The sequence below is a fragment of the Ambystoma mexicanum genome, chromosome 2p, assembly GCF_040938575.1.
Source record: "Ambystoma mexicanum isolate Mex_15411 chromosome 2p, UKY_AmexF1_1, whole genome shotgun sequence".
NCBI classification, from domain to species: Eukaryota; Metazoa; Chordata; class Amphibia; order Caudata; family Ambystomatidae; genus Ambystoma; species Ambystoma mexicanum.
Genome location: NC_090923.1, coordinates 708377651 through 709531083, shown reverse-complemented (window position 1 = coordinate 709531083; position 1153433 = coordinate 708377651). Strand labels below are relative to the sequence as shown.

General features: G+C 46.8%; 1 protein-coding gene, 1 long non-coding RNA gene and 1 other non-coding gene across 3 annotated transcripts; 1 reads left to right on the top strand and 2 right to left on the bottom strand.

Moving 5' to 3' along the window:
* Nucleotides 1–51320: 51320 nt before the first annotated feature.
* On the bottom strand, nucleotides 51321–51483 carry LOC138568174 (U1 spliceosomal RNA). The gene has a single exon (XR_011302539.1). It is a non-coding gene; the product is annotated as a U1 spliceosomal RNA (small nuclear RNA).
* Nucleotides 51484–232343: 180860 nt separating this feature from the next.
* On the bottom strand, nucleotides 232344–1056915 carry TIMM50 (translocase of inner mitochondrial membrane 50). The gene is made up of 11 exons (XM_069644285.1): nucleotides 1056662–1056915; nucleotides 952520–952667; nucleotides 811054–811085; nucleotides 655865–655886; nucleotides 569280–569338; nucleotides 439281–439400; nucleotides 378449–378553; nucleotides 314486–314584; nucleotides 243938–244094; nucleotides 243230–243336; nucleotides 232344–232887 (listed from the first exon to the last, which is right to left on the bottom strand). The coding sequence occupies exons 1-11, from the start codon at nucleotides 1056803–1056805 to the stop codon at nucleotides 232786–232788; spliced, it is 1095 nt and encodes a 364-aa protein (XP_069500386.1). The 5' UTR covers nucleotides 1056806–1056915; the 3' UTR covers nucleotides 232344–232785.
* A 5-nt stretch (nucleotides 1056916–1056920) lies between these two features.
* Nucleotides 1056921–1127099, top strand: LOC138566698 (uncharacterized). The gene is made up of 2 exons (XR_011301998.1): nucleotides 1056921–1057367; nucleotides 1125396–1127099. It is a non-coding gene; the product is annotated as an uncharacterized lncRNA (long non-coding RNA).
* The last annotated feature ends 26334 nt before the right edge of the window (nucleotides 1127100–1153433 follow it).

Here is a 1153433-nt window from a genome sequence, read left to right as displayed (position 1 = left end):
ACCTTCACTGAGCTTCCCGCTAGATGCACTTTATGGCTACCTGCACTCTCCCCCACATTCCTCTTTGCCACTTCTCACCTTCCACTTCCCCACACTTGCGCGATCTGAATGGCACAAGGCCTATTAAGATCGTTGTTTTGTCCTCCCTCTGTTCCGCCCCCTTGTCTTGTGCCGCCTAGAAACACTTGTGTACAGGCGCGTTATAAATGCCATATCATATCATGCGCTGCTGGTCACAAGTCAGTACAGTCCATCACAACTCCAAGTTTAATGGATCTTTAAAGTACGATGGTAAAAAAATATGCTAGAGTGTCATTAAACAATCCAGAGGCCAGTGCTGTAAGTGCCATGCAAAATCGAGCCGGGGGTCTTACAGTGGTGTGGCCGATGAAGGGCGTGGTCTGGCAGGGGATTGGCACTGCAATTAAGAGGCAACACTTTCCTGACCTAAATGCTGCTTGTTAGACCACAGCCCGGTAAGAGCCCGGGTCGCTTTTGCAAAAGGGCCATGGACTAACGGGCGGCATTCAGGTCAGTTAAGTGATGCCGCTTGATTGCAGCTTGTACCCCCTGCCAGGCACCACTTTTCATCATTCATCACCCTCGCCGTGGCGTGTGAGTGTTATGATCCCAGCATCTCCAGTTAAAGGGGTGCCTGGCGGGGGTCGACACAGAAGAAGAAAAAGCTAGGCTTTTTATTTTTCTAAAGCCTGAATCTCTCACTTATACATGAGCGATTCAGGCTTTAGAAAAAATGCCTTGCTTATAATAGTGGGCTGGGTTGCCAGGGGACTCAAGGGTGTCCTGGCAGGGCCCCGTCCCAAACATAATTTTCTGAGACTGCCGGGTCCTCCATCTGCCTCCTTTGCCAGCTCCAGGGTATCTATGCCTTGCGGGACAGACTGTTGGATTAAATATCTAATGTAAATATCCGCCACCGACGGTTCAGGGGCACTTCCTAATCTGGGGTGGCGTGACAAAAAGTCAGCCGGGTTAGCTTCTTTCCCTGGCCTATGAAGGATGCAAAATGCATAGTCTTGCAACCGTAGACCCAATCTTGCAATGTGGAGTGGCATCTTTGCTTGCGGGTTATCATATAGAAAGAGTAAGGCCTGATGGTCTGTTATGATTGTGAAAGGCTTGCCATAGAGGAATACATTAAAGTGTTTGCAGGCCCATACAACTGCCAGGCTTTCTTTCTCTGCCTGGGAATAGGCCTGCTCTTTCTTCGATTGGCTTCTTCTCGCATATGACACAATGTGCCGCTGATGCAAGCCCACCGGACCTTTCTGGGCCAGGATGGTCCCCAGGCCCACTAGGCTGGCATCTACTGTTAATTCCGTTCCCCTGTCCGTATCGAAATAAGGTATGTTCTCAGCTTTCGCTATACTGTCACGGATGGATGTGAACGCTGCCTGACACTCCGACGACCACTTGAAGGGCGTGTGTTGTTTGGTCAAAGCCCTCAGAGGTTCACTTAGCATAGCACAATACTCGATGTATCGGGCACAATAACTGGCCAAACCTAAGAATGACTGCAGCGCCGAGACGTTGTTGGGTGGTAAAGTCTCATTCAAAGCATTAGATTTTTCTGGGTCTTTCTGGGTCTGGTGTCATTCCATTGTCTCAGAATATATGGCCAGCAAAGCGCAGAGTGCCTTTGCTGAATTCGCATTCGTTGCGGTTCAATGTGAGGTTTGCCGTTTCCAGCGCCATGCATACTTGGGCCAAGGTATCATCGTGTTTCTCAGTCGTTGTGCCAAATACCAGAATATCGTTGCTGTAGTTTGTACAGTTCGGAATATGCTTTATGACATTATGTATTTCTGCCTAAAATATCTCTGCTACAGAAGAGACACCAAAACTCAACCTCTTGTACCTATATAGACCCAGATGGGTCACAAATGCGGTAATGTACCTGCTCTCTGGACTCGAGACCAGCTGATGATACCCTTTATTTAGGTTGAAGTTCAAAAATACTTTTGCCCCATTGAGGAGATGCACCATGTCTGTGATGCGGGGGCCAAGTGCCGCTCCCTTTTGATGGCCTCATTTGGTCTTCTGATATCCACAAATAGCCAAATGGCGTCGTACCCTTCCTTCGGGACGGGTACTATGGGGGACACCCAAGGAGTGGGTCCCATTGCCGGTTCTATGATGTCCTGATGTAGCAGCTTATGCAATTCCTCCTCCACCTGTCGTTGGATATTCACGGGAATTCCTTGATAGTGTTGGGCTACAGGCTGAACATCTTTGTTGATGTATAGCTTGATTTGACGATTCCAGAGTTTTCCAATTCCCTTAAACAAAGATGGGTATATCTGGTCTATTCTTTCCACTGTATCAATGTATGTGTGTACCATTAGTTTGTAGAGTACATGAATGAGTCCCATTTCGGCAGCCGTCTTAGAGCTCCTGATGCACCCAGATACGGTGGGAGTGGAGATTACATCTATCGGGATGTTCTTTGTCTGTGTCTTATAGCAGCACATTGCTTCAAATTGTCCCAGGCATTTTAGCAGAGTTTTTTAGCCATATGGGTAAATGTCCACCTTGGCTGGGTAGAGTCTGGGTGCCTGCTGTACGGCCTGCTAAACCTGTTCACTGATTACATTTACGGTGGTGCCCATTTCAATAAGAAATTGAGTTTGCGTTACATTTACATGCATAAGGCAGGTTGGGCTGTGTTTCCTTCCCTCCCTGACATGTCCTCCTTCCGTTCTCTTCGTTGTTTCTCATCACCTGAACCGTGATCTCGTCTCTCCCCTTCCTTTCCTCTATTGTAGTCTTGCGCTGCCATGTGGGAGGTTTCCGTTGCCGTGGTGGAAGGCCTCTGATGTGGCCTACTGGTCGTGCCACTTTCATTGTATTGGCCTAACTCTCTGGCGAGACGACATACCGACTTAAAATGGTTTTCTTCACCACAGTCAGAGCATCTCTGTCCAATTGCCGGGCATGTGCCCTTGTGTGGAAATTCGTAGCCGCACTGATAGCAGAAAGGCTCACCCTGTGATCCTGATGCTCCAAGTAGCTTGTGTATGCCTCCGGGTGTGCCGAGTGTCGTTTTGGGTTGTTGAAAGACTCCACTTGTGAGTCAACCGCCATTTCTGCCCTTGCTAGCATGAGTATCTCTTCTAGAGAACTTGCCTTTTGTAATAGTTTCCTCCTGGAAGGTTGGCATTCGCACCATGCAATAATCTGAGATTATAACGCCTCTGTGTTGGAATAGTTAAAATCACAGTGCTTCATTTTACTGCATAGTCTCATCACAAATGCATCCATGATTTCTCCTTTTTCCTGTTTTGTGGTGTGAAAGAGATGTCTTTTGTAATCCACGTTGGTGTGTGGTGTAAAATAGGTGGCTAGAACTGTCTTACGGACGGGCGTCTTCTACTGGGCCAATCAACCCACATATAAGTCAAAGTCTCGGGCCCATCTCTGTCTGATATTTCTGGTGTCCATCACAACAAATACTACTGGTAGTTGTACTGCTAGGGACTCTGACACCCTGTGCTGTCCTTGCGGCTGTGGAGTCACTGGCACTGTGGCTGGAATGTCCTGGTCCAACATACTGTATTCTGTGATGAGTTACGTAACTTATTGTCATTTTCCTGGTCTCCTTCCCTCTCTGGCTTGTTCTTCAAAGTTTAAACAATTACAGAGAACGACAGGGCCATGATTCTCCTGGTGTGTTGGATGGTCCTAAAATGATTTTCTGTGTCAGCTGCCTGAGTCAGGCACGAGCACCGCTCCAGTGGGCCCTCCCCCGGGCTCCTTCCATCCGATACCTCTCACCGCCATGGCCACTGGGCCTTCTTATTGTCCCCTCAAACAGCAACACGCTGTGTAGCGGCTGCCTGTTAAAGGCACATGCACTTCTGTTTGGTGGGCCCCTCTCTGGACGGCTGATGACAGGCCAGCACTCACGTTGCAGCCTTGGGGTTCTGCGCACTTCCCGGGCCATGCACCGCCTACACAGTGCTTCTCGCCTCAGAACTACGTCAGCTCTTAACCATGACTGCTGTGCAGCCGTTCCGCGCGGCGTCTCTGCCTTACACGTGGGCCTTGATTCCGCATCGCCAGTGTAGTCTCTTACCTCACGTCACCGGGGCCTCGGTGGCAAGCAGCCTGGGCGCACGGAACACCACGCAGGAATAAAGAGACGGAGCTACATACATCTTTATTCCACTGTCTCCTTACATGGTCTGCCCCTTTCCTGTTTCCACGTCACTTCCCTCCTCCTGCCCTCCCCAGCCCCAGACTATATTTTCCAACATTACAAAGTTGAAACTTGCACTTCAGTGCACGGCACTGAACATTCTCTTAAACAGCAGGTGTGTTTGGGGGTTTGGATTGCGCATTGGGAGGGGGCATGGTGATGATGTTTGTGGTGAGCGGGGCAGGCCAATTGTGAACATAGTCCCACTATTTCTTTGCGTACACTTGGACCACTGTGGAGAACCATGGTGTAATGATTTTACAATCAAGTGGGTGTGTAAACTTCCATCTTGGGCCTAGAGCATCCAAACCTTCCATTGTGTTTGCCACTTACCAGTGTGCTGAAGAAAGTGCCAGTAGGAACAGAACGCGCTCGGATGAAAGTTCCAAATTTGGCAGTTATAGAGTTGGTATGTATTTGTGTGGAGTGTTTCTCTACAAGCCACTCATGGGCGGCACTCCTACGCACAGGGCTCTACAAGACCTCCCAGAGTATCTCTTTACCTCAATAAAATCAGGGATCAAGTCGAGGGTACACGCAGCTGGACAGAGTCCCCCCACTTTTTTTTCAGAGGGCACCTGATTTGCTACTTTCTAGTGATGCCACATTCAATTGGTATGTTAGTGAGTCCCCCCATTTTTATTATTTTTTTAGGACTTGACGCCTGAATAAAACCCATAAAATACACCCATGGCGAGCCCTGGCTCCTTTCCGACAGCTAACAAGAGGCACTAACAATGTGCTCTTGCTCTGCCAAGTTTGTTTGAGTTGTGCTGCCCTGGACCCCATGATGTGCAACTGTTTGCAGTTCCCCTGCTGCGGCCGAAGCCTGGCCTGTGGGAATGAGCTGCACAAGGCTCCTTCACACAATCACCCCGGTCACGTGTTTACTGGCCGGATCCTGCCGCACTGCTCAATGGGTGCTGATGTCATGTGAATCGCAGGCTGGGAGCTTTTCCCGAGCTATGAGCTGAGGGACACGTAAAGCACATCCTTCCTGACCTGCTCTCCGCATTGTGAGGTGGAAGAACACAAACAAAGCGGACTCTGCCAAGAGCTTCTGTGTCAGCCCACAAGCCTCCAGGGCGGGTGTAAACTGCACAGTAAGGTGCGCCGCTCTGCTAATAGCTCCTGCATCAGTCCTAAGCCGCACAGGCAGTCGCAATGCTCTGCAAAGAGTTCCCACATAAGCTGCACAGTAAGGAGCAGCGCTCTGCAAAGAGCTCTTGCCTTAACTGCACAGTAAGGAGCAGCACTCTGCCAAGAGCTCCTGTGTCAGCCCACAGGCCTCCAGGACGGGTGTAAACTGCACAGTAAGATGCACCGCTCTGCTAATAGCTCCTGCATCAGTCCTAAACCAAACAGCAAGGCGCAAGGCTCTGCAAAGAGTTCCCGCATAAGCTGCACAGTAAGGAGCAGCGCTCTGCAAAGAGCTCCTGCATCAGCCCTAAGCCGCACAGCAAGGTGCAAGGCTCTGCAAAGAGCTCCTGCCTTAGCTGCACATTAAGGAGCAGCACTCTGCAAAGAGCTCCTGCCTTAGCTGCACATTAAGGAGCAGCACTCTGCCAAGAGCTCCTGTGTCAGCCCGCAGGCCTCCAGGGCAGGTGTAAACTGCACAGTAAGGTGCGCCGCTCTGCTAATAGCTCCTGCATCAGTCCTAAACTGCACAGGAAGCCGCAATGCTCTGCAAAGAGTTCCCGCATAAGCTGCACAGTAAGGAGCAGCGCTCTGCAAAGACCTCCTGCCTTAGCTGCACAGTAAGGAGCAGCACTCTACCAAGAGCTCCTGTGTCAGCCCACCCACAGGCCTCCAGGACGGGTGTAAACTGCACAGTAAGGTGCACCGCTCTGCTAATAGCTCCTGCATCAGTCCTAAGCCGCACAGCAAGGCGCAAGGCTCTGCAAAGAGCTCCTGCCTTAGCTGCACAGTAAGGAGCAGCACTCTGCAAAGAGCTCCTGCCTTAGCTGCACAGTAAGGAGCAGCACTGTGCCAAGAGCTCGTGTGTCAGCCCAGAGGCCTCCAGGGCGGGTGTAAACTGCACAGTAAGATGCACCGCTCTGCTAATAAATCCTGCATCAGTCCTAAGCCACACAGCAAGGTGCATTGCTCTGCAAAGAGCTCCCGCATAAGCTGCACAGTAAGAAGAGCTCTGCCAAGAGCTCCTGCATCAGTCCTAAGCTGCATAGGAAGGCGCAAGGTTCTGCAAAGAGCTCCTGCCTTAGCTGCACAGTAAGGAGCAGCACTCCGCCAAGAACTCCTGCATCCGCCCTAACTGCACAGCAAAGAGCTGTGCTCTGCAAAGAGCTCCTACATAAGCTGCACAGTAAGGAGCAGCACTCTGCAAAAAGTTCCTGTGTCAGCCCCGAGCCCTCCACAAGGGCGGTTAGGTGCAGAGTAAAGAGCAATGCTCTGCAAAGAGCTCCCGTGTCAGCCCCAAGGCCTCCAAAAGGGCTGTAAGGTGCAGAGTAAGGAGGAACGCTCTACCAAGAGGTCCTGCATCAGCTCCGAGCTGCACAGTAAGGAGTGGTACTCTGCAAAAAGTTCCTAGGTCAGCCCAAAGGCCTCCAGATGGGCTGTTAGCCTGAGAGCACTAAACTGCAGAGTGAGGAGCAACGTTCTGCCACTGTACCTGGACAGTAAGGGGCACTTTGTCTCAGTCAGGAGATCCAGGCAGGTGTTCCAGCAGATTCATGTCCTGTAGCTACAGAAAGATGGAGAGGCGTGGTAACAGTGAAAGGATAGGGGCTGAGGTAGGGGAGGGAACGGGCAGTCCAATAAAACTGATCATGGGTGCCAATTTTTAATTCACATTACTGGTGCAAGATTTATTTTATTTTGCACTTACCGAATCATTAACCCAAATGCTGCAAAAGTTACCACAATTTCCACCAACAAGTTGCAAACACCTTAAAATCGTTGGTTAAAACATGGGATTCCGTTGTAAGGTGTCGAAAGGATCTTAGAAAATTGCGTTTCGTTTCATTCTAGAGACTAATACTTCTCTGAATGCAAAACACAGTTTATTGAAATTACTACTGTTGCAGGCAATCTTTTCCATGCAAATGTGTTCTCACGTACAGGTCCCATCTAATACACTCATCCATAGTGGTATCCATATACAAAAGGTGCAGTATATCAGAACGTCAATTTTTCAATCAAGAAACGCTGACGACACAAATTCTGCCCAAAGGAAAGGAGTGAGGTAGGCTATGATGAATGCGCATTCACGACACTGCCTCACAGCTGAGGCAGCAAACAATATGGTTCCGGTCGGGACCAATGTGCTGTGATTTGCTATAAGGCACAGGCCAGCCCACTGAGAATGGAATCTTGTGTCACACATGGAACCATTTCAGAGTTTTAATGGATCCCTGCATGAATCAGAAGAAAACCAGCGACCACGGTGTGTAGGGGCTGGAGGGTTAGGAGAAGGGAATACAAAGCAGTAGGAAACTGCAGGGCATTCCAAACTGTATTACGGCTGGTGGGGGCCCATTTCAAAAAGAGATGTTTCAGAGGCCCCTTACCTATAAATGGGTGCTTAAATGATATTGCTGTCAAAAGAATGCAGCGAGGGTGTTAATGGCTGCCGATTGTCATGGATGGGCAGCCAGCAGGGAGCTGAAACACTGAATATCCGCTGAAAAGCTATACGGTCTTTGACAGCAAGGTGCTAATGTAGAGGAAACCAGAGTAAAAATGCAGCAATGCGACAAGAAAGCACACGTGTACATTCCTGAATTAAAGGTCCATGGTGCTGTGTCGTAAAACTGGCAACATGGGGCCCCCTGCTCGGGGCTTATTTCAGCTGAAAGCATTGAAAGGCTCTAAGGACAAGTATAAGAATCTCTGGCTGTCAGAGTAACATTCCAGAAGTGGGGTAACATCATAATGATTGCTTGCCATTTTCTCAGCCGTTAGTAGGACGGCCTCAGAGAGGCCTTGCACTTCAGAAGGTATGTGGCTCTGATGCACTGGTTGGAGGGTGGGAAATCTCTTCCTGGATCCTTGCAGTCTCTGCGGGGGTATTATTCTTATATTTTATTAAAAAAACTAAAAGTGGGACTGAGTCCTAAAAAGCTACTCTCACACCAATGTTTGAAAACATGAAATCTCTATTGTAGAAACATCAATATGTACTCAGATATAGGCAGGCAAGCAGGGGCCTATGTTAGACAAAAGGCACAGACCCCATGCCTTTGAATAAGCAAATTATTCCAAGAAACTAACTGGCCTCCTCTGCCACTGTCCAAATGATACTGCCTTTACTATCCAATAGAGCAGACACCAATTCGAATTTCTACAATTTTAATTTTTGTTCCAAACAGCCAACACGTGTTTCGACCTTGGTTGAAATGTCTTCCTCAGGGCTGTATTACAAGAATCATCATCATAGGTTACATATACATATGTAAAACAGTGTTGCAGGTACAAACAAGTAATGTGCCAAACATTTTTACACACTCAAAATAATGTTCATATTGACGCCCAATGGATATAAATCATTCAAAAATGTTTCCAACCAAAATTGGAAAAACCCACGCCAAATATAACATGAATGATTTAAAAAAACAAGGGAAGTTAAAAAGAGGAGAAAACGGGAGGAGGAAACACAGGAAATCAAAGAAAAAAAATGGATATTAGGAATACACGTTTCTAGTTTCCAAATACAAAAAGCAATCTCTGAACATCCATTTGTGTCACCACCACCGCAAGTTGAAAGGTTAAATATTGTGTAATTTCTTCCTCATCCATGAGGTTAAGTCATGCATATGTTAGAGTATCTGTTCTACTCTCGAAAGTCATTACATTTCACATTGCTTTGATTATGTAAAAATGTTTGGCACTTTCCTTGTTTGACCTCGCAAAACTGTTTTGTATATATGTAAACTATGATGGTGATTCATGTAATACAGGCCTGAGGAAGACCTTTTGGCTGTTTGGAACAATAATTAAAATTGTATACATTCCAATTAGTGTCTGCTCTTTTGAATAGTGAGGGCAGTTACATCCTTTGGACAGTAGTGCAGGAGGCCAGTTCGTTTCTTAGAATTTCTTTTTCTGTTTTATACCTTTTGTTTCTCTGGGTCTGTACACTTTGCATATCTACACAATCCCTGCCTCCGCCCCTCCGCACTTTCATTCCCATAACACCTCCCATCTCCCTCCTCCTTCCAATATCCCTCCATCTTCCCACCGCCGACCATCTACCCACTCTCCCTCTATATTTTCCCATCTGCCACTTCCTTTTCTCCCCCCTTTCCCATCCCTCAATGCTTGTTTCCCTTTGCACCTTCCATTTTTCCAACTCAAACTCCCTCAGCCTCCCTCAATCTCATCCCTGCTTCTCTCTCTCCACATATTACTCTGATCCCTCTCTCCTTCTTTCTTCCTTGCTCACCCCTTCCCAAACCCAGTTACATATGCTCTTCCTCTTCCCAGACACTGCCTTCCCTCCTCTACTCTACACATTTCAATCTCTAGCGCACTCCCTGCCTTTATCTCCCTCCCACTTTTTCGCCATATCTTCACCTACCTTGGTCCCTCTCTTAACTTTCTTCTCCTCATTCTCTGCTTAATTTTCTCTTTTACAATCCTCTCTGCGAGTGTCTTAAGCAGTTTTACACTCGGGTTGCACACAGAGGTCCACCGCAGGTGCATTAACATACTTGGCTATCTTATTGAGTTTGAATTGGTGGCCTCTGGTTTAAAACAGCAGGGAAATGTGACCCGAGAGCGGGTGGCGGTTGACTAACCACTTAAGAGAGGGGGAGCGAGGGAGGCAGACAGCAGCAAAATCAAGTGGGTGTGTGTGGGGGATGGGGGGTGCGAGGCAGAGGAAAGAATCAAAGAAAAAGAAAGGGTCGGCAGGTGAGATGGTTGTTAAATAGCATCAAAAAGAAGGGAAAAGTCAGTTAAGGAAGAATCGAAATAAAGGTATTGTTACGCTCACCTGGTATCCATGGGGACGCCACCCAGCTGCGGTGCCCTTCTCAGCCGCTCCCTGGTATTTTCAGCGGGGAAGTTCTGCCTGGAAAACAGGTGGGCAATGTTCAAGACTGTTCAAGACTGGGCAACTGGGGTAAGAGCCTCCCCACCCCCCGGTATGCCCGCAGCCCCTCCCCAGACCTTTCCTCACCTTGTTATGAGTTTTGGCGTGCTCTCCGTCCTGCCTTCTGGGCAGGGGTGCGTTGTCCTAGTGGGCAAGAGCGATCAAGTTACTTCACTGATGCTCCCCTTAGAGTCTTTCAGGTAGGTGTTATACTGTAAACCTTTCTTGAATGCACTAATGTCTTTTCTCTCTCCTTAGGTGCGCAGAAGTTCGCGGTGGAACGTTGGCTGAATTTGGAAGCTCCGGTAGGTGATGATGGTGTTTAGAGAGCACCTTAATGCGGTAAGTAGGCGCTATGCGCAGCGCTAAGATGCCTTGCCTTTTCTAACAATGTCTTTTCCCTCTCCTTGGATGCGTGGAAGTTTGCGGTGGGACATTGGTTGAATTCGGAATCACCGGCAGGTGATTATGGTGAGAGCGCCTTGATACGGTAAGTAGGCGCTATTCGCAGTGCTAAAATGCCTTGCCTTTGCTAACCTGTTTGTCCTTTGTTCCCGTAGGTTGCGGTGCTCACCAGAGCAAGAAGTTGCAAGGCGATGCTGGCCGATGGGCAACTCGAGAGGTAAGCTGCCGGTACAATTGTGAAAGTCTAATGTCTTCTTTCTCTCCTTTTGCAGGTCCGATGATCCCGGAGGCTTGCTGTTCCTTGGATGCTGTTTGCAGGAGCAGAGGGCAGCTAGTGGTGGAATCACAGGTAAGCTGCTGCTATTAACAATGTTCCTTTGTCTTTTCAGGTGCAGTTCTTCCGAGGTTCGCAGATGCTGCTGGACACGATGAGCGTCACGTTGCAGGATTGCAAAGTAACGCGAAGCGTGTTCTCCAAATCGGGCGTGGTTTAAATAGCATCAAGAAAATAGTCCAGGTAATGTAGTCCCTAGGCTACCACACCTGAAACACTATACCGCATAGCTTGGTTCCAAGGAACCAAGCTATGTGGGTGCCTCCATGTTGGCTGGCATTGAATAAAGTAGTTCCCAAACACAAGTCTTCATTAAGTATGAGCCTGGCGCCAAAGGCGCCAGGACTGGCCCCAAGAGGGCCTGAGCAAAGGATGTCTTAGTTTGTTGGGGGCCCGAACTGTGACCCCTCCTGGTCTATGGGCCTGCCCAGGGGGGTTTTAAGAGGTGGGTCGTGACAGCACTCCCCCCCCCCAAAGGCCCCTCTCAAGGTGTCCCTTCTGTCCGGCCCTGGTTTAGTTGGAAAGTTGCGATGATATGTTCCGATCAGACGTGGTGCATGAATGTTTTCACAGGGCTCCCAGGATCTGTCTTGGGGTCCAAACCCCTTCCAATCGACTAGGTAATATAACCGTCCCCTCGAGTACTTGGAATCCAAGATGCTTCTGACCTCGAATTCTGGTTCTCCGTCAATAAGTATGGGTTTTGGTGGTGTCCCAACCCGTGTACCGGTTTTAACAGGGATACATGAAACACTGGGTGAATCTGTAGGTTACGTGGTAAGTCTAGTTTGACGGCTGCTAGATTGATAATTGCCTTGATGGTGTAAGGCCCTAAATACCTGGGTTGGAAAGTCTGGGTTCCCTTGATGGGTACAAACTTGGCAGCCAGCCAAACCTTGTCTCCTATCCGATAGTTTGGAGCCTTTTTCCGGTGTTTGTCGGCAAATTGCTTTTGCTTTTCTTTGGCGAAAAGAAGATGTTCTTTGGCCTTTTTGAAAGCCTGGGTGATGTTGGTGTGAAGAGTTAACTGCTGGCATTTCCAGATTTGTTGGGACATCTAATTCTGAGGTTTGTGGGTGTCTACCATAAAGGGTGTAAAAAGGGGTTTGTCCGGTACTGGAGTGCAAGGAGTTGTTATATGCGTACTTGGCTATCCATAACAAATCTCTCCAGTCTCTTAGTTCATGGTGTAACATGCACCGTAGATATTGTTCGAGGGTCTGGTTGGTCCTCTCGGTCTGACCATCCGTTTGGGGGTGATGGCTAGTGGATAGCCTGCTGTCAATTTGTGCCATTGCAAAACATTTTTTACAGAAGTTGGAGATGAACTGGCTACCTCGATCGGAGATCAGGACTGACGGGAAGCCATGTAGTTTTACAATACCATCCAGGAACACTTTGGCCAGAGTGGGTGCGTCAGGGAGGCCTTTGAGTGGAAAAAAGTGTGCCATTTTTTAAAACAAGTCCACGAATACCAGGATGGTGTTAAACCCATGACTGGGAGGTAGGTCAGTGATGAAGTCGAGGGAGAGAGTGTGCCAGGGAGTGGGAGGTATGTCTAAAGGTTGCAGAAGACTGGATGTTTTTTGTTTTTGCGACTTGTTTTGCGCACAAACTCCGCAGGACTGAACATATTGGATGACATCTTTACACCAGGCTGGTCACCAGAAGTTCTGTTTTACCTTGGCTAGAGTCTTGGTGATTGCTGGGTGCCCCTCAATCAGGGAATCATGATAACTAGCAACAATTTGTTGTTGCAAATCCTTGGTGGGGATATACAATCGATTCTTAGAAAAGGGTAAGTGATCTTTAACAGAATATTGCTCTCCTCGCCCTTGCCATGCGAGGTAGGCATCTGGGTTCATGGTTCGTTGAATCTTGTCTCTCAGTTCGACTTGGGTTAAGGCCGTAGTGAGGCCCAAGAGCTTGTCTTCTGGTATGATGGGGACTGGGTCTGGGAGCGTATAAGCCAAATCATCAGTGCCTGTACGAGAGAGTGCATCAGCTTTTCCATTCTTGACCCCTGGTCAAAAAGTGATGACATAGTCGTATTCGGCGAATTAAAGGGCCCACCGCAATTGGCGTGAAGACTGGGCTTTAGCTGTCTTAAGGTATTGCAGGTTTTGGTGGTCTGTAATAACCGTAATGGTATGTCTGGCCCCCAAGAGGTAGTGCCGCCAGGCCTTAAAGGCAGATTTGAATGCCAAGAGTTCCTTGTCTGTGATAGCATAATTCATTTCCGGGGGAGAGAATTTCTTCGACCAAAAGGCCACTGGATGTAGCTGGCCTGTCACTGGATCTCTTTGCGAGAGGACAGATCCCATCGCTGCGCTGGAAGCGTCTGTTTCTACGATATAAGGAAGGTCGGGGCGAGGGTGTCACAGGATGGGCGCGGAGGTGAACCTTCTCTTGAGTTCCTGGAAAGCCTCCTCTGCTTCTTCGGTCCAGGCAGATTTCTTGTTATTTTTTCTTAGCAATACGGTGATCGGGTGTACGACCTGTGAGAAGTCTGGTATGAAGCGGCGATAGAAGTTCGCAAAGCCCAGCATGCTCTGTACCCCTTTAACTGACGTTGGTGATGGCCATTTCAAAACGGCGTCCACTTTATGCAGGTCCATTCTGATGCCTCCTGGAGTAAGAATAAAACCCAAAAACTCAACTTCGGTGACGTGAAAAAAGCACTTTTCCAGCTTTGCATATAAACAATGTTCTCGGAGCTTGGAAAGGACTAAACAGACATGCTTGATCTGATCCTGTTTTGAAGTTGAGTACACTAAGATATCATCTATGTACACTAGGGCGCAGACATCGACTAACTCTCTCAAAACGTCATTCATAAAATATTGAAACGCCGCAGGGGGGTTGCATAACCCAAAGGGCATGACTTGATATTCGAATAAACCATATTTGGTGCAGAAAGCAGTCTTCCATTCGTCTCTGCTTCTAACCCGCACCAGGTGGTATGCTCCTCGAAGGTCTAGTTTGGTGTAAATTTGGGCATCTTTGACCTGGTCCAGCATTTCTTGGATGAGCGGCAAGGGTTAACGGTTCTTTACAGTGATCTGGTTTAATGCGTAGTAGTCAATACAAGTTCTTAGGTCCCCTTCTTTTTTCGGTACGAAGAACAAAGGACTGGCTGCAGGGGACTTGGATGGGCGGATGAATCCATTTGTGAGGTACTGGTCTAAATAAGCCTTCAGGTGAAGGTTTTCGGGTTCCGTGAGAGAATAGATTCTTCCGCAAAGAACTTGAGCACCTGGAACAAGGTCGATCTGGCAATCATAGGGCCTGTGCAGGGGCAGCGTGTTTGCTTGATCCTTCTGGAATACATCCTGGAAGTCTTGGTATTCCTCAGGTAGGGTGCTTGTCACTCCCAATGTTACCACTTCTGGATTCGTAGAGATACTGAAAGCAAGTTTCTGTTCTTGGTAATAACAGGCTGGAGAGCAGTTGTTGGGAAACGTTAATTTTCTTGCTCGCCAGTCAATCAAAGGATTGTGAGCTACTAACCATGGCATCCCTAGCATGAGCCGGAATTGAGGAGCCTTGAAGAGATCGAACAAAATAAGTTCTCGATGCCCATCCTGGCACAGCAAGGTTATCTCAGCTGTGTGCTGGTTTACGGGTCCGGAAGCGATTTCTGTCCCATCCACCATGGTTACCTTGTCTGTAGTCGGCTTGGAACACAGGGGAAGCCCCATCTCTGCAGCTAGGTCGTGATCTATATAATTCCCAACTGCTCCGCTGTCCATGTATGCTTCAATGGCATGGATCCTTGATGATCGTTGGTTATTAAATAGGATCACCGGAATTGCAAAGTGTGAGGTCGGTGGCTCCTTTCCCTCACTCGACAAACTGACCTCTACATTTGCTGAGCTGGGTAGTTTACCGACTGACCCTCCTTCTCTTCATCTTTTTCTGTGGCTCCAACGGTCTTCCTTGGAGGTTTCACTGGGCAGTCCTTCAGGAAATGCCCTGACTTTCCGCAGTACAGACACAGTTGTTGTTGTCTCCTTTTATCTCGCTCTTGTTTTGTTAGTGGGGGCCATACTCCTCCGATTTGCATGGGCTCCGCAGTAGTTTCTTGCACTCGGGTTACATTGTCTCTAGGCCGCACGTACACTGGCCGAGGGTCCATTCTAGAACGGTTTACTTTTCGGTCTTGCAGCCGGTGGTCCAGTTGCACAACCAAGTCTATGAATTCAGAACAATCTCGGGGAGGATTAACCACTTGAGCTAGAACGTCTTTTAATTTGCCTCGTAAGCCCTGATGAAACAACGTGGTTCTTTTGTTTTCAGGCCACCTGGCTTCAGCAACCAATCGGTTGAAAGTTTTGATGTACGTTAATAAATCCTGATTCCCCTGTCGGAGGGAAAGGAGTTCATTGTCCACAGCTTGTTCTCAAGTATGGCGGGCAAAGAGTTTTTCCATTTCCCTCTGAAAGTCTCCAAAGTTATATAATAAAACGTCATCATGGGACACCAATGGTACTGACCAATCTGCGGCGCTGCCACTTAGGTATGACAAAACAAAGGCTACCCGGGCTTGGTCATTTGGGAATGCTCCCGGCCTGCAAAGAAAATGAAGGCGGCACTGATTCATGAAAGCTGCGTATTTTCGTGGATCACCAGCAAACCTCTCCGGTGGTGCCAAAGGAACTGTACCTGGTAACACAACCTGTACCGGAGTCAAGGCAGTGGAAGACATGCTTGGATTTTGCATCGGTGGGTTGTTCGCAGGTAGAGGCGTCTGACCCGCTTGTGATTGCAAGACTTGCCTACTGATATCTTTGGTACGCACTTTAGTCACCAATAAGTCTCTCTGGAGAGCGTTAGTCTCCTGTCTGGCGGAGTGGACCTCGGAATGAAGTTCTCCCAACAATTGGGCCAATTGGTCTAATTCTGATGATTCCATGGTGCCCAGGTGGATGGGTTTGTGAGGTTTCGCGTTCTGTTACGATCACCAGGTATCCACGGGGACGCCACCCAGCTGCGGGGACTCTGGGGCCCTTCTCAGCCGCTCCCTGGTATTTTCAGCGGGGAAGTTCTGCCTGGAATACAGGTGGGCAATGTTCAAGACTGGGCAACTGGGGTAAGAGCCTCCCCACCCCCCGGTATGCCCGCAGCCCCTCCTCGGACCTTTCCTCACATTGTTATGAGTTTTGGCATGCCCTCCGTCCTGCCTTCTGGGCAGGGGCGCGGTGTCCTTGTGGGCGAGAGCGATCTAGTTACTTCACTGATGCTCCCCTTAAAGTCTTTCAGGTAGGTCTTATTACTGTTATACTATAAGCCTTTCTTGAATGCACTGTCTTTTCTCTCTCTTTAGGTGCGCAGAAGTTCACGGTGGAACGTTGGCTGAATTCGGAAGCTCCGGTAGGTGATGATGGTGTTTCGAGAGCGCCTTAATGCGGTAAGTAGGCGCTATGCGCAGCGCTAAGATGCCTTGCCTTTTCTAACAATGTCTTTTCCCTCTCCTTAGATGCGTGGAAGTTCGCGTGGGATGTTGGTTGAATTCGGAATTACCGGCAGGTGATTATAGTGAGAGCGCCTTGATGCGGTAAGTAGGCACTATGCGCAGCGCTAAAATGCCTTGCCTTTGCTAACCTGTTTGTCCTTTGTTCCCGTAGGTTGCGGTGCTCACCAGAGCAAGAAGTTCCAAGGCGATGCTGGCCGATGGGCAACTCGAGCGGTAAGCTGCCGGTACAATTGTGAAAGTCTAATGTCTTGTTTCTCTCCTTTTGCAGGTCCAACGATCCGGGAGGCTCGCTGTTCCTTGGATGCTGTTTTCAGGAGCAGAGGGCAGCTAGCGGTGGAATCACAGGTAAGCTGCTGCTATTAATGATGTTCCTTTGTTTTTCAGGTGCAGTTCTTCCGAGGTTCGCAAATGCTGCTGAACACGATGAGCGTCACGTTGCAGGATTGCAAAGTAACGGGAAGCGTGTTCTCCAAATCGGGCCCGGTTTAAATAGCATCAAGAAAATAGTCCAGGTAAAGTAGTCCCTAGGCTACCACACCCAAAACACTATACTGCAGAGCTTGGTTTCAAGGAACCAAGCTATGTGGGTGCCTCCCTGTTGGCTGGCATTAAATAAAGTAGGCCCCAAACACAAGTCTTCATTAAGTATGAGCCTGGTGCCAAAGACGCCAGGACTGGCCCCAAGAGGGCCTGAGCAAAGGATGTCTTAGTTTGTTGGGGGCCCAAACCGGGACCCCTCCTGGTCTATGGGCCTGCCCAGGGGGTTTTAAGAGGTGGGTCGTGACAGGTATATCCAAAAAATCAAAGCAAGAAAAATGTAACAAATTAAACAGAAAAAAAAGCAAAATGCAAAAGGAGAACGAGAGCGGCGTGTCTACTGTCCCCATAATCAATGCTGAGGTGATGATGGGGCAGCCTTGCCACTTTGAATTGAGCAGTACTTGCTAATTTTGCAAGATGCATGCTAACCCTTCACCAACACTGAGCAGAGCAGGCGAGGAGCCAGGAGCCCTGCTGTGCCCAGTGAGGGCGTAGACCAACACAGCTTGCTTGCTTTTCAAGACTTGCCCTCGCTTGATCCGGATGTTTTCATATTTTCGTGTTTGGTCGCACACACACAGAGATCCCAAGCGAACACGTACATAATGTCCATGGGGGCAAAATGACACTCCTGCCCTTTGTTCAAGGAGAAGGGGGGCAGTGGCCCCCTTTGGCCCCCGCACCTACGACTGACCTAAAATGTGCAGTAGGTCTGAGTGCTTTGTAAGTAATTATCTCTACCAGAAGTCCTTGGGAAGCTTTTGTGTAAGAACTGAATAATGAACCAGTGGCAAAAGCAGGTATGTAGTATTTAGCTTCATTTGCGGGGTGTCCTTCGTGCCCGATTTGCAGCATTGCATTCTACTCCAGTTTTGGTGCACACACACTGTTTCCTTAATGAAGCAGCTCGCTTTGCAGGTGACAATGTCTTTTTAGGTCTATCTGACCGAAAAAAATTGACCTTTTCCAATTTTACCGAAATCTATTTTTTTTTTGTTGAAAATGCAGGGACAGACCCCTCCACCCTCCAACACCCACTTCCCACCACCTTAACCTATTCCCGTACCCCACCCCACATATATATTTAATTTAAATTGACTGAAATTCCCCAAAAAAATGAAGGAAAAAAAAGGTCAATTTGGTTTGTGATCAAGTATGCTAATACCGTCTTTAACTCAGTCGGTGTCCAACATGCCCACTTTCCTTACAGGGAGAGATCTGGGTAGGCCCTTAAGTTAAAGTCGCTTTTGGTGTGAGACTATGCTACGCACCCTGCAGTTGCTGAGTTATGTCCCTCGCCTGTGAGACAATCCTGGTTTTAAGCAGGGGTGGGCTGGACTGTAGAGAACTCTGGAGATTTCCCAGTAAGCCTCTGCACGCTGGACCTCTTTTGTGAGGAAATCTATTTTATTTCACATTTTCATAGGAAAAAGGTTAGGCTTGCTTATATGGGGCCACTTTGAACATTCTTTCCAGGGCCTCTTTTGGTTAGCAGTCCCCCCCTGGTTTTAAGTCCAACCAGGCTTTGCTGATGTTGTTGGCACTTGATCTCAGGGGTCTGTCCTCGTGTTGCAAGGCCTGTTTGGAGTCAGCAACCCCCGCTGGGGTTTCAATGATTTTATCTTGTGTTTGCTGTACAAGAACCCAAATGTGAGGCATCTAGTTATGCTGTTATGGTCTACCCTGATATAGGTGGAATAGCCACATGTTGTTGGGACTGGTTGGAGTCAGAAATTCCACCTGTGCTTTCAATTGTTTTATGGTATATTTGTGGTTGTTGACTATCCCGAGAAGTGAGAGCCTGTTCCCTTTCCTCTTCTAGTGAGGAACTGAGAAAATGTCCATCAAGCCCCTGAAATTTGAATGCTCCTCGCTTTCTCACACATGATGTAAAGGCCCTTACGTCTGTGGTAAACCCAGCCATCTAACGCCTATCAGACGGCTATTTTCCTTTCTAGTATAACAACGGGGCACTTGTGTATTCATGCTGTACCCCCAATACAATAAGTGCTTCTTTGTTTGGTATATACTTTACCCTCACTATATCCAATTAAAATTTGCTGGAAAGCAAAGTGAGGACAATAATCAAAAGTGTGGAATACTGTAGAAAAACAGAGAAAAGCAAATTCGGAGTGACAAACCGCACGCACTTCACACCACCACCACAACAACAACCATACAAACCACACAGTCTCACAAAACACCACATGGTGGCTACCAACCAAACAACACACCTACGCTCAGTGAATGGTGTCGCAGAACTGAAGCTACCAACAGCACATCACAGCCCTCTTGCACTTTTTCCCGCTCAGTCCTATTAACTTACCCACCTCACTCCTTGCTTACCGATCAACCAGAGTGCCAAGAAACCATGCAGGTGTCAACAGTGTGCAGTATAAGAACCTTTAACATAACATCACTTTCTAAAGCCAGTAAACATTGAAAAAGACTGAAAACATGTGTGGGAGTTGCTTAATGACTTTCCATTTGGGGTCTACCGGGGCTATTAAAGGGCAACACACTTTGCATCGTTTCTCATGATAGGAGGCGACAAGGGTGGGAATTGCTGATATAGATCCAGAGACTCAACTGTGCAGTTGTGAGGGTCAGATTATGTGAAACTCATATGGACTTTGATTCAACAGGAATAGAACTGTGTATCCGGCAGCAAATTAACCAAGGCTCAGTATGCCACTCCCTCTCTAAGCTTTATCCCCTGCCTAGAGCCTCTGCATCCCCTCTCTGCATGTCCTTCTAAGTTTACACTAATATGGTATCATTTAAGTTGTATCCATATTATTGTGCTTTGTCACGATTTATTAGGCGGTCACTAGGGAGTTCCTATCCCCCAAAGCAAGGTGGCGTGCACCCAAAGCGCTTATACAGATTCCTATCTTGCACCACCCCAGCAGACCCTCTGTGCCACCAATGAGTTAGGAACCAGGCCAGTGTACAGTAAGAATATTTATTTAAGGTTTGACAAAGAACCATAAACAGCCAAAACATCAGCCACCAACGCTGTGGCACAACAATATCACAATTTCAAATGACTTGCACCACTTGACTGACTTGTATTTCTAATTAACTTACAGATACTAACAACACAAAGGTTGAATTTAAAGACTTTACATCAAAACACACAGTGTATTTCTTGCACATTATTTATTTATTTTAATATTTGTAATGCGCCGGTAGCTCGCGAGCCTCGGGCGCAGAGACAAGAACACGACAGACAGACAGGTGGATAGACAGATGAGACGGGATAAACACACAGAGATTACTCTAACTGGGAGTAGAACAGGTGGCAATTTATTTGAAAATATGGGTTTTTACCAATTTGTGGAAGCGGGTGTAATTAGGCTCCAGTCTTAGATGATCCGGGAGGTTATTCCAGAGACTGGCGGCAAGGGTCGGAAAGGCTCTGCCTGGGCCGCTTTTAAGTTTGTGTGGGGCTATTGCAATTTTGCCGAGTTGGGACGATCTCAGTGTTCTATTTGGGAAGTATGGTCTGTCAGTTATGAAATTTGAAACAACCCCCTGTGATTGCTAGGGTTATCACAATGCTCTCCCAGCAGCCTCCAACCACAGGCATCAATTTTATGTGACCAATTAAATTGAAGGCAAGGTACAGGGGATGGGAATAGAGTAGCAAACTCGTTTTGGCTTTTTATTAAAAGGCAGGGTTTGAAAAATAGACAATGAAAAAAACATTTTGGGCTTTTTATTTGAAAGGCAAAGTTTAGGAAAGGAACTCAATGGGGAAATCATTTTGAGCTTTTTATTTGCATAAAATATAGGCCCTTGGGAAAATTGTTTTTGGGATGCAAGTAAATAAATGGGAAATTTCAGTTTGCACAATCTGCATTTACTTGAATGGCAATGTTTTAGGGTTACTTAGTTTGGGATTATGGACACTCCCTTTCTGTTCAGAAGACAGGTGTTTCAGAAAGCTAGGGTCACCCAAGCACTTGATTGCTTGATTGTCTATTCCAGCCCTAACACACTGGGCATGAACTTTGTTAGTTTTGAACTCTAACAACACTCTTCCTGTGATTTTCTATATGGGAATTAATTGGTTTAACTTCAATTCGATGCGCTAAGAATATACACAGCTTCCCCCGCCCCACAATTCAATGGAAAGGATTAAGACAGACAGTCAACACAATTCAATTTAAATGGTTAGGGTGATTTTCTATAGTGGAAATAATTTGAGTTAGATTTAAATGTGCCAAGGGTCTCCCTAGTTCCACTCCCCAACCCACTATACGAGATCTACTTACATGGTAAGCCTTGGTTATGGTGCATCCAGGGAAACAGCAGGCTCCTCTCAGGACAGCACAGATCTGGTCAAAGGCTTCGGCCAAGGGTAGTCCCCAACACCCAGACTTCCTTTGGCTCCTCAAATGACAGGCCCAGTTAGCATCTAGATTTCCCAGTCTCCATCTCCCATGCAATGTTTAAGGCTTTGGTAGCTCCTTGTCTCTCTGCTAGTTGTTCCTTGCAAGAGTCCAGAAGTAGACTACCTCCAGCAACAGAGTGGGAAAGTGAATGGAAAAATCAAAAGTCCAAAGAAAGGTCCCAAGAGTCAAAAAGTCAAAGAAAAATCGCCCTCAGATTGAAAACTGATATTTTATAGGGCTGGTGAGACTCCATTATTAACAAAATTACCACGTCACAGATTGGCCAGCTCTCTCCCTCCCCTCCCCCAATATGTCCACTGCCTGTTGATTGGACAAGGAGTTGGGCGATGTGGAGGATGAGGGAGGAGACATATTCATCAGCCCAAAATGACAAGTGGGTTTAACTTTTAGTATTCCTAAAAATCTAAGATGGCAGCTACCTTCATTTTTACAGATATCTGCAGGCACATGTATATATTTAAGTTCTATATTTTATGGCGAGTCAAAAAATACTAATCATATCTCGACACGCCCTTCCTGGGAGGGGCTACTGTTTTTATTGATTTACTCCTGAGCCGATATAGTCACAAATCTGCCCCTTCCTGATTCAAACCTTACTTCCATAACGTATCACATCAAAATTCCATTCCCTCAGAATTATGAGAAGGCCGGAATCATAATTGTCTTTGAAACTCAACTTGTACATATCACACAGGATTCATATTTATATGATACCAACAGGCTTCTTATCCCCTTTAATATGAGTCTGGGATGAGCTCATGGGGACATATAATTCTCTTTTTAGTCATGAAAAAAGGAGTCCAATGTTAATCAATGGCAGTGCTTCAAATATGCCCCTCAGTTTCACATAGCCCCACCTATTCCTAGGTATCATTTCTCCATCAATTGTCACCTGACACAAACATCTGCTTATCAGCTATATCTGTTTCATACCCAATGTTTGACCATCCATTAGTGGCTCTGAGCCATTTCTTGAGGTCAAGTCAGCCCTGAAAAGGTCATTTCTGTTGGTGACTAATGCATAGTTAATGGGGAAACCTGACCTTAAAGGTAATTTCTGCTGACTTATCTACAACTCGCACAATTTAGATCTAATTCTCTGTTATTTCTAACTGTACCAGGACTGCTTTCCCTGGTGGGCCCAGCGCAGGTCTTGAGTTCAAATTTTCAAAAGGCACAGACCTTTCGGTTCAGTGGGGAAAACACCAGCTGCATATATACTTCAGAAAATACAGCTTAAAATCGATAAAATGTGCTTACATGTAACATTTTAGCATTATATCTGGGCATGTTTTTTTAAACTACAATCTTTCTTGCCATACCGTTAGGAGAGATATAAGTTCACTTTAGGCATTATTCACACATAGGCCACAGTTACATAGAAAATCCAACAAGCCTTTCCATTTGAATGTCAGTTTATTTGTGAAAAGTAAGTGTCTTTCGCTTAATGTGTCCCTTGGCTTCACTTTTTAAATGTAAGGCACAAATTCCTCCTTGGTATTTTTCACATGCCTATCATTTCAATGTATATTTTCCCATGTGTACTGCTGCTGTTTTGAATCCGTCAAAAAGGGGCCTTTACCAGTTTATTCAAAGTCGGCATCTGCAGCACCAAATCTTAGTTCTTCATTGCGCATATCTATCAGTTTTAAGCTCTCAGGTACATTCCCTTTCACTTGCACACCTGTCCATTTCGGTGGAGTTGACTTGGCCCATTTCTTTCCATTTCACAAGGCCTTATGTCGGAAATCACTGTTTTGTACTGGCTTTTATATTTCAATTGAACTCCGCATTAGCAGCTTGACTCTCACAATAGGGGCCTGGCATGGCCTCTCCATCTCTGTCACTCTGAAGCTGTATTTTCACCCCACAGTCCCCAATCACTGCACCCCAATGCTGTACAGTGCTCCATTGCTTTACATCTAGGTTTGTGCTGTACATAAAACCCAGCACCTATAGAAGGAATATACTGGTCTGCTGTTGCACCACAACCCTGCCTTTCATGACACCCTGCTTTTTCATCCCATTCGCCCCTCAGCCAATGCACATTTTTGCTGACTTGTGGCACACCAGAGATGTCCTAATGGGGGGGCAAAATGGGCACTTGACCAGGGGCCCCCTCCTGGCTGGCCGATGGAAAAGTCGGTGCACATTTTGCATAAATATAAATCACACATGCCATAATATTTTCCAGTGCACTGTCAAGGCTGTGAGACTGCTGCTTTGCAGTTTACAACTAAGGTCTGATCTGATCAATTAAATCAATAAATGTATTCTGTACTCACCAGAGTACATACAGTTTGCACATCATTGTAGCACAACTCATGTAGAGTCTGCAAGTTTCTTTAGAGGATATATTAATCACGTGCAATAATACAAGTTGAAATTAATTTGCGTACGTTTGAGTGCCACAATGATTCAGAAGATTGCTTAGTGTGTTTAGCACTTGTTACAGGGATCTGTATTCATTTTCCAGATCAATGTATCAAATCCTGTTAAGTCAGACTCAGCCTTTCCACTCTCTAAAGTTATAAAACCTGATTATGTTGCCTTTGATAGTAATACCTACTGCACTACAAAACTATGTACCTGCACCAGAAAGTGATATTTGTAAAAACTAACATAGCATCAGAATGGTGCGGGTCTAGAGTGTGATCCTATCAAACAAGTGTTATAAAAACTGGATAGCCATCCGCTATGAAGACTTTTAAAGAATTAGTTGGAAGACATGACTGAGCAGCCACATTCGACACTGTGTACCAAAGTGCTAAGGCTCAAATCCCAGCTTTGCCAAAGGACAATACTGTGATCCTAGACGGATGATCATATTTCACAGTTAATCATGCGACCTAAAGGGCCACCCTAAATTCAGGAAAAGTCAGAAGCCTGCCTCTTCAATGCTTAACAGAATGAAAGTTTAACCTACACCCATCATGCAGGATAAATGGCGCTCCTTAACAGTTTGACTAATATAATATGCGCAGACGCAACCTAGGAGAACTGCATATTTGCCCTTGACCTTCTACCTGGAACACATCAGATGGAACTCAGGAAACTAAAACAGCTAGAAGGCACTGTCAAAACCCTAAGAGAATGCCTTCACTTTCACACAGAATATTGTATCTCAACATTGGACATCTTCATGCAACACCCATTGGAGAGAAACACCTCTCGCCATAGTATATCCGACAGCAAGAGCAAAAACGTGAAAGCGCTACATAAACCTAAAGAACACCACCCACCCTTTGACTAACCCTTAATTTCTCTGCACCTTGCTCACGACACATACATATGTAAACCAGCCACTTCCACACAGCTTTTTTTTTTCAAAAAAAGAACCACTCCCCAAAATTCAAACATTACAAAGTTACATCTCTACCTACAACCTGTTGGTTGCATTATGGTGAGAGGTGTTTGGCTTTAATGGTTGCCAATTGCATGTCCTTTGCTTTCATGTAAGCCATTTAATTGGAAGGGGGTCATACACAGGACAGAGGCGACCAAATGTCACAGGACACTGGCAACTTTAATTTGAGGTCTGCTTATTAGACTCAAATAAGCTTTGTTTTGTGTACAATTTCAAAGTGTCTTTCATATCATGAATACCAATGTGCAACTGTGTCAAACAATGGCAATACGAAAGTGACCTTTTCACATGCTTTATTTTGTAAGCTTTGATATACAATAGTAAAACCCGGAAGTAATGTTTTAGGCTTACATAATTAAGTATTCTGCTACTTGTATACTTCTCTTGATGAATGAGAAATTATAGGTACAAGAGAATCATTTTACTATGAATACCCATTCTATATAAGGATTTTTTGAAAAAATATTGTCATGTTGGTTTATCTTGTGATTTAGGTACTTTCCAAATCAGAACTGCAAAAGAAGGTAACATTTAAGCCATTTAAGCAATAAACCCCGACGGGCAGGGGTTGTACTGGGCTAGATCATGCCCAGTCCAGTTCACTCAGGTTTTAACGGGAGAGTGGACATTACCTGTCCCGGTGAAGTACCTCGACCCAGAGATGTTTATTGGCATTAGCATGCTTACCGGGATGCTAATTGTTTTTTTTTAAGTTGAGAAATTACATGGTTGCCATTTCTCAACTTAAAAGAAACTACAAGCCAAGATGGCCACCATGGTCATAAGAGAAGGGAACTACAGTTAGTCCGTTCTCCCTTTCCATGGCAGCCATTTCAACGATGGAGAAGCACCGGAACAGAGTGTTCTATGTGCCGCCGATGGATAAGGCAGCCTAACACTAACTGGTTTTGTGGCGGTGGAAATTATGGCAGGAGTGGTGAGTGCCGGGGAGCACTTACCAGATTTCCATCTGGTGAAATAGCAGCCACTCGCTGCCCAGGGGACTCAGACCCCATGTTTTTGCATGAGGTAAATCCCACGTTCCAAGCTCCCTGAGTGGCAGTGAAGTTACCTGGTTCCTCCCTGATTGGTTGAGGGGCTGATTTCACCCCTCCTCCCTTGCTGTACATGCTTATTTAGTTTGTAAAAGTCAAACATTCACAAATAATTGCTTCTTGCTGTATGACAAAAACTATGAAACAATGTGATAAAGTGCCGAAATTGCAAACTGGGCACAAATCACAGCTACAGCATACAAAATGAGAGTGTGACACTGGCCATCTCATTTAATTTCATGGTGCCCAACTGGTCAGGATTGTCAGACCCTAAATATTTTAAAATTGTCAGCATATAAGAGTGACTTAGTTCTCAGGGTACACTGTTCAAAAAAGGTGCTCTTATGGCTTATCTGGCGAGGGTGTTACTTTGTATATAATAACAGTGACCATGGACATATTGCACATCACACAGGGCCCAATTCTTAAGTGGGTGTTAATTACCGAAAATCTCATTAAAAGTGATAATGATGGAATATGGGTGCTGGTTACTAGGAAGGGCTGAAAACCGACCTAGCAACCGCCACTTTCGTTATCTGTCCTTTTGCATGGGTATTCTTGTGGCACTCCTCCAATTTCGTAAGTGCGTGAAATTGGCCCCAAAGTACGGTACCAAATTGTTGTCATACAGGAGGAGTGCCAAAAAATGAGACTGCTCATGGTGACAGGTTAGTACTTTTAAGTACTGTCCCCTGTGCTAAAATCCCTCACACCTTTACTTGCAGAGCCCACTCCACTGCACTGCGTTCCTGATAGCCCTTAAAAAAAAGGAAATGAACAAGTACACTCAAGTGCACTGAGTTCCTGTTGTGATGTTTATTACCCACAATGCCAGGACTTTAGAGCGTTCCTCACCGGTTATGCTCTCGGCAATAATTTAGTTAAATAACTAATTCCTCGTTATTTAATGAAAGTGCTGCCGATATTTTCCAATCCGCCCGTTACCGCAAGAAACAGGATTGGGAGCAGAGCACTGTCGTGCTCTGCGAAGACGCCCAGCCCACATAAGAATAGCCGTGGTGCCTGGCCGTCAAGAAATGGCGCAGTGAGCGTGCTGAAAAGCATGACTCAATAAGAATCGGGGCCAAAGTCAGTTGTTTCTTTGCTCGCTCATGGCAACATCACTTGAAACCACTGCCCTAATCTCAGTCTATGTCCGGTTACATGCACCATCCTGCTAACTTCTAATTTATATGAACTGTCTATGCTGTGTTATAAGTACATTACGCGCTTTCAATCCGTCTCCTTCATCCATACCGCAGCACTTGTACACACACTTGCCAACCCTACAGATTTAGGCAGTAGGATACCGCTTTTTAAGCAGTCCTACCGCCTACCGATTATTATTTTTTGGCCTGGATTTAGCAGCCTGCTCAGCCATGGTTGCAGGGTGCGCAAGTACACAGAATCCGAGGAACGTTCTTCAGTTGGGGGGGGTGCCCAAGCTGTTGCTTGGTGTGGTGTGTTCTTACTGGGAGCAGTTCAGCACTTTTGGAATTCGATCTTGAAATGGTTGTTGTTGGTTCAGGGGTTCCAGTGGTAACCTGGCCAAATGGGACATAAAAATGTTGCATAGACTTTATTTTTCACAACCAGTATTGAGACCACAGAGGATACAGTATTTTAGTAAATTTGTTGCGCCTATGGGCTTAATTAACCTGGATTCACTCTGGTGGAAAATGTTGCACGCTAAAGATAACTCTGCATATAGCCATTGTGAGGTACCTGAGAAATCTATGCCAATTAGAAACACAAACTGAACCTCAGGTGGAAATGTTGACTAAATAAGCGTTTAAAGAGAAAGATCGATAAATTTCTCTTTTTTATTATACCTTCTGCTTTTAATATTTATTTATGTCTGTATTGCACTGAGTACTGCACTGTATTTCATTGACCGCTGATATGGTTGGTTATGTGATATATTTGCTGTAAATTTTGTTTTCATTATTTACTTTTCACTTCTTGTTGTAGATATTGATATCGATTTGTCTGTGTACTAATTTGACATGTCTTAATCTGTAACTTTTAAAACTTTTGTAAAGGTTAGTAATAACCATACACAAATAAATACATAATAATAATAGACTTTATTTTTCACAACTCCGTAATTTGCAAGTTCTCGCCAACTTTGCTGGTGGGTCCCATTGACTTAAGTGATCATGCAGTCCTTTGCCTGGAATGTCAGGCAACAGCTAAGAAGCATAGTACATTTCTGAGTGTAAACCCTACAGTCAATTCCAGGGGTAATAGAGTTTGTTGGTCTACCATCAACATCAGGCACTTTAATTCAAATCTCAGATCCTGTAGGAAGACGCAAGAAGATCTCCTTAGTTGTCATGATTGGGATCTGAAATGTTTGCTGACAGATGCAATTTACACGCTAAGAAACTTTTCACCGGGTACAAACAAGTAAGAGGGGTTGGACATCTTTTTGATGTGGCAAAAGCTAAAAGGAAAAATCTATTTAATTCTACTCTTCGTGATATAGTAAAAAATGACTTAATCCCTATTAGCGAGAAAAAACACCTCAAAGGGACTGCTTGCGCCATTTATCAAAACTGGTTTAGAGCATATAAGTACAATGAAAATGCATGTAACTGGAGAGCGATTGATCGAATACTTAAGACTCACGATACCAAGGAATGTTGGTTCCTACTAAGAAATGTTAGTTCTGTCAATTTAGACCATCTGGTGTGTGGCATTACCAAAAAAGACTTGGCCCACGCTTATTACTAAAAACTGTTGTTCTACCCCTGAGCTTAAACATCCCGTGGTAAGAACTACCAAGAAAGGCACAAAGGTTTGGCACTACGTCAATGAGGCAGATATTGTTTAATTACTTGCGAAGTTAAAATCATCAAGGGCCCTGGGTCCAGACGGACTATGCAATGCGGTCCTGCTATTGGGCTGGTCTGTTATGGGCCTTGTTCCTACAGGTATGTGAGTCTGGCCTCTATCCTCCAACATGGTTAGAATCAATATTGATCCCGGTTTATAAGAAAGGGCCCCGAATAGACTTCTCCAACTATCGGCTACTGGCCATGTTAGACAGTAGTTCAAAGATATTCTCCAGAATCCTTTTGGAGCTTCTTTCCACGTGGTCCCAAACAAAGTCTATTTTAAACTGCTCGCAGATGGGTTTTAGGAAAGGGCACAGCACTAGCCATGCCATATGGGTACTCCTTACGCTCATTTCTGACACCCTACATGATCCAGGTACCAATCTTTATCTGTTCTTCGTGGACTACAGTTCTGAGTTTGACCCGGTAGATAGGGGTAGGTTGTGGGAAGAATTATCTGCATGGGGCATAGATTCCTCGCTACTATACTTCATTAGGATGCTGCATGAGGATACCATTGTGAGTGTGAGGCTGACACAGGATGGTGAGCTTTCAAGATCCATTTCTACAACTGTTGGCCTCAAACAGAGTTGTATTCTTGCCCCTTCACTATATAATCTTTATGTGGCAGACTTTCTCTCAGCCATAGAGGCTGTACAAAGTTTTCCTCCTAGAAACTGGGGAGAGAAGTTACGCTGTCTGACCTATGCAGATGATACTGTTATATCTGACCGTACACCATTGAGCCTGCAACGTTCATTGAATGCTTTGGCGGAATATACCACTTAACGGTCTTCATGTAAACCTAGGTAAAACGAAAATCATGACCATTGGCAAGGGTGCCTATCGGGGGAAGAGGTTTACTTGGCAATTGGGAGTTTGCAGCTTGGAACAAGTCGAGACCTATAAATATCTTGGTATGCCCATCTCACACAATTTGAATAGCTCCTGCCATAAAGCTGTGGTTTCCTCCATGGCGTGGTCAAAATGGTTAACTCTTATAAATGTGATAGACAGACAGGGAGGGCGATCTATGGAGGCAAAGTTGTCTGCAAATGGGCTATCTATAGTCCCTGACATCTTATATGCATTGGAAACATTGCCTCTGGGATCAGTAACTTGGCTTAAGAAATTGGAGGCCAAGCTTCTAAGATACTTGCTTGGCGTTCACAAGTCTGTACCAGTCAAAGCCCTGCATTTATAACTGGGACAGCCTTATCTGCAAGCACTTTGGATAATGTCTGTCTGTAAATTGTGGGGTACCATTAGCTTCAGTGAAAACGATAGACTTTTACATTGTGCTAATGTGCACTTATGTTATTGTGGGCGCAGCAATAGGTTCTCCGAAATGCAAAAACGAGTCACTCTGGCCAGTCTAGGGGGGGAACAGAGTCCCCCAAGTAGATTGAGAAACCAGGGGGCCGGATATCACGGGGGCCCGGCTCTGATAAACAAAGCGTACTGGGGCTGTGGCTAGCCCTGAAGAACGGCAATTACCCCAAACCCGCGCCACATGCAGTGGCAGAGGATACACACAAGGAGAGACCAGCTGAGCAAACAGCAGCTTCCCAATTAAGACCTTGCCCGTCCTCCCAAAAGGGTGACAGTCCCAATTGTCAGGAGAAATGCACTCTAAGGACTTTGACAGAAAATCTAGGGACTATGACCGCTCTCAGTCCTTTGATTATCTTGCTACTAAGAGCAAATACCTTCTATATTCCACCCAGGGACTGAATTTAAACACTCTTTGCACCTATTTGGTCAACTCCTATTCCGCTCAATTGGTTAATTTCATTCTCTCCCTACGCTTCCTGTGTAAGAGGACACGGGGCCCTGGTCTGGCCAGGAAAAAAACGACAGTTTATGTCGCCTCTGCAGGGTAGTGGTGGAATTAGCAAGGCACCTGCTTACTCAATGTAGCAGGCTCCATCTCTTGTACGAAAAGGGATATCCAGAATGTAGGAATCACACATCCGATCAGTTCTGGAGTGCCATCTATGGTGCAAGATCCATGGTAACAACTGCTGCTACATTTCACATTTGGCAAAAAGTGGGGAAAACTCTGGCTACCTTGTGAGACCCTCCCTTCTTGCAAAATCAAAGCATTTGAATTATGTTAGATATATGGCATAGCACTTGGAACAATGGTATTGAGGCAAATCGTTTGAATGTTTTATATTATTTGTAAACAATTTGTTTTGTTTAATTAAGCTAATGTATGATTCTTAACTGTTTTAATGTTGTATTTTAAACGAATAGTTTTTCTTTTTGTGCTTTATTTAATTTTGATGAATTGTTGATTAATCATAATTATAATGTTTCTTATTTGATGTGTTGTTTTTGGTGTAAAGGTCTTTTGACCATAGACATTTGATAAAAAATAAAATTAAAAAATGTGAAGCTAATTATAAAGGGATAGGTCATTATGTAACATGCTTTGCTTCCAAGTCATTGCTACAAATAATGTATTATTTAAGCACATGAAATGCAAAGGGACACCTTAATAAATATCTATATCAACTAAACTTGTGAAGATGTGGTCAGTTGCTTAAATTGTCCACATCCCAGTTCCACCATTTAACCAAAGTGTGTGATTCTGGGACCATCTGCAGCTCTAAGTATGTTACTCTGCAAGTGTTTTACTGCAGAGCGTATGTTAATATTACTGTGTTATTTAAAAAAAGCTTGTGTATACAGAGTTGCGCCATATATAACAATCGTGAAATTTAGGAACCACAAAGTTATTTGCCACTTGGCTTACTCATGGCAAATTATTCTAAAGTTACTTCCAGGGTGCCTCCAAGTATCAAAGACTGATGTGATATCCTTTTTTGTGAAGTTACTTCTGTTGGTGCAATCCATATGCAAATTAGGAGGTCTGCATTATTTTGCCCCACAGCAGAGCTCTAATAGATGAGTTCCCTGCATCTGTAATGATTCTACAGTTTTATTTTTTTTTGTTATGTGTTGAAATGCCATCTGACACTAATGTAACCAGAAAGGTAGTTTGGTGGAAAGGTGTGCGGTTTGTGGGTGCAAATCAGACCCTATGGAATTGCGTGCACTGCATTTGGGGGGGAAGTAGCAGGACTTTTTTCATACCCCCCTCCCCTTTGCAATGCTGAATATTGCCCTGGGTACAGCGCAATGCACTGCTTGGCAGCACTGAGCGGTAAAGTTAGGCACATCTCCCTGCAATGTTCATATCAGAACCCCCTCATCTCGTACAGGCGGGAAAGTTGCAGAAATACTGGCAAGGGAACTGTATGAACCCCATACTTGCCAACCCTAAAGATTTAGGCGGTAGTATACTGCTTTTTAAGCGGTCCTACCGCCTACCGATTTAGTGGCAACAAATACCGATGTTTTCAATATTTTTGAAACTAACATTCCTACAGATTTTTGGTCACAGAATGTTGGCATGTATGTTGTACATACTGTATCTGGTTAGCAGACTCATTTGTCTACGTACGTTAACGCGTAGTTTTCATGACTCTGGATCTGTGACCGGCGCCTATACTGCCTACAGCCCATAAACCTCCCTCGCTGCTGCCGTTTTAAAAAAGTATCCTGCACCTATGCTAGAGCATAAGTAGCCGTGTCTGCATGTGGAATTCTGTTTCCAGCAAGTCTGAAGGTGGAAAGGGGACTTAAACAACTGCCAATACTGTAGCCCTTCAGCACCCAGTCTGCAACTCCAAGCTACCACCTGCCAGGGTTAACGAGTTACAGTGCTATCGTCCTACGTTTGTGTTTTTGACGTTACTAGTGGACACGGAGAACCATGTTCGGCTGTACAGGCTGCATAGGGCCAGTCACACGGAGGTCTCTCGGCGGCCCACAGACTTGGTTTTATAACGTTTCACAACGTTTCCAAATCAGTACAAGCCGCGGGTGGGTGGTCTGTGTGGTTGAGGAAGTTTGTACCTACTCCACCTTGCCTAGAGCCCACTCCGCGTCTGTTTTCATTACTAATGTGGGAAGCAGCCTTTCCGGGAGGAAAGCACGCTTCCCGAGGATGAGCCCAATTTAGCAGGGTGGTGACCTCCGTCTACGAGATGTGCGCACCGGGCGGGCAAGGCCACCAGACCCAGGGCCAGCTTGCAAGACGAAAACGAACAGCTGGCCCGCCTCGTGCTGGCGCAGAGGGGAAATAGAGGGCAATCGCACGCACTCCACGGGGCTGAGGAGAGAAGTCCATTGCAGGAGGCACATGTTAATGTTAGGTTAAGGTGCACCAGAGTAGCCGTCTAGTCTTGGCCGTAAAGTGGCCTACTGTGCCCTCCGCCACCCCTCCACAGGTTGTAACCAGACTTTGGTGTGCTGGAGAGAATTCGTAGGGTGGAAAGCAGGGAAAGATATTACACAAACACATCTAAGGGGATGTTGTTGGTCTTGAGCGGCGCTGCGGCACCAGATTTCCAAGACAAAAAAAACGGGACAGCAAACAACACAAACAAAGGACTACCTCACTCCCTCCACGCTCTGCCCCTCCCCCGATTTAACGAGACCCCATTCCAAAGTATCCCCATATAAATTGTGCTGTTTTGATCATGTATATAAACAGGTTAACAACGAAGGAGATGGTGCTCCATTTGACAATACATGTGTTGCTATAGTCATTGGCTTCCGAGCCAGTCTCCATGGCACAGACAGTACATGCATGTTGATCTACATGAAGGTTGACGGTTCAAGCCCATCCTCAGATGGCAACACTATGAAAACAATAAGAGGTGTTTAGGGGTGAGCGGTAGACAGCCTGGTCTAATTTCCAAAAACTGGGACAGTCTTCACCCAAACCTCAAATCCCAGGAGGGGACTTTTAAAGTGAAAAAGCCTCAGGATGGAGGGGCAAACTCCGGGACAGTCAAGGCAAAACCGTGACGTCTGGTCACCCTACTGTTAGTCCAAATGGTGGATTTAATTCGGGAGAGAGGCGAGGGAATGGCGTACAATGTTGCTTTGTGTTTCCAAAGCAGCTTTGCAGGATTTTATGCCAAGAATGGAGCATTGCGTGGTGTAGGAGGGGCTAGAGAGTGCGCTCGGGCAATCCTGGATGATGTAGAGGCCTCTTTCCCAGGGCATGTTTATAGCCTCTACCCCTGGTCAACTGCCAGATGACTAATTAAGCATGGAAGGTGTAGAAAGGAGCATTGGTAACAAAACGCAGAGGAATGGGACAGACACGCTAAATAAGCCATTTTAACAGCCTGGAGACTTGATGTACAAAGTTTAAGAAAGTTTAGTTCAGAGGTCATGCCAGGACGAGGATGCACACAGTCCCTGCGCCATCTTTCCACTCTCATAATCAAACAGCAGGTGCATCCAGAGCACCTGATTGGGCGAGAGTCTGTCTGTTGCATCTCTGAGCACAGTCCTTTGTGCAGAGAGCCACTATGGTTTCAGGTAGGAATGAATCCAGCGAGGCCTACGGCAAAATGGCCATCGTGGGGAGATGGAGAGGAGGGGATTCGAATTCAGGAGTTTTACCGGCTTTTATGACACCGTGTTATTTCATTAATAATCAGAAACTCAATCCAGTCGTTGGCAGGGAAGGGCAGATTCATTTTAATTATAGATGCTTTTTTTAACCACTCACCTTTATTTTGGTCATTGTTTTTAGATGTCATTTCCCTTCCGAGAACTCCGGCAATAGAGCCGTGGAAGCGTTCATTGCTCATCACCATCCACCGCGCGAGTGCTCTGCACTTTAAAACAGGAAATCCGCTTAGTTCCCTATCCCACATTATCCTGGACTCCTGAGAAAAAAGAAACATGTTTGAAAAATTCATTCATATTTTTAAACTTGTGCGTGAACTACGGTAAAGCAGGGCCGGCTTGAGCAAGCGATCAGCTCAACTGCATGCGTGCAAGAAACTGGTGCAGTGCGGGCATCACCGCTGCAAGCTTCAATCACTCAATCGACCAGAAAATAATAAGTTGCAACGCACACAGACTCCCACCAGTCCACACCACCCCACAAGCAGCAGCAGCAGAAAAACTCCAAGCAGGAGAAGACATCTCTGGAGGCCGGGGAAGGATACGTGCCATCCGCAGCAACACTGTGGGTTCCACCGGTTTGTTTGCGGGTTGGAGGGGTCCCGGAGCTCAAGATTCATCAGTTGGTATTAGTTGTAGAAGATATCTTATGCTGTGCCCCAGAGGTTTCTTTGAAGGTCCCTTTGAAGGCTTTCCAGGCTTTAAAGATATCCGTCTGGGCAGGCCAGAAATGGAGGGCTTCTTGGCTTGTCCAAGTTCCTTCTCTGGTGGCAGCGGTCCTGGAGCCAAAGCTAATCGGTGGCCAGTAGTCACAGCATTATCCTGCGATGGACCCAGTCTCCAAAGAACATTGTGAGAGGTCGTTTTAAGAAGTCTTTCTGGGAATTAGATCCTGTCTGGAAGACCTGTTAAAAGGGGGCATTCCCATTATTGGCTTGCCCCAATTGGTTCCTGCATCGATGAGAGCATGGAGTCTTTTGTAGAGTTCTTTTCCTACAAGCTGAGTTTCGCAGTTTCGTGAACTTCACACCTTACAGTGTTCCATGCTTAGGTGTTCGTAGTGTTTCAGTGCCTGATGAGGTGAGGGTGCATTGCATGCCCGGTGAGCCTAATTGCGGCGCTATGAACAATGCCTGGAATCCATGTCTCTGAGCTGCAGAGAACCGTCCTTCTTGTCTTCCCAAGAGAATCCTTTGCCTGTTCTATCCAAATCTTCCCATTCTCCGCTACTTATGGCACAATGATCTGATCACAGGGTAAGGTGCCTGGCATTAACAGCACAGACTCCTGTTACCTCAAATGGATTGCAAGATTTTTATTTTGATTTAATGTTATTTAATTCGGTTCACAGCAGAAGCAGGTATCCAAAAATAATAATGTAGAACGATAAACAGTGCAGAGGTACATAAAATCGAAAATAAAGCATCAAGGGTTGGAGTAGTTTACATAAGCCTCAACAGTGTAGAGAAATAACACGGGAGTTCTAGCAGTGCTATAGTCATCTTGCCATGATATACAAATCAAATGTCACATGATACACATGGAAACGACATACCCCAGAACCTTTAAGTAACAAAGGGAAGCATTCCATGTTTTCCCGGCAACTACTCCAACCCCCTGCCGTATCCCCAGATTGCTGCCTTCCCCTAAAGAATTCTCTGAATGGCTCCCAAATATCACTAGATCTGGAGCTCGCTAGTGCAAGCATGCAAAACTCAGTTTCTGAATCGTTACACCATGTCAAATCCACCAGCCATCTACCAGCTGCGGGTGGTTCTGGGCTAGACCAAAGCATAAGGATACATCTCTTGGCCATCAACAAACACATGGACAATAACTTCCTGGCACCCTTCCCCAGTTGCCCATATTAATGAGGCATCACTACCCATGAACTGGCCTCTGGTCTTGCACATTGCTATGTGTGACAGTGTGCTGTCTGGACATTGATTTCTACAGCTACGAAGATCTTGGATTTCCCCATGCTGTATGGTATGAGTGCACAAACAAAGCATTCCCCTTCTAAATTTCGTCTTCCAACTTCTTTCATATGCTGGTACCAAATGTTTCCTAGATGTGCTGTGCTATCTAGGTAGTCGTTGAGTTTGTTGTCATCTCCATGCATGCTTCTCTTGATTCTAAGTGTTTTCCTGTAGTTGGCTATGACTACATCCCTAAATGCATCTGTATGGCTTTTTCTTGCTGGAGGATTCTTAGGCATCTCGGTCCAAGGTGCAGGCTTCCTCATCTGTGCCATTTGAGTGGACAAGAGTCTGGCAGGTCTTTCCCTCTCTTCATACATCCTTCTCCTGCTAGTTGCAAATGCCCATACCAACCACCATGATGCTGGTCCGGTGTATGGTTGTATCGTAGAACTGGTACTTGTCCCTTGTGTTGGAACATATATGCTTAGTAATACAGTTTCTGCAGTTTTATTCTCCAGTTCCTCTTGTATTTTACTTGCTTTGGCTATGAACGGCCATAATGAGTCTATTAGTTGTGCTTGTGAGATCTTCCTTTAGGTTGTCTTTGTCTCCATCAGTGTTGTCTCAGGGGTGTTTATCATTTCTGTTAGTTTCTTCTCCAATTCCTCTGGTCTTTCCACAATGTCTGTTGTGGAGTTTCTTATGGCAAGCAGTCTCTTCTTCTCTACTGTTTTGGCTTGTGGTGGGTCTGCAGTCATTGACACTATGCCTGTTTTGTGTGCATTCAGTGTTTGCATGTGTGTGGTCGTCAGTAACCTTTCTTCATTCATTCTTTGCCGACCCTGTCTCCGGCTTTTCTGTTTGTTTGTTACCACAAGTGTGTGTGCGTCATTGCTAATCACATCCATTTCAAGTTCATTCATTCCTCCGTCAGATCTTCTAGGGACTGGAATGACTATGTAAGGTCTGGGTGCTTTTGTGGGTTTCATACGTGCATCATTAGGTGGGTGCACTGGAATTGGAATGCTTTGTGCACCAATAAAAAAAGCAGTTCTGATAGTTAATGACAGAAAAACAATGATGAATATGATACACAGATAAATCATGCCTCTGTATGTCAGGCGGCAGCATTTACTTCCAGAGAAGCGTGGTCGTCTCTCCTCCTGCGGGAGGACCAGATTTCTGCTCTTGACTCCCATCTCGATCATTCGCCAAATGTCACTTTAATTGTATTCCCTTAACCATTATCTGTTACATCTCGCTGTGCACGTCATTCCAGAAGACGGGGTTGTTTCTCAAAGGGCACGCGCAAACCTGTTTCCCTTCCTTATGGTGTGTGGCGCTTCATTCCCCGTTCATTTCACGATGGAGATTGTGGCAGGGAATTTAACAAACTACAATTCCTATGCCGCTCCACTGCACTATCATGTGCCCTGCTCCTCCAATCAGCGTGCTCTGACGTTTTGCTTTCGGTTTTGGCAAAAGCAGCGTTTTCATTCAGCTCGCCGCTTCAGATTGAAGTTGCGATCACCTTTGAAGTTACGTCTTCATCATTCTTTGGATCTCTTGGTTTTCCTGACCTTTACCTGCCTGCCTAACGGACCGTCTAGTTTGCTGCTCTTATATCCGCTGCCAAGTTAGTGTAACAGGACTATTATCTTGCCTTCACGGATTGCCTTGCTTCACGATTTTGTACTTCTGCCACCCGCCCGTTAACAGGACCTTTTTCTGCCTTCCTTGATTGATTTGTCTAACGTTTTGTCCCAGCTATTCTCAGCCTGTAATAAGAACTTGCTTGTGTTTTTTCAGATTGCTCTCTCCTCTGCAAGGTTTGTCTCGGATACTGCTCAGCTGCTTTCAAGCATTCCATCTTATCACAACAGCACTTTGTCACTACATAGGACCCTGCCGCCTAGCCCTGGACAGCACACCTAACAGTTTCTCAAACGGTGAGTGCAGAGGTTTATTGAATGCTGTAAGAGACTGTAGCATTGCGAGTTAACCCTCCTTGGGAGATACTGCTAAGTATTTAACCTGATACCTTTTTTACCAGACTTTTGTGGAATTAGCCGTCTGGGTATTCACTGATATTACTACCACATCTGAACTATAAGATATTGGGACATCCTTTACCTATCTCCAACAAGTGCACAAGTGGACGCTGCGCAGGGCGTGCACCAACTCGAGCCTAGTGCGCTCCTCGTGCCGATCGGGCTAGAACCCTCAGTAACCTTCCTGTTTGTTATTTTATACTCTCGTTTTGTTGTTCACCCTTGGATTAATCCCAATACTACTAGTGGTAAGGAGTGTTTATTTTCTATTCCAATCCATCTTAGAGTTCCCTGATCAGTCCTGATATTGATATCTGTTTTTTAGGTAGGAATATCTGTGCCCCGGTAGCAAGATAGAAAATCAGGTATAATCCATAGTAGCTTGAGTATTCCTATCTGTATATCTGTCACATAAAACTCATCCCTTCTTTATTTTGCAGCTGGTATTTCGTGGCAGTGTGTTCTCCCCGCTCTTTTGAGTGATCAGGCTCTTTGTACTGTTTAACTCAGTAGAAGGTCATATCATTTTAAAGATCTATACCCTCGCAGAGGAGGAGGCTCGGTTGGAGGCCCCATTCTTGATCTTCAATCAAAACCCTGTGAATACCAGATCCAGTCACCTACCTATTCTCATCCTAGTTGGTGAGTAACAATATTGTCTTTTGCATTCTGGGTTTAAGAGTGTCAGGTGCTCCACAAGTGTCCCCCCTCTTGCGGGTGATGAGTTGTTTCTTATCTCAGGGTACAGTTCCTTTGCTAGACTATGGGAAAAATCAAATTAAATAACACTTCAGTAAGTCCTTTTACTGTGCATGTTCAAAGTAAGCAAGCTTCCAGTCCATGCCTCGGATTTGCTTCAGTCATGAGGACATATTGTACGCTGGTCAGTATGAAGAAATAGGGACAAAATAACAACAAATGCAATAAGTGAAGTCCTTGACACTGCTTCCTTGATCTGTCCCTCAGTGGAAGACTCTTAGAATCTCCTCAGATAGTTCTGTTGATGGTTTGAGAGCTCTATCCGTAACACGATTCCATGTAAGAGCATGCCCATCTGTGCAACATTAGCTGGGTCTCTGATGAATGTGAGGACGTCAAAATCAGTCTCCCCACTAGCTCTGGAAAGTTAGTGACTAGACGAAAAAGAACATTGTGAGCTAACTTGCTGTCTTCTAGTGACAGGTACATCTGTCCTGACTTGCTGAGTTTTTCAGGATTGTTTGCTCTCACTTTAATGTAAACAATGTCTGCACTGTCCGGTCGCGTGGCGTGCGACTAGGATCACCATTTTATTTAAAAGTTGGCTTAAATGTTCTGTATTTGCTGGGTCTCGAAGAAACGTGAGTGTGTCTGTTGCTCTTCCAACAAGAGTTGGACAATCTTCGATTATGCGAAAGAACAATGTGTTGATAAGCTAATTTATTTCCGTCTGTGTTTGAGACATTTGGTTCCTTCTCACTGTACTCAGGAAGTAAGAGACATTGTTCGGCAATAACAGTAAGCAGTCTTCTTATTGTCTTTTTGTTTTTAGGATCTTGAAGGAAGTCAGTGACATTAGTGAGTCTCCTTACCAATGACGGGTATGATCTTAGCACTAGATCAAAATAGGGGACCACATCCTTGGCGATGTTGCTCCTGCGGGATATCATAAGTGATTCCAAATATGGTCTCAGTGTGGAATGAGTCAGGATACTGTATTTGCTTCCAATGTAAACGTCCTCGGTCAAAATTTGGCATATTCTTTTCTCGTCAAGGCTTAAGTGTGCCTCAGTCCAAAGTTCAAAGTTCACAGGCTACGTTGTGGCTTATGTGTGCAATTCTTCTTCTTCACCCTCCAACTCGGATGCACAGACCTTATCCCCTTTTTTGCTTAGAGGAAGTGTCCAATTTAAGCCACTATTTGCAAAAAGTTCTTTGTCTTTGTTTTGCTGGTCATGCGTCCTGTAGTAGTATCTCCTTCCGTGTTCCGTGCTGCCCAGCACCCTTTTCGTCATCGCTGCAGCTGGTCTGAAATTACAGTAAGGCAAGATATCATGCAGTTCAGAGCGTTTTGCATCTCAGACCCAAAAACTTCTGTTGACTGGGCATCACATCTAGCTCTATCTCGGGGTGTCAAAGGAGTTCTCATTCTTCTTCCTGTGGCTATCTCGTGTGGTGTAAGATGATGGTCAGAACCGGGCTGGTTCCGAAGTGCATACAGAGCCAAAGGAAGGCAGTGCAACCATCCCTTTCTTAGAGTCAACTTCAACTTGACTATCCTTTCCTTTAACAAGCCGTTGAGCCGCTCACAGATCCCGTTACCTTGCGGATGATACGCCGACGAGAACTTGTGCTTTATACCAAGCAGCAAGCTAATCTGTTTGTTTGAAAATTGCATTAACAAAGTAAGGGCCATTATCTGATCTCATGACCTCGCGCACCCCCCACTGGGTGGAACACCTCCCTCACTAAAAATCTGGCCACACAGGTAGAGTCTGGGTGTGTACATGGACCTGCCTCAATCCATCTAGAGAGTGGACACACCACAACAATTAAGTATCTGTACCCGTTACATACTTGAATCATGTCGAGTGCTGAAAAGGCCCATTTGGCCTTTGGTTGACTCCTCTCATTACTTTTAATGTTTGCCCAGTAGTGAATTGCTGGCAGATTGTACAGTTCACTATAAAGAACGCAACATGCTCAGCTAAATTCGGTATGAACCAATCTTCAGTGAGCATTGCTGCTAGATTCTCTTTTGTCTTATGTGCTAGATAATATAACTGTTCCAGTGCTATTTTTAATAGGGCTACAGGCATTACTGGTTTACCAGTTCTGTCTTGTCGCCACAAACTGTCAGAGGGGTTTAAAGAACACCATCGATGTTTCCAAAGGTTCTTCTCTCCCTGTGGTGCCTCCCTTGGAGTTCCATTAGCTGTGTTTGCCCCAAATTACTGTAAATTTCAGGTGCAGTTCGTGTAACCATCATTCGTTCGTTAGCATGGAAAACTTCCACTTCCATGATCGTTTCACTTTTGGATGCCATACGCTCGGCTTCTGTGTCTGCTGCTTGATTTCTGCATTTCATGACTGCTATGCCCACTGGGAGCTGTAGTGCCTTGATCAGCCTATACAATAAGGCTGCGTGTTGCACTGGCGTGCAGTCCGCTCGGAGGTAGCCCTTCCTTTTCCAGCACGCTAGGCCTGCGTGCACTGTTGACTTCACATAGGCAGAGTCACTATACACCGTTACTTCCTGGTCTGCGTGATTCTCTATGGTGAGTATCAATGCCAATAAATCTGCAGCCTGTGCTGAATAATGAGATGGTATTCGCGCACTAATAAGTACTCAAAATTCTCCATTTGCTGTGTGTTTCACCACAGCAACGCCAGTATATCTTTGTCCGTCACTTTGATCGATACTTGAAGACCCGTCAATGAAGACGATCTCTCCTTCTGCCAAGGCATTTTATTTTCTTTCACCCTGGGGATTTCATCATAGAATTCTTCATAGTTCGCACAGTCAGGTATTGGCTCTCCTTCAGTGACTGGCTCAGCTATGAACATAGCTGGGTTCACTATCTTGCATCGGACTACCTTAATCGATGGATTGGATATGATCACTTCATAAGTAGAAGCTCTCTGAGATGTCAATATGCCATTTGGTTTTTCTAGAATGGCAAATAGTGAGTGCTCGACGTACAATGTCATGGAGCATCCCATCACAATGGTTGTAGCCTTCTCTATGGCGAACGCTGCGGCAGCTAAACTTGGTTCACAAGGAAAATTACCTCTCATTACTGGGTCCAAATTCCCACTGTAGTATGCCAGGGGCTTGTACCCCAACGTAGTTCTCTGTGTGAGTACTACCGTCATAACACTGCCATTCGTGTGTGAGAACAGGTAAAATTCCTCTGCATAATTGGGGATCCCTGGAACTGGTGCTGTGCAAATAGCTCTTTTGAGTTCAGCAAACTCTTTTTCCATGGTCTCAGACCATTCAATCTTTTCTTTCGTCACTTGGGCCTTCTTTAGGGCCTGAAGTAAAGGCTTAGTGTAAGAGCTGTAGTCGAAGACCCATGCCATAACGTAGTTGCATAGGCCTAGAAAGCTCTGCATCTGTTTTATCGTGTGTGGCTTAGCCGTGTTCAGTATGGCTTCAGCCCTTTCTGGGGTCACTCTCTTTCCCTCATGTGAGATCAGCTGGCCTATGTACAGCACTTCTTGTTGACAATATTGTAACTTTTCCTTGTCAACTTTATATCCTTTCTCAGCCAGTATAGTCAATAGCTGAACAGAATCGTGCCTGAATTGGTCTTCTGTTGTGCTGCAAATTAGGATGTCATCCACATATTGCAGGACAATACTTTTTAGTGCAATATTGTTCAAGTCCATCTGCAGGACTCTGTTAAAAATAGATGGAGACTCACAATACCCCTGGAGTAGTATCGTGCTTTTCAGACGCATCTGTCTGAATGTGAATGACGTCAGATCTTGTGAGTCACGGTGCAACAGGATTGAGAAAAATGCATTTTTCAAGTCAATCACCATGAAATATTTTGCCTCAGCCGGTAGGTTAAATAGAATTGTAGACGGGTTAGGGACTAGAGGGAACTCTGCCTCAACAATATCATTTATTGGGCATAAATCCTGGATTAGCCTCCAAGACCCCCCCCCCTTTGATTTCCTGATCGGATAAACCGAAGTAATGCATGACGACTCTGACATCACTAGGATGCCCTGCTCCATCATAGCCGAAATTGTCTTAAAAATCCCTTCATCTGCCTCTGTGGACATGGGATATTGTCGTGCTGTTTGGAGAGTTTCAGTTAAATTTTTACTTCTCCCATCCCTTTCAATAGGCCTATGTCATAGGGGCCTGTGGTCCACACAGACAGGCATCCAGGGCCATGTCGTCATCAAAATATTCAGGACGGTTTCGTGTCAACATCATTCTCTGAAGTACTTCTCTTTTCATCATTTTTACCCAAAAGGTGAGACTCGCTTCCACCAGTGTCTCTCCCATATCTGCCTGTTCTTCAAACAGATCTTCATCGGTGACGTCAGTCAATCGATATCCTTCTTCAATGGCAATTACTGTGCACCATTGTCAGTCTTCGTCATGATAACCTTCAATCAAGGCCACCCTCCCTCGTAAAGCAGCAGTGGGTATCATCAAGGGAAATACTTGTTCCTTTTCATCGAGCAACGGTATTCTTGGCCTGAATAAGAATTCATCAGGGGTTCTCATGATTCTGTCTGCAAGGTCTGGCAATCCTGCTATAAGCACACGCATACCATATGCAAATACTTCTGGCCCTAATGTTATAGCCCTCATGGCTGTGTGTCCTGCGTACGCTCTGATCACTTTGCATACATTTGAATAGTGCATTCCTGGAGTTGAACATATTATGCCCTCCTCCGTGAACGAGATTGTCATGCTTAACTTTGTCATTGAATCTCGACCCAAAATGTTTACTGGGATGTGACGTGAATATGGTAAAGGCACATTCATTTCACATTCTCCTATGGAGACTGGAAGTGCATTTGTGAAGGGAACACGACTTGTAGCACATGTAAAACACTGAATATTTATGGCCTCGCCGGACAAGGAAAACTTGCCTTCACGTATGCACGAGCGTGTTGCACCCATGTCAACCAGAAAGGAATATTCTTTATCCCCTATAACGACATCCACCCTAGGTTCCCTGTGAGGGTCTGGTGTCACTGTTAGGATAGAACACATCAGGGTTCCCAGTGAGCTGTCCTAGTCCATATACAATTTTAGCCTACTGTGTACTGGTGGATTTCCCCCATTCCCATTGTTACTTCCCATTCCAGGGTTCATGGGCTGCCCTGTGCTCATCGTCTGCAATAGTTGCAGTGGTGCCTATTAGGATTGTCCTTGTGGAAAATTCCCCATGTTCTGAGGTTGCACGCCTTGTTGTGCTCCTGGAGCTTGGTGTTGCACCGTGTGATCCTGTGCAATACCCTGCTGTAAAACTGCAGGTGGATTCGCCATGCCTGCTCCTGTTCCTTGGCCGTTCTGCATCATACCTTGGTTTCTGCATGTGCAAGCTAAGTGCCCTGTCATTCCTTACAACCAACAAACTGGCGGCGGTCAGATCATTTGCCCGTTTCACATATCTTGATTACCATTTTGCATATTTTGAAAACCTCACTGATAACTCTGCCATCCTCTTTCCCTAAATCCTCTTGCCCTGGGGTAAAACCCTGTATTTCCCTGATTAGTCTGCTGTGGATTAGTCACATGTTGCATGCTTGATTCAGCTGCGCTAGTTATCATGGCTCCCTCAAGAGCATATTTTGACAATTTCTTCTGCACCAATTTAGCTTCCTCACCCTTTCAAGTAGCTTCCTTTTTGCGATTCTTTTCTTGCAGTAGTCTGCAATAGTGTGCAATGGTCAGCTGTATTTCAGCCCAAGGCTTGGCCTCAATTCCCACCAATTTTTTGAGCTGTTTCTGTACTGGCTCTGGCAGCCCTTGGCACAATATATGGTAGAACACAGGTATAGATTTCGTCCAAGATTCATGAGTCTCGAGAACCCATGCGTCTTGAAAATTTTGTATGTAAATTAACGGATCCACAGACTTTAATTTTTCATGTCATTATAGCTCCCATATCTGAAGTATCTGGATATAGCACTTGGAGCGCTTTCCATACTGCGGCTTTACAATTGTTAAATGGAGCTTCGTCATGCGCAGTATTAATTGTGGTTACACCAGGGTAGCCTGCTCATGCCCACACATCATCTGCTCTCACCAAGTATGGCGATTAGGAGACCCTTAATGTCCCCTATAGCCAACGTGTTTCCTTCTGTCATTTTTTCTAACTCGTGTATCCACTTTCCGCCTCCCGATGTCAGCATTGGAAGCTTGTTTTTCAAATGTTCTCGATCCATGTGTGGCCATGGAATATATTGTGGTCTTACTCCCCCTTTCTCGAGCAACGGAAATTGGGATGCATAGCCCTCTCTCTCTTTTCTCATTGTTCTCCAGTCTATTGCAGGGGTAATATTCCCGCATCGCTGTCTGCCTGGCAATGTCCTGAGCCTGTCTACATAGGGCGGTGAAGACACCCCCCTCTGACCATGAGATACTTCTTCATGTCGGTCAGACTGCGTGTCTGATTCTGATGCTCTTGGTACAGACTAGTGTCTGACCATCTTATTCCTTTCTCTCTTGGGAGTCGTCTTTCGCTCCGTCTCTCTTCCACATTTTCCTCGCACTCCTCTTTTTCTGAGTCGGACATTGTCTGTCCCCAATTCGTGCAACTTCTTGTATCTTCTTAGTTCCTACTTATTTCCAATCTATCCAGGGATAAGGACCCACCCTGTGGCCATGCCATAAACATTTTATGGCCGGTTCCCTTAACCCACTCTGTACTGTATTTCTTCAGTGTGGGTGCGTGTTTCGGCACCTGTTTGCATAAGTGTGTCAATGGCGTTATATCTTCCATGCTCAAATCTGTTTCCTTTCCTCTTATATTACACTTTCGCGTGGCTTAAACAGTTCCAACAATATAAGCGAGCATCAAACACTGCAAGCTCTAATCCCGATTTTTCACAAAATGTTATACCTTCTATTTTACTCAAAAAACATCAATTCATATGCAATACCATCTCAGCTATTCAATCGCATAAAATTTAAATCAGTTTTCTCCAAGAAAATGTTTTGATGTATGACGTCACAACAACAAACATGTAAGACAGACGCTTGACAGATTAGACGAACACTAGCTGGTCACAGATATCTCTGCCTCTAATCATTATCCCTTCATGGAGTCTAAACGTACCCCTTTAGCTGGGACTCTGGGTACACGTTTCTTCTAGCCGCTTGTATTAAAAGCATAGGAATAAGGCGAATCCTCTCAGTTCTCGGGTGTCTTCCCCGGTATCCTCTCTCTTCTTGGGTGTCATCCCCGGTAACCTCTATTTACTTAATTATTCTCAAGTCATTATCCCCTTATATATATACATTCTTCTCTACTTCTAACTATATTTTGTTTTTCCACCTCCCTCCGTTACTTTTTCCCTTTATTTGTTCTAAGGCATGCACATTTGCCAAAACATTCAATCTTCTTCACTCACTGTTCGCATGGTTCCTCTCTGGACCCTCGGGATCACCGCCTTGGTTACCGCCTTCTTTGGGTTTTCACCCGCTCAGCTGCCCGTAGGAAGGGTTAAAGGGATAGCGTGGGGAACATGGGTCCCTTCAGGCCCTGGTCTGCAGTTTTTATTACACTACCAGTGTCTACAGGGAGCTTCACGGTCTACTCAGCCAAATGGCAAAGGACTTGTGATATTGCCGAAGACCTAGAGTTATTTTATGTCGACGGTCAATGGGTGTTTTATTCTAATCAATCGATAAACCATCCTCTGCCATCAAGTGTACTCCGGAGACCCCCCAGCTGGCCCATAGAGCTGAGGTTTGCTCCGAAAGTACTTTAAGAAGAGATAGCTGGACCCTTAAGATGGTTGGGCGTGCAGATTTATTACTCCAACACCAATCAATAAGGACAACTCAATGGTTTGGCAAAGGGAGTCCATTTAATGACAAGTACAAACGGGGAGTCATGGAAATCAGCAGTGATGCGATCGTCCTTCTCACTTCAACTCCAATGAACTTCATAAAAATCCTAGCATTTATGCTGAAAACTCGTCATAACTTACGTATAACACTCAAAAGTTAATATGCAATTCTATTGGTTAGGAAAAGGTAACTTTAATGTAGGTACTATATCTGTATATTGTAACGGAGTGAGGGGATTGGGTAAACACTGTCAGGTGGGTGTCTAAGCCCTTCCTTCAAAGATGACTACTGTAGACGTCACTAAAAGTACGACGTCCCATTGGTTCTACTAACTATATGACCCTAGATTATTTGGTCCATTGTGATTGGGTTGGCACCAACCCCATGCATACATTTCCACTTTGCTTAGCAGCATGCAGAATGGTCATCCAGGTGCAGGGTGCCCCCTAGTTACCCGGCCTTGCTCCAATTAAGGTTACAATCACTCATCACTTCAGCAACTATGTGTCAATTATTTTACTGTGGTTGGCCTCGAAACTGCATCTTCTGTCTGGAAAAGTTCCGATATCTCTTCCAAGCATAGGTGTGAGCCCGTGCTTAGCCTCGCTCGGCTGGTCACGTGCTTCCCACACCGTGAATTTGTCTGGTTTCTCTTAATTTGTGCATTTGATTCTTATTCGGCTTGCCACCTGCCTACGCCTCCTTAGCTTGACCTTTCAGAGACAGGATATTCTGTTCTTAAGTTTCAATTATATGTAGCTACTGTTCATTCCTTCTATTGGTATGACCTTGGCTCTCCTGGCATGCGTTGCATCTGCCGAGTTTCGATTCAGCCGTCTCTTCTCGTTTTGCTAGAATATGAATATCTGCTCATGCGGCCTTGAGTAACCTGGGTTGATTCTGCTTTTTCGTGCAAAGTGGAATCACACTTATAATACTGTGCTTCGTTTTGAGGTAGATTATGTATAATGGCGCTTGCCGCACTATTCTTCTACTTAGCATAGCAAGCCGTACTGTTTTCTTAGCCTTCCTGCGGTTCCAAGCATATGTACAGGTGTTAGCTGGTTGAATATCTTCATCCTGTTTACAGCTTAAGCATCTTGGTATTTCAACATTGTTCTCCCTTTTAGGTTTACGATATCCTTATTCATGGAGTTTTGTCACTTTGTGTCATTCTCAGGTCGTTATTTCTTCTATCTGTACGTCTGTCTGGGTCCCCGTGATGTCACCATTCATCTTCCATTAAGACCTTTTTGGTTTCTTCCGGGACTGTACTTAGGCAATCTTCATTTCGTCTCATTTGCTGGCAGGGTTTTCTTAAAGGGTTATACCTTACTGTCCATGATTGTCTGGGTATCGGTACTTCAATAGGTATTGCTCTTCTGATAGGTACTGGGCAGAGCCCTACTGCGGCTCTCTGCTGATTTATTTGCTCATCATACGTCACATATCTTGGTGTGAATGTTCCTGGTACTTCAAAATTGGCAGCTGGAGTGCAGGATTTATTCGGACCTCCTCTATAATCCCTACTAACAGTGACACCCAAATACTGGACCATCGAGTGCTCCCATCCTCAGGGGGCCTCCAAGTACCATTTGTCAAAGGAAACGAGATAGATTTTTCCCTATTCATTCACATTCTCGATATTTCCCCAAAATGTTCCATCTCCTGGGTAAGGGGAGGCAAGTTACCCACTGGGCCCTTAACATGTGGAAAGCTGTCATCGGCATACAGTGAAATCAATTTGCGGACTCCCCCCAACGCAATGCCCCTCTGCCAGTGCAGCAGCCTCAAGCGAACCACAAACGGTTCCATGGCAAGTACAAATAAAAGGGGTGACAACGGACACCCCTGCCGTGTTCAGCATCCCAGCTGGACACAGGCTAAATATCGGACGAATAATCCAATTCTCACAGTGGCCCTTTTGTATAGTAACTTAATACAACTTACAACATTTTTTGGGATCCCCACTTTCACCCAAACCAAAAACAAATACTCCCATGACACATAGTCAAAGGCCTTCTCTATATCTAACAAAGCACCTACTGCCTGCACCTCAGGATCTATCTGTGAGAGAATCGCAAATAACCACTGCAAGTTGAACATGGTTGAACACCCTGCAATAAAGCCTCACTGGTCCAAATGAACAATCGATGTTAAATAAGGGAGAAGTCGATCAACCAGTATTTTCAAGAATATTCTAGTATTTAAGTTTATTCAAGATATTGGCCTATAAGAGGTGCACTGAATTGGGTCCTTGACAGGTTTCAAAACCAGGGAAATTACCCCCTCCCTCATTGTGGGGTGAAGACTATCGGTCTGTAAAACCTCCTGCCACAACTGAAGTAAATAGGAAGCAACATTTGGACCAAATTCCTTAAAAAACTTGCCCGGAATACCATTGAAGCCATGGTCTTTGAAGGCTGGTAAGTTTTTATTAGCTGCAAAAATGTCTGTAATTGGCTCATCAAGAAGAGACCTGGCCCGAGGTCTAAACCTTTCAGGGGGTACCACGAACAATGGCATGCAATGTCACCAAGTCCCTGTTACCCTCCTCCTTATACAATGTCTCATAAAACTTACAAAATTCAGAATTAGCTCTGGCTCAGAAACCGCCTGTCCATCTTTGTCCCTGATTACTGCAATGTCTACAAGGCCCCTCTCACCCTTTATCAAATTGGCCAGATGCCATTCAGGCCTACCCTCTCCATATCTATGGCGTCTGCACAGGGAGGCTACGTAGTGCACCTCTCTATCAGGTTCATCTTTAAAAAGATCTAACACAGTTGTAATGGAGGCCAGGGATCCCTCAGTAGGGGGTGATCAACAATGGATTGCATACACTTCAATTCCCTCTCAAGTTCATCTAGTTGTCTAACACCTTTAAACACTCATTTCACCAATGCAATGCAACAACCACGTAAATAGACCTTGAAAGTCTCCCAAATCGTTCCTATAGATCAGGGTTGTACAACCTTTTTGAATGTGAGGCCGAGGCATTAACTTTTTGTCACCCAGTGGGCCGGCGAGCCAAAAATCAACAACCTCACCCAAAGCAGTATATTAAAAAGCAATAGTGTGTGACCTTTGACACAATAGCATCAGAGGCAGTGATAGCCATGCAGTCCCAAAGATAACATTTGGTGTCAGGGGCAGTGATCAAAGGTTAGTTGCTTGGGATTTCTTTCAGTGTGTATGTGTTAATATTTTTCTGAAATAGAGGGGGCGACCGAGCGTAATGAGGGAGCTATAAAGATCTAGGGAGGGCTTGGGGGGGTTCCCCCACCCACAAGAATTTTTTTTCAAATTTGGGGTTGAAATGGTGCATTTTACAGCAGACAAAGAGACCAAAAAGCCATAAGTTTACAATCAGTTCTAAAGGGAACATGAAAATTCCATGTCACCAACAGCAGAAAAGACATTTTACACAGTGTAAGACAGCACTGTCACTGATGTAACACATTGTCATGCTGGTTGTGCCCAGGGTGAGGAGGCAGGCCCTGACCCAGCCCCAGCCCTCCAGGAAGCCCGGAGCGTCTGCAGAGCTGCCTGTCCCATGTGTAGGGGGAAGCTCCAGCAGGCAGAGCCCAGCATTGTAGCACAGGTCCTTTGTAATAGTGATTTGTTATCCACCGTAGTATAGCTCAGTGGCAACCCGCTCATCTTGGAAGGAAAACGATGACGCAAAGCAACACAGGTTTGAATCCCAGGTCCGTGCTTAGAAACGTCTTCGGTATTGCGCTCGTTATACAAAAACAATTATAGTTATAGAATAATCCATCCTCGTGAGAAATAGTTTCTGTAATCTACAGCTCGTTTTACTGTGAAGGATCTAGACACGTCAGGGATAGGAACTAGATGTATTTGGCGTGTGGTTGTGTGCTGGACTTGGGAGGTGCTCAAGCGGGTCCTAGGGTGTGGAGGTTTTTCCCCAGATTAGTTTGTAAGAAAAGTATAGCTTTCATCAGGCCCTGCTTGGCCCGAGATTTGCATAAATCCAGACCAGGCTGCGAGCCACCAGGCCCCAGGCCTGGTGCAGTGTGCCCACTGGCCTGTCGGCCCCAGACGGGTCCATGGCCCTCCTGAGCCGACAGGTCACCCCGCTTAACAAGAGCATCTCAGGTGGGGTGCCCCCCAGCAGGACATGGCAATGTTGTGAAGGCAGGGCCTGACCCTGCCCGATCAGTGCTCGGACAGGGCCGGCGGTGTTAGCTGGTAGCCAACCACCTCACCCACACCCGGACCCCCAGGGCCTGGGCACGAAAACAGAGTCAGGGCAGGGTGGCTTCAAGAACAACAGGACACCTGATGTCATGGGGCACACAAGTCTGGGGTTAGGTGCCTGTGCACTTCACCCCTCCAGTGAATGCTGGCCCTCTTGACTGCAACAAAATTCTGCTACAAGACCAGGGGCTCTGTGCGCAACCAACCTACTCACACACGTGACTTTTTCTTTCTTTCACCAATACATCAGGGCTGTGGACCCCTGAGCTGCTCAGCGTTGGTGTCTTTACTGCAGCAAAAGAAACTCTGCTACAAGACGAGGGGCTCTGTGTGCAAACAACCTGGCTCGCACACGTAACTTTCTTTCTTTCACCAATGAATCAGGGGAAATGGGGAACGCAGTCCCCCACTACCAGAAATAATGCAGATGAGTATAACGCATTTGGGGACATTGCAGGGGTCAGCAAATCCAATGTGCAATGGATGAGCCTCACCCTGGGAGATCTGCCTTTCTGATCACAGATTCTCCCCTGCCAGCTAAGTATGAGTTGCAAGGAAGAGGGCAGAGGTTGGGCCAGTTCTGGAAGCCACGCTAAGCGAGCGTGAGAAGGCAGGCACTGACCCAGCCCCAGCTCTCCCGGAAGCCACGACCCAGTAATTTTATTTATTTATGTAATGTTTGTCGGATACCTGTGCCCGAAAAACATTGCATAAATAAATACATCTGCTGGGTCCACGTATCCGACAAACATTTCTTAAATAAATAAATTACTCGAGTCGTGGCTGAGGACTGTAACTGCCTCTGGTGACCCACACCCCTTCACGACCCAGTCCTCAGCCACGACCCGGTAAATGTATTTATGTAATGTTTGTCGGACACAGGTACCCGACAAACATTGGATAAATAAATAAAACTGCCGGGTCCACGTTTTTTCGCCACAGATATAACCCTAATCCTTTGTCTGTGCTCCTGAGCCTCGCGGGCCACAAAACATTGCTTGAAGGGCCGCATTGTGGCGCACAGGCCGTATGTTGCTATAGATGGAACAGAGCCTATTGTATCTGTAAAGAATGTATTAATTTATTTTATTTATTTTGTTTTATTGTGCTACAGTTTATTACAACTTTTCACAAATCAGACTCCCAATCTAAAATAAAAAGAAGAAAACGTCCAGTTTAAGTCACAGTAGAATACACATCATATTAATCAAGGTTAAAATCACGAATGTTAAAATCCTAATAGTGTAGAGTAGGAAATAACCTGGAGAAAATAAAAGATGCTTAATTCAGGGAACAATGAGCAGCTCATGTTAAAATATTTAGAAATGTATACATCTTTCTCCAAAGGACAGTGAAGTATACGATACATGCTTCATGTTCCCAACTCATAAATAGGTCCCAAATGACTTACATCGTGAGGTTCCCACCCAGGCCTGCTGCCTGGAGTGCCTGTCGCCTCATGATCTGTACTGACTCACATTGTACCAACACACGTTTCACAGTTTCCAGTGTGCTTTCACCACACAAGTGGCACTTCCTATCTTCTTTTGGGGTCTGCTTTCAGGCCCTCTCAATTTCCCGTGACCTGACCGTACTGAACTTTAATTTCAAGTAGTCCCAAACCAATAAGTTCCCCAATTTAACATTTATATATTGGAACTTTTTCTCTCTCCTGGATATGATCAGCATGTTCCAGAGCATGATTATGTGTAGGCAGATTAACAATGGCATGTTCCCGGACAGAATCAGCCAATATGTTTTTTTTAGGGTCTGAGTGTAGCACCCAGGGGACCACCTAATGCCAAGTGTACCCATCTGTCAGTGATGGCCGCAATTTTAGCAATGTGGCTGCCACGCATCACTGAAGATCTAGTTTGGGTCACATCATATAACAAACCCTGCAGAGTAGACATGGGAGCATTGGCCAATTTACAACATGTTATGCAATTCAATTCTCCTTGCTACCCCTAAAAAAAAGTAGTGTCTTTTTTTATTTTTAATGCAAGCTCCTGGCCTGTAGCTAGCACTATGTGGCTATGCTTCTGAAGTGGCTGGCTTCTTGTTCAGGCCTATAGAAAATAGACTGGTGGAACCCCTGGTTTTATTTAACACTTTCAGCAGTGACCCTAAATAAGAAAGAACAGGAATACCAAATAATGTGCTTTTCTGGAATTCTATACAATAATTGCTAAACTCATTAAAGGTTTATTTCAGGCACACTTCAGGGTGTGAGTCACTGATTTAGTCTGTTCATAAACACCTCAACTCAGCCTTTCATCCTTCTGAGGTCAATAAATGAGTACCAACACAGGTTGGGTGATATTGTATGTATATCTTTGCTACATAACATGCTTAAGCATAAGTGCTATATAATAACACATCATTATCATTTGGCCATGGACGTCTGCTTGCCTTCACAGTAATTTAGTAATATGGGCCTATAGACACTGATCTTAACGATACATAATGTGATCCATTCTTGTATGAAATGTATATCACAATATAGTGAAATCGTAACCATATTTTTCGTAGTGTACTTAGGAACAATGCTATGTGATGCCACTTCCTGTTTTGTCAAGGGGTGAAAGTTTGTGTTCCATCGCTTCCCGCGATATTACTTCGGGGTGGAGTGAAATGACATAATTTCCTGTGATGTCATCAGCTGTCAAGGGTCATGTGATGTCACTTCCCCTACCCCTGGCATTTTGGTGAAATGACGTCCCTGGAGCCAGCATACATTTTCTAACTATGGCCGTCCTTGCCACGTTATAATATTCCTCTATAGCAAGCTACTATGTATCTTGTGTTATTGCGTATTTACATTTATTGGTCAGCAAGTTACTTTGTCTTCTTTTGCACTCATGATTATTTCATCATTTCGTACATGTTTATCTTATCGCTTCAGTCACATCGTCATTCTTAAGTATTTTCATATCGTTTCAGCATGGCTTTGTATATCTTCCCCATGACATCACTCTGCCTTCATCAGATTTCACTCAACGCTTCATGATGTCCAATGGTGCGTGCTGACATCCTTCCATACGGCAGCCTTCCACACTTTCAGTGCACGGGTACTTTCGATACGGTTGTCTGAGTGCATATTGTCTCTCATAGACTCAATGAGGCATGGGCATAACACATGGAGTCTCACACAGGGTTATTCTCCTGCTGTTCCAGTATGACGGCATTGAGGGGGCGCGAGTTACAGAAAATGCATCCACCTGCTCCTCTACAGGGTCACCCATCATCACTGCTGTAACCCACAGCCTATTTTCCCTCTTCTGGGTGGCTCTGTAGGCTGGGGGGCTTCCCACAACACCACTGTGCCCTGCAGCACCATCTTATCTTCAGCCGGAGTCCCTGTTTCCATGGGGCCACCGCCATTGTCAACCACCAGGCCCACGGCTCTGACAGCATCCTTGCAGCCCTGCCTTCTCTGCATTGCAGTGTTAGGTGAGGGTAGTTTTTATGTTTTATATTTTGAATAAAACAAGAATGTTTTTTGAAATTCGGAATGTTGCACGCAGTCTATGTTGTCAAGACTTGTAGTGCCTGGAAAATCTTTCAGAGGTTTCTAATTGATGGAGGAGAAAGAGGGTTTCAAGTAGAGAAAGTTTACCATCTTATCCTTCTTTTATGATATATACTAATTAAGAGTGGTACTGTTGTCAAGTACCCGGGCACATAAAGAAGGGACAGGGATTGAGACCCACCCAACTGTAACCATCCCCCTCTGGGGTAGGACTGGCTCTGGTTTCCACCCGGATAGGCCTCCCACCCAGGTTGAGAGGGGTCCCTATCACCTCTTGACAGGATCAGCTACTGACCCTGTCACAGTAGCCACCTGGAGGCTATTGCCCAGGCCCTGGCAGGATTCAGAGAAGCAGATAATGAGAACAATTGAGCCTGTAGCTTGGGGTGATATGATACATGATGTGGCATTTATAACGCACTGTACACAAGTGTTTTTAGGCGCGACAAGACAAGGAGGGGGAAACAAAGGAGGACAATATAACGATCTTACTAGGCCTTGTGTCATTCAGATCGTGCAAGTGCGGGGAAGAAGGGAAGGGAGAAGTAACAGGGGGGTGGGCATGGGAAAGTGCAGTCAACTCACAAGTGAAACCAACGGGTGGCTCATAAGTGCAGAGAGTAGGGACTGTAGGGTTGCAGATATAGACCCTAAAGTGCTGGGGAGCCCGGAGGCAGTGCGAAGGCAACAGGACATGCAGAAGCCTGGGCCAGAGTTCAGAGGGTGACCAGTGCACAGAGCAGTCGGGTGCATCAGCAGGGCAGAGGAAGAGATGAAATGAAAAGGAAGGTCTTGAGTTGCTTCCCGAACCGGAGGTGTTTCTACTCAAGTTTGAGAGCGGCAGGGAGGCTGTTCCAGACGGAGGCCCCAGTCGAGGAGATAGATCTGCCCCCAACTCTCTGCACGGAGAAACATCAGAGAGTTGGAGGTGGATGAGTGGAGAGCTCAGGAAGAAAGATGTTTTGGAAGAGAAAGTTGGAGGTATAGCAGCCCCAGGTCCCAGAAAGCCTTGTGGACAATGCATAGGATCTTGAAGTTGATCCTTTCAGCCACGGGGAGCCAGTGAAGAGATTTCAGAGCTGAGAGATACGATCCCTGGGCTTGAGGCCAAGGACAAGCTTTGCAGTCCTGTTCTGGATACGGTGTAAAGGTTGAATGGTAGAGGCAGGAAGATTTAGAAAGAGGCTATTGCAATAGTCCAGCCTAAAGAGGACCAGAGCTCTGGAGACAGAGATCTTCTGGGGAAAGTCAGAAAAGGAAGAATACCTCTGAGGAAGTGCAGCTGATGGTTTGACTTCTTGGAGACATCAGAGATGTGAGGAGAGAAGGAGAGGGTTGAGTCAAAGATGGCACCAAGGTTATTAGCCTAACAGGAAGGAGCAGGAAGAAGGCCCAGAGAGAGAGAGAGAGGACAGGAGGGAGCAGGTGCCCCAATGAGGAGGAACTCAGTCTTGCTGGCATTAATGCAAAGATCATTGGCGGCACACCATTCCCGAATTGCGGCCAGACAGTCTCGTATGAGAGAAGAAGTAGAGGTGGCGGAGGGGAGCATGAAAGAGAGCTGAGTGTCATCTGCATAACATTGAAAATTGGATCACAAAGTAGCAATGCAGTGGGCAAGAGGGGCCAGGTGATAGTTGAAGAGCTAGGGGGAGAGGTTAGACCCCAGGGGAACACCACAAGTAGAGAGAGAGGGTGCATCGGTTAGAGCTTCAGCATGCTTACTGATCTCCAGCACCAACATCTATATTTTCTCATGCATTCTTTGTATCTGTGGCCAGACATCAGCTCTGTCTCGAGGAGTTGTCTTCCTTCCCGTTCTACCAGTCTCCTGGGAAAGTCATTAGCACCATCTTTTCTTCCTTTGGCGAGCCGCAATACAGTGTAGGTATCAAGCTTCCATGCTGCCTAACCCACCACATTTCCCTACCACTGCATTCACAGATTCGACTCTGGGTGATTTTCAAATTATATAAAGCTGGCAGTCCGGGGCTATAGGCTAAGCTGCTATAGTTGCAAGGGATTCTTAACTGGTTGCAATTCTGCTCATTCAATGCATCCACATCCCTTTATTGATATCAAAACATAAGAATCTGCAGGTTTCCTTTGTCTGGACCTTAAGCTTTCTAGTGATTCACAAAGTACTTTTTAAAATCTGATCTATTGCCACCATTATTAAACAGTAAACATTTTACACTCTGTTGGGGGAGACAACTAGAGACGAAAATGGGCAACCAACCAAACTCCCGCCATAAACCAGCCTCCAAATCACTATTCACACAGGAAAGCTTGGGTTTTCTTAGTCACCAACGATGACTGTGGGTAGAGGCGGGTCCAGCAAAAGTCTTCTCCTTGTTGGCGATGGGCATTAGATGGCTGTAACCATGCAAGACAGGAGCAATGTATTTAAACTAATACAATAGCCAGACAGAGGTATAAATCGAGTATTGTAGACAGAGGCTGCATTATGGTGAGCTAGTTCAGCAGTCCCCTGCTCGACCCTAAAAAATAAAAACAAAACCCCTCTGCAGAACTGAGTGGGGATAGTTACTGGAGTTAGATGAAAAGAGATGTTACATACATTTACAAAAACCTTAAGTCTAAGAGGTAATCAAGTCCAAGCAGGCCCAGGGATGTCATTTGGGGGTCACGAAGGGTTGCACTTGTGACCCCTGAGGTCGCCCTTGCTACCTCTAAAAGGAAGCTACTGAGTTCTGGCCAGCGCCATGTGGCTCTGTTTCTGGGGTGGCTGGCTTTCTTGTTCAGGCCTTTTAAAGAAACAGGGTGTTCCTCTAGTGTAACAGTTAGAGTAGTGACCCTAAATCAGAAAAAGGGAATAACAAATAATTGGTCTCTCTGGAATTCTATACAATAATTGCTAGACTCTTTAAAGGTTTGTTTTAGACACACTTCAGGGGGTGAATCACTGATGTAGTATGTTCTTAAACATTCAGACATGTAATTGCTCATTTAACTATAATTGGTAAAATAGCTCAGTGGGTTGAGTGCTTGCTGCTGCTGTGATGTATGTGAGATCTGCAGGTTCGAATCCCGGCAAGGCCAACTCAGCGTTTCATCCTTCTGAGGTTGATAAATGAGTACCACCACAGGTTTGGTGAAATTGTTTGCATATTTGTTCTACATAAAGCGCTTAAGCGTAAGTGCTATGAAATAACACATCATTATCATTTGGCCGTGGACGTCTGCATGCATTCACAGTGATTTGGCAATATGGGCCTAAACACACTGATATTAACGATATATATGGTTATCCATTCTTGTATGAAATGTATTTCACATTACAGTAATATCGTAACCATACTTTTCCTAGTGCACTTAGTAAATGCTATGTGATGCCACTTCCTGATTTGTCAAGGGGTGAAAGGTTGTGTTCCCTCGCCTCCCGTGATGTCACTTCAGGGTGGGATCAAATTACATCATTTCCTGTGATGTCATCAGATGTCAAGGGTCATGTGATGTTACTTCTGCTACCCCTGGCATTTTGCTGAAATGATGTCTCTGAGCAGGCCCGTGTACTCTGTTTCACAGCGTCAGCAGGCCCATCTTTTCTGTAATATAATTGGCAGAATGTATGAGATTTTTTGCTACCTCCCCTGCATCATCTGGTCTTATATCCATATCCACTCATGCATTAAGGACACTGGAAATACAATAAATAGCTCCAACGTGACTTTCAGTAACATTTTCACATATGTAGGGTGCATTTGATTCCTTACTAGCAGAAGGACCTGTTCCCTGATTAGGTTCTGTAGACAGACATGATAACACTGATCCTGTAGGTCGCTATTCTGATTCGCTTATCGCTTGATGTGCTTTGCACCCTGAAATAAACTGCACTAAGAATGGGTGCGTGTGGCTGGCTGACATACCCCGAAACAGATGTGAGGGGGCGAATTTGGTGTGCGGCTGCATACTGGGACCTTCTGTGCTCTCTCCGCACCTGGCGTGGTGCAGTTAATTGCGGTGCAAATATCATCGAAACCGTGCATCCTTGGGCATGGACCGCAAGCTGTGTTCCTTGTGTCGTGACTGGTCCTTTTATGGCCACATTGATGTTTCGCTGATTTCAGGGAACCGCCTTGTGTGTGAAACTGCTGAAATACAGGGAAAGGGGTGGGGTATCCGAATGTCATGTAGCCAGTAATGTCCGTAAGGTCCCAATAGGTGACTTTGCAAGATTTGGTGCAGATTGGTGAAACAGTGTGGAATTGTATAAGGAACAATGCTTCGCCAACCCAGAAACCCACAAACAAATGTTGACTTTTGCTGTAATCCAGGGAAAGGCGTGGGTGTTTAAGTAGCAAGTTATGTCTGGAGGGTCCTAACAGGTAACTATGCATAATTTGGTGCAGATTGGTGAAACGTTGTGGAATTGTATTAGGAACAAAGCTTTGCCACAAACATATATATATATATATATATCACTAAAAAATACTTTCCTCCTCCCCTTTATGCTTCAAATTAAAACAGAAAAACCCCTGAAATTCGCCAGTTATGGTAAAGTAAGCCCCCAACCCTGCCACCACCCCTGTGCACTGCTAACACTAACACCCAGACCATGAAAGATGTCATCTCAAATGTGAATGCTAACATCAATGACGACATCACTTGTTTAGCCCCTTTCTTTTCCTTCCCTGCCATACATATATATGTGCATTCAGTAAAAAAATGTCACTAAAGGAATGTTATACTTCATAGTGCAACCAAACACCACTGCACATTCCCCCATTATAGTAAGCTAAGCAACCATAACTCGCACCATCTACGTGCATTGCTAAGACTAACACCCAGGACATCAAAGATGACATCACAAATATCATTGATGACATCACACGTGTGCCTCACTTATTTTGGTGCATTGAAAAATATAGGCTAGGTGGTTTTATTCACTGACCAGCACAATATGAAAATTGAAAAGGTGCTGTATACCAAAACGTTACCCTTGTCGTGTCTTCTTAAAGTACTTTCCTTAGGGTCTGGTGTCAAATCATGATGCACATGCATGGGGCAATGGCAGGCCTCAAACACACAACTAATTAGTATACAGGAAGATAAACTGTGGGATGCTGCTAGTTCTTTCTACCCTACTTCAGTTTCCCTGTATGTGCCGCTCAGTTAGATGCATTGGGTCGGCATATGTATTGTTTGTTTTAGCACAAGTGTGTAGTAAGTGTACATTTGTGAGCTAGTTATTACATGTGTAACATTACACAATCACCCCTGACATCTTGCTGCCAACATAATAGAAAGAACCCCTTGTAGGCAGGGACTTTTTAGGGATATTATTTTCACAGCTACAGTATCCGCTCTTTTGGACCATTACACAATTCATCCATTGCATTCCAATGAAAGCATAGATGATGCACTAGAAACTTACCAAATGTGACAAACCAAAGGGTCACCAATGAGTATTTGGGGAAAAAGTATAGAAGCACGTGCTTTTCCACTGCTATTTCCTACTGGCAAAGGTGGAAGATACAATGATAGACCCACTCAGATTGGGGCATCAGAATACCGCTCATTACAAATGTATTTGCAAGATCCCAGATTTAGACAAAATGTGGAATACACATTCCACCTACTCTATGAAAGTGAATTAGCAACACTATTTTATGGAGTTACACACATTCTTAAATCTGGAACACACTTTCAAAATATGTCAGCTATGCAGTTAATACAAAAAGTAAAAGAAAAATATGAGGTTTTACAATCAAGTATAACAAATTTGTTTGCAAACAAAGGAATACTGGTTCAGACGGCACGGAGACGTGCGTTGCATGATCAGAAACCTTGGACCACCAACTTGGTTTGTTACGCTAAGTTGTGCAGAATATGCATGGGAAGATTTACATGAGTTCCTACGCATAGCAAACAGCAACAAAAACAACATAGATATATTAACACCTGGAGAACTTTGCTCTCTAGATCCAGTTAATGTCTCAAGATATTTCCATCATCGTTTCATTGCAATACTACATTTTATTTGTAATACAACTGTTCCTCCCCTTGGAGAAGTGCAACACTTCTTTTGGAGAAAAGAATATCAAGCGAGAGGAGCACCACATATTCACATGCTGTTTTGAATCAAAGGTGCACCGAAAATTTGGGCACGATAATGATAGCACTGTTTTTCAGTTTATCCAAAAATATGTCACATGTGAAATCCCTTCACCACAGACAGATAGTGAGCTGCATGGGCAGATTTTACAATTTCAAAGACACAAATGTGGCAAATATTGTCGCCGCAAATACAAAAACCAAGATAAATACTACACCAAATGCCGCTTTGGTTTCCCTAGACCAGTTACCGTAACAGGTGAAGTAAACAACTTCATGTCTTCAGTTCGACATAGTGTTAAAGGTAAATCACCTAAAAACAAGTATTACATAAAAGATGTGAAGAATCAAAATATATCAATGATTACAATGCAATCATTGCCCTATTATGGAATGCAAACATAGATGTGCAGTACATTGCAGACAATTCAACTGCTGTTGCACGATATGTTATAGCCTACTTAACAAAAGCAGAAAAAACAGAGCTTCAAGACCTCTGGGATGACCTTGCATCTGACAAAACATTATCACAGAAATTGTACAGCCTAGGCATAAAAATGATCTCTCATAGAGAATGTGGGGCCTATGAAGCAGCACTGCTTTGTATGGAAAATCAGACAACATAGTATGGCTCAGTCTTGGTCCTGCAAAATCTAGAAAAAGAGTGCTAAAATCATATGAGGACATAGAAACAATTGCCAGAAATGATCCCAACAGCCAAGACATTCTAAAAAACAATTTACTGGACACATACTATCCGAACAGGAGTACCACTCTGGAAAGCATGTGTCTATAGCACATAGCTCAAAACTTTGCATACAAAAGAAAAAGTAAAACCCGATGAAAGCAAATGTAGATATAGAGTGACCGATTGTGAAGGGAGCTTAGTGAAACTTAACAAACGAAGCTTAATCATGTGGAATTGTCATTAAAAACTCCTCAACAGAAAGAACTATATTACACGTCTCTGTTACAACTTTTCAAACCATGGAGAAAAGAGGAAGACATACTATATAATTATGAGTGCTATGAAGATGCTTTCAAAGCAAATGAAAGCACTATCACTGATATGAACTTTACGCAGTACAAAACAATGTTACACAATGAGCAGCAACAGGAAGAAGAACTTCAGACCTAACTAGATAAAGACTCTTCCAACAGTAGTCAACTTTCTGTAACAGGGAGTCAAGAACCATTAGGACAACCACTAATAGCAAATGAGGCTGAAGTAGCTATGGCAGAAGTAGAAAACACCATGTATCAGTATCAAGAAGATACAGAAGACTTAACTGTACAACAAGCAAAACTTAACAACGATCAGCGCACCATTTTTGAAGACGTAACAAAACAAATTGTACATGGTGTACAACACGAAAATAAAGAATGTACCTGCCAAAATTACAAACCTATACTGCTGTACGTCAGTGGTGAAGCTGGATCAGGGAAAACATTCTTAATCAAAATCATCAGCAAGTTCCTTCAACAATTGACAAACAACAAACTGTCAGCTGTTGCAACAGCCCCCACAGGTTTAGCTGCCTACAACATAGGGGGTGTGACTTTACACCGATTACTACTGCTTCCAGTAGAGCATCAAAATAAATTGGACTACTACAAACTTTCTGCAGAAGCTGCAATGGAATTACGTAGAGTATTGAAACAAATGTAAATGCTACTAATAGATGAAGTGAGCATGGTCTCCAACCTAATGTTGGCTTTGATTCATCTCAGATTGCAAGAAGAACTTAAAAATAATAACGAAGAACTCTTTGCAGGGAAACACATTATCGTTTCCGGAGATCTTCTACAATTGACACCAGTGAAAGGTGAACCGATTTTTAAAACCTTAGGCCACAAACTCTGCCGGAAAACTGTTGGTAGCATAGGTAATGTTAACCTTTGGCAACATTTCCACTACAGAGAATTAACTGAGAACATGCGGCAATCTGCAGATCTCACTTATGCCAACATCTTAAAAAGTATTAGAGTTGGTGTATTATCGCAAGAAGCACAAGCTGTATTGAAAATCCGGCATATACATGCACTTAATGGCGATAATGCATGTGCAACTGCATGTGCAACTGATGTTATGGAACAAATGGCACACAAAAATGTCAATTGTATGGCCGTAATTCCAACTCTTGCAAGCTGTTTCAAATCAATGAAAGAATGTTAAAGAAAGAAATGCAAGCAATAATAGAAATAATACCCATGAGCAAACCACAACAAGACTAAATAGTTTAGAAAATTCAATCTCCAACACCGCTGGGTTGGAATAAATATTGAAATTATCATTAAATTGTAGAGTAATGCTTAAACGTAACCTTGACGTAGAGCAAGGGCTAGTTAATGGAGCACTGGGCACAGTTGTTGGCTTTCAATCATACCCACGTGATAGCAACATTCAGTTTGTAAATATTCGCTTTGATAAAGTTTCAGAAGTGAAAAGGATAGGGCACTCAATTGCTCAATTCCTTCTCTTCAAAGACATGTTTGTACGTAGAGAGCAATTTTCTCTAACTCTTGCATATGCAGTTACCATTCATAAATCCCAAGGTCTTACCCTAGAGAAAGCATTGATAGATATAGGAAACACAGTGTTTAAGGAAGGCATGAGTTACATAGCATTATCACGCTTACGTACACTTGACGGTCTATTGCTAATAAACTTCGATTCAAGTAAAGTCAAAGCTGATATTCCTTGCATTCTAGAATACAATAGATTGCCTTCACTGTACACCCCTCATCCGAAACAATACCCTGTTCCAGATAAAGTGAAACGTGGTAAAAGAAAAGTAAATGCAACAGAAATGCAACAGAATGCAACAGCAAATTCTGCAAAGAAAAGAAAAGAAGCTAAAGTTTCATCAATTGCCGCAAACATAGAAGAACCTATTAGGGAATGTAAACCAGGCACGTCAGCAAAGAAGCAACAGAAAAACCGAAAAATGCACTCAGATACAGAACTTGCTGGCCCATTCAAATTTACAAATGAAAGTGGGGTCAGTTGCTATGCAAATGTAGCAATGAATATTCTATTTCAATTGCCACCAATTGTTAACAATATTTACTTGCACAGTACAGACCAATTGTGTTTGCAAATGTTAATGCTGTATAGAAATGCAACAAGCAATCCTGACAACACATATAGTGTTCATGGAGTAAGGCAACAATTGGACGACTGTGCCGGAATAGTAGATTCACTATGAACCCACAAGAAGATCCACAAGAATTTCTAATGTACATACTATTAGTATTGGAAAACAAAAGCATACCTGTAAATAAAATCTTCCAAATATCGTACATGTGGAACCATACATGCACTCTCTGTAGCAAAGTGATACAGGAAGAAATCCCAAATGAGCGATTTGTGTATGTTTCCATACCAAATAGTGAGAGCATTCCATTTCAGCAACTTGTACAAAATGCAAACCATGGCAGATTATGTAGTATTTGCAATTCAGACAATCGCTCCATCTTACTGATGCACTCACATAGTGCCTACATAATACTTATGCTTCTACGTTATAATGCAGATGGCACCAAAAACAACTGCAAACTGACTGGATTCACACATGGTCAAGTGTCACTTGGCAAGAAAACCTTTACAACAGTAGGAATAATATACCATGCAGGAGCTACAACCAATGCAGGTCACTACACTGCATACATTAAAAAGAATTCTGGATGGTTTGAATGTAATGATAGCACCATTACTCTAAAGCAGAGGTTGCCAGCTAACCTAACAAATGCGTATTTAATGTTCTTGAAGCCAAAATTTACGAAATAATGTGTACTTCAAGATTGTCAACAAAGTATGTGACTACATACAGCTAGAATACGCCCACAGGTATCTAACTACCCAACAGGATGGAAGAATGACACAAATGAATGACACAAATAAATTATTATCACAGATCGTTGGAAACAAATGCACAGGTAGAATATGCATACAGGTATCTAACTGTTGTTAAAAATTGGCAGGAAGCCAACAAACATAACATTGATCAGAAAGAGGAAGAAAACACTGAAAGGAAAAAATGAAGTACTTAGCTGCATAAGAAATGAAGGTTTTTTTTAATCCGACAAGGATTTTTTTCCCCAGACCCAAGGATTAGAAAAGCAAACACAGAAACTGAGCGCAATGCACAGTACACTGGTTTGTAAACTAAATATGAGGGTAAAAAAAAAAAGTTAACTGTCTATTATGCAATGTAGTAAATTTTTTAAAAATGCAAACACTAACACACCTTTTTCTTTCATCACAGAAATGGAAAAAGTGATACTTCCGCAAAGTATGATAGCCAATTAAAAAAAAGTATGTGGATTCTGAACAAAGTAAGGAGTAAATATATTGGCAGGCATTTTCTACACATGGGAATCTACACGTCTAATCTATGGTACTAATATGCTGCAGTGCCTGTAGGCTGCCCTTCCATCTTCGGTGAGTAACCTACCACCTACGCCTTACAACCAAAGTACAAGGAGTATAGTTCCTATCCACAACCATCGCTGCATATGGAAACCATGTTCCTTGTAAATTAGTGCTTATACATTTTTTCGGACCATCGTCTGCAGGCATGAACTTAAGACACTAGGGCATCAACACAACTAGCACATTCCACCACACCCATATTGACTTGTAACTCCACTGCTCATGACTTCAGGCTTGCGTGCATGGGCTTTAGCCATGCACCCAAGAGTGCAGGGTCTCCCCACAACCACCTCGGTGATGTGTGGTAGTGGGGGCTATTCTACAGATGTGTTATCCTTCAGTACCTCTGCCCAGAGGCTTCCCTCCTGGCTGTATGTCTGTAGATCTTACATGGGATGGGTGTGCAGTGTCTTCCAAGTCTAGTACTTACCACTTTTTTCTTGGTTGCATGGCCTTGCGCCATGCACCCAAGACTGCACGCACTCCCCAGAACTTGCTAATCAAAACGCAAAACTACGGGTGTATGCATGGGTGGCACGTGCGGCTGTGGTTGTGGCCAGGACCTACAGTCTTGGAAGTAAGGCCTTCGGCCGACGGCCATGCATCCAAGACTCTAGGCCCTGGCCACAACCACCGTAGCATGTGCCACCCATGGCGGCATACTAATGAATATAATAGCCATTTGTAAAAATAATGCATTCACGGCATGTTGTCAATTTCAATGTTCCCTAACACCACACGTGTCCTTACAAATGTAACAACTCCCCCGTGCACTGCACGGGCTGAAATACTGGCCTTATTGGACCCCTCATTTTATGTGCGTACAAGGAGGCCATAGGACATATGTCATTAAGTAGGTATAAGTGTACTGTGCGTACAAGATGTCCATAGAAATTGCATCATGACGACCGACCCCCAGAACAAATGCATTGATCACCCATATCTTAAGACTCTAGCCCCTGCCACAACCACCATATCATGCAACACCCATGGCGGCATACTAATGAATATAATAGCCATTGGAAAAAATAATGCATTCACGGCATGTTGTCAATTTCAATATTGCCTACCAATACGCGTGTGCTTTCAACAGTTACAAATTTCCTGTCCACTACATGGACTGAAGTGTTACAAATTTCCTGCCCACTACATGGACTGAAGTGCTATACATTATTACACCCACATTTACTGTACGTACAAGGTGTCCATAGAAATTACATCATGACGACCGAAGAACAAATGCATTTATCACCCATGTTTTACTGTCTGAACCTTTCCCAATGCTCTGTGACACAGCAAAATAGTTTAATGAAAAAAGCATTTGTACACTGGTTGTTGCTCCGCTTTCCGCGGATCCAAGATGTCGGGCGCATCCAAAGCATCTGGCACAGAACACGTCTCGCAGCAACCAATGGGCAGAGACGTCGCGTGTGCACGGTCATGACACCAGCCCCTTAGCCAATCGGTATCTTGTTCGTCGACCGAACAGGGAAGTGTGACCGCGGAGCAAACATAGATATCACTAATTATTTCAGACCTACTTTTTGATAATTATAAATAAACAAACTGCACGGACGGTGACCAAATGTGCAAAAGCACGCTTTCTGGACGAAGTCCCTGTACCTGCCGCAGATTTCGTCAAAATCCATCCAGCGGTTTCACCTGTAGACATGCGCAAACTTTTTCCCCCATTCAGTCTATGGGAAAAAAAGACGTTTTGGGACCCCCCTATAACTTTCTCCCCCTGGCCCAAACATCTCCAAATTTTGCAAAGAAATTCAGAGTGGCCCATATACCTTTTTTGCAAGGTTTGGCGAGGATTCATCCAGGGGGAACGGAGTTATAAACCGCCCACAGAACTATCAGAAAGTGCTCAGAAGTCTAGTGATTATCTTTATGCACAAAAAGGATTGCTGTCTTTCAAGCTTGTGTTTTCCCATATGTATATGTTTCATATGATGTGACTGTACTCTAAGGGAATTACTGTAAGAACCTACTAGAAGGATACGTCTACAAATAAAATAAAATTCTTAGTTTCTGACTGTTACTGAAGAAAACCATGTGGCCTAGATATGTCAGCAAAAGAAAAAATAGTGAGCCAGACATGTGATGTCATCAGTGATGTCATCAATGACATTTGTGATGTCATCTTTGATGTCCTGGGTGTTAGTCTTAGCAGTGCACGGTGGTGGCGCGAGTTATGGTTGCTTAGCTTACCATAACTGGCGAATTTCAAGGGTTTTTCGGTTTTACTTGGAACCATAACGTCCCTTTAACAAAGTTTTTTCACTGAATTTCATAGGTTTTTAGTAGCGCAACTTAACCATAACGTCCCTTTAACAAAGTTTTTTTCACTGAATTTCATAGGTTTTTAGTAGCGCAACTTAACCATAACGTCCCTTTAACAAAGTTTTTTCACTGAATTTCATAGTTTTTTAGTAGCACAACTTAACAATAATGACTTTGACTTTATATACATGTCATATGGAACTGACTAGATCTCTTCTTATGAACTTGATGTCCGCGAACTTATTTAATGTTCGCGGACATGTTCGGAGAACAGTACCACTACCTAAAAACTGTGGGGGGGGTGGGGTATGTTTGATTTTTATATCATAATATAGGAACATTTAACAAATTCAAAAAGCAGCACACAAACACATTATATATAGTAATACATAAGAAATGTAACCCATATATGTAACACACTAACCATTCATTTAAATACAATGGGCCCGATTCATGGAACAAACGTGCGCCGAAAATCTTCGCGCAAGCAGGCGCAAGCAGGCGCAAGCGGAAAAAAAGAGGCGCACGCGTGCGATTCATGGAAGTCCCTGCGCGTGTTCACCTCGGGATGTGCGCCAAACCCGTGCATGGCGCACAAGTCACTGCAACATCCCGAAAGTCGTGCGCGACGCGCACAGTGAAAGCGCACAACCTCGGCACATACACCAGAAAGTGGGCGGGACACGGGGCGTAACACGCGGAATGGGGAACAACGCGCGAAAATAAGGGCGTAACTGGGGATGTACTGCAGGGAAGCAGACGGAACGCCCACACGCACTTGAACCATACGTATTCATGGAATCGAATAGGGCAAAGCCACGCACAGCCAAAGACTGTCATGATCTCTGCTTCCAAAAGGTCAGGGTTTTCCCAACTCCCTTGGAAGCAGATCCATAACCCAGTTTCCGAGTGCCAACCAGTCCCAATTGGGACCTTTTGGACCCAGTCCTGGCGCCAGTGGCACCAGGCTCATAAATATGCCCAGTCCCAGCGCTGGAAGCGCCGGGCTCATAATGCTTGGGTGGACCTACCTGCAGCAGACCATGCTGCTTACTTGCCTGCCAGTTGAGCCTCTGATCCTCTTCTGTTTGGAACTACTTTTCCTGTTGGGTGGGGCAGGAGCCACTCCCTAGATTCAGAACACTGGAACTCTTCTGGAAAGCAGGAACTCTTTTCTTACCTAGGCGCGGCTGTGGAAGGAGACGCCTAAGCACTACAGGAGGCTATTTAAACCACACCCGATGGATGAATCTTGCTTTGCGTTATTCTGCATCCTCTGCAGCAGAACGCTCATCGTGTCTTCTGCATCTGATCCTGGGCCTAAGGAAAAAGGCTTACCATCCTGAATCCAGTCTTCAGCAACACCTATAAAGACAAGAAAGAACAGGTTAGCATTACGGTCTTCAGTGACAGCTCTTCACTTACCTGGTCCATCGGCTGTCACCAACGCCTCGCGCTGCATTCCGGCATCTGAAAGACAAAGGCTTACCTACTCTTCGTGCGCTCCGGAGGACTTCACACTGCATTCCGGCATCTGAAAGACAAAAGCTTACCAACTCTTCGCACGCTCCGGAGGCCTTCGGCGCTGCATCCCGCATCTGAAAGACAAAACAAGGTGCGTTTAAAGACATTGGGGAACTTTAATACTCACGTGCCATTACTCCTTTCCACATCTAACCCAGTGGGTATTCCGGCACCCTGCAGCCGCTCCGAACTTGTACCTGCAAAATAAAAAGACAGTTAGAGCGCATCGTGAAGCAGGCAACAAGCGCTTACTTACGTGCTTCCAGGCGCTTCTATTCATCACACGGGCTCCATCTTCAACTCACTTCAGCCCGTCATCCGCCATCGCCGGAACCCTGCAAAACAAGAGACATCATTACTAAAGACTTTAAAGACATTAGAATTACTCGAAACTTACCGTTCGTGCAGTAAACGACGGACAGCAGTCCTCTGAAGTCAAGAGGCCTGCTCCCCTTATCCAGTGAAGAAACTGGTTACAGCACCCTGCCCCGAGGCAGATGGAGAGCACAGCGTTCACTTACCTAAGGTGAGAGCGTTAACCTTTGGGGTTCTACAGGAGAAGAGAAAGGGAAGAAGAGAGAGACATTCAATAACCCAGTTCCTTAATCCCATATTTTCTATCTGCAGACATCTTACCCTTTGAGTCAGACATACAGTGCACAGAGGTCCAGCCCAAAGAGCCAGCCGTGTGTTACACATCACCTTTGAAGATACGGTATACGCCCAGTCAAGACCGGCGCCTCTACGGGAATCAGGTGAGCGTTACAAAGACACGCACAAGCTGAAACACGTCCGCCACACGAAGGCAGGCGGTAGAGTCCCAGCGCATCACAAAAGTGGCAACATACAGCAATTGGGCCTGTGCGAGCGGGGCACATGTATTGCGGGGGTGCGCGGGAAGCAACACACGCGATCGAGCGGGGTACGTCTATTTCGGGGGTGCGCGGGAAGTCACACACGCGATTGAGCGGGGTACGTGTACATCGGGGGTGTGCGGGAAGTTACACGCGATTGAGCAGGGCACGTGTATTGCGGGGGTGCGCGGGAAGCAACACACGGGATCGAGCAGGGTACGTGTATTTCGGGGGTGCGCGGGAAGTCACACACGCGATTGAGCGGGGTACGTGTACATCGGGGGTGCGCGGGAAGTTACACACAATTGAGCGGGGTACGTGTATTTCGGGGGCGCGCGGGAAGTTACACACGCAATTGAGCGGGGTACGTGTATTTCGGGGGCGCGCGGGAAGTTACACACGTGATTGAGCGGGGTACGTGTATTTCGGGGGCGCGCGGGAAGTTACACACGCGATTGAGCGGGGTACGTGTATTTCGGGGGCGCGCGGGAAGTTACACACGCGATTGAGCGGGGTATGTGTATTTCGGGGTTGCGCGGGAAGTTACACACGCGATTGAGCGGGGTACGTGTATTTCGGGGGTACGCGGGAAGTTACACACGCGATTGAGCGGGGTACGTGTATTTCGGGGGTTTGCGGGAAGTCACACACGCGATCTCATCAGGGTACGTGTATTTCAGGGTGCGGGGGAAGTATCCCACGCAACATCAGCAGGGTACGTGTATTCCAGGGGTGCGCGGGAAGTTCCACACGCAATTCCATCAGGGTACGTGTATTACAGGGGTGCGCGGGAAGTTCCACATGCGATCTCATCAGGGTACGTGTATTACAGGGGTGCGCGGGGAGCGGCACACGTGAATTGCACGTGTGGGTCCTCCCAGGTGTTCCCTCTACACCCTCCACGGCCCCTGCAGGTGGCTCACACCACAGGGGCCTACCCAGCACATGTCCTGCAGGCACCCCATCCACCATGGCCATGCCCACCAGCCAACCCACATGTCAACTTGCACTACTGCCCACCAACGCATGTCCCCCTGCACCCCCAGCCACCAGGGGCACCCTCCACCAGGCCCCCACCCATGTCTCCCACCACCCCCACCCCCCAGCAGTGCAGGGGCACCCACCACCAGGCCCCCACCCATGTCTCCCAGCACACCCACCCCCCAGCCACCAGGGGCAGCCTCCACCAGGCCCCCACCCATGTCTCCCAGCACCCTCACCCCCCAGTCACCAGGGGCAGCCTCCACCAGGCCCCCACCCATGTCTCCCAGCACCCCCACCCCCCAGCAGTGCAGGGGCACCCACCACCAGGCCCCCACCCATGTCTCCCAGCACCCCCACCCCCCAGCCACCAGGGGCACCCACCACAAGGCCCCCACCCATGTCTCCCAGCACCCCCACCCCCCAGCCACCAGGGGCAGCCTCCACCAGGCCCCCACCCATGTCTCCCACCACCCCCACCCCCCAGCAGTGCAGGGGCAGCCTCCACCAGGCCCCCACCCATGTCTCCCAGCACCCCCACCCCCCAGCCACCAGGGGCAGCCTCTACCAGGCCCCCACCCATGTCTTCCACCACCCCAACCCCCCAGCAGTGCAGGGGCAGCCTCCACCAGGCCCCCACCCATGTCTCCCAGCACCGCCACCCCCCAGCCACCAGGGGCAGCCTCCACCAGGCCCCCCCCACCCATGTCTCCCACCACCCCCCAGCCACCAGGGGCAGCCTCCACTAGGCCCCCACCCATGTCTCCCAGCACCCCCACCCCCCAGCCACCAGGGGCACCCACCACCAGGCCCCCACCCATGTCTCCCACCACCCCCACCCCCCAGCAGTGCAGGGGCAGCCTCCACCAGGCCCCCACCCATGTCTCCCACCACCCCACCCCCCAGCCACCAGGGGCAGCCTCCACCAGGCCCCCACCCATGTCTCCCAGCACCCCCACCCCCCAGCCACCAGGGGCAGCCTCCACCAGGCCCCCACCCATGTCTCCCACCACCCCCACCCCCCAGTCACCAGGGGCAGCCTCCACCAGGCCCCCACCCATGTCTCCCACCACCCCCACCCCCCAGCACTGTGGGGCACCTGCCAGCAGGCCCCCACCCATGTCCAACTCATGTTCCCCACCACCCCCACCCCCCAGCCACCAGGGGCAGCCTCCACCAGGCCCCCACCCATGTCTCCCAGCACCCCCACCCCCCAGCAGTGCAGGGGCACCCACCACCAGGCCCCCACCTATGTCTCCCATCACCCCCACCCCCCAACCACCAGGGGCACCCACCACCAGGCCCCCACCCATGTCTTCCAGCACCCCACCCCCCAGCCACCAGGGGCAGCCTCCACCAGGCCCCCACACATGTCTCCCACCACCCCCACCCCCAGCAGTGCAGTGGCAGCCTCCACCAGGCCCCCACCCATGTCTCCCAGCACCCCACCCCCCAGCCACCAGGGGCAGCCTCTACCAGCCCCCCACCCATATCTCCCACCCCCCAACAGTGCAGGGGCACCCACCACCAGGCCCCCACCCATGTCTCCCAGCACCCCCACCCCCCAGCCACCAGGGGCACCCACCACCAGGCCCCCACCCATGTCTCCCAGCACCCCCACCCCCCAGCCACCAGGGGCAGCCTCCACCAGGCCCCCACCCATGTCTCCCACCACCCCCACCCCCCAGCAGTGCAGGGGCAGCCTCCACCAGGCCCCCACCCATGTCTCCCAGCACCCCCACCCCCCAACCCCCAGGGGAAGCCTCCACCAGGCCCCCACCCATGTCTCCCACCACCCCCACCCCCCAGCCACCAGGGGCAGCCTCCACCAGGCCCCCACCCATGTCTCCCACCACCCCCACCCCCCAGCCACCAGGGGCAGCCTCCACCAGGCCCCCACCCATGTCTCCCACCACCCCACCCCCAGTCACCAGGGGCAGCCTCCACCCGGCCCCCACCCATGTCTCCCAGCACCCCCACCGCCCAGCAGTGCAGGGGCACCCACCACCAGGCCCCCACCCATGTCTCCCAGCACCCCCAGCCACCAAGGGCACCCACCACCAGGCCCCCACCCATGTCTCCCAGCACCCCCACCCCCCAGCCACCAGGGGCAGCCTCCACCAGGCCCCCACCCATGTCTCCCACCACCCCCACCCCCCAGCAGTGCAGGGGCAGTCTCCACCAGGCCCCCACCCATGTCTCCCAGCACCCCCACCCCCCAGCCACCAGTGGGAGCCTCCACCAGGCCCCCACCCATGTCTCCCACCACCCCCAACCCCCAGCACTGTGGGGCACCTGCCAGCAGGCCCCCACCCATGTCCAACTCATGTTCCCCACCACCCCCACCCCCCAGCCACCAGGGGCAGCCTCCACCAGGCCCCCACCCATGTCTCCCAGCACCCCCACCCCCCAGCAGTGCAGGGGCACCCACCACCAGGCCCCCACCTATGTCTCCCAGCACCCCCACCCCCCAACCACCAGGGGCACCCACCACCAGGCCCCCACCCATGTCTTCCAGCACCCCACCCCCCAGCCACCAGGGGCAGCCTCCACCAGGCCCCCACACGTCTCCCACCACCCCCACCCCCAGCAGTGCAGTGGCAGCCTCCACCAGGCCCCCACCCATGTCTCCCAGCACCCCACCCCCCAGCCACCAGGGGCAGCCTCTACCAGCCCCCCACCCATATCTCCCACCCCCCAACAGTGCAGGGGCACCCACCACCAGGCCCCCACCCATGTCTCCCAGCACCCCCACCCCCCAGCCACCAGGGGCACACACCACCAGGCCCCCACCCATGTCTCCCAGCACCCCCACCCCCCAGCCACCAGGGGCAGCCTCCACCAGGCCCCCACCCATGTCTCCCAGCACCCCCACCCCCCAGCAGTGCAGGGGCAGCCTCCACCAGGCCCCCACCCATGTCTCCCAGCACCCCCACCCCCCAACCCCCAGGGGCAGCCTCCACCAGGCCCCCACCCATGTCTCCCACCACCCCCACCCCCCAGCCACCAGGGGCAGCCTCCACCAGGCCCCCACCCATGTCTCCCACCACCCCCACCCCCCAGCCACCAGGGGCAGCCTCCACCAGGCCCCCACCCATGTCTCCCACCACCCCACCCCCAGTCACCAGGGGCAGCCTCCACCGTGCCCCCACCCATGTCTCCCAGCACCCCCACCCCCCAGCAGTGCAGGGGCACCCACCACCAGGCCCCCACCCATGTCTCCCAGCACCCCCAGCCACCAAGGGCACCCACCACCAGGCCCCCACCCATGTCTCCCAGCACCCCCACCCCCCAGCCACCAGGGGCAGCCTCCACCAGGCCCCCACCCATGTCTCCCACCACCCCCACCCCCCAGCAGTGCAGGGGCAGTCTCCACCAGGCCCCCACCCATGTCTCCCAGCACCCCCACCCCCCAGCCACCAGTGGGAGCCTCCACCAGGCCCCCACCCATGTCTCCCACCACCCCCACCCCGCAGCACTGTGGGGCACCTGCCAGCAGGCCCCCCCCCATGTGCAACTCATGTTCCCCAGCCAACATGTCATCACAATCTAGATCCCTGGTCCCTATGGTCAGCCTCCAAATGCAAAACACCCACCCGAGTTTTGCATCCACCCACTCATAATTTGCAATTACATCACAGAACACCAATTGCAAGTTCCGAAAGAAACACATTTCCCTCACATACACCCAATGGGTGTCAGTGAATCTCAAAACACATATCATGAAATGCATGAAACCAATGAGATACCACACATTGAAGTTCACCAAAAACATATGTATTAAAGGAAACATAAATAGAATCAAAAATGAAGAAACAGAAATGTGAATGTACAAAAATCAAAAGAAGCATGTCCGTGAAAAAAAGCAAAACCAAAAATAAAATTCCAAAGTAATGTTGTCCAAAGTCAATGTCCACAAAACAAAATCCAATGGGAAATAAAAAAGAAAGCCATTGCTCCATGGTTAAAATGTGAAAAAAAAATACAATCCAACAGTGAACTATGTACATGGGAACAAGCCAGGGTCCATTATCCCAACAAAAGAAAGGAAACCTATGTAACTACACTAACTAATAAAATAATCTATTAACAAAAATGTGGCCAATGTCCGAAAGGTCCAAATAAAATCAAAACAAAAATGAAACCTAACACTACCTACATAACTATGTACAAGGGCAGCGGGCTAGTTTCACGGCTCACTTGTGGATGTCCCGGGCCAGGGCATCATCGAACTCCTCCTCAATGTCCCGGAGGCGGTCCTCCTCCATGGCCCCGAGGGTCCGCAGGGCCGTCGACGTGTCCACCTCCAAACCCCTGCGGATTGCCTCGAGGCACTCGGCCCGCCTCAGGGCCCTCCGCATGGAGTTCTCCGCCCTGACCATTGTGAGCCGTGCCTCTTCCGCCCGCTGCCGCTCCGCATCTATGGCGTGGCCCAACCGCTGCCACACGGAAGACACTCTCTGTCCTGGGTCCTCCTGCCCTCCGGCCGATGCCTGCCCCTCCGATGTTGAAGGCCCCGAGCCTTCATGGCTCCCACCACGTTGCTGCTGCTGCGCCTCTGCCCGTGCACTGCCTCCTGCTGCCTGCACATCCTCCGCCGGCTGGGGTGCAGTCGTAGATGTGGCCACCCCTGCTGGACGTCCGACTCCCGACTGTGGCAGGGATGCCTCCTCCAGCAGCCTGGCCGCACCGTCAGAGGCAGCTCCACAGGGCACCCAGGTGACTGATGGGTGGGAAGATGGCACTGAGGACGACTGGCGCGTAGGGGGTCCAGTTGAGGAGGGGGTCGTAGCAAGCCCCATCAGACGGAGGAATCCGGCCTGGGTGACCTGTCCCAGCAGGCTGACGTGGTCAACGAGCCATTCGAGATGACGTGCAGTCTCCTCATGAAAAGACTGCAGGTCACCTCGCATGGCCGTTGACGCACGCCACACCAGCCAGGACAGGCTCAACCCGGACCCGGATAGCCATATCCGCAGGCAGAGGAAGGCCAGTTGACGTGAGCTCATCCCCTGCCTGAAAACGGGTCTGGACGTAGGCATCCCTGCTGGTGCAAGATGATGCAGGGACAGGATCAGGGACAGGATTGCACACAGGCACCTCCGCGGCGGCCTGTGCTGCCTCCTGTCCCTGGTCCTGCACTGCAAAACTAGCACCAGTGGGATCCCCTCCTCCAGACCCCGTCTCTGGTGCTTGCACGGCCTCCTCCTCCACCAAACCCCCCACCAACCTGGATGACTCTGTGCCATCTTCCCCTGTTGGGCCCTGTGGGGTCCCAGCTGCCCCTTCTGCTGCCGAGAAGTCCAACTCCAACCTCCGCCTCTTGGACCTCCCCCCGGCAGCTGCGGCCTGGGACGCGGCACCGGACTCCTCACTCCCCGACGAGATCACAACATGGGAGGGGAGCCGGGCCTTGCGTCTCCGGCTGGCGGCGGGATCCCCGCCGCTGTGCTCCACAGCACCTTCTCCGCCCTCTTCATCAGTTGACGCTGCAGACAGGGAGAAACAAAACACAGGCATCAGGGCACTGTACAATGGACACATACACACATGACAGTTGTACATGAGTGGCATTGGCAAACCTCAGACATGTCATCACAATCCCCAACACACGTCATTACAACTCGCACACATGAGCCATACCACAGCCATATCGCAACTGCCACCACCATCCATACACATACAACAGCATGAGCAGCCAAAGGTGAGCCAGACATCACATGCAACACAGGAAGTGCACCACACATGTACACACACCACCACACTTGCATGCATGTGTACACCTCTGCCAAGTGTCGCAGTGTTCAGACGGGCATCCATGTCACATCTGCCAATCAGGCTTCCACATACCGCTGTCACATGCATCCATGTTGCATCACTGTTGCACCCTTGTCAAATACACACACATGCACATGTACACAGTGCTGATACATGCAGCCGAAAACAACATACATGCGTGACATCACGGACATATCTACTTACATACACATTCATCCAAACATGTGTGCCCACACAACTGCATTTGGCATGCAAGCCTACACACACAAGCACCATCCATGTCTCACACATTCCAGCCCTCGCATGTGTTAGCCCCACGGCCCTGTACACCCCCACCCATACCCGACCCCATACAAACAGATGTGCAACCTGCACACTACTGGATAATCACCACACGCACTGCTCACAATCAGGATGCATGTACACTCACCGCTCGACTCCAGACGGGTCTGCCTCTCAAGGACCGGGACGTGGAGCGCTGGGGATATGCGTTCCAGGACCCTCATCTGTTCTTCCGACAAGTGGCCCCGGCGCCCCTTGGCATCCGCTGCCTTCAAGAGGCGCCGGGCCTTGTTCAGGGTCCTGGACCTTAAGTCCTCCCAGCGCTTCTTGACATGTTGTAAGTCGCGGACTGCCACCCCCTCCGCGTTGATGGCAGTCACGATGTCAGTCCAGATCCGAGTCCGTCCTTCCTTGTCGGCGCGGGAACTTCCGAAGAGGGCATCATACTGCCCCAGGACTTGCTCCACCAGGACACCAACTTCGGTGGCACTGAAGCTGGTGCCCCTCTGCCTCTCTGGCCGGGGGTTGTCAGTGGTCTCAGATGGTGTTTGCCCCGACATGACAACCCCAGAGGCAGGAGTGGGTGGGCAACTGGGTCCTGGGGCTGGGCTGTGGAGCGATGGAATCCCAGTCGGGAGTCTTCGGTTCCAGCAGGGGTGGTCACAGCAACAGCACCCCTGGCTGATGTGCAGGCAGCAAATGGCAGGGCACGTGGGCAGCAGGCAGTCAGGCAGCAGCAGATGGCAGGTGGGAGCGTGCTCGGGGCTCTGGGGGGCAGTAGTTCGGCCTTCTGGGCAGGAGCGTGGTCTTCCGTGTGCTTACGCGTGGCCAGCTTGATACGGAGTGATTTGGCACGTGAAAAATCTGCACGTCAGCGTGTGATTCGAGGAAAGGCCCTTAGCGCGTAAGCGCGTCTGCACGCATACGCATTTTCATTGGACAGAAGGCCCCTCAAGCGCAAGCGCCCCTGTGACGTGACGCGTACAGACGTGCATGGGCATTTCAGCGCGCGAAAAAATGCACGTCCGCGTGTAATACGAGGAAAGGGCCCATGCGCGTAAGCGCGCGTGGAAAACTGCACGTCCGCGTGTAATACGAGGAAAGGCCCCTTAGCGCGTATGCACGACAGCACGCATATGCGATTTCATTGGACCAAAGGCCCTTAGCGCGTGAGCGCGTCTGTGACGTGACGCGTGCGGGTGTTTCCCTCATTGCACGTGATGACAGAACACATGTGGATTTCCACCAATCCCGTGTGAAAGTTCCTGGCACCCCGGAACACACGTACCCAGGCTAATCGCGTGTGGAACTTCCCGCTCACCCCGAAACACACGTACCCAGGCCAATCGCATGTACGCTCACTCCCCTCCGATCACACGCAATGACACTCGGACCTACAGTCTTACCACGTATCCGAATACGGGAAACCCGCGCACGGCAAAAGACTTGCACAGGCGTCAACGCGTCCGCCCACACGAAGGCAGGCGGAGGCGTCCCCGCGCACAGCATAAAAGTGCGCGCAAACAACAAACGCGTATATACAGCTACGATGAATGCCCCATTTGTCGCTGCACTGATCGTGGGACACCGCAGGAGGAGGAGAATAGCCAGGGCACGCATTTTCGCACCACGGACAAGCCTTTTTGGGATGCCTGACGACCAGGTCTACGGCAGGTATAGGTTTCCACCCCATATCATCCTAGACCTGGTCAGGGAGTGGGAAGATGACCTCACGTCCCCCACCCTTTACTCCCAAGCATTGAGCCCCTTGGAGAAGCTGCTCAATGTCCTGCATTTTTTGGCCACTGGGTAATTTCAGCGGACCACTGCCATAGTGGGGGGGTCTCACAGGCCACGCAGTCACGCTGCCTACACCAGGTACTGGCAATCATGACAGCGCGCCCCTCAGTCCGCAGGCACATATACATGCCCAGAACACCTGCAGAAAGGCAGGCCGTTGTCCTGGATTTTTTCAGGGTGGCACACTTCCCCAAAGTGCTCGGTGCCATAGATTGCACCCATGTGGCCCTACGTCCACCTAGGGCCATTGAGCACATCTACCGAAACCGCAAGCACTGGCATTCCATCAATGTACAGGTGGTATGTGATGCAAAGGGAATCATCACCTCTGTCTATGCAAACTACCCTGGCTCCACCCATGACAGTTTCATATACAGAATGTCCGCCCTGAGCCGGGCCCTGGAAGCTGGGTAGCATGGCGACACATGGCTCCTAGGTCAGTACAAATGCCCTTGCACATGCATGCAAGTCACACACAGACAAATATCCAAACCCTAATAATCTCAACTATTATCACCTCCCAAGGGGACAGTGCCTACCCTCTCAGCAACCAACTGATGACGCTAATCCGGAACCCCACCACACCACCCCAGGTAAGATACAACGCCGCCCATATTGCAACCAGGGGCATAGTGGAGCGCACATTCGGAGTGCTCAAGTCACGTTTCCGCTCCCTTGACCGCTCTGGTGGGCAACTACTCTATGCACCACCAGTAGTGTGCAGGATCATTGTGGCAGCATGTGTCCTGCACAATGTTGCAACACGGCAGGGCGTCCCGGTGGACATGGTGGTGCCCCCACATCCCCAACCACAGGCACAGGCGCTGCCCATGGGAGGGGACAGGGCACGTGGCGAGGAAGCCCGGACCCAGCTTGTGGCCACATTTTTCACCTAAACTCCCACCCCTGCAGAGTGCACACAGGCCTGGCACATACCAGGTGACAATCGATGATGACAAAGAGACAGTCAACTGTCACAACCCTACCACCCTGAGATAGTTGCCATGAAAGTCCCACATCGTCTGCATCCCTAGCTACTTAAACACAAGCTATCCTGTGTGACCAAAAGGCACACATATGACATATGACATGATATGGGCCATACACAAGTATTCCAAGGCTCAATGAGGCCGGGAGGGGGTAACAAGGGAACACAGAGAACGGTACTACTAGGCCAGGTGTCATTGAGATCGTACAAGTGCAGGGGTAGGGGGAAGGGAAAAGTGCAAGGGGAAGGGTGGGGGGGAGTCCAGTACAGGGGAAGTAGCCCAAAAAAATAATACATAGGTTGCCTGGTGGCAACTGCAAAGGTAAGTGCAGACAAGTGCTGGGAAGGGAGGGCTGTAGGGATAGAGAGACAGTACTGCAGTGCAGGGGTTGCCAGGGAGGCAGTGCAAGTGGAGAGTGGCTGGGCCAGGGACCGAGGTCGGTGAGAGTGGCCCAGTTGCAGCTCCTGTGCAGTTCCAGTGAAGAATTCTGCAAGGGAGAGGCAGAGAGTAAGCAGAAGCAAAGAGGAAGGTCTTGAGGTGCTTCCAGAACTGGAGATGGTTCCCCTCAAGTTCAAGTCAGGCAGGAAGTCTGTTCCAGGGGGATGGCCCTGCTGCGGAGAGAAATCTACCCCCAGCTAGTTGCTCTGAGAAGCGGATGACCCGGACATGCAAGGTGTGCATCACACACACCTGCAAAACAGGCCATGGCCATCACTGTCATGTCACTCAAACCCTCCCAAACATCAACATGACATGGCAAGCAATACCCATACACCAACGCAGTAACGATAAGGTACACATTGCCATGTCCTAAATGTACAGTGGCATCGGACAATGATGCCTGACCTGGTATCAGATGAAATGACAGACCAACAAAATCTCCCACCCAAAATAAGTCATTTCCAAATGCATTACAACAGTCGTAGACGTAACATCACAATGAATGCCTGTCTACATGCACATTATGCATTGCAAAATCAACACTGCAGCTCATGTGTGCAGTGTCCTACTCCTGCATCACACTGCTCAGCGCACAGCACAGTGAACAGCCATTGTGTGTGATGCACACCCTGAGCATCACATCTAAGTGACAGACCACATCAAACCTCAAATTAGGCATGTACTGGATCCATAATCGGTCACAGAACATGTGCTGCCGGGACACTGCAAGGACATGCACTCCACATATGCATGTGCACTCAAGTGACCATCAGTGTTCCCTACACATCACATGTGAACATCCACCATGTGTACACCCCAGCATGTCAAACCACAACTATCCCCTCGCACCTGAAAGGAAAACACAACACATGAACAGGCATTGATCAGCAGAACACAACATGTACATAGGATACCACCATTACTATGTCAGAGTTCCCATCACACTGTAGGGCAAGGCAACTATCAACAACAACCCCCCCCCTCCCTCACAAATGACCATGACCGACTGAACAACTGCACCTAGGTCATTGAGCCTCCAAACCTCAATTCCACCTGGCCACAGGATCACCTTTACCCTTCGTCACCATCTCCCACCTTGTGTGTAAAAAGATGCCTGAACCCTCAGAATCCACACTCATTTCCAAAATCACAAAATCCAAGGCATAAAAACGAACCCGAACACCCTCCAGTAGATGACTTGACGTAGCAGTACCTCACAAAGGCCAAGTACTACCACAATGATGCAACAACCAAGGTAGCACAGCAAAACAATGCCACGACAGGATGAGAGACATGTGTGGTACATGACATAGGATGATGCACCATGAATGGATGTGTGCTGTCACAGATCCCCTGTACAGGCGCGGGAGTGTCACGAAACAACCACCCCCACCATGTCCCGGGTGCCTGCAAGGTCAAACTCACACAGGCCCCAGAGACCCTGGTGGGGAATGAGGTTCAGGGATATGCAGTCGGGACAAGTGTTGACACACTGGATGACTGGAATGAGTGGCAGGAGAGGGGAGGAGGAATGACACATGAAACTAGGGAATGCACGAAAATGTACAACCTGCATGAACACATACACAATCCAAACAAACTTGGACATCATTATCATGGCCTTCTGTAGTCCAGGCTCAGGAGTGGTACGAACCAACCACCCCCTCTAGGGTTTTGGCGCCTGCAAGTTCGGGGCTTTCACAGGCATCCGCAACCCCAGTGGGGAAAGAGGGTCAGGGAACGTTGCTTGGATAGGCACGGGAAGCAGGAACACCGGGTAGAGGGTACAGGTTTCAAAATTGCATAGGATCACGGGTGATTAGGGAGAGAAAACATACCAAATTGAACCACACATACATCCATGCATCAGTACACTCCCCAGCAAGCCTATGCAGAGCAGTTCGAAAGAAAAACAACAAGACACTTAGCTCTGGTTTTGAGTGCTGGCCTCCTGCCTGCGCACTCTCAGGTCCGGTTACAGGAGCACTGCAATGCTGCAAAGAGAGCCACAGTCAACAACCTGTACGTGCCAATTACACAAAAACACAACACCAAACATGCCCCATAGCAACAAACTACTCTACAAACAGACAATCTGTGCTCGATGCTTCGTACCCATATATAACATCACCCCTGTGACGGGTCATACACAGTCAATGCAGTAAGTCAGCCGCTGGTGGGTGCGTGGCAAATGGAACACCAATGTGTCACAATTCACACAACATGCAATGTTCCCTGGCTAAGCAGACAGACCCATATAGCAAGCCATGACTACAGAGCAAGTTGCGTACCACCATGACCGAAACAAAGTTGGCAGGGCATTTATCATGAAGTACGTGGAAAAGACATGCACTGCACCCGAGTATGTCCCTTGCTGTATGTCCCTGTGAGCTGCCCCTTTCCATGTCTCGGAAGGCTACATGGTTGATACAAGTGCCTCAATGGACCTTGGTGTACCGGAGGGTATGTGCCACTGCCCCTGCATGTGTCCCAGACAACCCTACTATCAACAGCCATCCGTCCACAAACACATCTGAGCTGCATTGTGTGCTTCAACACCAATATTCGTCTAAGCTCACCCTCAGTGCTGTGACTAAGCCTGCATGTGCAACTCGCCTGGTGCAAGCTTTGCTGTGTCGTGGCCCCCCTGTGATGCTCACCTTACCTGGAGTTCCTTGGAACATGTCAGCAGTTCTAGGATGTGGGTCTGCAATCACTGTGCCTCTGCTTGTGCACACATGTGCATGTGGGCACCAACAAACGGGTCCAGAATTCCGTCGTCCAATGGGCCATGTCTGCTGGCAAAGGTGCTCTGGAGGCTCATCCCCCTGCAGAAAGGGCATGAAACACATGATTAATGCTTCAAAGTCATCTGTGTGTGTCTCATCAGGCATCTCATTACTTGACCATGTCAGAGAGTCGCATCACAAATCACACCATCAGTTAGTCTTTCACCTCCAAAGTGTGGAACACTATCTACAGCATGAATTGCAACAAGCACGTGTACAGGAAAGATATGAAACATACTACACAATGCATAGCAATCAATGTACACATTAATCATGACACACCCCATCTAGCAAAAGCTGAACAGTGGACAATGACACCTAAATCATCCCCACTAGGGGTGTCAACACAAGTCACACAGCACCAGACATGCCACAGATATGACAGTCCAAAGCCCTTGTGTAATATTCTGTAACACCGAACCATCCTTGCGAGCCCATGGATAAGGGAGGCAGGAGTGGCATATGTGAGTCAAGGACCCCAAGCAGCAAACACATACACAAGACAACCATGAAGGGCCCAGCTGGAACAGACAGTGGATGCCTTCAAAAGCCACAAAGCACCGCACCGTCACATGAAAGCACAATAGACTAGTAATTTTAAACTAACTCAACTATTAACTAATTACACTAACTATAGAAAACCTACATTACCTATTTAAACTAACTATCAAACAGAAACTTAACTAACTAAACTAAAAGAAAAATCAAAAATGGCCACATACGACCCGGGGGGGAGGGGAGGCACCCAGGAGAGGGGAGGTACAGGGTGCTGTTCAACATCCACATGCGATGATGCTGAGCCAAAAAAAAATCCTCCATGGCCTCAACGCCTGCACAGCACGACCTATGTGGGAGATAGATGGTCGTCCGAGTCTGGCTCATCCTGGAAAGGAGGACGTGGCACAGTAGCCTGGCCACGCCTAGCCGCAGCTTGCCCCTCGTCGGCAGCAAGTTTGCCGGACGGCTGAGCCTGGTTCTGTGTGGCGATGTGACATAGGTCTGCATGCAGAACCTCACGTGATACACGTGCTTCCTCTTGCAAGGTAGCACGTGTAACACAGAGTTCCTCCTGCAAGGCCTGGCTGGACAACCGCTGCACCTCCCGGCAAGCCTGTAGCTCAGCCGAGATGGTACGCTCAAGCTGTGCAAACCTCTCCTCTGCCTGCTGCCTCTGGGACATCATAAGGACACCCAGAGTGGATCTGAGGGAAGCATACTCCTCCCTCCTGCGCCGCCTGCTGCTGGAGAAGCACCTGCCTAGCAGGGGGAGCACAGATCGGGTCACACGCTCCATGCTCTCAGCGATGTTCTCCATTGCTGCCCCCTGCCGTTCGGAATTGGCAGTCATGTCTTGCTCCCACTCAGTATACAGCGGTTGTGCGCGGCGACCGCGTTGCCGGGCTTGACCCCTGCGGGACCCAAGGACCGGGGGTCCTCGCTGTGTTGGCACCGCCTGCGGCTGCACGACTACATGCCCCCATCGACGTGATGTCCCAGGCACATCAGTGACTGGTGTGGAGGGTGACCCTGCGTCCCGATCCACCACGGGCGGAGGAACCAAGACTGTCTGATCCCTCAGTGCAGGGGTCGCAGACAGAGGAGTGTCCACATCAGAATCACTCACCCCTGACACATGGACTTGATGCTCATCCAACTCAACATGGACGTCAGAGTCGTCATCAAGGCTGGACTCATAGGCAGCCAGAGACAAGATGGACTGCAGCACTTGGGGGTTTTCGTGGCCTACCACCCCACGACCCCCACTAGTGCCGGGTTGATGTGGTGTTACCAACCCTGTGTCTGGCATGACAACACCATCCTCCGCCTCCATTGCGTCATCACCTGAAAAATAGAGAGAAAAAGGTCACTACACATGTCAGAAGCACACGACACACACACACACACCGACAGCAAAGGCATCCGGCAGACATGTGACACACAACATATGACCTGGCATGCATGCTGGGTCTACTTTGAATAGCTTCTGTGATCAGACCTGTTGAAAGGTGGAAGTTTCCATGGAAGTGGGTCTATGCAGTGCAGAAAATGTGTACGCCACTCACTACCTACATGTACAAGCACTCCATGGTGTGTGCCAGGAAATGTGAAGGAAGTGCAATGTCAAATTCAGACATCACGTGCATTGTGCATTCAATGTGTACCATGTCTAGAAGCCAAGCACCCCTCCACCCCAGTACCAAAGCAGGGATGCCTAGCATGGTATCAAAAGGCTGACCATACACCTGTGTATTGACAGGCAGTGTTGACTGGCATCAACAGCTTAATGTGATTCAAAGTACAACACTGCAAATGATGCTGGGACAGTGGGCAGGACACATGATGAAAACTCCGGAGGCCGCCCACGTATGAAGAAGACACAAGAGTTGGACAGAGTCATTGGCCATTGAACAGGCTGAGGCCTGTGAGCCACACAGATTGTCAGGGCCTAAACATGTGTGCAACGCAGGACTGAGCCACAGTTGACATGGGGAGGCCGATGAGATGGCAGGCAATGTATGTAACCAAGGACTCATATTACAGTGATCATCCAGTCAAGGACACATAGGGGCATGCGTGCAATGCACATGGAGCATGAATGGGCACTCATGTCCCTGCGGGACATCTGACCCATGCACAGTACAAGTGAGATACCCTGCATCAAGTACTAAGGCTTTACCACACGGCATATGTCTGGCAGTTTCTACGCTGGAAATTAGCATCTACACAGGACACATGAACAAGAAACTACACATTGGCAAGATTGAAGCAGACCAGTGCAAAGGTGGAACTGGAGTGCAGAGTGGCAGAGGAGGGGCAAGGGAGCATGCCCACATGGAGTCCCGCATGCAGGCAGAGGAGACATGCATGACGGTAGCATTGCATTACTTACACATCAGAACCATGTACACGTCACATGTAGCAGCAATCATGCACAACACATCCCACAAGTGAAACACACACGTCCTCAACTAACACGCATCAACACTCACTGGACTTGGCATCTCTCCCACTCCTTCGACCAATTCAGGTGGTATGAACTCCGCAACGAGAGCCTCATGCGGAGTGAGTTCTTCCTCCTCTGGTGCAGGCCCACCGCCAGTCACCAGAGTCAAGTTGTAATTTGAGGCACGCTTGGCCTTAGTGCTGCGCTTGATGTCATTCCAACGCTTTTTGCACTCCTGCGCCGTGCGCACCTCATGGCCGAATGAACTGACATGTTCCGCAACATGCTTCCAGTGGGTGTCACGTTGGGCAGCCGTAGTCTGACTATTGGCACCCACTAGCATGTCACGGCTGTGGCCCCGCACGTAGTCCACGAGGAAGTCCAGTTCCTGCTTACAGAAAGGCTTCTTTCTCGACGTGCAGGAGGTCGTGGCTGTGTGTGGGGTCCCAGCCTGTGCTGCAGGTGCAACCTTCCTCCTCTTGGACTGTGGCGCAGACCCTGGCTGGCTAATGCCGCCCTGACCAGTATGGCCAGTGGGTTCGGTGGATTGAGCCAAGGGAGTGGCAGGTGGAGGGATGACCAAAGGCCTGACTTGTGTCAGTGGCAGCTGGGTGCCCACTAATGGACCCTGCGCAGCAACATCAGCTGTGGCAGGGTCATTGACCGCAACGGTCCTGGTTGGCAGACTCACAACCGGGGTGCTGTTGGGTGCATCTGCCCCTGCACTTGCCAACACCCGGCTGTTCGGGGCAGCAGATGACATGACTGCCCCAGGGACACGTGTCTTGGTCTGAGCAGCCCGGCGTGCCCCTATGGTTTCCCCCCTGGCCTGTTGGAGATCTACCAAGGGCTCTTCAAGTGCCAACGCAGCCTGCGCTGGCAGACCCTGAGCCTGGGTGGCGGTGTCCACAGCTGCACCTGCAGCTACCACTACCCTTGGGCCCGTGGCAGTCGATGGAACGGACTGCCGGGTCATACGGGTGCCAGTGCCAGATGCAGGAGCTGCATCCCCCGGAACCACAGGGGGTGGTGGCATGGCTGCACCGACACATGGCACAACATTGTGCTCAAGTGGCGCACCCCTGCCTCTTCCCCCTCTGTGGCTGCCCTGGACACCCTGGAGTCCCCCTACTCCCTGGTCACCACGGCCACGTCCCTGACCACGCCCGCCACGAGGAGTATGCCCAGCTGAGGCGCCCCTCACCTTTGGTGGCCTCCCAACCATGGCACAGATGTAGTAGTGCTGGCACAGATGGAGTGGTGCCAATGGGAGGTGTACACCACAATTGACCTGGGCAATTGGGGTGAAGGGGGTGGGAAGCAAGAAGTTAACAGCCCCCCTGCACCTGCAAGGCTGTATGTGACCCCGGTGATGTGGTGACGGGTCACGCAATGCTCAGGCACCCCAAAACTGCAGTAAAACCGTGCACGCAACCCTGCAGCCTATGTGCGTGGATTCAACCTCCCGCAGTACGCGGTGGCACCCAGTAACACGAATAACGCGTACGCGTGGGACACGCAGGCTACTATGACATCGAAAATGGGTGCGATACACAGGGGCACCCGCAGTGGGAAAAAGAGCGTGTGCGACTCACCGTCTGACTAGCGCGATGCAGAAAAACACGCGTAGCCAATACCCCCGCCAAAAGAAGAGATACGTCCTTGATAGATGTGAAGTTGTGATGGCGCGCGAAACAACAGGAAGCAGCAACACACGTCGGTCTCCACGAAAGGCACGTACAGCGAACTGCTGGGCCCGCTCACCTTTAACCCGTGCTGAGGGAAACGCACGCGCGCGTCACGTCACTTACGCGCATGGGCCCTTTCCACGTATTACACGCGGACGTGGTTTTCCACGCGCGCTTACGCGCATGGGCCCTTTCCTCGTATTGCACGCGGACGTGCAGTTTTCCACGTGCGCTTACGCGCATGGGCCCTTTCCTTGTATTGCACGCGGACGTGCAGTTTTCCACGCGCGCTTACGCGCATGGGCTCTTTCCTCGTATTACACGCGGACGTGCAGTTTTTCACGCGCGCTGAAATGCCCATGCACGCCTGTACACGTCACGTCACAGGGGCGCTTGCGCTTGAGGGGCCTTCTGTCCAATGAAAATGCGTATGCGTGCAGACGTGCTTACGCGCTAAGGGCCTTTCCTCGAATCACACGCTGACGTGCAGATTTTTCACATGCCAAATCACTCCGTATCAAGCTGGCCACGCGTAAGCACACGGAAGACCACGCTCCTGCCCAGAAGGCCGAACTACTGCCCCCCAGAGCCCCGAGCACGCTCCCACCTGCCATCTGCTGCTGCCTGACTGCCTGCTGCCCACGTGCCCTGCCATTTGCTGCCTGCACATCAGCCAGGGGTGCTGTTGCTGTGACCACCCCTGCTGGAACCGAAGACTCCCGACTGGGATTCCATCGCTCTACAGCCCAGCCCCAGGACCCAGTTGCCCACCCACTCCTGCCTCTGGGTTTGTCATGTCGGGGCAAACACCATCTGAGACCACTGACAACCCACGGCCAGAGAGGCAGAGGGGCACCAGCTTCAGTGCCGCCGAAGTTGGTGTCCTGGTGGAGCAAGTCCTGGGGCAGTATGATGCCCTCTTCGGAAGTTCCCGCGCCGACAAGGATGGACGGACTCGGATCTGGACTGACATCGTGACTGCCATCAACGCAGAGGGGGTGGCAGTCCGCGACTTACAACATGTCAAGAAGCGCTGGGAGGACTTCAGGTCCAGGACCCTGAACAAGGCCAGGCGCCTCTTGAAGGCAGCGGATGCCAAGGGGCGCCGGGGCCACTTGTCAGAAGAACAGATGAGGGTCCTGGAACGCATATCCCCAGCGCTCCACGTCCAGGTCCTTGAGAGGCAGACCCGTCTGGAGTCGAGCGGTGAGTGTACATGCATCCTGATTGTGAGCAGTGCGTGTGGTGATTATTCAGTAGTGTGCAGGTTGCACATCTGTTTGTATGGGGTCGAGTATGGGTGGGGGTGTACAGGGCCGTGGGGCTAACAGATGCGAGGGCTGGAATGTGTGAGACATGGATGGTGCTTGTGTGTGTAGGCTTGCATGCCAAATGCAGTTGTGTGGGCACACATGTTTGGATGAATGTGTATGTAAGTAGACATGTCCATGATGTCACGCATGTATGTTGTTTTCGGCTGCATGTATCAGCACTGTGGTCATGTGCATGTGTGTGTATTTGACAAGGGTGCAACAGTGATGCAACATGGATGCATGTGACAGCGGTATGTGGAAGCCTGATTGGCAGATGTGACATGGATGCCCGTCTGAACACTGCAACACTTGGCAGAGGTGTACACATGCATGCAAGTGTGGTGGTGTGTGTACATGTGTGGTGCACTTCCTGTGTTGCATGTGATGTCTGGCTCACCTTTGGCTGCTCATGCTGTTGTATGTGTATGGATGGTGGTGGCAGTTGCGATATGGCTGTGGTATGGCTCATGTGTGCGAGTTGTAATGACATGTGTGTTAGGGATTGTGATGACATGTCTGAGGTTTGCCAATGCCACTCATGTACAACTGTCATGTGTGTATGTGTCCATTGTACAGTGCCCTGATGCCTGTGTTTTGTTTCTCCCTGTCTGCAGCGTCAACTGATGAAGACGGCGGAGAAGGTGCTGTGGAGCACAGCGGCGGGGATCCCACCGCCAGCCGGAGACGCAAGGCCCGGCTCCCCTCCCATGTTGTGATCTCGTCGGTGAGTGAGGAGTCCGGTGCCGCGTCCCAGGCCGCAGCTGCCGGGGGGAGGTCCAAGAGGCGGAGGTTGGAGTTGGACTCCTCGGCAGCAGAAGAGGCAGCTGGGACCCCACAGGGCCCAACAGGGGAAGATGGCACGGAGTCATCCAGGTTGGTGGGGGGTTTGGTGGAGGAGGAGGCCGTGCAAGCACCAGAGACGGGGTCTGGAGGTGGGGATCCCACTGATGCTAGTGGTGCAGTGCAGGACCAGGGACAGGAGGCAGCACAGGCCGCCGCGGAGGTGCCTGTGTGCAATCCTGTCCCTGATCCTGTCCCTGCATCATCTTGCACCAGCAGGGATGCTACATCCAGACCGGTTTTCAGGCAGGGGATGAGCTCACATCAACTGGCCTTCCTCTGCCTGCGGACATGGCTATCCGGCTCCGGGTTGAGCCTGTCCTGGCTGGTGTGGCGTTGCGTCAACGGGCCATGCGAGGTGACCTGCAGTCTTTTCATGAGGAGACTGCACGTCATCTCGAATGGCTCGTTGACCACGTCAGCCTGCTGGGACAGGTCACCCAGGCCGGATTCCTCCGTCTGATGGGGCTTGCTACGACCCCCTCCTCAACTGGACCCCCTACGCGGCAGTCGTCCAGGACAGAGAGTGTCTTCCGTGTGGCAGCGGTTGGGCCACGCCATAGATGCGGAGCGGCAGCGGGCGGAAGAGGCACTGCTCACAATGGTCAGGGCGGAGAACTCCATGCGGAGGGCCCTGAGGCGGGCCGAGTGCCTCGAGGCAATCCGCAGGGGTTTGGAGGTGGACACGTCGACGGCCCTGCGGACCCTCGGGGCCATGGAGGAGGACCGCCTCCGGGACATTGAGGAGGAGTTCGATGATGCCCTGGCCCGGGACATCCACAAGTGAGCCGTGAAACTAGCCCGCTGCCCTTGTACATAGTTATGTAGGTAGTGTTAGGTTTCATTTTTGTTTTGATTTTATTTGGACCTTTCGGACATTGGCCACATTTTTGTATATAGTTTATTTTATTAGTTAGTGTAGTTAGATAGGTTTCCTTTCTTTTGTTGGGATAATGGACCCTGGCTTGTTCCCATGTACATAGTTCACTGTTGGATTGTATTTTTTTTTTCACATTTTAACCATGGAGCAATGGCTTTCTTTTTTATTTCCCATTGGATTTTGTTTTGTGGACATTGACTTTGCACAACATTACTTTGGAATTTTATTTTTGGTTTTGCTTTTTTTCACGACATGCTTCTTTTCATTTTTGTACATTCACATTTCTGTTTCTTCATTTTTGATTCTATTTATGTTTCCTTTAATACATATTTTTTGGGTGAACTTCAATGTGTGGTATCTCATTGGTTTCATGCATTTCATGATATGTGATTTGAGATTCACTGACACCCATTGGGTGTATGTGAGGGAAATGTGTTTGTTTCGGAACTTGCAATTGGTGTTCTGTGATGTAATTGCAAATTATGAGTGGGTGGATGCAATACTCGGGTGGGTGTTTTGCATTTGGAGGCTGACCATAGGGACCAGGGATCTAGATTGTGATGACATGTTGGCTGGGGAACATGAGTTGCACATGGGTGGGGGCCTGCTGGCAGGTGCCCCACAGTGCTGGGGGGTGGGGGTGGTGGGGAACATGAGTTGGACATGGGTGGGGGCCTGCTGGCAGGTGCCCCACAGTGCTGGGGGGTGGGGGTGGTGGGGAACATGAGTTGGACATGGGTGGGGGCCTGCTGGCAGGTGCCCCACAGTGCTGGGGGGTGGGGGTGGTGGGGAACATGAGTTGGACATGGGTGGGGGCCTGCTGGCAGGTGCCCCACAGTGCTGGGGGGTGGGGGTGGTGGGGAACATGAGTTGGGCATGGGTGGGGGCCTGCTGGCAGGTGCCTCACAGTGCTGGGGGGTGGGGGTGGTGGGAGACATGGGTGGGGACCTGCTGGCAGGTGCCCCACAGTGCTGGGGGGTGGGGGTGGTGGGGAACATGAGTTGGACATGGGTGGGGGCCTGCTGGCAGGTGCCCCACAGTGCTGGGGGGTGGGGGTGGTGGGGAACATGAGTTGGACATGGGAGGGGGCCTGCTGGCAGGTGCCCCACAGTGCTGGGGGGTGGGGGTGGTGGGAGACATGGGTGGGGGCCTGCTGGCAGGTGCCCCACAGTGCTGGGGGGTGGGGGTGGTGGGAGACGTGGGTGGGGGCCTGGTGGAGGCTGCCCCTGGTGGCTGGGGGGTGGGGGTGCTGGGAGACATGGGTGGGGGCCTGGTGGAGGCTGCCCCTGCACTGCTGGGGGGTGGGGGTGGTGGGAGACATGGGTGGGGGCCTGGTGGAGGCTGCCCCTGGTGGCTGGGGGTAGGGGTGGTGGGAGACATGGGTGGGGGCCTGGTGGTGGGTGCCCCTGCACTGCTGGGAGGTGGGGGGGTGGGAGACATGGGTGGGGGCCTGGTGGAGGCTGCCCCTGGTGGCTGGGGGGTGGGGGTGCTGGGGAACATGAGTTGGACATGGGTGGGGCCTGCTGGCAGGTGCCCCACAGTGCTGGAGGGTGGGGGTGGTGGGGGACATGGGTGGGGGCCTGGTGGAGGCTGCCGATGGTGGGGGGGGTGGGGGTGCTGGGAGACATGGGTGGGGGCCTAGTGGAGGCTGCCCCTGCACTGCTGGGGGGGTGGGGGTGGTGGGAGACATGGGTGGGGGCCTGGTGGAGGCTGCCCCTGGTGGCTGGGGGGTGGGGGTGTTGGGAGACATGGGTGGGGGCCTGGTGGAGGCTGCCCCTGCACTGCTGGGGGGTGGGGGTGGTGGGAGACATGGGTGGGGGCCTGGTGGAGGCTGCCCCTGGTGGCTGGGGGGTGGGAGACATGGGTGGGGGCCTGGTGGAGGCTGCCCCTGGTGGCTGGGGGGTGGGGGTGGTGGGAGACATGGGTGGGGGCCTGGTGGAGGGTGCCCCTGCACTGCTGGGGGGGTGGGGGTGGTGGGAGACATGGGTGGGGGCCTGGTGGAGGCTGCCCCTGGTGGCAGGGGGGTGGGGGTGGTGGGAGACATGGGTGGGGGCCTGGCGGTGGGTGCCCCTGCACTGCTGGGGGGTGGGGGGCGGTGGGAGACATGGGTGGGGGCCTGGTAGAGGCTGCCCCTGGTGGCTGGGGGTGGTGGGAGACATGGGTGGGGGCCTGGTGGAGGCTGCCCCTGCACTGCTGGGGGGGTGGGGGTGGTGGGAGACATGGGTGGGGGCCTGGTGGAGGCTGCCCCTGGTGGCTGGGGGGTGGGGGTGGTGGGAGACATGGGTGGGGGCCTGGTGGAGGCTGCCCCTGGTGGCTGGGGGGTGGGGGTGCTGGAAGACATGGGTGGGGGCCTGGTGGAGGGCTGCCCCTGCACTGCTGGGGGGGTGGGGGTGGTGGGAGACATGGGTGGGGGCCTGGTGGAGGCTGGCCCTGCACTGCTGGGGGGGTGGGGTGGTGGGAGACATGGGTGGGGGCCTGGTGGAGGCTGCCCCTGCACTGCTGGGGGGTGGGGGGGAGACATGGGTGGGGGCCTGGTGGAGGCTACCCCTGGTGGCTGGGGGGTGGGGGTGGTGGGAGACATGGGTGGGGGCCTGGTGGTGGGTGCCCCTGCACTGCTGGGGGGTGGGGGGGTGGGAGACATGGGTGGGGGCCTGGTGGAGGCTGCCCCTGCACTGCTGGGGGGGTGGAGGGGGTGGGAGACATGGGTGGGGGCCTGGTGGAGGCTGCCCCTGGTGGCTGGGGGGTGGGGGTGGTGGGAGACATGGGTGGGGGCATGGTGGAGGCTGTCCCTGGTGGCTGGGGGTGAGGGTGGTGGGAGACATGGGTGGGGGCCTGGTGGAGGCTGCCCCTGGTGGCTGTGGGGTGGGGGTGGTTGGAGACATGGGTGGGGGCCTGGTGGAGGGTGCCCCTGGTGGCTGGGGGGTGGGGGTGCTGGGGAACATGAGTTGGACATGGGTGGGGGCCTGCTGGCAGGTGCCCCACAGTGCTGGGGGGGTGGGGGGGTGGGAGACATGGGTGGGGGCCTGGTGGAGGCTGCCCCTGGTGGCTGGGGGGTGGGGGTGCTGGGGAACATGAGTTGGACATGGGTGGGGGCCTGCTGGCAGGTGCCCCACAGTGCTGGGGGGTGGGGGTGGTAGGAGACATGGGTGGGGGCCTGGTGGTGGGTTCCCCTGCACTGCTGGGGGATGGGGGGAGTGGGAGACATGGGTGGGGGCCTGGTGGAGGCTGCCCCTGGTGGCTGGGGGGTGGGGGTACTGGGGAACATGAGTTGGATATGGGTGGGGGCCTGCTGGCAGGTGCCCCACAGTGCTGGGGGGTGGTGGTGGTGGGAGACATGGGTGGGGGCCCGGTGGAGGCTGCCCCTGGTGGCTGGGGGGTGGGGGTGCTGGGAGACATGGGTGGGGGCCTGGTGGAGGCTGCCCCTGCACTGCTGGGGGGTGGGTGTGGTGGGGGCCTGGTGGAGGCTGCCCCTGGTGGCTGGGGGGTGTGGGTGGTGGGAGACATGGGTGGGGGCCTGGTGGTGGGTGCCCCTGCACTGCTGGGGGGTGGGGGGGTGGGAGACATGGGTAGGGGCCTGGTGGAGGCTGCCCCTGGTGGCTGGGGGGTGGGGGTGCTGGGGAACATGAGTTGGACATGGGTGGGGGCCTGCTGGCAGGTGCCCCACAGTGCTGTGGGTTGGTGGGAGACATGGGTGGGGGCCTGGTGGAGGCTGCCCCTGGTGGCTGGGGGGTGGGGGTGCTGGGAGACATGGGTGGGGGCCTGGTGGAGGCTGCCCCTGCACTGCTGGGGGGGTGGGGGTGGTGTGAAACATGGGTGGGGGCCTGGTGGAGGCTGCCCCTGGTGGCTGGGGGGTGGGGGTGCTGGGAGACATGGGTGGGGGCCTGGTGGAGGCTGCCCCTGCACTGCTGGGGGGGTGGGGGTGGTGGGAGACATGGGTGGGGGCCTGGTGGAGGCTGCCCCTGCACTGCTGGGGGGTGGGGGTGGTGGGAGACATGGGTGGGGGCCTGGTGGAGGCTGCCCCTGGTGGCTGGGGGGTGGGGGTGGTGGGAGACATGGGTGGGGGCCTGGTGGAGGCTGCCCCTGGTGGCTGGGGGGTGGGGGTGGTGGGAGACATGGGTGGGGGCCTGGTGGAGGGTGCCCCTGCACTGCTGGGGGGGTGGGGGTGGTGGGAGACATGGGTGGGGGCCTGGTGGAGGCTGCCCCTGGTGGCTGGGGGGTGGGGGTGGTGGGAGACATGGGTGGGGGCCTGGTGGTGGGTGCCCCTGCACTGCTGGGGGGTGGGGGGGAGAAATGGGGGGGGCTGGTGGAGAATGCCCCTGGTGGCTGGGGGGTGGGGGTGCTGGGGAACATGAGTTGGACATGGGTGGGGGCCTGCTGGCAGGTGCCCCACAGTGCTGGGGGGTGGGGGTGGTGGGAGACATGGGTGGGGGCCTGGTGGAGGCTGCCCCTGGTGGCTGGGGGGTGGGGGTGCTGGGATACATGGGTGGGGGGCCTGGTGGAGGCTGCCCCTGCACTGCTGGGGGGTGGGGGTGCTGGGGGACATGGGTGGGGGCCTGGTGGTGGGTGCCCCACAGTGCTGGGGGGGTGGGGGTCGTGGGAGACATGGGTGGGGGCCTGGTGGAGGCTGCCCCTGGTGGCTGGGGGGTGGGGGTGGTGGGAGACATGGGTGGGGGCCTGGTGGAGGCTGCCCCTGGTGGCTGGGGGGTGGGGGTGCTGGGAGACATGGGTGGGGGCCTGGTGGAGGCTGCCCCTGGTGGCTGGGGGGGTGGGGGTGGTGGGAGACATGGGTGGGGGCCTGGTGGAGGCTGCCCCTGCACTGCTGGGGGGTTGGGGTGCTGGGAGACATGGGTGGGGGCCTGGTGGTGGGTGCCCCACAGTGCTGGGGGGGTGGGGGGGGTGGGAGACATGGGTGGGGGCCTGATGGAGGCTGGCCCTGGTGTCTGGGGGGTGGGGGTGCTGGGAGACATGGGTGGGGGCCTAGTGGAGGGTGCCCCTGGTGGCTGGGGGTGCAGGGGGACATGCGTTGGTGGGCAGTAGTGCAAGTTGACATGTGGGTTGGCTGGGGGTCATGGCCATGGTGGATGGTGTGCCTGCAGGACATGTGCAGGGTAGGCCCCTGTGGTGTGAGCCACCTGCAGGGGCCGTGGAGGGTGTAGAGGGAACACCTGGGAGGACCCACACGTGCAATTCACATGTGGTGCTCCCCGCGCACCCCTGTAATACACGTACCCTGATGGAATCGCGTGTGGAACTTCCCGCGCACCCCTGAAATGCGCGTACCCTGCTCGCACGGGCCCAATCGCGTGTGGAACTTCCCGCGCACCCCTGGAATACACGTACCCTGATGGAATCGCTTGTGGAACTTCCCGCGCACCCCTGGAATACACGTACCCTGCTGATGTCGCGTGTGAAACTTCCCCCGCACCACGAAATACACGTACCTTGATGAGATCGCGTGTGGAACTTCCAGCGCACCCCTTAAATACACGTGCCCTGCTGATGTCGCATGTGAAACTTCCACCGCACCCCAAAATACACGTACCATGATGAAATCATGTGTGGAATTTCCCGCGCACCCCTGAAATACACGTACCCTGCTGAAATCGCGTGTGGCACTTCCCGCGCACCCCCAATCGCGTGTGGAAATTCCTGCGTACCCCTGAAATACACGTACCCTGCTGAAATTGTGTGTGGCACTTCCCGCGCACCCATGAGATACACGTACCCTGCTCGCACGGGCCCAATCGCGTGTGGAAATTCCTGCGCACCCCTGAAATACACGCACCCTGGTGAAATCGCGTGTGGCACTTCCCGTGCACCCCTGAGATACCCGTACCCTGCGGAAATGGCGTGTGGAACTTCCCGCGCACCCCTGAAATACACGTACCCTGCTCGCACGGGGCCAATCGCGTGAGGTACTTCCCGCGCACCCCAGTGATACACGTAGCCCGCTTGCCGTGCTGGTACAGGGTTAGCGCAGCCCTTTGCGCTGGATTGGGTATATTGATGGCTTTTCCCTTCGCGAGAGGCGTTCTTGGGGGCGTAACTGGCGCTGCTGCAGGGTCGCTGCGCCACTGTGCGCCATGGCTGGTTTTGGTGGCTGGAATCCATGAATACGCTGTGCGCGGAAATGGATTTTAGCGCACGCGGCTGGCGCAGGGATTCGCACGCGCACACTGTGCGCCAGCCACGTGCGCCACTTGTGCGCTGAATTCTATGAATTACCCCCAATATGTTCTGAAATGGAATATACCACAAGAAGATAAATTGGCTTCCAACATAATTACCTCACAGACAACAGAACTGAGAACAAGACCAGACCCACTGAATACATAGGACTTATCTTACCAGAAATAGTAAGTGTACTTCATTTTACTCATATTTATAAACTTTCTGTATTAGATTAAAAAATATATTATCTTTTTTTTTTCTCACAGAAATGTCTAGTACTCTGGAATGGCTAGAGGACAATTTCCCACATGAAGAAATGTCACAAGATAGTGAAACTAATGGTAAACACTTTATAATATAAACCATTTATTTATTATTTTTTTTATATACATTTAACATATATATTATTTTTTTGTACAGAGCATACCAAAATAGAAAAAACTTCAGAAAACCCTGTTATGGATAACAGTCTTCACAATATAGAAGAAAAAATGGATGTATTGTTGGCTAATTTTAATAATTTAAAAACTTTTGCAGAAAATCATTTCAAACCAAAAACCTCGTACCATTGCCCCACATGTACTTCTCCCTCCTCACCATATCCCAGTCAATTATCCCCAAACCCTCTCCATAATCCAAAACGTTTTGATGAGACTTCCATCCCTTTTTCACCTAATACCAATCATGTTGAAACCCCAAATTCTCCTGTTTTTGTTTCTGTTTCTGCCTCACCTTCTCTGTCATAAATTATTAATATATGTTAAATAAAGTTTAATTTTTATATTGTATTGTGAATAGATTCCGTTTTTTTTTTTAAAAACAATAAAAGTGTCCGCGGACAGTGCGAGTGTTCTGAAATGTTCGTACATAAACGAAAATGGAGGTGTCCTAAAGAACACCACACCTGTTCGTACTGTTCGCTAGCAAGTTGAAACTGTTCTAAGAACACACGTGGTTGTCCTGAAATGTTCGTAAAGAAACAAAAATTAAAGTGTTCTAAAGAACACTATATCTGTCCGTAATGTTCGCTATCAACTTAAAACTGTCCTAAGAACACAATTGGTGTCCTGAAATGTTCGTAAATAAACAAAAATGATGTGTCCTGAACAACAGTACAACTGTTCGTAGTGTTCGCTAGCAACATGAAACTGTACTAAGAACACACGCGGTGTCCTGAATTGTTCGTAAACAAACAAAAATTAAAGTGTCCTAAAGAACACTATACCTGTCCGGTACTGTTCGCTAGCAAGTTCAAACTGTTCTAAGAACGCTATTGGTGTCCTGAAATGTTCGTACGTAAACGAAAATGGAGGTGTCCTGAAGAACACTATACCTGTTCGTAGTGTTCGCTACCCAATTGAAACTGTTCTAAGAACACAATTGGTGTCCTGAAATGTTCGTACATAAACGAAATTACACGTGTCCTGAAGAACACTATATCTGTCCTTACTGTTCGCTACCAAGTTTAAACTGTTCTTAGAACACACGCGGTGTCCTGAAATGTTCGTTTCACGTGTGACGCACTTTTAATTACTTCAGAACCCGAACAGTGTCTGTAGGACATCAATGCGCATGCGCTAACCAATCTCCGTGCACTTGGTGTCCTGCGGACAGGCGCTTCCTTCGCGGACTAGTTCGCGAACGGATCATATGACCGCGCCCACGCTCATCGTGTGTCCTGAAATGCGGACACTGTTCGTGTCCCCGAACAATTTAAAAGTACATTTTCAGTTAATCCATAATATTTTTCAATAAAATCTCACCATGGCACAAGTCCCACATAGCAATCTTGAGTTTCTATATACCTTTTGAAACTTTCCGATCCTTTTTTTGTGTTCGATCTGTCTGTGGACAGTAGGCATGTCCGCGAACCACGCACAAGCACCCCTATAAAAGGCCACGCCCAAGAGCTTATTCCCATTGTGTTTCTGGCTATTCTTCAGAATACAGTGATTTTTGCTGCCACCTGCAGACTACACCATCATCGAGATGGCATCCTTGGCTGCTGAACTGCCACTTGGTGCTGCACCTGCTTCAGCACCACCCCCACCCCCTCCACCACCACCACCTCCCCAAGGGCCTGAAGAGGGGAACAGGAGTGAGGATGCGGAGGAGAAAGAAGAGGATGATGAGAATGAGGTAGAGGAAAACCCTACTACCCGCACTAGGCGTGAGTCTTGGGTGTGGCGGTTATTTACCATTCATGGTAATGTTCCTAAGGCTCGTGCAAACCGTGTTACCTGCAATGAGTGCAAAATGATACTCAGTCGCGGGAAGCACGATAAGTACAGCTTTGGGACCACTACTATGAAGCGACACCTGAGGTCATTTCACTCTGGGGATATTCGCAGGGTTGTACCTTGCGAAGAACGTAGCAGGCTGATTTCCTCTACTTCATCCTCCGTTTCTGATCCTGTCACCACAAGGACCACCTCTGTGGGACAGCGTCTTCCTCAAGCTGCCTCACAGGCCATACAGAATGCTGATGACCCTTACCTTTCGAGGGTCACAGTTGTATGTATGTACTGTGACACAGTACTCTGCAGGGGGGAGCGACTTCGGAGTGCTTTTGAGACTATCGTCTCAGAGCACGAGAAGACCTGCTCACTACCCAAATAAAGCCCACTCTACATCTTACTCTCTCAGCTCGCCCTTTCTTATCCCTGTGGTTGGTGTCCCCCCCTTTACCCTCCTTTACCCTCCTCTCCTAGTGTGTCGTGTCTGAAAAACCAAAAAAAATACAAAATTACAAAAATCAAAAAAAAATTAGGCTCTTTTCAGAGCCGCCTTTCCCAGTTAAAAAATAGAAGTGAAAATAAATGAAGCAGGGCTCTTTGTATTTTTTAGAAGTCCGCGGACAGTTCGCGAACATTAAAAAAATTGGGTTGCTACTCCATCACAAACATTGTAATTTTCTCTGGAAAGAAGTGGTGGCTCTGAAAAGAGCCTTTGGGTGGTGTTTGTAAGTCAAAAACTGTAAATGCTTAACATCTACTTCAAAATCGTTGATGTAATTCCAAAAAAGGTCGCAATGCATTTTGTACATTTCTCAGAAAAATCTGATTGCCAGCATAAGTACGATGGGCTCCATCTCTGCGAAAAATGTATGTACTACAAAACATAATATTTTCATTGTGAAAAGAAGACATGCCAAAATCTCTTAGAAAGGCACAAACAGCCTTATTAACATTGTGCCTTGCTTTTTCCATTTGTGGACCAAATGAAGAAGAACGAAGCCACATTTGTCTCTGCGCAATCCGTGAAAATATCACTTGAGAATTAAGAAACATGTCCATAACCTTCCTAAGTCCTTCTTTCATAGCAAATTGCAAAAAAATTCCAGTCACATGTCCTAAACTGTTCCCTCCACAATGAATTACAATTATGTCTGGATGTTGCTCTGTCTCCAAAGTAGCACAGAGAGGTAGCAAGTCCAACCACTTCATTCCACGTACTCCATGCCAGTGTACTTCCACATGTGGGAATCCAAGATCTACAGCTACTCCACAGCTTTCTGCATGCACCTTCAACCAATGTATCCACGAATCTCCTAAAATCCAAACAATCTGTTTTCTGAAACACACAGCCATAGCTATCTTTTGTTCTCTCAGCAAAAAGAGTATCTGAGAAAATCTCTCCTGGCACAACACACCCACCAAACTTTCCTGACCAATCCCTTTCAGTGCTTATTCTCATTTGCATGACTTCTGAACCCAAAAATCCCCGGATGTAACTCCCGATGTCCGCGAACTACCGCCATGTCTGCGGACATATCATAACATGAACAGCCCTTCTACCATTTCCACTACACTCTCTCTGCCATTCCCTCATTGGATGTACCTCAAAAATCACATGACCATGCACCAATCACATTCAAGACCTCTACATCTAACTGCATCATCATAGATCAGCACTGCAAATGTACTCTGAATCTCTCTGAGTACAAGTGTCAAATCATTGGCAAGCAGCATCTACCAGAAATACTGTACAAGTCTTCAAGATTTCTACTTGCAGCTCCATGCATATCCATATGCATGAACACAAACTTCAGGTATGCATATTTTCTGTATAGTAGATGAACACATTTTCAAACAGACTTTTACCTTGTAAAATCTGTAAAATGAATTTACTGTACTTTTTTCAATTTCCTAAAATCAACTATCACTTATAAACCTTTATACTATTTACTTTCTTTATACACACACACTCACATCATGTTAAACTAGCATTTTTTAAATGAAATATGTAGACTACATATATTCAAACAAAATTGCATGCAAACACAATCTATGTTTAAACCTTTATAAAAATACTTATACAATTTCATATTTTTTGTTTTTATTTATTTATTTACTTAATTACTTTAAATTAGACATGACATTGAGGCGCTATTACCTAGAACAGTTTACTTACAGAAATAGTGGTATTCACTAATATATTATAAATTTCACAAGACATAGTAAAGATATTTTTTTTTTGCTACAGTTAGTCATTCAATACAATTTGTTCATTAAGAACATATCATATGTACTGAACTGATGCAATGTATCGTATGTAAATAAATTAGTATAATGGTTTTACAGAAGGCACTGCGGATTTCAATTCAAAAAATCAATATCTAAATTAAAAACAGTGCTATATACAAACAAAGTTACTAATTTGAAGCTTTTACAATTGCAGTGAAGACCAGTTTCCTGAAAAGAAGCAGCCGAATTCGAAGAAGAAAGAAAAACTAAGAAGTTACCTGTTAATTTTAAAAAAAGTAAGTAAAATATCACCATAATATTTGTATTATTAATCAAATATACTATAACGTTAATACGAGCTATTTCGGTTTCTAAAAATAGAGATTTTGTACCATTTTGTCCAAAAATGTCCATGTCTTAAACAGCGATTTACAGCCAGAATGGCCCACAAATTTCTATTTTTGGACACACAAATTACCTAACTGAACCACTACAATTTTCATATTATAGAACAAACAACTGTTTTAATTGTATACATTAGATTTACTATTTGTACTTTTCCACACCACTAGCTTACTTTTTTTTTGTCATCTGAACCCCAGTTTAGTAACACATAAATTCAAGAATACCTATCCCTACTAGTTTTAGTTCCCAATGCACAATCACACACCATTACATACATCTTTATCATCTTACTCAAACACTCATGCACACAGCACACATACATTCCAGAAGACCCCAACCCATATCTTCTTTATTTTTTTCAACAGACCCTAAAGAATGCCTACCAAAAGTCAAGTCCCTAGAAAGCAACGCAAAAGTAGAGCAAATGAAAATAAAGGTGTCCAACATAAGCATCCATCTCTAGCAGAATTTGTAAAAAAAAGTTGAAACAAAACAGCTAATACAATCATTTAGTGAAACACAAGAAGTTTCAAGTACAACAACTTCGCTTCCTCTATCAAAATGTAAAACAAACCAAAGAACAATTAACAGAAAATCAGCTATCAGTACAGATAAAACTACTTCTTCAAATTTTAATATAGTGCAAAGTAAGCATACCAAGAAAAGTATTTTAGCCAAAATATACCGTCACAAAGTCCTTCAAAATCTTATAAAAACAGGAGAGAAATCAGGTTCAAAGCTTAACACCCATCTTAGGAAATTAATCTTAGAAGCATTGATGGACAGTGCAATTCTTCTCAAAAGAAATTTATTTATTTTACTGTTAAACAAAATGAAACCACTAACAAAACTAATAACTAAATTACATTCTAAGTATAGCATCTTGGAACACCAGGGGACACGTACACCTTACCAACTCTGAGAGCCATGATCTCAGCCGTTATGATATCATATGCCTCCAAGAGACTTGGCTATGTGAAAAACCAGCACTCGACGGCTACTGTATTGAACTATTCCCGGCCCACAAAGGACCACTTGGCCGCCCTTCATCAGGCCTACTTACAGCAATCCGGATTGGCTCGGGGGTTGAAATCTCAACGGTGATAAAGAGGACGTACGAAATTTTGGCAATTCTGACTGTATGGGATTCCAGAACACCAAAGAACAAGCCTGGAACACAAGATGCGGTAGCTATAATAAACGTATATTGGAACCCCCAAAAGACTTCTACAGAAAATATGTGTAAAGAAATAACAAACACAATTGATGAAATTGCTATGAACTACAAATCTTTCGATATCATCATCTGTGGTGATCTCAATGCTAACTGTGCAGCCCACACTACGAACCAAACAAACCCATCTACTATCTCGAATGTGTTAAACAGGGGTGTGACATGGAACAGAATCATGAAATCTCGTAATATGTATAATTCGGCCTCAGTGACGAATTCTGAAACTTTGCTTCCAACTTGGGAACGAGACGCATCGGCCGCAACCCTGGATTACATTTTCGTCTCCGAATCTTTTCATCGTAACATTGTCTCTTTCAGTGTTACTAAAACTAAGCAGAGCGATCATAACCTACTACATCTAAAACTTAAAAACAAGGCGATTGCATCGCAATTTTACACCCCAGAAATCGAAACAAACTCACAAAACACCCGTTTACGAATGATTGCTTCAGATGTCTCGAAACTAAAAGTTCAGTTTACATCCCTTATCTTGGATCGGACAGTGCAAGATGACGTGGCCAGATCAAGCTACATTCCTCTCCTCGTGGCCTTTAAGAAACCAAGAAAACCACTGAATTTGCACTCGACTCAGCACACTCATGAATATAACGCAACGCTGGTCTTAAAGCGTAGAGCTATACGGAAAAAGAGAAGAGAAGCTAAAATCTTAAATCTCCCATCAATGTGGGACACCCTAAAAGTGGAAACTAGAAGTTACAAACAATGGCTGAAACACTCAAGAAACCTGCGATATCAAGCTGATGCAGAGGAGATGTTAAAGGCATTAGCTAACAAAAAGTCTCGTGACTTCTGGTCATTGATAAATAAATCAAACAAGACAGCAAATCCTCACATGATAAATCCAGTTCCAGAGGTAACCTGGAACGCACACTTCTCGATGCTGTTTCGAAAACCGGAAGAAAACAAGGACGAGTTTATTAGAATGGTAGACTCACCATGGGTGGATTTATCTGACGTGAGTGACATCAAACTCACGATAATGAAATTAAATTCATCAAGAGCTGCGGGACCGGATGGCCTAGCAAATTGCAACTTAAAGGAACATCCAGATGAGTGGTCTAACCTCATCAGCGCAATCTTCAATCTATGCAGAGAAAAACGAACAGTGCCGGATTCATGGTCTAAAGCTTTGATCGTTCCTATTTTCAAAAAAGGATCACGAGCGGACCCTGCGAACTACAGGCCAATAGCTCTTTTGGACGTCATTGGAAAGATCTTCGCCTCCATGCTTCTGTCTCACTTTTGGAAATGGGCGCTCTCGGCGACTTGTTTTGATCCTTTACAGACTGGTTTCCAGAAGAATGCAAGCACCAGTGCAAACATTATGTGTTTGACGGTACTCAAAGAAAAAGTTTTGACTGGTGGTCCCCGAATTTTTCTTGCATTTGTCGACCTATCTCAGGCCTTTGATCGAGTGGATAGGCAGAAACTCTGGGCAAAATTGAAGTCCTGGGACTGTCCAAACGAAATCTTGGAACCCATTGTTAGCCTCCATACCGACACATGTATAAGAGTTCGCCTAAACAACGCAGGCCTCCTATCTAAATCCATCCCAACATGTCGTGGAGTTAAGCAAGGCTGCCCTTTGGCCCCGGCGTTATTTATAACATTCTTGGGAGACTTTAAGGACAGTCAAAGTAACATCAGAATATTTCCACCTAAGATAGGTGTGACACCGATCCCAAGATTGCTGTACGCTGATGACCTAATTCTACTTGATCATACCCAGGTGGGTCTCCAGCGCCAACTGGATAATCTGTCTACATACATTCAAGAAAATAATCTGGAGATCAATAAAGCAAAAACTAAGATTTTGATTCTACAAAAAACTGCCACCAAAAAAAAGGAGAAGTTTCACTGGCATCTCAAGGGAACACAAATTGAAGTGGTAGACTCATTCAAATATCTGGGTGTCCATCTAGATACCTCGAAGAAATCGGGAACTATGCAAGCCTGCTTATGGGCGAAAACTAAAAATCTCACAGCACAGTTAAGAATGGTCGATCGGAAATATGGAAAGTTTTCACTTCAACCGGCTATAAACTACTATAAAGCTAAGATTGTTCCATCTCTGACTTACGGCATGGATGCCATACCCTCCTTTCCGCCTTCAACATGGCAAAAATTGGAAGGCCATATATGGAGAGCCGTCTTGGGTCTTCCAAACTCAACGCCGATTGCTCCAATCAGGCGGGAGCTGGGTCTACTCTCTCTGAAGGCCGTAGTGGATCATAGTTCTTTGCAATTATATAGGAAAATCATCCACCCTGAGAGTCTCAAAATCTACCAAATAATGGCAGCAGAACTGGAGAAAGGCTCAAACCAGCCTATGAATCAATGGGCCGTGGATCAAAAACTAAAACTACGGCAAATAGCATGTACTGAAGCAGAACTCAAAGAAAATCCAACAAGGATAAAAAAAAAACTTGAATGTTGGGACTGGATCAATACGACTGATTTAGTTTCAGCGTGCAAACTCCTAGGTCACCTTCCCTTGAATTTCAACAAACTAAAAGAACCGATGGCGTACTGTAAAAAATACCCCGACAAGCGACTGATGAGAATCTTTTTAAGAGCCCGTTTAAATGCCTTACCGACCGGAGAAATCCTAGCGATAAGAGCGGGTTTGGAGAAACCACCCTGCAGACTATGTGCAGATCCAGTTCACTTTGAATCTATAAAACATCTATTGATGAGATGTCCAGCTCTTCACCAGGCCAGGTGCACCTACTTCACCCCCCTGACGGCTACATCATTTGTAGGGAATGAAGATATTTGGTGGAATCGCCTAATCACAGGCGAAAAGACTCGATTGCACACGGCAACTGCTAAACTTTTAAACCTGGCCCTGGAAAGAATAAAACTTACTCCGGAAACTAGGTCTTAGATGCACTGATAAGGAATAAAAAACGTAAGGCTCGAACCATCAACCAGGCAACATGAGAAAGGTCTGCATCCACTCCAGAAAGCGCTCTTGTAAAAATCTTTTAATGATTAAATACAAGAAAAAAAAAAAAAAAAAAAAAAACTAAATTACAAAAAAGACTTCTCAATAAGCGAAATATCAACAGAAAGAACTTCTTAAGTATCAGCGGAGGTGAATGGAATCACACTACAAGCACAGAACCTTATTTTAATGAAGAAGCGTACAAACAAAAGCAAACGAATACATACCATAATGGAACAAGAAGTACTTCTTTCAAAAATATGCCCTGAAAACTTAGAATTACCCCTCCATTCAACTGAATCAGAACGTCTAGTGTACAAATGGCCATGCACGTCAATGTGTAACATTCCCAAACAATGTTTCAAATCTTTACGCCAATTCCTCAATAAATATGTAAAAAGCAAAGACAAAATCAAAATTAAATTACTGCAAAATATAGATAGATACCTGTCCAGTGCGCAAGTACACAGGACTACAAGGACATTCATTGGCCTGCATTACAGGACCTACTTGTAAAACCACTTTCCATGATATCAAAAGGATATCAACACATCATTCAACTATAAGAAATTTAGTCTATAAACTGTACTATGCTAAAAGTCCTGCTTTAGCACTAGCAAAGTTAAATAACATCCTTCTACATGGTACAGCAAAAGACCTACTTGAAGAAATTCACTATATCCAGAAAAAATATTTTGGAAGTGAAAGCCATTTACAGAATAAAATAGCTTTAAACCAATTAAGCAACAATTCTACACATGGCAACCTTTTGCTAAACACATACAAAAAAGAAATACTAAAATTTAAAAGTACATCAGCTGAAGTACCAAACCATGTATGTGTATGTTGCCGTAGAATTTTTTATAAAAGTAACACAAAAACTGTAGACATATCATACAAAATAGAAGACAATGAAGATTCTAAATGGTTTGAATTAGCTCTCTACCTTGTAGCAGAAAACAAACATGAAATAACTGAGCCCTTAATACTTTGCAGTTATTGCACTACAAAACTTGACAACAACCAAACTCCTTCACGTTCTATCACAAATAATTTGGAATTATACCCAGTACCAAAACCTCTACAACAACTTAATTTATATGAGAGCATCATAATTCAAACAGTACACCCATTTCAAGCAATAATACGCCTTCAACCAAAAACAGCGAAATTACCTCCCTCTGAATTGGTAAAAGGCATTCGTGGAAAAGTAGTTTATTTACCATTAAATCTAAAAGAAAATGTGCATACTCTAGGAGTGCAACGTCCAATGCAGCAATCTTTAATTATATTAGTAAATGGAGTACCTACAAAAGACAAAGAAATATGGCAACAGCTGGTAGATTTATATAAAGTTAGACAAGCCTTCCAGTATCTTAAAGAGAATAATGAATATTACAAAGAAATTAATATTGAAGAAAACTTGAAAGATACAACTGAAATAATTCAAGAAACACAAGAAGCTGGTCAATTTGAGCTACTAGATCCTGCTACAATATCAAAAACTTTAGACCATTATACAATTCATCCTTTGCACTGTAATGACACCGTACAAGATGTACTGGAAACTTACCAAATGCGTCAAACAAAAGGATCGCCAATCAGTATATGGGAAAAAAGTATAGAAGCACGTGCTTTTCCTCTACTCTTTCCTACTGGCAAAGGAGGAAGGTATGATGATAGACCTATTCAAATATCAGCTTCAGAATACCGCTCATTACGGATGTATTCTGAAGATCCCAGATTTAGACAAAATGTGGAATACATATTCCACCTACTCTTTGAAAGTGAACTAGCAACTTTATGTTACGAAGTTGCACACATATTAAAATCAGGATCACACTTTCAAAATATGACAGCTACACAATTATTAGAGAAAGTGCAACAAAAGGATGAGGTTTTACAATCAAATATTACAAATCTACTAGCAAATATGCGTGGTACTAAAGAGTACTGGTTTCGACGTCATGGAGATGTACGTTGTATGATCAGAAACCTTGGCCCACCCACTTGGTTTGTTACATTAAGTTGTGCAGAATATGCATGGGAAGATTTACATGATTTCCTACGCATATCAAATAAAAACAAAACAAACATAGATATTTTAACACCTGGAGAACTTTGTTCTTTGGATCCTGTTAATGTTTCAAGATATTTTCACCATCGCTTCATTGCTATGCTACATTTTATTTGTAATAAAACTGTTCCTCCCCTTGGAGAAGTGCAACACTTCTTTTGGAGAAAAGAATACCAAGCCAGAGGAGCACAACATATCCACATGCTTTTATGGATTAAAGATGCTCCTAAATTTGGTCAAGACAGTGATGCCACTGTTTTACAGTTTATTGAAAAATATGTCACTTGTGAAATTCCATCAGAAGCCACAAATAGTGATCTTCATGCACAAATTTTACAATTTCAAAGACACAAATGTGAAAAATATTGTCGTCGCAAATACAAAAACAAAGGCAAATACTACACCAAATGCCGATTTGGTTTCCGTAGACCAGTTACAAATACAGATCAAGTAAACAACCTCATGTCTTCAGTTAGACATAGTGTTAAAGGTAAGTCACCTAAAAATACATATTACATAAAAAGAAAAGAAGAAGAAAAATATATCAATGATTATAATGCAATCATTGCCCACTTATGGAATGCAAACATAGATGTGCAGTACATTGCAGACAAATCTACTGCCGTTGCACGATATATCACAGCATACTTAACTAAAGCAGAAAAGACAGAGCTCCAAGACCTCTGGAATGACCTGTCATCAGAAAAAACAGTATCTCAGAAATTATACAGCTTGGGCATAAAAATGCTCACCCATAGAGAATGTGGATCTTATGAAGCAGCTGATCGTTTAACTGGTACTTCATTGTATGGTAAATCCGAAAATATAGTATGGCTAAGTCTTGGTCCAGCTAAATCTAGAAAAAGAGTTCTAAAGTCATATGAAGATATAGAAACAATAGCCAAACATGATCCCAACAGCCAAGACATTTTAAAAAACAATTTATTGGACACATACTACCCAAACAGAAGTAATACTTTGGAAAACATGTGTCTATACCAAATAGCCCAAAACTACACATACAAAAATAATATGAAACCTGATGAAAAAAAAGGTAAATATAGAGTGACAGACTGTGAAGGCAGCTTAGTTGAACTCACTAAACCAAATTTAATTAATCATATCAAATTGTCATTGAAGACTCCTCAACATAAAGAAGTATATTACATGTCCCTGCTACAACTCTTCAAACCATGGAGAAAAGAAGAACAATTACTAGATAACTATGACTCATATGAGGATGCTTTCAAAGCAAATGAAAGCACTATAACTGATGTAAACTTTACACAGTACAAAACAATGTTGCACAATGAACAGCAACATGAAAAAGAACTCCAAGCCCAACTAGATAAGGATACTCCTGGCAGTAGTCAACCTTCTGTAACAGGAAGCTAAGAACCACTGGGAGAACCACTAATAACAAATGAGGCAGAATTAGCTATGATAGAAGTAGAAAACACCATGTGTCAGTATGAAGATAAGGAAGACTTAACTATACTACAATCAAAACTAAACAATGAGCAAAGTAGCATTTTTCAAGAAGTAACAAAACAAATTGCACATGGTGTAAAACATGAAAATAAAGAATGTTCCTGCCATAATTATAAACCTATACTACTGTACGTCAGTGGTGAAGCTGGTTCTGGCAAAACATTCCTAATCAAAATCATTAGTAAGTTCCTTCAACAATTGACAAACAACAAACTGTCAGCTGTTGTCACTGCCCCCACAGGTTTAGCTGCCTACAACATAGGTGGTGTTACATTACACCGATTACTACTATTACCAGTAGAACACCAGAACAAATTAGACTATTACAAACTTTCTGCAGAAGCAGCAATGGAATTACGCAGAGTATTGAAACAAATGAAAATGCTACTAATAGATGAAGTGAGCATGGTCTCCAACCTGATGTTAGCTTTGATTCACCTCAGATTACAAGAAGTACTCAAAACAGACTATGAAGAGCTCTTTGCAGGAAAACACATTATTGTTTTTGGAGATCTGCTTCAATTAACACCAGTAAAAGGTGAACCTATTTTTAAAACATTAGGGCACAAACTCTGCCGTAAAACTGTTGGCAGCATTGGAAATGTCAACCTTTGGCAACATTTCCAATACAGAGAATTAACAGAAAACATGCGCCAATCTGCAGATCTAACTTATGCCAACATTTTAAAAAGTTTGAGAGTTGGTATATGTTCTAAAGAAGCAGAAGCAACATTGAAAACCCGGCACATTAATGCACTTTATGGCGATAATGCATGTGCTACAGATGTTATGGAACAATTAGCCCACAAAAATGTCAATTGTATGGCCTTAATGCCAACTCTTGCAAGCTGTCTCAAATTCAATGAAATAATGTTAAGTAAAGAAATGCAACCAATAATGGAAATTAGCGCCACAGACAAACTAGATGTACAGGGTATGACACTACCCATGTGTGACCAGGCCACAACAAGACTAAATAATTTAGAAAAATCAATCTCAAACACAGCAGGCTTAGAAAAGATGTTAAAATTATCCTTAAATTGCAGAGTAATGCTGAAACGTAACCTTGACGTGGACCAAGGACTAGTTAATGGAGCACTGGGTACAGTTGTTGGCTTTCAAACATACCCACGTGACAACAAAATTCAGTTTGTCAATATACTCTTTGACAAACTTTCAGAAGTAAAACGGATAGGACGCTCAACAGCTAGATTCCTTCTCTTCAAAGATATGTATGTACGCAGAGAACAATTTTCTCTAACTCTTGCATACGCAGTCACGATTCATAAATCACAAGGTCTTACCCTAGACAAAGCAATGATAGATATTGGTAACACAGTCTTTAAAGAAGGCATGCGCTACGTAGCACTATCACGCTTACGTACACTTGACGGTCTATTTCTAATCAACTTTGATGCAAGTAAAGTAAACGCTGATATTCCTTGCATTTTAGAATATGATAGACTTCGCTCACTATACACTCCCCATCTAAACACATATTCTGTTCCACAAAAACTAAAACGTTGTAAAAGAAAACTAAATCAAACAGAAATGCAACAGGACGTCACTGCAAATCCTCCAAAGAGAGTAAAAGAAACTAATACTTCATCAAGTACCACAAACAAAAAAGAATCAATTAGAGAAAGTAAGCCAGGTACTTCTTTAAAGAAGGAAGACAAACTCCAAAAAAAGCAGTTAGATACAGAACTACCTGGACCATTTAAATTCTCAAATATAGTTGGTGTAAGTTGCTATGCAAATGTAGCAATGAATATTCTATTTCAATTACCACCAATTGTTGACAACATTTACTTACACAGTACAGACCCTTTGTGTTTGCAAATGTTAGTACTTCACAGAAATGCAGCAAACAATCCTGACAACACATATAGTGTTTTTGGAATAAGACAACAATTGGACTACTGTGCTGGAATGGTGAAAATCACTATAAACTCACAGGAGGATCCACAAGAATTTCTAATGTACTTACTATTAGTACTGGAAAACAAAAACATACCTATAAATGAAATCTTCCAGATTTCATACATGTGGAAACATACATGCACTCTGTGCAACAATGTGACACAAGAAGAAATTCCCAATGAACGCTTCATATATATATCAATACCAAATTGTGAATCCATTCCATTTCAGCAACTTGTACAAAATGCAAACCATGGTAGATTATGCTCTACCTGCAATTCAGATAATCGCTCCACGTGAGTAATACAAACACATAGTAAATACGTAATACTAATGCTTCTACGTTACAATGCAGATGGTACCAAAAACAACTGCAAGCTGACTGGATTCACACATAGTCAAATATCACTTGGTAAGAAAACCTTCACAACAATAGGTATAATCTACCACGCAGAAGCCACAACCAATTCAGGGCACTACACAGCATATATAAAAAAGAAATGTGGATGGTTTGAATGTAATGATAGTACCATTACTCTAAAGCAGAGATTACCAGCAAATCTTACAAACGCTTATTTGATGTTCTTAAAACCAAAATTTGATAAATAAACTGTATTTAAACCTTTAAGTAAATTTGTGTTAAAAAAATATAAACTGTTAGAATACTCCAAAAGCTATCTAACTGCTCAAAGATTCTACAACAACTAATCAGATAAATTAATACCACTAAATTAGACCAAAAAATACACAGTTAGAATACGCCAATTGGTATCTAACTGTCCCAAAATTATAAATTTGTGTTAAAATAATATAAACTGTTAGAATACTCCAAAAGCTATCTAACAGCTCAAAGATTCTACAACTAATCAGATAAATGAATACCACTAAATTAGGCCAAAAAATACACAGTTAGAATACGCCAATTGGTATCTAACTGTCCCAAAATTTAACAATATCCAAATAGATAAATCAAAACCACTAAAATATATTAAAAAAATAGACAGTTAGAATACGCCAATTGGTATCTAACTGCTCCAAAATTTTATAATATCAAAACAAATGAAGAATCTGTTACTGCTCCAAAAAAAATACAACAAAGCAAAGCATAAAGCATTAGCCAGAAACAACAAGTGAACACTGAAAACAAACAAACAAAAAAACTGTAGCATAACAGAAAAAGGTTTTTTTTTTAATCCAACATGGATTTTTTTTTCTCCCACAGACCCAATGATTTTAGCAACAAATACAGAAACTGAGCAAATTGCACAGTACTCTGATTTGTATTCTACTAAATATGAGGGTCGAAAAAAAATAAAAGTATATTGCTTATACAATGTAATAAGTCATTACAAAATACTAATACTAACATGCTATTTTCTTTTATCACAGAAATGAAGAAAAACATGGACTCCCATTACTAGACCAAACAGTAAGTCTATGGGAAACTTTTAATGTCCGCGAACAATGTGAGTGTTCGTAGAACACTTTGAACTTGCCAGCGAACAATACGGACACCGTTTTCAGGACACCCCCTACGAACATTTCAGAACAACGCGATAGTTCTTAGAACACTTTCAACTTAACAACGAACAATACGGACAGCATCCTAAGGACACCCCCTACGAACATTCCAGGACACCGAGAGTGTTCTTAGAAGCTTCTTCAGAACACCACCATCTTGTTTATTTGCGAACATTTCAGGACACCGCGAGTGTTCTTAGGACACATTCAACTTGACAGAGAACAACACGGACAGCGTCCTCAGGACACCCCCTACGAACATTCCAGGACACCGGGAGTCTTCTTAGAAGCATCTTCAGAACACCACCATCTTGTTTATTTGCGAACATTTCAGGACACCGCGAGTGTTCTTAGGACACATTCAACTTGACAGAGAACATTACGGACAGCGTCCTCAGGACACCCCCTACGAACACTCCCCGGACACTGCGAGTGTTCTTAGAAGCGTCTTCAGAACACCCCCATTTTGTTTATTTGCGAACATTTCAGGACACCGCGGGTGTTCATAGAACACATTCAACTTGACAGAGAACAATACGGACAGCGTCCTCAGGACGCCCCCTACGAACATTTCAGGACACCGGGAGTGTTCTTAAAAACGTCTTCAGAACACCCCCATTTTGTTTATTTGCGAACATTTCAGGACACCGCGGGTGTTCATAGAACACATTCAACTTGACAGAGAACAATACGGACAGCGTCCTCAGGACACCCCCTACGAACACTCCCCGGACACCGCGAGTGTTCTTAGAACAGTTTCACTTTGCTTGCGAACAAAACGGACACATATTGAATCCTTAGAACACCCCCCAGTCAGTTTATTTAGAACATTTCAGAACACCTGTGATGTCCGCAAACAAATCGAACACAAAAAGAACGTCTAACACATAAAAAAACACAACTTTCATCCTATCTCATACACTCCCACCCTCCCCAAACACTCCTACACACCAACACACTCTACAAAATACACATTTTGAACAAAGTTTCACCGCGCTGTCCGCGGACGTCCGCGAATCCAAGATGGCGGGCGCTACCGAAATATCTGACGCGCTTCACGCTCCACGCCGTCCAATCAGTGAACACGTTGCATGTCCGCGAACATCACGCAAGACGATTGGCCAATCAGGACACTGTCCTCGGAGCGAACAGGGAAGTGTGTCCGCGAACCGAACACAGATATCACTAATTTTTTTTTACCTACTTTTTGGTCATTTTAAAAAAAACTACTGGACGGATTTTCACCAAATTTGCAAAAGCACGCTTTCGGGACCAAGCCGCTGCTCCTGGTCCAAATTTGGTGGAAATCCGTCCAGCGGTTTGGGCTGTAGGCGCGAGCAAAAATGTTTTCCCATTCAGTCTATGGGAAAAAAAAAAAGTTTTGGGACCCCCCCTATAACTTTGCCCCCCCTGGACGAATCCTCACCAAACTTTGCAAAAATATTCAGAGTGACCCAAATACTTTATTTGCAAGGTTTGGTGAGGATCCATCCAGGGAGAGCGAAGTTATAAGCCACCCAATAAGTGCTCTTCCTATGGAAACAGCAACTTAACCATAACTACATGGCCACTACCGTGGCCATGTAATATATATATATATATTATAAATAAATAATACGTGGCCACACAGTCATCCTCTTGCTTACTTTGATGCATGCGATCTTCTCCGTTTTGCTAAATATAATAAATGTAGAGCCTGTTTGGTTGGATAAATTCCCACCAATATACGCCTTGCTGTTGCAAAACATAATCTAAGCAGCTTAATACCATGCATCTAAAAGCGGCTGTGTGGTTTAAAATAAGTGCAGATAAGTGTAGGTTTTTGTGCGCCTGTACTAAAGTCCAGCAATGCCAAAAATAAAGCGCCAGAAACAGTTCCTAGTCGATGAATGGCTGTAAAGTGTTTCAAAAAGCAATTCTAGAATCAAGAAATCTGAAAAGGTATAGCTTTTCTTAAGTGCCCCACTGACAGCTGGAATTCTTCTTTGTATGGGCTTGTCGCTGTCCAGCTGTAATACGGTATTGCAGCTGTTATGTCCACTGTGACAAGTTGACCAACAGCACATAAATTAGAAAATGACAGTTTAAAACCTTCACTTTTAACACAATGGGATGGGGGTGGGAAACCCCCGCAGTGCAGAGGAGTTTCACCTAAAGCTCAAAAGGAAATGGCTAGTCTCAAAATTGCCAGGCTCGCTAACTCAGGATGTGAGATGAACTCTGCTAAGAGATAGGCACTCTCCGCATCTCATGTTTGCCAGACTTCAGGATAGTCTACACCTAATAAACACACACTAATGTGAAAGAAGTCATCATGGGCAACTAAGACCGAAGGCTTTAAACGGAGCCCATCAAGGAACCACTCGTCTCTTTGGGATTCACTAATGTAATACAGTGTGGGGGATATAGCGCCAGTTCACTTCTCGACTCAAAACCTAGAGCACACAGCTCATTCATTTTTCCCTCTCTCCTTGGTCTGGTCTGCACCATTGTCTGGGATATTGTCCCAAACAGGCTGGCTCTAACCATTTGCATTTCTCGGGGTCTGGTTCTTTCCCTCGGTCTGGCTGTCAACCACAGTCGGTCCTCTCCCTAAGGTAGTCCCTTTTTGGCTCAGCACCACTATCAGTTCTTACTCTGCAAAGGACAGGGTGCTCTTCTGACCATAAAGATGCAGTCTTCTTGAGACCCCCTGATCCCTCAGAGTCTTTTCAGTCCTGCTCGTTTTGCCACTGGCTCTGGTCTCTCACATCTCCACTCTTGCTTACTTTCTCCCAGATTGGGGAAATAGAGCTTCTTTTATACTGCCTGGGCCAGTTATCTACTCCCGGATTGCTTGGCGTGCATTGATCTGATTGTGAATTAGGCTTTGTAGTTCAGAACACAGCATAGAGGGCATTATTAAGGCTGGTGGCGGGAGGTGAAAGCAGACGTGGCTGCTTCTTCATTGCTCCCAAACCTGTGCTGCATCCATGCTCTTACATTGCTACCACGGAAGACACTAGCCGGGAATACTATGCAGCAAAACTGGCGCCAAAGCAGAGGACCTGCTCCTAAAGAGTTCTGCCAGGCCTGAGGCGTAATCTGGTGGCCGGCATTTTCCCCCCACCAGGGACCCTAATATGGCACTGACCGAGCATATTGCTGAGCTACAGATGGTCTAGAATGATGAGCGATCGAAGCCATGTTGGCTCAGCACTCATTGGAATGGAAGAGAGGCCAGTATAATCCAATGGTGAACAACAGGGCAAGCAATGATGTGGAACTGAAAGAGAAGGGAGAATTGAGGACAGGCGATGCAGACTAGATCCACTTAGGCACAAGACTGATGAGATTCCTCAACGAGGTGGGCGAGAATGGGTGCTGTTAACTAGGGCTAGGACCTCAAGACAGTGAGGTCAAGAAGGCACCGGACTCAACCTGAAGAAGAGCTGAAGAGAGGGTCCCAAGAATGCCCCTACTCACCCCCATGAACATGACAGGCCGAAGAGTTAAGAACACTCAGAGTAACTCTTCATTTTCTGGACAGACTCCAAGTGCACCACCAACTGGCACATATACCAAGAGGTATCCCCTCAGTCAGCCATTCCAAAATCATCCAGAACATTTCCTTTCAGAGACAGGGGACTCGACGGAGATCGTGGATGGAAACACCCTAATGGACTGTACCGATTAACTGCAGAGAAGACGCTGAGCTGACGTCACTAGTGACACCACGACGTAGTAGCGTTAGCCATGAAGAACACTCGCAGCCCTGCACAGCATTACACAAACAACATGCTTACACATTTCTGTAGGTAGAGGACATATACATACTGTCAAAGCTTTTATTGTTTTTCCATTAGACAAATGCAGCAACGCTAAAACACTAGGCAACACGAGATCCTGTGCAAGCTTGCAGATGCTTATGGCAATTAACTCTATGGGACTAAAGGAGTACATATGGAGCCTGGCCGGACCACGTATGACTAATTTATAGGTAACAGAGCACAGTATGAGCATGTAGAAATCACACTATAAGTCTAAGGAAAATTACAGAAGGCCTCAAGCCACAGTACACCAGACGAGAATAGCCAGCTCAGGCTGCACGAAGTGATGACTGAGCTCACAGCCAAGGTCAGAGGTAAACAGTCACATTCCAAGCTCCAAGTGACAAGGGACCAGCTGCAGGAAAACGGAATGAATCCTCACAAATGCAGACCCAAAGAGCTCAATTCTGTGGTATATAAACACGTGATGCTGCCAAGTTAGACAATGGGCATTCATTCCTGGTGAGAAGACAAGTCGTTTTCAGCCACCCAGACGAGAAGTGGAACAAGTGTTGCAATCTGCAGACATACTCTCATTGGCAAAGGTGGTCTACCACCAGATACAATTGGAACACATAGTCACTTCACATCACCTTGAAGAGGTGCCTTGGGGATGAGAACAGAACTGAGTCCCAGACCTGGGGAGACCAGATCTAACCAATCAAGAGACAGACATCTAGGGGTGGATGGAAGAGGGCAAGGGCCAATGGTAAGTCCACAACCCTGCAACAAAGTAACAGATAGTTTCTTGGGGACAGGGCAGGTCAGCCACCTGACATATGAGGGCCAGTAGAATAACTTCCATATGGGCTAGATATAGGTGATACTACTCCCAGCACCCAATGCGTACGAGAGATAGGTTTTTGGGGGAGCGCCCAGGGGATGATGGAATTTGTGTACAAAATTGGGGAGCAGAGATTTTTGGGATAATTGAGATTATCTTGTCTGATCCCTGTCAGTTTTTTGTAATAAATGACAGTTGAACATGCCCTTGGCTGACTCCTCTGTTATTCTGGGGTGAGGGTTGTTGGGCCCTCAAGGCAGCAAACCCCCAGGCACCTGGTCCGCACCAACAAGTTGATAGCAGAGGAGTTGGTTGGGCTATGCCAGTCCGGCACAGAGCTGACTCTCCTGCCACAGTGCCTGGAGGGCTGCGGGACCCCTAACGGGTTTCAAGAACATGGGGAATGCGCGCTCTGTGTAAAGGCTGTCAGGAGCCAGCCTGGGAAATAACCTGCCTGCGGTCCGTGAGGAGTCCAGTAGACCAGAAGGGTGGTGTGGCAGCTTCAGGAGACGCGTCAGCCAAGCAGAGTCAGAAGATCACACAGTGTAAGTATTGACTCAGCCACACAGCAACTGAGGGGAACAGGAAAGTAACGGGTGCAAGGGTGTTATTGAGCATTGTTGAGTGCCTTTTGGAGTATTGTCAAGTGGTGTCTTGTAGTGTGTAGTACTGTCAAACGTAGTAGGGACAGGAGAGGAGGTAGATGTCATCTTTGTGGTTAGGGCGCATTAGGTCTTGAGGTAAAAGGTTCTGGTGAATAACCTAGACTATTGACTCAACGGCACGGATGACAGAAGTTATGTCAATATTGGATTTCCTGTGGGTTGGGCTTTTAGCTCGGGTCATAGATGCCGGTATCTCTGAAAGGTTTAGCAAAGGGTGCTGGCCTATATTGCAGGTGATTCATCTGGTTAAATCTCGCGGAGGTGTTTTATCTATAACGTGATTCTATAGGTACAGATCAAACACAAAAGAAATAGAATATTGGTATTCCCTGCTAGAAGGCAGGAAGACAGCTGTGGGTATATGTTGGGGTTGTGTGTATTTTGGTGCAACGGGATTATAGCATTGTACTTGCTGTAAGTGTTTGTTTAGCATTCCCTTGTTTAAGGAGTTGGTGGCATCACACCTTAGGTTTGTGTGTAGAATTTGGAGAGCATGAGGTGGTGTGGAAACGGTGTTTAGAAACTTGAGAGTGACAGAGGAGGTTGTCCAGTGGCGGTGCGTGGAAGGAGCATGTGCAAGAGTGGTGGGTGTACTTGAGGAGGCAGAGAATTGTGGAGGGGCAGTGCATGGAGCACAACTGACAGATTGTTGTCGGGCCAGAGAGGCTCAGAGAAAAGTGAAAGAATTGCTATTGCACTTTGTTTTGCCCTAACAGCAGAGAGCCAAAAACCTGGATTTGAGGTCAAGTAAGAGTAAACACAATGTATCAAGGGAAGTGCGGAGGTGACACACCCCCTAGAGCACCTATGTAAGACCCTCTCGCACTATAATGATAAGATTTGTAAATATAGCGCAGAATGGACTAAAAGCACCAGGGGTAAATCAGCTATGCCATGGCCACAATGCAGAAGTTTCTAAAAGAATGTGCAGCAATCACTACTGACACATTTACAGGACACTTATGGGGAAGAAGTTAGCCAACCGCATGGCAATATTCAAGCTGTGGCAGATGCTTCAGGAGAGCAAAGGGGAAGTGGAGAGGCGTAAAAGGATGTTGAGCCAACAGGAGGCACCGGGACTGACGTCCCCACTCTCTGCTCCCCCACCCTCTCCTGCAATTGAAAACGCAGGGGACACAGACGATGAACAAGGGATGTACCCCCTATGGGAGCTAAAAGCAACAACAGGGTATTCAAATCTGGTATTTCAACCTCTGCGGCATACCAAGGAGGAGGGGCAGAAAGGGATTAGGCAAGCAACTGGCGGAAAGGGAATGAGCAGTGAGGCGCTGAAAGATATGAAGGAGGGGCTAGAAGGCATAGCCACAAATGAGTAGGTGGGGGGACACAGTCTCCTAAAGCTAGATGGAGAGACATCAGGAGAGACAGCGGGGGTGACCAAAGAAACAGAGGTCCTAAGAGGAGCAGCAAAGCAAAAGACTGGGCAGAGATAATGGACGTAGACAGAAGGGAGAGGCAAGCAGAAGAGAGGTGAGAGAGGGAGCGCAGAGAGAGAGGAAGGAAAGAAGAGAAAGAGCAGGAGCAAAGGTAGAGGAGGAGAAAGGAGCAAGAAGAGTTTGTGAGGTGAAGAGAAGCAGATGAGAAAGAAAAGCAAGTGTTAGTGGCTAGGGAACGAAGGAAGTGGCAAGTAGAGCGGCTCATTAGAGAATACAAGTGGAAGGAGGAGGAGCGCGTGATTAGAGACATAAGGGCATGATGGGCAATGGACACAAGAGATGAGACAAGGGGAGGGGGTAGGCGAGCGGAGCCAGACAGCACGACCACACGGGGCAGGACTGCCACTGTACCAGAAGGGACAGGCATGGGGTTATGCGAGAAAGAGGCAGGCACGACTTGCATGACATTGAATTCACTGTGAAGCCCAACACAGACATAACATCTGGGAGACTGAGCTTCGTGGATGATTTTTGTAGCAATATGAACACTGACTCAGACGATGAAGCAAACGGTAGTGGGGACAAGGGAAACTGGCAACTCCAGCACCAGTCAATGGGGAGAAGTGCAGATAAAAGTGTGACCTGGGACATGGAGAAAGGCACAGGGGGATCTAAGGGAGACCGAACACAGCGGTGTGTGGAGGAATCATGCAACCTAGATCACCTGGTCCCATATGTACAAAGGCTTTGGGATCTCCCAGGGTGACAGAAAGGGGAGCCAGTAAAAGCTTACACTGACATTACAGACACTGACAAGCAGATTAGACTGACTCGAGGAGTGAATGGGGAGGTAGGGTTTACACAGTTGCCCCTGCTGAAAAAAGGAGGAGGGCAACCTCAGTATATATCATGGAAACAGACAAGGAAAACTTGAGATGTAGGCTACCCTCATTAACTGCAGATGCGGGGAAATGGATTTATGAAATGGAAAGAATGACAGTGGGATAGAATTTGGCAGTGGGGGATGTAAAGGGACTACTAGTGGCAATCCTTGGGTAGGCCGCTGATGTATTGAGAAGGGCGGGGTACCCAGGAGTAGCCAGCAAGCACTAAGGACACAATACCCAGACACGTCAGACATTAATGTGCTTATGACATGCAAAATGGTGGAAGACAAAGACCCCTTGTACTACATTCAGACAATTTAAGAGCTTTGGCATCATGAAACGTGAGAACCGTGGGACAAAACAGAAGCATTATTTCACCACATATTGTGCCAAGGGTTGCCAGAACCGGTACAGACAAAGCTTAAGAAATTAGTGTGTATGAAAACAAAACCATGGGCAGAAAAACAGTTCACGATAGTACACCATTTTAGGTTATTGCAAGAAAATAAAAGGAAAAAGTGCGAGGAGAGGAAGCAGGAGGAAGCAAAGTTGGTACAAAGGAAGCTAACTAAACATGCCATGGAAGGGGCGGTGTTAACAAGCACAAGATGGAGATGGTTACCGCAGCCACAGTACCCACTGCCGCCCACAGTGGGAGGATTTATGGAGCGGGGGAATGTGCAGCAAGGGTTTTGAGGAAGAGGGGGTTTCCCGGGGGATCTCGAGGATATGGGCAGTGAGTGCAGCAGAGCACATGGGAATTTGGGGGGGAGGTTCAAGGCCAGGGGAGGGAGCCACCACCGTGCTGGGTGTGTGGGCAGATGGGGCACATTTCAAGAGTGTGTAGATGCAGAGGGGTGCAACAGAATGGGGGGAATGCAATACCAGCCAGCATATCAGTGGGATCAGGATGAGTACTATACACAGGACCAACCACAACAACAAGGACAGGCACTGAACACTTACCCACAGCCACACCAAACCAGGACACAGATAACACAGATGCAAGCACCCATACTGCAGTATTTGCAGCCACCACAGATAACCCAGATGTAAGGTAACATGCACCACACGTACACTACACCACTGGTGACACAGACCCAGAATACAGCACCACCAAATGACGAACAGTGGGACGCACAGACTCCATAGCAGTAGCCCCCATTAGGAACCTGGGGGGTCACCATGGTAGGGAATAACCAATTTCTGGGGACCAGGATGTCCTTATATCCTCAATAGGACAGCCCACAGACTGACTTGATGTGTTCCATCCTGTCGGTTACACCCAACCCTGCGGAGGAACCCCACATAGCGATTATAACACTTTTTCCTTTCTTGTAGACACACAGTCGACTAAATCATGCATCCAGGAGGGGAAAAACAAGTTCTGGCGATGCCATGAATACTCGAGGATTCTCCAGGGCTATGGAAGTGGTTCCTTTCACATACATTTTACTTTCTATAGGGGAACATCTCTATCCTTACCTCTACTTTACTCTCAGCAGATGCCTGTAAACATTCTGAAGAGAGACATTATGAGCAGACTTAACATGACCATTTCATTTACAGACAAGGGGATAGTGTGCTCCACCCCAGGGATACACTTTAACGTATGGGAAATCATTCAAGCCTACTGTGGACGAGGGGGTTGTCTGTGGACAATGAGTTGTTCCAATACGGGACTGAGATTGCAATAGGGATTCAAGGGAAGGTGTGGCACATTCCAAATGAGTACTCGTTCAGCCCAGAGATACCATTGGAGGAAGCAGATGGGACAATAGTGCCACTAGAGCTAGAGGCAGTGATTGTGGGAGATGAGTGGATAGCAGTGCATGGAACAGATGACACACGGTGACCATGCAGAGCAGTGATCAACGTAGCTGAAGGATACAATTTGACCACACTGACAGATGAAGACTTGTTCGGGGACAACAGATCGGACCATGAGATGGTGTTTGAAATGAGCATCATATATTGGGTGAGGATACATTACAGAGAGGTACCACAGAGAATGGCAATGAAGGCACCACTGATGTTTCACGAGGAAGACTTGGCCAAGGTACCCAGCATCCTATGGACCACTAGCCCCTATGATGTGGGGCTTCTGAAAGGGGTGGGAGCTGTGAAGATCAAGCTGAAGCCAGCAGCGATCCCACCCTGAGTCATACACTATCCACTTTCAAGGGAGGCAGACGAGGGCATCTATGAAACTATTGCTGCCCTATTGAAGCAAGGCATCCTAGTACCATCAGAATCACCATGCAATAAGGCTGTGTATGCTGTTAAGAAAGCAACAGTAGGGCCATGGCGTTTTATACAGGACCTGCAACCTCTGAACCATATTGTAGAGGCAGAATATCCTTTGTTCTGAATCCAGCGACACTTTTGTGCAGCATTCCAGCGGAAGCTGCCTGCTTCATGGTCATAGACTTCAATGCTTTCTTCTCTATACCACTATACCCAGACTCACAAGACGTGACTGAATTTCCTCATATAGAAATAAGAATTGGAAACATACAAGACTTCCTCAAGAGTACTGTGACTCACCCTCCATATTCAATAGGGTCCTCCAGGTGGACCTAGGCAATGTAGAGATGGAGAGCACGGTTATACAGTACATAGATGAAATTTTGATCTGCAGCACGACTGAAGAACAGTGTATAAATGACCCAGTAAACATGCTGCTAGTGTTTGTTGACAACGGGTACAAGGTGGACAAAGCCAAGTTACAGTACTGTCAGATAGAAGTGCTATACATTGGGCAGATCTCACAAAATGGCCGACAAGTGACGCCAGAGAGGGCGGAGGCAATACGCAGGACAACAAAACCCACAACAGTCAGAGAGATGCAGCAGTTCCTGGGGTTATGCAATTACAGTAGAGCATGGGTTTCTTACTACAGTACTTACACCAGGGCTCTACTGAGTGCACTGAAGGAAGCACAGAAGGAGGACAAGACAATACGATGTACAACAGAAATTACTGAATCATTTAGTGAGCTGAAGAAAGCAATATGCACAGCTCCAGTGTTAGGGATCCCAGACTACAAAAAGGAATTATTTTTGTTCTCTCACTCCGATGAGGTGGTGATGACAGCGGTACTGACACAGATGACCAGCTTGGGGGCACAAACCACTAGCATACTACAGTGGGAAGTTAGACGCAGTAATGAGAGGACATTATCCGTGCAAACAAGCTTTGGCTACAGCCGCATTCGCAGTGGACAAATCAGCGAGTAAAACTATGGGCTGCAGCACCACTACGTGGAGCATGCCCTCTTTGAAATACTGGAAAGACCAAAGAGCACACCAACACCACAAAGAGCATCAGCGTACGAGGTGTTACTATCCAATCCAGCTCTCAAGGTAGTGAGATGCAGACTTGTCAATCCGGCGGCCATCCTCGCCGACGTGCTACAAGAGGGTAACTATGCAAATGACTGCAGAGCGAATTTGCAAGAATTCAGTGATACCCGCCAGGTACAGGAGGACGCACTTGAGGTAGGAAGACCTGCTTTATATTGATGGATCATCAACAATTGACCAGACAGATGGGGTCAGACATACTGGGACTGCCGTGGTGAGGTTCAGGAAGGACAGAACAAGTGAGGTAGTGGCCAGTGCACGATTGCCGACACACTATTCAGCGCATGCAGCAGAATTAGTGGCCTTAATATTGGCATTGGGGAACAGCAGGAAAAAAGAGGTGACGATATACTCTGATTCAGCCTACGTGACAACCACATTGCATTCTGGGCTGTCACAGTGGATGAAACAGGCTTTTGACGAGCTGATGGGTTACCAGTGCAGCACACACTCTTATGGGGCAGGCTAGTGAACGTCATACATTATCCCGAGCTACTAGCAATAGTGAAATGCCAAGCACACACTCAAGGGGAAGACCCTGTCTCAAGAGGGAATGAAGCAGCAGATGCGGAAGCAAAATGTGCCACACGTTTTTGAGCGCTCCTAGAAATGGAGGCCTCGTCACATGCCTGTGATTATGCAATGACAATGGTACTCATCGAGGGGTACAATGTGTTACCAGCAACACAAATGACGGAGTTGCTGGGAGCTGCACCCAGGGAGGAAAAGGACCTGTGGCTTTGGAGGGGATGTACAGTATCTCCAACAGATGCCCTATGGGGGCAAGATGACACAGGGAAGGTGGTCATGCCACTCACATTGTTTCACAAAGTACTGCACAGCTACATTATCCAACATACAGGGAAGGAGGTGATTGCCGCCCATATTGGACAAACATGGTTCTGTCCTAATTTGGCAGAACACGTGGCTGAATTTATGAGTTATTCTTGACTTGCAAGCAATTCACTGCAGGACATACATTGAGAGTCGTGAGAGGAGCCATACCTCACCCATTTGGTCCATTTCAACACCTCCATGTCGACTAAGTCTGCCAAGGGTACCGATACATGCCAATTTTACCGGTGGATAGAGGCAGGCCCCAGTTCTCATCCCGATGTCCTTAGAGCGGCAACATTTCTGGTCCAGGAAGTGTTCCCATGATGGGGGGTTTTGTGAGGTCCTGCGGTCCGACAACGGCCCTCACTTTGTCAACACGATGTTCAAGCACATTACAATGCTGCAGGGCATCAACACACATTTTTCTGGGTTTACCACCCACAAGCAAACAGAATTAGTGAATGCTTTAAAGGCATCTTGAAAGAAGCGATAGCCAAAACTAAAAAGAGTCCCAATAAGAATTGCCTGCATTGTTTGCCCCTAGCCCTGTTCGCATTGCGCAACAAGCCCGGGTCTGACTACCATTTAATCCCACACGAGGTGGTTACAGGACGGCGCATGCAACTTCCCCTGGCTCCTCCCATTAGGTCACAATCAAAGATGCACAGAGTAGTGTGAATGTTTTGGGTCAAGAAATGTATGAGTATGTTACTTCCTTGATTGCTAGTGCCTCTTCGCTCTCACCAGATACAACACCAGGGAGGCCCTGAAGCCAAAGAGGGAAGAGACAGTGTCAACACAGAGGACTTACTTAAGCAGTCACCAATATTTCCGGGGGACCGTGTCCTCCTTTGCAACTTTGTTCGGTGCTGGGACGCAGCCAGATTCACAGGTCCCCACACTGTTGAAGCAGTGACTGAGAGAGCAGTAAAGCTCCAGGTGAGGAGTGTCTGGAATCATCTGAACGATCTCAAGTCCTACAAGGCTGTGGCCTCAGCTGGCAACACGATCAACAGGGCAAACAATTCTCAGCAAGAAGAACAAAGGAATAATTCGGAACCAGCACTGCCGAATGGAGGACACCCAATGGTTACTGGCTCACAGGCAGCAGACTTACGGCAAGGACTTCCTAAACATCCAGAGTGAGGGCACAATGTTATTTTTCTCTCTACACACATTCGTTGAGAACGTGTGACTGTCTTAGTGCATGATTGTTCATGTTGCCTAATGATTTAGAACCGGATACTTTCTCAGGCCAATTTGTCCACTTTATCAGAAGGTCCAACAGATTTCTAGCATGTCCTCCTAGTGTGTACTACCATGTTTTCATAGCATATTTGGCCTTTGCTTACCCACAACTGGAACAAGGAAACACATCTGTCCTCGCAGTTCTCAGAGACCCTAGATTTAGAACTCTGTGGGAACAGCTATTCATATTTGCGATGCATGATCATATGAATCATGGGGCTTAAACTTACACCACATTAACCTAATAACGCACAGTTTTGCGCATTTCAGGTCGGCAACTGGTATCTTCAAGCTGCACAAGGATCCAGCAGCACAGGTAAGTGGGAGACATAATTTAAAATATGCTTAGTTTGCTGTATCTTTTATTCCTGATAGGGGTTTTTGCATTTCTCTTTTGGCAAACATCCCTTGTGTCTAGTGAAACCGCTGTATCCTCTACTGACATTAGCCCAACCCCAGCAGGTGGAACAACCATGTCAGGTGGACAGGTTAGCACTGTAAGCACGGTAAAGAGAGGTAAGCGCAGTGCTGACACAGACATGGGGGGTGGAGCAATATCTCACTGACACTGCTCGAGTGTCTAATAACATGTGGTATAAACACATGACCAAAGTAGACAAGGAAACCACTGTAACGCTCACCTGGTATCCACGGGGAAGTCACTCAGCCTGTTCTGACCTCTTACAACCTCAAACCCTTCCCTGGAATCTACTCAACTGGAGACTAGGCCTGAAACACAGGATTGGTAGAGTTTAACTCCCTATTGTCTCTGTGTGTTTGAACCCCTTCTTCCCCGGGGTCAAACCCTTCCCTTTGATCCACAGCTCACCTTGTTTTCTTGGAAAGTGTGCTCTCTGTCCTGCTTTCAGCGCAGGGGTGCGTTGATTGATGCAGGCTCGTTGCTGCCTAGTTACTTCACTGGCAAGAGTCCGACAGGTAAGTATAATGAGTCTTTTGAACAGTTCTCTAACTTCGTTCCTTTCCTTCCTTAGATGATGGCCGGCATCCGGGGATGGCGACGTGCTGCTGAGATGAGTAGCGCTGACGGTGAGTAAGAGCGCGATGCGACCCTTTCATATTTGTATTGAACTGAGTTCTTTTACTGTGTCTTTTGGGGGCCGCGAGGTTTTCAGCGTGGATGCCGGTTATGAAGATGAAATGCGGTGAGTAAGCGCGGTATGCGGCGCCTCTAGATGTTTCCCGCTAACCATTGAGTGTCTTTTCCCTCTTGCAGATGGATGAGACGTTCCGGAGACAGAGTTCCCTCAGAGCGGCTGGGATTCAGGTAAGCGTTTGAAGCTCATACAGTCTTTAAAAATAAGCGAAGATTTGCTGAACGCTTACGAAGGCCTTTTTTCTGTTCTTTTCCCTTTTCCTTAGGAAGCGGAGTGCCGGGATGGGAATGACACCGCCGAAGATGCCCGCAGAACAGAAGAAGCGATGAATGATGGGCAGAAGCGCCGCAAGGTAAGGATGTTCCTAACAGTGTTCTTGTTCTTGCAGGAGCTGAGTGCAGAAGAAAAATGCAGGCCTACTGGAGACCGATCCGAACACAGTGAGTGTCACGCTGCAGGTGCAGAAAACATGAAGCATGTTTCTCAGCCTGGGCATGGCTTAAATAGTCTCTGGGTATCCCAGGTGCCTCTGGGCTGAACCACACCCAAAAGACTAGACTGAACATGCAGTTCTGGGAACCGAAATATGTGGGGGCATCCATCGTGTCCCCATCAATGCACTACAAGTCCAATCCCCAATGTTATCCTATGGGAGTGAGTGAGTCTGGTGCCACAAGCACCAAGTCTGACTCCAAGTGGGTCTTTGGAGGGATGGAGAGGCCCTTGAGGGCCATGTAGGTGATCGTGGCCTGGCTCCAGCCTGACATCTTGGAGGGCTGGGGGCATGAGGGGCAGGAATCATAACAACCACTGAGGAGAGCCGTTATGTCTGCTCACTAATCCCCTATGCCATGAGTGCCTGCAGAACGTTCATAGCAATTGAAATACCAACAGCAAGAGCCTGGTGCCTCATGTACCTATCCATGGTTAGGACTTGAGGAAGACTCCAAGGGAAAACAGCAACATTAAGATGAATATCTCAAACTACATTCCTATATGAAGATAGTTACATAAAGTCCATGGGCATGAACAACCATTGGCAGTTAGACCAGGCTATACAGTACATAACTGACGGCCTGCAGAAAGGAGAGACAAAAACAACAACCCTAAAGAAACTGCACTGCCCGAAGAGGGGGCTGAGAGAAATAGGATGAGAACCAGGATGTTGGAAAAGACCAAAGATGCTCATGTATGGCCAGGTATACACAACAGAAGGATAGAAAGATGGAATAGTCGGAAGCAAAGCACACATACTAGTGCAATCCCCAGTGAACACAGTGCAAAGAGAAAATGGCAAGTCCCTGAAGGAGTGGGATGCAAGAGCTAAATTGCTCACCTGGGTAAACAATGAAGCTGGACCAAGGCCATTAAAAGCTTTGAAGAAGCCAGTGTTGTGCTACAAGAATGAAGGTGCAGTAAGAGTTGGAGAGAACATAGGATGTCGGTGCACAGAGAAGCATCCAGCAATGAAGGTTGGCACTGCAGTCCTGATGGATCATTATTGGGGGTGTGGTTCCAAGCCATATCAGAAGCTGCCACCCAACTGGGGAAGGGTTTGCTTGTTGGTGCACATCAATATGCCATCACTGGTAGTGCCCCAGAAGGACAAAGATGGATGACTTCCCGAAAATGGATGCTAACACGAGAAAGAAGAGGTCCGTAGGAGTAGAAGGAAAGGGAAGAAAGAAGCAGTCTACGGAAGTAAGTAAAGAGAGGAAACTATTTCTCATCAGAATTGGAAGCATCCCTGTATGATGTACCACCTGAACATGGGATATTCGGCAGGACAGAAATGTTATTCGCGTCAGTGGTTCCAGCTGTCCAGACAAATACAAATGCGAAATGGGTACAAATAGCCAGGGGGGAGTTGATGCTGACAAACTCTACAGTAAATGGCTTCAATGCAATAAAAGAAGAGCTCCGAGCAGTAAGGTTGATGGCTCTCCACAACAGATAAGTTCTAGATCTCCTAACAGCAATGGAATGATGAGTTTGTACAAAGATTGGGAGTTCCTGTTGCACAATCGCACCTGCCAACGATGGAGAGAATGGCTTCTGACAGTATCAGTGATGCGACTGTCGAAGATGCATGCCATGATGCCAAAGGGACCGGAAAAGACCAGAGCTGAATAGTGAACCTATGGTCATGGATGTCGTCATGGCTATCGGACGGACTGAAATTATTACTAGGGGCACTAATATTAGTACTACTAGGACTGTGTGTGATAAAGATTTGCATTACTCAATGCCGCAAAACTACTAAAAAATTGATAGGGATGAAGGTGATGATGTATACGAGTATGGGAGAAGTAAAGGACAAGATAGTAGACAAAAGAGAATCTGAGAACAAGAAAAAGGCGATATCCACTGTTCCCAACTGAGATGGTAATATTTGATAACCCATTCGACAACAAGACGTATTGGGTATGGTGCAACCCAGAAGGAGAATGCAGTTGCATGACTTGGATTTTTGACGATCATCCAAATTACTAAGGACATCTCGGAGGAGTGATACAAATGATGGCTACCAAGAACAAAGGTGATAAGGTATGGTATGGAAGAGTGGTTGAGAGGTCGACCAGTGGAGGGACTGAAGAGAGGGTCCCAAGAGTGCCCCTCCTCACCCCAATGAACTTGACAGGCTGAAGAGTTAAGAACGCTCAGAGTCACTCTTCATTTTTTGGACAGACTCCAAGTGCACCACCAACTGGCACGTAAACCGAGAGGTATCCCCTCAGTCAGCCATTCCAACCCCATCCAGTGCATATCCTTTAAGAGACAGGGGACTCGACGGAGATCGTGGATGGAAACACCCTAATAGACTGCACTGCTTAACTGCTGAGAAGACGCTGAGCTGACATAATTAGTGACACCACGAAGTAGTCGCGTTAGTCCTGAAGAACAATCGCAGCCTTGCACAGCAATACACAAACACTCACATACACGAAGAAAATGCTTACACAGTTCTGTAGGTAAAGGACAGATACATATACATACTTTCAAAGCTTTTATTCTTTTTTAATTAGCCAAATGCAGTAACGCTAAAACACAAGGCAACAAGGGATTCTGCGCAAGCTTGCAGATGCTTATGGCAATTAACTCTATGGGACCATGGGAGTACATATGGAGCCTGGAAGGACCACGTATGACTAACTTATAGGTAACATAGCACAGTATGAGCATGTAGAAATCACATTATAAGTCTATGGAAAATTACCATGTGCTATCAAGCCACAGGACACCAGATGAGCAGTAACTGTACGAAGTGAAGACCGAGCTCAGAGCCAAGGTCAGAGATAAACAGTCACATTTCAAGCTCCATGTGACAAGGGATGAGGGACATGCTGCAGGAAAATGTAATTAATCCTCATAAATGCAGACCCAAAGAGTTCAATTTTATGCTCTAGAGCCACGTGATACAGCCGGTGTAGACAATGGGCATTCAACCGTGGTAGGAAGATGAGTCGTTCTCAGCCACCCAAACACAATTGGGACACAGTCACTTCACCTTGAAGAGGTGCACAGAGGCCTGAGAACCCGAAATGGGTTCCAGGCCTGCGGAGACCAGATCTAACCAATCAAGAGATAGAAATCTAGGGCTAGATGGCAGAGGGCAAGGGCCAATGGTAAATCCACAACCCTGCAACAAAGTAAGGGATAGTTTCTTCAGGATGGGGCAGTCACCTGACATGCAAGGGCCTATGGGATAACTTCTATATGGGCTAGATATAGATGATACTAGTCTGCACCCAATCCGTACGAGAGATAGGTTTTTGGGGGAGGACCTAGGTGATGATGTCATTTGTGTACAAAACTGGGGAGCACGTCTTGGCGAGCAGAGATTTTTGGGAGACTTGAGATTATCCTGTCTGATCCGGTCTGTGTTTTGTATTAAACGACAGTTGAACTTGCCCTTGGCGGATTCCTCCATTCTTCTGGGTGAGGGTTGTTGGGCCCTCAAGAGAGCAATCCCTCAGGCCTCTGGTCCTCACCAACCGAGCTCAGGTGGTCCGCCTCATGATCGCAGATGTAGGGCTTAGCCCAGCAACACCCAGCTCTAAACTTCTGCCGCTGTCCAGTTCTAGCATTCAAGCACATTTAGAGCCCAAGACCCATGTGAAGGATTTCCCCAGACTTGATGACAAGAAGCAGAGGACTGGAATCAATGGAATAAAGAGCCAAGAAAGAAGCGTGGTGAGACACAAACCACCAAGACCGAGAGAACGACTCATGAGAATATATTCCTTGAAATAAGTAGACACAATACAAATACTATATAACTACTAGCCTTCCTGCTTTAACCAGCACCTTACACCCCCATATTATCTGTTCTCTCTTTGCCCACTGCTTCACCTCTTCCCTTTTCCTTTCTTCTGCAAAATATGGTATGGATACCCCAGTTGGGGGCAAAATACACCAATTTCAGGCAAACCTGCGTGGTGATTTGGGACAGTATAAAAGCGTTCTAACATAACACTTCTTTATGATGCTTACACAAAAAACACACAATTAAAGACAGTTCATGGCCAGGTGTTGTCACTTCCGGCTATGTCATCAGGTGAGCTTGAAAGTTGTGAGCAGAGCCGGCCTTAGGGGCGGGCCACCCGGATGACCGCCAGGGGCGTGCTGCAATTAGCCCCCCACCACGGCAGTTTCAGGGAGTCTTTCAAGGTCTCCCCCGAGCTGGCGGGTTGGGAGAAGACGTGGGAGGCTCCCTATTGAAATGAAATGCGCTGCGCTCTCGGGAGCAGAGCGCATTTAACAAAAGGGAGCCGATCAGTGTCTATTGAACAATTTGGCGCCTCCCCATGCAGCCAGGTGTGCACTTGAGGGGAGGGGGCACCACATTTTTGCTTTGCCGCCCAGGGCGCTGCGGCCCTAAGGCCGGTGTAACGTCATTTTTTGCTACGTGTCAGAAAATCCTATCCCTGCCAAATGAGCATGCGAAGCATGCTCAGTAAGTAATTAGTGGGTAGGATTTTCTGATAGCGTCGTTGTACCCCCTCAGCCCCCGCGTTGCAGGGGGGCCACACGACACCGGCCCTGGTTATGACCTCTATGATTTTAGTGGACGCATGCATACATTAGGAAAAGCAGTTGGATTTTCTTTCTGCAGAACACGTTGTGGTATTCAGCCTTGTAAACAGAATGGTACATAGTGGACTTTCAGGAGTAGGTAAAGATAATTACATTGGGTGAATCAGAAGCTACGACTGCCTGCTGCAGGGAGCTATGGGCATCTCCCAGGACGGCCTCCCCTGCAACCAGGGCTTCTCCACTCCGTGCCCTGCGTTATCAAGCAGACGTCACGACCTGCTGTCGACCTTCCCCCCGCTCAAGATTCCCTGCCACACCAGGAAGGCTGGCCGATATATATTTATAAGGGGGAGTTGTGTGGAAGGAGGAGTACTGTGAGAACGGAGCAGGCTCAGTTCCTGAGCGGAAGGCCTTCTATTTCTCCTCATTCTTTCTATGAATAGTGAGAAAAAAATGGGGAAAAAGCCCTGCAGGGAAGCGGCACACGCTCAGGATCACAACGCACGCAGGGAAGAGGCGCTGAGTCACCGAGGCATTGTGCGGGAAACGGGAACAAGTGAAAGGGGCGACAATTATGTGAATAGGGACAGTGCAGCGGGAGGCCAGCAGAAAAAGCGTCCCTCCCAAACCACAACAAGAGCAAAACTCAGGGGGCAAATTCAAGTTGTGTGAACTGAGAAGGGCGGACGCTAAGTAGTGGTGTCACTAGAAATCAGTTTGGGGGGGGGGGCAACCAAGATCCACAAATACAGGGGCAGGTGGGTGGTCAAACAGGCCACACTGATTTAAGTATAGCTATATTTTACAAAGCTGGTTAAAAAAAAAATGCATCAAGCATGTTCGGAGTAGGTTAAAGACAATAAAATATTTGCATAAAGTTTATATACATCCTACAAAGTTAACTCGTGTTTAACAGATGCAAAAATGTCCAGTGCACTCAGCAAGAGCCTGCATTTGTTTAAAAGCAGACATCATTCCAACCACAGCTTTAAATAATATGTAGTCAGAGGTGTTTTTTGGCACAAGGGACATCACTTCCAGATCCGCTTTAAACAGTCAAAAAGAGTCCGTTGAACAGAAAATAGAACAGTCATTCCTCCGTTTTAAATGATAGACAAGAATAGATGAAATATCAACGTGCTTGCCTTGAAAGTAAGACGACATGCAGCAACACGGGTTCGATCCCCGGGTCCTCGCTTAGAAACCTCTGGGTATTAAGCGCGTTATAAATAAGCCATCATACCTACAGGCACCAGCGGTGACGTGCTCGCCTTGAAAGCAGGACGACACGCAGCAACATCTGCGCTTATAAATAACCAATCATATCATACCTACAGGCACCAAGTACAGGGGGCGGGGGCGAGTACAGGGGGGAAGGCGGCAACTGCTCCCTCGGTTCTTGAATCGCACCTTACCACCATCGAATTGTTTACAGTTTTTACTTTCTTGCTCCAGTGGCGGCTGGTGACATTTTCAATTGGAGGGTCTTAAATATCCCCTCCCTCCCCAAAATATGCCAGAGCAACCACACATAGCGAGGGAGCCCAACACTCAGGAGGGATTGGTGGGGGTTCCCAGAAAACTTTTTTCAAATAATGGCTGAAAAGGTGCTTTTTACAGCACACTTATTTGGAAAATGTGGGGAAAAAGACAAACAGTTTGCATTTGGTTCTGTAGGGTAGCTTGTGAAACAATCAAATATATGCAAGTCACCAACAATGCACAGGAGCATTTCTCCAACACATTTTATTGATGCCTTTGTCCACAATACATGCCAGTACAAAAACATTTGAATGCTGGCTGTACCTATACACTTCCATGCTGGCTGCACGAATATGCGCCAGTATTCCCATATAAGAACATATCATGTTTTCTTTGCGCGTAATGCAATTAATGATACTATAAGAAAGCATGTCCATGCATATTCTGCCAATATATGGCAGTACCCCCACGTGAGCACATACTCCAGTTGGCTTTACCATTAAAAATGCCATGCTGAAGTATGAAAACATTTCCATACTGTCTGCATCAAAATTCCAGTCTAGCTACGTAGTAACACTTACCATGCTTGCTTTCTCAAAACTGCCCAATACAAAATGCCATACCACAGTAAGACGTGGCTAGACCAGCTGCACCAAAACCCCGTCTAGCTACATAATAAAAGGAATAATGCTTGTGTACAGGAGGGCAGGAAATTCACCGACTGGCCCATAGGTCAGTGCTCACCCTCTAGTACTGGTAAGACAGGATAGCTGTACCATGTGAGGGATGGGGGTGCAGGATTCACTTACTCCAACACAACTCAATAATAAGGATTCAGTAGTTTGGCAAAGGGAAGTCTGTTTAATGACAAGTACATCAAACAGGGAAACAAATGGGAATCAGCATCGTTGCGATCACCTGTCTCGCTCCAACTTCCTCGAACTTCAGTTGAACAGCAATTCTTAGGAAAGGTAACTTAAGTATAGGTGCTATATCTGTATATGATACTGGAACATGCGGATTGGATAACTTATCGGGTGGGCGTCTACACCCCTCCCTCTACATCACACCTGATAGACGTCACTGCAAGTACGTCTCCTCATTGGTTCCACGATATATAGGACCCCAAATAACTTGGTCCATTGTGATTGGGCAGGTTACACCCCTAGACATAAATTTCCACTTTTAATTAGCAGCATGCAGAATGGACACCCAGGTGCCTGGTGTCCCAAGTTTCACCCTGCCTCCCTTCCATCAATCAGTATCTTGGGCTATGTGTCAATTAGTTGGCTGGGTATGGCCTCGAAACTGTAGCCTCTTATCAGGAAAAGTTATGGCATCCTCGGGTTCTGGGTGACATCAGGCGGTGGTACCTCTTCGCGCCTGGCTGATCACGTGCTAGTTCACCAGGAATCTGCTTCAGTTTCCAGCTTTTAGTGTATTTAATTCAGTTTCGGCCTCGCCACCTGCATGGGCCCCCCTTATCTTGACCTTCATGGGGCAGGCTGGTACGCTCTGAAGTTTGAGTCTTGTTAGCTGATGCTCTCCTCCCTTTCTCTGGATGACCTCGATTTCCTAGGCATGAGCCGCTCTTTGTTGAGTTTCGATTCCGCTCCTTCTCTTGACTCTGGCTGGGTTTATGAAACTTGGCCTGTTAGGCCTCTGGCAGCCTGGGTACATTTCTGCTGTACAAAATGGAGTTGCACTTGTATAGCGTGCGTTATTGAGGTATATATTATTGGTGTTTGCCGCTCTATTCTTCTACTAAGCATTGCAAGCAGTATCATTTTCTTTAGCTTCTTGCATTCCAAGCCTATTTACACACGTTTAACTGGTCGGTTGCTTCCATCTTGTCTCGTAGCAACGTTTCCTCACGGTTTAACATTGTCTCTTCTCTGTGTCCATTACATTTATTTTCATAGCTACTCGCACTGGTGTGCTATCTTCGATGGCTGTTTTCGTTCATTCGCAAGTCTGTCCAGGCCCTTGTGTCATTTCCACTGGCCTTCCATTAAGGGTCTCTTCATGGACCGTCTGTAGGTACTCTTCGTTTCGTATCAGCGGCTGGTACGGCTGTATGATATGGTACCGTGCTGCCCAGGGTTGTCTGGTTATGGGCGCTTCAACAGGTATGGATTATCTGATGTACACTGGGCAAAGCCCCAGTGCAGCTCTTTGTTGGTTCATATGTTCCTCATATGTCACATACCTTGGTGAGTACTCTCCTGGTATCTCGAAATAAGGGGTAGGGGTGCAGGCCATGTCTGGGACCTCCTCTACACTCCCCCTCTGGTCGGTTCATCAACCACTTCTGCGATCTCCTTTGCATTTATTTCCTTTGATTCTTCGGTGTCATGCTCTTCGTCTTCAGGGTTTGTACATGATGGTGTGAATGTGGGAGTCTTCGGGGTCCATATTTTTATCACCCCTTTCAAACTCCCTGCTGTTTTCACATGTTCGTCTTTGTTCCAGGTCATTAGCTGACATTGTCCATTTGGGCTGCAGTAGATCCCTTTTCCTTCATACCTTCTTCGTTTCTTAAGATATGTGAACTTTGTTCCTTCTGGCGCAAATTTGCTGCCCTTCACAAAGTCTCTTATTTCTTCATCAGTCAGCTCTCTGGGTTTCCATCCTAGTTCAACATCAACCATTATTTTCATCCGTATGGCTTTCTTCGCAGTTTTCTGGCACTGTGCAATGATTATCTTGATAGCACAGAATCCTAGCAGTACCATTGCTAGTAAACCACCCAGAAACTTGAATATATCTGCCATCCATTGGGGGACCCATGAGAACAGGGCTCCAAACCAGCTGTCATCCTCCACTTCATCACTTTCATCGATCATCTGGTTTTTCAAGTTTGTCAACACACTTATGGCCTCTGTTAGGGTTCCGTTTTCTTCATCGTGTGATGGTACTAATGTGCAACATGATTCTCCGATTTTTGCACAAACACCTCCATCCATTGCTGTGATCATGTCAAGCACATATCTGTTGTGGAGGGTCATCAGTCCGATTGCTCTCAGCTCTTCTTTGATCGCGTTAAATCCTTTTATAGTGGTATTGATGGTCTGCAACAACTCCCATCTGGTTATCTGCAACCATTTAGCATTCACTCCGATTTGGATGTGTGGCAAGAGCATCGTGGTGAATACTGTTGAGGTGAGGCTGAACAGCCTGTGTTCGTATGGGATTGCATGGAACGCCTCTTCTGATTTGGTAGAAAAGTAATTTTTTCTCTTCATTCTGGATACCAATTCCACAGATCTCCTTTTTCTTAGAAGAGCATCTGCTTTCGGGAAACTGTCCAACTTCAGGTCATTCTTTGAGATCAATAGTGCGGGAACGTGGACGTTCACCAGTGTGCATATGCCTCCCCAGTTTTTCGGCAGCCTTATGTATGCCTTGGATCCACACACCCAGTAATGGTCCGTAATAACTGCGGTTCCTTGTGTCATTCCTGGGGCTTCAAAGATTCGTCCGCAATTTACATTCTCTCCCATCTTCCTCGTGCCATTATTTCTGAAGCATAGTTTTGGGCTTTCCAGTGGTACTATCTGCAGGGGTCCTCCTCTGTCTTCGGACCATGTTAGCATAGCAGGTTTACCAGTTTTGGCCATAGAGGTTTGCATAATTTCTGCGAATTCTCTATTGCTTCTCGGCTGGCTCCAAAGACCATCCAAGCTTGGCAGATTACTACTCCCTCTTCCCATCCATCTGGGTAAACCACTGTTCCCCAAATCTGCATTTGGCCTCTGTTCTTCCAGGTCTGAGCCTCTTCTGCAGTTTTTCCTTGAACGTTCAATCTTGGATTTATTACCCAACGTGTTCCTGATCCTTTGATGCCAGGATTCTCGTATCTGATCACATGATTCCTTGTGTGCGCCCTGTTTTTTGTTTTAATGTCCTGGACGTAGCCATCTTCATCCAGGTAATCCTTATCGTTGGCCCATATAAACGAGGCGTCTCTTCCCATAAATTGTCCTCTTGTGTTGCGCATTGCTACATGTGATATACAGTGTGCTGTGGGTACATCAATTTCTACAGCCACGAAGATCTTGGATTTTCCCATACTATATGGTAGGAGTGCACAGACGAAGCATTCTCCTTCTGATACTCTTCGTCCTACTTCCTTCATATGCTGGTACCATATGTTGTTTCCAAGGTGGGCTGTGCTGTCCAGGTAATCGTTGAGCTCATTGTTATCTTCATGCCTCTCTTGATTCTCAGCGTTCTTCTGTAGTTTGCTATTACTATGTCTTTAAAAGCATCTGTGCTGCTTTTCCACTCTGTGCTTCTTGGTAGGGCGGGATGCCTTGGCTGTATGTCAGTGGTAGGAGAAGGTTTTTCGTTTCCTCTTGTAATCTTTCATAGAGGTTCTCTAACCGCCGTTGGCTCACCAACTCCCCGACGTGTGGCGGTGTCGTAGGTCTGGTGCTTGTTAGCAGTGCTCGAGCTGATGTGCTTGCCGTTATAGACTCTGTAGTTCTATTTTTCAACTCCTCGTGCAGTTTCTTTGCTCTGACTATAAATGGGAACAAATAATTATCAGTATTTGTGTTCTCTCTGTGAGTTCCTTGCGGCTACTTCTGTTCTTTTCAGGGATTTTGCTATGCCCTCTTTCATTGGTTTCTCACTTGGTTACTTTCACTAGTTTATGGAACTGATTGTTCGGCAGGCAGTCTCCCCTTCTCTGCTGCCTTCGTTGGAGGCCCTGTAACCATTGACACTTGCCCATGTCTGTGTGCATCCTGTGTGTGGGTGCGTGCAGTGGTCAGTGCTGTGTTTTCATCCATTCCGTGCTGACCCTGTCTCCAGCTTTTCTCGTCATTCGTTACCTCAAGCGTGGCTAAATCACCGCTAATTATATTTAATTTTAGTTCGTTAACTTTACCATCCGGTTTTCTTGGTACTGGGATGACTATATAGGGTCTGGGTGCTTTTGTTGGCCCCAGACGTTCATTATCTGGTGGGTGCACCGAGATTGGGACACTTCGTGCACCAATAAAGAAAGCAGTTCTGATAGTCAACGATAATTACTACGCATATACACATAATAGACTTGTAGGACATCTGGCAGCATTTCCTTCCAGGGAAGCAGGGGCGCCCCTGTGCTGGTGGTAAAACCAAGTTACTGTTCTGTGCCCCCATTTCAAACAAGTCCATAGTCAGTTATTTATTCCTCTTCTTGCTCTGATCTCGTAGTTCAAGAGTTCATTACTACTAAAGTGAAGAGTTCTTTTTCATGTGTCCCCCCTCTTGCGGGTGGTGTCGGTAATCTCTGGGTATGCAGTACAGTTCCTGTCTTAGACTATGGAAAAAGGGTTAGGCTAGCAACTTTGGTATATCACATTCATAATGCATATTTACAGTAGGTAAAAACCCAGTGCATTCCTCGACTTTGCCTTGGTCCTGAGGACATGCTGGAACCTGTTCAATGCAAAGGAATGAAAAGATGGAACTGCTAAAAATCACAAAATGAAATGTTGTAAAAATAAAAATAAAAATGAAAGTGAACATGAAAAATAAAAATAAAAAATAAAAATAAGACAAAATAGAGGAAAAGGTAAAAAGAAAAAATAGGTGGTGTAGTTCTTGTCTCTGCTCTCCTCGATCTGTCCTGTGGCAGAAAATTGAAGAACTGTGTCTCTGTCCTCGGTTTGTTTCATGGCGAAAGATAAAGCACTGTCTCTCTGTCGCCAGGATCTGTCCCACGGCGGAAAGTCTCACTGGAACCGCCTAAGGTATTCTCGCTTGAACTTAGATAGCTCCACCTGGAGCATTATGCCATGGAGGAGTGTACCCATGTGTGGGGCATTGGCCGGATCTCTAAGGAAGGTGATGACATCAACATCTGCAGGCCTCCCCACCATTTCCGGATAGTCTGTGACTAGTCTAAGCAGGATGTTGTGCGCCAGCCGGGTGTCTTCGGGTGATAGGGACCTTTGTCCTGTTTGGCCGGGTCCTGGTCATGAGCTTTTCTTTTAATTTACACAGTCTCTGCACCTTCCTGTTGCGTGGACTACCACAAGGTGATTTAGCTTAGTCCACAGTTGGATCAACTGAGCTAGGTTTCTTGAGTCTCTGATGAAAGAACATGTGTCAGTTGTTCTCCCGATGAGTCCTGGGCATTTCTCGATTATTTGAAAGAACAAGGTAAATGTGAGTTCATCAATGTCTACTGGTGGTGGAAGCCTTTGTGTCCTCTTCGCTGTGCTCGGGTAGCTTGGCGAAGGCTTCCGTGATGACAGTCAGTAGTTGCCAGATTATTTTCTTGTTCGCAAGGTCTTGAATAAAGTCTGTGACACTGGTCTCTCTCCCTATGAGTGACGGATATGATAGCACCACCAATTGAAAGTACGTAAGCACATCCCACTTGAAGCTTCTGCTAGGAGATACCATGAGTTCTGTAAACAAAGTCTTGATAGTGGTTGCTTCAGGATACTGTGTTATGCTCTCAAAAAAAGTCTTGATTCTTTGTATTACTTGGGCATGACGTGCCTTCAAAAGTTGGTTTTATCAATGCTGTTGTGGCTTTGGATGTGCTTCTCTTTACCCTGCAACTAGGAGGCACAGAGTGTTCCTTGTATGTCCTTTATCATCTTTCACTGGTTCGAGAAAATGTCTTGTTTAAAAGCCACACTTTAAACCAGAGTTCTTTTTGCCTTCATTTTGCTGCTCATGCGTCCTTCTTCCTTTCCATAGATCTCGTCTGCACGTGCTGAGGTTCTTCCCCTTTGTCTGTGGTTTCTTCGTGATTGGATGCAGCTGGAGGGCTCTTTCCTATATAAGGTTTAATGGCATTCAGGAACAGCCATGTCCTTCTGCCCTGGACCTTGACGGCTGAAGGAGTGCAGTCCTCTACGATGAAAGGGCCATTGAATCATGGCTCATCCCACTTCTTCCTTGTAAAGTTCCTTATATGAACGGTATCACCTGGGAAGATGGGTGGCGCATATAGACTTTGCGCGGAGTCTGTTTCAGCACTTCCTGTTGTATTTTGTGCTGCGCTGCACCCTCTTCTTTGTCGCTGCAGCTGGCCTGAAATGACAGACGCTGGATGTCATACAGTTCCGGTACTCCTGCATCTCTGTTCCCAAGACCTCTGTTGTAGGCTGGGCATCACATCTAGCTCTATCTCGGGGGTAAGAGGGGTCCAGTGACTATCTCGTGCAGCGTAAGATGATGGTCGGAACCTGGTTGGTTCCGAAGTGCATACAATGCCAGTGGTAGACAGTGCAACCATCCCTTTTTCAATGTGAGCTTCAGCTTGGCTATCCTCTCTTTCAACAGGCCGTTGAGCCGCTCACATATGCCACTCCCCTCTGGATGATACGCCAACGAGAACTTGTGCTTTATACCAAGCATCAAGCTGATTTGTTCAAAAACTGCATTAACAAAGTGAGCCCCGTTGTCTGACCTCATTACCTCGCACACCCCCCATCTTGGGAACACTTCCCTCACTAGAAATTTGGCAGCACAGGTAGAGTCTGGGTGTGCACAGGGACCTGCTTCTATCCATCTAGAGAATGGACACACCACCACAATTAAATACCTGTACCCGTTGCACACTTGAATCATGTCGACATAGTCGATATGCAAGTGCTGGTATGGTCCATTTGGCCTGGGGATAACTCCTCTCACTACTTTTAATGTGTGCCCAGCGGTGAACTGTTGGCAGATAATGTAGTTCATGTTACGCTCACCTGGTTCCCACAGGGGCGTCGAACGGACCCGGACAGCTGCGGTCTCCACCAACGTGATGCATAGTGAAGAGATGACATTCTGGACGGGCCCGCCTAATCTTGTCTGCTGGACTCGAAGTATTCTCCTGCAAGTGGAGAAAGGGATTTAGCCACCCGTGGACTTTAGTGATGGCCCCCCCCCAACTGTTCTCGTTCTCCCCACTAATCACCTCCGATATCCCCTCTTGGTAACCTCACCTTATGTTTTTAAATGATGAGCTCTCCATCCTGCATGGCATGCAGGGGCGCATAGATACCAGTTACTTCACTGATTTGAAGGTACTGGAGGAGTTCCGGAGGAATATTGACTCCAGTGTCTATAAAGTTCAAAGAGTTCAATATGTCCGATGTTCACTCTTGTTCCATTCCCTCATTAGGTTGCAGCTGGGTCCAAAAGCATTGAGTTTAACTTGCTGTTTTCTCTCCCTTTATAGGTGCGGCATAGAAAGGTGCGGCGAATTAAAGGATAATACCTCCGGTGGTAAAGCAGGTAAGCCTATGGTGGCAAAGAGATTGTCTTTGTCGGTTTTCTCGGCTCACCTTGTTATTCCTTTTGTTTTCCGCCCAGGTGCTGGGTTTCGACGAAGAAAATGATGGAGGCAGCGCCGAGTTGAAAGATGCAGTGGACTGGTGAGTATAACGCGGCGCTGCTGCTGGCGAAGCGACGCGTGCTGAAATAATGTCCTTTCCAGGCTCGGCGATGTACTGGGTCCGGAATCACGTAAGGAATCAAATAATGTCCGTGATCTAACCTCTTCTCCTTTCTTTTCCTTTTGTCTATGAGCTCCGGATTCGAGGCGGGCGTGGCAGAAGACTGGATGCTGACTTGCAGACAAGGTGAGCGTTACGCTGCTGGATGCAGAATAACACGAAGCATGAGCTGCTGTTCGGGCGTGGTTTTAATAGCCTGCAAAGTAGTCCCAGGTAAGAAGTTCCCCAGAACCACACCCTAGTAAAAAATAGTCCCTGTAATAAAATAGTCCCATCCAGGCCTCACGTTGGCTTGGACTCATTTGCAGCATGGTCTGCATAAGGTAAGTAAAGTCTATGAGCCTGGTGCCTATGGCGCCAGGACTGAATCCAAACAGCCCCCAGCCGGGGCTGTTGGGGCTTTAATGAGTATCTGGATGCCTGCTCCCGGGGCTGATGGTCTCGATCCGGATGCCCAGGGGTAGGCATCATGACAGCTCACCATGAAAAATGCAATGTGCTCTGCTAAATTCGGTGTAAACCAGTCTTCTGCGAGCGTTGCAGTAAGATTTTCTTTTGAATGTGTATAGGGTAGTGTAATTGCTCCAATGCTACTTTAAGTAGGGTGACGGGCATTACTGGTTTGCCAGTGCTCTCTTGCCTCCACAACCCGTCAGAGGGGTTTAAGGAACACCCTTGACGCTTCCACACGTTTTTCTCCTCCTGAGGTGCCTCCCCTTGTATTTCCATTAGCTGAGTCTGCCCCATATTGCTATAGGCTCCAGGTGTGGCTCGCGCTACCATCATAGGCTCATGGGGTACGTGCCACCTCCACGTCCATGATTGTTTCATTTTTGGATGCCATACGCTTGGCTTCTGTGTCTGCTTCATGATTTCCATGTGACACGAAATCCGTCCCCTTGGTATGAGTGGCGCATTTCACGACCGCTATGTCCACTGGGAGCTGTAGTGGGCTTATCAACCTGTCCAATAAGGCTGCATGTTGCACTGGCGTGCCATCTACTCGGAGGTAGCCCCTCCTTTTCCAGCGCGCCAAGCCTGCGTGCACGGAAGATGTCACATAGGCAGAGTCACTGTACACCGTTACTTCCTGGTCTGCATGATTCTCAATGGCGAGTATCAGCGCCAATAGTGCTGCAGCTTGCGCAGAATAGTGAGATGGTATTCGTGCACTGACGAGTACCTGGAACTCTCCATTTGCTAGGTGTTTTATCACGGCCATGCCTGTGTATCTTTGTCCATCTTCTTGGTTGATTCTCGATGAGCAGTCAAACACTATCTCACCACTTGCCAGGGCATTTTCCTTTACCCTGGGGATTTCATCATAGAATTCCTCATAATTTGCACAATCGTGTATGGGTTCTCCCTCTGTAACTGGCTCTGCTATGAATGTAGCTGGATTCACTGTTTTACATCAAACTATTTTGATTGATGGGTTAGAAATAATCACTTCATATGCGGATGCTCTCTGAGATGTCAGCGTACCCTTTGGCTTCTCTAGTATGGCGAACAACGAGTGCTCGACATACAATGTCATGGAGCACCCCACCCCATCACAATGGATGTCGCCTTTTCAATGGCGAACACGGCAGCAGCTAGATTTTGTTCGCATGGGAAGTGGCCCTTCATGACCGGGTCCAGAGTCCCGCTGTAATATGCTAGGGGCTTGTACCCCAGTGAGGTTCACTGCGCAAGCACTGCCGTCATAAAATGACCATCGGTGTGCAAGAACAGGTAGAATTCCTCTGCCTAATTAGGAATCCTGAGAACTGGGGCCTTACAAATTGCCCCCTTGAGTTCTGCGAACCCCTTTTCCATTGCCTCAGTACATTCGATTTCTCCCCTTGACGCCTGGGCCTTCTTTAGGGCCTGAAGCAAGGGCTTGGTATACGACTATAGTCAAAGACCCATGCTCTGACATAATTGCACAAGCCTAAGAAGCTTTGCATTTGTTTTATCGTAAGTGGCTTAGCCGTGTTCATGATAGCTTCAGCCCTTTCTGGGGTTACCTTTTTCCCTTCGTGTGAGATTAGCTGGCCTATGTACAGCACTTCTTGTTGACAGTATTGTAACTTTTCCTTATCAACTTTATACCCTTTCTCAGCCAAGATAGTCAATAGCTAGACAGAGTCACGCCTGCATTGTTCCTCAGTGACGCTGCAGATTAGAATGTCATCCACATACTGCAAAACAACACCGTTTACTGCAATATTGCTTAGGTCCATCTGCAGGACTCTGTTGAAAATGGATGGAGACTCACAGTAACCCTGTGGCAGCCTCGTGCTTTTCAGGCGCATTTGCCCGAAAGTGAATGGCGTCAGGTCTTGTGAGTCACGGTGCAACGGGATTGAGAAAAACACATTTTTCAAGTCAATCACCATGAAATATTTTGCCTCAGTGGGTATGTGGCATAGAATTGTGGATGGATTAGGAACTAGAGGGAACTCGGCTTCAACTATATCATTTAATGCTCTTAAATCTTGGGTTAAACGCCAAGACCCTCCCTTTGATTTCTTGACAGGGTAAATCACCATGTTGCAAGGTGATTCTGACGTCACTAGGATGCCCTGCTCCATCATGGCAGAAATTGTCTTTGCGATTCCTTCATCTGCCTCTCTGGACATAGAATATTGTCGTGCTCTTGGTAAAATTGCTCCTGGTTTCAGTTTAATTTTCACTTCACCTGCCCCCTTCAGGAGGCCTACATCATAGGGCCCTGTAGTCCATACCGCAACAGGCACTTGGGCCATGTCGTCATCAAAGTATTCTGGACGTATTAGCGCCAACATCATTCGCTGTGGCACCTCCCGTTTGATCATTTTGACCCAAAATACGAGACTCACTTCTACCCTTGTCTCTTCTAGGTCAGGGTGTTCTTCGAACAGATCGTCATCAGTGACGTCAGTCACTCGATACCCTTCTTCGATGGCGATAATCGCACACCATTGTCTGCCTTCGTCGTCATATCCTTCGACCAATACCACTTTCCCTCGTACTGCGGCAGATTGTATCATTAAGGGAAATACTTGTCCCTCCTCTTAGTGCATAGGTATTCTGGGTCTGAATAGAAACTCATCAGGTGTCCTCATAGTTCCATCTGCGAGGCCTGACAATCCTGCCATGAGCACCCGAACGCCATATGTAAAGACTTCTGGCTCCAATGGTATAGCTCTCATGGCTATACCTCCGGAGTATGCTCTGATCATTTTGCGCACGTTTGAATAATGCATTCCTGGAGTGGCGCATACTATACCATTCTCGGAAAACGAGATTGTCATATTCAATTTAGTCATTAGTCCCGACCCAGGATGTTTACTGGGGTCCGACGTGAATATAATAAGGGTACATTCATTTCGCGCTCTCCCATGGAGACTGGGAGTGCGTCTGTAAAGGGAACTCTACTGTGAGCTCCCGTGAAACTCTGAGTATCTATGGCTTCGCTGGACAAGGAAAACTTGCCTTCTCATAAGCACGAGTGTGTCGCACCCGTGTCAACTAAGAAGGAATATTCTTTACCCCCTATGGCGACATTCACCCTAGGTTCCCTATTAGGGTCTGGTGTCACTGATGTGTTCTATCCTATCAGAGTCCCCCGTGAGCTGTCCTATTTCATATATAAGTTCGGTCCGCTGTATACTTGCTGATTTCCCCCATTACCAGGGTTGACTCCCCTTCCGGAGCTAGTGCCCTGTGACATTTGCAGTGGTGCCTGCTGGGATTGTCCCTGCGGTACGTTCCCCATGTGCAGAGGTGGAAGCGCTTGCTGTGCAACCTGCTGCAAGCCTGGCGCCTGCTGCTGCACTGTGTGATTTTGTGCACCGCCCTTTTGCGGTATGGCTGGCTGATTCACCATGCCTGCCCCCATCCCTTGGCTATTTTGCCACATGCCTTGGCTTCTGCACACGCGCGCCACATGTCCTGTCATTCCACACAGCCAACACACTGGCGGTGGTCGGGCCATCTGTCCATCTGACGTAGCTGGACTGCCCATCTGCGCGTTCTAAAAGCCACTTTGATTATTCTGAAAGCCCCCCTGGTTACCTCGAAACCCACCCTGATTACTCTGCCATCCTCTTCTTCCAAAACCCCTTCCCCTTGGGTAAAATCCTGCGCTACCTTAGTTATTCTGGGATGGGTTAACTACTAATTGCACTCTTGGTTCAGCTGGGCTTGTCAGCATGACTCCCTCGAGAGCATTCTTTGAGAGTTTCTTTTGCACCAGCTTTGCTTCCTCATCCTTACGAGTTGCCTCCTTCCGGTTCTTTCCTTGCAACAATCTGCAGTAGTGTGCAATTGTCAACTGTATTTCGGCCCATGGTTTTGCTTCTACTCCTACCAATTTTTTGAGCTGCTTCTGCACCGGTTTAGGCAACCCCTGGCATAATATGTGGTAGAATACAGGGATAGATTTCATCCAAGACTCATGCGTTTCGAGCACCCATGTGTCTTGAAAATTCTGTATATAAATCAAGACATCCTCTGACTCTTTCATTTTCCGAGTCATTATAGCTCCCATATCTGAAATGTCTGGATATAGCGTTCGCAGAGCTTTCCACACTGCTGCTCTACAATTATTAAATGGTGCTCCGTCATGGGAGGTGTTGATTATGGGTACCCTAGGGTTGCCTGCCCGTTTCCATACATCGTCCATTCTTTCACCAAGTATGGCGATTAGGAGGCCCTTAATGTCCCCTATAGCTAAGGTTACACCCCCCGTCATTTTCTCTAACTCATGTATCCACTTTCCGGCTCCCGATGTCAGCATTGGAAGCTTATTTTTAAGGTTCTCTCGGTCCATGTGTGGCCATGGAATATATTGTGGTCTTGCTCCCCCCTTTTCTAGCAGCGGGAATTGGAATGCATAGTCTTCCTTTTCTTTCCCCATAGCTCTCTTATCTATTGCTGGGGCGGCATGTCCACGTTGCCGTCTCCCTCCCATACTCTATCTGCATAGACAGGTGCTGACACCCTCCTTTTATCGTGGGGTGTTCCTTCATGTTGGCCGGACTGTGCGGCAGACTTCGGTGTCCTACTTGCGGACTCGCTAGCATCTGACCATCGTACCCCTTGGTCCCTTGGGAGCCGTTTTTCGCACCATCTTCCTTCCTCGTGTGCCTCATCCTCCATTTCCCCACCGGAGTCAGATTCTGAATACTCCCAGTTTATACAACTCCTTTCATCTTCTTCGTCCTGCCCAACCTCTAGTTTGTCTAGGGACAGTCCCCTGTTCCCACTACTTCGGGTGACATCCTCTGTGTCATATAGTTGAGTGCTCTCCAGGCGCTCATCTTCCCTTCCCCCTTGGGATATTTGCTCCAGCCCCATCTCATCATATGTTTTATCAATCGTTTCCCCGATACTTCGGTTGTCGAAGTCATCTTCAATATTTGTCACACTTATTCCTTGCACTGAGTCATATGCAGCAAAGAATTCTTCTGTCTTACCATTCTACAACAGGATTGGGTTTTTTAACTTTCCATTTCCAAATATTCTAGATCTTGCACCCTCTGTCTGCGTTTACGCTCGGCTTCCTCATCTATTGCCTTGCGCTTCTTCGCTTCTTCTCTAGCCTTGTCTACTTCCCTCATCCTTGCATTTCTACGTTCCTTTGCCCTTCTAATTTCCTTATTTTCTCTTCACTCTCCTCTCACGTACCCTTTACTCTTCTTCCAACCTTTGCTTATCCTGTTTGTACTGGTCGTAGGCTGCCTTCTGTTTGCGATCGAGCTGTTTCTCTTGCTCTTCGCGATATAGTTGTTCTCGCTTTAGCCTATCCTTCCTTCTTGTCCTTTCGTCCCTTACTTCCTTCTCTTTTTCTCTCTCTCTCCTTTGCGTCTCATCAGACCTCTCTCTAGGCCTTATATCATCACTTCCTTTTCCATCCAACTTCAGCAATATCTGACCTCCCATCCATTCGTCTTTCGCGACTGCTATCTCATCAACTCTACCTTCATTTCCCTTTTTATTTCTTTCCCTCCCTCTCCTTAACGAGAGATGCACAACTCTGTGCATGATCCTTTCCTTCATCTTCGCGTCTCTCCTTGTCCCTCGGGACCGCAGAGGCAATATTGTTTTCCTGTTCCTTTCCCTTATTGTCGTCACTACTGTACGTAGGCGACTCATATGCGGGGTTGCTATACCTCGTGGCTGCCTTAAGTTCTCTTAGCTGGTAAAGCCCCTCTGTCTTACTCCTTTCAATGACTGGCTCAGGCGGGGCTGGTGGCGCGGTAGGCGTTTCACCCCCCTCCGTACATACATGTAGTATCCAGTCTGTGGGTGGTTCTTCCACCTTCGTCTCTTCAAACATCTTCCACAATTCTAGAATAGCAAGACGTTTCTGTAGCTTCTTGCCTGTATATGTGGCATGTAGAAAAGTCGTCATATGTTGTAAGACGGTTTTAGATAGGGACCCATTCTGTAGCCACGGCATAAACATCTTGTGGGCAGCACCCTTAACCCACTCTGTGCTATACTTTTTTAGTTTTGGAGCATGCTTAGGTAGTTGCATTCACAGGTGCGCAAGTGGGGTGACCTCCTCCATTTTCAATTCTGTTACCAACAATATTTACACAGTTTGTAATCCTTCTACTAGTATGTGCGAGCACCAGATACGCAAGCTCCAATCCAATCTTTTCCCACCCAAACATTTTTTTTTATACTATCAATCAACTCAAAACCATCAATTCATTGGCGATTCCTTCTCATTTACAGAATCGCGTAAAACCAAATTTCATTTCGGACAATCAACGATACAGTTCTATTACATTTGACGTACAACAGAACACATACGACAGACACTTGACAGACTAGACAGACACCAACTGGTCATACATATACCTGCCCTCTAATCAATACCCAGTCATGGAGTTTAAACAAACTCCTTTGATGCGTCTTTAAACGTCACCGTAGTCTAATTGTCCCTTATTATATGGGCTATGAGTTCACGTTTCTTCTGACCGCTGTATTAAAGCGCAGGAACAAGGCGAATCCTTACGTTTTTATCTCAGGTGTCCCCCTGGTATCCCTTGTTTTTATCTCAGGTGTCCCCCCGGTATCCACTCTTTATCTCTTATGCTCAAGTCATTACCCCCTATATATATATACAGTCTTCTCTACTTCTGACTATTTTAATTTTTTCTCCGCCACCCTCCGTTACCTTTCCCTTACTTGTTCTAATGCCTACAAGACATTTGCCAAAGTAGCGAGTTTGTTGTTTCACTTACCGACCGCATCTTTTCCTCTCTCTAGCTTCGGAATCACCGCCCCTTCCTCTTCAGCCTCTTACGGTTTTTTCATCCAATTGGCTGCCTGTGGGAATGAGAAGGGTTATGCTTGGAAAGGCGGGTTTGTTCAGACCCACTGCAGATTTTTTATGGACTTACACTATCATTGTCCACGGGAAGCTTCTCAGCCTACTCAGCGGGAATGGCGAAAGGACTCGTGATATTGCCGTCGGCGTAGAGTTACTTTGTGCCGTCGGTCTATAGGCGTCTTATAACTATATTAATCAATAATCCATAATCGATAATCAATGGCCGTAACTATCCTCATGCTACCAAGTGTACAGGAGGGCGGGAAATTCACCGACGGGCCCATAGGTCAGTGCTCACCCTCTAGTACTTGTAAGACAGGATAGCTGCACCATGTGAGGTATGAGGGTGCAGGAGTCACTTACTCCAACATGACTCAATAATGAGGACTAGTTTGGCAAAGGGAAGTCTGTTTAATTACAAGTACATCAAACAGGGAAACAAATGGGAATCAGCATCGTTGCGATCAGCTGTCTCACTCCAACTTCCTCGAACTTCAGTTGAACAGCAATTCTTATAGGCAATATTCGTCATCATTGACGTCCAATTCTACAAAACTCGTCATGCAATACAATTGGTTAGGAAAGGTAACTTAAGTATAGGTGCTATATCTGTATATGATACTGGAACATGCGTATTGGATAACTTATCGGGTGGGCGTCTACACCCCTCCCTCTTCATCACATGTGATAGACGTCACTGCAAGTACGTCTCCTCATTGGTTCTACGATATATAGGACCCCAGATAACTTGGTCCATTGTGATTGGGCAGGTTACACCCCTAGACATACATTTTCACTTTTAATTAGCAGCATGCAGAGTGGACACCCAGGTGCCTGGTGTCCCAAGTTTCACCCTGCCTCCCTTCCATCAATCAGTATCTTGGGCTATGTGTCAATTAGTTGGCTGGGTATGGCCTCGAAACTGTAGCCTCTTATCAGGAAAAGTTATGGCATCCTCGGGTTCTGGGTGACATCAGGCGGTGGTACCTCTTCGCGCCTGGCTGATCACGTGCTAGTTCACCAGGAATCTGCTTCAGTTTCCAGCTTTTAGTGTATTTAATTCAGTTTCGGCCTCGCCACCTGCATGGTCCCCCCTTATCTTGACCTTCATGGGGCAGGCTGGTACGCTCTGAAGTTTGAGTCTTGTTAGCTGACGCTCTCCTCCCTTTCTCTGGATGACCTTGATTTCCTAGGCATGAGCCGCTCTTTGTTGAGTTTCGATTCCGCTCCTTCTCTTGACTCTGGCTGGGTTTATGAAACTTGGCCTGTTAGGCCTCTGGCAGCCTGGGTACATTTCTGCTGTACAAAATGGAGTCGCACTTGTAGAGCGTGCCTTATTGAGGTATATATTATTGGTGCTTGCCGCTCTATTCTTCTACTAAGCATTGCAAGCAGTATCGTTTTCTTTAGCTTCTTGCGTTCCAAGCCTATTTACACACGTTTAACTGGTTGGTTGCTTCCATCTTGTCTCATAGCAACGTTTCCTCACCGTTTAACATTGTCTCTTCTCTGTGTCCATTACATTTATTTTCATAGCTACTCGCACTGGTGTGCTATCTTCGATGGCTGTTTTCGTTCATTCGCGAGTCTGTCCAGGCCCTTGTGTCATTTCCACTGGCCTTCCATTAAGGGTCTCTACAAGGACTGTCTGTAGGTACTCTTCGTTTCGTATCAGCGGCTGGTACGGCTGTCTGATAGGGTACCATGCTGCCCAGGGTTGTCTGGTTATGGGCGCTTCAACAGGTATGGATCTTCTGATGTACACTGGGCAGAGCCCCAGTGCAGCTCTTTGTTGGTTCATTTGTTCCTCATATGTCACATACCTTGGTGAGTACTCTCCTGGTACCTCGAAATGAGGGGTAGGGGTGCAGGCCATGTCTGGGACCTCCTCTACACTTGCTTTATCATGAAAGACCAGCATAAACTGCTATGCTTGCCCTCCAAGCCCCCAGCGCCTTGCACACCCACACAATCAATGTGAATCCTGGTATTTTTCACTAGGCATCTATCATAGATACCCAGTAGAAAAATGCTGTACCTGTCCCCTGGACACCCAGTGCCTTGTGCACATACAATTTAACCAGGCGTCCATGCAAGGGATCATGGGTGGGTGCCGGGGGGCAGGAGCAGGCATAGTATTTTTTATCTATCATAGATAGCCAGTAAAAAAAAAAAAACTTTGCCTGCCACCTGGGCCCCCAAGCACTTCTCATGCACACATAATACCACAAAATAAACACATTTTAAAAAAAGCTAGTGAATGCATGTTTAATAAGCATGTTTCAGTTTAGAAATGTCTTGTGTGTTTTTTCTGTGAAAGTGTAAGCGGCACATTTCGAATACAGGGTGCCCAACAGGCTTTTAATAGTGACGGCTCCCATCCCAGTGGTATTCATGGCCAATTCATTTCCGTGGTGTCCCTTTCAGGGCAGAAGAAGAGAACACAGGCTAAGCAAACAAAGAACCTGCAAATGTGCGAATGATGGCTGGGCGAAGAAGCACATTTAAGATTCCTGGAAATAGTTCTTTGCCAGATGGGAATAAGAGCACTAAAAAAGTGTGGGCAAAGCAGCAAACGGGGGGGGGGATTGGGGATTTACCCCTTTAACCCCCTCTATGAATGCCTATGAGGCTAAGTGCCACCAAGTGAAGAGTACTGGTGAATTATGTTGACTGAAGAGAAGCAATGACTAGTGAGGTGCCACAAGCCAAACCAAGGCATTACCACTCTGTCCGTCATCCTTATCTATGTCGTACATCAAGTAAAGACTGAGATGAGGAAGACAGACTCACTGTAATGAAGATTACTGGTAAGTAATCGGGCCATTAACCCTTAGTCCGTCTTTTCGTCACAGTCCTTACTTCATGGAGAACTGTGACGAGGAAGACTACGACTCGGTGTAATGAAGATCACTGCTAAGTAATTGGCCCATTAGAATTGGAACAAACCCTCTGTTGAAATCCTCTATGAAATGGCCATAAAATATGCAATGCAAGCACATCGGAAGGGGTGAAAAATGGGCGCGTGTAATGTTTGGGGATAATAAAGCCAGAGGGTAGTGGTTTATCCAGGATATCTTTTCATTATGGAACTTGTACTCCTACTTTTATAATGGAATTATACTGGGGAAATGCAGGACAAACATATCCCAAAATGCAAAGGAAAAGAACAGGACTGGATCAACGTCCCTGATGTTAGCATATATGGGAAGTTGTTGCCATCAATTAAGGGAGATATACAGTCCGTAGTATGACTCAAGTAAACCAACATACAATACAAACCTAAAAACTCCAAAAAAAACTATTTCTTTGTTTGCAAAGCCACACATTCTATGAAAATCAACTACCATAGGGTATTATTTCCCCTTTGCTATCTTATGTTATGGTCAATAGTATAAAATAGCAGAGAAACAAAAGAATGACAATGTAATCTGCGTGGTGCTAATGTACCCTTCATCAAACATTCATCACAGAAGCCCTGCTCGGAATGCTCGCCTTCGCACACAATATCCCGGTTCCTCTAGCAAGACAGGTTCCCAAATACCTCTTTTCCTTTTTAGAGAAACAGGAAAGATTCAGTCGATAACAAAGTCTCTGAATCTTACTGGCTTCCAACTTGTTGGGCTATTTTATCTTCAGGGGCAACATTGCACTTAGTAGTGTACCCATTGTTATAACGGTGCTGGTGCCCCTGGGGGTGTGTAACTTGGAGGGGCTGGTTGGGCATGCAGGCTGCAATGCAGTAACGGGCACGTCAGGCTTGTGCATAGCTTTGCCTGCGACTGCCTTCCAAAACTGGAGGGCATTACAGTGATTATTATGCGTCAGCACGCTTATGTGGTGAAGTAGACATAACATTCCTCTTCTTCCGAACAAAACAAATTACATTCTCATCATGGTATTGTGCAAGTCTCTACTCGCGCACATAGTCACTTAGCTTGTCTGGCAGCTTCATGGCCGTTCTCAGGTGGTATCGACCATGCTGCTGTCTGGTCAGGCTCAGAGGAGAGCTGGATGGCAGCTGGTCACCGGTTCACCACCATCTTTGTTGGGATGCACTCCATCATGAGGACCGCCAGTCTGGTGCCAACTATCTGCGGGAACTAGCTCTCTCGTTGATTCTCTTACATCCCCGTTGTTGCCCCATCTCTGGCCATTGCTCTCTTTCTACAGTGTCTTAGGGACTGGCTTGAACCGGGATGCATTGCGGCTTCCCGTTCTTACTTGCTGTGACCATGGTTCCTTTCCGTCGCATCACTGTCCAGGGCTCTGTCTCGAAAGTGCTTGCTAGTTTTGACATCGAGGGGTTCTGGAGTTCTAGCACTTGGTCCCCTGCTTTGGTGTGTGATTTCCTAGCTTGTCTCTTGCGACTCAAGTGTTCATTCTTCCTCCTTCTCCTCTTTTCACATGTTTGCCTCTTGCCTATCGACTTGCCTCTGTTCCGTCTGTGGTGTGGTATGGAAGATCATAGCATGGGCCAAAACATGACATCAGCTGGGGGTGTGTTTTTAAATGCGTGGGGTGTGAGGCGATAGTTGCAGAGGAATCTGAATATTTTGAGTTCCCACGGGCTGATTGGGACTTTGCAATCCTCAGGACTTTGTTAAGTGTCCTCATGAATCGCTTGATGTCCACATTTGCCTGGGTTCAGAAAATTAGGGCTCTTGATTGGGAGCCTATTCTACCCAGGAGGGTTACTAGGAAACAAAAGTTATAATTGAATAGGTCCACGAGAGAAAGTGCTCACAGAATACTCCTTATTATTTATCAACCTTCACGGAGGCCTCGAAGGCGAGGCCTCAGTGAACCATTCAATGACTAAGCGTTCTGAGGCCACTCGCACGCTCTAGTGGCAGTCGGCGTGCAGGCTCTGCAGACATACAGGTTTTTCCTGCGGGGCCATTTGAGATAACAAAGCAGCCAGGCTGACATTAGAGTGATCTTTGACCTTCATTTGAGAGGATCATATAGAGACCAGCCCGTGTGGCTAGTGTATCTCCCAACAACAGAACCTGTGGAATTAATATACCCATAGCACAGACATCATACAGTACAGACCCCCGTCCTGATGAAGGCTGTACACCAAATGTGGCACATCAAGCCCACCTAGAAACGGCTGAAACACTGTGGTGTAGATGCATTACCCCCAACTGCAGTATATTCACGCTGCCTAACACATAGAAAACTATTTGTGTCCTTGAAATTTATATGTGATGTTACAAATGTCTCATTGTTTATGTGTTTGCTAGTTTTATGTGAACTTCATGGCAAACAACACCTGAAGTTGAGTTTGTCTTACACACACAAAGTGGTTGTTGTGCCAAGAAACATTTGGTTTCGTGTGTTGTAAATATTTTCTGTACTTCCGGTCAAATACCGTTTTTGATGTTATCTCTTGAGTGTCTATTTTATGTTGAACTGTACAACTCTAGATAAAGAACAAGATTGATTCTACACAGAGTATGACTAAGTAATTCTTTCTTTATGCAGAGGTTGATAAAAAATCAGGAGTATTCTGTGAGCACTTTCTCTCTTATGATATATGATATGATATGGCATTTATAACGTGCCTATACACAAGTGTTTCAAGGCGCGAAACCTATTGGACCTATTCAATTGTAACTTTTGGTTCCCACATTTGCCTGGGACCATCTTGGCATGATGAGGTGGTGTGTGATCTGGAAGTCTTCCAAGGGTTTGAGTTCGCCAAATACATGGAACAGTGGTCTGTTGTCGCTCTCAGCTGCTTCGGTAGTCGTGGGTTGAAAATATGTTTTCCAGTGCCAGTATGATGACTTCCGCTGCAGTGGAGCGAACAATCTCAACCTCTGGGTATCGAGAGTGCTCGTCAATGACAACAAGGAGGTATGTTCCCTCTTGTATTGTGCAGAAGTCGGTGCACACCGACTCTCATCATGATGTACTTGTCTGTGCGTTCTGAATGGGTTCGTGCTTAGGCGGGGCTCCAGTGGATAAGCATGGGAGGCAGGTCGTGAGCACGTTTTCCACCTTCGAGTCGATGTGAGGGAACTATACCTAGTCTCTGATTCTGGCTTTGGTGCTGTAAGGAACTCATGGTGGCAACAGTAAAGACAGACAGGTGATCACAGTTCAAGGGTGTTTATTAAACTGGATAGATGAGTTGGGAAAATGCCTAATCTAAACCTGAATCTAAGATGGGAGAAAGCTATGATCATCAAATAATAAGGCAGTCCTAGTGGAGGTTTGTCAAATAAAAGGGCCTATACAAAGAAAAACGATTGCCATTCGTTACAGCTAAGTACAAAAAGAGCGTGGGATAGTGTTCACAAGAAAAGAAAGAAGTGTTCACAAATGATGTCGGGATGTTGTAGCTGGGTGGTCTCCCTTCCCCATGTTTTGAGCATGGGACAAGGCGGGACTCCTGAGAACAGCACACTCTCGGGCTTTCCCAGCACGATGCTACAGTTCCATTCTCTGGTATGATATGATACGATATGATAGGTTATTTATAACACGCTTAATACCCAGAGATTTCTAAGCGCGGACCCGAGGATCGAACCTGTGTTGCTCCTTGTCTTGCTTCCAAGGTGAGCACGTTGCCCCTGAGCTAGCCTCCTGAGACTGATCAGGATCTTCGGTGGTTAAGTATCTTTTCTACAAAAAAATCACTTGCCTCCGAGGACCTGATGTGTTCAAAATAACAAAACAAAAAGTTCCTCCCTCCATCAGGTTCACTACGGCTTTTATTCCAAAGATTTCACCAGTTGCATTCACAAGTCTCAATGTCTTTTTAAACAATCCACTGTGGACCTCCCTGTCGGGTTCACTTGTGTGAACACAATGTTCATTGGGATATCATGCTTCACCCCGTTCTGCCGGCATCTCTCAGCCGGGTTCACGTTTTCCAGTTATACAGTTCCTTCTGATTTATCAAGATACAGGATTTATTTCCATTAGCTTTCCAATTATTTGCAGCTCAAAGACTTTCGAATGTACAGGAGGTTTTACTCGACCCTTGTATGACCACTTTGACCTTTTCCTTGCGGCTGTCCTAGGACCTTCTGGTATTGGTAGTTTCAACAAAAGGGGGATCAGCCAGAGTCTTTCGAGTGAGCACCCACGTGGTACCAGATCCCTCTGCAGCCGACCTTTCCCCTGCACTGTTAACAGTTCTTTGATTCTCCTTATTTTGTCATTGGCAACCTTCGCTCAAAACAATTCAGTTTCTTAGCGGTTCTCCCTCCAACTCACCGGCTGTGATGAACCGCTTGGCTTTTCTTGTCTCTGGAGTCAAGGACAGTACCACGGTAGCAAGCATCTCTCCCCATCCTGGTTACCAGAGTAGGAGGGCTCTGTGTACCGTTGACATCTGCTACAGCACACGCCGGCTATTCTTTGCGGTCTTACCATTCCTTTCACAGAGGCTTTGCAGGTCTGGGTCAAAAGAGGCAAGGCCGCTTCTCTCCTTGTCGTCCCTTCAGTTCTCGCTGCTTTTCTCCTCCTCTTGAACTGGCCTCCTGGAATAGCTGTCTCATCATGCGGTCTGCCTTGCTCTTTTTCAGAACAGTCAAGTTCCTCAAGAGTTTCACTCGGCCGGGCTCAGATCCCTTTTTAAAGTTCAACAACAAATCTCCACTCACCTGGGCCGTCATTGTGGCCTCCTGCTCCCCTACTAGGATGTTGCATAGGGGTCTCCTTTTCTTCTTTCTGTCCTTCTGGTCTCCACGCACCAATGCTGATATTAGGTGTTCTTTCCCCCTTTTCCCTTCTTCCCGGCTTGGCGTGTTGCGATGGCTGCTGTCGTCTGGTCTCCTTCCCCATCTGATTCTGCTGATGAGTTATCATCTTTCCTCAACCTGGCATGCTTCAGCTTCCTTTCTGTCCTTCTGGGCTGGTCTGCTTGTGGGGCTGCATTGGCTTGTGGGGTTGCTTGACGATCAGTAGACTTTGGCGTAGTGGTCCAAACGGCTGCATGCGCTGTACGTGGTGCCTTGTGCTGGACAGCTACGCTTCCTGCGTCATTGTCCGCCACACCACCAGCAGTCCTTGGTTCCAGGTATGTGGTGTCAGCCGCCCAAAGTGCGGGCGGGGTTTTGGTTCTCTCCTCACGGCGGTGGCCTATTAGTGATGGCAGCTACTGTTGCGGCGAGAGGTGCCTGCAGCTTCTGGAGTGTGGTGCCCATGTGTGCTGCTTGAGCATGTGAGAGTTCTCGCTGGTAGCCATACTCTAGGATGCGGGGTAGGGAGATCCCTTTATCACTTCTGATCCTCCTTAATTTCTCTGAACACATCCCATTTATGATTTGTCCTCAGATCTCTCTGTCCACATTGTCAAATTCGCAAGATAGGGCGAGGCGCTGAAGGCGAGTGTGGTATGAGTCCATTGTCTTTCCCTCCCCTTGTACTATCATGCAGAAGTTGACAATTTCATAAACAGGGTTAAGTAGGAGCATGAAATGATGTGTCAGTGCGTCCTTTGCCGACTTGTAAACATAATTTGCATCCGGGGCTTCTGGTAGCGAATTAAAGATGTGCAACGTGTCATCACTGATGCCCAAAAGGAGGTGTGAGCACATTTCCCCTGGCGTGTCGATGCCTTTAAAATCCATCACCATTTCGAACTTCTGTAACCACAGGACCCATTTGGGTCCCACGGATGATGGTTCAAGGTATGGGTCAAATGGGGTTAGGGGAACCCCTCCAGGGGTTCAATGTCCTTGAGTGCGGGGCTGGGGCTGAAATTCGTGGACAGCCTGGCAGGGGTTACTGGTGTTGTGGCCATCCTGCATGTTTTTTTTTCGTATGTGTTCACCTGCAGGTGAGAATGTGGTGACTTTCTGCACTCCTCCCTCCTTTGCTACGTTTGATAGTGTGTGCTGTTCCTTTCCCCCACTCACCGCCTGTTTCCTGGTGCTAGGGGCCATTTCTGTGTGTTCCTCAGGCCTCTCAACGTGTGGGAGATGGGGAGAGGGAGGTGTGGCGTGTTAACCACGATGCAGGTACTGTCCCTTTAAAATGCAAGAGTAAGTCGTTTCTGCCTCGTCGCCAGTGTTATAACAGTGCCGTCCCCGGGGGGGGGGGGGGGGGGGGGGGGGGTGGCGGGGTGTAACTGGTAGGAGCTGGCAGGACCGTTGGGCGCACAGGCCACAGTGCAGTAATAGACACGTCAGGCTTGTGCATAGCTTTGCCTGCGATTGTCTTCCAAAACTGGAGGGAGGTGCAGCGTTTATTATACGTCACCACGTAAACGTGGTGACTTAGACATAACACCCACCAGGACCTCCAGAGCTGTAAGTGTTCTCCTTAGTCACCCTGGGTGACCACGTGTTCCTGGTCACAGGTGAAGAGGAATCACCTGTATGTATCATCTAGAAGTAATCTCCCATGCTCATAGTATCTCTTGAGTACTCCGACAGCGCTGTGATACTTTCCTGATTATTCTCCAAAGATGACCAGTCTGTGTCAGCTCTAGCGAATGTCAAGCGTTTCACGTTCCATTTGCGTCACACTTCGGTGAAGATGTGGTTGGTGCCATTGCAAACCTCTCTCATGGAGGAACTGGATCATATAACTCAGTACTTGTGTGGAAGTTACATTTGTACACTACCCTTTTGCGCATTAACTCTCTTTGCTGACGCTTCTTTCGTCATACCCGTATTTCTTTATATCCTTTGCTTTTTTCATTCGCCACATAATGTCTCTCATATTCGATCACATTTTTTCAGCCAATCATTATTTTGAAGGGGATTGCGAGAGGAACGCGTTTTTCCAAGTGGCGTTGCCATTAGTGAGCAAAGAGTAAAGACCCATATGACTTAGTGGTGTGCAGTACATCAATTGTCATATTACTAAGGGGTAAACATTTAGAGTTGCAAGCCAGTAGCCAAGCATGAACAATTGCTTTCCTCTCAGTTCTCCACATGTCTCCGTTTCTTGCTCGCCATAAATCGGTTGTTACTGGCCTGTGACTGATGGATGGAGAGTGCGTATTTTTCAGGCCAGCTGTTATCTACCTTCCTGCTTCTTACAATGTGAGCACAATTCTCGAATTAGTTCCATATCTGCTGACATCCCCTCCCCCACTTCCTTCCCCATCCTTCTTCCACTTACTCTTATCTGCCTATTTCAATTTTCTTCCCACAATCAACACATACACTTAGGCTTGGTGTCCCATGTCTTTGGGCAGCCCATCTATCATGACCTTCTCAAACTTTGTCCACAACATACTTAGTATTTCCCAAGCACATCTCACGCCCCTCACACACCCACACTGTACATACACATTCACTTCACACCAACTCTATACTTTGGACACTCGCTTACACAACTTTTTACTTTTTTAAATACACACCATTCCAGTCACAATACTATTTCTGTTTTATATCACAATAGTTTCTGGTCAGTGTGTATCAGCAGACTATGAGCCTGTGTTCTCTGAGAGGGATTGAATGATCCTTAACTCGGACAAGCTTTACATGCTTTTAGACCACTACAGTGGTGAACTGGAACAGTATTAATAATAATTAAAAAAAATCGCAATATTATCAATAGTAGTGTTTTCTCTCAAATTTCTTATGCATTTTTATTGCTTTTTCTAAACATGAATAAGGAAAATCAAACTCCTAGTTGATTAAAACACCACCACCAACTGGGTAGGCAGTACACATTATCCTCCCCACATCCCATTCCCTGGATCCCACAGTAATTCCCTCCCCCCTCCTCACAATAAATATCCTGTGTCTGGTGTGCCATCCCTTTCCTATGTACACACCCCTCGTCCCCCCACATTCTTTGGAATTTCGTGAGGCAGCCTCTGTGTCTATAGACCATCGCTTCTAGGGCGTTGCAGTGATCCATCCCTTCCTTCCTTACATTTTGCTAGAATCGTTATCTCTGCAACACCCCACTTAGTTGCCAGGTCTATTTTTGCCACCACCAATCCTGTGTTGACAGATGTCTATTGCCCACCCGCCCAACTCACTACATCCCCAAGAATATGTAACAGGGATCATTTGGGGGCATCGTGGAATCCCGTTACCCACCTCTCTAGTACTTTTCAGAAAGAGCTTGTCCTCCGTCCCACCCATCATGTGCAAGTTTACCCTGGAGTAATACACTCTGTGCAATATCTTGAGTTGCACCAGCCAAAGTCTTGTAGACATATTGGACTCCCTGACTGCTATTTGGCATCTTTCCATTCTTCCTCTTCCAGCATCCCTAGTTCCTGTTGCAGCGGGGATCTGTCCCCCATCAATGTTACTTACAACTTTGTGTGTGCGGTGGGCGCTCCACAGAAACCCCATTTTTTTGCTAAAACAAGCTGCGACACCCTATTTGTTAAGTATTTTGTCTGCCCAGATTCTATTTTTGTATTAGTGTCGAATTGTATTGTGCTCCGGCATCCGATTGTAACCGGTGACGGAGCAAACTACAATACTCGGCTGCATTCTAGTGTTTGGAATGCTACAAACTTGCTAACCAGTGTGTGAGCGTCGGCGCATGGCGTCAAACCTGTTCTGTTCCGGTCCCTTCTGCATCCAGATAAGCTGGCACCAGTGCTCGTGGAGCAGTTAGGTAAGTTTGTGTTGTTATAGACATAGAGGGCACTATGGATGTACTTAGCCCATCATCTGCGCTTCTTACACCCAATTTGCTTGACCTAGTGGTCAAGGCGAAGAAAAGACGCGCTGAAATCGTCACCAAATATTTACAGGAGGCTAATTCCTTAGGGATTCTAGTCAAGTCAGAACAAAAGTTAGGGTGCAAGGAGTCCCTATCAATTGCAGACATGGACCTTGGGGAGAGGAGGCCACTCGCGTTGGGCTCCATCCCTGTCCTATTGAGCAAAGGAATGGTGAACTGTGATATGGATCATCAGGCAACATCTACCATGGGTGTTGGATGTACAGCTCCCTTTGGGATCAATGAACACATGACGGCAGATCTGAATGTGGCAAGTATCCCTAGTAATGGGAACTTCTCTTCTCCTATGCAGAATAATAGGCCAGGGACAAACTGCTCAAAATTCTGTTACTTAACATGAGATCACTTGTTAAGCATGCAATGGATGTCACTTCATATATAATTCAACATGATTTAGATATGTGCGCCATCACAGAGACTTGGTTATTGTAGGCAGCGGGGCCCACGTTAGCCCTAGCTATTCCAAGGGGGTACAATTGTATCAGGTACGATCGATTCGAAGGTAAAGGTGGGGGAGTTGCCGCTATTTTTAAAGTGACATTAGATGTTTGGGAAGCGGACATGTCTTGTATAAATGGATGTGAGCTACTTCATTTTAAAGTCAGGACTAATCCTGAAACTACCATGAATATGATACTGATCTATAGACCCCCTCCTATTGTCATGAAGGATTTCCCACAACAATTGAGTAGCTTATTGCTCCCAGTTTTAAAACCTAATACCAGAGTTATGGTATTGGGAGATATGAACCTGTGGTTGGGCTGAAAAAAGATTTGGCGGTTCAAAGCCTTGAAAGAACCTTTAGTAATGTATGTTTTGTATAGCCTATTAAAGAACCTACACATGCCAAGGGAAACACTTTGGACTGTATTACCAGGCATAATGTACATACCAGTGACTTAGTCATACATCTGTGTCCCTGGTCAGATCACTTTTGCATTCACATGAATGTTCTTAGTCAGGGACAGACGAGAAATATCAGACCTATGAAGCAGATCAAATCTTCCAGAAACATCAAGAAACTCTCACCAGAAGCCATGGAGAAATGGCTTCTGACATTAGCCCTAAAGGACATATAGCTTACATGATGTGGATGAGATGAGCAAAGAAATTCAGAGGACTTTGCAAAAGGCAGTCAATGTCCTTGTGCTGGTAAGAACCAGACTGGTCCCAATAAGGAAAAATAATACTTGGTTTACACCAGAGTTATAAAACCTGAAGTCAAGAAAAAATAAATGTTTTTTCCATTGGAAACACTCGGAGCGGAGAAGGATAAGGAAGAGTATAATGAAGCATCCAAGGTTTTTAAAAATGCCATTATAGAAGCCAAGAGAAATATTTTTTATCACAGGATCCAAAAAGCACAGCACGAGTCAAATGAACTGTTCAGAATCCTAAAAGAATTAGAATTCCATGTCCATGTTCTCAAGATCCCATATAAAATGCCGAGTGGTGTTTATCTATTCAAGACTAATGCTTAACACACTGGATAGGATCAAACAAAACATTGATGAAAGAGGCTAGGGGAGGATTATGCTAAACCACAGGCTATAAGGACACCTGTTAGAACAGGAGATCCTGTCTTTAATTTCTGCCCAGTCACACAAACAGAATTGTCTGCTATTATTGATAAGCTGAACCCACTAATTGTAAGGGGGACTCATGTCCAGCAGGGACCTTTAAAGCATGTTCCCATACTATGATTGGAATCCTAACTACATTAGTAAATACTTCATTCTCAGAAAGTCATGTTCTTGACCACTTAAAAACTGCTTGGATTTCTCCTTTAATAAAAACGGCTGGCATGTGCCCTTTCGAAGCACTGAACTATAGGCCTATTACCAATACCCCGTTTTTACTAAAGAATTCTGATTTGCGCCACTTACACCCACAAGGTATTACATAAAAGGCTATCTGTTTTCGGGCAGCGCCATGGCACCTTAAATCCAATTTAATGTGTGGCCTGGACAAGGGTAAGATGGCTGTCCTGATGCTGTTGGACTTGTCGGCTGCTTTTGACCTGGTGAATCACAGAGTATTCACCAGGTTGAAGGAGGTGGCAACTTTTTCCAAAGCACCATATCATGATACAACCCTTTCTGGGAAATAGAATTTGCAGGGTGTGTAGTGACTCGGCTGAAGCATCACCAAGACCTTTGCAATTCAAAGTTCCACAGGGAGCCTGTCTATTGCCATCCCTGTACAATGTATTCACTGTTCCTGTTCCACTCCTTGTGCTGCTGGATAAAAAAAAAAAGGTATTGAGTTTACTTATTATGCAGATAACACCCAACGTGTTATGACATCATCCAAGTTTGGATGGTGGAGAACGGTCTTGCCTTCAAGAAAAAAAATTAACTAATTGTAGTTGGGACAGTAAACAAAATAAAAAAGCTTGGGGACAACTATAAGACGTTCAGGGTGGCAGGTTGTGATCTGGAAATCAAAACAAAAAGGTGAAAACCCTGGGAATCCATTTGGACCAACATTTTACTGTGAAGGCTCAAGTGAGCAGTTTGGTATCAGCATATAACATAAAACTGCTTACCCTAATTCAGCCATTTACCTCAAAATCTAATTATGATATCATCGTAAAAGCCATCATTGGGTCAAAGATAGACTATTGTAGCAGCCTCCTTGTGGGCATCAATTGTCATGATCTCTGCTTCCAAAAGGTCAGGGTTTTCCCAACTCCCTTGGAAGCAGATTCATAACCCAGGTTCCGAGTGCCAACCAGTCCCAATTGGGACCTTTTGGACCCAGTCCTGGCGCCAGTGGCACCAGGCTCATAAATATGCCCAGTCCCAGCGCTGGAAGCACCGGGATCATAATGCTTGGGTGGACTTACCTGCAGCAGACCATGCTGCTTACTTGCCTGCCAGTTGAGCCTCTGATCCTCTTCTGTTTGGAACTACTTTTCCTGTTGGGTGGGGCAGGAGCCACTCCCTAGGTTCAGAACACTGGAACTCTTCTGTAAAGCAGGAACTCTTTTCTTACCTAGGCGTGGCTGTGGAAGGAGACACCTAAGCACTACAGGAGGCTATTTAAACCACACCCGATGGATGAATCTTGCTTTGTGTTATTCTGCATCCTCTGCAGCAGAACGCTCATCGTGTCTTCTGCATCTGATCCTGGGCCTAAGGAAAAAGGCTTACCATCCTGAATCCAGTCTTCAGCAACACCTATAAAGACAAGAAAGAACAGGTTAGCATTACGGTCTTCAGTGACAGCTCTTCACTTACCTGGGCCATCGGCTGTCACCAACGCCTCGCGCTGCATTCTGAAAAACAAAGGCTTACCTACTCTTCGTGCGCTCCGGAGGTCTTCACACTGCATTCCGGCATCTGAAAGACAAAAGCTTACCAACTCTTCGCACGCTCCGGAGGCCTTCGGCGCTGCATCCCGCATCTGAAAGACAAAACAAGGTGCGTTTAAAGACATTGGGGAACTTTAATACTCACGTGCCATTACTCCTTTCCACATCTAACCCAGTGGGTATTCCGGCACCCTGCAGCCGCTCCAAACTTGTACCTGCAAAATAAAAAGACAGAGCGCATCGTGAAGCAGGCAACAAGCGCTTACTTACGTGCTTCCAGGCGCTTCTATTCATCACACGGGCTCCATCTTCAACTCACTTCAGCCCGTCATCCACCATCGCCGGAACCCTGCAAAACAAGAGACATCATTACTAAAGACTTTAAAGACATTAGAATTACTCGAAACTTACCGTTCGTGCAGTAAACGACGGACAGCAGTCCTCTGAAGTCAAGAGGCCTGCTCCCCTTATCCAGTGAAGAAACTGGGTACAGCACCCTGCCCCGAGGCAGATGGAGAGCACGGCGTTCACTTACCTAAGGTGAGAGCGTTAACCTTCGGGGTTCTACAGGAGAAGAGAAAGGGAAGAAGAGAGAGACATTCAATAACCCAGTTCATTAATCCCATATTTTCTATCTGCAGACATCTTACCCTTCGAGTCAAACATACAGTGCACAGAGGTCCAGCCCAAAGAGCCAGCCGTGTGTTACACATCACCTTTGAAGATACGGTATACGCCCAGTCAAGACCGGCGCCTCTACGGGAATCAGGTGAGCGTTACATCAATAACTTAAAGCACGCTAGACTTCAGGTCATACAAAACAGCGCAGTGAGTGCGATTGCGGGTCTCAGAAAAAGTGATAATGTAACTGAAATAGGAAGAGATTTACATTGGCTACCTATTGAAGAAAGGATTAATTTCCATCTTTTAGTTATGGTGCACAAAAGCCTCACTTGTACTGGGCCCTCGTACGTGAGTGAGGCTTTGTCTGTAAAGGCCAATATGAGAACGGTTAGATCGAACAGCACACAACAGCTAAAGGAGCCGAGAGGTCTGCTCAGCCAAATGAAAAAGGGTGCTTTTAATGCAGCAGCCCCTATGGCCTGGAATGCCCTCCCAGAAGAGCTTAGAAAGATCAGCATGATGAAAACTTCAAAAAGAAACTGAAGATATTTCTCTTCAATGATCTGATAAGTACTGTTAGCTTGTGGTAGTAGCTACCTGTTATCTTACATATCATGTATGTATCGGTGTTGCGCCCATAAGCCTCCGGGTCTATGTGTGTGTGATATACATTTTTAAAGTAAAGTATGATATTAGCATAAGTCACAAAGGAACTGTGAACCACCTCCAGTTAAATGCAATTATGCAATTAATTGGCAGATTAAAGCTAAAATATTGTTTAAACATAACCAAAGTAAAGGAAAATATGTTGTCCTAACTGATTTCTTAGGTTTTACACCTATTAACTCCAGTGACGGCGATACAGCTGACAAAGGGCACTCTCCAGGGAAGTTTATTAATTACCAGAACATGATGGGATGATGATTTGAAAATGGGGCACAATAGCCTTCCATTTTATTGGGCCAGATTTAGCCAGGAATAATGCCCCGGTCTCCACACCATCATTCAATCCATCTACCAAGTAAAACATGAGAGCAATGAGCACCTGTGAATTTTTGTCCACAATAACCTCAGTTCTCCTTCCCTTGTTTACCTAGGATCTGCAAAGACCCTAAATATGTCCATTCCCATTTTTATTGAACTAAGTTATTTCACCCCATTCACTCCATCCTATGAAGAGAATCTCTCCAGTCTGTAGAAAGACAGCGTCAAAGTGGACACCCTCTTCCCCGTCAACTCCTGCCACAACCCTCCCATCCACCAAGTATGGCCCAGGGGGAATCCTTGCTGAGTGCAGAACAGCAGGGATCCTTGAGCAAAGGAAGCCACCATAGTATTTGTTTGCCAGATAGTATTTCTTTCAGAGAGTATTAGCATCTAGGGTGGCAGTTTGAGGTTGCAAGTGATGTTCTAGTATGTATGATGCAGTGTTGTGAATAGCCACTTTTTGAATGATTTTTCCGAAGCTAAGTGGTCTACCTCTGTTCAGTGAGGCCTAGGATTGAGTTCTAGAGGTTAGTAGACCAAAATGAAAAGGAAGATCCACCATGGTGTTTCTGGTTGAGTAATGGTACTACTTTCTTCTGGCCAGAGAATTTACCCGTGGGTGGCTGTTGTGATGCCGCCTATCATTTTGGATTTAATTGGGTTAAGCTTGAGCCATTTTGTCATCCAAGTGCCGACTTGCACACACGTATTGTCATACATTGCGCTCTATGTATCAACAGTTCTAAACTTTAAGCTAGGCCACATAGGCCTTCAGCCACAAATAAAACATTCCTTTTGAATTTGACAGGGATGCATTTCACATGAGTGCATTCCAGCTATTAGCTTGGACAGCTCTCATTTTAAGTGTAATTGGAAATATACAGAAAATGATTTAACCATTGAGGGTACATTATGGGGTTAACCTGTTATAACTGGAGCCACAGAAAACATGTTGTATTGAAAAAATGTATTTCTTTCGTCCTATACCAAAATCACAAAATAAGTTATGACCTAAGCAACAACTATCTTTTCTAACAACCTTGCGCTGTTTGCAAATTGTTTTTCAAAGCACATTAATGCTATGATTTGCTGTAGGCAACACATGGTTACATTATCAGCACTTATTTAAATATAGCAGAATTTCAAAACAAAATAATAGGTATTTGTTAAACAAATTATTTTGAAAATAATTTATTACACACTGCAAACCACACATAGCAAATGGAGTGCATATCAAAGATGTTTATGTAAACAAAACGTTCAAGGTAACTTAATCCATCCCAGTATGAATGATTAATTAGGACAGCCCTCTAGTTAAAATGATTATGAATAACGTGGCCATCTTGCACCATTTGGCAAAAGTCTTACCTTGTTCAAACATGCCAGATCATACATAAGCAACAGATAACTACAAGATTGACTTATTTTCAAATGCAAACAAGCAAGATGATCAATTCTGCTGTTTCTATTGATTATATGAATTGCATGCCACTCTACAAGCCTTCTCTCAATCTTAGCTCTGCCTCCTCAACTGCCCTTGTCACTCCTCGCCTTCCCTGTGCTCCTTCTCCCTTCTTGCTCCACTTGCATGGAAATTCTCTTCCCCCGGACATCCGAGAAACAGTCCACACTGTTTTGTTCAAAACAAATCTAAAAACCTACCTCCTGGCCTCCAAGTTACCCTCTTAACCTACCTCTCACCTGCCTGCAAGCTAATATTTCTCCCTTACCTCTTACCTGCCTCTGTACCTCACTTTCTCTGCCCCCTACTCTAGAAGTTCACCCATCATGGTCCCATCTCGAGCACAGCTAGCAGTATCGCCTACCTGCACTTAAAATTGTCCAATGTCCTTCATCTGTGTGGGTTTACCTATCTATTGTCCTCTGTGACTGTTCCATTTACTCCCCTCCATAAGCTGGTCAGAACGTACCTCAAGCTCCCCACATTGTAAGAAGCTCACTGCTTCCCATCAAATCCGAGTTCTTATCTATTGTATGTTCTTTTATGATCAAAAGAACACTGTTCCTCCTTTATATAAATAAAATAGACATCATTCTCTGTTATAATTTGATTGACTAATAGGGCAACAGGGCTTTTAAAAAGCAGCCATTTGAGGCAATTGGGCAGAGTTCCTGAAATTTCACCAAAGCATACAATACTGTGGACCGTGAAGGAACAGGACCTTGTGGACACTGGTGACCCAAAAAACCCCAGCAAAAGTAAGACTGACAACATGTACCGAAGTTCTGGTAAGTGCTGCTTATTATCGTTTAGTTATGGTAAGGGGAAAATGAAATGAACACTGATAAAAAGAAATAATGAGAACAATATCGATCAACACTTAAGTATAGGAAAAGAAACACAACAAACTTTGACATCCTAATTAATTGGACGAATAAGTAAAACAAATCACTGGACACATTGGGGTTAAAAAGGTAAATAAAACATGTTTTTTTAGAGAGTAAAAACATCAACCTTGAGCTGCAGTACTTTAAATCGAAACACATTGCAATATAAACTGTAGCATCCTTTGTTTTTAAACAGGTTATAAAAAAAGAATAGGAGTGGAGTGCTGGGATCTTTCCTTATAAAGGTAATAAAAACCTTTCCCATAAAATAAGGCTAAGTTATGCGAGAAACCTAGGGGTATTCTCCCATGTGGACCCAGAGAATCCCCTATTCAGGTGGCCTGGGGAGGGCCATTGCTTTTGGATCCCAACCCTGGGGGTGGACCAGCCAGTGAGGATCACCTGGATTGGGGGGACCAGGGTTGCACTAAGACAAGGTATCCAACGAGATGGTGGGTGAGGGAGAAGATATCCCAGAAGCCTTTGTGGGACATACAGGTCCCATGGTCCCTAACCCAAGAAAGAGAGACAAACATATCACCCCGGAACAACACCCGGCAATGAGAAGGACAAGATAAGACAAAGACATAACTCCAATCCCAACCCTTCTTTGTCTTCCCCTAGTTTAGATCATAGGAAGTACTATGAAGACCAGTACCCTCATTTCAGGGTGTTTGGGGTAAGGAGTAATCTGACACAAAGGAAATTGCATGCGTTATAAAAAAGCAGGGCCTGGGGATTCCCCTCTCTCTTTTGCCAATCGCCTTATAATAATTCCATCGATAGACATAAATCCCCATCTTGTCTTGTATCCCCCTCCCCATTTCCAATAAGTACTGGGACGAAGAAGAGGTGATCGGAGCAATGAGGATTGCCCATTGAAAAAACATAAGGATACAATATGAGGCCTACCATGTAACACCAGTAGACTGTCCCATTGATAGAGTCAGGCATGATTAGGCAATCAACCCAAACCATTTACACCTGACTCCACTTGACAATTACTACAGGTATAAAAGGTGTGATTCTACCAAGAAGTACGAGCGAGCTGGGATTGCTGGTTGGAACATGAAGGCATCAACACGAGAAACCCGGGAGGACCGGAGGAGAACGGGATGTCAAGACAGTGGCCCGGTGTACCAGAGGGGTCGCAGTGAGGCGAAGTAGCCGGGTATCCATGAAGCCGGAAGAAGGCGAGGTGCTGCTTATTGGCTGTGTCCAGGCCAGTGCTCATTCCCCTGGGACATGTGTCAGTCCCAGGGGTGTCTGAGGAGCAGGTGGTGAGACCCTGACCTCACGCCCCGTATACTGGGGAGCTGCTCACCGGTGCTGCACTGTCTGGGTGAGTCACACTAAGTAAAGGAGAGGAACCCAGGCGCGTGAGGATGGCTGAGTGGGAGTGGCAGCTTGAAAGCAGAAAGTAAAGCGGTACGGAGAAAGGAAAAGAAAGCAAGGAAAAAGCAGAGTGCACAAGGGGCGCAAAGCGAAAGATAGTAAAGTGAGGCTGGAAGCAACCCGAAGCAGGAAAGGGGGGTGCAAGTGACCAGACAAATAATTGAAACATTGACAATGAGTGAAAGAAAGCAAAGCGAGGGGCACGATAAAGTCAAGAAGATTGTGCAAGAGGAATAGCAAAGAAGAGGGAAGGGTGCAGGTGTGCACCATTGAAGGATAGAAAGGTGAAAGAACGTGAACAAAAAACAAAGCCTGAGTGGAAAAGGGCACAAGAGGGAAAGGTGCCAAAAAGTAAGAAACAGTAGAAAGAGAGAGGTCAGGAAGAAGAGAGGTCATGCAGGGGAGGAGCCAAAGTCTGGCGTTTCCGAAAGTCTATGGCATTTCCCCATGGAAAGAACTGTGTGTTAAAATGGTACACCTTAACACAGTGAACTTTTGTATGAAGAGGGGCCTAGGCTTGGGGAAGGGAACCCCGAGAGGCCTAACAGGAATTGTGTCTTTGTTTTGAACTGGAACGATCAAAGCTTTGGGAAGGGAACCCAGAGAGACCCAGAGACATTGTGAAGTGTACTGACCTACAGCAAGAGCCTTACGTGGAAGGTTCCACGGGCAACCACTTTTGAGTTGAACTATTTTGAACTGGCAGAACTACACCTATGGGTAAGACTACCTGAAACCAGCTGTGGTTTACAGTTCCTTTTTTACAACCATTACTTCTTTAAGAAGATCTCCAACACATTTTGTCTAAGAGTGAGGGCAAGCATAGGTTTAGACACAAACAGACTTTGGTTTTGGATTTACGGACATAGACAGCCATTAGAAACATCAGTTGAGGGACCACCCCTTTAGAGTTAGGGCCAGTTCAGCCTTCCACCAACCCAACAAAGCATATAAATAAAGGTTTTCCAACTGTTATTTATGAGTCTGTGTCTCTCGATAACATGCCTGTCTCACCGTAGATACATAAGAAGGGGCATAAGTAGAGAAGTAGTAATACTTTTTTGATGTTATTTACAGAAGTCTACACAATGGGACCTCAACCTGAGACAATAATGAACAAATACTGATGTAAGATGGCAAGATACATTGACTGTGAAGAACTTTTTATGCATGCTTCGCCTCCATAACAGAGCTCATCAGAACTTCTGTTAAAGTGAAATATATTCCTGACGAAAGTTCAGCAAATGTTGTGTTTAATGAACTGAAACATGTCAAGTAGATTTAAAAGCGACATATTGACCTGTAATTTAGCCTAAATGCTAGAGTTGAGCAGACTCCCAAGACATGCAGTCAGCAGGCAGGCATGTCCATAATGAAATTGCATTAAAATGTATTCAGGCAATGAGCAGAATGAACCATTATGAACAGAAAATCACATTTAGTTTGGATGTCTGGGCTGTGTTCCTTATCTATTGCTATGGAACACACAAGTGCATTTCAAAACATTATTTCTGATATGCACTCCAAACAATCTAGGAAGGGTTCCAATTGTCTATTTTGTTATAGTAAACATTTCTGAATGTTCCAGTAAACAACAACAATAGGTTAAGGAACTACAATGAACTACAATGTTTCCAGGCAAGGGTGAATATGGGAGAGAATGGCTGAATGTAGGCTATAGGTTATTTAGCAATTAGCCGTAGCTCAATAAGAGGGTGAGAGGTTTAGGCAACTTGTCGTTGACTTTGCTGTAGAAATAAACAAGCATCATGTTCCTACTAAACGCTGATAGTTAAGCAATACGCTAAGAAAAGCATCTTGCTAATGTAAGGGAGAGTCCACATCGTGCTCTTGCTAAACACTGATACTGATCAAGACACTGAGGAGCTTCTTGATAAGGGGGGAGGAGACCACATAAGTAAAACAACACTCTGATACTATAAAAATGCTAGCTTCTGCGAGGTCCAGGGAGAGCTGTTCTCATAGAGGTGGAAGTTGCAGGAGGCAGACGAAGATGGAGAACCACCCAGAAGCAGACTGGAACCACACTCTTCATGTAAACTCTATCAAGAGGGGAGGAGGACTTTTTCCTCCCTTTTTCCTGCTTGGATTTTAAAGCCAATGAAATTGGATTTGTGGCTTTTGAGTCTCAAAAGGACTTTTCTTTTGGCTTTTGAGAAGAACTACTATTTTTGAATGAGCTGTATGTGGAGTATTCCTACTCATGGCAATCAGCTCACCACCTACAGACATACCTTATTCACAGTTGACTGTGTCTGGCACCATTGTCAATTCCAAATGACACAGTGCTTTTGAAGCATCTTTACCCATTTTGGCTGTTTTTTGCTAAAAGAGACCATAGTGAATTAGATGGTTTTCTGGTTTTTCCACTTGGATTTGCTAGTATTGGATTTTTTTCTTGGATTTCGTATAACCTCAAGCCTCCATCTCTCATCTCCCGATCGTCTAAGGATAGTAGTGAGTATGAGAACCCGTTTTACCCATCTTTAATATCTCATTGGGAAAGAGGAGAGGTATTGAGAAGGCAGTTCATTCTATGAGGTTGTCTAGCAAGATATGATGAGCTTGCCAGTTACATTTGAAGTGGCTATTATGCTTCTGAAAGGGTTGATTGGTCTTGAGTAGACAGAGGCAGTGACAATGATTGCTGCATCTTCATTAATAACATTTTGCATATTGTGTTATGTATATTGACAATAATGGTTGCAATGATTCATTATCACTTATTTCTTATAATTAAATATAATTAAAAGAATTACACCATACAGTAGAGTTTAAGAGCATTCATTGGGTGTTCATTATTGAGAAGCATTGTCAGAAGTATTTGACTATGGGCCACCCATGTGAAGTACTGTATATTGATATATTATATACAGTGCATGTTGTATTACACAAAGGGTTACTGAAAGGTTTGAGCAGTGAACCGTCAACACGTGTGACATTAGCAAGCCACTCCTCTGCACATGACTGAGAATAGCCACCCACTGAAGGGGGTTGTTGCCTACTCTTTCCTGATGGTTAAATGCTTTTCTCTACTTCTAACCCTACCACTAGGGGCTGTCTACCACACTGCCCTGGGAGTGGGGGAAAGGCTATGTTAGGAAAAGGTGATAAGAAACACATCACATATAGGTCATACATGTTGCATAAGGTTTAACTTACTTACCTGTAACTATTGTTCTCCAACATGGGTCTGGCAGGGATTCACATGCTTGTGAATATTCCCCATTGTCAGGCTGGGAATCCTCGGTAAAAGAAAAACCAGTTTCACTTTCACTTTAAAACTGTATTTCTCCTCTAAACCAATCACTGTCCTCTGGGTTATACTGCCCCCATCCAATGACACTCCTCTCCATAATCACCGCCTCTGGCAGCCATCTTCAGATTTGGTAAGCACAAAGTGGCAGCATGGCCAAGAAGAGCCACAGAGGGACCAGAGGGAGGGTTTGCATGTGAATCCACGCCAGACCTATGCTGGAGGACAATAGTTGCAGGTAAGTAACTTAAACCTTCTCCAGAATGGGGTCTGGCATGGATTCACATGCTCCTGAATGATGAATACACAGCAGTACCACATTACACAACCACAGGAGGTGGCAAGGCTCAACAGAAGTAAAGAACCCTTACTCCTCCCAGCCTCACTCCTAGCCAATTGATCAAACAATTTGCCTCCAAACGCACGCCCAATCAACCATGCCGAGGCATTCTGAGAAACAAAAGACTAGGCTCCAGGTTCCCTAATGATATATTCTCAACTAACACACACTATGAGAAAAGACCTATAACATCCTACGTCAAGCATCCGGACCCAACTATTCCAAACTCACAGTGCCTTACCACTAACCTGCCTCAACCTAAAAAACCCACTCCTAAGACAATCAAATACTCTCCCTCACAGCCCCAGGCCAAGACCCTCCATAACCAACCTCAAGCTAAGTGCCCACTAAAAGGTGCACTCCAACGCCAGGTCCATCGTCGCACATGCGACAGACAGACTTAATCATCAACAACAAACTTGACCTAGCGATATCAGAGACCTGGCTCCATGCGACCGCAGGACCATCTCTACTCCTAGCCATTCCAGACTGCTATGACATCAGAGAAACCTCCAAAGGTGGAGGGGGTGCCTTCACTGCTCGTTCCAGCCTGGCGCTTGGAGCCAGTACTGCCCTGTTGCTTAAGTCCTGTGAACTTCTCACAGATAAACTAGCGACCTCTTACTCAAGTACCTTAACTATCTATCTATCTCATATACAGACCCCCCCAGCCCTACTGGAGACTTTGAGGAAGACATCCTCACATTACTTTCAGACAATACTAAACCCTCTTTACAAATTTTAATACTAGGCGACTTCAACCTTGGACTCTCAGACCCAGACCCTAATGGCCACGCAGCAAAATCTCTGGCGGACTCTTTCATTGAACTAGACTTCACACAAAGAATTAGTGAACCTACCCACGAGAAAGGAAGAACGCTTGACTGGCTGGCTGATCACAACTGTGTTACGTCAATCACCTCCATTGACCCCTTTCATGGATGGACCATTTCCTTCACCATTGATGTCAACCGAGCATGCACTAAACCGAAAATCATTGCGCCTCCTCTTCTCAACAGAAACAAACGCAATATCATAGCTGAGAAGCTGACACCTATCCTCTTCCCAATACTAAACTCAACTAGCTCAGAAGACCCTGAAACCTTGATAGACTTATTTAACAACACCATGGCCTTATACTCTATTGCCCCTTTCAAACTCTGGAAGAGCAAGCCTAAAGCTCACCTTAACACCTGGTTTACCCCACATTTGAAAGCCCTCGGGCTTGAAAAAAGAAAATGGGGAAACCATTTGGAAGAATTTGCCCTCTAAAGAAAACAAAGACAAAGTAAATGAAATCTCTACCTTCTATAAGGTGGAGATCATTCGAACTAAGCAAGAAACTTATAATGACAGGATTCAGAACGCTAGATCCAGTACCAAGGAACTTTTTGCAATCCTCTGGGAATTAGAATCTCCTATAGCCCCTGACGATTCACTCCCTAAAAATAAAGAATGGTCTACAGGCATCCAAAATGCCTGGGCCAACAAAATCACCACACCACAAAACAAAATTGCGACCAAACTCCTCAACATCAGCAGTACAGGGTCAACCCAGAAACTCCAAAAAACACCAGCCTTAAAGACTCTCCAAGAATTCAAATTCTCTCAAGCCACCACACCTGAGGTGGAAAAAATGACAGCCTCCCTGCAACCCTCAAGATGTCAAGGTGACATCTGCCCAGCACAAATAATCAAAGATGCAGCCAGTGACCTTGCTCCATTTATTACTAAACTAATCAATGCTCCCTTCAAGACCTTCCAGGTACCTGCTAACCTCAAAGATGCCTGGGAAGTTCCACTATTAAAGAAAGCTTCACTCGATCCAACCATCCCCACGAACTACAGGCACATAACGGTTCCCTTTTGCCTTAAAATAATCGACAAAGCCGCATACATCCAAATCCAGACCTACCTTGAGACCCACAACCTCCCTGGACTCAGACAATCTGGCATAGGCCTCTTCACGGAACAGAAACAGCCTTAACTGATTTGAAAACACAAATAGACTAACTGAAAGACAAATGACAATGCGCACTACTCCTCCTGCTAGACCTCTCCGCCGCTTTCAACCTGGTGGACCACAACATACTCTGAACATCTCTCGTTAGCAGCCAACTTTTCACAAGAGGCAGCAACCTGGATCAAGTCCTTCTTAAGTAACAGAATGATGAGTCTTCTCTCCTTCTGATGCCACAGAACCAACCCCTATTACATGTGGAGTGCCACAAGGTTCTTGCGTCTCTCCAAACCTGTATAATGTTTTTACCAAACCACTATTTGATAAATTGGATCATCAGCCGGTCAAGTGGCACAGCGAGTAGAGCGCTCGCTTTGACATCCGTGCAGAGCTTGCTAACGCAGGTTCGAATCCCGGCGCCTTTCATCCTTCCGAGGTCGATAAATGAGCACCACACAACGTGGGTAATAAGCAGCGCTCAGATACCCGAGGGTTCGTAGCGCTATATAAATGCCTAATTATTATTATTATTATTATTTATCTGGGTGTCATCTATACAAACTACACCGATGACACTCCGATACTCATTCCGCTTTCTGGCAACTATGACCAAGACATTGTCCTACTAAACAAAATGTACCTCGTCATTCAGGCATGGATGGCAACCCACAGTCTATGTCTGAATGATGAGAAGACCGAAATTCTTATTCTAGGCGCCCCTGCCAACATTAACAAACTTGACTGAAAATACCTATCCTTTATTATAGATGGAAATACCATCAAAACAGCCAAGGAATCTAAAACCTTAGGCTTTTACCTAGATGCAACACTGAACCTTAAGAAACAAGTGAACTTGAAGGCATCAGCTACTGCCTACACTTGCAAGCTTATTCATGCCTGCAAAACATACCTTTCCACAGACAGTTGCATCACACTAGCGAGAGCTCTTATCCCGTCTAAGCTTGACTACTGCAATGCACTGTATGCAGGAGCAAATAAGCAAGTATTAAACAAACTTCAAACCCTCCAAAATAATGCCTTGAGAACAGCTCTGAGCATCCTTAGGAGAGATCACATCTCCGAAACCAGAAGACAACACAAATGGTTCTCAATCCAGGACAAAATCTACTATAAACTAGTCTCCCTCTTGCACAAATGTCTCAACAATGCCGCACCGCAGTACCTGAAAAACAGAATCATTATGAAAACCTCAGTGGGACCCACAAGATCTGCCAATTCCTGCTGTATTGCTACCCCTCACTTCAACCTGAAAAGAGCCGCAGGCACCAGCTTCCCCGTGCAAGCAGCCCTAGCCTGGAACGCTCTCCCACTTAACCTTCGAACTGCCCAAACCTTCCACAACCTCAGGTCCAATACTAAACAATGGCTCCTCACGAAGGATACCAACCACTAGAGCACATTATCCAACTGCTCTAATCCTTCTGCACTTACTGACTATACATTATCTTGATCCTATGTATGTTCAAAGTCTATGCTGTACTCATTGTTTGCCTGTTCATCCAGTATATTATCTTGAGCCTATGCAGGTTTATACTCTATGCTGGACTCATTGTTTTGCCTGCTCATCACGATGTAACTACCCATTGCCCAACTCTAATTAGTATATATGTATCCACCTGCCATTTCACTATGCTCTATGTATGTATGCATCCATCTTCCCCTCTCATTATGATGTATGTATGTATCCACCTATATTTCAAGCTGTCTTGTAAATGCACCGAGATACCCTAGGGCATGGGTGCACAAAATAAGACCCGCGGGCCAGTTGCGGCCCGCCATGCTGTTTTGTCCGGCGCGGGAGGCACAAAGACTTTCCTAATGGAGGGCGGCCCGCAAGCAGCATCGGCCGCCCTCCATTAGGAAAGTCTTTGTTGTATTCCGGGCCGGACAAAAAACTGGCCCTCATTGGCTCAGCACACACGCACCACGTCGCTCCTACGAGCCACGTAGTGCATGTGTGCTGCACCAATGGAGTGCCAGCACTACGGCTGGCGTGGTCCATAAGGCTTGATGCAGGAAGGCATTTCAGCCTTGGACCACGCCAGCCGTAGTACGATTCCAGTTACCTCGCCAGCGTTCCAGCTTACCTGCCTTCCAGCACAACTCCGGTAAGTGGTCTGTTTGTGTGTCGGGTCTGTTTTGCTGTATGTTTGTGTTGTGTATGTTGGTGGGGGGGAGGGTGTCGGGTGTGCATGAATGTTTGGTTTTGAATGTTTTTTTGTGTATGTTGAGATGCGCAGGTGGGGGGGTGTCGGATGTGTATGAATGTTTGGTTTTGAATGTTTGTTTTGTGTATGTTCAGATGCGGGGGTGGGAGGGTGTCAGATGTGTATGAATGTTTGGTTTTGAATGGTTTTTTTGTGTATGTTGAGATGCAGGGGTGGGGGGGTGTCGGATGTGTATGAATGTTTGGTTTTGAATGTTTGTTTTGTGTATGTTGAGATGCGGGGGTGGGGGGATGTCGGATGTGTATGAATGTTTAGTTTTGAATGGTTTTTTTGTGTATGTTGAGATGCAGGGTTGGGGGGGTGTCGGATGTGTATGAATGTTTGGTTTTGAATGTTTGTTTTGTGTATGTTGAGATGCGGGGGTGGGGGGGATGTCGGATGTGTATGAATGTTTGGTTTTGAATGTTTGTTTTGTGTATGTTCATATGCAGGGCTGGGGGGGGGCGGTCCGGTTGTGCATGAATGTTTGGTTTTGAATGTTTATTTTGTGTATGTTGAGATGCAGGGGTGGGGGGTGTCGGGTGTGCATGAATGTTTGTTTTGGAGTGTAAGTGCGGTGTATGTTGAGATGCAGGGTCTGTATGTGTGCATGCTTGCTAGTTTGTATGCTGATTTGGGGGGTGGGGGTTCTGGTCTGTATGGGTGCATGCTTGAGAGTGTGTGCTGAGTTGGGGGTGGGGGTTTGGGTCTGTATGGGTGCTTGTTTGAGAGTGTGCTGATTTGGGGGGTGGGGGGTCCGGGTCTGTATGGGTGCAGGCTTGAGAGTGTTTGCGCTGATTTGGGGGGTGGGGGTTCGGGCCTGTATGGGTGCCTATGGGGCATAGTGTTTTATTGGGGGTGAGGGGGCCATGGGGCATGGTGTTTGGTTGGGGGTGGGAGCCATGGGGCATAGTGTTTGGTTGGGGGTGAGGGGGCCATGGGGCATAGTGTTTGGTTGGGGGTGAGGGGGCCATGGGGCATAGTGTTTGGTTGGGGGTGGTGAGGGGGGCATGGGGCATAGTGTTTGGTTGGGGGTGGGAGCCATGGGGCATAGTGTTGCACTCCAAGAGTGAACCCAATAATAAAGCAAAAACAGGCACAGTTAGGAGATGTACATCCTTTGCTTTTTGAGGAAACCTGACTCAACGAAGGCCATACTCCTCTTGGGCAACCCAAACAGCAAACTAGATCAGTCCAAAATAACGGAATGTCCAATCAAGGGTCAATAAAATATATATAATTTAATTAAACAGACGATATACAATAACTAAATAGAAACATTATAACAATGGAAAATGTGTAGTACAAAATGTAAGTTTGAAATGCAAGTAAAAAATCGTTACCCCTCAAAAACATACTTTTTCCATGTGTTTAATACAAATTTGGGGTTGAAAAAGCTCCTGCCATGCCCCGCCTACTACCCCGCCGACATTTACTTTTCGGCCCACTATACCCCTCATGTAAGGTACTTTCGGCCCTCTGTCAAAATCAGTTGTGCACCCCTGCCCTAGGGTGTGGTGCGCTTTATAAATAATAAACAAACAAACTCCTGTAACAGACTCACCTCAAGCGAACAGGTTACGTAGCGCTGCCTGGCCCACTCTGGACTCCTCCCTGCAATTCTTGTTAATGCAGTAGAACTTCGTGAAGGTGTGTACCTCCACGTCGCAGCCCTACAGATATCAAGCAGGAGCACACCAGAAAGGAATGCCGTCATTGCAGCGATCGCTCTGGTGGAGTGGGCTCTCGGACGGCCCAGCAGAGGCCGGTTTTCAGACCGATGACAGTGCATGATGCAGCCGGAGTGCCACCTTCAAATGGAAGCCTTGGACAAGGCCTTTCCATGGTTCACAGGACTTAAGTTCACAAACAATTGAGAAGTCTTCTGAAAACTCTTTGTGCTTGTTACGTTGAGCTTGAAGGCATGAGCAACGTCCAGCACTTCTACACTTCTGGCAGAGGTGATGGCCACAAGGAAAGCTGTTTTCCACAAGAGAAACTTAAGTGGAGCTTGATGCATAGGTTCAAAGGGTGCCCTCATGAGCCTTGTCAGTACCACGTTGAGTTCCCATGCCGGGGTAATAGCCTTCACCGGCGGGAAAGATCTGAAAAGCCCCATGAGGAACTTCTTGACAAGCCTGTGGGACCACAGCGAAGACCTACACGGGGATCTGATGTAGCGTGAGATAGTCGCTATGTGTACCTTGATGGAAGCGTCGGCCAGTTCAGCTTTTGCCAAGGACAGCATATGTTGAAGACTCTGCAGAGCCGTAACCCTCAGAGGGGTAAGCTTCTGCCACCGGCACCACGTAGCAAAATGCTTCCATTTATGGCCGTAGCACTTTAGAGTCAACGACTCCCTGGCTTTGGCAAGGACTACCCTGCAGTCCACTGGCAACTCATAACCTCCAAACTCTAAGGCTGCAGGAGCCATGCCATCAGGTTTAGCTATCCTGGTTCGTGATGAAGGATTGCGCCTCCCTCTCTGGTGAGCAGATCTGGAAGTACCGGCAGCTTGACTGGAGGTGATGCTGACAGGCTGAGCAGGTCTGGATACCAAATCTGCCTCGACCACGCTGCGGCAATGTGTCATCTTGCATGCACACTGAGTGTGTTGCTGACACGTAGCAGGAGAGGAAACGGGGTGAAAGCGTACAGAAGCAGACCTTCCCACAGTAAGGAGAACGTGACCCCCAAGCTCCTCGGTTGGTGTAATCTGCTGGCTAACCTCTGGCATTTGGAGTTCACTGCCATGGCAAAGAGATTGATCAGGGGTCTGCCCCATTTGATGAACAGGAGGTCCACCTGATCCTGACGAAGTTCCCACTTGTGGCAGGAGCGTAGTTCCCTCCTGAGGGAGTCTGCAATGGTGTTCTTGACACCTGCCAGATGGAGAGGGACGAGGAACATCCCCTGTCCGATGGCCCAGTGCCACAAATCCTGAGCTTCCTTTGAGTGCGCTGGGGATCGAGCGCCCCCTTGCTTCCTGATGTAGAAGATGGTGGTGGCGGTGTCCTTGCCCTTTAGAGATGGAAGGAAAGACTTGAGAGCCCAGAACACAGCCTGTAGCTACAGAATGTTGATGTGCAGATCCTTCTCTGGAAGCCACAGACTTCTGGCATGCAGACATCTGTTGCGAGCCCCCCAACCTTCCAGCGAGGCGTCCGTCGTGACCGTCTCCTGGTACGGCAGGGTTTGAAAGCCCGTTCCCTGGGAGATGTGGTAGCGCACCCCCCACCACTCTATTGCCTGCCAGAACTGCTCGTTCAGAAGGATCTTGTCTGCAAAACCCCCAGACACCTGTATCCAAAGTGCATCCAAGAATTCCAGCAGGGGTCGCATCTGCAACCTGCAGAGATGGAAGAGGTAGATGCAGGACAAAATCATGGCAGCAACGATTTGATGGGCCGCACCGTGGCCATCCCCGACGACAGTCGTTGCACCTTCCCTTGAATGACTGCTATCCTCTCCTCCGAGGCCGAGGCCATACAGGTCACCGTGCTGAGTCTGGCGCCGAGGAGCGGCGCACACTGTGAATGCATAAAGCATGACTTCAGATAGTTTATGGAGAATCCCAGCTCGGTCAGAATTCAGACGTCTCCTTTGTGTGCTCGTCGGCCAGATCTCGAGAGCGGGCGCATATCCGCCGATTGTCCAGGTATGGGTATACTTGTATGGCCTGCAGACACAGATGGGCCGCCACCGGGGCCAGGCATTTTATTAACACTCTTGGGCTGACTTCAAGCCGAATGGTAAGGCCTTGAACTGGTAGTGCTGTCCTTGGACCATGAACTGTAGGAACATTCAAGGTTTACTGTAGATGGGGATATGGAAGGACGCATTCTCTAGGTCCAGTGGCGTCAAGAAATCACCTTCCTACAGTTGGCCGAGCATGTGCTGCAACGTGACCATCCTGAATTTTTGGGACTTCAGGTACTTGTTCAGACGGCGCAGATCCAGGATGGGTCTCCAATCCACTGTCTTCTTTCTTACCAGAACGTATCTGTTATAGACTCCAGAGCCCCAGAGTCGTTGGGGAACGCACAATCACCCCTTTCCATTACATGGCTTGCACTTCTTCCAGGAGCTGAGGGATGTGCTGCTCCGGACGAGGAAATGGTGCAATATGAGGGCACCTTCGTTGGAACTCCAAGGTGTGCCCCTGAGCGAGAGCGTGCAGCACCCATCTGTCAGTGGTGGTCTTCTTCCACTCACTGATAAACCTTGTCAGCCGCCTTCCACCGGGGTGTACGAGTGGGGGTCCAATGTCTTGGCCGGTTCAGATTTGCTTGGGTGTTGGCACCCTGCCCTGCGGGTGATGGCGCTGCTGACCTCTGCTACCATAGGCCTGTGAATGACCTCTGTAGGCTTCCTGCAAAGTGACTTTACTAACTAAACTTAAGCTAATAGGTTAAAAGGGATAAAATAAGTTTGTAGGTTGAGCCCCACTGGCAACGGTTCACTCTCACCTCGCTTGTCTGCCAACCATCGTCCATCTCCCTCCGTCACCTCATTCCAGGCACAGGCTCGTCACACCGCTTCTGCGCTGCACGCGGCCCGATAAAACCAATGCTACACGAACAGCCATCCAATGTTAACCTCGACCACATACACAACATGACCGCTATCAATTAAGTGTACTGCTGCTTAGTGTTCCAGAGACATGCGTCCTATTGCTCACTGAGGGAGAACATAACGTTCTCATGCTATAAACTGAATTAACTCACAGGGAACCCATATTAAAGTGTTCGAAGCAAACAGAGAATCATTGAAGTTCTGCATCTCACGTCACTTATCAAAGTGTATTAAACCAGCCTTACCAACCAAGCGCATCAGTATTCATTAACCCAATCGCCACCATCAGTCATTATGGCATTTAGCAGTGTACCCCCCCCACCCTTGCATTCTTCTTGCCCGAAGTAGGGGAGCCCACCATTCCATGGAAAAGGTGGATAAAATCATTTGAACATTATGCAACTGTGGTTTGTGGACAGAACTGCAGCGTGGACAGGAGGAACTCTCTATTATTACATTGTCTGGGTCCCGCAGGACAAGAAAAGTGAGGATCTGCCAGAACTCCCCGAAACTGAAGATAATGGCCTGAATGAATATGAGAAGACTGAAGAAAATCGCCAAACATTATGAAAAGAAACAATCCTGGAACGTTACAAATTCGGAAAAAGGGCGCAAGAGGAGGGAGAGAGTGTAGAACAGTAAGAAAATTAGCAAGGATGTGCAACTTTAATGAACAATTGGATGAATGACAGATCAGTTTATGCTTGAATGAAACAATGCTAGTCAGAGATAAGCTGTGGTCGGAAGATGACCCATCATTAGACCCAGTCCTGAGTGTTGCGAAAGAGGTAGAGCACACGGATATGCGTGTCAGAATGTTGGAGAGCAGAGTGAAAACAATGAATATTAAAGCAGAAGATTTTAAAATTAACGTCTCACATATGAATGCACCCAACGCAAATGAAGCCATCGCACCAGTCAAGGACACTTTTACGAAAAGGCAGAACTATGAAAAGTGATAAGTCTGGACGGAGAAATGGCGGAAGAGGCAGATTGCCATTTCGAGGACGGAGAGCAAATAGCCCCAGGAGGAGCAGCCCAGGCAGGTGTTTCAGATGCGACAGTATCATTCACTGGGCAGATGACCCTGAATGCCCTGCTTTGAAAATCATCTGCCGTTTATGTAAAGGCAAGAGACATCTATCGAAGTGTTCCAAAACAAAAAGGACATCCACAAATTGGATTGGAGATGAACACAGTGAGGTGGAAGGAGAAGAGTGTGTTTCCATGATTTTCGATGATGATGGTGAAAAAGAAATTGATAGCCCCAAAGCTCCTGTATTCATAGATGATATGAAGATTAACATGATAAATTCTGGTGCAAAGTACACACTGTTAACGAAGAGTTATTGGGATCATTCCAAACATGAATTTCTTAATGAAACAGACATTACCCCAAGGCGTATGGAGGTGTGGCGATTGACCTAATAGGATGGTTCTGTGGAACCTTGAAATTCAAGGAGAGGACAGCCAGAGGTAAGATTTACGTGACACGAAAAGGAAAGACTCCACTTTTGAGTTGGACACATCAACAGAAACTTAAAGTGAGACTAGACCCTAATGCGATAGAATCAGTGTTTGCCATAGAGAACTACAATATGAAAGGAGATGCCATGCAAGCTATCCGGAAAGAAGTTTTCTGCAATGAGATAGGGTGTCTACATGGGTTTTTCAATAAAATCCAGATGAAGAAAGACCACCAAGCAGTAGTACAAAAGTTACGCAATATTCCTTTATCGATGAGGGAAGAAGTGAAGATTGAGTTGAAGAAATTGAAAGGGCAAGGCATCATAGAAAATATAGATGCAAGCAATTGGGTGTTGCCTCTTGTTTTAAGAAAGAAGATGGGAATACGTAGAATATGTGTTGATATGACAGCTCAATAAATGTGTAATCCCAGAGAGACACCCGTTGTAAAATATACAAGAAATCGTGACCACGATTGGTCCAGCTAAATTCTTCTCCACGTTAGATCTAACCTCAACCCATCACCAAGTCAAATTACATCGTGAATCAAGAGCTCTAACTACGTTCATTACTCCTGAGGAGTTATTTCAATACAAGAGGATGCCATTTGGCCTTGTATCTGCAGCCTCAGTTTTTCAAAAGATTATGCATAGACTGTTCGATGGAGACGATGGAATCATATGCTTTCAGGATGAGGACGAATTTCTGTCAATCAAATCTGCCTTAGCAAAGGCTCCTGCTTTAAAGAATTTCAGAAGTGATTGCAAGAACATTATTACCACAGATGCCAGCAACGTGGATTTGGGCGCGGTTATCACACAGAAAGATGATGGTAAGGAAGTTCTTACAGCATTTGCTTCCAGATTGTTAAAAAGTGCTGAGAAATCATACGCCACCATTGAAAAAGAGGCATTGGCCATAAAGTGGTCGGGTGACAAATTTAGGAACTTTATTTGGGGCACAGACTTTGAATTCCAAACTGATCACAAATCTTTAGTTGAGATATTCATGTCCAAGGGCTTGGACAAGTTGTCGGGTCACGTCAGGAGATGGGTGAACCAATTGCAGGAATTCAACTATGTAGTTAAGTATGTACCTGGCATAAAGAACATAACTGCAGACTGTCTATCTTGACTTGCGGTTTTGGTGGAAGCAGATGAAGAGTAAAACAATGCAGATGTGGTTTTCAACATAAATGCTGCACCTGTTCCACAAGAAGGATGGGAAGAAGCAATGAGACAAGACAATTCCCTCAACAAGCTTCATCATGCATTGCAAGACGACAGTCTTCGGGCGAAAAGTTACTTTCAGGAGTTAGATCTACTACCCTATTGGAACATTGTTGACGATTTGAGCATCCACAGTGAATTGTTGATGCGTGGGGACCAGATTATTCTACCTTTGAACATACGACAGAGGATCATAGATTTAGTCATGATGGCCATCAAGGGATTGTCCAAACAAAGCAAAGAATAACAAGTGACTATTGGTGGCCTGGATGCGATCTGCAAATTGAAAGAACGGTTCGGGATTGTAACCTTTGTAGTAAGAGTGATAAAGTATGTATGGGTTCAAAGTATCCTATGGTCATGACAGATGTTCCTGAGAAACCGTGGGACAAGCTGGGTTTGGATGTTTTGGGCCCAGTGTGGAGTAATGGTAAAACAATCTTTTTGCTTGGTTGCGATTGATTTGTTGACCAGATGTGCAGAGGTATTAATCAAGCCAAGTATTACTGCTAAGTTGGTCATTGATTTTTTAGATAAAATCAGTGAACGTGAGGGATTTCCCAGAGTTATTTTTACTGATAATGGAACTCAATTTTGCTCAAGAGAGATGAGTGATTACTGGAAAAGAAACTCCATTGAGCATAAATTTAGTGCCATTTATCACCCCCAAACGAATGGTGGTGTGGAGCGTTTCAACAAGATCTTCAAAGAAACTATGTCCGGCATGGTCCAATGGCCTCATGCTGTGAATGTAATTGTAGCTCATCGTTTCACCCCACACTGCACGACGGGTATTCCCCCCTTCGAATTCAGCCGAGGGCGGAAAGCCAACACAAAATTAGTACCGTCCTGGTTGGGGAGAAGTACCGATATAGGAAAGAAACCAGAGGGTGTTGTGGAACGTATCAAAAGTAACCAGTTTAAGAACAAGGTAGCACAAGCACACAACAAGTCTGGTGAAATAAAATCTGGGAACATGCCTGCTGTAGGTGACACCGTGAGAATCAAGTTACCGCCTGCTCTCAGGAATGGACTATGCAGATGGTCCAGGCCCATTGTTGTGTCTGAAATATTCAAGCATGCAGTTAGAGTGAATGATGGCTGTGTGTGGAATATGGAGAGTGTGTGTGTGGTGAAAAGTGTGGATGGAGATGTGAAGGCCAGCCCGGATACAATTTGTTGATATCAAAGAGAAGGGGAGACAAATGAGAGTTTTTGCTGGCAAAGAAAAGAAACCGAAGTCTGGTATTTCCTTGCCTAGTAACAATGTAGAATGTCCTCGCCAGTCAAGATGCAGGAGAACCTACTGTAGACCTCAATGATTGGCTGAATATGTGTGGGAGTAAAGAGAACAGTGCTAGAGCTTCCTACTGTCCGCAAAGGGAGGATGTGTAGCATTGGTCTTAGCGGGCCGCATGCAGCGCAGGAGCAGTGTGACGAGCCCATACCTGGAATGAGGTGACGGAGGGAGACGGACGACGGTTGGCGGACAAGCAAGGCGAGAGTGAGCCGTTGCCAGTGGGGCTCAACCTACAAACTTATTTTATCCCTTTTAACCTATCAGCTTAAGTTTAGTTAATAAATCCCTGTTGTAATAAACATACCCTTCTTGTCGCTTCCACTTCCTACACTACACTATCCTGCATTGTAGAGTTTTTCAGGGTTATATGTTGCTTTCAGCTGTGCATGTTCTGTATTCTGAGGACTGCTGCATTCATTAATGAATAGACCAGGAAGGCTCTTTCTTAGGATCGAGTTTTCATCTTGGCACCAATACAAGTTGGTAGTCATGTGATGGTTTGTAATGACAGTAGTGATTTGAAGAAACGAGTGATTTGATGCAATTCTTGGAGTGGTGGGTTTATACAGATTTGTCTTCTATTAGTTGTTGAGTTTGGGCAAAGGGTGTAGTTTAGGCATGGTTGTCCTTGATGGTTGGAGTGAATTATCTTGCTTTGATTGGGGTTTCCATGTGTGGGATGTTTTGCATGCAATGTTCCTGGGGTTGGCAAACATCTGATACAGTATCTTCAGTTGTAAAAAGTCAGAGGTCTTGGTAGTGGATCTCTGGTGTTGCAGTTGAAGTTTGTAATTGATTCATTTGTTTGGTGTTTCAAAAGAGGATTCAATTTCCAGAGCGTCTCCTCTGCTTGTGTTCTGCAGTTCTTTCATCTCTTGGCTATGGTGATGGGACAACAGAGAACATGCCCTAAACTGGGTATTTCAACTAATTCATAAAAGACGTTGTTCAAGGAGGGGCTTTGTGAGCATTCTCTGACTGTGCGGTTTGAGACCTGGGACAGGTGGAGAGAGGACACCACTTAGGTCTTACTGTTCTACAGAGGGAAGCACAAAGGGCAGGTGGAAGTTGCGGTTTGGAAGCAATTGGGGCAAAGAAGCTCAGTCAAGAGCAACATTGTGACCCCCTAGGAGCATCAATACAGTGGGGCACAACCAAGGAGTAAAATCATGGTGCGGCACAACCTAGGAGCAAAATAACAGTGGGGGACAACCAAGGAGTAAAACAATGGTGTGGCACAACCAAGGAGTAACACCACAGTACGGTACAACCTAGAAGCAAAATCACAGTGCGGCACAACCTAGAAGCAAAATCACAGACTGAAGCAGAAATACAGTGGGGCACAATCTGGGAGTAAACATTGCAGTGGGGGCACAATATAGTAGCAAAATCATTGGGCATCACAGTGGAGCACAACCTAGAAGCAAAATCAAAGTGGGGCAAAGTCTCTTACCGATCAGCCTGTGACTCAGTCGTGGGATGGGGTGACATGGGAAAAAGCAAACTGTCATTATCCTTTGTCCCTCACCGACTGCATAAAGAAGTGTCTGGTTATAGGGCAAACGGGGGGTGAGTTACATGTCCTCTTCTACCAAGGACATGTTATTTGGCTCTCAAAGATGCTTTAAAGGGAATCCGTGCTAGCTAGGGGAAGGCATAAACAGGAAGATAGTGCAGGGATCCAAATGGCAGCACAGTCCACTATGCCAAAGGTGAAAATGTGGCAGAGGAAAAGTGGCAGTTCAAGGCCTGTAGAAGGTAACGTGGTCTCATTGGCTTTTCACAAGTGGTTTTCCCTGAAGGATGCTGGTAGGGGAATGGTAGGGGCCAGGGAGAAACTGGTGGCAAGGACTGATCTGCTAAAGGAGAAAACATGTGGTATTAGTAAAGTGGGAGCAGCGCAAGCGCATGGAGCAGTGGGAGTGCAAATTTAATCTCAACATTATAAATAACGGGTTAATATTATCCAACTAAGCTGTACTCACTTAATTGACTGCTTAAAGATGAAAGGGTTAGATGGTGGTACTGCCATAACTGGAACATATGCATGCAGATTAAATGGCACTAGCTATATAACAAAACTATTGTCATGGGAAGTGAATATATGAGAGAGGTGAGCTATGAGGAGGGACACGCAGCTTGTTGGTGATGTTGGGTTACCCTCCCATTGACCGCCCACTGCCATATTAGTCATATTATGCACCGACTATCTACCCCTCAAGTCCACAAAGCATCCAGAAGGCTTGCAGTCCCGGTGCTCTGGCTGACTTGCCTCTTTATTTTATGTAATTTGATTTCACTTTGTTCTTTTTTAATTACAGACTTACTGCGAACTAGGTTTCGTTTGTAAAGTAATTTCTGGCTTTATATCCCATTCTCAGCTAGTTTTAACTTTATTTTTATGGATTTCTTATTTTAATTACTTTTTGGTTACATATATACCACGCTACTCGCAGGTGAGGGTGCCTGCCCTCACTTACACAGGCACTCAGGGCTCATACCCGGTTGATGCTTCTAAGTCCCATTTTGGTTTCTCTCTCCCCCACACACGGCTGCATGCCCAGTCCGCTCTCTAGTTCTACTGGAGAGAGGTCCGGATTGGAATACTGCAGTACGATGTCTAAAGTTCGAACGTTCAGCGGTTACGCGCCGAAGACTCATCAAAGTTAAGCCTGTCTGTGCACATCCGTTTTTCCGGCCGAGTTATGGGCTATGTCTGCAGTTATTACAAAGTAAGTGGAGACCTCCTATTCAAAAGAGTCGCTCTGCTGGCTAGCACCTAACTCTATACAATGGCCCACCCCCATTGACCCGCCCCCCCGCGGTGGAGTCTTTATTTTGTCAGCCTGCTTTATATGGTCTTCTCTGTAATGCCTGCTCGCTTGTGCAACACAAACAGGACGTACATGATTTACTGTGCATGCACAATCCAGATTTTCTTTGTGTCACTAAAACATGGCTATCAGATTCTTCTGCCCCTGATCTTAATCACGCCATCGGGTGATACAAGTCATTTATAACACACCTGTACACAAGTGTTTCTAAGCGCTACAAGACAAGGGAGGGAAGATAGAGGGAGGACAAGACAAACTATAGTAAGTGCAGCCAGGGCAGCGCGGTTCTGGGTAGTGTAAGGAGAACAAGGGACTGTAGGGTTACAGTTACAGCCCCTAAGTGCATGGTAGGCCCGGAGGCAGTGCAAGTGAGACTGATCAAGAAAGTGCCTAGTACCCAGTGAGAGTCTGAGGGTAGCCAACCAACCAGTCGGTACAGCAGACAGGTGGGTCAGCATGGGAGGGAGAGAGAGAGAAAGCAGAGGAGAAGAGGAACGTTTTGAGCTGCTTCCGTAACTTCAGGTGGTTGGGCTCAAGTTTGAGAGGGGCAGGGAGGCCATGCCAGAGGGAGGCACCTGCAGAGGAGAGAGATCTACCCCCACTCTCTGCCTGGAGAAGCAGAGGTCGCTGAGCGAAGTGCTCGAGAAGGAAGGTTTAGATGTAGAGCATTAGAAGTAGTGTGGGCCCTGGCCCCAGAAAGCCTTGTGGACAATGCAAAAGGTCTTGAACTTGATCCTTGCAGCCAGTGGAGAGATTTGAGGGCTGGAGAAATATGGTCCCCGGGCTTTAGGCCAAGGATAAGTCTCGCAGTCTTGTTCTGGATTAGTTGCAGGGGGCGGAGAGTAGAGGAAGGCAGATTGAGAAAGCGGCTGTTGCAGTAGTCCAGCCTAGAGAGAATCAGGGCTCTGGAGATGGTGTGCTTCTGGGGTGGTGTTGTGCATACCTTTAAATGGCATTTGCAATGTGCATCTGTTTCGTCTACACAATATAAAAACGGAACACCTCCTGGGCCGGCTTTCCCTTTCTCCTATGATGACAGTTTGTTTTAATTATTTATTGTTCTCTGAGTGATTCCTCTTTTTCAGCAGCCTTCGCAGACTGTTTCTGTGCTGCAACTGAAATATTCTCGCTTGATTATTCTAGATGATTTTAATTTATGGCCTGATGATCCCTCTGATACTCAGGCAGTTAATCTGCGGTCTCACCGACGGACCTTCAGTTGTTCCAGCTGGTTTCTGGACCTAAGCATTCCAGGAATCATACCTTAGATTTGATATTTGCAGATCTTGACAGTGCAGTAGTTCAGCCCACTTTTCCTGGGTTTTGGTCTGATCATTCCTTTTACCTTTCATGTTACGCTTGCTCGGCCTCCGAGAGGTCTCTAGGTGTTTCTCTTCTCAAGTTTGGAGTGAAGTCGAACTGGCTATATTTGTCTGCCTGTATTCTTGATCATTTTGATTTCACTATGTCAACATTTCAGCTTGATCCTCTTTCTGCTTTGCATTTGGCTTTTAGCACGGTCGCAGAAAAGATAGCACCTATTAAATAAAGGAGGAAATGGTCGAGATTATCGGCTCCTTGGTTTAATGAACATCTTCGTTTCCTTAAACTGCAATACAAGCAGGCTGTACGATGATGGCCTTTAGCATACTCAGATATAGATGAAGCATATCTGAAAGCATGTCAGTTTAGCTACCATCAGTCTATCAAGGAGGTAAAAATGACCTATTTTCCGGGTTGAATCTTAGAGGCACAAAACCAGTCTAAAGAATTATTTGCAGTGGTCTGGGTATTACCCCTCCCCTGTCCTGGCCGGGCCTCCTCGACAATCCCTGCCTCTCAGGATCTTTGTGACTCATTGTCGGATTTCTTCATTCAGAAGATGTCAATATTCAAGACAACATCCTGCATCCATTGGGGCTCAGCCTGTTTCTTCTTACTCTGATAGAGACTCTGTAATTAGTAGCAGGATGAAAGGCTAGAAGAGAGACCTCCAAGCTGAGGATCAAATCCTTCAGGTAGTTGATCGACTCAGCTAAGCCTCCTGCTGGATCCCCTCCATCTAAGGATTTAAAAATTAACTGCAGCAGTGAACTATTCGCCGAGTTCCAGCTCTGTTCTGTTGGCTTTGAAATGTGCTGTTGTATCTTCACTCTCCCTAGACCCAACTATCCCAGCAAATTTCCGCCCAATCTCTCTCCTCATGTTTCTGATGAAGGCTTTAGAAGCCATAGTTACTCATCAACTTGGTGCTTTTCTGGAACACTTTGCCATCCTTGATATGTTCCAGTCAGGCTTCTGACCTTTGATGGGCACAGAATCGGTATTGGTCTCAGGGATTGATGAACTCACATTGATACTTGACCTTGGTGGCGTGGGTATTGTAAAGGCGCAGGAGTAAGGCTTGGACACAAATGCAGCATTGTTTTGGTTATAAACGTAATGGGGTTGGAGAAAGGCCTTTTCCATCCCTAAACTAAGAGGGGTTTTGCTGCTTCAAAGAAAACCAAGTAGAACTGTTAGAATGTCCAAATAAAAATAGTCTGTCATTGTCGCAAACCCCTACTTCTGACCCTAACACTATTAACTAATGACTAACGTGCAAAGACTCCAAAGTACACTAGTAGGGACAGCTCTTGCCACTTCAAAGTCTTAAGTGTTCAAAGGAAAAGCAAACGTTCAGCTTCTTAACAATCAATGTCGCAGTAACCATGGTTTGGTTCCTTTTTCCCCTGGCATCTAACTGGTTAAACTCAGGCCTTCATATGTGTCCCTCTGGACAGTCCTGGTTTCTTGTAGGGTCCCAGACCCTCTTATTTGATCCTCATGGGTGCGGGACCCAGACTCGCAATGCGGCAACAGCACGACTTGGTTTACTTTCTTGCCAAGTACATCTGCCCCTTTCAAATGTCTCCATTTTCTGCAGGTTCCCAGACCTTCTTGCGCTTTTCGCAGTTAGTTTCTTATAAGGATGCAAGTCCCAGACTCACAACATGTTATTACCACATCTTGGTTCACACTCCTGCCAAACCTGTGGTTCTCTTTGCTTCTCTTCAGTTACTTTTAGGGTTCCAGACCCTCTACTTCTCTGTTTCTCATAGGGCAGCATGTCATCAACTCGCACACTGATTCCAGGATCCCCAACCCTTCTCCAGTCCTTCTCGGTATGTCCGCGTACCTTTTCTCTTGGTTTGCATCTGCCATGGAACAGGGCACACTTGAAAGGCTCTGGTAGCTCTCAGGACTTGTCTACACTGTTGGTCGCTTTGCTGCCTTCAGTGACCTTCTTGGAGGGAGTCAGCGTTGCAACTCTCGAATTTGGGAAACCGTCAGGGTTTGCCTCGGATACTTGTTTGCAGCGTCCCTTCTTCCTAGTCTTCCAGCGCCATACCTAAGTCACCCATGCGTGTGGTCTCCCCCTTTTTTTTTTACCAGGCTTGCCAATTGGGTTCTTGCTTCTGCTCGTCATCCCCCAGCAGCTCTCGACCTTCCTACTCGGAGGTTAGTGCTCTCTCTCCGTTTCAGCTGACAGGGATTTAAACTCCCTCACTTCGCTGTTTGTTCTTGTCCAATCACATTTTTCCAAAGACTAGACCGTTCACTTTGGTTCTCTGGAGTGATCGTATCCTCCTGCGCATCTTCTTCACAGTACTGTTACAATCCCTACATAGAAAACCAATTGTTTTATTCCCCCAGAGCTCAAGCAGGCCATTGTTCTTCCTCTTCTTTAAAAGCCTTCACTTATTAAACTGGTGAAATATTTGGTTGAACCTCTTCTTTCTTCGTTTCTTGAACGCCCTACTGGCCTTGATGCCTTCCAGTCCGGATTCCATCCGGAGCGCGGTACCAAGAGTGTCCTGGTTTCGGTGCTCGAAGTTCTGACCATGCTGGCTGACTGGGGTGGAGTGGGAGCCCTGCTACTGCTCAATCTATCTACGGCTTTGGACACTGACGACCATTCCATCCTGGTATCTCGCCTAGCCACAGTAGGCCTCTCAGGGACCGTCCTGGCATGGTTTTCCTCTTTCATGTCTGACCTTGGCCATTAACCTTCACTCCCTACCATTCTCTCAATTTCTCACTCTCTGTCTTGTGGTGTCGCCCAGGGATGTGCCTTGTCCGTGATGCTCTTTAACATCTAAGTTCAGCCGCTGGTTGCTCTCATCCACTCTCATGGCTTCAGGTGCAATACCTATGCTGATGACACCCATATTCTGTTCTGTTTAGATCTGAAGCTTGTCAGAGTGCCTGTTGGCTGTGAAGGGCTGGATGGACAGAAACTGGATGAAGCTGAACATGTACAAGACAGAGCTTCTGGCAGTGGTTTCTTCCCTTAGGGCCACTCTGAGCCCCTTTTTTCTGGATGTCTGCTCTGGGGGATACTCCCATCCCAGTGCCAATATTCAAGAATTTGGGTGTATATCTATCCTTGTAACGCTCACCTGATTCTCGCAGAGGCGCCGCTCTGGACTGGGCGACTACCGTATCTTCAAAGGTGATGTGTAGCACCCGGTTGGCTCTTTGGGCTGGACCTCTGTGCACTGTATGCCTGACGTGTAGAGTAAGATGTCTGCAGATAGAAAATATGGGGTTAATGAACTGGGGTTATTGGGGTGTCCCTATCTCTTTCCTCTTCTCCTCTCCTGTAGACCCCCAAAGGTTAACGCTCTCACCTTAGGTAAGTGAATGCCAAGCTCTCCATATGCCTCGGGGCAGGGTGCTGTAGCCAGTTTCTTCACTGGATAGGTAGCACAGGCCTCTTGACTTCAGAGGACTGCTGTCCGTCGTTTACTGCACGAACGGTAAGTTTCGAGTCATTCAAATGTCTTTTTAAAGTCTTTAGTAATGATGTCTCTTGTTTTGCAGGGTTTCGGCGATGGCGGATGACGGGCTGAAGTGAGTTGAAGATGGAGCCCGTGTGATGAATAGAAGCGCCTGGAAGCACGTGAGTAAGCGCTTGTTGCCTGTTTCACAATGCGCTCTAACTGTCTTTTTATTTTGCAGGTACGAGTTCGGAGCGGCTGCAGGGTGCCGGAATACCCACTGGATTAGATGTGGAAAGGAGTAATGGCACGTGAGTATTAAAGTTCCCCAATGTCTTTAAACGCACCTTGTTTTGTCTTTCAGATGCGGATGCAGCGCCGAAGGCCTCCGGAGCGTGCGAAGAGTTGGTAAGCTTTTGTCTTTCAGATGCCGGAATGCAGTATGAAGACCTCCGGAGCGCACGAAGAGTAGGTAAGCCTTTGCCTTTCAGATGCCGGAATGCTAACCTGTTCTTTCTTGTCTTTATAGGTGTTGCTGAAGACTGGATTCAGGATGGTAAGCCTTTTTCCTTAGGCCCAGGACTGGATGCAGAAGACACGATGAGCGTCCTGCTGCAGAGGGTGCAGAATAACGCAAAGCAAGATTCATCCACCGGGTGTGGTTTAAATAGCCTCCTGTAGTGCTTAGGTGTCTCCTTCCACAGCCACGCCTAAGTAAGAAAAGAGTTCCTGGTAAGAAAAGAGTTCCTGCCTTCCAGAAGAGTTCCAGTGTTCTAAATCTAGGGAGTGGCTCCAGCCCCACCCAACAGGAAAAGTAGTTCCAAACAGAAGAGGATCAGAGGCTCAACTGGCAGGCAAGTAAGCAGCATGGTCTGCTGCAGGTAAGTCCACCCAAGCATTATGAGCCCGGCGCTTCCAGCGCTGGGACTGGGCATATTTATGAGCCTGGTGCCACTGGCGCCAGGACTGGGTCCAAAAGGTCCCAATTGGGACTGGTTGGCACTCGGAACCTGGGTTATGGATCTGCTTCCAAGGGAGTTGGGAAAACCCTGACCTTTTGGAAGCAGAGATCATGACAATCCTCCTCCCTAACGATATCTTCACAGGTGAGTGCTGTGTGTAAGATGGGCTTTTATTTCCTGAAGATAATCTGCAAGATACTACCCTTTCTACCGGAGGCTTGACGCCCCCAGGTAGTGTCCTCCCTGATCACCAAATGCATTGATTATTGTAATCCACTTTATTTGGCTTTGCCAAAGGGTCTTATCCAGCCTTTGCAGAATATGGAGGCGAGGGTTGTCACAAGCTCTCCTTATGAAACTCATATTAGCCCTGTTATTCATACTGTTAACGGAGAGGATTAAATTCAAAGCCCTCTGCCTGGTCCACCTAGCCTATTATCACTGTGGTGCAGAGTATCTGCAGGACAAGTTTCTGCCTTATACCCCAGGCCGGAATCTGTCTGTGTGGCTAACCTAGTGGTTATACCGAAATTCCGGCTGATACGGATGGGAGGCCGGGCCTTCTCCATCATGGCTGGAAAACTCTAGAATGACCCTTCAGCAGCTATGCGGAGCATGGAGAATCTTCCATTTCGTTGCTCCCATAAAACTCTATTTTAGGTCGGTTGCTATCTGTGACTTCCTTAGTAGCCTAGCGTCAAGATACCGTTGCGGTGAACGTGCGCTCTATAAATTCAGATGACAAATAGTGTCCCCATGTATTTTAGTCTCATCTAAGATATTAGGTTCATTGAATGTACAACAAAGAATGTGGGCTCTATCTAAGGATAGGGAAGAGGGGTTGAGCTTTGGTAAGGAGGGCTTTTGATGTAAAGCAGGATTATAACACGTTCTCTGAGCAAGGTCGTCCCTAATCCCATAAGGGGCTTCCTCTCCCATGTGATCCGCTCCCTGTATACCACTCCCAGGGGGACTATTGTACTATTGGCGCACCACCCTGTCCCCATGGGAAGTCTCCCATATGGGAGAAGGAACAACATCCTCAGATTTGTCACAGTATACTGAAACTGCTGGATCTTTTTGCAGAGTTCGCCATGATCGATTACTCCACCCTGTGTCAACGACTAGAAGAGTTCGGAACGGGTGGGTCTGCTCTTTGTTGGTTCAAGTCTTTCCTTTCTGACCATATGCAATTACTGTCCCTTCCTCCTTTTTTTCTCTCCCCTTCCCCTCTTACCTGAAGGGTTACGCAGAGGTTGTTATCTTGCGCTTATTGTTTAATATCTATGTTCTTCCTCTTGCCCAACTCATTGACTCTCATGGATTCAGATTTTACTCCTATTCTGACGATATGCAGTTGATCCTCGGAATTGATTGTGAGCAGGGGTTAGCGGCTCATCACTTCAGAAATTGTCTCGCTGACATTGGAAGATGGATGAATGAAAACTGACAAATTGAAAGCAGAAAAGACTGAAGTCATGGTCCTTGGCCACGCTCCTCCAGCACAGTCACTGTTGTGCAATGAATTCTGGCCGCATTCTTTTGGTCCCTTACCAACACCTCTTAACCTAGTCAAGAACTTGAGAGTACAAATTGCTGCTTCACTTTATGTGGAACCAGAGGCGTAGCCAGGATTGTCTAACTAGTGGGGCCTGAAGCTAATGTAGTTGGGCCCCCCGCAGTGGCAATAACCACGGTAAACGGCCACACAGCACTGCTGAGAGGGCATTTACAGATTTTGGGTGGGCCTTGCCCGCCCAGGCCCTACCCTGTCTACGCCTCTGTGTGGAACCACAGATTAATGCGAGATGAAGCTCAGGCCATCTCAGATTAAATACCTTAAGGAAGATAATTTCTTATAGCCCTGTAAATTTTCATGGCATGGCATGGTTGCCTCATCTTCTATCCCTGGGACATTGGATTACTGCAACGCCAACTTGCTTTCTCAACCTAAAATGCGTAAACTTTATTTGAAAGTTGTACAAAACTTGGCAGGCCAACAGGCTGTACGACTGCCTAAATATGCTCATACTTCTACTGTTCTCCGGGGTTTGCATTGGCTCCCGATTGCAGAATTAAATTCAAGGCTCTCTGCATGGTCCACCGGCAGGGTTGGACTGGGGCATAAAATTGTCTCGGGCACCAATGAAAAAGTGAGTGTCCCACAGTTGCAAATGCCAATTCATTTCTTTTGTGACATGCTGTTTGAATACTACACAAGTCTGTGCCCTCATTCATTAGTTAGAGCTGGAGCTGAACACTGTTGCAGCTGTAGGAGCAGCTCTCCCACCTCGACGCCGTCTGCTGCAGGAGAAGCTAGACTTCGTCGGAATTCACCCTATAAGCTCTGCCTGAAGAGTCCTGTTGACCCAGCCACACTTACATCTTCATACGAGAAGGCCCACCTGGCTGAAATCATGATCCCACTCTGCCTTATTGCCACCTTTTCACATGGACCTCTCCTTTACCACAGGCAGATCGCATTACACCAACAAAATTCTTGCCACCCCTTTAACCTGCTTCTGACACCCTCTCCCCCAAAGTCGATACTCTCACTCCCAAACTTGCCTAACCTGTTCACCATCACTAGCGCAATGGATCAAACTATACGCCACCAGGCCTACACCTAATCAATATAGACAGAAGATTTGTTATAAAATTATTCCTATGTCTAAGTCCCTTATCAGTAACGACTTCACCCTGTGTTATTGTACCTAATACACCAAAAGTTTTGGTCCAACCATCCCTAGCATGCGCTGGTGTGACCCTACAACCGGGTGTAGAGGTACTCGCCCTTTCCTCACTCACTGCTTTCCTGTGTCTAAAAGATCAAGTACGCACTTATTGGTGGTCGGTGCTCAGCTTTAATCTTACCGCCTCCAATATGTGTGTCTTATTATTACTAATTATTCGACCCATTGGTCAGATAATGGTTAAAAATGTATATATCTAACAATAGATATACTTTCTACTAGGTTAAATTAAAATGATGTTATCTTACTCAAGTCCTTTTATGAAAGTATAGTCAGTATCGGGGTTTGGGTCATCAGCCCCAAACTTCTTGTAATAGTCAACCGGTTTCAGCGGTTCTGATCACTGGCCGCTTTCTTCAGGACAAGTAATGCTTTTACTGCATTCTGTTTTAAAAGTATAATTTCTTTCAGGTTCTCCACATAGTGGGTACTTGGAGGGTCTCTTTGGGTTTCCAACGTGCATAGTGGGTTGCTTTCTGGACCCTATAGGGTTAAAAGATGAACAAAGGGGGCATCATCAGTCTGAGTAATCCTACTAGCTTGTAGTAAATTCAGGGAGGGGAGTCAAAATGTGATGCGGTTTGTTCTGACCTATTTTCACATGTGAGTCCCAGATTGCTCTGTCACGGGCTTCCTTATAGTTTCTGGATCATGCGTTCATGGATCCTCTATCCTTTTAGCTGCAGTCATGTGTTTCTCTCTTGAGTGGTGTCTGGGGGGTTGATTGGCTATATGTTACTATCACGGTTCTAATCTCAGTGCAATATGCATTTAGCTACGGCGCTAAGTAATAGGAAAACCTCCATTACCTGCCGGTTGCAAGCACCTTTGTGCGGTCTACGGATTTTCTCTGTTACCTGCGCTTATCGCCTGGTAAATTCCAGTCTTCTTCGCGCTCGGGTACATGATTTTCCTGCATGAGAAACCCCAATGTGTCATTTCTCTAGATTCGATAATGAGGTGGTCACGTGTGTTTAATGCACAGCATGTAATGCATCATGTTCCATTAATGGTGTCCTAGTGTCTAACACCTTAGCCACTACCCCCATCATTTCAGGTCTATGCTAGTTGGCCGCGAGCGTAGCGCTGTTTTGCCTTACCTTTTTTTATTTAGACGCTGGTCCACATTCTTCCTACTAGTGGGTCAATATCGGTCATCTTGTTTCCTACCCGTATTTGCGTGGATGTGATCATAATTATTCCCATGATGTTACTTATTTGGAAACAAAGTGTTCCCAGATCGTAGTGTGTGGCAATGGATACGAATTCGCCACTCCGTTGTACATATTGTTACTGTTGATTCATCCACGCTAAAGTTGGAATCTACAAACTACAATTGCTCCTAGGGGATCATGGGAGTTTTGGTTTCTTAGGTGCTTGTTGAAGGCGGTTTTTCAAGCCTACTCAGTCTTCCCCAATTGCGTGTAGTTCAGGGGTGCTGCAACACTACTCCCGGGTCAGGACGCGACTGACCTGTGGTCCAGGGGCCCCAACGAGGTATCATGGGACTAGTAGTTTCTGCATTTCTATTCAGCAATGGAACGAGAAAAATGATGTAAGGAACGCATATGGTGAGGTGACTGTAAGTAATGCAAGTCTGGAGTGTCATTCTCCATCCTCAATATCTGCAGTTTCTGATAATTTTAGGATGATGTTGTCTATTGTGGCTGTTTGCATCTGTAGGTATCTGGGATGGCGAGATCTCCACGGGTAACCCTCTTCGGATCTACACAGTACTTCGTTGTTGCTGAGGTGGAATTTTACACCCCATGCCATGCTTACCTATTCTTATCATGTCTATAGGTTCTGATGCATAGTTTACTGGACAGCTAATGTTTGCCAGCAGATTTCCTCGTTTAGGCCATTCCTATGGCTCTGGAGTCTAAAAACCCAGTTCTGTTCTCTTCTCAATAAGAGCACAGTTATGTTCCCATCTCTTTTTGGTATCGTCACTTTTTCTAATATTGTCCACATTATTTCATTTTCTGAGTGTCCCTCCATCATGTAGTGTTCCACTAGTGGGGCCGTGCGTCGTTTAGTCCTGATGTTGGATCTGTGTTCACATATCCACGTTTTTATAGCCCTCGTTGTCATTCCAATATATCTCTTGTGTTAGTGTAAACTCGCCTCTAGATATAAATCCGAGATCCTTCAATCAAAAAGAGATAACTATAATGATCGTATCAATAAAGTCAACGCCAACACCAGTGAACTCTTCATCATATTGAGAGAACTACAGTCTCCCACTCCTCCAACGGAAACATGCATCAAAGACAGGTCCTGTTACACAAATATCCAAACTGCACTTTCTAATAAAATTGAACTCCTGCAAAAGAAAATTGAAAATAAAAAACTCAATCTCTCGAGGGACACACCCTTACTGAAGTCGCAGACCACCTCAACTAAACCTTGTAACCGCTTCAAACTAACTCCGGTCTCCTCTTATGATGTTGAGGACATAATAGCCCCACTCAAACCATCCAGATGCCACTTGCCTGGCACCCATAATTAAAGAGGCAGCCAGGGCACTAGCGTCTTTCATCACAACTTTAATAAACTCCTCCTTTGATACATGCACGGTCCCGACTAATCTAATGCCCAAAAACAGGTCGAAACCTTCGGTGTGCAGATTGAATCCTCCCACAATGCTGATGCCAATGTTAGCCAGCTGACTCGCACCTGTAATTACCATCTGCGCCTGCCTAGGACTTTGTGCCCATTCATCTCAGAATAAAACGGTGCCACTGTTGCTGATTGGAGCCTCTCTGTGCAACCTGAAATAATGACAGATCTTGCAGAATGACACTGTTTGTATCACTAAAAAGATCTCAAGAAGTTGCAGCATCACCGAGCACAGAAGGGCTCTGCATTGGCTTCCAGTGAACAAGCAAATTATTTTCAAAAGCCTTACCATCGCTCACTGGTGCATCTTTGGAACTGCTCCCAAGTATTTAAAAGCTTGTGTCTCCTTGTATACTCCAAGAAGAACGTTGCGGTCCTCAGCTCAGTCTCTGCTTTACTGTACAACCTTCAAGCGCTCAAGGGTCGTGGGAAGTTCTTTCCCAGTCAGAGTAGCTAAATCTTGTAACACTTTGTCCCTTGCTCTCCGGCAAGAAGTAAACCTTGGAACTTTTAGGAAATCTTTGAAAACCTTTCTGTCAACTAGCTTCTAACCTGACCAATCTTCTGAATGACTGTGCTCGATTATCCTGTCTTTGATGGTTGTCCCTTGCGTTTAATTGTTGCCCCTCTATACCCGTGGACTATTGGCGCGGTACAAATAAATAAAAATAAATAAGTGCATCCAAGCTTAAATGGAGAGGAGGCATGACATTTCGTGGGTACAATTCACTTTGAAGTTTAACAAAGTATCTTTTTTCCGTATTGGTGAAGAAAGATATAAGGGTCATTCATTTCAAATAGTGATTGAAGATGAGAGGGGAGAGCATGGATCCAGTGGGAGACCGCAGGTGACTGGGCTGTGGTGGTATATGAAGGTAACCATCTGCAATGTTGGCTATCTGCCAGAGATGTATTAGGTAAACTAGATGAGAGCTTACCTGTAATTGATCTTGGAGTAGGATTGAAAGTGTGAAGTGGTTGAGCTTGTCAAAAGTAGCAGACGTCATGGAGGACCAGAAGGCAGGAGTAAACTTTATCTCAGGTTTGGAGAGCATCATCTATGACCTATATGGTGTGTCTGTGCTACATTTGGGTTTAAATCCGGATTGGTAGTCACAAAACAGGCCATGTTGGTTAATTCAATCATAGCGTTGGTCAGCAATTGCCTTCTGAATGCTTTCAGCAATGAGGTGAAGGCTAGTGATCAGCCAGTAGTGGCAAGATCTCGTCTGGGTCTACAGTGGGCTTTAGTGGGAGGATTAATCCTGTTCTTACGGTGCTTGGAAAGATGGCTTCATTGAACAAGGCATTGACTATTTAGGAGGGAGAGAAGGAAGGATCCTGAGAACTGTCATGGTGGCAGATTGAAGGAGGTTGTCCTTGTATGAGACAGAATTGATAGATGTGTGTGTTTCAGCAAGGTATTTGTGGGTAAGGGTTGTGAAGGTTGACCAGGATAGTGTTATGTATGGGGGACCATAAGCGGGAGGAGCACAGATTTCGACTCATGGATATGTCGCTTGCTTTATGTATCTTGATAAAGAAATTGTTATTTGCATTACATTTTCCTGTGGGCTATGGAATTACCGGGTTAAAGCAGTGGTGAATGACAGAGGGCTTTATTCGTGTTAGCAGCTGATGAAATAGTCGTGGAGTAAAAAATATCTTTAGTTTCAGCAAAAAATAGCTTCCAAGTACTCTGACACCTTTAAGGGAAGGAGGTCAACATGCTTGGGTGTTTTGCTCCAGCATTTTGTGGTCGGATAGTGTGTGTATTATCGGTCAATTTTTGCACATAGCAGGAGGCGAAGGGCTTAACTCTTGTGCAACATAGTTTCAGGGGTAAGGGGCATGAATGTCAACCAGTTCTTTCATGGCTTGGTTAATGGTTGACAAAAAAGTGAAGATGTTTGGGTGGTTGGGCTGGCTATCATTTCAAGACAATGTTCTAGTGCTTCCAAGGGCAAGTTCTTAATGGAGCAGTTTACCCTGTCCCCCATTAGTCTGGATGGTATGCCTAAGGAGGATCGGGATGGAAGCGTGGTCTGTCTAGTCATTTGGTATCAGGAGGAGGTGTTCTACCAGGGTGGACAGGGAGAAGAACAGGTTACTTACCCGTGGTAACGTTCTTTCGACTGGATGTTCCTCCCACTTATTCCTCAATTTACAATATCTTTCTAGCTTCAGTTGCTTTGGAAAAAACATTCTTGTTTCTTCCTAGTGTGCCACTTTAGCCGCAGCACCCCGTTGGCTTCAGTTCTGTTTTTCCCCTCCTGTTGAGGAATTACCAGGCGTACCATAGAACGTAGGCTCCAAGAAAGCACAAAGTGTAAAGACAGGTCGATTCTACGGTGGGGTAGGCTGGGAGGGGTGATGAGGAATATGTGGGAGGAACATCCAGTCAAAAAGAATGTTACCACAGGTAAGTAACTTGTTCTTCAAATGGATTGTATTCCTGATCTTATGATGGACTCCCAAAGCAGTAACAATTTGGTGGTGGGAGTATGAATTTTACTTTGTCCTTAAATGTTATCATGGACTGAATGAATGACCGCTTTCCCAAATTGTTTTTTACTGGTTGGAAGATGAATCCAAGCAGTACTGTTTTACACAAGTGTGAACAGATGACCACTGGAACACCTCTCTGAAGAGCAACAAAGGTTGCCATGCCCCTTGTGGAAGTTGCTCTCAAACCTTCTGGTTGGTCTTTGCCCGCTAACCTGTAAAATTCCCAATAGCTAGGATGATCCATCTGGATGGGGTCTGTTTTGTCACGGCCAAACCCAATTTAGGGCATGTATAGCCAATGAATAATTGGTCATTTTGACGTATTTTGGACATTCTTGATAAGTAAAAGCTGAGAGCCCTTCTTGGGTCCAGCCTATGTAATCTTTCCTCCTCCTTTCCAGAATGAGGAGGTGGGTAGAAAGATGCTAAAATAATCTTTTGCGGCAAGTGGAAGTCGGAGACTACCTTTGTTAGAAACAAAGGTTTCACCTTGAGAACAGCCTTGTCTTTATAGAAAACAGTGTATGGGGGTTTACAGGAAAGTGCCTACAACACACTTACCCTGCGGGCTGACATGATTGCCATTAGCAAAACAGTTTTCAAAGTTAACTTAATGGGCATCCGTGTATTGGCTCAAAAGGAACGCATGTTAGATATGTTAATACCAGGTTAAGATCCCATATACGGACTTGAAATGGAATTGGTAGAAATACGTTAGTAAGACCCTTTAGGAATTGAACAATCAGAGGGATTTTAAAACATGAATCCTCCTCTGAAGAGCGCTTGCAAATTGACGGTGCTGCCAGGTAAACTTTAATTGTTCCAATCTGGAGCACCAATTCCCAAAATCTAACAAAAAAGAAAGCACCATAGGTATATCACAAAGAAAAGGATCCACATTCTTATCCCTGCACAAACTGTTGAACTTGTTCCAACGGAAGAGGCATAGATTTTGTTGCTGGCCTTCTGGCCGAAAGCAAGATCTCCATTACGTCATCCAGGAGATTCCAATCCTTACATCTCAACCTCTCAGAAACCATACGTGAAGGTAGAGTGCCTTGACTTCTGGATGGAGAACCCGATCCTCCTCTCGTGAGAGAAGATCCTCTCCTTGTGGAAGACGCATTGGAGGGCAGATGGACATGTCCAGGAGGTCCGGGTACCTCGTCCTCCTGGCCCAATCCGGGGCAATTAGGACCATCTGCAGAATGTGTTCAGCCCTCACCTCAGGTGGCGTGGCTTTCCCCAAGGTTGTATCCAGTACAGTTCAGATAAACTGGAGCCTTTGTGATGGTATCATGTAGGACTTCTTGTAATTGAGGGAGAAGCCCAATCTTTGGAAAGAGTTGCAGGTTACGCTGAGATGTTCCAGGATTTGTTCGGGTGAACGTGCCCTGATTAGCCAATCCGTCCAGGTATGGGGTAGATGTGAATCCCCCCCTAACCTGAGACTCGCTGCCAATACTTTCATTAACTTGGTCAAAACACTCAGGCAGAGTTCAGCCGAAATGGCATAACTCGAAAATGATAATATACGAACCGCCAACCCCAGGTACCTTCTGCGCTTGTGAAGGATAGGCACATAAAAGTAAGCATCCTGGAGGTCCAATGATACCATCCAATCCTGGAGTTGGAGGGCCGGAAGGCTCTGAGAAAGGGTAACCATCTTAAACTTGTCCTTCCTGAGGAACTTGTTCAGGTTTCTTAAGTCGAAGATCGGTCTCAATCCTCTGGCCTTCTTGGGAATTAGAAGGTACAGGGACTACCAGCCCTTGCTCCTCTACGCCACAGCACCTTTCTCCAGCAGGGTCAACATTTCCTGCACAAGGAGCAGATCTGTAATTTTGAAAGAGCTGTTTCCCAGTGGATGATCCTGGGGCCTTTTAAAAATGGGATGGCAGTAACCCTGGGCTACCGTTTCCAGTGCCCAAACATCTGAAGTCATGCCCTGCCATTCTTTCATATGCTGAGAAAGTCTGCCTCCCACAGGGGTCTTGTGGGTTAAGGCCTCAGTGTCGTTTTGAGGAAGCTGAAGCAGTGGCGGACGGTAAAACTGCTGCTGCTTGGGCTGACTTCGCACCTCTCCCTCGTCCAACTCGAGGGAAACTTCTTTGACCTCTATGACTGGCCTGTCCTCTCCCTCTTCCAACTGAGGAATAGAATCGAAAGAACCTACTCCTCCAAGAAGTTGTACCGGAGTAGGAATATTGAGGCTATCTAATGGCGGCACTAAGAGATTTAGTCGCCGCTTTTGAGGTCTGAAGCTTTTCCAGACTTTCATCAGCCTTGCTGCCAAACAGCTACGAGCCGTCAAACGGCAAATTGAGGAGTCTAGATTGCACATTTGGGCAGCACAGTGCTAGTTGCCATGGACCTGCTAATGCTATCAGCAGTATCCAGTATCCTTACCATCCTTGATAGCCAGGAAGCTGTCTCTTTCATCTTCTGGGATGTGGTTAGCCGCCATAGCTACACAGTGCCACAGGGTAAACGTGAATTTTGACCCTGCACAAGTTGTTTTTGCTGATTTTAAAGTCATACTTCCAGCTGTAAATATTTTTCTAGCCCAGGCATCCACTCGCTTGTCATCCCTATCTGGCGGCATAGAAGGATATGCCAATTGTTGAGTAGACGTAGCAGCCTGAACCACCAAGCTCTCTGGTGTTGGATGCTGTGTTAAATATTCTGGGTCACTGCTGGATGGCATATATTTTTTGGTGAAATTCTTATTTACTGCAGCTGCAGTTTCTGGGGTTTCCCAATTAGATGAGACCCTTTATGTAGGGTGATATGAAAAGGCAAAATTGGATCTCTCTGGGGACCCTTATTCAGTATATCTGCTAGGTCATCCTGCTCTCAAGAAGGTGCATGCCTGCTCCAACCCAAAAAATCAACCACCTTGCTCATTAGTTGTCTGTATGAGGAGTCAGGGTGGTCAGAAGGATCTGGTTTCCCAAATTCTAACCCTGGAGAGGTATCTATTCCAGTGGCTGTTTGTAGGTTTTCATAGAAGTCTTATCCTAGACTCTTTGGAAATTAACTCCTTCAGGACATTTGGGGTACCAAATGGTAGGCCAAATGGTGGTGTATTGTCATCTGAGGGTTCATTGTCGTCATAAATTGAAGTTAAAGATTTAAAAAATCATTTTTTGGTAAGGGTTTGAAAACCTTTCATTGCGTAACCATGGGGTTTGACAACTTCGGAAAAATCGATGAAGTCTTCAGAGTTGATGCCGATTTTGTCGGAGTCTACTTCGACACTGGCGTCGACGTCTCCAACGTCGATGGTGTTAGCGAGGCCATCGCAGTTGCCGACTTTCTATGTTTCTTTGAAGGAACCTTTGAAGGACTGGATACCTGGCTTGTCTAAGCCCTCGACGATTTCTCATCGGATCGAGATTTCTCAATGTAGTATCGACCTATGCCACGGACTCGAAGATTTATAAGGTTTAGTCTTCGACTTCCCTTTGCCGTCTTGATGCAGATCGGCATGGGCATGGACTTTCTGCTCCTCCTATGAGGGGGTTGGGCCGCATTCACAAAGAATGTTAACATTTCTTTACGAAAATGCATCCCATTTTGCTGGGGATTCTGACTTGGTTGGACATTTGATTACCTCAGCTGAAGAATCACTGGACCTCGAAAGAGATTTGTGACGCCGTTTCTTGGTCTTCTTGGAGGCGTGATCAGCTTCTCGATCGAGATCTTTTAGACTTTTTTTCATTACAGAGAATCTCTCGACTCTTCAGCTTTTCTTTTTTGGAACTCTTCGAGGAGACTTTCAAGGTAATCTACACACTGCCAATTTACCTTTACGCTCCCTCAGAGCCTTTTCGGTCATCGCCTAACAGGAGTTACACTCGAAGGTACAGTGATCGGTTCACAGACACCACAGGCATATGCAGTGGGGGTCGGTGATCGGCATCTTTGAACCATAGTCTTGACATTTCTTGAAGCCCGTCTTAGGCGTTGAAGGAGCAGACGGTGAAGACATTTTCATAAAGAAAATTAATAATAAAGTTCATTAAAGAACCAAAGTGCACCATAAGCTTTGCTTCGAAAAATGAAACAGACACCAACGAGCGCTGCATGCGCTTTGTTGGGGACAAACTTCCAAGTAGGTTCGACACCCTCCCCCAGGGGGGAATGTAGACACAGCCAGACAGCAAGTTCAAACTGTGGTTTATTACAGCCAAAACTAACAGGGATCAGTACAAGGATAGAAGAAATCCACAGACATCTCAACGCCTCCTAGCTCGCAGTCCAGTTTTGTCCTGAAGTGGCGTCATAGTGATGTCACAACCTGGGCCCCTTTCTAGAAAACCTATCAGCCTACTGGATTGGTCGTCAGGAGCCCAATAACCTATATAATCCCCTATATGAGTTACTCTACTGGCCCTCGCATGTCAGGTGGATGGTATGGTCCATCCCCAAATAACTATCTCTAAACAATGTTCCAGTGTGAAAGTCTTACCATTGGTTCTTCCCCGTTGCTACCCACCCCTAGGAGACTGAACTGTGATTGGCTAGAGCTGACCTCCCCAGGCCTGGGACCCGCAATGGTTCTCAGCTCTTAGTGCACCTTCTCAAGGTAATAGGAACGACTACGTGTCTGCATTCTAACTTGTGTGCACCACCTTGGACTACGAGTGTGCTCGTTCATCTCGTGCAACACTTGTCTCACATTGTAACATCTTTGTTGCAAGCTTCTGTCTGGCGGCGTGAGATTGACTCTCTTTCCCAGCTCTGGTTTCTATTCATCGTCTGAGTCGGCCGGGTCAAGTGTTCGGAGACCATGATTTGGAGCTTCTGCAGCTCTGAATTATGAGGAATTATTCGAATTTATTGTAGCTGGCGTTACTGCCGTTAAGGGAATGGAATGTCGTTCCTATCTGGTGGCCTTGGCAGCGGGTCCTATCTCACATGTTTGCTCTCGTCCAGCCTGAATTCACTTCAGATCAGCTCTTGCTGAGAGGCTCATGGCCTGCTGTAATTTTCGTAAACCATTATGTGGTTCCTACAATGTCCATTCTATTCTATATTTTCCATATATTATTCACACTTGGCTCTGTCAGGTCCCATAGACAGTCCTGCAGTTCCATAGGGTTAATTGCACATACACATGCGCAACTTGTACGCAGGATCTCTTGCTTCTTTCAGTTTCATTGCTGCTTTAAGCTAATAAAATAATAAAAGCAATGCAATATTATATATATATATATATATATATATATATATATATATATATATATATATATACATACACACACACATCTGTCCTCTAACTATAGAACTGTAAGCTCATATTCTTTGAGTATTTGAGTGTGTGTTTGTGTCCCGATTTGCGGATGGCACGTGTGCTTCCTGTCTAACGCTGCTATGTTGTGGTGTCGCTAACAAAGTCAGTGGCTTTGGCTTCTCAGCGCTTTAGTCGATACTGTCAATTGAGGTCTCTTAAATTGCAGTCTGAGGCTCCTTGTCCACTCTGGAAGATTTGTTACGCACCTTATCTGTAGGGCTGGCTGAGTGGGAACCTGTGGACATATTTTTTTTTTTAAAACAATTTTCTTTATTTCCATTTAACAACAAACAAACACAAACAAACAACAACTCTCAACATTTGCTCTGGCACTTTCGGGTTTAAGTTCATAATGTACGTTATCCGCTCGGGTCACGGCTAGGCACCCTCCTCCTCCGCCGCGTTGTTCTGGTCATTGTACCAAGGTATTCCACACTAGTATTCTGGCCCCACTGTTCTCTTCTCCGCTCTGTGAGGTTCTGGTCCAGACTGCAGTTTCTGCTATTGCCCATTTTTGTAGGTCCGCCCACCAGCCTTCTATCAATGGTCCTGTGCTTGCTTTCCATGCCATTGCGATGCAGCGTTTCGCCAGAATCGTCATCAGGTCTATCATCTTAGCTATATGGGTCCTTTGCTTGTCGCCCCTCGGGAACAGGCCCAGTATGTAGGATGCCGGCGACCAAGCTCGCATATGGATTCCTGCCTTCAACGCCCTTTCCTGTATCGTATTCCAGAAGGCTGTCACACCCGGACAGCCTTCATGTCCAGAACATGTGCACCATGTCTGCCTGTTCTTCCTGGCAGCGTGGACAACTCCGTATTTGACTGTCCCCCACGTTTGACATCCTCTTAGGCGTTAAATATGCTCTGTGCACTATGTAGAAATGCAGTTGTCTGAACCTTGCGTTTCTGGAAACTTTCTTCGCGTACTGAAGGGCTCTGTTCCATTCTTCGTCCCTGAGGGGTCGCTGAAGTTCCTCCTCCCATTTTATCCAGCTGTTCAGTGTCCTAGAATTGATGGTGCCCAGCAATTGTTCGGTGTGTCCCCCCTCAGATACATCGAACCAGGCGTCCAGCGGCCCATCCATGTCTTCCTCTTCCGGCAGGCTCTCCCACCTCTTCCTTATTCCTTGGACCATGCTATTATACAGTATGAATTGGCCACTGTTTATGTCCTGCTCCAGGGTCTGAAAGTCTACCCAATGTCCTTCTTGCCACAGGTCACCTACTTGGGCCACTCCTTTGTCTTCCCACTGTGTTCTGAACGTTGCTATATGGGTGTCTACCAGTCCCGCCAGGGGAATGTGCCTTGAACAGGGGTCTCTTATGTTCTGCACTTTCCATGCTCTCTTCCACAGTGCTCGGCCTAGTTGGACTATTCTGGGAAGGGTTTTTGCTTGGGTCTCATTTATCCACAGTAGTTCTTTCAAATAGTATCGTTGGAGCAATGGTCAAAACAGTATTGCATCTATAGTGGTGTCTTTCCCCAGCCATCGGACCACGAATTGAAGTTGTGCGGCCAAGTAGTAACGCTCAAAGTCCGGGCGCTTGATCCCTCCCCATTCGTAGCCCCTTTGTAATGTGCTCAGTGCTACCCTGTTCCTCCCTCCCTCCCATAGAAAGGACCGTGTTATGGAGTGTAACCGTCTGAAGAATGACCTGGGGATGTTAGTGAAATAATATAGGAGTCGGGGTAAAACTATCATCTTCATTAGGGCCGCCCGGCCCACCATCCCCGGCGGTAGTATTTTCCAGAACTGCATGGCGTTCTCCATTTTGTCCAGGGCTGTCTGCGTATTGGCCATGTGTGTTTCCGCAGTGTCGTGATATATGTCCACCCCTAAATATCTGAAGGTGATTGGAGTCCATGTCAGGCCCAGGCGTGGCAGCTGGTCTGACGTCGTCGCCCTCAGGCGCGCCAGGGGGAACAGTGAGGACTTCCCTTTGTTGATGGTGATCCCCGATAGCTCCCAAACGCTCCCAGTGCCTCCAATAGATTTGGTAAATGGGTTTGTGGGTCCCGGACGTAAAGCAGCATGTCATCTGCATATATTGAAATCTGGTGTGTTTCCCCATCTATCACTATGCCGGTGTCTCTGTACTCCGCCCTAAGGAAGGCCGCGAACGGTTCCAGCGCCAATATATATATATAGCATCGGGGACAGCGGACACCCCTGTTTCGTACCTCGCCCTATGCTTCACTCCCCTGAGACATGCTTCCCCGTCTTAACTCTGGCCCTTGGGTCGTTGTATAGCAGCCTTATCCAGCGTAGGAAACCCCCGCCTATCCCGAAGTGGGCGAGCGTCTCTAGTAGCCAGTCCCAGTTTACTGAATCGAACGCTTTAATTGCATCTAATGACGCCACTGCGTATTCTCCCTCCTCTTGGTTCGTCCTGTCAATGACGTGATGGAGTCTCTGGAGATTCCATGCCGTGTTACGTTCTGGTACATACCCCGTCTGGTCTGTGTGTACCAGTGTGGGTATCACCCTTTTTAGCCGATTGGCCAATGCCACTGTCAGTATCTTGGAATCCTGATTTATCAAAGAGATTGGCCTGTAGGACCCGCACTCAAGGGGTGGCTTCCCCGCTTTATGTATCGGGACTATTACAGATTCTGACATACTGCTCGGGAGTCGTCCGCACTCTTACGCCTACTCCAGTGTCTCTAGTAACCTCGGAGCCAAGCTATCTTTGTATTTTTTATAGAATTCCCCTGGCAACCCGTCAGGCCCCGGGGACTTCCCTGTCGGCAACTGGGCAATAACCTCTGTCAATTCCTCCACAGTAAGGGGGGCATCCAACATTTGGGCCGGCTCCTCTGACAGCCGTGATAGTCTGATTTCCGCAAATGCGTCCTGAAGGTCTCCCTCTTCTGCCTCCTGTACTCTGGTATAAAGTTCCTCGTAGAATTGCAAGAAAACCGTATTTATACCCTTTTGGGACCTTTCAATCGCCCCCTGAGTATTTCGAATTGCATTTATCGGTTCTCGTTTGGTCAGCCAGGTGAGAAGTCTACCAGGTTTATCCCCTTCTGCATGCAGCCTTTGTATGTACTTCCCATAGTCTAACCGCCCTAATCTCTCCCAGGCCGCTACCACTGTTGTCTCAGAGCGGTGAGGTCACCCGTTCTCCCCCCCCCTCTCGCCCTGCCTGTGCTTCCGCTCTCTCTATCTTCCCTTCTATCTCATCCAGTTCAGCCAGGGTTTCTCTCCTAAGACCTCCCGTTTTCCCAATTGCCGCCACCCTGATCACCACCTTAAAGGCTTCCCATGTCGTTCCCGTACTGTCTACACTACCCGTGTTATGCTCGAAGTAGTTGTCTATTGAAGTTTGGATATGGTCTTGGAAATCCCCCTCTAGGAGTGCTTCCGGCCTAAGTCTCCACATGGGTATGGGGGCTTTCCTGTATGTATGTGCCCATGTTGCTTCCAGTGGGGCGTGGTCAGATAGGGTTCGTGCGTGAATGTGTGCCCCAGTGAATTCGCCTAGTGTCTGTTTGCCCGTGAATAAATTGTCAATGCGGGTAAATGTCCCGTGTGGGGCGCTATAATGAGTGTATCCCTTCTCACCCCCATGTACCTTCCTCCAGACGTCCTCCAGCTCGAGCTGGTCCAGTGTCTTCTGCAACACCCGCGCTGGTGGTGCGGCCCTTTTGTGTTTGTCGTCCGACCAGTCCAGCCTGGGATCCAGTGTGCAGTTCAGATCTCCAGCCCAGATGATTGTGGCGTTCCTGTACGGGGCCAGTCGGGGTGTGAGTGGTTATGTTGCATCGTGGTTTGGGGCGTAGGTGTTCACCAGACACTTCCCGGTTCTCCAGCATTCCGTGTACGATGAGGACCCTGCCTTCGGCGTCCCTCTCCTGTTTGATGAGTTCGAATGGGATACCCGGAGCCATCCAAGTCGCTACCCCTCTCGCGTAGTTAGAGTATGTGGAGCTGTATGTCTGGCCGCCCCATTTCTTGGCCATCTTGGCTTGTTTTTCCACCATCAGGTGGGTCTCCTGCAGCATTGCGATGTGGACTTTCGCTTTGTTTAGCCAAGCGTAGACCCTCAGTCTCTTCACGTAGGCGTTTAGCCCCCTGACGTTCCAAGTCACCACTTTTAGTTCATCTCGGTTCCTGTGTCTTACAGTTTCCTGCAGCCCGCGCGTTCCCATCGGCCCGTTTAGTTTTCCCTTCCTGGCCTGCTGGCCTGGGAGGTCCGTCTATCATCTTCACCTGTGGACATATTTATCAATTATTGGAGCGCTAGGAATTGGTCCGAAATAGTATGGGAGTTCACGCTATCTCCTGGCCTTCTTCCACATCATGTACCTTATAGGAGGGGGAAGAGGGTGCAAATTTGCCCATCCCTCTTCAGTCCCACCTGCTGATCGACTTGTCGATCACACCCTTATATGACAGACCTTATGCTCTGGGTTGCCAGATCTTCGTCATTCCTCTGATGTGTCCATAATAATGTGTGGCCATCAAATGACCAGTGCAGGTAACAGCATACTCCTTCGGGGTTGCACCAAACCCACCTCCCTTCATAGAACTTTGGATCATGTGGATTGTCCAGTTTTGTTGCTCGTGGTGGAAATAGTTCACACTGTGCAACCTTTGCTCTCAACTTCTCTCGTTGTACAACAATCTCATCTTTTGTCCCTCCTATGTTTACATCCATCAGGATCTGCATTCCAATATCTTCTTCTGCTGTTTTCTTGCACCTTGCCGTCCATATCTTGATCCCACATATTGATGCTGCTGCCAGCACGAGGGCTCCAGCTATCACTTTCAGTCCATCCGACAGCCATGATGGCATCCATGACCATATATACGCTAGCCAGCTCTTGTCCTTCCCTGTTCCTAGTGCTTCTGTCATGGTCATGAAGTCAGGGGCACTGGCATGCAGGGGTCGCATGCACAGGAGACCCAGGTGGACACTGTCCTGGCGCCTTTGGCGCAAGGCTCATGAACAAAAGTAAACAAGAACATCCATTTAAAAACTTTTATTATGGACATAGCACTTCAGATGCATTAACCTTGAACATTCCATCCATTAAGCAGGATGCATTAACCTTGAATATTCCATCCATTAAGCAGCCCCAAGTGTATTCTTGGGTGTGGCTGCTAATGGATTGCCTTTGCACGTGCTCACTCTCTAGGAGTGGCAGGGTGTGGCTGGTAAACCGGCCCCAATGGGCGTGCCCACAATCTCAGCTATATAAGCTGCCCCGATCCTCAAGACAGACGATTTGCATTATTCTGCATTTGCAAGCAACGCAACGCTCACTGTCGCCTGAGGTCAGATTTACCTTTGAAGATCCTGCTTCCTGGACATCCTGTTTCAGGGGATCTGGCTCTGACCCAGCTTCAAGGTCTCTTTATATAGTGCACAAACTGGTTAGAGAACGTTTCAGGGTGCTGAATGGGAGGTAACATCAGGACAACAACCTATACAACCCTCACGACATTTACATAGACCTGCGTGTGCGGAAAGAAAAATAACATGGGGTGGCCTGGTCTCCCTAGCTCGGTAAGCTCTGCACGCACTTGTAGTTCAAGGTCCTGAACGTTGGCCCTGTCGGTCACGGAAACTTGCCAGGTGAGTCCACTGTTTTGTAGGGCTCAACATCTTCAAGATGATTCCAGACTGACTTCCCTACTAATTTAGCAGCTCCGTCTGCAACCCCTTCTACAACATGAGGTCCTGTAAATCTAGGCGCATTTCAGTGCCATACAAAATTACGTAGGACAATGTCTCCCACTTTCACTAAATGCTTTAGTTCAGTGTCTTGTGCTGCGTCATTGCAGTCAATCTTTTCGTTGTCTCCTGGGCCCCCCTGGATCCACTGCATCTGGCGAAAGATAAAAGAAGCACTAGAAACCAGAGAAGTGATGTACTCATACATTTCCTGTCCTAACACATCTTTCACATGCCCTTGTGGGACGAGCCAGGGGAAGATGCATGAGCTGTCCTGTTACCACCTCGTGGGTTGTTAAATGGTGTTCGACCCTGGCTTATTGCGCAATTCAAACAAGGCCAATGGTAAACAATGGAGCAAGTTTTTCTTGGTTCTCTACTGAATTTCCCCTGTATTGTTCTGTCACCATAAGGCGTCCGTCGGAGACAGAGCATCCTCTCTGCATTTGCATAATCTGTCTTTCTGGTAGAACATTGTAACCTTCCCTCATCAACATGTTCCTTACACCTAACTGAGCTTTTGGTCTCTCCTCCAGTTCTCACAGTTGCCCCAAATACGCCATGCACCTGGCCTCAATCTGCTGCTTCGTTCCCTCTTGATATAGTGTTGTCCCCTTTTGTGTGGGCCTGGCACTTCACCAGTGCTACCTGTTTTGGATATGCAATCACCTCGATCAATTTGCCCAATAAAAGTGCATGCTGCCCTGGGGTCCCATCTGCTCTCCTGAACCCCCTCCTGAGCCATCACGTATGTGTGTACTGTTGATGTCACGTAAACTGAGTCAGAATAAATTGTCACATACTTCTCTGCGCTGTTCTCTAGACTAAGAGTCACTAGTACTGTTGCCTGTGCTGAATAATGGGATGGTAGCCGTGAACTCACAAACACCGTGCTTGTCCCGTCCGGTTTTAGTCTTACTACTGCAGTCCCAGTAGATCTGATCCCATCGGTTTGATCAATTGTCGAACTGTCAATGTACAGCATGTCTCCCCATTGAAGTTCGTTGTCCTCCACTTTGCGTGTCTCACTGAACATCTCTATGTTCTTTGAGCAGTCATGTGCATAGTCTCCCGTCTTGAGAACATCAGCCAAGAATAGTGGTGGGTTTACAGTCTTGCATCTTACTATATTCAGTCCTACATTCGATAGTATTACTTCATACCCTGATGCTCTGTGTGTGTTCAGTGTGCTTTTTGACTTTTTGCAGTATCACAAAGAGGGAGTGCTCCACGTAAAGAGTAGTGGTGCACCCCATGGTCACTGCTGATGACCTTTCCATGTGAAGGCTGGAGCTGCCAATGATTGTTGGCACGGATAATGTCCTCTCATTACTGGGTCAAGTTGTCCACTGTAGTAAGCAATTGGCATATGGCCCATGCTGATCTTCTGAGTTAGCACCGCCCTCATCACTACACTGTCAGTGCGTGAAAACAAGAAAAACTCCTTATAGTCTGGGGTCCCTAACACTGGAGCAGTGCTTATGGCTTCCTTCAGTTCTTCGAAAGCCTCAGTCATTTCTGTGGTCCATGTCAGTGTCTTTTCTCCCCTTTGTGCTTCTTTCAAAGCGCTTAGTAGTGACCTGGTGTGTGTGGGCTGTAATAAAAGACCCATGGCTCTGCAATAACTGCAAAACACCAAGAACTGCTGCATTACCCTTACTGTCATGGGCTCTGGTGTTCTGCGTATTGTCTCTGCTGTCTCTGGGGCAATGTGTCAGCCGTCCTTAGATATCATCTTCTCAATATATAGCACCTCCTTCTGTAGTTTGGCCTTGTCCACCTTCTACCCTTTGTCAGCTAACACTTTCAGCATGCACACCAAATCCCTTTTGCACTTGTCTTCTGTCTCACTGCAAATCAAATCAAAATGTCATCTACATACTGAAAAACTGTGTTTTCTGTCTCTATGCCGCTTAGATCCATCTGTATCACTCTGTTAAAGATGGATGGGGACTTGCAGTACCCTTGTGGCAACCAAATGTTTCCACTTCTGGTTTCAGTACATAAAGCTAGTTAAATCTTGTGAGTCTTGAATGCCGCACAAAATTGTCGCTGATTTTGCTGCTCCAGGATATTCTGCTTCTACAATGTGGATAAGAGGTCTTAAAACCTGAATAAAATGCTATGACCCCCCCCATTGGCCTTGCACACAGGGTATACTGCTGGGTTGCATGGAGGTTCTGATGGTACCAGAAAGCCTCTCTGAATGAAGGCGTTAATTGGCTCAAATGCCCTCATCTGCCTCCTTTGTTAGGGGATACGGTTTTACTCTTGGCAAAATTGCTTCTGGTTTTAGTTTAATCTTCACCCCTCCTATTCTCTTTATGCACCGCACATCATAAGGACTTGTGGTCCATAAACTGTCCGGTACCTTGGCCATGTCCTCCTCCAAAAATGAGGGCGGTGCCTCCAGCGACCATTGCCATTCTCTGTGGCACCTCTCTGTAATGGATCTGTAACTAAATTTTACACTAATTTCAAACACCATCTCCAATTCCTGTCTCTCTTCTGCAAATAGTTCATCATATGTCGCTATTGTCAGCTTGCACCCTTCTGCAACTGCAATTATGGTTCTCCATGCCCTCCCAGTGTCATACACTGCATCTACTGCAATCCAATCCTCCCTTGTCAACACTGCCTCTATTTCTATGTACACTATCTTTCCCTCGGTTCGTCCAATGGTGTCTCTGGCCTGTACAGATATTTGTTTGGTACTCGCCACACCTTCCCTGCAATATCTGGCATCCATGCAATGGAGATGTAGGTCCCATATTGAAACATCTATGGGTCCACTGGCACCTCCCCCCCCCCCGTCTGTACTGTGTCCACAATACGCTTGGACAATCTGTTTTACATTTAACATGTGTATGCCTGGTGTTCAGCACACTATGCCTTGTCTGTGAATGAAATTGTCATGTTTAGTCTACTCATAATGTCTTGTCCCAGTAGGTTTACCAGTGTCTGTCGAGAGTAAAGCAAAGGTAATCATAAGTCCATATCTCCTATGTATAGTGAGATATCAGTAAAAGGAACCACTTGGATCCCCAGAAAGAGAATCCTTGAATGTTCATGGCATCGCCTGACAACTTAAACGTTCCTTCCCTAATACATGACCTAGTAGCCCCAGTGACAACAAGAAAGGAAAATGTTTTGTCACCTATCGCCACCCCTATGCGAGGTTCCTCGGCAGGGTTGGGTGTGATCAACAGGATGGGACACATGTTTGTGTGTGGGCTGTCCTATTGAGGGTACATAGGTAACCCATTTCCTGTAAAGGGGTTGATCCCCACCATGGTAACTCCTCCAAGTCAAACTAGTAGTGTCGCCAATGTGTCCACATGTGCTGGTGTATCACCTTATATTTGTGCTAGCTGTTGTGTGCTCCCTCTGATCTGTGGTGCTTCTAGATACTGTGTAATTGGTGCTGCCATCTGTGGTATCTGCGTCTACCTGTGGCTGTGCTGATGCGTGTGTTTGTGGCATCGGCTGATATGTGCCTTGCATCTGCCCTTGTGGTACGTAATAATCTTCTTGTCCCCCTTGATAATGCTGCTGGCCCTGACCTCCTCAACTCTGTTGTATCCCTATAAATCGACATGCCCGTGAAATATGTCCTAGCTGGTCGCAAGTCCAGCACTGTGGTGGCTCCCTCACTTGTCCTGAAACACCTCACAAAATAAGTCTCCTGTGTTCTACTGCATCTGTTGTCCGTATCCCCGAACTCCCCCTGGAAACCCTGGTTGTGATGCATCTGTGGTTCGAAGCCAAGCCCTCTTTGAAACCCTCTCCTTCCTTGGAATCCCTGATGTGGGCTGCCCCGCCCCATGTATCCTCCTCCCATGGGCGGTGCAAAGCGTTGTGGTTTTTCAAACTGCTGATGTGCCTGTGGGGTGGGGCTGGTTAAAAACGCCCCTTCCATCGCATACTTTGATAGCTTCCGCTGCACTAGTTTGGCCTCATCTGCCTTTCTATCCGACGCCTTTTGCTTAACCTTCTCCGGCCACAATCTACAATGGTGCACTATTGTGAGCTGTATTTCTGGCCATTCCTTCGCTTCCATTCCTATCAGTTTCTTCAAACTCTTCTGTACTGGCTCTGGTAGTCCTTGCACTAAAATAAGATAGAATATTGCTATTGTGTTCTCCCAAGGCTCTCGAGTTTCAAGGCACCAAAGTTCTTGAATCTCCTGAATGTACAGTGCAGGATTTTCATCTTCCCTCATTTTGCGTGACGTAATCGCCCCCAATGTCTGACATGTCTGGGTATTGTGTTCATAATGTTTGCCATACTGCTGCCCTGCAGTTTGCAAATGGTGCCTCATCATTCTCTGTGTTCTGGGGCGTACCCCCGGGAACCCAGCTCTCTTCCATACGTCATTGGCTGTGTCTCCTAGTATCGATACTAATAGTCCCTTTACGTCACCCACCGCTAATCTGTGACCAGCTGTCATCTTCTCCATCTCATAAATCAATTTTCCTGCTCCCGCACTCAATGATGGTAACCTACACTTAACATTCTCCTCGTCTGTGTGCTTCCATGGAACATAAAGATGTCTCGCCCCTCCTCTCTCTAATAAAAGCACCTGTGAAAATGCCTCCCTCTCTTCCGGTGCCCTTCGGTAATGTCTAATTTGCCGAGGACCTCTCTCGTCCTCAATGTCTTTGCATATATCTGCTAGTTCCAATGTGGTTACTTTTCTGTTATTGTCATAAGCTCTAGAAAAGCGTCCCCTCTAACAAGCTATCGCGGTCTCCTCCCTCCTACATCCTGGGAGATCCCTTAGTCCAGGCTTGTCCAACCTTTCTGAATGAGGGGCCGAAGCATTAACTTTTTGTCAGCCGGTGGGCCGGCGAGTCAAAAGTCAACAACCTCACCCAAAGCAGTATATTAAAAAGCAATGGTGTGTGACCTTTGACACAAGAGCATCACAGGCAGTGATAGCCATGCAGTCCCAAAGATTGCTTTTGGTGTCCGGGGCAGTTTTCAAAGGATAGTTTCTTGTGATTTCTTCCAGTGTGTATGTGTTGATATTTTTCTGAAAAAGTGGGGGTGACCGAGCGTAGGGTGGGAGCTATAAGGATCTAGGGATGGTTTGGGGGGGCTCCCCCCCCCCCTCAGCCCCCAAGATTTATTTTCCAAATATGGGGCTGAAATGGTGCATTTTACAGCAGGAAAAGTGACCAAAAAGCGTAAGTCTACAATCAGTTCTAAAGGGGAACATGTACATTCCATGTCACCAACAGCATCACTGTGTCCAGTGTAAGACAGCACTGTCACGGATGTAACACATTGGCATGCTGCTTGTGCCCAAAATATGCCTCTGTAACAACATGTCTATGCTGGCTGTTCCCAATTTAGGCCAGCATTGTCCTGTACAAAGCATGATTGATGCTGCCTGAGCATGTGCAATGTGCCCAATACATATGCCAGCTTAGCTCTGTAATACACATTCATTACTTCTGTGTTAATGGTGACGCCACTGCTGCCACGACCCGGTTAATGCATTTATTTCTGCAATGTTGGTTGGGTACCTGTATCCGACCAACATTGCAGAAATAAATTAATCGGTTCAGTCTCCCCAGAGGGACCTGGGCTGAACAGAATTGCTGAAGCCTGCCCTTCGTGGCACACTGGGCCTGTAGTGCTGGTGAAAGGGCAAAAAGGTCTGAAGGTAAAACCTGGCAGAGGCAACTGTGGATCCTCCACATTTCACAACTCTAAAAGATGTGGCCAGCACCCGGTAACGCAAGAGTCCTCACGGCTGGCCTACGGCCACATGCCCTGTAAGAGGTACGGCCAGCCTCTGCTTACCCGACAGCATTTAGGGCCAGCGTCCCCATGCCCAGCCTCCACGTGGCCAGGAAAGGGCATGGGTAAGTTTGCAGAAAACCATGTTTGCAATGTTCCCTCTTGGGGTCTTTACCTGCAGTCAGACTTCCAGTCGGCCAAACCACAAAAGGCCCTCTCCTTCCTCTACCCTGTATCCAACATTGCAGAAATAAATCAATTAATGGGGTCCACGGACCCGACAAACAGTGCCCAAATAAATAATTAAACCAGGCCGTGGCTGAGGCCTCTGGTGCCCCCTTCAAGGCATACCTGCCTACATTTGAAAATCAAAACCCTGAGATGTATGCCCCGCCCACAGTCACAGAAGAGTCTGCCCCATTTGCAAATGGATCCGCCCACATATCTAAAAAGGTAATATGATGTGACATCAGATATTTGAAGTTCAAATTGAAATATGCATATTTCACTAAATTGGCTTTTCACAACCACCCAAATTGCATAGGACAAAAGGCATTCACTTTCCATAAAATCAACACGTTAAAATGTGCACATGTAAACTCCAAAACTCCAAGAACCAATACAAAGGTTTTCCCTGAATTTTGCAGTACCGAAATTGGACATTTCACCTTAGTCGTTTTTCATCAGGTTATTTAGTGCAGTGGTGAGTTGTCCAGCCTGTATACTTGATGACTGTGGTTCAATGGGACTGAGTCCACCCTCTTAAAAATGTGGGTGGACTCAGTCCACCCATGTACCCTCGACTTGAGCCCTGGTAATCTGGGCAAATTCATTGCTGCAGAGACAAAGACAAACACTGCCCAAATAAATAAATCGGGCCATGGCTGAGGCTTGTAACTGCCTTTGGTGCCCCCTTGTAGGGGTCACCAGAGGCAGTAACAGTCCTCCCCACATCCCGCTCCTCTGCCACGGCCCGGTTTATTTATTTATTTCTGCGCTGTTGGTCGGGTACTCGACCAACATTGCGCAAATAAATAAACTGGGCCGTGGCTGAGGCCTGTAACTGCCTCTGGTGCACCCTTGCAGGGGTCACCAGAGGCAGTAAGAGTCCTCCCCACGTCCTGCTCCTCTGCCAAGGCCCGGTTTATTTATTTCTGCGCTGTTGGTCGGGTACTCGACCAACATTGTAGAAATAAATAAATCGGGTTCACAGACTCTCTTGAGCCCAGCGGGCCACATCAAATGGCTTGGAGGGCCGCATTGTGGCCCGCGGCTGTATGTTGGACAACCTTGCCTTAGTCTATTAACCTATGTGTTGTGTCTGGTGCACATGTTCATCTGCTGTGGTTTCTCTTCTGAATAGACCCCTCCTTCTATGTGGGTCCTAAATTCTCATGACGCCCACTTATCTGTCCCCATAGACTGTGACCGTCTTTGCTCCCCCTCTCATCCCCCCTGTTTGTCGTCATTGCCGGATCTTGTGTCCATGTTACTACAAAAAACATTGGCAAAACGTAGTCTCCTCGATGTCAAGTCTGTTAGGTTTCATGCTAAGATTGATGTCTACTAAATCATACTTGCTGCCTCCTACCCAGGTTCGTAGGCCTCCTCCACTTCCTTATGTCGCGCTCCTGCCTCATGAATTTGTGCTATCTGGCTCAGCTTGTCTGTCCTTCGCGCCTCTTCTTTTCCCTATCCAATGCTGCCTGCGCTTCACTGCCCTTGTTGCTCATTAGTCTTCCTCCCCGAGCACTCGTTCTCTTGCTCGTTGTAGCGAAGCGGCAGCTGCTATCGTTACCTCGTATAGATTCTATACAAGGTGTATAGATGGGTATATCTATAAAAGCCCGGTGATGGCTAAAATCACAGTGATAGAAAGTGAATTGGGTGAAATCACCTGAAGAATGTTTGCTATTTACTATAAAAGAACAGAAACAAGTCGAGACCATAACCTGTGTATTACTACATAGGCACAGGATGAATTAGAGTATACAACATCAACCCATAACAGAGTTCTCCATTTTTTGGAACCGGAAACCATCTATTGTTTCAAACATGCAGACAACTTCCTGTGTCTGTATAATATCTATTTCACCTATGTCGATTGTTGCAATACACTATATAATCAGCAATGTTCTATTTTAGTATATATGTATGTTTTAGATAGGAATTGTGTTTGTAATATAAATTCATTTTATGCATGCGGATTGATTAACTTTAAAATATTTGAGTATCTTGAACTGTCAATATACCGGCCCTTCTTCCTCCCCATTGTTCTTCACTTGAAGCTTTAAGACTACCTACGTTGCTATCCATTTGTTTGTGCGTATGCCCTCCAACTCCTCCTTCGTGGGCTGCTGCGTCTCACTGCTCGCCCCTGCATCACTAGCTGGTGGTCGGGTGCTTTTCCGCTTATCCTCTTTAGTGTATTGTGGTGGCTTATATGTCGGATTTGAACACTCCTCTGCTGCCCTTAGTTCCCTCATAGGATACATTCCCTGTTCATCGTCTATGTCATCAGATACTACACTTGGATGGGCAGGGGGAGATGCGGAGGGATGGGTTCCTTTGTCCTTCACCTCTTGGTGGCTTAGCATCCATTGATTGCTCGCGGCATCCCCCTCTCCCTCCTAATCTCCTGAAACATGCACGGCAACTCGGATATGGCCATGCATTCGGTTAATTTATTCTCCTTGTAAGCACCCTGTATGTACGTCAATAGCGATTGCTGCACGTCTTTAGAGAAACTTCCACAAAGTGGCCACGGTTTGGTTAGTTTACCTTCCGTACCTTTTTGCCATTCTCTGCTATATTGACATATTTTCTCCTTGTAAGGTGGAAGTGTCTTACACAAACGCTGAAGGGGAGTAATCCCCCCCACTGTTACCTTGATACATTTCAAAACCTCTTACCTGACCTCAAGTCGAGGATTTTGATAATCCGCTGTTGAGGAATAAAAGTCACAATGCAATGATATTAATTTCCAGTTTTTACGAGCCTCTCTGGCACTACAATTTATAAGGTTTGTGCCACGCACCTCCCCTCCTTCACAATCTCTACCTACTCCGGCACACAACCACAATCCTGCGCATGCACATTACGCGCCCCGCCACTGGTTCACCTCGTCTGTCAATCCCAAGTTCTCAATACTAGATCCTCACCATCTCAAACTATGTGTGTCCTGTATGCAAACCTAAGGGTGACATCACCAAGCTAGCCACACAATATAGGTAAATCAAATATTGCGAGCACAGTAATAGCCTGTTACTCCCAACCAACCCAAAACCCCCACAGCTGTCTTCTTGCTCTCCAGGCAGAGTATATCAATACTCTCTTGTGATCGAACTGCACCCATTGCATCGCCTAACGTGTGAAAAACCTTTCCTCAGGACACTTAACCAGCCAACTCACCTACCACTATCTAGGCTAGCTCCCTTGCTAACCCTCACAGGAATACCATCATTTATGACACAAGGTAAAATGCCCAATTTACAGGAATACCTTACTTACATAACTTTTGTCACCCAAGCCTTTAAGTCAATAGCCTAGGTTATTCACCAGAACCTTTTACCTCGAAGACCGAATGTGCCCTAAAAATGGTAAAAGGGACTTCTACGTCAGCTTGTGACCATACTCACTACAATACCACTAAACAACACTATAACACTACGAAACAATACTCAACAACATTAAACAATACTCCACAATACTCAATATCTTCCCTTACATCCACAGTTGCTGTTGGACTGGATCAATACTTACGTTACGTGCTGTCCTGGCAATGCACGGCTCACTTCCACGTCCTGGTCTGCCTGGACAACTTGCCGATCTCTGGCAGGATGATTTCCAATGGGCTCCCGACGACCTTTAAACAGGCACGCATTTTCCCATTTTCTCGTAAAATATGCAAGGGTCCTGCAGCCTCTCAGGTTCGGCGGCAAAGGAGTCGACTTTGTGCCGGGCTGGCGCAACCAACCATCCTCTGGCTACCAACTTGTTAGGGGACAGACTCCCAGATAGGATTGAGGGCTACTAGGAGTTCGCAAACTCTTGGAAGGCCCAACATATTCCCCCAAAAGGAACGTAGACCCAGCCAGACAGCAGTTCAAACTGCAGTTTATTACAGCCAAAACGAACAAGGATAGAAGAAATCTACAGACATCTCAACGTCTCCTGGCTTGCAGTCCATTTTTGTCCTGAAGTGGCGTGATAGTGATGTCACAACCTGGGCCCCTTTCCAGAAAACCCATCAGCCTACAGGATTGGTCATCAGGAACCGGATAACCTATATAATCCCCTATATGAGCTACTCTACTGGCCCTCGCATGTCAGGTGGATAGCCTGGTCCATCCCCAAATTACTATCTCTAAACAATGTTGCAGTGTGAGGGTCTTACCATTGGTTTTTGCCCATTGCTACCCACCCCTAGGAGACTGAACTGCGATTGGCTAGAGCTGATCTCCCCAGGCGTGGGATCCCCAATGGTTCTCAGCTCTTGGTGGGTGTACCTTCTCGAGGCAATAAGAATAACTATGTTTGTGCATTGTAACTTGTGTGCAACACCTTAGACTAGGAGAGTGCTCGCTCATTTTGTGCAACACTTGTCTCACATTGTAACATCTTTGTTGCAAGCTTCTGTCTGGCGGTGTGCGATCGACTCTTTCCGAGCTCTGGTTTCTATTCATCGCCGGGTCACATGTTCGGAGACCATGATTTGGAGCTTCTGCCGCTCTGAATGATGAGGAATTATTTGCATTTATTGCAGCTGGTATTATTGCCGTTCGGGGAATGGAATGTTGTTCGTATCTGGTGGCCTTGGCAGAAGGTCCTGTCTTACATGTTTGCTCTCGTCCAGCCTGAATTCACCTGAGCTCAGCTCTTGCTGAGAGGAATGTGGCCTGCTGTAATTTTTCCTAAACCATTATGCGGTTCCTACAGCGTCTATGCTATTCTGTATTTTCCATATGTTAGTCACACTTGGCTCTGTCAGGTCCCATAGGTGCTCCTGCAGTTCCATAAGGTTAATTGCACATACACATCTGCAGGCTGTACTCAGGATTTCTTGCTTCTTGCGGTTTCCGCGTTGCTGAGTTAAGCTAATGACAAAATAATAAAAGCAATGACAGTATATATGTATCCGTCCTCTAACTATAGAACTATAAACTTGTGTTCTTCGTGTATTCACGTGTGTGTTTCTGTCCCGATGTGCGGTTGGCATGTGTGCCTCCTGTCGAACGCTATGCCGTGGTGTCTCTAACGATGTCAGTGGCTTTGGCTTCTTAGGGCTTTAGTTGATACGGTCAATTGAGTTCTCTTTAGTAGAAGCCTGAGGCTCCTCGTCCACTATCGGGAAGATTTGTATCGCACCTGGTCTGTAGGGCTGGCTGAGTGGGTACCTCTCGACATATTTAACTATTATTGGAACACTAGGAATTGGTCCAAAATAGTATGGGCATTCACAATATCTGCTGGCTTTCTTCTGCGTCATGTATCTTATAGGAGGGGCAAATTTGCCCATCCCTCTTCAGCTTCTTATACTAATGATGACATTGACAGTCGAACGGAGGACCTCAAGGCACATCGACTCGACGAGATGGCACACAGCATCCCCTGTCGAGAAATCTTTTGCCAAAGCAGCTGAATCTGGAAAGAGCATACATAGGAGTATGCCGGAGGACACAATGCATTCGAAGACTTCTTGGAGAACATTACCCCTGGTGTGAATGGGGTCCAGTATATTTTTTTATGTTCATGGATTCCATGAGATGATCGAGAGTGTGCCTGAAGCTTATGGTGGCTTGAGTTCCTGGAAATTTGAAATCACCAATGAAGATTCTTTTTGAGTGTGTGATTGAAACAGATGTTAGGATCTCAGATATATCAAAGTAGGACTCACCTGTGGTGGGCGATAGAGTAGAAGGAAAGTGGATGTTTCTTCCTGTAACAGTGTTAGAGGAGAAGTTCCATGGAGTTCAGAAGCCTTTAGTTGTACACGCAGCAGACCCAGTTCTAGTTGCTGACGACTACCACGCCTTTCCCTACCTTCACCTGTGTGGTTGGCATGTTGGATGTTGTACTCGGGTGGGATGAGGATGTCAGATGCAAAAGGTGAAGTTAGGAGCTACTGTTCGATGATTGAGCTTGTGTGGGGAAAGGAGGTCAGCAATGATGGAGACCGAATCGCTGGTGAGAGGGTACAAACGATATTTATTTCAAGCACCAGTTTTAGACAAGCAGGGGTCTCTGCAGACGAGCTGGTAGAACCCAGAAGAGCCTCAAGGTTACCCTCGTGGAGTGGTGAAGAACCACAGGAGAACCCAGGGTGAAAGCTCCTCCCCTGCCCCCAAAAGGGTGTCCTCCCACCAGGGTGCCTTATAGAAGAGCAAAAAGAAGAGTAGCAGCTACAGGTTTACCCTTTTCCTGACCAAAGCAGCTTAGGTGTTCTAGAGGGAAGGAAAGAGACATCAGCTCCTCTTAGTGTAAAAGCTGTTTCTTTAGAGTAGCGAAAAGATAATGAGTTGCAAGGCATGCACGGGTCCCTGCAATGGTTGGGATCTAGACATCCCAGAGACAAGGGGTGTGGGTCCCATGATGAGAAGTGAAGTGCAAATAACCAGCTAAAAAATAAAAGAGTTATGCCTGACATAACCCAAGGGACAATGACAGGTGGGAGCCTGGAAAAATAATTAGAAAAAAGGAGGGAAAAACCCCAAAAGACCATTACTGTTGCATGACTGTCCCTGTACATGCAGAAACAAACTGGTGGCATTGCCGGAGGCCATAGTCCGTGTGCGGAGGCTACACCTCAAGTACATGCACAGGCTCCATCAGTGAAAACGTTTGATTTGGGAGAAATTTTTCTCTGCAAATGTGCCCATCCCAACAGGATTGGGCAATAAGTAGTATGGAGGAAAGTGAAGGAAAAGAAAATGCGAGGAGCATACAATCTAGGCAAGTCAGCAAGCAAAGCTGCTTCGACAATGTTCTCTCCCAGTCAGTGCAGAGAAAAGGACTGACATGTAGTGCTGATGAAGGGCCTGTCCAAGCATACACCCGGTGAACGCGTTTCTTTTTAAATCAAAAAATGCTTTGCTAAATGCTCTGCTCTCAACCCCTGCTCCCCTCATTATGGATCAAATAGGACAGGATATAGGACTACTGTGAATGCTTTTTGACACTGGTCTTTGCATACACGTAGAAATTGAGGCCAGTTCAAGGAATGACTGACCATGCTTTACTGAAATTTGCCATCTAATTTTAACTCATCGATACATGCATTTGCTTGAAATAAGATATTGGGACTGGCTTCCAAGCACAGGTTCAACCAAGTGTGTTGGCTGCATCAAGACAATACACAAGCTCTGCACAGATTTCTTGAAATGTTTTCAGATTCAGTACAAGACTGCTTTGATGGACCATTAAGGTTTTACTTATTGTGATTATTGTGACAAGGCCGGCAGGAGAGGGAGGGGGAGCCCGCCCCAAACCACCCGCAGTGCCGGAGCGTATGTGGGTGGGGTCCCGTACCTGAAGGCAGGACCGTGGCAGATGCCAGCGCGGAGAAAGGAGTTGTCGGTGGGACTGCAGCAGGACTTGCTGCAGCCTCTAAGATGTTGGAAGCTGATGTATGCAGCAGGTGCGCCTGATGTTGCAACACTAGCAGGGCTGTGCAGCAGAGGACTAAGTATCCCTGGGGTGCCGCAAACATCACACCGGCCAAAAGAGACCGCCGCTGCAGGCACTCTAGGAGTTGATGCAGCATCTAGAAATGGAGCCTTCAGACCACCGCGGACCCACAAGGGATTGTTATAAAACAAAGGCCTTACTGGCAAAGAACCCACTAAATTACCAGCGAAAGATGAAATAAAACCAGGCCTATCCTCAGACCTAGGGAAGAGGGAACAGACGTTCCCTTCAGGCCAGCGAAGGACTATTGTGAGAAATGCAGCAAGAGGGGGCGGGGCTTATTCGTATTAGCCCTCCCCGACGCCTCCCCTGTCACACACCTGGAGACATGTAGGTAATTCACCTGGGTAAGTAACCAAGGAGGATTTGAGTGTGCGTATTTAAGTGAGTGTGGGTTTGTTGAGTGAGACAGGAGGTGGATGTCCGAGAGACCAGGAGTACAGAGGCTACTGGAAGGAGGGTGCCTGTGGAGTGTTTGTGGGCGAGAGTCTGAGGAGTAGAGATAGGGCAGGAGTAGCAGTGGGGTAGTAGTGGTGGAGGTAGAAGTAGTATTTGGGAGTAGAGACAGTAAGTAGTGGGAGTAGCAGAGTAGTGCATGAGAGGAATAGGCAGTAGAGTAGTAGTAGAGGGTGGAGAGCTAGCGCTAGTGAGTAGAAGCATCAGTAGACAAGTAAAGGTAGTAAAGGGACAGCATTAATAACGAAGTACAAATAGTAGTAGAGGAAAAGTAATAGGTGCAAAAGGGAGTCGGAGAATAGGAGTAACTAGTGGTAAGAGTAGAGAAAGAATATAACAAGAAGAATAGTGTAGTATGTGGCTGGCATTGAGTGCACCAATGCAGGTCGTAGAATGTGATGAGGCAGCCTGGAACCTTACAGTATATCAAGGTTCCAGGACTGACAGTTATTCAGGATGGGAGATACAACTGGAGAGGATATGTATAACTGAGCTCCTGCCTCCCTTTAGTGACTTGCCCTGAAACTGAATAAAGGGAACTTCCTTTTGTACTTGCCTGTCTCCAACGTCATCTCAGATTACCTGTACCTGAATCCAGAACTCTAAATACTACAGTCGCGACGAGGATGTTCTTTAAAGCGAGTCCACAGATGGCAGAAGTGAGCCCAGAGAAGAGGTGGCTTAAAGAGAAGGAAATGAAGTGTAACCAGGCTATCAGAGAAGAGCTGGTGCCAAAACTGTGAAATTTGGAAGTGCTGTGTGAAGTTCCAACAGTGGTTTGAAGGCAGAGCCCAAGTAAATCGCCCAGATGAGGTATATGTCCTGTACAGTGGCCGTGCAGGCAACCAGAAGATCGTACACAATCATGGTGTACATTATGAGGCAGCGGGAAGCAGAGTGCTGTTAATGGAGTGGAGAAAGGAGTCGTTTTCTTTAAGGTACTGTTAAGAGAAAAGGCAATGAGGGAAATAATGAGGGCGCACGTGGCATTTGATTCCTCAGTTGAAACTATGTAGCCAATTGACTGCGACATTGGGGGCTGTCCGGAATGTTGTAGGATGATCCCATAGCAAGGGAATTTGACCGCTGCAGCGAACTCGGAACATTGTGCTCAGCTGATTACCGTGTGTATGGTTGGTATGAAGGAGCCCTGTACAGTGGGGCAGCTGCAAGCATTATGACGACGCCACAGAACGTTGAGGCGTGTTGGCGAAGCACAGAACGCAGTGGTTTGCGCTTTCTCATCTGCGGGTGCAGCGCCATCCGATTGACGGTTATTATTCCCAATGTGGATTGTAAGGGAACAGTTAAGGAAAGGCTGTAGGAACGTGGCCAACGTGATGAGGTTTACGGAAGGAGCGACCGCCTTCCGTGTTTTGTTTCAAAGCCAACTCCAACCTCCCGTTAGTACCCAGATTCAAACTCACTAAATCTGGTGGGAGCAGCTTCGCTGTTAAAGCAGCACAATATTGGAACGCCCTGCCCCCTGCTCTAAGGGAAGATCTCCCCTACCGGCAATTTAGATCCAATCTGACTCAATGGCTAAAAGAACATGACACATAACCTACCCCCACTGACACCTGGGACTTTATGTTTATCTTGTATATCTGCTTTGCTTTCTGCTCATCTTGTATATTTGCTTGTACACATGTCTACAGCCTTGTAACCACAGCTGTACCTCCATGTTTAATATGTAACCTGTAACCTAAGTTGAACAACCCTCTTTTTGCTTTCGCGCCCGAATACCCCCGGGTCTGGTGCGCTATACAAATAAATAAACAAACATGAGAGCGCAATAAGAAGCTCCTCTGTTGCGCATGGATACGGTCACTTCATTTGAAGCGGAAGTGGATGAAACTTTGAAACGGCAGTGATGGATTAAAGAGACTTCGGTTATTGAAGCGCAAGTGGATGAAAAGTTCAAACGGCAGTTATGGATTAAAGAGACTTTGGATAGAAGTTTGTTTATTTTCCCGACAATGGATTATGAGGTACTGTTTGTTTTTGTCATCTGCCGGACAGTGGAAGGCAACGAGCAATTTACGGACAACGACTGCTCAGATGTGTACACGCGAGCATGTGAGGTTTCGTGCAGTAAAGAGTTTATGATCAACAAGGAGCTGTAGATAAGGGTATAAAAAGACATTAGGAGATTATTGTTGTTTAAAGTAATGCAGACAGAAGATGTTTAGCACTATGAGGAAAATGTTATATGTGTTGGTAATTAATCTGTGGGCATAACGTTGTGCAGGTATGGTTGTGTGCTGCGCCTGGCTGGGAAGGCTAGAGTGAATGGGGGAGAATGAAATTAGAGTGCACAATAGTTTCAGTAGTATGTTTGTTATGTGCAGTATGTGATGTTGTGGTTTGACTTGTTTAGAAATATGATGTTTTATTCTTAAGGCAGAAATGCGCATTTATTGAATGTTAACACTGTTCTATTTGCAGATGTACAATTTCGTGTTTCATTAATGGTAAATAACACTGTCTATAATGAAATGTAATGAATTACTAGATGTTATGAAACGATAGTATGCAATCGGCACATTTAAGAATGTGAATTTTAAATGTAATGAAGAGTTTATAGGGAGTAATATGGTAATGATATGGTGGAAAGGGCACATTACAGTAGTTATGATTTGGTAGCCCTATGTAATGGGAAATGTAATGAAATGGATAATTTATATAAAATGTTAAAGTGAAATGGGCGCATTTAAAGTTGTATGAATTGGGAGCCCGATGAAATAGAAGATGTAATGTAATGAGTTGTTCATATGAAGAGTTATGGTGAAATACTGTGATTAATTGGGAGCCTAAAGACATGAGAAGCCCTATGTGATGTTTTAGGTATGGGCGTGCGTATTAATGTTTATCCATGAAGTGGAGTATGGTTGTTAATCATATGTATATGAACCGGTGAAGTGTTTATTTATCCTATGAAAGGATGTGTTGAAGAATTGGCCTTTTAAATGTGCGCATGTATTGTGGTGAATGCATTCTAATGGTGAGATCTTTGCACATGACAGGGTTTCCGATCAACTCCCTGTTGTGGTGTTTCTTTCACGTGCTGTGTCTGTGCAGCTATGTTTGTTTGCATGTGCTCTTTGTCGTGTTTGTATCTTTTCTGTCTTTTCCTCCTTTTGTATGTTCTCTTGGGGGATAGTTGGAGTAAGAGTGGGACGGTGCAAATGACTGGTTTTTGGTTGTGGTGAGAATGGTGGTGTGTGTGCACATGATATGTGCGGATGATTATTTGAATGCTAGTGTTTCCTGAGTGGTTGTGATTGTGCTGTGGGTGTGGTAGGCCCGTGTCTGTGTGTGGCAGGCAGGGTGGAAGGTGAATACGCGTGGTTGGTTGTTCTGTGGTACTGATGTGGTTTGTGCTTGCAGGTGGCAGCTGTGAGACCCGGGAGTGGCAGTCCCGGGTAAGTGGTGGTTTCGTCGTTTTTAGGGTGGATGCAGAGTGTTAGATACGCGAATGTGGAGTACGCCATGAGGGTTTTGAATGCAGTTGGATTGTCTGGTTGGTTTGTGGTGTATGCTTGATATGGTTGTTCTGAGAGCCTGGTCAGTGAATCTTGTGTGTGTGTTTTGTAAGGAGAGAGGATGTGTAGTATGTCGCTGGCATTGAGTGCACCAATGCAGGCCATAGAATGTGATGAGGCAGCCTGGAACCTTACAGTACATCAAGGTTCCAAAATGACAGTTATTCAGGAAGGGAGATACAACGGGAGAAGATGTATATTACTTAGCTCCTGCCTCCCTTTCATGACTTGCCCTGGAACTGAATAAAGACAACTTCCTTTCGTACTTACCTGGCTCCATAGTCATCTCAGATTACCTGTACCTGAATCCAGAACCCAAATGCTACAGCGCCGGCAAGGTCCTGCGTTTCAGAATAACGGAATGGCTGGAACGCAGGAAGAAAGACCCAGGCAAGTAATAGGTGCAAAAGTGAGTGGGAGAATAGGAGTAATTAGTGCTAAGAGTAGAGAAAGACTATAACAAGACGAATAGCAAGAAGAAATCAAGTACAGTGGGAGGAAAGGAATGACTGAGAACAGGTGGTAGACACAGTCCGAAGCAAAGGAGTTGAGAAGAGAAGTCAAATCAAAGGGGGGGGGAAGGTAGAAAGGAAGAGTGAAAGACTGGAGGGACAGCAGTGCGGTGGAGAAGAGCTTCTTAGGAATCCAGTGTAGCGAAGGATCAGGTAAGAACGCAGGGGCATAAGGAGAGACACCAGGCGAAAGAAGGCACCTTCCCTAACTCCCTATAGTACTAAGCGGGATAGGTTAGGGAAAGTATAGAAAATAGCAAGGGAGTTAGCCAGCTGTCATCTTAGGGAAGTCACTCTTCGCTTCAAAAAGAGAAGATAATAGGTGGCATCAACCGTCATCCCCACTAAGGGTGCCTGGGCTGGGGAGGGTGGTACCCCGACAGGAGAGGGACGGCCCTAGCACCAAACTCCCTAAATAAACACCAGTGGAACTTTTCTTCCGACCCCAGCATGGTTATTTGTGGCAGGCCACCCTGTCACATTATATTCAGCGTCTGCAGTGCTTCAGTGAGAACACTTTGGGTGGACATGAATATTAGCATCCCCCACTTAAATCAAAAAGTCTTCCAGTTTTTCTGGCAGCTTCCTTAAATAATTCCTTGCCATGTACTGACTCTCACTTTTATAGGAGAGGAAATCCCAAATTACATTTTTTTTAAAATGTGTTAATAAAATGGCAAAAACATGACGAACAGATGTGCTAGAAAACAGACTGAATTCAAGGCTCACATAGACTTTCACTCACTGGCATGCTCGCAAATGGGTACAGTGACTACACATCTAGCCCACATCTCTTCCCATGGCATGGTAAAAGATACCTGAAAAACTGGACCCGGCCACTGTCGCCCCAATGCATGCCACCATACAAATGCAGAGATATCAGAGCCAACAAGTATGCCCCCCCCCAGGCTGTGCTACCATAGAGATAATACATCAAATTGAGGGCCCAGCACATTTGTTTCTCCATGGCTCACTTTCCCCATACAGAGAATCCAAGGAATAGCCAGCCAGCTGCTTAATTACACAGTTCACAACTTTTATGAATATTTACAATACCAAGAACAAAGGTATGGATGCTTCTTCTGCAGGAAACAGTACTGCTATTGTATGTCAGAATAAGCACTAATTGAGCTTGTATTTCCTCTGCCATAGGGAAACTGAAATGAGCTGATTTCCAAAAGTTAGACTGACACAATAATCAGCTCTCAGATTGTTACAACCAACAACTTTCTTTATTCCTGTAGATGTTGCAAATAATTTATATGCAGACCAAGAATGTCCTCTGCATCCAGGACATGACATTTCAATGTGCAGACAAATTTGATGTTGTTCGTCAAGAATTTAAATCCAATAATAGGGCACTCATGTAGGTCATGGGGATGAACCTATGCGCTTTGCACTGCCTCGATCTTCATATTTCATTTGCAGTAAGTGGAAACTTCACTATTGTCATGGTATACTGACCACAACCCTGCAGTAAAAGTGAGGCAGGTATGAATTAATCCAACTGTCATTTCCAGGACGTGCGGGTCAGACAGGGAGGGTGGACTCTGCTTGGCTCCGTGATGTAGTTTTGCCAGCATAAGCCTGCAGTCTTTCCCCTCAGTTCAAAGGGCCCTCCTGGTATACGACACACCTCACAAATATCACGGTCACTGCTGTTTGGAGCGTGGCCATAAGCGGCTTGTCACAGAGCCAAGGAAGAACGACTGTGTCTTGTTTTTGGACAGGCCCTCCAATCGCAGTTGTTCCTCCTGTATATGAAATGTGAAGAAAAAAAAAAATCAGATCACCCATCAGTCCAGACAAACTATGAATTGCCTTTTCATTAGGGCTCCACATAAATCAATGGAATCATTCAACACTCCCTATCAAGAGACCCCAACATCCCCATCAATAAACTCCTGCAACCCACTTTGTTTGGAATCTGATAATATTTAACACCACCTAGGTCCTCCCCTATAAGGAGACCATTGGGGATTCTACATCAAGGAAGGTCTAAAGTTGCCAGCTGCCAAACAATTCGAGAGGAAACAGTTACTAGTTCTCCAGTGAGTGTTGGTAGCTTTCATATATTCATATGTTTTGGCTATACAATAGTAAGGTTGGAAATCCCCAGTAATTATTTAATTTATTCATTTCATTTATAAAGTACACAAACAACCCGAGGACATCAAGGTGCTGATTACAAGCAAGCATTAATACATTCAGAATAATTAGTACATGTGTAGAAGGTGCAAATCCAGGGATGAAGTGGACGGAGGTAGGCAGGGCCATCTATTCGAAGAGCTTGGTCTTTAGGGCTCTGCAGAAAACCCAGTATGATTGTTCAGCTCTGAGGGAGGGTCGGAGGGCATTCCAGTGTTTGACTGCGATGTGGGTGAAACACGAGCCTCCAGCTTTTACTCTTCTAATTTTTGGTAGAAGGCGGTGAGCATAAGGTGTCCTAGATGGTCTAGTCGATTGAACTTCAATGATAGTTTGAGCACGGTAAGGGAGTGGGGGGCAGTGTTGGAAAGGCACTTGTGGGTGATGGACAGCATTTTGAACATGATGCATTCTCAAATGGGCCGCCCATGAGGAGCTTTTCTAGCGGCTGACATGTTCTTTTTTGGGAATGTTCAATGCTGCTCACATGGCATTGTTTTGAATCACTTGGAGTTTCTGCAAGTTTTTAAAAGTTGTGCCAGTGAAGAGGGCGTTGCAGTAATCAAGCCTTGCACCTACGATTGCTTGCGCAATTAGGCAACAGTCTTTGGAGATGAAAGGCTGTGAGGCGTTTACAAATTTGGTGGCATAGGTTTCTGCGGATGCAATAGCATTCGCTTGTCGGGCCATGAAGAGAGTGGCGTCAAGGTACACCCTAATGTTTTTACTGATGAGACTGGAATCAGGATATTGTCGATGTGGAAGGTGTATTGACTGCCAAGTTTTTTCAATACTGCTGGGGGACCAACTAAAAGGATTTCAGTTTTATCCCCATTAAGGCACAGGTAGGTAGCTGTCATCCTGGCCTGAATCGTAGAGAAGATATTGTTGGAGCTGTCAGAGTCGTCCTTGTAATTACCTGAGAGTGGGAGTCAAATGTGTATGTCATCAGCATAGTTGGTGTAGGCTATGCTAAGGGAGTCCAGGATGCCGAAAAGGGGCTTAGTGAAAATGTTAGTCGGGGATATGCATGAGTTTTGAGTTACACTGCAAGGGAGAGGGGATGAAGAAGCACTGGCGTGTTCTGCTAATACTCTCATGACTCTTCCTTCTAGAAAGGAGGTGATCCATGCGGTAGAAAATGGGGAGAAGCTGGCAGCTGTAGTGAGGTGGTGGCAAAGGATTTTATGATTGACCAGGTTGAATACTGCAGACAAATCTAGGAGGAGTGGTGCAGGCTTGACTTTATCCCTAATCTCATCCATCTGTTATTTTAGGTCCAGTATGGCTGTTTCCATGCCTTGGCCTGGGCAGAAACCAGACTGCCTCATGCCGGGGATGTTGTTAGTTTCTTGGTAATTCTGTACTTGTAGATAGGCTGCCCGATCTAGGATTTCTAGCAGGAAGGGGGCTGTGGTAATGGGCCTGTAGTAGTTAGTGGGAATAGTAGGGTCTAAAGCGTTTTTTTCTTTTTTTTTGTTTAACAAGGGGTTTGCTTCCTTGAGGCTGGCCAGCACCGAACTTGTGGAGAAGGGGGCATTCATAAATGAAAAGATGAGTGGGGCTAGAAAAACAGTGCAGTCGTTGATTAAAGAGGCAGGGCATACATCTCCTTTGTATCTGGATGGTTTTAGGCTTTTGAGGATGGCTAGGACTTCTGGTATTGTTGTTTCTTTGAAGTGGAATTTAGGGGTAGGGTGGCTAGTGGGGGGTTCGCGGGCTGAAGTGAGGGGTTGTGTGAGGAGGTTGGCTTCATTGGTCAGGATTTTAGTGTTAAGCAGGTGGTTTTGTTGAGCATTGTAGATTGGATGCTAATGCACCAAGCTACATCTTTGGTGAAGGTAGGGGTCTCAAATTCTTTGAAAATGGTGAAGAACTCTATAGTGTCTGAACTGGCATTAGAGATTCTAGTGTTGTGAGATTTGGATTTAGCGGATATAATAGAGCTTGGTGATTTTGGTGAAATCACGGTTTGACGCGTGCATGGGATTTTTAGCCACAGTAGTTCTGCCTGGTGTTATAGTAATTCTGGTGTCTGCCTGGTTTGGCTTTGTGAGGGATTATCGGGGTGATTGTTGACTGCTGTGGATAAGGTGGAAGCGTATAGGTCCCTAAGGTGTTAGGGCCACTGAAGAAAGAAGGTTTAAAGTTAGGCGAGTCTAGCCATGGCAATAGGTTTAGTTTGCTAACTTTCTGTGAGCTACACATGAGTGCTGGTGGTAGAGGTGCAGCCATGACCTTAGATTTCTTCTGGTGTGGGATGAAAAAGTGGATAACGTGGTGGTCGGTCCAGGGGCATGCAGTTGAGGTCAGCAATCCAGTGCAAGGTGCAGCCTTTTGTGTGGGTGGGGTTGTCAATACGATGTTTGAAGCCTAGGGTATCTAAGGCCTTGGCTAGTGAGGATGTGTGGGTGTCTTCGGGGTCGTTGAGGCCCAAGTTTAAGTCTAAGAGGATGATTTTGGAGGAGGCTTTGATGTTTCTTCTCCAGGGTGTGGAGGTGGTCTATTTAGAAGGAGAGGGTAGGGCTAGGAGGGCAGTAAATGAGGCGGATGGTAATGGTGCAGGTAAATGTAGGGGACAGCTTGATAGATAGGAGGTTGGTATTCCCTTCTATCAAGGGTGTTAATTTGTTGGTCTTTCGCTACCAGGGCAACGCCACCTCCCCTCGAGGCAGGTCGGTCAGTGTGGTAGATTTTGTAGACAGTAGGGCTAGCCAGAGCTAAGGATGGACCTGAAGCATCATGGAGCCATGTTTCCGAGATGGCCAAAACGTCAAGGTTATGGAAAGTGATGAGGTTGTTGATCTTGAGGGAATGGGCTGATAAGGAACGGGCATTACACTGCAGCTAAAATGAAATGCTGTGCCAAACACATTGGCTGCAGTTGTAAATCACGCCTCCCCCATCCCATCTACAGATTTTATAAGCACAACGTGCCTGAGTTTATTGACTAGCATCAATAGGGTAGGCAGGTGGGTTCCATGTGAATATATAAGATATGTCAACGCTGGAGAATGAGTTGCACTTTAAGTAACTAGTTTCTTCTCCAGCATTTGATCTTTCATAGACTGGGGGAGTAGGATTCCTACCATCATTCAATACTTCACAACGCCTATCACTTTCACTAGGACTCTGGAATGCACAATCTCTCTGCAACAAATCTTCATGCATCAGTGATCACTTTGACTCGGAAATGAATAACCAGAGGGGCGTGGAGACGAAGGATGGAGAGCATTCGGGTGAAAACCGGGAAAACAAGGTTCTGGGAGTTGTGGTTTTTAGGCTGACAGGGTTCATAGTTGGGTTATCAGAGTTGTAGGGGTGCTAGGATTTTGTTACGGGAGCTTCTTTGGATGGATGGGAGGTCGATGTAGAATAACCAAGGAAAACCTCAGGGAAATCCTCCCCTTCATCTTCCTCCTCAGTATAATACTGTGTCTCACTTTGGGCTTTTCCCTGAGCATAACCCCGGGCTCCCCTAGCCAGGTGATCTTCCCTCGCTCGTCCACCCCCAGGTTTGGGATCTGAGAGTGCCAGCCCTCCCCATGCCATCTGAATAAGGGTTTCCCCAAGGTATACTTGGGAGAATACCCTCAGATGTCTCACAATAGACATAAGTCAGACAACTTTGGGTAGGAAGGTAATTCTTACCCATAACATGACTGCTTCCTTGGCAAAGACCATATATGGAGGTTTACATGACAGCGCCTGGAGTACATTCACTCTGCAAACAGCAGTGATGGCAACCAGAAAAGCATAAGTCGTCTTAAAGATCACTAATGCAAGGGCTCCATAGATGCCGCCATAGGGAATTTAAGATCAATTATACTTCTCACGCAGGTACAGTGATTTGGCACTTAAGAGGTTAAGAAACTGCATAACTGTAGGAATAGCAGCAACAAAAGTGTTCCGCTCAGGGGTCCTTTTAAAGGCCTGGAAAAAAAAGTGGGACACTATCCCTCTGCAGTGACACTCCAAAGGCCCTGTTGATCCAGAAGAAGAAATGCAAGAATAGTTGCATTGCAGCAGATCAATTGGTCTAAATCACTTTAACAAGGCAAAAACGTTTGCCCTCTAGAGGCGTTAAGAGATATAGTGGTAAGCGTCATGTCAGAAAAGTGTGCTTTAAGGACATCATCTGACAAGTGCCATGACTTAAATCTCAGCCTTTCAGCAGGCAAGCATGAAGATTGAAGTTGCTGAAATTTAGATGCAGGCAAGGCCAAGTCGGCCAAAGACTCATCTGGGCACAATTCCTGAGAAAAGTCTACCCAGCCACAGTCATGGGTTCCAGGCCATATGGTGCAGGTCATCTTCCTCATATGTTTTCCCCATTCTAGAGAAGAATTGAGGTCTGGAGAGCAAAGCTTACCCAGAAAGATAATCGGGGATCCGTACCGGCCCGAGTGGTTAAGTTGGGTGCTGCAGCTAGTACACCCAATGTCGGGCCTTTTTTGGTATCGAAATGGGGACAGCTCCAACCTGCGTGTGGTGTGGTTGAAGCTCTCAGGAGATGCCTCTGGCATCTGGTGGGGTGGGCTCAGACTCCATCACCTGCACCGGGGGTGGATGGTGCTGGGGTGCTCTGGAGTGTAGGAGCTAGTGGGGAATGGTACCAGTTTCCTTTTTGGTGATGTATCCTTTGAGTCATTGCCGTTGTCATCCAAAATTAAACTGACTTTTTTTCTGGAGGAAGAGGAAAGGAATGGTAGGCCTCACTATAAATAAAAATAATTTTAAAAATCCAAATCGCACGCACAGCGCCTCTGCCAGCAGGAGAACCTTCCATAACAGGAAGGGTTAAGTGAACTATCCCATATATTTGTAATGGAATAATCTCACACTGATACCAGCGATTAACATTTAGAAAACAAGCCCAGCTTTAAAAAAAGTCCCAAGGGAGGCCGAAACACGTCTCAGCATACGGGCACATGACAATTGGCAATTTGACAAATTGTCCATTTGCATCTGAGAGTTGGAAATTTGGCGTATTTTATCCATCTAATAACCAATCTTTGATACCTTCGGAGTACTTGGCGCACCATTTGGGGTACAGCATAACAAGCATTATCAATTCTAAGAAATGGGTATACCTTAAGGAACCCACAAGGAGCGACAGGCAACGTGAAGACTTTAGGATCCTTTGTGGCGCAGAGTGATATGCTAAACCCATCAGGATGTAGGCCTCACTATAGTTAGACCATTTGCATTGGTTCCTTATCCGTCTTAGAGGACTGTGACTCCTCCTTTTCTACACGTCCAACCTACTTATAGAGTCGTTTGGTCCAGAAGGTGTTCAGTTTATTTAGAGGCAGGATGGGAGCTGCCCTTATGCTGTCCTTATTGGGGAGGAGATAAACACGTTTGCAGCCTGCTCCAAAATAGCCTTTAGGTGCATTGGCTGTCAGAAACGGCAGCCGTCCAAATTATGGTCACCACCAAGCACCAGAAGCACACAATCGACAGGCATTTTTCACCCGTAGTATTGCAGGGCTTGAATCCAGAGGCTTTAGTAGTCCAAGGCATTACTCAGTAAAAAAGAATTCGGAGAGGATTGCATTTCAAAATCAGTGTGCAGATAGTGTGGAAGTATGGAACAGATGTCAAGGGACACTAGGGGTGTCATGGTATTAGTTTTATGACGGTACGATAACCTTCCTGCCAAATGACGGTATATCATGGTTATCGCAGTATAGCAGGTGGAGTTAACCAATCTTAATATTTTCTAAAAGGTCATAAATTGTCAGATTTATCATCACAAACAAAACCAGGCACCCAGGGCCAGAATTTGGCTTTTCAAGCTACTTTCTACTGAAATGCCACCCCTTGCTTCCACCAAACACACATGTGGTGGGGGGGGAGCCCTGCTGCGACTGGCAAAGCAAACTGAATAGCTTTTCTTAAGTGGTCATTTTGGCTTTTAGCTCCCCTACTGGCTACTGGTGAAGATGAACATGTTGCCATCTTTATAACCTGCATGCCACAGATCAACGGAGACTGATGGTAGTATAAGCTTGTGCGCATACACACACACGCACGCTCTCTTTACGTTACAGCCTTTAGTTTACTTGCGGGCCAAAAGGTGTTCATGTAATCACGGACATGTTACCCTTTGGTATGGCAGCAGGGAATACCCACAGAGATGAGTGAATTTCGAAGTGTGACTTATTATATGTAAATTCAATTATAGAACCAGGGAAATCCCCCATTGTCATATGTTTAGCAAACATTATCCATTATAAATCTATAAACCCCAAAGCCACCAACCCAAAGTAAACCCTTTCCCTACATGGCACTGTATTTATTCTTCTTATTGCTAACATATTGATTTTGTGTCAGGCACGTGTGGTTTATGGAATGGCATTAAAAACTGCTCCAACTAAAACTACTTGGCAGATGGCACATCCAACAGTGCAAGACCAAGACTGTGCAGCACTTGCTTACTGCAGCCTTTCCAAATCAGATTGAAAAGCACACTTAACGGTATAAACGGTATACCGGTATAAAAAATGTGACGGTTATTATTGTTAAATTGAGTGGTTCACGGTATCTTGAACGGTATACCGTTATACCGTTACATCCCTAAGGGACACTACTACTGGAAATTCAGAGAACACCCCAAGTCATGCAGTAGTTGGCTGGTATCTTCAGGATTTCTCAACACCTGCCCCAGCGAACAACCCCGAAGGAGCATGTCAGTCGGGTAGGGAAAGACACAAGTCCTGTCCCACCTCATAAGAGCTGCCGCAACTGTCATCAACTTGGTGAAGACCATGGGGGCCGAGGTAAGCCCAAAAGGGGGCACCTTGAACTGGTTAGGAGTACTCCCCAGAATTAACCTCAGGATCTTCATATGCTTCAAGTAAATTGGCACATGGAAATCGGTGTCCTGGAGGTCCAGCTAAACCAACCAGTCCTGGCTCTGTAGAGCGTGGAAGATTTTTCTCAATGTGACCCATCCCGAACATGACGTTGCTCAGCAACTTGTTCAAGCCTGTGAGGTCCAGCAGCGGGTGTATGCCTTCTTCAGCACTATAAAGTATCAGAGTACAAACCCGCTCCTTCTGAAGCAGGAATCTCCTCCAGAGGTCATTAGCCAATAAAGCAACCAGCTCCTTCAGGAGCACAGGCTACAGATCCAAGCTCAGAAGCAAGGATTGTCTAACTTTTGGAGGATTGGGAGACAATAGGCTACCTGGACCAGGTGCAGAACTCGAGTGTTGAAAGCGATCTCCTGCCATTTCTCTGAAAAGGTGGTGGTATGACACCAAACAGGGACAGTGCAGGGGGTGGGGAGGGAGAAATCTAACATCGAGGCAGAAGACACTGAGGGTACTAAGGAAGTTGACGCTGACACTTCAAAGTGCCCTTGCCCAGACAGGTATATCCCCTCAGTGCAGGAATTGGGACTTCCTTTGGGTGAGGGGGATGTAAAGCAGGGAAACCCTTGCACAATAGAACCAGGCTGCTGGGCTCATCACCCCAAAGAATTCGCTGTTATTCTCGAGTGCTTGAAACTCTCCAGCGACTTGTCAGCTTTGGGTCTGAACAAGTGCTTGTTGTCAAATACCATGTGCAGGTACAAACACCAAAGGTGTCAGCCTTGAGACTGCATATCCCCGATTACATCCTCATGGAGAGTACAATGCAGTAAGCTGCATCCAAGCTGACATGCAGAACCTGGCAGAAAATCATTCAGAATTTCACCCTCTGGTAAATGTGATGCAGCCTCATAAATAACCACCCAGAAAGTGTGCAAGTACTTGCCTAGCACACATGATGTGTTCACTGCATTTAGCACCATACTCCCCAATCCCAAGAGTTTCTTGGCTAGGGCATCCATCTTCCCTTTCCTAACCAGAGGGCGAGTAGAAGATGACACAGGGGACTTAAAGTTAGCTGCGGCTGTCTGCATCACTAGGCCTTAAGGTGAAGGGTGACATGAAAGGAATGCATGTTCCCCATGACCAGCTTTTTTTCATAAGGTCCTTCTCCAGCACAGGAGTGCAACAGGGCCTCTTCCATAAGGCTAGGACCAGATCCACAATAGCTGTGTTAAATGAAAGCATGGTTTCAGAATTGTTTCCAGAATCTCGGTCAGCTGATATTGTACCAATGGTTTAGCTGGCACCTTCTTAAACTGTGCACTGGGGTGACGGTACAGGGAAGCCTGCTGAGTTTCTATGTTTGGTAAGGTTTCAGGGTCATTAGCATCGTGGATGCCAGACACCAAATCCATCAAGTCTGCCTGATCAGCCCAAACAAATCAGATAGATGGGGCCTGCCATGCCCCCACTAGGGTCTCAAAGCTGAATGAAAAAGTCTCATGTCATCAAAGGTTGGCCTCATAGAATTGAAAGAACTGGGCCCTCAACTCAGGGGGAAAATCACCCGCAGAGTGCCCTGGCAAAGTCGTTGAAGCGCTGACCATGTTCGACACACTGGCGCCAAGTGCAATAAATGATGTCAGAGTTGCTGAGCTAGAGAGCATGCGGCCAGCCTTCTTCGAATCCCTATCATCCGGCATTGGCACAGTGCACTGAGAGACAACAGTTTAGGTTGAGGTCAAAGCCGAACTAGTAGCGTCATTCGTGCAAATCACCACCACTTGATGCTGACACGACCCCTATCTAGAAGCACACCTCAAAAGAAACAAGGCCTTATCCTGCTTATGAGATCCAAGGAAGCCTCACACTCGTCCCTTCTAGATCTGGGTCTCCTCCCCCCCTCTTCTTTCTGTGATAAGAGGAAGAAGAGCGGTTTGACTCACTGCCGAAGTGCAATCTCTTCTAGGTCTTTTTGTGTCTCTTACCTGACCATGTATCTCTTTTCTCCAGAGTCAGATCACATGTCAACCTCTGAAGACTTAGAGAGAAGGAACAGGGGACTTCGAAGAGGGGTGACCTAGCACTAAATGTGTAGCACATTCCTTAAAAATGTATGATTCATCAACTGACACAAAACATTGCTCCACATCATGGTCTAACCCCAGATACCACAAACATATATTGCGTGGGTCGGTGATTAACATTTTGGAGCTGCAGTCCCGACAGATTTTGAACTGGACTGCTTGGGACCGAGCACAGCGATGCAAATCAATTTTTTTTTTACAGGGTTTACCAATTAACATCCTGCTAAGCAGTAAGAAATTAGGAACTCTGGTAAGGGGGCGCAATGGGTGCTATTTGTGCAGGGGCAACATCATGTCGAGAGTCGAGAACACCAAGCATCAGAGAGGATGGTCATCTAGCTACACTACACCCTCTGGCAAGGTTTTCCAATTACAACTGCCGCTGGAACTAACCAGATGAGAAATTGGAGGGCGGATGCAAGACATTGAATACATTTTATAGAAATATAATGAGTAGACATTCTCTCATTTGGTATTCATGAAAAGTTGGGACTATACTTGTTATCCACCACAGTCAACTCCTAAGTCAAGCGTGGGCTGTTCTGCAGCACTACCACTTAGATAACCTGTTGAAACTTTACAGTCCAAATGGCTAATGGAAAATCTCCCAAAAATGAGTAATAGGCGGGAGGAAGCAATCGATTAGAACAGTCCCCTTTCAGTATGTGACTCAGACCTGTCTCAGTCTCCATGAATTAGCCTTCCACCTGCCAACAAACTCTCATGAAAGTCTGCTATGCTTTTACAAGTGGAATTATATTAATCTTCTCTTAAAATGTATGCCATGTTCCTTGATCTGGTAGACAACCTGGTGTGGATGGTTGCATACCAGAACCACCTCTCTGACCAAACTCCAGTATCAATCCAAGTATTAAGAAAGTGAAAAATACATAGACTCCAGGATACACACAAAACTAGTGTGTCGGGGGAGAGGGCTTGTCCTGATTGAAAGATGCACTCACATTTTTTGCCTTTCTTGCTGGCACCCCAGATTCTCAAACCTTGATCAATGCGCTCACACTCCGTGAAATACGGACCTGTTCTAGCTGGGTCTGCCGGCGCTTGAATGCTTCCAAGGGATCCTCCTCAAGGGAATAATTCTCCAGGACACTTCGGACGTCATGAACTCCACTCAAAGCAATGGCTATGGGGGAAGAGGATGAAAAGGTGTTATATTGATAGGATTGCAGGGCCATGGTCTTGACACAAGCAGGGATCCTTTGTGCCAAACAAACAGGACGGTGCAGCTTGCAAGAAAGTGGGCAAGATAAAAAAAACAGCATAGTGAACAGTACTATTAATATTTCATATGGAGCCCAGATATTGGAGACGAAGCATGAGATAGTCCATTACAGATTAAAGCACAAGCGTCAATTGTTTGAGAGAACGGTAGCATTTTAAATGAAATTGTATACAAATCGCTACAGTGGTTTGACAGCCCATCTGTAGGTTTCCTTCGAGACTAAGCAAATCTCACACAATCACTTCTCCCATTTCGCTTGTACTTATTTTAGACATCTTTGTAGATCTCTTTCTACATAATCAAGTACATGAGTGCTTTGAAAATGGGGAATTTTACATAGACTGTCACAAATACAGGATCTCACGTATACCTAAATTAGACCAGGAATGGAAATAGTGTGCCTCTGTGTAACAACCACCAACCCTATGGCCTCAAAAGTGCAACACCACCCATGACACCCCCACGTATTACACAAATTATTGACTCCATCCTGTCCTCTTACTCTTAAGGAATGCAGCAAGATCAAATAGTGTTCTGTCATCAGAGTTTCCATCCCACTTCTTCAGGGCAAGGCCGTTGAAGGGCTGCAGGCGGAATGCCTCTTTGTTGCAATCTACCATGACCACCCTGGAGGCATCTCTGTTCAGGCAGGAGATGTCCTGTGAATAACCAGCAAAAGAACCATAGAGGTCAGCAGAAGGCATCAGATGGGGATAATTAAGGACATTTAATTCAGCCCTACTGAAATTCATTGCACATCCTGCTAAACTATAACATTTGTTCAATTAACATGTAAATGGCAATGCAGTCTACTAGTCACTAAACAATGACTGGTCCATCACGAAATGATCATTATGGAACAAGTTACTTACCTGTAACTGTTGTTCTCCAGCATGGGTCTGGCATGGATTCACATGCTCATGAATATTCCCCGTCGTCAGGCTGGGAATCCTCGGTAAAGAAAAAACCAGTATCAGTTTCGTTTCTGATCTGTCTTTCGTAGTAATAACCAATCACTGGTCTCTGCGTCATACTGACCACAGCCAATGACTGCCCTCTACCTAAGCACCGCCTCTGGCAGCCATCTTCAGATTTGGAAGCACGTGAAGTGGCAGTATGACCAAGTGAAGAGCCGCAGAGGGGTAGGCGGGAGGGTTCGCATGTGAATCCATGCCAGACCCATGCTGGAGAACAACAGTTACAGGTAAGTAACTTGTTCCTTCTCCAGCATGGGGTCTGGCATGGATTCACATGCTCATGAATAAAGAATACATAGCAGTACACACATGCACAACCACGGGAGGTGGCAAAGGCTCAACATTAAGCATCACATCAACTCAATATTAAGCATCTTACCTCCTCACCAGGCTCACCTCAGGCGAACAGGTTGCGCAGCACTGCTTGGCCGACCCTGGACTCCTCCCTGGAATCCCGGTCGACGCAGTAGAATTTCGTGAAGGTGTGCGTCGACCTCCACGTAGCAGCCCTGCATATGTCCAGCAGGGGCACACCAGATAGGAACGCCGTGGTAGCTGCGATCGCTCTGGTGGAATGGGCTCTCGGACGGCCAGGCAGCGGTCGGTTTGCCAACCGGTGACAGTACATGATACAGCCGGAGAGCCATCTGGAGATGGAAGCCTTCGAGAGAGCCTTCCCCTGATTGACAGGTCCAAAGTTCACAAAGAGTTGTGACGTCTTCCGAAAACCTTTCGTGCGGTCCACGTAGAACTTCAGCGCTCTAGCTACATCCAGCGAGTGCAAAGTCCTCTCAGCCGGCGACGAAGGCGACGGGAAGAACACAGGTAACACCAAGGGTTCGTTGAGATGAAAGTCCGACGGTACCTTGGGCATGAAGGAGGGGTGCGTCCTGAGCACTACCCTCGTGTCGTGGAAAGTCAAGTACGGGGCCTTGCAGGAAAGGGCCTGGATCTCTCCCACTCGTCGTGCGGAGGTGATGGCCACGAGAAAAGCTGTTTTCCACGATAGAAACTTCAACGGGGCCGAGTGCAGAGGCTCGAACGGAGGTCCCATGAGTTTGGTCAGCACCACGTTGAGCTCCCACGCCGGGGCCGGAGCCTTCACCGGCGGGAACGATCTGAACAGTCCCTTCATGAACTCTTTCACCAGACGATGAGACCACAAGGACGTCCGGCCCGTGGTTCTGGTGTATCGGGAGATCGCAGCAAGATGAATCTTGATGGACGCGTGTGCCAGACCAGCTTTGGCCAGCGTCAGCAGGTACGGCAGCACTTGGGGAGCCGTAATCCGTAGAGGGTTAATCTTCTGTGCGTAGCACCAGACAGAGAACCTCTTCCATTTGTGTCCGTAGCATTTAAGAGTCGAGGACGCCCTGGCCTTTGCAAGAACCTCTCTGCAATCGGCCGGTATGTCGTATCCTCCAAACTCTAGCGCTGCAGGAGCCAGGCCTGCAAGTTCAGCGACTTCGGGTCGTGGTGGAGGATGGCGCCTCCTTCCCTGGAGAGTAGATCCGCGTCCGCCGGCAGCTTGATCGGCGGGGACGCCGACAAGTCCAGAAGGTCCGGGAACCATATCTGCCTCGGCCACGCAGGTGCGACGAGGATCATCCTGCACCGTGACCTCTTGAGCTGGTTGACGAGCCGGATTAGCAGAGGCAAGGGAGGGAACGCGTAGAGGAACAGGCCCTCCCAGGGGAACGAGAAAGCATCGCCCATGCTCCTCGTCTGGGGAAACCTGCTGGCGAACCTCCGGCACTTGGTGTTCGTCGCCGTCGCGAACAGGTCGATCTGGGGTGTGCCCCACCGTCGGAAGAGGCGATCCACCAGATCCTGCCGTAGTTCCCACTCGTGGCACGAGCGCAGCTCCCTGCTGAGTGAGTCGGCGATGGTGTTTTTTATCCCTGCCAGATGAAACGGCACCAGAAGAATCCCTTGGGCGACGGCCCAATGCCACAGGTCCTGCGCCTCCTTGGACAGCGCTGGGGACCTGGTTCCGCCCTGTTTCCTGATGTAAAACATGGTGGTGGTGTTGTCGGTGAAGATCCTCACCACCTTGCCCTTGAGGGACGGAAGGAAGGACCTGAGGGCCCAAAACACTGCACGGAGCTCCAGGACGTTGATATGCAGCGACTTCTCCGTCGGGAGCCAGAGTCCCCTTGCGTGCAGATTTTCGGTGTGCGCTCCCCACCCTTCTAGGGAGGCATCCGTGGTCACAGTCACCTGGTGGGCTGGGGTCTGGAAGTCCATGCCCGCCGTCAGATGCGCGCGGGTGCCCCACCACCGTATCGCTCGTCGGAAACTCTCGTCGAGCTTGATCCTTTCCTCGAAGCTGCCCGTCGTCTGGATCCAGCGCGCATCCAGGAACTCTTGCAACGGGCGCATCCGGAGCCTGCACATGGGAATGAGGTAGATGCAGGAAGACATCATCCCGAGGAGGGACTTGATGGACCTCACCTTGGCCGCGTCGGCCACCAACATCCGTTGCACCTTGCCCAAGATGGTCCTGGTCCTCTCCTCCGACGGGGAGGCCAGAAGGGACACTGTGTCGAGCCTCGCTCCCAGAAACAGTGCGACTTGCGCGGGCACCAGGTGGGATTTGGCGTAGTTCACGGAGAATCCCAGGTCCGTGAGGAGTTGGACGGTCCTTGCCGTGTGGACCACGGCGAGCTCCCTCGTCTTGGCGCGGATGAGCCAGTCGTCCAGGTAGGGGTAGACGTGAATCCCCTCGCGGCGCAGCTGCGCCGCCACCGGTGCGAGGCACTTGGTGAAAACCCTGGGTGCCGACCGCAGTCCGAAGGGAAGGGCTTTGAACTGGTAATGACGCCCTTGGACCACGAATCTGAGGAATTTTCGGTGCCCCTTTAGGATGGGAATGTGGAAGTAGGCATCCTCCAAATCCAACGACGATAGGAAGTCTCCTTCCTCCAGCTGACCCAGGACGTGCTGGAGGGTGACCATCCGGAACTTCTGCGCCTTGATGAACTTGTTCAGGCGTCGCAGGTCCAGGATGGGGCGCCATCCTCCCGTCTTCTTCTTCACGAGGAAGTAACGCGAGTAGACTCCGGAGCCCCGAAGCCTCTTTGGGACGAGTTCGATGGCGCCCTTTCTGAGCATCGCCTTTACCTCCAGGAGAAGTTGAGGGACGTGAAGTTCTTTCCTGGCCACGGGGGGGACGCGCGGGCACCTTCTTTGAAACTCGAGCGCGTGGCCCCGGGCCAGGGCGTCCAGCACCCAACGGTCGGTGGAGATGGACTCCCACACGCTGACGAAGCCCGCCAGCCGGCCTCCCACCGGGGTGCTTCGGTGGGGGCCCGACCCCACGGCCGGTTCAATCCTGCTTGGACGCGGCCTTGCCGCCTTGGCCTCCTTGGCGACGACGGCGGGGGCCGCCAGACTTGCCTCGTCCTCTGTAGGCCTCTTGCGACGACGAGCGGGCCGCTTGACGGTAGGAAGCGAAACCGCCGCCGGAACCTTTGGAGGCGCCCTTGCCTCCGCCGCTCCGAAAGGGCGTCCGCCGTTGCTGCAGTACTCCAAGGGCCCGGGCCGTCTCAGTATCCGCCTTGATGGCCTGAAGGGAATCGTCCACTGTCTTCCCAAACAGGTTGTTCCCGTCGAAGGGCATGTCCAGGACCCTGGTCTGGACGTCCTGCCGAAAGTCCGTAGCCTTGAGCCATCCGCGACGTCGAAGGCAAACGCCGTTGCCCATCTGGCGGAACCCAGTGTCGGCGATGTCCGTCGCCACGGTGATGGCGTGGTCCGAGGCCACCTCACCTTCCTGCAGGATCTCAAGGGCCTCCGCCCTCTTGTCGTCCGGCAGAAAATCCAGCAGGGGAGCTATCTTGTACCAGAGTTCCCTGTCGTAGCGGGCCACGATAGCCAAGGCGTTGGCCGCTTTAATCGTCGTCGCCGCCGACGAGATGACTCTGCGCCCCATGGCATCCAATTTCTTTCCCTCGCCGTCCGGCGGGGAAGTCGACGTGGAGGCCGCACCCCCCCCCGCTTTCTTCCTGGCTGCCGCGGAGACGACGGAGTCCGGGGTAGGCTGCGCCCGGAGGCATAGGGGGGCCGAGTCCGGGACCCGGTACTTTTTCTCGTACCGGTCTCTTTTCGCTGGCGTCGTGGAAGGGTTCTTGAGGAGGGAAAGGCCCTCATCCCAAATGTCGTCCAACAGAGGCACTGCGAGGACCGTCTTCCTCTTGGTCTCGCGCCGTTGGTAAAGGAAGCCTTCCTTTTTCTTCTCCTCAGGGCAGAGTTGGAAAAGCTCGGATGCCCTGGCGATCATTGAGTGGAACGATCCAATCTCGTCGGGCGGAGAAGCCCTGGTGGGAGGCGACGACGGAAAATCCTCGTCGTATGCCTCGTCGTCCGTACCCGTCGCTGCCGTGTCAGTCCCCGTATCATCCCCTCGGGTGGACGGGGAGGAGGGCTGGACGGGGCGCGACGGTTGAAAAGGAGGCGGTGGATGGATCCTTCTTTTCTTGGTAGGGGGAACACCAGAAGGTCCCGGTTCTGGATCCCCCGACGGGAGAGGTTCCTCCGTCGGTAACGGTAGTCTCGTCCTTATCTCGGAGCATAAGGACTGTATAGCCAACAAAATGGCCGCTGAGTTGTCTTGCGGCGCTGGCAGAGGGGAATCCGACGGGCGAGCAGGGGCCCCGTCGGTATCCTCGACGATGTCGTCGTCGTCACCTGCGTCGGGGCCCATTCCGACGGGCTGGTCTTGTTCCACGCCTAGGCCGTGGCTTAAGACCTCGATCAGTTCCTCTTCTGAGGTTGAGGCCGAATCTACGACGACGCCCTGCCCCCCCTTCTTCCCCACGGAGGGTTTCACGGGGGTCCTATCGATGGGCACGAAAGAAGACTCCCTCCGAGGAGGCAGGGAGATTCTGGGCCCCGAAGCCGCCACCACTGGTGCAGCCTCCACAGGCTGGGCCAGGGCCGCCGCGACCGTTTCGATAGAGGGCTTGGTCGAATGGATCAAGGCCTTCACCACCTTAGGTGCGCTCACCGCCTTATCCTTGAGGGAGGGGGCACTGCCACGCTCCTCCTCTGCCTTAGAGCTCGACCGGGGTCTCTCCAGGAGCTTCGCCGGGTGCTCGGCCTTCCTCTTACCCGACCCAGAGCGTTGGCTCGTGGTTGATGGTGCCGGGGAGGGTGCGCCCTGCCTGGCGCCCGTAGAGCCCGACCGTTCGGCGCTCCCGGTGCCAGCGGACTCGCGGTGCTTGGCCTTATGTTGGGCCCCCGTCGCCGGGGCGCCCTCAAAGGTCTTAGAAGACCGCTCAGATTTCTTCTTCTTCTCGCCAGACGGGCTCTTACCCTCCAGCCAGCTGGCGAGACGTTGATGGCGGTCCTTCATGGTCCGTTCCGACATGTTGCCGCAAAACGCACAGTCCTTCTCCACGTGCGTCTTGTCCCCATGAAGGCAGTAAAGGCAGAAAGAGTGTTCGTCCTCCTTGAAGACGTTCTGCAGCTGGCATCCAGGGCAGGCCCTGAACAGCTTTCCGGGCGTCGAGCTTCCCTTCTCCTGGGCCATCTCCGAGACCGGGCCTGAGAAGCTTCTGGAGTCCTCCGAAGTGTAGCTCGACGAAATCTTCACCCTTGAGGGGCACAGATGAATCCGACACGGGTCCCCGTTGATCGGATGTAGGATAGGTGGAGCTTGAGGCTCTTTTGACCGAAAGAATAAAAGTTTTTGTGAAAAAGCGCGAAAAAATAGCACTAACGCTCGAGAGCAATAGCACGAGGATCCCAACACATGAACGTGCGGTAAAAATCTGAAGATGGCTGCCAGAGGCGGTGCTTAGGTAGAGGGCAGTCATTGGCTGTGGTCAGTATGACGCAGAGACCAGTGATTGGTTATTACTACGAAAGACAGATCAGAAACGAAACTGATACTGGTTTTTTCTTTACCGAGGATTCCCAGCCTGACGACGGGGAATATTCATGAGCATGTGAATCCATGCCAGACCCCATGCTGGAGAATCAGACCTACGTGACCAAATGTCCCACCCTAATCCTCTGGTGGAGGACCATTGTCGAACTAATCAAGAAAACAATCTGGTTAACAACTGATCCTTACAGTGTTTTACCAGACCGTTCTAATGATTAGAAACCATTAGAGGCACCAATGCCGTATGTGCTCCATGGTTTCGCGCATTTTGCTGTGGAGGTTTTCACCGTGGCTAATTTTACTTTGTGTTTTTGCCGTGGGCATTTTTGATGAATTTCTTTTTATTTCTTTTTAATGGGTGGTTCCCCACCAACCTTCACCTATCTAACCCACCCCAAATCCCCTATCCTATACGCACAACACATTTATTTATTCATTTTTTGCATTTGTTACGGTGCACAAAACCCTTGGGTATCTCGGCACTAGTTACATTAGGATACAAGGTTACTTGTTACATTACAACAACAAAAAAGGTACAAAGGAGCAGAGTTACAGGTTACATTGCCAAAAGGAGAGTAAAAAGTGGGGAAGGGGGACAATGCAGTGAGGGGATGCAATAGTCTTAGGAGGAATACAGTCAGTTGAACAGCCATGTCTACATTCCTGCGGAAGGTCCAGTAGGCCTGTTCTTTTCTGAGAGCTAGTGGAAGATGGTTCCAATGTTTGCCCGCCATGACCGGGAAGCTCTTGCCCCCAACTGAGATGCAGTTGAAATTGGGGGTCTTCTGGGGGTGAGAGTTTGATGATCTCAGAGGACGGGCAGCAGCATATTTCTCTACGCAATGTAACAGGTAAGTCAGGGCAGTGTTGGAGAGACATCAGTGGACCAGGGACAACGCTTTGAATGTAATCCTTTCCAGGCTAGGCAGCCAGTGTGCAGCTCTCCTGGCTTCCGAGATATGGTCAGATTTGGAGAGGCCAATGGCCGCTCAGAGTGCATTATTCTGGCTAGTCTGCAGTTTGCTCAGGTTACGTTCAGAGGTGCCGGTAAATAAGGCGTTACAATAGTCGAGCTTGGCTCCAGTGATAGCTCTTGCTAGGCAGTTGGGAGTGGAGAGGAAGGGCCTGCTGGCATGAAGCAGTTTGGCTAAGCTGCCGCTGAAGCGATGGAGTTCACTTGACGTGAGAGATTGGATTTTGGCAGCGGTGGAGGTGGTGATGCGGTTACCATCGATGAATTCCTTGTAAACTGGATCAATGTGGCAAAGTGTGAAGGTTGAACAAACAATGAGGATTTCAGTATTATCGTCGTTGAGACAGTAGGTGAGAATCCATCCAATTTTGAATGACCTTGTAGGCAGTGTTTATGGTTCCCGAATCCTGGGCATAAGAGCCGGAGAGGAGGGATTAAGGAGTTGCGTGTCGTCAGCGTAATATGTGTATGAAATGCCCAGTAGGTCAAGGTGGTGGAAAACGAGTTTTGTGTAAATGTTTTGAAGGGTGGTAGAGAGGCAGGAGCCTTGGGGGACTACGCAAGTGATGGGAGTAGGGTCAGCACAGCATTCCTTGATGAAGACAAGAGAGGATCTGACAGCTTGGAAGGGGCTCACCCAATTGGAGGCTGATGGCGAGAAATTCGCAGTTGAAAGCAGAGAATTTGGTGGTCAACCAGATCGAATGCTGCAGAGAGGTCTAGCATCAGTAGAAAAGCAGGTTTGCCAGTGTCTTTGATTGCATCGATTTGTATTTTCAGATCTAGTAGGGCAGTTTTGGTTCTGTGTTTGGGTCAGAATACTGATTGGCGAGTGCCCAGGATATTATTTTCCTTAAAATACTGTTGGACCTGGATGTAGGCAACAGGATCCAGGATCTTCAAGGTGTAGGGAGCCGTGGTAATGGGGCGGTAATTTGTTGGGATGCAGGACCCATGCTTCCTTCAAGGAAGTTGCCACCGAGATGGTGGAGAAGGAAGCGTTGATGATGGCTGAGAGGAGGGGTATGAGTGTTTCGGAATATTGATGATTGGGGCCGGGCAGGTGTCGCCTTTGCAGCGTGATGGTTTGAGGCTCTTGACAATCATGGTGACGTTCATGTCAGAGACAGGGTGGAAGCTTAACAGGGTGCTGGAGTGTGTCAGTAAGGGGCTGGGTGGTGTGGTGGCTTGGAGAGCACAGCAAGTTGTTTGGCAATGATTTTTTGCTTTTTCCTTTGAGGGAATTGAACTTTGCAGTTAGGGCGTCTTGGATTTTTTCGCACCAGGTGCCGTCTACTGTTAGGTCTGGCTGGGGAGGGGGACTCTAGATTCCGGAGAATAGTGAAAAGTTCTCAAGAGTTGGATGAGGCTTTACTAATGCTGGAATTATAGCTATTGGCTTTGGCATTGTGTATTTTCCTTTTGTAATTTTTGGCAAGTGAGGAATAGAGGGCTTTGGATGCAGGGGAGGGTTCTTTTATCCAAGCTAGATCGGCGGCGCGCTTATTGGCACGAATTTACAGAAGTTCGGGAGTGAACTAGGATTTTTTTGTGAGGGTTTGGCTTTCCTGAGTTTGAGAGGGGCAAGCATGTTGACTGCTTGTGCAATAGATTGCATATAGAGGTCAACTAGTGCTGTTGGGTCTGTTACCGAAGGTGGGGGGTGCACCAGGGTGGCAAGTAGCGGTGCGAGGTTGGTTGGGTTGATGTTTTTTGTGCACCAGGCCATGCATTTAGGTTTGGCAGGGTGAGCTGGTCTGGGGTGTTCTGAGAACGGGATTCTGAAGGCAATAAGGTGATGGTCCGACCATGGGCAGGGGGAGGTGAGGGGTGGGAATGTTACAATTGAGATCGCTTAGCCAGTCTAAGGTGTGGCCTTAGCCATGGGTGGGCTCGAGGGAGCATTGTGAGTAGCCGGCATGGTTAAGTTCCAAGGCTACGCAGGTGGCCAATGAGTCATGGTCGTTAAGGCCTAGGTTGAGGTCTCCAAGGATTATGACTTTGGATTTGATGGAGGTGAAGATGCTTTGCATTATGTTGTCTTCAAAGGTGAGGCTGGAGACAGGTGGACGGTAGATTAGGAGAAGTGTGATGGAATTGGTGGGCGACATGGTGAGCAGGGATACACAATTTGGGATGACATTGGTTTGCGTGACTCTGATGGTGAGGGTGTTTTTAAAGAGGAGGCGACGACGCCTCCTATTTTCAAGGATGTGTTGCATTTTAGGATGGTAAATCCAGGTGGGATGGCAATGGAGAGGGCTGTGCCTGCAGCAGGGGGCAGCCATGTTTCTGTGATGGCAAGCAAGTCAAGGTCATTGGAGGTAATAAGGTCAATGATTTCAGCTGCGTCTGTCGGGATTAATCTTGCGTTGATTATCACGCAGTTGATGGCTTTGCGGATGGGACTAGCGGGCGTGCGTGATTACGGAATTTGCAATGGTTGGGAAGCATGGAGAGTGAGGCGTGGGATGAACTGGGTGTGCAGCCTAAGGAAGCTGTTCCTCAAAGATAGGCGGGTGCGTAGCAATGGTAGAGTTATTTTGGTGAATAATGATTAAAAAAATAATTTTAAATCGCCAAAAATGACCGCTGCAAAATATAGCTGCAGTGAAAACAGTCACGCCAACAACACAGTAATCGGTGCTCCATGAGGGAACTGAGACGCTCAGGGTCAGGGCACACTATGTAAACTGATTTCCCAATGCAAGTCAGCCTACAATAGTGGCAAGTGTGAGCTCCACTGGTTGGTGTCAGACCTAATTTTCCTGTGTGGGTCTCCTTGAACTGCCGATTGTGTGGACTACACTAGTTATGGCTGCCTTCTTGTAATCTTAGATGGTACCCCTAGTGAAAGCCTCCATTTGAAAACCAGCACAGAGTTCAACAGACTGTTCTTTTGTGTGTACCATATGGGGTAGGTAAGGTCTACTGCTGTCACAACCAACTATGACTAGTTAAGGCATGGCTTGAGAACTGCATCCAGGCACAAGTCAGGAACTAAAATCCGGAAAGAAGCCTGCAAAACTTCAATTTGCACCCTCTCAGAATGTATGAGACCGTGTGATAAGCAATTGGGTTCTGTCCCCATCCCCAATTGGCCATAAAAGTAAATGGCTTGCTCCATTAACTTATAACACATAGGATCAGTCTTCGGGTGGACATATTATTCCATTCCTAAGCATGGAATAATATGTCCACCCGAAGACTGATCGCAAGGCGATACTGTCTGAACATGCAACCTGCAAAGACATTCCTATCTGCAAAGTTCTATTTGAGAACTGTCTATACATGACATTTTCCTGAGAAATACCAGACATAGTGCTCCCTTCACTTGGCCCAGTTGGACAAGCCAGATTAAAAAGCCCACTAAGAGCCTTGGGGAAACTTCACTACCCAATACCTAAGTGGCAAGAACAGAACTCTGAGCCGGTCAGTATCCAACACCCAAGACATGTGGCTAGAACAGCATACTTTGCTTTGATCCCCATCGTCGCTCCGAACCGCACCGTGTTGCAGGCACTGCCTGACCTTGTCCACCTCTTCCGCCTGACTTCAAGATGGCGGGCGCATCGCGGCACCAGAGTGAGGCTCTGGCCGCGCGGCTTCGCAGCTAGGCAACTGAAGCCTTTTTATCCTTCTCCTTCCGCCGGCAGGCGGAAACGCCGGCCACCGACAAAGGCCCACACCAAGGCCCCTGTTTGCCCCCTGTTCGCTCCGTGGCGCTTCAAGTGACAGACTAAGAGTTACGACCATTCGCTCAGCACCCATGGACACACTAGTGCAAGGCACTATAACTCATAAGGTAACTTCGAAAATAATGGTCACTCATTAACTCACTGTGAATACAACAACTGCAAAGCCTCGCCCTAATCAATGTACAATATCTACCGAATTTACATCATATGCCTAACATGTGCCAGATATGACATGCTGCTAATCTGTTCCTGCATGAGTACTGAATCTGTATTAGAGCTTCACTATGTCATACTTACACCAATTGTCGCATCGCTCGAATAGCATCTGATATGTCGAATTTATATGTATCTAGATATGTTGCCAGCTCTCGAATCTAGTCATATTTAGACATACTGTTCAAAGATTTATACAAGATGTATTCAGCCAACTTGCGCTATCTCTAACTCTGAGATACTTAGACCTACTGCCTTGTCAAACAGAGAAGCACTCAGCCTGCTAGCACGAAGTGACCTTAGTTATCAACCTTGTGCCTAATTCATTGTGCAGCCTCTCTCCCAAGCTCAAAGGGCTTACACACGTTGCCTTACCAGCACCTATTCAGTTAAGACCTCACCTCCAACTCTATTTAGAATGCGTCTACCTACCATAAGTTTACACGCATCCGTCCTCATCCTCCTGAACCTCGCTACTTATTGTAAGATGGCACCACAATCGTCCACGTTGCCCCCTCCTTTTAGCCTCACCTACCAGACTCCACCCCTTACAGAGCCAGCCAACTTTCAGCTACTACCTAGTCTCCCCCGTACTACCGTAGACAGAAACCTAACACTTAGAGCTAGACTAGCCAAAATTTACGAGCCACTGGCCCGATCGCTGCCTACCTTACATAAATCCTCAAAGCAGTCGCCCCAACTCAGCCCCAATATTAAAACTGCTAACTTACATCACAACCTCACCTCCAGCCCCATACTCATACACCCCTGCCAGAGTACACCTGGACCAACTCAAGATAAACGACACACAAGTACTATTGAGAACACAACTACCATTACAAATACAGTCAGCCCTAAAATCAAAGGAGCCTTGATCAATGCTAGATCCTTAGTAGCACATGCTATAGAAATAGCAGACTTGATCCTCAAAGACGACCTAGACTTCCTGGCTATCACCGAGACCTGGTTACACCCTGCAGCAGGCCCCATGATCATGCTAGCAGTCCCAGATAAGTACACCATCCTGAGGCAAGATCGCCCTAATTCCAGAGGAGGGGGTGTCGCTATTATACATAAACTCAGCCTACCCATGAGACTTGCTACACCCAACACTGTCCAATCCTGCGAAAACCTGTCAGTCAAAGTCCCACTCAACAACACCCAAACACTTACCATACACCTAATCTACCGTCCGCCAGGACCCATCAGTACCTTCGATGAAGACCTTAACGCCATCCTAACTAGTAATCTTAAAACCTCATCTCAAGTCCTCACCTTGGGGGACTTCAACCTTGGCTACAACGACCCAGCAGACCCTATATCTAATTCTATTGCCACCACCCTTGCTGAACTAGGCTTCGCGCAAAGAAGCATGGCCCCCACTCACTCAAAAGGTAGAATACTTGATTGGGTGGCCGATTACAACTGTGTAGCAAACATCACCAATATCTCACCGTTAATCTGGTCCGACCATCACCTAGTCTCGTTCTGGCTAACTACCGATAGACCGACACCCACGCCTATCACAACAGCCCCACCTATTCTCACCAGAAACAAGAAAAACATTACGGCAGAAAGACTCATCCCGAACCTTCTCCCCATTCTTGATTCACTTCCGGACAACACAGACCCAGAGATCCTAGTTGAGGAATATAATAAAGCCATGGCCACAGCACTGGACCTCATCGCCCCTCTCAAACTCAGACCCAGCAAACAGAAATCACACCTCAACAAATGGTATACACCATTCCTCAAAAATTTGAGGCAACAAAAGAGAAATTGCGAGACTACATGGAAAAAATGTCCCTCAGCTGCTAACAAACTCAATCTTTCTAAAATAACTGCACTCTACAAAAAAGAAATATACATGGCCAAACGAACTTCCTTTGACTCTCGCATATCATCTGCCAAGTCCAATATGAAAGAACTCTTTTCCATTCTCAAAGAAGTTGAAACCCCCATACTACCCCTTGACACCTGCACCAAAGATAAAAACTGGTGCTCAGAAATTCAGAATGCCCTGGCCAATAAGATCAAGACCCTCCAAACTAAAATCTCTAGCAAAAAAGCGACCTTAAAAGACTTGCCCCCCTCCAGAAGACCTGACAAGTGCGTAACCACAGACCCCACCCGTTTCAAATTTTCAAAAGTCAATACTCTTGACGTAGAAAAAATTATCTTGTCCTTGAAACCCTCTAACTGCCAGGGAGACCTCTGCCCAGCACAGCTTATCAAAGACGCTGCTCGCGATCTTTCACCCTTCATTACGAAACTGATCAACGCCTCTTTCACCACTGGCTCCATCCCCACAAATCTAAAACAATCCTGGGTACTTCCATTACTAAAAAAACCTACTCTTGACCCAGCCATACCTACCAATTACCGACCTATAACAACTGTTCCCTTTTTACTAAAAATCCTAGACAAGGTCGCCTACGCTCAAATACAGAGGCACCTGGAAGAACACCACCTGCTAGGATCCAGACAATCAGGATTCTGCCCTCAACATGGGACTGAGACTGCACTCATCGACCTGAAAGCTCAGATTGACACACTTAGGGACAAAGGACAAGTTGCCTTGCTCCTCCTCCTTGACCTTTCTGCTGCTTTCGATCTGGTCGACCACTCTGTCCTATGCTCACATCTCCACACAGCAGCACACTTCTCGCCTGAGGACATCTCTTGGATCACCTCATTCCTTAACGGTAGAACTATGAGGGTCTTCTCGCCCACAGCTGCAGCAGATCCCATACCCATCACTTGTGGTGTACCACAGGGCTCCTGCGTCTCCCCTACACTGTACAACATATTTACCAAGCCCCTTTTCGATGATCTGGATCATCTTGGTATCACCTACACTAATTATGCAGATGATACTCAGATCCTCCTTCCGCTTTCTGGAGATTATGGAAAGGATTTGGCCTTGCTAAATAGGGTGTACATCATCATCCAGGCATGGATGGCCACTCACGGACTATGCCTGAATGATGAGAAAACAGAGCTTATAATCATGGGCACAACACACAGTCTAAGGAAACTTAGCCCGGCCTACAACTCTTTCAAGATAGATGGGAACAACATTAAAGTTGGACAGGAGGTTAAAACGCTGGGTTTCTACTTAGACTCTAACCTCTCCTTCAAAAGACAACTGAGTTCACTGGCATCCTCATCTGCATACACGTGCAAACTTATCCGCTCAGCTAAACCATTTCTGTCAGATACCAGCTGTCTTACAATCGCCAGAGCCCTTATACTATCCCGCCTTGACTTCTGCAATGCCCTTTACCTAGGATCCTCCAAGGCTACCACTAGCAAGATACAAACTCTCCAGAATAACGCCCTGAGAGCAGCCCTAGGGATCCCCAGAAGAGAGCATATATCAGGACTCAGTCAACAGAACAATTGGCTCTCCACCAGAGATAAAATTCTCCTAAAAACGGCTTCACTCACCTACAAATCCCTCAACAATGCCGCCCCGATCTACCTGATTAACAGGTTCCATAGACAAGTTTCCGCGAGACCCCTCAGAACGGCTCACAAAGACTGCCTCTCTGTCCCAAATTACAAACTCGCCACCATAGGAGGTAACAGCTTCCCGGTAAAAGCAGCCAAACTCTGGAACTCTTTGCCCCCTAACCTTAGAGCAGACATGCCCTACCTGAATTTCCGCTCTAAGGTCATCTCTTGGCTGAAACTGAAGGACCTCCCAGACATTTAAATGCCAAGGTTTTTCCTCATGTGATCCGTACTAGTATGCATGCCACCTCTATTGTGTATATATTGTATATATTGCTTGTATATATTGTACATATTGCTTGCTTTCTCTGCTATTCTGTACATTCGCCCTACGCCAACTCGTACTTTTACACCTTGTAACCAAGTTTCGCATATTCTTGTACATGCTGCGCCCTGATACCCCTGGGTATAACTGCGCATTATAAATAATAAACTAAACTAAACTTAACCCTGGTAATATGGCTTCTCCCATAGATTCCTCATCTTAGATACCATGTAAGCATCTTGCCTTAGAGAGGAGCAGTCTAAGATTAAGTAGGTCGCAATTCATTTTTTTTTAAAATAATTTAGTTTGTTACAAACTTTTCATTTTTAGAACTCAGTGATACACGAAATTATAATATTTAACAGTTCAATTAGATAAAATAAAAAAAAAATAAAAAAGGTCGTAATTTATGAAGCAGCTGGAGAGGCACGCAGCAGACTCCTCATCAACAACTCCATCATCAATACCAATCTAGGCCATGATTTGAAACAGGAATTCCCATTCTATCCTATTGAACACCTTCATTGCATCAATTGATATCATAGTAGTGGCCTTACATGCACTTTGGTTATTCATTCGTGTTTATAGCACATTTTGCATGCCGTCAGTCACATTCTGTCCCTTCACAAACCATATTGGGTTGAATGAACGAGTTAAGGAAGCACCCCTCCCCCCCCAGCCTGTGTGCCAGGATCTTTGATAACTCAGTAGCTCCCCCAGTACATCGGGTCCTTGTCTTTCTTAGGTTAAAAGATAAACAGCACATTGGAGAGGGATCTGGGAATCGTTCCCAGCATTAGAGATACCTGGAACAATGCAAGAGGCAGATCTATTGCCAGAGCCTCCAAGATCATAAAATTCTGCGGGAAATGCATAAATGTTCAGCAAGTTTCTGGAAACCTGCACACATCTCTTCAATTCTCATAGGCAGGTGGAGCATACGTTTATCTTCCGACGAGCTTAGCAGCATTTGGCCCCCAAGATAACCATCTAGCATATTTGCCGAGATGTTGATTTCTGTAGGTATACAATTGGGCCGAAAGCTTATTTAATTCCATGGAATTAACTTAATTTCATCTCTCTTTTCCATGTACTGCCATTCTTCATTTTGAATCTGGCATATTCCCTGCACTGAGCACTTCTTATTGTGCTCAAATTTCCCTCTCTCCAGCTTCTTGATGGATTCGTTATAATATTCAAGATTTTGTTCACTGTGATCTCCTTTTCCATGCTTCGAATAGCATTTCTTTACTCTGTTCTGCCATGAGGTCCATCGGGAAGCCATGCAGATATCACTTGAGCCACTCCCACGTGGTTCTGACACAGACGTGATCATTCACGTTTGAAAGAATAGCTAGCCTATTTCTTCATTTACTCGCGTCTTTGTTGCTTCATCATTTTTATGGGTCTTGTTGAGTCTCCAGTTAAATGGCTTTGGAGGGACATGAATACATTATAGGTCCAGAGATACTGGGGCATGGTCAAACAGAAGAATGTTGCACAGTTCTGAGCAACTTCGGGCGATGTAAAAAAAATTAATCAATCTGAAATAGCGGTCACATGCTGAGGAATAGAAAGTATAGACTGTCTGCCAGGTGTTGTAGTCTCCGTGGATCAAACACAGCATGTTCCTTAACTAAGGCCTGGAGTTCCTTAGGAGCTTGACCTACATAAAAATGATCTGCATGACAAACTGACCTCTCAAGAATATTGTCTGGTATCTTGTTAAAGTCCCCCGAGCCAGACCCAGGGACAGTTAGGACCCTCCACATTCCATGACCCGAGTAAAATGTCCTTAGCCCCAGTCCTGGCTACAGTGGGATCCAGTGATCCCACCATCCTAACCCAGTTTGTGGCCACTGAGCACAAGCTGCCAAGTTCCCCCAGAGCCAGTGTCAGGGAGAATTATCTAGTTAGGCTGAATTTCCTAACCTAGTGAGTCCCCCAGCAGCTTTGCTGGATTTCTGGAGTTTGTTTTTTTCTCCTGCCAGGAGCGAGACTCTTTTTCTCCCACTCTTGGACACGATTTATGGTATTCCTTTGACTTGTAATGTGTTTTATGGGCTATGGGGTCCTTTTACTATGTGTGTTACACAGCACCCTCCGTGCAGTGACACAGGGGTGTCATAGTGAGACCCCACCATAGACTCCATACCCTGGGACGGACTACTGTCTCCCAGGGCATGTAAAGTCACCATTGGCTTTACTAGTCCCAAATTAATAACAGAAACCAGTACAAACCATCATATTGTGGACGTACTGGTCGGGGCAATTCGATTGCCCCGGGGTCTGTTAGTCGAGGGGGCACGTCTCCGTCCCCCCTGATCGAGTTTTGGCTAGTGGCAGTGGAAACTACTTTATATTTGAACGCAAATATTTCCCTATAGGATTTTCCCATTGTTCGAGGCCACCAACTTTAATTATTTAATTCTCATAGCCTCGAACATACCGCCGGTTTATTTAATTAATATTAATTCTCCGGTTGGTATTTTTTGCCAAGACTCGATTAAAAAATGGCGTTTGTGTTCTCTTCTGTGACTCCAACCCAAGTCGAGCCCTTTGTTCCACTTTTTGGCGGGATTCTCCACAGAAGCCTCCAAAAGTGGTGCCACTCTGTCTGGGTACCACAGGGGGAGTAGGAGGGGGTTTAGGCACCCTGGACTGAGTTACCTGGGTAACTCAAGTCGCACTCTTGTGTGATTGGCCCAAGTGGTGAGCCGGCCGGCTCACCACTTAGCATGTTTGATTGACAGCTAGGCTGAGTGAATGGGGGTATGCTGCATAAAAGCAGGGCTTTGGGGACTGGAACTTCAGAAGTTGCCACCGGACCTGAAAATCCGACGAGGGAGAAGCTGAGCCGACCTACCACGACGACACCACCGGTGGAGCCCTGCAGAACCGACTCACCACTTCCTGACGAGAGAGAAGATCTCCCAGCTGGAGAGGCTTCTTCCCCTGACTGGTGGGCACAACCAGTTTACCTTTCTTTCTTCGCACCCCAGCCCGGTTTGTGGTCGAACTGCCCGTGCCAAGCACCCCAGCGGCCGGATAGCCACTCACCACTGAACCGCGAATCAATGGACCGCTCCTGGCACCTGATAAACTCTGCAGCTGGTTTCTTCCCTGGCAGTGCAACGGACTCCTGTCTTCCTCCACGACGAGATCCTCTCTTCCCCCGGACGAAGCACCGACTTGCACCCGCTGCCAGGAAAACTGCCCCCGCTGGAGTGTTCTCACCACTTAAAGGTACCGTGTCTGCCAGGCCTCCCTTTCTAAAGATTGCTACAAGGTAATAATAACTCCTTAACCTTCTGGACTGGGCTGGCCGCCTTGACCCTCTAACTGGTCCCTTTCTTTGGTCCAACTCCTTTTTGAACCATTACAAGACTTTTGTGCACTGCAACCGTGTGACCTTGGACACATTTCGTTTTGATCCTCTTAAAGCGGATCCGGCCTACTGATTCTGAATTCACGGTGTTACTTTGCCTTCCTCTCTTCTTATGTTCTGGTAAAAGTGTTGGGATCTGTTTTAATTTGTTCTCTGCTTTTCTCTCCCTTTTTAAAACGAACTATTAGAGTGCCATCTACGTTAAGCGCTCATCGCGGTCTGAAAATAAGTGGGGCTTTACTTAAGACTTGTCTAATATTCTTTTAAGGGAGTGTATATCTTTTAGTGACCGTGTTTTTGAATTGCTTACTATTAGTGCCTGTGTGTTTTTCTAGATGTGGTTTTAAATAAATAATTATATCTCTTTTACACCAAGCCCTGGTCAGTGTTTACTTGTTCTATTGTGTGCTCTTGACCTATTGTGAATACTCTGTATACTGCCTAACTCTTCTTGAGGGAAGTCTGACTGCTTAGCTACAGCTACCAAGTGAATCTGTGTGGTACAGACTGCTACCAAGTGGGTTTACTGCCAAACACCTGTAGTCTTAAATCTTTTGCAGTGGTCCCAGAGGGAACTGCACAGGTTTCTGCCTAACAGCCAGCGTGCGGTAGATAGGTAGGTGTATCAAGACCCTAAGAAAACTGTAAAACAAACATTGAACATAAATAGAGATGCTCGTAGAACATAATATGGTGTAAAGCAAAACAGTCTTGAGGTATTGTCCAGCCGTTCATGACCTTGAGAGTTCCCAGCCTCCAACTCACTGGGGCAACATGGAAGGATCACTAGCCGCAATAACCTATACAGGGAAGCGAATTCGCTCCTCTGCTAAATGTCTATAGGTACTTAAAGAACAAAATGAAGTTCGTGAACAACCTGAACCCTCCTCCAAACATCAAATTTGAAAAATGCTTTGCCCCGCAGTCCCTTCAAGTGACCCCCACCCCCCACGTGCCAATCACAACTACCCACGCATCACGTGTCACCACTCCCTTTACAATATCCCCATGTCCAACCCACTCATGCCAGGCTGCTTGCCAACAAGATAATTACGTGGGTATGAAGCTTCTGTCCCTTACCCAGTGGGCCATCAACATTCACCAAGGTCCCTTCAAGATGGTGAATCGATCATACAACAAAACCTCATTTGAGGGATTTATGGGGAGAGCCAAAAATAACATCAAACGTATTTTACAGTACTAGAACATACAAAACAGTACAAATATGATTTTCCTGCACGTTGGAGGCCGAGTTAAGAGGGTTCACTACATTGTACAGGCTCAGTACAGCGATAAATTAAACCATACCCAATATGCCTTGATCAACAGCAAGAGTCAAACATATGGATAATATGCTCCTGGTCAGCAGCGCACCTTGACCTAGGCGAGACATTGCCTAGAAGCAGTAGCACACAAGATGAACAAGTTACTTTCTTACCTGGTAACGTTCTTTCGATGGGATGGTCCGACGACGTATTCCATATCTATGACAGGTAATGTCCACAGCTGTGCTGCTTCGGAAAATCTTTGGCGTCTGCGTCCTCCGACGGCCGACGTCACCCGATGTGATAGGTAGGATGCACAACGCTCATAGCCTCAGTTATAGTTTTTTCCCCAGAACCTGTGCCACCAGTTTTCTGCCAGTCAGACGCACAAGGCCTTGCGGAACGCAAGCTGCAATCGCAAAAGAAATTCTGCAGCGGGGAAGGCAGGGAGGGAGCAATATGGAATACGTCGTCAGACCATCCCATCGAAAGAACGTTACCAGGTAAGAAAGTAACTTTTCTTCGAGGGGATTGGGTCCTCCGACGTATTCCATATCTATGACAGACTCCTAAAGCAGTACCAAGCAAGGAGGTGGGAAAGAATTTAGAATACTAATTTAGCATGCCCAATCAAATTGCGGAATAGAGAACTGCCTTGCCAAAGGCCAGATCTTGCCCTCTGATGGAATCGAGGGAGTAGTGACATACAAAAGTATGTACTGAAGCCCAGGTGGCTGCATCACAGATGTGACGAATAGGAACTCCCCTCTGCAGGGCAGTAGACGCAGCCACTCCCCTGGTAGAATGGGCACGCAAGCCAGCCGGAGGGTCCTTACCCGCCAAGCGGTAACACTCGGAGATAGCTAAAATAATCCAACGAGACAAAGTCTGTTTCGTCACAGCTTGTCCCAAACGCTTTCCAGCGTAACCAACGAAAAGTTGATCGTCCACTCTGACCCGGGACATGCACGAAATATAAAAGCTCAAAGCTCTCCTAGGATCAAGCCTATGGAGCCTCTCCTCTTCCTTACCAGGATGTGGAGGAGGATAGAACGCCGGAAGAACAACCTTCTGGCTCAAATGAAAGTCCGAAACCACCTTCGGAAGAAAAGAAGGACGAACTCTAAGGACAACCCTGTCCTTATGAAACACAGAGAAGGGTGGCTTCACTGAAAGTGCCTGTAACTCACTCACTCTGCGAGCGGAAGTAACCGCAACCAAAAACACAGTTTTCAGAGTCAGCAGCCTCAAAGGGCAAGAATGTAAAGGCTCAAACGGAGCACCCATAAGAAACTTAAGAACAAGGTTCAAATCCCAACCTGGCACCAAAAAAGGTGTCGGAGGGAACACATTAGTGAGCCCTTTCAAAAACTGCGAAATTAAAGGAATCTTAAAATAGGAACACTCTTCAGACGAGCACTTAAAGATGGACAGCGCCACCAGGTAACCTTTAATGGTCCCCACTTGCAAGCCCCTGTGGGCCAAAGAAAGCAAAAAAGACAGAACCATGGGAATGTCACATTCAAAAGGATCCACATTCTGAACTCTGCACCAGTCGTAGAACTTTCTCCAACAGCAACGGTACAGAGACTCTGTTGCCGGCCGCCTGGCCAAGAGCAACACCTCCATCACGTCTTCAGGGAGGTCCCAATCCTTATACCTCAACCTTTCAGAAGCCAAGCGTGAAGATTGAGGGATCTGACCTCTGGATGGAGAACATGACCCCACTCCCGTGAGAGCAGATCGTCTCGGTAGGGAAGACAACGTGGAGGGCAGATGGACAAGTCTAGAAGGTCCGGGTACCACGTCCTCCGGGTCCACGCCGGAGCAATGAGGATCATCCGGGAACCGAACCTCTGTAACCTCCGCAGCACTTGCAGGATGACGGGGACTGGAGGAAATGCGTACAGCAGTGGGAAGGACCACTCCACCACGAACGCGTCTCCCAAGGCTCCTTTTGGAGGAAATTCCCGCGAGCAAAACCTTTTGCACTTCCGGTTGACACTGGAGGCGAAGAGATCCACTTGAGGGGTCCCCCAAAGGGCGAAGATCTCCAGGAGAATCTCCTGAGCCAGCTCCGACTCATGAGAGATCGTGATCTGCCTGCTCAGAGCGTCCGCCGTCTCGTTGTCGTCTCCGGCCAGATGAACCGCCAAGACTGAAACTTCCTGCTGGATGGCCCAGAACTCAAGCTGCATCGCCTCCCTGCACAGAGGAAGTGACCCTGCCCCCCCCCCCTTTTTGTTGAGGTAGTGCATGGCCACCGTGTTGTCCGTTAGAATCAGGACACTCTTTCCGCGCACAGTTGGCAGAAAAGCCTTCAGGGCTAGCCTGACGGCCCTCAGCTCCAACAGATTGATATGGAGTCTGGACTCCGACGGAGACCAACGACCGCTGTCAACTCGTTGGCATGAGCTCCCCATCCCGTGAGGGATGCGTCTGTCACAATCGTCACCTCCGGACAGGGCAGCCAAAATGGGGCCCCCTTCATCAGATTGCCCTCGACGGCCCACCACAGAAGGTCCCGGGCTACCGAGGGCGGCACCTGAACAGGGTCCGACAGCCTGCCGGAGGACTGAGACCACTGGAGCTCGAGTGCCCACTGCAAAGATCTCATCCGCAGACGAGCCTCTGGCACCAGAAGAATGCAGGATGCCATGAGGCCGAGGGGTCTCAAGAATTCGGACGCTGGGAGATTCTGGGTAAGCTGAAACTTGTGCACCATCTGCTGAATGTGAAGAGCCCTCACATGAGGAGGAAAACACTGCCCCGGGGACGTGTCGAGCACTGCTCCGATGTACTGGAGCCACTGCGTTGGTGTCAAATGGGACTTCTTTAAATTGAGGGAGAAGCACAGCCTGTGAAGGGAGTGGCAGGTGACGGACAGATGATCCAGAACTTGCTCGGGAGAGCTCTCCCTGATCAACCAATCGTCCAGGTAGGGGTAGACGTGAATCCCCCCTTTCCTGAGATGTGCTGCCACCACCACCATGAGCTTGGTGAAAACCTTCGGGCGGAGGTCAATCCGAACGGCAGGACCCGAAACAAAGTGCGAGTCGCCAACCGCGAACCTCAGGTACTTCTTGTGCTTGGGATGGATCGGCACATGGAAGTAAGCATCCTTGAGGTCGAGAGACACCAACCAGTCCTGAAGTTGAAGGGTCTGGAGGACTTGAGAAAGAGTCACCATCTTGAACTTGTCCTTCCTGAGGAGTTTGTTCAAACCGCGCAAGTCCATGATGGGTCTCAATCCCCAGTCTTTCTTCGAAATCAAAAAAGAAGGGGAACACCATCCCTTGTTCCTCTCCGCTACAGGTACCAGTTCTATGGCGCCTTTCTCCAGCAGGGCTTGAATTTCCTGCGCAAGGAGCGGATCCGGACACTTCAAAGAGAGGTTCCCTGGTGGATTGTCGTGAGGCCTCTGCCGAAAAGGAAGACAGTAGCCGTGGGTTATGATCTCCACAACCCACACATCCGAAGTAATGGCTTGCCACTCTACAAGATGCTGCGCCAGCCTTCCCCCAACCGGCAAACCATGGGACCTGGCCTCATGACTGAGTGGTAGCGGCTGCGGCGTAGCCTGGGGGCAAAGAGGTAACTGCCCGAGCGGCCTTGGCACCTCGAGTACCTTTGTTTCCACCTCTTGCACTCTTACGATGGCCTCTTTGACTGCTAGCACCCCTCGCTTTACTGAAGGACGAGTAATAGCGAAAGGAACCTCCCCTCCATTGCTGTCCCCTAGGACGTAAAGGCATAGGATGGCGAACTGCAGCGCCCAACGACTTTGCTGCAGCTTTGGAGGTCTGCAACCTCTCAAGGCTCTCGTCAGCCTTGCTGCCAAAAAGGTGTTCACCGTCAAAAGGCATGTTGAGGAGCTGGGACTGCATATCAGGAGCGCACCCAGACTTCCGCAACCACGCAAACCTGCGCATTACGGTGCTCGCCGCCATGGACCGGCTGACACAATCCGCCAAGTCCAAACCCAACTGAACGGCCTCACACATAGCATCCTTGCCATCCTGAACCATAGCAAGGAAACCATCCCGTTCGTCCCCTTCGGGAATATGATCAGCCACTAACGCAACACAGTTCCACAGAGTGTGTGTGAAACGAGACAAGGCACATATGGAGTTGGCCGCCTGAAGCGCCATACCCCCCGAAGAAAACACTTTCTTCGCCCAGCTGTCAAAACGTTTGTCGTCCCTATCCGGAGGGATGGTAGGATACGACGCCTGCTTTGCCGGGGCCGTAGCCGCCTGCACCACCAAACTCTCCGGGGTGGGATGCCTAGACAAGTAGCAGGGTTCGCTACTGGTTGGATGGTATTTTGGCGACAAAGACTTGCCCACTGCCAGGGGACTCTCCGGAGCAGTCCAAGCCGCCGCCGCCACCCTTCTCTGCAGAGCCATATGAAAAGGCAAAACCGGGTCAGTGGGTGGACCGAGATCAAGGATGTCCGTGAGATCATCCTGAACGAACTCCCCTGGGGGAGCTGACCAACCCAAGTACTCGGTAACCACGAGACATAAGGCGCCGATATGAAGAATCGGCATGAGTGCCAGGCTCCGGCCGACAAAAATCCACCTCCGGAGAGGTGTCCAGTCCACTGGCATCATGCAGCGACTGCCTCAGGTCATCAAACTGGCTATGGCCCGAGATAAGGTCATCTGGAACCGTAACCGGAACCAGGCCGCCATCAGAGCCTTCATCACCCTCTGAAATGTACTCCAGGCGGGGAGAGGAACACCTCTGTGGACCAAAGCAGTGCCGGACCTTAGCCATAGCCTTTCTAGGGGCAAACCCCGTGCCACGGGGCCCCTCCGACACCACCGCCTCGAAAAAGCGTCGAGGGCGGCGAACGAATCGGCGTCGACAGAAATGGCGTCGAGGGCGCCGAAAGAGTCAGCGCCGGCAGACAGAAAAGGCATCTACGTCGAGCGAATCAGCATCGGCGTCAGCTGTAGCGCCGCCAGCATCAGCGGCGTCGACACAGTCCTCGAAGCCGGAGCTCCGAGCGTGTCTCTCGACAACCTAGGCGCCGACGGCGTCGACGACCCCTGCGGAGGCGGAGCCTCAAGAGAAATCATCGACGACCTCGGCGCCACAGGCATAGACGTCTTCTTCGAAGACGGCACAGGAGCACGGTCTCGAGCGCGTCGAGAACCGGGACTTGGCACGGGCATGGCGAGAACGGCTACCCTTGTCCAAGCGGGACCTCTCCTGCGAGCCGTGCCGACCACTCGATCCCGAATGCGTACAAGCGGCGTCTCTCGACCGGTGCCGACCGACCCCACTCGGAGGCGCGGACGGACCGGTGCCCTGCGATTCCAGAATCGCTAGCATCTGCTTCCCGAAGGAAGCCCATTCCTCCGGTGTCGCTTGCATGGAGGGATAAGCGACGGGCGGAGTCCTCGGAAGAGGACAGGGAAGGTGACCTATGTCGGCGCTTCCAGGAATGCCTCGAAGAGGCGGAGGAGTGGTGAGACAGACTCCTGGAAGGAGACCCACCAGACTTCCGACGATGACGCGGAGAGTCGCCCCTCGAGTCATCCGTCGAAAGCCCCGCAGACCTCGACTTCCGGGGCTTAGACACCTGGCCTACCGACAGCTTCTTCTTGCGTTCCCGCAAGGCCATTGCAGTGAGCAACTGGCAGTCGACACAGTCGTCCGTACGGTGGGCCTCCCCGAGGCACCAGAGGCAGGCGTCGTGCGAGTCCGTGACCGACATCTTGGACCCACAGTCCCCGCAGTTCTTGAAGCCCGGACGCGGGGTTGAAGACGAGAAAGACATCGCCACAAACAGGTCTTCACAACAAACCGAACAGGTTCAACGAACCAAGAATAGAAAACAGCAAACTCCAACGAGTCGAGGCGTACCGAGATTCACGAAGCGAACACGTTTGCGGAAAAAACGGAACTGAGGCTATGGGCGTCGTGCGTCCTACTTATCACATCGGGTGACGTCGGCCCTCGGGGGCGCCGCATCGACGTCATCGACGCAGACGCCAAAGATTTTCAGAAGCAGCACAGCTGTGGACATTACCCGTCATAGATATGGAATACGTCGGAGGACCCAATCCCCTCGAAACGGACTATCTAGTACTACAGAAACATATCAAGGGAATTTTACAAGGTGGCTCGGCTGCGTACATAAGATTGTGTAATTTCACACTCATTTAAAAAGAGCAAATCAACAGTTGCCTTTTATCCATCTACCTTCAAACTGCACCAACATGTTTAGATTTTAAGGGCTAGCTATTGAGACAGTATCTAAGATTGCCATTAGACTTGCGCTCAGGTCGCAAAATATAATGAATTGGAAAACCAGGCATATTAAACATGCAATTTCACTCGACGCAAGAGTGTCCACGAATCTGCAAGTATTGTTTTGGGAATACTTTAAAATCAGTGAAAAGGTGCCATTTGTGAACTTTGTCAGCCCAACATGCAGAGCCCATTGACATTCGACTTGCGTTTAAAGGATGATTAGCTAGGCTAGAGACAAATACTAAGACAGGTCACATGTAGGCGGCTAAATGGGATTGCATTTAAAGTAAAACGTTGAGGGCGGAACTGCGATTATTTCTACTGACCAATGCTATACATTCTATGCCATGCGCAAAGAAATACTATTTTCTGATATTGAAATAGTTCAAAACGCATTGGACTGGGTTCCAGTAAAAGCAGTGATAAAAGTATTATTAGCCAAAAGGTCCAAAGAGCAGACATTTAGGAATGAAGCCTAAATGGGTCGTGTGGCCATGGTGCCACGCCCATCAAGCTCTATGTAACTCCTCGGAGGACTAGCAATCAGCCTGGTAAAGGAAGACTGGACAGGTGAGTGCACTGCCTGTCTCCCCTGAGCCCCGCCTGCTTAAACCAATAATGCGCCCTTAGACAGCAGCGAATTGACCGGAGGATGCTGCCCTACCTTTCCAGCAGACGGCAGAAGACCACTCCTCTTCCCGCCGCCCCCTTTGTCTCCCTCCTTTGCAGGCGCCCTGCCACTCCCGCGCTTGAAAAGAGGACAGATTTCCCGCTGTAGACAGAGAGCTTTCTATTTTTTCGAGCCAACCAGGTGGAAAATACCTTCCGCCCCGAGGGAGTGTGCCTTCATTGTTCTGCGCTTTGCCGCCTCTGCGGCCGATTTGAGCCGCGACAATTACTCTAAAGAGGAATGGCGCGTGGCAGACCTCCCGCCTTCACCCAGAGACAGGGGAGGTCCCTGAGGGCAAGCACAGGACGAACCTTGCGTTACTGAATGCTGCACCCATGAAAAAGGAGTGTTCGAGTCTTCAGTGCTTTTGGCGTCTGACTGAGTACATCTGTCATTTCCTTTTCGATTTGCATTTACAGGTCTTATGCGGGCCTTCGCATTGAAACCTTAAACAGTGTAAGGATAGAGATGACCGGCGTCTAGGCTCTGAAAAGGAAGAGGTTTGTAGCGGGCGTAGCAGGTCGGCGCTATGAGGATGTTTTATGAGCCAATAGCGAGATTTATGGGCACTGCACGAGTCGTGTTTATTCACCATTAAGATTGATTTATTATTATTATTTTTTAAATAACACCCTTAATGCCCGAGTTCGGTTTCTAAGAGCGGATCCGAGATTCGAAACTCTGTTGCTCTGCGTGGTCTTCCTTCCAAGACCAGCACGTTGCCCCTGTTCATTAGTATATATTTCTGACATTCTAAAGACCTCTTTGCTGACATCCTTTTACCTTATAGTAAAAGTACTAAGGGCAAACTATCTGAAAAATGTCAAGGCGATACAACATAACAGTATACATGAAACCTCTTTATATGTTACAATATACTGTATCTCACCCAAAGGGTGGGCTCTACAACTAGTTTTCCTTGATAATGTCCCTTACCATCTGGGACCCCAATAAACCTTGAACCATAGTACAATCCCACCTACCTAGGACATTGCTGTGCTTCTCGATGTAGATGAGCCATCTCAAAACCTACGCTGAATAATACCTAGCTCACGGCATAAGGAACGTAACGCTTTTGGACTCTAGTTCATTTTGTAACCTCTCCCCTTACCTCATACCCCATATCTTTCGCCACACATTCATCTATACACAGCCAACTCTTGGTGCTATCAAACCAGTCAACTGGCTTGGCAAAACCAGTTCTCTCCCCTTTGTAAAGGCAGTGCTTCATACTAACCAAGCTGGTGAAAGCCTCCACAATCCCGCTTGAACACCTCTCAAGTCCATGCAACACACCAACTACATATCTAGTACCATGCATTGTCTGGTTGTAGATCTTGCCATCACAGTAAATCACACATTCCCGAAACTGATCACAGTTTAGAATCATGCTTCCCATTTACCACAACTATATTACCTTTCCCTCAGCCCTCTTGTTTTTGCCTTTACTGAAATGGTTTGTCTATTTGCAAATCTCTGTTTCCGATCTCTGCCTCCCCCCAAATGTCTTCCTTACTATCCACAGACTTCGATGGAATGGTCAAGGCCCCAAACTCCGAAAAGTCAGGAGCCAAGCTGTGAGGTTGAGACTGTTCGGGTCGGATGCCACACCGTTCCTTCGTTCCGGGACAAGAGGTTGGGCTCTTTTGGGAACGTTATCGGGTGGTCCGCTGACAGATGAAGGAGGTCGGAAAACCATGGTTGTTTCAGCCAACACGGCGCTAACAGGATGACACTGCGGTAGATGTTAACTGCGTCAATGGTAGAGAAGTCGTTGACGACCGCCCAACCGTCGACGACGGTGGTGGTCGTGCAGGTTTATGCGTTGCTCCCGCCTTCTCTGAACTCGACCTGCGTTTTTCCTTTTCTCGACTCAAGGTCGATCGCCTGAGGAGGATTTGGATTTGTCTTTATCTTTTCTCGTCAAAGATGAGGACGAGGAGGCACCTTTCGAAGCCGAGTCCTTGGAGCGGCCTTCCGACGACTCCTTGACCACCGGTCTGGGCTTCTTCACCGGGGGCTCCGATGACGAGCGGTGCGGGGCCCCTGAAGATTTCGATGCCGAGGCCACGCTGCGTGTCGAGCCCACCTCTGAAGGTGGGTATGCCCCCGCTCCATCGTTCAACCATGCGACAAGTCTGAGACTCTGATCCTTAAGGGTTTTTTGGGAGAAGCCCTTACAAATGTCGCAGTCGTCGGCCGAGTGGTGAGGGTGCAAACAGTAAATGCAGTCCATATGCGCATCCCCCTCGTAGACCTTCTTTAGGCCGCACGTAGCGCAGGGGCGGAAAAGTGCTTTTCCTGACATCAGGAGAAGAGTGTAACCTAACCAAGTAGAAAAACACGAGGTGTTCCCACTTTGGAGACGGTCGAAATCTGGAAGGAGCCGCGGGGGCGGGGCATTTATACCGCTACGTCTTGGTAGGGCGTGCGTGCGTGGCCCAAAACGACGTAGATAGGACACTAAAGTGTCGAAAGTTTTCCTATAGGAAAAGGCTATATAAGTTTACCGAGGGTTCCCAGTCTGTCGAGGGGAATATTCTAAGCATGTGAATCCATGAAAGATCCAATGCTGGAGAAAGTGAGTGCGCAGATGCGAATACGAGTGATTGCATGATTATATCGCCTCCTTGCACTCCCAGTAAAGATCAATTTAACATCACTATGCAGAAGATGGCTGCACTAGATGCACAAATTAATCAATCTATTAGTATGATGACTCCATTAGTATATGGTACAACACAGACAGGTATTTCTAGAAAACCAAAGGGCAGTCATTTTACTAAGATGGATGACTATGTACCGGATGAGAGTCATTTGGGAGCAATTCCGCATGCACTTTCATACTCTCCTGATGAGATCAAAGTCCAAAGTAAATTGTTATGGGATGAATCTGTAGTAGGTATTAATAATGTAGATGGAAGCGAACATTCCCCAACCTCTCTCCCGGTGATCACCAAAATTTTGGATCTTCTTGACAAGGGCCACAAGCTCACTCACCTTGAATTTAAGGAAACTAAGGCTAATCTGCATTATCTGTGTTCCAAAATGGATAGAATTGAGGGGTTTATCACTGCAGTTGAAACCCTTAGATCCCTTAAATACGAAATTAGTGAGCAAGGAACTAGTGATGCCGGTGTGGGGAGCCATGACGAATGTATGAATGGTCCGCAACGGAGTAGAAGGATATTTTACTTGAACCTGTGAAGTGCAAATGTGATAATGATTTGAAAGAGATCAAAGCATCAGTTGATGCATTGAATATCACTATTGCAACTCACTTCTCAAACAGGGAACCATCCTTATCGACACCTGATAGTCCATCTATATTAGTTGAAGTAATTAAACAACAAAAAAAGATAGAGAATGAGAATCTTGCATCTAACAAGACATTTACCTTCATGTCTCGACAAGCTAAAAAACACACATTTGTGCTGTTAAGAGATATGCCAAGCGAAGGAAGGAAGCAATGATCCACAAGGCAGGAGGATCAGGAAAAGATACTAGAGCTGCTCCTAGCTTAGAGTCAATTGACGACAAACACATTGATGTAGAACTGTCCAAAGAAAGTCAAGATGCCCTGACCCCGGCCACTATTACTTCAGAGGAAGCGAGTCAAAATGGTATTATAATGGATCCAGTAATAAAGGTCGCAGCCCCTCCCAAGATTCTAAACTCTAAGTCTGGCACTATAAAGCTGGAGAAGAACTCACCAGAGAAAGCAACGAATTGCAAATCCCTAACTAAACCAAAAACATGTAAGATGTCTTTAAAGGTTTTGGAAAATCATGATAAGGAAGGTGTAGTGTCTGTAAGCGAAACGACGATAGGCATTGAAGTGAAAACCAATTTAAACAATTATTTCCCGATAGTAGGGAGAAGCTGTACGACGAAAAGTGGTACTATACAATATGGTGCCCCTGGATGCGAGAATTTGAACCTACCGATAAGAAAATCCTATAGTGAAGCATGCATGCATGTTGTGACTAGGGAACCTATTGTGAATAATAAAGGCGAGCAGAGTAAAAAAAAGTCCCTAGTTGTAGTAAATGGTATGGGTAAAACCACGAAAGTCGAGGTTGCCGAAATTACCAACACAATAGTAGATGAGGTGAATAAGATGAAATCGGCACCTGCAGTAAATGGTATTGGTAAAATAAATCGCATTGGCTGAACCATCGAATATGCTTCCTATCGAGAGCCCTAAGCTTAGATGTTCTCTTCAAGCTCAACCAATTTGTACAGCACAGTCCCAAAATTGTATACTTATTCATGGTCCTTCACAAAGTAGATCAGCATCACAAAGCATTAACAAAAATGTCCCTCTGCTTAATAACCACGAAATATATGAAGCCCCGAGTAAAATGCTTCACTTAGATAGTCAGAATGTAAATGTCAATAGGGGGATTCTATCAAACCAATCTCTGAAAGTAGGAACCTCTGATACTCTAGCGCTGAACTCAATTCCAGTGAGGTCTCCACAGCTTTATGCTAAAAGGCAGCATATTATTGGATTTGAGGGGAACGCTGTAGAATTGAAGGACAGACATATCAATCGCTCATTTATATTCTCTCTATTCTCTAAAATACCCCAACTGAGAATGATGAAATCTGATGATATTACCAGGGTATCTATGGCCAGATCAAATAACTTCAGGGCTGTATGTTATCTTAGTTCTGAGGCCATAATGAAATTTATTTGGTTCTGCTGGGAGGAAATAAAAAGTGAAGGCTTGTTATTGTTCACTTTTGGCTCCGAGGAGGATGATGTTGCATTTCTAGAACCCCCAAGATCTTCTGATGCAAATTGCTTTGACTTGAGTGGACCTAGTATGAAACTGAAAGAGGGCTCAGATTTGGACTTGGTTGAACTTCTCAAAGCTGTTGCAACTCCAAAAGGTTTACCTTGGCTGGAACGAATGCTCTCGGCCATCTTGAGCTCTAATAATTCTTCATCAATCAAAGCATCTCTCACATAGCCACTCAATTATACAGAACTCAAAATCACCTATTGGAATTCTTGTGGCTATGTTAATTTAATAAATTAGCATCATAATCTTACTAGTGATGAATTACCAATGATAATCATTGTACAAGAATATATGAAAACTGAACCCTTATTAATAGCAGGTTATTTTGTCTTTAGCTCGCCAGCTAAGAGACACCCACAGGGCCGCCCCTTTGGGGGGTTAGCGATTGTAATTAACACCTCACTTAAAGTTCAATCTAAATCAGTTTGGGATTCTGTAAGCTTACTAGGTATTCATCTTGATATACCTTCAATTAGATAATCCTCATTAATTGTTATTTCTTTATATTGGAATCCTGCCAATGTAACAATAGATGAGATGCTTGATGATTTGGATTCATGTTTGGAATTTATTGCTGGCAGGTATCAGACATGTGAGATCATTTTAGGGGGGGATTTTAACTGTGATTGTAGAAACACGAATGAAATAGGCTTTTCTAATTTACCAACCTTATCGTGTAGGAGAGGAGCTAAGTTCAGAGAACTTTTAACTGACTGGGATTTTGATCTTTTAGTGACTAATGATATGAAATCCAAAATAACATGGGAAAGAGGAGAGAAGAACTCAATGATAGATTTTATCTATGTCACTCAATCTTATTGCTCACATGGCTCCATTAGAAATAGATCAGATATTGATCGGTGATCATGCGCAACTTACTACATCCTTGAAACTCAAATGCCAACAGCTCAGAGCAAATAGTACACTAGCACTGGTGGAAATAAATCACACTCAACACTCCATTAGGTGGAATAATGGGGTATGCAATCAGATCGTTAAACAGATATGGCTAGAAACAGGGTGGCATGACTGTGCAAACTTTAAAAAACTGTCTTGCACTGAGTATTCTGAAATAGTTGGAACTGTATTGAATAGATTTCGTAAAAATCAAAGTACAGTGAAACACACTCACATCTATGATCAGAAATGTAAACTACTAAAAAGGGAAAAAAATAAATCCCTAAGACAATTGAAACAAAGCAATTTAGGTAGCAGGAGACTTATGGAAAGGCGGTGTCAAATTTTGTCCCTTTATAAACACAATCTAAGATTTGCACGTATTCAAAGACACAATGAGGAGAACTGTGCATTAATACGTGCCATTGCGTCACACAATACCCGCGTCATTTGGCGGACCTTAAAAGCTGACTCTAAAACTATCTCGCTACCCATGCCAAACTGTATCTCTGATCTGACTTGGGTAAATTATATAACGGCCAAATATCAACTACCTAACAAATTTCGGTTTGCTCAGAGTTTATCAGTGGGCCCTAACAATATACCACGGCCTAAGTGGAGCCTTAGTGACATCATTTGGGCAATTTCACGGTGTAAAGGACCGGTAGGGGGTGGTCTGTACTTCTGCTCTCTATATGGTAGAGGAGAGGCACAGAGGACCCCAGCCTAGATTCTCTATTCGGTAGCTATGGTCGAGCAATCAAGGCCTAGCTTCTCAGGAGGTGATGCAGGCTGGTTCTTAAGTACAGTGTAGTCCCCAAGCCCCCACAAAGGAATGTCCACACACTGTATTGGTTAGAACACAGTCTTTATATTATCAATATTCAAGGTTATGTACACTTATCATAATAACTCACTTTGTACTTAGGAAAATCAACAATGGCAAATATATACAATTCTAAAGTGGTACCACCCTCTGTATTAGATCTCCTTAAAGTGCATAAACAATACTGTAACAATGTCACACAGATCAATAGAGGGAAACCAGCAATAGAGAGAGGAGAGAAAATAAGATGGTTGAACAATAGGCAGAATACTGGCCCCTACCACTAGAGACAGTTCTGTGTGGAGATCCCCCCCACCTGGGCAACCTGTAAAATAAAGATATAGCACAAGCCCAGTCCATATATTGTTCTGCAAGTCTTATTCCCTCCTATAATGTTTTTACCCCCCCAATGTACCTGGTGGAGTCGAGTTCTTCGAAGAGGCGTCAACAGATCCTTCTTGAGCGACCCCCTTTCAAGCAGGAGTCACGGATCGTCGAGAGGCGTCGAGGAGCGTCGAGGAACTCGGCGTTCGGCGGCGGGGAATCGACGGCCCTTCTTGAATGCCTTCCCTTTCAAGCGGGAGACACGGGGCGTCGAACGTCCGTCGAGGAACTCGGGTTCGGCGTCGGGGAATCGACGGCCCTTCTTGAATGCCTTCCCTTTCAAGCGGGAGACACGGGGCGTCGAACGTCCGTCGAGGAACTCGGGTTCGGCGTCGGGGAATCGACGGCCCTTCTTGAATGCCTTCCCTTTCAAGCGGGAGACACGGGGCGTCGAACGTCCGTCGAGGAACTCGGGTTCGGCGTCGGGGAATCGACGGCCCTTCTTGAATGCCTTCCCTTTCAAGCGGGAGACACGGGGCGTCGAACGTCCGACAACAAACAGGGTAGAACGGCGTCGATGAGGCGGCAGCTTCGATCCAAGCGGTGCTCGTCGGCGTCGGAGCGTCGGCGTCCTGCAAGGAAGAGGCGTGCGGGGCACCTCGATGACAATTGTTCTGGACAGCAAAGAATGTGGAGACGGGGCCCAGCAAGGGCGTCGAGTCGTTCCAGTCTTTGTGGTCTTCGGGTGGCGGGAAACCCACCGGCAGGTTTCTCCTCGGCGCGTTGGTCGTCCTCGACTTTCTCCGGCAGGACAAAGCGGTCGACGATGCGGGCGAGGGAGTCCTTCGATTTGAATGTTCTTAGGCAAAGGAGCGGGCGGCTCCGGTCGTCGGCGGCACGGCGTCAAGTGGTCCCCACGGCTGGGCAACACAACTTCGACGGGCCTCCAGCGGTTACACAAACCTGCGAACCCTGGTCGACGGCAATGGACTTCGACGGCGGCGATGTCCGAGTGCTTCACTTCGATCTTCTCGGCGGTCCCGTCTCGGGTCGGCAGCCTTTCGAGGGTCTGACTTCCAGGGCGCTTCGGCGAAGATGGAGCGGTGCTCGATGGTCCCTCGGAGCACGGGAAGAGGGCGCCTTACCAGGTCCTCTCTCGGGTCAGTCTTCGACGATTTCGGCAGCCTTCGGATCGGTCGAAGCAAATGCAGCAGCAAGTCTTCTTCTTCCAGCTGGGCATCGAGGATCAGCAGTTCCAGTTACTCTTAGAGTGGGGACTCAGCTCCAGAACGCTTCTGAACAATTACCAGTGGTGAGAGGTCCCCAGATATACTATTCTGTCTCTCATCCACACTGCTGGCACACACTCAGCAGCCAATCATACAGAAGGGCATTCATGCAGTCAGTCAGCCAATCAGGCACACAGTGCATTCAGGCCACACTCCTCCCTTTCAGACACTCACAACAAGGAATGTGGATTGGGACAAGTACCCAGCCATTCAACACTACACACTGCATTCAGGCCAGTTTCGGGCAGGGCTGTCTCAGTCTTTGTCTCTCATGCCAGAAACCAGACAACCACAACAAGGAGTTTATATTGGTCACACACTCCATTCACCCAGGTCCCACCCACAGGAGGTACCCACAACATACAGTCACTGGGAAGGCTCCAGTCAGTCTAGCTGGGCCTTCACAACACCACCATATATGGAACTTCCACCCAACAGCCAGTCAGGGGGAAGGGACAGAGTCAGGGCTTCCCAGGACTTTGGGAAAACAAGGTAACAGGCAATAGAAAGCAAGAGGCCACAGGGGCCATCTTGTTTCCTATCAGGAATCAACTGATCCCAATGGCAGGGCCTGGGTATCCCAAAATGGGGGACACCCAGAGCACCTGTCAAATTCAGCATGGAGCTGCCACCAGCCCATACCCTGCTCTGTGGGCCACCCACAGGTGCCCAAAAACATACACTAGGGGCACAGGGTTGTACCCCCACCCATGGGTGCCATAAGGGTATCCCATGGGTCTGTACACCAAACCAAAACTAGGTAGAGCTGCACTGCCAGGAGTCCCACATGGACTCCTGGGCAGAAAACAACACAGAACACAATATGAAAAAGGACCACAGGACAAGGACAGGGAGGCCCTGTCCCTCCAATGCATTTCCAGCATCACACACGGCTGTCGTACTCTAAGGCCGCAGGTCCCGATGGACTTCCCCCCTGTCTTCATAAGTATAAGGCAGACCCGGTTATGTGGGCAGAAATCATTAACATCAAATTCAAAACCATCTTTAAATTCGGGGAAAATCCACCATCATGGCTAACTGCAAATATAGTCTCGATATTTAAAAGGGGTGATCCTTCTCTCCCTGAAAACTATCGCCCGATTTCTCCAATTGATACTGAGGCAAAAATCTTTTGATCTTACTCTTACACGATCTGGAGAAATTCATTGAAACAAAGGGCTTATATTCTAAATATGAAACTGGTTTCAGGAAGTGCATGAGCACAACTTTAAATGCAGTTATCCTTGCTCATGTCATCGCAGGAGCAAAGAATAAGAACTCTAACCCGGTGTACATTGCAATGATAGATATGAGTGCAGCATTCGACAATGTAGTCCGCAACTTGCTGTGGATAAAAATGTTGGAGATAGGAATTCCGAGTGTTCTGGTGTATTGGATTATGAAATTGTATACAAATACATCGTATAGAATAAACGTTTCAATGCATGGGGGTACCACAGAGCCTATAGGAACAGCATTGGGTCTAAAACAGGGATGCAATCTTGCAGCAACCCTGTTTAACCTTTACATGTCGGACCTCGACAAAAATTGGGAAAACAAGAACTTGTTCTCTGTGAAGGTCGGGAGTATCTCCCTGAAATGGATAGCCTTTGCAGATGACATCTGTTTGACCCTACTCCGGCAGGGTTACAAACTAAATTAACACTCTGTGGAATTTGCAAAGGAACATAATCTGACCCCAAATCCGGCAAAAACTGCTATAATGAAATTTGGAGCGAAACAGAAAAAAGGCAATTTCAGATGGCATATCATGGACACACAGATAACATGTATTAATACTGCTATTTATTTAGGGTATCATCTCTCGGCCCAGAGTTCTATGAATTCATGGACGGATATTATCAAGTGCAAGACCAGGCCGCTTCTCTCGCAAATGAAAAAGATTTACTCACGGTTTTGCAAATTTTCGTTAGTACCGTTAATTGAATTTATATCACTGAAGACCGAGAGTGTTATCCTTCAGGCACTTGATATTTGTCTGTGCGATATGACTACTATGCTGGATTGCCTACAAGGTTCACTCTTGAAAGCTGCAATGTTCCTACCAATGTCCATACCAAACGCCATCATCCGACATGAAATGGGGATGGTCGCACTATCGACCCGATGGAAATGGAGACAGCTTTCCAACTATGTGAAAATGCACTATCCACCCACAAATTCGTTGTATGTGGACATGAATAAGATGCTGCGCTCACATACTCCTGTCTCATTTCATAATCACCAACTGAAAATGCAACACCTTTTGAGTGAAGTGAATATTACACTGCATGACGTTTACCATCACCCTTGTTATGCGAAAAAAAAAGTTTTTGATTTAGATTGGTGTTTAACCATCGATCGGATCAGGACCGATAAACTATATAAGGAATACGGCGCATTTGTCAAGCAGCGCATCCCGCGATATGATCACATTAATCTATTCCCCTGCGAAATTACCAGGAAAGCATATATTCGATTTAGATTTAATATTTACCACACAAGAGAAAGGACTAAGAACTGGAAAGTAAATGACATAAAATACTCAGTGGGATGTCGCTTTGATGACTGTAACGAACCTTATGAAACATTGAAGCACCTCATTCTATACTGCCCTCATTTTAAAAGAATTAGGACTGATAGACTGATGAAATTTGTTCATATTGATTTTGAGTACTGCCTAGAGTTTTTATGGTCTCGAATGATGCAAGGCGTTCACAACTGCTTAATCCATGAAGTGGTAAGCTTTTGTAGGCACATTGAAAAAGAACTTGCATTGTTTTGAAAATGGAATATTTACATGGTAAATTGATTAGTAAATAACTGTTTTAACATGCTATTGCGGAATTGCACTGAAAGTGACCTATTCATGAAATATGTAAATGATGATTCGTATGTGAGCATTCTACAAACCCTATGTTAGGCAGAAACCTGTGCAGTTCCCTTTGGGAACACTGCAAAAGATTTAGGACTACAGGTGTTAGCAGTAAACCCACTTGGTAGCAGTCTGTACCACCCAGATTTACCTGGTAGCTGTGGCTGAGCAGTCAGACTTCCCTCAAGAAGAGTTATGCAGTATGCAAAGTATAAAAAATAGACACTCAGATACAATAACACAAGCAAACACTGACCAGAGCTTTGGTATCAAAGTATATAATTATTTATTTAAAAACACACGGTTTGAAACACTCCAGCACTCTTATTGTAAAACACTCTAAACACAGTTACTATATAATATATACAACCCTTATTCCTTATCGGATAAGTCTTATTTAACACCACTTCTTTTCATACAGAGGTGAGCGCTTAACTAAAGATGGCACTCCAATAAGTTCATGGAGAAGGGAGGGAAAAAGACAGAATATGGAAAGATACACCACTCTAAGATTTAGGAACACTATTAGCAAGGCAGAAGAGCAAAAGTCACTTGTGAGCCAAAGTCCATAGGCTGGGCCCACTCTTAGAGAGAGCACAGCACAAATGCGCCCAAGATCACAGTTACACTAGGCTTATTAAGTCTTGCAGAGAGTTTCGAAAAGAGTTGAAAGGCTCAGAAAAGTTTAGCCAGGGTGTCCAAGGCTGACCCAGGTTCGAAAGCCGGTGGCTAAATCTACCCCGTACAGTCAGTGGCAAGGGAAGCCAGGCAGGACACGGTACCTTAAGTGGGAAAGATCCTCCAGCGGTGGCAGATGTTCCTGGCAGCGGGTGCAAGTCTCGTCGTCGTCCAGGGGAAGAGAAGATCTCGACTTGGAGGAAAGATGAAGGTCGTTGCACTGCCAGGGAAGAAACCAGCCGCGGAGTTTTCCGGTTAAAAGGTATTACCCTTTATTTCGCGGTCGTGGTAAAACGTGGTATTCCGGTTGTCGGGGTGCTTGGCACAGGCAAGGCAGCCACGAGATGCGCCGGGAAGGCGAAAAGACGGTGAAACTGGTTATCCCCACCAGTCAAAGGAAGAAGACTCTCCGGCAGGAGATCTCCTCTGTCGTTGGGAAAAGTGGTGAGACGGTCCAGCAGGGCTCTACCGGTGGTGTCGTCGTGGCAGGTTGGCTCAGCTTCTCCCTCTTTGGATTCTTGGGTCCTGTGGCGACTTCTGAAGTTCCAGTCCCCAAAGCCCTGCTTGTAGGTCCTCTCTGCCATGAGCATTCTCCTACACCTTCCTACTTTACTCTCTCTGACTATTCCACTCCTGAATTTTGTATCACCGATCAAGGTCTTGAGGCCATTAATCAAGGTCCAACTTATCAGTCCCCCTTGACCTCCTTTCCAGTACTCCTTTCCCCCTTCTGCACGCCCCACTAACCCTCTACACAACTCTGCCATTCCGGGTCTAGAACTAATCACTCTACTCGAAACTTATGTTACTCTCTTGACACATCTACCCTTTCCGCCCATCACTCAGATTTCTGCTTTTGTCCACTTCTCGTTTACTATTAAGACAGAGTGCAGTTAGCCCACTGATCAATAATGCAAATCCATTAGGCTCGCCTTAAACCACTTTCCCCTCTTTCCTTCGAGTACTTTGCGATCAAACTACTTTCTCCCACCCCTTCAAGTTCTTTCATGATATACAACCCCTCCGATCTCCCTTTCCTTGATGTTGACCTCATTATTGACAAACATTCAAATGAACCCCAAATTGGACCGACTAGCTACTTCAACCTCAACAAATTCTCCCTCATCAAGTTGAATTTGAATCACCCCTCCAACCACCGGCCCCAGCTCACAGCATAACTATCCTTACCCAAGGCAACTGTCGTTGAACTTCCTTTCTTCCTCTCTCACTACTACCACCTTCACTACTGACCCTTCACCACATCATCCATTTCAGGATCTGTACATCTCATGCTCTCCCTTCCCAGCTACCTCAACTATAATTCAAACTCAACTCTTTGACTCCCTACCTGGGCAAAGTTAGGTCCTCCTTCTGAGCTCAGGCCTCCTCTATTTAACAATGCTTCAACCTGTCTCTTACCTCTTTTTGAGAACCATTATTCTGCTTTCACTTTCACTCCCTCTATCCCTCGTCCCAAACCCTGGATCACATCAGAGATATGTTAACTCGAGACGGCTATGCGCCTCCGCCAATCCCACAAATCTCGCACCCCTCCACTCTTCACTGCCTTCAAGAAGGCCCTCCTAGTGCTCTCAAATTCTTTGGACAATTCTAAAGTCACCCACTGTACTCATCTCATGTCTTCTTTCCCTACCTTGCAAAATTGCCTCCACCATAGAAAGGTATGGCGTTTCCCCATTATAATCTCCTCCTTAATCTTCATCAATGATGTTACTCTATACTTTGAGATCATCAAATCTGTGAAACCTTTAACACTACCACCCGACCTCTTCCTTACCCCTCCCTTCCACTCAATCGTCTATATGCTTATTTCCCACTAACAACTACCCCCAATTGGCTCTCTTCCTGCAGATAGGCAATCCCTCATGTGCTCCTGTGAACCATTTTACCCCTCAAGCTGTGAAAGAACTTGCACACTATTCTGACCCTATCTCTACTTCCTCCAATCTCGATCTGGATATTCACTGCCTGCTCCAAGGTAGCTACTGTCGTACTAATCCTCTAGAAGCCTTCTGCACATTAAATACTGTCGCCAACTACTGGGCTGTCTCCACTTTCCTCACTATTTTAAAATCCTGGAATGCAGGTCTTCAATGGGATTGCTAAGCAAACTAGGTAACCCTCTCCAATCTGGATCCCACAGCTTTTACTCTACAGCAATGGCCCCTACCCAAATCTAACTTCTTGACCTCATCCTACATCGTACGTTCTGCCTCTTCATCCTCTTAAATCATTTTGCTGCCTTGACATTGTTGATCACCAACTGCCTCCTAATGACTCTCAAAATGTGGGAGCCAGGGTACAGCGCGACTGGATTACCCTCTACCTCTCAGTTTGTTCCCAATCTCTGGGAACAAAGAAACCTGTAACCCCGACTCCTCTCCTGGTGGATGTCCTCCAATAGTCTGTTCGAGGGCAACTTCCATTTACTGTCTACACCAATCACCACCTAACCTTCATTCACCCCTGACACTCTGGCAGATTTCTGAATGCCTCACCATCTAAATGACAGGTCTTCATTTTCCCACATCTCTCCCAAGCCCCCAAAGCTTGCTCACGCTGTCCCCAGAGGCACGCAACCGTGGGGTCCTTTCCCACATGGATTTGACAGTTCAGTGCTGCTAAAATCAACATGCTTATTATATCCAGAAAATATGCTTTCTGTGCACCTACCATTCTGCTAAAACCTAAAACCCACCCGACTCGTCCTCGGTCAACTGGAGTATTACTTAAGCCTTTTTCTCTACCTCCTATGCCCATCTTGACAAAATTCTCAACTTTGGCACCAACATGCTCTCCAATCTCACCCGCTTTTCTCACTTCTCCTGATTACCTTCATTGTGGATGTCTCATGATGCACACTTAGTCGATCTTCTCTCTAAATCCATTCATTCATGGGCTAGCCCTCACAACTTTCCTGGCTAGTTGTACTTTCTGCTACTTTTGTTAATGCACCCTTTGCCACAGCAACCTCCTCATTCTAGGCAACCCCGGACCCCAACCTGCACATAGATTTGTTTCTGCCCCCCCTCTCTCCTCGCCTCTCCCCCCAGTGCTCAAACATCAGTAGAACTCCCCACGCTCAGACATTAAAATGCTGTAAATATCCACCAACTCAGACGCGCTGATGCCCTACCTACTTCACCTTGAAGGTGCACATCGCCTCTCCTTTAACAACTCCCACTCTGAAAACCTATCCAAATATGCTTCTTGCCCCTGTCAGAATTCTTCTTGCCACACTTGCTATTGCACGTTACGTCCTATCCTCAGTTCGTGCCCTTTAATTCACCATCAGTTCGACTCCTCACTGTACATGACTATTGCTGGGCCCAGGTGGGGGCCTTTTGGGGTTAACTAAGTTCAGAGTAAACTTACATGGTCGTCCCGTCCTCATGTCTAGTCGCCGTCTGTCTACTGTGTCCTTGTATCTGCGCCCCGAGGCTTGCGAGCTACCGGCGCAATATAAATACTAAATAAATAAAACTACATATGATATATATCTGCTTCTGTTTGAAACAGTGGTGTCTCAGAAAATACAATATATACACAATACCTCAACCCTTCATACTTCCAAGTTCGATAAGTCGAGTAGCAATGTATATATATACACACACACACACACACACAAACCCGATATAAATATGCGGACCAGCCAGCCTCCCAGAATAAGTGTGGGGGTGGGGGGTTGAAATAGACTGGAGTAGACGAAAGACCGGGTGATACGTGGGAACTGCCTACTGCTCTCTTGATCATGCACGCCCTGCTATCACTCCATCCGTAACCCCACACAATTAAAAGCATGAATCTTCGAGCCCTCCCAATCATGTTCCAGCTGTAAACCAAACAAAAACCGAAAGTCCCACTGGGAAATCAGTCCCCAACTCTGTGGCTACGGTACCAGCAGAGAGCTGAACAGCAGGGCAGCCCCTCCCCTGTCGAGGACAGGGGGCCAAAGAAAAGCCTTCCTGGCCAAACATCCCCAACAGTCACGGGCAGAGAAAAGAAAAGGCACAGATGACCTCAAAGGAGCAGATGGGGGAGGGGGTGCTAGGGTAGGGACAAACAGATGGCTGCTAGTGAATCAAAACAACCAAGCTGTACTGTGGCACATGAACAGCGAGGGAAAAGCGGGCAACCCTTTTTACCTGGTGACTAACGGGGCAAGCCTGTGCACACAGTGCACTAGTCGAAGGTACACGAGTGCGGACGATGTGCCCCTCACTATTTTAACCTTCGCCTGGCTATATGAGAAGGAACGGCCGATGTTCCATTTAAAGACGAGCCTTCAACTCTGCCAAGTCCCATTCGGGAATGCAAATACTTGCCTTCTTTTGTTTGAGCCACCTTTGTTTATCTGCACAATGACATCTTAATGGTAAAACACCACGTCCCAAAATTGTCTGCTTAATATTTATCTGTATTCAAGAAACCCAAAAGAAAAGAAAATTAGTACGCGATTCAAAGCGGTGATTTCATACTCTATTTCGACGATTGCAAATATGATAAAATAGGTTATTTATACTATATACCCAGAGGTTTCCAAGCGGGACCCGGGGATCGAACCTGTGGTGCTCCGTGTTGTCTGGGTACCAAGGCGAGCACGTTGCCCCTGAGCTATCCACCCAAGACGATATGAGCATAACATGGTATTAGTTCTGATTTAATCTCATCACTCGAAACATCGTTTCAAATAATGATATAAAAAAAACAGTTTCGCATATCACTTATGATTTGGAATGACGTGTCTGAAGAAGTAGGAACGTTTACAGAGCTCTCAAGTACTACACATTGTTCAACTAGTCCTGGCTATACAGCTCACTTCACTATGTATTGTGGCACTTGCAGTCCTACATTTAAAAAGTGAAACGAACACTGCAAGTACACATTTTCAAAATGTCAGTAAAGTATGATGAAAGTGACTTTAGGTGAGAAAAGTGGGCAGTAGTTTGCCAACATTACAAAGTTTACCGAACTCAGCATTTTTTTTTCAATAAATACTTTCCACACAGATCAACAATGTGTGGGAAACAAAGTTCTGCTGCGAATCCAGTATATTTAACCAAAGGACAATGCTGGAAATAGAAATTCTTAACTAAGTTATCCCACCAACCAAGAGACGGGATCTCCGATCTGAGAAAACCAGGCCCAAAGACCAGCAATGCCTAAGCGGCCACACCATTTGCTAAAATTGTATACGGCATTTATTTACTGTAAATTCATGTTTTTGGACTTCACTTCCTGTGGGGCGTTGCTCATTCTGTATGTTATTAGTCCCTGCCACTTCCAATGTTAGGACTTGCATCCTATGTGGTTGTTCAAGCAGGTAAAACAGCAGTCATCTTCTCGTCCCAGTCGCCAATGTATGAGGCCTCCGCCACTGAAGACAAACCACTTTGCTTCAAAGGAACGAAAAAAAGTCGCCCCCAACGGCCCTTGGTAAAGGTGACCCCTGACCCCTCCGCTACCACAAGGAGGACACAAAGGCACCACACCCAGCATACGCTTGTTTTTGTCTGTCTCCCGACAAATGACTAAAACTACTGGTAGGTCGACCAATCCACAGATGGCCATGTCAGCAAACCATATCTCGCCTGCTTGCGCAGCATATAGTAGATGCAAAATTGCCCCGCATAAGGCATCCGGTCTCTGGCCCATTTCAGGGAGCTATGGACCCTCTACACTGCTGGGGGATGATGGAGGGAGGCCTTTTCACATCATTCTGTCGAAGCCGAAAGTTCAAGGTGAAGCTTCCGGGATTGTCTCGACAGTGGGGCGGTGGGCAGAGCCAAGGCTCGGTGGGCAGATCCAAGGTTAGGTGAGCCGAGCAAGATGGAGGCACAATTTTTTACATATGGGTGTAGGGTGGTGTCTACATTTCCTGGGTTTTTGGAGAGTTGAGGCTTATCCGGAGATCTGCACTGCTTCTTCAGAAAGCTCTGGGTGTCCTAATAGCTTTCTCCACCCAGGAGGGAAGGTAAATGAGCTCACGGGTCCCACTCCCATTCCATGGGGAGAGATCGGGGACACCTTGTTTGTTTATTTTTCTCGGTCACTCCCCCCGCCCCCGGACCACCACTCATTCCTATACAAGCATCAGTTCCCCAGAATCCTTCCTCACTGGGGGAAGCTTTAGCCCTACAGAGGGGTTGGCAGATACATTCCTGAAGGAGATTGTGGAAGAGAACTACATATTTTCTACAAAATGTGGACTTAGAAGAACGTTACTGCCACTCCAGTCCCAGAGGATGTCCCGATGCATACATTTGATATGTCCCTGTCCCAAAGACCTGTTGCCCGGTATTACAGAGCATCCAGAATGCGACCACAAGTGAGTGGAAGGAGCCCAAGAAGCTGAGCATTCCTAGTGTTTGGGTTAACGTTGTATACACGTCAGCGTTTTTGTCAGGCATGAAGTGGATACAAAATAATAAGTTGTATAAGAGCAGTAAAGTGGTTGAAATTAATGAAATGGATGAAATCTGTAATGGACAAGAGGATCAAAATGGACAAGAAGAATAAAGTGGATAACAGCAATTTAACTAGCCAGAACTACTAGATCATAAATAACAATAACATAAGTAATAATCCAACATCATGATTCCAAGCGAGAAATCGAGAACTAATAACCTCTAGTGTAAACTAAAAGGACAAACTGAATAGAATTAGTAAAGTGGATCTAAGCAGTGAAGTGAATAAAAAGAATAAATTATATGACAGCAGTGAAGTGATTGAAATTAATGAAATGAATGTAATGGACGAGAGGAACAAAATGAACGAGAGAAATAAAGTGGAGAGGATGGAAAGATGATTACATGATACGGTTTAGTGCACAGTGTACAAAGAATTGGTAGAGCGCAAGAAACAGATAGAGAGCATGCAATGTAAGAGTGCATGGTATACATGGAACGAATAGAAGATCAAGTGCATGTAACAGATGACATGAGTGAACCAATAATGTATGATGAACGGATGATGGGAATGGATCAGTTGAAATCGGTGGAGCGGATGAAGTCGGTAGAGCGGATAAATGTGGATGGAGAGGATGAAGCGCGTAGAGCGTATGAGAGCCTAGAGCAGATGAGAGCGTAGAGCGGATGTAGGGTGTGGGGGTGTTGAGCAGATTAGGGTGTGGAGCGGGTGTAGAGTGTGGAGCGGGTGTAGAGTGTGGAGCGGGTGTAGAGTGTGTAGAGTGTGGAGCGAGTGTAGAGCGAGTGGGGAGCCAGTGGGGAGCGAGTGGGGAGCGAGTGTAGAGCGAGTGGGGAGCGGGTGAAGTATGGGGTTGGAACGGGTGAAGTATGGGGTTGGAACGGGTGAAGTATGGGGTTGGAACGGGTGAAGTATGGGGTTGGAACGGGTGAAGTATGGGGTTGGAACGGGTGAAGTATGGGGTTGGAACGGGTGAAGTATGGGGTTGGAACGGGTGAAGTATGGGGTTGGAACGGGTGAAGTATGGGGTTGGAACGGGTGAAGTATGGGGTTGGAACGGGTGAAGTATGGGGTTGAAACGGGTGAAGTATGGGGTTGAAACGGGTGAAGTGTGTAGACCGAACGGGTGAAGTGTGTGGAACGGAAGAATGTGTGGATGGAACGGGTGAAATAGGTGGTTGAATGGATGACATTGCTAGATGAAGTGGGTGGATGGGTCTCTCTCTCTTTCTCTCTCGTTCCCGAGGGCGTTCAACCTACCAGCGCCTTGAGATCATACAAATGGTACATAAGGCGCTATATAAATGCAAAATAACATAGCATGTCAAGAGACTCTGAAGTTGGATTCCATTCTCCCCTCCTTCGCATAGCACCTTTTTTGGTTAATGAGGATGCAGCCCCATCAGATAAAATGAATAAAAGAGTGTGGCAGGATCCATGGAAGAGAACGGTAGAAGCCTCTCATCCCCAAGTCTAAACTCTCTAGCTCGTCATCTTCTGGACTCTTGGAAACCGGGTCCTCACATCTCCTCTCCAGACGGAGCCTCAATGTCTTCAGCAGGGTCAAGGAAGAAGAAATCGGAGTTGCTTGGATGTGGGAAACTGTGCTTGGATTCTTCTCTATCGAATTGGTCAGATAAAGTGCACAAAAGAGTGGGCGCGGGACTCGAGGGCACACAGGGCGTCGCATTTCGTTCTCAGAGTGGACACCTAATCTGCTTACGTGTGCAGTCTCTCCTAAACGATTTCCAGACCCTCATTTCTAATCTAACAGAGGGGACTGCAAGGTTCTTCTGGCGATCATCGTGAAGGAGATTATGCTGGCTTCCGATATCTCCCGAGATCCCTTGCACTAGTAACTGTCTTGGTGGCGTCAGCAAGAAGATATTGACTCCAGCCTTGGAATGCAGAGGTATCTCAGAAGGCTATCCTGATGTGCCTGCTATTCCAGATTACAAAATAACTTTTTTTTTTACCTCAGATCTTTGAGTTGGGCAAGCTGGCTTGGCCAGACAATGCTCTCACTGTGGACTACGACTCAAAGCCTTCACAACCTAAGGCTCCTTACAGGTACCTGTCGAAGGCAGGCCTTTCAGGCTTGCAGGGGCTCCAGGTGCAGCAGGATCTGTGGAAGAGAAGACCTCATACCAAAGTCCAAACTCTCTCCAGCTCGTCATCTTCCAGGCTCCTGGAAACTGGGCCCACACATCACCTTTCCAGTGGGGGCATCAAGGTCTTCATCAGGGTCAGGGAAGTAGAAATCAGAGATGCTGGTGTCTGGGACACTGTGCTTAGAGTCTACGATGTCAAATTCATATAAATTCACCCTGGCTTAGGCGCAATATTCACCCCTTAGCCCAGGGTCCCCCAGAAGAAGATGCCTCTCCTGAAAGACATACTGCAACTCCCCCAGCAGGGGTGATACTCAACATTGTGGAGAGAAGGGGTGTAATTGATCCTCTTCCTGATGGCAAAGTCCTGGGGGGGAGGGGGGGTTCCAGGTCTTAAAATTGCAGCAAAAGTGGCCGTGAATATAAAATATCACGGCAAAAATGCTGTGGTTTTGCCGCCACAATCATGTATAGGATGAGGGGGGACACCCCCGCTCCCCTTAAATGGTATAATGGGGTACACCTTTACCGGGTCAAACCACAGCATTTTTTCCACAATTTCTTTTTTACTGGTGGCATTTTTGCCGCAATTTTATTACCGGATACCCTTGGGGTGGGGGAGTAGAGGCTCATCATAGACCAGAAGTGGGTCAATCGATTCATCAAGAACATCCCCTTCTGGATGGGTACACTCCAGAGGAACGTCTCTATAATTTCCAAGGCGGAATTACTAATGTTCATTGGCCTCAAGTATGCCTGCTTCCACAATCCCATTCTCCAGAGTCACAGGAGGGTTTTCAGGTTTGAAGTTGGGGTAGAGCATTACCAGTTTGACCCAGAGCATAACCCTCACAAAGCTTCTGGTACCACTCTGGCGATGCTGCACTACAAGGTTCTTCAGTGTCCACTCCTAGTTCGATGATTGGCTTATCGATGCACCATCTACATCCATTGCCTGTAAAGACATAACACTGTGCGAAGATTCCTGTAGATGTTTGGCTGGGTACTGAATCCGAAGACACTCTTGGTAGTTCCCACCCAGTAAATGGAATTCGCAAGGTGGTCTCTTCAACATGAGGAAAGGGAGAGTCTTACTTTCCCCCTGCAAAGGGCATTGAAGCTGCAGACAAGACTCTCAGCCTGTGGTTGATGGTTCAGTAGGATATGGCAGCGTCAGTCTTTGTGGCCACAAAGGCAAGGCACAATCTGATGCTGCTGGTGATCCAATTACGAACTCACTGGGACTCTGCCTTAACAGACCACTCCAGGAAGATCAGAGTGCTGTCCTACGCCAGGGAGAACTTGGTTTGGTGGCTTGAGGGGTCCCACCTGTCCCATGGCTTTTTCCTGGGTCCCACCCCAACCTCGACACTCACAATGGAAGCACGTAAAGTGGTGTGCGGTGCTAATTTGCGCCCCTTTTCTATTTAACTGAAACAGATCAGGAATCTGGGAGAAGGTCCTTGAATTTGATGGAGCTTCCAGCCATCCGGGAGACACTGCTGGACTTTGCTTTGCAGTTTATGGTAAGGGTGGTCTTGGTGCACATGGACAGCATGGTGACCCAGGTGTAGATCTACCATTGAGGTGCACGAAGTACCAGTCCCTCCAGAATGTAGCTCACAAGATCATTTGTTGGACAGAGTCCAATCCGCTCCAGGCTTTGTACATCTGAGGAAAACTCCAGAGCAAACACCATCTGTAGAGTTGCCCTCTTCTTCGTAGAGTACTCCACAACAATCTCCATTTTCGAAGATATTTGCAGCAGGTTTAGCACCCCAACAAGTATTGGGGCACCTCCATCCTGGACTAGTCCCTCGAATTACATGCTGAGATTTTGGGATCCCTTAGCAGTGAGCACACATGCCATCTTGCCCTCTTGTCTGGAACCCCTCCACTTTGAAATCCCCATTTCCCTTATTCCCAAAGGGTGCTGCCCCAGATAAAAACTGAACATGCTCGACTAATTCTGCTAACTTCTTGCTGGCAGCAGAATCCTTGGATCCCCCTCCTTCTGCAACTCAGCTGCCCTAACCCTGTTTACCCGGGGCGTAGTCCTCTGAGGTAGGCTCCTCTGCAAGCCTCGTCTCTGCTGTGTGGACAGGGCTTGTGACTGAGGGTCTCTCCCAAGTTTGTCTGTGCAGAGGATGAGACAACCATCCACCCATAAGGCCTACGCTAGGTACTGACCATTTGTTTTCACCTGATGTGGTAGGGCAGACCTTGATTACCTTAACTTCAATTCAGTTATGGTTTTAGAATTTCCCCAGGTGGAGTCTGGCTATAAATAACTTCCTCCACCCTGAAGGTACAACTGGGAGTGATAAGGTCATTAGCACCCTGGCTCCTCAGGCAGGAGAGATTGCTCACCCAAGGGTTTTGACACCACCTTATTTGGGATCTGATGGCTTTGATCACTCGGAGGACCTGCTTCTTAGCCAGATGTTCGAAAAGTGCCTCTTCCTTGTGGCTATGACCTCTGCACACAGGCTTGGTGAACTTCAGGCCATGGTTTCTTATGAGCCATACCAAAGGTTCATTCCTGAAGGTCTTGTGCTAACGACTTCTCCTCACTTTGGGCCCAAGGTCATTTCCGACTTTCTGATTGACACGTTTTGTCTGGGACATACTTCCCGGAAGCCAACTACCACAACTGTCAGCCGGTGGATCAGGGTAAACATTACCAAGTCATAAGAAGCGTTGGGTCTGCCCAACACCACGCCGGGCAGATCAGAGTAATCTAGGTGTGGTATGTCCACTTCCTGGTCAGGGTTCAAGTAGGACCCAATGATGGACATATGCTGTGCTGCTACTTGGATGATCCCATACACATTTATCAATCACTACAAATTGTACATGGGGCTGCCTAGATCAGCAGTCTTGTCATGCGTTAACAACTGATTTTCAAATGACAGGACGTTTTGTGAACTGCATTAGGTGGTGTGAACTATTTCTGTGGTACAATTTCCCTCCGTTTACTGCCTTTTGCTTTCTCATACGTTGAGGAGTAGGACAAGATACACAGCATCGCTTGCCTCTCTACTTGGCTGCGTACTCTCCTCCTTTCTCTTAGTCGCTGCGCTCCCTTGCATCCTAGGTCCCCTCTCCTTCCACCATCCCCTCCATCCCCTATTGTTTACTATTATTGACGCTATCTTCACAGTTGTTGGCCTACATTACATTGCCTGCATTCCTGCTGTTTTCATTCCCTACTTCTAGGTTACACTGCTGATTGTACGGTTGTCGTTTTTGTTTCTTCTCGGCTGTTGGCTCACATTGTATTGCCTGCATTCCTTCTGTGTTCCTCCTTCACCTCTAGGTTCCCTCGATGTACTTTGTTGTCCTCCTTGCTCAGTTTGTTCTTCACTATACTGCCCATTTCCTCCAATCTATGTCCCCTGTTGTATTCTTTGCTCTGTTATTAGCCCCAAGGTCCCTTGTTGCGTTCTGTGCCTTGTTGCTCGTTACCTACAACTGCAGCTTTCTTCTTAGTTTCCTTATTGTATGCTGTACATTGCTGTTGTCTATGCATTGCATCTGATTTTCTGTCAGTTGTCCTGTTCACTGTGTGCCTCCCCCCTAGTGTCACCCCTATGCCCCCGAACAGCCTGCTCCCCAGCATGGCCCACCCCAGCACCACCCTCCTCCTCTTCACTCCCCTCTTTCTCTCTGCACCCTCCATGGTGCTCTCTGTCTCCCCTATCTTCTCTAACTGATTTTCTATTGACTATCCTATCCTGCTCACTAAGTCTGGTAGGAAGAAATTCAAAAGGGACAACCTGGTCACCAACCCAGGCCTCCCTATCGCTGATACCTACACCAGTGCTTCCTCCAGACAGACCCTCACCGATATGCTCTTTGTCGTTCCCTCTCCAGGCCTATGGACTCCCCCATATGGTCTCTGTTCTCTCTCCTTTTTCCTCTTCTCCCATTAATGGTGGCACCATTAGTCCAAGTGTATGAAAAGAAGTAGTGGAACTATGTTCCCTGCTGGTCTGCCCAGCTCGCCACAAACCCCATCGCCAAAACCCCTCCCACATACAATACAAACCCACAAACCAAATGCGCCTGCTGTTTAAGGGAACGTTCAGTGCAGTGTACCGAAATGTAAGTTTCAACTGATTCTTACACTTATTTTAAAACAAAACCATTCTGGAACGGTTTCATTTTAAAATAAAAGTATAAGAACAGTAAAATCAGTGGTCGACGTGGGCGGGAGCGGTCGGCAGCGTTGCTCCCCAACTTCTTTTAATTACGTTTTACCGTTCCTATACTTTTATTTAAAAAAGAAACCGTTCCGGAACGGTTTCGTTTTAAAATAAAAGTGTAGGAAGAAGTTGAAACTTGCACTTTCAGTGTACTGCACAAGAAATTTCCTTTAAGAGCAGGCACATGTGTTTTGGTTTTTTTATTGTGCATGGGAGGGGGTGCAGCGATGGGATCTATGGGGGTCTATGTGGGACTTCAATGGGTGCAGCTATGGCCCCAAGTTATGCCAATATATACATGGCATATCTGGAGGAAACGAAAGCCATAAACAACCCAAGATGGAAGAGGTTCATTGATGACCTATTTGGTATATTGCAAGAGATCGAAGAAGAAATCAGAGAATTTTTTGATTACATGAATGAATTAGCACCTAGGATCAAGTTTACACACAAGAGCAGCAAGACAGATATTGACTTCTTAGACGTCAAAATATATTGGAAGGTTAACAAACTGGCTACAACAGTTTACACTAAGGAAACGGCCAGAAACAGTTTACTTCTAGCTACAAGCTTTCACCCAAGGAAAACCATCACCAGTATACCCTTGAGTCAGTTTTTACGTTACAAGAGGATTATATCTGAAGAAGAAGAATTTGTGACCAAATCGAGTGAGTTGAAAGGGAAATTCATCAACAGAGGCTATAGTGAACAAGTTCCATCAGAGCATTATTCTACAGTAAGAGAGATTCCCAGATCAGAGGCATTAAAACCGAAAGAGAAATTGAAAGAAGATGAGTTGGTGTATGTCACCGCTTATTCCCAACAGAGTGGCAAAATAAATATTATCAAGAAAAATTGGGCAGTACTAGCATTGGATTCAACACTAGAGAAATTATTCTCAAATCCTCCACTTTTTGCGTACAGCAAAAGTAGGTCTTTGAAAGATTATTTAATCAAATCCGACTTCACAAGAAAAGTGAAAAAGATATACAAAAGCACGCTGACATGTAATAATGCCATCCATATAATGGTCGAAAAATTCCATTAATGCATACGTCAACTTGTGATACAAAAAATGTGATATATTGCATAAAATGCCCTTGCGGCATGTACTATGTGGGACTTACCAGTAGGAAAGCCAAAGTGAGATGGGGGGAACATAAGTCAAATATAAGGAATCTTTCCATAAAGTCACCTGTTGCCTAACATTTTATTGCAGAAAGACATACTATTGCACAAATGAAATTTGTCATTTTGGAATCTGTGAAACCTCCCAAAAGGGGCGGTGATCTGATAAAACTGTTACAACAAAGATCTTTTGGATCGAAAAATTGGACACCATGTATCCTCGAGGAATGAACATAGATTGGGATTTGAACTGTTTCTTGTGAAATTTTATTTTAAAACAATGTGAGAAGGGAAATATTGTTTGTTGCTTATCCAGATTGGAGGGTATGTGATGTATATTTTCAGAGTGATGTGGGCATTACTGGCATAGTTCAGAAGATTTTGTTTTCGTGTAATTATTTTTAGGTGGTTCATACATACTGGGTGATTCTCTATGTTATGTATTTAAAATGTAGCTATGTGCGGTTTAATTCTTAAAATATGTTACCATGGAACAATGAGCATCATGCGGTGTAATGACTCAGCCTTGAATGAGCAGCAATACAAAACATCAAATCAGATAACGCATCTGAGCCCGAGATACCAGCAATTAGAAAAATAGCAGATTATGTTTTAAATAGCCTATATGAGCTGCCCGGCTATTATGGTGTAAAACACTTAATTAGTCAGTAAAACTAAGTCAGACCTTTCGGGTACGAATGGAACGGCAAGTTGAATGCAATATCTATATCCACCTTTGAAGCCATTCCAAGATGGCGCCCAGTGTTGAGCCACCGTTAACATAGTAGAAGGACAGTTTAAATTAGCAGTCTCGTGGTAAAGCAGCTCCTTTTAGCTGAATCAGTAGAGAAGGACAGACGGAGGAAGTACATTGTGAGCGGCGTGATGATTATAGCAAACAACTAAGGTAAAATATTTCTTTATGGACCCCACAGTAACTAGGTAATCGATACCAGGAATGTTCAACACCTGAAACTTTGTTTTACTATTGCCATTCAGAAACTCAGCCGTACGCACGCTCACCAGCAAGTGATCGAGCACACACTAAAACGACAGGGAAAACACACGTGGAGTGCCACTGTTAACTACAGGTAGGCGATTTCACTTTAAACCATGAATTTCTCAGATAGCACATAGCTTGAGTCATCTCCTAATTGCACGTTATATATATCTTATAGGATAGCGCTGCCATTGCTTCCCCAGAAGACGGGATTCCATTTGTTATTCACTACTGATCCGTACAGTTTCATTACTGTCATTGGTTTTGGGTAAGCAAGTTGATTTTTTGCAATTTGATACAAGATGGATTTAATTTTGTGTGGCAACAGGGGGACCCAGCGCTATGACATGGCGCTTACTCCCCCTGGGCCACACAGTTTATTTTTGGCTGACACTGATTCATATATATTTTTTCAGAGATCATCAAATCCATTTGAATATTTACATTCGGACTACACTCCAAGTCCAACACAAAGGTTAGTGCTATGCAGTACCTTAATATATTCCTCAGTATTGGAAATTATGGAAATTAATAGATAAATACTCATCTAGTTTTCTTTATTATTAATTGCAGGTTAAACGAAAAGAACAGTTACCCAATATTTAAAACCTGAAGAAGGGCGTTAAACGCCCAAAACGTGTAGTTAAGAAGAGGGTACCACGGTTATATTAATACTGAACTAGTTGTGTCAACTCAAATATTGGGACTTATCTATTATTATTATGATAAATGTGTATCTTTATTGCAAATGTTACACACACAATAGTATATGTTTAACACAACATTTTGTTTGAAACAAATTATTTTTGCTTACAATAACTGACTGAATTTGTATCATCAATTTAATTTGTGTATGGTGTGGAAAAATACACAGATATGATTGATTTAATCAGAAAAACTGAAAGTTTTCATTTTTTGAATTATTGAATGAATGCAAATGTCCTGTACATTGAAATAAGAAATTGCAATATATTTGCTAGTTGCTGTGCCCCAGTTCATTCACCGTGATTGTGCAGTGAATCTCCCCAGGACACGTCTATGGGGAGTGGTGCAGGCCAGTATGGAACATAGTTCCACTACTTCTTTTCATACACTTCGACCACTGAGTAAAATTAATTTTAAAAAAAGTAGAGGAGCACCGCTACCAACCACTCCCGCCCACTTTGACCAAAACTTCCACTCCTCCAAGACCATCATTAAAGTCTACCTTAACTGCATTGTCTTGGTCCAAGGCCCTCAGGCAAACCTCCTCCTTTTTGATAGACATTTCCTGCACCTTTTAAACTTCTGTTACTCTCTTGCTATCCCTTCTCTTTCCTCCATCCTCTGCGGACCCCCCTGCTGCTTCTCTGGCCACCCTGTTGCCTACTTCGTCTGCCACCCTCCTCCTCCTCCTCCTCCTCCTCCTCCTCCCAGGCTACCTTGCCTTCTCCTCCTTCCTCTTCCCTTGCCCACCCTCTGGCTCCTCCAACACTTCTGCATGGCGTAACTCTGACCTGTACCCCTCCACGGAAGTCTTTCAAAGGGGGAACCTGCTCCACATTGCTACTCTCATCTCTCGCTCAGCTGTCAAACACTTCTCTGACATCTGCCGTCTCCTGGAAGAACTCGATTAGGATGTACTTGGTTTTACCAAGACTTTGTTCATGGCCAGCTCTGTCACAAGCTTTGACACTCTCCTTCCGGATGGCTACAAGAACCCCTCTGTACCCAGAACCAGCCATCCCAGTGGGGGTTTAGCCCTGATTTTATCGGAGTGGATCCCTGCATCTATCATTCTGATGCAGGACGACGACTCCTTTGAATGCTTGGTCTGCAGGCTCTTCATCTCTTGACCTCCCTCTCACTGTGGCCACTATCTATAGGCTGCCTGGCCAGGTTGCCCTCTTCATTTGAATGGGCTGACCCCTTCTCCTCCCTCCTCGCCTCTACCTCTCAACTTCTCCTCCTTGGAGACCTGAACATCCATCTGGATGCTGCTTGCCCTTCTTCAGGACTCTTCCGCAACCTCTTTGACTCCCTCTATTCTTCCCTCTGCAGGACACACAATGGATGTTCTGATCTCCTCGGACACCTCTCCTCTCTCTCTCTCTCTCCTCTCTCTCTCTCTCTCCTCTCTCCTCTCTCCCCTCCCCCTCCACCCCCCCCCCCTGCAGGCCAAGCCGAACCTAGCACCGCCACCTACCTTCTCGGTCATCCAACCCATGAAGCGTGTGTCAGTTGAGGCTTTAGCCACTACTTTCTCTCCTCCGTCTGCACCTTTGGCTGACACAACCCTATCTAAACTTCATCTTTCTATCTCCAACACTCTCAATGTCCTTGCCCCGGTCATGAGGATCCGCTTGAAGCCAAATCCAAGTGAAACTCTTTGCATGACACTGACCTAGTCACCCTTAAACGCAAGTGCAGAGTGACTGAGAGGAAGTTGAGAGCATCCGGTGCACCCTCTGACAAACTGGCCTGCCACCTGCTCCAAAGGCAATACAGACTCCCTGTCCTCGCCAAGAAGAGAGCCCACATCCAAACCCATGACTCTGCAACATATAACAACTCAGCCGAACTCTTTAAAATCTGCAAGGAGCTGGCCAACCTTGCTGCAGTCTCTACCTCTCCTGTTCCCTCCCAGGCCCTCTGCATGGCCTTGACTTCACATTTCATCACTAAAACTCAAGACATCCTTCCACCCTCTTTTCTACCTCTTCCTCCATTCCAGGCCCACCTGTGGCTGTCTCTTGTCTTCCCCGCTCTTCCTTTCCCTTATTCACCCCCATGTTTCTAGACAAGTCTGATCTATGAAAGTCTTGTCAAAGCAGGTTCTCCCCTGCTCATCCAGCACCATCAAGGAAAGGACCACATCGACACCCTTGCTCCAGCCTTGGCCGATTTCTGCAATCACTCCTTTGCCATTGGAACATTCCCCTCCCATCATAAAGCACTTCCTTGTGCACCCCCTTCTTAAGAAGGGGAAGCCCCTCTGCCGATCCTTCCTCTCTGGCTAACTATCGCCCGATCTCCATCATTCCTTTGCTGGGCAAACTCCTGGAAAAGCTGGCCATCTCCCAGCTTAACCTTCACACTGAATCTCATGGTTGTCTCCACGACCACCAGTCTGGCTTCAGAGCTGCCAGAAGCACAGAAACTGCTCATGCACCTGTGAAGACCTGCTCTCGAACCTTGACTCTAACATTCCTTCTGTTCTCTCTTCTCGATCCCTCACCTGCTTTTGACATGGTCAACCATGCCATACTGTTCACTCGGCTCCGTGATAACCTGGGTATCACTGATCAGGCTCTGGCCTGGCTGACCTTTCTCGCTGATCAACCCTCTCAGGTCCAACTGGGGTCTTTCCTCTCTTCTATCTCTCTCTCTAGTTGCAGTGTCCCTCCGGGGTCTAACCTTTCTCCCTGGCTCTTCGATCAATACCAGGCACGCTAGCCCACCACATTGCCACTTTCTGCACCAACTTTCAGTGTTATGCGGATAACACACAGCTCTCTTTCAGGCTCCCTTCAGCTGCTTCTTCTCCTTCTCTCATACCAGACTGTCTGGCCGCAATTCGGGAATGGTGCGCCACCAGTGATCTTTGCCTTAATGCCAGTAAGACAGACTCCTCTTTGGAACACCATCTCGCTTCTTTCCCTGCTCTCTGGCCGCCCACTCGGGGCCCTCTTCCTGCTCCTACCTGTGAGGCTAAGAACCTTGGGGTTGTCTTCGACTCCACCCTCTCCTACTCTCTTTACATCTCCGACATCTCTAAGAGGTCAAACTATCAGCTGCACCTTGTCAGAGGTATTCTTCCTTTCCGCACTTTCCCCCAGAAGCTCACTGTTTCCAGAGCTCTGGTCCTCTCTAGGCTTGACTATTGCAACAAATCTTCCTGCTTCTACTCTCGAACCTCTACAACTTATCCAGAATCGTATCTCTCCAGTTCTAGAATCTCTTCACTGGCTCCCAGTGGCAGCAAGGATCAAGTTCAAGACCATTTGCATCATCCACAAGGCTTTCTAGGGCCTGGGACCGCTCTACCTCCAATTCTCACTCCCTAAACATCACCCTTCTCAAGCCCTCTGCTCATCCACCTCCAACTCTCTGAGGGTCAGTCGCTTTTCCAAACAGAGTTGGGGGGCAGATCTCTCTCTTCGGCTGGGGCCTCCCTCTGGAACAGCCTCCCTGCCTCTCTCAAACTTGAGCAGAACCACCTCTGGTTCCAGAAGCAATGCAAGACCTCTCTTTTCACTTCTGCTTTTTCTCTTCCTTTCCTCTCTGCTGATGCTCCGACTGCTCAAAACACTGGTCACCTGGCTACCTTTTGAAGTTGGGCCCAGGTTCCTGCATGTCCAGTTGCCCTGTGCACTGCCTCCTGGCTCCCCCAGCACGTATGGCCTGTCTCTGCAACCCTACAGTCACCCTGCGCCGCACTTATAAGCCACCTGCTGGCTGCACGTATTGAGTTACCTACACTTAGCCACCCAGTGGCTGCACTTGATTACCTACAATACACTTCTTCCCATCCTGTTCCCTGCACTTGCACGATCTGTATGACAATGCCTAGTATGATCGTTGTTTTGTCCTTCGCCTATTTTCCAATTTTCCGCTCCTCGTCGTGCCTAGAAACAATTGTGCACAGGCGTGTTATAAATGCCATATCATATATCAATGTCACGATTACGTATCAGAAATCCCATTACTCTGAGTCCTTCTCTTCCTCGTGCCCGTCTTAGGTTCCTCTGCCCCACTCATATGGGTCATTGTGGATGGGCTATTGCTGCATTATAGCAGGAGGTTTAGGCCACTGAGATTCTTTTCATTGATTTAATGCAAAGACGTTTAGGACTGGGACGAGGAGGATAAGGACCCAGTAATGATATTACCAGCAACTAATTTTGACATTAAGCATTCCCCCTCCCCTACCATGATTACTTTGGAATGAGTGGCACGAAAAGGCAGCTGGACTACCAGTGAGAAGCAGTGGTCGAAGTGTAGAAAAAGAAGTAGTGGAACTATGTTCCATACTGGCCTTCCCCTACTCCCCACAAACCCCATCACCACGCCCTCTCCCACACACAATACAAGCCCCCAAACACATGCACGTGCTGTTTAAGGAAACGTGCAGTGCGTTGCAGTGAAAGTGCAAGTTTAAACTTCTTCCTACACTTTTATTTAAAAAAAAAAACATTTTGGAACGGTTTCTTTTTAAAATAAAAGTATAGGAACGGTAAAACTTGATTAAAAAAGTAGAGGAGCACCACTCCCACCCGCTCCCGCTCACTTCGACCACTGGTGAGAAGAAGAGAAATACAATCTTAGGGAAGGTTTCTCATAAATTCTGGAAAACAGAGAGTTGAAAGATTTTGAAATGTCAGACCCTGCCCAGGCCTCTTGAGCACGTATATTGTTCAACCTGAATTTCAAATAACGGTACAATAAAAAAAGTTGACAGTTTTAAAAAGGAATAAACATCTTTTGGAGAGGGGTTTCAAATGTTACAGCGGTTTAAATATGAGCGATGCACTTGGGAAATCCTAGCTTCCTGGGCCACAACATGCACTAGTCTCTACCCCACCAGTGCCAATTATCAACAGTAACTTAAAGGCAAATGGAAACAAAGTGTTCCTCAAATCACTAGCAATGGAGGAAGTGCGGGGCATCCAACGTTGCATCACTCCAAGTGTGTCACCCAAGGTCTCGGTAACGGCTACGTGCAGTGGGCAACAGACTTACGGTGTGGGGAGGGATCTACCAAACACAGTGAATGTTAGTCATCCGCAGCTGATAGGAAGTCACCAAACTTCCCACAAAGTGCTTGCTGGTTTTCCCAGCTCCTGGCTTCCCGATAGAGGGGGCAATGTAAAGTGTCAGTGGCAAAGTTTTCAGAGCCCAAGGGTTAAGAGTTCTGTAGGGCGCCTGTGGCCTCACAGCAAAAGTACAAGACCCTGGATCTGCATCATCCTGAACAGGAGCAGAGCAGGTATGCACAAGATGTGTGGGGGAGGGGAAGAGTCAAGAACGTGTACTGCTGGAGGTAGGTTACACGGACTGGGCAGACTGTGTATAAGGATAAACTGGGACAAAAGCATATGATATGACAGTTTATTTATATAGCGCATATACACAATGTGTTTCAAGGAGTTTCAAGGCAAGGAAGGGAACAAGGGAAAATACAATGACATTCTTACAGGCCATGAACAGTAAGGATGCGAAAATAACTATCATACTAGGCCTGATGACATTTTAGATAGTGCAAGAGCTAAGACAGAGATAAGACAGGAGGGGGAGAGTGGGAAGGAAATGGTAACAGACAGGCGACTACTGTAGTAGGCCTGACAACATTTCTGGTAGAGCTGGAGAAAAACAAAAGGTGAGTGAGAGGGGTGCAGAAAGGGAGGAGAGGAACAAAACAAGTGACTATCGTAAAAGGCCTGACGACAATTCAGATAGTACTTGTGAGGGGTCGGGGGTGAGGGGAAAAAACAAGTAAGGGGAGAGGGAGGAGACAGACGAGGTTGCTATCCTACTAGGTCCAGGGATAATTCTGATAGAGTAAGTGCATAAAGGAAGGAAGCGGATTCTATAGGGAAAGGGAGAGGAGTAGAGCACAAAGAGTAAGCAGCCAAAAAGAGTGGAGAAGCAAGAGGGGGAGAGCGAATACAATTGCAGAAGTCAGTAGTAACACAATGTTGCAAGCCAGGGTACAAGATGAAGATGGGAACACCATGATTCAGGGCCACCATGAGTACAAGATGCAAAGGAAGACCAGCATGAGAGTTGAGAAAGGGTGACGCGTCGTGAATCAATTAATTCCATAAAAGTCAAATCCAGCATTGGCCACAAGACGGTGATGGTGGAACCAGAATGTATCAGGACAGACTACTGCACAAGTAGGCTGGAGCGGGTGAAAGGGAGCAGGGTAGAAGAATCAAGCAAAGCAGGCAACACCTGTGTGCGTGAAGGGTGGGGGTCACAAGGGAACATCACGGGGGGACAAGAGGGGTTGGGGATGGCCTGTGGGGACAGAGGGGGTAAACACATGTTGGTGCATGCTTACCTGCTGTCTAAGCAGAGGGCTGGGCCCTGGGTCCTCCTGATCTGAACAGGAATTGCCATTTTCTTCATCAGCCCTTCACTTCAGACACCCTTGAGGCAGGGCTAAGAAGGTGGGTGGTGCTTAGGCCAGGTGACCTAGATCCACTTGCACCTGCTCCCCATCTGCAAAGGGAAAGAGGCTGGAGGGCTCCTTAAGTAGGGAAAAAGAGCTCCATTGCTCTAGGTAAACCTCCAAGCTACATTTTTTACCCCGTCTGAGCCTCACAGATAGGGACCATGCATATCCAAACCAGCCTTGGTACTACCACCATAGGAGCATTTCAATTTGAACTACTAGGTCACGTAGTTCTCTACAGAGAAATTCAAGTAGCCCAGATACGCTTCCTCCTTTTTTGGCCACATCAGTGAGGTGTTGCTTTGTTAATTATGGTGCAGCATGCACAGGACCCACGCCTGGGCATATGCTCGCTCACATAGGGAGTCAAACTAAACAAAAATGTGATGGAATCGTTTTGAAATTAATCTTAACCATCGACATTGACCTGGGCAACCTACCACAACTATGGAAATCTAAAAATAAGATCAAACAGTATCAAAGCACTTCATGTTTATTAGTTGCAGAGTGGGTATCTTGAAATTCTTAAGTTAATCCAAATAGTGGAAGCAAATTTCGAACAGCGTTTATCATGCAAATGTAATTCTGCCAAAATAACATCGGTTTCAAACTATTAATATTCAATTTAGCGATCGTTACCAAGGACGAGGGGTAACAAGTGCAGCATATTCATGATCAGGACACATGGTAACTAGTCAAACATACTACGGGTTACCTGGATGCAGCTCTGAGACAGTCTTACAATGGAGGTAGTCAGTAGTACCCATTGCTCTGGTAATAGCCAGTAAAGCTCTGCTACAGTTTACCAACGAGAAGGGTAACGAAAGCAGCTCAGCTATAGGCAGAGGGCAGCAGTACACATTGTCCAGGTAAACCGGGAAGTATTATTACAATATGCCAGAGCGCAATGTAAAACGCTCTTGCATGCCCATTTTGAAGGAGGCACAAATGGGAGCACAGGCAATAAAACGCAGATCAGCTTGCTGCATGTTTCTTCATCTCTAGGCCATTTTGAACACGTGTCCTTGGACAGAGGAGGAAATCTGCTCAGCATGTTTTCCTGCTCTGTGCAATTAAACTGACTGTCAACATCATATTTTGAATTCAGATGTAGAAGCTGGGATTCCTCTGGGTTCTGGCTTCTACCTGCTATTTTATGCCACGAAAAAGCAGGTGGAGTCCAAAGGGGTTAGAGGCAATGGTGGCTGCCATCTTTGTAAACAGTAGCCACCATTACCGATCACCAGTGTGCGCACATGGCAGTGATCCCAGGGCCTTTTCTGCATGTGGTGGGAAATGGCACATGAACCTGGGAACTGCAGATTCCCATGCTGTTCCCCGCCCCAGGTAGAAACGAATTAATACACAGTGGACTGTGGTCGCAGTCTGCTTTGCTGGATCCACAGCAAGATCAAAATGAGAGATTTAGAGATGACCGAATCAGCAGTAACCTTTGTCCAGAAACTCTGGATGAGCTACTATTGAACAAATGACAGGTATACAGTGTAGATTTTCTACTGTTTAATCGGGCCAAAATAGTGCAGATTCTCACAGCTACCATCCAAACCCATTTGGACAGAAACACATTGATAAAACGATGCTGCAAGCCCCAAATTATAACCCGTTTTTCCGCAGCTCAGTCCAACAAATTGAGAGTTTGCAGTGCCTTTCGTCTTCGGAGCAAGCAGTGTTTGACAACAGCAGGGTGCTCCAATAGTCTTACCTTCCGCAGAAATATAAAAAAGCAGTGTAATAAGTACACCGAGGGCGTGACCAACAAGTCACATGACAATTAAGACACTCGGGGCCTCCCATATTATATCACTCACTTCCCTCGGGTAAAGGTCCATTGTTGCTGTAAATAGGTGCTTCATATAATCAAATGGTTATAATTATAGTCTTTAGACAAAGAAAATACATTTCAACAACATAAGTGGAGAGGCGTTTTATCAGGGCGATTGGTCTCCCACCTTTCCCCATGTTGCTCGTTAGAAAATTTAGCACTACATGGCAGCTGAACACTTTCCATAAAAACTTGGCGGGGCTGGTGCTTAAGTTGATGCAGTAGGTACTCTCCTATGGTGGTCTTCGTTTAAATCGTGCCACTGTCCTAATGCCAATCGTGGAGGAACTTGTAAAGAAAATCCAATAACAAATGGTAAGTGACAGCAGTAGATGTAGTCAACATGGAGCAAGCGGGGGACAATCTGGAATTACGCAGCTGATAATATGATAATACATTGGTTAGAGGCTGAGAGGACAGACTGCATTTCAGCCGCTCTACAGTGGATCCTACCTGGACTTCTTGGGACTTGCTTACCTACCCGTTCCCTGCTCCGGTCCGCTTTCTACTCCTTTGAACTCGTATTCCAGCCTTCATCTACACTGTGCATGCGCGGTGTGCGAGCAGTGCGTCTGGTGTCCGGAGTCCGTGAGAAGCGTCAAGCGGCCACTCCCGTTCACCAGGAGCTCCCTGAAAGGGAGGCATCACATCAAGCCGTGAATTGAGGAACAACTAAGGAATAAGCAACGCGCTATCCTATTAGCCCTGCATCAGCCCTACACAGACCCAGGCGAGGATGGCCCCACCTTCTCCGAGCACTGACCAGCATACAAGGGCAGAAGCCGAGTCAGGGAAACGCCGCCTGAGGAGCAGTAAACCTGTAGCCGAAGCCTGGTCTGGAAGGGTTAAGACGTCTGCACCACACATTGATAAGTCCTCCCCCCTCCCAGGAATACACAGAAACAAATCCCTCCCTGGCCGCAGCCTTGGCCGAGGATTCGCCTCCAGATCAGTTACCAGCACCACCTGTATCACCCCCTGCCCAGAGTGCTGTGTTTACTCCTTCCGAGGGGGGTATCTGGTTCAGGCAGAGTCCCATTAAAACCCACGCCGGACAAATCCAAGACAGTCATTGGGCGGGTCCCACCCTCGCTCCCTCGAACCTCGGTCCATCTACCGCCATGGTGAGTGGCGCCCCACCTGAGGCTGTCAGAGGACGGACTCGGTGGGAGCCTGACAGGGTGGGGGGATCCGAACTGACCGAGGCAACGGAGGCTACGGAGACTCAAAAGAAGTTGCCTCATTCCTCTCCTAGTCGGGCATGTTTGACCCGGCAAGGCCTCTGCAAAATAACAATCTCTCTTCGGCACACGTGATAACAGCACAGATTCATAGTGGGCCGCAGTCAACTACTTGCACTACGTCACGAAAAACTACCTTAGATCCCTCAATAAGGATCAACTCTACAGACTCAGTACCGGTAGAAGAATCCATACTAGAGGAATCATTAAACTCAGAAGACGAGGTCTTTAGGACGAACGCTAAAAAGTAGGACGACCAGCACGCCACCGCAGTGAGCCCGGAAAGTGATGGAGAGCCTACAAAGACCCCTTCAAAGACTATGTCCAACTGCTCACTTCCAAATCCGACTGCAAACTCCCAGCCCAGTGAAAAAAGGAAAACAAAAATCAGCAAAGACACGGCGAACCCAAATTTAAAGGGAACCAACTCAAAGTCAACCTGAAAGCATCAAAGCCAACAGCAAACAGAATCTATATGACAAAATACCACAAGGGGGACACTAAAGCCACGGGAGGGAATAAATGTCTCTCAACACTGTTGATTTCATCCTCCCTAAAAGAATACTTCATCAATCAACATAAAAGGAAATTTGCCACATCCTCTGGGAAACTTACCCCAAAACAACCCTGCTTAAACTATACCTCAGAGTCGAACATTGAAGATGTTGAAGACTGCGCACCTCCTTGTCCAGGTTCGGGAGCAAATACCCGGACAGGAGCCACTGTACCGTTAATCACCCCAGCCACGATACCAAAAGTCCGAGAACTCACTGGAGAACGATTGGCGTGGACCAAACCACACTTACAAGGGGGGGACCAAGGACATCCAGGGGGCCAACCCCCAGAGGCTCGGGATCCTCGGCATTTAGGTCACCGGTCAGGCCACCACACAAGCTCATTACCTCACCGGAGATAACATTCCCGGACCGACACCCTCAGCACCCGGGGCCAACTTGTACGTATACTCCGGTTAAAAATAGAAGACTTAGCGAAATTCCTTCGTCTGTTCAAAAGGACTCCCCCAGTAAAAAAGTGGATCTACTTTCACTAATGTCAGCAGTAACTATTGCACTAGCCCCTTTTGGAAAACTATACGAGGCAATCAAGGACTCTCTAAAAGACAACACTTCAATGATGGCTACAATGACTTCTAAACTGATTTTTGTCCAAGGCTACTTAACGGGTCTTGAATCCAAAACTATTAAGCATCATAACTTGCTCGAATCCAAAATCACTACACTTGAAGAAAAGCTTAACAAAAAAAAAAATCAAACACTACGAAATCCAGTCATTTCAACCTCAAAGGGCATGCAAACCTCTACAGATCTTACACAGTGTGAACTGGCCCCCATCTTCACAAAAACAAACATACAGCCAACCGTAGCAGAACCCCTTGCCTCAACAAAGAGGCTGCTAGCAACTGAGGCACAAGACCAGCAACAGACAAATAAAAAACAACACCAGAGGAAGCAATCAGAAGATACTAAGTGTAACAAATAGGTGAAAAATCATCACATGCCCTGCTCAAACTGAGACACGTCGTTTCCTCAAACAAAATGGCAACTACAGACGAAGACCCTAACAGGACAACCACTTCATCGAAAATCTCTCCCAAACCAGTGCGGTCACCGAGAACAATAGAAGAATTCCAGCCCACCAGTGAATTGATGTACTTGTCGCAACACTGGGACCCATCGGAGGGCCTTCCAGATGCACCGGAGGAAAAATTGTGGTACGACAACTAGTACCACTCTCCCTCCGCCACACAATTTGCCACATGGCATGACTTAAACTCAATTCAAATGGATGTATCTGATTCACTAGTCCAACGAAAAACCAGAGAAAAAGATGACTAAGCGATCGCCCTCACCGAAGCAAAGGAGGGATGGTGCTAAAACAGCCTACCCCGGTAAGGACCAACCATTACCCAATCACCGGGCCAACACCACAATAACTGACAACAAAGGAAAGACAGGTGGAAATATGATTGATGAAAAATTGAAAGAAACCTGCATCTTCAAGCTCGAACAAATACCGAGCAAAGAAGGCTACATAGTACTGAACAGAAAAACCGTTTTAAAAATTATGAGCAAAGTTCGCACTCTTCGACACCTAACTACAGAAGATTTCCAATTGATTGAACCATACCACAGGGATTATAACGCCAAGGCATTTGCATATAAGGGTCAAATCCCAAACGAAGTTGCCCAAGACCTACATCGCCTGGGTTTCAACCTCTTGGAAATACAGAAGTCACATACTAGCCAAACTGAATCAGAAGTAACTAAGAGGAAAACGTCAACAAAGCTGCACTACGTATCTAGAACTGAAGATCTTTATAAACAGAATCGAGGGCAGCACAGCCTAATCCGTCCAGAAAACCGTCATTACAAAATAAACACACAGTACGAAGAACGCAGAAGGTGTAACACAGTTCGGATGGTGGCCAATACTAATAACAGAAAGGCTGACTGCCATCGACCTGACCAAAGCCCAACGTGTACACGAACGCGTATGACCAGGATCAAATCATCAGACTCCACGCGGACCCACATGCCGAAAGAGACAACGACAGAGATTAATAAACTCTCCACTGAGCAAAAACCTGAAAATACGCCATACCGAAAGCACTGTAAAAGGCCCATGGAAGTGGCTAACAGACACCTTCTGCCCAAACCAGAAGAGATAGCAGCGACCATCAAGATCCCCTAGTCATATTGAACAGCTTAAACTACTGCCTGCCAAGACCTCCAAGAAACCGATGACGATGGGATCCTGGAATACCAGAGGGCATAGACACCTGACACGCCCTAGCGACTAAAACCTGGTTTTTTTTGACATTCTATGCCTCAAGGAAACTTGGCTAGTGGACAAACCCTCCTTGGACGAGTTTTGCATAGAATTGTCACCGGCGTCAAGGGCACTGATGGGTAGACCATCATCGGGCCTTTTGACAGCGATTCGCACAGGTTCAGGCCTAACTATAAGAAGTAAAATTATGGAATCTTATGGAATGCTTGCAATTTTAACTTCATGGCACCATCTAGGCCCAGGGTCCAACGCATGGACCACCTCGGACCTGGCAATCATTAACCTATACTGGAACCCCAAAGAACAACTACCAAAGCATTCTGCAAGTCCGTCGCTAACGCTATTGACACCATCTACGTGGACCACGATGTTGCATACATCATCATCTGTGGTGACTTGAATGCCAAATGCCCTAATTTAAACATATCTTCCAATACTTCTTCATTGTGTTCATCAGCCGACGAAAGGGGCCAGGCATGGACCAAATTAATGAAATCCAGAAATGTCCATAACGTGGCCTCCCTTCAAGCTAGCGAGCCGCTGATTCCAACATGGGAAAGACAGGAGTCTTCAGCAACCCTGGACTATTTATTCATAAAACAGGCCCTGACGGCCTACATAGTCTCCTTCGAGGTCCAGAGAACCAGTGAAAGCAACCACAATCTTCTAATGTTGTCTTGGGTGGGGACCCGTCCGGAAAAAATAATCTATGTGCCGACAGTGGAACCAAATAAACAGCAAACCCGCCTGCGCCTAACACCAGGGAATGTACGAGCAATAAAGGAAAAATTAACCTGGGCACCAGTAACCAAGGTACTCTCGTCTGACATCCAGATACCTGATTACCTACCCCATTGACGGCACATAGGGTCTTCTTTGCCGGAACTAATCAGAAGCCAAACTCAAATAAACACACTTTCGACTTAAAGGTCGTACTCCAACAATTGAGAAACCTGGAAAGAACTGCACTGGCCTGGCAAACAGAAGAGGCATGGTCAACATACTACAAGGAATCAACGACTTACAAATCTTGGATCAAGCACCATAAATCGACTCTGTATCAGAATGATGCCGAGGCAACGCTGAAAACCATGGCCACCCAAAAAAAAAAAAAAACACGAGAGATTTCTGGAACCTTATCAAAAGTGTTGAGGGCCAGAAAGCGGCTCCATCTTTAAACTCCATTTCCGAATCAAACTGGGTCAGCTACTTTACAGATCTGTTCCGGCCCCCTTCAGTATCGGAAAAGACTTTCACGCAGCCCAGTCAGGCAGCCTAGGTGTCCTTGCCGGACGAAGGAGACATCATAAGAGCTATATCAAAACTTAAGTCCTCGAGAGCCCCAGGCCCAGATGGCCTCACGAACATTGACTTAAAAAGGTACCCAGAAGAGTGGCCGTCAGTAATCAGTCAAATCTTCGACCACTGTGAAAAATCTAAGCTAATCCTGACATCATGGACAGAAGCTGTAGTCGTCCCTATTTATAAAAAAGGCTGCAGAGAAAATCCGGCTAATTACAGGCCTATAGCACTCCTCGACATCCTTGGCAACATTTTTGCAACGCTCCTGCTCTCGCACTTTCAAAAATGGGCAAGAAGATCTCCGAGCGCCGATTTATTCCAGACAGGATTTTTAAAGGAAGCCAGCACAGCGGTCAATCTACTGCTCTTGAATATAATACAATCAAATGTAAAGTCGGGCGTGCCTAAGGTATATCTGGCACTCGTGGACCTGTCACAGGCCTTTGATAAGGTCGACGGCAGTAAACTGTGGACTAAATTAAAAACCTGGGAATGCCCTCCAGCAATACTCGAGCCAATAATAGCATTACATACAAAAACATCCATGCGCGTCCATCTAAGTCAACAAGGACTGCTCCCAGACATCATCCATTTAGAGTGGGGGTTAAACCAGACTGTCCGCTGGCCCCGGCGCTGTTCATCGCCTTCCTAGGAGATTTCCAAACCTCACAGAACAAAATCGGATCCTTCCCTCCCAAAGTAGGCAAGGTCAGTGTGTCAAGACTGATGTATGCAGTTGACCTGATCCTATTGGACCAGACTAAAATTGGGCTTCAACGTCAGCTAACGAACCTAGCAAGCTACATGAAAAGAAACAACCTCGAAATCAACAAGTCTAAGAGTAAAGTCCTGCTATTTACAAAAACCCTACAAAGCAAGGAAGGAAAAAACAAAGAACATCCAGCCTGGTACCTGGACAACATTAAGATCGAAGTTGTGAAAGAATATAAATAACTTGGCATATGGATTGACAGTTCGCTAAAAGAAAATACCATGCAGAAATCTCTATGTGAGAAAATAAGAAACCTCACGGCCCAAACCAGAGAAGTTGACAAAAAATGTGGCTAATTCTCGTTAAACCCGGCCATACAATTTTACAAGTCCAAAGTCGTTCCAACATGGACATATGGAATGAACGTCACCTTAAGCATGCCTACATCAATCTGGCTGCAATTGGAAGGTTTCCTGTGGAAGTCGGTTCTGGGGCTCCCGAAGTCAACCTCTATGGTTGCAATTCGGTAAGAACTGGGCCTACTCTCCTTAGCAGCAGTGGTTGAACAGAGTGCCATGCAACTCTACAGAAAGATTCTGCAGACTGACACTCTTCCAGTACAACAGGTGGTAGCGGCAGAAATTAAGAGTGGTGGCTGTAAACCGCTCAAAGCTTGGGTAAAAAACCTCTAAGGAAAACTACACGACAGTCTGCACCGAAGAGCTCCTCATCAGCAATCCCTTAAGAGTGAAAACCAAGATAGAGTTGCAAGATTGGATTACTACGACCAACAATGTCTCAGCTAACAAGCTATTAAAGCATCTCACACCCGTGTACAACAAATTAAAAACCCTGTTGAAGTACTGTGAAAAATTCCCAGAGAAAACACTGAGAAAACTCTTCATGAGAGCCCGTCTAAATTTATTACCCACTAGGGAAGTTTTGGCCATCAGATCTTTGGCACCTTCAAATGTCTGTCGACTTTGTGGAAACCCCCGAACAACCAGAAACCATAAGGCACCTACTCATGACATGCCTTCAAATGAGCAAGGAGAGAGAGGCATACTTATCACCACTTGCACCATATTTATCTGCCATAGACGAAGAAACCTGCTGGAGCCGCCTAATGGCTGGGGAATGCGCTCGATGGACTATGGCTTCTGCAAAACTTCTGGACTTGGCCCTTAAAAAGACCAAATACCTACTGATACCACCAGATTCAACATAATCTGTAATCTTCATCTTGTCAATGGATCACGATCTCTTTAAACAGCACGTCCATATCTGGCACGACTACCGTTGACAAAGACTGCATTTGTCTTTTCTTCTTCTGCTTTCTAATAAGTGGTGACTAAAGTACAGACCACTAACTGTGATTCACTAAGGAGACTTGTAAAAATCTCAAATGATTAAACACAAGAATACATTTTAAAAAAATTACAAAAATAATACATTGCAACAAAGGTTACTGAAGAAAATACATTGAAAACGTTTTTCAAAACACTTTACAAAATTTCATATAGCTGTAAAACCTTAAGCATCGCGTTTGGAAAATAACTTGTGCTATAAAAAATGCATCCATTTAAATGAAACCCCTCGGCCAATACACTTTGCTCACAAATAAAAGGGGATCTGTGGTTCTACTCATATTCTAGGTCTATTGTGACTCGAGTGGAAAGATCTCAGAAGGAATTGGCCCAAGATAGTTTCAGCCCCTAAACTGTTGGAACTAGACTAAAGGAAGCAACAGGCATCCCAATCACAACATTGTCGGGGGAGGGGGGGTTTCACCAGGTACTTTTGGACAAGGTGTTAATCTATCTGCTTGACCTAGCATCAGTGGAGTCTGTACCCAAATGTTGTACACAGCAATGACTGTCAGGGGTGGCCAGTGGGTTACAGTTATGCAGCAGTGCAGGGGCTGCAGTGGCTACAGAACATCAGAATAGGGGCCAACATGATGGATAACATAGTTTGAGGTGCTAAAGTGGTGGTCAGAGCTGGAGAGGGAGCTGCAGTTATCCTCACGGCAGGCACCGATTCGCTATGCGATCATAGCGAATTGGTGCAATTGTGGGGGCAGCCCTGCCAAAGCATGCAGGGGAGGACAGGTCAGTTATAATAACAGCAGGGACAATTACTTATTGTGACTTCAACTGAACAGGACTATGTTGACCATAACAATAATACATTACAGTGCTGAAGAGCGAGGCATTTGGCTGGGATGACTGCTGAAACAGAACGCGGCATTGACGCGTTTCATTACCTTTACATGATGCCCATCTGTGTATCGAGTGGCGTCTCGAAAGAGCCGATAGGAGACAAATCCATGAGGGTCCACGCTATCAATGAGAGGAAAGGCAGTCTGTAAAGTAAGGAGAGAGAGATGGTGAGATGAGGAGAGAATAGATGGGGATAGGAGAGGTGAGAGGCAAGGAGGAAGACGAATGGACACAGGGCAAGAGCATGAAAGAGAAAAGGAAAATAGCATAAGAACAAGCATTAACAAAGTCTATGGTTTTGATGTTAGGCACATTATTTTCCGAGTCCGTGCACACACAGGCAAAAGCTGGATATCTCAAGAGGAACGTAGAATGTAGAGAGAGGGTACAAGAGGGGTGGATGATTGAACACGAATGTGAGTACTGATGAATGCAAGTTAGGGATGATGTGTTATTTAATCTTTATGAGGATATATTAAGGAGTAAGATTGATAAAAACATAGGTTATAATTACATTGGAATTGTGCTTTGACTATTCATAAATGATAGAAATGAAGTCGTACAAAAAACATCGTTATACTTTTTCTGAACATTATTTGCTTTCAGTTTTTGTAGAGGTCACTGGTTTGTGGTGTGTAGACATGGTCGAAATATATGGATGTGTGTAGCTTCGTGAACGTTTCAGCATTCCTACTGTACACCACTTTCATGATGCTGCGTGCACCATTTATGTAGACAGTGCCATTGCAAATCACTTTCTTGATGCTGTGCACATAATCTAGGCAGGTGCTGTCACTGTAAATCCCTGTTGTGCCCACAATATGTAGCTGTAGTCCCAACATGAATCTTACATGGTACATATTATGAAGACGCCTCACACCAAAATGTGGATTTCAGGCATTTATTCTTCATGTTAAGTCGTCCTATGACAGCAGCCCAGCTCAGCCTTCTCGGCCTCCTTCCGCCGCCACTTCTCTCCAACAGTCTTCCACTGAATGTAAACATTCTCTTTCCTCCCCCCACCTTCCATTCGAGAACCACACACACAATAAGATTCCATCATTCCACACCACAACACCTTAATTCTTAGGAATAACATTTGTTCATATATACAAATGTAACACATCTTTGCCTGCACTATTATTGTTTTAACACTCATCCATTCAGAAGAGGTACCTCTGCCACTCTGTCTTTACTCTACACTTCATCATTCTCTAGTCGCATTAAGTTTCCCAAATCGTCTCTGACCGACATGGCCATAGAATAGTTTGACATCCCCTTTCTGTACATTCCTCCCCATCTTTATTTTCACTACCACTTCTCTGACACAACATTTCTCATCTTATCTTCCCTTAGGCCTTTCACCTCTCTCCACCACCCTCCTCCTCACTTCACCATCATAAACGTTCACCACCTTCACTCTCTTCAACCAACACCGAGAAATCCGGGTGGCAGGTTTCCTCCTCCTCAAACACTGTAAAGGTGATACTCCTGTGGTATCATGCAGCGCCAATCTATACTGAACCGCCCACTCCATCACTGCTCGTACCCACTCCTTTTCCCAAAACTGACGCCATCCTCACAGCATCCATCAGAGTCCTATCCTCTGGACAACCGAATTCCCCTTTGGATGATGGCATGCTGTCGTTGAATGCCAAATTCTATTATCTTCCAAAAACTGTTTAAACTCCCTACCGACATACTGAGACCCATTATCTGAAATAATCTTCCTCAGAAATCCCTCGTGCCAAAACACTATCTCCAGAAACTGAATAATCTTCCTTGAACTAATCTCCTTCAGCGCACACACACCCTCGGGCTACTTTGACAGCACATTCATCACCACCCCATAACTATTCTGGGTTCCATGTCATTTCAACAAAATACATTATTTGGATGCAATTTACTTCATCGAAATGACTTTTTAAAAATAATATTATAATAATATAATTGTTTATTTAGCTCAGGATTTGTATTTTATTAAACTAATCTGTGAACTACAACAGGACTCTTTGCACATATGCACTCTAATCTTTTCAGTACATTGAAGTATTTTATTTAGAATATCAAATTATAATGCGCTTAATACCCATAGATTTCTAAGCGCGGACATGGGGAGCGAACCTGTGTTGCTCTGAGTTGTTTTGCTTCCAAGGAGAGCGTGTTGCCCCTGAGCAATTCCCCAGAAAAAACACTTCAAACTGCTTTTTCAGGGGGGGGTGTCGGGGGCCCCTTCCCCTCCACTGCCACACCCACCCTTTCCCCCTCCCAACCCCATCTTACTCCGCAAACATATGTACATTTCAAAGTGTTTTTTCAAATTTTCCAAGTAACTTCCACAAAGTAAATAACATTGAAGTAATTTGCTTTGTGGAAACCACAGGATACCCTACTCTGAGACCCTCATCACTAAAGGCCCCAATATATCCACAGCTGCCACATCCTACACGGCCCCAGGCACTGGAGGCACTACCATTTGCGTTCTCCTCGTAATCAACACATTGTCACTCTCCCTACACTCTTAACATCCTTTCTATACTCTTATCCATTCCATGGCACCAGCAATCTTGCCTGACCAGAGCTTTAAAAATGCCCCTTGTGAGAGACCACCAGGGGGCGCAGACATGAAGGCAGCTTAAGCCCGTGTCTCCCTCTCCAGCGACATTCACCGGAGCAAACGACACCTTCCCTTAGACAAGATTCAACGAAAAAAGTGCACGACATCGTGGGGGAGAGCACCGGAGTGCCTCGGACAAAGTTTGGGGAAAAACCGTGTAAGACTTCCCGACGAACGCAACCCGCAAAGAAATTCGGCCGAGGTCGTCATATCGCCTCCAAAGATGGCGGACGATTGACTGGCATCGGAGACCATCAACCCTCCGAGGCGGGTGAAGACGGCCCGCCCCGCAGCCTTGAGCCGCACTCCATCTGCAAGAAGCATAAAGTCACCCGGTAAGGAGGGCGGAGGGGCGCGACTGCAAGCGGAGGAAAGAGAGAGAAGTTTCATTGGCCCCACCGGCCCCTCCCCCCACGTAGCAACCCAAGAACTTCACCGCGTACCAAGGCGGATGGTCAGGGGCGCCCGGAACCATACGCGAGCAAGACTCTCTCCACCCTGAGAGCCCCTGCTACACTGATCCAACAGCGGCTCCGCCGCAGTGAATCACACGCGCACAAAGCAGGAAGGCGCACGGGGCGGGAAGGGGCGCTCCGAAGGAGGACTCTCGATCCGCAAACACCGGTGCCCGATCTCCTGGGGAAAAAGAGGTTAAAAAAAAAAAAAAAAAGAAAAAAAAAAAAAAAAAAGTCATAACAATACCATTACTTTCACCGAGAAGGGGAAGAGGCAATCCATGTTAACCCTGAGTATTATCACCACCATCCAAAGCTGAACTGGCCATAAGACCCCATTTTGAAAACATAACCAAAGATACGCAACTGGGGAAACAAGTCAACCACCTGATATTAAAGCGCCTGAGTGCCACTCCAGCCACAAGCAAACCGCAAGAACCTGAGGCCCTTAACTGCCCGTCACCGGCAGGAACTTTATTTGCCTCAGGGCAACAACACACACTTGCCAACATCCCTACGCAAGCTGGATCCTGGCACCCTGGCAACTCTGCGCGGGTTTAGTCGCCCAAACGGCGCAATGGATCAGAACGCAGTGCAAAGCACCTCTGACATACCAGGCAACGACCTCGATAGCGCCACAAAAGCGGACATCCGCCTCCTCCTTGGAGAGATCAGATCGATAAAAACAAGCCTTACAGAAACCGTCACCGACCTCCAGTCAAAGATGGCCAAGGTGGAAGACAGGTTGGATGCAGTAGAGAATGCTCAGCAATCAGGAGACATTACCACTATGCAGTATGAGGCCCGGCTCCAGGACCTGGAGCAGAAAGAGAGGGACATGGAGTCTAAAATGGATGACCTGGAAAACCGAGAGCGCAGATCCAACATAAGAATTATGGGCCTTGAGGAAACGCAAGGGGAGACTCCAACCAGTCTGGAAGGCAAAATAAAATCCCTTATCCTTACACTATATGACGGCGAAAGCCCTCCCGCCCTGCAATTTGACAGGGTACACAGAGCGGGGGGCTCATCACGAGGACCCCGCTCAGTCCTCATCAAATGCCACCACTACACGCAGAGGCAAGACATCCTACTAAAGGCAAGGAAGAAGGACACTATAGACTTTGAGGGCTCGAGGGTTAGACTGTTTCAAGATCTATCCGCAGTGACCCTGGCCAAGAGAAGAGGGTGCCGGCCCCTAACAGGCTGGTTGCAGGAAAAGGGGGTCCGATACCGCTGGGGGTACCCGTTTTCGCTCACCTTCGAGTATGATGGCGAGGAGTTCAGGCTAACTTCAATCGAGGAAGCGGAACGGGCTCTGAAACATCTGCAGAACTCAGGGGTAGATATGAACACCGGGCCCAGAAGAGGACCAACGGGCCCAATGCGCGACCCCGCACCAAAACCACCACGCCGCGGGCGAGCCCAATCCAAGTGGAAATTTAAGAAATTCAACACCCCTTGAGAAACACTCGCAGAATACTCAAGCACCATGTCCCTTGAGGCCTCACAAGGGAACGACAGTCTTGATCCCTTTTACCGAGGCACCATAAGCCAATGACTGATTAAAAGTCCGTTATGTTAAAGTTAAGGCCAAGAATTAACACAAGTTTAAATGTGCACAAAGCAGGCCGCAATAGTTGTTTAATTTTTATGCAGCAGAAATGCAATGTCGCTGGAGAGGGGTCCCTTTAGTGTGGCCCTTCTATGAAAAGGGCGTCTCATTCTCCAACATATGGGATGCTTCAGGTAGCATCTTATAGCGGGGGGGAGGGAGGGGGGGGAGGGGAAACGAGCAATCCTATAAAACAGAAATGCTAACACACTGTACTAACCCACAAACAAGTGCAAAATCTCAATATGGCAATAACCGGAAACAAAACCGGTTAGTAGCGCCACCGTATAAGCGGCAGAAAAGAAGGGCAAGACACAAGATCCATATTGATCACAATGGCTAATACTTACGGCGTAACCTTCGGCTCCCTTAATGTGAAAGGCCTTAACTCCCCTCAAAAAAGATCAATGTTGGCTCGCCAATTCAAGCAATCCGGAGTTGACGTCCTTTTTGTCCAGGAAACGAAATACACCCAGGGGGAAGAACGCAAAATTGTAGGCAGGGACATAGAAAACGCAGTATGGGCATCAGGTCCACAGAAGAAAGGGGGGGTGGGAATCCTGTACAGGAAATCTTTAGGCCTCCAAATAAAGCATACACATAGTGACAAAGGGGGCAGGTTCGTAGTCCTGAAGGGCAAGGTGAGAACACGCACGCTCACTCTCTGTTCCGCATATGCCCCTAACCAGGCCCAGTCCACCTTCTTCGAACCATTATTGGACTTTTTAGAGAACTGGCGGGAGGGCACCCTGATTTGTGGTGGGGATCTCAATGTAGTGGCGGATAGAGAAAAAGATTGGCTTTCAGTTGCGCGCAATGTTCATCCCCCCAGTCACCTACAGGGTGATAGATTCCAGAGCCTATTAAGAGAACACCATCTAATAGATTCTTGGCGAATAACACACCCAGAAGAAAGGTCATACACCTTCTACTCTCCCCCACACCAGACCCACTCGAGAATAGACTACATACTGCTAGGGGCAGAGGAGGAAGGTGCCATCTTAAAATCCTCAATTGAAATAGTGGCCTGGACAGACCACGACTTATGCCCAGTGGAATTAAACCTAGGCCCAATGCCCAGACCCGAGCGTAGATGGATTTGCAATGACTTCTTATGCAGAGACCCCATATTCAAAGAAACCCTAGCAGAAGCTATTGCTAGTTATTTTGAAACAAACGACGTAAATAATATGCCACTAAACACAGTCTGGGAAGCAGGCAAAGCCACAATTAGGGGGCTCCTCATAGCAGAAGGTGCAGCCAAAAAAGGCTTAAGCAGCTCAGGGAGAAGGAATTGAGAACAAAGATAACCACTCTAGAAAAAACTCAAAGGCAGCACCCAACACAAAATGCAGACTTGACAAGCCAAATTAAAGGACTTAGGGGAGAACTTAGAGATATATGGCAAAGCAGAGCACTTATGCAGCTCAAGTACCTTAAACAGAAGTTCTTTGAGAAGGGGGACAAGGCCCATACAATGCTAGCGAATCGACTGAGAAAACAAAAAGCGGACAGGGCTATCAATAAGATTAATGACGAGTCAGGCTCCCCCCTCACTCAACCGCAAGATATAGTCGGCCGATTTGCCAGGTTTTACTCGGACCTCTACACAACAGAAGGAAACGAGCACTCCTCGGCCATAGACCCATACCTACACACGCTCCCCCGACCACCAATATCGGAAGAACACCTAGGAGCACTAAACGGCCCAATCACCACCTTTGAAGTTAGTAGTGCAATCTCCAACTTAAAAGCAGGATCTGCCCCGGGGCAGGACGGCTACACTCCGGCCTTCTATAAAATCAATAGTACCTCTCTGACTCCCTTCCTAACTAAATTGTTCAACTCAATCTTGGAAACGGGCCAAGCCCCTCAATCATTTACTGAATCCATAATCATTGTCATCCCCAAGGAAGGTCGAGACCCCCTAGAATGTTCATCATACCGCCCCATTTCACTTATAAATGTAGACGCTAAAATTTACGCAAGCATACTAGCGGCGCGGCTTGCGATTGTCCTGCCCCAGCAGATCCACACCGACCAGGTCGGGTACATAAGAGGAAGACAGGGGGCTGACAACATTAGGAAAACCCTGGATCTCATGGCAACGCTCAGGGAGGCAGGAGAGGGCCCACTCCTTCTATCCATCGATGCCGAAAAGGCATTTGATCGCGTGGAGTGTCCCTTCTTGAGGGCAGTACTGCGGTGGGCCGGTTTAGGAAGCACATGGATCCAGGGGGCCAAAGCACTTTACCATTCTGCCCAAGCTAGAGTATCCATTAACGGTACCACCTCAACATTATTTACGCTCACACGAGGCACAAGACAGGGCTGCCCGCTGTCCCCTCTGATATACGCCTTAGTTATCGAACCACTCGCCCAGTCCTTAAGATTAAACCCCATAATACACGGAATTCCGCGCGGAGGAGAGGAATATAAATTAGCTATGTTTGCAGACGACATTCTATTATACCTCACCAGACCCACAGAATCTATTCCCGCCCTTTTTCAAGAATTATTTAGATATGGTGCCCTCTCGGGGTTCCGAGCCAACTTACTGAAAACCATAGCAGTCCCCCTCAAACCTAATATCAAATCACTAGAGCTCTTAAAGGAAGAGTGGGGATTCCTGGTACAACCCCACTCTGTCAGATATCTGGGCGTCAATATAACAGTCCCCATGACTAACCTATTTGAAGCCAACTACGTCCCTCTGTGGAAAACCATCCAGGCGGATGTACGGAGATGGACAAAGCTACCACTGTCCTGGGCTGCCCGTTTTACCTCCATAAAAATGAATGTACTACCCCGTCTATTGTTCCTGTTCCAATCCCTCCCTGTAATCGTCCCTAAACCATTCATGGTCGAAGTCAAACGGACACTCTTAAGATATCTATGGGCAAATGGGAAACCCAGAATCCCATACTCCACTCTGATTCAACCCAAAGAGTCAGGCGGAATGGGGTACCCAGACTTGGAGGAATATTATAAAGCATCTCAGCTCCGAGTTTTGTCGGACCACCTCTGGGAAAACGCAGAAAAGCAATGGGTAACCATAGAGAACGATATCTTCACTCCGGTAACGTTGAGTGAATGGATGTGGGTCCCTCCAAAAGCGATGACCCGCAGAATAAAAGAACACCCAGTACTTAAAGTCTTATGGTCCCTATGGCGCCCTTCCCAAAAAATGAAAGGAGTCACTACTTGGCCATCTCCCCTTAGTTATATTTGGGCCCCCCCCATTCGCGACCTCATAGCAGAGGTGCAACACTTTCAACCATGGCTTGAGGCAGGATTAGCAAGAGCGGGCCAAATGTGGAAGGAAGGCAACTTTATCTCATATGAAGAAGCACGAGACCCGATGCGAGGTAATGAGGTGACCCCCATGCTATATCTGCAGCTACGAAGCGCCCTGACCGACGCTAGGTGGGGCACAAAGTTAAAGCGCTCCCTCACCCCATTTGAGCAAATATTAAGCGTTCCCCAAACAATGAAGGGCTTGATCTCACGAATGTATAGAGCTCTTCTCGCAAGAGGCCACTTGAAACGCCCCCAATCTGAAACCAAATGGGAACTAGAGTTAGGCCTCATAGATCAACCAAAAGCCTGGGACACTATCCATAGAGCGGTCTGGTCATCATCCACCTCAATGCAATATAAAATGCATAACGCCCGCCTATTAGTGAGGTGGCACTACACTCCCCAGAGATTGTCTAAGATGTTCCCGGGTACGTCTCCCCTCTGCTGGAGAGGCTGTGGAGAAAACAGCGACTACTGGCACCAATGGTGGGGCTGCCGGGAGGTGCAGGCATACTGGAAGGAGGTCTTAAGCTGGATACAAGTCATAGAGGGAATATCCAGAAATCAAACCCCGACCTTGGTCCTCTTTGGTGTGGAATTAGACGAAGATGGCTCCAATGTAATTCTTACACACATGCCCCGTAACCTATTGTTGGCAGCTAGGGTCTGTTTGACGATTAAGTGGAAATCCCCCTCCCTGCCAACAAAGAACGAATGGGTAACCATGGCACATGCCATTTATGAAATGGAAAGCCTCACAGCAGCCGTACAGGAATCCAAGAAAAATGTAAACGCGATATGGCTGCCCTTCCTAGAATTTTATTCAACGTACTGGGACACTGGGAAACGAAGTAATAGATACACGCCATTGTGACCAACAAATCACATGCAGAAGACTACCCTCGCCAGCTAGCGTGCCCCTCATAAGAAAGCTAGCAAATATGACCCAGGGCTTTAAGCCTAGCACGCAAAATTCTCTATAAAAGTGGGAAAAAGTACCTCGTTATCTGTTTGTCAGGACTTATATAATTGACTATTGGAGCGCTTCCCCGGGGGTGGGCGGGGGGGGGAAGGGGTGGGGGTGGGGGGAGGGGAACGGGTAGCAATTGTTGATTCATTTACTTGCAATCTCCATACTGTCTGATTATTTTCTTGTTCTAGCTCGTGGATTTCACGAGCATTCTAAGAGACAAGTGAGAGTGAAAAATGTAATGTAATATTTGGTACTCGTTGAAAAAAGAAAAACAATAAAAATGATTTAAAAAAAAAAAAAATGCCCCTTGTGAGCCACATTCTCTCTCATTCTCAGGCACCACCTGTCTATGCCCTCTCATCAACAATTCAACCTCCATTCCCAATTTATTTCTCACCATGCGATAATACCCTTTCACATCATCCTCCGCCTCACACGCAGGCCATCCTCTACACACATACCCAACAACCATCCTATAGGACCCATCCGCACTACAACTGTCCTTCCATGCTTCCTCTTGTATCACCGCCGAGTTCTCAAACATCTCACCTTCCTCTTCCCGCTCATTAACATCTCTCTCTCTACCCACATTCCTCAACAGTGCATCAGCCACCACATTTTTCTTACCCTCAATGTGCTCTACCTCAGAATTCAATCCTTGCATCCTCTTAATCCAACTCACAATCCTTTGACACTCCACCAAAGTTTTTCCTAGTAAATATTGTTACTAATGGCTTATGATCTGCTACAATCGGGAATCCCCTTCCCCAAACAACCTGAACCTTACAATTCTCCATACACAAGCCAACGCCTACTTCTCCAACACAGAATATCTCCTCTCGGAGTCCCTCATTGCTTGTGACACAAAAGTCACTATGTTCATCTCATTACCATTAGGTTGCATTAATAAACATCCTACACTATTTTCATTTTCACCCGTAAATACATATACCTTCTTGTCACCGTCAAACCACTTCAATACAGGCGCATCCAACAGCTCCTGCTTGATCACCTTGAACTCTTCTTTGTACTGTTCATCTCACACAAACCTCACACTCTTCTTGGTAAGGTATCATGCGTTTCATTTTTTCAGCAAGAATCTTGTTAAATTTACCATTATGTTCCACCAACCCGAAAAACGCAGACAGCTTCACCGCCTCAACTGCATCCAATTTCGGCTGCACTCCTTCCACAGACAGTTCTTATTCCAAATAATGAACCTTTCCTTCACAAAATTCTCATTTCTCAATAGACATTGTTTGCACAGCTTCACACAAAATTCTCAAAACTCCCTTACATCTCCCATCATCTCCCATCATGTTCACCTCTTATTTCCACCAGACCAAAATATCATCCTGATAACACTGTACCCCAGTCAAACCCTACCAACAACCTATCCATCACCCTCTGGAATACACTTGTTTCCGAAAGTAAACCAAGCCGCATATATTTGTACCGATATAACCCAAAATGGTGTTATGAACGTTTACTCCACCAACTCCTCAAGCAAGTTAACTTGATGGTATGCAGATTTCAGATCCAAAATCAAAAACATTCCCGCCCGACACTTCCACACTCAGGTCATTTATTTTAGGCAAAGGAAACCTATCCATAACTACAATCTGGTTGAGTGCCCTTAGGCCCACAAATAACCTCACTACTCCAGAGCGCTTTGTTACAACCACCACAGGACTCACCCAGTCAGTAGCCTCAGCCTCCTCTATTATACCTTCCTTCTCCAACATTGTACCTCCTCCTTTATTGCTGCCTTAAAGGCCAATGGCACCACTCTAGCCTTCATGTTCACCAATAGTGCAGCCTTCCTTACTCTAATCATATGCACAAATCCCATCAAACATACTGTTTGGGCTTTGAACACTTCCGGATACCACTACTCAACATCCCTTGCATCTCCTCCCTCCATTGGAACACACTACCACAAAAACCTGATCAGGATGATCCAGATCTAGTTTGTTTTATCCCCAAATCAGCTTGCACATCCCATGACAGCAGACACCCCCCCCTTTTTTGTTGCTTGCATTCTACCCCTCGCCTTCTTGTTCTTAAAACTGCAATGCAGCTTCAAACTCCCCCACAATTTATATCGGCGCCTCGCCATAAGCATGGGCAGCCACATCACTTTTTTTAATACACACCAATTCATTTTCTCCTTCGATGTCCCCACATTCATCAGTGTATAATCAGCCGCAATGTCAATGCACATATTTACTCCCACTCCATCCACATTAATGACTGCATGTGGCTTATTCCACAGAGGATGGACATTTACAGCATTAACAACACTTACTTCCTCATCTTCATCCCTCCCATACATCAATGTCCCTCCCAATGACATTGTGACCTCATGTATTGTCTTCGCCCCTCCAGACCAATGCTTGCCACACTTGGCAATATCTCCCTTCCTCCTACAATCCCTATACACTACATGATAAGCAAAACACTCATCACTAACTGTTCTGTTCTCCTGCAACAGTAACATCTCTTGACAAACACGTTTCGCCTTATTGTCTGCCTGTTTCGCTTTCCCTTCCATCTTCTGCTTCAAACTATTTGCCACTATCCTTAAAAGCTTTGCTCTTCACAGCCTTCTCCGCTACATTCACACTGTCTTTCTGAGAGTTTCGCCAATCTCCATCCAACTCTTTAATACAGGCTTCCATGTGCTCCACAATCTTTGCCACTTCGATAGCCCTTTCCAGTGGAATATCTCCCTTCCCTCTAAAGTGCTTCACGTATTTTATGGCTGTTGCACTTAATCATGAACTGGTCTCTTAAATGTTCCTCCTCTACAATGTTCAAAACCACATTTTATAGCCAGCCCACAATGAATGAATTCGCTTTCTGCTCCAACAGGAGTCTGGTCCAATCATTTCAGCGAACGTCAGCTGATACGCAGGCGCTCACAGAGAGACTGGCTGCTAGACTGCTGTCAGCGGAGCCTCGTCGCCGATGTTATGAAGACGCCTCATACAAAAATGTATATTTCAGGTATTTATTCTTCACTTTGTCATAGGACGGCAGCACTGCCTTCTCAGCCGCCTCCTCCTGCCAGCTCTCTCACCCTTTACAACCATCTTTCACTGAATCTAAACATTTTCTTTCCTACCAACCTTCCATTCTATAACCTCACACACACCAGATTCCAGCATTCTACCACTTTAATTCTTATGAATAACTAACTATATACACGTCAATCACACACACCCCTCCACGCCCCAGAGACCAGACCCTGTCATAAGAGGGGATGGGGACCCCTCTCAGGCTGGGGTGGGAGGCCTACCACTGGGATTCCCAGAGGGTGTCCTATGACTGGGGTGGGAGGGCAGGGGAGTTGGGAGGGATACAATCCCTGTCCCTTCTAACTGTGCCTGCATGTCGGAATTGTGTACCACTTCTTCTTGCCCCATATCTGTACAGCACAATGTTGGCAAGTTTCTTTCTTGTCCTATAAAACCTCAAAAACCAGCATGTACAGCGTTGGAAGACCAAATGAGCAGACAGCCTGGGAGATAGACCGCAGAGAGCTGGTAGCTCAAGAGCAATCCACACCACAGCCAAAAAGAACCAATGCACTATGCGACAGGGATCCACACAGGGGAAAAAATCACTATCAACTGCGAGGAGGTGGAGCGTTTTTCTCCAGGGAACAGGGATACCTGCAAGTGCCACCAAACCCACATGGACACTCTTCTTACCTGTGATGGGGCCGCAAAGCGGTTGCCATGGCGAACCAGTGTCTTGCATATGCTGGGAAATGCTAACACGAACTGAGACTTTAAACTCTATTATCGTTGCAGTGTGTCACCATGGACCAACATCGTCGGACCAGCAGACAAGAAAGGTGCGGGACTTAAGTAACCTTTTGTGTTTGTTCTCACCTGTGTCACCTCCCTTGGGGAAAGGGAAGCCAGTGGATGGCCCGGGGAGCAATGAGAGGGAGAGAGCCAATAGAGGTGTCAGAGGAAGGATAGGAGAGATAGGAGACAGACGGGGTGGGTTATTCGGTTGAAGTGAAAGGAGTGGAAGGAGGACCAACAGACCAAGCAGAGGAAGGACTGTGTAGCAGATCGTGGAGGAGAATTGCTGAAGAAATGTAAGATGAGATATTGGTTAGTGAGAGAACGTGGTACTTTAGTTTGAATGTGCATGCAAGGTGTTTGTGAATAAGGCTAAGAGAGAGAGTAGGGAGTAAATTAGGAAGTGAAAGTAGAGTGAGTATTAGAGATGGCGTGGGCGGAGAGTAGTGGAGATGGAGAGTGCTAGTGGAGAGTAGAAGTGGAGGAGCGAGTAGTAAGGTGGAGAGTGGCAGTGAAGTGAAGAAGGAAGAGTAATAGAGTGGAGAGTGGTAGTGGGGTACAGAATGGAGAGTAGTGGCGGATGGGTGGAGGTAGGTAGAATAAAGCGGCGGAAGGACTGTGTAGAAGAATGTGAAGGAGAATTACTGAAGTGTGCAAAATTAGATATTGGTGAGAGAAAGTAGTACTTTTGTTCGAGTGTGTGTGCCCAAGGTGTGTGATTGTAACTAATATAGGGAGGGTAGGCAGTGAATGATTGGGTGACTGGGGAAGTGAAAGGAGAGTGTGGGAGAAGGTATGGGTAGAGAGTAGTGGAGAGAGTAGTAGTGGATTGGAGAAGGGAGAGGCACAGAGAGGGGAGAGTAGTAAAGTGGAGGGGAAGCGTGGTAGTGAGGGAGAGAGAGCACTAGAGGATAAGATCAGAGGGCGGAGGTAGAGGGCAGAAAGAGAAACACCGGAGGGATAAAATAGGACGCAGAAGTGATAGAAAGGAAAAACGGTGGGCAAAGCAGTAGGGAGGAGAGTAGGAGAAAAGGGAGCAAGAGATAGGGAGAGGACCAGGGGGCATGGAAGGAAATGACTAGTGGTGCCCGAGTGTATGGAATGTACCTATGCGCACATCATACTATCTTCGGAAACTGTAGATCTGGGACCACCTACATTGTTCCTAAAGGGAGTTATGAAGAAATCGTTTGCCTTTAAGCCATCATGATCAGTCAGACGTTTGCTTTAAGATACTGGGGGTTCTCGATATGTAGCGTCACGCCTTAGGTTGAGGGACGCCTAGTGCTTAGTAGGTGTTTGCAACACTTTCACAGCATAGGATTGTGAGGGTGGGGGAGGGACCAAAGGTTAAGAGTGGTATGAATGGAGTGACAGGAGCATTCTTCCAATCAGGGGAAACACATCATGATCTTGTAAGGGTCTGCCAAAAACCTAATTGGATGAATGCTCGACAGGAAGGAAAGAGCAAGCCTAACTACATTGTATTCTTACACAAATCCCAAAAGTCCATATACATAGGAATACTGTGGCAAAGCTGGCTTTTCCAGCATTCAGCCAAAAGTAAAGGCTTACGGGGTGAACAGAACAAACTAAATATAACAGAAATAGTGTCAAACTCCGCAGAACCAAATATCCTAAACACATGACTGCACCGCAAGGATTTGGCCTGTCAGCAGCATTAATCCGGCCTCTGTCCGTGTCACCTTAGTGGCTTTGGAGCAGCAGTTGCCAGCCCAGCCAGCCAAGAGCACACCAGACCCAGACGATAGACAGGCAGCAGGCCTTTTCGCCTTAGGGACCTGGGAGCAGGCAAGTATAGCCACTGCCATTCCCGAGAAAGAATACTAGAAGGATGTACGGGAAAAAAAAAACAGAAGTTTAACTGTAAGTCCTCATGGGAAGAACCAGACCACTGACACGTAAAGGGTAAAGAGGAAGCGGGCACTGGTGTTACTAAACTCCTATGCAAATTTGACCACACCACCCTGTCCCTCATCGAACTGCACAGGTTCCCACTGCAAACGCGCATCTTCAATTAAAAAAAAAAAGTTTTATTGGTTTCATGCAAATAAACATAAGCAAAAAGAAACCTTTAGCAATTTAGTTCAGTTCCTCCAATGTTACATGGCAATACTCTTACATATTCAGTTACAAAAGCAAAAACAACAAAACAACCGAAGGATGAACACTAAAACAAGCTCCAAAATCATCGCCTATGTACATGTAAATATCAAATAAGTTACCAACATATCCTCAAATTTCCATTTACACTTTTAAAATTAACATAAAATTTCATAACTACCAGTACCAAACCAACCCTTTCCCCTATTAACACCAAGCCCCACCATTCATCGGTTGACAAAGATCTAATTTTTCCCGATTGCTCTCCCAAATACAATGTTCTGAGTTCCGTTAATGCCGTACAGGTTGTAACTAAATGGGCTAAAGATTCGACCTGACCCTTTTCTTCACAGTAGCTACAATATACGTTTCCCTCTTTATTTGATGCCTCCTTAGTTGAACCTCTTTTGTGGGCATGATGTTCAGACGGCATCTCATCAAAAGATCTCTATAATATGAGGGTCTGTGATCCACCAGAATTAAGGACATTTGCTGCCTTCTCTCTCTATATCTCCAGAACCTCCTCCCATCAACCCAGAGTTGCCCCATGCTCCTACGTTTTAGGTAGGAGGTCAAGACCCTCCTCGTCAGGGAATAGCTCCTCCCTTACACCTAGGTCCACACACCCTCCACACCCCACTTAATCTCAGAATGGGTGATCTGATCCCTCCCCACCCCCAATTTCCCAACCTGGTTGCTTGTAGATCCCTTGCTGTCAAACTGCCCACCATCCACTGCCCCCATTGTGGGCTCCCCATGTCGTCCCACCAAATGATTTGTAAAGCGCTCTGTTGCCTCCCGGAGATAGGTCCACACTCAAATACCATAAAAAGTATATTAAAAGGGCCTGCAGGTGGTGCCCCAGGAAGCACAAAAAAAAGAGGGCGTGCAGGTTAAGGGTGCATTTCAAAGATAGTCTGGTTCAAACCTCTGGCAAGCAGAGGCATTTCAGCCATAGTCATTAGAAAAAGAGGGAGACCCTGGAGAAGATAGGGCTGCATGCCCCACGGATGAACCATGGCTTTCCTAAATTCAATAAGGGTATTTTTACTGTGTGAAAGGTTGCATTCTCTGGTCTTGTTCTCTGAAGATGGCTGTTCTGTAAGTATAGCAAGTATAGAGAATGGAGGGACTGGGTGTGGGCAGTGTTGACAATATTTTGTGGCCCCCGTTTCTTGGCTCTAACCCAAGACAGGGCAGCATCCATTCCTGGCTTTGGTCAGGGACAGTTCTCATGGAACCACCCACTCCCACCCCGCTGCGGAGGGAGGAGCGCTCCACCTGCTAGAATAAAACTGCTGCTAATAGGAGATGGGCTACACCCCGAGTTCTTAGATTACTGATAGAGAGACAAGAGATAGGCTTAAAAAAAGTGTTTAAAAAAAAGGCAGAGCTAAATTAACATTTGAATTGAGACTATTTGAAATGCATACAAATCATAATAAACCAACTTGACAATATAGTAATTGATATAGAGACATGCTGAGCAAATATATATGAAGTAGCTTTATTAACCCATCCTAAATGGAAGAGTAAAACTGAAAGCAAAAACACTAATGTGAGCTTAAAATAATCGCCTCTGGGTTTTACAACTGTACTATCAAGACTTAACAGTGAAGGAAAACATATGCAACAATCACCTGCTTGTAGTCATATAGCTGTATGCACCCCTCCCATTTCTAACCACCAACATTGCAAGTCATAAGGTTCATGCCAAAGACTATCGCTACTGCCCATTAACGGCTGTGTCTGCAGCCATATAACGTAACCGCCTCCCATTTTAAACAGAAACAAGGAAGGCTTAGGAATTTTGACAGACCCCTCGGGGTGAGCCCCCCTTGTGGTCTGTGACTAATGTGCTTAAATGCAAAACAAAAAGGCAAACCAGGGCAAATCTCTTCCGAGCTCAGAAGTTAATCTCTGGTCACTGGTAAAATCTGATAACTATGAGAGCAGTGCTGCAGTGCTGTGTGGCGATTCAGGATGGGCTTTTTTTTCCGGTTCCGGCATAACAATTTTTGCCAGGTTTCAGTTCCATGGAAATCTGGCACCATTACTACACTGGGCGTGGGGGTATATACAGTGAAAGGAAAAGGTAGATTTATTATCTGTGGGAGTATATAAAGTTACATTGATGACACCATCAATGTTTCAGACCTTTCAGTTTCAAGTGCCGTTCGCAGAATTGACAAATGGAAAGTAACTTTGGCAGGATGGATGAGGCGACAAGTGGGGCCTGAAGCCAATGCAGTCGGGCCCACCGCAGTGACATTAACATTTGTAAATGCCCACACAGCGCTCGTCTACGCCTCTGCTATAGCTCTCTGTCCAAATACAATGCAGATGGAAGACAGACAAAACACTTCAGGATGAAAAGGGCAGCACAACAGGAAAATAATACTCTTCCATAGATGATATAGACAGTAGCAAGGGCTGAACAGCAATGCCTTGAAGGGAAGGTTGAATAGGACTGTTCTTAATTTACTTTATACATGTTGACATACATTATTAAGGGTCTCTTGGGGCTAGATAGGGGTTGGTGGTCTTAAGGGCAAGGTGGCGTTTCCAAAATAAAGAGGAGGGGAGTCCATATTTATATTTCCGTTCTCCACAGAATAGTGGGTTTCAGAGAGTAGCTGCAAAGGCTGAAGAAAGCCATGACGCACCCTTTTCCTTGAGAAGGCAATATGTTGAAACCCGAAGATCAGCTTTAAGTTGGAGAGTAGAGTGTACCAATTCCTCTTGGATTAAAGAGGATCCCTTGCCATGATAGACTGGAGGCTTAAATGCATGGGGTCTGAATTTGTGTCTGAATTCTGTATAGTCTATAATAAGGGAGTAAGGAAACATGTCATGATGCCTGCCCCCGGGAAACCAGACCAGGCCCAGCAACCCCAGAAGCAGGCATCATGCCATTTGGAGCAAGCCCAAAAACCCCAGCTAGGGGCTGTTTGGGTGCAGTCCTGGCGCCAGGCTCATAAGAATAGAGTCAGTCCTGGCGCCATGGGCGCCAGGCTCATAGTAGAAAACCTACCTGATGCAGACCACGCTGCAAACTTACCTGATGCAGACCATGCTGCAGGAAGCCACAAGCCAAATGAGGCTTAGGAGGGACTATTTTACCTAAGGGACTACTTTTTACTCGGGTGGGGCTGTGGAAGAATACTTACCTGGGACTACTTCCAAGGCTATTTAAACCACGCCCGGACAGCAGCACACGCTTCGCGTTATTCTGCATCCAGCAGCGTAACGCTCACCGTGCCTGCATCAGCAGGAGAGTCTTCAGCCACGCCCGCCTCGAGTCCGGAGCTCCTGGAAGCAAGAAGAAAGAAGGAGAAAAGGTCAGAACAGGAGTTTTACCTTTAATCCTTACCTGAATCCTGATCCATCACGCCACGGAGCTGGAAGAAGAAGTCTTTAAAAACGCCTTACTTCGCATCCTGCAGCGCCGCGCTGTACTCACCTGCCTTTGCAGCACTTCAGCATTCCATCACGCTCTTCTCCATCTCGCGGCCGCTCTCCGACACCTAAGGAGGACAAAAACAGCAAGGTGAGCCAAGGGAATACTCAAAGACTGTACAAGTCTGTACAAGTCTGTACAAGACTGTACAAGACTGTACAAGACTGTACAAGACTGTACAAGACTGTACAAGACTGTACAAGACTGTACAAGACTGTACAAGACTGTACAAGCTACCCCCCAAGACTTACCTGATTTATCACAGGGGGTACTAACCTCATTTCGGGTCGGCGCTGCCTCCGCTGCATCTCCGCCGTGCCCCGGCCCCTATGGGGAAACAACAGAACAGAAAGGCGCAATAAGGGGAAACCGATTTTTTCCCAATAGGCTTACCTGGTTTTACCGCTGGAGGCATCAATCCCCAAGACCTCATACCACATCAGCGCCTGAATGGGGGAAAAGCCACATGTTATACATTGACACCATTTTATCGAACTGAGCCGGATAATATAAACCCTTACCTGCATCTTACCGGTTGCCACGTGGAACTCTTCATAAGGGCAATTCAGCAGAGTGAAGGTCAGACGTTTTTTGAACTCTTACGAACTTTAGACTTACGGCGTCTCGCCGGCATTCTTTGAGTCAATACCGTTCTGAAACTCACCAACTCCTCCACGACAGTGAAGAAACTGGTCATCTACGCGCCCCTGCGCTCGAAGCAGGATGGAGAGCTCATCTTTCCAAACCATCAGGTGAGAGCATTGAGGAAATCCAAAAGTGGCCTGTGGGAAGAACTACAGGAGAGGGGAAGGTGGGGTTAGCGCTCGAACTCCACAGGTGGTTAATTCCCTTTCTCCATTACAGAAGGATATTCCTACGAGTCAAACAAACGAAGCTGGGTGGGCCGGGCCAGTCCAGTCCATCATCTCGGCACTACGCGTCTCACTGGTGGAAACAACAGCAGGCCAGTTCAGATAGACGCCCCCGTGGGAGCCAGGTGAGCGTAACACATGTGATGCCCACGTACACTGCATCATCAGGTTCATGACAGAAATCCTGGAACGGAGTTCATGGACAAGGCATTTCTTTTAGTGAAGTCTAAAAAGAACACATTTTTCTCTATAGGACCTACAGGGATTTCTGAGTTCATATTTTTTTAATTAGGGATCTTGCTTGCATAATCTCTCAACAAGCCCAACTATGTCGCCCCACATCATAATGAGGGATCATGCCATTGCTACAGAACCAGACAAAATGAAAGCAAGCTACAACACCCAAAGCACTGAAGCACTGCACCCGTAAATGTATTTTTCTGGTTAAAATCAAGTCCCAGCCAGAAACACCAGCCTCCCCCCCCCCACCCGCACACAAAATGAACAATTCATGTGTTACCCATATCCAACCCGCTAAACTTACAGCTGTGTAAAAGAATATTTCTTCCTCAAATGTTCCACCTTTAGGCAGGCTGGAAAGCCAACTGTTGCAGTCATACCCAACTTGCTCAGGTCCCCATCGACCTTGACAAGGGCCCTCTTTCTGGCCACAGTCTCTTCTCTCATATCTGGGAATAGCTGAAGGAGGTGACAAAAAGAATAAGACCTCCTTATGGCCAACAGCGTTTTGAGTCAACTTTTCCCTCTGCTTCATGGGGGCGTATGCCAGCATCACTGTTCCCTCTCAGCCACCTCCCCGCGGCTGGCCTTTAGTGTGAAGCCTGTGCAAAAGGCTAATTATCCTCTACTCCCCACCGCTAAAACCACCAAGAAATGCGTACATCAACTCTTCCAACAGTACAGGCAGATGCTCCATTACTATCTTCAAGGGCAACCCAGTACATGCAATTGAGAGCCTCTATGTGCATTCTCTAGGACCTCTAGAATAAATATCCAGAAAATCTTAATAGGTATATGCTCAAAGTCCTTCACACCCTTAAAATTGAGCGACTTTTCCTGGTACGCTATTCTAAGATAGACAGTCTATACATACTTCTCAGTCCGCACCACCCTACACGATGACTTCTACAAATTGGTTCCATCACCCCAACATCCAACTTGATCTTCTTGATCCTGGAGACCGATATGCATATAGGGTATATAAGGACCTAAGGGGGGGGGCTCCCTGGGCAGAGGCACAATACAACTTTTCCTAGACTAGACACCAGTGAAGTAAGACCACTATGGGGTGTTGGTGCAGAACACATGATAACACAACAACAGATGTCATCTGTTTCTAAACAGCACCCTCCACTTCCATCTCCTGCAAACGGTCCCTTCCGAGATCCAGAAGCGACAGTGAATGCAGGACCTGGTACACCTGCACGAAAACATGCCTCAACCATCTGCCGCAACAGAAATGCAGAGATAGAATCTCAGAGCCACAGCTGGAGGGGGCAAAATGTTGCTTAGGCTATACCTGAACCAGCAGAGGAACTGTAAAAGTAGTGCCACTACTAAACGTCTGGTTCCTTAAGGTTCACTGTACTGTGCAGCAGTGCCCCTCTGGACTCCTTTTCCCCCTTCAGCGTCGACACCACCTTACGGTAGGTTGAATCTCCCAGCAATGGTGCTGGCCGTGGGGCCTACACACCTCACAGGTTCACTGTTTTAGGCTACTACATTCAGGTTTCTCCCAAGTGCCCGAAGATGAACAAGTTCATTTGTGCAGATATCCCTTCAGCAGGTTAGAAGAATGTCTAACATGCCACCGCTGGCCTGTATGAGAAGTCAGTGAGCCCAAGCAGAATGCAGCTATTTTGGGGCCTAGACACCTCTCTGTCACACTACTGCATCACACTACTGCATTTCTAGTGCAAAGTTCCTTTCATTCATAACTGTGGGTGAGCCCCTCTGTGGATGGGACTGAAGCAAGACACAAAGTATGGTTACGTAAAAAACACTTTGCAAGGCACATGTGCAGATACACTTAACACCAGGTCTTCCCTAAGACATACACCTGGCCCAAATTCTCAGTTCTTTCATCCAGTTCATTTATTACAGGATTGCTTTAAAATGGGTCTGTAGGGTGGTTCACATGTAGGAAAGTACAGTAGTGACAAGATGCGAATAAGAACATTGAGTAACTTGTTCTCATGCCTAGCTCCCATCCTGTGTCTACCAAATGTGTGTGATATTTCCAAATGACCCTAATGGTTGAGCAAATATAAAAGAGGACAAGAGAGAAAAAAAAAATCCTAAATCTCTGTCAAAAATGTTCTTCAGAAATGCTGGGCCAAACTGAGCATCCAACCCTGGCGCTAACATTTGTTAAGTAATGCCCACAGAATAAATGGTGTGTAGCCCAGGTAGAAGCTTTGCAGATGATGCATTGATTAGATTGTTAAGCCAGGGAAAGGTACAGCCATGCTTTGAGAAACAGTTGAGTCCACACTAGACCCAGAAGTTTATGTAGAACCAAAGCACTAAACCTCTGTAATAGGGAGCAAAGTTTATTCGGTAGGCACAGGAAGGTAATCGGGAACAGGGGGCCTCTTCCAACCGCACGGACACTTGCGCACATCCCTACCACTATACGGTCTCTTGCCTAGGCACCATAAACAATAGAATGCAGCTTTCCCCCACGATTAATTCGGCCTAGCTGCACACATACACCACCTTGCACACCTCAACAAACTTTAAAAACGCAGCTATCCTCCACAATTAATTTGGCCTAGCTGCACAGTCTCATATACAAGTACCACCTCAGCTAGAATTCAGCTGCCCTCAAGACAATTCGACCTAGCTGTACACATACAGAGTGCACACGCGCACTACTTACGACTATGACTCTCTCCACTGACCTGGACTGCGGTCCCTGAGGGTGTTCAACTAACAGCAAGATGAGATCATACCAATGGTGAAAGTCGCTATACAAATGTCCCATAACATGGTACTCTAAGGGGACGTGACTCTGGAAGGCCACAGAGACCTCTTTCACCCGGACCAATAATATGTGCAATTGCTTTGAAAGACAACAGTCTCTTAGAATAGGAATATAGAATGCAATGAATCATCACGCGTGCAATACAGGTTTTATCTCGCATACGGACAAATCTGTTATGGAGGACCACACTGATGTTTGACCTTCTGTAAGCACTAGTGGCAGAAGCTAGACAATGTGCTGGAACATTAGTTTGTGGTGGAAAGCTCTGTGGCTTCATTGATCTCTTCCATATCGAACAAAGCTTACCAGAGATCAGGTTTTCACAGACCAACCCAATAAAGTCAGACCAAGGTAAGGGATGACCTGTCGGGCTTCTCCAGTGCTAGAAATTACTTGGAGCAATAGTAGTATGCAATAGTTGGTCGTGAAAGCCAGAGTACCAGAATCAGAGGCCGCTGGACCTTCTAGCGACAAGGGACCAACTTGACCAGTTACCCATCCGGGGGCGGGTTTAAAAAGACACTATGCCTCTAGCACAACTACTTTAGCGTAATCAGACATTCCTTTGTGCCCGTCTTGGGAGCATATGATCCTCTGCCAGCTGTAAGACCAACTGTACATGTGTGGTGGGAGAAGGCTAAAGAAAAGTCCTCCATATAGGCAAAAACAGACCTTCCACCGGAAGAACAAGTTACTTCTTACCTTGTAACATTCTTTCGATGGGATGTTCTTCCGACGTATTCCTTATCTTTGATAGATCATCTCCCAGCTTGCTGGCCTCGGAAACATTTTTTCAGTAGAGGGTGCTGCGCGTCAACGTCCCTCGAGCCGATGTCCCTCGACGGCCTCCGTATTGGTGCCAACGTCATCATGCGTATAAATAGACTTGCGCAGCGTCCGTTGCTCAGTTCCGTTTTGACGTTAACAGTTGTTTTACATGAATTGGTTATTGACCTTGAAGGAGCGTAAGCTGCAACTACAAGGGAAGTATTACTGCGGGGATGGATGGGAGGGGCGATAAGGAATACGTCGGAGGAACATCCCATCGAAAGAACGTTACAAGGTAAGAAGTAACTTGTTCTTCGAAGGGATTGTGTCCTCCGACGTATTCCTTATCTTTGATAGACTCCCATAGCAGTGGTGTGCAATTGGAGGTGGGAGTAAAACGCCATGTTTCCTTTTAGGAATGAACCGAATGTAATACGGCTTTGCCAAACCTAGACTCTTGACGAGAGGAGGAATCCAGGTTGTAAAATCTTGTGAAGGTATGTGCGGACGACCATGTGGCAGCAGCACATATGTCTCGAACCGGAACCCCTTTTTGGAGGGCCGAGGAGGCTGCGATACCCCTGGTTGAATGAGCCCCAAGATTATTAGGAGGCTCTTTCCCTGCTAGTTTGTAACATTCCAGGATGGCCAAAATAATCCATCTGGAAATGGTTTGTCTTGTTATCGGTAGTTCTAATTTGTGCCCTGAGTAACCTACGAACAGTTGGTCTGCTTGCCTAATCCTAGCAAATCTGCTGATGTAAAAGCTTAAAGCCCGCTTTGGGTCCAGCCTATGTAGCCTTTCTTCCACTTTCCCCGGATGGGGAGGTGGATAGAATGAAGGTAAGGTAATTTTCTGAGTGATGTGGAATTCAGAAACCCCCTTTGGGAGGAAATTAGGCTTCACCTGTAGGACAACTTTGTCTTTATGAAAAATTGTATGAGGGGGTTTACAAGATAGAGCTTGTAATTCGCTCACCCTTCTAGCAGATGTTAAAGCCACTAATAAGACAGTTTTAAGGGTAAGAAATCTTAGCGAACAAGGTTGGAGTGGTTCGAAAGGAGTACCCATCAGGAAATGTAAGACTACATTTAAGTCCCATAAAGGAACTTGGAAAGGTCTTGGAGGGTAGACATTAGTTAATCCCTTTAGAAATTGCATTCCTAAGGGTAATTTGAAATATGAAGGCTCCTCTGCAGAGCGCTTGAAGATCGATAGCGCTGAGAGATAGCCCTTGATAGTGCCAATTTGAAGGTCTGAATTTGCCAAATAGAGTAGAAAGGATAACACCGTTGGTGTACCACATGAAAAGGGGTCAATATTCTCTTCTCTACACCAACTGCAAAATTTGTTCCAACAGCAGCGGTATAAAGACTTTGTTGCTGGCCTTCTGGCCGAAAGCAACACCTCCATTACGTCATCAGGGAGGTCCCAATCCTTTTATCTCAACCTTTCAGAAGCCAAGCGTGAAGGTTCTGATGTCTGGATGGAGAACCTGACCTCCCTTCTGTGAGAGAAGATTCTCCTTGAGTGGAAGGCGAATTGGAGGGCAGATGGACATGTCCAGAAGGTCCGGGTACCACGTTCTCCTGGCCCAGTCTGGGGCAAGTAGGATCATGGTCCTCTGTAATCTTCTCAACCTCCTGATCCTTTGAGGAATGACAGGGACTGGTGGAAACGCGTACAGGAGTGGAAACTCCCAGTCCACTACGAACGCGTCCCCTAGAGCTCCTCTCGGGGGAAATTCCCTTGAACAAAATAGATTGCACTTTCTGTTGGTACTGGTGGCGAACAGATCCACTTGAGGGGTTCCCCAAAGGGCGAAGATCTCCTGAAGGAGTTCCTGAGCTAGTTCCCACTCGTGGGAGACTGTGCCCTGCCTGCTCAGAGCGTCCGCCGTCAAGTTCTTCTCTCCGGCTAGGTGAAATGCCGATAGAGAGATTCCTTCTTGAATTGCCCAAAACCAGAGCTGCATCGCCCCTCTGCACAGGGGCAATAATCCTACGCCTCCCTCTTTTGTTGAGGTAGTGCATGGCCACTGTGTTGTCCGTCATTATCAGGACATTATTCCCCTGTACAGATGGCAGAAAAGCCTTCAGCGCTAGTCTGATTGCTCTCAGCTCTAACAGGTTGATATGTAGTCTGGACTCCGATGGAGACCAAGGATCGCTGATGGTCAAGTCGTTGGTATGAGCTCCCCACCCCGTGAGTGAGGCATCTGTGACTACTGTTATCTCCGGCCAACAGTTCCCCCTTCAAGATGTTTTTCTGGCAGGCCCACCACTGAAGGCCTCGAGCCACCTTGTCCGGAATCGGAAGGAGGTCTGTCATTCTCCCTGAGAATTGCGACCACTGAGTTCTCAGTGCCCACTGAAGAGATCTCATTCTCAGGCGAGCCTCTGGCACAAGAAAGATGCAGGATGCCATGATGCCTAGCAACCTCAAAAAGTCGAAGACTGGGAGACGTTGGGCATTTTGAAACTTGGTGACCATCTTCAGAATATCTTGAGCCCTCACCTCTGGTGGCGAGGCTTTTCCCAGGGAAGTGTCCAGGACCGCTCCAATGAACTGGAGTCTATGTGATGGTATCATCTGTGACTTCTTTAAATTGAGGGAGAAGCCCAATTTGTGAAGGAAGTGGCAGACATAATCTAGCTGGATCTGAGCTTGTTCCGAAGATACAGCTCTGATCAGCCAATCGTCCAGGCAGGGGTAGACGTGGATCCCTTCCCTCCTTAGACTTGCAGCCACTACCAACATTAGCTTGGTGAAGACCCTCGGGGCGGAGGTCAGCCCAAATGGCAGAACTCGAAATTGATAATGAGAGCCGCCAATTGCGAACCTCAGGTATTTCCTGTGTTTGAGATGGATTGGCACATGGAAATAAGCAACATGGAGGTCCAGAGATACCAGCCATTCCTGGAGCTGGAGGGCCTGAAGGATCTGAGAGAGAGTTACCATCTTGAACTTGTCCTTCCTTAGGAACTTTTTCAATTCTCGTAAATCCAAGATAGGTCTCAGTCCTCCGTCTTTCTTCGGTATGAGAAAGTAGGGGGGAGTACCAGCCCTTGTTCCTCTCCGCTACAGGTACCGGTTCTATGGCACCTTTCTCTAGAAGGTCTACAATTTCCTGCAAGAGGAGCGGATCTTGAACTTTCAGAGAGCTGTTCCCCGGTGGATGACTCTGAGGGATGCGTAGAAAAGGCAGGCAGTAACCTTGGGCAACTGTCTCCAATGCCCAAGCATCTGACATAATAGCCTGCCATTCCGTCAGATGTTGAGTTAACCTGCCCCCTACTGGTGTTTTGTGAAGAGAGTCCTCAGAGCGGTTTGGAGGCGGCTGATGCAGATGCCGAGGGTAAATAGGCACCTGCTGCGGCTTTTGTATTTTTACCCCTACCACCTCAAGTGAATTTTTTCTGACCCCTTTGCTGTCCTCTGCCTTTTCCGAATGTGGAATAAAAGCGAAAGGACTTACCTCTCCAAGAGGTTCCTGAGGGGCGATATGGTGTCTGACGGATTGCAGCTCCTAGGGATTTTGCTGCTGCCTTTGATGTTTGAAGCTTTTCTTAACTGTCATCCGCCTTCTTACCAAACAAAGAAGAGCCGTCAAAGGGCATATTCAAGAGTCTGCTTTGCACATCTGGAGCAAAATCAGACTTTCGCGACCAACAATCTCCGGGTTGTTGTACTTGCTGCCATGGCCCTGCTGATGCTGTCAGCAGAATCGATGCCAGTTTGAAGGGATTCGCACATAGCGTTGTTACCATCCTTGATGTTTAGGAACGCTTCCCTTTCTTCTCCCTCCGGGAGGCAGTCAGCCGCTGATGAAGCACACTCCCAAAGTGTGTGGCTGAACCTTGCAAGAGTACAAGTAGCATTGATGGATTTCAACGCCATGCTACATGTGGAAAAGACTTTTTTGGCCATAGAGTCATATCTCTTATCATCCCTATCCTGCGGAACAGTAGGGTAAGCCGATTTACTACCTGCTGAAGTAGCTACCTGAACAACCAGACTCTCCGGAGTTGGGTGTTTGGATAAATATTCAGGGTCAGCAGACGACACACTATATTTAGCTGATAATTTTTTCTTAACTGCCGGGATTACCTCAGGTGTTTCCCAGTTTGCCAATATTCTCCTTTTTAATGCCGCATGAAATGGCACCACAGGATCCTCCTGTGGACCTTTGACCAAGATGTCTGTGAGGTTGTCTTGCTGAAAAGCAGGTGAGGGTGTGGACCACCCCATAAACTCTATTATCCTTGCCATCAAGGTTCTATAAGGGGTTTCAGCATGTTCCCCTGGGTCTGGTGTGGCAAATTCCACTTCTGGGGAAGTGTCCAACCCACTTGCTTCCTGTAGGGATTTCATGGAGGTCTTTCAACCTACCTTCCTCAGAGGTAAATTCCTCTGGTGCAGGAGTTGCAGAACATTGCAAGTGAAAAGTTCTTTCCTGTTCCGAATCCTCCCCTTCTTCATAAATAGAAGATAGGACTCTGGAGTAATCAGGTCTTGAAAATGGTATGAATCCCATTTCCAGAGCAGAAGGAGCCAAATTCGTCATGATTGGCTGAGAAAACCTTGACGTTGTCGACGCGGACGTTAAAGGCTTCGAAGCCATCGAAGCCATCGAAAATAAGGCATCGAGAAAGGTGGTAGAGGCCTCGATGAACTCGAGAGTATCGGGATTCTACTCGAGGTTGTCGACGACATTCTCGTGATCGAGGCTCTGGGTATGGCCACTGGCTGTGAGGTGGCCGTGGGTTTATCCTTTCTCGGCGTCGACATCGAAGACTGCGTCGACTCGACTGACCTGCGCGTCGAAGAATGCTTTGTTAACGGCGTCGATGACGCCGATCTATGTGACGAAGGGATCTTCGACGACGGCAAAGACGCAACTTTGCCTTTACTCAAGGGTTCGTGACGCTCTCGAGTGGCTTCTTTCGCCGGTTACTGCAACTCGTGGCTTTTTGATTTTTCGGGTCTTTCACCCAGGGTATCACCCTCAACAGTGTTCGAGGGGGTCGAGGCCGCTTTCTCGAAGACGCTTAGCATCTTTTTCCTGAATTCCTCCCACTCAGCCTGAGAGCTATGTTTTGTGGGGCAGGAGACCCTTTTTGGGGAAACGGAAGACGAAGACGAGGAAGGGGTTCTTCGACGTCTCTTTTTTGAATGCTTAGATATTGAAGAGTGATGGGAACTGCTTCAAGACCTAGAACGAGAATGTCTTTTGTGATGGCGAGGAGACGAATGTCTCGACTCCACCGAGGCAACTTTTGAAGACGTTTTAACTGCCTTACCTCTCTCGAGCTTCCCCTTACGCTCCTTCAAGGCTTTCGCCGTCATGGACATGCAGTCCTCGCACTCCGAACAATGGTACTCGATTCCCAGGCACCACAAACAGATCCTGTGAGGATCCGTCAACAACATTTTCTTTCCACAGTCTTCACATTTTTTGAAGCCGGACCGTGGAGTCGTCGGTTCGGGTGAGGAAGCCATCAAGTACGAGTCGGTATTCACGAGGAATAAAAATATATTTGACTGAAGAACTGAGCAACGATATTCCGAGGCCCCACGAAGCGTGGAAAAACAGAACTGAGCAACGGACGCTGCGCGAGTATTTATATGCGTGATGACGTCGGCACCAATACGGAGGCCGTCGAGGGACATCGGCTCGAGGGACGTCGACGCGCAGCGCCCTCTACTGAAATTCTTTTTCTGAGGCCAGCTGGGAGATGATCTATCAAAGATAAGGAATACGTCGGAGGACACAATCCCTTCGAAATAACTTTTTACTTTCAATTATGCTTCATTCTTCTTACAGGGGCTCTAAAGGAGTCACGGACTCATCATCAAGCTGGTATGAACCACTAGAAGAGTTTGTTTGTGACCATACTGGTCTTTATATGTATGAATACAAAGTGTTACAATTAGAGAGAAATCAAACAATTCATGACCTGTGCATAAAACCAAGGGAAAGTCACCTTGGAGTATAAAGAGATGGTATAAAAACAGTTAAAAATGAATGAAGAGTTCGGAGTTAATAGTAGGGGTATACCAAACTTTGGATTCGAGTAAGTATTCGGCTGAATTCTGGCTGAAAAAAGGCTCCAGCAGAATAGTTTCTTGCTATTCGGCTCTTGCCGAATACTTTGATATTCTCATTTGAATACAATGCAACATGAACTCAGAAAGGCAAATATAAAAACTTCAGTTTGCAAAACTGAATAGAATTGGACCAGACAAATTGCATCACACAGCTGAAAAATATCTTATATTTTAATCTGCTCTTTAGCGCATGTTTTGTTACAGATTCTTAGACAAAAAAGGTGATCATCTTTTATAGTTAGCCTGCAACAATACAGGAACATCTTTTCTTTTGGCAAATGTCTATATGCAATGTGCAATTTTTTCATTTGGAAAAAACAAACTGAACAAAATGTGCATAGATACTTTCAGTTCCTGTCATGTCACTTCCCATTGAATAAGTCATAGTCCCCCCTTTTTTTCCAAGGACTCGAGTCCTGAGTTCAACATTATGTGATATTTTATCAGGAATTATAAATTGCATATATTTGTTTATTGGCGAGAAAGAGTGGCTAGGTTAAGTGAAAAGTGAGCAGCATTTATTTGGGTGGGGTGAATAGTTGTGAGATGGAGTTCACGCATTTCAGATTTCCTCTTGACTTGTGTCCTGCATGAGCCGATATGAACCATTTTATACATTTTTATGTGAGCTGCAAAGAAGTTTCGAAACTCGACCGCATCGACTTTGCAACTGGCTAGAGAATGCAATGCATCTGATTCACAAAGGCAGTCCTTTTGCATTTGTGAAGCCTACTACTTTAACTGGCACTGAATATGCAACAATCTTCTGTACATGTGGTCTCTTCATTTTGATTAAATCTGCTTTTTTCTGGCTTTTATACTTTAAATAAAGATGCTACATTAATTACAATGAAGAGAAATAAAAGTATAGAATGCAATTAAAATGGTGCTTTATTTGTTTTTTTAATAAGTGTGTTTTTTGAATTTTGGAACATGATTTACTAAATAAAGCAACTATTCGGCTTCATATTCGGCTTCTGCCGAATAGCTGACATACTCGGTATTCAGCCGAATACTAAATATGCTATTCGGTACAGCCCTAGTTAATAGACCCAAAAGGTGTTGAAGCCTTATTTAGGCACAAACTAATTGAAACTCAAAGAACAAATAGTGATTGGTTTAAGAAAAAGGAAAAGGACTCAAAAAAGAACATTGCTTCAAAGTTCGAGGATCACGTTGATCGTGTCTGTGCGAAAAGACAAATATTGACCAAATGGGTCAATTTTAAGAATATTAGAGTCTTGGATTGCACTCAAGGCAACATTTGTCCAACATCAGTCAAACTAAACTTATTTGAGTTTTGATTCACACTTCAAAACCATTTGATATTCGTTTCTGAACATTTAAGTAGCTGGTTGGAATTCTACTTTTTCCAGATTTGGCAGTTTGTTGGGTCTGCCGACATATGCGTGGAATCATAAAGATGAACGGGTGATCCAACTGCATGTGAGGTGAGGTGAGGTGGAATACCTAGTCTTCCACGTTTCAGTGACAATAAATCTGGTTGAAGCAGCCTTCGTCAGGGCTGGTTTGTAGACACTGCAAGAATGCTTGTACATGTTTCAGTGTCCTACCATGTAGATGACCTAAGATTAATATTACCTCTGGGTAGCCCAATGTTGGTCGAGGGGGCTCGAGGATTTCCGAAGGAGGATGAGTGTACACATGCATGAACGCGCTGGCAGGAGGGATTTTATTTATGGTATATAGGACGCACCTTTAAGAGGTGGAGGGCGATTGTCCGTAGTAGTAGTAGAATTTAGGCCCATTTATCCGATAAGGAGCAAGTGGGCAGTGGCACATCTGCGTTGGAGAAGAGGGTTGCGTAGTAAGTGGCGGACCTCGTCAGACAAGAGTTGCTCATAGTGCAGCCAATTGGTATAGTTGCGTCATTTTAATATTCTTTTGGGTTCAAGAGTTTGAACGAGAGAAGAAAAATAGGGGAAGAATCGTATGCACTAGCAGTTTGTTGTGATAGGGTGGAAGTTGTTGCAGTTCTTCGTTTATTGTGGCTGTGGAAATTGCGAATGGCCAGAGCCGAACTAACATGTAAATATCGAAAGAGCCATGTAGCGCGGCCAGGGGCACGGTCGAATGAAGGGAGGAGCAACCGTCTTCTAGGTATAGTAACATGGGGCATTTTTGTGAAGGTGGTAGGCCTGTGGGAACATTTTAAAAGGACATAATCAACAATATGTATTCATATTTTCTTGGTACATATAAAGGTGCAAAGCTTAAAAAGAGGCAGGATATTTTAGGTCTTTGGAAGCTTTAAAAAGAAATTAAAGGAGAGAAAAAGAAAAGACAGGGACGAGGTTGGGATATACAACCCCCAGGCGGAAGTTTATAGATACGGAAGAGACAAAGAAAACCAAGATAGGACAGGAATCACGTCCAAGAAAGGGAGTAAAACATACTTAACAGACATCAAAGAAAGCACACAGCAGCAACTGGATACAATGTCTAGGGAGGCGGACAAGTAATGGAAAGGGAAATAAAGGAAAGGAACAAGGAAAAGGGGAAGATGAGGAGGGATGGACAGCAGGACACGTACAATTTAAAATTGCCAGGTGGGGACAGGACCTAGAAGAGGACGAATAAGAGACAACAGAGGGTGACAAAACTGCATCAGATTGGGAGGACAGTAGGGATGACAAATTTGACCCAGGTGTCTTAACTCACGAGGACAGGGAAAGGAGGAGAAAGGAGGGTGAAGACTAAGAGGGAAAAACAAACAGGCAACTGGGGAAGTAAGCTCTGCAGCAGAAAAACAAGAATGGTGGTACCAAAGAGGCCATGAAGGGGCGGGGTGGAAACGCGGAGCACAAACTCAGATGCCCCTTCTACAGAAGGCAATAGGGGAAGTGCAATATGTGCCCTGGCATGCCATGGCTGGGAACAATGTGGTGTACAGTTTACCATCGCTAATGGCAGGGGCCAGCAAGAGGATATACGTATTTGAGAAGGAGACATCAGGGATACCTTTGGCGATAGGGGATGTTAAGAGCTTGCTGGCAGTATTGGTAGGGGATGGAAGCGACATAATTTGGCATGAAGCAGGCTATGCAGGGGTGAAATTAAGTTCCAACATACATGACAGGGCACAATTTAATAATTACAGAGTGCACGTCTGGTAGGCTCTGAGGGAGCTGTATCCAGACACATCAGATATGGCCTCAATATTAGCACAGAAAATTAAACCAAACGAGGACCCTGCACAATACATACGATCAATCCAAAAGATGTGGACCCAAGAGAATAAATCACGGGATGACAAAATACCTTTATTCCATCACATCTTAGTGAGGGGACTCCCTACGGACGTACAGGCTTCCCTAGAAAAGATCGTCAGGATAGGAGCAAAAGGATGGCCCGAAATACAAGCGACTATTGTACATTATTGCAAAAGGAAGCAGGAAAAGGACAAAGAGGCAGTAGACAACGCAGTAAAAGCAGAAAATAAATGAGTGCAGAAAAAACTAGCGAAAATAAGCATGGAAGAGTTAGTAGTTACGAGACCCGGCAGTGTTCCGCCTGCCCAAAAGGGAGGACTTCCAGTGACTACAGTAGTTAAACAGAGGGGATATACACAGACACCTTATAACCCACAGTGGGAGGACAACAGATAAAAGAGCAACCTGGACTTTTGAATACCAAACAGCCTGGGTTTGCACAGGGAGGAGTGGAAAACATGTACATAAGGCAATATTTGTATTTATTATGTTTATATGGCGCTTTACACCAAATATCAGTCAGGGAGGGGATATTATCCAAGGGGAAAATGTTTGGATATAGGGGAATGGGGCCCCGGTTTGGAGGAGTGCTCGGCTTGTTGGAATTTTGGTCACTTTGCTTGAACATGCCCATTCCTTCAGCAAGCAGAAGAGCAAGGAGGGGGTAGAGCCACAGCAGCAGTACGCACATACACACATTCTCTGGCACAAATAGTGCCACAACAGCAAATGCAGCCAGTATCAGCACAGGTTTCGCCAACACAGGGAAAAGCACCAGCACAAGTGGGAATGGTAGCTGGATCACAGGGTACTTTAAGCATACTGCAGGCAGCAGCACAGACACAAACACAAGAAAGGGTGACCAAATTGGGACAGAATGAGGTTCCCCAGTGTGACAAATCAACTTCCAGGGCACCATTCGTCCAGGGATGAATATTGGTTTCTAAACCTCAATCAACCCCACACCTCTAGTACACCAGAAGGGATCCAAACAGATTGAAATACAGGTAAATGATAAGACCTCCTTGTCAGATTTTGGTAACGTGGACGGAATGACAGGCTTATCTCTGCAAGGTCATGGATCATTGGTTAGTTGCAACACAGCGAAAATACAATCATCACCCAACGATAAAAGGGACTGTCCAGTCAAGACTGTATAAAAGTATCTACTTTAATATTACTACAGCAGAGAGTTCTAGCATACTACAATTAAGACCCACCTTGTAAAGGAACACAGATGACAAGACAGTTTTACAAAGGGATGCACTCTGGATACGGACAGGAGGGTAGTTGATAAAGTAATCAGTCTTACAGTTCAGGGTTATTCGGTTCCAGCACCAAGGGAACAAAGGTTTGTAACTGTTTGCAGAACCACAATGTACCTGGTGCTGAAGAAGTTCTTGGTGCTCGACAGCATCGCAGCTCTTGAGACAGAGTTAGTGCCGGGAGACAGCTGCGGGTAACAAGCAGCAGGCAGTTCAGCAAGCGAGGCTGGACTGACGTCTGCAGGCTGTCCGGCGCGGCTGCTAAGGGCCAAGAATCATTGTCTCTGTGCTGGATGGCAGATCTGGAATGCTGGTCGAGGCAGCACGGACGGTTCTGTGACTGCGGCATGACAACAGTCAGCGGTGCAGCCGGATGCGGTTCGAGGACTCGACTGTCTCAAAAATGTCCTTAAAAGATGGACGCAGGATGATGATAGTGTGGTACTCCTCCTAGCATCTTCTCAGGGCTCGTGTCCTTTCAAGCCAGACGGCCCAAAGCTCAGGAGAGTGTTTGCAGGCAACAGCCTTGTCCTTAGTTGAGACACTTTCTGGCACTTCACACCTAGGAAGCTTGCTGGCAGAACCTAGCAGGGCACGCTGTTGCTGGCTGGGTACCAGTTCTGGAGCTGCTGGACGGGTCCTCCGAGTCTGGTATCTTCCCTGGGAGATGTTTAGGCGAGGGATCTTGCTTCACTCTGCCAACTCCTAGCCTTCCATCGTTGGCGGAAGATGCAAGGTAGACTGTACCTTCAGCTCATATCCAAAGGACACCTTTCGAAGTCTTCAGATCTGCCAAGTGAGGAGTTCAGACCTCCAGTTCAGGATTGGTATCTAAACCACAAGCGGATTGAAGGTTATCGTACAAGTCCTTTAACCTAGACTCTTCTGAGATTAAATCCTCTGGCACATTAGGGGTGCCATATTGTAACCCAAATGGTGGTGTGTTATCATCTGAAGGTTGATTGTCTTCATAGATAGAGGTTAAAGACAGTCTTTCTTTGGCAAGGATTTGAAACCCTTTTCCTGGGTTACTGTTCGCTTCCACAAGTTCGAAGAAATCTTCGACAAAAACTCTTCTGACAAAACTTCGATTTTGTCAGAGTCTACTTCGACACTGGCATTGACGGCTCTGATGCCGACTGTGTTAGCAAAGGCATCAGCGTTGTCAACGTTTTATGCTTTTTCGAAGGAACCCTCGATGGACTGGACTTGTCGAAGCCCTCGCCGATTTCTCGTCGGATCGAGAATTTTCGCGATGCTTTACAAGCTTATGGCTTGGTCTCGAAGATTACGTCTTCAACTTCCATTTTTCGTCTTGATGCAGATCGACAGGGGCATGGGCTTTCTTTTCTGCTTGTCCTTCGAGGGGGTCGGGCCGCATTCTCGAACATTTTAAGCATTTCTTTACAAAAAGCATCGCATTTTGCTGGGGAGTCCGACTTAACTGGACATTCCATTACCTCGGCCGAGGAATCATTAGAGGTCGAAGGTGACCTGTGAAGCAGTTTCTTGGCCTTCTTCGAGGAAGAAGACGAAGAATGGTGCGATCGACTTCTCGATTGAGATCTTTTAGATCTTTTCAATCAAGCCTTTATTTTTTAGCTCTTTGACAGACTTCGAAGGCAACCTCCCCACCGCCAATTTACATTTACGCTCACTCAGAACCTTTTCGGTCATAGCCTGCCAGGAGTTACAGTCGGAGGTACAGTGATCGGTACCAAGACATGCGTTAGGGGTTGGTGATCGACATCTACGATCCACAGTCGTGGCACTTCTTGAAGCCCGTTTTAAGCGTTGATGGAGCCGACGGGAAAGACATATTCGCTGATCGAAAATAGCTGACGAAGTTCACTAAAAAACCAAAGCGCGCTGTAATTCTTTCAAGCGCTCACTCAGAAAAACTGAACTGAAGCCAACGGGCGATGCGTACACTATTTATACTGATGTTGACATCGACAGTCGAACGGAGGCCCCTGAGGGACATTGACTCGACGAGAAGGCACAGAGTGCCCCTTGGCGAAAGAAAAAATAAATGTCTGAAGCAGTTAAAGCTGGAAGGATATCATAAAATGAGGAATATGTAGGAGGACACAATCCATTCGAAAAGGGATCTACCATCCAAGGCCTTCCTTTAAAACCTCAACATGTTGACCAGTCCCGCAGATCGACAGTTTGATCAAGTTTGTTCAGTATGCTTCGGGAGAAAATAGTTTGTGTAAAAAAAGAAAAACTTAGAAAAAACCTGACAAAATAAAAAAGGTCTCCGGTGCATTGTACAAACAAATCTGAAGGATACCCTTTCACCCACGGGCAACCAGGTGTTCTGTTATCTACAACAAAAGCGTAAAATAGTGAATACATTTTTAATCCATGAAAGATGATAAAAATCTCACTTAATGTGCACAGGAAAGATTACAGTAAAGTAATCAATACCGCTTGAAAAATGCATCAGCCAGTTGGAATGTCAGTGGCACAGAGAAGCAGTCAAAAAATAATGTAATGTTCCAAGATGGAAAAAGCATATCCTGGAAACTTGACAAATGTGTGGAGGTAAAGATAACGAGGCATCCAATAATAGCTGATTTCGAACTTGGGACACCAAAGGAGGATACGGAACCATGCTTGGGAGACAGGCATCTTGAAGTCAAGCATTCCAAAAGAGGAACTAAGAATTTTCTTAGTGCCACACAGCAAGACTACTGTTTTAGATGGATGACATTTTTGTCCATTTATGTTCATCCAAAGACAGACGTCTCATATACAGTTCTTGAAGCCTTCAGCCATGGATCCGAGATCACCGTCCATTTGGATGGCCACAAGAGTCCTCAGCGTACATTTCCTGAATTTTTGTTCAGCGCTGGCCCTACCTAGGGGGTCTCGGAGCACCTTACAAGGTTCCAAATTTGAAGAAGTGGGATGTGAAATAGAAGCTAAACAGTTTTTGATGATCAGATGGATAAATTAGTATAGACAGACAATGACAGGGGATATGGTGTGGGTAAGATGTATTCTGTATCTTTTTATTTGAAATGTGGTGAAGAAGGGTGCAGATGTGAAGTGGTAGTGCGTTCCAGGCTGTAGGTGCCCAATGCTTGTTTTTGCATTCATGTTAGTCTGCAGATTGAGATGTGTATACAATTACGGCTAGTTTGTCTGGTGTTGGAGTGGGTGATGGGTTTCAGTGACTCGTCAAGGAAGAATGGGGTTTTGTGATGGATTGCTTTGTATACAATGTAGAATCTTTTGAAGGACATTTTCTGGGGTACTGTGAGCCAGTGGAGTTGGGCGAGAGCTAGGATGATGTGCGAGTGTTCGGGCAGGTGCAGGATTAGTCTGCCACTGTATTCTGTATTGCTAGCAAGGGGCAAGAGAGCTGTTGGTGAGACCAGTGAGGTGAGCTTGTCCATAGCCCAGATTGGACAGTACTAGCGCTAGGACAGCAGGGATGAAATCGTCATGGGGAAGGATGCGTCATCTTCTAGAGGAGCATTTGACAGGTGTAGAGAGAAATGTGTGGGTTGTCCGTGGTAAATTCTTTAATACAAGGGGTTAGGTTTTGTTTGTACCCGAGGGCGGGCATAGGGGGTATATCGTTTTGGAAGGTTTGAGTAAGAGGGTGGCCATCCAGGTGGTGATGGAAAGACAGCCTTAGAGGGTGTGGAGTTGTGTGGAGGATGTGATTTGGAAGTGTATTTGTGTGTTGTCTGCGTATTGGTTGAAATGGACATTGTGGTTGCTAAGGGTCTGTCTGAGGGATTCAAAAAAATAGGTTGAAGAGGGGAGCCAGGGAGGATCCTTGAGTAACCCCGTAGTTGACTGGGGTGGGGTTGTATCGGTAAGAGGGCATGGGCACAAAGTGTGTCCTGTCAGTGAGTTAGGAGGGGAAACAGTTGAGAACAGGGTTGAGTTTTTCCATTTTGTGGGATAGGAGGTTTAGGAGAATGGCATGGTCAATGGGGTTGAAGGCTGTAGAGAGGTCTAGTAGTACGAGGGGGCTGGGTCCTTTCATTTGTCAGTGATGCTGTGGAGTTCAGAGGATGTGAAATGTTGTGGATGGGTTAAAAGCCCAATTGGAAGGGGTTGAGGAGGTTTTTTGTGATATGTGGTTGGGAGTTTGTTTGTGGCTATGTATGTCAGAATAGTGATGGGGGTAGTGTTCAGGGACTGTGTGGGGGTCAAAGAATGGTTTATTGATGAAGGGGGGATTGTACAATGTGTGAGATAGTATTTGATTTTGACCCAGTGTGGCAATACTATTTGATGTTGCTAGTGATGGGCATGCACCATCCAGGAAGTGTGATGGTTTTGTATTGGCTGGGATGGTGATGGGGTGGTCTTGGTCAATGGGGTGGAAATGTGTCCCATGTTTTGTTAGGGTTTGAAGTTGTGAGTGGAACAGCAGAGGAGAGGCCTTGTCCAATGTTGTGTGTTTTAGAAATGTATTAGTTTATGAGAGAATTGCAAACTGGAGGTGAATAGGCGTGAAGTGGGAGTTATGGATAGTGTTTTGGAGCGGGACTTGATGGTTGAAAGGTGTGTGCGTGCTTGGTAGCAGATTGGAGTTCTTCGCGTTAGCGGGAGTCTTTACTGTTGCGTATGGGCATCTTATATTGCCGTGACAGCGTTTTAGAAGCATCTTCGCTGAAAGGACTCTTGCCAGGCTCTTTCAAGGCACCTGGCTTCTTGTTTGATGGAAAGGAGGGAATTGTTGAACAATGGCTTATGGTGGTGAGTGAGTTTTTTTGTCTTTTAAGGGTGGCTATTTTGTTGAATGTGTGGGTGATGATGGTGTTGTAATTGCTGAGATGTGTGAGGGAAGGAGGGTTTGATGTGAGTGGTGCTAGGGTAGGGTCTGTAATCTGCTCAATTTGTTTGACTGGGGGCCAGGGAATGTGTTGAAGGTGGGAAGCGGGTGTTGAGTAGTAGAGCGAGTGTGAAGGGAATCTCAAAGCGGCCAGATCAGGATACTTATCAGATAGGCTGGTTGTCTGGGGCAACATGAAATGGAGAAAGATAGTAACTCGAGCCTCTCGATCAGTCTGCCTTCTGCTCTGGATGCCCTAAGGGAAGGGTTGAAATTCCTAAAGTACCTAGATGAAGTTCACTGGGAAACGGATATAACTGAGTAATAACAAAGGAGTCCTCTTTGAACCTGCACCTACTTCAGTGAAAAGGATGTAGGAAAGGAGCTGCAGGACTGCTGTGGAAGGAGATTACAAGCGACAAGATGGTACATGAACAAAGCTAAACCACGTGAATGGACAAGGACTGCCAGTGGTTCAGAGTATGTATTAAACAGCAGAGGAGCAATGGAGCACCCCCCCCCCCCACATAACTGGGAATGAAGCAGATTCAAATTGTGGTAAGGTTACTGATTAGAATTGAATTAGAAGGATTGTAACCAGTATTAGCAGTACCTGTTATGCCAGAACAGAAGAGGCATCCCAGTAAGATGGAGCGAGTGATCAACAGCGTAGAATGCCACTGAGAAATCTAATAAGACGAGGGCCCCCAACAGTCATCCACCATCCTTTTGAGATGGTCAAGAGCGGCTAATAATAGATTTGGTAGTGTGTTTGGGGTGAAAGTCTGCTTGGGAATCGTCCAAAAAACGATGTTTTTTTTAACATAATCTTGCAGTTGCTAAGTTGCAGGACCTTCCTTTTGGATCCAGGGTGGGTTTCTTGAATAATGGAATTACTGTTCCTGATTTAAGATGCATACATGTTTTAGTTAATGAGGCACTGATAATGGTGCAGAGTTCAGGTGCGATTAAAGTTTGAGCCTCCTTCAATATACACAGGAGTCAAGGATCATGCAATGAGCCAGGTCATCGTATTAACATACATTTGAGCAAATGGGCTTCTGACATGAAACTAAAACTGAAGAGAATAAGTCCACTACTATCTGTGACTAAAGAGTCCATCAAAATCTAGGCCTGCATTAGGACCACCAAAGGGAGCCAAAATAAACAGTTCATTTTGAATGTTAGTGATTTTGTTAGCCAAAACATGACCTATTGATAGGGAGAAAATAAATGCCATTTAAGGGTCTATGACAGTTCTTTCAAAACTTTAAACAATTTTGAAGGCATATTTTAACAATTGAAGATCAAATAGGAATAATATTGTTTCTGTGCTGTGACCATTGTTTCTTTGTAAGCTCCAAGACTAACATGAAACAGATTTACCTAGTGGATCATAGGATCTTCTTCAATGACCTTCAAGTCTAACCTGAAACGTCTTGATATCCGAAGCAAATCAGGGTTTAATGAACTGCGCTGTTTGCTTTTTAGAGGATTTAAAAAGGGCTGGTGTATTTATAACGAGAGCCATTTTTTTCATAGAATTTGTCTAATGTGATAGATGGATTTGGCTTTAATTCTTCATGACAATCCATCTTAAAAAGGGATGTAGACCACAATAATCACAAATGGTCCGGCATGATATTCAACCAATTATGTGTCCCTGATGGACCAACGGAAGGTATAGTATACGGTTCAATCTGGAGATCAATTGCGAACTCTACTCCAGCATAATAAATCCATGGCAAAAAAGGTCAATGACTATTGCTTTACCAACTGAGAGCTGGCAAAAATGCTATCCAAAATAACTGGCTGTATGGGTGGGATGGTTTACTAATTGTAAAAGGCTGAAAACTGCCCCCATTTTGAGATTTTGGTTTGATGTACTTGATCAAACTAATACTAAAGCAATAGTATTTTCTTTTTTGGGGTTGGGTGCGGTAGTTTAAAAAAAATCATCTTCGTTAAAATCACTGGAGACCCACATACAAATTATTGCATTTTATTAGTTGGGAAATGAAAAATGATGGCAGAAATGTTAGGTTCAGTTGGAGGAGGGGATAAATGAGAAAGGTTGGCAGTAGCAGTTTATGCTGGTAGATTCTTTGCGTGCAAAATCTCTGTTACCCAGTATAAGCTTAGATTTCATTGATGGTTACGTCGCCTCTGTATATAATTGCTACTCTGCTATCTTATTTTCATTAGTGCATTTATAGATAAAATGCCTGATAACGGATTGCTGTTAAATCATGTAAGTTGGAAAGGGTCTTCTAAGAATCACTTAAAAAAAAAAAAAGTAAATCCAATTTAAAATCAGCTTTTTTTTTTTTAACAGTTCATCAAGAATTAATTAGTGTGGCCGTCCTCTTGTATGACTGTACACTACCAGAGACTTGCAGGCCAAAATAGTGGTCAGATGAGGAACGGCCGGATTGGGGTTGGAAAGACTTGGGTTTGTATCAGTATCTGAATTTACTATATCACAATGCTCATCCAAAAGTGTTGCACAGATACTTTCCTATTTCAAAGTGGTGTTCATATTTGAAGCAATAGAGAAAACAAACCTTAAAGAAGTGAAGTGTCATAGACCCGACAGAACTCCACCGGGCATGGTCAGGCAAGGGAGAGGGGTAGGAACAGATAGGTTTAGCGACCACCTGTACTCAGAGACCACTCCTACCTTCCTAAAGTATCTTGTGTCTTTGTTACATTGGAAGGGGTAACTGGTGCAGAGATCACTTTTGGCATGGGGATTTACGCCAGGCTAAACAGACGTTCCACACTCTGGAGAAACAGTTTTGGCACTGGACAACTGGATGATCTGGTACGATGAACAATGGATCACCACACTGTGGACTACCTCAAAGGACTCAGGACATGAGGGCGATCAGCAATGGTCACTGAGAAAAAATGGCAGAAGTCTACTTTTGCAGTCGAAACAAAGAAGCAGGTCCTGCAAGGCCCCTCTTCATGCTGGAGAGTTGCAACTGCAGGGGGCGGCCTGATTAGAATTGAACCAGAAGGATTGTAACCAGTATTAGCAGTACCTGTTATGCCAGAACAGAAGAGGCATCCCAGTAAGATGGAGCGAGCGGCCTCTCGTTTCACAAGTCAAGGGTCTGCAAAGTCCCAAGTCTGAACTTGGGATTGTGACTTGATGCAGCAAGGTAACCCACGAGGAAGTTGGTCTGCATACAGGATGATTCCAGCACACTTCCGAAGGCTTCCTAAGGCAGGATCCTCAAGTAGGGGTAAAGACTGGTTGTACCTATAGTTCTAGGGTTCAAAATACCGATGGAGGCATTCTGGAGATCAGCAAAGGAGCAGGGCTACCCCGGACCAGTTGAAGACACCACTAGATGTCAACAATGAGATTCCAGGTCTTCAGTGAAATGCTCCGCTTCTTAGGGGTCTTGGCTCAAACAATGATATGATGAATTACTTCAAAGGTCCCATTATCCAGGATTTAAGGTGAAGTCACCACAAGCCAACCAATGGTAAGCATCTGCACTATTCAAACTGGCAGGGGCTGTCCAATCGTACAACTTCAGGCCACCATATCTGCCCAGCAAAGGACAGATAGTCCCAGGCCCCACATCTGGACACAAACACATACAGCTGCTCTGCCCAGGAAAGCAGAGGCTTTGCCTTGTAAAAGGCGGGCTATATATAGCAAATCCGGCCAGAGAGGGCAGAAAGAAAGTCAAAATACAAGATGGCCAAAGGACGGGAAAATATCTTGTGGCACGGCCGTTTTAGGGTATATGGTTCTCTAAACGGCATGAAGTGGTGAAATGCAGAAGCGCATGCAACAATATAAAAAAGCAAAACATGGTAGGAACATATCCACTGCCTCCAGCCCATATTGGACACATCCTGCAAGTAACTACAAAGTTGCCACAAACAAAGCTAAACAGACACATACTATCCCTAACACTCCTCACAGTAAGGTGAAGAGTGCAGTGTAAAACAAGATATTTCACAATGGGGAACAGAGTTCTACTACACTGACAGTCATACAGACTGAAGAGTGGCCCAAAACAGACGAGCTTAGCAAGGCAAGTGAAGTAAAAAGGCTTCACTTACCTCCAAAGGCCAGGACAGGTTCAAAACAGCAAAACACTGGGGGGTCCACTAGAGGTCTAAGGAGGGAAAGCAGCAAAGAGAAAATCCTAACAGCCCTCTCCACCATTGAGAGCAGAAGCTGCAGCAATGTCAAGGGGTTATTCCAGTCCACCAATGACACCATTCAAATGGGTAAGGGCTGTCCAATCATGAACTGCCACAAACTCCACAACTACCCAGAAACAAATTCTTCCTGGCAGTAATGTGTATTGAAGCTAGACAGTCCCAAGCCCTGTCCTGACCAGTTCAGTCACACAAATACACTTGCCCTGGAATCCAACTAGCTGCACATAGGAGTTTTGAGAAGAATCAACTTCCAGGGCACCAGCGGTCCAGGGGTGAATATCAGTTTTTAAACCATCAATCAGCCCAACACCTCTAGTACACCATAGGGATCCGAACAGACTGGAATACAAAGCCAATTCTAAACCACCTTGTCCAATTTTGGCAACATGAATGGAACAGCAGGCTTATCTACGAAAGGTTGTGGAGCGTTGGTTAGTGGAAGCAGAGCGGAAATACAATTACCCAACGTTAAAAGGGACTGTCCAGTCAAGGTTGTATTTAAATTATGGGTTTGAAAAGAACAAACTGCTTGATTACCCCTTTCCTAGTCTACCTTAAAGAGTGGTCAGTGAGAAGAGACAAAAGGATAGATTATCTAGTTCATCTATCCAAATAGTTGTGCCAAACAAGTAATCATTATAAAAAACACATTTTAATCAACAAACAATTCATTACAAAATGATATGATGTATGCTTTCCCGCAACATCACAAACATTCAGAGATAATTAAAACTTCAATTTAAAGAAAAACAGTCCAACAATTATTGCATTCTTGTGCCCAAAAATTTGGATTGTGTTAGTAAGTGACATTCATCATTTATCACCATGACATCAAAATTGTTACCACATGCTATTGTGGCAGGGGAATACTGTCAATGTACAGCAAAAGCGAAAAGTAAATTTAGGAGAAAAAGACAACGTTGCTGTGGTGTCTGTGGGATGTCTACATATGTTTCGGCTGAACAGATGTCGTCAACACCTTCCCTGGTGTTCCGCCGTTTGGTCTATAGCCCTCTTCAGGACCGTGTGATGTTTTAATGGATTGACAAAAAATTCAAGGTAAATCCCCAGCGTCAGAATATAGTTGGAAACTTTTTGATCTTAATATGGTTAGACTGGAGCGTCGTAGTTAAAACCAGGAAATTGCTTCCTTTTCTCCTTGTATAAAAATTATGACTATTTATATCACAACAGACAGTTCTAGCAACACTACGAAATACAACCCCATCCTGTTCATTCTTTGACTGCTTATTTTCGAGGCACTTTTTGCCAACATTATTTTGCCAAGAAATATCAAATTTTATTTATTTGGGAGGGGTCCCCCACCCATCCCTCCTCCACCATCATGTATCCCAATACACCACCCCCCTTATATGCTCTCCCCCACCTTACCCCCCACATTTGTCTTTTTCGTCAAAAAGTGCCACGAAAGAAAAGGGGGTTGAATGAACATCGTACCGTAAAGGAATAAGGACATATATTTTCAAAGAAGGAAAAGGGATGCACTTTGGATACTGACAGGAGGGTAGTTTGTATGGTGAATAATCACAACAGTTCAAGGTTACTTGGCTTCCGTACAAAAGGAGCACTGAGTCTTAAAATGTCTCTAGGGGCCTTCGGAGGAGAACCAAGGGGACAGAACAACAATGTGCGTTGTGTTGTAGGTGTTCTTGTTGCTTGACAGGGTTAAGTCGGTTTCAGGGCTCTTTGCAGTTTATGTGACAGAATTCAAGACGGGTGTCAGATGCGGGTATCAGGTACCAAGATAGTACTGCAAGTGAAGCTGGACAAATGGCTGCAGGCTGGCCTACACGGCGACTCGTGGTCAGGAATCGTTGTCTCAGTGCTGCTTTGCAGTTCTGAAGTACTGGTCGCGACTTCTCAGATGTCTTTAAGCATCTGCGGTGTAACAACGGTCAGCATTGCAGTTGGTTGCAGCTCAAGGAACTCGACTGACTTGAACATGTCCTTTAAAGCAGACCTCGGTAGATGCTTGTTGAGGCACTGCTCCCAGATTCTTCAATGGGCTTGTGTCGTCCTTTAAGGCAAACGGGCCAAAACTGAGGAGTGTGTTGCGGGCAGCTGCATTGGTCCTTGGTTTCGGGTTCAGAGACCCTCTGGCACTTCCTACCTATGAAGCTTGCTGCAGAGCCCATCACGGCACGCTGTGTTGCTTGCTGTGTACCAGTTTAGGAGCAGCTAGCTGCAGGGCTCAATAAAAGAGCAGGGCGGATCCATGGAGCCTTTCTTAATTAAATCAGGCTGGCCAAGGCAGGGGGAAGGTTTGGTCCTCCCCTTCTGAAGATGCATTGCGTACTCCTGGCGGTCATATCCCAACTAAATAGGACAGGGCGGATCTTGTCCACCCAGAGTAAACGGGTCTACCATCATTCTATGAATTACAAAAATGTAAAAAAGAAAACAGGCGAGTGCACACCCACCAGGCAGATGGTCGAATTCCACAGTTTCCTAATCTGAGACAGGACGCCTGCCAAAAAGCAATAAGGCCACAAAACAGGATTTCGACGGCGTGGAATGGAGAATGTCAGTATATGGGTCTCTAAATGGCATTATGTGGTAAAAAAAAAAACAACGGTACATGAGTGTGCACTGGAAAAAGTCTTAAAGAATGTTGCCAGAAAAAAGTGAAACGGGATACAAATTAGCCTACAGCATTCCAATGTAATGTGGTGTCTGCTACAGTAAAACAATACAGAAAACATGACTGAGGGAAATAGACTCCTGCACTCGTAGCCGTAAAAGGAATAGTGCACTCAAAAATATTATTGTCCTGAGGGGTCGGGCATGTGTTTTTAAGCATACGTTGATCGATCGTACAAACATTTCCTATGCACCTTACCGTAGTTTTCCTAATTTTTACACATGCAAAATCAGGCAGCAGGGCGCGGCCATCTTGTGCTAATCTTCTCCGTTGCCGCATCGCCCTAAGTTGAACTGCCCTGGCGGCACTAAATCATATCCCCCGCCCCGAGGCTGAGATCACTAGACGCGTACTGCCCATTTCACAACGCCAATGCACATCTCGTGTCAACATTCTCTGCGCTTCAGCTAATGACGTGTCTCCATGGAAATGGCAGGATGCCTCTTTCCTCAATAAGTATAAACAGACCGCTTCTCATCAGACAACATCAGATTTGCGTTTCCAATCGCTTCACTGTCTTTTTTAGCATTCTGTGCCACATTTCTGTGCTCTGGTCAGCTACCTTTCGTTGCTCGTATTCCGTGAGAACAGATACTTGTACTGTCATTACTATCTATTTTTATTTTGTCCCATAATGGCAACAATACAGCCCTACCAGTAAGGGCCGGAGTATTCCGAGGCGAAATTACTCGAAATAGAAAGACGCGGAAACGATGGGGCTTCGGACGACAGTTGGGAGGACGAATCAACAGATCAAGAGCCTGAGCCTAGTTGCATGGATGTCTCCACCTGGTGTACCTGCAATCGGTGCGCGCTAATGCCAACCGGGGAGGAGAACTGCTGCTGCCGAGAAAACTCTGGATGCTTGTCCTACATATCGGAAGGCGAGACACAGCCGCAATGCGTTACCAAGCTGCATGACTCAGGGCAGCCTGCCTCACACGGTCCGTGTTGAGGATTATGATGGTGCTTATGCACGAAATTCGCGCAACATTTTGCCCTCGCAATCCAAGTAACGAGTAAGTGTACTCTAGTTGTGATGTCACTTAGGCCACTAACATTTTATGGTTGTCTCCTATATTGTCGTAACTTTGATCTATCACTGCCAAATGAATGTAGTCTTGCAATTCTATACATCACTCGCGATTTGGGGAAATCATAGTTGTCTTCTTATGTTTATTTCATGTACAACCATGAAGCAATATTTCTTTGTGTCCCAAATGTAATGGAATGCATAGTCATTCAATATTGTAATGTGTCAACACTTTAAAGCCCAAGTGGATTTATCCGTGAAGTAACATTTGTACTGGCAACAATGCCATTGGATACAAGATTGCATTTTCAACTAAGGTTTAATATACTTATCTTGTTCATTTAAAAACAGTTTGCCTCTTTCTCTTCCACAGGTGGTACAGACTGGTGGCCTATCGTTCGTTTACATGGTGGCTTCATGGGAGGCTTGAACACCGCGTTCGATGAGTAGTACCTGCCTGTGTCGTAGGTGCCAATAGAGACACATTCCCCAGTGACAGCGGTCAGTACAGGGGAGTTTCCCATACTGTGCTACAGCCACAAGTTTATAATGTGTAGTACATTTGTGACATCAAAATCAGCAACAAAATAAAATTCAACTGAACATTTACGAATGGTTGTTTCAATTTTTCAGTAAGTCAAGTATGTCTCCATTCAGCAGTGTTCCAGCCCTTTCCTGCATGCCTCTTGGCCGCCCGCCCCCCCCACTCTATCAAGGACTGTTGGCACCTGTGGCTGTGTCCTCCCAAGGTGGCTCACAGGGTGGTAACGGCCAAGGTGACACACACCATGTACACTTCAAAGGTATCTTACGTGCAGGCTCCATTGTGCACATGCCCTCCTCAGACCCAGTGTCTCCAGGCAGGCTCCCCTGAAGCAGACCCTGCCCCTGAAATCCACATAAGTGTGTCTCTCCTTTCAGCGGTGTTCCGGGCCTTGTCTGCATGCCTCATGCCCATCCATCCCCCCACCAGAATCGACGACAGTTCGAACCAGTGGATGTGCGCTGCCAAAGGGGGCTAGCAGGGGTGGGAACGGCTTGGTGCCAAACACCATGTACACTTCAAAAGTATCTTAAGCGCAGGGTCCATTGGTCACATTACCTCCCCAGACCCAGTGTCTCCAGGCATGCTCCCCCGAAGCAGACCGCACCCCTGCAATCCACACAAGTGTGTCTCCATTCAGCAGTGTTCTGGCCCTTTCCTGCATGCCTCTTGTCCGTCCATCCCCCCCTACCCTATCAATGGCAGTTCACACCTGTGTCCGTGCACTCCCAAGGGTGCTGGCAGGGTGGGAAAGGCCAAAGTGCCAAACACCATGTACACTTCAAAGGTATCTTACGGGCAGGGGCCATTGTTCACATGCCCTCCCCAGACCCAGTGTCTCCAGGCAGGCTCCCCTGAAGCAGGCCGCGTCCCATCCACATAAGACCACGCCATATACACGTCACTCATTCACATACACACACACTTTTCTAATTCTTTATGAATTCCTTGACATTTATCATGAGAACATCGGTGAGCACTGCTAGTCAACTCTTGAAGATGCTACCTGAGAACATCGGTGACCACTGAAAGTCAGCCCGCCATTGTGCTACCTGAAAACATCTCCAGGTTCTCCTGCTACTAACTACACTGCTTGCTGAATCTGTCTGTTGGTCAAGGTAAGGGCAGGTCACCTAATCATATCTTCTTGATCTCTAAATTTCTATCTATTTCAAACAAATGTACCCAGTAGTGTAATGTTCATTCATCTCATTGCCATTACCATTGTCTTGAGTTTAATTCTGTTCTCGATATATAGCAACTGTCATCAGTGTCAATTGGGATAGAATTTCATCCTTTGCGAACTGTGTCTATAAGCATGTTTCCTTTTGATGCATGATAGTACATTCAAGGGACAAGTAACATGTTACGATTTGCATCACATCAATCAATTGTGTATGAAAGTTATCCTAGAATACAGTCGGCTACGCTACACAGGTTTTACTTTGGTGACCAAAATGGACTGCATAGAAAAATGTATGATATAATTCTAGCTTTCTCACGCTTTTATGCAAAATAGTTTAACGATGTGGACCTTTTTTTTTTTTTTTTTACAGAATTTCCACAATGCCTGTATGGTTTACGGTTGCCATTCTAAGACCCATAACAAAACTAAAAACACAATAATGCATATATTCCAGAGGAATATAGATCTATTAAGAGAATGGGTCAGATATTGCGGATTTGCGCCGGTAGAGCCCAGGATGTCTTGGGGGACTTTAGGGGTGATCGATTCCGCATCTGCAGCCTGCACTTTACCATGAATATGTACGACCAATCGCAGTACACAAAGAAGCATCGACTCAGAACATCTCATAAATTGCTTCCAAATGCAATTCCAACTCTATTCATGCCTCATGTGAGTCACAGTTCATGATTTAGCTGTAGGCCTTGGGGTAGTGAACAGGTAACTACATGGACAGATTGGTGTTGTAGGTGTAAATGTTCCTTATAATACTTTTCATATTTACAAGATTGTATTGCTTTATAATTAAACCATAGTTTGCTATACATCTGTCCTTGGTCTTAGGAGCATCATAGAAAACTATTTATGGGCACCGAAAACTATGCTATAGTGCCCTTGGAAATGAGCACAATCCTTTCGGAATCAGTTGCTTTACATGTCAATTTATTTAGGTTAGCATTTCTAATTCAAATCAAATTTTGCCTTTACAACTCCATGGCAGGGCAATGAATATGATATGAAGGAGCACGATTCTGCATCCATGTCTTTCCTGGAGTCAACAACAACTTCAAGCATGTATCAGTTAGTTTTATTTGTCATAACAGTTCCAGAAATGTATTATGCATGGAATTACAGATAATATGATAAAGTTTACATATCCTTTCATTTGTTTACATAATGTTTCCTTTACATGTTTTTATTGATATGTACCATTGTCTGCATCCCATTGTTTGTTCAATTTCACTTTTTTTCATCCATACTAAAACAAATACTGTGTTACAGGGTGATGCTGGTACTTCAACTACAATCCTTTGAAGCTGATCCAGAGCTTGAGGTATGCGTACTGACAGTTCCCTTGAATGAAAGAAAGTATATCGTACATCTGATACTATTACACAGTGACATTAGAAACGAGCAACATTTGCAAAACGCTTGAGTGCAACATTACAATCAGTGGGTTTCGCACAGTGATCTCTGATCGAGTACACTAGCCATCAATCAGGTGTAAATCTAAATGTATATTTTGACTAAATGACATACACAGTGTACGAGGGTATCTATTCAGCCATGTGTGCAAGGGAATAATTTGATTTCAAATACCATTGACTTTTTTAAAATCAATATTCTGTTCTAGGGATTTATACAAGATCGGGAAATTGAAGAGGAGGCCTGTGGATCCGAGGTAGCGGACCAACTTGCTGGTGCAGTCGATACAGTGAAGAACACGGTTTCACAGAAAATCAAGAAAGCAAGGGTAACTAAAACAATTGAGATTACAAAAAGTGTTTTGGGCTGGTGTCTTCATAACATGGTTTTAAAAAAATCTGAAGTGCTTATATACTGTATGATGGTTTTACATTTAACATGTTTTTACATCCCATCTCCCAGAGGCTCTGAAGTAAACAAACTTTGAAGACACAGACAGCTACTGAAACCAAAGATGCTGCTTGCCAAACTGATTTTACCATGGAGCAAATATTATTTGAGGTGCAGCGTGTTCAAATCAATCAGCAGACTCGAGATGCTCATGCCCAATGGTCAGAAAATGAATTGAATGTGACCGGCGAAGGCAGCAAAGTGTTGTTGGACCATTGCTACAATGCGAAAACTCCAAAAGATGAAGATGAAACTGAATATAATGAAGATGATTTTGAATTACTCGCAGACCACTTGACAAAATCAACACCAGCAAAAAAAGGGCCACCCAACAAACAATCAACATTGATGTTTTCTCTGGTTCGTGTTCAAATAACACAAGCTGAAATAACAGACTGAAGCCTCAACACACTTGACTGAGGAACTAGCCAAATATCTCGACTACAGTGCGTCCTGTTCGGCTGATATGTCCACCACAGTTGAGTCACAAACCACATTCATGCAGGATAGTCTAATAAAGGAGCCCAAATACATTATATTCGACAGCTGCCTGGTGGAGATTATACTGATGCTGAAATGTGTCCATCCAGTGAGGGTGGGGGGGGGGGGGGGGGGAGTATGCAGGAAGCCATTGTTGAATGTGACTCGTGTATCACAAGGCACCAACTTGAAAATACAAGCCACTTGTGATCTGCTCCATGCAAAATGTTCTTGGTCCGCTCAACCAATGCTGGGGAAAGTGGCAGCTGGAAATCGACTGTGTGCAGCAGCTTTACTTTTCAGTGGCTCTACTTTTAATAAATTGTCCAGTTTCTGTCAATTTGTGGGACCCCAGTTCCTTTCTAAAACGCAGTACAACAAATATCAACGTGAATATTTATTCCATGCTATTAGTGAAGCTTGGAAAATTGAACAGATGTCAATTGAAAGGACATTCTCTGACAAACGGTTCAGGCTGACTGGCGTGGGACAGTCTGACAGCCCCGGATGTTCAGCAAAGTACTGCACATACCACTTTCAGCACATGGAAACTAAAAAAATTGAGCTTGGTGGTCGTGCAGGTGTCCGAATGTAAATCCTCAGTGGCCATGGAGAAACAGTTTCATCAAATCCCTGGAAGATCTCAAATCGAGGGGAATGCAAATAGACCTCATAGCCACGGACAGACATGTTTACATAGCCAAGACCATGAGAGAGCAGTTTCCAAATATTTGCCATCAATTTGTTGTATGGCACTTTGCCAAATCAATCAAAAAAACCTCAGCTGCTGGAGAAAAAAAGGTTCTGAAAATATTTTACAGTGCTCCCAGTCTTTCAGCAACCATCTTTGGTGGAGCTCCAAAACCTATGGTGGTTCTGTGGAAATTCTACTAGAAAAATGGCAGTCACTTGTTCCAACGTGCACTCTTGAACAGAAAACCAACATTTCCACCAATGTGCACATTGTTACGCTCACCTGGTATCCACGGGGATGCCACCCAGCCCTGGTTGGATGATTTGCACTCTTGAACCCTCTCGCGGTCCCTTGGTAAGGCCTCTGGTTAAAGATGGGTCTGCAATATAGGAGAGCTGGATTCAATACCAGATTGTGTTTATGTTTTCCTCTCTTGGCCTCAACTCCTTCCTCTCCCTTGGGCCCTCTCCTCACTTTAATATTGTAAAAGGTGGATTCTCCGTCCTGCTCCTCGTTGCAGAGGCGCGTAGATGTGGGGGGCGAGCAGCTACCAAGTTACTTCACTGGCGCAAGCCTCCCTGTGGGAATCAAGGCCTGCTGCGACTCCGTAGGTTTGCTGCTTTACAGTCTTTATATGCAGTTCTTATGTTCCTCTTAGTTAGAATAATAATGTCTTGCTTCTTTCCTTTTAGGTATGGAAAGGTATTTTGGTGTTGTCATGCAGTTTGAAGATGAGCATGGGCCGGTAGGCGAAAGCGCGGTGTGCACAATGCTGTCCGGTGAGTAATGCGTGATGCGCGGCACTGTTTCGCCTTTTATATTGCTAACCTGTGTCTTTTCTCTCCTTGCAGGTTGCGATGTTCCTCGCCGAGCGCCGTAATGTTCCAGCAATGATACTGACGAGGAGATGACTACCCAGGTAAGAATTGTGTGGCTTTCTTCATTCGGGAGGAAACGTGAGTAAATGCTTACTAATGCTGTCTTTCTTTCTCCTCTTTCCAGGTTATGGTATTCCAGGATGCCTGCGGTGCCGGATGATGGAGTTCGTACCTTCAGGTGAGTGGAAATGAAGTTGGCGATGGATTGAAGACGGGATACTGTTCCAGGTAAGTTTCGTAGTGTTCCTTCTTTCTCTGCAGGTCCTTGGTTTCAGGTAAGCTGAAAGATCTAGACACGGTGAGCGTTACGCTGCCCACAGCAGAATAACGCAAAGCATGTTCTGCTGTTTGGGTGCGGTTTAAATATAGTCTCAGGTAAAGTAGTCCAGGTAAAATAGTCCCAGGCCTGCCACACCCAAAGTAGTCCAGGTAAAGTAGTCCCAGGCCTGCCACACCCAAAAGACTAGACCGCATAGCTGAGTTCCTTGGAACTGAGCTATGTGTGTGCCTCCATGTTGGCTGAACCCCCCACCCCCCTGAGTTAAATAGTCCCAAGTAAATAGTCCCATTCTAATGTTGGTCTTCATGATGGTTATGAGCCTGGCGCCAAAGGCGCCAGGACTGACTCCAAGAGAGTCTTGGATGAGGTTTTAAGGCCTTTGACCTGGCCCCAACTGGAAGGCTGACTTGCCAGTGAGGGCCAGGGGCAAGGGTCATGACACACATGGACCTTTGTAGGAGGAGCAGGAACGCAAGAAGAAGTGGTTGATTCCATCTTCACCTCCACACAAAGCTCTTGAGAAGATCGTGTTTGATAAAACTGTATCAAGAGATCTGAAGGGACTCAGAATTCTGTCACATGGGAGATTTGGAGGTGTTCCACAATATGTGCCTAAAGTACACGCCCAAGAGATTGCATTTTGGCATAGACTGGGTGCAATATAGGACATTACTAGCGGTATTAGAACATAATGAGAACGTAGGGCGTGAACAATCGAGCACTGCAGGAAACTTTGGGATGCTTCCTTACACAATGGCCTTTACGAAAAGAAGCAAAAAATGGGTGGACAAGCCAATATACCAGGAAATGGAATTCGATTTTATGAAAGATCTTATTTTGACTGTCTTGGACATACATACTCATGGAATCGCGCACAATTTCGTTCTGTGGACACATACATTGCCACAAAACATTGCAAACTTGCCCTGTCCACCAAAAGCTAAGCTTGTGCAACAGTTCACTTCCCGGTTCAAATGATTAGCAGCAATTTATTTGTTCAACAATGTTCATATAAAGCGTCCAATTTGTCTTTTGAAATCTATGCTCTTTGACAATTTTTTATTGTTGCTAGAAGTGCCTTTTGGAGAATGCCATACAGTGTAATGCTCTGCTTTCACACTTCCCGGTTTCGTCGAGCTCTTGTGGGTCCTTCACTGATCATGTAGAGGGTCAGATGGATAACAGCATGAAAGCAACTTTGGGGTTATGTAGTTGCCTTACCAAACACTTGCCCAAATAGCTGAATAATTACACGACACACAAAAGAAATGAGACCGAGGCTAGATAAGATACTTGGCACACAGGAACTACTGACTAAGCAAAACAGCGCATCATAGGGGGTTGTTGGTGAGAAATAGGTGCATTCAGACCTATATTTTCATGGGGGCATGTGTTAGGGCTTGTTGCTAATGTAAGGAACGAGTGGGTCGATTGAGCCCCCGCCCCATACATTCTACGCGAAAGGGACCACTTGCTCTTGCGGGGGATGCCTCCTTTGCCCTTCTGCAGCCACGGGGAAGAAGGCCCTGACATAAGCAGGGGTGAGGCTATTGCTAGACACACTTGGACTCCATTTTGTGTACCCTCGACTCCAACTCTTGGCTAGACCGCATTCTGGCATTGCGAAGTCTCCCCTGCCTCATCAGCGCCGCACACACCGAGCAGTGACAGCCCCCACCTTTTTCTTCCTGCGCCTCCCAAGTCCCTTTCTCACAGATGAGACAAGATGTTGCGAGCAAAGAATGTATTAATTTCATTCTTCCTCTGAGTTCACTGTCCTGTGTGTGACCGGGCCAAACCATGAGTTGTAGTTCATCATCTCAACAAATCTGCTCCTGCACCTCTTACCTCCACTGTTGGATAATTACTGCTTGTTCAACCTTGTGCCCCTCCAAAGCTATTCTTTTGATCTACCAAAAGTGTAAATCTTCCTTGCTGACCACCCCAGAGTGCCTCCTAATAAAACAAGACCCCAGTCACAGTATATTCCCTCCTAAACTAGCATGTGTCACTCCACCCCCTTCTCGCTCTGATGTGCCAGACCTGTCAGCTATCAATCACGACCCCCACAGGTTACCTCAGGGGCAAGACCCCCACACACCCTTCACCTTGCTAGTGACCCAAAATGGGATAGTACAAACACACGTGTGCAATTTATAGGCCTCCAATATATACTTAAAAGGTATAGTGATGATCATTATTTAATGCATGTTTAGGATAAGTGTGGGGAGTGAGCGCCTTCACTATTGGATGTCTTATCACAGGGCCGATCTTTGATTTGCAGCCCTCGCAGTCTTACGATTTCAAACGCAGTGGGGGTATGTGTCTGCGTTACCAGAATATATGACCAATCCAGAATAGGTATATGGGAGGTGAGGTTGAGGTGGTGCAGAGTTAGGGTCTGGAAATGAGATGCGCTCAAAGAGAGCTGGGGTCATGGGTTCAGGGGGCCGCGGCCTGGCAGGAGGGGGTGGCAGCAGGGCTTGCTCTGACATTCTCGTACAAGCACATTTTGTCAGGGCTCGAGACTAGCTCCTTGTAAAAAATGTTTACGGGATTTGCTGTGTGAACAGGAGACGGTCTGAGCTGAGAGGTGTGTGGGCTGGCTATGGGAGTCTCAGAGTGCAAAGTTCTAAAAAATTAAATTACTAGAAATTTCGGCATTGGTGGATGGCAGCAAACAATTCATTTGGTTTTCAAAAATATTTCGAATCCACTATGGTTTGAAGGGTTATTAGCTCCCATTCGGAGTCAAGGTCAGCGCCTTTGAATTTTGCTTGCGAGCTGAGCAAACCCACGCATCGTACAAAGTATAAGGTTCAATTGTTTTTCGACCTTGGAAGAAAGGGAGGATTCCAAAAGGAATGAATGAAGGGAGGAGTGTAATACCGTAAAATATGATAAGGTTCACCACTCCATAACTGGACAAAGGAACATGTAATGGAAATGGAATGGAGAATGGAAATGCCGAATATTATCTAAGTTACTGTTGACCATTTTATAGACTAACGAATCACGATTTCATTAGCCGACCGTTATTGCTGGCTTACATGGTTCTTTGTGGCATGTTGCAACAACAAGCAAAAACAACCTGTGTGTACTTGTCTTTGTCCTGGGCACATGGGCAGTCCAGCATCAAAATGCATGTAGTCCACATCTGGGTTCCCCCAGGTACCACAAACGCCAAATTCTATGCTAATATTTAGTTAAAATGCCATCTGTGTGTTCTTCGAATTGTAGCGTCAGCTTCCGCATCCCATTGCGAGCTAAACATACGCCATAGCACTAACATCTCAAGCAAATTGTAGACTATTTTCCACGTTGTTTTCTCTACGTTCACATTGTTTAACGTTTGTGTTCAGCATTAGTTTTCACACGGTGCAGAATTAATGGGTAAAATGATAATTACAATAAAGAACAGCTACTGAGACACATTTCTGTTATATTTTCCAAACAGCTACATCCTGCCTTCCTGCGATTGTCATCGATTCCAGATACCAATTGATGGCTTCTTTAACAGGCAGCTGCAGATACACTTAAATGGCTGGATCACCATGATGCTGTTTTGGGCCGATCGCCATGGGCCGATATGCCCTTAAGCGGTACCAGCGATAAGGAGCAACTTCAAATCGTTTACGGTGGTCTAGCGCCAAGCTGATGCCAAAGCCTTGCGGTTCACAGTGCATCCAATGCGCTTCTTATACCCAAAAGGAAAACCGTGTGACTCACGATAAACATTTGGGGATCGAGAACAAAGAAAATAATTACCCATTTGCTTGAATATGGCAAGCGCCTGATGTTCTCTGAGCGTTTATCGTGAAATAAAAGTACATTACAAATTGTAGAGTTTTGCTATTTCCTTTAAAAGAACAAGTTACTTCTTACCTGGTAACGTTCTTTCGATGGGATGTTCCTCCGACAAATTCCTTATCTTTGATAATCTGTCTCCAGCTTGCTGGCCTCGGAAATAATTTTCTCAGCAGAGGGCGCTGCGCATCGACATCCGTCTAGTTGGTGTCCCTCGACAGCCACCGTATCGGCGCCGACGTCACCATGCCCATAAATAGCCACGCACAGCATCCGTTGCTCAGTTTCGTTTTGTAGCATAAGATAAGTCATGCCTGAATTGGTTATTGACCTTGAAGGAGCGTAAGCTGCAACCACAAGGGAAGTATTACTGCGGGGATGGATGGGAGGGGCGATAAGGAATACGTCAGAGGAACATCCCATCGGAAGAACGTTACCAGGTAAGAAGTAACTTGTTCTTCGAAGGGATTGTGTCCTCCGACGTATTCCTCATCTTTGATAGACTCCCATAGCAGTGGTGTGTAATTGGAGGTGGGAGTAAAAACGCCACGTTTCCCTTTAGGAATTAACAGAATGTAAAACTGCTTTGCCAAACCTAGTCTCTTGACTAGAGGAGGAACCCAGGTTGTAAAATCTTGTGAAGGTATGTGCGGACGACCATGTGGCAGCCGCACATATGCCTCGAACCGGAACCCCTCTTTGGAGGGCCGAAGAGGCTGCGATACCCCTGGTTGAATGAGCCCTAAGATTTTGAGGAGGCTCTTTCCCTGCTAGTTTGTAACATTCCAGAATGGCCAAAATAATCCACCTGGAAATAGTCTGTTTTGTTATCGGTAGTCCCAATTTGTGCCCAGAGTAACCTACGAATAGTTGGTCTGCTTGCCTAATCCTAGCAAGTCTGCTGATGTAAAAGCTTAAAGCCCGCCTTGGGTCCAGCCTGTGTAGCCTTTCTTCCTCTTTCCCCGGATGGGGAGGAGGATAGAATGAAGGTAAGGTCATTTTTTGAGTGATGTGGAATTCAGAAACCACCTTTGGGAGGAAATTAGGCTTCACCTGTAGGACAACTTTGTCTTTATGAAAAATTGTATGTGGGGGTTTACAAGATAGAGCCTGTAATTCGCTCACCCTTCTAGCAGATGTTAGTGCGACTAATAAGACAGTTTTAAGGGTGAGAAATCTTAACGAACAAGAGTGGAGTGGTTCGTACCCATCAGGAAATTTAAGACTAAATTTAAGTCCCATAAGGGAACTTGCAATGGTCTTGGAGGATAGACATTAGTTAATCCCTTTAGAAATTGTATTACTAAGGGTAATTTGAAATACAATGGCTCCTCGGCAGTGCGCTTGAAGATCGATAGCGCTGCGAGATAGCCCTTGATAGTGCCAATTTGAAGGTCTGAATTTGCCAAATTGAGTAGAAAGGATAACACCGTTGGTGTACCACATGAAAAGGGGTTGATATTCTCTTCTCTACACCAGCTGCAAAATTTGTTCCAACGGCAGCGGTATAAAGACTTTGTTGCTGGCCTTCTGGCCGAAAGCAACACCTCCATGACGTCATCAGGGAGGTCCCAATCCTTTTATCTCAACCTTTCAGAAGCCAAGCGTGACGGTTGAGGGTTCTGATGTCTGGATGGAGAACCTGACCTCCTTTCTGTGAGAAGATTCTCCTTGAGTGGAAGGCGAATTGGAGGGCAGATGGACATGTCCAGAAGGTCCGGGTACCTCGTTCTCCTGGCCCAGTCTGGGGCAATTAGGATCATGGTCCTCCGGAATCTTCTCAACCTCCTGATCCTTTGAGGAATGACAGGGACTGGTGGAAACTCCCAGTCCACTACGAACGCGTCCCCTAGAGCTCCTCTCGGGGGACATTCCCTTGAACCAAACAGATCGCACTTCCTGTTGGTACTGGTGGCGAACAGATCCACTTGAGGAGTTCCCCAAAGGGCAAAGATCTCCTGAAGGACTTCCTGAGCTAGTTCCCACTCATGGGAGACTGTGCCCTGCCTGCTCAGAGCGTCCGCCGTCAAGTTCTTCTCTCCGGCTAGGTGAACTGCCGATAGAGAGATTCCTTCTTGGATTGCCCAAAACCAGAGCTGCATCACCTCTCTGCACAGGGGCAGTGATCCTATGCCTCCTCTTTTGTTTAGGTAGTGCATGGCCACTATGTTGTCCGTCATTATCAGGACATTTTTCCCCTGTACAGATGGCAGAAAAGCCTTCAGCGCTAGTCTGATTGCTCTCAGCTCTAACAAGTTGATATGTAGTCTGGACTTCGATGGAGACCAATGACCGCTGATGGTCAAGTCGTTGGTATGGGCTCTCCACCCCGTGAGTGAGGCATCTGTGACTACTGTTATCTCCGGCCATGGCTGTCAAAACAGTTCTCCTTTCAAGATGTTCTCCTGGCAGGCCCACCACTGAAGGTCTCGAGCCACCTTGTCCGGAACCTGAAGGAGGTCTGTCATTCTCCCTGAGAATTGCGACCACTGAGTTCTCAGTGCCACTGAAGAGATCTCATTCTCAGACGAGCCTCTGGCACAAGGAAGATGCAGGATGCCATGAGGCCTAGCAACCTCAAAAAGTCGAAGGCTGGGAGACGTTGGGCATTTTGAAACTTGGTGACCATCTTCAGAATATCTTGAGCCCTCACCTCTGGTGGCGAGGCTTTTCCCAGGGAAGTGTCCAGGACCGCTCCAATGAACTGGAGTCTCTGTGATGGTATCATCTGTGACTTCTTTAAATTGAGGGAGAAGCCCAGTTTGTGAAGGAAGTGGCAGACATAATCTAGCTGGATCTGAGCTTGTTCCGAAGATACAGTCCTGATCAGCCAATCGTCCAGGTAGGGGTAGACGTGAATCCCTCCCCTCCTTAGACTTGCAGCCACTACCAACATTAACTTGGTGAAGACCCTCGGGCGGAGGTCAGCCCAAATGGCAGAACTCGAAATTGATAATGAGAGCCGCCAATTGCGAACCTCAGGTATTTCCTGTGTTTGAGATGGATTGGCACATGGAAATAAGCATCCTGGAGGTCCAGAGATACCAGCCATTCCTGGAGATGGAGGGCCTAAAGGATCTGAGAGAGAGTTACCATCTTGAACTTGTCCTTCCTGAGGAACTTGTTCAATTCTCGTAAGTCCAAGATAGGTCTCAGTGCTCCGTCTTTCTTCGGTATGAGAAAGTAGGGGGGTACCAGCCCTTGTTCCTCTCTGCTACAGTTACTGGTTCTATGGCACCTTTCTCTAGCAGGTCTACAATTTACTGCAAGAGGAGCGGATCTGGAACTTTCAGAGAGCTGTTCCCCGGTGGATGACTCTGAGGGAATGCGTAGAAAAGGCAGGCAGTAACCTTGGGCAACTGTCTCCAATGCCCAAGCATCTGACATAATAACTCGCCATTCCGTCAGATGTTGAGTTAACCTGCCCCCTACTGGTGTCTTGTGAGGAGAGTCCTCCGAGCGGTTTGGAGGCGGCTGATGCAGATGCCGAGGGTAAAGAGGCACCTACTGCGGCTTTTGCATTTTTAACCCGTCCACCTCGGGTGAATTTTTTCTGACCCCTTTGAACCGGCTGTCCTCTGCCTCTTCCGAATGCGGAATAGAAGCGAAAGGACTTACCTCTCCAAGAGGTTCCTGAGGGGCGATATGGTGTCTGACTGATTGCAGCTCCCAGGGATTTTGCTGCTGCTTTTGATGTTTGAAGCTTTTCTAAACTATCATCCGCCTTTTTACCAAACAAAGAAGAGCCGTCAAAGGGCATATTCAAGAGTCTGCTTTGCACATCTGGAGCAAAACCAGACTTTCGCAACCAAGCAAATCTCCGGGTTGTTGTACTTGCCGCCATGGCCCTGCTGATGCTGTCAGCAGAATCGATACCAGTTTGAAGGGATTCGCACATTGTGTCTTTAGCATCCTTAATGATGTTTAGAAACGCTTCCCTTTCTTCTCCTTCCGGGAGGCAGTCAGCCGCTGATGAAGCACACTCCCAAAGTGTGTGGTTGAACTTGCGAGCGTACAAGTAGCAATGATGGATTTCAACGCCATGCTACATGCAGAAAATACTTTTTTGGCCATAGAGTCATATCTCTTGTCATCCCTGTCCTGTGGAACAGTAAGGTAAGCCGATTTACTACCTGATGAAGTTGCTGCCTGAACAACCAGACTCTCTGGAGTTGGTTGTTTGGATAAATATTCAGGGTCAGCAGTAGACACCCTATACTTGGCTGATAATTTTTTGTTAACCGCCGGGATAACCTCAGGGCTTTCCCAGTTTGCCAATATTTTCCTTTGTAATGCCGCATGAAATGGCACCACAGGATCCTCCTGTGGACCTTTAACCAAAATATCTGAGCTCGTCTTGCTGAAAAGCAGGTGAGCGTGTAGACCACCCCATAAACTCTATTATCCTTGCCATCAAGGTTCTATAAGGGGTTCCAGCATGTTCCCCTGGGTCTGGTTTGGCAAATTCCACTTCTGGGAAAGTGTCTAACCCACTTGCTTCATGTAAGGATTCTTGGAGGTCCTTAAACCTACCTTCCTCAGAGGTAAATTCCTCTGGTACAGGAGTTGCAGATCCCTGCAACTCAAAAGGTCTCCCCTGATCCGAATTCTCCCCTTCTTCATAAATAGATGCTAAGGCTCTGGAATGATCAGGTCTTGGAAATGGTATAAATCCCATTTCCAGAGCAGAAGGGGCCAAATTCGTCATAATTGGCTGAGAAAACGTCGACGACAGACGTTAAAGGCTTCGAAACCATCGAAAAAGGCGTCGAGAAAGTTGGTAGAAGCCTCGAGGAACTCAAGAGTATCAGAATTCTACTCGAGGTTGTCGGCGACATTCTCGTGATCGAGGCTCTGGGTATGGCCACTGGCTGTGAGGTGGCTGTGGGTTTGTCCTTTCTCGGCGTCGAATCGACTGACCTGTGCGTCGAAGAACCCTTCGATAATGGCGTCAAAGATGCAGATCTATGCGTTGAAGGGATCTTCGACGACGGCGTCGAAGACGTGACCTTGCCTTTACTCGAGGGTTCATGACGCTCTCGAGTAGCTTCTTTTGCCGGGTGCTGCGACTCGCGGCGTTTTGACTTTTCAGGTCTTTCACCCAGGGTATCACCCTCAGCAGTCGAGGGGGTCGAGGCCGCTTTCTCAAAGACGCTAAGCATCTTTTTCCTGAACTCCTCCCACTCAGCCTGAGAGCTATGTTTTGTGGGGCAGGAGACCCTTTTTGGGGAAACGGAAGAAGACAAGGAAGGGGATCTTCGACGTCTCTTTTTTGAATACTTAGATCTCGAAGAGTGATGGGAACTGCTTCGAGACCTAGAACGAGAATGTCTTCTGTGATGGCGAGGAGACGAATGTCTCGACTCCGCCGAGGAAACTTTTGAAGAAGTTTTAACTGCCTTACCTCTCTCGAGCTTCCCCTTACGCTCCTTCAAGGCTTTCGCCGTCATGAACATGCAGTCCTCGCACTCCGAACAATGGTGCTCGACTCCCAGGCACCACAAACGGATCCTGTGAGGATCCGTCAACGACATTTTCTTTCCACAGTCTCGACTTTGAAGCCGAACCGGAGAGTCGTCGGTTCGGATGAGGAAGCCATCGAGTACGAGTCGGTATTCACGAGGAATAATGAAGTATATTTGACTGAAGAACTGAGCAACGAAATTCCGAGGCAACACGAAGCGTGGAAAAACAGAACTGAGCAACGGACGCTGCATGTGCCTATTTATGGGCATGGTGACGTCAGCGCCGATACGGTGGCTGTCGAGGACACCAACTCGACAACGTTGATGCGCAGCGCCCTCTGCTGAGAAACAAAATTTCCGAGGCCAGCAAGCTGGAGACGAATTATCAAAGATAAGGAATACGTCGGAGGACACAATCCCTTCAAAGTATAGTTTTATATTCAAAATTGTGACCCGCTGTGTTGAGACGATGCGTGTTGATATTCAGGGTTCTGCGTAAACTTACGTTAACACGTAGGTGATGACTGGGCGCGTTTGGCTACGCTGCCCAGTAACGTCATGGAGATAGGCGGATAATATCACTAGGTTTGGTGATCTCAGCCTCAGGGGTGGGCGATATGATTTAGTGCCGCCAGGGCAGTTCACCTTAGGGCGATGCAGCAACGGGTAAGATTACCACAAGATGGCCGCGCCCTGCTGCCTGATTTCACATGTGTAAAAAATTAGGAAAACTACGGTAAGGTGCATAAGAAATGTTTGTACGATCGATCAACGTATGCTTAAAAAACACATACCCGACCCTGCAATAATATTTTTGAGCGCACTATTCCTTTAAGGGCTCAGGAGTGCTCCCCCCCCACAGGGAAATTAAGCTAAAATGCTTAATTTACCCACTAAAGTAAAGCAAGGGTACAGGATAAAGCTGCTGTGTGTTGTATTGAAATCTTTGGTGGGGAAAAAGCTAATATAAAATGTTCCCTAGCAGCTAGATCTTCCTGGTCTAAGGTCTTGAACTTGTCCCACACTTGGGGAAATCTGTCAATATGTTGCAATAGCTTGTACATTTTGTTAGTGAAGAACTAGCCATTTGTGGATTATATCTCTTATGTAGTGTTAGGGGATCGATGTAGCGTTTGATGACTGGAGTTTTCTGTGATCATGATCAGATTCCTGCATACAGCTTGTAAGGGCTTAAGGATGGGAAGGTCTTCCTCTCATGGGGATTTACATCAGATTGGTTCTTGAGGACAGGGGGCTAGTTTGCAGTTGGTTGGTTCCCGGAGGCTGATGGATTGGGTAGGTTTGTTGATGTTAGGGAAGCGTGGCCATAGTGGGTAGGAGGTGTGCGATCAAATAGGATGGGAATCTCATCATGGTCGGTACCAGTCTAGGGCTGGGGATTGTTTTGTTGAAGGATGTAGGAAATACCAAATTGATCGTCAAATAGCTGTTAAATAGTTTGAAGAAGATGTAGATAAGTGCAACTGTGGTTTTCTTGGATGCTGGGATCACTGGTAGGCTAGAATCCCAGAAGGGTACTGCTGGGGTGGTTGATGGATGCTGTTGTGATGAGGTCTTCATTTATCGAGGAAAGTTGCTTTGTTGTTCTAAGGAGGAGCACATAGAAGATTAGGGCCATCTCCATGCGCGAGCATGTGAAGTGGCAGGTAGAATGGCATGGACGTAAAATGGGATGTTTCCTGGAAGGTAAAGGTCCAAGAGGCTTTGTGGATGATTCAGTGCTCCTCCAGTATTTCCCTCTGTGGTTGCTGTGATTTTATTTTGTGCATTGACGGACATGAGGTTGCATGCTTTGTGTGTGGACAACCAGTGATGGTGAGTGGGAAGAGGGGCAAGAGGTTGTGAGTGTTAGTGGATCTTTAGTGGCAGGAGTGGATCTTTAGTGGCCGGAGTTTATTTTAAGATTGCATCATGGGGTGAGCTTTCTGCATAGTAACTGGTTTACCTGTGTATGTAGCTGCAAGATTTATGGTTCCTGGCCCTTTTTCAGGAACGAATCCCAAATAGAATAATAATTATCCTGCAGTAACCTCTAATCGGACAATACCAAATACCTCCTCCTAAAAATGGTCTTCGAACAACTGCATATCTAAAGGCAAACATCAATTCATGGGCTGAATAACTGCTGATGAGTGAACTAAGCTTACCATTCATCAAAAAGCCATCACTGGTCAGAAAAAAGCCATTGCTTTTTTTATTTTCAGGCTGGGGGTATTAGGAAATTGAAAGGTCTTTGAATTATATAGGGACAGTGTACAGTAATTTGCAAACAAAATGCAGTCGATAAGGCATCTCTGCACTTTGCAGTTTAACAAGAAATTTCAAGTACTTGAGGGCTATAAGCAAGAAGTGGACTTCTTTCTACATTTCTTGCAGTAGGCTTATCCACAATTAAACCGCATCCAGCCCACACAGGCATAGTGCCTGGCATTCATGGCTTTCTAACTTCTGCATACATTGAAACTCACCATGCCCGTTTCAGAGGTGAAGATCACTATCTCATACAACGGTGCCAGCTGCTGAAATAGATTATCGATGCCTGGCCTCTTCTTAAAGCGCCAGCCAGTACCTAACTGAGAAGAGATGGGAGAGAAGGAAAGTTACATAGTGAAGAACAAACGCCACACATCTATCAAAGTACCTTGACATGGACCACACTATTGTTCTAGTATAGAAATGAACACAGAGATAGACCAGAAGATGTACATACATCCCACACACACAAAGTTTGTTTACCCTAAGTGAGGGGCAGCAGTATGCAATAACAATACAATGAATAATGAAAAGAATCTTACCACTCTTCTCCTAAAGCCTGTGCATGAACTCAGCCAGCAATCACCTACACATTTTCCCTCAGCCTATTCATCACTGGTTTATGTATCGAGCAAACAAACTTGCTCACTAACTATACGCACAGTTAGGCACAGGTTGGCACCCAGAACTCTTGTGCATGGATTGACACAACACCTAGTGGATGACTGCCATCATACTACTTCGTCCCACTCCCATTCCTCCAGACTCGTGGAATGTGTCATGAAGCAGCATTGCAAGAGGAGTCTGCAGGGCTGTCAGAGACTTTGGTGCCAGGGATGGACACATACCTGAATGAAATTCATGTTACTTGGAGGTGGAATACAGCTGGGATCTCTAAGCGTCTTATGTGCGCAGCAAGGCATGACCTAGCAAACATCTGTTCGACTTTCGGGGAACGCAGCTAGTATTCATGCCTTCACTGCTTTCTGGATAGACGTTTAAGTCCAAAATATCCAGGTGTATGCTCATGAAACCACTCTGTCCTTCACCTTTTCGATTTTTCTCACCAACAAGTGGGCCTAGACTATGCATGAGAGGCTTGAGCGAATCCAGGGAATTCGTCCCTTCTCCCTAAGGGGGAGACACCACCCTTTGGGACTAGGGAGGTGAGCCTGCTACACAAAATCCTCCCCAAGGGTCAGGGCAAGTGGGATCCCACTGGGGTGACACCCCACATCCCCTGGGACAAGGAATACTAAAGTCAGGGTTCCACCTCTCCCTGCAAAACTTAGGTTTGTCGGATATGTGGGCAGTGATCCTGTACTTCATAGGCAGGGCCCCTTTAAGATGGATGGCTTAGTGACTGGCCTCTACTCGCTCCTGGCTCCTGACAATGTGGAAAATGTGAATGACCACTGGGATCTCCTCCTTAGTTTCCAAGAGGAGCTTCAATCCAGCAGAACAGCAAATCAAGGAAGAAGTTGAGAAGGCCAACCAGTGCTGAGATGCGGAAGACAGAGGTGGACTTGCCGACAGAGGAAGGAGAACCACGACACACATGGGCTGAGAGCAAGAGCTAAGCAAGCAATGGCAGCAGCTTTGGCGAAGGCGGGGCATCCACAGGCCGACTGGGCCGCTGAAGTAGGAAGAATGCTGCAACGTCACCAGAGGTAGCGTGTCCGGAGAACCGCTGAAGCACTCTCACAAACGGACGAGGAAGTAAAGCATGGAACCTCCAGGACCAGGGATCTTTACACCAACCACCAGGGCAGTACAGGGACATATTTTCACCAAAATGCCAGGGGTAGTGGAAGTGACATCGCATGACCCTTGACCTCTGACATCACAGGAAGTGATGTCATTTTACCCCACCCAGAAGTGACATCATTCCTGGAACAGAACCTCTCACCCCTTGACAAAACTGGAAGTGGCATCACATAGCATTGTTCCCAAGTACACTACGGACAATATGGTTATGATATCACTGTAATATGATATACATTGCATACAAGAATGGATCACCATATGTATCATTAATATCAGTGTGTATAGACCCATATTAACAAATTACTGTGAATGCAAGCATATGTCCAAGGCCAAATGATATTTTATTATTTAGCACTTATGCTTAAGCACTTTAGTTTACATAGAACAAACATACATACAATATCACCAACCTGTATTGGTACTCGGGATGAAAACTGAGTTGGCCTCGCTGGGATTCAAACCTGCAGATCACACACACATCGCAACAGCGAGCGCTCAACCCACCACTGAGCTATCTTAGGCTATAGAAAAATTTGTAATTACATGTCTGAATGTTCTCAAAGTCAGAAAGCAAATTACACTGTAGTGCATACCATTAAACTGGTAACTGAGATTTGACAGCAGGCCAGTTCATCTGCAGGTCTGGTGCAAAGTGGGCCACATGCCAAGCCTGCGTGGATCTACTTTACATTTGTCAGAGGTTGGCAAAATACATACCACTAGGAGGGTTCATAACTGTGTATTAAAGAATGTGGAGTAGCACAGGGAAAGCAGCACACTCACACAGCAAACCATACTCTGGGCACTCGTTACCTCATACATGCAAAAAACATCCTGAAGGGCATGCCATGGAGATGGGAAAGATAGACACACTACAACAAAGTATTAATTGTGGCACAATGAAATCAAGGGCCACTTTATGTGCTATGGTCAAACATTTCTACACTGTACACAATCTTTTAGACACAAGGATTTTGTCAAGTGACCGAGGACACAGATCGAATGTCTTGTGATGATCAAAACAGAAACAACGGCAGAAAAAAATCTATGCTAAAATTGCAACTTACGAAAAGCAAAATACATAGTCCAAAATGGATGCTTATTCTACTCTAAATGCTTCTTGGAAGTTTGTGTCTGCATTGTGAATTTGAGGTATTTAAGAACAGACTAAATCAGTGACTCAATTATTGTATAGAATTCCAGAAAGGCAAATTATTTGTTATTCCTATTCTTTCTTATTTAGGATCACTGCTCAGTGTTACCCTTGTGGAACCCCAGTTTTTTAAATTTTTATAAAGGCCCGAATAAGAAAGCCAGCCACTCCAGAAACAAAGAGCCACACAGCGCTGCTCACAGCACATGGGGTTCAATTAAAAAAGAAAAACTATTTTTTAGGGGAAGCAAAGGAGACCACAGAGGTAGCAAGGGAGACCCCTGTTGAACCTCAAATGACATGCCTGGCAGTACAGCCAACAGGTAACAAGGCTCAACAAGCTGTGTGCCCACTGAGGGCTAAGAAAAGAAATAATCGGCAAGGGAGTAACAAATTCGCTGAGCAAGGCTGAATCAGCCAAGAGCCCACCGAGGGCTGAAAAGGGCATGAAAACCAGTAATTTCTTAAGACTGTTTTTCTTTGAGTAGATTGACAAGGTAGATGATATTGGTCCAGAGAACGTCTATTCTGTGTATATGCTGGTGAGGATGAGCACTGTACATAGGAGGTTGTGGGCACTGGGAGTCAGTGGTGAGTAAGGATTAAAAGGCACCGGAGGTTCCAGTTTACAGGCAATTGAGAGGAGTAGTAGAAGAGAGTTTAACACCTTCTGATGGGTTTGGAGCCAGAGCAATTGAGCCATCTTCCATACTAATTATAATGAGCGCGTTGGAAAGGGCTGATGAAGGTGTTGATGCCATTTTAGCTTGAGGGTGACAGGGCCTATGGGGGCGCTCTGCCTTACGTTTGATGCACAAATGCAATTGCTGCATGTGACCCATTGTGATGGTCCCAGAGTGGAGTCGAGTACAGAGCATAACTCCTTTCGCATGGCTAGAGACGTGGTGGTTGGTGTGAAGCCCCAACTACTGTTTTCACTGATACACTACTTGGCTTGACCAACAGTAGACATCATTGCAGAACAGTAAGAGTTCAGTGTGTCAAATTTGGAACAGTCATACTAAACATGGCAAAGTGTCCACAAAATGTTCATGCAGAGAAACATGGCTATAAAACAAATTGTATGCATGGAGCTTTCCACTGAGGCTGAAAAACGAACCACTTAGCTCATAATGTCTAAAAATGATCAGTTTCGATATATGAGATTTGTGGCCCACACGTTGCCCTTAGACTAACACAGGACACGCCATAACAATTGCGAAAACTGCATCAGCCATTTTGCAAAAATCATAACACACGACATGCCTGAAATACACTCGCCTATTCATTTATGTACACAATGATGTCAAATTGGACACAAGGACCAAAATAATTCCAAAATATGCATCACATTTTAAGTTCAAGTAAAGCAGAATATATTGAAGTGGGGATGGGAGGGGGTGAGGAGAGAGCCCAGCCAAGATGGCTGCAAGCCTATAGCTCCTGAGCACTCCAAAATAGATTAGACCCTGATGTTCGAGACTCACGACCACACGATTTGCAAGAGCATCAACTATAGGAATACTTCAGTTGCACTCGTGTGAAGTTTGGGGGTCCCTGCCTGTGTGATTACAGAGATCTGGGCTGGGAAGTATGTGGAGGTGACACAAGGAAGACTAGTATCCTAAGCGGGAGGCTCTGAAGGGGCCTGTTGAGAGCAGAGTTATGTGGTTCCTAGTGACTGTTTCGACAGTCAAAGTTTTGAATGCCAAAAGTTCTGACACAAAAGTGTCTAAAAAAAGTTTCAATTTTTTCTTTTTTCTTCTTTTTTCTTCTTTTTTGGGGGGGTCCCACCCAATCCCCCGTTTTTTTCTTTTTTAAACTCTAACTTAATTATATTAAATTAAAATAAACCGTTTAATATTAAATAAATACATTTTAAACTTTTTTTTTCGACACTTTGACTGGACACCGAGTTATGTTAAGTTACTTGGCATTTATATAGCGCCTTATATATCATTGGTATGACCTCAAAGGGCTGGAAGGTTGAACACCCTCAGGAACCGTAGTTCAAGTCAGTAGAGAGAGATAGTGTCGTATGGTGCATGGGTGCACCAGATGTGCGTGTGCAGCAGGTGTAGTTGTTGGAGGAAAGCTGCTTTCTAGTGATAAGTGTGGTGCTGAAGATATCAGTTGGATGTGTGCAGTTAGGTGGGTGAACACTCAAGACTGGGTTCTGGCTGCGCTAGGCCTGAGGAACGCCTATGTGAACAGCTACGCTGGAATGTGCTCAGCTAGCTGCTTTTAATTAGGGTGATGAGGTGTTCATGGGGTTGTATTCGTATGTGAACAGCTAGGCTGAATTATCAGGGGTATAGCTGTGTTCTAGATTAATAGTGACACGGGTCGATACAGGTATATATGAGGATACAGATATATACGGGGATACATGCATATAGCGTATATCCCCTCCATCCGTTCCATAGAGTGGAGCGTGCACCTGCCTGAGCCTCAGCCTGCACTGGCTGCGAGGAGTGGCTGATGCACGCAACATTGGAAAAAAGTACATCGGGGCACATCCAGTGAGGTGATTGTGCCCACAGGGTTCGAGATGACGGATGACATCTGAGCAACCAAGGACGAACTCAGACCTCTTAGTGTGCAATGTGAGAGGACCCAGGAGGGACCTGGCTTCCCTTGAAGAACATTGTTGCAGTAAAATGAGCAAAGTAGGGGCTGCATGATATGCTTCCGCTGGTCTGCGCGCGTTTGGCCCTGGGAGATTAGCACCATCGCTGCGGGAGTACACTGGGAAGAAAGGAGGCGCTCGAGGTGAGCAGTGCCCTGGGCCACACTTTGTGACATTTGGCCCCTCTGAGCCCCGAAGCAAAAGCCTTGGTGGGGGTAGCTCCGATTGGGATGTATGCTGCTACAAGCCTGATACAACCGGTGAAAACGCTACAGTGTGTGACAGGCTGTGCTGCATGCCCCCAGTCTACATATTTGCATTGAGCACCTAGAGGGCTTCAGATTGAGGTCCGGGGTGCACAGTGCATGGTGTCAACCTACCTTTGAGATTTGCATGGGAGAAACCACCGAGCACACCGATGGGGGCATTGCGCTGTGTGCATGAGAAGATTGGAGACAGTGGGGAAGCAGCTGTTTAGTATTGGAGGCCTGCTCACGATCACCCTAAAAGATAATGGAGGTAGGCAGGAGGCGGCTCTGACAGAGAGCTATGCTAGCCCACTTAAGTATTGCTTTCTCTACGTTGTGATTTGATCTTGAGAGCTATGATGCTGCCTACACACAGAATGACACTACTGGATTTGCACTATAGCTAGGTGTGCCATACATTTTTGTCCCACGTGTGGAGGCTCTCACACTGGAGGAGGGACTGAATTGATCTTGGTAGTTCACTAAATTTAGTTTTTGGGGCTTGATCTTGGTAGGTAGCTTCGCAGATTCCACAGGGCACACACTATTTCACGGGTGCTATAAAGCAAGGGGGCTGAAAAAAAGCTGGGCTATGTGCTATTATGGATTACTGATCTGTGGGATGCACTGTGGGCAGACTGGTTGGCAGTGAGCGGACATTCAGAAGTTGGAGATGAGAACAATCATGCCCACCTACCATGTGGGTAGATAAGGTGAACGCTACAGATTGAGAAGCACTGCGTACTAGCTCTGACCCATAGTTGAGATTACAGCCGATTGATTCTAGACACAGATGTACCCCTACTGTCCGGAAGGGGGTGATGTTGGTCATAAATGGGGTTACTAGGGGAATCCAGACGTGGACCCCTTGCTCACTATTCTTAGAGAGGCACAGCTCCTCCCTACTGATGAGGTCCAACCAGACCGAAACACGTGTCTGGGGATGCTGTTGGTACTCTTGTTCAGAGGAGAATTGCCTGGCATTTCGGTGCTGGACTGCCCCAGGGCAGGACAAAGACTGATATGTTTAGGATATTTCTTCTCTGTGAAAGATAGTGAGTTAAAGACTCTGGGTAAGTCTCTCGCAACCAGGACTAATGTCTGGCAGAGAGACTCCCAGGACCCCCCTTGTTAATTTGCATATGCAAGTAACTTTGGGTCTCACCCTAAGTTACTAGGGGAATCCAGACGTGGACCCCTTGCTCACTATTCTTAGAGAGGCACAGCTCCTCCCTACTGATGAGGTCCAACCAGACCGAAACACGTGTCTGGGGATGCTGTTGGTACTCTTGTTCAGAGGAGAATTGCCTGGCATTTCGGTGCTGGACTGCCCCAGGGCAGGACAAAGACTGATATGTTTAGGATATTTCTTCTCTGTGAAAGATAGTGAGCTAAAGACTCTGGGTAAGTCTCTCGCAACCAGGACTAATGTCTGGCAGAGAGACTCCCAGGACCCCCCCTTGTTAATGGTCATAAATGGGGGTCAGCCCGGATTGGCGAAGGTGCAGATAAAAGGAATACAAAGGCTATTGCCTGGCTAATGGTTGGTGGAAGCGCAGCGCCGACCCGAAGATCAGAAGTGCAGCACTATGTCAAAGTCAAACAAGGCAGGAAAAGAACAATCAAAGCTACAATTTGAAACCCCCAGTCAGGCAAAGAGTCATAAAACCATGGAGCAATCTCAGAGCGGGCGTTCTCAATCTTCAATCCTTGATCCCAGTGGCAAGTTTAATAATATAAAAGTCATGTTTAATCAGCTGCAGGCTGGTATACAATTGTTGGATGGAAAGATGGACACTCTCACGTGCAAAGTGGACCACATGCAGGTTTGCTTGGACAAGCATGGAGAGAGGTTGGATGAGGTGGAAGGGCATGTGTCTACAGTCAAAGATGAATCCTCTGCACCATCTCCAGAACTTTTTCAAGTCAGGAAGGCTTGTAACGAACTGGCTGATAAGCAAGAGGATCTTGAATCATGGGCCAGATGGAACAATCAGACAATAGTGGGGGTGTATGAATCGGTAGACCAGTTGATTATGGAAACCTTGGTTGAATCCATTTTGCGAGAGTCGCTCAGTACTCAGGGCTTTTAGTCAGTATTCATTGTGGAGAGGGCACATCGAATTCCTAGTGGCAAGAAGCCTGTTCCTGGAGTTCCGGCAAGACCAATAATAGGCTGAATGCCGACTACCATAATAGAGATCTCGCCCACCAAAAAGCCAGGGGAAAAGGCTCACAGATGTATAAAGGGGATTCAATCTGCCTTTTTACAGATTTTTCAGCTAAAGTGCAGGCATCCAGGAGGACCTACATCCATGTTAAGAAGAGGCTCCGGGAGAGGGGCATGAAGCATGCTATGATTTTTCCTGCTAAGCTCTGGGTGGAACATGAGGGGCGAGTGCTGTTCTTCCAAACGCCGGAGGATGCTAATCCGTTTCTTGAGACGTTGGCCAGGGCTCTGATATGCAGGGGGGTAAAATGAACAATGGGGTAACTCCCCGTGAGATGTGAATACATGTTGATGACTGGTGACAAAGCGGTGTGTACGTTAGAGGTGGTGAGAGGGGGGCACATATCATTGCTGGGGAGCCGAGGTGGCTGGGTGCTAGAACGGGCCTTGTACAGAAGCATAGGACTATCACTGTTTTTGGGTGCAGTGGGATTATCTGGCATGTTGGTGTTGCCACTGGGGTGCGGGGGGTTTGTTGGGGGGTGGGCTATTACTGGGGGTGGGGGGCAGTAGTTTGGGGGGGGGGGGATCATCCTCGTCCGATTTCTGGCTCCCTATGCAACAGGATATGGCTGAGCTGGGGACAGCGATACACAGCGCAAGGCTCAGAAGTTGGAATGAGTTTGTTGTGTGGCCATGGAATAAGGGCATCAAATATAGGACATGGAACAATAGAGGTTTGAACTGCCCGTCTAAATTCCGTGGTGTGTTATATATGAAACGTCATCAAATTGATAGAGCGTTTCTTCAAGAGATGCATCTGACCCTGTTGGGGGAAGCACAATTTGGTCACGGATGGGGTTATCACCATTGCTTTTCCTCCTACGTTTCTTACTCAAGAGGGGTTTGCATACTGATACATGGCTTCATTGGGTTTTGCCCGATGGGGGTGATTAAAGACCAAGAGGGAGGGGCGTGGTTGGTGATGGGGATATGCATGCCCAGTAGGTTACTCTAATTATTATAGTCCGAAACCAAATACAGTGAACATGCTGGACTGGATTACTCGGCAACTTGATAAAAAGCCCCACTGGAAAAATTATATGGGTGGGTGATTTTAATGCAGTGATGGAACCAAAATTAGATAGAACCACAGGGGTCCACATAGACCGACGTTTGAAGTTGACTTGTAAAATGCAGGAACTGTGCTTGGCTTGGGCGTTGAATATTTGGATGACCAGACATGGAGGGAGAGACGGGCTACACAATCAGTTCCACGGTACACCAATCAGCACCTCGATTGGCTCTTTTCTTGCTCACAGACAGGATAGCGGAGTGGGTTTGACGAATCAACTTCCGGGGCACCAGTGGTCCAGGGATGAATATCGGTTTCTAAACCATAAATCAGCCCCACGCCTCTAGTACACCAGAAGGGATCCGAACAGATTGGAAACACAAACAAATAATAAACCTCCTTGCCCAAGTTTGGTAGCGTGGATGGAACGGCAGGCTGACCTCCGCAAGGCCGTAGATCGTTGGTTAGTTGCAACACACACAGTGAAATAGAATTATTAGCCAAAATTTAAAAGGGACTGCCCATATAGCCAAGGTTGTATACACATATCAACTTTATTATTATTATCACAACAGACCGTTCTAGGCAAACCGCAGAATACAAACCAACTCTGTAAAGGAATGCAGAGGACAGTTTCAAGAAGGAAAGGGGATGCACTCTGGATACTGATGGAGGGAAACAATTAATAGCAATAGTTCAAGGATACTTGATTTCAACACAAAGGGAACAATGGGTCATAAAATGTCACTAGGGGCCTTCGGAGAAGGACCAGGGGAACAGAATCACAATGTACCTTGGGCTTGTAGAAGTTCTTGTTGCTCAAGTCGGTTTCACGGGGCTTTGCAGCTTAGGTGACAGAGTTCAAGACGGGAGACAACTGCAGGTATCAGGCAGCAGGGCGAGCGAGGCTGGATGGATGGATGGGTGGCTGCAGGCTGGTCTACACGGTGGCTCGGGGTCAGGAAGCGTTATCTAAGTGCTGGTTTGCAGTTCTGAACCACTGGTCAAGGTGTCTCAAATGGCGTGAGCAACTATGGCGTAACAGTAGTGCAGTCAGTTGCAGCTCGAGGGGCTCGAAAAGGTCCTTTAAGGCAGACGTCAGTAGGCGCTTGTCGATGCACTCCTCCTAGCTTCTTCACTAGTCTCTCCTTTTCCTTTAAGGCAGATGGCACAAAGCTGAGGAGAGTGTTGCAGGCAGCTGCCTTGTCCTTAGTTTGGTACATAGGCTCTCTGGCACTAACAGGGCACGCTGTGTGCTGGCTGGGTACCGTTCTGTAGCTGCTGGAGGGTGTTCTGAATTCAGTAACTCCCTCTGTTCTTTGGTTGATGTTTAGGGGAGGGATCCTCCTTCCCTCTTGGAGGTCCTGGCCTTCCTTCACTGGCAGACGATGCAAGGCAGACTGTACCTTCAGCCAAGGTACAATGCAGAGTTCTTATTGCTACTCCTTGCTAAATCTTCAGATGATCTGCCCAAAAGAGGGGCTGAGCCCTCTTTTAAAGTCAAATGGGCCACAGTGATTGTTGTAGGCTAAGCCTACCTTAATGAACCAATCCTGGGTCCCCACCAACAATCGCCTGAATGTCTGAGGTCATAACCAGAGGGCTTTGCAACAGAAAAGGTAATGAGGAAAAAAAGATCTAATATTAAGTCCCACCCATCTTCCTGTCTGTTGCGGATTAAAGGGTCTCTCTGATTAAGCGGCAGGTGACCCTTGAAGCTGTGGTGAGACCAGTCTTTCAGACTTCTGCAAACCACATTCTGGTACCTTCTGAATGGGGTCACCCTGCAGGGATGACCACTGTAAAAAGTAGTGTCCAAATGTTGGGACAGTCCAGGAAGCCATGTCAACAAAATATTGACGCCATACGAAAAATATTTCTGGTTCTAAAGGAATGCCTCGCAATGCTTTCTGGCCTGTAAAGGCGAAAAGAAATTCTCTCACGTTCATGTAAAGTATCCCTGGAGTCTAACACAACTATCCCTTTGTCAGTAAAAGATATTGTCATGTTGGGTTTGGTCATCAAGTCACGTCCTAATCTGTTAACTGGTGTCTGCCAAGAGTATAATAGTGGCATTATAGAAAGTGATAATTGGTCAGTAAAAGGAACCTGGGTATTTTCCCTCTCAAACACAGACACAAGTTGCTCCCATGTCCGCAAGGAACGAAAATGTCTTGCCTCCTATCGTTACACTCAACCTTGGTTCCTCTTGCGGGTCTGGTGTCCCAGACAGTACTGAACACATCAAGTCACTCTGTGGGCATTCCTATTGTGGGTATAAGTTCATCCCTGTACCCGTAAAAGGCTTCCCTCCCACTACTGTCACACTCCCTATCCTGAGTGTGGAAGTCTGTGGAGCTCCTGTTTTTTGCTTTCCATTGTGACACTGTTGCTTTCTGAACTGGGGTGTGCTGTGGTTGTTGTGTGTTGTGTCTGCATGGGTGCTTGCTGTGGTTGCCCTTGTTGCAACTGTATTTGCTGTGGGACCTGCTGAGCTTGCTGCATTTGTGACGCGCTTGTCTGATACTTTGTGTGATCTTGGGTATAATATTCCGGTGGTTCTGTGATATACTGTGGAGTATAGCCCACCCCCTTGTTGCATGCCTCCTCCTCTACTTCTACATCTTTGGGCTATATGTCCTGTTCTCCCACAATTCCAGCATTGCTGTTGCTGTTCACCATTAAATCCTCCTCCTCCTTGAGGGTTTTGAAATCCTCCTCACCCTTTAGGTGCATTCCCTCTTCCTCTTGGCCAAAAGTTATACCTACTCTGATCCATAGGGTGCACAATATTGCTTTGCTGCACTGACTGCTTTGTGTGTGGTCACACCTTCACTACTCGTCAATGCTGCACCTTCTATAGCAAATGTTCGCAATTTCTTCTGAACCAACTTAGTCTCCTCCTGTTTTCTGTTCTCAGCTTTCTTCCTATTTTTTCTCTTGCAACCATCGATAAAGGTGTACAATAGTCAACTGTATTTCTGGCCATGGCTTCACTTCCATCCCTACCAGTTTCTTCATCTGCCGTTGCACTGGCTCAGGCAGTCCCTGATATAAAACATGATCAAATAATGCACTGTTTTATCACATGGTTCTCTCTTATGAAATGGTGCTCCATCACGTGTTGTGTTCTGTGCAGTTACATACCCTGCTAGTCTCCAAATGTAATCAGCTCTATCCCCTAGGATAGCTGCCATTAGGCTTTTTATGTCGCCCACTGCTAACGTCATTCCCACTGTCATTCTCTCTAACTTATAAGTAGCCTTGGAAACAAGACAACACGGAGCACCACAGGTTCGATCCCCGGGTCCGTGTTTAGAAACCTCTGGGTATTAAGCGTGTTATAAATAACCTATCATATCATATACATTTTAAATGTTCCTTGTCCATTTGTGGCCATGGAATATATTGTGGTCGTCCTCCCCCTTCTCTAATAACGGGAATAGTGTAAATCCTGGTCCAAAACCATTTCACCCTACACTTCACTTCACTTATTTCAGGTGGGGCTAGTTTTACCCGTTCATCTTCCTGGCAACGACCCTAGCCTGCTTACATAAGGCGGGGACATATCAGCGCGATCGTGCTGGTGGTCGTTCAGACTATGGTGTTGGCTCTGGCTTTTTTTTCTTTACAGTCTTCTAAATCTGACCCCTACACCCCTCTCACAATGTTCGGGTCTATCGAAAAAAACGCATGTACCTCTTTGTGCTTTCTCATTCTCCTCCTTTTCTTCGTCTGACATCATTATACCCTAACTGGTATGGCCATTATCCTGTTCCTCATTAATATCTAGTCTACTTGGGGACCGCAATCTATGCTCGTCCATCAATGTATTATCTGCTCTATTTCCTGTTTCCTTCGGCGGAGATCCTGCAATGCTCCACATAGCCTTGTAGCCAACTTTCTCATCTGTCTATATAGATACCGAATCCTTTTCCATATGCCTTCTTCCTCATGCTTGTCCGCCCATGTCTGTATTCTCCCTATCCATTGCAGCTCCCTGCTGGGCTGTTGTGATGCTCTCTTCCTCCCAGCGCTCTCGTTCTTCAATGGGTATCATACTTCCATTGACAATATGATCTATTTGGTCATCTCTTTGTCCTCTTTCTCATTGCTTCTTGCCTTCTTCTCATTTCCCTATTCTCTTCCTCCTCTCACCTTCTTTGCAACCTACGTTCTTGCAATCTTTGGGTTTCTATTTCTTCACGTTTCTTCTCTTCTATTCTATTTTTTCTGTTCTTCATACCTTCCTTTAGTTTCTTTTTTCTTCCTTGTATGCCCATTTATTTCCTTTTCCATCTTTTCTCTTTCTTTAACATTGTCAATGCCCTTGCCATCTAACTTCAACAGTATCTGTCCTCCCATCCACTCATTTTGTACTATTGTCATTCCACTTACTTTATCTTTCTCTTTTTTGTCTCATGGCTTTCTCTTCTATTTCCATCCGTCTATCCTTTCTCATCACGCTCTTTATGTTCGTCGCGTGTAGACATATTTACGTTCCCTATTTTTACTTTCTTCCATGCTGCCTTCGCCATTATAAGCGGGAGGTGCATATGTTGGATTAACATTGTAAAGACTGGAGGGGGGTGTCTATACTGCTGCTTTCTATATGGCAGAGGAGAGGCACAGAGGACCCCAGCCAAGATTCTCTATTGTTGGTAGCAATGGACGAGCAATCAGGGCCTAGCTTCTCAGGAGGTGATGCAGGCTGGTTCTTCATTACAGTGTAGTCCCCAAGCCCCCATACAGGAATGTCCACACACTGTATTAGTTAAAAAAGTTTTTATATAATTAAGTTCAAGGTTATGTACACAATCAAAATAACTCTCTTTGTGCTCAGTGAATCTACAAAGGCAAATATATAGAATTCTAAGTGGTACCACAATTATTATTAGATTCCTTTAAAGTGCATCAACTGTACTCTGGTTAAATGTCACACAAATCAATTAATAGAGGTAACCAACAATAGACATAGGAGGAAACCAGTTGGTTAGAACAATTGGCAGAATACTGGCCCTGTTACCTAGACACAGTTCTGTGTGGCAACCCCCCCCCCCCACCTGGGCAACCTGTAAATAAAGATATCCTACAAGCCCAGTCCATATATTGCTCACAAGAGTCTTATTTCCTTCTAAAATAGTTCTACCACCCCAATGTACCTGGAATAGCAGAGTTTGTCGTTGACGGATCCTGCTTGAGCGGCTTCCTTTAAGGCTGGAGCCACGGATCGTCGAGATCCAACGAGGAAAAGGGTTGAACGACGATGGTGAGGTGGCAGCTTTGTTCCTAGCGGTGCTCGACGACAGAGCGTTGGCGTCCTGCAAGGAAGAGGCGTGCGGGGCACCTTTGTGACGATAGTTCAGGACCGCAAAGAGTTTGAAGAACTGTGGCCCAGCAAGGGCATTGAGTCGTCGGCGTCTCTGTGGTCTTTAGGTGGCAGGAAACCCACCGGCGGATGCTCCTCGGCTTTCTCAGGTAGGACAAAGTGGTCGACGGTGCAGGCGAGAGCGTCCTTGGATCAAATATTACTTAGGCAAAGGGAGCACAGCGGCTCCCATCGGCGGTCGTCGATGGTGATGGACAACAGTGTCCGGGCGCTTCTCCTTGTGATTCCGCGGCGGTCCCAGTCTCCAGTCGGCAGCCTGTCGTAGGTCTGTCTACCAGGAAGCGCTGGCAAAGATTAGCAGTGCACGATGGTCCCTTGTAGCTCAGGAAGAGGGCGCCTAACCAGGTCCTCTCTGGGTCAGTCCTTGGAGACACAGCAGCTTTCAGATTGGTGAAGTAGAGCAGCAGCAAGACTTCTCTTCCAGCAGGGCTTCAAGGTTAAGCTTCAGTTTCAACTCCAGTTTTTCTTCAGCTTCTGAACACGAATTCTAGCAGTGAGAGGCCCCTAGATATACTAGTTGATCTTCCATTCATTCTGCTGGTTCACACTCAGGCAACAAATCGGATCCGAAGGGCATTCATGCAGGCAGGCAGCCAATCAGGTGCATAGTGCATTCAGGCCATTCACTTCTCTCCAGACACTCACAACAAGTCATGTGTATTGGGACAAGTACCCAGCCATTCAACACTCCACACTGCATTCATACCAGTTTCGGGCAGGGCTGTCTCAGTCATTGTGTCAAACACCAGAAACCAGACATCCACAACAAGAAGTGCATATTGGTCACACACTCCATTCACCCAGGTCCCACCCACAGGCGTACCCACAACATACAGTCACTGGGAAAGCTCCAGCCAGTCTGGCCTGGACTTCCCAACACCACCATATATGGAACTTCCACCCAACATCCAGTTAGGGGGAAGGGACAGAGTCAGGGCTTCCCAGGACTTTGGGAAAACAAGGTAACAGTCAATATAAAGCAAGAGGCCACAGGGGTTTCCTATCAGGAATCAACTTCATCTTGTGACACCAATACTTCTTGGTATGTATGACTCTTGCTCTCTTCAGTCTTCCCTCTTAGTTTGTGAATAACACCAATACCTCTTGGTTTTCCCCAATCAGTGCTTCTTGGCACTTGTAATTCTCACGTTTCACTTTTGCCCCCTTGGCATATTTCACAATTCACATCTTTTTGTATAGCACCAATGCCTCTTGGTACTTGTAGTTCTTATTCTCTCACTTCCCTTCTTGACCCTTTCCGACCTTCTTATACTCGACATTTGCCCTCTTGGCATATTTCACAATTCACATATTTCATTTCTTTCTTATTCAACTTTCTTTCGTTTAATCTCTGCTTGTCGTATGTTTCAAAACAAAGTTCATAACATTTCATAGAGACTTTCAAATGTGCGCCTTCCTTGCACAGGATCACTCTGCTACTTTGTTTCCTTTAACAATTGTCCTTTTCCTTTGCGTTTTATCGGCATATGCACAACCTTCACCTTTCAAATCACAGTCACTTTTTCTTTAACATCAACCAGACTTTTGTTGCTCTCGATAACTCACTGGTTGTGCTAAATGACTTGCTTTCACCTTTTCCTCGTACTTCAAGGCTGTTACCAGCGCTGCCTCTGCTCCTCTCCAACTCGGCCGTTCACCTGGGAGGGTCGCGGGCTGTTTCCAGACACCTGGAAGGTTTCTTGCCTCCGCTCGCTCAGTCCTGCTTTTGGAACTCTCACAGCTTGCCAAAAGCTTGGAAATCTTGCCTGGCTTATTTTTGATCCTCTCAAATGTTAATCAGTCCATTGGCCTTCCAACGCCCGCAGCCTGGTTTGCATCAGCCTCGGAAGAGCTATTCCTTCATGTACCTAGCCTAGCTCAAAGTATGCTTGAGTGCGCCACCTTTTATTTTCACATGGAGTCTTAATAAGTGGCAGGTGTACATTATTAGAGCTATGTGCCTGACTATGCCTGGCCTCATTACAGGAGCAAGGCCCATCGAAGTCAGGGGAGGTAATCCTTCGGACCTCATTCCTCATCTTCCTTGGTGCAGTACATTTGTCAAAACAAAGTGGGGAGTTATTATGGGAGTTGTAGTTTCCCACAAATAAACAGGGATAGGGGTCAGATGGGTAGTGGAAAAAGAGGATTACCATGTCTCGCCATTGGGAGTTTCTACCCCACTCCCCGAGGACCCCGCCAACCCAGGGGATCCTCACTCACTTGTCCACCTGCAGGGTCGAGATCCAAAAGAAATGCCCTTTCGCTGGCCACCCGAGTACGGGATTCCCAGGGACTAGGTTGTGAAATACCCTCTGGTTTTTCACAGTCCTCATCATAGGTTGGCATCCTCTGCCAGCCTTGGACACTCGGCTCACTAGCAGCATATACGCAAAATTAAACTCTGGTGCAGAGAATAACGTCAGACTACTACCCACTTGCCCAGTCCACCATCTGTCATCAGCCAAGCCAAGGCCTCTTTTTTGTAGTTGACCTTGCGGACTGCTCTCTTCTCTCGGTCTTTTAAGGGAGTGTAGGTACACCACTATCTTCGTCTGGAGCTTAATGAATAGGCCTCGTTTTCAAGTTCTGAATCACCTGTGAGGAGAGCACGATTTCATCCATTTCAACCTTTTATTTAGTGCCATTTAATTTAAGCTGGGTGTAATTACTCCTCTTGGCCTCTGGAGACTTGGTTATTCCATCTCACATTGGCTTTTCTGCATTTTTTATTGTCAATACTTGGCACTTGCAAATGTTCACTCCTTTACTTAATCTAAGAGAAATATGTCCTGCGTACGTTGCTTATTGTGTTTACCTGCCCTTGCACCCTTCAGTAGCTTCTCGTTGTGGTATACTTAATCACTGGCCAGAAATATTCGCTGTTCATGCATGAAGTTGTATTTCCAGTCTCTGTCAGCACTGCAGCTGCGGTCTCTCTCTGAGCTTTTCTCTTACTATCATTGAGAGCCGGAATGGATGAGAGGCGTGGCCTGGGCTCATGCCGTAAGGATGTGCCTTGCCTGAGCTCCCGCCACTGATCCTGAAAGAAGATCCTGAAAGCGGCAGTTAGCAGCTCAAAATACCCACAACAAGTTCCAGCAAGGGGATATTGCCCCTGGGCAACTACAGAGCCTAATCCTGCTGAAAATCGGTGCCCGAGTGACTTTGGAGAAGCAAAACAAGCACAGAGAGCAGAGTCCCAAGATGGCGTACTGCGAATCCCTTTGACTCCAGAGGGACGCGACTGCTACAGCGGCACCAGCAATCTGATGCTGGCGGGGTGCCGAGCTGACTGCCACATCGGGGGCCGTGACTTGAAGGAGGAGCCCCCCCACCCCCCACACAGGGCACTTGGGAGGCACCACAAGTGTAGCGGGGCGTAAGAGGGATCGACGCTGCTTCAAGGGCATAATTTGGTGCACAAAGAGAGCTATGTACTGGCACAGACAAAACATCACCAGGAAATGAGACGCGAGGGGAACCCAAACCCGCTGGAGCCCTGAAGAACATGAGGAAACCTGGACCAGCGCTGCCAGACAGTCCCTGAAAGCACTGTGGAGGGGCCCGGGGGGGGGGGGGGGAGAGCTGCGGCGGTGCGCTCAGACTCCAGGCAGGTGCTGAGAGCACAAGACAGGAGGCGCGCTGTACGGCTCCGGTAAATTGTGCCCAGCTGGAGCCCTGCACGTAACTAGGCCACTTGATCTGGGAACCTGTTGGCACTCCCCCACCTGGTATTTGCTGCAAGTGAGTGAACACGGACTGTTGGACTGCCCGGGGGGTTGGAGGGGTCATTACTTGTTGTTTGTCAGAATGCAGATGGGACTGGAATGATGTGACACAGCTCTCCCACTCAAGAAGAGACTTCCCACTGTCACCCTGTAATGAACACAAGTGCACAGGACACGACCACACCATTGTTTCTGCATCTGCTCCCCGTAGGGTGATTACGGAGTCCCACTACGTGGCGCGCCTGTGCCAGACGACTGGATCCCTGAGGTCGCTTTCACACTTGATGACCACATCCACATAGGTCCACGTTGATGCACCCCGGGACTGACTTGCTGTCCACTGAGATTCGCCCGACATGTGTGCCTAGTGAACACCTGGGGGTGCTCCTGGAGCCGAAATTGCGACATTGTTGCTGGTGTTCGGAGCCCGGCTGCGAGCGCTAGACAGGAACTCTGAATTGCGCTCTGAGCCTCTACAATTAACTCAGGCCGGACTTAAGGGGCGGGAGAGGGAAAGGGGAGGTGGTCAGGATGAACGCACTGGAATTGTTTGTAATGCACACGCCTGCCTCTATAGGCAAACCGCACAGATTAGACACCAACTACTCCTCCTGGATATGCCTCCCCCCAACAATAAGCACAAGGGCCCCACGATGGACTCCTATATTACTCAAGGAACCTCACAGACCCAGGACCTAGCGTCTGCACCACCTGCATCTGGAGCTGAAACAATGCAGTCAGACACACAGGAAGACAAAGTCCTTGCTGCCATTGCTGCCTTAAGATCCTCACTCGAGAACAAAATAGAGGAGGTGAAAACAGATGTACAGCTCCTACGTCAGGATGTCAGATCACGCGCGGAGCAGGTGACTTTGGTGGAGGTATTGCTAAAAGACACGGCCACCACCACTGAAGACCTGTCCGCCTGAATGAAGCAGCTGGAATCCAGAAACAATATCTTAGAACGGAGAGCTGAAGATGCTGAAGGTCGCTCCCATCAGAATAATGTTAGAGTTCTGGTGGTCCAGGAGGGCGCTGAGGGTCGAGACCAAACAGCCGATATTGAAAATCTCTCTCGGCAGGAAGTGGGAGCCGGGAAACTGTTGCAAGGTGTTGCTGTGGAATGAGCCCATCAATCCCTCCAGAAGAGACCTCCACCGGGGTCGTACCCCCACCCAATGATAACCAAAATATTGAATTTTCAGGACCGGGAAGTGCTGCTTCAGTTTTTGAGGGAGAGAGGAACAATACAGCGGGATGGCTCCACAATAGCCATCTACTCCGATTACACTCCCCTGGTACAGCCCCAAAGAAACCAATGTGTTCCCGGTTAAAGCTCGGCTAAGGCAGAAAAGGATCAAATACATGTTCATATATCCTGCCAGGCTGAAGATTCTGTATGGAAGGAAGACTCACTTCTTTGAGCGCCCGGCTGCTGTGTCTATGTGGATGGAGCACAATAACCTGAAGGCACCTGACAACGCAGAGACTTAGAGCTGGGAGGACTTCTACCCTCTCAGAGAAGGTTACTGAGAGATTCTATGATTGGCTGGATTAGGCTGCTAGCAGAGAGGTGGTGAGAACTAATCTGGTGATTTGCAGGAGACTATGGTGTCTACAGACTCCAGCCAACGACTAAGAAACACAAACGGATGGAACACAAAGAGCAGGGGCTGGGAACCCCTTAGGAATCGTACAAAAACATACTTTCTTCACACGCCGCTAGGATAGCTGTCACTGGACAGAGACGGGTGGCACTGCCTACTGGGTAAGACACAGAGCGCCTCGGCCTATATGGCCTGCCGACACCAACCTGCTGTAACCTACTGAGCCGGTGCCTGATGCCACTCACACCAGTCGGGCACTGGTCTGTCTGAACAGGGCAGCCCTGTTGGACAATGTTTGTGGTTCTTGTTTTGTTTGTTATACACTGCTCGTCCACTAATGTTAAATGTTAAAGGTATTTGTACCGCGCACCGTCACCAACGGAATTGGTCCCCAGGCGCTCAGGCGGATCTGCAAACGATAAAGGTGGGATGGGTTAGTAGGTTGAAGAAGGGAGTAGGATAGTGAGAGAAGTGGTGTGCTGTTGGCAGCTTCAACTCAGTATACACCGGGTGCTGAGCTTTGGTGCAGGTATCGGATTGGAGTCAGTCCACGTGTGCTGTTGTTCCGGTTTATGTGTTGTTGCAGTGTTGTGAAGTGCGTGCGGTTTGTTGTGCGAGAGATGGTTGTGTGAGTTTTTGAGTGAGATAAGTATGCAGAGTTTGAGATTATTGGTTAGTGGGTTACCTGACCTTTACCAATGCTAGTACTCACGGTTCTGGGGAGAATGGCACTTGTTGGCCCTCGCATTCCCATCTAGGCGCGGCGCAGGCCAATGATTGGAGTTTCGTCGATGGGATTGGCGTGTTGTTGCAGGCCGGAGGGTTTTTTATTTCGTTTATGATTTTGAATAGTTCTTTTTGAGCGTTTGGTGCTCTGGTGATTCGGTTGTCGTAATGTTTCCTCTTCGCTTTTTGTATTTCCTTTTTATATGCGCGGATCTGTTGTAGGAATTTCATTTTGTTTGCAGTGGTGTTGTTGGTCCTCCATTCAGCTTCTAGTTTTCAGTTTTTTCTTTTCATGGCGTTGAGTAGTGGGGTGAACCATTTTGCTGATGTTTTCTTGCGTGATGGGGTGAAAGGCTTTTCTTTGGCGATGTCGTCAAGGGTTGTTGTGATCCAGGTATGAAGTAGGGCAACTTTTTTGTCTAGGTCTGCTTCTTCCATTGTTGATGCTTGTGGTTTGCTTAGTTCTAGGAGCTCGATTAGGTTGGAGTTTTTTATGGTTCTCCAGTTTCTTTCCATCACGATGGGTTGTTTTTCTTGTTGCTTTTTTGTCGCAGCGGCCGTTGTGATTATGAACGGAATAATGAGGTGGTCGCTCCAAAGTATTTGAATTGGGGGTGCCGTGGTGATGAGATCCTTGTTGGCGAAGATTGCGTCAAGTGTGTGCCCTGCTGAGTGGGTTTCTCCTTTGACTAGTTGTTGCAGGTTCATGGTTACTAGTTGGGCGGTTAATGATTTTTGTGTGGTTGTGGTTTCTTCGTCGAACCAGATGTTGAAATCTCCCAGGATGATCAGATGGTCGTGCTTGATGGCTAGGGTAGTGATTGCTTCCGTGAAGGAGTCTATGTAGGTTGGTGGTCTGTATATCAGTATGAATTTCAGGTTGGTTTTGTGGTTTACTGAAAGTCGTAGTATTAGGGATTCGCATTTGTCGATGTTTAGTGGGTCTTCCATTTTGATGGTCAGTTGTTCCTTGTGGATGATCGCTAGTCCCCCCCCCCCCTCTTTTGGATTTCCTGTTTGTTTGGATGCATTTGAAGTCTTTGGGCAGGCAGTTGTTGAGGGTGATCTTGTAGTTGTCGTCTAGCCATGTTTCGGTTACAAATAGGATGTCTATGCCTCCTTCTGACAGCAGGTCGTATATTTCCGTTGAGTGTTTGGCCATGGACCTTGCGTTTATTAGGTTACAGTGGATTCTCTGGGTGAGGTTCTGTTTTGAGGTTATATGTTGTTCGATTCTGTAATTGTATGTTCGTGAAGTTTCTGCATTGATGTTGGTAGGATGAAGAACGGCGACAGCTGCTTCTTCATTGAAGCGGTCTAGTAAGTTGATAACAGGGCTGATTAATCTTGGCGTTTCTGCTGTGATCCTACTCGGATGAAGATCGGCAGTGGTTTCTTCTTTGGGTTCGATTATTGAGTGGGGAGTGGCGTTGGTACTTCGCCGTGTTGTGCAGGGCGTGGTGGGAATTGGTGTTGTCCCTCTGTTCTTGTAATGTAAGGGGTAACGGGGTCGGAGCCTTCCCATTCTCTTGTTGATTGCCCCCGTCTTTTTCCAGCGTCTGTCAGGAAATTCTTTGCATGTTTCGAGGTTTCCGTGTTGGGGTGTCGGTGTACCGTAGTTGTTGCCAGGTAAGGTTTGAGGTATAGGGATTTTTCTCTTGTGGATTTTGTTCCAGTTGTGTATGCTTTAGGTGTGTTTTCTTGCAATGGGGCTGTTTCTTGTGGGTTCTGTCGGTGTTGTGTGTTCGCGTCTCTTGTTGCTCGGTCTTGTTCTCTTTCTCGGTGTCCTTTTCTGGTACGGGCCATTTTCCAGTCTAGATGCGTAGTGTGGTAGTTGGTCCTCTATGCTGTGTTGTGCGGTCGCCGTGACCTCGGTTTCCTTCTCTGGGTACGCTGGGGTGTTCTCTGGCTAAGTGTTGCTTTCTGTCGGTGGGTGGGGGGTGTTTCCTAAGGGTAAACTGTCGGGGGGCGTGGGGGGTTAGGGTGTTAGTGGTCTGTTGGTATGGAATTTAGTTGAGTTAGGTAGTGGCGGGTTTTCGGGATTAGTGGGTACTGAGCTAAGCGCGGTTAGATTATTTGAGAGACCTGTATAGTGGGAGAGAGGCCTATCAGTGCAGTCTAGATATCATACAGTGCAATTAGGAGACAGAGCCCTGCTAAATTTGCGAGACCTGTATAGTGGGAGAGAGGCCTAACAGTGCAGTCTAGATATCATACAGTGCAATTAGGAGACAGAGCCCTGCTAAATTTGGGAGACCTGTATAGTGGGAGAGAGGCCTATCAGTGCAGTCTAGATATCATACAGTGCAATTAGGAGACAGAACCCCTGCTATAATGGGAGAGAGGCCCATCAATACAGTCCAAATATCATGCAATGCAATTAGGAGACAGAACCCCTGCTAAATTTGAGAGACCTGTATAGTGGGAGAGAGGCCTATCAGTGCAGTCCAAATATCATACAATGCAATTCGGAGACAGAACCCATGCTAAATTTGAGAGACTTGTATAGTGGGAGAGAGGCCTATCAGTGCAGTCCAAATATCATACAATGCAATTAGGAGACAGAACCCCTGCTAAATTTGAGAGACCTGTATAGTGGGAGAGAGGCCTATCAGTGCAGTCCAAATATCATACAATGCAATTCGGAGACAGAACCCCTGCTATAGTAGGAGAGAGGCCCATCAATACAGTCCAAATATCATGCAATGCAATTAGGAGACAGAACCCCTGCTAAATTTGAGAGACCTGTATAGTGGGAGAGAGGCCCATCAATGCAGTCTAAGTATCATACAATGCAATTAGGAGACAGAACCCCTGCTAAATTTGAGAGACCTGTATAGTGGGAGAGAGGCCTATCAGTGCAGTCCAAATATCATACAATGCAATTCGGAGACAGAACCCCTGCTATAGTGGGAGAGAGGCCCATCAATACAGTCCAAATATCATGCAATGCAATTAGGAGACAGAACCCCTGCTAAATTTGAGAGACCTGTATAGTGGGAGAGAGGCCTATCAGTGTGGTCCAAATATCATACAATGCAATTCGGAGACAGAACCCCTGCTATAGTGGAAGAGAGGCCCATCAATACAGTCCAAATATCATGCAATGCAATTAGGAGACAGAACCCCTGCTAAATTTGAGAGACCTGTATAGCTGGAGAGAGGCCCATCAATGCAGTCTAAGTATCATACAATGCAGTCGGCTTCTTTGCTTTGGGTTTGGTAAGTGGCTCAGGATCTGGAGCAGAGTAGTTGCTCTACTCCTGATCCAGGCCACTCCTACCTTACTGGTCCCCGTAGGTGATGGTTGACGGCCGGCCCCTGCTTCCCCTGCAGACACCGGCTGACACTCCCTGGAGTCGCCTCTGTTGGAGTCGCCCTTGGCCTCGGGGCCCTTAGCCGTTGGGGGCTGCCGGGCAGGGGGCTGCCCTGGGAGGACCGGTGATGAAGGGAGGGATGGGCGGGTCAGGAGGCGGGGGGGCAGGGGGTTGGACCAGTAAGGGGTGGGAGGCTAGATCCGGAAGGCTGAGCGGATGGCCCAATCAGAGTGCGGGGTGGGCTGGGAGGCGGGCTGGGAGGCGGGAGGGCTCGAGGGGACTGGAAGAGGTAGTGGGGAGGGATGGAGGGGGAAAACACGGGGCTGGAAGAGGGAGTGGGGAGGGATGGAGGGAGAAACACGGGCTCGAGGAGGCCTGGGGGGTGGGGGGGCTCGAGGGGACTGGAAGAGGGAGTGGGGAGGGATGGAGGGAGAAACACGGGGCTCGAGGAGGCCTGGGGGGCAGGGGGGCGGGGGGACTGGAAGAGGGAGTGGGGAGGGATGGAGGGAGAAACACGGGCTCAAGGGGTTCTAGGCCCGCGGAATGCCCAGAAGTTAGGGTCAGCCCATGATCCTGGTCTCACACTCACCGGCAAGGCTCCCTCTGCAAACAGAGCGCGATGGCCACGGGCGGGCCGCTAGACCCGGAAGGCTGAGCGGATGGCCCAATCAGAGTGCGGGGCGGGCTGGGAGGCGGGAGGGCTCGAGGGGACTGGAAGAGGGAGTGGGGAGGGATGGAGGGGGAAAGCACGGGGCTCGAGGAGGCCTGGGGGGGAGCTCGAGGGGACTGGAAGAGGGAGTGGGGAGGGATGGAGGGAGAAACACGGGGCTCGAGGAGGCCTGGGGGGCGGGAGGGCTCGGGGGGACTGGAAGAGGGAGCGGGGAGGGATGGAGGGAGAAACACGGGCTCAAGGGGTTCTAGGCCCACGGAATGCCCAGAAGTTAGGGTCAGCCCACAATCCTTGTCTCACACTCACCGGCAAGGCTCCCTCTGCAAACAACTAATGTTCTTTGAATTTTCTGTGCATATGAAGGCCCGGAGGCGCGGTTACCGGCCACATCACAAACTAGGCGGTGCCCCATTTGCTGGGCATGATGGTAATATTGCAATGCATGTGCCTCCTAGTACGAAAATGCCCCTATTTCTATTCCCAATAGGGCTACATAGCGATAATGAACCTACATCATGGCACAGATTAGACTGCTGACGTGGAACGTGAGGGGCCTGGGCACATACGTGCGCAGGAATATGGTGAAATCGTTCTTGCACTGTAAAAAGGTTTCAATAACCCTTCTTCAGGAGACTCACTTCAAGACTTTTTTACCAGCCATTACTTTGTGATGAAGAGGCACTTCGCTTCAACATAAGTGATTTTCAAGAGATACCACAATAACACAGAAGTGGGACGGACTGGTCCCTTAGATTGATGATAATGTGATCCAATTCAGGCCTTAATAACGACCAAACTGGTCGAAACACGTGTAAGCTGTTCTTCTGAACAATAAGGAATAATTAATTCAACTATTCATGGATTTATTTGGATTTGTATAGGATTATTTCAAAAATAATTTTTCGTACCGAGCGCGAATATAGTCTTGTAACATTCACTGCTATAATGCCTTTCTAGCACTAATGTACAGGATAGAAGACGGGTGGAGACTCCACCGCATATATATGACTCCTGCCAGGGTGGCCAAATTAAAAAAAAAAAGACACCCCTACTAACTGTCCCTGGTGTCATGAAAACGATGCCCACTTGTTACACATACTGTGGACCTGTTCTGTGATGCAGCGTTTATGGTCCCAAGTTTAGCCCTTGCATCAATAGGGTTTGCATAGTCAGTGTCATGATGGCAATTTACACCACTAAAATCTAAGATTAAGCACTTTTTACTCTTGGAAATACTCTTCCCTGGTTCTAGAGAAAACCCTATTAAGAAGGGCAGAGTGTGCTTTATTTGTGCTTTATCTGTCCTTATAATATAAGGTCTTCCCATCAGGTTATCAAAATGACCACCGAGAAGGTGATTAGTTTTGATGATAAATATATTGACGAATTACTAGCTAGAGCCTCCATTTTTTCAGAGGAAGGGGAAGGCTCACTAATCTCAAACCTCAGTAATTGGGATGAACTTCTACAACTCAAAAAACATCTTGTTAGGACTGAATTACATGGCTCGATCATGATCGAGTACCTCAGAGCAAGTGCTCTTCCCCAAGGATTAATTGTCCACAACGAACCCCGGTTATTTTTAGATAATAAGGAGTTCTTGATAAAATGGAGTTATATTGCCAACAAGTGCGGGAGAGATTGGCTCGTATTGATTATAGACACAGCTAGCGAAATGTCCATTAAGATCTCAAAAGAACTAACTGACATGGAGGCTGAAATTAAGAAACTGGTCCCACTTGAGACTTTCAAACGGAGACTAGAAGATATCTTGAAGGAAATGGCCGATTTCAAGGAATTTACCACAAAGGAAAGAGTGAAAAGAATGAAAAAAGATCTCACTGAATTCTCACACGAGAAGGCGTTTAAATATACTCAAAGAAGGGTATGACCCTTCTAAGAACCCGGTAACACAATTCCAGAAGCAACGGAAAGTACATTTTGGTAATACCTCGTTTTCCTCAGGGTCCTCAGGAGACGAGAATTTCTCCAATTCAAGACCACAGAGGAATAGCTATCGCCCTGCAAGACAACAAGGCAGAGGCAGGCAGAATAGTAACAGAGGAAGAAATCACAATAGCTCCTCCAGAGGGAGGCAAGGACAACCACTACAAAGACAACGTTTTTTAGAGGAGGAAGTACACAACGAGGATTGGGATTATGCACCCCGCCAACTCAGGAGCACCAGGGGTTATTAGTGAATTTATCGAGCTATACCCCCACTTCTTCAGAGGTAAAATAGTTAAACAAGGGCTTTGGTTTTGTTCCTACCACTAGCTACGATGGCTTCAGGATGAGGACTGAGATCCATCAACAGTTCCGCAAAATCCATCTAAAACAATTCTTCACAGATAAAAACTATGAGGGTGAAGTTAACAACAGCGGATTAAAGAATCCTTCTGATTTCCATCCACCGTTTACAGGTTTGACACATGAAGCAATAGTTTTTGAAAAACGGGTGCTCTCCGAACTAAAAGTACTTGAAGAGAAAAACACTAATACTCATTTTTTTCAAAACCTGGCACAAGACGAACGGTTAGCCTTGCAACAATTGAAAAACAATGACCAAACTGTGATAAGAAAGGCAGACAAAGGAGGAGCGATTGTGTTACTCAATCGCGATTTCTATGTTTCAGAGTGTACTAGACAGTTAGCTGATGTCACATTCTATAAAAGAATTGACAAAGATCCTACACCGCGCCTGAAAGCACAGATCGAAGAAAAAACTAGAAAGGCTCTGGAAAGAGGATGGATTTGTCGTCAAGAATATAATTATCTTAATGCTAAAAAACCATCAATACCCAAATTTTATATCTTGCCAAAGATCCACAAATCATTAACAAATCCTCCAGGCCGACCAATCGTTTCTGGGTCAGGGTCATTGTTAGAACCATTGTCCAAATTTGCAGACAAGTATTTAAAACCGTTTGTGTCGGAGATGTATTCACACATACAGGATACCACCGAAGTTATTATGTTAATCGAAGACTATCCCTTTGACAACAAGCATCAGATGTTGGTTAGCCTTGATATAGTATCTTTGTATACTTGTATTCCTCAAGATACCACACTTGAAGTCCTAGAAGAGGTTCTCATGACTAAAAGAATAGATGGTGTTTGTCCTAATAGCTTCATACTCTGGTGTATCGCTATGTCTCTTAAAGAAACTATTTTAGTTTTAACCAGCAACTTTACCAACAAGTGCACGGCACGGCACGGCAATGGGGTCATCTGTGGCCCCCTCCGCGGCGAACTTGTTTGTTGAATTTTTTGAAAAAAGTGTCGTTTATAACCCCTCCAATCCGTTTTTGAGTCACCTACGGATTTGGAGGCGTTTTATAGACACATTCTGATCATCTGGGATGGTGATACATTCTCGTTTGATGAATTCAAGGTATGGCTGAATGAACAAAATCAATTTCTTAAATTTACAGCCACTACAAGTACCGTCAAAATTAATTTTTTGGACATCACTATATGGGTCGATAGTACTAACAACTTGTTGAAGGTTAAACCTTAACATAAGCCGACGGATCGTAATTCCTTGTTACTATTTAACAGCTGCCATCCTAGCCACATTAGAAACAATTTACCAGTTGGCCAATTTCTTCGTTTGAAAAGAAACAGTTCTAGTACAACTATTTTCGAAGAAAAAGCAGCGAATTTAAGTTCCAAGTTACTGTCAAGAGAGTATCCCCATAAGATCGTGAGGAGAGCTCACAAACGAGCTAAGAATAACAGAGAAGCTCTTCTTGAGTACCGGAATAAAGTGAAAAACACTGATTAAATAGTATTTGTAAGCACATTCAACACCCTTTCGAATAAGGTGAAAGCCATTATCAGACGCAATTGGCATATTCTCGAGTCGGGTGAATGCCCTGTGGCTAGACCAATATGTGCATTCAAGAGAGGTCAGAACATTAAAGACATGGTTACTAGAAATGATATTTCAATACGTTCACCACAGTTGACTCTTACGGAGTCCTGGGGGTTGCCTAAACCTATTGGACATACACCATGCAGGAATTGCAGCTGTTGTTCTAGCACCAAACACACAAAAGAAGTCGATTTGGGTCTAAAGAAAGCATGGCAGCAGAGACAGTTTACTAATTGTAATTCACAGATGGTAGTTGATCTGGTGCCCTTGCCACAAAATATACATTGGCATGACGGAAAGGAAAATAAAAACAAGGATTACGGAACATAAAATCTGTATTAGAAATAAGAACATGACAGCTCCCCTTGTGGGACATTTTTCAGCCATGGATCACACACCGGAATCCTTAATTTGGAGTGTCTTGTTACATGTTGATAGAAAAGAAAATACAGCTGCAATCAAGAAAAGACTGCTCGAGAAAGAACAGAGATTAATTTACCTTTGTAACTCAGTAGAGACAGGTCTCAATGAACAGAACGACTGGACCAATGTGTGAGCTACATTTGAACAGTCAATTAATTACAATACTGATGTTTTTTGACGTCATTTATGTTATTTTACTGAACAGAATACATCAGTTGTAAGAAAACCCAATAGTTCTAGTCGGGCTATGCTGCTCACTTAAACTCTGGCTGTCTATGACAAATCTTGAATCAATACCTCGTAAGAACAGTAGTATGTTCACAAGGTATCAATATGTTCAATTGCGAGTACTGCCTCCTTACTATCAGGAATCCTGAGCGGACCTAGGCGAGGTGGCCCGGACTTTAATACACAAGGTGGTCTGTTTGGTTATGCAGTAGCTTTGTCCTTGTCAAAATGGCCCCCACCGTTTCGATCTATACCTTACCTCTGCCGCCGTCTTCAGTGTCTATTGTTATCCAATGCACAGCTGCTGTAGCATTTAGTCACGTCGCAATAGTTAGCGAGGTAACGCTACTGGTGCAGTAGGACGTGCGAGAGGAGTTTGCTAAATGCGAACGCACGCGGAGTGGAGGCACAACAAAGTAAGTGCAGAAATGAACCACACAAGCGCGCGTTGTCGGTATTTAACGTTGTTAATATCGCGTTTGCCAACCCGCTCATCAGTGCTTTTTGCACACACATAAGTAGTGACGGTTGCTTCTCCATGTGTACTTCTTAGCAGATACAGTGAAGTGCTCTTGATGGCGATTAGTGAGAGAGCGGTTGACGGCGTGCCTGCTTTTGAAATTTTCGGCTGCATGAAGACTTCTAAATCTTGCCGCCATTGATATTACAAGACCCTGAGCCTAAGGTCAGTCATTCATCCAGACAACAAAACGAGTTTGTTGTAATACATTTTTGAGTGGTAGTGGTTATCCATACAGTTTCTTCAATGAATGGAGGGCTGCTATTTTGAATGGGTTTTTAGAATACTGGCATACTATTAGCTCATGTGTTATGTAAGGGCACACTCTGTTGACAGTGTGCGATAATGGTTGGTATTAAATGAAGTTTTTTCTGCCACTTGTCTTAAGATTGAGATAGTACTGGAATCTCATCTGTGACCTTTCGATGTGTTTGACATCTGATTAATGGAGCGTGTTTTGCTACACCACTGACAAGGTGTTACATTCCCACTTTTTTGTAGAGGGTGGAACCTCCTCACGCGAAGACGCTTTTTACCCCTGCTACTAACAACAAGTTGGCAGTGAGGTAAGCCTCCAAAAATTTTGATTCGTTAAAAAAGGCCTATAAACTATTTGCTTTGAGAGTTTGTATTTGTTACACTCAACTGATAAATACGTTTGTCTCTTTTTTTTTCTCTTCCTCTCCCCCCTGTTTGTTTAGGCTGACACCACAGTGTTCAGATCCGTTCACCAAAGAGCTGCCCCCGCTTGCTTGCATCAGGTTGCACTGTTAATACTTGGAATTGTTATAAGTGTTTGTAATTCCGATTGTTGTCTACAGTACATCCCCCCCTGAAGAATTTCCCGTGAATAATTCTCTCGAAGAACTATGGGAATGAAACATGTCGGGTTCCTCTGGCTGTGAGATAACTGTCACGGTTTTAATTAGGCATTAAGAGCTGCTGTCTACTTAGAAGTAATAATAGGATCTCAATATTAATTTAATAGATCCATAATTAGACATCAGATTTGTATTCGTACCCAAGATGCTAATGTTACATTGTGTATTTTTTATGTGTTGTTTAGTATACAATTGGATGTGTGTTTGTAATATTAAAGGAGAGTTCCGGGACTTTTTTTTTATTGTCCCTACGGTTCGGCCATGTGTTTTTAAGCATAACTCGGTAGATCGTAGAAAACTTTCCTATGGACCTTACCCGACTTTTCGTCCATTAACGCACTCGAAATCAGCCGCCATTTTATGATAATCCTATCACTTGCCGCATCGCCCTGGCTCACCTGCTTTTGCGGCACTAAATCAAATCCCCCGCCCCTGAGCCTGACATCAGCAGACGCGTACCGCCCATTTCCCAACGCCAAAGCACGTTTCGTGTCAACAATCGCTGCGCCTCAGCTAATGAAGTGTCGCCATGGAAACGGCAGGACGCCTCTTTCCTCAATAAGTATAAACACACCGTTTCACAACACACAGCAGCAGATTTTCGATTCCATTACTCTCGCTGTGTTACTTTGAGTATTCTGTGACTCGTTTCTGTGCTCTGGTCAGCTACCTTCGTTGATTGTAGCCCGTGTGAACAGATACCAGTACCACCGCTATAAATTATTTTACTTTCTTTACCACACAATGGCTACAATAATGCCGTATATGTACGAGCCCGAGTACACCGAGGAAGAACTACTGGAAAGGCAAGCACGCGAAAACGATGGGGATTCGGACGGCAGTTGGGAGGACCAGTCAACGGATGAAGAGCCTGGACCATGTTGCATGGACGGCGTCTCCACCTGGTGCACGTGCAATCGGTGCGAGCTAATGCCAACTGAGGAGGAGAACTGCTGCTGCCGTGAAAATTCCGGGTGCTTGGCCTACATTTCGGAAGGCGAGCCAAGTCCGCAATGCATCACCGAGCTGCCAGAGTTCAGGGAAGCCTGCCTCTCACGGACAGTGTTGAGGATGATGATGGTGCTTATGCACGAACTTTGCGGCACTGTTCGTCCGCGTAATCCGAGTAACGAGTAAGTATACTCTGGTTGTGATGTCAGTGATGCCACTACTATTTCATGGTCGTCTCCCACATATAAAACTACATCTACATATCATTCGAATGCATGTAAATTGGTTCCATGTTGTGCATTTTCTAGATAGAATTTTTTTCAAAGCAGAATGACATTTTTGTACCTGAATCGACAGTGATAAGAAAGTTGTCATTTTAATACAGTTTGCATCTTTCATTTTCACAGGTGGTACAGGCTGGTGGCCTATCGTTGCTTCACTTGGTGGCTTCACGGGAGGCTCGGACACCGCGTTCGGAGAGTAATACCTGCCTGTGCGGTACTTGCCATTAGACAACATTTCCCCAGCGACAGTGGACAATACCGCGGCTTTTCCCGGGATGTGCTGCAACCGCAACTTTACAATGTGTAATGTTTATTATTTATGTTCAATTGAAATTAAGATCTAAAATAAAACCCAACATATATTTTAACAATGGTTGTTTTGATTTTTTAAATGAATCTAGTGTGTCTCCATTGAATAGTCTTCCTGTGCCTTGTCTTGTCACACCACATGTCTCCGGCCAGCATCCTCCCTCACGCTGGCCGCCCACCTTCAATCCACATAACCGTTGAACCCATATGCAGCAGACATACATATGTTATTTTGCGGGTTGGCATCAAGCCTCCCGGCCTTGCCTCCTCCCCCAAAAATACTTACCACACCACTTTGTTCAGGTTCTCCAGGGTGAACTGCACCCATATATTCTCCTGGGAGGCTGAGGTATTTATAAACTCCCCCCCCTGCCTTCCATGTACTAGATCCTGCAGCCTGCCTCTTACATGCAGTTAGATGGCCTCTCCTTGGTGAGGCCCTACGGCAAACGAGTCTTGTCTGCACGACCACCGCCCCAATCCACCCCCCGCCCTATCAAAGGCAGTTCGCACCGGGGTACTTGCGCTGGCAAGTGGAGCTGTCAGGGAGCGATAAAGGCCAAGAGGTGCCAAAGACCATGTACACTTCAAAGTGGTCTATAGAGCATGGGTTGTTGTTCCCATGTCTACCGCCAGACCCCGTGTCTCCTGCCAAGCATCTCCCCTCACGCTGGACGGCCCCCTGCAATCCACATAAGTGTGTCTCCATTCACGAGTCTTCCTGTGTCTTGTCTGCACGACCACCGCCCCAATCCACCCCCCGCCCTATCAAAGGCAGTTCGCACCGGGGTACTTGCGCTGGCAAGTGGAGCTGTCAGGGAGCGATAAAGGCCAAGAGGTGCCAAAGACCATGTACACTTCAAAGTGGTCTATAGAGCATCGGTTGTTGTTCCCATGTCTACCGCCAGACCCCGTGTCTCCTGCCAAGCATCCCCCCTCACGCTGGACGGCCCCCTGCAAACCGCATAATGCCACGACATATACACGTCATTCATTCACAAACACACCCCTGTTTCGAATTCTTTATAACCCACTTCATATTTATAATGAGAACTTCTTTGCACTTTGCTAGTCAACCCGTGAAGGTGCTGGTTATCTGCTCTTCGTCTCTGTGAACTTCCGTGACCACTTCGAGGAAACTCGTCAGTTTGCAACCTGTGAACTGCTCCCTGTTCTACGACAAGAAACTACTCTGATCCCTGCATCTAACTGTTTGCTCGTCAAGGTAAGGCCATGTACCATACTCATTTTGCGTCCAATTTCTTTTCGTTCAAGACAGTACATGCAAGGAACTAGTCACATGTTCTGAGTTTAGTCAAATTATTTTTCTATTTTTTTAAAGTTATTCAAATACTTATCCGCATGTGAATAACGTGTATAGTTCCAAGAACCAAAACATACCTTGCATTGAACCTTTTATGTATTTAATTTTTTAACACATTGGTATTCATAGAGAATTGTTGATCTTTACTTTTCAGAACTTTCCACAATGCCTGCCTGTTCCATTGGCGGTTGTCCTTCGAAGACCCATAATAAATCTGAAGGTACTATAATGCATGTTTTCCCTAAGACAATAGATCAGATAAGAGAATGGGTCCGATATTGCGGATATCCACCCTCTGAGCTTGAAAGTAGAGTCCTAGAAGTCTTTGCGGACAAGAGGGGTGATCGATACCGCATCTGCAGCAGGCACTTTACCTCTGACATGTACTCCACATCATTGCTAATAAAGAAGAACACACCGCGAGCGAGGCGAAAATTGCTCTCAACCGCTATTCCCACTCTATTCGTCCACATCCCTCCACTGGTGAGTCAAGTTTACGTATTTATCTCTCGGCCTTGCGGTAGTGTGTAGCATTAGCTAACAATAATTTCCCCATTTATGTATCCACTCAATATGAAGGCGGAAGATTCTCCATCCGTGTCGTTATTGCAGTCATCAGCCACTTCAAGCGCCTATCGGGTAATCTTACTTGGCTATTCTGCCACTGACTTGTTTTAGGCATGTAAATCAATAGTTTTAATTTATCGTGTAATTATTTTACCTAATGGTACACCCTTGTACTCGTCCTCTAGTCTTTGTTTTCAGTTATAATTATTGTTATCCAAAATAATTCAAGTACTGTCTTTCAGGGAGATGCTGAGGAGTCCAACGTATTGACGACTACCGTTGATGTCACTCAGATGCTCGAGGTACGTTTCAGGACAGTTCCATCGATGGAGATCATCAGATCTTGCATTCTTGTAGCGTGATTGTTACACACAATGTTTCTTTCGTTTTTAGCCATTGATATGTCCTTCTGTCGTCGCCCTCCTATGTGTCTTCTTTTTTCAATATTGTGTTCATTACTAATGAAAGTCCTATGTTTCAGGGAGTCGATGGAGCATTAGTCCAAGAAGAAGGGGGAGCGTGCAGTTACGGGTCGGCGCAACAGCTTGCAGAAGTGTGCACCGCAGTTACATCGTCCCTTGATGTTCTTATGCATTTCGAGGTATGGATACTGACAGTTCGATGAAGCGAAATCATATGACGTGATTACATCCGCTATACTTCCTTCTTTATTAACGCAAGTACTATGTTTCAGGGAGATGACGGAGCTTCTTCTACAAGAACATCACCCCTAGTAGTTGATGCAGATTTCTGGGTGGTGACACTTCCAACGATCGAGCAAATCGAATCATATTTAGATATCCATTATTTATTTTAGACAACTGATCATTTGTGCAGGTCTATTTAGATGAGCCGTTCACGCCTGCACAAACTTTCTGTTCTTTTTATCAAAATAGAAAACCATACTAATGCAATTACTGTGTTTCAGGGAGTCACTGAAGCATCATCTTCAATAATATCATCAATGGAAGTCTATGAGGAGCCCGAGGTATGGATCTTGACAGTTCCATCTAACTAGATCAACAATGCGTGAATAATTGTTGTTTGAATGTTCTACACAAAGCGTTCATTCGTGTTTTGCTATTGAGATGTACGTGGGTATTGGTCCCCAAGTACATTTTGTGTTTTCGATATTATTATACATACTAATGAAAGTTCTATGTTTCAGGGAGTCCATGGAGCGTCAGTGCGTGATGGATGTGCTTATCAGGAAAACATAGTCGTTGCAGCGCAAGAGGAAGTGGAGACATGCACACACGAGTCGGAGCAACAGCGTCCTGATGTTGAAGTTCGAGGCAAGAAAGTTTCAAAGAAAAGAAAGCAAAAGAAGGTTAGTGTCCTGGTCACTATATTATGTTGTTTTTCACTGTTAATAGTTCAATACTGTAAGTTGTGTTTAAACCGAACACCCCTTTTCCAATCTGTCCTCTAGTTGCGAGTGGGTGTACGAACTAGATCTACACAGACAGTGAAGCGAACGAGAGATGTTGCTTGTCAAACCTTTTGGCAGGGACTTGAGACTGGAGAAGCATCGTGCCAATGGGAAGAATATGAAGTGATTGACAACGGAGCTATACCACCACCAGCCATTGATAGTGAATGTCCTCCTGGTAGTTCGGATGCAGTCGGAGATCAATTCACAGAATCCACACCCGCAAAAACTAAGACGGCGAGAAAGTTGAAGAAATTGTTTTATTCACCCATCGCCGGAGAAGGAACAGATGTTGCAATGGAAGAGAATGAAGTAGACGACAATGAAACACCATCAATATCACTGAACATAGCGGAAGACGATATCAGAGATTCTACCTTTCATGTGAGTGACATGTCCTCAACGTTACAGGCCGAACCAGCTGGGATGCAGAGTGACAGTATAAGGAAAGAGGCCAAATTCATTGTATTCGATAGTTGTTTGATTGATATTATTATTCGGATTAAATGTGGGCATTTGGTAGGTGGGGAAGTATGTGGGGAGCCATTGATTAATGTGACTCGTGCAATTCGAGGCACTAACCTTAAAATACATGCCACCTGTACAAAATATCATCCTTTCACATGGTCTGCACAACCTATGCTGGGACAACTGCCAGCAGGCAATCTACTTTGTGCAGCGGCTGCACTTTTTAGTGGTTCAAGTTTTAAAAAATTAGAGTCTTTCTTTCAGTTTGTGGGAATCCATTTCATTGCGAAAACTCAGTTCTACAAATACCAAACCGATTATCTATTTCCAGCCATTAGCGAAGCTTGGAGAATGGAAAAAATGTCTATTGATAGTACATTCGCGGGCAAACGGTTCAGGCTAGCCGGTGATGGACAGTGCGACAGCCCAGGATTTTCAGCCAAGTACTGCACCTACCACTTTCAGGACATGGAAAGTAAGAAAATTGTGAGTTCGGTGGTCGTGCAGGTGTCACAAAGTACATCCTCAGTGGCCATGGAGAAAGTTGGCTTTGTAGCATCATTGCAAGAACTACAATCGCGGGGAATGGTGATCGACCTGATAGCCACGGACAGACACGTTTCAATTGCCAAGACAATGAGAGAACAGTACAAAAATATAAATCACCAATTTGACGTTTGGCATCTTGCAAAATCAATCAATAAAAAATTGTCGGCTGCAGGTAAAAAAAAAGAATTGCAAGGTATTTCACAGTGGTCCAAGTCAATCAGCAACCATCTTTGGTGGAGCTCAAAAACATGTGGAGGGTCGTTGGAAATTCTACTGGAAAAATGGCGGTCAGTAATGCCACACTGTACAAACGTTCACCGATGGAACACGAACCAACATTTCCACAATTGTGAACATGGCCATTTGTCCACAGAGGAGGCACGGAAGAAGAAGTGGTTGATTCCTTCATCACCCACTCACAAAGCCATTGAAAAGATTGTATTTGATAAAACTATAACAAAAGCTTTGAGGGGACTCACGGAATTCTGCCACACAGGAGATTTGGAGGTGTTCCACAATATGTGCCTCAAGTACAGGCCAAAACGATTGCATTTTGGCATGGAGGGCATGATAAATCGGACTCTTTTAGCGGTCTTGGCACATAACCATAATGTTGGCCATCAACAAAGTAGGACGACCGGAACTTTAGGGACGCTTCGCTACAATAAGGCCTTCACTAAAAGAAGTAAACAATGGGTGATCAAACCAGTGTTTGAGGATATGCAATATGAGTTTATTGAGAAACTTATTGTTGACGTCCTAGATAGGCACATAAATGGAGTTGTGAACGAACCTGTGCAGGGGACAACTGCATTGCCACCCAACATTGCATCTGTTCCATGTCCACCTAAAGAAGAACTCATTGAGAAATACACATCACGGTTTAAATGATTGTAATTTGATTGTCTGTTCTCTCAAGTCTCCTCATGTCGCAGGCCCATTGAATATGTGTATCTAGCCAACCTTGTTCATTTGCGCATTAAATTAAACCAAACAGTAATATAAATCATTTTTCAATAAATATAGAATCTCTCCGTATTTATGGTTCTGTGTGGCTGCAAAGCACGCAGACAAAATGCAAAGATGGAGTGTAAATTTCAAGTCCTGTGAGAATGCCTTACACTGAATGTAGCTAACTTGGAATGTGTGCTCGTTCAAAGTGAAGGTCAGCTGCTTTGATTTTTTCTCGGGTGCCAGAATGGCCCACGACTCAAAATAAGGTTCTATTGTATTTTGACCTTGACAGGCCCGGACCACGTTAGAAACATTAATGATTATAATTACAGAAACGAAAGCCATTTCATGTTCGTTCATTAGAAGAAATAACGTCGGCATAGAAGGAGTGGTATTTCGGGGCTGCCCTACGCACAGACGCAATGGAAAATGCAAATATAATGTAAGTAACTCTTTAGATGAGTTTATACCGCAATTTAATTACTATACAGTAGCTTTAAAGACGGGTTAAGTTGTACTTGTTCGTTCTATGTGGCATGTTGTTTTGTACCGCGCACTATCTTGGGGAGAACCGTCTACTTTTACGGAAGCACCTCAAAACCTTTGCTTCTGCTTTCTCTCCCCCTCTCCCCTGCTACAACTGGTCCACTGTCTGCGATCTCGGTCCTGGGCCCTTCCACTCTCCACCTGCACTCCCTGTCAACCCCTGCACTGGGGGACTGTCTCAGTATCCTACAGCCCCCCCTTGACGTTTAAAACCCAGTTGCACTGTCCTAGCTATGAAATAATTTCCCGACCGAATATATAAAATGAATAATTTTAATAAAGATCTGATGGTGAGACTAATTTCATTGTTTATGTTTTTCAAACAGGTACATCATGCATTACTGCATGTGTCACGAGTACCAGACACCGGACGGCTTCTTTAACCGCCAGTTGCTTCTCCGCGTGAACAACGTTACCACCCTGACCATTTTATGGGACGATCGCCAAGTACAAGTATGCCCTTATGCGGTACTAACGGCTAGATGCAACATACAGACCGTTGTGGTGGCCTAGTGCCTCGTTGTTGGAACAGCCATGCGATTATCAGTGCGACCGAAGAGCTTATTTTATCGTAAACCAACACCCTGTTTACTGCACACGAACATCGCTTGCCTCAAGACTAACTATTTTGGATCGAGAGCAAATAAAAAAGAAAATCGCTGAATATTCTCTAAACATTTGATGTCAAATAAATGTACTTTACCAAATTTACAATCTTGCGGTTTGATTTAAAAGTACAGTTTCATATTGCGAATTGTGGCGCGCTGTGTTGTGAGCTGATCTGTGTTGGTTTCCGGGTTCTGTGTGGAGTCGCGTAGAAGACGCCTGGGCGCGTTTGCCTACGCAGCACAGTCACGTCACGGATAGAGGCGGGGAATATGAATGTTTTGATAAAGTCTGTTTCAGGGGCGGGGGATTTGATTTAGTGTCGCAAAAGCAGGTGAGCCAGGGCGATGCGGCAAGTGATAGGATTATCATAAAATGGCGGCTGATTTCGAGTGCGTTAATGGACGAAAAGTCGGGTAAGGTCCATAGGAAAGTTTTCTACGATCTACCGAGTTATGCTTAAAAACACATGGCCGAACCGTAGGGACAATAAAAAAAAAGTCCCGGAACTCTCCTTTAATACCAACCTCTAATGAGTAATATTGATTACTTTAATTGTTTTGCTGCTTTTCTGTTTATTAAAGGTGCAGGTGTTTCTTTTTATGTTAAACACAGAACCGCTTTAGTTCTATCTTTGGTGTTTTGTTTTGTTTTCTTTTCTTACCCGTTTTATATTTTTTCTTCTAAGTTTTGTTTTGTTGCTCCACATATATGAATTACTGTGGTTGAAATGCTGGTTGTATATATATAAAAAAATCTTTTTAATATGGAATGAATTTTGTAATAAAGTATAGCAATATACATATATTTTTTCAATGACGGTTGTGAGTGCAATTTGTTGCAACTGAGGAGGGCAGGTCGTTAGGTATACAAACCATTGATTTTGGATCCTTAAGGGCGAGGACTTAAGAGGAGCTAGGACCTTTTGTTTGTAATAGTACGAGTTTCAATGGGCACTGTCCTAGGCCTCTTTCTACAAAAAAACCCAGTCCTTTGTTAGTTCTTTAGTTCCCAAGTCCAGAGGACCTGCAAAGAGGCTGGGGTCAAAATATATAACTGGAACCCACTTGAATTCCTGCTGGGCATTTATCCCAGACCAAGCAAACACAAACACGGTTAAGTTCATGGACCTGGCATGTGTGCTAGCCAAAAGGTGTATAGCAATGTCCTGGGAGTCTCACAACGGTCTTCAATTTGTTGGGTGGCTCAGGGAATTTAAACGCTGGAATGGGGCTGAAACGACTGCATGGGACGTGGCGATACAAGCACGTCGGGGAGACACACCATCAATGTTTGAATACTGGACAGCTCTGGTCAATTCTGTTTCGTACCCCTCAAACAACCAACCACCATGAAGTCCTTCCCCAGACTCACTTCTTTGTTAATCCCTTTTACCCTAGCTCATATCAGAGAAGTCCTGGGGGGGTGATGATCCTTTCTTGCTGATCGTGTAACTGACATGGCCTGTGTGTTAAAGTGCAACAGGTTGTATTAAGCTTCATCAGACGATCAAAGTTCTTGGTATTGTTTAAACTGTTTTTGTTTATTGTAATGGCTGAATCTCCTGCAGATGCTCCTACACTTGAGTAATGTAAAAAAAATCATTGAGCGCCGGCGTCCATCTTTTTAAATATGGCTGCCTCACCTGTGTTTTCTACTGCAGCAAGCTTCTATATGGCTCATCTACCTTGTGTTTCTGCGTATAGAGATTCACTTTGTCTCTTCTCACTTATCTCTTTGGTGCACATGATTTCTCCGTATTCAATTAGAGGTTTCTTTTTATTACTTCATTTACATCTTCATTCTCAAGTATTCTCATATCATTTGAACGCGTCATTATATCTTCTCCTTATGACATCACTTTGCATCGGTCAGATCGTCTTTACTACTCCTCGAGGTTCGGTGGTTTTTGCAACTCTCCAGCTACCACCTCAGTATGAGGGTACATTCAATACGGTTGTGTGAGTGCATAACTGCTCTAATACACATGGTGCGGTGGTGGGATAATACCTGGTTTCATGCAGACTGTCTTCCTGTCCTTCATCCAATTTAGCAGAGGTGAGGGGGTGGACTATCGGTGACGTACACATCTGCTCCTCTACAAAAGAATCCCCAGGAAAACCATACCCTTTGGATTGTGAATGTTTGCAAAGATCTGGGGAGGGGAGACATTCTTCCCAGAAGTGGATTGCAACACCAAGAGGAAGAAGATATTCTCTTGGGCTATAAGGAACTTTGATTGTCTTGTTGATCTATCGTATTGGTGAAAACTGTGGAAGGGAGCCATTCCCTGGAACTTTGATTACTATCCGTTGGGAGCTTTTATGTTTGAGTTAGAGCTTTCTTTTGAACCTGAACATTTTTGCACCTTCAACGTCAAAGACATGATCCTTGCTCACTGTGCTTAGAGAGGCACCGCTTCACCTCCCTGTAGCCGAAACACAGGGCTGGGGTTGCTGTTGGCACTCTGTTCAGGGAAGACTTGCCTAGCATTTCGGTGCTGGACTATCCAAGTGTGTGGGACCAGAGTGATATGCAAATAGATATTTCTCCTCTATGGAAGGTACACTGAGCTAAAACGTGGTTGGTAGACCCTCCCAAGTGGGCACCTTCCCAAAGAACAGGTTATTTGGCCGTGTTCGTTCTCAGAAGAGGGGCTCCCAGAGCTCTTTTTGCATCTTGGAGTGAATTTTCTAATGTGAGGGCTAGAATAGGATTTCAGTCACAGGACATGCTTGCGTTGGACTTCTTCACACAGGACAGACCGTTAGTTTTGGTTGAGGTAAGGAAATACCTCCTAAAGTAGGGATAGTGAGGCATTTTCCAACCCCCTTTTACTTTGAATAAAGGTTTGTGACCACAATCATGAGTTCTTTGTGTCCATCTCTCCTTCCTGGCTCCTCACAGAAGGTGGATGAAGAAAATGAGGTGTGTACAAATGGGTTCAGTCAATCTAATCAGAGGGCGATAAGGTGGCCAAGTAATACCGGAGAAGCACCAGTAGGTCTCTAGGACATATGGCTTGGGGTGTCAACTCGCAAAAATGTGATTCTGTACAACAGTTCCAGATAAGGTCCTTTAGCCAGACCTCCTCAGTAGGGGGGGAGTGGGGTGTATTTGTCCAAGATAAAAGGATTCAGCCTTTAACGAGGAGAAGGCAAATATCGGTTTATAGAAGTCCCTAGACAACCCTTTGGATTCCCCCTAGTAAGCAATTGAGCTGAGCGAGCTGGATCGCAAGACCCACGATTTTGTTTACTGTGTCAAGTAATCCAGACCAGTAACTCTGAATATGGGGACAGGCCCACATCAAATGAAAAAAAGACTTCATTGTCAGAATGATACTTGGGGTCTCCCCCACTCTGTGCTGGATCAAATTCCTGAGGGCTGTATATGCCTGATTCAGCACTTTAAATTGTAGCATCTTGTGTCTGGCATTTAATGATCCCTTCCAGGGATGGTTGCATATTATTTTCCAGGGTATGCCATCAAGCGAAATCCCCAGTTCCCTCTCCTACTTTATGTAGGTGCCTATGTGAAGTAGAGGTAGCAGCCCTTGTGTGTACTTATAAAGCATGGATACAAAGTGCTTGTAACCTACAGAGACCACAATCTATTTTAGGAGAGGGAAAAGCGCGAGCTCACAAGCAAAGTTTGGGTCCTAGGCACAAAAAGCCTCACACATTTGATAAAACTGAATAAGGGAGAAAAGATTCCCACCAACCTTAGCCACAAACTGTTCTTTATTGACGAAAATGCCACGTGGGTACATGTCTCCAAGCCACTCAATACCAAACATATTCCCGGAATTAGCAATCCATTTGTTCCAAATTGGCACTAAGATTTGGATCCTCAATCCACTTGGATCATCAGTGTGAATTCTGGGGCGATGTAGACAGGTATGAGGTGGAACCTAGGTTGATTTCAAAGAAAGTGGAGATAGCAGAGTCTAGTTTACCTCTAAATGCTGCATCTAATAAGGACAGTTTGAAGCCCGAGGGGGCAGGCTCTTAGCTATGTTAACAAATGCCAGGGTCCATTTAATGGGGGAATGATCAGAGAGGCTCCTGGGTAATAGAATGCAATCAGATGTTTTATGTATCATCTCACAAGTAATATGTATCAGGTCAAAGAATATAAGTCAGATCCTTCCTGATTCAGTGTTCACCATAAATCTGACAAATTGAGTAGGTCATACCTTTATGATTTGTTGTGCACTAAAAGTAAGACCCCCGCCACTTACTACACAATCAGTCCATGGCAGTGTCTAACACTGTAATGATATCACCTGCCCTAACAATTTGAGGGTCCACATACTTTGAGCATTTAATTGTCAACGTGGTGAAAAAATTGAGTGTCATCAATAATTGGGGGCTTAGATGTTAACCAAAGTTATCTTTTCTGCGAACAGTGCCCTGCTTAGGATAACATACCGACCCTCCGGTTTAGACTTCTTTCTAGACTCACAAGAGTCTAGAACGAAAGGGAAGACTACCCACGAGTTTGTGGAGTAAGAGGTGTACGCCAAGGATTTTGAAAATGGTATGGGACTTGTCTGCCTAGTGTAATGCCTGGATCAGGACAATTTTGGTGCCCAGCCATTCACAATAAGCCTGCTCTGTGAGAATTAACCACATTAGCGAGGCCTCGGACATTCCAGCTACCATGGGACATTTGTTCCCCCTCCCCAATCCCTTATTTTCTCAAACATACTACTACTGCATTGTGCGGCTTTATGTGGAGTTCACCCACAAAAAAGCAGCCTCCATGGGGCCAGCAAGTAGTGCCAAGATCCGTTTTACAATATTGAAACAATCAAACAGTGGAAACTAGAAACCCTAAGCCTGCCCACACCCCGACTGCCCAACCCGGACCTGCAGAGCATACCCCCACGCATGACCATACTGAGGGCTATCGCCATTGACATCGTACACGACCCCCACCTGGAGGCTCAACACAGAGATTCAACCTTTTCAACAATAAGGGGGGACTGTTACATTACATTAATAAGCAGATATGAATCAAACCTGCAGTGAAGAAGGTGTAATAGTGTAATATACTGTTCAAGTTAAATAAGGGCAATCGGATTACAGATCCATGCCAAGTATGCCCTTTGGCAGATGTCTCCCCATGTGGCGTGGAGAAAGACGTGAACATCCTAATGTGTATTGAAGAATTTAGTTTTCTTGTCACTGTAATTTGGAGGGGAAGGGTACGGCAGATGTGATACCTTTATCTACAAGTCTCTACTTTGCTGCCAAGAATCACTGCAGGCCATTTGAGTGGCTGCTGTAAAATCTGGTTAAAATTTGATCATAGCTTTGTGGTATCTTAATCCCCTAACAGGCATGCACGTCGAAGGACACCATCAGTTTCACAGTAGTTGAGTAGGAAAACAATTACAGGACGTGGGATCAGAGCAGGGCCCAAGGATCTATGGGCCCCCTAACAAGGAATTGTGATTAGTTGTGGGTCTTAATGAACAATTCCATGGAGGTCTCCCTATTCTACGTAGAGGGTGTTTCTGGCAGGCTGATGACCCTCACATTGTTTCTGCAGGACCTCGCTCTAAATCTTTTTGGCTTGCAAGGTCTCCATCTCTGTTTGCAGTTGCTGCACCACTCGGTGCAGCACAGAGTCTCCAATCCCAAATTGGCTTATATGGGTTTTGCTTTCTATATTTCACCCGCTCTCCTTTTCTATTCACTGCTGCATCAGATCGACTTTACAAACTAAGTTGTCTAGCTTGCAATTCACAGAATCTAATCCATAGTCAATTTGTGAGGGAATCAGGGACATATCTGGCGAGAGGGATTCAGGGGGCTTGGGGAGAAATTGATATCTTCCCCTCTGGTGGAGGAACAGTCTTGATGTCATATTGCCGCCCTCCACCTGGTGTCCTATATCAACAGGAGGGGTGGACTGGAAAGCAGAGGTTTTGGATGAAATTAGGTTGAGATTGGCACCTGTTGCCATTCACCATATGATCCAGAAGAACAAGTGACTTACCAACTGTAACGTTCTTTCGACTGGATGTTCCTCCCACACATTCCTCATCTTTGATAAATCCACTTCCAGGCTGCTGGCCTCGAAAATGTTTTCCACAGTAAAGGGCGCTACGCGTCGACGTGCCTCCAGTCGGTGTCCCTCGAAGGCCTCCGTATCTCCGCCGACATCACTATAGGTATAAATAGTCTTGCGCAGCGTCCGTTGCTCAATTCCGTTTTGAGGTGCTGTTTTTGTCTTGTATGAGATGGTTAGTACTCTTGAAGGAGCGTAGGCTGCAACTACAAGGGAAGTTTTACTGGGGGGTGGATGGGAGGGACGATAAGGAATACGTGCGAGGAACATCCAGTCGAAAGAACGTTACAGTTGGTAAGTAACTTGTTCTTCGAATGGATTGTGTCCTCCCACGTATTACTTATCTTTGATAGACTCCCAAAGCAGTAATGTGTATAGGAGGCGGGAGTAAAAAAATGATTTCTTAAAAGATGCACAGAGTGCAACACAGCTTTTCCAAATTTAGTCTCCTGGCTAGTGGAGGAATCTAGATTGTAAAATTTGGTGAAAGTATGTGTGGACGACCATGTGGCAGCCGCACATATGTCTTTAATTTGGACTCCTCTTTGGAGAGCTGAAGAGGCTGCGATACTCCTGGTTGAATGAGCCCTGAGGTGTTGAGGAGGCTCTTTTCCTGCCAATTTATAGCACTCTATAACAGTTAGTATTATCCATCTTGAGATGGTCCATTTCGTGATAGGTAAACCTAGTTTATGTTCTGCATACCCCACAAAAAGTTGGTCTGCTTGTCTAATCCTTGCAAGTCTGTTAATATAAAAACTCAAAGCACGCCTTGGATCCAACCTGTGCAATTTCTCTTCCTCTTTCCCTGGATGGGGAGGAGGGTAAAATGAAGGTAAGTTTATTTTTTGTGTGATGTGGAATTCTAAGACCACCTTTAGGAGGAAATGTGGCTTCACTTGAAGAACTACCTTATGTTTGTGAAAGATTGTATGAGGAGGTTTGGAAAATAAAGCTTGTAATTCGCTCACTCTTCTGGCCGAAGTTAAAGTCACTAGGAAGACTGTTTTAAGAGTGAGAAACATTAATTGGCAGGAATGAAGGGGTTCAAATGGAGTACCCATTAGACATTTTAAGACTAGGTTTAAATCCCACAGGGGAACTTGAAAAGGAATTGGGGGAAAGACATTAGTCAACCCTTTCAGAAATTGAATGACTATGGGCAACTTGAAATATGAAGGCTCCTCAGCCGTGCGCTTAAAGATTGACAGCGCAGCAAGGTAACTCTTGATTGTGCCGACTTCAAGGCCTGAATTTGCCAAGTATAGTAAGAAAGAGAACACCATCAGTGTACTACATGAAAAAGGGTCAATATTCTTATCTCTACACCAGCTGCAGAATTCGTTCCAACGGTAGCGGTATAAAGATTTAGTTGCTGGCCTCCTGGCTGAAAGCAACACCTCCATTACGTCATCCGGAAGGTCCCAATCTTTGTATCTCAACCTTTCAGAAACCAAGCGTGAAGGTTGAGGGTCCCGATATCCGGATAGAGAACCTGACCTTCCTTCTGCGAGAGAAGATCCTCTCTTTGTTGAAGACGAATTGGAGGGCAGATGGACATGTCTAGAAGATCCGGGTACCACGTTCTCCTGGCCCAACCCGGGGCAATTAGGATCATGGGTTTCCGGAATCTCCTCAACCTCCTGATCACTTGAGGAACGACGGGGACTGGAGCAAACGCATACAGAAGTGGAAATTCCCAGCCCACCACGAACGCGTCCCCTCGAGCTCCTCAGGGGAAATTCCCTTGATTAATACTGATCGCACTTCAAGTTGAAACTGGTGGCAAACAGATCCACTTGAGGGGTTACCCAAAGGGCGAAGATCTCTTGAAGGACTTCCTGAGCTAGTTCCCACTCGTGGGAGACTGTTCTGCCTGCTCAGAGCGTCCGCCGTCGAGTTCTTCTCTCCGGTTAGGTGAGCTGCCGATAGAGAGATTCCTTCTTTAATTGCCCAGAACCAAAGCAGCATTGTCTCTCTGCACAGTGGCAGTGACCCTACGCCTCCTCTTTTGTTAAGGTAGTGCATGGCCACCGTGTTGTCCGTCATTCAGGAACTTCTTTCCCTGTACTCATGGCAGGAAAGCCTTCAGCTCTAGTCTGATCGCTCTCAGCTCTAATAGGTTGATGTGTAGTCTGGACTCCGATGGAGACCAACGACCGTTGATGGTCAAGTCGTTGGCATGGGCTCCCCACCCCGTGAGTGAAGCGTCCTTGATCGCTGTTATCTCTGCCCATGGTTGCCAAAACTGTTCTCCTTTCAGAATGTTCTCCCGACAGGCCCACCACTGAAGGTCTCGTGCTACTCTGTCTGGGATTTGTAGGAGATTTGACATTCTTCCTGGGAATTGCGACCCCTGGTCCTGAGCGCCCACTGGAGAGATCTCATTCTCAGGCGAGCATCTGGCACTAGAAAAATGCAGGATGCCATGAGGCCGAGCAACCTCAAAAAGTCGAAGGGTGGTAGACGCTGGGCATTTTGAAACCTGGTGACCATCTGTAGAACATCTTCAGCCCTCACCTCTGGTGGCGAAGCTTTTCCCAGGGATGTGTCCAGGACTGCTCCAAAGAACTGGCGTCTCTGTGATGGGATCATCTGACTTCTTTAAGTTGAGGGAGAAGCAGTTTGTGGAGGAAGTGGTAAACATAATCTAGATGGATCTGCGCTTGTTCCGGGGACACTGCTCTGATCAACCAGTCATCAGGGTAGGGGTAGACTTGAATCCCTTCCCTCCTTAAACTTGCTGCCACAACCGCCAATAGGTTGGTGAAGACCTTCGGGATGGAGGTCAGCCCAAATGGCAGAACCCGAAATTGATAGTGAGAGCTACCAATGGCAAACCTCAGTTACTTCCTGTGCTTGTGATGGATTGGCACATGAAAGTAAGCATCGTGAAGGTCCAGAGATACCAACCAATCCTGATGTTGGAGGGCCTGAAGGATCTGAGAAAGGGTTACCATCTTGAACTTGTCTTTCCTGAGGAATTTGTTCAATTCTCGCAAGTCCAAGATGGGTCTCAGTCCTCCGTCCTTCAGTATTAGAAAGTAGGGGGAATACCAACCCTTGTTCCTCTCTGCTACAGGTACCGGTTCTATGGCACCTTTCTCTAGCAGGTCTGAAGTCTCCTGCATAAGGAGCAGGTCTGGAAGCTTCAAAATGTTGTTCCCCGGTGGATGACTGAGGAGTGTGTAGGAAAGGCAGGCAGTAACCTTGGGCAACTGTTTCCAATGCCCATGCATCTGACGTAATAGCCTGCCATTCTGTCAGATGTTGAGTTAACCTGTCTCCTACTGGTGTGTTGTGTGGTGAGACCTCAGAGGGGTTTAGAAGCGGCTGACGCAGATGCTGTGGGTAAAGCAGCACCGGCTGATGCAGGCTTGGTACCTTTCACCCGTCCACCACAGGTGAATCGTTTCTGGCCCCTTTGAGCTGGCTGCCCTGTTTTTTCCGAATGCGGAGTAAAAACGAAAGGGCTTCCCCTTCCAGGACGTACCTGTGGGGTGATTTGGAGTTTGACGGATTGCAGCCCCAGGTGATTTTGCTGCCGCCTTTGAGGCTTGCAATTTCTCCAGACTGTCATCAGCTTTCTTGCCAAATAGAGAGGTACCGTCAAAGGGCATGTTCAGAAGCCTGGCTTGTACAACAGGAGCAAAACCAGACTTATGCAACCACGCAAACCTGCGGATTGCGGTACTCGCCGCCATGGCTCTGCTGATGCTGTCAGCAGAGTCGAGACCTGTTTGTAGGGACTCGCACATCGCATCCTTCCCATCCTTGACTATGTTCAAGAATGCGTCTCGTTCCTCCCCTTCAGGGAGACGGTCAGCCGCAGATGAAGTGCACTCCCAAAGGGTGTGGCTGAATCTCGCTAGCGTGCAAGTGGCGTTAATAGACTTTAGTGCTATAATGCATGCTGAAAAGATCTTTTTAGACATGGCATTAAATCTTTTGTCATCCCTGTCTTGTGGTATAGTGGGGTATGCCGACTTACTACTTGATGACGTCGCTAAACTCTCTGGAGTTGGGTGCTTGCTTAAATATTCAGGGTCTGAGGACGACACCCTGTATTTTGCAGAGAGCTTTTTATTTACTGCCGAAATAACCTCAGGCGTTTCCCAATTTTCAGCTATTTTTCTCTGCAATGCTGCATGAAAAGGAACTATAGGGTCTTCTTGAGGCCCTTTATCCAAGATGTCTGTAAGATCATCTTGTTGGAAAGAGGGTGTAGGTGTTGTCCACCCCATAAATTCAATAATTCTTGCCATAAGGGCTCTGTAAGGCATTTCTGCATGCTCTCCAGGTTCTGGTCTGGCAAATTCTGCCTCTGTAGAGGTATCTATGCCACTGGCATCTTGTAAAGATTCTTGAAGATCTCTCAATCTATTTGGTTTATAGTGATAAAGTCGAATGACAAAGTCGAAAGTCATAATGTCAACAAAAAAAAGGTCGAAAAAAATGTGGAATTTCTTTTTTTGTTCGAAATGGGGGTTCCCCCAAACCCCCTTTTTTGTAATTTTTTTTGTTTTACCCCTTTTTTTACCTCCAGAACCCAAAAAGAACATGTAAATTAAAAAATAAAGCATTCGACTTTTTTCCCCCCGACATTTATTTTTGCGACATTATGTCTTTCGACATAATGTTTTCGACTTATTCACTGCCTACCATCTATTCTCCTCAGAGATCAATTCCTCTGGAATAGGCGCTCTTGTTGTTTGTAAACCAAAAGGCATCTCATTGTCAGAGTCCTCTCCTTCCTCATAAATAGAGGATAAAGCTCTGAAATAGTCAGATCGTGGAAGAGGGGTAAAACCCATTTCCAGAGAAGAGGATGCCAAATTGGTGGATATTGCATGAGAAAAAGTTGTTGTTGATGCAGACGTGATAGGTCTCGACAATCCTGTAAATGAAGCCGAAAAACTCAAAAAAGGCCTCAATGTCGTCGAGAGAATCTGAATCCTACTCGGTGTCGTCGATATTGTCGACGCCACTCTCGACGCATTGGACGGGACATTCGACACCTGTGGTGCCGATGGCGCATTTGGGGCCTGCGGCTTGGAGGGCTTCTCTTTCAGCGGAGTCGACGAAGGTGTCGATTTGTGTGTCGAAGGTACCTTCGACAATGGCGTCGATGACGCAGTCTTATTCGATTTAGTCTCGTCTTTACTTGAGGGCTTGTGACGCTTTAAGGGGTTTTTGTTTGCCGGGTTCAATGACTCTCTGCGTTTGTGTTTTTCAGGTCTTTCACCTGGGGTATCACGTCTAGGCATCTTCGAGGGGGTCAAGGCTGCGTTCTCGAAGACGCTAAGCATTTTCTTTCGAAATTCCTCCCACTTAGCTGGAGAGCTGCATTTAGTGGGGCAGGTGACCCTTTCTGGGGAATTAGAGGATGAAAAAGAGGGCAATCTATGACGCCTCTTCTTAGAATGTCTCGATCTCAAGTGGTGGGAACCGCTTTGAGACCTTGATCGGGAATGTTTCTTACGATGGTGAGGAGACTAATGTCTCGATTCAGCCAGCGACAATTTCGGAGGAGTAGAAGATTTAACAGGCTTACCTGTTTCTAACTTCCCCCTACGCGCCTTCAAGGCTTTCCCCGTCATGGACATACAGTCCTCACATTCCGAACACTGGTGCTCTCATGCCAGGCACCACAAACAGATCCTGTGAGGATCTGTTAATGACGTCTTTTTACCACAACCTCGACATTTTTGGAAGCCGGATCGTGGTGTCGATGTTTCGGACGAAGATGCCATCGTAGGATATTAAGATTTTCAAAGAATAGAAGAACCAAGCGTTGCTTCTCCAAGGCTTACGAAGTGTGGAAAAACGAACTGAGCAACGGATGCTGTGCGAGACTATTTATACCTATGGTGACGTTGGCGCCAATACGGAGGCCTTCGAGGGACACCGACTTGAGGAACGTCGACACGCAGCACCCTCTACTGTGAAAAAATGTCCAAGGCCAGCAAGCTGGAAGTGGATTTATCAAAGATAAGGAATACGTGGGAGGACACAATCCATTTGAAGAGATGTTCCGGTATGGTAATGGGTCGGTCAGCTAGCTCAGGCCGAGAGGGGTCGGGTAACGTGGGGGTGCCCTGCAGCTCCTCGGTGCTCCACTGGTTGGCAGGGGCCAGGATGTATTTCATTTAGTAGCCCTGCATGTTGGGGGTGGTGCACAGGTGGCTGTAGATATTTCCAAGGAGTCGGCACAGGCCCACTACCCTCCAACATATGTCGGCCTCTTTAAGGGGAGAGAGTCTCAAGCCTTACCTGCTTGCTGCATATTCACGGTAACAATGCATTGTGCTTGCCAGAGCCTGGCGGAGGGAAGGCAGTCCATCCAGGCCTCTGCCAGGACCCACCACAAGGTAGAATGGAAGCAGGTGTCTATTGCGGCTGCGCCACCCGCCTGGCACCAGGCCTGCTGTCGCTCGCCGGGAGGGAACTAGACATCCAATGCAGCAGCGACCGTCAAGGGGGTCTCTGAGGATCTCACAGGGTGGGTATTTCCCCCACCCTTAACTTCATGGGTTATGTCCTCTCAGAATGCCTGCAGGTAAGTGAGGAATCCATCAGTTTTAGCACCCCGCATTGTATCCTAGTAATCTAGCTCAAGCCGCCATCGTTGCAGCGATCCTCTTGCGCACCCACCTATACATTTAACTTCAAGCACTTCAACATTGAATGAAAACTTCATGTTGAGGTAGTGCACCAATGCCGAACTTTGAGGAACAGAACAAACAGCTAAAACTGCCACTCAAAGCAACAGTTGGGGATTATAGGTTTCTCAGATTTCTAATTGCAGCAGAAGAACAAGTTACTTCTTACCTTCTTTCGATGGGATGTTCCTCCGACGTATTCCTTATCTTAGATATCTCTTTCCAGCTTTGCTGGCCTCGGAAATGTTTTCTCTCTAGAGGGCGCTGCGCGTTGACGTCCGCCGAGTCGATGTCCCTCGACAGCCGCCGTATCGACGTCGACGTCATCCTGCCTATAAAGGCTGCGCGCAGCGTCCGTTGCTCAGTTCCGTTTTGTAGCCCACAATAATTCTTTCTGGACTAGACTAATCACCCTGAAGGAGCGTAAACTGCAACAAGGAAAGTAGTACTGCGGGGATGGATGGAAGGGTCGATAAGGAATACGTCGGAGGAACATCCCATCGAAAGAACGTTACAAGGTAAGAAGTAACTTGTTCTTCGAAGGGATTGTGTCCGCCGACGTATTCCTCATCTTAGATAGGCTCCCATAGCAGTATTCTGTTATTGGAGGTGGGAGTACTGACTTCATGCTTCCTCTTATTGATGAATAGAGTGCAATACTGCCCTTCCAAACCTAGTTTCCTGACTGGAGGAGGAATCCAAGTTGTAAAACCGTGTAAAGGAATGGACGGACGACCATGTGGCAGCCGCACATATGTCTCGAACCGGCACTCCTCTTTTGAGGGCCGATGAAGCTGCGATACCTCTGGTCGAATGAGCCCTAAGATTTTGAGGGGGCTTTTTTCCTACCAGTTTATAACATTCCAAAATAGCTAAAATAATCCATCTGGAAATGGTCTGCTTAGTTATCGGTAGCCCCAGCTTGTGACCTGCGTAGCCTACAAACGGCTGGTCTGCTTGTCTTATCCTAGCCAGTCTACTAATGTAAAAACTTAAAGCCCTTCTTGGGTCCAGCCTGTGTAACCTCTCTTCCTCTTTCCCCGGATGGGGAGGAGGATAGAAAGATGGAAGGGTAATCTTCTGTGTGATATGCAATTCAGAAACCACCTTTGGGAGGAAATTAGGCTTCACTTGCAGAACAACTTTGTCTTTGTGAAAGATTGTATGAGGGGGTTTACAAGAAAGAGCTTGTAACTTGCTCACCCTTCTAGCAGATGTAAGTGCTGCTAATAAAACAGTCTTAAGGGTAAGAAACCTTAACGAACAAGAGTGGAGTGGTTCGAAAGGTGTGCCCATCAGGAAAGTTAGGACTAAATTTAAATCCCATAGGGGAACCTGGAATGGTCTTGGGGGATAAACGTTAGTTAACCCCTTTAGAAACTGTATTACCAATGGTAACTTGAAATAGGATGGTTCTTCCGCAGTGCGCTTAAAGATGGATAGCACTGCGAGATAGCCCTTGATGGTGCCAACTTGAAGGCCTGAATTCGCTAAATAAATTAGGAAGGACAAAACCATTGGTGTACCACATGAAAAGGGATCGATATTCTTTTCCCTACACCAGCTGCAAAATCTGTTCCAAAGGCAGCGGTATAAAGATTTTGTTGCTGGCCTTCTTGCCGAAAGCAACACCTCCATAACGTCATCAGGGAGGTCCCAATCCTTGTACCTCAGCCTTTCAGAAGCCAAGCGTGAAGGTTGAGGGTTTTGATGTCTGGATGGAGAACCTGACCTCCCTTCTGGGAGAGTAGGTTCTCTCTGAGTGGAAGTCGAATTGGAGGGCAGATGGACAAGTCTAGAAGGTCCGGGTACCACGTTCTCCTGGCCCAATCCGGGGCAATTAGGATCATGGTTTTCCGGAATCTTCTTAACCTCCTGATCATTTGAGGAATGACAGGGACTGGTGGAAACGCGTACAGGAGTGGAAACTCCCAGTCCACTATGAACGCGTCTCCCAGAGCTCCTCTCAGGGGAAATTCCCTTGAACAGAACAGATCGCACTTCCTGTTGACACTGGTGGCGAACAGATCCACCTGAGGGGTTTCCCCAAAGGGCGAAGATCTCTTGAAGGACTTCCTGAGCTAGTTCCCACTCGTGGGAGACTGTGCTCTGCCTGCTCAGAGCGTCCGCTGTCAAGTTCTTCTCTCCAGCTAGGTGAACTGCTGATAGAGAGATTCCTTCTTGGATTGCCCAAAACCAGAGCTGCATCGGCTCTCTGCACAGTGGTAGTGATCCTACGCCTCCTCTTTTGTTGAGGTAATGCATGGCCACTGTGTTGTCCGTCATTATCAGGACATTCTTTCCTTTTACAGATGGCAGAAAAGACTTCAGCGCAAGTCTGATGGCCCTCAGCTCTAACAGGTTGATATGTAGTCTGGACTCCGATGGAGACCAATGACCGCTGATCGTCAAGTCGTTGGCGTGGGCTCCCCACCCCGTAAGTGAGGCATCAGTGACTACTGTTATCTCCGGCCAAGGATGCCAAAACTGCTCTCCTTTCATAATGTTCTCCTGACAGGCCCACCACTGAAGGCCTCGAGGCACCCTGTCGGGAACCTGAAGAAGATCGGTCATTCTCCCTGAGAATTGTGACCACTGAGTTCTCAGTGCCCACTGGTGAGATCTCATTCTCAGGCGAGCCTCTGGCACTAGGAAAATGCAGGATGCCATGAGGCCTAGCAACCTCAAAAAGTCGAAGGCTGGGAGACGTTGGGCATTTTGAAACTTGATGACCATCTGTAGAATATCTTGAGCCCTCACCTCTGGTGGCGAGGCTTTTCCCAGGGAAGTGTCCAGGATCGCTCTGATGAACTGGAGTCTCTGCGATGGTATCATTTGTGACTTCTTTAAATTGAGGGAGAAGCTCAGTCTGTGAAGGGAGTGGCAAACATAATCTAGCTGGATCTGAGCTTGTTCCGAAGATACAGCTCTGATCAACCAATCGTCCAGGTAGGGGTAGACGTGAATCCCTTCCCTCCTTAGACTTGCAGCCACTACCGACATTAACTTGGTGAAGACCCTCGGGGCGGAGGTCAGCCCAAATGGCAGAACTCGAAATTGATAATGAGAGTTGCCAATTGCGAACCTCAGGTATTTCCTGTGTTTGAGATGGATTGGCACATGGAAATAAGCGTCCTGAAGGTCCAGAGATACCAACCAGTCCTAGAACTGAAGGGCCTGAAGGATCTGAGAGAGAGTTACCATCTTGAATTTGTCCTTCCTGAGGAATTTGTTAAATTCCCGCAAGTCCAAGATGGGTCTCAGTCCTCCGTCTTTCTTTGGTATGAGAAAGTAAGGGGAGTACCAGCCCTTGTTCCTCTCCGCTACAGGTACCGGTTCTATGGCACCTTTCTCTAGCAGGTCTAAAATTTCCTGCAAGAGGAGCGGATCTGGAGCTTTTTGAGAGCTGATCCCCGGTGGATGACTCTGAGGTATGCGTAGGAGAGGCAGGCAGTAACCTTGTGCAACTGTCTCCAAAGCCCAAGCATCTGACGTGATAGCCTGCCATTCCGCCAGATGTTGAGTTAACCTGCCTCCTACAGGTGTCTTGTGAGGGAAGTCCTCAGAGTGGTTTAGGGGCGGCTGATGCAGATGGTAAAGAGGCACCTGCTGTTGCTGCGGCTTTTGAATATCTACCCCGTCCACCTCGGGTAGTTCTTCTTTGTCCCCTTTGAGCCGGTCGTCCTCTACCTCTTCCGAATGCGGAGTAGAAGCGAAAAGACTTGCCTCTCACAGAGGTTCCTGTGGGACGAAAAGGTGTCTGACGGATTGCAGCGCCTAGGAATTTTGCTGCTGTCTTTGATGTTTGCAGTTTTTCTAAACTGTCATCCGCCTTTTTCCCAAACAAAGAAGAGCCATCAAATGCCATGTTCAAGAGCCTGGCTTGCACATCTGGGGCAAAACCAGACTTTCTCAACCAAGCAAATCTCCTGGTTGTTGTACTTGCCGCCATTGCTCTGCTGATACTGTCAGCCGAGTCAATGCCCGTCTGGAGGGATTCGCACATAGCGTCTTTACTGTCCCTTATGATATTTAGGAACGCCTTCCTTTCTTCTCCCTCCGGGATGCAGTCAGCCGCTGTAGAAGCACACTCCCAAAGTGTATGGCTAAATCTAGCAAGGGTGCAAGTAGCATTAATAGATTTTAACGCCATGCTACAAGCCGAAAAGACTTTCTTAGCCATAGCATCGTATTTCTTATCGTCCCTGTCCTGTGGGACGGTAGGGTAAGCAGTCTTGATGTCAGTAGAAGATGCTGCCTGTACCACCAGACTTTCTGGGGATGGGTGTTTGGACAAAAACTCAGAGTCTGCAGAAGATAACCTGTATTTAGCAGACAGTTTTTTATTTACTGCCGGGACGACATCTGGGGTTTCCCAGTTCGTCATTATTTTTCTTTGAAGAGCTTTATGAAAAGGTACTACAGGATCCTCCTGTGGACCTTTATCAAGAATATCCGTGAGGTCATCCTGTTGGAAAGCCGGTGAAGGTGTTGACCACCCCATAAATTCTGTAATCCTGGCCATTAAGGCTCTATAAGGGGTTTCAGCATGCTCCCCCGGGTCTGACTCAGCGAATTCCACCTCTGGGGAAGTGTCTAAACCACTTGCCTCATGTAAGGAATCATGGAGTTCCTTTAATCTGCGTTCCTCTGGGGATAACTCCTCTTGAACTGGGGTTGCAGATCCCTGCAACTGAAATGGCTCTTCTTGATCAGACAGTTCTCCCTCTTCCATAATTGAAGACATTGTTCTCAATTGGTCTGAGCTCACAAAGGGTGTGAAAGCCATCTCCAAGGTAGAGGGTGCCAAACTTGTCATAATCGGCCTCGAAAACGTTGATGTCGTCGACGGCTTCGAAAGTGGCGTCGAAAATAAAGGTGGAGGCCTCGAGGTCTTCGATAGAATCGGAATTCTGCTCGAGGATATCGACAATCTCGACAACATCGAAGACCTGGGAATAGCCACTGGGTGCGCCGCAACCGTGACTTTCCTTGGCGTCGACGCCGGAGTTGAGGATGGCGTCGAGTCGACAGACCCGTGTGTCGAAGGTCCCTTCGACAACGGCGTCGAAGACCCCGACCTCGGCGTCAACGGAACCTTTGTCAACGGCACCTTCGAAGAAGGATTCGAGGTCTTTGCTTTACTCGAGGATGCGTGACGCGCTCGAGAAGCTTCCTTCGCCGGGTGCTGCGACTCGCGGTGTTTTGGACCTTCGGGTCTTTCGACCAGAGCATCGCTCTCAGCAGTCTTCGAGGGGGTCGAGGCCGCTTTCTCGAAGACGCTCATCATATTTTTTCGGAATTCCTCCCATTCAGCCCAGGAACTATGCTTCGTGGGGCAAGGGATTCTCTTAGGTGAAACAGAGGAAGAGGAGGATGAAGAAGGGGATCTTCGGCGTCTCCTTTTCGAATGCTTCGATCTCGAAGAGTGATGGGACCCGCTTCGAGACCTAGAGCGCGAATGATGACGAGGAGACAAATGTCTCGACTTTGTCGAGGAAGAAGAAGCTTTAAAAGTCTTACCTTTTTCCAGCTTCCCCCTACGCTCCTTCAGGGCTTAAGCTGTCATGGACATACAGTCCTCACACTCCGAACAATGGTGTTCAGCTCCCAAACACCACAGACAGACCCTGTGAGGGTCCATTAGCGACATCTTTTTTCCACAGTCTCAGCATTTTTTAAAGCCAGACCGAGGGGTCGTCGGTTCAGACGAGGAAGCCATCGAGTATGGATCGAATATTTCGAGGAAAATGGATAATATATCTACGAAACTGAGCAACGATATTCCGAGGCACTGAGTAAGCGCGGAAAAACGGAACTGAGCAACGGACGCTGCGCGCGGCCTTTATAGGCAGGATGACGTCGACGTCGATACGGCGGCTGTCGAGGGACATCGACTCGACGGACGTCGACGCGCAGCGCCCTCTAGAGAGAAAAAATTTCCGAGGCCAGCAAAGCTGGAAAGAGATATCTAAGATAAGGAATACGTCGGAGGACACAATCCCTTCGAAGTAGATGTTCTCGACTTCGACCTCCTAGAAAGAGAAGTAAAAAAGTAGAGAATCCACAAAGTGAGACATCACCACACAGGTGAACACTGGGCTTGAAGTAATCAAAAGCCAACCAAATCATGGAGATTGTTTCCCTGAAGTTACAAATAGACTCCCAAAGCAAGATTAGAGCTGCAACAACTGCAAAAGAACCGGCAAACACAATGGCTAATTGGAGCCTTCCATGAAGCAATGGTGGTCTCCTTGTGAGACACCTGATCTACTAAAGGAAGGTGTAAAAGTACTGATGATGGAGGAAAACATTACAGGAAAATAAAGGCCCCATCAGCCGTTGCCTACCTCCCCACATGTCAAAGAAAGGCGAGGGAGGAACAGGAAACACCTACAAAAACTAAACATAAGAAACACATCAGGACAAAGGCCATACAATGCAAGAAAAGCAGAACGGGTGGCACTGTAGGATGGCTCCCTGTCATCGTCAGGAGTTCTAAAAGGGTAGTTTAATGTTGGTCCTATGGTTAGACTGCCTTTATTTTTGGAAAACAAATGTTTTATATCATTGGTACTGTCCCAGGATCTCCATGAGTGCAAAAGATATTTTAGACGTTATTTAAACGATTGGACTGCACCGCTCCCTATTAAGGTGCAGGACGACTCATTCACCGACCCTAACAGACAGTGAGTTTTGGTAGTTGGTAGGGGTAGCTCAGTAAGTTTATGCACCCACTGAAGAAATCTGTGTCTAACTTGTAGCTCAGCCTTCCATTTTTATCAGGACTATAAAAGCAATACTAATAATGATTTGGGTAACAGTAGACATGCCTGTCCTTTTTGAGCCAGGTGAATGCATCAATGCAGATGTGCAATAGATACTGAACATTTACATGCCGGTGGGTGGTGTTCTTCCAAAAGACAACAGGGACATAATTAATTGGAGTGTTTGATAATTGGAGTGTTCGAAATGGGTGTAAAATTTGGGGCAGTGTCGCTCCTTAAATGATATGCCATGTGCAAGGCTCTAATCTTTCCTGCTGATTCCCCTAGCTTTTACCCTGCTGGCTCTGAACCCGTGAGAATAAAGGGTTGCTATTCTGGATGAGCACTTGGGAATCTCCGGGACCCGGTGGTTTGGGGCTACCAAAAGGCTGGGTGAGTGCCAGTTATACTTTTAGGGTGCAGTCCTTGTGGCTTTACCAGGGGTCAAGGACTACTGACCACTGTAATAAAATCTATATAGTCCCCAAACACAGACACTATTCCACCACAATAAAATGCCATTGTAAAGTAATCAGAAAGTCTGACATTATAATATCGAATTTGTTTTCTCATTTTGGTCTTCCACAAATGAGTACACAAAGGTGTTCATAGCAAACTACCTGCTTGAATAAGATTCCAGGGCTGAAAATTGTCAGGACTTCTGAAATTGAAACAATACACAATTGTGATCGCTGCACAGATGCTTTGAATATCCCTGGAGACCCAACGCGGATGTCAACAGTGGGGATCTGTTGTAGTCACCTATAAACAAGGACTGCAGCTGGCAACGTATTACGCTACCCTGCCACCCCACAAAGCATGTGTATTCTTCCTCTTGAGCAAAAATGAAACCTGTTGCCAAGAGTGATGACCCACCAATACCGACCCGGCCTACCCACAGACAGTCACGCAGAGCAGGACAGCCAGAGAGGCAAAACAGCAGTTCGATAGTGGGGACCAGCGCCAGAGGTCAGCAGTGACAACCCCAATTACAGGTGAGCACTGGATGACTGACTTGTACGGCGGGATCACCCACTCACGCCACCTGGAAAAAGTAATCTTAGCAGCTAATGGTGGTGGCTGACTGGCTTTAGAAGCACGTCTATTCGCCCCTCAACCTCTGCCCTGAGGCAGGAATGGACACTGCACACAAGTGGACATTCCTGCTACCACTGGTAATGCCAGTTCACAGCACTATATGATGCAGACTGAATATGGAGTTATGACTATGTTCCCCTACCATTGGAACATGAGGTACAGCTCTGCTGTCCTAGAGCACCAATCTAACTATCAACACGGTCCATTGCAGTCATGTGCTTTATGGAGGATTGTGTACCTCGGTTATCTAGAGGCACCTGAACAGGACATGTCCGTAACATTAGGTGACATCACGCAGTGGCATGAGAACATAACAGATGTATTTGTAATGCACACAATTACCAAGAGTTCTTTTGGCATTGAACAGATGTTTGGTATCCAACTCAAAGGTACACACATTAACATATTAATCCTCATTTTCTCCTAGGACTACAATCTTAATCCTCCTTGTTTTAAGATTCTGTTAGGAGGCTGAACTTTTAGCAGGCTACAGTGAGCATTTTGCTTTTCTTCTGTAGCGCTATTTGTTCTGCTCTGTATTCATTTAATTATATTTTCAAAGTAAACAAATGACTGGACGTCCATGTTTAGGGAAGTTAGACATGTCTTATGCTGTATCTGCCGCAACCAGCCAAAACCATTCCTACCGAGCTTCGGCACTGATTGCTCTGCCAGTCAGCTAGCATGGGTAAGCTGAGAATGCTACAGAGTCCAGGATACAATCTGAGGATAATCACCTGGCCGTCTCTTGGCATGTAGACACGCCCAGTTCTACCTCCAACACTGCTGGCTGTCCCCTCATTTCACTGGGGTCTACAGACAATCCTGATACAGAATGACCTTTCATTGACAGTTAAGGGTTGTAGAGCAATGTATACATTACCACGGAAGTTGCATTTGGGGAGGGAAGAATGGCAGAGAATAATCACAACAGCACAGACATTAAATGCAGGCTGAACATATAAAATGGCCTCACATGGTTATGCACGCTTAGAAACACTTGCCCTGCGCTTGTGAATTGACTTTGCATCTCTTTCCCAGAGACTGCTTTAAACTGGTCAAATAGTTTTCGACATGACTCATTCAGAAGCAGGATCGGCTAACTTGACAAGATGCATTTAATACATTCATGTATAGGTGACATGAGTAATGGTATGATAATGATATGATGTGATGTGATGTGGCATGGTAACAAAACCACGCAAGCTGGAGTTTTTAAATCGATCAACTAATGGCATAGCTCTGTGCAAACTTCTACATCGCCATTGTTTAGCCTGTCTGCGCTATTGCAGACGGGGTCCATCCATATTCAAATCAACATTGGAACCCGCCAGCAATGGGATCAGGCAAGCCCGCGCTGATAAAACATGTCCCTTCTGCACGGAAATGCAAGCAACCCCAGGCATGTTTCGGCCTTGATAGGCCCTCATCAGTGAGGTGAAGCTTGGTTTCTTATGGCAGGGCAAACAAGGGGCCCACGTCTAGGCAACTCCTCTCTCACTAAGACACATTGTAATTTAAAAAAATGTGATGGTTATTTGAATTAATCTTACTAACCACTGCCATAGTTATGGGTCACCTGCCACAACACTGTTTTTTAGCCCATCAGCGCCATTGCACAAGGGAAAGCCATATGCAAATCAGTATTGGAACTGATGCAAAGTGATCAGCCCATCACTGCGGACCCCTTTCATCTAATTTGGAAGCAAATGGAGCAGTTAAAAAAATATATTCACTTTTGTGTTGGTTGGTCTTCCACCTGTAAAAGAGGGCACACGTCTTTCCACCTCCTCTCCCCACAAGCCCTCAATCTAACCCGCCAAGTCCCTTTATTGGCCTTTGCCTGCACTGACGGAAAGTTTTGTTGCTACTCATCTATGGTGTACAGGTTACCCTCCCCCACATATCATTCAAACACACAAGATCCCTTTAACACTCATTACACATGAGGTGTGTTACTCATGCAAGGACACTCTCAATCACCTCCTGTAATAACAACGGGTGGTGCACCAAGAGCTGGTGGATTCATTAAACCTACCGACCACTCCGGGTGAAGCAGAACGTCTGTGAGTTCCAGGACCAGAGTGTAAGGTGGCTGATAATATGGTTCCGTCAGTGGGTCCGGCAGAAGCTTTGGGCTAGTGGGCTCGATGATCATCTGGAAATCAAACAGAGCAAGCACACTTATCAGATTCAAATTAGTTCATCCTGCACATAAAAGCCACAGATGTACGAGAGGGCAATAAGCAGGAGTGATGCTGAAACCCAAAAAGCAACATGTGAGGCACAACACTCACATGAGCAGACGTGAGGCAGTGAGTAAAGTGCCATGTGGGGGAAGCATAGAAGTCTAAGGGGAAGTTCAGGACGAAGGAACAAGTTACTTACCTGTAACTGTTGTTCTCCAGCATGGGTCTGGCATAGATTCACATGTACATGAATATTCCCCATCAGGCTGGGAATCCTCTGTAAAGAAAAAATCAGTTTCAGTTTCGTTTCTGAATTGTCTTTCTACTAATAACCAATCACTGGTCTCTGGGTCAAACTGCCCCCAGCCAATGACTGCCCTCTACCTAAGCCCCTCCTCTGGCAGCCATCTTCAGATTTGGTAGCACGTAAAGTGGCAGTAGGACCAAGAGAAGAGCCGCAGAGGGGTAGGAGGGAGGGTTTGGATGTGAATTCATGCCAGACCCATGCTGGAGAACAAGAGTTACAGGTAAGTAACTTGTTCCTTCTCCAGCATGGTGTCTGGCATGGATTCACATGCTCATGAATACAAGAATACATAGCAGTACACACATGCACAACCACGGGAGGTGGCAAGGCTCAACATTAAGCATCTCTTACCTCCTCAACAGGCTCACCTCCAAGCGAACAGGTTGCGCAGCACTGCCTGGCCGACTCTGGACTCCTCCCTGGAATCCCGGTCGACGCAGTAGAATCTCGTGAAGGTGTGTGTCGACCTCCACATAGCAGCCCTGCATATGTCCAGCAGGGGGCACACCAGACAGGAATGCCGTAGTAGCAGCGATTGCCCTGGTCGAATGGGCTCTTGGACGGCTGGGCAATGGTCAGTTTGCCAACCAGTGACAGTGCATGATGCAGCCGGAGAGCCATCTGGAAATGGAAGCCTTTGAGAGGGCCTTCCTCTGGTTCACAGGTCAAAAATTCACAAACAGCTGTGATGTCTTCCGAAAACTCTGTGCGGTCCACGTAGAACTTCCGCGCTCCAGCCACATCCAGCGAGTGCAAAGTCCTCTCAGCCGGCGACGGGAAGAAAATCGGTAACACCAAGGGCTCGTTGATATGGAAGTCCGACGACCCCTTGGGCATGAAGGAGGGGTGCGTCCTCAGCACTACCCTCGTCTCGTGGAATGTCAGGTATGGAGGTTTACAGGAGAGGGCCTGGATCTCTCCCACTGGTCGTGCAGAGGTGATGGCCACAAGAAATGCTGTTATCCACGATAGGAATTACAACAGTGCCAAATGCAGAGGCTCGAATGGAGGGCCCATGAGTCTGGTCAGCACCACGTTGAGCTCCCACGCCGGGGCCGGGGCCTTCACCGGCGGGAACGAGCGGAACAGTCCTTTCATGAACTCCTTCACTAGGCGGTGAGACCACAGCGACGACCGCCCCGGAGTTCTGGTGTAGCGAGAGATAGCCGCCAGATGGATCTTGATGGAGGCATGTGCCAGGCCCGCCTTGGCCAGCGATAGCAAGTACGGCAGCACTTGAGGGGCCGTAATCCGTAGAGAGTTGATCTTCTGTGCACGACACCAGACAGAGAACCTCCTCCATTTATGCCCTTAGCAATTAAGAGTCAGGATGCCCTGGCCTTTGCAAGGACTCCTTGCAGTCCGCCGGGATATCGTAGCCTCCGAACTCTAGTGCTGCAGGAGCCAGGCATGCAGGTTCAGCGATCCCGGGTCGTGATGTAGGATGGCACCTCCTACCCAGGCGAGAAGATCCGCGTCCGTCGGCAGTTCGACTGGGGGCGGGGGGCGCTGACAAGTCGAGAAGATCCGGGAACCATATCTGCCTCGGCCACGCCGTTGCGACGAGGATCATCCTGCACCGGGACCGTCTGAGTTGACTGATGAGTCGCAGAAGCAACGGTGGGAACACATATAGGAACAGGCCATCCCAGAGGAAAGAGAATGCATCGCCCATGCTCCCCAGCTGGGGAAACCTGCTGGCGAACCTCCGGCACTTGGTGTTCGTCGCCGTATCGTCAGAATAGCAGATCCACTTGATCCTGCCGGAGTTCCCACTCGCGGCACGAGCGCAGCTCCCTGCTGAGCGAGTCGGCGAATGTGTTCTTTACTCCTTCCAGGTGGAAGAGTACCAGGAACATCCCGTGGCCAATGGCCCAGTGCCACAGATCCTGCGCTTCCTTGGATAGGGCTGGGGATCTGGTGCCCCCTTGCTCCTGGATGTAGAATATTGTGGTGGTGTTGTCGGTGAAGACCCTCACCACCTTGCCCTTGAGGGACGGAGGAATGACCTGAGGGCCCAGAACACTGCTCGGAGCTCCAGGAAGACCTCTTGCGTGAAGATCTCCGGTGTGCGCTCCCCATCCTTCCAGGGAGGCATCCGTCGTCACCGTCTCCCGATGTGTCGGGGTCTGGAAGTCCATACCCGCCGCTAGATGCGCACAGTCGCCCCACCACCGGATTGCTTGGCGGAACGTCTCGTATAGGGAGATCTTGTCTTTGAAACTGGCCGCTGCTTGCATCCAACGGGCGTCGAGCAACTCTTGCAGCGGTTGCATCCGCAACCTGCATAGGCACACAAGGTAGATGCGCGATGACATCATGCTGAGTAGGGACGTGATGGACCTCATCCTGGCCATGTCCATGGTCAACAGCAGCTATACCCTGCCCAGGATGACCTTCGTCCTTTCCTCCGACGGCAGAGCCAATCGCGCCACTGTGTCGAGTCTGGCTCCCAGGAACAGGGCGTCTTGCGACGGTACCAAGTGGGATTTTGCGAAGTTGAACGAGAATCCCAGATCTGTGAGCAGTTGGACAGTCTTCGCTGTGTGATCGACGGCGAGTTCGCTTGACTTTGCTCAGATGAGCCAATCGTCCAGGTAGGGGTATACGTGGATCCCATGCAGGCGCAGCCGTGCCACCACCAGTGCCAGGCACTTGAAGACTCTGGGCGCCGACTTCAATCCGAAGGGCAGTGTCTTGAACTGGTAGTGTCACCCTTGGACTACGAATCGTAGGAACATTCGATGTCCTTTGAGTATGGGGATGTGGAAGTAGGCATCCTCCAAGTCCAGCGACGATAGGAAGTCGCCCTCCTCCAGCTGTCCCAGCACGTGCTGAAGGGTGACTATCTGGAATTTCTGGGACTTGATGCATTTGTTTAGACGACGAAGGTCCGAGATGGGTCGCCAACGGCTTGTCTTCTTTCGGACAAGGAAGTACCGCGAGTATCCTCCAGAGCCCCGCAGCCTCTTAAGGACGAGGTCTATCGTGCACTTTTTCAGCATTGCTCGTACCTTCAGAAGTAGCTGTGGCACATGGTTTTCCTTCCTTGCCACGGGTGGTACACAGGGACACAATTTCTTTGGAATTCCAGAGTATGCCCGTGGGCCAGCGCGTCCAGCACCCAACTGTCGGTGGAGATGGACTCCCACGCGCTGACGAATTTCACCAGCCAGCCTCCCACCGGCGTGCTTGGGTGGGGGCCCGACGTCACGGCCGGTTCAGTCTTGCTTCGCTGAGGCCTTGCCGCCTTGGCCTCCTCGGCGATGACGACCTTCGGCCTTGCTGCAGCCTCTGTAGGCCTCCTGCGACGATGAGCGGGCCGCTTAGCGGTACGACGAGGAACCGCCACCAAATCCTTTGGAGGCACATTGAGACTTGCCTCCGGGGGTCCGAAAGGAAGGCCGTCGGTGGAGCGAACCCAAGGCACGGGCCATCTCGGTGTCCGCCTTGATGGCCTGCAGTGACTCGTCCACTGCCTTGCCGAACAGGTTGTTCCCGTCGAACGGCATGTCTAGTAGTCGGATCTGAAAGTCCTGACGGAAGTCGGTGGCCTTGAGCCAACTGCGGTGAAGGCAAACGCTGTTGCCCATCTGTCGAAACCCGGTGTCCGCGATGTCCGTGGCCACCATGATGGTGTGGTCCGACGCCACCTTGCCTTCCTGTACGATTTCAAGGGCCTCCACCCCTTTATGTCGCTTGGCAGGAAATCCAGGAGGGGGGCGATCTTGAACCACAGCTCCCTGTCATAGCGCGCCACTATCGCGAGTGCGTTGGCCGATTTGATGGTCGTTACCGCCGACGAGATGACTCGTCGTCCCATGGTGTCCAGCTTCTTCCCCTCCCCGTCCGGTGGGGAAGTGGAAGTTGATCCCGTCGCCCCTGCCGATTTCTTCTTGGCCGCTGCAGAGACCACTGAATCCGGGGACGGCTTAGCTCTAAGGCACATTAGAGCGGAATCTGGTACCCGGTACTTCTCATACCCGTCCCTCTTCGCAGGAGCCGTGGACGGGTTCCTGAGCAGCGACAGTCCTTCGTCCCAGATGTTGTCCAGTAATGGTACTGATAGGACGGTCTTCCTCTTGGCCTCCCGATGTTGGTAGAGGAAACCCTCCTTCAGCTCCTCGGGACAAAGCTGGAAAAGCTCAGATGCCGTGGCGATCATGGCGTTAAAGGAGCCAATTTCATCGGGAGGGGAGGCCCAGGCAGGGGGTGATGGGAGTTCCATCCCGTCGTCACCACTGTTGTCGTCCATCCCAGTCATCGCCATCTCCGTTCCCGTCTCATCTCTCGGTGGAGGGGAAGGAGGTGAAGGCTAGAAAGGAGGGGGAGGAGGAGGATGGATTCGCCTCCGCTTGTTCGGTGGGCTTCCCGATGGTCCAGGCGCCGCTGGATCATCCGCTGGGGGTAAGGGCAACCTTGTCCTTATCTCCGTACACAGGATCTGGATAGCCATCAAGATTGCTCCTGAGTTGTCCTGTGGCATAGGCATCGGTTGCGACGGCTGGGGTGAGGGGTCCTCCGTATCCCCCACGGCCCACGGCTCCTCGTCGGCTCCACTGTTGCTCTCTACGTTCACCTAGTCGGGATCCCTCCCATAGGATCAGACTTTCTCGAACCGCTTGGCCACGATCTTTACGACGCCAGCCAGCTCATCTTCGGAGGTGGTATTTGTGTCAGTTATGGCTACCGTGCCCCCCCTCCCTCTTTCTCCTCCTGGGGTTTCATGGGGGTCTTATCGATAGGATGAAAAGATGATTCCCTCTGGGGTGGCAGGGAAACTCTAGGCCTGGCAGTCGTCTCCACTGGGGTAGCCTCCACAGGCTTCGCCAGGGCCGCCACGACTCCTTCGATCGAGGCCTTCGCCGGGTGAATCAGGGCCTTCGCGACCATGGGCGTGCCTGAGGCCTTCACCTTAGGGGGTGGGTCGCTGCTTCACTTCCCCTCGGCTGTTGCCATCGGGATCAACCGGGGATTCTCCCGAAGCTTACCCTGGTTCTCCGACTTCCTCTTCACCGAGCCAGAGCGTTGGCTCGTGGATGATGGCATCAGTGACATTGCGCCCTGCCTGGCAGCCAAGGAGCCCGAACCATCGGCGCTCCCAGTGCCCGCAGACTCCCGGTGCTTTGCCTTTTGTTGGGCCCCCATCGCTGCAGCGCCCTCGAAAGGTCTTGGAATACCGCTCGGACTACTACTTCTCACCTGCTGCTGGGCTCTTCCCCTCCATCCAGTTGGTGAGTCGAACGCGACGATCCTTCATTGTCCGTTCGGACATGTTCTTACAAAACGCACAGTCCGTCTCCACGTGCGATTTGTCGTCGTGAAGGCAGTAGAGGCACCGGGAGTGCTCATCTTCTTGAAGACATTCTGTAACCCGCATCCAGGACAGCTCCTGAAGAGCTTGGATCCAACAGGCATCATGTTTCTTTTGTCCTGGGCCATGACCACGTGGGGTAGGCCTCAGAGATCTTGGGGAATCCTCCAAGAAGTGAAAACTCGAGGAAAATTCGCCCTTGAGGGGCATAGAAAAATTACGAAACAAGTCCCCATTGATCGGAAGTAGAATCGGTGGAGCTTGAGGCTCGGTTGACTGAAAATATAAGAGTAAACTCTTCGAAAAAATGCAAAACGCAGTAAAAGCTCGAGAGCTATAGCACGAGGACTCCCAACACTTGAACGTGCGGTAAAAATCTGAAGATGGCTGCCAGAGAAGGGGCTTAGGTAGAGGGCAGTCATTGGCTGGGGGCAGTATGACCCAGAGACCAGTGATTGGTTATTAGTAGAAAGACAGTTCAGAAACGAAACTAAAACAAACTGATTTTTTCTTTACCGAGGATTCCCAGCCTGACGATGGGGAATATTCATGAGCATGTGAATCCATGCCAGACCCCATGCTGGAGAAGAGGCGTTTATCTATTTGCATGATGTGGCATATTCCATGCCATCCCGCTCATCTTATAGGCGACTCCACCATCGCATATATGAATCCAAAATATAGACAGTAGCGTTCTACTAAAAGCCCAAACAAATGTAACACGGTTGAAGTGCTTGTCCATATGATGCATTTCCCTGCCGAGAGGGGGCAGTGCAAACATAAGCACCATCGACTGTGGGTTGGCACTGAAGGTGGAGCGAGCGAGCAATCAAGCCAGGTGCCAGGACACAAAATCTCTCGCCACGCTTCTATCCAAACATACACTTCTTAGACCTTTCCCCCGTGACCCACAGCCATCACATCACTTGTAGCTGGTGCAGTTTCTTGGTGCGGCGTAAGAAAAGCCTATACTATAGCATCTTTCCGAAATAACACTGTGCTTGGCTTGGATCTCTTGGCATAGCCAGAGGTTGAAGTGGGCAGGAACTAAAGGACACTGCTCAGGGTTCCATGGGAAAAGCTTGCCGCCACAAAGGTAGTTTTCACAAATAAATTGCGGCAAAAAGGTAGTGGTCTGGCCCCCGCAATCCCTGCATGTAATGGATGCTGAGATCACCCCTGCAACCTACGGACTCATTTTACCATTGAAAGTACAGGAGACACCCCACTCGTGCGGTATAATGGAGCCACTTATCGAGTCACACCACAGCCTTTTAGTCGCGATTTGTTGTGAAAACGGTCTTTTTGGTTCCAACCTTTTCACTTGACACACTCAGAACACTCCATTCTAACACCTCGAAGAGCTGTCTCAGAGAAACTGCTTTACTTGTGTTTATTTTAATAGTCTGCTTTGGGTACTAGGCCCATACCCGAGCCACCTAGCCCGCCACAGCAGTGATCGGCTACTGTTTTCTGTAATTAGGCACCACTAATGTGAAATTGCTAATGGCACAGCTGTGTGTGCAGGTAATGAGGTGGCGTGATGCCTATAGCTCTGTGAATTATAATAGCTTTTTAAAACTTTGTCTGAGTACTTGGAATGAATTTAGTGTTCTATAGTGATTTCAACACTGTATGTTGCTGTCTATGTGCATTTTTATTATTGTTATGAATTGTACTTTTTATTCTGTTTGTGAAAGGTTTTCCATGTAAATAAAAAATAATTTTTTAAAAAGGTTATGTGGGCTTTGCCCCCCTTCATGCCACTAACAAGTGTTGGGTTGCAGTAGGAGCCTTAATGGCAAGTGGCTTCCACTATTGTAATGCATTCCTGGGAGTACTTTAATGAAACGTAATAGACTTTAGGTGGCACAAAATGGATGGGTCGAGTGATTATTTCCAAGCTGCTCCCAGGAACTTGCAGTGCCTTCCAATAGATAATTCATATTAGCACCCAGCATGGGCGAACCAGCCAATTAGGTGGCTAGAAACGTGGGCTGAAACTAACAATCTTAGTCTGTGTTCCAAGCAACCTGACGGACGGTTCCCCTGGCCGCCATCTTCAAAACCCCCCCACCCTCCGTCACCTTATTTATTTCTTATTTTTTATACCATTTCCAACCCCCTCCCCAACCACACTTACCCGTTTGTTGCGGCTGTGCAGGCTGCCGCCACAGCTTCCCAGCTTCTCCGGCCGCTATGGAAAAAGCAAGAGGGGTTCCGTATGGAGCCCCCCCCGCCTTGGCTTTCCAGGGCAGCCATTTTAGCATAGTATTTTCAGTCATTGAACTGGATGCGCGTGGCGTCCAGTTCAATGACTGAAAATACTTTTTTTTTTTTAGCACCCCGGGTTACCGCTTTGGTAACCGAGGGTACTAATGGCGTTAAGTCCCCGTTCTAAGGGCTGGAATGGTTAATAATGGCCCAAAGCCCTCGTTATTGGACCTCTCTTCGCTCGCCCCGTCAACTTGGGCTGCAAGGCCATTAGACATCCCCCTCCCTGAACCCCCCCCGCATTCCAGCCCTTGGAACAGGGGCTTAACACCACATTAAAATTCCCTGAAGAATCTTCAAATGCTTCCATTGTGCTGCCCTTGACTACCTGAAGGATAGAATCACACAATATATACTAGGATGAAACATTTGGTCTTTGGACTTTTCATTTCTACGACTCTGTTAGATGTGAAGAACAGGTTTCAGCAAAGTAATAAGGCAGTAGAGGCAATTGATTTAATAAAAGCGATATATGCATGTTCCAACTGAGAAAGTGACAGAGGAAAAAATTACATGCAATAAAGGGGAGGCCCCTGCTTGAGGACGTCGTGGGACAGTCACGCTTTCATCCAATTCTGGACTTCTTTCTTTGCAACTACAATGGTGACTCCGCCCTTTTTTCCCAGAAACCCTCATCTACTGGCGCCCGCATGCATCTGCGCGCGCGCGCATCAAGTACGCGCGCTAAGTAGCGCTGTTTGCTGGCCAGGAACGCTGCCCCTGCTTGAGGACGTCGTGGGACAGTCACGCTTTCATCCAATTCTGGACTTCTTTCTTTGGAACTACAACGGTACTTACATACTGTACTAATAGGATATCCACTATAACAAATCCCAATATATACCGTATATATCCTTTATATTTACCAACTTTTACCTTCTTTGTAGGTGACTCCGCCCCTTTTTCCCCAGAAACCCTTATCTACTGACGCCTGCGCGCGCGCGCATCAAGTACGCGCTCTAAGTAGCGCTGTTTGCTATTAGCTGGTAGCCAGTTGCTACTAATAATTCAAAAATCGTGTAAAAGGGAGGGAACTCGGTAAGGGAGCGATTAATTGTTGTCATTGCCTGCCCGGTTACATACTCATTCAGCCATTTGTTCGTTGACTCCGAACTGGTTATATTTTTACATTGCTTCTACTCTTTTACTGTTAATGCGTCTATAACCTTAAATTCAAAACGCAATTAGCCACCGTCACCTCTTCTTTGAGCTCACTACGTTGAGCTATTTTTGATGCAAATATGGCAAGCGGATTAAGTGTTAAGGGCAAACTACTCACCTCTTTCCCGCTCTCGACCAGTAACAGACTCGCTTGTATGCCTTGAAAAAACCGCATACAATGAACCAGCAGTTTCTGAAGCTCACGCTGTGACACTTCTTAAAGAAGAGCTATCCACGCCCTGTCCTGCTGCACATACTGTCCAAGTACATGCGCAGGAAAATTAATTGATCCCCATACATCCTCAGTCTCATGCATCTTCTGCATCTCTTATCTCTCCTCCCTCCATTAGTCCCGAAGTACGTAAGGCCATTGATGACTCCAAAAGCTGTTCTGAATCACCTGTGGCCCTCGAGACTGATAAAAGGCAATTTGATTTAACAATGGAGAAAATGGAGGCGTTAGACAAGGCTGTTTGTCGTTCTATTGGCACTTTGACACCAATAGTATTTAACTCAGTAAAAAAGTGCATGGCCTTTCAATCGCACTTAATGTGTCACTCTAAAAGTCTTTTGGACACGAGCATTGAACTTGTTGACAATATAAATAAAGAGCAACTTCCATCGCAAATCCCCTTTTCTCCTGAACCAGTGTTAACATATGATAAATCTGCTCACCCATCACCATCTCCCGACGAGAGTCAAATACAACATTCCCCTGGTTCCTTTCCTGTGATTATTCGGATCCTAGATTTACTCGATAAAGGCCATGATCTAACTCACCTTGAAATGAAGGACATTAAATCGATGCTTCTACTCATGTGAGCGAAAATAGATTGCATCGAAGGGTTCATTATAGCAGCTGAAACATTAAAAAACCTTAATCTAGAACCTACTTTGAACCATTAATCTGTGACTAACCCGATCCTGAAAAATAAAAACATCCAGTGCTGTCTTGAACAAACTTCTATATCTTCCTTACCCTCCATGGAAGCATCGTTAAATCCTGTTACATGCAAATGTCAAAATCTTTCAAACGAACTAACAACAGCCATAGAAAAAATGAATACAATTATAGCACTATACACCCCAATAGCTACCTGTTCCAAAAATGGCCCTGATAGCCCAACTGCTCTTCTCAAAGTATTTGAACAAATGCAGTCAGACCCACAAGAACACCCTCCGACTGAGAAGCCTCTTGGTTTCATGTCACGGAGAGCTAAAAAAAACTCCATCAAAGGGCTATCAAAAGGAACGCTAAAAGAAGAAACGACGCACCAACAAAAGGTTCCGATTTACAAACTGATTCAATTTATCAGTCTCCACTTATCATTACTGAAACATCAACAGATGAGGATCATATAGATCTTCAACAACTTTCAAAAGAAAGTCAAGAAGCTTTAATCTCATCTATAACACCTAGTTTGAAACTAATCGATGAATCAACAAATACTTTAAAAATGTCTGCGATGCCTGCCAAAGTGAACTCTCTTAAAGAAATCAAACTTGTTGATTCCGACAGTAAAGAAATGGAAACAAATCCTAATGAGTTTAACGACGTATCAACATCAATCAAACGAAGAAACAAAAAAAATAATGTGATATCAAAAAACTTACCTGTGTGCTTGGACCCCCCAAATGACCAGGTCTCGACACAATTGACGGGAGTCAAACCAAACCTGACCAATTATTTTCCAATATGTGGCAGAATTCGAACTACCCGTCACGACGATATCCTGCCTTTGGAGCCTTCAACCACTGCAATGATAAAAACCTATAGTGAAGTCTGTACAAACAATTCTAATTCTGTTCCAATCTCGACAGGAATAACCGACCTCCCTAACACCATTGGTCCTACGATCGTAGTAAATCGACGAGGAAATGAGCTATCTGCAACGTAAACTTGACTAGCATCAAGCCATTACCATCTGCTCCTTCCAAGTCTATTATTGAATCTAATTGTTCCACTATCAGGACTGGTAAAATAGACCTCTCCAGTATAGCTCGACCTGAGATAGTAGTCAATGGCCTAGGAAAGGTAACATTATTTTCATCGTTACCTTCCATGGACTCACTTTCTTTGATTACAAATAATCAGGATCTGCATACTGCACTTCCATCCTCTGCGCAGAACTGCACACTGGTGCATGGCCCTCCGGCACATAGATATATTTCAGAATCTCAAACTTCCACAATGCTAACTCATCACGACATTTTAGACATCTTGAGGAAAGAACTTTATGAGAGATCCATGAAAGCTAATCCTGATAATGAATTACCAAGTGGAAATTCGATCAATACGACTAATCACGTCCCTTCTTCTGATACCGCCTCTGACCCTCACATAAAATCATTCGATCGCCCACATGAAAAGACAGAATACACTATCACAGAAAAACACCATCTTATAGGATTCGAAGGAAAGCGTGACTTACTTGGCACAAATCGTATTAACCGAGCCTTCCTCTTGACACTTTAGTCGAAATCCCTCAACTACGGATGTTTAAATCAGAAGACATCCTGAGAGTATCTTTATCCTCAGAAAATAACTACCGTGCCGTGTGTTACTTGTCATCTGAGGCTGTGAAGAAATACCTATGGTTTAATAGGGAAGGCATCAAAGAAGAAGGCTTCGTTCTAACCTCAATGGAAAATGAACAAGAAGCAATGAAATTAATCCAGTATCAATGTCCTCAGGCTTTCATCTCCGATTCACAACCTATTTCGCGATCTAAACCCAATGCTCAACTCTTTCTTCAAATCTAAGGACCTATCGTCCACACTGTAGCTGCCTATAAAAACTTCCTTATCTTTTCAATCTTGGAATTTGTGTGGATTCCTCAATCTTATGAAATGGCATTCAATGTTAGACTGCCTAAATCGTCCCTCAATAATAATGATCCAAGAAACTATGAAAACCTCTACCTGACTATACTAAGTATTGCATCCCTGCCATACGAACTTCCGTTGGTCGCCCCTCCAGAGGTATTTTGAGAGCAGTAGACAATGCCTTAATGTTCAATTCGAAAATTGTTTGGACGGCTAACAACCTGCTTGCGATACTGCTAGAGACAAATATCCATGGGCATTGCCACTTAATCGTTATTACAATTTATTGGAATCCGGTCCATACGTCGATCGAAGAGATGATTGATACAGTTGAGAACTGTTTAGAATTCGTAACCCATGAATATGAAAACATTGAAATAATACTAGGTGGAGACTTTAACTGTGACTGCAGGACTAACAATGAGCTTAGCGGCTCTACAACCAACTCACTATCGAAACGTAGAGGCACAATATGGAGGACTTTTTTAAAAGACTGGGATCTGGATATTATTCCTCCTGATCAAAAATCAAATTGGACCACATGGTCAAGAGATGCAAAAACTTCCACGATCGACTTTATATTTGTCACTCACAGCTTGCTTATAACATCACTACGCTTAAAAATCACTAAGATGCCATTCGGAGATCACGCACAGCTATTGGGTAATCTAAAACTCAACTTCTCCATCACAGCAGCTGACCCTTCTAACATGCTGTGCGAAATAGATCGTCCACAAATTTCCCTTAGATGGACTCAAGCTCTATGCAAACAATTCATACAATATGTAAAGCTGGCTATTGCCAACCGCAACATTATTTTTTTTTTAATAACATATTTTATTTATTTTATAAACGTAAACATATACATACAAGTTAATAACAAGTCATCGCTCGGGCATACAGGCAATCACTAAGCATAGCTCTTCATGCACATTGCAAGTTTCAGAGTTTTAGGTCCTTCATGAAATGGGTTACTAGGCGTCCAAATTATACATTGTGCAGATGAGTCTTCGCAGGACTCCAAACGTTTATCAAGTCTATTCATGGGTTCGCAGATCCCTACGTGTCTTCCCATTTTTGCCAGATCTTGCGTGCTTTCCCTGTCAAGTCTATTCATGAGTTCGCAGAGCCCTACGTGTCTTCCCATTTTTGCCAGATCTTGCGTGCTTTCCCTGGGCACCCTCTGGTAGTGTATATTCTCATTTCCATTTGCACACAGATATCCACGTCTGTTATCCATTGGTCACATTGAGGGGATAAGGGTGAGCCCCACAATTGGGCCAGATTCCTCTTTATGAGTCCCGTGGTTGTTGCCAGCATGAGTTTCTCATATCGGGGGATGTCTAGGTCGTCATCCATCCCTAGTAATAGCAATTTGGGGTCCATGGGTATTCGTCGGCCGATGACTGCCGATAACCTGTCACAACATTTCTGCCAGAAAATTTGGATTCGTGGGCATTCCCACAAGATGTGAAAAAAGGTCCCCCTCGCCTGTTGGCACCTTAGACAGTTGGGATCAGTTGCTCTCCCCCATTGATGTAAAGCTTCTCTCGGATAGTATACCCTGTGTAGAATTTTGAGTTGGATCAATCTGATTCTAGCCGAGATGGCAATTTCCCTCGGATACATGAGTGCTTTGATCCATTCTTCCGGTTGTATTGGTCCCACATCTCTTTCCCATTTTGCTTTCAGATCTGTAAGTTCCGTTGTGGCGAAAGAGGCTATTGCATTGTACATTGTGGAGGTTATTTTATTATCGATACGATCTACCACGATGTTTCTCTCAATTGGTGTGCAATCTGGAATGTTCGGTGGGTCGATCTCACATGTGATAAGTGCGTGATGTATTTGTCTGTAATGGAAGTGTTCTGTGGGGGGTAGGTTGAATTTGTCCTGCAGGGTCTGGAATGGTATTATTGCTCCATCTTGTATTATGTCTGCTAGCCTTGTTATCCCAGCTGATTCCCAGGTCGCCCATTTTGGGATTTTACTTAGCTCCGGCAGACGTTTGTTACGCCATAGGGGCTGTGCCAGCGTGAGTTTCCCATCCCATCCCAGGTGCTTGTGTGCATCTAGCCATATTTGCGTTCTATGTGCTCTAATCGTGTTGGGGATCATGCGTACCCTACTATTGTAGAGGGTCTCTAATGGGGTGAGCCCGGCACTCATCTGGCTATCCGCTTTAATATGTGGTAGTTCAGGGTTGTTATGCAGGATATCATTTATCACCGGCATCTGGGCTGCCCAATAATATGTTTGTAGGTGGGGCAGTCCTATACCTCCTTCCCATGCGGAACGTTGTAGGGTTTTGAGCGCGATCCGTGGATGCCCTCCACCCCAGAGGAGCTTTCTGAGAGTCTCATCTATTTTTAGGAATTCTATCTTGGGTACATACAGTGGGGCGTTTTGGAGGATGTACACGAATCGTGGCAGAGTGAGCATTTTAAACATTGCCGCCCTTCCTAGCAGGGTGAGGGGTAGGGTCATCCAGTGTTTCACATCATTCGCAAATCTATCTCTGATTGGATGGAGATTTTGGGGAACATATTGCGTGAGGTCCGTCGCAACCTGTACCCCAAGATATCTGAAATGCTCGGTTTCTACTCTATATGGGCAATTGTGTAGAGCTGTCGTATCAGTTCCTTGGATCGGAAAAAGGATGGATTTGTTATAGTTTACCCGTAGACCACTAAATGCTCCGTATCTATTTAGTATTTGGGTGACGATGGGGTATGATACTAGTGGATCACTCATGTAGATCAGTAAATCGTCGGCATAGAGGGAAACCCTATCCTCCCAATCTCGGGCCCACCGGAACCCCTTCCACAACTGTGATTCTCTCAGCATTATTGCCAGGGGCTCGATTGCCAGTGCAAATAGCATTGCCGAAAGGGGACAGCCCTGCCTGGTCCCTTTACCCAGGTTAATACTACGTGATGTCCACCCGTTTACCCTTATCTCAGCTGTCGGTGTGTTGTAGAGCAGCTTGACCCAGCCTATGAATTGCTCACCCAACCCCATTTTACCCATAATGCTCCACAAGGCCTCCCAGTGGACTGAATCGAAGGCTTTTTCGAAATCAATCGCGAGGAGTGCTAGTGCATCCCGCAGCGATGGAGACTTCTCAATGGCGGCATGTAGCCTGTGGATATTCATTCGTGTGGATCTCCGTGGCATAAAGCCACATTGGTCTGGATGGATAAGGGTGTGTATGACTGTCTGGAGCCTGTTAGCCAGTGTCTTGGCCAGTATCTTAGCTTCTATGTTTATAAGTGAGATCGGCCTGTAGGAGCTGCATATGTTTGCTGGTTTGCCTTCCTTATGTATCACCACTATAGTGGCCTTTCTCAGATCCGGGGGCAGAATTCCTTTACCTTTGGCATATAGGAACATTTTATGCATCTGTGGTACTATGTGCTCATTGCCGATCTTTTTCCAAGCTTCCACTGGGAAGCCGTTAGGCCCTGGGGTTTTCCCATTTTGGAGTTGGGATAGGGCTGTCGACAGTTCTTCCTCTGTAATCTCTGTTTCCAAACTCGCTCTTTGCGTATCGCTTAGGTGTGGAATGATGAGTGTGTCCAGGATGCTGGGATCCAGTGCAGTCGTCGGGGGAGCGTACAATGCCTCATAGTACTCTGCAAAGGTTTCAGCAATGCTTGAGTCGGTATAGGTCTGTTCTGCATTCCTGGTAGTGATACATCTTATCTGGTGTTGACCCTCCTCTCTTTTTTCCAGCCACGCCAGCATTTTGCCGGCCTTGTCTCCAGTCTCGTATAGCCTGGTACGCATTGTCCTGTGTGCCTGTTTCGCACAGGTAAGTGTGACATCATGCAGCTTCTTTTGTGTCGCTTGTAGGGCTCTGTTGTCATCTGATGCGCCTGTGTTTATATATCGCACTTCAGCGTTTCTGACCTCTGTTTCAGCGTCTTCAACCTCCTTCCTGTGCGCTTTTTTGTGTGCAGCAGTCCAGCTCAGTACTACCCCTCTCAGGGTTGCTTTGTACGCCTCCCATATGGTTCCTAGGTCCTCTATCGAGTCCTGGTTTGTTTCGAAATATGAGACAGTGGCTTCCTGCATCTTTTCTACTAACTCTTTGAACCCTAAATAATACGAGTTCAGGCGCCAAGTCAGTGGAGGCCTGGGTCGTTCTGTTTCGAGTAGGATCTTCAGCGGTGAGTGGTCCGAGATCCCCCTGGGCTGGAGTGTTGCCTCCGTTACTTTATGTATGTCTACACCAGGGAGGAAGAAGTAGTCTAGTCTAGACAACGATGCATGCGCGCCTGAATGGAAAGAGTATTGTTTCTCCATCTGGTGCAGATCCCTCCATGCATCCTTCAGTCCCAATGCTGTGGCAAAGATGGCTAATTTCGTCGGTATCATCGGATTTCTCCCCCTGATATGTGTACGATCTAGATTAATGTCCATTACATCATTGAAGTCTCCACCTACAACTAGTATATCCGCGGTGTTGTTGGCTATGATCGGTGTGATGTCGTCGAGTAAGGTATTTGTGAGCGCCGGGGGAGCATAGACCGCCAGTATGGCAATGGTTTGATTCCATAGCGTTCCATTTATGTGGACAAATCTCCCTCCGGTGTCCTGGGTTATGTTGGATATCTCTATAGGGATTCTTTTGTGTATTAATATAAGCACACCTCTCGAGCCCATTGAGAAACCTGCATGTATTGCTGTACGGTATTTGGTTCTTTTGAAAAATTGGCATCTTGTGCCGGCCAAATGTGTCTCAGTAAGCAGTATTAGGTCCGGGTTGTTTCGATTCAGGTATTGTGTTACTAGTCTTCTCTTGATACTGCTTCCCAGGCCATTGACATTCCATGTCATGATGTTAAGTTTTTTGGTGTCTGTCCCTTTCGCACTCATTTCTTATCTTGTTCGTATGTCTGTGCCATTGGTAGCAGTTTAGACGAGAGGAGTCCTGCTCTATCGGTGTTTGGACTGCCCTGTTGTCTTCCCATTTCAGCGTGCTTGTCTAAGCCGTGCTTTCCTTGTTGCCAGCATAGAACGTGAACAAATCCCAACTTACCCCCCTCCCTATACTCCTTCCCCAACTGAAGCATCTGTCGCCCACACAACCAAACTTAATCAAACCGTTGAACTTGGGGTATCTCTTGTCACTGTGGCGGTGGAGGTGCCGTAGTGAAGAGTCCGTAACTTGCTTAGGCCGCCGTGGGTTGGTGGTACCACGGCGGGTGATTGCAGGGTCTGTTCTATACCGATTGCAATCGGGGGGGTGGCTTGCGTGATGTGTCTTAACGCAGCCGCCAGCCGTTCTGAGTAGTGTTCTTTCCTGCTCGTGCCTCCGTATGTTTGTCGGTTGTGTTTAGGCGTCGGCATTCTGTGCTATTTCTTCCATCGGTTGCTGTGGCGGCTCATTTGGTGGCCTGTTTGGTCGGGGTCTATTTCTACGGTTTTCCTGTCTTCTCCATGGGCCCCATTCACCTTCTAGGTTGCGTTCTGCCCAGCTCCATGCCTCTCTTGGATCAGTGAAATGCACAGTAGTGCCCTTATGAAAGATTTTTAGCTGGGCTGGGAATAGCAGACCATATTTCACATTCAGCCCTTGTAATCTCTTTTTGAGAGTGTCAAAGGATTGCCTTGCTCTTTGTACCTCTTTGGTGAAGTCGGGGAAGAAGGCTATCCTGGAGCCGTTATAGGTCATGGCTCCATTCGTCCTTGCCATGTGGAGTATCGCGTCGCGATCTCTGTAATTTAGGATCTTGGCTATTATCGCTCGTGGCGGTGCTCCGGGAGTTGGTCTGCCAGTTGGTATCCGGTGTGCCCGTTCAATTGAGAAGAAGTTTGAGAGAGATTTAGGAGCGAATAAATCGGCGAGCCATTGTTCGAGGAACAGCTCCATGCTGGGTCCTTCTTTCTCTGGCAGGCCGAGGATGCGGATATTATTTCTTCTCGATCGGCCCTCTCCCTCTTCCACCCTCTCCTCCAGTAGTTTAATGCGACCTAGTGCTGCATTCATTTGCTGGCCCATGCCTCTCACATTGTCTTCTGCCACTGATATGCGCGCCTCCGCCTCCCCTGTACGAGATGATAATTTCTGCAGGTCATGGCGCAGCAGAGAGACCTCCGTACAGATGCTATCCATTTTGACTTCCATGGCAGATCGAGAATTGGAGATAGCATTCATCACGTCCCTAAGGGATATGTCGGCCTCAGGGTCTGGTGATTCATCGGTTCTATTCTGGGCCGTGGAAGATGTCGGGGCAGGCGTTGTGTATTGTTCCATTGTGTTCTGGGTTCCAGTTCTTCTAAGCCTATCTTTGCCCATGTCCGGTGTGTGGGGGGGTGCTGCTCTTGTGTTTCCCCCCGTTATTCTTGGCAGAGGTCGGGGAAGCGTAGGCGGGCTGGCGGACGGTAAGCCCGGGGTGCCGTTTGCTAAGTTTCGGTGTCTCAGGATCGCGTCTCCCCTCCTCCCCTTCCTCCTTACCGGCTCCGCCGTATACCGCTCACCAGGCTTCGTTCGGCACCGCAGCGGCCGTTGCTGCTGTCGAAGGATCGGAGCGCCCGCTCTGCTTGGTCTGTCGTGCTGGTCCCGCAAAGTCCGTTGTTGTTGCAGGCCTCGGCGAAGCCGGGGGTCATTCCGATAGATGGGCGTCCCAGCAAGGACCGCGGGGAGTGGGGGGGGTCAGCACTGATAGCTTGGGCGGCTGAGTCCTCCAGCGATGGTTGGCGTCGAATCTGCTGGATGGGCCCCTCCCAATTTCAGACGAGTTTCTTTCGATTTCCACGAGAGGCAGCGCCTGTGGGTCTAGATTGTGTCTCTGTCGGCCATTTTGATTTCCGTTTGGCGCCGATTGCTTCTCCTTCTAAATGCCGATATCTCGGGATTGGCGCTTCGGAATCAGCTCCAGTTGCAGATATCGTTCCTACTAGGGTTCCGCCACCCTGTAGGAACCTTTTTTGGGGCTGGATTAGCCCAAATTCGCAGGATATTGCAGGATGTAGCTGGCGGCTTCGGGAGCTCTACGGGCTCACGTCTTCATCGGTCGCCAGTTGGCCACGCCCCCAACCGCAACATTATTGAAGGAACTTCTGTGAATGCTATCGAACAGCTTTATGCTGAAATAATTTGTGCAGCACTAGAACACTTTAGCAAAACAAAAAGTACTGTCAACAAAAATCGGCACCTATTTGACCCCCTCTGTAAAACACAGAAGCAGGAAAAAAATAAGGCCCTAAGAGCTTTGAAAAAAAAACAACGAACTCCCCCGTGAAATTTATTTAACACAACGAAATCGTATTGTAGCTTCATACAAACAAAATCTAAAACAGATAAGGATACGAAAAAACAATGAACTTAACTGCAATCTTATAAGAGCCATAACAGCTCACGACACACGAACCATCTGGCGAACAATTAAAAGCAATAACGCCCAAGTGTCGCTTTCAATGCCCAACGCTATATCTGAATCCACCTGGCACTTCTATATCACGAACAAATTTCGGAATACCAGACCAATTTTTGAATATTTCCACCACTCCGCTAATATATCAAGATCTTCCACGTTTAAACTGGACCACTGCCGATATTAAGTGGGCTATATCCAAACTTACCTATTATAGATCAGCTGGTCCGGATGGCTTTCCTCCATGCCTGTACAAAGCGGACCCGGATCTATGGGCAATGATTATAAATATAAAATTTCAGGCCATTCTCAATTCGGGAAGAATTCCTGCTTCATGGCTTTCGGCTAACATCATATAACGATATTTAAAAAGGGAGATGCTGCCCTGCCCCTGCCACAGAATTACCGGCCCATTACCTTAATTGACACTGTAGCGAAACTATTTGCAATTCTCCTTCTTTACGATCTCGAAAAACATATCGAAATGCACGAACTATACTCCAAATACCAAACTGGGTTCAGGAAAGGAATGAGCACCTCGCTCAATGCCATGATAATGGCATTTGCTGTCGCAGGAGCAAAAAAAACATCATCGAATCCGGTGTACATTGCCCTCATCGATAGGTCTTCAGCCTTCGACACTGTGATACAGAACCTATTGTGGGCCAAACTAACTGAAATGGGAATTCCCCCGGTGCTAATTTATTGGTTTATAGCCCTACATACCAATACTTCTTATAAAATCAAGCTTACTTCAGAAGGGCGTATAACTAAACCTATCACCACTGAAATAGGCTTAAAGCAAGGTTGCAATTTAGCCGCTACCTTTTTCAATTTATATCTTGCAGATCTTGACAAAGGATGGGATGCAAAAAACCTGTTCTCTGTGAAAATCGGCCTTTTTCGTCTAAAATGGCTCGCCTTTGCAGACTAGAATTTGCAATAGCACATAACCTAACGCCCAATCCCGCCAAAACAGCAGTAATGAAATTTGGTGTCCAGAAGCGAACTGGAAAGTTCCAATGGCATATTATGCGAACCACCCGCCCCTCTATTGTAGAAACGATCTACCTAGGGTATTACTTATCAGAGAAAAATTCCATCAAAATGTGGACTGACTATCTAAATAATAAAATTAGACCACTCACATCGCGGTTAAAAGTAATATATGCGAAATACTGCAACTTTTCACCAACTCCTCTTATCGAGTTTTTTACGTTGAAAATTGAAAGCGTTATCCTCTATTCGCTTGATATATGTCTGGTTGAAATTGGTACGATCTTGGACCGACAAAGGGACAGCCTTGAAACGCGCTATGTCGCTACCAATGTCATTACCCAACGCAGTTCTAAGGCATGAGTTGGGCCTAGTAGCGTTATCCACTCGCTGGAAATGGCGACTCCTAACAAATTTTGCGAAAATAAGCTATCCTAGGGTGAATTCCCACAAGTTGAAATGAAGCAAACAATTGATCTAATGCCAACGACCTCGATGGTCCAATATTTGACAAGAATACATGTTATTCTCAATGAGGCCAATATCACAGTGGATGACGTTCATAATAGACCTGCATATGCTAAAAAAAAAGCTGTTTGAACTTGATTGGAGCATAACCATCAATCAAATAGGATCTTACAAACTTTATAAGGAATATTACCTATTCACTCGAAAACGTACACCGAGATATGATTACATTGTGTTATTTCCCTGTAACCAAACCCGTAAGGTCTTTCTACGGTTCAAATTTAATCTGTTAGATACCAAAGAAAGAATTTCGAATTGGTCTAGTTACAAGATGAATGTTGTAAATAAGCATTGCAGATTTCCCATGTGCACTGAAACTAACGAAACACTAAAGCATCTGATATTATACTGCCCTTATTTTAAACATCAAAGAACTCTTTTATTTATGGAATTGTAAACATCAATTTCATTGATTGCTTAATATTTCTTTGGGCAAGAATGATGCAAGGCAATTATAAACCTCTTATATATGCCTTAACAAGTCTATGTAAATCAATAGAAAAGGAACTAGACAACTATGCTAATATCATTGCCTGACAAACTAAACAGGCTAAATCATCAACTCAGGCGAAGTGATATACTATCGATGTTACATTCCAAACCTGTGTATGTCTGTTTTTTTTCTCTATCTCTTTTCTCTTTTTCTTTTCTTTTCTGCAAAGTTAAACTTTGTCTCTAGTTATAGGAATTGTTTTATAATGACATTTTTATTAAATGATGATTTTAAATTCTGGTGTTAAGTATATTGCAATGTTTATTTAACATTTTTATTTAACATTTCTATTTTGTAAAGATGTTGTTACCTTGTAATAGAATCAAGCACAAATAAAATAATTTTTAAAAAAATGGGAGGTCCTTTTTCCCATATCACCCACTGGGTGGTCAACCTGCACCGGCCGCAACATATTGGTCCTGCGAAAGGGTCAGAGTTCCACTACCTTTTTCAGTACTCTTCAACTACAGAGTATCATTGATTTTGGTTAAACTTGTAACATTTACCAACAACGCGGTCAACTGTGGCAGAAAATGCTAAATAACAAGATTATGTTTAAATTATTATGTGTATATATAAACCCATTTTCTTTCATTTTTACTTTTAAATCTTGCATTCTCTTTAGTGTTATGGGGGGTAAACAGATACAGAGATTGATTAGGACATGAAGGATAAGATATCCTATTGCTCTTGACTGTAGTGAGTTAGGCTGGAAATCTTCCCAATTGTGACAAACTCCCTAAAAAACCTTGCATTTCCCATGCAATTCGTCACTGGAGAAAACGGTCAATTACTGTCTGAGCCACTGTACAGATTTCCACCGAACATTCGCAAGATGTTTCCAGAACTTTCGGGCAAATCAGCCCAGCGGTTGGTTTGAAATCTGGACAAAACTGGATAAGAAAAACAGTTAAATGGTATCAGAGTTTTCCTGGAATAACTGTACTCACTCAGCCTATTTTCTGGAAGTGGACTGGCGTACATGCGTCTGCCAAAACGACCCAGGGATAGTGAAAAGAAACAGGATGGGTTAGTTCAAAGATTGCCAATCTAGTTGGTTGTGGGGCAAAGCAAAAATGTTTTGAACAGCCACTACTATGGCTCACAGATTTTCATGGTTGGTCTACAGGCCGGTTGTGAGTATTTGACAGACCTGGGCATTCTGCATCCCTTTTGGGTTAAACATCATCCAGGAAGGGAGATGGGAGGCCCACTCGAGTGCCACGCCGGTTTTAACGGCTGAGATCGAGGGCCACCAAATGGCATGGAGCAGGCTGCAGACCCCTGGCGAACATCCCACCACCCTGGGCAGGGTGATGTTACCCACCATAGGGGTCAAATATGACCCAAAAAAATTCATGTATTTTTTGCTCTGCGGTCTGCAAGCCTCAGCCAAGTCTCAAGTCCAAATTGATTCCCACAGACCCAGCTGGACACAAAAGGGGGTACACATGTCAACTGGGCTGTAGGTCACAGCAAGAGGCCACTTTGTGAGGTTTGCCAGAGGCAGAGCAGTGTGGCCACTTTCGGTAGGCGGATTGACAAGTTATGGTTCAAAGCCATGCCCCCCCCCAGGCAACATGGCCACTGGCCATGGCAAATGGCTACTTCCATTGGCTTCTGGTGGAATTCAGAGCATGTCAAAGGCCATATCCAGTGGTTTCTCCAGGTTGCTTGGGAGTGTCGGGAGCATGGCCAAATGGCATGCTCCAAGCAAGTAGGTCACTGGGTGGCATACAGATGCCTGGTGCATGGCCAAAGACATGAACATAGCCACCAGCCATGAGTCAATCCAAGTGGCTGAGGGATTTGGGGCATGGTAATAGTCCAGATCCTGGGAACAGCGTTAATTGGGCATCCACACCCAGTGGGCACTGTTAGTATGCTTGTCTAGATCATTAAACAATCTTAAACACGAAGAGGAAGAAAAAAAACGTTGATTAAAGGGATGTTATCGTTGGGTTTACCTTAAAAAGCATTAACATTCAATGGAAAAAAACATTATAAAGGGATGTTATATGTTGCAACAGGAAATAAAACCCCGACCAATGTGCCCGTTTTGTTTCCTGAATAAGTAACTCTACAATCACACCTTAACTCTTTCACTGTCATGCCCTGCTCATAATGCCACACATGCCAGCACAAAATGGCATGCATGTGTACACACAAACAAAACGAGATAAGGAAAATGGGGAGGGGGGTTACCGCAAACTGCATAGGACTACTTTAAACTACAAGGGAGGACCAACAAAAAATAAAACGCCAAAAGAACTTAAGAATAATTTGACGACCTGGATTTGCCATGTTAAATAAGCACTACAACACCGACATGAGGAGTGCATGGGGTGGCAGAGTTTGGTTTACTTTGGTGGGCCGTAGTAGGTGAATTTATAGGGTTTTGTTTTGCATTGCAACCATAATACCCCATCAACATTTTTTTCACTGATGTTTTCTTGTAATTCGGTATTGCACAGCGGAAGTCACTAGAATATATTATAAATAATATAGCCTATATATAGAAATCATTTATAGGCCTTACAATTTGCACTCCCCACTTGCGAGTGATAATTGACATTGCGAGTATATGGAAGTATATGCTGTGTGGATGTGAAGAACTGAGGAGACGGACACACACACACACACACACACACAATAAGAAGGAGTGTATATATAGTAGACTAAGCCCTCCCACTGAGCGTCCTTTTTTTTTCCTCTTGGGAAGTTCTTCTGGTGCATTCTGGCCCTGTGGTGGCTAACACACTGCAATCACAGGGAACATTGCCAACGATAGACTAAGACTAGAGGAGTAAGTCTACAGCATAGTAGGTGCACTTGTCAACAGTTCCTTGCAGAAGACATTCTCAGGGTAGGAGAAGAGGCCTGCCTGGCACACTAGCAGTTCTTACAGCCTTCTTAGTGTTGCACTGCGAGGACAGCCTGCAACAGCATTAATATTCTCCCTACATAAAGTAATTTGAATGTCTACCGTTGGTACACCGGTAAGGCTCTAAAAGCCTGGTGGTGTGCACAGTGTGCTTGCTTGTGAGTGGCATTGATTGAGCACACAGATCCATCATCTGCAAGCCCACTGTACTTCCAACAAGATAGCAGTCATATCAGTCACAATTGTGGTACAACTGCACAAATGACACAGTGACTTGTTTTTCATTATAATTGGATGTTGCTGTATCCTCCGAAAACATCTGGACAGCTGTTCAGATTTGCTAATGTTCAAGTTCTTCTGAAACTATTACAATGTTATTTGCGCCCTTTTAGGAGGTAGGATTGCTGCTTTATGCATCTTCAAAAAGTTAGAATTGAGAGAAAGATGGCAATTCTAAGAATGCTTACCAGTAAGCATTTATATTAGTCGATTTCTTCTGCAAACGCCCTCCTGTGTCTGAGCGTTTGCATAGCCGGCTATTAGTAATCCTCCCCGCCATGGTAAGAGGAAGGGATAAGACTCTTCGGACAATCCTTTAGAGAAAGGTCTTTGTGGTTTTATTCATAATTGAAAGTAATCTATAAAAGGAATGTATCCCGAGCATCAAAAAGCAGCAACAGCTCATTGTTGAGCCAAAGATATTCGCACCAGAGGAAGGGCGCTCAGTCAATCTAGTGGCTGGAAATGCGGACGAGATCTCACAGTCTACCACCCTCGTTTTTCCAGCCACCCGAGGCCCTTCCTCAGGTGGCACCATCTTGATTGTGTGGAGCCAACACAGAACCACTCCATGTTGCCTCCCCACACCCACAAACCACCTCCACACCAACAACATCCCACACCCTTCCCCCCCACCGCCTCACTCCCTCCCTACCCACTTACCTGCTTGCCTGGAAGCTTTATGCTCTGGTGGCAGCCCTCCGTCCAGTCCTCCATAGAAATAGAGCATGGAATCTGTACCTTTTCCATTTACTATGGCAGCAGGCATCTTATTTTCCTCCGATCGATTAGGCGTGCGCAAAAGGTCATCTCCAGTGAAAAAAAATAAGAAAACTATTTGAACCCCGGATGGAGTCCCAGGGTGCAAATAGCCATCACCCCTGCTTTGGGGGTGGCCCTCGCTGAAGCCTTTGCTTCGCTCTGCCTGCCTAGGCTCAGGCTGATAGACCGCTAGTGATATCTATATAGGTATCACTTTCCCTAAAGCTTTTAGCTACTGCTATATAAAAAAAAAAAAACAAGTAACTCAGAGGGAACTCCTCTTGCCATAGGGATGACAAACTAGGCAGAAGTGAAATTAGGACCGTGGACAAGATCTGAAAGGAACTTCAGAAACCAACAAACAAGCTGGTCAAGAATCCAGCAGCAATCGCAGGGATCCAGATAACATTTTCAAGTGGGAGTATTTTATGCTGTAAAGTTAGTAACATTATTTTTCAAGAGGAAAAAAAGTAATGAATTCCCATTTTCAACGTAGATATTTTATAGTCAAGTAAAAACATATTTGAACTTTTTAAAACTTTTTTGTGATCCATAATTCTTTGCACCTAGAAATGTATGCAAATTAAACGCACATTTTGCCTCGAAATTCCCCTTAATGTCAGGTACTAATAACAATAATAATAATAGAGCTTGTCCCCCTGCACTGCTTCTACAGATAACACTTATCGGAACATAACCGTAGATTTGTGCGGATGTAAGCAAAGGCGCCGGCTCTTGTGTGGCTGTTACCAGTATTTTGTTGGTAGTATTTTCCTGTTTTTAGAGAGTAATCATTATGCTGCAAATATGTAGTACTGGTTGCAACACCGCTATATGCCAGTGTTTATATATAGGGTTTCCTGTTTTCGGGGTTTATTTTTATTTAATTCCGGCTGTGTTTTTCCAGTGTTTTTAGAAATTGTAAGGATCTGCGTTTATCAGTGTTTTCCCATTTGTCTCCTTCACAAATCATGGATAACTGTTTCTTTCAGTGATAACGCACAAACATTCTTTTATTGTTTCATTGCGTGCATATGTAGGGTGATGTCTCTCAGTGCAAGATGTTATGAACGCTTTCCAGAGAATAAAGATGAATGTGTTAATTCAGCAATAGCTAACACATCTACAAGTCAAAATTATTGTAAATAATGCAATACTTTTCAGGGACTCTTTGTCCATTCTTGCCCCATGTCTTCCCATGAAGACTTTGATTTGTGAAACCGACCTGTCCACATTGTAGAGACTTATTTTTAGCAGATAAGGCATAGTGTGATAAAAGGATTTGCCCAGGAACACTCAATGTGGTGGAGAGAAGGTTTATTTTGGGTGCTCTACATTGCCACAGGAGGTTGGGAGGTGACAGTGACAACAGCATGGCCTCACGCGAGCTACGTGCATGGAAGCCTCACATGGCTTTTCTTTTAAAGCCGACAGGCAGCTGACACGTTGCAGCTCTCCTCCAGACAGATTCGCATACAAAGGGTCTGTGGCCACAAACAGACACTGAAAAGTCCATGTTAAACCATTTGTTGTAAATACAAATATTTATTAGTGGTCAAGGGCTATTTTGAGGATTTCTAGCCAATGGCTGAAAATAGCTCTGACCACATACAACTACAATTTTTTTTTTTTTTTTTTGCATAGAAACCAATGTAACATTGAATGTGCACTGTTTGCACTGTTTTGAATAAGGTCAGAGGACAGGAGGGGAAGCAATGGGAGAAAGCAATCAAGCACAAATGGGGTGGAGTAGGGCCTTTTCCTATTGTCTGCCAAGACCCCTCTCCAGCCATCCCTTCACCCCAAACTTCCTCCCATCCATGCTCACACTAAGGCACCACTGGGATGAGTGGACACAGTGTTTTTCTGTTTAACACTAGGGGTCACTTTTTTCCAGGGATGTTTTTCCGGCGTTTATCGGATTTCACTGAAAACAGGAAAGCCTATTTATATATCACACCAAACCATGCATCGGGCAATGGTCATGCTCTATTAGGAGTATGCTTCATACTGGTAACTAAATAAAGGGATACCGATCAGTGTGGCAGACGTCTTAGAATGGGCCTATGATGATATCACTGCCGATACCCAAACCTCATGCCCTGTCTGAACAGCCAGTTCTGAAAAATGCCAAAGCACTAAACAGGCTGGAGCCGATGCATTAACCCACACAACAGAATGGGCACGCCACACTGCCAGGTCTCTGCCAGCACTCACGATTATCCCAATGATATCTGGCATCCTCCTGGATGTGACTTGGGACAGCAGTCACATCGCAAAGAACAGGAATGAGGAAGAAGAAAGACAGCGAAATGCTTATTACCGATAACAAATCCACAATATTATCGTCCCAGTCACTCCTGAAATGGCAATATAAGAAACGTATTCAGTGATCAATATATAATGGACATTAAGTAATAACCTTTCTTTTCCTAATTTAATCCCCCTGAAATCATATTTCCCAACTTGCTCTGTCTACCGCATCGAGGAAGGTTGTAGGTTTTTCGAACAACAGAATATTCGAGGTATTCACTAGCCATCCCATGGGCTGCACGAATGGCAAGGAAAAGAAGACCATACCAAGGCCACCTTCAGGCCCCTTCAACCCGGATCCCAAACCTCACCACCAGCACCCAACCCGTTCCTAGCCCGGTTCCCCTATTCGCCATCCCACCTGGTCCACATCCAACCCCCACGGCTCCTCCCAGCAACCTTCACCGCCCACTCCTCTGCCTCTACCCACCCCAACCAACGCCTTTCCACTAACGCTCTCCTCCCCTCTTCACACACCCGCAACCTGAACACCCACCCACCTGTCCTCCATTCCTGTTCCTTCTACCACCCCCAACTCGACCATCCGGCACTTTCAAGCATATCCCACCAACTCTCTTGTGCCCTCATCAACGCCAGGTCCGTCTCCAAAAATAAATTCCACATCCTTGATCTCATCACAGAAGAAAATCCAGACACCTTTTTCATCAAAAACCTGGTTAGCCGACGATTACCGGCCCCCAGCACTCAAAGCTGTCCCACCCGGGTACAACCTTATTGTACGGAAAAGATTACAAAGGGGTGGAGTATTTGCGATACTGCACAAACAGCAATTCCCACTAATAATTAAGAACACCTAAGCCAACACCACAGACTACAATTCCCTTCTGGTAAAACTCCAACTCTCACCCTCTGCCTCCGACAGCTTCCTACACATCTACAGGCACCCTGGCTTCAACAAAAAATTTGCAGAGAAACTCTGCAATGCTCTGAGAACCGACATCCAACACTTATCAACCGAGTGGATTTTAACATCTTGTTTGACTCACCCTCGAACCCTATGACCCGATCTCTTAAAGATAACCTAGAAGCATTCAACATGACAACGCATCTACACACCCACGCTCACTGGAGGTCACACCCTCGATGCGATCTGCAGCACCACAAACATATCCACACTGCCCCCATAGGCCGCATCAAGGACAGTGTCATGATGCCTACCCCTGGGGACCCAGACCACGTCGAGCAACCCCGGAAGCAGGCATCAAGTTATCCTAAGCAAGCCCAACAATCCCTGCTAGGGGCTATTTGGGTCCAGTCCTGGCGCCATAGGCGCCAGACTCATAGATCAAAACATACCTGATGCAGACCATGCTGCAAACTTACCTGATGCAGACCATGCGGCAAGAGCTCCAAGCCAAACGAGGCTTGGAAGGGACTACTTTACTTATGGACTATTTTTTTACTCGGGCGGGGCTGGGGAGGAATACTTACCTGGGACTACTTTGGAGGCTATTCAAACCACGCCCAAAGAGCAGCAAACGCTTCGCGTTACTCTGCATCCAGCAGCGTAACGCTCAGCGTGCCTGAAAGTCTGCATCCAGCCTTCTGCCACGCCCGCCTCGAGTTTGGAGCTCCTAGAAAAAGGGAGAAAGAAGGAGAAAAGGTTAGAACAAGAGCAATACCTTTAATCCTTACCTGAATTCCCGACCCATCGCGCCTTCGAGCTGGAAGAAAGAAGTTATTTTATGCGTGTCGCCTCGCCTGCTGCAGCGCCGCGCTGAACTCACCGGCCTTCGCAGCATCTTCACATTCCACCGCATCCTCCTGCATGTTCCCGCCGCACTCCGGCACCTAAGGAGAAGACAAGAACAGCAAGGTGAGCTAAGGGAATACACAGAGGAATATTAATTACCCCCTCCATAGACTTAACTGATTTTACCACGGGGGGTACTATTCCTCTTCACGGGTCGGCGCAGCTTCCACTGCATCTTCGCCATACCCCGGACCCTAAGGGGAAACACAAGGACAGCAAGGTGAAACAAAGGGAACCCTCCTCACCACAATAGACTTACCTGATTTTACCGCTGGAGGTATTATTCCCCAAGACTTCATACTTTCTCTCAGCGCCTGAATAAGGGGGAAAGCAACAGGTTACATATTGACTTTATTTTATCGAACTGTGTTGGAAAATACAAATCCTTACCAGAATACTACCGGTTGCCATGAGGAACTCTTCATTAGGGTCAACCTGCAAGGAATCGGACAAGTGTGAAAGTCAGGCATTTTAACTCTTACGAACTTTGTACTTACGGCATCTTGCAGGGAATCTCGGAGTCAATATTGTTCTGGAACTCGCCAATTCCTTCGAGCCAGTGAAGCAACTGGTTATCAACGCGGCCCTGCGCTCAATGCAGGATGGAGAGCTCATCTTTTCAAACCATCAGGTGAGACTATAAGAGGAGACATCAAAGGCGATCTGTGGGGAGAATCCCCCAGCGGGGTGGGGGGATTTACGCTCAACTCCACGGGTGGTTAATTCCCTTTCCCCATTTGCAGAAGAATATTCCTGCGGGCCAAGCAAACGAAGCTAGCGGGGCCAGTCCAGTCCGTCATCTTGCCCTACGCGTCACATTGGTGGAGACCGCAGCTGTCCAGTTCCGATCGACCTCACCTCTCTCCAGGAAGGGTCACCCCCATCAAACTCTTCGACCGCCTGCTCTCGAGCACCTTTACACCCCTCATGTAACGCTCACCTGGTTCCCACGGGGGCGCTGATCTAGTCTGGATTACTGCGGCCTCTTCTAGCGTGATGCGCAGGACCCGGAACACCGATTGGACAGGACCTCCAAATCGTGCTTCCTTGGCCCGTAGGAATATCCTTCTGCAGATGAGAAAGGTGATTAACAGTCTGCAGAATGGTGTGCTAGCTCCCCCCTACACCCCTCCGTTCCTCTCTATTACTCCAAACCCGGTTTAAGCTCACCTTATGGTTTGGAAGGTTGAACTCTCCATCCTACTTCTGGTGCAGGGGCGCGCGTTCGTCCAGTTACTTCACTGGTTTTCAGAATGGCGCTGGCAAAATCCACTTGACTTTTCTGAGCGATGCGCCGTAAGTATGAAAGTTCAAAGTTCAAGTGAGGCCCCCTTTATGCTGTCTTCCTCACCTGTGATCTGTCCTTTATTTCAGGTGCAGAATGAAGGCGATGCGTCGAGGGGTTAACCTGCCGAGGTGAGTAGTAATGAGGGCGATCCCTCTAGATGTCCTTATCATTCCTCTGAAATGTCTCTAGTCCTTTTCCCCATAGGGGCCGGGATACGGTACCTGCCAACGGGGCGGCGCCGACCCGAAATGTGGAAGAAAAGCCGGTAAGTATTATGGCTGTTAATCAGGCTTTCCTTCTGTGTGTCCTTCTGCTCACCTTTTGTTTCTTCCTCTCTCCCCTAGGTGCAGAGATGTGGCGTCCGATGCTGACAGCCGCGATGGAGCCGGGAGATGTCTCGAGGACAGGACAGGTGAGTGAAGCGTGGCGCTGCAGCGAGCAACACGATGCTTTTAAATTAAAGTCTTCCTTCAGGGATGCTGGCGAGAAGATTCCGGATGCAGGTAAGAAGCTTGAAATAATCCTTAGTTTTCACCTTTCTCTTCTCTTCCTTCCTTGCAGGTCTTCCAGGTTCAAGACAGGCGTGGCTGTAGTCCAGGAGCAGGAGCAGACACGGTGAGCGTTAAGCTGCAGGAAGCAGAACAACGCGAAGCATGAGCTGCTGTCTGGGCGTGGCTTAAATAGCCTCCAAAGAAGTCCCAGGTATGTATCCTTCCCCAACTAGGTATGTATCCTTCCCTGGCCACGCCCGAGTGAAAAAATAGTCCCTATGAAAAAATAGTCCCTTTCAGGTCTCAGGGATGCCCTGAAGCGTGCAGCATGGTCTGCATCAGGTAAGTGCACAAAACACCTCCCTTTATGAGCCTGGCGCCAGGACTGAGTCCAAAGAGTCCCTATAAGGGGCCGCTGGGCTTTTACCCGAGGGCATGATGCCTGCTTCCGGGGGTGCTGGGCCTGGCCTGATGCTCCGGGGGTAGGCATCATGACAGCACTCCCCGCCCCCCCCCCCCCCCCAAGGCCCCTCCCAAGGTCGTTCCTTCTGGAGGTTTCGGTTTGTTTGGGAAATTCCGATGAAACCTTTTTACCAGCCGAAGTGCATGTACGTGATCACTGGGTTCCCAAGACCTTTCCTGAGGCCCGTACCCTTTCCAATCAATTAGATAGAAAAGCTTTGATTTTAAGATTTTGGAATCCAAAATGTTCTTTACTTCGAATTCTGGCTCTCCATCTATCAGGATTGGGTCTGGTGGCTTTATTAATCTGGTTCCTGGTTGTACTGGTTTCAAAAGTGACACATGAAAAACGGGGTGAATCCGCATGTTGGCTGATAGATCGAGCTTGACTGCTACTGGGTTAATTATAGCTTTGATTGAGTAAGGGCCTAAATACCTTGGATTAAAAGTTCGAGGTCCCTTGAGCGATAAGTGTTTGGTAGCCAACCATACTTGATCCCCAATTTGGTACGGAGGCGCCTCCTTTCGATGTAGATCCGCATTCTTTTTGTATTTCTCTTTCGCATGTTGCAAATGTGCAGTTGCATCCTTGAAGGCTTGAGTTATCGTAGAATCAAATGATCCACTGAGGGCATTTCAAGGCTCGAAGGTGAGTCGAAGTCTGAAGTACGAGGGTGATGTCCATATAGGGTAAAAAAGGGGCTTTCACCCGTTCCAGAGTGTATCGAGTTATTATAAGCATATTCAGCCACCCACAGAATATCCTTCCAATTACCCTCCGATTGGTGCAACATACATCGTAGAAATTGTTCAAGGGTCTGGTTCGTTCTCTCCGTCTGACCATCGGTCTGTGGGTGGTGGCTGGTCGAGAGTCTTACGTCGATTTGTGCCAGCTGACAACACTTTTTCCAAAAATGAGAAATAAACTGGCTTCCCTGATCGGAGACTAGTATGGACGGGAATCCATGCAAACGGATGATATTCGAGGAATTCCTTGGCAAGAACAAAAGCTGAAGGTAATCCTTTCAACGGAATAAAGTGGGCCATTTTGGAAAATAAATCCACCACAACCAGAATAGTATTGTAACCATTACAAGAGGGCAGGTCCGTGATAAAATCTAGTGACAGGGTGTGCCAAGGTGCTGGTGGAATGTCTAAGGGCTGAAGAAGACCGGCGGGTCTTGTCTTTTGACCTTTGTTTTGGGCACAAAATCCACAGGACATCACGAAAGATTTAATATCCTTTCGCCAGGAAGGCCACCAGAATTGTCGTCTAACCTTTTCCTCAGTTTTGGCAATGCCAGGATGTCCTTCCATCAGGGTGTCATGATGACGGGAAATAACCAGTTCTTGCAATTCCCTTTCTGGCAAAAATAAGCGTCCTTGGAAGTAAGGTAAGCCATCCTTGACTGAAAAGTTAGACCCCTTTTTGATCCAATCCTGCAAGGCTGAAGAGTCCAGGACTTGTTTTACTCGTGCTTGAATGTCTTCAAGGGTTTGTAAAGTGGTTATTCCCAAAATTCTTTGTTCAGGAATTATCGGCACAGGTTCTGAGTTTGTGTCTATTTCTTCCATTCCAATTCGGGATAGAGCGTCCGCCTTACCATTCTTAGAACCGGGGCGGTAGGTGATTACAAAATCAAACTCAGCAAAGAACAAAGCCCATCGGAGCTGTCAAGACGATTGGGCCTTGGCAGTTTTTAAATATTGTAAATTTCGGTGATCAGTGATCACAGTGATGGTATGCCGGGCGCCGAGGAGATAATGCCGCCAAGCCTTAAAGGCGGACTTAATGGCTAATAGTTCCTTATCGGTAATCGCATAATTTATCTCCGGCGGTGAGAACTTTCTGGACCAAAAAGCTACGGGGTGCAGTTGGTTGGTTTCAGGGTCTCTCTGAGACAGGACAGCTCCCATGGCTAAGCTGGACGCGTCGGTTTCGACTATATATGGGAGATCAGGACGCGGGTGCTTCAAAATAGGTGCGGACGTGAACTTAGCTTTCAACTCTTGAAAGGCCTGTTCGGCTTCCTCGGTCCATTCAAAACGTTTATTTTTTCGCAAGAGTGCAGTGATGGGTTGCACCACACGTGAAAACTCCGGGATAAACCTGCGATAAAAGTTGGCAAAACCAAGCATGCTTTGGACACCTTTCACTGAACTAGGTGATGGCCATTTGAGGATGGCATCCACTTTCCGTGAATCCATTCGGACCCCTTTAGGTGTCAGGATGAATCCGAGAAACTCAACCTCGGTGGTATGGAAAACACATTTTTCCAGCTTGGCAAACAGTTTGTGCTGGCGCAGTTTCTCTAGGACGGCCCTGACATGTTTTCTGTGATGAGATTCCGAAGAGGAGTACACAAGAATGTCATCGATATACACGATAACACAGACATCGATGAGTTCCCGAAGGACATCATTCATGAAGAATTGGAAGGCAGCAGGCGCGTTGCACAACCCGAAAGGCATCACCTGGTATTCGAATAGTCCATATTTTGTACGGAAGGCCGTTTTCCATTCGTCGCCTTCTTTTACTCGTACCAGATGATAAGCCCCCCGGAGATCTAACTTGGTGTATACGCAAGCATCCTTCACCTGGTCAAGGAGTTCAGGGATCAGAGGCAGAGGGTAACGATTTTTAACAGTTATCTGGTTCAATGCGCGGTAATCGATACAAGTCCTAAGGTCGCCCTCTTTTTTAGGCACGAAGAACAAAGCTGAAGATGCCGGGGACTTTGACGGGCGAATGAAACCATTGGCGAGGTATTGATCTAAATATTGTCTCAAATGCAGATTCTCAGGTTCAGTAAGGGCATAAATCCTGCTACAAGGGGGTTGTGCACCGGGCACCAGATCGATTTGGCAATCGTACGATCTGTGGGGAGGTAACGTGTTGGCCTGTTCCTTTTGGAAGACGTCCTGAAAGTCTTGGTACTCTGGAGGTAGTTGCACGGGGACAGAGGTTACTGATGCTAGATTAATCTTTGGATTTTCTGGGTAGCAGGTTTGTGCACAATCCGGGAAGGTTATTCTCTTCGCTCGCCAATCAGTTCGAGGATTATGTGTCTCTAACCAAGGGACTCCGAGAATAAGCTGAAACTGTGGAGCCTTGATCACATCAAACACAACTGCCTCCCGATGGCCATCCGGACCTACAAGTGTCACCTCAGCTGTGGAATTTGTTACCGGTCCAGAGGCAATTTCGGTTCCATCTACAGTGGTGATGACATCTTTGCTGGTTTTAGGACGCAGAGGGAGGTTTATCCTAGAGACCAATTCTCGCTCCACATAGTTTCCTATAGCCCCGCTATCAATGTATGCCTTTATAGCATGCAACCGTTTTGGCTGTTCTGGATCTATGAGTACCATTGGCACAATGAAATGCGAGGTCTGAGAGTTAGTTTTCAAGCTCGGCAAGCGGACCCCTACGCTTGCCGGGCGTGGTCGTTTCCCGATACAGAGTTTCCATGGATTTTATCAGCGGCTCCTACCACCTTCTTGGGCGGCTTAACCGGGCAATCTCGAAGAAAGTGTCCTGAGGACCCACAATAAAGGCATAATTGCATCTGTCGTCTTCTTTCCCGTTCTTTTTGAGTTAGGGGTCCTTTAACTCCTCCGATTTGCATAGGCTCCGAGGCATCAGCCCCCTTGGGGTTAGCGTGGGTTTTGGCCCACACCCGGGTTTCAAACTTGGACCGATCTGCTTTTCTGTTTTGCAGCCTGTGATCCAACTGGACCACTAAGTCTATATATTCAGTGCATTCTTGGGGGGGATTTACAACTTGTGCCAGGACATCTTTAAGTTCTCCGCGTAGACCTCGATAGAATAACGTGATTCTTTTATCCTCTGGCCAACCAGTTTCCACAATTAGTCTATTGAAGGTTGCAATGTAGGATAGAAGGTCTTGATTGCCCTGTCACAGAGATAGAAGTTTGTCATCCAGAGCCTTTCCCTGGGAATGTCGAGCAAATAACCTTTCCATGCTTGTTTGAAATCCTTGAAAATCACGAAGAATCGGGTCATCTTGAGTTACCAGTGGGACTGACCAAGCGGCAGCACAGCCGCTGAGATATGACAACACAAAGGCTACCTTGGTCTGATCATTAGGGAAGGCCCCGGGTCTGCATAGGAAGTGCAAACGACACTGATTCATGAATACGGCGAATCGTTTGGGGTCCCCAGCAAAGCGTTCGGGTGGGGCCAGCGGCATGTTTGCAGGTAGATTAATCAGCACAGGGTTACTGGAAACCACAGGAGTGGGGTTCCCCCCGGAACCGGGTAAAGGAGTTTGTCCAGCTTGACCTTGCAAAAGCTGTCTAGCCAGGTCATCAGTCCTTTCCCTTGTTACAATCACTTCTCTTCTGAGGGCATTAGTCTCTTGACGAGCAGCGTGTACCTCGGCCCGTAATTCCCCCAGTAGTTGGGCCAGTTGGTCAGTCTCAGAAGTTTCCATAGCGCCTGGTTCGGAATTTATAGGGAGGCTTCGCGTTCTGTAACGCTCACCTGGTTCCCACGGGGGCGCTGATCTAGTCTGGATTACTGCGGCCTCTTCTAGCGTGATGCGCAGGACCCGGAACACCGATTGGACAGGGCCTCCAAATCGTGCTTCCTTGGCCCGTAGGAATATCCTTCTGCAGATGAGAAAGGTGATTAACAGTCTGCAGAATGGTGTGCTAGCTCCCCCCTATACCCCTCCGTTCCTCTCTATTACTCCAAACCCGGTTTAAGCTCACCTTATGGTTTGGAAGGTTGAACTCTCCATCCTACTTCTGGTGCACGGGCGCGCGTTCGTCCAGTTACTTCACTGGTTTTCAGAATGGCGCTGGCAAAATCCACTTGACTTTTCTGAGCGATGCGCCGTAAGTATGAAAGTTCAAAGTTCAAGTGAGGCCCCCTTTATGCTGTCTTTCTCACCTGTGATCTGTCCTTTATTTCAGGTGCAGAATGAAGGCGATGCGTCGAGGGCTTAACCTGCCGAGGTGAGTAGTAATGAGGGCGATCCCTCTAGATGTCCTCATCATTCCTCTGAAATGTCTCTAGTCCTTTCCCCATAGGGGCTGGGGTACGGTACCTGCCAACGGGGCGGCGCCGACCCGAAATGTGGAAGAAAAGCCGGTAAGTATTATGGCTGTTAATCAGGCTTTCCTTCTGTGTGTCCTTCTGCTCACCTTTTGTTTCTTCCTCTCTCCCCTAGGTGCAGAGATGTGGCGTCCGATGCTGACAGCCGCGATGGAGCCGGGAGATGTCTCGAGGACAGGACAGGTGAGTGAAGCGTGGCGCTGCAGCGAGCAACACAATGCTTTTAAATTGAAGTCTTCCTTCAGGGATGCTGGTGAGAAGATTCCGGATGCAGGTAAGAAGCTTGAAATAATCCTTGGTTTTCACCTTTCTCTTCTCTTCCTTCCTTGCAGGTCTTCCAGGTTCAAGACAGGCGTGGCTGTAGTCCAGGAGCAGGAGCAGACACGGTGAGCGTTAAGCTGCAGGAAGAAGAAAAACGCGAAGCATGAGCTGCTATCTGGGCGTGGCTTAAATAGCCTCCGAAGAAGTCCCAGGTATGTATCCTTCCCCAACTAGGTATGTATCCTTCCCTGGCCACGCCCGAGTGAAAAAATAGTCCCTATGAAAAAATAGTCCCTTTCAGGTCTCAGGGAGGCCTGAAGCGTGCAGCATGGTCTGCATCAGGTAAGTGCACAAAACACCTCCCTTTATGAGCCTGGCGCCTATGGCGCCAGGACTGATGTCCAACATGAGCCTGGCGCCAAAGGCGCCAGGACTGAGTCCAAAGAGTCCCTATAAGGGGCCGCTGGGCTTTTACCCGAGGGCATGATGCCTGCTTCCGGGGGTGCTGGGCCTGGCCTGATGCTCCGGGGGTAGGCATCATGACACCTCATCCCAACAGAACGGACCGCTCAGAGATCAGGACCCATGCACAGGTGATGCACTGCCAACCACAAATCACTAAAAACCCTCAAACACTGCCTGGAATGGACCTGGCAAACCCTCCCTATCGCCCACAACAAAACTGCCCTAGCAAGACTAAACAGAGCATATAGATTGAAAATCAGAAAAAACAAAAAAGCATTCTATGGGAACAGAATCTTAAACTCTTGCAACCCGAGCAAGAAACTGCATAGAATAATTGCCGAATTCTACTCCACGGCCTGCTCTAATCTTCCCCCACGTGACACCTTATCAGACCACTTCCTCAATGTTGCTATCGACAGACACTCTCCCATCATCTCTAAATTAAAACACATGCCGCCATCCCCTATCCGACACCCTTCAACCATCACCTCTTTCTCTCCAATCTCACACCAGGAGTTCCTCTCGCTTCTAGCACAAAGACGCCCATCAAGCTCCACTGAAGACCCCTGCCGGCCCACCCTTCTCAAAAACATCCTAACCTCAACCTGTGCAGGCAGTATTGCACGCTCAATCCTCAACTATTCCCCAACATCAGGAATCTTCCCGGAAGCCCTAAAAACCTCCTACATCAAACCCCTCCTCAAAAAACCTACACTTGACCCACTCCTCCCCCAGAACTACCACCAATCTCCAACACCTGCCTTATGGCCAAACTCATGGACCGCACAGCATACAAGCAGCATGGCCTTTTCACTGAAGCCAACAACCTCCTGGACCCTCCGCAATCTAAAAAGAACAGTGGATGCAGAAGGCTGCGCCGAACTCATCCTTCTTGATACATCTTCCGCCTTCGATACCATCAACAACAAAATCCTTTTTGTCAGGCTGCATTCATTAGTAATTATAGACACTGCCGTCTCTTGGATCTCCATTTTCATCTCTAATCGCTCATAAACCATGTTCCTCCACCTCAAAACCAGTAACAAAAGGGGTCCCACAAGGAGCATTCCCATTTCTCCTGCTCTATCTAAACCCTCTACCCACACTCATCTGCAGACAACACCCAGATAATTCTTAAAATCGCCAAATTGCCAGGCATCAACTGCCCAGATCTGTCATGAAGCCTCTCAGATATTGTCTACTGGATGACGACCAACAACCTCATCCTCAATCCTGGGAAAACTGAAATCCTAGTCTGCTGGAAAACCATGTTCCGCCCCCAACCAATTCCCTGGCCAAAATCTCTAGGCCTGGATCCCCCCCCCCCCCCGCCTCCCATCCTCCTCCACCATGACCTGTTGGTTTGGGCTCTCTAGAAGAATGTCTGGTTGTTAATTAGTTGCCGATAACAGGTCCTGCAGTAGTAACCTTGCTGTCAAGCTTCCCATAAAACTGCACTTTAAGCAATGAGCAAGGCCTTTGAAGCAAAGCAGGATAAAATGTTAAGATAAATACGGATAAACAAGATGGCTGGTCACATGTTTCAGGGAAATGGAAACCTATATACTTAGGCCATGTTATGCCCTGCCAGTGATTACAAATTGAATACATTTTTTCCTTAAGAGCAGCATGTGTCCGATAGAGCCCAGCCAGGGTTAAAAGTAAACAGGAGAAAAAGCCCCTTGTGGCCCTGTAAAAACAACATCTGTGTGATGTACATAATTTAAGTTATGTGGAAAAGTAGGATTGTTGCCATTTACATAGACCTGAACAATGGGAGAGTTGGCACGGGGTTAGATTGTGAAAATAACGTCTAAATGGTAAATGGTCCCATTTTTAGATATTTCAGCAAAGCAGAAATCCACGTAAAACGGTAACTCCACTCATGCAGGGTGTGCCGAAGTAAAATTAGTATTGCCGGATTCGCCGTAAAATATCATGGGATTATTTGAAAGACCAAGGGAGTTATTGCAGTATGAGATTTCTCAGAACAAAAGATGCACAAAACCTTGTCAATTTGAAATGATGTATCTATTCCCCTCCCTCAGCCTACATCATACATATCTCCCAACTTCTGGTCCTATCAGTAGCCAGTGGGAGGTGAAGGGAACATGCTAGCCAATCTTGAGAGTGGGAATTATGACAAGGTTGCTGTGTCACTAGCCCTAGAAAAGGCCGGGTTGCATCAGAACTGGGCTTTTTGTGAATTATTCTGGGAGAGAGCTGCTGCTTGACTCTTCCGGGGAACAACTAGTAGAGAGGCCTCAATCCTTGCATTGGAGACATTGTCTGGGATATAGAGAAACTAGTTGGGACCCAAACCAGAGGAGCAGAAGGAGTCTGGGTGCAGGAGAAAATCCCTGACTGAAAGCCCTTGACCAGACCTGTGCTGTCCTCAGAGGAGCCCTACTGTTTTCCCTGACCAAAGCCTCCCATGTTAGTAGATTTCCCTAAGCCATCAATTGTGTGGGGAGCCACCTGCCTTTATTTTCCCCATTAGAAAACCACCCCTCTGTTAAAATTGAAATGTGTTGGGAACAGCCATCCTTAAACCTTTCCATTAAAGTGTGTGTGGGGGGGCTACTGTGTAGCTCCTTAGCACATTTGATTAAAGTAAATCGGTTAAATTCCCATATAGAAAATCACAGAATGAGAGTTGGAGGGTTGTTACAATTAAAAACAAATAGCTCATGCCAGTGTGTTAGAGCTGGTATAGCCCATAAGGCCTGGTTGACCGTCTCTGAAATCTTTCACTTCCACATAAAGGGGTCCACCATCCAAAAAAGAAAGCATACATAAAAACACCACCTTTCAAGTCAGCGTGGAAGGTGTAAAACAAAACCCCCACATTCCTTTTAAACCAGAATTACAAAGTATTGCAACTCATCTATTTGTGGGTACAAAAACGAAATTTCACTTTATGTTCCCATTTTTCTCTGACTCCAAGTTATCAAGTTCTGCCTTTTAATTTCAAGTGTGTTGAAAAATGATTTTCATTTGGAGTTCCTTTTTCCAAACCTTGCCTTTCAAATAACAAGCCCAAAACTATTTTTCCCATGGAATTCCTTTCCCAAACAGCGCCTTTTTAAATCCGCAGCAAAAACGATTTTTCCATTGTGCTCACACTCCTTGCACCTTGACTTTCAATCAAAGGGGTCATACTTAATTGAAGCCTGGAGGGTGGGGGTTGCTGGGAGAAAAGTATTGTTTCAAATTAAGTTATTTCTGTGGATCTTGTATGGTATTGGGAACATTTTCTATTGGTTACATTGAAATTAAATCTGTGTAAGCTATTATCACATGTTTTAAAATTTCACCCGTGTTGTTTTATATAACCAAGTTATTGTGTGATTTGGGTGTTGCCAGAGCATTGGTGGCTGATGTTAGCATTGTGGGGGTTGCTGGGAGAAAAGTATTGTTTCAAATTAAGTTATTTCTGTGGATCTTGTATGGTATTGGGAACATTTTCTATTGGTTACATTGAAATTAAATCTGTGTAAGCTATTATCACATGTTTTAAAATTTCACCCGTGTTGTTTTATATAACCAAGTTATTGTGTGATTTGGGTGTTGCCAGAGCATTGGTGGCTGATGTTAGCATTGTGTCAAATACTAAATAAATATTTTTACTAAACACTGGCCTGGTTCCTAGTTCGTTGTTAATAGGGTATTTGTTGGGGTTGGTTGCGAGACAGGTTGGAGGCCTCACAAAATTGAACCTAAAATAAAAGTGCTTTATTGTGCGCCACCTATCTTCGGGGGAAAAGTAACTCCCCGAGTTGAGTGACCGCATAATAAACCACAACAAAACTAGGGGCTTGTGCCGAGATTGGTAGAGAGTCTTCACTTGTGACAGTGCAGTAGCAGCAGACTATTCATTTGGGTGTAATTGCATTGCACTGGATGGAAAGGTGTGTTGCACTGTGAAGGCGCTATTCAGACCTGTACTCTGGGTTCCATGGTGGTGTATATACAAAACAGTGTTAATTTTGAGCTGTCATTGTGAGTGGAAACTAAGCAGGAACAGAGTTGAGATATTTGCCCTTTCATAGAGAGCATATTAGGGGCAGAGCACATTTCAGAATGAGCAGTGTAGAAATCAATAGGGCCAGGAAGCACCTCCTATCCAAATGTTTTATTAAAGGTGAATGTGTAGAACAGGAGCATGACATGTGGCTAGCTAGAATGATGTGGGAGGAAACCTCTGCAAATGTTGATATGTGCCAGAATAATGGGCTGTTACATCAGGCTGTGACAAACTTTCATATGACACAGACCAGCAGAGATGAGCAAATTAAAATAGCTCAGCTCACAGAATATATGTACTTCCATGATGATGATCATGGAAGAAAGACACCAGGATAGTATAGCCTCTGTGAAAAACCAGTCTGAGCTTTTGGATCAAGCACAGAGAGAGTTGAACCAATTAGAAGAAAAAGCGCAGAGCCAAAATTCAGAATTAAAATTGGAAAATATTATTCAGCAGTTAAAAGATGAGTCAATGACACAACAGCAAGTGAATTTAGAGAGGCTCAATTTTCTACATTGCAAGGGGACTACCAAGAATGTGTTGAAAACTGGAGCGCAAGTCAACACAAATTAAGTGAGTAGGTTGGTCACAATAGAGGCTGCTTAGAGGATATTTTCACATTTCAAGTACAGATTAAACAACTGAAAGCTGAAAACAGCCAGTTAGTCATTAGGGATGTCAATTATCGGGGTGAATTCGATCAGATGCGCCAAGATCTCAACACTTTGAAACAACAAAGAACGCAGTTGAGGGAAGAAAATAGCAAATTGTATGAGGAGAATAGTACCCTGTTTGAGGAAGCTTGTCAGTTAAGGACGGATATGGAGAAAAGTGAGTTATGTTCTCACAAACTGACAGTCTAAAAAATGAAAGATTAATGGAACATGTGAGGTAAGCATAGTTTGACAGAGTAGGCAACATAGGCCAAAATTGCACTCTGGGAGGAGATTAGTCTCCTCGAAAATAAGCGGTCTGAAAATGCCCAGACAATACAAGCCTCACAGAAGGAAAATGAGTCCCTTTGTGAGGAGAACAAGGGACTCAGGCACAGTATTGGCACAATATAAAAGGCTAGAAGCTACTCAAGCACTGGTGTCAGAGTTGAACACTCAGACCTCTATACATCACCAAGTGATAGGGGCTGAGAAAAACAAAGGTGAGAGGTTGGAAAAGGAAATAGCCAAATATAAACAGGCTTTGAGGCACACCAACCAGTCAGAGTATGGAAAAGCACCCTCTGATCATGGAGTCATGACCTCTTTACCAGGGACCTCAAGCCAACTCGCCACCTCATATGTGCATGTTGCAGCTAACATTATACCTGCCAGGTGTTAAGAACAGGGGACCATGAGGCAGCTGGACTCAACCAGGCCTAGTCCAACTGGGCCGGAAGACCACTCCCTATCAGAGTTTGATGAATAGTCATCTCTACCCAGATTTTAAAATACCCTTGCATGTACTTCTAACCAGGAGGGCTCCTATGATGAAAAGATCAGGGATTTAAACTGCCAGAAAGTGATCCGCTTTGCAAACAGAGAAGAACCAGAACCCAGGCCTCAAAAGAGTATTTTAAAAACCTTCACACATTCAGGGAAGTGGGGGGGATATCCCCACCATATCCGGAAGGAGGGATGGGGAAGATGAGTACTTCCCTGTGCAAAAAGGGGCGTGCAAGAGAAGTGACCCTGAGAGCCCACAGCACCAGAGGGGAGAAGAGACCAGACCCCGTCATTCTGGGGGAGATTCCAAGTCTTGGAGGTAGGGAGCGCCTAGAGGACAGGGTGTGGACCACCAATAGTAGCAGCTCTGAATCAGAGGGCGAGTGAACTCGGGTGCAGCGGAAAAGGAAGTCTGCCAAACAGAAGAGAGGTTTTGTGAAAGACCCAATTCAGCAGATAAAGGCCATAAAGTGATTTATGACTCCCTACCATAAGAACGCAAAATACTCAGTATGGGAGCACCTAGAACTTTACTAACAAATGATGACTTCATTTGGTATCAAGATTGATAAAGATTCCATGGAGTTCGTCAAATGGTCATTCTCCCCGGAATATCCAGCTTCTTTGCAGGGCTGGAGGACCAAGATCACCAAAGATGGTCAACCTATAAGGCAGCTATCTTAAAGCATTTCTCCATTCACAGAAACCCCGAGGAGGCCTGGAAGGTGGCCTACAACCTGCAGTGTGGGGAAGACCAAGTACCTAGAGCATTTGTGCAAGAGCTGAAGCGGGAATTTGCACATACCTCCAGGTGGGTGAACACCTATAGCCGGGAGTTCATTAACACTTACTTCCATGCGCTCCCGAAATATATTATGACCCAACTAGTAAGGGACTTCCATGAGAGTATGACCATTGATTGGATGATAGAACAGGCCACCCGGATTTATGAAGAACAAAAGCCCTCTGAAAACAAAAACAACCCAAGGGTAACAGGTCCATCTTTGGGTATGTATGGACTGCCCCAGCACAATGGGCGGATGGCCTAATTAGTTAAGTACTGCCCCAGGAAACCTCCCTCAAAACTTCCCTCTGGACTTACCTTGGGAGGGAAGAAATACTCCACCCCCCCAACCCAAGTTTCTTTCCCAGATACCCTTCAAACACCAATTTCCAGAACAATCATCCTCTCTCTTCCCCCCTTTCAGGACAATAGATTCCTAAATCAGGGAGAAGGGGGACCTAGGATGGAGGCTCATCAGGGAAAATCCCAATGTCCAAGCTACTCTGGGAGAAGGTAGAGCTACCCTTTCCGGTAGCAGCAAAGGTATGAATCCAGACCCCACTACCAACCGGAAAGGATGTCTCAACTGAAGCAACAAGTCCAACACTTGACACAAGACTTGGGTCACATGTTGAGGGCTCAAGAGAGCCGCCCTCAACTGGAAATTGCTCCGGGGCACCAGACCCGGGTGTCAAGTTGTTCTGGGTTGCAAAGATGGGAAGAAACCTCCGACAACCAACAGGTTCCAGAGAAGGGAGAAGGGGGATGCAAAGCCCTAGAGGAAGCTTCCTTTCTCACCAGAACAAAACCCTGAGGAACCTCTGAACCTGAACACAAATCTTCTACCCACGAATAGCTGGAATCTTGGTAACAAAGGGTAAGTAGGAGAAATCAAGAGCAAAAGATAACCCACTTTGTGGAGGAAGTCTGCATCATCCTGTTTGAAGGGGAAGACTTCCTGGAGGATTCAGGGAAGAAAATCTTCTCTTTCAGGGATGGAGGATCCCTCCCAAGGAAGAATGGGTCCCAAAAGACCCTGATTTAGACTGGGTAAATATAGAGACTGACCCAGAGCAACCACATTCTTAAACCGTAACAATGTCACCCAGATGACCCTGAAAGCACTGAGGTATCCTCCCCCAGCCCCAAACAGGTTCAGGTAACGGTCTCCAGGAAAAGGGGAAAGCAAAGAATCAGGGGAAAAGGGGACTACCCAATCCCAGTTGTTAATGGGGGCAAAATCCTCTCTACAGATTCCCACACCCCGCCACAGAAAACTGTCCAAGATCACCCAGTGTCAGAGTTCAATGTAAAAAACTAATTGCCAAGCTGGCACAGAATGCACATTGTCTTTGCCCCCTTGAGGAGAGAGAAGGAAGATTGTATGCTCTCGTCAAGGTATAGGGTCAGTGTGAATTATCAGCGCTGGTGAATAGTGGATCCCAAGCCACCCTCCTATCCAAAAAGGCCTTTGACCAACTAAATTCCGGAAGGGGGGTGGGGGGAACTACTTTGGAGGCTATTTAAACCACGCCCAAAGAGCAGCACATGCTTCGTGTTATTCTGCATCCAGCAGAGTAACGCTCACCGTGCCTGCAAGTCTGCATCCAGCCTTCTGCCATGCCCGCGTGCCTGCAGCCAGCATCCAGTCTTCTGCCACGCCTGCCTCGAATCCGGAGCTCCTAGAATAAAGAAGAAGAAAAGGACAAGGTTAGAAAACGAACTTATTTCAAATTCCTCACCTAATTCCGGAACCATTTCATCTCCGGACCAGGAAAGTACATCAGTCCTGCACGCGTCGCTTCGCCAGCTCCAGCACGGCGCCATACTCACCAGTTCTCACAGCATCTTTCGATCCGGCACTGTCTCCATCATTTCTTTGTTGTAATCCAGCACCTAGGGGACACAAGAAAAAACAAGGTGAGCCAAGGGAATCAACAAATACAATCTCTTACCACCATAGACTTACCTGATTTACCACCGGCGGTATTATTCCATAACTCTCCACATTTTCATATGCCGCATCTGTAAAGAAGGAGAAAAACAACACGTTAACGCATGCAATAGTTACCGGACAGCTTTGGGTAACACAGACTCTTACCTGAACGCCAGCAGCAGCTACGAGACCTTCTCACGAACTCAGTTGCAACTTAAGGAAGGAAGGGGACAAGAGTGAACATCGCGCACATTGAACTCTTTGAACTTGATACTTACCAATCCCGCCAGGGACTTCAGGGTCAATACTTACCGGAACTCTCCCAACGCCTTCAAACCAGTGAAGTAACTGGTATCTACGCGCCCCTGCAAGACACGCAGGATGGAGAGCTCATCTTTTACGAACATAAGGTGAGGTTACTAAGGGGATATCAGAGGTGATTAGTGGGGGAGAGCGGGAACTGTTGGGAGGCCATCACTAAAACCCACAGGTGGTTAATCCCTGTCTCCACTTGCAGGAAAATACCTCTTCGGGTCCAGCAGACAAGACTAGGCGGGCCAGTACAGTCATCTCTGCACTACGCATCACGTTGACGGAGACCGCAGCTGTCTGGGTCCGATCGACACCCCTGTGGGGTCCAGGTGAGTAACAGTGGGAGCCAGGTGAGCGTAACAGAACACGAAGCCTACCCACAAATTCCCACCCGGGCATTATGGATACCTCAGAGACTGACCAATTGGCACAATTACTAGGGGAATTGAGGGCTGAAGTGCATTCCGCCCGTCAAGAAACTAATGCTCTTAGGAGAGAACTGATTTTGTCAAAGGAGCGAACTGATGACCTTGCTAGGAAACTATTGCAAAGCCAGGCTGGACAAGCACCCCTACCTGGTTCCGGGGGAAATCCAGCTCCTGTGTTATCGGGTAACCCTGTGCAAATAAACCTACCAGGAAATATTCCATTTGCTCCACCCGAACTCTTTGCCGGAGATCCCAAAAGGTTCACCGTGTTTATGAACCAATGCCGCTTGCACTTTTTATGCAGACCTGGAGCCTTCCCAAACGATCAAGCCAAGGTAGCCCTTGTATTGTCATATCTCAGCGGCAGTGCAGCTGATTGGTCAATTCCACTAGTTACTCAGGATGACCCAATTCTTCAGGATTTTCAGGGCTTTCAAATGACCATGGAAAGACTATTTGCCCGGCACTCCCAAGGACAGGCCCTGGATAACGAACTTTTGTCCCTACGACAGGGTAACCAGGACCTTCTATCCTACATCGCAACCTTTAATAGGTTGATAGTGGAAACCGGATGGCCGGAGGTAAAACAAATCACGTTATTTCATCGAGGCGAACTCAAGGATGTCTTGGCTCAAGTCGTGAACCCACCTCAAGACTGCGCTGAATATATTGACTTAGTGGTCCAGTTAGATCACAGACTTCAGAACAGAAAGGCTGATCGAGCCAAGTTTGAGAATCGGGTGTAGGTCGAAACCCACGCTAACCCCAAAGGAGCAGATGCTTCAGAACCCATGCAAATCGGAGGGGTTAAAGGACCCTTAACCCAGAAGGAAAGAGAAAGGCGATGTCAAATGCAATTGTGTCTATATTGTGGAACCTCTGGGCATTTTCTACGGGATTGCCCTGTAAAACCACCCAAGAAGGTGGTAGGAGCTACTGATAAAAGCTATATGGAGTCAGACTCGGGAAACAACCACACCCGACAAGCGTAGAGGTCCGCTTGCCGAGCTTTAAGAAGGATACTCAGACCTCGCATTTCATCATACCAATGGTCCTCGTAGATCCTGGGCAGCCATCGCGTATGCACGCAGTAAGGGCATACATTGATAGCGGGGCCATAGGAAACTATGTGGACTATGAATTGGCTTCCAGGATGAATCAACCTCTCTGCCGAAAAACCACCTCAGATGTCATCACCCCAGTCGATGGAACTGAAATTGCCCCTGGGCCTGTAACTCATTCCACCAGAGAGATGACACTATTGGGTCAGGATGGGCATCGAGAGACTATGGTGTTTGATCTAATCAAAGCCCCACAGTTCCAAATAATACTGGGGTACCTTGGTTAGAAACACAATCCTTGTATTGATTGGCGAGAGAAGAGAATAACCTTCCCGGATTGTGCACAAACCTGTTACCCAAAGAAAAATCAGAACGCAGGCCTGGCCACAGTAACCACAGCAGTCATGCAACTACCTCCAGAATACCATGAATTCCAGGAGGTCTTCCAAAAAGAACAGGCAAACACCTTACCTCCTCACAGATCGTACAATTGATTGTCATACCGATCTCATACCCGGTGCACAACCCCCTTGTAGCAGGATTTATGCCCCTGCGGAACCTGAGAACCTTCACCTACGACAATACTTAGACCAGTACCTTGCCAATGGCTTTATTCACCCATCCAAGTCCCCTGCATCTTCAGCTTTGTTCTTCGTGCCCAAAAAGGAAGGTGACCTCAGAACGTGCATAGACTACCGCGCATTGAACCAGATAACTGTTAAGAACCAATACCCATTGCCTCTGATCCCTGAACTACTAGACCAAGTGAAGGATGCTTGTATATACACTAAATTAGATTTCCGGGGGGCATACCATCTGGTACGTGTAAAAGAGGGCGACGAATGGAAGACTGCTTTTCGCACTAAGTATGGGTTATTCGAATACCAGGTGATGCGTTTCGGGTTGTGCAATGCACCAGCAGCCTTCCAATACTTCATGAACGATGTCCTTCGTGAACTCATTGACGTTTGAGTTGTTGTATATATCGATGATATTCTAGTATACTCCTCTTCAGAATCTGACCATGTGAAGCACGTCCGAGCAGTCCTTGAGAAATTGAGCCAGCACAAACTATATGCAAAACTAGAAAAATGCGTTTTTCATGGCACAGAAGTTGAATTCCTTGGGTTTATCCTGACCCCAAAGGGAGTCCGAATGGACTCACGAAAGGTGGACGCAATCCTTAAGTGGCCATCACCAAGTTCAGTTAAAGGCGTACAAAGCATGCTCGGCTTTGCCAATTTCTACCGCAGATTCATCCCAGATTTTTCACATGTCGTACATCCCATCACAGCACTCTTGCGAAAAAATAAACGCTTTATGTGGACTGAAGAAGCTGAAAATGCCTTTCAAGAGCTGAAAGCAAAATTCACGTCTGCACCTGTATTAAAGCACCCGCGCCCTGACCTTCCATACATAGTGGAAACTGATGCATCCAGTCATGGGAGCTGTCCTGTCTCAAAAGGACCCTGAAACTGGCCAGCTTCACCCAGTAGCATTTTGGTCCAGAAAGTTCTCGGCACCCGAGTTAAACTATGCGGTTACCGACAAGGAGTTATTAGCCATTAAAACTGCCTTCAAGGCTTGGCGCCACTATCTTCTCGGTGCCAGGCATACCATTACTGTGATCACAGTATTTAAAAACAGCCAAGGCCCAATCGTCACGTCAACTCCGATGGGCATTGTTCTTTGCCGAGTTCGATTTTGTTATAACCTATCGACCAGGTTGTAAGAATGGTAAAGCAGACGCCTTATCTTGAATAGGGATGGGAGAGGCAGAAGTGAACCCAGAACCAGTACCTATAATTTCTGAACAAAGGATTCTTGGCATGACTACTCTACAGACACTAGAAGACATTCAGGTAAAGATCCAGCAACTCTTTGATCCTACAGCCCTGCAGGACTGGGTAAAGAAAGGGCCAGACTACTCTGTCACCAATGATCTGCCTTATTACTAAGGGCGGCAATTTCTGCCACACAAGGAACTACAAGAGCTAGTCATTTCCCGTTATCATGATACCCTAATTGAGGGGCACCCAGGTATTGCAAAAACTGAAGCTAAAATTAAAAGACAATTCTGGTGGCCCACCTGGCGAAAGGATATTAAATCATTTGTGATGTCTTGTGGCATTTGCGCCCAAAACAAAAGTCAAAAGAAAAAACCAGCTGGACTCTTACATCCTTTAGACATTCCGCCTACACCATGGCACACCTTATTGTTAGACTTTATTACTGATCTACCTCCTTGTAATAGATTTAACACCATTCTAGATATTGTGCATCTTTTTTCCATGATGGCCCACTTTATTCCTTTAAAAGGATTACCTTCAGCCTCAATCCTGGCCAAAGAATTCCTCGAAAACATTGTTCGCATACATGGATTTCCGTCCGTGTTGGTCTCTGACCGGGGCAGTCAATTCATTTCACATTTTTGGAAGAAATGTTGTCAATTGGCGCAAATCGACGTGAGATTATCGACCAGTCACCACCCCCAGACCGATGGTCAAACGGAGAGGACCAACCAGACTCTTGAACAATACCTTTGTTGTAGGTTACATCAAACAGAGTAATTGGAAGGACATTCTTTGGATCGCAGAATATGCATACAATAATTCAGTACATGAGAGCTGGACTCACCCCAACACTTAGAAATGACCGCAGTGGACCATCTACACGCTACGATTACACAAGCCTTTAAGGAGGCAACTGCACATTTAAAACAAGCGAAGGAGAAATATAAGAAAGATGCTGATCGGCATAGAAGTGATACTCCACAGTACCAGATAGGGGATCAAGTATGGTTGGCCACAAAACATATACCTCTCAAGGGAACGCGGACCTTTAACCCTAGATATTTGGGACCTTAATCTATTAAGGACATTATCAACATGGTGGCCGTCAAGTTGGACTTACCTGCTAATATGCGAATTCACCCCGTCTTTCATGTGTCGCTTTTGAAGCCAGTGCAACCAGGGACAAGACTAACCAAGCCACCAGACCCCATCCTTATAGACGGGGAACCCGAATTTGAGGTTAAAGACGTCCTGGACTCCAAGATGGTGAAGTCAAAATTTTTTTATTTAATCGACTGGAAAGGTTACGGACCACAGGAAAGGTCTTGGGAACCTAGTGACCACGTGCATGCTCCTCGATTGGTGAAAAGATTCCACTGAAATTTCCCAGACAAACCAAAACCACGGGGAAGAACGACTTTAAGAGGGGGGTTTGGGGGGTAAGTGCTGTCATGATGCCTACCCCCGGGGATCCAGACCAGGTCCAGCAACCCCGGAAGCAGGCATCAAGTTATTTTGAGCAAGCCCAAAATCCCCTGCTAGGGGCTGTTTGGGTGCGGTCCTGGCGCCTATGGCGCCAGGCTCATATGGAGAATCAGTCCTGGCACCATAGGCACCAGGCTCATAGAGTAGAACTTACCTGATGCAGACCATGCTGCAAGCTTACCTGATGCAGACCATGCTGCAAGAGCTCCAAGCCAAATGAGGCTTGGAAGGAACTATTTTACCTAGGGACTATTTTTTACTCAGGCAGGGCTGGGGAGGAATACTTACCTGGAGGCTTACCTACTTTGGAGGCTATTTAAACCACGCCCAAAGAGCAGCACATGCTTCGTGTTATTTTGCATCCAGCAGCGTAACGCTCACCGTGCCTGCAAGTCTGCATCTAGCCTTCTGCCACGCCCGCCTCGAGTTTGGAGCTCCTAGAAAAAGGGACAAAGAAGGAGAAAACTTTAAAACAAGAGCAATACCTTTTGATCCTTACCTGAATTCCCGATCCATCGCTCTTTCGAGCTGGAAGAAAAGTTATTTTATGCACGTCGCCTCGCCTGCTGCAGCGCCGCGCTGAACTCACCGGCCTCCGCAGCATCTTCACATTCCACCGCATCCTCCTGCATGTTCCCGCCGCATTCCGGTACCTAAGGAGTAGACAAGAACAGCAAGGTAAGCCAAGGGAATACACAGAGGAATATTAGTAACCCCCCCATAGACTTACCTGATTTTACCACTGGGGGTACTATTCCTCTTCACGGGTCAGCGCAGCTTCCACTGCATCTTCGCCGAACCCCGGCCCCTAAGGGGAAACAAAAGGACAGCAAGGTGAAACAAAGGGACTATCAAGGGGAACCCTCCTCACCACATTAGACTTACCTGATTTTACCGCCCGAGGTATTATTCCCCGAGTCTTCATACTTTCTCTCAGTGCCTGAATAAGGGAGAAAGCAACAGGTTACATATTGACATTATTTATCGAACTGTGTTGGAAATACAAATCCTTATCAGAATATTACCGGTAGAACTCTTCACTAGGGTCAAGCTGCAATCTGCAAGGAATCGGACAAGAGTGAAAGTCAGGCATTTGAACTCTTACGAACTACAAACTTTTCGGAGTCAATATTGTTCTGGAACTCACCAATTCCTTCGAGCCAGTGAAGAAACTGGTTATGAACGCGCCCCTGCGCTCAATGCAGGATGGAGAGCTCATCTTTTCAAACCATCAGGTGAGACTATAAGAGGGGACATCAAAGGTGATCCGTGGGGAGAACAGCGGGGGGGGGACTCAACTCCATGGGTGGTTAATTCCCTTTCTCCATTTGCAGAAGAATATTCCTACAGGCCAAGCAAAGGAAGTTAGGTGGGCCAGTCCAGTCCGTCATCTCGGCCCTACGCATCACATTGGTGGAGACCGCAGCTGTCTAGTTCAGATCGACGCCTCTGTGGGAGCCAGGTGAGTGTAACAGAAGCACTATTCAGGAAACTCCCAAAAGATCAGACCATTCCCACGTTTAAGTTGATAAGTGGGAAATGGGCCTGGAAACTCCAAATTCCAAACATCTCCTGCCTAGCAGGTGTATGCTAAACAATTCCATTGGCGACAAAAGCATAGAACATAATTGTTGGGTTGTGAGCGATGTCCCCTCTGCCTTTTACTTAGGCAGTGACATTCCCAATCGATTTGCAATTAATTTGAACCTAATTAATCACAAAGCTCGGTCCTGACTGGGGGGTAACCCCATGGGCTTTGACAACAGTGAGAAAGCATTTTGGTCAGCTCAATTGCGGTCGTATGCGGTGAAGTTTAAGTAGGAGAAGAGGTTACCAGGACAGGTGCGGCAATTTACAATTCCCCTAAAAATTAAGCGAGGACACAACCTCAAAAACAAGGACGCTTATATAAATTTGAATTATCAACTCCAACAGCAAGGTTTGCATTTACATCTGACACCCCTAGTTGACTTAGAACATGACACCATTCGAATATTGGTGGATAACAGCGACCCTAGAAGTATCACTTTAGGCACAGACATCTTTATTGGAAAAGCAGTTGATGCCCAACATTATTCTATTTATTTGGGTAATGTGATCACTGGACCAATTCCAAATGACTGCTACAATTTGAACGAAAATATCCCTCTGGAAAAGAATTTCACCCGTCAAGGGGGTCATTTCTTGGTGTACTCTTCCTGCCGTTATGGTGGGTAAGAGGTGACCTGTGACATCAGGAAGGATGAGGTGGTATTCTGAGTCAAAAGTGACTACTTCCCATCCTTGAAACCTCATGTCTAGGACAACACCTCAACAAGAGATCTCTCCGCCCAACTGGAGCATACCGCCAAAATTGCCAAACCTGAGGTCTTTCCAGGCTTTTAGCAGATGGTCGAACAAATCAATGTCACTGATGCCTGTGAGAACGAGGAGCAAAATCAGAAGCTGAAACAGGTGTTTTGGGATTTTCAGGCTCTCTTTTCAGTGGATTCTTATGACTGGACGCACAGAGATTCATTCAACCTCCATACATACAGACCCGGAGATGGCTCCATTATTTGTGAAGCAATGACGGTTGCCTCTCGTGTCTATGGAGTCACTCACAGAGATTATTAAAAATGTAGAATCCCGTTGGATAATTAGTCCAGTCCAAAGTATCTTTAACAACCCGGAACTGGGGATACTCAAACCCAATGGCCAATGGAGACTTGGCGCAGACCTTAGGGAGTTAAATAAACGGGTCAAGAAGGCCCCTTCTCTACATTGATCAGGGACTGGCCCAGATCCAAGGGTCAAAGGTGTATACTGTCATTGACCTGACCAACGGTTATTGGACTGTACCCATGAGTAGGGAAGACCAGTACAAGCTTGCCTTTACCTTCATGGGGCAGCAATACACGTGGACCCGAACCCCCTTTGAATACAAACTCTGGCAACAAATGTAATGTCCTCCTACATAAGGACATGCCCAACTTCGGCGGATGGGGAAACCTAGCCTATGTAGATTATGTCTTAATCAATAACACAACTGTGGAGGAACACACAGCTGAAATACGCTATGTTCTGACCCAGTTGCAGAAAGCCAGCGCAACAAGGCCCTTTCAGAAGGCACAGTGGTGTAAGACCCGCATGAACTTCTTAGGGCATAAAATCACTCCTGAGCGTCTTCCCCCAACCCCCATGGGAAAAAGGTGGAAGCATTATTGAAATTGAAAGACCCTACTACTCTGCGAGAACTAAGAAGCCTTCTTGGACTCACTAATTATAGTAGAAAGTTAATTGAAGACTATCCAGAGGTCACGCGACCCTTGGTCCAGTTATTGAAGGCTGGGGTCAAGTGAGGGTAGGGTCCAGAACAATCTGAGGCAGTAAAACAACTAAAGAGAAGCCTTTCCCAAGCTCCTGGTTTCGCACACCCAATAAAGAACAAGGAATTCTTCTTGGAGACAGGGTTCTCAGATACGTGCTAAACGGCAGTATTCTACCAAAAGCACGACAAGGTCAACAAAGTAATCTGGTACGCGAGCAAGACTTTGTCCTCTGTGGAGGAAAAATTCAATGATTGCGAAAAGGCACTCCTGGCAATAGTGTGGGCATTGAAGAATTACCGGCCATTCATTCAGGGGGAGCACATCATCGTGGAGACTCTTCACCAACCCTTGCAATATCTCCAGAGTGACCGAATCCAAACACGGAACTGAGGTAATTCCAGAATTACTTCTTGGATACTGTCCATGCAAAGCTTTCCTGTGGAGGTCAGTAATGGCCAAAACAAGAAGAGTCCTCTAGCGCAGGGATTGGCTGACTTGCATGATTGTGCTCAAGAAAACTGTCTCGAGTATTTAAGACTTAGGACAATATGGAAGCATACCTCATCTCCCGCGCACAAAGTCTATGAGGAAGACACGAGCAGGGGAATACCCACAGTTTATGTGGATGGGTGCTCCTACCATGCTGACAATCATGGGGAAAAATAACTAGTGACTGACATTAAGAATACCTGGGTGAATGATACCCCAGAACCCTCTGCTGGGTACAAAATAGGTGCCTGAAGTAGTCAGGTGGCAGAGTTGATGGCAGTACATCAAGCCATCCTCAGTGCCGTTCAACACCACCTCAAAGAACTGGTCAATCACTGATTCAGATTATGTCAGGAATGGGTTAATGGAGCACCTGATTAATTGGAAGAAATAAAATAAATATCGAGATATGCGGTGTCCAAATACCAATCAAGCATGGGAAATTAATCCAATCAATTGACGATCTGGTCACCTCGAATGAGATGACCATCTAATGGAAAAAGATCAGAGCTCACTCTAAAATAGAGGGCGCAGACAAAACTGGTAATGACTTGGCAGACCAGTTGGCCAAAACTGGATCCATTCACGGGGATCTCCTAGAAACCAACCCTGTTGGGGGAAATCCAGGTTGCGGCTGTCACCAGGTCCCAAACGCATGCCAATAAACTCTCAAGTGCCCATTGGAGTAAAAAAAAAACAAAAAAAAAATAAAAAAATAATAACACATGCAGATTTGATTACTGCACAAAAAGGAGGACCCACTCATTGGGAAAGGTTATCAACATATTGAGGACCCCGTGAATTTTCCCCTGACAGAATCTGATTATAATCGAAAAGGAGGATCTACGGGGGTTGATGAAGTTTTCCAAAATGTTCAGAATACAAGACAGTCTATTGGTATGGAGATCCATATCTGGAAGTGAACAGTGGGTGGTACCTACCTCATTCCGAAGCCTGATGTTAAGTCATGCCCATGACATGGCCAGTCATAGGGGGTTTCATACAACCTTAGAAATCTTGCAAGAGGTTGCATACTGGCCACACATGGATCAGGACCCCGACCTATGCATAAAGGGGTGTCTTGTGTGTGCTCAGTTTCAGCCGAGTTCCCTCACACACACTGCACCCCTACAGAAAAGGGGAATGACACTGATGTGGTAGGATTTGCAAGTCGATTTGATCGGGCCAGTGATTCTCTCGTATAGAGGAAACAAGCACATGTTGACCGTGACATGCTTGTTTACCAAGTGGGTGGAATGTATTCCGGCCCCAAATTGTAAGGCAGAGACAGCTGCCGCACTAATGATCAATCCCATTTTCTCTGGTTTCAGCCTTCCCCAAAGGATTGAGTCGGACCAAGGAAGTCATTTTACCAGTGTGGTGATGGGGGAGTTGAGAAGTAACATAAAACAATTGTGGGCCTCTTGAAGTTTGTGGCGGACTCTGGACCTATTTGGGACATCTGATTTTCCGCTTGTCCTGATGGCCATTAGGTCTACACCATCTCCTGCAACAAATATTTCTCAATTTGCGCTCATGATGGGACGAAATTGTGCTAACTCAGCATCTGCTCTACATAACTCAAGAGCAGACCCTGATCAACCCGTACACGAACCATGAGCACATTGAACATTTACAAAAACACCTTCAGCACGCTTTTGCTTACGCTCAGCGAAATTTAGAAAAGTCGGCAGAGGGGATAAAAAACCACTACGACTTAAGGACCACCAAGAAGGAGTACGAAGTAGGAGATAGTGTCTACCTATACAATTTCCAAAGGAACCAGACCAAAGAGCGGAAGGTCCTCCTCTCTTGGCATGGAGATTTCGAAATTGTCGAAAAAATCTCACTTGTCGCCTGTAAGATCCGCATTCCCAAAGGAGAACAGACGGAAGAGAAATGGGTCCATACCAATCAGTTGAAGAGCTGTCACCCAAGACAGCCTTTGCAACTGATTGAAGAACCCAGTGAGGGTAGAACCCTGGAATAATCTCAAGAATAAACGGAAAGAATGGACACCCGAATAGAGAAAATCAATCATTGCCATGGAGTAAAACAATGTATACTTATAAGGAATGTACCAAAATAAAATCATGTTGTGAGTTGTATATGCCAAGTGAAAAGTAATGTGCAACTTGTTGTTTTGTTGTCAATTTGTATGTTGATAATACCAGGGAAATTAGTACTGTATGAAATACTTAACCTCTCTTTTATTCTTAGCAGATTAACTTCTTGCCTCTACAAGCCGGAGGTGGAGCTACCAGGATGAGAGGGGTGTCCAGGACCAAAACCCAAAATTCGAAAAGAGTGGAGTGCAGACCAGAGCGCCACTCCCTCAGGACGGGGGAAAGAGCGGACGTGCTCCGACGATGAAATACATGGAATTAGCCAAAGCCAAAAGGAAACAGAAACCCCACTCTGGATTCAAAGCACCAGGAGGGGGATGTGTGGGGTAAAATATAGCCCATGAATGTCAGAAATAAAAAGACCAGGCCAGTATTTAAGAGTGAAGCTGACTGGTGCTACCCATTGGAAAAAGCAGGCCAATCCCAAAACACTTCAGTTTCTGACTTAAGGTCTAGAAAATGAACAGGCACGCGAGTGAAGGAAAACGTGCCTGAAAACTGAAAATTGCTAGATGTGCCCAATGCATGGCAAAAGATCTATGTGGCTGAAAATGCTATTTTCATAAAATATGAAAAGCAAAGTGACAGATAGCATGTTATGACGACTTCAATGCAGCACAATACCGTGATCCAGAAATCTAAAGTGAAGCCTACTTTGCAATCATCACGAATAAAAACACTTGACAAGCTGTACTTTGAAAAGCATGGATGAAGAGGGACATTTCCACTGAAATTAAACTGTGACCCATGACCTGTTGGTTTGGGCTATCTAGAAGAAAACTGTCTGGTTCTCAACTAGTTGCTAATAACAGGTCCTGCAGAAGTAACCTTGAGATCAAGCTTTCCATAAAACTGTACATTAAGCAATGAGCAAGGCCTTTGAAGCCAAGCAGAAGAAAAACGTTAAGATCTCCCTTTCCCAGGCTTTATTTAGCCTTCTTACAATGTCAAGAGAGTGCCTTCCTTCTCTTGACTTCTCTCATGCAGTTCTCACAACACCAGAGAGGATGCTTCCCTTTCTCTGGTCTCTTCTTCTCTCACCTTGCTTTCAAGTCACTGTGGTACGGGTCCCAAACCCGTAAGGTTCTCTAGTGATAGTGTGGCAAGCCTGCCAGGTACTGTAACTATGAAGATGACTGCCAATGGTAAACTTCATTGGGTGCAGGTCCCATACCTGTCTTGCTTTGCTTCTTTCTTGGGGGTGAGGGTAGGTTACTTTGCCTCCCTGGGTTTCACTTCTTCCCCTGATTGACTGGGTCTTGGTATCCCGGTGCTCCCTTCTGCCCCTACCAGTCACTGTCACCCCTGTATGTTTAGGGTCTCTCCCAGTGGTCTTTGGTTGGTCTCTGGGTGTTTCTGCTTTGGTTTTGAGCTTCTGCAGTCTTCCCCCATTTCTACGGTCTGCAGGGAGGGCAAGGGTTTCTGTGAGGTCCTTTTAAAGGGGATTTTGCTGGGCTCCCCCAGTCCTAAGCGCTTTGACAGTGTTCAAAGGTTTCCTTTCCATCCGACAGAGCTTCTGGTTCACAGATTCTCCCGCTTCTACTTCTGCTTTAGCACAGCATTCCAGCTCCTTGCGCCACCAGGGAGGGCTTCTCTCATACTTCCTGAGTCCATATTCCCTTTTATACTGGCTCTGGCCAATTGGACTTGGGCATACACTAGACTGCTTAACATGGTTCCCATAGGTAATACTCATGCCTCCACACTTCTCTCTCATCACAGTAATGATCTTAGCAATCCCCTGTGAGTTATTGGGGTTATTCCTCATCATAGTAGTGGGGAAGGGATCTTCACTTAGGGGACTCATATTCTTCCTTGTCCCAGTATTTTCTAGGGGAATGGTAGGCGACTACAAGTTACGCACTAATTAGGGAAGTAGTAGTTATTAGAGTTGCAGGAAGGGGCTGAGTTCTTATGTAAAGTGCCCCCAACCCTTAGTGAAAAGGGTACAACATCCATGTATTCATCACAGGAGGTGTAAACATGCCAGAGCATTTGAGCGATGGAGCCCGAAACAACCAAAGGTGATTCTGGAGTTTGGGGGGGTTCCCTCCCACCCCGAGAAATATTTTTGAAAAGTGGGTTAAAATAGTGCATTATACAGCACACTTTCTTACAGCCACAAGCAAGCAGGTGAGTGCATTGCTGCTCGTGCCTCCATTTTTCCCAAAAATTGTGTTTAAAACGTGTTTGTAGCCCCCAGACCCGTGTGTGCCCGCATCTTCCCATTGAAAAACTTCCTGCTTCCCCTCCACCTCCCGCCTCCCAGCCCGCCCACCGTTCGCGATTGGCTGCTTAGCCATGTTGTTCTGGGTCTAGCGACCCATGTCTTAGCCTTCTCACGTCCTTTGCCACAAGCAAGCAGGTGAGTGCATTGCTGCTCGTGCCTCCATTTTGCCAAAAAATTGTATTTAAAATGTGATTGTAGCCCCCAGACCCTTGTGTGCCCGCATCTCCCCATTGAAACCCTTCCTGCTTCCCCTCCACCTCCCGCCTCTCAGCCTGCCCACAGTCCCCGATTGGCTCTCCACCAAGGTCATAAGTGACTTCCCCAGGGCAGCCCTCTGCCCTTGCAGACTCTATGGCGATGGCCAAAGGCAAAGGACAGCTCCCACGGAGTTGGCTCCAGATCGTGTCAGCAGGGGAAGCCAGTGGCCAACCATCAACCAGCAGCAACCAGTAAGGCAAATGTGACTAAGGTGGCTACCATCTTTCAAACTGTCCAATATCTTTAAATGTTAGCCTACGTCACCCCTTATTGAACAATTCAGACTGACCTGTGTTAAAATTGTATATTCTGCCAGTCTAAAATGCCTAGAATGGTTCCTGTTACCCTATGTCGCATTTAGCTAATGCGCTCAAGAGATCCCTGTGTTGCATCTACCCGTCTCACACACTTAGAATTGTTGCACCTTAGTTACTACTGTGTTGTATCGTGCTGGTTTAAAACGATTAGATTTGTTCCTGCTAGCCTATCTCACATTGTGCGTATTAGCCTATCCCACATCTACTTAGCACGCCCTATAGATTACCACGTTGCCTCCTATTAGCATTGTTCCTATTAGCCTGCTCGCATCTACATAGTCCACCTCAGACAGCACTGTGCTATCTTCTGCCATGTTTCTGCTATCTTAGATTCTGCCGATCTCAATCACTGAGATCATTCTGCCAGCCTGTTTTCACATCTAGATAGTAGACCTTAGATATTACTGTGCTGCATTTCCCAAATCCCAAACACCACGGAATATTCGGGTTTAACCTTGAACACTTACTCAGTTCCTGACCCTGTAATCACCCCCAAGGTGACACTGTGATTTACCTACCTACGCCTCAGAATTAAACTACTTCGACTCATCCCCCCCTACAACTACAAGTGCCGCCTGAGATAGTACTGTAATTCTCTTGCTTACATTTCTAAGCACCCCTTCCTCACCTTGACCTCCACCCTATTCCAACCTCCCTAACCATCACCCATGACATCCAGATCATAGCCACAGGTTGTACATCCAGGGCCCATCTACCCCCCCTGTTCATCAATCCCTAGATACCCAACACCAGATGGAGTCACCAGCTTACAAGAATCCCCCTCTCGCACCCATCCCATCCCTAGAATCCCATGCTTCCCCCCACCACTCACCCCTCACGGCACCAGGCCCGTGCTCTAGCACCCACCTTCTTGAGACCCCTTAGAATATCCTCCTGAGCATAACCCATGAAACCTCGCAACGTATTGCAGCCTAACGCCACTCGCCCACTCTCCTACCACCACCCCACATCCAACTCTAAAATCAGAGGTGCTCTCTGGCACGCCAATCACCTCGCTCCACAGAAGCCTATCCCCCTTCCCACCCAAACTCATCGCCCTCCACCCTCCCTCTGACCGCTATTGAGAACTCCCTAATAACCCACGCCAACACACCTCACCCCCTATCAAACTCCCAAACCAGAGGAGCCCACTGGCGCTCCAAACAGTGCAAACCCTCATCTTCTTCCGCTCCTTCCTTGCACCCTCCAATGAACATCCCTCCCTTCTTTTTTGCTCCCCATGCCCCTCTGTCCCTCTCCCCTAACCCATAAGAGAACCACCCACCCTCTCGCCCTACCTCCCTTCCTCCCTTAACCCCTTCTCGACCCTGCCAACAACCCCTTCATATCCCTTCCCCTCTCTAAATGCAGTACGTCTCGCCCTTGCAAGAACGGTAGCTACTTCCCCCATCACCCTCCGACCCCCCTACCCTCTCTCACACCCCTATTGCACCAAAACCCATGAAAAGTATAAAACAAGTCTGGTCCGCCCTCCCCTCCCCACCACTTATTCCTCAACCCGGCCTCCCAATCTCTCCCTCCCCTACCCCATCACACTCCACCCTACCCCCTCCCTGCTTCCACCCCCTCTCTCGACTTATCACCCTGCACACCTGAACCCCCAAGCCCTTCGAGACTCACACCAGTTTCTAACCCCCTAACCATCTGTTCACTCGCCTGCCCCTCCTCGACTCTACCCATACCCCTCACATATCTTTCTCCGCCCGCCTACTCTTTCCAGCCTCCAATGATGTGACCCCATCTCCCGTCACTCAGAATCCGCTGGCACCCTACCCCCTCACTGCCCCTCCTCTCCCTGTCTCAATGACACAGAATGTCCCACCCCCTGCATCTTCCCCTCCAATCTTCCCACCGCCTCTTGCTCTCACCCCTATGACCTCCTCCAAGACCACACCCCCCGCCAAAGTCAACTGCATCCTCTTTAATGCCTGCTCTGTAGCGAAAAACAGATTCAGCATCTTCGACCTCCTCTTCTCGGACAAACCGGACCTAGACTATCACCGAAGCCTGGTTCTCCGACGACTTTGCCCCTGTTGCATATGAAGCATCCTCCTCCCCCTTTCCTGGCTACTCGCTCATCCCGCCCAATAGACCTTCCAGAGGAGGTGGCGTGGCAATACTCACTTCTCCGTCTCACTGGTCGAATCTCAGACATGCATTTCATCATGTGAATCCATTCTAGTTAAACTCTCGCTACCTCCAACTTTCTCCCACAGCTTCCTACTCATCTACAGACACCCTGGTTACGACAGCCATTTCTCAAACAACCTATGTGATTCTGTAGCCACCATTCAAGTAAAATCACCCATCCCTGACTCTCCTAGGAGACTTCAATATCTGGCTGGATATTGCCACCGACCCGAATACCCCTTCAACTGGTTGACAGTCTTGATGCGCTCAACCTCTCCTTTCAAATGAACGGTCCAACCCACACAATCTTCAGCTCCCATTACATGATTGTTCTATCCCCCCACCCCAAACCACTCATCTGGTCCGACCACTTTGCCATTCCATTCTCCATCCTCACCCCTGTCCCTCCCCGCACACCCCCTCTGCCCCCCCCAAAAGACCTCAAATGCTGGAACAAAGTAAAGATCCTCCCTGACCTTGCCGAAGGCCTACTCCTTAGATCCCCTACAACACCCCCCTCAGACAGATCCTTAACCATCAACTCTTTCGACTCTTGGCTCAATGAATCACTAATTCCTCTCACCCCCTTGTGCCGCTTCCTCACACAATGGACCATTCCCCAAATGGTTCACGCCCGAACTGAGGAACACCAAAAAACAAAATAACTCTGGGACACAAATGGCGAGCATCAAAAACCGATCCAGCAGATCCACTTTCACCTTGCACCATCGTAACTACAAAGCTGAAATCCGCAAAGCCAAAAAAGCCTATTACAACAAACAAATTCTCAACTGTGGAAACCACAGCAAAGAACTCCATAGAATCATATCTGAATTCATCAAACCCACTTGCACCTCTACCCAATCACTCTGCGACTCCCTCTCCCTCCACTTCTACACCACCGCTCTTGACAGGACGACCTTGCTTAACAACAAACTGTCCCTCCCCCCCACCCCCAACAACCGACCAATCCAACAACCCCCCCAACCCGCTCCATCTGACCCCCAATTCCCCCCCCTTCAACTCCTTCAGACTCATCTCCAGAGACAGGTTTCTAGACCTACTATCTGCTAGCAAACTGTCTGGCTCCACCCTTGACCCCTACCCTGCCTCTGTCCTAAAAGAAATCTTCTCGTTTACCTCCGCAGGAGAACATGCAAGAGCCATGCTAAATTACTCCCTTAGCTCTGGAATCTTCCCCGATGCCTTCAAAATTGCGAATGTCAAGTCTCTTAAAAAGCCATCCCTCGACCCCCTTGACCCCAAAAACTATAGACCCATCTTGAACACCAACAGCATACTCCCAGCTAAACGCCTTTGTTGAATCCAACAACCTCCTCAACCCCGCACAACCAGGCTTCAGACCACGACATGGAACCGAAACCACACTGACATCGATCTGGGATGATCTTAAGGTCACTGCAGACTCTGAAGGATGCGCTGCACTAATTCTCCTCGACTTCTCTGCAGCCTTAGACACGATTAACCACTCAATCCTCCTTAACCGTCTCCACTCCCTTGGAATCCGTAGCACTGCTCTCAAGTGGATCGCCTCCTTCCTCAGCAACAGGAAACAAATAACCCTACTCTCCCCTTTTGTCTCAGCTGCTCACTTGGTTAATACTGCAGTACCGCAAGGCGCATGTCTATTGGCTCTCCTATTCAACTTCTATGTCCACCCTTCCTGGAATCATCCGCCTGCACAACATCTTGTGCTACAACTACACTGACAATACCAAATCATCCTTAAAATCCCCAATTCGGACACCAACCCCCCCAGCCCGACCTCGAAGCCCGTCTTCTAGATATTGACCGATGTACGACAATAAACCACATCCTCTTGAACCCCACTAAAACCGTAATTTTGGTGTGCGGCAACACTGCCCTTCTACCTCATCCACTCCCCCGATATAGTAAAAAACCTAGGCTGCACTATGGACTCTGCCTAACCCTCTCCCATCAGATCAATGTGTCTAACTTCTCAGACGCATCTTTCCCTACTTCTCCTTCCCGAACAGACTTGCCGCTGTTATGTCTATTGTAATGTTGAGTCTGGACTAACCCAACTCCCTATACCTAGGAGTCCCGGCATACCATCTTAGTAAACTCCAAAGAGTGCAAAACGCTGCTGCTAAACTGCTCCTCGCCCTGGGTCCAAGAGACCACACCTCAACAGCTTTCCGAACCCTCCACTGGCTCCCAGTCGGACAAAGGGCCACTTTCAAGACCATGTGCATCACTCACCGTGCAGTGCACAAGACCGGCTCTTTATACCTGCAAGAAAAGTAAAAAACATACCTCCCACCCCGCACCCTAACATGAAGCACTGCCCTCCTTTTAGTGATCCCAACCACTAACTCTGTCAGGATCGGAGGATAGGCCTTCAAAGCCTTGGCCCCGACTCTGTGGAACTCGCTTCCCCCACATATTCGACACACCCAAGACTATATAACATTCCGCAAAGCTCTAAAAACATGGCTCTATCCATAACACCAACCTCAAGCTTCTGAAGCAATTACATTTCTAACAACCCAACGATTAAATACACAATGGAACTCCCAACCATGCCATCAATGAGCACACCCATTCATTTGGCTATTAACAACTGTATCCCTGAAATGGAGAATAATGATCTCCTTGGGTCATAACTCCTCGCAATCCCCATGATGCCGCCGTGTCCCCTAGCCAGTTTAGTCCGATGTCGCTGTGTGCTCCCGGATTTCCTGTGATATCGTTGTGTACCCTCTGGTCCCCGTGATGTCTCTATGTGCCCCCCCCAGCCCTCTGGTCCCCAGTGTTGTCACTGTGTACCGCTGCCCACTGGTTCCCTGTGTATTCATTGTTACCCCTTGGGCCCCCGTGATGTCGATGTATGCCCAACCCCCTCTGTGCCCCTTTCCTCCCCCATGCTGTCGCTGTGTTCCTGAACCTCTGGCTACTCCTTCTGTCAGTGTTCCTCTTTGGTCCCCAGTGCTGTCGCTGTTCAACAACACCTCTAGTTCCCGTGATGTCACTGTGTGCCCCTTTGTGCCCCTGTGTCGCTGTGTACCCCTGCCCTCCTGTTTCCTGGGCTGTCACTATGTATCCCTCTGTACACTCACCCCTCTAGTCACCATGATGTCGCTGCGTGCCCCTCTGCGCCCGTGTGTCGCTATGTACCCCTGCCCTCTTGTTCCCCATGATGTCGCTATGTATCCCTCTGGCCCCCCCGTCCTGTTGCTGTAAGCCAAGCCCCCTCGAGTCCCTGTGATGTCCGAGTGCCCCTACCCCCTCTAGCTCCTGTGTTGTTGCTGCATATGCCTGCCCGCTCTGGTTCCCCGCCGCATACCCCCCTTGCCCCTGTCACTGTATGCCCAGCCTGGTAGTCCCTCCCTGTGATGTCCGTATGTGCCCCTCCCCCTCCAGCCCCCCTGTTGTCGATGCATACCTCCCACCCCTCTGGGTCCCTGTGATGTCGCTGTTTATCCACTACCCCTTAGGTCCCCACGTTTCACTGTTGCCCTGACCATCCCGTCACTGCACCTGAAACCGCCGGTCCACTAGGTTGTCGACAACACCTCTAGTTCCCATGATGTTTCTGTGTGCCCCTCTGTCCCTTGTGTGTCGCTCTGTACCCCTCCCCTCCTATTCCCCATGATAGCACTATGGATCCCTCTGTATGCCCACCCCTCTAGTTCCGGTGATGTCGCTATGTATCCCTCTGGCCCCCCTGTCCTGTCCCTGTAAACCCAGCCCATCTAGTCCCTGTGACGTCCTTGAACGCCCCTACCGCCTCCAGCTCCCAAGCTGTTGCTGGGTACCCCTGCCCCCACTGGTCCCCCGCTGCGCACCCCTGTGGCCCCTGTCGCTGTATGCCCAGCCCGCTAGTCCCTGTGATGTCCTTATGTGTCCCTACCCCCTCCAGCCTCTGTGTTGTCGATGCATACCCTTGCCGCTCTGGTCCCCTGTGATGTTGTTTATGCCAGGCCTTAATCACCCTCGATGTCACTGTATACCCACAACCCCTTAAGTCCCCATGTTTCACTATTGCCCTGAACATCTCGTCACTGCGCCCCTAACCACCGGTCCACTATGATGCCACTGTGTGCACAGCCCCTTGGCTCTGCGTGTCGCTATGTGCCCTCAGCTTTCCACCCGGTCCCTTAAGTTAATGCAGTATATCCCATGCCCCTCTCGTGTCCCACGTAGTCGCTGTGTGGCCCAGCCCCATCTGGTCCCTTCGATGTCACTGTATACCCCCAGCTCCTCTAGTCCCGTGATGTCTCTCTGTACCTCTGGCCCCTGCATGCTTGCTATCTGCCCCTACCCGGTCCCGCATGATGTGGCTGTGTACCCAGCCCCTACCGTCCTCATGTACTGTTCCAGGCATGCCATCCTGTCCGTGCCTTAACACTTGCACACTCTGGATGTCTCTAGACCGAGTGCAATAGCTAGTCTGTTTGTTTGTTTGTTTGTTTATTTGGTATAGCGCAGAACCAAACCCGAAGGGGTAGCTGGGCGCAAACAGTACAAGATTACTTAAGAACTTAGTTACAGGAGAAATACAATTTATGCAGTTCGCAGTTAAATCAAGAAAAGTGCAGTTTATACAGTTCACGATAGATCAAAGGTAAGTATAGAAGGAAAGCAGAAGGAAAAGAAGAAAAAATGCGGAACTACGGTTCAGTCTAGTTGATCGGATGTCATTCAGCTGGTTGCAGACGTCTAGTGTCTATGTGGGAGGGGAAGGTCAAGCTAAGTGTCATTGGCCTGGATCCAAGTGAGGACTTTTCGCCTGAAACTAGAGTAAGGTTGGTCCATTCTGAGATCCAAAGGGAGTTTGTTCCAAGTTTGCGCAGCTATGATTGGGAAACTAGAGCCGCCGGCTGTACTCTTTTTGTATCTAGGCATCACTAAGGTGAAGGCGTTGGTCAGTCTAGTGGGACGGTTTGAGGTTCTCCTGTGGATTCTATTGGCCAGATAAGGGGGGGCAATGTTGTTAAGACATTTGGAGGTGAGGGAGAGTATTTTGAGGGTGATCCTGTCTTTGATTTTTAGCCAATGGATATTTTTCCTAAAGGTGGAGATGTGGGCTCTGTTAGGAATATTTAAAGCTACTCTGATAGCGTTATTTTGGAGAGTTTGTAGTTTGTCAAGGATATACTTGTTAGAGCCTGCATAGAGGGCATTGCAGTAATCCAGCTTGGATATGATGAGAGCATTGGCTAATGTGATGCAGCTAGTCTCAGTTAGAAAAGGTCTATATGCTCGGATCAATTTGCAAGTATATGCCGTGGAGGATGCTAGAGAGTTAGTTTGTTTTTTGAAGGTGAGCGTTGAGTCAAGATAAACCCCGAGGGTTTTGACTGCAGGCATCACTTTGATGACGTTATTGTCGATGTTAAATGAGGCATAGTTAGGGTCAAGTTTTTTGATAGCCAACGCTGAGCCAATGATCAGTAGCTCAGTCTTGTCGTCGTTCAGGCAGAGGCCATGGGAAGCCATCCAAGCCTGAATGAGGAGATATATCTTATTTACTAAGTCCGTGTCTTCCAAGAAGTTACCCGAAAGGGGGATTAGAATCTGAGTGTCATCTGCGTAATTAGTGTAGACAACACCCAGTCTGTCCAGCTTATCAAACAGGGGCTTAGTAAAGATGTTATACATCGTCAGAGAAACACATGATCCTTGGGGGACACCGCATGAAACTTGTATGGGATCAGCGGCTGCTGAGGGGGAGAAGACTCTCATTGTCCGGTTTGCAAGGAAGGATTGTACCCAGGTTATGGCATCACTTGAGAAATGAGCGGCTGAGCTTAGGTGATTGCATAAGACTGCATGATCTACCAAGTCGAAGGCCGCAGATAGGTCAAGGAGGAGTAGCATCGCTGTTTTACCATTGTCCTTCAACTCGTCAATTTGGGTCTTGAGGTCAATCAAGGCTGTTTCAGTGCCATGAAGGGGACGGAAGCCAGATTGCCGTGATCCTAGTAAATTGTTAGTTTCTAAGTAGTCCTGGATTTGCAGGTATGCTACTCTGTCTATAATTTTAAGTAAGAAAGGGACAGTAGTGATGGGTCTGTAGTTAGTTGGTATAGCAGGGTCAAGTGTTTGTTTTTTTAGCAAGGGAAGCACCCAGGATTGTTTGAGGTTGTTAGGTACTAGATTAGACTTAAAGGATGCATTAATGAGTTTCGAAATGAAGGGTGCTAGGTCTCGAGCTGCATCTTTTATAATTTGGGCCGGACAGTTGTCACCTTTACAGTTGGAGGGTTTTAGAGATAGTATGATTTTTTCTGTCTCCAATATGGATATTTTTCTGAAGCTAAATGGGTGAGGGGTGTTAGATTGGTTTGGGAGGAGCTGAGGTTTCAATATGGGTTCTGTAGGCAGGAGCAAGGAAGCTTTTTTGTTAGCAATTTTAGATTGGAGCAGGCTGATTTTACCCGCCAGGGCATTTTGTATATTAGTGCACCAGGGCTTGTTTTTAGGAATGTTGTCAGGTGGGGTTATGGGTGTTTCCATTTCACGGAGGATGGAAAATAGCTCCTTAGTGTCTGATTTGGCTTTGGAGATTCTGTCATTGAAGGTGTTTCTTTAAGTGCTTATGATTTCCTTTTTATACTGTTTGGCGAGGGTGGCTAATTTGGTTTTGTTCTCCTCAGTGGGTGAGTGTTGCCAGATAGCCTGCAACTTTCTTTTTTGGATTCTAAGGTCTTTCAGGTATGGCGTGAACCAGTTAAGGTGACAGAGTTGTTTGCTTTTCACATTCGCCCTGCTCATGGCCTGTGGGAGTGTCTCTACGTTCTCCCTCGTTCCCTCCCTTGTCATCGAGCGCTTTAAAAGCACACTGTGCCTAGGCGCTTTGTGGCTGAACCATCATATCATATCACTACGCTTACTCTCTACTCTACACCATCACACAATTAGAATACAGCTATACCCGTCGATGGTCTGGCCTAGCTGCTCACATACAAACACTACCCCATGAACACTTCATCACTCTAATAAAAAGCAGCTATGTCCCATGACAAACTGGCCTAGCTGCACACAAGCATACTACAGGCCTAACGCAGCCAGAACCCAGTCTGGGCATCCACCCACCAGACTGCAAACATTCAACTGACATCACCACCACCACACCGAATGCTAGGATGCAGCTACCATCAGGCAATTACATCAGCGCCCACGCACCCTACAACACTTAATCTCTCTACTGAACTATGGTCCCAGAGGGCATGCGTACCCACCCTTAGGTCCCACGTTTCACTCCTGCCCAGACCATCTTGTCACCGCGCCCAAACCGCTGGTCCACTATGATGCCACTGTGTGCCCAGCCCTTTTGGCTCCCCGCGTTGTCCCTATGCACCCCCAGCTTCCCTCATGGTCCCCTACGATATTGCAATGTACCCCTCTCCCCTCTAATGTACCATGTAGTCGCTGTGTGCCCAGCCCTCCTGTCCCCCTTGATGTCGCTGTATACCCACAGCCCTCTGGTCCCGTGATGTGTCTCTGTACCTCTTGCCCCTTCTGACCTGTTTGCCCCTACCCCGGCCCCCCGCAATGTTGCTTTGTACCCAGCCCCTCCGGTCCCAAAGTACCATTCCCAGGAATGCACTCCTGTCTGTGCCATAGCCCATGCACAGTCTGGGTTCTCCTCAGCCAATGACAGTGGTCCTCCATGGCCCCAGCCATCTTCAGATTTAAAGTACACATAATGTGGCAGTAGGAACCAAGAAGACAGCGAAAAAAGGGGTAGGGAGGGTTGCATGTGAATCCATGAAAGATAGCCATGCTGGAGAACAGGAGTTACAGGTAAGTAACTTGTTCGTTCTCCAGCATGGGATCTTTCTTGCATTCACATGCTTATGAATAAGATTACACAACAGTACATATACACAACCCATGGGGGGTGTCACAGCTCGATAGACATAACCTCACCACAGGAATACTCACCTCAAGCAAATAGGTTGGGAAGCACAGATTGTCCGACAGGGCACTCCTCCCTAAAATCCCTGTCAACACAGTAGATTTTTGTGAAGGTGTGGGTTGGCCTCCACATAACAGCCCTGCAGATGTTGAGCTGGGGAACACCAGACAAGAATGTCGTTTTAGAAGCAACAAGTCTGGCCGATATAGCCACCAGAAAACCAGTCTTCCATGAGAGAAACTTCAGAGGAGCCCAATTTAGGGGCTCAAAATGCCAGCCCATTAACATGGAGAGCACCACATTAAGCAGAACCGGTGCCTTTATTGGAGGGAATGTTCAGAACAGATCCTTGAGAAACTCCTTCACTAATCTATGAGACCACACAGAGGATGTTCCAGCTATGTTTTTTTTTTTATAACCAACACACCAAACATTACAATTTAGAGGACATTTACATTCAAGTCTGTTGCAATATAGTCATACATCAAACATTACAGTCCTCCCCCCACCCTCCCCATTATCCCGAGCCCCTATTTCCATGCCGCCCGCCAAAATATCTCATTGTGCTCTCACATCTCCTGCGCAGAGCCCCCATCAGGACCCGCCTTGGGGGTGCCTGCTAATGTAGACACCAGTTGCCTCCATTCAATCAAGGGTCCCACTTCTTCCTCCCCACCCCTGCTGATTGCTTCGTACCAGACTGTCATTTCAGCAGCCGCCCATTTTAGGAGGTCCGTCCACCACGCCTCTATTCTGGGGCGCCGGGCGGCCTTCCAGCACATTGCGATTCTATGCTTAGCCAGAATGTAGGCCAGGTCCTTCATTTTACTAACATGATTCAGGCTATGCGGTCTGGCGAACACCCCCAGCAAACATGCCCATACTGATTCCACCTCCAATGTGATCCCTTTCTTCGCCAGGCGCAACTTGATCTCTGTCCAGAATCTGCCCACCTCCGGGCAGGCCCAGAACATATGTATTAGCCCCGCTTCTGCCTCTCCACACCGTGGACACTTTTGCGCCGCTGGGTTCCCAAACTGGGCAATCCTACCAGGGGTCATATATGCCCTATGGGTGACATGCAGCTGTATCTGCTGAAGCATTGCGAGACACCTTCTTGTGGTACCTCTGAACTCTGTCCCATTGTTCATCTAGTAGGGGTTCTCCCACCTCATCCTCCCAATCCCGTCTCAATTGCAACACCTCCTTACCCACCCTGGACATCAGTAACTCGTGTATGCGGGACACTTCATGCCCTCCCTCCGAGATGTCATACATTGTCTCGATGGCCATATCTGGTTCCTCTGATAACTCTTCCACAGACCATCTGTCCAACACAAGTTTAATAATTCTAGTATGGGTAATGTGTTGGCCTGCAAGCACTCCGGTGTCATCCATCAGCCTACTGAAATCTAGTGCTTCGCCCTCTTGCCATACATCCCCGAGGGTCACAAGTCCCGTTGATTCCCAGTATTTACGGGCCGCCATTATCAATTGCGGGTCCTCTCCGCATACCGTTACCAATGACACCTGCGGGGAGCACGGAATCGGGATCCCCACCAGCTGTCACGTTTTGTTCCAGATTTCCCAGCCCAGTGTCAGGAGCCCTGCCCTTCCCTGCACCTTAGCTTTGGGCAACCACACCACCTCCCTCAAAAAATAAGGGGCTGAGTCCTTATACAGCAGCCTGGTCTCAGCAGACTCTTCCTCGGACAGCCACCTGGTCACGTACTGAAGTTGTCCTGCCAGATAATACAGCTCAAAGTTCGGTAAATTTATGCCCCCTTTGTCGCTCGGGTTTTGTAGCTTCCATAAAGCCACCCTGTTTCTGGTATTGTGCCAGATGAAGCCCCTACATAAACTATGGAGCGTTCTAAAAAACCGTCTGGGAAGCATACATGGAATATTCACAAAGAAGTGCAACAGTCTCGGCAGGACCACCATCTTAAGCAGCGCCGCCCTACCCATCATGGCCAAATGGAGCCTAGACCAGAACCCCATACTGTTCTTAATATCTGCTACTGCTCGCTCCGTGTTGTGTTTCTGTTCGTCCTCCACTGAGTGATATATATCAATGCCTAGATATCTAAAGGTCCTGGTCTGCCAGGTAATCGACAAGAACAGTAAGTTCTCCACTGGGACCCTTCTATATCTTCCAGTGGCGTAACAAAATGTGGGGAGCCCCCCTCGATCCATTCTGAGGGGGCCCCCCAACTCAGCAACAAATCACTGGTCACACCACACTCTGGGCCGCCATAAATCATCACGCTTGTGCAATACCCACAAATGTGCTGCTGAAGGTATAGGCTGCACACTGCACTAGCAGAACAATATAAATATGTGTTTTAATGCACACACCCTTGCTCCAGCCTTGGCCAATTTCTGTAATCACACTTTCACCACCGGCACGTTCCCCTCTTCCCTTAAGCACTCCCTTATGCATCCACTCCTCAAGAAGCTGTCTGCCGATCCATCCTGCCTGGCAATCTATCGCCCAATCTCCATCACCCCTTTCCTGGGCAAACTGTTGGAAAAGCTGTCCATCTCCCAGCTTACTCTCCACACGGAATCTGTTGGTTGTGCTGCATGACCTTCAGTCTGGCTTCAGAGCTGCCAGAGTCACGGAAACTGCTCTCCTGAACACCTGTGAAGATCTGCTCTCTAACCTTGATTCCAGCATTCCTTCTGTCCTCATCCTCCTTGATCTTTCCTCTGCTTTCGACACAGTCAACCACGCCATTCTGATCAATCTTGATCAATATACTCCATGAGAACATGGGCATCACGGATCAGGCCCTTGAGTGGCTGCCCTTCTTCCTCTTGGACAGCCCCTCCCAGGTCCAACTTGGTCCCTTTCTCTCTGCTCCATCCTCTCACCCTGGTTTTTCAACCTCTACTTGGCCCCTTTGGCCCACCTGATCTCTACCTTCGCCTCTAACTTTCAGTGTTATGCGGATGACGCTCCACTTTCCTTCAGGCTCCCCTCAGACTCCTCTCCTCTCTCGCTCATTCCTGACTGTCTATCTGCGATTCAGGATTGGTGTGCCTCTAATGATCTCTGCCTTAATGTCAGTAAAATGGAGATCTTTCTCATTTGGACTCCTGCCCCTGCTTTCCCTCTCTCTCACTCTGGCCGCCTGACTTGGGCCCTCTTCCTTCGACATTCTGTGAGGCAAACAACCTTGGTGTCATCTTGGACTCCACTCTCTCATTCTCTCCTCACATCTCAGATGTCGCCAGGAAGTCCCACTACCAGCTGCTCCTCCTCAAAGGTACTCTTCCCTTTCTCACTTTCCCCCAGAAGCTCACTGTCTCCAGAGCCTTGGTCCTCTCTAGGCTGGACTACTGCAACAGCCTATTTCTCAATCTGACTTCCTCTACTCTCCACCCTCTGCAACTAATCCAGAACAGGACTCAAGTCCAGGGAATCGTATCTCTCCAGCCCTGTAATCTCTCCACTGGCTCCCAGTTGCTGCAAGGATCAAGTTCAAGACCCTTTGCATTGTCCACAAGGCTTTTTGGGCCTGGGGCCCACACTACATCCAACGCTCTCTTCCAAAATATCTTCCTTCTTAAGCCCTTTCCTCTGGTACCTACAACTCTCTAAGGGTTAAACACTTTTCCAGGCAGAGAGTGGGTGGTAGATCTCTCTCCTCTGCAGGCACCTCCCTCTGGAATAGCCTCCCTGCCCCTCTCAAACTTGAGCCGGACCACCTGAAGTTCCGGAAGCAGCTCAAGCCTTTCCTCTTCTCTTCTGCTTTCTCTCTCTCTCCCTCCCCTGCTGGCCTCCCTGGCCTACCTGTCTGCTGTACCGACTGGTTGCTTGGCTATCTTCATAGTCTCACTGAGTCCAGACTCTTTCTTGACAGTCACCCTTGCACTGCCTCTGGGCCTACCACGAACCTAGGGACTGTAACTGTTACCCTACAGTCCCTTGTTCTCCTTGCACTACCCAGAGCCGCGCTGCACTTACTCAGAGCATTGCTGCCCTGTTTTTCCCTCTCCGCTCCCTTACACTTCCCCCCTCGCTTTCACCTTGCACTTCTCATTCTTGCACTTGCACGATCTGAATGACACAAGGACTAGTAAGATTGTTTGTCTTGTCCTCCCTCTATTTTCCCGCCCTTTTCTTGTTGCGCCTAGAAACACTTGTGCACAGGCGCGTTATAAATGACTTATATCATATCATTTGATCACAGATGCCCAGAAAAATATACAAAGCCGCAGTAAGAAGCGGCTAGACTGGCAGCACCCAAATGGCAGTCTAGCCAGGTAATTCACTTAGCAGGACTGCTTTATTAGAAATGCCCAGTTAAAAAAAATGTCATACCAAACTGAGGAATGACTAGACTGGCTACACCAAAATGCCTCTCTAGCAACTAATACCACATATCATATGCCTGATTAGCCTGGACATGGACAGCCTTTATGATTTGTTGCACAAGCCTGCACCTCCCACACATCGCTTCTCCCTCCCAACCCTACCCCAATCTCCAAACTCAGGTTCTGTGGCCAGAATTACCTCCACGTCCCTCTTCCTTGTCCCAGAGCTTATGGATGAGGCTCTTTGCCTCATAGGTAAGTACTGGGATGAAGAAAAGTGGGACTAGGAGTAATGATGATTACAGGTAGTTAAGTCAGGCATTACCTCCATGTACCTCTACCTCATCCCAGTACTTGTGTATAAGGCACTCTGCCTCTTACACAAGTGCTGTCTCATACACACTGGGACGAGGAAGAATAGGGCTAGGAGTAATGAGTAATCAAGGCATTAAACGCAAGTATTGGTGCAACACCATTGAGATGAATGGGATTCAGCACTCCCTCCCCCATCCCCCTGAAATTTTGGGCTATGACGACTCAACCTGGTCGACCTTCACAGCAGTTGCCAGACAGAACAGGACATAGATCTTAAATTGCACCCGGGTTTTGCTGTTAACAAGAGCCCAGCAATTACTAACATAAAGCATTTCTCTGTTAGCACCTGCATTCAAATGCCACATTTTTTAGGCAATTGAAATCGTGATGTGGGTTTAATACTTGTATGCCAGCGGAGTGATTGGAAGGGTAGGAAGGCAGCAGGAGACCGCTCATTCTCTCAGCAGTCCATAAGTGGGTGCTTTCAAACTTAAAGGAGAGAGTTAACGGCTTGTAACATTGAAGCTGCACTAGTCTCATTAAAATGCGTAAAGAAATGAGATGCCCCAAACAAATAAGTTTGCCCCTCCCCCACCGCCCATGAAGTTAGCGCCTCTCCCAACATTTGAAGGGTTAGCCCCGCGAAATGTAGATTTGTTGAGCCCCTGAACGCAAGCACACACACCATTCACCATATACACACACGCTCACCCAGCAATCCATATATTTAAGTGTGCATTCTTTCGCCATACAGGGACATCCAAGCAGCTATCCATACATTTAAATGTGCACCCTTTCACCATAGAGGCACACACTACCCTTCCCTCATCTCTGACTGTCTTTCTGATATCCATGAATGGTGTGCCGCCAACGACCTCTGCCTTAATGCCGGTAAGACTGAGATTCTACTCATCGGCACACCCACTCCCTCCTTCCCTGCAGCTCTCTGGCCGGCCTCTCTCGGCCCTCTTCCTGCTCCTACCTGCAAGGCAAAAAACCTTGGGGTCATCTTCGACTCCACACTATCCTACTCTCCTCACATCTCTGACATCTCTAAGAAGTCACACTACCAGCTACACCTCATCAGAGGTATCCTTTCTTTCCTCTCCTTCCCCCAGAAGCTCACTGTCTCTAGAGCCCTGGTTCTCTCGAAGCTGGACTACTGTAACAGCCTCTATCTAAATCTGCCTGCCTCTTCTCTCCGCCCTTTGCAACTCATCCAGAACAGGACTGCGAGACTTGTCCTTGGCCTCAAGCCCAGGGACCATATCTCTCCAGGACTGAAATCACTACACTGGCTCCCAGTGGCTGCGAGGATTAAGTTCACAACCCTCTGCATTGTCCACAAAGCCTTCTGGGGCCTCAGGCCAAAATACCTTCAACTCTCTCTTCCTAAATATCTTCCTTCTCGAGCTCTTCGCTCATCCGCCTCCAACTCCCTAAGGGTCAGCCGCTTCTCCAAGCAACGAGTTGGGTGTAGATCTCTCCCCGCAGCAGGGGCCTCCCTCTGGACAGCCTTCCTGCCTCCCTGAAACTTGAGGAGAACCATCTCCGATTCCGGAAGCACCTCAAAACCTTCCTCTTTGCCTCCGCTTTCTCTCCCCCTCTCCCCTGCTAAAATCACTGAACCTGCACTGAATCCGCAACTGGGCCACTCGGCGATCTCGGTCCTTGGCCCAGCCACTCATCCCTGCACTGCCTCCATGGCAACCCCAGCACTGCGGGACTGTCTCTGTATCCCTACAGCCCCTCCTCCCTGCACTTACCTTGCACTTGCCACCAGCTAGCCCTTATTATTTATTTTGTATTCTACTAACCCTGTACTACACTTTGCCCTCTCCCTTTCCCCTTGCACTTGCGGGATCTGAATGACACCTGGCCTAGTAGGATCGTTTTCCGTCTCCCCTTGTTCCCCCCCCCCGCCTCGTAGCGCCTTGAAACACTTGTGTATAGACGCGTTACAAATGTCATATCATATCATATATCATACCAGGCAACCACCCATAAATGTAAGTGTGCACCCTTTCAGCATATGCTCACACAGGCAGCCACCTATACATTTAAGTGTGCACCCTTTTACCATACAGGCACACCCAGGCAGCCACCCGTACTTTAAAGTGTGCACTCTTTCACCATACACTCACACAGGCAGCCACCTATACATTTAATTGTGCAGCCTTTCACCATACACACACACACACACGTCATGGGGTTGAGGGGAGCCCTAATACTTCCCAAAAAATTGGGCCTCATTAAAACTATGCCGGTCCGGAAACAACGGTGCCGGTAAAAAGAACATTTCTTTTTGTAGCGACTGCCTTCATAAAGAAATGATTTATGTTACAGAAATCATTTTTTTTATGAATGCAGAGTAAATTGAAAAAGAAAAAAAAAATGTTGGGAAAAAAAATATTTTTCTTTTTTTTTACCCAGGGGGCCCCCCCACACAACATGTGCTGGTGGGGGCCCCCGCACCGCAGGGGCTGCGGGGGCCCCCGTTATGCCAGTGATATCTTTCCAAAGGGAACAAGCTAGATTTCTGGGGGTTCACCGCTATGCCCGAGAGGGTGGCATAATGTTCCATCACCTCCAGGACAAATTGCAAGTTTTCCTCTGGGAAGCGCAGGTATAACAGGATGTCATCTGCATGCAGATTGCCAGCGGTTCCAGAGCAAGGATATACAACATGGGCGACCATGGACAACCCTGTCTCGTGCCCCTGCTGAGCTGCCACTTGTCCGAGATCATGGCGCCGGTTTTAACCCTGGCGGTTGGGGAGCTATACATTATTTTGGCCCACCTCAGATACCCCAGCCCCATGCCATACTCCCTCAGCGCCGCCAGCAGCCATGGCCATCTCACCGAATCAAAGGCCTTAATTGCATCCAACGAGGCTATCGCCATTTCGCCCTGGTCTTTCTCAGTTTGCTCGATTATGTGGTGGAGTCTCTTATGATTGTCCGGTATATTCCTTCCTGGTACGTACCCTGTTAGATCAGTATCGACCAGTTTCCCTATGATGCGTTTAAGCGAGTTTGCTAACACGTCAGTAAGAACCTTACTATCCTAGTTAAGCATGGACAAGGGTTGGTAAGATCCGCAGTCCGAGCCTGGTTTGCCTTGTTTCAGGAGTGGGATTATTACCGCCTCTCTCAGGGACATCGGCAACTCCCCTTGTTCATACACCTCGTTTAACATGGCGAGCAGCGGGGGGGAGCACCTCCTATTTGTATGTTTTATAAAATTCACTCGGGAGCACATCTAACCCTGGGGCCTTACACGTGGGTAGGTGCTGTACCACCATCTCTAGTTCAAGAGTGATTGGGGCGTCTAAGTCCTCCCGCTCCTGATCACTAAGCTTGGGCAATCCTATATCCTCCAGGGTTTCCCGTGTCTCTCTTCCCATCTCCTCCCCCGTGTCCTTGTATAAGCACCTGTAGAATCTGAGAAATCCCTCATTTACTCCTCCTTGGGTATCCCAGGTCTAGCCATCTTCGTCCTTTTTTCTCCCTAATCACTCGGCGTGGTGTTTCGTTCTTGTAAAGCCACGCTAGCAACCTGCCCGGTTTATCACCTCCCGCATGTTGCCTCTCAATGTACTTTTTGTAATTTAACTTACAGAGCCTGTCCCAGTGCCCACTGCTAGCCTGCTGGAGTAGGGCCACCCTCGCCGTATCTTCCTGTGAGGTGCATCACATGCGTATTATCTCTTCAAGCTCCCTCTGTCTCCTGCAGCTCCCGCTCTATGCCCCCTTGGAGCCGCCTAGACTTGAATATGGCCACGCCCCGCACTACTACTTTAAACGCCTCCCATAAGGTGCCCTCTGACTGCACACTGCCAGTGTTAATATCGAAATATTCAGTTATGGCCTCCCTTAGGTCCTCTCGAAATCCCGACTCCTGCAAGGCCTCAGCTCTGAGTTTCCACATCGGGATTCTCGCCCTGGGGGGCCGATGCATCCACACCACCACTAGGGGGGGGGAGTGGTCCAAGAGCACTCTGGCCTTGTATTCCGAACCTGTCATTTCCCCGGCCATGCCCGAGGACACAAACATGTAATCCAATCTGGTGTACAAGTCATGTGGGGCCGAATAGTGTGAGTACTGCCTGTCCCCCGGGTGCAGCAACCTCCAAATCTCATCTAGATCAAAATCCCGCAGTAGGGCAGTTAGTGCCTTCGCCGCAGGGGTTGGTCTCTCAAATTTCTTAGCGGACCTGTCCATCTTGGGATCTATTGTACAGTTAAAGTCGCCTCCCCAGATGATAGTGCTGCCCATTAGGGGGCTAATTTTGTCATATTGGGCCCTGTAATATGCTCCCAATCAGGACGCAGCGGCCTATGTATTGACGATGTTGACCTCCCTATTCTCCAACATCCCCCGCACCACTAGCATTCTCCCATCCGGGTCTGGCGTGGATTGGAGCAGCTGGAAAGGTACATGAGGTGCTACCCATGTGACCACCCCCCCTTGATATGCTGAGTATGTAGCTCCCGAGTTGGTTCCCCTCCACTTTCTCTTGACCACCTCTAATTTGTCCCTGGTAAAATGGGTCTCCTGTAGTAATGCTATATCGACTTTCAGCCTTCTCAGATACATCATTACTTTGTTCCTTTTCAGGTAGCTGTTGAGACCTCTTACATTCCAGGTTACAATCCGGAGGCTATCCATAGCCGTGTGAAAAATGTAACGCCCCCCCCCCCCACCACCGGGTCACCGTTCCAGTCCCGGCTAGCATGAAATTGAGCTCGTTCCCCACCCTCCCCCAACTTGGGCTCTCCAACTAGCCCGCTCCCCACCCCCCACTCAACTGTTCCCCACTGCACACTTCCCCTTCCCTCCCACCCCCCAACCCTGCCCAGCTCCATTCCTGGATCTCAGGCTCCCCCGCTTTTGGTCCGACCTCGAAATGCCGAGGTCGGGAACCCGGCCGGGTGTCACCAATATTAGGTGACCTAACTAATATACTAACTATTGGGATTAAAAGTGCTTCCCACTTGTCTCCTGATGATTACTGTGATACATTGTGCATCCCTCGTATTACAATAAAGTACTTGACCCCTGAGAGTCAACAAATCGCTACACTATCAATCAAGTCTCAGAGTCACAATATGTACAGCACCTCGGTCCCATGATTGGACCTCACTCGTCCGTATCGTCCTTCTTGCGGCCGTCTGCGCCCTCCGGGCAGTTCTGCCCGTCCAACCACCCCAACGCATCCTCCAGACTCTCGAAAAACAGAGCTTTGGTTTTGTGGAATACTTTCAGTTTAGCTGGTACATGAACATGTATCGCAACCCAGCGGCTCGTAATATCCTTTTCAACGTCCCCATAGTTCAGCCTCCGCCTCTGCACTTGAAGCGTATAGTCAGGATATGCTGATATGGTCGCGGAGGCCCTTTGTATGGTGCCCCCCTTCGTGAAATATTTCAGTATCTTCTCCCTGTCCCGATAGTTCAGAATCTTGGTGATGATCGGCCTCGGGGGGGAAGGGAGGGGGGGTCACGTGGAGGGGGCTTCCTTGTGAGCGCTCTGTGTGCGCGCTCCACCCCGAAGCCTTGCGTGAAGATCTCAGCCCCTATTTCCGGAAGCAACATGTTCTCAACATAGTCTGTCGGGTTAGGGCCCTCTTCCCCCTCCGGAAGGCCCACTATGCGCACATTGTTCCTTCGAGCACGCCCTTCGGCCTCCTCTGCTCCATTCTCCAGGTTGGTCACCTGCTGCCTCAGGACATGAATCGCCAAAGCGTGCGAGGTCCGGGCAGTCGTGTTTATGGTCACTTCTTTCTCTAGTTCATCTGTGCGTTCCGCCATTTTCCGCACGTCCAACCTGAGCAAGTTGACCACCTCCTGCACTGCACCGATTTTGAGCTCCAGTGCTGCCTTAAGCTCGGCAGTGGCTGCCTCTAGCTTGCTTTCCCATGATGCCTTAAGGTCTGCAATTGCCTCCAGGATCTGCCGGTCGACGCGTGTTGGAGTGATGTCCACTGGTAGATTCTTGTCTTTAGGTCTCGCCCCCTCTGCATGTTGCAGAGTCTTGGTGAAATCTTCCATTGTAGGCTGCTTCGTCTTGGATTTGAGCAGTTTGGACGCCGTCCTGCTGTCTGGCATTCCCGTGCTCACAAGCGAGGCCTACTGGCCCCTTGTTGCGGTGCCGTAGAACGAGTACGCCCGCAGTCTCGCAGTCTCACCGGCCGGCCAGCCGTATGTTGGAAGCCCACTCTTGGCCCCTGCCTCCCTCCAGTTCAAGGTGGATGTAGCCACTGTATGTGCAACCGCTCACGGGGCCCATCGGAGGTGTCCTATATCGACTGCTTCAGGTCTACAGGGCGCTTTTGCGCTGCCAGTTCTATGGAGCGCACCTTCACTCCCGTTTCCAATGACCGCCTGAATAAGCAGCGCAGCTTGGGCTCTTCACGATTATCCTCTAAGCCGCCATCTCGGCCGACCAGGGACACTGTCGCTCAGGTTGCCCGTCGAAGCCTCCTCCTCAATCCTTCTGTTTCTTTGTTCGAGAGCCTGTACGGCCGCCATCTTCCATTCCTGGCGCTGTCCTCCAATTTTCGCGATAGCCGCACTAATACTTAGTGAATTTCGGCGGAGTGCCGTCATTCGAATCAGCTAGCGTTCCCACCGACTCTGTTCTGTCTTTGGTGGCGAATGTTCAGGATTACGGTGCGATGCACCCAAGGATCATTCCGGATCGGCAGGAGATGGTCTGAAGCGCGTTTTACTCCATGGCCGCCTAGCCACGCCCCGATGTTCCAGCTATGTTAATGTTAAAGGATATTTGTACCGCGCACTATCACCACCAGCTATGCGAGTATAGCGAGAGATCGCAGCGAGAGAAATGTAATGGATGCGTGAGCCAGTCCCGCTTATGCCAGTGATGGAAGATATAGCTATATTTAATCATCTTTGATTCGAAGAGGGTCAAGTCGTTGCGAACACCATCATATAGTGAAACGCTTGTGCTTGTAACAAGAGAAAGTGGACAGAGCTCCAGCCATTGCGAGAATTTGTCTGCATTCTAAAGGCATTGAAAAGTGTCCAAATTCTAGGTCTGCAGGACCCAAGCCGCCAAATTCATGGACGCTGGGTCATGGTGTAGAATGGATCATCCTTCTCTGGAAAGCAGGTTTAGAAGAGGAGGCAGTCTGATGCAGGGTGCTACTGACAGATGGAAAAGGTCAGAGTACTAAATTGCCGCAGCCAAGCTGGAGCCATAAGAATCTTCCTGCACTGAATCTATTTGAGTGCATTGATCACACGCAGAAGAATCGGGATCGGACAGAATGCGTACACGCACGTGTCCTCCCAGGAAATGGGGAAGGCGTCCCCAGGCTTCTCGCTTGAGGATACCTGCTGGAAAACCTGGCGCACTTGGAGTTGTCCGCTGTGGCGAACAAATCGATCGCGTGTGCCTAATTTCATATCCGTTCAGAGACTTGCATCTTGTAGCATCCTGAACAATAAAGTAGAATTTGTAAAAGTGGCAGAAGGTTAAAAAGAACAAGTCTTAATCAAGCCAACATCCCAAACCCTTAAAATGAATCCAGCTCATTTAAGAAAAACATACAATGGTGGCGCTAGTGAGCCGTCCAGGAATGGCGGACTCCCTGGGAGCTACGCTCACTGGCTCACATTAATCCTAAAATATATACATCTGGGCTGTCTGTGAACTTTTAAACGTGTGCCATTATTGCACGGAGCAGATTGGTGGGGCCAGGAGAGATGGTGGAGTGGAGGACCGCTGCAGACTGCTGGTCAGGGCTGAGCTGGGCTAGGCTGGGCTGGCACCAGTTGACTGTGGAGGCAGGCTGTGGCCGAGCGAGCGGGATAGGTGATGCGGCGGCCGTAAGGTTGATGAGGCAGTCACCTCAGCCCATTCGCTGACAGAGGCCCACTGAGTAGATCCAGCGCCCCCGATCCCCCCGAGAAGATTGAGAGTTGTGGATGACCCCACCTGTCCTGGGGTCGGCCTGATCGTGAGTGGGGGGGGCTTTCTCTGAGGGGAGTAGAGAGCAGTGGGCGAAGGCAGTCCAGAGCCTGCCCGCCCGCTACCACCATGACACAATATGATCAGCGCCTGGGAGTGGAGGGGACCAGAAGTCGCAGATCGAGAGGCGGAGGCAGTCTGGAACCCACTTGCTGCAGCGTTGATTGAGCTGTACCTCATGGTGGAGCGTGGGTCTCCACCAGCCATGTGACTGTGCTGACCTGACTGCTGTAAGTGGCTGCAGCCTGCTCATGGCTTCCCCCATTGTAAGGCAAATGTCCGGTGGAGAGTGCCCCCACCCCAGAAACTGAGGTGAATGGGCCCCATCAGGGCCAAAGACAACTACTCCCAGCCTGGATTTCGTCCGGGTGATAGCCCAGACTGCCCAGGACTGAGAGGGCTGCCCGGTTTAGTAGGGGAGCCGCTGGTAGGGTTGAAGACGTACAGATCCCCCAACCCTGAGAGGTTGGCTGGGCGAGGACACAACTGGGGCAACCCCTCTCTAAGAACTGGAGGTGTCTGGCTGATGTGGGGAGCACTGAGGTACCTGGCTGACAGAGGATGGCCAAGAGCTGCAACGGCAGTCCCAGAGGTGGCCCGGGTGGTCATATTGTTAACTGTAATTGTCAGGGGTATCCACTGGCTGAAATTTGGTTTCCTGCCCAGGTTGTTACAGGCCTAGTACAACCCTTAATGGGGAAGTGTGACTAACTCCAGAAAAAGTTTAACTTTGAATACAGCGCCTTGTCCACAACACCCTGTGTGATTGCCCAAGCTGGGCCATGGAGCTGGGGGAGAGAGCCTCTGAGGCGGCGATCAGAGCCGGAGGTAGACATCAAAGCTATTCTCTTGGACCTCAAGGCAGGGATTGGTGGGCTGGACGCCAAGCTAGACGCTCTCTCTTCCAAGTTGGACATGCTCCAACACAGTTTAGATCAGCATGGGGACCGTCTTGATGAGGTGGAGCAAAGAGTATCTGCAGTTGATGATGCGGTGCATCTCGCACCAGGGTCTCAGCCTTGCAGGGACAGCTTACGGTAGTTAGCGCTAAAAAGGAGGATTTGGAGGGGAGGGCCCGCAGAAACAACATTCGACTGGTCAGGGTCCGAGAGCACCACGGGCAGGCCAGGATGGAGCGGTTAGTTGAATCACTGTGCAGAGCGGTCTTCGGCAATGCAGAACTCTCCTCACTATTTATGGTCGAGAGGTCGCAACGCATACTGGTCTCTCGCCCAATGCTGGGGCACCCTCTGCGCATCATTATTGCAGGTTTGTTAAATTATCGAGATCGAGACATCATCCTGCAGTTGGCGGGGCAGAAGGGAGACCTGCAATTCGATGGGGACAAATTCCAGGTGTTCCCCGACTTCTCGCAGGCGGGACAATAATATGCAGTATTCCATGCTCTTCCCGGCAAAGCTGACGCAATTCTTCCTGTCCTCTGAGTCTGCAAGTTCCTTCCTCAATGGCACTGAGAGCATATAGGCTGAACCATCAACATCCCCGGAGTGGTGCCAGGAACCAAGGCAGGGAGAGCCAGGAGGATCCCGGAGGTCGAGACAATCCTGGACTGACTTGGGTTTGACTTAGAGTATTGGCTCGAGACTTTGTTGAAGCACACGCACAATGATCCTTTAGAATGGCCAGACGGATGGCTCCAATTAGGTGTCCAACAGAACTTTTTGAGCGGAGTTGTCTCACTCTGGGCTGGCACTAGCGCCCCAAGCGCAGCACAGTTATTGGTTGGTTGTGATTTGCTGGAGGGGTATATGTGCAGGGGGGTGGGGGTGGCAGACCGGGGTTGGGGAGCACGGGTGTTGTATTCTTTGGGGGTTGCCTGAGGAGTTGGTGGGGAGCACTATGAGGTTGGGGTGGGGGCAGCGGGGTGGAAGGGTTTGTGTTGTTCATCTGTTTGGAGTCCAAGGCCTGCAAGGTGGCCTGCTACCTACATAAGGTAGGCCCATGCATGGCAATGGTTGGTTTTAGTTTGTTGGGATTACCCTTGGGAAGCCACCTAGAACATCATGCAGGAAAATCAGCCTTCTAAAGGTCAGGAGGGAGGTGCAGTATTTTTGCAGGCAAAAGGTGGAGGTGGCCTTTGCTCAAGAAACTCATCTTACCTCTGCCTCAGAGTCCCGCTGGGGGTCCCAATGGGTTTGCCATCAGTACTTCTCATCTTACTCCACTTATGCGAGTGGGGTGGCCATACTAATTGTGAAAGGGACCTTCTGGGTTCGGTTGCAAGGGACGATGAAGGTAAGGCCCTACTGGTCCGTGGCATCCTGGAAGGGGTGGAGGTGGCTCTAATTAATACATATGGGCCAAACATTGACAGTGCCAAGTCCTTCGACTTTGCGATGGTCCAGCTGGCTGGATGCCAAAGGGAGATGATATGGGGTGGGAACCTCACTCTGGTAATGGACCCCTTGATGGATAGGTCTGGGGTTCGTCGGGGCACCCTGACTAAGGCAAGTCAGCAGGTGCGCAAGATCTGTGTGACTTATAATCTGATCGATGTGTGGAGGAGACATCAGTACGTGCACAGTTATACCTTACACTCGTGGGTTCACAGGTCCAGCTCCAGAATAGACTATCTGCTGATGTCCTGCGGCAAGGGATGTGAACTGGGAGACTGTCGGATCCTCCCCCGGACTCTGTCCGACCACTCACCGGTCGACCCGGAGTGCTTACTGGGTGGGGGAGGTAGGGGGAACCTATTCTTCGCGCTTTAAGCCGGCTACAATGCAGGTCTCCATGTTCTCACAGGAAGTGAGAGACGAAATTGAAAAAGCTTTTGTACCCGAGGGCTACGTCTCCATGAAGGGCGCGTCATGGAAGAGCTTTAAGTGTTTTATAGAGGGGATCTGCATGGCCAAGGAAAACGGGATCCTCCAACAGAGCAGGAGGGAACTGGAGGCCAGTTAGATTCAGTTGAAGCACTTGGAGAGCGACTGATTCCTCAGCGGACCCCAAGGTGCTGGTTGAGCTGCAGCAGGAGGTGGATGTGTTCTGGGAAGGGGCGGACTGGGAAATAAAGTTTGTGAACCGAGATATGGTTTGCCAATATGGACAAGGCCAGAAGCCTCCATCCCTGCTCCCCCGGCTGTTGACGGACTGGCGGCGCCCGCAGGTGGATTGCATCAGGGACGCCCATGGGGATCAGCTGTGCGCTTAGGAGGATATTAGGAGGACATTGTAGCGGAATTCTGTGCCTTCTATGGGTGCCTCTATGAGTCTAGCTACTGCCGGGACGCGGCGCCCGACCAGTGCTCGAATGTGGCTGCGGGATGATGCATATTCTAATTATGTGAAAACAGCACTCATTCGGAACTTTACCACGGTATGCCCGCCCACCGAATGTATGGGCTCCAAATGGTCAATACTTGCTTACAGCGAGCGAATAAATGTGTATAATCATTTGATTAGAACACCTGCAATGTATATTATCACAACTCGCTGGTTCAACTAAGGATGGGTCACGGTGGGACGGGACTTCTTTGTCGATGTTGGTTTCTGTGTTGTCTTGTACAGCTAACTACCGCCGAGCTCTATTAGCCCCTTCCTTGGGAAACTCCCAGAGAAGCTGGTCATCCCCCAACTGAGCGAGCATACTGAGCTTGTTGGTTGCATACACTACCATCAATCTGGATTCCGAGCATCCAGAGGCACGGAAATTGTTCTTCTGAACACCTGTGAAGAACTGCTTGCATCTCTTGATTCCAACTCTTCTGCTGTTCTCATTCTACTTGGTCTGTCCTCTTCATTTAAGACTATCAACCACTCCATCCTCATAAAATGGCTCCACAATACCCTAGGTTTCTCGGTGCGGGCACTGGATTGGCTGACGACCTTCCTCAATGATAAGTCTCCCAGGTTATCCTGGGCTCTTTCTCCTCTCCTAACTCCATCTCCATCTGAGGCATCCCCTGGAGCTCCAGCCTTTCTCCCTGGCTCTTTAACATCTATCTTGCCCTGCTTGCACACCTAATTTCCACCTACTCCACTTACTTCCAGTGTTATGAAGATGACGCACAACTCTTGTTCAAACATCCCTCTGATCGTCTCCTTACCTCCTCCATCATTCCTGACTGCCTTTTTGCCCATCCAGTCCTGGTGTGCCACCAATGATCTCTGGCTCAATGCCAGCAAGACTGAGATCCTGCTCATTGGGACTCCTGCTCCCCTTTCTTCTCCTCACTCTGGCCAGGCCACCCTCTATGGGTTCTCCCCCTTCATCTGAAGCAAAAAATCTTGGAGTCATCTTCGACTCCTCCCTTTCCTTCCTCCCTCCCTCCCAGCCAGGACCTTGCCAAGAAGGCCCACTCAACACCACCACCTCAAAGGAATCCTTCCTTTCCACAACTTTCCCCAGAGGCTCAATGTCTCTAGAGCTCTGGTACCCTTTAGGCTTGACTACTGCAATAGCCTCTTCCTTAATCTAACCTCTTTCTCTCTATGTCCCCTCCAGATAATCCAGAATAGGGCTGCAAGACATATCCTTGGCCTCAAGCCCAGGGATCACATCTCTCAAGCCCTACAAACCCTCCACTGGCTTCCGATTGCTGCAAGGATCAAATTCAAATCGCTCTGCATCATCCATAAGGCTGTCTGGAGCCGGGACCACGCTATCTACAACTGGCTCTCGCTAAATACCTCCAGATCTTTACGTTCCTCCGACACAAACTCTGTGTGTCAAGCGATTTGCTAAATAGCGAGCTGGTGGATGATCTCTTTCCTCAGCTGGCTTCCTCCTATTGAACAGCCTCCCCCTTCCTCCTTGTCTTGAGCAGGTTCTCTTCAAATTCCGGAAGCGCCTCAAGACTTTCCTTTTCACCCCCCCTCCTTTGCTAAACCCCACAGTCGCTGCGATTGGTGACCAGGGCCCTTATGTACCCAACTGGGTACTGGCCTCTGCCCACCATCAGCACAAGCCTTAGGTGCCCACTGACCTGTGCTATCACAGGCCTGCACTTATTTTTTGGCAGTTGACCAGTCACCAAGTGATCTCTGCCAGTCACTTAACAGTTTGCAACTTACTCCCTAGCACTTTCCTCCTCGTTAGACCTAGAACTTACGCCCCCCCCCACATCCCTCTCTCCACTTGCACTCTCTGAATGCTCACAAGTCCTAGTAGGACCGGCTCTCTCTTTCATTGTTATATTTGTCACTCATTCCCATGTTACCTCCCTGTTGCCCTGTGGGCGCTTTGAAACACAATTTACTTGATGTATAAGCGCCTTACAAATGCACAATAAAATGAATACATAATACCCTCCTTTTCGAGTTGCTGATGTTGTTAACCCAGAGTCCTCTAGTATAAGGGTGACAGGGTTATGCAAGGCTGGAATGTGCCACTACAGCTTTGGGAGTAACTAGTGGGGAGAAAAGGTGTATACAGAAGCTGGCGAAGGTGGCAGGATAGTTCAAAAGTTGATATTTAAAAACGGTGGCGCTGAGACTATTCCAGTGGAGAAGAAATAGTCTGGAAGCTAAAGACAGTTATTGTGGTAGGTGCAAGACAGAAGGAAAGGCAAAGAGGCTGTCCTTTGTTTATTTTATTTCTATAGCGCTCCGGACCCGGGAGTAAAAGGGCGCTCAGTACAAGTTACAAGGCACAGTACATGGTAATAAGCAGTGATACTAGAACAACTTGAACAACAGTTAAAATACTAGGAACAACTTTCATATACAAGATATACAGGCAGTGGAGGTTGTAGCAACCAAAATGACATAAATGAGGCATGTGCAATAAGTACAGTTTATAGCTGAGTCTAACTTCAAGGTTGACTTTTTGTCAGAAGCCACCCGATGGCAAGTTTCCTGAACGACTGGAAGGATTTGTATGATTTGATATTCAATGGCAGTGTGTTCCAGAGTTGGGAGGCGAGGACAGTGTAGCTCGAACCTCCGGCTCTTTTAGAGGTAAATCTAGGTACTGTGAGACATATTGGAGGATCTCGTGGTTCTGATGGAGGATTTCATAGAGAATTTGTCAGTCAGGTAGGGGGGAGCTAGAAAGCTGAGAGCTTTGTAAGTGAGGCAGAGTGTTTTTAGATCAATTTTGTGTTGGATGGTGAGCCATTTGCATGTGGTTCTAGTGGCAGAGATGTGCTCACACCTGGGAATGTTTAGCGCTGCCGTAACACATTATTTTGAAGGACTTGGAGTTTACTAACTATCACTTGGTTGGCACCTAAGAAGAGGCTGTTGCAGTAGTCTACCTTTGATTGTATAAGAACTCTTGCTAGCGTGAGGCAGCTGTTAGGGAAGAGAAATGGTCTACAGGCTCCGATTAGTTTTCCTGTATAGGCGGTGGCAGAGGCGGTTGAGTTGACTTGCTTAGTGAGGTTAATATTGGCAACAAGAAAGAAGCCGAGTGTTTTCACGTTTTTGGCGACCGGGATGGAGTTGCCGTCAATTGTGATGTTGGAGTAGTTGGGACTTAGCTTTTGTACATTGTTCGGTGAGCCAACAATGAGCAGTTCAGTCTTCTGGTCATTCAGGCAGAGGCCGTGTGTGGCCTTCCATGCCTGAATGACGGATTAGATTTCATTGATCTTGGCTACATCAGTGTTGTAGTTGCCCGAGATGGTGAGGAGTATCTGGGTGTCATCCCCATAGTTAGTGTAGGTGACACCCAGACGATCCAGTATATCAAACAGGGGCTTTGTAAAGATGTTGTATAGGGTCGGTGAAACACATGAGCCTTGTGGGACCCCACAAGTGATAGGGATAGGGTCTGCTGCTGCCTCCGGAGAAAAGCCCTCATGGTTCTATTGGCCAGGAAGGACTGTATCCACGTGACAGCAGAGGGGGGAAAAGTGGGCGGCAGAGGAGAGGTGGTTGCAGAGTATTTTATGGTCGACCAAGTCAAAGGGTGCTGAGAGATCTAAGAGGAGTAGGATAGCAGCCTTGCCCTTATCTTCGATTTTGTCAATCTGACTTTTAAGATCAACAAGGGCAGTTTCTGTTCCATGTTGAGGCCGGAAGCCAGACTGACGCAATCCGAGTAATTGGTTGGACTCTAGATAGTGCTGAATTTGCAAGTAAACAACTCTGTCAAGTATTTTTAGCAAGAAGGGAACAGTAGTGATAGGCCTGTAATTTGTGGGGATGGTTGGGTCCAGGGTCTGTTTTTTTAGTAGCGGGAGGACCCAAGACTGTTTCAGATCGTTGGGTACCGAATTAGTGGAGAATGACACATTAATGATCTTAGAAATGAAGGGGGCGAGGTCTCTTGCTGCGTCTTTTATGACCTGTGTGGGGCAACTGTCCCCTTTGCAGTACGATGGTTTGAGGGATGTTATAATGTTTTGTACTTCTAGTACGGTTACTTTTTTGAAGGTGAAGCCCTGGTTAGTATTAGGGGTGGTGTGTGGGCTGGGAATAGGGGGGCTAGGGGAGGGGCTGCTAATGGAAAGTTGTAGTCTTTTGTTTTCGATTTTTGTTTGTAGGCCAGTGATTTTGTTCGCAAGGGCATCTTGGATACTAGTGCACCAGAGTTGGTCCTTCACGGATGTGTCTATGGGTGGATTGGGTTTTTCTAGCTCCTTCAGGATAGTGAATAGTTCTTTGATATTGGAACTAGCATTACTTATTCTGGTGTTGTAGGCTTCCTTTTTAGTGCGAATTATTTCTTTTTTGTAAAGGGAGGATGCATTTATAAGATTGACTTTGTGTTCCTCTGATGGATTCATTTTCCAAAGGGTTTCCATTTTGGACTTTTTATTTCTTCATATTTTGAGTTCTGGTGTGTACCAGGAGTAAGATGTGCTTTGGGTTTGCTTTTGCATAGTTTTAGAGGGGCAATAAGGTCAATAGCTTTGGGCCTGGCGTTATTATAGGTGTCTACTAGTGAGTTTAGGTCCGATGTGTAAGGGGTCATGTTTAGGGTGGGTAGAACCAATGGGATGAGGACTTCAGCGGTGATGTTCCACTTATTTCTCATCAGACAAGCTGGAGCAGGTGGGCGCTGTGTGTGGAGAGGGTTGTTAGTACTAATGTCAAATGAGAGTAGGAAGTGGTCGGTCCAAATAAGTGGTTGGGGGTCCTTACAGATAATGTTACAGTTGTGGGCAGCGAGCCATTCTAAGGTTCTGCCTTTCTGATGTGTAGGTAAGGTGTTAAGTTGAGTGTAGTTGTGTTCGCCAAGTGCATTAGCAAGGGAAGATGCTGGAGTGTCGTGGGGATCATTGTAACCCAAGTTAAAGTCACCTAGAATAATATTCTGTGATCGAAGTTTAGATTTTTTAGCTATGAGGGAAGTTATATCTTCCTCGAAGGAACCTATGGGACCAGGGGGTCTGTATAATAGTTCCAGGGTGATGGAGTTCTTAGGGGTAGTGTGAATTTTAATGGATAGGTGTTCACAGGAATTTAGAGGAGGGGAGGTCACAGATCTAATGTCAAGCGAGGATTTGAATATAAGTGCTACACCTTCTCCACGGGCATTAGGTCTGTCGGCCCTGAGGATGGAGTAGTTATCTGGGACTGCGAGGGTTAGAGAGGGACCTGCTGCGGCATGAAGCCAAGTTTCTGTGGTGGTGAGGAAATCCAGGTCTGTTGAGAGGATAATATCTGCAATTTCCGTGGGGTGGGCCACAAGGGATCTAACATCAAGTAAGGCTCCTTTAAGTGGCACAGAGTTTGCAGTGGTGTTATTATTAGTGATTTTGGTTGTAGGATTGTTGGTCATTTTGCTAAGTAAGGTGGGGAGTCTACAACCTAGTCGGTCGTTACGGGTCATGAGGTTGTGGTAGGCAGTATGGCGATGTTCTAGCAGATTGCGCGAGTTCTGGATGTTGTCTGAGAGGTCATCTGTGGCGAGGTTAGGTGGAGGGTTACCTAAAGTAACGTTAATTTTAGTACTATGGTCTATAGGAACGTTGTGGGGGAAAGGAGGTAGGGAGGGCAGGAAGGGTGTGGGGCAGGGAATGGGGTGGTGTCTGGGGCAGCCAAGCTTGGCAAGTCCATTGCTGAAAGGGAATAACTATTTCTGCTACATGGCGTGCAATCAGGCATAATGCAGAAAGGGAACATGATGAATACTAGCCAGGCTGGCATAATTCAGATATGGATTCAGGTAGTAGCTAGCTAGCAACTATAAGGCACAACACAAATCAGATGTGGTCTGTTAGCGACCATAAGGCATAACACAAATCAAATGTGGTCTGTTAGCGACCATAGGGCACAACACAAATCAGATGTGGTATATTAGTGACCATAGGGCATAAAACAAATCAAATGTGGTCAGTTGGCGACCATAGGGCACAGCACAATCAATGTAGTCTGTTAGCGACCATAAGGCACAACACAAATCAGATGTGGTCTGTTAGCGACCATAGGGCACAACACAAATCAGATGTGGTCTGTTAGCGACCATAGGGCACAACACAAATCAGATGTGGTCTGTTAGCGACCATAGGGCACAACACAAATCAGATGTGGTCTGTTAGTACCCTAAGGTACAATACAAGGTGCAGTGAGGCAGCATCTGGGTTCAGAGTAGACATAAGCAGAGTAAGCAGAGATGGAATTGGGGGATGCCTGGGTTCAGGTAGGACACTTGAGCTCATAATATAGTGGGGCACCACTCGAGTTCCGAGTCGTGCCTAAAGCTATAGAGCTAAGGTGGCAAGTGCAAAAACAGTAGTAGTGTGTAAGAGAGCAAGTCTATAAGGCACGAGCTGGCAAGTTAGGGTGTTGGGGTACAGTTACTGTTACTACATGTGGCAGTAAAAACAGACTAGATGTCGTTTGCCATTGAGGGCCTATGTCGGTGCCCAAGCGGTATAGGAACGAGAAGAAACTAGCATGCTGCCGAAATCTGGAGTGCAGCTGGGGGAAGGCATATGGCCTACCTTGCATCTGGCAGGGCACGCGGGCATCGATCCTAAAGCCTACTACTCCTGCAATGGATGGCGGGATCTCCTGCTCCTCTAGACTTCAGTTGAGACGTTGGCACAGAGAACATACTTTGAGTATGAAGAGGGGCAGAGTCGGGCGCTCCAGCGCGCGAACAGGGGGCAAACAGGGGTCTTTGTATGGGCCTTACCATACAAGAGAGACGGGTGCCTTGCCAACCTTTATGGTCCAAGTCTTGTTGAAGTTGCCTAACATTTTAAGTTGCACTAGCAGAAGTAGAACTGTGGTTGTCAACATTCTTTCCAAACTGAAGCAGTTAAATGTAGCAGAAGCAAAAGTCAACTGTGGGGCAAGGGAGCCTGCTCGCACAGTATTAGTAGTAGAAGGGAGTTGCTGGAGAGAGCCAACCCCAAGCAGAAACAGCTACACGTAAAATGAGACGCTGCTAGGTTGTAAGCAGGAGTTGTTGTTCAAGAGAAGTGGTACTTTTGTCTTCAACTTTGTCCATCTTTTCCTGGAAGGAGTTCATCCAGGAACCCCATTGGTGCTGTTGCTTTCTTGGTTGGAATTGCAAAGGGAATATTTTCATCGAGCAAAGAAGGAACCGTTAATAGTGGATTTTTATTTGTGAGAACATTTGTTTCTTTGGAACCTTTCAAGACTATTTTTCCTTGGAAGATATTGACTTTGGGACATTCCTGGCGGAGCAAGATCTGCCCAAGATAAGTAGAAGTCATCCAAGACACTGGTTGTTTGGTAAGCTTTTATTTATGTTGTTTTATGTTGCTTTGAATGTTTATGTTTAGTGTGGGGGTTAGTTTTGGGAATGCTAGGTTTGCCTGTAGATCCTAGACTAGGTAGGCAATCCTCTGTAGAGTAGGTTTAGTTTGAGTTTATTTTATAATTTTGGGTGAAATAAAATGTCACACCTTGAGAAAACTAAAGTCTCACATTACTGACCCCTCACAGGGCCCAGAACAGAGCTCAGAGCTCTAACACATTGAGGTGCAGTATCGTTTCTTCTGGCTGCCAGAGTCCCCTGGCATGGAATTTTCCAGTGTGTGCTCCTCAACCTTCCAGGAAGGCATCTGTTACTGTCGCCTGGTGTGTCGGTGGGCGAAAAAGAGCACCTTGCGTGAGATGTTGGCAATGATTCCACCAGCGCAGAGTTTGGCAAAACGCTGGATTGAGCGTAATCTTGTCGTTCCAATATCCCGACACCCGTTTCCACATGGCATCCTGGAATTCCTGGAGAGGCCTCATAAGCCGTCTGCAGTGAGGAACTAACAGGATACGTGAGGACATCAACCCCAGTTGCGACTTGAGTGAGTAAACGGTTGTCAGCTGGAGAGAGACCAGCTGCTGAACTTGCAGGGTTTGGTCTTGATCCTCTCGTCCTTGCTACCAGCAGTCACAACAGTGACAGACGAGGGGGCGACACTAACAGCAGGTCATGAAGAGGCTTTTCTTGCTGGCATCTGCAATGGTTTCGTGAAGAAGGCCTGAAAGTTGAGAAGAAGGCCTCCCGCAACGAGACGATCTTCGGATGTTCAGATCTTCACCGGCAACGGGTCCCCGCTACAGGCAGGCACAACGGTGACCGATGATGAGGAAATAAATAAAACAAATAGAATACATTCTTCCTAAAACACATGAACTAGTGAGTTTTGCGAGGAGTGAAACACGAGGAATCCCAACATATAAACGTGCGGTTAAAATCTGAAGCTGGCCACTGGGGTGGAGCTAAGGAGGACCACAGTCATTGGCTGGGGCAATAGCAATATCGAATCATGCATCCGAGGAGAACCTCCTCGTTACAGTCTCAACAATAAGCCCACTGACCACCCGAGACAGGTCGAGGACCCCAGCAATATTGAATCAAGCAACAGTGGACGTCAAACTCACTGACCCAACAGAAGCTGAAAAGTGCAACAAAGGAAGGTTTCCTCAATACAGTGGCAAGCATAAGACCACTGACCCAAGTTGCAAGACCTAGTACCAAAGAGGCAATCCTAAATCCACTTACCAAAACTCGAACCAAGAGTGTAAAGAACGCAACAGAGGAGGATCGCCTCTTCGCAGTGGTGGTCAAAAGACCACTTACCGAATCTCAAGGGAACTGTTCATAGGAAATAATATCCAATACCAAGAAGACATTGTGAGAGGAGGCCGGACCAAGGGCCTAGTGGAGAAAGCTTGACAGGAGCTACAAGAGTTACGGAGACAGCTCTTTGATAATAGGAGAAAAAACAGGAGAAGGGAGGTATTCTCCTGGTGAGAGACCTTTTCTTTCGCTTTGAAAGTTCAGAGCTTACCAGGAGAAGAGGGGCATGCTTCTGGATTTTTACCTTACCATATACCTGGAGAAATGAGGCAGTCTCCTAGTGGAAGAACGTTATTTTATTTAGAATGTCTTAGGTTTCAGTGTAAGGGATAGAAGCAGGGTTTTGGACAAGGACGGATTATCATTTCTAAACAGCCTCCTTCTCTTCGCCCTCAAGCCCAGGGATCGTATCTCTCCAGGACTGAAATCTCTGCACTGGCTCCCAGTGGCTGCGGGATTAAGTTCAAAACCCTCTGCATTGTCCAAAAGGCCTTCTGGGGCCTGTGGCCTCAATACCTTCAACTTTCTCTCCCTAAATATCTTCCTTCTCGTTCTCCTCGCTCATCCGCCTCCAACTCCCTCAGGGTCAGTCGCTTCTCCAAGTAACGAGTTGGTGGTAGATCTCTTTTTCGGCTTGGGCCTCCCTGAAACTTGAGGAGCACATTCTCCGGTTCCAGCAGTACCTCAAAACCGTCCTCTTTGCTTCCGCTTTATCTCCTCCTCTCCCCTGCTGAACTCCTGACTGAAACTGCACTGGTTACCTGGCCACCCTCTGATCTCGGACCCAGGTCCCTTCTCCCACCAGCTGCACACCTGCATTGCCTCCCAGGCTACCCTCACATTGGGGGACTGTTTTCTGTATCCCTACCAACACCTGACACCTGCTGTCTGCACTTACCCTTGCACTTGCCACCAGCTGGCTGCACTTTAACTTATTGCTTTTGTTTATTCTATTTATTTCTTTTCACTGTCAATCCCATGTACTGCACTTTTCCCCCTCCCCCCTGCACTTGCACGGTCTAAATTACACCTAGCCTGGTAAGATTGTTATCTCCGTCTTCCCTCTGTTCCCAGTCCTTTGCCTCATCGTGCCTTGAAACACTTGTGTATAGGCGCGTTATGAATGCCATATCATGGTGTCCAGTTAAACTTTCGAAAACAAAAGGATCGAATGCCAAAGGGGAGAGTTCATTCGAACGAAAACAAAAGGATTGACATTTTTTTTAAATGTATATATTTATTTTTTGCTCTAGTTAAGCTTCAAAAAGGTGTTTTTACACCGAAAACAGGGGTTTGGTGCGCCCCCCCCCCCCTAAAAATAAAATAAAAATAAGTCGATCCTTTTTTTCGGTCAAATTGACTCGACCCTTTTGTCATTCAACCCTTTTGATTTGATACTATAACTCCATATCATCATATCATTTGACAGACATTCTGACATTTCCTTATTTTCCTAGGTTGAGGCAGGGAAACCGCTCAGAGACCGGGATAGTTAAGTTTTGTGGTTTTAAAATAAAAGTCTATAACTCAAGATGGCCATCTCCTTGTCGGACTCCTCCTTCGCCACCCTTACAATATATATATGGGATACATTACTCACCGTAATCGTATTTCTGATGCTTGTATCTGCTTAGATTCACATGCTGTGCATAGGCCGACATCTAGTGGAAGCTGCGGAGTATTACAGTTTGTTTTTCGAAACTCGAAAATGGGCGTCGACACAGGCGTGCCAGTAATACTATCCCTAGTGTGACGTCCACTGTACCCAAGATCCCTCACGCGTCTGGGATCCTCAGATTGTATTTTTTCTGACATGAGGAAGCATGAGGAGTAGCGTGAGTACAGATAATCCAAGCAGATAGACAGAAAGGTAAGACTACAAGCAATCATGCGCCCTCTCTCGGAGGGGAGGAAGGGTGGGTCGCATGTGAATCTAAGCAGATACAAGCATCAGAAATACGATTACGGTGAGTAATGTATCCCTTCTGAGGCTTGTGGCATCTGCTTAGATCACATGCTGTGCATAGATTAGCGAGCAGTACCCGAAGAAGGAGGTGGGATGTGAGAAGGGTCATGAGCAAACAGGTGTCTTAGAACCGCCTGTCCCACTTGTGTATCTGTCTTGGAATGAGTGTCAATGCAGTAATGCTGAGTAAAAGTGTGAATAGAGCTCCAAGTAGCTGCTTTGCAAATGGTGTCGAGGGGAACATTTGCAATGAAAGCCAGAGTGGCCCCAATGCCTCTAGTAGAATGGGCCCTTGGCGTAAAAGGCAGAGTTTTTTCAGAAAGAGAGTAACACAGCTGTATACAGTTGATAATCCACTTCGAGATCGCGCCTTTAGAGACGCGATCCCCCTCTCTGCCTGTAGCTACGGAGACAAAGAGTTGATCTGTTTTCCTTAGCGGTCTGGTTTTATTTACATAGTAGAGGACCGCCCTACGCACCTCAAGGGTGTGTAGTTTCACCTCAGCTGAGCTTTGCGGGTTCTGGAAGAAAGCCGGAAGCTCGATGGACTGGTTTACATGGAATTTAGATATAAATTTAGGTGAGAACCTAGGGTGTGTGCGTAAAACCAGTTTGTCTTTGTGGATAGTAAAGAAAGGATCCTGCACTGACAGAGCCTGAATTTCACTGACCCTTCTTATAGAGGTAATGGCTACTAAGAAGGCCGTTTTATAAGTCAGGTGTTTGAGACTACTTTTATGCATGGGTTCGAAAGGGGGGCCCATGAGCTTAGCTAGCACCACATTGAGGTCCCATCCTGGCGGTGGGTTTGAAATAGGAGGGTGAAGTCTCTTTACTCCTTCCATGAAGGCTTTAACTACTGGTACTTTCCACCACGATACTTTGTTATGGGATGTGGTGTAAGCCGAGAGGGCTGCCAGGTGTACTTTCAGAGAGTTAAAAACCAAACCTGCGTCCAGCAGGTGGAGCATGTATGTTACAACGTTGGAAGGAGTGCAATCAACTGGGTTGATTTGTTTATTCTGGCACCAAATAACGAATCTCTTCCACTTGTCAAAGTAACAGTGCCTTGTGTTTGGTTTCCTGGATTCTTTTAGGATGTCCATACACCTCTGTGGTAAATTGAGATGCCCAAACTCTATGACCTCAGGAGCCATGCTGCCAGGTTCATTGAGTTGGGTTCCTGGTGCACTGTTTGACCTTGTTGCTGGGACAGTAGGTTGTACCAGGCTGGGAGTTTGATGGGCTCGCACACCGCCATCCTGCGTAGGTGTGGAAACCATGGTTGTCTCGCCCACATGGGAGCAACTAGGATGAGCGTCATCGATTCCTTGTTCATCTTGTACACCACCTTCCTGATGAGAGGAGTTGGTGGAAAAGCGTACGCAAACATCCCTGACCAGTTCATCCACAGGGCGTTCCCTTGGGAGTCTGGCTGGGGGAACCTGGATGCAAATCCTGGGCATTGTTTGTTTTCGCTTGTGGCGAATAGGTCTATAGCGGGGAAACCCCACTGAGAGAAGAGATCTTCTACGATATCTCTGTGAAGGACCCATTCGTGTTCTTCTGGGAGGGAGTTTCTGCTTAGGGCATCCGCTAGGGAATTGAACTCCCATGGAACATGTTGTGATGACAGGAAGATGTTCCGTCTGAGTGCCCATATCCAGATTTTCTGGGCAAGCTTGGACAGATTTGGCGAACGAGTCCCTCCTTGTTTGTTCAGATAGAACATGGCTGTCGTGCTGTCCGTCCGGATCTGCACCGACAAGTTTAGCAGATGGGGCTCGAACGCCCGAAGCGCTCGGAATACTGCCAGAAGCTCTAGCAGGTTGATGTGGTTCTTGGCTACTGAGTGAGACCAGAGACCCTGAGCTGTGTGGTGGAGATGGTGAGCTCCCCACCCAGTCAGGCATGCATCTGTAGTCACCACTGCCTGTACTTCGGGATCGTAAAAGGGTTTTCCCCTTGCGAGATTCTCTCTTGTCCACCAGTGTAAGCTCTGTACGAGTGTTGGCGAAACGACCACTAGATCGTCCCACTGACCACTTGCCTGAGACCACTGTTTCGCCAACCATTCCTGCATGGGACGCAGACGCGCGTGGGGGACCAGGTAAATGCATGACGCCATCATGCCCAGTAACCGCATTGCTTTGCGTACCGTTATTTGTTGACCTGACAGATAATGTGGAATTTGCAGTAGTATATTCCGAATTCTCTCTTCCGAAGGGAAGGTCAACCCTTTTTGAGTATCTAGGATTGCTCCTAGGAACTGTTTTGAGGTGCTTGGCACCAGACTTGACTTCTTCTCGTTGATAGAGAAGCCTAATTCGTGGAGGAGGTCGATAGTCCTCTGAATGTTTGACCTGCAAATTCCTGGGGTTTCCCCCGTTATGAGCCAGTCGTCCAGATAAGGGTACACTGGGATTGCCTCCCTGCGTAGGTGTGCAGCTGCCACCGCCAGTACCTTGGTGAATACCCTTGGTGCTGAAGCTATCCCGAAGGGCAGTACCTTGAATTGGTAGTGGCGACTGTCCACCTTGAAGCGCAAGTATTTTCTGTGCGCTGGGAGCATGGAAATATGAAAATAAGCATCTTTCATATCCAAGGTTGCCATGTAATCCCCCTTTTTTAGGAGGGGGATTACCTCTTGTAGCGTGGTCATACGGAATTTTTGGGGCTTGACATACTTGTTGGCAGGCCGTAAGTCCAATACTGGGCGCATTGTCAAATCTTTCTTTGGCACAAGGAAGTAAGTTGAATAGATACCCTTGTTTACCTGGTGTCCTGGGACGAGTTCTATTGCGTCCTTTTCTAGCAGAATGGCGATCTCCTCGAGAAGGATCTTCTGATGTTCTAAGGAGTGTATTCTTTGTCGTGGAGGGTGGTTCCGGGGACGCTGCAGTAATTCTATACAATATCCTGTGGACACTGTTGACAGCACCCATCTGTCTGAGGTGATCCCTTCCCAAGCCTGGGTGAAGTTGGAAATGCGTCCCCCTACTGGGGTTGCGTGAGAGGGGACCCTGAACTGAGCGTCACTGCTTTGGTGGAGGCGTGCCACCTCCCTTGTTGGGGCTGCCTCTGCCTCTTCCACGACCTCTCTTGTTACCCCTGCTGTAACTTTGGGTAGACTGCTGGTTGTTGTTCCATTGTGTACCCTGTCCTTGGGCATAGTTGCCTCTTTGTGAATTTTGGCCGCGTGGGCAACGACAATTACTGTTCCCCCTCTGGTTAGGGGGTTTGTTGGTAAGCTGGCCAAGGGATTTGAGAGTCTCGTACTCGTCTTTGCCATTTTTAAGTGCGTCTTCGACCGCTTTCCCAAACAATAGATCGGGTTCCACCGGCTTGTCTATTAATGAAGCCTGGGTTTCTGTTTTGAACCCCGACTGCCGTAACCACGCATGTCTCTTGATAACAGTACCTTCTGCTATCAATCTTCCTGCGTTGTCCGCGGCGTCGAAAGTTGCTTTCAATATGCAACCAGACACGGCTCTCCCTTCTGCCGAGATCCGAGCCAACTGGCCCTTTAACGGTTCAGGAGCAGAGGCTATGAGCGCCGCGACCTCTTCCCATTGATGGCAGTTGTAACTTGCCAACAGGGTGGTGGAGTTTGCAATCCTTGCTTGGTAGGCGGACGTTGAGGCTACCTTCCTGCCAAACCCGTACAGTCTTTTGCTCTCCTTGTCGGGAGGAGCTTCTGACGACGATAAGGGTGTCCCAGCCCTCTTCCGAGTGCTGGTAACCACTAGGGAGTCTGGTTTAAGATGTCCTCTTATATAAAGAGGGTCAGACTGGGCTGCCCGAAAAAGTTTTTCGACTCTGGGGTTGACGGCTCTGGTGAGGTTAGGATTCACCAGGGATGGATCTATTCTACGTTGGATGGATTTAAGGATAGGGATGGTCTGAGCGACCGGCCTCCTCTCTCCCACCAACTCTTCTGCGAAGTCCCTTTCCTCCTGTACACCGTGGGTGTCGATGTGAAAATGTTCTGCTGCGCGAGCGAGAACTTCGTTAAGGAGGGGCTGGTTATCAACTGGCGAGTCGGTAACTGGGGCTTCGCTCTCTACCGGGGAATCTACTCTGTAAATTTCCTGCTCATCTTCTACCTCCTCCAGGTCCTCATCATCCGCATAGTATTCAGTCCCGGTTTGTTCCTCCATAATTGTAAACTCCTGGTCCCCTTCAGGGAAAGGCTGTCCTTGGTATCTGGGGTGTGGAGTAGAGTATGGAGTAGAGTAAGGCTGCACCTCGAAGGGTTCAGGTCTTTCGAACCGGGCCTTTTTACTTATGGGGATAGGATCAGAGGAGCCTGAGGGTGTGGCCCCTTGAGGGTCATACGAAAGGAAATGTTCTGGGTTTTTGTCATAAAAATCAGCTAAGGAAGACATCCTTGACATGACCCTGTCTATGTCTTCACTGGACCATTCTTTGGAACATGGTATGACTTTAGTAGGCAACTTAGAGGACTTATCAAGGGTACCCTTGCTGGATGTTGATGTCCCAGTAGATTTATGTTTGTCTGTCTGCTTAGGGTGGAAGGATGGTCTTACAGGAGTGGAAGGCTGTGCTTTCCGCTGTTTCCCCCCCTCCCCGTGCGTGGAAAAATGTTTTCCCTGCCCCTTGGAGGCCCCAGGGACTTTCGACGCCTGGCGTCGAGGGTCTGGAGAGGTATCTTGTTTCGAGCGTGGGGCCTCGCTGGTGTTAACTGCGGCCTCGGTCTCCTGGATCGCAGCCTGGGGGTGGAAGTCGTCTTCGTCTTCCGACGATCGAACTTCAGTTAATCTAGGGAGCGAGGCACTCTTGGCAAGAGTGGATGATTGCCTTGCGTCATGAGGCGATCTCGATCGAGAGCGCCCAGAGGACACCGAGTCGGACCGTTCTATCTGTGCCTCTTTCCGAGAAGTCGACGTCGTCGAGGTTCGGTTGGACTTAGTGTGCTTAGTGTGTGTAGGGTGTGTAGCGCTTGCGTCGCCGGGGGTCTTCCCCATAGCCGCCCTGCCGGACAACCTTCCGAGGTCGGGGACCTGCGCTCGGCAGTCTTTCGACGCCGTAATGCCCTCGCCGTCCGAAAGTACGGCGCCGCTGCCATCGCTGAAGGCGCCCTCCGCTGCCATGGCCGCCTGCCTGGCGTGGTGGGCCCCAACGCTTTGTCGAACGGTCCTTAAGTGTTTTAGGCTTAAACCTACTACACGCTCTGCAGTTCGCTTCGGGGTGGTCCCTCGGCAAGCAGAGATTGCACGTGGCGTGCCTGTCGACCCAAGGGTATTTGCGGTTGCACTTGGGGCAGAATTGGAAAGGGGTACCCTCCATACGCACCTTGAGGCAGCGGGCTGGTAAGTGTAGGAAATATATAAGGTGTACCTATATACCAAGAGTGAAGAGTATGTACCACCCCCCACTCTCCCTACTTGCAGGGCCGAGGCCAGCGGCCTACTAGGCCCGGGCCGAGGCCAGCGGCCTTCCGAGGCCTAGATCCGTCGTGCAGCAGCCGACGGTCGATGTCTTCTCCAGCCGTCGTCGAGTGTCGAGGGTCGACGTTGGGGTGGGGAAGGATGTCAATAAATAATTTTAAACTTCTATAATTAGCAAAAGTATGGCTAAGGCCAGGGGACTCCGCAAGATGCTTCCGACCAGTATGGCGGAAAAAAACAATCTGAGGATCCCAGACGCGTGAGGGATCTTGGGTACAGTGGACGTCACACTAGGGATAGTATTACTGGCACGCCTGTGTCGACGCCCATTTTCGAGTTTCGAAAAACAAACTGTAATACCTACGCAGCTTCCACTAGATGTCGGCCTATGCACAGCATGTGATCTAAGCAGATGCCACAAGCCTCAGAAATATATATATATAAAAAAAAGATAATGTAAGTGGTCAGGTAAAGCACCCGTCTGCCACTGTTGGTGGCCTATGCTTGGCTCTGTAAGAAAAAAGGGGGTGGGCTTCATCAGTGGGAAAGGCAAATCCGAAACCTGTGGTGTTGATTGGTGGAGGTCGGAAGTACACGGTTACTGAGTGCCAATCTGCTTTCTATGGGTTGGGTGGGAGAAAAAGGGGGTGGGGGGTGGAGTACGTTATCCATAGGGAAGAGCCCAAGATCTGAAAGACTACAGCAATTTGGGTCTGGTTAGGCACTAATGTGAAAGGGCTAAAGTGGAATACTTCGTCGTGGCTCGGTAAGCATTGAAGTGCTAACAGCTAGGCATGTGGTGGACCCTTCTGTTGGGTGTGTGTAGTGCAAGGTGGAGGGAGAGGTTAGAGGGGAGTCGGTTAGTCAGTGGAAGGGCTGGAGTAATCCTTACAAGGCAAAATAATCTGCAATCCTTCACTCGAACCCCATCAATTTGCGGAGAGGTCCCATTTCTCGCGCTCCCAATGCCAGTTATCCTTCTCTCACTTCCTTTCCTCTCTACCTGCCGCCCTAGTTCTGTGCCTCTTTCCCTCCCTGCCTCAGTCTCGAATAGATACATTGTACCCATGAGCAACAAAATAAGCATCTGCCCTGGCAGATGAGACAAAAGGGTGGTGTGAAAACTCAGACATTACTATAAGCTTCTAAGGCTTAAGGGAGGCAAGTACTTAAGGTTCAGTGGAAGGGCAGCGTAACATTTGAAGACTATAGTCACCCATTTCACCTTCCTTTGCATGTTGGTTAGTAGACAGATTTCTCAAAACGTCTGCTAACATGCTCAGGTGCTATGCTCAGTGGCTTGCTGGGACTTTTGCCCATAGAGGCAGGTCAAGGCTTTCATCAGGCATTGGTTGGGGTAACAGCCACAAATAACCAGGTTTTAACGCAGCAACAGGCCTTCAGTATGAGAGCAATGCTTCAACCCTGCAGAGGAGTCTTCATGAAGAAACAAGGAGCAGAAAAGATGGAAGATTGAGTGTGAATTCCACAAGCAATGTGCAGCAAATTGGCCTAAAAAAAAGGGGACGGGGAGGTGCAATGGCTGCAGGATTGTCAAGAGCAGTATGTTGGCAGGGACAAACTGGTGTTTTGGGGGTGGGGGATATGATGGACTTTCCAATAAGGCTATAATCTCAAGTTTGCAGTCGCTGGCCACTGGCTAGCTAAGGTACTCAGGGGATTGCCTTACTTGTACTACAATTAAATGATGGGTCCAGGGCAAAAACAGCCAAGCTTCATTCATCCTAATTTTAAGGGCTGTTCTTCCAAGGGTAGTATGAGAGATGCATGGTGTCAAGAAAGACAGACTCAAAGGTTTTTGTTTCAAAACCTTTATTTACTAAGGTTCCTGGGTTGGTGTAATGCCCGACTGTCCCCAACTCTAAAGGGATGGTTCCTTTAACTGATGTTTGTAAAGGGCGTTGATGTCAAAGTCCAGAATAAAAGTCTATCTGTGTCTAAACCTATGTTTGCCCTCACTCTTTACAAAAAAATGTGATATGAAGTCATTAAAAAGGAAATGAGTGGTTCAACAGAAAATTGGCAACAAAAGTTGGTTTCAAGTGGTCTTCTCACCAGGTGTAGTTTGGTTAATATCACAACAAATTCAATCAAAAAGAGCTGTTCATAAGACCTTCTCCACAAAGCCTTTGGTTCCTTGGGGTGCCCTTCCCGAAGCTTCAATCAAAACAATAAGTTAAGCCTCTCAGGGTTCCCTTCCCCAAGCTCAGGCCCTTTTCAACTTGTCCAAGTTCAAAACACCACAAAAGAAATAGAACGGTTCTTTGTGAAGCTTCTTAGGGTTCCCTTCCCCAAGCTTCAATGCTTTCAACACTACAAAAACAATAAGTCTCCAACTTAGTTGGGCCTCTCTGGGTTCCCTTCCCCAAGCTCAGGCCTCTTTCAGTTTCCAACACAAATCAGGTTTTGTCAGGATGTACTTTGCTTTTTTCACTAGGCCTCTCACGGTTCCCTTCCACAAGCTTAGGCCCCTTTTTGGTTTCAAATACAAGTTCAACTTGTGAGGATGCACCTTTCTGTTTTAAACAGTTCTTTCACACACACTTCACTTGTGAGGTACAATTGGAGTCTTTTGAAACCGCCTGGTTCTTTGCTCCTCTTAGGCGTGACCACTCTGATCTGCAACCCCTCTCTTTATTCCTTGATCTTTTTAAACCTTTCACTTTCAGGTACTTCCTGCAACCCTTCTCGTTTTCCTTGGCTTCTTGCTTGTCCACACTTGCATCTTCCCTTTGCTGTTCCTTTTGTTTCACTGTGCACACTTGCACTTGTCCGTTTCTTTTTCGTGCTTCCTGAACGCCTAAAACACTGTCCTCTCTTCATTGTACACGCTTTGCACTCTTTAAATCTCTTTCGCTTTTCTATTTTTATGCGCTGCTTGCGCAACTTCCGTCCCTCCATTTCTCTTCTTCTGCTTATTTCTTATACTTTGTACTTCGCACACTTTCAAATCTTTCCGCTCCGTGCCACTTTAAAACTGTCTTTCTCCTGATCCGCTTCAGTGAAACGCACGCTCCAGAGTTTCTCTCACTCACTGGGTAGCATTGCGTCGACAAGCGGTTCCACTGGATACACAGGGACCCTGCCCTTCAGGCACCCTTGGGACCGGCACGTGTACCAAGGGAACGAGCATTTTCCCAAATGCCACCAGCAGGATACAGGCTGCCTTACTCCGGGCATGCTGCAGCCCCTCTGAAACACCTGGCCAGCGTCTTGGCAGGCCGTTCGCCTCCAGGCTTTTACTCCTGCTTCTCTCTGCTCCTTGGCTTCTCGGGTCTTGACAGCATCCCCAGCTCGATCACTTCCTTGTAAAAAACCACACCTTTTATAGTTGAAAAAACAGTTAACTGGAGTCAGGTGTGAGTGGTCATTATTAAATGGCTGACCCTGCCTGACTATTAGTAGGACAGCTTGAGTTGTTTCTATAGTAGGTTTCCCTTTCCCCATATTGTTTGTATGTGTAATCTTCACTGCTCCCTATTGCCTCTTCCTCGTCCCAGTATTGGTTGGAAATGGGGAGGGGGTGATGGAGGATAGATCCATTTCCCGCTATTCTATCAGGGAATGGGCATAGGGATCCCTTTTAGACTGGTTTTCCTTCAAGGGGATTGTCGCCCCCTTCCATATTCCTGATGGTTGATTATACAAACCTGAGTTTTGATGGTATTCTCTGTGATTTAAATTGGTAGTGGATTAATGGATATTAATTTCAGACTCATGGCTTGGTTTTAGTTGTTTTTTCTTCCTTCCCCACCTAGGACAATTGACTCTTTCCTTCCACCCCCTTGGGTCATTGTTAACAGGATTGGATCTAGGGAAAATGAGACCTGCATTAGGGTGACCGGAATCAACGTATCCCATGAAGGTGTCAGGACTTCCTCCTCCTCTTCTGTCACCCAGTCAGAATACTGTGTCTTGCCTGGAACATTCCTACAAAGGCAACCCCTGTGTTAGGAATATGGAGCCAAGCCAAGGTAAACACTTTAGGAAATTTATTCAGTTGAACAGAAGATGACAGCAGGCACTGCCTCCAGGAGCAGGCACCAACTGACCATATATAGAACACTCTCAAAGCACAACATTCTGGAAAGAACATATTACCTCACAATGGTGTAGGTTAGTGATGAAGCAATGTACATAATATTGAATGTATGGACACATGCAAAACTCTGATGAACTGATGCCCAATACACATAAAAGAAGTAATATCTCAACACATCTCCTCCCCTACAATATCGAATTCATTCAAGATAATAATCTCTTAACCAAAGAGCCTTGCTCCTCACTCTCTTCAAATTCACATTCACATTGTTATCCTTCAATGCATTATTGTCTACACTCTTATTTGCCTTTGAACCAGATGACAAATCATCCTCATTGTTACCTTCCGTACTTTTACAATCCTCGACTGAACCACTGTTGTTACATTTCACCAATCTTGACATGGACCAGCATTCGCCTCCCTCCATGATAGCTACATTTCCTCTAACTACAGAGATTCTTTTTGGCCCAATGAATTTGCTTTCGATACACTTAGGAGACAATCTGGGTTTTTTAATACAAACCATATCTCCTTTTTTCCAAGCTATAGCTTTGGACTTCCTTTCAGCATTCGCCCTCTCTATGTACTCATCCTGAGCCTCTCTTATAAGTGACATAACCTTAGTTCTGTCCACATAAGTACTCTTTGCCAAATCCAACCACCCCGGACACAATTTTGTCCCTGGTTGCCTGCCTTTGAGGGACATAAACGGAGAAACTCTGGTAACTGAATGCGGGGTCGTGCAGTAATTCCACACCATTTCGCTTAAAGTAGTCTGCCAATTTAGGCCCGACACCATGGCTAACTGTAGCCCTCCTTTTATAAATCTGTTCGCCCTTTCTACCAAACCATTTGCCCTAGGTTGGTAGAGGGCCGTTCTGTAATCTCTGATATCAAACTTCTTAAAGAACTCCACCATTCTGTCATAGCAGAACTGCGCCCCATTGTGTGATACTAGCTCTGGAGGGAAACCCTCCCTATAAAATACCTCTTTGAAGAATGTAATCATTTGGGCAGTGGTGGCCTCTCTTATCGCCTTCCACTCAACCCACTTAGAATGATAATCCGCAAGAACAATTAAGTACTTGAAATCATTTCCTAAATCTTGCAGGGGACCCATCAAATCCACTGCTACTTTTTTCCAATGCTCATTTGGAACACTCACAGGTCTCATGGGGGTCTCCCTAATAACTTTACTCTTGTCACTCTTTTCACATTCTCTGCAACCCCTCACACATCTCTCAACCTCACTATCGATTCCTGGCCACCAAAAGGATTGCCCGATATTCCTTTTTGTGCCCCCCATGCCTAGATGACCCTGATGTGCAATATTCACTAACTTTGGTCTAACATTGCAAGGGGGAACCACCCTCACTCCCTTCCTGAGCTGAACACAAGTGAAGGGTTGACCCCAGAGATAAAATTTGAAGTGCGCAACAGCCCAAGAGACTGCTAACGCCTCCCTTTCAACAACAGAATCATTTTCTTCAGCCCCCCTCAAAGGTCGAGAGGCAAAGCGATGACATGTTCCAACTTGCCAGCATCAAACTGAGAAAGAGCAGCACCCAGACCCAAGGTACTCGCATCCACTGCTAGCACAGTCTTCCTATTGGCAACAAACCCCCCCAAGGAGGGCGCACTCACAATACAATCTTTGATCTTCCGAAAAGCACTCTGACACTCATCAGTCCATACATACTTTGTACCTTTTTTTAACAATTCTCTCAAAGGAGAGGACATGGTGGCAAAATCATCAACAAACTTGTGGTAGTACTCCGCCAACCCCTGAATGAGCGCAACTGCTCTTTGTCTTGTTGTTGGGGAGCACATTTAATACTGTCCACCAGACATTTCTTGGGGGAAATTCCTTCACATGAAATTCTGTGGCCCAAATAATCCACCTCTCTTACAGCAATTTTACACTTTTCCCTCTGCACCGTCAAACCAGCTTCTTTGACTCTAACCAACACGGCTCTCAACGTTTCATCATGTTCGAGTTCATTCTCCGCAAAAATAAGAATGTCATCTTTAAAGACGGTGACTTTTCTTAAACCTTTGAGTACTTCCTCCATCACCCTCTGAAAAACAGGGGCCGCGGAGGCCAAACCAAAAGGCATGCGGTTATATTTGAACACACCCTCGGGTGTGATAAAAGAGGTGAGATGCTGGCAATCCTTGGATAATGGAACCTGATGATACGCTGACGAAAGGTCAATGACAGAAAACAACTTCGGCTCACCCAAAGTCGACAGACTCTCAGAAATGTTTGGCAGTGGATGTCTCTCAACAACAATGTTCTGGTTCAAACTGCGAAAGTCTACACACAATCTTAGCTTCCCATTGGCTTTAGCTATTAACACAATGGGCGACAACCACTCGGTGGCCGAAACCGGCTCAATAACACCCTTGCTAACCAAGTTATTAAGTTCTTCCTTAAACTGAACTCTCACTTTCAATGGTACTTGCCGCACCTTGTGTACGACAGGCTGCGCATTGCTTTTGAGCTTTATATGATGCGTACATTTCTTCAGTTTGCCTAACCTTTCAGAAAAAACCTCTGGGAAATCCTTGGTCCAAATATCTTCAACTTCTGCTATGGTCATATGATTGGGAGCACTGCCCTGAACTCGCACCCCTAAGTTCTTTTACTCCTCCCAACCCAACAAGGAGGTACCTTTCTTTGCTACAAGTACCATAGCTCGACAACTTCTTTCTTTATACAGTATCTTTGCCGGAAATTCGCCCGGAATGTCTATGGCAGATTCCCCATAACCACAAGCCCGGACACTGGTGGGCCGAATCACAGCTTCACTCTTTTTCAAAACACTGACTAGGGTATCTCGGGATATAATAGTCCAAGGCGAGCAGGTATCTACCTTCATGACTAGCTCGCACCCATCAACAAGAAAAGTGTCCACCGGGCCCTTCGTCACCCCAGATAAGGACGATATTTCAAAAACATACTTGGTGATCGATTCCCTCACATCCGACACCTCTTGTATATCATATCCCCTCCTAACATTTCCTTCTTTGTTATCTTCTGCTCTGTGTTCCACACAATGCACAGCAGAGGCTTTACAGACGTTGGCAAAATGTCCTTTGCCCCTACATTTGAAGCATTCACCAAACTTAGTCAGACACGATGGAAAATTTGCGCCGTCTCTGGAGCTCCCACAGCGAGGGCAAGAACTTCTCGTGTACCAGTTCCCTTTTTTTCCACTGGAGAAGTTAGGCTTCTTCTTTTGGTCTACAGCACATACAGCCACCGATGGTGCAACATATTTATCCACCCTGAGTTCTTTAAGGTACTGAGACGTTTGCTCAATGCTCCTGGCCAACTCCACTGCCTCATCCAAACTCATATCCTTGGCAAGGAGTTTTTCTTGAACTCTATTGTTGGTGCACCCGATAAACCGAATTCATTGTGCTTTGCACGCGTGGGTTCGAATCCCATCCTCGTCGCCAATGTTAAGAATATGGGGTCAAGCCAAGGTAAACACTTTAGGAAAATTATTCAGTTGAACAGAAGATGACAGCAGGCACTGCCTCCAGGAGCAGGCACCAACTGGCCATATATAGAACACACTCAAAGCACAACATTCTGGAAAGAACATATTACCTCACAATGGTGCATGTTAGTGATGAAGCAATGTACATAATATCGAATGTATGGACGCATGTAAAACTCTGATGAACTGATGCCCAATACACATAAAAGAAGTAATATCTCAACACCCTGCTTCCCCTACCCAGGTGATCCTCCGTCACTCATCCATCCTCAGGTTGGCCCTCCCCAAGCCACCCGAATAGAGGACTCTTGGGTCTTAATGGGAGAATGCCCCAAAGTTTCTCACAGTAGGGAGGGGCTGTCAGTGATTACCATATGCAAAGGTGTGAGCTAGGGAATGTACTGCCTCACTCATTAACTATTTGCACTACAGAAGTGAGGAAGGAGAGAGGGGCTGTCTCTCTAAATTATGTGGGATGTTGACGGATTTGTGCTCTTACGATAACTTTTACACAAACTGGTAATATATCTTAGGAAACTGTCAGAGAAGGCAGATGTAACCCACACCCACTCAAATTGGACAGTTGTGGCGTGTGCCCTCTGTGACCAGGAAAGCAATGGTACATTGCCCTCCCTCAGTCCGATGCTACAAAAGATGAGAAATGTAAGAGGGTGGTGTGGAACACCATGGGGCAATTCGTCAGTCCTTGAAAATTGAGCAAAGCGGCATTTGCGTGGATAGGATCAGCCTATCCACACCTGGACAACTATGATAAATGAGTCCAGGGTTGTAAAATGGTGCCTCTAACAGCCCCTTTAGTCCACCCTGACCTGTGTAAACAGATACACGTCCTAAAACTGTCTATGTGGTATAGCATTCATGGGCAGAAAGACAGTGCAAACAAAGTACTGAGGAACCCTTAGATCTCTAACAGTGCATCACTATCCACACTTACAACATTTAATAGTAAACTGTGATGAATCAAATGGAGTCCTTACCAATTTCCCGGTAGCCAGGGGAAAGCAGCCGCTACCTGATCCTGACCATGGGGGCGGCTATATGAGGGAGGATCAATTGTTAGGAGACAACCTCTGAGGAAATGTCATGGCTTCATTGGCTAACACATGGCAACCTCCATTTGCCCTTGAAGATAATACTCCCTTACCTAATACCCTCATGTTATGTTAAAACAATTTATAACGCGCACTATCACCTGAGAAAAATATTGACCAAAACAATAACCCCAGAACAATAGCGTCTTCAGGGCTTTCCTAAATTGAAAGTGATTTGCTATGGCTCTCAAACCAGCAGGCCGCCCATTCCAAAGTTTGCTGGCTGCATTTGAGAAAGCCCAACCTCCTATACGGACCTTGTGAATTTTTGGCACTGCCACAAGGTTTGCATTTTCTGACCGCAAAGATCTGTCAGGGACATAGGGAAGAAACTTGTCCTGCAAGTATTATGGTCCCTGTTTAAAAAAAGGCACGGTGAACAATGCACAGAGCCTTGAATTGAATCCTTTTAGCCACTGGGAGCCAGTGCAGTGACTGTATTAACAGACTTATATGGGATCCATACAGAGAATCCGTGGCAACCCTAGCTGCCAAGTTCTGCAACAACTGCAAGCGGTGCACCAAACCTAAACGTTGCGCCAAAAAAAGGGCATTGCAGTAATCAAGCAGACTAGCAATCGGAGAAGACACCACTAATGGACGCAAGTGTTCTGGCAAAAAAGGCAGGACCCTGCGTAAAACCCTCAGAAAATAATGACCAGTCTTACAGACTGCACTAACCTGTGGCAGTATGGATAGATTGGATTATAGCAAAACCCCCAGTTCTTGACCACCTTCACCAGAGAGGGACAGTCACCCAAAGTGTAAGGCCAGAAAGCATCCGACCATTCAGTGGAGCCCATAGACGAAACCACTACCAAGACATTGTGGCCTACTGTCATAACGTTTACACCCTCCCCTATGAAAAATAGGGAAAACCTTTCCCAAATTATATAGACCAAACTTCCAACTTTGGTATACCTTGTAGAAATTAAAATACCGCCTTCTCCAGTTCCATTTATTCATCATCCAGAACTGATTTACCATTTAGAACTATTGAAAATGATCATACGAGGTGGTTAAACAAATTAATAACAATGCGCTTCTTTTCCCAGCATCACCCGAATACTGGGATGAAGAAGAGGAAAAGAACAGTGCAGAGTGGAAGAAGCCACAAGCTCAGCGAACGCGCTAGTTGTTTCTGGTAAACACCTTTAAAGAACGGAAGCAAAGGACTAGAGGCTGCTGTTGGCGAGAGAACGTTTCACCTCTCTGCACGGCTTTAAGAACTGAGATGCTCAAGCATGTGTGGTGGAGTGGGCAGCTTACCATCCAGGAAAATGGGAGCTGCTGCAATAATGGGACTCGCTACACAAATGCCGAGAGTCGTTTGTAGACCACAGAAAGCAGCACCTTACTTTAAAGCTGGTGCGTTGAAGAGATGCCACGAGATGGGAAAACAAAGAGAAAGCCGACTGGTCAACTGCAAACAAGGCATATCGGCAAACATGCCAGATGTGAACATTAGTAAACAAAGCCCCAAAAATAGAGAAAAAGTAAAGAGACTAATTTTAAAAAGGGGAAGTTAATTACAGTTGAGACCCTTACCAGTATATGAATGCATGAAGTTAAAACATATGGGGAACCCGAAGCAAATGTTAGATCAACAAGATCTATTATTCAACCAAGTAGAAGTATAACTGTGTAAGTGGATAGAAACATCTTGTGAATACAAGAAGCCCAGGCAGGAGAGTACACCAGGCAAATACAGTATGTGAATCTTAAGATTCTTGACGACCTGGGTGTCCGGTATACCAACTATGCTGATGACACCCAGGTCATCTTTCAGCTCTCACGCACCAATGCCCAGGATTTGTTGGCTATCAGCTCTGTTTACTCCACCATTCACTCTTGGATGGTAGCAAACTCCATGGCCCTTAACGCTGAGAAGACAGAGATTTTCATTACCTCCTTCAGTCATATGCAGAAAAATCTGGCCTCGGAATATGCCAGCTTTACTATCACTAATACAATCATCCCAGTGGCCAAGAGCGTGAAAACGCTAGGTTGTCACCCTTGACGCCGAACTTTCCATGAGGCAGCACGTAGCTAAGAACTGTGTATCATGTGGCCTTATTAACAAACTTCTTGGCCACATGCACCCTTTTCTATTTACCAAAAATATGTCCATTCTAGCAGCTGGGCTAGGATGGGTCAACTCTCGCCTCGACTATTGCAATAGACTGCTGACCAGCACAGCTCAGTTCAACTTTGCCGCCCTCCAAGTCACACAGAAGGGTGCCGTCAGAGCAGCACTGGGTATTCCCAGGCAACAGTCTTATTGAAGCCAGAAAACCCATGCACTGGTTTCCCCCTGAGGCACAGAGTTTCATTTAAGATGCTGACCCTCTCCTTCAAGTACCTGGCCCTCACTGCTCCCGTCTACCTTACCGACCGCCTGACGCGCTATGGGCCGTCGCGCTCCATCAGGTCACTAGACCAGGCCAAACTGACTCAACCCCGATTCCACCTGGCCAAGTACAGGAAAACTAATTTTGATGTTCTGGCCCCCGCCACCTGCAACACCATCCTGCTTGAATTGAAAAAGATTCCATCTCACAGAATTCAAGAGGAAGCTGAAAACATTCCTCTTCAATGCACCCCTCATCTAGAGTCTTTGTCTGCAGTATCTCTCCCTGTTTAACATCTTGTCTGTTTATTATGCACCCTGAAACCTTCGGGCGAGTTGGCACGTAACAAAAATTAAAATAAATAAAAAGCCCTGCAGGAGAATATCCCAGGCAATTGCAAGTGTGTGGATACAAATAGTCCTAAGAAGGAATAGCAGGACTGTGTCGACCAGACAAGAAGATGCCAAAATCCTGGTAGAAAAGTTAAACAGGCATTCTGAAAGAAATAGAAGTACAAGGCTAAAGAGCTTTGTGCATGGCAGTACTAGTGTGGGCCAGGAAAGACACAAGAACTGTTATATGAAGAACTATTTGTATTAAATAGGAATGCAAGGAGAAGGGAACCACCCCCTGGAACAAAGACTCTTTATCATTGGAGAACATTGTGTGTTGGAACTATTTATTTTTCCTTTATGCAATCTCTTTCAAAAAGGAAGTTTAAAGAGATTTTCATGTTTACTTGGTTTATTCATAGTGTGAGGGTCAGACTCGAACTTTTGGATACAAGGACAGTTTTAATTTTGACATCCTGACAGACGGATCTTTAGTTTTGGTTTAAGTAAGCCAATTCCTCTTACAGCATGATCATAGAGGCCTTCTGCCAACCCTTTTATTTTCAATAAAAGTCTTTAACCAAAAACATGGCTATCTTGTATCAGAGTTTAATTTCTGACTCCCCACAATACCCATACTTAGCCACCCTTAGGGCCCTTGCAATGCACCTCTGACACACTTCTATCATGTGCTCCTATTCCCACACAGTATTGCGACACCGACAGAGCCATTACAGCTCATCTAGATCTACACTTGTATTTGTATACACCTACAGAACCAAGAACCCCACAGACCTCTCACAATGTACCTCTATTAACTCCAGTGCCAATTAAATGTATTTGCCACCAAGTGTCAGGCAAAAGCATCAATATTTTCAAAACAAAGGTTATGATCTTTAGCCCTAATAAACTAGGCAGGCCTAGCAATTGGAGATTTGCCATTGCCCAGGAAGTGCTAGAGGTTTCCACCTATGACTATCTGGGTGTGCAAATGGACAACAATATAACCTGACAAAACCTAAAATCGATGAATGTTTACTCTTTCCAGGTGAAGTTCGACAGTCAAACTTCTCTAATCATTATGGCGGCTGGAACATGTCACACACAACAAAGGTTTACAAGATGCAGGCACCATCAGCAGCTATATTTGGTACTGAATTGTAGGAGCATGTAGATTAACAAGTTACCTACCCCATGTAATGTTCTTTCAATTGGATGTTCATCCCACGTATTCCTCATCTTCTGATAATTATCACTCCTTCTTCAGCTGCATTGGAATTTAGACAGGGGGTGCTGTGTCTCGTCGAGTCGCTGTCCCTCGAGGGCCTCCGTTCGACTGTCAACATCATCATCAGTATAAGCAGCGCATGCAGCGCACGTTGGCTACAGTTCTGTTCTCCCCCCACTCCCTTAAGAGGAATTACCAGGCGTACCATAAACCGTAGGCTCCAAGAAAGTGTAAGGTGTAAGAACACGTAAATTGTACAGCAGGGTAGGCTGGGAGGGGAGATGAGGAATACGTGTGAGGAACATCTAATCAAAAGAACATTACCCGGGGTAACTTGTTCTTTGAAAGGATTGTGTCTTCCCACGTATTCCTCATCTTATGATAGACTCCCAAAGCAGTAATAATTTGGTGGTGTGAGTACTAATTATATTTTGCTCTAATCATGGACCCAATGAGGGACCGCTTTTGCAAATTGTCCTCCCTGACTGGAAGATGAATCCAGGCAGTAATGTCTCACAAAAGTGTGAACAGATGACCAAAGGCCGCTGAACAAATGTCTTTGATTGGGACACCGCTTTGAAGAGCAGCAGAGATTGCCATGTCCCTTGTGGAATGTGCTCTTAAGCTTCTGGCGGGACCTTTCCCGCTAATCTGTAACATTCACCAATAGCCAGGATGATCCATCTGGATACGGCTTGTTTTGTAACAGCTAGACCCAATTTGGGGCCAGTATAACCAATGAATAATCGGTAATTTAGGCGAAATGTTGCCATTCTAGAAATATAAAAACTGAGAGCCCTTTTTGGGTCCAGTCTATGTAATCTTTCCTCCTCCTTTCCCGCATGGGAAGGTGGATAGAAAGTTGGTAAAGTGATTTTTTGCGACAAGTGGAAGTCGCAGACTACCTTAGGTAAGAAAGAAGGTTTCACCTTGAGAATAACCTTGTTTTTATGGAAAACTGTATGTGGAGGTTTACAGGAAAGAGCCTGCAGGCTGACGTTATTACAATAAGCAAAACAGTTTTGAATGTTAAAAATCTTAATGGGCACGAGTGTGAAGGCTCAAAAGGAAAGCATGTTAGAAATCTAAACACCAGATTGAAATCCCATACGGGGACACTGAATGGAACTGGTGGAAATACATTAGTAAGGCCTTTTATGATTTGAACAATCAGAGGGATCTTAAAATATGAATTATCCTCGGAAGAGCGCTTGAAAACAAATGTAACAAAAAGGAAAGCACAATAGGTGTGTCAGATAGCGAGGGATCCACATTCTTATCCCTGCACCAGTTGCTGAACTTGCTCCAACGACAGTGGTACAAAGATTTTGTTGCTGGCGTCTGGCCGAAAGAAAAATCACCATTACGTCATCCAGGAGGTCCCAATACTTGAATCTCAGAAACCATGCAAGTAGGCTGAGCGTCTTGACCCCTGGATGGAAAACCTGACCTTCCTCTCGCGAGAGAACATCCTCTCTTTGTGGAAGACATATTGGAGGGCAGATGAACATGCCCAGAAGATCCGGGTACCAGGTCCTTCTGGCCCAATCCGGAGCAGTTGGGATCATGGATTTCCCGAACTTTCTCGCCCTTCTGAACACGTGAGGAATGATGGGGACAAGAGGAAATGCGTACAGGAGTGGAAACTCCCAGTCCACTGCGAACACGTCTCCTAGAGCTCCTCTTGGGAGATATTGCCTGGAGCAGAACAGTTTGCACTTCTGGTTGACACTGGTCACAAACAGATTCACTTGAGGGGTTCCCTAAAGGGTGAAAATATCTTGAAAGACTTCCTGAGCTAGTTCCCACTGGTGGGAGAGACTGCTCTGCTCTGCCTGCTCAGAGCATCCGCTGCCATGTTCTCCTCTACAGGTAGGTGAACTGCTGATAGGGAAATTCCTTCTTGAATTGCCCAGAACCAGAGCTGCATTGTGTCTCTGCACAGTGGTAGTGACCCTACACCACCTATCTTGTTGAGGTAGTGCATGGCCACTGTGTTGTCGGTCATTATCACGACATTCTTTCCCTGTACAGAGGGCAGAAAGGCCTTCAGCATGTTCCATGTAATCTCTCCGCAAAAATATCCCCTGACAAAAAAGTCTGTTTTTTGCGGAGACATTACGTTGAACATGCGGGGACACCACTGCAACCCTTGTTTTTTTTAAAATGTATTTAAATGGGAGCAGGGGACATCACAGCAACCCGTCCCCATACAATTCACCATATATAATGTCGCCAATGACCTTTCTCGGCGGCATTATGTATGGGGACATTATTACCTGATACCCTTCAGCGCTAGTCTGATTTCCCTCAGCTCCAAAAGGTTGATGTATAGTTTGGACTCAGATGGAGACCAACAACCGCTGATTGTCAGATTGTTGGTGTGGGCTCCCCACCCCGTGAGGCATCCGTCACTGCCGTTATCTCCAGCCATGGCTGCCAAAAGATTCTCCCCTGAGAATGTGGCCCTTGCAAGCCCACCACAGAAGGTCCCAAGAGGCTCTGCTCGGAACTTTCAGGTGGTCTGACATTCTGCCTGAAAACTGGGACCATTGAGTCCTGAGAGCCCATTGAAGGGATCTCATTCACAGGCGATCCCCTGAACTAGGAAAATGCAGGATGCCACGAGACCGAGCAAACTCAAAGAAATCAAAGGCCGGAAGATGCTGGGCACTCTGGAATTTGGTAACCATCTGCAGAATGTGTTGAGTTCTCACCTCGGGAAGTGAGGCTCTCCCTAAGGAAGCATCCAGGACTGCTCCAATAAATTGAAGTCTTTGAGATGGTTTAATGTGGTACTTCTTGTAATTGAGGGAGAATCCCAGTCTGTGGAGAGTGGCAGATTACGCTGAGATGTTCCTGGGCTTGTTCGGATGAACGAGCCCTGATTAGCCAATCATCTAGGTTGGGGTAGAGGTGAATTCCCCCCCCTCTCCTGATACTCGCAGCCACCACCGCCATCAACTTGGTGAAAGCCCTCAGGGCGGAGGTCAGACCGAATGGCAGGACTCTAAACTGATATGTAATGAGAACGGCCAAACACGAACCTCAGGTACTTTCTGTACTTGGGAAGGATAGGCACATGAAGGTAAGCATTCTGAAGGTCCAATGATACCATCCAGTCTGAGTTGGAGAGCCTGAAGGATTTGGGAAAGGGTAAACATCTTGAATTTGTCCTTCCAGAGGAACTTTGAAAAGATGTGAGTTCCGTAGTACAGACCAACCTGAACCTACAAGTATGTTTACAGTAAGGTTTATTCAGTACCAAGTAAGATAGTCAGTAGGAAGAACACCGGCACGTCCCTTAGAGCCAGTTTACATACTTCAACTGTCATCCTTAGAACCAAGGCTTCAGATAACACCCAGCACTCCACACCGACATCACACGTTACAGAAACAGTGACATCACCTTCTAAAGAAGACACACATTACGACACACTTGTTCAAGTTTCTTAGGTCCAAGGTGGGTCTCAATCTTTCGACCTTTTTGGAAATCAGAAGGTATGGGGAATATCAACCCTTGTTCCTTTCCGCTACAGGTACATGTTCTATTGCACCTTTCTCTAGCAGGGTCAAAATTACTTGCACAAGGAACGGATCCGGAATTTTGAAAGAGTCGTTACCCGGTGGATGATCCCAAGGCCTTTTTTGGAAAGCAAGTCAATAACCTTGGGCTATAGTTTCCAGTCCATGCATCTGAAGTAATGCCTCACCATTCGTTCAGATGCTGAGCAAGTCTGCCTCTCACCAGGGTCTTGTGAGTCGAGGCCTTAAAGTAGTTTTGAGGTGGCTGATGGTAAAAACTGCTGCTGCTTGGGTGGGCTTAGCAGCTCTCCCTCGTCCACCACGAGGGCATCTTCTCCGACCTCTTTGACCGGCTTGTCCTCTTCCTCTTCCAATTGAGTAGAATCGAAAGGATTTACCACTCTAGGAAAATGAGCCAGATTAGGGGTGTTGAGGCGGTCTAATGGTGGCGCCAAGGGATTTAGCCGCTGCCATTGAGGTCTGCATCTTTTCCAAACGTTCATCCGCCTTGCTGCCAAATAGCCTCGAGCCGTCAAAGGGCATGTTAAGTAGTCTTGCTTGCATATCTGGTGCAAACCCGGACTTCCTCAACCACGCAAACCTGCATTTTTAAATGGCTGGTGAATATGATGTTGGCAGGCCCAGCAGAGTTTACTTTATACACAGGTGTAAGGTAGTGTGTAAACTCACAGTGTGTATGGAAGGTGTTGGCAGAAGTAAGCAGTTAGACAGCAGTTGTGCAGATGTTTTAAAAGTCGTTCATGGCGCAGTTGCTTAGTTATTGTGGAGGAGGCAGAGAGCTTGCTATGGCAAGCAGAAGGCCTACATGGGGAAAGGTGGTGGGGAAAATAAGGAGTACTCTTTTAAAAAGAAGACAAATGGCAAGCAATTGGCGGGCAGATACGCGGATGCAGGAATTAAAGGTAAGTAATCGTGGAACGGTAGCGGAGAGGCTTTGGAGTTTACTGTGAAGGCGATCTGGGCTGGAATAGAGATTGCATAGTGAGTATCGCGGTTAGAAGGTGGATTACTTGTGGGGATATGAGCAGGGGCCTTACCTGGTGCAGCATAGTTGGAGCGGCATGGCACCGGTTAAAGTGGGATATCGGGAGTCAGATGGCCTCGTAAGAAGTCTTGGGGCGGCAACATTGACAGTCAAACTGGAAGCAGGATGAAAAGTGGTGCCGGATGACATAGGCCTCCCAGACCGGACAGGGCCAGATAGGAGGGAGAGACCTTAGTGGGAGGCCTTTGTGGGGGCCGGTTTCACCAGCAGGCTCCCCTGGGCTGGAGTATTGGTGCAGCAGATCTGCCAACCAGAGCCTAGCATAGGCAGGCACAAAGTGGAGCCCTTCTGGTGCCTATAGCCCTGCAACACATATTAAGAAGAACAATACCGACAAAATAGACGTAGGTATACTTCGGCAAGATGATCGCGCCTTGGCTGAAAAAACAGCTAAGATTGAAGCGCAAGTGGATGTCCGCACAACCAATATACAGTGCATGCAGGTAGAAGTTAAGGTGCGGAAACAGAAAATGAGAGTGCTGGTGAACAGCACTAAAGATGTCGAAGGCAGAGATAGACTTAATAATGTACGTATATTGGGTCTGTCAAAGGGCGTAGAAGGCGCAGACCCCACGATTCAAGTTGAAAACATGCTCTTACAAGGAGGAGGCCCAGGGACACTCAGGCAAGGCTTCACAGTAGAAAGAGCACATAGATCCTTGAACAAAAAACCTCAGCCGGGGGCTCCTCCAAGACCGATCATTGCCAAAATTATGAATTACAAAGATAGAGGCAAGATTCTAGCATTCTCCAGAAATGTTGTCCATGGCGTTCACATGCTCTGCATAATCCAACATCTAGTGCTAGTCACAGAGTATTACAAGAGTTGTCGTCGAAACTCGAACACGTACATCGACAGGGCATGCTAGTAATAATATTCCTAGTGCGACATGTACTGTACCCATGGTCCTTCAAGCGTGAAGGTCCCTCAGATTGATTGTTTCTGACATGAGGTTGCATGAAGGGTAGCGCGAGTACAGATTATGATAAATCACAAATCCGTGATAGACCAAAAAACATCTATGCACCTTCGACTCCAGAAGGGCAGGAAGGGTAGGCGTATCTGAATCTCTGAAGATGCAAGAATCTGAAATACGATTACAGTGAGTAATGTATCCCTTCTGAGACTTGTGGATCTGCTTAGATCACATGCTCTGCATAGATTAGAGAGCAGTACCTCGAGAAGAAGGTGGGATGTGAGAAGGTAAAATGGCAAATAGATGTTTTAGAACCACTTGTCCCATCTGTGAATTTGCTTTAGACTGAGTGTCAATACAATAAGGCTGTGCTAAAGTATGAATGGAACTCCATGTAGCTGCTCTGCAAATGACGTCTAGAGGGATGTTTGCAATGAAGGCTAAGGTAACTCTGGTACCTCTGGTATAGTGAGCCCTGGGAGTGAAAGGTAAAACGCTTTTGGTTAGGGAATAGCAGAGCTGTATGCACTGGGCTATCCATTTGGAGATGGCGTTCTTTGATATACGATTGCCTTCTCTTCCAGGTGCTACAGAAACAAAGAGTTGGTTTGTTTTCGTTAGGGATTTCGTTTTGTTCATATAGTACAAGACCGCTCTCCTTGCATCAAGTGTATGGATGCTTCTTTTAGCTGAGTAAGATGGATTTTGAAAGATGTAGGAAGTTCTATAGAATAACATGGAACTTCGAAATGAACTTCAGTGAAAACCTAGGATGTGTTCTGAGGACAACTTTGTCCTTGTGGATTATGAAAAAAGGGTCTTGCATGGACAAAGCCTGTAGCTCAGTGACTCATTATATAGAGGTGATGGCTACTAAGAATGCAGTTTTGTAAATCAAGTGTTTTAGGATGGACTTGTGCATAGGCTCAAAGGGCAGACCCATGAGTTTGGAGAGCACAATATTAATATCCCTACCCGGTGGAGGGTTAGAGATGGGAGCGTATAGTCTCTTTACCCCTTCTATGAATGCTTTAATGACAGGAACTTTCCACCATGACACTTTGTTCTGTGAAGTGGAGAAAGCTGATAGAGCCACCAGGTGTACTTTGATGAGTTGAATACTAGGCCGGATTCTAGTAGGTAAAGCATGTAATGCAGAATGATAGCTGGGGAATATTTGATTGGGTTCATGGATTGTGACACGCACCATATCACAAATCTATTCCACTTGCTGAAATAGCAATGTCTGGGTTCTGTGCCTCCTTTAGGATATCCATACAGCGCTGTGGAAGACTTAAGTGGCCGAACTCTATGACTTCAGAAGCCAGGCTGCCAAGTTCATGGATTGAGGACGAGGGTGGAGAGATGCTCCCTTGTGTTGTGTTAGCATGTTGTAAGGGCATGGGAGCTCGATCAGGTTGCACATCACCAGTTTGAGCAGATGTAGAAACCAAGGTTGTCTCGCCCACATAGGAGCAACCAAGATTAGAGTAGCTTTTTCTGGTGCTTTTTTTGCACTACTCTGCTTAGCGGTGGAGTTGGGGGTGGGGGGTATTGCCTAAGCAAATTTCCCTGACCAGATCATCCACAGGGTGTTCCCAATGGACACTGGTTAGGGAAACCTGGATGCGAAGTCCGGGCATTAAGCGTTTAGGCTTGTTGCGAACACGTATAAGGGAGGATGCCCCCATTGGGAGAAGATTCCATCTAGAATTTTCCAGTTGAGTTGACACTCGTGTTCTTCTGGTAGAGGGTATCTGCTCAGGGTATCTGCCAGAGCATCAAGTTCCCCTGGATGGAACGCATTGAGAGGTTAGGCATATGTTCCGCCTGAGTGCCCACTTCCATATTCTTTGGAAAAGCCTGGACAGACTTGGAGAGTGTGTGCCTCCCTGCTTGTTTATGTAGAACATGGCAGTGGTGCTGTCCGTAAGGACTTGCACTGTTTGACCTGTAAGATGTTGCTGAAAGGCTTGCAGAGCCTTGACAACTGCCAGAAGTTCTAAGACATTTATGTGATTTTGGGCTGTGGAGCATGTACACTGGCTGTGGGCTGTGTGATGAAGAAAGTGGGCTCCCCAAACGACAAGTAATGCACCTGTAGTCAGGATCACTAGTGTTGATTGAATGCAAAAGGGTTTTCCTTTTAGCAGGTTGTCCCTGGACTACCAGCGAAGAGCCTGTACCAGCGTTAGCAAAATAACCACTAGATCGTCCCACTGACTGCTTACCCGAGACCATTGTTTTGCTAACCACTCCTGCATTCGGCGCATGCGTAAGCACGCGTGTGAAACCAAGTGAATGCATGAGGCCATCATACCGAGCAAGCATTGCTTTGCGTACAGTTATCTGGCTACCGGCCTTGTAATGAGGTACTTGCAACAACATGTTTTGTACTCTTGTGTGACGGGAAAGCCAGCTCCTCTTGTTTTTAAATGGCTCCCAAAAATAGTTTTATTTGGATGGGAACTAGACTTGATTTTTTTCTCGTTGATGGAGAAACCCAACTGGAAAAGAAGGTTTATCGTTCTTTGGGTGTTTTGTCTGCAAATTTGAGGAGACTCCCCAGTGATTAGGCAGTCATCTAGATAAGGGTACACTAGGATTGACTCTCTGTGGAGGTGTGCCGCTTTTACTGCGAGCACCTTTGTAAATATGGGGCCGAGGCGATGTCGAAGTGGAGCACTTTGAACTGGTAGTGAACTCTCGCCGTTTTGAATTAGAGGTATTTTCTGTGCACTGGGAACACTGAAATATGAAAGTATGCATCTTTCATAACCAATGTTGCCATGTAATCTCCCCATTTTAAGAGGGGATTACCTCTTGAAGCGTGGGCATGCAAAATGTTTGAGGTTTGACATATGTTCGCAGGGTGCAGATTTAGTAGTGGGCGCATGGACAGGTATTTCTTTGGCACAAGGAAGTACGTTGAATAAATACCCTTGCTTACCTGATTTGCTGGGATATTCTCTATGGGGTCTCTCCATCAGGGTCTTTACATTCGCCAATAGTATGCGCTGCTCTTCAGGCGTCATCTTCCTGTGTCTTGGCAGGCGGTTCAGTGGTTTTTGCAAACGTTCGATGCAATACCCACCTGCTATTGTGGACAACTCCCACTTGTCTGATGTTATCTCCTCCCATGCGTGGGTGAAGTGTGAGATGCAAACTTCTACTGGAGTGGCATGGGAGGGGACCTGTAGCGGTGCGTCAATGCTAGGGAGGGGTGGAGCCTCTCCCAGGTGAGGTTCTGCCTCTTTCTCTGGATCTTTTATCTCCTCTTTGAAAATTAGTAGAGGAAGATTGTCCTTTTGAGGGGCCTCATGTCGAAGACTGGCCGCCCGGATTGTATCCAGAAGAGTATTGCGTGCCCCGTCCCCGAAACCTCCTGGAGTTAGAGGAACCCAGTTGGACGTAGGATTTATTGGTTAGTTAGCTGAGGGACTTAAGAGTCTCATACTCTTCCTTAGCGCTTTCGAGGGCATCTTCTACGGCCTTGCCAAAGAAGGCATTAGGTTCCACCAGCATGTGTGGCCTGTGTATCTAATTTAAATCCAGACTGTCTAAGCCAGGCATGGCACTTGATAAGTGTGCTCTCTGCAATGATGCAGCCCGCATTGTCTGCTGCATCAAGGTTATTTTTAATGATACATTTCAACAACTACTTCCCTTCTGAAATGGTGCTCATTAGCTGTGATTTTAGGGGTTCTGGAACCGCCTTAACCTGGTGTTCCAACTCATCCCACTTATGACAGCCATAACTAGCTAGGAGGGTGTAATTATTTGCAATTCTAATCCTATATGCCGCTGAGGGTGCGACCTTCCTTACGAAAGTATAGATTTTTTTACTGTCTTTATCTGGCAGGGCTTCAGCCAATGCCAGAGGAGTGCCAGCCTTCTTCCTATTGGTGGTGACAAGTGTGTCTGGTTTGAGCTGATCCCTAATGTACAGGGGGGGTCTGTGGGTGCTGGCCTGAATAATTTTTCAATTCTAGGGTTAACCGCCTCAGTGAGGTTAGACTTAAGGAGGGCTGTATACGTCCTTGTATGGATTTTTAACAGTGGAATAAACTGAGTGGCAGATTATTTATTGCCAAGAATGTCCTCCACAAAGTCTTTATCTCCTTGTGCCTCTTGGGTGTCAATATTGAAATGGTGAGCAGCTTTCAGCAGCAGTCTGTTCTATTGAAGCTGATTATCTACAGGTGAACCTGCTTCTGCTACAGGCTGATCTTAGTGGCCAGGCACTGGATGACAGATGATATCGCAGTACTGTTCCTGACTGTATTTATCTCCCTGAGAGCCGGGGTCTTGTGACCCTGAGGGATCGATAGCATACATGTCCTGAGAGGGGTCTTGATAGAGGGAGGCTGAAGGGCCCTGTGAGGAAGTTCTGGGCTGAGGCGTGTCAAATGGTGGTTCTTTGGCAGGGGGTTGATGTTTTGCAGCCCCTGACTGGGAGGGCGTCTCTAAGGGACATACGTTCTTCAGGGTGCTTGTCCATGAAGTCAACAAAGCATGACATCCTTTTGTTGTTGTTGAATTGTTCAGGGGTCAACTCATAGGAGGGTGGAAAAACTGAAGGGGTAGAGGTGGTGTGGGAAGGTGTCTGTTCTTTGTGTTGCATAGCACCTGTGAGTATCTGCAGGGGAGGAGGCACCCATATCCTGGCAGCCCGAGGTCTGGAGAGACAAAAGCTTAGAGGATTTTTCTATTTTCTTTGATTTTGCCCTTAAAATGGTAGCACCGACATGTTCTCTTATAGGTCTCTGCATTTTCAGTGTTTGTTTGGGAGACGCTGATGCGCCTTTTCAGCGCCTGTTAATCGGCACGCAAAAGGAGGTCTTTTTTACGTGTGGTGTCTGAACTGACTTTTGAGACCAGTTTTGGAGGCCGGTCATGAGGCGAAGGAGTAAGCGATGAACCAGGGGACAGGGAAGATCTAGAGGTTTTTCCGCGGACACCGCGCTGGCATCGGCGGTCGATGATTCCGTTGAAGGTCGGCCAAGGGTTGTGTGCTTAGTGTGATTGGAAGTGTGTGTGCTATGACTGCCGGGTGTCATCTGTGTCACAGAGCCATGGGCATGTTTAGTGGAGTCGGGGGCCCGCACATGGGGTTCCGACGAACCGTGGTAACCCTCGGCATCACTATGGACACCGATACTGTCCTCGCTGGATTCCCCAGTCACGTCGATGAAGGCTTCAGACTGCATGGCGTGGGTGGCCCAGCAGTTGGTATGGCAGTCTTTAAGAGCTTTTGGGAGAAAAGTTTGCAGGACTTGCAAAGCTTTTCTGAGTGGTCCCTAGGGAGACAGATGCACACTTTGTGCATATCCTTCCACTGGTACCTCCTATGGCAGGAATAATTGGGGTGGGAGAATGTGCATTCTCTACCTGGATTAGCTATAGGAGACTTCCACCCACTCTCCCTACTGTAAGGGCAGAGGCCTGTGAAGGCCTTATCAGGTCGTCGAGTCAGGCGTTGTCAAAGATGGAGCTGTTCACCGAGGTTCGCTGAGCAGTTGGATGATGCTGAGGCATCAAGCGGACAGTAAAGAAAGAAAAGAGAAATCTATGAATTAACTTTAACTAATGAAAAGGCATCAGCCTGAAAGGAACTCTGCAACTTGCGACCGACTACTATGGTGGAAAGAAACAATTGGAGGGACCTCGACGCGTGAAGAACCATGGGTACCGTACACGTCACACTAGGGATAGCATTACTAACACGCCCTGTCAAAGTCCGTTTTAGAGTTTCGAAAACATACTCTGTATACTCTGCGACTACCACTAGATGTCCGACTATGCAGAGCATGTGATCCAAGCACATCCACAAGCCTCAGAAAAAGAAACACACACACACACACACACAGCTACAGTGAGGTAGGATGTGAAAAATCCCTAGCTATGGCTAGTGGCCCAGTAGATTTTTAAACTGTACAGTGACTTTGGCACTGGCTAGTGGGCCCGAAACATATGTATAGCGGACACAGTCGAAGGACATGGCTATTGGTCTGGTAGTGTTGCAAAATATCCAGTGGGCACGGCCGGAGGCCCTGGCTAGTGGGCCTGATGCACATGTATAGTGGGGATGGCCTGGTAGTGCTGTCAAATATACACTGGGTATGGCCGAAGGCCCTGGCTAGTGGGCTCAAAAGACTTATACAATGGTCATGGATGAAGGCCCTGGCTACTAGCCATGGCTGAAGGCCAGTTAGTGTTTTAAAATATACAGTGGGCAGGGCCGAAGGCCTTGGCTAGTAGGCCCAAAATAGAGGTGGTGCATGTGCAGTGGGCACTGGCAAAGGCTGTGGCCACTGGCCATGGCCCAAAGAGACATTTGGGGGGACCATATACAGTGGACACGGCCGACAGCCATGGCCATTGGCAAAGGCCATGGCTAGTGGCCTGATACTGTTGTAAAATATACAGTGGACAAAACAAAAAAAGGTGGAAAATAACTAGCATAACAAAACCCTTGAAATTCACAGAAAATGTTTTAGTTAAAGTTTAGTTCACAAGAGTTATCGCAACAAAAACCCTGAAATTCAGCACATTTGGGAAGTCATGACCAGCTTTTGTTACTTTATTTTTATTATTTACACTGCACAAACCATGGACATGTAGGCTTAAGGGCGCAACTACCACAAAAAAAATAAAAGCACCAAGGACAGCAGGAAGTAGCAAGAAGAAGAAGAGAACATGATAACCAGAAACAGGTCTTCAGAGATCATCAGACAAGCGTCATAAAAAAATGAGTTTTCTATAGCTTCCTAAATAATGATGTGGACTCTTTGCAACTCAGGTTCAGACGAAGACCATTCCAGGTTTTTGGGGCTGCGTACTGGAAAGACCCCCCTGTAGCCTTCGAAGATCTGCACCTAGGAAGAGCCAGATGATCAGGAAAATTCGATTTGAGGGTTCTCGTGAGAGGTTTTTCATTCATAAGATCCTGAAGATAAGCCGGCATCTTGCCCTGTCGACATTTCTGATTGATAACTAGAAGACGAAAAAAGACATCTTGACTCCACAGGAAGCCACTGCAGAGCACATCTAGCCGCAGATACATGATCTCTACGAGTAATCCCCATGACTACTCGTACTGCTCCGTTCTGTAATACCTGGAGCCTGTTACTATCTGTTATGTGAATGCCATACAACAGACTACAGCAGTAGTCCATCTTAGCACCCACAATTGGTCCTGCAATATTGTCTGCATTACCTTGGGTAATAAAAGGTCAAAGGTGAGCTAGGAGCCTAAAGATAATAAGCTGAAGAGGACACCAGGCTACCTACGTACGCCTTCATATTTAGGTGTTGGTCCAGGATGACACCCAACGTCTTAACCTTCTTTAGAATCACAATTTTAGAGTCCTTGATGTGAAAGCCGGACCCAATTTCTATAACATATTTGCGGTCCCCACAATCAGCAACTCTGTTTTGTCTCTGCACAAAGCAAGGTTATTCCGGACCATCCAGTTCTCAATGAAAGTGTAAACTTTGTTCAGCTGTGCCTCATCTATTTAATGTGCCCCAGATATAGGGATGATACACTGGGTATCATCAGCATAATTCGTAAACACCACTACCTCATGCTCCAAAAGAGCAAAGAAGGGTGCCGTAAAGATGTTGTACAGGCAAGGTGATAACCAAAACCCCTGAGGCACTTCCACTTTAAAGGAAATGCTGCCTCCGCATGGAACACTATACTGTCTCGATTGCTTAGGAATTGGGCTATCCATTGAGTCGCTGTCAACGGGAAATTGGCTCCCTCCCTCAACCTGGTTATCATGATCGAGTGATCCACCAGTTTGAAGGCCGCCGACAAATCTAGCAGCATCAAAATGGACGCCTTTCCCTTGTCCATGCGTTTCCATAATCTGGCCTTGAGTTCTAGCAGCGCGGTCTATGTTCTAAATCCCTGCAAAATCCAGATTGAGGATTATTAAGAATGGAAACATTAAGGTGGTCAGAGATTTGTACACCCGACCTAGAATTTTTAACAGGAACAGGGTATTGGTGATAGCTCTATAATTAAGCGGGAAATCTGCTGGAAGCCCTGGTTTTTTAATAATGGGAGTAACACAGGCCTTTTTTTGTTCCTGGGGCACTATGCCTTTGAGGAGGGAGGCATTAACAGATTCGCAGAGAGCATCAAGATTCTTAAGGTTTCTAGCAAGAAACTCTCGAGTCTTCTCTCCTTTCCTTTTTTATAGGAAATACCGCCTGCACTGTAAAGTGCACAAAATAATGATCTGACCAAGGGCAAGGCGATACTCGAAAATCCTTGGAAACGACATTTAGTGGAAACCCAATCCAGGGTATGCCCCTTACAATGGGTAGGTACCTGAATCTTTTGTACAAAATCCAGATTAGATAAGGCCAACTCTAAGTCAGAGGCCATGTTATCATCATCCTGCCCAAGCCACAGGTTGAAATCCCCTAATAGCAAGAAACTAGTATTAAGTTTCAGTAATGGAAGGAGGAAATTAGAGAGGATCAAAGTAAAATCCTCTTCCGCCAAGGGAGGCCTGTAAATCAAAAGAACATTGATCGAAGATTCAGCATTAAGTCCTATTTTAACATACCTGGACTCTAACCCTTCAGAGAGTTGGCCATTAATTTCCCAGACAGTAAGTGAAGCTCGAAGTAATTAACACAACCACCCCCCTCTCCCATCCATCCTATCCTGACGTAGCATACAGTATCCATCTGGGATGGCTAGGTTCAGAGAGGGCCCTGCTGCACTATGGCCTCATACATATGTCAATTTCATTATCCTCACTATATGTAGCTACTTCCACAGCGTGTTTCACAAGTGACCTAGTATTAAGCATCATAATCTTAAGGTCAGAAACAGCAATCATTTTTCTTCTAAGGAGGGGACTCCCCCCACCCTCCTCACAGGAGCAAAGCCCCCATTCATCTGAGCTGTAGATTAATCACCTGGGGAAAGAGTGCCTCCTTGAGCCCAGGCAGACCCTCCCTTATCAATCTGTACATTAGAGGCACACTCTTGGGTGCCACTAGAGTCCTGCACAGGCCACGACTCGGCACTTCCTATAGAAGGAGATACGAGCACAGTCTCAGTCTGAGCACTAGTGTTTCCCAATGGCACGTCTGCTACTTAGACTTGTAGACTGCCCAGCGACGGCACAGATGGCACAATCACAAATAGTGCCAGTGGAATTACAGCTATTTTGACTCACCACGCATCGAAGCTTCACCCTCTGGGCATTATTTTCAAATATATTTCTGGCAGCCGCAATAGCTGCTAATACCTCAGCTAAGCCCATCACGAAAGAAATGAGAGAACTTGCCCTTCTAACCCTTCACGGACTGCCACAGACCGCTTGGTGTTCTCGCGTCGGCGCTCTCGCACCTGGAATGCAAAAAAATATGGCGCAATAACAACCAGGCGGTCTGGGAGTTGTAGTTTGCCTTGCCCAGTGCAGTTAGCAGGTGTCTGCTTTAAAACCGGAAAGCGGGATACAGACAAATGTTAAGCAAATTGAGCTGAGGCCGCCTTCCAAGCCCCAAAGCAAACAATTGAAGGAACAAGTTGCACACTTATTATGCAAATATATTAACAAAGTACAATCCTAATGAGTAAAAGCAATGAGATAAAATCACAGATTCTACAAGAACTAAAAAAAGAACGTACCGCAAGAGATCTGTTTATATTGCCCACAGACCGCTTGGTGTTCTCGTGCCGGTGCTCTGGCGCCTGGAATGCAAAAATAAAATACAGCGCGAGAACTACCAGGCAGTCTTGTGAGTTGAAGTTTGCCTTTCCCAGGGCAGTTAGCAAGCGATAAATCGGGTAAATGTATACTTTATGTATCTATGAGGCAAACATACCATATTCATGCATGGATATTAAATATACTGATAATTGCGTCAGGTCATCACAAAATTGAAATGGCCCAAGAATGTATTCTCACTGCACTGCCACAATAGCTTTGTCAGTGCCAGCCAAACATACTGCAGCAGTTTGTCCGCATTTTTTGTAGCATTTCTATTGGGGGTGCAGGGTTAGGTAATAAAAAAAAAAGAATGTAAGTGTGGGTGGGCATAAATGGGGGTATTCGAGGCTTTCTCCCCTCCCCCCAATAAAACAATGCCACCAGAAATGCAGGGAAATGTCTGCAGTGAGTGGGCCTAGAAGCTGGACCTGATCCGTGTCTTTCAAGGCCCTTCAAATTTCCCGATATAAAATCCCAGAACAACTTGTGTATGCTGCACGAGAGCCCTTTCTCCTAATAGTTTTCTGGTCTTCATGTTTGTACATGAGACACATGTCCAATACCCTTCCCAATGCAAGAGTGTTCACTAGCAATGGGCACCAGAGGATAACGGACTCACCTGTCGATAGTCCCGGAAGTACTTAAATGTTCTGCGAAACTGCTGAAGGATGACTGGATCTGCAAAACAGAGAAGAAGCAATAAAATGGATGGCAGAAGCATTTGAGAAACCTATACATGGAGATGGGATGAGGCGTGTGGGGGTTAGACGTAAATCCGTGATTGGGTGTAAATGGGTATTGCTTAATCCCAAGGAATATCCCCATTATAGGGTTCCAGCTTTTAGGAGGGTGGTGAGGACATGCATTACTTGGGTAGTAAGCAGAAGGAAAGCTATGGTGCTTCTGGGATTCAGGGACCCAAGTGACAAATGTTCACAAAAATTCAGCAATAGGTTGCATACATATGTATATCTGTTCGTATTGGAAGTGTGATTTAAAGTATTTCTTGTGTTCTCCCCCACCATTCAGTTCAATCAATTACGTAAAATGTCATGACTTTATAAAGCAGCAACCAATGTGCCTGTCCCAACCAACAATATACCCTCTGCACAGTGCTTTTGCTAGGCACTTTTCACAATATAAAATGGAAAGAAAGGTTCAACACATTGTCCAGTAGTAAAAGAATATAACAAATAAAATCACACAATCCAGTTTTTATACATTGTTTTGGAATAAACAAATATTATGCTTAGATAGTACGGTGAATACGCTTTCAAAGTCCCACAATCATCATCCTCAGATAATTACAGGTAAAATGAACAACAACAAGAAATCTAAACATTAGTTTCTCTTGGAAACTAGGAAACACAGGAATCATAACTCCCCATTAGTTACCAGCGAGCGTCAATGAACTTATAAGAAGCAAGCTCAAGGGCCCTCGCCATGTCGCTACCAGCCTGACAAAGCCTTTGTCAGGCCGGTTGTGTCCGCATCTTGACCGCCATGGAAAGGGAAAAAACTACGTGTAGTCCGTTCTCCCCGAACCCTGCCGGACATTTTTTTCCTTATCTTTTCCCGAGTTCAGAAACTGTTGCAACGCAGTTTTCTCAACTGTGTGCCAGGGTACTAATAGCAATAGGGGGGGAGCATTACCAGTGGGGTAATGTCTGGGGGGCTACATTAAAGCCCTTGCGTCCCTCAGGCTTCTAACTATTGCCCCAGCAGCATTACCCTACTGGTAATGTCCTCCCTCCTTGGGTTCTATTGCTTAATTGGCACTATGAAGAGAATATGTGGTAAGCAGGGCACCTTTGCTGCAAAGCAATAAACCGGGCACTACCAAGGACACTTAACGGTGTAAAATGTTGTACGGATTCCAACGAGGGGAAACCGGATGGCTCGGAAAAGACATTCATGTTATTTTTTTTAAAACCATACATTAATTTTATCTAACACAGTTTGAAGACAGGATCGTTATTTAGCATTTACTTTACTTCACAAAGTCTAAAGAGGTCCATAGATAGGCTTACAATACAATTACTACACCAAATGTCAGTGTTTCTAAATAAAATATTTGCATCTCCCTGTCAGGCCTACCCATATATTATATTATCGGCAGTGATTGCAGTGCCCAATTAAGTGTCTGAATGGCACTTTGGACTACTAGAATAAGGATTATGTATTTTTCTATATACTTAGTATTTGTTTTACCATAACTCATTTTGGAGGAAAACCCAAAAGAGATCAATCAAAAGAACACTAGAAGCATAAACTGATATCAAATCAATTTTTTAGGTAAAAGGAAAGAAAAAATAAAAAGACAAGGAAAGGGAGGGAGGGAGGGACATGTTAAACATATATATCAAAGTGCCCCAAATATCAGCATACCTGTCCTGCGAGCACTTGACATGTTAAAACACTCTCCCTACTTGAAAGAAGTGACAAACTGTACAGCCAGTCATCGATAGTAGGTCTCACGTCACTCTTCCAAAGCCTCAAAATGTGTTTTTTTTGCCCTCAAGAGGGCTGTGTACATCTCAGAGTTTATTAGACAAATCAACAGTAGAAGGGGACAGACCAACACACAAATCAGCAGTGTACGAGGGAGGGTGAGACCTATACGCTGAAAGACTTCATCCCAGAATGATCGAATCTTCTGTCATTGCCAGAACATGTGTAAGGTAGTGCCCACATCTCTCCTACAATGCCAGTAGATACTATCCTGGGACAACTTACAGGACCACATTTTTCATGGGGATCAATAAATATAGTGGGTAATCCTTGGTTGTGTGTACCGCAGATCAAAGTCAACCTGCTGGGACTCGCAAATATTAGAATCCATTCATTGTCAGACATCTTACAACCTAGACCATAGTCCCAATAGCTCCTACCGTGCTGAGATGCCAGGTTGAATCCGGAAAGGGTTATGAAGTTTATAAAGTAGGGAGGCAGAAAGCGACATACTTGTAGACAAATCCAAGACCATGGGAAACCCATGTACCTTAACATTAGTGGGAGGAATACCACATCAAAAAGATCCCTGAAAGTATGATAACAGCGACTTTCAGATCGTCTCCGCTTACACTTGAAATGCAAACAATGAAAATCAATATACATTGACCATCACAAACCTGAGAATTTCCAAACGCCAGCTTTTTTCAAAGTAATCCAGGAAAGAGTGCGATTATCAATCTGCACAGGCGGGTTCTTCCAAGGAGAAGAACCTCCACAAAGCAAGTACTTGTCCCCTCGAATCTCATTACTCCTTTTCCAAACCCTTATAACATGTCTAATAGGCGGTGGAGTCAAGCTAATCAGAAGCCTTTTTTCCATGTAAAGCAGACAATCGGAGTCGGGGAAACAGATCCTCTCTCAATGAGAGTCCAATTCAGACAATGATCCGGCATTAGACAATAATGTAAGGTACAGAGCATGAAGGCAGTATGGTACTGCCTTATTCTAGGCTAAACTTAACCACACAAGTGCACCGGTTTCTGAAGAATTTCCAACTGAATTTTTGACCTACCACCTTCAACCCACAAAAACCTCTTGAATTACCTATTAATCTCTAAAACTAGTTTACCGGATAGCAGAGGGGGTGCATACTAAATACATGCAACAGCTAGGGGAGGAAACTTTCAAAAGTTGCAATGGTACATTTGAAATCTTATTTGTTCTTGATCTTATGGCAGTGCACTTTTCTGGTCAGGGACTGTGTTAGATTTCTCGGTTGCTTGTATGGAATTAAGGGCGTTTCCTTGAAATAAAATATCTTTCAGCTCATCCTGGATTAATATTGGTTGTAGATCTATAACAAATCTGTTGAGTTATTGCTAAATTACCTTTTGCAGTGATAATAACCACAGTTTGCAGTCTTCTAGTTTGACTCTTGAATGTCTACTTTTCTTTGTTTTTTGAAAATGTGTGGTTTTGTGCATGCGTAATGAAAGTATGTGAGATGGGGTGTAGTAGGGGCCGCGAGGGAGGAATGGGGGAACCCCCTTGGCCCTCCTTTAAATAAATGCAAACAAAGTATATAGCTTTTCTGGTATATTGAAGCCAAAGCACGACCCAAGGAATTTAGGAAGAGCTCAATTTAAAGCGGCTCCTCTGGCTTCAAAGTTATGTTCAAAAAGTCTCTTTATACAAGCTATTAATTAAAGCCAGACTGGTTACTCTCCTGCTAGTCTAAACCTTATCAGCAAAGCTGTGCGTGCCCATTATAATTACATTTACAACCATTGTCAAGACTTTTTCAAACAGACCTATTGTAGACTATGATACAAATTATGCAGCGCAGTAGGGTTAGATAAAAGCTATTGTGCAGCTACTAATGAGCGAGCAGACAGATAATGTGTCTGTGTCCAGCGGAAATCCATCTTAAAAGCAGGCATACATATTCAAGATGGACTCCTCTAACTAGGCCATGCAGAAGAAGGCGGACTAAGCCTGGAGTAACAAGTGATTTTGCCATTTTTTATTCTGATTCAATGTATGAAACATTACATTCTAACATTCTTGTGTTCCTTTGTGTCCAACTTAAATGTTTCCATCACATTAGGAACTAATGAACATGGCCCAACTGAGACAGGCTACACATTGAAATGTTAAAATGAAAAGGAGTTTAAAAAAAATGTAATTGCATATTGTATATTCAGCCGCGTTTGCTCGATAAGAGTTTAGACTGCTTCACCACATGAATCTATAGAGTACAAATAACTGATGGCGCCGCACTGCCTTTACTAGTCTAGAAAGGACAGACTTTAAAGCAAATGATTTACTTCACTTGCACAGTTGCAATCTTTATATATATGCTAACTGGGCGTTCGGCCCTGGGTACCAGAGTCTGAATAGAATACACTTATTAAGTTGATGAGTTACGCTTTGACGAGATCATAGAAACTTCCACAGTATGTGTATTAAAAGCTACATGATCATGAAAGATGAACAAGTTTGCAGACCTCTGGGCAGGGGCCGAATTAATTCTCTTATGGGGACTGCATGTTTTGAGTTGGTCTCGTGAAGAGCTGCGGAATAAAGATTTCTCCTTGAGCTGACCTGACCCAAAACCATCTCTGTATTTGATTTATGTGTCAGCTTTGGTGCCAATGAGCCTCTGATCCATTTAGTGGGCAGAGCATCCTCCATATGGTAAACTGTTCCTCCCACGTAAGACAAATTAGGTGTATTTGGGGAACTCAATGGAGGGAACATGGATGATCAAGGCTGCCCTCTGTTTAACTAGGAAATTCGTTTTTATGTAAAAGGTCACTTTACAAAAAAATGAAATCAAGAAAGGTCCGTTTTGTCTGTTCTGTCTTTTATATGTTATTCTGGTCTACTGTGGTAGAGTGCTCATGAAACCACAGCTGAAGATTTCGTTGTTTAACCTTACTCAAAGCAGTTCCATTCAAAGCACCACACTGAATGATTTTTTTACCGTTAGAAATCAGTAATGCTATTTTTGCATGCACGTTTCCCTGATTGAATGAGTGTTAGGAAAGATTTACTTACTCTCAATTTATGTACCTTCTCCCCCTTACACCTTTTGCTTTTTGTTACAGTATCCTGACCTGGCATCTGCCAATGGAGCACAGCCATCAGCTGCATTCCACTGGGCTTTCGCTCATTGTTACGGGGAAACGGATATGTCCTTCAGGCGGTCAGTACTGAAAAACATTTTCTTTTAGCCTTTCGACTTTGTTGCCACTTTTGGTAACATTTTATCATTGTATTTGTGTTTGAACTTGTAAGAGGCCTGAGTTGGGGGAAGGGAACCCTAAGACGTCTATTACTGTGGAATCTTGATTATTTTGTGTTATTAAAGGAACACACGCTTGGGGAAAGGAACCCCAGGGCATTAAAGACATTGTCCTTTTTGATTGAACTGATCCTTTTGAAGATGCCCAACTTACATCTGGTGAAAAGACCATCTGAAACCAATCCTCGTTCCCTATTTTGTTGAACCACCACTTTTTGCTTTTGAAAGACTTCCTAACACATTTTTGTCAAAGAGCGAGGGCAAGCATAGGTTTAGACACACCGATTTTTATTTTGTACTTTTAGACTTCGACGGCCCTTATAAACATCAGTTAAGGGAACCATCCCTTTGGTGTTAGGGCTTGTTAGGCATTACACCAATCCATTAACTTTTGCAAATAAAGGTTTTTGAACCAACCATCTTAGAGTCAGTCTCTCTCTTGATACCATGCCTGTCTCACACCGTGTATTGTCAGAACCCATCACTAACCCTTGACCACTAAGCTACTTTACAGTGCATAGTTCTTGAATGAGAGGTCTGGCAAGATAGTCCTCCTTCCTCCTGGGATTGGTTATTGCTTTCTTAACTTCTAATGACCACCTCCCTGCCTCCTAGTTGTGCTCCCTCCCTCATGTTGGGACAGCAGAACCCCAACATTTTTATTCTGGCCTATTTTTTGGGTCCCCTACACTTCGTTGTTTTCTGGATCTGTGTGACCTTATTTGTGACCAGAGGGACATTTACTGAAGTGCCCCTGCCGCTTCAACCCTTTTGCTATACTGCCCTAATGCAGAGCACATGGTCCATAGGACAGGGGTGCTTTTTGAACACCCCATTATGTCACCAACACTGGTGCTGTGGAGTAGTATGGTGGCCGCTGTGTGAGTTCATTAAGAGTGCAGCTGGTGTTACCACATTAGTAGCCCAATGTACAAGTAGAGTAGACATTGCAGTACAAATATATTTTTTAATCATACACTTGGCCATTATGTTTTGGGCCTTCTCTTTGCTTGTGGGAATTGCAGTGAACCAGAAGGAGTTACTGGCATGTTCAAGGGACTTTATAAAAAATAAAGGGAATACAAAATAAAAGTAAAACCGCCTATCTACCCTTACCGCTCTCAGGGACGTTCCCTGCCTTATACACCAAAATGAATGGTGCTCAAAAGAAAAAACAGTCCTTAGTCCAAATCCTAACGCCCTACTGGCTCTACCACTTAGCAAAACTTAACAGAAAGAAGGAGGCTAATTTATACTTGGTTCTGTTCAATCTTCTGTTTTATCAAAACACTGTTCACAACCTCTCTGTGGGTTCTATCTGTCAACTTTTTATAAACTCAACAAGGTTTCCTTTTTCTCAGGAAAAATAAGGTTTCTTTAGCACCACAACACCATTTCCCCCTTTGTGCTTGAGAGTGTTCTTGTCTTGCTTGTTGTTCGGATAGATTTCCATTTGTGTGTAATTTTCCCTCCAGTTGTGAACTCTCCCAACTTTTTTCTTTTGTCAGACCATCCCAGCTTGACTTTTCAATTTATATTTTGAATCGTCTAAATCACACAATTGATTGCGTTCAAACACATGATAATATTTGTATGATGCAATACATAAATTGGTAAACATCAGCCTTAGAAGAAGAGCTGTGCTCGAAACACGTGTCCATTCCGCAATTGCAGGAATATTTAATTCCTTTACTATTGAGATGTGCAACTACAGACTTGCAATAATTTTGAATCGGTATAGTATTTTCTCGACATGAGTGGGCGTAACAGGACGCTTAAGCCTTAGAAGAAGAGCTATTCTCTTAACACGGGTCGGCTGAAACCAACTTACTGATCTTACTCACATTACAATTGTTGGTGAACATGCGCAGTGTGATTGTATCATTTGTTTAGTGTTTTAAGTGAATGAATAATGCTTTATCTCAGGGCCATTGTCACCAATCCCATGAAGGGTTTCCCTCCCCATGAGATCCACTCGCTGAGTAAAACCCCCAGGGGGACTACCGGGTAGCGGCCTCACCTCCCAGGTCTTATGGAAAGGGCCCTTGCCCATGGAGATGGGGCAAAACCCTGGGATTCATCACAATTCTCAGAAAAAACACTTCCTTGGAAATGGTAAAATGGGCAGTTAAGTAATCCTCATCTAATATGATCCATGTTAACTTGAATTTGGAAAAATCTGCTGTCTTGAAGATTTGATAGCATGCAAGAAAAAAAACCTGTTGTCATACGTGTCTGCTGTATGAAGCAGATACCAATAGGCTGCAACTATAATCAGCATGGCATATAAGTCCTGATCTGAAGTTGTAATCAAACATTATAATAGAAAAATGTTTGCAAACCAGTTATTCAATAGTACGCAGAGCCTTGTAATAAAGACAGCTAGCTGATCAAGGACAAAAGTCGACAATGGACAGCACTATTCTTTGAAAGTGTTACCAAGATGGATGACACCTATGACAAAGCATGTCAATAGAACCAGATGAAGAGTTGGTTCTCCAGATCGGAGTGGTATACAAAAGCAATAACTGCTTATTAATTACACTGACTAATGATACTGATTGAGTGAATAAATAATAATGCATCCAGTAGGGATATAATTAATATGGGATTGACTCAGTATCAATAGAGGAGCCATTTAACATACTTTGAGGTATGAAAGGGTGAAGGTAGATATATTTGATATACTAGGAGCATGTGTTTTATCATTTGCGGGTTTTGAAACTAGTGTACAGAAAACCACAACAGGTAAAACTGAACCCTAATTAGGTCCTGAAGAAGGCAGCAAAGAAACATGTTATCCTTATGAGAGTGGTAATACAGATTAAGCACAGCTCAAAGTTAACTGGTCATTTCAGAACGCGTGGAGAAAAAAAAGTGTTCAAAATATATAATTATTGTAAAACATCCCAAGAATTGTTAATATGCAAAATGTGCTTGCAATGTATGATTACGAATCAATATCCCTGAGAATGGTTAAATCAATATGAAATGCAATGTATTGTCTTTACGGGTTGTGTAATTATTTGTATAATGCTCAATTGTTTTTTTATACCGTATAATATCTTTAAAGAATACATTTACAGGTTAAGGTGTGGCGTAATTCTAGCCCTTCTCATAGGCTTGTCTCCCATTGCACTATGTCAACTAGGAATTCAACATAAACGCATGGTTTGAAGACCGGAGATCCGCATATTGATACGAAGTCAAAACGTGTGTTTGGAGCTTTGAATCACGGTCTGGAAACTTTCTCTAGTTACATATTGCAGGCATTCAGACGGATGCATCCAGAGGCACAGAAGAGGATGACAGTTTGTATCAGGTATGTGGAATCTTGGTGAAAAAGTGTTAGCAGAGTTGATTTCTGCTTCAAAATCTATCACAACAAAAGTGGCGCACAAGACTGCATTTAGAACCTTTTGTATGTTCTGCTCTGTGGCTGGGCACACCAGTAAAAGCGTGAAAGGGATCCTTTCACACTTTTACTTTGAAAGCAGTGCCCGATTGCATGGGTCACCTGCATCAGGAAGGCACAACTCTTTTGCACCTAGTCCTGCACCCCAATACATGCTCTTTTCACTAATACATTCCCAGCCATCCACTTTCTTGGTGAAAGTGTCTAGCACATGTATCATCGAGATGGGGTGCTCTGATCCAAGTTGAGTGTGGCCATTTTCATTATCTTGTTGCTTTTGCAAAAATCAGTTTTTCCCGGTTCCGTGTGTCAAGGCGTGTACCACCTTTCAGACATGGGGGTGGTGCTTAGGGAACCGTGGTAAAGGTGAGCTGAAACCTATACATCAGGCACAATCACCTAGTAAGCAGGAGCTACTTCTAGTCAACACGTAGCTGGTACATTGGTGGCACAAGTTTAACTTCCACATGAAATGCAAACTGTCTTTGTCCACTGTATATAACGCTTTAAGCTTTAGATCTCTTCTAGATCCGTCTGAATGCTCCTTTATAAATATTCCCAAACAAGTAATATTAATTCCCCATAGATATGCGTATATGGTGGCAATTGGCCTGGGTAGTCAAACGTAGCTCCTAGTAGCTGTTGTTGTCAACCTAAAACGCTCGCATAGGCCACAAGCAGGAGCTAAATAAATAGCTGCCAGCAATTTAGAACGCACGCACGGCCACTCCTGAGACCTCACTCAATCCCTTACACAAGGATACTGCTTCCAGGCGCGCTGGGTTCCTAAAACACCGATTGCTGCCTTGTGTCTGTGCACATGTTTTATAGTAGAGGTGGCGGTGTGGGCTCCCGGAGCAGGGAGCGTGTGACAGTGACCGCAGACCCCCACGGCTGCCCTATTAAACATCCTCAAGAGACTACTGTGTGTATATTTGCCTAGGGAAGCTGCAGAAGGCAGAGAGCACAAGTTAATCAATCAGGGGGGGGTTGCTGAATAGACCATAACGCGGCCCGATTGATATGGTAATGGCGCTCAGCAGCTGATGGGGGCCTCCTAGATGGCGGTCACAGATAACGGGATTCAGGTGGCATTTGCATGCAGATACAGCGGAATCCAGGAGCACACCACCGCCATCCTTAAAAATCTACGGCTCTGGGCTGGGCATACGCTTCGAACACCCAACAGATGCAGCTGTTTAAAATCCGCTTCAGTGGGGGACGACCCGGACGAGTGCCCCTTAAATCACGCGTGCACCCCTAAAGGAGCTGCCCCGGCCAGCGCAATGTGTGGCCTAGCCAGCTCGGGAATACGAACAGTTCCAGATTACTTTCTGTCAGGATTCACTTTTGTTTACAGGAATATAGCGCAGGAGATACTTGCTTTTTACGTGAACAATTCCAAGACAAATATTTCAATGAGAAACTAAAAAAGAATTAATGAACGATCTCCCCAGAGCCCGTCTAATAAATTCTAAGACAAATGGGTGCAAAAAAATAATAGAGAAAATGGCTAAAATGGGAGACTATGTACACCCCCTTAAGGCCAGCCATTGTCTAGAAATGAGCTGCAAAACTGGTTTGTGTTCCACCAGTTAACATACCACTGGCTCCAACAACAAAACATATAACACACAGCTTCGCACAACACATGACGGCTACCAACCGAAAAGCACACCTAAGCTCAGTGAACGGTGTTAACCGAAATGAGGCTACCAACAGCACATCACAGCTCTCGCTTTTTTTTCCACTCAACCTTGCCAACCCATCCTACCCGCTTTCCTTTCCAGATCCGCCAGAGCACCAGGGGACCACTCCGGTGGGGATAGTGCGCGGTATACATAGCCTTTAACATTAACATGCTTTGGGGTAGAAGCGGTAGATAGACATTGCACGCTCAGATTTTACTGTCATGGGCTTCAGGCGAGGAACACGCTGGCGAAAACACGACTTCTACTCTGTCAACTCTGCATAGTTCATATATAATAAATGACAACGTGATAATCTGTTGCAGGAAAGGCTATGAAAAGCGTGAGCTGGGCAGAACGCTTGAGAGGCGGGGAGGCGTGAGGTCAGTGAGATGGACACAATCCCACAGAGGGGAGGGCAGGGGTGCCTTCTAATATCCCTTGGGCACACGACAGAACTGCAGCCCATCTGGACTCTTTGTGCAAGGCGAGAATTTACCGGACACACGGGTACAGCTTTGTGAGGGACAATGTGCCAGTGGTAGCAGAGGGCCTTTTGATCTGGACACAGCATATGTCGGGCTTGTCACAGAGCAGGTGAATGGGAGGGAAGCAATTATTTGATCCCTCCCACACGCACTGTGCCGTGGCCCCCACTACTGCCAGCCCCATCCAAACTCCCTATGGCAAAGTCATATTGGCGAACAAAGCTTCCCACACACGATACTAAGGCACAACCAATTCGTTATTCAAGATTTTGTTCCGTCCAAGAAGAAATGTATGTGTTCTATTCGATTATGTATACGCGGTGGTCACACAGAAATCCCAAAATGGGGTCCTTCCTGCATTGGGGGACGTCACTGGAGAGGCAAACGAATAAAGTCACATCTTAACTAATGTGGGAATTTTGTCTTGTAAAAATTGTTTTATGCAATTAAATGAAGTAAAATAAAAAATAAATAAAAAAAAGTCACAGCACACAGGTGCTATAGTAACAAAGCAACACATTGCCAGGCTAGAGTGAGCGCGCCCGATATTCGTAGGATACATGCCGCGAATGGGGAGGCTGGATAGCAGTAGCTCAGTGGCATGGCAGTCATGAGCCCATACGCTCTATTCGCAGCTCTGTAGAAAATATTTGCAGCGGAAGGGGAATGGGAAGAGGGCTTTCGGGCAGTACCATCCCAGCACTAGGAAGGCTGCCCACAATTCAGGTTACACTCGGGACTCTTTGGTTCATATCCTAGCTCTGAACAGGGTACTTAGAGAGGTCTGGGCTCCAACCCAGCAACAGAAGTATGATCAGACCAGGACATATCCAGATGCTCAAAGGGTGCTAAAAGTGTGTATTTGGCCTTATGGACGAGGCTAAGGGCACATTCAAGATGCAGTGATTATTAAAGATATTCACAGGACATTACAACATTTATTTTAATTTTTGGAACGCGCCACATACCCGTAGGCCTCAAGGCGCACGTTGGACAATACAAGACAAACAAAAAGAGGAGAATCAGAGTGGGGGAAATCGATTTAGAACAAGGAGAGGTGATTATCTTGGTGTGCGGTTGAAGATATGGGTCTTAATCCTTTTTAAAAACTCATTCAGAGTCTTGATCTTTCTCACGTCAGGGGGGCGGCGTTACAGGCTAGCAGAGCCTGGAAGTCAAAACTGGTGCTGCCAGATCTAACCAGCTTGAATATGGGCTGAAAAAGTCTAGCTTGATCCTGGGAACCAAGAGAGCAACTAGGCTGATGCACCTTTAGGCGTCAGTAAGGTTAGTGGGTGCCTTGTGCTTCCAGCATTTGTCAGTGTCCGTAGTTTATGAGTAATGCAATGTTTCACCAGGAGACAATGAGGGTCCCTTCTGGCGTTGGTGATCTGATAACGCTGAGCAAGGCCAAGAGTCGCATGCATCGCCCCATTCTGAGTGACTTGCAGGGCTTTGATATCAACTTGGGAGGTACCAAGCAACAGGCTAGTGCAATAGTCCAGGCAAGAGTTCACCAAGGCCGAGGCCAGCAAAGAGCAATTCCTGGGAGAAATATATGGGCGAATGTGATTGAGTACTTTATTGATATAACCACAGGAAGCCAGAGTGTGCGCAACATGATGTTTTATAGCTCGGTGTCAAGAACAACGCCTAGCATCTTCATAGTTTTGGCCACTGTAATGTTGCTACCTGCAACAAAAAAGCTCTGGTAGCTTGTGTCAAGTTTTTCAGCTTCGATCCTGAGGCAACAATCAGGAGCTCCGTCTTGACTGGGTTTAGAGCAAGTGAGTTAGCTGCCATCCAAGCCTGGAAGGCCCCGTAGATGGCATTAGTAGCCAAAGAGTCCTGCATGTAGATGTCCTACAGCTCCATTACGACCTGGGTATCAAAAGCATAGTTGGCATATTGGACACCCAGGTCATCAAGTTGCGTCAGGAAAGGCAAGATGTAAATATTAAACAAGGTAGGTGAAATGCAGGAACCCCGTGGAACCACGCAGGTAATAGCTGGAGAAGAGCTAGCGTCATCAATGGCAACTCTTGCATTTGCGGGGCCCCATCCACTGTGCTGCAATCCCCGAGCAGCCCACCAGGTCCTTTAACCTGGTCACCAGCAGCAAATGGTCGACCAGGTCAAAAGCCGCTGAAGTCGAGCAGCATCAAGAGGGCTGGCTGACCTCCATCTACAATGCTAGTGAGATTGGATTTCAAATCCAGCATGGTGGTCTCAGTGCCATGTCTGGTTCTGAAGCCAGACTGCCGTGGTCCTAGAAGGTTATTGCTCTCGATGAATTTCTGAAATTGAAGATAGGCCACACTGTCCATGATCTTAAGGAGGAAAGGCACGCTGGTTAGAAGGTGGTAGTTTTTTTTACGAGCAGTTGGTCAAGGAGGATGTTCTTCAGTAGAAGTGTGATCCAGGTCCTAAGAAGAAGCAGGAAGTTGCCTTCGGCAAAAGGAAAGATTAATCAGTTTCGTCTCCCAGGGGACTAAAATGTCCAAGCAGCCTATAAGAGATTGGAAGGGCAACTATCGCCCTGGCAAGCGGTGGATTTCATGCCAGCAATGATCTTCTGTACTTCAGCCTCAGTGCATAGGTTGAAGTTAAACTCTAACCGGGTCTTTGCGTCTCGGTATTGGAAGGACTGGTGGGGTTAATAACATTCCCTACAGGGGTGCTGGCCCCCTCTTTAGTCAAGACTAGTTTTCTGATGCATGACAATTTTAGAAACTAGTTCATCATGAATCCGTTGACAACAGGCCGAGTGCTTATTCGGGGGCCAGTTTCATGGGCACTTTGCCTTCAAATTCCATCAGGATCAAGAAAAGCTCCCTGGAACTAGATTTAGCCTGGGCTATCCTATTGTTGAAGTTAGAGGCCTTAGCCTCAACAATGGCCGCCTAAACTTCCTCACAGAGCGCTTCAGGAGATGGATGTTTCTGCCATTCTCGTTCCACGGCACTCTTCAGGTGTCAGATCGAGGATAGAATCATTGAACCAGGAGTTGTTGTTAGTTTCCGGTTTTATACATTTACCTTTTAGTGGCGCAAGGCCATCAATAGCCTCACTCAAGGCACCAGTAAGATGTATGGCCAAGTCGGTTGCATTATTAAAACCTTCAAGACGGCAAAGTCTAGACCTAAGTGCATTGGTCAGTTTCTGCAAAGTAATATTTTTCCGATTTCTTTTTTTTTCATGAGTCTAGGGAACACGTCTAATCTCAAGGGAGAAGCTGGAGGATGGGCTAGGGTAGTCACTAAGTAGTGATCGGACCAAGGGCAGGGGGTCCCAGACATAATTGTGATGGGTAAACAGTGAGATAATACCCAATCAATCACATGCCCACCTGCATGAGTAGGCCCCATCACACACTGAGAAAACCCTATGGTAACCAGAGCACCCAGAAGATATAAAGAACAAGTTACTTACCTGTAACTGTAGTTCTACAGCATGGGTTTGGCATGGATTCACATGCTCATGAATATTCTCCGTCAGGCTAGGAATCCTCGGTAAAGAAAAAATCAGTTTCAGTTTCGTTTCTGAACTTTCTTTCTCCTAATAATCAATCACTAGTCTCTGGGTCATACTGTCCCCAGCGAATGACTGCCCTCTACCGAAGCCCCTCCTCTGGCAGCCATCTTCAGATTTGGTAGCACGTAAAGTGGCAGTAGGACCAAGAGAAGAGCTGCAGAGGTGTAGGAAGGAGGGTTCGCATGTGAATCCATGCCAGACCCATGCTGGAGAACAACAGTTACAGGTAAGTAACTTGTTCTTTCTCCAGCATGGGGTCTGTCATGGATTCACATGCTCATGAATACAAGAATACATAGCAGTGCACACATGCACAACCACGGGAGGTGGCAAGGCTCAACATTAAGCATTTACATACAACTCAACATTAAGCATCCCTTACCCCCTCACCAGGCCCACCTTCAGGCGAACAGGTTGCGGAGCACTGCCTGGCCGACTCTGGACTCCTCGCTGGAATCCCGGCCAACGCAGTAGAATCTTGTGAAGGTGTGCGTCGACCTCCACGTAGCAACCCTGCAGATGTCCAGCAGAGACACACCAGACATGCACACCGTGCTAGCAGCAATTGCTCTGGTCGAATGGGCTCTTGGACGGCCCGGCAACGGTTGGTTTGCCAACCGGTGACAGTGCGTGATGCAGCCGGAGAGCCATCTGGAAATGGAAGACTTCGAGAGGGCCTTCCCTTGGTTCACAGTCCCAAAGTTCACAAACAGCTGTGATGTCTTCCGAAAACTCTTTGTGCGGTCCACGTAGAACTTCAGCGCTCTAGCCACATCCAGCGAGTGCAAAGTCCTCTCGGGCGGTGACAAAGGAGACGGGAAGAAAATAGGTAACACCAAGGGCTCGTTGAGATGGAAGTCTGACGGCACCTTGGGCATGAAGGAGGGGTGCGTCCTCAGCACCACCCTCGTCTCATGGAATGTCAGGTATGGTGGTTTGCAGGAGAGGGCCTGGATCTTTCCCACTCGTCGTGCGGAGGTGATGGCCACAATAAACGCTGTCTTCCTCGATAGGAACTTCAACGGTGCCGAATGCAGAGGCTCGAATGGTGGCCCCATGAACTTGCCCAGCACCACGTTGAGCTCCCACGCCGGAGCCTTCACCAGCAGGAATGATCGGAACAGTCCCTTCATAAACTCCTTCACCAGGCGATGAGACCACAGAGATGATCGCCCCGGCGTCCTGGTGTAGCGGGAAATCGCCGCCAGATGTATCTTGATGGAGGCATGAGCCAGCCCCGCCTTGGCCAGCGACAGTAGATACGGCAGCACTTGAGGGGCCGTAATTCGCAGAGGGCTAATCTTCTGTGCACGGCACCAGACAGAGAACCTCTTCCATTTGTGTCCATAGCACTTTAGAGTTGAGGACACCCTGGCCTTTGCAAGCACCTCCTTGCAGTCCGCCGGGATATCGTACCCTCCAAACTCTAGTGCTGCAGGAGCCAGGCCTGCAAGTTCAGCGACCCCGGGTCGTGGTGGAAGATGGCGCCTCCTTCTCTGGCGAAGAGGTCCGCGTCCGTCGGCAGTTTGACTGGGGGGGGGCGACATGTTCAGAAAGTCCGGGAACCAGATCTGCCTCGGCCACGCCGGTGCGACGAGGATCATCCTGCATCGGGACCGTCGGATTTGGTTGATGAGTCGCAGTAGCAACGGCAACGGTGGGAATGCATACAGGAACAGGCCGTCCCAGGGGAATGAGAAGGCATCGGCCATGCTTCCCGGCTGGGGAAACCTGCTGGCGAACCTCCGGCACTTGTTATTCTCTGCTGTCGCGAACAGGTCGATCTGGGGATTGCCCCATCGTTGGAAAAGTAGATCCACTTGATCCTGACACAGCTCCCACTCATGGCACGAGCGTAGCTCCCTGCTGAGAGAGTCGGCGATGGTGTTCTTTACCCCTGCCAGATGGAAGGGTACCAGAAACATCCCCTGGGCGACAGCCCAGTGCCACAGATCCTGGGCTTCCTTGGATTGGGCTGGGGTTCTGGTGCCTCCCTGCTTCCGGATGTAGAACATTGTGGTGGTGTTGTCCGTGAAGATCCTTACTACCTTGCCCTTGAGGGACGGGAGGAACGACCTGAGGGCCCAGAACACGGCCCGGAGTTCCAGGACATTGATGTGCAGCGATCTCTCCTCCGGGAGCCGAAGGCCTCTTGCGTGGAGATCTTTGGAGTGCACCCCCCATCCCTCCAGTGAGGCGTCCGTCGTCACCGTTTCCTGATGTGCCGGGGTCTGGAAATCCATACCCGCCGCCAGATGCGTGCGGGTGCCCCACCACCGGATCGCTTGGCAGAAGGTCTCGTTGAGCGAGATCCTGTCTTCGAAGCTGCCCGCCGCCTGCATCCAACGGGCGTCGAGGAACTCCTGCAGTGGTTGCATCCACAGTATGCACAGGCGCACAAGGTAGATGCACAAGGACATCATGCCGAGTAGGGACTTGATGGACCTCACCCTGGCCACGTCCATAGTCAACAGCTGTTGTACCTTGCCCAGGATGGCCTTTGTCCTTTCCTCCGACGGTGAAGCCAATTGCGCCCTTGTATCAAGCCTGGCTCCCAGGAACAGGGCGACTTGCGACAGTACCAAGTGGGATTTCGTGAAGTTGATTGAGAATCCCAGATCCATGAGCAGTTGAACAGTCTTCACTGTGTGGTCGACGGCGAGTTTTTTTGACTTTGCTCGGATGAGCCAGTCGTCCAGGTAGGGGTAGACGTGGATCCCCTGCAGGTGCAGCCACGCCGCCACTGGCGCTAGGCACTTGGTGAATACCCTGGGCGCCGACTTCAATCCGAAGGGAAGGGCATTGAACCGGTAGTGCCGCCCTTGGACTACGAATCTGAGGAACTTTCAATGTCCTTTTAGAATGGGGATTTGGAAGTAGGCATCCTCCAAGTCCAGCGACAATAGGAAGTAGCCTTCCTCCAGCTGCCCCAGCACGTGCTGGAGGGTGACCATCCGGAACTTCTGGGTCTTGATGTACCTGTTTAAACGACGAAGGTCCAGGATGGGGCGCCAGCCGCCGGTCTTCTTTCTTATGAGGAAGTACCGCGAGTACACTCCGGAGCCCCGGAGCCTCTTTGGGACAAGCTCGATGGCTCCCTTCTTCAGCATCGCCCTTACTTCCAGCAGCAGTTGAGGGACGTGGTTTTCCTTCCTGCCACGTGTGGAATGCGGGGGCACTTCTTTAAAAACTCAAGAGTGTGTCCGCAGCCCAGGGCATCCAGCACCCATCGGTCGGTGGAGATGGACTCCCACACGCTGACGAACTTCGCCAGCCGGCCTCCCACCGGGGTGCTCAGGTGGGGGCCCGACGCTACGGCCCGTTTAATCCTGCTTGGCAGCGGTCTTGCCGCCTTGGCGACAACGAGATCCTCCTGACTTGCCGCGTCCTCTGTAGGCCTCCTGTGACGAGGAGCGGGCCGCCTGGCGGTACGTCGAGAAGCCGCCGCCAAATCCTTTGGAGGCACCTTGCTTGCCTCCGGAGTTCCGAAGGGGCGGCCGTCGTTGCTGCAAAACTCCCAAGGCCAGAGCCATCTCCGTGTCAGCCTTGATGGCCTGCAGTGACTCGTCCACTGTCTTGCCAAACAGGTTGTTCCCATCGAAGGGCATGTCCAAAATTCTGGTTTGCACATCCTGGCGGAAAGCGGTCGCCTTGAGTCAACCACGCCGGCGAAGGCAAACACTGTTGCCCATCTGGCGGAAACCAATGTGTCAGCAATGTCCGTGGCCACCATTTGTCATGATCTCTGCTTCCAAAAGATCAGGACTTGCCCGACTCCCTTGGAAGCAGACCCATAACCCCGGTTCCGAGTGCCAGCCAGTCCCAATTGGGACCTTTTGGACCCTGTCCTGGCGCCAGTGGCACCAGGCTCATAAAGATGCCCAGTCCCAGCGCTGGAAGCGCCGGGCTCATAATGCTTGGGTGGACTTACCTGCAGCAGACCATGCTGCTTACTTACCTGCCAGTTGAACCCCTGATCCTCTTCTGTTTGGGACTACTTTTCCTGTTGGGTGGGGCAGGAGCCACTCCCTAGGTTCAGAACACTGGAACTCTTCTGGAAAGCAGGAACTCTTTTCTTAGGCGTGGCTGTGGAAGGAGACACCTAAGCACTACAGGAGGCTATTTAAACCACACCCGATGGATGAATCTTGCTTTGCGTTATTCTGCATTCTCTGCAGCAGAACGCTCATCGTGTCTTCTGCTTCTGATCCTGGGCCTAAGGGAACAAAGGTTTACCATCCTGGAATCCAGTCTTCAGCAGCACCTGTAAAGACAAAGAAAGAACAGGTTAGCACTACGGTCTTCAGTGGCAGCGCATCTCTTACCTGGTCCATCAGCTGTCACCAACGCCTCGCGCTGCATTCCGGCATCTGAAAGACAAAGGCTTACCTACTCTTCGCATGCTCCGGAGGTCTTCGCACTGCATTCCGGCATCTGAAAGACAAAAGCTTACCAGCTCTTCGCACGCTCCGGAGGCCTTCGGCGCTGCATCCCGCATCTGAAAGACAAAAGAAGGTGCGTTTAAAGACATTGGGCAACTTTATTACTCACGTGCCATTACTCCTTCCCACGCCGAATCCAGTGGGTATTCCAGCACCCTTCAGCTTCTCTAAAGCTCCGAACTTGTACCTGCAAGATAAAAGGGACAGTTAGTGCGCATCGTGAAGCAGGCTACAAGCGCTTACTTACATGCTTCCAGGCGCTTCTATTCCTCACGCGGGTTCGATCATCAACTCTCATCAGCCCGCCATCCGCCGGAACCCTGCAAAACAAGAGATATCATTACAAAAGACTTTTAAGACATTTGAAGTGCCCAGAACTTACCGTTCGTGCAGTTAACGACGGACAGCAGTCCTCTGAGGTCAAGAGGCCTGCACCCTTATCCAGTGAAGAAACTGGTTACGGCACCCTGCCCCGAGGCAGATGGAGAGCTCGGCGTTCACTTACCTAAGGTGAGGGTATTAACCTTTGGGGTTCTACAGGAGAAGAGAAAGGGAAGAGGAGAGAGGCACCCAATAACCCCAGTTCATTAATCCCATATTTTCTATCTGCAGACATCTTACTCTTCGAGTCAGACATACAGTGCACAGAGGTCCAGCCCAAAGAGCCAACCGTGTGTTACACATCAACTTTGAAGATACGGCATTCACCCAGTCAAGACTGGCGCCTCTGCGGGAATCAGGTGAGCGTTACACCATTATGGTGTGGTCCGATGCCACCTCGCCTTCCTGCAGGATCTCCAGGGCCTCAGCCCTCTTGTCGTCCGGAAGTCCAGCAGAGGAGCGATCTTAAAACCACAGCTCCCTGTCGTAGCGGGCCACAATCGCGAGGGCGTTGGACGCCTTAATCGTCTTCGCCGCCAACGAGATGACCCATTGTCCCATGGCGTCCAGTTTCTTCCCTTCACCGTCTGGCGGGGAGGTCGAAGTTGAAGCTGTCGTCCCCGCCGCTTTCTTCTTGGCCGCCGCCTAGACGACCAAATCCAGGGTCAGCTTCGCCCTCAGGCACATGGGGGCGGAATCTGGGACCCGGTACTTCTTCTTGTACCGGTCTCTCTTGGCAGGGGTCGTGGACGGGTTCTTCAGGAGCGACAGCCCCTTGTCCCAGATGTCATCAAGTAATGGGACCGAGAGGACTGTCTTCCTCTTGGCCTCACACCTTTGATAGAAGAAACCTTCCTTCCTTCTGTTCTTCGGGGTAGAGCTGGAAGAGCTCAGATGCCCTGGCGATCATGGCGTGGAAGGAGCCAATTTCGTCGGGCGGGGAGGCCCGAGGAGGAGGTGATGGAAGGCCCATCCCGTCGTCACCACCGTCGTCATCCGTCCCTGTCGTGGCCGTCTCTGTTCCCGTGTCATCCCTCGAATCAGGGGAAGGAGATGAAGGCTGTGAGGGCCGCAGGGATGAATTCTCCTCCATTTGCTTGGAGGGCCTCCCGACGTTCCAGGCTCCGCTGGATCGTCTGTTGGGGGCAAGGGCAACCTTGTCCTTATCTGCGTACACAAGTCTGGATCGCCATCAAGATTGCTCCCGAGTTGTCCTGTGGCCCAGGTACCGGTTGCGACGGGCGCGCCGGTTGGGGGGTGGAATCCTCCGCCTCCACAGGAACCTCGTCAGCACCACTGTTGCTTTCTTCGTCCGCCTCGTTGGGATCCCTCCCATGGGACCGCACCTCCTCGAACTTTTTGTTCAGGATCTTCACGACTCCAGCCAGCTCCTCTTCAGAGGCTGTATCCGTGTCCGTGATGGCCACGGCCCCCACTCCCCCTCTTTTTCCACTGGGGTTCTCACGGTGGTTTTATCAATGGGTTGAAAAGAGGATTCCCTTCAAGGTGGCAGGGAAACTCTGGGCCCCGAGGTAGCCTCCACTGGGGTAGCCTCCACAGGCTTCGCCAGGGCCGCCACGACTCCCTCGATAGAGACTTATCCGGGTGAATCAAGGCCTTCACGACTTTGGACGCGCTTGAGGTCTTCACCTTGGGGGGAGGGTTGCCGCCTCACTCCCCCTCGGCTGTCTCCATCGGGATCGACCGGGACTTCTCCCGAAGCTTACCCGGGTTCTCCGATTTCCTCTTCCCAGAGCCAGAGCGTTGGCTCGTGGTTGATGGCGTCGGTGAAAGTGCGCCTGCCTGGCAGCCAAGGAGCCCGCCCGTTCGGTGCTCCCGGTGCCCGCAGACACGCAATGCTTTGCCTTTTGTTGGGCCCCCGTCACCGGAGTGAGAAGACCGCTCGGACCTCTTCTTCTCACCTGCTGCTGGGCTCTTCCCCTCCAGCCAGTTGGTGAGGCGGATACGCCGATCCTTCACGGTCCGCTCCAACATGTTCTTGCAAAACGCACAGTCCTTCTCCACATGCGATTTGTGTTCGTGAAGGCAGTAGAGGCATCTAGAATGCTCGTCCTCCTTTGAAGACATTCTCCAATCCGCATCCAGGGCAGCTCCTGAAGAGCTTGGATCCGGGCGTCGTGCTCCCTTTGTCCTGGGCCATGTCCACGCGGGGTAGGCCTCAAAGATCTTCTGGAATCCTCCAAGAATCGGAGCTCAACGAAAACCTTGCCCTTGAGAGGCATAGAAAATTCTGGAATGGGTCCCCGTTGATCGGGAGTAGAAACGGTGGAGCTTGAGGCTCGATTGACGAAAAAATGAGATTAAACTCTTTGAAGAAAAAAAAAAAAAAAATCGCAAAACGCAGTAAAAGCTCGAGAGCTATAGCACGAGGACTCCCAAGACTTGAACGTGCAGTAAAAATCTGAAGATGGCTGCCAGAGGAGGGGCTTAGGTAGAGGGCAGTCATTGGCTGGGGGCAGTATGACCCAGAGACCAGTGATTGGTTATTAGGAGAAAGACCGTTCAGAAACTAAACAAACTGATTTTTTCTTTACCGAGGATTCCCAGCCTGACGGGGAATATTCATGAGCGTGTGAATCCATGCCAGACCCCATGCTGGAGAAGGCTTGTTTATCAGAAGGATCATCGGCCCCTAGGCTAACATCACCTAGCACAATGGTAGGATGTTGGCTTTAATAATAATAATTGTTCATTTAGAACACACTTAATACCAACAAGTGGTTTCTAAACGCAGGATTTGGATTCAAACCTGGGTTGCGCTGCGTTGTCTTGCTTCCAAGACAAACACGTTGGGTGATCTTGTTCAAAAGGCCAAGAAGTTGTTCCTCGAATAGGGGAAAGACTCTGTGTGGTCTGTACAGGACTACGATGGTTAAGGAAACATCATCATTAATTTTCAGTTCAGCCACAAGGCTTTCACTGTCATCAAGGGACTTGTAAGGTATCAGATGGCAATTTAACTGAATATTAAACAGAATGACTAACCCTCCACCTCTTTGAGCTTGGCAGTCAGCACAAAGGATTTGGTAGTTAGAGGGTAGGGCCAGCGTGGCCTCAGACTGTATAGTTTATTTGAGTCAAGACTCAGTCACTGCAAAGGAATCTGGTGAGTTTGTAAACAGGTCCTCAATTTCAACTCCATGCTGCAGAAGAGAGAGTGTGGAGAAGAGAAACTCAGGGACGTGCCCTGGAGAGTTATCTCGTGGGCAGTATAATGTGTGAAGGAGGAGAGGGCGGGTGTCTCATGGCTAATATCTGGGAAACTGGGCAGAGTGGCCAAAAAGAGATTCATGGCAGGTGTTGTGGAGGTTGGGAAAATCTCTCTAGCATCTGTAACAGCGCTGGGAGTGAGTGAGAGGTCACTGGGCATGATATTCACCGATCTTTGGTCCAGGTGGGTCTCGGGTGTGTGATTTTGCGAGGGACATAGAGGGCCAAGGGTGTTCAATGGGGAGAAGTTGACTCCCAAGTCATTTTACTTAACCGTAATTTTGGTGAGTTTGAGCTGAAAAGGTATGAGGCTGGGAGGAGAAGCTACATTAGAAGAGCATAGCTCCCCTATCATGTCATGAATGTCCCACATATTTACTGAGGATAAGAAGAAAGTCAGTGCCTGGGAATAGCTGGTAATGACAGGTAACGTGGCTACCAGCTCCCACTGGCGTAAACCGGTGATAACCGGTCTCTCAAAAGCGCCAGTGCTAACGTGCTGCCAACATGTCTAAGAGGCTCGGCAAAGCTGGGAAATATAGTTCAAGATAACTACAGAAAGCACAGACCGCCTAGGCTGTCAGAATCCTGCCGCGGCAGTGACAAAAGAAGGCACAGTATGCAGGGTCATTTGAAGCAGATATAGTCTAAATAAGACATTTCAAATCTAGGTGAGATTTAATAAATTAAACCGAGAAGTCCCTGAAAAGGCACTGTGTATGCAGTCCTTACTGCTTGGCAAAACAGTGTGTAGAAGCACAAATAAATGCACACAAGTATAGCGATTTGCTTGCACACAAGGCATACAATGAAAATTCCAATTAAATAGATTAGACTCAGAAAGCACACTTCCCTTACATGCAGTAAAACATGACAGTATGACTCCCAGCCTCTAAAACCAGCATCTAGGAGATAACTGACTGCTAGGAGGAAGCCAAGGACATAAATTGGTTATGCACTGATCAGGATAAAATAATAGCACTGGGTCTCAGACGGCTTCGGCCCATCCTGCACATTATCCCTCCATTATACCCATCCCGGTTTCTTTGCTCCAAAAGTGCTTTGCAATCTCAGGGCTATCCTGGAGAAATCTGATAGCCCTTAGATTCCTTTGAGCTTTGATGAGAGGTGATTATGGCAGATGATGGAATGATGGTTGGTTGCCATATAGTGTTGGGGGACTTCACAGAGTGATGTTTTTCTATTTCCATCACTGACCATAGTTGATAGGTATCCATCTATAATTCTATTCTTGTATACAACCTTTAAGCTAACTGTGTGCAGGGATAAAGGAAATGTCCATGTTTCGAAATCGTGAACAAATGAGTAGATTTCTATTTGTATGACTTATCGTTCAGCCTACTTTTTTGCACATGCTTGTGTTTCGCCAGTGCTATGGCTTTATCAAGGCTAATACAAATAGAAATTAAGATCATTTAAGGCATTACCAATTTGTGCCTATCAAAGTTCTTGCAAAAACAAATACATAAACCAAAGATCGGAGGAAAAACTTTGCAATAAATGTACGGAATGCAAGGAAGGGAGTGTGGTCAGGGGAGAAAGTATTTTTTCATAACATAAGGAGATTTTACCAAGCCAACAAAAAAACTAAAAAACAAGCCAGATTTCAGGAACGCGTACACTCATCTCAATACAAAAGTCAGATTCAAAGGAAGAAGAGGTAGAGGCCACAGGAGGACACGTAAGGGAAGAAGAAGAGTCCAGAGTCAAGACACGTTCAAACTACAGAAAATAAAAGGATAATGGAGAAAAGGGACATAAGTAAATCTTGTTCTCAACCGATTTGACAGGACGCTTGACAACATTGAAATAAATATCTTAAATAGAGAACGAGCCTTCGCTCCCACGAGATCCAACAACTACATAAGCATACAAATTGATCTTTATAAATGTATCAGAAAGCTTAAACTTAAAAATTATTTCCATCAAGAGACAGAAACATCAGACTGACAAATATATTCCAAGAATGAGTGAACTGAACATTAAAGACCTATCAGATATGATGCTGATTATGTCCCTAAAAGCAGGTTCTCAACAAATAATTGAACAACAAATTAAAGATCTGGACATCGATTCTGACAAAATTATGCATATTTAACTCAAAATCAGAATTCATACCGTAAATGCTAAATGAGAATCTTCTAGATACCTTCCAACAGATGATGTTCATGGACATTCACCATGCTATGGATGGACAACATGATCCTAGTACCATGACACCCAATAGCTTAAATCCACCTGAAAAATATGCATTGGCACGACTATCTTCTTACAATGTAATTATAATTAAAGAGGCTGACAAGGTGGGAAACAAACAGCAAATTAATATCTTCAAACAGATTGCTACAGAAAAAATCATGAAACATCCTATCTTATCGAGTACCCGACCATACCTACGATATATTTTCTCCCAAAAGTACATGCAGCTTATGACAAATTGACAGAAGTTAGACCTATTGTAAGCAGTATTGGTTCGGCAATGGGAAATATACCCAAATGTATTGACAAAATACTCAGGCCTGTGGTGTAAATATTGGGTTCATACATAAGGGACACTATTCACGTACCTCAAGATATTCAACAAAATGACATGGAAACAGGAGTTCCTTTTAGTGACAATGGATTTAAAATTCCTATACACCTCAATCGATCATCGGTTGGCTTTAAGAACAACAGACTTTCTTTAGAAGCAAATCCGCTTCCTACTATGACCACATAAAATAATTATTGGCAATCACACTCCATACCAATATTTTAACCTTTAATGGTGAAAGCGACAGCCAAACTAAAGGGGTTGCAACGGGTGCCGGCTTCGCACCTTCACTTGCTAACTTATTCACAGGGATTTGAAACTACTCACATATTCTCAAACAATCTACATGCAACACATTATAAAATGGAATAGATACATAGATGAGAGTCTCATGATTTGGAATGGCACAAAACCGAATTGAAAGATGTTGTTGAATTCATCAACACTTTAGGTCTACAGGTCACACATCAATTTGATTGCAATAGCATTACCTTTTTCAATTTACCAGACAGTTACATTCACTATAATGAAATACAAACTAAAACCTACAGAACTCCCAGAGGTCGGTTCTGTACTACACGCCAAAAGCTGCCACATGGACAATACCATAAAGAATATGACTAAAGGTAATTGCATAAGAGCAGACGGGGACTACAGTGAGCCAGTAGAATGCTAACTAGAACAGGGTGCAAACATGAAAGTTGCAACCAATCTTATTACCATTCTTGAAGAGTTTTCTATTTTTTGGGGCTTGAACTAAATTGAAGGTCTCAGACGATTGTATACAAACTACATTTGTATTTGCAATTCCTGCCAAAGAGCTCTGGGTGAACCAGATCTTACTAGCCACCATTAATGGCACTCATTTTTTTCCTCCTCCTCCCATTTAGGTTTTCCTGCGGCGCTTTGTTATTCATGACTCCTCAGTTATCAGATTACCTTCCGGCACTAACACAGGTTCATGGGAGAATACCACAGTTGCAGAGCCAGATTCCACCACTGCACCTCCCCTTTCAGTCTTTCTTCTGCATGCTCCAAACACTCCTCCTCTACGATTTGATCAGCAACACAATTGTAAGTACCACTGTTTGCCAAGATTACATTCACAATATGGCTAACCACATGTGTTCATTCTTTTTGCTCTCTAGCCATATATCTGCACAGCACATATAGTGCTTTAACAATCGTCACCAATTCAGCAGTTTAAGAATGATAAGAAGCGGATCCAAACGAGGTGTACTCCTCTTCCACATACACTTCACCTGCAATTCTTTCCAAATCTGGGGACCTGTAAAGATTACACCAATGATATTACTGCATGCCACAGGTGAATACCCAATTATGTTAAACCCCTGAGGTCCAATAGAGTTATATTGCAAGGAGTAACACAAATTAAGCAATGATCGATTATTGTCAATCTCCTGAAATGTAGAAGATTCAGGTAATTCCACATAGCAATGACAAGAAAGAGAGCATCCTATAGGTGTTTTATGACCCAAATTAGCTTCTGTGACAGGGCCCAAGGGGATAAAAAACAAAGTAATTTGTCCCCTATAATTCAGTTTCCCAATCTTACTTCCAACACCTGTCACCATCACTGCTGTTACAGAAGTATTTCCAACATCCAGGAAAGTCTTATTAGCCTCACCCAGACCCTTCTTGATATGTTTGGGTCGATCCAAACTCTGCTATAGATATTTCTTAGCTTTCGTCGGCATTGTAGCACTATGAACAGTTACGATTGAAAGGCAAAGACCAGACTACCCCAATTAAACAAGGTGGGCTTATTTGAGGACGAAAACAGTTGCTAACAGTCCCAGAGCAAGACAACAAACTCCGCCGTGCACTCTTGTGGTGCCCAAGCACTGTGCGCTCAATGCAAAGTTTAAAAGACTTCAATCAGGTGATACTGCAATCCTAGAATAAGGCAGCAAACACACATACAGGTAGGGAAAACGCAGAGAGGGAGCGCCAACAGCCAACAAGACGGCACACTCAGCTATGCACTCTTGCGGTTTGCTTCTTTTGTGGATACAGCACCCACAAACTCCCCAAGGGCTCTAGAATCCCACACTCCTGCAAGCAACCTTTGGTTATATGGTCTTTCAGCGCTGCCAGACCAGCCCTTCACTTCAAATATCATCTATTGTCTTAAGTAGGCCAACCGGCATAGCTGTCCCAGGCTCTGCCTTCCCTCTGGTCAGGTCTCCTTGCATCAGAATTCTGCACCAGTTTGTCTTCCCAGCTATGGATGACTGTGTCAGACCTCTATTTGTTGTCCCTTGACCGGTTATAGGCCTCTCCCTTCAGTAGGTATTTGTTGGGGTGTCCCAACTAGTTGCATGCTTTCCAGTTCTGTATGGCGTATCTTGGCTTGGGGAGTCACTGGTTACTTCACTGTAGCTTCCCGAGTCTTCAAAAGATCAGACAGTCAATTTCAGAACAGGCAGAAGTCCTGCCTTCTCTTCCTAACTGCTTTGCCTTTTCATCTTGGCACCATCTCAACTCTTTGCGTCCTTCTGGCTTCCCTGGCTTTCTCTGGCTTGCTGTTCTCACTGCTCATGCTCCCATGCTTTCATGGGGATATGGTACTGTGAAGTCGGGAAATACACTGCAGCTTTCTATGGAAGCCTTTGTGTCTCTGATGGATTTCCGCAGAGGTGTCTTCTGACATACAGGATTCCCATCGCCATTGCATTCAGGGGCGTTGAATCATTGGGCACGGTTAGGCCAGAACCTAGCAGGCATAACCAGTGAACAGCCCTCTTCCCTTGACGCATTCTGGTATTTGGATTCCTTGGGATATCCTTCTGCCAGGATCCCTAGTGGCATACAGGACCAGACGTTACACTTGGCAGTGATAAATGGGGGCGGGGAGCTGGGCCGCAGGATAGTCCAACACTGGTCCTAGGTTCCAGGATCCAGTCTTCTTGCCCTTACTCGTTTCACCATGATAAGCGGTCCCTGCCACTGACCTTATATAGAACTGGTCACTAAGCTTAGAAAGGAGGAGTATGGACTACTAAGGTTTTCAGAGTCTTCCCCACCTACCCTGAAGGAGGGCAATTGTGGGCTACATTGACCCACTGAACAGAATTTGGCCAAAACCAAGCTGCATTTACGCAGAAACAGCAAAATGGTTGCACTGGCTCCTGTGAGCACCATGGCCTTAAAACTGCGTTTTGCAGCAACAGAAAGAACGCTGCACCGTCTTGCCAAGCATACATTGGGCAGGACGGAACAAGGGGACACACTGAAGGAGCGTGCCAGTGTGTTCTGACATATACAAATGGAGTAAAGTGAAAAAGCAGTGTTGCCTTGCTGCAAGCCCAAAATCCCCATTAAAAGGTGCTGCTCTGACGTTATTTCCATCTGTTCTTCCTTAAACCACTGTGATTAATAAAGTCCTGCCATTCCCAGTATATCTCATTGTGCTTTAGCAAAACCAGGCATGATTTGTGAATGACAGGCCCTGTCAAACAAACTCTGAGAAAAATCAACAAGGAACTCCACTTTTACCCACATGGGAAAACGCGTTCATTTTCATCACAAAGTATCAAAGCTCAGTAGTTCAAAGAAACTCCATCTATCTGAGCCATGTCAATTTCATGGCACCTGTGCTTCAAACAAAACTCCTGCATACAAGAAAATAACTACAGCTGCAAGACAGTGTGGGAATCCAGAGGGAGATGCAAAACCGAATTTAAAAAGAAATTCTAGCGTTTCACCACACATGTAAAACGGGCTTTGCAAACTCAAGGAGAAAAATGCCAGTTTTAAAAAGTAAACTGTTGAATGAAAGCCTGCCATTATTGAGCAGTGTGAAGGGGTTTGTTGCTGGGGAAATACACACGTGTTACTTTATTCAAATGGCTTTTTTAATTCAGGGCCAAATATAAGAAAGTAAAACTGTTAAACTATATTGGCTGGATTTTGCAAGTTCCAAAAGAAAAATAGGTTTCTGCTTGGAGGGGATGCTAACAACAGGAGGGCCTCTCTCAGCAGATACTAACACCCCAGTGATAATCACTAGGTTGGACAGAATCTAGTCTAGGTTGAACCCACTTACAATGGAATTTCCAGGACAAAGAAGTGTGAATAGGGAAGGGGCAATAAACCTTCAATCAGGCTGGAAACCCCCCCCCCCCCACCTTTCTCTGGAGGGAATGACAGTTTGTGGCAGCTGAAGAAATAAATAATTGGTCCAGTGACAGAGAAAGGACTGCCATCTGCTTCCAAAGACTATTTATGAATAAAAATGTAAATACTTATCTCTGCAGCAAGACTGTGGAAAAATGTAAAGATATTGCAGTTTAAAAGTGATTTTACGGCCTTTCATTTAAGACATGGTAGAATTCACTGACCACTTGGGAATAGAAATGGCAAAGAATCAGGGATTACAAGGAAAGTATCCATGATGCCAATGCACATTTTTATACTTGCATCCCTTATGATAATCCACACGTGTCCCTTATGATTATCCACACGTGTATAAAGTTATGGAATTTTAGGCCAAATCGTTCATACTCAAAATTACCAAAAAGTATTAGAAGGGCGAAACAATGTTTCACAGATTGCAGAGTTGGAGGGCTATGCTCTACACAAAATATGTAACCTCTGTATATAATTTGCTAAGAGAGTTCAACTGGATAAATGTACCATTTGTGGCGAAATCGGATTTTGGCTAAAATAACTGTGGGAGGTTTTTGAACATTGTAAACTCACATCATAAATCTGACCTCCTGCTTTGCAATCCAACCAGTTGAGAACGAGGCAGAGACTAGCACCCCTGACCAATCCCTTGGGTTAGAGGTGTGCTCAGCTAAGCCTGCCCAGCCATATACTTTGATGATGTCACTATGCACTATAAATAATAGTCCCTGACAAGACTCTGGACAGACACACTTCCTGATTTTCCTGTGCCGGCGTTCCTGTTCCATTCATCCTGCCGAGTCCATATTCCAACTACAAGGCCAAAGCATTCCTGACCCTACTCCAGGGCCCACTGCAAAACCCAAGCATTGCTGATCCTATTCCCAGCAAGGCCTCAATTCCACTAAAATCCCAAATAACCAAAAGGGGAAAGGTGTGGTATTCTTTTGGGAAGCATCCTGAACCAGCGTAACCGCTGCCCACTAACTGCATCCAGGGGTACCTGTGCCATCCAGTGACCAGAATTACCATCCGGTGACCCAACCCTGCCCAGCTGTCTTTTGCCCAGCTGTCCTGTGCCAGGCACGCTGCTGTGTAGTGACCAGAACCATTGACGGCACAAAAATCCCAAACTAAAAGTGACTAAGTATAATCCCTAACCCATAGAAATCCATATCCTATCTTGTCTTGCATTTCTCCTTATCCTACTCTCTAAGCCATCTCATCCTTATCCTGGTAACTTTTTAAAACTGTCAGAATTCACTGCGTTCTTGCCCTTGATCTCCAAGCGTTAGCGCCACTTTTCTCTTCATTTCTTTCTTGCATAGATCATAAGTCATTAGCAATAGTGTTTAAATAAATACATTTTCCCTAAAGAAAAGGGGTACACATTGTTACCTATTACAATTCTGATTCTACACTTTCTTTTGGTTTGAGATACATCACATCTGAAGCAGGAAGACTGGCCTAATGATTTGGCATAAAGACTGGCCTAAACATCTAACAGCCATGAAAGCAGATGTCGCAGAGCGCAACAAGAGCACAACCAGCTGAGCTGTGGAATGCGGTCCAGGCCTCAGAGCTGGGCATCCATAGCCCCCCTCTTAGAAGTACACAGCGCTGAAGCTGATGGCTGAAGTCCCAAGGTCGATAAGAGCCTGCTTTGCAAAGACAATCTGAAATGTACTTGATTCCCTCTCTTCGGAGAAATGACCTGTTGTTATGAATACGTACGGCTAATGGGAGGAGATTAATATGTAGCTTTGCATTGTACATAAGTATGAGCCAGGCCTGGGAGGGGGTAGAGTCGATGCAGCCCTCCAGAGGCAGGTGTGTGTGTTAACATTACAGCTTTTACACCCAAACCTCTGGCTTTTCGTATTGTGTCCAAGTGCCGAGTACCAAGTGCCTGGAATGCCTGAGACAGTGTGAGGGAGCTGGATTTGCACTAGTCTCAGGGGGAGCAGGACGAACGAATGTAACATAAGGTGCCGAAACCTGGAAGCTCCTATTATCTCTATCAAGTGCATGGCATGGAGATAGAGAGTACAGCAAAACAACGAGTAAGTGAAAAAAATGTTTTCGCTGTACCTGTTGCATGTTTCAATAGTGGACTTTGTTGAACTTGGAGTCTTTGGGGACTCTAGGAAGAATACAAAGATAGGGCAGAGCATTCTTAGGCACCTGTAATACAGTCAGGGTCGTGGAGAGTGGGTGTAGGGTCGATGCTGTAGAGGTCACAGAGTGGGAGTGGGAGGTCTGTCTGTAGGATGAGTTAAAGTGGAATAAAAGATTAAAGAATACAGACTACAGAATACAGTTTCAGTGGCAACATGGTAGATGCCGGTCCACTGACAAGGCAAGAGGCAGGTGGAGATCTGTCATATAAGTCAGGGGCAAGGGCTGTGCTGGAAATGCTAAAGAGCATGTTACACAATTGGGATGTGTTCCCCCATTCGGCACAAAAGAAGATGGAGGTGGGGGCTGCCCAGGAACATCAGTTACAAAGGGTACCGCAAGGAAGGGGCAAAGGAGATAGTGCTGAATCACAAGCAAAGCACAAATTGATCACTCTGTACCTCCATCCCCTTTGTGATATGAGACGCTCAGTTTTTGAAGTAATGCTTACACAAATGGTCAAGAGCGGCACAATATGGTGGCTGTTGCCAGACGAGATAAGGAGAGTGGTGGAAGGGAACGTGGAGGAAAGGTTAAGATCCCCCCAGGGTTGGGCAGACATTCTGAATGCAGCCGATGACGCATGGCTGAGAATGAAAAATGCATGGTCAATGTCGGAGGGAGAAGAGAGGACACACAGAGGGGCAGGAATGTGAGGTGCCAGCACCAGTGACTGTGGGGGTTGGGGTGGATGACGAACAACGCTGTGGGGGTGGCTCTATGTATTTCCGAGAAAGGGGAGGAAGTGGGGAAAGACACGGGCTGACTGGGTACCGGAGGAGGCAACTGTGTGCAACAGAGAGGAGGGGAGACATTTTGGAAAAAAGAGATGCAATGACTGATTTGGCAAACGGGGTCCTGACACAATGGGGGGAGGCATGTCCGGACAAAGTGGCAATTATTAAAATGGACTTCAGAAGGACGGGTGACTGTGGAGTGTGCACCTTAGACAAGGAAGTGAACAAGATGCTAGTGAAAGGTGTAGTGTCGAGCGAATACATGTCAGAGAATGTCAAATCACAACAGGACGCTTTCAGGCATGTGCACCAAAGAAGGACATTGACAGGCCCACATATGAAGTTGGTGGTCAGTGTCAGCGTGACTTAATAGTGTTTGGGGGAGAGAGCAAAGCATGGTGAAGCACAATCAGTGGTGCTGGCTCTTGGAAGAAAGATGATAACTGCATCTGAGCGAGAGTGGCCCGTGGCACCTGACAATGACCCACAGCCACAGCTAAGGGCATCCATAGAGGATCAGGCGTGTCATGCGATGGAGGGTCCACAGCCTGAAGTGGTGGAGATTATCCTACAGAAGAGAAAGAAGCAGGATCAAAGGAAATGTGAGCGCCTCTTGGCCATTTGGAAAGAGGAGGATGAACTAATGATGCAGCATACCAATGCATAGAAAGGGCAAGACAAGGCATTTCAGTGCCCGACTGAGATGGGCTGGTGGCACATGGCAAAGGGAGGTTGGCAGGAGCACATGGACATTTCTGTGGCTCATTTGAAGAAAAAACAGAAAGAGGTGCCAAAGAAGGAGCAGTTCAAACAGCTGGATGTGAAAGACACACAGAGGGAAGAATGGCTGTCATTTGTTCTCCATGGATTGCTGAGAGAGTTTTCAGCGACCAGGTATTCACCATGCAAGATGCTACTTGGAAAGAATATGACAAGCACTCACAAGTTGCTGCTGACACTGACTGCGGGTGCACGTAGGGACTGGGAGGTACTGGAGGGTTACTACATACTGGAAAGTAAGGGAGACTTTGACTTGGACAGTGCAAACAAACATGGCAGACACATGAATGAGGTGTTGCTGAATGTGAGAGTGACAAGGATGCTCAGAGCTAGAAAGGGCGGGACATGTAGTGATGCCTGTTTTTGGTGTTTTAGATGCACCCTAGATTCTGGCTGATGCTAATAGGTGGGGTTGTTTATGCAATACAATACAGTGAATAGCTTTAAATGAGTAAAGATGTAAATAAGCTGTCTTAGTTTGAAAATGTTTTTTTTATTTTCTTGCTTCCTTATTGAGTAATAAGTTTTATTGCAATATGCTTATGTAGTAGTGCAAGGGTTTTAGTTAGCGATTCATAGATAAAATAAGAGATGAAAAAATGTGGGCACATGTTACCTGGTACAACTCTGATTCTACACTTTCTTTTGGTTTGAGATACATCACATCTGAAGCATGAAGACTGGCCTAATGATTTGGCATAAAGACTGGCCTAAACATCTAACAGCCATGAAAGCAGATGTCGCAGAGCGCAACAAGAGCACAACCAGCTGAGTTGTGGAATGCAATCCAGGCGTCAGAGCTGGGCATCCATAGCCCCCCTCTTTGAGAAGTACACGGCGCTGAAGCTGAAGGCTGAGGTTCCAAGGTCGATAAGAGCCTGCTTTGCAAAAACAATCTGAAATGTACTTGATTCCCTCTCTTCGGTGAAATGACCTGTTATGAATACGTACGGCTAATGGGAGGAGATTAATATGTAGGTTTGCATTGTACATAAGTATGAGCCAGGCCTGGGAGGGGGGTAGAGTCGATGCAGCCCTCCAGAGCCCGGTGTGTGTGTTAACATTAGAGCTTTTACACCCAAACCTCTGGCTTTGCGTATTATTTATGTCCAAGTGCCTGGAATGCCAGAGACGGTGTGAGGGAGCTGGATTTGCACTAGTCTCGGGGGAGCAGGCTGAACGAATGTAACACACTGCGTGAAGGGTTACAACTGCAGTGTAACTTTTATATTCACAGGTGGCGTCCCTCTTTTCTTAACCATTAGATCTAGTTTAAGTAATATTTGCCTTTCACTTTTAAAACCAATTTCTTGTTTTCACTGCTATATTTTCCTGAAAAAGAACCTCACTCTACCTTCCAAATCTCTCTCAATTCACTAACTACCCCCATTCTTTCACTTCTGTAATATACCTGTGATGTACCTCTGTCCCTCAGACTAAGAACCGCATCACGATTTGCAATATTTCACCCATTTAAGAAACCGTTTGAGTACATTTACACAGAAATTGAAAGGAAATGCAACTTTTACAAGTGTCATTTGGCTGCAACATGTTTTAAACTTTCCATTCATTTTCCAATGATATGCTATTGGTAATCCATTGTTGGAGATTGTTAGTGTCTATGCATTGTTGCTTTAGTGAGAAATTGTATTTACTATAAAGTTTTAACCGTACATTAATTTTTCCATTTCCGAGTGTCATTTCATATCATTACAAGGGGTTTAAAATCCGTTTTCTACTCTTATTTGGTGAGGGAAGGTCGGATTTGGATTCCGTTTTCTGCCTCCTATTCCCGATTGCCTGCTGTGTCTTACCATTCAGAATTCAATTATTTGTGGGTTGATGGAACATTACAGAGGGAAATCCTAACTTGGGTGCTATCTGTCCTAAATCAAAAAGGGCTTCTAGTCCCTGGTGTTTTCTATAGGTTCCACTAAAAGGTTAAACCAAGTGTATTGCTTACATCCTCATTGTAATTATCACCCCGTTGCCGATTGCTGCCCCATATTAAAAATGGTATGATTTCTTTTCAATTTTAACATACATAAATAAATATTGCATTTTACCAACCAGCCTGGTTCATGGTCCATAGTGACCCAATGTATTTGAAAAGGGGGTGCGATACGAGTGGTGTACCATCTCAAATTGAATCTGCATAAAATAAGGAGAAAAGCATCTCAGTTGTGCGCTACATACTAGGCCGCGACCAAGGTGTGTGTCGCCTGATTGAAATCCTTAACACAATGGATTAGGAGATGGCTAGTAACTCCCTGCCTGTACTGCTTCAGGGTAGCACAATGCTTTGGCCTCAAGGATCAGGTTGCAGAATTCCCTCCAAGTCTTGGGATGAAGTCAGGGCTCTGACTACCACCTAAGATTACTTTCTAATCATAAAAAATGCACTGGGTTTGGCAGTTGGCAACATGCATTGGGATGGGGGTGAGGGGTCAGTTTGTAAAGAAAGAGTGGACCATTGCTGCTCTGTCAGAAAACCTTTTTTCATCAAATAAACGTGAGAGCGCAGAACATCATGGTGAGGGGTTTAACCTCTACCCAATAAGGCCTTTACCAAAGAAAGTTTTAAGCTGCAATATAGCTTGCGGAGTCTCTGCCATTTTCCACTTTTTATTCTGCTGAATTGGCCAGTCAGCTAATTGTATACCCTTGTGTGTCGAAACAGACACACACCATGGCAATCTGTGAGATGTGCTTAAAAGACCGTCTAGTTTTCAGCATTATTTCTAGTGAACAGCAGTGGCTGTCTGAGAGTGGATACCTCCCAGCCCACCTATTAAAAATTCTGAAGTGCTGCTTACAAATCTGGATGTAGCCCTATATGGTCATGAACGTGGCGGCATGCTGTAAAACTAGCCCTGACCAGTTTTGTTGATGGTTATCACCGTTTCTCAGAGGAATCCATGTGCAGTTCAGAATCCCTACAGAGAAATGCCTGTGAATACTGAATGAGTCTTAGCACTGTTTGGCAGGCATCCTGTTCCTGACAAAATGCACACCTATAACTGGAACATGGAACTCTTCAGACCTGACCCCCTATAGGTACAAGAAGGCTATGAACCAGTATCTTGGGAAGAAGTCCTACCAAGGAATCAAAATACAGAAACAAAACTACAGAAAAGTCACTTTGACAACTCCTCCTCTGCAGTAAACATGCAACCTAACAAACTAAATTCTGTCCAATTAAAGGGGTGAAGTGATGGTGCTATATGATCCTTGGTCATCACCATGCTCGAGGACTTCCACCAGAGGATTTGACACTGGGTCATGCCGACCTGCAACTCAGGGTTCTCACTCCAGGGGGCTTGAACCACAATCAATCGTGCAGACATCTTCTGCTTACTGTGATGAGTTCTTGTGAAGTCTACTAAATAAAGTTCCCACACCAAAACACACGGCACTTGTCAACAGACACAGGCCTCCTTCCACCAACAAGTCAAACAGGCAGCCAGTGTCACCAGAGCCCCATGAACACAAAACCTCAACTGCAAGCACAACAGTAATTCAGGAAACAACAAAAAAGAATGCTGGACCATGTAGTTCAACTGCAACGTTACTTGTCACATATGGACCACTGGTTCTCCGACATAATTTTTCTGTCCATATAACTTTGGAAGCGATAGGCATGTGAATAAAGTACTATTTTCTTAAAAAGTAAATAACTTTAGTTGGAAATTGGTCTACATTATCTGTGTTAAACAAGTTACACCATTCTCATTGCCACCCCGACACAGATGATTCTGTCACCAATGATTGAAGGAAGCAGTGGACTCTGAGAAACCTGAGGGTATTCTCCCTCAAACCCTCGAGAATCCATTATTCAGGTGGCCAGGACACAGCCATTGCTGTTGGATCCAGTTCCTCTGGGTGGACCAGTGGGGGAGGATCACCTGGACAGAGGAATACTGGGTTGTGCTCTGGGGAATGCCCCAGGCGAGACGCAGTATGTTACAGATGAAGAAGACGAGGAGGGTGAGGTCCCGGAGACCTTTGTGGGCTGCACAACATCTAGCCCCCTTTGTCCCATAAAGTCTCCCGTATCAGAATCTACCAACCCCCGCCTCATCTGGTAAATCCTCTAGGAGCACAAACCCAATTAAATTGGAAAATCACATCTCTAAAAAAAAACTGCTTTCCCACTTCCTACCCGAAAACTCTCAACCACTCTTCTCCACATCCTTTTGATTATGCTTGTAAGAACACTCCATCTGCCCTGACACTAGACTACCGTTCACAGAATCCTCTGTGTTCATTTTACGAATCCCAGTTATTCATGTGTGCCTCACAAACCCCAACAATCCCGTTCCTTTGAATATATCAATTTCTAAACTCTCGGTCAAATGTATCCTACCCTTCCGAGATCCCTACAAGCCCTAATAGATGGAATAAAGACCTTCGTAACACCTCTTTCCTTTCTGCCCCGGTAAGACATCTTTATATTCTACATTTCCCATTTTCCAACACAACTATTCTTTCACACCACAACAGACAACGGACTAATCCCAGAAAGTTTACTTCACACATCCCAACTCAAGGGTCAGGCAAAATCAGGCAACTGATCATAATCACACACAGTCCTTTACGTTCCCCACAGGGATAAATGGTGGAGCCAGAGAGCACTTTGCGAGCAAGGCGAGTACAGCGAACAGCACAACGAGACGGCTACCACGCGGCAGCTCAAAAGAAGGAGTAAGGCGGCAGTAATTGTGAGGGTGGCGAGGAGAGAAGTGACCTTGCCCTTTTCGTCCCAGGCCTGCAGAAGCTTCACGAAAGAGAGCCTAAGACCCCAAACAATAGCACAAGTGTCCTGCAGCAGATATCAACAGTATATGGGGCAAGCCTATGCCGATAAGCAGGAGCAAAGGACGCTTCCGCGCCTTTGGTACTGGCCTTGACTCCGGTGAAGCCAAAAGCCAAGCGGTTCAACACAGCCGGTGAGTCGGAGGGAGTACCGATGAGAACCGGGCTGTGTTGATTGAAAGTAGCAAAGTGGCAAGTTTGAACTAAGTTCGAGGAACTATTAATGAACTTTAACAAGTACACATATTGACGGGAAGACCAGCTGCAGAGGGGAAACTGGCACCACATGGGTGCAAACTCAAGAGACACTGGTCGAGCCCCATATGGGATAAACTACAAGTACCAGAAGGCTGTAGGAAGGCCCGTGAAATAGGTCAAAGTGGTCATACAGAGGGTCAGGCAAAATCCATGTACAATCGAAAGACTGATCCACAAGCGATGTGAAAGAAAGGGAATTGAATCCCGATAAAAGTTAAGAGGGGTCTGAGCCTGACCGAGGGAGATCCAGGGGTGAGGCTGTCACACAAAGCTGTTTGATAAAGAAACTGTAGTATATTAGATATTACCTAGATATTCAGCCCAGGAGCCCGCACAGACTCCAAAGCGTCTGCAAAGGCAGGAAGTGAGGGTCTGAAACCTCCCTCTCGTTTGTCTCTAGGTGTGCCTGCAAGGTCGGTGATTGACAGTCTAGGGCTGAGAATGAATGTGAGCTTGCTTGGTGAGTTTTTTGGGACTAGAGGGAGTTGACCGACCACTGGAGGACAACATCCGATGAGTATGATGTGAAGAGATGACAGCAGCACCCTCCTGGACCCTGCAGATGTGCTGACCCAGTTTTCGTTTCGACTGGGAAGACCAGTACGGGACTGCTTCCTCCCTTGGGCTGGTGGGACCAGCTAGCCTTGAGACGAGCTTAATTTTGGAACAACCCACGACTTGCTGCGACTTTCCAAGGCTGCAGAATCCCTGACCATTGGGTGCATTGTCTTCGGAAGTGCGAATCCGGCCAAAACTTTGTGGGCATCCAGAGGACCCTACAGAAGCAGTAAATCTTCATCCAGAGTCCTCTCACCAGAATCCAAGACCGAGGGATCACGTAATTTCTAAACAGAGCCGTTTGTTCTTCTTTAGTGCCGAGAAAAAGATGCCAAAACAACAAAAGGCAGCTGAATCAAGTAGAATCCATTGCTGCAGAGCCCCACTCTCTCCCTCGAGTGCGGCCGCAGAAGCCCACCAGACGCCCTCCCTTTCGTCACCACGACCAAGAACCAGGAACAAGGGTCTACTACACTGCAACAGGAAGGCATCCAGCTGGAACAAATTCTTCAGTTCACAGGTACTGTGGGGCTTCGGGTTCATCTACCTTTTGCCAATTTTGGTGCTTCCTAGCTTGGGGAGTACTATTTTACCCTCTTTTGAGTTGACCTCAACTCACTTGCACTGGGCCTTTCAGCTTGTGCTTCTTCAAGGTGGCTCCTCTTGAGCTTCTGTGAATTTTTTATTTGAACTACTGACTTTCCTAAAAACATTTTCTAAGAAGAGTGAATCAGAACCTTGAGCTGGCTCCCTACAAGCCCCCTTCTGAACCTATTAGCTTTCGCAGTGCTTGTTCCCTTAAAGGTTTTAATTATTGAACAATATTATTGCTGGGATAAAAGACTGCATCCATCCCTCTGGGAGAATCTGTTTTTCAAAGTACAAAGTAATTTCTGATCCAACTATAACTTTTGCCTCCTTATAACTCAATATTGCAATGGTGATCACAAATAAGTGTTATTACTGACCTCAAATGACGTCACTCAATGTGCTGCAATATGTGTATCATATGAAAGGTTTGCTCACTTGCTTTATTGCTCTTTAGGATTGTTACCATTATTTGCTGCTTTTTTAAGATGGCCTAATAAGCCTTGTGTATGTATAAATAAATATTTACACTATAACGAAGTGTGTAAGTATTTACTTGGATACCTGTAATTATGGATTTCATTGTACAGCTCTACAGTTCACATTCCCTGTCTTAAGATAAGCCTGGCTGCTCAGTCACACTACCAACTTGTGTAGTATAGGCCTATATTAAAAAATGGGTTACCTAATACCAAGAGAAGTCTTCTAAAGTCCCACACCCGTTGGACACTACAAATTGCTATCTAACACTGGTGGCAGGCGGTGGAATGGGTGTAGAGTGGATTACAGTGACTATTGGTTGTATTTGTGCCCAAATAAACCATCCACAAGGTTAGCTCCACCAAAAAGTAAACTTGTAACAACATAATGCCAATGGATAACTTTAATGAACAGTCTCTTACTGTACTTACAGTGGAACAATTGAAAGATATATGTAGAACAAGGGGACCGAGTTTAAAGGGAAGAAAAAGGAGTTGATTACTAAACTGTTAAATAAACAAAATTCTGGAATTAGGTCCATAACCCCTACTCCCAACATGACATGGAAGCAATTGATGAAAATGATAGCTTAGAGCTTAGCTCCAATCTGCCAAATGGGTCAGAAGGTGAGGAGGAGCCTCAAGGAGTGAGTCACTCCCCCTCGCCCCCAAAGCCTTCACCTGTGCCTCAACAACCTCCTATCAAGAACCCTGTGGGTCACAATGTAAGCCCAGAATACCTCTCACTTGAAAGAATGAGACGAACTAGAAATCAATAAACGTGCAGTACAGTCTGAGGACAAAGACAAGGAGAGAAGGCTCAGAGAAAGGGAAATGCAGCATGAGTGTGATATGAAAAAGATGTCCCTTTATTCTGTTTCCTTTACAGGGTCTTCTCGGTCTGCTAGTCCCAAGAGACCTTGCCTACAAAAAGAGGCTGTAAGTATGTATGATCCTAAACTTAATGTGTTGGATTGGTTGACTACTTTTCTGAATTCACTTATGGTTTGCAGAATATTTGTGGGATTGATTTAGTTGCATGGATCATGTCTAGTCTCCCCCAGAATGGCTGTGATGCTATTATGGAGTTGAATGCTAATTACAGGAAAGATTATGAACTAGACAAATAGGCTATTATTGCCAGAATTGGGAAGACTCCTTTTCAATACCATAAGAGACTTAGAGACCATAAAAAGAAGGATGATACCCCTTGGGCAACCTGGGATTGCAAATGCCTGAAAACCTAGATGGTTGTATTGTTTATTTGATAATGCGCACAAAACCCAGGGGTAGCCGGGCGCAGCAGGTACAAGGTTACTTAAGCTTGGGTTACATACAGGGTATAGGCGAGAAACAACATAACAGTACAGTAAGAACATATCAATACACGCCGTGTGGAAGGAAAAAAAACTAGCATATTGTAGTTTTGAGGGAGTGTACAGGTGTAGGTATGAGAACAGAATCGATTTGGACAACGGTATCATGGTCATTGGGTGCCACGAGAGTTAGTTGTCATTTGTCCAGAGCCAGTTTTTTACCTTGCATCTAAAATTGGAGTAGGGTAGGTTGGCTCTCAGTGCAATGGGCAGTGCGTTCCAGGCCTGGGCAGCTTTGACAGGGAAGCTTGCTCCGCCCGCTTTGGAACGTCTGAATCTAGGGGTTTCGAGCAGGTAGTGGTTAGTAGCCCTAGTATGGTGCCTGGATGATTTTCTAGTCAGTCTGGCTGAGATGTAGGGGGGAGCAGTGTTGTTAAGCCCTTTATGGGTAAGCGATAGTGTCTTGAGCAGGACTCTGTCGCTGATTTTGAGCCAGTGGTGGTCTTTCCTAACGTTTGAGATATGTGCTTTGCGGGGTATGTCAAGGGCTGCTCTAAGAGCGTTGTTTTGAAGGATTTGCATTTTATTTATGATGGATTTGTTGGCACCTGCATAGAGGGCATTGCAATAGTCCAGTTTGGACATGACTAATGCATTGGCAAGCATGATGCAGTTGGTTTTAGAGAGGTAAGGTCTACAGGTCCTGATTAATTTGCAGGTGTACGCTGTAGAGGATGCCAGGGTGTTAACTTGTTTTTTGAGGGATAGAGTGGAATCGAGGTAAAAGCCCAAGGTTTTTACCTCGGTGGCCACCTTGATTGTGTTGCCATCTATGTTGAAATTACGATAGTTGGGGCTCAGTTTTTTTAGGTTAGAGTCGGAACCCAGTATTAATATCTCAGTTTTGTCGTCATTTAGGCAGAGGCCGTGGGAGGCCATCCATGCCTGAATGAGGAGGTAGATTTTGTTTACTAGAGCCGTATCTTCGACAAAGTTGCCTGATAGAGGTATGAGAATCTGCGTATCGTCCGCATAATCTGTGTAGGTTACCCCTAATTTGTCAAGTTTGTCGAAGAGAGGCTTAGTAAAGATATTGTACATAGTCGGGGAGACGCATGAGCCTTGTGGGACACCACAAGTGATCTGGATTGGGTCCGCTGCTGCTACAGGGGAGAACACTCATCGAACGGTTGGCTAGGAAGGATTGTACCCATGCTATAGCTTCACTTGAGAAGTGAGCGGCAGTCGCTAGATGGTTGCATAATACTGCGTGATCCACAAGGTCAAAGGCCGCTGACAGGTCAAGGAGGAGGAGCATAGCTGTAATACCTTTATCCTTCAGCTCGTCGATTTGTGTCTTGAGGTCAATGAGGGCTGTTTCGGTACCGTGTAGTGGTCTGAAGCCAGATTGCCGTGTACCTAACAGTTGGTGCGTCTCCAAATGGTTTTGGATTTGGAGGTAGGCTACTCTATCAATGATTTTAAGGAGAAATGGGACCGTAGTAATAGGCCTGTAGTTAGTGGGGATAGCTGGGTCAAGTGTCTGTTTTTTGAGAAGGGGGAGAACCCAGGATCCTTTGAGGTTGGTAGGTACAGTGCTCGTGTTGAAGGAGGCATTGATAAGTTTCGAGATGAAGGGTGCTAGATCTCTAGCTGCATCCTTAATGATTTGCGCAGGGCAGCTGTCGCCTTGGCAATTTGACGGTTTAAGGGACAGAATGACCTTTTCAGTTTCCAATATAGAGATATTGGTGAACCTGAAGGGTTTAAGTGTTACAAAGTTAACTCCTTTGAAGGAATGACAAATTTGTTTTTACTAGAGAATATTTTTGATGCCTGCTCTCATGGGCTGAGACAGCACCTGGGTGACTCCAAGGAACCTGATCCCAAGAGGCTAGCTCAGGGTGCCGATTTATGGGTAGCCAGAAGGGCCACTCATAAGGATTCTGGGGCAACTCAGTAGAAGGATGAGGGGTAAAGGCACAAGAAAGGTAGCAAAGAAAAAACTAATCCTCCACCACGTAAAGAGGGCCACAAAAACCATAAGGGTAAATATCAAGGGAAGCCACACAGGTCTAGTGAAACCTCTGGGGCCAAACCAGAGGGAGGTATACCAGAAACCCCCATTCCAGAAAAGCTTTGGTAAAAGTGTGGTTTGTGGGTCTGGTGATCATGTGAAAGGGATACCAGATGCAAGGGGAAACTTTCAGGGGTCCATACTGTCCCCTAAGACTTCATTTCTGAGGATGAAGCTCCAATGACAAGTGCTCACTAACACCTACTAGCTGAAGAACCTATTGGAGTTCAAGCTAGTGTTTCTCTAGTGTCCTGGGGTCTGTGGGAACAACAGAATATAAATGTGTATAATATCATACCTGACAACACAAAAGACTATTACAAGGACAGTGTACTTGTAGATGGTCAGGAGAGGTCTGCGATCAGAGACACTGGGGCCAGCATTGCAGTGGTTGAGGAGTTTCTTCAAACCGTAGGATGAAGCTAAGGCACCCAAAAGTCCCCCTAAACTTGCTTGAGGCCTTATCCAAAATGGTTTCCATTTTGCAAGCCCTTATCCAGGGCAATAACATGACTGTACCCATTCCTGTTAGTGTGCAATCAGAAGTACCTGGGCGAGTCCTGTTGGGTAATGACTTGAAAACTCTTGGAGTAGTCTCCAGTACCCACAGGCCTCCCAGCAAAAAGAAACAGGAGCTTGCTAGATTGGCCAGAGGCAACCTTCAGAGACTGAGTTTGAGATAAAGGAGAAACCCAGAGTCTCTGGTAAGAAAAAGAGTCTCAAACCCAAACATGGTCTGAAAACAAGGACTTTCCCGCGGAGGACAGGCCCAGGTAACCCCAGTGATGCCATCAACAGCTGAGGTTGAGTGAAGGGATGAACCGCCTCCTGAAAACCTAGCTACTGGTGAATGAGCTGGAGGAGGTCCTTCCCCGCTTGGAAGATCTGGATCCTAGAGACCATCCTGAGCTGCAGACTGCTTGCAGAAGGTCGACCCTCTAGGACAGATTTCAGCAGATGACAAAGTGTCCCTCTCTAGAAGGTCTGAGACAACAGACAGCTTCCCAGCTGGAAGGGCAAGAGCAAGGGAAGCATAGACTCTACTAGAAGGATGGGCTCCTCTACATTGAGCCTACAGAATCTACCGCAGGTGACTTCAGGTGACTGGTAGTACCCCAGGAGGTATGATCCAAGATCGTACAAACTAGCACATGAGATCCCTCTGGCTGGTCACTTGAGTTCCAAGAAAACCAGAGAGAGACTTTCTCTGCAATCATACAGGCCCAATATGGGTGGAGAGGTTGATAAACATTGTAGGAGCTGCCACACTTGACAGACCTCTGGCAAACGTGGTTCCGAGAATGTGGCACCTTTAGTGCCCCTCCCCAGTGGTGGGTGGGAACTCCATTTGAGAGGGTGGGGATTTGACATTGTTGGTCCCCTAGACCCTCCAATCTCCTTAGGCAACCGATTTCTATTGGTTGTGGTAGACCATGTTGCCAGATATCCTGAGGCAATACCCATGAGAATGGTTACTGCCCAAGCAGTGGCTATGGACCTCCTTGGTATTTTTACCAGGGTTGGGTTTCCTAAGGAAGTTATCTCTGACAGGGGGGTCAAATCTGTCCCACTACATGCAGACCATGGGGAAAAAATGTGGAGTAACTTACAAGTTCACAACTGCCTACCACCCTCAAACTAATGGACTGGTAGAGAGGTTTAACCGGACGATGAAGAGCATGATGATGAAGAGCATGATGGGTGCCTTGGAGGAACCACTGAGAAGAAAGTGGGGCCTTCTACTGCCATGCGTTCTATGTGCGTATACAGAGGCCTTAAACTGGGGTGGGTTTTAGCCCCTTTGAGCTCCTTCATGTTCATTCTGTCAGAGGCCCTTTGGACCTCATCACAGGAGGTTTGGAGAGTGCTCCATCCCTAAAGCCAATCTGTGTCACTGACTATGTACTAGGCCTCAGGAGGAGGGTGGTACTCTCTTGATGACTGAAGCAACTGAATACTTGAAAGCTGGTCCTGCTCTGGTCAAGCATTGGCATGACCAGAAGGCCAACATAGTGGAGTTTACTCCAGATCAATTAGTACTAGTTATGGTTCCTACAAGGCAGAGGGCCTTACAGGACAAATGGATTGCACCCTTCAAAGTGTAGGCAGATTTGGAGATGTTCATTATTTAGTGGACTTGGGCAACCCCAAGGAGGCCCCTACGGAAATTCACACTAAACGGCTGAAGGCCTAGACCAGAACTGTGAGCTTTGCTTCCATCCTCTGATCAAGAGGAGGAGAGTGAGCCTCTCCCTGATCTCAGGGGATACTCTTCAGACAAGACAATTGAAGGAGTTAAACTCTCTTCAGATCTGACTCTGCAGTAGCAGGAGGTGTGCAAAGCTCTGTCGACTCAGTTTGCCTCCCTGTTTTCTCCAACACCAGGCTCTACCCCTTGGGGACAGCATGATATACTCACTGGTGACAGTCTCCCTGTCAAAAGCAGGGGCGGGCTACAGAATGTCTGATCATGTCAGAACTCACAAAGGAAAAGTTCAACAAGATGCTTGGCCTTGGGGCTATAGATCTACCAGTCCATGTGCTAGTCCAGTGGTACTAGTGTCAAAAGCAAGAACCAAAGAGTTGAGATTCTGTGTGGACTATAGGGCTCTGAATGCAGTCACAAAGACCGATAACCATCCTTTAGCAAGGACAGATGAGCTGGTGAATAAACTCGGAACAGCCAAGTTCCTCAGTACATATGACTTGACCTCAGGCTATTGCAAAAAGCACTGACATACCATGGCAAGGAGAAAACTGCATTTCCCACCCGAGGAGGCTTATACCAGTTTAGGGTTATGGCTTTTGGACTAAAGAATGTACCCGCTACATTCCAAGGATGGAGAACCAGGTTCTGAATGGGGACTTCTGCATGGCATACTTGGATGACATTTCAGTGTTTAGCCCCACTCCGGAAGACCATCTTCATCACCTAGGATATGTATTGCAGGCTCTTGAACAGGCCCATATAACCATAACGGCAAGTAAATATCAAATTGGTCGGATGAAAATGGTCTACCTTGGACATGAGGTAGGAGGAGTTGAGATTAGGCCCTTGCCTAGTAAAGTACAAGCTGTACAGGACAGGGCCACCCCTACTACTCAAACCCAGGTGAGAGCCTATCAAGGTCTCACTGGGTACTACCTGAATTTCATTGAAAATTATGGGAGCATAGCTTCTCCCCTGAATGTCATCTCCTCTACAACATTGAATTACGTTACATATTAATTTCACAGTTTTCCACAACTTGAACCGCCGCTGATGTTAATGTGGCATTCAAACCAGCTATTATTCTGGCCCAGAAAGAGTCTGAAATAAGATCCTCTTCATGGTGCACAAAGCTCCTGAAGAGTACGGAGAGTTGGTTCCATTTCCCTTCGCAGTCCATCAACAAGTACTTTAATGTCTGATTCTCATATATATCCTTTAGCATGGACTCCTCTGAAATGAGGCTTTCTCGGACGTTTGGTGTGCCAAACTCCAACCCAAATAGTGGAATGCCCTGGTCCGACGGCTCGTACACCTCATAAATGAAGGATAAAACTTGAAAAAAATTCTTCTTTGGCAAAGGCTTGTAGGATTTTTCAAATTGTTTAGAAATTGTCAAAGGTTTAGTGGGAAAAGGAGTCTATGGCTTCGACCCTGATGGAGTCGATGCCGATTGCGCCAACGGTCTCGATGCTAATGGCGTTGACATTTTTCGATGATTTCTCCATCGATTTTGGTGCTGACGGAACCCTCAAAGGGCTTGCCCCTCGACTCAGAGCCTTCGATGATTTTTCATCGTGTGAAGACCTCTGGTGTTCTTGAGGGGTCTCCGGCCTACGTCCCGGGCTCAAGGGTGCACAGGATTTACCTATAGCCCTTTCCTTGTCGGCTTTTGATGGCACAAGAGGAGCATGACCTTTCTTTCTCTTTCGAGGGGGTTGTGGCCTCCTTCTCGGAAATGTTACGCATTTCCTGCCCAAATTCTTTCCACTGGGCTGGACTGGAGGATTAGGTTGGGCAGGCTATCCTTCTCTCTGGAGAGGAATCGGATGAAGACTAACAAAGTGATCAATAGTGCCTTTTCTTCGAAGACGAGGAATGGTGTGACCCGCTCCTGGAGCAGGAATGCTTTTTCAATCTCTTCCCTCGAGGAGAGTCACTTCCTTATTCGTCGGACGACTGTTTCTGCGACGGAGTCATCGATGGGCATTTAGTAGGTGGCCTACCCACTGCTAATTTCCCTTTCTGCTCTTTAAGAGCCTTACTTGTCATGGACTGACAGGACTCCCAGTCCGCCGTCCTATGCTCCACGTCAAGGCACCACAGACACACACAATGAGGATCTTGGCGACGCAGTTGTGGCATTTTTTTAACCCCGTCTTCAGGGTTGATGGTGTCTAATACGAGGCCTTCGTACTCTAGTATCAAAGTTTTTCTCACAAAAAAACAAAGCATGCCGTATTTCTCGAAGCATTAGCCACTGCGAAAAAACAGAACTGAAGCTAACGGGTGCTGCACGTGTTATATATACTGACAATGACATCTCAGAGATGGAAGCCCTCAAGGAATATCGAGACAACTACATCAACACACAGCGCCCTCTGCTGACAATTGTTTTGCAAAGCAGCTTAAGCTTGAAGGGAAGAAATCAAAAGGGGAGGAATACGAGCGAGGACACAATCCATTCGAGCAGTGATTTTGGCTGTGTTGGTGAGGAAAGAGGTTATCCAGTGTACTGCTGTTTCGTTGATTCCAATGTCTCCCAGTCCTTCTTTTTAGAAGTAGTTCTAATGGTGTCGAAGACTGTTGAGATGTCCAGAAGGATAAGAGCACTTACTGTTGTCGTCCACGTTTCCCTTCAGTATATCACCTATTGAGAGCAATTCTGATTTTATGCCACTATGGGGTCTGAAAGCCTTGTTGTGCATTGTAAAACAGGGTATTTGAGTCAATTAAATCTCAAAGTTTACCACAAGTGAATCAGATGATTTAATACCAGTGGGATTATTCAGGTGGCGATGGTGTTAATGTGGAATGTGAAACGCACATGTCTGTACCAGGTGGTTCAAGAGGATTTTACAGAAGACAAGGGATTCTGCAGCTTTGCATTAGTCGATAGTAGTGTGAAGGTCCTGCAGGGAGAAAGAACGGAAAGTAGTAAGGGTAGGGGGCGTTAATCTTTTGTTAACCAAATATTCTTGGATCAGAAGAATCTTTTTATTGAAGTGGGTCGCAATTTGATCACATAGATTTTAGGATGGGATAGGGGTTGTGTTGCAGGCCCAGGATTTGCGTAACTGAGGCTTTGTGTGAGCCTTCATAAGAAAAACATACCCATCACAGTTCTTATTGCCCAACATTACCACTTCCAAGGGTTTTGTCGAAACCAATTGTTACTCGAATGAACCATCAACAATAAGGAACATCCCATTTAAATGCTCTGTTGGTAATGGTTATGTATTTGTTAGGCCGCTGCGGGAGGACCTACAACCACCACGCTTTGCACCAGCCCTGCTTATGGTATTGCCTTCTCGGATTTCAATATCGACCTACATGCCCTCACAAGGAAATTCTGATCTCACAGACAGTTGGCAACTCTAACTCCCCCCACCCCTTGCAGCTACTTCCTGGTCCCCTCCTCCCTCCCGCCTCCCTGATCGCCCACCCCCCCCTCCTCTGACCCCCTCTTGGGTGCACATCTCATCTTGTGTTAGCTGACCCTCCTGAGCAACCCCCTGCCCGGCAGCCCCCACAGCTAAGGGCCCCTCAGGCAAAGGGCGGCTCCTGTGTGTGTCTGTAGGTGTCCGCACGGGATGCCAGACACCAACCCTCTCCTCTCCCTTGGACCTCCTGCTCACCCCCTCCTACTGCTCACTAGTTATTAACCTCTGCTGTTCTACTTGCAAAAAATCTGCCAGCCTTGAGTACCGCATTGTGAAACCTAGGCCTTTTTCTCCCTCTTTAAGATTCTCTATTTTAGGTATGTCTTCTTTCCTGTCTTAGAATGTCTGGTGCCTTTCTTACGCTAGCCTCCTAAGTGCTGTCGTCTTGTCCCATTCTGCTGCGCACTTGCCTCTCTCTGTCTTGTCTGTCTACCCCTTTGACCCCCCCCCCCCTTCTCTCCCACCTACTCTATGGTGCTCTTTGTCTCCCCTATCTTTTCAAACTGTTTCTCTAATGACTATTCTGCTCTCCTCACCAAGTCTGGTATGAAAAAGTTTAAAAAGGACATCCTGGTCTCCAACCCAGGCCTCCCTATCGCCGACACCTACATCAGTGCCTCCTCCAAGGAAACTCTCACCGACATCCTCTTTGTCGTTCCTTCACCAGATCTATGGACCTCTCATATTGTCTCTGTTCTCTCTCCTTTCTCCTCTTCTCCCATTAATGGTGGTACCCGTTGGGACGCACCCCTGGCCTCCTTCCTATCCTCTAAGGTCATCATTAATGTCTACTCTAACGGGACCGTCTTGGTCCAAGGCCATCAGGCCGATCTTCATCTCTTTTGATAGACGCTTTCCGCGCATCATCAACTTCCTTTCTTCTCCGGCTGTCCCCTCCCCCCTTTGCTTGGCTACCTTGCCTCCCCCCTCCCTGCCCCCTCTCGGGCGCTCTCTACACTTCCGCAGGGCGTACCTCTGATCTGTACCCCTCCCCGGAAGTCCTTCAAGGATGGCAACCTTCCCCACATTGCCACTCTTAACTCTGCTGTCAAACACTCCTCTGATATCTGCCGCCTTCTTGAATAACTCGACCTCAATGTCCTCGGTCTCACTGAAATCCATAAACCATAAGTGTACCCTACCCCCTTGGTTCAATCTGATTTAAAGTAAATTCTGGGGGAGCAAACAAACAACAATTTATTTTCGAGAGTGCTATAAATTGTCCCAATTCACTAATGCTGGCATTTGTCCTCGTTTTAGTGAGATTGAGCTGGTTTGAGGGAGAAAACCACAATCCTGTATTTGACCTATAATCATTGAAGGATTCAAAATCATAAGTAAAGTACTCATTCGGAGAAATAATTTAGTTCAACACGTTTGTACATTTTCTAAAAAAACTTTATATTGATTGCTTCAAAGTATAGTACATGAATACACATAACAGATCATTCAATTTCATGATTCATTGTGCAAGAAAAATAAGAGAAACATAATGAAATTGTTTCAAAACATTAGAACAACTTGACAAATAAAAGTTAAAATTACAACAAGTGTGCGTCTAACTATAATCCAATGAAAAATACGGGGGGATGAAAAACACACAACAAAACTAGGGGGAAACTCAAACGGTAGTTGCCCCTGGGTGTATGGGAAGTTCTTCTCTAGTTGGATTCCCTTGATTGCCTGTATGGATAGGTATGACTAAACTGATCCTTTGTCCATAGGGTTGGCTAAATTTATTTTCTTTGGGCTTCAGTTTTGCCCAACCTGTGGGTCTTTTTGCGGTAAAAGAATTCTTTGCCAACGTGGTGCTGGGTGGGAATGTCCCAGCTATTCACGTTTCGGCGGTCTTGCAGCTCACGCATGCATCCGCCTTCGTCAGGGCGTATTATTTCGGGACCCTTTGAGCTAATCCCAAGGTCTGGGTTGTAGAGTGGACTGGAGAGGCGAGACACCCCTTGTCTTCCTGTGGAGTTACTGCTATGCCTAATGTAGGCACTAGTGGTCTGGAGTGAGATGTCCGTAATCCCTTCCTTGGTTCTGGTTCAGATTGGTGTGGATCTGTTCCCAAGTCAACAATTGTGCCCTTGTTCGGTCTCACTGAGACATGGTTTACGGCCAGCTCTGTCACCAGCTTTGACACACGCCTACCTGATGGCTACAAAATCCTCTCTGCGGCCAGGCCCAACCGCTCTGGTGGTGGCGTAGCCCTTATCTTCCCCGAGTGGATTCCTGCCTCTGTCATTCCTACGCAGGCCTACTCTTTTGAATGCCTCGTCTGCAGGCACTCTCTCTCACCAAGCCATTCCCTTACTGTGGCTACTATCTATCGGCCACCTGGTCAGATTTCCTCCTTCCATTGAGTGGTCGGACCTCTCCTCTTCACTCCTGGCCTCAACCACTGAACTCCTTCTTCTTGGAGACTTCAACATCCACCTGGATGCCTCCTGTCCCCCCCTCTGAACTCTTCCGCGACCTCTGCGACTCTCTCACTCACCATTCTACCCTCTGGCCTGACTCAATCCGCAGGGCACACTCTCGATGTTCTGATCTCTTCAGACCTTCCCCTCTCTGTCCCTCTCTCCACTACTCTCTCCTGGAGTGATCACTTTCTCCTATCCTCCCACCTCACCCTCCCTACCCCGCAGGCCAAGCCACCTCCATCACTGCCACCCACCTTTTCGGTCACCCGACCCATGAAGCGCGTGTCAGCTGAGGCTTTCGCCGCCACCTTCTCTCCCCCTCAACTCCCCCTGGCTGACTCTCACCCCGACACAGCCCTCTCCATGCTCAACTCTTCTATATCTGATGCCCTCGATATCCTTGCCCCCGTCATGAGAATCCGCATGAAGCCCAAAGCCAAGTGTAACTCCTGGTGTGACTGAGACCTTGTCACCCTAAAACACAAGTGTAGGGTTGCCGAGAAGAAATGGCGTGCTTCAAGTTCATCCTCTGACAAACTGGCCTGCCGCAAAGGCAATATTGGCTCTCCGTCCTGACCAAGAAGAGAGCTCATATCCAAGCCCGTGTCTCTGCGGCATCTAACAACTCGGCGGAACTCTTTAAAATCTGCAAGGAACTGGCCATTCCTGCTGCAGTGTCTACCTCTCCTGTCCCTTCCCAGGAACTGGCTTCTCACTTCATTTCAAAAACTCAGGACATCCTGTCCTCACTCTTCTCCTCTCTCCCTCCTCCCGCTATTCCCTGCTCTTCCTCTGGTCCTTCTGCAGCCACCCCTCCTCCCTCCTTCTCGGCCTTTCCCCTTTTCTCTCCAGACGAGGTTTCTAGGCAAGTCTGATCTATGAAAGTCTCGTCGAAACAGGTTCACCCCTGTTCCTCCAAAACTATCAAGGATCACATGGACTCCCTGGCTCCTGCCCTGGTGGATTTCTGCAATCACTCCTTCGCCACTGGAGTCTTCCCTTCCCCCCTGAAGCACTCCCTTGTGCACCCTCTTCTTAAGACACCTTCTGCCGACCCCTCCTGCACGGCTCACTATCACCCAATCTCCATCACTTCCTTCCTGGGAAAGCTCCTGGAGAAACTGGCCATCTCCCAGCTCAATCTCCACACTGAATCTGTTGGTTGTCTTCATGACCATCATTCTGGCTTCAGAGCTGCCAGAAGCACGGAAACTGTTCTCCTGAACATCCGTGAAGACCTTCTCACCAACTTCGACTCTAACCCCCCCCCCCTTGCGTTTTTATCTTGCTGGATCTCTCTTCTGCCTTTGACACTGTCAACCATGCCAGCCTGCTCAACCGTCTCCGTGATAACCTGGGTATCACTGGTCAGGTTCTGGCGTGGCTGACTTCTTTCCTGTCTAACTGACCCTCACAGGTCCAACTTGGGTCCTTCCTCTCCGACATCTTTTTCTCTACCTGTTGTCCCCCCCCCCCATGGATCTAACCTCTCTCCCTGGCTGTTCAACCAATACCTGGCACTCCTTGCCAACCGCATCACCACTCTCTGTCCCAACTTTTAGTGCTATGCGGATGATACCCAGCTCATTTTCAGGCTACCCTCGGCCTCCTCCTCCCTTTCCCTCATCTCTGATTGACTGTCTGCCATCCAGGAATGGTGTGCCGCCAATGACCTCTGCCTTAATGCCAGTAAGACTGAGATTCTACTCATCGGCACACCCACTCCCTCCTTCCCTGCAGCTCTCTGATCGGCCTCTCTTGGCCTTCCTCCCACTCCCACCTGCAAGGCTAAAAACCTTGGGGTCATCTTTGACTCTGCACTCATTCTCCCCTCACATCTCCGATGTCTCTAAGAAGTCACACTACTAGCTGCACCTCGTTAGAGGTATACTTCCTTTCCTCTCCTCTCCTCTCCTTCCCCCAGAAGCTCACTGTCTCCAGAGCCCTGGTCCTCTCCAAGCTGGACTACTGTAACAGCCTCTATCTAAATCTGCCTGCCTCCACTCCCCGCCCTCTGCAACTTATCTAGAACAGGACTGCGAGACTTGTCCTTGGCCTCAAGCCCAGGGATCGTATCTCTTCAGGACTGAAATCTCTGCACTAGCTCCCAGTGGCTGCGAGGATTAAGTTCAAAACCCTTTGCATTGTTCACAAGGCCTTCTGGGGTCTGGGGCCACATTACCTTCAACTCTCTTCCTAAATATCTTCCTTCTCAAGCTCTTCGCTCATCTGCCTCCAACTCCCTTAGGGTCAGGTGCTTCTCCAAGCAACAAGTTGGTGGCAGATCACTTTCATCGGCAGGGGCCTCTCTCTAAAACAGCCTTCCTGCCTCCCTGAAACTCTAGGAGAAACATCTCCGGTTCCGGAAACACCTCAAAACCTTCCTCTTTGCTTCTGCTTTCTCTCCTCCCCTCCCTTGCTGAATTCCTGACTGAAATTGGACTGGTTACCTGGCCACCCTTTCTGATCTCTGGCCCAGGCCCTGTCAATTACCCACCTGCACTGCCTCCTTGGCAACCCCTGCACGTGCGGACTGTTTTTCTGTATCCCTTCAATCCCTCTACCAGCACTTACGTTTGCACTTCCTTGCACTTGCCACTAGCTGGCTGTTTTATGTGTCTTATTATTCCACTTCCCCATGTACTGCACTTTCCCCTCCCCCTGCGCTTGGCGATCTGAATGACACCTGGCCTAGTAGGATCGTTGTCTGTCCTCCCTTTGTCCCCTCCTTGCCTTGTCGCGCCTTCAAACACTTGTGTATAGGCGCGTTATAAATGCCATATCATAACTCTAGGATAAATGTGTTGGATTGTCAAAGCAGGAAATGTGTCTCCTATTAGCATGACAGCAAACCTGCATAGCTATGAGAAGAGTCTCCTTAATACTACAGTTTATCATAGCACAGGGAATGATTTACCAACATGGCTGCTTCAACTGAATTGCCTTGCCTGGGGAAAATAGATTAATTATTGACCCACCTAACACTCATTTTATCGACTTGGGGAGGATACAAGTAAAACTCACTACTTCTGAGGTTCAAAGTGTGACAGATTACCTGTTTTGTTTATTTAACTTATTTATTTACTTGTACATTTGTAGAGTGCAGCCGAGCCCTGAAACATCTGGGCGCTTTGCTTAAGGATATGGTTACAAGTTGGTTAGTTGTAGTGTTACCGTCATGCCACAGGACTTGCATCAATGTTATGCTACATACAGTTTTTCATGCTGCAAGTGCATTGTTTAATTAATTACATACAAGTTACATGCATCCTCCTTGAGTGAAACAGCCACGTTTTCAGGCCTTTTTGGAAAGACCAGAGCGGCAAGTTCGCTCTTAGTGCTAGTGGCATAGCATTCCACTGTTTGGCTGCAATTACTGGGACACTGACCTTCAGCCTTTTGCAGTTTCAATCTTGGGATAGTGAGGAGGTGCGAGTAGGCAAAAAGGGTGGGTCCATTTGTGCTTTAGAGATTTGGTTGGTAAGGTATGCTGGGGCGTTGTTGGACAAGCATTTGGTCGTTAGGGGCAGGACTTTGAATGTAATACAATCCCGTACTGGGAGATAGTGAAGGTTTCGCCTGACTGTGGAAATATGGTCTTTTCTTGGGGATGTTGAGGGTGGCTCTGATTGCGTTATTTTGTGTTATTTGCAAACATGCTGATGTTACACATGTGTGTGCCTGCAAAGAGGGAGTTGCAGTAGTTTTTCGTGAAAGGATGAGTGCTCTGGCTAATGTGATGCTGTTGTCTGTCGTTAGGGTCTGCTAGCTGTGATCAGTTTGGCAGTGTATGCTGCTGATGCAGTGATGGGTTGACTTGTCTGGAAAGAGATAGAGAGGAGTACAGGTAGACTCCTAGAGTTTTTACCTTCTTGGCCACTGTGATGATGTTACTATCGATGTTGAAGGCTTTGCAGGCTTGTGGTAGTGAGTAAAGTCTGGTGGGATTGCCAATTAATAGTAGTTCGGTTTTTTCGTCATTTAGACAGAGCTCATGTTGTGCCACCCAAGCTTGAATAAGGAGGTAGATGTTGAGGAGTTTGGTGTCAGTGTGGAAGTTACCTGTGATGGGTATTTGGGTGTTGTCAGCATAGTTGGTGTATGTGATGCCCAGTTTGTCGAGGAGGTCGAAAAGCAGCTTAGTGAACACATTGTAGAGAGTAGGGGAGACATAGGACCCTTGAGGTACTCCACATGCGACGGACAGGTTGTGCTGCTGCAGCGGTGGAAAAGACTCTTGTGGTTCCGTCTGCCAGGAAAGATGTGACCCATTTTATAGCGCTGGCTGAGAAATGGGCTGCGTGTTCCAGATGTTGACAGAGAATATTGAGTTTGACAAGGTCGAAAGTGGCGGACAGGTCTAGGAGAAGGAGGATTGCTAGGTCGCCTTTGTCCTTGATTTGATCCATTTGGATTTTGAGGTCCAGTAGGGCAGTCTGTCCCGTGGCCTGGACGGAAGCCTAAAAGGTTGTGGGTCTTGTTGGGGGAGAGGCGGTATATTTCACTCCCCTGCATCATTCCCACACCAGGTAAATTACAAATAAACCAAGGGGGAGACATCTCTGCCCCTCATGTACATCGTCGCATTTTCCATATCAGATATAAGTGTATAAATGTGGTGCTAACGTTCGTAGTTTGGACTCTATTTTGTGTTTGCTAAGCGCCATCTTTTTCTAGGCCCTCTGCTGAAATCTCTACTATCCCTCTCCCAGCGCTGCGCACTGCCAGCCCCCGCTGCCTCCACCCTCTGTCAGCTCAGCGCGATTCCTGTTCTCACAGAAACTCGGCCCTTCATTGTTGCAACTAACAAGTATCGAACTCTGACAGAATATGCTCATACTAGAACATGAGACCCAGGCCTGCTTCTGCCCCAGTGCTCCATCCATCTCTGCTGACCGACACATGCCCTCTCCATCCCCTCCCTGCTAGGCCTCGGTCCTCTGAACCCATGCCCCCCTATCCCCTTTGAATGCATGTGGTTACCAGTCCCTCTCCCCGGCCCACCTTCAATTCGCCCATCATATACCTAATTTAGAGTGGTCATATATTCCGGTAATACGAACACCTATCTCTAATGTGTTTGCAGAGATCATCCATCCTGATAAGACATCTGAAGGAGCAACCCCCATAACCCATGTCCCTCTGCCCCTTTAGTACAGATACACATCTGACCCCTTACAGTGACCAGACGAGGACACCCACCATAACCCTAATCCCATGCCCCAATATATCCTCTATAGAAACAACATATGTCAATCCATGTCATGGGGCTTCAAAGAGATCGAAAACCCCAAGGCGGGCACCTGGGCCTGGGACACTGTGCTTTATGGCTGCCCAGGTGCAAGGGGTAGAATGTCCATATACCAGTCAGTGGGCTCTGAAGCACTCCCATTCATGGCAAATTCTTATGCTCGCCCCGTTTGCTCATGCTCTCAGATCCTGTTGTCACAGTTTAGATAGTCAGGAAAGTAACGCTCTGCCAACACAACCTTCACCCCGCAGAGATGAGCCCAGCTGACCGACAGGCTGCCGGATCAACACCCAAGCACCAGCCTATCTGATGCGGCCACCTCCTATGGATGTATACTTTATCATTCCGTTCTTCCAATTATATCCCAGAACTGTATACCTATAGCAACACGTCATGAGTGACTTTTTCAGACTTATAATGTACTGTTTATGTACTGCTGGCCAGAGCGCTCTCGGGCAGCAGATTTCATCGCTTCCATTTATTTTGCTTATATAAAATTTGATTCCTGTGCAATTACTCTCCTGGTGTCATGTGACTGTGGCGATTTGAAAACTATTGTTGATTAAAATACATCAGTAGCAAGGCATACCCGCATACAGTTGGGAACAGCAGTTGAGTAGTCAGATTAGTATTGTTGAGGGTCAACGTGTGCGATACTGACAAACCTTAAAGGCCCATTGAATTGACAGAGCTGCATAATAGAAAGCATTAGCTGAAATGGATAAGATTTAGAGTCATATTACAGTGTGGATTGTTTCTGTAAAAAGGCAGAAGTTCCCATGAAAAATTGGGTAATGCTCCTAGGCTGTGTACCACGAAAAAAAAACCGTCTGTTTCAGAAGTCTTGCTATTGGGGTTGGGAGGGGTAAAGTCTGCAGAAGAGTTTCAAGAGAGGGGAGTGGTCTTCCCTGTAAGACTGTGTGGGCGGAAGGGTGTGATCAATGGGGCCTCATGCAGGACGCAGACGATCTGAGCCTCATGGAGCTGTGAGGCAGGGCAAGTCGGCAGGTCCTCAAAGGGGACTACCACGCTAGAAGGCAGCCAGCATGAAGGGGGTGGCTATTGCACATGACTTGCCCAAAGGGGCTCAAGCAACCTGGACAGAACACTACTCACAACAGACAAAACTGTGCATTACTGACAACTCTAGATCAACAGAGCAGAAACTATAAAAAGAGAACAAAATAAAAGCTCAACACTACGTAATGTACATAACACAACGAGAAAGTTAAAATTATCAAATAATTCAAATGCCCTTGAGCATGCAACACAGCACCAGACCCATTCCAACAACTCTGCAACTTCTATCTTGGCACCCTTCAGCAAAAAGATTCAATAAATCCAAGATCAGCTAGATAATCAAGGCCCAACAACACTAACCCAAGAGCTAGAAGTACACACCAAGCAGCACATGAATACCAGCACTACGAGCTTCTGCCTCTTTTCGATGCAAAAATTCATAACCACAATCAATGCTAGCAACCAGGCCGGAAGACCTAGACCCCTACAGCCAGACATTCCACAATATTCCAATCCCTCCTAAACTCAACCACAGAACAAGGCATCATCCCACAGGCATGCAAAACCACTTTCCTTAAGCCTCAATAGGTAGCCCGAACGACCAAGCAAGTTGCTGCCCAAGCTGTAACACAACCTTCACTACTAAACTCCTATAAAAGAGGAACCTACTAATCTCTGGGATCATGTGTAAACCAATAATCTCTTGCACAGGTTACAACACTGACTAAGGTGTATGAGGGGAATAGAATTTATGATTTGGGACACTAACAAAGAAGGCCAATGCAAACCACCAAACTGCCCTTATACTCGTGTATATGTTCAGCTTTTGATATCACCAGCCACAAAATCCTCCTAAAAGACTCATTTATATCAGATCAGGATGTACAATACATTGGATTACATCACTCCTCACAGAGAACGAATACCAAACACATGGCTCTGCTAAGGTCACATCCCTGCCTCATCACGTGTTGAATACTTTAGAGATGTAATTATTCACCGCTTCTTCTGAACATCTGCGTAACCCCACCAATCAATCTGCCCTTGGAACTCAAAACATCTCATGCATCACATGCTTTGACTAAGCAGGTGATCCACAAATCGTCAACAGATTTACCGAAACCTCAATCTGAAAACAGATATTGGAACCTGCATTTCACAAGCTGATTCATGGAGGACAACAAACTAACCAAAATCAAAATGATATGCTGCACCACAACTGATTGCAGGTCAATCCCCTCGCCTTAAGAAATGCGAACCTGTTGACAGCAAACAAAAACCTTCAGACTTCATTGATGGACAGCATCCTCCACTCGAACCCTAGGTAAAAGTGAAAATAACCAATTGTTTCTACCAACTCCATGCCATACTTAACCTTCCTACGCAGAATTGTACAAGCCATTATATTAGTTCTAACCAATTTATCAAAAAAGGTAGCAGGCGCCCCTCTCCAGAAAGAATATGACATGATAACCTGTTCTGTGCCCCCCCCCCCCCTTTCAGAGTTTGCAGCCATCGCTTTTTGCTCACTGTACCTTTCACAGATAGGAAATATCCATTTTCATATCATTCTTTGTCCCGCCCACATGAGCAGTACAGCACCGAAATGCTAAGAGGCACTGCTCCACCTCACCGATGAGGCCCAACAAGGCTGACACACATGTATGGTGTTGCTGCTGGTACTCTTGTTCAGAAGGGAATTGCCATAGCATTTCGGTGCTGAACTGCCCATGTGGACGGGACAAAGACTGATTTGCAAATGGATATTTCCCATCTGTGAAAGGTACAGTGAGCAAAAAGCGATGGCTGCGAACTCTCAAAGTGGTTAAAAACCACAGAACAGGTTATCATGCCATTTTCTTTCTGGAGAGGAGTGCCTGCTACCTTTTTTGAAAATAAGTTCTAACCAAGTCTATACTTCCAATAGCAAATCCTGATAATGTTAAACTGCCTCCCCCGCAACTGTAGAATGGCATTCACAACCATCACCCACCCTGCTTTCCATGGCAGGTACCCAAAATCCTCCAAGAGGAAATTCATCCACAATAATCCAACCAAAACATTTTGATACAGCAATGTGGCCTTGATAGCATTGCCAGGGTCCAACCAGAAACAGCATTGAGGATTTTCCTTCCAATTTCCATCAACTGAGCTTTGGAACTCAATCTTGAGATATCGGTGAACAGAGAAAAATACTATTCTTCAGAAAATACATAAAATTACAAGACCACAGCTGCCATACTAGCATGGCACCCGTGAAGATTGAATCAACCCCAACCAAAAGCCATCCCAGACTCGACCGCAGACTCTAGCCACAAGAGCTTTAGGTGCAAAGAACAACCAGAATGAACAGACGAGACCCTTTTTTGATTACTCTCGCCACCACATGCCATATATGGCTGCATACATTAATCAAGAAACTAGATGAAGCGAACTCTGCTGGAACAGTCTTAGAAGATGCCGGAGAATACATGGAGTATCTGCCAGAAATGTGCTATCCAATTCGGAAAACCATCAGACTAGACAACACTAGGAGGCAACATGGGGTGCCAGAAGGATATGGTTGGCAAAACTCACCCACCCGATTCACTAAGGATTAAATAACAGAAAACTACATGTCTTCGCCCTTCAGACACTCCAAAAACAATAGGGTCACTCCAAATACTGTAAACAGAAATGTTTCCCTTTATTCACCACCTAAAGTACACATGCAATCAAGCACTTATTCACTAAATCAGTTCTGATCTCAAGCAACTCTGTGTCTTGCCATTGGTCAGGACTTAAACTAACAGCAAGACCTTTCAGACTCCTCATGAGGTTTGTTATTCGATGGTCATCATGAGCAGGATGCATTCACTGGAGTGCAGCATGCTTTTCATGGAACACAAGTCCGAAAGCAACACCATCAGAATGTCCTTGTTCTCCCTTGTAACCCATAGACGTTTCACATATCCCTAGTGGGTGGCTGAGAAAATTCTGTTGTATTTCATGCTGTGAAAAGTTTTCCACCAAGGCTCTGATCCATTCTTCTCATCCCGCCCGCAAAACCAAACACTCTTTATGTTGAGCTTTCAAGCTTGGTTTCCCAAACATGACAGCCTGAGGTTCGTTATTTTAGGCCACTCATAATGAAATGCTTTTCTAGGGTCCCTCTGATTCTCCACCTCAGTCACTGCACCTACAACTTTCTGAAACCTGCGCTCGATATTCACCATTGTAGTTTGGGTCTGGTGAACGACCTATGTCAAAAGGTTTTTAAATGTACACTTGATGCCCATGTTACTTTAACAGGCATCAAGCCCCAAGGCTTTTCAAACTTATATTGATTTAAGGTCAAAGGCAATTTCTGTATATGTACATGCAAAATGAGAGCAATTGAAGCAATATGAAAAACAAGTAGGATCAGGAAACAACATGTCCTTACAGGGCAAATATATGACTGACGACCATTTATGGGCATCTCTGCAGTTGAATGGAACCAAATAAATAAGCCTAAATTTGGAAAACTGATAGCACATTCTCTAAGTAAGCCCTGAAAAAGAGCCTTGGTGGGTCGAAACATGTTGGCTGGAATTGGCTGATAACCGAATTCAATTTTGAATTAAAACATTAATTCCGGAATTAATCATTTCATGTAGTCAATCAAAAAAATAGTATGTTAAAGAGATTTTGTTAAATATATGCAAATATTCAGGCACCCCAGCAACTGTGGTACATAATCTTTCCTAGTTAAGGGTATGGATTGCCCTTGTATAAATCCTTAGCATTACAGAATAGCTGTTTTTATTTTTAAAGGAAAACTAAGCACAGCATTAAGTGTAAAGCAACAAAATATACTGCTTTTTGAAACTTGTAAAGTACATTCTAAAACCTGCTCTAGAAAAGGTTAAATATTATTTATTTAGTTCCAAAAGAACTTTACAAATGTACACTTTATATCCATACCAACATCCTAAATCATACATCTTCATGAGAACATCTTAAAAACCGCTTATAAAATACATTATGAAACATTTTATAAAATATAAACCTAAAACTTAGCTAAAAATACTCCTCATACACAATGTCCATCCACCACATACATGCATATACCGTTTACTGATACCCTATATCTCGCCTTCCTAAATTAGGCACTTTTTAATAACGTCCCACAGGCGATACATGGTAATATGGACCCTTTGGTTCTCTGTATTCAAACAATTCCAAAAGGCATCATCCCTGATGGAATCATAAGAGTAATTTTTCCTAAAAAAGTCATATATTCCACACCCAGTGCAGTGCATTCCATCAAGAGATGTTTGCCAGTTTCCACTTTACCAGGATTTTTGCAGATACAACAGCATCTGTCATTGAACAGGATCCCCAATTAGGCACCAATGGAAGCCAATACTGGCAGTTGATTGATACGCAGCCTAAAGCGAAAATACAATACTGAGAGGTTAGGGCAATGCCTCAAGTATTTCGGCGGTTGGAGATAGATGTGTAACTCATGCGACATAGATGGAACTGCGTAAGGTCGCCAGGTGGTTGTAATTATTAATCCGGTCCCACTCATTGGCTTTACCTTCAAAAATACGCTTTAATGTATCGTAGTTAGTTCCTCTCGCAAAATCGGGACTCCATCCATTGTCCCTATAGGATTTAGCTACAAGCTTCTCAAAGCCGTCGTCACTGCTCCCTTGATGTAAATTGTTACATTTAGTCAATAGTCTTATGTGGGATGTACGTTTCAATGGTGGTTTAATGAGTGTAAATGTTATTGCATACTTTATTTGTTGATGTCCTAAAGAGACGTCTATATATTTATTCAGGATATGGTGCCAACCACTTATACCATTGAGGCGCTCCTCCTGCAGCAAGTGGTGGCAACCGAAACTTTAGAACTTTGATGGATAAAAACACGATAGGGTTGGTACTTCTGAGTTTAACAGCAAGTGAGCAGGTGGCCACTGACTGCTGGGGAACTAGTGCTGCTGCACCTGAGGATGCAATGACCTCCCAAGCAGCTCCATCATAACTCCTGGATTCAGGCAAGCATGGTTGAGCGGAATGCACCTCAAGGAAGATGGAGTGCATTGTCCCAGGCATGTCCTGAAGTTGATTGAGCAGGCAGCCGCTAGCAGCAAGCCTAACACCCTGGATTTTGTTTAGTGGTGCTTTTCACTGCATGCATTGTTCATTGGAGTCAATGGGGGATGTCTTGTGGCCCCTCTGATGGCAGTTTACTGCACAGTTGGAGTTCGTGGTCATCAAATGCCTACTTGGATTGGTCACAGATTACTAGAAGTGTTGGCCTGTGGATTGTCCATCAGTGCCTGTATCATTTCTTTTGCATCAGCATTTCTTGCCAGTCTCCCTTGTTTGTTATTGGCTTGACCCGTCATTTCCTTTTTGTTTTTGTTAAATGTTTTGCATTGGCCTCCCACCCTAGTAATCATCCAAGTCTGTGTATGAAGTAGCCTGTGTTCCTGCATGTTCATTTTATTGCTGCACCGTCATCATGTTCTGCTGATTTGGTTAATTATTCATTTTGTTGCTCTGTTTTTCTTTGTTCTGGCTTGTTCTTTCTCTTTGTGCGACAGTGTTCTCTTGTATCTTGTATCCCTGCGTTTAAGATGCATGATGTAGATAGCAGTGGTGTGGACTATTGTCGAGGGTCTAATGGTGTGGGACTGTTGTTTAGGGCCCGTCGAAGCCTTCCGCTCAAGCACTATTTTCTTTATACAGTCTTTAAAGAACCTGCACATGTCAGTCCCGTGTAAGAATTGCTTAAAGCGAGTCATCTTGGACTAGTCTCCCTGCCCATGAAGGACTTTCTGGCCGACTCCAGTTGAGCAGAAGGGATGTTGTGGCAGAGGTTGAGCGGTTAAACCACCGTGGTGGTGGTGTTGTATGGGAGCTGGTTGCCAGTATGGTGAACTATATAAGCTTTTTTTTGCTAGGTGCCGACCACATGTCTCGTGGTTCGAATACCCGAGGCTGTGCTAGTAGTGCAGCGGTTGGAATCACTGGCTGTGTGGTTGTGGGTCCGGGTGTGGGCTAGCCCATACCTTTTTGTGTCGCCTCCTCTGGAGCCTTCCTGACAGAGGGTGACGCATACTCTTTTGAGGTTTTCAATTGTCTTCACTCTGACGTGGCGGCCCAGCGTCTTCTGTTGGTCCCAGGTGTAGGTCTGTGTATTCAGCCTTTGCGCTTTATTTTGCACAAAGCGCTACTCTGCTCTGATCACCATGCTCTTGAACTTTGGCACCCCCTGCATGCACTGAAGTGGCTTCCTTGTACCATAAATGAACAAGTTACTTCTTACCTAGTAACATTCTTTCGATGGGATGTTCCTCCGACATATTCCTTATCTTGATAGATCACTTCCAGCTTGCTGGCCTCGGAATTATTTTTTCAGTAGAGGGCGCTGCGCATAGACGTCCCTCGAGTCGGTGTCTCTCGACAGCCTCCGTATCGGTGCCAACGTCATCCTGCATATAAATAGACTCGCGCAGCGTCCGTTGCTCAGTTCCGTTTTGTAGCTTGGAATTATCTGTTCATGAATTGGTTATTGACCTTGAAGGAGCATAAGCTGCAACCACAAGGGAAGTTTTACTAAGGGGATGGATGGGAGGGGCGATAAGGAATACGTCGGAGGAACATCACATCGAGAGAACGTTACCAGGTAAGAAGTAACTTGTTCTTCGAAGGGATTGTGTCCTCCGACGTATTCCTTATCTTGATAGACTCCCATAGCAGTGGTGTGTAAACGGAGGTGGGAGTAAAATTGTCATATTCCCTTTTAAGAGTGAACAGAGTGTAACACAGCTTTGCCAAATCTAGTTTCTTGACTAGAGGAGGAATCCAGATTGTAGAATTTTGTAAAGGTATGTGCGGACGACCATGTGGCAGCCGCACATATGTCTCGAATCGGTACCCCTCTCTGGAGGGCCGAAGAGGCTGCGATACCCCTGGTTGAATGAGCCCTAAGATTTTGAGGGGGCTCTTTCCCTGCCAATATGAAACATTTTAGAATGGCTAAAATAATCCATCTGGAGATGGTCTGTTTTGTGATTGGCAATCGTAATTTGTGCCCTGTGTAACCTATGAACAGTTGGTCTGCTTGCCTGATCCTAGCCAGTCTGCTGATATAAAAACTCAAGGCTTGCCTTGGATCCAGCCTACGTAGCCTCTCTTCCTCTTTCCCTGGATGGGGAGGAGGATAAAATGAGGGTAAGGTTATTTTCTGAGTGATGTGGAATTCAGAAACCACCTTTGGAAGGAAATTAGGCTTCACTTGCAGGACAACTTTGTCCTTGTGAAAAATTGTATGAGGGGGTTTGCAAGATAGGGCTTATAATTCGCTCACCCTCCTGGCTGATGTCAATGCCACTAATAAAACAGTTTTAAGGGTGAGAAATCTTAACAAACAAGAGTGGAGTGGTTCGAAAGGAGTACCAATTAAGAAATTCAAGACTAAATTTAAGTCCCATAAGGGAACTTGGAACGGTCTCGGGGGATAGACCCCCTTCAGAAGTAAATCCCTTCAGAAATTGTATTACTAATGGTAATTTGAAATATGATGGCTCCTCTGCAATGCGCTTGAAGATCGATAGCGCTGCAAGGCAGCCCTTGATTGTACCAACTTGAAGATAGCACCGTTGGTGTACCACACGAAAAGGAGTCAATATTCTTTTCTCTACACCAGCTGCAGAATTTGTTCCAACGGCAGCGGTATAAAGTCTTTGTTGCTGGCCTTCTGGCTGAAAGCAAAACCTCCATGGCGTCATCTGGGAGGTCCAAATCCTTGTATCTCAACCTTTCAGAAACCAAGCGTGAAGGTTGAGGGTTCTGATGTCTGGATGGAGAACCTGACCTCCCTTCTGTGAGAGAAGATCCTCCCTGTGTGGAAGACGAATTGGAGGGCAGATGGACATGTCCAGAAGTTCCGGGTACCACGTTCTCCTGGCCCAGTCTGGGGCAATTAGGATCATAGTCTTCCGGAATCTTCTCAACCTCCTGATTATCCGAGCAATGACAGGGACTGGAGGAAACGCGTACAGAAGTGGAAACTCGCAGTCCACTACGAATGCGTCCCCTAGAGCTCCTCTCGGGGGAAATTCCCTTGAACAAAACTAATCCACTTCCTGTTGATACTGGTGGCGAACAGATCCACTGGAGGGATTCCCCAAAGGGCGAAGGACTTCCTGAGCTAGCTCCCACTCGTGAGAGACTGTTCTGCCTGCTCAGAGCGTCCGCTGTCAAGTTCTTTCTCTCCGGCTAAGTGAACTGCTGATAGAGAGATTCCTTCTTGGATTGCCCAAAACCAGAGCTGCATTGCCTCTCTGTACAGTGGCAGTGGTCCTACGCCTCCTCTTTTGTTGAGGTAGTGCATGGCCACTGTGTTGTCCGTCATTATCAGGACATTCTTCCCTTGTACAGATGGCAGAAAAGCCTTCAGCGCTAATCTGATTGCTCTCAGCTCTAAACAGGTTGATATGTAGTCTGGACTCTGATGGAGACCAACGACCGCTGATGGTCAAGTCGTTGGCATGGGCTCCCCACCCTGTGAGTGAGGCATCCGTGACTACTGTTATCTCCGGCCATGGTTGGCAAAACAGTTCTTTCAGAACATTCTCCTGACAAGCCCACCACTGAAGGTCTCGAGCCACCTTGTCCGGAACCTGAAGGAGATCCGTCATTCTCCCTGAGAATTGCGACCACTGAGTTCTTAGTGCCCACTGGAGAGATCTCATTCTCAGGCGAGCCTCTGGCACAAGGAAAATGCAGGATGCCATGAGGCCTAGCAACCTCAAAAAGTCGAAGGCTGGGAGACGTTGGGCATTTTGAAACTTGGTGACCATCTGCAGAATATCTTGAGCTCTCACCTTTGGTGGCGAGGCTTTCCCCAGGGAAGTGTCCAGGACCGCTCCAATGAACTGGAGTCTCTGTGATGGTATCATCTGTGACTTCTTTAAATTGAGGGAGAAGCCCAGTTTGTGAAGGAATTGGCGGACATAATCTAGTTGGATCTGAGCTTGTTCTGAAGATACTGCTCTGATCAACCAATCGTCTAGGTAGGGGTAGACGTGGATCCCTTCCCTCCTTATACTTGCAGCCACTACCGACATTAGCTTGGTGAAGACCCTCGGGGCGGAGGTCAGCCCAAATGGCAGTACTCGAAATTGATAGTGAGAGTTGACAATTGCGAACCTCAGGTATTTCCTGTGTTTGAGATGGATTGGCACATGGAAATAAGCATCCTGAAGGTCTAGAGATACCAGCCAGTCCTGAAGCTGGAGGGCCTGAAGGATCTGAGAGAGAGTTACCATCTTGAACTTGTCCTTCCTGAGGAATTTGTTCAATTAGTCCTCCGTCCTTCTTCGGTATCAAGAAGTAGGGGGAATACCAACCCTTGTTCCTCTCCGCTACAGGTACCGGTTCTATGGCACCTTTCTCCAGCGGGTCTAGAATCTCCTGCAAAAGGAGCGGGTCTGGAAACTTCAAAGAGTTGTTCCCCGGTGGATGACTGAGTGGTGCGTAGAAAAGTCAGGCAGTAACCTTGTGCAACTGTCTCCAATGCCCAAGCATGTGACGTAACAGCCTGCCATTCCGTCAGATGTTGAGTTAACCTGCCCCCTACTGGTGTTTTGTGAGGAGAGTCCTCAGAGCGGTTTAGAAGCGGCTGATGCCGAGGGTAAAGAGGCACCTGCTGCGGCTTCTGTACTTTTAACCCGTCCACCTCGGGTAAATTTCTTTTGGCCTCTTTGAGCCGGCTGCCCCTGCCTCTTCCGAATGCGGAATAGAAACGAAAGGACCTACCTCTCCAAGAGGTTCCTGAGGGGCGATAGTGAGTTTGACGGATTGCAGCTCCAAGGGATTTTGCAGATAGTTTGTTAACTGCCGGGATAACCTCAGGAGCTTCCCAGTTGGTCGATATTTTCCTCTGCAATGCAGTATGGAATGGAACCACAGGATCTTCCTGTGGGCCTTTAATCAAGATGTCTGTAAGATCATCTTGTTGAAAAGTAGGTAAAGGTGTAGACCAACCCATGAATTCTATTATTCTGGCCATTAAAGTTCTATAAGGGGTCTCCGCATGTTCCCCTGGGTCTGGTTTGGCAAATTCTACTTCTGGCGAAGTATCCAACTCACTTGCATCATGCAAAGAATCTTGCAGGTCCTTCAACCTATTTTCTTCAGAGATAAATTCCTCTGGTACAGGTGTTGTAGTTCTCTGCAACCCAAAGGTCTTTCTTGATCAGAATCCTCACCTTTTTCATAAATGGAGGACAAGGCATTGAAATAATCTGACCTTAGAAAAGGCTTAAAACCCATTTCTAAAGCAGAAGGGGCTAAGCTTGTGGTAACCGGTTGAGAAAACGTTGACGCCGTCAACGAGGAAGTCAAAGGCTTCGAAGAAACCGAAAAGGGCGTCAAAAAGGTATGAAGCAACCTCGAAGAACTCGAGAGAATCGGAATCCTACTTGGAGTCGTCGAGGTTATCGATGCATTCTCGAGGTCATGATAGGAGCCCTCGGTATGACTATTGACTGCGAGGTAGTGACAGTCGTAGGTTTCTCCTTTATCGGCGTCGATGATGCATCTTACTGCCTTTTCTCGAGGGTTCGGGACGCTCTCGGGTAGTTTCTTTCGCCGGGTGCAACGACTAGCAGCGTTTCAACTTTTCGGGTCTTTCACCAAGGGTATCACCATTAGCTGTCTCCGAGGGGGTCAAGGCCGCTTTCTCGAAGACGCTAAGCATCCTTTTACGGAATTCCTCCCACTTGGCTGAAGAGCCATGTTTTGTGGGGCAGGTGACCCTTTTAGCGGAAACACAAGAAGACGAAGAAGAGGGAGATCTTTGACGCCTCTTTTTCGAATGTTTGGATCTCGAAGAGTGATGGGAACTGCTTCGAGACCTCTAACGAGAATGTTTACCGTGACGGCGAGGAGACGAATGTCTCGACTCTGCCGAGGAAACTTTTGAAGGAGTAGAAATTTTAAGAGTTTTACCTCTTTCGAGCTTCTCCTTACGCTCCTTCAAGGCTTTCACCGTCATGGACATGCAGTCCTCGCATTCTGAACAATGGTGCTCCGATCCCAGGCACCACAAACAGATCCTGTGAGGATCCGTCAACGACTTTTCTTTCCACAATCTCGACACTTTTTGAAGCCGGACCGTGGTGTCGACGGTTCAGATGAGGAAGCCATCGAAACGAGTAAGATATACTCAAGGAATAAGTAATATACTTTGACTAGCGAACTGAGCAACACGATTCCGAGGCCCACGAAGCGCAGAAAAACGGAACTGAGCAACGGACGCTGCGCAAGTCTATTTATATGCAGGATGACGTCGGCGCCGATACGGAGGCTGTCGAGGGACACCGACTCGAGGGACGTCGACGCGCAGCGCCCTCTACTGAAAAAAAATGTCTGAGGCCAGCTAGCTGGAAGTGATCTATCAAGATAAGGAATACGTTGGAGGACACAATCCTTTCGAAATATGGTTTGTTATCCCTACTGTACTCTGTGGCGTCATGGGTATGGGGTACCTTTAAGTCAGCTCTATGGAGAGGAATTAAGTCCCTCACATGTTCGGACCTTGTAGTATGGTCACATGGAGCCGTTAGAAAATGTGCACTACCAGGGGTTCCCCCCGCTGGCCCCTCCTGGACCAGTGGGCGATTCAGTCTAGGTTGTGGTATTTGTCCGTTATGGGGCCTAGTGACTGGGCCCGGTATGTTCTGCTCAGGCAGTTGACAAAAGGGCCTTTTAGATGCCTTCCCATGTGGGACGGTACTCTTCACGGGGTGCCCTTGTAAATAAACGTTTGCTTACCTTTAGTCTTTGATCGAAAAACTCCTCATCCTCAATGCCGAGATACCCTCCGAAAGATGACTCACCACGTATGCCGTTTACGGAGAACCCGACATGAGAGCGAGACAAGTGTCACAAGAACGCCACCCATGTCTCTCCCAACAAATGAAACAAGAAGTGTGCGGGTCAACGGATTAATAACACTGCAGTCACCCATCACATTCGCGGAACCTGTTGAGCATGTGCTGTGGAGGTTACTGTAGATGTATGCGCAACAAAGCACAGCTGCAAAAGTGTGCTGAACCAGCCGCTCTGACACAAAGAAAGGGACTAATGGTTGGGGGAGGTGCACGGAGGAGGTACCATGCGTGGCGGGGTGTGCCCTTCTATTTACATGCGACAACCATTGAATGAATGCCAACTATAAATGTTTTCATCAAAAAACATCTAGCACAGTTGCAGTTTCCTTGTGTTTTTGAATGACAAACATCTTACAAAAAAGGAGGTTTTTTTTTTTCTTAAGAACATTTTTATATACATGCAAACATTTTTGAGTTCTAAATTAGATACATAATTTAGAGTAAATACCTATAAATATTGTACACTCAAGAGGTTTTTACTGTGCAACCAAACAGTTTAAGTGACAAAAAGAAAGATAAACCTAATTGACAAAGTTGTAGCATAGCAAACCTTTTTAACAACATGCACAATTTGCATACACTTTGTAACTTGTTCCGATGCAAGCAAATGTAACTATTAGTCTAAAATACTCTGTATATGGTGTCTACTTAAGCACTTAATTTTTGGCTAAAGTGCCGATCATTTGAGGCCACTCCTTCCTCAGGACGCTAATTTGTGGGCTCTTGGCAGCAAAAGGTGAATGGGTCCCCCTGAAGAGATTACAAAAAAGAGAAGTAAGATGTTTTCTGACATTCACATAAACAAGGAAACTGCCCTACACCCTTTGATAAATACATTTATAGGTATAATGTAGAAATCAAACATTAAATGGTTGTTTCATGTCAATGGAAGGACTTTTCCCATTTTTGTTTCTGTGGACCTCACCTCTCTAGTTTGACCAATGAAAAGATGCAGCATGATAATGACAAACAATTAGAGAGAGATTATTAAATATAAAGTAATGAGACACCACTGGAGAGCCGGGATTCTATAGGGGCTGAAGAAATTATGGTTCCTATTCTAAGGCGATGAGTCCCAGTCCAAGTGGGAACCTGTACAGATCAGTTTAGGGCCCTTGCTGATTGAGGGATTCCAATCTGCGAGGGTCCAGGCTGATTTCTAAAACTGGAAGCAACATATGAAGTGAATGTATACATTTCCATAGTAAATATGATTTGCCTTTAGTCCTTTGCATGCTAAGTGCCAGAGTGGGTGCTCTGGGAGAAGTAGGGGACATTCGATTCTAATAGAAAAAAGCAGTATTGTAAGGTAATTAGCATCATGATCTTCATGGTCATGAAGTGCAAAGTGACAGTTCCCTTCAATAAAATCAATTGTATTTTTGTCCTAAGCGTGCAGTGTAAAACTGATCGCACCTCTGTGCAATCCAAGCACAGTTTTGTTTTTGGAAACATTAAGTCCAATTACATTGAAACCGTGTGTTTCTACAGGCATAATTAACATTTCAGACTTCTCCCTCTCTGCAGCTCTCCGCTGCCGTCTGCCGGGCCCCACCGGGCTCTTGAAGGTAAGGGTCGTGCACCCCCTTATGTGCATACCACACATCCATGTTGGCCAGCAGCACTCAGAAACAGCCGACTCGGCTCACGCTTCACGTCCAAGTACACTCCTTCAGCCCCACCCTCCATCACCATCCGCAACGCCCACCTAAGAATGCGGTCGAGGGAATGCTGTGCCTCACCCAATCCGGCGCTCACCTCATCTTGCCCCCGCTCTCAAAGTAAAGCTCTAGACCATAACGGAGCCTCACTCCCCAACGCGCCCGCTCAACATAATTGCCACGTCAGGCGGCCCCCTAAGAGCCCACAAGCAACCCGCCCTCACCAGAGACACGGCCACCAGCCAATTTACCCACCCACCATTGGACCCCTAGTGCTTATGCGGACTGCCATGCCTATGTGCCCACTGATCCCTTGAATGCCATTGATATTGCTAGCACTGTCTCCAGTGCCATTGTTGGTTCCCATGCCTGTGTGCCCACTGCTCCCTTGAATGCCATTGATATTGCTAGCACTGCCTCCAGTGCCATTGTTGGTTCCCATGCCTGTGTGCCCACTGCTCCCTTGAATGCCAATGATATTGCTAGCACTGCCTCCAGTGCCACTGTTGGTTCCCATGCCTGTGTGCCCACTGCTCCCTTGAATGCCATTGATATTGCTAGCACTGCCTCCAGTGCCACTGTTGGTTCCCATGCCTGTGTGCCCACTGCTCCCTTGAATGCCATTGATATTGCTAGCATTGCCTCCAGTGCCACTGTTGGTTCCCATGCCTGTGTGCCCACCGCCCTCATGAATGCCATTGATATTGCTAGCACTGCCTCCAGTGCCACTGTTGGTTCCCATGCCTGTGTGCCCACCGCCCTCATGAATGCCACTGATCTGGAACCTACCGGCATTAAGCTCGCCAACCCACCAGCTTCAATCAGCAGCAACACACCGGCCCTGAAATGTGCCCTGGCGAATGCCAGGTCGATCCCTGCCCACACTCTGGACGTACACGACCTGATTACTAATGACCACCTAGATCTTCTCTTCATTTGTGAAACTTGGCTTCAGGAATCATCCGGCCCTGCCCTCTCCCTGGCCATCCCCAACAGCTACACCATCTTTAGACAGGATAGGGTCGGCCAAAGAGGGGGAGGTGTTGCATTATTGCCAGAGACACTCTTAACATTAGAAGAATTCAAAGTGACTTAGGACCCAACGCTGAATATCTTCTAATCAAACTCCAAACCTCGCCCACCTCCACCATAGCCTTCCATCTAGTATACCGTCCTCCTGGCCCCTCTTCTGAGTTCCAAGAGGCTCTCATACATGCTTTGCCCAACAACATCAAAAAGACTTCCAAGATAGTGCTACTAGGTGACATGAATCTTGGCCTCAATGACAGTAACGATGCCCAAGCCTCTACTCTACTCTACATAAAGCCCTGTCCACCTTAGGGTTTATCCAGTCCATCACTGAGCCTACCCACACAAAAGGACGGACGCTTGACTGGGTAGCGCATCATAACTGTCCCATCCTTATCCCCGAGATCTCCCCCATCCCCTGGTCAGATCATTTCTGCATCAAACTCAACATTGCCACCACCACAGGTCCCACTAGACCCAACCCAACATTGCCAGCAGCCCTCTGTAGAAGCTCGCGCAAACTCACTACTGAAAACCTCATTCCTCACCTAGTTCCTGCCTTCCAGCCTCCCTTCCCGAATGATCCTAACCTCCTCACTAACACCTATAAGCAAGTTATCACTTGCGCTGTAGACACCATAGCACCGCTCACACTTAAGAAAGCGAAGAAATCAAAGCACGCCAACGCCTGGTTCACCCAAGAACTTATAGAATTACGGTCCTCCAAAAGACTTCCGCTAGCGACCTGGAGAATAAACCCTAACGAAACAACCACATTAGCTTTCAAAAACTGTTCTAAACAGTACAAAACAGCCATCACTCAGGCTAAAGCTGCATCCTTCAACTCTAGGATCGATAATGCCAAATCTGGGACCAAAGAGATCTTTGCAATCTTCAGGGAACTTGAGACTCCTACCACCCCTCCTTCAACCATCATCAAGGATGAGTCTTGGTGCAACACTATTCAAACCACCATGCTAGACAAGCTTGACACGCTGCACGCTAAAATTATAGCGCACCAAAAAGCTTTACTATCTCTCTTAGAAACACAGCCCCCTCCCCCTCCACCCGCTGCAGCCGAGGAGCTACCCACTTTTGACTTCTCTGACCTGACTGAAGCAGAAGTTATAAACCTTATCAAATCCATTAAGCCTTCCAACTGCAAAGGGGATGCTTGCCCGACACACATCATTAAAGAATGCGCCCACTCCTTGGCTCCTTTCATTACCGCCTTCATTAACTCATCCTTCCGCTCAGCTCAGGTACCGTCCTCCTTGAAGGAGGCTTGGGTCCGCCCACTCCTAAAGAAAGCATCCCTTGATCCAATGGTTCCAGGGAACTACAGACGGATCACCACTGTCCCCTTCTTGCTAAAGATTCTTGATAAAGCAGCCTACCTGCAAGTTCAAAAATTCTTGGAAGAAAACTAACTCCTAGGGCTGCGCCAATCTGGCTTCAGGTCGCAGCACGGCACAGGAACCGCCCTACTGGATCTCAAAAATCAAATTGATGACCTAAGAGATGCCGGTAGGCCTGCTCTCTTCCTCTTGCTAGACCTGTCTGCCGCTTTCGATTTGGTAGATCACAAGACCCTATGTCATCACCTGTCCTCCACTGCCAACTTCTCCCTGAAAGCCTGCGAATGGATATCATCCTTACTCAAGGAGAGGGTGATGAAGGTATTCTTTGACGACTCTAATGCTGCCCCCAGCCCTATCAAATGTGGTGTCCCTCAAGGGTCCTGCATATCTCCAACTCTCTACAACCTCTTCACTGGGCCACTGTTCCAACTTCTTGACGCCATGGGCATCGGATATACCAACTATGCTGATGACACACAGGTGCTCATCCCTCTGAGTGGTGACTACCATACAGACACAAATACTCTCAACCGCATCTACTCCACAATCCAGGCCTGGATGGCTGAAAACTGGCTATGCCTAAATAGCCAGAAAACAGACTCTTGCTAATTGGATCCACAGCCACACTCAGTAAACTTGGTGCGCAGTACAGCGCATTTACAATAGACAACATCCCCATTACCGTGTCCCACGCCATCAAGATTCTAGGCGTATACCTGGAACCTACCATGACCAGGACAGACAGGTTAATGCCATCGCTTCCTCAGCTGCCTACCACTCCAAACTAATCAATGCAGTGCGGCCATTCTTGTCACAAGACAACTGCATCACCATTGCAAGGGCCATTATAGGATCTAGGCTAGACTACTGTAACGTACTCTATGCCGACACCTCCCAAAAGAACCTGTCAAAACTTCAAGTTGCTCAGAACAATGCCTTGAGGGCCGCAACTGGTGCAGATCGCAGGGAGCACATCTCTGGGGTGAGAAGGCAGGTCCACTGGCTGCCCGTCAAAGAAAGGATCCTCTTCAAAACACTGGCCATTGCACACAAATGCATCCATGGATTGGCACCTACCTACTTAGCTCAGAGGATCACCAAAAAAACACCCTCCAGACCAGCCAGGTCTGCGTATGCCAATCGCCTCCTGGTTCCTCATACTCGAAGAGTTAGAGCCATTGGCTCTAGTTTCCCTACCTTGGCTACAACTCACTGGAACACCCTCCCTGCCAAACTCAGGATGATCGAATCACACAACATTCCGTAAAGCCTTGAAGACTGAGCTTTTTGCCTGCTTGCCTCCCCCCATCGCCTCAGTTTATGACTATCTCTGCTTATTGCACCCGACTTGTAACCTTCAGTAATCGATGTAACTGTTTTATTCACTGTACTGAGCCATTATCTGGTAACTCTTAAGCAAGCCTGCATACATATTCTTCTCAGCGCCTCTATGCCCATGGGTTGCAGCGCGCTATACAAATACTAAAATAATAAATAATAATAATGCCTGATAGAGAATTATTGATAATTTGCAGCCTGTGAAGGCCATAGATATTTAAAAAGATTGATGGATGGAGGGCATCTTAAAGGAGTCATTTTTATTTCCATAAGAATACAATGAATGTAAATCCCAGGCAACTCATTATTTTGAAACTGCACAGAGTGACTCATTTGAGGAGGGGGTGGGCAACTCATTTGTAAAGGAAACGTTGAGGGGTCCTTACATCTATTCAATACAATCTGAGAGCCATTCTCCTAGATTAGGGTGGGTGAGCTGAAGTTGAGCGCATCATAAATGGTTTGTTTTATTATTTATAATGCGCCAACATACCCTAGGGTAACAGGGCGCAGCAGTTACAAGAATATGCGAGGCTTAGTTACAACAGCATACTTATATACATACAGGTGTGAGATACAAAATATATACAAAATAAATCCTACTACAAGCATATGGTACACGAGCAGGAATATAAATGAGGCAAATATCTTGCTGACAACAGTCGTGTATATACATATGTAAGTGATATTGGGGTGGGTGTGTGCAAATAGGCAATAGGGTGTAGGGCGGTATTCCTCACAGTAAATTTGGCTACTTGTTGCATTTAATGAACATTCACTTTCAGCCGCAGGATAGTGTTAGTCCTGAAGTATTGGTAGGGAAGGTCAGTTCTCAGTGTAGGAGGTAGGGAGTTCCATAGTTTGGCTGCTTTCACTGGGAAGCTGTTGCCACCTATTGTGGAACGGTTGAAGTTAGGAATAGCGAGGCAATCTTTGTAAGCTGTTCTAGTGGGTCTCGGAGATGTTGTCTGTGGAATCTGTCCACCAAGTAGATAGGTGCAGCGTTGTTCAGAGATTTGTGAGTAAGTGACAACGTTTTCAGGAGTATTTTGTCGTTGACAGGGAGCCAGTTGTTCTGTCGGCTACACTCAGAGATGTGGTCTCTTCTAGAGATGCCTAATGCCGCTCTAAGGGCATTATTTTGTAAGGTTTGGATTTTTCTAGTAATGGCTTTAGTGAACCCTAGATAGAGGGCGCTGCAGTAGTCCAGGCGAGACAGGCTGAGGGTTCTGGCCAAGGTCGTACAACTAGTTTCAGAGAGAAATGGCTTAGCTGTGCGGATCAGTTTGCACGTGTAGGCCGTGGAGGATGCTAAATAATTAACCTGTTTGGTGAATGAGAGGTTTGAGTCTAGGTAGAAACCCAACGTGTTTACCTCTTGTCCTACTTTGATACTGTTACCATCGATTATGAATGAGGAGTAGTCGGGTCCTAGTTTTTTTAAGCTAGAGGTGGTGCCAAGGATGATAAGTTCGGTTTTATCATTATTCAGGCATAGTCCATGTGTGGCCATCCATGCCAGGATGATGATGTACACTCTATTCACCAAGGTCAAATCCATTTCATGATCCCCAGAAAGCGGGAGGAGTATCTGGGTATCATCTGCATAATTAGTGTAGGTGATACCGAGAAGATCCAGATCATCGAAAAGGGGCTTGGTAAAAATGTACAATGTAGGCGAAACACAAGAGCCCTGTGGTACGCCACAGGTGATAGGTATAGGGTCTGCAGCTGCTGTGGGTGAAAAAAACCCTCATAGTTCTGCCAATTAGGAAGGATCTGATCCAGGTGATTGCTTCATCAGAGAAGCGAGCGGCTGTGTTAAGGTGGTTGCATAGGATGGTATGGTCGACCAAGTCGAATGCAGCCGAGAGGTCTAGGAGGAGTAGTAAGGCAGCTTTACCGTTATCTCTGAGCTCATCGACTTGGGTCTTAAGGTCGATGAGTGCTGTCTCGGTTCCGTGTTGGGGATGGAAGCCTGATTGTCTAGCTCCTAATAGATGGTGTACTTCCAGGTGTTTCTGGATTTGTACGTAAGCAACCTTATCCAAGATTTTTAGGAGAAAAGGTACAGTCATGATTGGTCTATAGTTGGTTGGCGTGGATGGGTCGAGGGTAGGTTTTTTTTAAGAGTGGAAGTACCCAGGATTGTTTAAGATTAGTGGGGATGGTACCGGTGGAGAAGGACGCATTGATAAGCTTCGTAATGAAAGGAGAGAGGTCTCGGGCAGCATCCTTGATAAGCTGCGCGGGCACAGATCGCCCTGACAGTTAGAAGGTTTCAGTGACAAAATGATTCTTTCCACTTCAAGAATAGAAACTTTGGTGAAGTTAAGTCGAGTGGATTCATTAGCTGTAATACACTCAGTTATTTTAGGTGGGGGAGGGTCGTTCAAGGAGGCTCTTTTGCTGGAAATGTTATTTTGTAAGGTGGAAATTTTGTTGGCAAGTGCATTTTGAATCTCTGAGCACCATTTCTTATCTTTAATACAAGTGTCAGGTGGTGCCATGGGAGTCTCTATTTCTTTGAGCATAGAGAATAATTCCTTCATATTGGATTTGGCATGGGATATACGTGAGTCGAAAGAGATTCGCTTTGCTAGACATATTTCTCTTTTATAGAGGGCTGAAAGTTTAGTAAGTTTAAGTTGGTTGGCTGCTGATGGTAGTTTTTTCCAGGCGGCCTCGCAGTTTCTTTTTTGCTGCCTTAGGTTTTTAAGGAATGGTGTAAACCATTTGTTCAAATGAGTTTTAGGCTTGCTTGGTCTAAGTTTGAGGGGGGCAATTTAAGTCCAGAGAGGTAGACATGATTTTGTTATATTCTTCGACCAGGGTCTCAGGATCCGAGTTGTCAGGGAGTAAGGTCGGGATGAGTCTCTCCACAGTGATGCACTTTTTATTTCTGGTTAGCGTAGGTGGAGCCCTGATGGCTGGCGGGGGTGGGGGTCTATTGGTAGAGAGCATAAAAGATACAAGGTGGTGGTCAGTCCAAGCTAGTGGGGAGATAGAAAGGATGTTGGCTTGACAGTTCTAGTCGGCCACCCAGTCAAGTGTTCTACCTTTATCGTGGGTAGGTGCTGTACTTCTTTGGGTGAATCCTATTTCTGAAAAGGTGTTGAAGGTAGTAAGGGCGAGCTGGTCTGAAGGGTCATTAAAGCCCATGTTGAGGTCCCCAAGAATAAGTACTTGTGTGGAACTTTTGAGGTTGCTAGACAAAATGGTGTTAATGTCCTCCTCGAAAGTTCCAGGAGGGCCCGGGGGGCAGTTGATCAGGTGGATGTTGAGGGTTTGGGCGTTGGTGAGTGGAACTTTAACAGAAAGTAGTTCACATGAGAGGACATTGATAGGAGTAGCTAAACTCATGGAAAGGCTGCATTTGTGAATAATAGCAATACCGCCTCCTCTAGATTTTAATCTGTCTTGTCTCAATATGGAGTAGCTGTCCGGGACTGCTAACATACGCATGGGGCCTGCTGCCGGGTGTAGCCATGTGTCTGTGATGGCGAGGAAGTCAAAGTCCTCTCTTAGGATCAGGTCAGCAATTTCTGTTACATGTGCTACAAGAGATCTGGCATTAATTAAAGCTCCCTTGATCTGAGGGCTCGAGGTAGTTCTGGTTTTAGGTTTTCTATGTTTGACTAGACTATTTAAAGGCATAGGGTCAGAGTTGTGATCGGGGTTTGAATTTAGGTTCATTTGGCTGGGCCGGCATAGTCCTTAGTCTTGTTGTAGTGGGAATGGAACCGATGGGAGGTTCATAGATTTTGGCTAATCTAGCTCTGAGTCGTAGGTTGCTGGCTCAGGTTAGGCAAGGATTACTTACTAGAGGGGTTTGAGAGTCATTCATATCTAGGGATGATCTGGTAGCTGTCATATTGTGAGGATTAGAAGTATGTGTTGGGGTGGGTGAGAGTAGTAACATGGTGTATAGCGTAATGCTATTTATAATGACTATAATGCGGGCAGTCTGGCTAGAAGCTAGGGGGAGCATACTAGCTAGTGGTGGCAGAAACTATCTTTGAAATATGGGTAATTGGCACTATCAAGCAGTAGGAAGGTGAGCAATCAATGCTGGCCTAAGCCACCAAAGATCAGGCTGGGGCAGGCGGATCATTCACTGTCCTTGAGAGCACTGGCACTAGCCTCGACTAGAAGTGGTTACCAGGTAAAAGGTGAGACATGTAGTCAGTGCAGGGCATACGGCAGTTGCAGGTCAGTTAGGGCGGCCGATCTAGAGGGGCGCTGGCCTCATGCTCAAAGTAGATTCACAACAGTTAATGCCGTAAAACAATATGGGCATCGGCAGTTGCAAGGCCAGTAAGGCTGCCAAAATAGACCACAATCAAACAGTATACAGTAAAGCAGACCTACGGGCATGAGCCACCAACGATCAAGTTAGGGCAAGCAGATCATTCAAGTCTTGAGAGCATTGGCAGAAGCGGTTTCTGGGCAAGAAGTAAGACATGCAGTCAGTGCAGGGCATGAGCAATTGCAGGCCAGTTGGGGCCGGCAAGCATATGGAGGCGCTGGCTTCGTGTTAGTTATGTAATGCGAGCAGTTAAACACCAGGACAGTGCGGGTACAGGCCGTTGCAGGACCAATTGGCCAAGCAAGCATGGGGAGGCGCTGGCCTCATTCAAGATGTACAGAAAAGTAGACATTCAATACAGATACCACCTAGAAGGTGCTGGACTTGTGCAAAAAGCAGCTTCACACACAGTTAATCAGGCAGGGTAATATAGACACAGGCAATTGCAAAGGCCATTAGGGCAGGCAGGCAATGAAGCCCGCTAGCGCAGACATTGTGAGGGATACCGTTGAAGGCAAAAACAGATTACCAAGAAGATACGCTCGTCAGAATTTACGGGCTAGTTATGACTTTGAAGTGTTCAGTTGTTCAGCCGTGGTCCGCGGTACGCATATGGTACGCGGTAGTGTTTGAAGGACCTCTGTAGTGGCGGTGGAGGAAAGGAGCAGTGACTGAGACCTGGTCGCCTGTACCGTGCTGCAGCAGTCTTGCTGGCGGCTATTTGGACAGGTAGGGCGAAGGTTTCCCAGGGGCTCAAGTATCTGGGAGGATTATACAGGGGCAAGCATCAATCAGCTGATTGTGAGGAGGCTGGGGTCGGGAGGGGCCGCCGAAGGTGCACAGTAAATTGCGTGATGGGGAGAAGAGGGCAGATATGGTGATCGGCAAGTTGACAAACCGGGGAGATGGAAGTCTCACCTTAGTTGAGGCGAATCTCATGCGCCGATGATACGGAGCACTCCAAGCTCCGTCAGGCTCAGTCAGGAAGGAGCCTTTTCCGGATGTCTTCATTGGGGCAGGCCTTCGCCTGCTAGTGCTCCACGATTGGCTAACAAGCAGGGTGGCCCAATCAGAGTGCATGTGATGCACAGAAGATTTTGAGATGAGCGCAAAATACGGCGGCGGCCATCTTGGAACGGCAGAACCCTCGTGGTTAGGGCTGCCTAAAATGCAGATAAATCGTTTTGTTTTTGGGCAAGGTGGCCAGGTGATCTTGGTATGGGCATAGGAATGATGAAGGCAATATTCGCCTTCTTTAGGGAATCCAAATGCGGAATTGTAGCGGAGGACACGGCCTCTAACGCTACGGAGTGGTAAAACCTCCAGGATTACCTAGATGCACATCAGTGCCTGTGGGGAGGCGCAACTGCTCCTGCAGTTACCTGGGAGAGAGAGCTCCTGCTCCAACCTCTGGATGACTGGCGACATTGATTCCCTATCCAGAGATAAGTGCAGGGGGTAGGTGTAATTCAGTAGGATCGCACTTTAAATGACACACCAGCAGACCTCAGCACATAATAATCACATGTGAAATATCAGGGCATGCAAAAGCCCCCTAATAGCATCACTGGTTGGTGATGAGGGGGCTGTGGTGGAGGAGGGGGGGCGGGGGGGTAAACGTTGTATATTATATGCAAATGTCAAATTAACATTAATTATAAACTAAGAATCAATTAGCCAAATGGCCGATAAGTGGCAGAATTACGATTTGTAAATCAAGTTATATATAGATTGGGCTATACAGATGGATGTGTCTCAATAATATGGTTCAGATTCAAGCAGGAAGGTCCATTTCAAATATATATATATATATTTGTGAAAGTGTGTTTGTATGTTCGGGGTTGGCTCCAGACCCATAACACTTGGTGGGCTGACATTTTGGCCCAAGTTCGGCATAGCAGTCTGGGGTGTACTTGCAATGTTGAAATTTGACCAACCCCAACTATTCAATCTGCACAGGTGCACAGGGAGTGCAGCTGGGTCTGGCCCTGTGCTATCAGTATAGGCGATTACGGGAAATTGCCGATTTTGCAATTTTTCAAAAATAGGAAATGATGACACAATAAAACATACACAAGGCTATAGCAGACCCCCACGTGCATGTCAGCTACAGACCCGTGCAACATTGGGTGGTACCGCAAGTTTTATATACAAGCGTCTGTGATTGTATAATGTTGTTGAGACTTGGCGTGGCATTCTCGTTTTTTGTGCACAACCTGCTTGTGAATGAGCAAAACTGTGGCGATTTCCCCTGTATAAAGCTGGGGGTGAGGAATCACCTCTGTATTGATTTTACTTTAGTTAATAAAACAAACATCAGAAATTAACAAAAGAAGCCTGTTCATTGTCCCCAGAATTGTGTGGTGGGCCGGCAGTGGCAAGGACCATTACATCTAGTCTTGCCCACTTGGCGAGAATTAAAGATAGACAATACTCGATATACCCAACACCATCACCTATCTTTCTCTACCTAGGTAAGATCCATGAGAAACCAATGGCAAAGCAGCGCTTCCAAGACATCAATGTTAACACCACCCTTGTCCGGTGTAGGTTCTTCAGCGAGTCCTGGCACTAAAGGGCAACTTAATATACAAACGCGGTTGAAACATTAACGTGCATTAGTTCATGGATCGCCAAATCACAAAAGAGTAACATTTGCCGATTTCTGCAAATGTCTAGTGCTTTTCCAAACCGTAAAACTCACCCTACCATTTTCACACATTATAGCGTGTTGGTTTTTTTCTTTTGATTAAAGTAGATGTATGCTTGGTTTCTAATTCAGGTAAGACTGAAGCTTTCCAAGAGTCCTGTCAGCTGCCGCAGAACACCAGCATAAACAATAAGCTTTATAAACTCCAAGCAAATGCCTCGGCACAGCTATTTGCATCCAGTGGATTCGAATCAACAACTTACGTCTGTCAGGTCAGTCCACTGCCCATGTCAACCTTAGTTTTGTGAGCACTTGAGCATTTCTCTTGTTCCCCTTTACACCAATATCCACTCCTGCATTGAATTAATGCATCACAATACTGCAAATGTTCATAGGGTGAAACGTTCAACATCAACTCTTTGCATTCAAAAGGGGCTACTCCAACATACTAACTGCCAATTCATTCTATGGCCATAATTGTTACAGCCTGACACAAATGAAGGAACGCATTCAGCAGAGGAAAGGCCACACTAGAAAACCTGTCACTGCCAAAATAAATTTCTAATCCTACTAGGCTTACAGCATCTCCTTTTCTAGACAGTTGAGTCTTTTGCCTAATAGAAAAATAATTTATTAACACTAACATCACTTACCTTTTCCCTACATGTTCAACTACTAAAAAAGAACCTTGCATTAGGTGGAAGAATGTGCAGTGGGTAAGTTATGGAGAAGGAAAGAGGAAAAAACAGCAAAGTTCCAATTGATCCATGTAAGGGAAGCTTGCCCTATCTTTCCTGTAGTGGATCTACTGGGGAGGAGGGGGGCGGGGCGTGGGGGCGAATACTTTTCACTACCCTTGCTATGCAGGTTGTGTGTGTGGGAGGCTATGTCCCTACTGTACTCTATTTCTTCTGCATATTGTGGGAAGTGTGCCCTCAGAGGTAGAGGGATCTGCCCGCTGGCCAAGCCCAGCCAAGACAGCCTGGGCGATTGCTTTTGGGAGGAAGATGCACGAAAGCGGGGTTAGAATGGGACTCTACGATCATGTAGTCCCATTTACAGAGCCACTCATGAGCATACGAGGATAGTCCTGTGGTGAACAACTGTATTAAATAGAACTGTCAGGATGACTGGAGGCAAATTAAGCTGGTGTTGGCATTCGAGATGGTTACATGGGCATGAAAAGTTGAACTCGGACATATGAATCAGTTGCGCATACATCATTGGGTTACATGGGCAATCGAGGCGGAACTTGGGCATATGAAAACGTTCCTTGCATATGAAGGTGGTACAAGACTGAACATGGAAACTAAGTATATGCTCATGTGAGATATTAGTTACTAAAATGGGAGCATTTTATGATCTACATTTTCATTTGTTTGATCTAGTTTCGGAGAGAGCCTGTAAGACCAGTGTCATCTAGGAATATGCCTTCTAGTTGAACCTGTAAAATCTTTGGGGCAGCTCTGCTGTCTAAGGCCGGAGAAAGTGAAGCTTTTAACTTTACCATTCTGTTTGCAATTAGATGCTCAGCCATATTTAATGACCAAGAGCTTACATAGAAAGATCGGGAAGGAAAATGAAAAACTGGGATTAAAAGCGTAAGGAACTGCTTAACGGTTTTCAAATGATCGGAGTGCATGTTATGTTATGTTAATTACACTTATAAGGCGCCAAAGCCCGCAGGCATCCAGGCGCCGTGCATGTCAAATTGCATACGCAGTTCATTTGAACTGCCTTTAAACCCGCGTTTTTTTGTCAATTCGTTTGGGAAATTCTGCTTTAAAAATGTGCCATTTCCGTTAGGCTCTTCCTGGGATGACTGCCCCGGGGAGGATTTAGAGGGGGGGGGGGGGGGGGGGGGGGGGGGGGGAGGAGGAGGAGGGTATATCACCACAGACTCTCAAAGCAAAACACGCACTGCGTCAAGCCCTTCTTTACACCTCTTACCAATGTGACGGAAATCTGCACTGCTGTTGCCCATGGTGAGCTGCACCCTTCTTTGAGGGCAGGCTTGGACAGGTCGAAAGGGCAATACGGCAAAGCCGATGGGCCGGCCTTACAGGCCAGTGCGGGCTGTTTTTGTCGGACAACATGGGCCACTTTGATGAATTGGATAAACAGGAGCCAAGAGCTCCTGGGTAGCAAGCATTAACCAGTGACCAGAAGTTACTAGTGGGTAACTAGCAGCTAGTACATAGCGTTCCACAAATCTAACTTCCACATAAGATGGAAACCTATCATTTTGCCAGTATTTAGGACCCCTAATGCTTTAAATATTGGATAGATGTAGCCACGTGTTTATTTATACATTGTTGGTTTTGTTCTATCCCACTTGTATAGTGCAAACTGCCTTTGGTATGGCCCTGAAGCGCGTTGGTGTTGAACGCCCTTCGCATAGGTCTCAACTCACCCGCTTTTGGCGGGTGTCACCCGCCTTGCAAAGGGCTGACTCACCCGCCAGGCCTCCTGCACGCCCATTCATTCCAATGGGCGTCTCACCCGCCAGAAACAAAATCGGGTGATTTCAACCGCCTTTGCAAGACAAATGGTTGAGAGCTATGCCTTCGCATGACCGTAGTCTGAGATTTAAGTGGTGACAAAAGGATTTCTAAAATGTGTGTGCGCACGTTTAGACTGCACGAAGGTGGGTAGGCAGTGGTTCGGTTCCTAGCAGCCACCCATGGTCATGTGAGAGAATGGGTGTCGTGACAGATTTTCAGGGTATTGGGAGAGTCATAAGGGTCAGATTATGTCAATGACTTGGTCCGAATTTTGCATGGGTCTCAGCTGTATTCTATTTATTTATTGGTTGCACATTTGTAAGGCACTTATATATCAAGTAATTTCTGTTTCAAAGCGCCCACGGTGCAAAGGGGAAGGAACATGGGAGTGAAGGCAAATATAACAATAAAGAGAAAGATAGAAGCAGTTCTACTAGGCCTTGTGAGCATTCAGGACGTGCAAGTGCAGAGAGAGGGAAGGCACGAGGGAGGGGAGTAAGTGCTAGGTTACCATGGAAGGAAGTGCTAAGGAGTACGTTTGCAAGCACTGTTACGTGCCTGGCAGAGATCACTTGGTAAGATTGGTCAACTGCCAGTATAATAAGTGCAGGCCTGTGAGAGAGGCCAGTGTGCTGCAGAACTGCAAGTGCTGGGAGTGGGCGGACACTGAAGGCGATTGGGGTCGCTAGTGGAGCTGGGGAGTCCAGGACCTGGAAGGACACACAAGAGCCCTGGTCACCAATCTCAGATGGGCCATCTGTGCGGAAGTGGAACCATGCCTGTGCGGGATAGGTTATGTTTCGTTGTGGTGGTATGCTTGGCATTCGATTGAAGAGAGACGGAAAACTGGTTGGAAAAGATCTTGTGAAGCTTACCTCAAAGCCTTGATTGGGGTGCATTCAATAGGGGAGAGCCTGGGGGATGGGAGGATACTTGGAACGGTGTTGCAGAAAGGGGGTGGGGGGTAAGGAGAGTCTTGGCTAGAAGAGGGTGTAGGATGAGCCCTCCCACATTGATGCTAGACTGGGTGGGTGGAGGTGGCAATAAGGGTGAGGTCAGACCGGGGCTGTGGGGGCATTTCTGGTGCACCAGTTGGCACCTCCGATCTTGGAGCTGATGACAATGCACAGTTAAATTCACATAGGTATATTTGTCTGGCATCAGGCCTGGGGAGCCAAAAGTAGCTCTTGGTAGCTGTTGGAGCCAAGCTAATCAGGCTCTTATAGGCTACAAGCAGGAGCTAAATAGCTCCCCTTAATTTCGAACTCTGGATTAGGATTCCCGGCTGGCAGTCAGGTTTATAGGGCGAGATACTCATAGCAGCTCTGCTGGGATTCTGCGGTTTCCCTTTCATCTAGACCGGTACTCGCCCCTCCCTTCCTTCATTCATTCCCCCTCAATTATTCTCACCCTGCCCCCCTCCCCACACCCACCAATTAAGCAGCACATGATGCAGAAACTCGCTCAAAGCAGCGTACTAGCATCCAGTCTGGGTCTCAGCACCCAGGCCCTGCCTCAGCACATCTCGACTGCTGCATTTAGTGATGCTTCATTATCAATTCGTCCTTTAATGGCAGTATTAATCCCAGGCTAATTAATATGTAAATGGCCAGGATTTTAGCCACATGCAGCGACTAATTAAAATGTCACACCCGTGGCAGCAGGAAAGAAATTGTGTTTATAGAAGAGCTGTGGCTGGTTTGTTGTTCAATGTAAAATCATTAGGTTGGTGGTTGGACAGCAAGCAGCGATTGGAATCTGTCTGTCTGGCTTGCCAGCACCTCAACAATGATGAACAATGAATGGCGCGCACCACTTCACTTTCTAGTTACATGCTCAAGAGTCACACAGGACAACCGCCCCTGCCCTGCAATCCCAATATGGCAGACGAGAGCATACCTCCCCTCCCCTAAAGACGGCTCGTCACCACAGGGCAACACGTCAACGAGACGGTCTAGTGTGACCATGGAAAAACGTATTTTTCGGGGGACAACAGGACCGCCTCCTGCTGCTGCCAACCATCCTCAAACACCACACATACAAATATCATTCGACTGACATGCTCATACAGGGCACCCAGTAGACTCGTTTGCAAACTAGTGTGTGGACTATTCCACCACACGATTCTCCCTACACTGCTAGTTACAAGCCAGAAAACATGACTCCGTTGCTGGGTATAGAGGTTTCCAGGAGAAGTGGCTACCTCCTCCCTTCTTCTGATATCAAAGGGTCTTGGGCTACAGGGGACTCTGCTGAATGCTTCGGGAACTTTAATATGGGCACCCTATATCCTGGACTTTGAGCTGCAGGAGAGGACACTTCTCCAGTTACTGTGAAATGTAGGGCAGATTTTAGTTACACTTAAATCAAAGAAAACCAACATAGCCACAGTCATTTAAACCGCACGTGAGCACATTTCTAGTATCAATATCCCCCGCCCTCCAAACTAAGCTTGGGTAGCAGAGAAAACAGCCCTCGTTCTCAATGTAGCAGATCGCAAAGGCTACTACTACTCCATCACCCATATTGGGGGGTTAAGGTAGGGATGATGTCACCAGTGGTAAGAGCATGCGTAAAGTTTTTTATGGCAAAGACAACGGGGAGGGTAATCTGAAACGAAAGATTTACTCACCATTGTCGAACTCGTCAGGAACCTGTAAAAAAAATAAAGAAAATACAATATTAGGCTTGATTTGTTGTCCCATCGATGGGATACTAGACCCTGCAGACATTTGCTTAATTAGGGGGAAGATAAAAGTCAAATGTATGAATATTCAGATCCATCTGCTGCACTGTCTGGGGAGCAGCTTCCTTCCCACCCCCATTAACCTCACACTTGCACACAGCTCTACCAGTGTCTGGATCTCATGTGGAAACAAGGCACTGCTCCCAGTCGACCAGGTTTGATGCGGTAGGTGATGGGTCAGCTTCGGCACCCCCTCCCTATAATGGGTGTGTGCATGATCTTGGGTTGAACGACCGAGGTAAAAATCTTCGAAGGAGAAATCACCGAAGGGTATTTGATCGAATTAACCTTTGGTCTTTTCTCCCCTGACCATTTCACACTTGGCCAAACCCCCACGCCCACACCCCCAACACACCCATACTTACCTTACATTCCGATGCGCTGTGTCCCTGCGACACCTGTTCCCTTTCACCTTTGTGACTTTATTTTTCCCACCATGACTGCGGGACAGCTGCAGGGGTGTCCCCTGCAAACCCTGCTCACTATACTGTGTGGTATAGTGAGTGAGATGTTGCGGGGGACACCACCGCAGCAATTTCTTTGTTGGAATGGCTGTAGGGGACACCCCCGCAACCCCTGCTCACAATATAGTAAGCAAGGGTGCGGGGGACACCCTTGCAGCCCCCAGCACTGGATGTGTGATCTGGTTGAACTGTTTGGCCGCTCGAAAATTCCAATGGCCGAAAATAGGCCAAATCACGCAGACACTTTTTTTTGCAAACATTTTGGCCTAAACGCATTTTACACACATTTAAAAAAACATGTTCATATCACATACTTATGTTGGTATGGCAGCAGACATCTGCAGTAGTAGCTCATGCTAGTTGATGTGGTCAAGCTGAAGAGCTTTTTTTGGGTTACAAGCAATAGTCTAATAGCTCTCAGCTTTTCCAATCCACGTAGCTACTAGTTGAGAGTCAGGGAAGTCTGCAGCCATTGTTCTAGAAGTGTAAGTGGTGTAAAAGACTTGTGTAACGAAAGTAAGCACCATTTTCCTATGCACAAGAACCGTTTTCCACATGACCGACCACTGTCAGTCTTTTTGCCTTGATGCTTCAACTGATTCCAAAGGCTTTATAAACCTACAGATGTACATACACTTGTTCGGTCATAAGAGGAATCCACTGCTTGGTCTAAAGAAAGCATAACACCATATTGATCCAAATGCTGCTGAATCATCTATGGGCCGTCATCTAATTGTGTGTAATGCCCAAGGGTTTTAATCATTAAACCTCATGTATATTTTGGGATCCATTCCACATCCGTTTTCCTTACGCCAACTAGAAGTATGGTATCAACTGCATATGTAATAGCTCCCAACATTTTGCCAAGGTACTGTTCTTGTAATGCATTTAGCGGCCAGGTTTTTATTGCACTTTGGTACTTTGTACAAAGTAGGAATGACCTCACTTTTTTTTTTTTTAATACAATGGAATCGACCCCCTCAGTCTACATCTCCACAAGTGGCTGTAGACAGGCTGTTTTCTTCTGAGAGGCGCTTCTCCCCCTCCCCCGGTCTGGGAGCTTTCAAGGTATAATTTCCTGCTAAAAATGTGTACATACTACTAAGATTTGTTAGCCTTCTTCCAACTGCAGTACTACATTATGTTCAAAGTGCCTAACATTGATCACTCAACCTCATCAAGTGGTGAAGCAGAGACAGCTCCTAGAGGATAGAGATTATCCCTTCCCCGGTCTCTCCTTAGCATTCACCTTTACACTGCCAACTCTTGGTTCCGACACTTCAGTCAGTTGGCATGGCACCCCAAGACTATCCTTATTCGTGGGAAGGGATATTCAAAAATGTTATCTGGGGAGAAGCCTCCACACTTCAAGGGCACAGTTGAAGACATTTCGAGTCCATCGAACAACCATGTATTGGCTAATTCTAGTACCAAGCAATCAATGTACTAGAATCTGGGAAAGTTGCTGAGCATCAGATTACACACACCTACTATGACAACCAAACTCCTTTCCCCCCCAAGCCCATTTGTACCTTTCCATTTGTAGTTTAGTCATCTCTTTTCTAATCCAACATCAATTATCCCTTCACCCTTTTCTTTTTATCCAGAGACCAGTCTGGTTTACCCCGGGCATGGGCTGTGAGGAACCCAAGGGCATCCTCACTTCTTCCCCCTCACCCCCCATGTATCCTCCGCTCGGGTGGCCAAGGAAAGGCCATCACTCTTGGATCCTGACCCTGGGGGGTGGAGATGCGAGGGATGATCACTTGGGTGGAGGAGGAGTGGGGAGGAGACATCCTTAGCTGAGCCATGGTATCCCCCATTTCCCTTTCATAATGAGTCCCACTGTCGCTCAATCCTTTATAGGCTATTGTCAACCCTTTCCCTGTGTTTCCCTTAAAACATTTCCCAAGAAACATCCGTTTGGTACTGGGACAAGGAAGAGACCAACTAGAGAAACACACCCTCGCTTTATTAACATAGATACATACATACATATACAGACATCTGTTGTGTACTGGGACGAGGAGGCGGCCAGCAAGAGTAGCGCAGGACTACTGTTTCAACAGTGAGTAGTCTAGTCCTTTTGGACCAATCATGATGGCGAGACCTTTAAAAGCAGGTAGTCTTATGGAAATTGTGGCAGCAGGGCTACGGACTGCTGGGCGAAAGCAGACCTCTACGGAGTAGCGGTGGTGTGGCAAGCGCAGCGCTCGAGACCCTTTGGAAGATGCAGAGCATATGCAGTAGGAAGTGAAGCTGAAGGACGCTGGAGGCTGTGGCGTACGGTGAGAGAGTAACCAGCATGACCCAGTGAAGCGGTCGCATGAGTCTCATGCTGCAGGGGAAGCATTGCTGGGTGAGCAGAGCCACAGAGAGCCGCTGGGAGGCTACATGAGGCACCGCACAAGAAAGAGCTTGTGACAGCCGGAGACCTCGTGGGCAAGCCGTAAGATCCGACTGGTGAGTCTAGGATGCAGGGGAAACAACGGGATTACAGGCGAACACACAAAGCGAGTAATGCAAATTGATTTGAATGAAAGCAAGTATTTCTTTTGACCATCGATTTGAGTGACAGCGAGTACGCACTTTTGAATATCGATCGGAGTGAAAGCAAGTTTGAACAATCAGGGTGAAATTAAGTTTGTGAAACCTCCCGATACACGGAACTGTATTACATGAGAAAGCAAGCATTGGCAAAAGCCAAGAGAGTACAAGGAACTGTATTATATGAGAAAATAAGCATTGGCCAGAGCAAAACGAAATATTGGTGAACAAGCATTGGCAAAAGCCAAGAGAATACAACAAACTGTATATTATGAGAACACACGTATTGGCAAGAGTCAGGAGAATATAAGAAAGTGCCACAAGTGAATGGTGGCAAACCTCCACGGTTCAATGTCAAGAGGGTGCGATATATGTGAATTAATTGAGCAGCACGGTCAAGCTTAAGCAGTCGCCATGTGTTGATGGAAAAGCAGCAAGTAAGGTAGATTGGTTGCATGACCTGTAATGGGTGGATCGTTTGGTCCGACAACTGTGCCTAGACCGAATGCACCCCTATATAGAAAAGCCAATGAAAGCTCCCACAAAGAAGTTTGTGTTTGAATTGCAAAGAACTTGTATATGATTTGAAGTCAAGGAACTGAACTACATTTGTGAATTGGTGAAAAGTGGCAATATCAGAGCTGGGAAGTGTTCCAAGGAATTGTGCTGTTTCAGAAAAGCTGAAAGAACAGAAGTCTTGGGGAAGGTAATCCCTGTATCTTATGAACTTTAACTTGGGGAAGGGAAAGCTGGTTGAACCTTTGTTTGAATACTACTTCTTTTGATGCCGACATCCCTACACATTGTATACAGTTAGACATGAGGGCAGCATAGGTTTTGGACACAGACAAACGTGTGTTTTGTACTTGCTCACGCAGACTATCCTTAGTTTTCTTTAGGGAGAGACACCCAGACTAAGCATAGAGCAAATTAGCCTTATTCCATCCTACATTTTTATTTAATAAATGTTTGTGGACCAAACTTTGATCTGTTGTCTGCGTCTGGTTTGTGATACCTTCACATGGCACAATATGCAATTATACAGACAAACCTCAGTGCCGCTCGAGCACTACATAGCGGATGAATTTACTGTGTGGGGAGCTCAGACTCTTGTCAAAGAGCTAATGAATATGAAACAGTTAAATTTGAAAGAATACTTCAGAATAGGTGGTCATAATCTAGGCACTGTAACTGAATTGGGGTTATGAAAATTGTATATAAATGGTTGTCCCAAGCAATACAAAATTGGAAGGCCTCACAGCAAGTCACCCTAAAGAGCTTATAAATAAGGATCTGCGTATCCACAACGAATGTCGATCACTGTTAGTGGACATAATAAATTTGGCGTTTTGCAAACTTGACCTAAGCAGCTGATAACACAGGACATTATTACAGACAGATAGCATGAAGATAGCTAGGAATATCCAAGACACTGTAAAAGGTTTAAGAGGGATTTGTAAATATCGCAAGCACACACGAAATACAGGCAGTACATCCAAGACCTGTGGGCTCATAAGACCTGGTCCGTTTTATTTGAATTTTAAGATGGGAAAACTTCTATGGAGAGCCAAAGAGTTTGGTCATGTATCATTGTTAAAGATGCTGTACATTGAATAGGTTTCACATCCTGTCATGTCATCTATCAGAAAGGAAGCTATATTTGAAATATACGTTTTTACATCATGTTTGTACAATACAAGAAGCATTGGTTCTGCTGCATATGAGGGTGGTTTTTAAAAAGCATTTCAAGCTTAAATTATTGGCATCTAACATTGTTGAATGTTATTTTATAATAATGTAACTTTGTAATTTGTGTGGTTTTAGCAAAAACCTGAACAAATAATAGTTAGGAAAATGGCGAGTTTTTTGGGGCCATGTCGAAGGCTTCCATTAATCAAACGCTGCCTTCATATTGAGAGACCCTATGTGATTAGTCCAAAGTGCATGCATTTGTATGCTTAGATTATGGAACCAACATAAAAATAAGAAGAGCTTCTTTTAGCGAAATGTGTTTTTAGTGTGTACTGTGCATGTGGACCCAGAGATTTGCTTCTAAAGCAAGAACTTCCATCATGTGGCATATACAACTGTGTCGCTTTCTTTTAAATATTTTAACTCCGTTAGACTCACCGCTATTTGATGAATGCAACACTAGCTACTTTGCTTAAGCACACTTAGCAGGTACACCACTCAAACAATACCGAAGGGGAACAGCAGGATACCTCTTTGCAGCAATGCCTCCATCTATGGTATTGTTTAGGCTTCGGCTTTGCTGGTTAAAGAATAAATATGTAATAACATGCTTTCAGGACATGAGAAAAATCCTAGGCTAGTAGGGCAGGATGGAAAACAACAGCCACGACTGTAAAATGGGGAGTTGAAGGGGGTGAAGAGAAAAGGGAGGAAGAGCAGTTAATCAAATCTTTAGCAGAACATGGTATTTGATCCTGTAACTGGTGGATGTAACTCCTAGAAATTTGAGGTCGGGTAGTTCAGGAGTACCCGTCAGTGGTCAAACAGGTATGGAAATTATGATTTGATGAGCAGAAGCTAAATGCAGCTCCTGGATAGCAGAAACCCCAGGTAGGGAGGAGCTACCTGTGTGCAACTATGAGCTCGAACAAATCTAAATTGTGCACGAGATGCAAAAAAAACCGTTGTCCATTATATTTATTTATTGTTTCATTTATAAAGCGCACATAACCCGGAGGTATCTAGGCGCTATTACCTTAAAAATGTGGTTACAGTAGGTGCTTCAAGCTATATAAGTCAGTCATTGCATATGTTACATATTACTTCATGTGACAAGTAGTTACATTGGTTACAATAGGTACAGTAGTTATAGACACTCAATGAGTCAGGAGCATGCAGGTTGGAACACAGAGGATACCTACTGGAAATGGAGCATACAAGATTCCATAGGTGAACTGTAGACTACCTGCAAGACCACCACCTTGAGTTCATGTATGGTCTTGGGTAAACAGCCAGGTTTTTAGGCCTTTGCGGAATGACCAGTGATGCATCAGTCCTTAAGGCTACATGCATGGAATTCCACAGTTTGGCAGCAAATACCGGGAAGCTGAAGCCACCCGCTTTTTGTCATCTCAAACTAGGAATGGAGACAAGCTGGCATAAGAGGAACGGATGGATGTGTTGGAATGGGATTTTAAAACTTGATTTATCTGGTAGGCTGGGGCGCTATTAAAGAGGCATTTGTGTGTGAGAGTGGGTTTTAAATTTGATCCGATCTAGTACCAGGAGTCAGTGATAGGGCGTCTAGCTGACAAGATATGCTCATGTTTAGGGATGTTGAGTGCTGCTATAATAGCATGGTTTTGTACAATTTGTAGTTTGTTAACGTTTCTGACATTGGACCCTGCAAAGAGGGAGTTGCAGTAACCAATCAAGGTGATGCAGTTGTCTGTGGATAGAAAGGGTCTGCTGGCCCTGATCAGCTTGGAGTTGTAGGCTGCTGCAGAGACTATTGCGTTGACTTGCCTAGTAAGGGTAAGTGAGAGGTCAATGTAGACACCTTAGGTTCTAACCTCCTTAGCTATAGTAATGATGTTGCCGTCAATGTTAATTGAACTGTAACAGTGTGGAAGATTATTCAGTATGGACTGGCTACCGATGATGAGTAGTTCTGTTTTCGATTGTTGAAATATAGCTCCTTTTGCACCATCCAAGCTTAGATGGTAAGTTATATTCTGTTTAGCAGGTTAGAATCGGTGTCATACGTTCTGGTGATTTGTAGGAGAATTTGGGTGTCTTCAGCATAGTTTGTGTACGTGACACCTAGTTTGCCTATATGGTCAAATAGAGGCTTGGTGAATACATTATACAATGTGGGCGAGACACATGAGCCTTGGGTGACTCCACGATAGACTAGGACTGGTTCGGCTGCAGCTGTGGCGGAAAAGACTCATCGTGCGGCTGGATAGGAACGATTCAACCCACTTTATGGCGTTCGGTGAGAAGTGAGCAGCTAGGGGAAGATGTTGGCATAGAATATTGTAGTTAACTAAGTCAAACACTGCCGATAGATTGAGTAGAAGGAGGATCGCTAAGTTCCCTTCGTCTTTGAAATGATACATTTGGATTTTGAGGTCAAGAAGTGCTGTTTCCGTTCCATGGCCAGGGCGGAAGACAGATTGTCGAAGGCCTAAAATATAGTTGGATTCAAGGAATTATTTTATTTTGTAGGTAGGCTACTCTGTCAAGTATTTTCAATAGAAATGGTACCGTGGTGATAGGCCGGTAGTTGGTAGGGATGTTGGGATCCAACGTACGCTTTTTAAGCAATGGGAGTACACAGGCTTCGTTTAAGTTTACAGGCACTATGCTGAGGAAAAAGTCTTTTTTCGTTCATTGGCATGAGGTAGTGCAGTGCATCATTTCCTCGGTTTGCACAGCTACTCCGTACAGTACATTGTTCCTATTCTGTTCAATTTGCATTTTCCCATTTCTGCCAGATCTTTTTTGCTTTCCCAGGGCATCCTCTAGCAGTGTATATGCGTTGCTAAATCAACATGAAAATGTTCACATCCGCTACCCATTGTGCAAAGAGTGGGGCTGTACTGGATCCCCACAGTTTTGCTATGTTACGTTTTATTAACTCTGTGGTTGTGGAGAGGAATATTTTTTAAAAGCGTGCTGTGTCCTCTTCTTCCTCGATGCCTAGTAGCAACATTTTGGGATCTCTTAAGACGATGCATCCCAGGACTTTCGTCAGTTTGTTGCAGCATTGTTGCCAGTATACTTGAATCTGGGGGCATTCCCATAGGATGTGAAAGAATGTGCCCTTTTCTTGTAGGCATCGAAGGCAATTAGGATCGGTGGCACGATTCCACCTATATGGTGAGATTCTCGGATAGTATACTCCATGGAGGATTTTGAGCTGTAACAGAGTTTTGCCGAGACTGCAATTTCTCATGGGTACATTAGTGCCGTTATCCAGTCTTCGGGTTGTAACTGTCCGACATTCCCTTCCCATTTGAGCTTCAAGTGGTTTAGATCAGGCGTGGCAAAGGATATTACATTGCACATGATAGAGGTAGTTCTGGGGTATACATTCAACTACTATGTCCCTCTCTAGCGGTGTGCATTCTGGCATATTCGACCGGGTGGGGAGGTGTGTGCAGTGCATGTGTTAATTGGAGTTAGTGATCTCGCTCGGTGATGGGGAGACTGTCATTCAGTCAGGTTCTCAATGAAGGTCAGTTTACATCTGCTTTTACATCTCCAATTTTAATTATTCCTGCTGCTGTCCAGCTTTGCAAAGTTGGTAGCTTGTTCAGTTTAGGCAGGTTGCTGTTTTTCCATCGAGCTTGGACCGGTGTGATCTTTCCGTGCCAGTCAATGTGCTTATAGGTGTCTTTCCATATGAAAGCAATATGGCCCGACGTTGTACAGGGGGTGGGTTTCGGTAATGTCTGGTAGAGACACATGAGTGGGGATATGCCCTGCATCGCAGTGATTTCTGCTCGTATGTGAGGTCATTCTGCGTCTCTGTGTAGGATATCGTAGACTACTGCCATGTGGCTAGCCCAGTAGTAGTATTGTAAATGTGGCAACCCAATTCCACCCCACCCCCCAAATGGAGCGTTGTAATGTCTGTAGTGTGATTCGTGCATGCCCTCCTCCCCATATCAGTTGGATAAGGGTGCTGTCAATCTTGTGGAATTCCAGATCCGGTATTCAAAGTGGGGCATTTTGGAAGATGTATAGGAAGCGTGGTAGGGCAAGCATCTTAAAGAGCGCAGCTCTTCCCAAAAGTGTTAAAGGGAGCAGCACCTAGTATCGGACTTCCTCCCTAACTTTCTCTATGATTCGATGTAGGTTCTTAGGTATGTACTCAGATAGGTCCGCTGTAATGCGGATCCCTAGGTAGCGGAACTGTTCTATTTCAATGCGGTACGGGCATTGTGTGGGGGTTGCTTGTGGTGCCCCTTTGATCGGGAACAAGATAGATTTGTTCCAGTTCACTTTTAGTCCGCTAAAGGACCCGTACTGTTCCAGCAGCTTAATGACAACTAGGCAGGAGCGAGCCGGATCTCCTAGCTACACCAGGAGATCTTCTGTGTACAGGGAGACTCTGTCTTCTACGCCTTCCAACCAACAAAAGCCTTTCCATGAGTCTGTTTGACGTAATACTATGGCTAAAGGTTCAATAATCAGTGCGAAGAGTAGTGAAGACAGGGGACAACCTTGTCGTGTTCCCTTCCCCAGCTGAAAGACTTGCGAAGGCCATCCATTTACTCTGACCTCTGCCATCGGAGACTCATATAGGAGTCGGAAGCATCCCATAAAGGATTTCCCAAATCCCATTTGCAACATGATCACCCAGAGAGCCTCCCAAAAGACAGAGTCAAAAGCCTTTTCAAAATCAATGGCCAACAGTGCTAGAGGTTCATGCACGGTAGCAGCCTTTTCTAGTATAAGGTGGAGTCTGCGTATGTTCATTCATGTGGATCTTTGTGACATAAATCCACACTGATCGGGGTGGACCAATGAGGATATTACCCTCTGTAGCCTGTTTGCCAGGACATTAGCCAAGATTTTTGTTTCGCTATTTATTACAGAGATCGGTCTGTATGAGCTGCACAGGGGGGTTTATTTGTTTTCGGAATGACGATTATACTGGCTTTTCGTAGGTTAAGGGATAGGATCCCTAGTTCCCTGTAGTGCCGGAGAATGTTAAGCAGATGTGGGACTGTTTCGATCCCTCCTAGCTTCTTCCATTTGTCAATGGGGAAATCCATTGGATCCAAGTGTTTTCCCCGCTGTAGTTGGGATATTGCTGTTTTCCCCGCTGTAGTTGGTTATCTCGTCTGTGATATCAGCGTCCAGGAGTGCCTTTTGTGGTGGTTCTAGACAAGCAAGTGTGATATTTTCAAACACGGCAGAGTTGATGGGTGCACTTGGAGCTTTGTATAGATCAACATAGTAGTCAGCAAACCCTTCCACAATATCATGATCAGTATAAATAGGACTGTGTTGTACGAAATTCTGACATGCCAGTGGCCGGACTCTCTACGTTCCATCCAGGCTAGAATCTTGCCAGCCTTGTCACCCGATTCGTACAATCTTGTGCGTATCTCTGAATGGGCCTGTTTAGCGTTGTCCAAGGCTGCATTGCGGAGGCGTTTTTTTTGGCGACCAGCAAGGCTTGGTGTGGTGTGTGTCGAGCGCTCCACTGGTTATGTGTTTCGCTTCTCTTTGCAATACTTCCTGTTCTGCCTCTACTGCAGGAGAGAATCTCACCACATAACTGTTTTATACGCTTTCCATAATGTTGCAGGGTTGGTCCACTGTCCCAGTGTTCAGTTCAAAGTATGTAGTTGTCTGTTGGATAGGTTGAATGAGGTCTGGGAAGCCTAGGTAGTAGCTGTTTAAGCAACACAGGGGGGTGGAGGGGTAAGTGGTCTGTTCATCTTCGTCACTAATATCAGGGGTGAGTGGTCAGATCTGCCACGTTGGAGTAGGGCGGCGCTGACCGCTCTGTGTGCATCTGTTTCTGAGAGAGAGGGGGAGAGCGAAAGAGAAAGAGAGAAAGAGGGGGAAAGGGGGAAAGGGAGAGAGAGATGGACCCCAGAGTGGTAAGAGTATTTGCGTTCTGTTGGGTGGAGTTCCGTCCATGAAATCATTGAAGTTCCCCCTTCGCCCCCACCTCCCCCCAGAACCCCCCACCCACCTCACCCATATGTCAGCTGTGTGAGCCCCCGTGACCAGGGAAGTGATGTCGTGGATCAGTTCTGTGATCAGTGACAGCGGGGCGTATAGCGCTAATATGGCAAGCGTTTCGTTCCAAAGCGTGCCTTGTAATAGCACAACAAATCTTCCTCCAGTATCCTGCACCACCTTAGTGTGAGGGGGAGTCTCTTCGCATCAATAACAAAATCCCCCTGGAACCCACGGAGAAGCCGGCATGCAATGCTGTACGGTAGTTTGTGCGTTGGAATAGGTTGCAAGTAGTACCTGCCAGGTGGGTTTCCGTGAGGAGAGCAATGTCGGGAGAGTGCCTATTGAGCAACTGTGTAACCAGGCGTTGTTTTATTCCAGTACCCAGGCCATTGACATTCCATGTCAGGAGTTTGAGTTTTGATACTGTTGTCAGCCATTGCCATCTAGTTGATCTATGTGCGTCCACGTGTGGGGTCATGTGAGGGGGCTGGTGCCGGTGTGTGTTTGTAAGTCAGTTCGGCAGATTCGAAGGCATGATGCAGGTTTACATTTTAACTGGTGGATTTGAAGACAAAGACATAACCAGTTTTACAACATCCCCTTCCCCTCTCCATATACTCCACCCCAACCTGAAGCATCTGTCGCCCGAACTTACTGGTAGGCAAGAACGTTCGGCTACCAGACAATCAAATAAAGGTCATATAAACAAGTTACTCGCTAGTCTCTGGGAGGTCAAGTGAGATTGGTTGTGCAAAATAAAAACGTGTCTTGGAGGGTTGGTGCGTCGGGCTGCACGGCTGAAGTTGTCGGTGTGGCTGATGTGGGCACTATCCCGCACACGTCACGGGGGGGTTCTCTTTATATCCTCACATCTGATCATCACACACAGCGACATGTTTGGAGGCAGCATGCTAGTCATCCACAATGGGCAATGGTGGGCCAGGTTCTTGTTCCTGTGGTGGGTGGTTTGATGGGTTGCAAGGTGGCCGAGACCAGGACTTTGTGTTTGAAGGAGATTGGAGACCCGAAAACGCTAACAATGTGTTGTTCGGCCCATCTCCATGCATCTTTGGGGTCCGTGAAGTGAACCGTTGTGCCTTTGTGATATATTTTGATATATCTTGAGTAGTGCATGGAATAAGAGACCATATTTCACATTCATGGATTGTAGCAGTCTCTTGAGTTGGTCGAAGGATTGCCTAGCTCGTTCTACTTCTCTCGTGTAGCCTGGGAAAAGGGTGATTCGGGAGGCATTATACATTATAGTTTCTTTGGCTTGGGCCATCTGAAGTTGTGTGTTGCGATCCCTGTAGTTTAGCACTTTTGCAATCACTGTGCATGTGGGAGCACCAGGCGTTGGACGTCCTATAGGCATGCGATGGGCACGTTCAATTGAGAAGAAATTGGATTATGTTTTGGGTTCGAACATATCTGACAATCACTGTTACAGGAATAACTCCATGTTCGGTCCTTCGGATTTCTCTGGCAGGCCTCGTATGCGAACATTGCTGCATTGCGATCTTCCTTCCCCTTCGTCCAGCCTTTTTTCCATTGTTTTCAGGCATGCTAGGACTCTGAACATCTGTTCCATGCCGCGGATACCATCTTCTTCCCCTGGGATGCGCTGTTCGGCTTGTCCTTTCAGAGCACACACTGCATTTACTCCAGTTTCAGACAGGGCTGGATCAGGCAGACCACAGGCATTAAGACAAACAAAAACAGACACCCACAACACAAAATGAAAGATCTGCAAGCCCACAAGCTAAGACCAGCTTATTGGCCAAAAGGAAGCCATGTTACTCACACTGCTGGTACTAATTTCTATTATACACATCGGCTTTATACACATTCGCAAATTCGTTACTCACACTGCGGGTACTAATTTCTATTATACACATCGGCTTTATACACATTCGCAAACATAGATAGTTCATACCACATAGGCATATCTGGATGGCACTAGTTGGCCAGGGGAGTCAAAAGTAGCTCCTTGTAGCTTGGTGTCAAGCTAACCAAGCTTCCACAGGCTATACGCAAAAACAAGACAGCTCCCTGTAATTTTGAACCCTACAAACGCATGCCATTTGACAGTTTTTTCCAAACAGGAGCTAGAGCTCATGAGCTATAGCTTTTGGTCAGGAATCAGTAGGCATGACTGCGGGTCTCTAGGCAAAGTAAGCACAAGGCTAGGGCTCAAAGAAAAATCACGCTGAATACATAGAGGGACTATAGGCTTTAAAAAGTAACCTTGCTCTGGCTTTTGTAAGCAAATCATGCTGAATACATAGAGGGCAGCAATCAGTAGACATGAATGTGGGTCTAGGCCAAGTAAGCACAAGGCTAGGCCTTGAAGCAAATCATGCTGAATACATAGAGGGACCATAGGTTTTAAGAAGTAACCTTGTTCTGACTTTTGTACCAGGCTAAGGGACAAAGCCATTCTTCTTCTGGTGTGTACACAGGTTACCAAGAAAACACTACAAGAGAAAGCAGCAATAATCCGGGCACAGACAATCCCTAAAGAAAATAGGAGTCTAACATCTAATAATATATGCAAAATGACTTAACCGGGATACTAAAGAAAAATGCAAACTTATGCGTAACATATACATCCTGTACAGAAATTATTACGTGGGATTGAGGGAAACAAAAGGTGCCGAGGATTGAATGCATCGACAATTGTTATGGCCAAACAATGAGGATAAAGCCATTGTGAGATGCACTTGGTTGAGAGAAGGATCAAGTGCCCTTGGGTAAAATGTCTTACATTTGGATAGACCGGCGTAGGCAGCGGGACATCTGGATCGTCGTGGTTCGGCATCAAAGCACAAAAGCCAGTTCAAGCAGTCCGTTGCTCCTGATGAAAGTATGTAGGTCCACGCTAAGGCTATGCACTAAGGTTACAATAAGCTATCCCCGCTGTATTAAATAAATACAAAATATAAACATGTTTAAATGTGGAACAGGTACTGTATCTGGGGTTTTGTAATCCTTTTCCTTTGACAAAAATGATTCTGTAGATTGTTAAATCTAGTTTTTCAGGCGTAGGTATTTTCACAATGGAGATCTTCACAGAACTTTTCCACAGCGATTGTTCTCTGGAAAGGTTATTTTCTGAAGTGCTCCTGCAGGAAACTAGGCTGGGCAGTGCCATGCGGCAACCGTTAAGCACCTCAAAGCTGCTAGTGAGGTGGTTGGGGGCACGAAGAGGGAGAAACAAGGTACAAATGAAATCTTAGACATATATGAGGTGACAAAGGTTAATTATTTCTGGGCACACCAACGGACTTCTCTTGGTCAAGGAGGAAGATACAACAGCAATGGCATAAACCAGTCTCCAGAAGCCTGAAATGGTTGACAAAAAAGAAAAAGAAAAGCTAGATCATTGGTATGGGCAGGCAAGAAACCTAATCAGTCGTGGAACGGAACAGACGAGAGTACCTCTATGTATGTACAGAATTGTCCTGTAGTCACTATACTGAGAATCCAAATAGAGTTCCACGAGGTCACCATGGCATGGCGAGCAGCTATGAAACAAAACGTCAATAATCTAGTTCAGCAATAGTCACTGTCCCTGTAAGAGGGGTCTGCATCAGACATGCATTCGTAATGTAAGAGCTGAGCTAATCATGACCTTTATTCAATGTGTAAATAATGGTATTTGGTGGAATGATTGTTAGCAGTTTCTCCTTTAAGTATACCAGAGGCTTTCTTTTGCATGTCCCGAGAGGTATTTGAAAAGAGGCACAATTTGTTTCCCCATCTCACAGTCGCACCTAGAGAGCTGCCAGAGAAATAGCTGGTTTGACTGAAGTGGCACTCGTGGCCAGGATATTCCTACCTAAATCATCAGCTTTGCTGCCAACTCTGTCAGGGGTCGGAGAGGATGGAGAAGACAGAAGCAGTTTGGGGGTGGGAGAAATCTGGAGTTGAGTCAATGGCTGCTTTTCCGATGCTGCAGGCAAAACACTGGGTTAGGTTTCCTCTTAAAGTACCCGCAGCATCCACCGGCGACTTGAGATTTTTCTCAACACTGCCATCATGGGAGGGATATAAAAGGGGCTCCGCATAGTGAGCAAGCCCTCTTCTCAGAACCTGATGTCACCACTTCTCGTGGCTTGTCTATTAAGTCAAAAATAAACCAATACTTGTCTGAAGTCACTGAGGCCAAATAAATTGATGACCTATTCATCATGGGTTGAAACGCCCCAATCTCACCCTGTGGTGAATCACTTTGAGGAGAAATTGTCCCCCTTTGAAACTAAGCTGCACAATTTGCCTGTAGTTGTGCCTTAAATTGGAGTGGTTGGTTCCAGAGAAATGCCACTGCCTCCTGGTTCTTGATTTCGCCAGCTGTATTATGCAATTTGCCTTAACAGCCTGGGGCTTCGATATTTGGTCAAGTGTGAGGTTTGGATGCATCACTGCAGGTTTGCAGCATCACCAAGTGCACAGGATTTCCCAGAGTTCTGCACGGTGTCCTAGTTCTCATCAAAGACCACCAGTTGTCAAAGTGTTTTTTTTGTCTGATTCTCAGTCTTTTTTCAGTCCCTCAGTCCGTTTCTTGCTCTCCTGCTTCCATGACTTCCCAAACTCAAACAAGCACTGCTGCTGCTTCTACCACCACGACTCTTTTGCTGCTACTGCTACTAATACAACTTCCTATTTGCCCTTCTTTGCATTTTATCACCCGATTGCTTTCGGGTAACCCAAAGCAACTAGAATGTCGACAGAAGTTCTGTCGCCTCCTTGTCCCAGTATTACCTAACCTGGTTAGTGGCGTTCTCATTCCCATGCAGCCTGACTAATGTGGCAGTTGTTATAAAATTTAGGGAAAATGAAGAAATCCTTTTGGTCGCATCAGATTTTAACCACTGACAATGTTTGTATGCAGAATAAAAGGGACGTTTTCCTTGGATTCGTGACAAGGGGTAACAGGGGATAACCCCAATAAAGGTACAGTGAAGACCATTTCCATTGTTACAGAAAGGGTTGGGTAGAGGAAAGGGATCTACCCCCCCACTCTCTGCCTGGAGAAGCGTCTAACCCTTATAGAGTTGGAGGTAGCTGAGAAAAGGGCTCAAGAAGGATGGTATTTTGGAAGAGAGCATTGGATGTAGTGTGGGCCCCGGCCCCAGAACGCCTTGTCGACAATGCAAAGGATCTTGAACTTGAACCTTGCAGTCACCGGGAGCCAGTGGAGAGATTTCAGGGCTGAAGAGATATGGTCCCTGGGCTTGAGGACAAGGGTAAATCTTGCAGTCCTGTTCTGGATTAGTTGCAGAGGGCAGAGAGTAGAGGAAGGCAGATTGAGAAAGTGCCTGTTGCAGTAGTACAGCCTAGAGAGAACCAGGGCTCTGGAGACAGCGAACATCTAGGAGAAAGGGAAGAGTCCCTTTGAGGAGGTGCAGCTGGTAAAGGGACTTCTTGGCGACGTCCGAGATGTGAGGAGAGAAAGAGAGTGGAGTCGAAGATGACCAATGTTTTTTGCCTCACAGGAAGGCGAAGGAAGAGGGCCCAAGGCGGGTGGCCAGAGTGAGAGCGGGAAAGCAGGGGCAGGGGTCCCAATAAGAAGGATCTCAGTCTTACTGGCACTAAGGCAGAGATTGTTGGAGGTGCACCAATCCTGAAACGCAGAAAGACAGTCAGGAATGAGCGAGAGAGGAGAGGAGGCTGAAGGGAGCATGAACGAAAGTGGAGTGTCATCCGCATAACACTGAAAGTTAGAGGGGAAGGTAGAGAGCAGGTGGGCCAAAGGGGCGAAGTAGAGGTTGAAAAACCAGGGTGAGATGATAGAGCCCTGTGGAACGCCACAGGTAGAGAGAGAGGTGGCGGAGAGAAAGGAACCAAGTTGGACCTGGGAGGGACGGTCCAAGAGGAAGGTCAGCCACTTCATGGCCTGATCCACGATGCCCAGGTTCTCACAGAGTCGATTGATCAGGATGGTGTGGTTAACCGTGTAAACAGCAGAAGAAAGATCAAGAAGGATAAGGATAGAAGGAATGCTGGAATCAAGGTTAGAGAGCAGACCTTCAAAGCCGTTTCCGTGCCTCTGGCAGCTCTGAAGCCAGACTGATGGTCATGGAGACAACCAACCGATTCAGTGTGGAGAGTAAGGTGCGAGATGGCCAGCTTTTCCAAGAGTTTGAACAGGAAAAGGGTGATGGAGATTGGGTGATAGGTTTGTCAGGCAGGTAGGATCGGCAGACGGCTTCTTGAGGTGGGTGCACAAGGGAGTGCTTAAGGAGAGAGGGGAAAGTTTCAGGGGCAAAAGAGTGATTACAGAAATTGACCAAGGCTGGAGCGAGGGAGTCAATATGGTCCTTGATGGTTCTGGAGAAGCAGGGGAGCACCTGTTTGGACGCCAATTTCATAGATCGGGCTTTTCTAGAAACCTCATCAGGTGCTGTGAGAGAGAAAGAGGAGGAAGAGGAGAGGAGAGATGGCTAAAGGGGGAGCAGAGAGAGGAAGAGGAAGAGGAGATAGAGGGCAGGATGTCCTGTGTTTTAGCGCAGAAGTGAGAGGCCAGAACCGTACAGAGGGCCTGGGAGGTGTGAGAAACATGGTGACAACAAGTAAGACAGACACAAGTGATCACAATTCTAGGATGTTAACAATGAAAGCTATATGGAGGTGTGAAAAATGCCTAATCTAAACCTACAACTAAAATGGGACAAGCGTTAACCATCAACAAAAACCAAAAAAAGACAGTTCTAATGGCGTTGTATCAAAATAAAAGGGGCATATTCTAAGAAACCTATTGCCAAAACCTCACTACTAATGCCATAAGGGGTGTGGGATTGTTCTTAAGGAAAGAAAGAACTGTTCTCATATAATATGTCAAGATATGGTAGCCGGGGTCTCCGTTCCGCACGTTTCGAACACGGGGTAAGATGGGATCTTGGAGCACAGTACAGTCTTCGGCTTCTCCAGCACAAGACGACAGTTCCAATGGCAGTCCCAATGGTAGTTCTTTGGACACACTCGCTTTTGTAGTACGAGATGATAGTTCAGCTTTTAACCCTCAAGCTTTCAGTTATCAGGGCCATCGATGACCAAGTCTCGTTTCATGTGAAACTCTCTTGCCTTCGAGGACCAAACATGTTCAAACAACAAAACAAAAGTTCCATTAACAAATGAAAGTTCTTTTCCAATGTTCGCTGACCCTTCTCAATTGTTTATCACAGTTTCACGTAGGGTGATTGTTTCACCTCTGGGTCCCAGTCTTCTGGGCGCTGACCCTTCTCAATCGTATTCCAAAATATAACAGTTCCTTTAACAATCAACTTTGGGTGACAGCTTCACCCCTGGATCTCCCTCGGTCAGGCTCGGACCCCTCTTGACTTTAATGGGATTCAATTCCCTTGGATTCTCAATGTTCAGTATCACTGTGGGATTCACTTTCCCTTTCTCTCGCACTACTAGTAGATCAAAGTCTTTCGATTGCACAGGGATTTGACTTGACCCTCTGCTTGACCACTTTGACCTATTTCGCTGGCCTTCCTACGGTCTTCTGGTACTTGTAGTTTCTCTCATATGGGGCTCGACCACAGTGTCTCGATTTAGCACCAAAGTGGTGCCGCTTTCCCTCTGCAACTTATCTCCCCTTCACACTTAACAGTTCTTTCAAAGTTCATCAGCTATGGTTACAAAACTTGCCACTTTGCGATTTTCACTCACAGATCGGTTCTCCCCTCGACTGACTGGCTGGCTGTGATGAACCACTTGGCATTTAGCTTCTCTGGAGTCAAAGCCGGAACCACAGGCACAGGAACTTCCCCTCGCTCCTGCCCATCGGCATAGGCTTGCCCCGTGTACCGTTGACATCTGCTGCAGGACACTTGTGCTATTCTTCACGGTCTTAGGCTCTTCCGTGAAGGTGCCGCGGACCCGGGACAAAAAGGGCAAGGCCACTTCTCTCTGCGCTACCCTCTCGATGCCTTTCTCCCTCTTTTGAACTGCCGCGCGGTAGCAGTCTCGTCGTGCTGTCTGCTGTACTTGCCTTGCTCGTCTTGTACTCTCTAGAGCAACCTTTTATCCCTGTGGGGAAAAGGAAAGGCCGTCAGGTGTGTGTGTGTGTGTGTGATTTAAGTCAATTGCCTGACCCCTGTGTCGGGATATGTCAGGTAAATAGGTTTTACATCAATCCATTGTCTTGGGTGTGAAAAAGTATTTGTGTCGTAAAAGGGAGTGGGGGTTGGAGTGTCAGAGTATCCTACGGGCCGGGATAAGGAAGGTTCGTGTAATGGACAAGAATGACCGGGATGAAGAACAGAAAATAGGGGATGGTGGGAAGAGTAGTGTTCTGTCATAGTAGGTTGGGATTTTGGAAAAGGAAAATGAGTGACGGGATTGGTAGGGTTTGCAGGGTAAGAGGGAATAGCTGGGGTTGTGACATGAACAAAGGGGATTGTGGGAATCAGTGTTTTGTCTGATCAGGTTGGGAATGCGGAAAATGATAATCAGAGGAACAGAAAGAAGAATAAGGAGTATTCGAATGGAGACAAGTGAAAAAAGGATTCTGTGAGTTATGCTTTTTGGGTGTAACCGGGGTTTGGGACCTTAGAGGATTGATTACGTGTGGAGGGGTTGTTGAATCTGGGCTGTAGAGATCCAACAGGAAGAAAGGAGGCAGATGCAATACAGACTATGAAAGCCTCAGATATCTCGCCCTTCTCTCCTTCTCTGGCACAATTCCACATCTCACCTAGGGTATGCCGCCAAGCATAACCACGGGTTCCCCTACCCAGGTGATACTCCCCCACTGGTCCAACAGCAATGGCCGTGCCCCGGCCACCTGAATAAGGTATTCTCACGGTCTTTCTGGGAGAATACCCGAAGGTTTCTCACAGAGGGAACAGGAGTGAGAGACTGCAACAAGATTGGCCTGTTCCTTGCAGATTCAAGAGTTTGGCCGTGTTGTTGGAGGCCGCAGCGACGCAGGCTTGAATGTGTGCTCTCTTCTTGGACAGGACAGAGTCTGTATTGCATTTGTAGTAGGCGGCAGGCCAGTTTGTCAGAGGATGCGCCCGCAGCCCTCCACTTCCTCTCAGCCACCCTGCACTTGCGTTTCAGGACGGCAAGATCAGAATCATACCAAGAGTGGCACTTGGAGGTAGGCTTCATCCGGATTCTCATGACAGGGGAAGAGATGTCCAGGGTGTTGGAAATAGAGCGATGCAGATTAGAAAGGGCTGTGTCAGGGAGTCAGCCGCAGGAGTAGGAGGAGTAGGAGTAGGAGGAGGAGCAGTGAAAGTAGAGGCAAAGGCATCCACTGAGACACTCTTCATGGACCGAATGACTGATAAGGTAGGTGCCAGTGCTGGGGGGCTTTGCCTGAGGGATAGAGAGTTTCAGATGAGAGGAGAGTAGAAAGTGGTCAGTCCAAGAGAGCGGAGTGGTGAGAGGGCTAGAGAGGGGGATGTTTGAGGTGATGAGAACAAGTATGTCCGGCAGAGTGTGTCGGGCCAGACGGCAGATTGGAAAAAGAGAAAGTGTTGCAGAAGTTGCAGAAAAGCGCAGATGAGGGAGTAGAAGCATCCAGGTGAATGTGGAGATCTCTGAGAAGAAGTTAAGTAGAGGCAAGGAGAGAAGAGGAAAAGTCGGCTCATTCAGAGAGGAAGAGAGCGACCTGGCCACGTGGCCTGTAGATGGTGGCCACAGTTAGAGAGCGGCCAGGAGAGAGAGAGAGGCCAGGAGAGATAGAGAGAGGGAGAGAGGGAGAGAGAAAGAGAGAGAAAAAGAGAAAGAGAGAGAGAGAAAGAGAGAGAGAGAGAGAGAAAGAGAGAGAGAGAGAGAAAGAGAGAGAAAGAGAGAGAAAGAGAGAGAGAGAGAGAGAGAGAGAGAGAGAGAGAGAGAGAGAGAAAGAGAAAGAGAAAGAGAAAGAGAGAGAGAGAGAAAGAGAGAAAGAGAGAAAGAGAGAAAGAGAGAAAGAGAGAAAGAGAGAAAGAGAGAAAGAGAGAAAGAGAGAAAGAGAGAAAGAGAGAAAGAGAGAGAGAGAGAGAGAGAGAGAGAGAGAGAGAGAGAGAGAGAGAGAGAGAGAGAGAGAGAGCCTGCAGACCAGGCATTCAAAGGAGGAGTGGCCTGCATAGGGATGACAGAGGCCGGTTATGGGTTTCAGAGAGGATCTTGTAGCCTGCAGGGAGGAAGGTGTCAAAACTTGTGACAGAACTGGCAGTAAAGATAAAATTAAAGCCTGGTGCGATGTTGCCACATGTGAGACAGCACCCCATCTCTAGGGAGGAGGATGAAGGGATTGTCGAAGGAAGGTATTATCCAAACCTTCTGTATCCCCATAGCACAGCGGTGTACCCTGTAAAAAAAAGGCCAAGGTGTCCAGTTGGAGGATGGTGCAAGATGTGCATCCTCCGAATAATATTGTCGAAGCAGAGTTCCCGGTAGTCCTAAACCCCTAAACCCCGATACCATTCTTGTAACATCCCTACCGGATCCACTCACTATACTGTGATTGATTCGAAAAATGCATTTTTCTCTGTCCCTTTGCACCCTGACTCAGTATCCTACTGCATTTACCTATAGAGGCCTTACATATCAGCATAGAAGATTACCACAGGGCTATTGTGAGTCCAAGTATTTTTAATCAGGTGGTTCACATGGATTTGGTGTATATACACGTGCCCAGTACTGTGATTCGGTATGTGCATGATTGCTAGTATGTGGCACTTCATCAGAGCAGTGTCGAGGAGATTAACTTACGCTTCTAACTCTGCTCGTTGAGAAGGGGTACAAGGTGGCCAAGGAGACATTGCAGAATTGTCAGACCGAGGTAGTGATCTAGGGCAAACAATATGGCATGCAGGAAGAAAAGTAATGCCTGAGAGAGCCATTGCAGTACCAAGTACACCACAACCAGCAACCGTAAAACATATGCGGCAGTTCCTGAGACAAACTATTGTAGTTCTTGGATCTTTGCCTACTCTGGTCACATGAGACGTTGTACAGGTACTCAAGGGAGCGCAGAAAGAGAAAGGGGTATGGACGTAAGAAATGCAAACTTGTTTCACGGTGCTCAAAAATGCGATCAGCAATGCTCCAATCTTGGCCATTTTATCCATTTTTGCACTCAAATGGGCAGGTAACGATGGCGGTCCAAATCCAGAAAACAGTGTTGGGTCATAAGCCTTTGGCTTACTATAGCAGACTCCTAGACCCAGTTATGCAACTGCACTTTCTGGATGAGAAAGTGCTGGCAGCAGCGGCTTTTGCCATTCAAAAGTACTCAGACACTACTATGGGCTGCCCGGTGAAACTATGTAGAGCATGCAGTTTTTTCAATCTTAGAAAAGTCCAAATCAACCCTTACCAGGCAGAGGTCCCCCGTGTCATGAGGCAATATGGTCTAACGCCTCTATACATCCAGTGAGGTGTCATGCAGTCAGTCCTGCAACATTCTTAGCTGAACCAATGAAACATGATGGCATTGTACATGACTGTGCAACCTATGAGGGAGAAGGAGAGTGCGTGATTGTTCAGGAAGATGCATTAGAGGGAAGGCAAGCGCTCTTTGTAGATGTAATACTAAGTCCCACCCATCTTCCTGTCTATTGTGGATCAAAGGGTCTCTCAGGTTAATTGAGCTCTTTGTAGTTCGAGATTAAAGCGGCAGGGTTCCCTTGAAGCTGTGGCGAGATCAGACTTTGTCTCCATCAAATCACATACTCCTACCCTCTGAATGGGGCCTCCCTGTGGGGGTTGCCTACTGTAAACACATGTGATTGATACTTTAGGGCGGGAGCTGGCTTCAGGTTGACAGTGCATATGAAAGGGGTGTTGGGTTTCCAGTCTCCTTTGTTTTAGCCTCTGCCGCCAGGCCCCACGTGAGTTGGTTTGAAGTATACTCTATTAGTATGTTAATTGTTTATCCTCTGCAGATGGTGGCGGCAAATGGACAGGGCGGATCCATGGAGGCTTTGATAGTTAATTAGGCAGGCCATGGCAGGATGACATTTTGGCCATCCCCCTTCTGAGATGCATTGTGTACTCCACCTGTAAGATCACAACTAAATATGACAGGGAGGACTGCACGTGTAGGCTGTGTCCACCCACAGCACACAGGTCTATGTGTATGTCGTATAGTAAGCATAGGCAAATATGGGTAGATTGGCCCCACACATTTTCCAAAGGTTGATCTACCCTCATTCAATTTCATTTAAAATTTGAAAAAAGCACAGGCGAGCGCACACCCACCATGCGGATGGTCTTATTCCAAAGTCACCCCAAAAAGTACAATGCGTGGTACACCGATCTTTGTGCAGACTGAGGGGGCTTATTTCAAGGACAAGCAGTCCAGACTACTAACGTACTAAATTATCAATCGGAACGTTTGAGAAAAGAAAATAAGGAGCACGAAGATGTGGAATTAAGAGATTTTGTTTTTATACAGAATGAACAGGAACAGTGGGTGAAGAGTTGTAAAGCGGGAGGAATGTGAAAATTTACTGAACGACAGGTGGAGAACGTCAACGCTGAATGTTCAGAGGTTTGGAAGGATTATGTAAAAAGGTGGACGTGGCTGAAACCATAAAAAAGACCCGTTAAGATGCAGTTAATGACACATTTTTCCTTTTGTTTCAAGGACAATGGCACTATACGATAATTAGTGGGTCTTTGTCACGACCCGTGACCCAGAACCCCAGTGGCATGGTCACATGCCAGGTAGGGTTAGGGCTCGGGGTTCATTTGGGGCCCCAAGGGCCTTGCATTGTCACTGGAGACTCTCCTGGAGTCAGTCCTGGCGCCTTTGGCGCCAGGCTCATATTTGGAATGGGACTTGAAGGGACTACTTTTCATATGGAGGCCTGCAGCCAACATGGAGGCACCCACACAGTCTAGTCCCTAAGAATCAGACTGTGCGGTGCAGTGTTTTAGGGTGTGGTAGCCCGGACTACTTTACCTGGACTACTTTACAGGGTAGGCTATATAAACCACACCCAAGCTAAAGAACGTGCTTCGCGTTATTCTGCAGCCAGCAGCGTAACGCTCACCGTGTTCAGAGACCAGCAACCAGCGTTCCTGGAATCGCAGACCTGCAGAGGAGACAAAATAACATTATTAGCGGTTCCAGCTTACCTGCAGTCTTCCATCCTTCGATCCCAGCTGCTCGCGGCCTTCCATCCAGTTGGCAGCATCTTCAGGACATCGCGCTCGCACCGGAATGAAGCACCTGGGGAAGGAGAGAAAAAGGGACAACGTTAAACAGGTTACTGACGGCAAGCTCAGCAGAAACCAAAATCTCCTCACCTGGCTGGGCATATCTTGGCCGGTTCGGCTCCGGAAATCACTGCACGCCCAGAAAGACCATCGTAACCTGAAAAGGAATAAAGAATACAGGTTAGCCCAAAAAGACATTACAGCGCCGCACTTCGCGCTGAACCTACCTTTCTTCATACGCTCCGCGTCCATACATCCCGGCAGGAGCCGAACCCAAGCAGCGCACCCAGCGAACCTCCGCATACCTAAGGGGGAAACAATCAGGGAAAGACATTAATAGCCCGCAAGAAAGCAAAGGCCCTCAAAGACTACTATAATCGAACTTACCTCTTTAAAGACACTTGAATGGGTTGGCATCAGTGAAGTTAACTCGGTCGCTTCAACTCGCAGAAACTACACGCCCCTGAGCAGAAAGCAGGACGGAGAGCACGCCAGACATCATAACAAGGTGAGGAAGGGGGGGCCTTCAGGTCGAGTCCAAGAAGCTGGTGGGAGGAAACAAAATCTGAACCTAAGCCCAGTCCTCCTGTGTTTTCAGGCCAACCTGCCGTAGAAGACACCATACCGAATTGAGTATATCTGGGGGAAATCCGGCAACCAGGGCATACAGGTGTCCCTGTGGATATCAGGTGAGCGTAACAGTTTTTGGGAACCTGGCATAAATCCAACTCCCATCAGCCTGGAAGGGAGTATGCAGCATGGCTACTTTGCACTCCCCAATCTTGGTTGTCCCCGAAGCTCATCTGATTATCTCCAAAGACACTTTTGTGCCCCTTGTGTCCCCTCTTTTGTTGAATACATGTGAACTTAAAAAACTGTTTAAGGACATGGAACTGTTGAACTTTTAGGTGATCGATCCGGAGTAATTAGTCATCAACTTCTTCAGGGGCATTAAAAAGAATACCAGAATACTTTAGACTCTTCAGCAGAAAAAAAAGATAGTTTTTGTCTCTCTCGTAGCTCGGGGGGGTCCAAGCCATCGTTAATGCTAAATGGCTTCAGATCATATGCTACGAACTCATACAACTGGCCAATTATTCATAGACTGCTTTCAATGCTATACGCGAGGAGATGAGAGTGACTCATGATGCTGAAAAATAGATGTACTCTGGACCTTCTTACAGCAATGGAAGGCAGCGTTTGCCAAAGAATACGGGTTTCCTGTTGCACATTTGTGCCACCAAATGATATGGACAATGGAACTTTATTGAATACCATTAGCGCTTTACATAATCTACGTGAGCCCATGGAAGGAGAAGCTGGGATCAAAGATGAAACTTGGCTGGATTCACTTTTTGCCTGGGTTCCATCAAGACTAAGCATAACTGCAAAGGTCTTGATACAACTTTGTTTTTCTGCTTGTCCGGTTTTGTTCCCACCAGATACTTTTAAGATGCTGCTATGCTAAGCTAACGCAAACAGCAGCTATTATGTCAGACAGTCTGTCCACAGGTAGGGCCACTTCCATCTCAAATCATATATTTGCACAGACTGAGTTAGGGTTGACTGGGCCTCCAGGTGCTCTGCTGTCTCCCGCCCGATTCAAAAAAGATGGAGGTTCATAAGGGGTGGGTTCCCAAAGATGGGGTTGTTGAAGAGTAGGAAAATATATTGGTATTTAATATAATAAAGGGGGGAATGTTGGGGAAGAGATTTTAAGCCCCAAAGCTGGAAAGAGATTTTTCATTGCACAAAGTGTAGGCCCCAGTGCAGTATACTTGAAAGGAGATGTAGCAACTAAAACACGTGATTTAATGTCTTTAGAGGATTGGAGTGTTACTTCGTATTCACAGATTACAGTTACAGTAGGTAGTAACATTATTATCAAAATGGGCAATGTATTGCACAATGTGCCAACTGTAGTCCTTAGAGGCACGAAGCGGGAAGCTCTGTGCACATGGGGAAAAAGGATCCCAGCAAAAGGAAGTTAACCTTGGGAGGCACAGCAATTCTGAACATTGTACATGTAAAGGTTTGGCAAAAGCTTAAAATGTAAAAATATTATGGTATATGAAGTCATCAAGGAACTAAGAGGGTTTTTCACTCCGTTTAAAAATCCATGTTAGTTGCAGAATGTGTTGGTTTGCAGGGAAGGGGATTTTCGGCTGCCCTAGAAGGCGGCATGACTGAGGTCACGATAGGGGAATGGAAGCAAACCACATATGGCCAGCTGTGATATCGCAGAGGAGAGCAGGATGCAAAGCCATTTTTGCAGACTCTTTATGGTTGCATTAAATTATAGATCCAAGAGGCAAATTTCCTTGGGCGCACAAAAGATTTTGCATGGCAGGATGAATCAAGGGTTAGTTAATAAAACAAATGTTGACACTAGATGTGCTCCAAAGGAGATGAGCAGGTTGTGGGTTAAAAGATTATATTGTCGGCGATGGCAGTCGCAAGTAAGGCTACATGAGGTAATGACGGAAAAATTATGAAAAAAGGCGCAAGCGTGTTTGCATTTTATTGTTGTTCCAAAGGAATAATAACCCTGTACAGTCACCATCCATATTAAAAACTGGATGTCTTCCCGATTTCTCCCTCTTAACCCAGACAAAACCGAAGTTTTATTTTTTCTCTCCAACTCTCTTCCACCTCCCTCCCCTCCCCCATTCATTCACTTTCCTCCCTCCAATCTTCCCATCTCTCTTCAAGCTCGTAATTAAGGGGTTCTATTTGACTCCTCTCTCTCCTTCTCTCAACATATTTACCTCACTTCCCGCACCTGTCGCTACCACCTCTTCAATATCCGCAAAATCCGTTCTTCTCTCACCTTCCATGCTACTAAACTCTTAATCTCCTCCCTCATCTTCTCCCGCCTCTTTTACTGCTCCTCTCTACTCTTTGGGCTTCCTACTTCTCACCTTGCCCCTCTTAAATCCATCTACCACTCTGCGGTTCGAACCCTCTGTCTACTTACCACCCGTGACTCCATCTCTACCTCTCTCTCTTCCCTTGGCTGGCTTCCTTTCTACTCCCAACTTAAATTTCAATTTCTCTGCCTTGTCTTTAAATCTCTCCATGGTCTCGCTCCCCCTTATCTCTCCTCCCTTCTCTCCTTCTACTCTCCCTCCCGTTCCCTTCGTTCAGCTGACCACTTCCTTCTCACTGTACCTCCCTTGCCCCTGTGCCTCCTCTCGCTTCCGCTCCTTCCAACTCCTAGCACCTCTACACTGGAACTCCCTTCCCCTTGCCATCCGCTCTACCCCCACCTTCACCACCTTCCGCTCTTCCCTTAAATCTCTCCTCCTCTATTCTCCTCCCTGAATCACCCCCTCCTGCTTCCCCCTCTCCTCCCTATTCTTCCCCTAACTATTCCCCCCTCTCACCCTCCCCAACCCTCCTCCTACCATTTTTCACCACTCCCCTCCCATCCCATCCACTCCCTCTCCCCTCCCAACCCAACCCCCTCAGTTAATTGCTCTTTTCATTGTTTAGTCGACTGATTCATAATGTATTTGCTTCTACTGTTATTGGTTGTTTATGTAATACTTTGTTCAATTGTACAGCGCTTTGGCGTAAAGCGCTTAATAAATCAATAAATACAAATACAATACAATCTGAGATAATGGTTTTCGGTCACATGGTATATATAATAAACTTGGTTATTTATGAACAATATATGTATCATGTGAAAATACATCACGTTCGACGATGGAAGATTGCATGTCAAAAGGGATGTACCTTATGAAAGTATCCAATGGGAATTTCATAGTTCGAGGGATTAAGTTACTTTGTATTAGTGTTAGCCAATGATGGGCTAAGAGATCATTTTGTAACAGAATATTCATAATTATGTATACTGCTATTTTTGTATGGCTCAGTGAACTGGTTTAGTTTTTCAGCTTTAAGCCACTAGCTCCTTCCGATCATAAACATGCAATAAACCTGTTTTCTGACAGAAGTGCATTCAACGCTTCATGGAAGCTGTACTTTCCCATTGGAAGCATTCAGGCATGTCCCAACACTGGTACTTTGGTTGAGTTGCTGACATTTAACAGGCCCAAGGTGGTGGTGGTGGTCCTCCTCCTCCTCCTCCACTCTACAATCATCCTGCACTTGTCGTTCCACAAAGCTCGACCTTTCTTAACTTTTGTTGCAACAAAACATCTTTTCATTGCATTTGAATTGCTCAGTCTCTATATTTGGTCTTCGCTGAAAACTGTTTTTAATGTTCCCATTCGTTTTCTCCATCTTCTCCCACGTGAATCGATTGTCTCTTCTATTTCTTCTCTTGGCTGGCTCTTTTTGTTCCCGTCTTAAATTTTATTTTCAATGTCTAGTCTTTAAATCCCTTCATAATCTTGCACCTACTTACCTCTCCTCGCTGGTCTCTTCTTATATAGCTACTCGTTCTCTTCGTTCTCAGTCACATTTTCTTCTTGTAGTCCCTAGTCGTCCTTGTGCTAGTTCTCTCTTTCATTTGTTTACTTTGTTAGCTCCTTCTCATTGGAATTGTCTCCCACTTACTCTCTGTTCAATCTCTTATTACTCTTTAATTCATTCCTCACTGAACCTATTTATTGCAAATGGATATACAAGGCTGATTGTTCAATTCTTGCCTGTATCTTCCTTTTATTGTGCTGTTAATATGAACCTCTGTAAAGCGCTTTGGATAAAAGCGCTTTATAAATCCTAAATAAAATACTAATACAAAATACAAATCTGTGGGTTTGTCATTCACTGTCCGGGTACGGCAGATGGATCAGAGCCATCAAGGTAGGGCTAAAGGTTAAATCTCCCTTAGCCTCAACTGAGAGGTCACTGCTGCCAAGACCTTTCCAAAAACTATGAGAGCAGAAGTGAGACTAAATGGCAAAACCTTCAATTGGAAGAATTGGCATGAGTTTGCAAAATGCAGACATTTCTGGTTAAGGAACCAAAAGGGAAAAGTGGATTTTGGCATATATCATTTAAGACAGGTGGAAGATCTTGACCTTCTGGGAGAAATTAATTTAAATTTTAGAGGTACAGAGGTTGAGGACTGTATACAGAACAGGAAAAAATGGGTGCATAGTTATCTTCCCGAAAGTTCATGGGAGGTACTATTGTTCCCATCTGAAGAAACTTTGAAACCTCAGAAAGAAGATTTGTGGAACGTTGTTGGGAGATGAGAAGCGGGGATGAGAGAGGCTCAATGAGGGAGAAGGCTGAAACCTTTGGAATCACAGACAATCCTAAAACATTTGAGATTAAGGTCAATGCTGAAGGAAAATGGGCACTCTGCCCACCACTGGAGTCGTGTACTAGTTTGGCATTACCATATTCATTCTTGGGTTTATCCATGGTGCGGCGCACCTCCCTTGGTAAAGGAGGAGGAAAAGATACTGTCTGGGTTCCTGGTTTGGAAACCCCAGAACCGTTCAGTGTTCTGTTTCCAACTCCTTGGCCTCAAGGTTGACAAACTTGTGGGCTGATTTCATGATTACCACAGAGTCATTTAGCTGTGAATATAGGCATTTTACTTTGTTAATCCATCATTCGTAAATTAGTGGAAATGTTGAAGACTGAATGCACTTATGTGACTATTTTTATGCTTTTCAGTCATGTCTTTGCACATCTAGAGCCATGTACATTCCTCTACACACTCAACAAACCCTGCTGCTGAATACAGTATGTCCATTGCTATTTATTTAGCATCAGCAACAAGTACTAGAACGGTTTATTTTCCAGTGGAATGTCTACTTAAAATTCTGCTTTGTCAGAGCACAGTGTGAGGTTACAAGTAACCAGAAGAGTCAGTATTAGCCTCTCTCAGATATGAGGCACTGTTTAAATGCACTGATTGCCAATGGCATATAAAGCTTTTTCGTCCCTGCCTGTTAGGATTGAAACAGATGCCGCAGATGATGTCGAAGAGCCCCTTCTTTGGTACCAAGGCTATTTCAGATTGCATGAGAATTTAGTTTGTAGACAGTTTCGTCCACACGGGTGCTTGCACATCGCATCAAGCTTTCAGATAGTTGCTATGACAGACTGGGTGCATCCCATCATTGTTGTGCTGCCTTTCATACATCAGGCTGAGGGGGATTACTGGCTCTTTCTTTTCCTGTGAGCATGACTTGCCGACACCCCTGTTTCCAGCAGCCCAGGTTCTGTAGTCTGCACATTTAGAAAGCGCATGGACCACCCATTACGTGCTCATGGAAGACCTTTACTGCATGTGGTAGGTTCTTCTTTTCAGTGTCATTCAAGCTCCCTCGCTGGAGATTATGTAGGAGTGCTGTTTGTATGCGAGTAAGGCACCGGGAGTAGTAGGGGAGAAGTGAGACCCACAGTTTAGGTTACTTTAAGTGACTAATTGGATTCTGCCCAGCACAGGTACAAGGAACAGAGGCTAACATTCCCACTCAGCCCTCACACTGCTACAAACCAAGAGCCAACACAATAATAAAAGTAAAACAGGCAGTTAAGAGATATACCTTGTTTGCCTTCTGTGGTAACATGGGCCGAGGGAAAGCTATGCGCTTAGGAGCAGGGTGAATGTGATTCAATAGCGACCCTAACAACAAAACAAAAAAATCAAAATAAAGAATGTCCAATCAAGGTTCTATAACAATAGATGAACATATGACTTACCACTGGTGCTGTTTTTTTGACTGGATGTTCCTCCCACGTAGGCTGATTGTGGATATATTCGTAAGTCTGTCTCAGTTCTAATTTTGGCGTTTTTCCTCCTTATGCTCAGCAGTCTTGGAAGTATGGTCCAGAGTAGACTTTGAAAGAAAGGAAGGTGTAAAATACAGAAATTGTCACCAAGATAGAGGGGCAGGAATGCAGGGCGATGAAGAATACGTGGGAGGAACATCCAGTCGAAAGAACATTAGCAGAGGTATGTAATTTGTTCTTTGAATGGACTGTGTCCTCCCACATATTCCTCATCTTTGATAGACTCCCAAAACAGTATGAAGGACGAGGGAACAGAACATTTCTTGCCAATTAATGCAGTGGAGCACAGCCTTGCTAAATCTTAACTCCCGATCCGACATAGAATCCAGGCAATAGTATTTTCTGAAAGCATCACAAGAAGACCAAGTTTAAGCACTACACATGTCCTGTACAGGTACCACTCTCTGAAGAGCTGAAGAAGTAGCCACTCCTCGGGTGGAATACGCCCTTAGACCATCGGGCAGATCTTTGCCAGCCACAGTACAGCATTCCAAAATGCATAAAGTTATGCATAAAGTTAACCAGCGAGAGATGGTTTGTTTGGCAACAGCTTGTCCATATTTGTGACCGGAATAACACAAAGAGCTGGTCATCTTGCCTGATTTTGGACGTTCTAGAAATATAGAAGCTCAAGGCCCTCTAAGGGACCAAACAATGCATTCTCTCCTTTGAGGGATGAGGCGGTGGATAAAAAGCAGGCAACACAATCTTTTAAGCTAAATGCAACTCTTGCTACCACCTTCAGTAAGAAATAAGGACATACCCTCAAAACCGCCTTATCCTTAAAATAAAGGTAGTAAAGGATGGTTTAGTAGAAAAAGCTTGAAGCTCACAGATTCTGCGGGCAGATGTAATCTCCGTCAGAGAAAAAAGTCTTAAGGGTTAACATACGGAGCGAACAAGAATGTAAGGGTTCAAAGGGTGCTCCCATTAGATACCTTAACATCAAATTCAAGTCCCATTCTGGTACAATAAATGGAACTGGGGGAAAGATGCATCTTAGTCCTGAATTACTATAGGGACTTTGAAATAGGAACCCTGATCGACCTTCTTGATCAGAAAATAAGGAGAGTACCAACCTTGATTTCCCTCTGCTACAGGTACAGGCTGTCACACCTTTCTCCAACAGGGTGAATATGTCCTGTAGGAGGAGCAGATCTGGATCTTTCAAGGCTTGGCCTCCTGGAGGACAATCATGGGGTCTTCTTTAAAAATGAAGGCAGTAGCCATGAGCCACTGTTTGCAGTGCCCAACCATCAGAGGTTATGCCCCGCCAACTCTCTGAATCCAGAGTCAGCCAGCCTCTCAGCACCGTCCTGTGAATCAAGGACTCAAACGGGTTTTCAGTTTGTTGCTGCTCGGAGGGCAAAGAAGTGTTTCCTCCTCACTTTTGCAGTGAAGATGCCAATTCAGCACTGACTAGGGGGGGGGTGTACTTACCGGCTGCGGGAATGATGGCAACAGGGATGGGACAATGAGAAACCTTAGGGCATCCTCACTTCAACTCCCCTTGGGCCCCCTTCTCAGGTGGCCAGGGAAAGGCCATCGCTTTTGGATCCCGACCCTGGGGGGGTGAAGAAGAGAGGGAGGATCACCTGGGTGGAGGGTTCTTAGGGATTGGGGAGAGGACAGCCCTGAGGGATACACGGTACATCCCCCTTCCCATTCCATAATTAATCCATAATGAACCCATAGTCCCAGAAGCCTTTGTGAAATGTTAGCAGCTCATTTCCTTTGGCCAGAGTAGCATCATGAAGAATAAGCCTCAGATGCAGAGGGAGGAAGGGGAAGGGGCCCACAGGCGAGACATGGTGTCCCCTTTTCCCTATTAACGACCAATTAAACCCTCCTTGCCCCTTATAGGCTATTGTAAGCCAGCTCCCCTCATTTTCCCTCATGCGACACTTGACAGTACTGAGACCAGGAAGAGGCAACTAAGAGTGATGCACACTATGCCACTTCATCACTTTAGTACTGGGACAAGGAAGATGACTGCAAAGTGTTGTGAAGGTCCGGCATGGCCTCTAAATCAAGAGTCAGGCAAGCTCAATTGAGCAAAGACCTGCAACCTGTTAAAGGTTTTCAGGTGTATAAAATGAGAGGCAAAGAACAGCCTGTGTGGGGGTGACCAGCAGGGGACCTTGTTAAAGAGGATGCAGGCGGTTAGAGTGAACTGCTGTGAGTCGATCTGCCATTTGCAGACTGCAGAGAGGTGGTCTCACGAAGCGCCGTGTCAGAACTGGGGCTTCTTGGGCAGACTGAAGGCAGAGAAGAACAAGTTACTTCTTACCTTGTAACGTTCTTTCGACGGGATGTTCCTCCGACGTATTCCTCATCTTAGATATCTCCCTCCAGCTCTGCTGGCCTCGGAAAATTTTTTCTCTAGAGGGCGCTGCGCGTCGACGTCCTCCGAGTCGATGTCCTTCGACAGCCGCCGTATCGACGTCGACGTCATCCTGCCTAAAAAGGCCGCGCGCAGCGTACGTTGCTCAGTTCCGTTTTGTAGCCCACAATAATACTTTCTGGACTAACTAATCACCCTGAAGGAGCGTAAGCTGCAACAACAAGGGAAGTAGAACTGCGGGGATGGATGGGAGGGTCGATGAGGAATACGTCGGAGGAACATCCCGTCGAAAGAACGTTACAAGGTAAGAAGTAACTTGTTCTTCGAAGGGATTGTGTCCTCCGACGTATTCCTCATCTTAGATAGGCTCCCATAGCAGTATTCTATTATCGGAGGAGGGAGTACTGACTTCACGCTGTCTTCTATTGATGAATAGAATGCAGTACAGCCCTTCCAAACCTAGTCTCTTGACTGGAGGAGGAATCCAGATTGTAAAAACGTGTAAAGGCATGGACAGACGACCATGTAGCGGCCACACATGTCTTTAACCGGCATGCCTCTTTTGAGGGCCGATGAAGCTGCAATACCTCTGGTCGAGTGAGCCCTAAGGTTTTGAGGGGGCTCCTTCCCTGCCAGTTTATAACATTCCAGAATGGCTAGAATAATCCATCTGGAAATGGTCTGCTTAGTTATTGGTAACCCCAGCTTGTGAGCTGTGTAACCTACAAACAGCTGGTCTGCCTGTCTTATCCTGGCTAGTCTACTAATGTAAAAACTTAAAGCCCTCCTAGGGTCTAGCCTGTGTAACCTCTCTTCCTCTTTCCCCGGGTGAGGAGGAGGATAGAAAGATGGTAGGGTAATCTTCTGAGTGATATGGAATTCAGAAACCACCTTTGGGAGGACATTAGGCTTCACTTGCAGGACAACTTTGTCTTTGTGAAATATAGTATGAGGTGGTTTACAAGAAAGAGCTTGTAATTTGCTCACCCTTCTAGCAGATGTAAGTGCTATTAATAAAACAGTTTTAAGGGTAAGGAATCTTAACGAACAAGAATGGAGAGGTTCGAAAGGTGTACCCATCAGGAAAGTTAGTACTAAGTTTAAATCCCATAGGGGAACTTGGAATGGTCTTGGGGGATAAACATTGGTTAACCCCTTTAGAAACTGTATTACCAAGGGTAATTTGAAATAGGATGGTTCTTCCGCAGTACGCTTAAAGATGGATAGCGCTGCTAGATGGCCAACTTGAAGGCCTGAATTTGCCAAATATAGTAGGAAGGACAAAACCATTGGTGTACCACATGAAAAAGGGTTGATATTCTGTTCTCTACACCAGCTGCAAAATCTGTTCCAACGGCAGCGGTATAAAGACTTTGTTGCTGGCCTCCTTGCCGAAAGCAACACCTCCATAACATCATCAGGGAGGTCCCAATCCTTGTACCTCAGCCTTTCAGAAGCCAAGCGTGAAGTTTGAGGGTTTTGATGTCTGGATGGAGAACCTGACCTCCCTTCTGTGAGAGTAGGTTCTCTCTGAGTGGAAGTCGAATTGGAGGGCAGATGGACAAGTCTAGAAGGTCCGGGTACCACGTTCTCCTGGTCCAATCCGGGGCAATTAGGATCATGGTTCGCCGGAATCTTCTCAACCTCCTGATCATTTGAGGAATGACAGGGACCGGTGGGAACGCGTACAGAAGCGGAAACTCCCAGTCCACTATGAACGCATCTCCCAGAGCTCCTCTCGGGGGAAATTCCCTTGAGCAGAACAGGTCGCATTTCCTGTTTAGGCTGGTGGTGAACAGATCTACCTGAGGGGTTCCCCAAAGGGCGAAGATCTCTTGAAGGACTTCCTGAGCTAGCTCCCACTCGTGGGAGACTGTGTTCTGCCTGCTCGGAGCGTCCGCTGTCAAGTTCTTCTCTCCGGCTAGGTGAACTGCCGATAGAGAGATTCCTTCTTGGATTGCCCAAAACCAGAGCTGCATCGCCTCTCTGCACAGGGGTAGTGATCCTACGCCTCCTCTTTTGTTGAGGTAATGCATGGCCACCGTGTTGTCCGTCATTATCAGGACGTTCTTCCCTTGTACAGCTGGCAGGAACGCCTTCAGCGCAAGTCTGATGGCTCTCAGCTCTAACAGGTTGATGTGTAGTCTGGACTCCGATGGAGACCAACGACCGCTGATGGTCAAGTCGTTGGCGTGGGCTCCCCACCCCGTGAGTGAGGCATCCGTGACTACTGTTATCTCCGGCCAGGGTTGCCAAAACTGTTCTCCTTTCAGAATGTTCTCCTGACAGGCACACCACTGAAGGTCTCGAGCCACCCTGCCGGGAACCTGAAGAAGATCTGTCATTCTCCCTGAGAATTGTGACCACTGAGTCCTCAGTGCCCACTGGAGGGATCTCATTCTCAGGCGAGCCTCTGGCACTAGGAAAATGCAGGATGCCATGAGGCCTAGCAACCTCAAAAAGTCGAAGGCTGGGAGACGTTGGGCATGCTGGAACTTGGTAACCATCTGTAGAATATCTTGAGCCCTCACCTCTGGTGGCGAGGCTTTTCCCAGGGAAGTATCCAGGATCGATCCTATGAACTGGAGTCTCTGCGATGGTATCATTTGTGACTTCTTTAAATTGAGGGAGACGCCCATTCTGTGAAGGAAGTGGCACACGTGATTTAGCTGGATCTGAGCTTGTTCCGGAGAAACAGCCCTGATCAACCAATCGTCCAGGTAGGGGTAGACGTGAATCCCTTCCCTCCTTAGACTTGCAGCCACTACCGACATTAACTTGGTGAAGACCCTCGGGGCGGAGGTCAGCCCAAATGGCAGCACTCGAAATTGATAGTGAGAGTTGCCAATTGCGAACCTCAGGTATTTCCTGTGTTTGAGATGGATAGGCACATGGAAAAAAGCGTCCTGAAGGTCCAGAGATACCAACCAGTCCTGGAACTGAAGGGCCTGGAGGATCTGAGAAAGAGTGACCATCTTGAATTTGTCTTTTCTGAGGAATTTGTTCAATTCTCGCAAGTCCAAGATGGGTCTCATTCCTCCGTCTTTCTTTGGAATGAGAAAGTAAGGGGAGTACCAGCCCTTGTTCCTCTCCGCTACAGGTACCGGTTCTATGGCACCTTTCTCTAGCAGGTCCCAAATTTCCTGCAAGAGGAGCGGATCTGGAGCTTTCTGAGAGCTGATCCCCGGTGGATGACTGAGGTATACGTAGGGAAGGCAGGCAGTAACCTTGGGCAACTGTTTCCAATGCCCAAGCATCTGACGTGATAGCCTGCCATACCGTCAGATGTTGAGTCAGCCTGCCTCCTACAGGTGTCCTGTGAGGGAAGTCCTCAGAGTGGTTTTGGGGCGGCTGATGCAGATGCCGATGGTAAAGAGGCACCTGCTGTTGCTGCGGCTTTTGAATATCTACCCCGTCCACCTCGGGTAGTTCTTCCTTGACCCCTTTGAGCCGATCTTCCTCTACCTCTTCCGAATGCGGAGTAGAAGCGAAAGGACTTGCCCCTCGCAGAGGTTCCTGTGGGACGAAAAGGAGTCTGACGGATTGCAGCTCCTAGGGATTTTGCTGCTGCTTTTGAAGTTTGCAGTTTCTCTAAACTGTCATCCGCCTTTTTCCCGAACAAAGAAGAGCCATCGAATGGCATGTTCAAGAGCCTGGCTTGCACATCTGGGGCAAAACCCGACTTTCTCAACCAAGCGAATCTCCTGGTTGATGTACTTGCCGCCATTGCTCTGCTGATACTGTCAGCCGAATCAATGCCCATCTGGAGGGATTCGCACATACTGTCTTTACCGTCCTGTATAATATTCAGGAACGCATCCCTTTCTTCTCCCTCCGGGATGCAGTCAGCCGCTGTAGAAGCACACTCGCAAATTGTATGGCTGAACCTAGCAAGGGTGCAAGTAGCATTAACAGATTTTAACGCCATGCTACATGCTGAAAAGACTTTCTTTGCCATAGCATCATTTTTTTTATCGTCCCTGTCCTGTGGGACAGTAGGATAAGCCGTCTTGACATCGGTAGAGGATGCTGCCTGTACCACCAGACTTTCTGGGGATGGGTGTTTAGACAAAAACTCTGGGTCTGTAGAAGATACCCTGTACTTTGTAGACAGTTTTTTATTTACTGCTGGTACTACAATCTGGGGTTTCCCAGTTTGTTATGATCTTTCTCTGAAGAGCTTTATGAAAAGGCACCACAGGATCCTCCTGTGGGCCTTTGTCAAGAATATCCATGAGGTCATCTTGTTGGAAAGATTGTGAAGGGGCAGACCACCCCATGAAATCTGTAATCCTGGCCATTAAGGCTCTGTAGGGGGTTTCAGCATTCTCCCCCGGGTCTGGCTTAGCAAACTCCACCTCAGGGGAAGTGTCTAAACCACTTGCCTCATCTAAAGAATCATGAAGATCCTTTAATCTGCGCTCTTCAGAGGAAAATTCCTCTCTAACTGGGTTACAGGTCCCTGTAACTCAAATGTGTCTTCCTGTTCAGACAAATCACCCTCTTCTAAAATTGAGGATATAGTTCTCAATTGTTCTGAACTCATAAAGGGAGTAAATCCCATTTCCAAGGCAGAGGGTGCCGAACTTGTCATTATTGGCCTCGAGAACGTCGATGTCGTCGACGTCTTCGAGCGTGGCGTCGAAAACAGAGGCGGAGGCCTCGAAGACCTCGACAGAATTGGAATTCTACTCGACAATATCGAAGCCATCGACGTCGAGGGCCTGGGGATAGTCACTGGATGTGTGGTAACCGTGACTTTTCTTGGCGTCGACGCCGGTGTCGAAGCTGGCGTCGAGTCGACAGACCCGTGTGTCGAAGGTCCCTTCGACAACGACGTCGAGGACATCGACCTCGACGGAACCTTCGTCGACGGCGTCGACGGAACCTTCGAGGAAGGTTTGGAGGTCATAGTCCTGCTCGAGGGTTCGAGACGCGCTCGAGAGGTTTCTTTTGCCGGGTACTGCGACTCGCGGCGTTTTTGACCTTCGGGTCTTTTGACCAGAGCATCGCTCTCGGCAGTCTTCGAGGGGGTCGAGGCCGCTTTCTCAAAGACGATCATATTTTTTCGGAATTCCTCCCATTCAGCCCGGGAACTATGTTTCGTGGGGCAAGGGATTCTTTTTGGCGAAACAGAGGAAGAGGAAGACGGAGAAGGGGATCTTCGACGTCTCCTCTTCGAGTGCTTCGATCTCGAGGAGTGATGAGACCCACTCCGAGACCTGGAGCGCGAATGGTGACGAGGAGACGAATGTCTCGCACAGTCCTCGCACTCCGAACAATGGTGTTCAGCTCCCAAACACCACAGACAAATTCTGTGAGGATCGGTCAACGACATCTTTTTCCCACAATCTCGACATTTCTTGAAGCCGGATCGAGGAGTTGTCGGTTCCGACGAGGAAGCCATCGAGTACGGATCGAATAACTCGAGGTAAATAGGATTAATCTGACTAAGAACTGAGCAACGGTATTCCGAGGCACTGAGTTAGCGCGGAAAAACGGAACTGAGCAACGGACGATGCGCGCAGCCTTTATAGGCAGGATGACGTCGACGTCGATACGGCGGCTGTCGAAGGACATCGACTCAGAGGACGTCGACGCGCAGCGCCCTCTAGGAAGGAGATATCTAAGATGAGGAATACGTCGGAGGACACAATCCCTTCGAAGAACAAGTTACTTTCTTACCTGGTAACGTTCTTTCGATGGGATGGTCCGACGACGTATTCCATATCTATGACATGTAATCACCACAGCTGTGCTGCTTGGGAAACTTTTTTCGGTGTCTGTGTCCTGCGTCGATGAGCCGTCGTCGAGGACCTCCTCCGACGTCATCCGATGTGATAAGTAGGACGCACGACGCCCGTAGCCTCAGTTGTAGTTTTTTCCCCCAGAACCTGTGACATTAGTCAACTGCCAGTCAGACACAAAGCCTTGCGGAACGTAAGCTGCAATCGCAAAAGAAATTCTGCAGCGGGGAAGGCAGGGCGGGAGCGATATGGAATACGTCGTCGGACCATCCCATCGAAAGAACGTTACCAGGTAAGAAAGTAACTTGTTCTTCGAGGGGATTGGGTCCTCCGACGTATTCCATATCTATGCCAGACTCCCAAAGCAGTACCAGAGCAAGGAGGAGTGAGAGAATTTAGAATCAAAATTTAGAATAGCCAATCAAATAGCAGAGCAAAGGACCGCCTTGCCAAAGGCCAGATCCTGTCCTCGGATGGAATCGAGGGAATAGTGACGTACAAATGTATGTACTGAAGCCCAGGTGGCTGCATCACAAATGTTGCGAATAGGAACACCCCTCTGCAGGGCAGTAGATGCAGCCATACCCCTGGTAGAATGGGCCCGCAAGCCAGCCGGTGGGTCCTTACCCGCCAAGCGGTAACACTCCGAGATGGCCAAAATAATCCATCGAGACAAAGTCTGTTTTGTCACAGCTTGCCCCAATCGCTTTCCAGCGTAACCAATAAAGAGTTGATCGTCCACTCTGACCCGGGACATGCGTGAAACATAAAAGCTTAAAGCTCTCCTAGGATCAAGCCTATGGAGCCTCTCCTCTTCCTTACCAGGATGCAGAGGAGGATAGAATGCCGGAAGAACAACCTTCTGGGCCAAATGAAATTCCATCACTACCTTCGGAAGAAAAGAAGGACGAACTCTAAGGACAACCCTGTCCTTGTGAAATACAGTGAAGGGTGGCTTAACTGAAAGTGCCTGTAACTCACTCACTCTGCGAGCGAAAGTAACCGCAACTAAAAACACAGTTTTCAGAGTTAACAGCCTCAAAGGGCAAGAATGTAAAGGCTCAAACGGAGCACCCATAAGAAACTTAAGAACAAGGTTTAAATCCCAACCGGGCACCAGGAAAGGTGACGGAGGGAACACATTAGTGAGCCCTTTCAGAAACTGTGAAATTAAAGGGATTTTAAAGTAAGAACACTCTTCAGACGAGCGCTTAAAGATGGACAGCGCCGCCAGGTAACCTTTAATGGTACCCACTTGCAAGCCCCTGTGGGCCAAAGAAAGTAAAAAGGACAGAACCATGGGGATGTCACATGCAAAAGGATCCACATTCTGAACTCTGCACCAGTCGCAGAACTTACGGTAACGGTACAGAGACTTTGTTGCTGGCCTTCAGGCCGAAAGCAACACCTCCATCACGTCTTCAGGGAGGTCCCAATCCTTCTACCTGAACCTTTCAGAAGCCAAGCGTGAAGGTTGAGGGATCTGACCTCTGGATGGAGAACCTGACCCCCCTCCCGTGAGAGCAGATCGTCTCGGTAGGGAAGACGACGTGGAGGGCAGATGGACAAGTCGAGAAGGTCCGGGTACCATATCCTCCGAGCCCACGCCGGAGCAATGAGGATCATCCGGGAACCGAACTTCCGTAACCTCCGCAGCACTTGCGGGATGATGGGGACTGGAGGAAACGCGTACAGCAGCGGGAATGACCACTCCACCACAAACACGTCTCCTAAGGCTCCTTTTGGAGGAAATTTCCGCGAGCAAAACCTTTCGCACTTCCGGTTGACACTGGAGGCGAAGAGATCCACTTGAGGGGTCCCCCAAAGGGCGAAGATCTCCAGGAGAATCTCCTGAGCCAACTCCCACTCGTGAGAGATCGCCCTCTGCCTGCTCAGAGCATCCGCCGTCACGTTTTCGTCTCCGGCCAGATGAACTGCCGAGATCGAAACTTCCTGCTGGATGGCCCAGAACTCCAGCTGCATCGCCTCCCTGCACAGAGGAAGTGACCCTGCCCCCCCCCCTTTTTGTTGAGGTAGTGCATGGCCACTGTGTTGTCCGTCAGGATCAGGACACTCTTTCCTCGCACAGTCGGCAGAAAAGCCTTCAGGGCTAGCCTGACGGCCCTCAGCTCCAACAGATTGATATGGAGTCTGGACTCCGACGGAGACCAACGACCGCCGACTGTCAGCCTGTTGGCATGAGCTCCCCATCCCGTGAGGGATGCATCCGTCACGATCGTCACCTCTGGCCAGGGAAGCCAAAATGGAGCCCCCTTCATCAAGTTGCCTTTGACGGCCCACCACAAAAGGTCCCAGGCGACCGAGGGCGGCACCTGAACCGGGTCCGACATCCTGCCGGAGGACTGCGACCATTGCGTCTTGAGTGCCCACTGCAAAGATCTCATCCGCATGCGAGCCTCTGGCACCAGAAGAATGCAGGATGCCATGAGGTCGAGCAACCTCAAGAACTCGAGCACTGGGAGCGTCTGGGCATGCTGAAACTTGTGCACCATCTGCTGAATGTGAAGAGCCCTCACCTGGGGAGGAAAACACTGCCCCAGGGAAGTGTCGAGCACTGCTCCGATGTACTGGAACCGCTGTGTTGGCGTCAAATGGGACTTCTTTAAATTGAGGGAGAAGCCCAGCCTGTGAAGGGAGTGGCAAGTGACGGACAGATGATCCAGGACTTGCTCGGGAGAGCTCCCCCTGATTAACCAATCGTCCAGGTAGGGGTAGACGTGAATCCCCCCTTGCCTGAGATGCGCTGCCACCACCACCATGAGCTTGGTGAAAACCCTCGGGCGGAGGTCAATCCGAACGGCAGGACCCGAAACTGAAAGTGCGAGTCACCAACCGCGAACCTCAGGTACTTCTTGTGCTTGGGATGGATCGGCACATGGAAGTAAGCATCCTTGAGGTCGAGTGACACTAACCAGTCCTGAAGCTGAAGGGCCTGGAGGACTTGAGAGAGAGTAACCATCTTGAACTTGTCCTTCCTGAGGAGTTTGTTCAAACCGCGCAAGTCAATGATGGGTCTCAATCCCCCGTCTTTCTTCGAAATCAAAAAATAAGGGGAATACCATCCCTTGTTCCTCTCCGCTACAGGCACCAGTTCTATGGCGCCTTTCTCCAGCAGGGCTTGAATTTCCTGCGCAAGGAGCGGATCCGGACTCTGCAAAGAGAGGTTCCCCGGTGGATTGTCGCGAGGCCTGTGCCGAAAAGGAAGACAGTAGCCGTGGGTTATGATCTCCAGAACCCACACATCTGAAGTAATGGCTCGCCACTCTACAAGATGCTGCGCCAGCCTTCCCCCAACCGGCGAACCATGGGACATGGCCTCATGATTGAGTGGGAGCGGCTGCGGCGTTACCTGAGGGCAAAGAGGCAACTGCCCGAGCGACCTTGGCACCACGGGTACCCTGTCGTCCACCTCTGGTACCCCTGCGTTGGCCTCTTTGACTGCCAGCTCCTCTCGCTTTACTGAAGGACGAGTAATAGCGAAAGGAACCACCCCTCCACTGCTGTCCCCTAGGACGAAAAGGCAGAGGTTGGCGAACTGCAGCGCCCAACGACTTTGCTGCAGCTTTTGAGGTCTGCAACCTCTCAAGGCTCTCGTCAGCCTTGCTGCCAAAAAGGTGTTCACCGTCAAAGGGCATGTTGAGGAGCCGGGACTGCACATCAGGAGCAAACCCCGACTTCCGCAACCACGCAAACCTGCGTATCACGGTGCTCGCCGCCATGGACCTACTGACTCATTCAGCTAAGTCCAAACCCGACTGAACGGACTCACACATGGCATCCTTACCATCCTGGACCATAGCAAGGAAACCATCCCGTTCGTCCCCTTCGGGAATATGTTCATCCGCTAACGCAACAGTTCCACAGAGTGTGTGTGAAACGAGACAAGGCACAAATGGAGTTGGCCGCCTGAAGCGCCATACCACCAGAAGAAAACACTTTCTTCACCCAGCCATCAAAACGTTTGTCGTCCCTATCAGGAGGGATGGTAGGGTACGACGCCTGCTTTGCCGGGGCCGTGGCCGCCTGCACCACCAAACTCTCCGGAGTGGGGTGCCTGGTCAAGTAGCAGGGGTCGCTACTGACTGGACAGTATTTTCGCGACAAGGATCTGCCCACCGCCGGGAGACTCTCCGAAGCAGTCCAAGCCGCCGCCACCCTTCTCTGTAAAGCCATATAGAACGGCAGTACCGGGTCAGTTGGGGGACCAACATCAAGGATGTCCGTTAGATCATCCTGCACAAACTCCACTGGGGGAGCAGACCATCCCAAGTACTCAGAAACCCTAGCCATAAGGCGCCGGTACGAGGAATCGGCATGAGAGCCAGGCTCAGGCCTACAAAACTCCACCTCCGGAGAGGTGTCCAGTCCACTGGCATCATGCAGTGACTGCCTCAAATCGTCAAACTGACTATGGCCCGAGACAATTTCATCTGGAACCTAACTAGGAACCAGGCCATCAGAATCCTCATCCGCCTCAAATATATTCCAGGTGGCGAAAAGAAGGCCCCCGAGAGTGCTTGCTCTTAACCAGAGCCTTCCTAGGGGGTTCCCCCGTGCCACGGGGTACCTCCGACACGAAAGGCGTCGAGAGAATCGGTGCCGGCGTCGAGAGAACAGGCATCAGCGTCGAGGAAATCGGCGTCGACGTCAGATGCAGCGCCGCCAGCATCGGCGGCGTCGACACAGCCCTCGAAGCCGGAGCCCCGAGCGTGTCCTTCGACGACCTGAGCGTCGACGGCTTCCTCGAAGCCGGAGCCTCGAGAAAGCCTGTCGACGCCCTCGTCGCCTCAGACGTTTATGTCTTCCTCGAAGACCTCATAGGTGCACACGGTCTCGAACGCGTCGAGGACCGGGACCTGGAACGGGTACGTCGAGAACGAGTCTCCTTGTCCGAACGGGACCTCTCCCGTGACTCGTGCCGACCACTCTTGCGAGCGGTGTCTCTCGACCTCTCACGACCGACCCCACTCGGGGGCGCGGACGGCTTAGTACCCTGCGACTCGAGAATCGCCAGCATTTTCTTCCCGAAGGAAGCCCATTCCTCCGGCGTCGCACGGCTGGTGGGGTAAGCAACGTGCCGGGCAGAGTCCTCCGAAGAGGACCTGGAAGACGACCGGTGTTGGCGCTTCCGAGAATGCCTCGAAGAGGCTGAGGAGTGGCGAGACCGACTCCTAGAAGGAGACCCACGAGACTTCCGACGATGATGCGGAGAGTCACCTCTCGAATCATCCGTCGAAAGCCCTGCAGACTTCGACTTCCGGGGCTTGGACACCCGACCTACCGACAACTTCTTCTTACGTTCGCGTAAGGCTTTGGACGTGAGCGACTGGCAGTGGATACAGTCATCTGTGTCGTGGGCCTCCCCGAGGCACCAGAGGCAGGTGTTGTGCGAGTCCGTCACCGACATCTTGGACCCACACTGCCCGCACTTCTTGAAGCCCGGACGCGGGGTCGAAGACGAAGTAGAAGACATCTTCACAAGAAGGATTTTCACAAAAATGAACAGGTTCGAAGAACCGAGAAGAACAGAACTCCAAAGAGTCGAGGCGTTAACCGAGATTCACGAAGCAACACGTTCGCGGAAAAAACGGAACTGAGGCTACGGGCGTCGTGCGTCCTACTTATCACATCGGATGACGTCGGAGGAGGTCCTCGACGACGGCGCATCGACGCAGAAAAATGTTTCCGAAGCAGCACAGCTGTGGTGATTACATGTCAGATATGGAATACGTCGGAGGACCCAATCCCCTCGAAAGGAGCCGTGTGGAGAGGCCATCCCTTTCCCTTTGAACGAAAGTGCTCCTTCTCCTGTGTTGGTGAGCAGACACAGGAGTGCCCCATGGGCAGACGTTGGAACCCTAACATCATAAGCAGAAGTTTGTGTGCTTTGCGTTGCTGTGGAAGTTATCGATGGGACCGGTGAGTTTCCGACAGATGAGAAACCCGGTATAACTTGGTACGCGGGCGCATTAACAAGAATATTTCCACTGTTGAAGTATGAGAAGGAATACTTTGGATCTGAGTGGTCGCGTGTCTCAGAACGTTTTCGAAAGTCTCTGGTTGTTGGAAACTTGAACTTAAGAAAAATAAATGTATATTGAATACCGAACCGAATGGAAACTTAAAAAGCAAATGGCATGAATGCCTATTGAACGCCTAATTAAATGAAACCCTGAAGTTAAGCTTATTCAATGTGGAATGGAATAAAACTTTATAGCCCAAGCGAATAAAGGGAACAGCCAAGGTGCCCATGCGAAAACAAATTGTAGAAAAGGGCACAAGTCATAAGAAGGTAGGGTGCACACAAAATACTCTCAAAGTGAACTTTTATGAGTGAATGTAGTGTGGCAAGACCAAAGACTGGCAAGAGGTGTGCGACATATGATGGAAGATGCACGAGGCTGACAAAGAGAAGCCAGAGTGTAAATCAGCACATAAAGTCTAGATGACGATAAAGAGGAACTGAGTGAAGGTGACTTGGTGCACAGTGTGGGGGCTGAAGAGCCATGTTATCCTGGTTGCGCGACCTGTGATGAGTGGACTGTTTGGTCTGACAACTGCACCTAGACCAGTGAGCCCTGAATACTGAAAACAAAGGACATTGTGGTGGTGAAGTTAAAGTCTAGGGGAAGGTGACCATGAAACCTGAGGAACTACATTTGCTGTCTTGAGAACAGAGCATCAAGACCTTTTTGTGTTTGAACTATATTGCTTGAAACTTGAGAAAGGGAATCCCTGAGAATTGTTTCGAACTGTATCACCTTGACCCATAGAAAGGTAATCTTAAGACTTTTGTGGAACTATTTTACACTTGAGGAAGGGGGCTGAAAGCAGCGAGCGCGAAGAAGCTTAGAACTTTGAGTTAAAACACCATTTCTTTTATTATTAACATCCCTACAAATGGTTTAGCTTTAGTTATGAGGGCAAGTATAGGTTTTGGACACAGACTGACTTAAGTTAAACTCTTTGACTCACTTTTCTTAGTTTCATTCAGGTAAGGAAATACCATCTTAGCATAGGGCAAGTTAGGCCTTCTACCATCCAGACATTTGATTTAATAAAGTATTTTATTTTGAACTTTAAGTCTGTTGTCTTTGTCTTGCTTCATGACGCCCTCACAGCAGCCCTAAATGGGGACAAGATATCATTGACAGTTGTAATGAAGGTGTTCTGGGGCACACTGTGCAGCTCGAGAAGTCTGGGGACATGACCAGGGTGGGGGTGCTGAATGGTAGTATGGGGGGCTTTGGCTGTCTGGGGTAGAATCATGAGGTAAAAATGGTAACATAACACGAGGGGAACCACCTAGCCACCATTATGGGGTGAGAACCACAGGTAAGTAAATAATTTGGGTTTAACACCGACGGCCCTGCATAGTGGGCAATCACAAACTTCGCGAGCACTCCGAAGCAACAGGGCGCTGGAGGAATGTTGCAAGCTGGTTGTTCCCAGGAGACAGCAGTCACTGGGGAAAAGGACCAGTAGATACGGTTTATTTTACTTGCAACTATTGCTCTCCAGCATGGGGTCTGGCATGGATTCACAGGCTCTTGAATAACGGTTACACAGCATTACATGTAGACAACCACGGCAGGTGGCAAGGCACAACAGAATCAATAATACCGACCTCTGGAACAGACTCGCCTCAAGTGAACAGGTTGCGTAGCCAGGTTTGGCCGACTCTGGACTCCCCTTGGAAACACTGTTGACGCGGTAGAGCCTCATGAAGGTGTGCGTGAACCTCCACGTAGCAGCCCTGCAGATGCCAAGCAGGGGCACACCAGAGAGAAACGCTGTTGTTGCTGCGATGGCTCTGGTTGAGTGGGCTCTCATCGACGTGGCAGCAGCCTGCTTGCCAGTGGAGGATAGTGCATGATGCAGCTGGAGTGCCACCTGGAGATGGAAGCCTTCGACAAGGCTTTCCTGTGATTCACAGGTCCAAAGTTGATGAACAACTGAGAAGTCATTCAAAGATTCTTTGTACGCGACACATAAAACCTTATGGCATGAGCCACGTCAAGCGAATGCAAGGCCCTCTCCGCTGGCAACGAAGGATTCGGGAAGTAGACAGTTAACACCAAACCTTTGTTGAGGTGGAATTCTAACGGTACCTTCGGCATAAAGGTGGTGTGTGTCCGCAGTACCACCTTTGAAGCATGGAACGACAAGTAAGGCTGTTTGCACGATAGGGCCTGGATCTCCTCGACCCTCCTGGCCGAGGTGATAACCACAAGGAAAGCAGTCTTCCACGAGAGGGACATGATGCATAGGTTCAAAAGGAGCTCCCATGAGCTTAGTCAGCACTACATTGAGCTCCGAGGCCGGGGCAGGAGCCTTCACCAGCAGAAATTTCGTGAAGAGACCCTTGAGGAACACTTTGAGAACTCTGTGCAACCATAGCAAGGGTCTGCCCGGGGACCTGGTATAGCGGAATAGGGCAGCGAGGTGCGCCTTGATAGAATCATGAGCCAATCCAGCCTTGATCAGGAAGAGCAAATAGGGTAGAAACTGAGGAGCCGTGACCCACACGGTGTGCAGGGGTGATCTTCTGAGTCTGGCACCACACAGACATGCTATCATTTATGGCCGTAGCATTTGAACGATGCCGAGGCTCTGGCCAGGATCACCTTACATTCTCTTGGTAAAGCATAACCTCCACACTCTAGGGCTGCAGGAGCTATGCTCTCCGGTTCAGCGACTCCGGGTCGTGGTGCAGAATCGCCCCTCCCTCTCTTGTGAGAAGGTCTGGGAACAGCGGTAGTCTGATGGACGCGGCCACTGACCGGAGCAGCATGTCTGGATACCATATCTGCCTCGGACACGTTGAGGCGACTAGTATCTTGCAGTGGTACCGTTTGACTGTGTTGATCAAACATAGCATGAGTGGAAATGGAGTAAAAGCGTACAGTAACCGTCCCTCCCACGGGAACGAGGAGCAGCCCTAGAGTTTGGAGGTTATGCTTTACCAAGAGAATGTAAGGAGATCCTGGCCAGAGCCTCAGCATCGTTCAAATGCTACGGCCATAAATGACAGCATGTCTGTGTTGTTCTAGACTCAGAAGATCACCCCTGCACCCTGTGTGGACCCATCTGTCCGTGGTGACCTTTTTCCACGTGCTGACCAACTTCGCCAGCCGGCCTCCCTCTGGGGTGCATCAGTGGGGCCCCACGGCCAGTTCAGGCCTGCTTGGGGGGGAGGGGTCGGACCTCTGCCCTGAGGGCGACGCCGGCACTGTCCTCCGCTGCCTTGAGAGCGACCCCTGTATGCTTCTTGCGTGGAGGCGGGGGAAGTCTGTCTGTATGGGGTTGTATAACACTTGGAAGATCTACCGGGTTTTCCTCTGGATGAACAAAAGGACGACAGCCGTCGCTGCTGTAAGGTTCCCAGGAAGCACGCCCTCTCTGTGTCGGCCTTTATTGCTTGCGGAGACTTGTCGACTGCTTTGCCAAAGAGGTTTTACCCGTCAACCGGCATATCCAGCACTTTAGCCTCAACGGCCTGGTGGAAGTTTGTTGCCTTCAACCAGCTTTGCCGACGCAGGGACACCCTCTTCCCCATCTGGAATAAACCAGTGTCCACAATGCCCACTGCCACTGTGATGGCATGGTCCGAGGTCACTTCCCCCTTCTTGAAGAAATTCTAGTGCCTCGACCTTGTCCTTGGGCAGAAAATCTGGGATCGGACCCAGCTTGTACCATATTTCCCAGATATATCGAGACAAAATGGCTAGCGTGTTAGCAGTTTTAATGGTACAGGCAGCTGTATAAGTCCGGAGGTACCATGTCTGCCGATAATGGATTCGTCAAGTACTTCCTGGCTGCGGCCGAGATCACCGAGTCGGGCGAGTGCCCTAGGTGCGGACTCTGGTACCCTGTACTTTCTTCTCCAATCTGTCACGCTTGGGACCGGACAAGGTCTTTCTTCTTGAATCACGCTGCTAGTACAGGAAACCCTCCTTTTTACTCTCCTCTGGAACCAATTGAAACAGCTCAGAGGCCCTTGACATCATGGAATGAAAGGATCCAACTTCGTCCGTTGGGGAGGCCCTATGGGGCTCGTCTGCTTGTGGCGTTTCTCTATTAGCCGGGGGTCCTCGTCGGTGCCCATAGCCGTGTATGTGTCTAGAGCCGGGGAACTGGGTGGGGTTGTGCCACAGTGAGGTGGTGGAGGCGTCGGATGATGCCGACGGTGAGCACCCTCTTTGGACTTTCTCTTCCGCTGGGGTGGGCTCAACCTTAGTTTTTGAGGGTGCCTTGGAAGTGTGCTGGATTTCCGTGACCAAAGTTGCAGAGTATTTATATCCAACGACATGTCCCTTGATCTAGGGGAGAAAGGAGTCAGTGGTGTAGGGTCTGGACTGATGCTTCTCCTCTTGCAAGCAGGGGACTTGGGTCCACCGCCCCCAAATCCTCCCCTTTGATGATCTGTGTAGTAATAGTCGGGCAGATTATAGTCTCCCTCATCGGAACTTGAGCAAATCTGCCCGTGGGTCCACATACCGAAGAGGTTTCACCAGGGGGGCTTCTCCCACTCAGGAGGTGGTTGGGTCGATGAGGTTTCTGCGTCTATCTGTGAGCCCCGAGTGGTTGCTGCAGTAGTCTATGCCTCTGCAGCTGTATCTCGCCTCAGGGGCAAGGACACCCGTGGGGTAGTGTTGGCAGACACTTCCTTTGCGGACCCACTCTCCTTCAAAGCTGTTGTGGTAGTCATCGTCAACTTTGTCGATGATGTGCCCGTTGTTTCCTTCATTGACAGTGCCGCCGTTGACTCCGTTGACCTGTCAGGCTGCAAAGTCATAGTTGGCTTTGACGAGTCCTCGCCGGACATGTCCCTCGTCGGTTTATCTGTTGACACACAGAGTGTGGACGGTGTTAGAGACTTTCTCTTAGAAGAGGTCCCTTTCGTCAGCAGGCTCACCGGGAAGGCTGATGGTGAACGCCTTCTGCCCGACTCGGGACCCGCATCAGCAGTGAACCCAGCAGAGCTAGCAGAGCTTGGCTTCTCTTGGACCCCCGCGAGCTGGGTGTCCTCATGGGATCTCGACCTCCTCCCGGAGGGAGACCACTCCTTGCATCGGCCGGTCCTAGATAAGGCTCGTCTCTGCCCGGAGGTAGAGTCAGTGGCCTTGCTCGACCTGTGCCACGCTGACAGTCTTCTCTAGCAGTCTTTCTTGGTTTTCTTCGAGAAGCCATGGCACACCTGGCATCTCTCCTCATCGTGGTCCGCATGCCGCAGTGTAAGCATTTATGATGCTGATCTTCCACAAATATGTTCCTTAATCCACACTTAGTGCAGAGTTTGGAGAGGTTTCTGCCTTCCTTCTCCTCAGACATGGCTGAAAAGGCGCAAAGTAGGCCCAAGGCTGGGCCTTCTCAAAACTTCAATGATCTGACGGTGGATAAAGATCTTCGCTGGTAGCAGATCCCTGCTGCTGGTCTCTGTCCCTCGTCAAAGATGAAACAAGCAGACATCAGTCCAGATTTTTAAAACTTTTTCTGGAAAAATGTCTAAAAAGGTAGCAGGCGCTCCTCTCCAGAAAGAACATGGCATGATAACCTGTTCTGAACATGGCATGATAACCTGTTCTGAGATGAGAGTTTGCAGCACATGCTTTTTGCTCACTGTACCTTTCACAGATGGGAAATATGCAAATGGATATCAGTCTTTTGTCCCGCCCAGATGAGCAGTCCAGCACCGAAATGCTATGGCAATTCCTCTCTGAACAAGAGTACCAACTGCAACCCCATACACGCGTTTCAGCCTTGTTGGGCTTCATCAGTGAGGTGAAGCTGTGCCTCTCTGAGCACAGTGAGCAGGGAGTCCACGTCTGGTTGCCCCCAGGTAACTCCGGGTGACCAACCCCAAGTTCCCTGCAAATATTTCAAAAAAGGTAGCAGGCGCTCCTCTCCAGAAAGAACATGGCTTGAATAACCGGTTCTGAACATGGCATGATAACCTGTTCTTTTGCGGAAAAATATTCAAATAGCACAAAAATAGCTCAGAGAGCAACTTGAGGACTCCAAACGCTGAAGCGTGCAGTACAAATCTGAAGATGGCCACCACGGGTGGAGCTTAGGGAGAGGGAGAGGACGGTCATTGATCGGGGCAGTATGACACAGAGCCCAGTGATTCGTTTAAAGCAGAAATACAGTTTTAAAGCGAAAGTGATACTGTTTTTTCGTTTATCAAGGATTCCCAGCCTGACGGGGAATATTCATGAGCATGTGAATCCATGGCAGACCCCATGCTGGATAACTACAAGGTAGGCGAGCCAGGCTCCCGTGTGATCGCTGGGACAAGGGAAAATTAAATGCATAAAAACATGCTCGGAGGTACAGGCACAGTTGGGTCTGTGGTTTCAAATTGCCCCTTCGCAGACGTGGGCCTGCGAAGAAGGATGTGGGACGTCCTTGAGAGTCAACAAGTATATTCACGAGTTTGGCGGTAACCCTTAAAGGCAGAGGTAACACTATTACCGCTGCATTTAAGGGTCCGCCAAATCACAGGTGCTGGGGGCAAATCCGCTGCGATTCTGCTGATCTTCGGCGCTATTACCGCCGTGCTAATACCACCTGCGGTAATAGCGCCGACAATTCCCCATTGGGCCCAATGGGGAATGGGGGATTCCGGGGGGGTTTGGCAGTAACGCTAATAGCCACAGCAGTAATACCGCCCGGGATACCGCCCAAGTCGTGATGAGGCCCACTGTGTTCTTGCTGATGTCCGCAAAGCATCTCATTGGTAGGATGCCGTGTGATTGTCTCCCTTCCCTCAGGATGTCTCGGGTTTGTGTTCTGACCAATGGCACAATAATAAAGTTCCGGAGGTCAGCACGATTACGTATTGCAAATTGGGGCAGAGCGGGAAGAAACAAACAGAGGGGTCAAGATTTTTTGCTCCAATCATCTCGATTAACATATGTAGGGAACTCAAGGTGGCAACAGTAAACACAGACAAGTGATCACAGTTCAAAAGTCTTTATTAAACTGTATAGGTAGGTTGGAAAAATGCCTAATCTAAATCTAAGATGGAAGCAAGCTACGACCAAATAATAATAAGGCACTCCTAGTGGCATATTTTCAAATAAAAGGGCTTATACTAAAATACCTATTGCCAATACTTACAACTAAATGCAAAAGAATGTGGAATAGTGTTCATAAGAAAGAATGAAGTCTTCTCAAATGATAAGTCAGGATATGGTAGCTGAGGGTCTCCCGTCCCCACGTTTTGAGCACGGAAAAATGCAGGACTCGAGAGCACAGCACGCTCTCAAGCTTTCCCAGCATGAGACAGGTTGCGTTCTCAGGTATCACAGTGTTTAAGTCTCTTTTCTACAAAATGTCTCTTGCCTCCAAGGACCTGATATGCTCAAAATAAACAAAATGTTCCTTTCCAAAGGTACGCTGGGTGATAACTTTTCACCCCTGGGTCCCCCTCTTCCAGGCTCAAACCCCTCTCGAATATCACCTGCCTCTGTCGGGTTCTCTCGGATTTTTCGCAAAACAATTTCACTTGTGGCATTCACAAGCCTTAATGTCTTTTTAAACAGTTCACTGTGGACAGCCCTCTGTCGGGTTAACTCCTGTCAACACACTGTTCTTTGGGACCTCAGACTTCACCCCTTTCCATCCACATCCCTCTTGCCGACCACAAAATGCTTTCTCTTTTCTCACTATGCAGGATTCATCTCAATTCGCTTTCGTGAAGGTCAAAGACTTTCGACTGTACAGGGTTGTTTTGCTAGACCCCTGTATGGCCGCTTTGACCTTTTCCTTGCGGCTCTCCTAGGGCCTTCTGGTATCGGTTTTTAAAACAAGAGTGGGATCAACCAGGGTCTCTCGAATGAGCACCCACGTGGTGCCAGACCCCTCTGCAGCTGGTTTTCCCTTAATGTTAACAGTTCTTTGAACTTTCATTAATTTGCCATTTACAACTTTCGCTCAACACAGTTCTGTTTCTTATCGGCTCTCCCCTTGACTCACTGGCTGTGATGAACCGCTTGGCTTTTTTTGTCTCTGGAGTCAAGGCCGGTACCACGATAGCAAGTGTCTCTCCCTGTTCCGATTATCAGTGTAGGCGTGCTCAGTGTACCATTGTCATCTGCTGCAACACACACTGGCTATTGTTCACGGTCTTACAGTTCCTTCCACTGAGGCTTTGTGGGTCTGGGTCGGAAAGGGCAAGGTCACTTCTCTCCTTGCCACCCTTTCGGTTCTCGCCGCCTTTCTCCCCCTCTTGAACTGACGTGCTTGGATCTGTCTTTCGTATTGTGCCCTCATACTCCACCTTTTATCCCAGTGGGGAAGGGAAAGGGCCATCAGGTGTGTGTGTGGTTCTGGTCCATTGCCCGACTCTGGCTGAACCTTGTGTTGCGACATGTCAGGTAAATGGCTCTAGTGTTAGTCTGTTATCTTTCGAGGTGTAAGAAAGTGTTTGTGTCGGAAAGGGGCATCGGGGGTAGAGTGTCAATGTCTGAATATTCTATGCAGCAGACTGGGGAAAAGGTGTTATAAGAAGATGATACCGCGACTCACCCGGTGTCCCGCTTCCACTCCCTTGGGACCCCCCCCCCATTCAGGTGATACTCCCTCACTGGTCCACCCACAGGGACTGGATCCAATAGTGATGGCATGTCCTGGCCACCTGAATGAGAGATCCTCAGGGACTAGTCAGGGAGACACATTCAGGTTTCTCAGACATATGCCTAGCTATAGGGGACCGACGACATCCCACCAATACGCTTTTTAGGATATTTATTTTGCAACATAAACCGCAACTGTTACTGACTATGCAAATAACGGTTAACCGTATAAAAGATCTGACAACAGTGGGCGGTGTTGTCAGCTCTTATCAATCAGTTCTGTTCCACTGTGCCGTTTGATTTGTGTTTGCTCAGCTGTAATAAACGGTTACTTTTTGGTCTAGGTCTACGCTCCTTTTTAGATTATTCCTGGTATCTCAATGATTATGTGCTCATAGAGGACCCCTGATATACCCTCGTGAACTATGGGAAGCACTTTGCTGACCCCTCTGTGGAAATTGGCATCTTCTTTCAAATTGATCAGAAACCAAAAGGCCAACCTCTTCAAGTGTGGCAAAACCCTTTTGTCTGTTGAGGCTGATGTATCACCACTCCCAGCAACTTAGTTACTGCTTTGGACACCTGTCATTTTTCTATGCTCCCATCAGTCTTGAAGCCAAAAAATTAGGTGCCGTCAAAAGCAATGTCCAAGAACCTAGCTTGAACATCAGGTGCAAAACCTGACTTTCTCAGCCAAGCGAATATTTTGGCAACAGTACTTGCTGCCATTGCTCTGCTTACAGAGTGCAGACTGGAGAGACTGGCACATGGCATCTTTGCCATCCCGTCCCATGTTTAGAACCATTATCTTGCCTCCCCTTTGGGGATATGCTCCACGGTCAAGGCTATTACATCCCACAAGGGGGGAGGACGGACAGACAGACAGAAAGACAGACAGATCTGGCTAGAGCACAAGTCGCATTAATGGCTTTCAGGGCCATACTGCCTGTGGAAAAGAGCCTCTAGCAGCCTTAGAAGTTGAAGTGGCTGCCTGAACCACTAATCGTTCAGGAGTAGGGTGCTTAGATAGAAAACTTGGATCTACTGAGGAAGGGCTGAACTTTTTGTCCAGATCCTTGATGACTGCTAGAGTTTTATCTGGTTTTAACCAGTTCTCCAACACCCTGGTTCTCAACGCTGTGTGAAAGGGCAACACAGAATCCCTTGGGTATCCTTTGTCCAAGAGGTCTGTGATATCTTTCTCTAGGATTGCCACAGGTTTTCCCCAACCTAAGTATAATGTGACTTTGCCTATCATGAAGGGTCTGCATGATGCTGGAGTGGCAAAATCAGTTTCTGGTGAGGTGTCCACGCCACCAGCATCCCTTAAATAGTCAACAAGATTCTGCATCCTGGACTCCTCTGAGATCAACTGATTAGGCACATTAGGAGTAGCAAACTCCAAACCAAATGGCATATCTGCCTCTTCCTCCGCCGCCTCCTCTTCCTCAGAAATCCACCACATGGCTCTAAGAAAATGACCCTTAGGTAAGGGCTTAAAAGTCTTCGATAAATTGATCCAAGTCTTCGAAAGCTTTGATGGCACTGAAGGTATTGAGGGTGCCCAAAGCTTCAATGGCATTGATGGCAACACTGGCTTAGATTAACCAGGTGGCCGCTCCTTTACGTTGAGGATGACTTTGGCTTCAACTTATGAAGAGACAAAGACTACTTCGAGAAATCGAGGAAACGTACTGCCTGGGCTCTTCGGTGCACAAGTAATGGTCTCAGAAGACACCCTGCCAGTCTTACCACCCGCGGTGGGGTCTAACACATTCTTGGGCTCTTTTGAAGGGGCGATTGGAGACGCCTTCTGGAACAGATTTAGCATCTGGAGACAAAATTTCTCCCAATAAGCTGCAGATGCTGACTTGCTAGGAAAGTTAATCGGTTTGTCAGGTGAGTAATCTGACAAAGACTTCCGCGAACAATGGCGTTGTATGTCTTTTTTGTGTGAAGAGGACGAACGGTGAGACCTGGATCTCTAGCGTTTCAAGTGTTTAGAGCGCTTCTTCACAGGGGAAACTTCCCTGGATTCGCAATACAATCTAATTTTGGAAGGGGTAGTTGAAGGGGACTTAGAAAGGGGCCTACATGCTGCAAGCTTTCTCTTCCTCTCCCTCAAGGCCTTCACCATCCTCAACTGAAAGGAACCACAGTTATTGACTTTATGGTCCAAGCACTAAAGGCAGATCCGATGTGGGTCTGTACTGGACATTTTCGTGCCACAATTGGATCACAGTTTAAAACTGGTCTTTGGTGTAGACATCATGAAAAACAAACAAAATACACAATGAGAAAATCACTGAGGCGATGAACCGTCTGAAGCATGCTGAGCATGCGGAAAATCCGAACTGAAACAACGGGCGCCTCGCGATGTACTTATACCAGCGTTGACGTCACAGCCGAAGACAGGTTGGAGGCTGTCGAGGGCCACAAATCAACGATGCACGGTGCCCAATACTAGGAAAGAGTTTTCCAAAGCTGCAAGCAGATTTATGAATAAATCAAGGAGGATTACGTGGAAGGATACAATCCATTTGAAATATACTTTAATAAAACACAAACCTGCATAATAACCAACTAGAAAAACACTACACAAAACCGACGCCTGAGGAAAGAACAAAGAATACGCAAAGATAGCACAATGCTATTTAGAAATGTAATGCAGCACTTTGGGTAATGTAACAGGGTTGGAAGGCAAGTAAAGACCACAATGCTAATTAGAAAGGATATGTTTCTTTGATTCTAAAGGGGAATTGGTGACCTAGCCAGTCTATAGGGCCTAGAACTGGACGAAGGGGGAAGTTAAAAGGCAATAGCACCTTTTGCAGTTTATGGCGGTTCAGCAGCCCTTAACCAGACTTCTTGGCAATGCACAAGCGATTTGAAGAGCAGGAGAGTGTTAAAGGCAGGTCCTGGTGGGTCAAATGTGTTCAACAGTTCTTGATGGGTTCCAAGCAGTTCAATGGTGAAAATACTAGGATCCACTGTCTTTGCTCTTCGAATTCTGTGAGTCACAATCCAGGTGCAAGTGGAGTCCTTTTCTCATGCTCCCAAACACAGTGGAGGCTGGCACACAACTGCAGGGTTCCTACAACACAGTGAGGTCATAGGTATCACTGTGGCTGGCAGGTCCTGTTCCAGCAGCAGATCACCGCAAATTGTCCCTGGGGATGGTTACAGGGACAGAGCTTCCCTCTGCCTTGGGCTCCAAGTCTTCACCTCACTGGTTGAGGACTTTGGAAAGATCATCACTCCCAACAGAGGTCCAATGAAATCTTCATGAAAGGTTGAAGTCTAAAATATGGTTCCAAGACGATTTAAAGAAGTGGATTGAGAACCCTTCTATTAAATGCAAAAGGCCACAGGTGATTGGACTAAAGCTAGCCTACCCTATTGGTCCAATCACTGTTCTTTAACAAAGTGGGCTTTGCTCTTCTGACATCACACCCAAATGGCACTGCTCTAGAGGAAGTGGAGGGGACAGGAAGAGGAGGGTAAGGCAAAGAGAAACAGGATGGCAGAATCTTCCCGAAACCGTAGAGGTCCCTCCCTGGCTACACTAGCCCACCCCCTTACCTTCTAAATAGAATCAAAGGCCTTTACAAATGCAGCACCATGGTGCGAGGCCTAGCCCTTTGTGAATGGGTCTGTCCTGTAAAACAGGCATAGTATCAAGAGAGACACAGACTCAAAAGGTAACAATTTGAAAACCTTTATTTAGGAACTTTGTTGGGTTGGTGTAATACCTAACTAGCCCCTATAAAGGGGTTGTTCACTCAGGTGATGTTTCTAAGGGCCGTCGATGTCTGTAAGTCCAAAACCAAAGTCCTTCTGTGTCTAAACCTATGCTTGCCCTCACTCTTAGAAAAATAGTATCAGGAGATTTCTTAAAGAATATAAATGGTGGCTCAAAAGAAAATAACTATAAACCAAGACTGGTTTGGTAGCCTTACCATTAGGTGTGGATTCTGGCAGTTTAAAAACTAGTTTAACTGAAAAGGGTTGTCCTCGTAACCTTCCACGTAGGGCTCTTGCAGCAAGTCAATAAGAGGTCCCAATGTCTATGGGTCTTTTGAGGATCCTTTCCCCAAGCTTCAACCCTTCCAGTTCTGAACAAAAACACAGTTCTTGTCAGGCCTCTCAGGGTTCCCCCTCCCCCAACTCTAGGCCACTCCACCAAAGTTCAAAAAAGTCTCTTGTGGGCCTCTCAGGATACCCTTTCCAACCCGGTTCTGGTTTCACTTTTACCTTTCTTTCCTTTCACTGTGCACACCGGCAACTGCTTCTCACTCATCTGTGCCTCTTGCACACTCTTGGCTTTATCGTGCCCCTTGCACACTCTTTATACTTGTTTGTGCACACTTGCACCTTTTCCTCGCATTGTCGCGCCTCTTGCACTTTCCCTTTTCCTGCTTTCGGGTCGCTCGTACCCTCCCTTTGCTTTCTCTTGCTTTAATTTCAGTCTTTAAGGTCGCTCATACCCTCTCCTCTATCTTTCTGTATCTTAGCGTTGCTTGCGCACCTTGTTTATCTTGCTTTCTTTTTTCCGTGTTGCTTTCCACTTTCAAATCACTGCTCCGGTGCCAGCAACATGGACGCCACTGGGCTTCTCTCTCTCTCTCTCTCTCTCTCTCTCTCCTGCAACGAGACTCACCAGGATAGCGCAGCACTGGCAGGCAGCTTTTTCGGATCTGTGGGTCGGGGTCAGGGTCTTACCACTTGCCCCTCAGACACCACTGGAACCGGCACTTGTCCCAGGGAACGAGCACTGGCCTGCACACAGCCAATATTAGGCAACTAATTTTACTCTGGCTCCATGGAGACACGGCTTGCTCGCCGCGCTGCAACCCTCCAGCCACACAGTCAGTGTCCCGGTGTCCCGCTCTCCTCTAGTCTTTCCAGGCTTCTCAAGCTGCAGCCTCCACGTTCCAGCCAGCAACCCCCAGCTCGCTCAAGTTCTTGGCAGAAACATACCTTTTATAGCCTGAGAGTCAAGTGGAGTCAAGTGTGAATGGTCAAAGTAAAATGTCTGACCTTGCCTGACAGCCTAGTGGTGTAATGTGGTAGGCCTCTCTCTGCTTTTCTCTATTGCGTCTATGGGTAATCTTCACTGCTCCCAGTCGTCTCTTCCTCGTCCCAGTACTTGCTGGATATGAGGAGGGGAGATGGAATAAGATTGAAACTGAGATTTACATGTTGGATTATTATAAGGTCCCTGATAGAGGAGAGAGGGGAGAGGGGAGTCCCCTGGTCCTGTTTTATATTCAAGTGATGACTCCCCTTGTGTTAGGTTACTCCTCAACTCCTGACATCCTGCCATGAAAGCACGGGTCTTGACAGTACTCCCTATGGTCAGACCCAGGGGAAGAAAAATAGGTGTTCGAGCTATGCTTTTGTCTCCTTTGACCCCCTCCTCCTTGCCAGTTTTAGTTCTGGTATGGTATTTTCGCCTCCCTCTTGGGTCAGGGACAATGAGACCTGCATACCCCACAAAGGCTTCCGGGACCTCCTCTTCCTCGCCTATTGCCCCATCAGGATACCACGTCTCACCTGCGGTACTACCATGGCTACAGCCCCAGACTCCCCTACCCAAGGAATCCTCCCTCGCTCATCCGCCCCCATGGTTGGGATCCAAGAGCGATGGCCTTTCCCTGGCCCCCTGAATAGAAGATTCTCAGGGTCTATAAGGGAGAAAACCCCCACGTTTCTTACAGTCCTTTGTTTCCTGTTCCCATGCCAGCCTCCTGTGGAGTGGCTGTCCCTTGGGGAAATGGTGTCACCCGCCCTTACAAACGAACAAACAAAGAGGCAATCCCCCAAGGCTACAGTCCAGCCAGCGGTCAGGGGATCCTTGTCTGGAACGGATATACATATCACCTTCCACAGCTGAGCCTGGCTCACAGGAACCGACACGTGCAATATCAAACTGGATGTGGCTGTAATGATCCTAAGAAGTGTTATGCACCATGCCTGAGCATAGCTTTATTCTAAAAGAGTTAACCCTGCCAAAGTCCCGAACTATTTATGATCATCTTAGTTTTGGTACAGGGGTGAATGTCTTAAATGCAACACTTGTGCTGTAGACACCTGGCTGTCAATGCAGCTGTCAGATGGGCAACTGTGACCGCTGAACCTGCTTTGTGCCACTGGTAGAGCATATGCTGCAAATCAGTATAGTGATACAGAAGGACACAGATAGACTATGCTTTTGGCATGGGGTTTAAGAAAGGGAAATCTGATTGGTAGATTACCCTTTCAGAGATGGAATTACCCACATAATTGTATTAATTCAAATTTAAAAAGCCAGGGATTTACACCCTTGCCAAATGTGCATACGTCACAGTGGAGGAAAGGGGACTATGTGAAAAGTAGTAACTCTGGTAACTGTTACATAAAAATCTCCCCTGTTCCCTCCTTACTGTGTTTCTCATGTAATTGAGTAAGCATGCTTTTAACAGCGCCACGATGCTCTTGGGCTGCTTGTGCGCTATATAAATGTAAAAAATCAAATAAGCACACTTGGGCCAAATTAATCAACAATTTCAAAAAAAGTACTGAATAAACCTGTTTAAAGGTTTGTATTCAGTGCTTGCTGTCCATGATACTTACTACCTGCAAGACTGTTAATGCCTGTGACCGTTCTACATTGTCCCTGTTAATGTTACGTCAAAGGCACACTAAACTACCGCTTGCAACATGGCAACTGTATGCTGCTCCACTGCCTGTGACAGGGCATTTACATAAACAGACGACCGTTGCCTCCAAAAGGAAATCCAAAATAGCCTCCTGAGCGGCCTTCATAGACAACACCTGTCTGTATCGCTGTGCTTTGTAAAAATCGCAATGAAAACCCACCCGGATTGTACTTTTGAATGGGTTCCAGGCAGGAGGCTTGGCATGAATAAACAACTCTTGGACCTCAATACAGCCGTTACATCACTTACATTGTTGGAATGGTTTAAATGCTTGGTAATGTGGAAGAAGGAAGTGAGCCAGAATCTTCTAGTATTATTAGTGGAAAGGGTGGGAGAGAGTGGGAAAGGGGAGGAGGATAACAATGTACACGGCGAAGTAAGAACCTGCAGGAAGATTACTCATTTCCCCGAATTTATTTCTGAGGCAGGGCCGCTTCACGTGAACAAGTAGCTCGGTGCTGCCATCTACAGGCAAAGAACATGCCCAAGCCCCACCACTTTAATTCTGTCCAACGGATATTGGATTGGAGCCCATCGAGCGCGTGTAGAGAAAACGGGCTAGTTAATATGAACAAACATCGGAGAACTTTGGGAAGGGGGGCGGGGGGCTGCTTTCAATGATACTTTAGTTGAACACCGCTTGTAAATGTTCGTCTGCACAAAATGCTTGTTTCTTGCCAGCCCACGCGTTCCTGTGGGAAAGCCATCTTCCAAGAATCGTGTTAGATGCCCGTTTGAGGAAGACATTAGCTAAAAAGCGGGACCTTTTAACTTGCCATCGGGCTCCCAGGCTGGATTGATCATTCGGCAGACGAAAAAATGGAAGCGACGCTAAACAACCATTCTGAAGACCCCATCCCCACAGAACTTCAGGAGCTAGCTCAGGAAGATAGCGGAGGTGATCAAAACCTATGAATGGCACAATGTTTCATTTTAATTCTGGCAGGAGGTATTTGTAGGTATTTGTTGGTATCATTCTTGCAACCTATTCAGCCAAGGCATTCGATTTAAGCAACAAACATGGCATAGCCGGAACGTGCAAAACGGGTGGAAGTCGTTGAATGGTATTCAGGGCTCAAGTCGAGGGTGCTTTCTCCTCCTATGCAAAACCCATTTCCCCATCCACTCATGAGGCCTTTAGTAACGTTAGCATAGCCCTCAATGCTCCTTTCTCCTCTCACGTCCCCATCACCACATTAACTCCTAAACCCTCCCTGACAATGGATCACATCTTCCATCACCACACTGAAAACTACTATGAGGCAACAACTTTGCACTTAGGCGACTCTCTGCTCTCCTAACTTACCTCACTACTCTTAATAGCTACATCTCTGCTCTTGGCATGGATAAACGCTACTTCTCTCTCGTGTCGTCTCAATGCTTTTAACCTAAGAGCCTCCAAAAATCCCTCAACACAATTCTCTATCCTCCTCAACCCTGCACATCTCCTCTACTCGGTCTACCAACAATCTTGCTTCCTCCTTTTCCTCAAAAATGTCTAGCATCCAAAATACCCTCACTTCATACCTTCGTTCACCCCCATTACGTTTTCTCCACCAACCCTATCCTCCTCTCTTGCTATTATGTCTTCCTTTACCCCCACTAACCCAGAAGAGATATTATTTACCCTTCTCCTTGAGGTCAACCCTTTCTATGGCCGCATCAATCCTATATACCCCCCCCCCAACTTGTAAAACTCATAGCTCCCAATGTTTCTACATTCCTTTTTCCCCCTCAACACCTCTCCAGAGCATGACACTTTTCCAACATCATTCAAGTCTGTAAATGTCAGCCCTATACTTAAGAAACCTGGCCTAGATCCCAACTGTCCTGAGAACTTCCACCCGGTTTCTCTTCTACCCCACTGCTCCAAAATCCTTGAACGTATGGTCTTCAACCGACTCAATGGGTTCTGTGATGCACACCACCCCAGGACCCTCTCCGAATCAGGCTTCCTACCTCTGCACTCTACCAAAACAAATCTACTCTATGTCAGCAACCACATCTCTTGTGCCCTTCACACTAACTTTTCCACCATTCTTATTCTTCTTGACCTCTCTGCTGCCTTCAATACAGTCAACCACTCCTATTTTCTCTTTACCCTCTCTCTCTCCTTGGCATCAGAGACAAGGCTCTAGCTTGGTTTACTTTTTATCTCACCCCCAGACACTTCCAACTATCCTGGAACAACCTCATCTCTCCACCCACTCCTCTCACTGTTGGTGTTCAAGGATATTTCCTAGGTCCTCTACTCTTCACCCTCTATACTAGTGCTCTTGGCACTCTTATCTCCAATTGTGCCTTCTCCTATCAACTCTTTGCTGATGACACTCAAATCTTCTTCTCCTTTACCTTCCCTATCTGATGAACTGCAATCTAAAATCGCTAACTGCCTCTCCAACATTAAATAATGGATGTGACACACTCGTTCATGCTCAACTCTACCAAAACTGAAGTCCTCTACATCGCATCCAAACAAACGACCTCTTCCTCTCCCCCTCCCTTCTGTCGCCCTTCCGTACTCTGCGCCCGGTCGTAACTTATGGGTTGTCTTGGACCCATCTCACAACTTCTCACTTTTCATCTCCAACTCTGCCACTTCAGCTAGACTCAACCACCTTAACATTAGAAAGATTGCTCACCTTCTTCCCTTTAAAACTGCCAAACCGCTAATCTCCTCCCTAGTCCTTTCACAAATGGACTTCTACAGTATCCTATATGGCCTTCCTGATTAAGCTTTTTTGCCTCTGGACAAAGCCCTCAATTTCACGGTTCACACACTTTTCAACCTACTCTGCCCAGCACCAAATTAGCTGGCTATTCATGAAACAAAGAGCCAAGCACAAACACCTTCTCATCATCTTTAAAAGTATACATGGACTTGCCCCTCACTACCCGTCAGCTCATCTCACTCCCTACACTCCCCCTCGCACACTACGGTCATCCTCAACTCACCTCATTGCCACTACTCAAGCTCCCTGAACTCCCTCTTGTTTCAGTCCTCTCCCTCTCCTCACGCCCCTACTTTAGAATGCTCTTCCTCTCCCCTCTACGTACCACTCCTACTCTACCTTCATTTCAATCCAACCTCAAAGCCCTGTTTGTTTTCGGGATTGCTGGCCTAGCACCCATGTCACTGCCATCACCCAGCATCCATCTATCCCTCATCTTCGATAATAATACAGCACTTCTCCCCCTCCGCCAAGCCTTAAAGTTGCACTTCCTCCACTTTTCCATTCCTTTATTAGTCCGTCATGGTCCCTGGTTTATGTTCCTACCATCACCTACAACATACTGTCCTCAAATCAAATTCTCACCCCCATTGTCAAGGACTCACGTTCTCTGTTCCATTAAAAGAATATTTTCTTTCACTTGTTGTAAACATTTTTGTGCCAAAAATGCATCGCTTTCCTGAATTTCTACCAAATAAATAGAGATTTTCCCAGCCACTCGAGTCCTTCAAGCTGTGCTAATAAATACAGAGGAGGGATTTGTACATTACGGCCAGCTCACCCCTATGCACTTTTTGGATTCCTTTCAAGGATATGGTAGATTTGAATCACAGTATCAACTGGTCCAACACAAATGTATTCCACTGAAGATCTGTAGTTGTTAGACACAGGATTACCCTTACATTTTTTTACAAAACTATATTGACTTTCTGTTCATTGTGCAACTTGCATACTTTGCATTATGCTTACTTATTTTACACAATTACTACATCTTTTATTCTTACAAGCACTAAACAAGTAGGCTGCCGATGGTCACAGGGAGTTAGCTTATGGTTTGGTGAGCCTAAATAGTTGGCGTTAGATAGACGTTTTTAAGAAAAGTTAACTATGCCACTGAAATAAATGAATTGCTTCGAGGTGAATGGCTTCACTTCCTGTTTGATAGTTGCTTCTTGGTCAAGGATCTCTTCCTTTTAGTTTCCTTCAGGTGACTTACAGCGCAAACAATGATCATGCTTCAGTAGTGGGCCAGCTTTGCAGTTTATCAGCGGCTTCTGTCTAGCTCAACCATGGGCTGAAGTGCCATCACATTTTCCCTGTGGTCGCTGTAAAATCCTTCTTGAACACATGGTGTTGGACCTTGCCCAATTTGCTATTTTCTTGATGGGCAGCCATTGTTTGCTTAGGATTGGTCACCTTGTGTTAGAATGGATTTCTAAACTCTGGTCTGGTGGACAGATGTTTAGGAGGCCATCCTTGTTAGATGAACAGGGGACACTTCTGGGAAGATAGCCAGACCAATTCCTGGTAGCTCAGAGAGCAGGAAAAGGCTAAATCTCAGGAGGTGCGAGGGTGATCAGGGGTTTCCAATCAGCACACACAGTGAAACACCAAGAGTTACACATAGACCGTAGTATACAAAAATACAGTATTTATTATAGGCTCAACAACTACACAAATTAATACTGAAAATGCAGAGGTAAAACATCACACAAGCAACACACTATGTAATATATATACACTGACTGTAGTCCGTGCGAGAAAGTTAACTCCACCAATACCTGCAAAGGAAAAGGGTGAATAACTCTTATAGCACCAACAGTCTTCAGAGATGGCAAACCTAACTATATATGTCCAACCCTAAGATGAATGGAACCTTGTGCTCAATGTTCAATGCGCGTGGAATAAAGGGCACAGTTGTGTGTAAAGTTCACAAAGTACTTCTTCGAGAGCAGAAAAAAGTTAGGGGGAAGAACTCTGAAGGGGTGAAAAAGGTTCCAAGAGTTAGGTGGGAATCTGCTACGATAAACAAAGATGCCCTGACTTTCGGAGGGCTTTAGGAAGCAAATAATCCCCAAGCCAACAGGAAGGCCAATGGACATAATGGCCAAAGGAACAGACAAAGACCTTGTGGCACAGACATGTTAGACACTAGGTACAATCAGGCGGCAAACGCGGTAACGCTTGGTAAATTAAAAGCAAACTGTTCCACTGTATCAGACGCCCGATATCCCAGTATTACCGGGCTATTACAGGCAGTGGAGACCGCAGTAACTAGTGCCATAGGACTCCATTGGATGCGTTTGCCGGAATTACTGACACTGGTACTACCAGTGTCGGTAATTCCATCAATTCTTTGCCATTAGGGGTTTGAACTACTGGCAGGTTAGGCCAGCCGGTAGATTAGAGCCCCTACCGGCAAACTTGTAAGCCTGAATGACCCAGTTGTGCGGTACCATAGGGTACTTTGGACAATGATCTAAATTTTAGCAAGGAGTGGCAACAAAGTCGAAAGTCTAAGAGAAGCAAAGTTTCTCAGTACTGACAGCCTGTCAGTTTCCCCATAAAAATTAGCTAAAGCGGAGGGCTGTGCTCCAGTGTAAAAAGTCAGGTTAGGATACAGAAACAAATGCAAAACGTTTGGGGGTCCATGGACTTTGGAGGAAAAGTTACTTCTAGAGGAACCTTTTCTAATACTTTCTACCTTTGCCAAACCTCACCTGTGACTCCTGATGCCCGCTAGGTCTCAACGTGTGCTGTTTCACAATGTCTTTAAATACAGTAATGACTCTCTGATATTTGTGACGAGCAGAACAGAACCAGTTTAAAACAAATGCAGACATCATTTGCTCAAAATACAATTTCCAAAATGTCGAGCTAGGGACCGCGCACATCGCTTACAGGGACACAACTGACCAACAAATATATGGGACTGTCATTGATGGTTGAAGACATTGGAAGAATTCCAAATGGCCATCGAGAAGTGCCTGAATTAGTCTCCTCAGCCATAAAGAAATTAACTGAAATGGGATATGTGCTCCCACTACCCAGAACCCTGCCAAGGTTCCGGTTCTCCATTCCAGACACATAGTTGCACAAATAAGGGTAACAGCAGTGTAGGGCGGTCCAAGACCCTAGGAATCCAACCTTAAAATATCCCCATCCTTTTGGGTTGTGCAATACTCAGGCTTTCAAGATAATGAATTAGCCTCATGGGGTTCTATGTGAAAATGTCCCCTGGGAAAAAGTAGATTATTTTTCCTGCCCCCCCCCCATAAATCTTCCCCCACATATTCTTGGACAGGCTTTAATTACTATGTTAACTCCAGTCCTAGAATATTTGGGGAAATGCTTGATTTTTGAGGGAGTGCAAATTTGAGGAAATGTCCCCTAACAAACTTTACCCAGGCGACCATCACTTGATACCCCCCTCAGGGATGCCTCTTGCTAAATGATCACTACAAAACACTCATCCGGCTTTAGCGGTCTGCTTGCTAAGATGAGAAAAAGGTTCCCCTTTTGCAGAAGCCGTGTTTGGTTTGCTTATCCTGCTAGTACCCCAGTAAACATTCTATCCACTATGATTTCTGGAGTTAACGAAGGAGAATGGATCAGTGCCATTACTCTATCTACAAAAACTCTGTCAAAAAAGCCAAATGACTGGTACGGAAATCATTTCACAGAAGATAAACAAACAATCAGCAAGAGTTGCAGTCTAAATCTCGGATTTAGAGAAACGGTGTGCAGTTAATATCCAAGTTGCTGAGGGCTAAGGGAGACCACCTTGGAATTTAACATGCTCTCCTCTGAAGAGTGCCAAATTTCTAGGGCTCTACCTATGTACACTTGCTGTGTGGCTAGTGTGTTCATCCAACAGTATGTGTTGGCTCGATTTGGCATTTAGGGCAAAATACTGGCAAGTTTTCAATTAATGCCACGTGGTGTACAGTTCACTGGGACTCAATGCAAGATTGGGTCAAGTGGACCACCAGATTTCCTGCTGCCCACTCCGTTTGTATAATAGCAACCCAAGAAGTGGAAATAGTTTTCTTTCCAAGATTTAGTTGGCTATGTAAGGCAATCAAGTAAAATGGTCCTTAGCCGCCTCTTAATGAGATCTGGCTCGGTCACAGCCAGCCCCAATTTCGTTTTTTCTTGCTCTAAGTCACATTGACTGGGGTCGGAATTACCCAACGTCCTCGCCCGTGGCATGGGAACGAGAGGGCTGAAGGATCACAGCGTGGTTTTAGTTGGTTGTTTAGCAAGTAGCCAAAGGTGAGTTTGCAGCAGTGATCAAGGTTATGTTTTCAGTAGTATGGGACTGCCGATGGTGCCATTGTTCCAAGGCTCGCACAGCGGCACCTTTTCTTGTGTGCACGGGATATATTATGCGGGTAGATGGCCTGTTTGAAATGAAGCAGCTCGGTTTGTAGAGTATTGAGTTTTGAAGTGTGGTGCAGTGGTGAAAGCCGTGTTTCAGGAGTTGAGAGCGTGAAAGGAAACTCATTTCCTTTTAACTCCAAGGGAGGAGTAAACGAGTATTAAAATGACGTTAATAATCCACGTCAGTCCCTGGAATGAATTTTCCCAGATCCGATATCTGGCAAAATAGGTCTCGTCCCGGGATTTCGGATCCGAGAAAACCATGCACTGCCCTTTTGAGATTTTTATTTAGGATTTTATTTGATTTTCTTGCTGAAGCCAGAGATTGAACACAGGTCTAAAAGGACGATGGTCGAGAGACTTACCCACTAGACCACTTGAACGTCTGGTCAGTGTACATGAGAAATGCTTGTTAGAATTGCATTCTGTAGTAAATAGTTTAGCAAGCTTTGTTTGTTTATTTATTTATTATTACATTTATAGCAGCGTGCAAAGCCCTCCAGCATCTACGCGCTAGTTACAGACCGGATAAGACGTTACACAAATATGGCAGGTAAATTCAGGTCAATGGTTCAACAGGTGTTACTGAATAACAGGGTTTTTCTGAATATTTCTTTGTATGTTTAAAAGGTGTGCAACTTTTAGACTTTGCTTGCAACAACATAGGAAACGCGACTTCCTGGGCTATTTTTGCAGGTGTTAATTAATCTCTTGGAATGTAAATGGGGCTTGGGGAAAAATCTATGCGTTTGCCAACTCACTCCCACCCCTTCACTGGTGGGACCCCACAGTTCAGAATTTCCATTTCCTTCACTGCTTATAATACCGGGCAAGAAACAATGAGCTACGAGAATTGGCATCGCCACATGTTCACACTTAGTGCCATTTAGTAACGAAGTGATCGTGAGCTGAGACAGTGGCATGGCGCCATCTTGTGGCTTTCTAGTGGTAACAGTTAATGTGGGCTAAGGCTGGGCTGGGCCTCTAGGAACAGTTGAAATCGTAAAGTCTTACTGCAGGTAGCCACAGCAATGGGGAAATAGGACAGGCATGGTCCAGTAAAGGGGATTAATTACCGATACCTGCGTTTACTGTTGTGGGTCAAATCTATTCGGGCGAGAAGGATTGGCGATGCAAAAAGAGCAGGCTGATTTACATTTCTCGGCATCACAGGGCAACGATGGGCAGGCAACTGGGCTGTTAGGGATGCAGAACAGGTACTGGTAACTATGGACATCAAGTCCTTATATACCAGTATACCTCAGGAAGCGGCCATTGAATATGTCCGGGAATGGCTCACAACAGACCCACTACAGCATAGAGTCCCCACAAACTTTATCCTGGAACTCGTGACAATAGCACTACGCAAGAATTTTTTCACATTCAACAATCCCCTAGCTTGGCAATATTGTACATGGCTCAGTATGAAAAAGAGAATGTCTTCTCCCAGCTAAACATATGGAGGGCACAGGTGAGTCAATGGTACAGATACATTGACTATGTCATCTTCATTTGGACTGGCTCCCTAGAACAACTGGAACAATTCTGGACATGGCTCAACTCCTGCAATCCAGACATACAATTTACCATGGAACACAGCAACTCAGAAGTGACATTCTTGGACCTTATTATCCGACAGAAAGATTGTAAACTTGAATGTGATCTTCACCGTAAACCTACAGATAGAAATACGCTGTTACTTCATGCCAGCAACCACCCTGCCCACACAAAAGACAATCTTCCATATGGGCAATTTCTCAGAATACGGAGAAATTGTACCTACATTGAGGACTTCAAGAGACATTGTGAAGCCCTGTCTACCCGACTAAGAACACAAGGGTACACAAATAAACAATTGGAACAAGCCAAAAAAAGAGCCCAAAACACTAACAGGGACTCTTTGCTCCAACCGCCAAATGAGTGCTCCGAGACTAGCGAAGATCGCCTTTCATGTGTAGACACCCCGGGAACCCACACATCTCAGAAAAAGAAAATGATCCACGAATACTGGCACATAGCTCAATTGAATTTACTTGCAGAATCTCCTCCTAGGTTGGCATATAAACAAGCCAAGAATATCAGACTATCTGGTACACTCTCTTCATCAACCAGATACATTAAATAGTGGTCTACGAACTTTACGTCCCTTACAAGGCCACCACCCCTGCAGTAATTGTATTGCTTGCCAATTTACAAAGAAGATGAAAACCTTCCCAATTGGAAGGCGTGAATGGACCCTAAGAGGTCTCACAAACTGTAAAAGCAACAACGTTATTTATTGCATTCAATGCCCAGGTGGCCTACAGTGCATTAGACAAACTACTCGACCTGTGAACACCAGAATATCGGAACACAGATAAAAAAATCAGTTGTAAAAACCTGGCAGCACCCCTAGTTGAACACTATTTAGCCACTAACCACACACCAAATGATGTTATTTTTGGGTGGGTGGTGGAAGAAATTAAGGGAGGACCACATATTCCATGCAGCCTCCTACAAAAAGAATCCAGATGGATTCACTGTCTAGACACATACCACCACGGCCTCAATGAGATTTTCCAGCCAATAACTTACTGAAGATCTGGGTGAAGCCATCCTCCATTTACTTAACTATGAATCGGGGCACCCATCAGCGTGACGCACAACTGTGCCACATACTAAACCAGGCACCATTGAATTCTTTTGTGTCTCAGGAACTGTCCCACAAGGTCACGGTTTGCTGTATCTGGCGCAATACAGCCTCTCAGAAACCGCACCCGGTATACTGACCGATAGGCAGCACCATCAGCTCACACATTTTCTAAATACCCAAGTGCCACATTATCAGACTCAGGACTATTTTCCCAAGACAAGGATTTCTCCCCTGTGCAGAATTTCCTTTAAAATTTAGAGAAGCGAATTAGGTTCAGTTGCCAAATATTTCAAGTACAATGCAAACCTTCTAGCATTGGCTTAAGTTTCTAATGACAAGAGTACAATCTCTGTTCTAAACCCCAATTAGGGACCAATATCGGCATCCCTACGTGGGTAGCTTACAAGCAACCCTTCAAAATATATTCAGCCACTTCAAAGGGATATCAAATCTCATCTCAAAACTGTATGAAAATTCAATTCTGATGATATTAGTCCCTGCTTCTCTCTCCCCAACAGACAACACAATTTATTCTGGACCCGGGTGGTCCAGGTACCGTCTTTATAGAACAAAAACAGGACGCACTGAAGAGGGACAATCCAAATGTCACTTCCCTCATTGTTAGGCAAAATTGCATGCAGTACCCTCTGGGACCACCACATACAATTAGGAATACAGGTGTAAGCAAAACCAACCTTTGGTATAAGTCTGTACTACACAGTATGTGGTAGTAAACTGAGCAGCCAGGCTCATCTTAAGAGGGAATGTGAGCAGTAAAAGAGGTTACAGAGAGGTCTTACAATCACAGTGGTTCAAGTAGACACTTACGCTCAATGTTTCTTGGTAAAACGCGTATTAATTTATTACACAGTCATTTAGAAAACATTCACTAGAAGGAGGCAACTACACAAAGAAACATATTGGTTTGGTACTGAAGTGTGTAAGTAAATTAGGCTCCGCTGAAATAGGAGCAAAATGGAATTTCAGTCATTTTAAATAGGAGGACAAAGCTACAAGTTAATAGAATAGATCACAAATACTTTCTTAGGCAGTGCAAATAGTTTAAGTTCACTAGAGGACTCCATTCAGTTCAATATGTCTAGGCCAAAGTCAATGGGCTAGTTTCTTGGATAGGAAAGAGCAGTTCTTGTAGTAAGAACGATAAAGTCTTTGCCAAAGTACTCAGAAGTAGTTTGTATGAAAAAGAATCATATGTTGGGTCACAAGCTGATTAAGCCTGTAAGTTGGGAAAGTTCCACAAACTTTCACCGCAAGAGGTAAGTTCTCTCAATCGGGTTGGCACAGTACCTTAGTATGAAGAAAAAGATGCAGCTGAAGACGTTGGTTCCTGGCAGTTCCTGCAGATCTCGCTGTTCCTGAGCCTTAGTAGTGGGGACAAGAGGGAGAACGTCGGGGGACTCCTGCAGTGCACAGGGACGGGTCAAACAAGCTGGCAAAATGAAGATCTTCGGTTCGAGTAGCTGTCATCAAGCACACAAACTGGTGTGTCCTTCCCCCTGGTTAATCCTAACCAGCTCTGAGAAAGGTAACCAGGTGGCTTACGAGTTGATTGGTCCCACCAACTCAAAGGAAGAATGTATCCTTGAAGGGACTTCTGTCGAGATAAACTTGGCAATTCAGACCTGCAGCAGGGCTTCACCGGGCAAACCAACGGTCCAGGAGTTGCAGCAGCCATCCTCTTCCAGCTCGTCTTCGGTTCTTTCGTTCCAGTAGTCGACTCTGCTTTCCAGTCCAAGAGACTCGCCTTTTAAACAGTTTTCTCCCTTTCATTCCAGCCTAGCAGCCACTCACCCAGCAGAGTGGCTGTCCTTGCCGGGCAGTCAGCCAGCCAGCCAGCCAGCCAGCCAATCACGCCAGAGTGCATTTGGCTCTCCTAGGAGACTAAGCACAGGGAGTTTCGGGCACCTCCCTCACTTCCTATCCACCCCAGACACTCGGGCGCCAGAGGCTGTCTTCAGTCCTGAAGTTCGCCAAAGGCATAGAAACAAAGGGACCAAACCTAGTATGGCATGCAGATACAAACACTAGCAGGACCTTTCCAAAAAGAAATTGTGAAAAAAGAAGACGGGGGGCCTGCTTAAAAAAAGGGGCTTAAGGCGCCATCTTGAAAAACATGGCTCGCGCGATTTTTAGCTACCAGTGTTCGCGGTTGGGAAAAATCATGGTAGTTCATTTAAAAACCACTGCCACCAGCCATTTCGATAGAAAAGGGTAGCATTTCACTGCTACATGTGTTTATAGACTCAGGGGATACTAGTTAATCCCTCCAGCACTCTATAGGAAGATTGTGTATGCTTGGTCTAGGAATTTAAAAAGACTAGACTGGTAAAGTCAATTTAACCTTACATTCTCTGGGAAACAGTAGTTTATCGCAGAGAAGGGTATCAGGTAATAATATCCCCATATATATGGTTGACGTAAATAATATCGCCTGGAAAATGTTGTGGCGATATTATTTGGGTGACCATAGATATGGGGACAGGGGCAAAAAAAAAAATATTAAAAACAAAAAATTAAAAAAAAAAAAAAAGGTTTGGGGGTTGCGGGGGTGTCCCCCGCATGTACCATGCAATAATGTCGCCACAAAAAACGGCCATTTTTAGGCAATATTTTTGCATGGAGAGATTTTTGTGGCAACATTATTACATAGAACCCAGAGAAGGTATTTAAACCTTTTGGAAGTCTAAAAGACATCCTTGTGTCACTGCACTGAGGGTGCTGTGTGACACAAAAAAAAAATGATGCCTATGGAGTTGTCTAAAACTCCATAACCAAAGAAAATAAACACAGAAAACAACTAGAATTAAAAAGTTCAAAGCCCCAAAGTTTAGCAAAAGAGCTGGGGGTCTCTAAGGTAGCGGGAATGAGCAAATTTATGAGAATTCTCCCTAACACTCCTGACTAGTCCCCCAACCAGAAGCAGCACTCCCGAAAGAACAACATCGACTATCCGAGATTGCACCGGTCCCACCGCTCCCAGCTTAAGCACACATCACAAACGACATCCAGCCATCCGCCCATACAATCCTGCGATGGTACGAGCCCTAGCCAACACTAGCAACGACAACCAAGACCGAACTGGAGACGACTATATGGACCAAATCAATTGACATCCCCGCAAACCATGCTGCAGATTGTTAGAGACTTCATAATGACATTAAGACAGGAAGCACACGTGCAGTCGGCACAATCCGGACACTCTCACACCAATCCACACGAAGAACATACGCGTACAGTTCTATGAGCTAGATGACAGCGACACACATAATGTCTGCACGTTTGTTATTTTCCATATAGGCTCGCTACCGCACCGCAGAAACGTAAGATGCCAGAAGAGCTTGTGTATATGCTTGCAGATGCTACCCACTCGTAACCCTATGGATAGACAGGAGCACTCAAGGGACCTGACCACCCACAACATGCTTTTAACCTATGAACAACTATAGTGAAAGTATAACCAGAGTTGAAGTAAGCCTCAGACAAATCCAGCACACTCGAATCGTCTCACAGAGATCCCGAAAGCTGCAAGCTGCTGAGCGAGCAGAACAGCCCTGGCAGGGACTGCCACCGCCAAGGCCACAATGTTGCAAGTGACATTCCTCATTCACTGTGCCACAATGAGCCCAGCTACAGAAGAGAATACCCCAAGCTAAAATACAAATCAAATCGAAGTAATTCAGCCTCACCAGCGGTCTCCTGACACGTGATCCGGCCGACCTGACAAGATGCCAAGGCCTGGAAGCTGGGAAGATGCAGCCGTCTCACGTCGGCGACTGAACCTTGCAACAAATTGCAACAATCCACCTATAACATGCACTGGGATTGGACCGCTCTCATGGCATTAGTAAAGACACCATTGTTACACACTGTCACATAGTCACACCTTGTTGATGCACATTGTACAAGAACAGGTATCTCGCAGGCTCGGAACAACAGTGGTCCCATGCTTGGGGCCCGCAGCCTGAAAGCCAGAATCTCCAGCCAATCATTAGGGGTTCTCATGTAACAATTCTCGGGTAGCAATTTTTAGGGATGACCCAAGCATACCACCTTACGCAGTGACTACCAATAACCGAGCACTCTAAATGTCCCTTTATTGGACCTACCACTCGGGGAGCCAACCCAGAGTGGTGTTAGGTTCAGGGATGGGTTTTTGGTAAGTGACGCTAAATGTGATGTCACCACAATACAAAAAGGGCCTGCAAGCCCAAAATAGATGAGATGTGCCTGGACTGGATTTGGCTCCATGTATGTTATCCCTGCTCGTTTGTCATAATAAAATGGCAGTTACCCTTTGCTCCTTGTGTGGACCTAGACTTCTTTGGGACTTGAAGGAGTTAGGGCCTTGCGTGAACTGGAGGCCCGTGGACCCTAGGCACAGCTCTGCCGACCCCAGAATGTACCGTAACAGCATTGTCGGCAGCAGCAGCTCTGACACATGTGCATGATCACCAAGGCAACTGCTAACGTTGCCAACACTTTGTTCATCAGGCGTACAACCATCATATTGGGACTGCTAAAAACCCTATGTAGTATGGTGCAATTGCATCACTAGGGAGTCTCATACCACACTAGGCTCACTATGTTCCCTAGATTCTATATGCTTTTGTGCCCGCCCACAGCACAATGCTCATGCTCATGCTCTTATGGGAGCCCAAAGCCGCACGCGCATTATCCATGGCAACATACTAACAAGAGAATGCCAGGTCGCGCACGCCGGACTTCAACTGCGAACGCATTGCTGTTCTTTTCGTTTGCTACATACAGGCTTACGAATAGGTAAGACGCTGAACGAATACAGTACCTTTTCCCCCACGGCAAGCTTTCAACCGGCATGCTCCACCGCACACACAGACCGTAATGTTCAGTCTCTCCAGCCAGCATCAACCCTTTCTCCATGCAGCACTGAGGTGCTCTCTGCACAATAGGAAAGCCGCCACACATCCAGTGATGGCCGAGTTGGCTTCCCCGCTGGCTGCCCTCTCACATACCTCACACCTAGGACTAACCCAGCTCTGTTTTCTCCCATATGGCGTGATATACTTGACACCACACAACAAGGCCCAGGCATGTACAGATGACTTTGAATAGACTGAGCATTCCATTAATCATGGCCCGTTACTTTCTGCTTTTGTTCACAGGAGCAGGATCTGACAGGAACTTTCCTTTTTTTAACCAACCAGAGCACATTCAATCCCGGGAACAACCAACCAAAAAAACTGCAGGTAAATTTGAGTCACCATATGACTACTAATAAGATAGAACCTTTTGATAGCCCTCTTAAAGGCACATTTTTATCCACAGGACATCACGTATGCCTGACCTGCCCTCTCAAAAGCATGCAGACAGGCCAGCCACCCATATCACAATGGGTGACTACACCGCATCACTAGCCTTGTGACCACCATAGACGTCCGTGCTGTCCTCCACTGTTTATCTAGCTCAGAAAATTGGGATTTCAGTCCCAGCAGGTAAGGAAATGACCAGTACCGTGAAAATTGAGCAATTAGTACCTATGCCTAGTAAGTACAGGCACTCTTAGAAACATTACACTCACATCCTACTTCTGTACCTCCCCACAGGGTCCCCAACTCAGAGCCCTGATGAAGGCGGACTTAGTATAGTCTATGACCGCCGAAACGTGAAGAACACAGGGTACTACAGAACAAGACTGGTCCCCTGTACCTAGATTTTTCATAACCACCATCTTCCACGTCGGCAAAGATATCATTTTGACCCTGGAATATTTTTCCACTTTTAGCTTTTAAAATATCCTGTATTTCAAGGGTAACTCTGAAACCTCTCTTGTCCCAGCGTGCATTTGATTCATTGACTATTAGCTTGCACCTGGACTATACGAATTTCAGAAGAAGCAAATAGCCTTCTTTTGTTCATATCACAATTCTCAATGTTTCAAAATGTATCAATTCAGTATTTATTATGTTTTATTGTTGATCTAATGTATTACTTATGAATTCCAATTGACACACTGTATATATTTTCATATATGTTGTTTTACTTTGGTTTTTCTATTATGTTGTGATACTCTGAAACAGCTAATAGATTTCATGTCCAGAGAGAAAAATGAATTAAATATATGTTTGATTGCACTGAACATAGCAGCATCATTGACTACTGCTGCCTTTTTTCTTTCTTGTTTTCTTTTGTAAGGCGTCCCGACATATGCAATTGACTTTTCACTGGCATCGTGGGTGGACATTCTAATATTCACACTCAAGGATCAGACCTGAAAGCATAGAATAAGGACAGATCCAAATTATAGATTCTTTCCACCAAACTCACTGTTCTCTTGTGCAGCTTCATGTAGAGGTACACCTATTTTGTTGACAGGGATGCAAACATTGTCCCTATAATGCTAAACCTGTGGATTTCCTCGCCCAACAAGATGACAATTTGAATATTTGCCGATATTTCTGGTGTTATTATTTTCACCTCAACCTGCAGTGACTAACACAAAATGCAGGGCCCACCTGCGAGCTATGCTAAGGGCCACATGCTTCCACCAGCAACAAAGCATGAGCAGCACCACACTCCGGGCCAGGCAGTCTGGACCGCCATGCATGTCCAATACGCAGGATCAGCTGTTGCAGGGGCATGCCACGCATTGCATTGGGTGAAACATGTAAAAAAGTGTTTTAATCAAACCTTAAATCTTTCACCGAGCATAGAGACAAGGGGGGGATGTGCCTGGCTCCGGGCACCCGAATGTACCAGCCACTTCCGAGCGTTGGCAGTAATCCTACACACAGTACTGATACCAAAAGAAACATGTTCATGCTGGCTCTGCCAGTATATACCTTTATCCCAGGTACGAACATTCTCTTGTTGGCTTTCCCCTGAATGCCGGTAAAAATATCCTGCCACAGGAAGAAAATATGTTCTTGCTGGCTGCACAAATGCTTGCCCAGCTCCTGCATCAGCAGTTAAGAATGATTTTGCCCCCTGTGCCAGTAGAAATTACAATGCTGCAGTAAGGAAAATGTCTGTTAGATGTCTCTGTGTTTCCACTTCCATTTTGAGGCAGAATTGAACTTGATATGGTATGTTTTCCAATGCACCAATTTTTCATAACATTGGGAGGCGCTCTAATCTTAGCTGGATTATGAATCTTCTCAATGTACAGTTATATAGGTTCTTAAGATAGGTGCACAGTGCAGGGTTCTAAATTGCCAGGAGCTGGGAGCCATTTAGCTCCTGGTTATAGCCAAGGGGAGTCTGGTTAGCTTGAAAGCAAGAGCTGCCAGGAGCTACTTGTGACTTCCCCAGGCAAGTGGTGCCAAACAAACATAGCTACGTAACATTAACTGTGTAGATTTGGGAATGTGTATAAAAAAGAATAAAGAACACAGCCAAGAGACAATTTAAGCATATTTGATGATATATAATGGACAAAAAGTTAACTTGCATCTCACGCCCTATGCACTAGCTCCTGCTTCCCCAGCCATAGCTCCTGCCTAAAAGGTGATGGCTGATGCCCAGAAGCTGCTTTTTGCTCCTGGTCAACAAATACTAATTTCGACCCTTGCGGTGTCTCTTCTGGAAAAATCGCCATAACAGATCCGAGAATCTTTTTTTGGGAAAAAAGAGATGTTATTTCTGGTCCATATTATTCCCAATTTTTTTATCTTTTGCTCCACTAAAGACACAGTCGTATCCTCGACACTATCAAAGCCAATCTCTTCAAAGGCTGTAGGACGTTGTGTCAGTAATTCATCAAAGTTAGTGAGCACTGTATCATTATCTAACTTCGTTAGTATTTTCATAAAGAAAATTCCAGTAGCCTTTTTTTGGCTTAACGATATAGGTCATAATTCAGAATGTATTGCTTCTACGGGTGCAGAGTTCTCCAGGTCGAGTGTTCCATGCCACAATCTGCTACCTTATAATCATAACCATTTGGTTTCTAGATGGGTAAACATTTCTAAACATTATAGTATGCTAGGGGCGAGACTTGTATGATATATGCTTGCTGTATATAATTTTAGTACACCCACTGATGGGCCACCTTTATGCGTAATAAAATTTCGTATGGAATTACATATTTTTTCTGTTTTTAAACAAATCCAGTTTTACAAATCACTAGGCCTTAAAGAGTCAGTAACCAGCACATCCAAATAAGTAAGAGTTGACTATTTCTATGGTCTCATCAATTTTCCACACAAACTTGGGACGCTTTTTCTGTTTTAAACCAATTTTGTAATTTTTTCTTTTTGGAAAGTTAATAAGGCCATTCTCTTTTGAATATTTATGAAAGGCCTCAAAACTGCGCCGCAGTCCAATCTCTGTTATGTCTAAGAGTAAGGTGTTGGCCTAGGTAAACCAAGCAACCTCTTGGCTGCCTACCCGGGGTGAAAAATGATGGCACCCTTCCAATACTATCGCTATCAGTCACAAAAAGGTAATATAAAATAGGGGCAATGGACAACCCTGCTTAAGCCCAATGTTATTTGTTGTTTTGCTCAGAAGTCCTTCTTGATTTAATCATACCTGGACTTCTTTGTCTAAATATTAGTTCTTTTACAAAATGGAGAATCATTGGGTTGAAATTCCATTTGTTCGATTTATCATGCAATATCTTGCTGTCAAATGTATCGAAGGCCGCTTAATAACCTACAAATAAGAGAAAAAGCGTGCCTTCTTTATTTGTTATGGTGGCATGAATTAAGATATAAACGGGTCCACAGATTGGATACGGTACTTAGTCCCTTTCTAAACCTTGATTGTTGGTTCCCCAGCTGTTTATTATTTGTTATCCAATCATTTATTTCTAGCAATTGTTATTGAGCAAGTAGCATCTACCATGGCTAGTAAATGATAATTCAGAGGGTTTTCTGTCGACCCCTTTTTAAAAATAGGAATCAGTATAGAGAGGCCTTCCAACTATTGGGAATAATACCAGTGACTGATAGTTTGGAATAGTTGGTTTAGCAAAAGTACCCAATTTTATCTTTTGTTATCAACAGATTGGGGATTCCGTCGGGACCTTGGGCTCGGGGGGGGGGGGTCGTTATTTTCTCAATCATCCGGGCAAGGTCTTCACGTGTACAACTTAATGTACCCTTTTCTAAGGAATAGGTGGGAATTTCCTGGTCCTTAAGTTTGCTTTCATCTTGGTAATATAATTTGGTTATATAGGCCATTCACAATGTCTCAGGAATATTGTTTACTTCTTTTTTACCTAGATTGACCTGTGATTGAGTTTTATATAGATTCCAAAATACACGAGAGTCTGCATTTCTGAGTGTATTATATAACAAAAATCACTGTTTTGCGTTGTCGGAGGCCTTGTGTCGTTTCACACCGTTTTTATAGCCCGCTTTGAGCTTAGTTATTGCCTTCTGTGGATTTAAGGGTCCCCTATTTTTGACAATTTAACATCCATTTTTAACAGATTGTATATTCCTCCGTTTTGAGAAAATATTTTTTTGCGTTTCTCCAATATGATGTTTTGCAGCATAAATCCATTTCCAAGTATAAGTCATACAAATCAGTCAAGAAATCTTTATGGAAGAAAATATTAAACTTCTCCATGTTGCATTCTGACCATCTAATTTTGTTTCTTATATTATCAAAGTTCATGTTGCCAATCAGTTCTTGTTTTTCTTGTTGACTACTCTCTAATGAAATTCCATTACAACATGAACACTCACACGTGTAGCTAGAATCAGTGAATTACCAATCAAATCAAATACAGTGCCTGGGAAAAATATATAATCAAGCCAAGAAGAAACAGAGCCATTTGTCCAGGTCAAGGGAGTGCGGCATAAAGCTCCACCTACAACAAAGCTGTAATAAAGAAGTATGAATTAATTAACACTGTTCATGGGTCGGTCTTGGCGAAAGATTCTCCAAGCTAGTCAACTGGCCTAGCTCCAAGACAATTAGACACTAAATGGAGATCACCCAAGTCTTCCTTTGTCAGGTTTTCAACTCTTTTCTAATTTAGGTCTCCCATGATTATATAATGCCTTGGGGTTCCTCATTGTCCACTCAAAGAATTCTTTCCATCTCCTTTATAATCTCTCTGGTAAATGTATCGCCAGGGGGATTATAAATGCTCATCAATAAAACCTGCTGCTCCACTCCCTTCACTGTTACCACAATTGTGGTGGGCAAAAGGTAAGGATGCACATTCCTACCTTATATTCAGTCAATATCAGCTTGCTGATCGATTCCAATATTAGGCCTCCAAATGGTCTACCTCTCGTATTACAACAGGCATCCCACCAAATGATCTGAAATCAGTCTAATAAAAATGTGTGTGCTAACCATGTTTCTTAGAGTGTGAATACCTCAGCACCTAGAAGGAAGGACCGCCCTGTGGGATTGGTAGAAAAGGATCTGAAGCCTGTCGTGTTCTAAGAAATTAGTTTGACTTTTTCACTAGGCAGAAGCTTAGGTCAAGAAACATCGTCCATGTTTTCCTCCATACATAGAGCTGTGTTTCTATATCCAGAAGGTTTGATGCTATTTTTTTAATGCAAGTATAATTTTGTTCACCAGTGAGTCAAACTCGTAATTTTTACTTTCCAGATCTTTTTGCATAGGTTGCCGTTTGTGGTTTACACTCTTTATTTTAAAATGTTTTTTACTGGCATTTGTAATGTACATATACAGCTTGTTCACCAATTCTTCATCATTGTCTGGCATGTACATAATTCAGATGAACTACAAAAACCTTTATATCAACAATGAACAATCTTCACTACCAGGTTTACACATGGAGAAACCTGCCTTTGTCTCCAGGGGAGCCCTGCAGCATAGAATTTTTTGGGGTCTTCGGAGACCAGAGGATGTCGCTACAGGTCACCTTATTTGCCTGGCCCAGCTTCCAGCGAGCTCTAGCCAACTTAGGAGCGTGCATAGTTTATTCATGGGGGTTTATCATCTGATGGGTGGAACATGTCCCTTGTACTTTCCAGGCCTCGTATGTCTGGCTCGCATCACTTCCTGCCTTAGATACCCCATCACCCCATACTCTAGTTTCTGCCACTGCCCAGTGTTTCAGCTCACTGTGCCATCTGGCGTATTGCAGGCCTCCCCGCCTTATTCCATGCCATCGCTATGGCCCTTTTGGCCAGCACACATACCATGTCCATAAATTTAAATTACATGCCTAATTTTGCTTATTCTTGGGTAGGCTCCCAGGAGACATTCTTTTGGGGTGCATTTATACCGTGTTACACCCGCTTTTCTGCAGGCTTGCTCTATCCTAGCTCAGAAGCGCTGTATCTGCGTACAGCCCCAGAACATGTGTAGCAGTCCTACTTCTTCCGACCTACACCAGGGACACAGTAGATCTGTGTTGCTACTAAATATTGCTATTCTACTTGGCATCATGTAGGTCCTATACAGGACGTTTAGTTGAATCAACCTAAAATCGGGCATTCCTTGACACTTCCCGGGGGTACATTAGGGTCCTCTCCCACTCCTCTTATGCTGGTTCCCAGGTCTGCCTCCCACCTCCGCTTGAACATATCACTTTTAGAGTTGGGTCTATCCACTAGCTGGCCGTAGGTTCTGGATACTGGCCTCCACCCATCTCCCAGGCTATGAAGTAGCGCTAGTACTGGTTCTGCCTCTGGTTCTTCAGGCCATTCATTCCATTTTCTCTTTGCCACCTCCCTAATCTTCCGATACCATAGAAACTGGCCATTGGGTAGCCCTTCTTTCTCCCTCTTCGATTCAAATTCCCTAAAGGCTCTGTCGTCATACAAATTCTCCCCCCCCACCCCCTCTCAAGATCTGGTAGTTCAACTCCGCCCGCACTATATGGTAGCATAAGTGTGTTCAACGATAGCTTGTGTCTGGCAGAACCCCACAATAGCTCCCTCAACAACTTCTCTACTAGAGGAAAGAAGGAGGCCGGTATATTGTAGTGAACGTTGTTCAAGTATAAAAACCTTGGTAAGACTATCATTTTAATGATGGCAACCCTGCCCATCACTGAGAGCGGCAGTTTGGACCAGAACTTCGTGGACTTTGAACGCCTGTACCGCCAGTACTGTTTTGCCCCTGTGCATCTGTTCGGGTGTGTGCCAGATGTGTACCCCTAGGTATCTGAACGAGTGTAGCTTCCACCGGAGCCCAACTTTCAGGAGATCTTCCTCCTTTTTCCCCACTAATGGGAATATGCATGATTTCATCGCGCTAAATGCGAGCCATGACACTCGCGCAAAGTTCTGCAACACCTCCAAGATCACTGGTACATTAAGGTGTGGTTCTCTTAAATACAGTAGTACATCGTCTGCATACAGAGACACAACATGGTACACTCCTGCCACTCTAATGCCTGCGTTAAAGAATTGCTTCCTGATGTATATGGCCATCGGCTCTAAACCCAGGACATAGAGCATTGGCGACAGTGGGCAGCCTTGTCTGGTGCCTCTTTGGATATCCCACAGTGCCAATACTATTCTTCCCGTTTTCATCCTGGCGACAGGTGCCTCATAATATTTTAATCCACCCAATTAAGTATTCGCCCAACCCAAATTGTCTCAAAACAGTGAATAACCAATCCCAGTATATGGAATCAAACGCTTCTATGGCGTCCAAGGAAATTACTGCATATTGTTCCTGCGTGTCTTGTTTGCGCAATAATGTGTTGTAACCTTCGCAGGTTTATTGCCGTGTTTCGGCCTGGTATGAACCCGTTTTGGTGCCCATGCACTATGGTCCCTATGACCTTCGACAGTAGTTTGGCCAGTATGGTCGTCAATATTTTAATATCGGAATGTAACATTGTCAACGGCCTATACGAGCCGCATTCTTCTGCAGGCTTCCCTGGTTTAGGTATCGGGACCACTAGCGTTTCCCTCATGCTCCTTGGTAGCACTTTTGTCTTGTACGATTACTTAAATACTTTGTGCAGGAGCAGAGTTAACTCCGAGCTGTATGCTTTATAGAACTCGGGAGGATACCCGTCGCTTCCAGGGGGTTTTACCAGTGGCCAACGATTTAATCGCTTCTCCTATGTCCTTGGCCGTCAGTTCCTGTTCTAATGTTTCTCGTTGTGTGCTGTCTAGGGAAGGCAGGCCTATTTCTTCTAGCGTATCCAGTATATCGCCCTGAGGTATCGGTGTTTCGCGACGGTACAACTGGGTATAAAACTCCTTGAACGCTTCATTAATTGCCGGCTGCGATGTGTACACCAAGCCCGTTTCGTCTTCAATGTCTGATCAGATATTTCGGGTTTTCCCTCTTGCACAGCCATGATAACAGCCTGCTTGGTTTATCGCACTCAGAGTGTGCCCTAGTGGTTTTTGCAATGTAATCGAACTTTAATAGTCTAATCCAGGCGCTCTGGCAGTCGTCCCTGGATGCTGATAATTCCAGTTCTACCTCCCTGGTTTTCTGAGGGCTAGACTCCAATTATTAACCTCTAGTTCGTATCTCAACGTCTTTCTAATACCCCCAGCTCTGGCAATGACTTCCCCCTCTAACCGCAACTTTCAGTGCCTCCCAGATTGTTATCCATGTACTCTGCTATGCTACTCCTGAGTCCCTCTCTGAAGGCGCCGTCCGTCGGGGCGTCAGTCGGCATCGTACCACAGTGGTATAGGTGGCCTAGGGCCCAGCATCTTCCATTCCATGAGTAGCGGCGAGTGGTCAGATATTGATCTACCCAGATATGTCGCCGACTCTACTTGGGGCATGTGTGTTTTATCTATTAGTAGGGAATCTATTCTGGTGTATAGCTCATGGGGTGCTGAGTAATAAGAGAATTCCCTGCTGTCTGGGCGTAGCTCCCTCCACACCTCTGCAAGGTCATGGTTTCCTATCACTTCATTCAGTGACGACAGACTTGACTTTGCCCCTTGTGTCGGCGGGTTAGACCTATCTAGGGTGAGGTCACGAACACAATTAAAATCCCCACCCCCGAGATAAAGAAGCAGTCTCGATAGGGAGCTAATGTTGCGCTCAGCTTGGTCGAATACGCTGAGGTCCCAGTTAGGGAGGTAAGAGTTAACCACGCAGATCTCAATCTGTTCAATGCTTCCCCTACGTATTAGGTATCTCCCCTCTGCATCCACCTCCACTGTTAAAAGTCGGAAGGGCACAGTTGTTTATCCACGTATATACACCTCGTGCGTACTTTGAGTACGGTGCTCCAAAGCCTTGTCCTCCCCAATGTTCTGCTACTTTACTAATGCCATCAGTGGTGAGGTGGGTTTCCTGCAGCAGTGCGATGGAAGCTCTTCCTCTTCAGGAAGGATTTTATTCTGTTTATGCACATATAGGTGCCCATCCCACTGACATTCCATGTCAGCACTTTTATATCAGCCGCCATTGCTACTTAGTGTGACCCCAATTCCCTTCCCCCCACAATCTTTGCCACCGCTTACTTGCATAGTTTAACCCCTGTCTCCTAACTGGTTTTGGCCCCCGTCCCCACCCACCATTGTTTTAGTCCTTTTCCCAATGCCCTAATCCTCAATATAGCAATTACTGTGAAGACTGCCTAACTTGTCATATAACAAACCAAACTTAGCCAACTGCACCCAGCAGCTGCGACAAACAGGCAGCGCTCATGTCCCCCCTGCACCGTTTTGACGTGGGTTGTGGTGCTTCAGCAACAGGCCGGCACCCGTCCTTTCACAGAATAGCACCTGTAGGCCCAGGTTGAGTGGCCCTGTGGGTCCCCCGTCCTTCATGAGAATTCGCTCAGGTTTCGGTGAGTTTGAGTGGCTCCGGAAGGGATATCGCAATGTGTAAATCTTTGAGGTTCCAATTTAATCAGGCGCTCTGCTCTCCCTCTTGTCCCAAAGATTCAAGCTATGTTACAGCTTCATCTCCCCCTGCCATGTTGTTGTGTTCAAGCCACATGGTAGCCGCCGCTGGTGTCTCTAAGAGGATGGCTCTCCCCTTGTATTGCACTTTGAGCCTCAACAGGTACAACAACATATACTTAAGGTTTAGCTGCCGCAGCATGGCCTTGATCGGGACGAAGGAGTTTCTCGCCCTTTGTACTGCTGGAGTGTAATCAGGATAAATTGCGATTTTGGTATTATCTCTTCTTATTTTGCCTCCTTCTCGTGAGTACCACAGAATGATTTCCCTATCTTGAAAGTTCAGGATCCTTGCTATTATCGGTCGGGGGTGCGATCCATGTGGTGGCTTTTTCTGCAGGGTCCTGTGGGCCCTCTCCACTGCAAACCCCTGTGAGAGTCGCCCGGCTCCTATCTCTTGTTGCAGCAAAGTAGCTACAAAATTAGTGGGGTTGGAGCCCTCCATCCGCTCAGGTATGCCTAGTAGGCGCACATTGTTGCGTCTGGACCGCCCTTCAGCATCTTCGGCCCTCTCTTCCAGCACTTTGTTCATGCACTCTGCTTTGCATGTCTTTTAGTGCTTCCGTGGTTTCCCGTTGTTCAGTCTCCATGGTAGTCACACTTTCTGTAAGGTTGCGCATATCTTGTCGTATCAGCTACATATCTGTTTTGACCTCTGCTATCTTGGTGTCTATAAAAGAGCACAATGCAGTTATGGCCTCCAGTATCTGCGTGTCTGTTTTTGGCTGGAGCTGTCTGGTCAGGGCTAGTCGCCTTCATGCACTGTGTCTGTTCTTTTGGTTTGGCTGCGGCAAAGGCTTCCATAATTGAGTTTGTTCTTATTGTTAGATGGGGACATAACTGCCGGTCGTGTACCAGAATACTACTAGCCCCCAGAATAATGCTTTGCCCTGTGGGGACTTGTTTTATGCCCGACTACGTGGGCCAGTATGGATGCACAGTCGGGATTTACTTCCCTCCAGCGTGTCTCTGGGTCTGTGGTGCTTCGCTCAGTGGTTCAGTGTCCATCGGCCGCTGGACAAGTCTCTTGGTTCTTTGATTAATGTTGTGGTCCCTCTGCGCCAGGGCCATCCCCCTCTGTTTTATGACCCTAAGATCGCTCTACTGCCTGCATGGAGGCAACATGCCTCAGAAAGGGTGCGCAGCTGGGTTTTCAAGTCGGCCCTCCTGGTGATCCCAGGCCATAAGGGACGTAGGCTTCAGCTAATGTGCGTTGGCCGTGGCTGGTATTTCAGCACCTGACACCCCCCCACCCCCTGGTGTCCCTGCAGTGGGCCAGAGTTCCTCAGCGCCCCACACAGCGCTTCCGTAACCCTCAGTTGCAGTTTATATCCTGGGGGGTACTCGCAGTTCGTCTCTCCTCTTGGCGGTTGCAGCATACAGCGTCCAGGGGTGCAAACATGTGCCCTCGAGTGTCAGTGGTTTCGTGGTTTAGCACAGTTTCGCAATTTAAGGGGCACTGCGATATCCCTGGTTACCCCTTCTGGTGTAGCAGATCTGACTCCGCTCCTCCATTGTTGCCGGGTCTTCTGTGGGCTATGTAGCCGAGTTGCATGCCGCCAAGGAGTAGGTTCCATCTCGTGCCCTATTTTGCTGCCGCTTCGGTGCAACAGCCAGCCCCTCTCTACCCCGCCATTGCCTGGGCTCTTCACTGTGCTCAAGGCGCACTGGGGCGTGTGTCTAATGCAGCAGCCACAACTTGCCTCGCTCCGCCAGCAGTGCAGTCACCCTCACGGCTCAAGCAGGGCGCAGTTCCAGTATCGTAGTGTCCCGGTCTCATCCGCTCTACCTCCAGTCCACCGTTGCTCTTAGTTCACCTGGAACTTGGTGGAGGTGCCGTCCGGTCTCTCCCGCTGTGGTCTGTCCTCACTGTCTCAGGCGTGGTCTTCGTGGCACTGCTTACACCCCCGGGGAGTGTGCACTCTTCCTGTGCACAGGCCGATTCCACTTTTTGCTGCTTTGGTACTTCTGAATTTTCTTCTGTTGGGCTTTCTCCAGGGTGAAGAGCCGTCCAGTGGCGCGTTCGCAGCAGCCAACCGCCTCAGTTACCTTGAGCAGAGACCTGCGCACAGCGTCCTCGCAGCACTCCAGTGCCCGCACTAGCTGGTTTCGGCAGGTGCCCCAGTTGCATTCGTTCCTCCCGCACTGGACGGGGTGCAGAGTCAAGGAGGTATGGGCGCCCCTCTTTCCAAGTGCACGGGCGAGACCACAGCACAGAGTCTCACACCGCCCCCTCAGTTACCGGCTCCGGCCGGCATTTTGCCAGTCGGGGGCACTTGTTCGGAAGCCTTGAATTGCAAAGTTCCAGCTCCAATTCTCTTCGTTCTTCCTCCTATTGCAGGCAGAATCGCCTCCTCAGTATGTAGATATAAATTTGTTTGCTTATCTCATCCGTCACCTTCGATATAAAGGATCTTACAGAGGATCAGGACGGGAGCTCCGTCTAGGCACGTCCTCACTCCATGCACCCTGGCCACGCCCCCCACTTTGTTGTTTACACTAGTTTTGACTTTTCTCCTCAACTCTAATGAATTTGTAACCCATTTCAAGAAAGTCTCTAGAGCACGATAGTATAAGCTCCGAGGTAATGGGGGATACCAGATGGATCACCACCCAATTTACTTCAGTAGTTGTAGCTGGTAATGTCACTGATGTAAATTCACTTGATGAAATCATGTCCAATTCAGGTAATTGATGGTTAAATCAAAGACATTTGCTCGATTCAAGAACAGGCTACTTACTGTTGCATGTGGGTCAATTATTTTAATTTGTTTGTAGTCTTTCCTTTCATTCTAAATAAGGCAGTTATAATTTCCCTCTGAGGTAGACCCTCCTTCGGTCTGTGAATCACTGGTTTAGTGTTTCCATGCTCTACAACTGTTGGGAGAATCTCTTTTAGAGTTTGTTTTCAGAGTTCACTTCTTCATATTGTGAGTGTGTCTTGGTATTTCCTATGCAGATTTTAATACTTCAAAGTCACCGTTTGATTACTTAGCCAGGTTTCCAAAGAGCCCTTCTTGTGTATTTGTTTCTGTTTTTGCAACAGTTCACTTACCAATTTAAAATATGTTGAGCTTTCTTTACAAATCACATTTGTCTGGTGATATCACGGCAAAAGGCTGGGCCGAATTTGAGCTCTTTTTGGTTGAATTCTTAATGAGATGTTTCTTTTCATATTTACCTTTGTTTCCCCTTTAAATTCAGTGGTAGTCCTCAAATATTTTGTTACCCGAAATCAGTTCACTCTTTAAACAGATAGCCGAAATGTCCTCATTTATTGATAAAATCGAGATTTCATCATTATTTGCTCTCATGGGGTAATTCGATGAAGTAGCATCAGTTAGCCATTCTCTTGGGTGCTCCCTTGTATTGTTCAAATTTTGGCTTATGTGGTTGAAATTGCTAGATCATGATAGAGTAAAACGTCAACCAGTTCAGTGAGGCCCTCTTTAAGAATGTGCTGCTCTTTAAACATGGAATTACAAATAGTAAAGAGCGCTTTCAATATTCTCAAGTACCCTGGATTTGTATGCTCTTCTTCATTGGAGGAATCGGAGGTTGAGTGCAAAACGTTGTTTGCAGGTGACAAAGCATAAACGCTTGCTGCTATCTTAACCAAATCGGGCAATTTTGCCAGATGTGTGGCTGGAAATTCATTATTTTCCACGTTAATGTGATTAGAGGGCGAGTCAGTTTGCTCCATTACTGGGATATTACCAATGTTGGTTTGGAGGCCCAAACATAGGTTCAAGAGAGAATTGTAATCTATTGGCTCAAAGTCCGAGGTTTCAACAGGGGCCAAATTACATGGGGTAGGCATGTTTTCTGCTATTATGGGAACATCGGAGTCGAGTTGGAATGCCATTGGTTTTAAGAATGTAGTAATCTTTTCTTGTCCAACAAAAGGCACCCCTCTCTTGTGCCAAATCGATTTGATAATGCCAGCACGTTTCCCTTTGCTTGTAAATTTGCTTTTGTATGTTTTTTTGGTTTCGTACTGTCAGCGCTCTTGCAAGCCGATCTGACCGCACTGCAGAGCCGATACATTTTAGGTACCGCGGATATTACGTTTTAGTTTTCGTAATGAAACCATAAACCATACAAAAAGATCGTTGTTGATCGTGATGAGCGGGACATCTGTTTAAAATGTTTTTCTAGGTGAGAACTACGCAGACAAAAGCTGAATCAGCTGCTCAATCTTGGCATTGCAAAAACGAACAGCCCTTGGTGCCGTCTGCAGAACACACAGACACTCCTTTCCGACAGAAATCATTTCTTTCTGACGTCAGAGTGACTTCATAAAGAAATGAAGTCAGAGGGGGACTCCCCAGGCATTGGGTGGCAGAGGCGCCCTGCGCAGCGGGGGCCCTCACTACGCCAATGTTTATCTGTCTGGTGTAGGCCTCAGTTGCATTCTTTAAAGTGAGGAAATAGAGATGAACAGGGTATTGTTATTTAAGTACAGCAACCAAGTTTGGAGGATTTGCAGTTAGAGAAGTGATTTGGATGCCCTGTTTTGTGTGCACAAGGGTGCATATATTCTGCATGTGAGGTGGCGGGGAGAGTGGGAGGCATGATCGGATGTAATCAGACCTGATCTCATATGGAAGCATCCATGAGAAAGAGCATGTTGCTAAAGACAGTACAATGAAGGCAGGCATGGGGCGCAGTGGTCAAGTGCCCACAGTTGGCCTTTGGAGATGAGGTTCAAAGTTTCACCTGCAGCAGTTGGTCAAGATATTACAGGGGAAAAAGTGGTTAATGTTGGCCCTTGATAAAGGGTGTGGCTGGTGCGACATGTTTTCAGTGCTTTGCGTGGGATGTGGAATCAAAAATGGGGGCTGATAAGGGGCGTGGCATACGGGCAGCTTTCGCTTCCTTAATTGCAGCACCGACTGCTGCAAGATATCCTTTTGCAGTGAGCATCACCCTCTCATCTGGCGTGAGAGGGTGATGATCGCTGCATCTCTTTAGTTAAAGAGATGCCTGGAGAGGGTCCACACTGCAATTTAGGAAGGACATAAGTGACATGGGACTTTTCTTCCTAAAGACTGAAGCTCTTGCGCATGTGGCGCGAGAGCTTAAATCAGAAAAAATGCCCTGGCTTTTAGTGGCCTGTTCTACTGGGGCCACCAGGAGACTTTAGGGAGCCGCCCTCAGTGCTCTGGCTCGGGAAGGCTTTTGAGAGACTACTGGGGCATTGGCACGGCTAGCCCCAGCCCACTTAAGCCATTTGTGTTGTGCCGGGTACTGGGAGTGAGTGTTAGTCGAATGGTGGTGTGAGAAGCCAGGAATGAGACTCGGGCACAAGGGAGGCATGGTTTTGGTCAAAATCTTTTATTTAAATAAAAGGTGGTGGGAGAAATGCCTCTGACCCTGCTGTAAGATGCGTTTCCCTACCTAAACCCAAAACTGAGGGTTGGTCAATGTCAGAATTGCCAAAGCAAAACCGTCCTGTGTCCACAAAACCCTCTTGTGTCCAAAGTACTATTCTGGCCCTCACATACTAACAAAATTAACTCTAAAGTGGAAAGGGTAATGTTTTTAGCCTTTAGTGATTTATAAATGTTCAAAAAGGAAAATGTGTAACTCCAACACAAAAGTTCCAGAAGCAAAGAGTTCCTTGTTCCAGAGGGTGGTTCCCTTACCCTGGATTTCTCTACACTCTTTTATATTGAAGAATATCAGTTCCTTGAGTTTCTCTTGATCAACAACACAACTGGCACACAAACCAACATGGCTCTTATTCTTTATCTTGTTAGGATACCTGGTGTCCTCTCTTGTGAGGTTTTCACCCCTCTTCTCTTGATCAGCACATCCCTTTGCTAGTCATGATATATCCTTCTCAGGACCTCTTTGGGGATGTATTTCATATACACTGTTCAGCTTGTCCTTGCCTTGTGTGCCTCCCTACCAGGGCTTTATTATATGAGCACACTTGCAAATGCCTGGTATACTCTGCCACCAGGGCTTTTTTCATGTGGGTTCTGTGCACACTTTCAAACTTGATAGTCTCTTATGTTTGCTTTATCGGACATTGTATCTGCTTAGTATACTATCCTGCAAGGGCTCCATATGTGTATTGTATACACTCACAAACTTGAAAGTCTTACTTTTGTGAGGTTCTCCCTTTTAAATCAATGCTAACTTGCTTGTTTTCTTTCATGCGCTTCATTAACAATTATTCAAGTTTGGCATGGCTGCCAATACGCCCTGGTGTCACCTCTTCCCTTGGGTGGACTCACCGGCTCGTCCTGGCGCATTCCGTTTCTTCCATGGTAAGGCGGTGGAGGTCGTTCGGCCTTTGCTTCCTTCTCGCTGCCTCGGTTTCTAGGCTTCTGTGCCTCTCGTGATTACTGCAGGCTCCTTTGTCATTTCCAGCTTCAATATGGCAGAGGCTGCTTTCCAACAATTGCAAACGCCCAGAAGCCCTATGTCGTTTTCTGGCATTCCAGCAGGGTGTTCTCACTCGGGATCAGCTTCCCTTTCCCTCGTCTTCGAGCCGATTGTCCCCATGGTCTTTCGGTCCAAACTGAGGGGAGCAGCTTCCTTCCGCCAGCAGTGCGCTTCAGACAGCTGCTTCGCTTGTTCAAATTTCCCCACATCAGGTATGCGCTCGCAACAACTAGAGCGCAGCTTGTGCTCTTAACCTTCGTTGGTCTGCATTGCTCGGCTCATCTTCATCACAGTATTCTTGTCATTAGTAAAGTCTGGCTAAATGTTCTCAGTCAGCAAGTCAGCTCTGAAGGGCCTGTAGGTAGAGTCAGAGAACATGTTTTCATGAGTCTTAAAAAGCAAGTCAGAGTTTGACAGCTTGCATATAGATCTTGTGAAAAGATCTTCAGTACCCTTCCCAGGTGGATGAGGGGAAGTATGACAATATGTCCTTAAATCATTGGGCATGGATGAGGTTATCTTGTAAAGAAGGGGGATGATCAGGTAGCGGCTGCCCTCCTTTGGCCACATGTGGAGAGGTCACTGCCGGGAAAGGAATGAGGACACCATTGGATTCATCACATACCCTTCCACTAATGCTGCTGGTTCTCTCAGTACTTTATTGGGAAACGGGAAAGGAATTCTACAATTCCCAGTTCTCGTCCTTTTCAGTGTTCCATCGAGAAGCAATAGGGCTTGCATGTCTAAGAAAGAGCGTGTGATCCGTGCTTTGGGTCCTTGCGAAGACTCATCCACGTTAATGGTGAGTGTTCCGTTACCAATCTAAATTCCCTGTCAGTGAGGTAGTATTTAAGATATTACACTGCCCACTTGATAGCTAGGTCCTCCAAATCAATAGTGGCATAGTTCCCCTTTCTCAGGGTATAGTTTCTGTGAGGGGTCAAATAAAAGCCAGACACAAAGTTGTCACGTTTTGGTTAAAAACACTTATTAAATAAAAATGGGTTGGAAAAATGCCTCTTTAGCCCTATTCTAAAGAGGAACTTCTCTACATTGGAGCCAAAAACCAAAGATCGGTCTGTGTCAGGATGTCAGTAAGTGAAAAATCATCCTTTAGTCCAAAACGTCCTATGCTGACCCTCAAACTACAAATAAAACAAAAGGGTGCAAAGAAATGTCTTTAACTTGATGTGGGCAAAAGTTTTCAAAACCAAAAGTATAAGAATAACTCCAACGAAAATGTTCTCCAAGGTAAATACCCTTGGATCCAGAGGGTGGTTCCCTTCCCCTAGATTCTAAAATGGGATGGAAAAACATGCGTCTTTAGCAACAGTTCCTTTGTGTCTTCACTGGATTCACAATGTTCTTGTTCAAGCAAAAAGTTATTTAACAATCTTTCTGTAATGTTCCTTGTAACTTTGCAAACCACCTGGTATACTCCCCTGCCAGACATCTTGATACAATTTCATCTGCTGCTACACCAGCCTGCCAGGACTTCTTATGCGTTTCACAGTTCTTTGGTTATGCCACAATAGCATAAGGTGCTAGGTAAATCGGTCTATGTTAACATTTGCTTGAACTTCTCCCCCACACTGGCATCCCATACATCTGTACTTGATTGGGGTTTGCCTTTGTACTTTGCCTTAATTGCATTCAAACTTTCTGGCAGCAGCATAAATCACAATAAGCCGTCAACATATTGTGCTTCAGCGTCTAAATAAAGACTGCTTTCTGACATAAAATCCTCCCCTAATGATAGCGAAGCAGTGCTAGGCTCATGGTTCATTAAATTTACGCCCTGCCCAAAATCCACAAGGGCATTTCTCCAATACCTGGGCGCCCAATAGTCTCTGGCATTGGTTCTATTTTAGAACCATTGTCACAATTTGTAGATTTCTTTCTAAGAGAATGCGTTCTTACACTAAAGACACCACTGCAGTGTTGGTCCATCTGAATAAATCTTACCATAGACAGTCAAAACACCTACATCGTGACCATGGATATTGAGTCACTCTATTCAAAAATTCCTCAAAGGGAAACCCTGAAAGTGATCGAGAAGATACTACAAACCAAAACCATCGATATGCCCATCTCACTGATAATGCAATTGGCAGAATTGGCCTTGACCAAGAACTATTTTTTGAATGAAGACAACTACTATGAACAAATAGCCGGAACAGCAATGGGAGCAATCTTGGGAGCAATCTTTGCACCAATCTTAGCGAATTTATATGTCGCAGACTTTGAGGAGAAATTTCTATATCCTGACACTAATCCCTTTGCCAACAACATTGTGAGTTGGCGCCGATACATCGACGATATACTTTTAGTATTCGATGGGGAGAGCGCCACTCTGAACAACTTCAGTAGATGGATCAATGAACTCAACCCATTTCTCAGATTTACCCATGAGGCAAGCAAAACATAAGCCACCTTTCTTGACCTCAAGATCATAAGAACGGGACACACCTTTGAGACTACTGTCTTTCAAAAACCAACGGACAGAAACTCCTTACTCGACTATAATAGTTTCCGTAAAAGGTCATTAAAGGAAAACTTACCGTTTGGCCAGTTTCTTTGGTTCAGGAGGAACTGTACTACCAGAAACGAGTATGATCAACAAGCGGAAAGACAAAGAACCTGAAGGACAGAAATTATCCACACAGAATAATAAAACAAGCCAAAAAGAGGGCGAGAAATATACCGAGAGAAATAACCCTCAACCAACATGGCAAAAAAAACGGAGATGAAAATACAATTACAGCAGTATTCAGTCACTCCACAGTCACGAATTGGTTAAAAAGAGAGATTCGGAAAGCTTGGAACATATTGAATGTAGAAGAAAATCCACTACCGATACCTCCATTTGCAATTAGGAGGAGAAAAAAAATCTTAGACTCCTTGGTACATAGCTACAAAGAAATCAGTCCGGTACCCGACACAACCACCCTCTGGAACACACCGAGACCATTGGGCCACACACCGTGTGGAAATTGCTCAGTTTGTAAATTTACTGAACGCACCACATCTATCGATATTGGGTGGAAGTACCCCTGGGAACAGAGGAACTTCACGAATTGCAATACCACAAATGTGGTGTATCTGATTCAATGGCCATGCAACAAAAAATATATTGGAATGACGAATAGAGCCATCAAAATCCGCATTGGAGAACGTAGGTCCAATATTAGGACCAAAAAAAGAACAGCTCCATTGGTCGAACATTACATTGAAATGAAACACACAGAAAATGACCTTGTATGGACCATATTGGAAAAAGTCAAAATACCTAAACGAGGGGGTAATATAGCAGCCCTCTTATTGAGAAGAGAACAGCAATGGATTTTCAGGCTACAGAGTCATCAACTCGGCCTTAACGAAGAAATCTGCTGGCAAGCTTTGGCTGTCATGTAACAGGATGATAGTGTATTGAAGAACAGATTAAGAACACAGATATGGTTCTTGCTACCAGCAGAACACTGTGATAACACACACTGTGCATTACTGTAGACACAATAGAGAATAGCACACCTGACTATGTCCCCTATACCATTCTGGACTGAATAGTAATTGGCATGTATTCCTTTGCGCCGTCAGTATAACTATCACAGTGCAAAATGGAAATGCATGTGGACACTACAATTTCCAGCATCCTTGGGGGTAAACTGGTAGTCGGAGCGTGACGCCAAGATCCGACACAAGGCATGAAGAGTTAATATACAGTTGCTGGAATAGAAAATACTGAGACCTCTACCTAGATCCAGCTCGCACTATAACAACTACTTTGGTGCAGAATAGAAATACGTGTGGACACTACATTTCCCAGCAGCCTTGGGGGTAAACTGGAAGTCAGAACGTGCCGCAGAAGAACCGGCAACATAATATGTAGCGTTAATAACATGCAAGTGCTAGATTAGTAAATTGTTGAAATACTGAGACCTCTACTAAGATCCAGCTTGTAAAAACAATCACCATCCAGAGCCGCCAAAATACATTGTGTAAAATAGAAACGGGAGGGGAGACTACACCTCCCAGCATTCCTGGGTTAATTTGGTAGTCCGTACGTGCCCCCCAAATAATAGACATACGGGAGTACTTTCCAACTACGTGGAGACGCGGTAATACAATATAGTTGGACATCCCACTTGTGATCCAGCCCGAACAGTTACGCCGTGATTTAGAAATAATACTCGTGTCTCAACAACACAGACATTTGATCACGTGAGCGGGACATAGGCATATAAACAAAGAGCAATCCAAGATGGCGCTCGACACGAACCGGTTTACGAGACACGGCTTATTAAAGAAATTAAGGAGAACGGTTTCAAGGACAGAAGAACTGATCCTTCTACTGTGCAAAAATCTACCAGTGAAGACAGGTGAATAAGTTGTGCTGTGGTGTCGTGTTACAGTATACGTCCCACATATGGGTAGAAGTTTAGAGTACAAGGTAACGAGATCCCAGCATTGATTATTAATTCATCCACAGATTCCAGTATGGAATATACAGAGCTGAGCATATGACCCGCTCACCATAGAACAGACAGCAACATTAAAAGACTGCCCAACACAGGTAAGAAAACATTTACCCTCAGAACGTATGGACAGATAAACCCATACACTTAAGCAGTAACCCGTTTAGAAGTACCCGTAGACTGATGAGAGTTCCACATGTCTTTTTTGTCATTTTATCCTATAGGTTTCAGGGATCCATGTATTAAGCCCACTGGACACCCGAAGACATCCTCATAACCTTCACAAAATCGAAGCTTACATAGAGAATACCATAATTAGAAGTATTCGTCCTGAAGAAAGCGGCCAATAACTAAACCCCGCTGAAACCGGTTGACCTACCCCTAAGTAGTACTGGACTGATTATCCAGACTCCGATACCCCATATACATATACATAGGGAGCGTGTTTGAAGCAATTACAATCACTAGTTCTATCTAACCTGAAGTTAGGCGAACAGAAATACATGATTTTTAACATCCCTTGACCACTGATCATAGGGAAATCATTTTATGTTATAAGACATACGCGCTGGAGGCGGCAATATTAAAGGCTGAGACCGAACCCCACCACGTATACACTTACTTTTAGAAAACAGGAAAGTAGTGAGAGAGGAGAGGGAGAGGACCTCTACATCCCATTTTTAGTCGGCACATCAGCACTCACTAGGGCTGGCGGAATGGGCTATGAGGTTACTTACCTACCGGGCTAATTAGTTATCACCAGGGATCCAGCTTGAGGAATAACTTTTTAATAAATATCCTTCTGTCATTTTTGTGATACAAGAATTAAGGTATAGACGGGAGGTGGCCACCTTTCGACTCCCATTTGTTGTTACTTCATTAAATTTAACACCACATGCTCGGAAAATAATCTGAATCTAGTGGGTACCTTTATCTTGAGATTTGAGTAGTTTTGACCCCAGAACGCCTCTTAAATTCGCTGTTATTGCACTTTTTAAATAGTTTATTTATCCAGCAACTGTGTCAATTTTGTTGAATAGGATCCAATGCTGTAATGACTAATTGGAAGACAAATGGTCAGCGGATAACAGCACTGTTACCATAGCTCTGCGAGAAAACTGCTCACCTCTTGTAGAAGCACCAGTGCACTGGATCTCTGCATTGTTGATAGCCTATATAATAATATGGAGGTTTTAATAGAGGTCCAAGTGAACATACCACTTGTAAGCACTGTAATTATCAGTGTTATTACCCAGGCATAGAATTTTTACTCATGAAAATGCATTTACTTCCCAATTATAAAAAGAGGGAGTAAAATACTCCCATCTTAAAATCTTACCTGGAGCACTGCTTTTAACTCTTAGATGGTTTTCTCAGAGATTTCACATAAAGGCACATTAGAAACAAAAAGGTGTTATGATTGAGCTGTGGGTGTTTGGGTCAAAGGCGGGGGGCCTGACTAGATTGACAATAGGCTATTAAGAACTCTGGTATTAGAGGGTCTTCCTCATGGGAAAGGGGGAATGCTGTATTTCATCATCAGGTCATGGCATCTCCCCGGTAGTTGTCTCCTCCCATATTATCCTCCTTCATATAACCGCCCAGGGGAGCAGACTTAATTTTCTGTGGAGTGCCCAAATATAGGCAGCAACAAAATCACTGGCAGTTATATGACTGCATTTGCGCAAAGTCGCCAACTTGGTGCAACGGGGGACTTAGGGGGTGGGGGGCGCAGAACAGTGGAAACATTGGCTAGCATGTACTGCTTACACTAAGTTCAAGTAAGAAAGAGATGTAAGCCTTCCAGTTAGATTCCAGTAAGCCATCACTGCCCCTACTACACCCCTCTATAGTCATACAGGTTGTAGCAGCCCTCAAAAGGCAGAGCAACACAACTAGGATGGGAGAACGAAATGCTAGCTAAACAGAAGGTAGTCTCATCTAAAATAATAGAAAATAATTTTGCATCATGAATCTCTTTCATCAGGCCATGGAACAAATTATGTGACATAATTAAAAGCATTTCATTTAATATGTCATGCGACATTAATTGGTACTCTGTTCTTTGAAGCCAGGTTTGCAGTTCTGGGACATCTCTGCCACGAAGCGACAGAATTGCCTTTAGATTAGAGTCCTCATCATTATGGCCCCCCCCAATGGCAAGACCTTGCCGAGCTAAAGCCAAGAACGTGGTCAAGATATTCACCAGCGCACTTCTGTTATCCCTCATCTGCTTCAGGTGACCCAACAGAGCTGCTGCAACATTTGTACCCCTTTTCACAGATGCTAGTGCCATTGCAGCCACCCGATGAAGATTTGAAGTCTGACGCGGGGACTATATAGTGTAGAGGAGGAGCCAAAGGCCTCTACCGGAAGTCCTGCTTACTACTTTGCCTATATGTCGGGAACCGGAAATAGTGACAAAAGCGACACCTGTAATGATGCCTATAACATGAGCAACCTTTGAAGCAAAGTATCCATTAAGAAAACATTCTTTATGTATCCACAAAAAGCTGATAGTCTACTGGGAAAGATCCCTGAAGACCAAGTGAAGACGAATGGAAGAGGAGACTGGTGACGTAACATGAAGTAAAGTGACGCACCTAGAAGAAGATGGCAGGAGAGAAGGTAAATAGACCACATACAATCCGATGATGAAGCAAGAAATCGAGTGGCCCTTTACGAACGGAATGAATATTACAAGTGTAAAGAGCACGGAAGAAAACCGTTTAGAATTGTACAGATGCAGTAACGCAAGTAGACTAAGAATTCATGAAGGCTGGAGTTTCCCGGACAGCTTTCACCTTCTCACTTTGGGGTTGGACCAGTCCATTACCAAAAGAAAATCCAAGATACTGGACTGCTGATTGGGCAAAATGACTTTTTTGGGTTGGCTGTGAGTCGGCAGCCCTGCAGAAAGAGGAGTAAGGCCGGAGAACTTGGTCCATTAACCTTTGAAAGGTGGCAAGGGCCCTCTCTACTCGAAAAGGTAGTAATTCAAACTGAAATAGTCGGATGAGGGTGGAGAAAGCGGTTGTCTCCTTGTCCACTGGATTAACAGGAACTTGCCAGTATCCTTTCGTCAGATCAACCGTGGAGAGGAAACTGACAGTTCCCAATGAATCAATTAGATCGTCCATCCTTGGAATAGGGGAACTGTCAAATTGGGAAACAGTGTTCACCCTTCGGAAGTCAATGCAGAACCTACACGATTGATCTGGCTTGGAAACAAGTACTATCAAAGAGGACCAAGGGTTCTGAGAGAGTTCAATGATGTCAGATCTTAGCATATTCTCCACCTTCTCTATGACTATTCCTTTTCTGGCTTCTGGGATCCGGTAGGGTTTTAAATGGACCACTTTCCCTGGGGGTATAAGGATGGAGTGAAAACCCCTTTTTACTCTTCCTGGCTCAGATCTAAAGACACCAGGTAATTGTTCTAGCAATTCTAACATGTCTTCTCTAAGATTCTGTGATAGGTGGAATAAATCAGGGTGGTTTTATCTGATTCTTCGGTTAATAAACTAGTCAATACTACTGTAGTGTTCTCAATGGGATCCTCTCTCCACTCCTTGAGGAGGTTTATGTGATCGATAAAGGTCTAATTCTTCTACCGGGATGGAAGACTCGATAACCATATGGCTGTGTTTGCTCAATCACCTCATAAGGACTGTGCCATTTGGACAACATCTTATTCTCAGATAAAAGGAGAAAGAGGACCTTTTGTCGAATGGAATGGAAAAGGACCTAAGCAAAGCCTTCTGATCATTGTAGGTCTTAATTTTCTTGGGCTTAGACCATATGAGCTTGAACTACTGTTCTGACAGTATCCATATGTTCTTTTAACAGTTGGGTGGTTTGGGAAAGAGGCAAGGTGGCTTTCTCCTGCTCTTCCCAAGTATCCCGTAATATGTCAAGGACATCCTGTGGCTCTCTGCCAATTCGAATGGAGAATATCCTGTTGAGGATTGTGACGTTTTTCGGATGGCAAAAAGTTTGCAGGGTGTCATTATTTCCCAGTTTTTGCCATTTGCCTCAACTAACTTCTTTAGGACATGCTTCAGAGTTTTATTGAATCGTTTCACTAATCAGTCAGTTTATGGGTAATAAATGGAAGTCTTAAGGGTTTTTATATGTAGGATTTCCTTCACCTCTGCCGTTAGCGGACTCATGAAGGTAGTCCCCTGGTCAGTTATGATCTCCTGCGGAAAACCAGCTCGTGAAAAAAATGGGATCACATTTTTGAGGTTTGTTGGGTTGTGTTATTGCATAATGGGAATGCTTCAGGATACCGAGTTGCATTATCCGCAGTTACCAATTTATATATATATCGGTTCCCCAATTTCTATGGTTCAAGGGGACCAACTAGGTCCATGCCTATACTTGAAAAGGGCACATCAATGATTGGTAAAGGTTGTAATGGAACAGTAGAGGGCATCTGAAAACTAGTCTTTTGGCACAGGGCACAAGTAAGCATGACGTTTAGATTCCCGGCCAATAGAAACAGCTTAATATTTGTGCCCGTTTCTTGGCTGTTCCCAAGTGGTCACCTGTCAAATGGGAGTAAGCCATTTCCAATACCATTCTTTTGTGGCTTTTGGGTACCATTATCGGAGATCTGGGCGAGCCATTGGGACTAAGATAGCCCCTATTAAGTAGTGTGGTTTTTAGAAAAATAAATGCCCCCCTTCCTTTCTCTCTGCCCTCCTCTTCAGGCAACACCTGAAAGGAAGCTTCTGTAAGCAAGGGATCATTCCTTTGGGCAAATGCCAAGTCTGTAAAAATCTTTGATTCCTCCCCAAGGGCTTTAGGTGGTACTGCCTCGAATGTAGTTCGGGAATCTGAGTCAACCTCTCCAAAGCCTTTGCTCCCCCTCTCAGTTTTATCAGTGCTCTCAACTTCCTCTGCTTGGGAAACAAAGCTATCTCCAAGATCCCAAGGGTTATTTTCTCTCCAGCCTTTACTTGATATGCTTCCTTCTCACTGTTCTGAATCAAGATTTTTATGTCATCTCTATAGTAAGGGTCTATGACACCTGCCAAGATGTCTACACCCTATCACCAAGCTGGACCCATAAGTGCCTGACAGGGGTATTAAGACCAGATCAGTTGATATCAATATTTGGTCTCAATGTTGTATGGATTCCCCCCCTGCTACTACATGAATCAAATCCAATGCAATGTTCTGTAACTACTGATGGATTGGAAGTTCTCTTGCTATGTTTTTCAAACCCGAGGGTCCCCGGTTTGTGTCAACTGAGCCTGTTTCCACTCCTCACACCATATAAAGGAGCCAGGAATGAGGCTTAGGGAGACAATGGAGTCATGGATTTGGTCAAAGACTTTAATTAAAATAAAAGGGGGTGGGGAAAAGTCTCTGTTCCTGTCCAAGAGGTATTTCCCTATCAAAACCAAGGGTCTGTCAATGTCAGTATGTGCAAAGCAAAACCGTCTTGTGTCCAAAGCAGTATTCTAGCCCTCACATTCTAACAAAATTAACACTAAGGTTAAAGGGGTAATGTCTTTGGCCTTGAGTGATTTATAAAATGTTCAAAAATGAAAATGCGTAACTCCAACACAAACGTTAAAGAAGGATAGAGTTCCTTGATATTCCAGAGGGTGGTTCCCCCTCCCCTGCATTTCTCTTTGCTCTTTTATATGGGTAGTATAGTTCAGTGTAGCTCAGTGGCAAAGCGCTTCCTATTGGAAGCAAGACAATGCAGATCAACGCAGATTTGAATCCCAGGTCCGTGTTTAGAAAACTCTTCAGTATTAAGCACGTTATAAAAAAAACAATTATAATATGATAATATTCAGGAATAGCAGTTCCTTGAGTTTTGCTTGATCAACACAACAACTGGTACACATCTTAATTGGCTACCTGTTGTACTCTCCTGCCAGGTTTTCACTTCTTCTCTTTATCAGCACAGCCTTTTGCTGGTCCTGATATATCCTTCTAAGGACCACTTTAGGCAATATATTTCATAAACACTGTTCAGCTTGTCCTTGCCTCGGTTACTGCCCTATCGGACATTTCTTATATGAACACACTTGCAACTGCCTGGTATAGTCTCCTGCCAGGGCTTTTCTCATGTGGGATCTGCACACACTTCCAAAATTGATAGTCTCTTAAGTTTGCTTCATCTAATATTGTGCATCTGCCTGGTATACCATCCTGCCGGGGCTCCTCTTATATGTGTATTGCATACACTCACAAACTTGAAAGTCTTACTTTTGTTCCGTTCTCCCTTTTTAAAGCAATGCTCACTTGCTCTTTCTCCTTTAGGTTCTTCTTTAACAATTTTTCGGGTACCTGGTGTCCCCGCTTCCCTTGGGTGGGCTCATTGGCACTAGCTGGCGTATTCCATTTCTACCACGGCAAGCCAGTGGAGTTAGTTTCCTTCCTTCTCGCCGCCTTGTTCCTCAGCTTCTCGGCCTCTCGTGGTTCCCGCTGGGCTCTTCTGTGTGGGTTCGGGCTTCGGTAAGGTGGAGGCTGCCTTCCAACACCTGCAAACACCCAGAAGCCCTCTGTCGGTTTCTGGCGTTCCAGCAGCGTGTTCTCACTCGCTGTCAGCTTCCCTTTTCCTTGAGCCGTTTGGTGCCACAGAACACTCTCCAGCCCGACAGTCTCTCGGTCCGTACCAAGAGGAGCAGCTTCCTCCCACCAGCGGCACGCTTCAGTCAGCTGCTTGTCTTGCTTAAATTTCCCCTCTGCAGGTATGCGCTCGCAACTAGTGCATTTTTGACGACTTGCATGTAATGTCTGGTTTAATATCAATGATCTTTAAGAGCAAGTCACCTATGGATGACTTGTAGGTAGAGTGTGAGAAGGTGTTTTTATGAGTCTTAAAATACAAGTCAGATTTTGACAGCTTCCATACAGATCTTGTGAAAAGGTCTTCAGTACCCTTCCTAGGTGGATGACAATGCCGTTAAGGCATTGGGCATGGATGTGGTATCCTCAAAAGAAGATGGGGATACCATGTCTCATTCAATGGTGCCATGATACTCTCCCCTGAGGCTGTCTCTCCCCCTCCCCCCCATGTGATCCTCTCTCATATTGCCATCCCCTAGCCACATGGGGAGAGGTCACCGCTGGGAAAGGAGTGATGACACCATTGGATTCACCATGGTGGGAAGTTACTTCCATTGTCTTGGGTTACACATATTGGGCAAAACGGAGCAGTTGGTGCATGGAGGAAGATAGAGATGCACTAGATATGAGATACGTTACCAGCGGCAGTCTGCAAGCCAGGACACAAAAGCATGATTTTCTTTTTTGATTTTGGAATGCATTCAGGGGTTCATAACTGATAACTCCTAGTAGTTGGCCATGGGTCGATGGCTGGTAGTGAAATTGCCATGCAGCCCTACTTGCAGGTCAGTACTGAATGTAGACTTTTATTAAAGAGCACTCTTGGTAGATCAGTAGAGGGGTACAGCGAATAAGCAAAGGGTAGGTCTTTGCAGCATCCTTCAAAGTCAGTATGGTCCCAAAAAGTGGACCAATGGGATAGGGACTTGTCTCAGTACCTTTATTCTGGTCTTTGGGACTCTTGGGTTTCTAGGTGCTTTTACCACTGCCAAGCTGGCGTCCAGACTTTCAAGTCAATGTGATTCCCTTGGTGGACAGTGATTTATAGGTTCTAATGTGCGGGCTCCCAATGTGGCAACTCAAAACAGTGAGATGTTGGCTTCTAGTGGTGCAGGGCTGCAGTCGAGTCAGCAGTGAGACTATGGCTCTGCTGGGTTGAGTGAGTGTTTGAGATGACAAGTTTGATGGCTTCAAGCAGTCGAGTCGGTTGCTCCCACAATGTTGAGCATGCCATTGGGTGAAGACGAGTTGGTCCACTTCAATTGGTCAAACTGGCGTCTGGATGGCATGAAGTTTCAAGTTTGCAAATCGTGCCAAAAACAGCATCAATGTCCTGTAGCTGCTGGAAGGGCGCCTAGCACCGTCGATGTGGCTCTAAGACAAAAAAACAGGATTCCAGCTGCTTCTGGTTTGCTGGGACTCCTAATCCAGGAGCTCAAGGAGATGCAGAGTCCTTAATTTCTGTGCTTGCAACTCCAGGGAGCTTGGCTGGCACCTACAGGGGATTCTTCCCCTGGAGTGAACAGGGTTCACTGGCTCCAGTGCAGCCAGCAGTAAGGCTTTGATACACCGCAGTTCAGCCCCCTGAATGTTCCCTGGAAATACTTCGGGAACAGAGCGTTCCTCTGCCTTGGTTATCTTTCTTCACCTACCTGGCAGAGGACTTTTGGGTACACTGCATCTTTAGAGGTCCAAATGAATTCTTTTTGTTCCTGTCGAAAGTCAAGAGATGAATCAAAGAATGAGAGGTCCCTCGCCTGTAAGGGCAAAGAGCCACAGGGGACTGGCCCAAGCAACTCCAGTAAGGGGGGCAATCCAGGATTTGGGAACAAGTGCCCTTTTCCTTATGGCAGCACACCCAGAGTACCTTGCCTACTTGAAATGGAGTGGGCAGATAAAGGAACAGAGCCCTAACAGAAATCAAGATGCTGGGACCCTTACTCTTGGCTACCTCTCCCTTCTGGCTACTCCAATGCTGCCCACTTGCCATGCCTGCAGACTTCATAGGGACTCCAATAGTGTGGAAAGCGTGCTGAGAGAGGTGTTGGGATGTCAATGCTGTCCCTGAAGCATCAGTTGCCCGGATACCTTCGGGTTAAGTTCCTATGCTCTGGGGTTGCGGGTAGAGGGGAGGTCCTACCATTCCTACAGGAGAACCCTAGAGGCAGCATCCTGGCTGTACTGGAAACAGTCCAATCATACACTAGTAAACATGAATCCTGACATAGCTGTGCCCTGCTCACAGAGTTGACACAAATGTAGAAGTACTGTTTACTGGTGTGGTGTGCTGCCGAAGCTCCTTTGGAGCGCTGTGCATCTGCTGAGAGTTGGGAATTTTCACTGCCATGCATGTGAACGCCTGCTGAGAGGACGTCTTAGACTATGACACCTCCTTGCCTGGACACTAGAAAGGAAATAAGGTGACCTATTTTGCACGCTACGTCACTTAGCTTGATTGTAGTTGACTCCCGCACGACAGTGCGCTGAAACATCTTTTCTATTTTTTATTCAAAAGGTGCTGACAACGAACATTGGCTCCGCCCCCTGTGCGGTGATGCCCCTAGAGACGTGATAAATAACCAGAGAACCGCACGCGCACCCACAAGTACCTAGAAGTACTGTTTACTGTTCGCGGGGCGCAGGGGTTCTGGCTAAATGAAATTGTGAGCTTCTAGGTTGTAAAAAGCTCTCAATCAGATTGGCCCCTCTGTGATTATTACAACTACTTCCAGGTAATTGTCTGTGTATTATTGCTGATTGTGTGTGCCGAGCCTGTGAATCTTTGTGGGCTGGTCCAGGTTTTGATTTTACACGTTGGTTTCAGTGCGAGTCATGCTCTCCATGCTCCTGGCTAAACAAGAACGGTTGCTCTGATTGTGTTGCTGGAGCATGGTCGGCATGCTTTGCAACAGTAAATCTGTTAGACCAATTCAGGTGGTGAAAAAAACATTATTTGGCTAAACCTGTGTTCGTGTTTAACATGGATAGCTTTCCGATTGGGGGCCAGCTGCCCGATTGTTCACCGCACGAGGCACCAAATGGATGTAATGATTTAATGGAGCATCACTATAGGTGCTGCGCTTGCTATACAGGTGGAAGAGAGTACAGGGGATAGACCTACAAACTCAGGCCTAATTACGGCCCCAACCCAGAAAAGCTTACTAAGTCTACAGAATAATCTGGGCATGCACTCAATGGGGAAGATAGAGGAGTGAGTCAAACTGAAATTTGGGGCCGATATCTCCCTTCTGGCTCCTGTTATACTTGCAGAGCTGGACATAAGGGTCCGTTTATCCAAGGGGCCATCCACTCCTGCTAGGCCCAGAGCAGGGGGTTATGAAAATTTGCATTTACATGAAGCTTCTGATGTGGCTTCCCTGTCCTCCCCCTTGTTACTAATCACATTGAGCAATCCTTTGGTACTAACTCTGGGGTTAAGGAGGAAGGGCCATATAATAGGGATGGAGAGGGGTTTGGTAGCCAGGCTGCCAACCCTTTAAAATCCTCATGTCCTGCATCCCCCTTTACAATACCATTCATTTGGACCAACTGTTCCTCTCATAGGGCCTCATTTTGAAGGTATTAATCCAGAAGCCACGGCCTCATCTTATGCCACATTTCCTGTCCTAACAAGGATTCTAAGTCTTCTTGATAAGGGTCATGAGAGTACCCACATGGACATCCAAGAACTTAGGTCCTTGATATTAGTTAGTTCAGAGAAGATCTGTAAATTGGAGGGCTCTCTCTTGGCTATGGAGAGATGTGCATTGACGGAGGGGGGGTTGGGGGGGGCACTGTGTAGCGCAAAATCGAATTTACTGTCATGATCAGACCTGGGAAATGGAACCAGAGATTGTGGCTTGTTTAAAATCTTATGCAGAGGTTTTGACAAAAGGGAACAACGATTCATCCTCCGCACTGCTGAGTAATATGGTGGAGCTTAACGTCCTGGTGTACACAAATATTAGCCAGATCAAAAACCTGGAGGAGAGTATCGTTTTAATGAATACCAATTTTAAAAGGCCAGAAGTGAAGCTAGCAACTAGTGATAGCTCCTCCGATGCCCGGCAGTCAGTTACCAATTTAGATAGCCCCTCAGCACTCTTAAGGGGACTGGAGGAAGGAGGTCATCAAGACGGTGATGATGGAGGACATAGGGCTAGGGATTCTTCCACAGAATGTGTAACTATCATTAACCAACACATTTCTCGTAGCGAGAAAAAAATGAGGGCTAGGGTCCTAAAGCGCAGGGTGGCCAGGGCTCACAGTTCTATCAAAAATCCTGGCCAAAAAAGCAAGAATCTACCTGCCTTAAAAATTGCCAACACTAATTCCAATTTAAAAGATATCTGTGGACTCTACGTAGAAGGCGGCATTGATTTCTCACAACTTGATGAGGAAAGTAAAAAAGCGTTAGAGCTGAAAGAACTGTGAACTAAAAAAAAAAAAAACTTGGCTGTATCCGATGATTGTATCGAGTGTCCATCGGAGCCTGTAGTCACGGAGGAAGGTGATTATGGGGATGCCTCTGGCACCCTGATTGAGGCTATGAGACACAAGGGCCACAGTCAGGCATGTAAACAAGTAAAAAAGAAAATGCCAAAAAAGAAAATAAAATGTACAAATAACGTAAGATGGTCTTATGTGGGACAATTCCCTCAGGGTTTTAAATACTCCAATGACATTCAGTCCCCTCAAAAAAATACCATTAACAAAACAAAAAATAATTTAAAAAAAAATGGGTCCTACTGATAATACGGACATTAAGCTCTTGTTTTATACCAAAAACTAAAATTAGCCATTGTAGTGGTGGGAAAAACGAGGGTACTTCATCCGCCCCCCCGTACCCGCACTACAACACCAACACATTATTGAGTAATTCCACCCTTGTATCCCTAGAGAAGGCCCAGGTTGGGGAATCACAATCTGTAGGGTTAAAGGAAGTGGTCCCTACCACAAATTCACGGGAGGCTACTAATGCAGGGGAACCCCTCGCTATAGGCTTACCAATGAGAGTGACTGTTGGAGGGGGGGGGTGTTTGGGGGTGGTCCCTCCGCCTGTACTGGTATCGACCCTTACTCCTAGCGAGGATATCAAAATCTTTGTTCAACAGGCTCTAAAGAATCTGTTAGAAGATTCGAGCAGGCAGGGAGTCAGATTCCCGGCCACCTCTAACTGGATCGAAGCAAAGCATCATTTACTTGAGAATATTGACACTATAGAAGGATCTTCTAATAACACTAAATTATTCAGATCTCCAAAAGATTATGTTGGGTAGAAAAACAGCAAACCGATCCCCCCCAACCACGATTGGGCTGGGTCGTGAACCAACAAATTTGGCTCACAGTTCTTGTATTCCATGGGGGCCTTAGCGATGTACAGTCCGCTATGTATAATCATGCATCACGTCCCATTGAGGGACCGGCAGCACTGTTTAATCAACCTTGCTTAGACTCTTCCAAATTACTACGAATTCCCACATCTGAGCAGCATGAAATGAGAAACATCCCTGAAAGAAATATGAATTCCCCTCCACTGAAATAATGGAAGAATCTGGCACGAGCTGTGCATTCCTCAGGGGGGTGGAGTGGGACAACCACAATCCACATAGGCCCGATGCTCAGGCATTATGTAATGATCCACTGAAAGAAGGGGAAAACCGGGCACGTGCTGAATACTCCATAGGGGGGGGGGGGGGGAATCCCACCCCCTACAGGCCCAATGATCAGGCCTTAACCAATGAGACGTACAATAGAATTGACTGGAGAGTCCCTCACTTTATGACTGCCCAAGTATTATGCTATATTTTATGCTTCCTCAGGGTGGTCCTGAGTCGTTAAATCGCCCAAGAGTTTTATCCCTCTTTAGTGAGATACCTAGACTCTCCATGATTTCTTCTGGTGATATCAAATTGGTGGATTTCATGCACCCACTGAGATTTTATTATGTAAGATTGTTTTTTTTCTCCCAGGCCATTATGGAACTTGTGGCCTCGGAAAATGGATTCCCTTCATTGCTTCGGATTTGATCTAGAACCATTTAATAATAGACTGATCAGCCGAGGTGTTGAGGTAGAGGGGCGAAGCTTCACCGATGCTACCTCGTCTGTACATTCAAAAAGGTTTGAAGGGACAACTGTACAAATCCAAACTCCAGAAACTGATCTAAAATGGCTGGCACATACACTGGAGTGAAATTCAAGCTTTAAAAAGGAAACCATAGACTTCTTTTTTATATAAGGTTGTATCTTGGAACTCACAGGGAAACAAAGTTCTGAAGCTGGCGTCTGATAGCATTAGCCTCCTATGTGAAGCAATAATTTTCTGTCTCCAGGAGACGTGGGCTCTCACTCCTCTGGTGCTGGACGGTTACAGTATACATCAAGTGCCAGCAGTAAAACAATCAAGAGGAAGATCTTCGGTGAGGCATGCTTATTGCAATCTGAAACTTGCTAGCCTTTAAGTGCATTAAGCTCTTTTCGATTCATAAGGGATGCATTGCCATACTTCTGCACTTTTTTCCCCCGTTCCCCTTGGACATCTGTTGATAATCAATGTATACGGGTGTCCTGAGTTAGATTTGAATGAATTTATTAATTTAATTGATGGTATGATTCAGGAATGCCAAATGCTGAGTAAAATACTTAATATCATGATCATGGGTGATTTTAACTCAGAAGCTGGGTTGCGTTCAAAGGGGGTTCTTGAGGAGCCAACTCTTTACTCTACGGGTCATGGCTGCTCTAGAAAGCAAGTGCAGGGATGTAACGCTCACCTGATTCCCGCAGAGGCGCCGGTCTTGACTGGGTGAATGCCGTATCTTCAAAGGTGATGTGTAACACACGGTTGGCTCTTTGGGCTGGACCTCTGTGCACTGTATGTCTGACTCGAAGAGTAAGATGTCTGCAGATAGAAAATATGGGATTAATGAACTGGGGTTATTGGGTGCCTCTCTCCTCTTCCCTTTCTCTTCTCCTGTAGAACCCCAAAGGTTAACGCCCTCACCTTAGGTAAGTGAACGCCGAGCTCTCCATCTGCCTCGGGGCAGGGTGCCGTAACCAGTTTCTTCACTGGATAAGGGTGCAGGCCTCTTGACCTCAGAGGACTGCTGTCCATCGTTAACTGCACGAACGGTAAGTTCTGGGCACTTCAAATGTCAAAAGTCTTTTGTAATGATCTCTTTTGTTTTGCAGGGTTCCGGCGATGGCGGGCTGATGAGAGTTGAGGATCGAACCCGCGTGAGGAATAGAAGCGCCTGGAAGCACGTAAGTAAGCGCTTGTAGCCTGCTTCACGATGCGCACTAACTGTCCCTTTTATCTTGCAGGTACAAGTTCGGAGCTTTAGAGAAGCTGAAGGGTGCTGGAATACCCACTGGATTCGGCGTCGGAAGGAGTAATGGCACGTGAGTAATAAAGTTGCCCAATGTCTTTAAACGCACCTTCTTTTGTCTTTCAGATGCGGGATGCAGTGCGAAGACCTCCGGAGCATGCGAAGAGTAGGTAAGCCTTTGTCTTTCAGATGCCGGAATGCAGCGCGAGGCGTTGGTGACAGCCGATGGACCAGGTAAGAGATGCGCTGCCACTGAAGACCGTAGTGCTAACCTGTTCTTTCTTTGTCTTTACAGGTGCTGCTGAAGACTGGATTCCAGGATGGTAAGCCTTTGTTCCCTTAGGCCCAGGATCAGAAGCAGAAGACACGATGAGCGTTCTGCTGCAGAGAATGCAGAATAACGCAAAGCAAGATTCATCCATCGGGTGTGGTTTAAATAGCCTCCTGTAGTGCTTAGGTGTCTCCTTCCACAGCCACGCCTAGGTAAGAAAAGAGTTCCTGCTTTCCAGAAGAGTTCCAGTGTTCTGAACCTAGGGAGTGGCTCCTGCCCCACCCAACAGGAAAAGTAGTCCCAAACAGAAGAGGATCAGGGGTTCAACTGGCAGGTAAGTAAGCAGCATTGTCTGCTGCAGGTAAGTCCACCCAAGCATTATGAGCCCGGCGCTTCCAGCGCTGGGACTGGGCATCTTTATGAGCCTGGTGCCACTGGCGCCAGGACAGGGTCCAAAAGGTCCCAATTGGGACTGGCTGCCACTCGGAACCGGGGTTATGGGTCTGCTTCCAAGGTAGTCGGGCAAGTCCTGATCTTTTGGAAGCAGAGATCATGACAGCACCCCCCCCTCAAGGCCCCTCCCAAACCGGGCTTCTCCGGGGGTTTGGGCTTGTTAGGAAATGTTCGATGAAATCTTTTGATTAGACGAGGCGCGTGGACATATTCTGCAGGTTCCCAGGATCTTTCTTGGGGACCGTAGCCTTTCCAGTCAATCAGGTAAAATAGTTTAGATTTGGAGATCTTGGAATCCAGGATGCTTTTGACTTCAAACTCGAGTTCTCCATCAACTAGAATAGGTTTTGGAGATGTAGTTAGTCGGGTTTGAGGTTGCACGGGTTTTAATAGAGAGACGTGGAAGACCGGATGTATCTTCATGTGAGGGGGCAAGTCCAACTTGACCGCTACTGGATTTACTATGGTAGTGATGGAATAGGGACCAAGGTATCTTGGGTTGAATGTGCGTGGTCCTTTTAGAGGTAGATATTTGGTGGATAACCAGACTTGATCTCCTACTTGATATTGGGGGGCTTCCTTCCGATGTTGGTCTGCTCCTTTCTTGTATTGTTCTTTAGCCCTTTGAAGGTGAGAAACGGCTTCCTTAAAGGCTTGGGTGATTGTAGAATGCAGGTGGTCTACTGCTGGTGTTCCAAGATCTTGGAGTGGATCCAACTCCGAGGTTCGAGGTTGACTACCGTATAAAAGAAAAAACGGGGTCTTCCCAGTTCCCGAGTGGACAGAGTTATTGTAGGCATATTCGGCTATCCAAAGGATATCTTTCCAAGTTTTTTCAGTTTGTTGTAGCATGGAGCGCAAATACTGTTCCAGAGTTTGATTGGTCCTCTCGGTTTGTCCGTCGGTTTGAGGGTGGTGGCTGGTCAAAAGTCTCACATCAATTTGAGCCGACCGACAGCAACTTCGCCAAAAATGAGAAATAAATTGACTACCTCGATCCGAAATTAGAACTGAAGGAAAACCGTGCAGTCGGACGATGTTTTCGAGAAATTCTCGGGCCAGAGTTGCTGCTGTTGGTAAGCCTTTGAGTGGAATGAAATGCGCCATCTTGGAGAATAGGTCCACGATTACTAGGATCGTATTGTATCCGGAGCATGGAGGTAGATTGGTGATGAAGTCCATAGAAAGCGTATGCCAAGGGCGAGGCGGGATGTCAATAGGGTGTAAGAGGCCGGCTGGTTTTTCCTTTTAACTCTTGTTTTGGGCGCATACTCCACAGGACATTATAAAGTCTCTGATATCTTTTTTCCAAGACGGCCACCAGAAGTAGCGCTTGATCTTTTCCGAGGTCTTGGTCATACCGGGATGTCCTTCCATTAAAGAATCGTGATAACAAGAGATTACCTTTTTCTGTAAATCTGTGCTGGGCAGGTATAACCGTTCTTGGAAATATAATAGGTTGTCCTTCACCGTAAAGTCCTTTCCCTGCAGATGCCAATTCTGTATGTCTGCTGGAGTTACCAGTAGCCTGGCTTTATCCTTAACTTCCTCTATGGATTGTGTGGCGATTACACCTAGAATTCTTTGTTCGGGAATGATAGGTACAGGTTTAGGATTGATCAAATGTTCTTCCACTCCCATCCGAGAAAGGGCATCAGCTTTACCGTTTTTTGTACCAGGTCGATAGGTAATTATGAAGTCAAACTCGGCAAAGAATAGTGCCCAACGAAGTTGCCTAGAGGATTGAGCTTTTGCGGTTTTCAAATATTGCAGGTTTCGGTGATCTGTAATCACAGTAACGGTGTGTCGGGCCCCCAGAAGATAATGCCGCCAAGCCTTAAAGGCGGACTTGATAGCTAGAAGTTCCTTATCAGTAATAGTGTAATTGATTTCAGGAGGCGAGAATTTGCGGGACCAAAATGCCACGGGATGCAACTGATTGGTTACTGGGTCCTTTTGTGATAGAACTGCCCCCATGGCAAGGCTCGAAGCATCAGTTTCAACGATGTAGGGGAGTTCTGGGCGAGGATGTTTTAAGATCGGTGCAGAGATAAATCTAGTCTTCAAATTCTGGAAAGCTTGTTCCGCCTCGGTAGACCATTCAAAACGTTTGTTTTTCTTTAACAAGGCGGTGATGGGCTGGACTATTCGAGAGAATTCGGGGATAAACCTGCGGTAAAGGTTAGCGAAGCCTAACATGCTTTGAACACCTTTTACGGAGGATGGCGATGGCCATTTGAGAATTGCATCGATCTTCTTTGAATCCATACGCACTCCGCTAGGTGATATGAATCCCAAGAATTCAACTTCAGTCACGTTGAAAACACATTTTTCCAACTTAGCGAAAAGTTTGTGTTGACGCAATCTCTCGAGGACCATTTTCACGTGTTTCCGATGTTCAGTTTCCGATGAAGAATAAACGAGGATGTCGTCAATGTAAACAACAACACACACATCTAGGAGCTCTCTGAGGACATCGTTCATAAAATATTGAAAGGCGGCCGGGGCATTGCAAAGTCCGAAGGGCATGACCTGATATTCAAATAGCCCATACTTGGTGCGGAAGGCCGTCTTCCATTCATCGCCCTCTTTTACTCGTACCAAGTGGTAGGCTCCTCTAAGATCCAGCTTTGTATATATGCATGCTTTTCTGACTTGGTCCAGGAGTTCAGGGATCAAAGGTAACGGATATCTATTCTTAACGGTGATCTGGTTCAGGGAGCGATAATCTATACAAGTTCTAAGGTCCCCTTCTTTTTTTGGAACGAAGAACAAAGCTGAGGAAGCAGGGGACTTGGAAGGACGAATAAACCCATTTGCTAGGTATTGATCCAGGTATTGTCGGAGGTGAAGATTCTCAGGCTCGGTGAGGGCATAAATTCTACTACAAGGAGGAGTAGATCCAGGTATCAGGTCTATCTGGCAGTCATAAGACCTATGAGGAGGTAGAGAGTTAGCCTGATCCTTCCGGAAAACATCTTGGAATTCTAGGTATTCAGGAGGTAACTGGGGAGCCTCCGAGGAAATTGCTGCCAGTGCAACACCAGGTCGAGGGTGACAAGTAGAGACACATTCTGGAAACTGAACCGTTCTTGCTCGCCAATCGATCTGAGGATTGTGCTTCTCTAACCAAGGAATTCCTAGAATAATCTGGAACTGAGGGGCCTTGATCACATCGAACACGATCTTCTCATGGTGTCCATCTTGACTTACTAGCGTCACTTCTTGGGTGGTATGCGTTACTGGTCCGGAGGCTATCTCCGTACCATCCACCGTAGTAATGACGTCCTTTACAGCCTTTGGACAAAGAGTCAGATTCATCCTCAAAACCATTTCATGATCCACATAATTGCCGATGGCACCGCTGTCGACGTAAGCTTCAATCGCATGTAATCGATCCGGATGTTCAGGGCTAATGAGGACCATAGGTATCACGAAATGCGAGGTCACGGAACTGGTTTTAACGCTCGGCAAGAGGACCTCTATTCTTGTCGGGCGAGGTCGTTTCCCTGCTCAGAGTTTGTGACCCTGGTAACTGCAGCTCCTACTGCCTTCTTGGCTGGTTTCACCGGACAGTCTCGAGAAAGTGCCCCGAGTTTCCGCAATAGAGGCATAATTGCAGCTGTTTTCTCCTTTCCCGCTCCTTTTGTGTTAGTGGTCCTTTCAGGCCCCCTATTTGCATGGGTTCCCAGGAGTCTACTCCTTTGGTAGGAGTTGGTGGTTTGGAAAATACTCGAGCATCAAACTTGGAACGATCGGCCTTCCTGTTCTGCAGTCTGTGGTCAATTTGAACGACTAAGTCAATATAGTCCGAACAATCTTGCGGGGGATTCACTACTTGGGCCAACACATCTTTGAGCTCTCCACGTAGACCTCTATAAAACAGCGTAATCCTTTTGTCCTCAGGCCATCGAGTTTCCACTATCAGTCTGTTGAAAGACGCAATATAAGCCAAAAGGTCTTGATTACCCTGTCGCAACGAAAGGAGCTCATTGTCCAAGGCCTGCCCCTGTGAATGTCTTGCAAACAGTTTTTCCATACTGAGCTGAAAAGCTTGAAAATCATGGAGAACCGGATCATCTTGATTAACTAGAGGGATCGACCAGTCTGCCGCATTGCCACTAAGGTACAAAAGCACGAAAGCTACCTTAGCTTGATCAGTTGGAAAGGCTGCTGGCCGGCATAAGAAGTGCAACCGGCACTGATTAATAAATACTGCAAACCTCTTTGGGTCACCAGAAAATCGTTCGGGCGGAGCCAGAGGTACATTCCCAGGTAGGTTGATCTGCACTGGGTTCGTAGAGGATGTTGAAGGAAGATTTGCCCCTGATGCGGGTAACGGAGTTTGTCCGGCTTGTGACTGTAGCAATTGTCTAGCGAGATCGTCTGTTCGCTCCTTGGAAATAATCAGTTCCCTTCTTAGAGCATTCGTTTCCTGACGGGCTGCATGCACTTCTGCTCTTAGTTCCCCAAGTAACTGGGCTAGCTGGTCGGTATCCGAGGTTTCCATAGCGCCTGGGTGGGAGTTTTGCGGTAGGCTTTGCGTTCTGTAACGCTCACCTGATTCCCGCAGAGGCGCCGGTCTTGACTGGGTGAATGCCGTATCTTCAAAGGTGATGTGTAACACACGGTTGGCTCTTTGGGCTGGACCTCTGTGCACTGTATGCCTGACTCGAAGAGTAAGATGTCTGCAGATAGAAAATATGGGATTAATGAACTGGGGTTATTGGGTGCCTCTCTCCTCTTCCCTTTCTCTTCTCCTGTAGAACCCCAAAGGTTAACGCCCTCACCTTAGGTAAGTGAACGCCGAGCTCTCCATCTGCCTAGGGGCAGGGTGCCGTAACCAGTTTCTTCACTGGATAAGGGTGCAGGCCTCTTGACCTCAGAGGACTCCTGTCCGTCGTTAACTGCACGAACTGTAAGTTCTGGGCACTTCAAATGTCTTAAAAGTCTTTTGTAATGATATCTCTTGTTTTGCAGGGTTCCGGCGATGGCGGATGGTGGGCTGATGAGAGTTGAGGATCGAACCCGCGTGAGGAATAGAAGCGCCTGGAAGCACGTAAGTAAGCGCTTGTAGCCTGCTTCACGATGCGCACTAACTGTCCCTTTTATCTTGCAGGTACAAGTTCGGAGCTTTAGAGAAGCTGAAGGGTGCTGGAATACCCACTGGATTCGGCGTGGGAAGGAGTAATGGCACGTGAGTAATAAAGTTGCCCAATGTCTTTAAACGCACCTTCTTTTGTCTTTCAGATGCGGGATGCAGCGCCGAAGGCCTCCGGAGCGTGCGAAGAGCTGGTAAGCTTTTGTCTTTCAGATGCCGGAATGCAGTGCGAAGACCTCCGGAGCATGCGAAGAGTAGGTAAGCCTTTGTCTTTCAGATGCCGGAATGCAGCGCGAGGCATTGGTGACAGCCGATGGACCAGGTAAGAGATGCGCTGCCACTGAAGACCGTAGTGCTAACCTGTTCTTTCTTTGTCTTTACAGGTGCTGCTGAAGACTGGATTCCAGGATGGTAAGCCTTTGTCCCTTAGGCCCAGGATCAGAAGCAGAAGCAGAAGACACGATGAGCGTTCTGCTGCAGAGAATGCAGAATAACGCAAAGCAAGATTCATCTATCGGGTGTGGTTTAAATAGCCTCCTGTAGTGCTTAGGTGTCTCCTTCCACAGCCACGCCTAGGTAAGAAAAGAGTTCCTGCTTTCCAGAAGAGTTCCAGTGTTCTGAACCTAGGGAGTGGCTCCTGCCCCACCCAACAGGAAAAGTAGTCCCAAACAGAAGAGGATCAGGGGTTCAACTGGCAGGTAAGTAAGCAGCATGGTCTGCTGCAGGTAAGTCTACCCAAGCATTATGAGCCCGGCGCTTCCAGCGCTGGGACTGGGCATCTTTATGAGCCTGGTGCCACTGGCGCCAGGACAGGGTCCAAAAGGTCCCAATTGGGACTGGCTGGCACTCGGAACCGGGGTTATGGGTCTGCTTCCAAGGGAGTCGGGCAAGTCCTGATCTTTTGGAAGCAGAGATCATGACAAGGGATTGCAGTGGAATCATTTTTGACGGGCTGGGGCCTAAACAGTGTAAATGAATATATGAGCATGGGAGTGACCAGTTACACTTGGACAAATGGCTCCGAGTACTCCACTATTGATTACATTTTTGTGAATACGCATCTACTTAACATCATATTTGATTTTATAATACTACCCTCCACTGCTAGTGACCACAGTATGCTTAAACTGTCTTTACAGGTGCATACTGTGGCCGCTCCTAAGGAACTATATCCACTGACGATGGAGCCCAATAATGCTGGGAACAGAATTAACTGGCATATTGATAACATCCAGAAAGTAAATAGGGTCTTTTTTCAGGACTATGATAAAAAAGGTTATGATGAAAAAATTCGAATTTACACGCATATGGATTTCAATTGTTATGTCAAGGGTGTTATTCTGGGTCCCCATGGGATCAGGAGATCCAACAAATTAGGCCAATCCCATAGACATGTCTTTGATCCCTCTATGTACCTGCTTAAAACAAGAGGAATCGTGAGATTCGACTTTTAGCAAAGAAGGCGTTTACTCCCAAATTGGGGGGAAGCGATAAAAAAGGCTAAAAATAAATGGAAAACCAAAGCTCGTACACTAAAAGCAAAAATCCTCCAGAAGGATGCAGAAAGTACACTAGAGGCCCTATCTAAAACAAACACAAAAAACTTTTGGACCCTTATTAATAAGAGAGGTGACTCCCAAGCTAGAGAACAAGGAGTGTGTATATCCTCTGTGGTTTGGGAAGGGCACTTTGGTTCCCTATGCAGTCCACCCACCACTAAATGGTTGGTGCCTGTGGACATCCTCTCATGTCAATGGAACATCCCTTTTGCATTGCTTGATATTCAAAGGCTTATATCCAGATGCTCGCCATCTCGGGCACCAGGGCCCAATATGCTCGCTAATGTTGTGTTTAAGGGCAACCAGATTCTGTGGGCAAAGGTTCAGTTTCTTTCGTTTAAGGACATTGTTATATCCAGGGTATTTCCAACGAGCTGGCACTTGTCGTATGTGGTTCTCATCTATAAAAAGATGGATAGGTCTTTGCCGTCCAGCTATAGACCGATCGCCCTGCTTGATGCTGACTCAAAAACATTCTTTGCGTCCTTAGTCTTGGAACACATCCATACCTGGATGGATGCGGAAGGAGTTCTCTCACCCCAGCAATTTTGTTTTAGACGCTGGGGGGCTTCTGCTGACCATGATGCATCATCAGACCAGGACTAGAGGCAGTCAACCTATTTATCTGGTGTCAATTGACTTGTGCTCTGCTTTTGATTTGGTAAATAGAACCACATTGTGGAGTGGAGTAAACTATATGCTTTAGACATACCTGCACAGTTGTTATCCATTATTCATCAATTCCATGTAGAAACCAAAATTAGGGTCCGACTCAGTATTGAGGGAACTCTTTCGGAGGAAATCACGAGTAATGTCTCAGACAGGGATGTATATTCGCGCCAACTATATTTAATTTGTACTTATCAGACGTAGGCCCATATCTGGAAGGTGCATCTGTTTGACCAGACGCCTATAGGTTTGCAATGTGTGTTGTACTCATTTAAGAAATATACAGTTGAAAATTCACTTGCCATTAATCGGACTAAAACTGTCATCATGCGCCTAAGTTACAGGAAATGTGCTATTAGGTTTGCCTGGTTCCTAAATCATGTCAAACTCTCAATATGTCATGCTTTTTTGCTATTTGGGCTATCGTATCTTTGAGTTCATAAATAGGGTAAATTTATGTATATATTTGGATAAGAAAATCACTCCATTGATTTCCCAATTGCGTAAAATTGATAATAAATATGGGAAATTTTCATTGTTACCATGTCTGAATATGTACTGAAACAAATCTGTTGCTCAGTTTTGTTATGGGATGGAATTTGCCCCTTCTTGGTTTAGAAGTGATTTTCGCAAATACGAGGCCGCCTGCTGAGATCTATGGTCTGGTGTCTTCCGAAATGCGTCCCACTTGCGGCGATACGCTATGAACTAGGGCTGTTTTCCTCATCAAGCATAATCGTGTGGCGCAGAGTATCCCTATACAGGAAAGTGCTAGTGGGTAAGGACACCACCCTGTATGGAATCCTGGGACGGCGCCTGGCCGCTGGTGAGGACTCGTCCTCAGTATTGTGGGATTTGGAAAGGGGGGCCCAGGAGCGCCTTGCGGAAGTTGGGGAGTCAATAGAATTACTTACCACAAATCCCATGAAGGTCAATAGACTCTTGCAGCACGCAGACTGGAACTTTACGGTCAGTGTAATTCAAAACAAAAAATTGTATTCCCATTTGGTCACCAACAACAAAAAAATGGGCACCACGGAAACTTCTCTTGTAAAATTCCCAAGCAAAGCGCTCAGACAGGAATTTATGAGATTTCGTTTCAATGTTTCAGCAACTGGTCGAATCATGAATGGAAGGCACTGTTCGCTGTCGTCAACTGTGGAATGTAGATTTTGTAATCAAGACGCTAGGGACGAAACACTGGAACATTTGTTGATGCAATGTGTGGGACTCAGACAAGCACGCATTAAATATTTTTCAAAATGTGTGCCCAATACAGGATGTGTCAATCTTGAAGCACTTTGGATTGATATGTTATATGGCCCCATGGTTAAATTGCAACTAGCGTTCTAGGTTTTTTAAAAACAAAATGTGTACTTTAAGGATGAATGTTTGATATGATGTTCAGAGTAAAGATCGATCCCTTAGAAATTGGTTCAGGAAGTGCTTTTGATCGTAAATAGAAAGTAAGAAAAAGAAATATGACATGATTTTAGCATTATGTGGTCAATAATTGTAAGGTTTGGACTGTACCAAAGAAAAGGCTGTTAAGCTTTATTGATTCATGCAACAAGAAATTTTATGTACAAAGAAATGTGATGTCTTTTTTAACATGTAAATATTCTGTGAAATGGAGTATCTTTATTTTTCAGGTACTGTTTTAGTTTTGATTGATGTGTATCATACTTTTAGCTGTTGAAATTGTTGTGAAAAAGTATTAGAGATTTCTATATTTTGTAAAGGTTACAATGTAACCAAAACAAATTAAAATATATATATATATATATATATATATATATATATATATATATATATATATATATATATATATATATATATATATATATATATATATATATATATATATATATATATATATATATATATATATATATATATATATATATATATGTTGAAAAAAGAGGAGAGGGGCGCACTCCAGTTCCCTGCACAGTAAACCTTCTCAGCCACAGGTGTTCTCCTCCGACCGGTTTCTGTGCCAATACACGTCATCAGGGAGGCTGTCTTAACTTGCAGCTCACAGCAAGTGCAGGTGTTAACACTTAGTGATAATTCTGCTGCAAGGACTTCTGGTAGCTGTAGTCATCAGGTTTGCAAGGAACAGACTCACACCCAATCCCATAAATGGGGAAAGGGGGGGGAGTAGCCTACAGTGAGGCACTCCAAAGTTGGGCATAAATTACCCCGGTGCAGCACCCTATAAGATTTCTGAAGATTCCACCCTTCAGAAAACTTGCAAATGTGTTGAAAAAAGAGGAGAGGGGCGCACTCCAGTTCCCTGCACAGTAAACCTTCTCAGCCACAGGTGTTCTCCTCCGACCGGTTTCTGTGCCAATACACGTCATCAGGGAGGCTGTCTTAACTTGCAGCTCACAGCAAGTGCAGGTGTTAACACTTAGTGATAATTCTGCTGCAAGGACTTCTGGTAGCTGTAGTCATCAGGTTTGCAAGGAACATATATATATATAAAAAAAATTGCTGTGGCTGTATAACTAGAGGGAAATCTCTGCTGAGTTCGTCTGCCAGAAGATGGAGTTCCCCTGGTACATGTTGGGATAATAGGAACATGTGTTTGAGAGCCCACTTCCATATGTTCTGGGAAAGCTTGGACAGTCCTGGAGAGTGAGTGCCCCCCTGCTGGTTCAGGTAGTACATGGCCGTGGTGCTGTCTGTGAGGACCAGCAATGTCTTCCCTTGAAGGTTTGTCTGGAAAGCCTTCAGTGCTTTGAAGACCACCAGTAGTTCCAGCAAGTTTATGTGTTTGAATGCCACACTCTGAGTCCAAACTCCGTTTGCAGTCTGATGGGAAAGGGGAGCACCCCATCCTGTGAGGGATGCGTCTGTGATTAGAGTGGCTTCCACTATGGGGGTGGCGATTGGCTTCCCTATTACTAGGTTTTCCTTCGACCACCACCGCAGCGAGAGAACAAGGGCCTGCGAGACCACCACTAGATAGTCCCATTGTCCGCTGGCCTGACACCACTGGCTGTTGAGCCACTCTTGGATTGGACGCATGTGCAGTCGCGCGTGAGGTACCAAATAAATACATGACGCCATCATTCCTAGCAACCGCATGGCTTTGCGTACTGTCACCTCTCGACCGGCTACATATTGAGGGATCTGAAACAGCATATTTTGGACCCTCTCCTTGGAGGGGGAAGACGAGGCCGTCCCTTGTTCGAATTAGAGCCCCCAGGAATTGCTTGACTTGACTAGGGTCTAGGCTGGACTTCTTCTCGTTGATGGAGAAGCCCAGTTGGAAGAAAAGGTCTACAGTCTTTTGGGTATATGAGAAGCATGTCTCGTAAGAATCCCCTGTTATGAGCCAATCGTCGAGGTAAGGGTATACTGGAATGGACAACCTGCGCAGGTGGGCCGCTGCCACTGCCAATACTTTCGTGAATACCCTCGGTGTTAACGCTATGCCGAAGGGTAGCACTTTGAACTGGTAGTGTTTGTTCTCTATCATAAACCTGAGGTATTTTCTGTGCTCTGGCAACATTGAAATATGAAAGTATGCATCTTTCATATCCAGTGTTGCCATGTAATACCCCAGAGATAGCAGGGAAATTACTTCCTGTAATGTCACCATGCAAACATTTTGAGGTTTGACAAATTTGTTCGCTGGGCAAAGATCTAGTACAGGGCGCATGGTTAAATCCTTTTTGGGTACAAGGAAGTACACTGAATAAATACCCTCCTTTACTTGTGATAGAGGCACGACCTCTATTGCTCCTTTTTCCAGTAGCAGTTTGACTTCTTGAAGAAGGATGGCGAGGTGCTCCGGTGATGGGCGTCTTCCCCTTGGGGGTCTGAATGTCGGGGACCGACTGAATTCAATTCAGTATCCAGCGGTCTGTGGTTATTCCTTCCCATGTGGTAGAAATGATGTTAACCGGCCCCCGACCGGAGATGCATGGGAGGGGACCCGAACCTTTGGGTGATTTGGTGTTGGTAGCCGGGGAGCCTCTAGGAGTGGGACCCCGACCTCTTCCCTTTCCACAACGTTGTCCTCTTTGAGCATATTGTGCGTTTGTTCCTTGGGTGGAGGACCAATTGCCTGCTGAGGAGTACTGTTGTTGCTGCTGCTGTTGGTTTTGACGTTGGCCACGAAAAAATCGTCTGTTGCCGTAACCTTGCTTATAAGGCGGTCTTGTGATCTGGTCCAGAGTCTTAAGGGAATCAAATTCCTTTTTAGCTGTCTCCAGTGCGTCGTCCATCGCCTTACCAAACAGTTTCGAGTCCTCAATTGGTTCGTTTATGAGGGACGCCTGGGTTTCTGGCTTAAAATCATCTGAGTTCCTCAGCCAGACGTGACGCTTGAGAAGTATCCCTTGGACTAATGACTGGCCAGCTGTCTCCGCAGCATCTAGCGTGTTTTTAATGATGCACTGGTTTACCAGAGTACCCTCTGTGTTACAGTGGCTAACAAGCGGGTTTGTAAGGGCTCATGGACTTCTTCGAGGCCTTCAAGTAACTTTCCCCATTGGGCATCAGTGTAGCTTGCCAGCAAGGTATTGTTATTGGCAATTCTGGTGGAGAAAGCTGCTGAGGAAGCAATTCTTTTTCCCAAGGCATAAGGATTCTTTCCCTCCTTGTCTGGGGGTGCTTCGTTAGTAGATTGCAGAACCCCTGCCCTCTTCCTTGTGGTGGTTACTACCAAGGAATCCGGTATAGAGTGACCTTCAATATATAATGGGTCTGACAGTGAAGGACTGAAGAGTTTCTCAATTCTTGGGTTGACCCCTCTGACCAATGCCGGTGATGATAAAGATGGTTTGAGTCGTCTTTTGACTGAGGCAAGAAGGGGAATGGCCTGACTAGTAGGAGGTTTCTCCTTAATTTTCTCCACAAAGTCTATATCTGGAGTAACTTCCCCTGTATGAATTTCAAAATGTGCTCCTGTCTTAAGTAGCAGAGCATTGAAAGTGGGCTGATCATCCACAGGTGACGAGTATCTGACTGGTGTGGTTTGAGGAGAGGACAGATCCAGGACGTCGGGGTCTATTGACGCCCCTGGAGACTGCCAAGGCTGTGAGCTTTCAATGTCCGGGTCTTCTTCAAAACCTTCTGCAGGGTCTTGAAGATCCTCATTATTAATGAATTCTTCATCCTCTTGAAATGAGTGTCTTCTTCAGTGAGGTAATATGTATTAATATCCTCCTGAAGTGGGTCAAAGAGTCTTGGATATTTGGCCCTGGGATCTTCATGAAGTATCTCCCTTGGCCTTTTGGGTGTAACATGTTCAGGGGTGGACATGAACCTATCCAGTTTGTCCATACAAGATTGAAATCTTTCCAAAGTCTACTGGGGTAACTCCGAGTGGTCTGGATGCGGAAAGGGGTGCTCTTCTGCCTGTAGCCGTCGAGATCTCTCCCATAGCGTGGAGGATATACTCCCCTCTCCCTCTGAGAACCCTTCTCGTGGGTAAGGTCCTTCTTTTTCGACGGTGGTGGAGGTTCCGGCGTACCTTCCTATGTTTCGGCATCTCCCTGGCCTTGTGAGTGGGACTCGGCGACTCCCTCGCCGTCCGTATCGAGCGTCAGAGGAGACTATTCTAGCCAAGCTCTCGACGACTAAACTATCCATCGAGGGCTCGTCTTGCACGGTCTTCGGCGGTGCTGGGACATTTGTCAACGGCCGCTCTTACGAGGCATGGCGTCTGGCGTTTTGGTGACAGCGCCCTTATTTGTGGACGGCCCAGTCTCTAGCCGCGCCTGCGGGGAGGGCTAGCGGCACTTACGGTCGGCATAGGCTGTCGGACGATCCGGCGTCTCCGTTGGCGCTAGGGCTTTCTTCAACTTAGTCGAAGAAGGGCCGTGGGTTGTGTGTTTAGTTTTATGCTTTCCATGTGCGTCGGCGTCGCTGGGGTGTACATCCCCATAAGTAGGGCGTTTGCTGAACCTGTCGGGGCCGATGACAGACACGGAGGAGTGGGAACGCTCCTTAGAGAGGTCGACCTCCTCCGATTCGGAGGTAGCGTTATCACTGTCCCACTCATCACATTCGGTGGCGGCGGATGAGGAATCAGCCTTTGACATAGCGTAGGCTGCCCACTTCTTGACCCTGCAGTCCTTTAAAGTCTTTGGGTGAAGTAGTTTACAGGCCTCACAGCCGTCCTCGTTGTGGTCGAGGGGTAAGCAGCGGTTACACCGATTATGCTCATCTTTCCACCCCGAAGAAAAGGGGAGTGAGAGAGAAAGGCATTCTAGAAAGGAAAAAGAAGTGTCCCACAACCCCCACTCTCCCTACTCTCCCTACTGTAGAGGCTGGGCCACGTGTTCGGCAGCGCCGATTGGTTTGCCTCCGTCGAAACCACCGCCGAAGATCTTGACTCGGCGGGGGAAACAGCTAGGCTGTTGAAGGAGGGCCGGAGGCGTTTCGATTTAGCGATAACTGACAAGAAACGACCAAGGGTCGAATAATGGTACTACAATGTCTCTTACGAGCTCCGCATTAAGGGGACCAGTTTCTGGGTGGAAAAAAACAATCTGAGGGACCTCGACGCATGAGGGATTTTGTGTACACTACATGTCACTATAGGGATAGTATTACAGACATGCTTATGTCGACGTCTCCTTTTCGACTACAAAAAACAAAATGCAATACTCCGCAGTGACCACTGGATGTCAGACTATGCACAGCATGTGATTCTAAGCAGATTAACAAACATCAGAAATTATGATACATAAAATACAGGAAGGAGAATTCGGTTATCCAGATCTTATTAAATATCATAGGGGCTTTATCTTAAAGAAAGCTGCCCACTATATGGTGTTTACAGATAAATATGAACCAATTTGGCTAACAATTAAAAGGGAGGTATTTCATCCATTAGAACTAGATAATATTTACTCGATAGGGAGAATCCCCTTGAAACTAAATAGACTACCAACTATAAATGTGACAGGCACAACTAATAACTTGGATGACTGAAAAAGACCAGAACATTAATTTACATTACAAAGCTTCACTTTGGGGGGATCCTGGTCTTCAATTGTCGAATAAAACTCTATGCTGGCGCAGTTGGATCTGAAGATAGGGGATTTATTTATTTATTTATTCGCATTTGTTAAGCGCACATCAGACCGAAGGCATCGTGGCGCTGGTTACAGTGTTTCTTATACTTGGTTACATACAGTTGTGGTTACAGTGTTTCTTGTACTTGGTTACATACAGTTGTGCCCTTGGTTACATTGGGCAATGGTTATGGTTAAGGTACATGTAAATAGAGAGCAAGAGGGTGTGCAGGTGCGCATGTTAGTTGAAGAGAGCAGTTTTGAGTTGTTTCCTGAAAGAGGGGAGGGATGTTTCTGCTCTGAGGTTAGTGGGCAGTGGGATATTGTACAAGATGGTCATGTAGTTCCCTTCTTGGAGATACAGAAGAATTTTTGTTTGGAATGGAGGGAGTTGACCAAGTTTAAAGAAATAAAGACACTTTTAAATCAAAGGCTGGGAATGTTGTCAGGCCCATTGGAAAAAGAACAGACAGGGTGTGTAATATTCAAATCGTCCCCACAGGCAGTATCTACTCATATTAATTTAACACCTTTAGATGTTCCTACTATTAGATTGTGGAACAAATTGAAAGATACATGGGAAAATGAGTAATAATGCGCAATTTCGGAGGAAGAGTGGAGAAAAGTACAACAGGTGGGTTACAGAAGCAAATTAGAATTAAACCTGTGACTTATTCATCAAAAAATGTTGGGTCATTTGTACTTGACGCCTGCATGTATGCATAGCTTTGATAGGCAAGGATAAAAAAGATATCTTGTACCAAAGACCCTGCAGCATTAATTGCTTGAAACTAACAATTGCAAAAAGGGACTATTACTGAACAATACCTAGAAATTGGGCTATGATACTTGTTTATCTACTGAACCAGTATCACATATATGTCCTACTTGCACTCTTCTTTATGATTTAGTCATTATAATGTAAAGAAATGAATATAAACCCAATGTTCTTTGTTTTTTTGGTTTTTGTATATAATTGTGTCAAAACACTTATGCACATTGTAATCTCTTTCTACAAAAAACGTTGCCTCCTAAATGTATCATGTGGATGTATTTGTATTTTGTTCTATTTTAGGTTGAGATTATATTTTTGTTGACTTCCGATTATGTGTTCAGGTTTTCTTTAAATGTATGTTTTTGATACCTTCGGAGGTAGAAAGTGACTGTCCTGTACTCTTCCTTAATTATATTAGTCACCTCTTATTTTATTTCTTAAACACTGGAAGCATCACCGTAATGTTTGTCCTTTGAAACACATAGCTACTTTACTATTTGGGTGTTTATATAAGAACAGCGGCAGATCCCATTTTAGGATTTCTATAATTCAGAAACCTCTCAGAGATATTAATTTATTATTTGAAACAAGTGAAAAAAAGAAATAATATGAAAATAATTACTAGCAAGGGTACATTCTTCTGTTTAGATGCATAGCTTTGATATCCTAGACAATGAAGTGTGTTGGGGGTGTAGGAAGGAGAGGGGGACTGTAGTTCATATGTTATGGAATTTCTCAAGATCGAAAGGGTTTTGCGCAGATGTATTGGATAGGTTGGAAGTAGTATTATCTTTTTAAGTTTTCCGAGAACACCATTGACTACAATCATTCTGTGAGATAGAGGAATATGTATGACTGCTAACAGGTATAGATGTTGGATTGACAAATTGTAATATTGTGGAAAACTAGGAAAAAGCCGCAAGTGGAGGATTGGGTCAATGATGTGCAGTTGCTGTCGGATTTTGAAAAGTATATGTATTACAGACGAAATCAGGAGGATGCTTATTTGGATCTTTGGACACCCTTTAATGATTTGTATGGTTTATAGAACTACGTTTTATGAATGAAGTCCTGATAAAAATGTGATGTTTGCATGTTCATACATGTAGGGGTACATATGATGTATGTGTGTTGTGTGAGTGTATTCGTTTTATCTTGTCCTTTTTTTCTTTCCTTCTCTCTTCTTTCATTTCCCTCTTCTTGTTCTCTTTAGTTTCTATATCTTAGTTAATATGCAAGCACATTGGTTGTGTTCAGAGGGTTGACAGCAATATGGTGTTGATATTTTTGCTAGCGTATTTGTTAGATATTTAGAATCTTTTAGGAATTGTTAATTGAATTAATCGATACATTTGTAAGCTACTAATATTGATGTTAGGGCTTTTGAAAATGGTTACCTCTTGCTGATTTTTGTTGCATATTCTTTGGAAATGATAAATACATTTTTCCCAACAAAAATAAAAGAAGATTTACTAATGTAGTAGCCACAACTCTAAGGCATACAATTATTATAATTTAGAACAGAGGAGCAGATGATAAAAAGCCACTACTCTCTGTAGGAACTTTGTGTTCCAGCAGCATTCAGGAATTCATATGTGCCGTTTAAACCTGCTCTGTGAAAATACAGAGATGTGGCTGTAGATGTCAGTAGACTGGTTACAGGAAAGGCATGTGTACCATATTTTTTCCAAAGAGCATTTATGAAAGGCGGTTTGGATTATGAGTTTAGAAGAATGATCGCTGTGGCAGTGTGTCGTACAGAGTAGTGGCAATTGGTGCCTTTCAGGGGTATAAGGCAATCATATGCAGTAGTGTGCATTAGAGCATATTGGTGGTGTGAGGGTAGGTTATTTTGATCACACTGTTGGTCTGTTATGCAATGTTGATTTATACTGCACACCACTGCCATTTACTTGGTCTCCAGGCACTCATGTGGCTCTGTAACAAAGGTATGTAGGCTTGTTAATGAGGGAGAGAGAGAGACATATAGGATAGAGGTTGTGGTCATCTGCTGATGCATGCAGAACCAGGAGAAACTGGCGTCTGTGCATGTGGGCTTTCTAGGTGTGCTTTTTTATGTGCGCTGGGCTTGATGTGTTCATAAGGGTGGCGTCCAGTGTGAGTTTGATGGCTGTCTGGTGGTATTAGGTGTAGAGTACGATTAGAGTGGTCTGTGGTTCACATGTTTTTGGTGGGTTGTTTCACTAGTCCTCTGGGCATGTGTAGAATGTGATGCAAGGGGTCAGAAATGAGAGTCGGACACAAGGTATTCCTATTCTCAAGTAAAGACATTTATTAAACAAAAATGGGTTGGGAAACTGCCCCTATTCTAAAAGGAATTTCCCTACCTAAAAATCAAAACTAAGGATCAGTGTGTGTCAGGAAGTCTATAACTGAAAAGCTGTCCTTGTGTCAAGAACATCCTATTCACACCCTGACACTAGAACAAAACCACAAAGGGTGCAAGGAAATGTCTTTTTCTTGAGGTTAGCAAAACATGCTCAAAACAACAATGTAAAATTCACTTCAAAAAAAGGTAGAGACCCTTGGATCCAGAGGTTGGATTCCTTCCCCTGGTTTCTTCAATAAGATGACAAAAGTTACACTTGAATTAACAGTTCCTTTGTTTCCTCACTGGACTTGCATCGTTCTTGTTTAAATCAGAGGTTTTACAACAGTCTTCAAGATTTCCTTTAACTCTGTACATTGCCTGGAGTACTCCCCTGCCAGGAATCTTCAATCAATCTCATTTACCTGGTACACTTTCCTGCCAGAGATGTTTACCAAACTTCAACTGCCTGGTGTACTCGCCTGCCAGGACTTCTCTTAAATGACTTGCAGTTCTTCGGTTATACCACAATGGCATGTACCATGAGGTACTTGGTATATTGGCATTTGCTAACACGTGTTCAAACTTCTCTCCAACATTGGCATCTCTTGAACCTGTATTGGTTTGGGGTTTTTCTTTGTACTGTGTCTTGACTGCATTCAAACATTCTTCTTATGACCTTTTCATCATTAGCAATCTCACATTTATCAAACCTGGGCTGGTGAGCTTTTCAGAACGCCCAGTGTCTCCAGCTACTTTGGGTAGACTCACTGTCTCTTCTTGCGTCTCTGACTCTGTCCGCGCCTTTGTGGAAGCTGCTTCATTCGCTTTCCACCCCGGAGCCAGCACAGGTCTCTCCAGCATTCTGTGCGGCTCTGTGGTCACACGCCTGCTTCCTCTCTCATTGTAGACGGTTGACCACTGCTTCCACGAGCGGCATGATACCCAGGAGCTTCTGCAACAGCTCCTCGGATCTCAGCGGCTTTTCCTGCTAGTCTGTGGTGTGTCCCTCGTTGTGTCCCTGCAACCTTCGCTGTGGGTCTTGGTCTGGGTCCTCCGGGTCCTCCTCCTCAAGATTGAATGCATGAATGTCATTGGGCTCCTACTCACATTTTTTCCTCAGGATATTAACAAGGCATATTAGAAACACAAGGTGGTATGTGCAAGTTGTGGGTATTTGGGTTAAAGATGGGGACCTGACTTGCACACTGTGAAGAAAAGGTTTCTTGATTTTCTCTAAAAGGGGGAACCGTTAAATGACAATATGCTAATAATATGTTGGGTGTCAGTCTTCCTCAGGGTAAAAGGGGGATACCGTGCTTCATCCAATGAAGTCTTAACATCTTCCCGGTAATCATTTCCTCCCATGTGATCCTCCCTCATGAAGCCTCACCTAGGGTCAGGATCAGGCAGCAGCTGCCTTCCGCTGGCAAAATGGGAGGAGATACCGGGGAATCTGTGATGACTCCACTGGATTCATCACAGTGAGGTGTGGGAAAGAGAAGGGGTGGTTAGTTGTTTTCGGATTATCTCTAGGTGTTGAGTAGTTCCATTGTTGGTTCTTCTTTCTCTATTGTCCTGTGCTTGCGTTGGTCGAGGTGTATAGTTTGTAGAGGAGCACATCTAAACTAAAATTAAACAACTAAATCAGTGCAGTTCTAGTGTGGCTAAGTTCAAATGCAGCAGGAATCAAATTGGTTTGAATTATATTGCGATGTTCCTACCTTCATTTCTGTAGTTCTCTAGATGGGGGGACTGCAGAACAGCCAGCAAAAAGGCCAAAAAGAATCACCCATATCCACTGCCCTTTGCTGGCTGCATGGGAAGGCTGCCCTGGGAGGGCCAGAGAAAAGTGCAGTTCTGGGTCACGGGACTGCCCCCTTCCCCAGCAGCACCTATCAGGGCCTGGGGAAGGCTCGAGGGGGTGGGCTTGAGGTAACTATTGTTTAAATTAAAACAATGGGACTGGGGTCACGGTGGAAGGGCGTGAGCTTGGAGCTTTTCTTCTCAATTAAAATAGTGGGGCTGCAGTGGGCTTGGGGCTTTTTTTTTTTTTTAAATACAATGGTGGGGCTGGGGTCACGGTGAAAGGGAAGTTGGTTCAGGTTGTTGGCCATTCCGGTACATGATCTCATGTATGTGCTCATGGCTGGGCAAAAAGGGGTGGGGAATAACAGCTGGGAAGGATGTAACCACTTCCAACACATATGATCTTAACTGTGTCTTCACTAAAGTTTTCACTAAATGTAAAGAGCTTTGTGATGCTACATGTTCTCCAGGGCACACTGCCCCGTTGCAACAATTAGAAAACACTGTGGCCCACCTCTTGTCACGACTGTGCCACTGGGGAACTTACTGGCACCCGTTTTGCACTATTTGGGACTCATTCATTACCATAGTCCTCTCCAGACACTACCTATTCATATTTTTGTCTTTAACTGACTTTTGCAAAACTTTGAAAACGTCCTTAATTAATTTCACAAACTACATATCCCACAATGCACAGTGTAGCAGTTCTAATTCCCCGGCTATTCCTATGCAGCAATCTTAGAACTACAATCCCCATATGCCTTCAAGATCAGTGCTGCTTTCACTTCCAAGGACCAGAGAGGGAGGTGGCAGACTACCTACAGGTGTGCTGCTAACAAGCCTGCTTCAGCACAGGTCAGGTCAGTATTTAAGCAGCTGCCTACAGAAACGCAGGGAGCTTGCATCGAGTTCACTCCCAGCCCTTTGTGCTTTGATCCTCGGATTTCTGCTGTGTCTCGTTGCTTCCAGAACCCGCTCCTGTTTCAGTGCCCTGTGCCCTATACCTTGCAGCCCTGCTTCTCTGCCTGCACTCACCTGCCTTCTGCCCTGCATCTGTGCATCCCTGGGACAAATGAGCAAAACTGTTCTGTTCCCAAAGTCTGTTTCCTGGCTTTAGCTTCCTAGATTCCAGTCCTCAGTTTCCTTATCTGCCTGCAGTCTTGCCCTGGTTATTATAGTCCAGATGTACAGTTCCTTGAATTACTGGTTATCAGTCGGCAGTTCAGTCCTCGTTTTCCCTAGTCCAGAGTTTGTCCTAGTTTTCTTGTTCCTGATCTATAGTTCAGTCTGCTGTTCCTTGATTCCAGTCCTTAGTTTCTAGTCTGCAGTTCCAGTCTCCTATACCATTGCACTTCAATTATTTTCTTTTTGCTTTTCCCCTTTCATTCCTGGTCTCTGTCCTGAACCTTGCTTGCTTTAACGTCCTATTCTTCCCTGGATATTTCTGTTACTGTTCCAATCCTCACTTGTGCTTGTGTAATTCCTTTGTTCAGAGTTTGGCTGCTGGGTTCCCCTGCAGGCAATCACTGCCCCTTTCCTTTGTCACGTTTCAGTATTGTACCTTGTGCCATATTGTTAACAGTGTGCTGGTTTCTACTTCAGGAGGCAGTCACTGTCCTGTTCCTGTTGGACCCGTACAGGCTTCAGTCTTGTGAGTACTGTTTCCTTGTTTGTGCCTTAAGGTCCCACAGACACCCACTCCCGCTGCTCCGTTCCATGAGCATTCAGAGCGGGGCCCTGTATTAGTAACCAGCTCAGAAGGCTACAGTCACCAGACCCTATGGGAAAATCTCCCCCCATTCTCTGTAGACCTCAAGTGGGAACCTAAAGTGTTTGTCTTACTTTCACTCCCTGACCCTTTCTGTTCACTACCTTTGTTGCCTTTCTGTAGTACTTGCCTATCCTTTGTCTGCCGGATTCCTTACACTCCTGCCCGTTGTGCACTTGTCTCCCCTCTGCTTTGTGGGCACACCCCTACCCTCTTTCCCTCCTCCAAAAATCATTTTGAGCTCTTCTTTTTTCGGCTTCCATCAAGATGGACGGAGAAAATGCTCCCGATGAGCACACAAAATGTGTGACTTTCCATGCTTGAAAAGCCTCAGTACTGAAATGCACTATGTTTTCTTAGCTGTTTACCGATTTTTCTGCAAAATTTGGAGTTTCTAGATGGACCATGGAAGACGTTTTGGAAAATGGAAAATGTTAGACAAATTCATTTTGTGCGCCTCCAGTCTCAGTGACTGCAGGGGCAGTCAAAAGAGGGCGACATTTTGGTGCAATACCAAAATTAGAATTTTGGGAAAAGTCTATGCAAATTGATTGTACCTCAACTATAGGGAACCCTATAATTGGGGATGTGTGTGTAGGTACTTGTGCATATACACACACACAGCCCAATGAACATGAACAATGATAAATCAGTTCCCAGGCACTGAACTCATGGGCGCAAGAACTTAATTTCCTTCTATGTAAATGCTTTATTCATATGGACACAGGGTTTGGCAATTACAATGCGTTTCACCATCCTCTGCCTTCCATACACACTTATGTTTACCCTCTGGTGTGGCAGTAGCAGAAGTGTGACTACTGATGGGCAATGATAGGCTGTGCCAGAGACTGCAGAAATCTCAGGGTTATTGATTTTAAAATATAGGCGGGTCCTCGCTATCTCGGGTGGGACCTTTTTATGCGGAAACCCGTCAAACATGTTTTGCATAAGAGGCAAACGTGTTAAATGTAATAAAACTGACCATAACAAATGGTTTTCCAATTAAGCAACTTGTTTCTGGTCATTTTGGGCTATTCCCCACGTGCCCCCTTTCGTCGGCCTACAAGTGTCCTCATCATGCCTGATGGGAAAAGGTGAGGCCATAAGGGGTCGTCTGCTCTTCCACGTGGCACATGCCTGTTAATTAGAGCTGGATTGTTTCCTTCTAAGAGCGCTCCCCTCTGGGAGTAGGACTTGGAAAGACTACCGTGCGAATGCAGCTTGTCCCAGAGGGCCCTATAGTCCGAGGTGTTGTTCCTATTGTAACGGAGCGAGCCTGCTCTCCGTCGTTAAGGCGCCAAGTGTGCTTTAACTGTGGAGGGGGGGGTGGGTGTGAATTTTCCCAGATACACAAATCCTGAAGGCCAGGCCTCAACTCTTCACTGCAGACCGCTTACGACCCAGAAACGTTTTGGAGCAAGATCCCACATCAACTCGGCCCAAATGTATCCATTCATAAAGTGGGGCCTACCCATAGCCGCCTACATTTGCAAAATCAAAAACCCTGAGATCTATGCCCCGCCCACAGCAACACAAGACTCCGCCCCTTTGGACCCGGCTCCGACCAAACACGCCAAAAACGTAAACTCGGTTGTTGTAGCTGTCATTAGAAACACGTTTGCAGTCTGCACTTTACAGTGAAATGCAATAACTTTCATTAAATGGTCTATTCATAACCACCCAAATTGCATAGGACCAATATCATACGGCTGCCATAAAATCAACAAACGCACAACGCAAGAGAGGACATTTTCTTCTAATAGTGTTTTTGAAAACGTTAAAAGGTGTGCATGTTTTAAACTCCAAGAACCAATACAAAAGGTTTTACCTGGATCTTGCAGTACCGAAGTTGGATATTTCACCTTAGTTGTTATTTTTCATGAGGTTATATAGTGCAGTGGTGAGGTGCCCAGCCTGCACACCTGATGGCTGTGGTTTAATCCCCGAGGTCGGCTTTGATTCATAATTCAAAATGGACCTTCAATGTTTCTCACTTTAGCTGGGGCAGGGGGTGGCAGGGGGTGGAAGTGGGTGGACTGCGTCCACCCGCATGTACCCTCGACCGGAGCTTTGGGAAACTGGCCAAAAAGAATTAAAGCTGAAAAAATAATAAACGCGGCAATACTGTTTTCAATTCGGTGTCATTAATAACACTGGATTGAAAGCAGTATTGCCGCGTTTGTTTTGCTTAAGATGTCATTCTTTTTGGCCAGTTTGACTTAAGGCAGGGAAACTGACCAAAAAGAATGAAAGTTTAAGCAAAACAAACGCGGCAATACCGTTTTCAATCCAGCAGTATTACCGTGTTTATTTTGCTGCAGTCTGCATTCTTCTTGGTCCCGCCCGGGTGCGCCCACACCTCCAGGCGATTGGCTACCGGTAGAGGTCTTTTGTAGCCAATCGGATGGTGGATTGGACGGAAGAGGCTAAAAACCCAGAGTCTCTAGGTAAAACCCAGAGGTTAGGCAAGTATGGGCCAACCCTGCCTCCACCCTAAATCGGGGCACAGAAACTCCCATAACACACCCGCCTCTAAATATTTGGTATAAGTATATTTGGTGTAAGTCCACCTTTGGACTAGCAGGTGGTCTTCACTATCTGCATAACTGCATCAGGGGGCATGTATGTGGACATAACACTCTGATTTAAAATAAAGTATCATGTTGTGTCCCTGGGTCTACGAGAACCTGGTTCACACCCTACAACTGCCTTATCGCGCAACGTGTGCTCATGTTTGTGCTACTCTACAGGCACCCTTGCTGTGAATGCCAGTGCCATCTGTAAATGGGCTCTTTAAAGTCATTTCTGATCGAAATTGACATCACTGTTTTTTAAATAAAAACATAACGTGCATCTGTATTTATTTGAAGATGTTAATCCGCCTCTTAAACGGCTCTGGAGTTTTTTCTGTATTTTGCTTCCATTCTGCTGTAGGCAATCCCCATGGCTTGTAACAGAGCACGTGTCTTGATAGAAGTGGATCACAAATGATTTACATCAGTGAAGAAACGGCACAGCGAGTCTAGGCGTTGCGGGACAAACGCATCACTATTTATTTATTTACTGAGCAGTTGTATGGCGCATATACACAGGTGTTTCCAGGCGCAACAGGACAAAAAGGGATGGGGGGGCATGGGAAATCATAAGAATACAACAAGAAACTCCTACCACTCTACCAATCAGGCTTCCGTCCCAAACATTCCACAGAAACTGCCCTCACCTCTATTCTCAACTCCCTTCTCTCTGCTCACCACGCCAAACAATCCTCTATCCTTATTCTCCTCGACCTCTCTGCAGCCTTTGACACCGTCGATCATCCCCTCCTCATTCACACTCTTTCTTCCTTTGGTTTCAAAGGTTCTGTCCTCAACTGGCTATCCTCTTACCTCTCTTCCCGCTCCTTTACTGTCTCCTGGGGTGTCTGGTCCTCTCCTACCTATCCTCTTGAGTACGGCGTACCCCAAGGGTCGGTACTTGGTCCTTTCCTCTTCTCTCTTTACACCTCCTTCATTGCCCCTGTAATCTCTATGTTTGGCATCTCCCACCATTTATATGCTGACGACACTCCACTCTTCCTCTTTCTCCTCCTCATCTGACCTCCACCAAAAACTCTCCTCCTGCCTTACTGCCATTAAGAACTGGATGTCTTCCCGATTTCTCTCTCTCAACACTGACAAAACCGAAGTTATATTCTTTCCCTCTAACTCTATCCCCCCCTCCCCCTCTTCCCCCATTTATTCACTTTCCTCCCTCCAATCTGCCTATCTCTCCTCAGGCTCGTAACTTGGGGGTTCTCTTTGACTCCTCTCTCTCCTCCCAAAATATTTACCTCACTTCCCGCACCTGTCGCTACCACCTCTTCAATATTTACAAAATCCGCGCTTCTCTCACTTTCCACGCTACCAAACTCCTAATCTCCTCCCTCATATTCTCCCGCCTCTTCTACTGCTCCTCCCTACTCTTTGGACCTGCTACATCTCATCTCGCCCCTCTTAAATCTATCTACCACTCTGCTATCCGTACCCTTCGTCTACTTACCACCCGCAACTCCATCTCTGCCCCTCTCTCTTCCCTTGGCTGGCTTCCTTTTCACTCCCAGCTTAAATTTCAATTTCTCTGCCTTGTCTTCAAATCTCTCCATGGCCTTGCTCCATGGTGGGGCTGTTCCAGGGTGAGGCTTCAGCCGAAGAGAGGTGCTCACATTAGTGTAGACTATGTCATTCAATCTGTGCAGTTGGAGAAAGATAGGTTTTATGTTCTTTCTGCAGACTTCAAGAAGAATTCGAAGCAGAAGCTTCCTTCACTATACAGTGAGAAGGTGGTCTAAGAAAAAACTGAAAAGGGCGCAGCGGCAGCTCCAATCACGCGAAAGCACCAACTCAGCTAAAGGTTGACAGGGGAATTCTGAAAAGAGTAATTGCGGTCATGGGAGCAAATTACTTGATCCCGTCAAACAGCTCGTTAAAGACAGTACAGATTCAGAGCTTGACACCAAAATGGAGCATCGAAAAATAGAGCGCATTCTTCTACCAAACTTACAGGTAAACACGTTCCACACTCCGAAATATTTTCAATTACTATCCGTAACCCTAGTCTCAGAATATTGCTTAAGGGTATTTTTTAGTGTACTGTTTGGACGTGAAACTGTTTTACAGGCGCTACCTTCATTAACTATTCAGAGTAAAATATTACCCAATAGCTCGCCGACACAGGGATGTGACATGCCCCTGGGACATTAGAGTCAGAAGGTGTGGAAGGAGCATGCCTGGTCTCACGCCAACACCTAGCAGGGCAAAGGGAGGGGGGTGGGCAAACAGGCTAACAAGGGCCTGCCATAATCTGAGGTCTAGGTGCGAAGCGTGCGCCCGCACACCGGGTGAGGCCAAGCCTGAGAAAGGTCCCACCTCTGGGATGGTCACAAACAAGCGTGCCACCTCGCTATGCCGGACAAAGGAGCCCATTCACAACAAGGTGAGCAAGTGTGCGAGAGGAGGGGGAACACAACGATCAAAGGAAGAGGCCATCCGCCCACCATGTAGGGCCATTTCCTGCACATCAAAGGGGACGTCCAGTGCTGAATATTCAGAGAAGGGAGCCGAGCAGCTCAGCAGCATGGTGTCCTGAGACAGGAGTCACAAAATGGAGCACAACTGGGAAAAATCGCTTACTTTTCTATGCAACAAAAGCCCAACAGATGCTTCTATGATAGGAACACCTTTGGGGAAAACTGCCCTGAATGAGGACTCTGTTTAAAATAAAAATAAAAAAAGGGGGTGGCGTGGGTATGGTTGTAGCGATAGAGAAATATTGTGGGGTGGGAGGGTGGGCATGTTCGCTTTATTATTACAAACATGAACACTAATGCATTAATGACGTTTGGAAATGACGAAGACAAAGAAATATTAGAAAAAAACACTGGGGCAAAGAAAAAAAAGTGACACAGCGGCAAGTCGCCTAAGATTAGCTCAGACAGTAAGAAAATAGGAGGGGTGGAGGAGTAGGAGATGGCCTAAGAGTAAAGGGGGAGTTGGAAAGACCTTCCCTGCAGAGGCATGCAGATACGGGCGAGTACAAGGGACCATTGAGAAAGGAATATGAAATAATGTGCTATGAATAACCACGCTGGAACCTTGAGGTAAGTGCTGAGATAAGTTGCTTCTTTAGTCCGAGTCAGTTGTACATTCCATTTCGTGTACTTCACATAGATGCCAACTAATCATAGTGTAGCCGATGGGCATTTGCGTGTTAACCCCTAATAAACGCCCTTCGAAAAATGTGCATATTTGGGAACTGTGCATAGCCCCGCCCACCACCATAGCGGGCATTTCATGAAGCCCCCTAACCTCTTGCAAACAGTGCCACAAGCATGTCACGATAAAGCAAAGATGCAGAGAGGAGCTTTGCTGTAGGTTTTATACAAGGTACATAAATATGCGAGTTTTCAATTTATACCTCAAGACAAACGATTTTATGATGCATTTCAGTTTGGTGCTTTTTGTTTCCTAATCTTAATTCAAGTGCCAAAGCAGAGAAGTCAAAGGGATAGAGGAATGCGGTTTATTATAGTTGAAGAATATCAATCATAACCACGCATGTTGCTCTGGGCAACCCTCAAACCATAATTTTCATCATGCTCTGCCATTACTCGGGAGGATAGCTCAGGGGCAACGTGCTCGCCTTAGAAGTAAGACGACAGTGAGCACCACAGGTTCGATCCCTGGGTCCGCGCTTAGAAACCTTTGGGTATTAATAGCGTTAAAATAACCTATCATATTACTGGAGCGTGAAAAACCATATGCAAAAAAGACTTGGCCCCACTACAAAAAGGGTAAAAGGGTAGCCTAGCTCAAAGTGCCTAGCGTGGGACGCACAGGGTAACAAGCAATCCGACATTTCAATAAAAACATAAGATTTTATAATGTCTAATACATTAAAAACAGACGAGGCTCACCTCCGAAAATAATTGAGGCGACGGTCTACTTGAAATCCGATTCTATCTGCTAAAGGGCTTTGCGCTTGCTATTTCACTCTTGGACGGATTCTGGTTGGCCAGGTAGATGGCAGAGGAAATCTAGATGATAAACAAGCAAGCCATCTTTAACCGAATTCCTTCCTTCGGGATGAGCCATGTGTAGCCAGGGGCATGGTGGTCACAAGGAGAGGTCAAAAAGCTACACGGATTTGAAATGAGGTGAAGTACCAGAGAGGAGCTAGTGAGTCCCAAGTATATCCCTGACGCGGGTAAAGTAAAACACACTGCAGGAGAAATAGGGCACTGAACATAGGACCTCAAAAGGGGGCATCACCCCTGCACGGAAGCGATGATGGGCACGAAAGCCTCCAAAAGTACTCGCACTAATCCAGCCAAACATTTTTTTTACAGCTGCACGAAGGGTTCTGCCCCGTTAAGGGAACACTTACTGCATTAAAAATTTACTTGAAAACTTCCCTCGTGACAAGAACTAGTGTGGGCTCATACCTTGCCCTATCCCAAATTCTGGATGAATATGATGATGGGGGGGGGGTTGGCAGGGGGTTAAGGATACTCCCGACTAGGGCTCTAAGCTGGGAGGCAGACAGGGGTCGGTTCCCACAGGCCCATTAGGAAGTCGATTACAGCCGGCACATGTTCACAGCTTTGTGGCAATGGGCTGCTCGGATCACATGCCCTGCTCACCTGCTCCACCCACCCTCCACTCGCGAGCTTTGAAGGGCTGGGAACCAGAGCACTAACAAGGCCCTGTCTATGTGTATCTTTTAACACATCGTCTAATACACACATCACAGTGGCATCATCACGGGTCCAATCTCCCTTTGCACGGGCAGCATCAGTGCATTCAGTAGTTTCTGAACCAGATCACAAAGCGGCCAGAGCAGAGCATTAAAGAAAACACGAATCCTGTGCCAGAAACAACTTTCTATTCGATTGGCTTTGAAAAATAAATAAAAAAAATACACACTCGTGCACACAAGGATCTCAGCCTACGACTCCCTTAGACTCGTTAGCATATTTCACGATCAACGCACCAATACGAGGGTAGGCAGGGAGCGCTGTCCTGGAGACTACAGCATGTTTGCAATAAAGGACTGCGAGACTGCTTCCTCAATCGAATGACTGAAAAAAACGACGGCAGCCAAACCTTGAGAATAACGCCAATATAAGGCACGACAAATCACAGAGATTGGTATGTGGGCATAAAAGTATTCTCAGTTTGCATGTTTAGGCGATTTCATGAAAAATGAAAATCGTTAACTAACGATAAAAAAAATATATATACGTGTTATTCAGGGGAATGAGAGGTGAGCGGCCTAAGGGAGGTGTCATCAAGGCAACAGGGGGGGGGGGGAGCGTGGAAATCAGGGGAAACCACGCACTTCACTGTAGTAATAGAATTAAAAAGCCTATTTTATTTGATTGTTTAAAGCGCAGACCTAGCTCGAAAGCAGCGCAGCGCTGTACAGGATGTGGGTAGCCAGCGCCTGGGCTGGTATTTTAACAGTAGCGCAGTACTGCGGGGTCTGTGCGTCAGTATGTGCGTCCATTGGAATTAGCCCTTAGTCAGGTGTTGTTGACCGACCGAGAGATTTGCGAAATTGGAGAACTGAGGGGCCATTCCCAGCAGACAACGGATAAGAGTTCCAGAGGGTGGGTGCATAATAAGAGAAGGATTGTTTGCGGGTCCTCTCTTTGACGAGTTGTGATTCAAGCCAGTTTGGTCGATTTGCTGCACAAGCAGCGTATGCCACTAGATAGGTGGGGCTTAGCCGCCAGATAGGCTGGTGTGTTACTAGTGACTGCTTTGTAGACGCAGTCTTGAACAGTATTCCTGGCTTGGAGTGGAAGCCAATGTAGATTGCGTAGGATGGGGGTAATTAGGTCAAATTTCCATGCTCCTGTACTAAGACATGCTGCAGCGTGGTGGACTGTGAATCTTTGATGAGAGTGTCCAGAGGCTCCATGTAAAGGTTAAAAGGATTGGTGAGAGGATAGAGCCTTGCGGGACTGCGCAGAAGACCTGGAGTCAGCTAGAACGCAACAAGTTCATATGGACAACCTGGTGTCTGTGTGAGGAATTCGGCCTCCCTCATGGTGAGTGTGCGCTCGCCTGCGCGTTTTGAATTTTTTATTTAAATGGAATGATGGTAGACCAACCAAAGGAAATGTGGGGCTAATCCACACACATTTTTCTATGCTCAGACCTCGACAAACACAGACTGTGTACTCTAGGTTGACACAGCCTACAGGCACAGTCCGCCCTGTCATATTTAGTTGGAAATAGACAGCCAGAGTACACTGGCAACTCCAGGAAGGGGGGGGGGGGGACCAAGTTTCTCCTTGCCATGGGCAGCCTGATTAACTAATAAAGGATCTATGGCACCGCCCTGCTCTATTGGTAGGCCCTGGAGCTGGTGGCAGTGATTAACATACCAATAGAGGGTACTTAAAACAGGCCCACATGTGGCCTGGCTGCAAAGCTTAACCAAGGAGACCGCAAACCCAACAACCTTTCATATACAACTGTGGCAACCTGAATCCAGATCCCGCCATCAGTATCAATGACAGTGAGCTGTCATGTCTGACTGCCGTTTACAGTAACACACCCCGCTAGGTGGACCCCATTCATAAGTTACGAGAAAGTGGTTTACATGAGCCAGAGAGACTGGTCTTGCTGTAGCTTCAAGGGAGCCTGGCCGCTTTAACAAGGACCACATTGAGCGGACCATTAAAAAGAGAGACACTCAGATAAACACATACAGGAAGATAGTTGGTACTTAGTATCAGAAGGGAGTGTGGCCAGAGATCTTTCTCCTGAGAGGAGGCTTCCGCCAGTTTAGTTCTTGGGCACACCTTTGTTCCTGTTTTCACCCCTTTATCTTTCCTGCTGCAAAGCACTCCGGTTATGGCCTCACACATACAGGAGATTGTTGGTAGGGACTGCAGGAGTGGTACATTAAGGTAGGCTTAGCCTACATCAATCACTGTGGCCCACCAGGCCTTAAAAGAGGGCTGGAGACCCTCTTAATGCATATAATCTGAAGACACTGCAAGAAGCAGCAATAATAACTTAACCATGGACCCTGGTTAAAGGTACAGTTTGCCTTACATCTTCCACCAGTGAAGGAAGAATCCCAGTGATTTGACCGAAGGGGAAATTATCGAGGCTGAAATATCCGAAAACGAAATGTTCAAATTACCAAAAGTTCGAACACTTTGTTTTTGGACATTTCAGCCCCGATAATTTGACAAAACACACATTCTCACACAGACACACACAGAAAACACACCCATAACACCCCCCACCCACACCACCAACATAAACAAACCCCACTTACCTTCACCTTCATGCTGGTTCCTGCAGCGCCAGTCCCCTTTTTCTTTTCATTTTTTTCGTTTTTTTTTTCTCTTCTAAACGGACGGCTGCGGGGGTGTCCCCCGCAGCCCCCGCTCACTATACCATAAAGTATAGTGAGCGGGGCAATGCGGGGGATACCCCCGCAGCCCCCGTTTTTATTTTTAATGCTACCACCAGAGGATCGAACTTTTGGTGTTCGATCCTTTGGTGGTAGCATTTTTAGAACTTTTGGTCGTTTCGACCTTTTTTATTTTTCCGGTCATTTCGACCTAAACCGTGAAGGAAGGCCTGGACATCCAAAGAAGGAAGCAAGATCCCTGCACATAACATCTCATAGGGAACAGAGGGAGATACAGAACTCTGAGGACCCTCCAGCAGCTCTAGAACTGGTACCCAGCCAGCACACAGCGTGCCCAGTTAAGCTCTGCAGCAAGCTTCCTGCATAGGAAGTGCCAGAAGGTCTCTGAAACTACAACCATGGAAAAGGCAGCTGCCTGCAACACACTGCACAGCTGTGGGCCGTCAGCCTTAAAATTATGACATAAACCCATTGAAGAAGCTGGGAGAAGTGTCTAGACAAGCATCTACCCACATCCAGCTTACATGACATTTTCGAGCCAGTCAAGTTCCTAGAGCTGCAACTGACTGCAATCCTGACCGTTATGAAGCTGCAGTCACTTAAGAGAATTTGAGACGTCTCAACTACTGCTTCAGAACTGGCGATCAGCACGGAGACAACCATTCCTAACGCTGAGCTGCTGTGCAGGCCAGCCTGCAGCCGTATATCCAGCTTTGTCCGCCGAAACATCTTGCCGCCCAATAGCCGGAGCTGACTCCTATCTTGAACTCTGTCAAAGAAGCCTGCAAAGCACCCCGAAGCAGACTCAACCCTGTCTAGCACCAACACCACCTAGTGCACAAGGTACATTGTGGTTCTGCCCCCCTGGTCCTTCCCAGAAGGACCCTAGAGACATATTAATACCCAATGTTCCCTTTGTGCTGAAGCCAAGAAACCGTATGTTGCGTTTATTAACCACACTGACTACCGTCCTGTCGGCATCCAGAGTGCATCCCTATTGCTTCATACAAATATATTCCAATGTTGAATGCATGAACCCCTATTACTGTGCGTTTTAAAATTGGTAACACAGTGTCCCTAAACACATGCCCAAAGAGCCTGAGGCAACTCGCAACAGCTTGCATTCAACTTCTATGCATATGCTAGAAACCAACAGCACCACATCTACAAATGGGGGTGGGGGCTGGTAGAGGGAACTCAATTTAAATGCGTTTCATATTAATGTTGTTTTTCTGTGCAACATTTCTCTGACACCAATACTTGTTTTAATATTGAAGAAGATACAAGTATTTTAAATTGGCTATTCATCAAAGAAAACAAGTTGCATGCAAATGTTATGTGTATGTTACACTGGCAGATAAGCAGCAATGCAATTATGGACTTCAATTGTGTGGTTTAGAAATTACATTGCCCCATTAGAATTAGAGTCAGAAACATAACCAAATGATGATCTATTGTGGGACTACATGTATGCAATCAATCTATCCCTCTATATGGAATACATTACTCACCGTAATCATATTTCTGATGCTTGTATCTGGTTAGATTCACATATTATGCATAGACCAACATCTAGTGGTAGCCGCAGAGTATTACATTTTTTGTATTCGAAACTCGAAAGGGGACGACGACAGGTTGGGCCAGTAATACTATCCCTAGCGCGACATCTCCTGTACCCATGGTCCTTCACGCGTTGAGGTCCCTCAGATTGTTTTGTTTCTGACATGAGGTAGCATGAAGTGTAGCGGGAGTACAGATGTAATAAAGCAGATATGAGTAGGTGAAGCCAGAAAACATCTATGCACCTTCTACTCCACAGGGGAGGAAGGGGGGGTGTATGTGAATCTAAGCAGATACAATAAAGGCCAAAGTAACTCCAGTACCACTGGTAGAGTGAGCTCTTGGTGTGAAAGGCAGAGTTTTGTCTGATAGGGAGTAGCAGCGCTGTATGCATTTCACTATCCATCTGGAGATGGCTTTCTTTGAAACGTGATCACCTTCCCTGCCAGGCGCTATGGAGACAATCAGTTGGTCTGTTTTTCTTAGCGATTTTGTCTCTTTTACACAGTAAAGAATCACCCTTCTTACATCCAGTGTATGGAGGTTTTTCTCAGCTGAGTTTGAAAGATTTTGAAAGAAAGCAGGTAGTTCAATGGATTGGTTAACATGGAACTTGTGTATGAACTTAAGTGAAAACCTAGGGTGTGTTCTTAGTACCAACATGTCTTTGTGGATAAGGAAAGGATTTTGCAATGACAAGGCTTGTAGCTCACAAACCCGCCTTATGGAGGTGATGGCTACCAGAAAATCCTTTTTGTATTTGAGGTGTTTAAGGCTGGATTTGTGCATAGGCTCGAAGGGAAGACACATGAGCTTTGAGTGTACCACATTGAGATCCCACCCTAGAGGCGGGTTGGAAATGGGAGGGTAAAGTCACTTTACTCCCTCCATGAAAGCCTTAACCACAGGGACTTTGCACCAGGAAACAATTGTTTTTTGAAGCGGTGCATGCGGCTAGAGCCACTAGGTGAACCTTGATGGAATTGAATACTAGGCCAGATTCTAGTAAGTGGAGCATGTCGTGAAGAATGTGTGATGGAGTACAATCAATATAGTTTACAATTTTTGACTGGCAACATATTCAAAATCTTTTCCATTTGTTGAAGTAGCAGTCTCTGCTGTTAGGTTTGCGTGCCTCTGAGGATTTCCATACACCGTTGAGGTAGTTTTAAATGTCCAAACTCTGACTTCAGGAGCCAAGCTGCCAAGGGATGTCGTTGTAACGTAGTCCCCTCGTGCTGGGTGAGCATGGTGAAGGGGCACAGGAGCTTGATTGGGTTGCACATCACCAGTTTGAGCAACCAGGATTAGAGTTGCTTGTTCCTGGTGCATTTTGTGCACTATCCTGCTCAGGAGCGGTGTTGGTAGAAAAGTGTAAGCAAATTTCCCTGACCCGCTCATCCACAGGGCGTTCCCTTTGGATCTGGGTTGGGGAAACCTGGATGCGAAGTCTGGATATTGTGCGTTTTGGCTTGCGGCGAACAAGTCTAAAAGAGGATAACCCCAGAGGGAAAAGATCTTTAAAATTCCTCGCTGAGTTGCCACTTGTGTTCTTCGGGTAGGGGACCTCTGCTTAGAGAGTCTGCTGGAGAACTGAGTTCCCCTGGAACATGTTGAGACACTAGGAACATGTTCCACTTGAGTGCCCAATTTCAATTTGTTTGGGCTAGCCTGGACAGACTTGCAGAGTGTGTGCCTCCTTGCTTGTTTATGTAAAACATGGCAGTGGTGACGTCTGTGAGGACTTGCACTGTTTGACCTGTTAAATGCGCCTGAAAGGCTTGTAGGGCCTGGAGTACAGCTAATAGGTCCAAAAGGTTGATGTGAATTTGGGCTGTGATCTGTGTCCACAGGTCATGCGCTGTGTGGAGAAGGTAATGGGCGCCCTATCCTGAGAGTGAGGCGCCTGTTGTAACTATTGCTTATACTGGAGGATTGTGAAAGGGTTTTCCTTTCAACAGATTTTTCCTTTGACCACCAGCACAGCATTTGTACCAAGGTTAGCAAAACCACCCCTAGAACGTCCCACTGACCACTTGCCTGATACCATTGTTTTGCTAGCCACTCTTGCATTGGGCGAATCCGCGACTGTGCGTGCGGAACCAAGTAAATGCACAAAGCCATCATCCCGAGCAGGCGCATTGCTTTGCGTACGGTTATTTGGCGACCGGCCAGATACTGAGGTATTTGCAGCAGTATGTTTATGACTCTTTCGTTTGAGGAGAAGACTAGTCCCTCTTCTGTTTTTAGGACAGCTGCTAGGAACTTTTTGGTTTTGCTTGGAACAAGACTTGATTTGTTCTCGTTAAATGAGAACTCCAATTGGAACAGAAGGTTGATTGTTCTTTGGGTATTTTGCCTGCAAATTTGAGGGGAATCCCCAGTTTCCAGCCAGTCGCCTAGAAAAGGGTACACTGGGGTTGAGTGTCTGCATAAGTGCGCCGCCACTACCGCTAATACCCCGGTGAATACCCTTGGAGCTGAGGTTATGCCAAAGGGTAGCACCTTGAATTGGTAGTGTTGATTTGCTCTCTTGAAGCGCAGGAATTTTCTGTGCGCTGGGAACATTGAAATATGAAAGTATGCATCTTTCCTGTCCAAAGTTGCCATGTAGTCGCCCTGTTTTAGCAGTGGGATTACTTCTTGTAGCGTAGCCATGCAACATTTTTGTGGCTTGACATATGTGTTCGCAGGGCGCAGGTCTAGGATAGGGCGCTTTGTAAGGTCTTTCATTGGCACAAGGAAGTACACTGAAAAGATACCATTGTTTACCTGGTTACGCAGGACGATTTCCATGTCATCCTTTAGTAGCAGTGCTTGGACTTCTTCCAGCAGAATGCCCTGTTCTTCCTGCGTCGGTCTTTATCTTGGCGGGCGGTTGGGTGGTGTTTGTACGAGTTCTATGCAATAGCCTCCCGCCACAGTGAAAAGTACCCACTTGTCTGACGTGATCCCCCTCCCATGCGTGGGTAAAGTGAGAAATGCGACCAACTGGGGAAGCATGCGAGGGGACCTGGAGTGGGTGGTCATTGCTTTGGTGGGGTTGAGCCTCTGGTGGAGGAGGATCTGCCTCTACTTCGACATTTTGTGCCCCCTTTGAAAGTTTTGTTGGAAGGATTGCCCCTGCGAAGAACCCCAAGATGAAGCCTGCCCGCCCTGGTTGTAGTTGGAAGACTGCTGGGAGTTTTGTCCTCGAAAACCGCATATATTAAATGTGCCTCTATGCACAAAGGGTTTGTTTGTGAGCTGTTCAAGGGATTTGAGGGTGTTGTGCTCCTCTTCAGCACTTTTCAGTGCCTCATCGACCGCTTTTCGAAATAAGGACTAACACTGCCATATTTAAAAGGGTGGCTTGGAAACCGACTGACGTAGCCATGCATGGTGCTTAATGAGGGTACCCTTCAGCTACTATCCGGCCTGCATCTGCTGAATCCAGATTTTCTTTCCGATGCAGCTTGCCACCGGTTTAGCTTCAGCTACTGTTTTTAAAAGCTGTGTGAAGAGGAATGAGGAAAGTTTTCCCCCTCCTCCTCCCTCCTATAATTCATGACACAGAAAAAGGCCAGAAGACACCGCAATCGCCCATTGCATTTCCAGATTCCTAGCGGTTTAATGATTGACAAGTATGTCGAGTGGTACCCTCTCAGCCTGCCCTACAGGCCAGGTGTGGTACAAAACTACCCCAGAGTGGGCGAGGAGCCCGGGGCTGCAACTAAAGACACCTCAATTGACAGTATAGATTAAAGCGTGAAGAAGCCATGTTGCTGATGTCGTTAGAGATACCATCATTAGACACAAATCGCACGTGCCATCCGAAGAACACGAGCGTACAGTTCTATAGTTAGAGGACAGATACATATACATGCTGTCATTGCTTTCATTATTTTGCCATTCCCTAAACGCAGCAAGGCAGAAACCGCAAGAAGCAAGAGATCCTGAGCAAAGCTCGCAGATGCTTATATGCAAATAAACTTATGGAACTGCAGGAGCACCTATGGGACACGACAGAACCAAGTGTGAACACTGTGCGAAACGCATTATGGTTTAGGAAAATTGCAGTTAGCCACAAGCCTCTCGGCAAGAGCCAAGCTGAATTCAGGCAGAACAGAGAGCAAAACGTGTGACACAGGACCCGCTGCCAAGGCCACAAGATACGGATGACATTCCATTTCCTGAACGACAGTAGCACCAGCTCCAATAAATACGAATAATTCCTCATAATTTAGAGCTGCATAGCTCCAAATCATGGTCTCCGAACATGTGACCTGGCCAACGCAGAAAATGGACAGCAACCAGCGCTGGGAAAGGGAGCCGATTGCACGTCAGCAAACAGAGGGCCACAACAAAGATGTTACAATGTGAAACAAGGGTTGCACGGAGCGAACGAGCACTCTCACAGACTAAGGAGGTACACACCAGTTACAATGCAGACGCATCTTCATTCTTATTACCGTGAAAGGTACACCAAGAGCTGAGAACCTTTGCGGATCCCAGGCCTGGGGACTCCAGCTTTATCCAATCACAGTTTAGTATCCTAGGGATGGGTAGCAATGGACAAGAACCAATGGTAAGACCCTCACACTGCAACACTGTTCTAGATAGTGACTTGGGGATAGACCAGGCCAGCCATCTGACATGTGAGGGCCAGTAGTCGAACATGTATAGTGTCCACTATGGGTGGTCTATTACTCAGTACCCAATCCAGTGGTCTGAAAGGTTTTCTGGAGAAGGGTCCAGATTTTAGCGGCACTATGACATCATTAGGGTACAAAACTGGCATGCGAGCCAGGATAAGTTGAATTGTCCATGGATTACGTCCGTCCCTGTGCTGATCCCTGTTGGTTTTCTTTTTAATACACTGCAGTTTGAACTTGCTGTTTGAGCGAGTCCTCTGTTTGTCCTGTGGAAGGTGTTGGGCCTTCAGAGAGTCTGCAAACTCCCAGTGGCCATCTGGCAGCGTCTACTTGTGAGATTTCGTCCCACTTGTGACAATTGGAACTCTCCAGGAGCATGGTGTTTGGCTATCCTTACTAGGCAAACAGCCGAGGGAGCTACCATTCTGCCTAGTGTGAAAAATCTTTTGGTCTCCTTGTCAGGAGGGTCTTCGGCATAGACTAAAGGTGTGCCTGCTCTCTTTCTTGTGGTGGTCACAACGAGAGAGTCTGGCTCTAGTTGCCCCCTGATGTACAATTGGTCTGACGCGGCTGGTCTGAAAATGTTCTCAATACAAGGTTTGACCTCTCTTGTCAGGTTGGGGGTAAGTAAAGAAGGCGGAATGTACCTTTGGCTAGACTGGAGCAGTGGTACAGATCTCTTATCCAGAGGATGTCCTCTGCAAAGTCCTTGTTGACTTGTGCCTCCCAGGTATTGATTTTGAAATGTTCTGCAGCTTTTAAAAGAAGATTATACTGCAGGCAATTATCCACAGGAGAATCAGCCACAGGTTGGTCAAGATGATCTGGGGATTGTCTGATGTGTACATCATAATATTGGTTGGTATCATCTATGTCACCTTGGTCTGCTATTGAGCCAGGGTCCTGCGAACCTGAAGTGTTAAAATAGAATAGGTTGTCAGGTACGTTTTGAGAGGTACTAGGCTGGGTAGTATGTAGGCGGGGTCTTTTGGCATTGGGGTGCTGCTTAGCTTCTTCACCTTGAGAGGGCACTTTGAGGCCGGACAGTTGATCAGGGTGTTGACCAAAAAAGTTAAAGCTAGACATTCTCCTCATTGCTCCATCAAATTGTTATGGGGTCCATTGAGTGGAGCTTGGTAAAACTGGGGGAAGAGCGATAGGGAAAAGCCTCTGATGTAGAGGGTTGTTTGTGGTGCATTTCCCCTGAGAGGGTGTTACTAGGGGCAGAGGGTTCTTTATCCTTCGAAACTGTTTTTTGAGGATAAGGGCGTTGAAGATTTTAAGTGCTTCGACATCTTGATTTGAGGAGTGTGTCTGGGACATGTTTTTGAATGAGTTCTTTCATTTGGAATTGTTAGACAGGACAGTCGACGCGTCTTTCGACACATGGTTGCGGGTACCCGAGGACTTGTCCGATTTGCTTGCGGTGTCGGGAAAAGGCTTTGGCATCTGTTTTGGGGGTCTGTCATGTGGCGAATGCGATTGCCCAGAGAACAAGGACTTTTCGGACCTTCCCTTCGACACCACGTGTGGCTTCTCGGTAGATGACGCTGTCAACTGTCGGCCATGGTGGTTATGTTTAGTGTGGCGTGCAGTGTGGGTGCTTGAGCTGGCCGGTGTCTTCTCCGTAACAGAACCACGAGCCCTCCGGTTGGGAGTCAGGGGTTTGCACGCTGGAAACCGCCAGGTCCCGATGGCCCTCAGCGTCACTTAGGACATGGATGCTGCCATCGCTGGAGGCTCCCTCAACATCCATGGTGGCCTCGGCCTGCATGGCGTGATGGGCTCAGCATTTTGCTTCCTGGTCCTTTGGTGTCTGGGGCAGAAAACAGTTTGCAGGACTTACACTTTTTTTCGTAATGGTCCCTGGGAAGGCAGAGATTAAACACCCTGTGTGAGTCCTTCCAAGCACACTTCCTGTTACAGGAAGGCCAACATTTAAATGGTGCGTTTTCCACAGTATGGAAAGATGGCAGCTCGGTGGTGTAAAACAAAGAATATGGAAAAAGGCATTCTCTCAGAGAGATGAATTATGACCTCCCCCTACTCTCCCTACTGTGCAGGGCCGAGGTCCGTTGTGGACTAGGTAGGCCGCAGTGAAGGTTTGTCGAGGCGGATGAGTAGTTCTCTTCGTCAAATGTTCTTGTCCTCGAAAGTCGTCGCGGGAGATCTTGCAGTGTACCGCCGTCAAAAAGGATAGAAGGAAAGTCTAAATTCAAACTTTGTATGAGTAAAGGCATTAGCCAGAAGGAGGAACTCCGCAACTTGCGTCAGACTATGATGACGGAAAAAAGCAATCTGAGTGACTTTGTCGTTTGAAGGACCCTGGGTACAGGAAACGTCACACCAGGGATAGTATTACTAGCACACCCTGTCGAAGTCCCTTTCTGAGTTTCGAAAGCAAAAAATGCAAGACTCTGCGGCTACCACTAGCTGTCAGCCTATGCAAAGCATGTGATCTAAGCAGATCCACAAGCCTCAGAAATATATATATATATGATACATTATTCACCGTAATCATATTTCTGATGCTTGCATCTACTTAGATTCACATGCTCTGCACAGTCCAACATCTAGTGGCAGTCGCAGAGTATTACAAGATTTGTTTTCCAAACTCAAAAAAGGACATCGACTGGGTACATTAGGAATACTAAACATTGTGTGACGTCTACTGTACCCATGGTCCTTCATGCGTCGTGGTCCCGCATATTGTTTCTGAGATGAGGTTGCATGAAGTGTAGCACGAGTGCATATGTGATGAAGCAGAAAAACATATGCGCCTTCTACTCCAGGTGGGGAGGAAGGGTTGGGGTATGATTACAGTGAGTAATGTATCCCTTCTGAGTAAGGGTTGGGGGTATGATTACGATGAGTAATGTATCCCTACTGAGGATTGTGGATCTGCTTAGATCACATGCTCTGCATAGATTATCAAGCAGTATCTGGAGCTCTGGAGAAGGAGGTGGGATGTGAGAAGGTACAGCGCCAAATGGATGTTTTAGCACTGCTTGTCCCACCTGTGAATCTGCTTTAGAGTGGCTATCAATGCAATAATGCTGTGTGAAGATATGAATGGAACTCCATTTAGCTGCTTTGCAAATGGCATCTAGGGGGACATTTGCAATGAAGGCTAAGGTAGCTCCTATACCTCTGGTAGAATGAACCCTGGGAGTAAAAGGTAAAGGTATTTTGGATAGGGAATAGCAGAGTTGTATGCATTTGGCTATCCATCTGGAGATGGTGTTCTTAGAGTTATGATCGCCTTCTCTACCTGGTGCTATCGAAACAAAGAGCTGGCCTTTTTTTCCTTAGGGGTTTCGTTTTGTTCAGGTAGTACAAGACTGCCCTCCGTACATCTAGTGAGTGTATGGAGGCTTCTTTCAGCTGAGTTGGATGGATTCTGAAAGAAGGTAGAAAGTTCGATAGATTAATTAATATGGAACTTTGAAATTAATTTAGGCAAAAACCTAGGATGTGTTCTAAGGACAACTTTGTCCTAGTGGATTACAAAGAAAGGGTCCTGTAAGGACAATGCCTGTAGCTCTCTGACTCGTCTTATGGAGATGATGGCTAGCAGGAATGCAGTTTTGTAGGTCAAGTGTTTTAGGCTGGCCTTGTGCATAAGTTCAAAGGGAGGACCCACGAGTTTGGAGAGCACAACATTAAGATCCGAACCTGTGGGAGGGTTACAAAAATGGGAGGGTATAGCCTCTTAACCCCTTCCATGAAGGCCTTAATGACAGGAACTTTCTACCAGGACACCTTGCTCTGTAAAGTGATGTAAGCGGACAGAGCCGCCCAGTGTGTCTTGATGGAGTTAAATACTGGGCCGGAGTCTAGTAGGTAAAGCAAGTAATGCAGAATGTTGGCTGGAGAACATTCAATTGGACTTATGGATTGTGACCTGCACCATATCACAACCCTTTTCCACTTGTTGAAGTAACAGTGTCTGGTGTTGGGCTTCTGTGCCTCTTTTAGGATATTCATACACCGTTGTGGAAAATTTAAATGACCGAACTCTATATCTTCTGGAGCCAGGCTGCCAAATTCATAGAGGCAGAGGATGGAAAGATGCCTCCTTGTGTTGTGATAGCATGTTGAAGGGCCACAGGAGCTTGACCGGGTTGCACATCGCCATTTTGAGCAGATGTGGAAACCAGGGTTGTCTCGCCCACATAGGAGAAACCAGGATTAGAGTAGCTTGTTCCTTTTGCATCCTGTGCACTATCCCGCTCAGGAGTGGTGTTGGAGGGACGGGGGGGTGCAAACACATAAGAATATTTCCCTGACCAGCTCATCCAAAGGGTGTTCCCCTTGGACTCTGGTTGGGGAAACCTGGACGCGAAGTCTGGGCATTATGCATTTTTGGCTTGTGGCAAACAAATCTAATGGGGGATGACCCCATTAGGAGAAGATACCATCTAGAACATCTCTGTTGAGTTGCACTCATGTTCTTCTAGTAGAGGGTATCTGCTTAGAGCATCTGCCACGGCATAGAGTTCCCCTGGAATGTGTTTAGAGACAAGGAACATGTTCCTTGTGAGTGCCCACATCCACATTTTTTGGGATAGGCTGGACAGACTTGGAGAGTGTGCCGCCCTGCTCGTTTAGGTAAAACATGGCAGTGTTGCTGGTCTGTGAGGACTTGCACTGCCAGACCTACTAGCTGCTGTTGAAAAGCTTGCAGAGCATTGTGAACTGCCAGAAGTTCTAGAAGGTTGATGTGGTTTTGGGCTGTGGTGTGTGTCCACTGGCCGTGAGCAGTGTGGTGAAGGTATTGGGCTCCCCATCTGCAGAGTGAGGTGTCTAGTTAGTATCGCTTGAACTGGTGGATTGCAAAAAGATATTCCTTTTAAACAAGTTGTCCTTGGACCACCAGCAAAGAGCCTGTACTAGGGTTAGCGAAACAACCACTAGATCGTCCCACTGACCGCTTGCCTAAGACCATTGTTTTGCTAACCACTCCTGCATTGGGCGCATGTGCAGCCGCGCGTGTGGAAGTAGGTAAATGCATGAGGCCATCAATTCGAGCAGGCGCCTTTGGTACGGTTATTTGGCGACCGGCTAGATAGTAAGGTATTTGCAACAGCATGTTCTGAATCTTATGATTGCTCCAAGGAATTGTTTTGTTTGACTGGGTACGGGACTATTTTTTGCTCGTGGATGGAGAATCCCAATTGGAACAGAAGGTCTATTGTTCTTTGGGGGATGTCTTTGCAAATTTGACATACGACGTGCCAGGACACTAATAGAAATAGAAGCCGGCGGGGGGGGGGGGGCAGGGGAGGGCATTACCAGGCCGGTAATGCCCCTGGGTTATGTCAAAGCTTCGCTTGGGCTTGTAGCCATCTCCACGCGGCAATACCAGACCAGTAATGCCCCCTCCAAGTGTTCTATTTCTATTATTTCAGTGAAAATCCCCCATTTTACTTTGCAAGGTTTTTACAAACCTTTGGCAAATAATAAAGATTTGAGAATGGGGCCAAGGGTATGTCTGACAATAGAGAATGTAGAAAAGGTCAATGTGAATGATTTTTCAAGGTTTAGTGTTTCATAGGTGGCCTGGAAAATTACTTATTTGGTTTCTTTTCCTGAACTTTGCAAAAGATATACATTTTAAAATAAAATAGCCTTTAAAAAAAACAACAAAAAAAAACATGGCTGTGTCAGATCTTTGGATTCCATTATAGATATCACTCCATGCCGTTTCCAAATGGGGACAGCCAATGCAAAAAGTAAGAAAAATATGTTTTTGATGTTTGACCTTCAGGCATATTTGCACAAACCTTTCCAGCTTACTTCTGGGCCAAAGAAATTTACTAGAAAATGTCATGCTGATTCATCAAAATTATTTTGAGAAAGTCGGTGGATCAAGGCTTCAACTAAACTTTGAGGCAACAGTTGCCCTATAAATATCTATATACTGTATAAAAGTTCTTTGAAAATTGAATTTGAAAAATTTAATTTGCGCAAAGAAATACTTGTGTACAGGTGCGTTATAAATGCCATATCATATCAATTCCTGAAGCAGGAATTGTAAGTAGCTCTTGGGCGACATGAGTTTACCCTGACCAGCAGTTACTCACAGTCTAGGGGCTATTAAAATGAAATCTCGTGAACGAGAACTAGGAACAGTGACCGCTGAATGGATGTTTTAAAAAACAGGCAGCACAAGAAGTTTAAAACATAGATTGAAAAATATGATGGTGCTTTTCTATAGCCAATCCACATGTCAGAATAGCCACTTGGTGCCTGAAAGCTGAAAGAACTAGCCTTTTTTCTAACAGTGACATGCACCAGAAAATAATGCCATTACCCCTCTTTATATTGCGGGCGGTTGATTCTGCTCCGCCTCCTGTCATGTTACTTTACATTTTCTTTCATTTCTTTCTCTATGTATTGCTTCTCCTTTTTACCTATTCACATTTATTTGTATTTAGCGCTTAGATCTTCCTGCTAGCGCATTTAGACATTACCTGTCTTTGGGCAATGGATTCAGTGACATTCACTACATCTCGTAGCTTCTGTTTACAGTCACATTTTACTCTCTCCTGCTACCTTTTTTCCCCTCTCTGCTACAGGATGAGCATATCTAACTTCCATATGATATGAAAACTATAACTGTTCCGTACATATGATCAATCATGCATTAAATGTTTTCTAGAGGTTTCCTACTGCATCTTTTTACACTGGCTCGAGAGCCATGCTAGCCATTCTAGACTATGCAGAGAAGCTAACAAGATCTCAGCAAACCTGTACCCTGCATTTCTGATATATGGCAGATGTTAATAACGCAGTGATAGTATTTCTGTGGCTTTTATCTGTTTAGAGACATGCTTTGAAAAGGATGTCAATCTGTGATTGGTCCGAAATACAAGTGATTTACCTCAAAAGTAAAATGAAGTTGACAGGGGTGCTCCTGTCACACTACCCCTTACCATGCATGTACAGGCACCCATGAAGCTCCATGCATCAAAGCCTTCAGATTATTTACTGCCATCAGTTGGTCATGTGAAGGAAGACAGAGAATGAAAAATAGACACCAAAGTGAAAACATGTTCCAAGGCCTCGAAGACCAACCACTAGATTGCAGCCTGTGCAGCACACGAGAGACTAGAGAGAGAGCGAGGAAAATAGAACAGCGGACATGAAATCACACCTCTAGTGGCCGTTTAAATATTAACAGATACAAACTGAGCTTTGAGCCAATACAAAAAGGAATATAATTCGAGAAAGGTGCACAACAGAAACGCATTTTACTACAAGCAAATTACTTGGTCACCAAGCAGTAGGCTTCGGTAAACTCAGAGGGTCACAGCTCCCTCCCTCACCCCTGTACATGAACCCCATAGTTTGTTCTGTGGGAAGGAAGCTTTCTCACCCCTGTGTAACTGTAAACTGCGAGCACCAGGAGGCACTGGCCAACTGTTAAAGTTGAGTTACTGCAAGCAGAAGGAATTCATTGTCTAAAAATAGTAGGCTTCCCAAAATAGTTAAGATAGAGGACATTTTTTTTCTCCTGTTTGGTAGAGCCGTCATGGCTAGGAACACTCATTGATCGCCGCTCTCCTTCCCACGTGACAGTTTCTGTAATTAGCCTTGATGCTCCATAAACCCATTGTAGATAGCCATGGAAACACATTCCTTTGCATGCTGAACACATTGTGAGAGAAGCTAGAATCTTCATCGACTCATACTGACCAGAAATGAGTTACAATTGTTCAAGGTTAGATGCACGGTTCAGAGCTTTATTTTTCAGTGGGATACCAATTCAAATGAAAAGTGGTCCTGAGCCGGAAATACATTAAAAACTTACCTTATTTCCTTCTTCATCCACAGAATTACTACCTGCAGAAACAAAGACAAAATAAGTCAGTTGGCGGCTATACTACATCAATAGACATTTCACATACAATAACCCTCACACAGGGAGAATACAAAAAAAATATTAATTAGAAAAGAGAAAACCGTTTGACAACCTTTCCTTGGGATGAGCCTAAATGTCCAGCTTGTGTTTTTATCCATAAAAAGGGACATCCTCCTTTTGAGAGCTGGCTCGGTATACTAACCACATTGCAACACAGAAGGCAGGGTCTCTTACAAAAATGCAGCCTAAATCAACAGCACTAGTCCACCACAAGATAGATCTGAAACAATTTTCAGCAGCTCTGAAGAGAAGTGGAACAACAAAGGCTGATATGTAGCACGTTGCTCAGTATGTTAAAGCACGTGATCTGCTGAACACCTTTGAAGAACGCAGTTTTAAAAAGGGAAACAATCAACGATTCGAACATTATAACCATTAAACAGTAAGAAGGAACAAGTTATTTGCCCGAAACTCCAATTTTCCCTTTCAGGCTGGGAATTCTCAGTAAAAGAAAAACAGTTACGCTTTAGCCTGAAATCTGTATTTTACTCTAACCAATCACGGTCCTTTGGGTCCTAATGCCCCCATCCAATGACAGTCGTCTCCCTAAATTCCACTTCAGATTTGGTAGAGCACGTAAAGTGGCAGTATGAACGAAGAAACGCCACAGAGGAGAGGGAGGGTTTGCATGTGAATCTATGCCAGACCCATGCTGGAGAACAGGAGTTACAGGTAAGTTATTCGTTCCTTCTCCAGCATGGGGTCTGGCATGGATTCACATGTTCGTGAATAGGATTACACAGCAGTACATATACAACCACAGGAGGTGGCAAGGCTCAACAGAAGCAATACACTTACCTCTGGAACAGACTTGCCTCAAACAAAGCGGTTGCTTAGCACCGCTTGGCCGACCCGGGACTCCTTACCTGGAATCCTGGTCAACGCAGTAGAATCTCATGAAGGTGTGGGTGGACCTCCACGTAGCAGCCCTGCAGATGTCAATCAGGGCAACACCAGTGAGAAACACTGTTGTTGCTGGGATGGCTCTGGTGGAATGAGCTCTTGGCCGGCCTGTAAGAGGTCTGTTACCGGAGGACGATGACAATGCATGATTCAGCCTGAGAGCCAACTTGATATGGAAGCCTTGGACAGGGCCTTCCCGTGATTCACAGGTACAAAAATTCACAAAGAGTAGAGATATCTTCTGAAAGTCCTTGTGCGCGTCACATAAAACTTCAAGGCACGAGCAACGTCCAGTGAATGCAAAGTTATTTCCGCCGGCGTAGAAGGGTTCAGGAAGAAAACGGGTAGAAACAAATTTTTGTTGAGATGGAATTATGAAGGAACCATTGGCGTCCTGGTGTAATGGGATATGGCAGCTAGATGCACCTTGATCAAGGCATGAGCCAGACCAGCCTTGGCCATGGAAAGCAGATACGGAAGGAGCTGCAGAGCTGTGACTCGCAGCAGCGTAATCTACCGAGTCCTGCACCACACCGTGAAACGCTTCCACTTGTCACCGTAGTATGACCATGTAGAGGATGCCCTGGCATTGGTCAGAATCATCTTGCATTCCAGTCGGAGAGCGTAATGTCCAAACTCAAGGACTACAGGAGCCAGGCCATGAGGCTCATCGAGAGGTAACAGAATAGACAGAGCCACCCACCGACAGACGGAGCAGGTCTGTGTGCCAGATCTACAAGGGCCACGCCGGACCGATGAGTATCCTGCAATGACAACGTCCGAGTGTGTTGATCACACGTAGGAGGAGCGGAATTGGAGGGAAGGCGTACAGGGAGAGTCCCTCCCACGGAAACGAGGAGGTATCCCTCTGATCTCCCCCGCTGAGGGAACCTGCTGGCGAACTCTGGCATTGGAGTTGGCCGCCGTTGTGAAGAGGTCAATCTGGGGCTGACGACACCTCCCGAAGAGGCGAGATACTTGCCCTTACTGAAGCTCCCATTGTGGCAGGACCACAGTTCCAGCTGAGCGAGTTTGCGATGGTGGTCTTGATGTCTGCCAGCTGAAGGGGTACAAGAAACATGCCCTGAAGGATGGGCCAGTGCCACGGGGTCTGGGCCGCACAGGAGATCACGTCCCCACCCTGCTTCCGGATGTAGAACATGATTGTGGTGTTGTCTGAAGATGCGCACCACCTTCCCCTTCAGCTGAGGTAGGAATGACTTGAGGGCGCAGAAGACTGCTCGAAGTTCCCGGATGTTGATGTGGAGGTCCTTGTCTTCCGGGAGCCAGAGGCCCCCCGGCGTGGGACTGTCGGTGTGGGCTTCCAGGGGGGTGTCTGTGGTAACTATTCCTTCCAATGGAGGTGTTTGCAAAGGAGCCCCTCCCTTTCTTGAGATGTTGGTGTGCCCCCCACAAAAAACAAGAGCTTGTCAGAATGCCCGATTCAGAACAAACTTCTCTGTCCAAGTGCCCCTGACCTGCAGCCACCGTGCATCCAGAAACTCCTGAAGAGGTCTCATCTGAGGTCTGCACAGCGGGACGAGGTGAATGCAGGAGGACATAATGCCTAGCAATGACTTGATGGCTTGTACTGAAGCGTTCTGCGTCAACGGCAGGTGCTGCACTTTCCCCGCCAAGCATCCAACTGTTTTCAGGCAGGCACCCAGCAACAAAGCATTCCTAGATGGCTCCATGCAGGACTTTGGATAGTTGAAGAATCCGAGATCTGCCAAAAGGCAAATGGTCACAGTGGTGTGCTGGCTTGCCAGCGCGTAGGAGCGGATCAGCCAGTCTAGATAAGGATAGATGTGGATTCCCCTGGAAGTGCAGATATGCTGCCACCGAGCCAAACATTTTGTGAACACTCTCTGCACTGACCTTAGGCCAATGGGCAAGGCCTTGAACTGCTAGTGCCATCCCAGGACCATGAACCATGGGATGTTCTAATGTGTGTCGTGAATGGGGATGCAAAAGTAGGCGCCCTCCAGGTCCAAGGTTGCAAGGGAATCCCCTTCCTCCAGCTGGCCGAGCACATGCTGCAATTTGACTATCCTGAACTTCTGGGATTTCAAGTAATTGTCGAGGCGCCGTAAGTCTAGGATTGGCCGTCACCCTCCTGACTTCTTCCATAGCAGAAAGTATCTAGAGTACACACCAGAGCTCAGGAGGCACTGAGGGACAGGCTCCAATGCCCTCTTTCTTTACATGGCCTGCACCTCCTGCAGCAGCTGTGCCATGTGTAGTTCTTGACGCGCCACAGAAGGAATGCGAGGACACTCGTGTTGGAATTTCAATGTGTGCCCCTGATGAAGGACGTCCAGCACCCATTTGTCTGTTGTGATGGTCTTCCACTTGTCGACAAAGTTCACTAGCCGGCCGCCCACTGGGTAGGAAAGTGGGGGCCTGGATCCATGGCCGGTTCAGGCACGTTTTGGTGTCTGTGCCGTGGCCTGTGGGCGACTATGCTGCCCTACACTGCTGAAGGCTTGCGAGCACCCTCTGTAAGCCTCCTGGGTAGTAGAGCGGGAGGGCTGGCAATAGGGAGCAGAGTATGCCTTTGAGGATCTGCCAGACTTCCCTCTTGAGAAACAAAAGGATGATCATCTCCTCAGCCTCAGTGTCCCCAGGGACCGTGCAGTCTCTAGGTCGGTCATAATCGATTGGAGCAGCTCGTCTGTGAAATTGTTCCTCCATATCTACCACCTTGGACTGTACCTCCACCCTGAAGTCCGTAGCCATTAGCCAACCTTGGTGTTGCAGTGCAGAAGCCAGAGTCTGCAATATCCAGTAACAACATGATGGCATGGTCCGAGGCTTCCTCGCCCTCTTGTAACAGGGCCAGGGCATCAGCCTTCTTGTCCTCTGGCATGAAGTCCAGGATCGGCCCGAGCTTGTAGCAAAGTTCCCAATCATACCGGGACAGGATGGCCAGGGCGTTGGCAGCTTTGATAGTGGATGCCACAGTGTAACTTATGCGCTTCCCCAACCACATCCAGCTTCTTCCCCCTCCTTGTCTGGAGGCACCATAGATGTCAATGGGTTCGCTGAGCGTTTCCTGGCAGCGGCAGACATCACAGAGTCTGGAAAGGCTGCAATCTCAGGCACCTGGGTGCCAAGTCTGGCACCCTATATATCTTCTCAAGTCTCTTTTGGGACCGCCTCTCTCCCGCAGTGGACAGACGGGCAGCGAGGCGCGAGGCTCGTCTGATGGTAGGGGCGCCGGCGCCGTGCTCGCTGGGCAGTGACAGCGGGTAGAACCAGCGCGGAAGGCCGGAGAGGACGGCGTAAACGGGGGCGGACCGCTCGAACGTGGCACGGGGGCCGCCCTGGGATCCAACAACCAGACTGAAGAGGTGAGCCCGGCGAGGGGGGACAGCTGGAACACCCACACACCCGAAATACAGGACAATACCCCGGGGGGGGGGTGGAAACTGGGAAAAATAAGATAAAATTAAAACAAGAACATCCACTGCATGGTTTGCAACATGCAATAGCATATTGATAGGGGGCTCCCCCCCCCTAGAACGCCACACCGCAAAACGTGGCGGCCCTCCCTGCCACCCCGGACTACAGAAAGCGGCGGAGACACTAAAGAAGCCCCCCCCCCAGAGCAGCAAAAGTAAGCGCAGTGGACCCGGGACTGCGGAGGAGGGGACACAAGAGGAGCACGCCAGGGGGGAGGGGGGGGACCCACAAGTACCACACAACAAGGGAGGGAAAGCCCGGAGCGCCCCAGCCACCACAAGCGGGCAGACACAGAAAGACCACGGGAAGGACACGGAATCCAGAGCACACACGCCCAGAAGCAACAGGGACTCTGCTCGCATAAGCAATTCAAGGAATCAAATAGGTGGTGGGTCAGGCAGACGACAACAGGACAGCAGGAGGGTATTAAGGCCCCATTGCCCTCCCAGTAAAGGTAATCTACCATGTGAAGAGCTAAAGGGAAGGGCAACGCCACCCAACAGATACCACAATCCACAAAACAAGATGCAGACATCTTTCAAATGTGGTCAGCAGAGGGCTCATCGCAACCGAGATGGAAAGCCAAGGGAGATCCCCCGGGGGAGAGCGAGACACCTACCCAACAGGAGCAGACATGCAAACCTGGTTTATGGACTTGCAGGAAAAGTTCATGTCCACAGTTCAAGAACAATTCACAACTATGAAGAACGAAATGAAACAGGCGGTACAAGACATGAAAATTGACATAGCCAACCTAGAAGAGAGAACTGATAGAGTAGAGAGAACAATACAGAGCATCGAGGAACACACGAAACAGACCAGTGAAACACAAGAGCATCTGGTAAGACTCACCCATAACCTGGAAATACAATGCAAAGATTTGGAGAACCACTCCAGACGCTCCAACATACGTATCAAGAATATGGCGGAATCTGTACTCGATAAAGATCTAAAATTAGAGGTGAAGGAGGTGTTCAGAGATATCCTCGGCGCTCAGGATGCAGAATATATTGGGATAGACAGAGCCCACAGGGTAGGATCGAAAAGAACCGGGGCACCTGGATAAAGACCACGTGATGTCCTGGAGGCTCTCTCCTCGTGATGTCCTGGAGGCTCTCTCCTCTTACCCGCGGAAATAACAGATTCTGAGGAGGGCTAGGGAACTGGAGCATATTAAAATGAATGGGCAAGACATACAATTATATCAAGACTTAGCTCTAGTTACCCTCCTAAAAAGGAGAGCCATGGCCGCACTGGTCAAAGCGCTGGTGGCGAAACAAATGTGCTACAAATGGACCTTCCCATTTGGGCGGTTATTCACGTGGGAAGGAAAACAGAGACGAGTGACCAGATGATGGGACTCCAGGAGGAGGAGCTGGAACAGGAGGAATCTACACTCAGGAGAGACCGAACAAGGAAACCAAATGGCTGGGAATCAAGCAAGCAAAAGAAGGCAAACTCAGGAAGGGAGAACAGGAGAAAATTACCATGAGAGACTCAGAAAATTAGAACACTATGGGCGACAGCACGGAGTCGTCGAAATAAAGACCCAATAGGGTGGGGGGGGACAGGTGAGAACGGAACTGCACGAATTACATGCAGACGGCGTCCGGTCGGGACCCAGCGGCTTGGATTTCGGTAAGGACAGATGGAACAGTGAGGTTTAGGATTCCCCATAAAACACCCCCGAGGCTATGGAGGGCAGGGAGCGAAGGGCGTAACGCCCTAGCGTCAGTAGGAACCCTGGCCCTACTCGGGGGGAAAGTTTGTTTGGTTTACAGTTAAATGTTGGGGGGGGGGTTAAGGGGAAGGGCGGGGTGGGTCGGGGTCATGAACTAAGGGAATCAGGCACAGAAGGGGACTCAAAGTCAATGCATTACTACATAACAGAATGGGGATGATACGCATTTTAACATATAACATTAGGGGTATGAATCATCCAACGAAGCGGGTGAAGCTGGAAAAACAGGTCAATAGGGGAAAAGCGGATATTCTGTTACTTCAAGAAACCCATATCAGAACGCGAGACAAGCAGAAAATACGCATAAAAGGGTTTAAAATATTGGCACAAGCAACGACAACAGAGAAAAAAGCAGGTGTGTTGATAGCGGTGAAAGAAGGGAGAGACACTAAACTGGTGGACACAGTCGTAGATAAAGAAGGAAGATATGTTTTCACCAATGTGGAAATAGAAGGATATCGTATCACCCTTGCCTCAATATATGCACCCAATCAGGGACAGGATGGCTTCCTCAGAGATGTATTGGGGAAATTAGAAGACTTTGCGAAGGGGGGAGGTGGTCATGGGAGGGGATTTTAATATGGCTTGGAACCCACAATTAGACAGAAGTAAGGGGAGCATACACGGCCAAGGGGCACCGTCAAAGCGTCTCAGACAACAGATGAACCACATGGCCTTGAATGATGTGTGGAGGGAACTGAAAGGGGAACAAAGGGGGTATACATACTTCTCGCATGTACATAATTCCATGTCCAGAATAGACTACTTCTGGGTATCGGTGGGTCTCATGGGTAAGATACATGGGTTAGAAATGGGAGCAATAGCACTCTCGGACCATGCTCAACTATGGCTAGACTTGACTGTCCCGGGGAAAAAGAACGGGCTCTGGAGGTGGAGGCTACTACTGGAACTAATCCAGGACCCAATAACCGGGAAACCATAAGGGAAATGATAGAAGAATGACATCGGGGAAGTCTCTATGAGCACAGCCTGGGATGCGTTTAAAGCAGTTATACAGGGGAAGATGATGGCGTTGAAAATCACTAAAGAAAAGCAGAGGTTTATGTGGGAAAAGGAGTTGGAAATGTCAATCGCAGATGTACAAGAGAAAATTTTGTCACACCCCACTAAGGCGCTAAAAAAAAATCACTGAAACATACACAGGACCAATTAGAGATGCTGCGCACAAAGGGTGCAGAAAGGAACCTACTCTATCTGAAACAGAGATATTACATAAGAGCAAACAAAGCAGATAGACTCCTAGCGAGACAACTCCGAGCGAAACAGAAAAACAATTAAGGCCATGCGTAATACAAAAGGTGACTTACAAACGCGCACACAAGATATGAGGGAATCATTGAGGGAATACTACCAAACTCTTTACACCACAGACCGTCCAAATGCAGACGCACAAGACTCTTATCTAAAATCCCTGCCGATCCCGCGGATTTCTGAGGAGGATAAACAGGCCCTGGAGAAACCAATTAGTGAAGAGGAAGTTAAAAAAGCAATAAATGTACTCCCAGTAAACAAAGCACCAGGCCCAGATGACTTTACAGCCCCATTCTATAAAAAGTATACAGACTTACTGACCCCGGTCCTTACCATGCTCCTGAACACATTTAAAGATGGCGGCAACGTGACCCCCACAATGAATGAAGGGAAGGTGTTAGTCTTCCACAAAACAGGGAAAGATCCAACATACCCCGCATCATATAGACCAATCTCCCTGATAAATCTGGGTGCAAAAATGTATACGAAGTTTTTTGCAGCAAGACTATTCCCGCTCCTTCCAAAATTAATCAGCATGGACCAATCAGGCTTCATTCCTGGTAGACAAACCCATGACAATCTTAGAATGCTCATCCATCTAGTGGTAAAAATAGGCATAACCCGCACCCCAGCGATACTACGATCACTAGATGCTGAGAAGGCTTTTGATCAGGTGGAATGGTCAATGTTATTTAGAGTCCTAACGTGCATGGGATTTGGGGAACAATATATTGCGAGAATCAGAGCGAACTATAACTCCCCATCCAGTAGAATAGCCATCAACGGAGAGGTAACCAATAAGGTAATAATATCAAGGGGGACAAAACAAGGCCGCCCGCTTTCCCCACTACTGTACGCTATCTTTTTAGAACTTCTACTAATAAAAATAAGGGAGTCCACACTCATTAGAGGGATAGATATGGCAGGACAGCAGCACAAGGTGATAGCATACGCGGATGATATGCTGATAGCCCTAGAGGACCCCGAAACCACGCTATCAGCTGCGGTCAGGGAATTAGAAGACTTTGGGGCCATCTCAGGTCTGAAGATAAATAGGAAAAAAAAAATCAGAAATCCTAATCCTGTAAGGTGATCGAGAAAAGATAGAAAGGGAAGCAAATATACTGGATCTTAAGATTGTAGAAAAGGGTATAAAATACCTGGGAATAATAGTAACTCAAAATTGGGCAAACTATATGGGGAAAACTACCCGCGGCTTCTCGCAAACATCCGTAGAGATGTAGGGAGATGGAATCCATTATTGATATCCTGGTGGGGCAGGATTCACTCAGTTAAGATGACCATCCTCCCAAAAGTGCTATACTATTATCAGGCTCTCCCGGTAGGCATCCCCCATACTTTCTGTAAAACACTAACAAAACTGGTCTCTTCCTTTATGTGGAAAGGGAAAACTCTGAGAATAGCTAGGGCGATCCTCACGGCACCAACCAGGGAAGGGGAGATGGCGCTTCCCCACTTTAAGAAATATTACCTGGCGGCGCAGCTTAAGGTTCTGAGGGAATGGCTGGGGGAGAACCCACAGCAGATCTGGGCCAAGCAGGACAGGGCAGTCGCGAGAACCCCACTGGTGGAGCTACTCTGGAAACAGAGACAGCATAGACATTATAACATGGGGATAAGCGAAATAATGAAGACCACGTTGGAGGCGTAGGATTGCCAAACACGGAAAGGCATAATGACCACAACGCTGGGACCCTTTACACCCATCTGCCGGAACGTGCAATTCCCACCAGGGATGCAGCAAGGGGCATACGATAACTGGGAGGAAGCAGGCATAACAAAAATAGGTGAAATGTTCGTGGACAATGAAATCAGGTCACTTGAATCCTGCGTTGTAAGCTTAACACTCTCAAAAGGTGATAACTATAGATACGAACTAAAACACTGGCTAAATTCCCCCGAACATCACCAAAGCAGCAACGAGGGATCTTACACCGTTTGAGAAATACATAATTTCCAACACAGGGGCAAAGAAAATGGGTATCGACACTTTACACGTTCATAAACTCACAGGAGGAAAAAACTAAATGGTCATACATGATCAAGTGGGGCAGAACGTTAGGGGAGGAACCAACGAAAAGGCAGTGGGAGGACCTATGGAAACTGATCCCCAAGATGACACGCTCGGCACAGACTAGAGAAATGTTGATTAAAATAATGACACAATGGCACTATACCCCAGAAAGACTGCACTCTATGTTCCCTGTTACTTCAAATCAAAGTTGGCGAGGATGCGCAGAGGTGGGAACGTGGAAACATATCTGGTGGGAATGTAAAGGCATAAAACCCTTCGGGGAGGAAGTTAAGGGAGAGATGGGGAAGATGTTCCCAGATGTGGAGCTGATGGGAGAGGGGGTGTGGCTATGTGGAATTAGAGATGACACAACAAGGCAATACAATAAATCACAGTGGAGAAGCTTTATGGGACTTCTCATAGCGGCATGGACAACAATTGCCCAGAACTGGAAGAATAAAAACACCCCACTGACTTTTACCTGGTTATAGAAGGTTTGGGCCCATGTAACGATGGAGAAAATCACCCACACAATCCAAGGAACGAGGGACAAGTTTGCAAGGGAATGGGAAGGAATTCTGCAATATCTTTCAGATTTTATGGAACAATGGTGCCCCCATAATATCAAAGTAGCAGAAATCTTCAATGCATAAATGAAACCCTTGAAATCACGATGTCATGCGAGCCGAGGGAAGGGAGAAGGGGGATGTTATAATGTTTTATTGCTATGTAAATCCAATAAATACAAGTTTAAAAAAAAAAGTTTAAATGGTATTCATTTTATACGAAGACACCAAGTGCTTTAGTTTACGTGCTTTACAAATGCAGTTATTGAATACTTCAAAGTCCAAAACTGCAGCACAATGACCTACTTTGGCGAACAGGGACAATGGGAATATGTGGACCAAACAAAATTGCCAAAAGGCTTCACCAACCATAAATCATGGGCGATGTTCAATGAGCCCAGACCACACACTTAACAAAATCAATTAGAGACAAATCAGCCATAGAGGATCTCGTCTGAAAATCAAAAACAGAAACCAGTCACGCCAGAACTACAAAAACTCACATCAGAACGCAACAGATATCAGCTATGGGATATCTATAATAAAAGCACAGAACATCCCCTTATCACAGCTTTTGAGAATGCACTTTCCCTGGTGGACAATGGCTTGCTATCCATATTAGCACTACTCAACCATTCAGAACCATTTTATACAAGTTGAGATCTTTATCGCATTGAATGAATGAATGATTGTTTATTTGTATAGCGCCTATACGCAATGTGTTTCAAAGCGCTTCAAGGCGGGAAGGGAACAACGAAGAAAAACAGTTACATTCTTACAGGTCCTTGAAACAAATCAGAATGTGAGAAAGCCATCATATCATAGCAGATAGTACAAGTGCATGGAACAATAAGGGAGAGGCGGAGACGGAAAAAAGGAGACAAAACTAGCAGTAGCATTACTATGCCTGATGACAATTGTTGCAGTGCAAGAGTGACAAGAGGAGGTGGAGGAGGGGTGGGGAGGGTGGGAAGGGAGAGGTAACAGAACAAATGACTATCTTAAGGGTCAGCGACTGACCAAGGTAGTGCTGGGGAGGGCGAGGGAGGAGAAGACAAAGGGGAAACGGGGGGCCGGGGGGGACAGACAAGCTATTATCAGAGGTGAAGGACAATGATAAGAGTGCTGAGATAAAAGTGAGATGAAGGGGGACGGGAGGGCATTTAACGGCACAAGGGGGCAGGGGTGGTGAGAGGGGACATACACAGGCACATTGCCAAGAACTGGTTGCAAAGGTGTGATACATCTACTTGCCTGGAATGATGGGGCCTGGAACCCAATTTGACATTAGAAACATGGGTATACTCACAGTTGAAGCCTTTATGAGACAGACAAACGGGTTGCCCCTGAGCTAGCCTCCCTCCCCAAATGACACACGAGGAGGAGGAAGTATAAGAAAGGAAATATGAAGACGTGGGTCATTAAGGTGAGATCAGAAGGAGGTAGAGGCAGACCAGATTGCGGTGGTGATTTTTCAACAAAATTAGATATTGGTTGGTGAGAGCAAGTGGTACTGTGGCGTGTGTGTGCGCAAGGCCACTCCACCACTGGTGCTGTGAGATGGGCATTCGCACAGGGGTGTGTGCAGTGGGCGTCTACAAGGGTGGAAATTCTGTGGGTTATACACGGGGATGTGCAGTGGGTGTCTGCAAGGGTGGCTGTGCAGTGGGCATCTGCAAGGGGGGCTGTGCAGTGGGCATCTGCAAGGGGGGCTGTGCAGTGGGCATCTGCAAGGGGGGCTGTGCAGTGGACAGCTGTACAGGAGGATGTGCAGTGGGCATCTGTACAGGGGAGCCATGCAGTGGCATATGTACAGGGGGTGGGGGTACAGTGGGCAGCTGTACAGGGGGATGTGCAGTGGCCAGCTGTACAAGGGGGGGGATGTGCAGTGGCCAGCTGTACAAGGGGGGGGATGTGCAGTAGGCAGCTGTACAGGGGGGGGGATGTGCAGTGGGCAACTGTACAGGGGGGGATGTGCAGTGGGCAACTGTACAGGGGGGGGGGGGATGTGCAGTGGGCAGCTCTACATGGGTCTGTGCACTGGGCATCTGTACAGGAGGCTTGAGATGGACATTTGCAGCACCTGCGAGGTCCCTTCCTGCTCCCTGTCATTTTTCTATGTTAACCTTTTCGCACACGGTGCTCCCAAACATTAGTACCAGTCTTGGGAATACAACCACTGTGGCTCACTTTTGGCAGCCACCAGGGTCGCACTAGGGCATAAAATTGGCTCGGGCACCAATTAAAAAGTGGCCCACAGTTACAAACGGCAAATCATTCCTTTTGTGACAGACTGTTTGAATAGTACCCAAGGGGGAGGTTTATTTTGATAAAACGCAATGCAAATTGTGTAAATTAGATATTTATTCAGCAACAATGGTCAAAACGACTAGCTTCATAGTGAAGTAACTCGTTAAACTGGCCCACATTGGCAGACAAGGGGGGCAGGAGGGGGCATTCTAGCGTTTCGCCCTGGGCACCAAACGGACTAGAAACTGCCCCGAGGTGGCCAGTACTATCGGTCCTTACAATGTCATTCAGAGAAATCTTGCACCACAAATATTGCACAATCATTATCTTGCTTGGATCGATCTTAATGGTAATAACATAACATTGCTCCAAAGTAAGGGGAAGGTTAGGGAAAGGGGGATGTGCGGGGTGGAAATGAGTGGAGGATTAGCGCGTGGTGGGGGCGGGGGTCCAGTGCAGGTCTAGAAATGCGTATTCCCCCTGCTGCAGTGTAAATTGGCTTTACTTGTTGATTAAAATAATTAGGGCTGGATTCAAAGAGCTACTATTTTTTAAAGTTCTTAATTTGCGGAGAAATTTGCATTTCTCCGTCTCCATGTTATTTACATTTACACCGTTAGATGGCACCATTGCACTTTGTATTAGTACTATATTCCGACGGACGGCAAAGCAGGACTTTTCGGGATGGATCCTTCGGCGTGACCAGAAGCAGGGCGCAGTGACAAATCGCAGTCACCATGTTTCGCCGCATATTTGTTTTAGTTTAGTAGATTTTTATTAAGGTCTTTTTAAAAACCAATAAGATATGAACATAGTGTACGGAACACAGATCGATTTGTGGAAGGAGAGACTTTGGAATATATATCAGATAAACATAAGTAATGCACACCAATCTACACGTATAACCAGCAGGAGGATAAAAATAATAACAGGTTTTATGAACACTTTTAATTAGAGCGGACACCAATAAACCATTGCAAAAATATAAAATCAGATGCATTTCTCCTGCGGCCAATATCACTTAACATTTTTTTATGCACAGATCTTTTATAACCCCATCCAAACTTTTCAAAACTTCATATGGATGTTGTTGGTCGTGTGAAAATGTGCGTGGGTTTTATGTAGACATGTTCTATGAATGCCTTTTTGTAGACACAATTTGGCAGGATGTCTGGTCTTCATTAGAAAAGATCTTTAAGATGCACCCCCCTTTATCACTCACTAATAGTGTACTGGGACGTAGTGCACGTAGTAATGCTACGAATAACCCCTCCTCTCTTCTGTTTGATCTCTTCATTGCCATGGCGATCAAATTAATTACGGCCAATTGGAAATCATCACAAAACTTGACTGTCAAAGGATGGAACAATATTTGTCACATTCAGACTACAACACTGTATTGTCACTCGTCTGAACCTATGTTCTAAATATGATGCAAAACGGTTTTGCTTTAACAATTTTTCACCCCTTCTAATCGTGCCTCAAACATGTCTTATGTCGGATAGTGTAATAGCATAATGTAACATTTTCTTTTCCCATGGGAGGACTGCACTGATTGTATAGTATTAAATTGCACCATACTTCGCTCATCTCTTCTCCCTTGTTTGTTGCGATCGTCTCCCCCTGCCCCCTACCCCCACCCCCCATGTATGTCCATCCCTTGTCTTTACGTATTAGATCACAAACTATTGCAGGTGTCATTTGATAACCGCATATGTTTACTTTCATTTATTAAAATAAAATGACAGCAGCTTTCAGGGTTGTTCCAAGAAAGACGGTTCGTTTGGTCTACGGGGGGATAAGTGCCGCCCCAAATACGTGCGACCTGGGCTCACACCACGGCCACTGCGCCACCAATAAAAAAAATATTTAAATGAATAGTTAAAAAAAAAAAAAAAAAATTCAAAACAGGTTCATGGCATTTATTGGCGAGAGGGCGATTTACATATATTTTTTTTACAAACAGGCCTGCAATGTCCACTGCTAAAGGCAGATATTTTGCATCTACATCTAAATCATCTCGCTAAATGAGCGCATCTAGTTGGCCAGGCTGACGCCACTTGCACCACACCAAAATGAGGCTTGCGGCCACAGTGGTGCACCGAAATGGCTCGCGCGTAAACCGGGCGCACCAGTCTCACTGCAATGAACGTCCTGCGAAATAGAGCAATTAACAAGTATAGGCAATGCCAACAGTTTTGGCTTTTTTGTAGGCATGGGAAAGGCATTTGCCAGGCGCTATCCTAGTGGCATTAAGTGGCAATCAATGGTTGCAGCTGTAAAATGGTGCGAGTATCTGGACATATAATAGCAGTGCATGGCAAATGCCTAATATATATGATCACGCCAAAACTGATGGCTTTGCCAACCCGTTTTTAACAGGGCTTCAGAGATGGACATGAATAGGGTTTATAAATCAAGTGGCTGAAGTCAGACCTGGTTAAGACATTTTTATTACACCAATGTGGGGTTTACAACTCCAAATCAGGCATTAACTAAAAAAAAAAAAAAAACACTGGTAGGCACTTCGATCACAAAGTTTGACTTCCCACGAGGAGGTGTTTTAGGCGGGGAAGGGAGGCAAGTAGGTGGGAATGTCCATAGAGATGAACATGGCCATGGCTGGATAAATAACCAAACACCTACGAGCATTGTTATTGTTCCTATTTGGCATTTATATATTCCAGCTTTAGAAGAAAGGTCAAAAACTGGCTCTGGTCCAACGACCACTAATTTTCGTCGCACCTAACTATCGCGATACCCCTGAAATCCGGCTCTGTGACTATTTTGCCTTTACTGTCCTACTTCACTGTATACATGTACTCCTAACATTGTAACCTGCTATCTCTCATCTCTATTGCTTGTATTGACTTGTATACACTGTACTCCGTATGTATGTAACCTAAGCTTAAGTAACCTTGCACCCGTTGCGCCCGGCTACCCTTGGGTTTTGTGCGCATTATCAAATAATAAACATAAACATAGCGCTCTATTTATCATTGGTATGACCTCAAAACGCTTGTGGGTTGAACGCCCTTGGGGACCGTAGTTCAGGTCAGTCGAGAGAGTAGGGTAGCATAAGGTGCTTGGTTGCACTCAATATCTGAGCAGCGGATGAGATTGCCCGATGGTAGCTGCATCCTAACATTAGGTGTGGTGGTATTGAAAGATCAGCTGAATGTGTGCAGTCTGGTGCTTGTTCTCTGTGACTGCATTCTGGCAGCATTAGGCCTGTAGAGGACGATTACGTGTGCAGCTAGCCTGATTTTACATGGGGTATACCTGCGTTCTAGCAGGATGTTGAGGTGTTCATTGAGTATTGTTCGTATGTGATCAGCTAGGCTGAAATTGATTGAGGGGTGTAGCTGCGCTCTATTGTGTGTTGGTGTAGAGTAGAGCGTGAGCATAGTGACAGGAGAGGCGAGTGTCTGGAGTGGATGTTTTATTCTTACGAGCCCACTGTTCCGGATTACGTTCACATGTTTCATGGTAGCTGCACTCAGAGGCGGATGGCACAGGAAGCAGCTAAGCCAGTGTGTAGACTCAGAAAGAGGATAGTCAGCAGTCATATCTAGCACCTGCGGACGCTAAGGGTATCATCTATGGTGTCCGTTTCCTGGTTCTGCCTCGGTGAATTAGTGGTGTCGTTGCTAGGTAACTCCGCAAACGTTTGTCCACAGGCTGTAATTACTTTCCAATGCAATGTCATTAAGTCGTGGTACATGGTGTTGCTGAGTTTCAGCGGCCCTAGATGGTCATTATCAGGTTTACGGAAAGAGCCAGGTTTTTAGAGCTTTGCGGAAGGCCATGTAGCTTTGGGTGTGTCGAATGTGTGGGGGGAGGGAGTTCCACAGGGTTGGAGCCAAGGTTGAGAAGGCAGATCCACCAATCCTGGCTGAATTGGAGGCTGGGATCACTAGTAAGAGGGCAGTGCTTGATCTTAGGGTGCGTGATATGAGGTAAGGTTTAATCTTCTCTTGTAGGTATGTGGGACGGTCTTGTGCACAGCTCGGTACGTAATGCATAGAGTTTTGAAATTATATTTTAATATATTAATGTATAACTTTATTGTGCAACCATGACTGGGTTCTGTGTTCTATGCCTCATCTCTGGATTGGCTGTAGAACACAGAACATGGAATGTAAAGAGAAAGATGCCTGGGAAGAATGTTTAAAGATCATAACTGTTGTGTTGCTGGCTGAGCCGGTGGGCTTACAATTGTACTTACATAAAACCATTTATACTCTCTTGAATGGTGTAAGTGCCCATCATTTCAGATATGATATGATAGGTTATTTATAACGCGCTTCATACCCAGAGGTTTCTAAGCCTAGACCCGGCAATTGAACCTGTGCTGCTCTGTGTCGTCTTGTTTCCAAGGTGAGCACGTTGGCCCTGAGCTATGATCCCGAGACAGTGGCTCTTCTTACCACAGGGAGCCTGTGAAGGGTGCCGAGAGCGGGGGAGATGTGATTCCTGTGTCCCAGAGCAAGGAGGAGTCTTGCGGCAGCATTTTGGGGTCTTTGAAGTTTGTTAAGTTGGTATGCTGGTGCACCCAGGCAGGTATAAGTAGTTGGCATAGTCCAGTCTTGGCATAACAATGGACATAATAGCGGTGAGTCTGTTGGGATAGGTGATGTAAGGGAAAATGTGTCTTCAGAATTTGAGATGGTAGTGACAGGATTTGTATACATTATTGATTTGGCGGGAGAGGGTTAGGCCCGAGTCTATAGTATAGCCAAGGCTTTTGACCATTTGGAGGGAGGAGGGGGGTGCCAAGGGAGGGGGGCCATGAGAGTGGATGCGGGTGAAGGGTGGTATTGCTGCACACAGTTTTATCTGGATTTAGGAGGTGGTTTTCTGTCTCCATAGAACTATATCTCTGAGGCAAGCTTCAAGGTCGGGGCGTGGGCTGGAGCTTGTTTTGCAAATTCTTAGGGTAATTTGGGTAACATCAGTGTAGTTGTAGCAGGTGAGGGTGTGCGCGTGGATCATTTATGGTAGAAGGGTCAGATAGAGGTTGAAAAGTAGAGCAGAGAGGCAGGCGCCTTCGGGTACTCCAGTGTTCACTGCGAGAGCGGCAGAGACAAAAAGGGGAGGGAAAAGCGATTTGTTTCCTGTTGCTGAGGAAGGAGGCAATCTATTTGAATGCCGAGCTTCGGTTTCCTAGAGTGGAGACGGTCAAGGAGGATAGAATGGTTAACGGTGTCAAAGGCTGCTGATAGACCAAGGAGAATCAGCGCCGTGCAACCCTCCGAGTCTGCCGAGACCATGAGATCGTCCCAGATCGAGATCAGGGTAGTTTCTGTCGGCTCAGCCTGAAGCCAGATTGAGCGGGGTCGAGTAGTTTGTTGGATTCTATGAAGCGATTGAGCTGAGAGTACGCAGCGCGGTCAAAGAGTTTCGCCAGGAATCTGGTGTTGGAGATTGGTCTGTAATTCTTAGGGTCAAGAGGGTCGAGAGATTATTTTTTAGAAGCAGTTTTACATGAACTGTTTTAAAGGCCTCTGGAAAGATGCCAGAGGTGAGGGAGCCGTTTAGTAGGAATGTTGCTGGTTCTCCTGCAAAGGTGGATGAGAAGAACAAGTTACTTTCTTACCTGGTAACGTTCTTTCGATGGGATGGTCCGACGACGTATTCCATATCTATGACAGTAATCACCACAGCTGTGCTGCTTCGGAAACTTTTTCGGCGTCTGCGTCCTGCGTCGATGACGTCGATGCGCCGCCGTCGAGGACCTCCTCCGACGTCCGACGTCATCCGATGTGATAAGTAGGACGCACGACGCCAGTAGCCTCAGTTGTAGTTTTTTCCCCCAGAACGTGTGACATTAGTCAACTGCCAGTCCGACACAAAGCCTTGCGGAACGTAAGCTGCAATCGCAACAGAAATTCTGCAGCGGGGAAGGCAGGGCGGGAGCGATATGGAATACGTCGTCGGACCATCCCATCGAAAGAACGTTACCAGGTAAGAAAGTAACTTGTTCTTCGAGGGGATTGGGTCCTCCGACATATTCCATATCTATGACAGACTCCCAAAGCAGTACCAAATCAAGGAGGAGGGAAAGAATTTAGAAACAAAATTTAGAATAGCCAATCAAATAGCAGAGCAAAGGACCGCCTTGCCAAAGGCCAGATCCTGCCCTCTGATGGAATCGAGGGAATAATGCCGCACAAATGTATGTACTGAAGCCCAGGTGGCAGCATCACAGATGTTGCGAATAGGAACACCCCTCTGCAGGGCAGTAGATGCAGCCAAGCCCCTGGTAGAATGGGCCCGCAAGCCAGCCGGTGGGTCCTTGCCCGCCAAGCGGTAACACTCCGAGATGGCCAAAATAATCCAGCGGGACAAAGTCTGTTTCGTCACAGCTTGCCCCAAGCGCTTACCAGCGTAACCAATAAAGAGTTGATCGTCCACTCTGACCCGGGACATGCGAGAAACATAAAAGCTCAAAGCTCTCCTAGGATCAAGCCTATGGAGCCTCTCCTCTTCCTTACCAGGATGCGGAGGAGGATAGAATGCCGGAAGAACAATCTTCTGGGCCAAATGAAATTCCGTCACTACCTTTGGAAGAAAAGAAGGACGAACTCGAAGGACAACCCTGTCCTTGTGAAATACAGTGAAGGGTGGCTTAACAGAAAGTGCCTGTAACTCACTCACTCTGCGAGCGGAAGTAACCGCAACTAAAAACACAGTTTTCAAAGTCAACAGCCTCAAAGGGCAAGAATGTAAAGGCTCAAACGGAGCACCCATAAGAAACCTAAGAACAAGGTTCAAATCCCAACCGGGCACCAGGAAAGGCGACGGAGGGAACACATTAGTGAGCCCTTTCAGAAACTGCGAAATTAAAGGGATTTTAAAGAAAGAACATTCTTCAGATGAGCGCTTAAAGATAGACAGCGCCGCCAGGTAACCTTTAATGGTACCCACTTGCAAGCCCCTGTGGGCCAAAGAAAGCAAAAAGGACAGAACCATGGGGATGTCACATGCAAAAGGATCCACATTCTGAACTCTGCACCAGTCGCAGAACTTACGCCAACGGCAACGGTACAGAGACTTAGTTGCGGGCCTTCGGGCCGAAAGCAACACCTCCATCACGTCTTCAGGGAGGTCCCAATCCTTATACCTCAACCTTTCAGAAGCCAAGCGTGAAGGTTGAGGGATCCGACCTCTGGATGGAGAACCTGACCCCCCTCCCGTGAGAGCAGATCGTCTCGGTAGGGAAGACGACGTGGAGGGCAGATGGACAAGTCGAGAAGGTCCGGGTACCACGTCCTCCGAGCCCACGCTGGAGCAATGAGGATCATCCGGGAACCGAACTTCCGTAACCTCCGCAGCACTTGCGGGATGACGGGGACTGGAGGAAACGCGTACAGCAGCGGGAACGACCACTCCACCACGAACGCGTCCCCTAAGGCTCCTCTTGGAGGAAATTCCCGCGAGCAAAACCTTTCGCACTTCCGGTTGACACTGGAGGCAAAGAGATCCACTTGAGGGGTCCCCCAAAGGGCGAAGATCTCCAGGAGAATCTCCTGAGCCAACTCCCACTCGTGAGAGATCGCCCTCTGCCTGCTCAGAGCGTCCGCCGTCACGTTTTCGACTCCGGCCAGATGAACTGCCGAGATCGAAACTTCCTGCTGGATGGCCCAGAACTCGAGCTGCATCGCCTCCCTGCACAGAGGAAGTGACCCTGCCCCCCCTTTTTGTTGAGGTAGTGCATGGCCACTGTGTTGTCCGTCAGGATCAGGACATTCTTTCCTCGCACAGTCGGCAGAAAAGCCCTCAGGGCTAGCCTGACGGCCCTCAGCTCCAACAGATTGATATGGAGTCTGGACTCCGACGGAGACCAACGACCGCTGACTGTCAGCCCGTTGGCATGAGCTCCCCATCCCGTGAGGGATGCATCCGACACGATCGTCACCTCCGGCCAGGGAAGCCAAAACGGAGCCCCCTTCATCAAGTTGCCATCGACGGCCCACCACAGAAGGTCCCGGGCGACCGAGGGCGGCACCTGAATCGGGTCCGACATCCTGCCGGAGGACTGCGACCATTGCATCTTGAGTGCCCACTGCAAAGATCTCATTCGCAGGCGAGCCTCTGGCACCAGAAGAATGCAGGATGCCATGAGGCCGAGCAACCTCAAGAACTCGAACGCCGGGAGCGTCTGGGCATGCTGAAACTTGTGCACCATCTGCTGAATGTGAAGAGCCCTCACCTGGGGAGGAAAACACTGCCCCAGGGAAGTGTCGAGCACTGCCCCGATGTACTGGAGCCTCTGTGTCGGCGTCAAATGGGACTTCTTTAAATTGAGGGAGAAGCCCAGCCTGTGAAGTGAGTGGCAGGCGACGGACAGATGATCCAGGACTTGCTCGGGAGAGCTCCCCCTGATCAACCAATCGTCCAGGTAGGGGTAGACGTGAATCCCCCCTTGCCTGAGATGCGCTGCCACCACCACCATGAGCTTGGTGAAAACCCTCGGGGCGGAGGTCAAACCGAACGGCAGGACCCGAAACTGAAAGTGCGAGTCGCCAACCGCGAACCTCAGGTACTTCTTGTGCTTGGGATGGATCGGCACATGGAAGTAAGCATCCTTGAGGTCGAGTGACACCAACCAGTCCTGAAGCTGAAGGGCCTGGAGGACTTGAGAGAGAGTAACCATCTTGAACTTGTCCTTCCTGAGGAGTTTGTTCAAACCGCGCAAGTCCATGATGGGTCTCAATCCCCCGTCTTTCTTGGAAATCAAAAAATAAGGGGAATACCAACCCTCGTTCCTCTCCGCTACAGGCACCAGTTCTATGGCGCCTTTCTCCAGCAGGGCTTGAATTTCCTGCGCAAGGAGCGGATCCGGACACTTCAAAGAGAGGTTCCCCGGTGGATTGTCGCGAGGCCTGTGCCGAAAGGGAAGACAGTAGCCGTGGGTTATGATCTCCAGAACCCACACATCTGAAGTAATGGCTTGCCACTCTACAAGATGCTGCGCCAGCCGTCCCCCAACCGGCGAACCATGGGACATGGCCTCATGACTGAGTAGGAGCGGCTGCGGAGTTACCTGAGGGCAAAGAGGCAACTGCCCGAGCGGCCTTGGCACCACGGGTACCTTGTCGTCCACCTCTGGTACCCCTGCGTTGGCCCCTTTGACTGCCAGCTCCTCTCGCTTTACCAAAGGACGAGTAATAGCGAAAGGAGCCACCCCTCCACTGCTGTCCCCTAGGACGAAAAGGCGGAGGTTGGCGAACTGCAGCGCCCAACGACTTAGCTGCAGCTTTTGAGGTCTGCAACCTCTCAAGGCTCTCGTCAGCCTTGCTGCCAAAAAGATGTTCACCATCAAAGGGCATGTTGAGGAGCCGGGACTGCACATCAGGAGCAAACCCCGACTTCCGCAACCACGCAAACCTGCGTATCACGGTGCTCGCCGCCATGGACCTACTGACGCATTCAGCTAAGTCCAAACCCGACTGAACGGACTCACACATGGCATCCTTACCATCCTGGACCAAAGCAAGGAAACCATCCCGTTCGTCCCCTTCGGGAATATGTTCAGCCGCTAACGCAACACAGTTCCACAGAGTGTGCGTGAAACGTGACAAGGCACAAATGGAGTTGGCCGCCTGAAGCGCCATACCACCAGAAGAAAACACCTTCTTCGCCCAGCCATCAAAACGTTTGTCGTCCCTATCAGGAGGGATGGTAGGGTACGACGCCTGCTTTGCCGGGGCCGTGGCCGCCTGCACCACCAAACTTTCCGGAGTGGGGTGCCTGGTCAAGTAGCAGGGGTCGCCACTGGCTGGACGGTATTTCCGCGACAAGGATCTGCCCACTGCCGGGAGACTCTCCGGAGCAGTCCAAGCCGCCGCCACCCTACGCTGTAAAGCCATATGGAACGGCAGTACCGGGTCAGTTGGGGGACCAACATCAAGGATGTCCGTCAGATCATCCTGCACAAACTCCCCTGGGGGAGCAGACCATCCCAGATACTCAGACACCCTAGCCATAAGGCGCCGGTATGAGGAATCGGCATGGGAGCCAGGCTCAGGCCGACCAAATTCCACCTCCGGAGAGGTGTCCAGACCACTAGCATCATGCAGCGACTGCCTCAAATCGTCAAATTGACTATGGCCCGAGACAACGTCATCCGGCACCTGACCAGGAACCAGGCCAACCGAATCCTCATCCGCCTCTGAAATATAATCCAAGTGGTGGAAAGGCACCTGAGAGTGCCTGCTCTTAGCCAGAGCCTTCCTAGGGGGTACACCCGAGACACGGGGCACCTCCGACACGAAAGGCGTCGATGGCGTCGAGCGAATCGGCGCCGCCGTCGAGAAAACCGGCAACGGCGCCGAGAGGATCGGCGTCGACGTCGAGGAAATCGGCGTCGACGTCAGATGCAGCGCCTCCAATATCGGCGGCGTCGACACAGCCCTCGAAGCCGGAGCCCCGAGCGTGTCCCTCGACGACCTGAACGTCGACGGCTTCGACGACTTCCTCGGAGCCGGAGCCTCGAGAAAGCCTGTCGACGCCCTCGACGCCTCAGACGTCGATGTCTTCCTCGAAGACATCACAGGTGCACACGGTCTCGATCGCGTCGAGGACCGGGACCTGGAACGGGTACGGCGAGAACGAGCCTCCTTGTCCGAACGGGACCTCTCCCGTGACTCGTGCCGACCACTCTTGCGAGCGGTGTCTCTCGACCTCACACGGCCGACCCCACTCGGGGGCGCGGACGGTTGAGTACCCTGCGACTCAAGAATCGCCAACATTTTCTTCCCGAAGGAAGCCCATTCCTCCGGCGTCGCACGGCTGGTGGGATAACCGACGTGCCGGGCAGAGTCCTCGGAAGAGGACCTGGAAGGCGACCGGTGACGGCACTTCCGAGAATGCCTCGAAGAGGCTGAGGAGTGGCGAGACCGACTCCTAGAAGAAGACCGACGAGACTTCCGACGATGACGCGGAGAGTCACCCCTCGAATCATCCGTCGAAAGCCCCGCCGACTTCGACTTCCGGGGCTTGGACACCCGACCTACCGACAATTTCTTCTTACGTTCGCGTAAGGCCTTGGACGTGAGCGACAGGCAGTCGACACAGTCATCCGTGTCGTGGGCCTCCCCGAGGCACCAGAGGCAGGCGTCGTGCGAGTCAGTCACCGACATCTTGGACCCACACTCCCCGCACTTCTTGAAGCCCGGACGCGGGGTTGAAGACGAAGTGGAAGACATCGCTGCGAAGGAATATTCACAAACGAACAGGTTCGAAGAACCAGAAAGAACAGAACTCCAAAGAGTCGAGGCTAGAACCGAGAAACACGAAGCAACACGTTCGCGGAAAAAACGGAACTGAGGCTACTGGCGTCGTGCGTCCTACTTATCACATCGGATGACGTCGGACGTCGGAGGAGGTCCTCGACGGCGGCGCATCGACGTCATCGACGCAGGACGCAGACGCCGAAAAAGTTTCCGAAGCAGCACAGCTGTGGTGATTACTGTCATAGATATGGAATACGTCGGAGGACCCAATCCCCTCGAAAATCTCTTTTTTTCTGCTGCCGGACAGTCGGTCTAGGAACTCGTCTCCCGAGATAGGGTTGAAAGAGTCGAACGATGGCATTGCGGCAGTTGGGAAAACAGAATCAGGGGGACAGGGGTGGGGGTGAGGGTGGATTGTTTGGCATTGAGGGTTCTCACCCCGTCTAGTGCTGTGTTGCAAAAATGCAGCGAGAGGGAATCACAGAACGTTTGCGTAGGCGTGGTCTGGGCAGAGGTGCAGGTGGTTTTCACAAATTCAGAGATGATCCTGTGGAGTTCTTTGCTGCTGCTGCAACAGTTCAGGAGTCGTTTATTGTAAAAGGCCTTTTTGGCCTTTCGGATCTCGGATTTGTAATTTCAGTGGTGGTGCGCGAACATAGATCTGCTGAGAGAAGTTTTGGATGCTCGCCATTTGCGCTCAAGTGAGTTATTTTGACTTGTGAAAGTCTTCAGGTGGGGCGTGAACCATTTTGGGGACAGTCCTTTGCGAGAGGTTGCGGGGTCTGAGAGGGTGAGAGGAAGTAGTGATTCTTTAAGCCAGGAGTCAAAGATTTCGACTGTTAGGGGTCTTTTGGAAGTCAGTGATGCCGGAAGAGTGTGTAGCAAGGCTTCAGCCTTGACTTTGATGCAGCATTTGTGATCATGTGTGAGGGTGGGGAGAGCTATGGGTGGGGGGGGCCAGTATGTGGACAGAAAAAGGGATGGCAGAGTGGTCTGTCCAGATAAGCGGTTTGGGATCAGATATAGAGACGAGGTAATAGAAGCTGAATCCCATCAAGGGTCTGACCACCTGAGTGGGTTGCATCTGTGGTATGTCGGTAGAGGTTGAGTGCCTCTAGACTGTCGACCAGGGGTTGGGTCATGGAGTTGTTGGGCACATCAAACCAGATATTGAAATCCCCAAGTATTGTGAGAGTTGGGTGATTTACCTGGATGGTAGCAAGTGATCACAGATTGTTGGCAAAATGTCGGTCATATCCAGGGGGTCTGTGTAGGAAGCTGTGAGTGAGAGTTGGTGGTTGCAAGAGTTTTACCAGTAGGGATTCACAGTTAGAATGGCATGTCTGGGTTTTGGTGAGTGAGATGGAGAAGTGAGGTTTGTAGAGGATTGCCATTCTGCCACCTCTGGATGGTCTGTTGTGGGAGATCAGAGAGTAGCTGGGGGTGGGGAAGGGGGCGGAACGCCTTGTGCAGAACTAGTGCAAAATCGGCAGAGAACCAAGTTTCATTGATAAAAATGAAGTCAGGGTTGTCAGAGGATAGGAGGTCAAAGATGCTGTGTCGGTTTCTCGCCACAGAGAGGGCATTGAAGAGGAGGCATGTGACTTCATAAGGCAACATATTTTTTTACGCTCCTCGCTGTGAGGGCTTGGTTGGATTGAGAGGCAGAGGCTAAGGTGTCTCATTGCGATGGGGGGTGTTGTCCGATAGGTCTGGGTGTCGAAGGCTGACTGGGGGTGGCAGTGGGGGTTCGAGACACAGATGCTCTTTGAGTGGTTTAGGTCGGTGGGGGCGCGAAGACTAGGTGGGCGGTGGTACCTATGAGAGAGACACGGTGGGGAAGAACAGGTGGGGGACGGGGTATGGCGAATGGTGCACTTGTGGAGTCAGGCAAATTGTTTGTGGTTCAATTCTGGAGGGCGTTCAGAGTTTAGGTGTACTGGATGAGAGGTCGAATTCAAGGGGGTGGAGATGTGGAGAGAGAGGAGGAGGAGAGGGTTTGATGGTGGGTGGGAAATGGTGGGTGGTTGGATCGATGAAGGAGTGGTGAGGTATGGAAAGTAGAGTGAGAGGGTCGCCCACACTTACCTCGTTTTGTGAGTTTGGTTGCCAGGGGGGTGTGAGATAGGGTAAGAGGGTTAGAGGGGAAAGGGGATGAAGTAAGGGTTTTAGAGAGGGCAAGACGTGCTACTTTGAGAGAGGGGAAAGGGTTTGAAGGGTGAGTTCTGGGGATGGGTCGGGCGGAGGGTGGTGTAGGAGGGGGACTAGGCAGGAGGGTTTCTCAGGTGCAGAGTGGACGGGGGGTCGAGCAGGAGCGGAGGATGGTGGAGAGGGGAATGCGGGGGGGTATTGCAGGAGAAGAGGGGGCATTGAGCTGGGCAGAGTTTGAACAGGAGCGGAGGGTGGTGGAGAGAGGGGTGTGGTGTCTAGGCGGGAGGGTTTCACAGGTGAAGAGGGGGGCGCCGAGCTGTGCAGAGTTTGAGGGGCACGCGGTTGTTCTTGTGGATCTGCGCTGTCAAGGGGACACCAGGTTTTTGGAGGAGAGGTGTTAGGGAGGTGTGGGACTGATGTGGGGGGTGTGGATGGAGTGTGTGTTGGTGGAGGGTTGACGATGTTGGTGTGACGTTGAACACTAGATGAGTGGGTGGGCGCTAAAGGGGGTTTGGGAGGGGTGTGGGGGGCTGGTCCGGGGGGGGTTCCTAAGTGATTGAACCAAAGCTGTGGTAGTTTTGGGGGTTTGCATGTGCTGTTTTGAGCGCCAGAGCGCTTCTCTGGCTTGTGAGGTAGAAATTACACAGGATGTATGAGCGGGGACTAGGGGGTCATTCACAGTAGATGCCTGCAGGTGGGGGGGGGGGCGAGAGGGCTGGCTGGCTGGAATGTGTGGGATGAGGGTATTAGGTGCGAGGTGTTTGGTGAGCCAGAGCGCTCCTCTGAAGGTGGAATGGTGGTGGGGTCAGATTGTATGGGTGTTCGAGTGCAGAGGTTGGAGGTGGTGAGCCGGTGTGACATGTAGGGGTGGTTCATGAACGTGGGTGCTAGTACACAGGACATGCGCCGGGTGAGGCGTATTATGGTTTGGCAGGGGGGGGATGGGTGTGGTGCAGAAGGGGCAGTGTTGTGGGGGCGGGGAGGCAGTCTTTGTTGTCGTGGTATCCCCATCAGGGAGGGGAGGTCAGTCATGGTTGTGGCATGGGGCAGTCCAGAAGCTGAGCGATGTGGGGGACAGATGTCTAGAGGGCTATGCTGGAAGGTATCTGGGTCAAGGCACCCAAGACTAAGATAGGGGGAAGAGTACTGAGCGATAATGCAATAGAAGTGGCTAGATTTGGGACCACCTGGATAGAGGGAGAAGGGTCCTAACACGAGGGGCAACAATATATATTGAAAGAAAGGGAGGAAAAAGGAGAGACCGCACTCTCCGCGGACCCAATAAAATCCATCAATCCATCAATCCAAAAGGAAAATAAAAGCGCAGCTCACAGGAGGTTATTGGAACACCCATTTTAATGAAAAACAGCACAAAATGTGCAAAACAAACGGCTGGGGAGACAGCAAACAAACAGAGGCAGGACGCCTAGAGGCACGGCCTGCTTACAACGCGTTTCACGCTCAACTGAGCGCTTGGTCACGTAAAGAAACGAAGGACAAAAGCACAGTTAAAAAAGAATGTAGTCCTTTCACTATGTCAGTGGAAGCAGGGGTGCGTGAGGGAACTGATTTAATGGCGGCCATATTGGAAGGGAAAATCAAGTCATGGCCAGCAATAGAACCAAAAGGGACCGATAAAGTATGCCAGTGGAATGGTAACAGCAAGCCAATATTTGGATAAAAAATTACATGAAAACCAAAAGGCATCAAAGACAGACAGACGGTCAAATACAAGAGCAAGGCCATATGAGCCAATTCCCATGCACCCCAATTTCCAATGTTACTGGTCAACAAAGGAAAATACACACGTTTAGCAATTGGGTGAGTGCATAGTGCACTCCTAAAATAAAATCACAATACCCCATAGCATCAGAATACATACGTATAAATCAGTAAGTCAAATATAAGTCAGGCTAAAAGCAACATAGTACCATCATATACACAAAAATTAAAAGGCCAAACAGTACGTCATATCAAGATAAAATGTATGGGAAGGTCGAAACAGACTATACAGAATAAAAGGACTGAAACGTCATGGTGTCCTATAATGACAGTAAGGCCTTGTGCAAATCAGCAAGATAGCAGCATAAATATGTACAGGATGGCAAAAAATGCATCACATTCGTAACAATATGTGCAAAAGAGCAAAATTGCAGTCCTAGTAACAAGGTACATAATAGTGACTTCTATAAATCAACTGATCAATGGACCTTGTATAAGTAATAGCAGCATAAATATGTGTAAGACGACAGAAAATGCATTATAATTGCAACATCAATATGTGCAAAAGAGTAAAGATGCAGTTCTGGTAATAAAGTGCAAGGCAACAATAACTTACGCAAGTCAACCAAATGACATTTCAAACTAGAACCAAAGTTGCAAGAAATAAAGTGCAAGTGCAGGCCACTAGAGAGCAATATGAATATGTGCAAATAAGCGAAAATCACGTTGGCAGTCTAAATTAGCAGCACTATGGCTGTAGGTACAGACAACAAGTCAACATAGCGGCATGGACATATAAGCAAATGCAGGATATATCGTCTACACATAGCAACTGTAAACATATGTGGACCAACCAAATATGACTATGGCTGAATAATGTAAGCATGAGACCCATAGATGGAAACATTCGGCCTGACAAAATTCCTAAACCAAAAAGGAAATAATAATCTACGGGGTACAAAGGCAAATTTGTGTTGTAATAAAAGAGTGAGAGAAAGAAAGACCAAGTAACCAAAATGAAAAAAACAAAACTTTTTTAAATGACAGTGTAACAGAGAGTAAATAACATGGACTACATGAAGAAAATAAAATGTGCCAAGAGTCCTACTAGGTCGTGACTGCAGCAGCTAAAGAATGAAGAAAAAATAGAACTAGTGCGTAGACCAGGGACAGATCAGTGAAATGAACAATAAGAGAATACAAACTGAAAAAACGACTCCTATCGACTAAGTATAATCAAAGAATTAGCAGGGGAAGGCAAAACAATCCAGAAGGCAGCAGGGGGTATACTCTCATGTACCCAAAAACGTATAAAGCTCCACATCGAGGTTGTGACCATTTGGGAACTTGGTGTCAAAATCCAAAATTAATCTGGTCTCCAACTGTCTGAGCTTTAACACGCGGTCACCACCCCTAGGATGTTTTGGGATATGTGCCACTGCGAAAAATGTAAGCAAGGATAGGTCATTGTTATGTTCTTGATTAAAATGCTTAGCCATAGGGTATGCGGGATCCGAGTTTTTAATTGCCCTAAGGTGCTGCAATATTCCAAGCTTAAGATTGCATGTGGTACTCCCGACATACCATTTCATGCAGGGACATGAAAGAACATAAACCACAAAGGCAGTATCACAGTTCATTGAGTACTTGATGAGCTGGTTGCATTGGGTGACCGGATGTAAAAAAGATTTACATGCAGTGGCATGAGCACAGGCCTTACATTTAAAACATTTGGTAAAGCCTATGGGGAGGCCGTCAGTGATCTGGTGAGAGAAGAATTCATGTTGATGGGTGACAAAAAACTAGAAACTAGTTTATCCCTGAGCGAGGGTACTCGTTTGTATGTGATGGTTGGACGTTTGGAAAGCAGAGGGCACAGATCTTTGTCAACGATGAGAACACGCCAATGTCGCTCTATGATTTTGCGGACATAATTAGATGCATTATCGAATGTGGCAATAAGTCGGGGTTCATCATCAATGGCAGTCCTATCCGGCTTAATGCCGTACAGCAAGTGATCCCTGCATAATCCGCGCGCCTTTGTATAAGCCATTTCTATGATTCTACGCTCATAGCCTTGTTTAACAAAATCTAGAGCCGCCAGGGCACAATGATGGTCAAAGGATGCTAGATCTGTACAGTTCCTGCGATATCTGATGAATTCACCATATGGAATACTACGTTTGCATGACGTAGGACGGCAACTAGTTGCATGCAAGGGTAGGCCGGTGTTTGAAGGCTTTTTGGGTAGTGCTGTGTGAAAGCCATATCTTTCAAGGGTCACAACTACATCAAGGTAAACAATTTCAGTTATGCTGTGGCATTCTGTGAAACGCAGATTGGACATGTTGGTATTAATAAGTTTCACAAAAGATTGCCACTCGGCTACAGTACCCTTCCATATGACAAAGACATTGTCGATATATCGCCACCAGGCGACAATTTGTGTGGCAAAGCTGGATGCGAGAAGATCACTGAGAAAGGTGGCCTCCCACCATCCCATAGTCAGGTTTGCGTAAGATGGAGCAAAGGTACTGCCCATGGCAGTACCCCTTACCTGATGGAAAAATGAACCCTCGAACAGAAAGACATTGTTAGTCAGACAGAAGGACAGCATTTCAAGGATCATGGAACTGTGACTATGGAAATTCAGTGAGCGGGTATCAAGGAAGTGTCTGCAAGCTCCCATGCCAACCTGTTGGTCAATGGAGGTATAAAGGGAGACAACATCAAGGGTTGCTAGAAGGAGACCATCCTCCCAAGGTGTGTTAGAAATATGTTGCAAAAAGTCCTTGGTATCCCGCAAATAAGAGGGTAAAACTGACACAAGAGGAAATAAAGTTTCATCAATGAACTGGGCCAAATGCTCAAGGAGGGAACCACAAAGTAACAATTGGTCTACCTGGTGGATGAATAAGGGACTTGTGAGTTTTAGGCAGGAAATAAATAGTCGGTATAGTGTAACAGGAGGGAATAAGAAATTTAACAATATCATCATCAATAAGGCCAATCTCAACCCATTTGATACAAAGATTTGTAAGTTCAGACTGCATGTCACCAAAAGGATTTTTGCATAGTTGGGCATAACACAGTTGATCCTTGAGTTGACGATTGGCCTCCGCAACATAGTGTACTCGGTCTTGGATTACAATGTTTGACACCTTGTCGGCCGGTTTGATGACAATATTCGACAAACTCTGCAGTTCGCCGATGGCCATAAATTGGGCAGAGGTGAGATTGTGTTTATTCATGACGGTACTCCTCCGTAATTTTCTAAAGTCACTGATACACAAATCATAAAATGCTTCGATACATCCACCAACGGGGAACTGTGGATTAAATTTAGATTTCACCTTTAGTTTGGTATGTACATCCCAGTCAGGGTTGATGTCAAAGTCAGCAAGATAGGCATTGGAGGGATCAAAATCAGAATCTTCAAGACAGGCCAGATCCAAGAGAGAAGGAATGTCAGAGATCAAAAGGTTAGTACGGCCCGTACGGGGTGTCGAGGGTTTTGTCAAAGTAGGATTCAAAGAGAAACATTTCTTAAGTCTAATTTTGCGGACAAATTTGTCTAAGTCAAGACGTGCCTGTACGTAATCAAAGGCTTTAGTGGGGCAAAAGTTGAGGCCCAATGAAAGGACTGAAGTTTGGGCTTTAGTGAGGACATGGGAGGACAAATTAATGATTTGACACAGCTTCATGTTGTCGATGGTTATTTTTTGGCCCTAGAGCGCGTTGATCTGCTCTCTTGGCATGCTTCTGAACCGTTTCCCACGCTGGCCTCGCCGAGTTGTTTTCCTCCTCGCGATTTCTGTCCTTTTCCTCTTCCTTTGCCCCTGCCTCGGCCCTTGCCGCGTTGTTTTTGATTTTTCCCGTCCTGGCATAACAGCCGCATCTCGTCTAAAAAATGTAATCTAACAGAAGGCTCCTCATTCTCAGAAACTGAGACATCTGATTCAGACGAGACAGAACCAAGACCAGCATCACCCCTGACAGTAGGCTGAGTGACAGGATTTTTACGTAATGAATCAAATCTTCTGGCAAAAGTGAAAATCTTGCCTGTTTCATAATCAATTTTGTCCCTAATAAACCTGCGATGTTTTCGTTGCTTAATGTCATCTTCATATTCAAGCAAAGCTTCATTGATTTTAATACGAAGTTGTTTCCCCTCTTCAGAGGAGGGCATTTTATTGAGTTCAGTTTCCTTTTTTGCAAGTTCTTCCAAAGCCTTTGCTCAGTCTGATTTGGCATATTTAAACCAAGATAGTGAGGAAATGTGCCAAGCAGCCTTTGCTGGCTTCTCCGCACTCCTGGAGCATGCCAGGGTCTTGGTCCTCAAATGAAGGCATCGTCAGAATTCGTAGTCCTCGTGGTATACGTCCAATGTCCGAATAGTTTTGTAGAGAGTGTTCCTCCCACCATTTGGAAATTTCCTTCCTGCGTAGTTTTTCAATATCTTTGAGCAGAGTTATTTTGGGATTAAGGCTTGTATTATTCTTTTTATCCCCAATACTAGGTAGAGGAGTGGGCATCACTTGGGATTCACTGAAAAGGTCCCTGGCCTGCACAAGTCGAGCTGCTGCCCAGGCGTCCTGCATGTTTGAAGTGCTGTGAACCCCACCGTTTGAAATGTCCGAAAGAAAAAATGTTTCAATGGACAGAATTACAAAAATGAATGTTAACCAAAAGCCTCAAAACACATGTCAGCAAAGAAGTGCACGGTTAGAAAAAGGATAGCCGCGGCATGCCCAAACTATTGCAACCAGCAATATAGAGCGGCAACAAGAAAAACTGGGGTGGAGTACCTGAGAATGGGCATGATGAGAAGTACGATACCATCAAAATGACAAATGAGGAAATATGCAGAGCACAGAAGACAAACCTACATACAGTAAATGCAATAGCAGCCCCTAGAATTGGGACACCTGGATAGAGCGAGAAAGGGCCAAACACGGTGGCACGACAGTAAATACGAAAACAGTAACACATAAGTCGGATAGTAATCAGAAAGACTACGTTTTAAATTCCCGGATAGTGCTAGTTTTAGTAAAGTCTGGTTGATTCTGATAAACGGTTGTCAGTCACAATCAGGTTGTCTGGGCAGTGAGATGTGAGAGGCTCCTATCAGTCACATGTGGCAGGGGTACAATCTACGGAAAGCAGTGTTTGGCTAAGGGCTATCGGAGAACAATGAATCTCTGGTCTAGATAGTCTAGCTTATAGCAATGTATGGCTAAGGGGTACAAGCTAACTAGATGCAGAAATTGGCTATTGGGGTCAAACTACATAAAGGCTGTATTTGGCTAGGGGCTGAATCTAACGTTAATGTCACACAACAGGTGGGGTTAGAATGATTTTTGATGGGTATGTACAATTTACAGAGGAACAGCAGGTGCTGGTCTCCTACCTTGTCGGTCACTGCTGGTTGATGGCTGCAGGCAGTACAGGCTAACACGTTCCGCAGCTGCTGTAATTTGCCTGGGGGTCCTTCGAAGCAGGTGCTGCACAGGCAAGGGGCTGCCTGCCCTGGGTGAATGTCAAATGGGTTGTCTTCCCCCAATCATGGAAGCCTAAGATGTGTCGCAGTAGCAGCCAATCAGGGGAGGCTGGGAGGGATGGAAGGTGGGAGGGAGGGCTATGCTGGAGCTCGGAGGAGGGACAGGGGCCTGAGACACCAACACAGCACAGATGGCACTTAGATGTATAAAACACAATGCTAGTCAAAGGATAGCCTCAACAATGTTCTGGAGGGCTATGGGGCTGGCAGACACTCACCTGTGGTCGCTGGTCAAAGTGTGTCCCTCCTCAAATGCCATTTCTCCCTAGTTGTACTCTAATGCAATAGTTTTGACTGATCGGTGAAGCTTTAAAAGTGCCACCTAATAGCCAAAATTAAAAAGGAGACATTAAGTCCTGTGTGCATTTCGGTTTAGGGAAGACGACGGGCGAGGTTTTGGGCATGATATATGATATGGCATTTATAATGCGCGTATACAGAAGTGTTTCAGGGCGTGACGGGGAAGGGAGGGCAAACAGAGGGAGACCGACAACGATCCTACTAGTCCAGGTGACAATGAGATCGCGCAAGTGCATGGGAGGGGGGGAAAGGGAAAAGTGCGACGGGGAGGGGGCAGTGCAGATAACAGTAAAATAAATAAGACAATAAATCAAAGTGCGGCAAGCAGATGGCAAGTGCAAGGGTAAGAGCAGAAATCAAGGTCAAGTGCTAGTAGGGGCTGTAGGGATACAGAAACAGTCCCCGAGTGCAAGGGTTGCCAAGGGGCGGTGCAGGAGTGCAACTGATGGGGTTGGAGGATATTTAGGAAGAGAGAGTTGGAGGTATTGAGGCCCCAGGCGGCCTTGTGGACAATGCAGAGGGTTTTCAAATTAATCCTTGCCACCAGTGGGAGCCAGTGCAGAGATTTCAGTCCTGGAGAGAGACGATCCCTGGGCTTGAGGCCAAGGACAAGTCTCGGAGTCCCGTTTTGGAGTAGTTGCAGAGAGTAGAGGCAGGCAGATTTAGAAAGAGGCTGTTGCAATAGCCCAGGCAAGAGAGAACCAGAGCTCTGGAGACTGTGAGCTTCTGGGGGAAGGAGAGGAAAGAAAGAATACCTCTGCAGCTGGTAGTGTGACTTCATAGAGACATCAGAGATGTGAGGAGAGAAGGAAAGTGTGGAGTCGAAGATGACCCTGAGGTTTCTAGCCTCACAGGTGGGAGCAGGAAGAGGGCCAAGAGAGGTTGACCAGAGAGTGACAGGAAAGGAGGGAGCAGGTGTGCCGATGAGGAGAATCTCGGTATGATGGTAGAAATATATTCTGACGAGCAGTGTTTTATGATAGACTTTACTTAAAGGCACTTTTGCACCAATACAAATCACATACAGCTAGCATCTAAAACTCATTTTCAAAGTGCACTGTTCGAGAGGAGGCATGCCCTCAAAAGGCTTTGAAAGCCTTTGAAGGCAGAGGGAGTCCCGCAGAGGGCTGCTGATTTAACGTCCAAGTGCTTTTACTAACAGAGCAGAGGCTCTAGTGCAGGGCCCAGTCCTAAACAAATAACATAAGGGGTGGTACCCTGAAATATGCACAGGAAGTGGTGTCACACAAATTTAAAGAGAAATATGCTAAGTTATTTCCATTTACATTTGAGTGTCCACCCCCCCCCCACCCACAACTCAAAAAGAGCACAGCACAAAAGCATTTTTTAAGAGAATAAGTGCAAAACGTGCGCATCATATGTCTTGGAATGTGTAAGAAAATGTAATGTAAAGCAAAACGTGTTGGTCTTGCAGCAGACGGACCTGGGCGCTAATCACGGACGGGGATTGGTTGATCCTGAAATCCCACTGGGGGACGGCATCCGCCCTCTGAAAAGTAGTGGGCGGACGCTATCCACTCTCATCCTGCGCCCTTGACCACTGGCGTAACTGGGGCCGTGTGGTGTGGGGGTCCCCCGTCCATGCCCGTCACACTAAAACAGACAAACAAAAGTTTCTGTTTGGAGTGCTCTGCCTTCATAACGATTTTATTTACAGAAATAGTGACAAAAAAAATTCTATTTCTTTATGAAGACAGAGGGCTCCCCCTGCCTCATTTCGTGGAAGCCTAAAGGCTAGTGGCCTCCAAGGCATGAGGTGGGGAACCCTATGACTTGGAAAAAGGGCCTCATTACGAGGTTGGCGGTTGCCACCGACCTCGTAACATTTTGGACACCTAGCTTCCCGGTCCTAACGGGACATTACAACTCCCGGCGGACCGGGAAGCTAGATGCTGGAAAATGTTCGTCCCCATTGGTTCACAGAAGCACCGTCACTAACAGTGCCGGTGCTTCCGTGATGAGTATGCCTACCTGGGCCGCCGTGCCTGCCAGGGTCAGACCTGTTGGGCGCAGCAGCCCCAGCAAGCAGACTTGAGTGTGGCTGTTCGGAAACAAGGATGCCGTTAAGCTTACCGGCACACTTGTTTCTGGACCGCCACACTCATAATGAGGCCCATAGTTTCAGTTTGAAATCACTCTGCCTTCAAACATTTTTTATTTCTGTTTTCTATTCCGGTTTGGTCCTTCAACAGAAATAATTTCTTTATGAAGTCAGTGACTTCAAAAAGAAACCATTTCATTTTGAAGTAATGGGATTCCCCTCCACCCCATGACACAGCAGCCTCCAGATCCTCTGCAGATGACGGGAACAAGTATTCCTGGCTACTGCAGGGAGCTGAAGGTCTCGTTCCCTGGACCAATGGATTAAAAGGTGTGTGCGCATGCATGCATGTATCGTTATATGTATGTATGTAATGTGCATTAATGAGTGAGTGCATGATGCAGCCTGGGTATGCCTGTGTGAGTGTATGGTGAAAGTGTGCACACATAAATGTACGGGTGGCTGCCTTGGTGTGCCTGTATGGTGAAAGGGTACACACTTAAATGTATGGGTGGCTGGGTGTGCATGTATGTGTATGGTGTGTGTGTGCTGGTGTTTAGGGGCTCAACAAAAACCTAAATGTCGGGAGACCGCTAACCCTTCAAATGTTGGGAGAGGCGCTAACTTCACGAGCGATGGGGGAGGGGCAAACATTTGTGTGGGGGCATCCAACTTCTTTACACATTCTAATGAGACTATTCTAGGTCAGCTTCAATGTTACAAGCAGTTAACTCTCTGCTTTAAGTCTTAAAGCACCTACTTATGGACTGCTGTGAGAATGAGTGGTCTCCTGTGCCCTCTCTACCATTCCAATCCCTCCCGTGGCATGCAAGTACTAAACCCACATCACAAATTCAACTGCCTAAAAACGAACACTGAAATGCTTCACACTAGTATTTGCTGAACCTGAACGACGAAACAGGTTCCGTTTAACATCTGTGTCCTGTTCTGTCCTACAATGGGATTGCAGGTCAGCCAGTTCGAGTCAACATAGCCCAACATTTCAGGGGCTCAGTGAGAGGACTGAAGCCCAGTCAGATCAATTGCGTTGTACTACTGCTTGTGTTTAATGCCATAATTTCTTCATTACTCGTATCCCCATTCTTCCTCATCCCAGTTTGTGTATGAGGCAATTTGCTGTGGGCTATACTGACCCACACAACAGTATTTCTCCACATCACCAAGCTGCGTTTACGCAGATACAGCAAAATGGCTGCGCTGGCTCTTGTGAGCGCCATGGCCTCAAAACTGTTTTGCAAGAAAAAAAAAATGGCTGCACCGTCCTGCCAAGCACAAATCAGGCAGGATGGAACCAGGGGACACACTGAAGGAGCGTGCCAGTGTGTTCTGACACATACATATGGAATAAAGTGAAAAGGCAGCACTGCTTTGCTGAAACCCCAAAATCCCCGTTGAAAAGGAAACGTTTTCACCTTTAAAAAAAGCTGCTTTGACGCTTATTCCATCTGTTCTTTCTTAAACCACTGGGATCAATAAGGCCCTGCCATGCCCAGTATATCTCATTGTGCCTCAGCAAAACCAGGCATGATTTCTGAATGACAGGCCCTGCTAAGCCAAATCTGAAAAAAAGGCCTAAGAAACTTCACTTTCTGCCATGCACGGGAAATGCTTCATTTTGTGCTACAAAGTGTCAAAGGAACGAACCCTGCAAAAGAAATCATAGCTCTATGCGCATGTCAATTCCAGGAGACCTTTGCCTTGTACAGAATGTTGTGTACAAGCAACTAACTGTGGCTGCAAGACAATATTGAGAACTCAGATGGCAAAATCGAATTTGAAAGGAAATGCTAGCAGTTTTCACCACATGTGTAAAATGGGCTTTACAAACCAAAGGAAAATAAATGCCCGTTTTAAAGGAAAAGTAATATGTTGAATGAAAGCTTGTCTGTGCCTAGCATTGAGAAGGGGTTGGCTGCTGGGAAACACATATGGGCTATTTTTATTCCACAGGCTTGTTTTTTTAAATTCAGGACCAAAGAAAAGAAAGGTTTTAAACTGACGTGGCTAGATTTCGCAAGCTTCCAAAACAAGTTATTCGAGTTGGCAGAGCTAAGGCTTCCCCCCAAGGATGGGAGCCACCATAAACTTCCAAGACACGAAAGTGATAATTGCTAGGTTGGAAAACTGACTGCCCAGGACAAAGAAACTTTACATACTAATTAGACTACAGTCTGGGCAGGAGCCTCTTTCAATCTGGGACATCAAAGTGTGAAGTGGATAAGGGGCAATAAACCTTCAATCAAGCTGGAAAAACCCATCCTCCCTTTGGGGGGAAGCGACAGTTGGTGGTAGCTGAAAAAGAAAAACAAATAGTGCAGGGCAGGACAAAGGACTGCCATTTGCTTCCAAAGAATATTTTATAAATCAACTTTAAAGACTTTTATCTCTGCAGCAAGACTTTGTAAAAATGTAAAAATCTTGCAGTTTAAAAGTGAGTTTGTGTTTTATAATTTGAGACATTGTAGAAGTCACTGATACCTTGGGAATAGAAATGGCAAATTATTGGGGATTATAAGAAAAGTATAAATGATGCTAATGCAAATTTGTATACATACATGCCTTATGATAAACCACACATGTGTATACAGTTATGGAATTTTAGGCCAAATTTTTCATCCTCAAAATTACCAAAATGCATCAGAGGGGCGAAACAATGTGTGAGTTCAGAGTTGGAGTGGAATGGTCTGCATAAAATATGTAACCTGCTCATGTCATAGGGTAATATGCCACAACTGTACAAATGTGTAAATTCTGTTATGACCGATTTTTGGCAAAAAGGTCTTTGGTCTTTTCACCTCATAAAAGTACAACCCCTATACTGAGTCACATCCTAGGGGAGGCAGCTAACATTGATTGCACAATCCAGTTGGTAGAGGCATGTTTAGCAGACCCTGCCCAGCCATATACTTCGATGATGTGCAGCTTCAATGTTACAAGCAGTTAACTCTCACTATGTATTACAAATGAGAGTTCCTGACAAGACTCTAGACACTCTTCCTGAAGTTCCTGCGCTGCATTCCTGTTCAATTCATCAACCAGATTCTAGACCCCAACTGCAAGGCCAAAGCATTGCAGACCCTACTCCAGGGCCCACTGCAAAACCCAAGCAGTGCTGATCCTATTCCCAGCAAGGCCTTAAATCTGAAAACCCACTAATCTCCCATTAAAAAGGGGAAAGCTGTGGCACCTTTTGCATCCTGAACCAGCCTGGCTTGCTGCCCACTAACTTCATGCCGCTGCCATCTAGACGACCTTTAGTATTCAGTGAACAGAATTGCCAGCCTAGAAGTGCCATCCGGTGGCCAGAACGGCCCAGCTGTTTGCCAGGCGCGCCGCTGTGTAGTGACCAGACCCTATAGACGGCCCAAAAATCCCAAAACTAAAAGTGGACTGAGTATAAATCACCACTCCATAGAAATCCATAGTATATCTTGTCTTGCCTTTGTCCTTATCCCCACTCTCTAAGCCATCCTATCCTTATCCTGATAATATGTAAAACTGTCAATTATCTGTGCAACCCTGCCCTTGATGTCTAGTGCTAGCGCCATCTCTCTTTTCAATTTTGTCTTGTGTAATCCTATGCCATTAGTCATATTTCGCGTGATCGGACTGGTTTCCGCCAGGGTTGGGTGCTGGGGTGATGGGGTTGAACTCGCAAATCAACCTTGGACCTTACTGCGTCCGTCTTTGGTGGCCTAGCCTGAATAGTGTAGAGTAAAACTGTTCTTGGGACAACTGATTTCTTTTCCTATTTCACGGTTTCATTTTACTCCAAGCCCATCTTTTTATATCTTGCATAACTCCTCCAATTTACCAGCTAGAGACTTACTTTCACTTCCATATTATCTCTGTGATAAACCTCTACCCCCCCACTCCAAATCAGTATATTTCACCCATTTTTAGTAAAAACCGTTTGGGTAATTTAAGGCGAGAATTGAAAAATGCAACTTTTACACGTGTCGTTTTGCTGCAATCCTTTTTAAAATTTCCACTCATTTTCGAACTGTATGCTGTATGCTTGTAAAAAAACGTTGTGTACACCGTGTGTAAACCAAGCCTGCGACTACGCTCTGTCCCAGGCGCACTTTTTCACCAACTGTAGGTCCTTCCTACCTCATTTATGTATGTGCCTCTATGTGAAGTTTTGACCTCAAAATCCCTGAGGTCGACACTGACCTGTGTTACCACTGAATACAATCACCTATGTCCGTCGTACTCCAAAAAAACTTTCGTGCTTATCGAAAGCTCTGTAAAGTAACTATTGAGTCATCACAAAAATGTTCCATGTTGTTTTGAAATAAATATCAACATCCAGAACGACAAATCGCTTTTAGGATCTTTTCATCCTGAGCAAGTCTATATGTACGCAGAGGTGTCAATATTCGGTTTGCAAAGCCGGCAAAGGAATGCCTTTTTCAGGCTCTCTTTTTGCATTAAAAAACTGGAAGGATGCCCATACGCAAATACATTATAAAATTACATTAAGGATGGACTGCACAGTTTTGTCAGATAGTTTTGTAGGAGTTCAGTAAACAATCCCTGGTGGGTATACAACCCATACCTTCTTTTTTGGTGATTATCGAAAGTGACTGGGCGCAATTCCATTCAATAGTTTTTGCTTTTAATTTTCGAGGGAACAGTGCTAGATCATGTACATCAGGCAGATTAATCTCACTAAAATGAGCCGTCGACGAACCTTTGCCACACCCTTCCATAGTGATTTTTACCAGAACTTACACTTTCCCATTTTCCAAAGTGACATAAGGGACTGAAGCCCTACTTCTAACGTTATCACTTCAACAGGAATCGCCCTCGGGATGCCAATCAGAAAATGCAGTATTTTTGCCTCCAACCTTTGCAGCCAATCCGCCGCCTTTTCAGGGAGTACCTCGAAGGCATATAATATGCCTGAGAAGATCCATTTCTTTTATGCCTCAAGCATTGCCTCAATAGAGCGACCCCCACACCGGTCAATCACACTTAATGCCCTCCATTTGCACCATACTTTGGGAGGGAGAAGCTCTGAATAATATACAAGCGAACGAGAGGCCCTTATTGGCCAACCTAGGTAATTATATTTTTTAACCTTGCTTCAGAGGTTTACCTTCCTAACACTCAACCGGTGGTTGGCCCTACTCACACTTTGGGCAATACACTCAATCTGATATTCTCACCACCTGGGTCAGCCTTAGCTTTCCCAGCCCTGCCACTGGTTTGGTCTGAACATTTTGCGATTGCCTTCGGCCCAATGGTGGAATCCCCGCCGCAGGCTTGTGCGAAGCCTAAAATCTGGACGCGCACTAAACGATGTATCTCAGTCCATAGTATCTAGTTGCCGAGCCCTGCCCGTTGTCAGCCCGACGATGTCCCTGGGTCAGGTATTTACGGAGACAGCGGATTCCCTTGCCCCCCCCTGTTAGACTGTCCAGTCAGCGTTCGACAAACCATGGTTTGACAATGCCTTAAAACATTTGCGCCTTAAGTGGCAGCCGGCTGAGCGTAAATGGAGAGGCTCCTACTCTGTTTGACCGGGCGTTGTTGGTCAGGCCACAACTGCATTTCATAATGCTGTCGTGGCCGCCAAGAGTCGGTTCTATTCAGGCAAGGTTGAAGCTCTTAATAAGCCTAGAGAGCTAATTGAACTTGTACGCTCGTTATCCTCCCCTGCAGCAACTTTGGCTGGGGCTGTTCTATCACAGGAGCTATGCGATTCTTTGTCGCGCTTCTTCCCCGGAGAAAATTGTAAAAATTTGCTATCCGACCCGGGGTCTGAAGGAGGTTCTCTGGTTGCATCCGACTCTCCTTCCCTGAAGACATGGGTTACTTTTCTTGTGTTTTCAGTAGAGGAGATTATAAAACCCACATCCCAGCTCAAATCTTCATCGGCTTTGGATGCTATTACATTAGTGGTGTGCAAGGATATAATGCCGTCCATTGCCCCACGGGTGGCCCAATCCATTAATCAGTCGGACTATTCCTTTGCAGCTGAAACATGCACTAGTGACTCCACTTCTGAGAAAAACCTTCACTGGCTCCTGCCTGTCCCTCTAATTTCCACCCTGCTCCCCCTTCTTTATGAAACTTTTGGAGTCTCTAATTGCTCCTCTTCTTAGTTCTTTTCTGGAATCTTCCACTTTCTTTGATCCCTTCCAGGATGGTTTCCATCTCAGTTGGGGCACGGTGAGCATGCTGGTTTCTGTGGTGGATGACCTTGCATGTGGCTCCGATCAGGAGTGCAGTGGCGGTGTTGGTCTTATTAGATCAGCAGCGTTTGACACTTTTGACCACCCCATCCTGCTTGCTCGCCTGGCCGGGGTCAGAGACATCCAGACAAGTACTATCTTGGTTCTCTGCTTTTCTTGCTGATCGCACACAAACTCTTTCTCTTCCACCTTTTCGCTCGGTGTCTGGTCCTTGGACTTATGGGGTCCCCCAGGGCTCAGCTCAGTCCCCTACACTATTTTTAATGTTTACATCCAGCAGTTGGTTAGGCTCATACACTCCCACAGCCTCCAGTGCTACTCCTATGCTGATGACACCCAGATTATTCTGTGGCTTGATATTTCCCACCCTGATCCGGAATCTCAGCGGCAGAGTTGCTTAGAGGACATGGGGAGGTGGATGGCCTGTAATTGGCTTAAGCTGAATGGGGACAAGACAGATCCTGGTGGTGGGCCCTTCGTCTACACCATCTTTGTGGACTTCTGCTTTCTAGCCTTCTTCTCTTGGTCCCTGTCCCACTTCGGTTTCCGTTGTGAAGGATTTGGGGGTACAAATCTCTGCCTAGCTCTCCTTGGAGGCTCAGGTGGCCTCCGTTTAGCAGTCTTGTCATTGTAAGTTGAGTTTTGCGTAGGGTGTTGGGCTTTCTCCCCTTTCAGTTCCATACAAAAGTGGTGGCTGCACTGGTGCCGAGTGTGCTGGACTATTGTAATTTGCTACAGTTAGCGCATCCATCATATTTGATACACCGCCTGCAAACATTGCATAATGTGGCAGCCAGACTGGTGGTAGGCACTCTCTATCGTATGTCCATCTCTCCAGCTCTACGGCAGCTTTACTGGTTTTCTGTGGCTCAGAGTTCAATTTAAATCCATGTGCATTGTGCACCGAGCCTCTTTGTTCCCTTGAGTCATACACTATTTTTGTTCCCCCTGTACGTCTCTCTCGAATTGGCAGTGCATGCGTTTTCTGTCACTGCACCTAGGTGTTGGAATTCTCTTCTACTTTGCCTTTGGGCGACGGCGGACTGTTTAGCTTTCCGCCGGTCACTAAAGATGTTCTTGTTTGTCTAAGGGGTGACAGAGGGTAGGAGCTGATTGTGTGGACTCTGCATAGTGCCAAGATGCCTTTGGGTGGACATGCGCTTTATAAATGTATATAACATGGCCCAGGAATAGAAAGTACCACAATAAACCGTTCTTCCAATTGGCATAATTTTTGTTTTAGGAAGATTAATTCGGAGGCCATTTAATTGGGCATAGGAGTGTCGCGCATCCAGGGAATGCTGTAGTCCGACAGCTGTCCGATCAAGGTTGACAGTGTTGTCTACATAGGAAAGCAAAGCTATTCTCTCCCTGCCAAACCTAGGAGGAAAATTATGGGCAGACTTCAATGCGAACACCAAGTCCGCGACAGAGATTGAAAAGAAGGAGAGCTAAAACACAGCCTTGTTTAAGGCCGGTATTGGTACAGTAACTCTTGGAAGTGCTTCCCTCCCGAGTCAGTCTCCCCCTGACTGATGTATCATTGTAAAGAAGTTTAATAAAATACAGTGGAGATGGATCAATCCCCCCCAAGCTTCAAGTTTGGACCAGCGTTTTACACGGGATGCACCGTTGAAAGACGCACAGTAGTCTACATAGAAGAGCTAGTCTGGACTCTACATTCTGATATATATCAGATATTAAAGATTGGAGAACCCAGAGGGTATGGGTTGTACTTCATCCCTCTGAACCCAGTCTGTTGCCGTTTCAATAAGATGCTTGCGTTCAGCCACGCTGTTAGCATGTCCAGTAACGGGGAAGCAAAATATTTTTGCTCCAGAGTCCAGCATTGCTAACAACCTGTAGTGATTGGGATCAAGTCGCGAACCCTTTTGTGGACTGGATTGTTGCCAGCCTGTGGGAACCTTGCCTATCTTGATAATGTGAAGGAAGAGCTTGTGCAGGATAGCCGCCCACAATTGGTGATCTTTCTTAACAACTGCATTGAAAAGCCTGTCCAGACCAGGTGGCCACAAGGTTTCTACTTTTGTAATAATCCTGGCCACATCATCTTCCTTAACATATTGTAGAATAGACTTACCCAATAGATGAACAAGTTACTCTCTTACCTGGTAACGTTCTTTCGATGGGATGGTCCGACGACATATTCCATATCTATGACAGTAATCACCACAGCTGTGCTGCTTCGGAAAATCTTTCGGCGTCTGCGTCCTGCGTCGATGACGTTGATACGCCATCTTCGAGGACCTCCTCCGACGTCACCGGATGTTATAAGTAGGATGCACGATACCCGTAGCCTCAGTTGTAGTTTTATCCCAGAACATGTGGCACCAAACAGCTGCCAGTATGACCACAGAAAGCCTTGCAGAAATGTAAGCTGCAATCGCATAATAAATTCTGTAGCAGGGAAGGCAGGGAGGGAGCGATATAGAATACGTCGTCAGACCATCCCATCGAAAGAACGTTACCAGGTAATAGATTAACTTGTTCTTCGAGGGGATTGGGTCCTCCGACGTATTCCATATCTATGACAGACTCACAAAGCAGTACCAACGTAAGGAGGTGGGAAAAGAATTTAGAATATAGAAATTTAGAATGCCCAATCAAATTGCAGAGTAAAGGACCGTCTTGTCAAAGGCCAGATCCTGCCCACGGGTAGAATCGAGGGAGTAGTGACGTACAAAAGTATGGACCGAAGCCCAGGTGGCTGCATCACAGATGTTACGAATAGGAACACCCCTCTGCAGGGCAGTAGAGGCAGCCATCCCCCTGGTAGAATGGGCCCGCAAGCCTACTGCAGGATCCTTACCCGCCAAGCGGTAACATTCAGAAATTGCCAGGATAATCCATCGAGACAAAAAGTCTGCTTAGTAACAGCTTGTCCCAAACGCCTTCCAGCGTAACCAATAAAGAGTTGATCGTCCACTCTGACCCAGGACATGCGTGAAATATAAAAGCTTAACGCTCTCCTAGGATCCAGCCTATGGAGCCCCTCCTCTTCCTTACCAGGATGCAGAGGAGGATAAAATGCCGGAAGAATAACCTTCTGGCCTAAATGAAATTCCGACACCACCTTCGGAAGAAAGGAAGGACAAACTCTAAGGACAACCCTGTCCTTATGAAACACAGTGAAGGGTGGCTTAACTGAAAGTGCCTCAGCGAGCGGAAGTGACCACAACTAAAAATACAGTTTTAAGAGTTAACAGTCTCAAAGGACAAGAATGCAAAGGCTCAAAGGGAGCACCCGTTAGAAACTTGAGAACAAGGTTCAGATCCCAACCGGGCACCTGGAACGGTGACGGACGGAATACATTAGTGAGCCCTTTCAGAAACTGAGAAATTAGAAGGTATTTTAAAATAAGAACACTCCTCAGACGAGCGCTTAATTATAGACAGCGCTGCCAGGTAACCTTTAACGGTACCCACTTGCAGGCCCTTGTGGGCCAAAGCACGCAAAAAAGACAGAACCACAGGAGTGTCACATGAAAAAGGATCCACATTCTTAACCCTGCACCAGTCGCAGAACTTTCTCCAACGGCAATGGTACAGGGACTTTGTTGCCGGCCGTCTGGCCGAAAGCAACACCTCCATGACGTCTTCAGGGAGGTCCCAATCCTTATACCTCAACCTTTCAGAAGTCAAGCGTGAAGGTTGAGTGTTCCGACCTCTGGATGGAGAACCTGACCCACCCCCCCCCCCCGGGAGAGCCGATCGTCTCGGTAGGGAAGACGACGTGGAGGGTAGATGGACAAGTCGAGAAGGTCCGGGTACCACGTCCTCCTGGCCCATGACGGAGCAATGAGGATCATCCGGGAACCAAACCTCCTAACCTCCGCAGCACTTGCGGGATGACGGGGACTGGAGGAAACGCGTACAGCAGTGGGAATGACTACTCCACCACAAACGCATCTCCTAAGGCTCCTCTTGGAGGAAATTCCGGCAAGCAGAACCTTTTGCACTTCCGGTTGACACTGTAGGCGAAGAGATCCACTTGAGGGGTCCCCCAAAGGGCAAAGATCTCCAGAATCTCCTGAGCCAACTCCCACTCGTGAGAGATCGCACTCTGCCTGCTCAAAGCGTCCGCTGTCTCGTTTTCGTCTCCGGCCAGATGAACTACCAAGACCGAAATATCCTGCTAGATTGCCCAGAACCAGAGCTGCATCGCCTCCCTGCACAGCGGAAGTGACCCTGCCCCCCGCCCTTTTTGTTGAGGTAGTGCATGGCCACTGTGTTGTCCATCAGGATCAGGACAGTCTTTCCACGCACAGTCGGCAGAAAAGCCTTCAGGGCAAGCCTGATGGCCCTCAGTTCCAACAGATTGATATGGCATCTGGACTCCGACGGAGACCAATGACAGCTGACTATCGACTCGGCATGAGCTCCCCATTCCGTGAGGGATGCGTCCGTCACGATCGTCACCTCTGGCCAGGGTAGCCAAAATGGAGCACCCTTCATCAGATTGCCTTCGACAGCCCACCACAGAAGGTCCCGGGCGACCGAGGGCGGCACCTGAACGGGGTCCAACATCCTGCCGGAGGACTCTGACCACTGGAGTTTGAGAACCCATTGCAAAGATCACATCTGCAACCTCGCCTCTGGCACCAGAAGAATGCAGGATGCCATGAGGCCGAGCAACCTCAAGAACTCGAATGCTGGGAGACTCTGGGCATGTTGAAACTTGTGCACCATCTGCTGAATGTGATGAGCCCTCACCTGGGGAGGAACACACTGCCCCAGGGACGTGTCGAGCACTGCTCCGATTTACTAGAGCCACTGTTTTGGCGTCACATGGTACTTCTTTAAATTGAGGGAGAAGCCCAGCCTGTGAAGGGAGTGGCAGGTGACTGTCAGATGATCCAGGACTTGCTTGGGAGAGCGCGCCCTTGTCAACCAATCGTCCAGGTAGGGGTAGACGTGAATCCCCCCCCCTTTCCTGAGATACGCTGCCACCACCACCATGAGCTTGGTGAAGACCCTCGGGGCGGAGGTCAATCCGAACGGCAGGACCCGAAACTGAAAGTGCGAGTCGCCAACAGCGAACCTCAGATACTTCTTGTGCTTTGGATGGATCGGCACATGAAAATAAGCGTCCTTGAGGTCGAGAGACACCAACCAGTCCTGAAGTTGAAGGGCCTGGAGGACTTGAGAAAGAGTAACCATCTTCAACTTGTCCTTCCTGAGGAGTTTGTTCAAACCGCGCAAGTCCATGATGGGTCTCAATCCCCCGTCTTTCTTTTGAATCAAAAAATAAGGGGAATACCATCCCTTGTTCCTCTCCGCTACAGGCACCAGTTCTATGGTGCCTTTCTCCACCAGGGCTTGAATTTCCTGCGCAAGGAGCGGATCCGGACTCTTCAAAGTGAGATTCCCTGATGGATTGTCGTGAGGCCTCTGCCGAAAGGGAAGACAGTAACCGTGGGCTATGATCTCCAGAACCCACACATCTGAAGTAATGGCACGCCATTCTACAAGATGCTGCGCCAGCCTTCCCCCAACCGGCGAACCATGGGACATGGCTTCGTGACTGAGCTGAAGTGGCTGCGGCGTTGCCCGAGGGCAAAGAGGCAACTGCCCGAGCGGCCTTGGCACCTAGAGTACCTTGTTTTCCACCTCTGGCACTCCTATGGTGGCCCCTTTGACTAGCAGCCCCTCTCGCTTTACTAAAGGATGAGTAATAACGAAAGGAACCTCCCCTCCATTGCTGTCCCCTAGGACGAAAAGAAGGAGGTTGTCGAACTGCAGCGCTCAACGACTTTGCTGCAGCTTTTGAGGTCTGCAACCTCTCAAGGCTCTCGTCAGCCTTGCTGCCAAAAAGATGTACACCATCAAAGGGCATGTTGAGGAGCCGGGCTTGCACATCAGGAGCAAACCCTGACTTCCGCAACCACGCCAACCTGCGTATTACGGTGCTCGCCGCCATGGACTGGCTGACGCAATCGGCCATGTCCAGACCCGAATGAACAGCCTCACACATGGCATCCTTGCCATCCTGTATCATAGCAAGAAAACCATTCCGTTCGTCCCCTTCGGGAATATGTTCAGCCACTAAGGAAACACAGTTACACAGAGTGTGCGTGAAACGTGACAAGGCATATACGGAGTTGGCTGCCTGAAGAGCTATAACCCCTGAAGAAACACTTTCTTCGCCCAACCATCAAAACGCTTGTTGTCCCTCTCAGGAGGGATGGTAGGGTACAATGCCTGCTTTGTGGGGCCGTAGCCACCTGCACCACCAAACTCTCCGGAGTGGGGTGCGTGGTCAAGTAGCAGGGGTCGCTACTGGCTGGGCGGTATTTTCACGGCAAAGACTTGCCCACTGCCAGGAGACTCTCCGGAGCAGTCCAAGCCGCCGCCACCCTCCTTTGTAGAGCCATATGGAAAGGCAGTACCCGGTCAGTTGGTGGACCTTGGTCGAGGATATCCATCAGGTCATCCTGCAGAAAATCCCCTGGTGGAGCAGACCACCCCAAGTACTCAGTGACCCTCGACATAAGGCGTCGGTACGATGACTCGGCATGGGTGCCAGGCTCAGGCCTACAGAACTCCACCTCCAGAGAGGTGTCCAGATTACTGGCATCGTGCAGCGACTGACGCAGGTCCTCAATCTGGCTATGTCCCGAGATAATCTCGTCTGGTACCGTATCAGGAAGCATCCCATCTTCAGAACCCTCATCCACCTCAGAAATATAATCCAGATGGTGGAAAGTGGGCACAGAATGGGGGACAAAGACATGTTTGGTGTTGGCCAGAGCCTTTCTAGGGGGTTCCACCGTGCCACGGGGTACCTCCGACAAGACAGCCTCGAAAGGCTTTGAGTGAAATCGGCGTCAACGTCGAGCGTGGCGCCGACAGCATCGACGGCTTCGACACAGGCCTCGAGGGTGGAGCCCCGAGCATGTTCGACAGCCTGGGCGCCGATGGCATCGGCGACTTCGACGGGCATGACTAGAACGATTCCCCTTGTCCTAACGGGACCTTTCCCGCAAATCGTGCCAACCACCCAAGCCCGAAGGTGTAAGAGCGGTGTCTCTAGTACGGTCACGCCCGACCCCACTCTGAGGCCCGGACAGACCGGTGCCCTGCGATTCAAGAATCGCCAACATTTTCTTACCAAAGGAAGCCCATTCCTCCGGAGTCGCATGCTTGGTGGGACAAGCAACCCACCGACGGGCAGAGTCCTCGGACGAGGAAGGTGACCGTTGACAGCGCTTCCGTGAGTGCCTCGAAGAGGCAGAGGAGTGGCGGGACCCACTCCGGGACCGAGACCCCCTAGACTTACGACGACGACGATGCAGAGAGTCGCCCCTCGAATCGTCCGTCGAAAGCCCAGTGGACCTCGACTTCCGGGGCTTGGTCACCTTACCGACCGACAGCTTCTTCTTACGCTCCCGAAAGGCCTTGGACGTAAGCAACTGGCAGTCGACACAATCATCCGTGTCGTGGGCCTCCCCGAGGCACCAGAGGCAGGCGTTGTGCGAGTCAGTCACTGATATTTTGGACCCGCAGTCCCCACACTTCTTGAAGCCCGGAAGCGGGGTGGAAGAAGAGGAAGACATCCCGATAAACTTCACAAACAAACAGGTTCGAAGAACCGAAAGAACAGAAACTCCAAAGAGTCGAGGTGCGCCGAGATCTCCGAAGCGAACACGTTCGCGGAAAAAACAGAACTGAGGCTACGGGCGTCGCACGTACTACTTATAACATCCGGTGACGTCGGCCGTCGGAGGAGGTCCTCTAAGACTGCGTATCGACGTCATCGACGCAGGAGCCGAAAGATTTTCCAAAGCAGCACAGCTGTGGTGATTACTGTCATAGATATGGAATACGTCGGAGGACCCAATCCCCTCGAAACAGCTGTGGACTTCTCACTTGGGAAAGCCCAATGTCCCAGTAGATCCCAGCAATGTGTATGGCCCAGACCTTCTCAGTGATACTGCATAGTTCACTTGCGGCATCTCCAGATATGTGAAAACAGAGCAGGTACCAAAACAATCTGGGGTCATAAGTTTTGATCAAAGTCTGGATCATCCTACAATTGGAATTTATGGCTTATATTGGGTTCAAAGTGCAGTAACCTTTTTTCTATGTATGCTCTCTAGTACATTCACACCCCTCCTGATCTTACGAATAGCTGCATGTAGTGTTCTCCTCTTTTTTACAATGATGGCCAAATCATAAGGGACCCCCGGCTTTCCCATCGATTTATGTGCAACCAGTTGCCTACACTGTATTGGCCAATAATTACTCGACATCTCCTTTAAATCCCAATAACTACTGTACAGAAGTTCCCTAGCCGCACAGCCACTTCTGGACAGAGAAGAGTCTAAACTGTCAATATTCCCCTTGGTCAACGAATATGTGGTTTCCCTGAATAGTAACTGCGATATTCGCGCAAGTTCCATACTGTTTATAACAGTTAGCTTAAAAGATGTTCTTAACATGGCATGGTCGCTCAATTCCGTTGGAAGAACAGAAAACTCCTGTGACTTAACACAAGTGGAAGCATGAACAAAAATAAAGTCAATGCAACTATTCAAGCAACCATTACTCCAAGTTACAAAGGAGTCCCCGGGAGACACGCCCTTAGGATAAGGGGGGTGTACATCAAATTCTGACAGACAATAAGTCTAGCCACAAACTGCCTCTTTTTTGCGACTTAGACACTTCTTTATCCACTTCATCCGGGATATCCGACCCATCCTTATTCTCCATTCCACCCTGAGAACAATCAGCCTTAAAATCCCCCAACAATATAATGCCCCCCTGGTTAGACCATGACGTTAAGACATCAAAGACCACCATCATTACTTCTTTTGTGATTCAGCCATCAGGAGGATCGTATTATTTTGTTGCCACTAATGTTTGAATTCCATCAGCCAGAAAGTTTGGCAGTGCAGCACACAAAAAGTTCGGATGAAGTCTTGCACCAGGCAGCGTTCTTAAATCTTAGTGATTTTGCACTAGTGCAGAGAGCACACTTCGGGAACCCCCTCCCTCTCTCGGAGGGCTGGGCCAAACGAAAAAACTTGAGAAACCATATAAAGTGACAAAAGTCAAGTCTCTTGTAGAAGAAACAGGTGGACTTTGTAGCGGTTCTCTTCTCATCGGATGATGCAAAAAGGAGCGACAATCCAGAGTATTCCTGGAGAAATCAAGAAATATCAGTTCCTTAGTTGTCTTCACAGGTTAGGGTGATGGCACCATCAGGAAGACCCAATTCACTTCGAAGCGTGGCAAAGGCTGCAGTGAGCGTTGGAATCTGGAGTATGTTTGCAGTCGAGAGACCTTCCCAGATATGGCCACACTACTTAGCATCTTATCCTTGTGTTTCCCCTCCGTCGTATATAACGGAGCGAAAGACTTCAATAAAAGGTTTTGGCTGAAAGAACAAGATGTCAAGACCCAATTTCTGGAGGGCCAAACAGCACATACACATCTTTCTACCACAAGCGAGGAAACAAGTGCCCAAAACCCAATTGGTTATGCTGTAACAATCCAACAATTCCAAAGATTCGATGTCACTTGTAGATATTATACCAAGTTCGAGAATATGATGGAATATGTCCAAGAATCACATGCGGTTTAAGAAATGACTAGTTTCCATTGGCTGTGACTCAATTATCTTTAAAATTTAAGAAAAATTAAAACAAGGCTGAGCTGCTGTGGGTGGCAGATTTCGGACTAATGCCCGCAGAAAATCCAGCAAATGAAGTCTGCATGGGAGCTTGAATCATGCCTACAGCTTCATTCTCTAAGGCATTGATTGTGCATATGTAGGAGAGGTTGGCCCACAGGAGGTAGTAATAGTTACATTGCATACCAATCGTGTTGCTACTAGGTACGCTAACTCTATAATCTCCTGCTCCCTCCTGCACCGTGGGTAATTGTGGGACCAATGGACTCCCATTACTATGATTTGGTTTGGATTCTGTGATGAATCCTACGGACTCCTCACCAAACCCCTGCCTAAAGTCTCCTCCCCGGTGATCATGGAAAGGCAGATGCTTTCTGATCCTGAACTTGGGGGTCGTATTCCGCAGCGGAGGGGTGGGGGGGAAAATCACCTGGGAAGAGATAGGGCCGAGGGGAATGAGAGGACGCTGTGGGGTGAGACGCAGTAATTATCTTCCCTTAAGGAAGACATCTCTCAATGCCAAAATTTGTAATGGCTTGCTTTCATAACAATCTTTTTGTTCCGCAAGTTGAACATCTAAATTTGGGTAAAAACGGTCATACATCCCTAGGCATTGAGAGAAATAAAAACCCTTCCAAATCCCTGGAGACTTATAAAGTTAAAACCTCCCTAACTCCCAGAGGTATAGTAAAAAAGAAAGTCGGAATATTAACAATTTAAACCCTAAAGAACTTTATTCCTCTTAACAAGTCTGGTGACTGATCCTTATGATATTTCTTTAAAGGAAATATAGGCAACAGAAATAAGAATGAACATCAAGCCAGAAAAACTGTCATTTGGGTCTCTAAGTCCCATAATTCCAGAAGTACTGGGACGAAGAAGAGGGCTAAAGAGGAACAGTGCTGCAGGAGTGGTCAGGCTTTTAATAGAAATAACCCACACCTGAGGGAGACTGGCCGGCTTAAAAAGGCCCCCTCAGGTGCAAGCCAGTGTCGCACAGAACGAGCAGGAAGAGCAGTGTGATCCATGTATGTAGCTGATGCAGAAACTGGAGGAGGGAGAAGACGCCCAGACCACTGTTAAGCAGAAAACAGCAGCCGGGCCCGAGAGGGTCTGTACCTCCAGAAGCCTCAAGTGCAGAGGTCTCGCAGTGGGAAGCGTGGAAGAAGGAAGATTGCCCTCTGAAGAACTGTTTTGCAGAGGATGCGCAGCAGGAAGCAAAAGCGAGGGACACTTTCTGGCGCAAGAGACTGTCTCCAGTGGCAAGCGAGCACCAGAGTCTCCAGAGCAAAGGAAGCCCCTTTTACAAGTGACGTGGGCGACAGCGGACCAGGAGTAGCAGTAGCAGTTTGCCGGGTCGCCCTGCGAGGAGAGAGGGGATCTGACGTGCACACTTTACCCGGTGAGTTGACCAGCTTAGTGACCTCCAAGCGTTCCAAGACCACTCACATGGTCAAGGCAGGCGTTTACCCAGATGAAAAGACTTGGGCAGGAGTGGAAGTGATACTAAAAGTAACTTTGAATACCGAACTATCAAAAAGCAGCGAAAGCCGTATTTGTCAAAACCAAACTACTAACTTTAAGGATGTGAGTTTGTGCTGAACCCAGCAACCCAATGGGGCAATATTGCTAAAAGCTTAATACATACAACCATTGCCCAAGCCAAGAGAAACCAAAAACAAAGCAATTCAAAATCAAAAGATATTCCCAAAGGCTAAAGGGGACTAATGAAAGGTCCAACGGTTGTGAGGCTTGTTGCTCATACTTTGAGAAGCATATAATGGCTGGTAAAAACACACATTGCCAAAGGCAAGAAGGAAGAAGAATAAGACCTTATCCTTGTCAGTATTTGATTACTTATGCATGCAGTGGGGAACCAAGTGGCAAAAAGGCTGGCCTTCTGGAAAAGGTTATTCAGAAGGAGAGGAGCATCATTTGCACAAGAATATTAAAGAGCACCAACGTGAATCGTGTTTTCCCTGAAGAGTTGCGAAAAATTTTGAAGTTGCAAAAAAATGAACATTGTGATGCTGTTGTAAAGCGATTATAATCAAGCCTGCCAAGTAAGGAGAGGCCAAGAGGTTAAAGTAGATAATATTTTCTTTGTTCATTAAACTCACCACATGCTCCCTAGGTAACACATATACCACAGCCTCATGCTGGAGGGCGAGACTAAAGCTTAACAAAGAATGATTATCAAAACCAGCACAAATGGTAGGTGAGCTTGCTGTCAGGCAAGCTGGAATGGTTACTGCCTCACCTATGTATATTGCAGCATAGTAGACTGTAATTTTTGCTTGTTGCTTGTATGGGCATTGCCACCGCCTTTGGTGGGCCCTTCTTTTTAGATGGTCTAATTCTTTCTGAGCCCCATGCTTAACCAAGGGGTGTACACGACCTGTTCAGGAGGCGGGTCGGCTTCTCAAGGCATATGCCCGAGGTAGTGGGGGGCTTTGCAGCCAATGTCTTTGCCGACCGGACCATATTCACCTGACCACAAGTGTAAATAATCATTAATGAGGGTCACAGCGTATGTTAACTTTAGAACTTGAGCCGGAAGCAATACGATTGCCACACACACCTTGCTTTTACCCCAGAATAAAAGACATCACGTTCTCAAGTAAGTAGTAGCACAATGTTTCCAGGCAATATTCTTTCGACCCAGTGCCTAACCAGGAAGGCTTCAGTAACGGGAACCTTTTATTTCGCCCACCTTGTCGTTTTGATGTGTGAATCCACTCTGCAGTGCAGGTTCAAATTTAATTGAAATTTAGTAGACCTCTAGCCCGGCTCACCCACAAGTGCCACCTCGCCTCTCCTGTTCGTGGAGCCACAAACTTCCAGGCACCAAGCACCAACTCCGAGCACCAAGCACTCCTGCACGCTTCCACAGAGTAGTGATGTTTTAAAATACAGTCCTCCCTCCACTGACCGACCGCAGAGAAAAAAGGCTTTCTGTAGCAGGCACCAGCAATTCTGGGAGCGTTGCAAAGTATGAGGGTAAATAACCAAACACTCCAGAACTTGCATAATACTAGCCTCCATGTCATGCTTTAAAATATCTCCCTCTTTGGGTAGAGAATCATGACTTTAAGGACCTGAAGACTAGGATTATCCCACCCTATTGTGCTTTTCCCCTTCACCCTCAGTCTTCCGCAGCCTTGTGATTTGTTTGGAGACTACAGCCCCCTGTGGACCATCCTGCTTCACACCAGCTTCTCAGGGATGCATCTGCTGAACTACGCTACACTGTACTGCACTTGCCAGAATGAAGGGAGATGGTTGGGAGACCAGTCTACAAATCCAAGAGGAGGATAGGAAATTGGCGTTTGTGATTTGAGTACTGTTGAAAAAAGCTGCCGACTCTTGTGCAACAATAAAGAAATACATACTCCTAGCTTCTGTGTTCACAATAAAATCAGGATCCCCTGCCCATTCATGCTTACCTAGATGGCAATAAAAAGACACTCGCTAACCGAAGATGGGTTTACTGCTCAAAATCCATTTAACAGCGTACCCTTTATATTTGGCTAATGTGTTAGACATCTGATGGCATCCTACTGAGTTACTGGAATGTGGGTTTCGCAAAGATCTTGAATTATTATGAAGCAATGTCTTGTGGATCTTTTATTGCCTCAATTGCATTTACAGAAAACAGACTGACACACAGGTCTCAACATCGAACCACAAGATCAGCACATAAACATCAACCAGACGCCCACTTGTACTAACATCAACCATATGGAACCTCTTTTGCCTAATTATACACAGACACAGAACTCACCAGCAAAGCAGTAATTCGGGTCAGCCTCCTGCAAACTTTCAAATGGAAATTGGACTAGAACGTGCAACTTGCCAGTACACAACACATCCGCCAACAAGTATTGGGATAAGTGGCTGTCCATGACTGAACATCCCTACGTTTCAATGGTACAGAACCTTGCTAATAGATGCCTGAAAAACCCACCAACCTGGGGGCTTGGATAAGAAGGGACCAGGAGCCATTCTAGCGATCATATTTTATTTATTTAACCATTTATATAGCGCCCTAGGCACGTAGGCAAAAGGAGACAATGCCAACAGAAAATAAATAAAACCCAAAGCGCAAAAACAAACAAAAACACAACTACCACAAACCTAACCAAAACCCCTTTCACAGAATGGGAACAGAGTAACCCAATAATGACCTATTCCACAGCGACATAAAAGAGATCGAATAATTCACAGCAAAATCAACCACTAATTGAAAATTGGAAGAAACATTGGACTAGTTTTTATAAATATTTTAAAAAGATGTAGGTTGCTCCTTCCACAACCCATAACAATGCAGTCTCTATTCGCCTGCATCCACCAAGTATCTACCTGTACTCGGAGGAGGACCGTCAAACGGCAAGTTCTTATACATTCACAGCCATTTTTCTGCCATAGACATACAAGGACTTTATTCCTTAAGTCCTCTCTTGTTTCAACGCCCACAGGTTTCTCCACATCAGTAAATATGAAATTCCTTTTATCCAAGCAAAACCCTCTCAAGTTCTGATCAGTGATTTCAGCCATTTTCAGTTTACTCATGCGAACATCACTTGGACGAGGACTTTTCCTTGTTGGCTAGGACTGGGCTGGCTAAATGGGTGCGAACAAGATTGAGGAACTCCATCAACAGTATCCACTGCGACAGGCAATATGGAAGAAGAAACCTCCTGCCTCTCAACAGATTCAGCATCCAGTAGTTTGGCACGGTTTCTCCCTGTTCTCCATCCCTTCCTGAATGTAATCTGTAGTCATCCTGCACAGAGACCACTTGGTAAGCAGTCTTGGCGCCGTCTGATGCTTGTTGAGTGCATTTCTTTGATTTTGATCCATTTTGTAGCTTGGTTTTGGGTGCCGTTTGGAGGTATTGGTGTGCATTTTTCAATCTTTTTTTAGCTCGTACTTAGTTTTCTGAGGGACTTATTTTGTGTTTTCCTTTTACTCCCAACCCGTTTTCTGAGCTGGTATACTTTAGGAGAGCCTGCCTATGCGATGTAGTCCATGGTTTGTTTCTGGCCTTTTTCCTTCCCCCACCCAACGCCCCCGCAATTGGATAAGGCAGTCATGTGTCGCTGTAACTCTGTCCTTGTGGCCATCTCTCCCTCCCTGCTTCCCTCTGCCTTTCCCATTCACCTTGACCTCCCATTCACCTTCTTCCATCCTCTGAGCCTCCCTCCCCACTCCTCCGGGCAATCCTTTTGGTTCTCATTGGTCAGTGCCACCCCCCCCCGCACCCCATGACTGGAACAGCAGTATTTCAGAGGCCCCTCCAGGGCAGCCTTGCCCAGGCAGCCACTGGTTAAGGACCACAAGGCAAAGGGCAGCTACTGTCTCAGCAGCGCCACTCCGTGTTTGCCTGGGAAGCCTGCTGCAGTCAACCAGCAGCGAATGAGAAGAACAAGTTACTTACCAACTGGTAAAGTTTTTTCAACTGGCTGTTCCTCCCACGTATTCCTCATCTTTGATATTCATATCATCAGCTTTGCTGCTTAGGAAAGATATTTTTCACACCAGAGGGCGCTGTGCTCGATGTCGTGGCATCGATGTCCCTCGAGGGCTGCCGTAGAGCATCGACGTCATCCGCAGTACAAATAGTTCGAGCCGTGCCCGTTGGCTTCAGTTCTGTTTTTTCGATATGCTCAACTGAGGAGTTGACCAGGCGTACCCTTAGACCGTAAGCTCTCAAGGAACACGGAGTGTAAATCACGTTAATTGTACGGCGGGGTATGCTGGGAGGGTCGATGAGGAATGCGTGAGAGGAACCAGTTGGTAAGTAACTTGTTCTTCAAATGGACTGTGTCCTCCCACGTATTCCTCATCTTTGATAGACTCCCAAAGCAGTGAACATTTGGAGGAGGGAGTACCAATTAACCCTAGTCATGGACCGTATGAAGAACGGCCTTAGCAAAAAAAGACCTCCTAAACTAAACAAAGTTTCACAAATGTATGCATAGACAACCAGGTGGCCGCTGCACAGATATCCTGCACCGGGACACCCCTTTGAAGAGCTATCAAAGATGCCATGCCCCTAGTGGAATGAGCTCTTAGCCCCTCTGGAGGTTCTTTACCTGCCAGTCTGTAACATTTTCTGATTGCCAAAATTATCCATCTGGATAAGGTTTGTTTTGTTACTGCCAGGCCCAATTTGTGGCCGGTATATCCAATAAAAATGTGGTTACTTTGTCAAAACTTTGCAAGTCTAGAAATATAAAAGCTGAGAGCCCTTTCTGGGTCCAGCCTGCAAAGCCTTTCTTCCTCCTTACTTGCATGTGTGGGGGAGGATAGAAAGATGGCAAAGTAATTTTTTGAGACAAATGAAAGTCAGAGACTACCTTAGGTAGGAATGAAGGTTTGACTTTGAGTATTACTTTATCTTTATGAAAAACAGTGTGAGGAGGCTTCCAACAGCCTCCCTGTGGGCTGATGCGATAGCCACTAGTAGGACTGTTTTCAATATGAGGAGCCTTAGAGGACAAGACTGCAAATGCTCAAACGGAATGCATGTAAGGAATTGTAATACTACATTTAGATCCCAGACCGGGACATGGAATGGGACTCGGGGGTACACATTAGTGAGACCCTTCAAAAATGCTACAATCAATGGTATCGTGAAATAAGACACTTCTTCTGAGGAGCGCTTAAAGATAGAAAGCGCAGCTAGGTATCCTTTTTATTGTACCAATCTGAAACCCCAGATTGGCTAAATGTAACAGGAAAGAAAGCACCATAGGTGTGCCACATAGGAATGGATCCACATTCTTATCATTGCACCAGTTACTGATCTTATTCCAACAACACTGGTTCAAGGATTTAATTGCTGGCGTTCTGGCCGAAAGCAAAATTTCCATTACGTCATCAATGAGGGGCCCAATCCTTATATCTCAGCCACTGAGAAACCATGCGTGAAAGCTCAGTGTCTGGACCTCTGGACGGAGAACCCGACCTTCCTCTTGCGAAAGAAGATCCTCTCTTTGTGATAGACGTATTGGAGGGCAGATGGACATGGCCAGAAGGTCTGGGTACCACGTCCTCCTGGCCCAATCTGGGTCAATTAGAATCATGGTTTTTCTGAACTTTCTTAATATCCTGATTATGTGAGGAATTGCAGGGACTGGAGGAATAGCGCACAGGAGTGGAAATTCCCAGTCCACTACTAATGCGTCCCCTAGAGCTCCTCTTGGAGGAAATTCCCTTGAGCAGTACTGATCGCAATTCCGATTGACCTTGGTCGCTAACAGAGCCACTTGAGGGCTTCCCCAAAGAGAGCAGATCTCTTGGACTTCCTGAGCTAGTTCCCACTCGTGGGAGACTGAGGTCTGCCTGCTTAGAGCATCCGCCGCCGTGTTCTTCTCTCCAGCTAGGTTAACAGCCGACAGAGCGATTCCTTCTTGTATTGCCCAGAACCAGAGCTGCATTGCCTCTCTGCACAGTGGAAGTGACCCTACGCCTCCCCTCTTGTTGAGGTAGGACACGGCCACTGTGTTGTCCGTCATTATCAAGACATTCTTTCCCCGTACAGCGGGAACGAAGGCCTTCAGCACTAGTCATATTGCCCTCAGCTCCAAAAGGTTGATGTGTAGTTTGGATTCCGATGGAGACCAATGACCGCTGACTGTCAGATCGTTGGTGTGGGCTCCCCACCCCGTGAGTGAGGCATCCGTCACTATGGTTATCTCCGGCCATGGCTGCCAAAAAGATCCGCCCACCATAGAAGATCTTGAGCCACTCTGGTCGGAACTTGCAGAAGATCTGACATATTCCTCGAAAATTGGGACCACAGAGTCCTGAGAGCCCATTGCTGGGCATACTGGAACTCTGTTACCATCTGCAGAATGTGCTGAGCTCTCACCTCGGGAGGCGAGGCCTTAGCTGAGGAAGTATCCAGGACTGCTCTGATGAATTGGAGTTTTTGGGATGGCATTGTATGAGACTTCTTGTAATTGAGGGAGAAGCCCAGTCTGTGTAGGAAGTGGCAGGTAATTCTCATCTGTTCTTGAGCCCGTTCGGGTGAACAAGCCCTGATTAACCAATCGTACAGGTAGGGGTAGACGTGAATCCCCCCCCCTCCTGAGACTTGCTGCCACTACCGCCATCACTTTGGTGAAAAAGCGGAGGTGAGCAATTGGCAGAACTCGAAATTGAAAATGATAACTGCCAACCGCGAAACGTAGGTACTTTCTGTGCTTGAGATGGATTGGCACATGAAAGTAAGCATCCTGAAGGTCCAATGATACCAACCAGTCTTGGAGTTGGAGAGCCTGAAGGATCTGAGAAAGGGTTACCATCTTGAACTTGTCATTCCTGAGGAATTTGTTCAAATTTCTTAAATCCAAGATGGGTCTTAATCCTCCGCCCTTCTTGGGAATGAGAAAGTAGGGGGGAATACCAATCCTTGTTCCTCTCCGCTGCAGGTACATGTTATATTGCACCTTTCTCTAGCAGGGTTAAAATCTCCAGCACAAGGAGCGGATCCGGACTTTTGACAGTTGTATCCCGGTGGATGATCGCGAGGCCTTTTCTGAAAAGGAAGACAATAACTTTGGGCTACCGTTTCCATTGCCCAAGCATCTGAAGTGATGCCCCGCCATTCGTTCAGATGCTGAGAGATTCTGCCTCCCACCGGGGTCTTAGCAGCTGAGGGGACAGTTGCTACTGCTGGGGCTGATCTAGCACCCTTTCCTCGTCCACCACGAGGGAATCTTTTTTGTACTCTTCGACTAGCCTGTCCTCTTCCCCTTTCAAATGAGGAATAGAAATGAAAAGGATGACCCCTCCAGGAAGATAAGCCTGAGTAGGAGTGTTGCTGAGATTGTCGTATGGAGGCGCTAAGTGACTGAGCTGCCGCCTTAGAGGTCTGCTGCTTCTCTAGACTCATACGCCTTGCTGCCTAACAACCTGAAGCCGTCAAAGGGCATATTGAGAAGCCTGGCCTGCACATCCAGTTCAAAGCCAGACATTCTCAGCCACGCAAACCTGTGTAGCACAGTGCTAGACGCCATGGACCTGCTGATGCTGTCAGCAGTGTCCAGTCCTGACTTGAGACATTCCCCCATTGCCTCCTTTCCATCCTTCACAATAGCCTGGAAGCCTTCTTGTTCCTCGCCTTCCAGAATGTGCTGAGCCGCCATGCTAACACAGTCCCACAGGGTGTAGGTAAACCTCGAAAGGGTACAAGAAGCATTGGTTGACTTCAAAGCCATACTGCTTGAAGAAAAAATCTTGCAAGTCCAGGCATCAATTCTCTTGTCATCCCTATCTGGGGGAATAGAGGGATAAGCAGACTGCCTGGTGGATGTAGCTGCTTGGACCACTAAGCCTTCAGGCATAGGGTGCTTAGTTAAATAGTCTGGATCAGAGGATGAAGGTCTATATTTTCTGGCAAAATGTTTGTTTACTGCAGGGCCAGACTTTGGAGTTTCCCATTTGGACATGACCTTCCGTTGAAGTGCTGTATGAAAAGGTAGTACCGGATCCATCTGAGGACCCGGGCTCAGAATATTTGTCATGTCATCTTGTTCGTAGGTAGGAGAATTCCTGCTCCAGCCCATGAACTCCACAACCCTATTCATAATATTCCTGTATGCTGAATCAGCTTGATCAGCTGGGTCAGGTTTGTCAAACTCTGTGTCTATGCCACTAGCTGATTGGAGGCAGTCACAAAGATCAGACATTTTTGATTCTTGGTCAATCAGCTCCTCAGGAGCGTTCTTTGTTCCATGTTTCAACCCAAATGACGGTACCCTCGACGATTTCTTGCGGGTAGAGATTTTCGTAGTCTCTGACCTTCCTCTGTCATCTGAAGTCTGAGCTGGGGCATGGTCTTCGCGCGACTTCTTCGAGGGGGATGGGGCCGCATTCTCAAAGATTTGCATCATTGAGGCTCTGAAAGCCTCCCATTTTCTATGGGAATCAAGTTTAGTTGGACAAGTGATAACCCTTGACGAATAAGAAGAAAAATAAGAGGGAGATCAGCAACGTCTCTTCTTCGCCTTCTTCAAAGACTACGAAGATTTTCTTGACCGACTCCTCGAAACGAGGCCTCGACTTCCGCCAGGACGAGTCCCTAGACTCCCCGGAGTCTTTATTCCTCTTTGAAGCAGCCGGCTCCGAAGTTTCCCTCCCCACTGCCAATTTACCTCGTCATCCATTGAGAGCTTTTCCTGTCATGGCCTGACAGGACGATCGGACCCAGGCACCACAGGCACACGCGATGGGGGATCAGTAATGGACATTTTCTTCCCGTAATCCTGGCATTTTTTTTAAACCAGTTTTTGTGGTCGAAGGATTAGAAGATGAAGACATCTTGACGAAAAACTGAAGCGCCCTTTGAAAACACACAAAGCAAAGCTTTCGGAAAAACAGAACTGAAGCCAAAGGGTGTGGCTCGAGCCATTTGTACTGCGCATGACGTTGACGCTCTACAGCAGCCCTCGAGGGACATCGACGCCACGACATCGAGCACAGCACCCTCTGATGTGGAAATTTGTTTTCCGAAGCAGCAAAGCTGATGATACGAATATTAAAGAACAGGAATACATGGGAGGGCACAATCGATTGGAAGTTAAGTGTGGTCTCGGCGGGGAGTACAGCCATTACTGTACTCCAGTACCTCGCCATTCTTCCTACCGTAGATCGTTTACATATACATTTAGCCTAAGTTGTTCTAGGTAGCCAGATCTATTAGACCTAGGAGTTCCTACTACAGTACCAAACTTAATACTCAGCGAGTCTATTGTTGCAAAGTCAAATACGCGCGTTGGCCAAAGTAAGATCTAGCCCCCGTCTTCGCTCTTCGCTCACTGTGCCAAAGTTAAATCTGTAGATCTGCAATCGCTTGGACCAGTAAACCACTAGGACTGTTACCACTAGAATGGCCACCACCCTTTACAGACCCAGCCATGCCGAGACCTTAACACTCAACACTCCAAAGCATAGAGAAGCTAATAACCTTGTACAGCAGACTTGGGAAACAGCCAACCTCACCACAGAGCCAAGTACAGCTATGCTTGGCATGACAGAATTGAGTCCACACTAGGCAGAGAGGTTCCTGGAGATCTGAAGCATCAAACCTGTATAAGAGAGCAAAAGTTAATTTGGCAGGCACAGGAACGCAATCAGGAACAGGGGATCTCTTCCGACTGCACGGATACTCATCTACCATTCTGCCGACGCTCTTCTGTGCACCAAAAATGGAATGCGGCTATCCCCCACGATTAATTTCGGCCTAGCTGCACACAAACATACACCACCATGCACACCTCAAGGATCTATAGATTTAACCTATCACTCACGAAACAAAATCTGCCTAGCCGATTGCACACAAATTCATACACAAGCACCACCTCTGCTAGAATGCAGCCACCCCCAAGACAATTCAGCCTAGGTGCACACTACTGGTCTCACACAACCTTCACACTACTCCGAGCATTAGAATGCAGCTACCCACCACACACTTTGGTCTAACTGCACACATACTTTTTACCACCCCACTATCTTCAATGACCTGGATTACGGTCCCCGAGGGCGTTCAACCCACATCAAGTTGAGATCATACCAATGGTGAAAGGCGCTATATAAATGGCCAATAACATAATTGTTTGTCCATAGACTCATATTGGACCTTGGTGCCGCTTCTGTCCTTCGACTAGAATCAGAGACAAAACTCCTGAAGATTGTTAGACATTTTGAGTTTGGCAATGATGCATTCCTTAATGGACGACCATTTTGTAGAATTTGTCAACTCCCAATCTTTCCCGAAGTAAAAATTGTGCAGAATCCCAGGTAATATGGTTTCCACAGTAGAATCTGCTTTAAAATAAAAACACAGAGCGCCCCCATGGGACAAATCTGTTACACTTGACAATCGATGTCTCTACCGGAGTGTGTCATACAGGGGCTCACTTTACTATAATGTTCATCAAGTGACACAGAAGACTGAACATACTGTGCTGCTATGGAAGCAAGACCATCAGGGACCACTGATTGAACTTTATTATAACTTGATCTAGCTCTAATATCTAAATCCACAAAAGGTTTTTTGTGAACTACCTCCAAAACCAGCTTTGTACATATTACCTCTTCAGAATCGTCCCTCTCAGAGACTTCATTATCACCCACTCTCTGGACTTTTAGTTGCTGGATCACGAGTGAAGAAAGGCAGGCAGTCTTAAATCCAACCCATTTCACAGGGGCACGGGGCAAAAAATAAAATGAAGGCACGCAAAAGAGGGCATGACCAGTATCCAATACCACCTGCCTGAACCTCCACACGCCCTCAACATACTTAGCCCTCCCACAAAGACACTGTGGCCTTAGAGCCGCCAAACCCTTCACTGGAGCAACAAGCAGCTGCTCAATGCAGCACCGCCACGAGACAGCCAGGCAGGGAGAACAGAACCAGGAAATGAAAGACGAGACTCTGAAGCAGCTGCAACACTCCAATCCACGTCCACACCAGCAACCATCTCCAGCAGTGGACAGGGATACAAACCCGCAACCCAACCGTCTGTGCAGCACTCCCCGAAAAACAGAACAACAAGATCAAACACTGTCGGCAAGCCGCACTGTGGACGCACACGACGGGACAACGTGCACGCTCTCCAACAGCTGCTTCCGTCAACTGTCACAGTCAACTGGTAAATTACCCAGGAAGAAAGGAAAGATTAATGCCGTGAATCAGTGCAGTCTTCGAGAATATCTGGAGAATTGTTGCAGAATCAAACCAGAATTGCCCAAGCAGTCTACAGGAGATACTGCTTCATCTTCAACAATGAGGGAAGATCTTCATCTATGCCTTTGTCCCCAGGGCTGGTGGGATGAACCAATCCTCGATCCTACATCAACCACCTACCATTGGTGGTCTTCGAAAGTTTCCGAGAGACCTTTCTCTGGATCATTCACCGACTAGTCCTTTCTGCTGCAGACACCGTCCGTCCAGAGCTTGTGCTTGGGACTCTGTAGTTCTTTAGCTTGTGGCCCAGTAATATCAGCTGCATCAGATGATCTCCGTTGCTGGTTCAAAAGGGAGCATTGGCCATCGCTTTCTCGCCAGGTTTGTCACAGCCGCATACATCAGAAACTGTCCCTTCTGCAGGGCAGATCTATCAATAAGTTCCCCAAACAGTATTGGGACCCCATTGTCAAACAACCCCACACAGCGCAGGCCTGATCCTCTCACCGTCTCAGTCTGCGCCGTACATCCATGTCCAACCCATGTTTGGCCCAATGTCTCAACTGAAGTAGAGCCTCTCGAGCAAGCTCCTTCATGCCATACCACCCAACTTCAGGAGCGCTGAACAGTCCACTATTTTCTTATAGTCCACCCAGAGGATTTCCTTTAAATTAAATGGTTTCACTAAGAGGGACAGCATACTCATTTCTGGGTTCACCTCATCCACTGTGCCATGAATCGCAAGTGCACAGCCAGGTAATAAACTTCAAAATTAGGTAGTTGCAGACCCCCTTTCTCGTAGGGTAGTTGCAGGGTTGACGGCCCTATTTTCTTCCTAGAGTTCGCCCACAGAAGGTCCCCAATTCTCTGATGCAAGAGCACAAAGTGATTGCCCGGCACTGCAAATGCCACATTCGTGTAATATAGCATTCTCAACAGTGGGAGAATCTTCACTAGTGAAACCCTGCCTATCTGTGAGAGTGGCAATTTCTTCCAAAACTCCAATGTAGGCACCATTCTTTGCTGGGCTCCATCAGTGTTGCACAAGTGCGTCTCAATGAATCTTAATCCAGAGATACCCAAGAATGAATCAGCCCCAGCCAGCGGTGGCAACGCCCCTGGTCTCCACTCCTTTGCCATTAAGGTTGCCAAAAAGAGAACAAGTACGACTTCCCACAATTTATCTTGATGCCCGACAGCTCTCCCACCACCTCCAGTATATAGGGCAGGTTATTAACATACAGAAAGATCTCATCTGCATGCATCAAGATCAGAAGTTGATTCACCCCAGCGCACACCGACCGGTATCGCAGCATCCTGAAACGTCTTCCCCAAGTACGCCGCCAGTGGTTCTAAAGCAATTATGAAGAGTATTGACGACAGCAGGCACCCTTGTCTCGTGCCAGTCTTAATCCTACATTCCTCAGATCACCCACCCAGTTTTAACCCTTGCCACTTGGTCAGTGTAGAGGAGACAGTCCCATTTCAGGAACCCCTACATGATCCCGAATTTACACATTACTGCAAACATTCAATCCCACTACACTGAGTTGAAGGCTTTGATACATCTGCCATCCTGCCCCGACTACCAGCCACCTGCGCAATGACAGGTTGCAGCCGCCTGAGGTTTTGGGAGGTATCCGGTTGCGGCACAAAACCTATCTGATTGGGGTGCATCAGCCGGCGTATAACCTTCTGAAGACGCTTTGCCAGTATGGAACTACACATTTTAGTGTCCAGGTTGAGAATCGACAAAGAAAGATCCACAGCGGCCAGGGTCCTTTCCTACCTTCAGAACTGGAACCATCAACGCTTCCCACATGACGCATTCAGCATGGCTAGCAGTTTCTCAGACAGCTGCTGTTGATATGTTCTATCAAACTCAGCAGGTAGCCCATCAACCCCAGGGCCTTCTGCGGTGCCAGCTGGTGTATACTAACAGAGATTTCCTGTACCGTGATGGGACTGTCCAGCTCCTCTGCCTGGCCCCTCGAAGAGCATCAGCAGATCAATATTTTCTGCATAATCCACATCGGCCAGGCCTACCCAGGCAACCCCTCTATACAAAGGCTGCATAGTAAGTTGCATAAACATAGTTGATCTCCAACCCAGCCCTCCACCTCTCACTGCATTCATCCACCATCTCCGATATGTTCGTCCTTGGGTTCTCTTGCTGTATAAACCAAGCCAGCAATCTGCCCGGCTTAATCCCCTGCTCATGTAACCTTTCCGTATACGCAGTATAATTATGCTTCCATAATCTGTCCCACACTTCCATGCCCTCTCCCCAGCAAAGGCTAACTCCTGCACTCTGACATCTTCTTCCACTCTAACAACTTTGTTAACATGTCGCTGATCCCAGCAGAGTGCATCAGCTGATCTCCATTCAGAAGAGGGGTCTCTCTGGTGTCAGTTTTCTACCACTGCCTTAAGCGGAGCCCGCTGACCCCCGACTGGGGTTACTTCGCGGTTTCCCTTCACCTGCTGTGTCCTTGGGGTCCAAGCTGTCAGGAGTCACAGCGGTCACTGTCCCAATTCATCCGATCCGGTGATGTCATTCGTGATGTCACCAGTGTGCTTATGGGTGGAGCAATGGGGGCTCAACAGTTAAGCTGGCATAGTTTCCGACATCTGACAGATTTCAGTGGTTTTGTTGCATTAAATCAGCACCTCGAGTCACAAACTTACGGTTTGTTTTACACTGAATTGCAAGAGCTTCATTATGTTATAGCTCCCGACACCCGCAATTCTGTATCTTATCTTTGGATGATAATTATATGGCATCAGTTATGTTCTCAATAAGTGTTTTGCAGCTACGCAACAGAGAAATTACTTACCAGTAATGTTCTTTATATGGATTCTTCTCCCACAGATTCCTCATCTTGATAGGGCATCAGCCATTGGGCAATACCATTGACGATCTTGCTGCCCCTCGTATACGGCTGCCATTCCTTGAGCAGACACAGCATTGGGCTTCATATAAAAGGGTGGACTACGCCCCATACCTCAGTTCTCCACTTTTTTCCGCCCCGGGCTCAGACTGCGAAAGGAAACCTACAGTAAAGGGGAAAGGCATTGAAACAAACAAATAACAGTAGCAAACCACAACTGTTTGCTTACCTTATTCCTCCGTATCTCAACCTTGGAGACGTAGCCAGCAGAACTAGGGCAGTATGTCCAGCAAACTTCCATTGAACCAACACGCATCACTCTGCTCCTCATGTCGTTGCATACAGAACGAGATAGCAGAATGCAATTACGACCATGCTCTATGGATTTTTAAGCGGGGTAGGCTGGGAGGGTGATGATATATCAGTGGGAGATAAATTCATAGAAAGACCATTACGGATCGGTAATTTCTCCTTCAATGGATTGCTTTCTCCAAAAAAATCTGCATCATGGTACTCCCAAAGCAGTAGCTATGCTAGATGAGGGTTGGCCGCTAAAGCAAGAAGCTCTGAAGGACCACCCCAACCAAAATGCATATCCGTCCCACGGGCAAAGTCCAAGACACACGTTGCTGTGTGACAAATGTCTCTGGCCAACACTGCCCCCTGAAGGACAGAGGAAGCCGCAACACCTCAAGTAGAGTAAAGTCGAGCCCAAGCCCCGTTGGAACCTCCTTACCTGCAGATTATTTACTGTTTACAGTTTATTAACTGCTCGCCCCAAACTGGATTGTGACTAGACAAACAACTGGTCATCCTTGACGAAGGAGTCAGTCCTGACCAGGTAAAACCTCAGCGCCCTCTTGGGATCCAACCTGGGGAGCCTCTCCTCGTCCTTAGAAAGGTGGGGGGGGGGGTAGGGATTTTGGGGAGGTTATGCTCTGGCCCAGATAAAATTTGGACACCTTGCTGTTTTAAAAAAAAAAAATTAGTTGCTTTGTATGAAGCTTTAATAAATTATATATTTTTATAAGCTCTTATCATATACTTCGTTTATAAACTGCCAATCAGTGGACATCTTGCCTTCCTCCGCACACTTTTTAATAGTGAGGGGATACTTTTTGTGTTTACATGAAATTTAGACACCACAGTAGGCAAAAAAGTACGAACTTCTCAAAAAAACGTTAGGAAGGGGCCTTTACTAGAAGAGTGCCTGAAATTCGCCGACCATTCTAGTGGATGTGATCGCCACCAAGAAAGCGGTTTTCAATGTGACAAGTCGGATTGGGGCTGAATGCAAAGGCTCAAATGGAGCCGCCTTCTGAAACGTCAGGACTAGATTAAGATCTCAGTCCGATACCACAAAAGGTTAAGGAGGGAAGCAATTAACAAGACCCTTCAAAAACTTTGCCACCACAGGAATGGTAAAGGAGTCCTGTTCCAGTGTCCTCGTAAAAATGGACAGAGCCACCAGGTAGCCCTTGACAGTGCCCACTTGCAGACCCAATTTGGATATGGCCAACAACAACTCCATCACTAATTAAGTGTGGCACGATGTGGGGTCCACTACTTTTGCTTTGCACCAGGACACAACCCTTGTCCATCTGCACGCATAAAGGGACCTAGTGGAAGGTCTGCGTGCAGCCAACATCACCTCTAGTGCCTCCTCATCGAGGTCCCAGTCGTTGAACTTCAGCCTCTCATGAGCCACGTCTGCAGGTTAAGAGGGTCCAGGTGAAGCACATTGGCTCCCGACTCCAAGGAAGTTGGAGAGGTGGACATACAGCCAGTTCCAGGAGATCTGGTAGCACATCATCCTCGCCCAGTCCGGGGCAATCAAAATCAGATGAGCCCTGCATCTCTGCAACCTCCTAAGACCCTGAGGGATAACTGGTATCGGCAGGAACATATGATAGAGGTCGAAGACCCTCAGCACTAGAAAAGCATTCACCCCCTCAAATAGGGGGATTTAGGGGGCAGTCCCTCAAACAGAACTGTTTGCACTTTGTGCTGTCCAGAGTCGCAAACTGATCCACTGTTGGGGTGCCCCACTGGGCAAAGATCTCTGCTGTGACTTCCAGGCATAGCTCCCACAAGCTCTGCCTCAGAGCATCTGCCAACCCATTCTCCACTCCTGCCAGATGAACGCAGAGGCAGAGAGGTTTTTTTCTAGCATACAGAACCATAGCTACATGGCCGTCCTGTACAGGGGCAGTGTGTTACGCTCACCTGATAACCACGGGGACGCCACACGATGCTGGATGGGAGGCTGTGCGCAGACCTGGACCCCTCTCCGCTGGTTTGTGTGTTGACTGGAGGGCAGGTTCTTTATTTTCTTGTGCATGAAGCTCTCCGTCCTGCGTCTCAGTGCAGGGGCGCATGTTAGTTGAGGGCATTCTAAAGGCCAAGTTACTGCACTGGTCTTCTGCCCGTGCGTCGGGTCCAGTCCGGCTGTGACACAGACTTGTTTAAAGTGTGCAGGTGAGTGCCTTTTATGCTTTCGTTCCCTGTGCTTTTCGGTGTTTTTTCCCTTTCTCTGCTCTTAAGGTCTCTTTCTGCCTTTCACAGTAATTGTTGCTGTTGTGGAGCCGTAACGCTGGATGATTTAGGCTGAGGTAAGTCATTTAGCGTGAAGCGCGACGCTGCACAACATAGGCCAGTTTACTAACCTCTACTCCTTTCTCTCCTTCACGCAGGAGACTGTGCGCCGACCACAAACCCATCCTTTTCCAAATTACCAAGGTTTTAAGAGATTGCAACCCAAATTCATGTCGTATGTGTTCAATCTGTATGCATTTCGGTAAAAAAAAATAACATTCCTCCAAATTTTCCCCTCCAAAATCTTCAAATTGTCAATGAACTCATACGCAAACAGTTCTAAACCATAAACAAGTCTAGGCACAACCTTCATGATATAGAATTCCCTCAGGAGTACCATGGAAAATTTACCAAATTTTATTTCTATGCAGCGCATTTGTCTGATTGCAACTTCCGCTTTTAACTTTAATTGGCTGTTGATTAACATAGTTGAGCCTACCCCAGAGAAGCAATAGCCCAAATATTTGAAAGCCGGTTGAGAGTTGATCGATTTGCCTCCACAAAACCAGGCAAAAGCACTTTTCCGCTTATTGGATTTACTAAAAACGAACAATACTTGTCTTTACCGGATTTATTTTGAGTAATAGCTTCGCTATAAACATTTCAAACTCCTTTATTAAACGTTGGCAACCCAACTTGGTGTTATCCATCAATAAAAAAAATCATCTGCACAAGCCATCCATGAGAAACTAGTGTTGCTAAGTTTAGGAGAAACTAGACCTTTGTTGGCCAACATAGCCTCTGCCCCACTAACGTACCGGTTAAAAAATCGTTGGGGCTAGCATGCACCCTTGGAGACCATTGGTAATTGTAAATTCCGATGAGTAGACCTTCGGAGTTTAATCGAACCTTTAACCTTGTATCTGAATAGAGGGCAATCACGATGTCTAGAAGGTGCCTTGGCATATCGAGGTCTCTCAGCCGTTGCCATAGAGAATGTCTATCAACAAGAACAAAGGCCATACTTAAGTCCATTGATGCAATGAATGTCGGCCTTGCTCCCATTTTCATTGATTTGTCCGATAGACATCTTAAAATGAATCCTCCACAGTCCGTAGCAATGTTCTTCATAAAACCTATTTGTTTTGGATCCAGAATTTGATTGGTCAGAATCCATTTCTAATTATCTAACAACACCAAAGAAGCAAACAATTTGGATTCAGGGTTGGCTGTTGCAATTGGCCTGTAACACGAGGGACACAGTCGAGACCCCTTTTTAAAAACTGGTAAAAAGATAGAGACCCTCCATGATTGTGGGACATATTTGGTACTCAGAATGTTGTCAAAAAGAAAGTACAGTATTCTAGCCCATATCAAAGGATTTAACTTTAGTATTTTATTAGATAAGTTATTAGGTCCTGATGCTCCCAAGCTTTTAGATCTTTTAATTAACCCCACAATACTTTCCACAGAATGTTCCAAAGACCACTTCCATCTCTCATCTAACCCAATCCCCTCCTTCTGCTCCCCACTTTTGTAAAGACTAGTAAGTGGCCAAACCAAGCATCTTCAGTAATAGGGTTGAGATTTAGATCTTTCTGTGGTCGTTCTAAACCGTTGATCAGATTCCAAAAGTTTGAGAAGTTAGCCCCCCTCAAAGATTGTAGCATAGTTTTAGCATCCAATTGCGATCTACGCCCTGTGTTTAATCATCCAGTTTTTGTAGCTTTGTTTGATTCTTTTTTTCATAGTCAGCATTTTGTTATCAGATAGCCCTAGTTTATCTAAGTGCCGTCATTCTTTCCTTAAGAAGCTTTTACAGTCATGCACCTCTGTATCTGTGTAGTTGCTATGAACTCTGTTATCCCTTGATCTTTTCAGTGAATTAGCCTCCAGCTTTAGTATATTTGCCGTTATATAATGTGTAAAGTTTATTGCTGAATAATTACCGGCCCGCTGATCATAGGCTAGAAGATCATCTCCACCCATGGTCGCGGAGAATTTTACTGTTTTTTTGTGGGTCCATTTAATTCTGTTCCCCTTAGTATTTGACATTACCCCTTCATTGTAGACATTAGCCACCATGTGTTGAGAATTCACAGCTATTTCAAAATTAAGCATACAATGGTCGCTAGAAGCCGACTCCATAACTTCAAATTTCACGAGGCGATTACCCAACTCACTGGAGAGAAAAACAATCTATTATCGACTCACATCCCCTCGCTTTCCATGTAAAGTGATTATGCAGTAAATCGAGCCCCCATAACTCAGCAAAATGGATCCATAACCTCCCTCTCAATTTGGCATTCCCACCCACTCTGGTCTGAGCACCCATAGCGGAGTAAATCGCATCCCCTGTCACACGTTCAACCGAGCAATCAGCGTTCATATCGCCTGCAATAACAAGTTGACCTCCTGGATTCTCATGAATCCATGCTTCAATTGTAACCCCTAAATTAGTTAGCTCATTCTCCAATTGTTGATCATTCTGTTCACTGGGGTTACAGTACACATTCACAATGAGTAGAGGTATGCCCATTCTTTGGTCCCCCACCAAAAAAGACAACCAAAAAAAAAGAAAAAAAAAAAGTGAGAAGCACCATTATCCCGTTTTGACCAGTAGGCTGGAGTCTTTGGACGCTATAATGAGCCCACCCTTGGGGCGTCCCTTGTTTCCACCATATGCACAAATTACAGACACATCAAAGCTCCCCCAACACAATTTCTCTGTGGCCCAAGATTCTTGAATAAGAACGAAATCAAACAGAGCCAATTCCATCATCAGCTTCCCATTGTTCAGTAAGTTGTCACACCCACGCAAATTCCAGCTCAACAACTTCAAGCAATTCTGTGAGCTAAAGTGGTTTGCCCAACTGTTTCAGCGTGTCAATGGATTCACGCAGAGACAGCACCAACCACCTCCAATCCTGTAGAGTTCCTGGTTAGGGTTCAACCTCTCGTCGCTGGCTTCATAGTTGCCCCATTGAGCCCTCCTTGCCCCTTGTGCGTTTACCTGACCAGTAGGGATCTGAAAGTTCTGTGCAAAGATAGCAAAGCCTCTGCATTGTAGCGTTTCGGCTTCTTTCAAAAGTAATGCCCTCACTAATGGGGAAGGTATAACCAAACGTACATAATCATATCTGACTTTGTGAATGAAATCAACCAGGTATATATCCGCTGAGGTGATTAGACTCAGCTCAGGGATTGAAGCAAATAAGGACAGTATATATGGTCTGTTCAAAGATATATTACCAGTATCATTAAATAGAGATCTGAGAATGAGACCAGGTAATTCAGGGTTTAAGGGCTTTCTTTTTTTTAAGGGTCGTCCCTTTTCTTTTTCATAGCGTCGAAGATAGTATATTCCCCCTCTGAAAATACGCTCTGCGAGGCTTGATCTGTAGTTGTATAAAAATTGCACCACGTCATCTGTGGACACACGAGGCAGGCACGGCCCCACATCCATGCACTCTAGAATGCATCTATGGCCACGTCAAATCAGGTCTAGCTGCTCACATAGCCGTCCACACAAACCCCTGATGTGGCTCAAAAACTCTACCATTAATATGCAGCGACAACCTATGACAACTTTCGGTCTAGCTGGGCACACATCGAGTCTCCTGCACTAGCAATCTGCCTCAACCACTGACAGCGCGCGCCCACGTGCCTGACCTCTGGGTTGCTTACTGGAGCCTAGCAAGCCCTAATCCTAATCCTGACAAAATGCACACACGCATCTTAAATTAATCTCTTAGAACTTGCCCCCGACCTGGACTTCAGTCCCTAAGGGTGTTCCAACAACAAAGTGCATTGAGGTCACACAATGGGGAAATGGCGCTATATAAATGATTGCAATACAATACTTATTGTGGGAACTAATATAAGATGTGGAAAGGTGGCCCACAAAGGAAATCCCCTAGTTGGGGCACAACAGTAATAAGCAATGGCAATGCCAAAGAGTCGGCTTTTTTTTTATAGGCAAGGGATAAGCCATTGGCAAGACACTGCTGTAAAGATATCAACTGGCCATTAATGGTAGCAGCTGCAAAATGGTGCGAGTACCCGGGCATATAATAGGTGTGCCTAGCAAATGCCTCTCCAATACCATTTCACAAACCATTTACTTTGCAAATGCTTGTTTTCAACAGGAGTTCAGTGAAGGATTTGCATAAAGCCCATGAAGGCACACTTGGTTAAGACTTTTCTTTTTTTTTTCTTTTTTACACCGGGTGCACATTTAGAGCTGCAATTAAACCATTACCTCTCAGAAGACTGCTTTGAAATCACCCTTGCAGGCACTTACAACACAATGTTTGGTGTTCCTGCTTGAGAAAGCTAGCTCAAAGAGATACCAGGAGGATGTGTTTTGGGCAGGAAGTGGGTGGGAATGGATGTAGGGATTAGCATGGACATGGGCAGTAAATGGGTGGCGTTAGGAAGAATCTCCTTTTTGAGTGCAATTCTTTCCACTTTGTGAGTCTCCCAGCATTTCTGCTGGACCACTGTATTTCTGGAATGATTCTCGTGAGTGAGAATAACCTTGGGAACCCTTTGTTATCTCTTATTGATTCTTTTTAATGGAGTTATGCTTTCTGTAAGGAGTCAGCAATGAGAGGAGGACACAAGGATGCTGTATTCCCAAGTTCAGACATTTTTATTAAATGAAATTAGCTAGGAAAAATGCCTCTCTGGCCCTATTCTGCAGAGAAAATTCCCTGCCTAAAAACTTTAACTAGATATCTGTCTGTGTCAAGTAGTCAGTAACTTAAAAACCGTCCTTGTGTCCAAACATTCTAAGCTGAAACTCCCACTAGAAACAAAACAAAGGGTGCAAGGAAATGTCTTGGCTTGGTGTTAGCAAAACATGTTCACAATCCAAGAAAATATAAGGATGATTCCAACAAAAATGACTTTCAAGAAAAGACCCTTGCATTCAGAGGGTGGGTCCCTTCCCCTGGACCTTTAGGTAGGATGGCAAGTGTCTCTTTATCCAACAGTTTCTCTTTTGACTCTTTGTACTGGACTTAAAAAGTTATTTTTCAAATAAAACACAATTGCAGTCTTTCTTTAACTTGGTCAAACAGTAAATTCCATAACAGCTTTTCTTTAACTTGATCAGAGAACAAATTCCATGACAGTCTTGCTTTACGTCTTCTTGTAACTTATGAGGAATGCCTGGTATACTTTTTTGCCAGGAATCCTTCTATGGGCTTTTCAGATCGCCTGGTATACTCCCCTGCCAGGTACCTTCCCACAATGTCTGAATGTTTAACTTAAAATGCCTGTTATTTGTGCCTACCAGGACCTTTCATTTGTTTCACTGTTCCTTTCACTATATGATGGTAGCATATAAACTTGTGGTGCTCGATCTATTTGCCTATGGTTATACTTGTCTTAGTTTACCCCCACATTGGCATCTCATGCAACTGTACTTGCCTGCGGCTTGTTCTTGCACTTTGTCTCGTTGGCATTAAAATATACTGTTTATTGGATATTTGAAACAGTATTGGGTTTTATCTGCATTCAACCACTTTTGAGTATTGTCCATATTCGTAATCTTATTCCATTCAGTCATTTGGTTAAATACATGTCGTTACGTCCCAGGGTCCCCAACGACTTTGGGCAGACTCACCGGTCGCTCATGGCATCTCCGACTCTTGGCAGGCCGCTTCCTTGCTGGGACAGCTTCTTACATGGTGCGGACTCTCCCCCAGCATTTCCTACAGCTCTGCAAACACTCGCCAGCTCGCTTATGTGACCTTTACTAGAGAACGCTGTGTCTCGGCACAACTGTATTTCCAGGAACTCCCCTGCTGCCCTTAGTACTTGCAATGTCCTTGAGGTGGGCCTGCTGCACATCTCCTTTCGTGCCATGGCGATGTGTAGCTTGTGTTCGCGAGCCGCCTCAAGGATTTGGATGTGCTTTGGCTCACTGCTTTCTCCTGCACAAACTCCTCTCTCATTGCCTCTGCCATTTTTAAATATCCTGCGCACCTTAGTTCTAGTAAAACAAATAGCGTAAAACAAATAGACTGCATGTTAGGCTTCAGGATTCCACTGATCAACTTAGACTGCTTTCTCCTCTTCTCCGTCTCAGTACTTGACGATTTATGGGAGTGAAACTGTTACATGACAACAAGCCATTAATGACTTAGCTATCATAGGATCTTCCTCAGGGTAAAAGGGGGAAATACTGCGTCTCATCCGGCCATCTTCCCTTGGTATTTGTCTCCTCAAATGTGATCCTCCCTCATATAGCCACCGCCAGGGTCAGAATCAGGTAAGACTGCCATCCTTTGGCCACATGGGAGGAGGTCACTAAAGGGGAATCAGGGATGACTCCAATGAATTCATCACATTTCCTCTGTTTTCCAGCATCTACAATTTATGACTGCAGCACACAGCACTTTCTGTGCAGTGTTGCAAGGGAGCTCTTTGAGTTTCCCTTTTTATTTGCCCTATGATAACACATGCTACCAGGGCAGAGGGATACCCGTTTGTCCCTCCTGTATTTTATTTTGTGAGATCACCACACCCCACCCTATGTGGTGTGCTGCGGGGAAACATGGTCTCCCTTTTCTCACTGTTTCAGTAACGTTCTGAGCTTATGGCCCTTGTTTAGGTAGAGTGTCATGCAGGTGGATGGGACTGAATAACTCTGGTACACCAATAATCGGACCAATTCAGGAAGAAGGCAAATTCTTTTTACCGTTTTATTAGCAATGGTCTAAAACAGGGAGTTACAACGGACGTTGCACAGCGTTCTCTCAATTTCATGCATTCTCACATTTCATTAAAAAACTAACAAAAATTTGTCATACGTGACGTCACACTACGTGGCAAATAAGAAAAACCTACGGGGGGGTTGTGGTTGGCTCAAGTGGAACATCGAAGTACACTTTCTATACAGTGGTCGGGTTGTGATAGGACATCTACTGTCAGGTGGACAATTTATGCCTACCCCTAGTGTAAGTCATCTTCAACAGTTATTAGATACACAGTATACCATTGGCTCTCAAACTATTAGGCCCTTCGCTATATGGCCTTCTACAATTGGTTTGCACGCTTGTGCCCTTCTGGAACATTCGATTCACTAGCAGCACGTAAGCTCATACCCCAGGTGTCAGTGGGTGGACTTTGACCGTGTCTCCTCACCCAATTAGCCCAATATCATTCACCACTCATGCGTTCTGCCACAAAGATTTGCCTTTGAACTCGGCCTTGCCATGTATTCTCGTCTCTGGGAATATAAGGGAGTGCGGGCACACACTTACAGTTCTGATCTGCATGCCCAACTCCTATTTTCATCCTTGGCTCACGTGACTGGAGACCGCAATTCTGCCCATTTTCTAGCATTTAATTGTATTAAATGAACAAACGTGGCACTCCGGGTGTTCTATCCTTGTATCTTAACAAGGGATGATTCAGCATCTCACGTTCACTCTTCAAGGATAGATAACCAGTTCTTGGCTGCTCCAGCGTTTGACACCAGGCCAGACAGCCTTTCTCGGTCATGCAACGATTCCAGCTGCTTTCTTGCAGTGCCACAGTTTCAGCCTTCTTCATGGGCTTGAGTTTACTAAAGTTGAGACACCAATGTCCAGCTTCATTGTAATGGCGGCTTTGCCTGCAGTCTATTCACTACATATGATCACTTAGTCTACTTGCGTTGCTGCATCTGTACAGTTATTAAACTGCTTGTATTTTCTGCAGTGCTCTTCACACGTGCAATTTTCACTTCACATATGAATGTTTACTCGATCCTTTACTTCGTCATCAGCTTCTATAAGGTCTTTACATTCTCTTCTTCAGCCAGTCTTCTCAGTGGGTCACGCTTGTCTCTTGTGACGTCACCAACTCCTCTGTTTCTCATTTTCATATTCCTTCAGGGAGCTCTTCCAAGACATTATCATCTCTTCTGGAATACATCTGATAGGGCTTTCTTAATGGATACCTTTTCTTGAAGACTCGACATGGAATAGTCACAACTGCTGGTGTCAAACAAGGCACAACTTCAGGCTTCCAGCCTATGGGTAGTAGGGGGCGGGACTTCCTGCATAGGCATTTGACTGCTTCTTTACAGTTCAATTACTGTTGTAAGTTCATCCGACATGCTGGTGAAAGGCTGCCATTGCAACTGCGACAGGGGACTCTAGGGTCACCATTGCCTACAATGGTGGCTGTACATTCCTAAGTCCTGTTCATGATGACTTCTTACTTGAGCCTTCTTCTACCTGCCTGGGTGGGGGAGGTCTTGATGGGACCTTTGTCTTTGACGGGCTTCCTTTGGAAAACCTGGAAAAGCTTGCTGAGTGCTTTAAAGTACAGGAAGTGGGGGAGGTGACAAACTCCCCATGTCATTGTCCTGCAGTGTTCCTGCCTGGAACCAGTTTGTACTGAGAAGCTGGCTGTCCCATTGGACAGCCACCCCCTATATTTGCATGAAAGGCTTGTCTGGTGATTGGTGGGCTCCGCCGGTTTTCTTACATAGAATGCGGTGGTCCTGGATCTGAACCTCAGAGTTGACCACTGGACTAAAGTTCTGAAGAGGAATTTGTATAAGGATGCCAAGCAACTTCTAAATTGGAACGCTCACCTGATTCCCGTAGAGGCGCCGGTCTTGACTGGGCGTATACCGTATCTTCAAAGGTGATGTGTAACACACGGCTGGCTCTTTGGGCTGGACCTCTGTGCACTGTATATCTGACTCGAAGGGTAAGATGTCTGCAGATAGAAAATATGGGATTAATGAACTGGGTTATTGAATGTCTCTCTCTTCTTCCCTTTCTCTTCTCCTGTAGAACCCAAAGGTTAACGCTCTCACCTTAGGTAAGTGAACGCCGTGCTCTCCATCTGCCTCGGGGCAGGGTGCTGTAACCAGTTTCTTCACTGGATAAGGGGAGCAGGCCTCTTGACTTCAGAGGACTGCTGTCCGTCGTTTACTGCACGAACGGTAAGTTTCGAGTAATTCTAATGTCTTTAAAGTCTTTAGTAATGATGTTTCTTGTTTTGCAGGGTTCCGGCGATGGCGGATGACTGGCTGAAGTGAGTTGAAGATGGAGCCCGTGTGATGAATAGAAGCGCCTGGAAGCACGTAAGTAAGCGCTTGTTGCCTGCTTCACGATGCGCTCTAACTGTCTTTTATTTTGCAGGTACAAGTTCGGAGCGGCTGCAGGCTGCCGGAATACCCACTGGGTTGGATGTGGAAAGGAGTAATGGCACGTGAGTATTAAAGTTCCCCAATGTCTTTAAACGCACCTTGTTTTGTCTTTCAGATGCGGAATGCAGCGCCGAAGGCCTCTGGAGCGTGCGAAGAGTTGGTAAGCTTTTGTCTTTCAGATGCCGGAATGCAGTGTGAAGACCTCCGGAGCGCACGAAGAGTAGGTAAGCCTTTGTCTTTCAGATGCCGGAATGCAGCGCGAGGCGCTGGTGACAGCCGATGGACCAGGTAAGTGAAGAGCTGTCACTGAAGACCGTAATGCTAACCTGTTCTTTCTTGTCTTTATAGGTGTTGCTGAAGACTGGATTCAGGATGGTAAGCCTTTTTCCTTAGGCCCAGGATCAGATGCAGAAGACACGATGAGCGTTCTGCTGCAGAGGATGCAGAATAACGCAAAGCAAGATTCATCCATCGGGTGTGGTTTAAATAGCCTCCTGTAGTGCTTAGGTGTCTCCTTCCACAGCCACGCCTAGGTAAGAAAAGAGTTCCTGCTTTCCAGAAGAGTTCCAGTGTTCTGAATCCAGGGAGTGGCTCCTGCCCCACCCAACAGGAAAAGTAGTTCCAAACAGAAGAGGATCAGAGGCTCAACTAGCAGGCAAGTAAGCAGCATGGTCTGCTGCAGGTAAGTCCACCCAAGCATTATGAGCCCGGCGCTTCCAGCGCTGGGACTGGGCATATTTATGAGCCTGGTGCCACTGGCGCCAGGACTGGGTCCAAAAGGTCCCAATTGGGACTGGTTGGCACTTGGAACCTGGGTTATGGATCTGCTTCCGAGGGAGTTGGGAAAACCCTGACCTTTTGGAAGCAGAGATCATGACATAAATGACCGCCAGATCGAGTGACTGCTGCAGACCTAACCCCAAATTCTGAGCTAGAGGGAAGGTCTCTTGAAGACTATTTGCTCCCCTAGATTGGTGGGCCTAACCTGTCTCAAGACCACCCACATTTTGTGCCATCACACGAAGAGCTGCAACCCTCGCAGGCTGCAAACTCTCAATATCCTGGGACCTGTGCCATTTTGCGGTGCAACATCTTGTGAAGCACGGTTCTGGCTGAAACCTTGTGGGCATCCTTCTGTGCCTGCAGGGACTCTTTTCCACTCCTAGACGTCCCATCAGCTGAGTCATGGGCCGAGAACCGAAGAGAAGTCTACCGAAAGACACCCGTCGATAACCCGAAGCCTGTGAAGGGCTCCAACGCATCAATGCCGCGAAGGTCCACTGCTGGGCATCCCACTGCTCGAGTGCATCCTTCTGTTCCCTCCAAAGTTCCTTCTTCAGCCATTCAGGCCAAGAAACCGTACCAGGGACAACTGTAACCCAACCTTGGTGACCGTCCTGCTGCACCAAGATCTTCACTGAAAAGGTACTGTACCGAGCCTAGGTACTTACCTTGGTCTCACTATTCTCACTATGTTGTTCTTGTGTTCTGGGAGTGACATTTGGATGAACAACCCATTGGGCTCTAAATTGCAAAACCTTTTTTGCCTGCAAACCTGAAGAAACGTTCATAGACTCTGCTCTGTCTGCTGCTACCTGCCCCTTTTCCTTCTCAGCCTTCTGTCACTGTACTCCCAGTTCTCCCCATGACTCAGAGACTGGCCTGGTATGGGGTTGGACTTTTAAAGATTGGTTAAGCATGGGTTAACTGAAGTTACTAGAGTTAATCTAAAGTTTGCTTATTGGTGTCAGTAGTTTCTCTCACTTTGTATTGCTTTACATTGATTTTAAATTGTGCAACACCTTTCATTTCTATGGTGATATTACGGTGTGAAAAGTACTTACCCGATTTACTTCTAAAGTCTTAGTGTGTATAAAATAAATCACTACTTTTATATAACTTCAAGGGTGACAGTGTCCTGGAACTAATTATATACTCCAAGTACTGTGTGCCTCACTTCAGCCCTTCCCCCTCCTACACCAAGCCTGACTGCTCAGGCATTGCTACCAAACCTCTGGGTAGTTCCGGCTAAACCCAAGGGGTACAACCCGGTCACCTAAAAGCACCCAGGAACTTGTGTAAAACTCTCTAACAGGCTGACAAATAACCGAACACCACCTGCAAACTTTTTGTCCCTCCTCATAAACCATCTCTCTTCTAGCGGTACTGTAATGCAATAGTTTCAACTTCTAGGTGGCGCATTAGCTCTTCCTAATAGCCGAAACTTAAAATGAACTTGATTCCTCGAAATCTCTAGGTCTGCTCAGCTTTGCCAATTTGTTTGAGCCACATCCTCACACTCACTACAGCAATATTTTATAATGTCTATGTGCCCATAGAGGACTAAGAGTAAATGCAATCATAATGATTATGAAGATTGATCTAGAGAGCGTGCAGCTACCAAACTTGAAGAGATACGTCTGGGCGACTCAAATTGCTCATATTTTTGCTTGTAAGGGGAATGGCTGCCGCTCCACCGGCTCCCACCCGGGCTCCGCCAGCACTCCCCTGTCCCGTGCCGTCCCTGAGATCTCAGAGGAACCCAAAAGTGTCAATGCGACGTGGAGGACTAAAATATAGGAAATTCTAGCAAACAAAAGTTACGGCACTCCTGAAGGGCTATTTTCAAAAATACACCTCAATATGGTTCCACTTTATCGATTATTAAAGGACTAATCCTCAACATGTATTTAAACCTACACTGCACAATCAATGTTCTTCGATACAATGATCTCACATACTTAACATCCAATATTGTGAGCACCAGATAGAATTAGATTAAGTTGTAATAGGGAAACATGTAGATTAATGCTGGTGATGAGTGGCCAGGATTCATACACAACATATGAATGAAACCTAGAACCGGTTAGATACCATCTGAAGCTTATTGTAATACAATATACTTTTATCTTCCTGATGTTCGGTTCCAACCGCGAAATATGAAATACAGGTTTATAGAATGTTAGTGCATGCTGAATGAATGACGGCTCAAGACAATGTTGGGTGCATGGTTTTAGTGAGTGCAAGGAGTCAGTTAAGATGAATTTCTATAATCTGGCCCGGAGGACAGACTTTAGGAGGCCACCCTAGTTATAGAGAACATGGGAACTCCAAGATTAGCCAAAACCCAAACAAAGCAGCAATGGAGAGCAGTCAAGGATATTCTCAGGCGAGTAGTAGTGGGGCGGGCGGGGGGTAGGGGTTAGGAGTCCAAAGTGAAGCACACAATTAAATTTAGACAGGGATGTACAAAAAGAACAAGTTAGTTACCAAACTGGTAACGTTCTTTCGATGGGATGTTCCTCCGACGTATTCCTTATCTTTGATATCATCCATTCCAGCTTGCTGGCCTTGGAATTTTTTTTCAGTAGAGGCCGCTGCGCATCGACATCCCTCAAGTCGGTTTACCTCGACAGCCTCCGTATCGGCGCCGACGTCACCATGAGTACAAATAGACTTGCGCAGCGTCCGTTGCTCAGTTCCGCTTTGAAGTTCAGATTTGCTCTGCATTAATTGGTTAGTAACCTTGAAGGAGCGTAAGCTGCAACGACAAGGGAAGTTTTACTGCGGGGATGGATGGGAGGGGCGATAAAGGAATACGTCAGAGGAACATCCCATCGAAAAAACGTTACCAGTTTGGCAAGTAACTTGTACTTCGAAGGGATTGTGTCCTCCGACGTATTCCTCATCTTTGAAAGACTCCCATAGCAGTACTATAACAAGGAGGTGGGAGTAAAGATGAAATATTTCCCTTTAAAGATGTACAGAATGCAACACGGCTTTCCCAAATCTTGTCTCCTGCCTAGAGGAGGAATCTAGGCTGTAAAATTTGGTAAAAGTATGTGCAGACGACCATGTGGCAGCCGCACATCTATCTTTAATTGGGACCCCTCTTTGGAGAGCCGAAGAGACTGCGATACCCCTGGTTGAATGAGCCCTAAGATGTTGAGGGGGCTCTTTTCCTGCTAATTTGTAGCATTCTAAAATGGTCAAAATGATCCATCTTGAAATGGTCTGTTTTGTGATTGGCAATCCTAATTTGTGCCCTGCATATCCTACAAACAATTGATCTACTTGTCTTATCCTAGCAAGCCTGCTAATATAAAAAAAAAACTCAAGGCACGCCTTGGATCCAGCAAGTGTAATCCTTCTTCCTCTTTCCCTGGATGGGGAGGAGGATAAGTAATATGGAATTCAGAAACCACCTTTGGGGGAAAATCTGGCTTCACTTGCAAGACAACTTTGTCTTTATGAAAGATTGTATGAGGATAGAGCTTTTAATTCACTCACTCTTCTAGCAGAAGTTAAGGCCACTAGAAAGACTGTTTTAAGAGTGAGAAACCTTAGTGAACAAGAATGAAGTGGTTCAAAAGGAGTACCCATCAGAAACTTTAATACTAGATTTAAGTCCCACAAAGGAACCTGAAAAGGTTTTGGTGGATAGACATTTGTTAATCCCTTCAGGAATTGGATTACTACGGGTAGTTTGAAATATGAAGGCTACTCAGAAGTACGCTTAAAGATAGACAGCGCTGCGAGGTAGCCCTTGACCGTACCAATTTGGAGACCCGAGTTTGCTAAGTAAAGCAAGAAAGATAACACCGTCGGTGTATTACATGAAAAGGGTTCAATATTCTTTTCCCTACACCAGCTGCAAAATTTGTTCCAACGGCAGCGGTATAAAATCTTTGTTGCTGGCCATATGGCTGAAAGAAACACCTCCATGCCGTCATCCGGGAGACCCCAATCCTTGTATCTCAAGCTTTCAGAAACCAAGCGTGAAGGTTGAGGGTTCTGATGTCTCGATGGAGAACCTGACCTCCCTTCTGTGAGAGAAGATCCTCTCTTTGCGGAAGACGAATCGGAGGACAGATGGACATGTCTAGAAGGTCCGGGTACCACGTTCTCCTGGCCCAATCCGGGGCAATTAGGATCATGGCTTTCTGGAACCTTCTCAAGCTCCTGATCATTTGAGGAATGACAGGGACTGGAGGAAACGCGTACAGAAGTGGTAACTCCCAGTCCACTAGGAACGCGTCCCCTAGAGCTCCTCTCGGGGGAAATTTCCTTGAACAAAACTGATCGCACTTCCTGTTGATGCTGGTGGCGAACAGATCCACTTGAGGGGTTCCCCAAAGGGTGAAGATCTCTTGAAGGACTTCCTAAGCTAGCTCCCATTTGTGGGAGACTGCTCTGCCTGCTCAGAGCGTCCACCGACAAGTTCTTCTCTCCGGCTAGGTGAACTGCCGATAGAGAGATTCCTTCTTGAATTGCCCAAAACCAGAGCTGCATTGCCTCTTTGTACAGTGGCAGTGACCCTACGCCCCCTCTTTTGTTGAGGTAGTGCATGGCTACTGTGTTGTCCGTCATTATCAGGACATTCTTTCCCTGTACTGATGGCAGAAAAGCTTTCAGCGCTAGTCTGATTGTTCTCAGCTCTAACAGGTTGATGTGTAGTCTGGACTCCGATAGAGACCAACGACCGCTGATAGTCAAGTCGTTGGCATGAGCTCCCCACCCCGTGAGTGAGGCATCCGTGACTACTGTTATCTCCGGCCATGGTTGCCAAAACCGTTCTCCTTTCAAGATGTTCTCCCAACAGGCCCACCACTGAAGGTCTTGAGCTACTCTGTCCGGGACACGTAGGAGATCTGACATTCTTCCTGAGAATTGCGACCACTGGGTTCTTAGTGCACACTGGAGGGATCTCATTCTCAGGCGAGCCTTTGGCACTAGGAAGATGCAGGATGCCATGAGGCCTAGCAACCTAAAAAAGTCAAAGGCTGGTAGACGTTGGTCATTTTGAAACTTGGTGACCATCTGTAGAATATCTTGAGCCCTCACCTCTGGTGGCGAGGCTTTTCTCAGGGAAATGTCCAGGACTGCTCCAATAAACTGGAGTCTCTGTGATGGTATCAACGGTGACTTCAAGTTGAGGGAGAAGCCCAGCTTGTGAAGGAAGTGGCAGACATAATCTAGCTGGATCTGAGCTTGTTCCAGAGATACCGCTCTGATCAACCAGTCGTCCAGGTAGGGGTAGACATGGATCACTTCCCTCCGTAGACTTGCAGCCACCACCGACATTAGCTTGGTAAAGACCCTCGGGGCGGAAGTCAGCTCAAATGGCAGAACTCAAAACTGATAATGAGAGTTGCCAATTGCGAACCTCAGGTATTTCCTGTGTTTGAGATGGATTGGCACATGGAAAAAAGCATCCTGAAGGTCTAGAGATACCAACCAGTCCTGAAGCTGGAGGGCCTGAAGGATCTGAGAAAGGGTTACCATCTTGAACTTGTCTTTCCTGGGGAATTTTTTCAATTCTCACAAGTCCAAGATGGGTCTCAGTCTTTCGTCCTTTGGTACTAGGAAGTAGGGGGAATACCAACCCTTGTTCCTCTCCACTACGGGTACCGGTTCTATGGCACCCTTCTCTAGCAGGTCTAAAACCTCCTTCATAAGGAGCGGGTCTGGAAGTTTCAAAGAGTTGCTCCCCGGTGGATGACTCTGAGGAGTGTGTAGGAAGGGCAGGCAGTAACCTTGGCCAACTGTCTCCAATGCCCAAGCATCTGTTGTAATAGCCTGCCACTCTGCCAGATGTTGAGTTAACCTGTCCCCTACTGGTGTGTTGTGAGGAGAGACCTCAGAGGGGTTTAGAAGCGGCTGAAGCAGATGCCAAGGGTAAAGTGGCACCTGCTGCTGCGGCTTTTGTACCTTTGCCCCGTCCACCACGGGTGAATCGCCTCTGTCCCCTTTGAGCTGGCTGTCCTCTGCCTCTTCTGAATGCGGAATAAAAGCGAAAGGACCTACCCCTCCAGGATGTACCTTTGGGGCGATTTGGAGTTTGCCGGATTGCAGACCCCAGGGATTTCACTGCTGCTTTAGATGTTTACAATTTCTCCAGGCTGTCATCAGCTTTCTTTCCAAATAGGGAAGTGCCGTCAAAGGGCATATTCAGAAGTCTGGCTTGCACATCTGGAGCAAACCCAGACTTCCGCAACCACGCAAATCTGCGGATGGTGGTACTTGCCGGCATGGCCCTGCTGATGCTGTCAGCAGAATCAATGCTCGTTTGGAGGGACTCGCACATTGCATCCTTTCCATCCCGGACGATGTTTAAGAATGCATCCCGTTCTTCTCCTTCTGGGAGACAGTCAGCCGCAGATGAAGCAAACTCCCAAAGTGTGTGGCTGAATCTTGCTAGCGTGCAAGTGGCGTTGATAGACTTAAGCGCCATGCTACATGCCGAAAAGACTTTGACATGGCATCAAATCTTTTATCATCTCTATCCTGTGGAATAGTAGGGTATGCCGACTTACTGTTAGATGAAGTTGCTGCTTGTACAACTAAACTCTCTGGAGTTGGATGCTTACTCAGATATTCAGGATCTGAAGCTGATACTCTGTATTTAGCAGAAAGATTACTGCAGGGATAACTTCAGGAGTTTCCCCAATTAGCAGATATTTTTCTTTGCAGAGAATTATGAAAAGGGACAACAGGATCCTCATGTGGACCTTTATCTAAAATATCGGTAAGGTCATCCTGCTGAAAAAAAGGTGTAGGTGTAGTCCACCCCATAAATTCAATTATTCTGGCCATCAGAATCCTATAAGGAGTCTCAGCGTGCTCTCCAGGCTCCGGTTTAGCAAACTCTACTTCTGGAGAGGTATCTAAACCACTTGCCTCATGTAGAGACTCTTGGAGATCTTTTAACCTGTTCTCCTCAAAGATTAACTCCTCTGGCATGGGTATTGTAGTCCTTTGCAGACCAAAGGGTCTCTCATTGTCAGAATCCTCCCCTTCCTCATATAGAGGACAAGGCTCTAAAGTAGTCAGACCTAGGATATGGTTTAAAACCCATTTCTAGGGAAGAAGGAGCTAAATTCATTTTCACTGCCTGAGAAAACGTCGAGGTTGTCGACGTGGACGTCATAGGCTTCGACAATCCTGAAAAAGGCGTCAAAGTTTGAAAAGACCTCGATGCACTCGAGAGGATCGGAATCCTACTCGGCATCGTCGAGGTTGTCGATGGTATCCTGGACATCGTGGTCGGGGCTTTCGACACCTCAACTGCCTGTGACGTAGTGACAGTTGTAGGTTTGTCTTTCATCGGGGTCGACAGAGGCGTCGATGAAATCGATTTATGCGTCGAAGGTCCCTTCGACAAAGGCATCGATGGCGCAGATTTGTGAGTGAAAGGAATCTTCGACGACGGCGTCAATGCCGCGGTCTTATTGGTTTTACTCGAGGGTTCATGGCGCTCTCGAGAACCTTCTCTCGCCGGATTCACCGACTCGCAGCGTTTTGATTCTTTGGGTCTTTCACCCAGGGCCTTTAGACATCTCCGAGGGGGTCGAGGCCGCTTTCTCGAAGACGCTAAGCATCTTTTTACGGAATTGCTCCCACTTAGCCGGAGAGCTATGTTTCGTGGGGCAGGTGACCCTTTCCGGGGAAGTGGAGGAAGAAGAAGAGGGAGATCTACGACACCTCTTAGAATGTTTTGATCTCGAGGACTGATGAGAACCACTTCAAAACCTTGAACGGGAATGTTTCTTTTTTCGATGAGGAGACGAATGTCTCGACTCAGCCGAAGAAACCTTCGAGGGAGTAGAAGTTTTAAAACCCTTACCTCTTTCTAACTTCCCCTTACGCTCCTTCAAGGCTTTCACCGTCATGGACATGCAATCCTCACATTCCGAACAGTGATGCTCCGATCCCAGGCACCACAGACAGATCCTGTGAGGATCTGTTAAAGACATTTTCTTCCCACAGTCATGACATTTCTTGAAACCGGACCAAGGGGTCGATGGTTCGGATAAAGAAGCCATCATATAATGGAAATAATCTTCGAAGAATAAGAAGGTTTTTCTGAAGGAACCAAGCGTTACGTTTCCGAGGCCCACGAAGCGTGGAAAAACATAACTGAACAATGGACGTTGCGCAAGTCTATTTGTACTCATGGTGACGTTGGCGCCGATACGGAGGCTGTGGAGGGACTCTGACGCGCAGCGCCCTCTACTGAAAAAATTTCCGAGGCCAGCAAGCTGGAATGGATATCAAAGATAAGGAATACGTCGGAGGACACAATCCCTTCGAATACTATATTTATTCTACACCCAAAGGCCACACTAAAAACTGAAACTAGCAGGTTTCAGCTATTGCGAAACAAGCAATAATAAAAATCGTCACCATAGGTTCTTAAAATAAATTTGATGACTTTAAACAAAGGGTAAGTGAGTGATGCAGTAAGATCGAACCAAGTCACAAAAAATATGTCCTAGCTTCAGAAGTCCATTACTATGAAGATTTGGGCCTTGTGCCCAAAAGTCACAATGCTTCTGCCTAGAATATATCTGATGCAGGTAAAGTGCTGGTGAAATGTTCAAGAGAAGAGCTGCAACAAAGTTACTGGTAAGTAAAAATGTGTTCTTATCTTTCCGGTTTCATAGAAACTTTTCTCAATGTTTTCCTATGGAGTACAGGGGGAGACAAATAGTTTGCATTTACTTAGCCCCGACTGATTTTTCCAGATGCCTGGTTGGGTCGACTGGGGGGGTGAGCGGGGAGGTTGCCAGAGGTTAGTTTTCCTGCCGTTGCACCCTGTGAGCGGTACCCATGAGCTGTGGGTGCAAGGATTCTTCCAGTTGGGTCCAAGAGCAGAGTGCAACCTTTGGCGATGGCGATGGCGAAATGCAGAAAGCACAGATGCAGACCTCTTCAGGACACTTCACAGAACGAGGAAAGGAAGAGTTCCAGCGACGGCCACTGCACACAGATGACAGCAGACATCCTTCCAGTCGTGGTTGAAGACCTTCCAGAGCAGGATCTTTTGAAGCTGGGAGGCTGAAATTCGGCAGGAAGGCAACGTACAGCACAAGCTGGCGACTACTGAAGTTCTGTCTGCAAACGCGGAACAGTGACAGTTCAAGTGAGGTAGCCCACTGGAGAGCTTGTCAGTCTCCTGGGTGGTCCAGGGACACTTCACAAGGTTCAGGGGGGGCTGGACCTTCAAATACACGTCCCACCAGTCCAGAGGTTGAAGCACAGCATGGGGCCTTCGCAGATCAGGTAGTCCAACAGGGCTTCACCGGGTCAAATGCAGGAAGGGATGCTAGGCCTCTTCAGCAGTCTTTGTCGGATATTCAGTCGGCTGTTCTTCTACATTAAATTCTTGGCTCCAACGTAGATTTGAAGAAATGGCCGCAGGAGTCCTCTTCTTATCCCAAATCAAGCCTGGAAGCAAGTCCAAGCCCACCTATGGTAGGGATCTGCACCATTCGAACAGCCAGTAGTTGTTCAATCAGGGACAACTATTGGTTTCACTCATGCCCCACAACTAGATTCACTGGCACCATGGATGTGGAATCAGACCAAACAGTCCCAACCACTTCCTGAAAAACACACAAAGGCATCACTGGCCCGTAAAAGCTGCAGCTTTCCCAGGCAAGAGCATGACCATACAGAATTTCAGACCTGGCAAGACAGGAAGAAGGCCAACCAACAATATGGCCAAAAAATAATCAAAAATCTTGTGTTGTGTCCATTTTAGTGTACTAGCCATATTTAGTAGCCATTAGGAGGGTATTTCCGAGAGGGACTCTAGTGAGCCCTTCAGAAAGAATCCCTTAAGCTTGCAGATATCTACACACATCAAGCTAGGCCAGACTTTGCAAGTGGTAGCATGGCAGAGCAAACTAGGCTTTACTCTCAGGGAGGGCGGGGGGTAGTAGGGTGGACCTAGGCCTGTTAAGAACCACAAGTGCAAAGCAGGGAATGTCCACACTGCCGGTTATAAAAATAGTGCTTTATTCTATATAAAGACTGAGTAACATAGGTATGTACAATCAAAATAATATATCATTTGCAATTCCTTCACTAGCAAATAACAAAAACAGGGTTTACCCAGTATGGAGGTGGATCCTAAATACATTTATGTACAAATAAGCAGCCACTAGAACATACTTTTTAGGGTAATACCCAAATGGAATATTGGAAGGCACTAGGCCTGAGAATATTGCTGGAAAGTGACACTGTAAAAAGAACCAGGATTGATTCACATGTTACTTTGTTTCAAGTCCCCAAACAAGAGCAAGGGAAAAGGTTACAAATTATTCAGTTGTACTTCACAAGTCACCGGTAACAAGGGAGTAATTCTCCTATTGTTATCAGAGCCTGAAAACAGGAAAGAGGTGAAGGGGATAGCGATAGCAGTTGCATAATAAATGGACCGACTGACAATTCACCTTTTTCTTTAGTAGTAGTTACAGCTAAGTAAAGAACCTTAATTCCCAATAAGTCCCCAGGTATACACATTGTCACCCTTACAGTATAGCAAACTTCCTAGGGCACCTAGATGCCCAGGAATAAAATGCAGTGTTGACCCCGACAAAAATAGAACCAGTCATTCAGGCGACCATAAGGGGGCCCAGAGACCCAAAAATAATTTTAAAACAATTCCAATACTTAACCACACTCCAGGATGGAGAAAGCAAGCCATTTCAGTTTAGGAAGTTACCACCAATAAAGTTAAGTAAACCTAACCGTTCCTAAAATAGGGGTTTAGTGTCCTAACGCTATTCAATAGGCCATAGGCTAACATGGGTGTTCCCGGTTAGGATTTTCAGAGTTTGGGAGTCCAAAGGACCAGGCCAGAGCCGAATCCTGTGTCCCTGTGAAGCAGTGGGTTCTTGTGAAGACTTCCAGCAAAGGAGAGCAGGTGAGAGTATTTCTGTGAGGTGTTAACCGTAGAGGCTCTAAAGTGAATGGCTGTGCACACGAAGTGCAGGAGCTCCAGCAACCCAAAACAAGGGGATAACCGAGCCCTGTGAAACTTCCGAGGACTAACACAAACAGCAGAAATGCCATAGCTGAGGATGCAGTGTTCCAAGGAGGTGTCAGGGTTTTTGCCGTCTGTGAATAAAGGCAATCCACAGCCTTGTTAAGTGGCCCAAGGGAGATCAGCAACCTCAAAGCAGTTCAGGGGAGCCCCCACATGAGGAGCAGCAGCAGGAGGGCACCAGCAAGGCACAGATTGGGATAGCGCCCAATATCCCTAGTCTTTGGACTGGACGAGGGCCTGTACTGCACAGTTAGCCCCTGCAGTGCTCGGGTCAGCACAACAAAAGCAGAGTGCCTGGAGGAAGACTGCCCAGCAGCTTGAGATGTTGCCAGGGCAGGAGACCAGCACACAGCAGCCACCAGTCGGGTCGTGGGCTCCACCGGATCGTCCCTCCAGGAAGAACAGCAGAAGCAGATGGCAGCCAGCTGCCAAAATTGTCTCACCCACGAGAAAGGAGGATCTGCAATACCAATGCAGCAGATTGACGAATCCAGCAGAGTCATTACTGAAACCCAGGCTAAAATCTCCTCCCATTTGGACAGGGGAAGGCAAATGCTACCCGATCCCAACCTTGGAAGTGGTATCCTTAGGGAGGACCACATGGGAGGAGATGGGTGTCGGAGGGGGGGGGGGGGTGCGAGGGAGTGGCGACTCCTTTTGGAGAGACGCAGTATTCATCTTCTTATGAGGCTAAGGACCCTATAATTCCCAAATATCTAATTGAATGCTTTCACTGCACAAGTCCCTCCCATGAGAAAACCCAAAGAACATTCTATGAAAAGTCATCCAAACAGAATAAGGTGTGTACCTTGGTAGTTTATTAATTAAATAAGGACACCTTCTAATGATAATGATTCTTTCTTAGGAAAAAGTCCTAACCCTAATGTTGAATCCCAAATCATTTGTATACTCTAATACCTCTCAGTTCACAAAGCAATCAAAACTAAATGAATGTAAGAACCAAAACAACTATGGACTTCAGGATACATAATGCCTGTGGTACTGGGACAAAGAACAGGGACTAAGTTAGTAAAAAATAAGAGGTGCTATTGAAACCAATGTGTAGTCCAGATGTTGTGAAGCAAGGCACTTAAGTGGGATATTTAAATGCCTGATTGAACCACACTGAAGAGAAGGCATAGCAGAGGCAGAAGCCGTCAGGAGAGAGGCCGCCGAAGCAGAAGACCAAACGCCAGCAGAAGCCAATGCAGGAAAAGGTGGTATGTGGTTTTGTAGGGTGCCTGCAGCAGGAAGCAGAGTCGTGGACGGCAGCAGGGAGAGAAGCCCAGCCGAGTGGAAGACGTGCTCCCAACCTGATGTGAGCTGTGCAGGTGTGCAGGAGGATGCAGTTCAGCAGAGCCTGTGGAGATCCGTAGAAGAGCCAGGCAGACAGCTGTAGCTAGCTACGCGGGAGCTGTCAACGGTATGGACAGACCGCAGAAGGCTCACTGCAGCAGCCAAAAGTAAAGCAGAGATGCCGAAACATACTGATGAGCTGAACTCGAAAGTAACCTGGGATGCACCGAGAACAGACTTTTATAGTAACAGATCAATTTGAATACCGAACAAGTAGAGTAAAGAGGCAACCTGGGCCCAATTCTCCATGTATGAGACACTAACTTGGGGAAACATGTAACTCACTTGCCAATAGCCAAGAGGCTATCCAGAAGCAGTAAAGAAGCAACTTGGGTGCAAGTCGCCACTAACAGAAAAGACCAATTGTAGTTGTAGGAAGTTTTCTTCCTGGCAGGCAAGTAAACCAGGAAAGGCGCCAGTTGTAGTCAGTCCTGGCAGGAGAGTATACCAGGAAATAATCTGTTGTTTTGAAATGTGTGGTTGTGACAAAAAGGTGTTGTGGAAAGCAACTTAACTTTATCATCCTGACAAACTTTTGCATAAAAAGAGACATTTGCTGGGCTATCCTGACAAAGGTATTCTATTGTGGTATCCTTAAATCTGCTTTATATCATGGGAGGAACCTTTTGTGGAGGAAACAGTTGCTTTGATTTGGCACAAGTGTTTTGTGAAAAAGACCTTTACTTTGAACAAGCAGAAGGGTATATTGAATGGAAAAGACATTTTGTGTGGAACTGAACAGAACATTGTTAAATCAAAATCTTTGCAAAGAAGTTCGTGAATTGATCCAGAGAAAGGGAACCAAACCCTGGTCACAAGGAGCACTTTGGGGGAATTATAAAATTGAACTGTTGCACTGTTTTGTTGAACTAAAATCTATATTTACCTTGTTGCACTGTTTTGTTGAACTAAAATCTATATTTACCTTGTGGACTCTGGTTATATGTATTAGTTTGAGGGTCAGATACATTTGGACACTAGGTCATCTTTCTTTAGTTTTAGTTTAATAAGCAGGACCATTCTCGTTAGGATAGAGACATAAAAGCGTTTATCTCAACCCCTTTTAATTTTAATAGAATTAAAAACATTGAGAAAATTATATGTTTGTGTTTGTTTCGCATTTTTGACCCCACACAAGACCCAGTGTCTTCTTCCAGCAACCCCTGCAGGGATGTCTGCAGCTAGAGCACAGAACCCAAAGGATGCCTTGAAATTAAGGTGACATGGTGCCTGGCTGTCCCTGCCAGGCGAGGAAGGGAGCACCTTTGCAGGTGACCTCTTGTAGAAGAATAAGCAGAAGCCTAGTAGAAGAAATGCCTTGAGTATGCAGAGATTCCAGGAATTCTTTGAGATGCCTCCTCGCAGCAACAGGACGAATTCCAGACTGCCGACCAGGTAATGGTATGGGATCTGCATTTCTATACACATTCAGACCCACACAAGAGTAGGGAGGGCTTTCTGGGTTCTCCAATCACAGACTGTGCACGTATGGAGTTTGGGCCTGCTTCCTAATCATTGGAAAGCATTCCACATTCATGGAAAGCATCCCACATTCAAGCATTCACAGGCCAACACCCATCAGACAGCCAGGATGCGTTTTCAGCCCAGAATACACATAACTGGCTTAAGCCAGTACATACTGGTCCTGGGATATTGTGCTCTCCCAAGCTGGGGATGCATTTAACCCATGTCCATTTATGGCCACGTCCTCTCTCCAGTGCAAGGCCTGAAATGGGGGAGGTAGAAGTCCCTCAAGACAACCCATCTGCCACCAGCCCTTTTAACTTCCACCCACTGGGGTAGGAAGGTCGCCCGACAATATGTATGGGGCCCCAAAGGGTTCCCCCACCCATGGGTGCCTTAGGGGCTCCCCAAGGGTGCACCTTTAGAAGTGCACCTACATAAGTGAGTATGCACTAGAGTTGGAGTGCCCTTTGAGACTGTGGTTTTAGTCTCATTGGGGATCAAAATAGTTAGGATTCCAAAAAGGAAATTACCAGCAGTGGCCCAATTGAGTCTATCTTTAGCCAAACTTCGTGGGAAGTCTGGTTAAGTGAAGAAGGGTTCCCAAACATAGTTTAATAAATTGCTAAAAAAATTGCTAAAAATCAAGGACGCCAACTTGGGGGTCAGAAAATTGATGCTCTGCCTTAACAGTAGGTAAACTCAAATGTGCACACTAGAAATGACAAAAATGGTAAACATACAAATGCTGCCACATGTCTTTAGGCTCATATAAAAGTAACTGTAACGCTCACCTGACTCCCACGGAGGCGCTGGCCTGGTTTGGATTGCTGTGGCCTCTTCTAGGGTGATGCGCAGAACTCGGAAGATGGAATGGACCGGACCCCCAAATCTGGCTTGTCTGGCTCGTAGAATTATCCTTCTGTGTGTGAAAAGGGAGTATGGACAATCTGCGGGATAATGCGTAGGCCTCCCACTCCCCTTCTCACCCTCCACGAAACCCTTCTGCGATTCCCCGTGAAGTCTCACCTTAGGGTCTGAAAGGACGAGCTCTCCATCCTGCTTCTGATGCAGGGGCGCGTTGTTATCCAGTTACTTCACTGGATCTCGGATTGGTGAGAGTTCAAGTTCGCTTGACTTTTCCGGTAAGGTATCGAAAGAATTCTGTTGCAAGTTCAAGCTTTAAATAACCATTGTCTGTTTTCTCCATTTCAGGTGCTGAATGAAGATTCAGAGTTAGGGAATGGAACCGTCGAAGGAAAATTCTGGTGAGTTTTTGATGAGTGGTTCCTCTAGTGTTCTTGCATTAATGCACTAATGCTTGTGTCTTTTTCCCCTGAGGGGCCGGGGTTCGGAAATGCCGAAGAAACGGCGCCGACCCGAAGTAAAGAGGGATTGACCCAACAGGTAAGTCTTATGGTGGAAATTAAGCCTTTCTTATTCTCTTCCCTAGCTCACCTTTGTTCTTGTCTTTTTCTCCTTTAGGCGCTGAAATGCGGCGGAAGATCCAGATGGTCGCTGATGGGCAAGAAGGCGCCTAGTAAAGGTGAGTGGAATGCTGCGCTGCAGCGAGCTATGCGATGTGCTTTTTTAAAAATGAATGTCTTCCCTTTAGGATCGTCGGCGAGAGGACTCTGGAATGCGGATTAAGCAGGTAATGTCTCTTCTTTCTCCTGTTCTCCTCTCTTCTCCCTTTACAGGATGCTGTCGGGCGTGGCTGGAGTCTGGATGCAAGAGCAGACACGGTGAGCGTCGAGCTGCTAGGTGCAGAACAACGCGAAGCGTGAGTTGCTGCTTGGGCGTGGCTTATATAGCCTTCAAAGTAGTTCCAGGTATGTATTCTTCCTCTAAGGTATGTATTCTTCCTCCGGCCACACCCGTGTGGTAAAGTAGTCCCATAGGTAAAATAGTCCCATTCAGGCCTCTAGGTGGCCTGGATGTTGCAGCACGGTCTGCATCAGTTAAGTTCACACCAAGCACTTCTTAACACAAAGTCATCCTTTATGAGCCTGGCGCCTGGACTGTTGTCCAACATGAGCCTGGCGCCAAAGGCGCCAGGACTGAGTCCAAAGGGCCCCTACCTGGGGCTGCTGGGACTTCGCTCGGGAACATGATGTCTGCCTCTGGGGTTGCTGGGCCCAGTCTGGCTCCTTGGGGGTAGGCATCATGACAGTAACCAAAAAACACAAGTGTAAAAGACTAGGGTGATACAAAAGTATCAACAATATACAGGGAACCTAGGAACGTACTGTAACACACATGGGTGACGTTGATGTACAAATATTTTAATGCCTTGATTGAATCAAATTTCAAACTAAACTATCTCTGTCCCACAACGAAGGACTACGCTGCCCCTAGGTGGACCTTTCCCCTAGGAAGAGGTGTTGCACCGCCTATCTAACAGGGCTAGTCTAGTGGAGGTACCGTCTCCTCTTAAACTGCCACTATTCATTCAGCAAGAAATTAACTCACTGTTTTTGCTTCAAAGTACCAATTACTAGCCAGAAGGCAAATCACTTCTGCGCATAAAGAGAGGCACAGAGCAATGGAGGTACAGCGATCATATTCCGCAAGGTTCTGAAACTGGTGATGCAGACACAACCTCAGACTGCAACTCTGAATTGTATTGAAGCAGCCCCAAACACTGCTATGGCATGAGCCAATAATAGGCTCTGTGTGAGACTGGAGAGACTATAGATGGCATTGAACAGTGGGAGGCTGCCCTATGTTGCATGACAAGGATGCTAATTGCAGACAGTACAAAACAACTATAAAAACAAACCCAGGTCATTGATCGTCCGCCTACAGTAATGGTTGCGAACAGGAGGTTTTATCTATCTGCTTAACCAAAGTGGTTGTGTTCATGGTTCTGAAGGGGGTGGCAAAATGAATGCCACTGAAACCAGTCAACCCTTACCACGGATATCGTTTCGAGTGATCTCGATAGGGATACCCGTTATGAAAGAAGATGCGCTCCTTTCTTTGTAAGTTTAGACATGTCGCTATTTTTAAAGAACTTAAAAGCCGATTTAGTTGAAACCACATACAAGGCATAGTAGGTTGGGGTTGATTGATTAAAACTTAAATCCCTTCCACAAATGGGGATCTGACTCATTTAGCAACATTTGTACCTTCCTACTATGTTCAGACTCTTAATGTGGACCTCAGAAGCAATTGCCTTCTGGCTTGTAAATGGTACTTTGAAGCAAAAATGAGTTTGTTGCATGGTGAATGAATAGTGGCAGATAATGGAGGGACCCTCCTCTTACAATAACCCTGTTAGAGAGGCGGCGCAACACACCTTCCTAGGGGCAGGTTCCACTTAGGGGCAGCGTAGTCCTTCATTGAGGGACAGAGAGTTTAGTTAGAAATTTGATTTGTTCACGGCATTACGATACAAAAGTATCCTCATTGCACTGCATTGCAAGATGCCACGTGGAAGGTTAAAAAGTTACAAAAGTGTAAAGGTTAAAAGGGAAACTGAAAGACTTGTTTCTCCATAACAAAATGAGCAAAAAGCCTGGGGAGTGAAGCTGATGTTTCACTTCCCTGTAAAAAAAAAAAGTCACGACGGGTACAAAAACAAAATGTAAAAAGTTTGGAGGGAAAGTTGGCAAAAGAGAAATCTTTCCTAACCTCAGTTGATCCAGAGTTTCAGTGGGTGTGTATAGCCATTCCCTTTAACAGACTAGGGCCCGATTAAGAGTTTGGCAGCAGTGGTAAAACAAAGTAGAACAAGTTACTTTCTTACCTGGTAACGTTCTTTCGATGGGATGGTCCGACGATGCATTCCATATCTATGACAGGTAATGTCCACAGCTGTGCTGCTTCGGAAAAGAACGTGTGCCACCAGTTTTCTGCCAGTCAGACACACGAGGCCTTGCGGAACGCAAGCTGCAATCGCAAAAGAAATTCTGCAGCGGGGAAGGCAGGGAGGGAGCGATATGGAATACGTCGTCGGACCATCCCATCGAAAGAACGTTACCAGGTAAGAAAGTAACTTGGTTCTTCGAGGGGATTGGGTCCTCCGACGTATTCCATATCTATGACAGACTCCCAAAGCAGTACCAAGCAAGGAGGTGGGAAAGAATTTAGAATACAAATTTAGCATGCCCAATCAAATTGCGGAATAGAGAACTGCCTTGCCAAAGGCCAGATCTTGCCCCCTGATGGAATCGAGGGAATAGTGACGTACAAAAGTATGTACTGAAGCCCAGGTGGCTGCATCACAGATGTGACGAATAGGAACTCCCCTAAGCAAGGGCAGTAGACGCAGCCACTCCTCTGGTAGAATAGGCCCGCAAGCCAGCCGGAGGGTCCTTACCCGCCAAGCGGTAACACTCGGAGATATCTTAAATAATCCAACGAGACAAAGTCCGTTTCGTCACAGCTTGTCCCAAACGCTTTCCAGGGTAACCAATGAAAAGTTGATCGTCCACTCTGACCCGGGACATGCACGAGATATAAAAGCTCAACGCTCTCCTAGGATCAAGCCTATGGAGCCTCTCCTCTTCCTTACCAGGATGTGGAGGAGGACAGAATGCCGGAAGAACAACCTTCTGGGTCAAATGAAATTCCGAAACCACCTTCGGAAGAAAAGAAGGACGAACTCCTAACGACAACCCTGTCCTTGTGAAATACAGTGAAGGGTGGCTCAACTGAAAGTGCCTGTAACTCACTCACTCTGCGAGCGGAAGTAACCGCAACTAAAAACACAGTTTTCAGAGTTAACAGCCTCAAAGGGCAAGAATGTAAAGGCTCAAACGGAGCACCCATAAGAAACTTAAGAACAAGGTTCAAATCCCAACCTGGCACCAAAAAAGGTGACGGAGGGAACATATTAGTGAGCCCTTTCAAAAACTGTGAAATTAAAGGAATCTTAAAATAGGAACACTCTTCAGACGAGCGCTTAAATATGGACAGCGCCACCAGGTAACCTTTAATGGTCCCCACTTGCAAGCCCCTGTGGGCCAAAGAAAGCAAAAAATACAAAACCATGGGAATGTCGCATTCAAAAGGATCCACATTCTGAACTCTGCACCAGTCGCAGAACTTTCTCCAACGGCACAGAGACTTAGTTGCCGGCCGCCTGGCCGAGAGCAACACCTCCATCACGTCTTCAGGGAGGTCCCAATCCTTATACCTCAACCTTTCAGAAGCCAAGCGTGAAGATTGAGGGATCTGACCTCTGGATGGAGAACCTGACCCCCCCCCCTCCTGTGAGAGCAGATCGTCTCGGTAGGGAAGACGACGTGGAGGGCAGATGGACAAGTCTAGAAGGTCCGGGTACCACGTCCTCCGGGCCCACGCCAGAGCAATGAGGATCATCCGGGAACCGAACCTCCGTAACCTCCGCAACACTTGCAGGATGACGGGGGGCGTGGCTTGGCGCCGATGGCGAGCGGTAGCTGATCCGCCGAGCTCCGGCCGAGACGCCGTTTCCTGATCCTTTTTCTCCGGCTCGCGTGCGACCCCGACTTCTGAAAAGGAACGAGCGGTTGGGCGAAGCAGCCCTGCACTTGAATAGTTGTTGGGCCCACCAAATTGGACCCCCCTGAGACTCCGGTGGCCCTGAATCGGTTCTCCCCCCCTCCCGTTCTTACTGGATCCAAGATGGCGCCCCGCACAGCATAGCGGTGCCTGCGAGGGGTACCCCCTCCCCCAACGGATTCCAGGGCCCGGCGGGGAGAGGCAGCAGCAAAAGAGAGGCTCCGCTCTTCTAGAGACCACCTCTACGGACCACACCATCACACACGGGGGCAGACCACAGCTCACGGCCCGATATTTGGCCAGGTGAAGGGCCCCACCAGTGATCTCACAAGTGAACTAACTTTTGAGGCCTAAAACACCCGCAACCATCGCCCCAAGATGGCCGCCAAGAACAAGACCAGAGCCGCCACCATGGACTCCTTTGTTTCCACCAGGGCGAAGACCCCCACTCAATCCAAGGCCAGCTCCTCTGAAGTTGCCCAGTCGAGCGAAGAGGTGGCGGCCGATAACCACTCTCAGATACTTGATGCTATAGCCTCGCTAAAGACGCATATAGACTCCAAGATCGACGAATTCAAAGTCGATATTCAACTGATCCGCCAAGACGCTCGCAACTTAACGGAGAGGGTCGCGACCGTTGAACAGTCGGCAGAGGAAGCCTCCACGGCCATCACAGCCATAAAGTCCGAAGTTGTCCTCCTGAAGAGGAAAGTCACCTTTTTGGAGGAAAAGGCGGAGGAGGCCGAAGGTCGGGCCAGACGGAGCAACATCAGGATCCTGGGGGTCCCGGAGGGGAACGAGGGAGTAAATACCACATCCTTCGTCGAAACCCTTCTGCTACAAGAAATAGGGGCCGGCAAATTGACCCAGGGATTCTCTGTCGAAAGGGCCCACAGATCCCTTCAGAGGCGCCCTCCCCCCGGATCGCACCCCAGACCCATAATCGCTAAGATACTGAACTTTCAGGACAGAGAAACTATCTTACGGCGATCCAGGGAGGGGGGCCCCATCGAGCGAGGAGACTCCAAAATCTCCATTTATCCGGACTACACGCAGAAGGTACAAAGAGAGCGGAACTCATTTGTCCCGATAAAAGCCCGGCTCCGACAACTGAACCTAAAATATAGACTACTTTATCCATCGCGCCTAAGGGTTGTCTACAAGGAGAGAGTGGTATTTCTCGAGAACCCAGATGCGGCCAACATGTGGCTTGAGGATAATAACCTGGCGGATGGCAAGGACAACTCACAGACTGAGACCTAACCCCCCAGCGACCCCCATGTAAGAAACATCGCACGTGAGACCGGAATACAGAAGATAATCCAACTACAGTTTTTTCACTTGGAAACGGCCTCGTTCGGCTCTGCCGCCAGGCCCTTGCCCCACCCCCACCGTAGTATTTACCCGGTCTGGGCACCCGCCTGACCCAGCTCGCGCCCGACTCCCGGATGGGCTCCGACGGCTCGAGAGCGCCTGAGCACCGCGACAATGTTGTAGTTGCTGGGCGCACCAGTTTAAGTTTTGTTGTTAGTTTTATTAGTTGTACAGTCTTCATGCCTCTTTTGCCAACGCAGACCGAGATGGGTCTGGGACATGACACCGATGAACGAAATGCAGTGGTATCCCCCCTGCAGCCCACCCGAACAAGACTAAAGTGGAGTCGGACCCCAGAGTCCCACACCAAATCTGAAACTCGAACCGGATGGCGGCACAGCTTACTGTAATGACCTGGAATGTGCGGGGCATGGGCTCATACCTCAGGCGCAATCGTATACAGTCCTACCTCAGGAGGAAGAAAATCTCCATTGCACTCCTTCAAGAGACTCACCTCACGACGGAGGCCATGTCTAAAATTGCAGACCGATGGGCTGGGACTGTTAGAGGGTCCCCCTACTCTAAATACGCCAGAGGGGTGCTAATATGGATAAGCCCGGACGTCCCCTTCCAGATGGAGGGAAGTGAACAAGATAAAGAAGGGAGATTCACAGCGATTTGGGGCACATTGGAACAAACCCCAGTCTGCTTCATCAACTCTTACTTCCCTCATCACGGGATATCGGCGTACCTCGCCACATTGATAACGAAGCTGACTCGGTACCGGGACCGCACCTTCATATGGGGAGGAGACTTCAACTGTGTTGCTGACACGAGTGCAGACAGATCGCTGCCCCCCCCACGCCCGAGCAGCCTCACATCCGGTGCCTTGAGGGAAACTCTGGAGCAACTCAACTTAGTGGACATCTGGAGGGAACACCATCCGACCGACAGGTCCTACTCCCACTACTCAGCTCCACACGGAGTTCACACAAGAATTGACTATCTGTTCATCAATAAGGAACTTACCCCACACATAGCAACCACAGAATACCTGGGGCGGACGATCTCCGACCACTCCCCACTGACCATGTTATGGCAAATGAGAGGCCCCAGACCCCCGATCCCCATGTGGAGGATGCCGACCGCGGCACTTGCGGACCTCGAGTTCAGGGAAACCCTTGCCGAAAAATTGGAAGAATACTTGGAGAACAACATCGGTTCGGTCCCCTCCTGGGGCACATTATGGGAAGCAATGAAGGTGGTGACCAGAGGCGAAATCATATCGAGAGCCGGCGGAACTCGCAGGCAGTTGCGGAGAACCCTGGAAGCACAGGAAGCTGAGATCTCCCGACTGGAGTCCACATGCGACAACTCTATGGAGACAGAGACCAAGCTGAAGGAAGCCCGCACAGAATGTCAGCAGGCATGGGAAAGACTGGAAAAATTTGATTTCGCCACGCACACCGCCAGATCTCATAAAGAATCGGACAAACCGGGAAGACTACTAGCATGGCTCTGCAAACGGGAACACCCCAAACATCTCCCAGTGGAGATACGGGACGCTAATGGGTCATCCCACTCGACTCAGCTAGGGATCAATGAAGCCTTTGCTAAATTCTACACAGAACTGTATACCCACAAGACCCAGATTCCTGCTGCAGACATCATAGACACACTCGAGGAGATAGAACTTCCCCACATTTCGCTCGAGCAGAGAGAGGAGCTGGAAACCGAGATCACTCTTGAGGACGTTCAAGGGGCAATCAGGTCCCTCTCCAACAACAAAGCCCCTGGCAGTGACGGCCTCCCACCTGAGTTCTATAAAGCGTATGAGTCCATCCTTGCCCCAGTTCTCCACGAGGTCTACCAGGAGGCACACACGGATGGGATTCTCCCCAACACCATGAAGGAAACCATAATAGTCCCCATGCTCAAGCCACACAAATCGCCCACCGACTGTGAGTCCTATCGCCCTCTGGCTATGCTAAACTACGATGCCAAGATCCTCACATCCATATTGGCCCGCAAGCTAGCCAGGGTGGTGGGTTCCATCGTTCACGAAGATCAGAACGGATTCGTTCCTGGGCGCAACACCACTGCTAACCTCCGGAGGTTGCAGCATGTAATGGCCGAAACATATGACAGGGACGAGGACCTGGCGGTGTTGTCGCTCGACGCCATCAAGGCCTTCGACTCCATATACTGGGAGTGGATCAGGGAGGTCCTGAGAAGATTTGGCTTTGGAGGGGGCTTCATCAGGTGGGTTGAGGTCCTCTACAATTCCCCGACGGCGAGAGTAAGAACGGGAAGAGTGGTTTCAGCGGCTTGGGATATACAAAGGGGAACAAGGCAGGGCTGCCCGTTATCACCCATGCTGTACATACTGGGCCTGGAACCGATTGCATTATACTTCAGGCAGCAGCTTTTCGATGCTGGCATTAAGGTGGGCAATGCACACCACATAATATCCTTGTATGCAGACGACGTCCTTCTTTACCTAAGCTCCCCCGAAGTTAACGCGCCAACCGCGTTGGAGATACTGGACAACTATGCGAAGTACTCAGGGATCCGCTTTAGTAGGAATAAGTCCTCTGCCTTCCCCTTGGCGGGCTTACGCAACATTCCGGAAAACAATCTCCCAGAGATAGGAATAAGCTGGCAACTGGTCCAGTTCCGTTATTTGGGGATCAACATAAGCCACACCCCGCTACTCATGCATGAACACAACACCGAGGCCGCCATCACGAGTCTCCGAAGTTCTATAAAGTTTTGGTCCAAGCTCCCATTGGCCATGGTGGGCAGGGCAGCGATTGTCAAGATGATCGTACTCCCCCGATTCCTGTATTTCTTCGTAAACATTTGCCATTACATTAGACCGTCCTTCTTCAAGAAGCTGGAGGCCATCATCAGGGACTTCCTTTGGGGCCCACACAGGCATAAACTGTCGCTGTCCGTCCTCTCTCTCCCACACAAAGAAGGCGGAATAAAGTTACCGGATCTCCAGTTGTACTACCTGGCTGCTCAGCTGAGTCACATAACGAGATGGCTCTCGGATGAGCCTTCAGCAGAGACCGAACTGCTGAGGCAACCCTTGGACAATGTGATCCCCAAGGAGATCCTATGGCACCCTACATGGCAACCCCCGGTCCCCTCCATGGTGATTGACCTGGGAAGAAAGATATGGGCCAGGTCCTGCTGCATCAGGCGAATACGACACCCATACTCTCCGGACAATCCCATCCTAGCAGACACCTGTCGAACGGCTGCAGACATCTCTACGGCAAGGAGGTGGGAAGAGGCCGGCATTTACACATGGAGCGACATGTATGAGGAGGGAGAATTCAGGGATTTCGAATCTCTTAAGGCTGCCGATGGAATTCCCCCGGGCCAGTTCCTCTGGTACCATCGCCTCAAACAAACTGCTAAGAAACAATGGACCGGATGGCCGGAGGAGCCCTCCCCTGACCCTCTGCTACAAGAGATGCATGACCTCTCGGACGGCTGGAGACCTGTCTCCAGGCTTTACAGCAGACTATGTGATAAAACCAACCCTAAATGCGAAGATCTGAGGACAAAATGGGAGGCGGACCTTGAGACCCCGATTTCAGATAAAGAATGGGAAAGAGCGCTGATATTTCCCAAAAAAGTATCCAGGAACACCAGGTTTGGCCAGATCCAATTGAACGTTCTTTACAGGACATACATGACCCCACATAGGGTTGCCTCCTTCAATAAGACATCCTCCCCTGCATGCCCCTGGTGCGGGAATGATAAAGCAGATGTGATTCACATGTTCTGGACCTGCACCAAGGCGATGGCACTGTGGTCCAAGGCCAAACAGACCTGCATGGACGCCGGAATGACAAGATACGAATGGACTCCTGGCGAGTGCCTCCTGGGGACCTACCCCAGACCTAGCAAATCCAAGCACGCTGTTAAATTAATGGACATCTCATGTATCCTGGCTAAAAGAACAATAGCGATGGCCTGGAAGACGCCGTCGGGCCCCAGGCAAGAGAGATGGCTCAAAGAACTCGAGAGATGGACAACAGCTGAAACCAGGGCCTGGCAGGAAGGAATCACGAACAGTGGCGAAACCGAAGGTGGCACTTTGGAATCATGGAAGGCCCTCCTCAGAGACATACGCTTCAGCGCTGACTACAAACCCCCCTGAAGTCCCACACCACTGCATTGACACTGCTCGGATGCCGGCATTGGTGGAACCACCCCTGTGTTTGACCCCTCTTGCTTCCTGAAACTTTGGGTCATTGCCCCTAACCCACCCGTCCACTGTAAGTTTGCTACAACATGAAGACTGTTGTTGATTTGTTTGTTCCCCCCCCCTTGTTTCCCCCTCACCGTCTCCTCCCCAGTTCAAACCAATGTTGATTTCTTGTTGTATTGCACGTTTTCTTTTTCTTTTTTCTATCAAAACCAATAAAATACGTTTTAAAAAAAAACACTTGCAGGATGACGGGGACTGGAGGAAACGCATACAGCAGTGGGAATGATCACTCCACCACAAACGCGTCTCCTAAGGCTCCTTTTGGACGAAATTCCCGCGAGCAAAACCTTTCACACTTCCGGTTGACACTGGAGGCAAAGAGATCCACTTGAGGAGTCCCCCAAAGGGCGAAGATCTCCAGGAAAATCTCCTGAGCCAGCTCCCACTCGTGAGAGATCGTGCTCTGCCTGCTCAGAGCGTCCGCCGTCTGGTTGTCGTCTCCGGCCAGATGAACAGCCGAGATCGAAACTTCCTGCTGGATGGCCCAGAACTCGAGCTGCATCGCCTCCCTGCACAGCGGAAGTGACCATGCCCCCCCCCCCTTTTTGTTGAGGTAGTGCATGGCCACCGTGTTGTCCGTCAGAATCAGGACACTCTTCCCGCGCACAGTCGGCAGAAACGCCTTCAGGGCTAGCCTGACGGCCCTCAGCTCCAACAGATTGATATGGAGTCTGGACTCCGACGGAGACCAACGACTGCTGACTGTCAGCTCGTTGGCATGAGCTCCCCATCCCGTGAGGGATGCGTCCGTCACGATCTTCACCTCCGGCCAGGGCAGCCAAAATGGGCACCCTTCATCAGATTGCCCTCGACAGCCCACCACAGAATGTCCCGGGCTACCGAGGGCGGCACCTGAACAGGGTCCGACAACCTGCCGGAGGACTGAGACCACTGGAGCTTGAGCGCCCACTGCAAAGATCTCATCCGCAGACGAGCCTCTGGCACCAGAAGAATGCAGGATGCCATGAGGCCGAGCAGTCTCAAGAACTCGGACGCTGGGTGAGTCTGTGCAAACTGGAACTTGTGCACCATCTGCTGAATGTGAAGAGCCCTCACCTGAGGAGGAAAACACTGCCCCAGGGACGTGTCGAGCACGGCTCCGATGTACTGGAGCCGCTGCGTTGGTGTCAAATGGGACTTCTTTAAATTGAGGGAGAAGCCCAGCCTGTGAAGGGAGTGGCAGGTGACGGACAGATGATCCAGGACTTGCTCGGGAGAGCTCCCCCTGATCAACCAATCGTCCAGGTAGGGGTAGACGTGAATCCCCCCTTTCCTGAGATGCGCTGCCACCACCACCATGAGCTTGGTGAAAACCCTTGGGGCGGAGGTCAATCCGAACGGCAGGACCCGAAACTGAAAGTGCGAGTCGCCAACCACGAACCTCAGGTACTTCTTGTGCTTGGGATGGATCGGCACATGGAAGTAAGCATCCTTGAGGTCGAGAGACACCAACCAGTCCTGAAGTTGAAGGGCCTGGAGGACTTGAGAGAGAGTAACCATCTTGAACTTGTCCTTCCTGAGGAGTTTGGTGAAACCGCGCAAGTCTGTGATAGGTCTAAATCCCCCGTCTTTCTTTGAAATCAAAAATAAGGGGAATACCATCCCTTGTTCCTCTCCGCTAACGGGACCAGTTCTATGGCGCCTTTCTCCAGCAGGGCTTGAATTTCCTGCGCAAGGAGCGGATCCGGACTCTTCAAAGAGAGGTTCCCTGGTGGATTGTCATGAGGCCTCTGCCAAAAAGGAAGACAGTAGCCGTGAGTTATGATCTTCAGAACCCACACATCTGAAGTAATGGCTTGCCACTCTACAAGATGCTGTGCCAGCCTTCCCCCAACCGGCGAACCATGGGACCTGGCCTCATGACTGAGTGGTAGCGGCTGCGGCGTTGCCTGAGGGCAAAGAGGCAACTGCCCGAGCGGCCTTGGCACCTCGAGTACCTTTGTTTCCACCTCTGGCACTCTTACGATGGCCTCTTTGACTGCTAGCTCCTCTTGCTTTACTGAAGGACGAGTAATAGTGAAAGGAACCTCCCCTCCATTGCTGTCCCCTAGGACGAAAAGGCGGAGGTTGTCGAACTGCAGCGCCCAACGACTTCGCTGCAGCTTTGGAGGTCTGCAACCTCTCAAGGCTCTCGTCAGCCTTGCTGCCAAAAAGATGTTCACCGTCAAAGGGCATGTTGAGGAGCCGGGACTGCACATCAGGAGCGAACCCAGACTTCGTCAACCACGCAAACCTGTGCATTACGGTGCTCGCCACCATGGACCGGCTGACACAATCCCCAAGTCCAAACCCGACTGAACGGCCTCACACATGGCACCCTTGCCATCCTCAAGCATAGCAAGGAAACCATCCCGTTCGTCACCTTCAGGAATATGATCAGCCGCTAATGCAACACAGTTCCACAGAGTGTGCGTGAAATGAGACAAGGCACATATGGAGTTGGCCGCCTTAAGCGCCATACCCCTAGAAGAAAACACTTTCTTCGCCCAGCCGTCAAAACGTTTGTCGTCCCTATCCGGAGGGATGGTAGGATACGACGCCTGCTTTGCCGGGGCCGTAGCCGCCTGCACCACCAAACTCTCCGGGGTGGGGTGCCTGGACAAGTAGCAGGGGTCGCTACTGGCTGGACGGTATTTTCGCGACAAAGACTTGCCCACTGCCGGGAGACTCTCCGGAGCAGTCCAAGCCACCGCCACCCTTCTCTGAAAAGCCATATGAAAAGGCAAAACCGGGTCAGTGGGTGGACCGAGATCAAGGATGTCCGTGAGATCATCCTGAACGAACTCCCCTGGGGGAACCGACCAACCCAAGTACTCGGTAACCCGAGACATAAGGCGCCGATATGACGAATCGGCATGAGTGCCAGGCTCCGGCCGACAAAACTGTCCAATCCACTGGCATCATGCAGTGACTGCCTCAGGTCATCAAACTGACTATGGCCCGAGATAAGTTCATCCAGAACCGTAACCGGAACCAGACCGCCATCACAGCCTTCATCGCCCTCTGAAATGTACTCCAGGCAGGGCGAGGAAGACCTCTGCGGACCAAAGTAGTGCCGGACCTTAGCCATAGCCTTTTTAGGGGCAAACCCCGTGCCACGGGGCCCCTCCGACACCACCGCCCCGAAAGGCGTCGAGGGCGCCGAGCGAGTCAGCGCCAGCGTCGACAGAAAAGGTGTCGAAGGCGCTGACCGAGTCGGTGCCGGCGTCGACAGACAAGGCGTCGAGCGAATCGGCGTCGACGTCAGCTGCAACGCCTCCAGCATCGGCAGAGTCGACACAGTCCTCGAAGTCAGAGCTCCGAGCGGGTCTCTCAACAGCCTGGGCGCCGACGGCGTCAACGACCCCCTCGAAGACGGAACCTCGAGAGTAATCGTTGACGACCTCGGCGCCACAGGCGTCGACGTCTTCTTCGAACACGGCACAGGATCACACGGTCTTGAGCGCGTCGAGGACCGGGACCTGGAACAGGCATGGCGAGAACGGCTACCCTTGTCCGAGCGGGACCTCTCCCGCGAGCCGTGCCGACCACCCGAGCCCGAAGGCGTACGGGCGGTGTCTCTCGACCGGTGCCAACCGACCCCACTCAGAGGCGCTGACGGACCGGTGCCCTGCGAGTCCAGAATCGCTAGCATCTGCTTCCCGAAGGAAGCCCATTCCTGCGGTGTCGCTTGCATGGAGGGATAAGCGACCTGCCGACGGGCGGAGTCCTCGGAAGAGGACACGGAAGGCGACCTATGCCGGCGCTTCCTGGAATGCCTAGAAGAGGTGGAGGAGTGGCGAGACCGACTCCTGGAAGGAGACCCACCGGACTTCCGACGACGACGCAGAGAGTCACCACTCGAGTCATCGGTCGAAAGCCCCGCAGACCTCGACTTCCGGGGCTTAGACACCTGGCCTACCGACAGTTTCTTCTTGCGTTCTCGCAAGGCCTTCGCAGTGAGCGACTGGCAGTCGACACAGTCGTCCGTATCATGGGCCTCCCCCAGGCACCAGAGGCAGGTGTCGTGCGAGTCCGTGACCAACATCTTGGACCCACAGTCCCCGCAGTTCTTGAAGCCCGGACGCGGGGTCGAAGATAAAAAAGACATCGCCACAAACAAATCGAACAGGTTCAACAAACCGAGAAAGAAAACAGTAACTCCAACGAGTCGAGGCGTACCGAGATTCACGAAGCGAACACGTTCGCGGAAAAAACGGAACTGAGGCTATGGGCGTCGTGCGTCCTACTTATCACATCGGTTGACGTCGGCCATCGGAGGAGGTCCTCGGGGACGGCGCATCGACGCAGGACGCAGACGCCAAAGATTTTCCAAAGCAGCACAGCTGTGGACATTACCTGTCATAGATATGGAATACGTCGGAGGACCCAATCCCCTCGAAATTACCTTTACTGGGTGTTTTACCGCTCCACCAAATAGAAGTATCACTTTTGAAACTCCTGTTGGCGGCTGGTTTTGTGTGGCCGATTTTACTGCCACACATAAGCAGCACCAAATGCAGTAATTACGGGGTGAGCAATTAAAGCAGAAGTTAATTACTGAAGTCCTAGAGCACTCCAAAATGGGGAATAACAGTATGGTCTTCATGACTCAATCATGCGGGCCACCCGGTAATTACCGCACAGGGCAATGGTAAACGAGTTTGGAGGTATTACTTGGTGTAATACCTCTAAACTCATACAGTATATATGTCCCAGTTACTCTAGGGCCCGATTATAAAAAAGGTAACCTGGACTTTTCTACAAGAGGCTAAAGATGGTCTGCAACTAGTAAACTCATTGCCGTCTTTGCAGTTACAACAGTGAAGACAAACAGTCAAGTACTAACAAGGAAATGAAAGAAGTGTGGCAGGGGAGCAACCAAATATAGATCACCCATCGCCACCCAAAAATGCTAACCCGTCCTCAATCATGGGAGTTGTGCTGAAAACTGCCAGGGAAGAGGTCTGCAGTTATTAAGGAAGCAACATACAAACATAGGTCAAAAGTAAAAAACAAAAAGGCCACACACTAAAACTGCACACAAGTCAAGCAGGCCAAATACTAGCTCACCTCAAGAAAGAAGTTGAAGCTGCTAGGGATCAGAGCAGCTCAGAACTGAGTAAAAAGCTGCATTGGGGGAAGAAACGCTGCAGTTGAAGTCATTACATAGCAGCAGCATAATGAATCTGCAGAGTTGTCGGCGCTGAGAAAGGAGCACTTTGTATACCGAGTGCGTGAGACTAGGTGCCTAGAGCGTATTACTGCAGGTGTTCACCAGTGAAGGAGTGATGTTGCCATTGCTGGTCTGCATGGTGTATGTAGTCCGAAGCAACTGGGTGCAATGCAGCACATGAACGAGTCCACTTCGCTCCCGAAGAGAGGGGTCGGACTCTAGCAGCGTTTCCTCTCACTTCTGGAGTCCTGGTCAGCACTCTGCATGGTTTCTAGCTGGGATCAGGTGACCCTTCCATGGCAGTACACAATGACCTTCCAGTGTCCAGTGAATGTTGCTCTCACAGTCTCACCATTAGTGGTTACACACGTATACGAGGTGCTTGCAACTCAGGAAGCATCTGTTCCTGTACGCAGTCGTAGTTCTCCGGGGCATACACAGGGATTAGGTGAAGGTTGTGGAAGTCTACCTTAGACCCTGCTATTCATCAGAGCAACGTGGAGCTCTGCGCCTTCACTGCTAATGGGGACTTAATGAATTGTTTGCTCTGGAGCCAACTGACAAGTTGTTTGTCAAGGAACGCAGTGCTGTGTTCTTTTGGGTCAGCTAGAGCAACAGGCTATGCAAAGGTCTGCAAAGCAGATGTTTGGTGATTTCAGTGGTTATGGTGTAAGTGATTTCAACCCGGCACTCCACCTAAGTCAATGCCTAGCGTGTGATGCACAGCTGGAACCCTTAATTATATATTTGTGTCTATAAGTTCTTTAATTTCTGAATGATGTACCCTTATATCACGCCCCTCTCTTTGAATCCCCCCCGGTCTCACTGAACCAGGCTGTTTTGCAAAGTTAAGATTTTATGACTTTGAACAATATATATATATATCACACTATTTAATATTTATACAAGGATCACCATTGGGGTGATGTTACCATCAACAATCTCTTTAATCAGAAGGAGTATGGATAGGAAAAATAATTCAGCATAGAATAATACTTGGTGTGGGTTCAGTCAAATGCAATGTCACTTTTTCCCCCTGCACACTACTCAATTCCCACCAATATGCAAGGTAAAGAGATGGAAGAGGAAAACATAGGTTTCAGGAAATACACTCAACAAATACAGTTTCAATCCCAATTCCCCCCCAGCAAGCAGAGAGAGAAACAGGAATCACTTCAAAACAGGACAAATGCTTTTGAATGTGGCTTGGAATGAATGGGAAAAAAAACACTGAAAAATGGATTTAATTCACTTAACTGGATTCAAAACTAGTGGGAGCCGCTTTGTATAGTTTCAGGTAAACACTAGCAATGATGATTGAATAACTAGCAGATTGAAAACTGAATTCTGAGGTCGGATGCAAAGAATAGCTATTTTAAACGTGATATTGAGCCAAACGAAAAATGTGCGTTAAACTCTTCCGCATGCGAGAAACACGATTGCGGTAAAACTAAAAGGAGTTGGAATGCGGTTTGCTTTAGTAGAGGTCGGTTTTTCTCAGAAAGAGTCAAGTTTTTCAAATGAAAGATGCACTTTTGAATTACAAACAGTAATTTCTTGACACAAGGGAGGCTATGAAGATACAAGATACCCAACGGTACAGCCACCAGAACAGCGGCGCCTCTGTCTGACTTCTGCCCGCCGAGACACTGGTCTTTCTTCAGCAACTATATTAGCGAACAGATGATATTATCACTACAATTAACAAAGGACTACAGGGATGAGGGAAAGATTCAGAAAAGACAAGAGATTTTCTACAATGCAGTTCTGGATATGATAGAATGGTTTTGGATAGGATTACTTAAGGATAAGATACTGGCTATGGACAATTCTATGCTATAGATACTCACAACTATGGTTTGGAATAGACCCGTCAAAGATCTGGTCAAGGGTTTTGGACTGAATTCTGCTAGCCCACCGGACAGGATACAGGCACTCGGTTCTGCACTTAGCACGGCACTCTGGACTGGATCTGACGGGTTGGTTCTGGGTTGCAGCTATCAGGTTACAGCTCCGCTCTACTGGTTTGGATCTCTGGGTTCTAGCAACAGTTCTTGGCAAGAAACAGAACAGCCCGGCTGTTCTATTTGGTGTTGTTCCCCTTGGAAGTCTGGGTTAAATCAGGTTTCAAGATTTTAAAGGCCATCTGAGAAGGGTTCAGCTTTGGAATTGGGCCTCACTGCTTTCAAAATTCTGGAGTCTTGGATCTGGGTTTCTGCTGCAGAGTGCTTCGCCAGTAATCAGTTGATAGATGAATCTGTGTTTGTCCCTCTAGGTCCTAAGCAGTCTCTATGTATTTCCCGAAGGGGTTGGTAGGCTAAATTATACTAAGCACACCCTCTAGGAATCAAATTGGTTAAGGTCTGTACTCTCTTCCGAACACATGGTTTCATGATGATGCAGTATTTTACAATCTCGTACCTCCCCTATGTTCCTGTACAGTATATCTATTTTTCACATAAATCATATTTACAATACAACCAAATTGCTAATACATATTTACATCACAGATTTAGTAGAGCAAGTATCCGTCCGAGTCCCATGTTAGTGAGAGTTTTAGTTCAAATTTGACAGTTTTTCACGCTTTTGGTTGGGTACCCAATGTCAGATCTGTACCCATTTTTCTACATAGACGCGCATGACATCTGGGCATAATCCTGTGAAGTTTCATATTTCTAGCATCATCACAATTGCTATAAAATTAGAATTTTGGTAGTCCTGTCTCTGAACATAGCACAGCATTCAGAGTAGTTTCAAACTGTGAGCAGAATTTTCATCTTAACCTATAAATTAAAGATTTTTAAAATTTTGCACAGTTCCAGTTCTCTATGAGTTTTTTTCAAAAAGATATTTCCTTGTGGTTTAAGATACAGATATCCGTCTGGTCCTGCCCCCATGGTTTGCTGGGCCAAGAGCAGTCCAAAGCGCTCTTCCTGCTGGCAGTTGTTTCTGTTGACACCTGAATTTGCATGCCCTTTCAGTCCAGGAAGCCTATTGTCTCTCCCCAGAGAAGCAGAGCAAAATCCCCTCCTCCTTTCATTAGCATCTAACAGAGTTCTTGGGCAGAGAGCAAAAGGGAAGGCACCTTTGTTTGGGCAAACTGTCAAATGTGCTTTTGAAGTCCTGTGGCCGGCATCAGTTCACTTTAAAAGACTGTTTAAATTGTCTTTTCTAAATAAACTTTACATTTTCAACAAATATGCACACAGATCTCTTAATTCCAGTCTTTTTAAAACATAGAAATTGAATAGTAACAACCTATATTGCTTTAGATGGCAAGTCTCTTATTTTCCACAATTTGATTTTAAGACACAAGTTTTAAACTGCCAGTATAAGTAAATGACAGCTTTGACACAGGCAGGCGGCGGTACTACGCCCATATTCTGACATAATTCCCCAGGCAAGCACCTTTTTGAATGTGGGTATTCTTGTGATGAAATGTGCTTCTCCTGACATTGTGCTTATGGGGATTCCTTAGATGAGGTGATAGTTCACACGCAACAAGGATGTTGGATCTTTTCTGATGTTTGGGGAACCATTATTTTGCAATTTCAACAGCCAAGGAAAAACGGATTTTAAAGCACTTCTGGGTTTTCCTGGCAATGAAGCACTGCCTTTTCAGGTAGTTCCATTTCACTCTGCGGGCAGCTCAATGACAGGTTTTGGCCGTGTGGTCTCCCGTTCTACCACTGACACTGGCAAGGTAGATTGGCGGCCTATTTTTACGGTTTCCCTGCGCACTTCTCAGAGATTTTTAGCGCGCACCGGGCTTTTTGGCGGCCATTCTGTCGTTTCTGATGAAAGCAGCACAAAGTGATGTTGCAGGGCAGAGCATAGTGGGTCAATACATCCCGCAATGGAATAGCATATAAGGGGCTAGGTTTGAACGTACAATATGTATGTTGAGGCCATGGCCTGATCTTTGAGTACGGTGTGGCCCTTCATGAGCATCTAGGATCAGGAACAGTTTTTCCTTTAACTTTAGGATTATATAGCCACCAGAGAGCATAGGTATGGGTATGTCGTACATACAGCTGTAGGTTAAATAGTTGGACATCCATGCACTTAAGAACTAAGCGTTGTTGCATGGATAGTTTGCATCTACGTGGAAAGCTCTTTATGTTGGCATGCCTAGGTTTCACCCATAGGGTGGGTACAAAACCACTCTGTGGTGAGTGTGGATGATTTAGTGCATATGGCTGTCTAAATCATTATGTTAAGCCATGAACCCTTCGGTCCGAGGCAAGATAGCTCAGTTGCTTTGAATACTGTACCCCTTGCTTCACCACTGTATATCCTCCTGTGTGCCTAGGGTGTCATCCACAGTACTGCAATGATTGTATTGCTTGCAAGCGGGTTGGATGCCTGTCTGAGGTTTGGATGGCATGTAAATCGGTTTTGGGATGTCTTGGTTTGGACTTGTGTGAGCAAAGGTTGTTTGGTTTGGTGAATGACTGTTCCAATCCATCGAATGCCGACACAAGGTTGGTGCATCCTGAATGAGTGACAGCTAAGGAGAGTGTTGGATGCATGGTTTCAGCAAGTAGTCAGTTAGTTGGGCCTAAACTAGAATAGATGTGTGGCTGGCCGGTTGGCGGTCTCACGGTAACATACCAAGATTAGCTGCTGGACACAGTATTTGGTCAAAGCGATCTGGACTTCTCTACAAGAGGCCCACAGCTGGTCTGTGAGTGGACCATATCATACCTCCTTTTTAACTACCAACAACTGGCACGAACTGCCACTGGGAAACCATTGCTCGCATTGCTTAGTATCACTACTGTGTTGCAATCAGCCTCAATTAACGACAACTGGTGCCACCTTGAATTAAATAAACAATGCAGTGGAGTGGTCCAAACTTGCACCATTTTCCACACAAGAGTGGGAAAAAAGGCATTCATGGCCAAAAGCATGGCTTTCTACTCCAACAAATTCTCAGGTCCTATGTTTGTAAAGTGCTGCAACAAGCTTCCCAAATGAACTTTGAATGTCATCAAATGTCATTAAAATCTGAAGGGAATAACTGCAAAAAAGTATTCCAAGAAGTAGGCGTTCTTCGCTGTGAGAAAATCATCAGCTTATTCCGAGTATCTTGATGCAGGTTTTATTGTCTGGACAGGTGAAACTGTACCTGTGCATCCTGAACTGTCACGATTTACATCATATCCTACATGACAGAGCCTAACCTTCACCCCAAAGGTGATCTAAATAAACACCTGGGGTGTGGCAGGTTTTGCAGCAGGCAATATTACAGTCTACAAAGCAATGCTCTGAGGAAAGTCGGGGTTCTCTGATTTAGTGCAAGAGAAAATACAACCGTCCCCCTCCCCCGAGTACCTGACAGGATTGCCATTGGACACCAAAGGTGTCATGGGTGTATCTTCTGGGTGAATCTATGCATCAACGTTTATTACCCAAGTTTGTATGATAAACATTAGATGCTAAAAGTATCTTCCCTACACAGTTGTATTCCTAAATCAACAAGTGTTTGCACTTGCAATAAAGTGTCTTTTATATTAAGGAATAGAAACATTATTAGCACCCTCCACTCTGCTCTCTTGTCCCTTCCCACCCTCCAGCCCAACTTACCCAATTCGTTCAGCAGCGGCGCCCCCACTCAGTTTCCCTGCTGACTGCCATGGAAACAAAAGATCCACCTTCCAGACCCATGGCAGCCATCTTAAGTATTTTGTTTCAAGGAACAGGACACCACAAGGCGTCCAGTTCATTGAGAAAAAGCATTGCTCTTAGCACCCTGGGTTTCTGGATTTGAAACCTGGGGTGCTAATAGCAATAACATCCGATAAGGCGGGCCAGATGGTAACGGCACAGGAGCCCATCGTTAAGGCATGGGCCCCAGGCCATTACCAATCGATTCCAGCGGGGGTGTTACTGCTATAATAATGCCCTCACACTCATTGTTTAGAATGTATGTATATTTGTTTCCCCTTCAAAAGGAGTGCAGGAGCCCCTCTACTAAGAACAAGCATGGGTCAAATACCCTGGTCTATAGAATTTCTTCCACTCAGGAGGGTCTACAACCACGTTGTGGTTCACAGAGGAGAAATACCCATTTGCATATCAGTCTCTCGCACCCATTGTATAGAGAATATGTGCATTAAAAACAGAATAGTCAAACAATATATGCAGTTCCTAACAAGCAATAAAGTAGTGGAATAGATACACAAATGTGCTTCTAAAACGTTAAAACTACCTACTGCCAATCACTAATGTGTACATAGCCATTGTGGTCCTGTAACACTTATAATCATACTCACAATTGTAATGCCGTGGATTGGCAAACTAGGGTACAGGTGCTGTTATACCGACCAACCTCTGGATAACACATTAGGTGGAAAGGGTTGAAAACTCTAAAGAAAATCCACGTCTTCTACGGGCAGTTTACTAATAACAGCCTAAAAAAATATGTACAATCTTGGGGGGAAAAAAATGAAGACTACAGCTAAAATATTTTAAAGCCCCTGAAAGGATTCCTCTCGACCCTTCCTCTGTGCTTTGATGTTTCCACTTTTCCTGCACAAAGCATGAGGGGCAACACAGCTTATATATGTACAATGTGTCCAAACTCAGTGCATCAGCAGTACAGGGAAGATGGAAATGCTAACCTTACAAAAATGTGTTATGGTAGTCCACAAAGGGCGAAAAAATAACAATGTTAAAAATATGTAAAATTGCACCGAAGTCCTCGCCTCAAACGTCCTCTGATGGTGCTGGCCAGCTGGCAACCAAGGGGGACATTCAAGCCTTTATGCTGGACAATTTAGATAGTGTATGGCTGAGCTCACTACTAAGTTAGAACAGGCGGAGCAGAAGATCGTTGAGGTGGAACAGAGAGTGGGGGAAGTAGAGGACTTAACCCAAGAACACTAAAAGACACTCCTGGAGGTACAACACACTATACAGATCCTAATCAACAGAAATGAGATCCTAGAATATAAGCAGGTGGACCTTGAGAACAGGGCCCAACGGAACAACCGACAAATTCGGGGGGGTCCCTTCCTCAATCCTGGACCAAAATCTTGCAGAATACGTGGGAGACCTTTTTCAATCCTTGCTGCCACACCTGGATAAATCTCAACTCATGCTGGACCGCATCCATGAGTTGAGATTTATTGAGACTCATTTATTTGAGACTTCGGCCCGAGGAGGGGTGGATATGGACTCCCCGCCCAGATGTAATCACCCGGGTCCATTTCAATACAACTAAGGAGGCTATTATGGCATTAAGTCACTCCTGAGATGAATTAACTTTCCAGGGCTCCCCCTCCAGATCTTCCAGGACCTGACTGTGGTGACAATACAAAAGTGGAGGGCTTTAAGGCCCTTAAAATTATTTCTTCGGGACCAATATATTAGATACCGTTGGCTATTCCCAACTGCGCTCCAATTCTCTAACAAAGGGGTTCCCGGACGATCGGACAACAGGAAGACGCAGAATCGATCCTACATCCCAACTCACCTGGGGGGATAGATCGCACCTCGCCTGACTCTCCGGGAAGTGGCCCTGAGAAATCCCCTCCTAAACCAAAACGCACGACCCTGACGAAGGTGCAAAAAAGGCTGCAATGCAAGGTGACCTCCATTCAGAACCCAACGGGCTAAAAGGCGAGGGGCTGCCACGGCCGTGAGGACCGTCTCTTCCCTGGGCTTCTGATCTCGTACAGTCGGTCCAGCTGAGTTTGGAAAAACTAAGGAACGCAAAGTAACTGCTTATCTGTAGATGGCTTCTCACAGCCATGCCCAACTCCAAGGTGGACGACCGGAAGGCCCTTGGAGTGAATTACAGACCAATTTGCTTCAGTTGATTAAGGAAGTCACTGACAAAGAAGGGTCGGCTTCCTATAAGTTTACTGTTAAGGCTTCACGTGGGAGCTCGAGTTAAAACCTCGGCTGCACTATGGAGGCAGGATGACAGAGGACATGGATGGCGACTGAGTCACACCCGGCCCCTGCCCCTCATCCGCAGAATATAAATGCCCCTGAGGAATCCCCACTGCATCAGAAGTTGAACTTTATCTCGCTAAACACAACTCACCCTTCAAACGGAAATCCGCACTGAAACTCCTCCAAGAAATGGAAGGCTCATTGGTCTTCCTACAAGAAATACACTTGCTGCCGCTGGACTTCACACACCTTCGAAGTAGGCACCTCCCACTCCAGTACCTTGTTTCTAATGGGACCAAAAGAGGGGGCATTGCCATCCTTTTTGCCAGAAATGTCCAGTTCAAGGCCCTGGAGACACTATTGTGCCCGGAGGGGCGATTCACAGCAGTCAAAGGCTTGGTATATGGACACCTTTATTCTTTCATCTCGGTTTATGCCCCCCACCAAGGGTCAGGAAGCATTCTATGAGCCTCTAGGCAATTCCCTTCTCCCCTTTGTTGAGGGCCAAATAATCATAGGAGGAGACTGCAATAGGGTCCCAGACCCCCTGTGGGATAGATTGCACCCCCCGGCACCTTAAGACTTTTAACTCGCCATAAAACTTCTCCACCTATTCCAGATGCTGGGGGTGGTAGATTCATGGAGGGTGCTCCACCCGGGCGAAAGAGACTTCTTTCTTCTCATATGTTCACAGGATGTCCTTCTGAATAGACCTTATGCTGACCTCCCCACAAATCCTCACTTTTGTAGAGGAAGTAGCCATGGGAACAAAAGTGCTCTCGAATCATGCCCCAGTTAAACTGACGCTTCGAGCCCACGATCCTGATCCACCTCGACGCAGCTGGACCCTATACAATCCCATCCTGAATGAGAGGCCGCTGAGAGACTCCATTGCTAAAGCAGTCCGGAACTTATACGGGAAAACCCGGCGGAAGACACGTCCCCAGCCAATACCTGGGATGTCATGAAAGCGGCAGTGAGGGGAGAATTAATTGCACAGGGGGCAGCATATCATAAACGCAAACATGCCCGCATGAAACTAGAAGAGGAAGTCCAAAGGGCCGAGGCCCAGCACACAAAAAAGGGGAGGTCTCAGAAAACCCAAAGCGCTCTACAGAGAGCCCGGAAGAAACTGGAGGCCCATTATGCAGAGGAGACAGCGCACTTACATGCCACGTCCAAGCAAGCCTACTAAGCTAAAAACAACAAAGCAAACAAATTCCTAGTGGAGAAATTGGCAAAGAGAAAGAACACCATAGTGGGCCTCCGCGACCCCCAAGGCAGAGTCCAATACGCTGATCGGGATAAACTGCAACTGGCGGCAACCGATTTAGTCGAAACAATGTCGACGGCACCTTGAGACAAGGCAGAACAGGCAAAATACCTACAGGGAGCCACCCTTTCACGACTTGATGAGCCCGACAGAGAGGGACTGGCCGCCCCAATCACAGGTGAGGAGGTGGAGGCTGCCATTAAGTCTCTGAAGCCTAGAGCCTCTGGCCCCAATGGGTTCACGACAAGATTTTACAAACTGTTCCGCCCCCAGCTGGTGGCCCTGCTAACAACCCTCTTTAACTAATTCGGTGGCTCTATCATCCATAACCGTGCTTGTGCTTAAACCCAACAAAGACCAGAGGGAAAATAGTTAGTATAGGCCCATTTCCCTACTAAACATTGATGCCAACATTTGTTCTAAAGTTTTGGCGTATCGCCTTGCCTCCGTCTTGCCCACGCTGGTCGATTCAGATCAGACAGGGTTCATAATGCATAGATCAACCGGAGACAACATTCGCAGAGCCCTAAATTTAGTGGACATAGCAGCCCGAGATTCGCGTAAATTGGCACTGCTGGCACTGGACGCCACCAAGGCCTTTGACAAAGTAGACTGGACATTCCAACAACTTACCCTAGAATCTTTTCACTTTGGCCCAAGCTTGTGTAAATTGGTCCTGGCCAAGTAGCAGTCCCCGAAAACCCTTCGCCGGGTTAATCACTACCTCTCAGAGCCGATCTCCTTGACCTGTGGGACCGGATAGGGATGCCCCCTGTCCACCCTTTTGTTTGCCCTAGTAATGTAACCTCTAGCCCAGTGGATTTGAATAGTCCCAAGCATCAAAAGGCCTTCCCCTGTTGGCACCTCCCATCACTTTACGCTGATGATGTTCTGTTATCCATAACAGATATCCGTCCCTCCTTGACATCTGCTCTCCAAGAGCTCCACAGATTTGGGAAGGTCTCGGGATTTGCCATCAACTACTGGAAATCGACAGCCCTGGGTATAGGCTTTGAGCCCGAGGAACGGGAGGCCCTGAGGCGCGTAAGCACGATCCGTTGAAGTGAAGGATCTGTCCCATACCTGGGAGTCCAGATCCTGGTCCGTCCTAAAGAGGTATGCTTATTAAATTTCCCTCTGCTCTTTAAAGAACTGAAGAGGAACCTGGAACGATGGACCTTGGAGGATATCTCGCTCATTGGGCAGATTACCGCCTGCAAGATGAATCTCCTCCCACGTTTCCTCTATGCTTGTTCATCCCTGCCAACTTTGATCCCGCTCCCATAACCACCCCCCCCCTTGGCGTATGCAGAGGAAAATGCTCGGGTTGTATGGAAAGGTCGAAAGGTGAGAATATCCCAGAAAGCAATGATGGGCAGCTCCCTATTAGGAGGCTTGGGTGTCCCCGACCAACGTAAATACCACGTAGCATTACAATTGGCGCGTGTCCAAGCCTAGGACATGACCACTGGGCATCCGAAATGGGTGGAACTAGAGCAGTCCCAAAGGTTATGTCTTTGCCATCCAGTATTGTATGGCACTGAATACGTTATTTATGGTGGTGGTATCGTCAGTGTAGTTGCCTATGATGGGGACGATGACTTGTGTATCATCTGCTAAATTTCTATAGGTAATGCCCAGCGGATCCTGGATATCGAAGAGTGGTGTGGTGTAGGTGTTGTACAGGGCAAGGGACAAGGCAGGAGCATTGGGGAACGCTAATGGGGACTGGAATTGGGTCAGCGGCCACATTGTCAATGACAACCCTTGAGGTGTGGTTGCTGATGAACGATCTTACCCAGGTGGTGGCTTTCGTGGAGAAGTGGAAGTGGGAGCTGAGATGCTGGACGAGTGTGTCGTGGTCTACCAGATCAACAGCAGCCGAGAGGTCACAGAGTAGGAATAGAGTTAGGTTGCCGGCATCACAAATCCTGTTCAGCTGTATTTTTAAGTTGAGTAGGCAGGGAACACCCTATAGTGTTGGGGAAAGATAGGCCTTCTTTTTATTCTTTAACAAACGCTTGGCAGAAATATTCTCCGAGTCTGTGTTGTCTTTCTGACTGTCTACAAGCAACCTCATTTCTATTCGGCAGCTGCATTGCCCTTTGGTCTAAGTGGTTGTCTGTGAAAAATAAGTTCTCGAAAAAAGGGCTTAGTAGACAAGGAGATAGTAGACAAAGCACTGACTGTAAGGAGGCCAGTTTTTGAACGTTGATGAACCTTATATATCTTTGGTGCAGCAGTTAATTCGGGTCATAAGGGAGCAGTAAATCCTTTTTCTGCATGTCAGATTTTAAATTCGATCCCTCGAGGCAAGCACGGAGCCCCAATAAAATACCCCGAGACGCCACACAAGCCAAGATTCCATGAGCCACTTTTTACAGAAAGCGTTCGATGAGAAGTTGACAGAAGCATGAACTTTACCCCTATAAAGTGCCACAGAAACAACTGTGGATGGATAAAATGGACAATCACTGGGCCACGCCCTGATAACATTCCTAGCCTTTTGGAAAAAGCAGACTGCAAATAGGGTTTCTTCCAAAAGAGTTTCCAAAACCGAAGACTCCCTGGGCACAAAAGAATAAGACTCTTACAATGGGATGGAGATGGCAGAGCCTTTGGAACTGTCAGGGAGGGCTAGGCCCAACTAATCCCTGAATAGCTTTGACCATCACATTCCTGGATTGACTATTTTGTGGAGAAGAACTTTCCTACATAGAAGGCAATGGCCATAAAAATCAGGATTTTTAAAGGGGAGCCTCTGACATTTGTCACTGGAGCCATTGGAGGAAGAACCGGAAAAGTGTGCATGGGTTCAATCTTGAGGCTGAATTGAATAGGATTGACCCTGTCCGTAATCCTTTTAACCAGTAAGCCAGAAAATGTCCAAGAGCAAAAAAATTAAGAAGTCAGTCTAAATCCATCACAAGCTTTTACCCACCCCTCTCACACATCTGATGGGCATTTAAAAGACAGTAGGTGAGCAGGTAGAGTTCGCCAATGTACAACCAGGCTGAAAACGGATAGAAACTGAGTGAGTGTGTGCCAATTCAGAAGAACCAGGCAACTGCAAGGTCGTAAACAATCATTGGCAACAATTAAGGCTTTTCAAATGTAGAGAATACCTTTTTAGTCTATGGCACCTTTGCAAAAGTAAAGGGTAAGATTGCTTTGTTTTATTTGTAAAGCAAGGCCTATGGACAAGGAGCATCACAAATCTTTATATACAAGCAGTGCCCCAGATAAGATTTTGAAGTGGGAGTATCTATTTTTTAAAGGTTGGGAGTAAAACGATTTTTGTAGAGAATACAAATATAAGTCCAATTACCAATGGGAGTATTTTAAAAGAGTAAAAATGTTTTTACTGGAACATGGTAGTGTTATTTATGCACATTAAAAGATAGGTTTGCTTCTTCCAATCAGGCAGCACTAATAGTAGTTTCTTCCTATGGCACTGGGTTCACCGCTGGTCCAAACATATCCATGGAACTGTGGGTGAAAGCAGGGGCACATGGTTCTACGTGTCCGTTTTCTGTTGGGAGTATTTGCCCATTTTTGGGAGTAAAAGTGCCCGATTCAACCTTATCTGTAGTGATTTATACAAGGATCCTAAACCATTATTGATTTATTCGTAAACCCAGGGCACATTGTCAGCATTTGACAACAACAATAAAGATAATATTGTTAACTGTTATGCATTCCAAAACAGAAATGCAATATCGCAGCAAGATTTCTTTCAAGAAGACACAACAAAGTGAAATCCAAAATCCAACATATGGCAAAATGCTTTCCCCTTTTGGAAAATAAATAAATGAAAGATTCACCTTAACATTGCACCTAAAGCAAGCTCATGCTAAAACGATTTCAGTTCATCGAAGTTTACAGTTAAAATGTTTACCGTATAAAGACAAACACGTTATTTATATATAATAAAATCACATTAAATTTACTAACACGTTGTGTACTTTACTAATATGTTTAACTGCACCACCACCACTTCAAAACGTGTGCTGCTAGGAGAACTACGTGCCAATAGCCTTCTAGACCTCAGAAGAGGATTTTATCACATGGGATAATTACCCTTTCCAAATGTATGGCCGTCCACGTGTGATAATGATGCCTCTCTTGGGGTCTCTTTGGGATTTGCAGGAAATACAGGTTGGAAGTGATTGATAGGTGCACAGGGAAAACAATGCTGTATAGTTGTGCTTATGTTTGCACATCAGAAAGAACCGGTTCCTGTGTGCAGGTATGTTTCCACTAATTTATGGCATGGGATGAGGTGGCCCCTCTACGGCTAGTCCAGCCACGGAGGCTCCCGTCAGAGCCCTGGTTTTCAGAACCTCTCCAATTGGCCAACCTTGAGCTCAGAGCGTAAGTGGCGGATGGTCTATGACCCTGATCTTAGAATTCAGTATAAACATTGTGCTGCAGCCTGTTCAGCAAAGAAAACTTATTTTGCTCAGAAAATTGAATTATCGTTGTCTGAGTCTATATCACTGTTTGCTGTGGTGAAATCTCTTTGATCTTCAGCTAAACTGGTGCCTTCGGTGAGCTCTTCCCAGGAGCTATGCAACTCATTGTCCCAGTTTTTTATTTCTAAAATCGGAATTACTCGCGCTAATATTGTGCTGGCTGCAAAAATGTCTGCCCCTGTGATTGAACCCCCTATTCTTAGAAATGTCACTGGTTCTGAGGGCTGGTCCTCCTTTCAACTATTTACTGAGTTGGAGAGATCTACGGCCATTCAAAGTCGGGTGCTCCGTCTGAAGTCATCCCTCTTGCGGTTATGAGGGAGCTCTCTCCAGAGTTATTGAGTGAGATTACGGCGGCAGTCAATGCTTCTGGTCAGACGGGTGGCATCCCGCTGGGGCTTAAGGTAGCTACGGCGATCCCTCTAGAGAAAACTCACGCTGGACCCTTCTCTACCATCTACGACCAGCCTATCTCACTCCTACCATTCTTTATGAAGCTTTTGGAGGCCATGATCTCTCCTTTGTTGTCCTCCTTTATGGCATCCTCACAGCGCTTTGACTCCGCCCAGTCAGGCATTAGGCCTGGCCAGGGCACAGAAAGTGTGTTAGTTTCGGTCAAGGGTGATATGGCCAGGCTGGTTGATGCAGGAGGTGTGGGCGCCCTGATTCTATAAGATCTTTCAGCGGCTTTTGACACCGTTGTCCTACCCTGCTAGCCCGCTTGGTTCAGGCTGGTATTTCAGGTCTGGTGCTCGCCTGGTTTACTTCCTTCATGGCCGATAAAATACAAATCCTTTCACACTCACCTTTCTTTTCGGGCTCATCGATTTGGGGCTGCGGGGTTCCACAGGGCTCCGCCTTGTCTCCCATTCTCTTTAACATTTACACCTTGCCTCTTGTGTGTCTCATCCGCTCCTTCGGCATCAGGTGCGACAGCCTTGGTACTGAGCCGTCTGGACGACAGTAACTCATATCTGTTGCAGCCGAAGAGCATTGTCCTGCAGCTCCAGTGCCTGTAAAACCTGGCTGTCAGTGAGGCTACAGGATCCCCATACGGGGATCATATATCGCCTGTTCTTCGCTCCTTGCATTGGTTGCCTGTCACTCTGCGAATTGGGGTCAAGGCTCTTTGCCTGGTACACCGTGCTCTCCACAATCCAGGGGTTGAATATCTTTGTGCCAAATTTATTCGCCATCACCCTGCTCGCCCTTTACGTTCACCATTGGCAGGTTTGCTGCGAGTTCCTTCTTTTTGTCGATCCCGCATTGGGGGCCGGGCTTTTTCAGTGGCTGCGGCCCAATCATGGAACAACCTCCCTTGGACATTGAAAAACGTGTCTAACCATCTGGCATTTAGAAAGGCCTTGAAAATATATGTGTTCTAGTTGCATCAGCGTGATGGCTACGGATCACTGTCTTCCTCTCTCTAGCGCCATGATACCCGGTGACCGTGCTCTCTACAAAGTCCCATAACATAACATGGGCACTTGAGTTAGTGTGTACCAAGAAGGGAGCCTCAAGTGTCTTTGGGAAAAAGCTGAAGTGAGGACTGCTATACAAGCGGGTTGGATATACATGTAGTGCATGCTATATTTTGGAGGAAGAATGCTAATAGGTGTTCACCTGTCATGTGAGTGGTTTGGTTATTGTGTGCATTTTAGGTGGAAAATCTGAATGTTGAGCAGTTAAGCGTGTAGCAAAGAAGCACTATCAGACTGCAAAATGTTGTAGAAACCAAAGCATCAGGTACTAAAGCACCAAAAATGCAAAGTGTGCTGCACTCAACCACCCAAAGAGGATTTCCCAAAGCAAACAAGACCTGCATGCAGCTGAGCGGACATCTTACGGACAGGAGTTCAGACCTAACATCAACCAAAAAAAAAAAACAAAAAAAAAAACTTTGGTTGGTCCAATGGGGCCCCAATTATATGGGGCAGCTTGGTACCTGGCCATGTGATGGCATTTCTGGTATAACAAGCTTGAGAGTTCTACCACATATTTAGAGTAACATGTTGGGAAGGAAGGAGTCTCTCTAGACGTAAGAGTAATATTTGATTTCCGGAAAAATGGTTTAAAAGCAGAATTAAAAAAAGAGAGCTTCATTACAGGTTGTAGTGCAAACAATTCAACAGTAGACTTCCAGGCAAAAAGATATTGGATGTTGAAGTACAAGGCCCGCCAGACATATGTAGGACATATGTAGGAAACACTTCCGGTAATGAAGTGTCTTGATCGGATATCTTCCAACAAAGATCATTTTGATCCAAAAGTTCCCTTTAAGTAACATCTTTATAAGGTTTTCAAAGGTTCATAACATCTCACAACTTCTTAGAACTTTACCATTTCCATTACATCATTATCTTTACACTGGTTCACATCATTTCACTGGTGCCTAGCTCTTTAAGGTTTTAATTGTTGTCATGATGCACTTTGTGTTCCGAGTATGGGTGTACAGAATAGTAGATTTAAGTATTCGACTGAAAACCGAATAGTTTCCTTTTTAATAAATAACATTTTGTAGACAAGAAAAACACTTTGTAAATTAAAAAAAACACTTTAAAATGTGTATATCCATTCCTTATTGCATTTCCTTCTTTGTTGAAGATGTTTGTTTAAACTATGAAAGGAATAAATTATCAGAAAACACACTGTTCAATAAGAGGCACAGTTTGTATTTTTGTGAATTCATAGGTGTCGCTTGTTGTGAAAGTATTATATGCTTCCATGTAATCACTGTGAGGTGAGATCGATGTGTCTACTTGTACTTTCAAAGGGTCCTTTTGGGCCTGCCAATCTTTAGACTTCTGGCTCCAGCCAGGCACTAAAACACAAATAAGGATAGATTACATCTATTAGCACCCTGTTGACTGCTGAAGTGCTACTTAATACAAATATTTGTGGGGAAGAGGCACTTGAAACAGGTCTTACTAGCAGATGGTATTTTTCTTTCTTTTTTGGGCGTGGGGCAGGTTTGTGGTGTTTTGGAGCATGTTAAAAGACACCAGGTAAAAATATATAGTGAATGCCGAGTCCTCCATGACTCTCGGCTGACCCTACAGGGAAGGGACATTGCCGATTGTCTGTTCTTTAATTGGGGAAAATGCATCCTCTTTTCGGAAATGCATGGGGTTCCCCGTTTTCCTTGGTGGCTTGGACACCCAAGGCCCATATCTGTATGTTGCGCTTGTCTGGAGAAAGTGTCAAATTCAGGTGTCGAAACAAAGAAAAAAATGAAAAATGGTACACTACACTTTAGGGCGGGCTGAGGGGCACCCTAAACCGCCAGGTAATTTTCTAATGTAATGGGGGGTGACCCTCTAACCCCCCCCCACACCAAATACAGGGGGGGCATCTCATTCAGCCCTCCCTGGGGTCAGATGCCCCTTCCTAGGAGCAGATATCTGCCCCCAGGGAGCGCTACAAGGGGTGCCCCCAATTCCCCTTGGGGTGAGGGGGAGAGGGCCACCCCCCTTTTCTGTAAAATATATCCCTGGTGGCTAGTGGTTCCCTATCTCCCACCCAAAATTCCTTTATGTGCTTTTCGTTTTTTATTTTGCCCCCTTCCCTGGGGGCAGGTGATCAGCCATCTGCCCCCAGGGTTGTAGACATATGTGCCCCCATGTTGGGGGCCAGGGGCCCCCACCTCCCCCCATTCAAAGACATCCCTATGTCTAGTGTGCATTGCTGCCTGCGCATCGAGAGCCCTGTGCCCAATCCGCGGGCAGCAATGCTGTCACACAGGGTGTCCTTGGAAAGGGGAGAATCTCCCCTTTCCAAGGACACCATTTCCGAAAAAAATCCCTGGTGGCTAGGGCCCCCAAACCCCCTCCCCCCTTCCCATCACATTATTTTTATTATTAGTTTTTTGTCCCCTTCCCTGGGGGCAGATGATCAGCCATCTGCCCCCAGGGTTGTAGACATATGTGCCCCCATGCTTTGGGGGCCGGGGGGGGGGAAGGCTGCTTACTTGAGGCAGCCCCCTCTCCCCCCCCCCCCCCCCCCCAAGTCACAAACGGATCCATGGTGGTCCAGTGGGTCGCTGGTCACGGATCGAGCGCTCTGCGCTGATCTGTGACCAGCAATGCCTCATATGTGGTGTCCTTGGAAAGGGGAGAGTCTCCCCTTTCCAGGGACACCACTTTTTCCTCTATCCCCGGTGGCCTAGGGGGCCCCAGGGCCCCAAACCCCCTCCCCCCTTCCCATCACATTATTTTTATTATTAGTTTTTTGTCCCCTTCCCTGGGGGCAGATGATCAGCCATCTGCCCCCAGGGTTGTAGACATATGTGCCCCCATGCTTTGGGGGCCGGGGGGGGGGAAGGCTGCTTACTTGAGGCAGCCCCCTCTCCCCCCCCCCCCCCCCCCAAGTCACAAACGGATCCATGGTGGTCCAGTGGGTCGCTGGTCACGGATCGAGCGCTCTGCGCTGATCTGTGACCAGCAATGCCTCATATGTGGTGTCCTTGGAAAGGGGAGAATCTCCCCTTTCCAGGGACACCACTTTTTCCTCTATCCCCGGTGGCCTAGTGGGCCCCAGGGCCCCAAACCCCCTCCCACCCTTTTTTTCATTTTCACCGCTGGGGCCAGTGATCATCTGCCCCCAGGGGTCTCCGACGCTGTGGCCCCATGCTTTGGGGCCACGGGGGGGAAGGGGGCCGCTTACCTAGTAAGCAGTCCCCCCCACCCCCCGCATCACAAACGGATCTGTATTGATCCGGTGACATTGCTGCCCACGGATTGCACTCCCTGCGCCAGATCCGCGGGAAGCAATGCCACACAATGGGTATCATTGTAAAGGGGAGAATCTTCCCTTTCCATCGATACCGGCCTCGAACTCCGGCTTGAAATACAGCCAGAGATTGAGGCGGAGAAAGGTGAACACTCACCTTCTGTTTTCACCACAGCAGCCCGAAATGGCTGCTGCAGTGAAAATTACTTTCACGCCGACGTGCTTTACGCACGCCGTCGGCTTTGCAGGGATCGCTCAAAACGAGGTGCCAAAACCGACAAGCCGGCTCGTTGGTGACAACCTGGAGCGGTTTCCACTGACGAGCCGGCTCGGCGGTGGCACTAAAGGGGTTAACAAAGATCCCTCTTTAACCCTAATGTGAGAATTGGGCCTCAGAATGGGGCATATTAATAACCATATTCTTTATTAACATCGGTCACTTTTACTCCATTCAAAGGATGCATTTTGGCAACATGAGAAAGTTGGAGGGCAGGAATTGTAATCTGTTTCTATATGGCAAGCATATCTCTGACGCAGGCATACTTCCCACCGAATGATCTTACTTGCTTTATAACCTTGGCCTGCAGGCGGAATACAGTTCTTTGCTGCAAGCGTGCTACCTCCTGAGCTATTTAACTCAGGCTTTGGAATTTACCGGGACCTCTGCCACAGCTACATTAATCCACTTAATTATATTATGTGGGTTTGGAATTGATAGCACTGAACTTTCAAATCCTCACAAATGCCCCCAGCAAATCCATAAGCACCTAAACAAAAGACTTTTCCAATAGCGACTTCATAAACTATTGTTTCAGCTCAATAGTTTTCAGTTGCAAAACATAGGTGAGACTAGAGATACATTCAAAATATTCAGAGTTTTGCTTCAGCCCTCCCCACCCAGCAAACCACCAGCTGAATGTCTGTCTGTCCAGCACATGCAGGGCAGGGACTTCGTTTGCACTTTAAAACCACTCCTCTGCCTGTAATCAATCAAAAAAGTGACAGCAGTATTTGTTTAATTATACTTTTAAAGGATAAACATGACATGCCTGAATGAGTTCATGTACAAAGTCAAAGCAGTACTTTATGTATTTTGTAGGTAAAACTATTCGGCCTCGAGTGAATATCTAATTTTCAGCTGGAATTCAGCAAATACAATTATCACCAGAGTGATCGCAAACGACGCACAGTAAAGTACCTTCCACGCCACCCAGCATATAGACGCTCGCTCATCTACAAAAAAAACGGTTAGCCGTTTTTACAAAAGTTACTGTCTGTCACAGTACGTGAAAGCCCACCTTGGGTAAACAGGGTTACACTTCTTAGGTTTGACGTGAACTACCCAAAGGTATAGTAGCAATGAACAAGCAGCCAGTCTTAGTCTAAGGAGGGAGGATGGCTACAGTAGGATACAAAGACCTTAGAGAACACCTTGGTTCAAGAAGATAATTGTACACTAGTCATATTTAAAAGAAAATAGGCATTTACTATATACACTAAGGCACACTGCTATAATACTAAGTTCAGGTAAGTAAAGAATATAAACATATACATACATAACACACAAACACACACACACACTCTCTATAGGATTGGTTTAAGTTACTTACCTGTAACTATTGTTCTCCAGCATGGGTCTGTCATGGATTCACATGCTCATGAATATTGTCCGTTGTCAGGCTGGGAATCCTCAGTAAAAGAAAACACGGTTTAACTTTAACTTCTCCTTTAAACCAGTCACCGTCCTCTGGGTCATACTGACCCCATCCAGTGACTGTCCTTTTCTGAAGCCCTTCCTCTGGCAGCCATCTTCAGATTTGATAAGCACGTAAATTGGCAGTATGACCAAGAAGAGCCGCAGAGGGGTCGGAGAGAGGGTTTGACTATGAGACCCATGCTGGAGAACAATAGTTACAGGTAAGTAACAAACCTTTTCCAGCATGGGGTCTGGCATGGATTCACATGCTCATGAATAACGGGTACATAGCAGTACAACATTACACAACCACGGGAGGTGACAAAGCTCAATAGAAGCAATTAAGGGAGCTATGCGATTACTGCGACCCCCAAAGATCTGCCAGCCGAAAATGCTGACTTTTTTAAATTTACATTTTTATCCTATAACCCCCTCCCGCATATATATGTGGTGTAAAGGGGGTCAAAAAAAAGAAGAAAAACAAAAGTCAGAATTTTCAGCAGTCTGATTTCTGGAGGCAACATTTTGGTATATTTCCCAATTAACTCTGGAACAGACTCACCTCAGGCGAACAGGTTGCGTAGCACTGCTTGCCCGACTCTGGACTCCTCCCTGAAATCCGGTTGACGCAATAGAACTTTGTGAAGGTGTGTGTGGACCGCCACGTAACGACCCTGCAGATATCCACCAGGGACACAAGACAGGAATGCCATTGTCGCAGCGATCGCTCTGGTGGGGTGGGCTCTCGGATGGCCTGGCAGCGGTTGCTTCGCCAACCGATGACAGTGTGCTTTGCAGCCAGAGAGCCACCTCAAAAAGGAAGCTTTGGACAAGCCCTTCCCATGGTTCACAGGACCAAAGTTCACAAACAGTTGTGAAGTCTTCCGAAAACTCTGTGTGTCACGTAGAACTTCAGGGCACGAGCAATGTCCTGCGAGTGCAAGGCCCTTTCAGACGGTGACGAAGGTTTTGGGAAAAAAACAGTAACACCAAAGTCTTGATGTGGAATTCTGACAGGACCTTCGGCATGAAAGAGGGGTGCATACGAAGCACCGCACTCAATTTCTGGACAGTCAGGTATGGTTTCTTGCAAGACAGGGCCTGAATCTCACCTACCCTCCTGGCAGAGGTGATGGCCACAAGCCAAGCAGTTTTCCACGAGAGGAACTTGAGAGGGGCCCGATCGATAGGCTCAAAGGGGGACCGCGCCATGAGCATCGTCAGAACCACGCCAAGTTCCCACGCCAGGGCAGGAGCCTTCACCGGACGGAAAGATCGAAAAAGTCCTTTGAAGAACTCCTTGACGAGTCGATGAGGCCACCAAAGTGAAGATCTTCCCGGAGACCTGGTGTAGCGGGAGATAGCCGCCAGATGTACATTGATAGAGACGTGCACCAGTCCGGCCTTGGCCAACAATATCAAGTATGCAAGGACCTGCATGGCCGTGACACTCAGAGGGGTAATCTTATGAGTCCGGCACCATGTAGCAAAACGCTCCAACTTGTGACTGTAGCACTTCAAAGTCGACGCCCTGGCCTTGACGAGGACCTCCTTGCAGTCCGCAGGCAACTCGTATCCTCCAAACTCTAAGGTTGCAGGAGCCAAGACCTCAGGTTCAGTGATCCTGGGTTGTGATGAAGGATTGTGCCTCCTTCTCTGGAGAGAAGATCCGGAACCACTGGCAGCTTCACCGGAGGCGACGCTGACTGGCTGAGAAGGTCCGTATACCAAATCTGCCTCGACCACCCCAGGTCGAGGAGTATCATCTTGCATGGACACTAAGTGTGTTGATGACTCGTAGCAAGAGAGGGAACAGGAGGTGAGGCTTACAGGAACAGCCCTTCCAACAAGAAGGAAAACGTGTCCCCCATGCTCCTTGGCTGGTGGAACATCCTGGCAAATTTCTGGTACTAGAGTTTGCCGTCTTTGCAAACAGATCCATCTGGGGCTGCCCCACTTTACGAACAGGTGGTCTACCTGAACCTGACGAAGCTCCCACTCTTGACTCCCACTAGGTGGAGAGGGACGAGGAACATCCCCTGTCTGACGGTCCAGCACCCCACGGTGGGGTGTTGTCTGTAAAGATCCTCACCACCTTGCCTTTCAGAGACAGCAGGAACAACTTGAAGGCCCAGAACACTGCCCGTAGCTCCAGGATGTTGATATGAAGATTCTTCTGCATGCCAGAGGCCTGTGGCTGCCGGAGGAGAAGTCCGGTGTGCGCCACCCATCCCTGTAGGGAGGCGTCCGTGGTGACCGTCTCCTGGTATGGCAGGCTTTGAAATCCTGTGCTTTGAGCGATGTTAGAGCGGACACCCCACCATCGCCCGACAGAACTTGTCATTGAGAGAGATCTTGTCCGTGAAGCTTCCGGAAACCTGTATCCAGTGGGCATCCAGGAATTCCTGAAGGGGTCGCATTTGCAACCTGCATTAGGTAGATGCAAGATGACATGCCCAGTAACGACTTGATGGCCCGCACTGTGGCCGCTTTAGTCTACGACAACTGTTGCACCTTTCCTAGAATGGCTGCTATCCTCTGCTCAGAGGGCGACTCCAGGCAAGATACTGTATCGAGTCTGGCACCTAGGAACAGCACGTTCTGTGAGGGCATTAAGCAGGACTTTGGATAGTTGACGGAGAATCCCAGATCCGTTAATAGCCAGACGGTCGCCTCCGTCAGTCTGTCAGCCAGCTCCCGCGAGTGTGCGTGAATCAACCAGTCATCCATGTACGGGTATACGTATGTCCTGTAGACGCAGATGGGCCGCCATTGGTGCCAGGCATTTCATGAACACTCTGGGGGCGAATTCAAGCCAAAAGGTAGGGCCTTGAACTGGTACTCCTGTCCCTGCGCCACGAAACTTAGAAACCTGCAATGTTTCTTGTGAATGGGGACGTGGAAGGCGGCGCCCACCAGGTCCAACAACGTCAAGAAGTGTCTTCTTTCCAGTTGGCTGAGCACGTGTTCAATGTGACCATCCCAAATTTTTGGGGCTTTAGGTATTTGTTCAGACGCTATAGGTCTATGATGGGCCTCCAGCACCCAGTCTTCTCTCTGACCAGAAAACATCTGAACAGACGCCGGAGCCGCTGGGGAACTAGCTCTATCGCACCTTTACGCAGCATAGCCCGCACCTCTTCCAGGAGTTAAGGGGTGTGCTGCTCCAGACGGGTTACCGGAGGGATCCGCGGACACCTGCATTGAAACTCCAGGGTGTGTCCTTGGGCGAGAGCATCCAGCACCCATCTGTTGTGGAGAAAGCTCACCACCTCGCTGATGAACCTCATTAGCCGGCCTACCACCAGGGTGCACGAGTGGGGGCCCGACATCTCGGTCAGTTCAAGCTTGCTTCGTGCCGGCATCCTGCCCTGCAGCCAATAGCAACGCTGTCCTCCACTACCGTAGGCCTGGGAAGAGCCTGTGTAGGCTTCCTGCATTGTGGATTTGGAAAGCTGCCAGTACAATGTTGAGAAACCTTTGGAAGACCTGCTCGACTGGAGGAGCAAAAAGAAGGGCAACGACCTTCCCAAACAAATTCTCGAAGGGCATGTCCAGCACCTTTGCTTGGAGATCCCGATAGAAATTTATGGTCTCCATCCAATCTTGGCGACGAAGGAAGACACTGTTCCTCATTTGTCGGAACCCTGTGTCGGCAACATCCAATGCCACTGTGATGGCGTGATCAGACGCCACTTCCCCTTCCTGGAAAAGAGCGTTTGCCTTCATCTTCTTACCTTCGGGGAGGAACTCAAGAATCAGCCCCAGCTTGTACCACAACTCCCTGTCGTACCTGGCCGCAGCAGTGTAAATCCCCTCGTTTCCCATGGAGTCCATCCTTTTCCCCCTCGAGGACGGGTTGGCCGACCGTTTCCTCGCGCCCGCCGATATGACCGAACCCGGCGATGGCTGTGACCTCAGGCACTTGGGTGCGGAGTACGGCATCCTATACTTCTTCTCCAGCCTATCCCGTTCTTCATGAGGTCCAGGCCCTTATGCCAAATATTGTCCAGAAGGGGCACCGCCATGATAATCTTCCTCTTTGCCTCGCGCCTCTGGTACAAGAAGCCCCCCCTCTTGGTTTCCTTAGGAACCAGCAGGAATAGCTTGGAGCCTCTGGAGATCATGGAGTGGAACGATCGACCTCATCCGGTCAGGACACCCTATGTTCACTGTGACTTTATCCTCGTTATCCGTCGTGGCGGCTGTATCCGTCCCCGCTCCTGTGTCTGGGTCTGCTGAGGGAGAAGGGCCCGATGTGGTGCCAGAGGCGGGGGATGGATGACTCTTCGTCTTCTTTGCTGGAGGCTGATCAGGGACCTGGGGGGCCACAGGTACCGGAGCCGGAGGCATACTCATCTAGATCGCCGATACCAAGGTGTGTAGCGTCGACGGAATATCCAAGGATATGTCCCTCAGCTGAGAAGGCAGAACAGGGAAACTAGGCCCTGCACTGTTGTCCTCCTCTTCAACGTCCTTGTGGACAGTGTGTACAGACTCCTGGTCTTCGTCGTCCGTGGACGAGACCTCCATGGTTTGGGCGACTGAACTGGGAGCTGTTTTGGGGTCTCCTCGCCCCCCTTTCCTCGCTGAGGGTCTTGAACCAAAGCCTGAGCCGCTTTCCCTGCTTCTGGCGTGCCTGCAGACTTTGCCAAAGTCACTGCTGCGTAGTCGCACCTTGGGGTTAGGGACACCACCTGAGCCGTGTGGGCTCCCCTCACAGGATCAGTGCCCTTCTCTGTCGCAGCAGTAGCAGTCATCGACAAGGTCTTAGCCTGTGCCGGTTGAGCCTGCTTGGGCTTCTCAGATTTCTCACACAGTTCAGCTGGAGTAGATGACTTCCTATTCGAAGAGGAGCTCGATTGCCAGCTGGCAATGGAGGCGGAAAGGGATGTCGCTCGCACCCTGGGACCTGCTTCCATGGCGAACCCAGTGGACTCGGACCTGCTGCTCTTGGCCTCATCTTGGCCCCCACGGATGAGGCACCCTCAAAGGACTTAGAAGACCACTCCTCAGACCGGCCGGTCCTGTGCGAGGCATGACCCTGCTTGGAGCACAGATCAGAGGCCTTGGCGTTAAGCAATGCCGCCAGTCTACTGCGCCCGTCCTTCGTCGTCTTCTTGGAGATGACCAAGGCATATCTCACACTCCACCTCCTTGTGGGCTGGGTGCAGGCAGTCTAAGCATTGCAGGTGCTTGTCCCCCACAAACACATTCTGTAGCCTGCATTTGGCGCAGGGCCTGAAGAGGGACCTTCCCCTCCTTGTCCTCAGTCATGGTCAGGGGGCGTGAAGTAGGGCCAAGAGCCTTCTAGAATTTTCGATCTTCGCCCTTGAGGGGTGCGGAACTTCACCCACAACAGGCCCCCGTTGTCGGCAGATGAAGCAAAGAGCACACAGACTTCTTTGAAACAAAAATAGAACTTTTTGCCTCAAAAAAACAAAAAAGTACAAATAGTTTAGAGTGCAAACTTGAGGACTCCCAACACTGAAGCGTGCAGTAAAAATATGAAGATGGCTGCCAGTTGAGGGTCTTAAGGAAAGGACTGTCATTGGATGGGGGCAGTATGACCCAGTGGTCAGTGATTGGTTTAAAGGAGAAATACAGTTTAAGTGAAAGTGAAACTTTTTTCTTTTACAGAGAATTCCCAGACGGACGACGGGGAATATTCATGAGCAATTGAATCCATGCCAGAACCCATGCTGGAGAAGCTTGTAATAATCTGTTCAATAGTAGAACCAAGATGTTCACAGGTAAGTATAGTAGAGTAGCTTTTAGGTTTGCAAATCACTTAATCAACCAACTTGAAACATATATGCAAAAGTTTTAAACTTTTTGTAACATTTAGCCTACTTAAGAGTCCAACCTTATCTGGTATGAGTCACTCAAAGTTCAGATGGATCACTGGGCCACCAGTGTCCAGGGGTTAGGTGGAAAAAAGGCAGGAAGGCAAAGGGATGTCCATGAAAAGATTGAATGGAGAAATAATCACATATTTCTGATTGGTTTGTAATAATGCAGGGCGAGACCCCCAGCCACCCCTAATACCCCACCTTAACTATTACCCTAACCCCACCTCACACCTATATTTTAGAAAAAGCTCCCAAAATGTCAGGCAGCGTGGAGGAAGAAGAGCGGGGGGTTGGGTGAGGAAAAATAAATAAATAAATAAATAAAATAATTGGTAAAAAGATGCGGTCATTTCGTCATTTGATTTTTTAATTTCGATCATTTCTATGGATACCAAGGCAGGGTACAGTTTTCAGAGAGGTAGTATCCAGCAGAATTCACTACTGTTGCAAGAAAGTAAAAATGGTGGTTAAATAGAGGTTCGGGGAGGTTTAAGTGACCGCCTGAAGGATTGTCCCAAAGGCCAGTGTATTAGAGCAGGAGGTTTCACCGCAAGAGCACTATGGGTTGTCCACCCCAATGTAACTATGAGGACTTGGGAGGGTGCAAGATACAAGCTATATGCAGCTCCCAGAGTCACAGAGTCAAGCAAGCAGACTCCAGATACGTTGTACCAGGAGTGGAACAGTACCTTCGATTGAAGAATCAATTGCAGCAGGATGGTTCCAGCAGTGAGGCGACAGCAGACCCGTCCACAGGTTTCTCGCTCTTGGTGTCAGGAGAAGGGTAGTTCAGTGGATCTGGCAACAGCTCTCGTGCAGACAGACACCCAGGACAGCATCATTGCAGTTCTGGCTTGCTGGTGCCTTTTTTTTTAGCTCAGTGGAGCAGTGGTTATTGCAGCGATTAACTCTTCCAGTCCTCACCTCTGGTGAGGAGACCGTCAGGAGCCAATTCAAATAGATGCAGGTCTAGGTGGATGCTTTCAAAGTTGCATGCAAATCATATTCAGCACAGGACTCTGGGTATTAGTTTGAAGGGCGTGGAGATGGCAGCTCTTCCAGGGATGGCGCAAATTGCAGTTGGTCTTCTTCAGATCTTCCCTGATGCTTAGAAGGAGAAGGTCAGGACAGCAGCAGTTACTCAACAGGCTCTGGCATTCGTTGGAAGCGGATGGTGGCTTATTACTTCGTCCTTCTTTGGAATCTTCTATTCCAGTGGTCGATGGAGTTACAGCTCCAGGATCTCAGAATTTATCTTGGAACACTGCCCGAGTCCACCAATTAGGTCTCCTACACCATCCAAACTTGGGGGGTGGTTGTCCAATGGGGACAGTCAGCCTCACAGTCTCAACTGCTTTCAGTCAGGTATACTGCAGGACAAAGGAGTTTCGATCACCTCCCCCACTTCCTGTCCAGCCATGCACTTAGAGAAACTTTGCAGCCTTTTCTGGGGATGCCCATCGAAAACAAAAAGGACAGGAGGACCCTCCACTGTCCCGAATGGCAGAAGAAGGCCTAAGAAAGGACAAGTCATCTTCAGGGCTTAAAAATATAAGACCAACATTTTGGGTGAATGGTGTCCCCAGTTTCCCCAATTGTAGCCGCAATGACAGCCTGCAACAAAAGTACAGGAAAAGTCATGCAAAAGATACACTGCCACCAGCTTGAACAGAGGAACTTCTCACAGGAGAGTCGAGAAAAGGGATGCATTGTCTCCACTCAGCACTCCACTAAAGGTGGGGTGTGCTGATCTCAAAAAAAATAAAACACATGGGATAAAAAAGTATCCCCTTGCCCTGCTAACCTTCAGAGCTAGCCAGGGAAACAAAGAAACAATGAGGTGGAAGCTCTAAGAGCTCAGACCAACATTGCACAGAAAGTGATGTGTGCTGCTTTAGAAAATTGGAGATGCCAAAAAGTCGGAGAAAAGCATGATTCCAAATAAAAATACCAATAAGTGGTCAAAAAGGTTTCATGCCACAGAGTAAAAGGAAAAGTGAGTGTGGAAAAAGGTTTCCACTCTTACAGAAGAATTAGCAAAAAATCCAGGCATCAAGCAAAAACTGCTGGGGACTCACAGAGTGAAGAGGTCACACAAGAAAGAGAAATCTACTCTAACACTACCAAACATCCATTGTAGGCATCACTTCCTCAAACAGTTAATGCAGAGCACTCAAAAGAACCACCACGGATAAGAAAAACGTACCCAAGATAACTGCATCATCCGGCTGCCTGAAAGTGCAAACGCTGCGTCGCCCCATTCCAACAATAGAGGCGGGCGCCCCACGTAACACCAGAAGGCTGCTGGATCGTCTCTCCCCATTCAGAAAACGAAAGCTCGAGTCAACTTGAAGGGATGCAGCTATAGTGGCAACTACATGTAAGGGAGGCCTACAAATTACCCGAAAGCAGTAATTTGCCATTCTGTGTAAAAGGACCGAAAATACCATACACCTGTGTACCAACCATGTGAGACAAATGGCATCCCGGATGGTAATTGGTCTTGTGAGTGCAAACAAAATTGTGATGACCTGAGTAAGCACCCCAGACAATACCATGTTAAAACCGGTATCAACATGAATACCACGCTCACCCAAAAGTGAAGCAAGAGGCAAAAGGTTGTATTAAGCGCAATTAGTCCACTTCAGTGCAGAGAAAATAGATAACAAGAATGTGATCCCATAGTTATAAGAAAACAAAATATACACCAAGCTTTAGCTTAGAAAGTAAACATGGTTCAAGAATCCCATATCAGCATTACAATATCAGCAAATGGCTAATACACAAAATGGAAATAAATGTGGCCAGTTTAGATGACACAGTTTAGATCAAAGTCCACATGCATTCCCTTTGGACTCAAAGATGAAAGCTTTAATCCAGAAGATCTCCCACTGATCCAAAAGTTGCCACAGGTTGCCTCCACTGCTTGGTAGGGTAACTTGCCCTAGAATCACACATTTCAGCTGTGCAACGGTATGGCCTTGTTCCTTGAAACACATCACAACTAGTGATCTCGGATTCGGAGTCCGGATTGCTGATTTATGCTTGTCCACTTTCCGGGTGGTAAGACCAACAGAATATAGTTCACAAGGGCATTTTAATGCATAAATCACATTGCATGAGTTGCCTGTTGAAAAACCTTTAAGTAATATCTCTTTGCCAGTGTAGGGATGCGTGACAGAGGGCCCCTTCATCAGATTATGACAGTGTTGGCAGGAGTGACATTTTGGAGGCGGGCACCCCGCGAAGGCATTTTAGGACCTGGTCCCGATGGTGTAGTTATCTTCCTTACGAGGTACATTTTTCTTATGCATGGTGGCTCTTTTGCGTGTTCTGCATGGACTGTTTGAGGAAGGGGTGCCTACAATAGGTGTTGGTTCTTTTGTAGATAAACTGCTGAACAAGCGTCTACACGCCGGGTGGAGCAGAAGGTACTTTACTTTCCTTCGGTTGGGATCACTTTGGTGATAGTTGTTTTCTCTGAATGAGATATGGGTTCTTAGCATTATACTCAGTTTGTGCTTCATTGATGGGTTATATCACTTTCACAGTCGTTTGGGCACCAGGAATTATAATTGTCTTCATGCGACAACGATTATCTGAATGGTTTACCACCCCCTCTTGCAGTGATGTTTATTTTGTTCAGGTTAGGAGAATTTCTTCATAAAGGGGTAATATTGATGCCATTTTGACATTAGAATTTTTGTCTGAATTTGTCACTATGCTCTATTCTTTCTTCTAGGAAGCTCAATTAGGGTTCTACCCCTGATGAATGTTTTGTTTGCCCCCCTGAGTGCATTCTATTTTCTAAACATGTGGTAATGCAGGACAAATAATGCATGTATAGTCTCAGAGCAATTTGTCTATGATTTGCCTATGGGTGTCCAGTCATTAATTTGAAAACAAAAAGGGTCGAATGCAATACATTAGAGTCAAAAGGACCGGAAATAAAAAAGACAATGCCTTTTTTTATGTATTTATTTTGGTTTTGGTATAGGTAAAAATAATGTTTTTTTGCCAAAAGACGGGGGTTTGTGGGAGAACCCCCCCCCCCCCCCAAAAAAAGTGCATTCAGTCTTTTTTTTTCCGTTCCTTTAGACTCAAATGTATTGTTATTCGAACCTTTGTATTCGAATCTTTGACCCTAAACCTTGTCTATGTGCCTTTACTGCAAATTGATTGTATTAGCCATGTGTAATTGGGGGTATTATGTCACATTGTGGTTACACTCTGCATTAGCTACTAAGGAATGTGGTTTACGTCTTCATGTGTTCCTTGATTGGTCTGATTATTTTTTCAATGCTTTGATTGAACATGCTTTATAAAAATGTGAACCTTGCATGGTCCACAACTATTCAGTTTGTGGTTGGGTTCTAGGCAATGTTTTGCAGGGTTATGTAAATCACGACAATAGCATTCACTAACAGTGAAGATATTTGCAGCAAATTGTAGCCCACAAATACTGGAGGGAAAGAAAATCCTACTGAGCAGTAAAGATATGGTTAAATTAGGACAGGTGTGCAGATGGGACTTTAATCACATTAACCCAAAGCAGGCCCACCGCTCAAGTAGGGAGTGCACATTTGTACATAAAGCAAGTTTATTGTACAATCGACCGGGACACATATACAATTTTGCAACAATTAAAACACTCCCATATATTTTATTACACGCCACCCGCCACATGTGATTGGTCAAGACCTATACAAAAGAAATCCAATCTTTCTCCAATCCCCCTGTTCTCATTGGTCACGTTTTAGCTTAACTACCATCTCCAGTTCATGTGTACAACACACCCTCTGTTAGGATTTGTCTGTGATAGGTTGTGGCATCATCACATAGTTACACAAACAATTATTTACAAGTCTCAGCTGCCCGAGGCCTCGGAACCCTGAACATAACTACACATAGTTTGCATGAGTACTTCAAACATGAGGAGGGCGGGGGGAGCAGAATAAACAGTTCCCTTTGAACTGGGGATAACCATGTCACTCCCCTCCCCCAACATACTGGCATCTTCGGAACACTCTAAAGTACTACCAATTCAACACGCATGCTTTCCGGTCACATCCTGAGAAAACAATCGAAACACATGAAGTATAGGTCACTCTGGCCTCGAGTGTCTCTTCACTCCAAGCTTATTGCTGGTCAAAAGGCAAAAAACCAGATCCCTCTGAACAATAAATAACAAGCTCTTCCTTCCACAATACTACCAAGTCATAAAATCCTAGGGCCAGCTTGCTGGCTGGCCATCTGTTTAATGTTGTGGCTAATCATTACCTCTCATTTGGCCTCCAAAGCCCTGCAAAACCAGTTTTCCAGTCTCTCAAAATGCACCTCGTGAAAAACTCTGACTGCAGAGTTAAAGAAATTTATGAAAAGAGCCCACTATATGTAGATTAATAAATTCCCGATGTATGGATGTCATTGTTCATGTCAGTGTGCATGCATGTTTAATAACTACAATGTCTTCACATTGTTTTTTTTCCGGAACAAGTCACCTTCCCCCTGCATGCACATTAAGAAACTCTTTTTTGCCCAGCTTCTAAGCACTTCGTAGCATCGAGATTGTGTTTATATTTCATTGGCGATTTTGACATTTATCTTGCTGCGTACATGCAAATCTAAAATGTATCAACTTAAACACAAAGTAACACTTAAAACACATATCCCATTCACATTAACTATGCTGGAAACTGCAACATCGCACCAGCTTCGTCGCGCCCACAGTCACAAATATGGCGTGCGCAACGTGAACCCCTCTATCTCAGTGGGACCTTTCCTGAACAGCCCAAACACAGGGAAACCTGGCTTTACCGTATAACATTTTTAGCACAGTTTTGATACAAGCCACAGAGTGGAGGCATTCCCTGTCTGGTCAAACTGGGAGCAGAAAACCGCAATGGGGAGGAAAATACAGGGATTGGGTCTTACATTCTTTTGAACATTTTAACATTACTCTCAGGAGAAAACCACCATTACAGGCTGTAGGTGCTCACACCTGTCATGTAGCATACCTCAGGGGGGGGGGGGGGGCATTGTTGTCAGGGGAACAAGCACTTATAAAATATTGTCCAATGCCCTAGCTTACCAAAGACATAGACCACAGCTCCAGCGCTACCAATGCCCATCAGGCCTGCTAGCCGCAGCACCATCTTCTTGGCATAAGCAGTACTCTCCTTCTGCTTTTGCTCCTTCTGTTGCTCATCTGAATCCTTGGAGCCCCCACCCTCAGAAGCCTAATTGGGCAAAAAGCAAGACACAGTGGTGAGACATTTCAGGGTTTTAACTAAAGTAAAGCATACAAAATCTTAAACATCCCAATATTCTGTATTACCGACACCCACTTCCACCTTAGAGGACTTTTGGGGCATAATTGGTATGAACAAACACATAAATAAAACCTCCTTTGCAGAGGTATTCAATATTAGCTTTTACACTCTTAGTACCCTCACTTCAAACATGAAAAACAGCAAGTGACATTTTCGGATTAACAAAACCTGAGCAGGCATCTCTCAGTATTCCCTTTGCCACCTTGCCCAATTTCCAAGTAATGGACAATACGCACGTGCAAACCTGTCCATTAAATCTAGCTACTGAATAAACAGAACACAGACAGCTGAATAATGTATTTGCACTTTACAAAAGCCCCTTCAATGAAAGGCAATTAAGGTATTTCATCCAAATCAGCAAGCAACATGTCCAAGATCGCACAAACATACACATGAAGTTCCAAACATTAAAAATCTTAGTTAACAGCATGGACGCATATGGGCACCCTTGTAAGCAGATTTGAATTGTTTTTGATAAATATGGGGCCCTTAAGCAACACCTTGTGTCCAAAACAATACTACAGAGAGGCGGAACAGAGTGTGTTGAGAAGCAGAATATTTGGTTGGCTTGGCAACGGACAATGCTGTCATTTTTTTGTGTTAGGACACTCACTATGCTTTCTTCTGCCAATATGCATCATGCACCAGCAACAAAAAAAGTGGAGAACCTGATAGTTTATGGAGTCCGAGTCAGATGTTGCAGACCTTTTACATTATTCTGAAGCACCACAATAGTGTCATAGCACCATGGCTTGGCTGTAAGTGGGCTTATTGTGCCCTACGTTGTGTTTTCCACCATATAAACTAACGAGGGGCTGTTTTTACTAACCGTGCTTCAATTAGCATGCTTCTTCTGCCAGAATGTCTCAAAGCAGGAACAAGTAACCATAGAGAATTGCAGAACTCCGTCTGTGTCTTCTTTTTCCACCCCTCTGTATAGCAATAGCTCTTACTCTTTTACTCCTACATGTGCCCCTCATTGTTGCTCTCTCGCTCCAGCTCTTGCTTGCGCTCGTAGGTGTGCTGATAGGAGTAGAAAAGGCAAATAAATCACTAACGGCTGCATGGAGAGTTTCGGAAGGGGCTGGATGCTGAATGCATAACATGTGATGTAATCTACGAACATTTTGCACTGTTAAGCTAAAATAAACCATCCCCAAACCAGCCGTTATAGATCTGTGCGTGCTGCTACTCCATTTTCCAAAATGGGGCATCCCGTGGTTGGAGGTTTTAAGGTATGCTTGAACCTTAAGCTTCATGCAAGTAAGCATGGAGTACAGCACCTGCTTTAGTTGTCCCAGAGGTAAATAGCAGTGCACAAATGCTTATGGAGTATATGGCCTTTAGGTTATCGGATCTTGCTTACATCTGTTGATGCCCTCCTTGCATGGCTATGGGGCAAACGCTAACAGAAGTGGTACATACCCTCCAACACATGGTAATATATAGAATGTACTGTCTGTATTCTATTTCAGAGCGGTGCTGACCTACTTGCCCTGTATTAAAACAGACGATTAGGGGGCTACACTATTCGGTTGGATAGCTTTTTTTTTTATTGTGCATATTAGCCAAACAAAATTTCGACTTTTTACAAGTATATCAAAAAGAAGGCTAAAACTTTTCCTTGTTACAAAATTATACAATCACATAATCAACAAATTTTAGAAACTTTCACTACTTCCATTGACAGAAAAACTTCATTACCAGCAATTATTCTTTCCCAGAAATCTCCCCTGAATCAGTTCCCTTGTTCCCGAACAGGATAGAATGAAGTGTTTCATAGTACCTTTTACATTTCCATCACATTCTTGGCATATGTCCGATGGATAAACACACTTATCACGAATATGCAATATTTCTAGCGTCGGTAAAATATTCAATTTAAATCGAAGAAAGTTCATCCTAGTCTTAGGATCTGGAAACTGTCTCAGATAGGTGGGGGGGGGGGCGTAGCTCTAGGTCTATCATATAGGGAGAAGTTAGTAGACAATTTAGCTGCCCTTACCCCCTCAATGGTCCTAGACCAGTCCCTTCTCTTAATAAATTCCTTCGATCTCAAAGGGTTGGAACTCAGGGTATCGACATCTGTGTCTGCTGCTATGATGATATCAAGAGATTTTATTTTCAGCATTTCCAAAAAGGTATTATCCCCCTTAATCATTTGGCAGTGAACATCCCCGCAGAGAGTGTCACATTGGGGATCCTTTATCAGTCTAAATAATGAGACCCATCTTAGTTCCATGGAGAATAAAAGACGGGAGACCCAGCTCTTATCGAACCAAGGCCATTGGAACAGAGTTTGGGAGACTAAGAACCCTTTTCCATATCTTCGCCTCAACACGTTCCCAGTCAATAAGAAAACCTTGAATATTGCACTCCAGCCCAAAAAGCAGCTTTGGTATGACCTTACCCTCATAGTACTTTATCAAGGGGGTAAGTGTAAATTTTCAGTATTTTAGATGTATCCTTCTCATATGAGAACCCATTTTTGCTGCTTTCAGGTGTAATATGCTTATCAGGTCTGTTTTAGTTGGGCATGGGGTGACCATCGAGCCCAGATAAGCGAGTTCCCTCACCACCGGTACAACTGTACCATTGAGTTTCCAAGAAAAAGGCTTAATTTTCGTCAGAGGGCGCTTAAAGATCATCACCTTGGATTTATCTGGGTTGATTTTCAGATCATTAGCTAATGCTTAATCTCCCATTGCCTTCATTAGCCTTTGTAGGCCTATTTGCGTATAATACAAGACCATGATATCGTCCGCATAGACTAAAAAGAAAAGCTTGGTCTCACCAATCTTAGGACTAGCCAACAGAAGAGTCGGAAAGGAATTTAATATATCTGAGATATAAAGATTGAATAAGAAAGGGGCCACCAAGCAACCCTGATGAACCCCTCTCTGAATTCCAATCAGCTGTGATAGATCACCCGCAGTTGACAATATGTCTCAGTGTAGAATTCTGGTGTAATTCAATAACAATGGCCAACAGTGATTCAGGAATCCCCCAATTTTTCAGCTTCTACCACAGGCACTCCCTATTTACAGTATCAAAGGCCTAGGATAAATCCACCCAAGCCCCAAAAAGGGGTCTCTCCCCCCTTGGCTGTACTCCCCACATTTAGACAAGTTAGAATAAGATTATTAAGTGAGGTAGAGAGACCCCTACGGAATCCAGTCTGAAATGTAGATATAATTTTATTTGTTGAAGCCGATTCTTCAAGATCTTGAAGGACCAGACCAGCAAATATTTTGCTATCTGCATCCAAGAGGGATATCGGGCGGTAGTTGCTCACAGCTAGGCGATCACCATGCTTGACAATTGGTATTATTATACAACTTTTCCAAGAATTAGGTATAGTAGTTGTTGCAATGATGTTATCGAATAGGGCTTTTAGGACCCTGGACCAGGTATCTGGATTGTATTTCAGGCTAACATTAGATTTGGCCCTGCAGCATGGGAGACCGATGCTTTAGTTATTGTCAATCTAATCTCCTCCATAGTGTAAAACAGGGCCCAATTACCCGGAGGAATATTAATCAGTGGCTTGCACTCTTTTACGCCATAGATCTTAGTAAAGTGCTCCACCCAAGAATGCTCCTGAATAATAGTTTCTTTGCCATGTACATTGGTTTTGTTAATTACCAAAAACTGTGGGAATTTCTGAGAGAGACGGTTTTCAGCATAATCCCACCCTCTTTCTGTAGTCTTATTGCACGATGCGATCTCATCCAGTTCCTAAATGTGTTGCTCATCGGTCTGACCTCCAAAGAGTACTCATCCTTATCCTTTTTTGCAAGGTTTAACAGATGAAGAACCCTTCTCTCTTTTTTCTTTTCCAAGAATGCCAATATCAAAGCAATGTGCATGGTTAAGATTGCTCTTACTCAAACCTAATTTAGGGGGGGCCAGTTTCCAAAGAAGACTTACAAAGTTATTTTGTTCAAATTGATACAGGAGATCCTGGTCATCATGATCCAAAATCGATGGCTCTAGTCGATCATTCAGTATCTGACCCCCCCCCCCCCCCCTTATTAAATTTGACCAACCTGTTCCCAGCCGTATTAAGTGAGAGCAGTTGTTTCATGTATGGCACCCTTTGGATCACAGGAATACAAATGTTAGCAGTCAACATAGCATGATCACTCATCATTTCTCCCACGATTTTAAATTGAATACAGGCATCAAACAAATTCTGAGAGGCAAAAATATAATCAATGGTTGAGTATGACAACCCCCTTCTCCAAGTTGGGGAAATCTCATTCTTTTCCAAATTACCATTGAAGGCCTGTAGTTCCCAGTCTTTTATAAATTCACCCCAAACTCTCCCATCCGTGCTCCTCTGCTTTCTTTGGTCCACTGACATATTCTCTTTCAGACAATAAGAATTGAGCTCTCCCATCAATAGTATGTCATCACTTGGAAATTGCATAGTAAATTGGTGTCATGATGCCTACCTCCAAGGAGCCAGACCAGGCCCAGCTACCCCAGAGGCAGACATGTCCCCGAGGGAAGTCTCAGCAGCCCCAAGTAGGGGCCCTTTGGACTCAGTTCTGGCACCTTTGGCGCCAGGCTCATATTGGACAACAGTCCTGGCGCCATAGGCGCCAGGCTCATAAAAGATGACTTTGTGTTTAAAGGTGCTTGGTGTAAATTTACCTGATGCAGACCATGCTGCAACATCCGGGCCATCTAGAGGCCTGAATGGGACTACTTTCTCTTTGGGGACTACTTAACCACACGGGTGTGGCCGGAGGAAGAATACATACCTGAGAGGAAGGATACATACCTGGAACTACTTTGAAGGCTATTTAAGCCACGCCCAAGCAGCAACTCACGCTTTGCGTTGTTCTGCATCTAGCAGCTGGGCGCTGACCGTGTCTGCTCCTGCAGCCTGACTTCTGCCACTCCCGCCAGCATCCTGGAACACCTGCAAATGGAGAAGAGAAGAGAATAGGAGAAAGAAGAGTCCTTACCTGCTAAATCCGCATTCCGGAGACATTTCGCCGACGATCCTGAAAAGGAAGACATTCATTTTAAAAGCACATCGCATCGATCATTGCAGCGCCGCATTCCACTCACCTTTACTAGGCGCCTCCATGTTCATCAGCGACCATTTGGATCCGCAACCACATTTCAGCGCCTTGTGACAAAAAGACAAGAACAAAGGTGAGCTAGGGAAGAGAATAAGAAAACCTTAATTTGCCATCATAAGACTTAACTGTTGGGTCATACCCACTTCATTTCGGGTCGTTGCCGCATCCTGGCATTTCCGGACCCCGGCCCCTAAGGTGAAAAAGAGACATCAGCGTTAGTGAGCGAATGCTAAGACATTACCTGAACGCTCATTAAAGACTTACCTGATATCTACTGGAACTGCACCTTTCACTTCGGGTCGGTGCCATATCTCCGGCATTTCCGAACCCCGGCCCCTATGGGGAAAAAAGACACAAGCATTAGTGCATTAATGCAAGGACACTAAAGGAACCTCTCATCAAACAACTCACCTGAGTTTCCTTCGTCGGTTCCATTGCTCATCTCGGAATCTTTGTTCTGCACCTGAAATAGAGACAACGGACAATTATTATTTCGGGCTCATACTTATAAACAGAATTCTCACAGTACTTTACCGGGAAGGTCAAGCAAACTTGAACTCTCTACAATCCATGATCCAGTGAAGTAACTGGATTACAACGCGCCCTGCATCAGAAGCAGGATGGAGAGCTCGCCCTTTCAGACCCTAAGGTGAGACTTCACGGGGAATCACAGAAGGGTTTCGTGGAGGGTGAGAAGGCAGTGGGAGGCTTACACATTATCCCGCAGATTGTTAATACTCCCTTTTCACTCACAGAAGGATATTTCTGCGAGTCAGACAAGCCAGATTTGGAGGTCCGATCCTGTCCATCTTCCGAGTCCTGCGCTTCACCATAGAAGAGGCAACAGCACTCCAAACCAGGCCTGCACCTCCGTGGGAGTCAGGTGAGCGTAACAGAACGCGAAGCCTACCTACAATTTCCCACCCGGGCGCAATGGAAACTTCAGAGACAGACCAGCTGGCCCAGCTTTTGGGGGAATTACGGGCAGAAGTACACTCCGCCCGCCAGGAGACTAACGCTCTCAAAAGAGAACTGATCCTATCTAAGGAAAGAACTGATGACCTGGCCAAACGGTTGTTGCAGGGTCAGGCAGGACAAACTCCTTTACCTAGTTCCGGGGGTAATCCCACTTCTATGATTTCGAATAACCCGGTACAAATCAATCTACCTGGAAACATGCCTTTGGCACCGCCTGAACGTTTTGCTGGGGACCCCAAGAAATATGCCGTTTTTATGAACCAATGTCGCTTACACTTCCTATGCAGACCTGGGGCCTTCCCTAATGAACAGACCAAGGTAGCTTTTGTATTATCTTATCTCAGCGGCAGTGCTGCCGATTGGTCAGTTCCTTTGGTAAATCAAGATGACCCAATTCTCCAGGACTTTCAAGGCTTCCAGGCAAGCATGGAAAAATGATTTGCTCGACACTCTCAGGGACAGGCCCTAGACAACGAACTGCTATCCTTACGACAAGGTAACCAGGATCTCTTATCTTACATCGCCACCTTTAATAGGTTGGTTGTGGAAACTGGGTGGCCAGAGAATAAAAGGATCACATTATTTCATCGAGGTCTGCGCGGAGAAGGTAAAGACGTGCCAGCCCAAATAGTAAATCCACCCCAAGTCTGCGTGGAGTACATAGACCTTGTGGTCCAACTTGATCACAGACTTCAGAATAGAAAAGCAGATCGATCCAAGTTTGAAACCAGAGTGTTGATCGAAACTCACGCTAACCCCAAGAGTACAGACATTTCAGAACCTATGCAAATCGGTGGAGTTAAAGGACCGTTAACACAGAAGGAACGGGAGAGAAGGCGGCAAAAGCAATTATGTCTATTGCGGAGCTTCCGGTCACTTTCTACGAGATTGTCTGGTAAAACCACCTAAGAAGGTGGTTGGAGCCACTGACAACAATTTAACTGAACCTGATTCGGGAAACGACCAAGCCCGACAAGCGTAGAGGTCCGCTTGCCGAGCTTGAAAACAAACTCTTTGACCTCGCATTTCATCATGCCAATGGTCCTCGTGGATCCGAAACAGCCTCGGCGGTTGCATGCTATAAAGGCATACATCGACAGTGGCGCTATTGGAAACTATGTAGATCGTGAATTGGCCTTCAGGATTAACCTCCATCTCCGTCCGAAAACTAACAAGGATGTCATTACTACAGTTGATGGAAACGAAATAGACTCAGGGCCGGTAACTCATTCCACTACAGAAGTGACACTAGTGGGCCAAGATGGACATCGGGAAGCTATTTTGTTTGACGTAATCAAGGCCCCACAGTTTCAGGTAATTCTAGGAATTCCTTGGTTAGAAACACATAATCCTCGAATAGACTGGCGGGCAAAGAGAATAACCTTTCCTGATTGTGAACAAACTTGTTATCCAAGAAATCCAAATATGGGCCTGGCCTCAGTAACTTCTGCCACTATACAACTATACAACTACCGGCTAAGTACCAAGAATTCCAAGACGTTTTCCAAAAAGAACAGGCCAACACGTTACCTCCCCACCGGTCGTACGATTGTCAAATCGATCTGGTACCCAATGCTCAACCGCTTGCAGTAGGATTTATGCTCTTACTGAAGCTGAGAACCTTCATTTGCGTGAGTATTTAAATGAGTACCTTGCCAATGGTTTTATTCGCCCATCAAAGTCTCCTGTTTCCTCAGCTCTGTTCTTCGTGCCGAAAAAAGAAGGCGCCCTTAGAACATGTATTGACTACCGAGCCCTAAATCAAATAACGATTAAGAATCGTTATCCTCTGCCTCTGATCCCTGAACTTCTCGACCAGGTAAAAGATGCTTGTATGTACACCAAGTTAGATCTCCGGGGAGCTTATCACCTGGTGCGTATAAAAGAAGGCGACGAATGGAAGACTGCATTCCGCACCAAATATGTGCTCTTTGAATATCAGGTGATGCCCTTCGGATTGTGCAACGCACCTGCCGCCTTTCAATACTTTATGAATGACGTTCTTCGAGAACTTATCGATGTTTGTGTCATCGTATATATCGACGACATCCTGGTGTACTCCTCTTCGGAATCCGATCACAGAAAACATGTCAGGGCAGTTCTTGAAAAATTGCGCTAGCACAAACTGTTTGCAAAACTCGAAAAATGCATTTTTCATACCACAGAAGTCGAGTTTCTCGGATTCATCCTGACACCTAAAGGAGTCCGAATGGACTCGCGAAAGGTGGACGCCATCCTCAAACGGCCATCTCCTAGCTCTATGAAGGGGGTTCAGAGCATGCTTGGTTTTGCCAATTTTTATCGAAGATTCATCCCGGAATTTTCTCGAGTGGTCCAACCCATCACAGCTCTCTTACGGAAGAATAAATGCTTTGAATGGACTCATGAGGCAGAACAGGCCTTTCAAGACCTAAAGACTAAATTCACCTCCACACCTGTGTTGAAGCATCCACGCATAGATGTCCCTTACATTGTTGAAACCGACGCATCCAGCTTAGCCATGGGAGCTGTCCTGTCTCAAAGGGATCCAATAACTAACCAACTACACCCTGTAGCCTTTTGGTCCAGAAAATTCTCGGCTCCTGAAATTAATTACGCAATCACCGACAAGGAGTTACTAGCTATTAAGTCCGCCTTCAAAGCTTGGCGTCATTACCTCCTCGGCGCAAGACACACCATCGCGGTGATTACAGATCACAGAAATTTGCAATATTTAAAGACGGCCAAAGCCCAATCATCACGTCAACTCCGATGGGCTTTATTCTTTGCGGAATTTGATTTTGTAATCACATATCGCCCTGGTTGCAAGAATGGCAAAGCGGACGCTTTATCCCGGATTGGGATGGAAGAAACAAATTCGAGCTTAGAACCTGTACCGATTATACTGAACAGAGAATTTTGGGTTTGACCTCTTTACAAACTATTGAGGACGTTCAAACTCGAGTTAAACAACTATTAGACTCCACAGCCTTACAAGAATGGAGCCAAAAAGGGTCACACTTTTCCGTTAATAACGATTTACCGTATTTCCAGGGGCGATTATTTCTGCCTAACAAAGAACTGCAAGAACTCGTTATTGCCCATTATCATGATACATTAATGGAAGGACATCCTGGTATCGCTAAAACTGAGGAAAAGATCAAACGACAATTCTGGTGGCCATCCTGGAGAAAAGACATAAAATCTTTTGTGATGTCTTGCGGAGTTTGCGCCCAAAATAAAGGTCAAAAGAAGAGACCAGCCGGTCTTCTACAACCTTTGGATATTCCACCGGCACCTTGGCACACCTTGTCGATGGACTTTATTACCGACCTGCCTCCTTGCTATGGATACAACACTATCTTGGTGATTGTGGATCTCTTCTCCAAAATGGCCCATTTTATCCCTTTAAAAGGGTTACCCTCAGCCTCCATCTTGGCCAAGGAATTTCTGGAGAACATAGTTCGTATGCATGGTTTTCCATCCATATTAGTCTGAGATCGAGGAAGCCAGTTTATTTCCCATTTTTGGAGGAAATGTTGTCAACTGGCGCAAATTGATGTACGACTATCCACCAGTCACCATCCCCAAACCGATGGCCAAACCTAGAGAACTAACCAAACCCTTGAACAATATCTTCGGTGTATGTTGCACCAATCTGAATGCAATTGGAAAGACATTCTTTGGATCGCAGAATATGCATATAACAATTCTGTACATTCTGGAACAGGACAAACCCCTTTTTACACCTTGTATGGTCATCATCCTCGAACCTCAGACCTGGACCCTCCTCAAAACCTGGAAATGCCTGCGGAAGATCATTTGCATTCCACGATAACCCGAGCTTTCAAAGAAGCTACGACTCATCTTCAGCAAGCCAAGAGGAAGTACAAAGAAAATGCTGATTTACATCGAAGTGAAGCACCTCCGTACCAAATAGGGGACCAGGTGTGGCTAGCAACTAGACATTTACCTCTCAAAGGACCGCAGACTTTCAACCCCAGATACATAGGACCCTATCCCATCAAAGCTATAATCAACCCGGTGGCCTTTAAACTCGATCTACCAGCGAACATGCAAATTCATCCCGTTTTTCACGCCTCACTGTTGAAACCGGTGCAACCAGGAACCAGACTGATCAAACCACCAGAACCAATTCAGATTGATGGGGAATTAGAATTTGAAGTTAAAGACATATTGGATTCCAAGGTGTTCAAGTCAAAACTCTATCTAGTTGATTGGAAGGGGTATGGACCTCAGGAGAGATCTTGGGAACCAAGCGACCATGTACACGCGCCGCGATTAATACAAAAATTCCACCGAAAATTCCCAACCAAGCCAAAACCCCCGGAGAGAACAAACTTGGGAGGGGGTACTGTCATGATGCCTACCTCCAATGAGCCAGACCAGGCCCAGCTACCCCAGAGGCAGACATGTCCCCGAGGGAAGTCTCAGCAGCCCCAAGTATCGGCCCTTTGGACTCATTCCTGGCGCCTTTGGCGCCAGGCTCATAAAAGATGACTTTGTGTTTAAAGGTGCTTGGTGTAAACTTACCTGATGCAAACCATGCTGCAACATCCGGGCCATCTAGAGGCCTGAATGCGACTACTTTCTCTTTGGGGACTACTTAACCACACGGGTGTGGCCGGAGGAAGAATACATACCTGAGAGGAAGGATACATACCTGGAACTACTTTGAAGGCTATTTAAGCCACGCCCAAGCAGCAACTCACGCTTCGCGTTGTTCTGCATCTAGCAGCTGGACGCTCACCGTGTCTGGCTCCTGCATCCTGACTTCTGCCACGCCCGCCAGCATCCTGGAACACCTGCAAAGGGAGAAGAGAATAGGAGAAAGAAGAGTCCTTACCTGCTAAAACCGCATTCCGGAGACATTTCGCCGACGATCCTGAAAAGGAAGACATTCATTTTAAAAGCACATCGCATCGATCGCTGCAGCGCCGCATTCCACTCACCTTTACTAGGCGCCTCCCTGTTCATCAGCGACCATTTGAATCCGCAACCACATTTCAGCGCCTAGGGAGAAAAAGACAAGAACAAAGGTGAGCTAGGGAAGAGAATAAGAAAACCTTAATTTGCCATCATAAGACTTACCTGTTGGGTCATTCCCACTTCATTTCGGGTCGGTGCCGCATCCTGGCATTTCCGGACCCCGGCCCCTAAGGGGAAAAAGAGACATCAGCATTAGTGAGCGAATGCTAAGACATTACCTGAACGCTCATTAAAGACTTACTTGATATCTACTGGAACTGCACCTTTCACTTCGAGTCGGTGCCATATCTCCGGCATTTCCGAACCCCAGCCCCTATGGGGAAAAAAGACACAAGCATTAGTGCATTAATGCAAGGACACTAAAGAAACCTCTCATCAAACAACTCACCTGAGTTTCCTTTGTCGGTTCCATTGCTCATCTCGGAATCTTTGTTCTGCACCTGAAAGAGAGACAACGGACAATTATTATTTCGGGCTCATACTTATAAACAGAATTCTCACAGTACTTTACCGGGAAGGTCAAGCAAACTTGAACTCTCTACAATCCATGATCCAGTGAAGTAACTGGATTACAACGCGCCCCTGCATCAGAAGCAGGATGGAGAGCTCGCCCTTTCAGACCCTAAGGTGAGACTTCACGGGGAATCACAGAAGGGTTTCGTGGAGGGCGAGAAGGGAGTGGGAGGCTTACCCATTATCCCGCAGATTGTTAATACTCCCTTTTCCCACACAGAAGGATATTTCTGCGAGTCAGACAAGCCAGATTTGAAGGTCCGGTCCTGTCCATCTTCCGAGTCCTGCGCTTCACCATAGAAGAGGCAACAGCACTCCAAACCAGGCCTGCGCCTCCGTGGGAGTCAGGTGAGCGTAACAATTGGGTCAACATGTCCCAGAGTTTCTGGACAAAGGGTATGACTAGATATCCAGTACACATTTACCAATAACCACCCTCTATCACCATCCATATCCTTCAGTACTTCTCTTATAATAATAATCCCCGAGTCTTCATTAGCAAGGACATACGAGCTCCTGAAGATCCTATTCCTGCAAAAGATCATTAAATCCCCCATCGGACATTCCACTGCCCCCTTTGTAGAAAGTAGATGGTGAGAAGCAAAACCCTCTACATCAAACGATTTGAGTAGCCATGTTTCTTGAACAAAAATCAGGTTGTGCGAAAGAAAGAGATATGACCTTGTGATGTTATTACAGAGCGAGTTAGTGTCCCTCAAGTTCCAAGAAAGGGCTCTATCCCTCAATGTAGTCAGAGATGCTGATCGGCACAACCCAATTTAAGTAGGATCTGTGAGACAATCTCAGGGACCATAGCGAAGGTTAGTAGCAATGGGTTGGGATCTTTCCGTTGTTTCTCTTCCAATCCATTGTGTGGTATATTTGGGTTGGCTAAGGTATTTCCAGACATATCTCTTGGTTGAACTTCTGATACCACAAGACCCCTATGGGACCAGTCAACACTAGCCCCCAAAATCAATGACCAGCCAAGCTTGGATTTAAGAGTTAGTCTGGCAATATTCATATTTGGAGAGAACGGGAACCCAACAACATCAATATCTTCTGATGTAAAGAATTTCAAGCTCTGTATTTCCATTATTTCTGCTAAAATGGCATACCGATTCAGTGGGTTTTTCCCCTTTTGCATTGAGGGTAATCGTGATAGGTAGAGAACCAATTTGGGACCAGAGTTTTTCACTTGGTTGTTTGCATTAAAGTTTTTTCTGGGCTCCGAGGGATAAGATCCTCTCAGTTGTTTTTCCTGTTGATTGTTATTAGTAAGTGGACCCCAATGCTGACCAGTGTGCTGGGGTTTTTTTCGAGCTCAGAAGACGATGTGCTTCATTTTACTCTTTGCAACTTGCCACTGCATCTCATTTTTTTTTACCGAGCTCCCACGGACGCCCTTCTTCCCCCACCAGCACCGGTAAATTGCCCACCTCCTTTTTCTTCAGAAATATTGGAGCAATCCTAAGCAATGGTTTGGTTTAGGCAGGACGATTGGAGCAAGTTTTACGTAAGGTTTGATAGAGTCCATCTGAATCCCCACCGTTGACTTGCTCATTTCTTTTTCTTGAACCGATGATTTCAGTTCCACAGAGTCGGTTTTCCTTTTCAGTATCTTCATTTATCCTCACCAGCTTGCTTTTCTTTGGCATCATCTGCTCTGCCAAGATCTGCAGTTTTTTTTATTTTTTTTTATTTTTTTATTTTTTAGGTATTGTAAGAAACACTGAGGATTTTGATTGATTCTTTTTCTTTTTAGATGGATGAACCTCAATTTCTGTGTCACCGCTGGACTGATGAGTCTATAGATATCACAGACTCCTGCAATTTCTTTTCTGCTTCTTTTTCGTTTTCCCATTGGGGTTTGCCCCTTTTTCTTTTTGGTTTTTGTGTGCTGGTAAAGGAGCTATTCTTCCAGAGATCTCTCTTTCTCTCTTAGATTCATCTACCTGTAGTCTTAAGGCTTCTTCTATTTCCACCAGTTGAGCCAAGCGGACAAACTCCTCCATAGTAGAAGTAGAAAGGGGAGTGTCATCCATCCCCTGTGCCTTCAGTTTTAAATGCGCACAGTTTCCACAATTATCTTCCCTATCCTTCCCTATCCTTCAAACACACACACACACCACACGTATTAAAGAATGCACTTACATCATATGGAACTGTGAGTGAAACAGAACCTACACTTGCTTGGAATAAAACTACAAACATAACACACCTCCCCTCCTTACATGTGAAAAGTAAAACATTACTATAACTACTCAAGATAAAACTCTCTGAAACGATCTGGTATTTTCTTTACTCTTTTGCTTTGTCCTTCAATACTGGAGTCTGTATTTTCTGAATTTCCTTGGTCTGATTGCAATTGCAATTGTGGTTCTCCCTCTCCCCGTTCATCATTCATTTCACAATCCACATTGTATTTTACAAAGATTTCACCAGCAGGGTTGATTTTGATCAATCTGGATTTTGACCAGCATTCACCACCCTCAAGTACCACAACATTACCACGTATTGCTATGACCTTTTTTGGACCCAGAAATTTACTTTCTGTGCATTTCACTCCAAAACGTGGGTTTCTTATCAACACTAAATCCCCTTCGGCATACTTCACATCTTTAACTCTGAAAATGGTGTTGAATCTTTGTCTGTATTCATTCTGGGCGTCAGCTATTACGTTCATTATTTTCTGCCTGTCTACTTCTACACATCCAGCCATATCTAACCATCCTGGGCATAATCTGGTGGCTGGTTGCCGCCCTTTCAAAGACACAAACGCGGTGAAACTTTGGTAATAGAATGTGGTGCCATAGCTCCAGACCATTTCCTTTAACAACTCAGACCACTCTAAACAAGAACCAAGTGCCAATTGAATGCCACCTTTAATAAACCTATTGGCTCTTTCGACTAACCCATTTGCCCTAGGATGGTACAGTGCAGTTCTTAAGTGTTTGATCCCAGATCGCACTAGGAATTCCTTCATCTTTTGTGAGCAGAATTGTACCCAGTTATCGGTAATGATTTCTGTGGGAAAAACTTCTCTATAAAAGACTTCCTCGAAAAATGCAACTAATTCATTGGTAGTGGCCTCCCTTATGGCTTTCCATTCTAACCATTTGGTGTGATAATCTACTAACACCACCATAAACCTGAACCCATCACCCAAACCTTGGACGGGACCAATAATGTCAACTGCAAGTTTCTTCCAGGGCTCACTAGGGACTTGAACAGGGCTGAGAGGAACTTCCCTGACAATCTTTACTTTTTTCTGCACTTTCACAATCTCTGCAACCCCAAACTTTTTTTTCTACCACACTCTCCATCCCTGGCCACCAATAGGATTGTCTCAAAAGCCTTTTTGTCCCATTTATCCCTAAATGACCCTGATGAACCAGGTCAACTAAACGGGATTGAATACTTGAAGGAGGAAATATTTTGGAACCCCTCCTCAACTTTACTCCATCTTCAGACAAACTTAGTTCCAACTTGACTTCATAGAAATGATCAAAGCTTCTATCTAATGCATCTCTGCTAGGCCATCCACTCTTAGTCCACTCTAACTCTAGTCAGTATGGTGTCCTCTGTATCCGCCTGAAGCCATTCCTCCTTTCCCACTGCACACTCTGCCATATCTGAAATAGTCATGTCTTCCTCATTGATCATTCCTGGGACATTTTCAGCATGTTCCGTAGGAAGTCTGGACAGGCAATCGGCAACTACATTATCCTTGCCAGGTATGTAGCTCATCTTAAAATTATAACCCTGTAGTCCAACCATCCATCCAGCGATCCTTGGGGAACCCTTAGCCCAATCACAACTACTGAGTTGTACTAGTGGTTTGTGATCCGATTTTATTAGGAACTCCTGTCCCCAAAGAACAAATGTGAAGGGCAGAATGGCCCAGTAGACAGCTAAATCTTCCCTTTTGTAACGCTCACCTGATTCTCGCAGAGGCGCCGGTCTTGACTGGGCGACTACCGTATCTTCAAAGGTGATGTGCAGCACCCGGTTGGCTCTTTGGGCTGGACCTCTGTGCCCTGTATGCCTGACGTGCAGAGAAGATGTCTACAGATAGAAAATACAGGGTTAATGAACTGGGGTTATTGGGGTGTCCCTATCTCTTTCCTCTTCTCCTCTCCTGTAGACCCCCACAGGTTAACGCTCTCACCTTAGGTAAGTGAATGCCGAGCTCTCCATCTGCCTCGGGGCAGGGTGCTGTAACCAGTTTCTTCACTGGATAGGTAGCGCAGGCCTCTTGACTTCAGAGGACTGCTGTCCGTCGTTTACTGCACGAACGGTAAGTTTCGAGTAACTCAAATGTCTTTAAAGTCTTTAATAATGATGTCTCTTGTTTTGCAGGGTTCCGGCGATGGCGGATGATGGGCTGAAGTGAGTTGAAGATGGAGCCCGTGTGATGAATAGAAGCGCCTGGAAGCACGTAAGTAAGCGCTTGTTGCCAGCTTCACGATGCGCTCTAACTGTCTTTTATTTTGCAGGTACAAGTTCGGAGCGGCTGCAGGGTGCCGGGAAACCCACTGGGTTAGATGTGGAAAGGAGTAATGGCACGTGAGTATTAAAGTTCCCCAATGTCTTTAAACGCACCTTGTTTTGTCTTTCAGATGCGGGATGCAGCGCCGACGGCCTCCGGAGTGTGCGAAGAGTTGGTAAGCTTTTGTCTTTCAGATGCCGGAATGCAGTGTGAAGACCTCCGGAGCGCACGAAGAGTAGGCAAGCCTTTGCCTTTCAGATGCCGGAATGCTAACCTGTTCTTTCTTGTCTTTATAGGAGTTGCTGAAGACTGGATTCAGGATGGTAAGCCTTTTTCCTTAGGCCCAGGACCGGATGCAGAAGACACGATGAGCGTTCTGCTGCAGAGGGTGCAGAATAACGCAAAGCAAGATTCATCCACCGGGTGTGGTTTAAATAGCCTCCTGTAGTGCTTAGGTGTCTCCTTCCACAGCCACGCCTAAGTAAGAAAAGAGTTCCTGGTAAGAAAAGAGTTCCTGCCTTCCAGAAGAGTTCCAGTGTTCTGAATCTAGGGAGTGGCTCCAGCCCCACCCAACAGGAAAAGTAGTTCCAAACAGAAGAGGATCAGAGACTCAACTGGCAGGCAAGTAAGCAGCATGGTCTGCTGCAGGTAAGTCCACCCAAGCATTATGAGCCCGGCGCTTCCAGCGCTGGGACTGGGCATATTTATGAGCCTGGTGCCACTGGCGCCAGGACTGGGTCCAAAAGGTCCCAATTGGGACTGGTTGGCACTCGGAACCTGGGTTATGGATCTGCTTCCAAGGGAGTTGGGAAAACCCTGACCTTTTGGAAGCAGAGACCATGACACCTTTCTATTACTGAGTAATTACATTCAGCTCCTCTCAAAGGCCTGGAAGCGAATGCAATTATATGCGTTTCCTTCCCCGAGTGTACCTGGCAAAGTGAAACTCCTAAACCTGACAGACTGGCAACCACCATGAGAATGGTCGTCCTGCCACGCACAAAGCCACCTAATGAAGGGGCTTTCAATATACCCTCCTTTATTGCAGTGAATGCCGCTTGACATTCAGCAGACCATCTGAAACATACTCCCTTTTTCAACAGATTTCTTAAGAGGAGAGGAAATGGTGGCAAACTTTTCTACGAATTTGTGGTAGAACTCTGCCATCCCCATGAAGGATCTAAGCTGATCTTTGTCAGTGGGGGCAGAGACTCCGCACATATTCTTCACGAAGTTGGTTTTAGGTGATACACCTTGACCAGACACCTTATGTCCTAAGTACTCCACTTTTCTGAGAGCAATACGACATTTCTTCCTCTGTACTTTAAGACCAGACATTTTCATTCTTTGCAACACATTCCTCAGCACACAATCATGTTCACTTTCAGAACCAGCATAAATTAGTATATCATCTTGAAATACAGTAACATTATTGAGACCCTTGAGCACTTCTTCCATGACCCTCTGAAACACTGAGGCAGCCTATGCCAATCCGAAAGGCATTTGCAAATATTTGAAAGTGCCTTCAGGTGTAACAAAGGCAGTTACATGTTGACAGCTGGCCGACAGAGGCACTTGATGGTAAGCTGCGGACAGATCAATTACCGAGAACCAACTAGGTTCTCCTAGGGTAGAGAGGGTCTCTAATATCACAGGTAGAGGGTGTCTTTCAATGAAAATGTTCTTGTTAAGATCTCTGAGATCAACGCAGAGTCTCAAACTCCCGTTGCTCTCTCTGACAAGCACCACAGGAGAGAGCCATTCAGTGCCTTCAATACACTCAATTACCCCTTTCTGGATCAAGCTCTCAAGTTCTTCACGAAGTTGCTCACGCACTTTCAGGGGCACAGGTCTTATTTTGTGTACCACTTGTTGAGAATTCACTTTCAGTCTTATATTGTGCTCAAAATCGTTCAGTTTTCCCAGTTTTGGAGTAAAGACCTCAGGGAACGCCTTTGACCATTTGTCTTCAACTTCTGCAATGGTCACTGGTTCTGCAGCACTGGCTTGAATACGGACACCCAATTCTCTGTTCGTCCCAACCCCGAAGCGGCGCTCCCTTCTTTGCAACTAATATCTTCGCAGAATATTCTCTTCCCTTGTACGACACTCTTCCGTGGAATTCACCAATCAAAGTAATGGCGGATTCTCCATAGCCACAAGGCTGAACTCCAGCAGGAACAAGTATGTCGGAATCTTTACCAAGGACATTTCTGAAGGTATCCTCGGATATTATGGTCCAAGAGGAGGCCAAATCTACTTTCATTTTGAGATGATACCCATCAATCAGGAAATGATCAATTGGCCCCTTGAAATCACCAGACACAGCATAGATGTGAAAGACATGCCTTGCGTTCTTTTCTTGAACTGGTGGTCCTTCTGGCATTCTGTTCGAAGTTTGATTGGCAGCCTGGTTTTCGGGGTCCCTTTGCTCAAAAGCATTGTTGGAGGATTCTCTGCACATGTTCGCAAAATGACCTTTCCGCTTGCACTTGTAACAGTCCGCAAACTTTTCCGGGCACGTGGGAAGATTTGCTGAGTGTTTGGGGTTGCCACACCTGGAACACTTTTGATTCCACCACTCCTTCCTTGCGTTTTTTCTTCTTCTAGGCATCACAGCACACACACTTTGTGCAAGACTGAGTGGATTGCTAATCTATTTTCATGACTTCATATATTGGGAGGTCTGTTCGATGTTGCGTGTCAATTCCACGGCTTGCTCCAATGAGACATCTTTGGCACACAGCTTTTCCTGCACTCTGAGACTGTTTGTGCATTGTACCAGCTGATCTCTAATGAGAGAGTAAGTAAGGTTCCCAAAATCGCAGGTGTGACTCAAAGTCCTCAATGATGCCACATAGGATTCCACCGATTCAGCGCTGTCTTGGGTGCGCTGAAAGAACTTGTGCCTCTCGAAAGCCACATTCTTTTTTGGTTTGAAATGTTCCTAAATTTTCTTTATTGCTATGAGATACTCATCAGCATCACCAGCACCCTCCTCAACACCATGTGTGAGACCATGAAACACAATGCGTCCTTCAGGCCCCGAGTTGTGAAGGAGCAGAGCTTTTTTCCTTGTAAAACTGTATCTGTCACCTCCAATAGCCACAATATAATCCTCAAACATTTTGACCCATCTGTCCCACCTCATAGGGGGGCGGCCGGGTTCAGAAAGGAAGGGCGCAGGCAGAGGGATTGCTGCTGCTACGTTATCAATTTCAAAGGAGTGGCTTTGGGTGCACTGTGTTCAGCAACTGCGTGGAGACTAGGAATGTGCTTAGTTTGTCTCTGGAATGTCCATATATAGGGATTATTAGCCCGGAATGTCACTGAAAGCAGGTGATTGTGAAGGTTGTGCTAGCAATATGTAAGGTATTGTGACTTCACAATGGGACCTAGTGCCAAATGGAAGTCTTCCTCCCAGGCTCAATTGGAACGTCTTCTACGGGATCCTCTGTGTCGTCACAATGGGCACGTAGCAATCTTATAGCAATTGTCTTTCTAGCTGCCGTAACAGAGCAGGCGTCTGCTGCCTGGTTAGCCGGGGTGGGGCCGGTCCGGATCAGCTGCTGGTGCACCGCTCGGAACTCCCGCAGGCAGGGAGGCGGGGCGCCTCAAAGGCACAGCAGTGCGGCGTCAGCGCTCTGGGCCGCAGCTTCTTCGGCAGCAACACAGTATGGCAAATCAGGATAAGCACAGATCGAGCGCTCAAGACTTATGGGTCATCCTCGTCGGAGTGTTAAATGAGGTATCACACCAGAATGAGAATTTAGTAAGATTTAATTAAATGAGCAGGCAGCAGATGCACCTGTAGGTTACAGATGCAAAGCTCAACTGCCTAGTTCAAAAGATAATCATTCTAAATGGAACACACACAACACACCTATTAAAGAATGCACTTACATCATATGGAACTGTGAGTGAAACAGAACCTACACTCGCTTGGAATAAAACTACAAACATAACACTTTCCTTCTCCATCCAATACAGATGTAATTTAGCCATCTCATTTTTCATCTCCTCACATTTAGTGCGGATCTGATCTGATCTCTGTATAGTGACTTGTTGACTTCGTTCTTGCCGGATTTCAGTTGTTAGATCATTTATGGCAGATTTTAGTGCCACCAGAGAGGAGTCATGCATTTCCCAGTCTTTAGTCATTTCCAAAAGATGGCCAGAATCGATTTGAACTTCGTTCTTTATAGCTTCACAGACCTTAATGAGTGATCCCAGAAGAAAGCTGAATGCTGCCATAGATTGGGAATGCAGAGGTTCATCCTTGGCTGGGGAAGAGACCCTCTTTTCACCTTCCATAGGTATTAGTTCTTTACCTGCCATTCGATCTTGGTAATCTCTAGCAACTCTGGAAACCTCCATCAAAGCGGAAATTGCATTGAGTTCAAATGATAATTAGGGAGAATATCCAAATTTATCAGATCATCCTCCGAGAGATGAATTCTCCTTTTCCCTGCAGTCATTGGACATGATTGCAGGTCAACAGGCGCCAGGTCCTCTTTCTCCTTCACTTCTACTGGCGACACTTTATCTGACCAAGGTCCCGAGGGAAGTTGTCAAAGATTGTGCACTAGGGACGCAGAGTCATTGGTTCGTAATGGTGCTTTGGAGGCATTAGGACCTTTAGGTGTAGAAGCTTCTGCCTCTTTTTGCAGTAGAATTAAAGCTTGTGGGAGGCCCGAGGCTTTTTGGTCATCAACCAGAAAAATACAGTGTTTCCCCGAAAAGGGTCCCCTCTTATTCCCCGGTAGTGGGAACTTAAAAATGGACCTACTTACTTTCGATATAGTGGATGGATTATTACCAGATTCCTCCATTTCGGGTAAACGAATATCCCAATCCACTGCAGTGCTTCTTAGGTTATATGTCGTCATTTACACTTGACGAAGGGGAGCCGCAATTCCTCTGGCTGCCTTCACTTAATTAGATCCTTTTAGATTCTTCCCCAAAAGTGTAGGGAGGAAATTTCCGAGGGAAACACCCGGCAGTTGTAACTGGATCAGCACTCGACCGATGGGTCAAAGGCAACACCACCCACAGTCCCCTACCGGTCGGTGATCCAGAGTTAGATGCGGCCGATTCAAGCCCACCTCCTGATTTAAACACCACCGGCACTCCAAAACTTCAGGGTTCCAGGTTACCGGATTTCCAACAACGAGATTTATTTAAAACTCAAGGTAGCCATAAAAAGCACCTTAATATGATCAGACATTTTTTTTTTTGCGTAGACAGGCATTGACTGACAATTTCAGTATATAATAAACTTCACTCTGCAACGCTACTTTATTTACAGAGTGCTCAGCCCTCCGCTGGTCAGCCACTACCACTGCCCACTGCCCACGGTTCCCTGCTCCAACTAGTACTTCAACTGGTGCTAATGATTTAGTTACAATAGTAACTCGAAACAGTTTCCGGAGCAGCGAGTTAAGCCAAGCCCAGCCAAAACCAAAAAAAAAAAAGCTAAAGAGGGGCTGGCCAGCAAGCTCCAACAACGCCAACAAAGCTTTAATAGAATCCCCCGTAAGATGGAAAAGTAGGAGGCTTCGCTCCCCTCTGCGGCTCCACTGCAGCCAAGAGATGCTCTGCGAGGTGCTCTGAGGGAGCGGGGTGCTCCGAGGGAGCCGAGCCAAGCCACGTTACTCCCCTTGGCTTACCTCACCTCCACCGCACTGCGCAGAGCACACAAGCACAAGCAAGTCGCAATTCGCGAGTCTGGGACCTCCATGGGAATTCAGGGGCGGTCTACTCCACTTCAACAACTCGATCACCTCGATCCGCCTCGTTCCACTGCTCGATCCATGGCTCCTCGATCCGCGGCTCCGCTCGCTCCTCTCACCAGCAGGTTAGAGGAAAGAACCTAGTGAGGCGGAACGTACAGGTACCACGGGAGTCAAGCCGCACTGCTCAATGTGGCACACAACAACCGCACAACAGCCGCTTCCGACTTCCGGAATAACTGACGGCTTCTTCCGACTTCCGGATAACTGAATTTCTGTTCCTTTAGATAGCTTTTATGGACCTGGATAATTGGCGCTTGAAGGTGTGTTAACATTATGTTATGATGCAGTGATGAGCCTTTATCGAAGGCTGTGAAAGCTGCAGTGTTTGTGCCTCATTTGTCAAAGTAAAGCATTTTATTTTTTGCTTCACAACCAGCGACTGTTTTTATTGGTCTATGCCAAGGTGGGCAGCCGGGATAACCGCAGGTGCAAATGCCTGGCCTGGAAGATGTAGCCTCCATGTAGGAAACCATGCAAGTGGAAGGAATGGCTGACTTAACGATGTCCTGGAGAATGGCCTCTATAGCCTTCGCCAACATCCGGGTAGAGCAGTCTAGAGGGGTCTACTTGAGAACGACCAATAGGAATAGTACGTCTTTCGGCCAATTGCTGATTGAAAGGTCAGAAGCATTGTGCCCTCTGTCCGCCAAACCATAGATCACAAAGTCCTATCCAATAACTGAAACAATGCCGACCAAAGTAAAACAGAAGTATTTACCAGCCAGCCGATCCACCTCACATAATAGCCACGTGATGACAGGCCCTTCAACTTGTATGTACTTTCAGCTGAGCCCGTTCTTTAAAGGGACGAAAAATGCCTATAAAAAGTTAAATGCCATGCACAACTGAAAGCACAAAACTATTGTCATTCACACCCCTATTTAAATTTGGCAGTGTTGTGAAAATATACAAGAATCATAAAAATGCGTTATGAGTGTGTAAGTGGTCAAGGAGCCCAGATACTTTAAAAACAGCAAGTTACATAAATCACATGCGTCAAATGTATATCTATTTTTACTGTAAACAATCACAGTTCAGGAATGTCATGGTTTTCAATTGTCTGAATTATTTGAAACATATTCTAATGCCCAAATTGAATTATACGAAGACTCTGAGGGTGGTGGCTGACCATTCCATTTGAAGGCTCCATCCACAGATCTTGTCCGGTGATACAGATATGGTGGAAAAGGGAAGTCTTAGGCTTCAGGCGATGGTGGTGTAAAGCCCCGTTCAAGTGGTGGAATAGTCTGGATGGAGCTCCAGTAGGCACGATCTGCAGAAGAATCCTGTTACCATCCCTAGGGGATGAGTAGGAGGTTAAGGAGCTGGGGGGATGCAGAGGCCTCAGAATATAAATGCGGACACAGAGGGATGAAAAAAGGAGTGCTGGGGCCCTTTGAGATGCCTCAGTCATGTGAAGAAGCAGTTTCAATATTGCGGGCCCAGTGATTTGCTGACAGGCAAGCAAATAACACTTGGCACATATATTGAATGAAGGAGACAATAAAACAAACGAGTAGGAGGTGGTGCTCAATATGGTATTTTGAGACAAACTTGAACAGCTATGCAATCTTTGCTATAAAACAGGGACTAGAAAGATGATCACTTTAGACAGGAGGTCTCAAATACAAAGTCTAGTCCCCCTCTTGAACTTAGGGTTATAACAGCATTTTAGTGTCTGCCATATGTGGCAAGGCCAGAAGCTCTGCCTTGTCAAGTGGGGATAGGAGACTCCCCGAGGTGGAGGGTGGTAGTTGAGATGGCCTTAAAAACAGCAATCAAATACATTTGTATAACTATAAGGAGGTATAAAACAATTCATTACATCAGTAACACGCAAAACATGCATATAAAATAAAAGCATTCCTACAGCCAAAAACAAAAAACATTATCTGTTTTAAATTATTTTGATTACGGGTTTGCTTTGTCAAAACATTTCACGTTAGAAAATACAAACATCAATATTTCATTACAATTCATCCACGTCATACAAAATTGAAAACATTCAATTACGTATACATTTTTTAGAGTCCTTGACATTCACTTATAGAAACAAAAAACAAAATTCTACAATCAATGTTTCATCAGATTTCTTAGAACATGCTCAAACTATTGGGGGAAACGTTTTTTTTTTTCTTTTCTTTTTTTTTTTTTCTTTTGAAATCCAGGTCCTCATTTTTCCAGAGCAATTGCCAGTGTTTTAGATTCATTCGAAACCTTCCACCCATCACTTTTGTGGTCAGTTTGTTTCTCCTTGTGAGAGGGTATGCCCAGACGTGGGTCCCTTGCTCGCTGCGCCACAGGGAACCAGTCTGCACCTCACTGAGGAGGTCCAACAAGGCCGAAACATGTCTGGGGTTGTTTGGTTTTCTGTGCAGAGGGGACCTGGCCTAGCAGTTCGGGCTGGGCTGCTACCTTCAGTGGCGGCAGCTGCTGACTGATTTGCACATGGCTGGTCCCCTTTTGCAATGGCGCAGACGGGCTAAAAAACGGTGGTGTGGAAGGTTGCCCAGAGCAATTGCCAGTGGTTTAGATTCATTTGAAACCTTCCACCCATCACTTTTGTGGTCACCTCATTTTCCCTCAACAGGATCTTATTTAGGTCCAGCAGCAGTTTGCTCCATTTTAATAGAAAATCTCAATTAATCTGACATTCAAATTGTATTCCACAAAAAGTAAAACAAACATAATCTGCTAACTTAACAAAATGTTTTTGATCAAATAGTTCATTCCAGCACAGTGCCCCAGCAATGTTTAATTTATTCGATTTCCTCGGATTTACAGAATCTGCATCGCTCTTCCAAATTAAAACAGGGCCCCATAATGGCAAGTGTTCGGGTCAGGTTTAATTGAAATCGAATAAGACAAATCCTCAGATAGAATGATTGAAAAAGACTCATATATAGGTATCCCTTGCCTCGCAATCTATGTATGGGGGCTAAATCTCTATGCAAAGGATACAATTATGTTTCTGTTCGTAGCCCAGTCAAACATAAAAACGTTTTTTCTTAGCTATGCTAGGAGTCGCTCGTAACTACTTCTGAGGGCCCAATTAAATTGAGGTATAGTCCGTCTGTTCCAATCCCAGGAACGATTTATCTAAATAGGCAGCCTTTAGGTCCATAAAGAGCGAGTTCTTAACTGGGTCCCGAATATTTATCAATTGAAGTTTTAGGTTTTTAAGGCAGAGGCGCCCAGTAATGGTCTCACCAAACAAATGGGAACAGTGGACGCGACCCCCAAAATTGGTTTTGCATATCTTCCCTTCTATCTTTTTAGATCCTCCCATACACTCATAGCAGTGAGTTCCAGACCATAGCTATTAACAGGTACCACCTTCATTTCATAAAAGTCATTAAGTGGAAATAAATCTAGAATATCTTTAAGTTTCTTTTTTCATACAAGTAAAAGCCCAGATACAGAGTACCTTCCAGATGCCAGACCAGGTTTGCACGTTTCCTTCCATTTGGGAATATCAAAATGCTGGTTTGGTGGGAGACCGCCAGGGGGCGCAGGCAGCATGGTCGCTAAAGTGCTGTCTCCCTTGCCCCCGGAAGCAGAACGGCCACCCTTGGGGTCAATGTCACACATCCACCCGTAAGATTGAGATCCCAGAGACCCCTGCTCGGGTTTCAGGTGGAGCAGAGAGCAGCCAATCGAGGTACCTTGCAGGGAACACTGTCGCCCGGCCGAGGGAGAAGTCCCGTTTGTCATGTTGGTGGCAGCATCGCTGCAACAGGGCCTGGGATTGCTCAGCCCCCAGATAGTTCAGACCCGGTGACCCAGGAGGTGCTTAGCCCTCACCCCCACCCTGAGGAATGGAGGGGCTGTGGGGTTACTGGAGGTAGCGACGAGCATGCAGCAACATCAGCGCCCACTTCCGTGCCTGCAGTGAGAGGCCGTGCAGTGCCCAACAGCCGGGGAGGGCAGCGATCGGGAAGTGCTTGGAGGCCCGGCCCCATCCTACCTTGGAGAAGTGACAACAGCAGTGCAGCGGGTAGAGAGGGGACCTGAGCAAGCCCGGCCCGGGCCTTGTGTCAGGGCTCGAGAGGACTATATCTGCCCATGAAGAGTGAAGGGCAATCAGGGAGCAGCAGCTTAGGAGGCGGTGATGAGCACAACTGAGGTCTGGTCCAGCAAACTCTGAAAGGGGCCCCGAGGGAGGCTGGCTGGAGAGCTCCCCACTGGAACTAGAGGCCCTGTAGAGCTGTGAGCTGCTGGGGAGCCAGAATTGGATTTTATGAGCAGCTAAGGGCTCGGGGCTGACTGGGCCTTGATTGCACAGCTCTAGGGTGCACCATCTTGAGACGGGCCCCCTGATCCCACGCTGAGGCATCAGGAGAAGTGCAGCTCCCAGAGGGTGCACTAAGAAATTGAGAAGAGTGCAGTTACTGGCAAGCACCCAGGGCTGCAGGGACCTTTTACAGTGAGCAGTGTGTAAGCCGGCCCGAGTGCGCGCCCGAAGGGGGGGTCTGGCCAGGAGCACTAGTGGCCGCTACATGCTGGATCCAGCTGTGGCAGAAAGACTGCATCGTTTTCGGAGAATCCTGGGGGACGTAGAGCAGATCACGATGGAGGAGCCCCCCCTCTACCTCAAATGCTGGTCAAGCAGGATCGACTAAGGCTGAAATCCAGATGCTCTTGGAAGAAATCAGGTCAATCGAGAGTGGTCCATCTGTGGCCATCTCCAAAATCAAGGGCAGGGTTGATAAGGTGGATAAGCTGGAGTCCCGAGAGAATAATCAGATGTCGACGGACCCGACAAATGAGGATGGATGGGCGGATACAGGACTTTCAGCAAAAGGCAGAAGACCTCATGCATGTGGTAGACGACCTGGAGAATAGGGAGAGGTACTTGAACATTCGAATCCTGGGCATGAAAGAGGCACATGAGGAAATCCACCCTCTCCTTGGAGCACCAGGTGCAGTCACTGATAAACAGCCTCTTCGAGGAAGCGCCCTCTCCCGAGATCACCTTTGACAGGATTCACAGAGCGGGCGGTCCCCCAAAAGGACCAAGGTCAGTCCTGGCGAAGTCCCATTACTACTGGCAAATGGCAGACATCCTGCGGAAGGCCAGAGAGAAAGATCACGTTTGGAGGGTTCTCTGATGCAGATGTTCCAGGACCTCTCGTCTCTGACCCTGAATAAGCAACAGGAATGGCGCCTGCTGACCCAGTGGCTCTGGGAAAAGAATATACGCCACAGTTGGGGCTTCCCTTTTGCCCTCTCCATCGAATACAGCACAGAGGAATACAGGGTCACTTAGCTGGAGGAGGCGGAGGGAGTCCTGCAGCAAGTAAAGTCGAATGACCAAGGCCCGGAAGCAAGCAATGCAGTGGCAATGACTGCCCCTCACACGGAGAACCCGTCTGCTCGCACTATGTGGGGCAGGGCTACGGGCATCAGAAAGTTCTGGAGGTTGAATACCCCATGACACTGATCAAGGCTCTGCTGAGGATTTCCTTGCTGTTGTGTTTGCCGGTTGCAACAGAGCCTGTGTTTGTTTTGTGTGGGATCCCCTGGTTGGGGTCTCGTGAGATCCCCTGTGCCTGGGGACGAGTCCTAGCGACTTATTTTAGCATGTTGGATTTTGTGTGATGTTCATGTTAGAGATGGATAAGGTGCTCGCAAGTGTTAGGGGGGGGTCCTTTTTTTGGCAGCCCCATTTTTCCTCTCTTCCTGGGGCGTCTCTCCCGGCCAGAACAAGGTTCTTTTTTTTCTCGCCCTCGTAGATATGGGGGGGTGGCAGGCGAACCGGAAGGGGTTTTGGGGGAAATGGTGGGAGAATGGGCATTTTCAGTTGTGGTCAAGAAATGAGGGCAGCAGAGTGAGACATAGGAAGCAGAGTCATAGGGCAAGGGGCATCAGTGGCTGGGGCGCGACCCTCACTATGGCGAGGCTTACAGTGATGTGCACATGACAGCACTACAGGGACATCAGCAAATGATTAAAGTGGACTTCCGAAATGTTAAGGGCTTGAATTCCCCCCAGAAATGTTCCATGGTGTTGAGGGAGTTTAAGCATCAAAGTCAGATGTGCTCTTCCTGCAGGAGACCAAGTTCCGGGTGGGAGAGGAGTGTGCTTTGAGGGTGGAAAAAGGGCTGGGGAATTCCTGGTGGTCGTCAGGTGTCTGTGGGGATCCTGGTTCAGAAGGGCCTTGGATTTGAGGTGTCCCAAGTTAAAAGGGGCATGGAGGGGCGACTGTTGGTGGTAAATGGTTTGGTTGACCAAAGGGCCATCTCCTTGTACTCACTCTATGTCCCCATGGATCTACGTTGAAAGAATGCATGCTCACTGGGCTATACATTCGGCTCTCCTCCTCATAAAACGTACACGAGAATAGATTATGTACTGATTTGCAGCAGCACAGGAGCATTTAATGATTGGGGCAGACATCCAGATAGAGGAGTTGTCGGATCATGATATGTGTGTGGCAACACTGGACATGGGAGCAGGTGCCCCGATAGACAGTCATTGGGTCTGCAACAATACCCTCTTCCAAGATGGAGTCTTTAAAAATTGCTTCAGGGTAGAGCTGGAAGATTTCTTTCAGCACAACGACACAGGGGACTTAACACTTCACACAGTCTGGGAAGCGGCTAAGGGCACCTTCTGTGGCCTTATTATCTCTGAGGGGGTAGCCAAAAAGAGGGAAAGGATGAAGCACAAGTCCAACCTGAAGCAGCAGATTAGGGGAAAGGAGGAGGAATTGAGCTCGGTGCGAGGGCGCTTGGAAGACCTGTTGTGGGAGATGAGGGCCCTGATAAGAGAGCTGGGAGATAAAGCCCCCTTATTGTTGGCATCCCGTCTGAGGCATCAGAGGGCGGAAAGGGCAGTCTTCAAAATCAGGGGGGCTAAAGGGGAGATTTTGGTGGATCCTTTGGAGATAGCTGCCAGATTTGGAGATTTCTACTCTCAGCTGTATACCCTGGAGGATCTCTTGTGGGAAGGCGAGATTTGCACTTACCTTCCACAGCAGTCGTTGAGCCTTGAGGAGCAGGAGGCCCTGGATGCCCCCATATTGTGAGAAGAGTTGCGCATTGTAATCACCAAGTTGAGGGCAGGGTCAGCCCCGGGGCACGACGGCTATACAATGGCCTTTTATAAAAGAGACAAAGCCCCCAGTTGATACAATTTCTGACTAAGCTCTTTAATGACATCTTGGATGGGGGTGCTGCCCCAACATCCTTCACGCAGGCCCGAATAATAGTTACTCCCAAGGAGGTAAAGGACGCGTGGCAATGTGGGTCATACAGGCCCATTTCCCTGATCAATACGGATGCACAGATCTATGCCACTGTGCTGGCGGGCAGGCTAAACCTAGTCCTTCCCCAAATTGATCCATATCGATCAGGTTGGTTTTGTCAGAGACAGACAGGAGATGGATAACATCACAAGACCCTGGACACTTCATTGCAGGAGCAGAAGCTGGATGAGAGGATGCAGATTTGCTGTCGGTGGACACTGAAAAGGCGTTCGGCAGGGTAGAGTGAAAATTCACGCACGCAACCCTAGTCAAGATGGGGATAGGACCTGGGGGGAGGGAACGGCGGGTGAATGGAGTTGCCACGTGCAAATTCCAGTTGAGCCACGGGATGCGACCGGGGTGTCCCTTATCAACATTTACCTTTGCACTGGCCCTGGAGTCACTAGCGGTGGACATGCATATGAACGTGTCGATTCGAGGTATGGTGAGAGGAGCAACAGAGTATAAATGGCGTTGTATGCAGACAGCATCTTGGCATCTCTGAGCTCGCCAAGCGTCTCAGTCGCAGCCTTCTTGAAGACCATAGCAGAAAATGGCGGCTGTCGGCTTTAAAGGAAATATTACAAAAACATTTGCGTTGCCACTGCAGAGCACATCAGCCGCTCAGTTGATTTACTGTGATTAAACCGAAGCTGAAATGTTCGAAGGAGAAAAGACTCACATTTATTTTACTGAAAATAACTTTTCTCCCCCCGAACATTTCAGACTATGCCCTTGCCCCCACCCTCTTATTTACCTGTGGGCGGCACACCTTGTGTGCCACCGTCTCCAGTATCCTTCTGCAACGCCGGCTCCCGTCACTTGCGTGTATGGGAACCGGCGCTGCAGGGTCCTCTTTTCCCTTTTTTTTTTTTTACTTTATTAAGATGGGAGCGGGGGACACAACCACATCCCCCCGCTGCCCTTCTGCACTGCAATGCAAACGAATGGGAGATTTGGTCAAAATGTTCAGCCGCATGTAATTTTCAGCGTACATAATTTTTGGACAGCCGAAACTCAGTCAACTTTCCATTCGTTTTCGTTTTTGCGGTCTATTGGGGATTTTCTTGCGTGGTCATTGGCATACAGGGCCTAGGCGTACACATTCAGGGAGGGCATATCAAATATCTAGGGGTTCATATCACCGCTGACCTGGGCAAACTGTACAAGGCCAACTTTACGGCCCTTTGAAATGCGATTTCAAAGGACCTCTTAAGGTGATTTCGACTGAAGCTGTCCTGGGCAGTGCGGCTAACGGTGATAAAAATGAACACGTTTCTGCATCTCCTGTTTCTGTTCCTGTATCAGGCTCTTCCAGTTATAATCCCAGCCTCTTCCACACAGACGTGAGAAGGGTCCTTCCCAGTTTCCTGTGGGGGGGGTCGGTCAGAGCCCAAGGATAGCATACTCCACCCTTATTCTACCCAAAGACAAGGACAGGGTTGGTTTCCCAGATCTTTATGAATATTATCGTGCCTCCCAGCTTAGGGTTCTGGTTGATCACATTTGAGAAAAACAAGGATAGACAGTGGGATGCCCTGGAGAACCTGTTACTCGCCCCAGCCATGCTGGGGGTGTGGCTGTGGGTCCCCCAGAAATGCCTTCCACAGAGGATTTGAGATCACCCGTTTCTGGTAGTGACACCTCTACAGAGGATCCAGGGAGAGGATCGGGGTCTCTGTGTGGCCCTGCCCACTCAGCTGCATCTGGTCACCCCCTACAAGGGCTAAGATAGTGGCTGTGGAACGTGGGGATATTCTTGTCCAAGATAGACCTGGAGGTGGGGTTGGGGAGGAGAGGGGTCGCTCACCAGAACACCTTTCCTCCATTTGCAATTAAAGGGGGTTCTGACGGACACATGTTGGGGTGAAAACTTGAAGCGCCCCCGTCCCCCGACAGGGTTCGAGCACATCCGCAACATGGGCATGGGTTCTAAAGGGCTTATTTCGCAACTATACATGGCACTGCTGCTGCAGGGACCATGGGGCATACCTACAACCAAGGCACCGTGGTCCACGGAATAAAAACAGCTATCGGCGGACACGGATGCCTGGAGAGTCATATATAGATCAGTCTAGTCATCCTCCATAGCCACTCAGTACAAAATTCATAATTGTAGGGTGCTGTTCAGAAGGCACCCGACTCCCGCTAGGCTTTCAAAGATGTATCCAAACGTGAGCCCTCTATGTTGGAGAAACTGTGGACAGAATTTTACATATTGGCACACGCGGTGGGAGTGTCCCTCAGCGAGAACTGACTGGAAAGAGGTGCTGCGGTGGGTCAGGGGTATTGATGTAGTTGATATGGAGCTGGAACCGCTGCTGGTTTTGTTTGGGGTGGAGAAGAGTGTCAATTAGTGTTTGGTGCTGCCACACAGGCCGAGGAACCTGCTCCTTGTCGCGCTTGTCTGCATGACCCTCCCTCCACTGGAAGCAGCGTACACTGGCCACACAAAGGGAATGGCTGGACAAGGCCCACAAAATGTATGATATGGAGAGTCGGACGTTTAATCTACCACGGGGGCCGTAGGTAGCAAAGTGCAGGACGCAGCAGTGATTTTTTGATGTTGGTGACACACATTTTCTTTCAGATGGACTATTCATTAGTTTGAAAGACTTTTAGGTACCCGTAGATATGCCTAGCTGGCGGGGAAGCATGCCTGCATTATATGTTATGATTTGATGTTGATTGTTAATTTTGTTGACTTGCTGTACCCCATTGAAAGCAAAAATATATTTACAACAAACTTGCTGGTTTGGTTTATACTTATTTTACCTATACACTTATTTTCAGATTGTTCTTCGTTGCTTACATCTCAAATACCTCTGGTTCACGTTGTAACCTTATTTGTGTCTGATCAAACAGCAAGATAGTCAGGAGGTACCTAATTTTATGGCAAAGCATCTACAGATGTCCAAGGATTCTCTGATAGATACACATTGAAAAGTGGCAGGGCTAAGACACAGCCTTGCCCGAGTCTTATTGTAGCACCGATTCCCCCTTGTGATGTGACACCTTCTGGTCAATCTTACCTGAACTTTGGTTTCTCAATGTAAGGGCATCAAAATGTTTAGAAGACAAAGAGGAATTCCCCCAACTGAGCAGCTTTTGCCATAACAAGGCTCTACTCATGGTGCCAAAACCTCCACTCAAATCCAAGCAGGCAGTCAACACTGGGGAATTACCTTTACCAGTTGCTCTGGATTAAAGTAATGACATAATTAACCCAGTGTGGTTCACAGGTTAATTCTGAACCCACACGGTTCTTTTTTTGATACAATTGGAGTTACCTACCATTTCCTGCAGATCCAAAAGAAATGGGAAGACAAGGATTCTATCCAGTAACCATGATAGCTAAGTGAATTCAGAATATCACCCTTCTTATAGATGGGAATGACGTATGATCTCGCCCAAGAGGGAGGCAACTTGTTCTCTACAATGACATCTGTAAATACTGAATTTTAGATCATAAACTGAGTTTGATTTTAGTAAGGTGCTGGTCACGCCATTGGGGCTGCCACTCTTGAATTTTTTACTTTAAATGATCAGACATTACTCTCTCTTGTAAAGTAACCATTCCAAGATGGTAGCTCAGCCTAGTTAATCTAGGATGTGGGTAGAGGGGATTCATAAAATTTCTTTGTGTATGTGTGCAGCTAGACTTCTACGGAAATTGGACCATATGAAACCCCTAAACTGAGCTTGATTGGGAGTACCGATTGAGAACCAAAAAGCACTAGATATTTTCCTAGTCAACGTCTCAAGCATGGGTTTGCTATCCTTATGGAGCATTACAAATTTATGTGAATGTATCCAATTCTTGTATGCTTGTTTCAAGGTTGTTCTCTTTTGATATTCAGCCTGGCTTAAGTGCTGAGACCTAGACAAGAGCCTTTTGTCCTCCTTGTGACTGCCTGTTCCAACAAATGTGTATGGGGCTTACAGTTTTTTGATTCTTGTGACCAACTGGCCGGCAGATTGCTGTACATTTCATTTAATGTTACTACATAACTATCCACCCTCTATAAGGGAACAACTGTGAAGGTATCCCCAAAACATAAATCTTCCGCCCATATGAGAAATACGACTATTGAATGAGGACATTGATACACTATTGTCTCCATCATTAATTCTAAGATTAACTAGTAGTGGAATCATAGACTATATCTTGAATTTCAAATTCATAGGCTTACACACATGATCACTAAAATCTGAGAACTTAATAATAAGAGACTAACAAGTTGGTCAGATTGACACAGAGGCAAATAGATAGTCTACATATAAGAAGGTATTCCCTCTCAACCATGTATCGCCCATAGGCAGATCACCAAGTAAGTTTCCGTTCAATCTTCTAAGGTTCCAGTTTCAAAGAAGGCGCAGCCAGGTGCATCCTCACTGTCCACTGTGAGGAGTCAGAAATGTGAGATGGACACAGAGGAGTAGTTTGCTCAAAGTTTGACATTTTTATTAATTTAAATCGTGCAAGATAAACGCCCATCTTCCCCCCATCCTAATCAGAGTACCCCTATCTAGCAACCTAACACTAAAGAAGGATGACGTAGTGTCCAACAATTTCCGACCCTCACACTAATACTTGCATCAAAATAAACAAGGGAACATTTGAATGTTTTGACTTCAACAGAAATATGGCAAAACTGTAACTTCCTAAATGATAGAAAGCACCCGCTGTACCAGGGCGGAATTTCCTTCCCCTGGATTCAATAAGGAAAGTTTTTAAACAAGTTCTGGGTTAACAAAGATCCGTTCAATTTAACAAATATTTTCTTTTCGGCAACCACTTGGTTCAATAACTAAAAACTATTATTTTGCCCACAATGTCTCTTCTCATACGTCAAAAGTACCTCAGAAGCAATATTTTTCATTCACACAATGTTCTTTCCAGACTTTGAAAGTGAGTAAGCAATCACAATTATTCTTTCACTGAAATGCTTTTGTCAGGATAGCTAATTAGATATTCTTGGTAATGCAACACTTATTCAAATGTCTCTACTTCAACCTCTTTTTACCATCAACATATCGTTCCATCAACTGGTTCTTTTCTGATCCACTCGCGTGCCAGGACTAACTCTAAAGGGTCCCTTTCCTGGTTCATTCTCCTGCCAAGAAGAAGAGCTTCTCTCTACAGTGGATTTCTTTATTGATGATATGGCTAATCATCAATAAAACTTTATTCTGCGACGAGCCATTAGGTAATACAAGCAACACATTTAATTAAATCACAGAAAAAATACAATCATGATTCGACACCTTCCAGTCTGTTAAAATAAGCAATAAAAACATTACAAATTGTAGTGAAATTAAAATCATTGAAATACAAATCAAAAAGGTGCAAAATGCAAATCACAATTTTCAATTATTTAAAATACAAGACTAAGGTTTCCTAAAGTGCCTCCTACTCATCCAGTCCAGGGGAAGTTACGTTTGCATGACAAACCGCTAAACCCGGATGAGCGATATATCTTGCTGGCTGGTGAATGCTTGGGTTCTAGAACACGGTTTGCTAATATCTATGCTCCAAATATAGATTCACCCGAGTATTTTCATAACTGTGTTGCCAGGTTACACAAATTTGCTGTGTATGAAAACGTTTGGGCTGGCAACTTTAACCTAACAATGTCCCTAGACATGGACCGATCCACTACTGCACAGTATATACTCCCCAAGGTGGCCATAGCATGGGCTGATATTGCGGACTCTATGGGTTTAGTTGACATATGGGAGGTACATGCACCTGAACAACAGGGAGTTCCTATTCTTCTCGGGGGAACACGGCAGTGCCAACCACATTGACAATGTCATGCTTTCAACCCCATTGGTTGTTGTATCTCCAGGGAGGGTGGTGTACTTAAATCTCTTAGGTCAACCTTACCTCGTCTGGAAAGTCAGATAAAGGAGCTGGAACACAGGTGGACAAAGCAGGGATCGGCACCATGAGAAAACCCTCGGGGATAAATGTCGGGAGCATTCAGAGGCTGCTGACAGGGAGGATAGATACCTGGGAGACCCCGTGTTAGCGACAAAATACGTTGAAGGCGGCAGACCAAGTCATACTCTTGCATGGGCAATCCGCAAGGACAGAAGTTGGGGGGTGGGGGCCATATTAGAGATTAACGACCTGGCAGGGGGACTCTAGCGGAATAAATCAAATTTTCCGTGAGTACTATGACTTGCTATATTCTTCACAATTATCGGTTTCCCCCAGGGAAATCAGGGCATACATGGATCGCGTAGCACTGGGATGGCTGAATTCCGCAATAGCGGATCTGAAGAATGCTCCCCCATCCACAGCAGAAATCCAGAGGGTGATTGATAATCTCCCCAGCGGTAAGGCCCCTGGACAAGACGGCATCCCTGCCGAATTCTATAGAGTACGCCAACATCCTTGCTCCACAGCTATGCCGTATGTACGAGTTCTCTTTATCCGTGGGCCTCTTACCCGAATCCACTAGGACAGCTGTCGTCTCACTACTCCTTAAACCCGGCAAAGACCCCATCAATTGCGCATTGTACAGACCTTTGTCCCTCATCAACACAGACAAAATCCTAGCCAAATTGCTGTCCGATAGACTCCTTCCACATATGGGTGCTTTGGTCCTCCCTGACCAGGCAGGTTTTATCCCTGGACGATCCCCGCAAAACTATCTACGGCGACTCTTCACCATGATGCATAACGTATGCGAGGAGACCTCCATAGTGGTGGTAGCTTTAGATGCTGAGAAGGGTCTCGACTCTGTCGAATGGCCCTTCCTATTTGAAGTGTTGCATAGATCAGGCCTGGGCCTTCAGTATATTCCATGGGTGTGCTTGTTGTACACCCTCCTTCAGCCCTCAATATTGTCGAACCAAATGCAGTCGGACTCCATTTTTCCTACAAGAGGAACAAGGCAAGGTTGTGCCTTCTCTCCAATCCGATTTTCCCTCGCAGCCCCCATTAGGGAATTCCACTCACATATAGGGGTAAAAATATACTCGCACATCTCTAATCTCACTTGCAGATGACATACTGCTATATAATAAAGATCCCAAACAAAACCTACAATTGCTGGTACAGGAAATAACTAAGTTTGGGGAGTTTTCTGCGTTCCAAATTAACTGGTGAAAATCTGAGATACTCCCGATAACTCAAACAGCAAGCCCTGCTGATGTCGGTACCGAGTTCCGTTGGTGTCAGGAGGGCATGAGATACTTGGCTATAATTGTCTCCACCTCCCCGACTAAGCTTTTTGGAGGTAAACTACTTGACTAGCCTCGAGCACTTGGATCAGAAGGTGGAAATGTGGATTAGGCTCCCACTGTCTCAGGCGGCACGCCTCGCTCTGGCCAAAATGGTGTACATATTCATAATGCCCCCCCCCCCCGTGCATCGTTCTGGAGACGCATCCGTTCGTTGATGACCAGGCTGATTTGGGCCGGTAAACAGGCACGTATTTCGCTCGATACTCTTACACAGCAGTACATGGCCAGGGGCCTAGACTACCCCGACCTGTTTATATACTTCGAGGTGACGCAAATTCAGTATGCGATATGGTGGTGGCACCCCTTTGTAGAGCTCCCGCACAACAGTCTAGAGAAAGCAGTAACCTACCCCAACGACCAGAAGGGTACACTTTGGGGTCCCACTAGGCATATCCCCAAAGACGAAATTCAACCCACAGATGTCACCAGCTGGGCATGGACATAACTCACACCAATAGCAGCACGAAGGGGAATTACCATATTGATAACGCCATATACACAGTGCACCGATTCTCGCTGACCGCGGAAAGGATATTTAGAACACATTTCATGAAACTAGATATACGCTCCCTTGGGGATATAGTCGTGGATGGTACATTTATACAATGGGACTCCCTGAAGGATCGTGGTCCATGGAATGCAGTCACTATGCTCCTCTATTATAGACTACAGGAATATCTGCGGGGGCAGTCGGAAGAGTTCCCGTGACCACCTAATCCCTCCCCCCTCTCTTAATTTGTTACAAACCCAGCCCCCACCCACCAGCCTCACCTGTATAGCGGCAGCACTCCACAATTTGATCAAATAACTTAGCACTGCACACCAGGGCAGGTTTACGGCTGACAAAACCAATGGCGAATGATCTGCACAATGACACGGACGATATCCCTTAATTCCAGGTTTCGCTTTATACAATTCAAATTCATACACCAGTCTTACCTCTCTCCTGCCGGATTACAGAAATATTATCTGGAGAGAACTGCCTCATGTCCGCGATGCTCCCCTGACCCCGCCAACTATATGTATTGGGTATGGAATTGTAAACCTGCACAGACATTCTGGAGAGGAATATATGATACGATGGGTAGAATCGTCCATGGCAGCCCACGGGACTCTCCTTCAGTCTGGTTACTAGCATTATTTGAACATCCCAATAAAAGGGAAAGGAAACTGTTGGCAATGGCCTCAGTGGTAGCTAGGGCCCTACTAGCCAAAACATGAAAGCGAACAAGACCCCCCCTACAGTAGAGGAATGGCTTTGTATGATTAAACATGCGAGTCCCAGGAAACAAGGTACGTGGCATCCATCCCCGATTGAAATAAGCCAGGCGATTACTGGGTCCTCTTCCGTCCCTATGTTCTTAATAATAGTGACCCCACTGAACCAGGTCAAGACCTCAGTGGTGCTACTTAACTGGATTAACACAGAGTGGGCCCAAAATAACTGTGGGGATAGGAATACGAGCTCCCACACGCAATATGTAAACCTGCCTTTAGCAGAGTGAATGAAATACAATGCCAGTGACTTCTGAAGAAAATGTTGCGATTTATACACATTTGATTGCACCAATTTTTTTTTTGGTTGTGGGGAGTGAAGGGGAACAGTTAGACTATGGTTGGATATTGATGTATTGATGCAATGTCAAGAAAAATAATAACGATTTTTTTTTCAAAAAAGGATTGAGCGTGCGTTACTGCCTGCACAGGTTGAAGCTAGGATGTTTTTGAGGAAGGTGGGCGGGCAAGGGTCTTCAGGGGAACCTGACGGGTGGCTTCGTGCTAGGAGTGAGAGGAACTCCTAGTGTGAGATCGGAGAGAAAGCAGCGAAGGTTTGCATCGGCAGTGAGTTTGGACGGGGAATGGACAGGCGCATTATTTCTAATTTAGAGATGATAGCGTGTCTGTCGATAGCAACGTTGTGCAAGTGTTCTGATAAGGCTCACCGGTATGTATGGTCCGTTTCAGCTTTCTTCTCTTGAGTGGCGCCGGACAGCAGTGCTTTTCGTCAGCCTCTCTGTGTTGTGGGAACCACTTTGGTTCAGACGCTGTATAGGTCTCTCGCGTGAGAACCCTCTGCTGCTCCCTTCTCCGTGACCATGTCTTCTCTGGTATCGTACGCAACAGTCTCGCCCTCCTGCACGCCAGCCTCTTTGCACACTCTGCGAGCACAAACCACAGCTTGGGAGAGTGCAATTTCTCCTGCTCCTTCTGCTTCCACTACTACACCAACCCCTTCTCCTCACGTGAATTTCTTCTTAAATATTAAATGTCCCACTCATACCTTGTACCACAACAACTAGACCGCAGGCTCCTTTAAATGGCATTTTCAATCCTCATGGACTCCTGGGTCCTCTTCCTTGTCCCAGTACCACAAGCATTATGGATCCTGAAGTCCATAAAGGGTTTTAGTTTTTAATGCATTTATTTCACTTTACAGTATGCCATCAATGTTTCAGGGATGTTAAGGGAATCAACATAGGTCCCTAATTCCCCTTGATATGAGTCCCCTCCCATATGATCCTCCCTCATACCACCCGCATGGTCATAATCAGGTAGCGACTGCCATCCCCTAACCACATGAGAAGAGACCCATACTGGTTTCTCAGTGCAGATCTCACGAGATTCATCACACCTCTTCTTATTTAGAAGATCTTCACCCTTTTGGTAATGTTTTATAGCATTAGCGAGACATCTGGAATTAAAGTCTCCTCCCAATAGTATGTTATTACTGGTTACAGTAATAAACCAGTCTGCCAAGAGATTGCATAGGTCCCAAAAACCCTCCCTTAGTGCAACCTTTGCTGGATTCCAATATAAACTAATTAACAAAAGTGAGTTGCCCAAAGGGGAGGACGGCTAAAAGTGCATGTTTTTGTAGAAATCTACTCTGGCATCACTTGTAGTCTAGAAGCTATTGCCATAAGTAGGACACACGACGGGCGACCCAGATATCTTTACTTCCACGTTTAGAGAAAGGTATGAAACCATCCACCATGGGGTTATCGAGGAGCCAGGTTTCTGGTAGGAATATGATATAAGAACTGGAAAAGCATGAAAACTGGGCTGTTGAACTGTAATCATTCTTGAATCCAGTACTATTCCAGGATAGCCGCGATAAGACTATTTAGATAAGATGGTCTAATGGGGTACAAACTACCCCTGTTCTCATCCAATACCGCTGGCAACCACGCCCAATCCCGTGCCACCCCCGGTGACTTACAATTCTGTGTTATCATAGAAACAGCACCAGTAGCAGTTTCCCAATTGGCACTTAATTGTCAAGGATGGTCTTTGCAGCAGGCTCAAGCAACCCGGCTCCTCCAAGTCTCCCTCCCTGGCTAAAGGTATGCAATTTGGGTCAGCAGATTTCATATACCTTTGCCAAAAACTATTTTCGGCTGAAATTGAGACAAGTGAGATTTAAAATGGAACATAACTGAGTCATGTCCGTTTGAATTGAGTTTTACCTGTTCCATATCCGAGTATTCTATGAGGCGTATCCTCAGAATTGAGTGCATAATAGCTCAAATACGTGATCTATTTAACGGATTAGAATCTTCATCTTGTCACAATGCTTCTGTACACAAAAAATGTTCCCCGGCTTTAGTGCACACATTCTGACCAACGGAACCCCGCTCATGGACATTTTCAGATATAAAGTGACCCTTGTGCTGCTTCTCACATTACAACTCCTGGTTGACTGGAATTGCTGATCTAGCTGTGGACTGTAGCACCATCCTTTTATCCATAGAATCCTCTCTTGCACACAATAATGAAGTCTCCATCCCCACAAAAACCCCAGATGGACAATTAGGCACAAACTGAACTTGCTGTCCCGTGGTGCTACTACTAGAAACTGCCACCAAAGTCGGCAGCGATACTGTAGAGATGCTTTTCACAATGTACGCGACAATGTAACACAGCCTTCATAGAAGAATTCTTTACCTGGGTGGAGCGCTTATCCATATTTCTCCTAGATGACCAAAGCCACTGTCCTCAAAGTACTCATTTGTAGAGAGCATAGAAACTTCCTGGACAAACGATTTTTTGATTTAGATAGATCGTTTTTTTACTCCAGCACCGCCCCCCCGAATCTAAGGCGTAGCTTTGCTTTTTTTGGTTGCATTGGAACAGAGTCTGCCAACACCAAAATGGCTTCTAGTAATGCAGTGAGGAATGAGAAACAGCAATGAATGTAGCTTCATTATTGGCCTCGATATTCCATATTGGTTTCTCCCTTTGTGACCGAGTCCAGATCAGATATGACTAGAAGTTAGACCATTTTTTGCACCATTCCAGCCAAGGTGGCAGTGTTACTATTAGCTGAATCCCAAAATGATCATAAAGGGATTCTAATGATTGCAGGAGGTGTGTTAGTGCAGCAGCCGGGGAAGATGGAATATTAAAATCTGTGTTAGCCAGAACATGAGTAGAATGAATAGAAACCGGTGATGAGAATAAGTCCATGCCCTCAAGCTCTAGAGGATCCTCGGGATCACTGCCTTGAGGATCGCCACCCTTGCTGCGCTCTTCCTCATTTCTATTTTCCGTCCTTTTTACCCACATCCTCTTCCAAAAGAAGACCCGTACACAAATACAGGAACGAAGCAATGAGTCATTCTCCCAAGCGGCATCTGTGACAGATTTAGAGGTTTCATCCCCTCTTCCTTTGGGTGGGGAGCCACCCCTTTTGAGGCTAGGAAGGTAAACCAGATAAGCAACACCCTCCATAGGGGTTTAGGAAAGTGGGACCTCACTGGGAGCGACTCCCTACCAGAGGACAGCGATTCCCACTCCGGTAAGGAACGTCCTACGACTGGGACATTGTCTGCATTTATGGGAATACCACAAGTGGATTTGACTTCCAGCTGTGGATCCAACTACGAGCTGTGGCACGGGTAATAATGCAGCTAATGCATTTGAATATTTGGCTCAAGGCAACGCTGGCCTCTCAATGCACTCGACAGTAACACACACCCCTTTTGTAACAAGAACAAAAGTACTTTCACCCTTGAATGGAGGAGAATTGATACGCAAAGATGAGCCTCAGTCGTAATTTGGAGACGGGCAGAGCCAGCTGTGGCACAGTGAAGGGCCAGGAGAGAGAGACCAGGAGAGAAGGCAAGAGAACAAGTAGCAGGCCCAACGAGGCACAGGGCTGTGCAAGTCGGCGAGGGAAAGTTCCCAGAGGGAAATCATGATCACACAGAGGACATTGTGGGTCTGGTGCCCAAGAAACAATGCCGAACCCGGCTAGCGAGAGAGGACCAAGTCCCCTGCTTGTACTATGTGAAAAGAGAGAGAGAGAGAGAGAGAGAGAGAGAGAGAGAGAGAGAGAGAGAGAGAGAGAGAGAGAGAGAGAGAGAGAGAGAGAGAGAGAGAGAGAGAGAGAGAGAGAGAGAGAGAGAGAGAGAGAGAGTGCTCACAACAGAGAGGGGTACTAGATCCAGGTCCAGAGTGGGAGATGGAAATAAACAACCAGAGGGTTTATGGGAGCCCTATAAACCAGAGCCTTGAAAGCACACAAATGGCTCAAAGTCACAGCCAAAGACCAAGAGAAAGATATATTAGAAGGGGATATCCATTGCCCTATGAAACAAGTGAGAGAAACTGAGAGCAAGAGAACCAACGGACCCAGGAGAGCCCTATCAAACAAGTAAGGAAGCATCCAAAGGGCAAAACAGAACCAAACAAGAGTGGAAACTTGTGAGGAAAGACCCACCATAGTTGGTGGAAAAGGATTAACACTGATCCAGAGAGGTAGGCAGACCGAGCCAACAAGACTGGTTACGGGAACCCTATAAACCAAAGCCTTGAAACCAGCTAAATGGCTCAAAGCCGCACACAAAGACCAAGAAAATGGTCTATTAAGATTAAAATAGATCTGTTCTAGTAGGTCTGGCAGGTGAGTGGACCAGGTGGAACCCATTGAAGTACTGTTGGTGTGGTTAAAAATGAATTTTCTGAAGAAAGCACATCTACATATTCTCCCAAAACCAGATCTGAAAGAAAACCTGATGTAATGTTTGGTACTGAAGAAAAGAATGATCGTGTTACGGTCATACTACAAGGGAAAGCAATGTGCGCCTATTTAGCCACAGGGAGCAGAGGTTCTGCGATCAGAACTGGTGCTCTTCCACTAAATTGGGAAGCCATAGGTCAAACGAATATAGGTTGTGTTCACGGACAAGCAGAGGGATATCCCGGGACTCATTTTGACATTACCATTCTAGGAAAAACTATTTTGGCATTAGTGGCAGGAATACCTAATCGTCCTACACCTATGATCATTGGTAGTGAGGTCCCCCATTTTGATAAATGGGTTTTCCGAATAGCACAGATAAAATTGAAATCTATCAAATCTGTTATTAATCAAATAGGGAAAACATCTTCTTTGTATTCACCCTCAAAACTCATGGGTTCAAGGAGAACTGGAAAACAAGCGAACCTGCAAAAATTGCAGGAGAGGCTGATGTCTTAGAATGGGGAAAAGAACCTGGACCGGAAGGTCAGGTCTTTATGGTAAGTGTATGTGATGAATCCTAGCGAGACCTCACAAAAAACCCTACCTTAAGTCTCCTCCAAGGTGGCCAGGGAAAGGCAGACGCTTCCTGACCCTGGCGGCTGTGTTCGCCGGGAGGATCAACTGGTAGGAGAAGGGACAGAGGGGAACAGGAGGACATTGTGGGATGAGATGCAGTATTGGTCTTCCTCGAGGAAGGGGATATGCTTGATGCCAGAATATGTAATGGATTGCTGTCAGAGAGCTTTTATTCTCTCAAACTGATTGTGAGAAAGGGGGTGAAGACAATTGTAACCAAGTGGGTGAAGGCAATTGCAACCTATCATGTATAAGAAGTAAGAAAAGCCCTTTAAATATTTCTGACATTAATATGTTCTGTTCTGTTTGTAGAGCGCCAAAGCCTGCATGCATCAGGGAGTTCCATAAACTGTTGGGAAAGGGACACGCTTTTCCCGCACCCCCAGGCACTTTAGGATAAAGCAAAGGCTGCTGCAAACACTGTAAGAGACATGGGGGTAGGGGGTGCCCTTAAGGCTTCTGTACGATTACATTATTGCATGCTTTGTAGTCACAGCACATATGCGAGAATAGCAGCCATCTTAGAAATTAGTAGCCATATTGTTGGACAAAGCTTCAGTCAGCACACCAGGCCTAGACCGCGAACATGAGCAAGGGAATAGGTTGTATCCCACACACCAATGAGAAAGGCTAGAGCTGCACAGCCCCATAAAACCCTTCATTGTCCCTTCGCGCCCTGGGAAGAATGTGCCCTGCAAGGCCACAGGAGGAGGGCGGCGCGTCTCTACAAGACAGTCCCACGAGCATGAGGGCACGAGCCTCCGACCCCCACCCTTCCCAATTGCAAGTTATGGCACCCAAAATGTCCTAGCATAAAAAACCCTGAATTCCAAGGTACCAGCCAGCCCCAGACCACCAATCATAAAACTGTTAGACCCCTGATCGATCAAGAAATATCAGAAAGCAAGGTCCCCTTGCCTTCACGTTTGGGTCACGAGATGCGTGCTGCAATGTGCAGGGAGGGATGAAATTATAGCCCAAAGCGAGGGTGGGAGACCTTGGAGAGGTGCCAGCCTGCCTGGGAGCGAATGAAGTGTGCGAGTTAGTGTAACCTCTGCTTCCCCCCTGGGCACCCATCTGCTCAGACCAGGTGCTTCGTTCCATAGATAAAGATTTATTGTTTAGTTTGCGTATATGTGCCAATTACTCAGCTTCACCCTGATAACGGCCCTGCTAACGGATGAAACATCGCCCACGGTAAGGAAGATGGAAGGACGGGGCTGGGACCAATGGTCTGGCATCCCCTATGGAGCAGGCCATCCATGTATAGGGTCTCACCAACCACCCAAGCGAGTTCTTACTCTATGTAATGACGTCAGTGATGACGACTATTTATTGGACATTTGAATGGCGCCGATAAACAAGTGTTTCCAGGCACCACAAGACAAGATTGGGTGCCTGGTGGGGCATGGGAATAACAAAGTAGAGCAACAAAACCGTTATTTTGGCCTTGTGACAATCCTTGTGTCCTGATAAGGTTCTGCCCATGGCAATTTTAGCAGAAAGTTTCTGCGGCAGCAGATTTCTTTGTTGGCGCATTTATTTTTATGGAAATAAACCTGGTTATCCTTGCAAGAGGTGTATTGGGCCTTATTCCCTAGCGGGTTGTATTTTTTCTGGTGCAAGCATCTCGGGGAGCATTCCTTCCTTAAGGATACAAAGAAGAAAAAACAAGACAACAGGCAATGGCTAACTAGTGTACTCTACTCAAAGAGGAGGGTTTTTAAATGTTTCCTGAAGGTGAGAACGTTTTTTCCAGGCATAGCTCAATGGGAAGTTCACTCCACGCCTGCGCAACCAATACTGGGAATGAATGATCTTCCATTCTTTCTTGTTCTTTTAAATCATGGAACCGCGAGTTGGTGTGTGTCAATTGACCGCAGGGTTCGGCGAGGCTTATAGAACTCCAGCTTATCTTTCAGATAGACAGGGGCATCTCCGGACAAACATTTGTGTCTCAGGTTAAAGATGATTTCAAATCGAATCCTCACCGCCACTGGAAGCCAGTGAAGCTCTCCTTCAAGCCCCACATATTCGTTCTCTGAGGGATGTTGCAAACTATTTGAACAGCATTGTTCTGATTTTTTTGCAATCTCCCCAACCATTCTGGCTAGTCCGCCCGCTCCCTCCCCAATAGGGAGTTGCAATAATCAAGTCTCTGCTTGAAAATTGCCCAGACTAGTGTTTCACAGTTTTTTTGAGAAACCAGTGAGCTAATCTGCCGCAAAGCCTTCAGGTAATAATACACATTTATCACCATGTAATTAACGCGGGCATCCGCGTTCAAGACTGCTTCCATGTAAATACAATATTTTTACCTTGTCTTCTCCTGGGATTTGGCATCCTTCAATTTCAAACCCTTTATATGCTTGTCCCAAGTTTGCCTTAGCTTGTTTTGATCCATAAACCATGAGCTCAGTTTTTAAGCTGTTCAAGCAGAGCCAATTGATTGTCATACAATCTTTTATGACCCTGCATACTTGGTTCAGTTTTCCTGAATCTTGTACATAATCTCCATTGAGCTCCATTGTCAGCTGTACATCATCAGCGTAATTAGTACGCTGTAGACCTAGCTTTTCCATTTGTACACATAATGGTTTAAATGTAAACATTAAACAGGGAGGGGGACAAGCAGGCGCCCTAATGGACCCCATAGAGTATCTGATGGTTCTGAAGAGGCATCCCCCAACAAATCCTGGATTTTCTTCCACCAAGGAAAGAATCCATCCACTCAATCACATTCTTTGAACAATTGCCAGTATCAGCGAGAGTGTCTAATAGCCGTTTATGATCTATACACATTTTTTTTAAAAAAGGCTGTTGATAAATAAAGTAAAATCAGCATCCTTGTATTACTCTTTTCCAATGTGATCAGCATCTGGGTTTGCAAATCTAAGAGTGCACTCTCGGTACTGTGATTACTGCGGAAACCCAATTGTTTTATATGTAGTAATTTAAAGGCTTATCTTAAGTAAAAAAAAAAAAAAAAGACTTTTGAAAAAGGAGAATTCGTGAATGGTCCAAGATTGGATGCTTCCTTGGGATCCAATCCCAGTTTATTAACAAGGTGGGGATGGGGTCACCACGAACCTCCTTGATTAAAAAGGTGGGACTGATCTATGAAGAAAGGAAGTATTAAAGAATCTCGTGAGGAATGGTGCAAAAACGTTTCCATTTAATAATTTGGGAGGGTAAAGCATCTCCCGGGCAGGAAGAAGGATGCATATCCATCAGAATCTTTTCCATTTCAGTGAAAGAGACTGGGCTGAAATCAAACAACTCTTGAAGATCCTTGCGTTCCTCAGTCCTTCCTATATCCACCTATGACATAGAATCCATCATAAGTCGTGGCAAATTTAACACGTGCTGAGGTAATTTTGTGCGCAAATGCCTATTGGATTCTCAAGCAATCATCCTTATCCAGTACAAATTGTCCTTTCAAGTGGCGCTAGGTTTCTCCCATTTCCTAAATATTACAAAACGTTTCTTCACATCGTTATCTGCCTTGCTTATTTGTTCATTAAAGAAACATTTCTTGGTCTCATTCATTTTTTGCTTGTATTCTTTTTCAATCAATCAATTTCCAAGCCCTTTTATTTTCGCCTGTTTTACTTTGACCAAATGCGTTCTGCCTGACTTTTGGATTGTTTAAAGATAGTCAGTTCTGCAGAGAACCAATCCTGGTGATTAGGGCAGTCTCTTACACTTTTAGTTGTTAAAGGGGCAATTCTATCTAAAAAGGATTCAACATGAATTGCAAATGTTTCCACCAGTTTACTGTTACGCTCACCTGGTATCCACAGGAACACCACCCAACCGGGTTACTCGCTGGTATGCTTCTCGGCTTTGCCCTGATGTGGTCTGCGGGGAAGGTTCTGCCTTGTGGTAGAATTAGGCGTGCTCTCCGTCCTGCCTTCTTTGCAGGGGCATATTGTCTTTCAGGGGCGAGTGCGGTCCAGTTACTTCACTGACACCGACCCGTTTGATATTGTTCAGGTAGGTCTTATTGCTGTTCTTTAGTTTAGTTGCTATCCTGCATGCCTTTCTTTGTTTACAATTTCTCTTTTCTCCGTATGCTGAGCTTCAGCGCGGTGAACAGGCTTGGTTGAGCCCCGCTGGTAAATGTTGGCGCATTAAGAGCGCTATGATGCGGTAAGTAAGCGCTATGCGCAGCGCTGCAAAGTCTTGCCTTTGCTAACCTGTGTTTTCCTTCCTTGTAGGTCGCGGTGTTCTTCAGCGCGAGTGGAATGTCCGGAGTGGTGCCAGCCGAGTGGCGACCAGCCAGGTAAGCCTTTTGAGCAGTTCGTAATTTGTAAATGTCTCTACTGCTTTCTTTAAGGTTGCCTCCATCTTCCTCTTTCAGGTCGTTCTGTCCGGGAGGGGTGCAGATTCGAGGAAGCTGTTCTCAGTAGCTGCGAGTGTTTAAAGATGAAGACTGCAGGTGAGATGCTGTGCTAATGATGTTCCTTTTGTCTCCTTGCAGGTTCGGCTTCTCCGAGGTTCGAGGGAATAGCTGGACAGGGTGAGCGTCACATTGCAAGCTGCAAAGTAACGGGAAGCGTGTTGTCTTACTCGGGTGTGGTTTAAATAGTCCCAATTAAATAGACCAGGAAAAGTAGTCCCTAGGCTACCACACCCAAAACACTAGACCGCATAGCTTGGTTCTTAGGACCCAAGCTATGTGGATGCCTCCATGTTGGCTAGCAATAATAAAGTAGTTCCCAAGCACATTGTTTATTCATGGTGTATGAGCCTGGCCCCATGAGGGCTTTTGAAGAGGATGCCAGGCTCTAGAGGCCCGAGTCCTGACACCACCGGCCCAATGGGTTTGCCAGAGGGGGTTTTGGGCGAGGTTTGTGACATTTACTTGGAGTCCTGATCTGCTGTCAGGTTCATAAGCTCTTCCACACAAGTGGTCCACTCTGTGGGTTTTATCTTCTTAAAATTTCTGCTGCAGATTTGCTTGGGGGTTTTATAGTTTCGCTCAAGAAGATCTGGAAGTTGTACCTTACATACAATAAGTGAATGGTCTAACCAGATGCATGGTGTGGTATTTATGATGGCAAAGTTCATATTCCTGACAGAGACCCAGTGCAAGAGGTGACCCTTGATATGCAAGAAGTCTGTTGCTTGCTTATCTTTTTATTTGGGATCTCGTCTCCTTCGATTGAAATCTCCCAGGAGGACTGCAGCACAATTGGGCTTGTGCAAAGGTAAGAGCAGTTGCCCTAAATGATCATTAAATGTATTGATCTCTAGTGGAGGTCTGTAAACCAGGATAAGGTTCACACCACTATCGTCATTGGATGCGATTTGTGTATGGATGATTTCACATCCTTTACACTCCATTTTGTTTTCATACATTCCCAATTCCTTTTCACAGATTATGGCCACTCCTGCTCGGAGCCTTCTAAGCAATTTTTCTCAAACAATTCACAGCCCGAGGGGGTAGCCTGCTCAATTTTAGGTCCACTTGATCTCTGCAGCCATGTCACGGTCAGACAAAGGATATCAATCGTGTTGGCCACAATATAATCATGAATGTCGATTGCGTGTTTAAAGAGCGACCCTGTGTTCAATAGCGCTATAGCCCCACAGACCTGCCATTCACATTGGGCATACGGTTAGAGGCAACAGGCTCCCCAACAGTCTCTCCAATGTTATTATGGGGTGGTGGGGGCACATGCTCTTCCTCTCCCAAGACTAGAGTTAACTTGTATCAGCATGTTGTCTGCCTTCAGAGACTCGGAGCAACAAGCATCCTCCAATGACTCTTCGGGTATACTTATCACGGGTAACGTAGAAAGTCCAAAGGTCCAGGTTCCCTCCCAACCATAACACATGCAGCTTCAGACATGCGGATAGACTAATTCAACATACCGATTGTCTGAAGCGCGGCACTATAGCCTCACGTCGTCATCTTTGGGCAGCCAACATCGTAGTCAATGTCTGGTGCAGCCCCATGCCTTCTGCTTAATTTGACAACCGTGCACAACCTTGGAGGTCCTCTGGTGAAAAAGGGAAAACTAGCAGGTCCAGCGCGTCCTCATGCAGACTTGCTAGTCCCTGACGTGCCGACGTTCCTAAGGGCAGCCTAAATATACGCGCAAACTACAATTCAGAAGGGGATTGTAGTTTTGAGCGAGGATAAACGTGATTCAGGTAGAAAACAAGTTTGAAAATCAATGCAGCGTCCCCAGAGATTTAAAAACAAGAGTGCAATAATTTAAAATGTGGCCGATTTAAAAAATTCAATATGACTAAAACGCAGCAAATAAGGCAAATTTTGTTAAAATTCAATCTAGAAAGCACAGAATACATAATATTTTGTGCAGAGCCTAGTGGAAAAAAATTAAACGTACAATGTGTAAAGGAAAACGAGTGTGGGAAAACACAGGGATTTAAATACGAGCAGAGCAGACCTGCTAATCCCTGAATGAAAGCTTCTACAAGTCCCAAAACAATAAGTATGAGGAGTCTTTTAATGTTACCAATTTTATCCTTGAGAAACCTCAATCCTTATGGTACTCCTTTGGGGATTATGTATAAGGAGAGTAATGAATTTGGCAATGGTAAATTGAAGGAAAAAGTTGTATTTTATGTTGGGGACTTCAATTCCCCATAATTCCCAAAATACTAGGACGAAGAAGAGGACTGCAGAGGCACAAAACTGCAGGTTGTATTAAGGAATAATGACCCACATATGAGGGAGACTGGGAGGTATAAAAAGACCCCTTAGGTGCAGTCCATAGAGAAGACGGTGAAGCAGAGCAGTATGAGGTGGGGGAGTTGTCCTACCTCTCTGTGGTAGCAGAACCAGAACTCTGCCGTGAGCCAATACGACAGGACCACGGTGGCGTGTACAGTGAATGCTGATCCTGAGAGTGTCTCCCATGCTCAAATGTTTAACTGCAGAGGTTGTGCTTTTCCCCACTGCCAATCCAGCACTGGGTGGCGGGTGAACTCTGGATCGCTGTGGGAGCCAGAAGAGCTCTGACACTGGCAGACGCGGGCAGCTGCCAGGAAAAAGTTGCCGGGTCGGGCAGGGAAACCAAAGCAGAAGACCTGGAGGCAGCAAGGCAAACGGACATGACTGTCAGACCCGGTGAGTTCACGGTTACATTGTGACCCCGAAGTGCTCCGTAACCGCCCGCTGGCCGAGTCCGGAATCTAAACATTAGCATTGTGAACTGTAACAAAGTAACGGTAAAGAGGAGGAAACCTTTTGAATACCGAACTAATGTAAAGCAGGTCACTTTGTGTGTTTTTTTAACCAAGCTGATTTAATGAGATGCAAGTGGCAGATTAAGAACTTGATTATCATACCAAAAGGATTGTGGCTATGACACTGAGACATAAGAGCCAGCTACCAAAAAGGGAAATATTCACAGATGAGAAAAACGACCATTGTCCAAGCCAAAAGAGGAAAATACCCAAGCAAATAATTAAGAACCTGAATAGCCCAAGCCAAAAAAAGGCAATTGAGAATCTCAGTGTTGTTAAAAACTATTGCCCATTTGGAAAAGAGATCTTAAAAGGAAACCAGGTTCAACCCACATTGCCAAAGAAGCGTGAAAGTGAAACAGAAGTCTTATCAGCAGCAGGTGAAGGGTAAAGGGGAAAAACAAGCGTGGCAAGAAGGCTGCCCTTTTGAAGGAAGTGACTCAGAGGGAGCGGAGCAGAACTGAAGGGTGTGTGGCAACCACCCATGTGTAACAAACAGCATCAGTCGGGTTCTTGTTTCCCTTGAAGAGCTTCTTATATTTGATGTTGTAGAGCAAAAGACACTGCTAATCTGTTTGAGTTTTAACCTTTAGCACAAAAGTACTTGCAAGTAGTAGTTTATTCTGGCCTGGCAGGGGAATACACCAGGTCATAAAACATTGTTGTATTTTGATCTGTTTTGGCGCGAGAGTACACCAGAGCAGAGAGCTTTGTTCTAGTAGGCCATGCAGGTGAAAGGATCGGGTGGAAGCCATTGAAGTACTGTGGATTGCTTAAAAATCCTGAAGAAGTTGAAGAACCCCTAAAGTGTTTTTGCAGATTAATGCAGAATCATCCTGACAAATTAATATCATTCAAGCAAGTGTTGCAAGAACTGCTGCAAAATAAAATAAATATTGACAAACAAGTGGTTTTGTGAACTGGTGCAGAAATATCCTGACAAAGACCGTTTTTGTGGAAAGAAGTGAAGAAACATTCTGTGCTGATGAAAAAGATCTTTGTCACAAGTCAAAAGAGGAAATTTTGTTGAACACTTGTGAATTGTTGGTCGATTATAAATTGGAACTTTGTTTTATCACGTTAGAACCAAAGAGAACTGAAGTGGAACTTTGTTGAGATACAGGATTCCTTAACATTTTTGAAACTTCTGAAAATAAATCCTGCTTCACTCTGGGGAAGGGGAATTCACCCAGATTAGAAGGAGAAACAGTTGTTCCGTTGTGAATTTGACTTATATTTGTTGCTATTCAACTGCCATAGGAGGATAGCACAGGGGCAACGCACTGGTCTTGGAAGCAACATCATACAGAGCAACAGAGGTTTGAATCCCAGATCTGCGCTTAGAAACTCAGGTACGGTATTAGGCGTGTTATACAAAACCAATTTTATATATATATATATATCCATACTAAATTGGTGTATGTTTATGTGTGAAGGACAGAAACCTTTTGTTAGAGCGTTTCCTTTAGTTTATTTTAGGCAGTGAAATCCTAGTCAGGGTATGGATAGTGAAGAATGTATCCAACCTTTTGAGTTAATAAAATGGCATCTTTTGAAAAACCTTCACAAAGTTGTCCGCCTCACATTTCTGACCCCTCACAAAACCTTTCCTTTATTTGGAACTTTGACAAGATCGACACAACTGATCAAGTCAAGAGACCAGTAAATAATTGTGGAACTTGAAACTAGGATAGTTTCCTGGAAATACTTGAAGATGAAAAAAAATAAAGAACATTTAGGGCAACCTATTTCACCCGCTCTCTCTTTTAAGCTGTTTTCTCTAAGTGGTAGGGCCAGATAAGAAGTTAGGATTTGGCTAGAGGACAACATTTATAATTATTTTACCAATACTGACGAGCACCCTTACTTGAGTTTTTTAGATAGCAAACTTCCCCATTAGCAATAGGGTCATTAAAATGTTGTCTTGGATTTAAATAAACTTCCTGTAGAAAAGCATGTCTTCCGGTCCAAGTCCTTCTTCAGGCACGCCACACCTCATTCTTTTCAAGTGGATACTCAATGACTTTACATAATGTAGACTTGGGAGCACAGTATAGGTTAACAATACGCAACAACAAGGCGGGAGACCAGTTAGGAGCCTCATGCAGCAGATGGGTAGCGTTTGTAAAATAATTTGTGATTTTATCAAATTTGTTAATAGTGGGCATGGGGCCAAGTTGCCCGAGCACAGGGAGCGTGACCTGGACATAGATGGAGCACCAGCTTTGCTTCCTAAATTGTACGCTATTGCGCCAGTCCACTTGTGCGGATTCCAAGTAAAGTGCAGTAAAGAATTACACACCCCGAAAATGTAGTCAGCGCTGCCTTCTGCTATCAAATGCAGCTAACTTTACTTTGCATGCCGAGCAGCCGGAGTCGCTTATAGATATGTTCAGCCTAACACCAGGCCCCCTTGGTCCACTCCACACACAAGTGGGGTAATGGGCTCCAGAACATGTAAACAGTGGAAAACACCCCTCTTGGTAGCGCCAAACACTGCATGTCTGCAGCCAACTGTACTCTACTTTGCACTTTCATTGTCCCCAATACAGGTGCACAATTCAAATAGCTTTCTCGTACTATCCAGGCTTTTGGCAGGAATGTCGTTACTAGTTCAAAATTGTATAAATGAATCAGAACATTTGAAGGGGAAAAAAGAAAATGGGTTTGCATCACTCTTAGTCCATGTCACTTTCTTGTTCAATACTGGTTTTAACTATCGGGATAGGAGAGAAAAGGACATTTATTTCTGCTTGTCCCAGATACCAAAAACAGCAGTTTGTTGATGCGCCCTTTATTCGACTTTTGTACACGTTGAGAGGGTGAATGCCAAGGCAGAGCATTACAAATAGGTTTTTTCCAATATTTATCCAGCGGAAAGTCAAGGTACTTCTTCATAACTAGAGAAAGTGTAACTCAAAGGATTTGAGGCTAGGTTTTTCCTCGTGAAAGTCTCCAACTGATTTTGGAGTAGCCAATCGTTAAAAGCTGGGATTAGAGCTGCTTTATATGATTTGCCATATTTGTATGGGCCGTCCCAAAGACACAGGAGTTTTAGCACCATCAGCATTTCCCTAATGTAAGCAAACCACTTAAGGTTTTTAGCACCCAGAGTCTTCAGGATGTCCACCAGAACTGCCTAGTAGCTATAAAAATATTCGGTATTCCACAGCCTACACCATTATATAAGCGGTTTCAGCGTAGCCTTGTACTATATTCCTGTTACTCCAATTTCCAATTTAACTGGGACAGAAGGGCCACTCTTGGGAAGTCCCTTCAGTCATTTTTGTATTTTGTTTTCTCTGATTGCAAGATTATCTTGCTGCATCCCCCACATCTCGGCTCTATAACGGGCTGCCGGGACTGTCTGGGTGTTATATTCTACTTTACGTGCATTGGAAGTGGTTTACCACCAAAACGCACTGAAAAATTAACAACGGCCTCTCCTCTTCTCCACAGTACAATACTGCTCTTATCAATGTTTTGGTGCCAACTTAGCTTTTGCTCAAACATACACCTAAGCAATCAAATGAATCAACACATTCCAGAGCAGCGCCATTCAGGGAAAATTTCAGTAAGACTGGTGTCTTTTGCTAGAGCAGGCCATGCTTTTAGTCTGAAATATTGATGGTTAAACCCTTGTTTTAACACAGTTCACCAAAAAGATTTCATCGGCTATGCAGGCGTGCTGGGGGTCTTCGGGATTAAAATAGCAACATCGATCCTGAGGCATTTACATTAAACTCATTCATGACTAACGCTATATTGCTAACATAAGAGAAACAGTAAAGGACGCCAGGAAACAACCTTGCCTCACGAGTGAGAACAGGGATTCAGCACCACACATGAGCCACCAGATGGCCAGTACCCGATCACTAGTAAACAGCTTCTCAGGATTCTGCAATCTACTGGTGCAGAGAGGAGCCAGCAGGAAGAGATGAGAACTGCAATACCACCAGTATGTGGCTGACAGGGAAGCCGGGCGGTGCTGCCATAGAACTGTGGGAGGCACACACAGCTGCTGCCAAACACCAAATACCACAAGGGGTTAGTGCAGGGGACATCACCCCCCTGATAAAAATGGGACTTACCTTTGGGGCACAAGGAAGGAAGCCCTCTGACACAAAGTCAAGCATTCAGTCTCCTGGGCTGCCATTGCCATTACGCAGCGGACCCGAAAAGAGGAGGTGGGCAGGAGAGAACCCGCTATTTGTAACGTTTGTTGTCTACAACACTTCCCGGGTGGAGATGACAAGGCCAGATTGGGGAGGGATAGATCACCAACCCAGAGAGGGGGATGGGGATAAAAAGAGACCACAGGAAGTAGGGTTAATTGGGCGAGGTACGTGGTGGAAGACTAAGAGACCTATAGTGAGGAAAGAACGACAGAGCATGGGGGTGATTTCTTGAGATGAGGTACTGGCTAGTGAGTGAAAATGGTACTGCATTGTGAGTGTGTAAGTGTGGTTAGACGAGTTAGCATAAGGAGTGATTGTGAAGAGTATTAAGTGAAAGGAGACTATGGGTGGTGGTAGTAGTAGTAGTAGTAGTAGTAGTAGTAGTAGCAGCAGCAGTAGTAGTGTGGAGGAGGGCGCAGTAACGGGTGGTGTGGGAGTGAGAGACGGTGGATAAGGGAGCAACAGTGGGGAGGGGAGGGATTGACAGCAGAAAGAAGGTAATACGAGACCCATACAGAGTGAGAGATACAGAAGGGACGGGGAGGCGGGTGGAGTTGAAAGGAGAGAGGACAAGACAGGACCAGGAGAGGAGAATGTGAGTGGGATAGAAGCCCGACTCAAGCCGGGCATCTGCAAGGAAACAAATCCCTATCGCTCTAGAACATTACCCACTGGCCAGAGTAGGGAAAGTTAGGAAGTCCAGAGGGAGGTTAGTGAGAGAAGACCAAGGGCCTTTAGGTTAACATCTCAGTAAATTTATCATTTAGCATACTGAGGGAGAAACAATGCTATATACTAACCTGGGCTAAAGACTTCTGGGCTAGGGAGGAGGAGGAGGTGCTTGAAGGCAAACGAGGGATGACCATAGGACCCACTGATATTTCAATAAAATCCCTTGAACGGCCTTTGAGATTTGGAGTGACGTTTGTGCCATCAGCGACACATATTTGCCCAGGATATCTTTGGCACTGCATTATGTTATCCAGGAGGACAATCTCTTCCTTTCTCCTCATTTAGAAGGACTTCATTCCCAGTAATCAATTTCACTGGACAGTTGTTGTCGCATGCATTGGACAATTCCTTCATGTGAGGGAAGTGGTCATTTCTGTGGCATTATGCAACCTGCAAGGGTTTATTAGTTTTACCTGTGTTGCAACCAATCCGGGAAGAGCTGTTTTGACAGTGGTCTAACAGGTTTGAGTTCCGGGGAGGATTGTGTGGTGAAGGCCGAAGGTGTCCCAGGAAAAAGGGTTTTATATTCCTAAATTCCTGGGCCTCACTCAGATGCGAGGAGACAGTGCCCTCTCCCCCACCGACACCACTACACACCATTTCAAACTCTAGAATTTGCATCCCTCTCTTCAAGAGCTTTGGGCAGTGATCATCAGTGGGTTTGATGGCCCTTTACTGACTAACAGATGGCAGTGTATTTTGAGCATAGGTTAGGAAACAGTTTTGTGGGCTAGTTTCACACAACTTATATTTCGAGTTGCTTTAGCAAGCCACTGTCATATAGGCTTAAGAGGAGCAGTCTACGGCCATGCTGCTGTTAAACTCCATGACACACTCACCACTTTACTAGAATAAGCGACCAGTGGCTCGATATAAATGTGGCTGATCCTACTCAGCAAAAAATCTTCCCTCTTTTCACAGGCGCTACTCTCCAGTGATGGATGGTGATAGTATCCTCCTGGAAGTGTCCACCATGTGCTTGGAAAAGCTATGAGAGTACTGTTTAAATATGTTTCTAGGGCTGCAAGCACATACTCATATATACCCCCCACAGATACGGGGCATACACGAGAGACACTCAGGTAAAGCATAGGGCACCTCTTCAAGTGTTTCCATATGGTTTACTCTCTTGGAGCATAGCTGAATCACAGGTTATGGGTGTTTCCTGTCCATGGATTGAGTAGAGGCCTTTAGTATCCCAACCCGTGGAGAAAGCATTTTACAACAACATCACTATCCCAATGCTCCAATTTTCAGTGTGTATCCGGCTCAAAGTTATAGTTTCAGTCAAACTGGAAAACCATACCATCATATAACATTCACCATTGTACAGCTGTACACAAAATTCAAAATTGCTGGGAGATATTTAGCTCCTGCTTCTAGCCTAGTTAGCTTGTCGTCAACAGCTACATTTGATTGAAAAGGCCAACTAGTGCCATACAAAGCTACACACGTGGCATTAAATTTGTCCATTTGGTAATGGCAATTAGGACACATCTAAAAGACGCATAAATCACAAATGATTAATCCTAAAGTTTCATCTCATGTGAAAGTTACAATTGTGACATGCTATGTTGTAATATTTCCTAATCCCCTACAGATACCTTCTGCCTACTAAGTGAAGTACAATTCTGCGTAGCCGGCGCCAGCTCCATCTCCTCAAATCTTAATTTTAAACCTGCACATCCCTTCTTTGCGCTGAGCTCTGGGTCAGCGTAAATGCAGATGTGGATCCATGTTCAACTGTATGTGCCCTTTATTAGGTTAGCATTTCATAGATTTTTATATGTAAGCTAAATCTCCCTCACCTGTTAGAATCTCAGAACGTATTGCTGGACTTGTGGAATATTTTTCTATGTTCAAGAGGAGCGAGTGGGAACCTTTTCCGCAGTCACACTTCCTTTTAGTTTTTCCATGAAAGCCCTTTTTGTGAATCTCCATATTTTAATTTGGGGATCATGCCTTCCGATAACATTTTTGGCATCTAGATTTTATTATTGCAGCACACATCACTTTCTGTGCAGTGTTGCCGGGGAGTCCCTTAGGGTTCCCTTTTTATTTTCACTTGGGTCCTTGTGTGAACCAAGGAAGGATACGTTTTATCCTTTCTACAATTCCCATTGTGAGATCAGCACACCCCACCTTATGTGGAGTGCTGAGGGGTTTACTTAGTATTCCTTTTCTCACTAGTTCTGTAATATTTAATTTACAGTCCTTTACTTACCTTGCATACCACATATTCACAAGGGTGGAGAGAGATATTTGTATACGCTCTACAATTTATATTGTGAGATCAGCATACCCAATTCATTCACCCATTTTGTCATTTGTATAGCATCTTTCACAATAATTATGGTTCCAAAGTCCTGTTTGAACACCCTCGGAGGGCGAGAGTCCAAATTTGGGAGGTGATATTATTCATGTGCATTTCAGCCATTACAGTTTAAGGATTTCAATCAGGCGACACGCACACCTTGGTCTCGGCCTAGTATGTAGCGCCTAACTGAGGTGCTTTTCTCCTTATTTATGTGGATTCAATTTGGGATTGATAAACCACTCATATCACACCCCCTTTTCAAACACCCCAGATCACAATGGACCATGAACTAGGCCGGTTGGTCAAATGCAATATTTATTTAAAATTCAAAAGAAATCACACTTTTTAATATGGGGCAGCAATCACCAATGGGGTGATCGTTACAATGAGAATGTGAGCAATGCACTGGGTTTGACATTTTAGTGGAGCATATACACAGCACAGCAGAGCAGAATAGGAGCACTGTTTTGATTTAGGACAGATAGCACCCAAGTTAGAATTTCCCCCTGCAATGTTCCCTCAACCCACCAATAATCCATTCTGAGTGGATAAAAAGAGGCAGAAGATACTCGGGAATAAGAAACTGAAACGGAATCTAAATCCGACCTTCCTTCCCCAAATAAGAGAGAAAACGGATTTGAAACCCCTTGCAATGTGGTGAAATGACACTCGAAATGGATAAATCAATAATGAATGTGTGTTAAAAACCTTGAAGCAAATACGATTCCTTACTAAAGCAACAATGCGAAGATACTAACAATCACAAAGAATGGATTACCAAAAGCATACAGTTCAGAAACGAGTGGAAAGTTTAAAACAGATTTCAGTCACATAACATGTTTAAAATTTTCCCTTTTGCAATTCCTGCCTAAAATGACCCAAACGGTTTTTAATAAAAACGGGTGACATCCACTGATTTGGAGTGCTATGTTGGGGGATACATATATATCACAGGTACACAATGGAATTGGAAGAAACTCTCTAGCTGGTAAATTGAAAGAGTTATGAAATATAGAAGGAGGCGCGCTTTGAGTAAAATGGAGGGTGAAATTTGAAAGGAAATCTGTGAAAAGAACAGTTTTACTTTAAATTAGATTTAAAGGACTAAGAAAAGAGGAACGCCACCCGTGAATTCTCGAAGTTACGCAGCAGCTGTAACCCTTCCCGCAGTGTACCCCTTCTCTTTAAGGAAAATTACTTTAATCAAAATATTGCTAATGACATATGATCTATGCAAGACAGAAATGAAAAGAAAAGTATTGCTGATGCATGGAGATTAATGACAAAATGCACAGAGAATTCTGACAATTGGACAAGTTATCAACCGGGTCTGGTCACTACACGGCAGGGTATCTGGCAAACAGCTGTGCCGTTCTGGTCACCGCCTGGCAAGGACTGGATGGGCAATTGTGGTCACTGGATACTAAAGGTCATCAGGGTAGCAGGATTTCAGCAGCATGCAGTTAGTGGCAGCAAGCCAGGCTGAATCAGGATGCAAAGGGTACCACAGCTTTCCTCTTGTTAATGGGAAATTTAGTGGGTTTTTAGATTTGAGGCCTTGCTGGGAATGGGATCAGCACTGCTTGGGTTTTGCAGTGGGCCCTGGAGTAGGATCAGCAATGCTTGGCATTGTAGTTGGAGTCTGGATCTGGAAGATGACGGGAACAGTAATGCAGCGCAGGAAATCAGGAAGAGTGTGCGTCTCTAGAGTCTTGTCAGGGACCCTTATTTATAATGCGTAATGACCTCAAAGTATAGGCTGGGCAGGGTTAACTAAGCACGCCTCTAAACTGCTTGGATTGGACAGGGGTGCTAGTCTCCTCCTTGCTCTCAACTGGTTGGATTTCCAAAGGAATGATGTCAGATTTATGAGGTGAGTTTTACAATCTCCAAAAACTCCCTTAATTACTTTACTTAAAATCCGATTTTGCCAAAAAACATACATTCATACAATTGCAATCTCTTAGCAAATTATATACACACGTTACATATTTTGTGCAGCACATATCAGTCCAATCCTCCAGTCTGTGGTACCTTGTTTCGTCCTTCTGATACATTTTGGTAATTTTGAGCATGAAAGATTTGGCCTAAAATTCCATAACTTTAGACACAGATGCGAATTATCCCAAGGGATGTATGTAAAAAAATCTATGTTTGCAACATTGATACTTTTCTATTCATTCTCAATACTTTGCCCTTTCTGTCCTCAAGGTGTCAGTGCATTGTACCATGTCACAGAAAGCACACAAAAACATCACTTTTAAACTGCAAAATATTTACAATTGTTCAAAGTCTTGCTGCAGAGATAGAAGTCTTTAAAGTTTATTCCTGAAATAGTCTTTGTGAACAAGTGGCTGTCCCTTTGTCATTTTTTTTCTTTCCTTCAACTGCTGCCAACTGTCATTTCCTTCAGAGCATGTAGGGGGTTTCTCCCTTGATTGAAGTTTTATTGCCCCTTCACACTTCAGACTTCCTTCCCTGGGAGCTTCATTGTCAGGGTCCCAGCAGAAACGAACCCCGTAATTATCAAAGGGTGGTCAGTATCTGCTGAGAGAGAGCCCTCCTTTTGGTGCCACCCCTCCAAGCATAAAACCTGTTTTTCAACTTGCAACTCCAGCCACCATAATTTTAACCTTTATATTTCTGTTGCATAAAATAACCCATGGTATATAGTCTCACAAGCAACAAACCCCTTCATATTGCTAAAGACTGGCAGGCTTTCAGTCACCAGTGTACTGTTCCAACACACAGGCATTTGTTTTCTCGTTAGTTTGCAAAGGCCCATTTTTTTTATTATTCTTTATTTTAACACGTGGTGCAGCTGGCCTTCCTTCTTAAATTCAACTTTTATCTCCCGCAGATTCACACACTGCCTTGCAGCTATAGTATTCTCTTGAATGCTGGAAGTGTTCTGCAGCACGGATACATTGAAACAGACATGGCTCAGCTAGTTAGAGTCTCCCTCTGAACAGCTGAGTTTTTGATGCGTTTGCAAAGAAAATGAAAGCGTTTCCCATGTAAGTAAAAGTAAAGTTCCTGGTTGAATTTTTTTTAGAGTTGTTTTGACAGGGCTTGTCAATTCAGAATCATGCCTGGTTTTGCTGAGGCACAGTGAGAGACACAGGGCTTGGTAGGGCTTATTAATCAAAGTGGCTTTAAGGAACAGAGGGAATTGGCGTAAAAGCTGCATTTGTTTTTTAAAGGTGAAAACAGTTTCTTTTCAATGGGGATTTTGGCTTTTGGAGCAAAGCAACGCTGCTTTTTCCACTTCCTTCCTTTTGTTTATGTCGGAACACAATGGCAATCTCCTTCAATGTGCCCCCTTTGTTCCATCCTGCCCGATGTGCGCTTGGCAGGACGGTGCAGCCATTGTTGTTTTTGTTGCAAAACGCAGTTTTGAGCCATGGCGCTCACAGGAGCCAGCGCAACCATTTTGTGGTTTCTGCGCAACTGCAGCTTGCTGATGTGGGGAACAGCTGTTGAGTGGGTCAATATATCCAACAAGTTAAGTGAGGGCCACCAAGACCATGCTAGTAGCCCATGCCTAAATGGCGTGTGGATGGGCACAGCAGAGGTAAACTATGAACTAAACAGTGTGGATTGTGTTTCAGGAGATAGAGAATTATGTGGGAAGCAACAATTTGAACATTTGTCATTAAATGCAACTTCATTTTTATGGCAGAGGTGGTGTGCAACAGTGTTTGTGTTATATGTGAGTGCAGGGTGTGTGGAATTATCCTTTGCCTTCTGCTAAATTACGAAGCTGCTGGGGGAGAAAATGGTTTAGCTGAACAAACAACAATGTCTACATCCTGGGTCACGTCTATGTACAAAGAGCAGTGCTACATACCAACTAGATTCAAAAGGAAAGCTTTGTCATATTAATGAAGCCTGTTGGTGGTTACACTTCTCCAACTGTATCAGGCTAATGAACAGTGCACACCGTTACTTGCCCCAGTTATTTTGCCCCTTGTTGATGGCACGCTCTCAGTGTCTGTTGAGGAGGTGATTTAGCCCTCAATTTCTCAAAAGTGGTAAAGCTGCCAGACCCGATTTCATCCTCATTGACCCCTTAAAAGATGAGGTGGATATCTAGGCCCCAGTTTTATGCAAGGTATACAATGCAATTATGTGTAAGGGTGAAATATCGGCCTCTCTTTAAAGAAGGCGGTAGGGATAATCTGGGAAACTACCGCCTGATCTCTCTCCTAGACAGAGCCGGAAAACTGTTTGTGAAAGTTATTTTAAAACATTTACAGGACTGGGTGGAAAACCATTGTATAATACATGACTTGCAGGCTGGTTTTCGGGAAGATGGAGGCACAATGGATCAGTGTTTTAAGGTCCTTTTTTGATACAAAAATATGTAGTTTTAAAGAAAATGTGTTTATATGTGGCGTTTGTGACCCATGAACGGCATTCGGTTCAGTAAGCAAAGAAAATGTATGACAGATTGTTGCCTCGCGGAATGTTCCCAGCGTTTTAATCCACATCATTCGCCAGTTATACACTACCAATACAGACAATGTACAGTATGGGTTGGGTGGGCGAAATGACATGACCCTTTGAGGTTGATAAGGGGGCCAGGCAGGGTTGCGTCTTGGCTCCCCTACTCTTCAATATGTATATACAAGAAATTATAGACGCATATTAAAAAAAGGTATCTCAAGACTGCCCCAAGATTGGAATTGATAAGTACCCAGCATTTTATTATGCCGGCAACGAGCTCCTCATCTCCACCACGCCACAAAGTCTAAGGAAGTGCCTTTCCATTTTTTTTTTATTAAATGTGTCGAGTTACAGTTGAGTCTGAATATTGATAAATCAAATGTCATGGTGTTCAGAACCCAACCCTCAAAACGTAGGTTAATTAAGGTTGAAGTAGAGGGTTTGGAGCTCAAGCAGGTCGATTTCTTTTGATTACCTCAGATTGAGATTCCATGAAACTGGCAGCTGGGCAGCTCAGATTCTCACGTCCACGATCATTTTGGAGAAAGTTACTGGAGCTATACGATCGTTTAATGTGAAACATGGAAAATGTGCAGTCTCTCCAGCTTTGGACCTATTTCAAAAGCAAGCACTTCCTACCGCTTAGTATGGTTCTTGGGTCTACGCCAACATTTCCAAACTTAATTCTATGCAAGCATACATATACATTTTTGAAAAAAAAATGATGCTCACTCCAGTTCCCCAACCGCTCTGGTCTTTTTAGAGCTGGGTTGCACTCTGGTTGCTGCCCAGATCCGTGCCAGACCGATTGTTTTTTGGACAAGACTATGGAAGCAACGCACTCGAAAGGTATCGAGATGCAGCATGGCATATTTTAGCAATGGAGGGTGGCAGAAGTTTGAAATGGTCAGTACATGTTAAATCTTTTCTCCAAGTTCTCGATATGTCCGAGGTGTGGGTAAATCCTGAGGTTATGAACCATGCCTTGATAAAGAATCTTAAGAAAATAATTAAACCAAGTAGTAATGAATCACTTAGGGTGGATGCTTATTTATTTTATTACACACCCAGACCCTGGGGTATCACACCGTCGTTACAGACAGCTTAGGCATTAGTTATACAAATAAGCAGATTATACAATACACTCATGAACATAATATACATAATTTACAGGTTACAACCGGTAGGCTTCTGTTTTCGATATGTTATCAGAGTGAAAAGCTAGTATTGGTTAAATAACCAAGTTTTTAGCCGTTTCTTAAAGCCTGGGAAAGAAGGCTCTTTTTTGATATTGAGGGGGAGGGTATTCCAATGATTAGGTGCTAGTACACGCAAACTGCTGCCGCCCGCCCTAGTGGTTTTGAAACGGGGAGGCACTAATAGTAAGTTGTCGGTGGATCTTCGTGTTCTTGAGGACTCTTATCTGTAAAGCATTGATGAGGTAGATTGGGGCTTTTTTTGGCTAAACACTTGTGGGCGATGCAGAGTGTTTTAAAAATAATTCTGGCTTTAATGGGAAGCCAGTGGGCTTCCTTCCTTGTCTTACAGATGTGATAAAACTTTTGTATCCCTAGTACTGCCCTTAAAAGCTTTATTTTGCAGGAGCTGCATTTTGGAGAGGCTGGCATTAGAGGTACCTAGCACTAACACATTGCAGTAATCCAGCTTGCATAATACAAGGGCCCTGGCCAAGGTGAGGCAGTTGGTGGGTGTCAGAAATTGTCGACTTACTGCAATGAGCTTGGATTTATACACCGTGGAGGATGAGAGCGTACTGATGCGTTTGGTCATATTGAGGTTAGCGTCTAGGTATACACCTAGGGTTTTCACCTGCTTAAGAACTGGGATTGGCGTACTATCAATGTTGATAGAAGCGTAGTCTGAATGAAGGGTTGCTATTTCAGCTGGGGAATCCCACAATGAGAATTTGTCTTCTCATTGTTGAGACAGAGACTATTTAATGCCATCCAATTTATTAATGGTCACCGTGTCTTGGTCGTAGTTTCTTCAGCTTCTAATCTGAAGTTAGGTTTGGATTATCCATCGTAGCTCCAAATTATATTTGGATGAGATCACCCCAGCATATGAAAAGGTACTGTAATCGCGCTTTAGATTAGACATTCTTCCAGTGGCCTCCATCACTTGTAATTGCTGTATCACCAATACAAGCTTGTGTCCACTTTGTAAGGTGGGCAGTGAGACAGTTTTGCACTTTCTGCTGTTCTGTGATAGGACTGCCCACATGAGGAAAACTTACTTGAAAACAATCTTGAAGGAGTCCAAGTTCCGCCAATCCACTACGGCTGTGAGGTTTTTGAGCCAATATGTAGATTTTTGTGTTTATGCAACTGCCCATTTTATTCACAGAGCCTGGTTGCTCAGAGCACAAACCTTGGTGAACTAGGTAGTAGGTGAGGCCGAGAGAACATTCTCTCCTCACCCGAATTTAGTTAGTGACCGATCTTTTTATTTTTCTCGACATGCTATAGCACTTGCACTTTAAAACAACGACTTACATTTTAATTCTTTTTATTTTATCAACTTTTTACAATATCATCTGTATGACCTTTTTCTTAACCATCTGATGACGTAATGCCTCTATTTTTAGCTTAAACCCCACACTGTACAGGTTAGTTTTTTATGTATGTAATGTTGTTTATTTTTATTACCATGTACTTTTATGGTTGAACGACCGAAATAAAGTTGTTAGTACAATTAAGCTAAATGCAGAATATGACTACCACCTTATGTGAGTGCTGAGGAGATCCACTGTATCCCTTTTTCATTGCTCCTATAACACTTCTGTTACAGGTGACACGCATAGCTTTATGGCTGGTGGCAGTGGATGCGTTCTTATGCAATTATTACTTGCAGGCTCTCAATACAGCCACGGTAATGCACAGAAGGGTCACACCATGCATCTAGAATGGTGGTTGCATTCTTTTTTCACCATTTATAGTGTGTTTGTCTTTTCTCGGTCCTTCAGCCGTCCTTGCAGGGGGTGGTGGGGTTCCTGGTTTGATTTTGGTCTTCGGCAGGAACCCTTTGTGTAGCCTTCAAAGTTTCTGTGAAGACAGGAAAGGAGGGAGGAGTATGAAACTTCTCAGTCCTTGTCTTCTGGCACGCCTACCTGGAACCAGTTGTAACTGGGAGGATGGCTGTCCGGAAATGATAGCCACCCCCCCCCCCAAAGTTGGAATGTGGCATGTCTGCCATTTGTTTGGGTTCCTGGATATATTGCCTGGATCGAGAAGCTGAAGGTAAGTCAGCCACTCAAGATGAATCAGATGAGGTGGAAGAAGAGAAGACGGCTGTAGCGATTCCAACGACCAGCGATGCCGGCTGCGTAACAGCTACCTGTGCTGACTCTTTCTTCCATGCAACAGAGGAGTCCCGAAGATGACGACTCCAACCCTTATATTGGGGGGACCAATCAGTCTTAAGAAGACCTGCATTTCGAGCCATCCACGACAAACTTTGACCTTCCTGGACTGCAAACCGCCAATAACCTGGGACCTCGAGGCCGAGTACTGGGCAACGTCTTCCCGTGAACAAATCTCATTGAAACATCAGTGCACTCTTGCTGGTCCTCCAAAAGCAAGATTCCACTCCTTTAAGTCCCCTTCACCAGAGTGCTGGACCAAGATAGCGAGGTGAATCAATCAAACGACAACTATTCTGCATCTGGTACCTTGAAAAGGGCGCCAAATCCAAAAGATACATGAAGCACCGAACAATCCTCCGCTAGGAGCCTTTCTGCTCGAATGCTGCTGGAATTTTCTATTAAGTGTCCTTTCTTTCATCACCACAACCAAGTATCCAGAGACCAGGTCATGTGCTGCTGCATTGTGAAGGCATTCATCTGCAAGCTCTTCTTCACTGCCGAGGTAGCGTGTGGCTTGAGGTAATACATACCTAAAAGTCTTGTGCCGCTCCTGTGTAGCTACGGCGGTGATTTGTGTAGTTGGGAGTTTGCCCATATTGTACACCCCGGCCTAACACTGGAACACTCGTAGGGAGTCTTCTACTTAGTCCCCGAACACTTCCACTCACTCGAAAGTCTGCTACGTAATTGTCCGACGAGAAATCCTCTGGAACTCGGACATGCCTGCATCTGGGCCTTATCCTAACCTGCCTAATGTTGGCCCTTGGACCACCAGTGTCCCCCTTCTGCCTCTGAGAACACTCATGCCCTGGATTAGGGAAGGACTTCTAAAGTATAAGCCCCCTGTGAAGAAATTATAACAAGTGCTACAAAGTATTTACTTGTTAGTGCTGAGCCTGCATACTCCTGAAATAGAATATGTTAGAAGTGTTACAAAGTTATTGCTTACCTGTCAATTGCTTACTGCCATTCTGAAAAGTATTACAAAGTCATTTACTTACCTTTGAATAGCGTTCCACCATTCTAGAAAGTAATGTTAGTAGTATAACTATTATTGCTTGAAACAGAATAAGTGTAACGGATGTATGTGATTTCTTCAAAAATATTTCTCCTACTGGAGATTTCACCGAAAGCATTTCACCGAAAAACCAAATCTTTGTTTTTTTAATATATTTTTTTTAATATGCGAGGGGGATGACCCCTGCAAACCCCTCCCTACCCGAACGCATACCCTTACCCCACCTATTATGCATTACACACATACCATTTACCCTACCTTTTTCAATTAAATATATTCAGTTAAATCTCATTAGGGGAAATGGTATTCAAAGAAATCTACAGTAACCAAGTGTAACAGTATACTAGTAGAATTACATACCGTCATTCTAAAGGTCTAATGATGTGGTTTAACTCACCTTGAATTGCATGCTGCTATTCTAAATGTGGTTATATACTGTGGTTTACTTATCATAAGTATTGTGTTGGTTGCTTTATGGCGTTTATGATTTAGAATAGTACTTAGCATTCTAAAGAATAATCTTTGCCCGTGTATATATAAAATTAACCATTATTTTTACAATAGAGTGTACAAGTGTTTCTTTGGACCATATGTATACTACACGTTCTTTGTACTTTCCTGAAGCCCACTCTCTACCTCCTAAAATAAGCCTGGTTGCTCCATCATTGCTACTATAATATCAGGTGGTACAGGCCTGTACTAAGAGGTGGAGTTTCAGTATTGCTCAAGGTATAATTTTATATAGTCTCTTTGGGTGGAGCTCGGAAAAACAGTTTTAAACACCCATATTCTTTCCCTTTTATCCTCTGCGATTTGAAAATGAAATGATTATGCTTTCAAAAAAACATGATTGTTGTCGTCTATGAAAGAGTTCAATACGAGTTTACAAATGAATACAAAACTAGTTGGATATATTAAATGGACCGGTCAAGCCTAATTAAACCATGGTAGATGGCCGCATAGTCTTCGGTATAATACTATGTACAGGACAAACTGAGTTATCGTGTACACACTTCCCTAAAACCACTCTGCACTACCAAAAGGTATTTCTGTTCTACTGCCCTCTCAAAACAGAAATGCTCCATCATGGTTTATGTACCATGCTTCAAAGATGAAAAGGTGAACAAAGGGTTGTGCAACCCACCGCTCAAAGACATAACCTTCCTTGGTTACTACCACATTTTTTTATTCCATCTACAGAGAGCAAAGTCCTAGATCACTCAGCCAACTTGATACAAGAAATTAGTCAAACTGAACACTTCAAAGATCAGAGAAGAGAAGTTGACGAGTTTGTCCTGGGATCAACCATTATTTTCTGCTCTCATTTCCAGCACAGCAGTGAACATGCTGCTCTCAAAACAAAAAAACAGCAACACCCCTCAAATATACACCACCACCAGAAAAATGGTGATAAATGGTGAAGTGCCGGCAGAAAAACAGTACAGCGTGGGGGCGCTGTTGAGCAGCTAGCAAGATGGCCGCTTAGCTTTCAAGCTCCGTGGCCCGCGAGCTACACATCCGCCACAATCAGCGGTTCTGGGGATATACAGGAGTTGGGACCCCAGGCATTCTGCAGCCCATCGCCTCTCCTGCATCCTGCCCTGTTTTTGGGCGAAAATGGACCTTTGGAGCCACTTTGCTGCCGGTGGAGGCCTCCGGGCCGCGTGACTCTGGTTGCAGCCCATCCCCCCCCATTGCCCCGTGAGGGTTCGCTCCCCTGCGGCTTGGAGCGCGGCCGCCTGGGGCGCAGGCACTACCCCCTCTCCGGCCCTCCCTCCCTGGACAGCACGGACGGCTGCCCCTGAGCGCTGCTGACATCCGCACCCCGCTCTCTCAGCAGAGGTGCGCCGGAGCCCGAGGCCTGCCGGCGCGGCTCTCCCGCCGACCGCTCCTGCCTTTTCGCCGGCCCCCAGCGGGCAAAGATACTGTGGGGGCTGCCGGAGCGGCCCCCGCGCCGACACCACCTGTGCACTCCTGACTCGCGGCTCTGCCGCCTGCACCACTGGTTCCCTGTACGGCCGCGGCCGGTGGCGGTGCCGAGGCCTCCCTGTTGCGGCGGCGCTGTCATCCGCGCCCCGCTCTCCCCGTGGGGGTGCGCCGGGGTGGCTCTCTCGCCAACCGATCCGACCCGTGGGCGGCAGTGACAGCACCGGCCCCCGGCCAGCGAAGACATTCCGGGATACGGCGGGGGCTGCTGGAGCGGCCCCCGCACAGACGCCAGCTGACCACTTCTGCTTTGCGGCTCCGCCGCCTGCTTCCGTGGCCTCCCTGTTAAAGGCCCCAGCGGAGGTTGGGGGCCCGATTCCGCCTGGACCCACTGCTGCGGGTTTTAGGCCTGCTACTGCCTGGATGGACACCCACTCTTCGACCTGCAGGGTCCCAAAGTGAGGAGGGTGAGGGAACTGGTCGCTGCGCATTGTGCCCTCCTGCTCTGCCTCATCCCTGGGCTGCGCCTGTTCCACTTTGAGAGGGAAGTGGCCCCCAGGCACACCGGGCTCCCCTGCGACCACTCTGTTGTTGCTGGTGCCACCCTGGGCGTCCACTACTCTCCTCTCCCTAGTCTGTGCACCTACTCGCCATGCCCCGGGTGCACCCTGCACCCCTGACTACGCTGCTCCCCACTACCGGCCGCCTCTGCCTGGGCCCTCCTGGCTCAGAGGTGGGTGCCGCAGGACACTGTCCCCCCCGGTCCATACTGCCACCCGGACACCCTGCTTGCCCCTTGAGTGGGCTTATTGCCCCGGAACACGCCAGTCGGGGGTGCTCCCTGCCTCTGCCTCCCAGGCAAGTGCCGACCCTTCGCTGATTACGGGCCAAGCCCCTCTCTAAACCCCCTGGGCCCCATTGCTGCCTTCCTACGAAAACATTCTCTGTCTTATCAAGGTGCCCCCGAAGATGTCCGGCAAAGCACGAGGAGCCAACAAGGCTGGACAAGTTTGCCAAAGCCCTAGCCAAGCAAGACCAAGCTGGGGCTGCCCTTCTTCAAGACGACTCGGATGTTTCCTCATGCTCTCCTCAGCCGGACCTTACGTCACTCATGGAGACTATGGCCAAAAACTTTGCCAATGTAGCCTCCCTACGCACCAAATTGGATCAGCATGGCATGGCACTAGGCTGGGTGAGGCTCCAGAATACGGTCTCAGACTTGGTGCGAGATATGAAGCAGGTCAAGGCGAAGTGCGATGATTTGGAGTCCAGGTCCCGCAGGAATAATATCTGCATCGTAGGGGTTCCTGAGACAGCCTTCAAGGGCAAAATGGAACTTGCAGTCGAGGCCCTTCTGAGAGACCTCCTAGGGGATCCTCAACTTTCCCCCTTCTTTACTATCGAAAGTGCCCACCGCTCATTGGCCCCTCGCCCCAAGCCGGGCGACTTCCCCAGACCAATTATAGCCGAGGTTCTCAGCTACAGAGATAGAGACCACATTCTAGGGCTGGCCCGTGAAAGAGGGGAACTGAGACTTGAGTCCTAGATCATTCGCATTTTTCCAGACTTCCCTGTCAATGTTCAAATGGAGTGCAGGCAATTCAATGGTGTGAAAAAAATGCTCAGAGAGAGGAAGGTGGTATATGCCATGTTATTCCCTGCTAGGCTGAAGCTCACCCACCGTAATAAACGGTACTTTTTCACTGTCCCTGAGGAGGCGGTGAAATTTATCGAGTCCCATATTCCTGTCCCGGGCCCTGGGGGTGATCCCGTTGATGAGGATTGAGCCTGCCATGCACCTGTTACTTGAATCATTGTGGTACAATTACCACGCCTGTTATTTGCAATTTACCTGTAATTTCATGCATCTTCCCTGTTGGGAATTCTCCTATTGTCGTAACACATTGTGAAATTTCATGAAATGCAACGTGGGTCACAGCTGTATGGTCCACGGTATATGGCACCTATACTTGGACTCTCTATTCCTACAGCCCCTACTCACTGTACCCTACCATGTTGTCTCCTCTTAAAACTTAACTTAATCACCGCTGTATGCTATTTGGTGTACTCCATCGTTCAACTATCTTGACCGGGCTCACGGCAGCAGCTACCCCCGCTGCAGTTGCAACGCCTAGTTTGGCTTGTTTAGTTCATTGGCTGTTCCCCCGTTTGGTTTGGGGGTTGGTCCAGCCCCGTTGGGCTTGGCACAAAAGCCATGACATTTTGGGAGGGTTCTCGGGCACTGCTATGTTGGGGGTGGCAGTGAGGGAGGGGGGGGGGGGGTGTTATTGGGGGGATGTTATAATAACAAAAATGGTGAGACAGTGGTAGCTTTGGGTATGACACATCTGGTCACCGTACAAGTGGCCGGCACTTGTTTGACAATGTATGACACACATTACTCGGATCCCCCCTAAATTGCTACAGAATGGCCATTAGGCTAATGCCTTGGAATATCAGAGGGCTCATGCTTCAATATGAAATGTGTGTGACCATTTTAATTTGCACTGTACCGGCTGCTACTTCTCGCCAATAAAGAAAAGTTTAAAAAAGAAAAACAGTACAGCTTCTCTTGAAACTATGCTCCTACAAGGCAGACCTCGCCAAAGGTCCAGCTCTGAGGTTTCCAACCAGGTCTTATTGGTGGAGGGTATGATGTCTGACATAGACCAAAATGGCTCCCACCAACAACAAACAGGCCGAGACTGCATCTTAAAATCCAGGGACAGATGAATCACAACACATGACCTTCTCAAAAATTGTTGCAATAAGATCTGTTCTCAAAATCTTCAACCTCAGGATAAGAGAAATTCCTGCAGAGATAAAAAGGCTTCAAGGATGCATGCAGGCTAAGCTTTCAGAACTGCTTCTGGACACACTTAATACTTTACGATCAAGTAGAGCATCTTGAGGCCATAAAGATAAAGGACTTGGGCTTCTTTGGAACTAGACTTCCTTCATTCAGGATCTTAGATTCCCCTAGCTTGGCGAAAGAGGAGACAGGTTACAACTTACATGCAGAAATAATGGATTGCCTTTGGTAGTTCTTGTTCAATTGCAAAGGAAAACCAGTCTATGTCTCGGATAGGGAAGATGGTATTCAAATTCTGAATCTGGCCCCAATTCTATAACCAGATGTCCCAATCTATCAAGAAAGCACAACTTCTCCTTCTGGGTGGACTAGTGTACGCCCAAACAGAGGAAGAGGAAGCAGAAAGCTTCACATGGAAGCAACAAGCAAGGTAAGAAGAACCACCAACAGCAGACAACATTGCTGTATTTGATAGAACTGAAGAATGTGAATTCTTTAGAAAACAGGTGATATGCATCCGTAGATTTAGAAATCAGAGCAGTAAGATATCTGGGACACTTGCCAGAGTATTAATACTAGGATCCTGACATGGTACAGGGATGCACACTCAGATTATTACTAAGTTTTACATTTTGGAGGAAAATAGCATTTTCATTTTACCAAAACTGGAATATTAGGGATAAATCCATTGCCGATGTCGAAATTGAGGTTTTAGGAAGGGAAGAACGATTAGACAAAAATCCAACTGACTGGATCGTTCCATGGACTTTTGGCTATGGACCAGAGCAGCAAGGAAACAGATAGCGGAACAAGGAATAGTTAACCTTAAGAAGCAGTACATTTGAGGTGTTCCAGCTGCTTAAGGAAGTCAAGGAGCACCAGAAGAAGCAAGATAACCTAGAATCCAGGTCCAGTTGAAATAATCTCTGGATAGTCAGGGTCCCGGAGGTGGCTGATAAAGGGCCCATGGAGCAAATGGTGGAGGCGATGCTTGCGGGAGGCGCTGGGAGAGTCTAGATTTTCCTTGACTTTTGTGAGAGAGCCCATTGCATTCCGGGTGGCATGCATCGGTGCTGGGCGCCCCGTCCAGGCCCATTATCACTAAGATTCTTAACTACTGCGACAGGGACCATGCGTCGAGACGTTCAAGGGAATTGTGCTTCCTCAGCTATCAAGGTGCCCAGATCCCGATCTATGCCGATTTCTCAAACCAGCATTATAGATCTGAAGAAAAGACTCTGGGATAAAGGATGCAAGCACGCCATGTTGTTCCCAGTGCGCCTGCAGGTTTAACACAACGGCAAAGCCCTTTTCTCTTAAACACCGGAGAAGAGGGACTTCCTGGACACTGACGGCAATGAGCAGAGGCAGTCGGGGGGAGAGCTTCGCCGAGAGAGCCAACACAATGACTCGATGGCAGCTAGTCAAGCAAGCTGCCCTGGAGTTTGTCTTTTGCGGGGTTATCAAGTGTTGTGATCTCTAATTTTGGTTGAGGCGGGCTGGGGCTGCTACGCCTCGAGTGGCTCCCATGCTTTGGCGTAAGGTTGCTTTGCGGGAGGAAGGTGGGGCTATTCTGGCAAGTTGGGGTTGTGGGTGGGGGCGGAGGGAATTAAGTTACTTTGGTTGCAATGCATGAGTTTGGTTTGGTTATTTCAGCACACACACACACTAATGGTCTATAGTTATTTTGAGGGAAAACTTGGTAGGGAAGGTTTCACCGTGAATCAAGACATCTGGGGGAATGGCTGATCAGAGGGTTATATGCATGATGTGGAACGTTAGCGGGTGGACTTGTCCCACGAAGACTAGAAGGGTCCTACTATACATGCAAAGGCATCTTGGGCGGATATGGCTCTCTTTCAAGAGACAACCCTCTTGCCCGCCATTGAATTAGCGTTTTCCAAATCCTGGGGTTGCCATAGGTACTTCTCGTTCTACTCCAGATACTCTTGAGGGGTCTGTTCAATTGTTAGGAACACAGTGGGGTTGCGATGCACAGGGGTGGGGGGGATTCTAAGGGGAGGGCCTTGATAATCACAGGACTAATACAAGGGTAGGGGTTCACCTTTGTGAACTACTATTGACCCAAGACGGACTCAATAGGGGCCTTGGAATTCATGGAAGGCCACTTGAGAAAACACCCAGAAAATATGGTATGTTGGGCAGGGGACGTTAACGCCGTTATGAATAATTTGTATGAATAATTTGTCAGATAGATCAGGAGGGCTTAGCAGAGGGGTGTCCAAGGCCACTGGTAGGTTGTTAGAGATCTGTGCTGAGGGACTGGTGGATGTATGGAGGGCTAGGCATGGTGAGGAAAGGGGCTATACATTCCGATCTTCTTTTCATGGTTCCGCCTCTCGGCTCAACTTTTTTCTTGCCTCCACAAAAGAGTCCAGCAGGTTTTTTGGACTGAGATCATTGCGCACACACATACACACACTATCCAATCACGCTCCTGGGGTTGCTAATCTTTCCATCCCAGGAAAAGGGAATGGGGCAGGAGCCGGTACCTCAAGAATGAAAGTCTTCGGGACAGTGTTTTTCGGGAAGAGGTGAGGGAAGGAGTGACCCCGGTTCTTCCAAGAGAATGAGGGCTCCGTAGCCTCACTCCACACTATGGGAGCCTTTCAAGTGTGTGATTGGAGGTTTGTGTATCACCAAGGAGGCAGGAATATGGAAAACTATTAGGTCGGAATTAGCCACCTGTTAATCCTGCTTGCGGGAATTGGAATCAGGGATGGGGTTCCTAATGGACGAGGAAAAACAGGCCAGATTTAGTGAGGAGCTAAGTTTATTTAGGAATACCGATCGGGAGGTTCAATTTCTTAACACTTTCTTAACAGGTTGGCAACAGTGAGGAGATATGAGGAGGGCCAGAGAACGGGGGACATGTTGGCACGTCTAATCAAATTTGAAAATTCCAGTTTACACATCACCAGGGTTTGGACCATGCAGGCAAGCTGAAGCAGACTGACAAAGTAATAATGGGGGCATTTGTTGACTTTTACACAACATTGTATTCATCTAGATTTAGTGGAAACCAGGCGATGATGGACGAATTTCTAGACCAGATCAGTCTTTACTGGCTGACGCAGGAGGAAAGAGATTAGTTGGGGAAACCGTTAGCTGAACAGGAGATTTATGAGGCGATCTTATCCCTACCGGTCGGTAAGGCTGCAGGCCGAAATGGGCTGTCAGCTGACTATTAGAAAGCCTATGCAAACGTTCTGGTCCCTCATATGCTGGGCATGTACCAGCAGGTGCTGAAAAATGGCGAATTGCCGGCACCTCAGCGCAAGGCAATGGTCTCCCTCCATTTGGGGTCCGTATTTGTTGTATATTTACTGTCAAATGGTAACGGTGACACAGGGGGGGGAATCAGATTCTTAATGTAACCCCTCTTCCTGGAAGTGCTTAGCTTAACATATCCTTGGTTGTATTTGCTCTTGGGTTTTTGTTGGGTGGGAGGGGGCGAAACTAGGGGGATGTGGGGCAGGTGTGTGCTGAACTGCTGCTTTTTGTCGCTGTTTAGTAAGAAGAAATTAATAAAAACAATCTAAAAAAAAAGAAGCAAGTTACATTTTCAAACAGTCTCATTAGAGTTCACTTGCCAGTTAAAGGGTAGAGCTGAAAGCAATTTTTGATAAGATTAATTCTTTTTTTTCTTCAAAAGACATATCAAGAAGGAACTTGGGGAGGCTATGAAGGAGGCAGCAACCAATAGTGATTAAAGAGCATTTTGTTCAATAAGTGCTAAGGGATTTGCGAATCGCAACATGGTAATAGAGGAATAAGCAACTGCCTCGTTCAATCATTTTCCTCACTCTACTTCGAAGTAGATACAGTAGATATCAAAATGGTCTATTATTTATTTGTATATGATTCTTAAAGAATCATTACAAAAACAATTGTATCACAAAGAGGAATTTACATAACAATCAGTTAAAAAAAATAATTATTAGTTTTATATCAACCAAACAACCAACAAACTACTAACAACCAAACTTGCAGTACATATTACTATGTCAAATTTTATACAACACAATTATTGCCGATTGCTTTTCCCTTAAAGCCTACATCTCTTTGCGATCTACTTCTGCAGTTTGCAAAGGGGTTTCCTTACTTGTGTTCTCGGCCGGGTCCTGGTCGCTTGACCAATCTTGCGTGGACCCAAATAGTGTAGCTATTAGGGGTCTCCAGCTTGTCAGGGTTTCTGCTTCTTTTTAAACCCCCCGCCCCCATGTTTCTAGCATCCCACCATACTACAGATCCGGCTTCTGCCCATTCCTGGAGGTCTTTCCACCATATTTCAATCCTAGGTCTGTGACACGCCTTCCATCCCATGGCAATCCTACACTTCGCCAGTATATACGCCAAATCCTTTAGTTTGCTTACATGTTTAAGTTTACGTTATCTGGAGAAAGCCCCAAGCAGACACACCCACGCTATCCCAACAGTTATCGTAATCCCCTTTTCCGCCAGTCTGTGGGCTATTTCTCCCCAAAATTTCTCGATTTCCGGGCACGCCCAGAACATATGCGTCATCCCAGCGTTTTCTTTGCCACATTTGGGGCATATTTGCCTTTCTGCATTACTGAATTTAGCTATCCTTTGGGGTGTCATATAAGCCCTCTGGGTTATGTACAACTGCATTTGCTGTAACCTCGCATTCCTTGACACTTTCTTGTGGTACACTTGGGCCCGGGCCTGCTCCCACATTTCATCACTCACCGGGGCACCCACCTCCTCTTCCCAGTCCTGTTGTAGTTGTACCACTTCCTTTCCCACTTTGGAAATTACCAGCTCATATATCCTGGATATCTCGTGCCCTACCTCTGCTAGATCATATTATTTCTATGGTAGTGTCCGGTTGTTGTTCCACTACTATTTCTGACCACGTTTCTTTAATTCGCTGGACAACCCTGTGATTTTTAATGTATTGTCCTGTATGTAACCCTGTTTCCTCCACCTGCGTCCCAAATTCCTTTATCTTCCCCTCTTGCCAAATATCTCATATTGTCGCTATCCCCACCGGTTCCCAGTGTTTCCTGATTATCTTCATTAACTGCACCTCTTTCCCTGCCAGTACAACCAGTGGCACCTCCGGGGAACACGGGGTCGGATTTTCCATTATCTGACGGGCCTTGCGCCATATTTTCCACCCCAACGTCATCATCTTTGGGCGCTCTTTCATAACTGGTTTGGACAGCCATATGATTTCCTTCAAGAAGTATGGGGCACAGTCCCGTCTAAACAACCTAAATTCTGAGGTTTGGTCTTCTGATAGCCATTTTGCCACGTATTGTAGCTGGCTCGCTAGATAATAAATTTCAAAGTTTGGCAAGTTTATGCCCCCCTTATCATACGCATTTTGCAATTTCCAAAGGGCGACCCTGCTCCACGTCCAATGCCAGAGGAACCCCCTACACATGCTGTGCACCTTGTCAAAGAATCGTCTTGATATCAGATTTGTATATTCCCAAAATAATGCAATAATCTGGGTAGAACCACCATTTTCAACATTGTCCCTCTCCCAATCATCGCCAGTGGGAGCGTTACCCAAAACTTCATGCTATTAACAAACACATAGTTAACACTTAAAATACAATAGACCGCTTATAACCATAGCGGCAGATGCAAATACAAATTCAGCTATGGACATACATGCGCAGAGCAGCCCAGAACAGGGTTAACAATTAGTGCTCCAAGTTCACTAAATATGTCAATAGTAGGAAATATTGTGCAGAGGACTAAAAAACATACATATATATATAGATAACACTACAGTTCTAAAACAACTGCTGGTTCACAGCCCATCCATTTTCTACGTTTGAGAACTATAACAACATTTCATGTGTTGACTGTTGTGCCTGCACGTCCTATATATATGCAAAGACACTTTAAAATACTTATTAAAACACTTATTAAAACACGTTTGCTCTAGAACTGGTAAAACGACAAATCCTATCTGGTTAGTTATACTAAAATCGGAGAGCTGTTCCGTAAATTCAATCACGAATAGTTTCTCCTGGGCGCTCTCTGATTAAAGTACCTTTTTGTCTATAGGTAGACGACTGACGATTCAGCGCCAAAGCCAAAAGAGACTGATGTGGAGGCTTTCCAGATTTGAATTAAGGCAATATGTCCAAAATTAATCACTTTTTATAGAGTCATAGTTATGTACGAAGCAACCGATATAGTCATATCGATATCGCCCAATGATCTACACCCAGTGAATACGTGTTTAGGAGTCTCTATAGCTCCCGGTATGTTACATATTCGGCATACTCTTTGGCCCGGGGGGGGGTGGAGGGGGGGGACATTTTCAGATGTGCCCCCACAAAGACCAAAAGTCAGAGTTGGTTGGTGCACAGTCTAAGAATAAGACTGCACACTGCGGGGGAAGAACTTTGGCGAAGATATGGATGTAAGCTTAGATAGCTATGACCGACTCTCGACACATATGTATAGGACTTCAGTGTCGAGAGAGAGCTGTTAGTCCAGTCCTATTGGGCCAATCTCTTTCTCAACAGGGCTCTTATTGTTTCATATTTAGTTCCCTGTTCAAAATTAGGATACCACCCTAAATTCTCATACAGCTGCTTAGTCATACGAGAGAACTCTCCACAACCAACTCTCCAATTTTTGCCACTATCCGCTCTCACACCTGACAGCAGCATACATCTGGGGTCCGAGTTAACCTTAAGGTGGAGCCCACCTTGCCGTGCAAGCAACTTACCCTGTAGTGATACCAGACCCAACCCTAGTCCTAGGTATTCCACCAAAACGTTCTTAGCCAATCTCAAATCTCAATGCTCGTTTCCAGAAGTAACCCTCTAATCTATCAAGCCATCTTGGGTCCGTCATTACTAAAGCCTCCAGGGCATATACAACCATTGAACGAAAGCCTTGCTGGTACAAAATAAGGATCCCCTCTAATGAATAACCAGAGCAGTTTGCTTGTGAAACTGCTATATCATATGTGCCAGTTTACGGCCCTTAATCGTTTTAGCTTCTATAATATGTTAATAGGTCAGACTCGGGCTCATATAAAGGCCCAAATAAGGGTACTTGCTAACATTAGTTAGGTTACCCAAACTCGTGGATATCCTGGGGCGATTTATCTCCTTAGCAGAAACGAACAATCTTGGTTTTAGACACATTGATGGTCAATTCCTTTTTTGCTACAAAAATGTAAAACATGTTCTTTATTCCACTAAATGGTTAAATATGAGCAGGTCGTCTGCATAGATTAGACCGGAATGGGCACCCCACATATTCTCAAGCAGCAACCTGTAACCTCAGCAAAAGCAGAAGGTAGCAGGTCCCTCATGTAAAGGTTATACAACAGGGGAGCCAGGACACAACCTTGTTTGACTCCCCGGTTGAGCTAAATCAGGGCAGTAGTCAGTCACGCAGCATTCATTCATTCATTCATTCATTCTAACTCGTCCCGTAGTGCCATCATGCAGACTCCTCAAGATATCTAGCAGCCAACTCGGACAGCCCCAGCTTGCCAATTTTGCCCATAATTTAGAGTGGCTTACCCCATCAAAGGCTGCCCCTAAAGTCAACACAAATAATATACAACGCAAGGGCACCCCTAATAGCTGCTGCCCAACCCAATTTTTAGTTCACTTGTTTTCAACAAACGGGTGTTTTTACCAAATAAATTATCTAAGGTTGCTCCGCTTTTACTCAAGCTCCAATTAAAGTGGCACGCACATCTCCCCCCAGTTCATCAGGGTAAGGTCCCACGAGGAACTGAACCCATTGGTTCCCCTTTGTATTGCCCTCTTTTTTGCAGCATTTGGCAAATGTTTGACCAATTAGCTATACGGTGGACATTCCTGATCATCTGTACATTGGGCATTCAAATTTATCCCCCCTGCCCCCAGTATAATTATCCGCTAATCCCCTTATCCAGATCCCAGAGTCAGTACTTCACCAAGAGATTCCTGTATATCCTCCAGGCTCCTGGTATCAGGAGGAATACACATTCTCACAATCACCAGGCTGAGCTCCTCATCTGCCAGCATTGTGCTACTGGTAAGGGCCAGTACCCGATGGCAGGCAGCAAGAGTGTGACTGATACCCATCATGAGCCCCCCATACGGCTAACCACAGGGGCACCTTTTGGCCATAACTTGGTATACCTAAAAACCCTGAAAGACTAGAGAGGACTCTAATCAAGTCTCTTGTAACAGAAAGATATCGGTCTTGGCGAGCAACAAAGCTGACCCCTTTTTGCTCGCGATATGGCCATATCCACTTGTGTTCCAGCGTGCAATGACACACCTTCAGAGTCCCATACATCCCCGATCTTCATAGAGGTGGGTCAACAAGACTGTTTACAGACTTACTGGGTCCGTCCAAGCCCAGTGGCATAAAGCTACTACAGGTTTTACTCAATGGGCGAGAGTGGTCACAGCAAACTGTTAGGTTATAGCCTAAGGATCTTAGCCTTTCTGCACACATACACAGTAAAGATACAACAGCTGGAGAAGAGAAATGTATCAGTGCCCAATTAGGCACGCTGTACCACACTGGTAGTTCAATTTGGAGCAGGTCTCTACTGTTAATGGTTGATAGACTTGGAAAAGACGACCAGAGACGCAAGGGACTGGCGGCAGTGGGGTAAAGTTCTTCAGGTTTTACCAGGGAGCTCAAGGCCGACCATTCATTTCCAGGAGGAGGGGGTTTGCAGGAGGGAGGGGGGCATGCTGAGGGTAGTACTAAGGGGCTCATCCAGGTTGTGGCAAGGTAAGAAGTACGCTGGTAGCCATTGTACTTTTCCTCTCCGCTACCACCATGCTCCTTCAGCCATGCTCAAGGCTCCCTTGCTCGCAAACAGTTCTCCACGAAGTAATGGTTAGGATCATGTCGCTTATGGCCATCACCACTAGGCTGCTCCAAATATCTCCTATGGGTCCTCTGGCAGGCTAGTCGGGCCCTTTGGTACTGAATTGTTGGATACCTCGTCCAGTAACGAAAAAGATGAAGATTGTTTTTGCAGGCCCATTTATCCAACAGCCCACGCAGGGTTACTTGCCTTTTGGTGCCATCCCCCTGGTTTTTAGTAACTGTCTTCTGACCCATAGTATGAGCCCTTAGACCTTTTTCTTCATATCAAGACTGTTTTGGCGCAGTTACTATCCAATTCCACCCTTTCCACCATAGACAGTTTGTTGCAAAGTGCATCTAGTGCATCATCGTCATTCTCAGCAAAGATTGTTAAAAAGTCAGGGTTGTGGCCAGCTGGCGGAAATCGCGGCGCTGTGTCGACATTTAGTGCAACAGGGCCAAGTGCACCTTCCACCTGTGGCACCCTAGAATCTCTAGTCCTGCTCGATATCATGGCCCCAGATGGTGCCTTATGTGCAATTGACGAAGCCTCTGAGAAGGAGTCTAACATGATGTCCGCGATTCTATCAGTGATGGTTTTTAGCTGCAATTTGTCCGCAGCCATATCAGAACTAAGATTATGCAGGTTTTCCATTTTAATTAAAATTAAGGCAATTTTCTGTAGGATAGTTGCAGTCTCGATCGCCATAGCGTTCTTTTGCAAGAAACTCGAGGTAACCTCCTCAATGTTGTCTGTGTCGTCTAATCCAGTCTTATTAGCCATCATATTAGGACTGTTAGAGTAGTTACTGTAGGGTTCATTCAGCAGCAAGTTGATCCCCAATGAATTACGCTTTAAGGTTCTACACAGTTTGAGCAGCGAGACGTTATCTATCAAAGAAATAGGGCTCAATATTTGTTTATCGAATTCTTCGCTCACAACACCCTCTAGATTTTTGCTGCCAAAGTTAGCGCTCTCACCTGGTCCCAAGGAGTCTTTAGTAAATGCCACAAGCGGAGCGAGGCCACCCGTCCAACCCGGTCCTGCATGGACTGCAGTGACTGCCTCTTTGCCGCCGCTCTGCGGTGTAAAGGGGGATTTGTGAGGGAATGGCAGGCCTCCAGTAGACACAGCAAGCAGACCAAAAAAAACGTAGTAGTGACTGCCTCCTCTGCTTTATCTGGTCTTTATCTTTAGAAGATGTCGAAAGATCGTGGAATTTGCACATTAGGAGGTTGCTCAGCCACTGGTCTGGGGCCTGAGTGGCACCTTGTAAAGCTCAGGAAGCATATTTAAAATGTGTGTGGCCCTTCCAGATTTTTTTAGAGGTTGGTGGAAAGTATACCTATAATCACGAGGGGTCAAAGATTGACATGAAACATTTCTGGTTTATCGCATTGTTAGATTCCTGTGCCATACTTTTCAAGTAGGTTTACACAGACTTCAGGAATGATTTACAGAATGTGACATAATGTCAGAACGTCAATTAGGAGTCCACAAACACAAAAATACAGTAGATCAGTTTCTTACATTACATCTTTTACCAACTACAATATAATGTGAAGAAAGAGAAGCTCATCATGCCTTCAAGGACATTTGTGCTGCTTTTGCTCCCTCTAATAAATCAAAACAAACTGGAACATCTTAGATGAGCTGGGCATCACCTATGGCCTCCTCAATGGCACTGTAGCGCTTTACTCTAGGAATAGTGCCTGCATGAAATTTGCAGCACTGAATTATGTATAGCTCTTCCCTGTGAGAAGGGGACATCAAGGTTGCATCTGCTCTCCCCTTTCATTAATTATATGCATCAAACACCTTCATTATGTGTAGAGAAAAGCAGCCACAGACGTATCAGGAGCCCGTTTTCCGGCAGGGTGCACTCATTCCATGCCTAGTTCAGAGGCAGTGCCCATGGGAAACACCACCCCCACTCCCAGACCTGCTGGATAGGGAGGGGCGCTACACCTGAAAATAAAAAATTGCTGTTAACACAGGAGATGGGCTACACCCCGAGTTCTTACCTTACTAATGGACACAGGCACCAAGGTGAATTTGAAAAGTCTCCCATTTGGGACCCATCTTTATTAAAACAAACACTACTTAAACATTTCTAATCCCCTTCCCAAAAAAACCCTGACGCGAGTTCCATCTAAATGGGGGGTAGGGGGTGGGGGGGGGGGGATCTGCTACATCAGCCCAACCTTCCTTGGAAGGGTCTTGGGCACCCTTGGGGGTGAGCCCAACGCAGCAGACCCCTTCCCTAACTCCAGGTACCACCGACATGGAGTGTAAGGCCAGAGGATGGCCCCTGTGGGTGGTTCCCAGCTCCATAGGCGGCCTCAAGCAGACAGCCGCATCCTCCTGCTACCTCATGCCAGGGTGCCTCCCGTCTACTACCCTATATATACATAGCTTCCTACACCTTCTTAACATTCCCTCTACTAATTACCTTCTCTAGGTTCCCCTACCTAACATTTATAAATATACTCTACATATATACAGACTATAAAGACTAATAATGGCACATAAAACAAATACATTATTTCAAAATGGGGTGGCTGCTGAAGTCCGTCACCCCTTTAACAGTTTATTAGTAGTGGTCTACGGTGGTCAGCTGAATGTGGTCTGGCCCCACTTCTTTCTTCTGGGCGGCCCCATCCACCACCCACACTCACCAGTCGGTCCGGTCTCTGTAAAATGTCTTTGTGTGGCCCCCTGCCTGAGTGGGGCTCTCCCTAATCACCGCTGTAACCCGAGGCCTTTATTGATCTTCAGTTTAGGCCCAATAAGATGGGGAGCCCACCCTCTCTCACCGCTGCACTCTGAGGCCACATTCAAAGTCTTTTTGGGGCAGCCCCTCTGGCGTACTGTTAGCATGGGGACACCGCTGTGCCCCTGGCACCATCTTGAGTACAGGCAGTGTCCCCATGGTAATGGAGACGTCACCAATGATCACTGCTGCGTCCGCTCCTCTTCATGGCCCACCCCCCAATATGTTGTAGAGACACAGAAGGTGCTCATTGAAGCTTCATACGGGCTTGCTCCTCGCAGCAGCCCGGGGCTTTTCTTCACTGCTCTGCCCTGAGGGGTGGAGCAGGCATCGGCTCTTCACCTGCTGGGCCACCTGACATATGCGCCAGGGAGGACTTTTAGAAAGGGCCTGCCTCGCTGGCCATGACGTGGGTCGACTGAGGGCACTCCCGGGCTTTCTGGTTTGGGCCACCCCCACTCATGAGTCCCAGACTAGGCAGTACATCTTCAGCCCGGGCACTCGGATATTTGTGAGCTCGTCTGGTCCACGGACGTGCAGACACCTACGGGCGCCTGAGCTTCACCTGCCAAGCAGCTCGGCCCAACGGTTAACTCTGTGGGGCTCTCCACACCCATTGACCAGATGTCCGTATGCCCTGTGTGGTGGTGCTCAAGACAGCACCCTCTCCCCACCCCTCAGGGGGCTAGTTTCTCTTTTGTTCCTCCCCTCTGTTATATTTCTACCTTCCCTCTCCGATTACCATTTCTCCAACTGACCTTTTTCAAATTGCTCCTCAGCCCAGCTAATTCTCAGGCAGGGGAGTTCTGCTTCCTTGTTTTCTTTTTCTTTTCTAAACATTCCATCCAGCACCATGTTGGGCTGTCGGATTAGTCCAAACCACAGACACATAAAGCACACAATACAATTAATAAAATAATGTATTGAACCCTGGTGTCTGCGTCTTTATTTCTAGGTTTTCCCTTAGGGGACAAGCATGTAGCAGTTACTAGCCGGACCCTTTGTGGGCCACGGCTACACATCAATACAGGCTGAAAGGCAACACTTCTATTTACAGATGACAATAGTGGTACAGGGATCAAAATGAAGATTGGATAAACATGAGCTAAAAGCAGTTCCTGGGTATTCAGCATTAACCACTGACCAGGAGTTACCACTCTAGTAATTTATGTCAAGCTAACCAGGCTCGTCAATGCTGCAAGCAGGATCTAAATAACTTCCAGCGCCCCTCAAATTCGAACACTGTGGTAGTAAAGACAGCACTTGTAAAGGTGCCGTGGAGATTGATCCGTTTTTGCCAACCAAGGCCAGATGGTAAATCTCAACAAATCCAAGGTAATGAGGATTGGAAATAAGGGGCATCCAGGTTTAAAAATCAAGAAAAGATCAAGGCCATTAGAGCTGGCGACTGCACAGAATTCTATAGGCGTTTGCTTTGCCTATTTAGATTGGCTAATTCAGTCCGAGCAACGCAACTCTGCATCAAAAAGGTCATTAGTGTGATTCGGCGTGCTACCAAAAAAAACAGCATCCCAATCACTGAAGGCAACTTTGTAAAGGTTGCCAGGCCAAAGTAGTTGTACAAGCCTTTCAGACGATTCATGGAGTATTCAGCCAAGGCAGTATTTGAACTGCTTTGAAAATAGTTTCTAGAAACTGATGCTAGAAGGGAGTAACCCAACTTCGAACACCTTCGGCAATAGGGAACTGCGAGTGAAACTGGTGCGCAATCATTTACTGGCTAAGCTGAAACGTACTGCGTCAAGTCGTGCCACTGCAGTCTTACCCTACCTATGGGAAAAATTGCATTGTGTAATGACATGAAAGATGCTTGAGAGATTATAAAATCGGGAACTTGGTTTTAACATGCCCCACAATAATAATATCTACAAACCACAGTCATGGCCGACATGTAAAAGTAAAATTGGGGTGGTGCCCCGGTTAAATTCATCAATTCCTTGTTTCACAAAGGACGCACAACCCAAAGGTATGTTACTTAGCTTTTATGTTGCACCAATCAGCACTCTAGTAGTCTTACAGCGCAGATGCATGGACTAAGTGGGCCATATTGTGCCTCCACCCGGTGTATCCAGACTCTGGAGGAAAGGAAATGGGAAGGGTGAAGCAGTGAGGAGGGGGGGGGCATACAGATAGATCACACTGAGGGAGAGATTATTCAGAACAGGCAGAAAAGGGTGAACATTACAATTGTTCGCTACATTTTTCATTCTTGCAAAATATCACCCTCAATTGCACAGATCAGGGAATTACCCTTCTGGTAGGAATGTTAAAAGCCCATGTCAAAGTCCATAGTTACATGAGGCGCAGTCTCCTGAGACAGAACCATGGCATAGCCTTAGCTCATTGCTTGATTTTTCTTTTTTCCATAGCCTGGTGACCCACCCCCACAACACAAACTGTTTTTGTCTGTGCCCCCTGCAAAAAGCAGGTTCTTCACTCTCTCTAGCTAAGCCAAAATAAATGCAATTCTTTGTGATACTACAGTGTTAAATAACTTCCTGAACAGGTGCTGGTATTGCAGAGGTTGATTGCAATATTTGGTATGTTTTAGCATAGACCAATCCTAAGAAGATCTGCTGTGTACCGCTAGGCTGGCTGCTGTGAATGCAGGGCGCAAGCAAAAAGGCAGCTCACAGCTAGTGCCATCTACTCCCGACACCTCTGCCAGTCTTTAGTGCTCCGGGATCATTCAGCTTTACACCACAGGTAGAATATCGGGCTTTGATCCCTAGTGATTCTCCAGCCAGGGGAGCATAAGGCACCATTAATTACACTTAATTCAGTAACAATTCATGGACCAAGTAAACAAACAGCCGCCTCTATTGAGTTTGGCTACAGTTACTTGGCTTCTGACAAAATGCCGACATAGCGGTCTATTCACACAAACAATAGGGCAGCAGCCGTCAGCACTTCGCTAATGGCCCAGGATTGAAGAGACATTGGAAGAGGAAAGCAAGTCAGAAGACTCCTGCTCCCCTGCCAGGGATCAAAACAATTCAGTCTTCAGATGGAGAACTTGATGCAAAAGAAAAGAAAAACAAAAGCAACCCAAGACTGGAATATTCCAATTAATTGTGATTTGCCGACAAACACGTAGAACTTTCCCCCAGAAGAATATCAGCGGTAACAGTGTGCAGAGCAGGGGATGATGACAGATCGACCCAGACCTTTAACTTCCACTCTCGCCTCCACGGAGCCCCAACAAAAGTCATGACGGTTTGATTGATGGAGATAAATTAACATCAGTAGGGGGAAAATTATAACACTTTCAGCAGGTCTGGAAGAGTTAAATTGGTCTTTCAGATCAGAGCTACAAAATAGAAATTACAACCCCTCCTTCACCAACAGGAGTCCTCCATCCTCAAGACCCAGTCAAGCAACACAGGTGAGAGATCCGCCCTCCTGAAGAAAAATGGCATCGGGCTGACACCCCAACAGGAGGTCCGACTCGGGCTATATTTCTAACCTACTCTTGGTGCAGATGCCAATGGGGAAATACAGATTCAACCTCGATCTAAAGAGGGGCAATTGTTTTGGGAATTACAGACAATTCAAAAAGTCATGTTACAATCATTCCTCATACACGTGGAGGATTTCCTTGCTCCGTTGATTTAAGGAATGCATACTTCCACATTCAGATAAAGTAGGGATCATCACTCCTTTCTAAGGCTTGCTTACAAGGTGACACTGCCATTTTACGGTCTTCCCCTTCAGCCTTGCTTCAACCACTCAGTCTTTATAAACCTTCCTGCAATACACACATAGGGCAATCATTTATTTCCTTACCGGGACAAATTGCCAATATCTGCTCCTTTTTTCAAGGCTTCCGAGGACGTGAAGACATTAGCAGTTCACTCCAAACGCATAGATTCCTGGTCAACAGGGAGAAATGCCACTGGCTCTCCCCGCAGACTAACCTTTATTGGGACATACTTTGACACCACCACAGGCAGAGATATCTGTCAGTGGAAAAGATAAGACTTGATGCATCTCTTGAACCTCATCTCCTTAGAGTTCCCAGAAAGCAAAGGCAATTACAATGTCGATGTGCACTCTAGATGGCCTCTCACCTCAATCCCTTTGTTTGCCACATACTGGAATATTGATCACCATTGCGACTACAGTAAAAGGTACCAATTCACTGATGCCACTCCCTCAGGGAGAATCTACAGTGATGCTGTCCTCCACTCACCTACTGGCAGAAATGTCTCTCCACCGCAGGCATCCCATGTTCGGACAACAAATGCAAGCCACTTGGGAGTTGTCTGCCCTACCAACAGGCATGGGTCAAGCATGACAGTGCCACATGGAATGCATTCAATAGTCCAACTGGCATAAATGAATGGCTAGTCAGCACTCCTTCACTCCCCCATAATCACCTTCACGATACACTTGTGAAGACCAACGTGGGTGAAAAGTGGTAATCTTTGCAGGACCCTGGTGGACAATGCCAATTAGATTTCTCAGTGGTCGAATGTGATTGCTCTCTCGGACAGTAGCGAATCCTCCAGGGTGGGAGAACATGAATGCCGATCACCCAAGCAAGCCCTTGCGCTCATCAAGCCACTACAGTCTCAATTCCTTTCTGTTTCTCCAATCTGTCAGCTCCAGAGTTCTCCGAAAGTGGATGGTGTGTCTTCAAACATGATCACCAAAATGTATCAGCATGACTGTCACCCAGGGTATGGAGAACGGACAACCACTCCTTTCCAATGCTGAGCTGGGAAAATGCTACATTAATAAGGGATTCTCCTCTCGCATTGTATTCCAGTCATCCTGAGGGTACTGCAGATGATTTGGGAACAGAAGGCGAAAGCCTTCCAAATCATTGCTTTGTCCCATGTAACCTAGTTTCCCCTTCTCTACCATCTGTCGAAGTAGGTCCCGAATTCTGCCGGAGCCACCCACTTCTCCTCAATTACCTCATACAACATATCAAAACCTCCACTTGGCAAGCTGGACGTTAAGAGCAGGGTTTGAAGTTGAGGGGAGCTATTTAGCGCCTGCTCGTAGTCTAGAAGAGCCTGGTTAGCTTTACATCAACTGTTAGCAGAAGCTACTTTTGGCTACCCAGGCCAATTTATGCCGAAAAATCAAATACGTGTGAAGTTTTGGGACAATCTATAAATAAACATTAAGACACATCTATATGACATTTAAATCACAAGGGGGGAAACATAATGGGCAAAATTATATGTTTGCATTCGATGGGGAAGTTAGATTTGTGAAACGCCGTCTACTAGCTCCTTGTTCCCAGTGGTAGCTCCTGGTCACTGGTTAATGCTAGATACCCAGGAGCTGCTTTTAGCTGTTGCTTATCCAATCCCAATTTTGAGCCCTGCAGAGGTTAGGGCCACAGCATTTGGTGTGCTTGTATAGGTTATCCCTGTGCATACAAAAATTGGGGAAACCTAAGATTTAAAAGTACATCAGCGCCCATGGAACAACTTCACATCAACAGTGTGAAGAAAAAGGGTTCTTCCCCTATACAGATATAAACTCTTAATCTTGTGGTTTCTTAGGATCAAGACTTCCAGTTTTCCATTTTTGCTGATTTTTACACATAAATAGATGAAAATCAATCTGCTTTCTGTCCGTATTTATTTAGAACAACGGAAAAATAGGTCTTTCTGTCTGGTGCTCTATGATGTCACTCATTCAGCGCAGGCCACTCAAATTGCAGATTGGCAGCATGGAGAGAGTGTAAAATTTGTATAAAAATATCATCAAAGTTCTTCAAATTGCTGACAGCATATTTCTTAAGGCAGCAGCAGTCACAGGAGCAACCGTTTGTTGGTAAGGAAAATGGAGCTAGCATTTCTTTGCTATATGGCTACATGTAAATAAATGCATTTTTTTATTAGAATAAATGCAGAAAAATAATGGATGAAAATTATCTTCTTATATGACAAAAAATAAATGTGGATAAATACAGATGGAAATGGTAGAAAAGGGAACCATAAAACGGAAGCCCTTCTAATGAACTTCTCTTATTCGACACAAATGCCAATAGGAAGCCTACTGGGGATTCCTGGGCCAATGGGGAGTCATAGGCAACTGGATTTCGGTTTAAAACCAAACACTTGGTATCCAAGCTCTTCCCAAGACATCCGCAGTTCACTGCATACTCCCACCCTGGGATAGTCCTACCCTGGGATCTTCCCCCTTCACCTTGAGAAGCATGCAGCATCCTCCTGTTGGACTACTCCCACAGGTTACTTTCAAGATGCTTTGAGCAAAAGTTGTATTTTTGCTTGCCATAACTTCAGGTATAGAGGAAATGAAGACATTCATGTGCCACAAGCCTTACCTCCAATTCCTCGAGAAGGCGATCCTTCCCCTTAGCTCTCCATTAAAATGCTATGTCTTCCTTCCACAGATACCTTGAGATAACTCCTCAATGAACTCTGGGAGGACAGTGTCATCAACGCTCTCATGGCATGGCTGGAGCCCTGACAATTTCCAATCAATGTACACAGATATTTAGGCAGGTGCACTTCCCATCATATGTTGTTTTGTTGAAGTAAATTACATGGGGTGAAAGGGTGCAGAAGTAAGATTCAGACACAACAGTCATATTTGTGGATAAAGACTTATTAAAAAAATAAGGGGGTTGAAAAAAAAAAAGCCTCTCTCAAAAGCTAAGAGGGGTTTCTCTGCCTCACATTTCCAGGAAGTCCAAAACTAAAGTCGGTCACCGTTATATCCAAAAACCTACTACTGTCCCCAACAGTAACAATCTACCATAACTGTGCAAGGATGTTCTTTTCTTAAACTAGACAGTGTTCTTTGGGCTCTCCAATAACAGAAAAGTCACCAGTCTCGCTGGTAATGAAGTGATGCAAAATGATGTTGCAAAATACAGGATTCCAAAGGCTAGGGTTGTGCTCATTTCCCCAGGACTTAGTCTTCTCTTAAGCCGCTGGATAACTCATAAGGAACTGTTGCTTGGTCGTCACAGTCTCCGACTCGATATGGTTCGCTAACAAGCATAAGATTCCAATACTAGGTTGCTGTTCCTTTCCCCTAGACTTTAATTTAAGTCACTATAGAAATCAAGAGGAACAATTTCTTCACTTCACGTTTCCCTTTCCTTACGAGTTCTAGGGTTCTTGACCCCCTTATCTTTGACCTCTCCTGTGGGGTCAAGTCCCAGACTCGCAATACTTTACACAGCTTGGTTTGCTTCCCTGCCAAGCAAATATTTTCCCTTGTAATCTCTCTTTTATTGTTTCAGACACCAGACGCTCTTGCTTTTGGGTGCGGGTCTCAGACTCGCCCGGTTGTCGTACTCTCCTGCCAAATATACAACAGTCTCTTATTTTCTTACAGGCCCCATATCCACTCTTTCTCTTGTGTCCCAGATGCCCTTTCTCTGCGGTGCCGGTCCCAGACTTGCACCTTTGTGTTGTATACCCTGGTCACTCTCTGGCCAAGTATGCAACTGCCTCTCGTTGGTTAAAGGGTCCCAGACCCCCTCTCTCCAGTTCCTGAGGTCACCCAATGCTTCCGCGGACTTCTTATAGGTCCTGGGCAACCTGCATAGCGATGAAGGACGCAAAGCAGCAGTACCAACGGTTCCCAGGCAGCTGTATTCCTCCTGGAGGCCCTGGTAGCGTTCAGACATCCAGCGTCATCTGCAGCATCCCTGCCGACTGAGACTTCCCTTCGGTTGTGCGTTCCGTCTTCCCTGTACTTTGCTTCACATAAGTAAGTAAGTCTCTCGCTATTCCTCTATGGGGGCCAGCTTTCCCTAGACTCAACTCCCTTTGGAACTTGCGCATCGGGCTGATGTATTCATTTGAGCCAATCACTGGGCTCAGAAAACTAGCCTGCTTGCTCGGCTTCACACGAGTAATCCTTGTACTCCTGGCCATCTTCTTCGTCACAGTATCAACTTTAAAGCTACATGCATATTACTTTGGATGGTCTGATCATTCAATGTTCTCATGCACAGAAGTGTGTCTCTCTGCGTTGCCAAATAAGTTAGTTCAGCTAACTTGACAAAAATACATAGTAGCCCTATCCAGGGAGGGGGCAGGAGGATTTGAAAGGGGAGTTGGATATGGTGAGGCAGGGAGATGCTGCATTCTCTAATGATAATCGTCTCCAATCCCATAGAGGGATTCCCTTCCCATGTGATCCTCCATCGGTGCGCCACCCCAGGGGGAATATTGTACTGTGGACACACCACCCTGGCCCCATGGGAAAGGTCTCCGCCTATGGGAGAAGGGACGACATCCTCAGATTTGTCATACGGGGTACATATGTATTTTTAGGGTAAGAGGTATATGTGGGGTGGTAGTGGGGGGGAAACAGGGGTATGGGAGGGTGAACTCCCCTCCCATTAAATAAATAAACAAATGGGGAAGTATTTTACTTCAGCATAGAACGCTTCCCAATTATGACTTTTGGTACAGCAAAGCCAGGGTAAAAATCCCACTCCTTCTACAATAAGTAGGCTGATTACATCGGCCATCAACACAACCTACAGTCTCAGAATTACCTCATTCAGGGTTCGAAATTGCTGTGAGCCATTTACCTCCTGCTTCTACTCTAGGAGAGCCAGGGTAGCTCGATACCAACAGCTCCCAGGAGCTAATTTTGGCTCCCCATGCCAACTGGTGCCTTACACGCATTTATATTTAACATTAATTTTGATTGTTTGAGAATGCCAATTAAGAAACATTAGGACACGTTTAAACAGAATGGACCATGCACACTGGCCAGAAAGGTCAAGTGTGCACCTTGTGTGGAAGCTAGATGTGAAAATGTGCTATGTACTCACTCCTGGTTCCTCAGTGGTAGTTCCTACGTACTGGATGATGCCGGACACCCAGCAGCAGGTTTTAGCTCCTGCTTATCCAACTTTAATTTCAAACCCTTTCACTCCTCAATCTAGGGCAGACCTACATAATGGGGGCGGGGAAGAATGTGGCAGCCCCACAGGATTTTCTTTCAGAAGGTTTGTCAGACAGCAACATGGTAAGTCCCTCCTGTGGCTTCCATTGTGGGTAGTTCCTTCTCTTGAGCAGTGCTTGCTTCCATTTCTCACTTAACTGTCTCATTAAACTCACTTGGTGTGCAACAAGACCTTTTGTGCACTACAGTTTATTCTTATTTGGATACTGCTTGCTAGGTCATCACGTAATTAATACAGATAAGGTGCGAGAGGGCCAGATTATTATTATTTACCAGTCATATTCATAAACACAGCGTCCAAGTGTTCAGTGTTCATTGTGATCGTCCTACTTTTCTCCATCCCACTATCCTGTATAGTGCTAGATTGGTATAGAACAGGTCATGGTACAAGGATCGGAGGTATTTATGGTTCAATTGACTATGAAATAACAACAAAGCTGAAAAAAGAAAATGCCGGCATGGGTCTATGAAAAGATTCTATTGCCCATGTTAAATTTAAGAAAGAGAGCAGAACGTTCCTCATGCGACTGTGTGTCAGTAAGGACTTCCATGAGAAAGATTAAGACTGGGCCTTTTTTTCCCCATTTGCAACTGGACCTCACAGTTGAGAGGGCGATTGTTACTTTTACTACTGCTAGTTGGTTACTGTTCCTAGCACAAGGTGAATGTTGGTGATTGACTCCCAGGAGTTATAGTTGGAAACGTTACTCTCGCAGGAGTTGGTCTGAGCCTAGTAGAGGTACCCTGGATCGCTTAGTGTAGTGTTGCCTTCAATTTCCCCTTGGTACTCTGCTTTGGGTTGAGTTTCTCCTGCCCCCATGCTTTTTTGGCTCAGTCCTCTTGCACATGGTCAGGCTAAGATGCCTGTTTTGTCCTTCTGAGAGTATCTGCAGGGACTTCCTACCTATCTGCAAGGTTTCTGGTGGTTCCCACCAATGGAGAGGACCGTCAGTGTTGTTTGCCTTTGAAGGGGCACAATGAATCCTCATAAATCGAGTAATTCGTTTATTGGTGCCTCAGTCTTGGCTATGTCAGTGAGAGGATATGCTGGACGTGGTTCCTTCTCAGCGAGTCTCCCACCAAATGACTTCTTTGTCCTTCTGGGGAGCCCGTTTCAAGATCACAGGGTGGAATTTTGCTTCATGTCTCTGATGTGGCACGAACTCCCGCTATTCGGGGGGCAAGGGTAAGTTGGTGCTGCCATTTCCAAGTCTTTTAGTTACCTAGCAGCTGTCTACGTCCACACATGGAGCAAGCATCAGTACTATGGATATCATTTTCATTGTCTGAATGCAGATATATTTGGTGCTCTTCCTTAATAAGCACTGTGGCTAGGAGGGGCTTGGAGGTAATGCACAAATTACTGCTAGTCCTCATCGCAGTGTAAAAAAGGATGGCACTTTATCAGCTACGAGAGTAGCACTGTAAAAGGGGAGGAGGCTCATTCTGATACTTGTGAAATAAAATCCATAATAAAACGAATTCATAAATACAGGGGCACAGGTAAGTATAATCAAACTTAGTGGTAGCACGAAATGCAGTAAATAGGCCTTAAAAGCTTGCTTTTGCAGAAAACGTGCGTTAGCCTTCCATGTGTGGAAAAAGCTGCTGTGGCTGGTGACTTAGTGCAGTCTGCAATCCCAGGCCCGTTCTGAAAGAAGTATACAATGATTGTTATTTTTCCAAGGTCATACATTAGAGCTCACAAGTTCTGCCAACAAGTAATGAATACATGACCCTTTTATAACTCAAAAATCACTTGTAAAATATGATTTTCTAATGGAACCGAAAAGAGCCACAGCAGTTTCAAATTGCCCCGTAGTCCATTTTCTCTGGGAAAAAGGTTAGAGTGTCACTGATATGCAACATTTGTGTAGCAGTACGTCTGGGGTTCAAGGCTCGGACGGTGACATGGTGGTAAGCACTACTCATGTGAATGGAGATGAGGCAACCAGGGCAAATGATTAAAGTTCCGCTGGTCGTCTCAAAAGTTTCAATGAATTAACATTGTGCTGTGGGAATTGGGGGTGGATTGTGACATCGCATATTGTAATTGTGGGTGGTTTGGGAAGGTTCGTGGACCCAATCATTGAACATAATGGGCCTCATCACGAGTTGGGCGGTAACGCCGGCGGTATTAGCCCTACCGCCAAACCCCCCGGCGCTATTAGCGCTGGATCACAGGTTTGGCGGTAATGGAATTCCCCATTCCCCACTGAGCCCATTCCCCACTGGACTCAATGGGGAATTTTCGCGCTCTTACTGCCGGCGGATAATAGCGCGAATTTTCGGCGGATTTCCCACCAGCTCACAGCTGGGGAGAAATCCGCCGAAGCCCTGATTTGGCGGACCCTTAAATTCGGCGGTAATAGCACGACCGCCAGATTTAAGGGTTACCGCCAAACTCGTGATGAGGCCCAATGTATGTTTTTCTATAAGGGTCTAAAAGTGCAAACACCAATCAGCTTTGTATGGGGAGATTTTTTCATGTCGCATAATCACAAATGCTAATTACTTTGCATTGTATAAAAGTTCTAGATTCAGGGGCGTTTCTTTGACAGCGCCTTTTCATGCAGTTCTGTTTCGTGATCTGTTTGAACTTGCTGTCCCAACTGCATCTGGGCCCTGAATAAAACTGCGTTACTTCTGGCACCAGTGTACACTCCTTTTGTCATTTTCTGGTGAGTTTCACCAGCACGGACACCCTCCCCAGCAGTGAAATCGACACGGTTATGCGGATATGGAGAGAAGGACAGGGCACGTGCTGTATACAGCAGATGGGAGGGGATTGGCATATAAATAAGGAAAAATGTAGAAGAAGCGGTTCACCTTCGTGAAAAATCACAGAGACAAGGAATATTACCTGAAAGTAATCAGATTGTTCTCACTTAGGTTGCCCATCCACAGCACCGAGTCAGCTGTCCCTCTTCAACACCTTTCATTCATTTGCTGCACTCAATTGCCCTTTCCCACCCTTAATAGCTGCACTTATTTTTCTCAATCTGTCCCATCCGCGATGTTTCCCCCTTATCCCCATCGTTTGCCTCAAATGCCTTTTCATTCTCCCTTAGTTGCAAGTTATGCACCTGTTAACCCGTGGAGTGTCTATGGAGAGAGAAGTCAAATATTTTGCTGGGTGATCACAGTAAGGTCACTCGGGGTGGGGTGGGGACATTTACGGGGCAAAGAAAAAGTACTGCTGAAAATGTGATGCAGTTCATTTCATAGAATGCATAAAGCCTGTTGTGTGGGTGAAATTTGTCTGAAGCCAGTGCAGTACTAATTGAGGGGGGGTTGACAGGTATACTCTTAGAGCATTAAGTGATGCATCCCACTCAGTTGCCCTGGTTTCATTTTTTTAAAGTTGCATAGCCCTCCCTAATCTCCTGCAACTCACGGGAGTCACAAGTAATAAAAGGCAGACTCGACAAATTACCCCAATCCTCATTAGCTATTTCAGGCTGATGGCTTGAAACATATAAACTGTACTCTGCCATTATGCAGAACGCAGCTGTTTTTTGCTACGTTAAAAACAGGTCTGCTTCATTAGCTCTATGATTATTCTAACAAGGTCAAATAATGGAAGATGCATCCATGGGATTTCCATGTGTGAAGATTAGACAAAGCTGAGGTAAATGAGGACAATGCATATTACCATTAAGATGGTTTATAAGATTCTGGATGAATAGGAGACCCTCAAAGATGGTACTTCCAATTATATTTGCGGATGTTTAACATTTAAGTGGAAACTTTACTACTGCACTTTAAAATTGAACCAATGACCTTCTGGCATTTCGGAAATCTTGGTCTTGAACCTTCCGTTTTCTGATGTTAGCTTCCAAAATAGTAATGTAACACCCACCAAATAAAGAAGTACTGAGAAGGGTACCTGGTCGACAGGGTAGTGGTCTGTGATCCCAGACACACAGATTTGTGTCACCCATTTGTACTCTGTCACAGGTGTAGGTGAACCTTAGAACATGAATGACTGAGCAAATATGCACTATAAAACTGCTATGGGCTGAATGAAAACCAATTCAGAGGGGGCTTTTAAACTGCATTGCTTCCTATGGACAGCTATTATCTCCCATGGGCCTTTATTTTGTTCTATAGACTGCATTGCTTTCAATGGACTGGAATTTTACAGTGATCCAGCTTTGCTGCTAAATGCATCCCACAGATCGCGTTGACCAGACTTTTCCATTTTTGACAGTTGAAAAATGTTAGTCTTTTTCCGCCCCTATCCCCAACCCTATAATGGAGGAAGGTGCCATTAATACTCCCACCCCCCCCCCCCACTCAGGAATAGATATCCTACTAGTGACTAACTACAGAATGTCAGTTAGACCCTTTCCGAAATCTGCATTCATTTTATTTTATATACCCAGAAAACATTGTGTAATTTCATTAACTGTTTTTTGTGTTGTGTCATTTTAAATGTAGGAGTGTTGAGATGCCTAATATTCATTTGGCACTTTATATGCAAGTTTTTATGTAATGGCTTGTTGTGGTTACCCTAATTAAGGACAATGGTACTGTCATGGTGGGGACCCCGGCACCACATCCACTTGGGCTTTCCCTTTGGCTGTCTTACTAATGTCGCTGGGCTTGGGTGTTTGTTCCCCCTGGAGAGACTTTGCGGATCGCTGAGTCTCAGTTAGGGTGGCAAGTGGAGGGTGTGTGGACTGTAAGGGTGCAGAAGTAAGACTTTGCCACAGTGGTAGTATGCTGATGGGCAAACACTTATTCAGGCAAAAATAAAGTGGAAACCCCCCCTCTCTCTCTCATGCTCTAAGAGGGGAGTCCCTACATCTACTAAAAAAAATAAAAATTAAAAAATAAAAATAATAAAAATCGGTCAGAATGTCCAAGTAAATAAAAAATAAAAATAAATAAAAAGAAAATGAGTCCACGGTCGTGTCAAAATGCCTACTTCTATTCCTCACACATGTAACTAATAAGAAAAGGGTAGTGGATCTTCTTGGTCCAGAAGAATGACTACCTTCTTCTGGACAATGTGCTACAGTTCCAATCATAGGGGGAATGCCGCCTGTGAGAATGACTCCCTTGTCCAGGTCTCAGTTCCTTTCTGAGGTGCTGTAAGGTTTCAGTTTCAATTCAAAAGAAAAAGTTCCAACTCAAAAATCATTACTTCACGACCATAGTTTTGTTTCACTATTGGGTTCCTGGAGAATGCCTCACTTCACCAGGTATTTGGTTCTTAATGTTCTCAACAGTGCCAAGGGAACGATTCCCTTCCCCAGGCCTTCTTCTGTCAGATTGGCACACTCTTGGAGACACAGTCTTGGAGAAAACCTCCAGAAGGTATTGCTTCCTGCTCCTGAGGTCTATTGGCGTCACAGTTCACAAGGGCTGGGTGGAATGACTCCCTTCGTCCAGGCCCTTCTTAGACTTTAGCATGCAGTTCACACTGCCAGAGGAAATGCCTCCCTTCCTCTGGCTTGATCACACTTACTTCACATGAGCGCCCAGTCTTATGGGTGTTAGTCCCAGACCTGTGTATTGCACCAGTCTTAGTGCAGCAATCCTGGTTCACTATTCTGCCAGGCCTTGCGATTATGCTGAGGAATTGGACTGATCTTCATAAAAAAGGGTGCGTGTCCCCGATCTGTGTTTGAATGCTTGTTAGACCTTCTGGAAGCCCACCATCCTTCCCGGCAACCCAGGTAACCGAAATGGGCTTGCCGGTGTTCTTCAGTCGGTCGCAAGCTCTTCTCTGTATCCTTTCGGGCCTCTCACGGATCCTGCTGCCTTCAGGTGTGCTGCCGCAACTTGGCAGCTTTTGATTCTTGCGGGCTGAGCGTCTCCGGTTGGCCGCGTTCTCCCAGCTGCTCCTTGCGTATGGACGCCTGCTTCTCCATGGCTCTGGTCAGTCTCTCCACAGTGACCGGATTGGGACAGCATCTCCAGCAACTTCTCCTGTTCGGTCTGCTTCATGTCTTGCGGTTCCTCCAGGGAGGGCTTCTCTCGCCTTTTGGTTTCCCTCTTCAGCTTTGGATGGGGTCTGCCCAATCAGGATTCGGGAAAGACCTTACTGTTCATTCACATTCTCATGAGTGCTCTCTATGCTTACCCACTTCTTCCTCGTCCCAGTAGTGATCTTGAAGTCTTCTAGTGAGTCAATTGGTCTGTCCCTTGTCTTAGTACTTGAGGAGTCCAGGCTCATCTTTGTCCCAGTAATTCCTATATTGGTGATATGGCAAAAACATGAAGAAACACTATGGAAAGAGTTGGTGGAGGAGGGTAGGATGGGGGGCTTTGGGGATACCATGCTCTCCCCAGGTCGTCACAAAATCCATACGGGGCTTCCCTCTCCATGAGATCCACACACTGAGTATCAACCCATGGGGGACTTTAGGGTAGCAGCAGCCGCACCTCGCTGGCCTCATGGGAAGGGGCTCCTCCTAGGGGGAAAAGTGATGACATCCTGGGAATTTGTCACATGACCTAGATGTTGGGGCAGAGCTGTTCTTTGAAGACGAAGGCCTTGAGCTCTTTCATGAACTGTAGAAGTGATGGGGCGAGTGTGATGTCGATGGGGAGGAGGTTTCAGAGTCTTGGGGTGAAGGCAGAGAGAGCCAGTCATCTGGTTCTTTCCTTCCAGCACCGGCAGAGTTCATGTCTGAAAATGTCCTAACTTCGGGTGGGTCGCAGGCCTCCGGAGATGCTGAGTTTCTCAGTGAGGTAGCTTGGGGACTTCAGGTTGACAACCTTATTGATTATGCAACAGGATTTGATGATGCTACAGGCTTGCAGCAGGAGCCAGTGCAGTTCGACGAGAGTCTGGGTGATGAGGTCGAATTTGTGAAGTTCTTTGAGGAGTCATGCTGCTGCATGCATGACAAATTTGTGGGGTGTGAGCAGGGGTAGACTGCGCGATTGGACATTCTGCTCCTGGCAGAATGCAATTTGGACCTAGGATGGCCTGAGACTGGTTCTACAAGCCACCCTGGGGCCGGTTTGGAATATAACAGTACGTTTGTGATTAAGTTATTTTAGGTAATGTAAAGTTACTTATTGCTCTGAGTTGCTAGCCGCCGCACAGCCGGTGGGATGCAGCAGGCATTTATCAAAGAAAGTTAACACTAAGGGTTAACTTTGCTTTGATGAATGCACACAATAGCTGAGGCTGTGCTGGGCAGTGTGTGTCCCCAACCATTTGCCGGCGTGGCACCAGGAGGCAGCCGCACTTTGATTAAACAACAAATTGTAACAAATTGTACTGGGGGGTTGGGATGGAGTGAACTGAGAGTTCACCTCCTGTTGTGGGCGGTTCCTGTCCTGTGTTGTGTGCATGTTTGTTTTGGGGGAGGGCAGCGGCCAGGGTGGCCTGCCTAGAGTAGAGTCCTCCTTGCTCTGAGCCTCGGGGCAGGGCCAGGCAACTGATAGGGGCCTGCTGTTGCTATGTGGCTTGGCAGCCAATCACGTGACCGGGCCGCAGCGCATGATGTGTTGTGCTGCTGGGTCTGGGTGCCGTCGGTCACTCACCATGACACCGCCGACCCCTGCAGATTTGGGAAGCAAGGAAGGAACTGTTGACATGGAGCAGCAGCCTGGAGGCCACTGACTCTCTGGCTGTGGCAAAGCCAAGCACTTGTAAAATGAAGGGGTCGGTGCCCACCAGGTCATCTACCCTTTATAGCGTTTTTATCTCTGGAGGAGTGCACTTGTAGACCGTCTGCAAGCCCAGTTCTTGAGGCACATCCACTCCATGCAGAGACCCATGCTGTAAAGCGACTTAAATTAACTAGTGATTGCCCTGAAGCCAACGCTGTCCGAAATTAAAATTAATAGAAATGACCGGGCTACTCCTTGAAACGGACAGATGTGCTGAGGATCAAAGGGAGAAAGACAGCAGAGCACCCAACCATGCCTTAGACCCGTTATAGCATTGCTGCTTTTAGAAGTCACTGTAGGGATGCCACTAAGAGGACGCCGTTTATTTGACAGTTTTGCAATGTACTTTTGTTATCTTGTTACTAGTATTCCTAGTGCTACCAGTAAATCTAATAATATATTTGTTAAAAATGCGCCTTTAAGTTAACCGAATGAACAAGAAAATAAATCCCAGCACCTGATAAGAGCGTGTATGAGTGAAATGACATACCCAGCAGGAAAATTGCCCAATGTAGACATACTTCAATGGAACAGGACACTATGAAAACAGCCTTTTTAACAGAGTGGAACATCCCAGTAGCAATATATAGACCTTTAAAAAATATGTGCCATAAGATCCCATTTCCTTATCTTTTACAAAATTTCTAACAGTGAATACGCATGGCAGCCTTCAATTATTCGTTTGATCTAATACATCTAGTACACTCTCTGTTCCATTTTGTAAAGTTCAAGAAATCATGGTCCGAGTCTAGTTTCTTTTTCAAAACAACGACTGGCGCTGGCCATTGGCCATTTCTGTAACTCTCTCTCTGTACGGTTTTGTGGTACATGGAAGCGTGTGTAAACAGACTACACGCCTCCACAAATCGGGGTGTTTTATGTTAATTTAAATCGGCCGAGACAAGGTCTCCGACCACAGAGATGTTCGAGCGACTTGCCCGCCCTGTGCTGAGATCAATTCAAGACACACACACAAAGATTTTTTTAATTTCTAAACCTTCCCTTTTACATGAGGTGATCTTCTTTATGGTCGGTGCAAGTCAGCAAAATAGCATGCTCCAACATGATGATTAATATCTTGACATGTGCACACAAAGAAAGTTGTTTTATGTCACTAATCAAATGTTTTCAACATCACCTTCATGAACAACGAGTAGATGAGGCATTCCAGCAATTATTAATCTGCAGATGCATCAGGTCCAGTTCTCTGGGGAAGAGTACCTTGTGGTTCACCTAGGGTAGGTAGGCAGATTGGAGGATGGTGATTTAATGTATGCTTCTGATGAAAAGATAAGTTGGATTGGTGCATGGAATTGAAGGGCCAAAGATTAGATCTGTGCAGTTTTAGCTGTCTTTAAACATGGCTCGTTCAGTCGGGACCGAGCACACTCCAAACAGTTTTAGCTTAGCACAGCCAATGTGATGCACCCTTCTTCCACCACTACTGCTGCAAGTGCCATCTGTGTGATGGAGGATCTGAGAGTTGATTGCAATGTGAACTTTGCAGGCATAGTGCCTCCATCTATCGCCACTCAGCATGTGAGTGCGCTTTACACAGAAAACACCCAGAAACTGCAGGTAAATGCAGTTCACTGCAGATTTTGCTCAATTCGGTGAACGAGACTGTAAACATGGAACCAGAAAGTGCATTCATTACCCCAATTATGTGAATTTAAGTGGAATCCCTGAACAAAGCAAAGCTCAGAAACATCATTGAGACACATAATTTACATATTTAATCTGCTGCTCTTATGGTGCAGCTATCTGTGTTCCAGCAACAGAGCTTCACCGACCAAAAGCACCCGTTAAAAAAAACCGCTCTTCAAGGTTCATGCATTCCAACCTGAATTCCTTTATGCGCTACGGCGAGACCTGACGGATGGATGGATGGATGGATGGATAGACGGCATAGGTTGGTGTATATATTAATGGCCCATGGATGGATGGGCAGACGGGAGTTGGACAAGCTGGAGGTTTGTGGGCAAAGAATCTCCATATCGCAGTTTATTACACAACTTATTTTATTGCATGTCTTAAATAACCGAAAGTACAGTGCGTTTTCATAGATTTTTCAGGTTGACATTATATTGCATTCTGGGACTTATAGTTCACTATTCAGGATGTGAAAAGTAAACCCACAATGATATTCTTTTGGCTTAACATGTTCCTATAAGGATTTACATGTTGTCATGTGGCTCAATTATGCCATTTTTGTTTTTTGTAGGTAAACTCTATAAAACATTATTATTGAATGCCTTGAAATCCAAAATATATGTACCCAGTGAAGCTTGGAAGGCATGTGATCAAATTTGAAGAGTGGTGCTTTGCTGTTCAGCTAAAGTTTGTGATTATCCTAGTCCATTCCCCAACCCCCTCCACCAGCTGTTCGACCAACCCACTCCCGCCTTTTTGGATGCAGCCAGAGTACCACTAGTTTAATTTTTCCACTTCCACCACTGCACAAATCACAGTCCCCAGAATTGTACAACTCATGCATTAAATGACTCCTTTTCATGCATAGCCTGTTCTTGCAGGGGTGAGTTGTCCGATTGTCTTCGGATACCCGGTGGCACCAATGGAGAGAGGTAGATTCAGGCAGCGTGGGCCAGCCCAGGTACTCACATCCAAAACATGGGGTGCATCTGTGATTCTTCTGTAACGGCAGGTGATGCCTGTGCAACTCACAACCTAATTTGTCCGATTTCTGCAGCAGGTGTGTTCACCCACTGGATTATCATACTGCTACATGCTATTAAGCATAACCTGTTCTTGCAGGAGCTATGCCCTACAAGTTCAGAGAGTTGTGGGATCGCCAACGGTACATGGTGGCACCAACGAAGTGGGGTAGATGTTGGCAGTGTGTGCCAGGTACTGAAGTCCAATTTACAAGATGTGAGATGCCTCTGTACGGCAGGTCACACCTGATACCATAACATGCCTCAACAGATTTCTGAAGCAGGTGTAGTCGCCCATTTGGTTATCGTACCGGTGCATGCAAAGTCGTAAATTGACACGACTCACAGATGATGGTTTGAGGGCCCCTCTTTTTGAGGCGAGGGACGAACCACTTTAGGTGCCCGGGCCCATTTCTTGTCCCAGTCCGACCCTGGGTGCGAGGGTAGTCACCGGAAGGCCTTCCAAAAGGGCATTGCCACCATCCAGGTGGGAGAGGAACAAATCTTGGACAGCAGATCTGAAGTTGTTTTCTGCATTGAAGGGCTTGATATTCAGCAGGAGAGAAAGTTGGTTCAAAGCCATTTTTGTCGTCCTTGCTTCTACAATCCAGGAAATAGCTCAAGACCTTCCTCTTTGAAGGTGAGGCATCAGTCGATGTCGAACCCAAGGAACTTGATACGGGTAGCCACCTGGGGTGTGAAGCCTGCGAAGTACAGAGCAGAAAGCCAGGTCTGGACGTCAGGGTGTTCTGTGTTTTTTGGTCAGCAGTAAGAATTCAGTCTTGGAGGGGTTGAACAATAAGCACTGGACATCCACATCATTGCTGGGACCTCTCTGCAGGTGTTGTGGTATCGAACTTCATAAGAGCACATTGCTCCATGTAAGACGCTCCAAGCTTCCAACCATCTATGCTTAGGAGCATCTAGGCTGTCTGCTACATAGCCTGGATTCCCCTTGCCTTTCTAGTTTGTTGGAGTTCAGGTTGATCATTGCAATCGTGATTTCCCGATGCAATATAATTGTGTCTGTTAAAGATGCGCTGCCCCCTTTCATGTACACATGCCTATTACCATGCTTTGCTTAATCCCAGTGCTGTAACTTCCACCGTTAACAGATGGCGCTGTGTTCACTTTTCAATAGACTCCCTGTGTACGATTTATTTCTATGATCTAGTAAGTGCAGATTCTCAAACCAACTCTAGAGGTCCCTCTCGTTGCCATTGAATATCTGTACACAGATGTCTGATGTTCTGAGCACAGTTTTGGCATTTTAAACCCGTCTTTGGGGTTTGGAACTTTTTTGTCTGTTTAAGCTTTGGGAGACTCTTTCAAGTGTGAAATATACTGTAAATAAGTTTACTCTGCGTGTAGAAGGAAACTGCTCATTTTGAGTTATACATGTAAAAAGTGTTCATAACTAAAGAAAGAAGAAAAAAGGTTGAACATCTTATGTTCAAAGTTGATTTAATGAAAACATCTTGAGTGTTCACTATGAAGCAAGGGCATGTATTTCAAAATGATCGCCATTTGAAAGCTGAATGGGAAGGTTTTGTAGTAAAGCAGATCTTGTAGGTTTTCCAGTGGCATGTGGGAGCAGGCAATCAAGTTCTGGTGTGCAATATATGTATCAATTATGGTGTTATAAAAAAATAAATAAAAAAAACACTTTCCGCAAGTACCTCACATTAACACAAATGGATTTTAGTGTAATAATTACGGATTGTCAGACATATTCTAACCCCCAAAGAAAACTAATTTCACAAGATCACACCATTTTTGCAAATGAGTCATTCAGAATTCAAATTGAAGTTCACATTGATGGGAGATTATTATAATCTAAAGCACTTCATATGGAAAACACCATGGAAAAAACGTTTTGGGGCGGGATGTGTTTATGGTCAGATGGAGGTGATCGTGGAGGGTCACTGCTGGAGAGTGAGAAACCTCCCAACAAAATCAAGTGTCAACCTTGGCATCTCTGCTTTAGTATGCTGCTGCATCCAACTCTGTTACCTGCTGCTGGTTCTTCTCCCGCAGGATGGCCTCAGTAAGTCCAGTTCCACCTGTGGCCTCTGCACTGGCCCCGCTCAGCCCCCTGCAGCATCGCCGCATGACCCCATGCAACAACGATCTACCGGACAGCACCACAGCCGCCATCTTTCAAGTTTAGATGCAGGGCAATGGTAGAATGTGGTTCCCGTTCGAGAAACGGACCCTAGCAACGCGTCCCGTCAGTCACTTGACTTTGAGAACGTTACGTTCGGTAGTGTCTAGTTCCCATCCGAGAAACGGACCATAGCAACGCCACGCCTGCTGTTCTTCACGTGACTTTGGGCACGTTGCGTTCTCTCGGAAGCCAGGTTCTGGCTCTGCAAGTACTGCCGGAATGTGTGCCTCCTAAGTGGCTGAGAGTCAAACAAGCGTTTTCATCGGAATACCGGGAAAGTCCAAGTGGAAGCCAGTGGCTTTTGTAAGACACCAGATGGAGATGGAGGAGCGGAACATTACATTTAATTTGAGCATCGTTTCATCTATTCAGCGTGAGACGTAATGCCTGTTGTAATGCACGTTACAGAAGAGCTGAAAGATTGTCCTGTGCTGTCCCTGCAGCTTTGCTGTAAATGTATTAATCCAGCAGGTACTGTGCGCTAGACTACCTCCTGGCAGGATGTCTCTGACTATGCTGGCAGTTCCTTCTCGGAAAGGGATCCGCTCAGTGGTAAGAGACTGATTTCATGAGTGGATGGCTGCTCCGACTGTGTCATGGCAGCTTCTGTGTTATAATCAAGCGTTAGTTAACACTGGAAGTTATAATTGTTTCAAGTATTTATTTATTAGAGCAAGTCCCCACATGGGTGTGACTCCCTTCATGTCTGTTTCATCTGCTCTGTGGTTCTGGAATCCTAGAATTCCAGATCCTTACTACATCATGCACATCACGTATATATATTATAACATCTCCCCTTCCACCTGTTCCTTACAATGACAGAAATATATAAATACAGTTGCAAGAAGTAAAGAAAAATAACAGAAAGAAGTAAAGAAAGAAAAAAAAAGAAAATTGTGAAAAGAAAATACATGGTGTGAAAGCACCAACCACAGAATTATTTATCATAATAACTGGATTTGAGTAACTTAAGTAACTCTTAACTATGACCACATAAAAAAGGATATGTTCTGGAACGCAGTCCTTTTCTGCCTCAACAGATTGACCACTACAGGATGTTGCACAACCAGTGATGGCTAATAATAAATGAAGTCCTTTTTAAAAATTCGTAGTATTCTCCTATTCTTCAATGACATGTCACTCTTCCCACCAAAGTATCTGGATTTCTCAACCATATACTCCTCTGGTGAAACCCCTTCCGATGGTATGTCATCACAAGACCATTTCCTGCCTTCCAGGATCACAGACTTCTTTGAACACTTCACCACTCTCTGGGGATCTCTATATTTAGACTCCCCTTTCAACATCTTCTTTGGTTCCTTGATGCGAATCCAATCTCCCTTTTTAATCTCACTTTCCACCACATGTTTCTTGTCATCATAATACCTCTTGTATTCCATTTGTCTCTTCACTCTTCTCACTATCTCCTCCATATTGAGTTCTCTATTCCTTTTTCGCCACAAGCCAAGCAGGCCTAAGTCTATTAGAGGCTGTTCTTCCTCTCATCAGCGTGAAAGGTTCCTCTTCTGTCGCTGAGTGTGGTGTTACTCTATATATGTTCAATGCATCCTTTTAATTTCTTTTTCCATGACAGGTTATTGGTGATCGCTAGCTGAATTATGCCTTTTATGAACCCATTCATTCTTTCAACAAAACCATTGGCCATTGGATGGTATAATGCTGTTGCTCTGTGTTCAATGGCTCTCTCTCTCTCTCTCATAAAATTCTGCATCTCTGTCGACCTGAATTGGATCCCATTATCTGATATTATTTCTTGGGGATCTCCTTCTTGGTTAAACATTTCTTCTAAAAACTTCACAATTTTCATAGCTGTGACAGTGTCTTCCGCAATGCCCTCTCCACCCATTTGGATGTGTAGTCTACTAATACAATGATATAAACCTTCTGAGGTCCTAGTGTTTCGTACAGTCCTTTTATATCAATAGCTAATTTGGTCCGAACAGACTTCGGAACTTCCACCGGTTGTAGAGGTGTTGGTTGTACTCTCTTTCCTTTATCACTGACAGCACACGCTGTACACTCCTTTACTAATAGTTCCATTTGGTTTCACATGCTTGGCTGCCAATATACCTCTCTCACCCTCCTCTTGGTGAGGCTTCTCCCCAAATGGCCTTCATGGGCAATTTCTATTATTCTCTCCCTTAAGGACTCTGGTGGAATGATTCTATCGGCTCTATATTCGAAATCTCATCCTTTATCTTAACTAACATCTTGATACCCTGATCAACATCCCTCCAATCACTTCTAATAGCTCTTCTCAAATACTCATGTTCAGCATCTTCATTGACCGCCTTGGCCCATTCTTCCTTGGGAATACTTGGATTTACATGTGCCACTATACACTATGCGTTTTGTTCTTCCACCAATTCAACCTCTCTCATTTTATTACCATCACAATCCCAAGGTAACCTTGAAAAACAGTCCGCCACAATGTTGGACTTCCCTGGAGTGTATTTCACTTTCACATTATATTGCATAATGTCCAAAATTCACCTCCTAATCCGTGCAATGTCAAATGTGGACTTTTGAAATTGAGTACATGAATAAGTGGTTTATGATCAGTTCTCAGTTCAATTGGCACACCCCAAATGAGACTTCTAAAGTGTTCCAAAATGCACTTTACTCCCAACGCTTCTCTCTCAATGGTGGAATAGTTCTTTTTCGGCCCTTTTAGAATTATGGATGCAAAAGCAATTGACACTATGGTGCCCCCTTGTACTTGTTCAAGGACACCTCCCAACCCAATGTTGCTAGCATCCACTGAAATTATATTCTTACCGCTGCAATCAAACATTTTGAGAGTTGGAGCTTTGTTTATGAATTTCTTTAATTGCCCAAATTTCTCTCTACATCCATCGGACCACATGAACCTTGTACCTTTACTCGTTAGCTCTCTCATGTGTCTCGTCTTGTCCGAATAATGTATACATTTCGAATGGCATTCAGTCAATCCCCAAAAACTCCGGAGCTGATCTTAATTCATGGGTTCGGGAATATCCAAAATTGTATGTACCAGGGCTTTTTTTGGTTTTATTCCTTCAGCATTTATGCAATGACCCAAGTATGTTACTTCACTCTTCTTTATCTTGCACTTGTCTATTTTCAGTGTGAGACCTCTCTCCTGAATTACTTGTAAAACCCCCAAAAGTTTTGCATTGTGTTCCTCTTCCAGCATTGCAGAAATAAGTATGTTGTCTTGGAAATAATTAACTCCTTGAAGACCATCAAAGAGTTGGTGCATCAACCTCTGAAAAACGGCTGCTGCAGAAGCTAGCCCAAAAGGCATCCTCTTATATTGGAATTCCCCTAATGGGGTGATGAAAGACGTGATGTGTCTCGATTCTTCATCAAGTACCACCTGATGATATGCTGAAGACAAGTCTAATGCTGTAAAGAACTTTGCCGTCCTCATTGTAGTCAGCATTTCTCCTATATTTGGTAACGGGTGTCTATCTACCCAAATGTTCACATTTGGATCTCTCAAATCTACACACATCCTGATTGACCTATCTGGTATGCGCACGATAACGATTGGAGAAAACCATTCAGAGCTCTCTATTGGTTCAATGATGTCTTGCTCGCACAATCTTGTGAGCTCTTTCTGTAGAGCTTGCCTTGTGCCAATGGGAATATTTCTTACCTTATGCACGAATGGCTTGGCACCCCTTTTCAACACAATTAGGAGATGAAAACCTTTCAATGTTCCAATGGTCTCATTGAATACTCTTGGGAAACGCTTTGCTAGCTTTTCACTGGTTTCACATCTGTCTTCAGTGATGCTCAGGATAGGAATATTTTCTCCTGGGTGTATTCTAATTTGCAATGATGCCTGTTCCCACCATCCTACAATGGAGAAACCATTTTCTGCTACATACAGTTTGCAGCATGTTTTCCTTTCCTTGAAACTTAGATGTACCCATGTATATCCAATTAGGTTGATGGGCATCTTTCCATACCCCGTCGCTCTCACTCGGGTTGTTTGTAATTCTTCTCTTTTCCCTTTCAGGTCTTTCAAATATGTCTCTACGTCCACCATGGTATCTGGTGACCCGGTATCAACCATTACTTGTAGTATTATTCCATTTACTAGCATAGGCACCCAAGAACCCACACCTCCTTCAACTGTAGCAAGTGTTAGAATCCATACTTTTTCCTCCATCTCCTGGGTTATAGACAACATACTGTTTGGGCCCCCAATCTCTTCCAGCGCTTTTATATTTGTCATGGTATTTCTTGAAAAGTGACTCCCATCCCTTTGCATTCCTCCCATGGGGTGCGATCCAGCTCTGCCTCTGGTATTTTGGCATACTTAGCCAAAATTGCCTACATAACAGCATTTATAATACGCTGGGCATTCTTTCTCTATGTTGGTATGTCTGTACTTGCCACATTTGTAACATCTACTTTGCATCTTATTGAACATTTTTCTTTCCTCATATTGCTGCTGGGGTTGTTTCTTGTCAGTCTTTTTACAATTGCAATTAATGTCTCTTCATCCTTTTCATGGTTTTCATCCTGAACATCTTGAATGCACCTCACTTCACTGTCTCCCATTTCATTTTGCATCTCCCTCATGCATTTCTCTCCTAATTCCGTTGATCTGGATATTTCCATAGCCTGCTCCAAAGTGGGTCTTTCGCTTGCCACAATCGTTGTTGGATACGGGATCTGCAGCTTGCAAAACCAATTGATCTCTCATACTCACCAGTAACGCCTGTAAATCTGCATTTTGATATGAGACCTTAGCACAGCTATATAAGTATCAATGCTTTCTCCCTTGTTCTGTCGCCTGGAGAAAAAATGATATTGTTCAGTACAACATTGGTTTTGTTTCCAAAATGTCTAGTTAATTTCACTACAGCAGTCTCATATTTCCTCTTATTGCCAGAAACAGTGGCTGAATCACCAGAACCAACACCAATGTCAGCCTGGTCTGGCTCATGGTATCGGATTAGAGCAATGGTCTTCAAACCTTTTTTGCCCCCTCCCCGAACAAAATTTGGGCAGGTCGCCTCACCACCCAAAATGCCAAATGGACTATAAGTCTAAATGGCAATGAATTATTGCGCACCGTCGCCACACCCTACTCCCAGTATAGTCCCTGAGCTCCCCCACCTGCTCCCATCACTGTGTCTGGGCGCCCTCATCTCACTTCTAGTACCGTTCTGTGCTCGCACCACAGACCCTGGTCTCTCCCCACCCTGCTCCCACTTCTATACAAAGCCCCCCCCATCCTGCTCCCACTACAGTCACAGAGCCCAAACCAATCAATGGCGTTTGATGGGGTTCTCCCCCGGGGTATTTTTTAAAAATACTGTTAAAATGTAGCATTTTAGAGCATACCTTTAAAAGAAATTGGGTAAAAAGCCAATTTTCAATTGGCAAGGGGTTGGGGCTAAGGGGCAGGAATGGTATTTTTTAATGGACATCTATAATATATGTCCAGTACAAATATACCATCCCTGTCCCCTGAGTCCCACAGCGCCTAACACATTCACACAATCAAGGTGATTATATGAGTATGCGAGGCCCTGGTGGCCCGGCATGGTATTTTTTTACTGGATATCTGATAGATGTTGTGAGGAAAGATTTCCATTTATGGGTAATTTTCTCTCCAGTTGTGAACCCCCCCCAACATTTTGCTTTTGACTGACCATAAAAGCCTGACTTTTACCAATGGAGCCCAGCCTTCTGCTGTACTCCGCTGGGCTTTTGCTCATCTTGTTAAGGGGAAACTGACATGCCCTTTAGACTGTCGGTACTTGGGAGACTTTGTTTCCCTTAGTCTTTCACTTTGTAGGCACTTATTGGCAACATTTTATCAGTGCACAATGTACCTTCCAGTACAGTGCGCTGGGTTCTCTTTTTTTTCATTTTTAATTCCCTAGACACTCTCAAAGGATTTTTGGTGAATGTACAAGTGTGTCCAGGACAGAGCTAGTTGGTGGCAACAGTTACTTTAAAAGAATTTTTGACTCTTTTCAATGGTCCAAACCACGTTTACCACGTTTGGCCCAGGACAGTGGCTAAAATGGCCATGCCACGAGTTCCTTTGTTCTGTTCTTTGGCCATTTTGTCCCTTTGCCTTCCCCAGGTCGAGCAGACCCAGGAAATGCCTTATTTGGCCGTGCAGACCCTGCGCAAAGCGAAGCTTGCGCAGGCTTCTGAATGCCTTGTTTGTGCGCCCAGGATGTGGGCTGGAGCTGTCTAATTCCAATGCACACCAACAATCGGGGAATCTGTTTTGGGAGGAAAGAAAATTATATCCTACAGTGTTACATACAGTAACAGTTGTGTCACACAACACTTTCCAGTAGCATATCTAAATGCACTTTGGAAACCTAAATTCAATCCTTACAGTCAATGTGTACCCTGTAGGCTTCCCTAGGCAGAAGTACACCCTGTCCTTGGTGGGTGTCGCTGTTCCTAGGGAGGAGATGCTGCAGCGCCTATCTAACAGGGACAGGAAGAAATTCTACCCCTGCTTCTACATTGTGTGTTTCCAATTGAGGTAAACTGTTAAAAAGGTTGAACACAATCTACTAATCCCTCCATAGACATTCTATGGAGGTATTTTCTGTTTAACTGTGTAGGGTATCTATCTTACCCCTTGATGTTCTTTATTCACCCCAACAGAGGTGTGTGCATGGGGTGTAGACAAGGTGGTCTAGTGTGTTTCAACCCAACAACAATCGACCTGACTGTACAGGCCAATGTTTTGAACTAAAAAGGCAACCTGTTAGTGATTCCAGGTGGGGAGACCTAACGTCTCTTAAAAAGAAAATGGTGGAATGTCGCCACTGTGGAGCAAAAAGGACAACGTTTCTCTGCTAAAAAATATTTCTTTTATCTCTGTATCCCATATGTTCTTGGGGATATCATCTATCATGGTGGTTGACCGGTTTCGATGAACTACTTGTTCTTGTCATCTTCTTCAGGACCTTTCATGCAGTTACGTCTTGAAAAGAAAGATCATCTGCTCCCTCGAGGTGGTGATGTCACGACCTCCTGACCTAGGGAAAGGATTTTACAATGACTTGATGTGGCCCGGGAAATCGCATGGCTATTTCTTAATGTATTGGCATGCACAGTGGTCCGTATTTTGTCATCTGTCCCTTCTAAACCCCTACCCGTAGTCAATTCCAGAGCCCCCTCTTGTTTCTACGAGGATAAATTGTCCCCTATCTTAGCAAAATTACCATTTAAAAGATTAGAAACTGTGGCTAGTTCATAATGCAGTCAGTTGTTCTTGTGAATATTTCTGCATTACCTCGCTTCCAGACTGGATGTATGTGCGTCTGGAACTTTGAGTTATTAGTGTCTTGCCACGCGTTGCAGTTGCTCATATCATGGTACCCTATATCAAGAGATGCGGTACTGTTAATACATATCATATTTTCCCTCCGTTTCTGCTTCGCTTTTGTAATGTTCTATAAAAACGTGGCAGTGAAAGCATGCTCATAGTCGTGGGGACCAAGCGGAATGCTGCTGCCTGTATGAGTTAGGAACGTGACGAACACTCTGTGCGCTGTGGGAGAGCATGTTGCTATTAGCGTTTTGCATGCCCAATGCACTCCTGATATTGCGTCCGCGGTTTCGTGTTCTGGATCCTGGTTATTGTGTGCTGCCTATTTCATGCTTGTGTGTGTCTTGGTACATGCTGGCAAACGGGGCCTACATTAGTGGGGAGTGTTCTCAGTCTACATATACCGCCTGTGCATGGTCTCCTATGATGGTATTGCCCGGTGTTTTGTACAGTATCGTTCGTACCCAATCCTTCTGTGATATAAATGTAATTAACACAGCGCACGGCTAATACATACAGATGTCCGATCTCCTAACAATTAGGTTAACTTACCGGCTCATTTGTCGGGACTCTGCTTGGCGGAGCTGCCGCAATGTCAAACCGTCCACCGCGAGCCCTCTGCAAAGCGTTCAGTTGCCAGGAGACGCGGCAGACATGTCCGTCTTTTGTGTTTCCCATCCATGTTGGGCCCATCTGCTTGCGTGGCTTATGCAGGCACCATCTTGGAGTGGCGCGTCTTGCCTCTATCTCAAGGTGCACATGTTAGGTTATGGAGAATGTGTGATGCCTTGGTGTACGACCAGGGTGGGCGGGCTAATGGTATCCTTATCCTTGGTTTAGCATATCATATTATATCATAATATGTAGCAAGATTGTGGATATCAGGGGGCATAGTGTGGTAACAATTTATGGTCCATAATTATGGGTGATATTTTTCAAAGGTATATTGTGTGCCATCTTCCTCTGCTGGAGGAGTTTAGTTCGATTGAGGAACGGTGGCATTCTCCATAAGGAGTTATTGAGTGGCATGGATGGCTATTGTGTGTATGTGTCCATCCATGCTATCGCCATGGTGTTCGGGAGTACGGAGAGGAGTTTACTCTAGTGTATATGCTATCCAGGAATCTCAGAGGTGATGCATCCTGTTATTTCATTACTGCCAGCTCTTTCCATTGGATTTCTTCGTTGAGGCCATCTTGGACCGTATTCAGTCTAAAAATCCAGTTTTGTTCTCGTAACAATAAGTTGGCAAAGTTGTCTCCTCTACGTGGGAGTCTAAGCTTCTCAAGGATTGTCCACTGAAAGTTCTCTGGTGTGTGTCCGGGTGATTGAAAATGGGCCACCAGGGGTGCTGTGGTTTTCTTGGTTTCTGATGCATGATGTGTGCTCAATGAGGCATTTCTTCACTTCTCTGGTTGTCATACCTACATACCACAGCCCACATGGGCATGTGATGAGGTAAATGACGCCTCTGCTGTTGCAATTCATGAGCGTTCTGTTCCCATGAGGTTTTCCATCTGATTTCGATCTTTTTTGTGCACGATGTCTGGGCGCACATTGAGCAGCTCCCACATGGGGCATGGCCCGTGGGTCTGGTGCTGCTCCAAATGGTGGATTCTGTAGTTTCTGTCTGTTTCTTTTAGGGTGTGCACGAGGCGATCTCAAAGTTTCTAATCTTTTAATGTTGTTAAGATAGGGGACAATTTATCCTCGTAGAAACGAGATGGGGCTCTGCAATTGAATAAGGATAGGGGTTTAGAAGAGACAGATGAAAAATACGGACCAGTGGGTCCTTGAAGATTACTGGATAGCTATGTGCGTGCTAATAAATTAAGAAATATCATGTGATGGTTGAGCAGCCCAAAGATGGCTGCCTAGCTGAACAGCTCCGTGAGCCACCAAAGGAAATCCGACTACAACGGCGGAATCTCTACATTTCAGTACCTGCCATCATCGCCACTTGGTGCTGACGGTGTAAGGTGTCCTCGGTCTGAATCCTGAAAGAAACCGGTGTGCGGGGACTGAGATACGCACTCCCGACTTTTGGAGTGGCCAGGAGCGGAATTGGCGGGTGAGCTGGGCCCGGGCTGCGTCAGCTTTCTGGGTGGCCTCCCCTGGGCTGATCCGCCTCGGCAGAGAGACAGTGCCGTGCTGGCACACGGACTATCCTTCTATCACCAGGGCGGCAGCCGTGTGAGGCACTAGCTGTAACACTCCCGGAGCAGACATCAAACTGGGGGCGCCTTGCTGGTGCCGGGCTGTTGTGCAGCTCGGTTGCTGGGCCTGCACGGCAGCTCCCGGCGCTCCTCCCTTCATTGCGGAGCCCTGAGCTTGGGTCTGGGCTGCATGCCCGTGTCACCGGCGGCCCGGGCAAGCCACCTGGGTCGACTTGTGACTGGTCTGCCCGGCTGGCGGTAGGTGCGGGCACCTGCTGGGCACTGCGGGCCGATCGGGACGGGACTGTGGACCCTGTGATAGACTGCCGAACGCTCTGGCATGGCTCGAGTGCCTGGACTGTTTGGGACTGAGGCCATACCACAAGTAAGTGCACCGGAGGGGGTGCCACAATATTACCGCTGCTGGACTCTGTCAGGCTCTGGCCCGCTGCCTATGCTGTGTCTGAACGCCGGCATATGGATGTTGGAGCGGCAAACCTAGCCACTAGACTGCATCTCCGTTCGTAGCACAGCCTGTGAGGCCCCCACCAGCCTGTAATCGCCAACTGAACTCTTACCCACTGGGCGACCCCATTGCCTCCTTCACATTGCTCGCAGCGTTCTTGTGGGCCCACAATCCGGAGACCTGCCTGAGTATAGTCACGCAGCACAAACTGTACCCCATAGAACACTATGAAGTCGATGCCCTGTTGATACGTATATCGGAGACATCACTGGTGAACTGCGCACCTTTTTGGCAGGCCTATTGGGCACTGCGCTGTGTGCACATCTTGTAGCTGTCTTGCTACTTGATCCAATATTTCTATCTGCTGCCTCTGTTCCTTAAACAGCGCCTATATTCATATCCTATAGACTCTTCATGTGCAAAGAAACATAGCAAAGCTAACTGTCCTCAAGCTGCCTGCGCTGCTGTCAACTCGGAAGGCCTGATCAGGGCACAAACTATTGCTCTACACACGGTCCACACCCTTGGGTCGCTCAGTTAGCCCCCTGCTACCTGGCAGTTATCACATCAAACTCCGCCCTACAACTCTTCCCTGTGTCGAGGTACTTATGATATGCTAGTAGGCGCGGGCCTACCCTAACTCGTGCAGCAGCTCCCGGACCTCATCAATACCCACCTGTGAGGCCCCTATCTGCTGGTAGATCACCTGATGAACCCTTGCTCACTAGACAACCCCATTGTCTTCCTCACGCTACCAGCAGCAATCTAGGTGGGGCCACAGACTGAAGACCTAGCGATGTACTGACACAGCAGCACTAACTACACATCATAGAACAATGCAAGCCTGGTGCGCTGCTGATACAAATACCGGAGGCCTGGCTGGGGGGTGGGTTGAGCACCTCCTCGATGGGCCTGTTTGGAGTGGAGCTGGGTACTCTACTGGGAGATGCCTAAACTGCCCTCCTGCCTGAGTCGAAACTCCTACCTGCTGCCTTTATTGTTTAAACCGCGCAAGGATGTCAAACAGATCCCGGGGCGCCAACAAGGTCAGTGCCAAGGACAAGTTCGCCAAGGTGCCACCTAGGTCGGAGCTGGGTCATTCCTCGACCAGTCAGGAGGACGTCACCACACCTTCGGACACACCAATCCCTGATCTCAACACAATGATGGAATCAATGGCTTAGAACGTCACCTCCTTCCACGAAAAGCTAGATGACATAAATGCAAATGTGGTGTCGCTTAAGTCTCAGCTAGACCAGGCTGGTACCAGGATCACGGAAGCTGACTCTAGAATCGGCGCAAACGAGGACGGAATACACACTCTTCAAGATACAGTTGCCTCCCTTACTCGCGATATGAAGTCTGTGAAAGCGAAATGTGACGATTTGGAATCAAGATCGCGCAGAACAACATTCGAATTATAGGGGTCCCCAAAAATGCTCTCAAGGGGCGGATGGAGCTAGCAATTGAAAACCTGCTCAAAGAACTGCTGGACAATCCTGAGCTCTCTCCCTTCTTCACTGTTGAGCGCGCCTACCATGCTCTAGCCCCACAACCTAGACCCGGAGACTTTACAATACCCATCATTGCTAAAATTTTAAGCTACAGAGACGGGATCAAATCCTCCGCCTTGCCGGGAGAAGGGGGAGCTTTGACCTTGGCTCCCAAACTATTCGAGTTTTCCCTGACTTTTCCGTGGGGGTGCAGCAGGAAAGACGCCAATTCACTGGAGTAAAAAAGATGCTTAGAGAGCGGAACGTTCCCTACGCAGTGCTGTTCCCAGCGTCTCTCAAGACCACCTTCAGAGAGAAAATGTACTTCGTCACAGTCCCCAGTGAGGCGGTGAAATCCATAGAGGCACATATACCGCTAAATAACCTAGCTGATGACCTCATGAAAAATGACTCATCCGATGCGGCCAGCCCCTCGGACTGATCTGTCCTCGTGAACTGCTATACTTTAGAGCACGTATCGATAGCGGCATTGAAATTCTTGTCTCCCCACTGTCTGAAATAATGTATTATTGCATCAAATACTTGAGATACTGTTTTGGTAATATGGCCCCTTGACCTTGTCAGGGATCTACATAAAGTGACGAGAGCTGCTATTGATTGCCTATTGATGTACGGTGTTACACCTGAAATGTTTGGAAAAAGGGGAAACTATGCTCTAAGGACCTACTGAGCCAAACTTGCTTACCTTTGCAGTACTTCACTACTCTTCTCTGCTTTGTTTGGTTGGCAACACGGCAACGGCGTACCCCACTGCAGTTGCAAGACTATGTTTGAATTTTTGTTTGGTGTGCGCCCCTGTTGGGCAAAAAAGCGCAGTCGGTCCATTTTGGGATCGGCCTGCTGACACCCATTTTTGGGTGGTTGTTAGAGGTGGGCGGGAAAGGCAGGGAAAGGGTGCCGCTGGCCACAACTGGATGGCGAGGGAGGGGGGGGGTAGGGTTCTGGGAAGTTTTGTTGGAAAAGGCAGAGGCAGACCAGCAGATTGCGCCATGTTGAAGCATTTTAAGAGTAACTACACAAACTGCAGATGCATGCCACGACAGGTATGTGCTCTATACAAGGTACATGCCCACTTCCATAATGTACTGAAATGTCCGGGGATTGAGTAACCACACCAAGGCCCGTAAAATTATGGCCTATGCCAATAGACACAGTAGCAAAATACTGCTGCTGCAAGAAACGGACTCTACGGGCCACCTGGCAGTGAACATGGCACCATCATGGGGACCTAACAGGTACTTCACTTTCTATTCCACACAGGCCAAAGGCGTGCTGACACTGATTCACAAATCCATTAAATTCATACTACACAAGAGCTACATAGACCCTGATGGCAGATATATCATAATACACTGTACCATAGTAAACGGGGAGTACCTTCTCGTGAACACCTACGGCCCCAATGTAGATACCCCTGAATTGGTGGATACTGTGGCTGCTATACTGTTGGGCTATGTGGGAATCCAGATCATATGGGGGGGGATATGAATCTTATACTGGATTCTAACCTGGACAGTACCGAGACCGCCTTCAGGTCTTTGTACGGCACTGCACGTAGACTACATAGTCACAGCGCAACACTTAACATTCGAGATGCCTGGAGGACACTGCACCCTCAACAGCGTGAATATACATACTACTCCTATGTTCATGACAGTTCCTCCAGAATTGACCTGTTCCTAGTGTCAAATGAAGTGGTGGGCAGGGTGGAAGGAGCGCAGATACTGACTCGCACACTTTCCGACCATGCCCCAATTACCCTATCAGTAGAACTGGGAACACCGGTCCCGACATTCAGTACATGGCGCTTCAAATCCGCGGCCCTTAGGGACATTGTGTTCAAGGCTGATATATTAGCCGATATTGAGTCCTTTTTTTTAGTACAACACCCCCGCAGGCCACCTCTATTGCTGTCCGGTGGGATGCTTTCAAAGCATATATCAGGGGGATGTCCATATCCAGAGAGGCGGGAGTGCTAAAAACAATAAGAGCCGCCCTCAGTCACTCGGAAACCAGGCTGCATGAGCTGGAACAGGAATTTTCAAAATCAGCTGACCCCTTCAAACTTGCTCTAATTAGCAAAGAACTCCAGACATTCAACACACATGCCACCAGCGAAGTCCAATACTTTAGCTGCCTGCTCGAAAATATGGGGAGGGTGATAGACCTGGGAAAACACTAGCAACTCTAATAAGGGGGGAATGGGGTCAGGCCCGGATCGCCTCTATTAAGGATGAACAAGGCATCCCACAGTGGTCGGACCAACAGATATTGGATATATTCACTGCATTCTACACGACTCTATATTCCCAACCCCCTGAACACACTGAACGGCATATGAGGAACCTCCTTGATCAGATACCCACAACATGCGTCTCCTCCTCTAGCAGAGACCAGCTGGACTCCCTGATCATTCTGGACGAGATAGTCAGGGCCATCTCAGACCTGCTGAAAGGTAAAGCACTGTGTCCCGACGGACTCACGGCTGAATTCTACCAGGAACACATAGCCATATTAGCCCCCAAATTGTTGGAAGTCTGGGACGAATAACTCTGTGTGTCTGTCCCTCCCTCCTTCTTTGCGCAAAGCCATTATCACGGTGTTGCTCAAGCCTGGCAATCCCGGCGATGAATGTGGTTCGTATAGGCCCCTCTCCCTTATGAACTTGGACACCAAGATCTTCGCCAAGGTGATAGCGAACCGTTTCCTGCCAATTATGACGCATCTGCTCCATGAAGATAAGGCAGGTTTTGTACCGGGGAGATCCACTTCCCATAGCATCAGGCGGCTGTTTAATGTGATGGCCCGAATTGACCAAGACGCACACGCAATTGCGGTCACACTCGACGCTCAGAAAACGGTCGACATGCTATCATGGAAGTGTATGTGGCTGGTGTTGGAGACAATGGGCATCGGTCCCAATATGACTGGATATATTTAATTATTATATACCTCCCCAGTGGCTAGGGTTCGGACTAACTCCCTGACATCCATTCTGTTCACACTCTTCAGAGGCACCCGACAGGGTTGCCCATTCTCCCCGATTCTCTTTACACTAGCGATAGAGCCTATGGTGGACCACATCAGAGCACGCCACTCCCACAAGGGGATAAGATTAAAAGACACCCCGGAAATTATATCCCTCTATGCAGATGATGTATTACTGTACATTAGAGACCCTGCCACCCATCTTGACCCCATACTGCGAGACATCACACGCATAGGTACCCTTTTAGGATTCACAATCAATTGTTCCAAATCCGAGGTCTTCCCGCTCACTAACTCCACCCAACAACCAGTCACCGAATACCCTCTCTGCTGGTCCCCAGGCGGAATCAGATTTTTGGGAGTCCAGGTGTCCCTAACTAAAACCACCATGCTCGCAGAAAACTACCTGGCTGCTGCACAGCTAGCCGAGTCGAAAATGGCACGGTGGCGCTCTATCATTTGGCGGGAGGCTCTCCCTCATTAAGATGGTCCTACTTCCCACGTTGTTATACACCTTCAGTAACATACCCATATGGCCCGGGGGAAATACTGCACAAGACTACACAAATTATGTGCACAGTTTCTATGGCACTCTGGTGCGGTGCACAAGAAATGGTCTGATATGACGCTCCCATATGAGAAAGGGGGGTTTACTGCCCCAACCTAATATCTTATTGGACAGCCGCGCAGGCCCTGTACGCCACTCACTGGTACCCTGGCTCCCCAACCCGGGCACATGTCAAGTTGAAAATCCTGGCAGCAACCGGAGTTAACCTAATGACCCTCATATTACATCAGCATTATGTGCCTGACTCTCCCATTGACCCTATCGGAACCCCCTTACGTGCCTGGAAATGACTGCTATATTCAACAGCGAAACCCCTCCCTATTATAAATGGCTCCCCGTGTGGGCTTTCCCTGGGCTGGAGGCTACACACAACACTGCTCTGGTCTGGCATTGGGAAACTCTAGGTTACCAGGCACTGACAGACTTCTACCTCGATGGCAGGTTTATTGACCCACAGACATGGAAACCAGGCCACCCTGGGTCTGCGTTGGCGATCCTGCAATACTATAGGCTCCGGGCTGCATTTCGTGCCACATGGCCCACTTTCCCTAATGAACCCCCTGACACTCCAGCGATTGTATACATTGCTAATTCGGGCGGCGCCCGTGACGTCATCTGCTCTTTATATACGATCTTACTAGAGGGCGCCCCGGTCCAGGTTTCCGAGGCACGTGGCGAATGGGCAGAGGAACTGGGCTTTGAGATTTCCGACCAGTTGTGGGGGAAAATGTGCTCACATACCAGCAAAGTTTCCCTCAACTTTCGCTACCGAGCTATGCAGTATAAACTACTTAACAGGTTGTACTACACCCCTCTCAGGATCTCTAAGTTTTCCCACACCACCACACATTCCTGTCCCGCTGCAAGGCGGAGAAAGCTGATCATTTGCATATGTTTTAGACTTGACATAAACTGGGGGAATTCTAGAGAAGAATCCAAGAGACACTTGCCTAGGTAATTGACACCACAATCGACCCTGACCCACTGGGGATCTTGTTTGGGTTGTGGTGATCCGATGATATTAAACGCATGCTGAATTCCTAAATATAAGATGCATGATGGCCAAGAAATGTGTACTTCAAAGCTGGAAGAGCCCCTCTCCCCTGACATTTCAGAAGTGGTTGAACTTGCTTACATGGTCTCGAAACTGTGAAGAAGAGTACCTTGCTATGCTCCCTACCCATTCCCGCCCCAAGAACATATGGTCTGCATTCAACAGCTATCTTAATAATCAGGAGGAGAGAACATCTGAGAGTGGCTTGTCTCAGGCCCCATTGGAAAGTACTTGAACATCACAAAATGTTATATTTTGTTACTCCCCATTTACTGTGCTATTGCCTTTGCAGTTACTGCACTACTGTTTATGTATATACTGAATGCATCTTTCGCTTTACCATGGGTGTTTGTTGTAAACCTCTGCCAACAAAAATAAAAGGTTAAAAAAAAAGAAAAAAGAAAATAGAAATAACCATATGATTTCCCGGGCCACATCAAGTCATTGTAAAATCCTTTCCCTAGGTCAGGAGGTCATGACACCACCAACTCGAGGGAGCGGATGATCTTTTCAAGGCGTAACTGCATTAAAGGTCCTGAAGAAGATGACAAGAACAACTAGTTCATCGAAACCGGTCGACCACCATGATAGATGATATCCCCAAGAACATATGGGATACAGAGATATTTTTAGCTGAAAAACTTTCTCCTTTTTGCTCTACAGTGGTGACATTCCATCATTTTCTTTTTAAGAGACGTTGGGTCTCCCCACCTGGAATCACTAACAGGTTGCCTTTTTAGTTCAAAACATTGTCCTGTACAGTTGGGTCGATTGGTGCTGGGTTAAAAACACACTAGACCACCTTGTCTACACCCCCATGCACACACCTCAACATTGTAGAAGCAGGGATAGAATTTCTTCCTGTCCCTATTAGGTAGGCTTTGCAGCATCTCCTCCCTAGGGACAGCGACACCCACCAGGGACATGGTGTTCTTCTGCCTAGGGAAGCCTATAGGATACACATTGACTGTAATGATTGAATTTAGGTTTGCAATGTGCATTTAGATATGCTCTTGTAAAGTATAGTTCCAATACACATCCTGGTTGCCAGGATGTCTGGTGTGCTGGGATGACTGGGATCACTGTAGTCCGTGTTTGGTCTACGTCGGTATCGTACAAAAATGTCGCCCCCATTTGTGCGCCCTTGCAGCCACTGCGAGTTTGGAGGCGCACAAAATGAGGGCGACATTTACTGCGCCCAAGCAGAGCGGGGGTTGTGGGGGTGTCCCCCGCTCTTCCTGGGCGCAGTAATGGGGGTCGAGGGTTGCAGGGGTGTCCCCCGCTTAGCATTTCCGAAAGCAGGGCACACGTTACATAAAAAATAGATAAAATGAAAAGCACCATGCAGTGTCGGCTCCAACCCACATTAGTGGGAGGAGCTGACATCGCAGGGGTCGCAGAGTGCGGGCGGCACACGCAGAAGTGTGCCGGCCTAAAGGGAAGTGTGTTTGTGTTAGGAGGGGTAGGAGGGGGCACAGTGATCCACATGATCACTGCGCCGCGCCATAACTGCCGTTGGCATTTTCGGCGTCGCAGTTGCGGGCAGCGCAGTGATCACATAGATCCATCTACTTCTGGAATGGTTAACTGTGATCAGATCTATTGGTTTCTCTTTATTTTGGCGTGAAGGAGATTTCAGATAAGAGAAGGCACTCTAGACCTATTCCAGGTCGATCTTCTGAGGTCACACCAAACTTAGTAAAGGAGTCAAGTATCCTGAACCGAAGAAACAGATCTGTCGAACCACTGGTGACCCGCTGGAAGGTTTGGCACTCTGACCCCACTGTTGTCCTGTTGGAGTCCCCGTTTCTCTTCGATCACAGAAGGCCTGCAAGGGCGCTTCTACCCGTTGGGGTAGTGGGACTAACTTCTCTTGGCACCTCCTGCTTAACCTGCAAACAAGCCCCTTCTTAAGTGTTCTTGGACCGCCCAGTGAACTGACCAGCTCGTACGGGACCTTTGCCTGGGAACGGCCACCATCTTGAGTTTCGACCTGCGACTTTGGGAACCGTAAATTCTTGGTAGAAAGCACTCTCTATCCAAGTTTCGTACACCTAGCATTCCTATGTCTCGAATTAGGAGAGTCCGCCAGAACCCGAGCCTACGCGGTACCCGTGTTGTCCGCTGTGGTGACAAACTTCGTGGGTGCCTTGCTGCTGTGCCCCCCAGTGCCCTAAGACAAGCTGCAGTGGAACTGGCCTGATCCCTTCCCCAGAAGCTAAGAAATCGCCACTGTCCCACCATGGACTGAGGTCCGGAACGCAGCCCCGGAAAGCCTGAGAAACGTGCAACTGCTAGACTCAAACCTGCAAGCGAACTGGACTTGACTGGCAAAGTTTGATCCGAACTGTGTCAAGGGTTGCTGAGTACTTGGAACACTTACCGGTGGCCCTTGGCGTATCCATAGACTTTTACGCATGACTGTCCCCCATGGGCCACTTCCCCTTTGTTAGGGTAGCCCGCGCTACAATCCAATTCCCGATTCCTGGCAATAGCTCTGCGCCCTTTTGGAGACCCTCCTCGAATAGTGGAACTGTATTCTCCATCGCCTTACCACCCTTCCTGGGACACTACAGCCCCTTGAAGAGACCCCTTGAGTACTGCATGATCGAGTGCTGCCGCGCTGAACGTACTTTTGAGCTGAAGGCTCCACACTGCGTAGGGATTGGACTGCCTATTACAAGAATTGACTGAAGTATATTTGCACTGTCTGACCCTCTTCTATTACAGGTTATGGATCTTTAATTGTTGAATATTCCTTTAGGCCAATAGTTAATGTACATATGTTCCCTAGTATAGTTTGTTAGTATTGTAAATATTGCTGTGGTTTCATCTTGTGTTTGTGTTTAAAGGCCTTTAATAAATGTTTATGTATTTTTAATATATACACCTGACTGAGAGTAATTTGTGGTGTTTTCTGTGTGTGCTCATTGTGGACTTTCAATCACCTTCATCCCTCCTGAGACCTAGTCTTCACCTCCGCCAATGCTACCTTGATTGGTCTGGCTTGTCCAGAAGGTTACCCTGTTCCAAGAAACTAGGCTGGCCTTCTGAACCTCTACCCACCAGGTCAGAGTTCAGAAATCCATCTTAACAGATGTCAATTAAAAAAATACCACCCCTGTCCCTTGGGCTCCACAGTACCTCAAAAGAGCTTATTTTGGCAGGTGGGTAGGGAGATTGTGCAATAAAGGTAAAATGCCTTTGTTGTCAAACCCTCACTCCATTTCCCCCCCCCCCCACCACCACAACTCACTCGCTAGCATCAACTCATGGACCAACACAAACACACTTTCACAGCGTCTCGGGAACTGAACTGTGTGAGGCAAACTGTCCTTGTGTCCAAAATGTATATGACGCTCATGCTGAAATGAACAACAAAAGGCGCTAGGTAGATGTCTCTTGCTTAGATTTTGCAATTCTGTACCAGTTCTGTACCAACAAGGGATGATCCCTGAAGTGTTTGATGCTGCTTGCAGAGACATTGTACATTTCAGATTGCCATAGTTTAGCATCGTCTTGACTGGTCTGATATGCACGCACGTCTTGTGGTCCTTTCCTCTGAGCAGAGGAAGCAAAGCTGACAACCAGCAACTGGCAGCGGGTAAGTGGGAGCTGGTGTGTGGTGGGCGGCCGCAGTGTTTGTCGTCTCTCCTGTAGCCTCCCAGCGTGAGCTCGGCGAAGTGAGTGCTCTTGGGTGTACCCCCAGTGGGTGCGCTTGGTGTTAAGCGGCAACCCACAATGAGCAATAGTAAACAGTACAAACAGTGTAAGCTTTACAAACTTGGCGCCCTTTTTCGCCAGTAATCGGGATTCTTTCGTAATTGATTTGGTCAGTGACTGTAGGGCTCTACGAGTTTGGTGCCCTTTGAGCTGGCTGTTAGAAAACTTGCTTGCTTTTGCAACTGTTTCTGTCAGTGACTGAGGGGCTGTGGGAACTTGGTGCCCTTTGAGCCGGCTACTTGAAATCCTGGGGGGTTTTTGTAATTGTTTCTGTCGGTGACTGCCGGCTGGGTAAACCTGGTGCCCTTTGAACCAGAGACTAGGACATCTTTTGACAACGTTTTTGGTACTGGAGAAAGACTTTCAATCTTTATATATTTATTTTAATTCTTAATAACGTGCCAAAATCGCCCGCAGGCCTCAAGGCGCACATAAAACCATACAATCTGAAGGGTGGCAATATTAGCTAGAAGACTGCAATAGTCAAACCTGGAATTTACAAGGGCGGGTGCAAGAAGGGACATATTGCTGATAGATGGGAACGAGCGCATTGCGCACATTTGCCTGTTTATCCAGCCACAGGTGGCTCAAATTTTAGCCACATGTGGACCTTTAGAGACTTTGGCATCAATGGTGGCCCGAGAGTCTTAATGCTTTGGGCCACCGGAATGGATACATTGGCAATAGTAAATGAAGCATGTTCCTTAGAGAAGTTCTTTAGCATGTGACTAGATCCAGCAATAAGTATCTCTGTTTTGTTGGCATTCAACGCCATGAAATTCTGACTCATCCAGGAGTGGATGATGGACTAGATGGCAGAAATGGCTTTGGAGTCAGTGGAATAAGAACCTGAGAGTTCAAGGATGACCTGGGTGTCATCAGCATAGTTGATATACAAGACACCCAGGTCATCAAGCAACAGAAGCAGAGGAAGGATATAAATATTGAAAAGAGGGGTGGACAGAGAGGATCCCTGGAGAACACCATGTGTAAGCGAAGAAGGTATGGAAGATACATTTTGGATAACCACGTGGGCGTTCCGGAGACCAAGAAAAGAGGGGTTCTAGGAGTGAGGGGAACGCCACTCCCCTCGCCCCTAGAACACGTCAACTGAGAACTCTATCGCCAAACTCTTTAGAATTTTGAAGCACTATTCATTAGTCTTGTAACGAGCGGAGGGGGGGTGAACAGGCATTGACCTGGGCAGATCCACGAGTAGGGACATAGGCGTGCTCAGAACATTTGGCAACACGCTGGAGCGCTGCCATAGAAAAGTGTTGCGCCATTGTTATGCCAGCAAGTAAGAAACAATACCAGCTGCGAAGTGGGGAGTGTGATATCATTAAGACCTAAGCAGCAATTAGTAAGCCAGTAAAATAAACTGGCAAAAAGCTAAGAGGGAAAAATGGGAGTGACTTGGCTGACTGACCCGATTATTAAATCTCTAGCTACTAACAAAGTCACTCCCAAAAACACACAGAGATCAATTACAAAATACTTTGAAGCTCCGCCGCTCTGTGCTGTGACCTCTGAGCCTACGCCCCTTCCCTCGGAGGAACCGGTAACCTAGGACACAGCAACTTCACCTGGATTACCTCTGATAGACAACAATTCACTACTCAAGCTTATACTTGGCCGCCAGGGAGAGGCGGCCAACCAAACTGAAATGGTGTTGGGCAGTGACCCAAATCAAGATCCTTTGCTGGTAGCAGATATTGGAATGTGCCCCCCAACTAACCTATCATCCACACCTAACTTGGAAGGAATAGCATTGGATGCCTTCACCCCAAGGGGAGCCAACCCTGACATATCTACCTCCTCCTCTGAGTTTTCTTAAGAGGAGGAGCGCAGAGAGCCAGAGAACATTACAGGGACATTAGACTTTGCCCCTCTTGTCAGAATCCCTCGGTCGGGCTCACTCTTGCCAACTTCGCATTCACTTACGTCTGCAGGATTCACTTCCCTTGCGTTCAAACTATTTGTAGATCAAAGTTTTTCAATTGTATATGGATTTTACCAGACCTCCTGTTTGACCACTCTTTGACCTCTTTTGGCGACTCTCCTAGGGACTTCTGGTACCCGTAGTTTCGCTATGATGGGGATCGACCAGAGTCTCTTCAGTAAGCACCCACGTGGTGCCGGCTTCCCTTTGTAGCTGGTCTCCCCTTGATACTTTGTACATTTCATTCAACTTCGTTCAAACTTGCCACTTTACGATTCTCACTCGACACTGCCTGGTTCTTATTGATTCTCCCCTCGACTCACCGGCTGTGCTGAACCGCTTGGCTTTCAGCTTTACTGGAGTCAAGGCTGGTACCCCGGTCGCGGGCGTTTCCCTCGCTCCTGCTTATCGACATAGGCTTGCCCTGTGGACCGTTGACATCTTCTGCAAGACACTTGTGCTATTGTTTTCTGGTCCTAGGCTCTCTTAAACAAAGGTTCTGCGGGCTTCTCCTTCTCTTGAACTGCTGCGCCTGATTACTCGTCTTGTGCTGTCTGCTGTGCTCACCTTGCCCCTCCTGTGCTCTTTTGCTCCACCTTTTAAACCTATGGGGAAGGGCAAGGGGCATCAGGGGTGTGTGAGTCTGATGAATTGCCTGACCCTTGTATTGGGGCATGTCAGGTAAACAGCTCTGGTTTTAGTCCATTCTTTTGGGTGTCGTGCGAAAGTGTTCATGTCGGAAAGGGGGCAGGGACAGTGGCTTTGAATGTCCTACGTGGTAGAATAGGGAAAAGGTGTTCAAAGAAGGGGGATACCACGTCTCATCCAGGTGATCCTCCCTCACTGGTCCACCCACAGGAACTGGATCCAATAGCGATGGCCGTGTCCTGGCCACCTGGATGACAGATTCCCGGGGACTAGCAAGGGAGATACCTTCAGGTTTCTCACAATACCAATGTCCAGTTTCTGTACAATGGTGGCTCCGCCTGCATTCTATTCACTACTTGTAACTAGCGTATACAATGACTTGATCTATCTTGCGTTTCAGCGTATGTACATTCATAATACTTCTGATTGCACTTTCTAACGTGTAATCTTCTTCTTTTACACTTTTAAGATTCACTTGATTCTTTACTTTGTCATTTCTCTTCTAGGATTCATATATCGTCTTCATTCAGTATTTCAGGACTTTGTGAACACTTTCCTATGACGTCATCAGTCCATTTTCTTAGCTCTTTCTCATATTCCTTCAGGGAGTTCCTCCTGCAGGCTGTCATCAACTCAAGGATACATTTGTCCTAATGGATACCGTCTTTCAAATACTCGCTACAGTATTGGTACAATAGCTGGTGTTAGACAGGGCATGGTCTACACTTTACTTGTCAAGCCTCCAATAAACCAAGAACTAAGACGATCAGAAGAAACAGTGCTTATGAATCGACACAATCCTGTAAAAGCAAGGATGATTTATTGGAGCACAATAATATTAAGAAATGCAAGACTAGGAAGATTATAGTTGTAGATGTATATGCAGCTGGTAACAGCCCTTTCCTGAATCGGGCTAATATGCCAGAATTATTGCACCAACTGCTGCAACTCGGAGCGGTTGCTCTAGCCATTTGGAACTGGTGGAAATACCACAGACTGCTACCGAAGCTAATTGGGCTTGGATACATATTGCCTCGCAGATTGTTTATGAACTAATTATGTTTTATGCCGCACAGTTTTAAGAGATTGGTTACAAGTTCAAGAAATTGAGGTAACCCTGGTTCTGGGAAAGAAATTAAGTAAGAAGGAAAAGATTTATTTTATTTTATTTATTTGCATTTGTATAGCGCACTTGCAGCCCAGAGGCATTGAGGCGCTTTACATGAAGTTGTACGAAGATTTTATTAAATGGCAACAATAAGCGTTAAAAAGGGAAACCATCTGACGGAATTAGATATAGGTGAAATTGCAGGAAGGGCGGTTGGAGTCATTAATGGGGGCACTGTTAACTCTAATGGCGAGGATTTTTAGAATCAATGGGGAGATGATGTAGAAGAAAATGAATGACCGGAATTAACCAGATTGCAACTTCTTTCCTGGAATAACAGGAGTTTTAACTCTTTTATGAAGGTTGGGGAGGGACTCGGACACCTCCTGACTATGGACATTTTCTCATTGCAAGAAACTTGGCTTCTGGGAAAAGCCATTTAGGATGGATGCCATTGAATTTTTAGGCCTGCAAGAAGAAATGCTATGGGAAGACCCTACTGAGGTTTGATGCTGGGTGCTATAAGTAACCTTAAGCTGACAGAATTACCAGAAATAACGAAGCTAAATATACTGGCTGGTGTTCTGAAAATTAAAAGAAAGGGACTGGACTATGTGATAAAATGATTGGCTACAAGCTAACTAAAATAGCCTATGCATCGGTTTGGGGGATTTGTGCCACCACAGACCCAATATATCTGATCAACCATACAGAACTACATTTGGGTTGGAGGGAGTTCCTACAGCTAATAACATCAGTCCTAACCCACTGGATCATTGGACAGGGCTTATACAATCACACAGCCAATACCAACTTTGTAAAACTAAGAATGGCGAGCCCAACCCCATATATACCTGGAGCAATGGTAGAGCTTGCTCATGGTTGGATTATTTCCTTGCCCCTGGTCGTCTTTTATAAAAATGTGAGGTAATACCGACTGAATAGTGATCATGCCCCAACTATCCTAACTTTGAATTATGGAAACCATAGGAATCATAGAATACATGGGTTTCACAGAGTAAATAGCTCACGTACAAAGATCACATGGTCAAACAAAAACATTGAACTGTTTAACACCAGATTAACTGCGATTATGTATGATAACCATGGCGTTTTAGAAAAGTTTCTCAGTATAGAGGCAGTTAAGATGTGTTGGAAGAGATGCAGATGCTCCAGAAGAAGTCAAGACGTAGGGGGAGTGTGACCAAAAGCCTAGTATATGACCCTAAGATAGTGGAAAAGAAAAAATGATGTAAGAAAGAGGTCTGAAGAATAAAGAGAATGTAGCTTGATAAGGTGAACACATTTAAAATCTTAAGAAGCACCTGGATGACCTATAAAAACTCAGTAAGAGAACATAAAACCATTTCTGCTGTCGCCCAGTGGTTTAACCTATATAGAGTGCTTCATGGCATGACTAAACCAGCTTTTTAGCTGCTATACAATAGATGGTTGGCAGGGGCGGATAAAGAGCAGGAAATCAATCCTATATTTGCAGCTGTTTCGTCAGCTCATATCGCAGCTCGTTATAACTCCCCTCAAGAAGGGGGACACCTTCCTGTGTCAGGGGGAGAATAGCGTGACAGTTGTTGGTGTGAGGTATCAATTGAGAACATCACCCGATTGGTCTCCAAATTTAAGGCGTCCAGAGCTCCGGGACCGGATGGTATACCTAATGTAGTGCTTAAGGAGGACGCTGAGCTCTGGGCCACGATTTTGCAAGAGCAATACCAAATGATACTTGCAACAGGTAGGATAACCCATAGCTGGAAGGAGTCAATTTTGATTCCGGTTTCTAAAAAAAAGGTCTTGGAGATAAGCCTACACATTACTGATTACTACCAATGGTGGATGCCTGTTCCAAACTGTTTGCGCAAATCCTCATGGTAAACATTAACCAGTGGATTAAACAACAGCAAATTCTAAAGAACCAACAGGCTGGCTTCAGAAAGGGGTACAGCACTCTCTCAAATCTTTGGGTATTGAAATTCCTAGAAAGAAGGGCCAAAAGGAGGGGAGGCACCCCACTCTACGTTTGCTTTGTAGATAACAAAGCTGCTTTTGACATGGTAATAAGAGAACCGTTATGGTTGAAACTAGAGAAATGGGGTCTGAATCCTGCCGTTGTATACCTCCTGAAAGAACCAACTCTGGAACGAACGTGAAGTTACGACAGAACCAGGAGGGTAAAATGAGTGAGAGCATTGTTACCAATCATGGCTTGAAACAGAGGTGTGCACTCGTACCACTCCTTTTATATGTCGCATATTTAGATCAATGTATGATTGAGTGCCGAAATTTTCCTCCCCACATAGGCTCTGAACATATATCTTGGCTGTCCTATGCGGACAATACAATACTCCTGGATTCAACGGCAATAGGTTTGCAACACTCCTTGACAGAAAAGGAGAGGTATTCTGAAGCAAATGGTCTGGTCGTCAATCACAAGAAGACGAAAATTGTGACTTTTGGGTAAAGTAGGGAAAGGAAAACAAGATATGTCTGGAAGATCAACAACCAGGCCATTGAGGTAGTAGATCACTATTTATATCTGGGTACCCCATACTATCATACAGACAACAGAGCGAAGCTGGGGCAGATATATAAGACCAGATATATAAGACCAGGACGAAATTTAACGCTATAAGAAATTACATTAGGTATAAAGGTGGTTACTCAATAAAAGAGTTATTTGAAGATGTATAACTCCAGTATTGTAGCAGGGATCATCTATGGCCCCAATCTATACAAATAAGGAAACATCGTGGCTCAATGCTATTAGAGGCCAGAATGTGGAGAGAGGCACTGGGGTTACCTAAATGCACTCCTGTGGAAGCCATAAGAAGTGAATTGGGACTGACTGCACCCAGCACTCTAAAAAACATAATTAACAATGCAATGTTATATTTGAAACTAAGAATGGAAGAAGACGAGGAGTCGATGTATAGTAACTTCAAACATATACTCGAAGATACTTCGTACTACTCCCCTTTGGGACTCTGGAGGAAAGAGGTTTTGGGGTTCTTAAAGGATATTGGTTAAGAGTTTGACACCTCTGCCCATATAACACTGGCAATAGGGGAAATTAAAGATAAGGCGTTGTAAGGAACTCATGGTTGCAACAGTAAAGATGCACACAAGTGATCACAGTTCAAGGGTGTTTATTAAACTGTATAGGTAGGTTGGAAAAACACCTAATCTAAACCTAAATCTAAGATGGGAGCAAGCTACAGCCATCAAATGATGATAAAATGGTCTCTTTTGCATAACACTTTCTTAAGGATGATGAAAAAGTGCCTTTTTCAAGCAATGATTTTTTAAACTATGGCAAAAGTCTCTCTTCTACGCAGCAACTCAACTAATGGTGTTTTAACACGTTCTTAAGGATGATGAGAAACATTTCTTTTCCAAACAATGGTATTTTAAAGGATGGCAATGGTCTCTTCTGCACAGCAACTTCTTAAATATGGTCTCCTGGTATACTCTCCTACCATGAACATTTTCCCAATGTATTTTCCTTTCATATACATTAGATGGATTACCTGGTGTACTCGCCCGCCAGGATTCCCCCTCTGGGCTTTGAAGATCGACTGGTATACTCTCCTGCCGGGTATCTTTCTCCCAAAGGCTCACTGCCTGATGTACCTCTTTCACCAGGTCTTCTTATAACCTTTCCTTTATCTTTCAGTTATTTTTCTCTTTTAAGTATAACACAGTTGTACTCCCTAACTGTTTTATACTTTATTGGTTGCAGGTATTACTTGTTCCAGCTTCACTCCCAAATTGACGTTTCATGTATGGAGACTTGTTCAAGTTTTGCTTGTTAGTATTCATTGGCTTGTGGCAATGTGTTCCAATCTTTCCTATATTGACATTTCATATATGAAAGTTTGTACAGATCGTGCCTTCTTCGCTAGTGTTCAATTGCTTATGACAACATTTACTCCAGTTTTACCCGTATCTGCATTTCATATATAGAGACTTGTATACATTCTGTCTTTCTATAGTACTTGGTTGATATTCAAAACAAGTTTCCAATTGCTTAGAGAGAGAGAGAGATGCATGTGAATCAAGGGATGGGTTATTTGGGTGTGAATGGGGGGAGGAGGTCATCTGTCTTAGTGGAAGCATGGTTCTCCCTCATTCTACTCATAGTTGACCCTAAAAACAAAATGTTCCCTTCTCTGCACATTTGATGCTATGTCAAACCCCCATGCAGTGGCCTGCCATCACTCGGTGTGCGTGCCTGCTTGCACAATTGTGTGTAAGGCTCAAGCTCCCGATATGGAGGAACAACCTGCACCTCAATTTGCACTTTCTCATTTCTGTCACAGGAAAGCCCTGGCATCCCCTAACCTCCTATCCAACAGTAGTACTGCCCTTCAGCTGTCCCCTACATTACATGGTAATCTCATACATAGCTGTGGGACACAGTAGCTACCTTGCAGCCCGTATGATTCAACCACCACTCCTGGTAACTTTGTTGCAAGTCAACTAATCTATCCAGGAGTAAATCTGAGTTACTACGCATTTGTGAATCAGCTCCTATGATTCTAGGAAGTTAACTTATTGAATGCTACATACGCATGTCATAAAAATAATAAATAACATTGCCTCCAAATGTACAGGTTGACACTAATCCAGAGTTTATTGGGCGAAAAAACAAATGTTCATCATGGTGCACCCATTCCATTATGTGGTGTTCTATGTGGGCTCCATTGCCATTTAGTAGATGTTACGGGGCGGCCCGCCACAAATAACCACTCCAACGCGGTCTGACAGTCCAATGGTGTTAATTGGTGATTTGTACAACAAATACGTGGTTAAGGGTTCTTAAAAGTGGTCTTTAGGGTCTACCGGGTTCTTGTGGGATGTTTGGCGCTAGGGCAGTCCCTTTCTCGCTATTGATTCCCCTGCCTTCGCCTCACCACCCTAACCCAGGCATCCTTAAATGGATGTTAGTTGCTGGCCAAAGGTGGCCCCTATCTGTCTGATGTTCTGACTAAGGTTGATGGTGGTTTCCCTAATTCGACAGCTGACTGACTGCCTAGGCGCCTTCTAGCCTTCCCCTGGCCTACCCTGCTTAGTGTTTTGGGATGGTGCCTTCTTCCGCTCAGTGCTGCTTGCTCTCCTTACACACAGTCTCACCTGACCCCCCTCTACACTGGGTGTCACAATGTCCTCCTCCACGTTGGTCCAATCCCTCTGATCTCGCCCCATTTCCAACTGCAACCTTTGCTATCTTTCTTCTCTTCTTATTTCTGTTGTTCTATCAATCCTACCTCAAACTACACTTCTACCTCTGCTATCTTCACTTCCCCCTTCATTTCACTCTACTTCCCTGCCTCTTGCTATTCTTGTGTTATAATCTCTCTCTGTTCCTACCATCACGCCTATTCTCCCACTCCCTGTCGCTCTTACTAGTCGCCCTCTGTTCTTTTCCTAATACGTTATTAAAACTATCAATCTATTTAACCGTCTTTGCTCTAGTCTTATTTTTCACAGCCAACTACTACTAGCCCCACTCCTAACTACTACTGACTGCACTCCCAACTACTACTAACTCCCACTACTAATATCTTTTACTCTATCACTATTCCACACACTGAAGGCAGCATGAAGTAAGGCACAGACAACAGATTCAAAGCTCAAACAGAATTGTTTTATTAACTTAAATGTCAGGATGGATGAATGCCTAACTTGCCCTATTTTGAGGTATTCTTTCCCTACCTAAAGAAACTAAGGAAAGTCTAAGTCAGAAAGTTCAACTTAAAAGTCTGTCTGTGTACAAAACCTATACTGGCCCTCACAACTAAAGCTAAAGAATGTGTAGGGATATCGGCAATAAAATAAATAGTGTTCCAAATAAAGCTCTGAGCTTCTTTTCAGCTCTCCTTCCCCAAGTTCAAGATAGTTCCACAAACATCTCGGATTCCCTTCCCCAAGTTCAAGACAGTTCCACAAATCTTCAGGGAAAGTTAACTTGTACTGGTTCTCAATCTTTCAATGTTCAGAAACGGCTCCAAATCAACTTTACACTCTTCTGGTTTCTTAATAGTTCAATCGGATTGCTTCAAATTGTTTCACTTCAGCAACCTCCTTGGCTTTCACAATTGGGGTTTCTCCGGTTTTAGGTGCAGTTGTCAGACCACACAGTCCTCCCATTACGGGTTGTGCAACTAGGAACAATAGGCGCTCTAGCCCACACAAGTTCTTCTTTACCTGTGTGATGGTTAACACTCCCTTGGCTTCTCCTTGTCAGCCTCTTGGAATTGCCACAATGTATTTTCACATATAGTTCACTTTGTGGTGGTTTTGTTCCTTCACCACTTTGATTTCATGCTCTCTTGCAATCCTCCATACTTGATTCCTTCTGTGTTTCATACGACTCATGCTTACTTTTCAAATAGGCAGTATGTGAATTTCACACATACTTGTCATCAGGTCATAGTATTGCCAAAAGCTTTCATTCAGTTCGGTATTCACTATCTGTGATCGGTTAATTTTCCACTTGCACGTTATATTGTTCTTATTTGTCTCTCAACCCTTGCTTTGGGTTTAGTTCAACTTGCGCTTGCTTTTCTTTTCATTTAGCAGTTCATTTTGGTTTCCTCACAGCCCCCAGGAATACCCTGGTGCGAGTGATCTTACCTCTCCACTCACTGGTTCCTTGCATCTCCTTAGCTCTGCTTTCTGTTTCGGCCCCACCGACAGCAATTCCTTCGACCGCAAGACCCGCTCACACTTCAGTTTTTCGCTAGCTGCTCTGCTCTCTCTTCGTGGATGCTGTCGGTCACTTCGCTTCTGTAGAGGAGGTCCTAGACCCACCGCCCCCAGACTGAATACAGATAACAAATTGTGCTGATTATTGGTTCCATTATCGCAAAAATCAGATTAGATCAGTCGAAGATATCTCAGGTATTATACGCTCATCATGAACATCTAAAAATGTAGCCCAGAAGTTGGATAGAAAATTAGTTGTGCACAAAGGTAAAACACAGTTGGTAGCTGCACAGAACATTCAGGCTGAAAGAACTCCATTAGTTTCTAAAATGGATGCTGAAAACAAGACGGTGACAAAACCCATATTCGTGCCGTATGATGAGTAATTCTTTGGCAGTCATTTAGTTGCAGTTCATTGTCAGTTCATTGTAGATAAGCATGTTTGTTGTGTATATTTTGAATTTCTTGGCAGGAAAAGCACCGCATAGCCTGCCAAAAAGACTCGGAGGAACGTATAAGGGCTGCTCCTTTCCAGACATCGAAGTATCCGTCTCAGTCAAACCATGCATTATGTCATGTGGGCTTGGTGATTGACAAGTAAGCCAGCTAATTGGAAGATGGGAGAGCTCATATGTTAGCTAAAAGAGGCAATTGAGAATGTATCCTGAATTTGCATGAAATTATTAGGTCATTGAAATTTGCCTATATAAACAAGTGATTGTAGGAGCTTTGTGTGTGCTTCCAGAAATATTAAAGATTGCTGTGCAACTGCCAAGGCGTCTGCCTCCCTCTTTGGCTGGTCTCCAGTGCCTGATCCACAGATGTCAAAGGTTTATGAAGGGCTGGGCCCTCCAGTTTACTTGGCTTACCGCAAAGGGACCTTGAAGATCTTTTCTTCCAAGGACAAGGATCCAGATCTATGCATGCTGGCAGGACTAGGAGATGGGCCAAGGGGAGAGTGACAGGGTAAGTATATTAATCTGCAGTGTGCCCCCATTTTGCCAGATGGGGTCTCCTATGACTGTCACCATGTGAGGATAATGGCGTGCTTTGACACCTGTGGATTGGGGTATGTATTATGGAAGACTGGGGTAAAGAGGAACAAAATAAAGACATGTATTATTAAGGTGCAAAAAGGTAGCAGGCGCCCCTCTCTCGAAAGAACACGGCATGATAACCTGTTCAGTGGTTATTAACCACTTTGAGAGTGGGCAGCCATCTGAACCATCCTTGCAAGCCCATGGAAAGGGGAAGCAGGAGTGGCATATGTGTCTGGACCTCAAACCACAAACGCATCACGAGACAAGCTTGTATGGGCCCAGCTGGAACACACAATGGATGCTTTCAAAAGCCACAAAGCACCACACCGTCACATGAATGTACAATAGACAAACAATATTATTTTACAAAAAGAGAAATGGCCACATATGACCTTGGAGGTCGGGTGGGGGGGGGCAGGTACAGGGTGCAACTCAACACCCACATGCGATGATGTTGAGATAAAAAAACTCCATGGGCTCAAAGCCCGCACGGCCCAACCTGTGTGGAAGATAAGTCGTCGTCCAAATCACCCTCTGGATGGAAATCAGAAGGTGGACGTGGCACAGTTGCCTGACCACGCATATCCGCAGCTAGCCCCTCCATGGCAGCAAGCGTGCGGGTCTGGTAAGCCTGGTCCTGTGTGGCAATGGCACATAGGTCAGCATGCAGCACCTCACGTGAAATACGTGCTTCCTCTTGCAAGGTAGCAGTTGTAACCGAGTTTTGCCTGCATGGCCTCACATGACATCTGGAGCACCTCCAGGCATGCACGTGGCTCAGCCGAGATGGTGTTCTCAAGCTGCTCCAACCTCACTTCTGACCGCTGCCTCTGGGTCATGTTGAGCACACCCAGAGTAGATCTGAGGGATTGGTGTTCTCCCTCAGAGCCGCCCTGTGTGCCTCTGCATCAGCAGCAAGTGCTTCACGCAGAGACACCATTTCAGCCCAGCGTGCCCTGTTTGAGGCTGCCATGCCCATCCTGAGTGAGCGGCCCGTGGTCTGTGCTGCCTGCTGCTGGAGCTCCACCTGCCGATTAATGGGGAGCACGGATTGGGCCACACGTTCCATGCCTTGAGCGATCTTATCAATAGATGCCCCCTGTTGCTGTGAACTGGCATACATGGATTGCTCCCACTCGGTATACCCCGGTGGTGCACGGCCACCGCGTTGCTGGACATTACACGTGCGGGACCCAAGGAGCCATGGTCCTTGCTGGATTGGCACCGCCCCCGGCTACAGGTCTACATCCCTCCGTTGACATCATGCCCCAGGAACATCAGAAACTGGTGTGGAGTGTGACCGTGCATCCAGGACCACCACCAGGCGGATGTTCCAACACTGTCTGGCCCCTCAGTGCAGGTGTCGCAGACAGAAGATGATCCACATCAGGATCACTCACCGGCGACGAATGGTCATGATGTGGTCTACCACCCCACGACCCCCACTTGTGCCGGGTTGCTGATGTAAAAGCAACCCTGTGTCTGGAATGATATCACCATCCTCTGGCTCCATTGTGCCATCACCTGTAACGTGAACAAAACAAACATGAGTACACATGTCAGTAGCACATAACCCACACACACATAGACATCACATCGACAGCCAACACATGAAGCAGACATGTCACACACAAATCAAATTCTGGCATGCATCCAGTGGCATGGCAATCCCGAAAGCAGAAATGGATGTGTGTAAATTGTGAAGCCTACACATGTACTGAATGTAGTATATCACCTCCATCACACAACACCTCTGGCAGGTACATATCACAGGCAGAAATGACAGCTGGCAACAAAGAGATGGCACGTAGGATAATCATGTTTGAACAGCCAAATGGCCACAGCTGCAAGTGAATCAAAACACACCATGACACATGTAATATGCATGTACACATGTATCACTAAATCATCATCACTAATATAGCTACATCCATCTGCAGCTTGGCCCGTACCGGGCGTCATGTGCCCTGAAGACATAGTGAATGTCCCGAGCAAAGCGAGGGCCTACAACGAGATATGAGGGACCATAACGCCCAGTACGGTCCGAGCTGCCGGTCCATGAAGTCTCCAGAACACCCTTCATGGCCTGATTCAGCACTTTGTGCATTGAATGTGCCAAAAAACATTATTCAGTGTGTCAAATCACCACGTCCAGGCTCCACCAGATTTGCTAAGTGGGCCTGGACGTACAAGTACTGCACGACAGTACACCTTGAGGATTGTGCCTTTTGAACATAACAGGTGCAATGCTGAAATCTCAGCAGCATTTACGTAAAATAACGACATATTAGTTATTCAACAAAAATGCTGCTGAGAGCACATGTGTAAATCAACACTTCCACACACACCTAAGTAAGTAGCTGCAATGCTGCACTACACAATGTTGAAGCTGCTTGCATATGTATATGTGAAAGTGTTCAAATACACCTGTGTTCATATACACCCGTATGGTGTTCCAATACCGAGTACATGTGTCACAGGATGCACCTGTGTTAGTGCGTTTCATAACAGTGAAGGGATGAAAATCTGAACATACATGCCAGGTCACTTTGACATTGTTACCCACCAGTGCCATGGTGATATTGAGGTGCAGGAGGGCAGAGGGGCAAGGAAGCATGCCCGCGTGCAGGCTGAACACACCTCAGTCATGCAATGACATAGTCCGAGTGCTGAGTGGAAAGACACCACAGGCTACATGCAGACAGGTCAGTGAGCTGGAACATGGGCCGGAGGGGCAGCCGGGTGACTAGCATGTGAGTAGGGTGCATGTGTGGTGATGAGGACAGTCCCTGTCTGCTTCACATGTCCATCATGCATCACAACAGGCATGCATTGGTGAAGCATTGCATGACTCGCACATGAGAACCATGTACACATAGCATGTAGTGGCAGTCAAGCACAACTCATCACACAAGCAAACTAGACATGGGCTGGAAAAACACGCAACAACACTCACCGGAAGGGGCATCATAATCCTGCATCTCTCCCACTCCTTCAATCAATTGTGCCGGGATAAACTTTGCAGTGATTACCTCGTGCGGAGTGAGTTCTTACTCCTCAGGTGATGGCCCACTGCCAGTCACACGAGTCATTGCATAATTGGAGGCACGCTTTTGCTTAGCACAGTGTCAGAGGTCATCCCAATTTTTTTGCAGTCCTGAGCTGTGCGCACCTCATATCCGAATGCACTAACACCATCCGCAACATGCTTCCAGTGTTCCCAATGCTGGGCAGACGTAGTATGGCAATTTGGGCCCACTAGCATATTGCGTTCGTGTTCCGACACGTAGCCCACAAGGAAGTCCTGTTCCTGCTTGCCAAAAGGCTTCTTCCTCTACGTGCCGGAGGGCGGAGCTGTGTCTGAGGTCCCAGACTCTTGCGCAGGTGCAACCTTCCTCCTCTTGGGCAGTGGTACGGACCCTGACTGGCAAATACCACCCTGATCAGTAGGGGCAGGGGCGCTGGTGGACTGGACCAAGGGAGTGGCAGGTGGAACTAGGACGGAAGCCCTGACTTGCGTCAGTGGCTGCTGGGTGCTCTTGACAGGCCCAGCGCAGCAACAGCCGCTGTGCCAAGGTCTGTGACCAAGACTGTCCTGGCTGGCAGACTCACAGCCGGGGTGGTGTTGGCTGCATCTGCCCATGCAGTTGCCAACACCTGGCTGCTCGGGGCAGCAGATGACAACACTGCCCCAGGGACATGTGCTTCGGTCAGAGCACCCCTGCGCGCACATTGCTTGTGCCTCCTGACCACCTGGAATTCAGCCTGGGAGTCCTCAGGTGCCAACGCATCATGCGCTGGCCGAACCTGAGCATGGGTGGTGGTCACCACAGCTGCACCTGCAGCTACCACTACCGTTGGGCCCGCGGCAGTAGATGAAACTCACTGCCGGGTCACAGGGGCGCCAGTGTCAGATACAAGAGCTTAATGTCCCGGAGCCACAGGGGGTGGTGGCATGACTGCACCAACATGTGGCAGAACATCCTGCTGAAGTGGCGCTGCCCTGCCTCTTCCCTCTCTGCAGTCACCCTGGCCACCCTGGACTCCCCCTACTCCGTGGTCACCCCGGCCACGTCCCTGACCATGCCCACCATGTGGAGGAAGCCCAACTGAGGCGCCCCTCACCTTTTGTGGCCTCCCAACCATGTCACGCATGTACTAGGGCCAATGGAGGTGTACACGACAATGGTCTTGGGCAATTGGGGTGAAGGGGGTGAGGTACGTGATGTAAACAGCACCCCTGTGCCCCTGCAAGGCTGTATGTGATCCCTGTGAGAAAATGACAGGTCACACAACACTCAGGCACCCCAAATCTACAATAAAACCTTGCACGCAACCCCCGGTAGCCCACGTGTGTGTATTTAACCTCCCGCAGTACGCGGTAGCACCCAGGGACACAAAAAATGCATATGCGTTGGGGGCACAGGCTACTATGACTTCAAAAACGGGTATGCGCTACACAAGGGACCCGCAGTGGGAAAAATAGCGTGCGTGACTCACCATCTGACTAGCGTGGGAAAGAAAAATACGCGTAGGCAAGACCCCTGCCAAAATAAGAGCTACGTCCTCGATCCGCTGTGATGGGATGGCGCCTGAAACAACAAGAAGTAGCAACACACGCGTCGGTCTCCACGAAAAGCATGTACACGGAACTGCTGTCCCGTGCTCAACTTTAACCCGTGCCGAGGGAAACGCCCATGCGCGTCACGTCACTTACGCGCTTAGGCCCTTTCCTCGAATTACACGCATTCACACGCAGATGTGCTGTTTTTGCACATGCGGATTCACTCTGCACCCGTGCCGAGAGAAACACCAGTGTGCATCACGTCACTTGCACGCTTAGGCCCTTTCCTTGAATTACACGCTGATGTGCTGTTTTTTCACGTGCAGATTCACTCTGCATCAAGCTGGCCACGCGACAACACACAGAAGACCACACTCTTGCCCAGAAGGCCATTTTCCTGCCCCCCAGAGCCCCGAGCAGCCTCCCACAAGCCATCTGCTGCCTGCTGGCCACATGCCCTGCTATTTGGTGCCTGCACATCAGCCATCTGCAGGGGTCCAGTTGCTGCGAGAAACCCTGCTGGAACCGAATACTCCTGACTGCTGTTCCATCGCTCCACAGCCCAGCCCCAGAACCCAGTTGCCCACCCACACCTGCCTCCGGGGTTGCCATGTCGAGGCAAACACCATCTGCGATCACTGGCAACCCCCAGCCAGAGAGGCAGAGGGCTGTCAGCTTCTCAGCCACAGAAGTTGGCATCCTGGTGGAGCAAGTCCTGGGACATTATGATGCCCTCTTCAGATGACCGTGCACCGACAAGGATAAACAGAAGAGGACCTGGTTGCCCATCGTGGTTGCCATCCACGCAGAGGGGGTGGCAACCCACGACTTGAAACGCATCCACAAGCGCTGGGAGGACTTCAGATCCAGGACCCTCATGAAGGTCCTGCGCCTCTTGGGTGCAGCGGATGCAGGGGGGCACCAGGTCCAACTTTCCATCGACCAGATGAGGGTCCTAGAGAGGCAGACCCGTCTGGAGTCAAGCGATGAGTGTCTGGCCTATCCCAATCCACACAGTGCATGTTGAGGTGTGGCAGGAGTGTGCAGCTTAGACATATGTCTGACATGGCCCATGTATGGATGTGTGTGTGCAGGGACATGCCCGTGCTGCATCTGAGTCCAGTTATATGCGATGCACTTCAATGGTGTATGTGTTCCAATTCTTGATGCCCAACTGCATGTGGAGATGCACATGTTTGCATTTCTGTGCATGTACTATGCCATGGTTGGGGTGTGACACATGGATGCTGGTCCCACCTTCATGTAGGTGCTGTGTGTGTGTGTGTGTGTGTGTGTGTGTGTGTGTGTGTGTGTGTGTGTGTGTGTGTGTGTGTTTGACATGTGTGTGACTGTGAGACGCCATGGATGCATGTGACCCAGACATGTGGGTACTTGATTGGCAGATTTGACTTAGTTGCCGATGATTGCTCTGCGACAGGTGGTGGTGATGTACAGATGCATGTCTGTCTGGTGGCGTGTGTGTATGTGATCGGCACTCCCCATGTTGCTTGTGACGTCATGCCAACCTTTGGTTGTTCATGCAGTTACGTGTGTATGGATGCTGATGACTGTTGCACAATACCAGTTTATTTGTGCATGTGTGTGGGTTAAAATAATATGAGTGTTGGGGAGTGTGATGCCATCTGTGAAGTTTGATACTGCCACTCGTGTGCAACTGTCATGTGTGTATCAGACCATTGTACAGTGCCGTGATGCCTGTGTTCTATCTCTCCCTGTCTGCAGCGTCGACAGATGAAGAGGGCAGAGACGGTGCTGTGGAGCACAGCGGCAGGGATGCCACCGCCAGCCGGAGACACAGCTCCCCTCCCAGGTAATCATATCTTCTGGGAATGAGGAATCTGGTGCCGCGTCCATGGCCGCAGCTGCCGAGGGTAGGTCCAAGAGGCAGAGGTTGGAGGTGGACTCCTCAGCAGCAGAAGGGGCAGCTGAGCCCCCACAGGAGCTTATGGGGGAAGGCAGCATGGAGTCATCCAGGTTGGTGGGGGGTTTGGTTGAGGAGGAGGCTGTGACGGCCCCATGCACAGGGCCTGGAAGCGGGGATTCCACTGGTTTAGTGGTGCAGTCCAGGGACAGGAGGCAGCACAGGCCGCCGCGGAGGTGCCTGTGTGTAATCCTGTCCCCGATCCTGTGACTGCACCATCCGGCACCAGCAGGGATGCCTTCGTCCAGACCTGTTTTCAGGGAGGGGATGCACGTACAACAACTGGCCTTCCTCTCACTGCGGACGTGGCAATCCGTGACCGGGTTGAGCCTGTCCTTGCTGGTTTGGCATTGCGTGCATGTGGTATTCGGGGATGACGTGCAGGGCTCTCATCAGGACAATGCACTTCAATTCGAATACCTGTTTGGGTGCGTCGAACTACTGGGACAGGTCGTCGGCACTGGGTTCCTCCGTGTGCTGGAGGGTCTTGAGACCCCCTCCTCAACTGAACACCTATGCGCCAGTCGTCCTCCATGCAGTCTTCCCACCCAAGTATCACCTGGGCCCCCTGTGGAGCTGCACCTGAGCCAGCGGCCAGGCTGGTACAGAACACATCCCTGCCACAGTTGGGAGTCGGAGGACCAGCAGGGGTGGCCACCCCACCACTGGACCCCACCAAATGGAGGACGTGCAGGCACCAACAAGCAGGGCACGTGCACTACGGCAGCGGGGGATTCCATCAGCCTGGATGCCGTCGTGGTGCCAGAGGCAGTTGCTTTGGAGGCAGCAGCAGGATCAGCGTGGGAGGCATCATGGCTCGGGCCATCAACATCCCAGGGGCAGGCATCGGCCGAGGGGCAGGAGGACCCAGGACAGGGAGTGTCTTCCGAGTGGCAGCGGTTGGGCCAGCAGATAGATGCGGAGCGGCAGCGGGCAGAGAGGGCATGGCTCAGGATGGCCATGGCAGAGAACTCCATGAACCGGGCTTTGAGGCGGGCTGAGTGCCTCTAGGCAACTCGCAGGGAGTTAGTGGATGCCATGGCTGCATCCCCGCGAGACCTCGAGGCCAGGGAACAGGCCTGCCTCCGGAACATCAACATGGAGTTCGATGATGCCCTGGCCCGGAACATCAGTAAGTGAGCCGTCGGACTAGCCCGGTGCCTTTGTACATAGTTATTTAGGCATAGGTTTCCTTTCTTTTAATTTATGATTTGGAGTCCACAGACGTTGATCCTCCATTTTATATATAGTTCTGTTTTTGATAGAATTTTGGACAGGTTTCCTTTATTTTTGGGATCATGGACCCTTGTGACTTACATTGTGTATAGTTCTGGACATGTACATACTTTCTTCTTTATGTCATCCCATGGAGTAATGGTTTTTTATGGTTTTCATTTTTTGATTTATTTCTATGGACTTTGGCGATGGACCACTTTTCAGTTTTCATGTTTTGGATTTAAATTTTTCCTTGGATTTTACGTTCTTTTTGGTATTGCATTCATAATTTCTTCATTTGCATGTGTGGTTTTGATTTTGTCATTTTGTTTTCTTTTTAATACATTTCACGAATCTTCAATATTGGTGCAGTCTACTCTCATTAGTTTTGTGCATATGTCACTGTCCATTGCCTCTGTCATGTGTGACCACTGTGTGGCTCTGTTGGACATGTCTTTGGGTGCATGCGTGTTCTTTTTTGAATGTCAAGGCGTGGTAATTATAGTGGGGAGTGGGTACAATATATGTTTGTGTGTTTGGACTGGGGTGCTGCGGTGTGATTTGGGTTGGCATTTCTGACATGGGCCTCAATTCTGACAGCACGTTGGGTGGGGAGGACTTGAGTTGGGCCTGCTGGCAGGTTGCTGTCAATGGGGTTGGGGTGGGGGGACATGAGTCGGGGCCTGCTGCCAGGTTGCTGCCAGGATGCCGTCAATGGGGGTGGGGTGGGGAGGGTAACATGAGTCGGGGCCTGCTGCCAGTTTGCCGTCAATGGGGGTGGGGTGGGGGAACGTGAGTTGGGGCCTGCTGGCAGGTGCCCGTCACTGGTTGGGGGGGGACATGTGTTGGGGCTCACAAGGGCATGGTGCCATGTGCGCTGCCTGCAGGCCATGGTCGGAGGTTTTAGGGGTGTCTCCTGTGGTGAGTGCTGCCTGCGGCATGGGGAGGGGAAAGGGCACACGCGGGAGGGCCTACACTGCCAATTCGCATGTAATGCTCACTCGCGTACCCTGGAATACACGTACCACGCTGTCATGATGCCTAACCCCGGGGACCCAGACCTAGTCCAGCAACCCCGGAAGCAGGCATCCAGTTATCCTAAGCAAGCCCAACAACCCCTGCTAGGGGCTACTTGGGTCCAGTCCTCATATGGAGAGTCAGTCCTGGCGCCATAGGCGCCAGGCTCATAGATTAAAACTTACCTGATGCAGACCATGCCGCAAACTTACCATGCTGCAAGAGCTCCAAGCCAAAAGAGGCTTGGAAGGGACTACTTTACTTAGGGACTATTTTTTTACTCGGGCGGGGCTGGGGAGGAATACTTACCTGGGACTACTTTGGAGGCTATTTAAACCACGCTTCGCGTTATTCTGCATCCAGCAGCGTAATGCCCACCGTGCCTGCAAGTCTGCATCCAGCCTTCTGCCACGCCCGCCTCGAGTTTGGAGCTCCTAGAAAAAGGGAGAAAGAAGGAGAAAAGGTTAGAACAAGAGCAATACCTTTGATCCTTACCTGAATTCCCGATCCATCGCGCCTTCGAGCTGGAAGAAAGAAGTTATTTTATGCGCGTCGCCTCGCCTGCTGCAGCGCCACGCTGAACTCACCGGCCTTCGCAGCATCTTCACATTCCAACACATCCTCCTGCATGTTCCTGCCGCACTCTGGCACCTAAGGAGAAGACAAGAACAGCAAGGTGGGCCCAGGGAATACGCAGAGGACTATTAGTCACCCCCCCCATAGACTTACCTGATTTTACCACCGGGGGTACTATTCCTCTTCACAGGTCGGCGCAGCTTCCACTGCATCTTCGCCAAACCCCGGCCCCTAAAGGGAAACAAAAGGACTGCATGGTGAAACAAAGGGACTAACAAGGGGAACCCTCCTCACCACAATAGACTTACCTGATTTAACCGCCGGAGGTATTATTCCCCGAGACCTCATACCTTCTTTCAGCGCCTGAATAAGGGAGAAAGCAACAGGTTACATATTGACATTATTTTATCGAACTGTGTTGGAAAATACAAATCCTTACCAGAATACTACTGGTTGCCACGAGGAACTCATTAGGGTCAGGCTGCAACCTGCAAGGAATCAGACAAGAGTGAAAGTCAGGCATTTGAACTCTTACGAACTTTATACTTACAGCGTCTTGCCGGGAATCTCGGAGTCAATATTGTTCTGGAACTCACCAATTCCTTTGAGCCAATGAAGCAACTGGTTATCAACGCGCCCCTGCGCTCAGTGCAGGATGGAGAGCTCATCTTTTCAAACCATCAGGTGAGACTATAAGAGGGGACATCAAAGGTGATCTGTGGGGAGAACAGCGGGGGTGGAGGGATTTACGCTCAACTCCACGGGTGGTTAATTCCCTTTCTCCATTTGCAGAAGAATATTCCTACGGGCCAAGCAAACGAAGCTAGGTGGGCCAGTCCAGTCCGTCATCTCGGCCCTACGTGTCACATTGGTGGAGACCGCAGCTGTCCAGTTCAGATCGACGCCTCTGTGGGAGCCAGGTGAGCGTAACAGAACGCGAAGCCTACCCACAAATTCCCACCCGGGCGTTATGGATACCTCAGAGACTGACCAATTGGCCCAATTATTAGGGGAACCGAGGGCTGAAGTGCATTCCGCCTGTCAAGAATCCAATGCTCTTAGGAGAGAACTGAGGAGCGAACTGATGACCTTGCTAGGCAACTATTGCAAAGCCAGGCTGGACAAGCACCCCTACCTGGTTCCGGGGGAAATCCAGCTCCTGGGTTATCGAGTAACCCTGTGCAAATAAACCTACCAGGAAATATTCCATTAGCTCCACCAGAACGCTTTGCCGGAGATCCCAAAAGGTTTGTCGTGTATATGGACCAATGCCGCTTGCACTTTTTATGCAGACCTGGAGCCTTCCCAAACGATCAAGCCAAGGTAGCCTTTGTATTGTCATATCTCAGCGGCAGTGCAGCTGATCGGTCAATCCCACAAGTTACTCAGGATGACCCAATTCTTCGGGATTTTCAGGGCTTTCAAATGAGCATGGAAAGACTATTTGCCCGGCACTCCCAAGGACAGGCCCTGGATAACAAACTTTTGTCCCTACGACAGGGTAACCAGGACCTTCTATCCTACATCGCAACCTTTAATATGTTGATCGTGGAAACTGGATGGCCTGAGGTAAAATGAATCACGTTATTTCATCAAGGGCTTCGAGGAGAACTCAAGGATGTCTTGGCTCAAGTCGTGAACCCACCTCAAGACTGCGCTGAATATATAGACTTAGTTGTCCAGTTAGATCAAAGACTTCAGAACAGAAAGGCTGATCGAGCCAAGTTTGAGAATCGGGTGTTGGTCAAAACCCACGCTAACCCCAAAGGAGCAGATGCTTAAGAACCCATGCAAATCGGAGGGTGTTAAAGGATCCTTAACCCAGAAGGAAAGAGAAAGGAGACGGCAAATGCAATTGTGTCTATATTGTGGAACTTCTGGGCATTTTCTACAGGATTGCCCTGTAAAACCACCCAAGAAGGTGGTAGGAGCTACTGATAAAAGCCATATGGAGTCAGACTCGGGAAACGACCACACCCGACAAGCGTAGAGGTCCGCTTGCCGAGCTTGAAGAAGGATACTCAGACTTCGCATTTCATCATACCAATGGTCCTCGTAGATCCAGGGCAGCCATCGCGTATGCACGCAGTAAGGGCATACATTGATAGCGGGGCCATAGGAAACTATGTGGACTATGAATTGGCTTCCAGGATGAATCTACCTCTCTGCCGAAAAACCACCTCAGATGTCATCACCACAGTCGATGGAACTGAAAACTCATTCCACCGCAGAGATGACACTATTGGGTCAGGATAGGCATCGAGAGACTATTGTGTTTGATCTAATCAAAGCCCCACAGTTCCAAATAATACTGGGGATACCTTGGTTGGAAACACATAATCCTTGTATTGATTGACGAGAGAAGAGAATAACCTTCCCGGATTGTGCACAAACCTGTTACCCAAAGAAAAGTCAGAACGCAGGCCTGACCACAGTAACCACAGCAGTCATGCAACTACCTCTGGAATTCCAGGATGTCTTCCAAAAAGAACAGGCAAACACCTTACCTCCTCACAGATCGTACGATTGTCAAATTGATCTCATACCCGGTGCACAACCCCCTTGTAGCAGGATCTATGGCCTTACGGAACCTGAGAACCTTCACCTACGACAATACTTAGACCAGTACCTTGCCAATGGCTTTATTCGCCCATCCAAGTCCCCTGCATCTTCAGCTTTGTTCTTCGTGCCCAAAAAGGAAGGTGACCTCAGAACGTACATAGACTACCGCGCATTGAACCAGATAACTGTTAAGAACCGATACCCATTGCCTCTGATCCCTGAACTACTAGACCAAGTGAAGGACGCTTGTATATACACTAAATTAGATCTCCGGGGGGCATACCACCTGGTACGTGTAAAAGAAGGCGACAAATGGAAGACTGCTTTCCTCACTAAGTATGGGTTATTCCAATACCAGGTGATGCCTTTCGGGTTGTGCAATGCACCTGCAGCCTTCCAATACTTCATGAACAATGTCCTTCGTGAACTCATTGACGTTTGTGTTGTCGTATATATCGATGATATTCTAGTATACTCCTCTTCAGAATCTGACCATGTGAAGCACGTCCGAGCAGTCCTTGAGAAATTGCGCCAGCACAAACTATATGCAAAACTGGAAAAATGCGTTTTTCATGCCACAGAAGTTGAATTCCTTGGGTTTATCCTGACCCCAAAGGGAGTCCGAATGGACTCACGAAAGGTGGACACAATCCTTAAGTGGCCATCACCAAGTTCAGTTAAAGGAGTACAAAGTATGCTCGGTTTTGCCAATTTCTACCGCAGATTCATCCCGGATTTCTCACATGTTGTACATCCCATCACAGCACTCTTGCGAAAAAATAAACGCTTTATATGGACTGAAGAAGCTGAAAATGCCTTCCAAGAGCTGAAAGCAAAATTCATGTCTGCACCTGTATTAAAGCACCTGCGCCCTGAACTTCCATACATAGTGGAAACTGATGCATCCAGTCTAGCCATGGGAGCTGTCCTGTCTCAAAAGGACCCTGAAACTGGCCAGCTTCATCCAGTAGCATTTTGGTCCAGAAAGTTCTCTGCACCCGAGTTAAACTATGCGGTTACTGACAAGGAGTTATTAGCCATTAAATCCGCCTTCAAGGTGTTACGCTCACCTGGTGTCCACGGGGGCGTTGATCTGAACCGGCCTGATGTTACTTCTTCGAGTGATACACGGAGCGCCGAGATGACGGAGTGGACCGGGCCACCCAGCTTGGTCTGTGTGGCTCGTATGAATACTCTTCTGTAATACAGAAAGGGGGAATTAACCACCTGTGAGGTTTAAGCTTAACCCCACCTTCTCCCCATGAATTACTTTGGGACTCCTTTAGATTCTCACCTGATAATCTGGAAAGATGAACTCTCCATCCTGCTTCAAGTGCAGGGACGCGTAGATGACCAATTGCCTCACTGGTGTGGGAAGTTGGCGAGTTGCAGACGGTGTTGACTCCGTAGAGGTAATAGTTATAAAGAGTTCAAAACGTCTGGAATTCACTCTGTCCAATTCCCCTAGGTTGCCCTTATGGATCTGGAAAGAGTTCACGTGGCAACCAGAGATGCGCAGGTAAGTGTTTATAAAAGCTGTTTCGGAATAAAGAGGGAAGCTTGCTCTAACCTGTGGTCTTTTCCTTTTCAGGCATCCATTGGGAGGAAGATCCGTGGATTGAAGCTTTTACCTCAACCGGGTAAGTCTGTAGCGGAATGTTTCCCCGTAGGGGCCGGGGTGCGGCGGAGATGCGGAGGAGGTCGCGCCGACCCGAGATTAGGTGAGTATCCCTGGTGATCTCAAGTAAGTCTTAATATTTGCCTTTGTTGTCTTAGATAACTCTCTGTTGCTCACCTTATTGTTATTATGTCCATAGGTGATGAAGAGCGGCCGCGAACTGAAGATGCGCGTGATGGAGTGCTGAAAATGGCAACAGGTGAGTTCAGCGCGGCGTTGCAGGAGGCACGGCAAGAGAGTCTAATGGATTCTTTCTTCCAGGTCCAAGTCGGGAAGATGCAGGATTCAGGTGAGTATGAATAAAACTCTTGCTCTAACCTTTCCTTCTGCTTTCCTTGCAGGGTTCAGGAGCTCCGGAGTGTAGACGGGCGTGGCTGAAGACTGGAAGCTGCTGCAGGCACGGTGAGCATTACGCTGCTACTGCAGAATAACGCGAAGCACGTGTGGCTGTCCGGGCGTCGCTTAAATAGCTTTGGAAGAAGTCCCAGGTAAGTATTCTTCCACTGCCCCACCCAGGTAAGAAAATAGTCCCTGCATTAAAATAGTCCCTCCTAAGCCTCATTTGGCTTAGGTCTTCATGCAGCATGGTCTGCTTTAGGTAAGTTATCATTAATGAGCCTGGCGCCTATGGCGCCAGGACTGACTTTGTCCTTATGAGCCTGGCGCCAAAGGCGCCAGGACTGCACCCAAACAGCCCCTAACTGGGGCTTTTGGGCATGCTCCAAATGGCGTGATGCCTGCTTCCGGGGCTGCTGGGCCTGGTCTGGTTTCCCGGGGGCAGGCATCATGACACAAGGCTTGGCGGCACTATCTTCTCGGTGCCAGGCATACCATTACTGTGATCACCGGAACCTACAGTATTTAAAGACAGCCAAGGCTCAATCGTCACGTCAACTCCGATGGGCATTGTTCTTTGCTGAGTTCGATTTTGGTAATAACCTATCGACCAGGTTGAAGAAAGGTAAAGCAGACGCCTCATCCCAAATAGGGATAGCAGAGGCATAAGTGAACCCAGAACCAGTACCCATAATTTCCGAACAAAGAATTCTTGGCATGACTACTCTACAGACACTAGAGGACATTCAGGTAAAGATCCAGCAACTCTTTGATCCTACAGCGCTGCAGGACTGGGTAAAAAAAGGCCCAGACTACTCTGTCACCAATGATCTGCCTTATTACCAAGGGCGGCTATTTCTGCCACACAAGGAACTACAAGAGCTAGTCATTTCCCGTTATCATGATACCCTAATGGAGGGGCACCCAGGTATTGCAGAAACTGATGCTAAAATTAAGACCATTCTGGTAGCCCACCTGGCGAAAGGATATTAAATCATTTGTGAAGTCTTGTGGCATTTACGCCCAAAACAAAAGTCAAAAGAAAAAAACCAGCTGGACTCTTACAACCTTTAGACATTCCGCTTGCACCATGGCACACCTTATCGTTAGACTTCATTACTGATCTACCCCCATGCAATAGATTTAACACCATTCTAGTTATTGTGGATCTTTTTTCCAAGATGTTCCACTTTATTCCTTTAAAGGGATTACCTTCAGCTTCAATCCTGGACAAGGAGTTCCTTGAAAACATTGTTCGCATACACGGATTTCCGTCCATATTGGTCTCTGACCGGGGCAGTCAATTCATTTAACATTTTTGGAAAAAATGCTGTCAATTGGCACAAATTGATGTGAGGTTATCGACCAGTCACCACCCCCAGACCGATGGTCAAACGGAGAGGACCAACCAGACTCTCGAACAATGCCTGCATTGTATGTTACATCAGACTGAGAGTAATTGGAAAGACATTCTTTGGATCGCCGAATATGCATACAATAATTCAGTACACTCTGGAACTGGACAAAGCCCCTTTTATACCTTCTATGGGCACCATCCTCGAACCTCAGACCTTGACTCACCCCAACACTTAGAAATGCCTGCAGTGGACCATCTGCACGCTACGATTACACAAGCCTTTGAGGAAGCAACTGCACATTTAAAACAGGCGAAAGAAAAATACAAGAAAGATGCTGATCGGCATAGAAGTGATACTCCACAATACCAGATAGGAGACCAAGTATGGTTAGCCACAAAACGTATACCTCTAAAGGGAACACGGACCTTTAACCCCAGATATTTGGGACCTTACTCTATTAAGGCCATTATCAACCCGGTGGCTGTCAAGTTGGACTTACCTGCTAATATGCAAATTCACCCCATCTTTCATGTGTCACTTTTGAAGCCAGTGCAACCAGGGACAAGACTAACCAAGCCACCAGACCCTATCCTTGTAGACGGAGAACCCGAATTTGAAGTTAAGAACATCCTGGACACCAAGCTGATAAAGTTTATGTAATCGACTGGAAAGGTTACGGACCGCAGGAAAGGTCATGGGAACCTAGCGCAGTTCATGCACCCTGATTTGTGAAAAAATTCCACCAAAATTTCCCAGACAAACCGAAACCACAGGGAAGAACGACTTTAGGAGGCGCTTTGAGGGGGGGAGTGCTGTCATGATGCCTACCCCCGGGGAACCAAACCAAGTCCAGCAACCCCGGAAGCAGGCATCCAGTTATCCTAAGCAAGCCCAACAACCCCTGCTAGGGGCTATTTGGGTCCAGTCCTGGCGCCAGGCTCATAGATTAAAACTTACCTGATGCAGCCCATGCTGCAAGAGCTCCAAGCCAAAAGAGGCTTGGAAGGGACTACTTTACTTAGTGACTATTTTTTTACTTGGGCGGGGCTGGGGAGGAATACTTACCTGGGACTACTTTGGAGGCTATTTAAACCACGACCGAAGAGCAGCACACGCTTCGTGTTATTCTGCATCCAGCAGCGTACCACTCACCGTGTCTGCAAGTCTGCATCCAGCCTTCTGCCACGCCCGCCTCGAGTTTGGAGCTCTTAGAAAAAGGGAGAAAAGGTTAGAACAAGAGCAATACCTTTTAATCCTTGCCTGAATTCCCGATCCATCGCGCCTTCGAGCTGGAAGAAAGAAGTTATTTTAATGCGCGTCGCCTCGCCTGCTGCAGCGCTGCGCTGAACTCACCGGCCTTCACAGCATCTTCACATTCCACCGCATCCTCCTGCATGTTCCCGCCACACTCCGGCACCTAAGGAGAAGACAAGAACAGCAAGGTGAGCCAAGGGAATACACACAGGACTATTAGTCGCCCCCCCATAGACTTACCTGATTTTACCACCGGGGGTACTATTCCTTTTCACGGGTCGGCGCAGCTTCCACTGCATCTTCGCCGAACCCCGGCCCCTAAGGGGAAACAAAAGGACAGCCAGGTGAAACAAAGGGACTAACAAGGGGAATCCTCCTCACCACAATAGACTTACCTAGAGGTATTATTCCCCGAGACTTCATACTTTCTCTCAGCGCCTGAATAAGGGAGAAAGCAACAGGTTACATATTGACATTATTTTATCGAACTTTGTTGGAAAATACAAATCCTTACCAGAATACTACCGGTTGCCACGAGGAACTCTTCATTAGGGTCAAGCTGCAGGAATCGGACAAGAGTGAAAGTCAGGCATTTGAACTCTCACAAACTTTATACTTGCGGCGTCTTGCCGGGAATCCCAGAGTCAATATTGTTCTGGAACTCACCAATTCCTTCGAGCCAGTGAAGCAACTGGTTATCAACGCGCCCCTGCGCTCAGTGCAGGATGGAGAGCTCATCTTTTCAAACCATCAGGTGAGACTATAAGAGGGGTCATCAAAGTAATCTGTTGGGAGAACAGCGGGGGTGGGGGGGATTTACGCTCAACTCCAAGGGTGGTTAATTCCCTTTCTCCATTTGCAGAAGAATATTCCTACGGGCCAAGCAAACGAAGATAGGTGGGCCAGTCCAGTCCGTCATCTTGGCCCTACGTGTCACATTGGTGGAGACAGCAGCTGTCCAGTTCCGATCGACGCCTCTGTGGGAGCTAGGTGAGTGTAACACACGCACGTGCCGGTGAATCACGTGTAAAGCACATTTGCGTCCCCCGGAACACACGTCCACCGCTCGCGCCAGCAGAAACGCATGCAAAGCTCCCTCGCGTACCCCAGAATGCACGTACCCCGGTCGCACCAGCTAAATCTTGTGTGAAGCACACTCGCATACCCCGGAATACACGTACCCCGCATGCGCCAGCGAAATTGCGTGTAAAACTCACTCACGTACCCCCCAGATTCTCACACCAGTGTAGTGAGGAGCCACATGCACCCCCTGCAGGCAGCCCACACCACAAGGGTCCACCCTACACCCCTGAACATGCCCTGCAGGCAGCCCACACCACAGGGGACACCCCTACAACACCTGACCATGCCCCGCAGGCAGCCCATCCACCCGGACCGTGCCCCGTAGGCAGCCCATCCACCCGGACCGTGCCCCGTAGGCAGCCCATCCACCCTCCCCATGCCCCGCAGGCAGCCCACACCACAGGGGGACTTTTTCCACACAATTTGCCTGGCGCAAGCGGGGTATGCATATTCTGAGGGTGCGTGGGGAGTTTTACACATGATTGGCCTGGCGCAAGCGGGGTACATGTATTCCAAGGGGTGCGTGGGGAGTTTTACACGCAATTGGCCTGGCGCAAGCGGGTTACACGTATTCTGTGCGTGCGTGGGGAGTTTTACATGCGATTGGCCTGGCACGAGCGGGGTACGTATTCTGAGGGGTGGGTGGGGAGTTTTACATGTGATTGGCCTGGCGTGAGCGGGGTATGCATATTCCAAGGGTGTGTGGGGAGTTTTACATGCGATTGGCCTGGCGTGAGCGGGGTACGCGTATTCTGAGGGATGCGCAGTGAGTTTTACACGCGATTGGGTTGTCACGTGAGGGCTGAGTGGCGTTTTTAGTTCGATTTCGTTGTGGGGGGGCTGTATGCTGGTCCACTGTCCTTTGCGCCATGTAGGGGATTTGTGTGGCTGTTTTTGGCGCATGGGGTGGGTTTGGGGGTGTAACTGGCGCTGCTGCAGGGTCGCTGCGCCACGGCTGGTTATGGATGTTTAAATCCATGAATACGGGGTGCGTCAAAATGGGTTTTGGCGCACGCTCCCTCTGTGCGCCACTTCTGCTCTTGATTCCATGAATTACCCCCTTCATGTCAGGGATTATTTGAGCAGTAACAAAGACACTTGGGAAGCAAGTGGGAATAAAAGCAAAACCGCAACCTAGGGTACAGTTGACTATGGTGCGTCCTTGTCAGCTGTTGCTGGAGAAAAACAGGAAGAAAGACGATGTTAGAAAACTTGAGGAAGCCAAGTTAGTTCAGAAGAAATGATCAAGTACACCATGGAGGGAGCGGTACTGATAAGCGGAGGAGGACTGGGAATGCAGCAGCAAGCAGTGGGTGCGTCACAGGCAAATAATATGGGCCAAGAAATAAATAGATTCATGCCACAAGATAAAGGAATGACCTACAGAGGAAGGTGTGGTTTTTCAAAAATAACCAAGGCGGGTTTCAGAATATGCAGAATGATAACCAAAATGTGCAAGGGGGATTTAATCAAGGGGCACTAGTCAGAAGAGCTCCTCCTGTATATTAAATATATGGGTTGACCGATCACATTGTGCGCACATGTGAAAACCAAAGAGATGCACAAGGTGGACAATTCTCAAGAGGGGTGACAGCTTATCCTCCAGTATATAGCTCACAAGCTAGGGCAGGGTTTGCCCAAGATCAGACATTGTATCAGCCGCAAGTGCTGAGAGTGCAATAGGTACAGCAGCTAGAGCAAGTGTAAAATGGATTCACTGCAGGGGCAAGTGCAGGGAACCCCCATGCAGATTCAGCGATATGCAAACACAGGATAGATATTGACACCAAGGATAGGAGGTGCCATTATGGTAGGAGGAAATCCTTTCACAGGAACAGGAGTATGCATGCACCCACAATAAAATAGCTCATGGGATGACTTGATGTGTTCAGATGATAGGCCCCAAGAGGTGCCAATGGTTAATATGGCAGTAAGAGGCGAAATCTTTGCTCTATTGGTAGACGCAGGGACTGCATGTCTTTGAACAAAGGAGGAAAGGTGTCAAATAGTGGGAATTATCAGAAGATTGAGGGTTCTTTTGAGCTATAAGTTGATTTTCCTTTTGTTGATGAATTATCAGTCTTTCTAGGAGAGTGTGCTATGACTGATCTTTGTTATATTTGCGACAGCCACCTACCAATGTTTTGAAAAGAGATTGAATGACAAAGTTTAACATGATGATTTTATTTATTTGATCAAGGGATAGTGTGTTCCCCTTTTGGGATACACCATTTTGAATGCGTGTGAATTTATATTGGCATGCACAGGGCAAATGGCTCTGCAAGGTATTTTTGTAGAGCCAGAGGTTGGTCTTATCATGAGGTGAGCATTGTGTTAAACATGGCTATTAGGCCTAGTTGAAATAAATGATGAGAATATTTGATGAATTCAGTTACAGACTATGGATAGCAATGGATAAAGAGGGGGGACAGATACTCCCTCTAGACTTAGAAGCAGCCATAAGTGCAAAAGAAAATGACAATATTCAAAGGAATGGCCAATAAGAGTAAGCCAAGAAGGTCTGTGATAGTTTTCAAGGGAGTGTCTAGGTTGATTGACGTCACTGATAATGACATATTCAAACAGGACTCAATGGATGAGGAAGTAGTGTTTTTAGGAGCATCACATACTGAAAGAGGAAAAGGAAATCTCATAAACGCATGACAAATGATGCAGCAGCACTCAACATAAATTCAGGAAAGCTTGGAGAAGAGAGTGCCAAATGTTCTGTGGACCCTTATGACATGGGTCTATTAAAAAAAATAGGGAAACAAAATAAAAGAACACATATGTAAGGGATTATAATATGAAACAAATAAGAGTTTATGATGTAATCATACTAATTAATATAGGTTAGTCATACATAGATAGGGATAAAGGCATAGGAGTGAGAAGCTCAAATAAAAAAAACATCAGGTTAGTTAAATAAAAAATGAATGATTGAATGGATATTAAAGTAGTGAGAAGCACAAATGAATAAGATATTAGATGTATAAAACAAAGAGCACAATCGAGGGTGCTGACTATAGTTGAATAGTGTAGTGTATTTCAATAAAAAAGACAATGGGCCTCATTACGGGGAGGGCGGTAAGGGGTTAATGGCGCCGGTAAAGGTGCCAGAGCCGCTAACCCCTTACCACCCTATTACGAGGTCCACTTGCAGGACCCGCTCAGGATGCCTGGCTTTCCCAGACGTCCTTAGCGGGTCCGGTGAGCGGCCCAGCATGCTAACAACGGGCCCGTCATTAACGGGCCCGTTGTTAGCATGCTTCCCATTCCCATTGAGCCTTATGGGGGCTCTAATGGGAATGGGGATGGACCTGGTCCGGGTTCCCTGAATGGGGAAATACCGGGCCCTCCAAGGTCGGAATGGCCCAGTATTTGCCCATTCAGGGAACCCGGACCCGAGTTTGGAGGTAGCCATGCCCCTAATAAGAGCATGGCTACCTCCAAACTCGTAATGAGGCCCAATGTGATCAATGAAGGGCCAAAGGGGTATGGTTGGCCAAGATTGATTTTATTTTATAAGAGAATTCTTTATAGAACTGATCCAAAGAACATATGAGAGTAAGTAACAAAAACATTATTTTGAATCCATATGATGGTGTTGACTTATATTTTACAGCTGAAGATTGTTATCCTTGACCACGGGAGGAATGTCTACATGGCCTTAGCAGGGGAAGAGACATTCTATTTTGACAGAGGTAAGTATTAGTGAAACAATTAGAGTCAGAAGAAGTAGGTATAGGTTCACTCCGCAAGTGTGTGAACACAGTGTTGATCATGATTAGGAACAAGAGGACCAAGGTGAGTACAGAGAAAAGGCAGTAAGGGATACAGTCTTTCAAATAAAATAGCATTTTGCCAAGATAGGTGCAAACAGGTGTGAATATAGAATAGTATGTATATGCAATTATGGCCATCTCTAACAACAAGGACACAGAAGACTTCAGATAAAAGGTGGAGTAACCTTTTTTAAAATTCTGATAAAATGGCGAGATGCCAAAAGGGTACATTTGGAAAAAATACAGAAATGTTTAGAATAGGCATACAATATATTTATTATATATCACATTTGTATATATTTAATAGGAACAGTGCTGAGCTCCAAATAACAGGGGTAGGCAAGATTAGTGTAGGGCAAGTGGCAAGCAGTAAGCGGCGAGCAACAAAAAATTTCTATTATGTTTATTTTATTTGCATTTATGAAGCGCACAAAAGCCCTTGGGCATCGTGGCGCTGTTACAGACGGCTTACTTAGTTACACAAGTGCTTACAAGACATACATGCTAATGCAGGAGTCAAATAGTGTGGCAAATTCATGGAGCCTCACCCATGTTGCAGGGTGGCTACTACAAGATGCAAGAGTCAATTCAATGGGCATAAACATGGAGCTCGCCCCATGCTACAGGGTGGCTACTACAAGATGCAAGAGTCAATTCAATTGGCATAAACATGGAGCACAGCCCCAGTTGCAGGGCGGCAGCACACACAGATGCAGGTGTCAAGTCATTGAGCATAAACATGGAGCCCCCCCCCATGTTGCAGGGCACCTACTACAAGATGCAAGAGTCAATTCAATGGGCATAAACATGGAGCCCACCCACCCCCATGTTGCATGGTGGCTACTACGAAATGCAAGAGTCAAATCAATGGGCATAAACATGGAGCCCCCTGCCATGTTGCAGGGCGGCAGCACACACAGATGCAAGTCAATTCAATGGGCATAAACATATAGCCCACCCCCCATGTTGCAGGGCGGCAGCACACACAGATGCAAGAGTTGATTCAATGGGCATAAACATGGAACCTCCCCATGTTGCGGGCGGCTACTACAAGATGCAAGAGTCAATTCAATGAGCATAAACATGGAGCCCCCATGTTGCAGGACGGCAGCACACACAGATGCAAGAGTCAATTCAATGGGCATGGACTGTATTACGGCAGGATACTCACCCTGGAGCCTCCTGGTAGTAGACCGGGCCTTTGTTGTGGGCCTTCGGTGATCCAGGCCGGCTCCCGCTTCCCGGTTGCTCTCATTGGCTAAAAACAACCAGGGCAACCAATGGGAGGTGGGAGCCAGGCAAGCTGCACACAGCAAGGCCAGGGGGAGCGGTCATCTTGGAAGTGCCGAGATGCAGAGGAGCACCAGTTCAGGAAAACGAGATAGCAGTTAAATAAAAGATCCAGCAAAGGGTTAAAGTCATGGCAGGATGGGAATCCAGCAATCCTTAGCGAGCAAAAATAAGCTTATATGTCCGTGTACAGATACAGCAAAACCAAACTCTAGGCAATGTATACACCATAAATCAGACAGGCTTACCCCAGGAATTGCGATGGGGAGGCAGGCAGAAGAATGTCTCAACAGAATGAAAGGCACAGCAAAGGAGAAGAAGACCGCGGGCCCACGCTAGCGGAAGAGGACTTCAAAAGAACAGAGAAGAATGTTCAGCATAGCAGGAAGACCTAAATACAGGCCTAATTGCTACACTTCATGACAAATAATTTGAATGTGCACCAACAGTTTTATGTTTCCTGAAAAGTGAGCCTGTATTTAAGAGGGCTGAGAGTGTCAAGAAATGACCTCAGTAGACATTTTTCGACTGACAGCAAGGAGACAGGGTCTGTGCTAGGGAAAGAACCTGACCACTTTGCCAATCCCAATATGACTTTGTCTCTATTTCGGTTTTCTACAGAGAGCAAGAACCCACATCAGCATTGTCTTCTTCAGCTACGGATGAACAAAGAAGAGAGAAGAACAATTGAAGAAGACATCCTTTTTGAAGTGTTTTGAATTTGCTATGTTGTTTGTTTGACTCTTTGGTCTGAGAATGTCGACCATGGAGGCAACATTTCCTTTCATATATTATGCAGTTTTTGATTAAGAAAGCCCATAAAGGATTCCAAGATGGCGGCTGAGCCGAGTGGACGTGCGTGAGCGGAGCTCCGTCACCCAGCTCGGGCCGCAATAATAAGATATACAGTTAAGCACACACCATGCCCAGCGGTGCGCAGCCTCCCTCCATCTTCAGTTGTGAAGAGAAGTCCCGAGGAGAGAGGACCCCGCATGAGCAGCCAAGCCCTTCCAGAGACTACAACTGCTGAGGACGGGCGAGATCCTGCAACCCGGCCCCTGAGCAGCCCAGAGACGCGGAGCAGACGAGCTGGTCGCAGGCGGAGCCCCACCAGGCCCCGCCAGCAGCAAGGTGCGGAGAGCCAATCAACAAGAGGAAGGAGCGAGGGCCAAAGGAAGAGGAGCAGAATAGAGGACACAGGAGCGCCTCCGGATAACTCCCAGACAGCAGCGGGAAAGGCGCCTTCCCGACACAGCGTACCCAGTCACGCGTGAGGCCGTAATCAGAGGAAGTCCCAGGCGAAGAAGGGGCCAGGACAGAAGGAGCCACCAGCGAAGCGGAAGAAGACCAGCTCCCGGACGATCCCGATCGGAGATTCGAGTGGGAGCTGGACGTGGCGAACACGCCACCCGAGGACGACAGGGCCCTGCGGAAGCGCAGAATCCACGGACACTCGGGTATGAGGTGGGGGGGAGCGAGTCCAACATTGGCTGTCCACCCCCCCCATAGAAAATACAGCGGCGCCCCCAGGGCATCACACGGGAGGATTTCGCCAGACCGGGGCGGCAACAAGTCAATATCTCTGACGCAACAAGGAGGGAATAATAAGGAAGGCCCCAAATCCAAAGCATATAAAGTACGGGCGGCGCCAGACCCGAGCCGACTCACATTTGAATCATAATATCGCTCGTTTACGGAGCGCCGACCTCTTCCCCCCCCGGCGAGACCCATACCCCATCAAGCATCGGACGGTACTGGCCCCTCGGCCTGCTGAACGGGTGGTAATTGAAAATTAAAAAAATAATAAAAACAAAAAGAGGGGGACAAAATAAAGGCGCAAACCCCCAAATAACATGGGCAACACCGAAAAGTAGAGCTGCAAGGGCCCTCACCTAGGCCCTCGAGAGATAGATAAGGGGGCTTCCAGGTAGCAACAAAGACCCCCCCCAGACATATAACAGACCCACAGCGAGATCAGCGAAGACCGCGCGCAGATCGCGTGATCATCAGTATAAAGGGCCACAGAAGAGGCTACCCCAAGTCCACAAAAGGACAACAAGCAGCACGCCTAAAAGGCACGCGGAATAGCACAGCCTACATGCAATACAAATCAAATAGATACATTCACGAGAGAAGCAGCCTAGGTCCCCAAGAACACATACATGTCAAAAGTCAGGACCAGGCACGGAGCTCAGGCAGCAATAACGAGCAATAGCAGAACCAAACAGGTTCAGGACCTCCTCCAAATCTGGGGCACAGGAAAGACAGGGTCTAAACAAACAGATAAACAAAAAAATAAGGGGGAAAGGACGCCTGAACAGGAAGAAGGAGCAGGTATGGCCTCGAAAGACGATATGAAAGCCTGGTTCAAGGAATTTCAGGAACAATTCATGTCCAATACCCAGGAACAGTTCGAAAACATGAAGGGGGAACTGAAATAAGCGGTCCAAGAATTGAAGAGGGACATAGAAAACCTGGAGGAGAGAACGGACATCCTGGAAAGGACGGTCCAAAACATAGACGAGGAAACTCTCCAACACGCAGAAGCACAAGACAGGCTAGCGCGTTTGGCACAGGAACTAGAAGCACAATGTGAAGATTTGGAAAACAGATCCTGGAGAGCAAATATAAGGATTAAGAATATGCCAGAAACGGTGGAGGACAAAGACCTTCGAACAGAAACACAACAGGTTTTCCAAGATATACTCGCAGATGGCACCCGGGAAGAAATTCAGATAGACAGGATACACAGAGTAGGCCCAAGGGGGAACCCGGAACCCGCCCGAGAGACGTACTAGTGGCGTTGACACAATATATGCAAAAGGAGCAAATTCTCAAGAAGGCTAGGACAATTGACCAAATAAGAATGAACGGCAAAGAAGTACAGCTTTATCAAGACCTGGCACAATCTACACTCAGGAAGAGAAGAGAGATGTTCCCAGTAACAAAACTCCTAACGGAGAAACAGATACGATACAAGTGGACCTTCCCATTCGGTCTTCTTTTTACATTGGAAGAGCGTCAACACCGCATCACAACCTGCGACGAAGGCCTTAGGATCTTGGGATCTCAAGAACAAGAGCCAGAACCTCCAAACGATGGATAAATGAACAGAAGAAGGAGAGAACCGAAGGGATGGCAGTCAGAGAAAAGAAAGACAAGACTAAGACCCGCAGATTAGAGAAAAATTGAAACAACCCAGGCTATGGATGTCAGACTCAAGAACAGATGGAGGGAGACACAAGGGAAAATTAATGAAAAGGGAATTGGACCCCCGTATGGGCAGGTGTCCATTCAAGGATGCGGCGGAGCAGGGGGACACCCTCGGAATCCGCAACTCAAGCAGGGTTTAGGACTCCCTGCGGAACTGTACACCTGAGACGTTAGAGGCCATGGGGCAAAGGCAGAACGCCCGAGCATCCATAGGGCCCAGAGCCCTCCTCAGGGAAAAGGTTGGGGGGGTGGGGGACGGAGGAAAGGAGGGGGAGATGTGAGGGAAGTTCAAAGGGGGAAAGACACAATCACCGGGACCACAGCACGATTCAGCGACCCACATGAAGAGCCCCATATGAAATTGCGAACCCAAGAGAAAAGATGGGGCTAAAAATCCTAACATATAACATCAGGGGCCTGAACACGCCAGTAAAAAGGAAAAAAACTGAAAGCTTCCTGCAAAGAGAGAAGTTTGATATTATAATGCTCCAAGAAACACACATACAAAAAAAAAAGGAAGGCCCAAATCCGTATTAGAGGCTTCAACCAACCAAAAGGAGTCATGATAGCATTTGCCAACCACCTCAATGTGCAAATCAAAGAGTCATTGGCAGACAAAAATGGTAGATACACATCGGTCCAGATAGAAAACCGAATACTAACCTTAGCAACCATATACGCCCCGAACACGGGCCAGGATGGATTTATCAAGGAAACAATGAACAAATTAGAAAACTTCGCAAAAGGTGAAGTAATACTAACAGGAGACTTTAACCTCGCTTGGAATCACCTGGTAGACAGATCAGACCCTAAACACACCCATCAAGGGACCCCTTCACTAGCGCTAAAACAAATCATGAACAGGATGGCACTTGAAGACGTATGGCAGAGACTAAGAGAAACGTCCAGTGGCTACACATACCATTTGCACGTACATAATACAAGCTCCAGAATAGACTATATATGGGCCTCAGGAAGCATAGTGGGCGAGATCCAGGACGTAGAGAAAGGCCATATATCACTGTCGGACCATGCCCCACTATGGATCAAACTCCCCAAAATACGGAAACGCAAAGGTCTCTGGTGCTGGACGCTCCCCAGAGACCTCCTACAAGACCCGGTCCTGAAGGAAACAATCGGGGAAAAGATAGCGGACTATTTCGAACATAACGACACTCCGGACCTTTCTCCAAGCACTATCTGGGAAGCCTTTATAGCGGTGATAAGGAGCCAAATAATAGCGCTGAAAGCACAAAAAGACAAACAACTTTACATATGGGAAAGTGAATTAGAAAAAAAACTAGAAGAAATAAGAGAAGCGATGACTAAGAACTCATCCTTGAAAACAAAGAGAGCATACCGACACGTCCAGAGCCAGATAGACATACTCAGGACCAAAAGAGCGGAAGCGCAACTACTCAACACAAAACACTGGTATGCGATGAAATCAAATAAGGCAGACAAACTACTGGCAAGACAGCTAAAAGGCAAACAGCAAACCCAAAAGGTACAAACACTAAAAGACCGGCAGGGTTCCAAGAGAACACAATCAAAAGATATAAAAGAAATATTTAGAGACTATTACCAGGAACTCTACACATCAAAGAACCCGAATGAACAGGAACAGGCAGCCTTTCTAAAGGAAGTTACGCTCCCAACCATAACAGCAGACGAAAAAATAGCACTGGACGAACCAATAACACCAGAGGAGGTTGCTAAAGAAATCAGAGACCTACCCAGGAACAAATCTCCGGGACCGGATGACTTTACAGCAGCCTTCTACAAAATATATGCAGAAACAATAACACCCATCTTGACAAATCTCTTCAACACCTTTAAAGACACGGCCAACATCGCACCCTCAATGAACGAAGCAAAGATCCTAGTCTTCTACAAGAAAGGGAAAGATCCAGAAAACCTGAGTTCCTATCGCCCAATAGCCCTGATCAACATCGATGCGAAACTCTATACTAAAGTGCTCGCCAATAGACTCTCACCCTTACTCCCGAAGTTAATCCATCAAGAACAAGCAGGATTCATCCCGAATAGGAAAACCCATGACAACATCAGACGGATAATTCATCACATAGAGAAAGCCGGAATCACAAACATCCCCTCAGCAGTACTATCAGTCGATGCGGAAAAGGCGTTTGACCGGGTGGAATCGACGATGCTATTCGCGACACTGTAGAAAATGGGCGTGGGCAAATCATATATAAACATGGTTCGGGCCAATTACAATTCACCAATGGCTAGGATAGCAGTGAATGGAGAACTATCGGAACCGTTCCGAATCGGAAGGGGCACCAAACAGGGCTGTCCTCTATCGCCCCTGCTATTTGCAGTCTTCCTTGAACCACTACTGGCGAAGATCAGAGAGACGCCTGAAATAAAGGGTATGGAAATGGGCAGACAGATGCATAAGACAGCGGCATATGCAGATGATATGTTGATGACCATGACCGATCCAATCACGTCACTCCCTATTCTCATACGACTATTTGAGGAATTCAGAGCAATTTCAGGCCTAATAATAAACAGGCAGAAATCATCAGTGATGGTACTGGCAGGAGACAAACGAGCGATATACAAAAAGATGAAGGATCTCCATTTACAGATGGCGGAAGACGGGGTGAAATACTTGGGGGTCACCCTAACGGACAGGGTAAAGAACCTCTACGCAGGAAACTTGTTACGCTCACCTGGCTCCCACAGGGGCATCGGTCGGATCCAGATGGCTGCGGTCTCCAGCAACGTGATGCGTAGTGCAGAGATGACTGACTGGACTGGCCCTCCTAATCTTGTCTGCGTGACCCATAGAAGTATTCTCCTGCAAGTGGAGAGATGGATTTAGCCACCCGTGGATTCAAGTGATGGCACCCCCCCACAGTCCTCCCAACTAATCACCTCGGAAGTGCCCTCTCAGCAATCTCACCTTATATTCTTGAAAGATGAGCTCTCCATCCTGCATGGATTGCAGGGGCGCGTTGATGCCAGTTACTTCACTGGTTTGAAGGCGTGGGAGAGTTCCGGAGAGTATTGACTCTGAGGTTCCTGGCAAGGTCCAGTAAGTATCAAGTTCATAGAGTTCAATATGTCCGATGTTTCACTCTTGTCCCCCCTTCCTTCCTTGTCTTGCAGCTGAGATCGTGAGAAGATGATCTCGTAGCAGCTGGTGGAGCTCAGGTAAGAGTCTGTATTACCCGACGCTGTCCGGTAAATGTTGCACGTGTTTAACGTGTTGTTTTTCTCTCTCTTTGCAGGTGCGGCACATGAAGATGTGGAGAGTTATAGAATAATGCCTCCGGTGGTAAATCAGGTAAGTCTATGGTGATAATAGTTATATTTGTTGGTTTTCTCGGCTCACCTTGTTGTTTTCTTTTGTCCCTCAGGTGCCGGAGTTCGGCGAAGAAATGATGGAGGCTGCGCCGAATCGAAAGTTGCTGCGAGGACTGGTGAGTATAGCGCGGCCCTGCAGCTGGAGATGCGACGCGTACAGAAATGATGTTCTTTCCAGGTCCGGAGGCGAGATGGATCCGGAATCAGGTGAGGAATTCGAAAATAGTTCGTTTTCTAACCTTGCCTTTTTCTTTCCTCTTTGTTTTAGGAGCTCCAGATTCGAGGCGGGCGTGGCAGAAGACTGGATGCAGACTGCAGGCACGGTGAGCGTTACGCTGCTGGATGCAGAATAATGCGAAGCGTGTGCTGTTGTTCGGGCGTAGTTTAAATAGCCTCCAAAGTAGTTCCAGGTAAGAAGTTCCCTAGAACCACGCCCGAGTAAAAAATAGTCCCTGTAATAAAATAGTCCCATCCAGGCCTCACGTTGGCTTGGATTCACTAGCAGCATGTTCTGCATCAGGTAAGTAAAGTCTATGAGCCTGGCGCCTATGGTGCCAGGACTGATTTCTATGAGGAGCCTGGCGCCAGGACTGAACCCAAACAGCCCCAGCCGGGGCTGTTGGTGTTTTAATAAGTGTCTGGATGCCTGCTCCCGGAGCTGATGGGCTTGGTCCTGATGCCCGGGGGTAGGCATCATGACAGCACTCCCCTCCCCCCCTCCAGGCCCCTCCTAAAGTTGTTCTTCCCCTTGGCCCTGGTTTGTCTGGGAAGTCCCGATGGAATCTCTTCATCAACCGAGGTGCATGAACGTGGTCACTAGGCTCCCATGACCTTTCTTGTGGTCCGTAGCCCTGCCAATCGATTAAATAAAAAAGTTTTGATTTAACCATCTTGGAGTCCAGGATATTTTTTACCTCGAATTCAGGTTCTCCATCTATCAAGATGGGGTCGGGTGGTTTGGTTAATCTTGTTCCTTGTTGAACTGGTTTTAAAAGTGAAACATGAAAGACAGGATGAATTTGCATATTAGAGGGTAATTCCAATTTGACGGCCACCGGGTTGATAATGGCGTAAGGTCCCAAATATCTAGGGTTAAAAGTCTGAGTTCCCTTCAGAGGTATGTGTTTTGTAGCCAGCCAAACTTGATCCCCAATCTGGTATTGTGGAGTTTCACTTCTATGTTGATCAGCATTTTTCTTATTTCTCTTTTGCTTGCTTCAAATGTTCTGTTGCCTCTTTAAAGGCTTGTGTAATAGTAGAGTGCAAATGACTAACTGCGGGCATTTCTAAGTGCTGAGGCGAGTCTAGTTCTGAGGTTCGAGGGTGATGTCCATATATGGTATAAAAGGGGCTTTGTCCGGTTCCCGAATGTACAGAGTTATTGTATGCATACTCGGAAATCCATAAAATATCTTTCCAATTACTTTCAGTCTGGTGTAGCATGCAACGTAGGTACTCTTCAAGGGTCTGGTTGGTCCTTTCCGTCTGACCATCGGTCTGGTGATGGTGACTGGTTGATAACCTCACGTCGATTTGCGCCAATTGACAACATTTCTTCCAAAAATGTGAAATGAATTGACTACCTCGGTCAGAGACCAATACGGAAGGAAATCCGTGTATTCAAACAATGTTTTCGAGGAACTCCTTGGCCAGAATTAAAGCATGAGGGAATCCCTTTAAAGGAATAAAGTGGGCCATCTTGGAAAAAAGATCCACAATAACTAGAATGGTGTTAAATCCATTACATGGAGGTAGATCTGTAATAAAGTCTAAAGATAAGGTGTGCCATGGTCTAGGTGGAATATCCAAAGGTTGTAAAAGGCCAGCTGTTTATTTCTTCTGACTTTTGTTTTGGGCGCAAATGCCACAAGACATCACAAATGACTTTACGTCTTTTCGCCAGGTGGGCCACCAGAATCGTCTCTTAATTTTAGCTTCAGTTTTTGCGATACCTGGTGCCCTTCCATCAGGGTGTCATGATAATTGGAGATGACTAGTTCTTGTAGTTCCTTGTGTGGTAGAAATAGCCGCCCTTGATAATAAGGTAGGTCATTGATGACTGAGTAGTCCGGGCCTTTCTTTACCCAGTCCTGCAGAGCTGTTGGATCGAAGAGTTGTTGGATTTTTACATGAATATCCTCTAGTGTCTGTAGAGTGGTTATGCCAAGAATTCTTTGTTCTGAAATTATAGGCACCGGTTCCGGGTTTGCATATGCTTCTCCCATCCCTATTCGGGATAAGGCATCTGCTTTGCCATTTTTACTGCCAGGTCGATAAGTGATCACGAAATCGAACTCGGCAAAGAACAATGCCCATCGAAGTTGGCGCGACTATTGGGCTTTGGCTGTTTTTAAATACTGCAAGTTCCGGTGATCAGTGATTACAGTAATGGTATGCCTGGCACCGAGAAGATAATGCCGCCAAGCCTTGAAGGCCGATTTGATGGCTAATAACTCTTTATCGGTAACCGCATAGTTTAACTCGGGTGCCGAGAAATTTCTGGACCAAAATGCTACTGGGTGAAGTTGACCGGTTTCAGGATCCTTCTGGGACAGGACAGCTCCCATGGCTAAACTGGATGCATCAGTTTCAACTATGTATGGAAGTTCAGGGCGTGGATGCTTTAAGACAGGTGCAGACGTGAATTTTGCTTTCAGCTCTTGGAAGGCCTTTTCAGCCTCTTCGGTCCACAAGAAGCGTTTGTTTTTTCGCAAAAGTGCTGTGATCGGGTGTACAACATGTGAGAAATCCAGAATGAATCTGCAGTAGAAATTAGCAAATCCGAGCATGCTTTGTACCCCTTTAACTGAATTGGGTGATGGCCATTTGAGAATTGCGTCTACCTTTCGAGAGTCCATTCGGACTCCTTTTGGAGTCAGGATAAATCCAAGGAATTCAACTTCTGTAGCATGAAAAACGCATTTTCCTAATTTTGCATATAACTTGTGCTGGCGTAGTTTCTCAAGGACTGCACGCACGTGTTTAACATGGTCTGATTCTGAGGAGCAGTACACTAGAATATCGTCTATGTATACGACAACACAGACGTCAATGAGTTCACGAAGGACATCGTTCATAAAATACCGGAAGGCTGCTGGTGCATTGCACAACCCGAAGGGCATCACCTGATATTCGAATAATCCGTACTTGGTACGAAAGGCAGTCTTCCATGCGTCACCTTTCTTTACACGTACCAGATGATATACCCCTCGGAGATCTAATTTGGTTTATATGCAAGCATCCTTTACTTGGTCTAGTAATTCGGGGATCAGAGGCAATGGGTATCGGTTCTTCACCGTAATCTGATTTAATGCGCGGTAGTCTATGCACGTTCTGAGGTCACCTTCCTTTTTAGGCACGAAGAATAAAGCTGAGGATGCAGGGGACTTGGATGGACGAATGAAACCATTAGCAAGGTATTGGTCCAAGTATTGTCGTAGGTGAAGGTTTTCGGGTTTCGTAAAGGCGTAGATCCTACTGCCTGGAGGTTGTGCACCGGGTATGAGGTCGATTTGACAATCATAAGATCTGTGAGGTGGTAAGGTGTTTGCCTGTTCTTTTTGAAAAACATCCTGGAATTCTTGATATTCCTGAGGTAACTGCATGACTGGATTAGCGACTGTGGCCAGGCCTTTGTTCAAGGTTTTTTCCGGGTAACAGGTGTGTGCACAATCCGGGAAGGTTATTCTCTTCTCTCGCCAATCTATACTAGGATTATGTGTTTCCAACCAAGTTATCCCCAGTATTATTTGGAACTGTGGGGCTTTGATTAAATCAAACACAATAGTCTCTCGATGCCCATCTTGACCCAACAGTGTCATCTCTGTGGTGGAATGAGTTACAGGCCCAGAGGCAATTTCAGTTCCATCAACTGTGGTGATGACATCCGAAGAGGTTTTTTTGCAGAAAGATAGATTCATCCTAGAAGCCAATTCGTGGTCCATATAATTTCCTACGACCCCACTATCAATGTATGCCCTTACTGCATGCATACGTGATGGCTGCCTTGGATCAATAAGGACCATTGGTATGATTAGGTATGAGGTCTGAGTGTCCTTCTTCAAGCTCGGCAAGCGGACCTCTAGGCTTGTCGGGCGTGGTCGTTTCCCGAATCAGGTTCTGTTTGATTTCTATCAGCAACTCCGACTACTTTCTTGGATGGTTTTATAGGGCAATCCCATAGAAAATGTCCTGAGGCCCCACAGTATAGACACAATTGCATCTGCTGTCTCCTTTCTCTTTCCTTTTGAGTTCAGGGTCCCTTAACCCCCCCGATCTGCATAGGTTCTGCTGCATCTGTTCCTTTGGGGGTGACGTTGGGTTTAACCAATACCCGATTCTCGAACTTAGCTCGCTCAGCCTTTCGATTCTGAAGTCGGTGGTCTAACTGGACCACTAAGTCTATATATTCTGCACAATCCTGGGGTGGGTTCACAACTTGGGCCAAAACATCTTTAAGTTCTCCCCGAAGTCCACGATGAAATGGTGTAATTCATTTTACCTCTGGCCATCCGGTTTCCACCACCAACCTATTAAAGGTTGCGATATAGGTTAACAGATCCTGGTTACCTTGTCGTAGGGATAAAAGTTCGTTATCCAGGGCCTGTCCCTGGGAATGTCTGGCGAATAGTCTTTCCATGCTCATTTGAAAACCCTGAAAGTCCCGAAGAAGAGGGTCATCCTGATTGACTAGTGGAATCGACCAGTCAGCTGCACTGCCACTCAAATATGATAATACAAAAGCTACTTTGGCTTGGTCATTTGGAAAAGCTCCAGGTCTGCATAAAAAGTGCAAGCGACATTGGTTCATAAACACGGCAAACTTTTTTGGGTCCCCAGCAAAATGTTCAGGTGGAGCTAAAGGAATAGCCCCTGGTAAAACCACTTGCACCGGATTGCTCGATGAAACAGGAGGTGGATTCCCCCCGAGTCCTGGTAAAGGTGTTTGCCCTGCTTGGTTTTGCAGCAGTTGCCTAGCCAGGTCATCAATGCGCTCCTTCGAGACAATCAGTTCTCTCCTGAGGGCATTAGTCTCTTGGCGAGCGGAGTGCACTTCTGCCCTAAGTTCCTCCAATAATTGGGTCAGTTGGTTGGTTTCTGAGGTTTCCATAACGCCCGTTTGGGGATTTATAGAGAGGCTTCGGGTTCTGTTGTGCTCACCTGGCTCCCACAGGGGTGTCGGTCGGATCCAGACGGCTGCGGTCTCCACCAACGTGATGCATAGTGCAGAGATGACTGACTGGACTGGCCCTCTTAATCTTGTCTGCGTGACCCGTAGAAGTATTCTCGTGCAAGTGGAGAGATGGATTTAGCCACCCGTGGATTCAAGTGATGGCACCCCCCACAGTCCTCCCAACTAATCACCTCAGAAGTGCCCTCTCAGTAATCTCACCTTATATTCTTGAAAGATGAGCTCGCCATCCTGCATGGATTGCAGGGGCGCGTTGATGCCAGTTACTTCACTGGTTTGAAGGCGTGGGAGAGTTCCGGAGAGTATTGACTCTGAGGTTCCTGGCAAGGTCCAGTAAGTATCAATCGGTCGAGTAAGAATCGAAAGATGCTGCGGGAACTGGTGAGTATGGCGCAGCGCTGCAGCTGGAGATGCGACGCGTACAGATATGATGTTCTTTCCAGGTCCGGAGGCGAGATGGATCCGGAATCAGGTGAGGAATTCGAAAATAGTTTGTTTTCTAACCTTGTCCTTTTCTTTCCTCTTTGTTTTAGGAGCTCCAGATTCGAGGCGGGCGTGGCAGAAGACTGGATGCAGACTGCAGGCACGGTGAGCGTTACGCTGCTGGATGCAGAATAATGCGAAGCGTGTGCTGTTGTTCGGGCGTGGTTTAAATAGCCTCCAAAGTAGTTCCAGGTAAGAAGTTCCCTAGAACCACGCCCGAGTAAAAAATAGTCCTTGTAATAAAATAGTCCCAACCAGGCCTCATGTTGGCTTGGACTCACTAGCAGAATGGTCTGCATCAGGTAAGTAAAGTCTATGAGCCTGGCGCCAATGGTGCCAGGACTGATTTCTATGATGAGCCTGGCGCCAGGACTGAACCCAAACAGCCCCCAGCCGGGGCTGTTGGTGTTTTAATAAGTGTCTGGATGCCTGCTCCCGGAGCTGATGGGCTTGGTCCTGATGCCCGGGGGTAGGCATCATCACAAAACTACTCGGAGCTCATAGATAAAGTGAAAAGAGACCTGAACAGATGGAACCCGTTAGCAATCTCATGGTGGGGGAGAATAACGGTCATTAAAATGACGATACACCCTAGACTATTGTACTATTTCCAAGCACTCCCTATACGGATTCTGCCAACTTTCTTCAAGACTCTTACCAAAATTGTCACAAATTACGTCTGGCAAAACAAAACGCCAAGACTGTAGCAACAGGCGCTCACAGCACAAAAATCAGACGGAGGCATGGCACTCCCTCACTTCAAGAAATATTACGAGGCCGCCCAACTATGGGTGCTGAACGAATGGATCACCAACACATCAGACAAGTGGTGGGAGGCGCAGGATAGAGCTGTAGTGAGATCAAATCTACGTCACCTACTGTGGAGCAATCCCGAGCACAGGCACCAAAATCTCAATATAAGTGAGATCATGAGCTCCATTATGGACATTTGGGACAGAACGACTAAGAAAGGAATACTCATAATAGATCCTGCCCCCTTCATCCCAATCCTGGACAACCCAGACTTCCCCCTAAGGATGGGAGGAGGAGCATTCCAAAAATGGCGTGAGCTTGATTGCACAAAAGTGGGAGACATGTTTGACGGTCAACGAATCAGAACATTCAAAGAATGTCAGGACTTACTGGGCCTCACGGAAAAGGACAGATACCAGTACGAGCAACTGAAGCACTGCTTCACAACTCCTAGAATAACATAGGCAATGACAAGAACGCTGACCCCGTTTGAAACGTATATAATGTCCCAAACCGGCGAAAGGAAATTTATCTCCACCCTTTATAAGTTCCTGAACATCCAGACGGAAACCATGACATGGCAATATATGAAGAAATGGGAAATGACTTTAGGGAAACAACTAATGAGGGAACAATGGATATACATCTGGCAAATAATCCCCAAATGGACACGGTCGATACAAACAAGAGAAGCTTAGACAAAAATTATGATACAATGGCACTACACCCCGGAAAGACTCCACAGAATCTATACCACCTCGCAACCAAAATGCTGGAGGGGATGTGACGCAACGGGGTCCTGGAGACACATATGGTGGGACTGCAAGGAACTGCAACCATTCTGGGCAGAGGAAAAATCACAAATGCAGAACATTTTCAAATGAACGGCAAACCTGGGAGAGGAAGTCTGGATGTGCGGTATGTGGGACCCTCGAGACAGGTCACTCACAAAGACACAAAAAAGGAATTTTATGGGACTCCTTATAGCAGCATGGCTAGCGATAGCCCAAAACTGGAAACGGAAATCACCCCCAACCAGTCAAGAATGGCTACACAGGATATGGACATATGTGGCAATGGAGAGAATTACATACAATATACAAGGGGAAAGACAGAGATTCGCAACAGTCTGGGGGGAAGCGATAGAGTATCTACAAAGCGATTACATGCTCCAATGGTGCCCACATAAACTCTGAATACTGGACTTGTTCACAGGATAACTTTGAAGCGGGAAAAGAGACTCAGTGGGACAGCGAAGGTCGATACAACCGGTGTGGGGGGAGGGGAGAGGGACGGGAGTTGTTTTGGGACACTGTTGAGTCCCCATGTTTATGTTTAAAGAAATGCCAATAAAAATATCTTTAAAAAGAAGAAACCCCATTAAAAAAAAGTAGGGCAATGCCAGACACAGGTGGATGTATTTATTGTATAAATCCAGATCATAAGCCAAGTCCTGATATCAGCCAGCATGTATTGAAATAGAAGTTAAAAATGGGCGAAAAGAAAGAAAGGAGCAGTCATCTTGTTATATAAGAAATGAAGAAAAATGCAGTAGAGGTTGTTTAGGAGGCAGGAGTGGTTAAAAGAAACACAAAGCGTTTAAGGGTTGGGGTTGAAGAGAAAAGTACTGATGATCGAGACATACTTATTTTTCAAAGGAAACTCATTCAGTTTTATATTACAGGTGGACGGGAGAGACCTATACAACAGGAGATTGACGTCACTCAACCCTGCAAGCAGTGAGAAAAAGATCAAGGGACCCAGCTAGATGCCCAGTCATAATCGTTTCAATATTCTGTGTTTGAGAATTGCCTTTACGAAGACTCCTCCATCCTTGTGTTCTCCAGAAGAAAACAAATGCCCCCTCCGCCTTTTTGATTGTTCTTCGACAATGCGAATCGGAGGTTTGAGTGCTCTGAGATGAAACAAACACTAAAATGCAAAAAGGACTGGCCTAAGAATTAAAGGGCCCATAAATCATGCTGCAAAGCAGTCTTAAGGACAAAATAATGTATGGATTAAATAGAGAAAGTCTCTGAACTTAGAATAAGAAGAATAAAGAATTGGGTGGAAGATATGTTGATGGAAGACAAATGAAAAGAGGAAAAACATTAAGAAATGTGCAGGGGGAACGAGAATTGGAAACAAGGAAATGTCATTGTGGGGTGGGAGTGAGGAAAAAGTGCATATGGAAAGACTGAGACGGCTGGTGGGTTCCCTCAAGGAATGATTTCTCTCGATTCTCGTAGTGGCCAAAATCACCTGTTGTATTTAACTAGCTAATAGAGGTGGGATTTAGATAGAATCATATAAAACTTTTTAGGGATACACGTATGCAAATCATGAAGGGAAAACGTTGCAATTAACCTTTTTTGTAAAGGTAGATACATATATATCTTAAAGTTAGAAATGTTGAGCTTGTAGAAATGGTTTATGATACCTCGCATATTGAGATGGATCACTGCATTGAGGGGGCTGACTGAGATAGGGATATAGGTGTACACTGAATATGGGGGAGGGTGGACATTGGGTGTAGTGGCTAAGTATTGAATAAGTGTATGAATACAGGCCAGAGAGGGGAGTGTAGAGGAGGTCCTAGACTCACCCACCCTCAAACTGAATACAGATAACCTGTCAGGCTGATCATTGTTTCCAGTATCGCAAACATCGTAATTGTAGTGCTTTTTGAAGGCAAAAATCTAATTTTAGGGCAATATATATTTTTTAGGGTCAGAGTGCCCCAAGCAGTAGAGAATATCTCAGGTATTATACACTCATCATGAATATCTAAACATTTAGTCCAGAAGTAAATAGAAAATTAGTTAAGCACAAAGGTAAAACACTGTTGGTAGCTGCACAGAACATTCAGGCTGAAAGGACTCCATTAGTTTCTAAGATGGATGCCGAAAACAAGATGGTGGCAAAACCCTTATCCATGCAGTATGTGAGTAATTCTTTGGCAGTAATTCAGTTGCAGTTCAATGTCAGTTCATTGTATATAAGCATGTTTGTTTGGTGTGTATATATAGAATATCTAGGCAGGAAAAGCACGGTATAGCCTGCCAAAAAGACTCAGAGGAACTGATAAGGGCTGCTCCTTTCCAGACATCAAAGGATTTATAATGAGTTTTTAGCTGAATCTCACGCAAGCTATCAGATTGTCAGTCAAACCATGCATGCCAAATTATGTCATGTGGGCTTGGTGATTGACAAGTAAGCCAGCCAATTGGAGGATGGGAGGGCTCATATGTTAGCTAAAAGAGCCAATTGAGAATGTATCCTGAATTTTCATGAAAATATTAGGTCATTGACATTTGCCTATATAAACCCAGTGATTGTAGGAGCTTTGTGTGTGCTTTCAGTGATATTAAAGATTGCTGTGCAACTGCCCAGGCATCCGTCTCCCTCCTTGGCTGGTCTCCAGTGCTGATCCACAGATGTCAAAGGTTTATGAAGCACTGGGCCCTCCAGTTCACTTCTTTCTTCTTCGTCCGCAGCTCTGGCTGCGAACCTCTGACCAATGAGGCTCCCACACCTGTGGCCTTCTCGCAGCCCACCTGGCCCTTGGCTCCACAGCTTCCTGGGGTCGTCTGCTGGAATCCTGGCTCTCCTGCAGGACCCATCTCGGCTGCCTCCTCGCATAAAAGATTGCCTGCTGTTCCCTTTGCTGCTGATCTCTCTTTTTATACACCTGAAACCACTTAACAAGTTGTAGGTGTGAGACCCAAATTGTAATTGCCTGACCGCAATTAGTGGACAATTTGAGACATGCCTGACCTTTAAAACACTCTGCAGACCTCTACCTCATGTCAGTATTAGAGTGGTGAAATGACTTACTAGTGTTCACAACTCAAGTCGTCTCATCCTCGTCCCAGTACGAAAGTTAGTTGAATGCGAGGAAATAAGGGGGAGATGTTTGGCAACAGCCCATAAAGGTTGGGGGAGGGTGAGGTTGGTTCTCAATAGGGACAGGGGGATACCAAGTCTCGCCTGTGGATATATTCTCCCCACTCCCCCAAGGACCCTCCACCAAAGCGAACCTCCCTCAATTCTCCACCCGCAGGTTCTGGATCCAAAAGCGATGGCCTTTCCCAGTCCACCTGAGAAGAGGATCCAAGGGGAGTAGGTGTGAGTATCCTCACAACACTCCTTATTCTCTGTGGTGGACCAGAAGAAGGACACGGGCATGATGTTGACATTTCCAGAGAATATTGTATTAAATAAGAATAATGCCCATCTACCCCTATTGTTATGAGGGTGTTCCCAGCCTATACAAATTGTCATGATCCCTGCTTCCAAGGGGTCAGGACTTGCCTCACATCCTTGGAAGCGGGCCCATAACCTTGATCCTGGGTACCAGCCAGTCCCTATCCGGACCTTTGGACCTTGTCCTGGCGCCAGTGGCACCAGGCTCATAAAGATGACCGGTCCCGGCACTGGAAGCGCCGGGCTCATAATGCTTAAGAGTGCTTGGGTGGACCTACCTGCAGCAGACCATGCTGCTTACTTACCAGCTCGATGGTCTTCTGATCCTTCTCTGCCTGGAACTACTTTTCCTGTCTGGGTGGGGCAGGAGCCACTCCCTGGAATCAGAACACAGGAACTCTTTTCTTACCTGGGCGAGGCTGTGGAAGAAGACGCCTAAGCACTACAGAAGGCTATTTAAACCACACCCGATTGATGAAACGTGCTTCGCGTTATTCTGCATCTGCAGCAGGACGCTCACCGTGTCAGCTCCAGTCTTCCTGAGATTCTTCAGCTCCAGTTCCTGTGAAAACGAATTCCTTACCTGCTAGAGATCCGATCCTCAGCTGCACCTGCCAAGACAAAACAACAGGTTAGCAGAATTCAATTCGAGAGCAGCGCTCTTACTTACCAAATACGGCGGCATCTTCCAAAGCCTTCCGCCGCTTTCTTCGGCTCCCCATCGACATCTGCAAAGAAAAGGACTTGATTAAGCATTGCATTCTTGAATTGCTTACCTGCGCTCCGCACGTTCTGAACTTCAAGAAGCGCTGCATGCCGGCATCTGCAAAACAAAGGGAGACATTTTAAGGCGCATTCTAAACCAACCATAAACTTTCTACTTACGCGCTCGCACGTTCGCCGGCATCCATCTAGCAACGCTCTCTGCATCCACGATCTGCAAGGACAAAAGAGACATTAAGGCGTGCTTTTGAAACAAACAGCAGTCATTTTACTTACGTGCACCGCGCTTCATCTTCTTCGTACATACGCGCTTGCACGATCCTAGGCACTTATTCATCAGCGTCCATTGCACCTAAACCTGCAGGACAAAGAAAGACATTAGAAAGGGTGACAGCAACCGGTCATCTTTCCTACTCACCTGCTCGCCTCATCATTCCTCTACAATTTCAATCTTGACACCCTGAGACTGAGCAAGGGACTAAATTAAGGGTGCTCCAATAACTATCAAGAAACCGCTCGTGCGGTAAACGGCGGTATCTTCCAGCATCAACCTCTGCAATCAAGAGGATTGTCAGTGAACCAGTGAAGTAACTGGTACTTGCGCCCCTGCAAAGACGCAGGATGGAGAGCCCGGCCTTAATATATCTAAGGTGAGCAAGCCACGCCCTTGGTTCGAATAGGAGGACTGAGGAAGGAGAAGTTCAGTCAATCCAGTTCCTAAATCCTTGTTCTTCCGTCTGCAAACACCTCACTCTACACGTCCGGTACATCGTGAGAAGGGGACCAGCCCTAGGAGAAGGCCGAGATCTACGAGTCACACTAGAAGACACGGCGACAGCTCAGTCCAGCCCAGCGCCTCTGTGGAAATCAGGTGAGTGTTACAGAACGCGAAGCCCACCACAAATCCTCCACCCAGGCGCAATGGAAACCTCAGATACTGACCAACTAGCCCAGTTGCTAGGGGAATTAAGAGCAGAAGTACTAGCAGCGCGCCAGGAAACGAACGCCCTAAGGAGGGAGCTAATTGTGTCCAAAGAGCGCACAGATGATCTTGCTAGACAGTTGTTACAAACGCAGGCGGGACAAACACCGCTGCCGACCCCAGGGGCGGGTAATATCCCAGCGACCTCCACTAATCCTGTACAAATTAATCGACCTGGAAATGTGCCTTTGGCTCCACCCGAACACTTCTCAGGCGATCCCAAAAGGTTTGCAGTGTTCATCAATCAATGTCGTCTGCACTTCCTGTGTAGGCCAGCTGCATTTCCCACTGATCAGGCCAAAGTGGCCTTCGTACTTTCATATCTAAGTGGCAGTGCTGCAGACTGGTCCATTCCCCTGGTAACCCAGGATGACCCGATTCTTCGTAATTTTCAGGCCTTCCAGTCCAGTATGGAAAGACTATTTGCCAGACACTCTCAGGGACAGGCCTTAGATAACGAACTCCTCTCTTTACGACAAGGTAATCAGGATCTTCTGGCATATATTGCATCATTTAACAGACTGGTAGTTGAAGCCAGATGGCCCGAGGATAAAAGGATTACGCTGTTTTATAGGGGGTTGCGTGGAGAACTCAAAGATGTCCTGGCCCAAGTAGTAAATCCTCCGCAAGATTGTTCTGAATATATTGACCTGGTGGTTCAACTGGATCACAGGTTACAGAATAGGAAGGCTGATCGCTCCAGATTCGAAGCTCGGGTTTTTTCAAGACCACAGAGTTCCGCCAAAGGAGTCGATACCGTAGAACCCATGCAAATAGGAGTCGTGAAAGGGCCGTTAACACAAAAGGAACGAGAAAGAAGAAGACAGCTGCAATTGTGCCTCTATTGTGGGAATTCAGGACATTTTCTTCGTGAATGCCGGGTGAAACCTGCTAAGAAGACCGTGGGAGCTTCCGACAAAAGCATTGAAAAGCCAGAATCGGGAAACGACCTCGCCCGACAAGTGTAGAGGTCCGCTTGCCGAGCGTTAAAACCAGTTCTTTGACCTCGCATTTCATCGTGCCCATGGTCCTAATAAGCCCCGAGAAGCCAGATCGTTTGCATGCCATCAAGGCATACATTGACAGTGGAGCAATCGGCAATTATGTGGATCGTGAGATGGCATCCAGGATGAATCTACCTCTCTGTCCTAAAATGGTTAAAGACGTTATTACCACAGTGGATGGTACGGAAATAGCTTCCGGACCAGTTACCCATACCACCGAGGGAGTGACGTTAGTAAGCCAAAATGGACATCGTGAGGAGATCGTGTTTGATGTGATCAAGGCCCCTCAGTTTCAAATTATCCTGGGGATCCCTTGGTTAGAAAAACACAATCCTCAAATTGATTGGCGAGCAAAGACGATTCAGTTTCCGGAATGTGCCTCCACTTGTTATCTGAAGTCCGACATTAAGCTGGCAGCAATTACATCCGAGGGTCCCCAACTGCCTCCTGAATATCTAGAGTTCCAAGATGTCTTCCAGAAAGAACAAAGCAAACTCCCTACCCCCGCACAGGTCATACGACTGTCAGATAGACCTGGTACCTGGGTCCACCCCTCCATGTAGTAGGATCTATGCTCTCACCGAACCAGAAAATCTCCACCTTAGGCAGTATTTGGACCAATACCTGGCCAATGGATTTATTCGTCCTTCTAAGTCTCCAGCCTCTTCAGCTCTGTTCTTCGTTCCGAAAAAGGAAGGGGATCTCAGAACATGTATCGATTATCGCGCCCTGAATCAGATTACAGTCAAGAACAGATATCCTTTGCCATTGATCCCTGAACTTCTAGACCAAGTCAAGAATGCTCGCATTTACACGAAGTTGGATCTCAGAGGAGCTTACTACTTGGTCCGAATAAAAGAGGGCGACGAATGGAAGACGGCCTTCCGCACCAAGTATGGATTATTTGAGTATCAAGTAATGCCCTTTGGACTATGTAACGCCCCGGCCGCCTTCCAGTACTTCATGAATGACGTCCTCAGAGAACTAATTGACGTGTGTACAGTTGTCTACATCGACGATATCCTTATATATTCGTCCTCTGAGGCCGATCACCGGAAACACGTCAGGGCAGTTCTTGAGAGGCTTCGCCAACATAAACTCTTTGCCAAGCTTGAGAAGTGCGTTTTCCATGTCACCGAGGTCGATTTCTGGGATTCATTCTGTCACCAAATGGAGTCCACATGGATTCAAGAAAGGTAGACGCTATCATTAAGTGGCCATCACCAACGTCGGTGAAAGGAGTCCAAAGCATGTTGGGTTTTGCCAATTTCTACCGCAGATTCATTCCAGAATTCTCCCGAATAGTCCAGTCCATTACTGCCCTTCTAAGGAAAAACAAACGCTTTGTGTGGTCTACCGAGGCGGAGCAAGCCTTCCAAGAGTTAAAAGCCAAGTTTATCTCCGCTCCTGTTTTGAGACATCCCCGCCCAGAGCTTCCTTACATCGTAGAAACCGACGCCTCCAGTCTTGCGATGGGTGCAGTCCTATCGCAAAGAGATCCAGAAACAAACCAGTTACACCCCGTGGCATTTTGGTCCCGCAAATTCTCGGCTCCTGAAATCAACTACACCATTACCGATAAGGAACTTCTGGCTATCAAGTCCGCCTTCAAGGCCTGGCGACATTATCTTCTGGGTGCCAGACACACAGTCACAGTGATTACAGACCATCGCAACTTACAATACCTAAAGACAGCTAAAGCTCAATCCTCCAGACAACTCCGCTGGGCACTATTTTTTGCCGAGTTTGACTTCGTCATTACCTACCGACCAGGCAACAAGAACGGTAAAGCTGATGCCCTTTCCCGGATGGGAGTGGAAGAGCACATGGTCAATCCTGAGCCCGTACCTATCATTCCCGAACAAAGAATCCTAGGTCTAATCGGCACACAATCCATCGAAGAAGTTGAAGCCAAAGTTAAACAACTTATAACTCCAGCAGACATACAGAATTGGCATCTTCAGGGAAAAGACTTCACGGTGAAGAACGACCTATTGTACTTCCAAGAACGGTTATATCTACCCTGTGCTAGTTTACAGAATCAAGTCATCTCTTGTTATCACGACTCCCTAATGGAGGGACACCCCGGTATGGCCAAGACCTCGGAAAAGATCAAGCGTCACTTCTGGTGGCCGTCTTGGAGAAAGGATATCAGAGACTTTGTAATGTCCTGTGGAGTGTGCGCTCAAAATAAAAGTCAAAAGGAGAAACCAGCAGGCCTCTTACGCCCACTTGACATCCCACCTCGTCCCTGGCATACTCTCTCCATGGATTTCATCACCGACTTACCTTCATGTTCCGGATATAATACGATCTTAGTAATCGTGGACCTATTCTCCAAGATGGTGCACTTCATCCCACTGAAAGGTCTACCGTCAGCAGCAATCCTGGCCCGGGAGTTTCTCGAAAACATCGTTCGGTTGCACGGTTTTCCTTCAGTTTTAATCTCGGGTAGAGGAAGTCAATTTGTCTCCCACTTTTGGCAGAGTTGCTGTCGGTTGGCTCAAATTGATGTAAGGCTTTCAACCAGTCACCACCCCCAAACCGATGGACAGACCGAGAGGACCAATCAAACTTTGGAACAGTATTTCCGCTGCATGCTGCAACAAACAGAAAGAACTTGGAAGGACATCCTTTGGATAGCCGAGTACGCTTACAATAATTCAGTCCACTCTGGAACCGGAAAAACCCCGTTTTTTCTTTTATATGGTGGCCATCCTCGAACCTCTAATCTGGATCCACCTCAGGATCTAGGGACACCAGCAGTAGACCACCTGCATTCTGCAATCACCCAAGCCTTTAAGGAAGTCACTTCTCATCTGCAAAGGGCTAAGGAACAATACAAGAAAGGAGCAGACCAACATCGGAAGGAGGCCCCTCAATATCAAGTAGGAGATCAAGTCTGGTTATCCACCAAACATTTACCCCTAAAAGGACCGCGCACCTTCAACCCAAGATACCTGGGACCCTACTCAATCACTACCATAATAAACCCAGTGGCAGTCAAGTTGGACTTGCCCCCTCATATGAAAATGCACCCAGTCTTCCATGTCTCGCTACTAAAACCTGTGCAGCCAGAGACCCGATTGACTAAATCTCCAGAACCTATCCTAGTTGATGGAGAACTCGAGTTTGAAATCAAAACCATCTTAGATTCCAAAATCTCCAAATCAAGGCTATACTACCTGATTGACTGGAAAGGTTATGGCCCCCAGGAAAGGTCTTGGGAACCTGCAGAACATGTCCACGCACCTCGTTTAGTCAAGAAATTTCATCGAACATTTCCTAACAAACCAAGACCCCCGGAGAAGTCAAGCTTGGGAGGGGCCTTGAGGGGGGGTGCTGTCATGATCCCTGCTTCCAAGGGGTCAGGACTTGCCTCACATCCTTGGAAGCAGGCCCATAACCTTGATCCTGGGTACCAGCCAGTCCCTATCGGGACCTTTTGGACCTTGTCCTGGCGCCAGTGGCACCAGGCTCATAAAGATGACCGGTCCCGGCGCTGGCTCATAATGCTTAAGAGTGCTTGGGTGGACCTACCTGCAGCAGACCATGCTGCTTACTTACCAGCTCGATGGTCTTCTGATCCTTCTCTGCCTGGAACTACTTTTCCTGTCTGGGTGGGGCAGGAGCCACTCCCTGGAATCAGAACACAGGAACTCTTTTCTTACCTGGGCGAGGCTGTGGAAGAAGACGCCTAAGCACTACAGAAGGCTATTTAAACCACACCCGATTGATGAAACGTGCTTCACGTTATTCTGCATCTGCAGCAGGACGCTCACCGTGTCAGCTCCAGTCTTCCTGAGATTCTTCAGCTCCAGTTCCTGTGAAAACGAATTCCTTACCTGCTAGAGATCCGATCCTCAGCTGCACCTGCCAAGACAAAACAACAGGTTAGCAGAATTCAATTCGAGAGCAGCGCTCTTACTTACCAAATACGGCGGCATCTTCCAAAGCCTTCCGCCGCTTTCTTCGGCTCCCCATCGACATCTGCAAAGAAAAGGACTTGATTAAGCATTGCATTCTTGAATTGCTTAGCTGCGCTCCGCACGTTCTGAACTTCAAGAAGCGCTGCATGCCGGCATCTGCAAAACAAAGGGAGACATTTTAAGGCGCATTCTAAACCAAACATAAACTTTCTACTTACGCGCTCGCACGTTCGCCGGCATCCATCTAGCAACGCTCTCTGCATCCACGATCTGCAAGGACAAAAGAGACATTAAGGCGTGCTTTTGAAACAAACAGCAGTCATTTTACTTACGTGCACCGCGCTTCATCTTCTTCGTACCTACGCGCTTGCACGATCCTGGGCACTTATTCATCAGCGTCCATTGCACCTAAACCTGCAGGACAAAGAAAGACATTAGAAAGGGTGACAGCAACCGGTCATCTTTCCTACTCACCTGCTCGCCTCATCATTCCTCTACAATTTCAATCTTGACACCCTGAGACTGAGCAAGGGACTAAATTAAGGGTGCTCCAATAACTATCAAGAAACCGCTCGTGCGGTAAACGGCGGTATCTTCCAGCATCAACCTCTGCAATCAAGAGGATTGTCAGTGAACCAGTGAAGTAACTGGTACTTGCGCCCCTGCAAAGACGCAGGATGGAGAGCCCGGCCTTAATATATCTATGGTGAGCAAGCCACGCCCTTGGTTCGAATAAGAGGACTGAGGAAGGAGAAGTTCAGTCAATCCAGTTCCTAAATCCTTGTTCTTCCGTCTGCAGACACCTCACTCTACACGTCCGGTACATCGTGAGAAGGGGACCAGCACTAGGAGAAGGCCGAGATCTACGAGTCACACTAGAAGACACGGCGACAGCTCAGTCCAGCCCAGCGCCTCCGTGGAAATCAGGTGAGCGTTACACAAATAACTAAGGTGCTTGTCAGTCGTCGGGCGGTTTCCAAACAAAAAAATTGTCTGCTGTCCAAAAAAACGAATTCTACCTGACCCTACCACTTTTCTATCCAAAGGAAATGAAGTCTGGAGAATGACTCCCTTCTCCTGACTGTCTCTTCTCAAAGAGTTTCCTCTTCACAGCAAAGTTCCTTTTATAGGATATTTGTAAACAGTCTCTCGTCACCTTCTGTACGACAAACTGTTACTCCTTCTTTAGACTTTTTGGTTTACACTATTTTTCCCTTTTCAATGTTCAAATGATCTCCTCTTATTCTCTCTTATCCTTTGATCAAGACGGCAGTTTGCTTGGCCATTCTGTTTTATAGGCTTTAGAGGCCTTCACTTCGTATTCATATTTTTCCCTTTCTGATGTGTTCCAATCTGCACTTCTTGTTTTATGGCATATTTTCCCCTCTTGCCAGGGTATTTGGACCCAATGCTTATTAGTCTCTCTTACAGTGTTACTCAGGATTCTCTTTCTCACATTATTACAGTTCCATTTTATCACCTTTCTATTCCATATCTCATCAATTTCACTGTGAACAGTTTTTCCTGATGCATAATGATTCCCCAGTTGACTCCCGGGTATCCTGTCCTCCCCGTTACCTCTGGGTTTGTAGGCGAGCATCCCCAGGACCAGCGCTCACTTGGGTTCATCTCCTTGTTTCCTGTTTGCTTCCTCCTGAACTCTGCCGGCATCCCGCTCTCGGTCTTCTCCTTGACCTGATTTAGCTGCGGGCCATGGATACTTTGCTGTTTCTCCAACTTGGTGGTCTCTGTGTCGTTGGACGGGCACACTGCCCACCACGAAACTGTTATGGTCACACCACCACCGTGATTTGGCTTCCCATCTACTCGGTTCTCCCGTGCATCTAAACGCTGGGCCTCTAGCATTTCAGTCTCAAGTTTGGAATACTTCTGAAAGCTGCGGGCTCTGCCTCTCTCAGCTGTGATGCTGTCAGGGGGCTTCCCCTCATTGGTGTGTTCCTTCCATCCAGCTTACTTGTCTCAGTTAAATAAAGGTTTCCCCTTAAAGAGACAGATCCTCTTTCTTGCTCGTAGTTCCATATTATGGGTTTGACTTTATCCAAGTCTCTGTATTCCATAATGTTCTATATATCTGAGAGTCCCTTATATGCCTTTAAGGGGAATAGCCTAGGGAGCTCCTCACAGTAACATGAGCCCTTGTCCCCAAAGGAGGAGTCTCTCCTGGTGAGGTCCCACTTGCCCCGACCCCTAGGGAGGGTGCCGTGGAAGTGGCTCACCTCCATAGCCTCACAGTTTAGTTGAGTTAGTTTAGTTTATTTTCTTATATAGCGCGCCTAACCCAAGGGTATCTGGGTGCTTTTACATGGGGGGGTTGCACCTACTTGGGGAGAAGGGACGTATTCCCTGGATTTGTCACATCTCACACACAAACACTCCACAGACACCCCTCTCTCCAAGAGTCTCCACACTCCTTTCGCTCTTGCCTTCTCTGGTCTCTGACTTTCTCTACCTCCTTTACCCCCCCAACATACGCACACTAAACCATTCACACACACCACCTTAAATGCCCCAACCCCACACATGATCCTCTCCCTGATCCCCTGTGATGTTCATGTGCCACCCTCCCCGGTCCCCCGTGATGTCCTTGTATCCCCCGCCAGCCTCTCTTTTTGTCCTCCCCCTGCTTTGCCAGCTCTCTTCTTTCCGCTCCCCTTTTCCCCCTTATCCCTTCTTCCACCCCCTCCACTTATTCACTGCAGGAGTTGTCTTGATTCACTATGGTTTTCACCATCACAACCTGTTGCCAACGCTTGGATTTGACTTTTGGACACATTGACTTTGGTGCTTCACCTTCTCAACCCTTATGCTGGACCTTCCCTGGATCTCGTACTCAGGGTGGCCCTGAATCATGCTGTGCCCTTCGTCTTCTTGATTCCTTGCCTACAATTTCCGTTCCCTGCAACATTATATGTTTTACTGACATCTGCCACTGTATTTGCTCTCCCCTCTGCTTCTCTGCTCTTTTTCACTGTTTTATTCTCTGTTCTCTCCTCCTCTCCCTTCTCCCTCTCTCCTCCCGCCCTCCCTTACTTTTTTCTATGCACTTACTCTATCAGAATTATCCCTGGACCTAGTATGATAGCAACAATTGTTTGTCTCCTCCCCCTTCCCATACTTGTTCGAATCCCCCATCCAGAACTATCTGAAATATCGTCAGGCCTAGTACGATAGTCACTTGTTTTGTTCCTTTTCCTCCTTTCTCCTCCCCTCTCCTTCACCTTTTGTAAATTCCGGCTCTACCAGAAATGTCATCAGGCCTAATACGGTAGTCGCCTGTCTGTTTCCCATTTCCTTCCTATCTGTGTCTTAGCTTTTGCGCTATCTGAAATGTCGCCAGGCCGAGGACGATAGTTAATTTCACATTCTTGTTGTTCATGGCCTGTAAGAATGTCATTGTATTTTCCCTTGTTCCGTCCCTTGCCTTGAAGCGATTTGAAACACATTGTGTATAGGCGCTATATAAATAAACTATCAAATCATGACAGGTATCACCTACCTTGCTCCATGGGGTGTGTCAGGGGAAAGGCTTGGTGAGGTCTGATAAGGGCTTGTAAGCCCCACACCATTTCTCCAGGCAATGTTGCAGCATTTCAACCTGTACCATGTACTGGTCTTAGGGATCCCCTGTCCCTCCAAATATCCCTGGTGACAGTGGGTCATCGTGGCCTGCATCGAGGCCTTTATTTATTGTTGTCCGCATTATCCTATTGCCTGTGCACATCTAGACGAGGTGAGATTAGACACTCTTTGAATGTACTTACGCAGTCATTGTTTTAACATGAATAGTAAGTGACTCCCATTATTTGCCTTTGCAGAAATTCCCCTGGTATAAGGAAACTGTTGGAACACTTATCAACACTGCTTGTGATGCCGATATGAGATGGAGGTGATTAATTAAGCTTGAATTAACTTGTGTTCATTAAATGTATACACCTGTATTCTATGGCTAATGTATGTATAGTATGACTCACTGAATCCCATTATCTGTTATACGACAGACATATGAAGTTATCATGACCCCCTGATGAAGAGCGCATCAACTCGAAACGCGTTGGGCATTCTATTAAAAAGAAAATGATGGACACCACAGGACTGTGTTTGAAGATGTGTTGGTTAAGAATATTCACATGATTTATGCACGAATGTGCATAAATAGCCTTTCTTTTGACTTATTGCTTTGAACATTTAAAATCTTACCTTTACTTATCAAGTTAAATTGTGACTACTTATTCTACTTTTATATCTAATTTTTGGCTTCCTTTAGCCAGTGATAGTGTGCAGGGGACTGGAGTTCCCCAACTACGGGAACTTTATTGTATACTTGCACAGTCTAGTCCCGATCGGGTCTATATCACCCTGTGTGGGTTAAACAGTCACAGTGTCACGGTTCAACCATGGAAAATATGGAACAAATGGCGGCTTCATTAGGCCACCGCGGAATCAGCAGCAGCATACTAGTGTTTCAATGTGCCTTTTGTTTATATAGGCTGACACGCCCCCTTACCAGACGCGCTGCAACTCATTCGAACTGCCCGCGTCGGACCGCTCGGTGCTTACTCCGTGTGGTTTTTTTCTCCGTTCCAACGCTTTCAGCCCTGTTACCTTTCCGTACTTCTTGCTTACCTATGTTTGCCTTTTCCCCGTTACGGTCAAGAATATTTACACTAATTCTTTTTTTTTCTTCTTACGGTCGCGTCCTTCCGTGTACCGTGTTTTGCCTTCCTCTCTCTTTTCCCCTCTCGCTGATTGCCTGCTTCGCACGCCAGCGCTTCCTTCCTCCTTAGTTCCGTGCTTTCAGGGGTTTATATCCCTTCTGTTCTTCTTTTCTTTACTTCCTCCACTCTTGCTCCTTGCCGGCTTTGCCTTTTGGTACAGTCTTTCTTTCTCTCTTACTTTCCCATCGTCCTCCTTTTCTGTTAGCCTTCGCTCTCCAGCTCCCCATATCTTACCTGCATAGGTGACTGTCCTACCTTCAGAACCAATTGGACTCTGAGCTCTCAGGATTGTGCCTCTTCCAGGAGTCACAGCCTTTACGCTATTACGCCGTAGCTGACCTGGGTCCCACTGCATACTCCAGTTAAGGATTTGAACCTTTCTTCCGAAGCAAGACCTACATCTGCATGCTGATTCCGCTCAGGGTTTTTTGCGCCTTACCAGGCTTTTTCCCTGAATTTAGGGGCGAGCTCCCTTGGGTCCGCCTGACGATTCTCAAATCATTGTCAAGGTGGCCTCGGGTGGAGAGCGTCCTTTTCTCTACGAACGAAGGAAGGGAAAGAAGGCAGAAAAAGGTGAAGAAGTACGCAGAAAAGAAAGAAGGAGAGACAGAGAGTCTACCCTAATTCCTACACCGGAGGTCACAGGTGAGGAGACACAGGGGGAGGCTTCTGCAGACTCTGACACGCAGCTTCTGTGATGTTTAAAGTGTTTCCAGGCACTTCTTTAGTTTTTTAACCACTGACATGTTTCTTTGTCAGGATGTTGCTGTGCCCCTCTTGGCTTTACCAGGATTTACTGCTTCCGGGCACCACCACCCTGGTGCCTTAGGTTGTCTTGACCAGGTTCAGGCATCAGACCCTTAAATATAGATGGTTCAGAGGGTAGTATTTTGTTCACTTCGTCGCTGGGCTGCATTGTCCCTGAAGAGCCTTAGTGGGAGCTGTCAGTTCCTTAACACTGCTTTTAACTGATCTCAGCACCTGGTTTCCCTCCCTCACCTTTCCACCTCTACTTTCCTCCAATCTTCTTTTCCGCCTGTACTCCATTTGCCACTCCAGGTGTTCCAGCCACCTGTCCTGCTCCTCTTCTCCCTCCTCTCTGGCCCCCTCCAGGAAGTTTCTTGCATCCTCTCCTCATTTTCTCTCTCTTATACCCCTTCCATGTGTTTTCTTGTCTCATTTACCCTACTCCTTTAGATACTCTACTTCCTCCTTTCCTCCCATGCACTGTCGGCCCCATTAAGTATTGTTCTCCCTCCTCTACTCTTTCTCGCTCCCTCTATGTTCTTTTGCTCTCTCCTTTCTACCTCCAGATGTTCACCTTTCTGTTCTCTCTTCTCCCTCTGTGTTACCCTTTCTCTTCTCATTTCACCTCCCTTCATTTCTCCTCTGCATGTTCTCCTTCTCTCCCCACTCTGTCTTTTCCCTTCTCTCTGCTTCGCCTTCCCTCAATTCTCGCTCTTCTGCCCTATTGCCAACTTACTCTTACTCGCACACCATTTCTTGTCATGAGCAATTTTATACTCCTCCCTGGGTTGGTAATGGGACATTGTCACATTTGAAGCACCAGAGTTGGCAAAGGTGTTGGGCCTCCCACTAACTGGCACCTGTTTGAACTACAATTCCTACATGTGTCTGTTTGGAATTGTCAGGGAGCCGCATGTCCAAGTGGCAAGGGTTCCCTGGTGTACTACCTTCAGATCAACCATCTCTAGTCACCACAGACCCATGTCACAATAACCTCCCCTGTGACATTTCGTGACCAGGTACTTAGTATTATATGACATTTTTTTAAATACTTCCTTGTTTTTGTGGCTTTTGGTGTGTGAGACAGGCATTGTATCAAGAGAGACACAGACTCAAAGATACGTTTTCAAACCTTTATTTCTTAAAGTTCCTGGGTTGGTGTAATGCCTAACAGGTCCCAACACTACAGAAATGATTCCCTTAACTGATGTTTCTAAGGGCTGTCGAAGTCTAGAAGTCCAAAAAAAAGTCTGTGTCTAAACCAATGCTTGCCCTCCCTCTTTCACAACAATGTGTTAGGAAGTATTTCAAAAGCAAGGGGTGGTGGTACAGAAAAATAGGAAACCAGGATTGGTTTCAAGATTGGAGAGCTTCAAAGGGATGAGTTCAATCAAAAGGGACTGTCCATAGGACCTTCTCCATAGTCCAAACAATATCAATGTTTTTAATGCATTGGGGTTCCGTTCCCCAAGCTTCAGTTACTTCAATAACACAAAATAGCCAAGTTTCCACTTTGGTAGCTCTCTCAGGGTTCCCTTCCCCAAGCTTAGGCCTCTATCCAGTACAAACAGAAATACACTTCTTGGGCCACTCAGGATTCCCATCCCCAAGCTCCAGCCTTTTTCAAGTTCAAACACAAATTCACTTCTTGGGCCTCTCAGGGTTCCCTTCCCCAAGCTTGGGCCCCTCTTGAGCTTAACGAAAACATGTGTTCAGTTTGTGCCTTGTTTTCCATATACTGTTCTCTCAAAGGGTTAGCATCAGAAGCTTTTGAAAATGCCAGGCTATTTTCTCCTCCTAAGCACAACCACTCCGAGCCTTAACCCGTCTCCTGGATTTTCCTGTTCTTGAATTTCCTTCTTGTGCCCACTGGCACCTTTCTTTCCTTCTCTCGCACACTTGTGCTTTCTTTACCTCTTCTTGCCCACTGGCACCTTCCTTATTGCTTTCTCGTGCACACATTCTCGACCTTTCTGTGTCCACTGACACCTTTTCTACTCTGCTTGCACCCTTCTCTCTCTTTTCAGGTTGCTCGCGCCCTCTTTAATGTAGTCCTTTTCTTTTGCGTCTCTTGCACGCTCTGCTTTCCAACTTTCTCTCACTTTAATCTTATTACTTTTCTCTCAATATGCTTTAGTTTCCTTTTCTTTCCTCTTTTGCACTCCGTGCCAATTCATATATTTTCTTCTGCCCGCTCTGCTTCAGTCAGTCGCATGCTCCCGAGTCTCTCTCAATATCTCTCTCTTTACGAGACTCACCGGGGCAGCGCGTGGTGACAAGCGGTTCCTCCTGGTTGTGCAGGCCTGAGGTCAGGATCTCACCACTTACTCCTCAGACACCATTGGGGCCTGCACAGGTCTTAAGGGAACAAACAATGTTGTACCCGCCAACAGCAGCCTGCAAGACACTTCGCTCTGGCTCTCTGGAGACACAGCTCCCTAGCCATGCTGCCAGCCCTCTCTCCATGCTGTTCTCCCCTGTGCTGTCGATCCTGCTGCTCTCTGCCCGTGGCTTCTCTGGTCCAAACCACATCCCCTGCTCGCTCCTTCAGCTGTGCAGGACCACACATTTTTATAGTTGAAAGAGCAGTCAAGTGGAGTCAGATGTATGTGATAATTAGAAGAATGCCTAACTATCATTGGGACAACTTAAGTTCTTTCTACGGCCGGTCCCCCTTACATTCCCCATGTTATTCCTATGGGAAATCTTCACTACTCCTGGTTGCCTCTTCCTCGTGTGTGTTGGAAATGGGAGCGGGTGATGGTATGGGTTTGGAAATACTCCATGAAAGCTGAGGGAAAAGGTTTTGAGGTGGAAGGGGAAAATGGGGGGAATACCATGTCTCGCCCTCAGATGTTGTTCTCCCAATCCCTCCACTCAGGTGGCCCTCCCTTGCTTGTCCAACCCCAGGGTCGGGATCCAAAAGGGATTGCCCTTCAGTCGCCACCTGACTAGAGGATCCCGGGGGAGTAGGTGGGAGAATACAATTGGGTTTCTCACAGGTGCCATAGTCATGGCTTTCAACTCTGACTTTGAGAACAGCAATTGCTCTGCTTATATTTTTGGTGCCTGTACCTAATATTTTGCGATAAGAAGACTAGGTGTTTCAATCAGATGGGTAAATGCCTAGTGTGCATTCTTAGGCATCAGAAGTCTTCAAGCTTCTTTCCATAGATTTCTAGTAATTTGAGCAAGAACCACCACATAAGGTAGTAAGAATTCTATGCATTAAAAAGCAAGTATTATTTTGAACTCTTCTGATTAGTGTTCCGGGCTCTTGACAAACATTAAAACAACATAATTTTATCATCTCTATGCATTGTTTAAATCTCTTAATTTTAAGAATTTGATACACATTTTTGTGTCAGAGGGTCTTGATGGGCTTTGATAATGGGTCCCACTGCAGACGATTTTTAATGGACTGTGCTTGAGAAGATACACCCCCCATGAATGAGCGGGCAATGTCAATAACATGAAAAAAGAACAACAATGGATTTTTCGATTGGACACGTGCAAGAATGGCCTCAACGAAGAAATCCAGTGGCACGACTTGGCAGTGATGCACCAGTGACAGGACACACCATTCGGCGGCATCCTCCCTGAATGCCCCACAGGGTCCAGACTGAGTTTATTGGGGCATGGCCATACCTACCATGATCTGCATCCAATACTGACACCGCAGACAGCACAGATCCACCTCGACAAACCTGGCCCACCCATCACTCCTGCTGGCGGCAACATCGCCTCCACTTTAGCAGTATGGCCTGGTACACTGCCTGAGGAAGGATCCTTCTCGACAGTGTCCCCAGCCCACCCCCCATCACAGTCCTTTCAAAACGAGACAGTATATATTTAAAGTACACGCCAGGGGGCTAATGTGTACTCCCAGCAATGATAGCCTTCCACACATATGGAGCGCTGTACTGCCGCTCAGCACAAGGAGGCTTTTACCATAGCGATTGTGGCCATCGTGAATGGTTGCTGTTTGTGACCTGCCTTTTGATGTAACTGCATATATTGAATACCAACTATTCCCCCGTACCAGCCAGAATGCAGGGCTAACATACTGGGCAAGAACCTGAACACTAGGCCAAGATGGCCCTCCCGTTGCCACAGGTGCGTGCCATCAGCCTGAGAAGACGTTTACTTAACGTACGTAGCCACATGTTGCCTTAGCAACATACTACAACACAGCGGGCTGTGAACACGGACGCCGAGCGGTCCAGGTCTCACAGCAGGTTTTCATCGTGGTAAGTGCTGCCCGTCTCTGGGCACGATTATCCTGGTTGCGGGTGCCGACTACATACTCAGCAACCCAAGCTTTTGGAGGCAATAGCAGCACTTTTGTTCCGCTTTATTTCCTGCCCAATCGCCCAACTCGAGCAGGCACTCAAACAGCCTTGCGCTCGCCACCATTTGGACAAACCAGCTTTGTGTTGGTCTTTTTCACTACTGGGTAACAAGCAACAACAAGCACCCAGCCCTGGAATACCCTGAGACCCGTTACTTGAGCCACCGAACATACAAATAGTGTCCATAAGGTAATCTGACTCTGACTTTTACCATGTCCTTGTAACAATATTGTCACTTTGTGGGGTGCACGAGTTTACCCCGATAAACCATGGGATGGAGCAATTGCCAGGCCTTCAACCATGGCGAACTGTATGTATAATTTAACTGTTTGTTGTGACAATAGCACTTCTAAATAACTTTGACCCGCCGACCCCAAGCTATTTAGTGACAGAATTTCCTTTTTCCTCTAGGAAATATGATGGCTGCCTAATCATGAATCTTGGATCACAGTGAATCAAAACTCTCCTTAAATCTCTGGTCCTGAAGATAATGACCTGACTCACCAAAGTCATTGAAACCGGTTGATCTTTTATTACCTGGATATCCTTTTGAACATGTGGGATACCACCTTTTCCTTTTAACAACCAGCACCCCGCCCTTTGGCAGGCACATTGAGCACCATACATACTGCTAATTTTTCTCTTTTAAATTTGATATAACACCTAGTGCCACCTGTGCACTCACGGATCATTTCCCCTCTGGGTCAATAAAAGGAAATATACCTAAATTCCCTTCTGAAATGTTCTCAGCACAAGAAGAAATGTGAGACTCACCTGTGGGCTATTGAGGGTTTTTAGTGCCTTTGTAATAAATTATCAGCATGCTGTAGGATATGGATAGTTTCCTCTATCCTTTCCTTTTAGAAAGGAGGCACATCACTGTCCATCTAGGGATAGCTCCTTGCCACTAGTGACAGGGTGTTCTTCTGTCTAGTGTCAGCATTAGTGCCCTTCTGGCATCACCCCAGATACAAGTAATTGTTTCAACCTACGCCGTACGCTCTATGCCATTTTTGTGTTATATACATGATTCCTGTTGGTAATGGTGGGAGGCTCATAATTTAAGTTTTGCAATAGCCTTTGCATTCCCCGACTGTTTCTCCCTACCATTCAAACTGAACAGCAAGGAAGGACAGGGCGCTCCATATCCAGAGCAAGGAGAAAGATCTCGAAATCCGAAGACGGAGGAAGGTGTGATGAAGACGACCGTAGTAGAAAGTCTTGTTGGCCGACAAGGCGTCGGCTCTGAGAGTTGGAGAAGCAGCAGAGAGAAAACTGGAGAAGAGAACCGCACAAGTTGCAGAAGATGAAACGGTAAACAAGAGGTTGTGGACCAGTTGGGAGAAGAGAAGAAACAATCGGTCAAATGCCAGACCAGTCTGGGAATCTGAAACCGAACAGTGGGAGGCCACAGTGAGACCGTTTGAGAAAAGGAGCAAGGGAAATTGAGAGGCACGAGGAAAGTATCTTGCATACGGGCTGGAGGCCAACTCAGAGAAAGAGTGGAACCGGTGTGGTGGTTGCGTGACCTGTAATGGGTGGACCATGCGGTCCGAGAACTACGCAGTGACCGCCAAGTAAAGCCTGCTGTGTAGGCAAACAAACATAAGGTGGATCAGACAGTGGCAGCAGTATGTCCTTTGACGGGTGGTCGGAGACCTGCACCTGAACCGCCCGCAACAAGTGAGTAGTGGGTTGCTAATGACAGGGTTGGTCCAGCTGCTACCCAATGTGCTTTCACGAAAATGGACGAGGTGAGATCCCGCAGGCCTGTTACTGCCACCAGGACCCAGTCTATCATTCCCAATGTTGGGGTAGACTGTCCTTTAAAGTCCAGAGGGAAGATGTTCTTGGGGGAGGAGGGCGAAGGGGAACTCCAGAACAGGAAAAAGGGGCCTATGGGCTACAAAGGGGGAAAGAGGGTGCAAGCTCAGACCTCAGACAGAATCCAGGTAGGGGTCCAATGTACAGCAGCATTACCCCAAAGCCCAGCTTGCAATTTTCCCAGAGATCAGGTGCCTTAGCCCTGAAGGCAGCCCCGGATGATGACTACCGTGGGATTCCAACACCCAGAAAGCACTTAAAGGGTAAGGGCAGATCCACGTACTGGAACAACAAATGAGGGACCATCAAATGAAGATGGTTCGCCAACCTGCAGTGTTCTTGAACATGAAAGAAATGACACTACCCACTTACCTAAAAGTTTCAAGTAGGGATGTGTTCCTGGACTGCACGTTCCAACTCTTACCCCATGACATGTTGCCCACCAGACGGGGCATTTCGGAATGATGCAGTTCCGCTGCCATAGCTGAAGGTAAATCCAAGATAGCGCTGCACGATGCAGTGACATTTGAAGCTTTGTAGCCCCTCATTAATTATAATGCACTACTACCTCCTCCACTCTAGTACTCCTTGCTTCACACTATAGCTCTCTCCTCCTACCTGCTACTATGCCCTCCAACTACTACTCAGCCCCCTCCTTCGCCCAATACCATTCACTTAACAACCACTCCTTAAAATAACATTTCTAACCACAATAACATGCACACTCAATGTACCACTTATGCACACTCGCCAATACTTCAACTGCTTATGAAAATGCCCCCAGACGTAGCTGCTCCTACTTCCCTCCTGCTGGTCTCTTGGTCCTACAACTCCTCTGCTTGCAGCCAAATATCCCACACTTTCTGCTTTCTATGGGGGCTTATTAACCCATTCTTCCTGCCTGGATTGGTCCTCTGTCCCTGCCCCATCTGGTTCTTTCTTCCCCTCCCAGGATGTGGTGTAAGCTGCAATAATGAGCAAAGCGCGCCCACTGCCTTCATACCGGTCAGCCATGAACTGCAATCCTGGCCCGGGAAGGCTAATGTCGAGATTGAGTTATGAGGCTTTGTTCCTGTTGCTCCACTGTTAAGTCTTGATGTTATGAGCATTTGAATCTCTTGGGGCAGTCTCAGTTGGTTTTAGGGGTCTGTTGGCAGTGCTATCGGCTTGTCGCTGCATTCTCACAGCACAGTCTCCCTGAGCACCATATGTGGATGGATTCACTGTGCATCTCTCTCTCGCTCTCTCTTCTCTATCGGCAGCCGGTGGGCGGAGTCTGGAGCACTTCGATGGTGGTCTGCTTGCGGCGTTCTCAGGGTTGGCATGGATCACTTTAAACAGGTTCTCACTTGCTTGGTCCTTGTTTCTTCATTCGGAATAGTTGTCACTAGGAGAAAATAAGGGTCGGTGTCCATGCTGGCAGCTTCCTTTTGCAGTCCTTTGAACTCCTCTGATGCCACATTGCATGTTGGTTCTTGTGGTCATGATATGAAGAGTACTCTGGCCAGCATTGATGGTGCAAGTCATTGGGTGACAGGCAGCGATACCAAGATCAGTCATCAGGGAACAGTTATGGGGTTGAAGGACTGGTGGCCCGCCCAACTCCTTCACCCCTCTGGAGTAGGACTGGGATTAGCATACACCCTTGAAGGCCTCCTACCGCAGATTGAGAGGGGTCCCTGTTCTCCCCCAACAGGGTCAAACATTCTTAATCACCCATAATGTGGTGTTTGCTTGAACATAATTAAAACATACTAGGACCTGAAAGGGAATAATGCATTCTTGCATCGAACTTAAAATGGTGCAACCAAGGAAGATAAACGGGTTCATCGAACAGCACAGTGGAACCTCAAGCTATGGAGGGAAAAGGAGGGAAAAAATCACGCTCTGTAAATGTGATGCGTTATTGACGTGTGCTATATGTACCCGCATGTTCTCATTGCCACCTCAGATGATGAGAATATCATCTGTGTGCCTTGTCCATAGTGATTTGTTTTAACCATGTACTTATACTGCCTTTGACAATATACCTTCTTGGGGACTGAGATAAAACCCCATGCTTTAGGCCAGAGGATGGGATTGGGGTTAGTGTGAGGGCCCAGGAACCACCACCCGTGCGTGTGATTTAGGCCTGGTATGGGCTAAATAGCGAGTCCCACAAACTCCCCAGCCCATTTTTGGCATAGTACATGTGCCAAGCCCTATTTACTCTGACTCGATTGTTCCTTAAGAAATGTCATTTTTATGAGGAAATGTGAGGTGGAGCCGACATCCCATGCAACTGTGGACACATAGTTTGATAAGAGGCAAAGGTTTGTGAATGATGCAGAATAGACCGCAGGCTCTGACTCGCACATATTCTGGACGCACACATCACAGAACACAAATAACATACAGGCAGGAAAAGTAGCAGAGACAGCAACCATCCTGAACAGCCACAGGAACAGCAGCTGCTCATACGCTAGATCAACGTTGGCAGCCATATGACATATAGCAGTTTGCAGTCACCTGGGGAATCTGGTTATCTTTAGAATCTGTTATATATTATGATAAAACGTCTTCACAACATGTCATATTTTTACTTCAGAACTACTTTTGATTAATGATACTATGGCTCTAAAGTGAACAGTGTTGACCTTAAGGTAACATTGTTGTTCACTAAACATTTCACTTATGAATAAGCTGTGCAGTACCTATATTTTCATGCACTATTTCTTGACACATCTATTTTGTGGGACGTTTATGTGAACCAGTAGTCCTCTACTCCCAAAACCTGCTTCCATGTCATCAGTTTTGACCCTGGCTGGATTCCATCGATGTGCTCTCAGCCCAACCACGTAAGTAATGCTAAACAAAAAGCGCAGGCTATTGCATCTCTTTTCTTGAATTTGCACCTTATGCAAGTTGGTATTTAGGGAGGGGTTTGGTAGCTTGATCAAAGCTGTAGACCTTGCTCTTTCATGTAGCATATGTCAGTTGAGAAATGTTGATGATGGCACGTTTGATGTTGTCACCTCAACAATGCATTTACTTAGTTTTGTAACGTGTACTTCCTAATGTCTCTTCAATATAGGTTCGAATACTTCTACTAAGTGTTTAGTGAGCGATTACTGTCATTATAATTTATATTAGCAATTTTCAAATGACAAATAAAGAAAACTAATTTTAAGTACTCTTCAAGTTTGATCGCTCTTTAACACATTTTTTTGTTATATCTTATCTAAATGTGCGGAATCGAATTTCCGAAGATCTGAGTAGCATAGGGAGAACAGTATGGATGCGCCTGGATTTATTTTTAATCATCCAAAAATAATTAGTCACACACACAATAAGAGGTTAAGCAACCACCTTGACAAAGAAGATGCTAATGTTGTGGATAATCAAAGTGGAACCTTTTATGTAAACACTGAATCCAATGAATAAAAACAATGCTTTGTGAATTTTGGAATTGGTAGTTCACCATCAGGCAGTTGTAACGTTTGGCAAAACTGGCTTCTACTTTGTAAGCATATGTGCTGTACTTTAAGACTTCTAACTGACCGGGGTTGGGAAACATTTCTTAACGTTGTCTCAGAATCCATTATTTGTCTTGGACAGTGAATGTTTCTCTGTTGTAAGAGCAAATGATTAAAAAAAAAAAGGTGACGTGGAGGATATGCCAAACGCAGACTGTAGAACAGAGAACAGTGCATGAACTTTCCACTACATAGAAGAACATGAACAACTGTATTAATGGATACATGTGAAAAAACAAGAACACATTTCAGATAAGATTTATCTACTGTGGTAAGTCAGAAGAAGGAGTCGAACAAAGAGTTGGCATTTCAAACTCAAGATTTTATTGAAATAAAAGGAAAAGGACTGGTCTATCCTGTGAAGAATCCTACGTATCCCTACTGAAAGCTCTCCCAGGTGGCCAGGGGAAAGGCAGACACTTCCCGATCATAACCCTGTGGGTGGTGTACTGCAGGAGGATCACCTGGGAGGAGACAGGTCCTGGGGTGGCGAGGAGATTCCGTGGGATGAGACACAGTATTTTTCCTCTGACAGGAGGATTCTTACCACTGTACCAAAAGCGGTTATGGCCTATTGTCAGATCTAAGGTTGTGAACCCTAATGTTTTAGCATCTGAGCAAACTATACCAAAAGAGAGACCCTTTTTAGTATTTAGAGCTAAATACCCTCCTCAATCCCAAGGGTACAATGCAAAGGATTGTGGAAATGTTGTCTTTTCTAAACCTACTTCCTCTATAAAAGTAAATTCTCACAGTGTCATGAATGAGTTCTGATATATGCAAGAGAAACACAGTATTCAGGTTCATTGCATTCTGCACTAACCTGTTTCTGCAGCGAAGTGGTTGCTGTAAAGAGATTTCCCCAATGGATCTACCACCCCCTTCTGGAATGTACTGAAGGTAGGAGAGCAGAACCCGCAGGGAAACCCTCTGGGGAAGAAAACCCTGTCAGGAACGTCTTCGTGTTAATGGACGACTGGATGCTTGATTCTTGGTGCCTGGGTTGATGACATATTCTCTGGAGGAACTTGGGTTGTCTGCAGTAGAGAAATGAAGATGTTAATCTATAGATAATTCAGTACTGTTTGAATTATAATGTTAAGCATCTTGTAGTTACCCTAAAGAGATATTCAGGAGATTACTGCAAAGAACGTGAGGCGGGAGGATTTTGTACCGTGCTGATTCTCTGTGAGATGCGTGAACTTGCGTGTGACTGCACAAAAGGGAAAGGTTGCAATGTGAGAGACGGAAAGGCATAAATAATGGCGGAAAGTTGCCGGTACATCTAGTACAAGCGTGACCCCTACCTCCCTGTAAGCGGAGCAGGGAGCACGGGTTACTCAGTGTTGAATGCTCACGGCAGGGGCGCAGTGACGGAGAGGGACTGCCGATAGAATACAATTTGTTAGTAGAATCAAAGGGTGTCTAGTCAAATGGTCGACAGACAAATGGTCGACACAATTTGGTCGACAGGACAAATGATCACATTTTGTTTTTAGTTATATATATTTTTTTAGGTTTTCGTTTAGGGAAAAAAAGGGGTTTTTAGCAAAAAAAAAGGGGGTTGGGGGACCCCCCAAAAAAAAAAAATGTGAAAAAACAAAAAAAAATGCGATCATTTGACCTGTCGACCTTTTGGTGTCGACCATTTGTCCTGTCGACCATTTAGATTCGACCAATTGACCTACAACCACACCTTTCAGAACAAGCCGTATGTGAAGGGCAAACGGGAAGTATATTACCGTTACTAGGCAACTGACGCCGGCTCCCAAGTACACTCTGCCTGGGAATAGCCTTTCGAGTCTACAAGGTACTGGAGACAACCCCTGAAATACTGGGAGTCACAAATCCCAGAAACCTCAAACTCCGCCCCTGACTCTGTAAGCACCGGCAGAGGCCTGGAGCCAGCAGTGCGTCCAAAATGATCAGAAACATCAGGTTTGAGTTGAGAGGTGAAAAACCGGATGAATCCATGACTATGAAGAACAAAGCCGAAGTTTAACTGCAGCTGGGCCCATATTCTGTAGAATAAGAATAGGGACAAAGTAACAAGGAGATAGCTTTGAAGGTACCAAATGTCTCGGGAGGAAACGCAAAGCCAACCACACTTTATCCTGTGGGGCCGGTGTATGGTGGCAGTCCGCAAACTGTTTCTGGGCTTCCTGCAAAGCCAGTCAGGCCGTCTTGTGTCCGTCTTGGATGCAATTAACTAAATCGTTGATGTCCGGGAAGCGGGTAGTCAACAGAGAAACCACCAGAAAACATGCTGGATGGTAGGCATAAGTGGCAAGAAAGGGCTGGTTTTCGGCCTTGAAAACCAGCCCTTTCTTGCCACTCATGACTACCATCCAGCATGGGAAGCATTGTTATATGCAAATTTGGCCAAAGAGAGTAGATCAGACCAGTTCTCATTGGCAGAAGATATGAAGCAGCGCAGATGACCTTCCAGTGTCTGATTGAGGCACTCTGTTTGTCCGTTAGTCTGGGGATGAAACCCCAAGCTCAAAGCTTGCTTAATGTCAAGAATGGTACAAAACCTGCTGCCAATAGCGAGACATGTACTTGGATCGCCGGTCGGATTCGATTGTATCGGGCAGACCATGATGTGAAAAAATGTTTTCCTTAAAGATGCGTGCCATTTGAGATGCAGAAGGGACACCCGGAAGAGGAACAAAAGTGGTGAGTTTCAAAAAATAGTCAATGGTGACCATGAATGCAGTAAATCCTCATGAGGGTGGCAGATCTACAATAAAATCTGTAGAGATGATCTGCCATGGCCGGTCTAGAATTGTCATTCGCACTAGATTTCCCAAGGGGGTCTTTGATTGGAGACATACTCTACAAGACGTAACATATTCCCGCACATCAGAACATAGCGAAGGCCACCAGAAATGTCTTTGTACCAACTCTGTAGTATTGTGTATACCCCTATGGCCTGCTGCCCGAGTGTCATGGACAGTCAAAGGATTTCTTGCTGAAGGCCCTCCGTCGGTAGGAATACTTGTCGATCCCGGAAATAACACCCCTTGATCTTTTGTAAATGGTACTTGGGAACCAAGAGCAGACATTCCCTTTCATGGGAGTGAGTATCTGATTTAATCCGTTGAAGCAAATTGGAGATAATGTGAATGAACACAGCCTTAGGAAACGGTTTCTCAGAACAAAACAGCTGGGATCTGGAGGCTTCCTTATGAGATAAAGCGTCAGCCCATAGATTAATCTTACCAGGGATGAAGGTAAACAAAATGTTGAACGGGGAAAAGAAATGTGCCCATCTGGCCTGACGGCTATTCCTTGTCTGGGCGTGGTGGTCTGTTCAGACCTATATGGAGTACCTGACGCCTAGCAATAAGTGTCTCCATTCAACAAAGGCCTTTTTTAATAGCTAGCAGCTCCCTTTTCTAGAACTGAGTAGTTGGGTTCTGCTGATGTCAAGGATTTAGAGGGATAGGCCACCGGGGGTTCCTCCCCCTGGTCTGTTTCCTGTAAAAGCATGGCTCCCAAGGCTTAGTGAGAAGCATCGGTTTCTACTATGAATCTCCTATCCTGGTCTGGAGAGACCAAAATGGGAGCATGGGTGAAATGGGATTTCAAGGGCTCAAAGGCCTGTTGAGCTTCCGAAGACCAAGAGAAAGGGACATCCTTTTTTAGCAGAGTCGTAATGGGTTGAATGATAGATGAAAAACCAGGAACAAACGTTTATA

What these genes read in the sequence shown, in the direction of transcription:
- TIMM50 (XM_069644285.1), bottom strand. Translation starts at nt 1,056,805, where the DNA reads ATGGCGGCTGTGGTGCTGTCCGGTAGATCGTTGTTGCATGGGGTCATG. An exon ending in AGCTGTGGTCTATGTCTTTG is followed by an intron (nt 811,086 to 952,519) that starts GTAAGCTAGGGC and finishes TTGTTTCTGCAG; the next exon opens with GTAGTAATTCTGTGGATGAA. An exon ending in ACTTCCGGGACTATCGACAG is followed by an intron (nt 439,401 to 569,279) that starts GTGAGTCCGTTA and finishes TTTGATTTCCAG; the next exon opens with ATGATCATCGAGCCCACTAG.